This window comes from Pleurodeles waltl, chromosome 3_1 (assembly GCF_031143425.1).
Source record: "Pleurodeles waltl isolate 20211129_DDA chromosome 3_1, aPleWal1.hap1.20221129, whole genome shotgun sequence".
NCBI classification, from domain to species: Eukaryota; Metazoa; Chordata; class Amphibia; order Caudata; family Salamandridae; genus Pleurodeles; species Pleurodeles waltl.
In genome coordinates this window covers 1,871,995,532-1,873,148,964 of record NC_090440.1, presented here as the reverse complement: position 1 = coordinate 1,873,148,964, position 1,153,433 = coordinate 1,871,995,532, and the positions used below count along the sequence as shown (strand labels likewise).

The window sequence follows — 1,153,433 nt, the reverse complement described above, 5'->3', positions numbered from 1 at the left end:
TGAACAATAATCAAGGCTGAAAAAAGAGATCTTGTGCTCCCAAAAGTACTTCTTTGCCACGATACTGGAGCCACAGTGCAAAAAATCACTGGCCACTTTCATTCTTTTCTCAACATTTTCTGTCTAAATTTATAATAATTGATAATTAGGAAAGCACTTGATCAAGAAGATAAACAATTGCTAATTCAATGCTATGGCAGAAGTGAAATGCAGTCTTCAACCTCCAGAGAGGGCAGTGGCTCTGAGTCCTCTACAAGTATGTAATCGCAACTGTAGCTGCGTTACCGAACACCTTTGCTATTAGTAAGCCAGCAGCAAAACAGCTTCACTTTCAGCATTTGCAATGGGTTGGTTTGGCAGGACTTAAGTCAAGTGCACAGGAGCAGGCAAAGGAAGTAGCAGACTATCTGGATGACCCAACTGAGGTGTACCTGGAACAAGAATGACTGACCTATTATAATGGGAAGAAAGAAAAAACAGTGGCCTGAACTCAATAGGATGGCAATACAATATCTACCATCTCCAGTAACCAGTGTGTATTTGGACCGTGTGTTCAGTTCAGCTGGTGAAGTTGTTACAGTCAGAAGGACCAGTCTCTCTCCTTGAAATGTGAGATGAGAAATTGACACTGATTAAAATGAACAAACACTACATACCAAAAAATGGTAATGTTCCTGAAGGTAGAAGCATGGATGTGGGCAATCCGTCTTACTGTGTGGTGAGTGACCATCCTCCAGATGACTCCCCTGAGTTTGAGGACAAACTCTACTTTGCTGATTAAATAGGAACAATAACACAACAATAGATCTGACTGCTTTAAAAACAATTATATATATCTCATATTAGGAGCAATGTAGTGCGGCTTACTCCAGCTATTGTAGATCAAATTAAGCGGACTAGTGTTCACTGCACAAATAATCAATCAAGGAGATCATAGCCTTTTTTGCTGGGACTGACTGAGCAGTGGGAGATGAGAAAGACTGATTGAATCTTTGGTTCAACCGTATATTTTGAAAAGAGTAATGGTATCATAGGTTGCAATAGAAGCCTTAATTTCATAAAAAGAACAGGAAGATCCCTTCCATCTCTATTCTTTGTTCCATTGTCATGCTGGGCCATGCTTGGCTGCCAGTGAAAGACTCAAAAGACTGCACTGCTTATGTGTATTGCATATTGCTTCAATGAGGAAACAATAGAAATTGACACCCCGCATTTTTCAAGCCTAGCTAATGATTAGCTCACTTGAGACTGGAAGACAATTTGAATTTGGAAATTGAACTGTCATCTTGCTTCTTCAAAAATGTAATGTGTTCATGGACTTGAAGAACGCTGTATTTGTCTATATTTCACATTTCCTGAATTACCCCTATCCATCCAATCATGACACTCCTAAATTTCTTCCCCCACTTTGTGCAGCAATTTGTGGTGCTTTTAATTTCCTCCATCACAGATCCCACACTTGGAGGGGCTAATGTGGTTAAAGCTATGCCAACTGTTACAGGAAGAGTTTGCCAAAAAATGGAAATTGACCCACACAAGCCCGACCTACCCAGGCAAGAAATGGACATCCCAGTGTAGAGAACAAAAGACAACAATGTTTGACCAGGGATAGGTAGTGTGCACTTCTTTTCACAGTCTGTGCTCCATGGTTTCTACTGAATTAACATTTCCCTTCGTCTTGGGACTTGAGGGCATGGTTAAGCTTACTTTAGTAAATAACTCTATACTATATTGCTAGTTGTTTATCATGATGGTTTCTGTCTTGGATTTGTTTCCACTCACTCTGTGTTTTCTGTTAGTCTGGTGACCAGAGATGCCGAATGATAATCCTTTGGCTATTTCACCAACCCCATTCAGAGTAAGAGGAGCCTTGTGTTAAAGAGGGTGGGGCAAGGGGTGTAAGTATATAACTATTACAAATGGTAAGGTGAGCGCTGCTCTGCCTAGTCAAGCCATTAAAAGTGTTGGGTATGGTAATGGTCAGTTTTCCAACACCGATTGGAGGGGGTACTAGAGGATGTAGGAAAACCTATCTAACATGGCAAACTAAAGAGAGGGCGAAGGTGATGGACGCAGTAGAACAATTACTTTACAATGAAGTGCATTGGTCAGCCTTAGTCATTACAACATTGGTTGAGCTTCCTGTTTAAATAACGGTCTACCTACCAGGAATGCATGGTAGCAAATAAAATAAAAAAACATTTTGTAAAAAACAGACCCATTTATTAACAAATAAATATTCAAAACTAGGTGTAGACGGTGAAACTGATTCTAACAAAAGAAAGGAAGGATAAAGCAGTACAAAAGAGATTGCCATATCATCATTATCCGACATTGATACCAAAATGAAAGCACAACTGATCCCTCAACAGCCTCAAAGATGAATGATTTCATGTACTTATCAAAAGGAATTAGGGGAAAACAATGACGTCGACAAGATGTGTGTCAACATAACTGGTGTGTTGCAACAATGAGGGCTAGAAGTTCAAGAGACCAAGCATCTACAGCAAAAAGCTACTGACGAAGTAACAGAAACCAAGTCTACCTTTGGAGAATTGCATAAGAATAGACACAATGATCGAGTGTCTGTATGAAGAAAGTGAGAAGTTGATTAAAAAATGAAGCAGAGGAACGAGGATCTCAAAAAGAGATCCAGAAGTGGGAATCCCAGAAGAAATCGAACAATCAACAAGTATGATTTCAATCATAAACAGGTTTATACATTCAATAGTCCTACAATCTGAACTATCAGAAATGAATATAGATTTGCCCATTGTTATAGCACACAGGGAGGCTTTTATTAAACCTAATCACGTGCCCCCCAACATTCGGTTCTTATTTTTTTTAAAGACTTCAGAAGCAAAGTAAAGTTATTGGTAAAAGCTAGAAAAGCAAAGGTCTTCAAATACTTAAACGGCTTTACATTTTGAATTCACTATTTTGGAACTGCCACACAATGCAAGTAAATGTGGGCACTTATGTCCAACGTCCATAAGAATGGAGCACGGGCTAAAATTATTCAACAAACCCACCTTAACAATTTTTGGAAGGGAGAATTCCAAATTCTCTATGAGTTTGAGGGTGCTGACTCTATTTGGAAAAAATAGATCTGACACTCGCAAAGAATTAGGAATCTGCATTTTGGTGGATATAAAAACGTGAGTGTAATAAAAGCAGAAGTAGGATATACCTGAAAAATATGGATGGATATGTGGGAGGCAACAAGAGCTCTATAAATTAATATCAGTTATAGCGCACTCAAGTAAGAATTACAGTCTCGGTTTTTAATCCGTATCATGTGCAACTTTTATTTGAGCATAGGTAATATTTTAATGCCTTCCTCAGCAACGAAAGCACATTTTTCTTTGAGTGCCCTCCAGCACATTCCACGACATCGGGGACGGGTCACGGGGCGGGCTAGTAGAGAGGTCAGAGATACCAGTGATGTACACGACCAAAAAGAGGGAAATTAAGCATTTTTTTCAAATGGTAGTGAAATCAGGACGAATAAAATATGTTGAGAAGGGCAGCAAGCATCCACACACCGGATATTTATCGAACTACACAAGTTAGTCTATGTTTCATATATATGACTTCATTCTTCAGTAGCTATCATGGACAACATATATAGTATTAGTTGAAATGTAAACGGGATTCACAGTCCATGCTGATGACCACTACTAGCTTGTGAAGTACATAAGTGTAATGAAGACATCATTGCCTCATCAGGCTTATAAGCATTGAGTCTGGTTGGAACAACTTGTTTATGGACTAGTAAACTGTTCCAATCAAGTTGCCTCTATCTGAAATGTCACAATTATAAATCAACCAAACAAGGGAGAGGTGGTGTGTACTATGAGTTATTAATGTGGTTGCTGAGCAGCAGTCGATATGTCATTAGACAAACAACAAGTTGTAATGTGTTCTGTATATTGACCCAACCAGGGCGATCCGACAATATATGACGAACTAGCTTTCGGGGCCAATTATAATATGTGCACAGGTTAATGATGCCTAAGAAGTGTACCACTTCCTAGCCAGAGAACTGGATTCAGAAAGTCCACAAAGCTATACATTGACTAATGGAAGTGTTTGATTTATCTGGCTGCCATACTAACAGGCCATGTCATACGCTTCAATCGTACTCATGGAGGGTAGGATTGTAATGATTTGTTTTTAGTGCCCACCAATATTATCTCTAGTATCATACTTGAAATGTATCCTAAAACTATCTCAGATCGAAATTATTTATGTACTTGAATGCAGTCTAATCTAATACACAATGGCAGTCAGCACTGGGTATTTGTGAGAGGGCTATTAAAAGATCAAGTGATTCACCAACAGATTACCAAATTTTTAGAATTTAATCTGGGCACTGCAGCCGCATATTTTATTTGGAGTTCATTACAAGCATGTATGTGGGGCCACTATCCAGTATACATTACACAAAAAAGCTGATAAAGAAAAGGAGCACCAAAGCAGCAGAAATATTTTGCAACTGGAATTTTATGTCAAGTCCGGAGGCGAATATTATGCTTTTCTTTTCCTGCTTTATTTTCAATAGCAGCTGCAGTCAAGAACGTTAACCAATCCCAGAAGGTTAGCAAATCAGGCTACCAATGGGAAACAATGAGAAACATAGAACCAATAAAAAACGCAATACACAAAAGGAATACCAAACGACTGCAAGCAGTCCTCTCTTCTTGCTGCTCGCAGTCAAGATAAGTATATCTTTCATTGCGCACATTGCTGTTTGAATTGTGTAAACGTATGAATTTATTTGATAAATGATTTTTTATTCAAATTATTTCCTGAATACTCGCGCAAATGCGTTTATATTCTTTCCTCGCCGCTGGGGATTCCCCCCTTTTTTCTGCTCGTTGTGGTTGGCGTGACCGTTAGCTCCTTGCTTATCGCGTTCAACATTTCCCTCACATGCCGCTTCAGCGTGCGGCTATTTTTAGCTTCAGTTCCTCTTCGATGTCTTCCGGCATTGCTTTCATCCTTGCTGCTGCTTGTATTGCTTCAGGACGCCCGGCCTTTGTTTTTTCTTCATTTGGGTTGGCAGGTTTTCTCCTTCTCTACACGCCCCTTAACCCTGGGACCTCCTCTTTCAATTTTAACCCTGTTTTTGCCAGTTTCACTTTTCCTTCTAATTACAATGGATTTTCCCTCGTTACTTGAGGAAAATAATGAAAACAATGAGGATTTTTCAGATAATTTAAATAAATTCATTCAATCCTCAGTTGCAAAAGCGGTTTCTGCCTCTATGTCTAAAATACCGAAACAACTGGAAAATACTGTGTCATCCTGCTTATCACAATCTCATTTGGCCCTATCTGCAGGGGAAAGCAGAAAGCGCAAAGCAACGGAGGCTTCTCAAGATACTCATGCTAATGTAACCTCTGCTTTTGACTAGTGAGTCTTCCTCACACACGAAGGAGGCTCTAAGAGTAGAGCAAACACAAAACACTTACTCTCAGCTCACAAGATTGTGATTGATAATATAAAAGATACTGATAATGACATGGATGACATTGATTCTGATAAAGATACAGATAATGCTAGCAGTTCTGATTTTTGGATTGGTCCTCCTACCAAAAAGCATAAATTAATTTCTCTAGGAGATTCTCTTTCCTCATGCCTATTTTGGGCTCTGAAGGGAATCCCATGTTTGATCCCAGGCTAATCCACCATCCTAATTCCACGGAATGGCTTTCTTCAGAGCATGTCACAGATTATATTACGGCCAAGCTACGCCTTCTGCTTGATAAGCAAGTTTGTACCAAACTTCACGCTGAATGTCCCAGACCTTCTCTCCCACTCCACATTACTCCTACCCCCTCCATTGATCCCACCATGATTACTTTCTTCTCCAAATTCGGAAAAAGACCTGCGTAAAGGTGTTGATAGTGCTTGGTCAGTCTGTGAAGACAAATTATTGGATATAGTGGGTCCTCTAGCTCGCATTTTTTATATGGCAGATTCTGCCAGGTTATAAAATGAGTTGATTGATCCTGAAGAACTTTCACTTTGGATTCAACAAGCTTTCTATTTACTATAGAATGCAAACTCCGCTATGACTCATGAGAGGCGTAAAGGTCTCCTTCTCAAATTGGACTCCAAATTTGCTAACCTTGCTGTTATAGACCCAGGCCCCAAAGCTGACGGTTTATTGTTCTGCGATTCCTTCATCAAGGAATTAAGTAAATACTTCACAACGTTTGCGTTGCTTGACAAAGCACAGCAATATCTCAAAAAGTCTTTAACGTCTGGGTTTTTGCTTGGGCTGGTAGAGGACGGTGTCACTTTACCGGCCGTTTCACCACATACCAAGGCTACAGAGGCTCCTATAACTCCTCCCAACAAGAATTCCAACCTCAATCCTACCTTCAACGATCAAGAGGCTCCAGAGGCAGAAATCAACATAATACAAAAACCTATCAGCCCTCAGGTAAGCTCTCATTCTGGCCATCTTTCAGTAGGGGGTCATCTAAAATTATTTTTCCACCAGTGGAAGAATATCACTTCAGACCCTAGGATCCTCAACATGGTTCAAGGTTATTCCATAAAATTTTATGAAATTCCTTTTCAAATGTCCTCCACCCCTCTAAAGTTCTCCACAGATATGTCAGCTCTGATTTCCTTAGAATTCCAGACTCTTCTTCACAAACACGCCATTCAGCTTTCTCACCTTCACCTGTCAGGATTTGTTTAAGTTCCATATTTCTAGTTATCAAGAAAAACAAAAAGAACAGACAGGTTATAAACCTCAAACAATTCAACCAATTCGTTGTCTATCGTCATTTCAAAATGGAGACGATTCTTCATCTCAGAGACGATCTGCTTCCGAACGATTGGATGGTTTGTCTCGATCTCCAAGACACTTATCTGACTGTCCCTATCCATCATGCTCACAGGAAATTTCTTCAGTTCCAATGGCAACGCCAAATCTATCAATTTACTTGTCTTCCTTTAGGGCTTTCTTCAGCCACTTGGTGTTTCACCAAGTGAATAAAACCGGTGGTTGCTCATCTCAGAGCCCAAGGTATCAGATTGATCATTTATCTAGACAACATCCTTCTCATGCATCAAAATGTGAACCCTCTTCTCAATCAGCTCTCTTACACATCTTCACTTCTGTCGGACTTGGGGTTCACAATCAACAACTCAAAATCTGTCCTAATTCCTTCCCAATCCACAGAGTTTCTAGGATTCCTTGTAAATTCCACTCAAGGCACTCTTCAATTACCGGAACCAAAAATAAAATTCGTAAAATCAGAAATAATCCACTCTTTATGGCAGACTTCTTTCTCCCTTAGGTCTCTTGCCAGGTTTGTAGTTCTTCTTTCCTCTTCGATTCAAGCGATCTTCCCGGGTCCCCTTCATTATCACACCCTCCAAAGATTGAAAATCCGACATTTGCACAAGGGTCTTGCTTATTCAGATTCGATCCCCCTCGATCAAGAATCCCGTACAGTACTACAATGGTGGTTAGACCATCTAGACGCTTGGAACGGCAAGACTATCTTTGCATCAGCCCCAGATCTTGTAGTAGAATCCAATGCAAGCCTAACAGGTTGGAGCACAAGGTGTGGTCAATTATCTACTGGGGGCACATGGTCTCCACAGGAGTCTTCATTGCACATCAATTGTTTAGCGTTGCTTGCAGGCTCCTTTGTGATCAGACGTTTTACCAAAAACAATGTCCAATGTTCTGTACTTCTTCGCATGGACAATCTCACAGCAGTCAAATACATAAATCATCTGGGCGGTACCAGATCCAAACCTTTGGCCAAACTAGCCAAAAGTTTCTGGGAATTTTGCCTTCATCTGAAAATCTCTGCTCAAGCAGAATATCTGCAGGGTTCTCTCAAGACAGTAGCAGATTGGTACTTGCGACATCGCCTAGATTACAGCGATTGGAAACTTCTTCCATCCACCTTCAACTTACTTTACTACAAATGGGGTCCTCTCCATATAGATCCCTTTGCGTCTCATCTAAACGCACAACTTCCCCAATTCTTCAGTTGGAGACCGGATCCTCAAGCTTTAGCAACAAATCCTTTCCTCCAAGATTGGTCAACCTCAACTCATTATGCCTTCCCACCATTCCTCATGATCAACAGAGTTCTCGTCCAAGCACGTCGTAAGATGGCCATAGTGGTGCCATTTTGGCAGTCCCAAGTCTGGTTCCCTTCCCTCCTCGAATTATCAATGTATTTCCCAGTCCTCCTCCCCTCCTTTCTATCTCTCCTCCTCAACCCCCAAGGTCTACCCCACGATCTGGTTCTGAACAATTCCCTTCTTCTTTCAGCCTGGAAGGTTACAGGTCTTCAATTTCCTATCCAGGAATTTCGATTGAAGCTTCTGCCTATATCAACAAGTCATGGGCCCCAGGTACATCTAAGGCATACAATTCTGCATGATCAATTTGGTCCAGCTGGTGTTTGGGAAAATCAAGTAATCCCTTTTCAGCAGATATCATCTTAAAAGCTAATTTTCTTGCCTCTCAGGCTAGTTCCGGTAAATCTTACAGAACTATCAATCTCTATCTTTCAGCTTTCTCCCTGCATTACCCGTTCATCAACAGTAAACCAGTTGGCGAACATCCTCTCATTTGCCGTCTGTTAAAAGGAGTAACATCTTCTAATCCTCCTCTACCCAAATATAGTGTTTTGTGGGATGTCAATTTTGTTTTACAAATGTTTTCATCTTGGCAGGATAGTGACCTGTTGTCACTCAAAATGCTCCCTGCTAAATTGACAATGTTATTGTGTTTAGTTTCTATCAAACGTCTTTCAGATGTCAGAGCCCTTGATGTATCTTCTCGCCATTTTATTCCTACAGGTGTTCTCTTTAACATTTCCAGACATACTAAAACCAATATCTCTTCTGTGTTCTACCCTTTCTTCCCCAATTATCCAAAATTGTGAGTTGGTAACTGTTTAAAAGTTTATGAACAAAAAACCATTGATCTTAGAACGTCCTCTGCCACCCAACTTTTAATTTCTTTCAGGAAACCCCATAAGCCAATTTCTTCCTCCACCTTAGCTCGATGGGTTAAATGGATCATGTCCCTTGCTGGAGTTGATACGTCCCAATTTGGAGCCCATTCTTCCCGGGGTGCAATGACGTCCAAAGCCTTCTGTGCGGCTTCCCGACTAGATTAGCAGATTGGTCAACTTATGTTACGTTTCGTATGTTCTATTGTAAGCCTATTAATACTGCATCTTCGGTTGTGATTGATATGCTTTAAACAAGCATAATTTGAGCCTCCGATCTTGACAAAAAATTGAGATTTTCCAAATAATTTATGATGGAAAGTCTTAATTTTATTAAAGACACGGAGGTGAGTGGTATCCCACCGCTCATCTACTATAATTATGTTTGTTTTCTTCACTCCCTTTAGTTTCTACAAATGCTACAATAACTTCCTCATAACATCCCTCTTCGATCATCATCCATTATGGGACAGGACTTCTCTCCTCCAGTGCTGCCTAATGATTCTTTCCAACCACCTTTTCATAAGACTGATACTGTTTTCCATTTGGAATGGATTCAAGATTTATTCTCTCTAATTTTAGCCATATGTATAATAGCTTGTATATTTCCAATTTTTCAATCTTATTCATGACTTTCTCGCAGAAGAAAAGAGGCTGCTTGCAGTCAAGTTTGGTATTCCTTTTGTGTATTGCTTTTTTGATTGGTTCTATGTTGCTCATTGTTTCCCATTGGTAGCCCGTTTTGCTAACCTTCTGGGATTGGTTAACGTTCTTGACTGCAGCTGCTATTGAAAATAAAGCAGGAAAAGAAAAGCATAATATTTGCCTCTGTGTCTTTAATAAAATTGACTTTCCATCATACATTATTTGGAAAATCTACATTAGAGCATGCAGCCTCTTTAAGCCCCGGGTACAGTTGTAAACGGGCAGTCTTTTCCAAGTTATTAATGATTAAGTTTCAATTACTTTAAACAATGTGTCCGAAAACAGCTAGTCAATATTTTACACATTAAAGAAAATATACAAATTTAGTGTTTCAGGTGCGTACTAACATAAAGTACAAAGCAGGAGAGGCACAACAACCAATGTGTTGTTTGATTTTACTAGATTTTAGCTTTGTCAAATTGTGGTGTTACCTGGCAGTGCCGAGATGGGAGTGGAAATGTCCTGCATGGAAGGATGCACCTCCCAGCTAGGATGTGGATAATTTCCCAAGGAGAGGCAGGTGGCTAGAAAAGAAGTCACAGAGCTAAGTGTTAGTCCGGCATACCCTGCATCATTCTGGGAAACAGCTCAACCAATGAAACACAGCCCCTCCTGTGGATCCAGTTCTTCATGAGGTTGTCAGGTTGGTAGTGGCTGAATTCCCATATTTGCCATTAGATTAAAAGCACACTCCATGTCATGCACACCGTCTGTCAGCGGGGACTGTGACCTCCCTTTTAGATATTAGCTCAACATCATGGTGCTATCATTGATGTCAAAAATTGTCATCGGGAGGCTCCACCATCACAGAAACTTTAGTCTTGTATTTTTGATCCACAGGAACTGGACTTTCCTGTGTCTTAGTGGTTTCAAGTCTCGGTTCTTCAAAGTTGGAGCCTGCTCTCAGCTCCTACTGCCATACCCTGCCCAATACAGAAACCATTTGTTGATGCTTGATGAAATGACAACCCAGTGAATTAAAGAAGGCTATCTTCTCTATTTAGATACTAGGCCCTTATGTATAGCATCAGGTACATACTTCTAGGAAGGACTACACCCACTGACCAACTATATCCGTCTATAGGCTTCGACCCACCCATACACACATCAACATTCTATTAGATCATCATTTATTCTCAGCATTCCAGATGTGTGCTCAGGCATAAAGTGGCCCCAAGGATGCTGCCCTATGCCAGAGCACCACACACATGCGTCTGACTGGGAGCTCAGCTAGCTACAATCACCATGTGCATCTTAGAGTCAAAATAATATTCCATGGTTTGTCGTGGAGGTGGAAGTGTAAGAGAAGTTAATGCTATCAGCGCAATAAATGCAGTGATGTTTAATGAGAGTTAAAGATGGAATAGTGTATTCTGGGAGGGATTTCGTTTCTGTCTTCAAAGAGTTGAGCATGGCAGAAAGGGCATCCAATGCCTGATTGCTGGGAAGCATTTGGAACTGCGAGATTGGATCAGGGTTTCATTGGCATTGAGGTGGAGGACTAGCCAGAGGGTGACATAATATTGCTCAGTGACAAGGTCTTTGAGAAGGAGGGTGGGGAGTATTCAGGACCGAGCCATGCTCAAAGCCCATTGGCTGGTAGGTAGTCGAAGTAGAATAGCTGGAGACAGAGAAGAAACAATCAGAAAAGTAGTAAATGATCCAGCTGAGGGAGGTGAGAGCAAAGCCGAGAGATTAGAACATATGGAGTAAGTTGATAGCTGACAGGTCAAGAAAAATAAATATAGCTGCAAATAGTTATGATACAGTGGGCTTATGTATTTGGAGACTTGAAAAATATATGTTTCAGTGGAATGAAGATCGCGATAGCAAGGATGAAGCTAATTAAATAGGCTGTGAGTGGTTTAATAGAGAAAAAACGCATTTCAGACTTGAGAGGAAGTGGTATTTGGAAGACTGTTATAATTAGAAGTGATGTTTCTTAAGAGATGTACATAGATGACAATGCTATTTTGGTAGATGCTGATGGTTAGAAATACATTGAATATGTCAGACAAAGAGAAGGGAGGATATTTAAAAGAGCAAGATGTGTGTGGATTTGAGAGTGTAAACTCAATGAGGCACAAAAGCAGGCTTTGTTAATTGTACAGTCTGTGGGCCACGTGTAGCCCGTCTGCCCTTTCAAAGCGGGCCCCTGGTGAACAGAAGAATTGGGCTACCATTAACCAGACTCAGCAACAACATTGAAAAAGATGTTAAATGGGCAAACATTTATTTTAAATGTTAACTAAAGTAAAGGAAAAGAAGCATAGAAGGTGTCTGGCCCGCCATATCTTTAGGTGGACCATCATGTTTAAGGACACTGCCCAACAAATATGTAAAAAATATGATAACATCTCTTCAGAATCCAAAGATGTGTATTTCTCTAACTAGTGGAAGTATTTCAGCTTAGTACAGCAGCACTGTATGAATATAATTTATTACACAGTTTTCAAATGTGAACTTAGAAAATTTTATGCACCCCCTCTTTTCTGATGACAATGCCATTAGTGAACCATGAGGCTAGCCTGTAGTCATGTATGCCCATCTGTGACCTAGGTTGTTTCTATACATAGTCTACTTGATCAAACACAAGAGCAGTTTTTGAACAGCGCACATACTGAGCTCATGTATTTCAAGGTGCTTTTATATGTGATAATAAAGACCAATGAGGCAAGGTGATAATTGTCTAGGATCACACAAATAATTTGTGCAGGTGGGGTTAATCGGGATTGATCCCAGGTTTTCTTTCTCCTACATTGCGTAATCAAGGCATTAGAAGGGTTTCTCCTTATCTCTCTCTCATTTTACATCCAAAGTTAATGCTTTGGCTTTAATTTGTGGCACATGAGGTTAGAGTGTGGGTGGCAGGCCGAAGCCATGTGAACGTTTTTCTAGTTTTGGGCACCAGGACCCAAGAGGACCTCGAGCTGGGCCAAGCCAGGAATTTTGCTCAAGCTTGGCTCGAATTTTCTCTGCCCCTTCACCTCTGTCACATTATGGCAATTAAGGGTACAAAGACATAACAAGAATGATTTGAACCATGCTTAAACAATTTGAGGAAGCAGGAGTAACAACAACATAGAACAGGACTCCTTGTTTCTCTCCACACAACATTTTAGTGAGTGGACTATGAGACTTAGGACCTCATTCACAAGAATCTGACAAATCGGCCTGATGCGCCAGATTTTGTGTGCTTCCCAACGATCCCTCACGACACCAGGGATGCATTGTATTTACTAAACAGAGCTCCATGGTGCACCTTTCCACAGATGCGTCAGAAATTCTGACACATCTGTGGCACTAAACTGACACATTGCTGGACTAGCGTCAAGAAAGTGATGCTACTTCCATAGGAAAAAGCCCTGCATCAGTTTAATGCCTGCTCTGAGCATGCGTTACATTTTTGATGCAGGGAAGTCGCAGATTGATGCAGTGAACTTTTGTAAATTTCACTGCGTTAGTTCTGCGTAGCTTTTTGCCCATGAATGATTACTTTGCATACATTATACCTGGCGCAGATATAATGTGATGTAAGGCTTTAAAAACTGACGCATTGGGCCCAATGCATCAGTTTGTAAATATGGAGCAGTGTAAAGCACTGAGTAACGTCACTGCTGCATAAAATAAAATGACGCAACAGTGGCGCAAAAGCCTTATAAATGAGGCACTTGGAGTCTTTGTTGCCATGGGTAAAGTCAAATAATTTTTGGATTACATTCCTGTTTTCTTATCACATTCTTTGATTTAATTTCTTTTATCTCTGTTAACAAAAATAGAGCCGAGAAATGTATTAAAAATGTGACTGCTCAACAGCACTCAATTTGTCACAAGGGGTGGCTGAGATTAATAAAACCCTGTCTTCTGGCCTCATAGTTTCCATCTTACTCATTACGCAACAGCTGGGTGCGAGTGGTTCTGATTGTGAGACTCAGAGACTACTCTCACCAAAGAAATCATTCTATTTTGTGTAACCTGCTCGGCCTTTTAAAACAGAGTTCATGCAGCATGTTTAGTCAAAGTGGCAAAGCCAGGATTAAATTTAAAGTCAGCTATTGCCAGGGCTATAACTTCCACCTGTACTACGTCTACCAGTAGATTATTGGGTGTTTGTGTCTACCCACATCAGTGAATTGAACACCTTGTTGGGAGGGTCTTTGTCAAGGACACTTTATAGCACTATCCTAACTGAGTCTGTTTCTAAGCAATCTTAATCTTCACAGAGAGATAAAAGCATAAAAAGATTTTGAGGCCTAAGATCCTGTTTTACTCTAGTTCAATGATCAAGTTACTTCCTTTGTACACATGGACTCACCAAAAGGAGCGACAGCAATCGGAGAAGGCTTACTCGAGGGTGCAGTAGAGGAAGCACAGCTCAGATAAAGTACAAGTATTGTCCAATTTATGACTCTTCTAGAGACAATTTAAAGGGCCGTATGGAATAAAACACTAGAAATAACTCATGATTCGCAGTCCACGCCTTCCTTTTCTATAACTTTGAGTGCACTCTGATCTCAAGTGACCAGATAGGAGGGGATATCCATGGCTGCTTACAGGGTATACATGCTGCATAAGGTCAAAAAGGGTGTATGCATTGGCAGCAACAGGTAGGGTGCAATGAACTCTTTGTACCTCCATTCAGCTTACTTTAAATGATCCAACAGCTGATTGCAGGGGGGAAGAGGCAAGAATCCTCCTAAATGGAAAGACCTCTTGAATTAATCTATGTATTCTGTAGGCAAGGGCCTGCACCCATCTTGGTTTGTCTGAAAGTATATTACCATCTTTCTTTTAGAATAGTATGATGTGTGGAAGGAAGCTTCATAAGGTTTGCATCTGTAATTAGACTGTGATGTACATACATGCATTGCTTGGGAAAAATTACATTTGTTAACATTTTCTCAACTCCATCACAATGTGTGTTTAAACATATATTTTTTTTAAAACAACCCAAAATTAAGGGTTTTATCATTAATGTCTCAAAAACATTTTAGGCTTCCTCTGAAAAGTAAGTATAACATTACCCGTTTATAAATGGAGATAAACATTCTGGCTGGGAGGAAGACTGCATTCTTAGATGCATATTTATTAAGTGAAGGCCAAAGTGAAGAAAACCAGTGCAAGAACTTGGAGGGGTATTTACTTTCTAGCACAAAACTTTTTTTGCTCTGGAAAGTGCTCATTTTGCACAAATAGTGCTCTGCATGCTGGTTCTTGGGCACTGCATTAAAAACAACCATGTTTTTAGTGCAAAGCTGTTTCTTCTAAAATTGTCAGAACAGACTTTGCGTCAAAAAATAAGGCCAAAGTTAATGAAATATACTTATTTCTCCAAAAAGTTCACATACTATGTGTGCTGCAATTCACAGCACATATCCAGTGTGTAAAATGTGTTTAAACTTTTCTATGCATAGACTTTTGCACTGGGAATGCAAAACCTATTCTACACATCATGCATACACATTCTGTGGTGTTATACAGCCTGTTTGTGCAGGAGTGCAGGGTAAGACAGGAGCAGCAGGCCATATTTAGTACACATGTCTCTATTCTGCTTTCTTACCCTTATGCAATGCTGTTCACCAGGGCCTTATTTATGTAGTAGTTGCATCGCTTTCGAACCATGCAACAGTGTGCAAGCGTGACGCAACTACTAAATGCAATTTATCAAGCCATGCAAGGCCAGCTTTTGTTGCCCTGAGTGGCTTAATAAATCCAGAGTGACTCAGTGCAGCCCACACCACTGCGTTGTGTCACTCTGCCCCGGGGAGGCGGTCTGTGGGTGTTCCCATGCAACACCCATAGATTTTAATGCATTCTCAGATGTACCATAAGTGGTTGACCTCGGAATGCACCAAAACTACTACTGCGCCTCCCCAAGTGAGGCGTAATGAGGAGAAATATGTTTATTTCTCCTGCTTTTTTCCTCTTTCTATGTGTGCTGCATTCTGCACACATAGAAAGAGGAAAATGCCTCAAGGGAATGTTCACAATCCTGCTTATGGTGCAAGGGTGCCTTCATTGGCACTAAGCAGCACATTGTGTGCCAGCATTGGGAAAAGGCAAGAACGTTCAGTTTTATTTTAAATACGCACATTCCTGCCCTTTCCCTGTCACGCAGCACAGCAAGGTGACTCGCTGTGCTGCGTGACAATTTAATAAATATACCCCCTACTTTGGTTGCTGTGCTGCATTGTGCTATAAGTTAGTAAAGGTGCCCCATACTCTGTGATGTGGGTAACAAACAGCAGAGTTGTCTACAAACAGCGGCTCACAATTGTCATCAGTATGTTTGGCAAATTCCATATTCGTGAGGATTCCACAAAAATTCTAACTTTTCAGCTGACATCCAGAAAGGGGGCAGACAGAAAATAATTTGGGGGGCACATTTAAATTTAAGGGCATCTGATGTCGGTGATTGCATTGTAATCACTTTTAATAGTGCGCCTAGTGCAAAAGGGAACATTAGGTGCCACAGGGCATAGCCTCTGCACAGATCCAGCTGGTCTTACCTAGGTTACCCTCCCTCTCCAGGCTGAAGCTAAACTCGCTGTCTCTTCCCTGGTAGTATTTAATGTGCAATTTAGATTATTTCTGAAATTATGTGTCACTAGGATAAAAAAACAACACCTGTGATATTTGGACAGTTGATTGTGGTCCACAATAAAAATGTGTATGCTTCTAGGCGTCAATGTCAAAGTATTGTTTAAACTACAAAATCTGTCAGAACACGTTCACAAAAAAAAATCGATGCATGTAGCTCGTTAAACAAAGTCAATGTGATAAAACTATTGAGTGAGTCATAAAATGATTACGCCCGGGTGCTGAAGTCTGATTATGAAACAGAGCAGGTGTTTCAATCAAGGCTCGTCGCTTGTGAAACTGCGCAGTGAGCTGCAGACGGTGATACACGTTTTACGGGCGGGACATGGTGATGTTACAGACCTGTGTTAGGAATGTGAGAGAGCACGAGCGCCCACGGAGTTTGAATCCGGCCGTTGGCTCTACCCGACTCCACTCTTGTTTACAAAAGCCAGGTTCCTGTCCTCAGGATAACACCCATAGTAAGGTAAGGTGGTAGGCCTGCAGGTTTCCCGACCACTCCCTCCCTCTATGTTTCAGTACCTGTTACTTTCAGGTCTGGAAAACCATGCCATGTGTTGTATGGTGGAGCAGTAGCCACCCTGGTAATACTACCCAGCAGATCTGTAATGAGGCCCTTAGTGGGCATCAAAGGAAAGTAAATAACTTGATTCGAACCTACAGCAAGAAACTGAAAAAAAAGATATCTAAAAAAGATATAGGGGCATATTTACTAACATTTCATGCAACACAGGACAGCAAGCAAAGTTGCTGCTGTGCATTATGCAAAAGGGAGAGAGCAGAAATGCTCTACGTTTCAAAGATATGGGGCATTTCTGCTTTCTCCTCACTCTGGCGCATGTGTTGCCTAGTGTCACCACAGGCAGGACTGTTTTTGTGCAGGAAGGGACACTTTCCTATACAAAAACAGTCCTTGGAGACATTTTTTCTCTTTCAATGTGCAGCATATGTGAAAGAGAACATACTGAGGAGAAATAAATGTATTTTTCCTCATTGCACGGCAGTAGGGAAAGCATACAATTTTGCCACATTCCCAGATTTACTACCTGAATAGATCTGGAAATGCACTGAAATCCATGAATGGATCCATGGGAACCTCCATGCTATACCCATGGAACCCCTCCCAAGTTGAAATGTAACATAACGCAATCCAAGCACCTTTCTTGCGTTCTGTGTGCAAATCCCCTTTTGCAGGGCTCTATAAATACATTACATTGTCCTTGTAATGTCATGCACAATGCAAAGTCAACACAAAGGCTAGATAAATCTAGGCCATAGTTTCTCAGAGCCACACCGGACACAGAAGAAATTTCATAGGAGGAATTCTTATGTCTTCTTCAAAAGGCATTTATTTTCCTCAAGGGTTAAATTCTGACAAAGAAAATAGTTTAAGCAATGGTAGACTCGTGGATTCCAGCAACTCCCTGGGTCTGCAAAGAGTTCTCTCTGAGTGCCTTGACAATCAGCAGCATCAAGCTTATGGAACTTGAAAGAAAACACTGTAATACGCAGAAAGCAGAGAGAATTTGAAATAGCTGTGTAACAGAATCAATATTTTGAAGATAATGTTTTACTAGAAAAATACTCAATAGTGCCCATTGTTCCCGATGGATTCCTTCAAGGTTGAAACCATGGTTAAAGGCTCTTAGTTGCCAGCAGACAAGACACTAGTGCATATAAATAAGTTATAACCCAGAGTAGTCCATATTGTTACAAGTGTTTTCCCCCCATTGACTCAACAGGAATCTGCAGAAGTCCGAAATACAAAACAGTTCTGATATATTAGATGAGAAAGGATGAAGGGCGAACTTACTCTTTTTGGGGGAAACTCAGACTCTCTGTAACTTGAACCCGAAGAAAGAACTCTCTTTTCTGGCCATGCATCTCCCAGGTGAAAATCAAATCCATCTTCTGCATATCGAGACTCATATTTCTTGCTTTTGGAGCAGGGCAGCACAGCAATTCACCTTGATGTGCTGGTCGGCATCAAAGGGAAAGGGCAGGAATGTCCTGTATCTGTGACATACTGCTCATTCCTGTCCTTTCCCAATGCACTGGTGCTGTTTTGGCAGCCTAGTGCCAACCCAGGCACCTGTCTGCGTTGTGGGCAGGATTGCTTTTGTGCAGGAAAGGGCACCTTTCTGCAAAAAAACAATCCTGGTAGGCGTTTTCCTCTTTCTATGTGTGCCGCATAATGCAACACACATAGAAAGAGGAAAATAACAAGGAGAAATTAAGACATTTCTCCTTGTTACACCTCCCCTGGAAAGGCGTAAGGTTTTGGTGCATGCCCACGTTTATAAGGTCTTGTAAATCTAGGGATGCATTTTTTTAAACAGTTTTGTTTTATTGATGCATCACCATTCATGGGTGTTGAATGGGAACACCCACCACAATGACTGTGGAATGTCTCCCTTGTACAGAGTAAGGCAATGAAGCGATTTGCGATGCCTTGCCAACTCCATACCTATGAGGCCACTCAAACTGGCTTTGCATGGCCTCATAGATAAGATTTCAAGATTTGTGCCATAGTTGTGTCACAAAAAGTGACATAACAGCAGTGCAAGGGGCTTGTAAAAATTCCCAGTAGTTTGGAGTTTGCCACACAGCATCTTGTTCTCTACAGAAAACAATGCAAAATGCATTCATGTTTCCAGAACTGAGGTGTATAGGGGAAATGCCTTACCAAATTTCTGGGTAAGGGCATTTCTCAAACACACAAAAGGTGATTCAAATTACAATTTGTCTAACCACTGGCAATTGCTCTGGGTAACATCCGAACCCATTGTTCTTTTGGTCACCATGCCACCTCAGTTTGGACCCAGCCATAGAAAAATCATTATTGATCCTGCTCCACTAGGAACAATACAGCCTAACTGCCAGACCAATTCTCCATGAACCAGAACAGATGCAACCGAAGATTGGTTTCACCCTAAGTAGGGCTCATCAGTCAGGTATAGCTTGTTTGCAGTGGCACACTGAGCAAGGAACCCACATTTGGGCTTAACCTTTCCTCTTGGGCCTTACATCAAACACAAAAGGTGATGGGAGGAATGCTTGCAATTTGTCTAACCACTGGCAATCCCTTGAGGTGACATCCCAACCCTTGCTCTTTTGCTCCCCATGCCACCTTAGATTGAACCAAGCTATAGGCAAATCAGTCTTGACTCTGTTGCAAAATGATTGGTCCATCGCAAGCTGTAAGACCAGGTCCTTCCTGAACTGGAACAGATAGATCACTCAGTAGGTAGAATAGGATATCCTTGTCAGCTTCTAGCTGCTCTGCGGTTGTGATCTACCAGATGTTATTTACTCCAATCAATTTGAAACAGGGCTATTCAAGCAGAAATGAGATTAAAATTCCTGTCTGGCAGCAAGAACGTTAATCGGAGGTTGCAAGGTTCCTCTTCATGAGCATAGGCTTTAGTGGAAGGGTGCCATGTCTTGCCATGGCGAATAATCTCCTCTCTCTTTGAAGGTTGGGGATGTTGAGAGAGGACGGAGACACAAAAGAGGTTGGTCCAGGTTAAAGTTCCCCAATGCTTTGTTTTGATTCTCTACCTGAAGTTTTGGAAAATTTGGGGTACTTTTGTGTTGATTATTTTTTGGGGTCGGTATGCCTGTGCTTGAGTTAGTGATGCCAGTTTGGGCCCAGGTGGTTTTTGCTTCTTTCTCCCAGGCTATGACATAATTGGATCTATTTGGCACAGTACAGTGTTCTTTCCATGCTTTGTATAGTAGGTTGTTCCTGTTTGTTTTCAGCAAGGTCATACTGATGCTTTGGAAGTCTTGGAAATCCAAACATTTTCCTTGTCCCAACCTTTCAGTTTCTGGAGCAGCTCCTCTTTGTCACTCCTATTACTCTCTAGACCTCAGGGACAGCATGTATGGGCCAGTATTCACTCCAGCAAGGCCAGCCAGCAGGACCCAGTTCAGTTCTAGTTACTATTGGCCAACTGGACACTTTAGGAAAAATGCCGCTTGTAGCTGTTGTGTCCCTTCAAGTGTTCACATAGGTCATCAACAACATGTTCATTCCTCTTCTTTTCTTCTGCAGGTCCAGAAAGTATTATGAGGAGCTGGTGATGAGGTTAATTTTTGTACAGTTCAGTTGCCAGTGGGTAGGGGTGACTCCTGGACATTCCTTCATCAATGGCGGAAAGAAGTTCCCGGGAGCAACCTTATCCACTTTTTCTGCATGTCCTGTTTGTCTTTCTGCAAACTATCTCAAAGTGCACTAGTCTAGTCCTTATGTCTCTAAAGGGAGCCCAGGGCCAGGTGTGTATTTATGGAAATAAAAAGTCCCCTTCTCTTTAACTTCACCAAACTGGTTCTGGAACCAGCTCCTGTCCCACTAAGCTGGTGCACAGCTGGCTACTCTGGGCCTAACGAGGAAAGGCTGTTCCTTTCATAAGTCTCCATTTACACAAAGCTATGACTGGGTAGGCTTCACCTCTGTTCCTTTAAGTTAATTCTGTTCTAGGAGCCTACCCTGCTGCCCTTCCTGAGCTATTATGTATCACACTCTCAACACCCAGCCCGTCTTGTCACCAGGCCAAAGCCATTATACCTGCTTTTTGGGGAAGTTTTCACACTTCATTAAGGCCATGCACTGGTCAACTGCAGCTGCTAGCAGGCTAATGCAAATTACTCTTCAGGAGCTTCAGGCAAGAAAAAGGTAACCTTATGTAAGTTATTTTTCATATATTTGTGTTAGATATCTAATTTCACATTGGAATTGGATTTTGATAAATATTAAATATAGAGATTGAACCATATATCTAGTTTGTCACACTGTAGAGAGAGCACAATTTATTATTCTACCACCTAGATGTCCTGATAGATCAGCCAGAGTCTTCCACAGTGAAAAAAGCTTTTAGGGGCTTGCCACTGTAAGGACATGACAACAACAAATCTCTACATGTCCCATTTTTAAATACTAGGGACTCCACCCCTAAGCCCGCTTAGGGGTGAAATTTTAATATTTAAAAAAAGGTTTTACCTTTGTCAAAAGGGTTATTTTGACAGACTGTACTTCAGGTTTAAACTGCAGCAGTCATGCTATGTTGGTAGGCCCGAAGTCATATTTGCCTTGTCACCCTAGTGGATGGCACAATACGGGCTGTAGTCCACATGTGACATTTGATGTTCCATGCCACGGGTGTAGTTTTTATACCATATACTGCGACAATATAGGACATTTAGATATGCCAGTCAGGGATTAAGCAATTTTGACATTGTTTTAGGGGTCAGATCATATACACTGGGAACTACACAGCAGTGCCCCTGTGTGTAGAGTCTATAAATCAGCAATAGAATTCAGCATAAAAGTGGATGACCACACAAAAAGAAGCATTTTCTCACAGCGGTTTACCATGCAGCATTTTTCCGTTGGAGTTAACTGGCCCTGAAGCACGCTGGGTGTGTGAGTGATACAATAAGGCAGGTGTCTGTAAGTGTTCTTTCAAGGCTTTCAGGACTTCATCCTAAATCACATTAGTGTACAGCAGGGTTTCCCAACCTTTTGACCCTTGAGGACCCCCACTGAATCACTACTGAAAGCCTGGAACCCCTAATCAATTTATATGATTTAAATTTCAAACATTAAAATAGTGATTCACAAAAATACACAAACAAGTACACACCAAACAAATACTTGCATTACTAAAAATATAATTATTTTATATTGAAAAAATATGCAAAAATCAAAACATTTTAATGGGAAGATAGGAGCTGCATCTCTAGGTGACTAACTTTTCAATGTTTGGTTTTATTTGGGAAAGCTGAATCCTCAGGTCAGATTTTACATTTTCCAAGTGATCATTGTTTTTATTTTGTAGGTACATAAGATCTGAGAAAGCTTTTTCACAAATATGTGGCGGGGAAAGGAAGTAAAACCATACGGGCCTCTCATCTCTCTGTAGCCTCTCTGTTACATGTAATTCATTTTTTTAATAGCATCTCCCAGTGTAGGGTGTTGTAGCACTTTACAGGGGACTACAATGTGTAGGATTCACATGTCATCTATACTGGTAGGCATTTTCTAAGAGTGCTTGGTCTGGAGAAGCGCAAACTCAGAATTCATAACAAAACACAATGGTTAAAGTTGACTTTAATAATAATAAGAATGTATTTCTACACAAGCAAACCTTTTTTAGCAGCATAAGAATAATGAAAGACTGCAAAAAAAACCATACTTTTTTAATTTGTGCCATTCAGTTTGTATGCAGCCCTTTGAATGGAGTTCATAGCTCACTGTGCTAGATTATGATTGTAATTTATGAACTGCACAGCAGCCAAATATTCTCTGTGACAAAAGCAGTAACCCACTGTGCTATGCACATAAAATACAGTTCTTTTCATGATACACGTTCTTTGCAGTAGGCATGTTAACCATCTGCGCTACCTTAGATGAGTCAAAACTGCCACTAGACAAAACTCCCATCTGGCTCCAGCAGGTACATTAATCATCAGAGTTATCTTGACACTTTTATTTTTCCCTGAAAGCTACTGGATTTACCTGGAACTTTGCAGTGCTTTTCAAACTGCTGCACAAATGAAGTAATAAACATAAAACACCCAGCGAGAGGCCAAGGCTGGAGAAGTGCCTCCCTGCTGGTCCAGGCCTGCGGAACCCCTGGGAATGTGTCACAGACTCCTGGGGGTTCGCGGACCACAGTTTGGGAACCTGGTGTAGAGAGAGAACAGTAACTGAGAGAAGAGTTAGCCCTGTTGAGCCACACACTTAATTGTAAACCTTCAGCTCAGACATTCATTTTCATTCAGTGTTGCTTGTGAAGTTGTGCTGGATACAGCATTTTTACGAGTGAAATCAGGTCTGGATCACAGCCTAATGATGAGAGCTTTCTCTACAATCCTTGCCAGAAAGGTGATGTTAAGTGGCAACTTCTTTGAATACTATGGGGGTTATTCCAACTTTGGAGGAGGTGGTAATCCGTCCCAAAGGTGACGGATTTACCACCAGCTGTATTACGAGTTCCATAGGATATAATGGACTCGTAATACTGCTGGTGGTATATCCGTCACTTTACCGTCACTTTTGGGACGGATTACCACTTCCTCCAAAGTTGGAATAACCCCCTATATTTGTGAATGTTATGTAGAAACATGAAAACATGTTCAACTGTTGAGAGATCCTCTCTAAAGTCTCCTTGAATTGGATTTAATATATTTGCTTTTTTTCTGCCTGTCCACTATGGCCTTGAGCAGAACCTTTGTGTATATTTTGCAGTCAATGTCAACGAGACTGATGGGTTAATATGATTTTGGCTCAATACTGGGCTTTCTTGTAAAAGGGAATGATGATACTGCTGAGCCAAGATGCAGGACCGGTTTCTGTAGATGAAGTCTTTTGAAAGGTTGCATTTAAGATTTTTGCCGGCCATTCTAAGGAGAGTTTAAAAACTTTGGGGAGGGCCATGTTTGAGCAATTAGCTTTTCACTTTGGGAGCTCTTTAATAGCTAACTTTATTTGCTTCTCCTGAAACACTGGTTCATAATTGTAACTTTAGGCATCACTGGCTGTTTCTTTTGAAGGGAAGAAAGATGTAGGAGCTGTGTTTCACCGGTCACTGCTTACAGAATTTTCTTCTCTTTAAGACATTTTTGGAGTGGCTTATGCAGGTTTCTTCAGACATATTAGCTTCAAGGGGGAACATCATGACATGCATCACTATGCGTGGTAACAACACACATGGAAAAAGGTTTTAAAAATGTAAAATTGTTTTGTGTTTCTTTGGTATTGAATAGATTTCTTTTTTGGGTGCAACAAGGATGGACTTTGGAGCGTGGACACTATTTAAGACTTTTTTTTAGAAAAAGTTTTTAAAATGTTTTGTGTTTCCTTGTTTTTGGATAGATGTTTATTTTTTTGTGCAAAGAGGATGGATTTTGGAGTTTGAACACTGTTTACCTGAACTACATTTTCAGATTACCAAAGACTGTTGGTGGATGGATCATTAAATATATCTACAATAGGTGAAAAAAGACACCTGCAAGTAGGATATATTTTTTTAAAATAAAACGTAATGTACAATTTTAAAAATGGCAATTTAATTACAAGATTCTGTAAACACTCCAGGACATTAACTGTATTAGTCTTTTACCGTCTCCCTTGCTCCCTTTAGCCTTATCCAGTTACACTTGAGTAGACAGATGTGTATGAGGTTATTTTTGCCCTTTTTCCCACATGCTTCCCACTCAGTGCCCCCCTAGTGCCCCCATCTGTGCCTTGTACCCTACCCCCCACCCCTGGGAAAACCTCCCTTTTTATTGACAGACCTACTGGTCCCATTTAGAGCGCCTGTGAGCTCCCCAGCTTTCCTTACATGGTATCCCCCTTTCTTATACCTTCTAATAATTCACCCGCTGCAGCGGGATCCCTGATGTTATGCATTTTATTATTGTGCATTACACAAAGGTTTGCTGGAAATTTAAGTTGGGCTACCACACCTATGTATTTAAAGTCCTCCAATCGTTTTCCCAACTCCCATTGTCTATTTAGTGTTGCCCTAGAGCGGTTAGATCTAATCTCAAATGAAAATTCCTCTACTCTTAGATATCTCACACCTGACGCCTTTGCCAGTACTGTTTCTTTCAAAAGGTAAGTTTGAAAGTTCACCAAGATCTTTCGTGGCTTCTTATTGTTGGGGTTCCTCGGAAACAGATCTCTATGAATCCTCTGAATATCATTCGCAATCTCAACTTCACTTTCATCCAGTACAATTACCTTTATGATAAGAGAGACTACATACTTTTTTAAAAATCTGCTCCCTCCACTCCTTCTGGCACATAAAAAATTCTTAGGTTGTTCCTTCTGCTACTGTTTTCTAAATGTTCTAATTTCTCCTGCAGATCATGCTCGTTCCATTTTAGCAGTTGAATTTCTACTTTATTCCTCCTCAACTCCCCCTTTATAATCTCAACTGATTCTGCAAGGGCTTGAGTTCGAAGTGCCAGGAAGTCGATTTTTTTTCCCAGTGATTCACAAGCCAGCCTTATCTCTCCTTGATTTGCTTCTGAAATCTCAAAACCATTTTTAAAATTATCTGTGAGTGACAAGAACATGTTTTCCAAAGTACTAGACTCCACTGACGTGGCCTGTGCTTGATTATCCACTGAATCTAAAGAGTGTGAAGGTTCCATAGTCTATAAGGGCCCGGGTGGGTCAAAAGTTTCAAGTATCTCCAGTACCAGCCTCTCCAAGACATCCGTTTACCCACTGTCCTTGCCTTGATTTACGAAGTGGCATTCATCATGGGGTAATTCTACCAGTGAGGAGGGTATAAGCCCCCTTCTCAGGCTCTGAGCCTTGCAGAGGAGGGGAACCCTCACTCAGTTCCTGCTCCATCTGACTGCTAGGAATGTTAGCTACTACTAATGTCAGAGCCTTAAAATAAGCCCGTAGGGATGGGGTAGCTTTAGTATTAACAGTGTTTATTCTTTGCTTAATTTTGGTTTTCCTAGAATTACACACCTCCTCTTTCCTCAGAGACCTTATCAACCTGTCCTGTAGCTTCCCCCCCTCTTCCCCACCTCCCCAGCCTGAGGCTGAGCCTGTGCTGTCTGTAGTAGTCATTTTATCTTTCCTCTGGTTCCCCCTTTGTTTACCTGCAACCAGAATAGGGCCTCTTACTGTCAAACGCTTATCCCCCACTTCTGTGGACACAATAGCCCTCCTATACCTCCAGCTGCCTTCTCAGGCCCCAGAAACTCCAGGGCAGTGCTCAACGTCGATCTCTCCGAAGAAGCCGCAGCACGAATTGTGCTGACTCTGTCTGCGCTCCCCCTGAGGGGAACACGCAATACCGCTCCCCGGCTCCTACAGAGCTCCAAGGCTGCGCGAGCCCAGCTTGCGCCCCCACCGGGACCGTCCATGCACCAGCCGCGATCCCAACAAGTGAAACACACATGAACCCGTTACTCCAGAGCAACAAAAACCTGCAAGGGAGTCCTTCCTACGCCCGCTGGGGAGAAAACTGTTAGATCTTGGCCAGTAGTCGATTGAAGATTCAGGGTACTTGCTCACGATTGTGCCTGCCTTGTTTCCTGTACACTTTGGAGCAGATTTAAGAGCCCCTAGTGCCTCCTTAAGCCACATTAGTGCAATTTTTTTTCACACTAATGTGGTCTAACAAGGCCAAAATTGCAGCACCATATTTACAAAGTGCTGCAATGCATGCATTGCTCCACTTTGTAACCCTTTGCGTTACATTATGCCTGCCCCAGGCATAATGTATGCAAAGGGGGCATTCCCATGTTGGGGGGGGAATGGGGAAAGAAATCTAAGAGTTAAAGGAGGCACACCATTTTTTACAATGGGCATCAATAGACTTTGCAGGATTAGCATCAGAGTTTTTTATGCTAATCCTGCAAAGCTTCAAACTAGCATAAAAAATTCTGACGCTAGTTCTCTAACTATCGCCATGGTGCGCCGTATATTACATACTGTGTGCACATGGTGGCCTTAGGGGGCACTGAGGGGCACAAGAAAAGTGGCACTGCACTAGGTGCCGTGCCACTTTTCAGAAATCTGCCCCTTTGTTCTCTTCATAAAAATTACAGAAACTGACACAGGTTAGGGTGTTGTTTGCCAATTTAACTTTAAAAAAAGTTATGGCAACCCTAAATGGCATTATTGGTTTTTGCACCTCCCTCTAAGCAGGTTGAGTATCAGTTCCACCATTCAATTGGAAAGAATGGTTTACTCCTGTGACCCATCCTGCTTAGATGGTCAATCCACGTATCTTCAAATAATTTAAAAGGGGTGCCAATTCGTCGTGATTTTGAGTAAACAAATCCTATTGTACAATTGCAGTGTAGATGCCATCCACACATTCAGGAGCATAAGACACAAAGCTGTTACTTTTCTACATTTAAATGGTAATTTACTATTTGATGCGTAATCCTCAGCTAAGGAAGCTTGTCTTCAATGTACCTAGAAAAAGTGAAAAAACATATTTCCTTTACTTTGGGGAGTTGGATAAAGGTCAATAATAATTGTAATCATCTGTAATTCAAAGTCAGTTATTATTTTTCTACACTGTTTGTTCCTTGTTTTCAATTTAATAACTGAATACAAAATTCAGTATAGGTAGAGGATTGCTTGTCAGGGAGTAACCATAAATTATCAGGACTGTAGTGTGATTACTATCAGCATGTAGTATGTAAATATGGGTGAATGGCATGGGAGAAAGGAGGGTGTGTGGATTATTAGTGCCATCCATCATCTGAATGTCACTGTTTTCTAGTGTAACTGTGTTATGAAGAGTTGCAAAGATAAGAATACTTTTCTGAGGGTATTGGCTGTCATAAAGAAGGAAACGTTCATGGTTGAAATACTATTCATTCCAGGGGAATGTTAATATCAGAGTAGGAACAAGGAGTTGTTAGTTGGGGATTGCTCACCTGTGTTTGATTTTGCACCATTCTTAAATTTTGCACAATTCTTAAATTGGGAATTGTGGGCATACTACCAGGAACATGCATGGGGTGTTCTGTGCTGTCTCCCTCAATACAGAGCCACAGGTTTAATTAGAGATGGCACTAAGGGCCTGTTCATGGCATTGGTGATAGGGCCAGCTGACTGCCAATGCCACGGGGAGGATGCCACTGTCATACCTGTGGCATCCCCCCCACCCTATTACAATGCTCCCGCTGGGCTGACCGCTGGGGACATTGTAATACAGCATTCCCGTTGGTCAGTCTGGTGGAAACAGTGTTATGGGAGCCGAGCCCTTTACCGTAGCACAAAGAAGACCGACCAGCACCCTTGGAATGTGCACTGTCTGCAAAGCAGACAGTGCGCATTCTGACAGTGCTGGGCAGGGGGGCCCCTGCACTGCCCATGCCATAGGCCTTGGGCATGGGCAGTGAAGGGGCCCTCTTGTGGACCCCAGCACTGGTTTCCTGCCAGGCTTTCCATGGCAGGGTCCTCACCATGAAAAGGCTGTCGGAAAGGGGGTTGTAATCAGCCAAGTGTCACCGAGTTCAGCATCGCCATGGCAAGTTACAAACCCGGCTGCCATCACCCCCTCAGGATCTATGATCCTGGTGGGGATGGAAGTCTTTAGGCAGGTCTGCCCACCAAAGTTGTAATTGGGTGGTCGAACTGCCTGGAGTGTGGTGGTCCTGAGACCACCCCTCATGTAATGAGGCCCCAAGTGTTGAATATGCTGTACACTACCACATGCAACCAACTCTGTTGCAGAGGCAGAGTGGTTATGCTCGGTTGCTCTTTTAACTGTGTCACCAAGTGTAACAGCTTTGCCTTTGCAGCAGGTTGAGAGGTACTCCACACACTTCCAACCACTTCTGGGTTCAGTAAGTCTCTTCTTACAATAAAGGTACCACCATACTTTTTTGCCCCTCTTGGACAGTACGTATTTGGCTTGCCTTCAATGTTCCATCTTCCTGTTCTGAAAAAAAAGTTCAACATATGCTATGGAAATGTTTATCATCTTAATAGTTTCCCTGCAAAAATCTTTTTAAATTAATTGAACATTTTTCTGAAAGTAAATTTGCTATTTTCTGGAAGTCTGTTTGTGGTGCAGTTTTATGAATTGTGTAACTGGTTATTTATACTGTGAAAAGGAAATAAAATGGTTATTTTATCCATGGTGTCCTGCTGAAAGTAAAAATGATAGTTCAATGAAATTGTTTGATAGAGAGAGTTAAAATAAGGTTATTTTCCTGTTTGAAGTTGAAAGTATTTTTTAAATTTTTTATATGTTTATGTTTAACTTTTGAGATGGAGTTTGGCTTTCAGTTGACTATTTGTTTGTGAGGACCTCCAAGGAAGTTGGTGGCATATTTTTCTATGTTTGTTTCTAATTCTGAAATGATACAAAAATGATAGATAAAATGTTTGACATATGTTTTCAAATGTTTCTTCATGCTAGCAAAATGTTATGCATTTAAACCACACTTTTCAAACAATTATTTATATGTATGCTTCCAGTTTTGCTTCTAGTATTTGATTCTTCTTTTCCTGTAACGTAGTGGCAAAAAATGAATATTAGTTTTAGTCCAAATGTTGGTCTATTTTCAAATCTGTTATTCATTTTTATGGAGGATGTTTTGATCTTTATCTAGATTTTTAAAATAAAGATTAAGGAAAATGTTTAATTTATGAAATTATTTAATATTCGTTTTTATTCTAGTTTATGGCATCTTCCTTGAGTTGGAAAGGGGCGGAGTAGAAATAGTAATTCTGTCCCTCCCCCACCAGTCAGTGTCCAGCATCTTTCCCAAGTTGGTACAGGGTGGAGCTGGAATAGTGATTCTGTTCCCAGTCAATTAAATTTGCTTCTTTAAAAATAGGTTTTTTGTTGAGTTCTGCCAAATTTATTATTTGCACATTTTTTAAAAATGCACTAGAAAATAATCAAAACTTACTAAAATTGGTTTGTAGAAATGAGTTTTAATTTACTAATCATTATTTTAAGAAATTACACTTATGTTTGGTGATAGTTGGTACTGTGAAAGAGAAGACAGCGAGGAAGTTGCTGCTGTGTTCTGTGTCGTGTGTAGCCACCTCCGTGGTTAGTGACACACGGATTTCAAAATAGTAAACTCCTGTTTATATGCTGTTTTTGTGGTATAACCAAAATTCATTTAAAAATATGTGTTGGAAACATTGATTTCTTCTCATTAAAACATGGCTAAGGGCCTCAATAGGGGTGTGGCGGTTCGAGGACTGCCACACTCTCGTTGACAGTCGGACCGCCACACTCCAGTCAGTCAGACCACCCAATTACAACCCTGGCAAGCGGACCATGGAGAACATGGTCATGACAGTGATCAGAGTTGTACTCAGCCAGGGTGACGTTGACCTCAGTGCCACCTGGCAGATTACAACTCCCCTCACTGCCAGCCATTCCATTGTGGTCTGACCTGAGGGTGTCCTGGGGGCTCCCCTGCCCAGCGCCATCAGCATGCGCACTGTCTGCTTTGCAGACAGTCAACATTCTGAGGGTGCTGGTTGGCCCCCTCTGTGCGGGATAGCTTCTTGAAGGAACCTGATTGCTATCTCGTAGCACTGTTCCTGCCGGTCTGACTGGTGGAAATGCTCTATTGCAATGTTCCTGCCGGTCAGACCGGAGGGAACATTGTAATAGGGAGGGGGGGATGCCACCTCCATGGTGTCCTCCCCTCGAGTTTGGCGATCCCACGGTGGGACCTCTAAACTCCTAATGAGGCCCAGAACCTATAACTTAAATTGTGTATGAATTTTAAGCTTCTAATCTTGACCTTATCATGTCTAGTGGTCTGCCATGTTGGTAAAGGGATATATGCATATTGTTTAAAACAATGCAATGTATTTACTAATTCATGAAAGAAATGATAAGTTATGTTTTAAATGGTTGTTGAATGTCTAAAATATTTTTTATAGTTATCAATCAAAAAAATGCATTGTAAGAGCATGTGTGATAACAGGATGCCATGTAAGGGTATGCATCATAAAGGTATATTTAATATAAATGCAGTATAATGCGTTGTAAAGTTGTGCCTGGTAAAGACATGCGCTGCAAAGGATGCTTGGTAAAGGCATGCATGGTGAAGGCTTGTGTTGTAATGTCACACAACCTATTCAGGCTGTTCCTTCTGGCACCCCACCCTTCACCAATTTCGGTTCAGAATCATTCTTTGATGCTGTTTTCTCTATGTTGTTAGTAGTGTTTATAGCTGCCTCCTTCTTTTTTCTCCTTATCAAAGTTTCGTAGTATTTCCTGGCTGTCTGAATATACTCCCTTAGGCCCTTTGAGATGATTAATATTTTCAGTTCCTTCTTAGTGTATCTACATACATCATCAAAATAGGACACAATGGGCCAGATGTATAATTTTTCCAAATAGTGATTACCTAATTGAGATTATCTGTGAATTGCAATTACGTAATTGCTATTTGAATGTATGAAACTCCAGGAGTTTCATTTGGCGATTCCCAATGGCTTGCAAATCAACCTACCTCATTAATACTCACGAGGTAGGTCGCACTTTGGGACCCATTGTGAATGGCTATAAATACAGGGATGGTGGCCTGCTAGGCTCAGCAGACCACCATGTCTGTGATTGCTTTTAAATAAAGCAATCTTTTTTTTTAATGGATGCATTTAAAAAAGAAAAATGAAAAGTTGTCTTTTCATTTTTTAAGAGTAGGCAGTGGTCCGTGGGGCCACTGCCTGCTCTTAAAAAATGTTTTCACATGCATTCCGAAAGAAAAAGGGGTCTTTTGGGGACCCCTTCCCGTTTCTGAATGGGTTACCACCTACTTAAAGTAGGTGGTAATATGCAAATGTTTTGAGAGTGCATTTTGGTCACAAAACATTCCTACATACCACTGTGTTTCGCTATTAGGAAGGGACACCCTTGACATTCCCCTTCCTAATACCGAATCGGTATGTAGTCGCAATTCCAAATTGCGATACGGTAACAAGTTACCGAATCGCAAATTGGAATTCATACATACCAAAATGCATTTTTGCGATCCCAAAAATGCATGATACAACTGGCCCAATGTTAGTTTTTTTAGGGATCTCAGTCTCCTTGGTTGTTGTGATGCTAATGATGTCATTGTCTCCATGAGGTTTTGAGAGTAAATCAGGTAATTGTCCTTGTATATAACTTAATTTTTCACTGTTTGAATTCAAGGTGCCTTGGTCTTCTCTCCAGTCATCTAACTTAGGTTGTAGAGTCTACTTACAGTTCAGTCTTACTTTGGTAAAATAATCCCATATATTGTTTAATTCTCAAGGTTGTGAAATCTCTTTGAGGGTCATAACATTGGTGTTAAGGAGGGAAATGATGTGATTGCTTTCTATTCTTCACAAAAGCCTGCAGTTACAAATTTCTACTCTAGACTTTGGCTTGCAAGGTGATATACCTAATCCCATTTTTTGTCTTCCTGCATAGCATATGGGACTTAACTGACAAGCCTTATACAATTTTGTATAGAGACAACTATGTCCTCCATACTTGTCTTTTATATCTAAAGCAATGTTTGATTTTCAACCAAAATAATAGCTTGTTTGCCTGTCTTCATTGTACAGCCCCCTACTCACCAATCCATGCATTTTGATAAGTGACATTCCAAACAATAGCTTGTATCATATATAACTGTCTAGGAAAAGGCGTTCATTTGTCTAAGCAAATTTTGGCATAGTGAATGGCTGTCTGCTTTGGTTTCTGTTATCAGTATGGTAAGTGACCAAGAAAACTGAGCGGAACAGTTTGCCAGTGCTGCTCCCCTGAGTGTGGGGAACATTTGAGTTATAGAATGATAATATGTTTTATTTGGAGAATTTCAATAAGTGTTCTAAATGGGCTTTGAGAGACCCCTCCCACAGTGTGGTGCCTCGGCAACTAGACAAAAAGCCCCGCTGTGATTCTACCAACAGTGTCATTCAAGAGTCATCTGTGATACCACATGGGTTGGAATGGTAGAATGTAGTGGTAGTGTGTGGTGCAATGTAGAATGTGATTGGATACAACTTAGAGAAGAAAAAGTAGAGGAGGGATTTGCCATTGGTTGGGTTGTCAGAGCAGGGAGATGTATTATATGTTGTTCCAGTTATTAAATTCACATTCTTCCAATAAAATGGATAAGAAGTTGGCCTTAGAAGTGGTGAATCATTTTCTTCAGCACAACACTTACAATGAGTGGAGCAACAGGAGCAGCAATGTAGCAGAAACACAATAGCATGGAGAGGTTCATTAAATTAATTTTGATTCTCCTCGCAAATATTTTGAATTCTGACCTGTTTGTAATCGGTGATCTCTCTGCTGGGTTATTTTGGTTATGCTCTTGGACGGCTGCTAAATATGTGCCTTTCAGCTGGTCGTTGAGTCAACAGATGCATATTCAGCTATACTGAGTGAAGAATGTGCTGGCCACCATTATGTCATCAGTCATCACACCAGCCTAAATTGGATCAGTTTTTAAAGTAAATGTTTTTTGTTCTAATCTGAATTGTTATATTGATCAAATGTAGTTAAGATTGGAATGTGAATATTAAATATGAACCGAAATCCAACACTTTTCACAAAGTGGTGGGTCATTTGGATTGGGAATAGTAAATCCAACCCCTCAAAAGTCCATCACGTTCTCCAAAGTGGTAAAGTTTGGAATGGGAATAGTACATGTAATCCTATTAAAATTCAACAGATGGGCAGAGTAGATCTCTCAGCCCTCAAAGTCCAACACTTTCTCCAATGTGGTTAGTTTTGGAATGGGAATAGCAAGTCTAACCACCCTGTTACCAGCCCTCCAAAGTCTGGCACTTTCCCCAATGTAGTTAGTTGTAGAGTAGAAATGGTGATCTAAACGCCTCAAAGTCCAAACGTTTCCGCAATGTTTTTAACTTTGGAAATCGAAGGCCTTGCCCATCCTGCACTCTGAGGGCTTGATAGGAATACCTGAGGGAGTCGAGTTGGGTAAGTAACAACTATGAAAATGGCACCAAAATGTATCAGCATGCATTCTCACTGATCAACCTTTGCCAGCTTCACTGTCAACCCATCCACCAGCCCAGTCACCCCCTGTCCAAAGACCACTGTCTGCCATCTCACATGGGAACTAGACCCACCCGGGGGAACCACGTCTCCATATACTGGGTGTAGCACAGGACAATGAATGCACCACAATTCCAATAAGGCACTGTACTACTATTATTAAGACCAGATTTGTGTACTTCAATTAAGATTACCATATCCTGCAATTCCCTAGTGAATGTTACTCACCAGAGAAGAGGTCACATCTACAGTATGTGAGAGTAGGGCAGGCACTGACAGGAATGCCAAGGCCAGGGGGCAGATGTAGTGGTACCCACCACAGCCAACACAGTGTACCCAGATACAAAACACCCTTCTCCCTCTACTCACCCATTGAACTGTACTCAAGTGAGAGGGAGGACAACTGCAGTGTTTGGGAGTAGGGCAGGACATGACAGGAATGGCAAGGCCAGGGGACAAATGTAGTGTTATACACCCTCAGCCTATACAGAGTACTCCATACAAAACACCCTTCCCCCTACCCACCCATTGAACTGTACTCACCTGACAGGAGGACAACTCTACAGTATGTGAGTTTGTGTGCAGTGCTGTTGTCCCCCACGGTAAGGCTGTCTGTAATGTGATGGGTATAAGTGTGTAGATGCAATGTTGGTGCCATGGCGTTATGTTGTGTTTGTTGTGGTATGTGTTTCTTTTTGTGATGTGGGCATGTATGGTGTAGGACTTGTCCCCTTGATGTGGCTATTGTCTACATGTGGTGTGTATGTTTTTGAGTTTTGTCAGTGCAGACATGGAGTGTGTTGAGCTGTAATAGTTTGCTTAGCATTTGACTGTGCATATGTCCATTTAGGTGTGGGTTCCTTGCAGCTGGTTGGTCTAGGGGTATGTCCCATGGAGTGTGAATTATGTAAGCTTTGTTGACTTGCCATTCCCCATTGTGTGGCTGTGCATGACAATTGGTTTTGATATTGTTTTTCCCTGAGATCCAATGAAGGCTAATTCCTGTTGCCATGTTGTTCGAGGCCCTGTTCAACATAATATGTGTCCCAGTGCAGCCTCCTTCCACATATGGCCCTGATGCTCCCATCCTAGCTGTGCATGTATTGTTCTTGTGGTGCACTTTGTCTCTTTTGTCTATTTTACTCTTTGTGTATTGTGCATTGCATTGTGCTTCCAATTTGCTAAGTGTGTGTGTCCACTGCAGGGTTGTTTGATGATTGTGTTGTGTGTGTGTGCCATGGCACATGGATGTATATGTGTGTTGTATGTGTTGACAGTCCCTGGCCAGTGTGGGGAGTGAGTGTGTGACTTGTATTTGTATATGTGCAGTAGTTGTATTGTTGCTGTGTGTGTGAGTGTTGTGCGGCCTTCAGTGTCCCCGAGCCTGTGCTGTGTAGCCATGCATAAATGTGTAGTGTTGCCGTGTAGTGTGTGTGCTGGCTGAAGTGTGCGTGTTGTGAATGTATGGGTGTCTGTGTTGCAGTATGTGAGTGTGTGTGTCAAATGATGGGTGTAGTTGTTGCCTGGTGCGTCCCCCCATGATTATTTGCAGGCGTGGCGTGCTGTTTTGAAAGGGTTAATTATACAGGTAAGTGTTTGTACCTACGGTTGCTGTCATCCATGTCGGCGTTGATTTCGTCGTCTTACGGTGAGCAGAAGCAGCAGCATGACATTTGTGAAGGGTTCCATGGCGGCTCCCGACGTGTATGGCTGCCTGCAGGTGAGTATCTCCCTCTATACTGTTGGTTTCTGCCATCTTGTATGTGGTGTTTGGACCACCATGGTCACATTGGCGGTGTGCAACATCGACTTGTAATACGGCAGTCTGCTCTGCCAGCCAGTTGGCGGTCAGACCGCCACCGCTAACATGGCAGTCCTTGGACCGCCAAACTGGTAATCAGCCCCAAAGTCTTCTCCTAGTGGGCTGAAGGTTTAAACATGCTCCTGCCAGCTTGAAGCTAATTTTTTATTTGTTTCCCTGCCCACAGTGATACTGACAGGGAAACAGATCAAAATATTGCTCTTGTCTGGACGGAATGGCATAAGTAGTTGCTTCCTGTAGACAGGAGCAATGACAGCTCCCACTAAATGCAGGGAGCTGGCTGGGACCTCAGGGCCCGGAGGATCACCCTATGGCCATCCAACGAGTGAATGATGGGTGCCCTGTAAGGGGTACTAGGCACCCACCTTTAATATGTGGGACCTGTGGGATGGGGTCCCCGGAGCTCGAATAAAGGCCTGGGGACTGTGGCCTCCTGGCTTCTTGGTCCCCCTCCACTTGTTCCCCCTCGCCTTTAAAAAACACAAGGCCCTGTGGTGGGGGGGGGGGGGCGTTTGTCGCATGATAACAAAATATTATTTTTCATTTTTTTTAAACCCTAGAAATTCACTGAAAAAAGCAAAGGTTAAAGTAAGGTTATCGTTAGGTGAATATGTGTGGGACAACATTAACATTTTTAACCAGTTAAATTGCACCCCACCAAGCACAGCTTATGACCTCACATATTACATCACTCATGACATGTTCTATCACATCTAGTATGAAATCACTGACGACAGCTCAAATTACATCATTGATGGCATCACTGATGACATCATCCAATGATTGTGTTAGTTTGAGTTATAGTTTACATAGTGGCACTGAACCCCCTGCAGCCAACCCCATGCCACGCATGGCCTTTGGCTGTGCTCTGCAGGGATTGGCCGGAGATCCTGGCCTGTAGCCAGGCATGCAGCCTACTCCCAATAAGTACCCAACTCCCTACAAGCTGAGACCAACCCCCATAAGCTGAGGCTGAGACCCAAAATGGCTGCCAACACTCCTGGGTGAAGTGTTGGCAATACCCTATAAATTGCACCCAACCCCCTGTAAGCTGAGGCTGAGTCCTAAAATGGCATGAGATCTCTGGGATCCACAGAGCCTCTGCGTCCCTAGATATACAAATTGAGTTTTCCTTTAAATACTCTAAAACTACTGAACGGATTTACACCAAATAACAAAAAGCCCAATCTGCTCATTAAGATCTAGCTTCCTGCCAAATTTGGAGTAATTCCATTGAGAGGTTCGGGCTGTAGTCATGTCTGAAGACCCAATGGGAAAATGCCTGGGAAAGACATGTTTTGGGGCCACCCCTTTTTCTCAACCCCCACTTGAGAAATCACTTTCAAGACAGCAGCTGAAGTGAGTGGCAAACTAGTATTGAAAATGTTTGGAAGATTCATCAAACGGCGCCAACGTTATTGGTAAAACAAAAAACACTTTTCCTATGGAAACTAGGTTCTAACAATAACTACCTACTAGTGATATATCTATATAACCATAAATCTATATCTTTATAACTATAAAACTTTCATGTTAAATTAGTTATAGTTTGCTCAGTACACCATAACTGGTAAATTTCAATTTTGTTTTAATTGAAAAGATGACTGTCTTAGCTGACATTTTCATCCATCAACTTCTACTTTAAACTTTGTTTTATAAATGAATATATACCTATATTTATTCATTTATTTATGGGCTGTTATTCCTGAAAATTTCTGTTGATGCATCCATAAATATATGTGGTTTGATAATCCTAATCTACATCGGGAACAGCACTTCTTCTTGCAGACTGATTATATGCCTAGAATTTAAGGATATGAAAAGGGCCAGCATTATTTTCAGCTAGTACTGTATATATCTTGTTGACACCATGCACCACAGCCAATCAGATCTCTGCTCTGGAATGCAGAGTGCGTTTCAAGCTTTCAACTGCTCAAACTCACAGCAGGGGAGCATGGGAGTGCATGTTAAAAAAAGAGGGGGTTAGAGAATTTCAATAAGAAATAATGAGAAATTTCCTAGCTATCGATAAGTAGAGTTTCAATTCTATTAGGGACATGGAGGCAAGGATTATGCCTTTTTTTCTGTACTTTTATTTAACAGCAAGTTCAAAGGTTATCAGAAAAAAATCACACAACACTACATATCCTATGGTTCAAAATAACAGTATCCAAGAAAACCAATAACCAATCATGGCATAGGCCGACAGTCTATGTATATTAACTGCCCCGAGTCCTTTCTCAACTTCACTGCGGGAGGGTAAGCTCAAGCATCATCAATGCTCCTTGGAATCAGATCCTATGTAGAGAACATATTTTTATTGAGTCCATTCTCCTACTTGTATCATACATGAGAATCATGTGTAGCCAATAACATTGTGAAAACATAATTTGTAAAGTAAGACTACCTTCCAACAAAAACATGACATTGCAAAAGTTTCATATTGTCCATCTGTCCATCTATCAGTTGAAGATAGATACCTTTACGTCAATCATATTTATGGAAAAGAAAACCTATACTACCTCTTAGTATCTACACTCACTTACTGTTGTCCAAAAGGGTGGGAGACACATCTCTAATGTGTTGGGAGGAATAATCCTCACCTTGGAGTCCTTAATAGAATTGAGACTTTCCTTCTCAGCAGCTAGGAAATTTCTCTTTCTATGGCAGGACCGGAGGTGAGGATTATGCATGTTCAAAGCTTACTCACCACCAAAAGTGACAAACAGTTAGGAGCGCACCTGCCTGACATCCTAGCAATTAATCTGCCCCATTGCATCATGGTAGATGTAGTATCTTCAAAAAACGAACTCCATAAATTTTTAAATATTTCACCTTTAAGAAGGTACAGCCTTTACTGTGCATCTCTGGACACATGTGTTTCTGGGTTAGTCCCTTCTTCAGCAGAGAACATATTTGCGGGGTGCTGGGAATGCTGCCATAAATCACCCGGTTTCAGTACCTCTTCCCTGGCCTGCTGGTGCCTGCTCCAGAGCTCGTCAGCCCAATAGCTCAAGGGAGCCTTTAAAGTCACAAACAGTTAGGAGCGCACCTGCCTGACATCCCAGCAATTAATCTGCCCCATTGCATCATGGTAGATGTAGTATCTTCAAAAAACGAACTCCATTAATTTTTAAATATTTCACCTTTAAGTAGGTACAGCCTTTACTGTGCATCTCTGGACACATGTGTTTCTGGGTTAGTCCCTTCTTCAGCAGATAACATATTTGCGGGGTGCTGGGAATGCTGCCATAAATCACCCGGTTTCAGTACCTCTTCCCTGGCCTGCTGGTGCCTGCTCCAGAGCTCGTCAGCCCAATAGCTCAAGGGAGCCTTTAAAGTCACAAACAGTTAGGAGCGCACCTGCCTGACATCCCAGCAATTAATCTGCCCCATTGCATCATGGTAGATGTAGTATCTTCAAAAAACGAACTCCATTAATTTTTAAATATTTCACCTTTAAGTAGGTACAGCCTTTACTGTGCATCTCTGGACACATGTGTTTCTGGGTTAGTCCCTTCTTCAGCAGAGAACATATTTGCGGGGTGCTGGGAATGTTGCCATAAATCACCCGGTTTCAGTACCTCTTCCCTGGCCTGCTGGTGCCTGCTCCAGAGCTCGTCAGCCCAATAGCTCAAGGGAGCCTTTAAAGTCACAAACAGTTAGGAGCGCACCTGCCTGACATCCCAGCAATTAATCTGCCCCATTGCATCATGGTAGATGTAGTATCTTCAAAAAACGAACTCCATTAATTTTTAAATATTTCACCTTTAAGAAGGTACAGCCTTTACTGTGCATCTCTGGACACATGTGTTTCTGGGTTAGTCCCTTCTTCAGCAGAGAACATATTTGCGGGGTGCTGGGAATGCTGCCATAAATCACCCGGTTTCAGTACCTCTTCCCTGGCCTGCTGGTGCCTGCTCCAGAGCTCGTCAGCCCAATAGCTCAAGGGAGCCTTTAAAGTCACAAACAGTTAGGAGCGCACCTGCCTGACATCCCAGCAATTAATCTGCCCCATTGCATCATGGTAGATGTAGTATCTTCAAAAAACGAACTCCATTAATTTTTAAATATTTCACCTTTAAGTAGGTACAGCCTTTACTGTGCATCTCTGGACACATGTGTTTCTGGGTTAGTCCCTTCTTCAGCAGAGAACATATTTGCGGGGTGCTGGGAATGCTGCCATAAATCACCCGGTTTCAGTACCTCTTCCCTGGCCTGCTGGTGCCTGCTCCAGAGCTCGTCAGCCCAATAGCTCAAGGGAGCCTTTAAAGTCACAAACAGTTAGGAGCGCACCTGCCTGACATCCCAGCAATTAATCTGCCCCATTGCATCATGGTAGATGTAGTATCTTCAAAAAACGAACTCCATTAATTTTTAAATATTTCACCTTTAAGTAGGTACAGCCTTTACTGTGCATCTCTGGACACATGTGTTTCTGGGTTAGTCCCTTCTTCAGCAGAGAACATATTTGCGGGGTGCTGGGAATGCTGCCATAAATCACCCGGTTTCAGTACCTCTTCCCTGGCCTGCTGGTGCCTGCTCCAGAGCTCGTCAGCCCAATAGCTCAAGGGAGCCTTTAAAGTCACAAACAGTTAGGAGCGCACCTGCCTGACATCCCAGCAATTAATCTGCCCCATTGCATCATGGTAGATGTAGTATCTTCAAAAAACGAACTCCATTAATTTTTAAATATTTCACCTTTAAGTAGGTACAGCCTTTACTGTGCATCTCTGGACACATGTGTTTCTGGGTTAGTCCCTTCTTCAGCAGAGAACATATTTGCGGGGTGCTGGGAATGCTGCCATAAATCACCCGGTTTCAGTACCTCTTCCCTGGCCTGCTGGTGCCTGCTCCAGAGCTCGTCAGCCCAATAGCTCAAGGGAGCCTTTAAAGTCACAAACAGTTAGGAGCGCACCTGCCTGACATCCCAGCAATTAATCTGCCCCATTGCATCATGGTAGATGTAGTATCTTCAAAAAACGAACTCCATTAATTTTTAAATATTTCACCTTTAAGTAGGTACAGCCTTTACTGTGCATCTCTGGACACATGTGTTTCTGGGTTAGTCCCTTCTTCAGCAGAGAACATATTTGCGGGGTGCTGGGAATGCTGCCATAAATCACCCGGTTTCAGTACCTCTTCCCTGGCCTGCTGGTGCCTGCTCCAGAGCTCGTCAGCCCAATAGCTCAAGGGAGCCTTTAAAGTCACAAACAGTTAGGAGCGCACCTGCCTGACAACCCAGCAATTAATCTGCCCCATTGCATCATGGTAGATGTAGTATCTTCAAAAAACGAACTCCATTAATTTTTAAATATTTCACCTTTAAGTAGGTACAGCCTTTACTGTGCATCTCTGGACACATGTGTTTCTGGGTTAGTCCCTTCTTCAGCAGAGAACATATTTGCGGGGTGCTGGGAATGCTGCCATAAATCACCCGGTTTCAGTACCTCTTCCCTGGCCTGCTGGTGCCTGCTCCAGAGCTCGTCAGCCCAATAGCTCAAGGGAGCCTTTAAAGTCACAAACAGTTAGGAGCGCACCTGCCTGACATCCCAGCAATTAATCTGCCCCATTGCATCATGGTAGATGTAGTATCTTCAAAAAACGAACTCCATTAATTTTTAAATATTTCACCTTTAAGTAGGTACAGCCTTTACTGTGCATCTCTGGACACATGTGTTTCTGGGTTAGTCCCTTCTTCAGCAGAGAACATATTTGCGGGGTGCTGGGAATGCTGCCATAAATCACCCGGTTTCAGTACCTCTTCCCTGGCCTGCTGGTGCCTGCTCCAGAGCTCGTCAGCCCAATAGCTCAAGGGAGCCTTTAAAGTCACAAACAGTTAGGAGCGCACCTGCCTGACATCCCAGCAATTAATCTGCCCCATTGCATCATGGTAGATGTAGTATCTTCAAAAAACGAACTCCATTAATTTTTTAATATTTCACCTTTAAGTAGGTACAGCCTTTACTGTGCATCTCTGGACACGTGTTTCTGGGTTAGTCCCTTCTTCAGCAGAGAACATATTTGCGGGGTGCTGGGAATGCTGCCATAAATCACCCGGTTTCAGTACCTCTTCCCTGGCCTGCTGGTGCCTGCTCCAGAGCTCGTCAGCCCAATAGCTCAAGGGAGCCTTTAAAGTCACAAACAGTTAGGAGCGCACCTGCCTGACATCCCAGCAATTAATCTGCCCCATTGCATCATGGTAGATGTAGTATCTTCAAAAAACGAACTCCATTAATTTTTAAATATTTCACCTTTAAGTAGGTACAGCCTTTACTGTGCATCTCTGGACACATGTGTTTCTGGGTTAGTCCCTTCTTCAGCAGAGAACATATTTGCGGGGTGCTGGGAATGTTGCCATAAATCACCCGGTTTCAGTACCTCTTCCCTGGCCTGCTGGTGCCTGCTCCAGAGCTCGTCAGCCCAATAGCTCAAGGGAGCCTTTAAAGTCACAAACAGTTAGGAGCGCACCTGCCTGACATCCCAGCAATTAATCTGCCCCATTGCATCATGGTAGATGTAGTATCTTCAAAAAACGAACTCCATTAATTTTTTAATATTTCACCTTTAAGTAGGTACAGCCTTTACTGTGCATCTCTGGACACATGTGTTTCTGGGTTAGTCCCTTCTTCAGCAGAGAACATATTTGCGGGGTGCTGGGAATGCTGCCATAAATCACCCGGTTTCAGTACCTCTTCCCTGGCCTGCTGGTGCCTGCTCCAGAGCTTGTCAGCCCAATAGCTCAAGGGAGCCTTTAAAGTCACAAACAGTTAGGAGCGCACCTGCCTGACATCCCAGCAATTAATCTGCCCCATTGCATCATGGTAGATGTAGTATCTTAAAAAAACGAACTCCATTAATTTTTAAATATTTCACCTTTAAGTAGGTACAGCCTTTACTGTGCATCTCTGGACACATGTGTTTCTGGGTTAGTCCCTTCTTCAGCAGAGAACATATTTGCGGGGTGCTGGGAATGCTGCCATAAATCACCCGGTTTCAGTACCTCTTCCCTGGCCTGCTGGTGCCTGCTCCAGAGCTCGTCAGCCCAATAGCTCAAGGGAGCCTTTAAAGTCACAAACAGTTAGGAGCGCACCTGCCTGACATCCCAGCAATTAATCTGCCCCATTGCATCATGGTAGATGTAGTATCTTCAAAAAACGAACTCCATTAATTTTTAAATATTTCACCTTTAAGTAGGTACAGCCTTTACTGTGCATCTCTGGACACATGTGTTTCTGGGTTAGTCCCTTCTTCAGCAGAGAACATATTTGCGGGGTGCTGGGAATGCTGCCATAAATCACCCGGTTTCAGTACCTCTTCCCTGGCCTGCTGGTGCCTGCTCCAGAGCTCGTCAGCCCAATAGCTCAAGGGAGCCTTTAAAGTCACAAACAGTTAGGAGCGCACCTGCCTGACATCCCAGCAATTAATCTGCCCCATTGCATCATGGTAGATGTAGTATCTTCAAAAAACGAACTCCATTAATTTTTAAATATTTCACCTTTAAGTAGGTACAGCCTTTACTGTGCATCTCTGGACACATGTGTTTCTGGGTTAGTCCCTTCTTCAGCAGAGAACATATTTGCGGGGTGCTGGGAATGCTGCCATAAATCACCCGGTTTCAGTACCTCTTCCCTGGCCTGCTGGTGCCTGCTCCAGAGCTCGTCAGCCCAATAGCTCAAGGGAGCCTTTAAAGTCACAAACAGTTAGGAGCGCACCTGCCTGACATCCCAGCAATTAATCTGCCCCATTGCATCATGGTAGATGTAGTATCTTCAAAAAACGAACTCCATTAATTTTTAAATATTTCACCTTTAAGTAGGTACAGCCTTTACTGTGCATCTCTGGACACATGTGTTTCTGGGTTAGTCCCTTCTTCAGCAGAGAACATATTTGCGGGGTGCTGGGAATGCTGCCATAAATCACCCGGTTTCAGTACCTCTTCCCTGGCCTGCTGGTGCCTGCTCCAGAGCTCGTCAGCCCAATAGCTCAAGGGAGCCTTTAAAGTCACAAACAGTTAGGAGCGCACCTGCCTGACATCCCAGCAATTAATCTGCCCCATTGCATCATGGTAGATGTAGTATCTTCAAAAAACGAACTCCATTAATTTTTAAATATTTCACCTTTAAGTAGGTACAGCCTTTACTGTGCATCTCTGGACACATGTGTTTCTGGGTTAGTCCCTTCTTCAGCAGAGAACATATTTGCGGGGTGCTGGGAATGCTGCCATAAATCACCCGGTTTCAGTACCTCTTCCCTGGCCTGCTGGTGCCTGCTCCAGAGCTCGTCAGCCCAATAGCTCAAGGGAGCCTTTAAAGTCACAAACAGTTAGGAGCGCACCTGCCTGACATCCCAGCAATTAATCTGCCCCATTGCATCATGGTAGATGTAGTATCTTCAAAAAACGAACTCCATTAATTTTTAAATATTTCACCTTTAAGTAGGTACAGCCTTTACTGTGCATCTCTGGACACATGTGTTTCTGGGTTAGTCCCTTCTTCAGCAGAGAACATATTTGCGGGGTGCTGGGAATGCTGCCATAAATCACCCGGTTTCAGTACCTCTTCCCTGGCCTGCTGGTGCCTGCTCCAGAGCTCGTCAGCCCAATAGCTCAAGGGAGCCTTTAAAGTCACAAACAGTTAGGAGCGCACCTGCCTGACATCCCAGCAATTAATCTGCCCCATTGCATCATGGTAGATGTAGTATCTTCAAAAAACGAACTCCATTAATTTTTAAATATTTCACCTTTAAGTAGGTACAGCCTTTACTGTGCATCTCTGGACACATGTGTTTCTGGGTTAGTCCCTTCTTCAGCAGAGAACATATTTGCGGGGTGCTGGGAATGCTGCCATAAATCACCCGGTTTCAGTACCTCTTCCCTGGCCTGCTGGTGCCTGCTCCAGAGCTCGTCAGCCCAATAGCTCAAGGGAGCCTTTAAAGTCACAAACAGTTAGGAGCGCACCTGCCTGACATCCCAGCAATTAATCTGCCCCATTGCATCATGGTAGATGTAGTATCTTCAAAAAACGAACTCCATTAATTTTTAAATATTTCACCTTTAAGTAGGTACAGCCTTTACTGTGCATCTCTGGACACGTGTTTCTGGGTTAGTCCCTTCTTCAGCAGAGAACATATTTGCGGGGTGCTGGGAATGCTGCCATAAATCACCCGGTTTCAGTACCTCTTCCCTGGCCTGCTGGTGCCTGCTCCAGAGCTCGTCAGCCCAATAGCTCAAGGGAGCCTTTAAAGTCACAAACAGTTAGGAGCGCACCTGCCTGACATCCCAGCAATTAATCTGCCCCATTGCATCATGGTAGATGTAGTATCTTCAAAAAACGAACTCCATTAATTTTTAAATATTTCACCTTTAAGTAGGTACAGCCTTTACTGTGCATCTCTGGACACATGTGTTTCTGGGTTAGTCCCTTCTTCAGCAGAGAACATATTTGCGGGGTGCTGGGAATGCTGCCATAAATCACCCGGTTTCAGTACCTCTTCCCTGGCCTGCTGGTGCCTGCTCCAGAGCTCGTCAGCCCAATAGCTCAAGGGAGCCTTTAAAGTCACAAACAGTTAGGAGCGCACCTGCCTGACATCCCAGCAATTAATCTGCCCCATTGCATCATGGTAGATGTAGTATCTTCAAAAAACGAACTCCATTAATTTTTAAATATTTCACCTTTAAGTAGGTACAGCCTTTACTGTGCATCTCTGGACACATGTGTTTCTGGGTTAGTCCCTTCTTCAGCAGAGAACATATTTGCGGGGTGCTGGGAATGCTGCCATAAATCACCCGGTTTCAGTACCTCTTCCCTGGCCTGCTGGTGCCTGCTCCAGAGCTCGTCAGCCCAATAGCTCAAGGGAGCCTTTAAAGTCACAAACAGTTAGGAGCGCACCTGCCTGACATCCCAGCAATTAATCTGCCCCATTGCATCATGGTAGATGTAGTATCTTCAAAAAACGAACTCCATTAATTTTTAAATATTTCACCTTTAAGTAGGTACAGCCTTTACTGTGCATCTCTGGACACATGTGTTTCTGGGTTAGTCCCTTCTTCAGCAGAGAACATATTTGCGGGGTGCTGGGAATGCTGCCATAAATCACCCGGTTTCAGTACCTCTTCCCTGGCCTGCTGGTGCCTGCTCCAGAGCTCGTCAGCCCAATGGCTCAAGGGAGCCTTTAAAGTCACAAACAGTTAGGAGCGCACCTGCCTGACATCCCAGCAATTAATCTGCCCCATTGCATCATGGTAGATGTAGTATCTTCAAAAAACGAACTCCATTAATTTTTAAATATTTCACCTTTAAGTAGGTACAGCCTTTACTGTGCATCTCTGGACACATGTGTTTCTGGGTTAGTCCCTTCTTCAGCAGAGAACATATTTGCGGGGTGCTGGGAATGCTGCCATAAATCACCCGGTTTCAGTACCTCTTCCCTGGCCTGCTGGTGCCTGCTTGAGCCATTGGGCTGACGAGCTCTGGAGCAGGCACCAGCAGGCCAGGGAAGAGGTACTGAAACCGGGTGATTTATGGCAGCATTCCCAGCACCCCGCAAATATGTTCTCTGCTGAAGAAGGGACTAACCCAGAAACACATGTGTCCAGAGATGCACAGTAAAGGCTGTACCTACTTAAAGGTGAAATATTTAAAAATTAATGGAGTTCGTTTTTTGAAGATACTACATCTACCATGATGCAATGGGGCAAATTAATTGCTGGGATGTCAGGCAGGTGCGCTCCTAACTGTTTGTGACTTTAAAGGCTCCCTTGAGCCATTGGGCTGACGAGCTCTGGAGCAGGCACCAGCAGGCCAGGGAAGAGGTACTGAAACCGGGTGATTTATGGCAGCATTCCCAGCACCCCGCAAATATGTTCTCTGCTGAAGAACGGACTAACCCAGAAACACATGTGTCCAGAGATGCACAGTAAAGGCTGTACCTACTTAAAGGTGAAATATTTAAAAATTAATGGAGTTCGTTTTTTGAAGATACTACATCTACCATGATGCAATGGGGCAGATTAATTGCTGGGATGTCAGGCAGGTGCGCTCCTAACTGTTTGTCACCACCAAAAGTGGCTGCCTCGTAAATGGGTTTGAAATAAAATCTTTTAAAGGTAGATTCAGATGACCAGTTGGCTGCATTAATGATATCTTTTAATTTACCACCTACCTGTATGGCCTTAGAAGCCATTACACCTCTTGAGGAGTGAGCTCCGAAAACCTGGATATTGATTCCTGCGTCTGCCATGATCCACCTTACCCACCTTTCAATGGAGCAAGACAAGACTGTTTTGAATGGTTTCTCAATGGAAATTAACAACTGTCTTTTCCCCGGCGGCCTGAATTCCGTCGTCATTTCCATGTACGCCTTGAGGCATCTGACCACACACAGCATAGGAGAGTCCTCAAAGGCCGGGTATGTTACTGACCTGGTATTGCATTTAGTCCTCCTAGAAATGGTAAAGGTAACTCCTTTTGATGTGAACACTCTAACCGTAATGTCCAGAGCCCTAACATCTGAGACCCTTTTGCAAGAAATGAGGCAGAGGAGAATAGCTAGCTTAGCTAAGATCTCCTTCCTACGGAGGTACTGGCAATCCTGCCAAGATGACCCAAAATGTAGAATTATGTTTACATCCCATAGGCCAGAATATATTGGTCCGCCGATATAGCTGATCTGAAAGAGTTCACGGTGCAGTAGGATAAGCCTGAGTTTACCAGTTCAACCAAAAAATGTAAGATATCTGTAATCTGGGTCCCCATGAGATACGGCTGTCTCTCCACACACCAGCAAACCCAACTAGTTGTATCTCATACTTGGCCCATGGGCCCATGCCAGCTGGATGAATCCTTCAGCCTCCTTTGAAAGTCTGACGTCTTTCCATCTGCGCCTGAAATTCTCCACACCATGAGATTCAGGTGGCCCTGAAGAACCAGAGGGTGTGGTTGGCCCCTGGGATCCAGGAGCACCTGAGGAGATGTTGGGACCAAGATAGGGGCATCCCAGGACTGTTCCTGGTAGGGAACCATACTTGTGAGCTCTACAGATGGGTTGCTAGAACAAATGATGCTCCCTGATGACGAACTTGTGCCGTCACTCTCAGTATCAGGAGAAAAGGAAGGAATGCATAAGCCTGTTCCGACGCCCAGTCTTGCAGGAAGGCATCTGCCACCAATGCCCCTCGGTAGTTGTGCATTCAGTATGGATGCGAATAAATCCACAGAGCTTTTATCCCACTGGTCCATGAGGGCTTTGAAGATCAGTTTGTTCAATTGCCAATCGCTAGCATCCCTGAAATTCCAGTCCGCTAACATATTCTGTGACCCCCAGAAGATACTTTGCTGTTGGTGTATTCTGGTGTCAGAGGCAGTAATGCCAAAAATCTTTGGCCAGTACCACCAGTGTCTTCGAGCAAGTGCCCTTTAAACGTTATATTACTGGACTGCGGACACATTGTCCATTCTTAGAAGGAAACCGTATGAAACCTTGTCCCGAGTCAGCAACTTGATTGCACAAACTCCACCAGGAGTTCCAGGCAGTTGATATGCAGTTTGAGCTCCTCTTGAGTCTATTCCCCCCCATGGATATCTCCCCGCATATGGCACTCCAGCCCTGATAGCTGGCATCCAATTTTATTATGATGTCCAGAGAGGATAAAAAAAATTCTAGCTATCACGTCAAGAATTTTCAATTCTATTAAGGACACGGAGGCGAGGATTATGCTTTCTCTTTCTTTACTGACTTAAACAGCAGCCAACCAAATACAAGTAACAGAAAAAACTACACTTCCCAGGATGCCTGACATCCTGTCACATGGTCCAATCACCATCCACGTCCTCTGCCATGAGTCCTTTGACCTATGAAGTCACTTCCTCTTTCTTTGGTCAGAACAGATAAGATCAACTTGAAAACGAAACTTCTTACGCCATCCCGAAAACCGGAGTCATGAACTTCTTCTCCTTACTGAAGAACCGAATCCTGGATAGCTCAACGCTGGAGAAACAACCGGGTAAAACCTTCAAACCAAACTTCCCTGAGGATACGAATTTCAGGAGTTCTTCTGATCAGAGCCTGTAACAACAAACAGGTAGGTAATATCCCAATAAAAATTGAAATGTCTCAAAACTTTATAATTGACAATAAATGGGAGGGTTAAATGACAATATATCATAAATATGCACAATAATTGATATTCAATATTCATTGTATATATAAGGGGGGGATAATCCTCGCTTCCGTGTCCTTAATAGAATTGAAAATTCTTGACGCGATAGCTAGAAAACATTTTATTCTATGTCAGGACCGGAGTCTCCATTATGCTAGTTTAAAGCTGTTCCATCACAACAGTAGCTACATCCAATACTGGTTTATGATAAAACTTACGAAAAGTATTTTCTGAAGACCAATCTGCTGCCTTCATTATGTCTTCTAGTTGAGAACCTAAGGCAAACAATTTTGAAGCCATAGCCCCTCTAGCAGAATGGGCCCCAAAAACAGAGGTATCAATACCTGCTTCACTCATCAACCATCTCATCCATCTAGCTAAGGTAGCTGAGGTAACTGGTTTAAAAGGTTTTTGCAAAGCAATTAACAATTGACCTTTAACATCTTGTTGAAATTCTTCTGTGACAATTTTTATAATCCTTTAAACACTGAACTACACATAATTTCGAATTTTCAGTATAAACTGGATAGGATACTGACGTGCAATTTGTTTTAGTTCTTCTTGTCACCGAAAAGGTGACTCCTTCTGGTGAAAAGGTTCTGCCTGCTAGATCTAATGCTCTGACATCAGAAACTCTTTTGCAAGAGATGAGACATAAAAGCATGGTCAGTTTGGCTGCAAGCTGCTTGCGAGACAAATACCTATTGGTAGGCCAAGAATCCAGAAATTTTAAAACAATGCTAACATCCCATAATACAGAGTATTTTGCTTGAGGAGGCTTAGAAAGACGTATACCCCTTAAAAGTTTGCAAATTAACGGGTGTTCTCCAATGGGTTTACCTTCTAGATGAGAATGTCCTGCTGAAACAGCAGATCTAAAGTTATTAATTGTGTGATAAGCTAAACCAGAACTAGCCATTTCTGCTAAAAATTTAACAATCATACCAAGATGTGCTTCCACTGGATTGGCACCCCTTCCATCACACCAACTAGCCCATCTGTGCCAGGCTGAGTTATATCTCTTATGGGTACTACCGGCCCAGGCGTGCTGAATGTACTCCGCAGCTTGTTTCGAACCGTCTGGGGTACTCCATCTAGTCCTGAAATTAACCAGGCTAGTAGAGTCAACTTCCCTGACAAGACCAGTGGATGTTGACGGCCCTCCAGACTGAAAAGAAGATTCGGACGAGGCGGAATTAGAAGAGGAGAGGCACAAGCTAAATGAAGAGCAATGGGGAACCAAGGCTGTGCTCTCCAAAAAGGTGTTACCAGAACAATCTCTGTCCTCTGTCTCCGCACCTGAGACAACACCCTGGCAATCATCAGAAAAGGGGGGAAGGCATAACCTCGAAACTGGGACCAATCCTGAAGAAAGGCATCTGTCTTTCTTGCACAAGGGTCTGGACGCCAACTGTAGAATTTTGTAATCTGGCAATTGAGTCGTGAGGCAAACAGATCCACTTCGCAATTGCCCCATTCCCTGACTATCTGAGAAAAAAATCAGAGGATCCAATTTCCAGTTGCTGGAATCCAAAAGGTATCTGGAATTCCAGTCTGCTATGATGTTCTGGTCCCCAGGAAGGTATTCCGCTATGACCACTAGACGTTGAGATAGGCAGTAGTGCCAGAAGTCCTTGGCAATCTCCGCTAGGGTTCTGGATCTCGTGCCTCCTAGTTTGTTGACATATCTCACTGCTGAGACATTGTCCATCCGTAAGAGTATGCAACAATCCGTTTTCTGCGGGGAGAGACTCTTTATGGCAAAGGAACCCGCCAGATGTTCCAGGCAATTGATATGAAGGGATTGTTCCCATTCTGACCATCTGCCCCCCATCACTAGGGAGTTGCAACGAGCTCCTGAACCCCATCTGCTGGCATCGGATTCTATCACTACCTCCGGGTGAGAGCCGAAAATCGCCCTGCCATTCCAAGCTTCCATGTGATGAAGCCACCACTGAACCTCTGATCTTACTTCGACAGTCAATGGGATTTACTCTGAATAACTAAGGCCCTGTTGTAGATGTCTGATCTTGAGTCTTGGAAGTGCTCGGTAATGTAGGGGTGCAGGGAAGATTGCCTGGATAGGTGAGGCTAGTAGGCCCACTACTCTGGCTATATTCCTCAATGAGACGGTCTGGCTGGAAAGAACCGATCTCAATTCCCTCTTGATGTTGCGGATCTTCTGAGAGGGAAGAAGGAGTTGACATAAGGTGGAATTTATCTGGAACCCCAGGAACTCTATCACCTGAGAAGGTTTCAACAATGACTTCTGCACATGGAAACCTATGTTTTGTAGAAGACTGATGGTCCAATCCAAGTGTGAGACTAGGACTTGCGGGACTGGGCCATCAGTAGAATGTCGTCCAGAGATAAAATCAATCTGACTCCCTTGGTCCTGAGCCACTCCATCACCGGTCTCAAAAGCTTCGTGAAGCACCAAGGGGCTGACGACAGACCGAATGGAAGGGCGAGAAACTCCAAACACTGTCCCTTCCACTGGAATTGCAGAAATCTCCTGTGGGGAGGAAAAATTGGTATCAACAGGTAGGCATCTTTTAGATCCAGTCGAACCATCCAATCTCTGTCCAAAAGGATATCTCTTAGCATGTGGATGCCCTCCATCTTGAAGTGTCTGTATAGGATCCAATGATTGAAATCCTTTAGGTTCAAGACTAAACGGTGACCTCCTCCTTTCTTGTCTACTACGAAAATAGGACTGAGGAATCCGTAAGGATGAGGAGAAGCAAACTGCATGGCCCCTTTGTCTAAGAGAGCTTGCACTTCTTTGTCTATAAAATTTTGATTTGCTAGGGAAAAACACATTTGTAACGGAGGGGAGAGTTGCTTGGGAGTACTGATAAACTCCAGCTGAAATCCCTCGACCGTTTGGAGAACCCATGGGTCTCCGGATATCCGTTTCCAATTTGTCAAGCAGGATGCTACTCTGCCCCAAAGTCTGACCTGAGAATAATGAATAATGCTCACCTGTGAAACTTGAGTCCTGTATGGCTCCTTGTTGCCCTCTGCGATGGCCCCTGCGGAAACGGGGACGTCCTCCCCTGGGTTGTGTGGGGTAGAAGGTGGAGTCTTGTTCCCCGTACCAGCCACCTCTGCCTCTCGGGTAGTAGTTTTGGGGACTTTTATATGATCCTCGGCCAGACATATGTCCCCCGTAACGACCGGCCCTGACAAAAAGGCCTCGTTTAAAAACCTTCTTGAGGGACATTTGGGCCTTTGGGAAGAAAAGGTGGAACAGAACTTAGCCAAGTCTTTGATAAAAGATGATCCAAAGAGAGGTCCTTCAGCCGAAGGGCCCGCTTCCGAGGTCACAAGATCCGATAATTTAGGATCAATGTCCATTAGCACAGATTTTCTGCATTCTGCAGAAATAGCACAATTTGAGTTTCCTAACAGGCAAATAGATCTTTGCGCCCAACAGATAAGAACATCGTTGTCCACCGGAGACCCTGATTCCTTGGCCACATACGCCATCTCAAGGATCTTGGTCAAAGGTCCTGAAAGATCCAACAATTTGTCTTGGCAATTACACCAGGATCGATCTAAACCTTTTTTGGGGTCCTTAGCAAATTTCCTCATAAAGGTGACAATGGTGGGGTCTATATCCGGGGTATCAGCAACCTTGCCTTCTAGGTCAGGTCTGGGGCACTCTGCTTTTAGGCGTGACCTGACTTCCTTATCGAAGCTTTTACGCAAATTGGATTGGACATATTGAGCCACTTCGGGAGGGGGAACCCAATTGGAGGCCTTGGGGTGGATGATTTCTGTGGGATCGAAGTCCACAACCTGACAGGGAGTGGGCGCTTTTTAAACTTTTTTACTAGGCAAGGGAGCGTCGGAATCCTCCGAGTCATCCGAGGAGGAACTTTTATCAGTTGAAGAGGTAGAAAAGGAAGCTTCCTTTTTTGAGCTGTAATTATGATCGCCACTGCGTTTCTTACACAGTTTTTCGAATGCGTCTGTGTGAAGACCACTAACCTCCGCTCCAGATTCCACATTTTTTGATTTGTCCTTTACTTTCTTAGATTCGTGTTGAGGTTGTTGTCCCTGTGACCAACCCTGTGATCGAGCGAAGTCAAATAGCTGCCCTGAAAAGGGACCCAGAGCTCTCACCAGGGCATCATTTACTGATTGTTGAACCCTGGTATCAAGGGCTTCCACCAGATCAACTTCCAGTTGATTGCCCAACTCCTCTGTATAGTATTAAGTTTACTGTTCATCTCACTGAGCCATGACCAATGTATAAAGTTACAAAAGTCTTGAGGAGTATTGTAATGTCAAGTATTAAATGAGGGATCAAACAGGGGGAGTGCAAAAACCCCAATTCAGGCACAGGAAAAAAGGAGCCTTTAAATAAAGTGTGGAGGGAGCTGCCTTAAATGGCACTCTCGGTTATAGCCTAATTGAATTTTACAACCCAGTCAGTTGAATCTTCTGGGCGTCAGGGAGCAAGTGCTACAAATGAAGGGGGCACACAATGGGGGCACACCAGCGAACACGCAGCACTCGAGCCGATCGTTTCCAAAATTAGAAAAGGATCGGCTCGATAAAACGCACGCGCGCGATGTTAAAAATAGAAAGGAGACTGCTGAGAGCAGCTCCGCTCACACACCACCATAAAAAACTGCTCAAAATTGTCAAAAAGCCAAGAAGTCAAAGCGCAAGAGCGCTTACATCAATACAATAAAAGCGCGCTGAATCGTGGTGCTGAAATTCACAATATTACAGCGAGTAACATGAATTAAATACAGTGAAATACGAGAGCAATGAAAATTGTGTACTTATCTGCTGCGAAGCAGCAAAGAAAGAGGAAGTGACTTCATAGGTCAAAGGACTCATGGCAGAGGACATGGATGGTGATTGGACCATGTGACAGGATGTCAGGCATCCTGGGAAGTGTAGTTTTTTCTGTTACTTGTATTTGATTGGCTGCTGTTTAAGTCAATAAAGAAAGAGAAAGCATAATCGGAGCCTCCGGTCCTGACATAGAATCAGAAAATCTCCCTGCTGTTTCACGCCTCCATGTGTTCTGTCCACCACTGTATCTCTGTCCGTGCCTCGGGGAAAGGGCAATCAGTTCAGAGTAGCTCAAACCCCGACTGAGGTATGAGGCCTTCAGCCATTGTAAGGCCGTGTATTGCAGGGAACCCCGGAATATGGCTTGAATGGAGGATGGTAAAGGTAACTCCTTTTGATGTGACTTGGATGGAGGAAGATAGCAGTCCTACTATCCAGTTGTCTGAAGGAAATCCTGTCCCTCCTCGGAGCCTTTCCCAGTTCTTTCTTGATCTTGCTTACCTTCATGCTCAGGAGGCTGAGAGAGGCAGCATTGGAATCTATAAGGAAGCCCCAAAAGGTCATAGTCTGCGAGGGTGATAACTCCGATTTATGACAAACCCCAGATTCTGCAGCCAGACAATGCTCGTGTTGGGATCGTGACTGATCCATCAGGAGGATGTTGTCGAGGTAAATTATTAGCCTGATCCCCTGTGTCCTGAGGGTTTCTACTACTGGCTTGGGGAGTTTTGTGAAGCACCACGGTGCTGATGAAAGTCCAAACGAGAGAGATCTGAATTCAAAGACCTGCTGTTTCCTGATGAACTGCGGAAACTGGCAGTGGGGTGGAAAGATTGGCACTGTCAGGTACGCATGGTTGAGGTCCAAGCAAACCATCCAGTCTCCCTGTAGGAGGAGATCCCTGAGCATGTGAATGCTCTCCATTTTAAAGTGTCTGTATACTACCTACTCGTAGAATGAATGGAAGATTGTGACCAGACAAAAGTATTTTCCAACAAGAAAAGACTGCCCAGGAAACCTTGAGGGTGCAAAACTGACCAGCAGAGCTCCTGCACCTTTGCATTGATCAGAACCATGTCTGCTTGTGCAAAGAATATTGGTTTTCGTAGTGTTTCCTGAATCGGGATTCCTAGAAACTCTATATTGAACCCTTCCACTGTCAGTAGGACCCAGGGGTCCGAAGTAATTGTGTCCTATTTGTGCATAAACTCTTCTCAACCTCACCCCAATTCTCAAAGGAAAGAAGGGGTAATGCTTACCGTTAGGTTCTCCAGGGGTGTTCGCCTCACCACAGGTGTTGCAATTGTTTATGTTCTTTCCCCTTCCTCTGTTGGGGAAAAACATTCCCTGTCGGCCATCATGCCATCCATTATTACTTCTGGTTGTGCATCCTCTGGGGCCTTGGAAGATGAAGCGGCTGGAAGATCGACCCCTGCCTCGTCAGCCCCCCACTCCAAAACCTTTCCAGGAAAGATTCTCTTAATCGAAGTCTGTGCCTTGTCAAGCACTGAGAATGTAGCCACGAATTTCCCAAGCTCCTTTGCAAAGGGATCGCCTAACAGGTTTCCCTGTGCAATGGCCCCTGCTTCAGAGTTGGAGAGCTCCCCCCACTTTGGATCTAGTTTAATTAGTAGGAACCAGCATCTCTCCGCAGAGATGGCACAATTGGTGTTGCCCAAAAGTCACACTGCCCTTTGGGCCCATCCTGCCACTATCTCTGTGGGAAGGTGTTTGCCGGTGTGCTTTGACTGTTCCACCAGTTGTATAATCTGAGTGAGGGGTCCCAGGATGTCCAAGAGTTTATCCTGACATGCTCTCCAGGAGTGGTCAGTGCCGTTCTTTGAGTCCCTGGTGTATTTTGCAAAAAAGGTGCACATTTTGGGACCAATGTCTAGCGTAGCCACCACCTTGCCCTTCAACGTGGGGCGAGAACATTCCACCCTCAGTCGAGCCTGCACCTCTTTATCAAGGGGCTGGCATATATTAATGGCCACATCCTCATCAACTTTCTGGTCTGGCTGCCACTCAGAGGATCTGGGGTGATAAATACCCTCTGGGTCAAACATGTACAAGACAGTAGAGTCCCTTCCGTCGGGGTCTGGTGTGGCTGAAGGTGGGCACCAAGGTCGACCAGAGTCACGGTCCTCATCTGAGGACACTTCCTCATCCGTCTCACCCTCTCCCGGAATGGGTAAACCTGTATCAGGATCGGATTCTGGGGTGACCTCGTCCCCAGTCCCCAGGGTAAGTCACCCTCCCGGTAGGGTGCATGCTTTAACGTGCATGCACTCTTATGGAAGGCTTCCCTCAGGGCATTGAAGCCTTCCAGGTGCCCCGTGTCACGTTTGCGTGTTTTCTTGGGAGCAGACATGTTACTGCCACTAGAGCCTGCTCCTGTATCCCCAAACATGCTGGCCCCATTAGTGACCTAAGCCATAAACTTGGCCACACTATCCTGCAAAGGGGAAAGCGCCTTAGCTATAGACTGGGACAGAAGATTGTCCGTTTCAGCAGGGAGTCGGCGCTGAGGGGATCATTCCTCCTCAACCATAGCTGGGGAATACTCGTGGACCCATAAGTACTGCATCATAAGGAGGGTGTGAGCACTGAACAGACAAGGAAAAACTGTAAAAATCTAGGTACACCCTGAATACTATGAAGGGCTGCCCCCTCGCCAGTGCACTGGCCAGTCAAGTTTGTTTCCGTTTAAAATTGCCAGCAGGAGGCTGTAAAGGGAGACTGGCCTGGAAGCTGCTTACTATGTACCGCTGCCACGGTGTCAAGCGAGTGTTGGAAGGGGTTAATTAGGCAGAGCACCCACACTGGGAGAGCGCCCCACCCCCAGCGTGCGGCGTGAGACCGATCGAGCGCTGTGGCAGTGTGTGACTCATTTCCATTCACAATGAGCAGTACGGGTCTCACAGACAGCTCAGAAGAGCGCCCTTTGATGGACCTACTCTGTATAAAGAGGCAAAATGCACTCAGGCTGAAGCCTGCCAGGCGATCAAAGTATACAATAAAACAATAATGGTAAAGACATTGCAGCGATATATTGCAGGCAAAATATACAACCCAGTCAATTCGCGCAAACTAGTGCTGAAAGGAAAAGGTATTGAGGGAACGAGGGAACTTAACTGAAGCTCAGCAGTGAAGAAAGAGGAAGAACTCACGGAGCAGTTAATATATATAGATTGCCGGACTGTGCCAGAATTGGAAATTGGTTGTCATTGATACTGTTATTTTGAACCAGGGGATATGTATGTAGGAAGCTGGCTCTGTACATACTATCAAAATTAGATATAGTGTGCACATAGTCCAGGGGTTTCCCTGAGGTTTAACAGAGGCTAAAGTAGATAATACTGATGCTCTCTTTTGTGGTAGTGTGGTCGAGCAGTTAGGCTTATCAGAGGGTAGTGCAAAGCATTTGTCGTGCACACACAGTCAAGAAATGAGGCACACACTCAATGACTAACTCCAGACCAATGTATTTATATAGGAAAAATATATTTTGCTACTTTATTTCTAAAACCCAAGATATCTTGTTGCAGCTAAGTACCTTTGCAAGTACGTATCGAACATATGTATCAATTGTACGTTGTTTGAGTTTGGCAAATAAAACCGTTTACAGGCAAGTAACACTTTTCACTTTCAAAACTTGACACTGTGCAATTTTCAGAATAGTCCTGGGTTGAGAAAAGTGTTAGTGCAGTTTTGAGGTAAGTACTCGACTTACAACTCCAGTCTCTGTGGGTTAGGATGTCCACTGGTCAGTGTTCAAGATAACCCCAAATATAGACCATCAGCGGCACAGGGTCGGCTGGGTGTGTCGCGTTGGCTCTCATCATCCTAAATGAGACTACTGGATTTCTAGGTAGCAGAGTCATTCCTGGTGTGGGGGACTAAGTCTGACCCACTAAGAAGGACCCCTGTCACCTTCAATCCGGTTTAGCTCCGGCTAACTAGCAGTGCCTCATCTCTCCCAAGGGGAAGGGATGATTGGGCAGCGGAGCGCATGACATCTTTAGAACTTCTCAGGGAAGTCGTGGTTGCTCAGATCCCAACCAGCTCTCTCATATACAGTATGATCTCATATACAAATGACAAAGGCAGTTTAAGTTGCATAGATTGATTTAATAAAACGACTGCATTTTAGATAATAAGGCGTGCGCCGCAATAACCAGAACCATACAACATAGTAGGATTGAAATTGTCACGAGGAGAGTGAAACATAAGAATAACGCTATCATAGTGTTAATAGATTACGTTCTCTCTAATTAAGTTCTATTTCGAGCACAGCATGTTAAGCTCTAAGCTTGCCTTTCAGATTCCCTGGGAAGACATCAACCCTCATACCTGAGCAAAGGCCTGTGATCTGGATCAGCATCTGCAACAGGGCAGTCAGCGTCTAGTTGTGGTTCCCTGGTCGGAATCTCCATCTTACGTGTATTAGGACTAGGAAGTGTTTTTATAACTAACATGTCGATGTGGTAACAAAACGTCCCTACGTAAGAATGTGTATCGTCTACAAACCAAAGACTGAACTCCTACCACATCTATCGGCAATGTACCAGACTGTATCCTTGACCGAAGCACAGAGTGAGCGAGAATGTGTTATTGAGAACTCCGGTGCTGAAGTAGGCTAAACAGTGTGATATGAGAAAATAAAACAAGACCGTAGAACTGGTTATTGAAAAATAACAGTCCGAAGCTGAATAAAATGCATCTAGAGCAAAGTGCACAGAGGCCCGATGCTGTGAGCAAATGAATAAAATTAATCTAGGATATAGTGCACAAAGGCCTAATGCATGAAGCAAACGCGCAAAAAGCTATATAAAAATGGCTACACTACAGGTGCAGAGGTCAAAGTTGGTGGTGGATTTGAAATTAGATCCTATGGAGACTGGGGGCACTCAGAAAAAGATCTACTGGCAGGCAAGTACCCGTGACTTCGGAGGGCAGACCTGGGGGGGTGGTTTAGGTGAGTTCCTGGGGGGCCACAGGTTAGCACCAAAAACACATCCTTAGCGGCACAGGGGTGGCCTGGTGCAAACACAGCGTCGGGCTCCCAAAGCTTTTCAATAGGGGAACCCCGGGGGTCACAAAGATGCTGCAGGCTGGGCCCAGGGGGTCAGTTCCGGAAAACCAAAGGCTGGGCAAGGAGGACTGCTGCCAGCTGACTGTTGCTGAACCGTCGGTCAGATTCCCCAAGGCCAGGGGGCTGTGGGTGCAGGGGTAACTTTGGGTGTTGGGTATCTGCGTCCGATTTTCTTGTGGTCAGGGGGTTCTCTGGATTTACGCTGCATGCATCGTCATGTTGGCCAGGATGGGTCAACCCAGGGTTGACACAAGGCCAGAATCACCTGGGGACCTGCTCTGGACTGGTGGGCCACCTGGACTTGGGCCGTGGGTGTTGGGTGCAGAGTGGGCAGGATTCGCAGATCTGGGGTGATTCTGGTGTTCTTCTTGGAGTTTCTTGTGGGCAAGGCCGCTGCCCTCCAGGGCTCTTGGTCCTCTGGTGGGCAGGCAGTCCTCTAGGGGTTTATTCAGGTCGCTGGTCCTGCAGGATGCATCACCTTTTTGTTGCAGGGTCTCTGAAGCTACAGACAGGCTGGTAGGGCTGGGGCCAAGTCAGTTGGTGTCTGGAGTCTTCACTGCTGGGGGTTCGGCTTAGCAGTCCTTCTTCTTTCTTCTTGTCTTGAGGTCACCAGGAATCTGTTGAGCTAGGTTCAGGGGTGCCCCTAAGTACTCCTCCCTGTTTGAACCAAATTTTTCTGCCGGACTTGCTGCCAAAAGTGGGGCTTCATCCGGGCTGGCGGGCACCTCCACCAGCTGGAGTGCTCTGGGGCTCTGTTGCAGTTCCTGCAGGGGGGAGGTGTGAAGCACCTCCTCACAGGGCAGGCTATGTTTCTGACTCCAGAGGGCACAAAGGCCCTCACCCCATGGGGTCAGAAACTTGTCTTTTAGACGCAGGCTGACACAGACTGGTCAGCCTTATACTAAATGGTTGGTTCAAATACCACCTCTGGGTGCACTGTACAATAAATCCAACACTGGCATCAGTGTGGGTTTATTGTGCTGAGACGTTTGATACCAAACTTTTGAGCCTTCAGTGAAGCCATCATCGAGCTGTGGAGTTTATAATGTCAAACTCCCAGCCTAGGTACCTATTATGGCCACACTGCACTGACAATGTCTAAGAATGTACTTAGACTCTGTAGGGGCATATTGCTCATGCAGCTATGCCCTCACCTGTGGTATAGTGCACCCTGCACTATGGCTGTAAGGCCTGCTAGATAGGTGACTTACATATCTCACAGGTAGTGGTTGGTGGGCATGGCACCCTGAGAGGGATGCCATGTCGACCTTACATTTTTCTCTCCACCAGCACACACAATCTGCAATGGCCGTGTGCATGTGCTTGATGAGGTGTCCTTTAGGGTGGCACAATACATGCTGCAGCCCTTAGGGACCTTCCCTGGTCATAAAGCTTTTGGTACCACTGGTACCTTTTACAAGGGACTCAGCTGTGTGCCAGGGGTGTGATAATTGTGGGAACAATGATACAGTTGGTATCAAGATCCCAGCACACTCCCAGTGAATCAGGCAAACTCAATATCAGGCAAAAAGTTGGGGGGTAACCATGCCAAAAGTGGCACTTTCCTACAATGTAGTGTTGTGTTTTTTTCTGATAAACTTTGAACTTGCTGTTAAATAAAAGTGAAGAAAGAAATGTATAATACTCTCCTCCTGTCCTACCATAGAATTCAACCGGCCAAAACCATGATCGGGATTGCACAGCCATGCAATACAAATAACAGGTTAATAATGTGAAACACTATTTACAGACAAGATCTAAATAAGAATAGTATTTTCATTGTCTCTAAAGCAATACGAACTGTTTTGTGCATAGATGCAAAAAGTCTTTCTTAGTATCCAGTCGAGTACATCTACCTCATCTTGTACGATTTTATCCTTGGAGTAGGGATATACATCTGAGCCATTTCTCACTGGTGTGTAAACCTTTTTCAGTCAAGTCACATAAAATCCATTTTTTCACCAATCTATGCAGAATTAGCGAGATGTTGCCTCCTCTTGTAGGAGTCAGTGCCACTTCCAGTAATTGCCATCGAATATCATTAGCAGAGTGACCAGCATCAAGGCAATGTGCCACCAAGAGTGCAGTGATCAGTCCACACCAGATCCTGCTCCTATGCTGTTCAATTCACACTTTTATCTTTGAATGGTTTGACCTATCTAAATCATAGCACAGGGACATCAAATGCCATATACCACATTGACTGAATTATAGTTAGAGAAATGCATCAATTCAGATCTGAAATTGCTACAGTCAAAGCACTTTGTTATGTCTGTAAATGGAAAAACAACACAATCTCCACATGTGTAATGACCCCTCACTAGAGGAAGGCCCCATATGTCTTTAGGAGTGTTATTAGATAGCTTACTACGTCCTGTCGAGTGTACCAAATGATGTTTCAAGTTTTTGGCTCTCTTGAAGGAAAACAATGGCAATTCTAATGTGGGGTCAATATTCCAAAATTTCTTAATGGAAGCCACAATTTTATTGGTGTGAAGGCAAAAGGTGTTCACACTTACTATTTGTATGCTCATTTTCATGTGGTTTGCAAACGCGCAAAAAGCTATATAAAAATGGCTACACTACACCCTCCCCTTGTCGGTAGAAAGTGGTTCTAATCGAAGCAAAAAAAATAAAATAATTGCCCTGTATAAAAATCTACCAAATACACATTTCGACAAGTCCAGAGGACACCAAACCAGAAAACACTAAATTTAAAAATAAGCATGTGACTTGAGAGCCAAATTTATAACAATGTCAATTTTGAATAAATTCAATTTAAATGGAAGTCATGGAAAGCAGGATATTCTCCACCTCTGCAGATGACAAGACCGGAAAATCGACGCCAAACACTATCGTGGAGCAGGTGTGTTCCAAAGCCCCAGAACCATCCAAGGCGGCATCCCGTGCAGGGCCTATGAACGAGTTAATATCATCTTCCTCCAGGAAGGGTATCTCGTAAACAGCCTCACGAAGCAAAGGCAGCCGCAGTGGGCATGTCTGGGAATGAGCCATGACCGGGAACATCAACAGATCAGCATCAACCACTGGGGGGCGCTGCATTGAGAGACAGAGAGCTAGTGCATGTTCAAATGAGCACCAAAGGCACCGAAACACGGGTTGCACGCAATCCAAAACTCGTCTGAATGACAGGGACCAGTCACACTCCAAATGTCCCAGGAGTGTTGCTCCAAAATGCTGCATCATGCTTCACGACACAGCTGCACCGATGGGAGCGCCCACATTCGCTCTTGTTGCGGCGGGACAGCCATTGCGGAAGAACAACAGCAAAACACCAGCCAATAATGCCAAAGTTATCGGAAATCCTCCAAAAATGCTTCAGAAAATAGAATGAATAGCCGAAGGTATTAAACCGAATATTGAAGAGAAGGTATGAGCAAAACCGACACCAACGGCTTTGAAAAAATGTGCTAGTCCAGCAGTGCTGGACGCATTAAATATACGTCCCACGAGTTCACCAAAGTGGCTCGGAAAGTTAGTATTTAACAGGCACTGTATTTCTGCTGATGACCTCACCACCTGAAGTGCGCAGGTCTCGGGTGCAGATGTAAGGGCCACATGCTTTTGAAACAATAGAGCCTTTAGTCGACTCAACTTGTTGAAATTCACCTTGGAAGTAGCAATGTGAGACCAGATATCTGCCACCTCCCTTAATTTAGTGGGGGGAAATAACACGTTCCTGAAGCAAGTAACAACCTTGGTGACCAAAACTACGTAAACTATTCCGGCACGCATGCCACAACAGTCTTCACTGTTAAGGAGGACATAGCTGCCATTTGAAAGCACCTGGAATGTGTTTTTAATCAAGGGGACTGGAACTCCCTTTAGATAGCAAGCCAAGTTCGCAACTGAGGATTACACGCCCAATGCAAGGACAGCTGCTTACAAACCATCGAATGGCTGACAGAAGTTTCGCATTCACTACCGCTAAGAAAAACCTCTCTCATGCCATTAAGACATCTGTATAAAAAAGGAAGCTCCCACACCTCATGTATATAACTGTCTCCCAACCTCTCATATCTGCCCACCGGAATATGTTTCAAACAGGAAGTGAATTGCAATGTGGAAATAGGCAGATTAATAACCCCGTGTATTAACCACTCAGCTGAAGGAATCTCTGCCACAGTAAAATGCAACCTCTCCAAATTTTTCAATGTTTATCATAACATATGTTGCTTCCTTTTTCGCAATCAGCTGTTGTTGACGTGTCAAATTAAAGGAAAATAATATCTCCCTGGCTCTGATGTGCTGCCACGGAACGCGACCCGCCTTCAGTGTCTGAAGTGTCCAACCCAACTGCATAATAGACCTCGTCTGGCTTTGCCCATGATATAAAGAAGACATGTCTGATCGAATAATGTCTATAGCAGAAGAAACAATGTTGTCAATCGTATATATATACGGTCGGACAGGGTGTAAATCCCATTATCCACAACAGATAATGCTTGTTTCAAATTTTCCTGATCTATCTGCCTTAACCGGGCCGCTGCCTCCTGTTGGGAAAGTTTCCATATTTCATTCTATACTTCATACAAAAAACGTTTCCTCCGGGGTACCTTCGGGCCTGACAAAAAATCCTGCAAGTCAGTGTAATTAGACAGAAGCGTGAGATGTGTCTTAACTGCATCTAGCGTGGAAGATTTTAACCATTTTTGACATAACTTCCCCAAGCTACATGTAGTAATGATATCAGCATGTTCAGGTGATATGTAGCGTGGGTCTGCCCTACTCGTCCTGAAACCTCCTGAGGAAGTGACAAAACGCTGATGACACCCATTTGTGTCTACGGGCCACAATAACCACCCAGCTGGACGTGTCAATGAAGTGTTAAATGTACCATTCTGGACCCATTCTGTAAGCTCACTAAAAGTGGCATTGATATATTTCTGCCAATCTTTCATTTTGGAATATTCAGGCATATTCAATTCTCTAATCGTTGCTAAGCCTAAACAGCTAGTCTGTTGCACAGTGTCATTTAAGAAAATCATCTGGACAGGAATGAGACATGCTCTAAACAATGTTTCTCTACCCTGCATCTGCCAATGTTTTGTTCCCCAAACACTTTTCAAATCAATTTTTTTTTACCAATATTCATATCCCTCAATAGAGAGTTGGGAAACAAACGAATTTGAATACAGGAATTTCGTATTAGTCAACAGTACTTGCTTATTTGTATGCAGAGTTAATTTAAAATAATATGACTTAGCACTCATTTGATGATGCCCAGAAAAATATGCAAATTTGTCAGAATATGTTTTGGAACTCCCTTGCGGAGGAGTCGGGCAATGCTCCCATTGCGTATAGTGAAATATTGTCTTAGGACTACTGGCTATATGAATAAAGTGGTGCCCATAATAATTGTAACAAAACATGTCACCATAATTATTTTTAAACTGGTAAACATCTTCATTTTTATAGATAGTATAATATTGTAACTCAGTCAACATAGAATCAACTGTCTTCACGTCCCAATCATCAGATACAATGCCTGGTATCACTATATCATTCATTGATAACTTTAGAACATACGGTATTTGAATTATCTCAGTGGGACCATATATATCAAACATTACTCTGTCCCACACAATCCCATCCGGAATTGGCACAGCGGAAATGTTCACAAAGGACAAGTCTCTTCGAACCTTATGTGATGAAAAATGTGGCTTCAACACCTCTTCCACCTGTTCAACCATTGACCTCTCAGGAAGAAAATGACCATGTATGAACAGAAAAAAGGTAACGACAAACCCTATCCACAGAAAAAAAGCCATCAGAGTCATGAAAAGCCATAGATAGTTCCAAGGAAAAACAAAATATGTATCTTTAAGCCAATACATCAGCTTACGAGGACCTGGTTCAGGTGTTGAAGAGGACAAAGAGTCCGATAGACCATCGTCGTTGGTATTAAAGCATCCGGAGGCAGTTCTCGCAAAAGGTGCCACCGTAAACAAAGGAGTAGTAGGTGTCTCTCGTGGTGGTACACTGTAGATAACACCACCAGCAACATCAGCAGTCACAGCAACTCAATCAAATGTTTCCAAATTATTTGTCGTCAGTGGAACAATCGCAAGATCATCTTCCACCCTCAGCGTTTGTGTAAATCACCTGTAGCGGAACATCTTCCCCAGTAGTGAGAGGGATTCGGAAACTACTGGGCGTTCCTCTTGGTCTGCTGTGCAGAATCGGCCACATGTTGTAACTTGACATTGTCGATGGAGACAAAGCGATTTTCTTTGGCACCTTGCAACAGCGGTAAAATCACAGTTCTTGTTCCGTGGATTCCCAGTCCAGGGACTGGTGCTCGATACGAAGGGACAAATTATTTTTTCACTGTGACCTTTTCACGCACAAGATCCCCAACTCTAGGAATCCAACCAGTAGGCATTACTGGCTCATCCTTAATTCCTGTGGAGGCAGCACTTGCAGAAGAGTTATCTTCACGGAATTGTTGTAAATCCTGCAAAACAGTGACACGATCATTTATGTCAAAAGGCGTTTCTGCCGCCTCCACACCAGGAGCATCTAGATCTGGAACAAACATTCGTGTTCCGAACAGGCACTCATATTAAGTACGACCCCCCAGGGACCTTCTAGGCAAGTTATTCAGTGCTCTCTGTACTCCATACAGGTGGGTTAGCCAACTACGACCCGTACCTATAACTCTGGCCGTTAAGGATTGGTTTAAATCGCGATTTAAATGCTCCACAACAGAGTTTCCCTCGGGATGAAATGGAGATGAGAACTGGAGCTGGACCCCCAATGAAGCCATGGCGTCCCTGAATGCCTTTGAGGCAAAAGCAGGGCCCTGGTCCAAATGGAAAAGCCGCAACTGCATATGTAGCGACAAAGATACGCAAATCTTTAATAACAGTTCGAGCGTCAGCCGAGCGCTGTGGCCACACCCACACAAATCTGGAGCAAGAATCTACAGCCACCAAAATATATTTGTATGCACTATCTGGTGTCAGCGGACCACAATGATCCAAGTACACACACTGTAATGGTTTATTTGATATCAGAAGGGGCGTCTGCGGCGGGTGTTTAGCCGTTGAAACTTTAATTTGTTTACAGATGTCACAACAAAGGACATACTGCTTCGTCTCTTTATAAAGACCAGGCCACCAATAACGGGCCTTTAATAGCGAAATTGTGGCGGCCACGCCAGCATGTGCAGATGCCACCCCCTCATGCGCTGCAGTAATCAATTGAGGTCGTACTATTGTATTGGGCATTTCGCGTACACCTACGCCTGGAATCTTAACCTCAGCATTCAGCATACTACCCACTGAGTAATGATATTTAGATGGAAATCCTCTAGGATAAGGCGTGCCATCAGCTGTAGCTTTTATGGCTGCCAAAATCTCTGTGTCCGGTTTGGAACTCGAACGAGTAACTGCGGCCACAGTGGCAACTGCCACTGCCGATTTCGCGGCTTCATCAGCCAAAGTATTCCCAGCAACGTGTATTCCAATGCGCTGGTGTCCAAGAGTATGTACAACATGGACTTTAGGAAGTGTCTCCTTCAGATCCGCTACCTTCCCCCACAGCAATCTGTGTTTTATGGTGTTACCCTTGGAATCTCTGAACCCATTCAACCTCCAGTAATGCAAATATTCATTAAAAGACTGGACACAGTAATAGGAATCACAAACAAGCAGTGTAAACTGTGCCGGATCCGTATGTTCCAAGGCCAATAATAGAGCTTTCAGCTCAGCCAACTGTGCCGTACAGTCCCCCAATGTCTGTGTATAAGTATGATGGGGGCAGAACTTCTCCCCCTCCATATGGCCGCTTACATGCAGCAGAATATTGGTGTTTTGTTCCCACCGCAGGTTGCGCAGAGCCATTGGTGTACATGACTACTTGATATTGATCAATAGGCAACGTGTCAGCGGGAACAGGGTATTCAATTTCATATTGGAGAAATTCCTGTGTCTGTAGCTTTGGTTAAAAAATGTAATCTACATCAGTGGCTGTCAAAGACATAGCCCATTGTATCCATCGCAGGTGTAATGCTTTTGCATTAGGAACACTCGCCTTCGTAACAGCCTCTAGGGCCGGAATGGGGGAAACGACTATGATGCGTTTGCCCTGGGCAAGAGGTCGTTCTTTAATAACAGCCATCTGTACAGCAGTGAGAATCTTCTCTGTTGGTGCAAATCGTTGTTCTGCAGTAGAATACAAGTGAGACTTGTATCCTATCAGGACTGTCTCACCTTCATTAAAGGTGACATACGTAAACACAACGGCCCCAGCTACATCCCTGATGACCAGATGTGTCTTATTGTCCCGTGTGTGTAAATGCTTTGCAGCTAGGAGATCAGTTTGCAAGTCTCGAAGAGTATGTGTATGCTCAATCGTCCAAAATCTACTCGAAAAATCTGGGCGAATCAATTCGTACAGTGGTTTTATACGTGTAGCATAATCAGGAATGTAAGTTCTGCCAAAATTTAGAAATCCCAACAACGATTGGAGTTTCCTAATCATATTAGGAGGTTGCAATTGTGCACATTTTTCTAAAAAGTGTGGCGCTAGGCTCTTACCTTCGTTCGACAGCTCATATCCCAAGAAAATGACGCTGAGGAAGGCAATTTTCGATTTTTTGAAGTTGAATTTGTAGCCAATATCTGCAAATCCCACAACAATGCGGGCTACCCACCTTAAATGTTGTAGTAACTCGTCATCTGTGAGATATATATCATCAACATATGACAAAGCTTCAGGGTCCAGTTTGGGCAAGATTTTAGTCACCCAAGCCGAAAACAGTCCTGGGCTATTCTTATACCCCTGAGGCAACGACAAAAAAAATTCTGAGAGCCAAACGCACTGAAGCTCGTAAAATCCCTGCTTTCGGGCACTATATTCTGGCAGAAGAAACCATTCGAGATATCTAAAGTGGTTTTGCATTTTTTACGCACAACGTTATTCATGAGTGCAGCGCTATGTGAATTTTGTATAGCATATGTACGTGCATGTCTGTTCAAATGTCTGTAGTCCACCACTATTCTATAACAATGGTCCGGTTTAGCTACAGGGAATAAGGGATTATTCATCGGCGAGACACAGGGTTCAATTACTCCCTGGTACTCCAATTGTGTAAGTATGTTTCTTACCGATGCCCTCGCTTCATATTTAATAGGATATTGCGGTTGTGGCTGAGGTTCGCCCTTAATCGGAATTACATGATAAGGAGAATCCCTATCCCACCCCACATGATTTCTATATAAGGCAGGTGCTTGTGCCAGAGCCCACTTAATGCTATAGGACTCTGCGAGTTCTCCCGGAACAAGTAGTGAGAACGAAGGTGTAATAACCTCCTCCCCAACTGGACAGTCGTGAACAAAGTCAGGGGGCCAATCCTGTTCGGCCTGCAAAATGTCATATATCTTGACTACACGATCCCAAAAGATGGCGTTTATAGTGCGCTCAATGTCCCCTTCCAATTGTAAAGTTACTGTATATACTCTATCGGAATCAGAGACACGCATATCTGCTGTTTCGACTTGTATGAAGTCATCAGTTGCTTTCACCTCCAGATGCTCTAGAAGATTCCGGCGAACTATTGTGACCTCTGCCGCGCTGTCTAACAGTGCTAGTGCCCATGTCTTGTTCTTCAAGAGAACTCTCTTCCTGTGTGGCATGTCTAACTGAGACTGCCGCCACTTTTTTCTTTTTAAACTGTTGTTTTTGTTGGATCGGTTTCTCTGCCTTCTTGACAGAAACCTCCGAGGAGCGTTGTGAATCCTGTCTTGGCTTCACGTACTCCGTCCTCTGCTCTGATCGCCCACCTCTCTCATTTCTCTTTTCCGATGAGTCCTGAAAGGAACGAGATTGGCGTGTATCAGTGTATTGATATCTATCAGGCGTCTTCAAATTATCCCTATTTCTGAGATTATACCTTGTCTGTGGGGTCTCCGGTCTCGGAGATTCTCCCCTTTCTTTTTTAGGTGTTTGTTGTTTTTTCTCCCAGCGCTTTTTATTACCCTCAGGTTGCTGTTGTTTAGCAGTATCTCTACTAACCTTTCCCTGAAACTGTGGTTTCTGTGGTCTAGCCCCAAGGCTATCACGACCGATACTGGAATATGTTTCCGCTATTATTTTCGGCAGCTCCTGCTCCTGATCTAGTTGCGGGACGTCACGAAGACGCATACGCACCGCTAGTGCCACTGCTTCCCCTTTTAGATTACTCAATATAATGGAGGAAACTGTGACAAAATTGCCCATCAGTTGCATCCCCAAATCTAAGGCTGGGGCAGCCCCATATTCATCTTGAATTTCTTTAAGCACTTCCGGTAAGTTCGCCAATGTCGGTGTAACGTGTGCCGTTGTGTAGAGCGCGGCAAACACCGTGCTCCATGTATTACAATGGTCCACTGTGGGAACCATACCAAACGGTAAACACATTGTTAATATTCTATGTTTATCCTGAGTTCCCGTATGGGGAAATACTGCCTCCAGCGTATTCATTTTTTGCGCCAGCCAAAATGGAGTCTCCTCCCGTTTAGCCGGAACTTTTCCCATAATAGAGTGTACAGTGGCCGGATTGATACCTGGAGCGACTGTATGTTGTTGCGCTGGAGCAGCACGCGCTGGGTTTCTGTTTAAGGTCTGCATCACAAATTGTACTAAGCGTCTATGGCCCTCATTACGAGCCTGGCGGTCTGTGACCGCCAGGCTCGCGGTTGGCGGGAGCACCGCCGACAGCCTGGCGGTGCCCCTTAGGGCATTCTGACCGCGGCGCTTTGGCCGCGGTCAGTGCAGGAAAACCGGCGGTCTCCCGCCGGTTTTCCGCTGCCCGTCAGAATCCTCCAAGGCGGCGCAGCATGCTGCGCCGCCTTGGGGATTCTGACACCCCCTACCGCCATCCTGTTCCTGGCGGTTCTCCCGCCAGGAACAGGATGGCGGTAGGGGGTGTCGCGGGGCCCCTGGGGGCCCCTGCAGTGTCCATGCCAATGGCATGGGCACTGCAGGGGCCCCCGTAAGAGGGCCCCGCTTGTATTTCACTGTCTGCATAGCAGACAGTGAAATACGCGACGGGTGCAGTAGCACCCGTCGCACCTTCCCACTCCGCCGGCTCGATTCCGAGCCGGCGTCCTCGTGGGAAGGTTGTTTCCCGCTGGGCTGGCGGGCGGCCTTAAGGCGGCCGCCCGCCTGCCCAGCGGGAAACTCAGAATGCCGGCCGCGGTCTTCAGACCGCGGTGCGGTATTCCTGCGGCGCAACTTTGGCGGGCGGCCTCCGCCGCCCGTCAAAGTTGTAATGAGGGCCTATATGTAGCCGTTAAGTCTGTGTATAAACTACGAACTTCAGCCACCGCCAAGTTAGCAACCACTGGATGTGGTGTATATGTAGCCAATAAAGGCCAGGTAGGACCATCATTACTTAGTGGGCCTAGCCTAACAGGTAATATGGTGTGGGGTAGGGCGCCATCAAGCCAATTATTATGTTCTTGAAAAGATAGAGGTATCTCTAAATATGCATATGCCCTGTACTGTCCAGGGGCGTTCGCAAAGTGTAGTTGTGAAATGTATTTGAATTCCCATCAACAGCTGGAAATGTGACCCAAGAGTAAAAAAGTTCTGTTCTATAGATTGCATGGGCGGCCACCACTAACGTGACTGGCCCCCCCTGGTTCGTTAGACCATGTGCAAACAAATGTACTGTGAGCGGTTGTCGCATATTAACTGCTATTTGTATTGCCTGGGGATTCGCCATTATGAAAACAGCTATGGTTCAGAGAAGGCACACCAATACCGGGGTTTTTCCTTTCAGAGTTCAAGCTTGAACAGCCAACTGCTATAATTAGGATCTACCTATATCGCGGTGGAGGAAGTCCTCAGTGCCATGGACGTCTCCGTTAACGGAACCTAGGAGTCAATATATATATGAGACTGAGAGAGTCAGCCGGACCCAAAAATTAGAGCCAGACCAAACGTTGGCGGCGCCATGTGGCGTTGGCTCTCATTATCCTGAATGAGACTACTGGATTTCTAGGTAGCAGAGTCGTTCCTGGTGTGGGGGACTAAGTCTGACCCACTAAGAAGGACCCCTGTCACCTTCAATCCGGTTTTGCTCCGGCTAACTAGCAGTGCCTCATCTCTCCCAAGGGGAAGGGATGATTGGGCAGCGGAGCGCATGACATCTTTAGAACTTCTCAGGGAAGTCGTGGTTGCTCAGATCCCAACCAGCTCTCTCATATACAGTATGATCTCATATACAAATGACAAAGGCAGTTTAAGTTGCATAGATTGATTTAATAAAACGACTGCATTTTAGATAATAAGGCGTGCGCCGCAATAACCAGAACCATACAACATAGTAGGATTGAAATTGTCACGAGGAGAGTGAAACATAAGAATAACGCTATCATAGTGTTAATAGATTACGTTCTCTCTAATTAAGTTCTATTTCGAGCACAGCATGTTAAGCTCTAAGCTTGCCTTTCAGATTCCCTGGGAAGACATCAACCCTCATACCTGAGCAAAGGCCTGTGATCTGGATCAGCATCTGCAACAGGGCAGTCAGCGTCTAGTTGTGGTTCCCTGGTCGGAATCTCCATCTTACGTGTATTAGGACTAGGAAGTGTTTTTATAACTAACATGTCGATGTGGTAACAAAACGTCCCTACGTAAGAATGTGTATCGTCTACAAACCAAAGACTGAACTCCTACCACATCTATCGGCAATGTACCAGACTGTATCCTTGACCGAAGCACAGAGTGAGCGAGAATGTGTTATTGAGAACTCCGGTGCTGAAGTAGGCTAAACAGTGTGATATGAGAAAATAAAACAAGACCGTAGAACTGGTTATTGAAAAATAACAGTCCGAAGCTGAATAAAATGCATCTAGAGCAAAGTGCACAGAGGCCCGATGCTGTGAGCAAATGAATAAAATTAATCTAGGATATAGTGCACAAAGGCCTAATGCATGAAGCAAACGCGCAAAAAGCTATATAAAAATGGCTACACTACAGGTGCAGAGGTCAAAGTTGGTGGTGGATTTGAAATTAGATCCTATGGAGACTGGGGGCACTCAGAAACAGATCTACTGGCAGGCAAGTACCCGTGACTTCGGAGGGCAGACCTGGGGGGGTGGTTTAGGTGAGTACTGGGGGGGCCACAGGTTAGCACCAAAAACACATCCTTAGCGGCACAGGGGTGGCCTGGTGCAAACACAGCGTCGGGCTCCCAAAGCTTTTCAATAGGGGAACCCCGGGGGTCACAAAGATGCTGCAGGCTGGGCCCAGGGGGTCAGTTCCGGAAAACCAAAGGCTGGGCAAGGAGGACTGCTGCCAGCTGACTGTTGCTGAACCGTCGGTCAGATTCCCCAAGGCCAGGGGGCTGTGGGTGCAGGGGTAACTTTGGGTGTTGGGTATCTGCGTCCGATTTTCTTGTGGTCAGGGGGTTCTCTGGATTTACGCTGCATGCATCGTCATGTTGGCCAGGATGGGTCAACCCAGGGTGGACACAAGGCCAGAATCACCTGGGGACCTGCTCTGGACTGGTGGGCCACCTGGACTTGGGCCGTGGGTGTTGGGTGCAGAGTGGGCAGGACTCGCAGATCTGGGGTGATTCTGGTGTTCTTCTTGGAGTTTCTTGTGGGCAAGGCCGCTGCCCTCCAGGGCTCTTGGTCCTCTGGTGGGCAGGCAGTCCTCTAGGGGTTTATTCAGGTCGCTGGTCCTGCAGGATGCATCACCTTTTTGTTGCAGGGTCTCTGAAGCTACAGACAGGCTGGTAGGGCTGGGGCCAAGTCAGTTGGTGTCTGGAGTCTTCACTGCTGGGGGTTCGGCTTAGCAGTCCTTCTTCTTTCTTCTTGTCTTGAGGTCACCAGGAATCTGTTGAGCTAGGTCCAGGGGTGCCCCTAAGTACTCCTCCCTGTTTGAACCTAATTTTTCTGCCGGACTTGCTGCCAAAAGTGGGGCTTCATCCGGGCTGGCGGGCACCTCCACCAGCTGGAGTGCTCTGGGGCTCTGTTGCAGTTCCTGCAGGGGGGAGGTGTGAAGCACCTCCTCACAGGGCAGGCTATGTTTCTGACTCCAGAGGGCACAAAGGCCCTCACCCCATGGGGTCAGAAACTTGTCTTTTAGACGCAGGCTGACACAGACTGGTCAGCCTTATACTAAATGGTTGGTTCAAATACCACCTCTGGGTGCACTGTACAATAAATCCAACACTGGCATCAGTGTGGGTTTATTGTGCTGAGACGTTTGATACCAAACTTTTGAGCCTTCAGTGAAGCCATCATCGAGCTGTGGAGTTTATAATGTCAAACTCCCAGCCTAGGTACCTATTATGGCCACACTGCACTGACAATGTCTAAGAATGTACTTAGACTCTGTAGGGGCATATTGCTCATGCAGCTATGCCCTCACCTGTGGTATAGTGCACCCTGCACTATGGCTGTAAGGCCTGCTAGATAGGTGACTTACATATCTCACAGGTAGTGGTTGGTGGGCATGGCACCCTGAGAGGGATGCCATGTCGACCTTACATTTTTCTCTCCACCAGCACACACAATCTGCAATGGCCGTGTGCATGTGCTTGATGAGGTGTCCTTTAGGGTGGCACAATACATGCTGCAGCCCTTAGGGACCTTCCCTGGTCATAAAGCTTTTGGTACCACTGGTACCTTTTACAAGGGACTCAGCTGTGTGCCAGGGGTGTGATAATTGTGGGAACAATGATACAGTTGGTATCAAGATCCCAGCACACTCCCAGTGAATCAGGCAAACTCAATATCAGGCAAAAAGTTGGGGGGTAACCATGCCAAAAGTGGCACTTTCCTACAATGTAGTGTTGTGTTTTTTTCTGATAAACTTTGAACTTGCTGTTAAATAAAAGTGAAGAAAGAAATGTATAATACTCTCCTCCTGTCCTACCATAGAATTCAACCGGCCAAAACCATGATCGGGATTGCACAGCCATGCAATACAAATAACAGGTTAATAATGTGAAACACTATTTACAGACAAGATCTAAATAAGAATAGTATTTTCATTGTCTCTAAAGCAATACGAACTGTTTTGTGCATAGATGCAAAAAGTCTTTCTTAGTATCCAGTCGAGTACATCTACCTCATCTTGTACGATTTTATCCTTGGAGTAGGGATATACATCTGAGCCATTTCTCACTGGTGTGTAAACCTTTTTCAGTCAAGTCACATAAAATCCATTTTTTCACCAATCTATGCAGAATTAGCGAGATGTTGCCTCCTCTTGTAGGAGTCAGTGCCACTTCCAGTAATTGCCATCGAATATCATTAGCAGAGTGACCAGCATCAAGGCAATGTGCCACCAAGAGTGCAGTGATCAGTCCACACCAGATCCTGCTCCTATGCTGTTCAATTCACACTTTTATCTTTGAATGGTTTGACCTATCTAAATCATAGCACAGGGACATCAAATGCCATATACCACATTGACTGAATTATAGTTAGAGAAATGCATCAATTCAGATCTGAAATTGCTACAGTCAAAGCACTTTGTTATGTCTGTAAATGGAAAAACAACACAATCTCCACATGTGTAATGACCCCTCACTAGAGGAAGGCCCCATATGTCTTTAGGAGTGTTATTAGATAGCTTACTACGTCCTGTCGAGTGTACCAAATGATGTTTCAAGTTTTTGGCTCTCTTGAAGGAAAACAATGGCAATTCTAATGTGGGGTCAATATTCCAAAATTTCTTAATGGAAGCCACAATTTTATTGGTGTGAAGGCAAAAGGTGTTCACACTTACTATTTGTATGCTCATTTTCATGTGGTTTGGTCTGTAATATTTCTTTTCTGTTAGAATACCACGCTTGGTTAAGTGCAGTTCTTATGAGTCTGAGAGGATAGCCCCATTCCCTTAATATCTTAATATTGTGACTTCTCTGAAGTAATCTGATTGATGGTTACAATTGCACCACAGTCTTAGAAATTGACCATCCTGGCCCATATTACTGAAAGGACACTCTTTCCCTGTTTGCGCTGTTTTACATGCACTCTCACCCATACTCAATTGACCTAACACCTGTAGGTTCATGGCGCACCACATTTCTTTCATGCTCTATTCTCAAGCTTGGTTGCAATTTTTCATCTGCTCTAATCTGCCCTCTTCTATTCTCATCTTTCATATCTCTTACAATTAAAACTCTTCTCTCATTGTATTCTCTAAAAAACTCATGCTCTTAATACTTAAACTGCACACATACTTCAAGTTAGTTTTATTTATTTTAATCTTCATTTGTGCAACTGTATTCCAAAATGTACCACATTTTAAATCATTTTTGATATCTTCAGGACTAGGTAGATCTTCCAGCAAGATGTTGAAACCTGACAAACAAGGAGATAAAAATTCATATTTGTTAAAAATACTATGGAACACGTTGTGAGGAATATCACAAGGCCCCAGAAGTTGCAAGTAGGTAGCACCTTCACCTGCAGAAGAGGGAAAAGAAGTACACACAAAACAACATTTGACCCCCAAAATATCCACATATTCACTCAACATGGTAGTATAGATATTATCGTGAAATCCACTAACTAAGCTTTCCATATATCTCTGTGTATTAAGTTTAATCTCAAAAAGTACCGTAGTTAGTTCAACATTTATGGAGTCATAGCTAACAGAAGAAAGGAGGCATTATTAGCCAACTTGAATTACAATGATTATCAGCTTGTTTATCAAAGTCATTATACCAGTAGGTTTGCAAAGTTTGCAGTATGTCTTTCTCTATTGAGATCAAAAACAAAGAGGAATGTGGAACTCTAAAAGCTAACCAAAAATTTCTTTAAAAAAGAAAACTTTTCTTCTTTCCTTTAAAAGTAATAATCAAAATTTAAAACCAACATCAAAAGTCCTTTTTCTTCTGTTGTCTAATTCAGTTCATAATCTCCAAAATATTTTTTTCTGATATTCTTTCACAGTTTAGACTAATCCATAACAGTCTCTTAAGGTGGTTCTTCTTCTTCTAGTTCACTTTTCAAGATGTATTAGCAAAAGTTTATTTTACTATAGATCTCTGGTTCTGACTCTTCTTCTTCCTCATGACCAGATATAGATGCTAGATACACCCATTCAGGTGAAACATACTTTTTGTTTGGGATTCTCTTTGTTGCTGGTCTTTTATCAGCTAGTGATTCCCTTTCCCTTTTCTATGAGTCAATTCAATCACCTCAGGTTCTTCATTGATTGGTTTGAGTCTTTCATTCTGTTAGTGCTTTCTTTTACAGATTCTTTTTAGTGTCTTTGTGGATTCAACTCTTACATTTTAATTTGTGATTCCTTCTGAATCTTTTCTACTCTATGATGGGAACTATGGTCCACATCAGCAATATGATTCACTGTGAACTATTTTCTTTCATTGGCGATTCTTGTGCTTCAAATCTGCAACTGGAATTTTTCACTGGGGGGATCAGAGATACTTCTTTGGATATGCCACTCATGACTTTGTTACAGCTCTCCAGTCCTTAGCTTTAAACTGGCCACTATTGCCAGTACCGTAACCAGGATCCTCAATCTTATCAGCAATAACGTCTTTAACGTCATTCCCTTCACCAGTTTCATCAGTTTCATTTTAAAATTTTCCACCCACCTTTGCAACTTGACCTTGTGAATCAGTGGTTATTGTCACCACTTCTTCATCCACCACATTCACTATTCTTGTATGAGTGGCATGGATCTGTTGTGGAACACTAGCACCTTCACAGTAGTATTAGTCACAATGATAACTTGAAACAGGCCACACCAGTGTAGCTCCAGGCAGTTCTTGCAGACATGGTTCTTGGTGACCATCCAGTCACTAGGATTGAGTGGGTGGCATTGGATTTTGGTGCTGTGTGCACCAAATTCACCTGATGAGAAAGAGATTTCATCATGTCATTCAGATCTTTCGAGTAGCCCAATATGATGAAACAAGAGTAGCTGAAGGAATGTTAGCCAATCTCGTTGCTCTGCCCTATAACACTTCATGGGGTGAGAGACCTGTCTTTTTGTCTGGGGTACTTCTGCCTGAAACATTTCTGTTCCAAACCTTCCACATAATATCATGCATGAAATGTGAGTGCTTTCTGTACCTGTTTGAAATACTCTGCTATTTGGGGATGACTTAGAACTTTTGCAATCAGATTTCTTTTGCTTCAAGATCTTTGCTTTGAGATTTATTGCCCTGCCATGGGAGATCTTTGAACTTTTCTTTAGAGTACAGAACCTATGTAAGTTTGTTGTTAATTTACTTGATTTACTAACTACTTTTCTGTTTTGTAATGAATCTATATTTTGAATAAACCCAGGCGATTGATAATGTTTTAATTTTGTAGTGTGTAATTTTATTGATAGCCATGGACTATGTCTGTGGGAGGCTTGGATATTCCCATTCCTCCTTAACGACCCTCTTGATTTATTAATTAGAGTGTTAACAGCCTACATGGAAGAGCAAGTAAGGTTCTTGTCACATATACTTTGTGATGTCATCGGACCAGCAGCGTTAGCTTCAGAACCATAGCTAGAAGAAATCTTGAGATGATAGAATGGAAAACTGATACTGCTTCAAATCCTTTTGAAGATGATTAGCAGGATGTAATGGAAATAAACTCTTTCAAAGATAAGAAACATTTGTTACCATGCATAGGTAAATCTTCCAGACCTTTGGGCTGATAGAGATGTGGGCTTTCTAATTACGCAAAGACGTCCTCCAGTACTTCTCAACGAAATAGATTTAAGCCAAGAAAGCCACATATAACATCAGATTCTTCCGCGTAGCATTGGGGTCTTCAACAGAATTCCTGACTACAACAGAGGGGATTGCAGTCCAGACATTATAAGTTGATTGTAGACGTTTCTGATAAACTGGGAGAAAGAGGTGTTGGATTGCTGGATGTCGACCATTAACAGGAAAGGCAATGAAGTAGTCTTTGACAATTTTCTCATGATTTAGGAGTCCACCCCACTCCCATTTCAAAATAAATTTCAAACAGCATGCATTGTGGGAAAGCATTCTATCATTGTTAAAGAAGGGAACTGATATGGCAGTTTGTCTGGCACAACAAGGAAAAGGAACTTATTCAATTTTATTCCTGGACGAAAATGCTTCAGGTAGTTTTCATTCTGTTTTAGATCTAAGGAGTGTAAATTCTTTGATCCCCATGGTTCTTTTCAAGACGGAAACTATTTAGAAAGTTCTTTCAGTGATTTTGCCACAATAATATATAGTCACTCTGTATTTACATGATGCCTCTTTGAACGTTCTTGTTCATTCCAACCATCAGAAATTCTTGAACTGGACAGTGGGCCAGCAGCATTTCCATTTCAAAGTCCTGTCTTTTGGGTAGAAGGCAGCCCCAAGAACTTTCCACCAAGGTGCTAGTGCTTTACCAGCGCTACTCCACAGGAAAGGAACCTAACCTTGTCCATATCTGGATGATTGACTGCTACATTCTGTATCAAGAGGTCAACTGATGAAAAACATAGACACAGTCATCAAAGTGCTGCAAGACCACAGATGTTTAATAAACTGGAAGAAGCCTCATCTAGTACCAACACAATACTTAGGGCCCGATTTAGAGTTTAGCAGAGAGGGTGCAATAGTGGTGACGGAGTACCCTCTCTGCCAAGCAAACTCTTGGTCTGTCCACCCGAATTTGAGTTGGGCAGATTGCCAAGTTTACACCTATAGAGTAAAATTTACTCAGTCAGCAAAAACCTTCCTCCGACAGCCTGACTCATAATACTGCCTGGCCTGTTTAGGTTGGACGGCATTATGTGCTTTTTACTTGTCCATCACTGCCTGGTAAAAATTGAAGGTAAAGGACAGGAAAAAAAATGACGACCCTCATAAAATGGTAGAAAAGTCCCATTGTGTAGGAGCCATTAGTTCTTTTTCTAGCCACCTTTTCCAACATTGACAGGTATTGCCATGGCAGTAGTTGCTGCCAATATATTGAGATGGCAATTGGGCACAACATTGAGTTGTAAATATCAGGAGACAAAAATATCAGGAAAAAAGATCATGATGCAAACATATTGTGATGCAGAAATATCGAAATATCGTTGTCAAGAATATCAGATCTTTGGGTAAGCAATATCGTTATTAAAAATATTGTTGCTGTAAATATTGCGTTCAATCACTTGGTTGCAAAGAACATTGTTTTTTAATCAATTTAATGTGTTTTAGTTTGCATTGATTTTAAGGGTTAGAATTGCTTGTTTAATTGTTATTAATTTTTAAAATATAATTTGTAACTTTAAGTGATTTAGAATATTTAATGTAATTGTTAAAAGTAATTTATAGAGTAGTAGCAGGTGGTTGGATTTTTAGGGAGATAGGGTGGCAGGTTAAGAAAGTAATAATCAATTATTAATTAACTAATCATGTTTAGGTAGGTATGTTATTGATATTCATTATGTATATTTTATAATATTGATTTAATATACCTATATTTTAGCTTCCGTTTGCTACGTTTATAGGGGTATAGGGCGGGAAGTTAATTAGTTAATAATTAACTAACTAATTAATTTATAATGTGTTATTAATTAGTAAATTGATTATGTAAATTGTGTAGTAATTATATATTATAGTTTCATTTTAGGTGAGTGCTGCTAGGTTTGTAGGGGTATCGTTTGGAAGGTTAACTAAGTTATAATTAAATAGCCATTATTTTTAACTGAAAATTACTTATGACATAGTTTATGAATTTTGTAAATTGGATAATTGTTAATTTTTTCATTTTTATATACATATATTATGTTAAGTAATGATGTTTATATTTAGAGTTTTATATTTTTTTCTAAATTAATTGGGTTATTCAAATATATAGGCCCTCAATATGACATCAGCGTTTTTTTCCAAAGACCGACGATGCCATGGGCACCAGAAGGCAACGAGTGCTGGCAATTTTCCGCCCGCCATAATATGGACACTGCAGGATTTCTGCCACAATTAGGGCAGAAATCCAGCAGTAGCCATGCTGGCGGGCGAGGTGCCTGAGCGGTACTACCACCTGCACCGCCCCACCAGAAGGATGCCACCAGATGTATTACGGCCATTCATATGGCCTGGCGGTGTCCTGCTGGCGGGGCGCTGCTGGTGGCAGCAGCGCCCCTTCCCATTTCCTGTCCGACAACCACCTTGCCGGACAAGGTAAGTTGGGCGTCCATCAGGGGAGGCGGATGGAGGGTGGGGGGTGTTGTGTGTGAGCATGTGTATGTGTCTGTGAGTGTTGTGGTGTATGCGTGGTTGTATGCATGTGAGTGAATGTGTGTATGAATGTTACGGTCAGTGCAAATCTGTATGTCAACGTGTATGTGTGTGAGCATGTGTGAGTGAATGCATGTATGGATAAGTGTGAGTGAATGTAACCCCTCCGAAGTCCATCACTTTCCCTACTGTTGCACAGACTGGAGTGCAAACAATATATTCTACCCCTCTATTCTTTACCTGTATGCCTACCAATTGCATTGATGGTGGTGATTTTGATCATTTTGTTTTAGCTTACACCAGTAGTCATCCTTTGAGACTTTCTGATGATTTGAATTGTGAGTCTGTGGGATTGTGCACAGTGACACTTTATTTAACTGACACTGCTAGAGCATTTCACATATGGATGTTCGATATAATCAATATGGCATTTCATATTCAATCATGCCAATAGATGTTTTTGCATAATTGCAGTGTAATGTTGCCTTTCCAGATAACATGTGCTTCCAGCTGTGAGGTCTGCTTTTCATACCTAGAAGACAAGTGAATGTCCCGTTTCCATGGTTGGTGCAGTGGCCATCTGATTGGTGAGTAATACAATTTTATCTAAAAAATGCTGCTATATTTGACTCTGGAGACGCTGATATAGATAATGATTATTGTATTGGTGCACTAAGACACTTTGGGCCTTATTATTAGTTTGACGGATGGGATAACCCTTCCACCAAACTCCTGACAGGGTGGCTGCCGCCGTAGTGGCAACCACCCCTCTGGACCTATTAGGAGTTTCCCGCTAGGCTGATAATAGAGGTTGCTGCCCATCAGGCTAGTGGGAAACAGATGGCAGCATTGTCTCTGGTTCGAAATAGAGCTGGTGGCAATGCTGTCGCCTTCAGGGTGCACCAGGACCCTTGCAATGTTAACTGTCTGCACAGCAGAGAGTGAAGATTACAAGGGTGCTGGGCAGAGGGACCCCTGCACTTCCCATGTTAAGTGCATGGGCAGTACAGGGGCCCACTGTGGCCCCCTACACCTTTTCTCCACCAGCCTTTTCATGGTGGTTAGACCACCATGAAAAGGCTGGCGGAAAACAAGGTTGTAATCTCAGAGCAGTGCTGCATTCAGCACTGCCCTGGCAGATTGCGACTGCCACCTGCCGTCAACCCGTTTGGATCACCAATCCCGGTTGAGACGGCGAAACCCTGGGGGTCTGACCACTAAGGTCTTAATGTGGCACCACAGCAGCAGCGGTCCTGACCACCAACCTTGTAATGAGGCCCTATATCTCATATATACTGCAAAATTTTGACTTGAGATATGCTGTCACAGATATGGTTAGACGGTATGCACTTTGTCACTCTAATTACATTGATGCTGTTATGGATTCAGCTCTTGTTAATCGAGAGATTGGGTCTACCGAGGGTGCACTGAGTTTTGTCCCATTGCTTCTATCATGGATTGCTATATTAATATTTTAAAGATGCTTGGTGCAATTATGGGACATGGTTTGATGCAGGTTAATTCAATCTCTTTGTTGCGCATTGACACTTTATAGATGCTGCTGCTAATAATGCACAATGTCAATTTAGGATGCACACATGATAGGTTACTGTTGGAACTTGACTTTCTGTGCATATAGACATATACACAAGATTTGACTGGTGAACAATAAGCCGCTATTCAAAAAAAGCTGCCATAATTTGACTCTGGCCATACTACTATAGATAGTGAACATTGCACTGGTGCAGCAAGACACTTTGGCCCTCATTCCAACATTGGCGGTATTGACTGCCTACCGCCATGGCGACGGTAGCCAACATACCGCCGCCGTGGCTACCAGCCGTCTACGCGTATCCTGACCGCCGACGGTATTCCACCAGAATTCTGGCGGAACACCGCCGACGGTCATGGCGGCGGACAGCTGTAAGGCGGCGCTGCTGACAGCAGCACTGCCACACCAGCAAAACACCGCCGACCGTATCATGAGCAATGATATGGCCTGGTGGTGTTTTGCTGACGGACGCTGCTGCTGACAGCAGCACTGCGGACCGTCTCCAGCCGTAGGACCCCCTGCAAGCAGGTAAGTCTGGTTCTCCGACCGGAGAGGGGGGTGGGGAGTGTTGTGTGTATGTGGGGGGGTGTTTGTATGTTTTGGTATGCGTACATGCGGGTGTGAGTCACGTTGGATGCATGCGTGAATGAGTGATTGTGAGTGTTGTGTGTTGTGAATGTATGTGTGTGACAAGGTATGTTGGTCTGTGTTGGTGTGTGTTGCGGTGTGGGTGTGCAGGTATGCATTCGTGGGTGGTGGTGGGTATGCGTGTGTGCATGTGTGTATATGGGTGCGCGTGTAGGTGTGTATATGGTATATGTGTGGGGGCAGGAGAGGGAGGGGGAGGGTGGAGGAGGACTCTGGGGGAGGGGGGCAGAGGAGACCCCTATCAGTGCCAGGGAAGGGATTCCTTGGCACTTATAGTGCCTACCGCCATGGTTTTTATGGCGGTAAGTTTGGCACGAAAACCATGGCGGTAGGACGGGTCATAATCCCCAGGGTGGGTTTGTGAAGGCTGCCAGGCTGGAGACCAAAGTCTCCAGCCCAGCGGCCGTTACCACACTGGCGATCGGTGTGTTTAAGTGGCAGTTTTGGATTGCGGTAACCACCAGGGTCGAAATCCCATTTTGTTTACCGCCAGCCTGTTGATGGTATTACCGCCGCTTTAACATTGACCGCCAGGGTTGTAATGAGGCCCTTTATTTCCTGTATGTTGCTATGAATTTGACTCTGGATATGCTGTTTTAGACATGGTTGAATGCTATGCACCTTGTCAGTTTAATTGCTTTGATAGGATTTTTGTTGTTGTCAACTGTAGGATTGGGTCGATTGATGGTGCAGCAACCTTTGCCCTATTTTCTTTATTAGATTAATTGATCTCATTTTTCTAAGAGCTTCTATGTGATAATGGGACAAAGGTGGTTGCATGCAATCTAATTTGTTGCACACAGACACTTTGGGTCTGGTTACGACCTTGGCGGAGGGGATTACTCAATCACAAACATAACGGATATCCCATTTGCCATATTACAAGTTCCATAGGATGTAATGGAACTTGTCATTTGGAGGGTGGGATACCCGTCACTTTTGTGATAGAGTAATCCCCACGACCAAGGTCGTACTCTCACCCTATATCCATGATTCTGCTTCAATAGCGGCTTCTTTGCACAATGTTTTTTCATTATGTAAATATGATTGGTTTCTGTGTAAGCTCTGACTGAAATACTGCGAATATTCACATAAATAGATCTTTGCGGGATCAGAGATCCCGAGAATTGTGTCCAACAACAGTCTCCACTGGCAAAATGTAATGACTGAATTTATTAATGTGTTCTCTTCTAGCTGGTTTCATACTTCTGTATATGCAAATTACTGCATACCGATAGATTATTTAAAATGGTGGTATAAAAGGGACTTTGACTTACAATGTTAATTCACTATCCAAAAAGAAGATATGCCATTGTATCCGACTTAACTGAATTATTGTGCATCTGCAAACGCATATGGCCCGTATTTATACTTTTTTTGCGCCGCATTTGCGTCGTTTTTTGACGCAAATACGGCGCAAACTTGCAAAATGCCATTGCATTTTGTAGGTTTGCGCCGTTTTGTGCCAAAAAGCGGCGCAAATGCGGCGCTAAAAAAAGTATAAATACGGGCCATAATATTCTATATTTTGAGCTCTTGATAATCGTGTTCCGTGGTAATTCCTACTGGCTGGCTAAAATTACGGAATCTAGAGATGTGTTCACATATGTATTTGTTTGTCACTCGTTTTTACATTTATGTACACAGATGGTAATAATGTGACAGCGCATTTGGCATAAGGTGCCATACTGTGAGAAGGCATACCCATTCATGAAAATAATTCTGAGAGTTGGAATTATGGTGCCCGAAAGAAGCCTTGATGGTTATCAGGCAGCAGTCTAGCGTGCAGGGTTGAGGGAAAGTGCAACCAAGGACGGACTGATTTCACAACCATGAAGATGCATGGGTGGTGGGATCCAGGTTCCCCAGTTGAATGCGTGAGCTGAAAGGTGTTGATGTCCTGCTCTTGTATGATGTTTGCATGTGCCTAAATAAATACGATATTCCTAGCACGCAGCGTTTGGAATTTTTGGACTGCTTTCTCTCTACGTTGGTGAGGCTGCTTCAGTGAAATAATGTCACTGTGTGAATATATATTGTAGGAAAGTACCCTCTTTCTTGCTATGGTTACACCCATTTTCTGCCTGATGTCAGTGTGTTTGACTGTGTCTACTGGGATCCTGCTAATCTAGGTCTCTCTTCTAAAATTGACTGTAGGATACTGTTAACACAGTATTTCACCCACAGTTGGCATACTGGAGCCCCCTTATAAGTCCCTAGTATATGGTACCTAGGTACCCAGGGCATCGGGGTTCCAGGGGATCCCTAGGGGCTGCAGTATATATTTTTCCCCCCACAGGGAGCCCACACAAAGGCTTCTGCAGGACTGCCACTACAGACTGCGTGAAAAGGTGCAGGCCCCCTTTCACTGCCATTTACACTGCACCAGGTCACTTATAAGTCACCCCTATAGCAGACCCTCAGGGTGGAAAGTACCTATGTGTGAGGGCACCCCTGCAGTAGCAGAGGTGCCCCCATGACTTCCAGGACATTTTCCCAGACTTCGTGATTGCAGGGATGCCATTTTATGAATGTACAGGACAGAGGTCACTACCTATGTCCAGCTACATAATGGTAACTCCGAACGTAGGCATGTTTGGTATCAAACATATAGGAATCATACCCCCATGCTTTTGCAAGCATTGGTTGTATGATCCCATGCACTCTAAGGGCTTCTTAGAGGACCCCCAGTACTGCCATAACAGCCTTCTGAGGTTTTCCAGACAACCCTAGCTGCTGCTTGAGCCCAGGAAGGCAGAACAAAGGATTTCCTTTGGGAGTGGGGTGTTACATCCTCTCCCTTTGGAAATAGGTGTTACAGGCTTGGGAGGGGTAGCCTCCCCATGCCACTGGAAATGCTTTGAAGGACACATTTGGTGCCCTCCTTACATAATACGGTCTATACCGGTTTAGAGATCCTCAGTCCTTGCTCTAGCGTGAAACTGGATAAGGGCTATTTAGGGTCTCTCTTTTGGGTGTTTCCTCAAATTTGGCTTGCAAGAGTCCAGCAGGAATCCTCTGCATCCTCCACTTTGACTTCTCACTGAAGAAACTGCATCTGGACCCTCCAGGAACTGTACAAACTGCAACCAAGAAGCAAGACACCCTTTGCAACATTGTACCTTCAGCTGCTGCCAGTAACTGCAACTGTTTCCCTGTCGTGCATCCTCTGAAGACAACCCATCTTCAGTCTGCATCAGAAGAATGAAGGAATCTCCCTTGGGGTGAAGGAGTCACTCTCCTGCTTCTGCAGCCACCAACTGCAATGATGACCGGCTGCGTGGATCCCCTCTTCTGCTGAGCTGCGTGGATCCTGCATTATGGGTGGTGGACTGAAGGGGTTCCGACAGTCCTCACGTCCAACTGTCCAACCTTGGTGGAGGTAAGAGGTTGCCTCTCCACGCAAGAGAGTACCCCTTTGCACTGCATGTTTTGCAGCTGCCAAGGCTTGTTGGCATTGTTCCACAAAGTTCTTTGTGCATCTTGCAGCTTCGGCCCCCATCACTCCATCCTGTGACGCTCAGCTTCCTGAGTGGTTCCTCTGCGCCGTGGGAGCCTTTGTCGTAGTGCTGCATCAGCCTCTTTTGCACCTTCTTTGTCCCCGTGCTGTGGGACTCCTGTGTGCACTGCCTGGTCTTCTGTGGGCTCTCTGAGTTGCTGAGAGCCCCCTCTGACTCCCCTTCCTGGGTAGAGTCCACCTGGTCCTTCCTGGTCCCGGGCAGTGCCATTTTCTGCTAACTGCGAGCTTTGCGTGTGCCAAGGCTTGTCGGCAGACTCCAGCGACGCAAACCAGACTGCAATCCTCCATCTGGCATGGGACATCACTTGCACCAACCAGGAACCTGACTTTGTCTTCTTGGGTCCAATACGGACTGTTCTTCTTTACCGGTGGTTCTTCCTTTCCACCTCCATCCAGGTTTGTAGGAGGTCCTGTTCTCCCTGGACTCTTCTGTGCTTCTTGGGCTTGGCCTCTTCTTCCACAGGTCCTCAGGTCCAGGAATCCACTGTTGGTGTCTTGCAGTCTCTTCTGGTTCTTGCATAATTCTCCTTTTCGTTTCAGTGTGTGTACAGGGAAAGGTACTGTGTTTTACTCCTGCTTTCCTGGTCACGGAGGGTTCTAGTACTTACCTTTGGGGTTTTCTAGTACTCCCAGATCCCCTCTTCATACTACACTTGCCTAGGTGGGAGACCGACTTTCACATTCCACTTTCTTAGTATATGGTTTGTGCTCCCCCTAGTCCCATTTCTAACTATTGTGATTTTCACTAATTGCACTGTTTTCTAACTGTATGCCTATTTCTACATACTAGTGTATGTAATTGGTGTATTACTGACCTCCTAAGGGAGCATAGTCTATATGGTATTTTTGGTATTTGTGTCACCAAAATAAAGTACCTTTAGTTTTGTAATACTGAGTTTTTACTTTTTTGTGTGAGCACTGTGTGACTACAGTTGTATTGCATGGGCTTTGCATGTCTCCTAGATAAGCCTTGGCTGCTCATCCACAGTTTCCTCTAGAGAGCCTGGCTTCTAGACACTGCCTACATTTCACTAATAAGGGATAACTGGACCTGGTATAAGGTGAAAGTACCATAGGTACCCACTACAAACACAGACTAGCCTCTGTTTTCTAGTACATATATATATTCACTGAGAAAACCAAAGCTTACATGGACGTTATAGTTAGGTTCTGAATTTACTCATACAAAACCTTAGAAATTCAGCAGTTATAGTTACCTGAGCTAACTATAACTTGCGCTCCCATTATTTGCTGCTTATGACCTCACATATTACATCACTCATGACATGGTCAGTGACATCACTGATGACATCTCATATGACATCACTCATGACGTCCAGTGAGTAAAAGTGATTGTATCTATCTGTGAATGGGTGTGTGAGTGGGTCTATTGATGAATGAGTGGTTGAATCATTTGCTGTATGGGAGACTGAATGGATGAGTAAGTTGCAGTATGGGTAAGCAAGTGATTGTGTGAGCAGCTGCATTTCATTTAGTGAGTGAGTCTGTGGGTGACTATATATGTGAGATAGTGGGTGTCAGAGGGCTTGTCTGTGTAAGTGAATGGGTGTCACTGTATTGGTGAGTGACTTGGTGAGTCAGTTACTGTATGGGTGTCTCAGTCAGTGTCTGAATGGCTGCAAGTATAACAGAGTGGCTGTGTTAGTGACTGCATGTGTGAGTCAGTGAGTGTATGAGTGTCTGTATCCTAAACTGACTGTGTGTGTCAGTTGTAAATAGAATAGTGAGAACATATGTGAGAACTTGTGTTGGTCAGTTAGTGGCTCTGTGAGTGACTGCATAGGTGACTGAGTAGGTATGTGAGTGCCTGTTCAAGTGTGTGAGTTGTTGTGTAAATAGTTGTATAGCTGAATGATTGCATGTGTAAGTGACTGTTGATGAGTCAGTGAATATGTGAGTGACTGTATGGTGAGTGTGTGGGTGTGTCAGTGCAGTCTACCGCTGATTGACTGGATGTGCTACTAGATGAGTGAACTGTTAATGGGCTGCATAAGTTATTGCATGGGTGTATGAATGGGTGTGTCACTGGGTGTATGAGTGGGTATGTAAAAGTAACTGCATGAGTATGCCAGTACCTCAGTTAGTAGTGTATGGGTGAGTGAGTGGTTATGTCAGTGGCTGTTTGACTGAATTAATATCTTTATATCACTACTTTTATGCATCTCTGACTAACTAGGCGAGTAGAGGTATGTGTATGCAAGAGTTTGTATCAGCAAATGAGTGGGTGTATGACTGCTCCTATTGATGATGTCATGGGTGATGTCATATGAGATGTCATTATTGATACCATCAGTGATGTCACTGACCATGTCATGAGTGATGTAATATATTAGGTCATAAGCAGAGCATGACGGGAGCACAAGTTCAGCCAGCTCAGGTAACTATAACTGCTGAATATCTATGGTTTTGTAGGAGTAAATTCAGAACCTAACTATAACTGTTTTTTTCAGTGATTGTCTAAGGTGTTTATTTCCAAACTATAACGTCCCTGTAACCTTTGGTCTTTTCAGTGAATTTCAAAGGTTTTTTTAACAGTAGTTACTAAATATAACATCCTTGTAACTCGGGGTTTGCAGTGAATTTCTAAGGTTTTTTTAATTCTATTTCCTAACTTTAATGTCCCTTTAACCTTGTTTTTTTAGTGAATTTCTAAGGTTTTTTTGTTCTCTGTTTCCTAACTTTAATGTCCCTTTAACCTTTTATATTTTTATGGAAATTCTAAGGTTTGTTTAAGTGTGAAACTATAACTTGTGTATAATGTTTGGAAGTTTTAGGTAATTATAATTTTTTTCTCATACACACTTAGATATTAACTCCAGATGTCTGGGAAATTTTTTTTAGGAATCCTTTCATTAAGCTCTCTGCCACAATGAAATACACCAACCCTATACAGTGTTGCAAATTGAATTGAAGAGTCCCAATCCTCCTTATACTTTATTTAGTATTTACACAGCTCTGAAGTAGTATTGTAATATCATTATTATTTTAAAAACAATAATTTTGGAATCGCAGCGCCATCTGCAGTTCCGCAGAAGCAGAGAACAGAAGCTCTATGGTTTCCATTTCGATCATGTGACTGGAATGAATCCGCGGTTCATATCCGCAATAATTTCTTTTTTTTTTTATTACAATATGCAGCCAATTCTTTCCCATATAAACAGAAGACTGGACATATTTACAACTTACAAACATATTTTATTTATTTACAATAAAACACAAAACTTATATTACAATTTTCATGGAAGCTCTTGTCCAGTTCAGAACTGCGGAGCCGCTCCATGTGTGTAGAGCAATCTGGCATTTCATTGGTTACTTTTGAACCACACCTAGTTTTGGGTAGGGCCACTCCCTAAAACAGTTATTATTCTGATAGCGCTTGAGGGAAAAGAATCTCAGTTGTGATCCTCCTGCTACAGAACTTTCCAGAAAGGCTGAAAGGAGTGCTCTAACACCACCTCCACATTCTCAAGATATTCCCGAAGAAGATAATTTTTAACAGGTACCTTCTTCATCTAGAAAACAGAGTGATATATGGAATTTTTTTACCACACCTAGTGGGGAAAAAATGTCAGTGCAAGAATTGTGATATGCAACCTCTGTGGAAAAAAAGCCCTCTCGTGGTACATCAAAGAAATATAGCCACGGAACATCGAGTATGTGGAAACATCTGTGCACAATCCATGAACGGGCATGGCAACGAATGATGAAAGACAAAGAATTGACACATTTCGATGCAAAATCTGGTATATCATCATCTAGCCAATGCTCAGAATATCAGTATGCCAGCCACATGTATCGAATTAGGTCAAATGGTAACATCCTGCAGCATCTGCCATAATCTTGTGGTTGCAAAAGTTAAAAAGGTCAATGACTTCCTTTTGCATGTCAAAAACCACTGTTGCTAATTTTTTTCACAAGATTTTTCTCCAACTTAGCTGTTTTTGCACACTGTTGTGCTTTCATAATGCAAAAGTTTTGCATTTAAGTTTATTCCAAGTTTCTAATACATTTTCTGAAAAAAAAAAAAAATGAGAAAAAATGAAATCTTGTTCTACCAAAAAAACAAAAAAAAATGGTTCTTGTTAGAACCACCACTGAATCAAACAAAGAGCTGTGTTTGAGTCTTTATTGCTCATCAGTATTTCCAGACCTGTGTGAGTGCATATATAACTTTTCATTTCCATGTATAAGTTTATTTATCAGTTTCTGTCTAGGTTTTTCAATCTGCCCATAATTTTGTCCCTAGGTGTGCTAGTGTATGTGTAAATCTGATCCTGGGTATGTCAATGTATATGATAGTATCTACCTGTATGATTGAATGGAAGCATTACTATATAACTGGCTTTGTTAGTTTCTGCATTAGTGGTTGCCTGGGTCTCTCAGTGTATTAATCAGTGTGTATCTTGGTGTGTTAGTGTGTGTATTAATGTGTCTCTGGATATATTAATCTATACATCAGTGTGGATCTCAGTGTGTCAATGTATCAAATTACGTGGGCCTGGGTTTGCCAGTGCATGCATCATTTTGCATTTGGGTGTGTCAGTGTATTTAGTAATATCTGTATGGCTGTCTCAGTGATTGCATACGTTTGTACATGGCTGTCTTAGTGTATGCATGAGTTTCTGCCTGGCTATGTCAGTGCATGCATCAGTGTGTGCTTGTGTGTGGTAGTTGTGTGGTAGTGTATTCCTAGGTGTGTGAGTGTAACTCTATCCATCTCTCTCCCTGGCAGTCTCAGTGTATACATCAGTGTACATCTGAATGATTCTCTTTATACGTCAGTGCCCACTTGGCTCCATCACTGCATGCACCAATATGTGCCTGGACCTGTCAGTAGATGCATAATTGCATCCCTGGATGTATCAATATATGTAAGAGAGTGTGTCTAGATGTATCACTGTATACATCAGCGTGTGCCTTGTTCTCTCAGTCTATAGATAAGAAAGTGTCTCTATGTTCCACTACATACATTATTGCATACCTAAGTGTCTCATTGTATATGTCAACGTGTCGATGGAAGTGTCAGTGCATACATCACTGTCATCTAAGTATTATAGTGTATGCATTACAGTGTACCTTGGTGTCTTAGTCAATGTATCAGTTCCACCTCGTTGTCTCAGTGCATGGAATAGTGCATGCCAGGGTGTGTCACTCTACTCATTAGTATGCATCTGAGAATGTTAGTCCATACATCACCGTGTGCATACGTGTGTCAGTTTACAGATCGGTGTGTGTCTAGGTGTGTCAGTGTATGCATCAGTGCGTCCCTGATTGTGATATTGAATCTATCAGTGTGATCCCTATTGTATGCCTTGGTATATTAGTATATGCATGGTTGAATACACAAGTGACTTTTTGACTATTTCACTAGATATGAGACTGACTGTATATTTTCCTTATTATCTATATAATTACCATATGTTCTAGTATAGTGCATATATACCTGGGCATAGACATCTACAACCTTTCATGTTAGTCACTAAAACTCAGATTTATTTTTTTAATCTTTTAATAAATATACACTCTCTTGTATAATCTACATGCATCTCACTTAAAGGGTGACTTTTCTTACAACACACAGTATAAACCTACTTGAGCACATTTTCTAATGTCATGTGTACTTAAACATAAAACTGTGGACCTATGCTCACAATTAGTACCCTAAACCATATTGAAACCACAACTTATATAACTAAGAATCTATATTATCAATATACAAAACTACATATTGCATTCAGTATATTACATCCTAAATACATCTCTTACAGCAGCCTATGTACTTATATTCTATATGTCTACATCAATATACAAGGTTGTTAATGTCTCTAAACGAGTATAACTCTCCCTTTATATTTGTATTATTTTCTAACTCCTTAACAGTATACATTAGACAGTATACATATACCTTTACATAACAAGGGCACTTTTAACACAATAAAAATTAAAAACACTTTTTTCTCTTCCATAGACACAACAACCTCCTCTTCAGCCTACATACAGTGTATCTGACCCCTTCACCTTCTATAGCAAAAACCAATTCAACCTGCTCTCACTCAATCCTTTTTCTTACTTTTTCAAGTAATATACTTCACTCTTTTCAATGTCTAACTCATAGTGAAATAACCTCTATCATCTCTCAATACATGTGTGGCTCTCTGCATGAATGCAACATTGCTTTTATACATACCCATTTCTGTGTAGACAAACACATTACATTTCTAGAACTCAATATAACGTTTTTAACCATTAAATTACTCATTAGTGCATTCCCCATACTAGCTTCAGCATACATGAAGGATCACTTTGATTTACTGATACAAACTGGAAATATCCATGAAACCCCTTGTCCAAGTTCAACTGAATACCTTTCTTATATAATTAATTACTTGTATAATTCCTATACATAAATCACAACCCTACTATTTATATCTTTTATAACATTCTGTGACCACACTGCTCACTTTCTTCAACCTAATATAAATGTATTCATATACTAACACTTTCTAAAATAAAGTACATTTCACTATGCATACCTGAAGATTCTCTTTCCTGTGCTCTATGTTTCTCTTTTAGTATCAGTTAGAATTTCTTCTCACTGCACAAAGCTCTGAAAGCCAACCACAAGAATGGAAGTCCACTCTTGTAGCAGGCAACTATCAATGGCAACCTCTTCAACTCTCCTTTTCAAGGTTACTGAGTCAGCAAACCAATCACAATCTCCCTTTCATGTTACTACAATGTTCTACAACTTCTCACTGCTTTGTATAACTAACCCTTTGCAGTGTTCCTGAACAGTTAGCTAATATGATGTGAGTTGCATCACATCTGTGGATCCACTGTGGCGCTCAGCACGGTCCCCCTGTGTAAATTTGCGGGTGGATCACATTCTAGTCTTTTTTTCTATTCTTTTCCCCCTGATGTTCCTGTAGCTCTGTTATCATGGTTACACAGTCTCCAACATTGTTCTGCACTAGGTCACAAGTTCGTAACAGTTTCTGTCCAGAGCATGCTTAGTTTCAAGCCACATTTAGCAGGTGTGGTTGAAACTTTCAGAGTAAACAAATCACAGCTATTTCTACTGTTTTCCAATTTTTCTAAACCCAGACAACATATATTTACGAATATGTGACAGAATAACTAGGTCCTAAACAACTACTGCTAAACAACAAAAAAGTCTCTATAACTAAGTACTGAACAACTACTGTCTAAACAACAACTGTGCCTGAATAACAATTGCCTGAACAACTAATATATATATATATATATTCTAAACAACTAATAAACCAAAAAAAACAAAAAGAAAACCTTACCTTAAAATTAGTTTTTCAGGCAATTATTATTCAGGCACAATTGTTGTTTAGACAGTAGTTGTTCAGTACTTAGTTGTAGAGACTTTTTAGTTGTTTAGCAGTAGTGGTTCAGGCAAGTAGTGGTTTAGACCTAGTTGTTCAGGATGTTTTCCAGGGTACACAGTGGTCTTTCATCTATGGAACCGCGTGCATTGTTATACGGTGGAACGACCGCCAAGCTGCTGGCGGTTGGAGTGCTGCAGCCACCATGGCTGTCCCCAGACTGACAAACCCATAATCAAGCAAAGTCAGAATGTAATAATCTTCACCACGACTTTGTTCAGCAGCTCACAAACGACTACGCCTCCTCCTCCTATACTGCCTGCAGCCTTGCCGCTCTGAACTTTACCTTTTCGAGACATTTTTGCTGCAATTTCATCTAAGTCCAAATGGAAGCGCCGATCAGGGACAATCCACTTCCTTAATTTGACCTGCGCTACATTGTGGTCAGCCATATTATTTGACATTGACCTGGCTTCACGTGACTTGATGTCTGCAGTTTGTGCTTTGATCTTTTAGGATCTAATTTTTACCTTAAACTTTAAAAAATCATATTTAATGTTCTACAGATTGGATTTTGGTCATTTTGGCATCAAATAATTTATGAACATTTATTCTATTTTTCTAAATTGATGTGGGGTTTTTCTTCTGTTGTGTTTTCATTTTATTACTGTTAGTGTGCTGCATTATGTCTAAGTTAAGCCTCGCTGCTTTTGTGCCTTGCTACTAGAGGGTTAAGCACAGGTTAATTTAGTAACTTTTGTGGTTCAGCCTGAGAAGGATTGTGGCTGTTGCTTGAGCAGGGTTAACACCCGACTCAACCAACAACCTAGTTTCTCACACCAAGGTTAGAAAAATAGACATTTCATGTTAAGCCATGGAGGCTAAGCTTATGCAAGTTCAAAGCCCTGTCACAACTCTACTCTAGGCTTAAAATAGCATGTTCTGAAAACTGATTTATTTGCCTAGTCTGAAGCACGAAGAATCTCTTGGAAAACACCTCAGACTCTCACTGCATTTGACACTAACATACATCTTTCTTTATGTGCTCTGAAACTGTTAACATCTGCCTTTGCTTTTCTCATGTCCTCTTTAACCCAACAGATTAAAGTAGTGTAGGAAAGTACCCTCTTGCCTGGCATGTTACCCCCATATTTCACTGTATATATGTTGTTCTAGTCTATGTGTCACTGGGACCCTGCCAGGCAGGGCCCCAGTGCACATAAGTATGTGCCCTGTATGTGTTCCCTGTGTGATGCCTAACTGTCTCACTGAGGCTCTGCTAACCAGAGCCTCAGTGGTTATGCTCTCTCTGCTTTCCAAATTTGTAACTAACAGGCTAGTGACTAAATTTACCAATTCACATTGGCATACTGGTACACCCATATAATTCCCTAGTATATGGTACTGAGGTACCCAAGGTATTGGGGTTCCAGGAGATCCCTATGGGCTGCAGCATTTCTTTTGCCACCCATAGGGAGCTCTGAAAATTCTTACACAGGCCTGCCAGTGCAGCCTGAGTGAAATAACGTCCACGTTATTTCACAGTCATTTACCACTGCACTTAAGTAACTTATAAGTCACCTATATGTCTAACCTTCACCTGGTGAAGGTTGGATGCAAAGTTACTTAGTGTGAGGGCACCCTGGCACTAGCCAAGGTGCCCCCACATCGTTCAGGGCAAATTCCCCGGACTTTGTGAGTGCGGGGACACCATTACACGCGTGCACTGTACATAGGTCACTACCTATGTACAGCGTCACAATGGTAACTCCGAACATGGCCATGTAACATGTCTAAGATCATGGACAATTCCATGATCCCCCCGGTCTCTAGCACAGAACCCGGGTACTGCCAAACTGCCTTTCCGGGGTCTCCAATGCAGCTGCTGCTGCTGCCAACCCCTCAGACAGGTTTCTGCCCTCCTGGGGTCCAGGCAGCCCTGGCCCAGGAAGGCAGAACAAAGGACTTCCTCTGAGAGAGGGTGTAACACCCTCTCCCTTTGGAAATAGGTGTGAAGGCTGGGGAGGAGTAGCCTCCCCCAGTCTCTGGAAATGCTTTGATGGGCACAGATGGTGCCCATCTCTGCATAAGCCAGCCTACACCGGTTCAGGGATCCCCCAGCCCTGCTCTGGCGTGAAACTGGACAAAGGAAAGGGGAGTGACTACTCCCCTGACCTGCACCTCCCAGGGGAGGCGCTCAAAGCTCCTCCAGTGTGTCCCAGACCTCTGCCATCTTGGAAACAGAGGTGTTTGTGGCACACTGGACTGCTCTGAGTGGCCAGTGCCAGCAGTTGACGTCAGAGGCTCCTTCTGATAGGCTCTTACCTCTCTTGGTAGCCAATCCTCCTTCCTAGGCAGCTAAACCTCCTTTTCTGGCTATTTAGGGTCTCTGCTTTGGGAATCTCACCAGATAACGAATGCAAGAGCTCACCAGAGTTCCTCTGCATCTCCCTCTTCACCTTCTGCCAAAGGATCGACTGCTGACTGCTCAGGATGCCTGCAAAACCGCAACAAAGTAGCAAGATGACTAATAGCAACCTTGTATCGCTTCATCCTGCCGGCTTTCTCAACTGTTTCCAGATGGTGCTTGCTCTGGGGGTAGCCTGCCTCCTCTCTGCACCAGGAGCTCTGAAGAAATCTCCCGTGGGTCGACGGAATCTTCCCCCGGCAACCGCAGGCAACAAAAGACTGCATCACCGGTCCTCTGGGTCCCCTCTAAGCACGACGAGCGTGGTCCCTGGAACTCAGCAACTCTGTCCAAGTGACTCCCACAGTCCAGTGACTCTTCAGTCCAAGTTTGGTGGAGGTAAGTCCTTGCCTCCCCACGCTAGACTGCATTGCTGGGTACCATGTGATTTGCAGCTGCTCCGGCTCCTGTGCACTCTTCCAGGATTTCCCTCATGCACAGCCAAGCCTGGGTCCCTGACACTCTAACCTGCAGTGCACAACCTTCTGAGTTGTCCTCCGGTGTCGTGGGACTTCCTTTTGTGACTTCGGGTGGACTTGGTTCACTTTTCTTCTAAGTGCCTGTTCAGGTACTTCTGTGGGTGCTGCCTGCTTCTGTGAGGGCTCTCTGACTTACTGGGTGCCCCCTCTGTCTCCTCATCCAAGTGGCGACATCCTGGTCTCTCCTGGGCCACAGCAGCATCCAAAAACCCTAACCGCAACCCTTGCAGCTTGCAAGGCTTGTTTGCAGTCTTTCTGTGTGGGAACACCTCTGCAAGCTTCTTCACGACGTGGGACATCCATCCTCCAAAGGGGAAGTTCCTAGTCCTCTTCGTTCTTGCAGAACACCAAGCTTCTTTCAACAGGTGGCAGCTTCCTTGCACCCTCAGCTGGCATTTCTTGGGCTCTTGCCCACTCTCGACACTGTCGAGTCTCTTGGACTTGGTCCCCTTGTCTTACAGGTCCTCAGGTCCAGAAATCCACTGTTGTTGCATTGCTGGTGTTTGTTCTTCCTGCAGAATCCCCCTATCACAACTTCTGTGCTCTCTGGGGGTAGTAGGTGCACTTTACACCTACCTTTCAGGGTCTTGGGGTGGGCTATTTTTCTAACCCTCACTGTTTTCTTACAGTCCCAGCGACCCTCTACTAGCTCCCCTAGGTTTGGGGTCCATTCGTGGTTCGCATTCCACTTTTGGAGTATATGGTTTGTGTTGCCCCTATACCTATGTGCTCCTATTGCAATCTACAGTAACTTTACGTTGCTTGCATTACTTCCTTTTGCTATTATCTGCATAATTTTGGTTTGTGTACATATATCTTGTGTATATTTATCATCCTCATACTGAGGGTATTCACTGAGATACTTTTGGCATATTATCATAAAAATAAAGTACCTTTATTATTAGTATATCTGTGTATTGTGTTTTCTTATGATATTGTGCATATGACACCAGTGGTATAGTAGGAGCTTTACATATCTCCTAGTTCAGCCTAAGCTGCTTTGCCATAGCTACCTTCTATCAGCCTAAGCTGCTAGAAACACCTCTTCTACACTAATAAGGGATAACTGGACCTGGCACAAGGTGTAAGTACCTCTGGTACCCACTACAAGCCAGGCCAGCCTTCTAGAAGTAGGAGAAGGTGCAGGTTTATGAAGGTATTTATATTCAATGAATATTCGAAATGTGCCCACATTTCTCAAACTCTATGTTCAATTTTTGTATTTTTTTAAAGACCTGACCACACATAACCTAGATAATCTACTATTCAATTCCAGACAAGGATAGAAATAGTTCTAGAGTGTGTTTTTGGCTCTCTTAATAAAAAACAACTCTTCTAGATTGATAAGCACTATTTGAACTCTTCAAAGTTCTTCTACACAACAAAAGACAAAGCAACAAAATAATTTCCCAAGACAGAATCTTCACATTTGTAGCACTATTATCACCCCATCTTTCCATCACTTTCAAAACTACACTCCCAGTACTTTGCCAATAGAGGATTCAATACCTGTGCACCCCTCCTCACCCCTTCTCACCAAAACATCCTGACCAACTGGCACACCATTAACTAAATTGTGTTCTGCTAAAAAAGCTTCTATATACAACTTAGCTGTCCTATGTGTTAATCTTTTATCAAAGACTGACAGAAAATTCACTACCTTTATTAGATCTGCTAAAACTGGATCAATACCTCATTGTACACATCAATAAACCAATTTTTCCAAACCAGTCTCTGTGTTTCACTAGTTCCAGGCACCCATGACTCTGCTATAGGTGTAAGACTCCTACTGAAAGGCAAGTTCCTTCTCATTATCAAGCCTGAGCACTCCAGCCAGGAGCCACCACCACTACAACCCCTGGCAGCATTTCAAATATCCCTGGATTCTCTCTATCATCACAAATGGAAGGAAAGTGTAAGGAGCTTGGCTATTCCAGTTCAATAATATTGAATCTAGTCCAAAAAAACTCTGCCTCCTGTCTGCAGCTGAATAACTTCTGCAGCTGGGTATTTTGCATGGTTGCAAATAGATTGACCCCAAACAGACCCCACCTGTTTTCAATCCTCAATAATATGTCTCTCCAAATTCTCCACTTACTCAAACCAAATAAATTCCTAGAAAACCAGTCTGCTACTCCATTCCTTAACCCTCTGCCACTATAGAAATGCCTTTGTTGAAATATATTTCCAAAGGACCTTGGCCTTCTCCACCAAACCTTCTAATCACGGGTCACCCAATTGTTTCACTTATTGGACTGCAGAAACATTTGCTATCCTTCACATTATAAAACATTTTACCCTGTTCTCTGTAAAACAACAAATCACAAACAAACTGTGAATAACTCTAAACAGTTAATGTGCAATTTCTTCTCCTGAGCAGACCACTGTCCAACTACTTATAATTGACTACAATTTGCTCCCCATCCTTCTAAACTTGGTTCCAAATCTATTACTAACTAACAGTTTCACCCTGAATATTGCTCTGTCATTCTGGGCCTCTGTTTAAATGGTGGCGCTACAGAGACACTGTGATCTTCTGTCTTTGCCTTCACTTCCACACTAGCAATAACCTCTACATGCTACCTGACTTGTTTGTGGCAAAGTCTGAAGTAGATAACATTCTTCTGTGTGTTCTCTTTGGCTTCTGAAATTATCAGAGAACTGCTGAGAGGAGAGAACAAATGTACTCTACCCTGTTACCATTAGTCTGTCTCAGAATTCATCCCATTAGCTCAGGGAGAAGGCTAGCACCTACCTTCTACTCTCATGCGTGTCTCAAAATCCTCCAGACAGTTGACTTTCACCGAAGCTCTCTTTAGGGGGTGCGATTCTCACCCAAGAGAGCATTAGACACCAAAATAACGGAGATCATATCTCTGGGAACAAAAATTAGCTCCATTGATGCAATTATAATCCTATAGTCGACAGAACCTGGGCCATTGATAATGAAAACATCAGAGATAGGGCACTGTTCTGCGACCTTATGAGTGATCACTAGCTGGTCAAATTGTGGCAAATCAAACTCCTTACAAGGAATATACATTTTTGTCTTTGGTCCACAATACTGTGTTATGAATCGACTTCTTCCTGGCACATGGATCCCTCTTGCAATTTCAATTTCAGACTCACATACTAACAGGTTGATAATCAAGACATAATCCAATCTCCTTGGTCCTCTGTTTGAGTGGCATTCCCCTCACTCCCACTATTCGAGAATGCCGACTTCGAATTATGAAACTTGGCAGAAAGCGAGCTCTGAAAGCACATGTAAGAATTTATAGAGCTGATAATGACCAATCAGTTAGTTCCCCACCGCTGATGTGAGTAGCTGGTAAAGTGACATAGGGAAGCCTGATTATGAAGGACTCAACCCTCATGAAATGCAAGGCCATATCTGAATTAAAGTGCTTAGAATGTTCTAGTTCAGTGTACTTCTGACACTTCCAACACGTTGCCTGTAATAAAATTAGGCTATCCTGTTTTAGGTATAAACCTAGAATAACCATTACAACCCCACTGAAAGTAAAACAGCTCTCATCAATGTAAATATGAAACCACTGGTAAACACCTGCACAACCACAAATTAAAATACCTTTCAAATAAAAGAAAGTGGGAGAGAATTAGTAATTTCTTTTCTTTTTGAAGGTGCCAACACACTGTAACTTTGTCATATAGAGAATAGCAGCAAGAAAGACTTGTTTACAATTACTCTGCTTGAGCTTCACTGTTTAGGGATGTCATTAAAACATTTTCTTCTTTCTTTTGTTTCCTCTAGTTTTCTGTGCTTGGATTATGTTATACAATGTAGAGGGTCTAGGAATATTAAAATCATATTTGATATGTGGCAGTGTTTATTTTTTCATTGATTGGTGAAATGGCTGGCTCATAAATCTTGGCCAATATGTGATATTGCATTTATCCACAGAATGGGTAAACCCCTTTGATACATCAGCCCTCTTTTCTAACAACTCAATATTGATAGCAGGCCACCTACCAAACATCCCAGGTTTAAAGCATTCAATGCAAGGTGCAGAGACAGGTACATGTGAAGAGTGCTGTCATCATGCACATGGCATTGTGGTGAAAACATAACCCAAGCCTTTCCACATACCAATAAAATTCATAGCTGCAAAGAATTGCATTGTTATGGGCGATACCTTCATCTAATCCTGGTTTTTGGAATGCATGGCTACAAATTAATCTGGTGTAATTCAAAATTGTAAACGTTTAGCAAGGTACTATACTGTTAACAAGGTTGACCACCTTTTAATATAGTACTCTTACTTTTTTAATCTATTAATATTTCTTTAAACCAGACAAAGGCCTGACAGAGTGAGTGTGAGAGAAAGTAATGAGATGTAAGCGTGAGTGTGAGTGCAATACACAGACTTTCTGTACTTAATACTTAAAACAGTCCAAAATAAGTCCATTGGACACACTGCCAGTGGGAGGACACTACATACCCGGCATTACTTCTCCTTTAAATTAAACATGTGCTTTACAACAATCACTGCAAAAAATAACATGTTTTGTAAACACTGGAAAACAAAAAAGGCAGTATCCTCAGGTTCCTAGAAGCCATTTCTAATGACCTTAAAACTCAGGAGTAGAAGGATTTATTGGAATGTAAATCTATAGACCAATCACTCTCATAAATGTTGATATTAAAATGTTAGTGAATGTGTTGGTCGCTAGACTTAGCAAAGTCGTTGTATCCTTAATCCATTCTTCACAGACTGGCTTTGTACCAGGCTGTTCGTCAAGAAATACTATGTGAATGCTGGCATATCATCTATAGGGCTCTATAGATCTGTGAGAAGAGGCTGTGTTGATCTCCCTGGATGCTGAAAAGGCCTTTGACTGCATTTAGTGGTATTATTTGATAAAGGTGCCGGACAAGTTCGACCTAGGTCAAAATGTTATCTCCAAGGTCAAATGTCTTTGTCAGGGAAGTTCAGCATGAGTAAATGAGTATATCATTCACACAGGATATTAATAAAGCAGGGAACCATACAGGGTTGCCCTTTATCCCTTTGTTTTTCATCCTATCATTGGAGCCTTTAGCTACTGTCATTCGTTCCTTACAGTAGGTTCAGGGTATCCCCACCAGAGCTTGTCCAATAAACGTCCTTTTGCATGCTGGTGACATCATGATGGTGTTGACCAGGCCAAGTTCTTCTATCTTGCCCGTCATTTCTATACCCAACACTTTTACAGACTTCAGTGGTTATAGAGTAAGCTCGGAAAAGTGCAAAGTGATGTGTATGCCCTCAGCCATGACCATGACCAGAGTTGAGGAACTTAAACTGAAATGGGTTTCCAAGAGGCATGCATTATCTAGACATTAAATTGAATATAGGCCTAGCCAATATGATGGAGGACAATCTATTATTACCCCCTAATAGTAAAGACTAAATTAGATCTTGCTAAGGGGTTTTGCCTTCAATTATCCCCGTGGGGCCAGACACAGAGCAAAAAGATGTTGCCAGCACCATGCTTTAATTATGTAATTGGAATGCTGCCTAAAACTGTCCTTAGAGTGCTGATAACATGCATGAATTCAGACATTAAATCATTCATATGGGGAAAGGGCAGAAATTGTCTGTAGACTAACAAACTGTTCACACTGAAACAGGTGGGTTTCGGCTACTGCATATGTATTTCTGCTGCTTAGACCATCAATTGTGCCAACTCGTGTACTGACAAATCTCACCAGTCCTGATGGCGATTTAGAATGACATCTTATCCTGCATCCCTAGCATCAATGCACTATATAAGTTTTGATCCCTTACACCACATGTACAAAAATCCAACAATTTAGACTATTTTACAAATGTGGAAGCAGAATCACGTCCTTCTGAAAGTTAATCCTTTAATTCATTACTCTGCCATTCTCTAGGTTATTGCAAACTTCAGTGTTGTTGGGTCAATTTTAACATAAGCCCTTTTTGTGACAAAGGGTATACATGCTGTAGGTCAGTATAGGAAATCACAATTTGTTAGGTGGTGTACCCCAGATCTTTGTCCTAGCTGACTTTGCTGGCTGTATTTTACCCGCGCTAACCAGTTGCAAAGTGCCTGTGCTCCTCTCTTTGACATGGTTGAACTGTATACTCCTCATTGATTTATTTAACTTATCTTTAAGTGTCTTGTAGCCGGCTGTCCGAAATCCCCGCTCCAGAAGTCCCAGAATCGGAAACAATACCCCGATTCTATGTCGGGGACGACACCTTGCCCCGGTGTCAAGGCAAAGCTGACGCCGGTAACTGCCTAGGGAACCCGGATATTCGGGTTCCCGAGAGTATTGAAAGTGAAGCTGGACTTTGCACGCGGGGCACAAAGGGAAAACAAGACGCCGACGGAGAAGAGGAGGAGGAAGGAACGAACGACCGGGGCAGCGCCGAGAGCAACGAGGATATCCTGGAAGGAAACGGCCTACCTAAGGCCGGAAAGAGAGCCGAAGGACACAAACTCCGCCACGTCCCCAGAGGGAGGTGGCTAACAAAGGTACGGTCCTTCATAAAGAACAAAGTCGCATCGAAGGGGAAGGATAACGACGGGAGAGGGGAGGGTGGAGGCTGGGAGACGGGATGGGAGAGTCTGGAGAGGGCAGGGGGAAGAAGGGTATTGTGAAGGAGGAAAGTATTCTGGGAAATGTAAGAACATCCTAAGCAAAAGGAATTAATCACGGATAAGAAAGACCACTATTCAGTAATTTCTAAAGAGCACACAGAAACAAAAGCGAAGCCTGAGAGAACACGAAGAGGTGACGGTTACTGCACCCACTACTTTCTAACTTAACACACTTTCCAAAAAGGGCACACAATCTCTCTCTCTCTCTCTCTCTCTGTCTCTCTCTCCTATACTACTAAAAAAGACCTCTACTCCTATACCATCCCGATTTACCTTTATACGTTCCTCTTTTCCAGTTTGCCTGGGAGCCCAAGAAGAAATCTACACCAGTCAAGAGGGGAGCTGGGAACAGAAAGAGAGAAGAAACACTCAACTAGGAAGAGCACGACATCCATATCTTCGTGAACCTATCACATATCTATAAAGATCCATAAATAAAATCCTTGATTCTCACACACCCAAGCCTCATAGTCCTTATTATCACCAACCCACTGCCACAATGGTGTCAGAAGTGGGATTTTGAATGGTGATAAAAGGATAAACGGAAAAGAAGAGACAATGGGGGACAAACCCACTCTGGAGGACATGATACAACAGCTAGCTGAAGGGCAACGACACCCTCAGCTAGTATGGGAGGCCCATCAAAGGGAGGCTAAGGAGGACCGAGAGGCACTTCAGAGTGCGCTAAAAAGCCAGGCCACCATCATGGCTAATAATCAATTAGTGCATGAGACGGCCCTCCAAAAGCTCACGAATACCATCGCAGCAAGCAAGGTCCATCCCAATGTACCTAGCTCAGTTCTCCAAGTACCAAGACGGAGAGGATCCCGACACTTTCTTTACTAACTATGAAAGAGTGGCCTCCTCTGCCCAATGGCCAGAAGACCGGTGGGGGCAATACATAGCACCCTTGTTGACCGGTATCCTCCAAACGGCTTATCTGGCCGCTAATCCAGATGGCACCACACCCTACAAAGACGTTAAAAGGAGCATATTAGAGAGGGTAGGTCATGACTCTGAGTACTATCGTCTACGATTCCGGAAGATTAAATGGGGACAGACAGAGGATCCCCGGACATTCTATTATAAAGTCAAGGACCTGGGGTTGAAATGGCTGGGACCTATAGGCACAGAGAGGGAGGATATTATAAAGGCAGTAATCTTAGAACAATATTTGGAATCTCTTCCCCCCTCCACTCAGAGCTGGATAAGACAACACCCAAATGTCAATACTGATATGGCCGTGGACTTAGCTTGTGCTTACCACAGGTCAATCGACTTCAAGAACCTAATCCCTAAGACATCACCGAGACCCCCACCTGTGCCGTTAAGGAACTTTTCTCGGAAACCCATAGAAGAAGCTGGACATCCCAGGCTCGGAGAAAATCCACCTATGCAGCAACCACAGTGTTATAGCTGTGGCGAGTGGGGCCATATAGCCCGAATATGCCCCCGGAAAAGGGAAAACCCTGAACCCATGGAGATCGGGGTTACTAGAGGAAGAGTTGTGTGTATCGGTGGGGGTGATCCTAAATACAAACAAAACGTTCAAATAAATGGGAGAACGCTCCGGGCTCTTATAGACTCGGGGTGTGGTCAATCTGTGGTTAGAGCTGATGTACTACACCCCTCAGAACAAAACACCAACCAATGGGTATCGATCTGTTGTATACACGGGGACAAAAACAACTACCCCTTGTCCCTCGTAAGCATAGAGTGGGAAGATAACCATGACTTACTGGCAGTAGGGGTTATGGACCGCTTAGTGGAAGACAGCATATTGGGTACGGACTATATACGCTTCCCCGAGCTGTTGAACAGGGTGAGATCGCAAACTAGGCCAGAGACCTGGTGGGCAGAAGCCCCATTTCATGATAGTCCTATTGAAGAAAAAACATATCGGCCAAAACCTACCAGAAGGGAAAAGAGACAAATAAAGCAGCAATATTGGACCACTAGAGAGGGAAAGAACATAGAGAAGGTAGTGGCCAACCTTACAGTCCCTCCACCTCCACCCTTCAGAGTCAGTCAACGAGAAGATCCATCACTATGTAATGCTTGGAGAACAGCGAAATCTGAGTCTACTAATGAGGTGGGTCCCTACTTCATTGTACATAAAAATCTTCTTTATAGGGTCGTAAAACGTAATAACATCAAGAAAAGACAACTAATAGTACCTGAACCCTATCGCTTACAGGTACTCATTTTGGCCCACAACTAACCAGGAGGGGGACACTATGGTAGGGAAAAGACCGAAGAATATTTACTGAGGAGATTTTATTTGCCTGGGGTTTATGCCCAACTTAGACAATACTGTGCCCAGTGTCCCCGGTGTCAAATAATAGATCCGGGACCCTAAAGGAAAGCACCACTTCAACCCCTCCCTATCATTGAAGTCCCTTTCTCCAGGGTAGGTATGGACTTGGTAGGTCCTCTCTTACCATCCACAAAGGGGCACACATATATTCTAGTGTTAGTAGATTATGCTACAAGGTATCCTGAGGCCATACCCCTCTCTAGCATGACCTCTAAAACAGTAGCACAGGCGATGATCACTTTCTTTTCTAGAGTCGGGTTTCCTCAGGAAATCCTGACTGACCAGGGAACACCCTTTATGTCTTCACTTATGAATAATATCTGTAAGATCCTTGGGATCAAGCAAATCAAGACCTCAGTTTATCACCCCCAAATGGATGGGTTAGTTGAGCGGTATAACCGTACTATAAAAACACTTTTATGGAAAACAGTCTCTGAATCTGGGTGCGATTGGGATCAAAAACTCCCTCTAGTCCTATATGCCATAAGAACACATGAGCAGGCTTCAACAGGACATAGCCCCTTCGAGCTGGTTTTCGGGAGACAACCCCGTAGTCTTTTAGACATGGCAGCGGAGTTATGGGAAGAAGAGGGAGAGGAGGAAAAACCTCTATTAGAGTACATCCATAAACTTAAAACACACATACAATCCGTGTGGGAAGATGTGCAGAAACATCTAGAAAAATCCCAAAGTATCCAAAAGAAGTATTACGATCAAGGAACAAAACAGCGGTATTTCCAACCGAATGATAAGGTTCTTATATTAAGACCTTGTTCTGATAATAAGCTCCTAGCTAGATGGCAGGGCCCGTACACCATCTTAAAGGTCATATCCCCTATTACTTCCCTGATAGAATTATCCAAGCACCCCAAACGAACTCAGATTTACCATGTTAACCTGTTAAAAAAATGGGAAGAACCTACAATAGCACACACTCAAACAGCTAAAGGTTTCCTAGTAACCCCTGAAGAACCACTAGACCTAGAATTGTATCCTACAGACACCAAGGATAAAATAGAGACTCCCCATATTAATTCCGACCTCACAGACGACCAGAAGAACCAACTAGAGAACTTGTTAAACTATCATAAACTGTTTTTCTCGGGAATTCCGGGGAAAACCAATATAGTCCAACATCATATAAGAACCCCTGAGGGGAAAGTAATAAGGTTACGACCCTACCGTATTCCCGAAGCCCGTCGACATTTAATTGAAGAAGAAGTACAAAATATGCTAAAATTGAAAGTAATAGAACCGTTGACCAGTCTGTGGTGCTCCCCCGTCGTCATAGTCCCAAAACCTGACGGTTCAATACGATTCTGTATCGACTTCCGCAAACTAAACGAAATCTCCCTCTTCGACACATACCCCATACCCAGAGTGAATGACTTACTAGAAAAGTTGGGGAAAGCCCGCTATATGTCGACCCTAGATTTAACAAAGGGGTACTGGCAAATACCCCTTGCACCAGCTGATAAAGAGAAAACTGCTTTCTCCACTCAGTCAGGCCTCAACCACTTTAAGGTGCTTCCCTTCGGGCTCCACGGGGCCCCAGCCACATTCCAAAGACTAATGGACCACCTTTTGAATCCATTTAAAAAATATGCTGCAGCATATTTAGATGATATTGTGGTATTCAGCAACACCTGGGAAGACCATCTTACCCACCTCCATGAGATATTTCGAGCATTACATAGGGCCTGTCTCACAGCCAACCCAAAGAAATGCAATCTGGGATATAACTACATCGCATACCTGGGGTATTATATAGGGAAGGGTCAGCTCCGACCACAGAAAAGCAAGATCTAGGCCATTCAGCAAGTTCCCATACCAGCTACTAAGCGAGAGCTTCACTCCTTCCTAGGGTTAATTGGGTATTATTGTCGCTTTATACCACAATATTCTACCTTAGGCGCCCCTCTCACTGATCTCCTCAAGAAAAACTGCCCTTCCAAGATATCTTCCCTATCTGAGGAACAGTTGACTAGTTTCCGCTAAGTGAAAGCATGTCTCACTACAGAACCGGTTTTACGATGTCCCGACTTTTCCAAGGTTTTCCATCTCCACACGGATGCCTCGGATGTGGGGTTAGGGGCAGTACTCTCCCAACCGGACGACAATGGGCAGGACCACCCCATTGTTTACATTAGTAGAAAGTTACTACCCCGAGACTATAATTATCCGATTATTGAACGTGAGTGTTTGGCTATCAAATGGGCTGTGGACAATCTGAGATATTATTTACTGGGCCGCCCTTTCGTACTGTTTACAGACCATGCTCCTTTGACTTGGTTAGCTTCCAATAAGGATTCCAACTCCTGAATACTTTGGTGGTTTATGGAACTTCAGCCCTTCTCTTTTCAGGTCCGTCATATTCCGGGTTCTCTCCAGGGACCTGCTGACTACCTGTCTCGCTTTCCGGATCCTTCGGCTCTGTATCAGTCCCGATCATGGGATGGGGTGTGTAGCCGGCTGTCCGATCCTCCGGCTCCAGAAGTCCCAGAATTGGAAACAGTACCCCAATTCTATGTCGGGGACGACACCTTGCCCCGGTGTCAAGGTAACGCTGATGCCGGTAACTGCCTAGGAAACCCGGATATCCGGGTTCCCGAAAGTATTGAAAGTGAAGACGGACTTTGCGCGCGGGCCGCAAAGGGAAAACAAGACGCCGACGGAGACGAGGAGGAGGAAGGAACGAACGACCGGGGCAGTGCCGAGAGCAACGAGGATATCCTGGAAGGAAACGGCCTACCTAAGGCCGGAAAGGGAGCCGAAGGACACAAACTCCGCCACGTCCCCAGGGGGATGTGGCTAACAAAGGTACGGTCCTTCATAAAGGACAAAGTCTTATCGAAGGGGAAGGATAACGACGGGAGAGGGGAGGGTGGAGGCTGGGAGACGGGAGGGGAGGGTCTGGAGAGGGCAGGGGGAAGAAGGGTATTGTGAAGGAGGAAAGTATTCTGGGAAATGTAAGAACATCCTAAACAAAAGGAGTTAATCATGGATAAGAAAGACCACTATTTAGTAATTCCTAAAGAGCACACAGAAACAAAAGCGAAGTCTGAGAGAACACGAAGAGGTGACGGTTTCTGCACCCACTACTTTCTAACTTAGCACACTTTCCAAAAAGGGCACACAATCTCTCTCTCTCTCTCTCTCTCTCCTATACTACTAAAAAAGACCTCTACTCCTATACCATCCCGATTTACCTTTATCCGTTCCTCTTTTCTGGTCCGCCTGGGAGCCCAAGAAGAAATCTGCGCCAGTCAAGAGGGGAGCTGGGAACAGAAAGAGAGAAGAGACAATCAACTAGGAAGAGCACGACATCCATATCTTAGTGAACCAATCACATATCTATAAAGAACCATAAATAAAATCCTTGATTCTCACACACCCAAGCCTCATTACAACCCTGGCGGTCGGTGTTAAACCGGCGGTAAGACCACCAACAGGCTGGCAGTCTTACTTTGGGGAATTATGATCATGGCGGTTACCGCCATGGTCATCCGCCGGTTTTCCGTTCCGCCCGCCAGAGCGGAGACGACCGCTGGGCTGGAGACCTGGGTCTCCAGCCCGGCGGCTGTCACTAGACCGTCGGCGGTATTTGGACCTGGCTTACCGCTGTGGATTTCCAGCGGTGTGAACCGCCATGAACTCCACGGCGGTAAGCACTATCACTATCAGTGCCATGGAATTCCTTCCCTGGAACTGATAGGGGTCTCCCCACCCCCCACCCTGACTCCCTCCCCTACACCCCCCACCACCCCTACCACCCCCCAAAGGTGGCAGGGCCCCCTCCCCACCCCGACCCCCAACATCACATCAGCCATACCCACACGACACGCACGCAGGCACCAACTACACCCTTACACGCGCACACGCCTACATACATGCCAACATCCACCCACACAGTCAGACACGCACACCCACATTCAAACATACACGCACACATCCATACAGACATACATGCACTCATTCCCACACACACAACACCCTCACACACCCCCTCTACATACACACACGCACACCCCCATGCACCCACACAACACCCCCTCCGCCCCCCTCCCCTAAGAGACGATCGACTTACCTGGTCCGTCGATCCTCCGGGAGGGGACGGGAGCCATGGGGCAGCTCCGCCGACTAATAACACACAAAAGGAGAGCACTGGGAGTGTTGCTAACCCACACCACCTCCCAAAGGAAACTATATCATCACTAAAGGTGTGGGGTAGTAGGAACTGAGGGTGGGCCTTGGTCGATTGCCTCAGTGCACCGTGTTAGAATCATTTTAGACTCTGAAGTGGGGAAGTCATGGTGGGAAAATGTCCAAGAAGGGAGGTGCTATGTAGTTCTGCAAGTGGAAGGGGGAGTTCCCTTACGGACTAGGTGGTCTCACACACATAATAGTGTCTTGCTTCATCATTTGACCACCTAGCCCCACCCAAGTAAGATGATACTACTTGGGCGGACTCAACCTCTTGGTTAAAAGAACCAGAGGGAGTGCTGAAATTAGACTTACTGGATAATTACCGAGATCCAGATGGGGTGAAAAATAAAATTACTGAGCAAGTCACCAATTGCTACTGCTAGTTTTAATGAGGGTGTATGCTGGTAAGGTTAAGAACATGGGGGAACAGGAGGCTCGCTAGGGGATAATGGGGGTGATTCTGACCTCGGCGGTAAAATGCCCTTACCGCCGGTCAGAAGACCGCCATAACACCGCCGCGGTCAACCGCCACGGTCATTCTGACCCACAACGGCCAAACCTCCAAAAATCCGTCCTCCACTGCAGCCCGCCACATCGGCGGGCAGCGATAAACTGGAGATGACCAAACCTCCACCGTCACGCCAACAGAAATACGCCCATGCCATTACGACCCACGAATCCACACGGCGGTCATTCAAACGCGGTATTCCATTGGCGCTACACACCGCCGCGGTCAGAATACACACACATCACCAAAACACAGCCACATTGGACAATTTGAAAAACACACACCTGATACACATACACACACCACTCCCACACAATCAACCAACTATAAAACACACACCCACATCACCCACAAACCCCTGCGACCCCAATTACTGAGAGAAGGAGAGAGAGACACAGCAGACAATCCAAAGCAAGACACACTGAGGCACACTACACCATCACACACACCACATAGTAGCACAAAGCACCACTCACCAACACACTCCTCATCACATACACCACCCCACACCTCACCCACACCACCCCATGGCACCCCAAAAGCATCCACGATTTTCGTACCAAGAACTCCGGGTCATGGTGGAGGAAATCCTAAGAGTGGAACCCCAGCTCTTCGGCTCGCAGGTGCAGCACACCAGTATAGCCAGGAAGGCGGAGCTATGGCAGCGGATCGTGGACAGGGTCAACGCGGTGGGACAGCATCCCAGGAATAGGGAGGACATCCGCAAAAGATGGAACGACCTACGGGGGAAGGTCCGGTCGATGGTCTCCAGGCACAACATCGCGGTCCAGAAGACTGGCGGCGGACCCCCACCCACCCCTCCCGAATTTACATCGTGGGAGCAAGAGGTCTTGACCATCCTGCATCCTCAGGGCCTCGCAGGAGTAGCCGGAGGAATGGACTCTGGTAAGTCCCATCTCAACTACTATATCCCCCACACCCCACCAGCATGCCAACCCACACCCCCACCCTCACCCCCAACCCCCCAGCACACATCCTTCCTGACAATGTCTCACCAGCACAACCCACCCATCCCAACACCAACTCCTGCATGCCAACACAAACCATGGGCACCCATCACCTAAGCATGACCACTGCACTAACCCCTCCCCCCCACTAAATACCCTCACAACACCTCCCTCCAGGGAATGCCTGCACTGGGGGACAAGGGCACCCACAACACGCATGCTATTGCACACACAGAAACAATAACCAAACTCTCTTACCCCATGCAGGACCCGAACGACAACACACCAGCCAGGAGGGTCCAGAAGTGTCCATCCCACCACCGGAACAGGCCCACACTGAGGATAGCAGCTCTGTCGACAGTGAACCTGATGACCAGCCCGGACCATCGGGGACCTCTGGGCAGTCGGTTCCCCTCACCCAGACACAGGCCACACCAGACCCGACCCCCTCTGCCGACACCAGCACAGCTCCCACCCAGCGGGCCCATGCCTCTGTCTCTAGGACAGCTCAATCAGCGGTGTGTCTGCCACTACAGGGCACCCAGGCTAACCCGACACCCCAACAACAACAGGGACCTGGGGGCAGTGGGAGCGGGCACACCGGCCAGGGGACAGAGGCCGGGGGAAACCGGGCAGCTCGGAGGGCTGCTGTGCGACAGGGGGGGGAGGAGAGGCCCAGGGAACCCACTCTCCAAGAGGCCCTCACCACCCTCATGGGGGCCTACCACCACTCCCAAGAAACGATGGCGACGGTACTGGCCAGGTTCACTGAGATCCAGGCACAGCAGGAGGAACGCTACATGGGGTTCAGGGAGGAGCTGAGAATCATCGGGACCGCAATGGGGACCATCGTCCTGGCCCTCCACAGGATAGAGGACGCGTTGCGGGACCATGGTGCACCACACAGGGCCCCTGTCACTAGGCCGGACCAGGAACAGCCTACCACCTCCGCCGGCGCTAGTGGACAGGAGGTCCCAACACCTCGACAGCCCCCCAGAACCCCACCTCCTGCTGAAGAACAACCACCCCGTAAGAGGAGCCTGAGACCAAAGAAAAAGACAGAGTAGGATGTCAAGACCCCCGCCAGCAGGACATACCCCCTCAAGTCTTCCCACTGTCCCACATTGCCACCCTGTCCAACCATGAACTGCCTATGCTCCATCCTTCCACAGGCAAAAGAACAATGCACCTGTGAGACTGAGAACTGGACTCTGCCATGGATATCCCTCCACCCCCACCCATCACCCTTAGAATCACATGTACCGGTATCTAGCACTGTAAATAAATCACATTTTGCACACAAACCTGTTTTGAGTCATGCTGTATTATTAACAAAGGGATAACATATTACTGTTCAATTTCTGTTCTGTCAATTGGTCATGACAACATACCAATGTCAATACGCTGTATTTCATGGGCGAACCAAGCAGAAGTCAGGTACTGAGTCAGACAGCACTGAGAAGGGAAGGGAAAGGCATAAATTAATAAAAAACATCTGTGGGGAACTACAGAAAGTACAGATGCAGGAGGCTAGAAGCAATTGTGAAATGGCGTGGGTGATTCTTACCTGGGTGTTACTGGAAATACTGTTGTATCACTCTGTCCCTATTGTCTGTGTCGTCCTCAGAGTCTTCCTCCTCTTCACTCTCCACAGGCTCCACGGCTTCTACAACACCACCATCTGGACCATCCTCCTGCAGGAAAGGCACCTGGCGTCGCAAAGCCAGGTTGTGAAGCATACAGCACGCCACGATGATATGGCACACCTTCTTTGGTGAGTACATTAGGGATCCACCAGTCATATGCAGGCACCTAAACCTGGCCTTCAGGAGGCCAAAGGTTCGCTCAATCACCCTCCTTGTACGCCCATGGGCCTCATTGTAGCGTTCCTCTGCCCTTGTCCGGGGATTCCTTACTGGGGTCAGTAGCCACGGCAGGTTGGGGTAACCAGAGTCACCTATTAGCCACACACGTTGTCTCTGTAGCTGCTCCATCACATAGGGGATGCTGCTATTTCGCATCACATACGCGTCATGCACTGACCCTGGGAACTTGGCATTTACATGGGAGATGTACTGGTCAGCCAAACAGACCACCTGGACATTCATCGAATGATAATTCTTTCTGTTTCGGTACACCTGCTCATCGTCTTTTGGGGGTACCAAAGCCACATGGGTCCCATCAATGGCACCAATGATGTTGGGGATATGTCCAAGGGCATAGAAATCACCCTTCACTGTGGGCAAGTCACCCTCCTCGGGGAAAATGATGTAGCTCCGCATGAGTTTCATCAGGGCAGACAACACTCTGCTCAAAATCTTTGAAAACATAGGCTGAGACATTCCAGATGACATGGCCACTGTGGTCTGGAATGACCCACTGGCCAAAAAATGGAGGACTGACAAAACCTGCACCAGAGGGGGAATCCCTGTGGGTTGGCGGATGGGGGACATCAGGGCTGGCTCCAGCTGGGCACACAGTTCATGGATAGTGGCACGGTCAAGTCGGTATCGAAGGATTATATGGCGTTCTTCCATTGTCGACAGGTCCACCAGCGGTCGGTACACGCGAGGATTCCTCCTTCTCATCCCAAGTCCCAGCGGACGGTGCCTAGGAAGGACAACATGGAGCACAGAGTCAGCCAAACCACAGGTACGTACAGACAGCTTGCACAGTTAAAGAATGGCAATGGGTTGAAAGGCGTGTATGTGTGGCAATGCAAGGCCTAGGCCTGTGTGTCGCAGTCAAAATTAAGCCATGTGGGCCCTTGAAATGGCGGCTGCCTGACCTGTGAAGTGGGACAATGGGATGTGAGGTCACTGCGCTGGCGGGGCACATCGTGGCGGTCGAAGACCGCGGCGCAAAGCCGCATTGGTTAACATTGAAGCCTATGGGTTTCAGGAGCCAATAACGAAGTGCGCCGGCGGTCGCGGTACGCACCGCCGCGGTACGCACCGCCGCGGACGTGACCGCCATTTTCTATCTGCTTAATCACTCGAGACCTGATCATCCACAGGAGAGGACCTATACTGCAAGTGCTGCTGTGACCTCGGTCTGGAAGATACAATGGCTGCTGTGACTGGGGAAAGGGCCCCTGCCTTCACGTCTGAAGAATTGGACAAGCTCGTGGATGGGGTCCTCCCCCAGTATGCGCTACTCTACGGTCCTCCAGACCAACAAGTGAGTACCCCGGGTGCTAATGGAATGGGCTATGCCTGTGTGGATTGGGGTGGATGTAAGTTGGTGGGGTGGGGGGCGAATGAGGAGTGCAACGCCCGACAGATGAGAGCATGTGCCATATGGCAAAGTGGGTGGGGGGGGGCAATTACATCTAACATGCAGGCCATTGATGATTTCCTCCTTTCCACCCTGTACATGTCTAATAGGTCAGCGCCCATCAGAAGATCGAGATTTGGCGTGCCATCGCCAAGGAAGTCCGGACCTTGGGGGTCCACAACAGACGGGGCACCCACTGCCGCAAGAGGTGGGAGGACATCCGCCGCGGAACAAGGAAGACCGCAGAAACACTGCTGGGGATGGCCTCCCAACCTAGGAGGGGTGCCAGTCGCACCATGACCCCCCTGATGTCCCGGATCCTGGCGGTGGCCTACCCTGAATTGGATGGGCGCTTTAAGACATCACAGCAGACACAAGGGGGTGAGTATCAGCACATTCTCCTATCTTTCTGCGCAGTGGAGGCATCTGGGTGGGGGAGGAGGGCTGTGGGTGACATTAGGCCAGGGCGCTTTCTGTAGTGTAGTCCTCTCCCTTAGGCATGGCCCTGTGCCCCCGGCCCCCACCTCTGTAGGGTGACAAGTACAGCCATTGAAGGTCCAGCATCTCCCATGTGCGCGTTTGACGTCTCTTGGCCTGTTGTCTTAGTCAGTAGTACTGAGTAGTGTACCCCGAATGCGCGGCTTAGTGCATTAGGCACCTGTGTCTGTCCTCTCCGCCAACGGTGTTGACATTGCATGCACTCAACCTGGTCTTCTTTTTTCTCCCCCCACCCTTTCTCTTCATCTTCTTGTGCATGTGTGCATTAGCATCATCAGGCGGAGGAGATATGGCATCGGAGCACGAGGGAGCTGCAGGACACAAGGCCCCGGTGGGCCCAGGAACAGACACCGAGGGCACCAGTGATCCGGAGGGCGAGGGGAGCACCACGACGGGGACCGCTGGTGAGAGCAGCGAAAGCGACACGTCCTCGGATGGGAGCTCCCTAGGGGTGGCGGCAACATCCGTGCCCCCCGCCTCTACAGGTACAGCCGCCACCCAGCGCACCAGCCCCGCCCTCCCAGCAGCCCCTCAGTCTTCGCTCCGTGCCGGTTCGCCCAGGAAGGCGCGCGTCTCCTTCGCCCCAGGCACCTCAGCCCCTGCCCCTGTTGCCCCTGCTGCCCTCAGTGCGGAGCTCATTGACCTGGTAAGGACGCTCATTGTTGGGCAGACGACCCTTCTGAATGCCATCCAGGTGTGCAAAGGGAGGTGCAACAGAGCAATGCGTACCTGGAGGGCATTCATTCTGGTCAGGCTGCCCATCAACGAGCGTTCACTGCTCTGGCCTCAGCACTGACGGCAGCCATTGTCCCTGTTTCCAGCCTCCCTCTTCTGACTGCCTCCAGCCTGTCTCTGTCTCCTGTTCCTCAGCCTATCCCATCCACACCATCAGACCAGCCTGCACACACCTCAACACCCAAGAGCAGCTCATCCAAACACAAGCACCACAGATCCCGCAAACACTCACCCGAGCAACACCCAGATGCAGACATGCCAACAGCCACTGCCACCCCTGTGTCCCCCTCCTCCTCGTCTCCCTCCTCCCTCCCTGTGACATCTACACTCACACCTGCATGCACCCCAACATCAGCCAGTGCTTCCATCACCACCTCACCCTCCAGTACAGTCCACACTCGTGCAGTCACCACCCCCACTGCCATGTACACGTCCCCTGTGTCCTCTCCCACTGTGTCTGTCACCCCCTCTTCCAAGACACACAAACGCAGGCAGCCACCCACCCAACAGCCATCCACCTCACGACAACCTACAGCACCAGCACCTTCACCCAATGACAGCACACCTGACTCTCCTACAACCACCTCCTCTACCTCCACTTCCATCTCCACTTCTCCTACCCTTTACCTTGGCCCTAAAAAACTTTTCCTGGCTAACCTTAACCTCTTTCCCCCCGATGACCTCCCCCATCCATCTTCAAAGAGTCCCAAGAGCACCGCAGCCACCACCAGCCCAGCTTCGGGTGTCACTGTTGTGCCTGGGTTCTGGAGCCCACCCTTTGGCAGCAGTGACACATCGATCAGCAGCAAGGATACGTCCAGCCCCCCCCCCGGCAAGAGGACACGCAAAACCAAGGACCGCCGTGCGAGGACCGACAGGGCTGCCCCCAAAGAGCAATGTGCGGCCACTTCACCACCCACACCATCTGGGGGAGGCAAGGGCCCGAGAGCCCCATCAAAGGAGCGGAAGGGCAGCAGGAGCGCGGAGAAGGTGGACCCCACATGCCACATCCCAGCTGGGAAGGAGGACACTAAGGAGGCCAGGAGTCCGTCCCCGAAGGGTCCAGAAACGTCACGGTCCGAGGGCGACTGAACAGGGAGTCCAGGCCAGGTCTGGCTCCCTTGACCTGCTGGATGGGCACCGCTGAACAGGGCCCGCGGTGCAGAAGAGCACCGCTGAACAGGGCCCCGCCGTGGAGATAGGCACCGCTGAACAGGGCCCGCGGTGCAGAAGAGCACTGCTGAACAGGGCCCCGCCGTGGAGATAGGCACCGCTGAACAGGGCCCGCGGGGCAGAAGAGCACCGCTGAACAGGGCCCCGCCGTGGAGATAGGCACCGCTGAACAGGGCCCGCGGGGCAGAAGAGTACCGCTGAACAGGGCCCCGCCGTCTCAAGCACCGCTCCGCTGGGCCCTTCATTTCAAGCACCGCTCCGCTGCGCCCTTCCTGTCAAGCACCGCTCCGCTGGGCCCCGCCGTCTCAAGCACCGCTCCGCTGGGCCCTTCCTCTCAAGCACCGCTCCGCTGGGCCCTTCCTCTCAAGCACCGCTCCGCTGGGCCCTTCATTTCAAGCACCGCTCCGCTGGGCCCTTCCTGTCAAGCACCGCTCCGCTGGGCCCTTCCTCTCAAGCACCGCTCCGCTGGGCCCGCCGTCTCAAGCACCGCTCCGCTGGGCCCTTCCTGTCAAGCACCGCTCCGCTGGGCCCCGCCGTCTCAAGCACCGCTCCGCTGGGCCCTTCCTCTCAAGCACCGCTCCGCTGGGCCCTTCCTCTCAAGCACCGCTCCGCTGGGCCCTTCCTCTCAAGCACCGCTCCGCTGGGCCCTTCATTTCAAGCACCGCTCCGCTGGGCCCTTCCTGTCAAGCACCGCTCCGCTGGGCCCTTCCTCTCAAGCACCGCTCCGCTGGGCCCCGCCGTCTCAAGCACCGCTGCGCTGGGCCCTTCCTGTCAAGCACCGCTCCGCTGGGCCCTTCCTCTCAAGCACCGCTCCGCTGGGCCCCGCCGTCTCAAGCACCGCTCCGCTGTGCCCTTCATTTCAAGCACCGCTCCGCTGGGCCCTTCCTGTCAAGCACCGCTCCGCTGGGCCCTTCCTGTCAAGCACCGCTCCGCTGGGCCCCGCCGTCTCAAGCACCGCTCCGCTGGGCCCTTCCTGTCAAGCACCGCTCCGCTGGGCCCCGCCGTCTCAAGCACCGCTCCGCTGGGCCCCGCCGTCTCAAGCACCGCTCTGCTGGGCCCTTCCTGTCAAGCACCGCTCCGCTGGGCCCTTCCTCTCAAGCACCGCTCCGCTGGGCCCCGCCGTCTCAAGCACCGCTCCGCTGGGCCCTTCCTGTCAAGCACCGCTCCGCTGGGCCCTTCCTCTCAAGCACCGCTCCGCTGGGCCCCGCCATCTCAAGCACCGCTCCGCTGGGCCCTTCATTTCAAGCACCGCTCCGCTGGGCCCTTCCTGTCAAGCACCGCTCCGCTGGGCCCTTCCTGTCAAGCACCGCTCCGCTGGGCCCCGCCGTCTCAAGCACCGCTCCGCTGGGCCCTTCCTCTCAAGCACCGCTCCGCTGGGCCCCGCCGTCTCAAGCACCGCTCCGCTGGGCCCTTCCTCTCAAGCACCGCTCCGCTGGGCCCCGCCGTCTCAAGCACCGCTGAACAGGGCACCGCCGTCTCAAGCACCGTTGATGGTTCATTGTGCCCACCATGCCTCCTCCTTGACCAGTGGAGACTGTCATCCACCTGATGGACTGTGGCTTTGCACTCCCCAGGATGGTCCAGTGGGCAATCCACCCACTGCAGAGACTTGAGAGACTGTGGCTTTGCACTCCCCAGGATGGCACAGTGGGCAGCCCACCCACTGTAGAGACATTGAGAGACTGTGGCTTTGCACTCCCCAGGATGGTCCAGTGGGCAGCCCACCCACTGTAGAGACATTGAGAGACTGTGGCTTTGCACTCCCCAGGATTGAACAGTGGGCATGGTGGCTCCTCGTGGATCTGGCGTCGTGGACTCATGTGGCTGTGGTGCCCCCCCCTTCCCTTCCCCCTGAGGTGCCTGTAGTTTTTACATCTGATGCCCCTGCAGTGTTCTCTCCAAAGGACTCAGGTCTCCTGTGTGGGCTTTGCCCTTGTTTCTCAAGACTTTGGCCCACGGACATGCTGAATTCGTAGGATGTGCAGGACTTGGTACTTCAGTTATACACTGATGTGTATGTCATTTGTTTTGTTGTGGATATCTTTCATGGTTGTACGCTAATTTTCTGGAGCTTTTTGGTACATAAATATTTATTCCAAATATGATTATGTCCTAGCATTTTTCAGGGGTGTTTGGGTGGTGTCACTGTGACTTGGTGCTCTGCATTGGTGAGTACATGATTGGGGGGGGGGGGGTCGCATATGTGTGTGCCCGTAACCTTTCGTCCTCCCCCTCCCATGTGTCGTAGGTGCAGTACTCACCGTTGTCGTCTGCGCCGGACTTCGTACTCGTGGTAGATGAGAAGGTAGACGAGAGCAGGTAGGATGTTTAATTCGGGTTCCATGCTGTCCTCCGTACTCGTGGAGTGTGTTTTGGTGAGCGTTTTCCCATTCGTAGTCTGTTTCCGCCGTGTTTTTATCGGCGGTGCTCCCGCCCCGGAAAAGGTGGCGGATTGGTGAGTTATGATAGTGTGGGCGGTACATTGTCTGCCGCCTGCCTATTGGCGGTGACCGCCGCGCTGTTTGTCTGTACCGCCGCGGAGGTCGGAGTGTTAAGTTGGCGGGCTGTGTTGGCGGTTCCCGCCAGGGTCAGAATTCCATTTTTTGGACCGCCAGCCTGTTGGCGGGTTGGCCGCCACTTTAACACCGACCGCCAGGGTTAGAATCACCCCCAATGTCTCTTAGAGTCTAAAAAGGAATACGTATGACCAACATGTTTCTGCCCTCACTAAGTGCTGGTGGGTCAGGGGCATTCGTCAGGGTCGGAGCACATGCAGTAAGTGGGGTGCTCAAAGTGAAGAATATATATGGCCTACCTGAAGAGGTAGTTCACGGTGGGGTAGGTCTAAAATAGCCCGTAGTTGGGGGCGATTTGCCTCTGGTCTGGCTAGTGCCGGGGGGGTTTCCCTTGTAGTCACACTCACTCCAAAGGGATTACCATGGGGGGGTACCTACATGCCGGAGCCAGGCCGCTCCGCCGACACCACACCGCCAACAGAACACCGCCACAGCGAATCACAGGACGTGATTCGCTGGGCGGTGTTCTGTTGGCGTGGCGGTGGAGGTGGAGCAACCTCCACTTCCCCGCCTCCCGCCAGTATGGCTGTTGGCGGCTCTCCGTCGGTAAAAGGACGGAGAGCTGCCAACGTTCATAATTGGCCGAGCGGAAAACAGCCACCACTGGCGGTCTTCCGCACAGCGGTACCTCGGCGGTCTTCAAAAAAGACCGCTGAGGTTTTAATGACCCCCATAGTCCTTATTATCAACAACCCACTACCACAGGCCTCTTGTGGCCAATTTGCACTAGCCTCCAGCTGCAGCGCTCTGAGAGCTGAATGAGGTGTGAAAACCAATCCCAGAGCTGAAACAAGGGCCTAGGTGAGGGGAGGTGTTTTGCTCTTCTGGCAGGATGACTGGTTGGACTGTACCCAGAGACTTAACTTGCTTTAAAGGTGCCTCCTCTGTCACAGACAGATATGAGATGGCACCAGGGTAGGTCCTTTCTTTTGTTCTCCTAGTCAGGCAGGTGCCATTCCCAGTGGGAGGGGAGATGCCCCCTGAACTGGTTCAGAGTGGCAACAGAGGAAGGGCTGGTCAGATTCCTCCCTTCCTGTCAGAAGCCACCAAGACAATCTGCGGCATCCCCCAAGGGTCTTCTCTCAGCTTAACTCTTTTAAACATCTACATGGCACCGCTCGCCAACATTGTTCGATCCCACAACCTCAACATCGTCTCCTACGCTGATGACACCCAGCTGACCCTCTCACTCAACAAGGACCTCAAACTTAATTCGGACAAGATAGAGATCCTCATCCTCGGCTCCAACTGCTCTGCATGGGATGACTCCTGGTGGCCAGCCACCCTAGGAACCGCAACAACACCCACTACCCACGCACGCAATCTAGGTTTCATCCTAGACTCATTTCTCACCATGACCCAGCAAGTCAATGCCGTCTCATCTTCCTGCTTCAACACCCTCCATATGCTTCGCAAGATCTTCAGATGGATCCCCACTGAAACAAGTCATCCATGCCCTCGTCAGCAGTAGACTGGACTATGGAAACGTGCTCTACGCAGGAACCACAGCCAAGCTCCAGAAGAAACTACAACCTATACAGAACGCCTCCACACGCCTCATCCTCAACATCCCACGCCACAACCACATCTCAGCCCACCTCAGAGACCTACGATGGCTTCCCGTCACCAAGAGGATCACCTTCAAACTCCTCATCCATGCCCACAAAGCTCTTCACAACACGGGCCCTGCCTACCTCAACGAGCAACTCACCTTCCACACTCCCACCTGCCAACTCCGTTCAGCCAACCTTGCCCTCGCCGCGGTCCCTCGCATCCATCGAACTACAGCCGGTGGCAGATCCTTCTCCCACCTTGCTGCCAAGACCTGGAACAATCTCCCTGCCCACCCACGACAGACCCAGGATCTCCTGACCTTCAGGAAACGCCTCAAGACCTGGCTATTCGAGCAGTAGCAGTCCTTCCCAACCCCCTTTCAGCGCCTTGAGACCCTAACCGGTGAGTAGCGCGCTTTATAAATGATTGATTGATTGGAAATATTTTTGAGATAGGCACTAAGTTCTGCACAAGGGAATTACGGTTTCACCATCACAGTTTTAGGCAGAGAAGAGTACAGTGAGATTGTGGGTAGTGTACCCCCATCAAACTTTTACTCTATCGGTCAGGAAGTAACCAGGTGTCACCCCCACCCAAAAGCTTGTGCCAGGCATAAATGTGGCATCTCCAGTACTCTCCTTGGAACATACTGGACCTGAGGAAGATCAGGAGAGGACAGAACCTGCTGTCTGTGACACAAGAGGAGCCCTAAATGACTAGATGTAGAAAAGTTCTCTTTAAGGCATGGTTAGCTGCCACTTTTTGCCTTATATTGATGCTGACTTGACTGAGAGTGTGCTGGGATCCTGCTAACCAGGCCCCAGCACCAGTGTTCTTTCCAAAAAATGTACCATTGCTTCCACAATTGGCACACCCCCGGAACACAGTTAAGTCCCTTGTAAAATATACCCATGGGACCAATGATCCTATGGCCAGGGAAGGACCCAAAGGGTTGCAGCATGTATTATGTCACCCTGGGGGTCCTCTCACCAAGCACATCCACACTGCCATAGCAGGCTGTGCGTGCTGGTGAGGAGAAAAAGACAAAGTCAACATGGCCCCCCTCTCAGGGTGCCATGCCCACAAACCACTGCCTGTGGCATAGATAAGTCACCCCTCTAGCAGGTGTTAGAGCCCTAAGGCAGGGTGCACTATACCACAGTTCAGGGCATAGTTGCATGAGCAATATGCTTCTACAGTGTCTAAGTCCATTCTTAGACAGTGCAGAGAGGCCGTACTGAGTATATGGGCTGGTAGTTTGTCATTACGAACCCCACAGCTCCATAGTGGCTTCACTGAAGTCTGGGAAGTTTGGTATCAAACTTCTCAGCACAATAAACCCACACGGATGCCAGTGTTGGGTGTATTGTAAAATGCCCTCAGAGAGCATCTCAGGGATGCCCCCTGCATTTTAGCCAAACGTCTAGTGCATGACTGACCAATCCCAAGCCTGCCACTTCCAGACACATTTCTGACAACATGGGGTAAGAGCCTTTGTGCTCTCTGTGGTCAGAAAGAAAGCCTGCACTGGGTGGGATACTTCACTCCTCCCCCCTGCAGGAACTGTAACACCTGGTGGTATGCCTTAAAGGCTCAGGCCTCTTGTTACAGCGCCCCAGGGCACTCCAGCTAGTGGAGGTGTCAGACCCCCGGACAAAGCCCCACTTTTGGCAGCAAGTCTGGTGGGAAAGTTAGGAAAAACAAGGAGGAGTGACCACTTCAGCTAGGACCACCCCTGAGGTGTCAAGAGCTGAAGTGACCCCCTCCTTGCAAAATCCTCCATCTTGGTTTGGAGGACGGGGACCAATAGGGTTAGGTCTGTGCCCCCCTCCCCAATGAGAGTGGACACCGGCAAGGGTGCAGTCACCCTCAGGGACAGTAGCCGTTGGCTACTGCCCTCTGACCCCTCTAATGCCTCTAAATCCAGGACTTAAGGGCTCCCCTGAACCTAGCTCATCAGATTCCTGGTGACCTCAAGAAGATGTCATGAAGAAAGAAGAAGGACTGCTAAACTGACCCCCAGCAGAGAAGACTGAAGACACCAACTGATTTTGCCTACGCCCTACAGATCTGTCTCCAGCTTCTGAAGCCCTGCTACACATCCTGCAAGACCAGTGACCTCTTAAAAGCCTCAAGAGCACTGCCTGCACCCCAGAGGACCAAGATCTCCTGTAGACATCAGCCCTGTCCAGAAAGAAACTCCAGCAAAGGACTCCAGAACCTCCCCAAATCCGCGAGTCCTTCCCGCTCTGCACCCGACGCCCACGGCCTTTGTCCAGGTGGCCCAATCAACTAGAGCTGGTCCCCAGGTGATTCTGACCTAGTGTCCACCTGATCAACACAATGGCGCCTTCAGCTTAAATCCGGAGGACCCCCCTGACTGCAAGAGAACCAGACAAAGATTCCCTACGCCCAAAGGTACCCCTGCACCTGTAGCCCCCTGGTCTGGGAGAATTTGACCATCTCTCCAGTGATTTCCACCAGGGGGCCCTTCTCCTTGTCCAACCTGTGGTTTTCCTGGACCGACCCCTGGACCTAGCCTTCAGCATCTTTGTGACCCCACTGATCACTCTATTGAAAAGGATTGGGAGCCCGATGCTGTATTTGCACCCGCACCCAGCTGCCCTTGCGCCGCTGAGGGTGTGTATTTGGTGCTGAGCTGTGCCCCCCATCCCCAATGCTCACCTAACCCCCCAGGTCTGTCCTCCGAAGATGCCTTATCTGCAAGCAGGCCTCTTTCCGAGTGCACTCAGTCTCCACAGGGCTCCATCTAAAATCCTGCATCATCTTTGACCTCTGCACCCAGCCGGCACCGTGTTGCTGGTGGTGGGTGTTTGGGATTAACCTTGAACCCCATCCTGTGGACATCCTAACTCCCAGGGAATGGAACTGTAAGTTTTGTACTTACCTTAAAACTGTACACATTTTCCTCCCCAGAAGTGTTTCTGAAAATTGCAGTGTCAACTTTTCAAACAGATATTTGCTATTTTCTTCAAACCCATTTAACTTTCTAAAAAGAATCAAAGTGGTGTTGATACATATGTTTGATACTTACTTACAAATATACTTACCTGCAAACTGAATCTTGTGGTACTAGGAATAAAGTAACAAAATATATTTTTGCTATTTAAAATCAATTGGTCTGGAGTGAGTGTGTGCTTCATTTATTGTCTGTGTGTGTGCAATAAATGCTTTGCACTACCCTCTGATAAGCCTAACTGTTCGACCACACTACCACAAAAGAGAGCACTAGTATTATCTACTTTAGCCTCTTTTAAATCTCTGGGGAACCCCTGGGCTCTATGCACACTATGGCCTGGCAGTCGGTGATAAAGTGGCAGTAATACCACCAACAGGCCGGCGGCAATAAATATGAAATTATGACCACAGCAGAAACCGCTCAGACAGACAGCCACTTTAACACACGGACCGCCAACAGCTAGGCGGAAGACAATGTAGCGCCCACAGTAATATGACACACCTATCTGCCACCTTTTCTGGGGAGGTACCAACGACATCGAAAGCCTTGAGGAAACAGAACACAGAAGGAAAACAACTCACCTCTGGAGACTCAGGGAAGAACCACGCCACCATGGAGCCCAAGCTGCATGTCTTCCCCATGCTCTTCTACCTTCTGCTCCATTATGAACACCAACGCCGGCGAAGATGACCATGGTGAGTACTGCGGCCTAGCACACAGGGGAGGGTGGGAGGAAAAAGAGAGTGACACACACACACGCAACATGCAACACCTCCACCTCTAACACCACACACACAACCAGATACAGTAACATAACATATACGCCCCGTACCCCTCAGGAATAATGCAAGGACAACTACTGTAGTGTAAAAAGGCTGTAATAAGATAAATATAGGTGAAATATGTGCATCCAAATCAAAAAGTATGAACATATTTACAATGCAAGGGACACTGCCCAGTCCTCAATGTCTGTGGACCACAAGGCCACATCAGAAAGTCCAAGGCCTAACCTCACCCCTGCAACAACACAGAGAGAACACTGCAGGGGCATCAGGTCGAAAATAGACAGACACCTCTGGGGGACGGGGAATGGGAGGGCACCTCAGCCGGAAGATGGTACAATGCCACTGGTCCTGGAGGGGGCAACATGCCCTGTGCTTGGTCCTGGGGAGTGCAAGGCCACAGTCTCTCAAGTGGGTGATTTGCCCACTGCTTGGACCTGGGGAGTGCAGGGCCACAGTCTCTCAAGTGGGTGATTTGCCCACTGCTTGGTCCTGGGGAGTGCAAGGCCACAGTCTCTCAAGTGGGTGATTTGCCCACTGGTTCTGGAGGGGGCATTGTGCCCAGTGAGCTTTTTCATGGGAAGGATGGGGTGAGTGGATGGCATCTCCACTGGTTCTGGGGGGGGGGGCATTGTGCACAGTGAGCTGCATCCTGGGAAGGATGGGGTGAGTGGATGGCTCCTCCACTGGTTCTGGAGGGGGCATTGTGCCCAGTGAGTCCATCCTGGGAAGGATGGGGTGAGTGGATGGCTTCTTCACTGGTTCTGGATGGGGCATTGTGCCCTGTGAGCTTCATCCTGGGAAGGATGGGGTGAGTGGATGGTGTCAACACCAGGGCAGTGAGCGCTCTATTGGCGACTAGAATGCAAAAACCCATCACTCTCAAAACAACGTAATTTATGCATTGTGCTGATATGTTGTTGTTTAACCTTTTGCATTGCAGAGTTAAATCCTGAAGACTTATTTTTAATGTGCTTACAAATGCTGTTCATTTGCAATGTATTGCTGCAGGCTTTCAGAGTGTGTTAGGGTGTGGTCCCTTTCCAGGGCCTTCTAGAGACTTTCCCTCCAACATGCCTGGGTGTGGTTGTGGGCTGGGCCAAGACTCTATAAAAAGGAGCCAGCCCAACTCCAAGTGCTCACTATTCAGAGGTCCCAGTGCAGAGCAGCAGCTACTTCCTGAGCCCCTGTCCTGGTGGCCTATTTGATCTTCCAGACATCTGACTTTCATTCTTCATTTGGAGATCCTTGTTCTGGGCGGTAAGACGGTGGTTGGGCTGGCCTCCCGACTCCGTTATTGAGAACTCTCATGTTCTTGGGCCTAATTCTTTTAGGATTTGACAGAGTACTTTGCGCATGTGAAATATGCCCTTGAGTGTTTGTGACATTTGCAGGGTGACTTGCGAATCGGCAAGACGCGCGATTCGTTTCATGATAATTTAATCTTGTTATTCATTGCACGCTACCATTTCTTGACATTTGCATGGTGGCTTAAGAATCGGCAAGACGCGCGATTCGTTTTATGGTGTTTTAACTTTGTTGTTCATTGCGCGCTACCATTTCTTGACATTTACATGGTGGCTTAAGAATCGGCAAAAGACGTGCGATTCGTTTCATTGCACTTTGATCTTGTTATTCATTGTGAGCTGTTATTTCTTGGCATTTACATCGTGGTTTACGAATCGGCAAGACGCGCAATTCATTTAATGATTAGACTTTGATATTCATTGCGTACTACCATTTCTTGGCATTTTACATGGTGACACTCGAATCGCCAAGATGCACGATTCTCTCCTCGAGTTTAATTCATGTTGTTTATTGTATGCCACTATTCTAAGATATTTATCATGTAATATTCGAGTTGACAAGTTATGTGATTTGTTTTCCTGAATCCATATTGTGTTATTCATGGTGCACAATCCTTTTATGGTGTTCACTATATATATATATTTATAAATTACAATATGCGCAATTTGTGTTAAAACATTTTAAGAGTACACAGAAGATCAGAGTATGCATTAAAATTTAGTCAGAATGTTTTTCTGATTCTCATGTAAAGGAAAGTACTTGAATAAGAAAGTTTTCATTTAATCCATCTTGATTCCCTTACAGGTATCCGGCCATCTAAAACTTAGTCATTTTCAATGTAATTCTTAGATTGTTCATGTTTTCAGAATGACTATGCTTAGAATCATAGTTTAGTATTGATTTCAGGAGATATCATTTTCTTATTGTGTGTTCTAACCTTTGTCTTACTACAGGTCTCATTCCCTGCTGTTTCCCTTCCTAATCCCCTTTTCCCCTCTTGAACTCTCTTAGCCTCTGTGATTTATCTATCAGAGTCTTGGAGCTGTTCAGTGGTGGACGTGTTGGGAACGTGCGCAGACCCCGAGGATCTGGTGACTCTGACAGAATAGTGAGCCCACAAATTATTATCCTCCTGGTTTGTGTATGTTCTCAGCATGGCCACGCTGGACGAGTTAGTCAAGGCTATCACCGAGCTCCAGGCAGAGGTGGTATCATCCAAAGAATTGACAACTAGCTTAGCTGAGAGAGTGAGTCAGTTGCAAGATAAGGTAGAGAAGAAGGAACAAAGTCCCACAGGTGTGTCCTAGCCAGGTACTTCTTTTCAGGCTTCTGGAAGTAATCCGACAAACAGTTCCCTAAATGTTCCTTCAGCAATTCCTTTAGCTCCCCCAGAACGTTTCTCAGGTGACCCTTTGAAAGCGCAATCTTTCCTGGTTCAAGTGCGACTACACTTCACCTGCAGACCACATACTTTCCCCGATGCCCAGTCCAAAGTAGCTTTCTTGTTATCATATTTGGCTGGGGATGCAGCTACTTGGGCAATTCCTCTTGTGCGTAAAAATAGTCCCTTGTTGTACAACTGGAGAAATTTTGTTCGTGAGTTTGAGAGATTTTTTGATCGTAGAACTGTAACACAGTCAGCAGATCCTGAATTATTAGATTTACGCCAAGGGAATCAAGACCTAGGTGGTCATTACAACATTGGTGGTAAAAGCCGCTTACCACCGTGCAGAAGACCGCCAACATACCGCCGCGGCCGCGGAATTCCGCCACAGCTATTATGACCCACATCTCGAAATCCGACAAAATTCAGACACCCACACAAGTCCGCCACACCAAAGGCCAGTGATAAACTGGCGAAAACAAAACCTCCCCCGTCACGCCAGCAGAAATACCCCCACGCTATCACGACCCACGAATCCACACGGCGGTCTTTCAACCGCGGTATTCCATTGGCGGTACACACTGCTGCGCTCAAAATACACACTCATTTACAAAACACAGCCACATTGGACAATTCAAAATACACACACCTGATACACATACACACACCACTCCCACACACCCATTACAATATAAAACACACACCCACATCACCCACAAACCCCTACGACCAATATTACAGCGAGAAGGCCAGTGGGAGACACCACCATCCACAAACTAGCATCCACAGGCACTCAACACCATCACCCACACAACTTCCACGCACAAACACCACACACCACTACATATCACCACACTTATCACCACACACACCACCCCACACATCACCTACACCACCCCATGGCACGGCAAAGACACCCCAGGTTCTCGGAGGAGGAGCTCAGGGTCATGGTGGAGGAAATTGTCCGGGTAGAGCCACAGCTATTTGGAGCACAGTTGCAGCACACCTCAATTGCAAGGAAGATGGAGCTATGGCGAAGAATAGTCGACAGGGTCAACGCAGTGGGACAGCACCTAAGAAATCGGGACGACATCAAGAAGAGGTGGAACGACCTACGGGGGAAGGTGCGTTCCGTGGTCTCAAGACACCACCTGGTGGTTCAGCGGACTGGTGGCGGACCCCCACCTGCTCCACCACAACTAACAACATGGGAGGAGTAGGTCTTGACGATTCTGCATCCTGAGGGCCTCGCAGGAGTCGGTGGAGGAATGGACTCTGGTAAGTCAAACCTTTACTACTATATCCCACACCCTTCCTGCATGCCATCACATACTCCTACCCCTACCCTCATCCTCATCACACCACCACCTCACATATACCCCACTATCACAAACCACCCATCCCAACACCAAGCCCTGCATGCAACCCCAACGCATGGACACCCATCACTAAAGCATGCCCACTGCACATACCCATACAACCCCCTAAACCATCATCACACGAGTCCCCACATAGGAATGCAAGCACTGGGGTACACCGATCACCCACCCATTGCCCACCATGACACACACAGATGCAATAATTAAGCTTTTACAGCCCTGCAAGACCACTACCCAACGTCACCAGACAGGAGGGTCCAGACATCTCCACCCCACCCACAGAAGAGGCCCACAGTGATGACAGCAGCTCTTTCCAACTGGATCCAGATGACCAGCCCGAACTATCAAGGGACTCGGGACAGTCGGTTCCCCTCGCACAGGCACAGCCCACCACAGACCTTCCACCCTCCGGTAACACCAGCACAACACCCACCCAGCGGGCCCATACCTCCATCCCCAGGACACGTCAATCAGCTGTGTGTCCACCACTACCGGGAACCCAGGATAACACACCACCCCAACAACTACAGGGACCTGGGTGCAGTGGCAGTGGGCACACGGTCCAGGGGACGGAGGCCCAGGAATACAGGAGAACTGAGAGGGCTGCTGTGCGGCAGTGGGCGGACAGGGCAAGGGAACCCACTCTCCATGAGGCCCTCTCCTCCATCATGGGAGCATACCACCACTCCCAGACGATGCCAATGGTCCTGGCCAAGTTTCTGGAGACCCAGCGCATGCAGGAGGAACAGTATTTGGGGTTCAGAGAGGAACTCAGAACCATCAGCTCCGCCCTGGGCACCATCGTAGGGGTGCTGAAGGAAATATTCAACACCAGGAGGGACACTGTGGCACTCCAAGGGGCCCCGGACACTAGCATGGATGATGAACTGCCCACCACCTCCGCCGGCGCTAGTGGACAGGAGGCACCGCCACAGGACCACCACACCAGCACCCCACCCCCTGCAGAGGGAGAACCACCCCACAAGCGGTCCCTGAGATCCAGGAACAAGACAGAGCACGATGCCAAGACCCCGCCAAGAAATGAGACCACCCTGATTGTCAACCCACTGTCCCACTTTGTCACCCTCTCCATTTTGGAACTGCCCCAGCTGCACTTCCTATGCCCTAATGGGCAATGCACCTATGAGACAAATAGACTGGACTCTGCCATGGACACTCCTCCGCCATCACCCCTCACCATTTTACTTCCCCCTCAAATATTTTGTATGTAAATAAACACAACTAAAGCACCAAAAGATCTGGAGTCTGTCTGTGATTTGGAACTAGTGTATTTGCAATGACAGTGACAGCATTTCCAGGAAATAGTAATGTCAACATACCTATGTCACACAGCTCTAGTCCATGAGGAATCTAAGCAGATGACACATGTTGGGACCCACACCTGTGAAACCGTAAGGGAAAGTGACAACTCAGTGACCATACACTGGGTGAAATCGACAGACAGGATAGAGGTAGAAGTGTAAAAGTACTTGCAGTAGGCAGGAATGTATTCTCACCTGTGTTTCACTGGAAATATTGCTGGATGACTGAGACCCTGTTGTCAATGTCTTCTTCCTCTGCTTCCTCCTCATCACTGTCCACAGGCTCTACAGCTGCCACAACACCGCTATCTGGACCATCCTCCTGCAGAAAAGGCACCTGTCGTCGCAAAGCCAAGTTATGAAGCATACAGCAGGCCACGATGATCTGACACACCTTCTTTGGTGAGTCGAATAGGGATCCACCTGTCATATGGAGGCACCTAAACCTGGCCTTCAGGAGGCAGAAGGTGCGTTCGATCACCCTCCTAGTCCGCCCGTGGGCCTCATTGTAGCGTTCCCCTGCCCTGGTCCTGGGATTCCTCACTGGGGTCAGTAGCCATGACAGGTTGGGGTAACCAGAGTCACCTAATAGCCACACATGGTGCCTCTGGAGTTGACCCATCACATAAGGGATGCTGCTATTCCGCATGATGTAGGCGTCATGCACTGAGCCAGGGAACATGGCATACACATAGGAGATGTACTGGTCTGCCAAACATACTATCTGTACATTCATGGAATGATAACTCTTCCGGTTCCTGTACACCTGTTCACTCCTGTGGGGGGGGACCAAAGCCACATGGGTCCCATCAATGGCACCTATGATGATGGGGATATGTCCAAGGGCATAGAAGTCACCTTTGACTGTAGGCAAGTCTTCCACCTGAGGGAAAACGATGTAGCTCCGCATGTGTTTCAGCAGGGCAGACAACACTCTGGACAACACGTTGGAAAACATCGGCTGGGACATCCCTGATGCCATGGCCACAGTTGTTTGAAAAGATTCACTTGCAAGGAAATGAAGCACTGATAGTACCTGCACTTGAGGGGGGATTCCAGTGGGATGGCGGATTGCTGACATCAGGTCTGGCTCCAACTGGGTACACAGTTCCTGGATAGTGGCACGGTCAAACCTGTAGGTGATGATCAAATGTCTTTCCTCCATTGTCGACAGGTCCACCAGCGGTAGGTACACCGGAGGATTCCGCCATCTCCTCACATGTCCCAGCGGACGGTGCCTATGAAGGACAACAGTGAGCACAGAGTCAAACAACTCAGAGGTATGTACTCACAGTCTGCACAGAACACCAATCATACACAAAATCTGGCCTGTATGTGTGTTGAGAGTATGCCTAGGTATGTGTGACGCAGTTGGTAATTAGGCCATGTGGGCCCCTGAAATGGCAGCTGCCTGACCTCTAAAGCGGGACAATGGGATGTGAGGTAACTGCGCTGGCGTTGTACACCGTTGTGGTAGGCGGTCGAAGACCACGGCGCAATGCTGCATTGGTTAACATTGGACCCTATGGGTCCCAGGAGCCAATGACGATGTACGCTGGCGGTGATGGTACGCACCGCAGCGGACGTGACCGCCGCGGACGTGACCGCCATTTTCTAACTGTTTAATCACTCCATACCTGATCTTCGACAGGAGAGGACCTACACTGCAAGTGCTGCTGTGACCTCGGTCTGGAAGAGACAATGGCTTGTGCGTCTTGGGAAAGGGCCCCTGCCTTCACTGCAGAGGAGTTGGAGAAGCTCATCGACGGGGTCCTCCCCCAGTACACGCTACTCTATGGTCCTCCAGACCAACAGGTAAGTACACAGGGAGTATGTTGTATGGGCTATCCCTGTGTGGAGAGGGCTGGTTGTAAGAAGGAAGGGGGCAGAGTTCTGCGTGCATGGAAGACGCTGAATGCATGTGCCACATGGCAAGGGTAGGGATGGGGGCCACTCACTTTGACGGTATAGTTGGTATTGACTTCTCTTCTTCCCCTGTACATTTCATGTAGGTCAGCGCCCACCAGAAGAAGGATATTTGGTGTGCCATCGCCAAGGACGTCCGGACCCTGGGGGTCTACCACAGACGGAGCACCCACTGCCGGAAGAGATGGGAGGACATTCGCCGCTGGAGCAAGAAGACGGCGGAGGCTCAACTGGGGATGGCCTCCCAACGTGGTGGGGGTGCCCGTCGAACCATGACCCCCCTGATGTTTCAGATCCTGGCGGTGACCTATCCTGAGTTGAATGGGCGCTTGAGGGAATCACAGCAGACACAAGGGGGTGAGTACACTATCATTCAGCTGACTTTGCGCGCAGTGAAGGTGTCTGGGTGGGGGGGGGGAGGGCTGTGGGTTCCCCTAGGCCAGGGCGAGTTCCGTAGGCTAGGCCCATTCGTAAGGTATGGCCCTGTGGCCCCCCACCCCACCTCTGTAGAGTGCCAAGTACAGCTATTCATGCCCCAGGGTCATCTATGTGTGCAGATGTCGTCCATAGCCTTGCAGGCCATTTCCCAGGAATTGCACTGTAGAGCCCAACAGCGCGACGTAGTGCAGGGGGCTGCTGTGTCTGTCTTGTCCGCAAACTGCAGCGGTAAGCCATGCACTCAACCTGTCTCTCTTCTGTGACCCCCCCTTTTTTTGCGGTCTCCCTGTTCTTGTGTGCATTAGCATCATCAGGCGGAGGTACAGTGGCACCGGAGCACGAGGGAGCTGCATCCCACATGGGCATGGAGGCCCACACTACGGACTCTGAATACACCAGTGGGACGGAGGGTGAGGGGAGCACCACGGCAGTCACAGGATCTGCAACCAGCGACACGGACTCGTCCTCCGATGGGAGCTCCCTTGTGGTGGTGGCAACATCTGTGCCCCCCACTTCAACAGGTGCAGCCGCCACCCCCCCACCAGCACCGCCCTCCCAGCAGCCCCTCAGCCTTCGCCCGTGCCCACTCACCCAGGAGGGTGGGCATCACCTTCGCCCCAGGCATCTCAGCCCCTGCCCCTGTCACCTCTGATGCCCTCAGTGAGAAGGCCATTGACCTCCTCAGGTCCCTCACTGTTGGGCAGTCTACCATTTTGAATGCCATCCAGGGTGTAGAAAGGGAGTTGCAACACACAAATGCATTCCTGGAGGGCATTCATTCTGGTCAGGCTGCCCTTCATCGAACCCTTCAAACTCTGGCCTCAGCACTGATGGCAGCCATTGTCCCTGTGTCTAGCCTCCCCCTTCCAACTTCCTCCACCCAGACCCAATCCCCTGTACCTCTGCCTATCCCAAGCACACCATCAGACCAGCCTGCACACACCTCACCACACAAGGGAAGCTCAGGCAAACATAACCACCACACATCCCACAGGCACTCACACAAGCATCACACACATACAGACACACCAACATCCACTGCCTCCACTCTGTCCCCCTCCTCGTCGTCTCCCTCCTCCCTCCCTCCCAGTCTCGTCTACACTCACACCTGCATGCACTACCACTACAGCCACTACGTCCCGCACCAGCACACCCACCACCACACCCCGCTCACCACCCCCACTACCATTTGCACATCCCCTGTGTCCTCTCCCAGTGTGTCTGTGACGCCCCCTCCGAAGATACACAAACGCTGGCACACACCTACCCAACAGCCATCCACTTCACAACAGCCTCCAGCGCATGCACCTGCACACAAATCCACAAATGTTACACCTCCTACAACCACCACCTCTTCCTCCACTCCCAAACCCCTTCCAGCTACCCGTCTCAGTGTCTCCAAACAACTTTTCCTGTCCCCCTTAACCTATTTCCCACCACCCCCCCTCCAACTCATAGGTCTCGTACTAGCACCTCAGCCAAAAAATCTCCGGGACCAGTGGTGCCTGTTATTACAGGTATGTGGAGTGCACCGGCCACCAGGCCAGCCAGTCTTTCACAGAGCCACAGCACAGCCAGTCCCCCCGTGAAGCACCAGAAGTTGCACAGTGCCCGGCGGGAGAGGGGGAAGACTCCAGCCAGCCAAGCCGCTCACAGGGGTCCCAGGGGAAGTGTGGACTCAGCTGTGACTCCTCTCAAGGTGGGGAAGGGGCAGAAGAAACCTGCAAAGTCAGTGAGGAGCATCACGGCGGAGAAGAGCGCCATCATCCCCACTGGCCAGGAGGCCACCGCCAGTCCCATTTTCGCTGGCCAGGAGGCCACCGCCAGCCCCATCGTCGCAGCCCAGGAGGACACCGCAAGCCCCATCGTCGCTGCCCAGGAGGGCCCCGCAAGCCACAGCCCAGCTGCCCAGGAGGGCCCCGCAAGCCACAGCCCAGCTGCCCAGGAGGGCCCCACAAGCCACAGCCCATCTGCCCAGTAGGGCCCCGCAAGCCACAGCCCAGCTGCCCAGGAGGGCCCCACAAGCCACAGCCCAGCTGCCCAGGAGGGCCCCGCAAGCCACAGCCCAGCTGACCCATGAAGGACCGCCAGCCACAGCCCAGCTGGGCAATGATGGACCGCCAGGGCAAGGACCGCTGAACAGGGCAAAGACCGCCATGGCAAGCACCGCTGAACAGGGCAAGCACCGCTGAACAGGTCAGAGACTGCCAACTAAAGCACCGCTGAACAGGGCAAAGACCGCCATGGCAAGCACCTCTGCACAGGGCAAGCACCGCTGAACAGGTCAGAGACTGCCAACTCAAGCACCGCTAAACAGGGCAAAGACCGCCATGGCAAACACCGCTGAACAGGGCAAAGACCGCCATGGCAAGCACCGCTGAACAGGGCAAGCACCGCTGAACAGGTCAGAGACTGCCAACTCAAGCACCGCTGAACAGGGCAAAGACCGCCATGGCAAGCACCGCTGAACAGGGGAAGCACCGCTGAACAGGGCAAAGACCGCCATGGCAAGCACCGCTGAACAGGGCAAGCACCGCTGAACAGGTTAGAGACTGCCAACTCAAGCACCGCTGAACAGGGCAAAGACCGCCATGGCAAGCACTGCTGAACAGGGCAAGGACCGCTGAACAGGGCAAAGACCGCCATGGCAAGCACCGCTAGCCCATTGGCGGCAGGGGTAGTGACGCAACTGGGACCGTCACGGGGTGAGTGCTGCACTCTGGGCACCAGTCCCCCTCCAGAAGCAGTGGATACATGCATCCACTCCCTCTGTCCTGCACAGGATGAAGCACTCTGGGCACCAGTCCCCTCCAGAACCAGTGGAGAACAGCATCCACTCCGTCTGTCCTGCACAGGATGAAGCACTCTGGGCACCAGTCCCCCTCCAGAGCCAGTGGAGAACAGCATCCACTACCTCTGTCCTGCACAGGATGAAGCACTCTGGGCACCAGTCCCCCTCCAGAACCAGTGGAGACTGCTATCCACTTGAGAGACTGTGTCTTTGCACTCCCCAGGATTGAACAGTGGGCAAACCACCCACTGTTAGAGACTTGAGAGACTGTGGCTTTGCACTCCCTAGGATGGTACAGTGGGCAACCCACCCACTGTAGAGAGTTGAAAGACTGTGGCTTTGCACTCCCCAGGATGGTACAGTGGGCAACCCACCCACTGTAGAGACTTGAGAGACTGTGGCTTTGCACTCCCCTGAATGGTACAGTGGGCAAACCACCCACTGTAGAGACTTGAGAGACTGTGGCTTTGCACTCCCCAGGATGGTACAGTGGGCAAAACACCCACTGTTAGACACTTGAGAGACTGTGGCTTTGCACTCCCGAGGATTGATCAGTGGGCATGGTGCCCCTCGTGGATCTGGCGTCGTGCACTCATCCGGCTGAGGTGCCCCCCCTTCCTTTCCCCCTGAGGTGCCTGTTGTATTTCTATCTGATGCCCCTGCAGTGTTCTCTCTGTCATGTTCGGGTATCTTGTGTGGGCCTCGCCCATGCATTTTGGGCCCAGTGGTCCACGGACTATGAATGATGCAAAACCTGGACTACTAATCATGGTATATATTTTGTTTATAGTGTATATATATATATATATATATGTATATTTTTGCTTACTGATTTTTGATATATTACAATAGTTACACTCATTTCCTTTTGTCTTTGCATTCTTCCAGGGGGTTTGGGGGGTGTTACTGTAATGTATAGATATGCATTGGTGTGTGTGTTGTAGTGGGTGAGGGTCGGTGGGGGTTGGGATGTTGCGTGTGTGTGTCCCTGTTTTTTCCCTCCCCACTCCCCTGTGTCGTAGGTGCAGTACTCACTGTGGTCTTCGCCGCCGGCATTGGTGCTCCTCATAGAAGAGCAGGAAGACTAGCACTGGGAGAATATGAAGTTCCGGCTCCATGCTGTCCTCCTTCCTCGTGGAGTGTGTAGAGGTGAGCGTTTTTCATTCGAAATGCCTGTTTCCGCTGTGTTTTTATCTGCGGTGAATCTGCCCCGGGAAAGATGGCGGATTGGCCTGTCATAATAGTGTGGGCGGTACATTGTCTCCCGCCTGTCCGTTGCCAGGGACTGCCGCGCTGTTTGTCTGTACCGCCGTGGCGGTCTGAGTGTTAAAGTGGCTGTCTTTGTAGGCGGTTTCCGCCACGGTCGTAATTGCAAACTTTTTACTGTCGCCCTGTTGGCGGTCTTACAGGACCACTTTAGCACCGTCTGCCAGGGTTGTAATGACCCCCCTAATGTCGTATTTAGCCAACTTTAACCGGCTGGTTGCAGAGACATCCTGGCCTGAAGAAAAACAAGCGGTCTTGTTTTACAAGGGACTCAAAGAGGAACTAAAAGATATCTTAGCGCAAATCAACCCACAACCTACAGACTGTCAAAAATGAATAAACCTTGTCTTGAGGCTTGGTCATCGTTTAGCAGAGGAACGCGCAACAAGATTGAAAAATATTCATGGCGTGTTCATGATAGCACAGTCTCAAGAACTCTGAAAGAGAGAACGCCGGAACGGATGGAAATTGGAACCATCAGAAGACCTTTGACCAAAGATGAAAAGGACCTATGCAGAAAAAATGGACAATGTCTTTATTGTGGGCGGAAGGGTAATTTTGCCAAAGATTGTCCAATCAAACCAAAGAACAAGCAAGGTCCAGAAGGTCGCAGCCAATGCACCAGTCGAGTTGGAAAACTAAAACACCCGAGATGTAGAGAAGGGTTGCTCATGGGTGTCACCGTGGACCCTTCACAATCTAGAAATAAGAGTTCAGGTCAAGAAAAAGATCTATTTAAAAAAAGCTCTAGTTGATTCTGGGGCTACTGGGAACTTGTTGATGTCCAATTGGTTCGTGCATGGGGGATCCCATGTATTGAAAAGAAGACCCCAGAAATCATCCAGGCAGTCGATGGAAAACTCTTGACTGGAGGTCCAGTAACTCTTCAGACTATCCCCTTGTCGATGATTTGTGAAGATAAGAATCAAAGAAAGAAACATAAAGAGAAAATCATTCTTGACGTGATCCATGCTCCCCACTATGGGATTATTCTCGGCTTGCCATGGTTAACTCATCACAATCCAGAGATCAATTGGGCAGAATGAAAAATCTTGTTCTCATCTGCGCTATGTAACAAACAATGGGCCTCATTATGACCCTGGCGGTAGAGAACCGCCAGGGCCAACGGGGGCGGGAGCACCGCCGACAGGCCGGCGGTGCTCCCTTGGGCATTCTGACCGCGGCGCTTTGGCCGCGGTCAGAACGGGAAAACCGGCGGTCTCCCGCCGGTTTTCCACTGCCCCTAAGAATCCTCCAAGGTGGCGCAGCTCGCTGCGCCGCCGATGGGATTCTGACAATCCTTACCGCCATCCTGTTCCTGGCGGCTCGCCCGCCAGGAACAGGATGGCGGTAAGGATTGTCGTGGGGCCCCTGGGGGCCCCTGCAGTGCCCATGCCAATGGCATGGGCACTGCAGGGGCCCCCGTAAGAGGGCCCCGCTAGTATTTCACTGTCTGCGTAGCAGACAGTGAAATACGCGACGGGTGCAGTAGCACCCGTCGCACCTTCCCACTCCGCCGGCTCGATTACGAGCCGGCATCCTCGTGGGAAGGGAGTTTTTCCCTGGGCTGGCGGGCGGTCTTTTGGAGACCGCCCGCCAGCCCAGGGAAAAACTCATAATACCCTCCGCGGTCTTCTGACCGCGGAGCGGTATTATGGAGGGCGGCATCCTGGCGGGCGGCCTCTGCCGCCCGCCAGGGTCATAATGAGGCCCAATGTCTCCAAAAGATTCAAGTACCAAAAGTTTGTAACTCTTACGTAGCTACTGCCGCGGAGAAAGAAATTCAGCTGCCCAAACAGTATTCATCTTACAAGGCTGTATTTGATGAGAAAGGAGCAGAGACTCTACCTCCTCATAGATCTTATGACTGTCAAATTGATCTAGCCCCAGGTGCGATACTTCCCAACTGTTATGTATATATCCTGTCAGAACATGAAAATCAACATTTACGAAAATACCTACATCAATTTTTGGAGAATGGCTTAATTCGCCCCTCTAAGTCTCCTGTAGCTTCGCCTTTGTTTTTTGTTCCAAAAGCTAATGGAGAACTTTGAACTTGCATTAACTATAGGGGTTTGAACAAAGTCACCATCAAGAATAAATATCCTTTACCCCTAATTCCGGTATTATTGGAACAAGTAAAGAGAGCAAAAATCTACACGAAGCTTGAACTTCGAGATGCTTATCATTTGGTCAGAATGAGAGAGGGTGATGAATGGAAAACAGCGTTCAAGACAAGATATGGCCTTTTTGAATACACCGTCATGCCTTTTGGTCTGTGTAATGCTCCAGCAGCATTTCAATTTTTCTTGAATGACGTTCTTAGAGAGTACCTCGACATATTTGCCATAGTCTACATCAATGACATTTTGATCTACTCTGACAATGAAAACGAACATGTCCAACATGTCAAGAAAATTCTTGCAGCCCTTCAAAAGCACCATTTATATTGCAAACTAACCAAGTGTGAGTTTCATGTTACCACAGTTGAGTTTTTAGGGGTTATTCTTACCCCTCAAGGTATGGTGATGGCAGAAAAGAAAGTAAAAGCTGTATCTGATTGGCCCACCCCAAAGACTGTTCGTGATGTACAATGTTTCCTGGGGTTTGCAAATTTTTACCTGAGATTTATAAATAATTTCTCCCAGACAGTGGCTCCAATCAATAAGCTACTAAGAAAGAAAGAAAAGTTTGTATGGTCCCCAGAAGCTGATATAGCCTTCTCGACTTTGAAGAAAGCTTTCTCCACTGCCCCAGTCTTGACTCATCCTGATGCGAATCGACCTTTCATAGTGGAAGCTGATGCTTCAGATGTAGCAATAGGAGCCGTCTTATCACAACGGAATAAAGACACTGGTCAACTTCATCCTGTAGCTTATATGTCTCGGAAGTTGAACGAAGCCGCACAGAACTATGTAATTGCTGAAAAAGAGCTTCTGACGATTCACGACACCTTTAAAGAATGGAGACATCATTTGTTGGGTGCCAAATACACTGTCACAGTATATACTGATCATCGTAATCTTCAATTCATGTGTTCCGCCAGACTTTTGACCCCTTGGCAATTACGCTGGCTGCTGTTTTTTGCCAAATTAGATTTTGTAGTAACCTTCCGGCCTGGTAAAGATAATCGCCTTGTCCCGTCAAGAGTCTACCACGTTGCCTGCATTTCAAGCTTCCAGAGCTATCATTGCTCCTGACAAGGTTCTATGTATCATAAAAACTGAAGATTTCTTTGAAGAAATTCGCAACTCTTTCACTGTTGAAAAATGGCAAACATGGGCCCAAGCAGATCCCAAAAGGTCAATCAAGCAAGGACTACCCTTTCATGACGCTCATTTGTTCGTACCCACTACCAAACTTCGCAAGATAGTGTTTCATTGGTTGCATGTTATACCGACGGCAGGTCACCCAGGTACTCCTAGAACTCTTGAACTGATCCAACGCTATTTTTGGTGGCCTACCCTAACAAAAAATGTAAAAGCAATGGTAAACAACTGCGAAGTTTGTGCTCGCATTAAAACAAGTCATTCAAAACCAAAAAGGTTGTTACATCCACTTCCAACCCCAAGTCGTCCATGGGAGCACATTTCTTTAGACTTTATTACCGGACTGCCAGTGGTTCAACAGCATTCAGTAATTCTGGTGGTAGTAGATAGTCTCACGAAATATGGACATTTCATTGCCTGTAAAAAATTGCCCACTTCTAGTGAACTGGCAACTATTTTACTGAACAGAGTGGTTCGTTATCATGGACTGCCAAAAGTTATCCTCTCTGATCGGGAGTCACAATTTGCCTCCAATTTCTGGAAGACATGGTGTAAAACACTCCAGGTGACATCTACGCTATCTACTAGTCACCATCCTCAAACAGATGGTCAAACAGAGAGACTAAATCAGACTTTGAAACAATACCTACGTGCCTACGCTGAAAAGGCACTTCATTCTTGGACATCTATGCTCTGGTTAGCTGAGTTAGCTTACAATAACTCATTCCACACTTCTATTGGTGTTACACCCTTTTTTGGTTTATTTGGCTATCATCCTGACACCCTGCTCATCACAATTCCTCAAGAAAGTTCTCTTACTCCAGCTGTGTCAGAAACCATTCATCATTTGCATCAAACCTAGAAACTGATTCAACAGCATGTAGAAAAAGCCAAACAAAAATACGAAAGGCATTATGACAAGAAACATTGTGAGGGACCGCAATATCAACCAGGTGACAAAGTGTGGCTTTCCACAAAACATATAGACTTTAAGAAGAAGCACATGTTTAATCCCAAATGTATAGGTCCTTACACAGTCCTTCAGCAAATCAACCTGGTAACCTATAAACTACAATTTCCCAGATCCTTACGGATTCATCCAGTGTTCCACACTTCCCTATTGAAAAGGGCAGTCCAAAAGGTCCACCCTCACCCAGCTCCTGTTCTATTACAGGGAGAAGAAGAATATGAAGTTAAGAAAGTGTTGGATTCTAAACTACGAGGGCGTAATCTATGGTACTTAATCTTGTGGAATGTTTAAGGTGCTGAAAGTAACTCATGGGTTTCCTCATCTGATGTTCATGCTCCAGTACTTGTGAGACACTTTCATCGTCTTAATCCAGGCAAACCAGGCCCTAGAGCGCGTCTGGGAGAGGGGAGTACTGTCAACACCAGGACAGTGCGTGCTCTATTGGAGACTAGAATGCAAAAACCCAGCACTCTCAAAACAACGTAATTTATGCATTGTGCTGATATGTTGTTGTTTAACCTTTTGCATTGCAGAGTTCAATCCTGAAGACTTATTTTTAATGTGCTTACAAATGCTGTTCATTTGCAATGTATTGCTGCAGGCTTTCAGAGTGTGTTAGGGTGGGGTCCCTTTCCAGGGCCTTCTAGAGATTTTCCCTGCAACATGCCTGGGTGTGGTTGTGGGCTGGGGCAAGACTCTATAAAAAGGAGCCAGCATAGCTCCAAGTGCTCACTATTCAGAGGTACCGGTGCAGAGTAGCATCTACTTTCTGAGCTTCTGTCCCGGTGGCCTATTTGATCTTCCAGACATCTGACTTTCATTCTTCATTTGGAGATCCTTGTTCTGGGCGGTAAGACGGTGGTTGGGCTGGCCTCCTGATGCCGTTATCGAGAACTCTCATCTTCTTGGGCCTAATTCTTTTAGGATTTGACAGAGTACTTTGCGCGTGTGAAATATGCGCTTGAGTGTTTGTGACATTTGCAGGGTGACTTGCGAATCGGCAAGACGCGCGATTCGTTTCATGATAATTTAATCTTGTTGTTCATTGCACGCTACCATTTCTTGACATTTGCATGGTGGCTTAAGAATCGGCAAGACGCGCAATTCGTTTTATGATGTTTTAACTTTGTTGTTCATTGCGCGCTACCATTTCTTGACATTTACATGGTGGCTTAAGAATCGGCAAAAGACGCGCGATTCGTTTCATTGCACTTTGATCTTGTTATTCATTGTGAGCTGTTATTTCTTGGCATTTACATTGTGGTTTACGAATCGGCAAGACGCGCAATTCATTTAATGATTAGACTTTGATATTCATTGCGTACTACCATTTCTTGGCATTTTACATGGTGACACTCGAATCGCCAAGACACACGATTCTCTCCTCGAGTTTAATTCATGTTGTTTATTGTATGCCACTATTCTAAGATATTTATCATGTAATATTCGAGTTGACAAGTTATGTGATTTGTTTTCCTGAATCCATATTGTGTTATTCATGGTGCACAATCCTTTTATGGTGTTCACTATATATATATTTATAAATCTACAATATGCGCAATTTGTGTTGAAACGTTTTAAGAGTACACAGAAGATCAGAGTTTCTAGATGCAATATTGTATGGTCCTAGTATGCATTCTCAAAAAAGGATTTATATGACTGGTTTAAAATTTAGTCAGAATGTTTTTCTGATTCTCATGTAAAGGAAAGTACTTGAATAAGAAAGCTTTCATTTATTCCATCTTGATTCCCTTACAGGTATCCGGCCATCTTGAAACTTAGTCATTTTAAATGTAATTCTTAGATTGTTCATGTTTTCAGAATGACTATGCTTAGAATCATAGTTTAGTATTGATATCAGGAGATATAATTTTCATATTGTGTGTTCTAACCTTTTTCTTACTACAGGTCTCGATCCCAGCTCTTTCCCTTCCTAATCCCCTCTTCCCCTCTTTAACTCTCTTAGCATCTGTGATTTATCTATCAGAGTCTTGGAGCTGTTCAGTGGTGGACGTGTTGGGAATGTGCGCAGACCCCGAGGATCTGGTGACTCTGACAGATGGCTTCTCCACTGGCTCTGGAGGGGGAATTGTGCGCAGTGAGCTTCATCCTGGGAAGGATGGGGTGAGTGGATGTCATCTCCACTGGTTCTGGAGGGGGCAACATGCCCTGTGATGCAGATCTTGGGGAGTGCAAGGTCACAGTCTCTCACCTGGGTGTCAGACACACAGGAGTTGCTGGGGCCAGGCCGCACTATATCCCATGGACGCAGGACTACACACTGTCCGCCGGCGGTGATGGCTGCTCAGTGGTGGCAGTGGTGGTGCTGGTGGCAGTGCTGGCAGTGGTGGGGGGAGGCTCCAGCCCTTTCCATGCAGCCTCTGACAGCCACCCACTGGGGCTGCTTCTGCTGGCAGTGGTGCTGGTGGCGGTGCTGGCAGTGGTTGGGGGAGGCTTCGGCCCATCCCCTGCAGCCTCGGATGGCCACCCACTGGGGCTGCTGCTGCTGGCAGTGGTGCTGGTGGCGGTGCTGGCAGTGGTGGGGGGAGGCTCCGGCCCTTATCCTGCAGCCTATGACGGCCGCCCACTGGGGCTGCTGCTGCTGGCAGTGGTGCTGGTGCTGCTGCTAGCAGTGGTGGGGGGAGGTTCCAGCCATTCCCATGCAGCCTCGGACAGCTGAACCACCATTGTTGGTGGAGGGGCCTCCCAACACCAGGCCTCTTGTCCTTTTTGTCTGCTGGTGCAGGCCCCTTTCCCTTCTTGCCAGCAGCTGGGAATGGCTCCTTGTTCCTTTTGACAGCAGCTGGGGACTGCTCCTTGCCCTTCCTCTCATCAGCCGGGGATTACTCCTTGCCCTTCCTTTTACCAGCTGGGGGTGCCTCCATGCCCTTCCTTTTTGCAGCTGGGGTGCCTCCTTGCCTCTCCCTGCAGCAGCTGGGGGTGCCTCCTTGCCCTTCCTTGCAGGACTAGCTACAGGCACCCTATCAGTGTGGCTGCCTGGTGCCCAGGATCCTCTCCCACCTGGTGTAGCTGAGGACACTACTGTGCCCGTGGACTGGGTGGCTGAGGTGCTTGCCTGCATTTTGTCCACCCTGGCCTGACGTGAGGGACATGGGGGGGCTAGGGAAGAGGTCAATGTTTCTTAGGGACATTGGGGCAGGAAGAGGGAGATGGTTTGGGAGTGGAGGAAGAGGGAGTGGTTGTAGGAGGTGTCAGTCTGCTGTGTTTGGGCGCAGGTGCATGGGCTGGATGCTGTTGTGAGGTAAATGGCTGTTAGGTGTCTGAGTGCTTGTGTTTGTGTACTTTGGGAGGAGGGGGCACAGACACAACGGGAGAGGACACAGGGGACATGTGCATGGAAGTGGGGGTGGTAACTGCCAGTGAGGGGCGTGTGCTGTTAGTTGTGCTAGTGATGGGGGGTAGTTGGTGAGGATGTAGTTCATGCAGGTGTGAGTGTAGATGCAACTGGAAGGGAGGTGGAGGACAAGGAGGAGGCGGCCACAGTGGAGGCAGTGGATGTTGGTATCCCTGCATCTGGATGGTATTTGTGTGAGTGCCTGTGTGATGAAGTGTGGTGCTTGTGTTTGCCATGTCCACTCTTGTGTGTTGTCCTGGGTGCATGCTCGTCTGCCTCTGTGCTTGGAATAGGTTGGGGTTGAGGGGAATGGGATTAGGTAGAGGAAGTTGGAGGTGGGAGGCTAGAAACAGGGAAAATGGCTGCAATCAGAGAGGAGGCCAGAGCCTGGATTGATCTATGTTGGGCCGCCATGCCAGTGTGAATGTCCTCCAGGAATGCATTTGTCTGTTGCATTTGGGCTGCCAGCCCCTGGATGGCATTCACAATCGTTGACTGCCCAACAGAGATGGATTGCAGGAGGTCAATAGCCTCCTCACTTAGGGCAGCAGGGCTAACTGGAGCAGGGCCTGAGGTGCCTGGGGCGAAGGAGATGCCCACCCTCCTGGGTGAGCGGGCAAGGGAAACTCGCTGAGGGGCCTCTGTGAGGGCGGTGCTGGTACGGGGTTGGCGGCTGTACCTGTAGCTGGGATGGGCACAGAGGTGTCCGCCACCACCAGGGAGCTTCCATCGGAGGAGGAATCCGTGTCCGAACTGTCCCCTCCAGTCTCCGCTGTGGTGCTCCCCTCGCCCTCCTTCCCACTGGTGCCCTCACCGTCGGTGGATTCGGCCTCCTGGGTCCTGTGGGCTGCAGCTCCCTCTGTCCCCTGTGCCTCTACTCCTCCGCCAGATGATGCTAATGCACATAAGGACAAAGTGACAAAACAAAAAGGGGGGGAAAAGACAAAGGATACACTTGGTCAATGGCGGCAACAACACTACCGTTGGCGTACATGACACACACACACACACACACACACAGATACAGCCCTACGCACTATACTAGGCAATGTACTACCAGTCACAATGCTAGTCACCAGGCCATGGATAGGAACACCTAATGCCAATTGCAGCATACCTGAGACCCAAAGACCCCTGCCCATTAGTAGATGCCTACTAGCTTGGTTGGAGGTATTTTACATCAGAACCCTGCCCAACATGGGACCTACTCTGCAATGACAGGCCGGCCTAGGGTCACCCACAGACCCACAACCCCCACCCGGATACCACCCCACCAGGTGCAAGTTATATATTGGGGCACTGTACTCACCCCCTTGTGGCTGCTGTGATGCCCCCAAGCACCCATCCAGCTCCGTATAGGCCACCGCCAGTATGCAGGCCATCAGGGGGGCCAGGGTTCGATGGGCACTTCTTCCTCGTTGGGAGGCCATCCCCAGCTGGGCCTCCGCTGTCTTCCATGCCTAGCGTCTCAGGTCCTCCCACCGTTTGCAACAGTGGGGGCTCTGCCTGTCGCAGACCTCCAGGGTCTGCACGTCCTTGGCGATGGTATGCCATATACCCTTTTTCTGATGGGTGCTGAACTGCAGGTAAATGGACACAGGGAAAGGTATTAGTCCGACCGTCCTGCCTGTTACACTCATGGCCCCCCATGCCCCTTCCAACCCCATTAGCACAGACATGGCCCACCATACATGCTGCACGCTGTCCAGGGCCCATCCACCACACACCCCCTACATGAGGCCGTCACACACAGCACTCCATGCATTCACGCCCCATGCATCATACTCATGGTGTACTCACCTGTTGGTCTGGAGGCCCATACAGTATTCGGTACTGGGGTAGGACCCTAATCACCAGTCTCTCCAACTCCGCTAAGGTGAAGGCCCTTTCCCCAGTGACACGAACCATGGTCAGTTCCATACAGAGGTCACAGCAGCACATGCAGTGTAGCTCCTCTCCTGTTGAAGGTCAGGTAGCAAGTGAGTGAACAGATAGAAAATGGCGGTGATGTCCGCGGCGGTGCATACTGTCACCGCCGGCGTACATCAACATTGGCCACTGTACTCCATAGTGCCCAATGTTAACCAATAAGGAGTTGTACGGCGGTTTTCGACCGCCTCCGGCAACGGTGCACATCGTCAGCGGAATTACCTCATTTCCACTTGTAACTCCAAACAAGACAGGTGGATGCCATTTCAGGGGGGGTGCAGACCATGGCTCCTAACTGTGTCACAGTACACATATGCACCATTTGGACCTCTCCAACAAAATACTGTTACAATCACAACATGCATTGAAGTGTAGTGGTTGGAAATAAGAGATACTGACCAGCTGCTCACCATTTTGCCCCATAGATTGCAACTGCTGCGGATGAATAGGAGATAGAGACATACCCCCGTGTACTGACCCCTGGCGGACTTGGCAACAATGGAGGGCAGGCACATTATCCTCACCTATATACTGGACAGGGCCACAATCACAAAGCTGTGTGCCCAATTGGAGCCTGACCTAATCTCTGCTATCCGTCACCCCACCGGGATCCCCCCTCTTGTGCAAGTGATATCAGTGCTCCATTTCCTGGCAACTGGCTCCTTCCAAGTGACAGTGGGCTTGGCAGCAGGAATGTCTCAGCCAATGTTCTCAATAGTGCTGACCAGAGTGTTGTCTGCCCTGATAAAGCACATGCACAGCTACATAGTTTTCCCCAGGTGGAGGATTTGACCACAGTGAAAGCTGATTTCTATGCAATGGGACACATCCCCTACATAATTGGAGCAATTGATGGTACACATATTGCTTTTGTCCCCACAACCCCGGCGAAATGAACAGGTCTTCAGAAATCGAAAGAGCTTTCACTCCATAAATGTGCAGATGGTGTGCCTGGCGGACCAGTACATCTCCCACGTCAATTCAAAATATCCTGGGTCTGTGCATGATGCCTTTATCCTGAGGAATAGCAGCATCCCATATGTGATGGCTCAACTCCAGAGGCACAGGGTGTGGCTAAGAAGTGAGCCCTGGTTCCCACCCAGTATATGTTGGTGTATGGGTATGGTGTGGGCCCTAAGGGTTGGTGTATGGCTAAGAGTTGTCCCTCGATATTTGCAGGTGACTCTGGTTACCCCAATCTCTCATGGCTACTGACCCCTGTGAGGAATCCCAGGACAAGGGCAGAGGAACGTTACAATGAGGCACATGGGCGAACAAGAAGAATTATAGAGAGGACCTTTGGCCTCCTGAAGGGCAGGTTTTGTTGCCTCCATCTAACAGGTGGATCCCTGCACTAGTCACCCAAGAAGGTCTGCCAGATCATCGTGGCATGCTGTATGTTGCACAACCTTGCCTTACGTCACCAGCTGCCTTTTCTGCAGAGGATGAGGCTGGAGATGGCCGTGTGGCAGCAGTGGACCCTGTGGACATTGAAGATGAGGAGTCAGATGATGAGGATGAGAACAACAGAAGTGCAATAATTTGTCAATACTTCCAATGACACACAGGTAAGACAGTGTAACTTCACATTTAAATGACTGTTTTGTGTTTGACGTTGTCACTGGCAGGCTGATTTTCCCTCTTTTATGGCCACTCACTGTACCCTTTGGCATCTATACTTGCAGATATTTGTACCCCACTATTGCTCCTGGTGTGTTGACTGCAGCCAACTACAGGTCATTCCTATGTATACATTACTATACAGTTGATTTTCAATGTTTAAACCTTGTTAAACAAATACATACTTAAATCATTTGACATACTCCATACTTGTATTTTTTCAAAGGGTGTTTATTTAAGTGCTAAGAAGGAGTGGGGGATCTGCAATGGGCTGGGATGATGGTGGAGGAAAGTCCAGGTTACAATCCAGTCTATTTGTATCACAGGTGCATTGTCCAAGGGGGCATAGGAAGTGGAGCAATGGCAGTTCAAGGTGGACAGGGTGACAAAGTGGGACACAAAGGGGACACTCAGGAGAGTCTTATTTCCTGGCAGGGGTCTTGGCAATAGTCTCTGGCTTGTGCCTGGATCGCAGGGAACGTTTGTGGGGTGGTTCTTCTTCTGCAGAGGGAGGGATGCGGGTGGCCTGTTGGTCCTGTGGTGGGGCCTCCTGTCCACTAGCAGCAGTGGAGGTGGAGGGCTGTTCATCGGTTTGGCTATTGGCAGAGGCCAGGTGGGGTGCCACTGCCTCCCTCATAGTGTTGGCCATGTCTGAGAGCACCCCTGCAATGCAGACAGGGTGGTGTTGATGTCCTTCAGGTCCTCCCTGGACCCCAGGTACTGTCCCTCCTGCAGCCACGTGTTCTTCTGCAACTTGTCCAGTATCTGGCCCAGCGTATCCTTGGAATGTTGGTATGCTTCCAGTATCACAGTGAGTGCCTCCTGGAGAGTTGCTTCCCTGGTCCTGTCCTCCCCCTGGTGCACAGCAGTCCTCCCAGCTTCCCTGTTGTCCTGTGCCTCTGTCCCCTGAACTATGTGCCCACTGCCACTGACACCAGATCCCTGATCGTCCTGTATTTGTGGGGTGGCCTGGGGTCCCTGTAGTGGTGGACACACTGTTGATTGATGTGTCCTTGGGACAGTAGTTGGGCCTGCTGGGTGGGTGCTGTGATGGTGTTTCCTGGGGGGTCAGGGTCTGTGGCGGTGTGGGAGTGTGCCTGGGTAACCGACTGTCCGGAGATCCCTGATGGGCCAGGTTGGCCATCATGATCCAGGCGAGCAGAGCTGCTGTCATCACTGTGGGCCTCTTGTGGGGGGGCTGCTGGATGTTGCTGGCACCTCTTCTCCGTTGACATTGGCTGGGGGACCTGTGGGGATGTAAATACGGTGTTATTGTTTCTGTGTGTGACATCATGTGCATGGGTGTGTTGCCTTTATGGTTGTTGTTACCCTGGCAGATTTGCCTTTGTGTGAGTTGCTATTTGTTGGGCTAGGTGATTCTCTCCAGTTTGCATGCAGTGGAGATAGCTGTCCATGAAGGTCTGTGAGGGGTGTCCATGCATTGGTGTTACATGCAGGGCTTGGTATTGGGATGAGTGGGTTGTGATGGTGGGGTAGTGGGAGGTGGTGAAGTGATGGGAGTGAGAGTAAGGGTTTGTGATGGCATGCACTTCTACAACCACCCCAGGTAACTTTCTGGCTCCAAAGACCTCTGAAGGACCAGGACAAACTTGCTAAGCCAACCCAACCAAGGTGCATTGCTGCTGGGCTGTATACAAAGGTTTCTCTCATACTGAGCTTTTTTGGGATGGCAAATCCTCATAGATTGTCACGATTCTTCCACTTCAATTACAAACGAACAACCATCATTTAATTCTAGTGGACACCAATGGGAATATACATTACAAAATGATAATAATGAATGTTAACTGTATTACAAACTCATTTTAACATAATCATGTTCATAAACTATTGATCAATATAATATTAAACATATCCTTTCCCAGTTCGACATGCAACAATTGTTTGCATATGTCAAGTCTTTTTGAACTTTGCAGTATTCTTCATGTCCTTTCTCAGTTTCCATAGTAGCTTCCAAGGCCATCTTCGAGACTATAAAAGCAGCCCCACCCCTCACATACGTGTGGGTTATTCTTGGTGGAGACAGAGGTCTGGTGTTGTCTCTGGTCGTGCTTGTTTCCCTGGGGACGCTCTTCTTTCCCAGTCCCCAGCGAGTCAGCGTGTCATCGCGTGTTGCAAAAGCAGAATTCCCCGAATGTTTTCAGTCACCATCAGGTAGGGGATCAACGGTTATTTATAGGATAGAAAGAACGGCAATCCTACAGCAAGATCACACGTTTAAGGTTTGGTTTTTGAGCTTCTATGACAAGCCGAATTGTCCAGGGAGCTTTTGTTAAGTGTTTAAACATTGAAGGCAACGTTGTGATGAACAATACTGATATATATCGTGGCGCTCACAGCCATGGTTTCTGTCGCTTCTGTACCGCTACGAAAACCATGGCGGTAGGCACTATCAGTGCCAGGGAATTCCTTCCCTGGCACTGATAGGGGTCTCCCCTGTCCTCCTGCCCCTTCCCAGAGTCCCCCTTCCCTCCCCCTTGCCCTCCTGACCCCCTGACATACACACACCTACACACATGCATACATTCATACACACACACAGCAATACTCACAAACATTCATGCTAGCACATACGCTATCACACGAAACAACATACACGTAAACTCACACCCATTTATGCACACACCCATTACACATGCCTCACACCCGTATGCACGCACACAAACACAGTCACGCACCCCCACACACACACACACAACACCCCCATCCCCCTCCCCTGTTGGAGAACCCAGCTTACCTGCTTGCAGGGGGTCCTCCGGCAGGAGACGGGATGCGGGCTGCTGCCAGCAGCGTCCGCAAGCAGAACACTGCCAGGCTGTATCATGGCTCATGATACGGTTGGCGGTGTTTTGCTGGAATGGTGCTGCTGCCGGCACCAGCGGCACATTACCGCCGTCTGCCGCCATGACCGTAGCCAGAATTCAGCAAGCCTTTTTGCAGAATTCCGGCTATGGTTATATTTTGGTGGACGGTTGGTTGCCACGGCAATGGTATGTTGGCAGCCGTCACCGTGGCGGTAAGCAGCATTTGCCGCCAATGTTATAATGAGGTCCTATGTGCCATTGAAGAAATCTTGACTAGGTGAATGTTATTAACTTATTAATGTTATTAACTTATCCAGCTGGTATTGGAGCTTTCCTGGGTGTCAAATTCAAACTTCTCCCCCTTGGAGCTTTCTCATCAAAGACAGCTTCACCAAGACCTCGTCCAACAGCTATCCGGTCTCATAGAGTCCTCTTTGGCTACAGCCTGCGGCCTTGGCTGGCTGAGGATTTTTGACTTCCATTAGTCTCAAGGTGAATCCTCTGACACCCACTTTGGGCAGGTCACTGACACTGCACCACCACACTCCACAAGAGCACATGTCTGCTCATCTTAGACACAGGGAGAGTGAAGTGTACACCACATCAACATCCCATCTACCAATTCAACTGGCACCCTCACATTGCTCACATGTCACAGGCTGTTGTCAGATTGAAGACATATGTATGGATGTGTCACGGAACACAAATGCCCCTCCCATGAAGCATCCCAGTAATGGACCCACACATCTCCCACATTCCAACACAATGGAAGGTCAATAGGATAAACAATATTTTGTGACACAACTATCCAAAGCTCACAATGCAAACAATACCTACACAATAGAGATAGGGGCATCAGGAGCAGTTATGGATAGTTGCTGCCTTGGGACACATTTCACTTTGCGCATGCTCTAAAACACCATTTGCACTGGAACAGGCCCTTCATGTATCTCAGGGACAAACAATATTTGAGCCATGTAACATGCCTATCTGCACAATGTATAAATACAAGTCAAGGTAGCAAATACATCAGCAACAGCATGGGCCATACATCTAGATGAAGTAGCTGCAAAGTACACACATCAAAATGGACACATGGTGAGTCAAATGCAAAGGAAGGTTGCACAATTCAACACCCTCCTTATGTGGACATACAAAACTATCTACTAGCTTCCACACATGAAATGAATGTACAATCCATATTGGGGACAATTTTAGCATCATACATGCTGAAATTGACCAACACAAGATGAAATATTTACCATAGCAAAAATAACACAATACAATGGCACCCCAATTGAATTAACAAACACATATCTATACATTGGAAATTTACCCTTGTCTTAGGTGACACCAGCACTGCTCACAAGTCAGAGTTTGCAAACAACAGCAAATGGATCAGCAATCAGGGTGAAGCACACACAACTGTAGTCATATAACAAAAGTTACACGCTGCCTGTGGAAATGGTGGCTGCTGAGGTGTCTGTGGGTATCTATTGAATGCCTGTGTGCATCTTGTGGTGTTTGTGTCTATGTGTGCTGCTTGTGTATGTTGAGGTGTGATTGAAAATGGGGTCTCTAGTTGGCAGTATGTTTGCACTGTGTCAAAGTAGGGACCCTCACTTTAGACAGGGCAAGGGAGTCACAGAGCTAAAATAACCCCTGCTCACCCCCTGGTAGCTTGCACAAGCAGTCAGGCTTATCCTAGAGAAAATGTGTAAAGTATTTGCACACATACACACACATACAGAGTAACACAGTGAAAACACTACAAAAGGATACCACACAGTTTAGAAAAATAGCCAATAATTATCTGAAAAACAGAAGATCAAAACAACAAAAATCCAACATACACAAGCAAAGATATCACTTTAGAAAAAATTCAGAGTCTTAATCCAGATGAATCAATGGTTGTCTCTTTTTACCACACAATACCTGGGAGGCATCAAAAACAAAGACAATGCGGGCCACAGAGGAGGTGAGGCACTGGAAAACAAATCACTGCATCGGTTCCTTAACACACAGCCCCCTTACTGACAGGGGAGGTGATAAGTCGATTCTTCCTCTGCAGGAGAGGAAATGCATTGATTCCCTAATGGCAGGGGAGGAGATGCATTGGTTCCTTACTGGCAGGGGAGGTGATGCGTTGGTTCTCTCCCCACAGGAGAGGTGATGCATCGGTTTCCAGTCATTCAACCTCGATTCCTTGCTGCATTGGGGGGTCGATGTGAAATTGATGCCCAGGGGCAATGCGTGGGAGAATCCTGACATACTGGGATGATAGGGCTGCAGTGGAACAGGCACTGCAGTGGTCCTACAGGCACTGCATCGATTCTTCCACTGCAAGACAGGCACTGCGTCAACTCTTCAGCCGCAAGGCAGGTGCTGCCTCAACTCTTCTGCCACAAGCGAGGTGTTCCATCGATTTTCAGCCGCATCGATCTGTTGAGTAGAATTTCTTCCTCAGGACACCAGTTTCCACTTCCCAGGGTCTGGACTTGGCACCACTAGGCAAGTTGGGACTGTCAGCAGGAGAGTCTGGGCACTGGCAGATGAAGTATTTGATGTCCCTGAGACTTCTAACAAGAGGCAAGCTCAGTTCAAGCCCTTGGAGAACCTTGGAAAGCAGGATGTAGAAAGCAAAGCCCAGTCCTTTCACTCCCAGGACAGAAGCAGCAAGCCAGTACACCTAAGCAACAGGCAGAGTGGCAGTCCCTCCTACGGCATCTAGCTCTTCTTCCTGGCAGAATGTCCTCAGTCCAGAAGTGTTCTGAAGTTGTGGTCTGAGAGGCCCAATACGTATACTCATTTCTGCCTTTTAAGTAGGCAAACTTCAAAGGAAAGTCTTTGTAGTGCACAATTCCCTGCGTTTCCTGTCCTGGCCACAGACACACGCCAGGGGGTTAGAGACTGCTTTGTGTAAGGACAGGTACAGCCCTATTCAGCTGCAGGCCCCAGCTCCTCCCACCACTTTAGCCCAGGAAGACCGATCAGGATATGCAGGGCACACCTCAGCTCCCTTTGTGTGACTGTCTAGAGTGAATTCACAAATAGTCCTGACCCAGACATGTATTCCACAGCTAGGCAGAGGCACAGAATGGTTAAACAAGAAAATGGCCATTTTCTAAAAGTAGCATTTTCAAGCTTACAATTTAAAAACCAACTTCACCAAAGGATGTTTCTTATATTGTGAGTTCAGAAACCCCAAACTCCACATCTCCATCTGCTCCTAATGGCAAATTACACTTAAAATATATTTAAGGCAATTCCCATGTTATTTTATGGGAGAGATAGGCCTTGCACTAGTGAAAAACTGTTTACAGGGCTACTCATGAGGGAGGCATAATCAGTGCTGCAGACCCACTTGTAGTATTTGATTTTCAGGTCCTGGGTACACATTGGGCAATTTACTAGGGACTTTTTTGGTAAATAAAATATGCCTAAAATGGATAAACCAATTACCAATACAGTTTAGACAGACAGGACTTGTACTTTAGCACTAGTCAGTAGTAATAAATTGTCCAGGCTCCTAAAGCCAGCAAAATCGAAATTCCGCACAGGAGGTCGAAAGCCAAAAAGATAGGGGGAATCACACAAAGAGCTGACAGGTCTAACATGGTGGGTGCGTGGAGATGTATCTGTGTGCTTGGGACAGGTAGGTAAATAGGGAATTTGAACTGGGAAGAGTGAGTTGGTGTGGGGGCGCGGGGTATTTGTAGGGTTGGATGGCTGCCATCAGTGAGGATGCCAGAGCCTGAAAAGATCTCTGTAGGCCAGACATGTCACAATGAATACCTTCCAGGTATGCATTTATCTGCTGAGGTTGGCTTGCCAAACCCTGGATGGCATTCCCAATGGCAGTCTGCCCCACAGAGATACTCCTGAAGAGGTTAATAGCCTCCTCACTCAAGACAGCAGGGCTAACAGGGGCTTGGGCTGAGGTGCTTAGGGTGAAGGAGACGCCCACCCTCTTGGATGTGGGGGCACAGCCAACTGGGTGAAGAGCAACAGGGAGGGTGGCCACAAAACTGGGATGGCAGACAAGAATGGTACAGAAGCCGGTCTTAACTAGTGAGTAGCCACTGGAGGTAGAATTTGAAGATGACAAGGTTGATCCTGTGTCCTCCGTGGCACTCTCCTCACCTTCTGGGCCACTGGGTTCCTTCGTGTCAGTGGTGTCATGACTGGAGGTACCATGGCCAGATGCTTCCCCACTTGGTTCTGCCTTATCTCCTTGCTTGGGATGATGCTGCAAATACAAAAAGAAAAAGGGTCACCACATGTTCCTGACCACACTTGACCAACAGCTGTGATTAGCAAACATTACCATGATGTCATGTAGACCCCACCAACAAACTACATCAAAGTGGCTCCTACATGTACCACACCATATGCATGCATGCCACGTGAACTGTCAACAGTTGCCCACAGGTAAATGAGAATCTCAGACAAATTCAATTGCATGCGTGAATTTGTGCAACACAGTAACCATTGAACAAGTAGGAGACCTCATCACCTTCAAAGATTTGCCTCATGGAGCATATCTCAATTACCTGTTGTCATACATTAGTAGGCCAATGCCAAGTTAATTCCCACAGATCCCACACAAGTTCATGCATATATCTATTCATCACATTTACAATACCATAACAATACGGAATGATGAAATGCTGGCATGTTGCTGAAGACTGTAGACAGTAGCCTGAAGAAGGTGACATGAAAATACCCATGTCACACTGGAAACAAATCTACAATACACACTTCACCATCTGTAAATTGCCCTAACGAAGTTATGTAGGTGGTACGAATGTTGCTCAGATATACAACACATTTGGCATGTAAATGTACACTGTAGACAAAATGTGCAAATTGCCAGGGAGATATGTCTCTAAAATCCACCACACAGTGAATCAACTAATCCCAGGGAAATCACCTGTACTGTATGGCACCGCTTACAATGACATACTCTAATTGCATCAGTAGAAGGCGGTATTCCTTTGTATGTTGGAGAGGCCCAGATATCTCAAAGCCCCCCAACATGTTGTCCAATGGAAAGCTACATCACTGTCTCCATTTTGGTCTTGCAAACCCAGATTCAGTGGATACCTGGTTGTACCCAACCAAATATGTTTCAAACCTATCAGCAAGTCAGTCCATGATGCGTGCCAACAGGCAAAAACCTTCCACATATCAATTATTTGCAGAGCACTTTGTTACACGATGGCACATCAATGGCATGGAAATGCACAGTGTGTGTAAAAACTGTAGTCCTACCAGTCATGTCCCTCATTGCTACTGCAGTTGTACATGCCAAATGACACACAATGACACGTGAGGGTATGTGTGAGCCAACAATCAATGGTGACACACACCTGTCCTATGGCACCACATGAAATGTAGCCCCATTACATATGTCTAATTCAAAACACAGTTTAACATGCAAATATATGAGAGGGAATACAGAAATTATCCCAGGAACACAGGTAGACCATGCATGAAACAGTATGCACATTTTCTCAAAAGTGAAAGCTACACATGCTAACATGTAGGCACGAAGAATGTTGGCAAAAGTGATGCCACACAAATCATGTCAATGGACGTTCCACACTTACCAAGGGAAAGTATTGATGTGTAGCTACACCCAAAAAACAATGTATGCTCTGTCACATGTATGATGACCACCTTCATATGACAAACAGTACTGAGGCACCAGCTCTCATCACATTCTGAAGACAAGTGGCCTCTGGGGGGCAGATGCCAATTTACTCACTTTACCAGGCACATGCCTGAGGACAGTGATCCTTCATGTCTTTTTCTTTGGGCTGTAACACTGAGTAGAAGAGGTCTATTGCTTAGAATTTAGGCCCATTGCAGCAACAACCATTACTTGATTGATCAATGTACACAGCCATGTGTTGTCCCTGGAGAGCAAATGTTTGGGTGAGTGTACTCTGTTGCGTCCTTAGTCCCTGGGCCAATAGGCAAGGCACATCAGTATGCACCAAATTCCAGACCTACACAAACAGTTACTCATCTTGTGTGTCCCACATGGTCCATCCCCAATCATCAGGGGGAAATGTCAGAACCTTAGACATCAACTTGGCTATGTGACAGGCAGGAATATGCCCTACACTCACTCTCTTGTGGCTGCTGTGCTCCCCTCAAATGCCCATCAAGCTCCAGGTAAGCCACCGCCAGAATGCGGGCCATTAGAGGGTCATGCTCCAACGTGCTCCCCACCCATGCTGGGAGGAGAGTCCCAGCTGGACCTCCACGATCTTCGGGCCAGCATCTCAGGTCCTCCCACCTCTTGCAACACTGGGAGCTCTGCCGGCTATGGATCCCCAGGGTCCGCACCTTCATGGATGATGGCTTCAGATTAATGCACTACCCTGCTCATGGCCTACAATGACTAAGCAAGCCTACTGACATCAGGTAGCCCTTGCTCCAGCAAAATGTACTGTGATGTGAACCACAATGAAACACTACACACTAATGTGGCTTCTGAACGGCAAGCTCCTTAGATTTGACTGGACAAACACATTTACATTCTGCAACATTGACTCAGTGCATGCAGTCCCATAGTACAGACTTCACCCTTACACTTGAGTGATAATGAAAGGACTGGCATTATGGGTATGGAAAGTGTCTTCTCCATGTATGTGTGCACATGTGGCCTACCAACTGCAAACTCCTGCCACTTCAGAACGGTTTTTTGTGGTATGCACCTGTACCAGAGAACACACCTTTGAACATATGTTTTAAACCTACAGAGATGACATCCAGCATACTAAGGTATGTTTGGTTTAATTTCTGCTATGTAACCAAGCTACTGCATTTCATGTCATGGCCTCCCAGGAATCTACACACTGTCTGCACTGTGATTTTGTCATGTATGCAATATGCTTGTACAGGAAAATTATTACTTCTGTGAAGGTGACAACAGATCTGTAGGAGTAAAGGACCTGTCATGAGTCAAAGACACACATTGACAATGATGCAAAATGCACATATGGACTAGTTCAAGGATTTACCTCAGTACTCGTTCCCAATCTAGTCAATGGACTGAGCCATTCAGGGCATGTTTTGCCACTGGAGCCTCATATAGGACACATGACAGGATCGGCAGAAATCAGGGACTAGGCGCAGTGCCACAGTTACATAGCCACAGCGACTATCCCATAGCCTGGACTGTGTCCTATATTGGGAGATACATTTGACAGGCCCTATTCTCTGCAGGTTAAGCATACAGAACCTACATGACACTCACATGTCCATCACTTCCATGTATGACAGTACATCAGGAATGTGGCCTGTATGGTAACCTGAAGGGCACGGTGAGTCATGATAAGCCTTCCAGACAACAATTTGGCAATGCCAGAAGCACAAAACATTTTGCTTACAAGATCCTCAAATGACTCAGGCACTATGCATACACAGCTCATGCTGTCATGCACATACATGTTGTCTAACATTTGCAACCATCATAAACAAAGAAATATCATGGTATGGCAGTAAAAATCTCCTTGCCTAGTTATGTGCATCCAATTCAAGGAGGATCTAGGGCCTCCAGAAACATCACACAACACAACATATATTACTGATCTCCAATACCTGCACCATGTACATCCCATTGATACCACACAAAGTGCAACAACAAGCACACAGAAGTCCAACCAGCACACAGGTGCACATTGTAGCCCACGAGGAGGGAAAGGATGGTGTTGAACAGAGTCTATTGCGCCTATGAGGTACTTACCTGCTCCTCTTGTGATCCATAGAGCTGATCATACAGGGGAAGGACCTCATTCACAAGCCTCTCCAGCACCTCTGGAGAGAAGGCAGGGGCCCTTTCATCTGCCGGACGTGCATGATTGCTCCGAGAGGTGGCACGCAGCAACTGAAGTGGTGGAGATGTTGCTGGCAGCAGGGTCAGGAGTCAAGTGACTGATTTTGCACAATGCAACGTACACACACGCCATGTACATGGTCATCACCAGCGATGAACACAGCCATTGGGCCATGACCGCCACAGGCAACAATGTTAGCCTATGGCTGTGTCTGCCGCGGTTGGTACTGCCTACCACATGGATGACTTCTGCCAGCAGACGGGCAGTTCCTGTTATCCAGTGGAGTAGGTCATTCATCTGCTATTTTGGCAGTTTGAAATACTGTACATGCCCTGTTAACTGCAACACAACAACAATATATGTTTAGGATCATCACAAACATCCTAAATCTGTCTTGTTGTGTAGGTCTGACTACACAACCACCAGTGTAGTGTGTTGCAGGGCACAGATGACATGTGACAGCGGTGCACGGTCTTTTTGGAGGTCAGAAAAGACTTTCACATTTTGAGGGGCAATTGAGTAGCAGATAGTTGGGTGTTGCCTGAATCCATGTTGTGGACACGTGTTCACAACCATGGGGGTCCCAACTGAACCTTGTGTAGTTGACGGCTGTGATGTGTACTGGGTGTAATGTATTTCAGGTCAGAAATGTTTTGTCACATGGTTTTGCTGATATGCATCATGTATGTTGGTGTAGAAACAGTGACTAATGTTGCAAATCATGTTTATTCACACATAGGTACCCTGGGAAATGGAGGATGCAACAACCTCCTGTCTACCATCCATTGTCAGACCTTCAGACCATGAAGGAATGCCACATCATCCAGCTCTACCATCTGAATAGGCAAACAATAGTGGAATTATTCCATCAGTTGAAGCCAGATCTGATGACAGCTAACAGTAACCCATACTGCATACCACCCATTCTTCATGTCATGTCAGTATTGCACTTCCTGGCCACAGGGTCCTTCTAACATACAGTGGGCCTATCTGGAGATATGTCCCAACCTATGTTCAGTCTAGTGTTGAAAGATTTCCTCTCAGCAATGTTGAAACACACTGACAGCTATATCAAGTTTATCTGACATGAGAATTTAGCCAATGTGAAGGCTGACTTCTATAGTTTTGTCTGCCTCCCACGTGTGGTGGGAGCCATTGATTGAACACATGTTGGCTTGCTGCCACTGCAGGCCACTGAACAAGTCTATCACAACAGAAAAAATGTCGATTACATCAACATGCAAGTTGTCTGTTCGGTAGGATCTCTATATCTCAGACCTCTGTGCACGTTTTCCTGGATCAGCACATGAATCTATAATGGTGAACAGCATCATACCGCAGCTGTTGTCACAACTCCAACCAGCGAGCCTTGCTGGTTGATAAGTCATGTTTGCCCAGATTGTGTGTGAGCAATGTCAAGTGCTATAGTGATTAAGTGAGTGACTCATTGTTGCACTTATGTCCCATTCCTTAACAGGAGACTCACCATATCCAAAGCGTTCTTGGTTATTGACGCCTCTGAGGAATCCAACAATGCCAGGGGAAGTCCGCTTCAAGGAGGCTCATGGAAGAACACAGCAGGCACTGGAGTGGGGTTTTGGGCTCCTGAAGGCCAGATTTTGCTGTCTGGACAGGATTGGGGGAGCCCTCCTCTACTCACCCAGGAAAGTGTGTCATATAACTGTGGCATGCTCCATAATAACGCCCTGGGAGGAATAACTTGTACATCCCAGACGAGGGGGTGCCTGTAGTGCCACCGCATGAAAATCATGAAATACCAACTGAAGATGACAGTGGGGAAGAGGAAGGAGCTGACTTGCAAGAAGATCTCACCCACAGCTACTTCTCATGAGTGTAAGTATGTCATGTGATGTCAAGACTGTGATTGTACAATGATCTGTAGCTGTGAGAATGTGTGGAGTTTAGTTTTTTTAAAGAGTTGTGATACTCTGCAAAAATCAGCCAAGGGCTTTTGACACATCCCCACCTTGATGATGTTGCTTTGTTTGTGTCAGGTTTCTTGCAATGTACTTTGTTTTCCAGTTGTTTGCTATGTTACTTGTGTCATATGTATAGTTTTGACCCACAATCCTCCACCTCCAGCCTAGACAACATCTCTCAAGCAGCAAACACCAGCCACACGTTAACTTGTGGTCACTGATTACCACACAGACCACCGCAGTCATCATGTCATCCATCCACACGGGGCCACCGACCCATTCCCCCACTGGCTTTTCAACATCTTAGCCCACACTATTAGCACAGTACTAACCCACATCCTCAACACCTCCATCTGCACAGCTACCTTCCCGGATAAATGGAAGCATGTAGAGGTCAGACCCCTCCTAAAGAAACCCTCCCATGATCCCATGAGACCTCAAAAACTACAGACTGATCTCCCTGCTCCTGCCCTCTTCCAGGCTAAAGTGCTTGAGAAAGCCATCAACCAACAGCTCACGGACTACCTCAAATGAAACCACCTTCGCAACACCTCACAATCTGGATTCCAGGCCAACCACAGCATGGACACTACACTGATCTCCGCCATGGATGATATCAGGACCCTCCTCTACTGAGGGGAGTCTGCAGCTCTGATCCTTCTGGATCTCTCCACAGTGCTTGATATCACCACACTCTCCTCAACAGATTCCATAACACAGGCATCCAACAAAAAGCCCTTAAGTGGGTTGCCTCTTTCCTCTCAGGTCACATGCAGAGCACCTGCCTTCCTCCCTTCACTTCTACACCCAAGAACATCACCTGCAGCATACCCCAAGGACCTTACCTCAGCCTAACCCTGTTCAACATCTACATGACCCTCCTCTCAGACATCATATCCTGCGGACTCTGTATAGTGTCCTACGCCAATGACACAACTGATCCTCTCACTCACCAAAGACCTCTACAAGGCCAATGCCAACTTCCGCAATGCCATGACCAATGTAGCAACATGGATAAAAAACAGCTGCCTCAAACTAAACACCGACAAAAGGGAAGTCCTGATATTCAGGAAGAACACCTCTGTATGGAACCACAGCTGGTGGTCAGCAGAACTTGGACCACAACCCTTTCCATCAGACTATACAGGAACCTCAGCATCATCCTCGACTGCCAACTATCCATGAAATGACAAGTAAACTCAGTCGCATCCTCCTGCTTCTACATCTTCCGTATGCTCCACCAAATCTTCAACTATCGATACCAGGAAGAGAGTTATGCACACCTTGGTCACTAGCTGCTTCGACTATGGCAGCGCTCTCTATGCCGGAGTGACCTCCTAGCTACCTAAAAGACTCCAGACTCCACAGAACACTGCAGCCAGAATCATACTCAACCTCCCCACACTTCAGGAAACTCCATTGGCTCCCCGTCCAGAAGAGATGCTAATTCAAAATCCTCACACTGGCATTCAAGGATCTCCACAACTTAGGGCCCTCCTACATCAACCATTGGCTGAGCTTCTATGTCCCAGCGAGACAACTATGCTCTGCCTCGCTAAGCCTCGCGCACACACACCCCGCATCCATTCCAACCACAGTGGAAGCTTTTCCTTCTCCTACACAGCAGCCAAGTCCTTGAACGGCCTGTCCCTCCACCTTCGAACAGCTCCCTTTCTGTCAGACTTCAGAAGGAGACTCAAAACCTGGCTTTTCAATGGAGATACCACACCCTCAGCACCCAGATACCCTTAGGGGTGATAGTGCTGCACTTTACAAATGTTATGATTGATTGAAGCCCATAATCCTTGTTTTGTTCTTTGTACAGTTATCTTCACCATGAAATCTTCACTTGGGCATTTCAGAGATGTGACATTGGCAGGTATGTGATGATGTTCAGACATACTAAGTGGACATGGATTGTTCCAGGTAATGTAGGTCACAAAGTTTGGGTGTAGGAGACCTGGCCCAAGACAGCTTGCACTGTGATAGGTAGGACGTTCAGAAGTGTCCATTGGACTTGTTTTGTGTCCTGTGGTGGGCCTGATGCATCATGTGGTCAGAAAACATGTTGTCCTAGACCACGACCAAGTCAGTTTCCCCTTCACATTGGCTTAACACTAGTTTTGTCTGACCTGTATGTAGCTGTAGATGTGTTTCATCATTGTAGGACACAGTCTCTGTGCCACAACACTGGCATATGTTTGTATCATATCACCAGATGCATGATTACTGGATTATAATGACCAGGTGATCAGAAACTGTTGTACTGCCATCTGTCTGAATCTTGGATTAAGTGATGTTGGATTACTTAGTATGTGATAAAGCTGAAGCTGGAGACATCAACCACTTCAGTGTTTGCCTATTCTACAGGACAATGCCTGGCAAATCCCTTCCTTTCTTGGTCTGGAGATCTATTGTATGGTTCAAACGGTCTGACATATCGACATGGCTAAATGTGAAATCAAAATCAGAAGACAATGAGTCAGTGATAGGTGTTTTTTATTGTGAAGCTATGAGCAACAGAATATATATGTGACATGACTCAACTAAAAAAAGATACTTGAAGGGGTCAGTCATGGTGAATGAAATCTTTGGAGTAGATGCCACACCACTGGAAGTCCAAAGTCCAGAGTACTCCTCCCATTGGAAATGGAAGGTGGTTCAGGATCAGTCCACAGAATGAATGTGTGACACACAAAGGAAGATCATAAGGAAGAGCATTATTGCTGGCAGTGGTGGGTGTCTTGCCCTCCGCATCTCCTGGATTCTTTTCTAGACGTCCCCGCTTGCGAGGGGGAGATCAGTTGCTACAGGGGCAGGGGTGCCCGTGGCTGGTTGTTCCTCTGGCAGGGCCTCCCTTCCTGTAGCTGGTGCCAATGTACCTGGGCCTTGTGTTGATGAGTCAAAGGAAGGGAAAGATTGGTTTTGGAAAGCCCTGTTCAAGGTGATGTGAATTTCCCTCACCACCCCTATTAGGGAGGCCATGTTGGAATTGTGGCCTCCATTTGATCACAAATGTCCCTACGCAGCTGCTTTATTTCCCAGAGTTTGGTCAACACCTGGCCCATCACGTCTTCGGACTCCTGATAGTCCCCTAAGACGTGGTTGATGATGTCCTGGCCAAAAGCAGCCCCAATGGCCTCATCCCATGGCCCGCAGCATCCCTCCCATGCCCCTACCCCATGGGCCTGTGCCCTTGCAATAGGGTGCCCTCTCCAACTTGTTCCTGGACCCTCATTGTCTGAAGTGTCTCAGAATCCAGGACTGGAGGGCAGAAGATGGTGGACACTGTGCTAGGGACACAGATTGGGGTGGTGAATTGTTGCCTGGGACTGTTTCCGTCTGACCAGGTTGCCCAGATGGGTCACAACTGTCCTCCACATCCAGACACAGATTCGGGTGGCGAATTGCTGCCTGGGACTGTTTCCGTCTGACCAGATTGCCCAGATGGGTCACAACTGTCCTCCACATCCAGACATCCAGGAGTCCCATCATCGCTGAGGGCTTCATCCAGGGGGGTAATGGCAGTCTGTTCCTTAGCCTCTGTGTGCCCAGCGACAGATCCACCTGTTGATGTAAAACGTTGTTTTGTGGCATCTTCTTCCAACGGTTTAGTGTTACAGTAAGCAGAAACCTTAGACAAAGTTAAGTTGTACTTAATCCACTTGTGGCAAGTAACCATGGTATTGGGTGATTTGACATGATGTATGAATCATGCCAGTCCAATTTGACTGCAGAGATGTGCAGATCAGTTGCACTTTGGAGGATGGCCTCAAAATGACATCTTGCCACAAGTGCAGCCAACACAGTAGACTGTCAAGATAAGGCTTTTGCCCTTTTGGGGCTTAGTTGAGTGGAATGCAGCCAGACCCGGGACTTTGTTGTATATGCTTCTGGGGTCATCATGTGCACAGTGCTGTGTCAATGTGTCTGCTGCTGCTGCCAATCTGGATCTCCTTTGTGTGTTCACTCTGGACTGATCCTGAACAACCTACGATTTCCAATGGAGGAGTACTCTGGACTTTGGGCTCCCAATGATGTTGCATCTGTTCCAATGATTTCATTCTCCATGACTGACTCCATCACATTTGAAGTTGTGTTGAGTCATTTCACATATATTTTCTGTTAGTCATAGCTGCACAATAAAATTACTCTTCACTGACTCATTGCTGATTTCATATTTAGCCATGTTGATATGTCAGACCATGTGAATCATACAATGATGAGCCAAGGTACTTGTTAAAGATGGGATATGTTGCATGTACACAGTGTCCAGCTCGGTATTACAACACTCTCACTCAAACACATACATACAAGTGTCTGCTCAAACTAAAAATGTTATTACAGTCTTCAGCACATAGGCTATCAATTTTTCTCAACTACTGGAAATCATGAATGATTGATTCATATTGAGTAAATTAACCTATTGACAGGTACAGACTCCCAAACCATATAAGGAAGGGATTTGTCTGACATTGTCCTGCAGAATAGACAAACATTGATGTGGTTGATGTCATCAGCTTGAGCCGTATCACATACCACACAAAGTAACTCAACACCACATAATCCAAGATACAGACATTTGGCAGTAAAACAGTACCTGATCACAGGTCCATCATAATCCAATGCCCATACACCTGGTGGTAGAACAAACGTTTGTCAGTGTTGTGGCACAGGCACTGTGGCCTACAATGATGAAACACATCTAGAGCAGTGAACAGGTCATACAAAAATAGTGTTTAGCTAATGCAAAGGAAACATGACTTGGTCATAAGCTAGGATTACATATTTTATGACCACATGATGACACACATGATGCATCACGCCCACCACAGCACACAAACCAAGTCTAATTGGCACTTCGACCTTCCACCCAAACACTGGGTAAGCTGTCTTGGCACAGATCTCAAACACCCAAACTCTGTGACCTATATTACCAGAAACAATCCATGTCAGAACAGCATCATATACCTTCCAAATTCACAACTCTGAAATGCCCATGTGAAGATGTCATGGTGAAGGTACCTGTACAACAAACAAAACAAGGAGTATATTCTTGAAACCGTACATATGACACAAATCACATAGTAAGTATGTGGAAAAAAATACATTGCAAGTAAACTGACACAAACAAAACAACAGGATCAAGGTGGGGATGTGTCAAAAGCTATCTTATCAAGCAGCCTTTGGCTGATTATTGTAAAGTGTGAGCTCCCTAGCTGTATCCAAAACACCCAACTCCACACATTCTCACAACTACAGTTCATTCTACAGTCACAGTCATGACATCACATGACATACACTCATGAGAAGTAGCTTTGGATGAGATCCTATTGCAAGTCAGCTTCTTACTCTTCACCACTGTCATCTTCACTTAGTATTTCATGATTCTCATGCGGTGGCACTACAAGCTCTCCGTCGTCAGGGATGTACAAGATATTCCTCCAAGGGGCGATGCTGTGGAGCATGCAGCATGGCACGGTGATATGACACACTTTCCCCGGTGCGTAGAGGAGGGCTCCACCAGTCCTGTCCAGACACCGAAATCTGGTGTTCAGGAACCCAAAATCCCGCTCCATTGCCTGCTGTGTTCTTCCATGGGCCTCATTGAAGGGGACCTCCCTTGGCGATGTTGGATTCCTCAGCTGCGTCAACAACCAAGGATGGTTTGGATATGCTGAGCCTCCTGTTGAGGAATGGGACATAAGTGAAACAATGATTCACTCACTTCATAATTGTAGCACCTGACATTGCTGACACACAATCAGGACAGACTTGACTTACCAACCAGCCAGCCCTCTCTGGGTGCAGTTGTGACTTCAGCTGGAGTATAGTGCTGTGCCCGTTCCCACTCACCCAAGAGGGTGGACGTCTTCTTTGCCACAGGCACCTCAGCCCCTGTTATCCCTGCTGCCCTTAGTGAGGAGGCTATTGACCTCCTGAGGAATATCTCTGTGGGCCAGTTTGCCATTGTGAAGGCCATCCAGGGGTTGGCCTGCCAACTTCAGCAGACCAATGCTTTCCTGGAAGGCATTCATTGTACCCATGTTTGGCCTACAGGGATCTTTTCAGGCTCTGGTCTGCTCACTCACGGTGGCCAGTCACCTCCCACATTCCTAACCCTTCCACCTTCATCTACCCATCCCAAGCACACAGACACATCAGCACGTTCCCACCTCAGCACACACAAGCAGCACTAATTGACACAGACACCACAAGGCACACCGGCATGCAGGCACTCAACATACACCCACAAACACATCAGCAATCACTTCACCAGACACCACCTCCCCCACCACTGACACACACACCACATCCAGCATACCCACAGACACCACCACAACAGCCAGTGACACATCCACAACACACCATACACCCAGACACCAGGACAACACACATACATACACACACACATCCAGCATACCCTTGGACACCACCCCAACAGACACACAAACATCCACTACATCCAGCATACCGGCAGAAACCACCTCAACAGACACAAAAAAACATCCACAACACCCACCTTATCCTGGCACCACCACAACAAACACACACACATCCACCTTTCTCACATCACCCAGAACTTCCACTTCCCAGCACTCGAAGACATGCAAACGCCCACACTCACACATGCAACAGACACCACCCAAACAGAAGCATACTTCACAAATGCACACAGCGAGGGCATTTACACCCACACCCAAGACAACCACTCCCTCAACCTCCAAATCCCCAACCCCTTCTGCAGTCCCATTATCCCAAGGAGAGTTTCATTTTTGAGCTTGCCCTATCTCCTGCTCCCTCCACCCTCCTCCCAAACCTAAGAGGCCTCCACCCACACCCCAACCCATCACTTCCACATTGAAATCCTCCCCTGTCACACCAGCACACCCTGCAAGAACCCATACCCCTCCCCCCAAGAAGAAGCCCACCCATCCAAAAAAAAGACAACCCCCAAACCCAAGCCCACCCATCCTAAATCCGTACCCATTCCACCCGAGGATGATTCCTGAGGTGCCTGCCCACTTGACGCCCTTTTCCTGTGGAGGTTCCCTGACAGTGATTGGAGTGGTGTGGACACAGTGATGTGCATGGACATCTAATTGGACTGGCAAATGGCCTTTGTTCTGAATAATTTAGAGTTAATAAACCCAAGTTATTGTTTTTTTGGGTACCCATTTGTCCTGCAATTCCTTTGCTACCTTTTTTTAACACTTATTTTTTATTGTCATTTCAAAAATTGCATTCGGTTTTAGAACATGTATTCTCTCACCATTGTATATGCATAATTACTTCAGGTGCACATAGGTCCAGGGCACAGGCCCGGGCTTAACAGCAAACTTGTTTTAAATATTATAATATCACATTTTTAAGATATGCCGCCAGTATGTAGTAAGTAGAAGTGCTTTCCGCATGTTGGTATATTGAGGCCATGGCCAGGCTAGGGCCCATTTATGGGCAGTCAGGGAGGTGAGTATTACGTGTTGCCATGTCAGCCAATGCATTCTTGCCATCTATACAGAACTAACCAAATTTAAGGGTCTAAAAACTATAAACTGTAAACTCACCTATGGTGCGCACACATCTCAGGTGCCCTAAGCAGCCGTATCTTAGCTATGTTGTACCATCCTTGCAGTACTAAGTAAAGAAGTTGTGAGGCGAAGTCAATGGGTGGGCGGGTAGATGTAAGGAGAAAGTGGGGGGGAGGTTGTTGCAAGCTCCCAGCCCACCTGAGCTGGACTCTTCTCCCCGGGCCCGGTAATTCCCACTCATCTATCACTTCAGTCCACAGAGGAGCTATTGGTCTACGCCTTATCCCTTTACTATCCTCCCTTCTCAGGGCCCTCCCTCCACTCTGGCCCACCTAGTAACATCCGCACTCCATGCGATTAGGCTAGGTCCTCTGCTGTGCCTCCAGGCCAAGGACCCTATTCGTTTAGCCAGGATCAAAGCCAGGTTCTCTATGCAGCTCCGATTAATTCTGTGTATGGCTCCGTCCCAAAAGTCTTGAAGTCTCCGGCATCCCCAGGTCATGTGTCCAAAGTCTGCATCTTGCAGGGTGCATCGGGGACAACCCACCGCGTCCCCTCCATATATAAGCCTAAGTTAGTGTGGAGTAAGTGAAGTCCTGTGGGTGTAATTGCACTTAATATATTTCAGTCATGTATTTTGGGACACAGACGGTGTGTATGTCAATACCCTGCTCCATTCTGAGTCTGTGAGGGTTCTACCCAGATTGGTCTCTCGCTTGGTGCGGAGAGCATCCAACGGGCCCGGTATCATTCCAATTAATGCTCCATATAGCCAAGATACAAGGTGAGGGCCACCTCCAATAGACCACATGGTCTTGAGAACCCCATGCGTGGTTGGCTCCCCTGGTATCTCTCCCCAGAGGTCTCAAATGGCCCTCACTACTGCCTCATACATCAAGAAGTGCCCTGGAGAAAGGCCAGTTTGCTCCGTCAGGGCACCAAATGGGATCAGCATTCCGTGGCAGTGCAGCTCACCCAATGTTTGTATTCCTGCCGCCGTCCAGAGACACACCTGTCTCTCTGTGAAGCAGGAGTAGGGGTCACCATGGGGGATTCCCACCAAAGGAGTAGCCGCACGTAAGAAGTCTTGGTCTTTGTTTTCCTAAGTGCCCTCCGCCAGTTGGCGAGGGCTGACACCATCAGCACACCTGGTTTGTGGCCCCCAAGAGTAGGTCTTAGTATTATGGCTAGCAGCCTACTCCAATTCGGGTTTCTCACATTGGGAGCTATCTCTGAGAGGTCCACCCCACTGAGCCAACACGTTGGCCACTGGATCTGAGCTGCCAAAAAGTAAAGCTCAAAGTCAGGTACTCCTAACCCACCTGTCTCTGGTGGCAAGCGGAGAGTGGCCAAGGCCACCCTCTGGCACACACCACCCCATATTAATTCCCTAAGTAGGACATCCAACGATTGGAACCAGGAGGCTGGGAGTGAGATGGGCAGATTAGAAAAATAATAGAGTAGCCTGGGAAGCATCACCTTCTTGGTGAGGGAGATGCGTGCCATAATGGGCAAGCGGATGGAGCGTCAAAAGATGACAGCTGACCGTAGCGCTTTTAGCACCTTCCCCAGGTTGCCCTCCCAGAGGTCCCGGAGTTTATGATAGATCTGAATACTGAGATAACGGAACGAGCAGGGTGCCGAAGTGACATCCTCAGGGCACAAGTCAAGGCAGGAGGTGCCGTTGACCATTGTGAAAACAAATGTCTTCCCACGGTTTAAGCTGAGGCCTGAGCAGACTCCAAAGTTATCCAGTAGGTCGAACACCCAAGGCAACGTCGACGCTCCATCTCTGAGATATATAAGGAGGTCGTCTGCATACAGTGAGACTATATGGTACCTCCCGTTCCAGTATACCTCTCCAGTCACGTTCCATTTCTCAGAGTTGTGCTGCCAGGGGTTCAATAGCCAGGGCAAACAACAGCGGCGACAACAGGCACCCCTATCGTGTGCCTCTGGGAATACTGTAACTACCTGAGATCACTCGTCCCGTCCTAACCCGCACAGTAGGGTGGGAGTAAAGCAATCTGACCTAGTCACCCCAAGCATTTCCTGGTCCCATTTGTAGCATGGTGTCCCCCAGAAAGTCCCAGCTCACAGTGTCCAAAGCTTTCTCAAGATCCACCAACACAGTAATTTCTGCTGGGTTCGGGGGGTAGACATCGTCATTAAAAGGGAATAAAGCCCACGGAGGTTATGGGAGGTGCCCCGGGTAGGTATAAATCTGTTTTGATTAGTGTGTATCAGAGCGCACATGTGGGGTAACAATCTGGTTGCTGGGGCCTTGCTGAGTATCTTACAGTCTGCATTCATCACAGACAGCAGCCGAAAATCCGTAACCCTCACATCAGCCCGTGTGGATTTAGGTAATGGGACTACCACTGCTTCTCGGGTCTAGGATGGCAGGACCTGAGCCTCAAAGGCCTCGGCATACAGCTCTGTGAGCCGAGGTGCCAGGACTCCTGTGTACAGTTTATAAAATTTAGGCACTAAGCCGTCACAGAGCCTGGATCTTACCAGACGCAAGGGTTTTAATGGCAGCCTTTATCTCCTCCACTGTCAGCCGTCCCCCCAGTGCATCACTATCTGCCTCTGAAAGAACACTTCTGGCAGGGCAGCCAGCTCCCTCTTCCAGTAGACCCATCTCCTTGCAAAGGGGCGTATAAAGATGTATGGTAGGTCATAAACTCAGTGTTTATCTGAATGGGTGAATATAGCTTGATGCCCTCCCCGGTGGACAGTCTGGTGATTGGTGTCCTCTCAGTTCCCAGGTGAATTAACCAGGCCAGCAACCTCCCTGTCCTCCCTTCTTCTTCATGCACTCTGCTAATATATTTCTTATAGTCGTGGCAGTGAAGGGGCTCCAGTGCAACATTGTATAGTTCCCGAGTCTCCAGCAGCCTTGTCTGTGCCCCTAGAGTGCCATCTAGCTCATTGTCATATTTATGAATAGTGGCTTCCAAGAGTATGACATCTCGCTCATCTAATGTCCACTGTTTGTCCTAAGCAGTGCCCTTGTATTACCACCTTTAAGGCCTCCCCAGGGTTCAGTGATCGGTATACAGCCAGCCTAGCCATCAAGGCCTCCTGATAGATATCGTCCTCTAATGCGTTGGGGTGTAATTGCCATGTCGGGACCGGTGGGCGAGTCTCTGTCATTCGTATTGAGATTAACCTAGAACTATGGTCAGATATGGTCCGACCGAGGTATTCTGCCTGCGTGACCATGCCACTCACAGAAGCAAAGCACAGAACTCGGTCTATCCTAGTGTGTACCTGATATAGATGCGAGTAGTACGAGTAGTCTTTATTGTGGGAAATTTGTAGATGTCATATGTCTACCATGCTCCATTGGGTTTTCAAAATCATCATGCCCACCGCCACCCTAATTGCCCTTGCGCCCTGCAATGGTGGGGTTGAGCGGTTCAGAACAGGATCCAATACTCCATTAAAATCACACCCAGGAGAAGTGGAACATCAATAAATCTTGTCAGGCGGGCAGACACAGAATTTAAATAGGGGATCTGTTCTTGATTAGGGGCTTATATACTCCCCATTACTACAAGTTTACCACAGAGGCGTCCCTTTATAAGCACATAATGACCTTCTTTACCCACATCTACAGAGGAGGCCTCAAAGGGCATCCCCGCTTTCACCCACACTGCCGATCCGCTTGCAAATGCAGAATATGTAGCTGCAAACAGATGCCCTCACCAGCACTTCAGGAGATGCTCCACCTCTGCTTGGGTGATGTGGGATTCCTGCAACATAGCAATGTTCACTGTCACTGGTAGGAAGCCCACCCACCCCCCCAAAACACTCCCCAGATGCCCCCCATCCCCACCACCCTTTTCGATTCCCCCACTCCCGCCGTACATGCACATTTGCAGACACGCACCACACATACACACACTAACTCACACAGGCATACACACATTCATTCATACATGCATCCATTCATTCTCAAACACATCCTTACATACATTCACACTGACATGCACACACGCATTCATATTTCCATTCATACACACATTCTCACACATGCATACACACACGCAAACAACACTACACACACATTTGCATTCACGCACACACTCACACATTCATGCACACAACCCCCCACACACACACACACAACACCCCCCACACCCCTGCCCTGTCAGAAACCTGACTTACCTGCATCCAGGGGGTCTTCCGGCAGGGGACAGGTCGGGGCGTTGCTACCACCAGCAGCGCCCGCCAGCAGAACACCACCATTTGTCATAATATGCTGGCAGCGGTCTACTGGTGTGGTGGTGCTTGTGGTAGCAGCGCCACCTTAACACCATCAGCCAGTATGGCCACAGCCAGATTTCCAACCTTCTTGTGGCGGAAATCTGTCTGTGGTCATAATCTGGCAGACGGATGTTAGCCGAGGCAACAGTCTTTTGGCGACTGTTGCCGCAGCGGTAGGTGGCATTTACCGCTAATCTTATAATGAGTGCCTAGGTGTCCTAGTCCACACCTCCCCATGACCCCCCTCAAGGCACCTCAACATTGTAATGTGTTTCCCAAAATGACCACAGGCTAAAACAGGCAAAGCAAACATATCCCATCTCCCCTCCCCAAGAGCAGCTGAGCAACCGTACCAAAACCAAACCATATCAACCAGTGTATGAGTTTCCAATGTCATCAGCCAGCTGGTTTAACCAGAAGGTGTTTGGGGACGAACCTTTAGCACCTCAGAATTGCCCCTCACAGAGTGGGTCGGCCCAAGTACTAAGTCTTGGACCCATCCACAGGCGCAGATGGGGCCCCAGCCCCTCAAGCAAAGTCATCTGCCATCTGGGGTGGTACATGGGGAAGCCCCTCCATCATGCTGACCACAGAGTCTTCGTCCATGGACTCTCCCACCGTTAAGGGATCCAGTTCAGGGCCGGACTCTCCGACTGAGGGAGCCACATCCACCAGAGAGGCTGCTGCCTGCACTGCCGCCCTCTTACCCTGGGATGTCTGCATCTGTGTAGGCTTTGTCTTGTGGGTGGGTGGATCCTGCTGATTCCCCTGCATGCCGCCTCTTCGCCCGGCCCATGTATGGTCTAGGGTCCTCACCAACTGTCCTGTTTGCACCCGCCCGGTGCATCTCAAGCCAGGCCCAAGCCTCATCTGGGTCTTGGAAAATTGGATATGACCCTCCCACATGATCTTCAACGTAGAGGGAAACATCAATCAGTTTATGATTCCTTTGTCACGTAAGCCGCGTTTTACCGCTGGCGGTGAGGGGAGTTGTAATCAGCAAGGCAGCGCTGAGTTCAGCCCAACCTTGGCTGAGTAAAACTCAGACTGCTGTCAACACATCCGGAACCATGTTCCCAGCGGGGACGGCGGTCCTCTTGGAGGTCCGCCCGCCTGTGTTGTAATTGGGTGGTCGGGCGCCGGGAGTGCGATGGTAGGACCGTCAACAGAGGGGACCTCTGACTGCCCCACTCGTAATGATGCCCTAAGTAATAGTATTCCTTTAGGGTATTTTAACTATTTGCCTGTCTCTGTCAATGTATCGGAAGGTAGTATAATAGTATAAATAAATACAATTTTTTAAAGTTTATACATTTGTTATTGACACATAACATTATGCAACTACCTCTATTTTTTCTGCTTACATGTCTGTTCTTTTTAGACGTTTCACACTGTTTTGTAGCTTTTCCATTGGGGTTGTCCTAATGTGGAGGGGAAAAAAAACGTCCATTTAATTTTAAATGTTTATTTGTTTGTAGAGGATGAGATCATTAGGCTTATTTTTACTCTTACTGGGGTTTAGTTTACATTTTTTAATAATTTATGGATGCTTACTTTGTTCTATCTGCTTTCTGGTTCGCGATAAGTGCGTTTTCCGGTAGCTTCTCACTTTTCAAAGTAGTAGTGTTTTTTAGGGACTACATAAAAAGAGATAGAAGTTGGAGAGTGTTTTGTTAAATATGTGTTTTTTTTACATTTTTTTACTTTATTTACAAGTAAGTATCATTTCATATATAACTTTTACTTGTTTGGTTAGGTAGTTGCTGAGATGTATTTCTTCTTTAAGTGTTTGGTTAGAAAATATAGCAGAGTTTCCTCATCTTGCAGCATTTGTCATTTTTGAAGTGTTTAGTTGGTAAAATTAATGTTTCTTCCATAGAGGTGATTTAGGGCCTGATTACGAGTTTGGCCAGACCTGTGGTGAGGAGACCGACGTGGAGCTGGTAGTCTTCCCATCTGCTCTAGTAGGAGTTTTCCACTGGGCTGACCGGTGGAAACCAAGGTGACCCTATGCCGTTGCACAGGGAGCCTCCCTAGCACCTTCGGAATGCGGACGAAAGTGCTGTGGGGGCCTGCACTACCCACAACAATGTCCTGGGCAGTGCAGGGGCTCCCCTACAGCCCACATCATTTGTTCTCTGCCAACCTTTCGTGGCGGTTGAACTTCCAAGAAAAGGCAGGTGAAGAACATGATTGTAATCAGTGCCGCCCTAGCTGATAACAACCAAGACCGCTGTCAGCTCGTCGGGATCAGAGATACTTGCGGAGATGGTGGTCTTTTGGAGGTCTGACCGTCGGACTTGTAAAGTGGCGATCGGACAGCCACAGCCTCAGTAGTCCGACTGCGACATTGAGTATATATATAGATATATAAATATAAGTATATAGATATATATAAATATGTATAAATATATTTATTCATACTTAAGTTGGAATACAAATGTGTGTAGTTAATGGAAATAATTTTAGGTTATATTTTTATGAATTTAATTATATATTTGAATGGGGTGAAGTGTAAATATTTTGCTAATCTAATTTTTTTTTGTGATTTAAACAATTATACAAAATGTTGTTGTTTATTTTAAAGCATTCTTTTACGTAAAATGTTTTTAAAAAAAATATTTATCGATGATAATGTAATTATTTTGGCTATATTATTGTATCTGATATTGTGTGAATCGATATTTTTAACATATTATGACCCTGGTGGTCGGTGATAAAGCGGTGGTAATTCCGCCAACAAGCCGGTGGATGGGGTTTTGCTGTAGGCTGGGGGGGGTGGTGGAAGAGAGTCCAGTCTATTTGTATCACAGGTGCATTGTTCAAGGGGGCATAGGAAGTGGAGCAATGGCAGTTCAAGGTGGACAGGGTGAGAGAGTGCAACACAAGGGTGACAATCAGGAGAGTCTTATTTCCTGGCGGGGGTCTTGGCAATGTTCTCTGGATTCTGCCTGGATCGCAGGGACCGTTTGGGTGGTGGTTCTCCTCCTGCAGGGGGTAGGGTGCTGGTAGCCTGTTGTTCCTGTGGCGTGGCCTCCTGTCCACTAGCGTCAGCAGAGGTGGAGGGCTGTTCATCGATGTGGCTAGTGTCAGGGGCCCATTGGTGTGTCACTGCCTCCCTCATGGTGTTGGCCATGTCTGCCAGCACCCCTGCAATGGTGACCAGGGTGGTGTGGATGTCCCTCAGGTCCTCCTTGATCCCCAGGCATTGTCCCTTCTGCAGCCACTGGTTCTCCTGCAACTTGTCCACTATCTGGCCCATCATCTCCTGGGAATGGCTCCCAGGATGTTGGTAAGTACCTCGTGGAGAGTCGGTTCCCTGGGCCTGTCCTCCCCCTGTCACACAGCAGTCCTCCCAGCTTGCCTGTTGTCTAATGCCTCTGTCCCCTGAACCGGGTTGCCTGGGGTCCCTGTAGTGGTGGACACACTGCTGATTGATGTGTCCTGGGGACAGAGGTATGGGCTCGCTAGGTGGGTGCTTTGGTAGTGTTTCCTGAGGGTGAGGCTCTGTGGTGGTATAGGACTGTGCCTGGGTAACCGACTGTCTGGAGGTCCCTGATGGGCCAGGTAGTTCATCTAGATCCAGGCGAGCAGAGCTGCTGTCATCACTGTAGGCCTCTTCTGTGGGGGGACTGGATGTTGCTGGCACCTCCTCTCCGGTGACGTTGGGTGTGGGACCTGTGTGGATGTAAATGCAGTGTTATTGTTTCTGTGTGTGTCATCTTGTGCATGGGTGTGTTGCCCTGTATGGTTGTGATAGCCCTGTCAGCTTTGCTTTGTGTGAGTGGTTATTTTGTGGGCTGGGTGATTCACTCTACTGTGCATGCTTTAATGATGGGTGTCCATACAGGGCTGTGAGTGATGTCCATGCATTGGTGTGCATGCAGGGCTTGATATTGGGATGGGTGGGATGTGATGGCGGGGTGTATTTGAGGTGGTGGTGTGATGGGTTGAGGGTAGGGGTGTGGGTATGTGATGGCCTGCAGGTAGGGGGGTGATAGTAATAGAGATTTGACTTACCAGAGTCCAGTCCTCCTGCTACTGCTGCCAGGCCCTCAGGATGCATAATTGCCAAGACTTGCTCCTCCCATGTTGTTAGTTGTGGGGGAAGAGTTAGGGGTCCACCCCCAGTCCTCTGTACTGCTATCTGGTGTCTTGCTACCATGGAACGTACCTTCCCCTGTAGGTCGTTCCACCTCTTCCTGATGTCATCCCTTGTTCTTGGGTGCTGTCCCACGCCATTGACCCTGTCCACGATCCTCCGCCATAACTCCATCTTCCTAGTAATGGATGTCTGCTGCACCTGTGATCCAAATAGCTGTGGCTCTACCCGGATGATTTCCTCCACCATGACCCTTAGCTCCTCCTCTGAGAACCTGGGGTGTCTTTGTGGTGCCATGGGTGTAGTGTGAGTGGTGTGTGTGAGGGTGTGTGGGGTGATGTGTTGGGATGTGTGCTGTGAGGTGTGTGGATGGTGTATGGGTGATGGTGTTCTGTGGCTCTGGTTGTGTGGGTGCTCTTGCTGTATCTCTCTCTAGTGGCAATTTTTATTAGTCGTAAAGGGATGTGGGTAATATGTGTGAGTGTTTTATAGTGTTGTGGGTGTGGTGTGTGTATATGTGCCAGGTGTGTGTTATTCACATTAACCAATGTAGTGTTGTTTTGTATGTGTGTATGTATTTTGAGCACGGCGGTATGTAGCACCAATGGTTTACCGCCATTGATTGTCTGCCATGGTGATTCGTGGGTCATAATGCTTTGGGCGTAGTTCTGTTGGCATGACAGTGTGGGTTTTGGTACCGCCAGTTCATCACTGACCTTTGTCAGTGTGTGGCTGCATGGTGACGGATTGCTATGTGTGGGTCATAATATGGGTAGCAGTATACCTCCGTGGTCGTGGTATGTTGGCGGCAGTCGGCATGGCGGTAAGTGGGACTTACCGCCAATGTCATAATGAGGGCCTATATATTTTAGAAGTGATGATATTTTTGTTTCTGATATTTGTGTTTTCAATATAACTAAACATTTATATTATTAACAATGATATTTGTGTTCTCGATATTTGTCGTTTTATTAGTAAAGTATAAGAAGGCGATATTTTTGCTAACCATATTTACTTTATGATATTTTTGTGTCTTGATTTGTATGCATCAATTTATGTCAGTGACCCATTTACATGTCTTCCCTGTATTCCTGCTTCCGTTGCTCCCTTTATTCCTTACTCCTTACACTACTATATTCGCATATTGAATGACTCTGTGGGTGATGGAAATCCATAATTGATGATTAACAGGGACATTATACTTCCACAGTCTATATGGATGCAATAGAACAGTTTAAGGGGCAATCAGGAACCACTGCTTAAGCTAGCAAACACATGATCCATTCCGATTTAATATATATGATTTATACAGATAGCTTTTGAGGGCATAATTCAGATAGCTCTTTTCTCTTTTCTTCTTCTTTCATTTTGATTTTTATCCCTAACACCTACCATTACAACTGTAATCGGTGGATTTGGGGATCTTTGATTGCTCATGTATGATCTTTAGCAATCCCTAGGAATAAGGGAGAGGGAATGTGGGGATTTTGTACTGTTTGATTCACTATATTACTACATATTTCTCCATTCAGTGAGAAAAATGTGACTTGCGAGGGCGCATTGTATTTGTATTCTTTATTTCATCACAAATGCTAAAGCTATTTAAACAAGACTCATTCCTTAGTCCTTCTTCTCTACTAAAAATATACTTCTCACAAAATATATAGGGCTTGGTTCACAAACTACACTTATGAGCAAGCTTATATTTCTGAGTAGGTCTACTACTTTTTGTATTCACTAATTGTACTTTTGTAGTCACCTACACTTTCATTGTAATTTACCCATTTGTAGTAAATCCAGCATAACACATGGCCAACAACTGGTAATAATGGAGGAAGGGACTTAAAATAAAATCCCAGTAGGATATAGTGTTCAATTAAATAATTTAAAATGGCTAAACATATAAATAAATACTAATTAATAAAAAAATATAAGAAATATTACATATTTATTATTTAACTATACAAATGTAATAACATATTTTGAATTAAAAAATAATGTACACATTTCTTTAGCTTTTAATAATAATTTTATTATTAATTACATAGTTTATAACAAATAAGTATGTACTATTTTATATATTTTAACATTAATACATATATTTATAACTATTTTCAATAATGTAATTGAATGTATCATAGTTTCTTGTGGAGTTGTATTTTAATCCCTACTCAGTTTATTTTCTATATTAGGGTGTTTCAGAAGCAGTAGTTGGCCGTATGTATTGCTGGGCTTCCTACAAAACTGTAAGTTACTATGAAAGTTTAAATTACTACAAAAGTGCAGTAGTGAACGTACTGAAAAGTGTGACTTTTCTCGAGAATGTACCTTGCTTTTCTCACAAAGACCTTGGTTCAGTTCAATTCTTCCACAATTGCACCTTTCTCTCATACTTCCTTTACCTTCATATCTACCAAGTATGTATCCTTGCCTCTGAAAGCAATTTTCTTTTTTCATCTTTCTTGTTCTGTATGACATAAACTTCATCATGAAATTTCTAATGGTGTCCAAAGCCCAAGAATCCTGAGTAATTTCTTGTTATTTGCCTTAAAACTGGGCTAGTCTGCCATCCACCTTAATGGAGTATGTGAAAAGCTTAGATCTAGACTCCCCTGTTGTACCTCAATGGTATGTCTCATTTCTGCCTCCTCAATTTCATCTTCTTTTTTCTGTAAGAGAAGAAACTTGACTGCAATTTGGAATCAACTTGTCCAAACCCTTACTAGGATCTATAACTGCAGAAACCTGCAGCTTGTTGTTGACTTTGCCCCAACCAAGAAACTAACCCCTTGTTTTCCTTGCTCTGCCAAAAACATGATCACCAAGCATTTTTCTAGTATCTTTTTGTGACTTCTGGATAGAATGGAAGGCCACAAACCCAGCCATTCCATTTATGATATCTTCACCAAAAAGGCAACCTTGTTTTGAGGCACTTCCTTAGCTCATAGCCAGATTATTTTTGCAAGGTTACCCCCAAACTTGTTGCCTATGACCTCATATTTTTCACTGTGTGCTGCATTTTGTTTTTCCTAGCTTTATTACTCTGGGCAATTTACCACTGCTGACCAGTGCTAAAGTGCAAGTGCTCTCTGTCTTAATTGTATTAGTGATTGGTTTATCCATGATTTCCATATTTGATTTACTAGTAAGTCCCTAGTATAGTGCACCATATGTGCCCAGGGCCTGTACATAAAATACTACTAGTGGGCCTGCAGCAGTGATTGTGCCACCCACATGACAAGCCCTGTAAAATGTCCCAGACCTGCCACTCCAATGTCTTTGTGCGCAGTTTTAAACTGACAATTAGACCTGGCAAGTGTACCCCATTAAATCAGACCCTATATCTCCCATTGGGTAACATGGGGATTGCCTTGAAGTATCTTTTAAGTGTAGTTTCCTATTGGGAGCAGCTACATATGTGGAGTTTAGGGTCTCTGGACTCACAACTTAAAAATACACCTTTTGGTAAAGTGGTTTTTAAATTGTACATTTGAAAATGCCACTTTTTGCTTAACCATTTTGTGCCTCTGCCTGGCTTTGGAACACAGTCTGGGTTGAGGTGACAGTTGGGCTGTTTGTGAATTAACTCCAGCTGTCACACAAAGGGAGCTGAGGTATGCCCTGCAAATCCTGATAGGGCCTACTGAGCTAGAGTTGTGGGAGGAGCTGACACTTGCACCTGAATAGGGTTGTGCCTGTCCTTACACAAAGCAGTTTCCAACCCCTTGGAGTGTGTCTGGGGCACAGCAGGAAAGGCAGGGTCTTGTGCATTACAAGTCCTTTTTTTAAATGTGCCTACTTCAAAGACAGAAATGGGTATAAGTACTGGACCTCTGACCCCACAAAGTTAGAATCCTTCTGGACTGAAGACATTCTGCCAGCAAGAAGAGCTGGATGCTGTAGGAGGGACTGCCTATCTGCCTGTTGCTTTGCTGTGCTGGCCTGCTGCTTGCTGCTTCTGTCCTGGAAGTAAAAGGATTGGGCTTTGCTTTCTAAATCCTGCTTTCAAAGGTTCTCTAGGGGCTTGGACTGAGCTTGTCTCCTGTTAGGAAGTCTCAAGGATATCAAAGACTTCATCTTCCAGCACTCTGACACTCTTGCTGAGAGTCTTGGCTTGTCATGTGGTGCCAAATCCAGTTCCTGCACCCTTGGGAGTGAGTTCTGGTGCAACCAAGAAGAAAACAAGTACATCAACTCAAGAGCTACTTTGGAACCGGTGCCGCTGTCCGACTCCACGCCGCTGCCTGCACTGGAGCTGTGGTTCCCGCTGAGTGCAATCACCGTGACCAATGCTGCAGGCCCGACACCACCGCAGCGCATCTGAAGATCTGCCATGGCGCGAGTCCAAAGTGCTGTGTCAACGATGTCCGTGCCACACAACTCCGCTGCAGCACCTGTAGCCCTGTGGTGTGATCGCGACACCGCAAAGTCAATGTTGGATTCATCTACCTGCCGGATCATAAAGAACCGATGCCTCGCCACTGACACCGCATCACCTCCCCTGGAACCATAAGGAACTGATGCCTCACTTCCCCTGCCTAGCAGAAGGGAACCAATGCTTCAAATCCCCGGTAGCAGTAAGGAAGCTACGCTGCACAGGCTCCAGTGATGTCTCACCTCCCCGACTCCATGCAATGTCTTTATTTCATAGTTTTCCAAGGTACTGTACCTGGGGTCAGTGCGACTCTGTGACCGGCCCGCACTCCCTCATGAGTGGCGTCACACTGTTGAGAACGACTCCGTCAAAATGCTGTGATTGCCCCAGTTGGAGCTATTGTGTTTCTAAGCGCTATGCTAAGATTTAGGGCCTGATTATGATCTTGGCGGATGGAATAATCCAACACCAACGTGAGGGAGACCCCATCCGCTGTATTACAAGCTCTGTAGGATATAATGGAACTTGTAAAATAGCGGATGAGATATCCGTCACATTTGTGATGGAGTATCCCATCTGCCAAGATCGTAATCAGGCCCTTAATCTTTGAAAATGTGTATCTTTACTTGTATATAGTTGATTTTTGTAGTTATGGCCTTGTTTTACTCAGATAAATATTGTGTATTTTTGTAAACTGGTTTGGAGTACTTTTGTAGTGTTTTCACTGTGTTACTCTGTGTGTGTACAAATACATTATACACTGCCTATGAGATAAGCCTGACGGCTTGTCCCAAGCTACCAAGGTGTGAGCAGGGGTTATCTTAGTTGTGTGACTCCCTTATCCTGACTAGCGTGAGAGGCCCTACTTGGTTTGCCAACTAGAGACAGCATTTATAAAACAGATCAATCGATTTCTGAGCAAACTTTAGAAGAATACTCTTTCTTCTTTCCATTGATGATACAGTGTTAGTGATCCCTAATAAACATACTGCCCTCTGCATCCACTGGTGCAGTTCCTCTACATCCACTTCTGTCCCATTCTCATAGGAATCCTCTTCCATCATAAAAAATGTTCTAATTGACCCAAGAACATTAAGCAGTCTGGCCTGAGAAGATATCAAACCACTTCCCAAACTTTTTCAAGGATTCTTCTCTCCTTTACAAATAAACAACAAAACAAATGCATTCCGCACAACAGTCACCATGACCTTATCAGCCAAAGTTGGTCTTGGACATTGAGACCTCAGCCTAGACCTCACCTCCTTAGAAATCTTCTTGGGCATCTAAAGATTCAGATACTGCGCTACATGATGGGAGGGAGGGCATTTGAGTTAGAGAGTGTTAGAAATGGGGTCTTTGGTTGGCAGTCAGGTTACCCCCTGTCCAAGCAATGACTCTCACTCTAGCAGGGTAAAGGGGAATCACCCTCAGTTAACCCCCACCTACTCTTTTGGTAGCTTGGCATGAGCAGGCAGGCTTAACTTCAGAAGCAAGGTGTAAAGTATTTGTACCAACACACACAGTAACTCAGTGAAAATACTACAAAATGACACAACACAGGTTTAGAAAAATAGATAATATTTATCTTACCAAAACAAGACCAAAATGACAAAAATCCAACATACACAAGTCAAGTTATGAATTTAAAAAGCAAAAGAGTCTTAAATCCTTTAGAAAACAGTGAGAATGTTGTTAACGTACAAATGTACCTGGGTAACATCAAAATAAAGCCTGATGTACGAGCGTGCGTCGAAAAAGGCAAGTGATGCATTGATGTGTCACTCGCGAGCGAGAGCGTGCATGAGTCGTTCCTCCTCCGGTCAGGTCGGTGTACGTCGTTTCTTCCCTCCTGCAAAAGAGTGATGCATTGAACTGGATGGGCACCGCAGGTCCGGGCAGGCTTTGCGTTGATTTTCTGCGCCCAGCGATGTTGCGTCAAAATCCCGGCGCACAGTGTCAGGAAACTGCGCTGAGTGGGGGCTTGCGTCATTAACAGCAGCCACTGCAGATGTTGCGCATCATTTCTCCAGCCACGTTGCGTTGATCTCCCAGCAGCGATGCAGGTGGAGTGGCGATTTTAGCCACGAGGCCGGTGGCGTGTCTTTTTTCAGCCGTGAAGCGGGTGGTGCATTGAAAGTTTCCCCGCACGGTGGTCTTCGCATGGATTTCTGTCCTTTTCCACCAGCTGCACCTTTCAAGGGCCCAGAGACAGGTTAGGGCACCACTTGGCAGACAGGACTCTCAGCAGAAAGCCCAAGTGCTGGCAGAGAGAAGTCTTTGCTGTCCCTGAGACTTCAACAACAGGAGGCAAGCTCAGTTTCAAGCCCTTGGAGATTCTTCACCAGTGGGAAGTCACACAAAAGTCAGTCTTTGTCCTCTCTCAGGTAGACGCAGCTACTGCAGGCCAACCCAGCAAAGCACAGTCACAGGCAAAGGAGCAGTAGTCCTCCTCCAGCTTCTCCAGCTCTTCTCTTTGGCAGAGGTTCCTCTTGATTCCAGAAGTAATCAGATTTTCAGGGGCTCTTCTTATACCCCTTTCTGCCCTTGAAGTAGGCCTACTTCAAAGAGAAGTCTCTGTTGTTTTCCAGATCCTGGCTTACCCAGACCAGGCCCCAGACACACACCAGGGGGTTGGAGACTGCATTGTGTGAGGGCTTGCAAAGCCCTTTCAGGTGTAAGTGACAACTCCTCCCCTATTTCCTAGCACAGATGGCTCATCAGGATATGTAGGCTACACCCCAGCTCCCTTTGTGTCACTGTTTAGAGAGAGGTGCAAACAGCCCAACTGTCAAACTGACCCAGACAGGGAATCCACAAACAAGTAGAGTCACAGAATGGTTTAAGTAAGAAAATGCCTACTATCTAAAAGTGGCATTTTCAAACACACAATCTAAAAAATAACTTCACTAAAAGATGTATTTTTACATTGTGAGTTCAGAAACCCCAAACTCCACATGTCTATCTGCTCCTAAAGGGAATCTACTGTCACGACTCACGTGCTGCTTGCGCCTGGAATTTGCAGATCTGGTGGCGTGGATCTTCAATGTTCGACTTTGGCCCAAAAAGGGGCGACTCTTTCTGGTAGCCACGGTGCTGTAGGCAATGGAGACGCCAAGAACAGACCGTGCCCTTCAGAAAATAGCGCCAGAGGGAAAAAAACCCTTAGAAAAAGGGGAAAAACCTCCAAACAGGAAGATTTCTGGAAAAAACAAGAACAAACAAACAGGAATCCAAAAGGAGCAAAAGTCAGGAAACACAGAATGCTGAAATCCAGAGCCAAAAGGTGAGGAAATCAGGAGCGAAGACACTAACTGAGCAGAAAGTGTTGCAGCGCAAAGAAAGAAGAAAACACAGCCCTTATATAGTAAAAAACAGGAAGTGACCCACAGGAAGTAAAAGGACACCATCTTAGACAGGGAAACAACACATAGAACAGAATAGAACAGGAACCATAGAGAATAGGAAACAAGGAATGCTGGGAAAGAACAGGAATCTGGGAAGGGGGAAAAGACATAAAGAAAGGCACAACAAAAGACTGCAGAAAAGAAGAAAAAGAAGAAAAAAGGGAAAGAAACGAAAAAACAGGTAAGAGGGGTCATAGACCCCTAGTATAGTGGAAAGCAGAAGGTAGAACGAGGCCCCATGCAAGTCTGGGGCCTCGAAATGCGCAGGAGAGGCTGGGGGCGCGCCGCGTCCTAGCAACGCGGTGCGCGGCCCGAGCCGAACGCCCGGCTTGAGTCGAGCTCTCGGCTCGCGCCGCACCGCGCGGCGCGACAGTAGGTCCCCCTCCCGAAGGTCCAGGTTTGAGAGGAAATAAACAGTGAAAGCGTTGAATCAGGAGAGGTGCGTGAACGGAAGATGCATCCACCCAAGAGCATTCACTGAGAGGATAACCCTTCCAATGAATCAGATACTGAAGGCGTTTGTGAAAAAGACGAGAGTCACAAATTTCCTGTACCTCATATTCAGGAACATCATCCACGAGTACAGGAGGTGGACAAGGAAACTGATGTGAGTAAGGGTCAGGCACATAAGGTTTAAGCTGAGAAACATGAAAGACCGGATGAATCTTCCATGTATGAGGTAAGTGAAGACGGACAGTGACAGGATTGACCAACTGAAGAATACGGAAAGGCCCATAGTAACGAGGTGTGAACTTATTTTGAGAAAGACGTGAGGGTAAGAATTTGGAGGAGAGCCAGACTTTATCTTGCGGATGATAGTCTGGATTGGTTGCACGTCTCTTGTCTGCAGCCTTCTTCATATATCTCTTGGTATGTAACAAATTAGATCGAATTAGTCTATGGATTTGGAGAAGGCGTTTGGAGAAATAGGTAATAGCGGGTAAAGGAGAGTTGGATTGTGGAGAAGTAGGAAAGGAGGTAGGATGAAAACCATAAGAACAGAAAAAGGGAGTGTCCTTGGAGGCACTATGGACTGAGTTATTGTAGGAAAATTCAGCTATAGAGAGGTAAGTGTTCCAGTTACTTTGGGTAGAATTGCAAAAGCATCGAAGATATTGCTCTAGTCCTTGGTTCAGACGCTCGGTCTGGCCGTTGGTCTGAGGATGGAACCCTGAAGACAGGGCTCTATTAATATTTAGTGTTTTACAAAAATGCCTCCAAAATCGGGAAATGTACTGAGGTCCTCTATCAGATATTATGGTATGTGGAAGTCCATGGAGACGGAAGATATGATCAATGAATATTTGACTTAGTTCTTGAGAAGTAGGTAGCCTTTTCAGGGCAGTGAAATGAGCCATCTTCGTGAAAGAATCCACAGTGACCATGATGACCCGGTTTCCTGCTGATGGTGGGAGTGAACACATAAAATCCGTAGAGATGGTATGCCATGGGGCCGATGGAACAGGCAAAGGCTGTAGTAATCCTGCCGGTCTGGTATGGGGTATCTTGATTTGGGCACATATGGGACAGGCTTGAACGTATCTTTCCACATCCAGCTTCCAGGTAGGCCACCAGAAAAATCGTGAAAGAAGTTCTTGTGTGGCCTTGATGCCTCTATGACCAGCTACAGGTGAATCATGGCACATTTGTAATGCCTTTTCTTGCACCTTGTTAGTAGGGAGGAATATCAGGTTTTGATAATAAAAATATCCTTGTTTCTTATGTAATAATGGTCTTAGTTCTTCTATGTCGTGGTCCGATAGGTTGGCGTATTCCAGTTGTACTTCTTTCAGGAAAGACTGAGCCACTCCAATGATCTTACTGGGTTCCAGAAGATACTGAGATGAGGAAGGAGTACACTCTGGATATCGGCGAGACAGAGCATCAGCCAGAATGTTTTGAGATCCAGGAATATATGTGATGAAAAAATCGTACTGACTGAAGAAAAAGGCCCAGCGGGCCTGACGACTATTCTGGCATACAAAATTTCGTAAACATTGTAGGTTACGGTGGTCTGTCCTCACCTCAAATGGTTCCTTGGAACCCATCAGAAACTGTCTCCACTCAAGGCAGGCTGTTTTTAGAGCCAATAATTCCCTTTCCAGTACAGAATAGTGTTGTTCAGCTGTGGAAAGGATATGAGACAAGTAGAAAACAGGATGTTCAAGACCATCATCCTCTTGTTGTTGGAGTAAGACAGCTCCGATGGCTCTCTCAGAAGCATCAGTTACGACTATAAATTGTTTGGTGGTATCTGGATGTCTCAAGATGGGGGCTTGGGTGAAGGCTCTCTTTAATTCTTGAAAGGCTGCTTCAGCCGCTTCAGTCCAGACAAACCCTTTCTTTAAATTTTCCTTTTTTAAGGTGTGAGTTATGTGGCTAGTCAGTCTGGCAAAGTCTAGAATGAATTGTCGATAGAAGTTTGCTAACCCTAGGAAACATTGTGTTTCTTTTATGGAAGAAGGAGAAGGCCACTCTAGGATAGCTTGTACCTTTTCTTGATCCATAGTTATGCCGGTGGGACTTAAATGATAGCCCAGATATTTGACTTCCGTCATGTCAAACTCACATTTTTCTGGTTTGCAAAATAGTTGATGAGCACGAAGTCTTTGAAGAACTTGTTTCACATGGGAAGAATGGAGTTCAGGATTTCTAGAATAAATAAGAATATCATCTAGGTAGATCACGACTGTCTGATTCAGAAGGTCTGAAAACACTGAGTCCATAAATCTCTGGAAGATTGCGGGGGCGTTAGTGAGACCAAACGGCATAACCCTATATTCAAAATGGCCAAATGGAGTCCTGAAAGCTGTCTTCCATTCGTCGCCTTCTTTTATGCGTAAAAGGTGGTAAGCTCCTCGTAAATCTAATTTAGTAAAACGTTGAGCCCCTCTGATAGCTTCTAGTATGTCCCTGATGAGAGGCAAAGGATAACGATCTTTAATTGTTATTTTATTCAGACCTCGAAAATCCAGGCAAGGACGAAGATCCTTTGTCTTCTTGGGCACAAACAAGAGAGGAGCCCCAGCCGGAGACGACGATGGAACAATAAGACCACTCTGTATATTTTCGTCCAGATACTCTTTTAGAACTTCCCTTTCGGGTTCCGTGAGAGAGTACATCCTCCCAAAAGGAACAATTGTGCCGGGTTCCAATGGAATAGCACAATCATATTCTCGATGTGGAGGTAGCACAGGTTTCGACGGTTTTTGGAAAACATCCTGAAACTCCAAATAGTGGTCTGGGACCCCTTGGACCGTATTAATGGACATACCAGTGGCACCTTCAGTATCTAAGGATCTTTTCGGAGACCAATACTTGTCGGAAGTAAAACAGTTCTCATGACAAAATTGCGAAGACAAAGAAACTGTCCGGGTTACCCAATTTATATTCGGGTTATGTCTGATGAACCACGGAATTCCAAGAATGATGGTATGGTTGGGGGACGTGATAAGATCGAAGGAAATGTGTTCTTGATGGTTTCCCACCTGTAGACTTAACATCAGAGTAGTAGTGTCTACAGGACCCGAGGATATCAAGGATCCATCCACGGTGTGTACCTGTTCGGGTACGTCTTTTGCTTGTGTAGGAACTTGGTGAGCAGCAGCCCACGTCTTGTCCATGTATATACCACTAGCACCACAGTCTAGTAATGCCATAGTCTTTTCTTGACGACCGTCAGGAAGTTGTAACAGGACAGGAAAAATGAACAAGGCGGTTGTATTGTCATTAAAGGAGCTGATGGAAGGTATAGCTGTAGATCCCGTCCCCTCCCTTCTTACAGAGGACGGGAGGTGGCGTTTCCCGAAGGCCTGGGCGGACGTACAGGACAGGTACGAAGCATGTGACCAGCAGAACCACAGTACAGGCACAACCCTCTCTTGCGTCTGTCTTCTCGTTCACTAGCAGAGAGCGGACCTCGGGTAGTATCCACCTGCATGGGTTCCCCTTCGATGTCTCTAGCAGGAGTGCGAGGTTCCTCGGAACGCTGCAGGCAAGCTCGTGAGCTACTTGGCTGGGAAAACCCTCTACTCCTTTTCTTTTCCGATCTCCGTTCCTGAAGACGATATTCGATGGACAGTGCTTGATCCATCAGGCCACGAAGATCTTCCGCTCTGGTAGAATGTACTAGTTCATCCTTTATTTCTTCTTTGAGTCCTCTACGAAATAAAGTTACCAGAGTACGTTCCACCCAAGTGGTCTCTGCCGCCAGCTGACGAAAACGGGTTATATATTGCAGGACGTCTTGAGAGCCTTGTTGGATGTCACATAGGGCTTCTTCAGCAGAGGCTTCCAATCCAGGACGGCTAATCATCTGTTTGAAGCGACTCACAAAGGTGGAATAGTCCGACAATACAGGGTCGTTGGAGGACACCATCGGGGTTGCCCAGGCCAAGGCTGGACCGGTTAAGGCACTGATAAGATAACCCACCTTGGTCCTGTCGTGGGAGAATTGGGTAGGTCGGAAGGCGAAGTACACTGTTAATGCATCCAGGAACTCGCGAAGCTTGGTTGGTTCACCAGAGAAACAAGGGGTAGAAGCGGAGATAGTTGGAACATCACTGGTGCGGAGAGCCAAAGCCTGTCGTAACGCAGCATTTTCATTGCGTAGTTGTTGCAATTCCTGAGCTTGTTGCTGAATCGTGGTCAAAAGAGATTGTTCCGGATCTGCAGCAGCCGCCACTGTGTCATCCATGGTGTTTGAGGACGTCGGAATGGTTAGGCGCTGCAATCTGTCACGACTCACGTGCTGCTTGCGCCTGGAATTTGCAGATCTGGTGGCGTGGATCTTCAATGTTCGACTTTGGCCCAAAAAGGGGCGACTCTTTCTGGTAGCCACGGTGCTGTAGGCAATGGAGACGCCAAGAACAGACCGTGCCCTTCAGAAAATAGCGCCAGAGGGAAAAAAACCTTAGAAAAAGGGGAAAAACCTCCAAACAGGAAGATTTCTGGAAAAAACAAGAACAAACAGGAATCCAAAAGGAGCAAAATTCAGGAAACACAGAATGCTGAAATCCAGAGCCAAAAGGTGAGGAAATCAGGAGCGAAGACACTAACTGAGCAGAAAGTGTTGCAGCGCAAAGAAAGAAGAAAACACAGCCCTTATATAGTAAAAAACAGGAAGTGACCCACAGGAAGTAAAAGGACACCATCTTAGACAGGGAAACAACACATAGAACAGAATAGAACAGGAACCATAGAGAATAGGAAACAAGGAATGCTGGGAAAGAACAGGAATCTGGGAAGGGGGAAAAGACATAAAGAAAGGCACAACAAAAGACTGCAGAAAAGAAGAAAAAGAAGAAAAAAGGGAAAGAAACGAAAAAAAAGGTAAGAGGGGTCATAGACCTCTAGTATAGTGGAAAGCAGAAGGTAGAACGAGGCCCCATGCAAGTCTGGGGCCTCGAAATGCGCAGGAGAGGCTGGGGGCGCGCCGCGTCCTAGCAACGCGGTGCGCGGCCCGAGCCGAACGCCCGGCTTGAGTCGAGCTCTCGGCTCGCGCCGCACCGCGCGGCGCGACATCTACGCTTTAATAACATTTAAGGCAGCCCCTAAGTTAACCTATGAGAGGGATAGGCCTTGCAACAGTGAAAACAGAATCTGGCAGTATTTCACTGTCAGGACATCAGGACATGTAAAACACATAAGTACATGTCCCACCTTTAACATACACTGCACCCTGCCCATGGGGCTACCTAGGGCCTACCTTAGGGGTGCCTTACATGTAAACAAAGGGAAGGTTTAGGCCTGGCAATTGTGTACACTTGCCAAGTCGAATTGGCAGTTTAAAACTGCACACACAGATACTGTAGTGGCAAGTCTGAGCCATGTTAACAGGGCTACTATTGTGGGTGGCACAACCAGTGCTGCAGGCCCACTAGTGGCATTTGATTTACAGGCCCTATGCACCTCTAGTGCACTGTACTAGGGACTTACTAGTAAATCAAATATGCTAATCATGGACAAGCCAATTACACATATATTTTACATAGGAGCACTTGCACCTTAGCACTGGATAGCAGTGGTAAAGTGCCCAGAGTAACAAAAACAGCAAAAAAGAGTCCACCATACAACAACAACCTGGGAAACAGAAGAAAAAAGTTTCGAGAGACCATGCCAATGATGCCTTATCTAACACCCGTCCCCCAGCTGAAAGTGGGGAGCAACTACCCAACCTCATGGTAGTTCTCATCACGAAGGCAGAAGATTCTGGACAGACCATCAGCATTGGCGTCGTCAGTGCCAGGGCGGGGTTTCACCGTAAAATGCATTCCCTGTAGGTAGATGGACCACCTCAACAATTTGGGATTCTCACCCCTCATGTCCATTAACCATCTGTGGGCCTGTGATCTGTCTGAACCTGGAAGTGAGTCCCGAACAAGTAGGGTCTTAGCTTCTTCAGTGCCCAGACCACAGCAAAAGCTTCATGCTCAATTGCACTCCACCTACGTTCCCTGGGAAATAACCTCCTGCTAATGAAGGCTACAGATTGACCTAAACCCTCTTCATTAAGCTGTGAGATTACTGCTCCAATATCATGTTCTGAGGCGTCTGATTGCACAAGAACTTCCTTGGAATAGTCAGGTGCTGTGCAGGGTATCACAGCACCTGACTTCAGGGTATCAAAAGCTGTCTGGCAAGACTCAGTCCAGATCACATTTCTTGGCTGCTTTTTGGAAGTTAACTCAGTTAAGGGAGCAACAATTGTGCCATACCCCTTGACAAACCTCCTATAGCATCCTGTGAGACCTAAAAAGGCTCTCACCTCAGTGTGGGACTTGGGGGGCTCCCAAGCCAGAATGGTTTCTATCTTAGGCTGTAGGGGTGCCACCAGATCACTCCCCACTTGGTGTCCCAAGTACACCACAGCACCCGGCCCTACTTGGTACTTGCTTGCCATAATAGTGAAGCCTGCCTTCTGCGGGGCCTCCAACACTTTGCAGAGGTGCTGCAAGTGTTCCTCCCACGTGGATCTGAACACAACTATGTCGTCCAGGTAGGTGGCACTGAGATCATCCAGGGCTGCCCACACCAGGTTGACCAACCTCTGAAAGGTGGCAGGGGCATTCTTCATTCCAAAGGGCATCACCCTAAACTGGTAGTGCCCATCTGGGGTGGAGAAGGCAGACCTCACCTTAGCCCCCTCAGTTGGGGCAATCTGCCAGTACCCAGAGGCAAGATCAGATGTACTCAGGTACTTGGCAACTCCCAACCGGTCAATGAGCTCATCAGCTAAGGGGATGGGGTGCAAGTCAGTCTTAGTGTCCGCACTGAGTCCCCGGTAATCCACGCAGAACCTGAGTTCTGGAATGGCACCAGGAACAGCAGGCTTTGGGACCAAAACCACTGGACTGGCCCAAGGGCTGGTGAAAAACTCAATAACCCCCAATGCCAACATTTTAGACACTTCGGCCCATATACTATTTTAGCGCCTCATTTGCGTCATTTTTTTACGCAAAAGCGGCGCAAACTTGCAAAATACTATTGTATTTTGTACGTTTACACTGTTTTTGCGTCAAAAAGCAGCGCAAATGCGGCGCTAAAAAAGTATAAATATGGGCCTTCATCTTTAATGATAGCCCTCACCCTGTCAGTCACTCTGGAAACATTGTCTCTCATTATGAAAACGGCGGTGTTTACCGCCGGTATTCAGGCTGGTGGCCATTTCACTGACCGTCAGCCCCCCTGGGACCCTGCCGGCCACATAATTAACATTCTGCTGGGCCGGCGGGCGGAAGCAGTGTTTCCCCCCACCGGCCCAGCAGAATGCATGGCCAGGACATTGCCGGCGGCTGCTCGTGGAGCCGCCGTCAATGCCTTTGTGCGGCAGGTGCAGCTGCACCCATCGAGAAGATCACTGCCCATAAATCGGGCAGTGACCTGCGCAAAGGGGCACTGCAGAGGGGTCCCTGCACTGCCCATGCCAAATGCATGGACAGTGCAGGGGCACCTAGGGCCCGGAGATACCCATTCCATCAGCCTTTCCCCTTCGGTATGAACCGCTGGGAAAAGACTAGCGGAATGGGTATCATTATCTGGCGGGCAGCACTGCTTGCAGAGCTGCCCTGTTGGATAGGAATACACTGCCCCCACCAGCATTGCCGCTGGCGGTGTCTTCTGCTGTGGGGATTATAGCGTATCATTATATGGCGGTCTGGGTCGCCATGCCGGATGGCAGTATTTACCGCCACCGCCGGCATGGCGGCCCAGACCGCCATTTACATAATGAGCCCCTTTGTGTTTAGCAGGAGGACTGTCCCCAGTGTCCACATCATGTGGACACAAGTGTGTGACCACTGGGATCAGGGATAACAGTGAGGCAAACTGACCCAACACCTGGCAATAGTCCCTCTGCTGCTCTGAGGTCAGGGAGGGGGAGAGGATCACTCCCTCCACAGACCCATATTTTTCTCCAGCAGACAGGCGGTCAGGAAGAGGCTCACTTTCTTCCTCCAACCCATCATCTGTTGCATGGAGCATGGACAATTCAGTCCACTCAAAGTGTGGCTTGAGCATGTTCACATGCAGGACCCTTAAAGGGTTCCTGGAAGTCTGCAAGTCCACCAGGTAGGTGACTTCACTCTTGCGCCCCACCACCTCAAAGGGCCCAGTCCACTTGTCCTGGAGCTCCCTAGGCTCCACTGGTGCCATCACCCACATTTTTCTGACCAGGCTGAAACTCGACTAGAGTGGCATTCTGGTCATAACAGCCTTTCATGTCTTCCTGGCTTGCTTCCAGTTTCTTCTGTGCGAGACTCCTGAAGCAGGCAGTCTGGTTTCTCAGAGCCAGCATGTAATTGAATACATCATGGGGAGGTTTACTAGGGGCTTTCTCCAAAGCCTCCTTGACCAGACTCCAAGGTCCCCTCACAGGGTGGCCATATAACAACTCAAAAGTACAAAAGCCAAGCCCTTTTTGAGGCCCCTCCCTGTAAGCAAACAGAAGGCATGGCAAGAGGACATCCCACTTTTGCCTCAAGGACTCTGACAGGCCCATTATCATGCCCTTCAAGGTGCAGTTGAATCTCTCAACCAGGCCATTGCTTTGGGGGTGGTAACGTGTGGTGAACTTGTATGTTACCCCACACACCTTCCACAGAGACTTCATATATGTTGATATGAAGTTGGTACCCCTATCGGACACCACCTCCTTGGGGAAGCCCATGCGGGTAAAAACCCCCATCAATGCACGGCCCATCGGAGGGCAGTGATCGATCTGAAAGGAATGGCTTCCGGGTACCGGGTGGCATGGTCCACCAAGACCAAGATAAACATGTTGCCCATGGCTGTCTTGGGATCCAGAGGCCCCACAATGTCAATACCAACCCTCTCAAAGTGGGTACTAACCACAGGGAAAGGGGAGCTTTATATTTCCCCCACTCTTGCCACTTGCCTGACAAGTTGGGCAAGACCTACAATGAGCATCAGAGTGCCTATGCATTTGGGGGCAATAGAAGTGGGTGACAAGCTACTCAAAGGTCTGGTATTGCCCCAAATGGCCAGCTAAAGGCACGTCATGAGCCAGACCCAGTAGGAAGGCTGTGAAGCACTTGGGCACCACCAGCACACAGGCTGACCCAGGCTCAGGAACCTTAGGCTCGCTATATTGGAGGCCATCCTCCCAGTAAATCAAATGTGATCCAAGCTCCTTGCCAGACGCCTGGTATGCAGCCTGCTGCCGCAAACCATCCAGAGTAGGGCATGAATTCTGTGCCTTACAGAATGCTTCCCTGGTAGGCCCCCCTTCCTGCTTCCACTTTGACAACTCTGGGACCTCACCCAGTTCAGCCACATGTTCCCCTGTAGGCTCTAGGGCCTCCCCCTCAGGTTCAGCCTCCTCCTGGACCGTGGCAACTTCTGGGGCCAGTTTCCCACACCCCTTGCCCTTCCTCCTTCTGCCAGGCACCTGGGCCACTCTTTCAGGCTCCAGGGTCTCCTGATCACCCTGTCAGGCTGCCATAGACCGGGTAGACACACAGGCCCACCCAGACAGACCCAACATTTCGAAGTGTGATCTGCGTTCCACCTCCTGCCAAGGGGGATCCTCCAGGTCATTGCCAAGCAAACAAGCTACAGGCATGGTTGGACTCACAGCTACCTTCAAGGAACCTGAGACTCCCCCCATTCTAAGGGAACCTGCGCCACTCTGCACAGGCGCTCTGATTTGTCCACTGCAACTACTCGGTGATCTCTCTGCTCTTCAGACACCAGGTGACTCCTCACTGTAGTCAAACTGGCTCCTATGTCTCTCAGAGCCTCCACCCTCTGTCCATTGATGGTCACCCACTGCCTGTACTTCTTAGGGTTATCAGGCATGAGGGTCCTATGGACCATCTCACTGTCCCCTAGTGAGACAAGGGTCATCTCAGCTGGCTCCCACCCACCTGGACCCAACTCCTCCTCAGGCGCTACACTGGCCAAACCCTGTGACTTAGCAGCACTGGGTGCCGATGTCCACTTGGGACATTTGGGATCTACTGATCACATGCAAAGCACTTGCGGGACCCCTTCTCTGTACGTTTCCCTGTAGAGACCCATGGTTTCTTTTCTATTGGGGGCTGGGATTCTTTACCCTGAGAACTACGTTGGGGCCCTTTTGAGAACTCCCCCTGTTTACCCTCCCCTCCACTTCTTCTGATGGGGACCCTGCCCACCCTTGGCATGGTCTCCCCCATACCTCTTTTGGACCCTGGTGCTCCCCCAACAGTCTGCTTCCTGCGCAAGCTTCCTGGGGTCAGTCAGCTTGCTGTCAATTAGGTGCTGGCGCAGCTCTGGAAAACATAAACTGTACAAGTGCTCCCAAGCAATCAAATTGTAAAGCCCCTCGTATGTTGTTACCTTAATGCCCTTCACCAAACCATCCAGTGACCTGCAAAAAGAATCAACACATTCCAACCATGTTTGGTATTCCTTCTTCTTATAGGACCTAAATTTGTCCTTATACTGATCAGAAGTGAGACCATACATAGTGATCAGGGTGTCTTTCATGATATGGTAAGTGAGCCCCTGGGGATCCCCCAGGATGTCAGAGTATCCCTTCCCTCTACCTCGAAGTGCTTCCACAGTCCCGCCCCCAATGAGCTTCAGGGACCAGATTCATATGGAGAGCAGACTTATACCCTTTAAACTACAACAGTATGTCATCCTCCCTCTGATAATCCTTCACAAGGTCCTTAGGAATGTGCACCCTCCTCTCAGGCTGCACTGTGTTATTGCTGCCACCATCCCTACTAGACGGGCCCCTCTAATCCAGCTCCCTCACGTTGAGCTAATGAGCCAACAATAACGCTTTCTCTTCTATTGCCATCCTCATTTTCTTCAAGTCCACCTGGTGATCCCTCTCTGTCTGTCCTGCAACTTTTCAGGGGTCAGACCCTTGGATGACACACTTCTACCTGCCCTGGAGACCCTCTCCCTGGACATAACAGACCCACCCAAGTGCCCAGAGTAACAAAACAGCAAAAACAGAGCCCAGCATACATCAACCACCTGGGAAACAGAGGCAAAAAGTTAGGGGAGACCATGCCAATGATGCCAAGTATAACAGAGACCATCCTTAATTAAGAAAGAGCCAAACATATCGTACCAAAGAGCATCAATTAGTGTTTTGTCTGTGTCTATATCTGTCTCCTCAGGTACTTTATTGCGAGTCGCCTCAACTATTTCTGGATCACAATAAAAATCTGAAGAGCATGATAGCTCAATGAATGTATCCTCTGATGAATTGAAAGTTCTCTGAGTTATCCTTTTCTGTTTGCAGAAGCACCACCTGGGTCTTCTTTCTGCCTATAGGCAGTGTCTTCAGTACTATCACTCCCCTTTATTTTAATTAACCTATGGAGCTATATCATTTGCCAGCTTTTTCTTCTTTCCACCAAGAATGGAAGACTCATTTTTTCTTTTCTGCAGTATTTGCCCTACCAAATCAGGACAACCTGCTTGCTTTTCTTAAGTATTAATCACCTCAGTTCCTGAGATCGATATATCTATGACCTGTTTTTCCAAAACTGGCCGAAAACTTTCCAATTTTCTCTCTATTGCCTCGTTGATTTTACCTATTAAATTCCCGAAATCTCAATTAACGGAAATTTCAATATTGCCATATGAATTCTCCACATTTGTTTACTTTGTTGTGATCGCAATGTAATCAGTCTCTGACCAAAAAATCTCAAAGTCCATGCTTGAATTGATAGCTGTGTAAATGTTCAACCTATCAAAACTGATACCTAAAAAAAGCTATTCAAATCATCCCTGGGGTAAGACTTCCTGTAATGAGTCTGGATTTCTAGTGATCGAGTGTAACTTCTTATAATGAGATGAGACTTCTTGTAATATGTCAAGGTGCCCTAGAATTGAGTCATTGGTGTAACAATAGCTCTGCAGCCCCCTGCGCTGCAGGGAGCCACTCAGCTCCAGGGAGCTCCCGGCACTGTGCATGGGCCCCTGGACTGAGAGTTCCTGACTGGGTCTGGAATGTGGGGGGGCCCTCCACGTATTTTGCAAGGAGTGGTCCCTCAAATTTCGTTACGCCACTGAATTGAGTAGAACATCTTCTAAGGACTTGTGACTTTCTGTAATGGGAGTGGAACTTCTTGTGATGAACTAGGACTTTCTGTGATGTGGCCCACTTACTGTAATGTACAGAAATCTCAATTTTCAGCTTCAGCCTTCCCCTTTCACATACTTTTACTACTAAGTGCAGGCAGACGCAGAGCAAACGTGACTACAGTGATTCTGCTATCGAAATATTAGACGTCCCCCCTTATCAGTGATTCTACATGTTTAACTTGTAACGTTTATCTTGCAGTACCGAAATAGAGAGATTGAACTTGGAGGGGGCACCCTTCATCACCTAAATATTCTCGAGCATGCCAGTACTGCCGCTTGTCGGTTGCAACATGCAGCTAGCAGCCTCTGCACTATGTCGACACTGGGCTGTGGATTGGTAGACAGACTTTAGTATCCAGTCAGGATGATGCATACTGACAAAAATTGGAGGAAAGAAAGGAAACAACAAACAGTTTACTACTTTCTAATTTATTTTATTTTAATACTTTATTTTGCTCTACAAATCGGCAATAAAGAAACCGAACAAAAATAGACTTCCCTTTGTGTTCATATAAATAACTAATCTTGATACAATGCTTTCTTTTGAATAGTATCTGAATTCTTTAAGTGTTCACAAAATATGATACAAATATTTTTCTTTAGATGAGAACATAGAATACTAGCATCCTCGGACTCACACTTATTGTACATATCAATGACAAGGTGTCTGCAGGATACAAACAAAATAGAAACTCTTTTGTCGGTAAAGCACTAATTTAAATGTGTTTTGATGGGAAAAGGTTTAAAAGTTTTCAACCAAGCTTTTTCTTTTTGAAGATATCTTGAACCTTGTTTGGCATTATTTAACTATTATCACAAAGCAACAGTCACCTAGAAGTCACTTCTCACGTTGTATTCTTTTTTGTGATTGGCACAGCATATGCTTGCCTCAAAGGGTGCATTGGAGTTCCTGCTTTCCCATCAAGAACACAGAACGCTATTTGCCCCCGTGTCTTTTTTTGTAATCTAACATCAATGATAGAAGAAGAATGCCGCCAAGAAATCTCGACTTTCGGTGGCAGAAAGTCAGCCATGTTGCTTGTGACATCACTTCCTTCCTGCAGTCCACATCGTTAGAGTAAGTGCCGTGCATTTTGCTTTCTGTTGTACACAATGCAACTTGATCAGTTTTTGTAGTGTGACTCGGGTGGATTTCTGGTCTCTCTCCGACCAAGGAAGAGAACGTATGAAACTTTAGAAATAGTTTTATTTAATTATGAACAACCTGCGACACACAGAAAACACTGGAACACGCACACTTTTTGAAGCACCATCTCATCCGCTGGCCTGGGCCATTTCGTAGAATTCTGTGGACACTACTAGGGTATAGGGTGGCAGTGATTTATTGTGGGTTAACAGCACATTTAGACCGGGTTTTCCTTTTTATCTGTATCATCTTTAATGCTGTGGTTCGGTGATGTGGCTAACTACTTACTTTATTTCAGTTTAGATAAATCAATGTTTGTGATATGAAAACAACTGATTTTCACTGTAAATTGCACTGAAGAAAGCTCTGACTTTTCAGGGACAGTAAAACAGCCCCTTACAAATGAGAGACCTCACGCCGAATGCAAGTCACAAGTTAAATTAAAAACTTTCAGACGCTAAGAATGTGAAGCTCAAACTAAACAAATTAAAGCGAAAATATCCCGAATGTGCAAATTAAAACAAGGCAGTTTTTACACCGAGCATTCGGACCAAAATAAGAAGTGCCTTGTAAAAAGTCAGAAACAGTTGGCTTTCAATCAGGCCCTGTTTACACTGAATCAAAGTGTTTTCCTTTCATTCATGGGTACCTTTCTTTAAATCAGGAGCACCTTTAGTTTTGTAAGTCACTTCTTGCTTTAAATTACAGGAGTCTCAGAAAACTGCCTTGAAGACAGACTCATATTTCTAATTCCAGAATCACAAAACTACACCATTCAAATGCTGTATGTAGTTTATTGCTTTGCAGGATTTTTTAAATGTTGTCAGAGGGTAAACTATGAAAATGTTATGGTGCTTACATAGTTCAGCCACTTTCTATTCACTAGAGCATCTGCTTCATTTAACTTCCTGTTTGCCATGGTGCATTGTGGATTGTATAGTCCTGAGTGTATATACAGAAGAACATTATTCATGATGCTTTGGGAAGAGAGGATGGCCATATTTAGATCTGGGAAGGAATGTATATTGTTAGCAAACATCACAATGTGCTCATGACAGGAGTGAGTGGTCCTTGCTTTTCTCCTGCAGCTTGGAATGTGTAATGCTGCATTTACCCTTGAGATGAAGGTGTAAATGAGGCAGAAATGTAAGAAAAAAATAGAAGAGTGGGAACTACTCACACCTGAGATACGGTATTTGTTGATCTATATTAGTGGCCCATTGCATTCTCTATCATATGACTGTATTTTCTGTACCATGTGAAGTGTGCTGTGGTGCTTCTGTAAAAAAGGAATGACACTTGCAGTTGTACCGAATTCTGCAAATCAGATTTAATAAAAATACAAACAATCAATATCATCAATGCCATGGACTGGACACAAAAGTAAAAGTTTACCCATGTCAAGTGTGGCTCAGTTATGAATATATACCTGCAATAAACCTGTGTAACGTTTGCTAAATTTTAATATATATATATATATATTTTATATAGCTATATACAACATGTACAGAACATATGTACAGAGTGATTATTTACAGTTTATAAAATGACATGGCGCAGTTCTGTCTGTAAGAAAGCGCACACACACACATATGCACACACACAGACATACTCACAGCCACATTCACACATGCATGTACCTATATTGGCAAGTGCCAGGGTCTTGTGTTCTTGTAGCTTCCGTGCAGAGTCTGGCAAAGCTTTATTCCCAAATCCGAGATGGTTTCATTGTGATTTCTGAAATCAGTGTCCCTGTGCTTCTTCCCTCCCATCGTGTCACATTGCTATGTCTTTCAAACCCAGAGAAACGCCATTCAAGAGCAAAATCTTTGAAATCCATCCACCCACCTTCTGAGCTGTGGTTGACACTTTTCCTTCAAATTAGACTACATAGTATTATAATTGTCTGTTTCCGGACCGACACAACATAGAACAAATAGTGCTGATGGTCAATAAATTCATTCTGAGGACAATGTAATACGTCAATAACTTACTGGATAACGCATTCCTTTTTAAACTACGGGACAGGAGAAGTACTAAGATGGGAATATTTCATTATAAAAGGTGATAAACTGTTCTTGATGGTAAGATTTATCTATTGGTGGGAAAGAGGTAGTGGGACAAGCAAAAACTTCGTTCTTAGATCCAGACCATTAAACCTGAGGAATCGGGAGACCAGAGTTCTAATTCCTACCTCCTCACTAACCAATTTGTGTGACCTTGGGCATATTACTTTATATGTGTGGCTCAGCTTTCTCATCTGCAAAAATTAAGGTATGGCTATATAAACGTACAATCCCACTGCATACAAAAGATTTCTCAAACACCACATGTATTCATAGGTGAATCATAAAGTACTGCAGGTCGGCTGTTGTCTAATTTAGGAACAAGGCTGGAAGCTTGGTTTTGCAATGAAAGCTCAAAATGACGGCTTCCAGCCGAGCACAGTTATACTCCATGCTGACACCTGAAATCAGGGTCCTTGTAGGTATGGTAAGGGATTAGTAATGTAGCTCTGTGGGTTGAGTGCCCGATGATGAGATATATGTGCACATGCATGTTAAAGGATACACTACCAGTTGGCCTACTCAAGCTTTTAATTTTGATAACATATGTGCCACCAATTTGGAGATGATTAGAGGTTATCCGCTGTGCTGTGTAGCTGCAGGCATTTAGCAACAAGCTCTCGAGAAGTAGCTCACTGACCTGGAAAAAGGCTTTTCTTTACAAAGAACTGTAATCAGATGTGATACTTCGATTGAACCATTAGGTTGCCAAATGAAGACCAGGTGTGGAGAAGTGTGGCTCAATGGTTAGAGTGGCAGACCCTGAAGCAGAGATCTGGCTCAAGACCAGGGTTCAAGTCCCACTTCGGCAGGTCTTGGGCTCAATTCCCCTTGACCAGATAATTCTCACGGCCCCAACAGCGCTTGGATGCCTGGCTTCACCCTGGGGGTGCTCAGGAGTGGGTGCCTCACAGGGAAAAGCCAGGAGGGGTTCCATAGCGGTATGAGTACAGCGCCTTGAGACCCTAACGGGTGAGTAGTGCGCTATACAAGTGCTAATTTAGACAGCATGGACGATCTGGCAGGTCTAAAGTATCCAAAAATAGTCTTGATATCACCAAACTTAATGTAAACAATTGTAAATGTTTTAAGGTGATTAATTATAAATACCACTTGTTTAAAGGTGAAGGGTCAGCAGGAAGAAATGGGGGTCTAGTGGCCAAATTGCTTACTTTTGAACCCAAATTCTGCATCAGTCGCATAGCCAGTTAACAATTTGACCCATCATGCATGTGACATCTTTGGCCAGTTCTCACTTTTATTAATCAACAAACATTTGCATTCTGGGACTTATTTTCCTTTCCCATCTGTGACATGGCCTAAACGTCCCCGTAGTTAGAAGCCAGAACTAGATGAAGAGGTAACACCTGGCAGATTTGAGGTCGATCAGTACAAATGACCCTTTTTTGCATTGGTCGTTTGAGCAAATGTCGGTAAAAAATGGTCTGCCCCTTCTTTTCTAATTCCTTTCACTCGCCACATCAACACTTCCTGCTTCTGTGGAAAATACTCTATCTTTCTGAGGCTTTGACCAAGATCAGAGAAAGGGAGAAAGCCGAGGTGAAAACGAACATGCAAAAGTGAGGTAAAGAGACAGCAAGTGTGTGGTGGTGGAAGAAAGAGACATCACATACTCAGTGGCATAACATAGGCTCCCACAGCACCCGCAGGGCGGGGTAAGCGAGCTCCAGGATGCCCCATCAGCACGGCACCTGACTTGAGCGAGTCCGTTGTGGGGGCCTCCTCAATGCTCTTTGCCGGGGGCGGAGTATCCTTACGCCACTGCACATAGCATGCCTTGGTATTAGGCGTACCACGCAGTTAGTAGCTCCAGTGGTGGGCTCCCAAGATAAACTTCCGTCCCCTATACTCATTTTTTATTATTATTATTTATTTATGTACATACACATTAGTGCAGCCCGTGCCTTTACTGCGTGGGCTGATGCTCGGATGGTAGCGAGGTACCCAGATTGGTCGCCTTGCTTTCCTCTACAGCTAGAAATACGTGCGTGTGCAAGAAAAATGTGCCTCGTGTAGAAACACTACTTGCCAAGCCGATGGCCGTTTATGCCAGGGGGGGAAATAGTGCCCACCTGATGCTTTAAATCCTTGCTCGTGATAAACAAGTTAATCACTGCCTTAAAATTGACAAAAAAATAAAGGAACTCCTATTCCACCTTTCAGTTTTCCCATGGTAGGTGATACGTTCACCCACGTATTATGAAACAATATCACATTTTTAGAAAAAGAAAACTATAAACTCAAAGTTTATGCAACAATATAAAATTCGGAGTAAATTTTCAGTTCGTATTGTGTTTAATATAAGTGACCTACTGCGACCTGCTCTCAGCTTTTGTCAGATGTGGAAACGAGGCACCGGAAAACGAAGCGATCCGCCCAGGATCACACAATGTGGTTAGCGCATTAGAACTCATGTTTCCTGTGTCGACAGCCAATGGCTTAACCATAAGAGGGTTTGTATTTGCGCGCAACTCTGTCCAAATTATACGCTTTCATACAAACGCGTCACCGTGTGAGTTTCTCTTCCATTTGTACAATGCCGCACCCCGTATGTGTGTAAACACAAGTAAGGCAATGGAACGGCTATTGAGCAACACGGAAATATCGATGCTTTTGGTCCCCGAACCTTGTAACTATGCGTTGCTATGTTGTCCTAATTCTGTGACGAATAGGCCCCTATTTACTAACAAACAGTGCACGTTCGCACTGGGATTAGCATGACCATTTCACAATAGAGGGAGCCATCTTCTGAGGGAACTTTTTTAGTGGTTCTGTATGTATTCCGGGGACTGAAGTATTTATTTCCGAAATACCCGTCAATAGCGTGCCATGTTTATGTGTGGTTGTCGGGGAGCGCCGTTTCTTGCCACCTAAAGATTGCCACATCAGTTTGGCCATCTAAATATTGCCACATAAATTATTCCTCTTTGGCCATTCACCACGTCTAACAGGGTGGTCCGGGGCGCTACTCATAGGACTACAAATGGCTCAGTGAGTTAAGATGGATGGTGCTGATCTTAAAGTAGCCTGCTGTCATCTGTACTGATAACCTCATTCAAACGAACACATTGATCTAATAATAATACTTCTAATTTGCAGTGCTTCGAGCTGCATTCACAGATTCTTCATAGTGGTATTATCAGACGCAGTGGGTGGATGGGGCTCTTACTGGGCCGGGTGACCAAAAATCGGGGCTAATAAACTCATACAGAGCGGGTGCGAACGGGGATTCTGGTTGCTCGATGTTTCATGAGCACCGAACACACCCGACCCAGAAGCGCCTCAATTTCAGGATACTGAGTGTGTGCACTAGGGCCAAGCCACAGTGGCGTAACGAAACTTGCAAAGTACATGGAGCCCTCCTCAGGAGATCTCTCATGCCCCGGTGCTATGCTGAGGGACCCCCGCCCCCCCACCCACCCCCGGTCCCCTAAATGGATCACCGTCAAGCAAAGAGGAGCTGCCCTCCTACTGGTCCGACAAGTGATAACCCCTTCCTTCCCTCCCACGAACACCGAGGCCCCTAGTCATAAAACTTTCACCACGAGTAGCTGTCCCGACGACTGACGTAGGTGTTAATTCTGAGTTCTAGGAGTACGACATTCTCACTGATAACCAGGACGATCACAAGCAGATATCGACAACTTCCCTCGTGCAAGCCGTGCACTGTGCCGCCGGTGGTGTTGGAGGCTCACGCGTGCTCCAGCCCCTCCCCTCTCCCCCGCCCTCCTACTGCGTAAATGCCCTCTTGCAAGCTATGTCAAGCCGAACTAATATTTGCCAAACTGGGTAACGAAGGTGGGGGCCGAGGGCGTAAACATAACAAGTGACGTCTCTGAACGTGTCATTTCAAAAACATTCAGAAAATATGTTTTTTCACTTCTTTACGTTTTACTTGTGTTTTAAAATGGGCTGCGGCATAGTGGATTCCGAGGGCCTACACTTTGTTCTTAGGTGACTAATTCCGGGTTTAGCTGATAGTACACCTGCACTATACAACAAGGTATTATAGATCAACAGGTATATCAGGTGAACACATTTGTGGTCCTACTTAGCGTGTAACACACCAAGATGGCACCCTTACTGCCCAATAAAGATTACTCCTCCTTTGGTGTCAGCAAGGGGACGTGTATATTTGTTTTAGAAAACGTAAACAGGGTAATATTTCAGAGGTTACAAACAGCATTAGTATTAGTGTTTTTTCATGCAAGTGGATTTTCCTCTTTTAGGACGTTGCCCACCTTTTAACTTTATAAGGGTGGATTAATTACTACACTGAAAACTTGAGCCCATTGCCCACCTACGGCGCTGCTGGTGGTTTTCATCATTACCTGCCCTTTCCTCAGTGCCCATTCAAACCTTGTCGTCTTTACTGCATTAAACGTTATTTTGTTCATTTGGGAATTCCAGCACCAGGAACTGCACAGAGACCACCAATGGCATCCCACATAGGCCACTGCAAGAAGCACGATGTACATCACGAGAGCGTGAATGTTTTCAGTGCGATGTTTCGCTGCATTACACCGGCCCAGCACCCTTGTACAGCATTGCCAAGCAGGTCACCGTCAAAAGACCACATGCTAACCATACAGTTACACTGCAGGCAGTCACGGAACACACGCGGCATGGGATGAGGTACGGATGCTGCTGGCAGTAAACTCTTTTTAGCGGGTTTTTCCAACCCCCTTTCCGCGCCCTGCCCCAGCATGAACTGCAGTAGGTGATAGGTCGGACGCTGCCCCCCCCTGAACTACTTAGTAACCAGTCCTGAGCTCTGGTGCGTGTGGCCTGTACCTGCCGTCACATCCTCACACACTCTAACAACATTGCAGATACTGTAGGACAAAGTCCCTACTCTAACACAGGCCGGCCACGATATCAGGACTCCTTTGAGGACTGCACCTCTTTCTCCTGCCCAGATTGAGTATTGGCACCTGGGAACAGTGGGCCAACACCGTCACTGCCAGGCACGGCTCATAGGCCTTAAATGGGACAGTACCGCAGGCCTCAGTGTGTCTAGCTGGTCAGTCAGTACCTGAGTTTGTCAGAAGGAAGCAAACACTGGGGGCAGAGGACCCCACCCCCCCCCGTAGTTCAATTTCCAACACCCTCTTTAGCTGTCGGTGCTTTCACAGAGGTGTTGCGCATCACACTACGTCAGTGGCTATACCCCTCACCCATCATTTCTGTGAGCACCCAAATGCTGGCACGGAGTGGTGATTTCACCTCACTTTCATAGGTTAAACAACGTCGTCGCACTCTTACACCAAATCTGTGCAGCTCAAGCCTTCCTCTTTACCCTTTTCAGCAGCTCATTCATTCAATTAAAGAGGAACATGAAATGTCTCAAGAACCCATGGTGGAAGGCAGGGTCACACGTGTGAGAGAGGTACCTGTTTGGGGTACAAGGCCAAGCTGCCCACACCAGTCCTGGCCGCCAAAGCCCTGCTGGCCTCACTGTACCCACAGGCATCCATGGACTTGCCCTCCCGGCAGCATCTGCCTGTAAAGCGCCGCCAGGAGTCCAGCGTCTTGCCTGACCAGATCCAGACCCCTGAAGTGATGCCCACCACCAGGCACATGAAGTACTTAAGCATGAAGACGGCGTAGTCTGGCCTCAGTTTCCTCTTGTCTCCGGGGCAGGAGCAGTTCTGCGCCTTCTCCCAGGCTTCGCGGAAGTGCTGTTCATAAATGTAGCAGGCTACCACGATGGTGGCAGGCACCGTGTAGAGTACTGTAAATATGCCGATCCTTATCATCAGCTTCTCCAGTTTGTCTGTCTTGGTGCCCCCTTGCTTGATCACACTACGGATGCGGAACAAGGACACAAAGCCAGCCAGAAGGAACATGGTCCCAGTGAAGAGGTACACCACCAGGGGTGCCAGCACAAACCCGCGCAAGTTGTCCAAGTTCTGGTTGCCCACATAGCAGATTCCAGCCACTGGGTCCCCGTCCACAGAGCTCATGGCCAGAACAGCGATGGACTTGACGCTTGGGATCAGCCAGGCAGCCATGTGGAAATACTGAGAGTAGCTGGCGATGGCCTCGTTGCCCCACTTCATCCCAGCAGCCAGGAACCAGGTGAAGGACAAAATGACCCACCAAATGGAACTGGCCATTCCAAAGAAGTAGATCAGAAGGAAGACCACTGTGCACAGAGCAGGTCCAGTGGTCTCATAATGGACATGGTGGTAGTCTTTGTTGCAAGCCACATTGGCATGGCCAACGATAAGCCGGACCATGTAACCAATGGACACCAAGAGGTAACAGGCAGACAGAAAGATGATGGGGCGTTCTGGATACTTGAACCTCTCCATGTCAATGAGGAACGTAGCCACTGTGGTGAAGGTAGAGATGAAGCACAGGATGGACCACAGCCCAATCCAGAAGGTGGCAAAGGTCTTCTCATCTTGGGTGAAGTAGGGTTGGAAGCAAGGCACAGCGCAGTTGGACACCTGACCGGTCTTGATCCTGTTGTATAATGGGTGAGACTCTTTCAGTATTGAGATGAATGGATCCCGGCACTTGCAAACCCCATCACATGCACTGTTTGAGGGCCTCTGTCCATGCAGCGGGGTGAGGTTGTTGCTAGGCCTCCTGGATGGGTGGGTTGGCTTTGCGAAGAAAGGTGGCAGTGTGGTTGTGGTCTCTGTCCTGTTGTAGTCCATGCACAAGTTATCTGAGTCGCCATGCACAGGCAGCATGTCGCAGTTCATCCTTTCTGGCCAGGCAAACCCATATTGCGTCATCAGAGGAGAGCACCCAGATTTTGCCCTCTCGCACACGGACCGGCAGGGCGGCAACGGCTTCATGTAGTCTGCCAGACAGATTGGCGTGTACATACTGCAGAGAAAGAACTTAAGGTCTGGGGAGCAGTGAATTTCCACCAGTGGCCAGAACTGGTGCACCTCCAGACCCGCCTCGTCTTGGGTGTCGTGGTTGAATTGGTTAGGCATGTAGGTATTATTGTAGCCGATGCCCTTGCACATGGGCACAGTTATCTCTTGGCAGACGAGGCCCTTTGAGGCTGCTGGCACAAGGGTTGGGCACGTCAGTAGAAGAAATGGTAACACAAGACCCAAATGCAAGACTGTGGAGTCAGACCTTGCCATAGTTCCCATTTTCCACTGCATGTGTATTCTGTCACTTCTGCACCATTTGCATGATGCCCTCCAGCGCGAGCATTCAGTCCATGGGCAAAATTTGTTCCACCTACAGCAAATCCTCAGATGACATAGCCGACCGTTCACAAGCAGGAGACCGTCTGCAAAGGGTTAATTGCCCACGAGAAAGCCATATTTCCACAGCTTCGCGCAAAGGCCCAGTCGCTGTTCTTTCTCAGTTTATATTGTTTCTATGTAACACAAAGCGGTATAGCCATCCCAGTAGTCCTTAAATGCACACAAAGCGCTTAAGCGTGCACTGCTTCTGTGCCCAGTCTCAATATATAAAATGTCATTTGTTTCTTCCGGGTATAGGGGTTTTTACCTCTAGGGGCACCCAGGTTTCTGCGCGTGCGGAGGCATGTTCGTGAGGAAGACAGCAGGCAGATGGATTCACCAAAGGAGCGTTTCCCGTTCGGAGCGCCAACGTGCTGTACACACAAATCTTGTTTAGATAAAACAATAATAATTTCCAACGCGATTACAATAATTCACAGTATACTGTTTTTCCCCTCTTGCAATGAATTGTGATACTTTTCATTCACAGCATTGTTTTTTAATTCGAAGCTGATGGCCAAAACCGAACATAAGTCCTATTTGCAACGAAAAGAACAAATTCATATTTTTAAAAAGTTCTTCTCGACCCTTCTTTTGCAGTCCTTTTTTAAAAGTTATTGGACTTCGTCCCGTTTTACAAAAAACATGAACCTTCGCTGACTAGTCCGTGGTGAACAGTTCCGTTCCGAGCTGTCTTGGTGCTTTGAAACCACAAACTTTGCAAATCTGGCGGGTTACAGATTTATTTCGATTTTTCAGTGGGAGGGGTCCTCCTGCTGCTGCCAGTCCACATGGCTTGTTGTCCCTTAGGTTCCTCGCGTCCTGTGATTTGCAAAGATCTAGATGTCCTTTGTGGCCAGGACTTGCAGCCTCTGCTTTGCTCCTGTTCTTTCCCGTGGCCTCTTGTAATCCAAGCCGGTGTCGTCGCGTCAGACCGCTCGGATGGAAAGAAGTGCACAAGTCGCAGAGACAAACTCTGTCCCAGAGCTGCTCCGGCTGCAGCCTCACTCCGTCTCCCCTTCTGGACTTTCTCCCCGTGGGCAGGCTACCTGCACTCAAAAGAGGCTGGGAAGGACACGCCCCTCTGTCAATCCACAGCCTCTAAATGTAAGCTCTAGGCCTCTCCCTTCTGTTCAGTCACGCCCCGGGCCACGCCCCTTTCCTTTTCATGCCTCTGCTTTTTTGTCCCTGTTTGTCAGCACCAGAAGCCCTTGTGTGATCAGCGAGGTGGGGATAAGGCAGAGGTGGTCCTTTCTGCAGCCAGTCGCAGGTCTCAGATGGAGACAAAAGTGTGTTCGCTAACTCATTTATTAGTTTGCGCTTCTTAAATACCACGTCAAATTAGTTTTTGATACAGTGAAAATCGGAAAACTTTTCAGTCTTTTTATGCACCGATAATAATATTGATAATTAATTAAGAGCAAATTTACTTTTGTAATGCGTCTGTGCACTTTTATTTTAATTTAGGTATGCATTTGAGTATTATATATCCTTCCAACTTCACACATTCAAACCTACAGGCATATATCAATGACAATCGGAAAATGTGTGCATTGCTCCACTTATATTAGAAACCGCTATGGGTAAATTATGTTACAAAAATATATATTTTTCTCAAAATGTCCAGTTAAGGTCATGCCCCCATCTCGACCCTAACTCACCTGAAATCCAGGTTTACTTGCCTCTATTCGTTACTTTAAGGGGCGCATGAAGTCAAGGTAAACATGCTTAGCAACTTTGCATCATTAAAAAAAATATCGCCACCTTAAAGTGTAAAGATGGCATAGTTATAAAAAGAAAAACACGTCAGTGGTGGGGGGACAACAGTCCTCCAGATGCTCGGAGGTTTCACAGTAATTCCACGCTGCTGCTAAAGGCTGAAGGCCCTGGATGAAAGTGGGGACTCTCCCATTCAGGAGCAATTTGTCAGTCATCAGAACTCCGGCTGCTTATCTTAGGCGGGTCATCGTGCTGCAGGACATTGGTCCGTTGACAATAAATTGCTCCTGAGTCGAAGTCCGGAAAATTCTTCTGCTTTTTCAAAGGAAGGCGTTTTCCTAATTTTGTGGGCGGAATTCAAATTAAACATCGCAAACTCGACAACGCCGAGGCTGATTTGATGAATGAGTTATTCTTACAACATAACCATAATCTTTTCTAACTTTATTTTTTCATCGATTATTGGGGATTTAGCTTCGTAAAACCCTTTAATTAGAATTTTGATCTTATTTTTTAGCACCTTGCTATTTAAACTTTGTCTTTCATTCTTGAAATGCGAACTTTAGTTGGAAAACCAGCACTGGTCATTAGAAATATTTGTGAGCCACTTATTGGCTCCCTGTGTCTGGCGTTGGTCCTTTTTCAGGGGCTGATGGATTCTTGAAAGTAGCAGTGTCTTTGCGATTACAGGTAGGCGTGCAGATTAACTCCACTGGGGGTGCACCAAAGGACTGAGATGGTAGAGGTGAAGCCAAAACATGTCATGCAACTCAAGCACCCACAAATACTATAATCCTGAGCACTCATAAAGGACTGGTAAAGATTTAACACATTTTTCCAAGCAATTCATTTGTATCTAAAATGACATGGAATATGCTGTGCACAAAGTGCAGTGAATTGCTTCATACAGCAAAACATCAGTAGAACATGTGTGATCCATAGAAAAAAATCATAAGTGAATGTATTTATTGTCATGGTTTCTATTTGCAATTATGTGTATGAGTATAATATGCGGAACATACATAACGCAACCCTAGGGTTGGGAAAATGGTCACATGTATACAATGTATGTGAAAACCGCAGGGGCAGGTCAAGCATACAACGATTATATGAAGCATGAGTCCCACTGAAATACACGCAAATTCAAACAATGCGGGTACAGATTTACTGAACGCGGCCTTGCACGAGTCACCTTTGCATACGTAGTGCATATTTAGTCTGCAAAGACGTGTTATGGTGCAGGAGAGGAAAGAAAGAGGTACAGAGCACCCTCTGCGTCACTCAAAATGTCAATTAGCCACCCTATTGTTTAAAAAGTCACACAAAGTGGTGTAAAACACCCCAAAACTCTGCCAACATTGCAGACCAGGAGAAACAGGAGGGCAAAAGCTATATGCGAGCTGCAGAATTTACATGCCATCATGATCACATGTGATTGCTTCCTCTTGTGGGCTGTTAACCAAAGGACTGTGTTTTTCTATGGCCCAGGTATTCATGGCTTAGTGAGTGACTTTTGTGATCCTATATATCTACTTAGCTCTATAGGTGAATTAATGCCCCATTTACACAGCATATTGTCTAAGTGCAAGATGCATGTTGTTAGACCTGACAGTCTTAGGGTGGTCATCCACAAACTTTTTGCCTGCTTCCTTCCACTTTTCTGACACTGTTTTTGCTGGTTTTAAGACTCTGCACACCTTACCACTGTTAACCACTGCTGAAGTGCATATGCTCTCTCCCTTAAACATGGTGACACTGGCTCATACCTGTTAGAAATGGGGTCTTTGGTTCACAGTCAGGTTACCCCCTGTTCAAGCAAGGACCCTCACTCTAGTCAGGGTAAAAGAGAATCACCCTCAGCTAACCCCTGCTTACCCCCTTGGTAGCTTGGCAGAGCAGTAGGCTTAACTTCAGAGTGCTAGGTGTAAAGTATTTGTACCAACACACACAGTAGCTTAATGAAAACACTACAAAATGACACAACACCAGTTTAGAAAAATAGGAAATATTCATCTAAACAAAACAAGAACAAAATGACAAAAATCCACAGTACACAAGTCAAGTTATCAATAAAAATGCAAAAAGAGTCTTTAAGTAGTTTTAAACACACACTAGCGCTGCTAGCGTGAAAATGTACCTGGTGCGTGTCAAAAATAACCCCGCACGGGCGAGCGTGCGTCAAAAAGGTCTTGCGAGGCATTGATTCCACTCTCGAGCGGGACCATGCGTCGTTTCTCCTTTTGTCGGGTATGGCGCGTCGTTTCTTCTCTCCGCAGGACAGCGATGCATCGATCCGGTCAGCACTCACGGGTCCGGGAAGGCCTTGGGTTGTTTTTCCACGCACAGCGGTACTTGAGTCGGAAATCCATCTGCACGATGATCTGAAAATCCCACAGCGCGGGTTGTGATCTCCCAGCCTCCGTCAGCAATGCTGCGTGTCGTTTCTCCTGCTCCGTGCGTCGATTCTTCGGTCGCGTTTCCTGCGAGCGTCGTTTCTCAGCTGCGGAGTCGGCGGCACGTCCTTTCTTCAGCCGCAGATCAGAGTTGCGTCAATCTTTTCCCTGCACGGTGCTCTGTGCGTGGATTTCCTTGTCTTCATGCTGCCAGCTTCTCCTTTCAGGGTCCCAGGAACTGGATGGGTACCACAGGGCAGAGTAGGAGTCTCTCCAGAGACTCCAGATGCTGACAGAGAGAAGTCTTTGCTGTCCCTGAGACTTTAAACAACAGGAGGCAAGCTCTGAATCAAGCCCTTGGAGATTTCTTCTCAAGATGGAAGGCACACAAAGTCCAGTCTTTGCCTTCCTACTCTGGCAGAAGCAGCAACTGCAGGATAGCTCCACAAAGCACAGTCACAGGCAGGGCAGCTCTTCTTCTTCAGCTATTCAGCTCTTCTCCAGGCAGAGGTTCCTCTGGGTTCCAGAAGTGTTTCTAAAGTCTGTGGTTTTGGGTGTCCTTCTTATACCCAATTTCTCCTTTGAAGTAGGCCTACTTCAAAGTAAAGTCTCTTTTGAATGTGAAATCCTACCTTGCCCATGCCAGGCCCCAGAAAGTCACCAGGGGGTTGGAGATTGTGTGAGGGCAGGCCCAGCCCTTTCAGGTGTGAGTGACCACTCCTCCCCTTCCTCCTAGCACAGATGGCTCATCAGGATATGCAGGCTACACCCGAGCTCCCTTTGTGTCACTGTCTAGTGTGAGGTGCAACCAGCCCAACTGTCAAACTAACACAGACAGGGAATCCACAAACAGGCAGAGTCACAGAAATGGTATAAGCAAGAAAATGCCCACTTTCTAAAAGTGGCATTTTCAAACACACAATCTTAAAATCAACTTTACTAAAAGATGTATTTTTAAATTGTGAGCTCAGAGACCCCAAACTCCACATGTCCATCCGCTCCCAAAGGGAACCTACACTTTAATCAGATTTAAAGGTAGCCCCCATGTTAACCTATGAGAGGGACAGGCCTTGCAACAGTGAAAAACAAATTTAGCAATATTTCAGTGTCAGGACATGTAAACCACATTACTATATGTCCTACCTTAACCATACACTGCACCCTGCCCTTGGGGCTACCAAGGGCCTACCTTAGGGGTGTCTGACATGTAAGAAAAGGGAAGGTTCAGGCCTGGCAAGTGGGTACACTTGCCAAGTCGAATTTACAGTTAAAAGTGCACACACAGACGCTGCAATGGCAGGTCTGAGACATGATTACAGAGCTACTTATGTGGTTGGCACAACCAGTGCTGCAGGCCCACTAGTAGCATTTGATTTACAGGCCCTGGGCACCTCTAGTGCACTGTACTCGGGACTTACTAAAAAATCAAATATGCCCATCATGGATAAGCCAATTACATACACATTTTGTAAAGGAGCACTTGCACTTTAGCACTGGTTAGCAGTGGTAAAGTGCCCAGAGTAACAAAAACAGTAAAATCAGACTCCAGCACATCAACAACCTGGGGAACAGAGGCAAAAAGTTAAGGGAGACCACGCCAAGGATGAAAAGTCTAACAATACCCAATTGGCATATTTAATTTATTGGTAAGTCTCTAGTAAAGTGCACTACATATGCCCAGGGCCTGTAAATTAAATGCTACTAGTGGGCCTGCAGCACTGATTGTGCCACCTACATAAGTAGCCCCATGACCATGTCTCAGGCCTGTTGTTGCAAGGCCTGTGTGTGCAGTTTCACTGCCACTTCGACTTGGCATTTAAAAGTACTTGCAAAGCCTTGCACTCCCCTTTTTCTACAAATAAGCCACCCCTAAGGTAGACCCTAGGTAACCCACAGGGCAGGGTGCTGTGTAGGTAAAAGGCAGGACATATGTTTTATATGTCCTTGTAGTGGAAACCCCCTAAATTTGTTTTCCACGTCTGTGAGGCCTGCTCCTTTCATAGGCTAACATTAGGGCTATCGTCATATGCTGTTTGAATGGTAGATTCTGATAAAAAAGGGGTAAAAATGTCATGTTTGGTATGGCCAGAATGGTAATACAAAATCCTGCTTATTGGCAAGGTTGGATTTTAGATTACTATTTTAGATATTCCACTTTTAGAAAGTGAGCATTTCTCTGCACGTAAAATCCATCTGTGCCTTACAGCCTGTCTCCAATCCACGTCTGGGCGGGCTGGTAGACAGCTCCCGTGTGCATTTCACCCAGGCAACCACAAATACAGGATACTCAGTCACACCTGCACTTACCTGCATACTGAATGGGTCTTCCTGGGCTGGAATGGTTGAGGGGCCTGACACTCAAATTTCAAAGGCCAGTGGCCTGCCCTCACACAAAGGACTGCCAAACCCTCTACTGGGACCCTGGCACACAGACCTGTAATGAAAGGGGACCTTGTGCACTTCAAAACCACTCCTTGAAGTCTCCCCCACTTCAAAGGCACTTTTGGGTATAAACTGGGTCCCTGACCGCATCAACTCTGACACTTCCTGGGACAGACACTCTGAACCAGATCCTGCATCCTGCTAAGAGGAGCTGCCTGGCTGCTCAAAGGACTCACATGGACTGCTTTGCTGTGAAGGACTGCTGTCTTGCAGTTTCCCTGATGCCTTGCTGGCCTCTGGCTCTGCTGAGAAGTGCTCCAAGGGCTTGGATGGAGCTAGCCTCCTGTTCCTGAAGTCTCAGGGCCAAAAAGACTTCCCCTCTTCAAGGAAACTCCTTGTGTGGCAAACATCGACACACAGCCTGCCGGAAACGATGCACAGCATGCCCCGCAGTGAAAGAATAGCTGAATCGCTGAACCGGAATGACGCAGCCCGGCTCCTCGAGTGCAGATCGGCGCAACGCCTGCGTTGCGACTGGAAAATCGATGCACAGCCATACCAGATCGATGCATCACCAAGCCAGAATGACTCAGCCTGACTTCCTGCGTGAGGAATCGACGCAGCATCTGCCATGCAACAGAAACTCCGACGCATCACCATACTGGATCGACGCAGCACCTGTGACTTCATCCCGCATGCCCAGGATTTCCCCACATCATCCCTGGGTGTCAAAAGACCCCGCATCGCAGTGAGGATCCAAGACTGCGAGCCGGAAACCGATGCAAAGCCCTTGCATCATGGGAAGAATCAACGCATCGTCTGTGCGCATCAGGAAATCCAACGCACACCTTCCTTTTTGAAGCATCACAGGTACTTTGTGCACACAAGAGATATTTGTTGATTTTTGAAGACTTAAGACTCTTCTTATCATTGCAAAAGTGATATTTCAACTTGTGCTTATCAAATCTTGATCGTTTGATCTTAATTTACTCAGATAAATATCTTATATTTTTCTAAACCTGTGCGGTGTATTTTAATGGTGTTATCACTGTGTTATTGCATGATTTATTGCACAAATACTTTACAAATAGCCTTTTAAGTTAAGCCCGACTGCTCAGTGCTAAGCTACCAGAGGGTGGGCAGAGGATAATTTGGATTGTGTGTGACTTACCCCGACTAGGATTTTTGGTCCCTACTTGGATAAGGCTGTATACCGCTGCCAACTAGAGACCCCCTTTCTAACACATGTCCATTGTGTGTGCATGCTTCAGCTCCCACACATTTCAGGTTAGCCCATCCACTCCCTCAAGACAGCTACACCTTCTTCTAACATGTTCCGTATATCTGCCAACAGTGCCTAAGTGACTGTACAGTAGCAGACTGCATGCAGATAGTAAGCCATTATGCTTCTGCCCTTCCAGAAATGTTCATATCAGTTATGTTTGACACAAATCTTATATTATGATCGGAGATGCAAGTAACATTGGTATATCTTGGGTGTTATGGTTATTGGTCTTACACACCCTGGTAAATTGTTGTTCTGGCTTTAAGGCAAGATGGCTCCCAGTCACACCAGAGACCAACATATGCTTACATGAGTATCACTGTACAACAAACTATGATCATAGTTGTAGTCCAATAATCTCAATAGATTAAACTGGCTGTGTTGGAAATCAACTAGCGTCTTTTATTTACATTATGATGCAGTATACCTGTGAAAGTAGATGACTAAAGACCTTTTACATTTGCAACAGTGCGTATTAACATTTGGTTAGCAGACTCATCTGTGTATATGTATTGAGTTTGTTGTTCTACGTGGATCAGTGCTCACAGATTTAGAATGTATATGTATGCTTAGTGCCACAGGGCAGCACATCCACATTGTTAACGAGATTTGCGTCTTTGAATAGTGACATCAGTGTAGACGCATACATGTTATACTGTCATGGGTACGCAGTTTCTATTTTATATGCTACAGGTGATAATTGAATAAGCCTCCATGAAACATGTATTTGTTTTGTCTTGAAATGTACATCATTTTGGAGACAGGGATATCAGACATACATACATACATACATACACCAATAAGCACACATATGATTTCAGTTCTTCAGTGCTTGAAGTGACTAGGCTAGATTAGTGACAATTTCCCCCCAAATCCCTGGGCCCATTGTCCTTTACAATTTTTGAGTGACACATTGGTTGTGTTGACATCTATGTGTCAATTCCTCCATCTCACATATGACCATGAATAGATGTACACAGGCAAGGGCGATCTTTAGCCTGGTGGCACCCAGTGCAGCAGTCTTTTTGGCACCTCTCATGATCTTCCCCATGGATTCCCTCACTATCACCCTCCAACAGTGCCTCTGATCTCTCCATATCCCCTCCCTTTCTCACATACATTTCATTTGTATTATAACACTACGCATACCAGTGTAGGGAGTCAGAGCATTTTACAAGACTTAAACACTATACAGAGACAATTAATTATACAAGTGTAAATCCACCTATAGGAAATATTACATAAGAAAAAGAGTATTACAAGGTTTAGGAATCATATATCAAATACTCATCATCCATAGTGGTAGGCAATATATTTGAAGTGTTTGGTCTGGAGAAGCATAAACTCAGTATTCAAAACGTACAACAGTGGTTTGGGTTTACTTTACTAATAAGAACTAATTACCACTCAAACAAATCCTTTTAAGCAAAGTTTGGATAATGACAGACTGGGGAAAACATAGAGGGGCAGATTACGAGTATGGCGGGCACTGTTTGCCGTTGTGTTTTGGGCGGTCCAACTGGCACCTCCTCTGCGGTCCGACCATCCAGTTATGAATTGGGCTGTGACACCACCTAGGGTCTGCCCCCACCACTGACATTTCTGCTACTGTGGTGGTGGCGGCAGAGGTAATCCATGCAGGTGGTCCCAACCAGCTCACTGCCTGCCCCATTACAACCTGCCTTTCAGCTGAGCTGTTACTTTTGGAGACCCCGTGATGTGACAGTCGGTAGAAACACAGGTAAGTATCCACATTAATGGCTCTGATGAGATTATGCACTGCTTTCATGTGAGCTGTCGCTCACCTTGTGTCCCCCAATGCCAGCAGGTCGAGTGCGCGCACTGTGTCACTTGCTAAAACACTGCAAGGCCGCAGTGCGCCTTACTGTCTGGCGGCACCGCAGTATAGCCAGCATTGGCTACCGACTCTTTCTAGAGCCGAGGCGTGCCGCCTCCATGACTGCAGCACCCACACACCACCAACCCCATGTGCCACTACCATGATTGTGGCACCCACACACTACCAGCCCCATGGGTAAGCCGGAATGCAGCGGTCGGGATGTTGTCGGCTTGGTGGTCTTTTGTCGACCACCACTGCTGAGGGCTGGTGGTGTGCCCGCCATACTCTTAATCGGACCCAGAGTTCCAACCCTATGCCTTGCAGTATGCATGCAGCTGTTTGATGAGAGTTCATAGGCCACTGTACTATACTAGGAAGTAACCTATGAAATGCAAATAACAAAAGAGTAGTAACACACTGAGTTTCTGTGATCTGAATGGCACACGTTCTTTGCAGCAGGAACATTAACACTCTGCGCTACTTTATGATGAGTCAAAACTGCTACTACACAAAACTCTGAACTTTCTCAGCAGAAACATTAATCACTAGCGTTATCTTGACATTTTTATTGTGTGAAAACTGCTGGACACACAAGGAACACTGCAGTGCTTTTGAACCCAATATTTGTAAACATAACGACCCCCTACCAACTCCTTCTCCCAAACTCAGCACCAGGTGTAGCTGCACTGGCTGTACCACCATCAAGCCAACCCTTCATATACACATGAGAAAAGGTTTGAGGTTGACATTGTCTTCCTGCACATTTGTGTCCACCAAAGCTGTTAAATTGTACCTGATACTAATGTTGTGCATTAGTTTTTCGTTGCAAAAGCCTCCTGCGTGGCTATGTAGTTAGAACCACAACAACAGGGAGATTCATGTGTCATGATTTTGTGTGTTTTGAAGTTTATGCTGGTCACATGATAGCATTTGCATCACTTTCTGTACAGCAGTATGTCCTTCATGGGCCAATGCCTCACAGAGGATATATCATGGCATACCTATGTATGTGAGCTATGTAGCCACTGATTTCAAATTACACAACCATTAAGTTAGCCACAGCAGCACAGGTAATACAATACATTTCCCATGAAAGATTTACATTCCATGCCTACTTACCAAGCAGTGGTCTATCTTAATAGTCCTGCTCCCAAACCAGTAGTTAATGGGGGAGTGCTGGAAGATATAGGTGTTGCGTGCATTCCCAGAGCACTTGGTCACAGTATCGGTGAAGCATTACTATTTATAGCAAACTGATGGAGTAGGGGTGTGTTTGTGATTCAAGTAGAGGTGAGTGGTGGCAGATGGTGGGTCAAAGCCAATTGCTCTCAATACAATGAAGAACTTGGCTATCTGGTAGAAGCCTTGCTTTAAATGGCAGGTATGCAGACAGTGCACTCTGAGAGATATCTGCCACATTGCCACATGTGGTTTGGACTGACCCAAAGGCAAGTAGGTGGAGTACTGCCAAAAGGTTGGCATGAACTGGTGTGGCATATCAATTGGCTGTGGTGGGCTCCAAGCTGGATCATGTCCTTGCTGAGTGACATAAAATGTAATTATATCTTCATTTCTGTGTTCAAGCAGTATGATTCTCTGCATTAAGACCCTCCTCTATTTCAGTCTACTTTTTTCTGGCTAGTTAATGTAGAAGCTAAGTTTGTCACAGTATAACAATTTCCGTGGTTGTTTTCCAGTGTTAGGTATGTTGTCTTCTGTCAAGCGTTGAAGTGTTATTAAGGTTAGCCCGAATCTTGCCCCTACTCTGAACTTGCACTATTTTTCAGCACAAATCAGCTTTTGCCCTACTTTAAATCAAATTGCCTGAGGATCATAAGTTTGCGTTATGTCAGTTTTGCAATTGTTTGCTCTGGTTTCACCTGAAACACCCACCATGCATACATTTTTTAAAAAAACTTTTTGACACGGTGTAAGATAGCGACCTGTTACAAAATGTTGAAGAACATTCCTAGTGCCTACAGGCCGCAGCTACATGGTGTTTTCATCAGGCCCTTGGGCTAGCACACTTAGTACAGGATGCAACTGTAGGCCCTGCCTTCTGCTCAGCATCTCAGGCATGGCCGAAATCTATGCCCGGCTGTTATTGTAGGCAGATGTACTGGCCTTAGAATCTGAATTATGTAACTGTCCTGCACCCACAGATAATACTTGGGGGTTCTCAGGATGTTGGTACAAGCTGTGGCTGAATTTCCCGCCCTGTGCTTAATACCTGTCACATAATGGGCCAGGGATACTGGGAGTGGTTGAATGTCACATTGAGGTCTCTGTGAGCCCCTAGGCATGACCATTCGCTATACCCAGTGGGTGCTGGGGTACTGACAATGCCTCAGACTATGTCCAGTGGAAAATTACCTTGCGTCCACTACTGCAGGTGATGTCCAGCAAGTGTAGGCATCTGGGCTACAGGGCACAGAATGTGACATTCAAACTCTGCTAAGTACTTCTTCTGAAAATGCTATTGTACACAATTCACAGGCATGACACCATCACAGTGAAATAAGGGCCCTGAAACACGTTTTCTGTCATTAAACACACATATACATATATAAAACATAAATGATCATCAAACGTTTGTTAGACTTAAGTTTAATTTAGTGACCTCTGAAAGATTAAATGTGGAGATATTTTAAGACAGCAGATTCATGTACACTGACACATCATGTACATTATAGCAGCACAGGGTCGGACTGATCTTTAGGGCAATCAAACAGTGCCTGAAGGGCTGGTCTGACAGATCAGTGTGTTGGCCCATTTTATAGTCTGATGGGCTGGTTTCCACTGTTGATTTCTCTCTAACATTAGCACAATCATCACCTGCATCAAGCTTAAATGCATGCAGTCTCCCACACCTTGGAAAAACCTAAACAGCCCTGATTTGCAAATGTGGGACTTTTTTTTGCAGTACTTGAGCCTGGCCAAGAAGCACTACACATACCTAAAGCAATGCCTCCTGGCCAAATTATAGCTGGAGGTGTTTCCTGGGCCTTCCTTGCAAGCGGCTTGGTCCTGGTGTAAGGTCCGTCCCTGGTCCAAAAGTGACTCCCTGGGCCTGGAGTATGTCCTGAGGTGATCTCCCTGCCTGGCGACCCTGTACTTATGAGCCTCGTACTGTGTGCCTCAGTCACTCTTTGGACCACAGTTAGAGTCACTTACACAACCTATCAGTGCCCTAGTGGAACCTGAGACTTTCCCACATGTTCCTGGTCCTATTATGGGTGTAGCCACTTATCAGTATACCACACCGCAAAAAGCATCCCATCAATCAGGCCATGCGCCTGAAGAGATTCTATGTGAAGGTGAGCATCGGGTGAAAGGTTGTAGCTGTGAGTGCAGCGCGATCCGTGGGCCTGTGTGGATGCAGAGTGTTTCTGTATTTGTGTTGGGTTAGTGGTGTGCCTATGTAAGAAGAAGGTGGATGCATGGTGTTCCTATGTGTGCAGGGTGTGCCTGTGTGTGTGTGTGTGTAGGGGCAGTGTAGTGGGTATGGGTGTGAGCACAGGGTATGCCTGTGTGAATGGAGAAGGTGCCTGTATTAATGCAAGGGCTGCCTATTGGGGGTGAGGGCATTAGTAGCTGTAGGTGGTGGATACAGAGAGTGTCTGTAGGGGATGAGTACAGGGTGTGTGATGTGTAGGGTGAGCTTATGGAAAATGAGTGCAGTGGGTGCTTGTATGGGCTGAGTTCCTGGGTGGGCATCGGAGTGAATCTGGGAGGTGCTCTGGTGGGTAATAGTGGTGCTGACTGAAGAGGGCAAGCCCGGTGGTCGAGTAGCTGGTGAGAGCAGGGCATGCCAATGAGTGTCTGCATTGTCTGCATGAGTGGCGGGTGCAGGGTGTCTGTGAGCTCAGGGCCGTGTCATCGCAGGATGGCTATTTGCCTATGTGTGTTCAGTGGGTGACTGTTTGTGCAACCCCATGTAGGCACCCCCTTTTCTCACACGTCAACACCTCATACTCACACAGGCAACCTCTACATTTACACATAGGCACCCCTGCACTCCGTCTCCATGGATTCCTGCACTCACTGTCTGCCTGGGCCGGCTTTAGCACTTTACCCCAGTGACCACCTCCTCGACGGATTCCCTCACTACCACACTTTAACAGTGTCCCTGAAGTCCCATAAATATTCTCTCTCGAATGTATTTAATTTGTTTTGTAGCGCCACTCATACCAACGTAGGGTGTCAGAGAACTTTACATTACACATAGTACACAAAGACATTCATCGTACTTGTGTAAATCAATGTAAAGGAAATGTTGCATGAGACAGAGGGCTACAAGGTGTAGGGGTGACATTTCATCCATCCTTGTAGGCAGTATAGTTTAAGAATGCTTGGTCTGGAGAAGCACAAACTCAGAATTTAAAACGTACCACAGTGGTTGGGGATTCTGTTTAATAATAATAATAGATTTCTCCTCAAATTAACTCTTTTTGTAACATTAGGATAATGAAAGTCAATGGAAAAACATAACACTCTAATCTATACCTTGTTGTTTGCATGCAGCTCTTTGATGACAGTTAAGAGCTCACTGCTCTATATTAGGATTTTAACTTATAAATTCCAGGTAACAAAGGATCTCTATGATAAAAACAGTAACCCACTGATCTAGTTAAATGATATGCACTTTCTGATTTGCATGGTACAGTTTCTTTGCAGCAAGCACATTAACCCTCTGCACTAGCCCTCTGATGAGTCAACATTTCTACTAGACAATACTCCAATCTCTCTCCAGGGAGAACATTAATCACTGGAGTTATCTTGAAATGTATATTGTGGCCGTAAAACTGTTGGAGGCAAGGGACGCGGCAACAGGTGCTTTTAAAACCATGTTATATTGTTGTCCCCACCCGAAGGCAGCAGTCGCACCGCCCTAGTACGTGCTCTCCTGTCTGCACTTACCCCCAACACGAACCCCCTTTAGGCACCTACGGCTCTCACCCCTATAGGCACTCTTGCACATAGGCCAGCTTGTGTAGATGGTGCGAGCAGGGGAGTGACTAAGTAATGCAAGAGGGTGAGTTTCTTTAAGCAGTTAAGTAATGAGGGTGAGTTCAGGCAGCGTCTGAAGGACTGGTCTGATAGATCAGTGTGTTGGCCGGCTTTATAGTCTGATGGGCTGGTTTTTACTGTTGATTTCTCTCTAGTGTTGCCACAATCATTACCTGCAGCAAGCTCAAATTCATGCTGTCCCCCACACCTTGCAAAAAACCCTACACATCTTGTCTTAAAATATTAAAACGGCCCTGATTTGCAAATTATTTTTTTGGGAGGGGGGCACTTTTAATTTGGTGCCCAGGTATTTACTGCCCTAGCTCGCCCCTATACAGCAGCAGTACCACACTTAAATCGGAATGAATTTGTCAACATTCAAATGAAACCACAATATTGCCTTGGTTTTTCTCAGTTAAATCCCTATTTAATTCCCATAGGAAAACAAACATTTCCCTTTTATGGAGCAGGCAGTTCCACTTATCCTAACAAAGGCGGCGGCAGACACTGAAGAAGGTGCAGCTGTGCTGTTTGTGCCTTTCCGGAATGTGTCCTTACACCTGCCAGACGTAGCCACAATGCCAACTCCAAGCAGACACAAGAAGGGCTGTCTGAGAGGGAAGACTCGATTTGAATGCAGGTGGTTCGACCACAATAAGAGACCGCTATGTTTTATTCCCCAACACTGTGGCCTCCTCGGGAATAAGAGAACGTTTAGTTTAACATCGAAAGAATCCCGAAATAGACAGATATAACCACACTTCACAATGCATTTACAGGATTTATTTATAAATCTAGAGGGCAGTTTACTGAAATAATTAAAGAAGACTCAACATTTCCCAGTGTCTCCTTTTTTCATACCTACACTAATAGTGTGCAAAAACAGGTCCAACTGTAAATACAAATATAATCAACAAAAATGCAGATTTTTTGTTTGAAAACCTAATATCACTCTTAGTCGTTTTCGTGCGTGATCCTAAATAGAACTAAAACGTTAAAGTAAAACATATTTCCAAGACTCCAAAATAATTTTTCCTCAGCTAGATATTACTGCTTTTTGTACATTCTGCTAAATAGTGCATTGCCTCTGTAGTGCTGCTAGTGCACAGGTAATTATTACTTAACAGCAAGCCGTCTGGTTAAGCCTCTGCACTTGTATCTGGTATTGAGGTCAGACACAAACCTACAGCAGATACATTAACCCACGAGCTATCTTGCCATCCTATCTCACGCAGTTTGTGCCTCACTTCTCAGAAGTCCATTCACCCTAAGCAAGAAACCTTGAAAGATGCAGTTTTCTCTCAGTTTAAAAGACGTACACAAGACCCAGGTAAAAACCTGGTGCTAAAAATTGTTGTAGCAGAAAAACTAATATGCACCTTTCCTTCCACTAGTTATGTGTTCTGTTCTATTTTGATACAGACATAGCACCTGTATTTTTTTATTAATGAGTTTTGTAATGCAACAAATGTGTGGCCTTGTGGCCACAACAAAACTCTACAAAGCTTACAGATGGCTCCTTGTCGCTGCCTACTATGATATTTTAAAATATAAATGGTCAAATATCTTAGACTTAATTGTTTTCCACCAAGGGGTTCTAAGTGACATCAAATAGGCAGTGAGATGGAAGCTTGAGATGTCTGTTGTGTCATTTGCAATTTCAAGACAGAAACACTGTGAATGTTAAGTATCCAATTTTGTGTTGTGCCTGGTTGCTTCAGAAGCAACCCTGTAAGATTTTACCAAGGATAAGTTGTGCAAGCGAGAGAAGTCAAATAGACCCACATACAAAAACCTTCTCCACTCCACCTTTAGCATGCACTATATCCTTCATCCCATTTCTGTCTCTCATAGCATCTCACAAATGTTAAAAAACATAGCTGATGCCCTGCCGTACTCCCCCACTTCTTTCTGCAAAGCCCTGCCCAGCCAAAGAGTAAACAAAATACCCCCCACCCTTACTGATCACCCTCAGCAGCACTCTCCCTAGCACAACTATTAAACACTCATTGGCAACACAAATAGGTATTTTTAAAATACATTTTATCAAGCAGAACATAAACAATGTAACATAAGTGAATGCATTATAATAGAAAGTATCAGGTTATGCAGTAACATTATGAGTAGGACGTTGAACAGATAAACTAAAATAGAGATTTAAAGTAGATAAGTAATGTAGTTAGAAAGAGCTTGTATTTAATACGGGAGAGAAATGAGATTAAGAGAGAAAGAGAATGGGGAAGATAGGAAATAAGGAAATTATATATCAATGGCCTTGAAATCTATGAACAGTAATGAATATTATGAAGCATTTAATATAAATAGGTAAAAAGTTCTATACGAAGATTGTAAAAAAACAGTTAAGGAAGAGGTGATACACATTTTTTAGCATTACATGTCAAATAGTTAGTGAGCAGCATCCATATCTAAGAGTGCTTAATTGATAACTAGAGTGAGTCAATTTTGTAGATGTCGAGTCTGTGATGATGACATACCAGATTCCACCAACAAAGAAGGTTAAGATTTTCTGAGAATTTCCAGTGGAGGTACTGACTGATATGGCTGTTGCAGTAAGAAGGTCGAATAGTTTCCCGATAGATTTATGTGAACTCCAGTGCTTACGTACACTGCTAAGAAACAGTAGTTCCAATGAAAAAGGTATGCAAATCTGAATGATGTCTGTAATGCGATTCCATATTGAAGCCCAGAAGGGGGTTATGAGTGAACATGTCAAGAACATGGAAATATGTACCAGAATCTTTATAGCAGAGCCAGCAGGTGTCATATAGAGTATGTTTAAGTTTGTGTAATTGTTTAGTGGTATAAAAATGTCTATTGTAGAAGAAATACAAGGTTTGTGTGAGGTTAGCATTTTGAACTGTGGATTGTATTTTACTCCATATTCTATCCGAGGTAGGACTAAGAGAGACCGAAATCTGTTTCCTATGAGGGTTTTATCTCCGATCAGATCAGGTTGAATCAAAAGCTTATAGATGCGTGCAGCTTTGGTGTGAGTGAAATTTGACAATGTGTGTGAAGATGAACTGGAGAGGAAATAAGTGCTGAAGAGATATTGATTAGTCACATGATTAATCATGTTACAGAGTTTGTTATACTGAGAGTCCATATTGGGTGTAAGGTGATACACCCAAGACAACTGAGAGAAAGATATTGTTGTGCCAAATTGGTATATTTGAGAAATGAGGATAATACCTTTGATAATCCATGGCTTCCAGTACAAAGTCCTCGCTTATTGTTTAATTATTTTGCTATACCAAATCGGGCTATTGAGAAATTGATCTGTGGCAGAAAGAGTTATAACATAATAAGGTTTCAAAAAGGTACATGTGTGAGAAACAGTGTTAGGTAGCCAGTATGTGGGAGTATTTGTCATAAAAAGAATCAGCATATGTGTGAAAGGTGCAATCATGGCTTGTTCAAGAAATAATCATAGTTTCTGAGGTGGTTCATTCAGCGGAGATAAGTGTGTTTGTAGTTGGTTTATGCCAAAGGCTTTATTATAATTCAAGAAGTCAGGAAAGTTAAATCCTGCTAAAGCTTAGTGTGATTTCAACTTCGAAAGAGAGATTTGAGGGGCCTTGCCATGCCATAGAAATTTAGATAGTATTTTGTTTATTGACACAAAACAATTTGGGTACACAAATAGGAAGCTTCATAAGATAAAAATTAATAATGGGAAGGAGCATCGTTTTGATGGTGTCAAGTCTACCCCACCCTGAGAGATATATCAGGGACCAACACAAAAAAGTCTGGTCTTTCATATCCAGCTGCAGAGCTTCTGGATTTGCCAGTGCTTATTTGCTTTGGCATATTTTATAACTCTTTAGAAATTCTTGATGAGGAACATGTTTAGAATCAGCACTTAGACCATGTTGAAGAGCTGGAGAAGGATGAAACATCCCAAAACATTCTTAGATGCTCGTCCTGGCATGTGCACCCCTGCACATGCATGGGTAGCCACCTTGGATTTGTTTTTTATCTAAGTACAGGAAAAGCCATTCAAAGATGGCTGCTTGGATGTGTACCTGTGTGTGCATGAGTGCAGGCACAGAGATAGCCATTTCAAATGTTGTTCGGTGTTATTTATGAGTAACAAAGAATGGTAGACACTATTTGAAAATGTTTGCTACTAGCAGTGCCCTATCAGTGAACTGTAAGTGACAGTGAGGGCTCGATAGGATAAGGATGGCTAGGGCTGTCTTAAAGGCTGTCTTAAAGACTAGACTTAAAACGTGGTATTTTGCCTTCCTCCCCTCCACCCTTACTAACAAGTGCCTGCTGGCGAGCATCCTCTTCCATCCCCTTCCTAGCATTCTCTCCTCAAGGAAAGGCCCTGCTTTCTACTTTCGGTACAAGAGACGACAGACAGTGCTTTGCTGATCGTAGTGCTGACTGAGTTCTGTCAGCATGGATTGAAATCCATTAGCCAAAGGTCTTTGCAGATTGTGGGATGAAGGAGAAACATCAATTGGTGGCATGAGTACCACCATTATTCCCTTGCTACTGGCAATCTTCAGAGGCACAAGAGAGTTGGACATGGGGCAGATCTTCATCCGCTATTTGCCATTTGAGTTGGACCTCTGGAGCTTAAGGCAAGCCATATGATCACCAGGAAAGTGATCGCTCTTCTGAGCATAGTCAAAGCAGTGAAGAACAATCTTTGTTTTTCACTATGATGTAAGAGCAGCAAATACTGCCATTTCAAATTTGGTATTGACAGTAATGCCTCTTAATGGAAGTCAGAGATGCCTGGGAAGCGTCAAATCAGATATCACTTTTGGCAGTGGTTACTGCAAATGAACCCAATAACACCTATAACACTTCTTTACCAAAATAACTGTTTTATTACGTTAACGGATGCGATGGCGACCTTTAACTTAGGAACAGGCCATTTTCTACAATTCACTAAAATAGCAGCCACAAAGAGGGGAATCTGGCCCGCGTTTCCTGAGGCTCCTCAGGTCTCCCAGACCCTGGTGGCATTACTTAGTTTGGTAGGTGGGAGCATTTGGTTTTCTCCTCAGATCTATAGGGCTCTATGGGAGGATGCTTATTTGCCTACACTGGTGATTCGGAATAGAGGGCAAAATCCCCTGGGGGAACAATCAGACTCAGAACCGGGAGCGATCTATGAAGGGGTGAATGATACATTAACTAATGCCCACTTCACACTCACCCAATATAATATCACGCAGCTTTTGTACATGGCTCCTAAACTGCTAAGCATTATTTACCTAGGATGTTCGTCCTCCTGCCCCCGTTGCTCCGGGGCGAATGTAGACTTCTTGCACATGGTGTGGAGGTGCTCAGCATTTCAGGACTTTTGGTGAGCAGTGAAGTCTGCACTTCAGAGAGCATCGCTTGCTCTGAGTATTAAGTTGTGTCTCCTGGAAATAATCCCACTTCGCAAGAAAAAACGGCTTAGTAGGCTTACACTGTTGGCATTAGTGCTGGGTGAACGCAGGATCGCCATTAAGTCGATATCCTCAAATCCGCTGCCATTGGCTATCTGGCATTAAGACATGGCAGAATGGACAGGAGCAGTAAAGCCACATGCGTAAGACCAGGAGGGACAATAAACTGGCCGATGATATGCAGGCTTGGACAGCCATGCTGGCTGAGCTGCTTGAGCCGCAAGATTGGAGGCCTCCCAACGGGAAGAAAGGTCGGGTATGGGTGCTGGTGAATTTGTGTGAGCTATATCCCGGTTGTGGAGTAGGTGGTTCAGAAACTCGGAGGTCCCAAATGATTTCGAGGCATTAACAGCTCTACGTGAACATGCTTCCTGTGTGAGAGCATGCAAGTATTTAATGAATTGTGTGGCACTACTAACTTTGCCACAGAGGAGCTAGGGAAGGGTGGGAATGGAGGGGCGTGAGGGATTGTTTATTTTGTATTTTTATTTGTAGTGGCAGATGTCAGCCACTTGTATTTTTGCCTTTTACAAATGCCAATAAAATGTATTAAAAACACCCACAATACTACTGTAGCTTTTATGTTCAATCTATCTAGACACCGCACCCATGGCATAATATCATTGAAACCAATATCGAGTCACAAAAATATCAGAAAAAATATTGTTTACAAAAATAATGCCCTCCCATAGTTAATTAACAACAGCACAAATATCGATTATCAAAATATCATAGTTAAAAATATCTATTCCTACTAATATTGAAACCACAAATATCATAAATAAAAATATTATTACCTATCAATAAATATCTAATAAGTCAAAAATATTGAAACACACAATACCGACTACACTAATATCACAAAAATAAAGCCAAATTTGACAAAATATTATAACTGCATTTTACTTGAAACAAAAATGCAACCACTCAAATCAATAGAATGTATATCTACATTATTTACATTTTTTACAATAAAATAAACTTTAAACACATAAAAAATATATTTCAAAACATTAAACAATTAAAAAAAACTTTCTACAATTTATGTAATATAGAAATAAACATTAATAAAGAAAATTGAACATGACAAATACATAAAAAAAAACACAAACTAAAGATATATATTGCACATTAAAATAAGCAACACTGATTACCGTCCACCATAAGAGTTCATATCTGATGAAAAATGAACACTAACCAAAAATAAAACACCAGTAACACAAGCTAACCAATACAAGTAATAAATTAATTCAAAATACAAGATAGAGGAGCTAAAAATCGCAACACTTACCACACGAAATACTAAGGCCCCAATTATGAGTCTGATGGTCTAGGACCGCCACATTACAAGATTAGGGGGCAGACCCGCTAACTTACTGCCATCCCCACCAGGATCCTAGATCCCGATGGGTTGACGGCAGGGCTGGTTGTAATCAGCCAGGGTGGCACTGAACACAGTGCCGCTCTGCTGATTACAACCTTGTTCTCCGCCAGCCTTTTCGTGGCGGTTCCACCACCATGAAAAGGGTGGCAGAGAACAAGTGCCAGGGGGCACTGGGGCCCCTGCACTGCCCATGTGGGAAATCCGTAATGGGGCTGGTGGGGAGGACGCCAGCACTGCAGTGACCTCCCCGTCGGGAGTTTCGCAAACTGATGTTTCCATCCACCAAACTCATAATCAGCCCATAAAGCTTCAAACTAACAACACTCTGCCAGATTGGCAACAGAAAACCAAAGAAGGAAAAATTTGCTTCACTAATAAGTAAAGTATTTATTTTAACATAGTGGAAATTTACTTATTTAAAGAACATAAAAATACAAGTAACTAACCAAACTCTCTATTTTTATTTATCTAACTAACATTAGGTATTAGAGAACAAGTACAACACCATCTACCACCTACAGACCCACCAATAAAATTCCACAAATTAAACACTTGGAAAAAGGCACATAAAAAGTAAAATCAAACTACTTCTATATATCAGCTATACTTTAAAAGTCAAAATAAAACTAAAGGCTCTCAACAACACATATTTGAGTATAAAATGCAAAATGATTGTTGTAATTTGTTTTGTACATTTGCAAAGCAAAATTAATATTACAATTTATTTAACTGTATTATTAAACTATTTTCAACAGAGTGGCAGAAATAGTAAGATGTATCACCTCACAGAAAGGCAAACAATTACTCTTGCACATGAGCTACCCTTACACCCAAGATAGGACAGGACCGAGAATGTTAATTGGAAATGTACAAAATACTACCCTATTGCATGGTATTGGGAGTATGAATATGAAAAAATATGTTATGAATGTGAGAGAACACAACTACTTCCGAAACATCATAGAATAGAAGTAAGTCATGTTATTCAGGATTTAAAAGAGGTAAGCACTAGTCCCCAGGAGCCCACTACTAAAAATCAAAGGATATTCTCCCTAAAGTACCTGAACACATCACAGGACTACTGGCTACACATGCTTTAAAATATAAATGCTTAATTACATGAACTAAGAAAGGCATCAGTGATACTCCTGATGCCTCTAAAAGATAAGAAGGCATCCAAATTCCTGAACACTTAACCACAACACCTAATGAAGAAGCCTAACTCCTATATGACAACATAAATAATGATAAGCACATTATAATATGTGCTACAGCAAATCATTCATTAAGACTAAGCCAATGTCAAACATGGATGATAGACCGAACATTCAAAATATGCCTTAAACGTTTCACTCAGTTATACACCATGCATAATGAATATCAAAACACTAATATACCCCTCATATTTGCCTTGTTAACTAATAAACAATGTAGCACTTATTAAAAACTACTAAACTATATTAAAATTAAAACAAACAACTACTCCCAACATAAAATAATAATCGACTTTGAATAGACTTTGATACAAACAAAACATACACTGTACCCCACACACAGCCATTCAAGGCTGTTGCTATCACTTTAATTAAAGTTGTTGGCGATATCTTCAACAATCTGTACTAAGTATAAAGTATACAACACACAGCCAGTTTACCTTTGTCTGAGTCCCTGTAAAAGAGGTAACTAACCTCTCCATCTTACTTATAGAAAGCCTATGTTACCAACAAAACAAACACAAACTAAGGGCCTGATTACGGGTTTGGTGGTCTTCAGACCGCAAAACTGGGGGTGGCGGTCAGACCGCCACACTCCTGGTGGTCTGACAGCCAGATTACGATCCTGGCAGACAGACCGCCAGGAGACCGCAGCCACAGCCAGGATCATTTATCCTGACCTGGTGGCAGTGGTCGAAGTCGTGGTCAGCCACGGTGTGCCCTATGCAGCACCGCCGTGCTGATAACGCTTTCGCTTTTTGCCAGCCTTTCTATGGTGGTTGCACCGCCATGGAAAGGCTGGTGGAAAGCCAGTGCTGGTGGCAATAGGGGGCAGTGCAGAGGCCCCCCTCCCACCACCCTCGGAATGTGCATTGTCTACTATGCACACATAGTGCAATCTGAGGGTGCCAGCGTGCAACAGCATTGGCCTTGGCTCCCTTAAGGAAGCCAAGGTCAATGCCACCCCACTGTTTCTTCCGGGCTGACCAGCTGAAATGTTCAAATATGATGTTTCTGCCAGTCAGCCCAGTGGAAACGTCGTAATACGACAGGGAGTGAGACTGCCCGCTTGATGGCAGCCTCAACCCTGCAGCTTTGGCGGACCACCAAAGTTGTATTTGAGCCCTAAGTCTCCAATGGACTTCTTTGACAATACTTTGGTTGGGAGACTGCACCCCTCTGGACACAGACACCAACCCAAATTCCACATACTATGATGAAGTGTCTATGACAGCACCATAGCTCAAGATGCCAAAATCAACAGTGCACAAGAAGGATAGCATAATGCCTTCCACACCGCATAGGGGAGAACCCAACCTACATTCTACAAATTCATAAAAGCTCTACAAAAAGAACAAAGCTACTAACATAGTTAAACATAAAATAAGATTACAAACCAGTAGAATGTATAATATGCTACAATGTAAGTTAGATTTTTTATAAACATCAAAGGATCACACTACTTAAAATGTATAGCAAAATTCCTGTTATAAAACAACCTAGCTACCTACACACTAACCAAGAAACCTTAACAAAAGCACAAGCCGCCATAACAAAAGGATTTTAAAATAAATATTAAATAATCCATATTATACATCAGTCAAAAAGTACACGTAGTATAGAAAAGAAGATATAGACAAAAATATGTTTAATGATGAATTAAATATCAGCACATCACAGTCACAGAGCACAACATTAGGAATAAACACAAAATGGAAAAAAAGTGAATCCAACACATAGAAATGTAAAATAACACATTATAATTTCAGCAAATACACACACATAATAAAATGTAACATTTCCCACCCATAAACAAACACATAAATAAATAAATAATGTAAATTACAGTTCTGTATCTGCAGATCTCCATCCACATCCATGTTGCTGAAATATCCACCAAAAAGGAAGAAGGAAAGTCCAAAAAGGCCCCCTAAAAATACAAAAATTAAAAAGTCCAACGTAAATCCATTGTAGCAATCAAAAAGTCATAAGGAACTGTCAAAACCATTAAAAAACAAACAATAAAGAAGTACCCCAGACACCCCCAAAAATCAAAATAAATTAAAATTTAAATATTTACTAGAAACTAAAATATTTACCTTTAAAAAAAACTAAAAAAACGCAGATCTATAGCATGATGTCCAATTCATAATTAGGGATAGGCAAGAATTCCGCTACCCGGGCAGAGTTTTTCCCACTAAGGCTCTGACCAGAGTGCAGAATTCTGAAAAATTCTGCGAAGTGACTCGGAGCAGAGTTTTTTCTTTTCTTGTGTGGCTCGCCAACACTAAGTTGGCGAGCAAGACATATCGCTATGTCGGCGACCACGAGCAAGATTTCTGAACACGGGCAGTCGCGGCTGGTCGCGCCTGCCCGTATTGAGAAAGCTGCCTCTTGCGCTGAGGAAGCTGCCGCTTGAGTAGAACATATACTTGAGCTGCAGGAAGAAATTAGCGCCCTCTGGCGCTCTGCATGATTCTTTTCATTCTGAGTTTACAGCAAGGGAGGAACTCCTGGCGGTTAAAATCATCACAAACAGCACAACTTACCCAAACTGCACAGCTCGCGGAACTCCACGTATGGCCGTGGAATTTTTTTGGCACTTCACGGATTTCTGCATAGCAGAATTCTTCAAACTTCGCCAAGGTCTATTCATATTCATGTAAAAAAACACAGAATACCCACCCACGCAGAACACTATTTTTAAATCCAACATAAATATTATATTACAACTGTAATACACACAAAGATAACATGACAAAATAACACTACAACCAAACTCTAAGTAGGCCAAACACACTATACTAATAAACAACAGATCACAAACTGTGACTAACTAACCCTCAAAATAAAAACTAACACTATAACTACCATTAAATAATTCTACCCACGTCCTCCTAACGCACAAACCTTCCAGAAAAAAGTGTTACCTTATCCAACAATTAACAGGAGGTAACCATGGCTATTTCCTATTAAATCCAATGAAAAATGATAGGAATAGACTACAAAAGTGCACTTAATCTTAAAAAATATACACTAAATGAAAACAAAAAAAGGCTACGGCCCTCATTATTACATTGACAGTCAGTGATAAAGTGGAGGAAATACCGCCAACAGGCCGACGACAATTGCTGCCAAAATATGACCATGGAGGTAAGAACTCCCATAAACAGCCAATGTATCACACCATCCACCAGGGCGTTAACACCACTGACCCACGGCGGTAGCCATCAACAGCCAGACGGAAGACAAAGTACCGCCCACCATATAATGAGACAGCACACCAATTCGATTTCCGGGGCGGTGCCAACGCCATCAAAAGCCTGGCAGAAACCGAACACAGAAAACGAAAGACTTGCCAAAAAGTACACAGAGGACTCCGCCACCGCCATGGAACCGGAACTGCAAGTCTTCCTGATGCTCTTCTATGCCATGCTCCACCTGAAACACCAACGCCGACGAAGACGACGACAGTGAGTGCAGCCACCTAGCACACAAGAAAGGGAGGAAGGAAAAGGAGAGTGACACACACATGCACAGCACACACCAGACACACACACACCATACACACAACCAGCTGCATACGTAAACCAATCGCACACAACACACAGCACAATAAAACTTGGACCAGATTTCGTAAGTACTGAAAATGTATTACCAAGGGAAAGCCACCACATGAACATGATATGTACAATTGTCCACAAAGAGCCAATGCCCAGTCCAAAGCACAAAGGGCCCACATAGCCACAGGGCACAGTCCGAGGCCCAACTTGTCTCCTGACATCAACTGCACAGAACTCTGCAGGGATATAATTTTGTAAGTGGGCAGGCACCTCAGTGGGAATGGGCTGGGGGGCACCTCAGCTAAGTTGGGGCACTTTCCCACTGGTTCTGGAGGGGGCTCCAGGCCCATTTCTCTGTGCTGCGGAGTGCAAGGCGACAGTCTCTGGAGTGGGTGACTTTCCCACTGGTTTTGGAGGGGGCTCCATGCCCATGTCACATTGCTGGGGGAGTGCAAGACCACAACCTCTCATGTGGGTGACTTTCCCACTGGTTCTGGAGGGGGCTCCATGCCCATTTCTCTGTGCTGGGGAGTGCAAGGCCACAGTCTCTCAGGTGGGTGACTTTCCCACTGGTTCTGGAGCGGGCTCCATACCCATTTCTCTGTGCTGGGGAGTGCAAGGCCACAGTCTGTCAGGTGGGTGACTTTCCACTGGTTCTGGAGGGGGTTCCACGCCCATTTCACTGTGCTGGGAAGTGCAAGGCCACAGTCTCTGGAGTGGGTGACTTTCCCACTGGTTCTGGAGGGGGCTCCACGCCCATTTCACTGTGCTGGGGAGTGCAAGGCCACAGTCTCTGGAGTGGGTGACTTTCCCACTGGTTCTGGAGGGGGCTCTATGCCCATTTCACACTGCTGGGGAGTGCAAGGCCACAGTCTCTCAGGTCGGTGGCTTTTCCACTGGTTTTGGAGGGGGCTCCATGCTCATTTCTCTGTGCTGGGGAGTGCAAAGCCAAAGTCTCTCAAGTGGGTGACTTCCCCACTGGTTCTGGAAGGGGCTCCTTGTACAGCAGTTGCAGGAGGGTAGCCTACATGCCCTCTGCTAGAGGTGAGGGCTGCACTGTGTCAGCTGGAAGTGAGGGCTCCGTGACCTCTCCTGGAGGTGAGGGCTGTACTGTCTCAGAAGGTGAAGGTGCAGCCTCTGCAGGAGGAGTGGGATGCACAGGCTCTGCTGGAGGTGAGGGCTGCACTGTCTCAGCGGGTGAAGGTGCAGCCTCTGCAGGAGGAGTGGGCTGCACTGCCTTAGCTGGAGGTTCGGGCTCCGTGACCACTGGTGGTGGTGTCATCCTGCGAGCCACTGCTGGAGTCGAGGGCTTCTTCCCCTTTATAGCAGACGTCGAGGACTTCTTCACCTTCATGCCAGGAGGTGCGGGCTCCTTCCCATTCATGTCAGGAGTCAAGGGCTTTTTCCCCTTCAAGGCAGTGGCTGTGGGATCCTTACCCTTCCTGGCTGGTGGAGTGGGAACCATCACTGTCTTGCCTCCACGACTAGGAGGTGCCTCCACTGTCCGCGTGGATTGTTTGGCTGAGGTGCTGGGATGGGTTGTTGAGACCCTGCTCTTCGGGCAGGACGGGGGAGGGGGAGGGAATAGGTCAAGTTGGGCATGGAAAAGCTTCTTAGGGACTGTGGGGTGAGAAGAGGGAGGAGGGATGGGAGTGGAGGTTGAGGGAGTGGTTGTTGGAGGAGTATGTCTGCTGGACTTGGGTGCAGGTGCATGGGGAGTGTGCTGATGTGAGGTGGATGGCTGTTGAGTGTCTGAGTGCTTGCGTTTGTGTGCTTTAGGAGGGGGACAGACAGGGTTGGAGAGGACACAGGTGCATGGATGTTGTGGAGGTCTCTGCTAGTGAGGTGTCTGTGCTGCTTGGTGTGGTGATGCTGGTGGTGGCTGTTGAAGCAGTGCATGCAGTTGTGAGTGTGGACATGTTTGTGAGGGAGGTGGGGGAGGAGGATGAGGGGGAGACAGTGGAGGTAGTGGATGTGGGAGTGTCTGCAAATGTCTGGTCTTTGCGTGAGTGCTTGTGTGTTGAAGTGTGGTGCCTGTGTTTGACTGTGCTACTCTTTGCATTGCATTGCTGCATCTGGGATGCCAGTCTCTGGATGGCATTGACAATGGTTAACTGCCCTACAGAGATGGATCTCAGGAGGTCAATAGTCTCCTCACTCAGGGCAGCAGGGCTCACTGGGGCAGGGCCTGAGGTGCCTGGGGCGAAGGATATGCCCACCCTCCTGGGTGAGCGGGCACGGGCAACTCGCTGAGGGGCTACTGGGAGAGCAGTGCTAGTATGGGGCTTGGCGGCTGTACCTTCAGCTGGGGTGGTCCATCAGAGGAGGTATTAGTCTGTGTTGTCACCTCCTGTCTCCGCCGTGGTGCTCCCCTCGACCTCCGTCCCACTGGTTCCCTCGGCATCAGTAGACTCTGCCTTCTGGGTCCTGTGGGATGCAGCTGCCTCTGTCGTCAGTGCCCCCGTTCCTCCGCCAGATGATGCTAATGCACACATGGACAGGATGACAGAAGATAAAGGAGAGAGAGAGAAAGAGAACACAGGGTCAATTACTACACCAACACCACTGTTGGCATACACAGCACCATCACACACTGGGATCAGGATTGAGTACTATGCATTGCACTGCCATTGATTTGGCTAGATGCCACAGCAAGATGAGGGCCAAACACTGCCAACTGCACACCTCCTGGGACCCAGTAAACCCTGTCTGACATGGAAGGCAACCTAGGTAGGTTACCTTTTCCTTTTCAACCATTACCCTTGAGCTGGATCATGCTGCAAAGTCTGGCCTGACATTAAGTGGCACCCACTAACTGACCCTCACCACTCGGTTCCCATGCCACCTACCGATTATTGTAGTAATGCACACTGTACTCACCCCTTTGTGGCTGCTGTGATGCCCTCAAGCGCCCATCCAGCTCTGGGTAGGCCACCCTCAGTATGCATGCCATCAGGGGGGTCAGGTTCCAACGGGCACCCCTTCCTCATTGGGAGGCCATCCCCAGCTGGACCTCTGCGGTCTTCCGTGCCCAGCGTCTGAGATCCTCCCACTGTTTCCAACAGTGGGTGCTCTGCCTGCCATAGACCCCCAGGGTCTGAACATCCTTGGTGATGGCACGCCATAATCCCTTCTTTTGATGGGTGCTGACCTGCAGAAGCAATACAGACAGGAGGACACCATTACACATATAATCCAACCTGTCACACATGTGGCCCACCAATCCCGTTTCCGTCACCATTGGCACACCATATACAGTACCACATTACATGCCCCGTTGACACAATGCTTACACACACATCTCCATGCATCCGTCCCACATGCATCGTGCCCAATGTGTACTGGCGGCCCATATAGCAGTCCGTATCGGGGTAGGACCCCATCCACCAATCGCTCCAGCTCCTCTGCAATGAAGGCAGGGACCCTTTCCCCGGTCACACAGGCATGGTAGGTTCCAGACACAGGTCACAGCAGCACACGCAGTGGAGGTGTTCTCCTGTTAAAGGTCAGGAAACAAGAGAGGAATCAGATAGAAAATGGCGGTCACGTCCACGGCAGTGTACACCGTCACCGTCGGCCCTGATCCCCATTGGCCACTGTACTTTATAGAGCCGAATATTATCCAATGAGGAATTGCACAGCAGTGCAAGACCGTCTTCTGGCATGACGCCCAATGTCGGCAGAGTTACCTCACTTCCACCTGTCCCTACATACAGGACAGGCGGTCTCCATGTCATGGAGATGGACAACCATCAGATTAACCTTTACCGCATCACTGCCTAGATTTACACATACCTATCATTACCACCGTTCCATCACATAAATGCAACATGTGCACTGAGGCTGTGGTTCCATTGTTCAACTTGTGACAGCCTACTCACTCTTGTGACCCTTAAATACCTACCACTGCAGATGAATGGGAATGGGAGGAGAAGACGAACCCTCATGTAAAGACCCCTTGTGTACTTGGCTACACTGGAGGACAGGCACATTATACTCACCTATAGAGTGGACAGGGCAACAATCACAGAGCTGTGTGCCCAACTGGAGTCTGACCTGATATCAGCTATCCGTCATCCCACTGGGATCCCCCCTCTTGTGCAAGTGCTATCAGTGCTCCATTTCCTGGCAACTGGTCCTTTTCAAGTGACAATGGGCCTGGAATCTGGAATGTCACAGCCAATGTTTTCTATTCTGCTGGCAAGGGTCTTGTCTACCCTGGTGAAACACATGTGCAGCTACATTGCTTTCCCCCAGATGGAAGATTTGGTGACTGTAAAGGTAGGATTCTATGCAAGGGGCCATATCCCTAATATAATTGGTGCGATTGACGGTACACATATTGCGTTAGTCCCCCTGCCAGAATAAACAGGTGTTCAGGAATCGGAAGAGTTTCCACTCACTGAATGTGCAAATGGTTTGCCTGGCAGACCAGTACATCTCCCATGTCACTGCCAAGTATCCTGGGTCAGTGCATGACGCCTTCGTCCTGAGGAATAGCAGCATCCCAATTGTGATGGCCCAACTACAGAGGCACAGGGTGTTTGGCTAATAGGTGAGCCAGATCCTCCACCCATCGTATGTCAGTGTATGCCTTCAGGTGTTCTCCCCATAGGATTGTGTAAGACTAAATGTTGTCACTCAATACTTGCAGGTGACTCTGGCTACCCAAACCTATAGTGGCTGCTGACCCCAGTGAGGAATGCCAGTACAGGGGATAAGGAACGTTATAATGAGGCACATGGGCGCACCAGAAGAATAATTCAGCGGACCTTCGGCCTCCTGAAGGCCAGGTTCAGGTGCCTCCATCTGACAGGTGGATCCCTGTGCTACTCACCCGTATAGGTCTGCCAGATAGTAGTGGCATGCTGCATGTTGCACAACCTGACCCTCAGACGACATGCGCCTTTTTCTGCAGGAGAAGGGGACTGGAGATGGCCCTGTGGCAGGAGTGGATCATGAGGACAGTGAGGATGAGGAGGCAGAGGATGAGGACAACAGAACAACAGTTACATGACAATACTTCCAATGACAAACAGGTGAGACAGTGGAACTGACCATTACTCTGACTATTGATTTATCTGTGTGCCTGTTGCATGATGGCATTCACTTCCTTTGGATCTCAATTTACTGTCACCTATGGCTTCTCATTTTCCAGAAGTTAGTGATATGACAACATTGTCCTCATGTGATCACTACAGACTGTTCCAGGTCATTATTTGTTAGCTATCACAGTGTTCAAATCATTTGCACTCAATGTGACTGTTCCCACAGATGCACATTTAAGACACATAAAACAGTGTTACTGAAATTGTGTTCAAGGGTGTTTATTGTAGTGCTATTTAATTGAGGGTAAAGTGCAATGGAATGGGGTGATGGTGGAGGAAAGTCCAGGGTATTGTTCCAGTCGGTTTGTAGCACAGGTTCAGTGTCCAAGGGGCCATAGAAAGGGGAGTAATGTCAGTTCAAAGTGGACAAGGTGACAGGGTGGGACACAAGGGGGACAATCAGGAGAGTCTCATTTCCTGGCGGTGGTCTTGGTCTTGGCAAGTGTCTCTGGCTTCTGTCTGGTTCACAGGGAAGGTTTGTGTGGTGGTTCACCTTCTGCAGGGGGAGGGTTGCTGGTGGCCTGTGGGTCCTGTGGTGGGGCCTCCTGTCCACTAGCGCCAGCGGAAGTGGAGGGCTGGTCAATTGACTGGCTAGTGGTAGGGGCCCGCTGGTGTGCTGTCCATTCCCTCATGATGTTGGCTATGTCTGCCAGCACCCCTGCTATGGAGATCATGATGGTGTTGAGTGCCTGCAAGTCCTCCCTGATCTCCTGATGGTTTTCCTCCTGCAGCCTCTTGTTCTCCTGCATGTTGTTCAGGATCTGGCCCATCATGTCCTGGGAATTTTGGTAGGCACCCAGGACATTGGGTGCCTACCTTTACACCTGCACGGGCCTGTGCACCTGAAAATCACACTATAAAACATGCCCCATTCCAGACCATGATCATTTGCCACTCCACTGCAGCACAGTCCATTTTAGTGAAAGAAGGAAGCCCTGTTCTATTATCCATCCCTATTACTACTCACCACACACCTTGTCAGCACACTTTTTCCCCTTTGCGTAGGTGTTTTTTGCACTGTCACTGAGTTTAATTTGGAGATATGTCATGGCCCAAAAATCATGCTTTTCAGAGGCAGAGTTGACAGTCATTGTGGATGAAATCGTAAGAGTAGAGCCACATTTGATTGGAGCCGAAGTCCAAAATATCACTTTCAGTCAGAAAAAGGAAATGTGGACCAGTTTAATAGACAGGGTGAATGCAGGTAGACACCACCTTGCACCACCTTGCATACACAGGAGGAAATTGGGAACAGGTGGAAAACCTGAGGAGGAAGGTGTGTTTCCTGGTCTACAAACAACACATGGAGTCCAATAGAACTGGTGGTGGTCCTCCTAGCAACCCAATCAGATGGTTTCCATGGGGGGAGAAGGTCTTGACCATCCTGCATCTTGAAGACTTTGCAGAAATACCTGCAGGAGTAGACTCTGGTAAGTTACTTCTCACTAACTGTCATCAAAGCTCAATGTCCTGTTTACCCCCATTCCAGCTTTTGCCATTATATTTTCTGCTTAGTTTCCTAACATGCAATCTACAAAGTAGAAGAGAGGTTGTCTTATCATTGTCAATGTGTGTTGCTACAGATAAGGTCAAATGTATCAATTACCATCACATGCCACTTGTTGCAATGGAGTCTGTGACTGTATTCCCACCAAAAGTCTCATTTCAGGACCCATTAAATGTGTCAATTGGCAAGTAGATGGTCCATCCCAAAAGCAGTTTGTGAACACTTATGTTACACCACCATTTTGTAAGTAGATATTGAAATGACTACAATCACCATGAGGGCTTGTTTTAGTAAATCAAAACATAACAAACATGGTATAATAACCATTCTCACTTGTCTGACATATCACAACTGATGCCCTTTTCATGTGTAGTGAGCAATCAATATACAATGCTCTACTCAGAGACATTTCTGAATACTTTGCTTTTTGTTGTCCTGGCCTCCCCAAGTGAAACAATTGATGGAATGAGTGACCTCATACCAAGTGTATATGCCTATATTTTGCAAGGCATAAAGTCAACTTAGCTGTCTAGAAATTGCAGGTGAACCATTGTCTTTGCACCGGTCACATGATGAATAATGTAGAATATTCAACTAAGTTGTATAATTGCCTGTATCGTACACAGCAAAGCCTTTGGAATGGTTATATATACTTGTTAAGTCTCCACTGTATTGGCTAGAATGTTAGGGAGATGCCATGTTCATCCCCCAATCCAAAAGATAAACACCTCAGGACATATAATGACCTGCATAATTTAAAGATATGTATTGTACGTCTACAAATGTCTTGTCAACTACTTTTAGACTGAAATATATTCAAAAGTAACCGTTATCTATTTTTGTCTTTTCTCAAGTGTCTACTTACTGTGTCACAAAAGTTTAGGATGTAGATAACACACTTCCAAGTATAACATTGTTCTCTATTTCACAACAAGTGTATCTGGCAGAACACCTGGCCAGAGCTTGCAGATAGAGGAGACACCCACACCATCCCAGTACCTAGCCTTCCGGGATGAAAATACTCCTGGTGATCTGGATGAGGAAGATGGTGCTGGTCCATCTGGTCAGCCTGGGCAGACGTCAACCGTGAGTGTCACTGGGCCCAACCCCAGCTACAACACATCGTCAAACATCATCCACCACAACCTGTGTTCCTAGTACAGTAACCACGATTGTGTACCCACCAGTTCTGGATCCTGATGTGAAAATCACCAGTTACAGAGGAGCCAGGAACCAGTGCGAGTAGGCACCATAGGCAAAGGTTACAGGCTCATGGTGGGAGGCATCATGGGAGGGTAACTGTGGGCAGGCAGAGTAAGGCCACTGGGAAAACCCACACCCAGGACCCCATTGACCAAGTTTTGGGTGTATACCAGGAGTCCCAAGGCATGACGGGTTAGGTACTCACCGAACTGAGGGAGATGAAGCAGCTGCATAGGGACATACTCAATTAGATTGAGACTTATAACTCTCACATGGGCCCATTAATAGGGGTGCTGATGGACAGCCATACCTTCCTGTGCAGCACCATCTACCTCTTCCTGTGGTCCAACTACATCCACATCTGCTGCAGCCACAGGAAGGGAGGCCCTGCCATAGGAAAATACACCTTCAGACACCCGGGTGCCAGCAGATGTGGACCCCCGCACTGCCAAGGTGAGGATGGTAAGATCTCCACCACCAAGAAACCTCAAACCTAACTTCCTCCAGTGTGTGCTACACTTTCAGCCTGTAGAATATTTCTGGACACATTTACCTTTCTATCAGCAGCAGTAATTTTGACTTTGGACTCCAAATAATGTGGCAACTCCGACTATGGTTTCATTTACCATGACTGTCTTCTTCACTTTTAATTAATTCATTCATATTTTTACTATCCACTGTTTCCTTTTTCCCTATTCACTAAAATAAATCCACAAGAATTTAACTCATTGCCTGCTTTTGTACATCTCAATCTAGCAATGTATGCATGTAATTCAACATAAACCTGACAATGGCACAAAGATCTACTTATGTAAGTATGGCTATGTTGGATATGTACAATGTTTAGCTGAGGACAAAAACCATCTCTCACTCACACGTACATACAAATGTGTACTCATAGACCAGCTTAAGTAACTTTCAGCACCAATAGCCAGGCATCAAAACAAAAACTTAGCAAACCAAACATGACACCAATAAATTAACACAATTTATTTTGCAAACATGCACCACATGAAAGAAGAGGATACATCAGACAATTTCATTGTGAATAGACACACTTTAATTTGCTATGGCACCAGCTGGAGCCATCTCACCTAGTCCACACAGGTAATCCCGCAACAATAACAAAATAGACATGCACATGGCAGTATTGCATTGTCTGATAACATGATAATTGCAAACCATGGGCCATATGTACTAAAGCATTTTCCCATAGACACAGAATGGGTAAAACCCTTTAATACATCTGGCCCCATATTCCCAGTATCTGGTGGAATGTCAACAACAAATATCTGGATTTTTCTACAAGCCCCTTGCCCTACAATGATGAGACACATCAGCAACTACATAGATATCACACACAATGAAGATGTAGCCAATCTGGAGGGAGAATAGCATGTTTTGCTTACACCGCAACATTTAGTTGTACATCCAAACAGCACCATATACTCAAAAGTTTCCAAAAGATGATGCCATGGTGAAGGTATCTGAAACAGATAAGAAATGAAAATTAGCTTGCAGCCTATACAGATGAGACAATTCTGACAGTCAAGTCCTGGAGTACACAGCCCATGTCAAAATATCGGCGCACAACAAAGCAACGCAAACATAATCACCATGTATCATAACCTTGTTCTGCAAACACATTCCACCTAAATTTAACCAGATCCTGCCCTCCATGACATTTTTCATTAACCTCCTCTCATCATCACAACATGAGTTGCAATACAAGTCATGACATGTTACCAAAAAACTTACACTCATGAGAAGAAGTTGCTGATGAGATCTTACCACAAGTCAGCTCCTTCCATCTCACGACTATCATCATCATTTGGCATTCCAGGATCCTCACCCGTGCACTTCAGGGTCATCGTCCTCTGTGATATAAGGTATGTTCTGTCACAGAGCTAGGTCGTGGATCATGCAGCAGACCACAGTGCTCTGACACACCTTCCTGGGTAAGTAGAGGAGGGCTCCTCCAGTTTTGTCCAGACAACGGAATCAGGCCTTCAGGAGCCCAAAAGCCCACTCCAGTGCCTGCCTTGCCCTTCCATGGTGTCATTGAAGCAGACTTCCCCTTGCTTTGTAGGATTCCTTATTGGGGCCAACAACCATGGGAGGTTGTGGTAGGCTGAGTCTCCTCGAAGGAAGATAGTAAGAGTTTTAACAATGAGTTACACAGTTCCTGTTTATGATACCTGGCATATTTCCCCCCCCCCAAGTTAGCTCAGATCATACTTACCAACAAGCAAGGCCCTCTCTTGTTGTAGTTGTGACATCATTTGGGGTACGGTGTTGTTCTGCATGATCTAGGAATCATGGGCAGATCCTGGGAAGCAGGTACAGATGCTGGAAATGTGCAAATCTGTGAAGCAGACAGCTTGGACGCTGATAGAATGAAAGTTGTTCCTGTTTCTGTGAACTTGTTCACTGATATGTGGTGGTACTAAGGAAAAATATGTGTGCCGTCTATGGTTCCAACCACATGTGGTATCTTAGCAACTCCATAGAATCCAACCTTCACATTGGCTAAATCCCCATGCCTCAGAAAATCGATGTAATTGTCCAGGTGTCTCATCATTGCTGAAAGCAAATCTCTTAGCACACAACAGAACATTGGTTGAGACATACCACCACATATTGCCACTTTGTATTGAAATGCACCTGTTGCTAGGAAATGCAATACTGCTATCACTTTCACTATTGGTGTTACACATGTGGGATTTTTGTTATGAGGCAGGAGATCAGGGTCTAACTGATGACATAGGTCCAATGTGGTATGCCTATTCAATCAAAACTTGCGAATTATGTCCCTTTCTTCCATTGTGTGAATGTCTGAAAATGGGCAGTACACAGTAGGCTGTTGTTTTCTTCCTATCCCATGGTACATAGGTGAGAATTTTAAACTGTATATGAACATTAGTCACAATGTCCACAGTAACATATGTGAAGAGTAAGCCAAAACTCATGTGACAGCACATAACTGTTTCAGAAATCAAAATAGACATTTCCATCTAAATTGTGTATTGTGCAATATTCATCCCAAGTCCACATTGTTGCCATGACATGTTGTTCATCCATTGACGTGTATTATTTGCACCTTTTCATATTTATTAAAATTAGGTATTGGATAAAATACCATTGAAGGGAGTGTTCAGTGCACCATGCTAATCGATCCTAAAAATGCACTAGCGCACCAGACAGATGAAAACGGCAATAGAAATATTTGTCAATGGTCTGTTAAGAGATGTGACCCCTTAATTGTAGTGGTGGTGACACAGTTAACAGTGTCAATTACAGCATTTTGAGCCACTAAAATGGCAGCTGCCTGACCTTGCATATTGGACATTGTGCGTCTGAAGCCGCCTCCAGATGTCAACCGCACAATGGACGGATCAGTGCACGACGGACACAACCTTAGGCTAACGTTGGTGATTGAGGCGGTTGAGGGCCAATGACTGTGTCTGTATACCCTGACGACTGCGTACATTGTGTACATGTACGCTGCAGTTTGGAAAATACCTCACTTGCCCCTTGACACTGCTGCTCTCAAGACCTTCTCTATTGTAGCTGCTGTTAATCGCCTCTGGGAGCAATCATAGAGGAGCTGGAGCTGCTGACAAATGAGGTCCTTTCCCTGTATAGCCAGGTCTATGGCTCACCAGAGGAAAAGGTAACTCTCACATGTATATGTTTCAATGTTTGACTCCATATTGTTCCTTCCCATATGTAACAGTGTGCCTCCGATTCCAATTGCACAGTCTGATTCCTTGTGTAAAGTACTGTGTTACTACATAGTGTAATAATGTCAGGGATTGGTCAGCACTATACATTGTGTACTGAACATCATCATTGGGATGTGTGAAGCATGTTAAGCCCTATATTCCCTTTGCGGTGTGTGTAACATATACACATATATAGTTTTCATGCTACCTGTAACTAAATTAGCATTCAGAGCATGCTAACTCTGCAAACACGTCTGTCCCTTACTGCATGAGCAAGGAATGTATCCTGGACTAAACTGTTTAGAATGATCTTAGGTAGGTGTACGTTCCCAACTATCACTCAGTGTAGATCACGTCTCAAAACATTTGTTGTCTGTGAACTACTAATAGTTCACAGACACCTTCAGAGTGCCACACAGCCTTGAGCACACATATGGGATTTCCTCAAGTTGCAAAATTATATTTTGAAATGCTTGAAGTGTGATGTTCAAGTGGGATTAGTATGCTCTGCCTGCAGTTAGGAAGGCCTGTGATTGAGTTGTGCCCAGTCATTACAATGGGCCATGCTGGAACAGGGGTTGGGTGGCACTACAACTGATGCCAAGAGTATTTTCCCAGTTGATCTATGAATCCTTGTATGAACACTGAAAGGGCCTGAACATACATTAGTAGCCACATTTGGAATGGTGACTGAGATAACCCGTTTGACCTGATACCTAATTCCATTGACCCACATTTGCAATGTGTCACATTTCATGATGACAGACCCCTTACACTTACAGGTCTGGATTCTATTTTTCATGAGTAATGATTGCACTGAACAGACCTATTGCACATGTTACACATTTTCAGTACAGGTATATCACTTCGGTTAGACATGAGCATGCGAACCGCACTGGTGGCATCAGCATTATTGCCTACATGTGATCCAGTGTACCTTTCTCTGCTTTTGTTGGATCTACGATACTGTTTCAAGGTACATTCACTGACTGGTGAGAAGTATCAGGGAGTAATATGTGACAATGTTGGGATCATATGTGAATGCCTAAACTCAGTTTTTCAGGACCATTGTTGTTTCATATACCAAATGGTGCAGTGTTGTGCCATCCCATCGAGACTGAATTGTGTGCACTTCTTCATGTCATTGATATTCACTGACATACAACAAACATCACAGCTGTATGGGCTTCTAGGAATGCAATATGAGAATGGTGTTGTCACCAGTGCCAAGCCTGATTGGGGATGTTCATAGTGCCATATGCACCATTATGATGTGTGCATTTATAGTAGGTGTCTCCCAACGTCTAGGCCATGACTCTCTCAGTTCTACTTTTCTATGCTACATATGATAGATAGCCGAGCTACCTCAGAACAGCTTTAATTTTAATATCTTGAAACTGGACATATGATGAAGTATCACCAGAAAAATGAAATCAGTATGAATTGAGCCTTTGCATGTGACATGATTTCTGCCACATCGCTTATTGCATCTACCTTGGTGAGCGACTTGCCTATCAGCTCATCATGGTGTTGTTTCAGGGAAATGACCATTATGGGGAATCTGGGGCTTGTGTGGATACTATAGAGATGTCATATTGTAAGCCATCATATCTTGTGCTATCAGTTCCTAATGCTATGCTACAAGGCCCAAAGTATACAAGGTGGTCAATCGTCCGATTATATACATAAGGAGGAAGTGTTCATAAGTGAATTAATGGTATAGGTGGTTTTGGGGGGGTTGTGACATAACTGAGACCTACTATTTTCTGATAGTCCAGTATGCATACATGTGTTCTTGCTAATGTTGAAGGCCATGTAGTGAGAAATGCAGCTGTAGTCTGTGCCCTCCTGTAATCTTTTGTGATTAAATCTGATGGTCAGGTATGTTTATGCAGATGCAATCAACCATTTTTAATGTGTCATTTCAGGTTCATCCAGGGCAGGCAAAGGAGACAGTGCCAACATCGTTGGGGAATCATTTGGCCACAGTGGGTCCAGCTACGATTCTCAGGACACCGAGGGACCCAGTGCCCAAGGGGGGATTGAGACACTCCTGATCTTCAGAGAGTGTTTCCATGGTGGGCATGCATTACTTCTTAGACCTATTGTTTAGAATAGCATTTTACAAATGGGATTGATTGGTGTGCCTGCTGTGTGAGAGTCATTTGCAGTAATGTAACATAGAAGGTGTGTTTCAGTGTCATTCAACATCCTTACTTAAGCTTCTTGTCCATCAATATTGGACCTAGCCTGTGTGAAGTTGGAGGGTGTCACAGTGATTATTTGCTGTGATGTAAGTGTGGACCTGCTGTTGTGTTACTGTATTGTGGATACACATCAATATCCCTGTCACTTTTTGGGGCACACATTTTAATTTTGAAGGAGTGTCCCTGTGCAGTGTCTATGAGCTGGCCAACGAGGGCATCAGAGGGGTTACAGGAGCAAACATTGTTTGCTGTTCTGGACATGGACCCACAAAATAGTTTTGTCCCAGGTCCCCCTGAACCTTATATTGCACCTGTCTGTGCATCTGTTAACTGGAAAGTTAATGTAAACGGGTGAGATGAGGACTTACCCTCAGTTGCGTCCACAACGGTCTGGATTTTGGCAGTAATCAAGCAGCACCAGCAGAGGCAGGATGTGTACGATTGGCTCCTTGATGGCAGATGAAGTGTGCAGGTAAGTGAAGGTGAGATTCTGCCTTTTATCCCTCCTTTACTGCCAGCTCTGATGTGCAGGTTTGGCCACCACAGTCATGTCAGTGGCAAAGTGGAGATATTTACTGATCCCACTCCAACCTAAGCCAGTTAGGGGGACGCCTTGGACACAAAAATTGTTACATTTACTATCCACAGTCCAATCTAAGGCATTGAATGGAAGTGCTGCACACTAAAGTGGTAACATTTACTATTTCCACTCCAATCTGAACCATTTAGGGGAAAGTTGTAGATACTAAAGTGATCACATTACCTATTTCCAGCCCAATCTAAATTAATTATTTGAAGCTATGGAGCACTAAACATAACATATTATATATTCTCCAAAAATCATATCAATAACTAAATAATTTTTGTTAGACCTTGCATCCTTGGTGTGGTCTCCCCTAACTTTTTGCCTCTCTTTCCCAGGTTGTTGATGTGTGCTGGACTCTGTTTTTGCTGTTTTTGTTACTCTGGGCACTTTGACACTGCTATCCAGTGCTAAAGTGCAATTGCTCCTGTATTAAATGTGTATGTAATTGGCTTTCCATGATTGGCATATTTGATTTACTGGTACGTCCCTAGTACAGTGCACTAGAGGTGCCCAGGGCCTGTAAATCAAATGCTACTAGTCGGCCTGCAGCACTGGTTGTGCCACCCACATTAGTAGCCATGTAAACATGGCTCATGCCACTGCAGTGTCTGTGTGTGCAGATTCTAACTGCCAATTCAACTTGGCAAGTGTACCCACTTGCCAAGCCTAAACCTTCCCATTTCTTACACATAAGACACCCCTAAGGTAGGCCCTAGGTAGCACCCTGGGCATGGTGAAGTGTATGTGTTTTATATGTCCTGATAGTGAAATACTGCCAAATTCGTTTTTCACTTTTGCAAGGCCTATCTCTCTCATAGGTTAACATGGGGGCTGCCTTTAAAAATCATTAAAGTGTAGATTCCCTTTGGGAGCAGATGGATATCTGGAGTTTGGGGTCTCTGAGCTCACAATTTAAAAATACATCTTTTAGTAAAGTTGGTTTTGTGATTGTGTGTTTGAAAATGCCACTTTTAGAAAGTGGGCATTTTCTTGCTTAAACCATTCTGTGACTCTGCCTGTTTGTGGATTCCCTGTCTGGGTCAGTTTGACAGTTGGGCTGTTTGCAGCTCTCTCTAGACAGTAACAGAAAGGGAGCTGGGGTGTAGCCTGCATATCCCGATGAGCCATCTATGCTAGGAGGGAGGGAAGGAGTGGCCACTTACACCTGAAAGGGCTGTGCCTACTCTCACACAAAGCAGTCTCCAACCCCCTAGTGTGTGTCTGGGGCCTGGCCTGGGCAAGGCAGGATTTCACAAACAAGAGAGACTTTCCTTTGAAGTATGCCTACTTCAAAGGCCAAAATGGGTATAAGAAGGGCACCCAAAGCCACAGACTTTAGATCACTTCTGGACTTCAAGAGGAACCTCTGCCTTGGGAAAAGCTGAAGAGCTGCCCTGCCGGTGACTGCTTTGTGGAGCTATCCTGCAGTTGCTGCTTCTGCCTGTTCAAGGGGACAAAGACTGGACTTTATTGTGCATTCCTGTTTGTGAAGACATCTCCATGGGTTTGTCCTGAGCTTGCCTCCTGTTGTTGAAGTCTCAGGGCCAACAAAGACTTCTCCTGCCAGCACCTGGACTCTCTGCTGAGACTCCTGCCCTGCCAAGTAGTGCCCTATCCATTTTCTTAGGCCTTGACAGGTGAAGCTGGCACACCAAGATTGAAAATCCATGCACAGCCTGCATTGCGGGGAAGATATCAGCGCACCTTCCGAGACGCAGCTGAAAAACAACGCGCTGCCAGCTTCGCGACAGAAATCAACACTCCACCAGTATCACGGATGGAAGGTCGACGCACGTAGCTGGAGAAATTACATGCAAAACCCGCTGACGGCGGCTGATAACCTCGCAACCCACAATGGGCGGTTTTGCTGATACCGTGTAGCAGGATGTTCGACACAAGCCTTGCTGGGCACGGAAAAATGACACAATGCTTGCCCGGACCCGAGTGCTTGCCCGGATCGATGCATCGCTCTCCTGCGGAGAGGAAAAACAATGCACGCCAACCCGACCAGAGGAGGAGGAGCGACGCACGGTCTCGCTTGCGGGTGAGAAATCAACGCATGGCTAACCTTTTTTGATGCACACTCGCACGTTTTATTTTGACGCTACCCAGGTACCTTTCAACACTAACAGTGTTTTTACTGTTTACAGAAGGATTTAAGACTCTTTTGCTTTTAAAATTAATAACTTGACTTGTGTTTGTTAGATAGTTGTCGTTTTGGTCTTGTTTTGTTTAGATAAATATTTCCTATTTCTCTAAACCTGTGTTGTGTCATTTGGTAGTGTTTTCACTGAGTTACTGTGTGTGTTGGTACAAATACTTCACACCTAGACTCTGAAGGTAAGCCTACCTGCTCATGCCAAGCTACCAAAGGGGTGAGCGGGAGTTAGCTGAGGGTGATTCTCCTTTACCCTGACTAGAGTGAGGGTCCTTGCTTGGACAGGGGTAACCAACCAAAGACCCTATTTCTAACAATATTATTTTAAAAAATGTATTTTATTTCAGAAATGATGAAATTGTGATTTAATAACTGTAATTAGTATAGAATCATTTTGCATCACACAGTGTTAAAAACAATAGTACATTAAAACACAGCAAATCACTATGGGCCTGATTACAACTTTGGCTGAGGGGGTTAATCCGTCCCAAATGTGACAGATATCCCGCCCACCCTATTACGAGTTCCATAGGATATTATGGACTCGTAATACGGCGGGCGGGATATCCGTCACATTTGGGACGCATTAACCCCCTCCGCCAAAGTTGTAATCAGGCCCTATATGTATAACTAATGTGCAACCAACATAAAGGAAAAAAATATTCAAAGCTATAAATAATAAAAAATATTTATTCACAGTATTTTTAAAAAAATGTAACAGTGAAACTATATATTACACATACGAATTGTAAAATAAATTTGACATTTTCTACAATAAACTTAGAAGGAAAATTAATGAAATAAACATATAATGTATATTTTTTATCAAATATAAAACAATTGTAGTTAAAATATGATACAACATTTAAATGTGCAACTAACCAATACATATAATTCTGAATATTTTTAATATTTTACATTTTTACAAAATTAAAAATACATATAAAAATGTAAAATATTTATATGAAATAAATTACTTCGTATTACCACAAATAAATACATTATTAAATACAATTTAACATTACACCATAATATAATGTTTTTCCCCAAATATATTAGCAATGTCACAAAAAATAAAATTTGTAAAACAATTAAAATGAAAAAATTTGTAAAAATAAGTTTGTAAAAAGTGTATTTCTGATACTTTTTGCAAAATGATATATCAAATTTATAACTACCAAAAAATAATGTAACAACAATATGGTGGCCAAGGGGCGTGGCCAAAATGGCGACCGGGATGGTCGCATAGTTCGTAGCTCTGATCCCGGCCCGTGTCAAATATCCTCTAACAGGCGCCCGCACCACTGTTCGTGCGAGACGCCGTATGCTCTACCTGAATATACCGGCGCTGTTCAGACTGGATCCGACCGCGGCGTTCTGTGTGTCGCGGGGTTGGCTGCGGTCCTGGGTGCGGCCGCCGAGGCCCGTGGAGCCTGGACCTTTCTTGCCGGGGCCGACGCGACGCGGCACCTTAAGTGCCGAGGCAGCTGCGTCGCGGGACACGGACGGGTTCCCGACGCGCTGGGATTTGACCCGTCTCCCGGGGCGGGGAGGCGGGCGCCGACGAAGGTGAGGAGGCGCTTGATCCCCTGCTCCGAGACCACGCGCCTGGGGGCCGCGTTCGACCCGATGCGTTCGGCCCGATACGGCCACACTCCAGTGTGAAGCCGGCTGGCTCCACTTGCTCCACATGACAGGTACCGCAGGGACGTGCGGCTACCATTGAGACTCGGGGGTGCCGTGCGGGCTGGAGCTGCGTTCCCCGCGAGTGGGGAGGGGATCCCACCGGCTGCCCTTGAATCTTGGCTCTACACCCCCAAAAAATCGGATGGCATTGAACAGGCGTTTCCTTGCGCATTAAGCCTGGGCTAGCAAATAACCAAGTATTAAGGAGGAGAGACAATTGGGAAAGCAAATAAATAACAATTTAAAAAAAAAAAAAAAAAAAAAAAAAGAAACAAGAAGAGTTGGGACCACCAAAGTTCAAGTAAATTGAGCCCTACCAATCCCAGCTTCCAAGCAGCAACACAGCAATAAAACGGACCCCTTCAGAAAATAATACGTATAATAGGGCACTACTGTATATCCTCCTGCGGCACTGCACCGGCGGCGCAAATCGAGCCGCAGCGTTTCCAACAGGGCTCTCACCAGACATAAAAGCCCTAAGGCTCTCCACTACAAAGAGGATACACCACACAAACAAAGTATTGCTACCTTATCTTCACTACTCCAAACAGTGCTGCTGACCCCAAGTTAGGGGCCCTGCTTCTTTGCAAACAACACGAAATCCTGACGGACACGGTGCCCTAGAACCCGTAAGCGGTATAACTTCTTTGCCTGATACGCAGCAAGATTTCTATTTTTCAGGAACAAGCCTCAGCAGTCCTAATCAATCGAAGCCACTTCAAAAACAATAGTTAACAGCAATACCGTCACATAAATAATCAATGGGCAAACCAAAGACCCCACGCGTACCTTCTGGGAATATGGATTCTGATGCCCCAACCCCACCTGCGGAGGCCTCGACCACACAACAAGCACTACAAAAGATGGAAATAACACTCCAAACGCACACAACGCAATTTGAAAAGATTTTACAAGCCATACTGGACACCAAAATTACTCTGGAAGCAAAAATAGGCTCGGTAATCGAAGACGTTAACATATTGCGTGCAGACCAACATACGCTAGCTGAAAAGGTCGCAGGCTTGGAAGCAGACACGTCACACCTCTCACCAGCGATAACCAAACTCCAGTCGCAAATGGGAGCTGTAACAGCTGAACTAGGGATACTGAGGCGCAAAGCGGAAGAAGCAGAAGGAAGGTCAAGACGTAATAATATCCGCTTCGTGGGCTTTCCTGAGCGCGTTGAGGACCCATGCGCAGAACTGTTCATTGAGCAATGGCTAATAGAAACAGTACTGAAGGACAATGTCCCGAAATTCTTTTCAATAGAACGCGCCCACAGGGTTCCCGGAAAACCCCCACCACCTGGCACTCAGCCTCGCCCACTAATAACAAGACTCCTCAACTACCGCGACAGGGACCTCGTACTGCAGCTGTTCCGAAAAGCAGGCCCAATGCGCTTCGAAGGGGCAATCATATCGGCCTATCCAGACTTTACAGCAGAGGTACAGAAAAAGCGTAACTCATTTTTTCTGATGGATACAACTACCTGTGGATTCCTCACCTCATGAATACTCCCATGGCGCCAGCATTCTACGGAAATCTTCTTACTAGTCTCTGCACGTCGACGAGGACGTCACTGTCTCGCACGCGACGCCGTCTGACGTCATACAGGCAATAAGAGGTCCTCGACGACGTGCGGACGTCAGTTCCCTTTTTTCCGTGCATTCGAAACGGTTATCTTCGAGGAAGCAACTGTTACTCTTGCGGTTACAGTGTATATCTTGCTGCGTACTCTTTCTCTGTGGAAATAATGTCGCAGAGAAAGTCTGGATTTAAGCCTTGTCGTGAGTGTGGAGGCAAGATGTCGGTGACGGATCCTCATTCCGATTGCCTTTGGTGTTTGAGCTCCGACCACGACGTCTCGACTTGTGATTCATGTCAGCACATGAATCCGAAGGCCCTTAAAGAACGTGAGGCGAAGCTGTTTATGGCCAAGTCAAAGGAGAAGCATCAAAAGAAGTCTTCTCCAAAACATCGGCGTCATCGAGACTCCCGGCGCCGTAGAGAATCTCGGCGTCATTCAAGGGAGGCTCGTTCCAGGTCTCCGGATCGGCGCCGAAAGACATGGGAGGTCAGCCCCACGGTGACGCCGCATCCTTCGACGCCGTTGCCCTCTCCGGCGTCACCAACTTCGCCTGGACAGGCGTCGGTGATTGAGGTATTGGAGCCTCAAGAGTTTTCTCCGGCGCAGACGCCGAGGCCGGAGTCGGGGTCGCCTCCGAGACAGGCACCCCAGTATCCGGCTTTTCCCACCCCTGGAGCCGATAGTTCCGCATTCTTGAATGCGATGTATGCCATCTTCCAACAGATGGCTCCAGGGGGTGCTCCGGCTGGGCCTTTGGCCTTTTCTTTGGGTGATCCTGCGCCTCTTCGGCCGGCACCCTTTATGCCCTTTCTCCCGTTTGGGAACGTGGGCTCGGCGCCAGTGTCGGCGCCGGTGGCCGCTCCGGTGGCTTCGGAGGGATTGGCCCCAGGGATTTCCATCCCGTCGACGTCGAGATTTCGGCCTGTGACTCCGGTGGGTCCATCTGTTTCAGCTGCTCTTCAGTCGGCGCCGAAGTTACCCGTGGCGCCGGATGCGGCGTCGGTGGCTTCGGAAGATCGGCGCCGATCTCCGACTTCGGCGGAGGCATTGTCGACTCCGCGGATTGAGCAACGACTGCATTCAAGGAGGCGTGCTCTCCGGGTACTAGAAGAGCAGGAGTACCAACGAGCCCTAGAGGAAGGATAGCTAGAGGACTCGGGTGATGGGCTGCGTGGACTGGAGTCGGCCAGTGGGCTGGACACTTCCCCTGAGTGGGACCTTTCGTCCCCGGGGGAATATACTGAGGAAGCTGCTTCCTTTCATACAGTGGTACGGAAGGCAGCTAGTTTTTTGGACCTGCCTTTGCCGGTGGTGGAGGCAAAACAAAACCTTTTGACGGAGGTGTTGCATCCGGCCTCAGCCGCGGCGGAGCCTCTGTTACCTTTTAATGACGCTCTGCTGGATCCGGTTTTAGAGGTGTGGAAGAGGCCGGCATCTTCCCCAGCAGTTCACAGAGCCGTGGCCAGGAGGTATCGGACGGCTCCAACTGATCCTGGTTTCCTATCTAGGCACCCTACGCCGGAGAGCTTGGTAGTGCAGGCCTCCTGTTCGTCCAAGTCAGTGCCTGGTTCTTTCCCGACGGTGCCTGGGGACAGAGACTCAAAAAAGCTAGAGGCGCAGTCGAAGAAGATTTTTTCGTCCTGCAGTCTGGCGTTAAAGGCCACTAATGCGACCTGTATCCTGGGGAGGTATATTCATGCTCTGATGGATGACATCTCCTCTTCGTTTACAGAGCTTCCCCAGGGTCTTTTGGATCTTGTCTCTGATGCCCAGGCTGCTGCGACCCAAATTATCCAGACGGGACTGGATACCACCGACTCGGTAGCCAGAGCAATGGGCACAACGGTGGTGGAAAGGAGACAGGCCTGGCTCCGTAACTCGGGCTTTTCGGCAGATGTACAGTCCACATTGTTGGATCTCCCGTTTGATGGGGACAAACTGTTTGGGGCTAAGGCTGATTCGGCCTTGGAACGTTTTAAGGAGAGCAGGGCCACGGCTAAGTCGTTGGGACTCCAAGCTCCTTCTTCCACGGCCTCTTCCAGATTCTTCAGGAGGTTTCGTGGATTTGGGCGTGGCTCTTCCTCCTCTTCCTTTCGGGGAAGATATCAGCAACCTGCCTCTTCCCACCCCTATAGATCTTTTAGGGGGAGGGGTAGGGTCCGCACCAGGGGAGCCTCTCAGCAGCACTCTGCCTCTTCCTCATCCTCTGGCGGGGTGCAGCAGGGGAAGCAGCCTTAGGCTTCCACCATTTCCCACTCACTCCTCTCCTGTAGGGGGAAGATTACAGCATTTTCTCACCAAATGGGAGACTGTTACGTCGGACACTTGGGTTCTCAGTGTTGTGGGAAAAGGCTACACCCTTCCCTTTCGGGAGTTTCCGCCCCTCATCCCGCCCGCCCTTCGTATTGTTCACAAGAACACCTCCTGTTGCTAGAACAGGAGGTAGAAGTCCTCCTTTTAAAGGGCGCGGTGGAGTTGGTCCCGGAGCAGGAAAGGGGTCAAGGAGTTTACTCAAGGTATTTCCTGATTCCCAAGAAGGATGGTCGTTTGAGACCAATTCTGGACCTGAGGATCTTGAATTGGTTCCTCAAGCAGGAAAAGTTCAAGATGCTGACCCTAGCACAGGTGCTTTTGGCGTTGAACATGGAAGACTGGATGGTGTCTGTCGACTTGCAGGATGCTTACTTTCATATCCCGATACTCAAGTCACACAGGAAGTATCTCCGGTTTGTGGTGGGATCGCAACACTACCAGTTTGCGGTCCTTCCGTTTGGTCTTACTTCAGCACCTCGAGTCTTCACGAAGGTGATGTCGGTGGTTGCGGCAGAGCTCAGAAGGAAGGGGATAGCAGTATTCCCTTACTTGGACGATTGGTTGATCAAAGCCAAGTCCCCGGAGCTTGTGTTGCGTCATCTGCAGTCAACAACCCAGTTGTTGTTCGACCTGGGCTTTTCGGTGAACGAGCCCAAATCTCACCTGGAGCCCTCTCAGCGCCTCCTGTTCATAGGGGCAGTACTGGATACAACATTGGGTCGGGCCTTTCCTCCGCCTCAGCGGATTCAAGATATTCAGGATTTGGTTCCAATGTTTCGAAATGGAGCGGTAGTTCCAGTCCTCAAGGTCCTTTTGCCTCCTGCATTCTGTTGGTCACGCATGCTCGCTGGCACATGAGGGCTCTTCAGTGGTGCCTCCGAAGGCAGTGGTCTCAACACAGAGGGGATCTAGAGGGTACTGTCAAGATCTCCAGAGATGCTGCTGTGGATTTGAAGTGGTGGATTGCAAGCAACAATCTTTCACAAGGAAAAGCCGTTCCAGCAGTCGCCACCAGTGGCCACAGTCATAACGGATGCTTCCACTCTAGGGTGGGGAGCTCATCTGGGGGATCTGGAGATCAAAGGTCTTTGGTCTCCAGAGGAACAGATTTTTCACATCAATCTGTTAGAGTTACGGGCTGTACGTCTGGCTCTCAAGGCCTTCCTCCCTTCCCTTCGTGGTCAGTCGGTACAGGTCCTAACGGACAATACTACCACGATGTGGTACATAAACAAGCAGGGAGGAGTGGGGTCGTACCTTCTCTGCAGAGAAGCTCTTGGACTATGGTCCCGGGCAAAGGACCATCGGATTTGCTTGATAGCAAACCATCTGGCCGGAGTCTTGAACGTGCGTGCGGACAGTCTCAGTCGCCACTTCTCGGCAGACCACGAGTGGCGTCTCCATCCAGATCAAGTCCGTTTAATCTTCCAGAAGTGGGGGTTTCCTCGGGTAGATCTGTTCGCCACTCGAGAGAACGCGCATTGTCCGTTGTTCTGCAGCCTTCAGTATCCGATGCAGGAAGCGTTGGGGGACGCGTTTCAAATGACCTGGTGCGGCCAGTTGCTTTACGCGTTTCCTCCCATACCCTTGATTCCTCGAGTATTGAGGAAGATTCGCCAAGACCGGGCTCTAGTAATCTTAATAGCTCCGGATTGGCCAAGGAGGGTGTGGTACTCCGACCTTCTCCAACTCTCAACGTGCCCGCCGCTCCGTCTCCCTTTCAGGGCAGACCTCCTCTCACAGTCGCAGGGGCAGGTTCTACACCCCAACCTCCAGAGTCTGCACCTACATGCCTGGAGATTGAACGGGGCAACCTGAGTTCCTTCTCTCTCCCGCCTGAGGTAGTGGATGTTATATTAGCGGCCAGGCGACACTCCACTAAATCTATCTACGCTAATAGGTGGTCTAAATTTGTTGCGTGGTGTGGAGAGAGGCAGATTGATCCTTTACATGCTCATCTATCGGACGTTTTGTCTTTTGCTCTATCTCTGGCGCAGAAAGGTTGTGCAGTGGCTACCATTAAAGGTTATTTATCGGCCTTGTCAGCCTTCATATGTCTTCCAGACCAACCATCTTTATTTAAATCCCCTATTGTTATCAGATTCTTGAAAGGTCTTCTAAATCAATATCCTCCAAAGCCATTCGTTATGCCGCAATGGGATTTGTCCTTAGTCCTGACTTTCCTTATGGGGTCCCCTTTTGAACCTATGCATTCTTGTCCCTTGAGGTATTTGGTTTTAAAAACAGTCTTCCTGATAGCTATAACATCAGCAAGGAGAGTGAGTGAGTTGCAGGCCTTATCAGTAAAACCCCCTTATACAACTTTTTATGGGGATAAGGTGGTGTTGAGGACCAAGGCTGCTTTCCTCCCGAAGGTTGTTTCACCCTTCCATTTGGCTCAGGCAATTACTTTGTCCACGTTCTATCCTCCGCCTCATCCTTCCAAAGAGGAAGAAAGACTGCACCGTCTGGACCCAAAGAGAGCGTTGAGCTTCTTTATCGATAGAACAAAGGATTTCAGGCTGGAGGATCAGCTGTTTATTGGATACGTGGGCAAGAGGAGAGGAAAGGCAGTCCACAAGAGAACACTATCCAGGTGGGTTGTTCTTTGCATTAAAATATGTTACTCTTTGGCAAAGAAGGATCCTCCTGAGGGCATTAGAGCTCATTCCACCAGAGCTAAGTCGGCCACTTCGGCCTTAGCCAGAGGTGTTCCTGTGGTCGACATCTGCAAGGCCGCAACTTGGTCGTCCCTTCACACTTTTGCAAAACATTACTGTTTAGATTCTGAGGTTAGAAGGGACGGCCATTTTGCACGGTCAGTGCTGCAGGATTTCTTGGTTTGACCATTTAGGCACCCACCGCCGGGCGTGGTACTGCTTTGGGACTCTATTCATGAGGTGAGGAATCCACAGGTAGTTGTATCCATCAGAAGAACGAGTTACTTACCTTCGGTAACGACTTTTCTGGTGGATACATTAGCTACCTGTGGATTCCTCACGGTCCCACCCGCCTCCCGTTGCCTTTATGGTCTTGCCAAGTAATCCTTGAGTGTGCTCCTCTTGGTCTTTGAGGGTGCAATAGATGTATATATATAATATATTTATATATATATAGGTATATGTGTATATATCTTTATGTATATACTTGGTGTGTGTATATATTTTAAAAGAGAGAGTTTTATATATATATATATATATATATATGTACATAAAAAGATTTACAGTTATTCATACAATGTGGTGTATTTTTACAATATAATGGATGTTGCTTTGTTCTTTCATTGCATTGCCTGGTTGTTCTCATGCACGTAAAAAATGATTGGTACTGACGTCCGCACGTCGTCGAGGACCTCTTATTGCCTGTATGACGTCAGACGGCGTCGCGTGCGAGACAGTGACGTCCTCGTCGACGTGCAGAGACTAGTAAGAAGATTTCCGTAGAATGCTGGCGCCATGGGAGTATTCATGAGGTGAGGAATCCACAGGTAGCTAATGTATCCACCAGAAAAGTCGTTACCGAAGGTAAGTAACTCGTTCTTCGGGTCAAAGAGCGACTAAGAGACCACAATATCAAATACGCTCTGTTGTTCCCGGCCAAACTTCGAATACAGGACGACACCCGCACTTTCTTTTTCACCTCACCAGAAGATGCATGGACTTGGCTACATGCCAAGGGACTCGCTGACCCTCCCAATACAAGAAATTCCAAAGATAAAAATCACCCTCCTAGCGGCAAACGCAAACCCAGCAGGCAACCAGACACTAGACCTACTCCTGAACAGTCTCGCGTGGAACGCTCTCTATTATTGCAAACCACATCCCTTTTCGCCAATGCATCCCCGGGGTCTGTATCGACGCACTCGGGATTAGAATCCGAGCTTGGGATACTCTCTGACTCTACAGACTCCGCCTGCGCCCCCAGTCTCACTCCACGAACAGCAGACGACATCTGCTAATATATACCAATCTCAGACACAACGGCACACGACATCCTACAGTAGTAGTCACTAATCGTCTACTACGCTGACCTCATCTCCGCCGCACTGCTGCCCCCGACCGCAGCAAAAGACTCATGGCTGGTCCCAGAAAGTAGCAGCTTCAACAAGAATATAACGGGTCGGAACCAGCATTGATTTGAACTTATTTACTTGAAACACCCCCGCACCATATGGAACGTTCTATTTGGTTGGCAAGTATTGTATCGTTAACGCCCTTGCCACAACCACAGTTACTGTTAGATATAGTTAATGTTATTGTTTTAATTAGCAGAATCATATCTATGAGGCATAATTTAGATTATAGTATTCGTAGTAAAAGCTGTTTGATTGCTAATGATAAGTACATACTAGGCAGCTGCAGAATAAATTGGCCAAACATAATGGGCGTGAAATACACTATAGTTGTAAAAGGAGTGGGCCCACCAAACCCACAAAATCTAGATATACAAGTACAAAAGCTCCATGGCAACCCAAAGACAACAGTATAACCCGCAATATAAAATACTCACATGGAATATAAGGGGCATGGCATCCCCGCGTAAACGACAACAGATCCACGCATACCTCAGGAGACATCAAATACATTTTGCCATGTTACAGGAGACACACCTGGCTAAGTCCTCTTTGGAGAACACAAAAGTAAAATGGAAAGGGCAATTATACGGTACCATTTTTTCAACATATGCTAGGGGAGCGGCGATCTGGATAGCCCCCGGGGTCCCTTATGTTACGTCCCGCATACAATGTGACCCAGATGGCCGATATGTCCTTTTGGAAGGTGCCCTAGACGGGGAACCCATGGCATTAGCATCAATATATACCCCCAATTCAAATCAATGGGAATTCCTACAGACACTTAACAGTAGTAAACTTAATGATCCGGAGATGGATACTATTTGGGGCGGTGACTTTAATTGCGTATTAGACATTCACAGAGATCGCTCTATCCCTCCGTTAGATAATACCCTAGCTAAACGTGCTTCACTCGAACTTGTAGAGTGGGCCTCCAACAATAGGCTAAGAGACATTTGGAGAACTGCCCACCCCACACACCGTGAATATTCTTTCTACTCCCCTGTGCATAAATTGCACACTAGAATAGATATGATGTTTGCGTCAAAAGATATAATCCCAAAAATAACCACATCAGGCTACCTGGCTCGCACCATATCTGATCATAATCCGCTTCAAGCTACCCTGAGAACGGGCCGCACACACACGTGCATTCCCACATGGCGTCTACAACCAGATGCCCTCATAGATCCCCCTTATCATGCTGAACTAGCTAAGTGCTTATCGGATTACTTTGCTTTAAATAAAAACACAACAACAGTGCGCGCCACGGAATGGGACGCTCATAAAGTGGTTATACGTGGCCACTGCCTTGCAGCCTCGCTGGGGGTCAAAAGAATGCTTAATAAGGAATTACTAGAGATAGAATTAAAAATGCGAAGGCAGAGACCGAGACCATCACTAGCGGGTCCTCGCTTGAAACACTAAACTCGCTGAAATCTGACTACAAAGAAGCGGATGACAGGCTCAGCAGACATGACTATAGACATTTTAAAACCCGTCAACACGCGGAAGGCGATAGATCGGGCAAGCTATTGGCATGGTTGGTCCGTCAACCATTACAGTCCTCACCCATAGGCGCGATAAGAACACACTCAGGGGAAGTGATTAACACACAAGCCGGAATCAATGAGTCCTTTCATATGTATTATCGTTCCCTCTATCAGCCCACTCACCCTCCAAATGAACAACTTCTTTCTGAACTCCTCTCATTGATTCCCCAAAATACGAATATCATTGACAGCGCAGCCATACTGGACGGTCCCATCACTATCGAAGAACTACGCTTAGCTCTTTCTCAAATGGCGCGCGGCAAAACTCCTGGCTCAGACGGACTACCAACGGAATATTACAGTTCACTATCTGCTCATCTCCTGCAGCCCCTGACCGAGGTATTTAACGAGGCACGTAATAGAAAGCAGCTGCCAGACTCCATGCGCGAAGCATTGATAGTGGTGCTACCAAAACCAGGACGCGATCCACTTGATGTCAAATCCTATAGACCACTCTCCCTATTAAACACTGACTGTAAACTCCTGGGGAAAATTCTAGCAAATAGGCTACTCCCTTATTTATCAGACTTAATTCATCATGATCAATCTGGATTTGTACCAGGGAGGAACACTTTTTTAAATATAAGACGCCTAATACGTATATTACACAGTACCACAGAAACTGAGGCAGTGGCTGTGGCATTGGACATAGAGAAGGCATTTGATACGTTCGGATGGGAATATCTCTTCCGCACTCTGGAGGCGTTCGGCTTTCAAAGCGGTTTCATTAGCTGGATTGCCACTCTATACACTAAACCAATAGCACGCGTCAAAACGGGCCAAATGATATCAGACGCGTTCCCCATCGGCAGAGGCACCAGACAAGGTTGCCCTTTATCCCCTTTATTATTTGCTATAGCTATGGAGCCACTGGCAATTAAACTTCGTAGCTGGGCAAGCAGATGGGGCATCCTAGAATCCAACACATACCATATTATTTCCCTATACGCAGATGATGCTCTAATATATTTGCGTAACTATACCTCCTCCCTCGCAGAAGTTATACAAATCCTGGATAACTTCGCTTTATCATCTGGTTTATGTGTTAATTGGGCGAAATCATGTATTTTCCCGCTCACTCGTATACCTATGGAACAGCAATCGGTATTACCACTACATCAACTGACATGGGCATATCAGACTTTTAAATATCTGGGGATTCAGGTTTACCACTCTATGACAGACCTACGCGAGGGCAATCTCGATAGGCTGCTACGCTCAACTCGGGGATCCATGGCATTTTGGAGTTCCCTCCCACTATCACCCATGGGTCGCACGGCCGTAGCAAAAATGTTAATATTACCCAGATTTTTATACTATTTTTCAGCGCTCCCATTATCCCTGCCACGTTCATTCTTTCATAAACTACACTCTCTGCTGACTGATTTGCTGTGGGGCAGAGACAGACGAAGAGTAGCTCTAGCCATTACACAATATCCACAGGAGGAAGGCGGACTCAGTATGCCGAACTTTGAATTATACTACGCAGCAGCCCAACTCCAATGGGTAGCCACGTGGCTTAGCGACCCACCCACCCCAGAGTGTACAGCGATAATGTCTTGTGTGGCACCACAAACGATACTGTCATCACTTATGTCCAAACCTCCTTACCCATCTAACAGAAATCCCCTAGTAGTAACAGCTAGATACTGCTGGCGGAGATATGTCCAGGGCAAAACCTTAACTCCCCCTTATTCACCTGCAATACCTTTGGCTCAGGTACCAGGTGTCCGAGCTCTTTCCCATCACCATGATATACGGATAACCAAGACACTGAACATGGGAGACTTGTACTTGAACTCTAAAGCAAGCACTTTCGCAGAGCTCGTGACTGCTGGTATCATGCAACCTGGGGCCTTCTTAACATTTAATGCCATTAACAAACTTCTACAAAACTTTTTGGGGGTGCATCCCAAACGAGCCTGATGAATCCCCCCTACTCACCTCATTACTCACTATAGGAAACATTAAGGGCTGCATTACTAAATTATATAAAATACTCCTAACAGATACCTGTACTGCTTTGACCCAAGTTAAGAGCCGCTGGGATGAGGTCCTCCCCACACCAGTTGATCCGAAATCCTGGAAAGCTGCCCTCGCCACGATTAAATCTGTATCCCGTAATGTTAGACTAAGATATACTCAATTCAATTATATCCATCAAGCATATCTATCTCCGTCCCGCATCAACAAAATTTACCCAAACTCTAAGCCAGAATGCCCTAGATGTGCTACCCCTGCTGCTAATTTCTACCATATGGTTTGGGAATGCCACACAATACATACTGGCTGGTGTCGCATCACCGAGACGGTTGCAGACATAATAGGAAACACGCTTATTCCCACACCAGAATCCTGCTTATTGGGCATACGTCGCCGGGACAAGAATGAAAAACACACTCACAAGTTTATAGATCTTGCGTTTATAATATACAAGTGTTTGATCGCTACACACTGGAAGGCCCCTAACGCCCCCTCCTTCCGCGCCTGGCTTTCAGCCTTACACAGCTCCACACTAGCGGAGGCACACACTCTAAGACAGCTGCAACTCAGAGGCCAGATGCAGGAGGGAGCCACACAGTGGGATCACTTTGTAATACAAATAGAGGCTAGAGATGATGATTACCCCCCTTGAAACACGCGACACGTACACAACGACCTACGCGTAAACACTTAGCAACCACGATAAGTAATAAATCATATCCGAAGCAGCGTCCCAGCCAGCCTCGCCATATCAACCCGTAAATATATAATTGGATAACAAGCGCAACTTCATCCAGACACGAATATACAAACTGACAAAAGATCCCGAAGCCCTGCTACCCCAGCCTTTGCCCCATTGCAAACTATATAGCATGCAAACAAGCACTAACATATTACATGCCTATATAGTTGAATATTATCGTAATCACTTAGAATACCATTAGATATACTTAAATAAAACCATAGATATGCCTATTGTTATTGTTTTAAAATGTATCAAGTTAAGTTACATGCCAGTACATTAAAAATTTAACCGTACTGTATGGGAATTGCAGGTACGTGCAAGGACACATGAAAAGGGAAAAATGTTTATACTCTTACTAACTTAAGCTATATGTACTGCCGCTCGTGTGTTGTGTTTAATAAACAGATTTAAAAAAAACAAAAAAAACAATATGGTGGCCAAGATGGTGGGCATGTAGGGCGCATAATCTGATCCCTCCATCCCTGCTGCCAGTGGGCCGAGCTGATCCCCCTAATTAATGCTGCAATTGGGCTTCAGCTTCCCCCAGACTGACTCGGGGCTAACAGAGCCAAGAGAAGCGGAAGCGGGGGACCGGGGTGCTGGAAAAGTGTAGAATGGCACTGTGGGGCCGTAGTGAGATGGGAGCACAGACGATGCTCATCATTCTGGGAGTCACTCCTCTGATGCCCGATGAAGCCTGGGACCTGCCACCCCCACAACAGAGCTACCGCTGGTAACTGCTAACTCTCTGCACGGGACAGAGGCTCCCGAAGGCACCAGTGGGACTAGGCTTGCAGAAGACGGAGTCAAAGACAGTAAAGATGCTAGATAGGCAACCAGAGTAACACTTTCTCTGCCTCCCAACCACAGTGCCCCAGAAGTACTTGCTATGAGCCAGCGCAAAGGCCTGAGGGACAGTAGGCTGCATCTTCCAGTGTGCATCCTCCCAGCACCTACAGCACCAGCACAAGCCTGTTTGCACCAGTACTCAGCTGCAATACGCCAGAATTAGAGGGAGAACACCACAAGGTGAGCTGTGACAGTGTATCCTTTAGGCTCCCTGTAGCTAGCTCTCTGGCAATGCGCACTAGCCGCTAGAACCACAGCACACAGAGAGAACACCTTCCATGAGCTCCAGGATCCTGGCCTTCCGAGGCCTACAGTAGCGCTGCTGGGAAACTCGCTCCAGACTTTGATCTCTACCCTTTCACCCTGGACCTGGTGCCCCTGAGACCGTGCCTTCTCGCCAAGCCATAATTGGCCTAGGTTAGCTGGCTCGCACTGTGGTTGCCACCCGCAGAGTGTACATTATAGCCTCCCGAGGGCCTGGGGACTGCTGACCGGCAGAGAAGGGCACCTTGCAGTCACCGTTGGCCTGGATCTCGGCCTTCACAATGCAGCAATGTCCTGGTCCACCCGTGTTGCTCCTCCTGAGTGTTGTGATTAACGACTGGCATCTTTCTCACCATGACTTCTGCTGGAGCCTGTCGCAACAGAACACTGATTGACAATCCCAGTGATCCGGCTGCTTTGTACCCCAGCAGGGGGTTCTGGCGACTGGCTGCCTGGCTGTGACATCAAGACCTCCCTTTGGACACAGAGGAAAAATAGTCTGGCCTGAGGAGGGCCCTGTGGACCACGAGTGGGGCTGAACATGCCACGCAGAAGAGGCAGAGATCGTGAGGACATGAAGAGGGTCCAAGATATAACTGGCCCCGGTGTGGCAGGAGAGGCCTGTGGGGCGGCACCTAGAGATAATGAATGAGTGGTCGACACTGCCGGGTAGGGCCTCAGACCACAATCAACAAAGAACAAAGTGGACAGACAAGCCTGAAAAGCCTTTCTTGATAAGGTGACTCTGGATGAGCACTTCACCGACCAACAGCACACATTGGGCCCTATGTACAAAATTGCAATTTTGCATTTTTTTAAAAGCGACTTCATAGAAATCGCTATTTAAGAAATGCAACATGCTATGTACAAAGATGCCAATTTCCTAATAGTGATAGGAATCACTTTTAGGAATTTGGCATTAAGAAATCCCATTGGATTTGAGTCAATGGGTCAGTTTTTAAATTTCCTAAATAGCGATTTCTTATCAAGAAATTGCTATTTAGGAAATGCAAAATCAGTGCACTGGAGAAAAAGGTTCCCAAATGCAATGGGAAAAAAGGCCCCCTAGGTGCACCCTAAAAATAGGGGTGCACCTGTAGAGGACACATATTCCTAAGGGGCACATATGTGCTCTCTTGCAATTTAGAAAAAGCACCTTTTAAATGACACCTTGTTTCCACTGACTTCAAGTTGGTGGTAATTGCATCTAAAAAATACCATTTTGGAAATGCATGGTATATCAGAATAGGAAATGGTAATAGGAAATCCCTATTTGCACTTCCTATTCTGGGAATCACAAATTGTGATTTCTACAGGGTAGAAATAGCAATTTGCGATTCCTTAAAGGGCCTTGTACATTAGAAAAGCTCAGTTTGCATTTCTTAACGGCCCGAAATACCAATTTGGCCCATTAAGAAATGCAAACAGGCTTTGAACATCTGGCCCATTATCCTTAAGGGTCCCGACAAGCCAACCAACAACGATTGCCTCAACAGCAAGTTCCTTCCCGTTCAGACCAACCATGGCAACGGCATGTGAAAAAAGAGACCGGACCCTCAAGGAAATGCTCGTAAGAGCTGCAGGAGGTCTTGCCACGGTCCATATATCCCCCCTAAGCAAGAGTTGGAGCTCTTGACCTATCAGGGAGACTATGGGCCTCATTACGAGCGTGACGGTCTTCAGACCGCCACACTGGCGGTGGCGGTCGGGACCGCTGCTGTTGCAGAAGTCTGACCGGTACATTTAAACCCTGGCAGTCAGACTGCCAGGGAACCAGCAGGATCCATGATCCTGGCAGTCTGGCGGGGGCGGAGATCGTAACTGCCCTGTAAAGGCTGGTGGAAAACAGGTGCAGGGGCCACAGGGGGGTTCCTGCACAGACCATGCACTTGGCATGGGCAATTCAGGGCCCCCCTGTCCAGCACCCTGGCAATGTTTACTGTCTGTTTTGCAAACAGTGAACATTGCGAGGCTGCTGGTGAACGCTGAAGACAACAGCTTTGCCACCGGATTGATTATGAGCCGGAGACAATGCTGTTGCCTGTTTCCCACTAGGCTGGCAGGCAGAAAGTGAGGTTTCTGCCTGTCAAACTAGCGGGAAACTCTTAATAACCCTGTCGGAGGGGGACACAGTGGGAGCAGTGGATGTTGGTGTGTCTGCATGTGTGTGATGCTTGCATGAGTGCCTGTGGGATGTGTGGTGCTTGTGTTTGCTAGAGCTTCCCTTGTGTGTTGACGTGTATGCATGCTGGTCTGAAGGTGTGCTCGGGATAGGCTGGGGTACAGGGGATTGGGTCTGGGTGGAGGAAGTTGGAGGGGGGAGGCTAGAGACAGGGACAATGGCTGCCATCAGTGCTGAGGCCAGAGTCTGAAAAGCTCGCTGAAGGGCCGCCTGACCAGAATGAATGCCCTCCAGGAATGCATTTGTTTGTTGCAACTGCCTTTCTACACCCTGGATGGTATTCAAAATGGTAGACTGCCCAACAGTGAGGGACCTGAGGAGGTCAATGGCCTTCTCACTGAGGGCAGCAGGGGTGACTGGGGCAGGGTCTGAGGTGCCTGGGGCGAAGGTGATGCCCACCCTCCCGGGTGAGTGGGCACGGTGCAAAGGCTGAGGGGTTGCTGGGAGGGCGGTGCTGGTAGGGGGGGTGGCAGCTGTACCTGTAGATGGGGGGGCACAGATGTTGCCACCACCACAAGGGAGCTCCCATCAGAGGACGAGTCTGTGTCGCTGGTGTCAGCTCCTGTCCCCGCCGTGGAGCTCCCCTCGCCCTCCGTCCCACTGGTGAACTCCGAGTCCGTAGTGTGGCCCTCCATGGACATGTGGGATGCAGCTCCCTCGTGCTCCGGTGCCACTGCTCCTCCGCCTGATGATGCTAATGCACACAAGAACAGGGAGATCACAAAAAGGGGGGGACGACAGAAGAAAGACATGTTGAGTGCATGCATTACCACTACCGTTGGCGGACACGACAGATACAGAAGCCCCCTGCACTACGCCAAGCTCTTCGGCTCCACTGTTCAATGCCTGGGAAATGGCCTACTAGGCTATGCACGACATCTGCACACATGGATGACACAGGGACATGACTAGGTGTACTTGGCACTCTACAGAGGTGGGGTGGGGTACCACATGGCCTGCCTTACGGAGGGACCTTACCTACTAAACTCGCCCTGGCCTAGGGAAACCCACTCCCACCTCCACCACCCAGACCCCTCCACTGCGTGCAAAATCAGCAGGATGAGAGTGTACTCACCCCCTTGTGGATGCTGTGATACCCTCAAGCGCCCATCCAACTCCAGGTACGCCACCGCCAGGATCCTGAACATAAGGGGGGTCATGGTGCGACGGGCACCCCTCCCACGTTGGGAGGCCATCCCCAGCTGAGCCTCCGCCGTGTTCTTGCTCCAGCAGCGAATGTCCTCCCATCTTTTCCGGCAGTGGGTGCTCCGTCTGTGGTAGACCCCCAGGGTCCGGACATCCTTGGCGATGGCACGTCGAATATCTTTTTCCTGGTGGGCGCTGACCTACATGAATTGTACAGGGGGAAGAGAAACTTATTACCAAGTGCACCATCACAGTCATTGGCCCCCATCCCTACCCTTGCCATGTGGCACAATCTCTCCCCCCCTGCCTACATCCACCCCACTCCACACAGGCATATCCCATACAGCATGCTCCCAGTGTACTTACCTGTTTGTCTGGAGGCCCGTAGAGTAGCGTGTACTGGGGGAGGATCCCGTCCACGAGTTTCTCCAACTCCTCCAACGTGAAGGCAGGGGCCCTTTCCCCAGACACTCGAGCCATTGTCTCTTCCAGACCGAGGTCACAGCAGTACTTGCAGTGTAGGTCGTCTCCTGTCAAAGATCTGGTATCGAGTGATTGAACAGATAGAAAATGGCGGTCACGTCCGTGGCGGTGCATACCGTCACCGCCGGCGTACATCGTCATTGGCTCCTGGGACCCATAGGGTCCAATAGTAACCAATGCAGCATTGCGCTGCGGTCTTCGACCGCCTACCGCGACGGTGTACAATGCCAGAGCCGTTACCTCACATCCCATTGTCCCACTTTGGAGGTCAGGCAGCAGCCATTTCAGGGGCCCACATGGCTTCATTTTTTACTGCGTCACACATACCTAGGCCTAGACTCAACACACATACAGGCCACTTTTCAGATTGGAACTCGTGTTCTGTGTAAGCTGTGGGTACGTACCTCTGAATTAGTTGACTCTGTGCTCGCTGTTGTCCTTCATAGGCACCGTCCGCTGGGACATGTGAGGAGATGGCGGCATCCTCCGGTGTACAGACCGCTGGTGGACCGTGCCACAATCCAGGAACTGTGTACCCAGCTGGAGCCAGACCTGATGTCAGCTGTCCGCCATCCCACAGGAATCCCCCCTCAAGTGCAGGTGCTGTCAGTGCTCCATTTCCTTGCAAGTGAGTAATTTCAAACAACAGTGGCCATAGCATCAGGGATGTCCCAGCCTATGTTTTCCAACGTGTTGTCCAGAGTGTTGTCTGCCCTGCTGAAACACATGCAGAGCTACATCGTTTTCCCTCAGGTGGAGGATTTGCCTACAGTGAAAGAAGACTTCTATGCCCTGGGACATATCCCCAACATCATAGGTGCCATTGATGGGACACATGTGGCTTTGGTCCCCCCCCGCAGGAGTGAACGGGTGTACAGAAACCGGAAGAGTTATCATTCGACGAATGTACAGATGGTATGTTTGGCAGACCAGTACATCTCCCATGTGAATGCCAAGTTCCCTGGCTCAGTGCATGATGCCTACATCCTGCGGAATAGCAGCATCCCTTATGTGATGGGTCAACTCCAGAGGCATCGTGTGTGGCTATTAGGTGAGCACCTGGAAGCAAGTCAGTGGGAATGGTTGTCTGGGTCTGGGGATATCCCTACAGGTTAGTGTGTGTCTAACAGTTGCCCTCGCCATTTGCAGGTGACTCTGGTTAACCCAACCTATCATGGCCCCAGTGAGGAATCCCAGGACAAGGGCAGAGGAACGCTACAATGAGGCCCATGGGCGAACTCGGCAGAATATAGAGCGGATCTTCGGCCTCCTGAAGGCCAGGTTTAGGTGCCTCCATATGACAGGTAGATCCCTATTCTACTCACCAAAGAAGGTGTGCCAGATCATTGTGGCCTGCTGTATGCTTCACAACTTGGCTTTGCGACGACAGGTGCCTTTTCTGCAGGAGGATGGTCCAGATGGCGGTGTTGTTACAGCTGTGGAGCCTGTGGACAGTGAAGACGAGGATGCAGAAGAAGAAGACATGGACAACAGGGACTCAGTGATCCTGCAATATTTCCAGTGAGACACAGGTAAGAATACAAACCTGCCTACTACATGTACTTTAACACTCTACTCTCTGTCGTTTTCACCCAGTGTATGGTCACTGAGTTGTCACTTTCCCTTACGATTTCACAGATGTGGGTCCGACTGTGTGACATCTGCTTTGATTCCTCATGGACTAGAGCTGTGTGACATAGGTATGTTGACATTACAATTAAAAGAGGTTTTTGCCACAGTAATAGCTAATACACTATTTGGAAATCACAGACTGACTCCAGATTGTTTTGTGCTTCAAGGGTGTTTATTTAAGTGCTCAATATTGGAGGTGGTTGCAAAATTGTGAGGGATGATGGTGGAGGAATGTCCATGGCAGAGTCCAGTCTATACGTCTCACAGGTGCATTGCCCAAATGGGCATAGGAAGGGGAGCTGGGGCAGTTTGAGGATGGACAGGGTGACAAATTGGGACAGAAGGATGACATTCAGGGTGGTCTCATTTCTTGGCGGGTGTCTTGGCATCGTTCTCTGTCTTTGTCCTGGATCTCAGGGACCATTTGCGGGGTGGTTCTCCCTCTGCAGGGGTGGGGTGCTGGTGTGGTGGTCCTGTGGCGGTGCCTCCTGTCCACTAGCGCCGGCGGAGGTGGTGGGCAGTTCATCGTCCATGCTAGTGTCAGGGGCCCCTTGTTGTGCCACAGTGTCCCTCCTGGTGTTGAGTACTTTCTTCAGCACCCCTACAATGGTGCCCAGGGCGGAATTGATGGTTCTGAGTTCCTCCCTGAAGCCCAAATACTGTTCCTCCCGCAGGCACTGGGTCTCCTGAAACTTGGCCAGTACCGTTGCCATCATCTCCTGGGAGTGGTGGTAGGCTCCCATGATGGAGGAGAGGGCCTTGTGGAGAGTGGGTTCCCTTGGCCTGTCCTCCCCCTGTCACACAGCAGCCCTCCCAGTTCCCCTGTGTTCCTGGGCCTTCGTCCTCTGGACCGTGTGCCCACTACCACTGCCCCCAGGTCCTTGTTGTTGTTGGGGTGGTGGGTTAGCCTGGGTTCCCTGTAGTAGTGGACACACTGCTGATTGACGTGTCCTGGGGACAGAGGTATGGGCCCGCTGGGTGGGTGCTGTGCTGGTGTTTCCAGAGGGTGGAAGCTCTGTAGTGGCCTGTGACTGTGTGATGGGAACTGACTGTCCTGAGGTCCCCGATGGGCCTGGCTGGTCATCTAGATCCAGTTGGACAGAGGTGCTGTCATCACTGTGGGCCTCTTCTGTTGGTGGTGTGGACATGTGTGGACCCTCCTGTCCGGTGACGTTAGGTAGGGGTCCTGCAGGGGTATAAATGGATGTTTATTACATCTGTGTGTGGCCTGGTGTGCAATGGGTGGGTGACCGTTTACCCCAGTGCTTGCATTCCTGTGTGGGACCTTGTGTGATGGTGGTTTGGGGGGGTGTATGGGTATGTGCAGTGGGCATGCTTTGGTGATGGGTGTCCATGCTTTGTTGTTGCATGCAGGGCTTGGTGTTGGGATGTGTGGTCTGTGATGTTGGGACGTTTGTGAGGAGTTGGAGTGATGGGGGTGAGGGTGAGGGTGGGTTTATGTGATGGCATGCAGGTAGGGTGGGGGATGTAATAATTAAGATTTGACTTACCAGAGTCCATTCCGCCATCTACTCGTGCGAGGCCCTCAGGATGCAGAATCGCCAAGACCTACTCTTCCCATGTTGTTAGTTGTGGGGGAGGAAGTAGGGATCCGCTGCCAGTCCGCTGAACCGCAAGGTGGTGTCTTGAGACCACGGAACGCACCTTCCCCCGTAGGTCGTTCCACCTCTTCCTGATGTCATCCCGATTTCTTGGGTGCTGTCCCACTGCGTTGACCCTGTCCACTATTCTTCGCCATAGCTCCATTTTTCCCCCCCCCCCCTTTTGGGTTTTTTCCCCCCCCCCCTTCCTTCTACTGCCCCCCCCCCTGGTTGTCACCTCCTCCCTCCCTCTCTTTTCCTTTTTCTTCCCGTTCTGTCTCTCTTTCCCCCCCCCGGTTGCATTTCTTCTACAACACCCAAACCCCCCCCCTGTCCGTTTTGTTCCCCCCTCTCCCTCCTCCCTTTCTTTCGTCCCCCCTTCTTTTCCCCCCCCCTCCTTCCTTTTCTTTATCCTTTCCCACGTTTTTCTCTTCTTTTTTTTTCTCTTTTTTTTTCTCTCTTTCTTGGCCCTTCGGTCTACGGGACCGCTGGGAACTACATTTCCCAGCGGTCACTGGAAACGCGAGCCTTCCGCTGGTGGCGCTCGGGCCGGAATCTTGCACTCGCCCGCATTCATGCCGGCTCCCCGGCACGGCTGGGGCGCCCGCGGGTGCGGTAAAGCACATCGAGGCCATCAACCTAAAGAGGCCCGCCTTTACACTCGATCACATTCATGCCGGCGTCCCGGCTTGGCCGGTGCGCCCGCCATTACGGCAATCATATCGAGGCTAGTAACGCAAAGAGGCCCGCGGCGGAGATTAACATCAATTGAACTCCAATTTACGCGCTAACAGGGCGCACCTGGAATTTCTTACAGCCATAAATAGACCGTTCTCCCTCAGCCACTTGTCACAAGCGGTCCAAGGAGAGGACGAAGTAGGCGCACGGCGAGCGTCCCCTTTGATGTAGTGAGTGGCATACCGGATCACAGGCAGCATAGATAAGCCCTTATTGCTTTTAATCTTACTTTTTTTGTCTCTAGTCACTTCGGTTTCTCTTAACCAGTATTTTTCTACCAGCAATAGTGGGTTCCTAATGGGAACTTGTTTTCCTTCCCCCCCCTTATGCTCCCTCTGTATCTATTCTGCCTACTTCTGTTCCTCTCCTCACTTCGTCTTTATGTTCATCTCTATCCCTTAGTGTGTGACTATAAGGGGACACTCCCCCTCCTGGATACCAGAGGCTAGCTGCCTCTAAGAAAAGGGTAAGAACTATAATTCCCTGCAGTGATAGGACTGTCCACTTGTGTAGATATACCCACTCAGTCACTCCACGCATGTATTTTACCTTTTTTGAACATATGTGTTTCGTGCATGAATGCATCCCCTTGACACGTGTGTAGTTGGTTGGTTTTGCAGTGCTGTGTGCCACCAGAGTGCTAATTAATTGTTTTTCTCCCCATAGGCCGCCTCAAGGTAATTCCTTGGGTAATGTAGATCATTCATTTTTCATTTTCTCACTCTTTGATTTCCCCATAGAGTATTTTCCTCCAACGTGAGACGTAGGGATCCTAGGCCCTGACGAATGCCCCGAGACCTTCATTGGCTCACTTTTGAGGGCAGAAACATGTTGGCTAGTAATTAGTTAGGTGACCCTGTGAGTCCTTGTCCTCACAGAGGTGTCCCAACCCCCCTTTTTAACTACACCAGTCAGACACCACCATTAAATTTGTTGCTCTTCACAGGTGTCTGCTTAGGTGTTTTTAGTTTTTCAGTAGATTAGCTGGATCCCGATCTTTCCAGAAACACGTTTATTTACGCACTCCCTCCTGTTCCTTTAACAGTGAGGTTGAGTCCGCCCAGGTGGCACTGTCCTACCTGGGTGGGTCTAGGTGGTCAAATGATGAAGCATGACACTATATAGTGTGTGAGACCACCTAGTCCGTAAAAGGAAATCCCTTTCTTCCCACCCCTCGCTGTTCCACTCGGTAATTTCCAACTGACATTCCACTGACTTTACCCTTCCAAATAGGAATACATACAACCCAGGGCTACGCTAATATCCGCGACGTCCGCTTTTAGAGAACCCCGTACTTTCGTGTGTATTTTGAATTATAGGGAGCTAAGTACGGAGTGTTCCTCCATATTTATCCCCCCTCCTCCCTCTTCCTCTCTCCATGTGTAATGACATTTTCAATACCTAACACCACTTACATGTTCTTTGGACATATATATCTTCAATGTATGGAGACATGGAGCTAAGAATAATAAATCCTTAGCTCCTTCTGTACACTTTTCTTTTTGATATTTTGTCCCTCCATATTCCCATCATGATATTTTGACCTTTCAATATTTCTTCCTCGATATTCCCTACCACAATCATTTGTGATTACTTCACACAAACATTGCATTCATTTTCTCAATCTTGGACCGAATTTAGGAAAAAGTAATGGAAAGTTGTGTTGGATGAAAGTTAGAGCAGAACAGCAGAGTATCTGCTAAAATATGTCACTATTTTCCTCTCCTCCAGTGCTGGTACACTTTAGACTGTCATGAGCCAAAGCACACCCTTGCACCGAAGTGCAAGGGTGTGCCTGTGCTTTAAGGTATAGTTTTTGTACTGAACAACCTTCCAATACAAAAGTATCCTTCAACACTTTTCCTGTTCTGTTTGTATGCAAATGAGAAGAAATGAGAATATTTCTCTATGTTACTGTTGCTTTGAGTGTTCTCTGTGAAAGCCAAGTCTGGGTGCAGTGGCCATCTTGTGTTGTGGAGGCCATGACTCTCTCTTCATGACCTCAGGCTGCTTGTTAGGGATGGCTTCTCAAATTCAAACATGGCAATTTTCTTTCACCCAGAATTATTTCTGCTACTTTCAATTCAGTGCTTCATTCTACAATGACTTTTTGTTTCTTCAACACATCTGAATGCCTGAATTTTTTTCTCTGTTACACTGTTTCTCTAGCAATTCCTGTTGGGTGACATATATTCTGTTCCTCTTGTGACTAAGGGCCTCATTACGAGTTTGGCGGTGGTGGTCCTTTGAATGGCACCTGGCTGACGGTCCTAAGACCGCAGTATCACAGGTTCTACATGATGCTGGAGTGACTTGTGGGTGGAGGCATGGGTCAGCACAATGGAGCTACTGCCGGCCATGCTCTCCTACCTGTCAGCACGATGGGCAGTCTGTTTCCCTTGCACCATTCTGTGCACAGGACACAGTGAGCCCCCAAGCCCCAATTGTTTTTTTGGGGGGGGCACATGGACCCTCGCCTTCCACTCCCTGCGGCTTTACCATTTGGGGCCCCCTGTTTTGGGGCCCTTACCTGCTGGAGTGCCAAGCTTTCCATGGCAGTCCGGCAGGTCGTAATAGCCATGGTGATCCCGATGCCAGGTTCTCTAACTATGAGCACTGCGATGAAGGACTGACAGTCAGTATGGTGGGGCTGGCGGACTGCTGGTGGTCTTTTGGAGGTCCCATAGCTAAACTCATAATACGTTGGTTGGACAACCAGAGTTGCAGCAATCGGACAGCCAAAATGGCAGTCCACGGTCCTCCGTACTCGTAATGAGGCCCTAAGTAATTTATTTATTGAGCACTCATTTTCATATTCAGTTTTACAAATCCTTGCTCAGGGAAACACAAGACTTTAAGCTTTCATAGAAAAGCCTTTTAAAAAGCAGGAAATTGAGATTTACCCTGATTTATTGAGTAAAATTGAGGTCTCTGTCACAACCTGACAAGATAACATGCCCTCTGCAATACCTAAACTGATGCTTTCTACAAAACCTTCTAACTCTTCATCAGCCGCTGATATAAGCAGGATCCTCTATCTCCGAATACGTCCTGTTCCTCTATTTCCTTGGAGCTGCCGCTAGATGAAAAAAGAGTGCTCCACTCATGTGGTGAAGAAGTGAATAGGCATTTGTAAATATTAGATGAGAAATGGTCTTCTATGGAAAAATGGGTCACAGTTGCAAAACAAAGAATAAGTGACATTCAAGATGCAGTGGTTAAGATTAACTCTATTTAAAAGGAAATGATTCATTTTAAGAGAATTTCTGAAGATTTACAAAGTAGAAGAACTTATTTATGGTATACCAGATGAAATTGAAGAGAATGATCCAATCTCATTAATTGTATATTTTCGTCCTAAATTATTGCACTTGCCAGAATCCATGAGTCTAAATGACCTGTGTCTCCAAGAAACAATCATTCTACCAGATGTACTAAGCCATGAGGTGTTATTGTTTAATTTCTTAAGTTTACTGAGCTCCTTAGAGTTTGTAAAGCAGCAAAGCCTAAAAAGCATCTTTTTTAGACGGGTAATAAAGTATTTATTTTCCAAGATGTAGCTAGCTCTTTGTTCTATCCAAGCAAGATATGGCTTAATTCTTCCATGCTATTTTAAAATGAGGCACAAAAATCAAACAATTACTTATGAAGATCGAACTCAATTTAAAAGAATGACTATGGGCATTTCAAAGCCTGTCTGTTTTTAAGAGTTTGAAAGCTGAAATTAGTTACAGTTTAAGCCCAGTATGCTGATGATACCAATATCTTCTTTTTATTACAGATTTCATATTTTGTTTGTATGCTTCCTCATTGTTTTTGTGAATATCCCATCACCACGCCTGTGACTCCCTGGCCGTGAAATCTCCGTAATGTGCAATCACCTTTCCCCATTACAGGCATGCTTATCAGACACCATCTTTTTGCTATGTACTGTCTGTTCTTCCCTGAAGTACACTTTCTTTCTTTTCTCTCACTATTCTTGTTTATGTCTTTCCCTTTTCTTCTTCTATTATTCTGTTTTGGTCCCCATCTCATTTAATTTTCTCCTAGCATGAGTTTGATGTTTCCCTTCGTAGATCTTTTGGAAGTGTCCTGGAGTCATCGCTTTATATACTAATTTGATTTTAAAATTCTGAGTTATCTCCTGGAAAGTTAAATGCTTAAATCATCCCATTAACAGAAAGAGAGTTCCTTTCCACCTGGCAAAATTTAAAACCAACATTGTTTTATTGAAAGATACTTTTTTGTCCAAGTTAGAAGCATGGAAACTTAAAGGATGCTGGTAGGGAAGGTTCTTGTGTCCCCTGCCTTAAATGATAAACATGGTACCATACTTTTCTGTGACAAATATTTATATGTTGCATTCAGATCATAACAACCTGACAATGAGAGTAGATGGACTGTTGTTGAGTTAAATGTTGATCGGGTTACTATTACCATTTGGTGTGATTATATATTAGGCCACATTCAATTAAACCACTGTAAGAATTTGAAGTCCAATATTTCTTGTTAGAGAGTGATTCCAATCAAGTAATGGATCCTTTTTTGGATGGAGAATTCAATATCAAGTTTATACCTAATGAAATGCAAAAACACTTTGGCTCAACTATTAAACAAAAGTCGATCACCAGAAGATTAGTAATCCAATATTAAGAGAACATTCAGTTTTTATTCCGGTTCATACTTGACATTTCTATTGGACTAATTTTTATAAGTAAACCTTTAACTCAACCTCTAAGAAGTTCTGACATTGGATCCACTTTGATATCTGACCATGCTCCTATTATTAATGATAATGATTTAATTCCTTACCAGAAAGGTAAGAGGTTTATTAATTCACTTTTGAATAATTCTAATTTTACTGTTTATTTTTTAGGACTTCGGTAACGGGTTTTTCAAGATTCGTAAAACATCTCAATCTTTCATTAGTGTTATTTAGAAAGTGTTCAAAGCAGCTGCCAATGTTTAATAATAGATTTTGGGTTCATTATGAGTGCGGCAGTCCAAGGACCGCCACACTTATGTTGACGGTCAGATTGCCACACTCCAGGCCGTCCGACCACCCAATTACAACTCTGGTGGACGGACCCACCAGGGGACCGCTGTCCCTGCCAGGAACATAGTTTCCGATGTGGGGACAGCGGTCTGAGTTGCACTCAGCCAGGGTGGCGCTAAACTCAGCACCATCTGGCTGATTACAACTCCCCTCACCACCAGTCTTTTCATGGTGGTTTTCACACAGTGCACATTCTGAGGGTGCTGGTCGGTCCCCTCTGTGCTACGAGATAGCACTCTGCTCCTTTAATGGAGCAGAGTGCTATCTCGTAGCACTGTTCCCACCGGTCTGACCAGCAGGAATGCTCTATTACAATGCTCCCGCCGGTCAGACCAGCAAGAACATTGTAATAGGGTGGGGTGGGGTGCCACCACCATGGCAGTTGCGTCCTCCCTGTGAGTTTGGTGGTCCCATGTTGGGGCCGCCAAATTTGTAATTAGGTTGTTTGTCTCTCAGAGGAAAGAGCTTCTACTTTTAGAAGAAGAATGTCCTTGTGATAAAAATAAGGTTCTAAAACACCAATTTTATAAAGCAAGCTCAGAAAAGGCTCTTCAAGATTTAGTTGAAGCAAAAATAAACTTTAATATGCTTGAATGCTGCCATGTTTCTTCTTAAAACAATTTCAGCAGGATGCAAAAAAGCAGGCAAGCTAATGGAAAATCAGCATAAACATCAGCAGGAGTGAGTTAAAGTGGAGTTACCGTTAAATGATAGTGGTGTTCTCTGTATAAAGTTTTATTCCCTATTGATTACAATTCTAAGAGCAGATGTGTTAATCTCAAAACCAAGAAACATAATAGCATAGTCACGATATGGCAACTTTGGTAAGATTTCATTAAGGCGAGAATATTGATGATAATATTGCAGATGAATTTATGTGAGAAACTATATTCTCCAAAATATCCTACTGACATCTCCCAGGTTAGATCTTATTTAAATGTAATTAAAAAAACCTAGTGGAGAACATTTGGATTTTTTATCATTAGAGCAAAATATTCCTTTGAATGATATAGTAAAAGCCACTTCAGTTTAAAACATGTAAATTCCTATGCCTTGATGAGTTTTTTAGAGGTTTACCCCATTTTTTCAAACATGTGGTCCCAAAACTATTAGAACTAACCAATTACTACATTTCTATTGGTACTGCTAATGGAACATGCTAAGATGCTGTTATTTGCCTCAGTGCAAAAGAGGGTAAAAACACCAATTTGTTAAAAAAAAATATAGACCCATCTCTTTTTAAAGTCAGTAACCAAATGTAGGCAAAAGGTTTGCGTCAAAAAATTTACCGCTGGCTAGCGCCATTCCTATGCACCATGCAGGCACCTTATGTAAGGATTGACGTTAGCTGGCGTAGGGGAAAATGGGGGTTCTGCGTCAAAAAATGGTGCAAGTTGGTTTGAGTAAAAAATCATGGCTCAAACCAAACTTGCGCCATTTTTTGGCGCACAACCCCCATTGAAATGACTCCTGTCTTAGCAAAGACAGGAGTCATGCCTCCTTGCCTAGTGGCCATGCCCAGGGGACATCTGTTCTTTGGGCACAGTGGCATGTAGGGGGGCCCAAATTAGGCCCCCCTATGTCACTTTAAAAAAAAAATACTTACCTGAACTTACCTATACTTACCTGGGATGGGTCCCCCCCATCCATGGGTGTCCTCCAGGGGTTGACGAGGGTGGCAGAGGGTGTCCCTGGGGGCAGGGAAGGGCACCTGTGGATTGCTTCCATGGTCAAAGACCATGGAAGTGAGCCCACAGGTCCCTTAATGCCTGCCCACACCCAGGCGTTAAAAAACGGTGCACATCAGGCTGGGCACCGTTTTTTTAAGGCCCGCCTCCTCCTGTGTGTCAAAATGATGCAGGAGTATAAATAAGACGCACAGGCCTTCAAGTCATTTTTTGGGCAGGAATGCCTACTTTGCATGTCATTAACGCAAGGCAGTTTCCCTCATCCAAAAAATGACACACACAGAGGAATTTTGACGTCTGCGGGGTCGGGCGTCATAGTATAAATATGGGGCAAGGTTTGCGCTGAATGTGCGTCAAAAGTTTTGATGCACAATTGGCGCAAACAGAGTATAAATATGCCCCTTTATGTCTCAGTTGATTGCCATAGAACAATCCGGTTTTGTCAAAGGGAAAGTATCATGTGACAACACTTGACTGTTTCCTAATATTAAGTGTAAAGCTATTAATTCATCTCTTCCTTTAGCTGCGATCACTATTGATGCCGAAAAAGCTGTGTGGTAGAGTAGGTTGGGAGGTTTTTTTGAGACATTAAAATTGTATGGATTTAGTCCTCAATAGCCATGATAGCTTTTCTTTATATTTCCTTAAAGACTTGTATTTGTATAAATAGGCTGACATCGCATTATTTGTCTTTAAATGAAGGGGTTAAACAAGGGTGCCCTTTCTCCTTGTTAATATTTATTCTGGTACTAGAATTTTTTTTTTTTAAGAACAAAGAGAATATTGATATTTAAGGACTAAAATATGAGCTACAAATGTTAGAATTTGCTGCTTATGCATATGAAGCTCACCTATTTGTTTCCCATTCTGAAACTGGTTGTTAATGGGGTCCTTCTAAAATACACCGTTTGGGTATACTGTTTACCAAACTCCATTATTAAAGAGAACAGTAATATTAATCTCAAACAACCTCTATTATAACTGGAGTTTTCTACAACTAAAAGGAATCCATTATGTTTATGTTGGTAGGGAAGACTGGATTCCATTAAAATTATATTATCTCCTCTTATGTATCTGATTTCTATGATACAGTTAAATATCCTTTTATTAATTTAAAATTAAATAGACTTAGGGCCATATGTACGAACACATTTTCCCATAGACACAGAATGGGCAAAACTGCTTGCTACATCTGGCCCTTACTTCCATCAAGATTTGTATGAAGTAATAAGAAATCATGGTTAGCTTTAAGTATGCTTAAAAAAGAGTGGCAGTTTGCCTAAGAGAAATTCCTGGAGTTTACCTAAATCATTAGGTCTTTTAATTTATGACCTAGCTCATATTGGCTCTCAAACCCTACCTCTTCCTTTTCACCCTTATGGACATATATGAAATGGTCTTATATTTACCCCTTTCCTTTAAAGAATGTATTTCTTTTATTTCTCTTCCTCCAAGATTTTCTAAACTAGTTTTTAAGTTTACTTGTAAACATCTTTTTGAAACTTATTTAGGATATGGCATATCTCTTTAAGAAGAATTTCTTCAGTACTTAGTTTACTGTAATGAAAACATTATAAGTAAAAAAATCTATTTTTTTGGAGTTACTGGTGAAAAAAGGATATATTCGTGTCCATCAACTTTTCTGTGATTCCCTTCCCTTAGTGTTTTTTTATTTTCTGTTATGATTTAAATGCCCTCCTTCCTTTAAAAGTAAATTTGGATCAATCTCCAAGAATACTGTGAGTAATGTTTTGTAATTTAATTCTCACACTAATAGTGTCAATGAGCAAAGATAGTTTATCTATTCTTGGAACTAATCCTAAAGCTTCTGTTATGTATAAATGCCTCAGACATCAAATCAAAAATTGAATTACTCTGGGAGCAAGATTTAACATGTGTTGGCCTATTAAATTTTGGGATAAGATTTAGATCAAGATACAGAAGACTTCGAAAGCAGAAAATATAACAACAACTTAGGATTTTATCTATAATTGTTTGCCTATCACTCTATTGTCACTTTTAAAATTAAAGAATAGATCAAATAAAAATAACAATTCAAAATGCTGGTCCTGTAATACCATTGGTTGTGAATGTGAGAATATGTTATTTTTCTTTCCAAATGTGATGATCTTTTAGAGCAATGCTTAGAAACAAATTAATAACAATTGTCACATTAGTCACCCCTTTAATGTTATTCTTTTATTTCTTCGGGGATTAGCTGAAATTTGGCCACGAGATACCTAAAAATGTTTCATTTTTTATTTTTAGCTATGGCATTCGAGCTGATTGCTTGTAACTGGTAGAATTCTTCCAACATCACTTTCAAAGCACAGTGGTATTCAGTTTGTTGTAATAATAGCCTTGATACTGCTTATGTTGTTCCGTTGTTGCTTTCGAATAAAAGGAGATTCATGTGGCCACCCAGTACAGATTTCCTTACCAAAACTAGCCTCACAGCTAGGAAATGGTTAAAAGGAGATTATACACCTCTGTGAAAGTAGTTATTCTCTCCGTTTTGAGTTTACAATGTGATAATACAATTTTTTGGTTAATATCTTTTCAGCAACTGACAAGGTTTACTTTATTTTTCAATTGTGCAAATATCTTTACACTATGTATAATATGTATATATATTTATGCTCACTAAATAAAGCTTTCATACTAAAACAAAACTATTGGAATATTTATAAATATATAATAATTAACAAATGCAACATTAAAACATTGTCTAGTTTATAAAAATCTTGTGAAAACATTCATACATTTTAAAACATCATTATTGTTAGCTAGCTTTGTTCAAAGGTTCAAGGTTTCTAGTTGCTAGAGAAGTTCACACAATTCCGTTCCTTTCAGTAGATTATGCGGCACTTCTCAATTAGAAAACCTAAACTAAATGAGGAAAGGGGAAAACATTTTGAAAGCTGTGCCACTGCCAGTTTTATATTAATGCATGTTTATGTCAGCAGGAGGGAATTTAATACTGCTTTGTAATATGTTGTTTGAAGTTATTTTGTATGTGTTACATGGTTAATTAAATAAATGGCAAACAATTAATAAGATAAATAAAAGAATATCTAATACATTCTTGTAGCAAATTGCTAATCTTTCCTTTTTAGGAACACAAGCAAAAATTAGACAGGTTTCTGAAAAGATTGAATGTGAGTCACAAAATGCACTTTTTGTTAAAGATCAATTGATCAGTTTCTCTGGAGGTCACCAAGATGGAGAGGAGTCCTAAAGAAGTCTCCATACTTGAAGAGAAATGGGGGACAATTACCTTAGAATGCCCTCTAGTTTGTGTAAATATGAATACCATTACTTATGTGTCATACTAATTGACATGGACAGAAAAAGTGACAAAAAAATAAGCAACGTATTAGGATCAAACACTAGGGCAGCCATTGGTTATTCACGGGAAGGTGGTGGATATGTGAGTGTGTAGGTGAAGGTTATTAAATGCACCAGTGAGTTATTGGGTAAGTCAGCAAGGGAGAGGTAATGACTTTGGGGGTTATTTGGAGTTTGGCAAATGCTTAATACATCAAGCTTGACATATGCCAAATTTTATGATTGCCCTGTATTTGCCAACTCTAAACAAATGTCTACCATTAGTAGAATAATTAATTCTTGTCACATGGGGGAAGATTTATCTGGGAAAAAGTAATGCAAAGTGATGGAAACCAGTGCAAAGCTGTAATAAAGAATTTAGGGCCAGATGTACGAAGCATTTTTCTAGTCGCAAATGGGCCGATTCTCAGAATCGGCCCGTTTGCGACTAGAAAAATGCTTTTTGGGATGAACAAAGCCCAAACTGCGATTCTGTAACTTGTTACCGAATCGCAGTTTGGGTTTTGCTATTCGGTATTAGGAAGGGGCGTGTCAAGGGTGTCCTTTCCTAATACAAAATCTAAATGGTATGTATAATTATTTTGTGACCTCAAATGCGGTCGCAAAACAATCACAGTTAGCACCAATTTCAAATTGGTGCTAACCCATTTGCAAAAGGGAAGGGGTGCCCAGGGGACCCCTTCTCCTTTGTGAATGCATGCGAAAACATTTTTTCAGAGCAGACAGTGGTCCCACAGACCACTGCCTGCTCTAAAAAAATTTAAAGAAAACATTTCATTTTTTTTCCAAAATTCATCCCGTTTTCCTTTAAGGAAAACGGGCTGCATGTCTGAAAAAAAATACTGCTTTATTTAAAAGCAGTCACAGACATGGTTGTCTGCTGACACCAGCAGGCAACCATCCCTGTGAGTGCCGCCATTCCCAATGGGGTCCCAAATTGCGACATACCTCATGAATATTCATGAGATAGGTCATTTGCGACCCCATTGCGAATCACAGACATTGTCATTGACACTGTTGTACATCCGGTTTTGCGACTCGCAAATTGCGAGTCGCTAAGACTCCCGGTTTGCGAGTCACAAAACCGGATCTTCATACATGTGGCCTTTACTTTCCAGTGCAAAAGCTATTTGCATTTTTTTTAAAGTAGGTTTAAAGGTAGGTTAAGCATAACATGAAAGGTTCTCTTCCAGTACAAAACCTACACTAGCCATTTTTGAAGAATAGGAAAAAGGTAAATTATACTAAATCCTTGAGAATTTAGAAAGATGCCTTTAGTGTAAGGCAGGAGGGGAACATTATATTAATTATTCATGGAGGAGCTCTGCGAGTTTTTTTCGGCAGCTTGTGACCACGTAAAAAAGCTGCAGATTCAAAATCGTTCTGTGCAGCCCTTCAAGAGGACCTGGTTGAGATATCATTTGCTTTATTTCATTCTAATCTAGTTATCGTAGTTTTGGTACTCTCCCAAATGAATGATCTTGAGATAGAGCTTCCACTAATGCCCTGATTACTAGTACCCCTATGGAGGAAGCAACATTATTAACACCTGATTAAATAAGATACCCCAATGTTTGGTATGTAATGGGTGCAATACATATTGCATATCACAGAGCCAGCCCTACAAAATGGGAGTGTCACATGTTCATTTAGGGACTTTTTGCACCAAACTCCGCTTGCCCTGGTATTTTCTGAGCATTCTACAGAGGTTAATTTCAGCGAGTTTGACCAACTAATATGTCCCTGGGGTAAATTATGCAGCTGCAAACTTTATTGTACCTGGTAATTAGCTGGTGCGGTGAGCTCACGCAACTCATAATTCTGACCTATATCAAACAGCGATTTGCTTTGTTTGCAATTTTGTTGCCTATTTGTAAGCGGATTTAAGTCGTCTGGAAATTCAGGATACTGTTCTAACCCTCTGGGCAGTTTGGATGCCCTGGAGTCCTTCTGTTGTATCTCTTTGTTAAACAAATATTTGCTAAAATGGTCATGAACAAAAGCTCACGTTTGGTTGAAGGTTGAGACTATTATGCAAACGACAACCCAGACCTTTGCAGAGCATACCATTCCATACACTACCTGTTTTTTTCTCAACTGGTAGAGAAAAATACAAAGTTTGTGAGTCCCCATGTGGTTACTTTGGGAAAAGATAACTATATTGAAAATGTTAAGAATCATGAACGCATTCTTTAGTATGTATGAATGTCATCCACGCATTCTTTTTTCTCCAGAACAGCATAGGGTATGGGACATTTTGCATAGAGCATGGCATTACTTTTCACCAGCTGAGCAGAAAAAAACATGCCAACTGACTATAAATAGTGTTAAAACTAAGGCCATTGTCTTTGGTAAAAATTCACATAGGTCAAAATATGAACGATTTGACATAGAAATAAAGTTGAAAGGGTATCTCTATGTAAACTTCTGCCTGACAGGTATTTCCTTCTATGCAATGTAATTCCCAAATTAAAGCATTATATGGGTGTGTATTATTGGTTATGAAGCATTTTTAAAAATTCTTCATAACCAAGGTTATGAGGTCTCAGTGGTTCATGTACTGAAGCTACAAGTGAAAAGGTGGATCACTGGATACATCTGAAGTGGAAATCTGCAGAGGATCTCCTCCTATGTGCTGAATGTTACTGAAGGAGAGACCTGGAGGGTGTTACTTGGCCACAGCCATGTAGAATGGGACACCACTGGACACTTTGTAAAGTGAGTTAGTGTTATTTCTGTTTATCTGCAAGCTGTTCATGCTGTTCAGCAGATCCTGAAAAGGCGTCTGGTATATCGCAATAAAGGATTTGCTGAGCATAATTTTGCTATGTTCTAAGGACTATGCTTTGAGGCACAGAGAACATAAATTAAATGCTTTCGGTTTGGGGAAATTCGCACGATCGATTTTGTTTCAGAGTGTCCATCTTCTATTTTTACAGATGTGAATGAGGTGTCTTTGAAGGAAGTATGGACCTAGGCAAACAGGGCTCAAATAGTACATTATTTATGGGGTTTTGTAAACCTGGGAATGCGAACAGAAGGCCAACAGCAATAGTTAGAATGTTTGATTATTTATATTGAAAAGACTGAGAATGGATCTTTTTAAAACCTCTGTATACATTAGGGAATACTGTGAAATGACGGATCCTGTACGTGTTATGACTCTACAGGTACTCTGGCTCAGATACTTATATTTTGCCAATAGTTTGAGCCGTAGAGATCAAAATATGGAGGATGAGCCTGATAATATTAATTTGTATTTTATGTTGTTATGTTATTATTAGACCCGTTAGCCTACGGTGGTCTGCTTCCAGACTTTTCGCCTCTCCTCCTCCATTTTTGCTAGACCTATTTTTGTTGACCCTAGGACTTTGAGCACTTTACCACTGCTAATTAATGGTAAAGGGCATGTGCTCACACCTTATAACATGGTAATATTAGCTTATTCCCCAATTGGCATATCTATTTTAACTATAAGTCCCTAGTAAAGTGCAGTACAAGTGCCCAGGGCCTGTAAATTAAATGCTATTAGTGGGCCTGCAGCACCGAGTGTGCACCCACTTAAGTAGCCCTTTAAAACATGCCTCAGGCCTGCCAGGCTGCGGAGCCTGTATGCAGTTTACACTGCCATGTCGACCAGGCAAAATAAACCTTTTGCCAGCCCGAAGCCTTCCTCTTTAATATTAATAAGTCATGTCACCTATAGGGTAGGCCCTGTATAGCCCAGAGGGCAGGGTGCAATGTATTCAACGAGTAGGATATGTATGTAGTAATTTTATATGTCCTGGTAGTGAAAAACTCTTACATTTGTTTCTCACTACTTTAAGACCTGTCTCTCCCATGGGGTAACATTGGAGTTGCCTTGTTATTAAGTCTTATAAGCGTATCCTCCTAATGGGACGAGATGATGTCTTTGAGTTTGGTGTCTCTGGAATCACAATCTAAAATCTTAACTTATGGTAAAGTCAGATATCAAATTGTAAGTCTGAAAATGCCACTTTTAGAAAGTTGGCATTTTCTTGCCTTAGCCATTTGGTGCCTGCAGCCTGTCTCTTGTCACATAACTGCATACAGGTGGCAATTGGACTTTGTGCATTCCTCCTAGACAACTACAAACAATGAGAGCATAGTTGTGACTAAATGGGTCATCCTGGGCAGGATGGGAGGGAGGAGCTGGACACAGTCTCACTTACACCTGAATTAGCTGTGTCCTGCCCACACACAAAGGGCCTCATTTATAAGTGTCTTGCGCTGCCGGTGCATCACTTTTTTGATGCACTGGCAGAGCAGGCTGCAGGGCCATATCTACAAACCCACCCAAAGCCACTTTGCTCAGCTTTACATGGCCTTATATATATAGCCCTCTTTGATGCATTACTCTGAAAGGGATATTCCATGGGTGTTGCTGTGGGAGTTCCTACGCAACACCCATAGAATCCGACGCTCTCCCAGATTTACAGGGTTTTGTAAACCTGGGAATGCGTCAGTTTCCTATGCCACCCCAGGGATAGCGTAAGGGTGGCGCAACAAGGAGAAATAACATTAATTCTCCCTGTTTTTTCCTCTTTTTATGTGTGCTGCATTATGCAGAACACCTATTAGAAGGAAAAAGCCTCTTGTGATTGTTTTTGTGCACGAAGGTGTCCATTCATGCACAAAAAATATCATCCCCGTAAAGCAGGCATCCTTGCACCATGGTGTAAGGATGCCTGCATTGGTGCATGGCAGCAATTTGTGCACCAGCACAGGGACAGGAATGCACCATATCTTTTAGCTATGGCGAATTCCTGCCCTTTTGTTCTGATGTAGGGCAGTGTGACAAAAAGGCTTGTGATGCTGCCCAGTGCCAAAACTTTGTAAATGAGTCCCAAAAGATTTAACAATTCTGTATTGTCACTCCAGCCAGCTTGGAGCCAGGGAAGGAGGAAGGGGATTCCTTACACTTCAAAGCCACTGTCTAAAAGCTAATTCCACCTTCCAGGACCAGGGCACCAAAGTTGAAATACTGGACTTCAGACACCACCACTTCAGTACACTTCAGGACATGTGGATACTCTGCCAGGATGAAGCCCTGCTGTTTTGCTGGACTCCTGTTTTGCTGTGCTGCCCTGCGCCTGCTGCCTTCTTGCCTGGGAGTGATAAGCACTGGACCTGCATCTCTCCAACCCAGAGAGATTCCAAGGGACAGCTGACTGGTCTCCTGATCTGACATCTCAGGGACATATAAGACTTCCAGCCAACCTGCCTCTGCACCTAGACTCTGTCAACTGTGAGTCTGCTCTTCCAAGTCTTGGACCCTTGGAAGTCGGCTTTGGGTGCTTTCTTCAGTAGAACCGACACAACTGCTGTCAACCTGACACATCACCGCCACTGCAGAGATCGGAACCGGTGCATCGCCCCTGTTCTATGGATCGGAACCGGCACATCACCTGTGCTGTGGGGATTGACTCTGACGCATTGCTGCTATTGCAGGAACAGAACCTGGGCATTGCCTTTGGACACACTGCATTTTGGAACTGACAAATCACAGCTGCTGCATGGAGAAAATCAACATCTCTGCTCTACTGCGTAGGGAAAATCGATGCATCCCCCCAGCTACAGGGATCAACAGTGGTGCACCACTTCACCTGCACCCTGAATCGACGTCATTGATGCAACCATGATTTAGGCACTTTTGTTCAGATGGCCTTGAACTCTTGACTTTGTCCTGTTCTGGCATAACCTGATATCCCTGGTTGGCGCTTCTTGCTTCTAAGTGCTATTTTTCAGTTTAATCTTCAAAAACACAATATATCATACATACTTACCAACACGCCTAATCACAGGCAGCCTGATCTGCTTATTTCTTCACATTCACTCTGATATTAACTCACTCTCTGATGCTCAACATTTTCACATATGCAATTATGCAGCCATTTTCAGATTACTCAGTCACATACTCATCCATCCATTCACATATTCAGTCACTAACATGTTCATTCACATAGTCACGTGTCTTCATTGAGTGTGTAGCTGGTTATTGATTAGGCAATGTGAAAGTTTTGTGTAGGGTCAATGGAGAGTTCATCGAGGGATGGGAGGTTTTTTTTGCCCTGCCATGGAACCCTTGCGTTTTTATGTGAGCAGTAGGTCTCTTCCTGGTACTGAGCACTCCATTTGTGGATTGTGGTTTGTTCTTATGTGTGTATGTGATAACTCCGGTCTCCGTGGGTGATCAGGTAAAATGTGAGGTTTAACCTATAATGGCCTAATTAGTGATATTTTAATATTGTCTTAGTATTCTTGTGAGTTTATATATGCATGTTTCTAAAATTTCTTTTGGGGTACATGTTTAGTCATGACCCTTAGATGGGCCAGTCCACCAGTGGCACCCTATCAACCTTTTGTAACTGTGTCTTTACCTTGTCTTCATCATCTTTGGGTGCACCCACCCACCCATTACATTACTGTCTGATCAATCCATTGCCTGCTGTACATTGTCACCGATAATTTATATAAAACAGATTAATGGAAAAGGGTTATTGAATAAAACAAATCAGGTGTTTCCACTTCCCCCACCTTTAAAAGATGTAATGCTGAGTCATTAGTGTCAGGGCATGTAGTAACATATTTCCATCTTCTGTCTCTTTGTCTTCTGCCCTCTGCATGACCATATTGTGGTGTGGGCAACCTTTTGTCGTATAGTCTATGGAAGGGGTCTCCAACCTTTTCTATAACAAGAGCTACTTATGTTTAGTGAAAATCATTTTGAGCTACTAATATGAATGATAGTAGTGACAACACTATCCAAGATTGTCAGCAGTGACCACATCAGTGCATTAGGTAGGGTTGCCAGCAGTAAAGCACAAATTCATTTTTAATTTGGAATGCCTCTAAATGGGTAATACATAACATCTGTAGCTGCAACGCCCCTGGCACCAAGGTAATAATGTGAGTAATTAATCTCTCCAACTCAAATAACATCTTTAAATACATTTGACTATTCAACTATTTTCCTGCAAACAACACTGTAAAGTTCTCTTTGAATGATGACAAAAGAATCACAGAAATATCCAAAATTGAATCTTTATTGCAGGAACAGAAGAAACTTCAGCCACAGTAAGACAATACCCCTCACAACTGACAGGTCATACCTTCCTTGAACATAAACATTCTACTACAGAGTTAAAGGGAGAGCATACCATATAGCTAAAAGGGGTATACTATAACAAAATGGAACAAACAATACAAAATATTAAATATATATGCACATACAAAATACCACACACAGCCCTCATGGGTACTGAAAATACACACATTCTCATATCGAATAAATACTTTTTAATTTTGGTACACAAATAATAATTCAACCAATCAAAAGCTTCTATAATAGTAGCCTTGCTGCACACAGAGGAGCTACTCACAGAGAGCTGGAGAGGTATTGGTAGCTCACAAGCTATTTGTTGGAGACACCTAGTCTAAAGAAAGGGGCAGGACTAGAGAAGAGAGAGGGATGAAGGAGAAAGCTAGGGGAGAAGAGGGATGTTGAGAAGGAGATGGAGGACAGGAAGGGAATGTGTCATAGGGAGAAGAAGGGAAAAGCAGGGGAGAAGGGAGTGGCTAGAAGACGATAACGTAGGTAGGAGAGACAGGAGGTTAGGAGTGCAAAAGGGGGCATGAGAGAAGGTAGTAGGTGGAGTCCTTAGGGGCTGCATGGAACATAGCAGGAGCAGGCCATACATGGCAGCTTATCTTTGCAAAACTCTCGAACTTTACCTCCTGGAAGTATATTGGAATGAAAATGTCTCTATTTACCAGTATCCACTTTTCAGCAGTATCCACATTCATGGATATTTGTGAGTATACTGGCTTTTAAATTCCAGCTTAGCAGGAATAGGTTGCTTTGTGAATTCTTATAGAACTCTGCAGTGGCTGATTTGTACAAATTCCATCAATTCATGTCAGTGGAGGAAGTTCCGGCTTATTCGGTTCACAGTTGTTCATGTTTTGAAATGATACATTTGTTCTAGGCAGCTGAAGCAGCATTTCTTCCAATTTTTGTCTGCACCCTTCCATGATGTAGGTTTTCACAGAAGCCAAGTTTATAAATCTTTCACAGCAATCCATCGACCTAACATGAAGTACTACTTTTCTGGTGCAAACATTCTGCTAAGGTGCTATTTATTCAGAGTGGGCGATGTGGGAGGAAAAGAGAGAATCTATTAAGCATTAGGTGCATTCACCAGTGGCGTCAAGAGGGCAGATTGACTTTTGTGTTGAGATGGAATATGACCAAGAAATCCAATGAACTCAAGACTAGCCTCACCAGAAAGCTTTAAGCCTGATTTCATTGTCCTGTTATATAGAAAATCATGTGTGGTCATTGTGCTCACTAGTTATCTAACTATTCTAACTCATCTTGGTTCTCCTCTTTATAGATGTCAGACAATGTGATAATAAATGCCAATGGCTCTTTTTCCAGGTGTAGAACACTGGCACTAGAAATAGAGAAGAGTCTCAGGAAGTGGAAACTGACTGACAGCAAACAATATCCACATGGTAAGTGTGCTAATTTGTGAAACAACTTATCATCCTTGCCTTGGACATTTGGCATCAACCAGCACTCTCGAAGGAACTGAATAATAAATGGACTCCAACCCCTCTGTTGCATTGCAGAGAAATCGAATAAGCAAAGGTGGCCTCAACACTTTAAGAATTACTTGATATGTAGGATACGCTTTCACTGTGCACGTCATTATTGCACTACGCTGGGATCAGTTTCTACTTACCATGCACACTAAGAATGTGGTTGTCAGAGAGCTCGTTCATCTATGCATACCACACATAATTCTTACTCTACAAGCCCTACCCTGGCTGCCTGAGGCCAGAAATATCACACTCATGGTTCTCTGCATTTCCCACCAGATGAGCCATGGTGCAAACCAATGTTTCTTCAATTTACAGATGGCTAAGCTGTGGAACCCGCACCTAGCTAAAAAAAAAGTTAATCAGTGGACATGTTGTATTCTGGAGTGCGATAAAAACCTGGCAGTTCAAAAACTCGTGGGCCCTCAAAAACATAGTTCATACAGCAGAAGATTATCTGCAAGCCCAAATCTATCTATCCAGACCTGTCTTGCACTCTGTGCTTAAGTGAAGCTAGAAGTCCACAATACACCTGGGACACCATTCACTCATAACAGTCACTTTCTGCAAAGTCCATACTACAAGCTGATATTCTATAAGCTATACCTAACAAATGGAGCAGCCTCATACTTCACCACCAAAATGATGGTATGTATCTTCACAGGTGGAACGCATGTCATTTTATACCTCTCTGCTGCAGTCCATTGGTAAGCATGGTACCAAAATTAATCTATTTTGCCATATGACCTTGCTTTGTGTCATCTGCTTTCTGTGGTGGTGATGAAACAAACAAATCAATTGAGGAGGTTCCAGTCTCTGTCACTGGTGTTGGTAAAAAGACACATTGCCACGTCCTGGAAGGCCACGACCGCTCCTTCGGTGGTCGGTGGTCTGATGGGCATTTGTGGAACTGTCAGTTCGGGTGGATGCCAGGGCCCGATATGGGAGGGGTAACCTTATGGAGTAGTGTGGAATGATTATTTGATAAACCTTAATGCTATACTTATCTCAGCCGATCAGAAAGTTGGCCTCTGACCATAATGATTTTTGTATATGGCAATTTAAGTGTTGCAGTCTGCCGATATGGAGTTATAATGTGCCTTTCTCTTTTATATTATGTTGGAATTGGAGGGGGTGCTGGCAGGGGACTGGGCAGAGTTGGATGTTTTGGCAGATACTTTGTTCCTTCTTGTTTTGAACCATAACCCTTGGTGGGTGCTGTCAGCATGGAACTGGGCTAACATGTTGTACTTGTCCATATGTGAATGTATTGTTTGTTATGCTGGGTACTCGAACCAGACCTGCCCATACACCAGCACTTTAACAGCTTGATATATACATAATGGTAAAGTCACAGGAGGCAAAAGTAACGAAATGGTAATACAAATATATATACACTAAGAAGGTGTGGCATTAAAATTGCCCCAAGGTGATTGGAGTACCATTTTGAACCTCATGCACCACATGCACACTGCTTCCCACACAGAAAAGACTATTAAACATACCAGCCATCTCCAGCAAACGGGGTAGCCTTTTACTCGACCATCAAGAAGTGGTTTGGGCTTCAAAGAGTGAACAGAATGCTACACAATGCTACTATAAATATATTGCAATACAATCCCTAGTGTTGGCACTCATTTGGGGTTGACCTAAGCAAGTTGAGTTTAGATGAACTGTTGGGTTCCAGGACACTGCCACATCAGACCCCCTGGATAATCATTGTTTGGGTAAGAAAGACAAAAATACATTTGCATTTTAGGGGACACGCAGTGTCTTAGCGTCTGGAGAAAGTTGAATATGTTTCCGTGTGACTTAAAAAACAGGAAGCCTATACCCTTGCACAGCAAGGTCAGGCATGGGGCACTGGTTCTATAACCTAGCATTCACTCAGTACTGCGTTGCCTGAATGAGTGACGTGCCACACCCTGCTGAAAACTGCTCCGCTTGAAAAATATTCTGCCCGGCTGTATCCTGTATTGTTCTCTGTTTATTTAAAATGTCTGCGCCAATTCACCGCTGATGTGTAAACAGTTCGGGGGAAAAGGCTGAATGCTACATTAATCTACGTCTTATAAACATTCTGTGCATTAGGCCAGGAGGCGGCTTTAGAAGCTCGAGGAGTAGAGAATAGACATACAAGTGTAATGGAGCGGAAAGGTTACCATAATGTATGACCTCTTAACCTTTCAGCGTGTGCTTTGTCTTGTTTCCACTCCGCCCTTACCTCTTTCCCCCAGCAAAATATATACATTTTTAGAACGTTCTTTTTTATAATACACGACTCACTATTTCTTTAGGTCCTTATTTGATTTTTTTTTTAAAAAAGCTGCCTGCTTTTCTTGTACTGCAGCATTCTTTAATGCGATCGAACGCCGCAACATATTTGTCAACCAGGTGCATTTTTTATCTGTTTGTTTTTCTTTTGTCTAGAGAAGGAATAATCCCTCGTGGACACTTTCCAGGACATTTTCAAACAACATATTCTGTTCCTTCCATTTTAATCTGACTGTATTTGTTGCTCTTTAAGAGGATCTTTATTTAGCTATTCTTAGTAATTTTCTTTTTCATAGGGTTATGACATCGGTGGTTATACCAGCACGCTGTGCAGGTACCATTCACATACAGTGACCCCTTACAAGCAAATAATAATTAAGATTTAATGTAGCCGAGTATATGTGTAAAGGTGTCTAGATGGTTTACAGTTTGTTCAAAAATTCCATGAGTGTAATATCATGATGTTTTGAGTATGCCTTGACAGCACAGTTGTCTGCATGACCCATTGTCACCACTTCAGTAATTAATGTATTGAGCGGGCTTTGGCGCAATCGAGAGGAGAGTTCCTCTTACTTTCTCACATCATGTTGTTGGTTGCTTGGTGTATCATCCACCTTCAAAGAAGGGTTTTGAATAGAGTGCAAGAGGGCTCAAACATCTCACCGTTTGTTACTTTCATTTATTTATCTCATATATGCAGTGTATACAGAAAGCAATCGTTTTTTGCTTCTTTTTCCCAGCATTGATGTAAAACGTAACCTAATTGTTTTTATTTATTTTTTATTTTGTCCTCACTCACCCTAGGCCATATGTAAACCTCCTTTTTTCCTTTTTCAACCGGATCGCAGGAAATTTTTCCTCGGCCAGGGGTTGCTTATTACTCTCAAACAATCCTCAGACTGTCCCAATACAATGAGGATTTCAGAGCAGGTTATGAAATCATTGGACAGATGTCACAAATACAAATACAATTCTATTCCATCATTAATTATACAAACATCTATACATCAATCTCCTGATTTCCAATTCATTAATGATACCCAAAAATTCCCTCGCATCCTTTCCTTCCCCCCCATCTTTTGATCCAATTCTGCTATAGAAAAAACATCACTAAGCCATTCTGAGTGATTTGGGGGGGGTTTTTAAAGTCAATTTTCTACAAATTTCTCGCCTCCCCAACAGTATTGCATAAAATACAAACTTTTTATCTGCAATAATATCCCGACCTGACCACCCCTGCTGATCTTGAACTTGCCCAAAAATTATTAACTGGAGAGAGGGTTCAATTCCCCGATTCAATATACCTGAGATTGTTTCGCATACTCTTTCCCAAAAGAATCGAACATCAGGACATTCCCAAAACATGTGAATATCAGTTGCCTGCAATAAACCACATTTTGGGCATCCCACCTCCTGCCCTTCTTTCATTTTAGATAGCTTCTCGGGGGAAATATACACTCTATGTATTGTAAAATAATGATTTTTCCTAAGAGTGGCTGGTTTCACAATATCAAAAAGCATTTTTAATGACTCTTCCCACCCCCTTTTAGCTACCTCTTTTGAAAAAAGAAATTCTCCACAAATCACTAGGTAATACGAACTCACCATCCACCCCTTCCAGAATCCCCCAATACCATGTAGACACTCCGTGAGGACCTCCTAATGGGCTCGGGGTGATCACGCTCAATGGATTAGACATACCAACACCCTCCTTAATCCCCTGAGCCCATTCTCTTATTTGTAAAAATTTCCATCTTGACAAGGAACCACCCGTCTTTAACTGCAATTCCTCCCAAGAGAGAAGAGTCCCTTCTGAAAACAAATCCCCCTAATATTCTAATCCCGCTTGTTTTATCGGTAATGCTAGAACATCTCGAAAACATTCCGGGGTTCCCGGGGAGTCCCAGATAGGTGCCGTCAATATTATAATAAGTAAGTTTTGCAGATTGCCTAATATGATACCAACATTCTGCCAGCCCTCGCATAATTTTTAACCTTATCTTTTAGAAAAATTTAGGGTCCCCAAATTTAAACATAAAATTGGTTGAAGCACCGTTAATTCTAGAGGCCATTATCTTAAACATTAAGCCCGTTGTCGTGGAGTCTGACGCAAGAGACAAGAGTCTAAATTTTTTTTTTAAAAAGGCCCATGCATAATATTGCAACTCAGGCAATGCCAATCCTCCCTGAGCCTTACGCCGACGTAACTTCTTCTGAGAAATTCTAACGCCCTTAGATCTCCAAATAAAATTGCTTATGAGGCGCTGCATTTTTTCTATATATATTTTCTGCACTGGAAGTGGGGAAGTAGAAAACAAAAAATTCCATTTCGGAAGAATAGCCATTTTTACCAAATTTACTCGACCTATTATCGTCAAGGGAAGGTGCATCTAACCTTGCAGTAAACTCTTACATTCTGCCAACAATTTTTCCTGGTTCCTTTCCGCTAACTGATTAATATCTTGAGGTATCAAAATTCCCAAATATCAAATTTCTTTTTTACGAAAAGCAGACTTATATTACATATTCCAAGCCATGATCTCCGTTTTTTCAACATTCACTTGATAACCAGACACCCTCCCGAACTCCTCGGCCAGTTTACAAATCTCGGGAAATGCAGTATCTAAATTATCTGTATATAACAAAAGGTCATCAGCATACAAAGCGAGCTTTCTTTCCCAGCCCTGGCAGCTAAAAGGAGTGATCATCGTATTCCGCCGAATTTTCCTTGCAAATGGTTCGATATATAAGTTGAATAGTACAGGGGATAGCGGACATCCCTGTCTAGTGCCTCTCGCTATAGCTATCGGTCCTGTAAGGTTCCCATTCACCAATATTCTAGCTATAGGAGTCCTATATATCTGATTCACTACCCCACAAAAATTATTTCCCAGTTTAGCTTTTTTTAGCAAAAATTTCAAGTAAGCCCAGTTTACTTGGTCAAAAGCTTTTGCAGCATCAACCGTTATGATCCCCAAGGGGGATTCTAATGCTACTGCCATATCTATGGCTCCTATTAATTCATATGTTAACTCATGCAAATACCTTCCCTTTGAGAAGCCCTTCTGGTCGGGATGAATTAAGCTGTCTACTACTTTATTTAACCTATCCACCACTATCTTAGTAAACAGCTTATAATCGCTGTTCAATAATGAAATAGGTCTATAAGACGAGCAATAAGCTGGATTTTTCCCAGGTTTCGGTATCAATGTAATGACTGCTTCATTCCACGAAGCCGGCATACTTATCTCATTAAAAAAAACCCTACCAAATAACTCAGCCAAGAACGGGACGATTAACTCACCTAATGATTTATACACCTCCACCGGAATACCATCCGGACCCGGGGCTTTCCCTTCCGTACCCTTAGCTAAGGCTGCTCGCACTTCCTCCACCGTAATAGGGCATTAAGACATTTCTGATTCTGCTGCGAAATTTCTGGTAATACATCCTGAGCTAACCAATTCTCCACCATTTCCTCTTGCACCTCTGCCTGTTCCGTATACAAGAATGTAAAAAAATCTTGAAACCCTCGTTCGATGTCTTCCGCACAAACTAGTTTAACACCCGTATCTTCATCCACTATTTCTTTAATATGACTCCTTACTTGATCTGTTTTGACTTTCCAGGCAAGTCATTTCCCCGAGCTTTCCCCATATTCAAAATGTTTTAATTTGCTAGCCTCCCATTTCCTGACCACACGTGACTGTAAAGTGTTTGCTATTTGAGTTCTTAACTCAGTCATTTCTGTTCTTCTTACTTCCTCCTGGGCTCCTTCTCCTTTACCAACCAATTTCTCGCATTTTACTAACATTTCTTGCTCTAACATATTTATTTCATCTCTGACTATTTTATGTTTGTAATATGCAATACTCCTAATTTCCCCTCGTATTACAGCCTTAAAGGAGTCCCAAACTGTTGATAACGATGCTGAACCTATGTTAATCTTGAAGAAAATTTCAGTCTCTCTACGTAGATGCACCAAAACATCTTCTTCCAACAGTAAAGCGCGCTCCAGTGTCCACCTCTTAAAAACTCTTCTCTGTGGGAGCGTCAGATGCAGCATTACCGCTGCATGATCTGATAAATGCGGGGGTAAATATTCAATCCTGTCAACATTTTCCAACAATCTATCATCCACTAAAAAATAATCAATACGTGAAGCATGACTATACTTCTTATTAAAGAATGAAAAAACTCTGCCCCCCCTTCCCTCTTCCGCCAAATATCGCACAGGCCATAATCCTTCATCATCTTCCTTAAATAGTGTTGTGATTTTGGCGTACCTAAAGATCGACAAGTATCTGTTCTATCTAATCTATTATCAAGCACCACATTATAATCTCCCATCATAATAGCTGCATCTGAAAAATCGATTAACTGAGAAAAAACCCCTTTAAGAGGTTCAATATCATCGCAATTCGGGCCATAAAATCCAGCCAGGACCAACCTTACCTCCCCAATATGAATTCTTATTATGACCCAACGACCACCATGATCTGCCCTTGTTTCTAGAATCTCCAATCTAGCTTGTAATCCCTGTTTAACCAAAATAGCTACTCCCCTTGTGTGAAAATTGTTGGTGGTGCAGAAACACATTTGTACCCACTTTTGAGCCTTAAATAACTCCTTACACTCTTCTGCAGCCAAATGGGTTTCCTGTAAGATACAAATCTGTGCCGGAGAATCTTTTAAGTATTGTAAGATTTTATTACGTCTTGCTTTCGTCCTTAGACCATTAATATTCCAGGAGAGTAATTTAATCGTAAATTCCTCCAACCCCTGACCTTTATTTAATCTAGCCATTCCAAAGTAACCCGCCGTCCCTCTGCCTCGGTGAATGAGGAACTATTTCTACACAAAACTCAAAATCAAAAAACCCAAAAGGGAAAAGCAAAACCCCCCTAATTAACAATCCCCCCTCCCAACACCCTCCCATAGGGGACCCCCCCACTATATTAGCCAACTTGGGCCTTATTTTAGAGCACCCCGCGTACCTGGGGGCTTCAAAACTAATTTATTTTACATGATCAGTCTGTTCCTTTTTTATAAGTTCTAGCAGCTCATCCGCCCTGACTGTCTCTCTTATATTATACATTTTATTATTATACATTACTCGCAAAAATGCAGGGAACTTCAGCTGTGCCGTAATTCCTAATTTTTTTAATTCATCCAACCTTTTCCCCAATTCCCACTGCCTGTCCATCGTAATCTTAGATAAATCGGACCTAATCTTGAATGTCACATTTTCAACTTTTAATGATTTCTGTTTCAATGCATTATTATTATTTTTTTCCTTTAAATGATAAGTTAGAAAATTAACCAGGATTTTCCTCGGCCTAGTGCTATTTGGCCACTTCGTAAAAGGGTCACGATGGACCCTCTGAATATCTCTTTCAATCTCTTCGCGACTCTCGTCCAATTCACACACAGATTTAATAAGAGAAACCACATATGACTTCAGATTTGTTCCTTCTGCCCCTTCCAGGACTTTTAACAGCTTTATGTTGTTTCTACGCGAATAGTTCTCCAACTGTTCAATTTTTACTTGTAAGCCTTGTTCCTTTTCACTTAAGTCTCGAATCTCCTCCTTCTGGTTATTTAACTCTTCCTTCATCCCTTCTACCGTCTCTTCCAATGACTGAATCCTCTCCATTAAGTTATCAAATGTTCTTTCCAGTACCTCACAGGCCTCTCTAATCTCTACTTGATTGCTCTCTGAGCTAGCAAAGCCTTTTTTTATGTCCTCCGAAATGGCGAGAATCATCTTCTCCATAGACTGACTATGTCTTGGATCGAGGGCCAGGATTTGAGAAGGGGGGGGGGCTGGTGGGTGTTTCTACCACAACTCCTGCCTCCTGTAAATTACCATCTTGTCTCACTACAAGCTCCAAACCAGCTTGTTTATCCACTTGATGAGCCGAATTGTTGGTCGAAGGGGGATGATCCTTCATACCCCCCTCACCGAAGTCTGCATCTTTTCTAGTATACTTAGTCATAAAAGTATCCATTTTTCCTTGGCCGGGTACCAACACAATGTCTTCTGGCCTAGTCTTAAAATAAGCTCTTAATGAGGGTGCAACTTTATTATTATGTTTTTTCCCTGGTCTTCCCTCGCTTCCTCTTTTCTTAAATTTAAATGAACAATTCGATAGGTCAGAAGTTTTGCCTTGGCTCTTATCCTGTCTGTCGATAACCTCCTTATCTCTTTTTCCCTCTTCCAAACTCAACCTCCTCTGCAATATGTTAGCAGAAGGCAAGGGTGGGGACAAGCTTTTATTTACACTGTCTCTAACCCCCAAAGCCCCCACCTCCTTACTTATTCCTCCTGTATTCAAAGGTGCCGGGACCCTTTCCCAGGAGCTTTACTAAAACTAAGTTTGGCAATACCCCTGGCCCCCACAGCCCCCACCACCTTACTTGTCTTGGGTGAACAAAGGCGCGTAGTCCCACTATCTGGCTCCCGGAACTCCTTCCCGGGAGCCTTGCCGCTGCTGGCTCTGCCCGGATTCCCCCAAAGGGGAATCCTCGCTGAGCCCTTTCTTACCCGGCGGAGCTCCAGTGCGGCACGGCCCCAGTGCCGGAGCCTCCCGCCGAGTACCTCGCCTGGAGCCTGGGTTTGCCGGGTTTCCGGGTCTCGAGAGATTAGAGAAGCCGTTCGTAGAGTTGAGCGGCACATCCAGCCGATCTCTGCCGCTTACGCGTGCCACGCCCCCAAGCACGGCGGGAGTGCGTCTAGCGGGTTATGCCGCTACGCTACCCGCCATGTCCCCCTGGTTGAATTCCACGCGCTCCGTAACCTAATTTTTGTGTTAATCCTACATTTTTACCTGTGTGGTATAGCTCACTTTAGGATGCCATGGTAAACCGCATGTGCTTCTCCCCCTAAAAAACAAGCTGCACAGTACAACACCCTGTACGGCCATTAACTTCCCTATGAGCACTGAGATTCAATCAATCAATCAATCAATCAAAGATTTGTAAAGCACGGCTAATGACCCATAGGGTCTCAAAGCTCTGTTTGTGGAAGTGCTGCTCAGTCGAAGAGCCAAGTCTTGAGGTCCTTCCTGCACTGCTTTAGTGATGCGATCTGCCTGAGCTTGAGAGGTGGCGTGCTCCATGTCCGGGCTGCCAGGTAGGAGAAGGATCTTCCTCCTGCTATGCTTTTCAGGATCTTGGAGATGGCTGCTAGGGTGAGCTGAGAGGAGTGGAGATGTCTGTTGGGTACATAGAAGGCAAAGCGGTGGTTGAGGTATGCCGGTCCTATGTTGTGCAGTGCCTTGTTGGTGTGGATCAGGGGTTTGTATGTGATGCGATTGTTGACTGAGAGCCAGTGTAGATCTCTGAGGTGGGAGGAGATGCAGCTGTGTCAGGGGATATCCAGGATGAGTCTGGCTGCTGCATTCTGGACTTTTTGTAGCCTTGATTGTAGTATCCTGGGGATGCCGGCATAGAGTGTGTTGCTATAGTCCAGGTTGCTGATGATGAGTGAGTAGGTGATTGTCTTTCTCATGTCAGAGGGAATCCACTTGAAAATCTTCTGCAGGAGTCAGAGGGTGTGAAAGCATGACAATGAGATGGCGGTGAATTGGCGGGTCATGGAGAGAGAGAGCAGTCCAGGATGATGTCCAGGTTGCGTGCATGGTCTGTGGGGGCGGGGGCATTTTCCAAAGCGATGGGCCACCAGGAATCATTCCAGGCAGAAGGGGTGGAGCCAATTACAAGGATCTCTGTCTTGTCTATGTTGAGTTTGAGGCAGCTGGCCTCCATCCAGGTGGCAACTGCTCTCATCTGTAGTGTGGAGTGCTTGGACAAGGAGAGCATCAGTTGGGTTTCATCGGCGTAGGAGACTATGTTTAGCCCGTGTTGTTTGATGATCTTTGCAAGCGGGGCCACGTAGATGTTGAAAAGCATCGGGTGAGTGAAGATCTTTGGGGCACCCCGCAGCATGTGTCTTTGTGTACTAACGTGAATGGCGGTAGTCTTACACTTTGGTGGTCATTATGAACACGGCGGAAACAACCTCTGTGTTCATGCTGGCTGTCAAAACACTGACCGCCAGCGACCCCAGAACCCTGCCGGCCAAATAATGAACATTTCTGTGGGCCGGCAGGTGCAAAGTTGTTTCCGCCTGCCGGTTCACAGAAAATCTCGGCCGGGGCATTGGAGCCGCCGTCAATGCCTCTGTGCGGCAGGTGCAGCTGCACCCGTCGCTCAGATCACTGCCCGAAAATCGGGCAGTGACCTGCGTGACGGGGCTTTACACGGGGGCCCCTGCTCTGCCCATGCAAAATGCATGGGCAGTGCAGGGGCCCGCAGGGGTGCCCCGGGGTACCCCCTCTGCCAGCCTTTTCCTGGCGGGATATCCCGCTAGGAAAAGGCTGGCGGGAAATTAAACATTATCCGCAGGGTAGCGCCGCTACCCTGGCGGATGGTGTTTCAACTCGCCGCCAGGCTGCCTGATGGCGGGAGCATGGCGGTGGGTGAGGGCTGCTGATGGCGGCCCTCACTATGTTCAAAATATGGTGGTTTGGCCCGCCATGCCGGCTGGCGGCTTCAGCCGCCACTGCCGGCATGGCGGGCCACCCCGCCAAGTTCGTAATGAGGGCCTCTGTGTTCTTCTAGTGGGGAAGGACCTGATCCAATCCAGTGCTTTATCTTGGATTAAATACTATAAGTAGGTTTTAGTGTACTTACACCACCCACGCATATGGCTGGGCTGCAATTTAAACACTACAGTGATGCATGGCAGAGAAAAATGGCTCTGCTATATAGGAAAAGCCTATTTTGCTATATTGCAACCATATTACTATATTTTTCTCTAAGGTGCGACTTGTATGCCTACAGGGCAGGGTACTAATATGTACAAATATGTTACACCACATATTGGGGTTAGTGTGCTCTCACAGTAAAATAAAACCCCAAAGGCTTTTCACTGTTTTACTAGGCTTTGGCAGACTTTTCTCTGACAGGAGTAGATGGGCATTGGGGTGGAAATGTCCACTGCATGATGAACACGTATGCACTCCCACTCTACAGCATATGAAAGATTTTTGGCCATAGCCTCACACTAGACTAGCGTGAGTCCACAGGCCTAGACCTTCCTGTAACAATGTGAGGTCCAGGACCTATCCTGTGACTTGGAGGGAAGCACCAATTGCACCCTCATGGAACCAGCAGACTACTGTCCCTGTTATGAATGCTTCACTTGAAGCGGTGGTGGCAACGTTGTATGTTTTATGTTTATAGTGTGGTCAGAGGTTTTTCTCTGTGTCAGCGAGATCATGATCTACTGATCTCTCTTGTGTTAAGTGGTGCGGTTATGTGAAGTCCCAGTACCTTCCTCTGACATCCTCTGTGCATGTGAAGTGCATGTGTGCTTACTGTGTGCATGTGATATCTATGTGATAACAGCACAATGTATGTGTGTGAGTCTCAAGACTAAAGACAGAGGGATCTTTTTTGGATGCTCCTCGTTTAGCATGGTGCAAGATGGAGGTTGAGGACAGCTTCCCCAGACAATGGAAGTGTATTGCCTGCATTTCTGTCTCTGGAAGTGGCGCTCCTGACACTAAAGTGAGGAAAATGCTACCTTTAGAAATTCCATGAAAACCTTTGTTAGCAAAGAGCTGCTGATTAGTTCGTTTTGAGCACTGCCATTTATTGAATGGTAGAGGTAAGCAGTGAGACTGCAGTTTATGGTATTTAATATTAAACAGTTTCAGGTCAGAGCTGCATTTTTTTCTGTCCTTGATTTCTGCATCAGTAAGCCTGATAACAGCCAGGTGCTGAGATGTCACACTTCTTTGGGCTTATGTTTTGGGTATTGTTGCTTGTAGGCAGTCCCACTGCTACATGCTGTGAGAAGCACCACTTTACAAAAAAGTTGTGCCTGGAGATCGGTTGAGAAGGACACCTGAACTAGAACCACCACAAGCCTGTCCTGAAGTTTGATACTGTGGATCCACATGTATAAAAGTGGTATCCAAAACACTCTACATAGCTCTAGTCCCACTTTCCTCATGACCAAGGTAAGCAGTGCTCATAGAACATTCGAAGGGGGTCTCTCTAACTAAGGCTGGTGTCTACCAGACATCCAGTCATCAAGAGGTAAAGGGCATCACCTGAAGTCTGCACTTTCTGCTGGGAGAGCTGAGTATCTGCCTTGTAGCTACATGCCTTCCTGCCTACGAGAGAGGGAAAGGGTATGCTTGGCCACACTGGAAGAGAAACTATCCAGGAGGAGAAGCACAGAATGTTCCTAGTGCGGTCAACACCTTGGGAAAGCAGCCTACATTAGTGAGCAAAGTCATGAATGACCTATAATATTAGTGGGTCTCCCTGTTCAGTTCCTACCGAAAGCTCCCCCAAAGTCTTCACCAAATAGGGGCCGATTTACTAATGCCAAAGTTGCTGTGCTGCATTGCGTGAGAGAGAGAACGCAGGACAGCATCATATCACTAAAATATAGTACCGCTGCTCCATTTCCAAGTGCTGGTGCACTTGCGTCATGCACATGCCACTGCAAAACAGGCCCAGATTTTCAAAGAGCAGGGTCACTTTTTTGACCCAGACCTGATGTGAAATCCATTTTGGTATTTACAAAGCAACGCAAATGTAGATTTACATTGCTTTGTATACAAAAAGTAACGCAATGAGGCGCTTTGTATTGCCTTGAGTTACTTTGCATTAGGGAGGTGTTTCATGAGTGTTGCATGGGCATTCCCATACATCCACTGAAGGATTTTGTTGGAAACCATATATTACAAGCGTTGTACACATCGGTTTATGGCAAAATGGTGTGCACACTTGAGCCTAACGTAACAAGGAGAAATATCTCTAATTCTGTTCATTATTTCCTCTTTGACTATGTGCTGCAATCTGAAGCACACATGCAAAGGAAAAAAAGGCCTCCAAAGATAATTTTTGTGCAGGTTCGTACTCCTTCCTGCACAAAAAAATCCTGACCATAACACAGGCACCCTTGAAGTATGGCATAAGGGTACCTGCGTTGGCACTAGGTAGCCCAGACTGTGCCAGCAGAGGGAGACAGCAGAACTACTCAATTTCTTTGAAAATATGGAACAGTTCTGCTCTCTCCCTTTCATACAACACAACACAGCAACTTCACTTGCTGCTGAGCTGTTATCATCCATCGATACCAATGCAGAAGTGAGACTGCCATGAGGACGGAAGGCACAGACTGCACTTGTCACATCACACTATCTGTGAGACTATCACATGGGTACTGCAAGACTTCACCTGTGACTGAAGCCAAGGACTGAGATGTACTCAAACAAAATTGAGTGCAAGGACTTAAGGCTTTCTGTGCAAACTAAAGCCCGGAGTACAAACTACTGAACTAAATTGTGCATTTAAGTCCTTGGGCGTCACAGTGACATAACCTAAGTTTATGACTAATTCATATCTCTACCACAGAATACTGGAGATTGTGGCTATTAGGGTCACCCAGGAGGAGAGGGAATACTGAAACAGGGGTGTAGCACTGACTGAGGTCATAACCACGGGTACAACCCCATATTTGCTAATCTAATTGAATTGTGTAGTATTTAAATCTGCAGCGCGATTAAAGTACTTCTTTTTAGTTGCAACAGAGTACCCTCTCATCCAAACTCTAAATCAGCCCTGTAGACTGAGATGACCCACTTGGTGCATCACAACTCTGCACCCTCGCAGTCATCCTGACATCACACCTAGGTCTGGTTGATCAGTCACTTTTTTTGGCACTTTTGTTTTTTACTCTTCTTTCCTTAAACATTTAAAATTCAAATCTTTGGTTCCCCTTACCCTATTTTAATATCCTTAGTGTATTTTGCTTGTTATATTTTTCTCTGTTTTTAAAAATTGGATTGGCAATTTTATTTTGTTGAGTTCTTTACTTTGAAATTGTTAGTACTGTTTGAATTCAACAAGCACCTTTTTCAGGAATCAGCTACTGCATGGGCCATAGCAATGGCTTGAGTGGAGAATCTCTCAGAACCGTGTTTTGATCTAATCAGACTGGATTTATTAAGTTTGTAGGAGTACCATCTCCCAAATTAATAACCCCATTCCTGAAGATTGGCAAAGCCAGTAGGGATGGTTACAATGGATAAACAGAAGTTGTACATGAAACGCAAGCAAATTGCATTTGTTGATGCCTGCACTTACATGTGAGGGCACATTAAAGGTAAACCTATCGGCTTTGCCAGTGGCTGTTAACAGTTACAGTAGAGCTGTATTAACAAATCCCACAAATACACCTAAAAATCCATGCAACCCATTGATTTCTACTTATATTCCTACCTCAAAGTGCAGGAGTAAATACAGGACAGAATGTGAATTGATATATGCGGATAAATTCTTTTCCTACATCTCCCGTCAATAAGGTGGTGTTTGCGGTTCACATTTGAGGGCAAATTTATTAAGAATTCATGGAAATGCAGTGCAGCATGGCATTTTGCTGTGCTGCATTGTTTGAATGGAAGAGAGCGAAAAGCATATCTACTGAGATATGGTGCTCTTCAGCTCTCTTCCTGTGCTGATGCACTTGAGAGTGCCTAGCACCAAGGCTGCCTGAGGTGCGGGAATGACTTTTTTTGTGTTGGAAGAGATACCTTCCTGTACAAAAAAACAATAAAAAGAGGCATTTTCCTTTTTCTAAGTGTGATGCAGAATGCATCACACACAGAAAGAGGAAATAACGAGGAGCAAAATATTTTTCTTCTCGTTACGCCTCTCTGTGGTAGGCATGCCAGTGTCATGCAACTCCCGCTTTACAAACCTTAGTAAAACTGGAATTGCATGAAATCCATGGGTCCATGGGAAAACCAATGGAAGGTCTCCTACTAAGAAATGCAACGCAACGCGGTGCAAATTGCTGCGTTGTGTTACATTTGCTTACTAAGCCACACATGGCCACGCAAACCCGGCCTTGTGTGGCTTTGTAAATTAAAAATAAGCCTTTATGTAACACCTCGTCACCTTGTACGATGCAGATGCATGGCTTAGTAAATCTAGGCCTCGATTTGCATGCTTCTCATGATGTTAAGTGTGAAAATTGGGTCTGAAAAGCCATTAGGAGTGTATCTGAATAGCCACATAGTTAGGATTTTTATTTGGAGGGGGATCTTATTGGAATGTCAATGGTCATGGGTATCCCTCATCCCAGGAGACCTAGGTTACTTTATTTTTTGTGACACTTCTTGCCTTAAGCCCTTAAAAATTCATATCTCAGATTATAATATTCTTGATGTCTTTTTGCTTGTTAACCAAAGCAAGAGAGAGAGAGGAAAAATCTCTACACCACACGTCCTCCCTAAGAAAATTAACACTCACAAATGGTGTGGCAGAGTAAAGAGCAAGGGAGGTTCAATTAGTCCACTCTAATTTTCTGGGCTGTTCGCCTAATACCGGTGTTTTCATGGAACGCTACGTTTTCCAAGGTAGAGTTTTCTTTAATGGAAGAGATGGTCTCACACACTTATCATGTCATGCTTCATCATTGGCCACCTCTCCCCACCCTGGTAGGACAGTGCCAGCAGGGCGGACTCAACCTCTTGGTAAGGCCTACACCAGAGGGAGTTCTTATATAAAAATTACTGGACAGGTACAGGGATCCAGGTAGAATTAAAAATACCTCTTGGACTACCAGTACACTATACCATTATTAAAGGTGACCGTGGGTATGATTAAAAACACTGGCACAGTTTGAGGTGACTAATTGACCTATCTTTCCATAAGGCCAAATTGTTTGTGCTCTCACTATGAGCCTTTATAGGTCTGGAGCATTCTTCAGGGCTCAGGATCCCCAGTTGATATACTAAAATCAAACCAACCGCATGTACTCAGGACCTACCTAAGTGAAGGTCAAACTATGAGTACCTAGATAGTAGGAGAAAAGGGGAACATGGTGAGTTCTATGCACCCAAAGGGACTAGAATAAGGTGGTCATTACAACCCTGGCGGACGGTGATAAAGCAGCGGTAAGACCGCCAACAGGCCAGCGGTAATAAAATTGCAATTATGACCGTGGCGGAAACCGCCAACAAAGACAGCCACTTTAACACTCCGACCGTCACGGCGGTATAAACAAACAGCGCGACGGTCACCGCCAACAGACAGGCGGGAGACAATGTACCGCCCACAGTATCACAACCTACCAATCCGCCACATTTTCCGGGGCGGATTCACAGCGGATAAAACCACGGCGGAAACAGCCATTTCAAAGGGAAAATGCTCACCTCTACACACTCCACAAGGAAGGAGGGCACCATGGAGCCCGAACTCCATATTCTGCCTGCGCTAGTCTTCCTGCTCCTCTACGAGGATCATCAATGCCGGCGGCGAAGACCACGGTGAGTACTGCACCTACGACATAGGGGAGGGGGGAGGCAAAAACACAGGGACACACACACTCAACACCCCAACCCCAACCCCCACCCCCACCCTCACCCACTACAACACACACACTCCAATACATATCTATACATTACAGTAACACCCCCAACCTCCCCGGAAGAATGCAAAGACAAAAGGAAATGAGTGGAACCATTGTAATATATCAAAATACAGTAAGCAAATATATACATATAAATATATATACACAATAAACAAGATATACACCACGATTAGTCATGCAGGTATTGCACCATTCATAGTCCGTGGACCACTGGGCCCAAAATTCATGGGCGAGGCCCACACAAGATACCCGATCCAAACGGAGAGAACACTGCAGGGGCATCAGAAAGAAATACAACAGGCACCTCAGGGGGAAGGGAAGGGGGGGCACCTCAGCCGGATGAGTGCACCACGCCAGATCCACGAGGGGGCTCCATGCCCATTGATGTATCCTGGGGAGTGCAAAGCCACAGTCTCTCAAGTCTCTACAGTGGTTGGCTTGCCCACTGTTAAATCCTGGGGAGTGCAAAGACACAGTCTCTCAAGTCTATACAGTGGGTGGGTTGCCCACTGTTAAATCCTGGGGAGTGCAAAGCCACAGTCTCTCAAGTCTCTACAGTGGGTGGGTTGCCCACTGTTACATCCTGGGGAGTGCAAAGCCACAGTCTCTCAAGTCTCACAAGTGGGTGGGTTGCCCACTGTACCATCCTGGGGAGTGCAAAGCCACAGTCTCTCAAGTGGATGCTGTTCTCCACTGGTTCTGGAGGGGGACTGGTGCCCAGAGTGCTTCATCCTGCCAAGGACAGACGGAGTGGATGCTGTTCTCCACTGGTTCTGGAGGGGGACTGGTGCCCAGAGTGCTTCATCCTGCCAAGGACAGATGGAGTGGATGCTGTTCTCCACTGGTTCTGGAGGGGGACTGGTGCCCAGAGTGCTTCATCCTGCCAAGGTCAGACGGAGTGGATGGATCGCTCCACTGGTTCTGGAGGGGGACTGGTGCACAGAGTGCAGCACACACCCGGTGACGGTCCCAGTTGCGTCACTGGCCCTGCCGCAAATGGGCTAGCGGTGCTTTCCATGGCGGTCTTTGCCCTGTTCAGCGGTCCTTGGCCTGTTCAGCGGTACTTGAGTTGCCAGTGTCAGGCCTGTTCAGCGGTGCTTTCCATGGCGGTCTTTGCCCTGTTCAGCGGTCCTTGGCCCGTTCAGCGGTGCTTGAGTTGCCAGTGTCAGACCTGTTCAGCGGTGCTTTCCATGGCGGTCTTTGCCCTGTTCAGCGGTCCTTGCCAAGGCGGTCCTTCATTGCCCAGCAGGGCTGTGGCTGGAGGTCCTTCATGGGTCAGCTGGGCTGTGGCTTGCGGGGCCCTCCTGGCCAGCTGGGCTGTGGCTGGCGGTGGCCTCCTGGGCAGTGACTCTGGCGGTGGCCTCCTGGGCAGTGACTCTGGCGGTGGCCTCCTGGGTCAGTGACGATGAGGCTGGCGGTGGCTTCCTGGGCAGTGACTCTGGCGGTGGCCTCCTGGGCAGTGACGATGGGGCTGGCAATGGCCTCCTGGGCAGTGACGATGAGGCTGGCGGTGGCCTCCTGGGCAGTGACTCTGGCGGTGGCCTCCTGGGCAGTGACAATGAGGCTGGCGGTGGCATCCTGGGCAGTGACGATGGGGCTGGCGGTGGCCTCCTGGGCAGTGACGATGAGGCTGGTGGTGGCCTCCTGGGCAGTGACTCTGGCAGTGGCCTCCTGGGCAGTGACGATGAGGCTGGCGGTGGGCTCCTGGGCAGTGACGATGGGGCTGGCGGTGGCCTCCTGGGCAGTGACAATGAGGCTGGCGGTGGCCTCCTGGGCAGTGATGATGGGGCTGGCGGTGGCCTCATGGGCAGTGACGATGAGGCTGGCGGTGGCCTCCTGGGCAGTGACGATGGGGCTGGCGGTGGGCATCAACCCAGCGGGGATGATGGCAGTCTTCTCCGCCGTGCTGCTCCCCCAGACTTTGGAGATTTCTTCTGCCCCTTCCCCACCTTGGGAGGAGTCACAGCTGCGTCGACACTCCCCCCGGGACCCCGGTGAGCGGCTTTGCTTGCTGCAGTCTTCCCCCTCTCCCGCTGGGCACTGTCCAACTTCTGGTGCTTCACAGGGGGGGGGGACTGGCTGTGCTGTGGCTCCGTGATACACTGGCTGGCCTGGTGGCCGGTGCACTCCACATACCTGTAACAACAGGCACAACTGGTCCCGGAGATTTTTTGGCTGAGGTGCTAGTACGGGACCTATGAGTTGGATGGGGGGGAGGGAACAGTTTAAGGGTGGACAGGAAAAGTTTTTGGGAGACACTGGGACGGGTAGCTGGAGGGGGTTTGGGAGTGGAGGAAGAGGTGGTGGTTGTAGGAGGTGTAACTTTTGTGGATTTGGGTACAGGTGCATGGGCTGGAGACTGTCGTGAGGTGGATGGCTGTTCGGTGGGTGTGTGCCTGCGTTTGTGTATCTTGGGAGGGGGCGTCACAGACACACTGGGAGAGGACACAGGGGGTGTGGAAATGGTAGTGGGGGTGGTGAGTGCACGTGAGCGGGTTGTGGTGGTGGGTATGCTGGAGCAGGACGTAGTGGCTGTAGTGGTAGTGCATGCAGGTGTGAGTGTAGCCGAGACTGGGAGGGAGACGAGGAGGAGGGGGACACAGTGGAGGCAGTGGATGTTGGTGTGTCTGTATGTGTGTGATGCTTGCGTGAGTGCCTGTGGGATGTGTGGTGCTTATGATTGCCTGAGCTTCCATTGTATGGTGAGATGTGTGCAGGCTGGTCTGATGGTGTGCTTGGGATGGGCAGAGGTACAGGGGATTGGGTCTGGGTGGAGGAAGTTGGAGGGGGGAGGCTAGACACAGGGACAATGGCTGCCATCAGTGCTAAGGCCAGAGTTTGAAGGGTTCGATGAAGGGCAGCCTGACCAGAATGAATGCCCTCCAGGAATGCATTTGTGTGTTGCAACTCCCTTTCTACACCCTGGATGGCATTCAAAATGGTAGACTACCCAACAGTGAGGGACCTAAGGAGGTCAATGACTTCCTCACTGAGGGCAGCAGAGGTGACAGGGGCTGAGGTGCCTGGGGCAAAGGTGATGCCCACCCTCCTGGGTGAGCGGGCACGGGGCGAAGGCTGATGGGCTGCTGGGAGGGCGGTGCTGGTAGGGGGGGTGGCGGCTGTACCTGTTGAAGTGGGGGGCACAGATGTTGCCGCCACCACAAGGGAGCTCCCATCGGAGGATGAGTCTGTGTCGCTGGTTGCAGATCCTGTGACCGCCGTGGTGCTCCCCTCGCCCTCCATCCCACTAGGGTATTCTGAGTCCATAGTGTGGCCCTCCATGGCCATGTGGGATGCAGCTCCTTCGTGCTCCAGTGCCACTGTACCTCTGCCTGATGATGCTGATGCACACAAGAACAGGGAGACCACAAAAAGGGGGGGGGGACCACAAAAGAAAGACAGGTTGAGTGCATGGCTTACCGCTACAGTTGGCGGACAATACAGACACAGCAGCCCCATGCACTACGTCGCGCTGTTGGGCTCTACAGATGCAATTCCTGGGAAATGGCCTACAAGGCTATGGACGACATCTGCACACATAGATGACACAGGGGCATGAATACCTGTACTTGGCACTCTACAGAGGTGGGGTGGGGTGCCACATGGCCTGCCTTACGGAGGGGCCTAGCCTACTGAACTTGCCCTGGCCTGGGGAAACCCACAGCCCTCCTCCCCCACCCAGACACCTTCACTGCACGCAAAGTCAGCTGAATGAGAGTGTACTCACCCCCTTGTGTCTGCTGTGATGCCCTCAAGCACTCATCCAACTCAGGGTAGCCCATACAACATGCTCCCTGTGTACTTACCTGTTGGTCTGGAGGACCGTAGAGTAGCGTGTACTGGGGGAGCACCCCGTCGACGAGCTTCTCCAACTCCTCTGCAGTGAAGGCAGGGGCCCTTTCCCCAGACGCACGAGCCATTGTCTCTTCCAGACCGAGGTCACAGCAACACTTGCAGTGTAGGTTCTCTCCTGTCGAAGATCAGGTATCGAGTGATTCAACAGCTAGAAAATGGCGGTCACGTCCGCGGGGGTTACGTCTGCGGCGGTGCGTACCATCACCGCCAGCATACATCGTCATTGGCTCCTGGGACCCATAAGGTCCAATGTTAACCAATTCAGCATTGCGCCGCAGTCTTGGACCGCCTACCGCGATGGTGTACCACGCCAGCGCAGTTACCTCACATCCCATTGTCCCATTTTAGAGGTCAGGCAGCCGCCATTTCAAGGGCCAACATGGCCTAATTGCCAACTGCGTCACACATACCTAGGCCTTGTCTCACAACACAAATACATGCCACATTTTGTGTATGAATGATGTTCTGTGTAGACTGTGGGTACATACCTCTGAGTTGTTTGACTCTGTGGTCGCTGTTGTCCTTCATAGGCACCGTCCACTGGGACATGTGAGGAGATGGCGGCATCCTCCGGTGTACCGACCGGTGGTGGACCTGTCGACAGTGGAGGAAAGAAGTTTGATCATCACCTGCAGGTTTGACCGTGCCACAATCCAGGAACTGTGTACCCAGTTGGAGCCTGACCTGATGTCATCAATCCGCCATCCCATAGGAATCCCCCCTCAAGTGCAGGTGCTATCAGTGCTCCATTTCCTTGCAAGTGGGTCATTTCAAACAACTGTGGCCATGGCATCGGGGATGTCCCAGCCTATGTTTTCCAACGTGTTGTCCAGAGTGTTGTCTGCCCTGCTGAAACACATGCAGAGCTATATCGTTTTCCCTCAGGTGGAGGACTTGCCTACAGTGAAAGGTGACTTCTATGCCCTTGGACATATCCCCAACATCATAGGTGCCATTGATGGGACCCATGTAGCTTTGGTCCCCCCTCACAGAAGTGAACAGGTGTACAGGAACAGGAAGAGTTATCATTCCATGAATGTACAGATGGTATGTTTGGCAGACCAGTACATCTCCCAGGTAAATGCTATGTTCCCTGGCTCAGTGCATGACGCCTACATCCGGCGGAATAGCAGCATCCCTTATGTGATGGGTCAACTCCAGAGGCACCGGGTGTGGCTATTAGGGGACTCTGGTTACCCCAACCTGTCATGGCTACTGACCCCAGTGAGGAATCCCAGGACCAGGGCAGAGGAACGCTACAATGAGGCCCATGGGCGGACTAGGACGGTGATCGAACGCACCTTCGGCCTCCTGAAGGCCAGGTTCAGGTGCCTGCATATGACAGGTGGATCCCTATTCTACTCACCAAAGAAGGTGTGCCAGATCATCGTGGCCTACTGTATGCTTCACAACTTGGCTTTGCGACGACAGGTGCCTTTTCTGCAGGAGGATGGTCCAGATGGCGGTGTTGTGGCAGCTGTGGACAGTGATGAGGAGGAAGTAGAGGAAGAAGACATTGACAACAGGGACTCAGTCATCCAGCAATATTTCCAGTGACACACAGGTGAGAAATCATTCCTGCCTAATACAAGTACATTAAAACACCTTTTTCCTCTATCCTGTCTGTCGATTTCAACCAGTGTATGGTCACTGAGTTGTCATTTTCCCTTACGGTTTCACAGGTGTGTAGGAAAGTTCCATCTTACCTGGCATTTTACCCCCATATTTCACTGTATATATGTTGTTTTAGTGTATGTGTCACTGGGACCCTGCCAGCCAGGGCCCCAGTGCTCATAAGTGCCCTGTATGTGTTCCCTGTGTGATGACTAACTGTCTCACTGAGGCTCTGCTAACCAGAACCTCAGTGGTTATGCTCTCTCTGCTTTCCACTAGCCTCCTAACAGGCTAGTGACCAATTTCACCAATTCACATTGGCATACTGGAACACCCTTATAATTCCCTAGTATATGGTACTGAGGTACCCAGGGTATTGGGGTTCCAGGAGATCCCTATGGGCTGCAGCATTTCTTTTGCCACCCGTAGGGAGCACTGACAATTCTTACACAGCCCTACCACTGCAGCCTGAGTGAAATAACGTCCACGTTATTTCACAGCCATTTACCACTGCACTTAAGTAACTTATAAGTCACCTATATGTCTAACCTTCACCTGGTGAAGGTTGGGTGCTAAGTTACTTAGTGTGTGGGCACCCTGGCACTAGCCAAGGTGCCCCCACATCGTTCAGGGCAAATTCCCCGGACTTTGTGAGTGCAGGGACACCATTTCACACGTGCACTATACATAGGTCACTACCTATGTATAGCGTCACAATGGTAACTCCGAACATGGCCATGTAACATGTCTAAGATCACGGAATTGTCACCCCAATGCCATTCTGGCATTGGAGAGACAATTCCATGATCCCCTGAGTCTCTAGCACAGACCCGGGGACTGCCAAACTACCTTTCCTGGGGTTTCACTGCAGCTGCTGCTGCTGCCAACCAACCCAGACAGGTTTCTGCCCTCCTAGGGTCCAGCCAGGCCTGGCCCAGGAAGGCAGAACAAAGGTCTTCCTCAGAGAGAGGGTGTTACACCCTCTCCCTTTGGAAAAAGGTGTCAGGGCTGGGGAGGAGTAGAAATGCTTTGATGGGCACAGATGGTGCCCATCTCTGCATAAGCCAGTCTACACCGGTTCAGGGATCCCCCAGCCCTGCTCTGGCACAAAACTGGACAAAGGAAAGGGGAGTGACCACTCCCCTGACTTGCACCTCCCAGGGGAGGTGCCCAGAGCTCCTCCAGCGTGCCCCAGACCTCTGCCATCTTGAATTCAGAGGTGTGCTGGCACACTGGACTGCTCTGAGTGGCCAGGGCCAGCAGGTGACGTCAGAGACTCCTTCTGATAGGCTCTTACCTGTGTTACTAGCCTATCCTCCTTCCTAGGTAGCCAAACCTCCTTTTCTGGCTATTTGGGGTCACTGCTTTGGGGAATTCTTCAGATAACGAATGCAAGAGCTCACCAAAGTTCCTCTGCATCTCCCTCTTCACCTTCTGCCAAAGGATCGACCGCTGACTGCTCAGGACGCCTGCAAAACCGCAACAAATTAGCAAAGACGACTACTGCAACCTTGTATCGCTTCATCCTGCCGGCTTTCTCGCCTGTTTCCTGGTGGTGCATGCTCTGGGGGTAGCCTGTCTCCTTCATGCACCAGGAGCTCTGAAGAAATCTCCAGTGGGTCGACTGAATCTCCCCCTGCAACCGCAGGCAACAAAACACTGCATCACCGGTCCTCTGGGTCCCCTCTCAGCACGACGAGCGTGGTCCATGGAACTCAGCAACTCTGTCCAAGTGACTCCCACAGTCCAGTGACTCTTCAGTCCAAGTTTGGTGAAGGTAAGTCCTTGCCTCCCCACGCTAGACTGCATTGCTGGGTACCGCGTGATTTGCAGCTGCTCCGGCTCCTGTGCACTCTTCCAGGATTTCCTTCATGCACAGCCAAGCCTGGGTCCCCAACACTTTAACCTGCAGTGCACAATCTTCTGAGTTGTCCTCCGGCGTCGTGGGACTCCCTTTTGTGTCTTCAGGTGGACTCTGTTTCAGTCCTCTTCCAAGTGCCTGTTCTGGTACTTCTGCGGGTGCTGCCTGCTTCTGTGAGGGCTCCCTGACTTGCTGGGCACCCCCTCTGTCTCCTCCTCCAAGTGGCGACATCCTGGTCCCTCCTGGACCACAGCAGCATCCAAAAACCCTAACCGCAACCCTTGCAGCTAGCAAGACTTGTTTGCGGTCTTTCTGCTTGGGAACACCTCTGAGAGCTTCTTCATGACGTGGGACATCCATCCTCCAAACAGGAAGTTTCTAGCCCTCTTCGTTCTTGCAGAATCCACAGCTTCTACCATCCAGTGGCAGCTTCTTTGCACCCTCAGCTGGCATTTCCTGGGCATCTGCCCACTCTCGACATTGTCGCGACTCTTGGACTTGGTCCCCTTGTTTCACAGGTACTCAGGTCCGGAAATCCACTATTGTTGCTTTGCTGGTGTTGGTTTTCCTTGCAGAAACCCTCTATCACAACTTCTGTGCTCTCTGGGGGTTATAGGTGCACTTTACACCTACTTTTCAGGGTCTTGGGGTGGGCTATTTTTCTAACCCTCACTGTTTTCTTACAGTCCCAGCGACCCTCTACAAGCTCACATAGGTTTGGGGTCCATTTGTGGTTCGCATTCCATTTTTGGAGTATATGGTTTGTGTTGTCTCTATACCTATGTGCTCCTATTGCAATCTACTGTAACTTTACATTGCTTGCATTACTTCCTTTTGCTATTACTGCATATTTTTGGTATTGTGTACATATATCTTGTGTATATTTGGCATCCTCATACTGAGGGTACTCACTGAGATACTTTTGGCATATTGTCATAAAAATAAAGCACCTTTATTTTAGTATATCTGTGTATTGTGTTTTCTTATGATATTGTGCATATGACACCAGTGGTATAGTAGGAGCTTTGCATGTCTCCCAGTTCAGCCTAAGCTGCTCTGCAATAGCTACCTTCTATCAGCCTAAGCTGCTAGAAACACCTGTTCTACACTAATAAGGGATAACTGGACCTGGTGCAGAGTGTAAGTACCCTATGGTACCCACTACAAGCCAGTCCAACCTCCTACAAGGTGTGGTTTCAAACGTGTGTCATCTGCTTTGATTCCTCATGGACTTAAGATGTGTGACATAGGTATGTTGGCATTACATTTGAAAAAGCATTTTGTCACTGTAATTGCTAATACACAATTTCGAAATCACAGAGTGACTCCCGATTGTTTTGTGCTTCAAGGGTGTTAACTTAAGTGCTCAATATTGGAGGAGGTAGTAAAATGGTGAGGGGTGATGGTGGAGGAATGTCCATGGCAGAGTCCAGTCTATTAGTCTCACAGGTGCATTGCCCATATGGGCATAGGAAGTGGAGCTGGGGCAGTTCCAATATAGACAGGGTTACAAAGTGGGACAGTGGTTTGACAATCAGGGTGGTCTCATTTCTTGGCAGGGGTCTTGGCATCGTGCTCTGTCTTGTTCCTGGATCTCGGGGACCGCTTGCGGGGTGGTTCTCCGTCTACAGGGGGGGGGGGGGGGTTGCTGGTGTGGTGGTCCTGTCGCGGTGCCTCCTGTCCACTAACGCCGGCGGAGGTGGTGGGCAGTTCATCGTCCATGCTAGTGTCAGGGGCCCCTTGTAGTGCCACAGTGTCCCTCCTGGTGTTAAGTATTTCCTTCAGCACCCCTACAATGGTGCCCAGGGCGGAGCTGGTGGTTCTGAGTTCCTCCCTGAAGCCCAAATACTGTTCCTCCTGCATGCGCTGGGTCTCCTGAAACTTGGCCAGGACCGTTGCCATCGTCTCCTGGGAGTGGTGGTATGCTCCCATGATGGAGGAGAGGGCCTCGTGGAGAGTGGGTTCCCTTGGCCTGTCCGCCCCCTGTCGCACGGCAGCCCTCCCAGTTCCCCTGTGTTCATGTGCCTCTGTCCCCTGGACTGTGTGCCCACTGCCACTACCCCCAGGTCCCTGTTGTTGTTGGGGTGGTGGGTTATCCTGGGTTCCCTGTAGTGGTGGACACACAGCTGATTGACGTGTCCTGGGGACGGAGGTATGGGCCCGCTGGGTGGGTGCTGTGCTGGTGTTACCAGAGGGTGGAAGGTCTGTGGTGGGCTGTACCGGTGTGAGGGGAACCGACTGTCCCGAGGCCCACGATGGTCCGAGCTGGTCATCTAGATCCAGTTGGACAGAGCTGCTGTCATCACTGTGGGCCTCTTCTGTGGGTGGGGTGGAGATGTCTGGACCCTCCTGTCTGGTGACGTTGGGTAGTGGTGTGTCATGGTGTGCAATCGGTGAGTGACCGTGTACCCCAATGCTAGTATTCCTGTGTGGGGGCTTGTGTGATGATGGTTGAGGGGGGTGTTATGGGTATGTGCAGTGGGCATGCTTTAGTGATGGGTGTCCATGCTTTGTTGTGTCATGCAGGGCTTGGTATTGGGATGTGTGGTTTGTGTTATTAGTACATTTGTGAGGAGTTGGAGTGATAGGGGAGGGGGCGAGGGTGGGGGTCTGTTATAGCATGCAGGTAGGGTGGGGGATATGGTAGTTGAAGTTTTGACTTACCAGAGTCCATTCCTCCACCGACTCCTGCGAGGCCCTCAGGATGCAGAATCGCCAAGACCTGCTCCTCCCATGTTGTTAGTTGTGGGTGAGGAGGTGGGAGTCCTCCGCCAGTCCGCTGTACCGCGATGTGGTGTCTTGAGACCACGGAACGCACCTTTCCCTGTAGGTCGTTCCACCTCTTCCTGATGTCATCCCGATTTCTTGGGTGCTGTCCCACTGCGTTGTCCCTGTCGACTGTTCTTCGCAATAGCTCCATCTTCCTAGCTATGGAGGTGTGCTGCACCTGTGCTCCAAATAGCTGTGGCTCTACCCGGATGATTCTCTCCACCATGACCCTGAGCTCCTCCTCCGAGAACTTGGGGTGTCCTTGCCGTGCCATGGGGTGGTGTAGGTGATGTGTGGGGTGGTGTGTGTGGTGATAAGTGTGGTGATATGTAGTGGTGTGTGGTGTTTTGTGCGTGGACGTTGTGTGGGTGATGGTGTTGGGTGCCTGTGGCTGCTAGTTTGTGGATGGTGGTGTCTCTCTCTGGCCTTCTTTTGGAATTTTGGTAGTAGGGGTTTGTGGGTGATGTGGGTGTGTGTTTTATATTGTATTGGGTGTGTGGGAGTGGTGTGTGTATGTGTATCAGGTGTGTGTATTTGGAATTGTCCAATGTGGTAGCGTTTTGTAAGAGTGTGTGTATTTTGAGCGCAGTGGTGTGTACCGCCAATGGAATACCGCGGTTGAAAGACCGCCGCATGGATTCGTGGGTCGTGATAGTGTGGGCGTATTTCTGTTGGCGTGACGGTGGAGGTTTTGTTTTCGCCAGTTTATCACTGACCTTTGGTGTGGCGGACTTGTGTGGGTGTCTGAATTTTGTCGGATTTCGGGATGTGGGTCATAATAGCTGTGGCGGAATTCCGCGGCCGCGGCGGTGTATTGGCGGTCTTCTGCACGGCGGTAAGTGGCTTTTACCGCCAATGTTGTAATGACCCCCTAAATCTCCATTGGAGATATTGACTCTGTCCTCATGAACACCTGTGAGCATGCAAAGGTGACAGTCACTGTAAACCACTACGAACACTAGTGTAAAAAGGTGCTGGAAAAAACCTGCATATACAATTAAAATAGCCCTTACCCTAAACTTAGGGGGTAACAAGCTTCAGGTCTGAGTGAAGATGCTGTCCTTTGTGGTCACACACTAGGGGAATAATGGCATAAGGATCACATACATCATATTAGGAATATTTAAAAGAGATTAGAGGATGTTCTATTATTTATCTCACGAAAGGCAGACAGGTGGGAGAACCGCAGTTTAAATAGAGATTACCATTTGTCATGCATGGTTTTACTTGCTGTGCCCTCACCTACGGGAATGTCCTACACACATCTGTGCTAGTCGTAGTCCCAGTATTGCGGGGTAATAACAGGAATAACTGCTCAATGGGCCATTCTTAAATTTAGCAAAAGAAAAAGCCCCCAACAGTCCATAGTCCCAGTATTGCGAGGTAATAAATGTAGTAATTGCTCAGTAGGCCATTCCTAAAAATAGCAAGAGAAAGAGCACCCAAGACGCAGAATCAGGAGGTTCACAGAATGGACCTCATTTGCCAGAACCAAATCAAAAGAAACTCGTACCATCAATGTGCCCAATGGCAGGACAATGTGAACCCATCTCTCTCATTACAAGCTCAGAGGCATTGTGACAACAAACACATACATATATACACATTATCAAAAGGTACATTGTGTGGCTAAAACCTATGTATTTCAACTTCCAGCCGCTTGCACAATGAGAGAACAACGGGAAGGCGTTTATGAAGGCCCCCGTGGTGCCAGGGGAATGATGTGTGGACCATGTGATGGCAGTTCATCACAATCGGTGCGTCATCACCGGGAGATGTCGGAGATGTGGTTCCATCTCTCCGTGATGAATGTTCTCAGAACTCAAAAATAAATCGTACCCTTAGTAGCTATTTATCCATCTCGATCCTCTTAGTCTCGACACCCCACCGCTGAGTGCAGGAAGAAAATGGTGGGGACATGTGAGTCAAGGCCCCTGTGGTGTCAGAGGGATGACTAGCAAGGCGTCCCACTAATGGGAATGCATCCCAAGTGGCGCCTTCTTGCTGGGAATCATGGGATGTGTAGTTTCAATGTATAAACTAAATCCAAATAGGTTCCTCATGACTCCTGATGCTAGGACGCATCATTATTTCTATTGTCGACCCTCAGACAGTTCAATATAATTCTGGGCAGTAGGCAGAATGTACAGAGAGGCCTGGGTGCAAGTCACCCTGAGTGTATGTTTTATTTCAAACCAAGTTCTCATTGTTATTTCTATTAACGACCCTCAGATAGTTAAAGATAAGAATGGACAGGGGGTGAAATGTGCAAAGGGCCGGGAAGCAACTTGCCCTGTGTGCATGTTTATTTCAGAATGAGTGCTCATCATTTTTTCTATTGTCAACCCTTAGATTATCAAAGATAAATATGGATAGGAGGAAAAATGTGCAAAGGGGTGGGAATGCACCTTGCCCTGGGTGTATGCTTATTTCAGAACGAGTGCTCATTAGCTTATCCCGAGGGGGAGAAGTGACAATCCCTGCCGATCGTCCACCCTAGCACAAAAAGGAGAGGATCAACAACCATGGCCCCAGACGTAAATGAATGATAAACTCAAATTATAAACGCTATCCAGGGGTATTTCTGTTAAATAGTCAGTTGTTCTCTGCACACCATGGTAACTGAGGCATATTGTTGGAACATCTAGATAGGTAAATAATCCTTACTGGGAGAATCAAGGGCAGATCGAACACTTAGCCCCCGAGTCAAACGTGCAGGGCATCCAAAGTCAAGAATGCTATCAGGGAGTACCTCTAAGGAGTAGGCAATTATACCATGTCCACCACGTGGAAATTAACAAGAGTACCCAGGACGATCAGTATGAGGAAAATAATAAATGAATGAGTGGCTAGTGTGATGACTACTATTGTTGCTGTAGTATTGGCCAAGGGACCTTATCATTGAGAGAATTTCTGTTGGTTTGGAGCCTCCACACCTGTAGGAGGCTGGCCTGGTTTGTAGTGGGTACCAAAGGTACTTACACCTTATACCAGGTCTAGTTATCCCTTATTAGTGAAATGTAGTAGGTGTCTAGAAGCCAGGCTGTCTAGGGGTAGCTGTAGCTGAGCAGCCAAGGCTTATCTAGGAGACATGCAAAGCTCATGCAATACCACTGTAGTCACTCAGTACTTACACACATGAAAGAAAATACTCAGTGTTACACAAATAAAGGTACTTTATATGTAGTGACACAATGTCAAAAATACCGTAGAGACTATACTCCCTTAGGAGGGAAGTAATATACACAGTATATACACTAGAATGAAATAGCTGTAAAAACAGTTAGAAAACAGTGCAAATAGTTAAAAAATCACAATAGGTTGCAAAGGGCCTATGGGGAACACAAACCATATACTAAAATAGTGGAATGCAAAAGTCGGTTTTCCACCTAGGCAAGTGTAGTGTGCAGTGGGGCACTGGGAGTGTAAGAAAACACCAAAGGTAAGTAATAGGACCCAAACAAGAGCCCAGGAAAACAGGAGTAAATCACAGTAAGTTTCCTAGAACACACAAGAAGATGTGATAGAAGATTATGCAAGAACCAGAAGAGACTGCAAGACACCAACAATGGATTTCTGGACCTGAAGACCTGTGGAAGAAGGGGACCACGTCCAAGAAGCCCTGAAGAGTCCAGGGGGAACAGGAGCCCTGCTAACTTGGATGAAGGTGCAAAAGAAGAACCACCGGTGAAGAAGAACAGTCAGTACTGCACCCGAGAAGATGGATGTGGGTTCATGGTTGGTGTAGATGATGTCCCATGCCGGATGGAAGATTGCAGCCTGATTTGCGTCGCCTAATTTCCGCCACAAGCCTTGGCACACGCAAAGCTCATGGTTAGGGGGAAATGGCACTTCCCGGGACCAGGAGGGACTTGGTGGCCTCTACCCAGGAGGGGGAAGCAGAGGGAGCTCTCAGCAACTCAGAGAGCCCTCTGAAGACCAGGCAGTATGCACAGGAGTCCCACAGCACAGGGTCAAAGAAGGTGCAAAAGGAGGCCCACACAGCACAACATAAAGGGATCCCGCGCCACCGGAGAACCACTCAGGAAGCTGTGCATCACAGGAAGGAGTGCTGGGGGTCAGAGCTGTGCTGTGCATGAAGAACTTTGTGGAAGGTTGCACACAAGCCTTGGCAACTGCAAATCATGTAGTGCATGGGAGTACTGTCTTGCGTGGGGAGGCAAGCTCTTACCTCCACCAAAGTTGGACAGCTGGACCTTAGGACCATTGGACAACTTTAGTCCACCACCTGTGTTTCTGGATGTACACACTTCATCAGGAGAGGACACCCACGCCAACAGTCGTCGCTGCAGAGGGGTGCCTGCTGAGGCAAAGAAGTGACTCCTTCACTTCAAGGGAGTTTCCTTCGTTCTTCTGGTGCAGGCTGAAGGCAGGCAGTCCTCAGAGGATGCACAACCTGGAAACAGTTGCAGTTGCTGGCAGGGGCTGAAGATACAAAGTTTCAGAAGTAGTTTTTGCTTCTTTGTTGCAATTTGTAGAGTTCTTGGAGGGTCCAGATGCAGTTTTGTCAGTAGAAGGTGAAGTAAAGGATGTAGAGGATTCCTGCTGGAGTCTTACAATCAGAATCTGAGGAAACACCCAGGAGAGAGACCCTAAATAGCCTTGAAAGGGGGATTAGTCAGCTACACAGGTAAGCACCTATCAGGGGAAAGCTCTGACATCACCTGCTGGAACTGGCCACTCAGATGCTCCCAGAGTGCCCCAGCACCTTGGAATCCAAGATGGCAAAACCCAGGGACCCTTTGGAGGAGCTCTGGGCACCACCCCTTGGGTGGTGATGGACAGGGGAGTGGTCACTCCTCTTTCCTTTGTCCAGTTTCGTGCCAGAGCAGACACTGGGGGTCCCTGAACTGATGTAGACTGGATTATGCAAGGAGGGCACCATTTGTGCACTTCAAAGCATTCCCAGAGGCTGTGGGAGGCTACCCCTCCCATGCCTGTAACACCTATTTCCAAAGGGAGAGGGTGTAACGACCCTCTCACAAAGGAAATGCTTTGTTCTGCCTTCCTGTGCTTGAGCTGCTCAAGCAACAGGAGGGCAGAAACCTGTCTGTGAGGCGGCAGCAGCTGTGTCTGCCTGGAAAACCTCAGAAGGCTGGGATGGCAGTACTGGGGGTCCTCTGTGGAGCCCCCAGAGTGCATGGCATTGTAAAACCAATTCTAGAATCAGTATATGGGGTACAATTCCCAGATGTTAGACACCTTACATGGCCATATTCGGAGCTACCATTGTGAAGCTGGACATAGGTATTAACCTATGTCCAGTGCACGCGTAAAATGGCGTCCCTGCACTCACGAAGTCTGGGAAAATGGTCCTGGATGACATTGGGGGCACCTCTGCTAGTGCAGGAGTGCCCTCACACACAGGTACTTTGCATCCAGTATTCAGGGTTGGAAGGCCTGACATATAGGTGACTTATAAGTGACATGGTGCAGTGTAAATGGCTGTGAAATGGTGCATGCACCATTTCACACGGGCTGCAATGGCAGTCCTGTAGAAGCCTTTGCATGGGCTCCCTATGGGTGGCAAAAGTAATGCTGCAGCCCATAGGAACCCCCTGGAACCCGAATGCCCTGGGGACCTAAGTACCATATACTAGGCACTTATAAGGGGGTACCAGCATGCTAATTTGGGATGAAATACTGGATTACCAGTATGTAGTGACAAATGTGGGAAAAGAGAGAGCATAAGCACTGGGGTCCTGGTTAACAGGATCCCAGTGACACATTCAAGCATACTGACAAACAGTCAAACACACTGACAAACAGGCCAAACAACCATAAGCACTGGGGTCCTGGCTAGCAGGATCCCAGTTACACTGTCAAACACACTGACAAACAGGCCAAAAATGGGGGTCACTATGCTAGAAAGAGGCTACTTTCTCACACACCTTTGTTCAAACCACAGCAGCTTTTGAGTCATATGTTGTTGTATCTGTGTGAGTTTCTCAACTATGTACCATTCAATGTCATCTGCGCTGTGGTTCATATTAATTAAATGATTGGTGAGCCTGGTTGAGTCACGTTTGCAGTGAATTGTGCTCCTATGCTCGCAGATACGTGGTCCTACCTGCCTGGTGGTCATACCTACGTATCTCATGTTACATGGACACTTTAGAACATAAATACAAATTTTACTGGTGCAGTTTGATATAGTTTTCAGTTCCTATGCAGTTTTGAGTCAAAGATCCAGATGTGTTGTCTTTTTAGTATATGGACAGATTCTACACTTCCTACATGGTGCGTGGCCTACAGGTGGTGGAAGATTCCAAAGTGTTTGTTGACCAGAAGTTAACTTCTTTTCTTTTGGTTGTGTATGTACCACCAGGTCTTTTATGCTCCTGGCCTTCTTGTAGACATTTATTGATTGCTCAAAGGTTAGTCCACCTGAGGTTAAGATCCTCCAGTTCTTCTTAATAATCTTCTGGAAATGGTGTGATAGAGGTGTGTAGGTGGAAACACAAATCAGTCTTTCTACTGAAGATCTTTTATATGACTCAATTAATTGTTCCCTGTTGCTATTCAAGGCTCCTTTGTATGCTCGTTGGATCAAGTTCCTGGGGCAGGGTTTTGCCCTTAACGTCTGAGTCAATTTATTGGCATGTTTGGCATACTCTTGTTTGTTGGAACAGTTCCTTCTTAAATGTAAAAAGTAACCCACTGGTAAATTCTCGCTCAAGGATCGGGGGTGGAAACTATAAAATCTCAGTAGGTTGTTCCTATTGGTGGGTTTATAATATACTTGTGTTAGTAGCTGGCTGTTCCTAGCTTCTATTAGCAGATCCAGAAAAGTTAATTCCTTGCCACCGATACTGATTGTAAATCATAAGTGGGGATCTAGGGCATTCAACCATTCAGCAAATTCCATCGCATCTTTTTGCTTGTTACATTTTTCTTTGTTTTCAAAAATTGGATTGGCATTTTTATTTTGTTGAGTGGTTTACTTTGAAATTCTTAATACAAAATCTAAATTTATGTTTATAGAAAATCATCAAACCACTTTTATGGAGCCCTGGCCCTTTTTATGGATAGCTGTTGGGGGAATCAAAACTTCAGTTTACCACCCATTGACTATCTTAGTTTGAGCCTATGAGGGCCAAGTCAAGGCTTTGCATTGTCATAACTGTATGCAAGATAACAGTAACAGCGAGTCATCATTTATACATTCTTGGCCCGGAGCCTACAAAGGATCAACCGAGTTTGAGCCAAGTATAATTGGTAGCAAAGTTGACTACATTGCCAGGATGGTCAGTGGTGTGTCATCAGTAAGTTAGGCAGCCGTGTGCCATGTAGACACCCATGCATCATAGTGTAAAGATGTGTGTGTGATGTCAAGCATAGCTTTTGTATTGGAAGGGTACCCTCCCAGTGCAAAAAATCTATGCTTCAATATAGTTTAGAACTTTTCCAAGTGTTTATGTGTGCTGTACACTACAGGCACATGCAAAGTTGAAAACGTTTGGAGAAAAGAAACCCTTTCTCACACTTGTCTTGAAAAGGCATACATTTTTGGTGCAAAGCCCTGTCACCCTATTGTTGCATCTATTGCTTTCCACCAAAAACCATGGGTCGTTACATGGGAATGTCTAGATAACACCCATGGTACGAACCATGATGCTGAGTAGGGTCTAGCAGCGCACCTTGCTTCTTTGCTCTACTTCAGGGCTACTTTCCAGGGAAAAATGGAAATTTAATTACTTTTGTAATGCAAACCTTGTGAAACATTTTAATGAGTCTGCCACCTGGGAGTGGTTGTATAGCATTAGTTAGTAGGCTCATAATAACTCTATGTTTGTGGCAAGACAGCATGGGGAAACATTGTGACATTTCTAAAAACTTGAGATGCATTTTATGACATTCCTTTCACATTCCAGAAAAAAGGCAGGCTACACCTACATCCAAGGGTTACCATTTCCACAAGTCTGACAGACATCTATGAAAACAACACAAGTCCTGATCCTTAGAGAAGGGTTTAAAGAGTGGACAGATAGACAGCATGAGTTCATCAATGGCAAATGGATCGCAAAGGTTTTTTTTTTTTTTTCTCTTTCGCTAGTTCTTTATTTCATTTAAGTCTTCCCTACTTTCTTTCCTACAAGGGGTTTCTCAGTCTTGCATCCTGGTGAAGACTAAATAATTATTACTTAGACATCTCTTATCAAAGCGCTTAGAGACCAGTGGAAGAATACAACTTAAGCCCCCCCTCTGCAAAATACCAGTAGGAGGCCCCCTAACCCATGTACCCAGTTAGGAGCCTGCCAACCATGCACAGTGCTGAGGGGAGGCCCTGGAGCTCACCCCCCCACACCGCAGGGGCCTTTGTTACGACACTGATAGAGACAGTTGGGTCAGCGCTCTACTCATGATCAATAATAATGCTGTTAATATGAAGGCCCTCATTATCCGGGCTCGCAGTCAATAGATGACCACCAGCGCGACTACCCCCGCCAGCCGTATAATGTTTTCCCCGCTGGGCCGGTGGGCGGAAACAGTGTTTCCACCCACCAGCCCAGCGGGGAAAAGGGCCGTAACATTGACAGCGGCTCCAAATGGAGCCGCCGCCAATGTTGGTGTGCGGCGGGTGCAGCAGCACCCGTCGCGCAGATCACTGCCCGTAAATTGGGCAGTGACCTACGCGATGGGGCACTGCACAGGGGGCCCTGCACTGCCCATGCCAATGCCAAGGGCATGGGCAGTGCAGGGGCCCCCAGTGGGGCTCCGGAGCACCCCTTCCGCCAGCCTATCCCTGGCGGGGGAACCCTCCAGGGAAAGGCTGGTGGCAAAAGGGATCATTATCCGAGGGGCAGCACTGATTGCTGCGCTGCCATGTCGGAAAATGATTCCCTCCACCGTCTGACTTCCTGTTGGCAGCAGCCTGGCAGTGGAGGATTACCACCATAGGCGGCCCTCGCTGAGTCCATAATATGGCGGTTCAGACCACCATGCCGGTGGCGGTCTTTGCCCCCGCCGCCGGTATGGCGTTGTGAACCGCTGGGGTTTTGTAATGACCCCCTAAATCTCAATTTATACAGATTATACTTATACTAACAGTATTATAATTATAAAATACTATAATAACATAGGTACTTCATACTAATAAGGTGGCTATCATGTTTATAAACAATCAAATTTCTTGCAGCACAGGACACCCTGATTTCATGCAATTCAGTGGTCCTTTAAAAATATTGTCGGGGATGCCAAGAAAGGTGCTGCTGTGAGTCACCAGCAGCACATATTTATCTTGCAACTTCAAGCAAAGTGCAGACTGGGTACAAAGGTCAATTCCTTGACAACACCTCGTCACCCTCTCTGAGTGCTCTCTGACACAACACTACTTTTGAAATACGTACACCAGAATAACAAGAGACTCTGATTTCTGATCGTTTGCCTGTGGTTCGGCTTCCAGCTTTTCTATACCCTGAGATCACTAGGAAGCTGTGACATATGACCTGTGGTACAGAAAATATGGGCCTGATTCATGAAAAGTTAGCGCCCCCTTTGCGTAATTTTTTGACGCAAAAGCAGCACAAACCTCATGGGCCAGATTTTAAGGAAAGTGGTGCAGCGCGGTGCTGAGCCAAATATGGCAGTGTCATGCTGTGTCACTTTAGAAACACAGGGATGCTCCGTATTTAAGGAAATTCGGTGCACCTGTGCACTTCCCCCCGCGCTGGCGATGAATTTAGCTGCCAGCGCGAACATAGGCATCCTTGTACCATTGTGCAAGGATGTTTGTGTTGAGGGGTGTGATTGTTTATGTGCGGGAAGGTTTCCCTTCCCGCACAGAAACAATCACTAATGACGCTTTTGCACTTCTTTGTGTGCTGCACTATGCAGCACACACAGAAGTGCCAAAGTGCCATTTTCAAATGATTGTTTATGCAGGAAGGGACACCTTCCCAGATATAAACAATAATTTCTGGCATTTTGCTTTTTGAACGCATGCGGCAGAATGCAGCACGCATAGAAAAAGAAAAAAACAAGGAGGAATTCAAGTATTCCTCCTTGCTGTGCTCTGCTAACGCCGGGTGGCGTTAGATTTTGGTGCTGCTCAGGTTTATGAGATTTCATAAATCTGAGGCAGTGTCAAAATGCAAGGGGTGTTGCTGTGGCATGCCCACTACAACACCCATTGCACGCCCCTTCCACGCACAGTGCTATGTGGCAAAGGGCTGTATTTACAAGGTGGCCTTAAGCCACAAAAAGTGGCATAACGCTCCCTTGTAAATACGGCACTGTGCTTATCACCACAGGAGCGCTCCTGTGGTGCTAGGGGCCTATAAATACTGTCCTCTATTTTGTAAGTTTGCATCACTTTTGCGTCAGAAAATGACGCAAAGGCGGAGCTAACTTTTCATAAATCAGGCCCTATATATCATGCTACTTTAATGGCATATATCGGCTGTCAAACTTTATTGAGCAAGCATAGATTAAGATAGAGCATGTATTTTTAATGAGATAGGATCGTATCCCCTGAAAAATCTATAATGACCATGCACACTTAGTGGCCTTCCAAAGGACTGCACGCCATAGTCCAGGCACAACCCAAGTTTTTGGTATAGCAAATCCCATTTACTCTAAACATTCTGTATAGAGGCTTAGAATGAGATCATAAAATACAGAGGCTCTTTGAAAGTGACGTCTGCAGCCAAAGATAGACTCTAAGGTCAGATCTGGAATGGGATGTTTTTATTGTGTAGTTATTTCCCCCGGGGAAAAGCTGTTGCAACATCTTATGGTTTTCGCTATGGTAAAGTTACCACACAATTCTGAGTGTTTCTGCTCGGAATGTAAGATATGTTGCTGAATCAGAGTTTTTATACTCAAATTTAACACTTTGCCTCCTTTTTAAACAGATTGCAGATTTGACTAGGTATTAGCTGGAGAAATTTTAGCATGGAAAAATTGGTGGTCTGCGGCATTACCACAAAGCTTGGAATAACGTACTCGGGTTCAAATATTGTTTGAGCCAGTATCGACATTTCTGGCACACTTAGGGGCATACTCTGTTTGCACCGAATTAGCGTAATATTTTTAAACTCTAATTCGGTGCAAAACGAACTCCATATTTATACTTTGGAGCTAGACCCGTCTAGCGCCACATTTATATGGTTAACGTCATTTTTTGGAAGTGGAAACCTACCTTGCGTTAATGAGATGCAAGATCGGCGTACCTGTGCAAAAAATTACTCTAAGGCCTTAACGCCATAATCATACTCCCGTGCAAAAATGGTGCACTAGAGTGTGGAGGGGTCAAAAAATGGTGCAAAGTTTGCTTTCACCATAGGTCCTGATTTATACTTTTGTGTGCAAAACTGCACTAAAGCAGTTTTGCACCAAAAAGTTTAGCACCGGCTTGCACCATTTCTGTGCACCAGCCGGGCATCATATTTGTGGAATGGTGCAAGCTGGTTCAAAGGGTAGGCTAGAGTAACAAAAATTACTTTAGTCGGGTGGGGCTGGCGGTATAGAAGAAGGGGGTTCAGCACCAAAAAATTACTTTAGGTAGGTTAGTGTAAAAAAAAATGACTCTAACCAGATTAGCGTCATTTTATGGTGCTCAACCTACCATGCCACATGACTCCTGCCTTAGAAAAGGCAGGAGTCATGTCCACCACCCCAATGGCCAGCACAGGGGACAAGGGTCCCCTGGGCATGGCCACTGCACCCTGTGACATGTATGGTGGCCCATTACAGGGCCCCCTATGGCATTTTAAAAAATAAAATGCAACACTTACCTGTACTTATCTATACTTACCTGGGATGGGATCCCTCCTCATCCTCAGTTCCTCTGGTGTGGGTGGGGGTGCCCCTGGGGCCTGGGAAGGAGACCTGCGGGCTTACTTCATGGTGTTCCACCATGGAAATAGGCCCACAGGTCCCCTAATGCCTGCCCTAACCCAGGAGTTAAAAAACAGGGAAAAGCAAGCTTTCCACCATTTTTTGACCCCTCCTCCCTCCTGTGCACCATTTTTTGCACAGGAATATAAATATGGCATTAAGGCCATAGAGTCATTTTTTGCACAGGAACGCCTACCTTGCATCTCATTAAGGCAAGGTAGGTTTCCACTTCCAAAAAATGACTTTAACTTCATAAATTTGGTGCTAGACGGGTCTAGCACCAAAGTATAAATATGGAGTTAGTTTTGAACCAAATTAGAGTAAAAACATGACGCTAATTCGGTGCAGAGTATAAATATGCCCCTTAGATTGACAGCTAAAATACACAATCACTTGTACAACTGTGTGTGTTTTAAGTTCATCAGTGAGACGTAAAATGGATACAATATTCTGATGAGTTACAAAACCATGGAGAAGATTATACACTATTATGTGCAATGAAAACAAACATTTTCCAATATTTTGTTACCTAGAGAATTTGAACCTTAACGTTGATAAACACCACAGAAAAGGGAGCTGCTGTTTACAACAGTTCCTTTTCCCTTTGGAACAGTATTGTTGGTGGGTCTAGCCGGGGCTGGTCGTACAAATTTGACTTATTCTCGTTGGCCAGTTGCCACTCCTATGTATCCCCTTGATGACGTATCTTATGGGCTTCATCAGGCTCCTCCAAGCCACACGCCTACGCAGGTTTTTACAGTATCTGCTACGAGACCTAACAAACATTGCCAGAAGTGAGAGCAACCCTTAGTAGATCTGTTTTGGGGAGTTCTGAACCACTCTCCACTAGCTCCTTTAGTCTGATGGTGGTGCTCACCATCAGTGAGTGATGGAGCAGGAGTTGTTTGCTTTTGGCATGCCCCATTGCAAATGAATTCAGCCATCAGTGATGTATTATTGTAGTACATACGCTGGCAGTGGAGGAATAGGTGAAGTGGTGCTTCTCATTTACCACCGCCACTTCCGTAATGTGTGCTTTGGCACCTACAGTGGTAAGACTCTGCTTATGATCACTTAATGCCTTTTATATAACGGGGTGCAGATGTCAAACAACTCATTTTCAGTATCCCTAAGCAAGTTTTGTCAAAAGGAACAAAATGATGCCGTTTTGAAGCAATTATGGAGTGGTTCATTGGTCATGGCAGATTGAACTTCAGAGACATGCATTTAATGTTTCAGGAAGGAAATTTAGGAATTCTCCCCTACAGAAACTGTAAGTGTAAGTAAAGGTCAATGTTAAAGCACAGTTAATTGGTCAATGCCAAATTCATTTTAGAGACTAGCATTTGTTTTTGGCATGCACTTGAGTTCTAACCTCAATATGTAAAAATGTCAGATATTCGAAACAATTTTTAACGGTGCTAAGGTGAATTTTCCAAACGTTTTGTAAAAAAGGGGAAAAATAACAGTTATGTAACATTTTAAAGCGTGATTGTAGCTAGGATTTTCACATATTTCTGTAAAACAATAAATAAAAATGAGCAATTTTCATATTATTTTTGTGGATTTATTTTCAAAAAGGTTGGTACAGAATCAGCAAGGACTTGCTCCCATAAATCAACAAAAAAATCACAAAATCAGTATATGGCTTCTACAAGCACCAGATGATGTAAAATAATGAGGAGATTTTGTGGCGTGTTAACTCAATATTGATGCAGCTTCCCCTGATATGCTCATCTCTTTCTCCCGTGTCCATCCCACCCTATTGGTAATTATTGCAAAAGATAACATAACAATGGCAGCACAGAGCTTTTGGTTAACAGAGTATAACTTCCTGAGAATCATATCATATTCCGGAGTCCCTAAATCATTCTTTCATGAAAACAAGTTTAATCAGACCTGTAATCTGCATCTCAGATACATAAATTGAACAATTCCCTTTCCTTTGTATATTAGTCCCTCTTCACATCGACCACAGCAGCCTCAGTCACTGTGCCTCCAGTTTAAGAGCGCCTGGTAGTCCCCACTCCCATTTGATAGTTTCCATGCTGCCGACCCTTTAAGACAATCAAGTCTAGCAAGCAGAAATCATATTTTGTCCTAATAAAACAACATGTTTACTTTCTATCGGGCAAAGAAGTTCAAATAGGAAGACAGCTATCAGATTTTGAAAACTAACCCCAAATTTCTTACCTGAAATATAATTATTGTTAGCACACCAAACTCCACTTTAGGACTTCTACTTTAATATCTGATTTTGGGGGAATATCGTTTATTTTAATTCCTGATCTTTTAAACAGCCCTCACAAACTTTGTCACAATCTTTTAAAACCAAGGCGGAAACGATTTCTATGGTTGCCTTCTTACTTCTAAGTAAGGTTCGCAGACAGTGTACCACCAAAGTTTAAACCAAAACAATCCTGATCACTAGCAATACATCAGCCACCGGAATTTAGTTATGGACTCCTAGTGTAGGATACCACACTGACACTCGGCAGGCTAGAAAAGAGACTGTTGTTGGCCGATATGAAGGACAGATGAGCACTTGTGGTTCCTCCATAAGCGGTGTAAGTGTATCATAACCAGAAGTAAATTTGTGATGCTGCTTCCTGGCAGGCACCACCTGCTCATATTTCTTGGAATCAGGACTCTTTACTACCTCCTGCTCTGTCCTGGCTCATCTTGATGCCTTAGTGACAGAACCGCAGTAGACCTCCGATTCAGTACTTCTTTTGTTTCCACTTAGGTTCTTAGACACAGAAGAACTAGAGCCAATACTGCAATCTTTCACTATTTTGGCAGCCTTTCTTCTATGTCAACAAACCACAATGGAAATAAAAAATACCCTTGTTCACCCTCCATGACAAGGTGCTTGCTGCATAGCAAGGCTGACAATACCGTGGAGGTGTGGTTAGCTGTAGGAGGCAGTTGTGGGCTCCCGGCCACTAATGGGGTTGCAGCTGCTGATGGGCCCTGTCCAAATCATGAGGAAGGTAAGGCTTCCCTTCCTTGCTCACCCCTGCATCGCTCAACAGTGTGCTGCTCCTCTTGGAGCTTAGAATCGAAGCAGGATGTCAGCCTCTTATAGACAAAATTAAGCATTGACTGCAGCCCATCGATGGAGACAATAGCAGATTGCTTTGTGGCTTTCAGCAGCTTACAACAGATGGCCATAATGAAAGTGACCACTGATGATTATGTCGAAATAGTTACAATATTTACTTTTTCTAGCTTCCAACCATCTATAAAGGAATACAAGGTATACTTTGTTGGCCCTTAAAGCCGAATAGTCAAACTCCTCTGTTTATTGTTACCACCTCAGGTTCCCCACTATTTTAGAGTCCTTTCAAAGAACACCTGGAGGTCCGCAACATAATGGCCTCTCTTTCATTTACTAGATGTTCTATTGCAGGTTCTTTTCCATTAGTCATTTGAAGCCGTTCACAGTTCTTGAATGTCAGTCACGTTAGCTGAAGGCGTGCAGCACCAGGAACTCTAATTGACAAAGGCCAATCAAATCCCAGACCCAGTCTGATCACGGGCCTATCCTGAAAACTGCTACTAGCTTTATGTCTCTTGTTCACCTACAAGAGAGGCAAATTAGGTTGCTCTAAAAGGGCTCCTGTCTAACAATAGTTCTGGCAACAGAGATAGATTATACAATCATTGAACAACAATTATTGTCTAGGAAATGCATTTAAACTTGATAACTATGTGGATTAGAGTGAATACCTCCCCTAATACAATTACATGCAAGTGTTCCAGCAGGGACTACATGTCGCAAGATTCTGCAAGGGGCTACAGAGGCAGCCTCTCACAGTACTTCACCTACTGCCAATTGACTTTGTCAAAACTGCTATATAGTGTCATTTTGAGGACTCGCAGCCTAGGACGTATGGGGTGAGACCGGGCACTTACTGAGCGAAGACCGGGCCAAGAACAGGCCCATCTGCGCCCATCCATGGCCAAATGTGACTGGGCTGGGCCTATTCTCTTGGCTCCTCGTTATTTGGCATTCCTTCAAGGTCGTCCAATGGATGCTGTTCACCACTACACTGAAGGAAAGAAGTGACTTTGCTTCCCTGTTTTGTTTTTTCTTATGCGGTTACTCCTGCCTGGGTTTGGTTGAATTGTGTGCTTTGACATTATTACTGACCTGTGGGTTGCAGGCTCCTTTCTTTACACAATGGGGTAGAAGAAGATGGTAAACCCCAAACCTACGTTGGGCCCTATAGGCAGGACCATAAACGCTTTTCTAGCGAGAGCTGTGGGTGTCATCTCTAAGGAATTTGACCTGGCGGAGTGTTGTTTGTCCTTGGATCATGCAGGAATTACAACCATGTCATCGCAATGGATGATGGGGAGACCTCTGTCACTACACCTGCTGCTGGTGCCCCCATGGAAGCAGCGGCCCAGCTGTCCCTGAGCAATCATACTATAGCTGCTAAACACAAGCAGAAGTCTAGACACCTGACCCCCAGACCAGAGGCCAAGCATGGAACCAGTTTGTGCAACCCACTGCCTCTTATGGGAAACTATCAGGATGTTAACGAGGACTTGGCCTGGTTGCTAATAATGACTAAATTTGCTGTTGTTATAAATGACTGTCCGGCCCCAGTCAAGGAGAGACTTTAAAAGCTTGTTGTGGAGGTCAGCAAAATCTCCAAGTTTCACCCCCATTTGAAGCCTCCCTTTACTGACTTGACTCCGGTTGCTAATACACGGTCAGATCTTGCGATCACTTCCACTGCTCCAATCCCTCTCTTTCTAGCAGGCAAGTAGTGAATCTACTGTACATCCTACTGACTCCAGCTCCTCTCAGCGTGTCACTGGGGCCATGGTTATGAATGGTGCTGACCCTTCCCATCATTCGCCTACATAGCTCGACAACTATCAAAAGTAAGATCGTCATTAATTCGCCTCCGGTGGCTACATCTTACATAGTGGTGCTGGGTAATGTTCCTCCTTTGTCACAGTGGGTGAGCACATCATTTGCCCAGATGAAAAACAAGAAGACTCAGTAGCTTGGCCTTCACTCTAATCTTGGATCCACGTTCACGGACAGATTTATGGTGAAAAGAGTCAGCTGTCTGGGGAAGTATGCAAAAGCCTTTGACGGGGATTCTGTGGTGGTAAACTTTAGTCGACCTCAGGTTGCTGCACACGTTTTGGTGGCAATTAGCTCTCATAGATGCAGCACTCGGTCTTCTGTTCAAGCCCTTGCACTGGGTTTCTTTTATGGGCCATATGATGTCGGTGTGGCCTCACAGGTTCAGCAAGGCACAAGGGCCTTGGTCTGCATACGGACCTCTCTGCAATTCCTTCCCTGTAGACTGTGAACCGTTTTGTCCCTCTGAGCTCCCTGGACACTTGCAATGGACTTGCTCCTCAGGTTCGTTTTGTGAATTCAATCAGTCCCTGTGGTAGTAGCTCTCCCGTCCCTCTGGGGCAGGTTTCACTAGATGTCAACATAATAATCTGAATTTTGTCAGTTGGAACATTGCCGGACTTGCTTCAACATTTAGTGATCCGAATTGGCATGCTTTTATTAGAAAATGTTATCTTATTTGCCTTCAGGAAACCTGGGAAACTTCAAACCATTTTTTTATTGAGGGGTATAAAGTTTGTGTGTTCCAGCAATTGCTCAGCCTCTGGTAGGGCTAAAGGGGGCCTAGCCATTTACAGTGCATTGATAGTTGAAGCTTGTGTTAATGTTTTACCTTCCGGCTCCTATGTACTTCATGCACTAAGAATGTCAATCTTGGGTTTTACTGAGTTTTATCTTTTGCATTTTTATAATGCTATTGCTGGTTCCCATAAATCATCAACTATATCCCTTCTGGGTACCTTCATTAAATCTCTAATGAACAGTTGGGGTGGTTCTCCTAGCCTAATTATGGCACAGGATTTTAATATTCACCTGTGTGAGTGTCACCTTGATAGACACAGGACAAAGCCTCCATGTAATGCTCCAGGAAGATCTACACAAGGCAAATACAGGAGAAGACTCTGAGCTAATCAAAAGTTTAAGTGGAAATAACTTGGTCTTGGTTTTTGCTTTGGGAAAACTGATCTATGCTCTAAGCACAAGCAGGATTTGCTCTTAAATTATAGACTTTATTTTTGTCTCAGCCTCTCTTTTTCTGTTGATGTCTTGTTTTAATATCTTACATAGTGTCTTTAGCGATCATAATCTGATTTCTATTACCATGAGTTGGCGGCAGCATTATCTTATCCCGCATTCTGGAGTCTGGTGCTCTTTCTCTCTCTGATCCAGGAAGGTGCATCAGGTGGGCAATGGCTGAGCCTGAAAGATTTAAGTGCTCTCTGATTCATAGCTGTGCTCAGGACTCTGACACCAGTCTAGATCCCACTGCCACTGATTCATCATTCCTAGAGGTTTTTTGGCTTATTTCTGAAAAAGCAATTGTGCTTCTGTAGTGCCCGGTTACTATCTCTACTACTCCTGGACCAAAATAGTTTGATACAGGTTGCTCCAAGGCCCTGAGGACTCTAACAACCACACTAAAAGCTACGCCAACAAACAAGGATTTGATTTCCACTTTTCGTATAAATGATCAGCTTGAATGAAGAAGACGTAAAGAAGAATTGAGAGCCCAAGCTTGGGATGACTTAGCTCAAGGAAGTAGGTGGAAAAACAGTTCAACCTATTGGTACATAGTGAACAACCGTGTTTCGCTCAGGGAAATGATGTTGCAATGTGTCATCACATTCCTGCTGTCCAATAGTTGACTCATTTTAAAGGTTTATTTAATTACTAAGCGTCCTTTGTGCAGGCAGTTGTTTCTGAGCTGCCTCCCAGTTGTCTAAGCTGGCCTTTAACCTAGAGGAAGTTATTCAAGGTTTAACAAGAAACAAGGCTCTGGTTCCAGATGCCATACCTCCAGATCTGTTTCTTAGTGAGATAGAAGTTTGGGGTCCAACTTTAATTCAGATTTTGAATGCCTCAGTTAGAGAGGGACCCCCTCTTTCCTGGTTCTCCTCTGAAATTGTCCCAGGTTTTTAAAAAGGGGGATAAAGATAACCCACAATTTTAAAGTCCAATTTTCGTCATTGACTCTTTTGTAAAGGTTATGGGTCATGTCCTGTTGTCTAGACTCACTAACTGGGTGGTGGAGATTAACATAATTTCTGACGTACAGAATGGTTTCAAGCAAGGGAAGTCTACGTTTGACTAGTGCCTGAATCTATACCTAGTGGTTTTCAAATACATCGTGGCCCGCCCTGAATCCCTCCACCTTGCTTTCATGGACCTCAACCTTTGACAGGGTCAACAATGACAAACTCTGGGGCATTGTTCTGGAGGTGGGGGTTGGTCCTACCATTGTACATTATCTGTGGGACTCCGCTTTGTATATACGTCTGCATTCATCAGGTACTCTAGTCTGGTAGCCCATACCTACTGCTTCAAAAAAGAAAGAGGGGTTAGGCAAGGATGCATTGTGGGCCCTTTTTTATTTACTCATTATATCAACAGCCTCGAGGAGGCTCTGTTGGAAAATAAGGCTGACTGCCCCCGGGCAGGCAATTGACTGCTTCCTGTTTTGCTATATGCAGATCGCAGTCTTGATGGTATGGATAGCCAGGGGACTGAAAACTCTGAACCTGGCAGTTAACTTTTCAAAAGCTTCTTTGATAGTCGGTGAGGGGCAGTTTGGCCAAATCACAATCTTTTATCATTTGTAATCACACAGTTGTTAAAGTGAAGGCTTTCTCGTATTTAGGAGTTTTGTTTGATTCTAACTTTTCGTGTAAGCTTACTTTGGGTGCTAAGACCGAGGAGCTCTCTAGATCTATTGATGTAGTCCTGCAGTTTGCATCAAGCCTGAGCAGTAAATCTCTTAAGCCTCTGACGAAGATATAGCAGGCCAAATGTACTTCTAAGGCTGCAAATGGCAGCGAGATCTGGGGTTAAATAGCTCTTGACCGCTTTCAGGTGACTGAAAACAAATTACTGTAGGGGTCAATCAATCAATCAATCAATCAATCATTGGATATATAAAGCGCACAATGTACCCGTGAGGGTTTCAAGGCGCTGGGTGGGGGAGGGCGGGAGCTGGTGTTACTGGTGAAGAGCCAGGTCTTGAGGAGTCTTCTGAAGGTGAGTAGGTCTTGAGTCTGTCGCAGGTTGGTGGGGAGGGTGTTCCAGGTTTTGGCGGCGAGGTATGAGAAGGATCTGCCGCCGCAGGTCTTTCTTCAGATGCGGGGGACGACGGCGAGGGCGAGGTTAGAGGAGCGGAGCTGGCGGGTGGGGGTGTAGAAGCTGAGTCTGTTGTTTAGGTAGGCTGGTCCGGTGTCGTGGAGCGCTTTGTGAGCGTGGGTAAGAAGCTTGAAAGTGATCCTTTTGTCCACGGGGAGCCAGTGCAGGTTTCTCAGGTGGTGGGAGATGTGGCTGTGGCGGGGTACGTTGAGGATCAGTAGGGCGGAGGCGTTTTGGATGCGTTGGAGGCGTGGTAGGTCTTTTGCTGGGATGCCTGTGTAGAGTGCGTTGCCATAGTCCAGCCTGCTGCTGACGAGGGCCTGTGTCACTGTTCTTCTTGTTTCTGTCGGGATCCACTTGTAGATTCTGCAGAGCATGCGGAGTGTGTTGTAGCAGGAGGAGGAAACTGCGTTGACCTGTTTAGACAAGGTGAGGGAGGAGTCGAGGATGAAGCCCAGGTTGCGAGCGTGGTCGGTCGGTGTCGGTGGGGTTCCTAGTGCTGTGGGCCACCAGAAGTCGTCCCAGGCGGAGGGGGTGGATCGGAGGATGAGGACCTCCGTCTTGTCCGAGTTCAGTTTCAGACGGTTGTTTCCCATCCATTCGGCGATGGATTTCATTCCCCAGAGCACCCCCTCTATGTGTGCGAATGAAGAGTTGGGGTGGGTATCTCAGTGATATTTTAGTTCTGTGTCCTTTGTTAGGCTGGACCGAGCTATAGGCTAATGATGCTCTTTCCCTGAATCGGCTAATAGTGAATGACTGTTTAATGGGGCTTTAAAAATCCCTTGGTTTAAATACATCAAGGAATCTTTTATGAAACTGGGAAGGGGGAGCTTTTCTCTAACCCTAAGGGTACCGTAAGTCGAATAGGTCCTGGATGAAAACCAACTTTTTAGAAAGAAGAGCTGTGCGAGAGACGAGTTAAACCTATGGAAACCTTAATTTTGGAGGTATGTGTGGTTCACAAAAACGCAGATGAGGGAGCCGTATCTTGTTTATTTAAAAAATAACAGAGACCACTACCTGCTCACCATGTTTCTTCTGCATTTATTGTTACCCGCCCCCAGAGGTTGTTATGACCCAGGAGCTATGGGTGCCTGTGGCTGCAATAATGTGTCTCCAGAGGACACACTTCACTTTGTCATGTTTTGTAAACATTTTACTGCCACAAGAAGATACTTTACTATCCCACTTTTGAAGGGTAAGGGTTTTTCTCAAGCTCGTCCTGCCCTTGTATTTTTACAGATGCGGAGCAATGAATTTGTGACTTATAATGTTACCTGTTTTTTAAGATCTACTTTGTACCTGAGGAATTTGTGGAAAGGGTGACCGGTTTTTACACTGTTGTCATTTTAGCAGTTGCTAGGGGTTCTGTTATGGATTGTTTTTGATGATTTGTATTATTCATGTACTTATATGGTTCTTACGAATTCACATAAAGTAAATTTGATCTGATTTGACATGCACATTTAAAGTGAATCTCATAGCTTTCTTGTAATATTCCACAGCTTTAACTCTGCTTCATGGTAGCTTCCAAAACGAAAGGCAGGTGCTACAGCTGTATTGGTGAAGGAGTAAATAAGATCAAGTGTAGTCCCAGGTGACAAAATTGGAGACATGAAGTAGACTTACAGTATTAGGCCAGTCAGCCTTACTATGGCGGTGGGGAAATGAATGGAAAGAAATGCGGGAAGCATGTAGAATATTAGGAGGAAATAGGGTTATAGGTGCAGTTACCATTTTCTGAGAAAAATTCTGGCCATTTGTAAAAGTTTAACTATTCTGGACAGGAGAGGAGTTGGAAAATGAATACGATTTTTGTAAAATTCTAACAATTATTTTTTAACATTAGGATTATCTCTTTGTTTGTTTTAATAATTTTAAGGACTAATTTAGATAGCCCTCAAATGCTTTTTAATCAATTTCTTAATGCGTTTGTTTCTCTAAGTTTATATATCAATAGAGAAAAATACCAGATTTCACTAATTTTCCAATTTTTTGCCTTGCTTTGACTGAACATCTTCAAAATGGCAACCCTAGTTATAGGATGCACAGCAGCATGACTTCACTAAAGGATAATCATATCTGTGAGAAACTGGGGTTGTTGGTTGGCAGTGTTGTTAACCCTGGGCAACCAGCAACCACAACCCTTGTCGGGGTGAGGTCAAAGCCAACCCCCCTAAATTAACTTGTGCTCAGCCCTCTAGTGGCGTGGCACAGAGCAGCCAGGCTTAACTTAGAGGCAATGTGTAAAGTATTTGTGGAACACCTCAAACAGTACTAATGTGAAAAACAACACAAAAAAAAGATGCCACACCAAGTTAGAAAACTAGAATTATTAATAAATAAAACAAGAAAAAACAACAAAAATCCATCAGTAGAACAGAAATTTTAAAGAGTTTAGTGAAAATAGCACCAAAAAAAGCACAAAGTGCATACTGTAGATATCTGGTTGCACCACTACAAAGTCACATGTTCAGGCCAACCACAATGTATAAGGACCCAATTAGGCCCATTGAACAAAGTACCTTAAATCCTGGTCTGTGGAGCATTGAGAGGACCCACGCTGAAGGTGATTTGTGCAGCTGAAACGATGCATCAGTTCCTATGTGTGGCAAGGCTGCAGTGCGAGGTCCTGCATCATTGTTGAGGAGCCTGTTGATGCAGGCTTATGATGTGAAGTCTGTCACTGAGGATGCGTTGCGCAAGTCAGGGAGATGTGTCGGTGTCAAGGAGCTGTGAGGCATCAATGCAGAGTCTGTCATTGTTGTCATGGCTGCCGTCGATGAGGGAAGTGAGGGCCTCCACTGAGGATGCGTTGTGCAGTGGTGGCTCTGAAAAGGCTGCAGAGGCAATGCAGGTCTTTGTGACGAGTCCAATCCACTCAGCAGTGGGGATGCATTGGTTCTGCTCAGAGTTGTGCCACGCAGTAGAGGAGATGCAACAGATCTGCTAAATCCACAGAAGCTGGTCAAGCACCTTAGGACCACTTCCAAGCATCCAGTTTTGGGGTGGCACCTCTTGACAGGGGAGACTCACAGATGGCAGAAACCAAGTGCTGGGGTCGAGGTCGTTGGATCCTTCTGTCCTGTAGGCCCAAGTCAGGAGGCCAGGCAACAAGCCCATGGAGTCACTTTGGGGTCCTGTGTTCAACAGATGCAGGTCCAGTCCTTCTCAACTACTCAAGAGGGCAGGAAACATCAGGTCAGCACAGCAGCAGTCCCTAAAGCAGCAGTCCAGCAGAGTGGCAGTTCCTTACAGCACAAGAGTCATTCTTCCTGGCAGAGTATCCACAGGTCCAGAAGAATACTGGAGAGTTGGTTTCTGAGGGCCAGTATTTATATCCAGTTGTGCCTTTGAAGTGGGGAGAAGCTTCTAGAGGCTGGCCTTTGATGAACACATGTGCCCTGGCTTCCTGGCTCTGGCTCCAGACTAACTACAGAGGGTATGCAGACCTTTTTGTGGAGGCAAGATACAGCTTATTCAAGTGTAAGTTGGTGTGGACCCAGTTCCACCCTCCCACCCTGCCAGTGATGACCGATCAAGGCACACCTATGCTCCCTAATGTGTGTGTCTGTCTACAAGGAATGCATCAAGCCTGACTGTGAACTGTGACCCAGGCACAGGCTTCAGGCACCAAGTGGCTAAGGTGGGAAAATGCCAACTTTCTAAAAGTGGCATTTTCAAAATTGTAATTTCGAATCTGACTTCACCATAAGTTAAGATGTTTCATTACGATTTCAAAGACACCAACATGAACTGGTTATCTGCTCCCATTTGGGCATTACAGTGTATTAAATGTAATAAGTTAATTCCAATGCTATCTTATGGGTGAGATAGACCTTGCAGTAGTGAAAAATGGATTTAAGAGTTTTTCTCTACCAGGACATGTAAAACTTAAAAGTACACGTCCTACCTTTCAAATACATTGCAACCCTGCCCTCTGTGCTGTTTAAGCCCTACCCCACGGGTGACATATATATTACAAAGGGCAGTTTGGGTCTCCCAATTTTACCAAGTCAAAATGGCATTTTAAAACTGTACACATAGGTTGCAATGGCAGGCCTATGACATATTTAAATACTATTTAAGTGGGTGGCACAATCAGTGCTGCAAGCCCACTTGTAACATTTAATTTACAGGCCCTGGGCACAGGTGGTGCCACCTTACTAGAGACTTATATGTAAATGAAATAAAACAGTCAGGTATAAGCCAATTCTACCATGTTTTAAAGAGAGAGCACACAAGCACTTTAGCACTGGTTAGAAGTAATAAAGTGTGCAGATTTCTAAAGACAGCAAAATTGAAGTCAGCTAAGAGGAGGGTTGAAAGCAAAAGGTTAGGGGGAAAACCACACCAAGGATGCCAGGTTTAACATGTTTCCCCCCTCAGCTGAAAGTGAGGAGAACTACCCAACCCCTTCAAGTTCTCTTTATTAAGGCAGAAAAACCTGGAGAAACCAGGACAGTGTTCTACTGTAAAGTCTATTCCCTGTATGGAGATGGACCACCTCAACAGTTTGGTATTCTCACTCCTCATTTGCATTAGCCATCTGAAGAGTTTGTGTTCTGTCTGAACTTGGAAGCAGGCACCAAACAGGTATGGTCTTGGCTTCTTCAGTGCCCAGACAACTGCAAAGGCTTCCCTTTCCATTGCACTCCACCTCTGTTCCAGTGAAAGTGACCTTCTACTAATAAAGGCTACAGATTGATCCAGGCCCTCTTTGTTTAGCTGTGAGAGCACCCCTCCTGTGACGTGCTCTGAGGTGTCCCCCTGGACAGTAAATTCTTTGGGGAAGTAAGGGGCCTTCAGCTTGGGAGCTGTGCACATGGCCTACATTTGGGTGTCAAAAGGGTTCTGACATGCCTCAGTCCAGATCAATTGTCTGGTTTGCTTCTTAGAAGTCAGCTCTGTCAAGGGTGCAACAATGGTGCCATACGCCTTGATGAATCTCCTTTAATAACCAATGAGGCCTTAGAAGGTTGTCACCTCTATCTGGGTCTTGGGGGTTTCCCGAGCCAGAATGGTCTTTATCTTGGCCTTGAGGGGTTGCAACATGACTCCTCACACTTGGTGCCCTAAATAGAAAGCAGACCCTGCCCTATCCATCACTTAATGGCCTTGATAGTCAGTCCTGCTCTCTGCACAGCCTGAAATATTTCCCTTAGGTGGCAAACGTGGTCGGCCCAGCTAGAACTGGACTGCAATGTTGTCTAGATAGTGGCACTAAAGTTCTGCAATCCAGCCAGGACCTGGTTGACCTCTGGAATGTAGTAGCGGGCATTCTTCAATCCAAAGGGCACTATATGGTACTGGAGGTGCACTTCTGGTGTAGGGAAAATGGACCTCTCTTTGGCCCCCTCAGTTAAGGCAACCTGTCGTACCCAGGCGTTCATTCAAAGGTGCTGAGGAACATGGCAGCTCCCAACCGATCTATAAGCTTATTATCTCTGGGGATGGGGTGCATGTCAGTCTTGGTGACTGCATTGAGACCCCAGTAATCCATATAAAAAGCTAAGTCCTGGGTGACACCTGGAGGAGAAGCCTTAGTGCCCAGCACCACCACTGGGCTGAGCCAAAGACTATTGGAGGACTCAATAACCCCCAACTCCAGCATCTTGAAGACCTTCTCCTTAATGCTGGCTCTCAACTTATCAGACAGTCTGTAGATTTTACTTTTCACATGCATGCTGTCCCTGATATCAATATCATGTGTACACCATGTAGTGAGTTGTGAAGTAAAGGAGAAGAGAGAGGCAAACTGCCCCAACAACTACTGTCAGCCTCTCTGTTGTTCTAGGGTTAGGGTAGGGGAGAGGCTGACACCCACCACAGACCCATCCTGCTTCTTGGAAGAAAGGAAGTAAGGAAGAGGTTCACTTTTCTCGTGCACTCCATTGTCGGTGCCCAGGAGCATGGTTACCTCAGACTTCTGAAAGTGGGATTGAGACGATTGACATGCAAACCCCTTAAACAGTTCCTAGGAGTCTTGAGGTCCACCTGGTAGGTGACCTCATTCTTGTGCTCTTTCACTTCATAGGGCCCAGACCAGCAATCTTGCAGAGCCCTGGGCTCCACAGGCTCCATCGCCCACACTTTTTGGCCAGGAAGAAACTCAACCAGAGTGGCTTTCTGGTCATACCAATGTTTCATGGACTTCTGGCTGGCTTCTAGATTCTCTTTTTCTTGCTTCCAGGAGCACTTAATCTGGGTATAGTGTTAGCTGACCACATCCTGGGGGAGCCTTCATGGGAGCTTGCTTCCAGCCCTCCTTCACCAGACTGAGAGATCCTCTCCCAGGGCACCAGTACAGATGTTTAAAGGGGCTGGAGCCACCCCCTTCTGTGGTACCCTTCTATAGGCAAACAAAAGGTATGGCAGGAGGACATCCCACTTGTACCTCAAGGGGTTGGACAGGCCCATGATCATGCCTTTGAGGGTCTTGTTGAACCTTTCAACAAGTCCATTTGTTTGGGGTGATAAGGAGTGGAAAACTTGTGAATTACCCCACACTCCTTCACATGGACTTAGGGTCTTGTAGAACCTTTCAACACCACCATTAGTTTGGGGGTGGTAAGGAGTGGAGACCTTGTAAGTTACCCCCACTCCTTCCACATGAACTTCATGTACACCGGCATTGAGTTGGTATCACAGTCAGATAAGATCTTCTTAGGGAACCCCACACAGGTAAAGATCCACATCAGTGCCCTGCAGTCACTGTCCTCAGGTACTGGGTGGCATGGTCCACCAAGACCGGGATTAACCTATTGCCAAGAGCTGCCTTGGGGTCTAGAGGCCCAACAATATTGAAGCCTACCATTCAAAGAGGGTGCCAACAAAAGGGAATGGCTGCAGGGGAGCCTTGTCTTTCCCTCCTGATTTGTCACTGGCCTGGCAGGTAGGGCATGACCTGCAGAATGCATCTGAGACAATCTTTATCCAGGACCAGTAAAAGTGAGTGACAAGCCTTTCAAAGATCTCATCCTGCCCTAGATGAATTGCAAGGGGTCCACCATGAGCCAGCTCCACTAGGAAGGCCCTGTAGCACATGGGGTATCACCAACACATGGGTTGCACCAAGCTCAGCAATCCTAGGGTCTCTATACAGAAGACCATTCTCCCAGTAAATCAGACAATCACCAGAGGTGTCCCCGGCTTGGGCATTCAAAAGTAGGATGCTCTATCTCCACCTTGCAGAATTCCTCCTTTAGAGGACTCCCTCTTCTGCTGCCAGTTGGTCAGCTTGGGTAAGCTCCCCGGGCAGCATTATCCACCCCTGTAAGCTCCGGGGGATCACCTTCAGGCTCAACCTTCTTCTGGACCATTGAAATTTCAGGAGTGAGCTCCCCAGGCCCCCTGCCCTTACTCTATTTGGCAGGAACCTGGGCAAATATTCTAGGCTCCAGGTCCACCTGACTAGCCTTTTGGGCAGCCATAGACCATGTGGCCAGGCACTTACACTCAGGCAATCCTAACATTTCCAAGTGTGACCTGAGCTCCAGCTCCTTCCAGATGGTGTGCTCTAGGTCATTGCCAATCAGACAATCCATAGACATGGAAGGACTCACAGCTACCATCAAGGAACTTGAGACACCTCCCCCAATCAAAGGGAACCAGAACCACTGTGTAGTAACTCTCATGGTTGTCAGCTAAAACAACATGATCAACTGCATTAGGGAATACCTGCTCTGAGGTCACCAGATGACATCTGACAATTGTCATGCTGGCTTCAGTGTCTCTCAGAGATTTTACCCTCTGCCTATTGATGGTGACCCACTTTCTATCTTTCCTAGTGTTACTATGCATCTGAGTTCTCTGCATCCTCTCTCGGTCACCCAGGAACGGTAGGGTAACCTCTACACTATGCCCCACACTACATGGGGCAATCACTTCCCCAAGCACTGCATAACCAACCCCTGTGCCTGCCCAGCAGTGGGGGGCTGTGGCCACCTGGGATACTTGGCATCCCCCTCATAGTGACCAACTCATTGACAGTCATAACACTTAGGGGTGCCTTCCCTGAGGACTTACTATCAGGGAACTGTTTCTTATTCTGCTCGGGAGAGAGATGGGTGGGGTATGTTGTCCTGATCCGTAGAGTTAGTTTGGGGGTCTTTGGAGAAAACTTTGTTTTTATGTTTGTCTACCTCTCCTTCTTCAAGTGGGGACCCTGCCCATACTTGAGGTGACCCCGCCCTGATACCTTCTGGTGATCCTTGGCACTGATTCAGCAGTCCGCCTCCTCAGCAAGTTCCCTGCGGTCAGTGAGCTTACGGTCAAAAAGATGCTGGCACAGATCTGCAAGACTGAACATGTGCTCTCTTGCAATCAAATTGTACAGCCTCTGTTAATCCTTTAATACTTCTCTGCCCTTCACCCAACCATCCAATGCCTTTTAAAAGGAGTCCACACAATCCGCCCAGAACTGCTGGGGCATCTTCTGGCTGTCCCTAAATGTCTGCCTGTACTTCTCAGTGGTAAGGCCTTACTTTCTGACTAAGGTTTTTCATGGTGGCTATCACAGCCTGTCTCCCTTGTCTTGGGTTGGCAGGGCATCCCTCCTCACTCCAGGAATGTGCTTGCAGAGCCTACCCCCCAACCATCCTCAGGAGATCTGTGCATCTGCAAAGCCACCCCAAATGCTTCAAACCACTTGTCGATGTCATCCCCCATAAAAAACTCAGACCTTTGGGAATACAGACCCTCTTGTCTCAAGAATGCACTGCAGGTTCTCTGCCACCATCACTGCTGAACTCTTCCTGTCTGGCCTTGATGTCTAGCTCCTTAAGACTGGGTTCATGAGCCAGCAACATTTTATTTTCATCCAAGGCCAGTTTTCCTTCTCTAAGGCTCCCTGAGCCTCAGTGTTTTCATTTGCCAAAGCCCTCTCAGCGTCATCCTTCTTTTTTCTGCCTCTATGGCCAGTTTCTTTTCCTCCATTCTTAACTGGGCTATCTGTAGCCCGAACTCCCTCTCCACCTTCCTTTCCACCAGTCCCTCTAAGGACAGTCTGAATAAAGACATACTGCTGTATGCCCTGGCAGGGAGCTCCACTTCAGGGGTCAATTCATCACCCTCAACTGCTTGTGGCACCACAGGAAGGTCTTATCCTGGCCCTTACATCCCATCATCATCTCGATCTGTGGCTCAAACCAACAACTGGTGAGCTTCTGCCCAATCCCTCAGTGTAATTTAAAGCTCCTCCTTTATGGTGGTTCTTTTTTCTGGAAGTCCCCTCCTCTTGCAGAACTCCTTGAGTTGGGCCAAGGTGTAGGCATCCATGTCAGCCAGCTAAAAATCCATTCTTTCAGGTGTGGTTTCAGGCACAGCAGTAATGGAGAGAATTTAGTAAAAGCAATAAGGTCAATCAAGGAGAATTTAAATTTGAATCTTCTTAGATTTGGGATTGTAGCGCAACACAAAATCACTGTATGGTACTGCACAAACCCAAGTGCTAATCCTGAACACTGATCCCCAATGTAAGAAATCGGGGTTGTTGATTGACTGAGGTATGAACTCAGGTCAAGCAGCAACAAGCCAACCCTAAATTAGTCTGTGCTCAACACTCTGGTAGCTTGGCACATAGCAGTCAGACTTAACTTAGAGGCAATGCATGAAATATTTGTTGAACACTTCCAAGTGAAAAACACCTCACAAAAAGGATCCCATGCCAAGTTAGCAAAATAGGGTTATATTAAATTTTTACAAAAGAAGACCAAAATGGCAAAAATCCAATCAATAGAACAAGAGATATGCAATTTTAAAGATTTTATTAAAAATAATGTAAAAAAGCACTATGTGCCAACTGTGGATATTTGGTTGCACTGGACTGAGACAAAGTCACAAGTTCAGGCTGACGGTAATGAAGCATAAGCCAGCTACAGGAACCCAGTTAGGCCAGCTGAACAAAGTACCTTAAATCCTAGTTTGCGGAGTGTTATGGAGGATCCGTGTCAAAGGTGCATCATGCAGCCAAAGTGGTGAGTTGGTGCCAAGGTGAAGCAAAGCTGCAATGTTAGGCCTCGTGTTGTCTGTGAACCTGCACCATACACATTTTCGATTCTGGATTCAGATTTTGTATGGACTGTATTTTCACTTTGGAGGATACTTCTATGAGAGTTCTCATTAAGATAAAGGAGTAATGGAGCCAGGAAGTTACAGATTTGACATTGGTAATGTTTTCTAGGCATTTACGGTTTTGATTTAATGAGTATAAGGATCTGTCTTCAAATCGACTTGGCCTGCATTTAGCCTTGAAAAAGTCCCTGGGTAGGGATGAAACATGTGTCAGCTGGAATTCTCCTTTGATCAAAACTTACAACACACTCATAATTCCATTTGTGCTGCTGTACATATTGCACATGTTTATAACTTATATGTAAGAAAATATTTTGCTAAGTAAAAACACATTCCTCATTTCAAATTTTTAAACTTTTTTTAAAACTTTCATTTTTATATTGCCTTAACTTTTCTGTTTCTCTTGAATGTGACATATTTTTTAAGTATCGCACAAATATATATTACTGGACTAGTGTTAAAAACTACATGAGATACAATGTAAGAGAGCTCCACTAATTCTTTTCAAATGGGCTCGGCAGTGGGATTGTCTGATCCAGAAATACGCATCCTGGCAATATATGTGTTGTAGTGCGTCGAGCACCATCACTTTGATACTACTCCAACCAGTAGAAATGTGTGACTGGGGGCTATTGTTGTCTTGTCTTGAGTCTAATTTTATGGAAACAATAGGGGTTGACACAAGTCCTTTAGGTAAAGAGAAACCCCAGTTTTAAGGGTTCACTCCTCATGAAATGTCATTAATTCAACTTCCTAGTTTAACAGGCCAACATGTTTTGATCCACTTGATTAAAGGGTCTCCTCAAGACATAGAACTGGAGAAGGCTGTAAAGAAATCAAACATTGAAAATTAAATTAAATGTGGTGGTTATAAGGGAACTTAATTCTAAATGCCACCCTTCTCTTCACTTTTACCTTAACTTAGTGAACACATGCATGTTGGTAAGTCCTTGTGTTGCCAGCAGTGCACAGCTTTTAGATTAGTTTTTGCCGTAATTAACCTTTAAATGAAGAAAAAAAGGTGGAGTTTACAAAACAGTACTGGTGACCACCAAATGTCTGCTTTTGTGACACAGTGACTTTCAGATTAATAGCAGTGACGGTACCTTTTGAAATTCCAACCTGCAAACAGATTAACAGCGTAGCCTGAGTGGCTACATCAGCTGCATTGAGTCATCGAGTCCACCTTGTCGAGTATGATTTTCCGTACCATTTCAGCAGGAATCACCATTTTAGCGTGCCTAGCTATCCATGGATGGCTTAAATGGATTGTTTAGCCTAAGGCACATTGTTCATTAATGCCTCTGTTTGCCGTTGCCATTGCAGAAGCCGGAAATTGAATTTTTGCGCATGCGTTGTTCACATATTAGGGTAATGGTACTTGTAATTCAAATCTAGCAATGTACGCAATAAAAAGAAAATCTTGGCTAGTTCACATATAACCTTTTAGGTGGCGCATTGTCACACAATGAAGCGAAGTAGTGTGGTTAAATAGGTGTAATCAATACAATATAGGGAATGCACTATGATTTGGGGAACATGGATTTTTTCAAGGGAGTCACATGAATGTGTTACTACTAATCATGTATTTTCTACAGTATCCAATGTGAATCCGTAATGTTTTTAACATGCATGTGTTTGTTTTTATGTTGGATTTTAAACTTAGTGGTATTAATGTAGCTTTTTGATTTCAAGATGACTGATGGGTGAAAAACTGATTGTTCAAAGCTTAACACTTCTCTTGGAATGGTGTTTGAAGGAGGGCAAAAGGTAGTTTTATTCCATAAGTCTGAAGGTTCATCAAATTGACAGGGGTCATAGTTCATGAAAAATACTTTTAATTGCACATTTTAAAATAAAAAAAACTCCAAGGCCTCAGTTTTTAACCAAACAAAATCTGTATGTGCTGAGGGAACAATTGACAATCCCTTTTCAAATACTGCATTTTTACCAGCACTTAAGGTTTTGAGGGGACATTAATGATAGAGGATTACATTGATTCTTGTAAATCTTGTGTCGAGTTCTCATCTCCCGTGGTTGATTGGTTGGTTGTAGCTTCCTCGTCCTTTTTGCTGGACTCTGGCTAAAACAATTGGGTTGCTGCTTCTTTGCAGGAATATTATGATCTGAATAACTTTCACCAGTATCAGATTCTTCTATGGACTAGGAAGAAGAGATTTCAGAAAAAGTAAAAATGTTGTATAGATCTCCCCTAGTATTCTGGAAGTGCTCTTCAAGCCTCACATATCTTGTGTAGAAATCTTCTTTAAATATGGATAAACTGCCTCTAGGCTGAAAATCTTCTTATCTCTTTATAACTTTGTAGTCTTCTGGTTAATGGTGATTCTTTGACATTGTTGATCTCTTTTTCAATCTTTTCTGAAAGTGCTTTTGCTTCTGTCAGAGTTTGACTATTTTCAATTTCTGTTTCAATTGCAGTAGCTCTTCTAGTTTTTCACATTAGCATTGCGCTGTTTCTATAGATAAGACCATCCAGTCATGATTTTTACGATAGACTGGATCCTCTGTAAATATAACTGGGATGTTACTGATTTGTAGGCCCCACGGAATGGTGCTGGCTTTCAAATGTTAGAAGAAGAAATAACTATGTAATTCAGTCCTTATGTGCTTTTTCATCAGGTTCACCAATTTATTTGCTTCATTCTGTTGCTTCGCAGATGTACTCAACGTTATCAAAGTGAAGGGAGCAGGAGTAGCAAGTAACTTTGGATATGTTCCTCAGTGTACAATAGTGTTTCCTTTTCAGACATGAAGTCTACACATGATAATGTAGACCCTATTGATGCCACAGAGATTACTTAAGATTCAGTCAAAACATCTTATTCAAACAAACCCTATCAAGTAAATACCCGTTATTGAAAATGTATACCAGTGGGTTGACTCCTTGAAGTTCAGGAAGGTGAGAGCACAATTAATTATTAAATAAAGAAAGCAAAAGCTGATTGCAAATATGTATCAAAAACCAACAAAAAAAACAGTGCTTTACACTACACCAGTTACCATCCACATAGTCTAAAGGACAACTTGCCTTAAGGGCAATTTTTGAGAATTGGACAAAATTGTACAAAAAGGAGGACTATTTCCATCATGCTAAAATTCTATCAATGAAATTAAAAGAAAAAGGCTATCCTTGTAAATTGGTGAAAACTTCATTAAAAAGAGCCTGGTGTACCCCCCGTGAGAGATTGTTCGATAAAAAAGGAAAAAGTAGTCAAGAACGGATTACTGGTGTGTCCACCTTTTGTCCACAGAATAACCACTTAAAAAGGATCATCCAACAGAACTGGCACATTTTATATGAACTTGAGAGTGCATTGGAAAAGCTCGTATTTGCTCAAAAGAAAAATCATAGCATTCAAAAATAATTCATGTGAGTATATACTTCACTGTCAATGACAAAAAGCACATTGTGAGATCATTGGAATTTACCTTTGTTACAAGGGCATCACTAATGTGGCCTATATGTGATATATGACCAAACAATTGAAGGCCCTGAATTCATAATGGACAATATGAAATGGAAACACACAGCATTTTCAAACTGCAAAATAAAGAAACTAGTTTAAAGCATTACATGCCCATGTGAGAAATTCTATGTGAACTAACAAAAAATTCGGCAACAAATAATACAGTATAAATCAAGGATTCACTGTAAAGTTATGAAAGCTCCACTTGTCAATCATTTCCAACAATACGACCATACAGAGAATGGTTTCAAATGGACTGTTCTTTCAGCCCTTTATCTGGATCCCATAGGAGGTAACTTGGACCCGTATTTTAACCAGACGGGAGGCAAACTTAATTTTGTGATTTAATCCAACAATTGTGGGCCCTAACAAAATGTCTAAACTTCAAAACTTATTGTGTTAAGTGGGCCTGTAATATTCCTTTTGTCGCAACACAATAAGATCATATGTGAACTAGCCAAGATTTTGTTTTTTATTGCTTGCATTGCAAGATTAGAACTACAAGTACCGATGCCCTAATAGGTGAACAACGCATACGCAAAAATTCAATTTCCAGCTTTTGCAATGACAACAGCAAATGCAGGCAACATTGAGCAATGCACCTTAGGCTAAACAATTCATTTAAGAAATCCATGGATAGCTAGGCACACTAACACTGGGGAGGAGCTCAGGGTCATGGTCATGGTGGAGGAAATTGTCCGGGTAGAGCCACAGCTATTCAGATCAAAGGTGCAGCAGACATCCATTGCAAGGAAGATGGAGCTATAGCACAGAATTGTCAACAGGGTTAACGCAGTGGGACAGCATCCAAGAACACAGGATGACATCAGGACGAGGTGGAACGACATACAGGGGAAGGTACGTTCCGTGGTGTCCAGACCAGATTGCTGTACAGAGGACTGGCGGTGGACACCCACCTCCTCCCCCACAACTAACAACATGGGAGGAGCAAGTCTTGGCAATTATGAATCCTGAGGGCCTCGCAGGAGTAGCAGGAGGACTGGACTCTGATAAGACATATCTTTACTACTCTATCCCCCACACCCCACCTACATGCCATCACATACCCCCACCCTTACCTTCACACCCATCACCCCAACAACCCACAGATACCCCACTAACACAACCCACACATCCCAAAACCAAGCCCTGCATGTAACACCAATGCATGGACACCCATCACCAAAGCATGTTCAGTACAGAGACTCACTCATGCCCCAAAATCACCAATCACACAAGGACCAAGCCAATAATGCAAGCACAGGAGTAGAGGGTCACTCACCCATTGCACAAGATTACACACACAGATACAATAACTATGCATTTACACCCCAACAGGTCCCCTACCCAACGTAACCGGACAGGAGGTGCCAGACATATCCAGTACCCCCACAGAAGAGACCCACAGTGATGACAGCAGCTCTGCACGCCTGGATCAAGATGACTAGCCCGGCCCATCAGGGACACGGGACAGTCGGTTCCCCTGACACAGTCCCAACCCACCACAGAGCCTCCCCCCTCAGGAAACACCAGCACAGCACCCACCCAGCAGGCCCATACCTCTGTCCCCAGGACACGTCAATCAGCAGTGTGTCCACCACTACAGGGAACCCAGGCAACCCCACTAACACAGGACGATCAGGGACTTGGGGGCAGTGGCAGTGGGCACACGGTTCAGGGGACATAGGCACAGGATAACAGGGAAGCTGGGAGGACTGCTGTGCGACAGGGGGAGGACAGGCCCAGGGAACCCACTCTCCACGAGGCACTCTCAAACATCATGGGAGCTTACCACCATTCCCAGGAGACCATGGGCACGGTACTGGCAAAGTTTCAGGAGACCCAGCGGCTGCAGGAGGAACACCACCTGGGGATCAGGGAGGACTTGAAGTCCATCAACACCACCCTGGTCACCATTGCAGGGGTGCTGGCAGACTTTCTTAACACCAGGAAGGACACAGTGGCACACCAACAGGCCCCTGACACTAGCCTGGACGATGAACAGCCCTCCACCTCCGCCGGCGCTAGTGGACAGGAGGCACTGCCACAGGAACAACAGGACACCAGCACCCCACCCCCTGCAGATGGAGAACCACCCCGCAAACGGTCCCTGAGATCCAGGAACAAGACAGAAAACATTGCCAAGACCCCCGCCAGGAAATAAGACCCCCCAGAATGTCACCCTTCTGTCCCACTATGTCACCCTGTCCATCCTTAAACTGCCATTGCTCCACTTCCTATGCCCCTTTGGACAATGCACCTGTTAAAACAAATAGACTGGACTCTGCCATGGACATACCTCCACCATCACCACAGTCCATTTTACAACCCCCTCCAATTATTTGCACAGGAATAAACACACTTCAATCACAAAACAATCTGGAGTCAGTCTGTGCTTTCACTAATGTGTAATTGCAACATCTCTGAAATATAGCAATGTGAATGTACTTGTGCACATACCAATTTACACAGCTGCAGGCCAGGAGTAAACATAGCAGAGGGCACAAAGTGGGACCCAGATCTGTGAAATGGAAGGTCAAAGTGACAAGTCAGTGTCCAAGCACTAAGTGAAAATGACAGACTTATGCAAGCTCCAACAATAGTATAGATGTGGGAAGCAGTGACATCTTCTTACCTGTTTCTCACTGGAAGTATTGTATGATGATGTTGTTTCGGTTGTCGATATCCTCTTCTTCTGCCTCCTCTTCTTCACTGTCCACAGGCTCCACAGCTGCCACAAGACCACCATCTGGCCCATCCTCCTGCAGAAAAGGCACCTGGCGTCTCAAAGCCAGGTTGTGCAGCATACAGCAGGCCACGATTATCTGGCACACCTTTTTTGGTGAGTAGTATAAGGAACCACCTGTCAGATGGAGGCACCGGAATCTGGCCTTCAGGAGGCCGAAGGTGCGTTCGATTATCCTCCTAGATCGCCCATGTGCCTCATTGTAGCGTTCCTCTGCCCTTGTCCTGGGATTCCTCACTGGAGTCAGTAGCCATGAAAGGTTGGGGTAACCAGAGTCACCTGCAAATGTCGAGGGGCAAGTGTTAGACAGACACTAACCCTTAGGGACAACCCCATACCCAGACACCTATGTCAATTGTATTGGGATCTTGGCCTCACCTATTAGCCACACACGGTGCCTCAGGAGTTGCCCCATCACATAAGGGATGCTGCTATTCCTCAAAATGTAAGCATCATGTACAGAGCCAGGATACCTGGCATTCACATGGGAGATGTACTGGTCTGCCAAACACACCATCTGCACATTCATCGAATGGTAGCTCTTCCGGTTTCTGTACACCTGTTCATTCCTGCGGGGGGACAAATGCCACATGTGTTCCACCAATGGCACCAATGATGTTGGGGATATATCCCAGGGCATAGAAGTCACCTTTCACTGTGGGCAAATCCTCCACCTGAGGGAAAACGATGTAGCTGCACATGTGTTTACGCAGGGCAGACAACACCCTGGATAACACGTTAGAGAACATTGGCTGGGACATCCCTTATTCCATGGCCACTGTTGTTTGAAAAGACCCACTGGCCAAGAAATGGAGTACAGACAGGACCTGCACTAGAGGGGGTATCCCTGTGGGATGGCAGATAGCTGACATCAGGTCTGGCTCCAACTGGGCACACAGCTCCAGGATTGTTGCACAATCAAATCTGTATGTGATTATGATGTGTCTCTCTTCCATTGTCGACAGGTCCACCAGGAATCTGTACACCTGAGGATGCCGCCATCTCATCACCTGCCCCAGCAGACGTACCCTATGGAGGACAACAGCGAGCAGAGAGTCATCCAACACTGAGGTATCACAATGTGTTATTTGCAGAAACATTATTAATCAGCAATGTGCCGGTATCTGTCTGTATTTGCGGCCTAGATAGGTGTGACGCAGTTATTATCCATCCCATGTGACCCCCTGAAATTGCAGCTGCCTGACCTGTAAGGTGGGACAAGGGCATAGGAGGTAACTGCGCTGGCGTTGTACACCGTTGCGGTGGGCGGTCGAAGACAGCAGCCAATTCTGCATTGGTTAACATTGGGCCCTATGGGTCCCAGGAGCCAATGATGATGTACGCCGGCGGTGACGGTACGCACCGCTGCGGATATGACCGCCATTTTCTGTCTGTTCACTCACTTGATACCTGACCTTCAACAGGAGAGGACCTACAGTGCAAGTGCTGCTGTGACCTGTGTCTGGAAGCGACAATGGCTACAGTGACTGGGGAAAGGGCACCTGCCTTCACTTCAGAAGAGAAACTAGTGGATGGGGTCCTCCCCCAGTACACGCAACTGTCCTCCAGACAAACAGGTCAGTACACTGTGAGCATGCTGCATGGGCAATGCCTGCTTTGAGTGGTGTGGATGTAAGATACATGGGGGGCTGAGGCCTGCATGTGCGGATGGTGAGTGTATGTGCGTCAGGGCATGGGTGGGAACTGGTGGGCAATGAGTATGACAGTCCGGACGGGTGAGTAATTTCCTTTACCCCTGTACCATTCCTCTAGGTCAGCACCCACCAGAAGAAGGGTATTTGGCATGCCATTGCCAAGGACGTCTGGACCCTCGGGGTCTACCACAGACGGAGCACCCACTGCCATCAAAGATGGGAGGACCTGCGCCGCTGGAGCATGAAGATGGCGGAGGCCCGGCTGGGGGTGGCCTCCCAACATGGAAGGGGTGCCCGTCGCACCATGACCCCTGATGTCCCGGATCCTGGCGTTGGCATATCTGGAGTTGGATGGGCGCTTGACGGCATCACAGCAGGGGGGTAAGTACACTCTCATTCAGCTGACTCTGCGCACATAACGAGGTGTCTGGGGGAGGTGGGCAGTGGGTTCCCCTAGGCCAGGACGAACTTGGTAGGCAAGGTCCCTTGTGTGGCACCCCAACCCCAAAAGTGGTAAGAACCACCTACACCTAGTCATGCTCCTGTGACTTCCAGGTGTGCAGCAATTGGGCTTAGGCCTCATTCCCCATGGTCAGGTGAAATTTCTAGGAACTGTTAGTGCATGGTGTAGTGCAGAGGGCTGCTCCATGTGTGTTGTGTCTGCCAATGGTAGTGGTGTTGCATGCACTGAACATGTTTTTCTTCTGTCTCCCCCCCCCTTTTTGTGGTCTCCCTGTTTTTGTGTGCAATGGCATCATCAGGCAGAGGAGCATTGGCACCGGAGCAGGACGGAGCTGCAACCCATTTGGCCCTGGAGGATGAAACAATGGAGTCTGGAGTCTGGGATGGAGGGCGAGGGGAGCTCCACAGCGGGGGCAGGAGCATACACCAGTGACAGCGACTACTCCTCTGATGGGAGCTCCCTTGCAGTGGCGGGCACCTCTGTGCCCACCACATCAACAGGTACAGCCGCCACCCCCACTACCAGCACCGCCCTCCCAGCAGCCCCTCAGTGTGTGTCCTGTGCCCGCTCACCCAGGAGGGTGGGCATCTCCTTCGCCCCAGGCACCTCAGGCCCTGCCCCAGTGAGCCCTGCTGCCCTCAGTGAGAAGGCTAATGACCTCCTGAGATCCCTCACTGTTGGGCAATCTACCATTTTGAATGCCATCCAGGGTGTTGAGAGGCATTTGCAACAAACAAATGCATACCTGGAGGGCATTCATTTTGGGCAGATGGCCCAACAGAGAGCATTTCAAGCTCTCCCCTCAGCACTGATGGCAGCCATTGTCCCTGTGTCCAGCCTCCCCCCTCCAACTTCCTCCACCCAGACCCAATCCCCTGTACCTCAGCCTATCCCAAGCACACCATCAGACCAGCATGCACACACATCAACACACAAGAGTGGCTCAGGCAAACATAAGTATCACAGGCACTCACACAAGCACCATCCCCATGCAGACACTCCAACATCCACTGCCTCCACTGTGTCCCCTTCCTCCACGTCCTCCTTCTCCCTCCCTGTCTCGTCACCACTCACACCTGCATGCACTACATCCTCAGCCACTACCTCCATCACCAGCATGCCCATCACCACACACCGCTCACGTGCAATCACCACCCCCACTACCATTCACACATCCCCTGTGTCCTCTCCCAGTGTGTCTGTGAGCCCTCCTCCCAAAGTACACAAACGCCGGCACACAACCACCCAACAGCCATCCACCTCCGGCCCATGCACCTTCACCCAAATTCAGAAGATGTACACCTCCTACAACCACTACCTCTTCCTCCACTCCCAAACCCTCTCCATCTTCCCGTCCCAGTGTGTCTAAAAAACTTTTCCTGGCAAACCTTGACCTCCACCCTACACCCCCCCGTCCTTCCCCTAGGGCCATGCTTTCCAGGTCCCAGCCTAGCACCTTAGCCACCAAATCCCCAGGTCATCGAGTGCGCCACCCATCAGGGCTGCCAGTGTGCCACGTAGCGAAGGCAAGGACATTCCGCCACCTGCCAAGGTGAAAAAGGTGCCCACATCCCAGAGGGAGAAGCCGAAACTACCAGCACCAAAAAGTGGATAGTGGCAAGACAACTGCAGCACCATTAAAGGTGGGGAAGGGCCAAAAGCAGAAGAGCAGGTCAGGAGAGGGCATGGTGACACCGACTGAGGGACCAGTGTCACACCTTCTGTCCACAACCATACTAACCTGTACGGAGGCGAACACCGTTAGTTGCCCTGCCACCTGCACCGCCACGTGCACTGCCATCCTGCACCACCACCGGCACATCTACAGCCTCAGCGACAGTCCCCAGCCTCTTCCCCAGTGGGCAGCCGTCCGAGGCTGCAGGAGACATCCTGCTGTGTCCCTCAGCAGGTGCTGAACCATGCACCGCCACCAGCACCGCCGCCACAGACACCGCCGCATGCACCGCCACCACAGACACCGCCGCATGCATCGCCACCACAGACACCACCGCAAGCTCCGCCACCGGTCCCGTGACGTGCTCGGACAGTGGCACCACCGCTGACATGGCTACCATCCCCAGTGGTCAGTCGTCCGAGGCTGGAGGAGAGTTCCTGGACCCTGGGCAGCTTCCATGAGGCATGACTTCCATCACTGTTTTTACCTGAAGGTGGAAGGTGAAGCCGCAGCAGTGTGGGGTATGTCGCTGCCTCCATGGCGTATCATGCTACCTGTACCTCGGCAATCTCGTGGCACGCACACCCAGGTGAGGGCATTGTACCGGCCACACTGCACGTGGAGCACTCTGGGCACCATGCCCCGTCCAGAACCAGTGGAGAATGACATTCACTACCTCAGTCCTTGGCAGGATGAAGCACTCTGGGCACCATGCCCTCTCCAGAACCAGTGGAGAATGACATTCACTACCTCAGTTATTGGAAGGATGAAGCACTCTGGGCACAAGGCCCCCTCCAAAACCAGTGGAGAGATATATCCACTACCTCAGTCCTTGGCAGGATGAAGCACTCTGGGCACAAGGCCCCCCTCCAGAACCAGGGGAGAATGGCATCCACTACCTCAGTCCTTGGCAGGGTGAAGCACTCTGGGCACAAGGCCCCCACCAGAACCAGGGGAGAATGACATCCACTTGAGAGACTGTGCCTTTGCACTCCCCTGGATACAGCAGTGGGCAAACCACCCACTGGAGAGACTTGAAAGACTGTGGCTTTGCACTCCCCAGGATACAGCAATGGGGATGGAGCCCCCTCCTGAAGCAGTGGCGTTGTGCGTTCATCTGGCTGAGGTGCCCCCACTCCCTCTGAGGTGCCTGTATATTTTTGATCTGATGCCCCAGCAGTGTTCTCTCCGTTTCCAGTCAGGTATCTATTGTGGGCTTCGCCCATACATTTTGGGCCCAATGGTCCACGGACAGTGATTGGTACACTATCCGGACTTGTGTAGTTGGTGTACATATTTGTATATACTGAATTTTGAATTTTGACTATCTGATTTTTCATGATTACACTGGTTACAATCATTTCCTTTTGTCCTTGCATTCTTCCAGGGGGTGACGGGTGTATATGTAATGTTGCTGCATGCATTTGTGTGTATGTTGTTGTGGGTGAGGGTTGGAGTGGGGGTATTGCGTGTTGCGTGTGTCACTCTCTTTTCCCCCGCTCCCCTGTGTTTTGTAGGTGCAGTACTCTCAGTGGTTGTCACCGCCGCCGTTCATCCTGGTAGATGAGAAGATACACCAACACGGGCAGGACCTGTAACTCGGGCTCCATGGCGCCCTGGTTCCTCATTGGGTGTCGAGAGGTGAGTGTTTTCCCTTCTCTGTACTGTTTCCGACGTGCTTTTGATCGCGTTGGTTCTGCCCTGGAAAAGGTGGCGGATAGGTGTCTTGAAATACAGTGGGCGGTACTTTGTCCTCCGCCTGTCTGTTGGCAGTTACCGCCGCGGTGTTTGTTTCCTCCGCCGTGGCGGTCGGGGTGTTAAAGTGGCTGTCTATGTTGGCAGTTTCCGCCATGGTCATGATCCCATTTTTTTGTCCGCCGGCCTGTTGGCGGTATTACCTCCGCTTTAACACCGACCGCCAGGGTTGTAATGAGGGCCTTAATGTTTTGTGGGTTTAGTGAACATTGTAAATCTTCAATTATGATTTTCCTTGGTGTGTATGATGTTCAAACATTTTCTTTAAAAAGTGATGAATAAGATGAAAGCCAATGTTGATTAATCAGAGTGATCGTGCTAATTAAATTCTGATCATATGAGTATCTAATTGTTTAAAATTGATTAAGGTAAGGTACTTTTCTTTATTTGATAACTTTCTGAAAGTGGAATTTTCAATTGTAATTTAAAATTCAACTTCACCTAAAGTTATGTTTTTTCATTACATATCCAAAGACACCAAAAATTAACTGGTCACCTGCTCCCATTTTGAAATTGCAGCTTATTAAATGTAATAAGGTTATTCAATGTTATCCTATGGGAGAGGTAGGCTTTGCAGTATAGAAAAAACGAATGCAAAAGTTTTTCGCTACTAGGACATGGAAAAGTACATCCTACTTTTTAAGTACATTGCATGCTACGCTCTGGGCTGTTCAGGGCATACCCTAGAGATGATGTACATGTATTAAAAATGAAGGTTCGGGCTTGGTAAAAGGTTTATGTTGACAGGTTGAAATGGCAATTCAAAACTGCACACCCAGGCTGCAATGTCATGCCTGAGGCCTACTTAGGGGGTCATTCCAGCCTTGGCGGGCGGCAGGAGCCGCCCGCCAAGCGGGAACCGCCAGAAGACCGTACCGCGGTCAAAAGACTGCGGCGGTCATTCTGGGTTTCCCACTGGGCTGGCGGGCGACCGCCAAAAGGCCGCCCGCCAGCCCAGTGGGAAACACCCTTCCACGATGAAGCCGGCTCCGAATGGAGCCGGCGGAGTGGAAGGTGTGCGACGGGTGCAGTAGCACCCGTCGCGAATTTCAGTGTCTGCTAAGCAGACACTGAGATTCAAAGTGGGGCCCTCTTACGGGGGCCCCTGCAGTGCCCATGCCATTGGCATGGGCACTGCAGGGGCCACCAGGGGCCCCACGACACCCCATACCGCCATCCTGTTCCTGGCGGCCGAAACCGCCAGGAACAGGATGGCGGTATGGGGGTCGGAATCCCCATGGCGGCGCAGCAAGCTGCGCCGCCATGGAGGATTCCCATGGGCAGCGAAAAGTCGGCGGTACACCGCCGACTTTCCGTTTCTGACCGCGGCTGTACCGCCGCGGTCAGAATGCCCAAAGGAGCACCGCCAGCCTGTTGGCGGTGCTCCCGCGGACCCTGGCGGTTTTTACCGCCAGGGTCGGAATGACCCCATTAATCTGCTTCTTAGGTGAGAGGCACAATTAGTGCTACAGGCTCTAGTAGCATTTGATTTACATGGCCTGGGCACAGGCAGTACCACCTTACTGGGGCCTTACAAGTAAATTAAATATGCCAATTGGGTAAAAACCAGGTTGACCATGTGTTAAAGAGAGAGCACACACACTTTAGCACTGGTTAGCAGTGGAAAAGTGTACAGATTCTGAAAGCCAGCAAAAACGAAGTCAGCAAACAGCAAAGAAGCGGGATAAAGGCAAATAGGAGAAAACCACACCAAGGATGCCAGGTCTAACAATATCTAACAAATCTACCTTCTTTAGGGGTGACTTGACAGTGCAGAAGGGCCTATGTTTACTAATGGAATTACAGGTGATTTGCAAGCTGGGTTCAGCAGAGCAGGCTCACTCATTTCCTTTGAATTGAATATGTCAAACCCATGACACCCAGTCGTGGCTCTTCCCCAAACCCTGAAATAGGGCCACAAATACGTCAGCTGGGCTAAGGCAAAGTGTGAGTGGCTGATACACTGGAATTACAATATAGTTATGGTGAAGAAGGATATATGGCAATGGGCCAGATATGCAAAAATATGCACTATGGCATGAGAACTCCTCTCTTGCTATTCATATTGTATAGTTACAGTTTGGACCACGTTTCCATAAAAAAAACATTGTTTGTCTGCTTCTAACTTTGGTGCCATTTGAGGAATCTTCATAAAACTTTCCAGAAGCAGTGGGGATGTGAGTTATAGTGACTTGAAGGCACAAGTTATATTTACTTGATATAACTATAACTGGTGAATTTCAGTGGTTTTGTTTGTTTCAGTTTCACCTAACTATAACGTTCCTTTAACCTTTGTTTTTTCAGTGACTACCCTCTCCATGGATTCTGACACTCACTGTCCGCACTCACTCCCAACGCAAGCCCCTTATAGCCTCCTACTGCACTCATCCCTATAGGCACCTCTCACACACAGGCCTGCTTGCATAGATGGTGCGAGCAGGGGAATGATAGAGTAATACAAGTGGGTGCGTACAAATATAGTCACTGAAAAAGATAAATGTTAAAGTAACGTCATACTTAGGTATAGTAGAACATATCTTACTTTACATTTTTTAAAAATTCAGAAATTCACTGAAAAATCCAAAGGCTAAAGTGACGTTATAGTAAGGTGAAAATGTGTGTTAAAACTTTAAAATTTTAACTGAAAAAACACTGAAATTCACCATAGTTAAGTGATGTAACTATAACATGCGCACTTCTCGTGCACAATGATATAATTAATGATGTACTTACAGATGTAATAAGTGATGTTGTCAATGATATAATAGAACGTCATGAGTAATGGGAAAGAAAGGGAGGTAAGGAAAGATATGAAGACTGGCAGGAGACATATGGGAAGGAGAGAAGGAAGGAGGGATGAAAGAAGAAAGAGAAGATGTTAGGTAGATGCTATGGTTGAAGAGAAGACGGACTAAAGGAAGAAAAAAGTAAGCAAGCATTGGCAATGACAGTAGTTCTAGCTTTATTTGCTTCACCCTACACTTACACAGGCACATCCATCCTCCTGCACTTACGCGTCTCCTGCTCACACACACAAGCTCCCTGTGCACTCAAACAGTCACTTCCTGAACTTACTCACAGGCATCCATGCACTTATCCCCTGCACTGACCTTCAACATGCATACTCTGCACTGAACCCTTAAAGGCACCTGCTGCACTGACCACATATATGCACCATCTGCATGTACCCCAACAGGCAACTCAGGCATGTTCCTCAAACAGACACCCTTGCGCTCACCCCTGTACTCACACTGGCACCCTTGAACTCACTCTCATTACTCACTGCCTTAAGACACTCACCCTCTTGCATTACTTAGTAACTCCACTGCTCTGCATCCATACAAGCAGCCCTATGTGCAAGGGTGCCTATTGGGGTGAATACAGTAGGTGCTTATAGGGGGTTTGTGTTGGGGGTGAGTGCAGACAGAGAGAGTATGAATCTTTAGAGAGGGAGTGCAGTGGTGCATATGTGTAAATGCAGGGGTTGCCTGTGTAAGTGCAAGGTGTTGACATGTGAGTACATGGGGTGCCTGTATGAGTTTGCACAAACAGGCACCCTCTGAACACACAGGCAAATAGCCATCCTACACTGACACAACCCTGAGCTTACAGGTACCCTGCACACACTACTCATGCAGACAATGCACACACTCATTGGCATACCCTGCACTAACCAGCTACTCAACCCCCTGACTCACCCTTTTCAGGCAGTCCCATAATCGCCCCCTACTAGAGCTTCTCCCAGTTTCACTGTGATGACCACCCATGTACACAGCCGTACAAGCACCCACTGCACTCATTATCTATAAACTCACCCTACACACCACTTATCCTGTACTCATCCTCTGCATCCACCTCTACAGGTACCAATGCAGTCACCCCGAAGAGGCAGCACCTGCAGCCAGGCACCTTCTCCATTCACAAACCCCACACACCCACCAACAGCACTATAAAACACCCCGCCACATCACCCCCAAACCTTTGCAAACACAAGAAGACCATTACACCTTGCCAGACCAATCCCAGAGATGACTGCACACACACAAACCACAACTAACCATTCATCTGTCACACACCACACACCCCACCACATCACTCATCACCCTCTGCACAACACACACACACCACACAACACCCATGTCCCCACAAAGGCAACCCCGTTTCAGTGATGAGGAGTTGTGGGTGATAGTGGAGGAAATAGTCAGGGTAGAGCTACAGCTGTTTGGAGCACAGGTACAGCAGATCTCCATTGCCAGAAAGATGGAGCTATGAAGAAGGATCGTGGACAGAGTGAACACCGTAGGGACAACACACAAGAGACGACATAAGGAAGAGATGGAATGACCGACAGGGGAAGGTGCGCTCCATTGCAGTAAGGCACCAACTCGCCATCAGGAGGACTGGCGGCGGACCCCTACCTCCTCTCCCATAGTTGACAGCATGGGAGGAGAAAGTCTTGGTAATGCTGCATCCTGAAGTCCTCACTGGAGTACCCGGAGGACTGGACACTGGTGAGTCACCATTACCAACCTACCACCACCCATACCTGCATGCCATGTCACCCCCTCATCCTGACTCCCTTTACCCCACTCCATCCCACACAGTGCACTACCCCAATTACTACACCTAAATGTCTCCACCTGCATGCCATACTGACTGCAAGCACATCCCTCCCAGCTCTGCATGCACACCCACCAGCAATGCATGGACAGCACGTAGAACTACCAATCCCACAATCCATCACCATACACTACCAAAGGTGGGAAGACAACACCAATATAATTGGGAAAGGTAGAAATGCAGAATATGTGACAGACAATCGCCGTAACAAATCACTTACATCCCCACAAGTGCACCAGCCAAGGTCAGCGGCGAGGAGGTGCCACTGTAACCCAGTCCCCCACCAGAAGATGCCCTCAGTGATGACAGCAACTCTGGAGGGCTTGATCTGGATGAACCCCCTAGCCCATCTGGGACCACAGGTCAGTCGGCTACCACATCCCACAGCCAGTCCGCCACAGGACACCCCTCAGACTCAAACACCACAACAGCCAGCCAACGCCCCCAAACCTCTGTCCCCAGGACACGTCAATCAGTAGTGTGCCCATCTGTACAAGGACCAGAGTCCACACCACACAGACATGATGAAGGTCCTGGTGTAAGTAGGAGTGGGCACACCGTTAAGGGGACACAGGCAGAGGGGACCAGGGGCAGCTGGAGGACAGCTGTGTGCCAGGGGGAGGCCAGGCCCAGGGAACCGACTTCCAGGAGGCACTCACAAATATCCTAGGGGCAAACCAACCATCCCAGGACAGGATTTGTCAGGTGACCAACATGCAGGAGAACCAGTGGCTGCCGGGGAACACCACCAGAAGGACATGCAACAATTGCAGACCTTGAATACCACCATGGTCTCCACTGCAGTGGTGCTGAGTGACATTGCGAACATCATGCGTGAGTACACACCAGCGGCCCATTCCACCAGCCAGTGTACTGACAAACTCTCCACATGTGCTGCAGCTAGTGGACAGGAGGCCCTGCCACAGGACTCACATGCCACCAGCACCCCTCCCCCTGCAGAAGGTGAACCATCCCACAAACATTCCCTGCGAGCCAGACAGACACCAGAGACAGTGGCCAAGACCAAGACCACCGCCAGAAAATCAGCCCCTCCAGAATGTCCCCCTTGTGTTCCACGGATTCACCTTGTTCCCTTTGGACTGCCATTGCTCCTCTACCTATGGCCCCATGGACACTGGACCTGTGCTACAAACAGACTGAGGCACTACACTGGACTGTTCCCACCCATCACCACACTCTATTGCACTTTCCATTGTTTTTGTAAGTCAAATAAACACCCTTGAACACAACTAGAGTAATAGTGCTTTATCAGAAAGAAATGTGCAATGTATTGCACTGTATTGAATTGCATTATCCTGTGCAAATGTCCTGTAATGTGTTAATCCATCCAACAAATGTGTTCCAGCAGTTTGTAGACATCACATCAGTACACTGTTGTGACAACACCAACATCTGCAATGAGGGAAGGCATAGGTGACAGTCAGTTGTGATGCAAAGGTAGTGACTGGCACAACAGCCACACAGCACATTACCAAAATGGAGACATGTATAGATCAACAGTCTTACCTGAGTGTTATTGGAAGTACTGCTGAATGATATGTGTCCTGTTGTCCACATCCTCCTCCTCTTCCTCCTCCTCACTGTCCTCAGTGTCAACTGCTGCCACAGGTGCATTGTCACGCCCCTTCTCCTGCAGGTAGGGCACATGGCATCTGAGGGCCAAATTGTGTAGCATGCAGTAGACCACTACGATCTGGCAGACCTTCTCAGGGGAGCAGCATAGGGATCCACCTGTCAAATGGAGTCACCTGAACCTAGCTTTCAGGAGACCGGAAATGCGTTCCACAATCCTCCTGGTATGCCCATGTGCATCATTGTACTGATTTTCAGCCCCTGTTCTTGATTTCTTAACAGAGGTCAACAGCCAGTACAGGTTTGGGTAGCCGGAGTCACCTGGAAGAAGTGAGAAACACACATTAGCTATGCACCATGGCATGGGGTATGACTCCAGTAGGCATACACTGACATACATTGGGTGGGGACTCAAGCTCACCTATAAGCCACACTCTGTGCCTCTGTAGTAGTGTCATCACCTGTGGGACACTGTTATTCGTCAACATATAGGCATCTTGCACAGATCCAGTATACGTGGCAGTGACATGGGAGATGTACTGGTCAGCAAGGCACACCATCTGACATTGAGAGAGTGTAAACTCTTCCTATTCCTGTACATCTGTTCTTTTGCCTGGGGAGGAACTAAAGCAATATGGGTCCCGTCAATGGTCCCAATCACATGTGATTTGCATAGAATCTAGCCTTCACAGTGGGCAAATCATCAACCTGGGGGAATGCGATGTAGCTGCTCATGTGTTTGAGCAGGGCAGCCAAAACTCTTCCAAGCACATTAGAGAACATTGGCTGTGACATTCCTGCAGCCACGCCCACAGTCACCTGGTAAGAACCAGTTGCCAGAAAATGGAGCACTGACAGTACCTGCACAAGAGGGGGAATTGCTTTGGTGCTACAGATAGCAGGTATCAAGTCAGGCTTCAATTGTGCACACAGCTCTTTGATTGTGGCCCTGTCCAGACGATAGGTGAGTATGATGTGCCAGTCCTCCAGTGTAACCAGGTCCACAAGGGGTCTGTACACGGGTGCTTGCCTCCTCCTCCTATTCCTCCTTAGTAGTTGGTATCTAAGTGAACACAAAAGGATGACGGACGGAGTGCTGACAATGCAAACACTCACCCCCAGTCAAAGATCTGGTTTTAATCCATCGTTCTTTTGCTCACCATGCCACCCCAGTTTGAACCCAGCCATATGCAAATCAGTCTTGACCCTGTTCCTCATGGGAACAGTCCAGCCCGAACTGCCAGGCCAGGCCCTCCCTGGACCAGAAACAAGCATCCTGGGACCGGTTTCAGGGTATCACCCTTCATCAGCCAGGCTAGCTTGAATCCAGTGGCACAGTGAGCAAGGGACCCATGTCTGGGCATACCCTTCCCACTTAGGGCAACTTTAGCACCACAAAAGGATGATGGACAGAGTTCTGACAATACAAACACTCACCCCTAGTCACAGATCTGGGTTTAATCCATCGTTCTTTTGCTCACCATGCCACCCCAGTTTGGACCCAGCCATATGCAAATCAGTCTTGACCCTGTTCCTCATGGGAAAAATCCAGCCCGAACTGCCAAGCCAGGTCCTCCCGGGACCGGAAACAAGCATCCTGGGACCGGTGTCAGGGTATCACCCTTCATCAGCCAGGCTAGCTTGAATCCAATGGCACAGTGAGCAATGAGCCCACATCTGGGCATACCCTTCCCACTTAGGGGAACTTTAGCAACACAAAAGGATGATGGTATCTAAGTGAGCCAAAGGTAATAAGGGTGTGACAACAGGACCTATGGACACACAACATCATAGTACACAGAGCATGTATGTATGTAGGGCATCAGATTGTCTAGGTGTGTACAGTAGACTCCAATGATGCACATATGAATTCAAAACATGAGTACCAGCAGTAGGAAATGGCAACCACCTGTCCTGTATGCAGAGACAGGTGGAAGTGACCCCACTCCGCCGGCATTAGCACCGCCGTGCTATTCCTCATTGGCTAACATGGGGCTCAACGGAGTACAGGAACCAATGATGATCAATGCCATTTTCTTTCTACAACTTCACTTGATTCCCAAGTTTCCATGGTGATACAGCTCCACTGAGTATGCTGCTTTCGACCTGTGTCTGGAACCTTCCATGGCCCGTGCCATGGGGAAAGGGCCCCAGCCTTCAGGTCAGAGGAGCTGGAGAAGCTCGTGGGTCCTACCCCTGTATGGGCAGTTGTATGGGCCTCCAGACCAACAGGTGAGTACATCATGGGTAAGTTGCATGTGACATGGCTGCATGTAGATGTATGTGTGTGCTAGCAGTGTGTCATTTGGGGGGGTATGCCTGCAGGCAATGTGAATGCAGAGGTACGGGACATGTGATGAGGGTCAAATGCAGTATGTAAGCCATTTGTGTGACAGGCTGGATTGTATGGTTCATGGTGTCCTTCTGTCTGTGTTTCTTCTGTAGGTCAGCACCCATCAGAAGAAGGGGTTGTGGCATGCCATCGCCAAGGACATGCGGACCCTGGGGGTCTATAGCCGGTGGAGCACCCACTGCAGGAAAAGGTGAGAGGACCTGAGATGCTGGGCCCGGAAGACCGCGGAGGCCTAGCTGGGGATGGCCTCCCAATGAGGGAGGGGTGCCCGTCGGAGCCTGAGCCTCCTAATGGCCCGCATACTGGCGGTGGCCAATCCCGAGTTGAATGGGTGCTTGAGGGCAGCACAGCAGCCACAAGGGGGTGAGTACAGAGTGTGTGGTATTCTTTTTTTGTTGCCTGGCATGGGATTTGGGTGCAAGGTTCTAGACAGGGGATGCCCCAATATGCCAATTTAGCCATTCCTGTGTGGTCCTGCTTAGCTATTTAGGGTGGTATGCATTTTTAGTATTGCTAGGTAGCTAGCATGCTGTGGCAGACAGGGCTTAGTTGGTCCCAGTAGGTGTACAGGTGGTACTGTTTGGGTTCCTTCCTGCTGTAGTACCTAGGCAATCGTTTTTCACTGTGGTCCATACTGTGCGATGTAAGTCCCAGGGAGTGATTATGATGTGCATGCCATTGGTGCTGTTGTTGCTATCTTTGACCCTGTGCTCCCTTTCTTTCTTCCCCACCCTCCCTCCTTTTGTCGTCCTGTCCATGTGGGCATTGGCATCATCTGGTGAAGGAGCAGTGCCACCAGCGAGTGAGGGAGCTGCAGCCCATGGCACTCAGGAGGAAGAATCCACCGATGCCGAGGGGACCAGTGGGTTGGAGAACGAGAAGAGCACCACAGGGGAGACTGGAGCTGATACTACTGACTCAGATTCCTCCTCCAATGGAAGCTCCCCAGTGGTGGCAGACCCCTCTGGGACCACTCCAGCTACAAGATCTTCCGTCACCCACCCGTACCATTACTGCCCTCCCAGTAGCCCCCACCCGGTTGCCCATGCCTGCTCACCCATGAGGGTGGGCATCTCCTTTGCCCCAAGCACCTCAGGCCCTGCCCCAGTCAGAACTGCTGCCCTCAGTGAGGAGGCTACTGACCTCCTGAGATCTATCTCTGTAGGGAAGTCAACCACAGTAAATTCCATCCAGGGGCTGGCATCCCACATGCAGCAATGCAATGCCTTGCTGGACGGCATTCACAGTGGCTTGGTGGCCCTACAGAGATCGTTTCAGGCTCTGTCCTCCTCTCTGATGGCAGCCAGTATCCCTGTTTCTTCCATCCCCCATCCAAATACCTCTTCCCAGTCCCTGTCTCCTCTCCCCAACCCATCCCACACACACATTCTGGCAAGCATGCCCCCAAAACAACAGATAGGACTCGCACAGACAAACAAAGGCACCACACTTCACTCTACAAGCACACACACAGCCAACACACAGATGTACACACAACAATAGCCACTGCCTCCACTGTCTCCCCACCCTCCTCCTTCCTCACAGTCACATCAGCACTCACACCTGCATGCACTGCATGACCAGTCCCAGATCCTCCCACCTGTACAGCCTTGCCCACAGTCACTACAACAGCAGACCTGCAGACATGCACCCCACACACTACTTATGCAATCACCACCTCATGCAGCACACCCACCTCACTTGCAGACATCACCACAACATACTTCCACATGTCCTTTTTGTCCTCCCCCACCCTGCCTGCCCCCTCCAAAGACACATAAACGCTCCCACTCAGACACCCAACATCCATTCACCTCACACACGTACACTGTCCGTGCACCTGCACCCAAGCCCGGCACACCTCCTCTTCCTACAACTACCTCCTGTACCTCCACTCCCATTCCTCCTCCCACACCCTGCCCCACTGGTCCTAAGAAGCTTTTCCTTTCCCACCTTGCCCTCTTCCCTACCCCACCCCCGTCCTGCCCATAAAAGGAAAGTCTCCTACTCCCAGCCCAGTTCCTCCACCTCTCATTCCACTCCTGTTCATCCTTCTAAGAGTTCCCCCGTCACTAAGGGGAACAAGAGTGGCATTCTGCCCCCTGTCCCAAGGCCACTCCTCTGCCCCTACCCAGAAGGGCAAGGACCCGCCCCCTCCCAAACTGAAGCCTAAGGACCCCCTTCACCGTTGTGGCCTCCGTCAGCATTGATGCTCCTGGATGGCCATCGCATGGTACAGCAGCGGGAAGGCTTCCAGTTCTGGTTCCATGGCAGCCGTGGACTGCTCTGTGTCCCTGCCAGGTTTTTGGTGGCGGTGCTAACACCCCAGAAATCCTGGTGGTTTGCTATGTCATAATATGGTGGGTGGATACTTGTCTTCCACCTGTCTGCAGGTGGCTACTGCAGTGGACAGTGGTCGTACCTCACTGGTGGTTGGGGTGGTACATTGGCTGTATATGGGAGGGATCACCGCCATGGTCATAATTTAGCGGTCATTACCACCAGCCTGGCGACGGTACTACTGCCGTTGCTGACATGGCATTCACCTGACTGGCAATGTCATAATGAGGGCCTAAGTGTCTGAGAAGAGTGAACACTAGGAATATGGAGACGTTTCTGAAAGATGGTTTTGCATGCAGAGGTGTGCCTGATGTTCTTTTCATTATCACAGACAACGCGGTGCAATTTCTCTCAAGTGAAATGCAAGAGTTCCTGAAGAGCATGTAAATTACACCCCCCCAAACAATGCTGTATGCCCCAAGTGAATGGGTTGGCAGAAAACATGAATAAAATTGTTAAGAGTGCAAAAGAAACTGGTTGTCCTTTAAAGGATGTTCTGCAAGAGACATTTTGGGCACATCACAACACACCAAATAGCGTTATACAAGTCTAACCATATGTGTGCGGGAGAGGACTTGTTGCAAGTTCAAAGGTGAATCCATTGTGGCAAAAATGGTAAACCGGGTACAGGAATCCACAGCAGGAGGAATCATTTAGGAGGAGAGTTGGGTATCAAAGCAGTTTGATGAAATGAAAGGGATTTTTCAGAGGGAATGGAGTGTAGTGAGTGGGTCTACGTTTAGGATCCAAATGTTGGGAAGAAAGGGAATTCAAAGTATTTGGGCCCTTACAAGATCTCTGAAGTGAGATGGAGCGTAGTTGTGTTAGAAACTGGCGATGAGTGGAACGTCTATAAAGGCCAAGTGTGTAAAGGATGGAAGAAAGTTGATTGATTAGGGAAAGCTGTATTGCAAATAAAAGTGCCAAGGTGTTGGTCAATATAAGTGTGGTTATTTTGTTCTCTTCCAAGTTTATATAGCCATTTGTTTACCATTCTATTGTAATTGATTTTGTTTATTCCTTACTTCTTGATTTGTCCTCTCTGTTTTATTTGTTTTAAAAAGGAAGGTGTGTTGTTTTCTATGTATCTTTAATGGTGAGCATCACAGGGTGGAATGCTGTGGGTGTACATTCTAAGAAAGGTAAGAACTCTGAATCAGAGGTTGACTGCACCCTGATAGTGTTCACTGGATTAAAACATTTAGGGCCAGATTTATGGAGCCCTTGCGCCATTCCAACACCACATTAGCATCATTTTTTTACGCTAATGTGGCGTTGAAAGGGGAAAAATGCTGCACCATATTTGTAACCCCTTGTGCCACATTATACCTGCACCAGGCATAATGTATGTAAGGGGGCGTTCCGGTGCTTGGGGGGGTGAAACAAATGGCACAAAGGAATCTATAAGATTCCTTTGCACCATTCTCTTCGGCATTTTTTAACGCCTGCTAAGCGGAGGCATTAAAAAGAGGCTCACATTGATTCTGGGTGCTTTGCAGGATTAGCGTAATAAGTTTTTATGCTAGTCCTGCAAAACACCGGACTAGCGTATAACATTATGACACTAGTCACTCTAACTACTAACATGGTGCACCGTATTATAAATACGGCGCTACCATGGTGCCGTTTGGTGGGCGCTATGGGGTGCAAGAAAAGTGGCGCTGCACTTGGTGCAGCGTCACTTTTCATGAATATACCCCTAAATCTCTGTGGAAACTAACTACATTGCATGGAAATGTAGGGGCTCATCATGAACACGGCGGGAAACCCCGCCGTGTTCAAGCTGGCGGTCTTTTCATAAACCGCCAGCCCCCTTGAGAACCTGCCGGCCGAATTACAAACATTCTGCTGGGTCGGCGGGCAGAAACAGTGTTTCCGCCCGCCGGCCCAGCAGAATGCCGGGCCAGGACATTGCTGACGGCTCCACATGGAGCCGTCGTCAATGCCTCAGTGCGACGGGTGCAGCAGCACCCGTCACGCAGATCACTGCCCATAAATCGGGCAGTGACCTGCGCGATGGGGCACTGCACAGGGGCCCCGGAGCACCCCTTCCGCCAGCCTTTCCCTGGTGAGGGAACCCGCCAGGAAAAGGCTGGAGGAAACAGGGTTCCATATCCGGAGGGTGGCGCTGCTTGCAGCGCTGCCCTGTTGGATAGTGATATCCACCGTCATCAGGCTACCTGTTGGCGGTAGCCTGGCAGTGGCGGAGGGGCGCCTGTGGTTGCGCTCCCTGTGTTCATAATATGGCGGTTCAGACCGCCATGCCGGTGGCGGTCTGAACCGCCAGGTTCATATTGAGCCCCTTAATCTCAACTCTCTCTCTTAGCAATCACACTAAAAAGGTGCTCACTATATTTGAAAATGTAAATGTCTCTTGAAACTGAACAAGATCTACTCCTCTTCTGTCTCTGTTTCACACATTCTCGATGATCAACACTGTTCTTTGTAAATCCCTGCCTTATAAAAACAAAACATACCTTTGTGGTCAGCACTCATCAGTTTTACAATTAAAAAACAAAGCTATTGGCTTTGACAATGCTTATTTTCCTTCCTGTAGATCATCACAGAAGGTACTTATTTTAATAGAAAACCTTTATTCTAAAGAGACTATTGGCTATGAACCGGGAGAACATTGTCTGAAACTAGAGTTTTAAGGTACTGTTTTACTCCAACATTTTAGAACATGGTTCACAAAGCGCTGCTAAGCAATGTTATGTTTTACTCCCTTTGGTGCATGTTTATTTGCCTCAGAGAGGAACCTAGTATATTCGTTTTCATATTATATGATATCAGTGCTCGATTTTTAGGGTTTTGGCAGGCCAGGGATGCTTTTTATTCCATTTCTATTTGGTGTTGAGAGACAGCCCCGTCAGGCCTTCTGTCCTTACCTATTCCACCCGTTAGCGAGTCCATGTGACACTCATGCCCTCATTATGAGTTTGGCGGTCAGAGAACCGCCGCAGTGGAGGTGGTGGGCACACCGCCATATCATGACCATGGCAGTGTTCCGACTGAAACACAGCCAAGTCACCACCAGTACTGCCAGTGTGGGCAGGCCACCGAGGTCGTGGTAGGTATCTCCAGGCTGGCGGGGAGAATGATACCGCTGACCATATTACAAGGTCGCACACTGCCAGGATATCTGCTGCGGTTTCCTTGCCACAAAAAAAGCATGGGGGAAACGAACAACATAAAAGAGGACGCTCCCCTTCAGGAACCCAGGCACGTCAGCAGCCGCCATGGAACAAGAACTGGAAGTCTTCCCAATGCTCCTGCTGGCCATACAACTCCAGACTCATCGACACCAATCGTAAGTTCATCCGCCTAGCACACACTGGAGGGAAGGTCTTTAGTACACACCCACAAACCACACACAAACTCAGCACGGCTAGCAGCTGCCATGCACACACGCAAACAAACACCTGTACCAACACACACTCACACATACTCATGCACAAATCACACACAACAAATTGCACAAATGCAGCACATACATGTGGAAGGAAAGCCAGGACAAGTATGTTACCCTTGACACCAAGGTGTCCCTGGTGCAAATATAATAAAGGGCAATCTTAATAAATATGGCAAATGTAAACAGCAGAGGCCTACTGGCCAGTCCAACTGGAATGTGTGACCCAGGCACAAAGGGCAAAGTTCATGGCTCCAACTTGACTCTTGACTACAAAGTGGCCTCCACATGGCAGGGACATCCATGGGGCATGCAGGCACCTCAGGGGTGGGGGGGGGGGGGTCGAGGAGGGGGCTTGGGTTTTGAGGGGGGGTTATTAGTTCTGGGTTTGGAGGGGGGTCCTTTGGTTTGGGTTGGGGTGGGGGCTTAGGTTTGGACTTTGACTTTGGGGAAGTCTTAGATAGGGGAGGGGCATGGATAGTACCAGGTGGACCATAGGAGGACTGGGAAGTAGAAGGCAGCGGTTTGGGAAGGGGAACATGGCGCTAAGTGGGATCAGGGACTGGGTCAGTGGGGGGGAACAGGGAAAATTCATGCAGGAAACATTTTTAGCAGCACAAGGTTGGTCATGGGAGAAACGTTTGGGAGTCGAGGGAGAGGGAGTGGTTGTGAGGTGTGTACGGTGAGGTGCCTTGGGTGCAGGTCTGAGCGTGGATGTCATGTGTGTGCTGTGCGACTGTTGGGTGTGTGAGTGTGGGTGTTTAGATGTAGTGGGAGGAGGGGGCAGGAGATGCAGGGAGATGGCAGGGTGGATGTGTAAATGTATGTTTTGGTAGTGTCTGCAGGTAGGGTGGATGTGCTGCATGTGGGGGTGTTGACAGTTGTACTGAGTGCGCATGTGGTATATGGGGTACATGTTTGGGGGTCTGCTACTGTGGTGACATTGGGAATGAGGGCACTTGTGGAAGGATCTGGGAAAGATGATGTGGTGACAGCAGGAATGAGTGGTGTAGTGTCTGTGAGGGGGAGGTGCTGGGGGAGTCCATGTAGGGAGTGGATGCTGTTGTGTCTGCATGTGTCTGTTGTGAGTGTGCATGGTGGTGGTGTCTTTTGTGGTGCTTGTGTTTGTCCTTGCGATCCATGTCTGTTGATGTGCATGCATGTTGGGCAGCCTTTGATGGGTGAGGGTAGAGGGCTGTGGGATTGGGAACAGGTAGTTGGAGGGGGATCGGGCGAAGAAGAGACACTGGCTGCCATCAATGAGGAGGCCAGAGCCTGAAAGGATCTGTGCAGGGCAACCAGGGCACCATGAATGGCTTCCAGGTAGGCTTTGGACTGCTGCATCTGTGATGCCAGTCCCTGGATGGCATTCATGATTGTTGACTGCCCCGCAGAGATGGACATCAGGGGCAGTGGCAAAAGTGCCTGTGGCAAAGGAGATGCCCACCCTCCTGGGTGAGCGGGCATGGGCAACTGGGTGGGGAGCTACAGGGAGAGTGTTGCTGGTAAGGGGGGTGGGGGACAACAATGGTGCTGGGATGAACCCAGAGGGTTCCGCCACCGCCAGGGAGCATCCATCTGAGGAGGAATCCAGAGATATAGTCATCAATCCTCTCTCCCCGTGGCACCCCCCTCACCCTCCGTCCCACTGGTCCCCTCGGCTCTGCTGGTATCAGCTTCCTGGGTCCCATGGGCGGCAGCTTCCCCACTCGACGGTGCCCCTTCTCCTTCACCCGATGATGCTGATGCACACAAAAAGAGAGGTGGATCAGAGGAAGACAGGGTGCAATGGGTCAATACCAACCGTAAATACACACAGAGGAACAACATCATCATCTGCTGCTATGCCATGGCACATACATGCTACAACAGTAGGACACCATGGGGGAAACTACAGCAATGCTGAAGTAAACTGCTAATGGTGATACAGTAGCACTCATGTACTTGATGAGGGTCATCCTAGTCACACATGCCCAGTGCCTGGGACATTATCATGGTCATGTATGGTGACATTTCCTGTACTCCTTACTCAAAGAATCCTGCCTGTGTATGTAGCATGCCCACTAATCCAATGACAATTAGCACAGTGACATCTAGGCCCACTGTGCCTATCTACACATGCAGTACATGGCAGCTGACTGAGGACTCACTAATTACCTCTGTCACAGTGGTAGGCTGATACTGATAGCAATGCCCTGACACCTCACTTGTACTGATGCTGATGGTAGAAGCTGGGCTCTTAAACCCTGTTGAGGATGACCACGCAAATCACAAATTGGAAGTAAATGCTTTCATAAGTCACTGTCTGCATGGTATGGGCACACATCTTTGAACCAATTGTGCCACGATGTCTGATACCCATAGTAGGCATGCAACTGACAATGACCTATGCAACATCTTTCCACTAGTGGTTAACCCAAAGCCATACAGGCATAACATTATCGAGGTGTCAGTGGGTACTGCTGTGCTGCCCTCGAGCATCCTTTCACCTCAGGGTAGGGCACTGCCAAAATGTGGGCAATTAGGGAGGTCAGGGTCCAACGGGCACCCCTCCCTCATTGGGAGGCCATCCCCAGCTGGGCCTCTGCGGTCTTATGTATCCAGTGTCTTCGGTCCTCCCACCGCTTTCTGCAGTGGGTGCTCCACCGGCTATGGATCCTCAGGGCCTGCACTTGCTTGGCAATAAAATGCCAAATCCCCTTTTTCTGATGAGCACTGACCTGTATGGGTGACACAGGCAGAAGGACAAAGTCATGTAGAGTAGCATTACAGGGTCAGCAGTGAACATCACACAACAGACACATTTTATGACCACACTCATGTGTTATCACGCCACTAATGTTCAGAGTCCTCACCCATCTCCATGTATCCACTCCATCCCAATGCATTTCATCCTCACACACATCACAATCACACAGGACAGTGACATAAGACTCACCTGCTGCTCTGGTGCCCCATACAACAGTCCATACACGGGTAGGACCCCGTCCACAAGCTTGTCCAGCTCCTCCGGGGTAAAGGCAGGGGCCCTATCTCCTGCAGAACCTGGCATTTTGGCTTCCAGAATCAGAACACAGCAGCACACACAGTGGAGGTCTTGCTTGCAAGAGTGTTAGGAGTCAAGTGAGCTACGTAACATTAAATGGTGGTCACGGCCGCTGTGTACATGACCGTCACCGCCGGCGGTGATCACCATTGGCCCTAGTCTCCCAACAATGTTATCCAATGAGCAGTTTAGACCATCTACCGCCATAACGTCTAACGCCGGCGGAATTAGGTCACTTCCAACTGTCCTGTGCATGCAGGACAGGCGGCTGCCACTTTACACGCAATAAGTGTATAGTAGATGACTTTTAGGTGCGTCATGGATGATATATAGTGACTAACACATAGACTGACAATGTCCACACAATGCATACATCAACGTTTGACTTTTCCTCCCTCCTATTCCCAGATATGGTGCAAAGGTGATGATGAGACATGCCCCTGTATACCGGCCCCTAGTCAACCTGACAACCCTGGAAGAGAGGCACTTCATACAGACGTATCATCTGAACCATCAGACCATCATAGAGCTGTGTTGCCAGTTGGAGCCTGATCTGTCGCCTGGCATACATCATCCCTATGCCATCTCTCACTTAGTACAGGTGTTGTCAGTTCTCCACTTCCTTGTCTCAGGCTCGATTCAGATGACAATGGTCTTGGCAGCAGTGATGTCACAGCCAATGTTCAGCTATGTGTTGAAGGATGTACTGTGTGCTTTGCTCAAACATCTTCCCTGCTACATCAGGTTCCCTCAACGTGTGGACCTGGCCACTTTTAATGCTGCCCTCTACGATTTGGCACATGTCCCTCATGTGATAGGGGCCACAGATGGCACCCACATTGCCTTGGTTTCACCTAGGATAAATGAACAAGTGTACATGAACCGAAAAAACTTTTTTTCCATAAATGTGCAGGTGGTGTGTCTCACTGACCAATATATCTTGCATGTTACGGCCAAGTTCCCTGGTTTTCTACATGACTCATACATTCTGCAGAACAGCAACATCCCACACATAAAGGCACAACTACAGAGGGATGGGCCTGGCTCATCGGTATGTGTCCAATAGTAGGTGTGACCCTGTAATCTCTCCTCTTTTCATAATGTTTCCTGTGTCCCCACTGGTATTGAGATGTGTCCTATCTTGTGCACACAAGTGACTTTGGGTATCCTAACCTTCCCTGGCTGCTGACACCTGTAAGATATCCAACATAAGATGGTGATAACCGTTTCAATGAGGCCCACAGCAGGACATGGCGTGTCATCAAGAGGACAGTTGGCCTACTGAAGGCCAGTTTCCTTTGCCTACATGTCTCCAGAGGTGCCCTATTCTACAAACCACTTAAAGTCTGCCAGATCATTGTTGCCTGCTGTATGATACACAATCTTGCCCTGAGGCATCACATCCCATTGCTTGATGTAGAGGAGGTGGCAGCGGGTCCAGTGGCTGATGAAGGGGACATAGTGAGTGGTGAGGAGGAAGGTGATGAGAATGCAGCTGACTCAAGAGAAGAGTTAATTCAACAATACTTCGCATGAGAAACAGGTATGTTTCAAGTGTTCCATATGTGACCTTACTCCTGTCTGCCTTGTGACTTAGCTCCTCCTGGTGTCTGTCATCAGTGGAGGTGTTGAGTACAGCTCTCCCTCTGGCTGACTTTGTGGGGTGTACATTTTGCCCATTAGAGGAGGTTTTACTGTTCAAATGTGAGTGCTATTTTCACTGTGCTTTTGTGTAGCATCACTAATGAAATTTATTGTCCATGTGCGATGTTCCCTGTGCTGCTTTGTCGACTGCAATTGTAGTGACAAGGATGGTTGTGTCATCAGTATTGCTATTAATCCTCACAATCCACAATGGGAGAATATGTAACCCAACTGTTACTGACTGAGGAACATGCCTTTAGTTGAGTTTGGTCAGCTGTGAGGGGAAGAACCATTGGATATGGATGTCTTGGAAATCTACATCTGACTTGGGCATATGGTTTGTGTTAGAAATGGGGTCTTTGGTTGGCAGTCAGGTTACCCCCTGTCCAAGCAAGGACCCTCACTCTAGTCAGGGTAAGTCACACACAATCCAAATTATCCTGTGTCAACCCTCTGGTAGTTTGGCACTCAGGCTTAACTTAGAAGGCAATGTGTAAAATATTTGTGCGATTAATCATACACTAACACCATATAGCACCATAAAAATACACCACACAGCGTTTAGAAAAATATATAATATTTATCTGGATAAATGCAGGTCAAAACGATTGAAATGCAATAAGTATATGTTGAGATATTATTGTAAAAGTGATATAAAGTGTCTTAAGTCTTTTAAAAGCAATCAAAGTCTCTTTCAAGCACAAAGTACCTGGTTCGCGTGCAAAATCTCCACAAAGAACCGCAGAGGAGGAGATGAGTGGAAACAAAAGGGACGTGCATCGGTTTCTCGGGCCGCACATGGCGATGCGTCATGTAGTTTTCACGCAGGGACGGCAGTGCTTCGATTTCCGGGGCTCGGTCGTGGATCCTCTTCAGGTTGCGGGGTTTTCAGATGCCCCGGGGACAAAGCATGGATTTCCTGCTCTGGCAGGATGAAGTCACAGGAGCTGCGTCGATTCGGTGAGCGTTACATAAACTTTTCTACCACACGGCAGGCGCTGCGTCGATCCTTCTCTGGAAGTCGGGCTGCATCATTCCGGCTCGGCTGTGCGCTGATTTAGTGGGCCATGTGTTGAATTTCCAGTCACTACGCTGGTGCTGCATTGATCTTCTCGTTACAAAGTTGGCCTGTGTCATTGCGGTTCGGCGTGCAGTGAAATTTTCACTGTGGTGCAGGCTGTGCCTCGTTTGTGGCAGGCTGTGCATCCAATTACGCCACACAAGGAGTCCTTCTTGTAGAGATGAAGTCTTTTTGGTCCTGAGACTTCAGGGAACATGAGGCAAGCTCTATCCAAGCCCTTGGAGAGCACTTCTTCACCTCAGCCAGAGAGTAGCAAGGCAGCAGGGCAACAGCAAAGCAGCAGTCCTTCACAGAAAGCAGACAGGTGAGTCCTTTGGGCAGCCAGGAAGTTCTTCTTGGCAGGATGCAGCTTCTGGTTCAAGTTTCTTCTCCAGGAAGTGTCTGAGTTTGTAGGGGCAGAGGCCTTGTTTAAATACCCAAATATGCTTTTGAAGTGGGGGAGACTTCAAAGAGTGGCTTAGAAGTGCACAAGGTCTCCTTTCAGTTCAATCCTGTCTGCCAAGGTACCAGTAGGGTGTGTGGCAGTCCTTTGAGTGAGGGCAGGCTACTGTCCTTTTACATGCAAGTGTCAGGCCCTCCACCCTCCCAGCCCAGGAAGACCCAATCAAAATGCAGATGTATGCAAGTGAGGCTGAGTATCCTGTGTTTGGGGTGTATCTAAGTGAATGCACAAGGAGCTGTCAACTAAACCCAGCCAGACGTGGATTGTAAGGCACAGAAAGATTTAAGTGCAGAGAAATGCTCACTTTCTAAAAGTCGCATTTCTAGAATAGAAATATTAAATCCAACTTCACCAGTCAGCAGGATTTTGTATCACCATTCTGGCCATAATAAATATGACTTTCCTATTCCTTTCAGATCAGTAGCTACCACTCAAATAATGTATGAGGGCAGCCCCAATATTAGCCTATGAAGGGAGAAGGCGAATTTAGGAGGTTTACTCTACCAGGACATGTAAACTACTTAGGTACATGCCCTGCCTTTTGCTTACACAGCACCTCGCCCTATGGGTTACCTATACCTTAGGGGTGTCTTATATGTAGAAAAAGGGATGTTTTAGGCTTGGCAAGTACTTTTAAATGGCAAGTCGAATTGGCAGTGAATCTGCACACACAGGCCTTGCAATGGCAGGCCTGAGACAAGCTTGAGGGGCTACTTAAGTGGGTGGCACAACCAGTGCTGCATACCCACTAGTAGCATGTAATCTACAGGCCCTGGGCACATACAGGCCATCATTACGACCTAAGTGGTCAAAGACCACTGAGGTACCACCGTGCTGAAGACCGCCAGTGCAGGCGGTTTTCCGCGCTGCATATTATGACTGCTGGCAGCCCTCCGTGCTTTTTGGACGGAGAGCTGCCAGCAGCCATACTTGCGGTCGGCGGGGAAGTGGAGGCTGCTCCACCTCCACCACCCCGTCATCAGAACACCGCCCACCGAATCACGTTCCATGATTCGGTGTGGCGGTGTTCTGGTGACGGGTAGCTGGCGGCAGTGCAGCCCCCATGGATCCCGTCCCCTCCTGGAGGATCAATGGACAAGGTAAGTTGATCGTCTGTTAGGGGAGGGGGTGTGTGGGTGAGTATGTATAGGAGGTGTGTGAGTGTGTGTATGCATGCGGGCTTGTGTTGTGTGTATGGGAAATGTGTGCGGGTCGGTCTGTGTGCATGTCTGTATGTGTGCGGGTATGTGTTGTAGTGTATGTTTGCATGTAGGGGTGTGTGTCTGTGCATGTTGGGGGTGGGGGTAGGGAGGGGTGTGTGTCTGTGCATGTTGGGGCGGGGGTGGAAGAGGGGGTGGGGAGGGGGGTCCTGCCACCTTTGGGGGGTGGCAGGGGGGTGGGGGGAGGACTCGGGTGGGGGAAACCCCTATCAGTGCCAGGGAAGGAATTCCCTGGCACTGATAGTGCCTACCGCTATGGATTTTGTGGCGGTTCCAAACCACCCGAAATCCATGGTGGTATGCAGGGTCCTGATACCGCCGGAGGTCTGGTGACGGCTGCTGGGCTGGAGACCGAAGTCTCCAGCCCAGCGGTCGTCACCGCCCTGTGGGTCAGAGTGGAGAAGTGGCAGATGACAATGGCTGTAACCACCAAGGTCATAATTCCATTTTATTTCCGCCGGCCTGTTGGCGGTTTTACCGCCACTTCTCCCCCATCCGCCAGGGTCATAATGAGGGCCATAGTGAACTCTACTAGGGACTTATAAGTAAATTAAATAGTCCAATTGGGTATGATCCAATGTTACCATGTTTAGAGGGAGAGAGCATATGCACTTTAGCACTGGTTAGCAGTGGTAAAGTGCACAGAGTCTAAAACCAGCAAAAAAAGTATCTAAAAAGTGGAGGGAGGCAGGCAAAAAGTTAGGGGTGACCACCCTAAGGTTGTCTGGTCCAACAGTTTGTAATTCTACCTGCCAATTCACACTAGGGATTGGAACATTGTGCAGCACGTGTGATGAGTGGCCTACACTAACTCCCATCATGAAAGTTGTCCCTGTCTCTGTCTACTTGCAGGCATTCATGTGGTGCAACTCTGGTTCCTGCCTTGCCTGGGGGCTCCCTTGACACATGTATTCAGAATATGACTGCTATACCTTCTCTGTCTCTGTTGGAATGTGGCTACCGGAAGGGGCTTCCTGGTGGGTGGAGGACTCACGCAGGATGGTGGTCAGTTCCTTCATTACCCCTGCAATGGAGGTCATGGTGGCATTGAGGGTCTGCCACTGCTGCATGATCTCCTGGGCTGTATTCCCTCTGCAGCTTCTGGTTCTCTTGGACTGTTGCGAGGATCTTGCCCATAGTGTCTTGGGACTGCTGGTATGCTCCCAGGACTTGGGTGATGGCCTCCTGGCCAGTCATTTGTTGTGGTGCCCCATCCTCTGGGCCACAGGTGGCCTCCCACTGAACCGGGTCCCCTATGTTTGTGCCCCTGTCACGGTGTGCCCACTCTCAGTTGCACCAGGACCTTCATTGTCTTGTGTGTGTTGGCTTGACTCTGTTCCGTGTACTGTGAGGCATACTGCTGATTGACCTGTCCTTGGGGCACAGGTTTGGGGATGAAGGGTTGGCTGTGCTATGGTAGTCACATGGGTGGGGGACTCCGATGTGTCCAGGGTGGTGCTTGTGGTGGTGGACAGACCAGTTGTCCCAGAGGGGCCAGGCAAGTCGAAGCCTTCATCCTGGGGAGGGCTGTCTGTCTCTGCCGTTGGCTGCCAGGTGGCAGTGGCAGCAGGATCTATGGATGGAAATGGAAGGTGTTACATTGTGGAGATGTACTTGTTCGTATCATCGTATGATGCATGGCGTAGCTTGACTTGCTTCCCAGTGATAGCAATGACAGCTGCAGACCTGCAGACATTGCTTGCACATAACATATTGTGGCATTGAATCCACTTTCCATTGTGGGTTGGGGATTGTGGATAGCATTGGTGTCATTGCTATGTGTTGGAACGCAGTGCAAGCATCCAGTTTGTGTGGCATGTGCTATGGTTTTCCTTGCAGGTGTTCCACTGTGAAGTAGGACTGTGAATTTTTGATGTGTAGGGAGTAATGCATTGTGGGATTTGTGGTGCTTGGCATTGTGATTGGTAACTGCGCATTAGGGCGGGATTGTGTGGGGATAGTGGCAGTGGGGTGGTATGGCATGCAGAGGAGGGGCGTGGGGTGATGGGGGTGCAGAAGTGTGAGATGGGGTGGATTAGGGAGTGATGGGTGGTGGGGAGGCATGCTGTCCAGGAGTGGTTGGTGCCTGGGGAGTTTTGTTGGTTTACCAGAGTTGAGTCCTCCAATAATTCCAGTGAGGCCCTCAGGATGCATGATGTCCAAGGCCTTCTCCTCCCACAATGTGAACTCAGGGGGAGGAGGTGGGGGCCCACTGCCAGTCTTGTTGATGCCAATCTGATGCCTGGAAGGCATGGAACGCACCTTCCCCCGTAGGTCGTTCCACCTCTCCCTGATGTCCTCCCTTGTGCGTGGATAGGTGCCCACTGAGTTGACCCTGTCAACGACCCTCCGCCATAGCTCCATTTTCCTGGCTATCGAGGTTTGCTGGACTTGAGCTCCCAACAGTTGTGGCTCTACCCTGACAATTTTATCTACTATAACCCTTAGCTTATCATCTGTGAAACGTGGGTGCTTTGGATGGTACATCAGGGTTGTGTTTTGGTTGGGGATGTCTGTTGTGTGTGTAGGTTGCAGTGTACCTTGGTTGGTGGGGTGGGGGTGTTTGGTTATGTGTGCTGGTGGTGTATGCTGTATGTGTGCAGTGATGTGTGTATTGTGTTGCTGGTGCAATTGTGTGGTGTGTCATGATTGGGAAGTGTGTTGGTGCCTATGGTATTGACGTGCAGTGTCCTCTGTTGATGTGCTCCTCGATGTCTCTGTTGGTAGTTGTGGTTGCAAAGGATTGTGGGAGGGTGTGAGGGTGTGTTATACAGTGCAGTGTGCAGGTGTGTGTGTTGTGTGTGTCAGGTGTGGGGTATTCAGACTGTTCAATGTGGTGTCAGGTTCTGGTGAAAGTGATTTTTTGACCGCAGAGATTTCGCACCGCCAATGGTTTTCTGCTGTGCTTATTTGTGGGTTATAATACGGAGGGCGGGGTGTTGTTGGCATGGCGGTGCTGGTGGTGGGACCGTCTCTCTCCCGTCCTCGGTCGGCCTTGCGGTTCAGGATTGGTGGCTGTATTTGAGCGGTCTTCAGTTTGTGACTTGTAATACGGCGGTCACTGCAGCGCCATCACCAGCGGTCTTTTGGCGGCCGCCAGCACGTCGGTCTTGCCAAAAGAAGCAGCGGTCTTGCCAAAAGACCAACACACTCATAATGAGGGCCTCAGTATCCATGGTGTAATCGCACACTTTTAGTGCCCATTTTTAGGAGCAAGCGTGTTACTTTCCTCCTGCGTCTGACTGACATATTATAGCTCTGCATAAGAAAGCAGTGCTGAAGTGAATCAAAACCACTTACTTTTATCTAACTGATTGCCACCTGCTCACCTCAACATATTCTTGCCCTATTTTCTGTTTCCGCACATACGGTCTTTGCATGTATAATGTAGAATAGACGTTAATATCCCTCTAATGGAGCGGAGATTATTTTTCTATTAAAGGCCTGCTCTGAATCATAGTGTGCACATAATAAAATGATGCCATTAGTCACTTATAGCAACATATTATCCTCAATATTTTATCAGACTATGCCCTCTATTTATTTTTGCAAAGTACGTCATACAACCAACTGGGTATGACCTAAAGACACTTAAAAATATGTAATGTATCAAAGCTCGCAACCGTTTTTTATTCAAATTATCTTGGTTACTTGGTTACTGATATAACTATCAATAGTGCATTTGCAGCGGCACAGGTGCTAAACAGCCCATTTTGTTCCAATTATAGCTGTGTTTTTAACTACCAAATCAAAGGATACAGGGCCCATTTATGTTCCGTTCATTAGAGCTTACAGCACTCTGGCTATAGACATGTCCACTTGCTTTGCTGTAACCACTGCCTGAGTCTGCTTATAAACACATCTTTGAACACACACTCCCTTGAAAACATGCCATGTGCCTAACTTGCAAATGTCAGACAGTGGAGCTCTAAAGCTTTGTTTTCGTTTTAACCAAGGCCTATATTCTATGGGCCAGAATTAATGGAAAATGACGGTCCACAGTGTTGTGCCAAATTTGGCAGTGCCGTGCACCATCATTTTCAAAAAGCAGGGATGTGCTGTATTTACTAGCGCTAAACTTGCTGCTGTGTGCCAACGCAGCCACTCTTGCACCGTAGTGCAAGGATGGCTGCTGTTAGACTAAGCATCATTGGCGTGGTCTCCCCTAACTTTTTGCCTCTAATTCTCAGGTTGTTTCTGTTTGTGGGACTCTTTTTGTTTTTGCTGTTTTTGTTACTCTGGGCACTTTACCACTGCTGACCAGTGCTAAAGTGCAAGTGCTCCATATGTGAAATTATATGTGTAATTGGCTTTCCCTTTATTGGCATATTTCATTTACTAATAAGCAGGAGCGGCTTGTGGGGCTTTGTCAGGGTGGGGGGTGGAGAGGTGCAGGGGTGGTGGGGGGGCCGCAGGAGAAAATTAATACAAAAAAAAAATCACTTACCTGCTCCTCTCACCTCGCTGCTGCAGGCATCAGGATTGGCTGGGAGGGCCTGGCCAGAGCACTCCCCGGCCGACTGGGAGCCTGTGCAGGCATTCTCTAGCCCAGCAACTGTTTTGCTAGGCTTGAGAGATCCCTGTGCGCATGTGTGTTTGGCCGGCCCGAGATGGCTGGCCAAACACACATGCACTCTGAGGGGAGTGCACAGTGCACTTCCCTTCGCTCATCACCCCCAATGCCCCACCCCTTTCACCAGGAAAGGATAATAAACAGAGTTTATTATCCTTTCCTGCAAATCATTTCACAAGGAAAGGATAATAAACAGACTTTATTATCCTTTCCTTGTGAAAGGATTAGCAGCGGTTGTTGCTGGAGGGGGGAACGCTCCTCTGCCCAAAAGGAGGAGCCACTCCTACTAATAAGCCCCTAGTAAAGCACACTAGAGATGCCAAGTACCTGTAAATCAAGTGGGCCTGCAGCACTTGTTGTTTTGCCCACATGAGTAGCCTTGTAAACGTGGCTTGGACCTGCCACTGCAGTGTCTGTGTGTGCAGTTTTAAGCTGCCAGTTCGACTTGGCAAGTGTATCCACTTGCCAGGGCAAAATCTTTCCTTTTCATACATGTAAGGTACCCCTAAGGTAGGCAGTAGGTAGCCCCATGGGAAAGGTGCAGTCTATGTTAAAGGTGGGACATGTACTGATGTGTTTTGCATGTCCTAACAGCGAAATACTGCCAAATTTGTTTTTTACTGTGCAAGGCCTATCTGTCTCTTAGGTTAACTTGGAGGCTGCCTTTAAATATTATTAAAGTGCAGATTCCCTTGAGAGCAGGTAGAAATATGGAGTTAGGGGTCTTTGAACTCACAATTTAAATATACATCTTTTAGTGAAGTTGGTTTTTAGATTGTTATTTTAAAAATGCCACTTTTAGAAAGTAGGCATTTCTTGCTTAACCCCTACAATGCCAGGTACGAACTGATCTTGTCCTCACACATGATTGCAATGTGCCGGGGATGAAACTAGCTCATCCTGCACCGGGCCCACGGGGCCCACTAGTGCTCCCCCCATGAGCCTCACACCCACCCCCCAGGGCAGGGATGGAAGGGGAATCGCTTCCCCTTACAACCCCAATGCCCCCACACCCCCAGTGACGTCTGATGATGTGACCATAGACCACGGGAGCAGAGACCAGGAGGTGGGGGGGAGAGGCATGAAAGGAAAGGAAAGACCATGTATAATACGTCGATCTGCCCCCAAGAGGGAGCAGAAACCACTAGGCACCAGGGATTTTTTTTGTGCGAATTTCATGCAAGGGGAGCAACCCCTTTTATTTTAGGCAATTTCTGCTCCCCTTAGGGGCAGATCGGCCTGTTTCTATTTGGCCCATCTGCCCCTGGGGGAAGAAAACACTTAGGCACCAGGGATTAGTGTGTGTGTATGTGTGTGTTTTGTTTGGGAGGACAGCCCCTTGGGCAAGGGTCACTCCCTATGGGGGCACATTACTGTTGGCCATATTGGCCCCCCTCTGAGGCAGATCGGCCCATTTTTGCAAGGCCCGGCAGAAAGCCCAACAGAGACCAGGGAAGATTTTTATCAAAAAAAGAGGGTGGGGGTATGGGTATACCCCCACCCCAAATTAAATGGGGCCGTTGTTGTGCGGCCCACCGGTGGGCAGATGGGGCAATTACCCCGGATCCACTCCCTGTGGGGGGGCAGAAAGCCTACTAGATGCCAGGGAAGTTAAAAAAAAAAAATAGTGGGGTGATGGCTACCAACCAGTATGGGCATGGTTATGCCCCCACCCCAACTGAAGAGGGTAACAGTATTTCTGCTCTCCCCCACACTAAAACATCTTATCCCACGGCAAGCAAGAGGACATTTGATTATTTTGGGTTGTGGTTTTACATTTGGGCCATGAGAGCTTGAATAACTTTCAAAATCGTCCCACTGGGAATGGTGAGGGCTGCCCATTTTGGACTTTGGGACACTGCCATGTAGAAAAATCCACAAGACCTAGACACATCTGAAAACTAAACATCTGAGTGAGTCCAGTGTGGTATGCTTCACATGCACCATTTTCTTACCCACAATGCCCTGCAAACCTCCAACTTTACTGGAAATCACGCATTTTTCCCACATTTTTGTGATGGAACCTTCTGGGATCTGCAGCAATCCACAAAATTCCTACCACCCAGCATTGTCGCATTTATACTGACAAAAATTCTGCCCCACTTGTCAGCCGAAATTTTTCTTTTTTCAAACTGCCTTTTTGGACCCGCTCTGGTTCCCCCTCAATTTTTATATGTTTTTGGCTCTTCCCTGTCACAGGCACTTGGCCCACCTACACAAGTGAGGTATAATTTTTACCAGGAGGCTGAGGGGAATGTTGGGTGGTAGGAAGTTTGTGCTGATGTGGTGATCCCACGCAGAAAGTGAGAAAAATTAGATTTTTTAGCAAAATTTGAGGTGTGCTGAGGATTTTGGGTAAGAAAACACTTGGGGATCCATGCAAGTCACACCTCCCTGGACTCCCTCGGGTGTCTAATTTTCAGAAATGTTTGGGTTTGGTAGGTTTGCAGGATGGCTGCTGAGCCCAGAACCAAAAACACAGGTGCCCCTCCCAAAAAAACAGGTAGTTTTGTATTTGATAATTTTTTTGTATCCACATAGTGTTTTGGGGCATTTCCTTTTGCGGGCACTAGGCCTACCCACACAAGTGAGGTACCATTTTTATCGGGAGACTAGGGGGAACGCTGGGTGGAAGGAAATTTGTGGCTCCTCTCAGATTCCAGAACTTTCTGCCACTGAAATGTGAGGAAAACGAGGCCCATATTTATATTCTGTTTGCGCCGGATTTGCGTCATTTTTTTGTACGCAAATCCGGCGCAAATTTAACTCCATATTTATATTTTGATGCTAGACCCATCTAGCGTCAAAATATTGGAGATAACATTATTTTTTGCCTGCGGAAAACTACCTTGCGTCAATGAGATGCAAGGTAGGCGTTCCTGGGCAAAAAATTAATCCAAGGCCCTTGCGCCTTTTTTATCCTCCTGTGCAAAAATCACGCACGGGAGGAGGAGGGCCTTAAAATAGGGTGGTGCTAAGCCTGCTTAGCGCCATTATTTAACATCTGGGTATGGGCAAGCGTTAGGGGACCTGTGGGCCATTTTCCATGGTCAGAGACCATGGGAACAGCCCACAGGTTCCCTCCCCTGCACCCATGGACACCCCCACTTTCCCCTCCACCCACACCTGGAGGAAACCTAAGGATGCAGGAGCCATCCCAGGTAATTCCAGGTAAGTTTTTTGATTTTTATTTTTAAAGTGCCATATGGGGGGCTGATTTGGGCCCCCCTACACGGCACTGTGCCCAATGGCCATGCCCAGGGGACATTAGTGCCCTGGGAATGGCCATTGGGCTTGGGGGCATGACTCCTGTCCTTACTAAGACAGGAGTTATGTACATGGGGGGTGTGCATCAAAACAATTATGCTAGTCAGGTTAGAGTCATTTTTTTTACTCTAACCTGACTAGCGCCATTCTTTCCCACACAACCTCCAGTTTGCCCTACACCTCCCCTACCCAGTTAGCGTAATTTATTTTGACGCTAACCAGGCCTTAATACTGGCTTGCACCATTCCTTAAATATGGTGCCCGGCTGGCGTCCTGGAATGGTGCTTACGCAGGTTTGAGTAAAAAATTATGAATCTGGGCCAGTGTTTTTTTGGCCAAATTTTGAGGTTTACAAAGAATTCTGGGTAACAGAACCTGATTAGAGCCCCATAGGTCACCCCATCCTGGATTCCTCTAGGTGTCTAGTTTTAAAAAAATGCACAGGTTTGGTAGGTTTTCCTAGGTGCCGGCTGAGCTAGAGATCAAAATCCACAGCTAGGGAGTTTCCAAAAAACACGTCAGTTTTCAATGTAAAAATGTGATGTGTCCATGTTGCGTTTCCTATCATGGGATCAGGTTTACCCACGCAAGTGAGGTACCATTTTTATTGGGAGACTTGGGGAACACAGAATAGCAAAACAAGTGTTACTGACCCTTGTCTTTCTCTACATTTTTTCCTTCCAAATGTAAGACAGTGTGTAAAAAAGACATCTATTTGAGAAATGCCCTGTAATTCACATGCTAGTATGGGCACCCCGGAATTCAGAGATGTGCAGATAACCACTGCTTCTCAACACCTTATCTTGTGCCCATTTTGGAAATACAAAGGTTTCCTTGATACCTATTTTTCACTCTTTATATTTCAGCAAATGAATTGCTGTATACCCGGTATACAATGCAAACCCATTGCAAGGTGCAGCTCATTAATTGGCTCTGGATACCTAGGGTTCTTGATGAACCTACAAGCTCTATATATCCCCGCGACCAGAAGAGTCCAGCAGATGTAACAGTATACTGCTTTCAAAAATCTGATTTGCAGGAAAAAGTTACAAAGTAAAACGTTGAGAAAAATTGCAGTTTTTTTACCTCAATTTCAATATTTTTTTATTTCAGCTGTTATTTTCTGTAGAAAAACCTTGTAGGAGCTATAGAAATGACCTCTTGCTGAATTCAAAATTTTGTCTACTTTTCAGAAATGTTTTGCTTTCTGGGATCCAGCATTGGTTTCACACCCATGTCTGTCACTAACTAGAAGGAGGCTAAAAGCACAAAATATAGTACAAATTGGGTATGTCCCAGTAAAATGCCACAATTGTGTTGAAAAATATGTTTTTCTGATCCAAATCTGCCTGTTCCTCAAAGATGGGAAGATGGTGATTTTAGCACCACAAACGCTTTGTTGATGCCATTTTCAGGGGAAAAAAACATAAGCCTTCTTCTGCAGCTCTTTTTTCCCATTTTGTTTTAAAAAATGAAAAATCTGCTGTATTTTGGCTAATTTCTTGATCTCCTCCAGAGGAACCCACAAACTCTGGGTACCTCTAGAATCCCTAGAATGTTGGAAAAAAAGGACGCAAATTTGGTGTGGATAGCTTATGTGGGCAAAAGGTTATGAGGGCCTAAGTGCGAACTGCTCCAAATAGCCAAAAAAAAGGCCTGGCACGTGAGGGGGAATAGGCCTGGCAGCGAAGGGGTTAAACCATTCTGTGACTCTGCCTGTTTGTGGATTCCCTGTCTGGGTCAGTTTAACAGTTGGGCTGTTTGTGCATCTCCTCTTGACAGTGACACAAAGGGTGCTGGGGTGTAGCCTGTACATCCTGATGTGCCATCTGTACTAGAGTGGAGGGAGGAGTGGTCACTCACAGCTGAATGGGCTGTGCTTGAACAATGCAGTCTCCAACCCCCTGGTGTGTGTCTGTGGCCTGGTCTGGGCAAGGCAGCATTTTGTGAACAACAGAGACTTTTCTTTGAAGTTGGGCAACTTCAGAGGCAGAAAGGGGTATAAGTATTGGACCCCAAACCCCAGACTTTAGATCACTTCTGGAATCAAGAGGAATCTCTGCCAAGGAGAAGAGCTGAAGAGCTGAGGAGAAGTGCTGCCCTTGCCTGTGACTGTGCTTTGTTGGACTATCCTGAGGTGTTGCTTCTGCCTGTGAAAGGGGACAAACACTGGATTTTGTTGTGCATTCCTGCTTGAAAAAGAATCTTCAAGGCTTGGAGTAGAAATTGCCTCCTGTTTTGAAGTCTCAGGGACAGCAAAAGTTTTACCATCCAGTTTTGAGTCTGCATGCTGTGGACTCTAGCTTGCCAGAGAGTGCCATTTCAGTTCCTGGGCCCCTGGAAGTGAATTTCTGGTGAAATCCTGTGAAACGATGCCAGAAGACACTGCACGACTTCTCTAAGGACGCCGCTGCACAAAACCCGCAACGCCGCCTGCACCTGAAGCCATGGACCTCGCAGAAGCATGATGACCCCAACCACTCTGCAGGCCTTGCATTGTCACAGCTGTTGATCCCGTCTGACTTCGCTGAGATTGGAGTGTCGTAGCACCGACGTTCGTGACACCCAAGTCCGTTGCGGTGCCTGTGACCCCATGGCGTGAGCGCTGCCCAATGAGGACAACCCACAGCATCATGACTTCACCGGACGTCATCTCTGCAGGAGCTACCAAGGGACCAGCACCTCGCAAATGATGCCACCTCACCTCCACCGCTCTGCAGTAAGGACCTGACATGGCTGTGTGATGTCTCTCCTCCTCTCCTCCTCTGCCCCGTAGCACCTGAACCAACACCACATCGAATCCAGCGACGCCTCGCTCCCCGACTCCGTGCAAGGGCCTGTTTTCTACTGGTTTTAGAAAGGTACTGTACCTGGGGGTCCGTATGACTCCGTAAACGGTGGCAGTGGTGCTGCATTGTGGGAAACAACTCCGTCATGATGCTACTTAATACCAAATTGCACAATTTGTGCCTCTAGGCACTATTTTTGTGTTTTTAAGTGCTAAGATCATATTTTTAATGGTATATTGTGGATTTCTATTGTATTTGGTCTTGTTTATTTAGATAAAATATTTACTATTTTTCTAAACCTGTGTTGTGTCAGTTTGTAATGGTTCACTGTATTACTCTGTGTGTTGGTACAAATACTTAACACATCATCTCTGAGTTAAGCCTGCCTGCTCGTGCCAAGCTACCAAGGGGGTGAGCGGGAATAACTGAGTGTGATTCTCCTTTACCCTGACTCCAGTGAGTGTCCTTACTTGGACAGGGGCAACCTGACTGCCAACAAAATACCCTATTTCTAACAGGTACATTGAGGGGGAGATTGTTTTTGTACAGAAAGGAACACCTTCCTGCACAAAAACAATCTTAAATGGTGATTTGCTCTTTCACATAGAAAGAGCAAAATATGAGGAGAAATTAAAGCATTTCTCCTTGTGGTGCTACTCTAACACCACCCCTGGGATGCCCACAGCAACACCCATTGCACGTGCCTTCCATGCAAAGTGCTGCATGTGAAGGGGCCATAATTACAAGGTGGCATTAAGCCACAAAAAGTGGCTTAACTCCACCTTGTAAATACGACGCAGGGCATAGTGCCACTGGAGTGTCACGAAAAGTGACGCAACCGTGGCACTAGGGGCTCTTAAGTATGCTAGGTGTATATGGGACCCACCTTTTACACTTCAGACGTGCTGTGCATTCAAACAACTCCTCTACTGCTCTCAGGAGGTGTAAAATATGTCATGCTGATACATAGTAAATGTATGAAACCGAAACAGTGCTGACAGTGCTTCTAGGTGCAATTGTACAGTGTAGAGTAGAAACAGTAAAATGGACTGTTGTTAAAATTGTTAGAGTTGTGCTGACCACTGCCACAGGGATGAGGGCTCATTTATACATCCTTCAGCTCTCACAAACGAGAAATTGTCAATTGGGAAGCTGTCCTGCCACTTGGCTTGTTATTGTGTAGAGTTATCTAGCAGATGTCAGCCTTTCCTTCAGTGGTGACCCGTACACACCCAGAAATTTAAATAAAATGGAAGAGATAACCCAGGAACAAGCTAAGTAAGCATGCACATGAACATAGACTGTCAATGGCAAACTTGGCTAGGGGATCACTGAGTGATTGTGGTTAAACATGACGACGCTATTCATGCATGGCCCATTACAGCATAAGGCTTACCAGCCTAGAGAGCCACCTGGTCCATCACAGACAAACCTAGCCAGACTAGGGGGCTTATTTGCAAGCCCCTTGCATCGTCAGTGCATCACTTTTTATATGGGATAAAGTGATGAACGGTGGCACATGGGGCTTGTAAATAAGTCCCTAGGTAATTCAAATGCAAGGCAAAACATGTTGCCAGGGCCTGTCACCGACATGGCCTTGTACAATATAAAATCAAAAGATCCATCACAGAGGAAGCTGTGCACTGGAGTGTACTATTGTGGTACTGTAACAAATTATGCGTGTGCCTGTTCTAAAACTGCAACCCAGATTTATGCCAAAGTGCCTCATCACCGTTCAGCACCAAAAATAGCAGTGTTGTGCCACTTTTGAAACACAGGGATGTGTGGTATTTGCAGGAATATAGGGCACCCCTGTGTTTCCCCCTGCGCCGAATTAAGCTGCCTGTGCCAAAGCAGTCATCCTCGTACCATAGTGCAAGGGGGTCTGCGTTTAGGGGGATAGATTGTTTATGTGCAGGAAGGTTTCCCTTCTTGCACAAAAACAAACTATAATGGTGATTTGGCACTTCTATGTGTGCTGCAAAGTGAGGACACATAGAGGTACCAAAGTGTAATTTTGGAATGATTGTTTATGTGCAGGAAGGAACACATTCCTGCACATAAGAAATCTTCCATGGCATTTTGCTTCTTCTATGTGTGCTGCAGAATGCATCACACATAGAAAAAGCAAAAAATGAGGAGGAATAAAAGCATTCCTCCTCATTTTGCCCTGCTAATGCCACCCCTGGGGTGGCGTTAGTTTTTGGTGCTGCCACAGATATATGATCTCTCGTAAATCTGGAGCAGCGTCAAAAGCAATGGGTGTTGCGATGGAATGCCCACTGCAACACCCATGGCACGCCTCGTATGGGCCAGAGGGGCCCATATTTACAAGGAGGGGTAACGCCACAAATAGTGGCATTACTCCTCCTTGTACATATGGAGTAGTGGTTAGCGCCACTGGAGCGTCACGAAAAGTGACGCTCTGATGGTGCTAAGGGATCTTAAATATGCCCCTACGTGCTTCTGTCCCATGGCTGCTCCAGGGCTCCATGGATCTAGAATCCATTTGGTCGCACAGAAAGCAGCTACCGGCCCCAGAAACTACCGGGGCCTTTGTATTTCCCCAAGCGACCAACCCAGTTTTTGACGCTTTCTCTGTTGAACCAGCAGTCAGGAAGGAGAGCTGAACTGTATCTTTGCAGTGATGTTCCGGAATCAGTGTACAGTTTTAGTTCAAACACAGGTCGGCCCATTTGAAGAGCGAAAACCTGATAACGTCACAGGGAATATGGCATATTTTTGTTGTTTTCTGATAGCTCTGTTAACTTGCTGGATTGAAGCATCTCGCAGGAATGTAATACATGAAGGTTAATGTACAGGTAACGCGGAGCCCAGTACTGCCATCAGAGGGGGTAGGCGTCGTTGGTGCAATACGTCCAGTGGCACCGCGGCCCAGAGTCCTGAGGGGCGCGTTGATCTTTGATAATTGCTCTATTTTACTGCTTCAACAGAAGTCAAATGGAACATTTTCACTCCTTCTAGCAGGGCGCATGGCATCCTTGCTACGCTATTGACTGCCACGCAAGCCTGCCCCTTTAGGAAATCTCCTCTGCCCTGCCGCACTCGGCCACAATGAGAGGTTTCTATTCCACGTGTGCGGCGTGCCTGGCTCACTGGGCAGATGTATTTTTGCTACTAGTGAAGCGTGGTACAGGCCAGGTGGTCTCTACTCCTAGGACTATGGACGCGGCCACCCCAGGCCTGCAGATGTCAGCAGATTGGGGGCTCCCAAGTGGATTTCCGACAGAACAGAAGCCGCACAGCTCCATGAGTCGTTACCCTAGGGGAATGTTATATGAAGGCGTCAAACTTTCAATCGTGAACGTGACAATCCAACACTTCCCGTTTAGAGGTGTTTGTTTAGATGTGGTTATTTTTAGACATTTGAGGTCTTAAAATGGTTGGTCGGAATTCATAGCGTCCAACTGACCCTAAATGCATTTCAGGCTAATTATTGTAGTGTGCTATACAAATGCAATAATTCATTCCTTCAAACTGGGCAGCCTGCATTTCAAAGCTTTAATTAGAATTCAAAACGGGCAATTGGCTTGCATTTCTTTCAAAGCCTTGCTAATCAGTGAGGCATTGAGCATTCCATTGGCCTTTATGAATTTAAACAGACCATTTGGAAGACAAATCAGAGTTCTGGAAGAAACTATGGCCCAGATTTACTAACAATTTGCACAGAGTTAATATCAAGAGAGTACTTTCTAACACAAATCATGAATTACATTGGAAAGCAGCACATAGTGGGTGGTACCTGGGCCTTCCCATGCAACCACCCTTGGATTTTGACAGAAATCCCTATCTATTAACATTTGTAGACAGTAATTTGCACCGAAAGATTATACGTCTGCGAGGGAGGCATAAGAGTGGAACAAGTTTTGAAAGTCATTACATCTTTCCAATTTTGCATGTATGCTGCACTGTACAACTCATTTCGAAAGTGGGAAAAGTATAAAAGTATAGTTTTTGTACTAGAAGGGCCCCCTTCCAGTACAACATTTATGCTTGATAGAATGCACATACTCTTGCATTATGATACAATGGTATGTCTGTTGGAGCACAACACCTGGTGGAATTGTAAGAGATATGGGCCCTCATTACAACCTCAGCGGTCTTTGGAAAAGACCGCGGAGGCTGCGGGAGTCAGAATCCCGCCAGTGCAGGCGGTATGTCTGACTCCCTATTATGACTTTTCCAATGGGCCAGCGGATGGTAACAGTGTTGCTGCCCGCTGGCCCAGCGGAAAAGTCCCATCAACATTGCTGCTGGCTCGTAATAGAGCCGGTGGCAATGCTGATGTGCAGCGGGTGCAGTAGCACCCGTCACACATTTCACTGCCTGCAATTCGGGCAATGAAATGCGCGCCAGGGCTATGCCTCGGGGCCCCTGCACTGCCCATGCCAAGTGCACTGGCAGTGCAGGGGCCCCCAGGGGCACCCGAGTCCCCTTACTGCCAGCCACAGACTGGATGTAAGGGGAGTTGAAATCCCCAGGGCAGCATTGCTTGCAGCGCTGCCCTGGTGGATTACGACCGCCGGGACCGCCATGGCAGTATACCGCCGGTCCCGGCAGTGTTACTGCGGCGAAACCGCCGCAGTCATAATATGGTGACTAGTACCGCCAGCGTGTTGGCAGTGCTAGCGCCACTATAGCCCTGGCGGTCACTGACCTCCAGGGTTATAATGAGGGCCATGGTGCTTTTTCTTATCACCTTTTGATGCAGAGCAGAAACTTTGGTTGCTGCACTGCGTGGCACAAAAACTAACAAATCTGCCTCTAATTCTTTAAAGTGAGGAGACCCCAAAATATAGGGGCATGTTTATACTCTGTTTGTGCCAAATTTGTGTAATTTTTTACACTAATTCGGCGCAAACCTAACTCCATATTTATATTTTGAATATAGGAGTTTGCACCATTTTTTGGATGCGTGCACCTAACTTGCGTCAATGAGATTCAAGGTAGGCATTCCCATCTAAAAAATTGTGTTATCCCCATTGCCCCAAATATTTCCCCCGTGCTAAAATGACGCATGGGTTGGAGAATGGGCTAAATAATTGTGAAAAGCGTGGTCAGATCAGGCGTTAGGGGACCTTAAATTGGGGCCCCGTGCATGGCACAGAGTTCAATGGCCATGCACAGGGGACACTTGTCCCCTGTGATGGCCACTAGGGTGGGGGGCATGAATCCTGTCTTTCCTAAGACAGGAGTCATGTTTTTGGTGGTTGTACGCCAAGAACGGCACAAGTCTGGTTAGGGACATTCTTTTGCCTCCAACCAGGCTAGCGTCATTTTTTGACGCACAATCTCCTCCTTCCATACCACCCTCCCCACCCAGCTAGCACCTTTTTGTAAGATGCTAGCCCAAGTTTAGCACAGCCTTGCGCCATTCCTTTAGTATGCCACCCGGCTGACACTGTGGAATGGCGCAAGCCGGCGCTATACTTTTTGCCGCAAAACTGCATTAGCGCAGTTTTGCAGAAAAAAGTATACATCTAGGCCATAGTGTTTCTCCCATACCATTAAATAAATCCCAGATATCAGCAAGTCGATTCATGCCTATATTTATGAGGAAGGACTGCCTTATACAATGTGTCTTTCTCCCTACTCTACCAGAGAGAGACATGATCAGTGAATATACATACCTTGCCACACAAGTTTATGTCATTTTTGTAACATAGTACGGCAAGGATTCTGCTGTTTCAGTGGGAGAAGGAAGTTTGAGAGAAGGCTATTTGCTATTAAATTACCTTAATTGTTAGAGGACTGATAAAGTTGTCGCGTAGGCTCTCATTATCTAATGAGACTACTGGATTTTTTGGGCGGCAAGATCGTTCACAGTGTGGGGGACTAAGTCTGACCCACGGCTAAGTACCCTTGTCACCCCAAATCCGGGTTTAACTCCAGCTAACTAGCAGTGCCTTTTCTCTCCCAAAGGGAAGAGACAACCGGGCAGCCGAGTGCATCACATCTTAGTGCTTCCCAGGGAAGTCATAGTCACTCAGGTCACAACCAGTTCTCTCGTACAAAGTGCGGTCTCATATATCAATGACAAAAGCAGTTTGAGTTTTAAAGATTGGTTTAATAAAACAACTGCATTTTAGATAATAAGGCGTGAGCCGCAATAACCAGAACCATACAACACAGTAGGATTGAAATAGTAACGAGGAGAGTGAAACATAAGAATAATGCTATCATAGTGCAACTAGATTACGTTCTCTCTCTAAATTATATTTTGAGCACAGCATAAGAAGCTCTAAGCCTGCCTTTCAGGTTCCCCCGGGAGGACATCAACCGTCATACCTGAGCAAAAGCCTGTGATCTGGATCAGCGTCTGCAACAGGGCAGTCAGCATCTAGTTGTGGGTTCCTGGTTGGAATCTCCCTCTTACGTGTACCAGGACTAGAAAGTGTTTTTATAACTAACACGCCGGTGTTCTAAGAAACGTCCCTACGTAAGGATGTGTACTTTCTACGAACCCTAAAGACTAAACTTCTACCACGTCTATCAGCAATGTACCAGACTGTATCCTTGACTGAAGCACAGAGCGAGCAAGAATGTATTGTTTGAGAACTCCAGTGCTGAAGTAAGCTAAACAGTGTGATAGAAGAAAATAAAACAAGACCGTGAAACTGGTTATTGTAAAATAACAGTGCGAGGCTAAATAAAATGCATCTAGGGCAAAGTGCACAGAGGCCTAATACTTTAAGCAAATGCGCAGAAAGCTACATTAAAAATGGCTACACTACAAAGTCAATATAAATAGGTAGAAGGCCAGAACCAAGTGAGACCATGGAAAACTACATGGGTAATGTCACTGTGTAGACATGCATTACTGTATATAACTTTTATCAGTTAGCTCACTCTAAAATTAAAACACTGTAAATTAGAGTAATGCGTGGTTTGATGCAAAATATAATGCCAAACTTGAAGTATACAGCTGAGCATAATGCAGAGAGGAGTGAAGAGATACACTTTGCACTAATAAAATGAAACACAGGAATTAACCCCAAAAAGCACAAAAAAGGCACAAAACCAACCAGTCTATGTATAGACAGAAATGGATGTATTTAAACCATCATTCATACCATAACAGGGCATTTTGTGAACTATGCAACAGCTGTCTTTCAATACTCAATCTACCAATGTGCAACCAATATCTTTCAACTCTCACTCATCCCATCCTTGTACCCACTGTAGCAAAGTCCCAGTCTGGACTCTGTAGCATCATCAGATAACTTCTTTATAAGTTTGTTGGGGAAGGTTCAGGAAACATGGGTTCAGTTGAAGGTTACAAATATACATACAGGATACCCGACCAAGGGATGGCTCTTCCCTGCTCTTGTTGGGGTGACTCCCATTAACCTCAATTTGATCAGTTCCTGTCACAGCCACTAGGCAGCGTTTTTATCAGCACAAGTGGGGCAGTGTTGGGTGGTAGGAATTTTGTGGATTCCTGTGGATTCCATGAGTTTATTTCACAGAAATATAAGGAAAATTTATGATAACTAAGAAAGTTAGAGGTTTGCAGGGCATTGTGGGTAAGAAAATCTCATGGGATTCACAGGTCAAACTACCCTGGAATCCCTTGGTTATCTAGTTTTCAAACGTGTCTGTGAATGGTAGGTTTCCGTGGGTGTCAGCCGAGCACAGCCTTAAATTCTGTTGCAGATCTCTCCACTTAGGACATTATGGCGTTTTGTGTCGAGGTATCTTGGCCCACCCACACAACCACACACGTGAGGTACCATTTATATCAAGAGACTTGGGGTAATGTTGTGTGGTAGGAAATTTGTAGCTCCCGCAGATGCCACAAATGTTCCCACAGAAATATGAGAAAATGTGTGTTTTTTACTCAAAGTTTGCAAGATATTCTGGGTAAACAAATGGAGTGGGATGCATGCGACATACACCACCCTGGACTCCCCAGGATGTCTAGTTTTCAGAGCTGTCTGGTAGGTGTTTCCAGGTGGCAGCCTACCAAAGCCGAAAAAGTTCAGCTGTTTCTCATTGCAAGTGGGACAATACTCGGCGTTACCCACACTCTCCTGGCCCATATGTCAAAACAACACCCAAAATAATCAAACGTTCTCTCACTTGCCATTGGGACAGGATGCTTTAGTCTGAAGGGGAGCAGAAAGAATGTTGAGCTTTTAAGGGTGAGGGAGGAACCTGGGGTCTGTTAGAATGGGCAATACTCACCTCATTATTTCATTAAAACGCATATATATTTCTGCCATACAGTGGGCCTAGATGCAAATTGGGGGCACACCTCCTGTCTAACCGGGGGTTGGGGATAAACCTGTTTGTCTTTTGGGGTGGGAAGGGGTGTGGCCAATGCCAAAGTGCAACACCTGTTCCACTGTCTATTGCTGCAAAAGCAACATTCTTGGTGTCAGGTGGAACCTCCAAAGCTTTCCCTGCATCTAGTGGGCTTTCTACCCACCTGGGGGGCATTTTGGAGGTAATTAACCACATCTGCTCTCCAGGGGAGACAGAAAAACTGTTGCCCTATTTACGTGGGATGGGGGAAGGCCATACACATGCTGGGCAGCCCGCACTCCTATATCTATAGTGCCTAGTGGGCTTTCTGCTCCCTGGGGAAAGATCAGGGATAAGTTACCCATCTTCTCCCCCCGTGGGTCAGAAAGACTGCTGCCCTAATTAGTTGGAGTAGGGGCATAGCCATGCCCATGGTAAGCAACCCTATATATTAAAAAAAAAATCCCTGGTGTCTACTGGGCTTTCTGCCCCCACTGGGGGCAGATCAGGGTTAAATGAGGTGGGGGCATGGCCATGCCCATGCTGGGTAGCCCCCACCCCTACATTTAAAAAAAAAAAAAAACTGGCTTCTAGTGGGTTTCCTGCCCCCCAAGAGGCAGATGCAGAAAGACTTCTCACATTTAGTTGTGGTGGGGAGTATAGTCTTGCTCATGATGAGCAGCCCCACCCTTAATTTCTAAAAAAAAAATAAGAAAATCCCTGGCTTCTACAGGGCTTTCTGCCCATCCTGGAGGGTAGAAAGACTGTTTCCCCATTTATTTGTGGTGAGGGCATGGCCATGCCCATGCTGGGAAGCCCCACCCCTATATTTTTATTTGAAAAGGAAACCCTGGTGCACTGTCAGCTTCTATACCCCAGTTGCTCCCCAGGGAGCAGGAAGACTGAAATATATTAATATATGACACGGGGAGCACAAGCCCTTGCTCAATAGGGCACTTCCCCTATCGTTGGTGGCTAGCGGGTGGAGCCCTGCTTGGGGATTAGAGAACTATTGTAAAGCACTCAATATATATGCTTCCAAATTATCTTCCCAATTTGAAAACATAAGTAGGAAAGTATCAAAAGATAACTACGGGACTAACAAAAGGTAGTGAGGAAGAAACCCTTGTAGCTACCAATTACCCCTCTCCTGAATTCTGTTTTTAACCTTGTACACAGTAGGCACTTATAGGTTGTAATCCCACCTTGAACCATTTGGTGCTGGTGATGGACACCACTATGATCATGCATGACACCTAGTGTGGTTCAAAGGATCCGTCCTTTTTTAAAGGAAATTCTAGTCAATGATAAATGTAGCCTGACAGTTAATAGTCTGGCCACCATGGAAAAGGATTTCCAGGAGAAGGTGTTAATTCCTTATTCCAGAGAGCCACTTCAGTCCTGTTAATACTTGCTCAACAACAATAACATTGGTTAATGTTGGCCCTAGGAACCTAAAAATGGTGTCCGTTAAATATAAGAAGTCTCACACATTGTTGTACCATAGTTTGTTCATTTAGTGCCTTGCTGGATTAATCATTAATTTTCGCTAATGATTAAGGAGCATCCCATTTCTTTTTTCCATTCTGGATCTTACAGCAGGGATCGGACCTCACTTTAGCCTCCATAAATATGCTAGTTATCTTGGGCTGGAGTATCTGACTTTGCTCTTGCTTACTCTCTGAGTGTCATTTTAGTATATCAATGGAATGTAAGCATTCTAGATTTCTATAAAATGATAGAACAATTACTGTGAAGGGACATGCTCTGTTTCCCTAACCTCAATATGGTCCTCAAACTTGCAGAGCTAGTAGGTTTTTGTGGTCTTACTTTCCTTTTCGGTCCAGATGCTGGTGGTGAGTGAATTAAATATCTCCAGTTAAGTCAGAACAAAGGCTAGCTTTAAAATGTCTGCCACTATGACACGAGTATTAGAATGCATATGAGCCTTTGTCCGCTGACTGGGCACATATGGCAGGACCCTCAGAGGGCCCTGTAGCCCCTCTGGCCACCATCTACGTGCACACTGCATCCTCTGACTACTAGAGCCCTGCTCCTCTTCAAACCTGGATGTGGTGTGTGCATCTACTTTCACTGGTTCTCCATGTTGTTCTAACATCTCTAAAGTTCAGCAAATCCCACTTTACCAGCTCTGTCAGTTCTCAGGAGAACCTGTTTCTCATTAGGTGATGTCCGGAGAACATGACAAAAGGCACCAAACTACTGTGTTTGATAATCAGGCGCATGGCCAAAGTCATCACAGTGTGTCTCACACAGGGCCTGGCGCAGGTAGAGGAAGAAAGCAAGGACCCAGCATAAATAAGGGGAGCCCACTAAGATCACCCTTTTAAAACTGGGTCTAATAGCAGTCCATACCTAATTGTTGGAGTTTTAAACATCCCCAAAATGTGTTGGTAGCTTGCAAACTGTTTATTCAGACCACATACTCAAAACACATCTAAAATGGCACACATAATCCAAAGACTCAATAACGAGACACAGTCCTTCTATGTTTGTGAACAATTGTCTGCACCTCATTACTGAGTCTCGGCCTACTGAAAGGATGCCTAATGCACAAGTTTCTTAGTCTGTGGGCTGGACAAAGAGGCCACGAACTTGCCACATCCAATATGGTGCCCATAATTCTGTAGCCTCAGTAGCAGGATCACCCACTTTAAAACTCATAGGCCAGTGTTGGGCTCTCTTCCATAGTCTGCAGTCTTAATACTCAGATCGTGGGCTATGGTTCACAATCATAGCAAGGCTAGTTGGAGTCCCCAAACGCCACTGGGGTTCATGACTCCTGCAATAAAAACAAGCTTTTTCCCAAATTTGGTGAGGGTGTTTTAGGGGTATCCTCACAAAAGCCTGGGAGTCAAGGTGTGCTCACCCTGCCCCCCTATATGACGTTTGAATTTTTTTCACCATGGCCATGCTCCATGTCCTGTAATGGTGACCAGAGCAGAAAATGTGCTCTTTTATGGCCAGCCAATCTGAGTGCTCTGGCTGTGGCACCACGACCCCGAAATGGATGACAGAAGAAAAAGCTTTCTCACCAAATAGGCTTTGATTATTTTTCAATTTAGTTAGTGGATGGTCCTCAAACCCAGGGTCACAGATTGCCTAAACTGTCTATTGACTAGCGCTCCTAATATCCTACCATTGTTGAACCCTTTCAAGGCCATCTGAAACTTTTTTTAATGCCATTTTGACAAACACCAGCTATCAGAGATTATACTATATTGGCATAAAAGTAGAGTTTTACATTAAAAAAATACTTTTGTTTTGCTTGTTGAAAAATCTATTCAGCAGTTGTCGAGCAATTTGCATATAAAATGTGTTCTCTGGACTGGACGTAAAGAGGTTACATTTTAGAGATACCTAAATGTTAATTCACAGATCCTCTATGGGTTCACAAAACCAATTCAAAGAAATATAGGCACACAATTGACCTAGGATACTTTTTCTCCTGTGTCTATTCCAGATTTGCAAATGTGGCTGCAGATTCATAAATCTGTAAAGCTCTGATTGGCTAGCTGTCACAGTAAAAACTCTGTTGTGGCTGGCAATAGCCAACATGGTGCACAGAGCATAGTGTTGAGAAAAAGAACAAGCATTTGCAATGAAATGGGTATCGCATTTGCTCGAGTTAGAGTTATTAGCGTTTTAAACTCCTAACCGGACTTTTCTTCCCACATAAACTGAAAAGTAAAACAGTTTCACATAAGCAAGCCAATGGCCGCCATGAGCGTGAAGCAGACACAAAAGGAAACAGAAGTTCGCTAGCAGTGAAACGTATTGGCAAAAGTGCAATTATCCATGTAACCGGCATATAACCAGCAAAAGTGCAGTTATCCATGTAACCGGCAAAAGTGCAATTATCCATGTAACAGGGTTGATGTCATGCAAAGCGATTGATTACTGCCCAGCAAGATCGCGCTGCCTACGAAATAAAAAGAAAAAGTAGTACAAAAACCATATGAAAAAAATCGAGCCCTGTGGCCGGTGTGCTCAAGGAGGGCTGAACACCGGAAAAGACATGACGTGTGCATGCCTTTCACTAAAGAAATAAAAGGCAAGCCCATGAACCAACCAAACAAATGGGTGTGGTAAAAGCCCATATAAATATTACACCAGGGTCAGAGCACATTGCGCGCTTGACCCGAGAAAGGGCATACAATGGGAGGATGCACAGACCTTTCACACCAAGCCCATTGGGGGGTCCCAAAGGAAACAACCACAATACATCAATTAAAAATATTTCTTATTATGGTATTTGTGAATCCTGGTCCTCCTACACCTCAATATTTATAAAACTAGCATAGTACTACTGAATCCTGTGAAAAATGAAAGAAAATTGGCTAACGGCCAGTCCACATCTGTTCCTACTGGTCAAATGACACACAGGCACTGTCTGCATGCAGTTGGTGAGAGCAGGGCCTGGTCGTAGTCCAGGTCCTGTGTGTAACCTCTGCTGCATACAGCCTTTGACCGTGTGTAGTGGTTTGATCACCTGCAGAGATTTACGCACAGGGAACTCTTTGTTGTGGTATATTATTAAAAAAATCAAAATATTTATTAAAAAACAATAAGGGTTCAAGTGAAGTTATGGTTAGCGTTGAAGAATGCATGTTTAAAAATATCAGAACCTCACCTATAAAAAAAAACAGTTAAAGAGCAGGTTACAAATTTCAACAACAAAACACTGCAATTCACAAATTATGGTTAGGAGCAACTTGCATAACTCACACCAGAGCAATGCAAACCAGACCCTGCACAACAGATGCAATGTATTTGACCTCAGACAATTTAAACCAATAAACAAGAAAACCTAAAACAGAAATGTAATTAAATAACGCATTTTCAAACCAACCAATGATAATACATTTATTGTGATAGCTGTTAAAGTAGTAAGGTAATGTGATATGGAATATCATCTTTAAGATGATTTACAACTTTTTTGATCACAGCTATTTCATTAATGGTGAGGTCATGTGCATTGCACTTGGAGAGCAAGTAATAGTTTACGTGCCTGTTGATTGCGTTACGGATTATGACACAAGCATGTATCATGAAAGTGCTCACAAGGATGCATCATGACACGTGCATATGTGTCATGACACATGAATGTGCATGCATCGTAACCCAGGAAGCTAATCAAAATGCACTGACTTAACATGGTGAACAGCTTAGGTAGACTGTTTAATTAAAATAAAAAAATAAGGCCCATGTTTATGAAAAGTTTGCACCACCTTTGCATCATTTTTTTTACGCAAAAGCGGCACAAACCTAACGCCATATTAATATTTTTATGCTAGACCCATCCAACGTCAAAATAACAGAGTTAGCGTCATTTTTTGGGAGCGGGAACCCACCTTGTGTCATATTGCGACAATGATCTGCAAGGTAGGCGTCCCCTTCCCAAAAATTATGCTATCCCTCCAGGACCATATTTACCCCGGCGCAAAAAGGATGCACAGAAAGGAAGCAGATCCAAAAAATTATGCAAATGCCGATTTGCATCAAATTTTAACATCTGGTCAGACCAGGCTTTAAAAAGAGGCCCACACACCACCACTTAAGGAAAACACTCAGAAAGAGCATTGGCAATCTCCAGGCCAACATGGAACTGTTATTGCTCCAGCTTGGCACACACCGTAGACGTCAATGACGACAACAGGTTCCTCCACCACCACCGCAGCAACCCCAAACACTGAAACAGCAGCCACAAAGGCAGCTCAGAAGGTGGGAGAGGATATTTCAACAGCGTAAACCATCCTTGGGCTCAGGGAACAAGGTGTCATCAGGTATTACCATCTGAACCGGGAGTCAGTAGTATGCCTGTAGCATCACATTGTGCCAGACATCACTGCAAGGGTGGCAGCTCCAACAAACAAACCACCCATGACCAAACTCCTCGCTGTCCTCCATATGCTGGCGTCAGGATCATTTCAGACAACGGGTGCACATGTTGCAGGTATCTTCCAGCCATCCTTCTCTGTCTTCTTTCCAAAGGTTCTGGATGCAATCATACACCTCACACCCCACCACATCTGCTTCCCAACACCCAGCAACTGCAGCAGGAGCCCAAGCACGGTATCTAATTTCTGGGTTCCCCAATGTGCTGGGTGCAATGGACTGCACCCATGTCTAACTGGTGCCCCCTGCAGCAACGGAACACCTATAAAGGAACCGCAAGCACACCCATTCCATAAATGTGCATGCCATTGTGGACCACCGTGGGCTCTTCTCAAACATCCTTGCCAAATACCCTAGCAGGCTACATTATGCCTACATAATCCTGCATTCCACCATCAACAAGTGGTTCCAGGATTGGCAATATGGCAATGGCCTACTCTTAGGTAAGCCACCATACAAATCAGTACACAGATAACACATCTACCATATAGGACAAACAAGACATACACCACACTAAACACACAAAGGCAGGGGAACACAGATGTACAGGCAATCATTGCACATCACACACACACACACACACACACACACACACATATACACCCACATGTACATAAAACAGCCACAACCTAACTGGCACACCACGTGATGATAGGTGGAGCTACGTCCCCTTTGCATACAGAAGCTGGGCCCAAACCACCACAAGTGTCCACTGATTGACACCTGAATACAGATCCCACACACATTACACCTAATAATGTATAGCTCAGCAATGTGAATGGCATAGGCCATGTCAATGTACAGAAAGTCACACATAGGCACAGCCCCACATCAGTCATGGGGTTCAAGCCTCTGCCAGCACCAATATCAAGTACCACCCAGGTGTTGCCATGACCAACTACATATCACCTACACATACCTGACATACCCGTAGTGTGCACATTCACCTGTCTGCTGCATTGTGTTGCACACATAGGAATACAACATTACCTGCCATGAAAGACCAATGGGCAGAATGAAGAGAAGTTTTGCAGCACATAGTTCAGTGCCACCTCACATGCGCCCCTTAGCAGCCCCTAACACTACCATCTGTGTACTGTATACAAGAAACGGCCCACCATGGCGCAGAGTTTGTGCAATACTATAAATATCATGGATGCCATCATAGGACTCTGTAGGAGTATAGAGGACATACCTGACTTTTCATGCACCATGCATGGGAACCCATGTAAAATAAGAGTGTGCCACCTCCCAATGCCTGCACTGAGCATGTGTTGAAAGTGTCTGTGATAAATCATGTATAGGAACATAGGAGATTAAACTGTACCAACGTTTGCTCATCCTCCTATTGTGTGATTCACACCCTAGTACACTTGATGGCTGGCACAGCCATCATCTGCCACAAAGGGTCACTATGTGTTGCACTGCATGCGTAGTGCCACATGTTAACATGGAGGCCAGAGTTTGGCTTTGTAGGGCTACCGTTGTGTCCCTACATATGACACCACTGTGGTGCAAGGAGGTGGAAGGTTCCACCAACAATAGGACACTGGCACAAATATGGACAACACAACACATATTTGGAATGGCTGAACCATGAGTTTAGATTGAATATTACAATCCCCAGGTCCCTGAGCCACAACTCAAGATTGCCAAATCCATCAACACAGACCTATGGAACCATTTCCCAAAACAGGAACATACAATATACCCGACGCAAGTCTGAGTCACTACTACACCTAAAACTAACAACTGCCAAAGTACATACCAAACCACTATCAAGCATTACCAACACATCTTCTCTCGTTTCTTTGCAGCCCACCAAGGTTACGGCATACAGCCATGGGTGATGACTCTATTTGGCAATCCCACAGTGGTGGAAGAGCATGCCAATGGAGGGCACAGAAGAACACGAAATGTGGTGGAGATAACATTTGGGCTTCTGAAGTCAAGGTTCAGGTGCCTAGCCCTGACAGGAGGAAGACTGTTGTATGCTCCACCACTGGTATGTAAGATGATACTGGTATGTAAAATGTTGCATAATATTTGTATACGGACCAATGTTCCCTGGGATGAACAGGTAGATGTCCCCAATGAGGGGAAGGATGACAACAGGACGGCACATTTGGAGGGAGAAATGTGTATAAGGTCTGCAGATTGTACAGAACTTCTACACATAGGGCCTGATTACAACTTTGGAGGAGGTGTTAATCCGTCCTAAAAGTGACGGTAAAGTGACGGATATACCACCAGCCGTATTACGAGTACCATAGGATATAATGGACTCGTAATACGGCTGGTGGTATATCTGTCACTTTACCGTCACTTTTAGGATGGATTAACACCTCCAAAGTTGTAATCAGGCCCATAGTCACTGTACAAATATTATCACTTTGTAAATATCACCAATAATTACTTGCCACCTGAATCTCCATGGTCTACTCATTCTCCACTACATATACCATTGGAATGTAACTCATACCTCAGAGAGCAGGAAAGAAACATAACAGTTACAAGTATGGTTGCAACATAGTTTGTGATGTAAGAGGGCCTAGTGCCTCCATGTCACACATCAGTATCAGATACCTCACAGGCATGTGGCTCCTAGAGGCCTAGGTCCATGCACCACAAAATATAACATCCTGTTAGGTTGGAAATGTGCAAAATCGTAGCCCTTTCCCCACATCATCCCCACGCTTGGCAGGATGCATGCGAGGGGGGCATACATAAGGTAGGGGCTGTTATCAAATGGAATTTAAGTAATGTGTTCTCTGAACAGTGTCACATCTCAGGTGGCTCGCCGCTAAGCCAGCACTGTGCATGTGTGAAAAGGGGGTTCACCATTGGTAACTATGGACCTTCACTTACTGTTCAGGGTTAGTAATCAACGTTAGAGCCAGAACCTGCACTGTATATCAATGGGCTTATGTCTTGGCACTGCCATTGAGCCCAACCCGGCCACATGGTGTGCTGTACCTCACTTATGGTGCACACACCTTAGCTGCATAGTGTGCCATGGATTGCCAGACAAATGAAGCAGCAATGGGTGCTGAACCACTATTCAAACAAATGGCCCATTGTCAGGATTTAAGAATAAAATGGGACAATGCACCACCAAATTAATGTCTGGGCGGAATGTAGCAGAGTGTGTTCCACTCCCTATGCACATTCTATGTACACTTCTCACACAAATCTGCTGTTTTGACACATGCCTACAGCTAATCTAGGTAGACATGTGAAGACTGATGTACGGGTGCATGACCTTGGTAGAAAAGGGTTAGCAATTACCAACAATGGTTGACGGGTGAGCAAGGTAACATAGTATAGTCTGTATTACACCATCACACAGCAAATATCAATACACACCACTCATTGTTACTCATATGACAGACCAAGAGAAAGTTACCAACAGTGACAAAATTCCTTAATACGTCTAGGTCTCCAACATGCCAATTAGGTGTGGGATAGGGAAGTATGTCCAGAAATGTACAAACATGACAGAGACCCATGCAAAAATGAACGGGAGTTGAAGTAGTCAGATATGTTGCATGCAGCTAATAAAAACGCAGCACTAAGGTGATTTCACACACTAACATCATACATGCATAGTAAGAGTGACATAGGTAGTGGAATGCAGAAATGAATGCATACCCGTGTTCAACAAAGGTTGTGGATGGACAGCTGAGAGCTACCCACAGGTACTTGGAGATACAACATGGGTGGTCACTTAGAGACAACACTAGTGTGGCAGGTGTAATGTCATGTGTGTGTGGAAGTCACATAATCTTGCAAAGCCAGGCAATGGGACGGTAACTATCATGTAGCCAGTAGTAGAAGATGTGTACACCTACAATTTACACAAGTCACAAGTTACTTCCTGTCCATGTATGACTGAACAATGTTGCTGTAGAAGATGTGCACAAAGTGTAAGCAGCCTAAAGATTGGCAGCAATGTAGGACATAACCTATTCCTAACATTTTATGCAGTAAAAGGTGGAGAAGGTACACACATAGACCAATAGGGACTGTGCAACACATCAATGTCAACATGTGATCACCCAACATATATACAGAGAGGATGGCTAGGTCAGTATAAAACCCACTCATGTTTGACACTACAATGACCTGTTAGTTGCCCGTTGCATACCAACATGACAGGAGGCAGTGACTGATGACACCATCTGTCCCCTGGCATGATCCTAAATTAGAAGTTACAACAAAGATGAAACCCCTAAACAAGCTCCCCCTGGAAATTACTAAGGACATAAAATCATGTCTGTCAGACCATGCCAAATGATGAGACATGTCCTACATGTGCAAGTAGCCAGTCCTCAGTACATGATAGAGGAAGGCTGACATCAAGTACCCAAGAGGAAAAATTATATCCCAGTCCTTTTGGTCACAATTGTGCATGTGTCTGTATATAGGGGACATTGCATTGCTCTACTGAAGAGCAATCATGAAGAGGCTAGATCCCGCGCCCAAAACACCTTAACACCACTGCTCAGGCTACAAAAACAATTTACATTGTCAGGGGCTTCATGCATGTGCACAGTGGACTGAGTAGTGTGGAGCTCTGTAAACCTACACCTAACATGCAACCATGGGTCTATGTGGGCATAAAAACTCCCACAGTAGTAATGATGAGTAGGCTGCCATTTTTGCCAGAGTGCAACACTGCTACACAGTGGTTTGCCATTGTATGTAACAGTCATAACAAACATGATGTGGTCGATTGTGATTACCTAGTTGGTGGCATGCACATATATGCCAGATATCTCTGCACACATGTACCACTTAAATGGCACAGGCCTGGTAATGTGTATTGAAGTCTGAACAAAAGGCAACTTTCCACAAATGTAAGTGCATATGTATCGCAAGATCATTGACAGAATAAAATGACCTTCACATGTGTTCCAACATACGGAAACATAGGTGGCACTGATATGACTACACAGGCATTGTCAAAGTCCAACATGTGTCTATGCAAGAAGATAGATATGTGAGGTTTCATATTTCATGAACACACCGCGGTGGTCATATGTTACTGAAATGACACTACACATGTCTTTTCACACACACGGCACATACCAACCTTCATTGACATGTATGTACACCATCTCCTGCAAATAAGATGCATTGGGAACTATATGTCACATGGGTAGCAGAGCATCATGAAGACTAAATCTAACAACACACCACCGACTGGACACACAGGCACACATTGCCAGGGATAATGTGATTTCAACCCAGCTGTAGTCCACTGCATCCTCTGAGTACAATTTGTCATGGCTGCCACATGCTTTACCATGTATTGGACATATTCCATCATATCTATTGTGTTGTTGGTATACATACATCTGTATATCAGACATTACAATGTGGTGCACCCATAAATATGTGTTAGAACATTCATAGTACATATTTGCTAACATGTATGGGGACACAGTCTAGCTACACATGCACATATGCACACTGTATCAGTCATTTCATGCATCACACACATATACAGACATAGAGGTAAAACATACCAATGGCACTGTCAAGATATGAATGGACATGCACACACATGTAGCCATACCATACTGACACATAAATGCATAGCACTTGTGACATGGTATGTGAATCTGGGTGCACTGTAAGTATTTCAAAATAATTTCCACGCATTTCTGTCATGCGTCAAAATATTTTGATTTAAATGGCAAAATTCCATACTCTGCAAGCTCAGAAAAATGGTGCCTGGCTCCTGATCGTCAATCGCACAGCCACATGCCTTGTCATGCTGTATGGGAAGGAATACGACGCATTACTGCCATGCGTAAAAAATGTAGATGCCAACACGTCATACTTTTCGAAGCAGAAAAATTACACCTCTCCCCTGAGCGTCAATCACAAGTCCACAGGCCTTGTCAGGCACAGTGGGAAAAAATCGGCGTATGACCATCATGCATGAAAAAAAAACTGACACATATCTAAAAATGTGACGCACAGACCCAGGAAGTGATGAAACAGGACATCCTGCCTGCATACATGGTACAGGGAGTTCACTTTCACTTCACAGTCTTATTGTCTGTGACTGTGTGAGGGTGTGTGCAGCAGGTGTTGTTGGTGGATTGGAGTTTTTGGAGTGTTTTTGTGCTGTTGTGTCATATTTGTCTTTTCATCAGTCTTTTGTAGTGTTTTTGTACTGTATCTGTCACCGTATTATGGAGTGTTTGTCTAGGTGTAGTATAGTTTGTTGAGTATTTGGGGTAGATGGGGTAGTTCTGTATTTACTTTATTTTTGTGCTATTACATTTGCAGTATACAAAAACTGCATTATGTCTGGGAAAGAGAGGATGTCAAAGATGAAGGCTGATGAACTGGGAGGCTTTATATGGCTTGTGCAGCATCACCTACCAATGATGGTGATTTTGGGTGGCTGTGTTATCCTGGACTACCCCACAAAGGCCAGGAAGATTAGATGGGCCAAGGTGCTCCACGCCCTAACCAGAATTTTTGGAGAAGGACACAATGACCACCAGTTGAAACACCATTGGCTGACCTGATCTCAAGGGAGCAAGACCTACTGAATCACCTGGGCATTCAGATTGGTGGAGCAGTGGTAAGTATTCCATTTGCATAGCAACACCATTATTTGCATGTGCATGACAGGCGGAGATAAGGCTGAGTGCAGCATGTTTTGTCAAGGGATCTGGATAGGTTGTTTTGGGCCTGTATTAAGAGCCCCAAGGCCACCTTAGGGCTGCCATTGTGATTTTCATTAATGAAGCAGAGCTGGGGCAAATGTGTCATCTTCCCTGCGTCATAATAACAAAGTGATGCGAAGCATGCATAGCGCCACTCAGTTTAGAACAGCCCACAACATGAGACCTGTGCCAGGCATCATGTATGGGAGGTGGGGATCTCCCCCTGTAAGGGGGGGCTAAAGTACATGGGTCTGGGAAATATGATACATTTCCTATTGCCATATTTCCTGCACTTTGAACGGCTGCTGATAGCAAGTGTTATTAGTGAGCATATAATTGTATACGATGGGCCCCTACGTACTCAGCAGAAGTAATGCTAATCCTTTTGTTGCTACTCCTGCTGAGTACACCATTTGCATCCATATAAATTGATGCAATTTCCCCCTACCAGCACCATGCTGTGCTGTATGTTTCATAAGGCGCACACATGGCAGGGGAAAGGGGTGCAGAAAGGACCACAAGAACTGTAGTGATGAACTTGCTACAGCACCACTTTCCTTAAATCTGCCCCTTTGTGTCATTGGCCAACTCGATTTAAGGGAGCTTGTCTATGCACTGGGTCCAGACTACTAGCACTTTCCTCTTCCTGTGCATTGTGTATCACATACACCCAAACTATGTCTATTACCACACACACGTGCTGAATTTGCAACACAGTCCTGCCGCATCTTACGGACAGAATGGGGCAGGCCTGTATCTGCACCAGCACATTACTCAGAAACCTGCACCAACACAGGCATCCTTGGACCACAGAGCAAGTGTGTCTGTGTTGAGGGGAATGTCTATGCACATGTTGGTATCCCTTCCTGGAGAATGAATGGCAACAATGGCTGGCAACACAGTATTGACAAGACATCTGTAATGTCATTCAGTTAATGTGCAGGTAGGAACAACTAAATGAACATAAGTAAACTACCAATAGCTCAAGTGTGTGTGCCTTGTAATGGCATACACATATTACAACAAGAAACAAGGATGTATGAATGCATTCCTCAACACTTTGCAACTCACAAAACCCCTGGGCAGTTGTCCATCTTTTAGCAGTGTTAATGAGTTAGATGTCTTCAACATCTGGGGCAAGGTCAAAATCTATGGGTATCACAATAGGATGGCCACTGCAACAACCAACACCTGCATGACAATTCCATGTACATAAGGTGCTGTTAAATGCATCATAAGAGTGTCAGGGAAAGTGATACTTTGTAGTTGCCAAGGTCTCTATTATCTGACTGACTAGATGTTTGACAGTTGTTCCGATCTACTACTAGGTTTACTTGCCCACTCAGCTTAACAAGTTGATTTTGAAACTGTCGTCTATGCAGAGAAATATCCAGATTTGAAGACCCCAATGCTGCTAGTAAGTGTCACCTTCTGTGCAGCATGTGGAATTCCAGTGTTTTGTGTGAAACAGTCTGATGTGTGCAATACAATGATTAAAAGTGTTGTGTGACCAATGCTATGAAAGCATCTGAGTTAGGATGTTGAGATCATGTCTGATGCAATGTTGAGCATTGAGAATGGCTTGAATGGTGTGCAAGTGGCAACGTGTGCTGCTATGAAATTATGGGTGTTAGGAAATGGAAAGCATGCCCACACATACATTGATGTCAATCATGATAGGTGTCAGAACTGCTGTTTATGTGATTAGCATGCCTGTTGCCAACAATTTTGTCACAGCACTTTTGACAGCACTGTGTTCCACATGTAGCTTCCAGCTACTCACAAAATGTTACAGATGAAGGAAATGTATAAAGTCTCTAGGGGGATTGTGTAGGAGACACTTGGACCACTGGTGCCTCAGTACTCTTCAGATTTGAATGGAGGCTGTAGTCGTGCAAGAAGGCTAATTGTGCTGGGCAACACTCTTAACATAGAACTCTGCTCAAGACGGTTGTGGAAAATGTCTATGCATTGTAGCAAGCTAGATCTTAGCAGATTTGTCAACATGGTCTACCCATCATGATATTTGTGAGTGATCTTGGTCAAATCACATGTGCATATAATGTGAATGCTGAGTGTGTACCTTGTACGTAGTTGATGCATGTTCACATGTTCAATAGATAGGAGTACTGTAGCAGCACCTGGTGCAGAACCAATCTTACTGTGGCCCTAATTGCACCCATATAGCCACCAGGTGTGTGCCACATTCCACATTTTGCACAACATAGCACAGGGTAGGGGGCAATATTTACGAAGACAACTTTGATGTGCTGTTCAGCCTTTACCCAAACTATATGGAAACTTTGCATTAATTGTAAATGTGGGCACATTATGAGCAATGGTGTGCGCCGTTGTAATGTATGCTCAGAGCAGGTCTTTACCCAGGACACATGAATGAAGCTTGGAATATCCCAGTAGGACGTTTCCAGCCCAACTATCAGATGACCCCCACCTTGCATCCATGATGCCAGGGCAAAGCTTGATGTAGCACCAGGGGTGTCAAAGTGGTGGATTGCATACAAAGCGCTTCATATTGACAATGGCACAGGGAATCTAGACTTGTTGAGCCATTGGATCCTCACTTGTTTGTTCACACAAATGTTAAGCAAGGATGCAGTAGTCCACTCACCTCTGGGCCATTATCCCAGTGACATGTATGTGATACCGTAGATGGCTGGTGGGAAATAGCTATAGATTTGGAGTCAGTCATTGTTGTGGAATGTGTGGTGGACTGCATGCCTCATCTGTGGATGCTCTGTACATTGCGGGCCATATTTATACTTTTTGGTGCAAAACTGCACTAAGGCAGTTTTGCCCGAAAAAGTTTTGCACCGGCTTGCACCATTTTTTAGCACCAGTTGGGCACCATATTTATGGAATGGTGCAAGCCGGTGCAAAGGGTAGGCTAGCTTAAAAAAAAATGACGTTAGGCAGTTTTGAGTCAAAATAAATGATTCTGACCAGATTAGCATCATTTTTTGACGCTAAGGGGCATATTTATTCTCTGTTTGCACTGAATTAGCGTAATTTTTTTAAAACTCTAATTCAGTGCAAAACTAACTCCATATTTATACTTTGGTGCTAGACCCGTCTAGCACCAAATCTATGGAGTTAAAGTCATTTTTTGGAAGTGGAAACCTACCTTGCCTTAATGAGATGCAAGGTAGGCGTTCCCGTGCAAAATAATGACTCTATGGCCTTAACACCATATTTATACTCCCATGTAAAAATGGTGCAAGGGAGGAAGGAGGGGTCAAAAAATGGGGCAAAGCTTGCTTTGCCCCATTTTTTAAGACCAGGGTCAGGGCAGGCGTTAGGGGACCTGTGGCCCTATTCCCATGGTGAAACACGATGGAATAAGCCCAGAGGTGCCCTCCCTAGGCCCTAGGGGCACCCCCACTCACACTAGAGGGACTGCGAGGATGGGGGACCCCATTCCAGGTAAGTACAGGTAAGTGCATTTTATTTTTGAAAGTGCCATAGGGGGCCATGAAATGGGCCCCCATACATGGCACAGGGTACAATGGCCATGCCCAGGGGACCCCTGTCCTCTGTGCTGGCCACTGGGGTGGTGGGCATGACTCCTGCCTTTTCTAAGGCAGGAGTCATGTGGCATGGTAGGTTTAGCACCATAAAATGACGCTAATCTGGTTAGAGTCATTTTTTTTTACTCTAACCTGCCTAAAGTCATTTTTTGGTGCTAAACCCTCTTCTTCTATACTGCCAGCCCCACCCGACTAAAGTAATTTTTTAAAACTCTAGCCTACCCTTTGCACCGGCTTGCACCATTCCATAAATATGGTGCCCGGCTGGTGCACAGAAATGGTGCAAGCCGGTGCTAAACATTTTGGTGCAAAACTGAGTTAGTGCAGTTTTGCAGCAAAAAGTATAAATAAGGGCCAATATTTTGTAAGTTTGCGCCACTTTTGCATCATAAAATGACGTTAATGCGGGTGCAAAAAAAGTTTAAATCAGGGCCTTGGTGCTAGATGGGTCTAGCACCAAAGTATAAATATGGAGTTAGTTTTGCACCAAATTAGAGTAAAAAAAAATGACACTAATTCGGTGCAAACAGAGTATAAATATGCCGCAGAGTATAAATATGCCCCTAAATATGGCATTAAGGCCATAGAGTCATTTTTTGCACGGGAACGCCTACCTTGCATCTCATTAAGGCAAAGTAGGTCTCCACTTTCAAAAAATGACTTTAACTCCATAAATTTGGTGGTAGAGGGGTCTAGCACCAAAGTATAAATATGGAGTTAGTTTTGCACCGAATTAGAGTAAAAAAAAATGACACTAATTCGGTGCAAACAGAGTATAAATATGCCCCTGCATGTCTGTTCTACCTCCACCCAGTGCTGTATTTAATGCTTTATACTCATCATATTTCAGCTGCCAATATGTCCCCAGCAGAGCAACATAGTTTCCTCAAGCGGGCAGAGCGGTACAGGCACATACTGGAGGTGAATGCCGGGTACCAAAGGATGGAGAGGAGATTTCGGAAGGAAAAGGCCACAGAGGCATGGCGTGCATTCCCACATCGGGGACCTCCGGAACAGCCACAAACAAAGTAGGCCGCATTGAGAAAGAAATCTGTGGTCCAACCCCCTCCACATCAGCTACACCTGTCTCAAGCCAGGCACCTCTAAAGCCACAATATCAAACTTTGAATCTGTCATGAGATGGGACATGGCTGCCATGATGGCCAGATGGGAAGGGTTGGAGAAGGAGAGTGCCAAAAATCGTACGTACTGTAAACATTTTTTTTAAAAGTGTCAGTGCTACAACCTCCCAGTTCTTTCCCTCTCCCTTTTACAGTTATTAGATATTTATAGTGGGTTTTAGATGGGTAGTGTTAGGTTAGTAAGTATAGTTGGGGAGTGGGTTTTAGTACAATATTTATTTTGGGGAGGGTTGGGTGGGGGGTTATATTGGGGTATATATGTATAAATGTTTTTTAAAAATAATAAAAAATATAAATGTTTAAAAAAGGTTACAAAAAATATATTTATTTGGGACATAGGTTAGGTTAGTACATGTGAAGCCTTACTTGTATCTTGTCTCCTAAAGGGGGTGGGGGACAATGTTTAGAGTGTGGCGTTACATGTGTAAGTTTAGCTTAGAAAAGGTTAGATAGGTGCAAGTTCAGTTAGTTCAGGTTAGTTTAGAGTAGGTTAGTTTTTAGGATAGGTGTAGATATGAAGTTTTAAATATTTTGAAATAAATCCTATGTGTATTAGACTATGGGGGTCATTACGACCCCGGCGGTCGGTGCTATAGTGGAGGTATTACCGCCAACAGGCTGGCGGTACCTACCTCCACTATTATGACATTGGCGGTTTGGCCAAAACCAAACCGCCAAGTCAACACACTGACCGCCACGGCGGTAACGACCGCAGGGCTGGAGACTACAGTCTCCAGCCCGGAAGCGGTCACTAGGCCGCCCATGGCATTTTGACCCAGCCCACCGCCATGGTTTCTGTGGTTTCTGTACTGCCACGGAAACAATGGCGGTAGGTACTATCAGTGCCAGGGAATTCCTTCACTGGCACTGATAGGGGTCTCCCCTGCCCCCCCACCCCCTCACAAGAGTCCTCCACCACACTCCCCCTCCAACCCCCCATATAGACACATACATGCACATACATACACACCCATACACACACGCATACACACATTCACCCACGTATGCATACATTCATACACACTCACAGCAACACTCACAAACATACATCCAGGCACAAACGCAAGCACATGACACAACATACACGTACACTCACACCCATTCATGCACACACGCATTACACATGCATGCACACATTCAAACACAGTCACACACACCCCCACACAACACCCCCCACCCCCCTCTCCTGTTGGAGAACCCGACTTACTTGCTTGCAGGGGGTCCTCCAGCGGGAGACAGGACGCAGCGCCGCTGCCAGCAGCAGCATCTGCCAGCAAAACACCAACAGGCCGTATCATGGAACATGATACGGTAGGTGGTGTTAAGCTCGCGTGGCGCTGCTTCTGGCAGCAGAACCACCTTACCGCCGTCCGCCGCCATGACCGTAGTCGGAATTCCACCAGCCTTCTGGCGGAATTCCAGCTACGGTCATAATGGCATGGACGGTCGGTAGCCACAGTGACGGTATGTTAGCGCCCGTCGCCATGGCGGTAGGAGGCATTTGCCGCCAAGGTCCTAATGAGGGCCTATGTTTTCTCCATGTTGATTGAGCGTCTGGGTGTTCTCATGTGTGCACTGGCCAAGTAGGAGGAATGGCTTAGGGTATGTTTCCTGTCTTTATTTCAATGGATTACCATGCACATCCCTTATGACCAAGGATTTGTCAGATTGGCTGCTAAATAACATCAACTAGTCAAAACATTTGTCATCCATTCACATTGTGTATGTATACGTTATCTTGGACAGGTAAGTATGGAACTTCAACTGTCATTGGTGGAGTCTAGCGGTATAGTTGTTGGAAAGTGTGGCACATATAAAATAGCCAAATTAGGGGCTGTATCCTGCAACACTGAAAGCGGCCTGTCACTGATTAGATTAGGCTCTTGTGAACCACACATATTAGTTGCACTGGTGCTCCCATCTGGGCAAATTACCATAGACTTGGTTCAGACCCATACATCCCATATGTCAACTTCCAAGGATTTCTGTTCAATACATGTATTGAAGACTCTGTAAGTTGTTTGTAGCCCACAACACCATCATTCACCTTTTTCATGTTTGGCTTAGTGTGGCCTAGTGTGTGGCTTTGTGTCTGAGAATAATGCTCTCATGTAATTATGTACTGTACTCATTGACATGGCTTCACAAAATGAATTCATTTAGCTGAGTTGATGGATCACAGTAAAGATAGAAATGTTACATGTGAACAAGGTACTTTATTTACAGAAGCAAGTGTATTTTCCAGTGCTATATAATGTCCATTTCACAGACCCCATGAGAGATCCTTAGCCATTTGTTGTACAATCAGAGTCCAGGGGTGAGGGACATGTAATGAGACATGGTTAGGAGAAGTGTGCATTAGTGAGGAGGTATCCAAATTGCCAATAGGTAAGTTGTGAGACAATGACAGTACATAGCAGACAGGTCAACAGTGGTTGAGTGAAAAGGGCACATTACCTGCTGTCACAACACTGGCATGATCTTAAGCCAAGAACTAAGGAGATACTGTCCATGTGGCACAGCCTGATGCTACTGAGTGGTTTTCCTTGTGAATGTTGTTCCTTCCACATCTTCATCATCTGATGTGTGTGGTGCCTCCTGTGCCATGAGTGGTGCTGTTGTTGAGGTTGAGGGGCCCACACACACATCAGGGGATTGAGATGTGGATTCAAAGGTCCTGGCAGCTGTCATTTGTGGTAACACATAAGGCATCACTGCAGCAAAGAGGAACTGCTAATTTCTCAACACCGCAGCAACATCGTGGTGGTAGGCAGCCATGTTTTCCCTGAGGGAGGACACTTCCCGCTGTATGAACTCCATGATATTTTGTATAGCCCCCAGCCTGTAGTCTTTCATGTTGCTGCCACTTTGGGAGGGCAATTGCTGAAGCTTCTGTCTAATGACAGCAGCTATGTCGGCCAGGGACTGCTGGAGTCCATGTAGTGGGGAGTGGGTGCCTCTTATGGCAGCTGAGTTGTCCTCAATTGGACTGAGGCACCTCTGCACTCCCTCTACGCTGCCTGCCATAGTCTCCATCACCACCCGCACCTGCTTGGCCAGCTCCTGCTGGACTCCTACCACTCTCCTCTGGAAGGTGATGTCTGGGTCCTCGGAGTCCAGGGCAGTGTCATGACAGGCTGGTTCTGTGTGTTGGTAGCTGCGTGGTTCATGTGGAAACCCCACAATGCTGTGTGTCCTCCCTGTGACATGAGGCAGTGTCTGGAGGGAACCTAGGACATCCTAGAGAGTCTCTTCATTGATGTCCATCTATGTCATCTGTAAAATCCAGGACAGGCAGGTCGACAGGAGGTAAGGCATCATACTCTGCAATGAGATAGTGAAATGTCAATCTTGGATTGTGGTGGCTGTTGACATGGCACATCATTTAGTTGCTACTGGAGGCTTAGTGACATGATACAGACCCAAAGTTGTAGCTGTATTTTATATGTAGCATTGTGCATCACACATGGGGCAAGCTCACAAGGTATTTTGGGGCATATTTAGGAGTCCCTAGTGCCACCAGACCGTCACTTTTTGTGGCTCTCCGGTGGCCCAATAGTCTGCACCGGATTTACAAGGTGGATCTAAGCGAATTATTGTGGCCACAGCAGCACCCTTTGCATTTTGACAGTGCCTCAGATTTACGAGTTTTCGTAAACCAGAGGCATTGTCAAAATATGATGTCACCCCAGGGGTATTGGCATGGCATGGCACAACGAAGTTAAATGCCGTCTTTTATCCTCATTTTTCACTTTTTCTGTGTGCTGCATTTTGCAACACATATGCAGAGCTAATGGCTTTTTAAGAATGTTTTTGTGCAGAAAGGTGTTCCTTCCCGCACAAAAACAATTTCCCCTTCAATGCAGCCATCCTTGCACTATGGTGCAAGAGGTGCTGCAGTGGCCCATGTCAGCTAATTTAGTGCCGGCGCAGGAAGTAACACAGGGGTGCCCCATATTCTAGTAAATACTGGCCATCCCTGAGTTTTGAAAATGACAGTGTGCAATGCTGCCAAATTTGGAGAAGCGCGGCACACCATAATTTACTATTACATCTGACCCTTTGTGATTTGATCCCACACCACCTTCTTCTTTGCAGGCGCCTTGTCCCTACCACTGAGACCATGGTGGTATGTAATTAGCCTTCCTATTTACCATGTTGGACATTGCCACAGTAGTGTCATGTGTGCTGTCACTCTTTTGGTGCTATGATGCACTGGCACCATGAATGATGGGACAAGTGCAGTATAGCACAGGTAGGCCCATTGCATACAATGCTTTTGTTACATTCTTAGCTGCCTGTAGCAGGCCCTACACATGTGCTAATTGGAAGGGGCAGTGATACCATTATGGATTGTCTGCCCCAATAGATTGTCCGTCCCTAAATTTGAAACATTTGTTTGCACACAACATATCGACAACAGGTATGTGTAGGTGTTAGGATGTTGAATGTAGATTAATGCATGCATTTTGTGACTTTGTTGATGTGGCACAAGGAGAGTGTGCAGCTTGATTCCACAAGGGCTACTATTTAAGTGATGATACAGTTGCATTACGGCTAGTGACATTGTGCAGTAGTGCAACATTTATGGTACTTGTGCCAGTTCTTATGAATGTTAATTATACCATTAAGCAGTGCACCAACCATTCACACAACACACTTTGGGGGTCATTCCAACCCTGGCGGTCGGTGTTAAAGCGGCGGCCAACCCGCCAACAGGCAGGCGGTAATAAAAATGGAATTCTGACCCTGGCGGGAACCGCCAACACAGGCCGCCACTTTAACACTCCGACCGCCACGGCGGGACAAACAAACAGCGCGGCGGTCACCGCCAACAGACAGGCAGCAGACAATGTACCGCCCACACTATCACGACCCACCAATCCGCCACCTTTTCCGGGGCGGGCGCCCCGCCGATAAAAACACGGCGGAAACAGACTACGAACGGGAAAACGCTCACCTATACACACTCCACGAGGAATCTGGACAGCATGGAACCCGAATTAAACATCCTACCAGCCATTGTCTTCCTGCTCCTCTACCAGGAGCACGAACGCCGGCGCAGAAGTCAACGGTGAGTACTGCACCTACGACACAGGGGAGGGGGGAGGAGAAAAGGTTACGGGCACACACATACGCGACACTTCCCCCCCCCCCCAAATCCCTACACACCAATGCAGAGCAACAAGTCAGAGTGACACCCCCCAAACCCCCCGGAATAATGCAAAGACAAAATAAAATGTTCATTAAAATTGAAGTATATTAAAGCATATTTGAACTTAAGTGAAATATGAAATTTATCAAATAAATATATTACAACATGAACAATATTTACGTAGTCCAAAAGTCCGGCACATATTGGCTACATTCCATTGTTCGTGGGCCAATGTGCATAAACACATGGGCAAAGCCCACACACGAGACCCGATTCCATTGGAGAGAACACTGCTGGGGCATCAGATAATAAAACCACAGGCACCTCAGGGGGAAGGGAAGGAGGGGCACCTCAGCCACATGAGTCCACGACGCCAGATCCACGAGGGGCCTCCATGCCCACTGTACCATCCTGGGGAGTGCAAAGCCACAGTCTCTCAAGTCTCTACAGTGGGTGGATTGCCCATTGTACCATCCTGGGGAGTGCAAAGCCACAGTTTTCCAAGTCTCTACAGTGGGTGGATTGCCCACTGTACCATCCGGGGGAGTGCAAAGCCACAGTCCATCAGGTGGATTACAGACTCCACTGGTTATGGAAGAGGCATGTTGGCCAGAGTGCTTCGTGAAGCCCTGCCCGACACAGATCCGGCCCTGCCAATGGGCCAGCGGTGCTTGAGATGAAGGGCCCAGCGGAGCAGTTCAGAGACGGCGGTGCCCAGCGGAGCGGTGCTTGACAGGAAGGGCCCAGCGGAGCAGTTCAGAGACGGCGGTGCCCAGCGGAGCGGTGCTTGACAGGAAGGGCCCAGCGGAGCAGTTCAGAGACGGCGGTGCCCAGCGGAGCGGTGCTTGACAGGAAGGGCCCAGCGGAGCAGTTCAGAGACGGCGGTGCCCAGCGGAGCGGTGCTTGACAGGAAGGGCCCAGCGGAGCGGTGCTTGAGATGAAGGGCCCAGCGGAGCAGTTCAGAGACGGCGGTGCCCAGTGGAGCGGTGCTTGACAGGAAGGGCCCAGCGGAGCAGTTCAGAGACGGCGGTGCCCAGCGGAGCGGTGCTTGACAGGAAGGGCCCAGCGGAGCAGTTCAGAGACGGCGGTGCCCAGCGGAGCGGTCCTTGAGAGGAAGGGCCCAGCGGAGCAGTTCAGAGACGGTGGTGCCCAGCGGAGCGGTGCTTGAGATGAAGGGCCCAGCGGAGCAGTTCAGAGACGGCGGTGCCCAGTGGAGCGGTGCTTGACAGGAAGGGCCCAGCGGAGCGGTGCTTGAGATGAAGGGCCCAGCGGAGCAGTTCAGAGACGGCTGTGCCCAGCGGAGCGGTGCTTGACAGGAAGGGCCCAGCGGAGCAGTTCAGAGGCGGCGGTGCCCAGCGGAGCGGTGCTTGATAGGAAGGGCCCAGCAGAGCAGTTCAGAGATGGCGGTGCCCAGCGGAGCGGTGCTTGACAGGAAGGGCCCAGCGGAGCAGTTCAGAGACGGCGGTGCCGAGCGGAGCGGTGCTTCAGATGAAGGGCCCAGCGGAGCAGTTCAGAGACGGCGGTGCCCAGCGGAGCGGTGCTTGACAGGAAGGGCCCAGCGGTGCAGTTCAGAGACGGCGGTGCCCAGAGGAGAGGTGCTTGACAGGAAGGGCCCAGCGGAGCGGTGCTTCTCACGGCAGGGCCCTATTCAGCGGTGCTTGTCTTGGCGGGGCCCTGTTCAGCGGTGCTTCTCACGGCGGGCCCTGTTCAGCGGTGCTTCTCACGGCGGGGCCCTGTTCAGCGGTGCTTCTCACGGCGGGGCCCTGTTCAGCGGTGCTTGTCGTGGCGGGGCCCTGTTCAGCGGTGCTTGTCGTGGCAGGGCCCTGTTCAGCGGTGCTTGTCTTGGCGGGGCCCTGTTCAGCAGTGCTTCTCACGGCGGGGCCCAGTTCAGCGGTGCTTGTCACGGCGGGGCCCTGTTCAGCGGTGCTTGTCTTGGCGGGGCCCTGTTCAGCGGTGCTTGTCTTGGAGGGGCCCTGTTCAGCGGTGCTTCTCACGGCGGGGCCCTGTTCAGCGGTGCTTCTCACGGCGGGGCCCAGTTCAGCGGTGCTTGTCACGGCGGGGCCCTGTTCAGCGGTGCTTGTCACGGCGGGGCCCTGTTCAGCGGTGCTTCTCACGGCGGGGCCCTGTTCAGCGGTGCTTGTCGTGGCGGGGCCCTGTTCAGCGGTGCTTGTCGTGGCGGGCCCTGTTCAGCGGTGCTTGTCTTGGCGGGCCCTGTTCAGCGGTGCTTCTCACGGCGGGGCCCTGTTCAGCGGTGTTTGTCTTGGCGGGGCCCTGTTCAGCGGTGCTTCTCATGGCGGGGCCCTGTTCAGCGGTGCTTCTCATGGCGGTGCCCTGTTCAGCGGTGCTTCTCACGGCAGGGCCCTGTTCAGCGGTGCTTCTCACAGCGGGGCCCAGTTCAGCGGTGCTTGTCTTGTGTTCCTAGGGAACCAGATCTGGCCAATAATTCCCGCTCAGTCACCATCCAACCTTTTGCTTGCGGGGCCCTCCTGTGACGGTGACGGTGCAAGGGTGGTGTCCTTGGGGGCAGCCGTCTCAGGCCTGTCGCGCCGGCCCTTCCCTTTTTTGGTTCTTTTCCCAGGGGGTTGGCTGGCTGTCCCCTTGCTGCTGGCTGATGTTCCTGCACTAGGAGCTGGTGGACTCCAATAGCCCTGAATGATGGTCCTAGTAGGTGCAGGGCTTGTGGTGGCTGAGGTGCTGATTGGAGTCTTATGAGATGGAGGGGGTGGGTCAGTTGTTGGAAAGAGGTCAAGGTTGGAAAGGAAAATCAATTTAGAAAGACAGGGACGGGTAGTTGTAGTGGGTATGGGAGTGGAGGAAGAGGATGTGGTTGTAGGAGAGTGAAGTCTGGTGTCTTTGGGTGCAGGTGCTTGTGCTGGAGGCTGTCGTGAGGTGGATGGCTGTTGGGTGGGTGGTTGCCTGCGTTTGTGTGGTTTGGAAGAGGGGGTGACAGACACACTGGGAGAGGACACAGGGGACGTGTAAATGGCAGTGGGGGTGGTGACTGCACGTGTGCGGACTGTTCTGGTGGGTGTGGTGGTGATGGACGTACTGGCTGATGGTGGTGTGCATGCAGGTGTGAGTGGAGACGTCACAGGGAGGGAGGAGGGAGACGAGGAGGAGGGGGACACAGAGGAGGCAGTGGCTGTTGGCATGTCTGCATGTGGATGTTGCTTGGGTGAATGCTTGTGTGATCTGTGGTGCTTATGTCTGGATGAGCTGCCCTTGGGTGTTGAGGTGTGTGCAGGCTGGTCTGTAGGTGTGTCTGGGATAGGCAGAGGAACAGGGGAGTGGGACTGGGTTGAGGAAGTTGGAGGGGGGAGGCTAGACACAGGGACAATTGCTGCCGTCAGTGCTGAGGCCAGAGCGTTGAACGATCGCTGATGGGCAGCCTGACCCGAATGAATGCCCTCCAGGTATGCATTGCTCCGATGCACCTCCCTTTCTACCCCCTGGATGGCATTCAAAAGGGTGGACTGCCCAACAATGAGCGCTGGAGGAGGTCAATGATCTCCGCACTGAGGGCAGCAGGGGTAACTGGGGCAGGACCTGAGGTGCCAGGGGCGAAGGAGATGCCCGGCTTCCTGGCCGAGCGGGCACGGGGCGAAAGCTGAGGGGCTGCTGGGAGGGCGGAGCTGGTGCGCTGGGTGGCGGCTGTACCTGTTGTTGCGGTGGGCACGGATGTTGCCGCCACCACAAGGGAGCTCCCTTCCGAGGACGTGTCGGTGTCGCTGATGTCACCACTGGTCCCCGTTGTGGAGCTCCACTCGCCCTCCGTCTCACTGGTGTACTCTGAGTCGGTTGCATGGCCCTCCGGGGCCATGTGAGATGCAGCTCCCTCGTGCGCCGATGCCACTTCTCCTCCGCCTGATGATGCTAATGCACACATGAACAGGAAAACCAAAAAAAAGGGGGGGGAGAAGAAAGAAAGACATGTTGAGTGCATGCATTGGCAGCACCGTTGGCGGAGAGGGCAGACACAGAAGCCCCCTGCACTACGCCACGCACTCGGGGTACACTACTCAATTATTGTGACTTGGCCTACAAGTCTATGGACGACAAATGCACACATAGGTGAGCCCGGACCATGGATAGCTGTACTTAGCACCCTACAGAGGTGGGGGGCGGGGGCACAGGGCCATGCCAAACGGAGGGGCCTAGCCTACAGAAACCGCCCTGGCCTAGAGATAGCCACAGCCCTCCTCCCCCACCCAGACACCTCCACTGTGCGCTAATATAGCAGAATGTGCTGATACTCACCCCCTTGTGTCTGCTGTGATGTCCTCACACGCCCATCCAAATCGGGGTAGGCCACCTCCAGGATCCGGGACATCATGGGGGTCAATTGCCGTGTGGCACCCCTCCTAGGTTGGGAGGCCATCCCCAGCAGAGCCTCGGCGGTCTTTCTGCTCCCGCGGCGGATGTCCTCCCACCTTTTGCGGCAGTGGGTGCCCCGTCTGTTGTGGACCCCCAGGGCCCGGACGTCCTTGGCGATGGCACGCCAAATGTCGATCTTCTGATGGGCGCTGACCTATGTGACATGTACAGGGTGGAAAAAGAAATATCATCACTTTTCTGCATGGTCGATATGAGTGGCCCCCCCTCCCCAACCTTGCCATGTGGCACATGCTCTCATCTGTCGTGCGTTGCACTCCTCATTCGCTCCCCTCCCCACCATATTACATCCACCCCACTCAACACAGGCATAGCCCATACTACGTGCTCCCTGTGTACTTACCTGTTGGTCTGGAGGACCGTAGAGTAGCGCATACTGGGGGAGGACCCCATCAACAAGTTTCTCCAATTCCTCAGATGTGAAGGCAGGGGCCCTTTCCCCAGTCGCAGCAGCCATTGTATCTTCCAGACCGAGGTCACAGCAGCACTTGCAGTATAGGTCCTCTCCTGTGGATGATAAGGTCTCGAGTGATTAAGCAGTTAGAAAACTGGCGGTCACGCCCGCGGCGGGGCATACCGCGGCGGTGCGTACCGCGACCGCCGGTGCACATTGTCATTGGCTCCTGAGACCCATAGGGTTCAATGTTAACCAATGCTGCTTTGCGCCGCGGTCTTCGACCGCCTACCGCCACGGTGTGCCACGCCAGCGCATTGACCTCACATCCCATTGTCACACTTTACAGGTCAGGCAGCCGCCATTTCAAGGGCCCACATGGCTTAATTTCTACTGCGTCACACAGGCCTAGGCCTTGCATTGCCACTCATACAAGCCATTCAATGCATAGCGAATCGTGTACTGTGCAAGCTGTGGTTACGTACCTGTGGGTTGCTTGACTCTGTGCTCCATGTTGTCCTTCCTAGGCACCGTCCGCTGGGACTTGCGAGGAGATGGAGGAATCCTCCCGTGTACAGACCGCTGGTGGACCTGTCGACAATGGAAGAAAGACATGTCATACTGACATACAGACTTGACCGAGCCACTATACAGAAACTGTGTGCCCAGCTGGAGCCAGACCTGATGTCCCCCATTCGCCAACCCACAGGGATTCCCCCTCTGGTGCAGGTTCTGTCAGTACTCCATTTTTTGGCAAGTGGATCATTCCAAACAACAGTGGCCATATCATCTGGGATGTCTAGGCCTCTGTTTTCTAAGGTTTTGTCCAGAGTGTTGTCTGCCCTGATGAAATACATGCGGAGCTACATTGTTTTCCCTGAGGTGGGCGATTTGGCTACAGTGAAGGGTGATTTCTATGCCCTTGGACATATCCCCAACATCATTGGTGCCATTGATGGGACCCATGTGGCTTTGGTTCCCCCCAGTGGAAGTGAGCAGGTGTACAGGAACAGAAAAAGTTATCATTCGATGAATGTCCAGGTGGTCTGTTTGGCTGACCAGTACATCTCCCATGTAAATGCCAAGTTCCCTGGGTCAGTGCATGACGCGTACATCATGCGAAATAGCAGCATCCCTTATGTGATGGAACAGCTACAGAGACACCATGTGTGGCTAATAGGTGACTCTGGTTACCCCAAACTGTCGTGGCTACTTACCCCAGTGAGGAATCCCAGGACAAGGGCAGAGGAACGCTACAATGAGGCCCATGGGCGAACTAGGAGGATTATAGAAAGAACCTTCGGCCTCCTGAAGGCCAGGTTTAGGTGCCTGCATATGACAGGTGGATCCCTAATGTACTCACCAAAGAAGGTGTGCCAGATCATCGTGGCCTGCTGTATGCTTCACAACCTGGCTTTGCGACGCCAGGTGCCTTTCCTGCAGGAGGATGGTCCAGATGGTGGTGTTGTAGCAGCTGTGGAGCCTGCGGAGAGTGAAGAGGAGGAAGACGACGGGGACGACACAGACAACAGGGACACAGTGATACAACAGTATTTTCTGTAGCACACAGGTACGAATCAACCACGCCATTTTACATTTACTTAAAGTCTCCTGCCTCTCTACTGTCTGAGTTCCCCCCCAGTTCCTGTTAACTGAGTTGTGACTTTCCCTTCCGTTTTCAGAGCTGTGGGCCCCACTGCGTGACCTCTGCTTTGTTTGCCCATAGACTACAGCTGTGTGACAGTGGTATGTTGTCATCACAATGTAACTGAACATTTTTGCACCGTTATGTCTAATACATTTGTTCAAAATACAAGCAGACTCCAGATTTTTTAAGTGCAATAAGTGATTTAATTAAAGTGCTACATTTAGGAACATGATTGTAAAACGGTGATGGGTGATGGTGGAGTAATGTCCATGGCAGAGTCCAGTTCTCAGTCTCACAGGTGCATTGTCCATATGCCTGTGGAAGGATGGAGCAGGGGCAGTTCAAGGTTGGACAGGGTGACAATGTAAGACAGTGGGATGACATCAGGGGGTATTGTTTGCTGGCGGGGGTCTTGGCATCCTACTCTGTCTTCTTGTGAGATCTCAGGTTCCGCTTGCGGGGTGGTTCTTCTTCTGCAGGAGGTGGGGTTTTGGTGGCCTGTCGCTGTGTGGGGGCCTCCTGTCCCCTAGCGCCGGCGGAGGTTGTAGGCTGTTCCTGGTCCAGGCTAGTGACAGGGGCCCTTTGTGGTGCCACATGGTCCCGCAATGTGGCGACTATCTGGTTAAGGGCCACAACGATGGTCCCCATTGCGGAACTAATGTTCCTCAGTTCCTCTCTGAACCCCATGTACTGTTCCTCCTGCAGTACCTGGATCTCCTGGAACCTGGCCAGTACCGTAGCCATCGTCTCCTGGGAGTGGTGGTATGCTCCCATGATGGAGGAGAGGGCCTCTTGGAGAGTCGGTTCCCTGGGCCTGTCCCCCCCCTGTCGCACAGCAGCCCTCCCAGTTCCCCTGTTTCCCTGGGCCTCTGTCCCCTGGACCGTGTGCCCACTACCACTGCCCCCAGGTCCCTGTTGTTGTTGGGGTGGTGGGTCAACCTGGGTGCCCTGTAGTGGTGGACACACCGCTGATTGACGTGTCCTGGAGACAGAGGCATGGGCCCGCTGGGTGGGAGCTGTGCTGGTGTTCCCAGAGGGGGTTAGGTCAGGTGTAGCCTGTGGCTGTCTGTGGGGAACCGACTGTCCCGAGGTCCCCGATGGGCTGGGCTGGTCATCTGGGTCCAGGGAGACAGAGCTGCTGTCGTCACTGGGGGCCTCTTCTGGGGGTGGGATGGACATCTTTGGACCCTCCGTGGCGGTGTGGTGGCGTTCGGGTCCTGCAGGGGTATAAGAGTATGGTTATTGCTTCTGTGTGTGGCATTTCGTGTAATGGGTGGGTGGCCGTGTACCCCAGTGCCGGCATTCCCTTGTGGGGGCTTTTGTGACGGTGGCTTGTGGGGGTGATGGGTATGTGCAGTGGGCATGCTTTGGGGATGGGTGGCCATGCTTTGGGGACGCATGCAGGGCTAGGTTTTGGGATGGGTGGGATGTGATGGTGAGCCATTTGCAAGGAGTTGGTGTGATGGGGGTGAGGGTGGGGGTATGATTTGGCATGCAGGTGGGGTGGGGGGAATGAAGTAGTGGAGATTTGCCTTACCAGAGTCCATTCCTCCGCCTACTCCTGCGAGGCCCTCAGGATGCAGGATGTGCAAGACTTCCTACTCCCATGCTGTGAATTCTGGGGGAGTAGGTGGGGGTCCGCCGCCAGTCCGCTGTACCGCAATGTTGTGCCTTGATACCATGGAACGCATCTTCCCCCGTAGGTCGTTCCACCGCTTCCTGATGTCGTCCCGATTGCGTGGATGCTGTCCCACAGCGTTGACCCTGTCCACTATTCTGCTCCATCTTCCTGGCAATGGTGGTGTGCTGCACCTGTGCCCCGAAGAGCTGGGGCTCTACACAAACTATTTCCTCCACCATGACCCTGAGTTCTGCGTCAGAGAACCTGGGGTGTCTTTGGGGTGCCATGGGGTGGTGTGGATGAGGTGAGGGGTGGTGTATGTGTTGTAGAGTGTGGTGAGTGTGGTGGTGTATGGTGTTTTGTGCGTGGAAATTGTGTGGGTGATGTTGTGATTTGCCTCTGTGTGATGGTCTACTCTATTCTGTGCTGTCTCTCTCTGTCCTTCAGTCGCAATTGTGGTCGTAAGGGTTTGTGGGTGATGTGGGTGTGTGTTTTATATTTAATTGGGTGTGTTGGAGTGGTGTGTGTATGTGTCTCAGGTGTGTATATTTTGATTTGTCCAATGTGGTAGTGTTTTGCAAAGGTGTGTGTATTTTGAGCGCGGTGGAATGGTATGGGCGTATTTCTGTTGGCGTGACGGTGGAGGTTTGGTCATCGCCAGTTTCCCGCTGACCTTTGGTGTGGCGGACTTTTGTTGGTGTCGGGTTTTTGGCGGTTTTTGGCGGTTTGCCAGTTGCGGGTCAGAATGACCGTGGCGGTTTACCGTGACCGCAGCGGTGTTATGGCGGTCTTCTGACCGGCGGTAAGCGCCTTTTACCGCCGAGGTCAGAATGACCCCCTATATCTTGTCAGATGGTGAGACTGCAGCTACTTGTACAGGTGCACACATGATGTACACAGACATACCCCATGTGTTTTATGTGTTTACTTTTGTGGCCATTCTCAAATGGCGCATGGAGTTATGTGACAGTTGTTGTTGGTTCACCCTGTGTGATATGCGTTCCACAGGTTGCACACTTTGGGGCTGATTTTTGCTCAAGTGGCACAGCTCAGTGCAGCAGCAATATGTGTTGCACGACGCTGCACCAGTTTAGAAATGCAGGGATGTGCGATGTGTACTGGAATACGGTACACCCCTGAAATGCCACCTGCGCAGATCTGTTCTTCCTGCACCAATGCAGGAATTATTGCAGCATGATGAAGGGGTGCCTGCAATGAGGTGATAGATTATTTATGTGCAGGGAGGTGTCCCTTCCTGCACATGTACAAGCTATTTTTGCAAGGTGGCATTTCAATGTGTGCTTCAGGATGACGCATATATGAGAAGGGCAACAACACAAGGAGGAAGGGAAGCATTGTGCCCTGTTATGCCATCCTGACACCACCCCTGGGGTGATATTGACTTCAGTCCCAGTCTCTGATGTATAATTTGTGTTGGATCAGGAGCTATGACAATATGCAATGGGTGTTGTTGTGTCACAGCCACAGCCACACTAATTGCACATCACTTCCAGGCAATATTTGTATCCTGCATATTTACATAGTGGAGTATAGCCATTGTGAGTGGCTTATGTTCACGTTGTGTATATGTTAGAGTGCACTGCACAACCAGAGCATCAGTACAAGTGTGGCTTGGGTGGCTTTGGGGCATTTTGATTCAGGGCCTACGTGTCCCTATGCAACTCTTTAGCATGCTTTAAGTGTGTCCTATGTGCCACCCCTTCTGCCATTTGTGAGATCCGAGATAGTCCCACCCTGCATTTGTGGTAGTTCTTGGTAGTCTGCCCTATCCTGTCCTGCGATTCCAGTGACCAGCTCCTCCGGGATGACCGCTGCAACCATCTCCTCCAGCTCATCCAGGTCTTCCTGTGGTGCAGGACTTCCACCTCCAGTCTGCAGTGCTGCCTTTCGGTTCTTGCCCAGTTTCTCCTTTGTCCTGCGCTTGCAATTGTGCCAGCACTTCTTGCAATCGGTGGCAGTCCTCCTCACCTCTGCCACACGGTTCACTTTGTCTACTATTGCCTGCCATATGGCGTCTCTATTTCCAACTAGCAGTTTGGAGGTGATGAAAAGCTGGCGTTGGTGCTCTGTCACCTCTCTGACCAGAATGTCATGCTCCTCCTCACTAAAGCAACACTTCTGCTTTCCCTTCTCCTTCTCTTGAGACTTTGCTGGACTCTCCTGGCTGGTACTGGGGTGACTGGGGTCTCCCTGGGGTCTCTCCTGGCATGCATTCTCCATCTTATCTTTCCAAATACTTTTTCTTACTTATGCATATTTTTAATGCTAATGGGTAAATATGGTGCTATCCCTTTTTGCATCAAAAATATGTGCTAAAAAACAGTCTAGCGCCACTTTTGCAGCATTAGTGTCATTTTTTCTTATGACATGTTGCAATGGTTAGTGTCATTTTTTTATTCTAACCATTACTTAGTGCCATTGTGCATCATTTTTAGGGGCGAGCGCAAAACGCTCTGCCCCCTGTAGTAATCTCTCTTTGGGCTTCCAACCACACCCATGTCACATAAAGTCACTTTCATTGGTTTGTGGGCTTGCCTTTTAAAATCTGCTTGCTTTCATTTGTGAAAGGCATGCAGACGTCATGCTTTTTCCGGTGTTTAGCCCACCTACACAGCACCGGTAAACTACTAAAAACATACAAGGCTCAATGTTTTCAGCATGGTTTCCAGACTACATTATCTGTTTATTGTCCATGCAGAGCAATCGCACTGGGGTTTACATAGTGGGATCGCGCTCTGTTTTTCTGTTTTCATTTTCAGTACAATTGCGCTGCATTTTGCATAGTGCGATCGCACTGCATTTTATTTCTTTTAATTTGTGTGGCAAGAAAAGTCCGGTTAGGAGTTTACACCGCTAATAGCTCTAACTCGAGCAAATGTGAGACCCGTTGCATTGAAAATGCTTGTTTAAATATGGCGCACAGATGGCGTTAGGGAATGACGGTAGCTCGCAGTAAAAATTTAGATGCACAACTACTCTAGCGCAGTTGTGCATCATTTTTCATAAATCTGGGCCTAAGTTCCTCAAAGTAGAACAAATGAGAGAAAGGGGTCCAGCAGCACTTACCAGCTGCCAGACCATGGTAAAAAATAATTAAAAAAATATTAAGTGGGAGTGGAATAGTGAGTGGTGTGGATGGTGGGGCAGGCAGGAGTCACTCAAAAAGATGGGAAGCAGGAGACATGGAAGCATTGGGGAGGACAGGGAAGAGTATTTCGGGGTGTGGTGGTAGAGGGGGTGAAAACAAGTGTACATAAAAAGGAAAAAACTGCACTCCCATAGAGTGTTACATCCAAAAGAAAAAAGAGTCCCTTTAGATGTATGGTGGAAGGATTAATCTCATCAGAATAATGTGAAACTGAATGGTCTTTCGATGGAACAAATCCAAGAATAGGAAGGAAAGCAATCAAATGAGGAGTAGGGAAGTGAGAAAGACAATAAAGCCATCCAAACACGAGGAAGGCATTGACTCAAACCCACTCTAAGTATATTGTAAATAACAGGTCGGGCCAACAGACAGCCTTAGCTGTCTGTTGCCAAGACCTAAGAAGGATGCAGATATAATTCTGCTGCAAGAAACTAATTTAATGGAAGAAGATAAATTCAATATTTAAGAACATATGTACAAAAACCAGCATAGAACTGCTCCATTAATGAAGATGAATAGATTTTCTTTTGATGAGGGACTTGAGCTGTAATATGAGACATGCAACTTCTGATTTGGGATTATTTAGGCATTAATATTGAATATTCCTTTTCTTGTAGGAAATTGATATGTACCAATTGTACATACTTGTAACATTTTTAAGAATTTGATGAAGAAAATTCTTAGACTTAAAGGCAGTAAGATCATATTGCATGGTGGTAATAATTTAGTTCTTGGTGCTGTGACAGAGGAACGTCTCACCACCATACAGGGGCTCTGCCAAAAAAGGAACATGTTTAACCTATGCAATATTTATCCCATCCCTCACACTCAAATCTAAACACAATAGTTTCATTAGGATAGACTTTGGAATGGAACAAGAAGTCATTGTGAGGATTTAATAAAGTGCCCAGTTTTGCCCAGCCCCACAGGTTAGCTCCATTCACTGCACCTGATTTTATTTTAGCTCTGTATGTTTCTTAGCAGCCAAACTTATCTATCATTTCTAGCAACATATTATTTCTACTAAATTACTTCTTTGTTATATATTTCCTGCCAACCATCAAGATCTTACATTTATAAATATCCAGTCCCAGACATTTATAACCTCATTATCTCCCAAAATCTGATAATAGTTTATTAGATCATTTTGGGCTCAGAGTAGAGAACAGCTTTATCCGGATAATGAAAACAAAAGAATCAAACTTCCATTATCAATTGACCATGGCAATATTGCACCATTAGACATGTATCCAAACCACTGCTAAAACTGTTTAAAATGTCTGTGGCAAAAAGACAATTTTAACCAGTTCCCCTGCCTTACAAAATTATCCAGTTGTAATTTACCTTTCTGGAGGATACTTTGACTTTGTGATAAAAGAGATTATAATTTTTAACCATACAAATATGCATGAGTGGCTGTAGTATGAAAGCAGGTGGAGGGGAATAAATTAAATAACATATCAACATTTAACGGCATAAACACCAATAATACGTAGAATGCAAAAATAGTTTGATAGATACAACATCAGTTAATGGTCAATTTACGGTATGAAATGTGTAAAAGGGAACGCTAGAGAGGAAAATAGTTTGTTACTTTTAAGAAAGGAATTCAAGATCAAATAGGCTTCTAGAAATAGATCCTTAGGAACCTAGAGAAAATTTAATTTGCTCCCTATCCAATGTACATTTAGAACTAGAAAGAAAATACTGTAATTATGAACTTAAACAGTCACCAGACAAATATGTTTTCTATGAAAATAGGCATACTGGAGGCATTTGGAATAAAGTGGAAAAAGAGATTCCTGGTTTAAGAGGGATGAACGCTCCAGAAATACATTGCCCTTAGTGGGTCAAGGAGATTGTGACTTTCAGTATGAAGCTAACCAAATTTTTTGACATGCTAAAATAAATAGTGCTAAAGCAGTGTTCCCTAAATGTTTTATAACCACACCCATTTTTTAGAACCACAAACGTTCGTGACCCACCTAGCTTTAAAAGACATGATGTGGGGAGATTTCTTAATATGAAAACAGCAATTGTTTGTAAACCTCATAACATTGACTACACCCTTCGATATTGGACTGTGGTCAAGATATTGATCAGCCCATAAAAATGGCAGATGGTAGCTTGCACTCGAATCTGGAGCCGGAACAGTTTTCAGATTGGGGTGTTGGCCTATGGCTGCATCCATTCACAGGCTTCTGAAAAATCTTTCTGTTGATACCACTGATTTTAGCAAATTTGAGAAGCCCCTCCTGCAGCAGAGTATGGGGTCAGGCTTCCTATCCATGTTATTGTTAAAATGAGGCCCAGTGGTACACTGTGGACTCCATACATATTCATATATGTTTATGTATTTATTTTGCAGTTTTATATAGCCCATGGGCATTGGAGCTCTTTACATGAGCACCAGATTACATCACTCAAGGTCATATTCATTTTATTGAAAGAACAGGGGATTAAGTGCTTTGTCCAAAATCAAAGGATTTTCAGCCAATGCTGGGATTCAAACCTGTTTCCTCAGATACAATGTTGGCAGCTCTGGCCACATCCATATTTCTTGATTTATGTGTGAAAGTCATCCACAAGTGGTATGGTTGTGTTTGGTCATGTATAGTGATAACATTCTCTGTTGAAACGGCTTTATGAAGTAAAAAATACCAGCAACAAATACAAGAAGTTTCACCCACAGTCTTGTTTGGGAATATTTGCATGTGTAAAACCGGACATTGTTCATCACGTTTCCACTGGAGCACAAACAGGCCTTATCATGTTAAATATTAATTACACGTAGACCAGGACTTTTGTGACTCAGCAAAGATAGGCTTGTGATGTACCAGTGGGCCCTAAACCAAAGTCTGGAATACACTGCTTTAAATAGTTTTATTCCACTTATGAGAAAGTTGGTCCAATTTTCACAAAATTATTATTTTTCTAATTGTATTTTTATTAGAACGGTACACATATAGTGCAATGTCGAACTGTTCAATTTACGTTCAGTTTATTATTTTTTTCTGTAATATTGACCACTTATTTATTTTTTATCAATGCTATGGCAGAAAACATTATCCTCTCTCAGTCACATTCTAATGGGGTGAAGCTATGCAGAGCAATTAGTAGTCAGAAAGCCTAAATACCCCTTGCTTTGATAGATATTCCATAGAGAGTCATCACACCTATATTAAAATGAATCCCCTTTACTGCATATAAACTTATGAAGTCCAAAACAGAGGTCAGCAACCAAAGTCTGTGCAATGATCAACTATAAGGTTGAATAAGTGCTTCCATACCATGAAGATGCTGAGAAATATTTCCAACTGGCTCCTAATCAGCACATGGAAAACTGTCACGCCAGCTTTAACATGAAAAGGATAGGAGAAAGGTTATATACTGGAGATGTTTGAGAGGATTAACAATGAATCCTCTACATCTGAAATTTAGGGTTGTCGTGTTTCAGCCCTCAATGGCCACTCGGGTCCATGACTTTCATTAGGACCTACTATTAACTAGATTACCTGCAAATCTTCTCAAGTGTTGAACTGCTGTATGGGAACCTCTCTATTGTCCCAAAACAGGGTGACGCTTCTGCTGTAAATTAAATGCTTGAGATCCTGAAGTTCTCCACACTGCTTCCCCAGTCTGAATGAGTCTGAATGAGGCTGTTGAGGGCTGAACCATGGGGACCCTAATTTCAGATGTAGACCATTCATTGTTGACATTCACAAACATCACCTGTTGTTAACCTATCCTATCCTATCCTTTTTATGGACACTAATAAATACGAATCAAGGATATTAGGTCATTTTATCTCACATTTTCACTCTCAACCACACTGAGATACCATCCAGCAGTTATTCACTTGGAGAACTGGGCCTTCAAGTGAATGGAGACCCCGTGATGATGCTACCCACAAAATCACCCCACAGTTTTTCAATAAAATCAATTTATAAAAAAAGAGCATCAGTTGTTACTTTGTGGTATTTTACATCACAGTATTGACAGTGTAGTTTTTGCATCAGATGTCTCTACATTGTGTCATAATGTACCACTTTGTAAAGTACAACTAAAATGCACACAATTACAGCACCTTCAATTTGTAAAATCTTGTTTCTATAAAGGTGTTATTGAAAACATACAATTGGTTTAAAAATGTATTTTGGTGTACTTATGTAAAACAGTAGTGATACTATAAACTATTTTAAGTAATTACAGCACATAAAATATATAAAATCTCCAACTGAGGTGGCCAAACACACATGCCCAAATATGCAGGTCAAACATAATTTACAATGAGAGATTCAAAATATGTTCTTGTCATGAATTTACAAACTAAATTAAACAGAAGTCAAAGCACTTTTTGTATAAAAACTGTAAAACACAAAAACGTTTATAAATCGGTGACTACCATTATTTAGTCACTTGTCAGGAGTTTCCTGAAGTGAACCGAAGATTATGAGTGTTCTGCGACTCTTCCCTCACAGTGCCACCTTTCCTCTAGAATAGGTAAAGGCAAAAAACATAACATTTATCAAAAATACTCTTACATTAAAACACCAACAGGTATTCCTAATAAAATGATCTCCTTTTTATGTGCTTCTTTTCAGTATGTGTAAATAATGTGATTTCAAGGAGATAATCTTGTGAGATAATAACCACCTCTCATCTTGAAAGAAGAAAATCCGAAAACAAAAAGCCCAGGGTCATATATTACAAAGATATTACAACAAAGAATAAAAAATAAGCACAATCTGAAATCAGGTATACAAAAATTTAGCAAAGTAAAATCTTTTTCCCAAATAAGGAGAATTATTATACCTAACAAACATTATTCCTGCAGAATATTATAAAGAAAACAGTGCTATTTAAAACACATGTTAAAAACAAAGTACAAATAGCACAGTTAATACAAATATTTTTTACAGGCAACAATAAATATTCTGGAAAATGAAATATGCCACTTGTGTTAATTTTTAATTCACTACAAACTAGTGTCCTCAGAAAAGAGAAACTAGACAGCATCACATAAGAACAACTAACAGAAGAACAAGCTGTTTGAAAAAGAAAACTGAATCTGAGTGCAGCCTTCAAACCACAAATGTAAACAAAAAAAACAAAAAAAACAAGAATGTGCATAGTCAAAACAAGTTAGCAGTGAATATATTTTCATATAGACCTTAGAATTAAACACATTTGTTTCTATTATTTTATATTTTAAACATAGGATGAAAAATAGACTAAATGGCTACAGCAGCCTGTCATGTCTAAGAAGAGAAACCAATTACTAAACCATGTGCTGTACCTTCATTGCAAAGAAATGATTACTGAACCAAGTGAACATTGGAGGCATGTCAGCTATTTTCCTGGCCACTGCAGGGGCTGAGTGGGTACTCTTGGGACTTTATTGAAAGAACCTCAGAGCAGAACCACTCTGCTATTAACACTATGGTCTGAGGAATAGTTCAGCAAATCAAGGTACCAGCCAGCTCTTCAAATGACCCTTCCGGTTCAGTGTTAAAGGAGGTTGCACAAAATGTCCCCATGCATGTTGCCAGACAAATGCCTGACATTCCAAACTTACAGAGAATTATTAACAGGAAAAGGCACACAAGTAAATATCTCTTCCCCAACCTAAAAACTTTGCTGACATAACAATTCCTGAGGAACTAACAGTGTCCTTTTCAAATGAATCCTTTCTTATATTACTATAATATTTAATATATTATATTATATATTTTATATATTATATTTTATATAGTAACAATCACTCCCAAAAAACACGTTTACCTTTGCTGCTCTGCATAATCTTGTAACACTTGAAAACAGTGTGATTTGGATTGACTTGGAATTATAAATCATTTCAAACATTACAAATGTTTAGTATGCACTCAGTTTCACGGATGTTTCTATCACTTTACCTAGGGTATTTGCAGAAAAATACAAAAAAACATCCCTTGTCGAAAAATACACGACCGATGGTAAACTGAAATTTGAAATGAAAAACACTTCTTTAGATTGTGTACCTCCAGAGCAAGTAGATAACATTTATACTGCAATTGTTCAATGTGATTACTTTTCAATGAATGACCAAAAATGTGCTTATTTGCTAAATTATTTGAAGGACATATGGAATGGGCATCTAATCCACATTTCTCAATTGTTAGTGAAATTGCTACTCAACGTGCTTAGAGGGAGATGCAAAAACAAACAGCGCAATGAGGTTTGGTATAACAGTTTTTCTTAATCTACAAAAAATCAAACCCCTCATTACTTATGTCTTACTAAACAATGACCTTACGTATTAGCCTTTTAAAAAACAAATACAAATTGGCTATATTCAAACCCTATCTTCTCCTACCCACCAAACTTTAAAAACTAGTAGTGTGCAAAAAACATTTCAAATTTGAACACATAATTTGTGAAATAAACATAAAACCAAATCCTATTTGAAAATCTTCTTTCTTCGAATAAGGGTGGTTTTTCTTTCTCCTTCCACCTCCACGTCATAGTAATCCAAATTAGTAATCCACAATCCAAAGTGTACATGACCTAAAGTGTGAGCAAAATGTATATTTTTTTAACAAATCACTCTTGGAAAGCCTTAGGTACACAAGTTATGGTTAAATGAATCTCAAACTTACTCCGTGTTCAGAAAAAAAAATACACATGCCTTCAAACTATAATCTATAGTCAATGGCTTTAATAAAACCACAAATAAGTATGGTCTTTAAGTATTATAATAATGCTCCAATACAAATGGTGAAAAGAAAGGAGAAAGAAATTAAGGGCCTCATTATGACTTTAACGGTCGGAATACTCTGACTGCCTTCATATCGGTTGCCTCCACCCAGTCCATTACGATTTTCCCGCCGGTCAGAGCAAAGTTTTGGCTAAGGGAGCCAAGGCCAATACCGAAACACAACAGCACCCTGGGAAGGATTCCCAGGGTGCTGGGCAAGAGCAGTGCAGAAACCCCCCATCGCCCCTTGCACTGTGTTTCTGCCAGCCTTTCCATGGCAGGGTCCCCGGCATGGAAAGGCTGGCTGAAACAGGAGTTGCGATTAGCACAGCGGCACTGAACTCAGTGCTGCTGTGGCTGACGACAAGTCCCCCCTGGTAGTCCGGCTGCCAGAGTCGTAATGTGGCGGTCGATGCACCTGTAGTATGGCAGTCCAACCGTCATCGCGGTGCTGGCGGTCTCAAGACATAAAAGTATCATAAGGTAAAATTACCCTATACTCTACTGGTACCCTTTAGTTTCTTTAAAAAACACACCTACGCCACAGAATAACATGTTCTCAGGCAGCCACAAACTTTTATATCCAAAACTAGAATTCCTAACAATTCTAACCTCCCTTACTCCTACTGTGCATTAAAGATATCCCTATTAACTAGTGATCATTAAAAAACAATAGTTTGTACCTAACCGCAGTTGTTGTACCCGCCTCTTCAAGAGTGATGATCCACCAACTGAAGAAACATATGTATTCACAGGAAACCGTTAAAAAATTGTGGTTGTAAAAACAAAAAAAGGTTAATTTCTACTGTAAAACAAATTGAAATCTGTAAGAAAAAAAAAATAGAAAAATGCTTTTTAAATTGTAAGAAAATGTTCATAATTATTTAAGCTGTTTGCACATTTTTATTAATATACTAAATAATAAATGAATTTCTAAAATTAAATTAGTTTTTATTATTCATGTTCATGAATATATTCATGATCATTAAAATGGAGCATGTGGCTTTAGAGTTAATTAAAAACATACAATATGGAAATGTATAGTGTAAAATGTATAACATGTTATGTGATGTGTATTGAATAGTTAAATAAAACACAACCTCAACATTAAACTCCTAAAGAATAAATAACTTAAATACATGTATCCTCACAGAAATTAGCCACCCTAAAAATTAATAACCACAATACCTAAATGTTAGCCCACTTAATTAACTTCACAGAAGTATTGCACTACCCAAATAGTGTTCCAATCAACCTTGAAACCCATCCCTAAAACCTAATACATTAAATATAAATAAATAAATATCAACACCCCAAAAATAAAATACACACCCTCAACCCTGATAAATAACACAATATTTAAGTTTTATTAATCCTCTCTCCTTAAATACTTACACAAAAAGAATCACCTCCCCACCAGTGCCCGATCACTCTAACTCCTTACTACCCCTTACTCTGTCCATCTTTGGACTTTAACAACGTCTTACTTCCCTTAAACAATACTGATCCCTAAATGCTAAAAAGAAACCCTTATCAGCCCCCTAAACATCTCTCATTACTGAACTGTTACTAGCTCTAAACTCTACTTGTCCCTAAACCCTAAAATCCCCATATGGTTCCTAAACCCCATGCTTCCCTGAAGCCAATAAACCATTACTACCAGTAAACATTAACCATCCATGAATCCTAGAACCCCTACCTACTCCTAAACACCACCCATCTGGGATCCTAAAAACCTCTAGTCCTTGCTCTACTTATTTGTATCCACCATTGATATGTAATGACTTCCGAAGTAAAGTAACTTGATGTAACAAATCCCTATGTACAGGTTACATCAATAGAAAAACAACAAGGCTACTGTAGTACGATGTAATGGCTACAATAAGAAACATAACAGATAATATTAGACATTTCAACATATGCCTACCTGAAAACTTTTAAGTCCATCTAAATTACTTGGGTAAGGTTTATTAATTTTCTCTCTTGCCACAGTTTAAAGAAGGGTTTTTGCCTCCTATAGCAAATACTGACTCGGTTTTATGTATTTGTGAATACAGGTGCATTTAGTTTTATGTTACAATATCAATAACAAAATTATCATATGATTATAAATATCATGACCTAAATATTGTTTACAAACATATTACACCATTGGGTGCAGATTTTTTACTATTAACTCGACTCAAGTGATATTTTTGTAAACAATCTTTAGGACATAACATTTTGTCATACAATACTTAGGACATGCTATTCTGGTACTATACAATACCTTACTGAAAACAAAAATTACTTCTGTTGAACCTTTTCTGTAATTTACTGATGGTTTGTCACTTTTGATGTTCAACAGCATTCTCTTTTGTTGTCTCCTTTCTAAGGAAAATATTAAAGAATCATATATTAACAATTGATGAGGTGTGATACCCCAAAGTTTATGTTGTAAAAATACTTTAAGGGTTTTTAAAGAAATTGTGTGAAAGTGTTCTCTGTGTAGTTCATTGCTATTGGCTTTGGTAAAATTGTGATGATCAAAAGCTTTAAAAAAAATTAAAATAAATTTAAATCCTCCTTAGTTACTAGAACATGTTCCTCTCACTAGCTATTCAGATTGATTCTAGCAGAACATTCTGCAAATATTCAACGTGCTTGGGAGATAGCTTCACAAACATATCTAAAAGTGTCTTGATGGTTCTGTCCAGGAGTCTACTTGGTTCCACCAGCCTGCCCCCGGGCCCATGATCCTGCCGACTGCCACCTGGACAGCAGTTCGAGGCCCTCCACCACCCGCAGGCACCTGCCTGCGCCTCATCCCTGGTGCCTAGTGGTAGGCATTTCCTGGTTGTTGTGTAAGTAATCCTTCGTGTTTTTCGTATTGCCGTTTTTTGCATCTATTTCTTAAGCCTATTTTTTCTGACCCTTTGTGATTGTGTTTTGCTCTGTTTGCATAGCGTGTTCTGCCCCCGTGCCGCCCTGTATCTCATTTGTTGCCTGAATATCACCATCCGTTTTCTACCGGCTCCTGACGGTCACAATCCCCCTTCCGCTGAGTCCCCTGCGGCTCCGCCCCCCTTGCACACCCATTGGCCCTCCATCCCGCCTCCCAGCTGCTCCACCCTCCCACCCCACTCTCTTAATGGCTGCCGCTGTGTGGAGCCCCGTGTGACTTCCTGACCTGGTTCTGGCCAGGAGTCCACTTGGCTCTACCAGCCTGCCCCTGTGCCACTGATCCTGCCGACTGCCGCCTGGACAGCAGTTTGAGGCCCTCCACCACCAGCAGGCACCCGCCTGCGCCTCATCCCTGGTGCCTTGTGGTAGGCATTTCCTGGTTGTCGTGTAAGTAATCCTTTGTGTTTTACATATTGCCCTTTTTTACGTCTATTTCTTAAGCCTATTTTTTCTGACCCTTTGTGATTGTGATTTGGTCTGTTTGCATAGCGTGTTCAGCTCCCGTGCTCCACTGTATCTCATTTGTTGCCTGAATATCGCTGCCTGTTTTCTACCGGCTCCTGCTGGTCACAATCCCCCTGCCACTGCGTTCCCTGAGGCCCGCCCCCCTCGCACAACCATTGTCCCTCCCTCTTGCCTCCCAGCTGCTCCACCCTTCCACCCCACCCTCTTAATGGCGGCCGGTGCGCGGAGCCCCGTGACTTCCTGACCTGGTTCTGGCCAGGAGTCCACTTGGCTCCACCAGCCTGCCCTGTGCCACTGATCCTGTCAACTGCTGCCTGGACAGAAGCTTGAGGCCCTCCACCACCCGCAGGCACCCACCTGCGCCTCATCCCTGGTGCCTAGTGGTAGGCATTTCCTGGTTGTCATGTAAGTAATCCTTAATGTTGTTCGTATTGCCGTTTTTTGCATCTATTTCTTAAGCCTATTTTTTCTGACCCTTTGTGATTGTGTTTTGCTCTGTTTGCATAGCGTGTTCTGCTCCCGTGCCCCCTGTATCTCATTCGTTGCCTGAATATCGCTGCCCGTTTTCTACCGGCTCCTGCCGGTCACAATCCCCCTGCCGCTGCGTCCCCTGCAGCCTGCCCCCCTCGCACACCCATTGTCCCTCCCTCCTGCCTCCCAGCTGCTACACCCTCCCACCCCACCCTCTTAATGGCGGCCGCTGCGCAGAGCCCCTTGTGACTTCCTGACCTGGTTCTGGCCAGGAGTCCACTTGGCTCCACAAGTCTGCCCCCTTGCCCCTGATTCTGCCGACTGCCGCCTGGACAGCAGTTCGAAGCCCTCCACCACCCACAGGCACCCACCTGCGCCTCATCCCTGGTGCCTAGTGGTAGGCATTTCCTGGTTGTCGCGTAAGTAATCCTTCATGTTTTTCGTATTGCCGTTTTTTGCGTCTATATCTTAAGCCTATTTTTTCTGACACTTTGTCTGCACCCATCCGCGCCTGGACCGCGCCCAGTGCCAGTCTCCCTGGTCCTCCCAACCCTGACCCCCCCTAGACAACGTTACTCAACCACCACACTCCACTCCCTCAACCCAGGGCTGCTCCCCACCTGCGCCCAAGCCAACCCCAAGCACACACAGGGACCCTTGACCTGCTATGCTTGCCGGTTCTCCTGCTCCCCCACAAACACCAGAAACACCCACATGCCCCACGCCAACCCCAACACACCCCACAACAACACCACCAGACACCTCAACATCAACACCAAAAATTCCCACACAGTCCTCATCAACCCCAACACACCCTACTCCAACACCAACAAGCCCCGCAACCCTAGCACACTCCACAACAACACCACCACAACCCACAGCAACACCAACACCCCCACAACAACACCACCACGCACCAAAACACCAACCCCAAAAACACCCACACAATCCTCACCAACCCCAACACCAACACACCCCACAACGCTACCATACTCCGCAACAACACTAACACCTCCCACACCAACACCATCACGCACCACATCAACAACAGCCCCCGCAACCACCTAAACTGCATACTTCTAAACACCCGCTCCGTACACAAGCATGCCATCGAACTCTGGGACCTTATCACATCACACTCACCAGACATTGCCTTTCTCATGGAAACTTGGATGAATCCCTCATCTGAGCCCGACATAGCTACAGCCATCCCAGATGTCTACAAAATCCATCGTAGAGACTGTCTAAACAAACCAAGAGGTGGCATCGCCATTATACAAAAAAACACCACTAAGGTCACCACCAACACACACGACACCCTAGACAGCGCAGAACACATGCACTTCCTAAATCACATAAACGCCAACACCACCCTCAGAGGAACCTTTATCTACAGACCACCAGGACCTAGCCCCCCCTTCTGTGACGCCATCGCTGACACCATCAGCCCTCACGCCCTCACTTCCACAGACTACATCCTCCTTGGTGACTTTAACTTTCACCTGGAGAACCCCCACAACCACAACTCCACATCCCTTCTAGACAACCTCACGAACCTAGGACTCAAACAACTGGCCGCATCACCCACCCACTCAGCAGGACACACGCTAGACACAATCTTCACCTCGAGCAACCACATAACCTGCACTCACACCACCGAACTCCAGTGGACCGACCACCACTGCGTCCATTTCTCCTTCTCGAAACCCCCCACACACCACCACCAACACACCACACCCTACTGCATGTGGGACAAGATCCCCACAAAACACCTGAACGCTCAACTCGCTCATAACCCCCCAACACCAACGACCCCAACATTGCTGCCCATAACCTCACACAATTGATTACAACCTGTGCTGACTCACTCGCCCCTCTTAGAAGAAACATCACCACCCGCAACATCAAGAACGCCCCCTGGTTCACCACTGAACTCCAAGCCTCCAAGCGTGAATGCGGCAAAACAAAGAAAGCTTGGCAACAGGAACCCTCAACCACCAACTTCTCCACCCTCAAAACCACCATACGCAAACATCACCAATTCATACGCACCACCAAAAGGGCATACTACAAGGAACACATAGACAGTAACTCACACAACAGCAAGGAACTCTTTACCATCATCAAAGAGCTCTCCAAACCCAAAGCCAGCAACATCGTCCCCACTCACACACAACTCCTCTGTGACTACCTCTCCAACCACTTCCACCTCAAAATCTTAGGCATACACAACAGCTTCACACCACCAGCACTCGCCACCTCCACCACCGACACAACCAGCAACAACTCACCCCCCCAACCTACTACACACCTGGGCCCCTACCAACGATGAACAATCAGAAAAAAACTATGAATTCCATCCACTCAGGCTCCCCCTCAAACCCCTGCCCCCACCGCATTTTCAACAAAGCCAGTCCAACCATCGCTCCAAAGCTTTGCACCGTAAATCAACAGCTCTTTCAATTCCGCCACCTTCCCAGACTCCTGGAAGCACGCAGAAGTCACTGCACTCCTGAAAAAACCCAAAGCAGACCCTGATGACCTCACCAACTACCACCCAATTTCTCTTCTCCCCGTCCCCACCAAGGTCGCTGAGAAACTAGTGAACACCCGCCTGTCTCACTTCCTAGCGGAAAACAACGCACTCAACACCTCCCAGTCTGGATTCCGCAAGAACCACAGCACTGAGACCGCCCTCATCGCCTGTACTGACGACATCAGAACCAGAGTTGACAAGGGCGAGACCTCACACTCATTCTCCTGGACCTCTCCACTGCCTTTGATACTGTCTGCCACCAAATACTCCGCACATGCCTCTACATCGCAGGTATTCAACACAAGGCCCTGGACTGGCTTGCCTCCTTCCTCACCGAAAGAACCCAGAAAGTACACCTCCCTCCCTTCCACTCCCCAGCCACCAAGATCATCTGCGGAGTCCCTCAAGAGTCCTCACTCAGCCCTACCCTTTTCAGCATTTACATGGCCCCATTCGCCAACATCCTCCGGCCACACGAAATCACCATCATATCCTATGCAGATGACACACAGCTTGTCATCTCCGTCACCCGAAACCCTTCCACCGCCAAAACCAACCTCCACGCCGGACTCCTTGACACCACCAAATGGATGACAGCAAGCCACCTCAAGCTAAACTCCAACAAAACCGAAATCATCATCTTTGGCCCCAACAAACAAAATGGGACGACTCCTCGTGGCCCGCCGCCCTAGGATTACCCCCAACACCCGCCACCCATGCACGCAACCTCGGCCTCATCTTGGATTCTTCTCTCTCCATGACCCAGCAAATCAACGCCATCACCTCCTCCAGTTTCAACACCCTCCACATGCTGCAAAAAACCTTCAAATGGATTCCCATAGAGACCAGAAAGACCGTCACCCATGCACTCATCATCAGCAGGCTATACTACAGAAACGCCCTCTACGCTGGCACCACAGTCAAGCTCAAGCGAAAGCTCCAGAGGATCCAGAACGCAGCCGCCTGCCTCATCCTGGACCTTCCACGCCATGAACACATCTCCTCTCACCTCAGATCCCTTCATTGGCTTCCAATCGACAAAAGGATCATCTTCAAAGTCCTCATCCACGCACACAAATCCCTCTACAACACTGGACCAGCCTACCTCAACGAAAGAGTGAACTTCCACACCCTCACTCGCCACCTCCGCTCCACTAACCTTGCACTCGCCACAGTCCCCCGCATCCAACGCGCCACCACCGGAGGCAGATCCTTCTCCTACCTCGCCCCAAAAACCTGGAATTCCCTCCCCACCAACCTCCGCAAGACTCAGGACCTCCTGTCTTTCAGAAAACAGTAATCGGCATCCCCACCCCACCTCCTTTTCCCACACCCAGCGCCTTGAGACCCTTACGGGTGAGTAGCGCGCTCTATAAATTTTTTGATTGATTGGTTGATTGATTCTATATGTTAACTTCCATTTCTACTGTCCCTGTTTTTATTATAGTACTGTTCATTGTGGTATCCTGCTGATTCTTTGCCTATTATACCACTTCAAGTATTACTTTGTCAACAGAAATTATTCATTGGTTGTTGGGGAATGTTGGAGTGCTAATGGAGAAATATGTTTTCAGGGCAGGGGATTGTCTGTATCCCGTTGATATTGTGCTTGTTTATGCGTCTTCTCATATGGCTGCTATACTACTTCCTGTTTTAGAGGTCTAGTACTTTGCTAATGTTCTTTTCCCTTACCATAGCCAATACAGTAAAACCTTAAACTCATCTCCAGGTAGGTAGTGTATAGTTCACAGCTCCTTTGGTTGCTTACAACAACAGCAACTCAGTATTTGCAACTGCAAAAATCTGAATAGTCAATAGGGATTATTAGTAGGGATTATTTAGTCATCACAACTGCATACTCTGTGGTTACTCCATTGCAACAGAGGCATAACTTTCCACTCTGGCCATTAATTATTTGCCATATCAGCACCCACCTGCCCATTTATTTTTACCACTATTACTCTCATTTGGGCAAATGTTCTAAGTGTATGCTGGCATATATTTAAAAAAAAAGCCTAAATCCTTCATGATTACCCTTATCCAGTTCTTTATGGCAAGTTCTCACATTACTTCTTTCTGTTTAGAGATTTCACTTCATATTTACCAACTTAGACAGCTCAATCAACTCTTTTGACAGTCTTCTTATTCACTGTCAGTACTGAAGGCCTCGTAGTACTTTTGCAATTTCCTCTATAGTCATATAACGTTGTTGTTTTTGTTGTCTCTGCATTCTCATGTCTGTAGCTTGTTTTTTCTCCACTTCCTCTCTCACAAGTTCCTCCCCTCTTCTCCCTTCCATCTTGCCTGCTTGGACTTCTGTCTTTGTCTGAGCAGACTGCAGCCTTGTTTGTCATACATCCTACTTCGTTGCTTTCGTCCCATACTTGTCTCCTATAATTCACTAAAGTTCCCATCTATGTGCTTGAGCAACCTCATAGAGCAACTGTTGTTGAGGAACCTATCTCTTAAGCACAAGCCATTGATCTGCAAACTCATAATGATAATTGCCTTATTTGGGGCCTCCCTCTGGGCTGTCTCTGCTCTCCTCAAGTTTTCACAACCATTTTCCAATTATTGTGCTTGCTTGTAAAGCAACTATTTGTTGATCAGGTGGCTCTGTACTTCTCTGACCCTTTACTGCTGTCGGACTAATATTGTCTTAGGACCTCTGCTTTATCTTTCATTTCCTAATTCCTTATATGCTACTCAATGATACACATAAGCATTGGGGGACCAGGGGTCAGCTTCTTCCAATAGCATCTATAGCCAACACCCCTGAGCTTCCAGGTACATTACCCCCCAAACTATAAATATTTGCATCCAGGATTTATTTATGCAATGATAATAACAGTAAAACACATGTTTAAACTCATTAAAAATATATATGAATTGTCCAGATCACATTACCTCAATGACGTATGCCTGGTGTGCATGCTTCAGCACATCAGCAATACAGCTGATAAATAAATGCAGATCAGAATGTATTCATGGGGATGTTTCAGTCAACTAGATTTTTCTAAATGGTATTCTGCAGGACCATTGATAGTTCTTTTCAACCACCCAACCCTTCCAGTTGCTCCAGAGTATAGTCATGAAAAACTAGGTTTTTGTTTTTAACCCACCACAATACATTTATAAATAGCAGCCTACCTTTGTTGTCCATGAGTTTCCATTGAACTGGGATATCTAGCGTATGCTTTTCTGTCAGCTATGTGTTCTTTTTATATAAATGTGCCCATGCTCAGTCTACTTTATGGCATTTCCTCATTGTCTTTCCTTGTTGAGCAGGACATAGCTACCCCTGGAGCTGTACAACCAGGGTCGAGCACTAACGAAGCATTAGCGAGCAGTAAAGACAGCCCGTGGCATAGAACATGACAGCTCTTTGATGTTGTATCTCGCAGAAGCATAACTGGAAGGCCCACATCTCTCCTCCTGCGTAACACGTCCCGCCTCTCCCCTCGCTTCTGCTTTATACAGCCATCCCAGGAACTGGTGACTCGTCAAAAGACCCAACTTTCCTTTGGGAAAAAAGTGAAAGAATGTTAAAATGTAAAACAAGCAAAAGAAACGGCGATTTACAGCCCCCAAAGGGAAACAGTTTAGCAACAAAAGTCTATACCAGTGACACACTGTCACTGCTTCTTTCAAGCAATAGGATACAAGCAAAACTTTGACTCAAAATCTACACATATGGCACGTTCTTTCAGCGAAATGCTCTCTATAATTGGCTACAAGCTTTGGAGAATAAAATCCAATTTGCCGGTCAAAAGAGAACAGCTGAATGCATTTTTGCAGACTGCTGGAGGGGGGAAGGAGGGCCCTTTTCCTCCCTCACTTTTTAAGGGGGGAAACGAAGAAGTTTGAACAATCCACTGGAGAGGCACCGTGGTCTTTGCACAGTTAGACCACTAATTACTGTTAAGCTCTGGCTGCGTTTTGTGTTCTAAGAAAGAGGCTTCAATACGACACGCTGGCAACTGGGCCTTTCATGGGTTGAGGCAAACTCCTGAATAGTATATAATTTTTGTTCTCCTTTCCCCTCACAGCGCTGAGCCTTCCAAAAGTTTTTTTTTTCTTAAATCTTTTTTGTGCTTTTTTGATGGCATTTTTGGTCCATGTTGCGTGAGGCCTTAAATGAATCTTGACTGCCCCCACGGCCGAGTGGAGACGCACAAAAGCGACCCATCCACTGGCTACAGTAACCGCATTGTGCGTCCCAACAATGCACTAATTGGCGGCGACAATACTGAGGTTGGAAAGGGGGGGCGTGGAGGGGACGCCACTTTCCTAATGAGCAAGACCCTAAAATAGAAATCCGAAAAGGAGAGAGGAAGACGCAGACACTAACACACACTGCCAGGTACACTCTCTCTCTCACACACACACACTCACACACACGCGCGCGCTCTCTCTCTGTCTCCCCCTCTCTCTATTTCCATTACCTGTTTCATAAAACTTCCTGAAAATGGGTATGAAGAGGCGTGCAAGCTGCCAGAGGGTGCTGGGGAACCAGCACGCGCAGAGAGCTTGCCTAAAATACCTGGACTTGGCTGGCAGTACCACTATAGTGCGGGATGTTCAACCTAAATCCAAAGGTGCTAGTTAGACCCACTTACCCTATCTCACTTAAAGTCGGCATATTTTTCTTGTGTATGATTCATAAATTGTCGACGTGTACCTTGATGTATGAACCAGTATGACGGGTGCAATTAATCCATCTAATGAATCGAACTCTTATAAAGGATAATAAAATAAATAAATGCTTCAATCCCAATGTTTTAGTGTATACACATCCAAATGTACATATAATAAATGAACGACAAACTAGTTTATATCGTCAGCGATTATCTTGTAAATCTGGCTTGGATCTGGACCTATATTGAGCATGTCAGAAGAAGTAGTGGCCTCCTCACAGAGGCTGCATATTGGGTAAGGTAAGAATAGGTCAACGTCTTGGGTGCCATCACTTAGTGGGTAGGGAAGAATGCCCCCTAACGGCAGAACATGTTGCATCCAGGGAGGTTGATGGAGCAAACATGGGGATCCACAGACGAGAGAGAGAGAAGATAGTAGAGGAGGAGGAAAGGAGCAGGGCTGGTTTGAACATTTTTGCCAGGGCTGCTTTTCGGTGCCGAGTCCGGCCCTACCTACACTAAAAAGTTAGTGGGGAAATTGTTTAATATGCTTCTTTTGTTCAAAATGTGCATATTTTATATTTCCAAATGTTTGAGGTAGGTGGCCGCGTAGCTGCAGAAAGGAAAAAAAAGAAGGCGTTGCATCGTGGAATGCAGCTACCCCCTTGCACCATCGAGAAAACCCAAGAGGACGGGGGGGGAGGAATGCACGCTGAAATGTGGGCAAACATTGCTAGTTTTGTGTGCAACCTCTCACCGTATCCGCCTCGCCTTTTATTGTCTCTAGCAGAGGACAGCATGACACTAGGAGCAGCAAAGAGAGGGATGCACTGCACTAGGCGGTCAATGAAAGATTCATTTTCCCTTGGCTCTCAAAGCAAAAATTCATTAAGGGTGCGTTTTAGAGTAAGTGCAGCTGTTATTTAAACTTAAGAACACTGTGCTTTGTCAGTCTTCATAAAAGTTTTCAATGTCAAGATTCATGCAAGATAAATTGAGCTAAATGTCTCAGTTGATCCAGTTGGACAGGTTGTTCACTCTGTGGCTTGGTGAGATAACTCAACAAGTATTGGCAACGCCTATAGGTCTGGCACTGGTTTTGTTCGTTTTAATGTGTTTGTGAATTTCTATCACAAAAAAGAATTTTTTAAAAAAAGAATGGGCATCTCTGCTTACACAAGCATGTAAGCGCGCAACCAGCCATCTTTGAATTTTTTTGTAATTAAGTTTTACAAAACTTTCCAGGGTGGCCACCCTATCATGCTTTGCATGTGCACACAAGAAGGGAAACCTTAGAATGGGTTGGCATCCTATTCAAAGATGGCCGTCTACGTGTATGCATGCTCATAAACAGGCTGCCATCTTGATATGAGTTAAAGCCATTCACAAAGATGGTGGTTGGCTTTCTCAGTTAATTTCTCAGGTTTTTTTTATAATGCAAAGTAAGGTAATGTAACTATACCTAACTATAATGTCACTTTAACCTTTGGTTTATTCAGTGAATTTCTAGGGTTACTCTTTTAGCATAAAGTAATATTTTATTGCCAAACCTAACAAGTTCTAACCTGCACTGCAAATTGTCAAAGGCTATGCATGATGTGGGGTTACCTGCAGGGCTTGGCTTGTGGCCAGGGCCTGCGCAAACAACCAAGGGTGGCCAAACTACCTGCCACACACGCCCTTTGGCCGTGAGCAGAGTGGGGCTGGCCTCAGGGCATTGCCTGTTGCCAGACATTGCATCTAACACCCTGTGGGCAGCCAAGACCCAGTTGCCGACCGAACCCATGGTCTTGCAGCACCCCAAGACCCCCTCTTTTTTGTGGTACCCAATACTACTAGGAAATTACACAGGGGGGCACACTGAGCCCGATGTAGTACTGCAGGTAGTGCCACACTGCCCCGGAGCCACAACAAAACAATTCTTTTTTAATTTATCCTGAGGGTGTGCCCCTCAGGGCCCCACACGCGGGGCAGGTGTCATGGTACCTCTACCCTGCCCCCCATAGTCCTTATTTTTATTTACTTTCTATTACATAAAATGCAGCCACAATTCATTCTTCATATTGCGGCCAGCCAATCAGTTTGTGTGGTTTCAGCTTCAGTTCATGCTGTACTCTACTGAAGTACTGTGCCACTATATATACATACAATTTCAACCTTAATTTCTCAAAAACTACTGAAAGGATTTACACCAAATCACAAAAGGGTAAAGATTGAGATTTCTGTTAAATCTGGTGTAATTCTGCTCTGCCATTTCGGCTCTAGTGCTGTTCAATCTTCCTATGGGAAACTGCACTAGGAAAACAAGTTTTGTCCCACCCCCTCCTCACCCTCCCCCAATTTGTCGGCCCTGCTTGAGGGACCACCCTGAACCTTTTAACTTTTTATGAAAGAGCTAAGTTGGTTTAACCTTTTTGTGGAACATTTGGTGAAGATCCATGAAACAGCACCACAGTTTCTAGCAAATAAAAACTATAACTACACTGCTGTCAGTGTGTAGTATGTATGTGTATATATATCAGAGAACTCTGAGTAGTTCCCAAGTTTTGGTGGAGAGCAACTGCTGTATGGAGCACCTTACAACACCAATGACCATCTGAATCTGCTCATGAACAAATGTCTGTTTTTCTAGCAGAGTTTTTAAGGCTAGGATTAGTGCAGTGCAGTCTCTGAGCTAGAAAGCTGCTTAGTCTTTTGCCATTTTTACAGCAGTCTTTAAGCATAGGATTAGTTGCTGCCATCCATGTCAAGCTGTAAAATTACAAAGCCTTTTACCACTCCAGGCACAATATTACAGCTTTGGATTGGTAAAATACCATCCCAGCCAACCTGGAATGAATAAAAGCAACCCCTGGCAGATGTGTTTCGCTTGAGATAAAGCTCTTCAGAGAGTTCCAGGCACAAGTGAGCAGTAGTGAATGCACAAAAGGGCATAGTTACGGGTTTGTCCCACGGTTCAGCAAGTCAACTTGCTGCACTGCGTTACAAGAAAAGGGTAGGAATGCACCATTATTAAATCAATATGTTGCATTCCTTCCTTTTTCCCTGCGTTGGTGCCCTTTTGGCAGTCTAGTGCCAAGCCAAGACAGCCACTCTTGTACCATGGTGCAAGGGTGCCTCTATTGCATGCAGGATTGTTTTTGTGCAGGAAGGGAAACGTTCTTCCACAAAACAATCCCCTGATGCATGTTCCTCTATCTATGTGTGCTGCAGAATGCAGCACACATAAAAGAGGAAGTAAGAAGGAGAAATAAGGATATTTCTTCCTGTTACGCGTCCCCTCGGAAGGCATAGCATTCTGATGGATACAACTACCTGTGGATTCCTCACCTCATGAATACTCCCATGGCGCCAGCATTCGACGGAAATCTTCTTACTAGTCTCTGCACGTCGACGAGGACGTCACTGTCGCCCACGCGACGCCGTCTGACGTCATACAGGCAATAAGAGGTCCTCGACGACGTGCGGACGTCAGTTCCCTTTTTTCCGTGCATTCGAAACGGTTATCTTCGAGGGAGCAACTGTTACTCTTGTGGTTACAGTGTATATCTTGCTGCGTAGTCTTTCGCTGTGGAAATAATGTCGCAGAGAAAGTCTGGATTTAAGCCTTGTCGTGAGTGTGGAGGCAAGATGTCGGTGACGGATCCTCATTCCGATTGCCTTTGGTGTTTGAGCTCCGACCACGACGTCTCGACTTGTGATTCATGTCAGCACATGAATCCAAAGGCTCTTAAAGAACGTGAGGCGAAGCTGTTTATGGCCAAGTCAAAGGAGAAGCATCACAAGAAGTCTTCTCCAAGACATCGGCGTCATCGAGACTCCCGGCGCCGTAGAGAATCTCGGCGTCATTCAAGGGAGGCTCGTTCCAGGTCTCCGGATCGGCGCCGAAGAACATGGGAGGTCAGCCCCACGGTTACGCCGCATCCTTCGACGCCGTTGCCTTCTCCGGCGTCTCCAACTTCACCTGGACAGGCGTCGGTGATTGAGGTATTGGAGCCTCAAGTGTTTTCTCCGGCGCAGACGCCGAGGCCGGCGTCGGGGTCGCCTCCGAGACAGGCACCCCAGTATCCGGCTTTTCCCACCCCTGGAGCCGATAGTTCCGCATTCTTGAATGCGATGTATGCCATCTTCCAACAGATGGCTCCAGGGGGTGCTCCGGCTGGGCCTTTGGCCTTTTCTTTGGGTGATCCTGCGCCTCTTCGGCCGGCACCCTTTATGCCCTTTCTCCCGTTTGGGAACGTGGGCTCGGCGCCAGTGTCGGCGCCGGTGGCCGCTCCGGTGGCTTCGGAAGGATTGGCCCCAGGGATTTCCATCCCGTCGACGTCGAGATTTCGGCCTGTGACTCCGGTGGGTCCATCCGTTTCAACTGCTCTTCAGTCGGCGCCGAAGTTACCTGTGGCGCCGGATGCGGCGTCGGTGGCTTCGGAAGATCGGCGCCGATCTCCGACTTCGGCGGAGGCATTGTCGACTCCGCGGATTGAGCAACGACTGCATTCAAGGAGACGTGCTCTCCGGGTACTAGAAGAGCAGGAGTACCAACGAGCCCTAGAGGAAGGAGAGCTAGAGGACTCGGGTGATGGGCTGCGTGGACTGGAGTCGGCCAGTGGGCTGGACACTTCCCCTGAGTGGGACCTTTCGTCCCCGGGGGAATATACTGAGAAGGCTGCTTCCTTTCATGCAGTGGTACGGAAGGCAGCTAGTTTTTTGGACCTGCCTTTGCCGGTGGTAGAGGCGAAACAAAACCTTTTGACAGAGGTGTTACATCCGGCCTCAGCCGCGGCGGAGCCTCTGTTACCTTTTAATGACGCTCTGCTGGATCCGGTTTTAGAGGTGTGGAAGAGGCCGGCATCTTCCCCAGCAGTTCACAGAGCCGCGGCCAGGAGGTATCGGGGGGCTCCAACTGACCCTGGTTTTCTGTCCAGGCACCCTACGCCGGAGAGCTTGGTGGTGCAGGCCTCCTGTTCGTCCAAGTCAGCGCCTGGTTCTTTTCCGACGGTGCCTGGGGACAGAGATTCAAAGAAGCTAGAGGCGCAGTCGAAGAAGATTTTTTCGTCCTGCAGTCTGGCGTTAAAAGCCACCAATGCAACCTGTATCCTGGGGAGGTATATTCATGCTCTGATGGATGACATCTCCTCTTCATTTACAGAGCTTCCCCAGGGTCTTTTGGATCTTGTCTCAAATGCCCAGGCTGCTGCGACCCAAATTATCCAGACGGGACTGGATACCACCGACTCGGTAGCCAGAGCAATGGGCACAACTGTGGTGGCAAGGAGACAGGCCTGGCTCCGTAACTCGGGCTTTTCGGCTGATGTACAGTCCACATTGTTGGATCTCCCGTTTGATGGGGACAAACTGTTTGAGGCTAAGGCTGATTCGGCCTTGGAACGTTTTAAGGAAAGCAGGGCCACGGCTAAGTCGTTAGGGCTCCAAGCTCCTTCTTCCACGGCCTCTTCCAGATTTTTCAGGAGGTTTCGTGGATTTGGGCGTGGCTCTTCCTCCTCTTCCTTTCGGGGAAGATATCAGCAACCTGCCTCTTCCCATCCCTATAGATCTTTTAGGGGGAGAGGTAGGGTCCGCACCAGAGGAGCCTCTCAGCAGCACTCTGCCTCTTCCTCATCCTCTGGCGGGGTGCAGCAGGGGAAGCAGCCTTAGGCTTCCACCATTTCCAACTCACGCCTCTCCTGTAGGGGGAAGATTACAGCATTTTCTCACCAAATGGGAGACTGTTACGTCGGACAATTGGGTTCTCAGTGTTGTGGGAAAAGGCTACACCCTTCCTTTTCGGGAGTTTCCGCCCCTCATCCCGCCCCGCCCTTCGTATTGTTCACAAGAACACCTCCTGTTGCTAGAACAGGAGGTAGAAGTCCTCCTTTTAAAGGGCGCGGTGGAGTTGGTCCCGGAGCAGGAAAGGGGTCAAGGAGTTTACTCAAGGTATTTCCTGATTCCCAAGAAGGATGGTCGTTTGAGACCAATTCTGGACCTGAGGATCTTGAATTGGTTCCTCAAGCAGGAAAAGTTCAAGATGCTGACCCTAGCACAGGTGCTTTTGGCGTTGAACATGGAAGACTGGATGGTGTCTGTCGACTTGCAGGATGCTTACTTTCATATCCCGATACTCAAGTCACACAGGAAGTATCTCCGGTTTGTGGTGGGATCGCAACACTATCAGTTTGCGGTCCTTCCGTTTGGTCTTACTTCAGCACCTCGAGTCTTCACGAAGGTGATGTCGGTGGTTGCGGCAGAGCTCAGAAGGAAGGGGATAGCAGTATTCCCTTACTTGGACGACTGGTTGATCAAAGCCAAGTCCCCGGAGCTTGAGTTGCGTCGTCTGCAGTCAACAACCCAGTTGTTGTTCGACCTGGGTTTTTCGGTGAACGAGCCCAAATCTCACCTAGAGCCCTCTCAGCGCCTCCTGTTCATAGGGGCAGTACTGGATACAACATTGGGTCGGGCCTTTCCTCCGCCTCAGCGGATTCAAGATATTCAGGATTTGGTTCCAATGTTTTGAAATGGAGCGGTAGTTCCAGTCCTCAAGGTCCTTCGTCTGCTCGGTCTTTTTGCCTCCTGCATTCTGTTGGTCACGCATGCTCGCTGGCACATGAGGGCTCTTCAGTGGTGCCTCCGAAGGCAGTGGTCTCAACACAGAGGGGATCTAGAGGGTACTGTCAAGATCTCCAGAGATGCTGCTGTGGATTTGAAGTGGTGGATTGTAAGCAACAATCTTTCGCAAGGAAAGCCGTTCCAGCAGTCGCCACCAGTGGCCACAGTCATAACGGATGCTTCCACTCTAGGGTGGGGAGCTCATCTGGGGGATCTGGAGATCAAAGGTCTTTGGTCTCCAGAGGAACAGATTTTTCACATCAATCTGTTAGAATTACGGGCTGTACGTCTGGCTCTCAAGGCCTTCCTCCCTTCCCTTCGTGGTCAGTCGGTACAGGTCCTAACAGACAATACTACCACGATGTGGTACATAAACAAGCAGGGAGGAGTGGGGTCGTACCTTCTCTGCAGAGAAGCTCTTCGACTATGGTCCTGGGCAAAGGACCATCGGATTTGCTTGATAGCAAACCATCTGGCCGGAGTTTTGAACGTGCGTGCGGACAGTCTCAGTCGCCACTTCTCAGCAGACCACGAGTGGCGTCTCCATCCAGATCAAGTCCGTTTAATCTTCCAGAGGTGGGGGTTTCCTCGGGTAGATCTGTTCGCCACTCGAGAGAACGCGCATTGTCCGTTGTTCTGCAGCCTTCAGTATCCGATGCAGGAAGCGTTGGGGGACGCGTTTCAAATGACCTGGTGCGGCCAGTTGCTTTACGCGTTTCCTCCCATACCCTTGATTCCTCGAGTATTGAGGAAGATTCGCCAAGACCGGGCTCTAGTAATCTTAATAGCTCCGGATTGGCCAAGGAGGGTGTGGTACTCCGACCTTCTCCAACTCTCAATGTGCCCGCCGCTCCGTCTCCCTTTCAGGGCAGACCTCCTCTCGCAGTCGCAGGGGCAGGTTCTACACCCCAACCTCCAGAGTCTGCACCTACATGCCTGGAGATTGAACGGGGCAACCTGAGTTCCTTCTCTCTCCCGCCTGAGGTAGTGGATGTTATATTAGCGGCCAGGCGACACTCCACTAAATCTATCTACGCTAATAGGTGGTCTAAATTTGTTGCGTGGTGTGGAGAGAGGCAGATTGATCCTTTGCATGCTCATCTATCGGACGTTTTGTCTTTTGCTCTATCTCTGGCGCAGAAAGGTTGTGCAGTGGCTACCATTAAAGGTTATTTATCGGCCTTGTCAGCCTTCTTATGTCTTCCAGACCAACCATCTTTATTTAAATCCCCTATTGTTATCAGATTCTTGAAAGGTCTTCTAAATCAATATCCTCCAAAGCCATTCGTTATGCCGCAATGGGATTTGTCCTTAGTCCTGACTTTCCTTATGGGGTCCCCTTTTGAACCTATGCATTCTTGCCCCTTGAGGTATTTGGTTTTAAAAACAGTCTTCCTGATAGCTATAACATCAGCAAGGAGAGTGAGTGAGTTGCAGGCCTTATCAGTAAAACCCCCTTATACAACTTTTTATGGGGATAAGGTGGTGTTGAGGACCAAGGCTGCTTTCCTCCCGAAGGTTGTTTCACCCTTCCATTTGGCTCAGGCAATTACTTTGTCCACGTTCTATCCTCCGCCTCATCCTTCCAAAGAGGAAGAAAGACTGCACCGTCTGGACCCAAAGAGAGCGTTGAGCTTCTTTATCGATAGAACAAAGGATTTCAGGCTGGAGGATCAGCTGTTTATTGGATACGTGGGCAAGAGGAGAGGAAAGGCAGTCCACAAGAGAACACTATCCAGGTGGGTTGTTCTTTGCATTAAAATATGTTACTCTTTGGCAAAGAAGGATCCTCCTGAGGGCATTAGAGCTCATTCCACCAGAGCTAAGTCGGCCACTTCGGCCTTGGCCAGAGGTGTTCCTGTGGTCGACATCTGCAAGGCCGCAACTTGGTCGTCCCTTCACACTTTTGCAAAACATTACTGTTTGGATTCTGAGGTTAGAAGGGACGGCCATTTTGCACGGTCAGTGCTGCAGGATTTCTTGGTTTGACCATTTAGGCACCCACCGCCGGGCGTGGTACTGCTTTGGGACTCTATTCATGAGGTGAGGAATCCACAGGTAGTTGTATCCATCAGAAGAACGAGTTACTTACCTTCGGTAACAACTTTTCTGGTGGATACATTAGCTACCTGTGGATTCCTCACGGTCCCACCCGCCTCCCCGTTGCCTTTCTGGTCTTACCAAGTAATCCTTGAGTGCGCTCCTCTTGGTATTTGAGGGTGCAATAGATGTATATATAATATATTTATATATATATATGTATATATGTATATATCTTTATGTATATACTTGGTGTGTGTATATATTTTAAAAGAGAGAGTTTTATATATATATATATGTACATAAAAAGATTTACAGTTATTCATACAATGTGGTGTATTTTTACAATATAATGGATGTTGCCTTGCTCTTTCATTGCATTGCCTGGTTGTTCTCATGCACGTAAAAAATGATTGGTACTGACGTCCGCACGTCGTCGAGGACCTCTTATTGCCTGTATGACGTCAGACGGCGTCGCGTGGGCGACAGTGACGTCCTCGTCGACGTGCAGAGACTAGTAAGAAGATTTCCGTCGAATGCTGGCGCCATGGGAGTATTCATGAGGTGAGGAATCCACAGGTAGCTAATGTATCCACCAGAAAAGTCGTTACCGAAGGTAAGTAACTCGTTCTTTTGGTGCATTCCTAGGTGTACCAGTTCTGGTAAATCTAGGAATGCGTTAAAATCCATGGGAGTTGTATGGGCACACCCAACACAACTCCCATGGAATGCCTTCCCAGGGCAGAGTAAGGAAAAGCAGTGATTTGTGCTGAATTGCCTTCCTTCAGATTTATGGAGCCACGCAGGGCCTTATTTGGCTTCCTAAATCTTACTTAAGGTTTATGTTGGACATGTACCAAACTGCATGTTGCAAACCGGCTCATAAATATGCCCATACAGGTTTTGGAAATCCCTGCCAGGCAAGTGGCATCTTTAAAATGGGTAGGTGGTATTCTGCTGGGGGAGTGGAGGTCATAGGTTCTGCTGACCATGACGCCTAGCACGCCATCGACCTTTCTATAAATGATACTGGAGTAGTTATTGGATTGAAGTAAAAGTCAAATTAAGACATAGGCAACAGGTTACAGGCAGTACAGCTGGATGAAGAGGAGAACATGAGACGTGTGGGTTAGTTACTAGACATGAAGGCTGTCGCCCTCTTGTCTAGGTGATGATTCAGCACAAATATTGGCAGTGGAAGGACGATCTTGCATGCACAAGAATGTGGTTGTGTTGTGACTGAGGACTTTACTTGCAACTCGAAGTGTAAGAATTTATATTTGCACTACCACACATCTTTTTCATTTGACACTAAAACAAGCAGTGCCTCTCTCTCACATTGCACAGGCGTTGCATCAGGCAACTGCCTCTTTGATTCTTCTTTTGTATATCCATTCCATCAGACTAATATTGTTTAGTTTTTAATGAAAATGTTGTTAAATTATACTTTGACGATGAAAATATGATCACATTTGTGTTATTCATATATACTACATAAACTCTTGATAGCTCATCATTGCCCACTCAATTTGATGTTGAAGTCTAATACTTACATTTTTTATAGCTAAATAATTTTTGGTAAGTAAATGAAGAGCTTTGGAATACTTATTAATATATTGATTGATTTGTCATTATTGTAAAGCACTGCTTGCACTTTGGCCCAGTCTGAATGCTGGAATAGAAAGTTCTGGAAACATAAGAGTTGGTAACATCTGTATGCGTAGGATGTACTCAGACCTGCCCACCATTAGGCACAGCCAAGACAATGTTAGACTTCACTGAAAGGCCGTTTGAAAATCACCTTAAAGTAGGCAGGACCTTTACCCGAAGTATGCTTTGTGCATAATACAGGGTCTTTTGCATTTGCTCCTGAAGGCAACAGAGACTTGATGGAGAACTGTTAAGTTTGGCTTAATTTGGTTAGTTTCCATAGGCGCAGTGATTTTCCATTCTTTGTAGTCTGGGGTGAGTTTTCTTGGTGCTCTAGTGTAGACTAAATTACATCAGTGCAGTGGGGCAATGAACAAAACACTTGTAATCTCTGTGGCATAGTCACTCCGAAAGACAAGGTGGATGTTTTTTTCAGAGCAGGGTGATTTGTAAATGAGTTTCCTTGATTACTGCATTTGATCTGTGGAGTGAAGTAGCGAGCGGAGTTAAAAACGATGCCAAGGTTTCTGACCCCTCGGGACAAAGTGATATGAAAGCCCGGGTGAAAAGAGCTGGATTTAGCCCTAACCCTTCAATGAGTAGAGCTTCAGTCTTTATTTGAGTTCATACAACAGTAGCCGACCTTTGTGGAAACGAACACATGCCTTAGGTACTCTGCACTACTAGTCTGTTTTTCTACACTATTCTATAAGTGAATGCTCATGTGCAATATCATCTGCATACCTCTGGAATTTTACTTGATGAAGGTGAGGGAAAGCATGTAGCGTTGAAGCAAAACTGGTTCGAGAGGATGCCTGCTGAACTTGGCATTACACAGTGCTTCTGTATATCTACAAAAATGAGTGAATCCTTATGAGAACAATCACTGATTCACTCCCCCATTCATTGTCAGTTCAGCAAGATAGTGACGTCTACTGTATCATTTGCAACTGAGAGGCCAAGGAGGGTCAGAGCTGGTAGATGTGGCATGTCCAATGAGGAACTCTTCTTTGATGCTAACTAACGCCAGTTATGTGCCTCAACATGGTTAGAAGCCATACTGGTGGTTGTTTAAGTAGAGTACTGTTTCATTTACTCTTGCAGTTGTCTGCTAATCTCTCATCCTAAGATTTTGCTCTGAACTGTGACGTTGGAGACCTTGTACAGCACCTGCAGGTATTCAGTGGATTTAAGGAGAGAGGGAGGGTGATTCTGTTTTTCAAAACGGCAAGAACTGAACACATAGGAAAGAAGCGTCGACTGTGCTTGAAAAGCCTGCTAAATGGATTGGGAATACTTTCTTAATGCATGCTACTAGGCAAGGCTTTCCTGGGAAGTCGGATGCCACTTTCTGTGATACAGCAAAAGTGCATATGGATATATGGAAACAATACATTTAAGTTGATAAAATACCTGTATGGGGAAATATATTCCAAATCTCCTGTTTAGGCAACTTGCCGTAAAATATATTTTTCATTTTATTTTTTAGTTATTGAACACTGTCGCAAACAGGGATGCCATTTATTTGATTAACGTAATGTAGTTTGGGCACTGTTTTACATCTAATGACTTCCTTCGCCTGATTCTAAAGTATGGGAGAGAAATAATGACCGCAAGCAATATTTAAAAGCACATCCTCCACGATCTGCCCCTTGCTACTTAAGTTGGTACCTGATGCAAAACAGGCAGGCAGCAGATGGTGGGTAGAAATTGTGCACTACTTTCTTTTGCCACCTGCCTGTCATTTTGCAATGTGACTTGTACTAATTAGTTACATCACAAAATACCCATTCACATGCAGCCAGAGAACAACCTGCAACCCACTGTAATTGGCCATGAACCGAGGGATGGTGACAAGCAAGGGACAGCAGACCTTTATCCCAGTGTTAGCATTCCAAACTGGAAACTTTTTAAAAGCACCCCCACGTTCTTTAAATGAATATATGCAGCTTTAAAAAAATGTTTCCCGTTTGGAAGGCATCGGGGTAAAGCAGCCAACTGGTCATCAGACCACTGCCTATGAGGCCACATGATATGATTCACAAAAGGGAAGATGTAACAATGGAATGGCTTCCCTTTTCGTGTCAGTTACCACCCAAACTCCAGGGTCAATTATTGATCAATGATTTGTGAATACTTTTATGATCATAAACAATAGGCCTCAAGATTTGTGAATAAGAGAGGGTTGCCCCTTTCATGCCTTCTCCTACTAAGAATTCAGGAAGAGTCTGAAAAAGCCCTCTTATAAGTTGGAAAGACTTTTCCAGTTATTACAAGGGTTCTCTACAAAGTACTTTTGTCTGTGATTTTGTGAATTGAGGACCACAAAAGGGCTTTGTACATCGAGCCATAAATTAAGTAATTGGACAATTTTGTAGGACTTAGCACCTGAAAAATGGACACTTCACTTACAGAATACTTTCACCTGCTACATTTTCCATGTATACTCCTGAGAAGTAAAGAGCCAACCTTTATTGGATGTTAGCTAGAAGAATAAACCTGAAACTACTCGCTCCGACGTATTAAATATTTCACAATTGTAAGGAAATGTCTTCTTTTGTTCACCCCCACACTTTTGGACTCATGATGCTGGTATTTGGTCTCTGAGAGTGCACTGAGGCCTGCTAACCAGAGCTCAGTGCCTGTGTTCTGACCTTACACAAATTGCATGTCAAATTGGATACATCCAAGTGGCAAGGACTGACTTACTTATAAGTCCCTAGTATATGGTACCCAGGGCATGTAAGCAAGAGTGTGCACTCAGGGCTGCAGCACTGTTTTGCCATCCTGTGTGTGACAAAGTACAAAATGATGTCCCAGCCTGCTACTGCAGACTGAAAAGACAGTGTTTACACTGCCAGTTCGACTTTGCCATTTACATACATGGCAAAGCCACCCATCCCTTAACAATATATGTACATCTCCCCTAAGGAAGGCCTATAGAGCCCTATGGCAGGGAGCTGTATTTTGTTCAGTAGGACATATATTTTTAATATGTCTTAACAGCAACACTTCCAAATTGTCATTTTGCTGTGGATAAACTTAATAGCTCCACTGGTTAACACAGGGCTACCGGTTGGCACCCTAACCCGGCTAACTCCTGAATGGGACTACCTAACTGGATCATGTAAAGTATCAAATTGATCATGGCATTAAATTCAACCTGATGCACAGGTCGAATTAATACCACAATTAAAGTTTAGCACCTTTTAGAATTTAGCCACTCTGTACTCCAGTTAGCCCAGCAGCCCCACACAGGCTCTGGCACAAAGACAGCTTTCTGGCCACCTCGGGAGACATGTGAGTGGCTCCCTGGTCCAGGAACAAAGGCAATTGCAGCAGACTGATGTGTCATCTCCTCTCCTAGGATGGCCACATAGGGTGTTAGATCAGAAGACAAGCTTCAAATGTGAAGCTGCCTCTGTGAGGGATGTAGCGCCAACACCCCTGAGCAGGATGCCTTTTGTTCCTAAAGACAAAGCGGAGACCTGGTTAAGGAGGGAAAACTCGCCCCCAAAGTGGTTTTACCATGGAAGTGTAGCCCTCTGGTAGCTACCAAGCTCCTAACAACCAAGGAAGGGTTGTGCCATCTTAAAAGGTGCAAGAAAGTGGCACTCTGGGATAGCCAGATACCACACATCACAGGAACTTCATCACGAGATAGGAGAGGACACAGTATCCCATTGGCTAGGGACCCGGTGATACCCTCAGGGCACTTTCCTGGAATAAGTATGGCACCCCGGCACCCTGACCCTCAGATCATGCTAGAATCAGAGAAAGGACCAAAGAAGGACTGCCCAGCTGCCCTTGGACCTGCATAATGAAAGTTTGCACCATCAGAAGAACTGCACGTGCTGCACTTTGGGTTAGCATTGTTTGGACTCTGCCCGCAGCTCCTGGCTTGGGGAAAAGTTGATTCCCAGCCCCAACCTACAGCAGTGACTCCAAGGATCAGTTGGCTGATTTCCTGGAACCAGCTCCAGGGACACAAGAGCTGAAGAAGCCAAACTGACAAGTTGGTAGCCACCTCAGAAGTTTTGCCACTACTAGTCGTCGGGCACCCAAGAGGAGAAATCAAAGATAGCCAAAAGTTGCACCTGAGTCTGCCTGAGCCAGTGGTGCTACCCAAGCCCAGATTAATCACCCCCAAGGGAGCAACCTCCCACTTAGCCCCACCAAATGATTTCATACCAACCGTGGTGCAGACTGACCAGTAGCCCAGCAATGGCTAGCCTGCTACTGCAACGTAGAAGACCTCAATTGACATTGAACTCTGTGACCAAGTTTGCCCCACTTCACCTGTGGATCAAGAAGCAGCCAAAAAGACACCCTGTTAACCGCAGCACAACTGGCATTCTTTGGGCATCTTTTGGCTGCATCCTTTAGCATCAGGACCACTCAATTGATGTCTATGGCAGTTGTCCTGTAAAATTTGGATCTTGTTTTTAAAATGCTCTAGTGGCCAGATAACTGTCCAAAGTGTCTACTATGCCCCCCTAGATCTCTGTCCTGCCAGAATTAGGCACCCAATCCAGACCAGAGTAGTCAACCTTACTGTTTTTTACTTTTCAAAATAACATTTCCAAAGATTTTGTTGACCAATGCTTGTTTGTGGTTGCATTTAAAAGAGATAATGGGGGTGATTCTAAATCCGGCGGGCGGCGGAGGCCGCCCGCCAGACTTCCCCCACCAAAATACCGCTCGGCGGTCGAAAGACCGCTGAGGGTATTTTGGGATTTGCCCTGGGCTGGCGGGCGACCGCCAAAAGGCCGCCCGCCAGCCCAGGGCAAATCAACCTTCCCACGAGGACTCCGGCTCAGAATTGAGCCGGCGTAGTGGGAAGGTGCGACGGGTGCAGTGGCACCCGTCGCGTATTTCAGTGTCTGCAAAGCAGACACTGAAATACAAAGTGGGTCCCTCTTACGGGGGCCCCTGCAGTGCCCATGCCATTGGCATGGGCACTGCAGGGGCCCCCAGGGGCCCCGCGGCACCCCCTACCGCCATCCTGTTGGATGGCGGTAGGGGGTGTCAGAATCCCCATGGCGGCGGAGCGCGCTCCGCCGCCATGGAGGATTCTGTAAGGCAGCGGAAAACCGGCGGGAGACCGCCGGTTTTCCTAGTCTGACCGCGGCCGAACCGCCGCAGTCAGAATGCCCTGCGGGGCACCGCCGGTCTGTCGGCGGTGCTCCCGCCGACCCTGGCCCCGGCGGTCTGAGACCACCGGGGTCAGAATGACCCCCAATGTCTTCTAAAATCTGTATGTTGCAAATGCTCTGGTGGATTTTGCTCATCAAGGACTCTAAAAAATAAAATATAATCTATTTTTATAAATTGGTGTCTTCTTTCATTTGTGTGTCGAGACTTTCTTATTTTGTTGTTTGGTGCTGTTAAATGCTTTACACACAGATCCTTTGCTAAGCCTACTGCCTGCAGTCATAGCTGCCCAGGGTTGAGCTTAAGGTTAAGTAAATGAGGCTGACTGGACCTAAGATGGTATTAGTGAGTATAATGCACGATAAAACCCCACAGCCGTATCATGTAGTACAGGAAAACCTCACAAAAATACTATGGACCATCAAACTTCATTAAGGAGGAAAACAGGTTGTTTAAATATTCAGCTAAAGAAATGCCAGATAATATTCCCTAATATTCCAAATATGATAACAAACAACCTTTTATAATAATCATTAGCACCTACAGTGGAAAGGCAAAATAGCTACATTTTCTTGTAGTGATACCTCAGTCTATTCTTAAGCACCACAGATTCACTGATGTCTGTCCTAGCTCACACCTTTGTCTTCACTGTAGGGATGTGCAATCAGCCAAAGAAAAATAGAAACATGTAACCACACTCTTTGTACTTTTCTTTGGCTGATTTGGTGTCCCTCAGCAAAAGCATGAGGAGAAGCCCGGACAAACTGTGAACCAGCAATGCATGTGTAGAGATTGGTAGTGTGATGTGTGGGAACAGACCTATATTTTTTCACCCAAACATTCAGGTGAGAGGCTCCTGCTCCCATAGTGCACCCTATTTTGGGTAAGGGGAGTACTAATAGCAGTATTGCCTTTACCACCAGGGATATATTGGCTAATTATCCCCTCATTATGCACCCTTTTCTGAGGCTCAGGCTCATAACTACATTAATGGTAACTAACAGCTGCTATTGAATGCAAGTGCGGGCCATATCCCTTAATTCAAAATGTTGCTCTGGCTGTAATGAGCTAGTGTTTATGCATCTCAAACAAGGCTTGAGAAATGGTTCACAAACTACAAACGTGCTATTTGAACTCCCTATGGCATGTTCATTCTGCTCTTCGTAGGTAGGATTTCTCTGTGCATACATGCCTCCTCAAAGCTCTCAAGTCATTTAAACACTACAATACATCTGGTTATGGTATGCCTAGCTACAATTACTGATCACAACAAAGGAGCATTGCCTATGAAGGACATCACATACACTTTCAATGACTGCTGAAATTGAGGCTTTAGCAGGTTCTTTGGTCAGACCCAGAACATATAAAGTAGACAGTACTGTCAGAAGCAGTATAAGAAAGCTCTTATCAGAATCTTGGAGAACCTGGTTGCCTCGATGAAAAACTGATAGCTTCTAGGATGCCATAATTCTGCCCATTAACATTGTGAACAAATTGTGAAAAAAGAGTGCAGTGAGTCAATTTAGAGCAGGGTCTAGCCATGAGATTAAACCCTCTCATGATCGCTAAAGGGAACTTCAGCATTAGTGGTACTAGACATTTACATCAGATGAGGAAAACATAAAACCACAAATGAGATGTTGGTAGAAACAGGCATAGGCTGCATTTTACACAGTAACAAATAGTCATATCAGCTAAAAGTACTGCCAATGAATGTGTTGCGGATTCAGCCACATTACGAACTCGCACTTAAGTGACAGCGTCTTTTCTAATCTCGTTGATTATGATTTTACTGATTGATTTTCTTGCTATACAAAGCAGAGCACATGCATGTCAATGCATTCAGTCTGTATCAGTCTTTTATATCGTGTTAGCTTTTAACAAGGCAATACAATGGGTAATAATGACTCAAAGCAAATAGCGGACATGAACATTAACATGTTGCTATTACCTGAGCCTGGACGAAGTAGGTGAAACACCATTTCTTCAAGCAACACTTGGCACTGAGTAACCACCTGGATGCTGGACAATCCCGGACAATTTCCTATTCCCACCTCACCTTCTTTCCCATCCAGAGTTGCACCTCACATCTTACATTCCCCTTGTGAGCCCCTCCTGTGAGCTTCACCTAGGCAACTTTGCCCTCTCATATATATTGATACTGTATGCCCCACTACTTCTGTCTATCCTCCTGTTCTACCTACTATAATACCCATGGAATGCCTGTGCCTTGTATGGTTTTGTTTTTTAATAGAAACATAGGGGGGGCATTACAACATTGGCGGTAAAAGCCACTTACCACTGTGCAGAAGACCGCCAACACACCGCCGCGGCAGCGGAATTCAGCCACGGTCATTATGACCCACTGCTTGGAATCCGCCAAAATTGAGACACCCACACAAGTCTGCCACACCAAAGGTCAGTGATAAACTGGTGAAAACAAAACCTCCACCGTCACGGCAACAGAAATACGCCCACACTATCACGACCCACAAATCCACGCCGCAGTCTTTCAACCGCGGTATTCCATTGGCGGTACACACCGCCGCGCTCAAAATACACACTCTTATTTGAGACTCTTACTTACTTGGACTCTTACAAAACACAGCCACATTGGACAAATTGAAATACACACACCTGATACACATACACACACCACTCCCACACACCCAATACAATATAAAACACACACCCACATCACCCACAAATCCCTACGACCAAGATACCGAAAGAAGGCCAGAGAGAGAGACTACAAACTACTACCAAGCATCCACAGGCACACAAAACCATCACCCACATAACTTCCATGCACCTCACACTACACACCACTAAGTATCACCCCGCACATCACAACACACACCAACCCACACCTCACCCACACCACCCCATGGCATGGCAAAGACACCCCAGGTTCTCTGAGGAGGAGCTCAGGGTCATGGTGGAGGAAATCGTCCGGGTAGAGCCACAGCTATTCGGATCACAGGTGCAGCACACCTCCATAGCTAGGAAGATGGAGCTATGGCGAAGAATAGTGGACAGGGTGAACGCAGTGGGACAGCACCCAAGAAATAGGGATGACATCAGGAAGAGGTGGAACGACCTACGGGGGAAGGTGCGTTCCGTGGTCTCAAGACACCACATCGCGGTACAAAGGACTGGCGGCAGACCACCACCTCCTCCTCCACAACTAACAACATGGGAGGAGTAAGTCTTGGCGATTCTTCATCCTGAGGGCCTCGCAGGAGTAGATGGAGGAATGGACTCTGGTAAGTCAAACCTTAACTATTACATCCCCCACCCTACCTGCATGCTATCACATACCCCCACCCTCGACCTCACCCCCATCACTCCAACTCCTCACAAATGTCCCAATATCACAAACCACACATCCCAACACCAAGCCCTGCATGCAAAAACAAAGCATGGACACCCATCACCAAAGCATGGCCACTGCACATACCCATACACCCCCCTAAAACACCATCACACAAGGTCCCACACAGGAATGCAAGCACTGGGGTACACGGTCACCCACCCATTGCACATCATGGCACACACAGATGCTATAAACATCCTTTTATACCCCTGCAGGACCCCTACCCAACGTCACCGGACAGGAGGGTCCACACATGTCAACACCACCAACAGAAGAGGCCCACAGTGATGACAGCAGCTCTGTCCAACTGGATCTAGATGACCAGCCCGGCCCATCTGGGAGCACGGGACAGTCGGTTCCCCTCACACTGGCACAGGCCACCACAGAGCTTCCCCCCTCTGGAAACACCAGCACAGCACCCACCCAGCGGGCCCATACCTCTGTCCCCAGGACACGTCAATCAGCAGTGTGTCCACCACTATAGGGAACCCAGGCTAACCCACCACCCCAACAACAACAGGGACCTGGGGGCAGTGGGCACACGGTCCAGGGGACAGAGGCCCAGGAACACAGGGGAACTGGGAGGGCTGCTGTGCGACAGGGGGAGGACAGGCCCAAGGAACCCACTCTCCACGAGGCCCTCTCCAACATCATGGGAGCCTACCACCATTCCCAGGAGACGATGGCAACGGTACTGGCCAAGTTTCAGGAGACCCAGCGGCTGCAGGAGGAACAGTATTTGGGCTTCAGGGAGGAACTCAGATCCATCAATTCCACCCTGGGCACCATTGTAGGGGTGCTGAAGGAAGTCCTCAACACCAGGAGGGACACTGTGGCACAACAAGGGGCCCCTGACACTAGCCTGGACGATGAACTGCCCACCACCTCCGCCGGCGCTAGTGGACAGAAGGCACCGCCATAGGACCACCACACCAGCACCCCACCCCCTGCAGAGGGAGAACCACCCCACAAACGGTCCCTGAGATCCAGGACAAAGACAGAGAACGATGCCAAGACCCCCGCCAAGAAATGAGACCGCCCTGAATGTCATCCTTCTGTCCCACTTTGTCACCCTGTCCATCCTCAAACTGCCCTAACTCTACTTCCTATGCCCCTTTGGGCAATGCACCTGTGAGACTAATAGACTGGACTCTGCCATGGACATTCCTCCACCATCACCCCTCACCATTTTACAGCACCATCCAATATTGAGCACTTAAATAAACACCCTTAAAGCACAAAACAATCTGGAGTCTGTCTGTGATTTCGAATTAGTGTATTAGCAATTACAGTGACAAAATTCTCTTTCAATTGTAATGTCAACATACCTATGTCACACAGCTCTAGTCCATGAGGAAACAAAGCAGATGTCACACAGTGGGACCCACATCTGTGAAATCGTAAGGGAAAGTGACTACTCAGTGACCATACACTGGGTGAAAACGACAGACAGTAGAGAGGTAGTGGTGTTAAAGTACAAGTAGTAGGCAGGTTTGTAACCTTACCTGTGTCTCACTGGAAGTATTGTAGGATCACCGAGTTCTTGTTGTCGATGTCCTCTTCTTCTGCTTCCTCGTCTTCACTGTCCACAGGCTCCACAGCTGCCACAACACCTCCATCTGGACCATCCTCCTGCAGAAAAGGCACCTGTCGTCGCAAAGCCAAGTTGTGAAGCATACAGCAGGCCACGATGATCTGGCACACCTTCTTTGGTGAGTAGAATAGGGAACCACTTGTCAAATGGAGGCACCTGAACCTAGCCTTTAGGAGGCCGAAGGTCCGCTCTATAATCCTCCTAGTTCGCCAATGGGCCTCATTGTAGCGTTCCTCTGCCCTTGTCCTGGGATTCCTCACTGGGGTCAGTAGCCATGACAGGTTGGGGTAACCAGAGTCACCTGCAAATGGCGAGGGACAACTGTTAGACACACACTAACCTGTAGGGATATCCCCAGACCCAGACAACCATTCCCACTGACTTGCTTCCAGGTGCTCACCTAATAGCCACACACAGTGCCTCTGGAGTTGACCCATCACATAAGGGATGCTGCTATTCCACAGAATGTAAGCGTCATGCACTGAGCCAGGGAATTTGGCATTCACATGGGAGATGTACTGGTCTGCCAATCACACCATCTGCACCTTTATCGAATGATAACTCTTCCGGTTTCTGTACGTCTGTTCACTCCTGCGGGGGGGACCAAAGCCACATGTGTCCCAGTGTCCCATCAATGGCACCTATGATGTTGGGGATATGTCCCAGGGCATAGAAGTCACCTTTCACTGTAGGCAAATCCTCCACCTGAGGGAAAACGATGTATCTCTGCATGTGTTTCAGCAGGGCAGACAACACTCTGGACAACACGTTGGAAAACATAGGCTGGGACATGCCTGATGCTATGGCCACTGTTGTTTGAAATGACCCACTTGCAAGGAAATGGAGTACTGACAGCACCTGCACTAGAGGGGGGATTCCTGTGGGATGGCGGATAGCTGAGATCAGGTCTTGCTCCAACTGGGCACACAGTTCCAGGATTGTAGCACGATCAAGCCTGTAGGTGATGATCACATGTCTTTCCTCCATTGTCGACAGGTCCACCAGCGGTCTGTACACCGGAGGATGCCGCCATCTCTTCACATGTCCCAGCGGACGGTGCCTATGAAGGACAACAGCGAGCACAGAGTCAACCAACTCAGAGGTACGTACACACAGCTTACACAGAACACGATTCATAATCCGAAATTTGCATTTATCAGTGTCTAGGCAAGGCCTAGGTATGTGTGACGCAGTTAAAAATTAAGCCATGTGGGCCCCTGAAATGGCGGCTGCCTGACCTGTAAAGTGGGACAATGGGATGTGAGGTAACTGCGCTGGCGTTGTACACCGTTGCGGTAGGCGGTCGAAGACCGCGGCGCAATTCTGCATTGGTTAACATTGGACCCTATGGGTCCCAGGAGCCAATGATGATGTATGCCGGCGGTGACGGTACGCACCGCCGCGGATGTGACCGCCATTTTCTATCTGTTCAATCACTCGATACCTGATCTTCGACAGGAGAGGACCTATACTGCAAGTGCTGCTGTGACCTCAGTCTGGAAGAGACAATGGCTTGTGCGTCTGGGGAAAGGGCCCCTGCCTTCACCACAGAGGAGTTGGAGAAACTCGTGGATGGGGTCCTCCCCCAGTACACGCTACTCTACGGTCCTCCAGACAAACAGGTAAGTACACTGGGAGCATGCTGTATGGGTTATGCCTGTGTGGAGTGGGGTGGATGAAAGATGGGGGGGAGAGAATGAGGCGTGCATGAAACGACGGTCAGAGCATGTGCCACATGGCAAGGGTAGGGATGGGGGCCAATGACTGTGACGGTGCGGTTTGTAATAACTTCTCTTTTTCCCCTGTACAATTCATGTAGGTCAGTGCCCACCAGAAGAAGTACATCTGGCGTGCCATCGCCAAGGATGTCCGGACCCTGGGGGTCTATCACAGACGGAGCACCCACTGCCGTAAGAGATGGGAGGACATTCGCCGATGAAGCAAGAAGACAGCGGAGGCCCAGCTGGGGATGGCCTCCCAACGTGGGAGGGGTGCCCGTCGCACCATGACCGCCCTGATGTTCAGGATCCTGGTGGTGGCGTACCCGGATTAGGATGGGCGCTTGAGGGCATCACAGCAGCCATTTCATTCAGCTGATTCAGCGAGCAGTGGAGGTGTCTGGGTGGGGGAGGTGGGCTCTGGGTTTCCCTAGGCCAGGGCAAGTGTGCTAGTTAGGTCCCCTTCTTCTGGCAGACCCTGTGGCACCCCACCTGTGTACAGTGCCAACTACACCTAGTCAGGCTCCTGTGACATCCATGTGTGCAGATGTCCGCCATAGCCTTGTAGGCCATGTCCCAGGGATTGAAGAGTTTACCCCAAGTGCGCGGCGTAGTGCAGGGGGCTTCTGTGTCTGTCGTGTCCGCCAACGGTAGCGGTAATGCATGCACTCAACATGTCTTTCTTCTGTCTTCCCCCCCTTTTTGTGGTCTCCCTGTTCTTGTGTGCATTAGCATCATCAGGCGGAGGAGCAGTGGCACCGGAGCAGGAGGGAGCTGCATCCCACATGGCCCTGGAGGGAGACACTACGGAGTCTGAATTTACCAGTGGGACGATGGGCGAGGGGAGCTCCACGGCGGGGACGTGAGCTGACACCAGTGATATGGACTCGTCCTCTGATGGGAGCTGCCATGTGGTGGCGGCCACATCTGTGCCCCCCGCATCTACAGGTACAGTCGCCAACCCCCTACCATCACCGCCCTCCCAGCAGCCCCTCAGCCTTTGCCCCGTGCCCACTCACCCAGGAGGGTGGGCATCACCTTCGCCCCAGGCACCTCAGGCCCAGCCCCAGTCACCCCTGCTGCCCTCAGTGAGGAGGCCATTGACCTCCTCAGGTCCCTCACTGTTGGGCAGTCTACCATTTTGAATGCCATCCAGGGTGTAGAGAGGCAGTTACAACAAACCAATGCATTCCTGGAGGGCATTCATTCTGGTCAGGCAGCCCTTCAGCGAGCATTTCAGACTCTGGCCTCAGCACTGATGGCAGCCATTGTCCCTGTCTCTAGCCTCCCCCCTCCAACTTCCTCCACCCAGACCCAATCCCCTGTACCTCAACCTATTCCAAGCACACCATCAGCCCAGCATGCACACACCTCAACACACAAAGGAAGCCCACCACTACCTCTTCCTCCACTCCCAAACCCCCTCCAGCTACCCGTCCCAGTGTTCCCAAGAAACCTTTTCTGTCCACCCTTGACCTCTTTCCCTCACCTCCCCCACCCCGTCAGTCTCCTAGGGCCCGACTCTCCAGGTCCCAACCTAGCACCTCAGCCACAACATCTCCGGGACCAGTGGTGCCAGTAGTCACCGGATTCTGGAGTGCACCAGGCAGCAGGGCAGCCAGTGGGGCAAGGAGCCACAGCACGGACAGTCCCCACCTGTCAAGCATCAAAAGTTGGCCAGTGCCCGGCGGGAGAGGGGGAAGACTCCAGCCACCAAAGCCACTCCCAGGGGTACAGGTGGGAGTGTGGAGTCAGCTGCGACACCTTCCAAGGTGGGGAAGGAGCACAAGAAACTCAGCAAGTCTGGGAAGAGCAGCACGGCAGAGAAAACCGCCATCAGCCCCGCTGCCCAGGAGGCCACCGCCATCAGCCCCGCTGCCCAGGAGGCCACCGCCATCAGCCCTGCTGCCCAGGAGGCCACCGCCATGATCCCGCTGCCCAGGAGGCCACCGCCATCAGCCCGCTGCCCAGGATGCCACCGCTATCATCCCCGCTGCCCAGGAGGCCACCCATCCCCGCTGCCCAGGAGGCCATTGCGATCAGCCCCGCTGGGCCAGAAAGGACCACCAGCACCAGCCCCGCTGGGCCAGAAAAGACTGCCAGCACCAGCCCCGCTGGGTCAGAAAGGACTGCCAGCACCAGCCCCGTTGGGCCAGAAAAGACCGCCAGCACCAGCCCCGCTGGGCCAGAAAAGACCGCCAGCACCAGCCCAGCTGGGCCAGAAAGGACCGCCAGCACCAGCCCCGCTGGGCCAGAAAAGACCGCCAGCACCAGCCCCACTGGGCCAGAAAAGACCGCCGCCACAAGCACCGCTGGCCCATGAGTGCCAAGGGCACTGATGCTACTGAGTCTGCCACGAGCAGGATGAAGCACTCTGGGCACAAAGCCCCCTCCAGAACCAGTGGAGAAAGGCATCCACCGCCTCTGTCCTTGGCAGGATGAAGCACTCTGGGCACAAAGCCCCCTCCAGAACCAGTGGAGAAAGGCATCCACTGCCTCTGTCCTTGGCAGGATGAAGCACTCTGGGCACACAGCCCCCTCCAGAACCAGTGGAGAAAGGCATCCACTACCTCTGTCCTTGGCAGGATGAAGCACTCTGGGCACAAAGCCCCCTCCAGAACCAGTGGAGACTGTTATCCACTTGAGAGACTGTGGCTTTGCACTCCCCAGGATTGCACAGTGGGCAACCCACCCACTGTAGAGACTTGAGAGACTGTGGCTTTGCACTCCCCAGGATTGCACAGTGGGCAAACCACCCACTGTAGAGACTTGAGAGACTGTGGCTTTGCACTCCCCAGGATTGCACAGTGGGCATGTGGCCCCCTCGTGGATTTGGCGTTGTGCACTCAACCGGCTGAGGTGCCCCCCCTTTCCCTTCCCCCTGAGGTGCCTGTTTTATTTCTATCTGATGCCCCTGCAGTGTTCTCTCCATCATGTTAGGGTATTGAGTGTGGGCCTCGCCCATGCTGTGTGGGCCCAGTGTTCCACGGACTTCAATGGAGCAATACCTGGACTACTATTCTTGGTGTATATATATTTGTTTATAGTGTATATATATATATTTTTTGCGTACTGGATTTGAATAGATTACAATGGTTACACTCATTTCCTTTTGTCTTTGCATTCTTCCGGGGGGTGTTGGGTGGTGTAACTGTAATGTATCATGCTGTATTAGTGTGTGTGTTGTTGTGGGTGAGGGTGGGGGTGGGGGTGGGGGTGTTGCATGTTGCGTGTGTGTGTCCCTGTTTTTTCCCTCCCCCCTCCCCTGTGTCGTAGGTGCAGTACTCACTGTGGTCTTCGCCGCCGGCGTTTGTGCTCCTGGTAGAGGAGCAAGAAGATAAGGGCAGGAAAAATGTGAAGCTCAGGTTCCATGGCGTCCTGGTTCCTCGTGGGGTGTGTAGAGGTGAGTGCTTTCCCTTCGAAGTCCTGTTTCCACCGTGTTTTTGTTTGCGGTGAATCCGCCCCGGAAAAGGTGGCGGATTGGTAGGTTGTGATACTGTGGGCGGTCGGAGTGTTAAAGTGGCTGTCTTTGTTGGCGGTTTCCGCCACAGTCGTGATTCTATTTTTTTTTCCGCCGGCCTGTTGGCGGTCTTACCGCCGCTTTAACACCGACTGCCAGGGTTGTAATGACCACCATAGTGTTGACATTTTGCAGGTTAACAACAAACTTACTGCCCTGTACATAAAATAATCCTGTGAGATGATCCCCCCTTAACAAAGGATATTATAAAAGGCAGCTTGATCGCCAGTCCGTGATAGTTCAAACATTTCTTTCCTAATTTATCATATTTGTGGGGGCACCCCTTAGCCTTGTAGATTGTGCCATACCAGTCCATCCCTTTAGCCCACATCTCTATTGAGGGGGGTCCTGGGGAGGTTTAGTTGTGAGCGATGTCACGTTTAGAAAGCAGTGTGCCCAGACCCACCAAGGTCCTATCTCCCCTTGGCCCATCCAGGTCATCTAGGAGCCTGAGTAGAGCAATTTTTGGATCATCAAAAATTGTCATTCCCACAACCGCAGATACCGCAGTAAAAACAGCAGACCTGAATCTTTGTTTCACGGGGCATTGCCACACAACATGAAAGAAATCCCCCATTTGGTTCTCACACCTATGAGAGGTAGTGGAGTCCCTATGCCCTGCTGTCCACTAGCGGGGAGGGGTCATGTAGGCCTGGTAGAAGTATTTGAATTGAAGGAAGCGGACTCAGGCTGAGACAGCTAAGGTGCGATGAGCCGTACAGGCTTCGCACCAGTCCACCTCATCTAAAGATCCTACCCAGCCTTCCAACCGCTCCTTCAGTGGGAGCAATGAAGTTGATTAGTGTATCACAAGAGATTTATAGATTTGGGGTATCCCACCCCAGTCCATGGGACCCATAAGGATTTTATTTTCCAGGTGTCTGCATTCAGGGAGGTAATGGAGCTCATCACTGTGGCCCTGCAGGGTGTGACAGAGTTGCAGGTATCAATAGCACTGGGAGGACGGCATCTGAAATTCTGTCTGAAGCTCCTGAAAGGATCTCACGTGTTGCCCTTCCCATACATCCCAAGTCATGACCGACCGATAGAGTACAGTCTCTAAATCCCTCTACAGTGGACACCTGGGACAACCACCTGCCCACCCAAAGTGGTGTCTCTAAAGTCAGTCTACGGTCCCAGCCCAACCAGCGGAGTGCCTCTGTCCACACTTTAAAGGCCACCTGGGTGACCTCGGGGATATCGGAAGGAACAGGGCCGTCATAAAGAGAATGGAACAGATTGTCAAGTCCAAGCTGGGCCAGCTCGCCCCTGTTGGTTGGGTCATCCCACCGCCGTGTAGCCAGTCATTCATGAGGAATAACATCAAACATTGATTTTTGCACTTCCCAAAAGCCACACGGGGGACCCTCCAGCCAGAGAAATCTGCGACCCATGGGCAGAACGGGATCAAACCAAGCCTTTAGAATGTGAAAGGCATAATTTTGTAGGGCATATAGAAATTTAGATAAAAATCATCTCATATAGGGCTAGCATGCCCATAGAGTTAAGAGGGAGATGGAGCCACTCTGAAAGGTTTTCTTTGGTCCTGCACATCACAGGGGTGAGATTCAGACTCCATGCTAAGTCCGGCTCCCAGGATATATATACCCCCAACTACTGAAAATTAACTTGACACACCGGGATCTTTAGGAGCCAGGCTTTGTCACTGTGGTCACCCTGTATGGGGACCAGTAGAGAGTTGCCCAGTTGGTTTGGAGCCTCGAGTCCTCCCTGAATCCGTTAAGGATTTGTAGCACTCTAGGCCCCGTCTCAGCCGTTCTGGACATGAACAAGAGGATGTTGTCTATTCAGTCCTCCATAGCCATCCCCCAGTTGAATCACCTCACCTGGGTGTCACACCAAAACCCCATTGCCAGGGACTCGATAGTGAGTGCAAATAAAATCAGGGACAGCGGATACCCCTGCCTAGTGCCTGTCCGCACTGGAAAGGGGTCTGATAAAACACCATTAACCCTCACCCAAGCCTGGTTTCCCCAATTAGAGTACTCTCAAAGATGCCTGTAACCGAGGGCCAAGGCCCATACACCCAAGCACTTCGTTAAGATAGACTCCGTCCATTGTGTTGAAGGTCTTTTCAAAATCTATTAAAAGGAGAGCCGCTGGGCCTCCAAGAGTTCTGACAATGCTATGTATATGCAATGGATACAGGCCCGTATTTATACTTTTTTTGCGCAGCATTTGCGTCGTTTTTTGACGCAAAAACGGCGCAAACTTGCAAAATACCATTGTATTTTGTAGGTTTGCGCCGTTTTGCGTCAAAAAGTGGCGCAAATGCGGCGCTAAAAAAAGTATAAATACGGGCCACAGTATCTAGTGCTACCTCAGGGAATAAACCTGCTATGGTCCAGATGGACCAGGGTGTAGAGGACCTGTACCAGCCAATTAGCTAAGATCTTGGTATACAGTTTGAACTTGCTGTTAATTAGGGAAATTGGCCGAAATGAAGCAGAGGTGGTCGGGGTGTGACCTGGCTTGGGGAGCACCACAATTGTGGCTTGAGCAATCTCCAAGGAGAAGCGGCCACAGGATATTGCCTCTGTGTACAGCATGAGGAGGGGCGGATCAAATCGGAGTGGAGCCTGTGATAATACTCCACAGGGAGTCCATTGGGTCCTGGGGTTTTCCTCAAGTTGAGGTCCACCAGTACTTCCCTGATTTCCTCCATGGTAATATCTTGGTCTAAGGCTGCTTTATTCTGGTGGGGGATAGACAGGGTAAGGGAAGTTCCTCTGCCAGAGGGGCCAACACGGCATCCTCAGGGCGTGCTTTGTGAGCATAAAAATCCTTATAATATTGCTGAAGACATTGGAAATCTCCACTGAGACGTCCACCCATGTCCTGGAGCTCCCCATGACCCAGGGTATTACCCTGTTTTCCACCTGGTGTGTGGCTAGCCAGTGCAACAGTTTACTTGATTTGTCGTACCATTCATATACCCACTGTGTGGATGCCATCCAGCACTTGCTGGTTTTGTCTAACCACAACTCACGCAGCAAGGTCCTATCCAGTGCCTCTTGCCATTTCTCCAGTGGGGCACTCCACTCATGTATACCTTTCCAGCAGTCCAATTGGGCAAGAGAGCCTTGGGCTGCTGAGGCATGTGTAAAACCCAAGTCATTGGGGTGCCACGTTTGCCAGGAGTCGCTAAGGCCAAGACCCCTTGTTCAACCCTTTAGGCCCCAGCTGCGTCTAGGAGTGGGATTGTCTTTCCCACCCCAAACTTCTGGGTCCATGATGTAGTTGAAGTTGCCTCATATGGTTGTCACTGCCTGAGAAAGGGTAGCTATGAGGTCCCGGAGGGCTGCTAGCATGGCTTGGTGCAGGGTGGGGGAACATAGACACAAAGACTATTGTGTAGGGTTCCCTCAAGTGAACCCTCTAACAGGATGTATCTTCCCTGGTAGTCCCTTGTGACCTTTGTGACTGCCATCTGAAGGGATCTATGAAGGAGAATAGTGACCCTCCCGGAACCCTTAGAGTGTCTGACATGGAATACCCTGTCATACCTCCTGCAAACTAAGAATTGACAATTAGTGCCCAGGAGGTGTGTCTCCTGTAGCATTTCCAGTTGTCGGGAGTGGCGCTGAAGGAAGTGGAATACGGCCCCTCTCTTAATGCGATCTAATAGGCCATTGGCATTCGAAGTCTAAACCATGCACGTGTTAGTTGTTGTTTGAATGCGGAAAATAGGTGTCAATCTGTGTATATGGGGTCAGGGAGTGTAGACAATGGTAGCAAAAGGGAGGTGTGCGACAAAGACTACCACCAAGTGGTATCTTCGTGGGGGGCACAGTGTCTACACCCATTGCAAATGCATGCAAGGCAAAGAAAAACACTATGGAAACATAACTAAAACATGATGAACATTCTCCATTCTCCCACCAACCCATCTGCCCTATGCTTTCCACCCGTAAGAAGCACTTGTCACCCATACCCAACAGGAAACAAAAAGCAATTATTGAGTGGAGATAATTCTGAGTGGACCAAAGAGTCCCTCCTCTGGTGCTCCCAATCTACATTTAACAATATTTGTGTAAGATACAGAGTTGCTGGCGTGGGAACAAAAAATACAGCTTGGTGCAGATCAGTCAGCCAGATTGTGTATGAGCAGTGGGGTCGGGAATTGGCTGTTCCTCGACCGCAGAATCCTTGGGCCAACAGCTCCTTTCCCATTCAGAGTCTGTAGTGGAGTCTATGTCCATGTTACCTGTTGGGCAGTTATGTAAGTATTTGTGCTGGCGTTGGGACTTTGGCCTCCTCCCTGGTGCTGCACATCTGTTTGAGAAGGTCGGAAGCTCCCCTGGGGAGAGGGGGATTAGTGCTGAGTGGACGCTGTTCTGTGAGCTGGTTCAGGACTCCTTTAGGGATTCAGAAAAGACCATTTTAGATTGGTGAATGATCTGGAGTTTCACTGGGTAGAGAAGCATATAGGAAATATGAATGGTGCATAACTTGTCCTTGACATGATCAAAAGATTTGCATTGGGTCTGGACTGAGCATGTGTAGTCTGGGAAAAACAATATTCACGTTGATTGAACCTTAGGGTCCTGAATCTGGCGGCCCCCGCACTACTGCATCGCGATCTCTGTAATTTAAAAAACAGGCAATCAGAGCCTGGAGAGGAGACCCTGCAGTGGCCTAGTGGCCAGGGATTGGTGTGCTCGCTCAAGATAAAACAGGAGAGTCCCTCGGGCTTTCGCCACATCCATTGTTCCAGTAAGGTTTTGAGAGACTGGCCCTCAGACCCCTCGGGAAAACCGATTAAGCGTAAATTATTGTGCTGTGCTCTATTTTCAGCATCCTCAGTTTGGTCCCGAAGGAGTTTTGCATCGTAGTGTCGCGTAGGCTCTCATTATCCTAATGAGACTACTGGATTTTTGGGCGGCAAGATCGTTCGCAGTGTGAGGGAATAAGTCTGACCCACGGTGAAGGACCCTTGTCACCCCAAACTCGGTTTTTGCTCTTGCAAACTAGCAGTGCCTCATCTCTCACAACAACCGTTTTTCTCGTACACAGTGCGGTCTCATAAATAAATGACAAAGGCAGTTTGAGTTTTAAAGATTGGTTTAATAAAACGACTGCATTTTAGATAACAAAGCGTGAGCTGCTATAACCAGAACTATACAACACAGGAGGATTGAAATAGTAACGAGGAGAGTGAAACACAAGAATAAGGCTATCATAGTGCAACTAAATTATGTTCTCTCTAAGTTATATTTTGAGCACAGCCTATGAAGCTCTAAGCCTGCCTTTCAGGTTCCCCAGGGAGGACATCAACCCTCATACCTGAGCAAAGGCCTGTAATCTGCATCAGCATCTGCAACAGGACAGTCAGCATCTAGTTGTAGGTTCCTGGTCGGAATCTCCCTCTGACGTGTACCAGGACTAGAAAGTGTTTTTATAACTAACATGCTGATGTTCTAAGAAACGTCCCTACGTAACAATGTGTACTTTCTACGAACCCTAAAGACGAAACTTCTACCACGTCTATCGCCAATGTACCAGACTGTATCCTTGACTGAAGCACAGAGCAAGCAGGAATGTATTGTTTGAGAACACAGTGCTAAAGTAAGCTGAACAGTGTGATAGAATGAAATAAAACAAGACCGTGAAACTGGTTATTGTAAAATAACAGTGTGAGGTTAAATAAAATGCATCTAGGGCAAAGTGCACAGAGGCCTAATACATTAAGCAAACGCGCATAAAGCTATATTAAAAATGGCTACACTACATCCTCCCCTTGTCGGTAGAAAGTGGTATAAGTCTAAACTAAAAAATGCCCTAGGCTAAAATATAATTAAAACCCTATCAAATTTCAACAAGTCAAGAGGACATCAAAGCATATTAATCCTAAATTAAAAAAATTAGCATGCGGCAAAATGCCGAATTCAAATCACAATGTCAATTTAAAATAAATCCAATTCAAACAGTGGTCATGGAAAGCAGGAGAGTCTCCACTTCGGCAGATGACAAAACCGGAAAATCCACGCCAAAGACTACCAAGGAGCAGGTGTGTTCCAAAGCCCCAGTGTCAACCAAGGCGGCATCCCGTGTAGAGCCTGTAAACGAGTCAATATCAACTTCCTCCAGGAAGGGTATCTCATAAGTAGCCTCTCGAAGCAAACGGAGCCGCAGCACGCATGTCTGGTAATGAGCCCTCATCGGGAACATCAACAGATCAGCATCAACCACTGGGGGGCGTTGCTGTGAGAGACAGACGTCTAGTGCATCTTCAAAAGAGCACCAACGGCACCGAAACACGGGCTGCACACAATCCAAAACCGGTTGGAATGACAGAGACCAGTCACACTCCAAATATTCCGGGAGTGTTGCTCCAAAGTACTGCATCATGCGTTCACGACACAGCTGCGCTGATGGGAGCGCCCTCATTTGTCCTTGTTGCGGACAGCAATTGCGAAAAAACAATAGCAATAGTAAAATGCCGGCTAATAAAGCCAAAGTTATCGGAAATCCCCCAAAAATGCTTGTGAAAATTGAAGAATAGCCGAAGGTATTAAACCGAATATGGAAGAGAAGGTGTGAACGAAACCAACGCCAACGGCTTTGAAAAAATCTGCTAATCCAGCTGTGCTGGACGCATTAAATATACGTCCCACAAGTTCACCAAAGTGGCTCGGAAAGTTGGTATTTAACAGGGACTGTATTTCCGCCGATGACCTTGCCACCTGAAGTGCATAGGTCTTGTGTGCAGATGTAAGGGCCACATGCTTCTGAAACAATAAAGCCTTTAGTCTACTTAACTTGTCGAAACTCACCTTGGAAGTAGCAATGTGAGGCCAAATATTCGCTACCTCCCTTAATTTAGTGGGGGGGAAACAACACTACTGCAGCAAGTGACGACCTTAGTCACTGAAACAACGTAAACTATTCCGGCCTGCATGCCGCAACAGTCTTCACTATTGAGGAGGATGTAGCTGCCGTTTGAAAGCACCTGGAATGTACGTTTAATCAAGGGGACTGGAACTCCCTTCAGATAGCAAGCCAAGTTCGCAACCGAGGCATTACACGCCCCATGCAAGGACAGCTGCTTACAAATCATCGAATGGCTGACTGAACTCTCGCATTCACTACCGCTAAGAAAGACCTCTTTCATGCCATTTACGCATTTGTACAAGAAGGGAAGCTCCCACACCTCATGGATGTAACTATCTCCCAACTTTTCATATCTGCCTACCGGAACATGTTTCAAACAAGAAGTGAATTGTAACGTAGAAATAGGCAGATTAATAACCCCGTGTATTAACCACTCTGCAGAGGGGATCTCGGCAACGGTAAAAGGCAATCTTTCTAACTTTTCAATGTTGAGCATGACATAAGTCGCCTCCTTCTTAGCCATTAGTTGTTGTTGTCGTGTTAAATTAAAGGAAAAAATATATTTCCCTGGCACTGATATGCTGCGACGGAACGCGACCCGCCTTCAACGTCTGAAGCGTCCAACCCAACTGCATAATGGAACTGGTCTGACTCTGTCCATGATATAAAGAAGACATATCAGATCGTATAATGTCTATAGCAGAAGAAACAATGTTGTTAATTGTATATATCCGGTCGGACAAGGTGTGAATTCCATTATCCACAACAGCTAATGCCTTTTTCAAATTTTCCTGATCTATCTGCCTTAACCGGGCTGCAGTCTCTTGTTGGGAAAGTTTCCATATTTCATTGTATACCTCATACAAGAAACGTTTCCTACGTGGCGTCTTCGGGCCTGACAAAAAATCTTGTAAATCAGTGTTATTAGACAGGAGAGTGAGATGTGTCTTAACTGCATCTAGCGAGGATGATTTTAACCATTGCTGGCACAATTTTCCCACACTATATGTAGTAATTATTTCAGCATGTTCTGGTGATATATAGCGAGGGTCTGACCTACTTGTCCGGAAACCCCCCGAGGAGGTGACAAAACGTTGATGACATCCGTTAGTGTCTACTGGCCACAATAACCACCCGCCTGGACGTGTCAATGATGTGTTAAATGTACCATTCTGGACCCATTCAGAAAGCTCACTAAAAGTGGCATTTATGTATTTCTGCCAAATATTAATTTTTGCAGGGGCAGGTATACTAGGCATGTTCAATTCTCTGATTGTGGCTAAGCCTAAACAGCTAGTCTGTTGTACTGTTTCATTTAAAAAAATCATTTGAGCGGGAATGAGACATGCTCTAAACAATGTTTCTTTACCCTTGGTTTGCCAATTTTTTGTTCCCCAAACACTATTCAAATCAACATTTTTTGACCAATATTCATAACCTTCAATTGACAATCGGGAAACAAAGGGATCCGAATATATGAATTTCGTATTGGTCAACAACATTTGTTTAGCTTTAGTCGGAGTTAACCTAAAATAATATGACTTAGCATTCTTTTGATGATGCCCAGAAAAATACGTTAATTTATCAAAATAAGTTTTGGAACTCCCTTGCGGGGGAGTCAGGCAATGTTCCCATTGCGTATAGTCAAATATCGTTTTTGGACTACTTGCTTTGTGGATGAAGTGGTGCCCATAATAATTATAGCAAAACATGTCACTATAATTCTCTTTAAACTGGTAAACGTCTTCATTTTCATAGACAGTATAATATTCTAATTCTGTCATCATTGAATCAACAGTGTTCACATCCCAATCATCAGATACAATGCCTGGTATTACTATATCATTCATAGATAACTTTAGTACATATGGTATTTGAATTATTTCAGTGGGACCGTATATATCAAACATTACTTTATCCCACACAATCCCATCCAGAATCGGCACTGCAGAAATGTTCACAAAGGACAAGTATCTTCAAACCCTATGTGATGAAAAATGTGGTTTCAACACCTCCACCACCTGTTCAACCGCTGATCTCTCAGGAAGAAAATGACCATGTATCAACAGAAAAAAGGTAATGACAAACCCAACCCAAAGAAAAAATGCTACCATAGTCAATAAAAGCCACAGATAGTTCCATGGAAAAACAAAATACGTATCTTTAAGCCAACATATCAGCTTACGTGGACCTGACAGATCAGGAGTCGAAGAGGCAAACGAGTCCGATAGACCATTGTTGTTGTCGGCAAAGTAACCAGAGGCAGTTCGTGCAAAAGGCGTCACCGTATTCAATGGAGGAGTTGGTGTTTCTCGCGGTGGTACACTGTAGATAGCACCATCCGTCACGTCAGTAGTCATGGTGACTTGATCAAATGTTTCTAAGTTGGTCGTTGTCAGTGGAACTAATGCGAGATCATCATCCACCCTCCCCAAGCTCGGAGAGGCAACAGTGTTAGTATAGATAACTTGAAGCGCAACGTCTTCCCCAGTAGTGAGAGGGATTCGGGAACAACTGGACGTTCCTCTTGGTCTGCTGTGTAGAATCGGCCACATGTTGTAACTTGACATTGTCAATGGAAACAAAGCGATGTTCTTTGGCACCTGGCAGCGGTGGTAGAATAACAGTTCTCGTTCCGATTATCCCCAACACAGGGACTGGTGCACGATAAGAAGGGCCAAATTCTTTTTTCACTGCAACCTTTTCACGCACAAGATCCCCAACCCTGGGAATCCAGCTGGTAGGTGTTACTGGTGTATCCTTAATTCCTGTGGAGGCGGCACTTTTAGAAGAGTTATCTTCACGGAACTGCTGTAATTCCTGTAAAACAGTGACACGATCATTTATGTAAAAAGGTGTTTCCGCCGCCTCCACACCAGGACCATCAAGATCCGGAACAAACATTTGTGTTCCGAACAGGCGCTCATATGAAGTACGACCCCGCAGGGACCTTCTAGGCAGGGTATTTAGTGCTCTTTGAACTCCATACAGGTGGGTTAGCCAACTACGACCCGTACCTAACACTCTGGCTGTTAAGGATTGCTTTAAATTGCGGTTTAATCGCTCCACGACAGAATTTCTCTCGGGATGAAATGGAGACGAGTACTGGAGCTGGACCCCCAACGAAGCCATGGTGTCCCTGAATGCCCTTTAGGCAAAAGCAGGACCCTGGTCCGAATGGAATGCCGCAACTGTATATGTACCGACAAAGACTCGCAAATCTTTAATAACAGAACCAGCGTCAGCCAAGCGTTGTGGCCACACCCACACAAATCTGGAGCAAGAATCAACAGCGGCTAGGATATATTTGTATGCACTATCTGGTGTTAGTGGACCACAATGATCCAAGTACACACATTGTAATGGTCTATTAGATATTAAGAGGGGTGTCTGCGGCGGGCGCTTAGCTGTTGAAACTTTAATTTGTTGGCAGATGTCACAACAAAGGACATACTGCTTGGACTCTTTATAGAGACCAGGCGACCAATAGCGGGCCTGTAATAGTGAAATTGTAGCTGCCACGCCAGCATGTGCAGATGCCACTCCCTCATGTGCTGCTTTAATCAATTGTGGTCTTACATCTTTAGTGGGGATGTCGCGTACGCCTACGCCTGGAATCTTAACTTCAGCATTTAGCATACCTCCCATAAAGTATTGGTATTTATTAGGAAATCCCTTAGGATAAGGCGTGCCATGAACCGTAGCTTTTATGGCAGCCATAATGTCTGTGTCTGGTTTGGAACTCGAACGAGTCACTGCAGCTACAGTGGCAACTGCCACTGCCGACTTTGCGGCTTCATCAGCCAAAGTATTTCCAGCAACGTGTATTCCAACGCACTGGTGTCCAAGTGTATGGACAACATGAACTTTGGGTAGCGTCTCTTTCAGATCTGCTACCTTCCCCCACAGTAGTCTGTGTTTTATGGTGTTGCCTTTCGAATCTCTGAACCCATTCAAGCGCCAGTAATGTAGGTATTCATTAAAAGACTGGACGCAATAATATGAATCACAATCAGTGTGAACCGCGTCGGATCCGTATGTTCCAGTGCCATCAGTAGAGCTTTTAGCTCAGCCAATTGTGCTGTACAATCCCCTAAGGTCTGCGTATAGGTATGTTGGGGGCAGAATTTCTCCCCCTCCATATAGCCGCTTACTACCGCACATGCAGTAGAATATTGGTGTTTTGTTCCAATCGCCGGTTGCGCAGAGCCATCGGTGTACATGACTACTTGATATTGATCAATAAGCAACGTGTCAGTGGGAACTAAATATTGAACTTCATATTGCAGAAATTCCTGAGTTTCTAACTTTGGGTCAAAGATGTAGTCTACATCAGTGGCTGTTAAAGATGTAGCCATTGTATCCATCGCGGGTGAAGTGCTTTTGCGTTCGGAACGCTAGCTTTTGTAACAGCCTCGAGGGCCGGAATAGGAGAGACGACAATAATGCGTTTCCCCTGGGCAAGAGGTCTTTCTTTAATAACAGCCATCTGTACAGCAGTAAGAATTTTCTCAGTGGGTGCAAATCGTTGTTCAGCAGCAGAATACAAGTGCGACTTGTATCCTATCGGGACTGTCTCACCCTCATTAAATGTGACATAAGTAAACTCAATGGCCCCAGCTATTACCCTGATCACCAAATGCATCTTATTGTCCCAAGTGTGTAAATGTTTTGCTGCTAGCAGATCTGCCTGTAACTCCCGAAGAGTATGTGTATGTTCAATTGTCCAGAATTTGCTTGAAAAATCAGGACGTATCAATTCATATAAGGGTTTTATGCGTGTAGCATAATCAGGAATGTATGTTCTGCCAAAATTTAGAAAGCCCAACAACGATTGGAGTTTCTTAATCGTAGTTGGTGGTTGCAATTGTGCACACTTTTCTAAGAACTGTGGCGCTAGGCTCTGACCTTCATTCGACAGCTCATATCCCAGGAATATGACGCTGAGGAAGGCTATTTTCTATTTTTTGAAGTTAAATTTGTAGCTGATTTCGGCAAACCCCACAACAATGCGGGCTACCCGTCTTAAATGTTGTAGCAACTCATCATCCGTGAGATATATCATCCACATATGACAACGCTTCAGGGTCTAACTCGTGTAGAATAGCCGTCACACGAGCCGCAAAAAGTCCTGGGCTGTTCTTATACCCTTGAGGCAAACAACAGAATTTTTTCTGGGAGCCTAGTGCGCTAAAGCTTGTTAGATCTCGGCTTTCAGGAGCTATATTCTGGCAGAAGAATCCATTAGAGATATCCAAAGTTGTTTTATATTTTTTCTGCACAATGTTATTAATTAGTGCAGCGCTATGCGAGTTCTGTATAGCATACATACGGGTATGTCTGTTCAAATGTCTGTAGTATAAGACTATTCTATACGAATGGTCCGGTTTAGCTACAGGAAATAAGGGATTATTCATCGGTGAGACACAGGGTTCAATTACCCCCTGGTATTCCAATTGTGTAAGGATTTCCCTCACCGGTGCCCTTGCTTCATGTTTTATTGGATACTGCGGTTGTGGCTGAGGATCACCTTTAATAGGAATTACATGATAAGGAGAATCCCTATCCCACCCTACGTGATTTCTATATAAGGCAGGTGCCTGTGCAAGAGCCCATTTAATCGAATAAGACTCTGCGAGTTCCCCTGGAACAAGGGGCGAGAAGGAAGGTTTAATAACCTCCTCCCCTACTGGGCAGGTGTGGACAAAATCAGGTGGCCAATCTTGTTCGGCCAACAAGATATCATATATCTTAACTGCACAATCCCAAAAGATTGCGTGTATAGTGCGCTCAATGTCTCCTTCCAATTGTAAAGTCACTGTATACACCCTATCGGGTTCGGAGACACGCATATCTGCTGTTTCTACTTGTATGAAGTCATCAGTTGCTTTCACCTCCAGATGCTCTAGAAGATTCCGGCAAACTATTGTGACCTCTGCCGCGCTGTCTAGCAGTGCTAGTGCCCATGTCTTGTTATTCAAGAGAACCCTCTTCCTGTGTGGCATGTCTAACTGAAACTGCTGCCACCTTTTTCTTTTTAAACTGTTGTTTTTGTTGTATCGGTTTCTCTTCCTTCTTGGCAGAAACCTCTGAAGAGCGTTGTGGTTCCTGTCTCGGTTTCACGTACTCTGTTCTCCGCTCTTACCGCCCACCTCTCTCATTTCTCTTTTCCGATGATTCCTGAAAGGAACAAGATTGGCGTGTATCAGTATATTGAAATCTATCAGGCGTTTTTATATTATCTCTATTCCTTAAATTATACCTATTCTGTGGGGTCTCCGTACGTGGAGATTCTCCCCTTTCTTTTTTGGGTGTTTGTTGCTTTTTTACCCAGCGCTTCTTATTACCCTCAGGTTGCTGTTTAGCATTATCCTTATTAATTTTTCCCTGAAATTGAGGTTTTTGCGGTCTAGCCCCCAGGCTATCTCGACTGATACTGGAATGTTTCCGCTATTATTTTAGGCAGTTCCCGCTCCTGATCTTGTTACGGGACGTCACGAAGACGCATGCGCACTGCAAGTGCAACTGCTTCCCCTTTAAGATTGCTTAGGATTATCGAAGAAACCGTGGCAAAGTTGCCCATTAGTTGCATTCCTAAATCTAAGGCCGGGGCAGCCCCATATTCATCCTGAATCTGTTTAAGCACTTCCGGTAGGTTTGCTAATGTCGGTGTACCGTGTGCCGTTGTATAGAGCGCGGCAAACACTGTGCCCCATGTATTACAATGTTCCACTGTGGGAACCATCCCAAAAGGTAAACACATAGTTAGTATTCTATGTTTGGCCTGAGGTCCGGTAAGGGGAAACACTTCCTCCAGCGTATTAATTTTCTGCGCCAGCCAAAATTGAGTCTCCTCTCGTTTTGCTGGTACTTTACCCATAATAGAGTGTACAGTTACCGGGTTTATACCTGGTGTTACTGTATGTGGTTGTGCTGGAGCAGCACGCGCTGGGTTTGTATTTAGTGTTTCCATCACAAATTGTACTAATCGTCTATATATTGCTATAAGTTCAGTATATAAGCGTCGAACCTCAGCAACTGCCATATTAGCAGCCGCAGGATGTGGTGTATATGTGGCCAATAAAGGCCAGGTAGGACCATCATTGCTTAGTGGACCTAACCTTACTGGTAATGTTGTATGGGGTAGGGCGCCATCAAGCCAATTATTATGTTCGTGATAAGATAGAGGTATCTCTAAGTATGCGTACGCCCTGTATTGTCCAGGCGTGTTCGCTACTGTGTATGTATGGAATGTATTTGTGTTCCCATCAACTGCTGGAAGTGTGACCCAAGAGTAAAAAAGTTATGTTCTATAGGCTGCATGGGTGTCCACCACAAACGTGACTGGACCACCCTGGGCCATGAGGCCGTTTGCTAGCAAATGTGCTGTGAGCGGTTGTCTCATGTTAAGAGCTATTTGTACAACCTGGGGATTCGCCATTATAAAAAATGACCTGAGTTCAGAGAAGGCACACCAAGATGTGTTTTTTATCCTTTTAAGGTTCAAGCTTGAACAACCACCCGCTGTAAATAGGGTTACCTATACGGCGGTGGTGGAAATCATCAGTGCCACGGACGTCTCTGCTTAAAGGAACTGAGGAATCATTATATTATATGAGACCGAGATAGTCCGGTGGACCTGAAAATTAGAGCCAGACCAAACGTTGGCGGCGCCATGTCGCGTAGGCTCTCATTATCCTATTGAGACTACTGGATTTTTGGGCGGCAAGATCGTTCGCAGTGTGGGGGACTAAGTCTGACCCACGGTGAAGGACCCTTGTCACCCCAATCCCGTTTTTTGCTCCGGCTAACTAGCAGTGCCTCATCTCTCCCGAAGGGAAGAGACAATTGGGAAGCCGAGCGCATGACATCTTAGTACTTCCCAGGGAAGTCGTGGTCACTCAGGTCACAAACGGTTCTCTCGTACACAGTGCGGTCTCACATATAAATGACAAAGGCAGCTTGAGTTTTAAAGATGGGTTTATTAAAACAACTGCATTTTAGATAACAAAGCGTGAGCTGCTATAACCAGAACTGTACAACACAGTAGGATTGAAATAGTAAAGAGGAGAGTGAAACACAAGAATAAGGCTATCATAGTGCAACTAAATTATGTTCTCTCTAAGTTATATTTTGAGCACAGCCTATGAAGCTCTAAGCCTGCCTTTCAGGTTCCCCTCGGGAGGACATCAACCCTCATACCTGAGCAAAGGCCTGTAATCTGCATCAGTATCTGCAACAGGGCAGTCAGCATCTAGTTGTGGGTTCCTGGTCGGAATCTCCCCCTTACGTGTACCAGGACTAGAAAGTGTTTTTATAACTAACACGCAGATGTTCTAAGAAACGTCCCTACGTAAGAATGTGTACTTTCTACGAACCCTAAAGACTAAACTTCTACCACGTCTATCGGCAATGTACCAGACTGTATCCTTGACTGAAGCACAGAGCGAGCAAGAATGTATTGTTTGAGAACACAGTGCTAAAGTAAGCTAAACAGTGTGATAGAATGAAATAAAACAAGACCGTGAAACTGGTTATTGTAAAATAACAGTGCGAGGTTAAATAAAATGCATCTAGGGCAAAGTGCACAGAGGCCTAATACATTAAGCAAACGCGCATAAAGCTATATTAAAAATGGCTACACTACAGTAGGATAGTTGTTATACTTCCGAGGACAGATGTTTAATAGTGTCCTTCAGAGTGGAAATCCTCTTTCTGTCTCTTACACACTTTCGACAGTTAGACGAAGGTCCTGTCACAGCAGGTAAACATCCGCACCTCCCCAGCTTTAGTTTCCAGAAGTAGTTTAGAGTCATTAATGGCTTGTAGGATGAGTTATGTATTGTGCTCAGCAGTGGGAGCTTCCTGTCCATTCCTTAGTGCCCCCATGGCCCCAAGAGGGGCTATTTACTTGTCCAATGTGGCCTGGCCCGGTCGGCCCTTGTCCCAGCCTATCCTGTGTGGTTGGATCTCTGTGACCTGTAGTGGAAGTTTGATGCAGCAAACAATGCAATGCAGGCTCACCCTGGGGGTATGCAGAGGGGGTATGAGGAGCGTGGGTGGACAATGCCATGAGCTGCGACTGACCTGGTTGCACTGAAGGTGGTGCCTGTGCAGCACGAGCATTCAGTGTCAGTTTCCAGGCCCAGGTCAAGTGGTTTAATGGGTGCTCCACAACATGGTCCATGGAAGAGCCCCCAAGCCAGTGGGCAGCAACTTGAGCAGCCACAGGGACACCTTCCCGGGCAGTTAGGTGTCACAGGCGGACCTTGGGATGGTAAAAGACCCAGAGACGGCAGCAAAGGGTGCCCAGGTCACATGGAGGCACCAGCCTGGGACACCCAGCGATGCAGGACCCTTCTTAGAGTGGTTGGAAGAGCATGTCAGGCCCACACAACAGATCCAGGAGACCACTGAGCTCATCTGAGAATTTAGGTCAGCAAGAGCGGGGACCCTCTGGGGCACACTCTGTTCACAAATGTCCCCCCATCCAGGCGGAACCAACAGAGCCACACCAGGGACCGTGAGGGCCAGGTGGCCCAAACAGGAGCCCACAACTGTTAAGGCTCATGGTGATGTGGGACCCCCACTACCCTGGTCTATGGCTTCCCGAGCCAGCAGTTCACCTATTCCAGTCTCACAGTCCGCAGGGCTCACGGAAAGGAGTCAGTTACCCCACGTCTGCCATGGCGGGCCCATTCAAGGTGCAACACCTCGTCCGGCCAGCCGCGGCCTCATCGGGTCCAAAAGAATTTAGCAGGCTGCTGTGGGGGGCACCGCCCAGGCAGAGTGCCCACAAGAATCCCATAAAGGCAGAGGCAGAAGCCACTGTCAGGCAAGCATGGCCACCCAACTCACTGCGATCCACCGGGGAGGGTGTGCTCGGCGGTGGGCTACCATGCTGGCTGCTAGTCTCAGGCCTGGTGTCTCAGAGGTGATTGGAGGTGTGCACGTCCATCTCATTTGCACTGAGTATGTGGTCGCCGTACGTCCGGGGGGATATTGCCTGCCTCCTCCCCATGGCACTGGCACACCAGCACCTGTGGGAGATGGTATGGGAGCCGTACGGATGGGCCCTCACAAACTTGCGTCCGCCATGTTGGCCGGACAGGATCCTTCTGTATCTGGGTTTGTGCAATGTAAGTCACCACTGTGCATGTACATCAAATTGTAGGGGATTGTGAGGGCCACTAGTAAAGGACTAGAAGAGAGCCATAGTCCTGGATTACAAGTTCAGGGCTAAAATATGATCCCTGTGCAAACAGACATTTCTACAGGGACTGGAATTACAAGTTTGTGATAATAATCACACCCAGCTATTTACCATTTGACAGATTTCAGCAAGTCGAACTTGATGAAATCAATCAGGGAAAAAGGGCTGGAGAAAAAAGTAAAATATTTAGAGTTCAGTATATTAAATACCTATTCTGCATGTTATGCATAATATCCAAGATGAAAGCTTGGAATAAGAGGTATTTACCAGGTAGACTAAGTTCTAGCCTCAATCTAGATTGAGGTGTTGATGGTCTTAGATCCAGTATATTACAAACACAATTCAACAATAGCTTGTCAAGTTTAAGGAGGACTTGTTTCTTCGTGACCATTGTTCCATAGGTGATGAGTTTTTTTTTTTACGTAACTGTGGGACCAATAGATCTCCCACAGTTAATGATTTTAGAACAAGTGAGTTTCATTTCTTTGAGAGTACGATAAGAATAGGACGCTACGATCTTGATTCTTCTATGATCAATCCTCTAAGTATAGCTTTGAACTGTATTACCAAAGCTTACTTTGTTTTTTTCATATTTGATTTTCAAATTGTTAATATTATTAAATTTGTTTAAATTGTTACCCTATTGTAAGTGATATATCTGACATTGTATGCCATTTTGAGTAGTAGAGAGTAGGGCCACATTGTCTGCATAGGCTAAACGGACTGCTGGTGTGTAATCAAGGTTAGGAGAGTATCCATCTGACTGTTACAAAGCTTCATGGAACTCAGCAATATGTAAAGAGAAAGCAGTGGGAATCATATGCATCCTTGTTTTGAGCCACTATTGTTCTTGATTCTTGGGGACAGGCCATTTCCGTCATTGAAATTTACATGGACCCAGGTATATGTTTTGAATTTGACTACTAGTTGTAATAGTGGTTGGTCAAGTCCCCAAAAATGTAATTTAATCCAGAGCTTGTTTTTGTTTACTCTGTCAAAGGCAGGTGAGTAATCTATAAACATGTGTATACATTCTTTTTTTTGTAAGGCTTTTATTGTCAGACAGCTGTGATATTATCAACTGTTAAGCACATTTTTGAAAGCCTGTTTGGTGGCATTTTACTACGCATAATCAGTTTTCACAGGAATTTGAAAAGACGTTTAGTAATAGTTTACCCTTAGCATTTTATATGGCAAAAAAGTGGTAGCCTTTAGGTTCCTGCCTATGGCCCCTCTTGTAAATAGGTTGTAAGATTAAACCTTGCCAAGAAACAGTAATGTTACTAGTTTGATTAACGCTCTTGAAAAGTATCATTAAGATTTTGATCCAGCTGTTCATGTCGCTTTTTATAAAGACAATAGATTTGCCATTAGGTACAGATGTGCAAGATGATTTGCTGCCTATTATTGATTTTGATGTATCATTTTCAGTGAGGCCATCATCTGAGACTCTGTTCAATTTTTGAGGATTATTGAACACTCCTTCATAACAACCATAAAATTCACTTATAAAAATGTCCTAGTTTTATAAGAAATAAGTGATTGTCACCTTTTTCTTGTAGCTCTTTGTGCAGCACCAGATCAGGACTAGAATGTACAACAATCCTTGTGGTTTGATTGCTCCCTGAAGCTCTATCTAGAGTTTTGTTGTCATTGTATTTAATTACATTAATCATTTTTTTAATTTATTTTGAGAGGTTGAATGAAGCTATCCATTTGTCTTTGTGAAGGGAAATATGGTGTTTGCCTTAGCACATTTTTGTATACGCACTGCTGTCTCTGTAGGGTACAATTTACAGATGATTGTAACTTAACTTTTACCAATATTGTACAGGATGTAGATGATAAGAAAGTAAAGATTTCTGATGTTAGGAATTCCCAATTTTCAACACAAGGAATTTGACTTATTTTCGGATGCATTGTTCCAGATATCTTTTACAAAAGTTTGGTTATTAAAATGTATTGAGTTGCTGACTAAGATTGCGGTCCCACCAGATATATTTTGTATTTATTATAGTCATTTTCCTGACTCAAAAGTATTTCCGGAGCTTTGCCAGTTAAGGGGCTGTTTCAGAGTTATGAGCTGTCATTCGTGGTCACTTTCTGCTCTGGAGTCAATCTTAAAATCAATGTATTTAGAAAATGCTGAGATATAAATTAAGGTATAACCAGCAGTGCTTCTTCTCCCAGAGGATTGGAAGGTAAAGCATATCAGTATTTAGACTGACTGAATGAACATCAGATCATATCTGGGTGCTTGTGTATTTCTTACCTAAACCAACAGACTCCAAATCAATACAATCATCTCTAGATTTTAGAATACAGAACCTCAAGCACATTATTATTTAACTTACAAATATTTTTACAAACTTTTACCAGGTTTAATAAACTTTTCATATTTTTCTGATAATATACCATATACCGTAGGGAGACTCAGCAGTAGGGGCGGAAATCTCAGTTGGTAAAGTACAGGGGAAAGTTGTCTACAATTCACCATAGGTAGATCTCTGTCATAGTGGAAGTGCACTGGAAATTGAATAGGCTTTGGCTCCTTCCCCTCATTTGTCTTGTGTAAATTTAACTTGCCTCTACCCTGCAGCTCATTAAGCTTTTCCTAGATTTAGTTCTTTAGGAAACTCTTGGAGAACTGTACCCAGAATTTGGAGCCAGAGTGCTACCCTCTTCAGACTGACTGGAACTAGACCAAGGCTCTCCTGAAGTTCTACTTGCATGTCCCTCTGTTAATGCTGCTCTTGCACAGTATGTCCCCCAAGAAGTCCTGCATGTTGTCTGAGCTTACTGTATTTCCTACCACGAGGCAGAGGTAGGCTCAAGAGAATTTTAACTTTGTGGGGCGCAGATGTCGGCATACATCTACAGAGTTCCTCGAACCATGCGCCATCAACAGCCACAAGACAACAAGTGAGTCAGCCTGGCTAACCCACCCCTCTTTGCACCACTTTTTATCACTTGTATCCACTTTACTTGCTGCATTTGGCCTGCCCAATGTTGCAGTCTAGTACTCAGTTGGCTAGCCATATAACCTCACTCAGAGGCCTTTGTGGTATTCTGATCTACATGTGCTCTTAGGCAGCTGACAAATAACAGCTAGCTCCAGATCTCTGGAACCAGTCCCAAATAACACTGTCAAACATGCAGGTGTATGACTAGTTCCAGTTGAAAAAATAATGTTCACATTTTTTTTTATGATACTCCTTTGGAAAAATATTTAATATTCTCCACTCTGTACATGGTATGTGCACATAAAGAAGGAAATTGAAAACCACTGGCCAACTAACCCTGGCGCTGAAGTGTGCATTTCGCAAGTGGATGTACACATATGATCAGAAAATACTGTAATTCACAAGGAAAGAGACAAGAGAGACATTGACTGATGTGGACTGAACTATTGCCCCATGCAGTTCGCTCTCATGGTTGGAGGGAAGCACAGTGTAAGTGATGCTCAGATAGACTAATAGCAGAAGAAAGCCAACCCAGAGACCCTCTCTGCGCATATATATTTAAATATCTGTATGTACGTATGTTTTTACACAATCTTGGTAGACTGCTAAGAAGACATTCTAGCAGCAATTATTGCAGTGCAAATTTCTTCTCCTGGGGTTTGTCAGAGCCGATAACTAACACTAATTATTCCCTTCAAAAACAATCTGACATTTCTCTTAATAAAAGGCCTATTTGTAGGCTTTAATACAGAGAAATATTCTACTCTTAAATGCCTGATGATTTTAACATATGCTTTTCACAATCAGTATGTCAGGCTTACTGCATTTATCATGATTATCTTAGTAAACAGATCAGACCTATGGCCTTTATCATTTGCTTGCCACCATAACCAACTCAAGCCTGCTGTACTGATTGTAAACTTTCCACAAGGCAACCTTCTTGATATCCTGCCTTTCTTAAGCAATTCAGAACTTTACACCGAAATTCCTTTATCCTTTACACAATCCTACAACCCCATTGCACATTTGGTTTCCAAGATCACAATTATTACATCTCTGTAAATATTTCTGTAATCCGTCAACGTTCTGTTTAACTACTCAGTTGTAATACAGTCCATAATTGAAAAGTATTGTATGTGCCTTCGATCTGAGCTCACGGAAGTTAATGAGTATCTACATTTCAGTTTTGCTGCTTGTCTGCCATCATTTTGAGTTTAAAATGACATTAAAATGGGCAAAGGAACTTAGTGATCTGGTGGGTGTAGATCAGACACAACTGTATAGACCCAGGTGATAAAGCTCCTATGAACGATCTTGTATATAACAGGCTTTTATCTTCACTCATTTTATTTGCCTTGAGAGTAGCTTCCTACCTGGAGATACTTAAAGTAAAGTGTTCTGTTGACTATTCTATAATTATCTACCAACTCTAATGAAAGGAGGAAACTATTTTTTTCTAACAGATGGTCTAATTCCCGTATCTGTGCCTCCTTCCACTCTCATATTAGCCAGGTAACTTCCTCCAGCTGATAGTAATCCTATTTTTGTGGGAAAGAATTAGACTGCGACCTTTTGTGTTCAGGGTTCTGGATGGTGTAACATTTGGTCCACATTTTCAGTCAGGGTAAATGGAGGCCTATCCCGTTGTTTTTTCAACACAAAATGGGCTTGAAATGCAGGTGCCCCCTCTCCATTTTGTTATTTGCCCCAAGTTTGGAGTCTTGGCCCGCTGTACCAGGGGAGGCCATTTGGTTAGGGATTTTCGATGTTCCATTACTGTGATGACATTATATGCTGAACATGATCATTAGACTTCTTTATAATATCAGACTGTTTCATAGGTTTTCATGTTTCAGCATCACTTCGTCCAGATCAGTGTTATTTGTACTCAGTGGATGGTCCTTGAATCATTACTTGTCCCCTGTCCTCATGTCAGAGGAAGAATTCAAATATATGTCTCTAATAAGTCTGCGGGATTGTGGTGGATTCTTTATCAGTAACCTGGGTGCTCTACTGTCAAGTTTCTTACAGTGGTTGTAGAAACATGGCTATAATTCCCAGGTTCCCTTCTGATCTAGACCACACTGTTCAAAATACTTGCATCATTACCTAAATATATTCTAGAATGCTTCATTTTATGTCCCAGAGGATTTCTTTAAAAAAAAAAAAAGAGAGAAAATCGTCTGATTATTCCTTTGGCATGGAGGAGCAGTCCAAGGATATTCCTCGGTATGTTTTGGGGAAGTGTATATGACAGGGGGATTTAACTGCCCCATATGTGTAAATACTACTGGGCCTCACAGATGGTTACAGTGAATGACTGTGCCTTTCCACTTTGTTTTGGATAGATTTTTAACAAATGACGGAGGCTACTTGTATATGATATATGACGGGAAGACTACAATAAGACTCCTTCTCCTAGCAGAAGCTGTGGTGCAAACATAGAATGTGGTTACAAGATGGAAGGGGTTACTTCATCCATGACAAGATGGAGGGTGAATTACTCTAAAGAGATAATACCATGTGTAGTTGAGGGTACCAAATATGTGATTGTTCTGCAATGATTTAGACACTGGAATCTATGTCTGCAGTGATTTAGACATTGGAATCTAGTTGTGCTGTCATAAACTGGTGGTAGGTTTGTATGGTAGTTGTTAGAAATGACAGCCTTAGGGTGGTCACCCCTAACTTTTTGCCTGCCTCCCTCCACTTTTTGGACACTGTTTTTGCTGGCTTTTAGACTCTGTGCAATTTACCACTGCTAACCAGTGCTAAAGTGCATATGCTCTCTCCCTTTAAACATGGTAACTTTGGATCGTACCCAATTGGACTATTTAATTTACTTATAAGTCCCTAGTAATGTGCACTGTATGTGCCTAGGGCCTGTAGATTAAATGCTACTAGTGGGCCTGCAGCACTGGTTGTGCCACCTACTCAATTAACCCCTTTACCTTGTCTCAGGCCTGCCATTGCAAGGCCTGTGTGTGCAGTTTCACTGCCACTTCGACTTGGCATTTAAAAGTACTTGCCAAGCCTAAACCTCCCCTTTCTCTACATATAAGTCACCTCTAATGTGTGCCCTAGGTAACACCTAGGGCAGGGTGCTGTGTGGGTAGAAGGAAGGACATGTACCTGTGTAGTTTACATGTCCTGGTAGTGTAAAACCCATACATTCGTTTTTACACTACTGTGAGGCCTGCTCCCTTCATAGGCTAACATTGGGGCTGCCTTCATACATTATTGAAGTGGTAGCTGCTGATCTGAAAGGAGTAGGAAGGTCATATTTAGTATGGCCAGAATGGTAATACAAAATCCTGCTGACTGGTGAAGTTGGATTTAATATTACTATTCTAGAAATGCCACTTTTAGAAAGTGAGCATTTCTTTGCACTTAAATCTTTCTGTGCCTTACAATCCACGTCTGGCTGGGTTTAGTTGACAGCTCCTTGTGCATTCACTCAGACACACCCCAACCATCAGGGTACTCAGCCTCCCTTGCATACATCTGCATTTTGAATGGGTCTTCCAGGGCTGGGAGGGTGGAGGGCCTGCCCTCACACAAAGGACTGCCACACACTCTACTGGGACCCTGGCAGACAGGATTGAACTGAAAGGGGGCCTGGTGCACTTCTAAGCCACTATTTGAAGTCTCCCCCACTTCAAAGGCACATTTGGGTATAAAACAGGGCCTCTGCCCTACCACCTCAGACACTTGCTGGAGAAGAAACCTGAACCAGAACCTGCATCCTGCCAAGAAGAACTGCCTGGCTGACCAAAGGACACTCCTGACAGCTTTCTACAGAGGACTGCTGCCTTGCTGTTGCCCTGCTGCCTTGCTGAACTCTTGCCTTGCTGCAGAAGTGCTCTCCAAGGACTTGGATAGAGCTTGCCTCCTGTTCCCTGAAGTCTCAGGACCAAAAAGACTTCTTTCTTTCAACTGGACTCCTTGTGCGGCGAAAAAGTCGACGCACAGCTTGCTCTGCGGTGAAAAATTCACTGCACGCCGACCCGGGCCGCCGCCGCTCGACTTCGCAAGGAAAAGATCGACGCGGCGCCTGCGGTGCGACCGGAACTTCGACGCACGGCCCGCCTGGACAACGCCACCCGACTTCCAGAGGAAAGTGACGTGGCGCCTGCCGTGAGGGCGAAAATTCCACGCACAGCCCACCGGAACGATGCGCAGCCGGACAACAAGCCTAGGATTCCACCCACAGACCCAGGGGCGTCTGAAAACCCCGCAACCCACAGAGGAGACTGTCCGCACGCCGGAATTCGACGCAACGTCTTCCCCGCGTGAAAAATAACGACGCAAGTCCGTGTGTGAAGGGGCGAAACCGACGCACACACCATTTTCCATGCATCTCCTCCTCTGCGGCCCTCTGCAGAGATTTTTCACTCCAAACCAGGTACTTTGTGCTTGAAAGAGACTTTGGGCCAGATGTATGAAAATATTTTGCACTCGCAAATGGTAAAATCAGCCGTTTGCGAGTGCAAAATAGTGGTCTACAAGGCATGAAAGGCATTCACAGACCACAAAGTAGAAATCGCTAAAATTGCGATTTCTAGCATTGCGACCTGGATTTAGCGAATCGCAATTTGCGAATCACAAAATCCAGGTTGCAAGGCAATGCTGCAAAAAATCGCAAATTGCGATTTTTCGCAGAATGGCATTTTGCACATGCAAAATACCATGATCTGCAACCGGGTGGTAACCTGGTGCAAAATTTAAAAATGCAGTAAAACTGCATTTTTAAATTTAACATGTAAAGCACACATGCCCTTTTGGCATGTGTGTACCTTACATGTTGAAAACAATTATTTTGGGGTGCTGGAGAGGGGGCCTTAGGCCCCCAGCACCCTGGCCTTTTGCATTTCCAAAATTGCGATTTCTGGTTCAGAAATCGCAATTTTGGAAATGCAAAAAATTCGCAGCTAAGGGCCAACAGGCCCATAGCTGCGAATGGGGGCGGTATCGCAATTTGCGATTCGGTAATAGCATTTGCGTTTTTTTAAGAAATCGCTATTACCGATTCGCAAATGTGATACATGGCCCTTTGCCAGTCGATAATAGCGATTTCTTAAATATCGCTATTACCGAATCGCAATGGGCCGTGATGATACATCTGGCCCTTTGTTTGCTTTTTAAAGATATAAGACACTTCATATCACTTTTCAGTGATATATCTACAATTTCTTATTGCAACTTTTATCGTTTTGACCTGCAAATATCCAGATAAATATTATATATTTTTCCAAACACTGTGTGGTGTATTTTAGTGGTGCTATATTGTGTTATTGTATGATTTATTGCACAAATACTTTACACATTGCCTTCTAAGTTAAGCCTGACTGCTCAGTGTTAAGCTACCAAAGGGTGGGCACAGGATAATTTGGATTGTGTGTGACCTACCCTGACTAGAGTGAGGGTCCTTGCTTGGACAGGGGGTAACCTGACTGCCAACCAAAGACCCCATTTCTAACATTGGTTATCAGCGGTGAGGATAGGACTTGTATTTGTGCAGTGACATACAGTAGCTAAGTATTTCACTACCTACCCACAGTTGAAGGTCAACTTGATTGTTATATTCTTTCTGCAATTTCATTTTTCCTGGCAATTTTTTGACCAAAATCTTCACTCAACATGTCTCTGGCTAGGTCTCAAGCAGTAGATTTTGACCTAGCCCTGTTGGAGACATACACTGTCAAACAGCTGAAAAGGTTCTGCAGGGAGATGGGAGTACCCACCCAAGGTGCCTCCAGAAAGGAGGAATTTCAAAAGGCGCTGAGGGCCTGGGCAGAAGCCCATTCAGAGGAGGGTGCTGAGGAGGAAGGGGAGCCGGAAGATGGCCCCCCAGAGGATTTTTTGCCATCAGTGGATGTTACCACTGCAACTGTACCCCCTGAAAAACCATGGAGCAGTGTCTCTGATCACAGCCTGACCGCAGAGGAGAGGAGAGAGGAGAGAGAGTTTCAGTTGCAAATGGCAAGGCTAAAAATTGAGGCTCAACAGGAGGAAAGGAGGGCAGAGAGAGAAGCCAAGCAAGCTGAGGCTGAAAGAGCAGCCAGACAGATTGAAGCTGAAAGAGCTGAAGCTGCAGCTGAGAGAGCCTTGGCTGAAAAGAAACTTTTGTTGGCTCATGAACTGAGTCTCAAGGAGCTGGAGATCAAGGCAAGACAGTCTGAGCCCAGCAGTAATGGTGGCAGCATACAGACAGGACCTGCTGGAGAAAAGAAGGTTTGTATACCCAAAAATGTGGTGCCCAGTTTTGTGGTGGGAGATGACATAGAGAAATGGTTAGCTGCTTATGAAGTTGCACTAAGGGCTCATGAGGTTCCTGAAGGGCAATGGGTTACAGCTATGTGGAGTTATGTGCCACCATTGGGGAGGGACACAGTTCTCACATTGGACATAAAGGATCAAAACACATACCCACTTCAGGAAGCCATTTTACTTGCCAAGTTTGGGCTGACCCCTGAGGGATACCGTCAGAGGTTCAGGGACAGCACCAAACAATCTACACAAACATGGGTAGATTTCTTTGACTTTTCCAGTAAGGCACTGAATGGATGGGTGCGGGCAGCAAAGTAGATGATTACAAAGGGTTATATGACTTGATTCTGAGAGAGCATAAACTCAGTATTTCTTTTACAGAGTTGCGCCAGCACTTGGTAGATAGTAAGCTGACTGATCCCAGAAAGCTTGCTGAGGAGGCGGACCTCTGGGTTAGCACCAAAGTGTCCCGAAAGGTATCTGGGGGGGACACCCCCAAAGGTGGTCAGGGTTCCCAACAGAAGAAAGAGGGGGAGATAAACTTACAGATAAGGAACTCTCAAAAGGCCCCCAAAAGAATTCCCAGGGAGGGGGTGGCAACTATTCCTCTTCCAGATTTGGGAAAAGGCCGGGGAATTTTGATAAATCATCAGGGAAATTCACCCTCAAATGCTTAGAGTGCTACCAGTATTGTCACTCTAAGGGCGACTCCCAGTGTTCCAAGAGAGCACCGTCCACTACCAGACAGACACCTGGGTTGACTAGTGTAGCGCTCGGGGGGGAGACAGACCCAGATAGGGTTGGGGAGCAGGCAGAGGTTTCCCTAGTATCCCTGGGAGAAAGAGAAATGGTGCCCAAAGCCCACATGCCCCAAAATACTTCAAAGTATAGGCAGTGGGTCACCATTGATGGGCAAAGGGTGGTGGCTCTGCGTGACACAGGAGCCAGTATGACTACTGTCAGAAGTCAGCTGGTGTCAACAGAGCAGATAGTCCCTAATACATTCCACCAGGTCATAGTCGCTGACAATCGTGAGAGTCACCTACTGGTGGCTCTGGTTCCCTTTGAGTGGGGGGGTCTCTGATGCTCTGAAAGTAGCTGTGAGTCCTGCCATGCCTGTAGATTGTCTGTTAGGCAATGATCTTGAGCATACTGCTTGGAAAGAGGTAGAGCTCAGATCCCACCTGGAGATGTTAGGTTTGCCTGAGTGGGTCTGCATGACCACACGGTCCATGGCTGCCCGGGAAGGGAGTCAAGGGCGTCTGGAGCCTGGAACAATGGCCCAGACAGCTGCAAAGAGGCGCGGGAAACCCGCCTCAAATGTTCCCACGTTGGTAGACGGGGCCCCTGAGGAGGAGGAGGAGGCCCCTGAGCCAACTGGGGAGGACATAGCTGACCTGGGTAACCTACCTGAACTTGCTGGCTGGCAAGTAGAGGGTGGGACAACCAGAACAGAATTCTGCAAGGTGCAGAAGGAATGCCCCACCCTTAAGGGTCTGAGGCAACAGACCACAGCCCAAGCAGCAGGTGACGCCTCTGGCACTCACCATATTTACTGGGAGAATGATCTCCTTTACAGTGAGCCTAAGGTTCCAGGTCCTGGGGCAGCCCTTGTGCTGGTGGTCCCCCAGTGTTACCGGGCCTTCCTACTGGGTCTGGCTCACGACATCCCCCTGGCAGGACACCTGGGCCAAGACAAGACCTTTAACAGGCTTGTCACCCACTTCCATTGGCCCAGAATGAGGATAGCCTCAGATAACTTCTGCAGAGCTTGCCCCACCTGCCAGGCTAGTGGGAAGACAGGGAAACAGCTTAAGGCTCCCCTGCTCCCACTCCTGGTCGTTCGCACCCCCTTTGAAAGGGTGGGTATTGACATTGTTGGTCCCTTGGACCCCAAAACTGCCTTGGGCAACAGGTTTATCCTGGTTTTGGTGGACCATGCCACCCGCTATCCAGAGGCAATGCCTCTGAGAACAGTGACTGGACCGGTGGTGACCAGAGCCCTGTTGGGAATATTTACCCGTGTGGGATTCCCTAAGGAGGTTGTGTCTGACAGGGGCACAAACCTCATGTCTGCATACATGAAGTCCATGTGGGATGAGTGTGGGGTGACCTACCGGTTTACCACCCCTTATGATCCTCAATCCAATGGGCTTGTTGAGAGATTCAACAAGACCCTGAAGGGCATGATTAGTGGCCTGACTGAAGCCATGAGGCGTAAGTGGGACGTCCTCTTACCATGCCTGTTGTTTGCTTACAGAGAGGTGCCCCAGAAAGGGGTGGGGTTCAGCCCCTTTGAGCTTCTCTATGGTCACCCTGTCAGGGGACCTCTAAGCATTGTTAAAGAGGGCTGGGAGAAAGCTCCTAAGACACCTCCCCAGGATGTGGTCAGCTACATGCTGGCCCTCCGCAACCAAACCCAACGCTTCTGGAAGCAGGCCAAGAGAACCCTCGAAGCCAGTCAACAGGTGATGAAGGAGTGGTACGACCGGAAGATCACTCTGGTTGAGTTCTCACCTGGAGACAAAGTTTGGCTAATGGAGCCAGTAGAGCCCAGGGCTCTCCAGGACCGCTTGACTGGCCCCTTTGAGATCAAGGAGCGTAAAGGGAAGGCCACTTACCTAGTGGACCTCAAGACCCCTAGGCACCCCCTAAGGGTCCTCCATCACAACCGGCTCAAACCTCACTTTGAGAGGTCTGAGGTCAGTATGCTCCTGGTCACAGATGAGGGCATGGAAGAGGAGAGTGAACCTCTCCCCGACCTCCTCTCTGCCAAAGAAGGTGATGGGTCAGTGGAGGGTGTCATTCTCTCTGACTCCCTGACCCTAAACCAGAGAGGAGACTGCTATGAGCTGTTAGAGCAGTTCTCCTCCCTGTTCTCCCTTACTCCTGGACTGACCCACCTCTGTGTTCATGACATTGACACCAGTGACAGTTCCCCTGTGAAGAATAAAATTTACAGTTTATCGGATAAGGTGAAGGCCAGCATCAAGGAGGAGGTCTCCAAGATGTTGACTTTAGGGGTTATTGAGAAATCCTGTAGTCCCTGGGCCAGCCCTGTGGTGTTGGTTCCTAAGGCTACTGCCGCAGGTGCAAAGCCAGAACTCAGGTTCTGTGTGGACTACCGGGGTCTCAGCTCAGTCACACGGACTGATGCTCACCCCATCCCCCGAGCGGATGAGCTCGTTGACAGGCTAGGTGCTGCCAAGTTCCTGAGTACGTTTGATCTTACTTCAGGGTACTGGCAGATCGCCCTGACTAAGGGGGCTAAAGAGAGATCAGCATTTTCCACACCTGATGGCCATTACCAGTTCCGGGTGATGCCATTTGGGTTGAAAAATGCCCCGCTACCTTCCAACGGTTGGTTAACGGGGTCCTAGCTAGCAAGGATGCCTACTGTGCAGCCTACCTGGATGACATAGCTGTCTACAGTTCCAGCTGGGAGAAACACCTGCTCCACCTCAAGGAGGTGCTTCAGGCTCTGTGACAGGCAGGCCTGACCATTAAGGCTAGTAAGTGCCAGATTGGGCAGGGTTCCGTGGTGTACTGGGGACACCTAGTAGGTGGTGGCAAGGTGCAGCCACTCCAGGCCAAGATTAAAACTATCAAGGCTTGGCAACCACCTAGAACACAGACTGAGGTGAGAGCCTTTTTAGGCCTCACTGGATACTACCGCAGATTCGTCAAGGGCTATGGGACCATTGTGTCACCCTTGACAGAACTCACTTCCAAGAAACAACCTAGGTTGGTGAATTGGACAGAGGCTTGTCAGAAAGCCTTTGATTCTCTGAAGGAAGCCATGTGCACAGCCCCATGCTCAAGGCCCCTGACTACTCCCAGGAATGTATTGTGCAGACAGACGCTTCAGAGCATGGCATAGGGGCTGTTCTAGCACAGCTAAATGAGGAGGGCTCAGACCAACCAGTAGTCTTTATTAGCAGAAGGCTATTACCACGGGAACAGAGGTGGAGTGCTATTGAGAGAGAAGCTTTTGCTGTAGTCTGGGCACTGAAGAAGCTGAGACCATACCTGTTTGGGACTCACTTCCGGGTTCAGACAGACCACAGGCCCCTCAGATGGCTCATGCAGATGAGGGGTGAGAATCCAAAACTCTTGAAGTGGTCCATTTCCCTACAGGGGATGGACTTTACGGTGGAGCATCGCCCAGGGGTTGACCACGGCAATGCTGATGGTCTCTCCAGATACTTCCGCCTTAGCGATGAGAGCTCCCAGGAGGTTGGGTAGCTCTCCCCACTTTCAGCTGGGGGGCACACATGTTAGACCTGACAGCCTTAGGGTGGTCACCCCTAACTTTTTGCCTGCCTCCCTCCACTTTTTGGACACTGTTTTTGCTGGCTTTTAGACTCTGTGCACTTTACCACTGCTAACCAGTGCTAAAGTGCATATGCTCTCTCCCTTTAAACATGGTAACTTTGGATCATACCCAACTGGACTATTTAATTTACTTATAAGTCCATAGTAATGTGCACTGTATGTGCCTAGGGCCTGTAGATTAAATGCTACTAGTGGGCCTGCAGCACTGGTTGTGCCACCCACTCAAGTAGCCCCTTTACCTTGTCTCAGGTCTGCCATTGCAAGGCCTGTGTGTGCAGTTTCACTGCCACTTCGACTTGGCATTTAAAAGTACTTGCCAAGCCTAAACCTCACCTTTCTCTACATATAAGTCACCTCTAATGTGTGCCCTAGGTAACCCCTAGGGCAGGGTGCTGTGTTGGTAGAAGGAAGGACTTGTACCTGTGTAGTTTACATGTCCTGGTAGTGTAAAACTCCTAAATTCGTTTTTACACTACTGTGAGGCCTGCTCCCTTCATATGCTAAAATTGGGGCTGCCATCATACATTATTGAAGTGGTAGCTGCTGATCTGAAAGGAGTAGAAAGGTCATATTTAGTATGGCCAGAATGGTAATACAAAATCCTGCTGACTGGTGAAGTTGGATTTAATATTACTATTCTAGAAATGCCACTTTTAGAAAGTGAGCATTTCTTTGCACTTAAATCTTTCTGTGCCTTACAATCCATGTCTGGCTGGGTTTAGTTGACAGCTCCTTGTGCATTCACTCAGACATACCCCAACCACAGGCTACTCAGCCTCACTTGCATACATCTGCATTTTGAATGGGTCTTCCTGGGCTGGGAGGGTGGAGGGCCTGCCCTCACACAAAGGACTGCCACACACCCTACTGGGACCCTGGCAGACAGGATTGAACTGAAAGGGGACCTGGTGCACTTCTAAGCCACTCTTTGAAGTCTCCCCCACTTCAAAGGCACATTTGGGTATAAAACAGGGCCTCTGCCCTACCACCTCAGACACTTGCTGGAGAAGAAACCTGAACCAGAACCTGCATCCTTGCAAGAAGAACTGCCTGGCTGCCCAAAGGACTCACCTGACTGCTTTCTACAGAGGACTGCTGCCTTGCTGTTGCCCTGCTGCCTTGCTGAACTCTTGCCTTGCTGCAGAAGTGCTCTCCAAGGGCTTGGATAGAGCTTGCCTCCTGTTCCCTGAAGTCTCAGGACCAAAAAGACTTCTTTCTTTCAACTGGTCTCCTTGTGTGGCGAAAAAGTCGACGCACAGCTTGCTCCGCGGTGAAAAATTCACTGCACGCCGACCCGGGACGCCGCCGCTCGACTTCGCAAGGAAAAAATCGACGCGGCACCTGTGGTGCGACCGGAACTTAGACGCACGGCCCGCCTGGATAACGCCACCCGACTTCCAGAGCGGAAATCGACGTGGCGCCTGCCGTGAGGGAGAAAATTCCACGCACAGCCCACCGGAAGGACGCGCAGCCGGACAACAAGCCTAGGATTCCACGCACAGATCCAGGGGCGTCTGAAAACCCCACGACCCACAGAGGAGACTGTCTGCGCGCCAGAATTCAACGCAACGTCTTCCCCGCGTGAAAAATAACGACGCAAGTTTGTGTGTGAAGGGGCTAAACCGACGCACACACAATTTTCCACGCATCTCTTCCTCTGCGGCCCTCTGCGGAGATTTGTCACTCCAAACCAGGCACTTTGGCCCTCATTCTGACCCTGGCGGTGTCTCACCGCCAGGGCAGAGGGCAGAGGAAGCACCGCCAACAGGCTGGCCGTGCTTCCGGGGCATTCTGACCGCGGAGGTACAGCCGCGGTCAGAAACGGGAAACCGGCGGTATCCCGCCGGTTTCCCGCTGCCCTGGGGAATCCTCCACGGCGGCGCTGCTTGCAGCGCCGCCATGGGGATTCCAACCCCTTACCGCCATCCTGTTCCTGGCGGTGTTCGCCGCCAGGAACCGGATGGAAGTAATGGGTGTCGTGAGGCCCCTGGGGGCCCCTGCAGTGCCAATGGCATGGGCACTGCAGGGGCCCCCTAACAGGGCCCCACTATGATTTTCAGTGTCTGCCAAGCAGACACTGAAAATCGCGACGGGTGCAACTGCACCCGTCGCACCCCTTCCACTCCGCCAGCTCCATTCGGAGCCGGCATCCTCATGGAAGGGGGTTTCCCGCTGGGCTGGCGGGCGGCCTTCTGGCGGTCGCCCGCCAGCCCAGCGGGAAACTCAGAATAACCACGGCGGTCTTTTGACCGCGCAGCGGTATTCTGACGGCGGGACTTTGGCGGGCGGCCTCCGCCGCCCGCCAAAGTCAGAATGAGGCCCTTTGTGCTTGAAAGAGACTTTGTTTGCTTTTTAAAGACTTAAGACACTTCTTATCACTTTTCAGTGATATATCTACAATTTCTTATTGCATCTTTTATCGTTTTGACCTGCAAATATCCAGATAAATATTATATATTTTTCCAAACACTGTGTGGTGTATTTTTGTGGTGCTATATTGTGTTATTGTATGATTTATTGCACAAATACTTTACACATTGCCTTCTAAGTTAAGCCTGACTGCTCAGTGCCAAGCTACCAGAGGGTGGGCACAGGATAATTTAGGTCCTTGCTTGGACAGGGGGTAACCTGACTGCCAACCAAAGACCCCATTTCTAACAGTAGTTTGATATGCCTTCTTAATAAAGTACTTAGAACCACTCTCAACCTGCTGCTGGCCAAAACCAGTGTTTTGGGTTTATGGGTAATCACGATCTGTTGAGGTATTTCAAATTGTTTGTTACTTGGGTCTGGTAGTTGCCTTTGGGGATGTAATGCAGAACTGAAGAAGTCACTTGGTGCCTATCTTATACGCCTAGTGCTCAAACACATAGATTGGTGGATGGCAGCCTAGAGAGTGATGTCCCATAGTACGGTGTGTCTAAAGAAGTTTGAAAAAATATGAGTTCTTAAGAAGTGACACATTGGGCTCTAGCAAACCCCTGGAAGAGTCTTGAACAACTGTGTGTTTGAGAATATTGCAGGGTTTGGACAGATCAGCATCTGTGATTTATTTAAATCTTGTTGCTTCATGGTATTGTTATAATAAGTCGCCTTCCTCCAGTTATGTTCCTCGACGTAGGGCAGGTTGTGATTGTAAATCTGTACTGCATTTTTTGTTTAAAAAAAAAAAAAGATACTTGTATGTGTAATTTATTCTGCTTTTAAAATAGTGTTCAAATAGGAGGGCACGTTTTTCCTCGTCTTCAAGAAACTGTCTTATGTAGTTTGCCTTTTTTGTTGTGTGTTTTTTTTTTAAATTTACAACCAAATGGAGGTTTTGTTTTGTCAGTCATTAAGGCAATTGGTAAGAACGATAGCTGAATTTGAGAACAATGAAGGTCATTCTATGTCTATTTTTGCATAACCATCAGCACCAAACCCTTTCCTAAAATACCCCCTAAAAATAAATCAACCCAGCCTCTACAGTCCTTCAAACAAATATCCCAAGGTGAATTTATGGATTTGGTCAAAGCAAGCAAACCTTCCGGTTGCCCTTCTGACCCTTGTCCACCACACATCTTGAAGAACATTCTTTTATCTACTTCTGCTGCCACACCTGTAAGAAGAATCATCAACAACTCTTTAACTACAGGAATTTTTCCTGAAGACCTGAAAAAGGCATACATATGACCGTTATTAAAGAAAACATACCTAGACCCGCAAGACCCCAACAACTACAGACCAATCACAAATGGAGCATTCCTGGGCAAACTGATAGAAAGAGCAGCATTCGCCCAGATGTCACAATTCATTGAAAATAATTCTATACTTTCAGACTTCCAAACTGGATTCCACCCAGGAAGAGGCACTGAATCGGCACTCATAGCAATCTGGGATGATCTTAAAAACACAGTTGACTGCAATGGAGTTGCTGCACTACTTCTCTTGGACCTCTTGGCTGCCTTTGATACAGTTGACATGACACCCTAATTCAAAGACTCCACGAAGCCGACATAGAAGGGACTGCTCTCAACTGGATTACATCCTACCTTAAAAAAAGATCTAATATCATCTATTCTCCCCCCTTCTCGTCCAAACCCTAACTCACAAAAGCAGGGGTCCCCCAAGGATCAATCATCTCACCTTTGCTTTTCAACATCTACATGATATCGTTACCAGGACTGATCAATGATTTTCATCTCACATGCTACGACTATGCAGATGACGTACAAATACTACTTAAATTAGAATGCCCCAAAAACATTGAAAACTCAGAAATCTTCAGTTGCCTCAGAGCCGTTGTTCAGTGGATGACCTGGAGCAATCGCGAACTAAATACCTCCAAAACAGAAATACTAATTTGTGGTGACTGGAAAAGTTATGACCCACTGTACACCTGGCCTGATGATCTCGGACCACCTCCTCAATTATCCAAGGAAGTTAAAAACCTTGGAATCACCATGGACTCAAAGTTAACCTATGGATGCCCAAGTGGACAAATTAGCACGAACAAGCTTCATCACCTTGAAGACTCTACGACGCATCTTCCCCCACCTCGGATTTCCACACTAGGTGCAAGCTACTATCTTGCTTGTACTATCCAAATAGGATTATGGCAATGGCCTCTACCATGGATCATCTCTATCTATTATGAAAAAACTACAATGTATTCCGAACTCCGCTGCCAGGCTACTATTGCATGTAAAGCCACAAGCCCACATCTCCCCTGCCTTGAGAGCACTACACTAGTTACCTGTTGCCAGAAGATGCACTTTCAAGCTGCTTTGTATCACCCACAAAGCTATACATGGAACAGGACCGCTTTTTATCAGAAACAAAATAACAAAATACATTCAACAAAGAAACCTCCGCTCAAGATTGGCACCCCGCCTTAGAACACCACCATACACGAAAAAGACTATAGGTGGTACATCCTTCTCCGTTCAAGCAGACAAACTATGGAATTCATTATCCCCAACTATAAGAGCCACAGATAACTATCTTGTCTTCAGAAAACTACTCAAGAGCTAGCTCTTTCCTTCATAACCACCATATTAAAACAGCTATGGACTACATATGCCTATGTTGAATTTTTTTTTAAATCTGATTATGTGTATATTCTAGTTATATATAGTTCTTTAGAAAATATGTATTGCTACTATGTCATAACAATAAACTACACACTCTTTAAACCTGTTTAACTAATGTATATTTACTCATGGTTTAAATATGTATGTACATATATGTGTGCAAATGTGTGTGTATTCATGTGTGTATGTGTGTGTGTTTATATATATATATATATATATATGTGTGTGTGTGTATGTTATTCAATGCTTAACATGTTCATAGGTCATTGCATAACTTCTAGATAAGTTGTTATACTAGATACTTACGAATCCCTGCTCTCTGCCCATCACCATATGTCATGTCTCTATCAATCTATTCTCCTTTCCCACTCTGACTCCTCCCAAATCCATTCTACTACATTCATCGCCTAAATAACTCTGTCTAAGCTCTTCCCTCTGCTTCCACATCTAACTCACCCAAACCTCACTTCACTACCATAATCTCCCAAACAACCCTACTATATTCTCCTTCATTTATCTCACCCTGCTACTATGATCTCCCTAATCCTTTCCACAGACCCTTCCCTCTTCCATCCCCCCTTTACTCATCCCAAGCCTAAATCCTATTACCATAAACTCCCAATTAACACTTCTGGATTCTTCCCTCCTCCAACCCTCCATTACTCCAGTCAATCTAACTAACAAACTCACATATCCACGGCTCAAATTAACTCATAAAAATAATACTAAAACTGTACTCATATTTCCCTATACTAATCCACCACTAATTCCTTTTGGGTTCCGAAGTAGCGTGCTACTCGCCGAAAAGCGCTTCGACGCATCATCAGGGGTAGTAAGCGCTATATAAATACTATTACAATACAATACAATATATTGCGAATCAATCTATCAACAATTGTATACGTTTTTGTTCAACTGCGATTTTTCAAAGTTGATGTGTCATTAACCATTTTGAGCATTCATAAATCATAAGCCTCAGTGCCATTTTTGGTCACTGGGACTCTTTGCAGGGGCAAATTATAAGCCAACAGAATGACACTCACAATTATTCAACTTCAAGACTATTGCTGTCATGGGAAACTCACCAATCGAGCATAGTACCCCACAGAATAATTCTGAATTACACTTGTAACCCTTAAGCAATAAGATCACTGAAATTAGACAATTGAAAACACATCCGTAATTTGTATAGCATGCCACCACATCTTATGAAAAACAATTGAACTAATGTGTACATGGTGAATTGGGACATGACTAAAACCAGCTCCACCATTAACTAAAATTCATTAAATAAGTCAGTGATTTGTTCACTGAGTGAAAAAGTGATGTATTTAAAACAAACAATGCACTTGAATTGAAAACCGGGACCCCAGTGAACTGATTCTTTATCGCTGCAGTAGTGAAACGCCTAAATCTTTTCCCAAAGGGTGCCAGGTAGATGGCAAACAAATGGGTGAATACCCTATGCCTCTATGCCTGAGCTCACCTGTAGAAGTTAATCCCACAACCTCATATGCTCAACAGGCATGCGAGTGGTGCTATGTACGCGTGAATATCAACCTGCCGAGCTAATAACACTGAAGTTCAGAGCTTGTGAATGATGATGGGCCCCACTTTATAGTGTGTTAAAGTCTTACAAAACTTTACAGGTGAATTCCAACTGAATAGCAACAAGAAAAAGTGAAAAAAAATGAATACGTGGAAAAACAAATTTCACACTGCACAGTATCCTTAAGTTATATGACCCACTCCAGAAAGACTTATTAATTGACAGAGTTTAAATGCTAAACATATATGCATTTAATGTTTTTGATACGAACATGATTAACAAAACAATCTCAATACCATAAACATGGCACTGTGCATAAATATGAAAAACTAAGCTATGCCAGTCATTGTAATCCATCTAAAAAAAACAATTGAATTGAAAGATAACTAAATCAGTAAACCATAAATATTAAAGAAATCCTCACAATCTCACATTCATCCCCATGGGGTGCAAGGTGTTTAAACGTTTTATCCAAACTATCTCCCTGTGAAGTCTTGTTGTTTATCAGTTCCAAGGGAACAATCCACAATTGTTTAAATTCTGAAACTTAAATTGACAGATATTATGTTTGTGTTGTATCTAGTGTACTGCAACACTGGGCTTTTGCTATCCGTCACATATGTTGGTTTTGTGTTATCCTTGTTTTAAAAAATGTTCTTCAGTTTTACCTACCTAAAGTAAACTATATGGAAACGACAAAGTATGTAGGCAGATTTTGATATTACAAGTTTCATAATGTTTCGGAAGAATATCACAGTAGTACTACTGATTACACTGTTACAGTGCACACAATTATTGCTTTGATTGTATCAAATGGTTTTCTACTTGTTAATTGGATTTCAACAAGAGACTCTCCTTGATCTCTCTTTGAATAAATCGCCAAATTCTTTTTCAGATTCTACTAGTTCCCATCTATTGTTGATTATCTTCTTGATGGTATTAGACTCAGCAGACAAAGTCGAAATGAAAGTTATTCTAGTTGTTTACTTTGCAAGTTTTCTTTACTAGTGTGTCCCTATTAGTAATACTCAAACATTCAATGAACTTGAACAGACTTGTGTCTGGATAACCACGGCTTCAAAATCTGTCCTTGGAAGATTCTTGTATTTGTTCATACTTATTTGTGTTAGATGTTATTCTCTTTTACCTAGTGTACTGAGAAAATGGAACAAGCATTTTCAATGATTCAGGATGCAAACTTTGGGGGTGGGGTCCACTGTTTCTGTCCATTGGTTTTCTGTACACTGAGGGTCATTATTATACCCTATTTGTGCCGAATTTGCGTATTTTTTTTGGAGGCAAATTCGGCGCAAAACTAACTCCATATTTATATTTGTACGTTAGACCCGTCTAATGTCAAAATATTGGAGTTTGCACCATTTTTTAGATGTGTGAATCTACCTTGCGTCAATGAGATGCAAGGTAGGGATTCCTATCTAAAAGATGGTGCTAACCCCATAGCCCCATATTTATCCGCCTGTGCTAAAATGACAGATGGGTTGGAGGAGGGGCTAAATAATGGTGCAAAGTTTGCTTTGCACCATTATTTAACGCCTGTGTCAGACAAGGCATTAAGGGACCTGTGGACCCGTTTCCATGGTTAGACACCATGGAATGGGTCCACAGGTGCCCTTCTCAAGCCCCAGGAACACCCCCACCCACACCAGAGGGACGGGATAAGTCGGGTAAGTATAGGTAAGTATTTTATTTTTTTCAATTAAAGTACGCCCCCATGCAGGGCTCAGGGTGCAATGGCCATGCCCAGGGGACACTGGTCCCATGTGCTGGCCATTGGGGCAGTGGACATGACTACTGTCTTTTCTAAGACAGGAGTCATGTGGTATGGATGGTTTTGCATCAGAAAATGACGCTAGGCTGGTTAGAGTCATCTTTTTTTACTCTAACCAGCCTAACCTCATTTTTCGGTGCAAAACCCCCTTCTCCCATACCGTCAGCCCCACCCGGCTAACGTCATTTCTTTTTACGCTAGCCCACCCTTTGCATCGGCTTCCACCATTCCATGAAATGAATATGGTGCCCAGCTGGTGCTCAGGAATGGCGCAAGATGGTGCTAAACTTTTTGATGCAAAACTGCGTTAGTGCAGTGTTGCATCAAAAAGTATAATTATACCCCGGGTTCCTTTTTTTTGTTCCTGAGATGATGACCACAACGTCGAGGCAGCAATATGGGATTCCTCTATCTCATGTGAAACTGGATATTGTGATTCCTCAAGTTTAACTCTTTGATATTCTTTTCAGGAAGAACAGTTGGACCCCTCCAGATAATGATCATTAACAAATCTTAGATATAGCAGCAAACTATGTTTCCTTGATTCCTGTTTGGAAAAGTAATCAACCTCAAATTTCGCCATGAAAATATTTGCATAACTGCCCCCACCCTGTAAAACCCACAGATTGTCTATTCTTTCCTAGAAAAATGGTATTCGTCCATTGAAAGCATGTAAAGCATAATAGTTCCAAAAAATTGTTGCCACCAATTTTTCCTTTTTGTAGTAGAGCCCATTCAACTGCTTCCATACCCCTAGCATGTGGAATTGAGCTAAAAGGAGATTATAGTACAAAACCAATTCTCTTGGAAAGTATCCACATATGTATACACAAATGTATACACTAGTTTGTTCAAAAGTATCTTCAATGTAGGCCTTCATTTCCTGCACTATGGGCTGTAGAAAAGCATCTAAATACCTGCCTAAAGATTCATTTTGCAACCACAAGATGATATGATTGGCTTGAATGGTGGACTTATGAGATATGTATGCACTTTACGTAGTGTGTAAATTTTAGGTCCCATAGAATAATCCTTCTGTGAGAATGTTTTTATTTTTTCACTGATCCTTCCCAAATCTACAGCTTTGTTCAAGATCTGATCCACAATTGTTTGAAAAGAACCTGTAGGGTCTTCATCAAGTGACATGGAAATGTTTTTTTTCTTCAACATGGGCATTTACCTTTGCCTCATAAAAATCCATGTCCATTATGACATGCCGCCACCTTTGTCCTCATCTCATCTCTGTTTTATCAACTAATGCTCTAAACTGGCCCCACTCTTGACTAGTCAGTTGTTTTTCTATTCTGATCATAATTCAAATGTAGTAAACAATTACTGACTAAAGATTCAAAAGTAACTAGTGTGTTATGTATAATAGGAACTCGGATATTACTTTTCAGTCTTAATTCCTTGAAAAATCTTCATCTTGACCCTTTGTATCAATAATGCTGACAAAGTACCTTTATTCAGTACTGCTAGCTATCACGTGGTTAATGGAAAAGAGGAGATGCTAATCACTAAGTTTCCGTGTGGCTGGGTAGACTTTTTTTGTCTATCTCTTTGTCCTTCTTCCTCTCTTTTTCTTCTACTTTTGCCCCTCCTTGTTTTCTCTTGTTATACGTTTCGGGTCTGTTGTTCGTCGTGGGCTTGCTAATAAAAAATCAGTTTTTTTGGTATGGACACCAATTAGACAGCTAAGGATTATTCCACTGCACTGCCAGCTAATACTATTTTCATAAAGCAGATTGCTCACCTCCCTGGGTCAGCTGTCCAACACGCAAATTCTTGAAATATTACAAAAATTGGAGAGGCAAAGTCTCACAATCAATTCACCATTCCACAGTTAATTCAGTGAGTCCAGAATTAAAGAACCAGGGGGCATATCTATACTCGGTTTGTGCCAAATGTGCATCATTTTTTTTACGCAAATTCTGTGGAAACTTAACTCCATATTTATATTTTGATGCTAGACACAGCCAGCGTCACAATATTGGAGTTTGCACCATTTTTTGAATGCTTGAACCTACCTTGCGTCAATGAGATGCAAGGTAGGTGTTACCATCCAAAACAATGGTGCTATCCCCTTAGCGTCATATTTATCCCAGTGCTAAAATGAGGTATGGGTGGGAGGCGGGGCTAAATAATGGTGCGAAGCTTGCTTAGCACCATTATTTAACGCCTTGGTCAGACCAGGTATTAGGGGACCTGTGGACCCATTTCCATGGTTAAACACCATGGAATGGGTCCACAGGTGCCCTCCCTAAGCCCTAGGAACAACCCACCCCCACCAGAGGGACACCGGAGGATGTGGGACCCCATCCCAGGTATGTCCAGGTAAGTCTTTTTTTTTTTTGCCATTGGGGCCCTAACTGGGGGCCCCCTGCATGGCACAGGGAGCAATAGCCATTCCCAGGGGACTCTTGTCCCCTGTGCTGGCCACAGGGGTGGTGGGCATGACTCCTGTCTTTCCTGAGACAGGAGTCATGTTTTTGGTGGTTGTGTGCCAGGAAATGGTGCTAGTCTGGTTAGAGTCATGTTTTTGCCTCTAACCAGGCTAGCGACATTTTTTGAGGCACAATCTATTCCTTCCTTACTGCCACCTCACCCGGCTAGCGTCGTTATTCAGGACGCTAGCCGGGCCTTACGGCGGCTTGCGCCATTCTATTAATACGATCCCCAGCATGCGTCTGAGAATGACGCAAGCTGCAGTAAAGTTTTTGATGCAAAACTGCGCTACCGTGGTTTTGCACGAAAACTATAAATATGGGTCCAAATGTCTTGAGAAAGTATTAAAATTAATTTCTAATTTTAAACTATAACTGATATCCAAAACAAATATTTATAGTCATCCACATATCAATTAGTGATGTCAATGTTGCTTCAGCACAATTTCAAAGGAATGCACATCATTTAGTACATGTTGGTGCAGTATGTGGCATGTAAGTTCCAAATCCCTGTTCAAAACTGCCAAACCATGAATTTTAATTACACCTTCTCCAGACATTTGGAGCTTTTCTCGTACGGCTAGTTGTCACTGGGTTGGTGGTCTGTGTGCATTCCTGAAAATTACACTGTTGGCGGCTCATATATGTCTCCCCTTCCGATACACTGCGTTCATCTGAAGAGATTATTGATGATTTGTTAAAGGTATGTTTTTATGAGTAATCTTCAGCCCATGTGTAAACTTCATACCATTTGTAATATATAGTACACACTTTGGAATTTGTGAGATTTTTCTATCAATGATCTCCTTTGTGTAGTTGTCTAGTATAGGTGTTGATCTCTTCCAGAGATTTGTGTAATTCAAGTCTTTTGCTAATCTCCTGTTTAACCAATGTGATTTCTTCTACGTTAGTTAAGACTTTTGATAATGAATCCATGATTAAAGAATCAAATCTAGAGAGTACTTATTGAAATAGCATACCAGCGTTCAACAACTCTTTTGTCCCTCTTACAGAGGATTGGTTTCAGAGGCAATTTAAAACCACTGGCATTGTTTAAGTCTTGTTATATTGTATTAAGGTGGTTACGTGTAAATGCGTAATCAATTCTCTCTGAAACAAATTCTCCATGTCTGATCTGTTGTACTACAGTTACTGTGGAGTTGCATTCTTGTTTTGTTTTCCTAATGAGGGCATAGATTTATGTAGCCTCTTCAATGGTATGCACTCTGTTATCAGTTAACTGAGCTGTTTTCAAATGACATCTTTGCGATAGTTGCAAAAGAACTCCTTGGACAGAACCAATGGAACTCAATGTGTGAGGAGTCCTGAAGTTGCGCTCAACAATGAATTGTAGGTAAATCAATTTTTATTATTAAATGTTAAAAATTGGGTTACATATCACTTATAGTTAAGTGCAACTACAGGACTTGTCACATATTGAGCTCTCTTGAGCAGCTCTCCTTGTGTGGTCAGTGGCACGCCTTAGGTCAGTGTACATCCACTGTGTACCCCCATGTATGAATATGAACTTGCTTCTGTAGGATATGTATGCTTCTCCATTAAGTTTCAAGATTGCTTTGTTATTTTCCTTGCAGGTTGTTCTAAGTACATTGCGATCATTAATGGTTTTCACTTATAGTACTGTGTATTTAGCATTGGGGCTAAGGTTTTTTACCTGTATTGTGTCCTGTAGCTGCTCTGATTGTGCCCAGTGACCGCACTAGAGATTTCCCCTTCTTATTCCTAGATTACGGTCTCATTGTAAATTTACTGTAGGTTGCATATTCTGTTGTGAGGTGTGTATTACTGTGTTGCTCTATATCTAGACTCCAACCTTTTCTGCAATAAAAACGACTCATGTTTAGTGAAAATCATCCTGAGCTACTAATATTATTAGTGTTGTAGTAGTGACCACATCAGGCAGGATTACATTAGGGGCCACCATATGCAAGATTACCAGCAGTGATTACCTCAGTGAATCAGGCAAGGTTGCAAGTAGTGAAGTAAAAACACTCTTTCAATGTGGAATTCCTCTTCATCTGCAGTACATAACGTCCATAGATGTAATGCCCCTGGCACCAGCACCATGATACAATTAGTAATGTCTTCCCAATGTTGCAGGCTTTACCACTGAAATATCAGCTTTAAATACAGTTTGGAAATCCAGCCATTTTTCTTTAGTTTCTGAGTTCTTAAAATACACACTTTTATGTCTTGAATATATAGTTTTCAATGTTGTCATATGCTTATTAATTCAACCAAGCTAAAGTTTCTAGTTTAGCAGGTTGGGCTACACACAGGAGAGCTACTTATATGTAGCTGGAGAGCTACCAGTAGCTCATGAACTATTCCTTTGAGAAGCCTGATCTAGAGTGATCGGACACATTCTCTCTTCAGTTAAGTCTTACACTGTGTGCTCACATTTATCCAATGAGTCAAAGACGTTTAAGTGACCCATACCTTCCTAACTTCCTTTAGTACTGATTGCTGGGGACGCTAAGGGGCCTATTTACAAGCCCCTATTGACACCAGAGGGTCACTTTTTGTGCACTGCGCTTTGTTTACAAGGCAGCGTTAAGCAACTTTTTGTGGCTTAACACCCCCTTGTAAATACGGTCCCTCCACATGCAGCACTTTGCATGGAAGGGGCTTTCAAAGGGTGTTGCTGTGGGCAGTCCACAGCAACACCCATTGCATTGTGACGCTGCCCCAGATTTACAAGAAATCATAAATCTGTGGCAGTGCCAAAAATCTAGCGCCACCCCAGGGGTGGCGTTGGTATGTCGCAACAAAGAGAAATGCTTTTATTTCTCCTTGTTTTCTGCAGCACAAATAGAAAGAGCAAATCACCATTGAAGAATGTTTTTGTGCAGGAAGGTGTCCCTTCCTGCACAAAAACAATCTTCCCCGTAACGCAGCCATTCTTGCACCATTGCACAAGGGTGGCTGCATTGGGGCTTGGCAGCAAATTTAGCACCAGCGCGGGGGGAACACAAAGATGCTGCGTATCACTGTAAATACATTACATCCCTGCGTTTCAGAACTGACTCAGCGCGGCACTGCCAATTTTGCTGCAGCGCCGCACCAGTTATTTTTAAATATGCCCCTACTTTTTGTGTCATTTAGAGAGCTTTGAAGCCCTCTATTTACCGACTGTGAGGAATATGGCAAGTCGCTGAAAGTCCTTCCTCAGCCTCCCGTTTTTCAGAGGATAGGAACTGTGTCAGCATCACACTAATATGGCACAGATGAACCTGGGAGCATACCTACATTTTAGACCACCGGGCACGTAGCTTGGCATCATGTATTCATAATACACTGATAACCTAGAGAGGTATATACTGCAGGTGTGCTTATCCCAACTCTACAACAGAAGCCGCAAAGGATGCCCCATAGCTCTGCTTTTCTATAAGACTGGATATGGAAGTTAGATAGCTAAATTTTGCTACAAATATATAATCACGTCCTGTTCTGTCAGGTGTCGCTGGCTTAGCATTACCAAAGATTCGACCAGTAGGTTCTGTTTTCTGCTCCTTACATGAGACCATAGACTAGAGCTATAGAAGGTACATTTCAATACTGTGCCACGTGTCAGCTTTTCCTGGTGATATCAGCTCCAAAGTCTAATCAAATGGGGTCCTTGTCTTGTTTGTACCTTACTTTTACTTCTTGGTTAAGCTTTATTAGCACTCCCGAAGGTGACCATGCAGAACCGCCGACGAACAGAACATGAGGTCAGCAGAGAACATCCCCCTCCCCCGAGCACCGCCACGACAAATCCACAAATGAGTTTACCTTTAGTGTATGCACACATAAACATATGGCCCTGTCAGCGGTCATTTATCACAGAAGGTTTGGAAAAAAGCACATGTAAGGCAGATGGTGCCAGCAAAATGTCAGGTTCTGGCGGTGCAGAACAGCAGCGTTAATGATTCTTTATCCCTGAACACAGATAATAAATGAAATATCTATTTTTTTTTCCTAGCTGTGCTAGTCTCTGCTCCTGAATAGATGCCAAGCCTACTGTGAGTGAAAATCCAGATTTACTGTCCTCTTTCAATTTACCTAAATGAAGTCACTAGCCCTAGGAGCTATGAGGCTATGGTGCTGATTTGAATTGAATCGGCTGAATTGTATTATGTTTATAACTCAGATAACTCTGTGCGTTAACACACCACGGCCCACATTTACTATTTTTTTAAGCAAAGCAGGGCAACAACCAAAGCTACTTTGCTCACTTGCATCAAAGAAAAATAGACGCGTGGCAAACCTACTAAGATTTTGGTTGCATTGCAATGCGCCAATGCACACACCTTTGAGCCATAGTGCAAGAGTGGTTGCGTTCTCTAAAACCTGGGTTTTATACTGGAATGGGACCCTTTCATTGTAAAACTATCCTTTAAGGCTTTTCTCACTTTTTGTATATGTTGTACAATGCAACAAACATGCAAAATTGGAGAAATGAAACAGCTCTTTTTGTTACGCGTGCCTCAAGGAGGCGTTAGGTTTTGGTTCAAACCCCTGTCTAAGAATGTTTTAAATAGGGATTTGTGTCAAAACCATGAGTTGTTGTATGAGAACGCTCATGTACCACACATGGAGCACCCTCTTGATGCAAAGTAATTCAAATAGAGTATAGCGCAACTTTATGTAACTTTATGGATCAAATCTGTTTATTATTTTCAAATTATTAAACATGTCAAGTGCAACTCTTCAAAATAAGGCAATCACAATGCAGCAGTATCAGTCTGGAAGTGTGGGAGGTGGTAGATAACAGTCCACTCCAAGTCAACCACGTCCCATTAGATCACCTCCTCTCCTCCTCTACTTGCTCCCACCCCATGCGGGGTCGCCCAGTATCCTGTGCTGCACTGTGAAGCGAACTTCATGTTTGGAAATATACAACACAGAATCGTTTAATAAAACACCAACATTGCTTCCCTGAACTGGCCCGCCATACTGCAATCACTCAAATCCCGGCCCCCTCCCTGCATGGTCCCAGTACTTCCATGAGTCTCTCCCGCAAGCACACTCCCCGAAAGCTCAGGTCAGACCCAGCACTCTCAGGTAAGCCGGACATGTCAGTTCCGTGAACTCAGTGGATCAGATCTGTAAGAATGGTTGCCATAGGTCCCTGAACTCGCCACCACGCTACTGCGAGGTCAGGGTCAGCTTTTCCATAGAGGAATGAACCACAGCTTATGAAGCCACGATGTAAATGTCGGAACCCTGTCAGTACCCCACATCGCTAATATCAGCTGCAGCGCCGCGTTGAGGGCCAGGGCCATCTGCCGCCCTTTCAATGATCTCAGGGGGAAGGTGAGCGGATTGGGTAGGCCCAGCAAGATATATGATGGGAATCTGGGGATCTGAGTACCAAACGCTGCATCAATAGTGTCAATAACACTCTCCCAGTATCTATGAAGTTTGGGGCAATGCCAGAGTAAGTGCACAAGCGAACCCCCACTCCCACACCCCCTCCAACAGAGGCTAGATTTGGTGGGATCCCAAGCATGAATCCTTGCTGGGGTGAAGTACCAATAGGAGGCCACTTTATACGCTGTCTCTGTGCCTGCTGCATTGTAAGCCGTGTGGTGTGTCCTATAAAATATATTATCCCAATCTTCGTCAGTCAGTTCCCTTTCCAGTTCCCTCTCTCATCGCAACTGACCTTTAGATTTAGACGGGCGACCCTCCCCCTGTAATAATCCATAAAGCTCTGAGATCACCCTCTTGTCATCCTTCTTCAGTAGGAGCCATTTTTCAAACGGGGTTAGCGGTCTATCAATTAGTGCTCTATTAGCTGGCGACAGGGCCCAATGCCGTATTTGATAGTACATCATCCTATCTGTCTCTGTTAAGCCATATGTCTCCCTCATCTGATAAAAGGAGATCACTCCCTGCTCATCAAAGAGGCACCCCACCCTTTTACAGCCCCCCTCATACCAACGGCGTAACGCTTCCACTTGTAGGCCCGGTCCAAAGTCAGGGTTCACACCCAGAGGGGTCATTGGGGATGGGAACGTCGTCAGCCCCAATCGACCAGCCACCGCATCCCACACACGCAGCGTTACTTTCGTAATCGGGGATACATAAAGACCGCTCGCCCTGTGCCGGCGTCGGAGCCAGGGCTCCTTCCATTTATGGGAGCCCGCCACCGCTTGGTCCATAAAGCACCAATGTTTCTCAGTGGACGGGCGACTCCATTCTAGTAAAAAACGCAGTTGCGCTGCTTGAAAATATCGCAAGAGGCAGGGGACCGCTAGTCCCCCCATCCCCTTGGGACGGTATAGAACCCGACGTGGGAGACGCGTCGCTCTACTCTCCCAAATGAATCTCAGAACCGCCGTCTGAAGGGTTGCAATCGTTCGGGCGGAGGTGGTCAAGGGAAGCGCCTGGAACACATACAGGACACGTGGCAAGATAGTCATCTTCACCACCGCCACCCCGCCCAGCCAAGACAGCTTATGTCTCCCCCAGGTCTCTAAATCCCGCTGCACCTCCCTTATCAATTTCGTGTAGTTCAGAGTCGCCGTCCTAGCAACGGTAGGCGCTAAATGAATCCCCAAATAAGGAAGTCGCGAGGATGACCATATAAAGTGGAATCGGGCCTTCAGATCCCTTTCATGCTCAGCCTTGATAAACCGACTCAGGGCCTGCGACTTCTGCATATTCATCCGGAATCCCGAGACCCGGCCAAATTTATCAAGTATCCCCATTAGAGCAGGCAGCGAGGTCGCGGGCTCCGCCAGGGTAAGAATTACGTCATCCGCATACAGGGAAATGAGATGGTCATCGCCCCCGAATTTCACACCAGTGATCTGAGGAGTATCCCACAGGCGCTGCGCCAGGGGCTCCATATAAAGCGCGAATAAGACAGGTGAGAGCGGACACCCCTGCCGAGTCCCTCGTTGGATTGAGAACGGCAATGATAGCATCCCGTTAACCCGGACCGCAGCCCTAGTCGCCTGGTAAATACAGTGGACCCTGAACAGATACGGCCAGTGGACTCTGTCGAAGACCTTTTGGGCGTCGATAGAAAGGAAAAGCGCCTCCCTGCGTGAGCGATCCGTTTTGTCCAGCAGATGAAGCAATCGCTTCGTATTGTCACTACACTGCCTGTGCGGTATAAAACCTGCTTGGTCAGGATCCACAAGGCCCGGCATGTAATGGTTAAGGCGATGAGCAAGTGTTCCTGTGAATAATTTGGCATCAATATTCAAGAGCGATATCGGCCTATAGGAGGCGCATTGCTCGGGATCTTTCCCCGGCTTAGGGATAACCACAATAGTGGCATCCAACATACTGGCTGTAAGGACTCTTGTCGCTCGGAAGGAGTTGAAAAGCCGCACGAATATCGGTACAAGTTCCACACAAAAGGTCTTATAAAAAAGTGCAGTGAAACCATCCGGACCAGGGGACTTCCCCACCTGCAAACGCGAGATTGCTGATATGACCTCTTCCGCCCTTACAGGTTGATCTAATGAAGACGCCTCCATCTCGCCTAGGGGAGTAATTGCTATACCCTCTAGGAATGCATCGGGAGCCACATCACCCCGATCATCAGCCTCATACAATCCTCGATAAAACTCCGCAAACGCCTCCGCAATTTGGTTGCTCGTTCGCGCTTCCGCCCCGAGGGAGAGCGGACCAGCTTTATCGTCGACGCTGCGCGTTGCGCTCGTAACCGGTGTGCCAAAAGCTTCCCACACCTATTGCTCCCAATGTAATACTTGTGCTTAAGGCATGCCATCGCGTACTCTGCCCTATCCCAATCTAGCCGTTTCAGCTGCTTCCTTACCTTTTCCAGCTCCCGCCAAACTCTAGGGGCACCCGTATGTTTATGGGAGCGTTCCAGTACCACCACCCTTTGTTCCAGCTCCTCCCTCTTCAATCTCCTTGCTTTATTATCCCTAGCGGACAGCGACCTCACCTCACCTCTCACCACCGCCTTCAGTGCCTCCCACAGCGTCGCCAAGCAGGTTCTCCCATTGTCATTAAAACTAAGATAATCTGTTATTGCACGTCGGATCGCCTCCACTGTTGTGGGATTCTGAAGCATTGAGTCCCTGAATCACCACCCCGATGCCCCCACACGCTCCATATCCATGGCAACCTCTACAGTGACAGGAGCATGGTCCGACAGGGCCCGAGGCTCAATCGCCGTCTCCCTAACTCGGGAAAGGAACTCTTGCGAAGCCAAGAAAAGGTCGAGCCGAGCATAGGTCTTGGTCGCTGCTGAGTAAAAGGAGTAAACCCTGAGCGTAGGGTGTGCCTTTCTCCACACGTCCTCCAAGCAAAACTCAACCGCCACTGGCGGCCAGCCATCGTCAAGGACCCCGTCTGCCCATGGCGGTGACCGGAACGGTCCAGATCACCATCCATCACCAGGTTAAAATCGCCTGCACCAAGATGGCGCCATTCGGTGAGTGCAACAGCGGGGTCAGGGCCTGCTTCAGGAAGGCTTCCTGCTGGGTATTAGGAGCATATAAAGAGGCAATAGTAAAAGAAAAGACCCCCAACCTCATACGTATGGCCAACAGCCTGCCCTGCAACTCATGTAATTTTCCCCGGGGAATGAGCAGGCTAATAATATCGCAACCCCTGCATGCTTCGAGGAAGTTGAGGACCAGAATTGCCTAGGGAACCACTTTGAACGCATGCGGTAGATGTCCTCCTGCACGAGGTGTGTTTCCTGCAACAGGCAGATATGACTCCCCGACCTCTCTAGGGCCGACAGGATGGCTAGCCTCTTAGCTGGACTATTAAGCCCCCAGACATTCAGGCTTATACATTTAATAGTCATATCTTAAGAGGAGGAATGCGATCAAGGAGGGAAAGGCCTCACGGGAAAACCACACCCCAGACCACACCATCAACCACTCCAAACACTGGGGCCAGAACACATCTCCACACAAGAGCCAGCATCTCAGGAAAACACGCCAACATACAACTAATACGCACAACAGGTGCTCACAAGTAAACAGTCCTCGTACGTCCATCTCCACGAGGTGAAGTCTCCACAGGGCAGTAGAACCACTCAAGTTCATCAGAACAGGTCCATCCCCCGGCCGCCCGGCCCCTCTTCAGCGGCCACCAGGCCGAAAACAGCACGACCCTCAGCAGACCAGATCCCCATGGCCTCCGCTCGCCTAGGCATTAGTTCCAGCGGCCACGCTGCTCAAAACAGATTCCCGCTCCGACCTCAGCTCCGAAGCCGTAAGGCGTTGTAGTTTCCTCCTTTTCTCCTTCCGCCGCCAGCGTGGGCGATCCCCACCAGCCAAGTTCACCCCTTCGCCTGAATCCTGGCTGTGATCCTCCAAGCCCAGGATCCGGTTAGCCTCCGATATGGACCTCACCTGCCGGAGCTGATCCTCCCACCGGAAGACAAGGCGGAACGGATGGCCCCAAGAGTAAGACACCTCATGCGCTTGCAGATGCTCTGTAATGGGCTTGAATTCTCTCCGCCTCTGCAAGGTCCGCACCGAGAGGTCCTGGAATAATTGGAGCGCATGACCTCTGAAATGTACCTGCTGAACATTGCGGGCCCGCTGCAAGATACTCTCTTTAAGGCCATAGTTGTGGACACAGGCTAAAATGTCCGGTGGTTGGTCTCCAGCCCCACCCACACGGCCCACTCGATGATCTCTGTCCAGGGTAATCTCCCGGGTCTCATCCAGGCCAAGTAATGAGCGAAACAGGCCCACCACGAAGTCCCCAATGTCCTCCTTCTCAGCCCCCATCGGGGCCCCTCTGATGCGGATATTTTGCCTCCTTGAGCGATTTTCTAAGTCCTCGACCGTTATCTGGAGGAGGTCCTGCTGCTCCCGGAGGCGGACGACCTCCTGTTGTAGGCCTGCCACCTCCTCGCCACGAGAGATCTCACCGTCTTCCACCTGCGCTACTCGCTCCCCCAGGGACGTAACCTCACCTCACAGCTCTCTCACCTCTTGAAAGATGTCCCTACGAAGATCCTGGATATCACTCCGGAGCGAGTCAAACAAGGAGGTTAGAAAGCCCTTCGTGACCGGGGAGCTCTCGTCCAGCTCCGTCTCCGCCCGCATCTCCGGGGACTTCATCGCCGGCGGTTCCTCAACCATACCGCCCGATGCCAGGCGGGCCCCAGTCAACATTTCTCTAACTGATCGCTCCCGCTTGGATTTGGACGCCGTCATGGCATGTGCGCGTAGTCTCAATCAAACAGGCTGCCCTCCTGGGCCCCTTCTCAAGCTCCCTCTGGGACCAGACCACCAGAAGCCCCTGTGCCTGGGAGTGCAACTGGCCTTGCTCTCTTGTGCTTCCTCTTGCCGATCGTCACACTACCATGCCGCTAGATCCATCACTCAGGGACCCGGTCCTGCCCCTCCTCCCTGCGTCTTCCTGCTACAAAGTCGATGGCCCCTAGTACCTCTGCCGCCACCTCCAGGCCTCCCAACGTTCAAGGACAATCCAGCTGGGGGGGCGCCAGGAGCCGATCCCCAAGACAAGCCCAGCCAGCAAAGCACCTTCACCTCTCAGGGGCGCCCGCAAATCTCCGCTCTCGGGCCCTCACTCTGCCCTCACCGCATTCGGGGGCCAGCGCCATCCTCCAAGGCCTCCGTCTCCGCAGCCCTCCATCCGAGGGAGCAGCCAGATCCGGGCCCACCACGCGGCTCGGTCCGCTGCCCGGAGCACTCGGCGGCCTCTGGCCCCCGCTGGCCGCCCTCTGGGCCGCGGCACCGCTCCCCGTCGCTGGGGGCCTCAGGCCATCCCCCCCGCCAGGTCGCGCATCAGTATTCTGGGGCCACGCCCCCCCCTTAATGTAACTTTAGTAAACATTCCAATACAAATACTGGTTTACGTTGGACAGTAAATCCCACCACAACACTTTGTGCTGGGTTATCAAACCCAGTGCAAACCATTAGTAAATCTGGGGCCATGTGAATAGATCTGCGTCTAACCCACTGGCCACAAATCTAGATGCAGAAAAATCAACCATCGATCTCCCGATATGAAAGAATGGGTACAGTATTATTCAGGCAATAGTAATATGGATTACACACACACTCTAAATGCCTTAAGAATTCTATGGCACTATTGTTTTATATATATGCATAGTCCTAAACACAGCATACCTTGGTCCCGAACCCCGGGCTAGACAGTAGTCCTAGGAAAACTGTCCTAACTTGAGGAAAGAGGGCCACAGCCAGGCTTCTCAAATGGAGGGAACTTATTGAACCATTTGCTGTTTCCCAAACCCATGGAGATGAAGTCATGGGTAACAGCTCTGGCACTCTGTTTTACCTATGCCCTTTCAACCATTAAGGGAACCGGGGATGAGAGAAGGTGCATGGCAGAGTAGAACTTCCTCCAAAGTGTCTCCAGGGATCTGGGTCCAGAAAAACAAAAAGAAGATGAAAGCTAAAGTAGTAATCCAGATAGTACAATGTAGTGAGATGCAAACAGAGCAAACTAACAAGAGCATAAAGTCACAATGGAGGAGGGAGTAAACCTTTACACCATCCTAGTGAACATGCAGTCCTGGTAAAATGTCATTTAGTCACCACCTGCATCCTTAAATCCAATACTTCTTCACCACTTACTCGTGTCAGTTCTCACATCATGATGTGTGTGGATGCCCTGGAGCTAGATATCCCTCTGCTTACCTAAAAGCAAAAATGCTTAAATTCGTTACCTTCCACCTGTGCCTCTAAAGGTCCACTACTACCCAAGACCGTCCTTCTCCTCTGGGAGTGAGTCACCCTGTGCTCTTCTTCCTCCTGCTGGCATTTTGATTGTGCTGAATATTGTTTTTCTGTTTTTTTCCTGGCTTCCTAGTCCTCGGCTGGACTTGTGACTAGGGTTGACTGGTAAAGTACATGTCCTCTCCTCTCTGCTAGAGTTATATGCGCCTGAATGGTGCTAATGGGCTTGGGGCAGGGGTTGAGAATGCTCTACTTGATTATGCTATAAGCTTCCATTGATGGATGAAGATTACTACCCCTTGGCCATTGGGGGTTTACTGTTTGGCTTGCTATGTGTGAGCACTCTTCACTGGTGGACAAAGGACTGTCCTGTTTCTTTTAACTGTGGTGTTTGTCATGTACTGCTTACGTGGCTTGGGATTTATGAGATGTGTACCCCAGCCTCGCTGCTTACCTTATTGTAGACTGTATGGCAGTGTTTAGCCTGGCCTTATTGGCTTCCTTCTGGGCTTGGGGATGGGGTGTGCTTGCCTTATGCTGTTCTGGAACCACCTTTATTGGAAGAAAGGTGATTGACCCCTTTTTCTTAACGTTCAGGCTGGCCTTGGGCTTCTCTGGAGCTCACTACTGAGTTTGAGATTTGTGAAAAGTGTACCCTGAATTGTAACCTCTTTTGTGCCCCTGCCTCACTGGGCTAGTGGGAAATGTAATTCTGGCTCCGCTCTTTGGTCCGGTCTTCCCTGACCCTTGCTGGGCATGGGGTTGGTGATGGGATAGATCTCCTTGTCAGGTCACTACTTGCAGTTTCCCAACTTCTGGTGGGTTTCTTCCTCCTCCTTGGAAAGGGTTTACACATTTTGTGTGAGATGCTTAGGGTCCCATTGCAGAAAATCAGTCTTGTAATTTTCCTCTTTTCTCTACGGTGATGGCAGAGCATGTGGCCTACTTATACATTTGTTCCATATCTGACCAAGCTGTCTGGTCTTTAGCTCGCTCTATTTATTCATAGCTCTGGAATTTCGTATGGGCTATCCCCTTTGCCCTACTGGGCTTGGACTTGTCTTTTTTTTTTGTCTTGCTGGGTGGCTTGGTCATTATTTGGGAGGGGTATGTTACTCCCTACTCACATCCATGGCCCTTTCAAGGTCACTTTATATTTGTTGTAGGGGTTTATGGTGGGCTATCACCTGTGTGTCTTGCTTCTGTGCATCACAAATTTGGGCTTACTCTTTGTTGGAGGAGTCTTTCTTGGGGTGGGGAATGGGTGTAGTTTTCTCCCTGTGTACCTTGGCGTGGTTCAGTGTTTGTTAGGAGGAGGCATTGCCTCGCTTTTCCACCCTGCATCCCTTCCTGCCCATTATTTGTTTTGTTTAGTGTGATGGGATGTGTGGACAGACATATTTACTCTATGTGTTGGCATGCTCTGGGTGAGCTGCATGCCTGCCATCTTTTGTGCCTAGTTTGGTCCCCCAGCCAGTGTTTGCTTGATGAGGCTTTCTCTGCTTAGAGTTGCTGCTTATGTTCCCTTTTTATGGTCGAACACACAAGTGCTCCGGCCTGTTGTAATCTCTCTGTGGGCTTTTAACCACACCCACTACTGCTATTCATTCTTTGAGGTGCTTGTCTTAAATGCTTCATTTTTATTGGTGCATTTTGTGAAATGCCCCACCTTTGTGTGCTGAGTTACCTCCGAGGCGATTTCACTAAGTGAAAATTTTTCTTGGCCATCACACTATGTCACGCTTCCTCCTGTTACAGCATGTGATGGCCCCTCCTCCCGTTTCGGTTTGCCTTTCATCCCAGCCATGATCCTTTCTAGATATTCATGCAGGGAGCCAGTAACTGTGGCGCTCACGCTCATGGTGGCGCTTTGAATTGACTTGCTTTTGGCAACTGTTTCACTTTTCATTTTCAATTCATGTGGCAAGAATAGTCCAGTTAGAAATTTAGGCCCATATTTATACTTTTTGACGCAAAACTGCGCTAATGCAATTTTGCGTCAAAAAAATTAGCGCCGGCTAACGCCATTCTGAAGCACCATGCGGCCGCCGTATTTAAGCAATGATGTTAGCCGGCGTTAGCCGCCGGCGCTGCCTGGTGTGTGTTGAAAAAAACGACGTACACCAGGCAGCGCCGGCGTAGGGGGATATGGAGCTTGGGCGTGAAAAAATGGGGCAAGTCAGGCTGAGGCAAATTTTTCGACTCCCAACCCCCATAGAAATGCAAAGACAGGAGTCATGCCCCCTTGCCCAATGGCCATGCCCAGGGGACTTCTGTCCCCTGGGCATGGTCATTGGGCATAGTGGCATGTAGGGGGGCACGAATCAGGCCCCCCTATGCCACAATTTTTTTTAAAAAAAATACTTACCAGAACTTACCTTATTGTCCCTGGGATGGGTCCCTCCAGCCTTGGGTGTCCTCCTGGGGTGGGCAAGGGTGACAGGGGGTGTCCCTGGGGGCATGTGAGGGCACCTCTGGGCTCCTTCCGAGCCCACAGGTCCCTTAACGCCTGCCTTTTCCAGGCGCTAAAAAACGGCGCAAAAGCGGCCGTATGTCCTTTTTTTTGACCCGTCCACTCCCGGGCGTGAATTTTGCCCGGGAGTGTAAATACGGCACACATGCCGCGGAGTCACTTTTTTAGACGGGAACGCCTACCTTGCATATAATTAACGCAAAGTAGGTGTCCACGCTAAAAAATGACGCAAACTCCATGGACTTTGGCGCTAGACGCGTCTAACGCCAAAGTATAAATATGGAGTTACTTTTGCGTCGGAATTGCGTAAAAAAAAACAACGCAATTCCGGCGCAAACGGAGTATAAATATGCCCCTTACAATGCTAATAGCTCTAACTCGAGCAAACGCAAGTCTCACTGCATTGCAAATGCTTGTTTAATTTGGATAGATTCTGGTGCTAGGCTACTCCTTGTACTTTCTACTTAATTGTAGTTGGGATTGGGTTTGTGTGTTGCTTCTCTGATTTTCTTATGTGATTTCTGCTTTGTGTTGGCTTCGATACCTCACCGCTAGTAAAATAGTGGTGTACTGTTTTGCATGGACATCTGTCCTACTCTCATCTCAATTTTGTGCTTTCGATCTGTGGGTGGTACGACCTGCTCTGCCTCTTTTGCTTCATTTTGCATGTTCTTGGGCATAGTTGAGTTTTGCTTCTGAAATATACATGTTTTGAGTGGATTTCTTTGTACTTTCTTCGTATACTGTGGGTGTGCTTTGCTTACTCCTTGTTGAATTCCCTGTGGTTTGCTGGACCTGTGTTCCTTGGTACGTCTTACTGCCCCTCCATCCTGATGTTATGTTGGTTTCTGATGGATACAACTACCTGTGGATTCCTCACCTCATGAATACTCCCATGGCGCCAGCATTCGACGGAAATCTTCTTACTAGTCTCTGCACGTCGACGAGGACGTCACTGTCGCCCACGCGACGCCGTCTGACGTCATACAGGCAATAAGAGGTCCTCGACGACGTGCGGACGTCAGTTCCCTTTTTTCCGTGCATTCGAAACGGTTATCTTCGAGGGAGCAACTGTTACTCTTGCGGTTACAGTGTATATATTGCTGCGTACTCTTTCTCTGTGGAAATAATGTCGCAGAGAAAGTCTGGATTTAAGCCTTGTCGTGAGTGTGGAGGCAAGATGTCGGTGACGGATCCTCATTCCGATTGCCTTTGGTGTTTGAGCTCCAACCACGACGTCTCGACTTGTGATTCATGTCAGCACATGAATCCGAAGGCCCTTAAAGAACGTGAGGCGAAGCTGTTTATGGCCAAGTCAAAGGAGAAGCATCACAAGAAGTCTTCTCCAAGACATCGGCGTCATCGAGACTCCCGGCGCCGTAGAGAATCTCGGCGTCATTCAAGGGAGGCTCGTTCCAGGTCTCCGGATCGGCGCCGAAAGACATGGGAGGTCAGCCCCACGGTGACGCCGCATCCTTCGACGCCGTTGCCCTCTCCGGCGTCTCCAACTTCGCCTGGACAGGCGTCGGTGATTGAGGTATTGGAGCCTCAAGTGTTTTCTCCGGCGCAGACGCCGAGGCCGGCGTCGGGGTCGCCTCCGAGACAGGCACCCCAGTATCCGGCTTTTCCCACCCCTGGAGCCGATAGTTCCGCATTCTTGAATGCGATGTATGCCATCTTCCAACAGATGGCTCCAGGGGGTGCTCCGGCTGGGCCTTTGGCCTTTTCTTTGGGTGATCCTGCGCCTCTTCGGCCGGCACCCTTTATGCCCTTTCTCCCGTTTGGGAACGTGGGCTCGGCGCCAGTGTCGGCGCCGGTGGCCGCTCCGGTGGCTTCGGAGGGATTGGCCCCAGGGATTTCCATCCCGTCGACGTCGAGATTTCGGCCTGTGACTCCGGTGGGTCCATCCGTTTCAACTGCTCTTCAGTCGGCGCCGAAGTTACCTGTGGCGCCGGATGCGGCGTCGGTGGCTTCGGAAGATCGGCGCCGATCTCCGACTTCGGCGGAGGCATTGTCGACTCCGCGGATTGAGCAACGACTGCATTCAAGGAGGCGTGCTCTCCGGGTACTAGAAGAGCAGGAGTACCAACGAGCCCTAGAGGAAGGAGAGCTAGAGGACTCGGGTGATGGGCTGCGTGGACTGGAGTCGGCCAGTGGGCTGGACACTTCCCCTGAGTGGGACCTTTCGTCCCCGGGGGAATATACTGAGGAAGCTGCTTCCTTTCATACAGTGGTACGGAAGGCAGCTAGTTTTTTGGACCTGCCTTTGCCGGTGGTGGAGGCGAAACAAAACCTTTTGACAGAGGTGTTGCATCCGGCCTCAGCCGCGGCGGAGCCTCTGTTACCTTTTAATGACGCTCTGCTGGATCCGGTTTTAGAGGTGTGGAAGAGGCCGGCATCTTCCCCAGCAGTTCACAGAGCCGTGGCCAGGAGGTATCGGACGGCTCCAACTGATCCTGGTTTCCTATCTAGGCACCCTACGCCGGAGAGCTTGGTAGTGCAGGCCTCCTGTTCGTCCAAGTCAGCGCCTGGTTCTTTCCCGACGGTGCCTGGGGACAGAGATTCAAAAAAGCTAGAGGCGCAGTCGAAGAAGATTTTTTCGTCCTGCAGTCTGGTGTTAAAAGCCACTAATGCGACCTGTATCCTGGGGAGGTATATTCATGCTCTGATGGATGACATCTCCTCTTCGTTTACAGAGCTTCCCCAGGGTCTTTTGGATCTTGTCTCTGATGCCCAGGCTGCTGCGACCCAAATTATCCAGACGGGACTGGATACCACCGACTCGGTAGCCAGAGCAATGGGCACAACTGTGGTGGAAAGGAGACAGGCCTGGCTCCGTAACTCAGGCTTTTCGGCAGATGTACAGTCCACATTGTTGGATCTCCCGTTTGATGGGGACAAACTGTTTGGGGCTAAGGCTGATTCGGCCTTGGAACGTTTTAAGGAGAGCAGGGCCACGGCTAAGTCGTTGGGACTCCAAGCTCCTTCTTCCACGGCCTCTTCCAGATTCTTCAGGAGGTTTCGTGGATTTGGGCGTGGCTCTTCCTCCTCTTCCTTTCGGGGAAGATATCAGCAACCTGCCTCTTCCCATCCCTATAGATCTTTTAGGGGGAGGGGTAGGGTCCGCACCAGGGGAGCCTCTCAGCAGCACTCTGCCTCTTCCTCATCCTCTGGCGGGGTGCAGCAGGGGAAGCAGCCTTAGGCTTCCACCATTTCCCACTCACTCCTCTCCTGTAGGGGGAAGATTACAGCATTTTCTCACCAAATGGGAGACTGTTACGTCGGACACTTGGGTTCTCAGTGTTGTGGGAAAAGGCTACACCCTTCCCTTTCGGGAGTTTCCGCCCCTCATCCCGCCCCGCCCTTCGTATTGTTCACAAGAACACCTCCTGTTGCTAGAACAGGAGGTAGAAGTCCTCCTTTTAAAGGGTGCGGTGGAGTTGGTCCCGGAGCAGGAAAGGGGTCAAGGAGTTTACTCAAGGTATTTCCTGATTCCCAAGAAGGATGGTCGTTTGAGACCAATTCTGGACCTGAGGATCTTGAATTGGTTCCTCAAGCAGGAAAAGTTCAAGATGCTGACCCTAGCACAGGTGCTTTTGGCGTTGAACATGGAAGACTGGATGGTGTCTGTCGACTTGCAGGATGCTTACTTTCATATCCCGATACTCAAGTCACACAGGAAGTATCTCCGGTTTGTGGTGGGATCGCAACACTACCAGTTTGCGGTCCTTCCGTTTGGTCTTAGTTCAGCACCTCGAGTCTTCACGAAGGTCATGTCGGTGGTTGCGGCAGAGCTCAGAAGGAAGGGGATAGCAGTATTCCCTTACTTGGACGATTGGTTGATCAAAGCCAAGTCCCCGGAGCTTGTGTTGCGTCATCTGCAGTCAACAACCCAGTTGTTGTTCGACCTGGGCTTTTCGGTGAACGAGCCCAAATCTCACCTAGAGCCCTCTCAGCGCCTCCTGTTCGTAGGGGCAGTACTGGATACAACATTGGGTCGGGCCTTTCCTCCGCCTCAGCGGATTCAAGATATTCAGGATTTGGTTCCAATGTTTCGAAATGGAGCGGTAGTTCCAGTCCTCAAGGTCCTTCGTCTGCTCGGTCTTTTTGCCTCCTGCATTCTGTTGGTCACGCATGCTCGCTGGCACATGAGGGCTCTTCAGTGGTGCCTCCGAAGGCAGTGGTCTCAACACAGAGGGGATCTAGAGGGTACTGTCAAGATCTCCAGAGATGCTGCTGTGGATTTGAAGTGGTGGATTGCAAGCAACAATCTTTCACAAGGAAAGCCGTTCCAGCAGTCGCCACCAGTGGCCACAGTCATAACGGATGCTTCCACTCTAGGGTGGGGAGCTCATCTGGGGGATCTGGAGATCAAAGGTCTTTGGTCTCCAGAGGAACAGATTTTTCACATCAATCTGTTAGAGTTACGGGCTGTACGTCTGGCTCTCAAGGCCTTCCTCCCTTCCCTTCGTGGTCAGTCGGTACAGGTCCTAACGGACAATACTACCACGATGTGGTACATAAACAAGCAGGGAGGAGTGGGGTCGTACCTTCTCTGCAGAGAAGCTCTTCGACTATGGTCCTGGGCAAAGGACCATCGGATTTGCTTGATAGCAAACCATCTGGCCGGAGTTTTGAACGTGCGTGCGGACAGTCTCAGTCGCCACTTCTCGGCAGACCACGAGTGGCGTCTCCATCCAGATCAAGTCCGTTTAATCTTCCAGAAGTGGGGGTTTCCTCGGGTAGATCTGTTCGCCACTCGAGAGAACGCGCATTGTCCGTTGTTCTGCAGCCTTCAGTATCCGATGCAGGAAGCGTTGGGGGACGCGTTTCAAATGACCTGGTGTGGCCAGTTGCTTTACGCGTTTCCTCCCATACCCTTGATTCCTCGAGTATTGAGGAAGATTCGCCAAGACCGGGCTCTAGTAATCTTAATAGCTCCGGATTGGCCAAGGAGGGTGTGGTACTCCGACCTTCTCCAACTCTCAATGTGCCCGCCGCTCCGTCTCCCTTTCAGGGCAGACCTCCTCTCACAGTCGCAGGGGCAGGTTCTACACCCCAACCTCCAGAGTCTGCACCTACATGCCTGGAGATTGAACGGGGCAACCTGAGTTCCTTTTCTCTCCCGCCTGAGGTAGTGGATGTTATATTAGCGGCCAGACGACACTCCACTAAATCTATCTACGCTAATAGGTGGTCTAAATTTGTTGCATGGTGTGGAGAGAGGCAGATTGATCCTTTACATGCTCATCTATCGGACGTTTTGTCTTTTGCTCTATCTCTGGCGCAGAAAGGTTGTGCAGTGGCTACCATTAAAGGTTATTTATCGGCCTTGTCAGCCTTCATATGTCTTCCAGACCAACCATCTTTATTTAAATCCCCTATTGTTATCAGATTCTTGAAAGGTCTTCTAAATCAATATCCTCCAAAGCCATTCGTTATGCCGCAATGGGATTTGTCCTTAGTCCTTACTTTCCTTATGGGGTCCCCTTTTGAACCTATGCATTCTTGCCCCTTGAGGTATTTGGTTTTAAAAACAGTCTTCCTGATAGCTATAACATCAGCAAGGAGAGTGAGTGAGTTGCAGGCCTTATCAGTAAAACCCCCTTATACAACTTTTTATGGGGATAAGGTGGTGTTGAGGACCAAGGCTGCTTTCCTCCCGAAGGTTGTTTCACCCTTCCATTTGGCTCAGGCAATTACTTTGTCCACGTTCTATCCTCCGCCTCATCCTTCCAAAGAGGAAGAAAGACTGCACCGTCTGGACCCAAAGAGAGCGTTGAGCTTCTTTATCGATAGAACAAGGGATTTCAGGCTGGAGGATCAGCTGTTTATTGGATACGTGGGCAAGAGGAGAGGAAAGGCAGTCCACAAGAGAACACTATCCAGGTGGGTTGTTCTTTGCATTAAAATATGTTACTCTTTGGCAAAGAAGGATCCTCCTGAGGGCATTAGAGCTCATTCCACCAGAGCTAAGTCGGCCACTTCGGCCTTAGCCAGAGGTGTTCCTGTGGTCGACATCTGCAAGGCCGCAACTTGGTCGTCCCTTCACACTTTTGCAAAACATTACTGTTTAGATTCTGAGGTTAGAAGGGACGGCCATTTTGCACGGTCAGTGCTGCAGGATTTCTTGGTTTGACCATTTAGGCACCCACCGCCGGGCGTGGTACTGCTTTGGGACTCTATTCATGAGGTAAGGAAATCACAGGTAGTTGTATCCATCAGAAGAACGAGTTACTTACCTTCGGTAACGACTTTTCTGGTGGATACATTAGCTACCTGTGGATTCCTCACGGTCCCACCCGCCTCCCCGTTGCCTTTCTGGTCTTGCCAAGTAATCCTTGAGTGCGCTCCTCTTGGTCTTTGAGGGTGCATTAGATGTATATATAATATATTTATATATATATATGTATATATCTTTATGTATATACTTGGTGTGTGTATATATTTTAAAAGAGAGAGTTTTATATATATATATATATATATGTACATAAAAAGATTTACAGTTATTCATACAATGTGGTGTATTTTTACAATATAATGGATGTTGCTTTGCTCTTTCATTGCATTGCCTGGTTGTTCTCATGCACGTAAAAAATTATTGGTACTGACGTCCGCACGTCGTCGAGGACCTCTTATTGCCTGTATGACGTCAGACGGCGTCGCGTGGGCGACAGTGACGTCCTCGTCGACGTGCAGAGACTAGTAAGAAGATTTCCGTCGAATGCTGGCGCCATGGGAGTATTCATGAGGTGAGGAATCCACAGGTAGCTAATGTATCCACCAGAAAAGTCGTTACCGAAGGTAAGTAACTCGTTCTTTTAGGTTACTCTTGGTGAGACTGCTGCTTTAATACAGATGGCCTTAACCCCTTTTGGCATGTGGCCTGTCCCTGGTGTCTTGTGATTAGCCTGTTCAGGTTGCCTGAAGCTCTCAATTTCTGGTCCTTTGGACCTCTAACTGCTTGTGTTGCTCCCATTCCCTTTCATTGCATGCCTTCCTCACTTTGTGTTATCTAGCAAGGGGGAGCTGGTGCGTGTTGGCCCAGTAAGGTTCTCAGCATTGTAGACTGTGCATTGTCTTCCTCCTTACTCTCCTCAGTCTTGAAGCTAAGTGTACCATATACAGAGGTTGAGATCTCTTGTCTATTTAGCATTCGATGTTTTTCACCTCTTTCACTAAGGGGGTAATCACCTTGCTCCACATTGGGCATCCTTTTTTTTTTTTAGTGACTTGTACTTCGTCGTACCCCTATGGCATCTACACTCCACTTATTTTGGAAAGGGTGTACAAGTCCTGCTGTAGGTTTCTCAATGGATTCTGGAGCACGTTGCTCACTGCACCGTGCTGAAATAAAGGTGATTATGCCCTTTGTAATGGGCATACCCTTCTTGGTCCTTGCTTGGTTTTGTTGCAAGTGAGCGATTCTCTTGCTAGTCTGGTATACAACTTTGTAGCCTCTGGTAGTTTCTCTGGGTTATGTAGTTCAGGTTCTCTGTTTGACCTTGGAGTGTAGGTTAGTACTAGGTGTGAGGTCTATTTTCTTTTATTCTGTGCTCCTATTAAGTTTGGGGTTGGGTTTGACCTGGGTGTACTTTAAGATTTCATGGCTTCTTGTTGGGGCTTTGTGGCCCATCTCTGTCCTTCCTTCTTCATGTAGACTCTGGTTATAAACTCACTTTTATGCACCCTTTTAGACATAACTGAGTGGATTAGTCATTTGTGTTGGGTTCCCTTGTGTTTCTCACCATGTCTGATCCTGAAATTGTGAAATTGTCTGTCACTGCCTCGGCTTGTGTCCTTTTTGTAGCTTGCAGTATTCTGGCATTTTAGAGGGGGAAGGGGTTGGGTCCAGGGTGGTCGTAGGATTTGTCTCTGGTGCATTATAAGGATTTTCCCTTGATGTAACTGAAATGCTGAACTGACCCTTATCCCTTTGTAGGACCTGGATCTGTGCTGCTACTATGAACGTGCCTATTGTCACTGCTTTTGGTTGTCTCCTTTGGGGTCTGGGCCAGGTTGGTGTCCTCTTTTTTTTCCCTCGTCTTTAGTGTGGCATGTGTATGCCCCCCATGCAGCTTGGAGTTTGTTTTATTTGGTGCCTTGGTCTTGTAGCCCCAGCTGTCTCCAGGCTTTATTGTACCTGACCCATATCCTCAAGTATGAGGCGAGGAGATAGGTGATGGTTTCTTTGCTGAGAGGTGCTCGTAGCCGCTGTACTTGGCATTTGCGCTGGTGCCTTATTGTGCCTCTGGCATTCTTTCCCACATCACTCTTTGCATGTGATAGGTTCCTTGGCTGGCTGTTGATTTGGGGTTTCTTGGCTCTCCGCTTACTGCTTGTTGAATTCCCTGCGGTTTGCTTGACCTGTGTTCCTGGGTACTTCTTACTGCCCCTCTCTCTGGATGTTATGTTGGTTATTAGGTTACTCTTGGTGGGACTGCTGCTTTTATACAGATGGCCTTAACCTCTTTTCAATAGTTTTGGCATGTGGCTTGTCCCTAGTGTCTTGTGATTGGCCTGTTCAGGTTGCCTGAAGCTCTCACTTTCTGGTCCTTTGGACCTCTAACTGCTTGTGTTGCTCCCATTGCATGCCTTCCTACCTTTGTGTTGTCTAGCAAGAGGGAGCTGGTGCTTATTGGCCCAGTAAGGTCTCAGCATTGTAGACTGTTCTTTATCTTCCTCCTTACTCTCCTCAGTCTTGAGGCTAAGTGTACCATATCCAGAGGTTGAGATCTCTTGTCTATTTAGCATTAGATATTTTGCACCTCCTTCACCTTGCACCACATTGGGCTTCATTTTTTTTAGTGACTTGTCCTTTGTCGTACCCCTATGGCATCTACACTCCACCTATTTTGGAAAGGGTGTACAAGTCCTGCTGTAGGTTGCCCAATGGATTCTGGAGCACGTTGCTCACTGCACTGTGCTGAAATAAAGGTGATTATGCCCTTTGTAATGGGCATACCCTTCCTGGTCCTTACTTGGTTTTGTTGCAAGAGGTGGCTTCTCCTGCTATTCTGGTATACTACTTTGTAGCCTCTGGTAGTTCCTCTGGGTTATGTAGTTCTGGTTGTCTGTTTGACTTGGAGTGTTGGTTAGCACTAGGTGTAGGTCTATTTTTTTTATACTGTACTCCTATTGAGTTTGGGGTTGGGTTTGGCCTGGGTGTACTTTAAGGTTTCATGGCTTCTTTTTGGGGCTTTGTGGACCATCTCTTTCTTTCCTTCTTCATGTAGGGTCTGGTTGTAAACTCACTTATATGCACCCTTTTATACATAATTGAGTGGATTAGTCATTCGCGTTGGGTTCCCTTGTGTTTCTCACCATGTCTGATCCTGAAATTGTGAAATTGGCTGTCACTGCCTCGGCTTGTGTACTTTTTGTAGCTTGCAGTATTCTGGCATTTTAGAGGGGGAAGAGGTTGGGTCCAGGGTGGTTGTAGGATTTGTCTCTGGTGCATTCTAGGGATTTTTCCTTGATGTACCTGATCTTCTGAACTGACCCTTATCCTTTTGTAGGACATGGATCTGTGCTGCTACTATGAATGTGCCTATTGTCACTGCTTTTGGTTATCTCCTTAGGGGGTCTGGGCCAGGTTGGTGTCCTCTGTTTTCCCCTCGTCTTTAGTGTGGTATGTGTATGCCCCCCCATGCAGCTTGGAGTTTGTTTTATTTGGTGCCTTGGTCTTGTATCCCCGGCTGTCTCCAGGCTTTCTTGTACCTGACCCATATCCTCAAGTATGGGGCGAGGAGATAGGTGATGGTTTCTTTGCTGAGAGGTGCTCGTAGTCGCTGTACTTGGTCTTTGTGCTGGTGCCTTATTGTGCTTCTGGCATTCTTTCCCACATCACTCTTTGCACGTGATAGGTTCCTTGGCTGGCTGTTGATTTGGGGTTCCTTGGCTCTCCGGTTGCCATCTCGTCTTTTAGAGATGAGCACCTCTTAGCACATTCCCAATACCATGCTGAGGTACGGCATTGCCAGGTTTACCAGGCTTATTACAGCACATGTGACACTGCAAAGTATTTTTTCTTACAAACACCCGATGCAAATGCTATGTTTGTTACTGTAATTTTTCCTACATGCTGCTTTTCACATTCCAACTGGGACTTCAATGAATGACCATTCTAGGTTGTTTCAAGAGTAAACACTCACCAACTTCAATCCAGTTTTAAAGCTGCAAGGAACACAGTTTTTGAGGCAGCTCCTGGGAAAATAAACAATTCCTAAGTGCTAACTAGCCCTCACATGTAATTATTAACATAGAGAGACAATACTGCAAATTAGTTGGGTGAAATTACAGAAGTTCAAAGCTGTAGAAAACATAAGAAACTCTACAAGCAATGGTTGGGCCCATAACTGGAATCTACAGGAGATTCGCTTGGTGTTAATGGCTATGACATCATCAAACAATGTGAGTGGGGGACCTTTTAAGATATGGGACAGGGGGAGCCAAAATCAATATTGTCAGTAAGAATTGTTTGCTGAACCATAGATCATAGTTTTTACTCCAGTCATTCTCCACATGAACCTTACTTCTAGTGGAAAATTATAATCAGCCATTATTTTTAAGGAAATTATAACCAACATATCTCACTTCATTGCATGAAAATAAACATGTTTAGATTAGTATGACAGTCATCTCCCTACCATGTGTTTTTAGGTGATATTTCTGCAAATAAAGGAGCATATTTGAGAGCCCCTAGCGCCACCGGAGTGTCTCTTTTAGTGACGTTCCGGTGGCGCTATGCACTGCCCCATATTTACAAGGTGGCGTGAAGCCACTTTTTGTGGCTTAAGGCCACCTTGTAAATGTGGCCCCTTCACATGTAGTACTTTGCGTGGAAGGGGTGTGCAATGAGTTTTGCAATGGGCATGCCACAGAAACACCCATTGCATTTAGGCGCTGCCCCAGATTTAAAAGTTTTTGTAAACCTGAGGCAGCGCCTAAATCTAACGCCACCTCAGGGGTGGCGTTAGGATGGCGCAATGAGAAATACTTTCATTTCTCCTTGTTTTTTGCTCTTTCTATGTGTGCTGCAATCTGCATCACACACAGACTCAGCAAATCGCCATTTAAGATTGTTTTTGTGTAGGAAGGTGTCCCTTCCAGAAAAAACAATCTCCTCTCAATGCAGCAATCCTTGTACCATGGCGAAAGGGTGGCTGTGTTTGCGCCTGAAAGCAAATTCAGCGCCGGCGCTGGGGCGCTCTGTATTCTATTAAATATGGCGCATATCTGCATTGTGAAAATGATGGAGCATGGCGCTGCCAATTTTGGCTCAGTGTCATGCTAGGTCATTTTCTTTTAAATATGGGCCAATTTTAAAAAAAATGATTTTGATAATGTATTTGATATTTCTGTCACAACAAATCACTAGGATGGAATAGATAGTAACGTATTTTCCTTCAAATATGTCTCTATCCATACATCGTTTCTTTGTTCCCACTGAGGGTGTTATGGCCATTGTTAACTATCTCACTGGAAAAAAAAGTCAACAAATATTTGAGACCGTAATTCACCAAAAAGTCACTAAATTGATCCACTTCTTAGTACTGTGTTGTAAAGCAGTTCAAACCCTTTTGCAGGAAAAATTATATTTATGAGGTCTTCATCAGGAATGGTGTTATTTAAGCACTGGTAGAAGAAATAAGAGCCCAAATCCCTTATTTAAATCTGAATTTTCAAGACGCATAACATTGCTGCTCAGAAGTTGTTGGAAGAGTTGAGTCATGTACCAGAATGAAAGAATGATTAAAGGATATTATCCTTAGGAAAAGTAACTGCAACACTCAAATTATACAGGTTGAGAGACAATCTTTAAAGTGGATCATGTACCGTTGAATTGTATAGCTGGCACCATCATATTACCAAAACAGACACTCAAGGATCACCATTCCTAGTGAAGACCTCATACAAATAATTGATGGCTAGGATACATTATCTAGCAAGTTAAGAAACTTACTATAGATGTATCATTACAATCATTTGTTCAGTTTTGTGAGAAATCAGTCTCCTACTTCGGTTTCTCTAGGGGTCAGGTCCAGGAAAATCCATTCCCACTCAGTTAGGTCATCACTTTCTAAGAGTCGTAACAGTTACAACAGTAGCACAAACATATAGACCTAAAAGTTCTGAAGAACCAGTGGAAGCCCTTTTTAGGTCAGAGCTGTGAAGTTCAGGTCTGACAGGTCAGCTATTGCTTTCACTTCCGTGTTGTGAGAGGCAGCGCCAGTTAAAAGGACAGCAGGCATGGAAAATGTGCTTCGCAACAGTGATTGTTGGGCTTTCTTTGCCTCTGACTAAGTTCACACCCATGTGGCATTCCAACATGTTGTGTTTTCCCTTTCCTTGGTTCCCTTGGTAGTTAGCTTCTTTTGAGGCAGGGCTCTACCAGTTTTCCCTCCCATCCCTACTTTCCTCCGATATTCCTCAGATAGCATTCATCCATTGCTTCTTTGCCTGCTTATGAAACCTCCAATACTAAAGCTCCACTGGATTGATGCTCCTTACCCTTTTGGGTCTCTGGCTGCTCCCTGGTAGCAGGGGGACTAGTTACACAATTTCCCTTCCCCAATCCCGGTAAGCACCATAGTGGGTCTAGGCTTTTGAAGTAATTTGTGGTTGTTCCTGATCTGTTCTAATGCGCTGTATTCTTTGTTATAGAAACCCAAAGGTCTAGCAAGTCCTAATTAATTTCTGAGACCTACAGAAGCACCCTAAAATCAAGACCTCTCCTGTCTCTCTCTCTCTTTCTCCTTAACCCTCTTTTCCCTGGAGAAGTGTTACCATCCTGCATGTTAGTTGTCACGTGGAGGGTGCACAGCCTTACGTAGAGAGGTAGGTTATCTCTGCTCATGAGAAAGCATGACCAGTCTCAAGTCCTAACAATTTCAGTTTGCCATTTCTGAGTGGCTCTCATTGAGTTGAGAGTAGAGCTACTACAAGCTATTATTTAAATCCAAGATGATTTAGGCACATCCAGTACAAAAGGTGCATTTTTTTAGACTGTATTAACAAAATGTTATCTTGAACTGCAACAATTTCCTCAAATAGTAACACCACAATCACTCCTATTTGCCCCCCATGCTTCAGCAAATATCATTATACCGAGAAGTGGAGGGAATGGCTTTGGGGTGGAGACATTAGCAGCAGTACCTGAATGACCCCTCCAGAGAAAGATACTGGGGTACCCACACCTTCTCTGCATTTCTGACTTAGAGTAACCTTCATTGCCTTGCTCGCCTACAAACATTTAGGACTGATCAAGCCAAAATCTCTTTCATTTTGTTGTATTGATCAAGTGATGCATTGGCGTGGGCTACCCCGTTGAGCTTCAATCAATGTTTCTGACTACTGAATTACAGCTTGCTTCTGAAAGATTTCAAAACTATATTTAGTAAGAGACAAGCAAAATGCTCATCTGAGGGTAATTAACCATTGTACAGGCCCCACAATATTTGGCTTTGTATATTGGTCTTTTAAAATATCTGCTGGCTGAAATTGCCTGGACAGATGAGGCAGTGGCTACGCCCTTCTACCATGGCCTTTGAGAAAAATGCAAATGATTCATTTGCTTTGGTGGTAAATCACCCTGAATTTCAGAATGACTTGATAGGTTGAGTATTACAAACTGAAGCAAAACAGAAAAGGAGAAATGAAGAACACTTCAATTTTTCAGACTAATTCCACTTAGTCTAGTCCTATGTCTTCTCCTGAGACTTATGGTTAGGAACCTATGCAGATTGGTAATATGAGAAACATCTGAGATACAGAAAAGAACACAAGAAGGATTGTGCCTCTATTATGGTGGGGCAGAGCATTTTAAAGTAATTGCCCAAAGAAGCCAGGGATCGACTTTCAATAGCAAACCCAGGTTAAGCCTTAGTGTACATAAAAGATGTGCCTCTTCCAAGACTCACTTCTTATATGGCAGAAGTATTGACAATTTCAGCTAGCCCTTTGAAGGTGTAGTTCTTACTTTATTGTGGCACCTCTGGTGCTTCATGTATACTGCATTTCTACCTCAGGTCATCCTCGGTGTGGATGGCACCTCCTTAACATCAATAAATGTAGAGTGAGATTTTTCTCCTTTATAAATGTCCACTGCAACTGGACACCTTGAAACCATAATGTTTGACCTGAGTGAGGCCCCTGCTTTCAATGTGATTTTGAGAACCAATTAGCTGTGTACAGATAACCCCCAGATTAACTGGGCTGCAGCCAGTATTCATTTCATGCATCCATTTTGTGAGAATTACTCTTTCCCCAGGGAGGGCCTACTCAAAGGATGGCCTATGTCATTTTTGACAGTAGCCATAGACTTCAACCTCTTAGAAGTTTCAGAGCGTTTTAAAGATTATGAAAGAAAAGAGAGGATCCATTACTTTAACAGCAACCCTACAATTGTGCCACTTACAATTACAGCAAAGATTCCTCATGGACATATTTAAACATTGAATACCAATGAAGATCATGTTGTGAAAGAATAGCTTGATGAAATTTTAAACAAGAAATGTATCCATCATTACACATCCCCTGCAGGAGCTCGCTACATTTTCATCCCAAAAGCTGGAAGAGAGAACCGTCCTTGCATAGACTATTGTAAATTGAATCAGATCACCATAAGAAATAAATATCTGTTGCTATTAATTTCTGTTTTGGTAGAACAACTGCAAAGGGCCAAGACTTTTGTTAAAAGCATGATTTAAGAGGAGCATCTTTTTTGTGTTGGAAAGGAGATCTTCTTTATGACATGTTATGCACATTTTGAATATCTAGTGATATTGTTTGGCCTGTGCAACATCCTGCAGCTTTCTAACATTTTATTAATTATACATTTTGAGATTTACTAGACTCCTTTTTAATCATCTATCTGGATGAATCACTCATCTTCTCCAGCTCTCTAGAGGTGTATAGAGTTCATGTGAGAATAGCACTGGAATGTATGATGGCTAATTCTCTGTACACTAAAGAAGAAATGTATTGGGAAGCAAAGAAATCACCTTTCTGGGGCTCCATATTTTTGACAAAGGTGTCCATATGGATAATGACAAGGCTAAACCTTTCATAAACTGGCCTACCCCCATCAACAGTTAAATAAATTTAAATGTTCTTAGGCTTCACATATTTCTTCTAACAGTTCATTAAAGACTTTTCCAGGATTGTCCCTCGTTACTTTGGTCACCAAAGGAGGTTTTGACGGAGATTTTGATGTTGAAAAAGCCCTTTACAGAAAGAGGCCTCTACAACACCTCCCATGTTGACACCTGAACACACCTTACAGTTATAGTTTAAACAGATTCTGCCTCATATACTGTTGAGCCAATATTTTCACACAGTCATCCTAGAACTCAAGAGCTTCAACCAGTGAGTTACCTTTCCTGCAAATTAAATGCAGCATGACAAAACTACACTATTTATGGGTGGTGGAGCGGCACGGGAGAACATTGCGGTCAGTCGTTGAGCTGGTAGCGCCGTTTTGTCGGGCCTGCAATGTGAGCGGAATCCATAGCGCTCATAACTGAGCCAACAGAGGGAGCAAGGGGAAAAAAGGACTCCACCCACTTACCTGTCGTATCCTTGGTTGTTCTTCGGACGGCAGGCAAGCTGCAAGTGGAGCCGCAATCTGTTTCCAAAGTTCAAGACAATGGAGCCGGGGGGGAACACATGCAGAGGACGTAGCGCTTACTGGAGCAAAGACGCCCTGGGAGTGAGGAAGGTCCAGAAACTCACTTCCAGGGTTGCGCTGAGAGGGGTGAGTGGGGGCAGTAGTGACAGAGGCAGCACCAGTGAGGAGACTTTGGCGTCTTCATGCAGGCAGCAGGATTTTGTCTCCACGGAGAAAGGAGAGTGGAGACAAGCCCCGTCTCTCCTGGATGGCAAGAAGGAAATTTTGAAGGAGCCTCAAGATAAGCGGTATCGTGAATTGTGGGGAAGGGGGAAGACAGGCTCCCAGAATACTAGGGCAGGGAGGCTGGAGAAATACTCCCTGCGGTCGTATGCTAGGATAGGGAAGCCACCGGAGGTGGCTGGTGAGCTAAGCCGTCAGGGGGCTCTGACTGAAGAGAGGGAGAGTTACATCCAGTCTTAAGAGATCCCAAAGCCAGGTAGCATCTCGGGGGAGGAAAAAAACTGTAATGGCACCCTCTAAGAGGCAGCTGAAAAGTACTCCTTCGTTCAGGTCCTTTTTTTGAAGCACAGGAGGGTTTATCTGAGCCCCAGCTACTCCCCTACCCCCGTACACCTGGAAGAGGGAGAGGTAGGGGCATGGAGGATAAAAAACAAGGGGGCCCTACATCATTGTCTCTGTACCCATATTGGTGCTTGCCGGTTTCAGGAGGAGTGGGGTCTAGCGAAACTGATTCTGTGGAAACCACTGAAAATCTGACTATGACAGGCTTGACTGAAACCCCAAGACTGTTAATCCGTAAAATAGGTGGCCTCCAAGAGCCACTAGGTGGAGTAGGAATTGGAGTCTTGAATCTCCAGGAGTGCAGGAGATCCCAAGGTACTCACATGGTTAATGAAGAACCACAGAGCTCACAGGAGATACTACTGCAGTCTCTAACAAAAGAGGTTAGGAATGGTTTAGCAGTATCCCAGGCCAACCAGAAGGAGATACAGAAAGTCTGCGAAGAATCAGCAGATAAACTTGATGTTTTGACACAAAGAACTCAGGCCCTGGAAGTTCAAGTAGAAGAACTAAAAGCATCCGCAAGGGGAAGGCAAGAGAAAGAAAAACTGAAGGTTAAAAATAAAGAGAGCCTTGACAAGCTTGAATCTTCAGAGAACAATGCAAGCAGGAACAACATTAGGTTAATGAATGTTTCGGAAAGGAAAAGAAGGTGAAAACATTAAGGCCCTCATTACAACATTGGCGGTAAATCCTGCTTACAGCTGTGCAGAAGACCGCCAACATCCAGATACCCACACAAGTCCGCCATACCAAAGGTCAGTGATAAACTGGTGATAACAAAACCTCCACCGTCACGCCAACAGGAATACGCCCACACTATCACAACCCACGAATCCAAGCGGCGGTCTTTCAACCGCGGTATTCCATTGCCGGTACACACCGCTGTGCTCAAAATACACACACATTTACAAAAACACAACCACATTGGACAATTCGAAATACACACACCTGATACACATACACACACCACTCCCACACACCCAATCCAATATAAAACACACACCCACATCACCCACAAACCCTTAGTACCAAAATTGTGAAAGAAGGCCAGAGAGAGACACCACCAGAAACAACACTAGCATCCACAGACACACATCATCACTCACACAACATCCATGTACCTCAGACAAAACACACAAACACATCCCCTCACACATCACAACACACACCACCCCACACATCACCCACACCACATCATGGCACCACAACGACACCCCATGTTCTCAGAGGAGGAGCTCAGGGTCATGGTGGAGGAAATCGTCTGAGTAGAGCCACAGCTATTCGGATCACAGGTGCAGCACACCTCCATTGCTAGGAAGATGGAGCTATGGCGCAGAATCGTCAACAGAGTCAACGCAGTGGGACAGCATCCAAGAACACGGGATGACATCAGGAATGGGTGGAACAACCTATGGGGGAAGGTGCGTTCCGTGGTCTCAAGACACCAGATTGCAGTACAGAGGAATGGCGGTACTCCCCCACAACTAACAACATGGGAGGAGCAAGTCTTGGCAATACTGCATCCTCAGGGCCTCGCAGGAGTAGCAGGAAGAATGGACTCTGGTAAGTCAACTCTATTATATCCCCCACCCTACCTGCATGCCATCACATACCCCCACTGTCACCCCCATCACTCCAACACCTCACATATGTCCCACTATCACAAACCACCCATCCCAACACCAAGCCCTGCATGGACACCCATCACCAAAGCATGTCCACTACAGATACCCACACAGGCCCCAAACCAAATATCACACAAGGACCTAGACATGATTGCAAGCACTGGAGTACAGGGTCACTCACCCATTGCACACGATGGCACACACAGATGCAATAATCATGCCTTTACACCCCTGCAGGACCCCTACCCAACGTCACCGGACAGGAGGGTCCACTCCACCCACAGAAGAGGCCCACAGTGATGACAGCAGCTCTGTCCAACTGGATCTAGATGACCAGCCCGGCCCATCTGGGACCTCGGGACAGTCGGTTCCCCTGACACTGGCACAAGCCACCACAGAGCCTTCCCCCTCAGGAAACACCAGCACAGCACCCACCCAGCAGGCCCATCCCTCTGTTCCCAGGACACGTCAAGCAGCAGTGTGTCCACCACTACAGGGAAACCAGGCAAACCCACCACCCAAAGAAAATCAGGGACCTGGGGGCAGTGGCAGTGGGCACACGGTTCAGGGGACAGGGGCACAGGAAAACAGGGGAACTGGGAGGACTGCTGTGCGACAGGGGAAGGACAGGCCCAGGGAACCCACTCTCCACGAGGCCCTCTCCAACATCATGGGAGAGTACCATCATTCCCAGGAGACGATGGCAACGGTACTGGCCAACTTTCAGGAGACCCAGCGGCTGCAGGAGGAACACTATCTGGGGATCAGGGAGGAACTCAAGTCCATCAACACCACCCTGGTCACCATTGTAGGGGTGCTGCAGGACCTTGTCAGCACCAGGAGGGACCCTGTGGCACAACAAGGGGCCCCTGACACTAGCCTGGATGATGAACAGCCCACCACCTCCGCCGGTGCTAGTGGACAGGAGGCATCACCACAGGACCACAACACCAGCACCCCACCCCCTGCAGATGGAGAGCCACCCCGCAAACGGTCCTTGAGATCCAGGAACAAGACAGAGAACATTGCCAAGACCCCCACGAGGAAATGAGACCCCCCTGAATGTTATCCTTCTGTCCCACTTTGTCACCCTGTCCATCCTTAAACTGCCCTAGCTCCACTTCCTATGCCCCTTTGGACAATGCACCTGTGAAACAAATAGACTGGACTCTGCCATGGACATTCCTCCACCATCACCCCTGACCATTTTACAACCCCCTCCACTTATTTGCACAAAAATAAACACACATCAATCACAAAACAATCTGGAGTCAGTCTGTGCTTTCACAAATGTGTATTTATAATAACTATGGAATATAGCAATGTCAATTTTATTGTCAACATACCCATGCAGACATACCAACATCCACTGCCTCCACTCTGTCCCCCTCCTCCACGTCTCCCTCCTCCCTCCCAGTCTCGTCTCCACTCACACCTGCATGCACTACATCTTCAGCCACTACCTCCATAACCAGCACGCCCTTCACCACACACCACTCACGTGCACTCACCACCCCCACTACCATTCACACATCCCCTGTGTCCTCTACCAGTGTGTCTGTGAGCCCTCCTCCCAAACTACACAAACGCAGGCACACACCCACCCAACAGCCTCCAGCCCATGCACCTTGGGATACTTAGAAACAAGTCATGAGGAATTCATAGGAATGCAGCATTTTTTCTCTCCTTTTTTCGGTTGCCCTTTCGTTTTTGCGGCTCTTTTCTTAACTGTGTGAAATAGAATTTCCACTCTTTTTTTTCCTCTCATTGTTTTGTACATCTAGTTAGGCCCGACAGCACCCAATGGCTTTTATAGCCAATCTGGACCAGGATTTGGCTCTCCAAGGAGGTTTTTTGGGGGGTTATGGGGAGGTGAAGGGGAGCACATGGTGGGGAGCATTGGGAGATAAGAAAAAAAAAAAGAAAAAGGGTGTGCCTCGGAACACAGCAGGTTCTTGGAGAGACTACAATATACACAAACTTACAAGAGCCAGGGAAAGTAAAGGAGATGGATGATAAAGAATTTCAACTCCTATCTTCGAATGTGAACGGTCTCAGATTGAGGCCTAGGAGAGATTATATTATTTAATATGTAAGGCACGCCTCAGCCCAGATAGTAGTACTTCAGGAGTCACATCTCACAAACAAAGAATCTCACGCAATGTTTAAATCTCAGAGATGGGTGAAACAGATGGTGTTTACAGATAACATGTCTCATACAAGGGGGATCTTAATCTTCATCAAGAAACAGCTAAATGCTTCAATCTTGAGTTACAAATCAGACATAAAGGGCAAGTGGGTTCTAGCAAACATCAAAATGTTTGAAAATGCTTACACGTTAGCAGGATACTATGGCCCTAATACGGATGGTATGGAGCCCCTGTAAGAATTGTGCCAAGAACTGCTTGACACCCATATCCAATCATAATGTCAGGTGACTTTCATGTAGTACTAGATAATTCACTGGACAAATCAAGTAAAAATAGATCCCTAGGATGCCCAAAATCACAGACATACATTAGATCAATAATGGAACAATTTGCGTTGTTAGACATTTGAAGAGAGAATCATGGACGGTCTCGAGGCTACACATATCACAATAAGAAATATAAACATCATTCTAAGATAGATCACTTCTTGATAGATAGGTCAACTATATGTCTGGGCTTTTCAACTAAAGAATGCAAAAGATCTGTGGAAAGGGGGCAATCTCCTAAAGATGGTTATGTTAAAAGGAGTAGGAGGTGACAGGTCAAAATTTATGTATGAATTTGGTCACCCCAGATTCTACAAAAAAGTAAGATTGAAAGCCGCTCCGCTATGGGCTCACATAAGGAAAACAACAAACTTGTCGTACTATAGCACCTATGCTCCTGCATGGGACTCCCCCGGTACACCAGAGTGTCTCAAGGATTCCTTCTCGCTCCCTCTAAAGGAAGCAGGCATTGCAGAATGGGGTCGGATACTCTAAAATGTAATAATTAGTTCCTGGGAGGAACTTGCAGCAAAGACGTGGGGGTCACTATCAAAATTTAAATATTATCAACTACAAAGTTGGGCTCAATCTTTGCGAGAAGTGGGAACTGACACAAATGAGTTGGATGAGTTGCTCGTTAAAGGGCCAATTTATAAGAGAGAAGTGGCAGCCTATTATAGTTTATTTTAGATCGAGATCGCAATCTCCCAGCCTCTCTATGGGGCAAACTTTTCCCGAACGAAGAAGTCACTCATCTATGACTAGTCTCATGGCACCTTCTTTACCGATTGGTAAAGCCAGCGTATTTAAGAAGAAACCATCTCTTTGTCCTTCATAGGTCATATCACACACCTAGAAAAATGGCCAAACTCAGAGACGCAGGGAATATGGATTGTAGAAAATGTGGTTTCCCTATGGCAGATGACCTCCTTATGTTTCTTTCTTGCTCCCATATTCTGAACTTTTGGGCAGAGGTCCAGGAGGTATTAAAAGAGGTATAACATCTACAGTTTGACATGAATCCAGAATTGGCCCTCTTTGGGTGGTCACCAGAGATAGGAAACTTGTATGGCCATAAAAGAAGCCTGCTGTTTTTTTTCATACTGTTGGGTAGAAGGGAGATTTGCAGGCATTGGACATCTTCGAAAGCCTGAATGACTGGGTGCAGTGGTCAACATATGTAGGATGGATTCAAACCGATCTTGTGCGAATGAAGCGGCAAAGCTGTGGAGACGCTGGATAAGGTGAATGGAGCGGGGGTGATATCACGCTAAAACATCTTGCCTGTAACCGTCTGATGATTAAAGCCATATGGGATCAAGACACGGCAGCGAGTGGGTACACCCGTAAGCGTGGTCCTTACCCCTAAACTTCCCACCTTTGAGTACTTGGATCTTTCCGGGGGCGCCTGAACAGACTAAAGATCTTGGAGCTGAGAATGGAAGTACATTAAAAAACTACACTATTTATGACAGTGATTGTTGGCCATTTGTGTAACATTTTGTCACTGGAGACATTATTTAGAAGAAGCTACTTTTCCCATCATGATCTGGAGTGATCATAAGAATCTTGGGTACCTTAAATCAATTAAATGTACGAACCCTCAACAAGCACACTGTTTTATCTTCTTTACACAATTCAAGTATATTTTTTATATCTATGAAAAGTGGATTATAAACTAAAATCTATCCATCTATAATCTATTTATCTATAATCTATAAAATTATAGATAGATCACAATAATTTAATCCTCAACTCAGCCCTGTAGCATTGAGTGAACTGTGTTAATTTAGAAGAAATGAGTATCAAAACAATTAAGAAGTAGAAAACACAAAACAATAAAAAAACCACTCCAATTTGTAAAAATAGTCAAACATTTAATACCTAGATACCAAAATGACAGGAATCTGTTGTAGAGAACCAGAGATAGGATTTTTCAAAGTTTTAGATGTTTTTACTGCCAAAAAGCTCAAAGCTCCAACCATGGGTATCTGGTTGCCCTGGACCGGGTCAAAGTAATACGTAAGGTTGACCGCAGTGGACCACGGGTGGGCTATAGGGATCAAGTTTGGTCCGGTGGGTAAAAAATCCTCAGCTGGGCGAGGCAGCAGGCTGTGATCAATTTAGATTCCACGAGGCCCGATATCTGTTGGATGATGACCCGGTGAAGAAGTTTACTTTTGAAGGGAAATTTTTGACTTTTGGCTTTGAATCGGAAAAATGCTATATTTGCTCCCCAGGAAAGTCTCTTATTGGCTGGATACTTTTGAGGCCATCACCCGGTGAAGATTTCTACCTTCCGGAAGTCAGGATCCTTTTAGCGGGGCAAACCAACAAGTTGAGTCTGACTAGCAGCTCGATGTCGGCGATTGTGGCTTGGAGGTAGTCTGGTGGTAGTCTGTTTTTTTGGCAAAAATCCTTGAAAATGTTTTTAAGTCCCAACTTTTAGCGTTAGGAAGGAGAAGGGTAGACTCTGAGTACCATATACAAGGGACTTAGAGGTAAGTTGAATATGCCAATCTGGGATTGGCCAATTCTACACATGTTTTAGGGGGCAGAGTGCATGCTGGGAGCCTAATTAGCAGGGCCACAGTACAACAAAGTAAAAAACAAGCAGCATTAGCCCAAGATTTCGGGGGTGATCATGCAAAAATAGGTATTTCCTTACAATATCTACCTCGGATTACCTATGGAAAAGCAGATGCACTCTTTAGCACATAGGATGAGGCCATCCCTGCAACTGACCCACCTACTATTCTCCTTTTACAAGAGACCCCTAAGGGGGAAGTTGATGCCTTTTTATCAGTAATTTAAAACCAACAGAGATCTGTCCACCATATAGAGCGTATTCAAGAACAACCAGAAATAGCAGAAAATGTAAGCCATGACATTAAACATTTTGATCCTGATGTTGCTTCCCAACAAAATGTTTCACAATGGTGCTCTGACTATCTAGTAGCAAATCACCCTGGATTCCACAAAATGTAAGAACAGTTCTAGTGATCATTTAGGTGGCCCAATATGAATCAACAACATAAGACTTATGTAAGATTTTGTGGAACCTGAGTTTGGGCCATGAATGTGCACAGTAAAATAGCAGAGCTGTACAACTGTTGCACAAGACAACACAGCCCTGGACACAAATATCTATGGACTTTATTGTGGCACTCCCAGAACCTGAGAGATGAAAATGAATTTTGGTAGTGGTTGAATGTTTTGCCAAGGATGCTCATTTTATTCTTTAAGCAAGCTACCCACTGCCCTTGAGTTTGCAAATATTTTCTTCCACCAGAGTTTTAGGTTACTTGAGGTACAGTATGTCATCACCACAGATATAGGGAAATAATAATTTGGGAAAGAAATTAGTAAAGAGACTGGGCATTTGTCCATTTACATCTACTAGTTACCATACGCAAAAAGATAGTCAGACCGGGAGATATATTCAAACTTTATAACAATATCTAAGGTGTTATCTCATACAACATCAACAGAATGGGTACATTGGTCGTCCTTAGCTGGGTTTGCATATAATAACTCCTTGCACTCATTAGGGTACTCCCCATTTTACTGTTCTTATGGTTTCCACCCTTGCATTTAGCAGGAACTTATTGTCTCCTCAAAGAATCTCACCATGCTGTCCCTGTTGAATCATTTTTATAGCACACAGAGGAGGCCATTACAACTGTTTTGGAAAGTAAGGACTGCCACTGACATCATCATCGCCAGTATACTGTAGAGGAACTACTTTGGCTATGCTCTGAGAATCTCTGTATCCCAGGGTCTTCATTTTGTCAGTCCCTATAGAATCATGGAGTTAATAATTTCCAGAGTCATCAAATTAGCACTTGCATCTCACTGGTGTATTCATCCCCAGTAATGATTGATGGGTCCCCTCAGTATTAAATGGAGGAATTCCTGGATGAGCAAGGTGACTTGCAATATTTAGGGGCATGAAAGGACTATGATGCTTCACAACAATCCTGGGAACCTGCATAATTTGTAAGAGCCCTTAAGCTGCTGCAATGCTCAGTCCTGAGGGGTCAGTTATTGGTTTCACTTTTGGGTTATGAGAGACAGTCCAGGTAAAAGGCCAACAAGCATAGTGCATTGTGCTTTGCAGCAGCGGTTGTTGGGGTTTCTCCGCTTCTGACTTACTTTGTACCCATTTGGCATTCTACACATATTTTGTGTTTTCTCTTTCCTTGGTTCCCTCCCTACTTATCTCCCTTTAAAGCAGGGCCCTACAATATTTCCTCTTCCCTTGGATCCCTACAGTCCTGTGGTGATGCATAATTTTGGTTGTACCATCATGCGTTACAGGAGTGAGATAATGATGCAAATGACAATACATATGTTGTGTGCCTTAATGTTACTAATGTAAAGTGGCACATCTAATGTGTATTATTGAAGGTACATTCACAGTAAAAAATTAGTAGTTCTTGTATATGTGTATATATATATATATATATATATGTATATATATATATATATATATATATATATATATGTTTTAATGTTTCATTTTAACATGCTGAATCATAGTACTTATGAACATTTATATTCATGTATTCAGATTTTGGTATAATTGTTAAATTGCACATGATCACATTTCATTTATAATTTCTGTTATTCTTTGTAGTTGCAAGATGCACTTATAATCATGTATTTCGAATATGCACTGAATGTTTTACACGTTAGCATAACCAAAGGCCTGAAACATTTAGGGCCTCATTATGACCCTGGCGCGCGGCGGAGGCCGCCCGCCAGGATGCCGCCCTCCAAAATACCGCGCCGCGGTCAAAAGACCGCGGCGGGTATTACAAGTTTTCCCCTGGGCTGGCGGGCGGTTGCTGAAAAACCGCCCGCCAGCCCAGGGGAAAACGACCTTCCCACGAGGATGCCAGCTCGTAATCGAGCCGGCGGAGTGGGAAGGTGCGACGGGTGCAGTGGCACCCGTCGCGTATTTCAGTGTCTGCAAGGCAGACACTGAAATACTTTGTGGGGCCCTCTTACGGGGGCCCCTGCCGTGCCCATGCCATTGGCATGGGCACGGCAGGGGCCCCCAGGGGCCCCGCGACCCCCCCTACCGCCATCCTGTTCATGGCGGCTTTCCCGCCATGAACAGGATGGCGGTAGGGGGGGTCGGAATCCTCATGGCTGCGGAGCGCGCTCTGCAGCCATGGAGGATTCACACGAGCAGCGGAAAGTCAGCGGGAGACCGCTGACTTTCCGCTTCTGACCGCGGCTGAACCGCCGCGGTCAGAATGCTCGTTGGAGCACCGCCAGCCTGTTGGCGGTGCTCCCGTGGTCGGTGGCCCTGGCGGCCACCGGCCGCCAGGGTCAGAATGACCCTCTTAGTCTCTTGTGTTTAAGTACAATATGGAATTTTGCTTGCACTGCTGTATTCTTTCTTTACAGATGAAATCATGAGAGTCTATAGTTAATGAAAGGCATGTTGTGTATTAGAGGTAAGTGGGGGGTTGATACTTTGGCAAAAGCAAGAAGCAGTAACAAATTGAGAAGCGACTCCTGTGTGTGTACCAGGCATCAGAAGATGTTCAAGGTTGTCCTGTTGCTCAATTTGTGGGATGAGAACTTGGGGGGAGTTGCCAATTTCAACTGTCCAAGGAAGAAAGAAAACTACTGGCACGGTGACATGGTTTTCTCTGAGGTTCTGTATGTTTAATCAGTATTCACCTAGTTAGAAGAGGGCAGAGTCCCTTGAGACTTAGAGATGATGTACAGATCTCTCTCCACTTTCTATTCCTTTGTATGGCTTTATGCTATGCAACACCTCTCTATTAGAACTTCTACTGACGTTTCTGTTATGCTGACACTTTCCTATATTTCCTGAGACTTAATTAGGATTTCCCTTTCGTTTACGATATTTAAATTAAATTAGTTTCTCAAATGATTAGGCCAGAAGTCCAGAATTTATATACCGATTGTCAGATTCTGTTTCTCATCTTTTGCATTCCCTCAACTGAAATTCTCGTATGGTTTATGCTTATACAATTTAACTTAAATACTTTACCTCACCTTTGGTGGTTTTGTATTTATTTAGCATGTTTTTGACATTCCCTTACATCAGTTTGGCCCTCAATTTGTAATAAACTTTGAACTTTATCCTCTGTTTCTTGGATTTAATGTGTGACCAAATAGGTTACACTGTCAATTGAATCAAAAGGTTGATTTTAACTTTCTTTTACTTCTCAAGCATCCTAAAACGGTCCATCAGAAGAAGAGAAATAAGAACAAGAGCCCAGAGCATCATCACATGTGATGCTCACCAGTTGGCATTCCGCCTGCTTTTTGCTCACTTACCAAATCCTTCAAAAACGAAGTTCCCCTAGACCAAAGGTCTTCAAACTGTGGGGCGCGCAGCATCATTCCTGGGGGGGCGCGCACTTCGTCTGATTGTTTCACCATCCCTCGTGTACTTTCCGACGTTGAAAGTACGTTAGTTTCCTTTCCTTTCCATGGAGCTCTCTGATTGGCAGATAAGAGCATAGCAGCCAATCATGAGCCTGCACCATGAACTATGACGTTTAACAAATCACAGGACAGCAGCTGAAGGAGATGGAAATGCCGCCGATTTTTGCTTCAAAAAGCTCCAGAATGTGCACTACTTTGGAGTTAGTGGCACTTTTCCACTGCTGCCTTTCACCTCCGTTTGCTGCTGTTTGGATTCTGCTTGCTGCCTTTCACCTCGTGGATACTGCCCTTCGCCTCCTGTGTCCTGCCCTTTGCCTCTTGGCCCCTGCCAACGACGTAAGACAGACATTACAGGTAAGCCTGAACAGCTTTTGTAGTGTCTTGCAGTAATTATCCACTTTGGCTCGTGGCACACAGGGCATGCCGTTATATACTAAATATGTGCATGTCCCCGTGGTGTTAAACACAGGAGTTCTTTATTTGTTAGGTTGTCCAATCTAGAGGAATCACTGGGTTCCCAGGGGCTGAAAGACTCAAGATGCAGGAAAAAGGGAAGGAACAGCTGAAGAGAAATCGAAACTGCACTGTGAAACAAGGAGTCGAGGCTATTTACTTTTAATTGATCTGATGATGCAGGAGAAACACTTCACTCAGGCATTAAATTAAGAGAATACGTCTTCCATATTGTTTTACTTAAAGGTCAGGAAAGAGCCAACAAAATAAATTAGGACAAACAGAACCAAATCACAACAAACTATTAATCATCATTATAAAGATCCATTGAATCGTTATTGACTTCGGAACGAGACTGGCATCAATACTGGGCATCAAGCGCTGCCCTGGAAGGGTGGTGGTGTGCTTTTGTACAGGGGTGGTGGAGGGTGATTTTGTAGCAGTGCAGCAGTTGTGAAAGCACTGCAGAGTTCCCCAAAAATCCAGTCGCTTTCAGGTAACAATAAAGGCGCCAATATGTTGTGATTAAGGTACCTGCTGGAAAGAGATGGGGTTTTGTCTAGTGCCAGTTGTGACTCATGAGAACTCAAAGAATGTATATATGCAGATCACAGAGCAGTATTTTATGTGCATAGCTCAGTGGCATACTGCCCTTGTAACAGAGCTCCTTTTGTTACTGTGCAATTGATTTATAATCTAGCACAGTGAGCTATGAACTGCCATCAAACAGCGGCATGCAAACTGCATGGTACAGGTTAGAAAGTTATGTGTTTCTAATTTTGGTAAAGACGATTTGTTGGGGTAGAAATACATTATTGATAGTAAAATCAACCCTAACCACTGTGTTACATTCTGAATCCTGAGTTTGTGCCCCCCCCCTTGACCAAGCACTGTTAAAAAATGCCTACCGGCATGGGTGACGTGAATCCTACACCTTGTAGTTCCCTTTGTGAAAACTTTCTATTTACTGATTTACACGTGTATGGTTGTGATGTAAGGTTCTCCAATCAGTTGATGAAAAGGTTAATCTCTTTCCCCCATGGTAAATCCTCATGCATACAGACAAGCCCACTGAGGCTGTAAACCTTGTTGACTCCATAGGCCAGATGTACTACTATTCCAAATAGCGATTACCTAATTGCGATTCTCTGTGAATCACAATTGGGTAATCGCTATTCTAATGTATAAAACTCCATGAGTTTCATTTAGCGTTTCCTAATGGGTCGCAAATTGCCCTAACTCATTAATATTAATGAGGTAGGTTGCAATTTGCGACCCATTAGTAAATGCAAAAATCACACGGATGGTGGCCTGCTGAGGTCAGTAGACCACCATGTCTGTCACTGGTTTCAAATAAAGCTATTTCTTTTTTAATGCAGCCTGTTTTCCTTAAAGTAAAACGGGATGGGTTTAAAAAAGGAAAGATGGAAAGTTTTTTAAATTATTTTAAGGAGGCTCCCTTCCCATTTGTCAATGGGTTACTACCCACTTGAACTAGGTAGTAAAATGCAACTGTTTTGCGACCGCATCTCAGTCAAAACATTCTTGCATACTGCGGTATTAAGAAGGGATGTCCTGAACATGCCCCTTCCTAATATCAACTTAATATGTTTTCGCAATTCCAAATTGCGATTCAGTTTTATGTTTCCAAACTGGAAATTGGAATTCATTCATACCAAAACGCATTTTATCAGTCGTGCAGAATCGGGCAGTTTGCGACCGATAAAATGCATGATACATATTGCAGCATTTCTCTAACATACCATTATGCCATCCCACTATACATGGTTCTATGTTGACACTCTATGCTACTCTACTCCACAACCCTCTACCGTACGACTCTCCACCCCACACCACTGTCCACTACGTCACTACATTTTAGCCATGTGGATACAGGCACTGGCCTTGTGGCACTTTTCGCTAAAGGTTTCCCATCAAAGCATTTCTGATGTGGTTGGTGATTGAGTATCTATGCTGTCTTGTAATTTATTGACCTTTCTTGACTTTGCAGGCCACAATTCCTCAGGGTGAATGCTTGATTTTTATTGGATGTTTCTTTGTAATTTTCACATGTGACGTATTAGTTACATACTGTGAACTGAGTCGCCTTTAGGTGTCTTATGAGTTGCGGTTGTGGGTGGTGTTTATGATGGACCCGAGATGAGAGCTCTGGAGTTGACACTCGGAAGTGCAAGTTTATCATAGTCCCTTCTTCAGTGTCATAACTTTATCAATTGAAGTTGCCCAGTTTGAGCCATTTCCATGTTTAGTCGATGCTCTTGAGGAAACAGAGTTAATAAAAAATCACCTGACCTCACTCAGCGACAGTTTTCACAAGTATTTTCCTGAGGAAAACAATCATATTAATGACTGGGTCTTTCAACCATTTCTGGCAGATGGGGGTATCCATCTCCCAATTCGCATGCAGGAAGAACTAATTGATCTCCAGAGTGATCGCACACTGCAGATGCAATGTAGCAAACTCTCCTTGGGGGGTTTTGGCTGAAAATGCCTGAAGAACATTCAGCTTTGAGGGAAAGTGCTATCAAAACTCTCTTGCCTTTCAGCACATCATATTTATGCAAGATTGAGTTCTCAGCACTTGCGGTATTGAAGACTAAGTATCGCTCAAGAATTGAAGTGGAGCACAACCTTAGGCTGGCAGTTTCAAAAATTCATCCACAAATTGACCGTCTCTGTGGTGATAAATAGGCACACCCGTCACATTAGTTTTGAAAGTATTATGTCAAATTCTGTGTCTTAGTGAAAAATAAAGCCGCATTGTAAATTGTTCTGTGCAAAAAATTTCTTGGAGACTTTTCATTTGAACTGTGTAATAAGCACTGGTGCTCTCAAACCTTCAGTTTATTAGACACTCTGAATTTGTATAAAAATGTTTCCCATATATGATCTGGACTCTGCGGGTGGGGGTTGCCGTCGATGAAGCAGAGTACCAGCTTCCAGAAATTTGCGTCAGGTGGTGGGGGGGCTCGATGCCTAAAAATGTTTAGAAGGGGGGCTCAGCATAAAAAAGTTTGAAGACCTCTGCCCTAGACTGATGCTCCCTATCCTTTTGGTTCTCTGACTGTATCCTGGTAGCTTGTTACTGAATTTTCCCTACTTGATGCTGGTAAGCACTATAGTAGGTCTGGGCTTTTGCAGTAATTAACAGGGGTGGCTCCTCTGCAATTGCGGAGGAGCGTTGCAACCCTGGCTAAAAGCCAGCAGTTGAATAATAAAACAATATTTCATTATAATTTTATTTTACAGCTGCTGGCTCAGCCAGCAGCATGTGTGGGGAGGAGCGGGGCTGGGCCATGGTAGGGGGGAAGTGAAGTCTGTGCATAAGTGCATGTGTGTTTGGCCGGCCGACTAAGGCCGGTCAAACACACATGCGATTTATGTTTCTCCAACTCGGCTGTATCACACAGCCGGGTTGGAGAAACTGTACAGGCTCCAGGATTGCTGGGGAGCCGGTGCTGATGTCCCACGGAATGCTGGGACACCAGAATAAGAGAGGAGCCAGGTGGCGGCATCAGGAACAAGTACATTTTTTTAATTATTTATTTCCCCCGTTCCTGTCATCCCCTCCTTGAAATTTGCAGTGGCCACTGCTGATAATTAATGGTTCTATAGATCGGATTGTAATGTGTTGCTTCCTTTTCCTATAAAAACCCTAAGGTCTAGTGAGTCCTAGTAAATTGCCGAGATGTGCTGAGCCACTGTGCCATCAACACTCACCTGTCAGTCTCTCTCTCTTATCCCCACCCCCCCTTTACCCTCTTTGTCCTGGGAAACTCTTATCTTCCTGCGTGACTTGTCACATGAAGGGTGCGCTGTCTTAGAGAGAGGCAGATTATTGCTGTTCCTAAGAAACCACGACCAGCCTCATTAACCTCCCTGTTAACCTCCAATGCCATGTTCTTATTGCAAAGATCTGTCAAACTGATACGATATTATTCAACTGGGTTTTACACCTTCCAAATTTAGAAATACATATGTAAAGTGTTGCTCAGCAAATCAATGGTGGAGAATAGGGGGTTCAAACTCTAGTAACTGGTTGCACTCAAGATTAACGTATTACATACAAGACCCCAACCTGGTACTCATACATTCAACATGTAAGCTACACTGTGGGCATTTGGTGAATTTATTTTTCCCTTACATATTTGTGGTTTGTGACCTCTGGCCGCTAGGTGCACAGCAAAGAATCATGGTGTTACCATGCATGTTTACTTGCCCTTGTAAAGAAAACAGCATTAAAAGAAGACAGTGATCATTTCTGTATAGGTTTTTATTCAGTCAAACTAAAGTGGTGAATGGCAGATACTTGAGCATCTACACAGGTATCACAACTACTTCCACCAGGTATAGCACTGAAATCTTTTCCTTTTTTATTCTATTTCCTGTTGCTCATTAGTTCATCTCTTCGATCTGAGCTTTAAATACCAAAGTAGAGCTAAGCATTTCAAGGTTACTACGTTGAATCTCTAACAGAGTAAATATTGTACCTCCAAAACTATTGGAAGGGAATGCAGCTGTGTCTCCAACAGATCTAGTTATTTGTCCACAGGAAATCGAGGTCCTTCTTCATATTCAAAGGATCCTTTCTTTTTGATTTAGTACAGTGTAGCACAGCACAGTGCATAACCTTGTTTCACTCAAAAGCAACACATTTCACCAACAGTGTACCTTATGCTTCTAGGGTAAGCTGTTTGCCCGTGTCTAATGCAAGATTGTTTCAATTTGGTCCTCGATTGTCACAGTTCTGCTAGCTTTTCAGGATACACACATGACACATTTACATACAATTCATTTAATGGGGTAGTTTACATCTTCGGTAGCTATCCTGCAAATATGTCTTGTATCTGCTCCTTTTAGACCTGTGCCTTAAAGGTATTGTGAAAGGGAACACGATCAAAATCTATGTTCTGGCCGTCTTCCTCGCCTAATGAAGGTTTAGGACCAAAATGCCCAAAACAAGTTGATGGAAATAATCTCTTGCCACCTCCCACTCAACACTCAACTCAAAGTCTCTCGGATATTTGCGTAAATTTTCCCAACACTGGCTCTACCCTTTCAGAATTGTAGTCTTCTGAAAGAAATGAACAAAAATTATGTGGCTTTTCACAGTGAGTACGTAAATTTGATTTTCTTTCTCAAAATGGACTCCAGATAATCTGCATGTCAAGACTTATTACATAAAATATGATTTTGTCAATCAAAATACAAATTTTTGTAGTTGTAGTGGAGGCCTCAAATGGATACTTCCATTTATTATCGGGACAGTTTTAGATTGTTTTTTGTGTGTTAGCCATCTTGCTATCAATATGTTTTGGTTTCTTAGTGTGCCTATCTGGATTTCTTTTTTTTTATGTTGCCCATCATTTTGTCTCCATTTCTTTCTTACAACCTCGCTATTTAAAAATATGAATACTTTCCATGGAGTTGCACTGCTTTTCTCTAGTGATTAGAAAACTTGGCTTCCCGATGGGACCTCATTTTACCACTGCTGTTAGATCATGTCATATTAAAGACTAGCTTTACTGAGCAATATGAGGAGAGGCAACGCAAATCTAAAGCAAAAGAAAATGTTTTTTTTTTCGGTAAAAAGTTGTCAGAAAGGAAGAAACCCGGCAAATCTAGAAATTATGACTACACAAGAAAATCCCTAGAGGTCACTTTGTGACCCAATCCTTATAAGTGCAGTTAGTGCAGTTTCTGATGTGACCGTAGAAAAGGTGTTTCACTGAGCTATGCAATTGAAGGACAGAAAATCCACTTTCTTTCAATGCAAAAAGAGCTTTTTAGAGCCACGAATTCATGATTCAAGAATTTTGTACAGTGGTATACCTGTTGGGATGTGGGACATGCACGGAGGAGATTTAATCTGTAACTTGGAAAGTTGGAGGTTGATGTCAATTGTTTTCGACTGGCAATGAGAGCAGAAAAGATCTAATTTGCTCCTCTATTAGTCTGAAAAATATTGAACCTGCCTGGGAAAAAAATTCATTTCGTGAGGGAAGGCAAAAATATGGGGACGTGTCTCTCTATTTGTCTATTGAAAACGGCCACACCAGGATACTTCATGCCCACAACTTCCGAGCTCGCTTGTGTTCGCACTCAGGGAAGACATTAGCAAAACACTATTAGGCACTACTACTTCCACTAAATATCCTAGGAAACTAGATCCTCACCCTTTGGTCACTCTCTGACCCCTAATGCCGATCGTCATAATTACAAATGCCAGGCACACGTCTGAGTGAAATAAAAATCAATTTTGTCACCGAGTTTGCACATTTCAAGGAGCTAGGGTGGGGAACAGAGGATGAAGGTGCACAGTTTTGTACAAGTAAAGTGCTGCTCTTAAAACAAATCTATTTCAAAGAGGAGAAAGCCATACTGCTACAATGCTGCATAATGTGTCTAGGCTGCATGCCTTCTAGTCACAGTTTCTGTAAATGATGCCCTGGAGCACACTAAAATAGATAAGTTACATAAATAATTCATAGAGGAATTGCTGACGGTGCAAAAAAAGGCAAATGTCTTTTGTGGCAAAATTTCTGTGGTCAACCAATGCAATATTGACTGGAAACTCTGGCCACAGGGAGTTGAAGCAGTGCAAGTGAACCACATTTTTAATGTGCAGTGGTCGGTGATGCCCACTGCCAAGTATAACTCGACTGGCCATTAAAAGAAGCCACCCAGGCTTCCCTGTCCGTCTGGAAACACAAGACAGGTCAGACTCCAGTGTAACCACTAGTTTCTTTTTCCAACAAAGGTCTCCACTTTGCCTGCTAGCTAAGAAGCAGTCGGTGGAAAGGGGAGTAGCTGGTAGTGTTTAAGAAGCAGGTGATAGGTAGGAGGACCAAAAGTCATGTGTTGTGGTAAGCCAGTTCAAACATGTTGCACGCCTCCTCAAAGCTATCGTCCATGTTCAGTCGCTTCCAGAAGGACTTCTGCTTCTTCTGCAGCTCACGTCGAACACATTTCGGGCAGGGGACGGTCTTTGACTTGCACTCGGCGTGAAAGACAGCACCACAACATTCACATCTACAAATGAAAAAGTTGAGAAAGACAAATAAAATAGGCAATGTTTATCTGTTTACTCAACTAATGTGACAGCGACCTGCAAGGATCAATATATAGGCGAATTTACACAGTGACTTTCACCACTTGGCCATCACATTCGAGAGAGTGCCCCCACACACCACATGACTGCTCACTTCAGCAGAGGCCTGAAATTGGAAAGAAATTCCACAGGACTTACATTTTAAGAGACACTTACTTTTCTTCTTGTCTATATTCCAGAATTTAAATATGTCCACCATTATGCTGATTGAAGGTCACTAGTGAAGAATTAGGGTTTTGGACCCCTAATTTCGAAAATTACCAAAGGCTTTTGGGTTTATCACAGCACATTACATTTTCAGTCTTAAAATGGAAATTGAGCTCTCACCTACCAGAACATAAAACAAGCATTCGTAAAAACAATAGGTCTGGCCTTGGCAGAATGGGGTAATGGATCTTTTTTTAGTGTAACTGCAAGCACATGTCACAAAAATAAAATGAGAAGAAAATATGTTACCACTTAACCATACCATACCCATGCTTGCAAAAAAACAATTTTAAAAGAAAAACACTGACGTGGCTTTTTTACCATTGAAGTTTAAAAAACAAAATAGGAAGCCTTTTATTTGCCCCATGTATTTTTTCAAATTGTTTGTAAAGGAGATGAGAATAAAATACAACTATCCAAGCACTCAAATTGCAGGCAATGACAATTAAGCACTTTAAAAAGCATATGGATACAAATCTGGGCACCTAAAGTGAAGGCAAAATCAGAAGCTGGCATTTAAAATTAATATAAAAATAAAATAACATGAAAACTAGGTTTTGAACTAACCTTGTCATGAGAGAAAAAACATTATTTTTAGGCGGAAATGAAGGGAGCCACTGAGTAAATTGGGCTGACTTAATTACCTTAGCTCTTTGCTGTATTGTAGAGAAGCAAAATGTGAATGACAATTTAACTGACCAATGGATGAAGCCCACTGACCAAAAGCTCCTCAATGTATGAGTTTTATACATGATTTAAACAACAACAAAAAACAAAAACAATAGAGTGGCGCAACAGCTAGAGCTATCTCAAAGGCAAGACCTAATAATAATTTCAGATCCACAGTTACATCACAGTCAAAAGCAATCATCTAATCAGTGTACACCAGATGGAAATTTCAGAATCCTGCAGAATTAGCAGGGGAACAAGACAGTGATCTTCTGTGTCACCCTTGATATTTGCAACAGCTACAATTCCATTTGCATGCTTGGTACACAACATGGGGACAGATTGGGGGATAGACTACCAGGGGATCCAATACATCATATCATATCACTATAGGTGGACGGCCTCTTGATATACCTGAGATGTCAACACGGGTATTTACCATTCTGTGTTGGAATTAGTGAGACATCAATGGGCCTCTGGCCTAAGAGTGAATTGTGGGAAAATCTGCATCTTCCTGATAATCTGAGGTGACTTTGGAGAAGATATGCCATGATTCCATGTTCAAATAAGATGGGAAAATACATTTAGGTATCTAGGGGTACAAGTTTCCAGAACAATACATGAGGAGATGGTTGCCAACTTAGCTAAGGTGATATTTTGAGCATTAAGGCCAACCTAAAGTTCTGTACTGGTCTCACACTATCGATGATGGGTCAGATCCCTCTAACAAAAACGGAGGTGCTTCCTAGACTATTATAGTTTTTGAGAACTTTATTGTAATTTTCACAGCCTGCATGTTCAAGGAACTCAATGGCACACTCACTGATTTTATATGGCATGTAGATATGAAAGCAGTGTATGAGAGAAGGTAAATTAGTTATATACACACACCTGTAATTCCAATAGTGAGTGTCCTACGGATGAGGGACGCTGGAAAGGAACATATCTTAAAAATATGGAAGGAAGTAGGATTAACTAAGATATGAGCCTGAAAGAAAACAATGCAGAGAGAGACATTTTCAACTTACCTCATAACAACAGTCTGCCTGGTGGCAGTTTCTGACATAGGCCAAAAGGATAGATGCTCTGATGCAATTAACAGACAGACAGGAGAATGAGCCTAAAACGGCCTAAAAAAAGGAGGTGGCAGGAGACTGATTACATCACTATACAAAGGGCTCCTAATGGAGTCCAAACTGAACTTGCCTCCCCTCAGGGACATATGGTCCCAGAATACAGGCAGAGTTCTGGAAGACACTGATTGGACTCTAATATTATCTAATGCGCCATAAACACCAGGTTCAAATTGTTATAGTTCAACGTCTTACATAGGACCTATCTCACCCTTAGCAAACTATGTGCAATATAAAATCTCCCATTTGCTTACCTAGATAATGGTCAGATATTGTTGTGCACAGATGAGGGAGTATTGGACTAAAACAAGTCTCCTCAAAGTGGAACAATATCTGTTAGGCTTCATGCCTAGATCTCTATAAACTAAGAACACTACCAAGTTCGTGGATTTGGCATCACTAATAGCTAAGTGTTGGTGGTAATGCAGTGGAAAGCAGTTAAGGCACCCACAAAAGATAAGTGGAGGTCATGGTGAATAAGTGGACAAAATGTGAAGCAGAAGCCTTACAAACAGAAAGGAAGAGATTAATGATAAATGCTGAGAAAGCACTGGCCTGAGGTACTATAGTACTCTATTTTACACAACCTAACATACACAATGACAAAAACAGAAGATAACTGAAAACAAAGCACCAAAACAGATAGAACATTTGTACAGCAGGAGTGAAGACATACAAAATGTGATCCCACAACAGCAGTGTTGTTAGTGATTATGGAGAATTGGTAAAATAGAAGAAAGGATGTACATCAGACATTCTGAGAAACAAGGAGGAAAGAGCATTTCTTGACCAGAAGTACAAGTATTAGACACCACCTCAGGCGAGCAGGCTGTGTGGCAGAGAAAACTAGGGGGAGAAAGGAGGAGGGAAAAGGGAACTGAAGAGCAAAAGAAAAAAATGATAAATCAAACAACCAAACAGTCACTGGGGTGCCATAGTGAGCTGATAGGTACATCCAAATAGTGCAGGAGGTATGGGGGGAGGGTTGGGCCTGGTGTTGTGAGGAAATGTCAGCACGCCTCTGGTTCCAGAATGGGGTATCAGAACAGGACAAATTGTGAGGGACAGGGCACTACTTGTGGGGTCTAATGACTTATTGCTTGTCCAAGGATTCTCCAGCTGAGGCCGAGAGCAGCCAACCATAGTCAGCTATGAGCGGGCATTCCTGCATTATCCAGTCCTCAGGCCTGCGTGTAATCTGGCCTACACTGGCCCCTTTGCACGTCAAGATTCAAGAGGGCTCTTTCACATTCAAACCACTGGGGGAGTTCAAGTCTCCAACCCTGAAGGGGAGGTGAGGGAACTTCCAAAACATGGATAAATCTCAATGGAGCAGGACGAGATCATGGTTAGAAAACAGTGTTATTGGTTTGGAGTTGGATTTAGGGAACAGCCTGAGTAAACAGACAGCTGAGGTCCCATGTAGATTTTAGCCAGTAGAGCGTTAATGAGGAGTATAACTGTGTCCCAATATGAGGCGATGGCTGGACAAGCACATACTCTATGGTAAAAGTTCACCCCAAATAACATTTTTGGCAAGAAGCCTGCGCTCCCAGGAACTTTTTGTCAATGTGCCTAGGTGTTGGATATACTATGTGTAAGTAATAATAATGGATGAGCCTGAAGTAGGTATTACGAGTATTGCAAGAGGTGTTGGTTAGGACAGTAGAACATTTAGCGTCTATAAGCTTATCAGCCATATCGGAAAAGCTTGCATTTGGCTTTGGAACGAAAGGATCTGTAAATGAGGGTGATCATTTGCAATTGGCTAGATGTTGTACTGATGTCCCTCAAATAATTATTTTCAGTGGGATCCAGTCCCTCTTTACTCCGTGTTCTCCGAAGAGCAGCAGCTACTGCACCATAAAAGAGAAAATGTCTCAGAGATAGGGCATATTCGTCTATAAGGTCTTGAAAACTCTTCAGCTGTCCATTCATATAGCAGTCACCTAGGGAAGTCATGCCCCTCTGTTCCCAGTCATGCAGGCCGGTTCAGCTAGCCTTATGCAGCAAGTACAGTAGAGTTGTCAAGAGCAAGTCCTTTGCTTATGGAAGTTTGGTCCCTATACGCTGGAGTGCCCAGTTCCCTGCAGACTTAAGGGCAGGGATCAAGGGGCTCTTGGTTCCTGTTTGCTGTTGTGGAGGCAGCGTGGGCATCAGGGCTAATAGGGTAGCATGGGTGGGAATAAAATCCCTGTCAGTCGTGCCACAGCAATGCCCATACCTCCAATAGGCGCCCATTTTAATTGTGTGGCAAGCTAGTAGAGCTCCATGTATGAGACCACCAAGCCCCCCTCATCTTCCAGAAGTCACAGTTTATCAGGGTAATCTGTCGACGTTCTGCATAACAAATGAACTGAGTAAATAGGCCATTCACTTAATTGGAGAAGGATTTAGGGAAGCAAACTGGAACGGCACAAGGTAATAGAGAAGACAGGGGAGAAGTATCATTTTGGACAAGGCAACCCTACCCATGACAGATTTGGGGGGAGCTAAAAGCCTACAGGTTGGCGCAAGGGTGCAAAGGCCTTCCTAATGTTACCCTCTATTAATTCAGTCTCAGTGTGGTATATATTGACTTTGAGGTACTAAAAAGTAATCGACTCCTAATGAAGAATTTGGTCTGTCTCAGGGCAGCGGCTTGAGAAATCGAGACATACAGTGGGAATGTATTGGATTTAGTCCACTTAACTTGCAGGCCTCAGCAGGCACCAAAAGGTTCTAGGGCTCCAATAGCCCCATCCACATTGGAGCACTCTTCAAGCATATAGAGAAGGAAATCATTGGCATATAATGAGATATAGAGGGTGAGTTGCCAACCTGTAGCCCACAGTAATGAGCCCTGCACAGATTGTAAGCAGCAAGGGCTCTATTGCCAAGCGAATAACAACTGAGGAGGCAGCCCTGTCATGTACCACTCTCTATGGGGCGTTATACTGAAATAGTGGGACCAGCCCCCACACCAGGTTTATGTACAACAGGTGTGTTCCGGCAAGAAACCTGCTGCCAAACCCCATGCTCGTCATTGTGAAGTATAGGCAATCCCAACATAAGGAGCTCAGGCTTTCTCGATGGCCACTGCAATTGCTAGAGCCTTGGTGTGGTTGGTCATCGAAGTTTGTAAAATGTGGATCAGTTGTAGAATGTTCGGTACCGTGCTATGACTTGGGATAAAGCATGATTGACCCTCTTTGATGAAATTATTGACAAGTGGAAGCAGCCTGTTGACTAAGGCTTTACTCAATATTTTATAGTCAACATAAAGGACAGAGGCGTCTGCAAGAAGATACCCTAACAGCACCCTTGTCCATTTTCAGATGAGGTACTAACAGGGTTCTTCATAGTGTTGGAGGGAGCCATCCTGAGGACCTGGCCATGCTAAACAATTCAGTCAAAATGGGGGCAAGGGTTTCAGCACACAGGGAACAGAATTCTAGTCGTAAACCATCTGTACCAGCAGTCTTGCCCCGAGCCAATGCCTTGATGACCCCTAGTAATTCCTGGACCAATATATTCCAACCTAAAGCTGCCACCATCACAAAAGAGAGCCTTTTGCTTGTAGCATCCAAGACACTGTTGGACAGTTTGATTACTTATGTTGGGTTGAGGTTGATTCGCTCCCCCTCTCACACACAGAGGTGAGTGTGATAGCTGAGAAAGATCCCATTTATTTCAATTTGGGAAAGCACTAGCTTGTCAGCAGCATCAAGCAGCCGAGGGATCTAGGTTTCCAGGGTTTGTCAGCCATGCCAACAGTCTCCCCATCTTGTTGTACTTATTGTGGGCCTTAATGATGTATGCAAGTACAGTAGTCAAATTTTGAGCAAAGGTTTTCCCTCTCCTGATGCAGGTGGTCAGAAGGGACCAGGACCTCAGTGTGCAGCAACGCCAGGACAGTCAATAGATTTTCCTGTTGAATAATCTCTGCATGTAGTTGGGCCCTGTCCACTGCAATCTTAGCAATGCAGTATCCTCGGATAACTGACTTGAATGCCTCCCATTCCACCAGAGGAGAGGATGCAGTGCCCTCATTCTATCTGAAGTAATTGTGGATTGTGTCCCTGAAATCCAATCAAAAGACTAGGTCATCCATGGTAGCAACATTCAGTTTTCATGTGGAGATGCGCGATCTCTGTGAACCCCTGGCACAGGAGAACAAAAGTGGGATGTGGACCAGGTGGGTTCTCACATGGTGTGCAGTTTGGAGGACATGGTCGTGAAGTTTGGTATTGCACAGGAAGGTTTCTAAGTGGACAGATAGGTAGTGCATTCCAGAGTAGAATACATTTGCAATGCCTCTCCAGTTATAAGCCCTACATGAATCGGTGAGACCCCATTCTGCCATCCAAGAGCAAAAAGTAGCGGGATGCAGGAAGGGGGTGAAGGGGACGATCTGTCTAGGTCAAAATAGGCCACACTATTGAAGTCCCTGCCCACTAATAAGACAGAAGTGATGTAGGGCACGATGGAGGACATAAAAGTTGGATGGTTTACTTGGACTCAGCAAGGAAGGGAGTTCCAGGAAGTACCCAAAGTAGCACGCCCCTGGAATCTGCAGAATAGGTAGTGAAATAGATCTTACACCATCAATGTTTTAAGTGCTTGACCTTCTAGCTTTTTAAGGTGGGTTTCCTGTCAAAATGCTACCTGGGCCTTGCGCCTTCTGTGAAAGGCTTGGCTTCTGTATTGTTTATTAAGAGAATTAAGGCCTTGTGCAGATTCACAATTGATAATATACACTATAGTTATGTGAACACAAGGCTCTGGAGGTTTCTCCCTTCAGTTACAGAGGAACAGTTTTATGTGTTCTATGATGAACTACTAGTTTTACAGAGTATAACCAAGTAGCAAAATGTAGACCATACGGGCATATAATGAATGCGCTACAGAAAATCCAACATGAGAAAACACAACTAATCAGCTCCACACTCAAAACTAAATTGAGTTAGCTGTCATACTGCAAACAAGAAAGTAGCTAAATGAGTTGATCAGTAACAAAAGCATGACTGAGAAATTAATGAGAAGCAAATTCTCTGGTTAATAGGATGATATGAATTTAAGAAATGTCTTCTTAAGGTGAAAATCAATAAGATATTTTGAAATAATGTTATATATGTATTTTTCATTTATGAATTTTGTGATCACATGAAGTCGCAAGAAAGCCAAAGTTGTCTCAACACAAGACCTAAAAAGTAACGATGTAACCTTCCTCTAAGGGTAAAATATGTGGAACAAGCCGACTAACCTCTGTTCAGTTAGGTACTATGTGCAAAAATAGGACAAACATCATTTTTTTTTTTAAAACGTCTCTTAAATAGGCATCAAATCTCATTTGTATTCCAAGTTCCATTCGTCGCTTTAATGGAAATCGAAATTTCCATGCTTTTTTAAAAATAAATGATTAGTGGTAGTAATTCCTTTTGATCCTGATCCTAAAATCCTTCTCCTATTATCTACCTTTATAGCCTCTCCTGAAAGTAGTCCCAGAAGCAATTCAGAAAATTGGGTATAAGTATTCCCAAGGCTCAAAACGATACATGGCACCTATGTGCAGTCAATTTATGAAAATATATAGAGGGAGAACTGAGAGACAGGTAGAAACATAAAATGAACGCAATATAAGGAATTCACAGCAGTTTCGCTGGAATAATCGCCATCAACAGAACTAAACTACCAACTCGAAAATATTTTCGGCTCATTTTAAATTATGTCAGCAAATTTGACAAAACAAAGCAACCGGGATATATGCCGAAAAGCAAAAAGAATAAAAGGTGCATTCGGGCTTCTCATCGGGAAGGAAATACAATTTCAGATTCTGGAACTTGAAAAACAATTTTACCTGAAAATGAATTGTATAATGTAACAGAAAACAAATTCCATATGCCGGAGTCTGCTGTGTTTGAAGTCCAGAAGTATTTTCTTTTGTTATAGATAATACAAAATATAGTTCACAAAAACAAACATTCCTCGCAAAGAAAAAAAGCTATGTTTTTCACAGGAAGAAAACAGGCATTTCTTCAGGCTGCCATGGTAGCGTGCTGGTGAGGCGGTATTGAAATGGTGCAGGGTAGCAGCCTTAGGGTGGTGATGCAGGCTTGGCCTGACCTACTTTACTGTAGGTTGCTAATTGAATTATACTAGTGGATAGTGCAGTGCAGAAAAGTGGCTTTGTGGTGCTGGGCAGTAGTAAACACTGGGGCAATGGGATAATTACAACTAGTAATATAGCAGCAATGTATCAGAACACTAAAGGTCGTATGGTGGTAATGCATTGGTTTTAGTGCAAAGAAAAATAGGAAAATGGTGAATGGAATAGTTGAATTTATCTCTTCCACTGCTGATTATATAGATCCCAGTCCATCATTGTTTTGGGCGCCATGCTACCTCAAACAGAAACCACCCATATGCAAATCAGCCTTGGTCCCGTCTTTAGAAAAAAACAGTCCAACCCAATGTGCCAGGCCAGGTGCCCTCTAAAGGGAACACAAGCAGCCCTTGACCAGTTTTGCATTAGTTAGGCCTTATCAATGAAGTATAGCTTGAGTGAACTAGGGACCCATTTCTTGGCATGTCCGTTGCACTTAGGGTGTCACACTGAAGAAAACAAAAACATGATGGATGGTAAGCTTGAATTAGTCTCAGCTACGTGCAACTATTAGGTGGCAGAACAACACAGTCAAGTTGTAGAGCATGAGTAGGAGTTGGAAGTCGGTGTTATTGCAGCTGCTGTGGTTGGAAGTGTTCTGAGATGATATTGCAATGGTGTAGTTGTAGTGCCCTGGCAGAGAGGATAATATGGTAAGCTGAGAAGGTGTTAATGGTGTAGTGTGGCATGAAGGGTTGTTGTAGGAGGTGGTAGTGCAGTAGTGATGCTGGTAGTAGACTGTACAGGACAGAAGACTGGAAGGTGGAAGTGCAGTAGTGTGGAGGTGGTGGCGTAGTACTGGCAGTGCATGAACGATGGCAGTCATACAATGGGGATAGTAGTGTGATGCTGTAAAGCCGAACTGATAGTGCCATGGTAGGGATGGTAGTGAGAGTGGCTTTGTGGAGTTTTTTTCATGGTTGTATAGCAATCAGGAAGTGTTGCCAGAGGTAAAAGTTCAGTGCTGGTATGGTACTGCAGTGTGTTGAAGTGATAGCATGGTGATAGCACACTGATATCAGTGCAGTAGTAGGGCATCATATGCCAGCAATGGTAGGTGATAAAGTGACAGAATGTGTGGCATTTCAGTTTTACATCCATAATCCAATGACGGCAACGGTAGTGCAGTCTTTGCAGTGGTAGTAGTGTGGTGTTGGGAAGTGGGAATACTAAGGTGGAGGTGGTAGAGTGGCTCCCATGAGTTGGCAGTGCAACACTGTGGAAGGAAAGCATACTTGGATGGTAGTGTGCTATTCAAGGGAGGTAGCGGTGTGGCCTTCCAGTGGTAGAGAGAGGTTGTGCGGTAGTGTGGCATAGCAGGATAGATGTGTGAGACTGCAGAGGTGTGATGTTGGGTTAACATCCATTGTTGGTGGTACTAATGCAGTGGTATAGTGGTAGTGCTGTGGTTGAGGGTGGTAGCGTTGTGTTTGGCAGTGTTGCCCTGGGGTGGTAGTGCAGTAATGGGGTGTAGTGGTGGCAGACTGTAACATGGCCAGTGCAATGAAATGGATGCCTTTTTAGTGGATGTAGTTACAGTGCAGAAAGCCGTAGTGCCGAGAACCATCGAAAAGCCTGACAGGAGAATCGTAATAAGATGCAAGTAGATTAATTAGGTCTGCAAGAGCTCTAAAGCTTTTTTCTGGTGATCGTACATTTGAATTACCTCAACCAAAGTGACTTGCCAAAGGCTGCAATTACGTTCGAGTGTAACATCCTCTGTTACACTTAGAGACACAAAGCAAGAAAACAGATAATTATTTTCTTGCTGCTTCTTTTTGTTTCCTCATTTCTCTTTTATCTTATTCCTAGCGCCACGATGCTTAGGTGACCTTTGTACTTAGTAAATAATAATCATAATAATAATTAGCATGCGCACTCCCTCAACTGCACACACAATGGGCCAATGCAGTCCCTTCACAGATGTCTCAGTGTGTAATGGAACATTTTGGCAAAGAGCCTCATGGGGGCATAATTTTTAGAATGTGAAAAAACATGCATAACCAACTGTTCTGCAAAAATAAATCAATGCACAATCTATTATTTTAGGGTATAATGGGCACCATAGTGACATGGATAAGAGCGTTAACCCAAAAGAACAGACAAAGGTGGCACCACAGATGACCACACTAAAAAGAGGATGATTGTTTCTAGTGCATATTTGAATGTGAAATCTGTGTTGATAAATGTTATGTTCACCACTAGGGATTCTGAAGCTGGGCCAGCTGGGTAGAAAATACTTATCCATATGACCTGCTGTTCTGATACTTTAGGATGCTAGGTTTGTGTATTAATATTGACAAGATTGTGGTAGTAGTCGGAGATTCTTTTGTAACAGACAATATGGTCTGGGATGTTGTGTTGCCATTAACCACTCAGTCTTGAGCAAAACTCTCACTTACTGTCAATGAAGCGACCTCCCTGGTGCCTGAGTTGTTCCATTTCCTGATAACTATGTGCTACAGATCTTTTAGTTATGTAGTAGATACTGCCTAATGCAAAGTTATGCACTGCCAGCATACTCTATTTGCTCAAGTACTAAAGCCATCAAGTCTGCTGTCCAAATCCAAAAGAAAGGAGTCCCCTTTGAGAGATGTGAATATTGATGTGCCAGGTCTAGTTCTGTGTTCATTATTACACCCGTAATTTGAACGCTGGTCATAGTGGTGTTTTTAGCTCCTCACTGAGACAACCAGATATCAGTGGGTTAGAGGATGACAATAGCTCCATCAAGCAAGTTTCAGGTCTTTTTAGGTATATTAAAGAGGACAGTTCCCACAGTGTATGCATTCCTTCTCATCTGTTCTTTGATGGTGAACAGACAGAGTATCTGCACCTTGAAAGAGGTCATTGTGAATTTAAGTGGAAGTTGTCTGTCAGCTGCCTAACTAAAGAAATTGTACCTAAACAATTTGATCAGTTTCACAACATATGTTGTAACAGTGTAAACCATTGTGTTAGATACCATGTGTATAAAACGTCTTTTAATTAGAGAGGGGGGAAAGGAATGGTAGGAGGGACATGATATGGCTTACACCGATTTGTATGCAAACTGTTCCATTTTAGTCACACATTTTCGCAGCGTTTGTCTCAATTTGTGCATGGAGGATGTGAGCAGGTGTTTCAGCTCCTGCTGCCTGTTGAGACAGAAAATCCCCTGCATGGCGGCTCCAGAGAGCTGTGGTCCCCAGCCCTGCTCTGTTTCCTGGGTGAGCGTGACAATAATCCAAACCCACACAGGGATCTCTCTGTTACCTGACATTAGACCCCAGCCGTGTGCTGTGATGTGGAACCAAACATGCACCCCCTTTTAGGTCAACTGTCTTGCTGTGAATGAGGTATTGGGGACATGCTGATAGCTGACCTGGAAAGCAACTCTGCCCATTGCTTTACATTTTTTTATGTTGTCACTCTTATTTTCTTGCTTTCTGGTTCGATGGTTTTATCTATTTTAGCTCATCTATATGGTCTTTGTGCTTCTCGTGGAGCATAGCCTATTTAATATCTCTCTTATTGGCTCCTTTTATCCTTCTACAAGTGTCTGCTTTTTGGAAACTCTTTTTTCTTTTTCTAAAAGCTTTCTATGAGAGTGCATGCGTTTCTCTGCCACGAGAGGCCATAAGCTTTTCCCATTCAGTGCGTTTTCCTGCTTCTATCAACACATTTACTTTCATAATATTATAAAAATTACATTATTGCACAACTTTGTCCTTCGAGCTGCTCTTATGTACACTTTCACATTTATACAGCTTCACCCTTTGAGCTGCTCTCCCATTAACTTTAACCCATGTTGCTCTCTCTTGTTCTTTCGTTTCTACCCCCCTCCATGTTGCTTCCCCACCTATGCCCTCTGTGCTATTTCGTACTATTACACCCTTGTGTTGCTTCCACCTGCCCTCCGTGTTACTTCTCACACCCTCCTGTTGCTTCCCTGTGGTCCGTGATTTCATCCTATGTGTTGTTTCCCACACCTGCGTTCTTTCCACCACCCACGTTCTTTCTCCCCACTTCTTTTTTTTTGCTTTACAAATCTAGCTTGCATCAGTAAAGAAAAAGAATTAAAAAAACGCTGGCATCATTTTGTAGCCATGCACGGCTTTGTTCCGTGAGCCTCAAAAATGACACAGCAGGCCTCATATGCTTTTTTACTTCTTTATTAGCTATCCTGCAGAGCCTCAAGAATGCTGTGCAGCATGGCTAAATCTATTGGTAAAGCCAATAGAGCTCCAAAGCGAGATCTATTGGCTTTACCAATGCTTGTTTAGTGTGTGGCTACTGTTGTCTCTCTACTTGGGCTTTGAGAGACTTGAAATGGTTGCAGGATGATTGATGGTGAATAAACAGGTCTTTTTATCAGTACCCTTCCATGGAAAAGGCCTACCGGCCTCTCTTTTGTAAGGTCCCTGAATCTCACTATTTTAGTCAGGCGTCTTTCCCCAGTGATAAATCTTACACTTACTTCTCATAACTCAAAGCTACCTGGTTGGTAGGATGTAATACAAACCAACCAGCCTCTCTTTTGTAAGGTCCCTGAATCTTACTATTTTAGGATGTTAGCTCCACATTGTGTGTACGCTGTACGTGCCTATGAACGGAGAACTGTGAGCCCTATGAGTGTGGTTGGCAGGGTGCAGACTGAAGTTCAATATTTGTGGCTCTCAAAATGGTGGCTGACTTTGTGGTAAGGCTACCCATGTCTCAGTTGACTTGACATGAGAGAGCCAGCACATTGCCCTCTAGTACACCTGCTCCTGTTGGTGGCAGTGTCTGGCCATCAACAATTGGAAGCAACCAGTGCGATTCCCTGTACCTCTCCCTCTTTCTGTCTCATTCTATATACATGAAGTATCTGCCAACCCCACCACCCTGCCCCTGTTTGGGATCGATATACGCACTCCTTGGACCAGTGGAATCCAGCGTAGGAGCAGCCACAATTGCTCATGACCCCTACATGTGCTGATCATGCAATGTCCATGCTCTCTAGGGTTTGAGAAGCCATCCAGATTTCAAAGTTTGCAGGAGAGCTGACTGGTCAACCTGGTTATAAGTACTGGATGTGTAACCAATACCTTGTTCCAGGAATTCTCTACATCCAAGGAGGAGATGTATGCAAATGTAGCAGAGAAGACTGTGCTTTAACGTTAGCATAATGCTGGTACCTATCTTCCTTCCAATAATGGGATAAACCTTGACCCAAAACCCAGGCAGGCACAGTGCTTTAACACCATATGTGAAAAGAGACTGCTGACTGAGAAGCAAAATGCTGGACTATGTGTTTCAGAAACAGTGCTCCTGCCAGTAAGACCCTGAGCCCAGTTAAACTGAATAGAATCTGTGTGAGTCACTATGAGACTGCACCACCTCTAGGACGTGAGATCACACTCTCGTCAGCTGCATGGGTTAGTCATCATTCTGAAGTGCTGATGTGGATTGTAATTGAGGCACAGGGGAAGATTTGGAGCCTTTTCAGCTGTGCATGAAGCATGCTTCACCCCTGGCCCTACCTGTTATAGTGACTTCCAGTTACCTTCAGAGATCTTGAGGAATACCTACAGGAGGTTTCCTTGAGCTTGGAACTTCATTGTGCAGGACATTGTCTGCAACTATGTCTTTGCTTCAGAACGTCATTGTCACTGTCAGGGAAGCGTGGGAACCCCCATGCATGGAGCTTTGTAAAAGCAACCACTGGGAATTATATATAGACCTGGACATTTTGTGTGCCATCTACACAGGTATTCTGGCAAAGGGGAAAACTAAGTCCAAAATGTGCCATTTGCTCTTGCTTATGGGCACTGACACCGCTACTTTATCCACTTCAATATTTGCTAGAGTATGCCAAGACTGGGTGGCCATTTTGCTGTCTTTAGGTGATGGTTCTGCTGCTGTTTTTGGTCCGGGACGGGCTGGCAGTGCACAGACTTTCCTTCAAAACCTCATTAATGTTGTACAATCACTATCTGAAACTAAATGTAAGCAGTGCAAACAAAAGACTGTCTTCCTCCGCCTCTGAAAAGTAGCGAGTTTAACATAGACCACTTTGAAGTGCACCCTGACTGACATTTGAGCCTCTGTTTGTAGTCATGAAATTCATTGGTAGACTCTCAAGCCGCTAAATCATGAACAAGCTCACAAACTTGTTCTGACTGAAAGTCAGTAGACCATGTTAACCGGGATTATAGCGTTTAGCCTATACACACTCATAGCATTTGGGTTCATATCTCTGGGAAGGGAGCAAGGGCCTTCTGGATGTCTTTGCTTATCATTGGGAGTAGTATACGTTTCTTATGTAAACTGAGGTTATTTTAATAAAATAAATAATTGATTGTACAACACGCTATTAGGCAGATGTGCTAGATTGCATTTTCAGTGCCTGACCTGCCGCAACTCTTTGCGTAAGTCCTCAACTACGCTAGATTGCTCCCTACTAGGCAAATGCTAACAGGAGTACTTGGTTTATGCAATTTGATGTGCAATAAAACTGTGGCCCCATGATACCAGTAGTAAAACATTCTATATAATACAAATGGAGTCCAGTAATCTGTGACTGTCCTAGGACCACAAGGTTCTTGAAAATGTAAATACTTTCCTAACAGAAACACAAGCAAGCCCAGAGCATGTCAGCCTCATCGGGGTTCACTGAAGAAGTGGAGATTGAGTCTCTATTGCAAAGTATGAGGCCGATGTCTCGGCATACAAGGGCCACATAGGGCACCTCACTTAAAATAGCAAAAGAGTGATGGATGTATATCGTTGACCCAGACAGATCCACTGGTAATTAGTCACAATGTATTACATTATATCGAGACTGTGCCATTACATTGGCCAACCGTATGAAAATTGCTCTTGCCATGTCCCAGACAAGAACAACCTAGCCCCAAATACTAGTGTTAGGTATGTACATCATTGTCCTTGCACGTGGGTATGCAATGACTGCAGAAGACAGTTGCTCGGGGTTTTCAATTGTGTTTATTTTGGACCTGAAGTAGTCAGAGCTGACCTAGTTACTGTTACCATAAACTTACTTACTATGCATATTATTGTGTTTGCAGAACGTTCACTGATGCTTGCTGAGTCACTGACTAGTAAACTGCTCATCCTTCGATGAAGATTAATCTGGCGCACTCAGCTACATACCAGGGACAACAACCCACTACAAAGACTGCTAGCACACCACAATGCCCTAAATCTTAGAGACACTTACCAGCTACACTGCACCTTAGGGACAAAACCACCACACTGTACAGCATACAAGGGGCTCCCACCGATCCTACTGCGCTGTAGGGTAAAGCTAATCTACCATAATGCACTGCCTCTTGGCTATAAACAACAATTGTAACGCACAGTATCTATCCTAAGGAGGCAAGCACATCATTACACGATACTGTTTCCTTGAAAGAACAACCCACAAGAATGCTGTGCTTCACATGTACACAGCACGCTACAATGTGCTGCACCACAATCACATTAAACCACTACCCTGTATCCAAAGAACATGCTCCTCTGAAACCTCAGGACACCAGCTCACTACAATGCATTCTTTCTGAATAACACTAACTCTCTAAATAGCACTACAACTCTGAGACACAATATGCCAGATGTCACCTCAATGATATTAACCCAACACAACGCACTGCACAGTGAGAACACCTACTCAACACACATAATGTATCAAAGAAGCAATGCCCACCTCAATGAAAAAGTCACAGGGACAATGCACTGCATTCTAGGGACACTAAACCAAACACAGCATCCCAGAGATGGTAAAAAAGCACACTACATCCTGCAGATATTAAGCCATCACACCGCACTGGTACCTAGGGATACTAACTAATTGTTGTTCATTACAATAATTCAGGAAATAAGTCCCTCCCAGGTGTAGGCCCTTCTGCGCAGCTGAGCACTGCGAAGAATGTTTGGTCTTTTCACTGCAGGGCAGAATGAAAAAAGTGCACTTAAGGGAACATAAGCTTTGGTTGTTGAAAGGGGATTTGTTCAATTGAACCTTCTAAGGGGAGGTCTCCTTGGCTTCCAAATGGCATCAGGAATGGCACCTATGCCCAACCAGTATTGGAATCTGTAAAGTGAGGAAGGGAGATAAAGCATATACAGAAGTTGCGCTGTCAACAGAAATCCATAAACCAGCGGGATTTTGTTTCTGCCTTGGGCAAACAATGACAGAAACAACGATAATTAGGACTAAAAGAGAGCCACTCTGGCAGGCTGATGAGTAGCTGCGTAACCGCATGTCTAGAAAACGTTAAATCACTTTGAGCTGACACTAATGTTGCAATTACCGCGTTAGTACGCCTGTTAATCAGTGATCTACGTGTTTCTGAAGGTAGCAGCAAGGAAATGATTGATCGCAGGACCAGTTTTGTGTTCCTTCCCCGACACTCCCTTGTGTCTGCTGATAACTCCGTGCGGGCCCTGCAGAATGCCAACACGGTTAAGAGTTTGTGACGCTGCCACCCATAAACTGGCAGCCTCAGCCAACCGTAGCAGCGGGTGCGAGCCAAAGGTCGCTGCGCGGGAAAGAAAGCAGCAGATAAAGGAGAACAACCGAAAAACAATAACAACAATAAATCACTGCCCTGGGCACTGATTAACTCAGGTGCGGCCAGAAATGCTTAGTCCATAACTTGGAAACTCACACCAACCTAGAGAAGATGTTTTTCGAGGAAGTGAAGGGTCGGCAGCTGTTTATTAGGTTACCACTCGCGAGATTGTACGGGATTTTGAATAATAGCATCAGTCTCGCCACTTTTCAGCACCTGTGACTTGCTGGTAAATATACAATAGTCGTTGAGGTATAATTGTTGGTGGTGTTTGTCGGACAGTCATGCAAACTCCAGGAAAATTTCCATAGCCTAATATGGTCATTTAACACAGCTGGAGACTTGCCCAGTCCAGCATTACTAGACTCTTTTACCCAGTCAAAATGAAATACCTGTGGTGTAGTCCAACCTCAGTGAAATCATTTTTCTCCACAAAAGAAGAGGGGGTTCCACAAGAGTCGAAGATGCCATCCTGATTTGCAGCAGAATAATGTGGGTTACTCCAGCTTGAGGAGCACAAATGAGGGAGCAACTAGTAGGTCTGCTTATGGGAGTGGAGACACCCCATGGTATGTACAACTGAGATGATGCCATATGATCAGAGACTTTCTCTACAACTCTGTTGTATTGTTCTAAAGGAGTCACGCAACAAGGTACGCTTGGGACTATTTAGTCATGAGTTCTGAAGCTTTTTGAGAACACCTGCACCCACTCCAGAAACATGTTGTCATGTCTTATCGGGCACTATATATTAGGATCTTAGTATAGTGACTCATTCGGGAAGACTGGATGTTTCACCTTGCTCTATGGTCAGTGTTTAATTTATGTCAGTGATTGCAGGTAAAGGGCAAGAAGGGCAATAGCACTTGTTTCTAGGACCAGTAGTTAGTTTGCTAATCAGACCATTACCTAGAGAAAGGCAGGTGAACTCCTAATTAAACGCTGGGCCCCTGCCTTTATTACTTTTTTAACCAATAGTTGCTGAATAACCAAAATGACCCTATCAATTGCAAATTTCAACAGACTTATTATTTTTTTAAGACTACTAGTTATTAAAAAATTGGGCCAAATGCAGACTCATGCCAGTAGGAGTAATTAGTAAGTAGAGAAGAAGATATAGTTTCCTGCCACCGTAAGGAGTGACCCTTTGGATGCAATGAAATTGCTATATGTTTTCAGAGACGAATCAAGGCCATCATGAAGGGCTGTGTACAGATACTGACAGTCCATAATCATTACTCTAAGAGGTGTACAGTGTTCTCTGTAAGAAGTCACCCTTCCTGTCTATAGAACAAGTAAGCTGCTCTTTCTTGTGTGGGGTTGGGTTGCATAAGGTCAGTTACAGTCTGTAATACCACACATAGTCTAAAACAGTAAGTACAGAAATGTGGCAGAGTTATTGACAGTGGTCTGGAAACATGGGAACAAGCATTTCCAATCTAAGTGTAATTGGAGTTATGTCCTGGTCCCTCAGTGAGGCACATACTTATTTGAACATCCACGATCATACCAAAGTCATGCCTTCCTTCCTAATAGTGTAAGGAGGATTCAAATTGAATCATATTTTCTTGGGAAAGGAGAGGTTTAGTAGTGAGTTGGGAATGAAAAAGGGTGTGGCACTGCCCACTTTGGAACTGGGGAACCAGGTACAGTCTAGGCTTGACATACTGTGATTCTGGGCAAATCACAATCTCCCTTTGCCTAAAAACAAAAATGAATGTGTGCTTGTGTAAAGTAACTGGTGCTCATGAAAAGCACTCCAGTACCTGCGGGTTGAGTTTGCGCTATATAAAACTGTAAAAAAACGAATTTATTCCTTCTATGACTTTGAGATGAAATAGTTGGACAAAGAGTGTACATTTGAGACATGACTTCTGCCTCCACGGTGGGAGATTGTACCTCTCAGGTAATTGGCAGTGACCTAACTTGTCGTTTGTTCTGGCTATACTTTTTTGTTACTAGGGTACTAATGTGGTCTCCTTCAAAATTTAAATATATTTTAAAAAATGACTGGTACACAAAAGAGTCAGCAATCTTCAGGCGGAGCCCTCCTAGAGATATTTCAGAAGTTATTCTGCTTGCGTACATCACATACTGGTCTTGAACAGATAGTAGAGCATATCTGATACTTGTTCTCAGCAGTAAAACAGTCATAATCATTCAGCCATCTCTGAACATAATAATTTAATTTCAATAAAATGTGTTGCCTCCCACTTCTGTTCTCAATAGCAAATGTGTATTAAAGTGATTGTCGGGTAACAGGAAGTATGATCGTCCCTGTTGCATCCTACACTTTTGCCAAATGCTGCATGCTCTTATTATAGTTGGGGCACTACCCCAATTTGATGATGATTTTTTTCAGTGCTTATCAAAAGTTGCCATGGCTGTTCTTTCGAGATAAAAGTCTCGGTCTTAGTCTCTATGCAAATCTCCGAAGGGACAGTAGACGCAGAGAGGGCTGATTGCTGATTGCTGATTTTAATAGGTACCAAAACAGCTGTCTGTATTGGAAGACCAATAGTATGTTAAAATCTTTTCATCTGCGTTTGTTGAATATTAGTTTTTCAGAATTCCCAACAAATACAGTCCTTGATTCATTTGAGATAACAAAATAACTGTCACCCTTGCTAAAAAATCCTAGGGGTCCAAATGAAAGCTTGATGGACCACGTACTCTGTCGTTTGGAGACAGGCAGACCTTAAGTTTTGCACTGATAAAACATAATTTGTACCTTTTGATGGAAAAGTTCCTCCAATGGCCCGACATAGTAGGAGGCACTGGAGGAAGGACATTACACTCCCCACCTTATGAGGTAATGTCTTTTTATCCTCTTCAGGGGTCAGAAAAAAATAATGAGTACCACCTTACTTCCCCCCAACACACACACACACACACACTGAAAAATCTCCTTGAGTGTGAGGGTCATTAGTTGTTTGCTTTTCTGAAAGTTTGTTTAGGAAAAACAAGAAACTTTTGAAAATTTTGGTGAATAGCCATCAAAACCAATAACAGACAACCACCAAACTTTGGGCCTCATTATGAGTTTGGCGGACGGAAAACTCCGTTCGCCAAACTCTTGACAGGGTGGCTGCCACCTACATGCTGACCTCCCTTCCGGACCTATTGTGGGTTTCCTGCTAGGTCGGCGGGCTGGCCTAGCAGGAAACAGGCTACATATTGTCTCTGGCTTGCAATCGAGCCAGCGGCAATGCTGTCACCTGCAGGGTGCATGGGCAGTGCAGGCCCCCCCACCGCCTCCCTGAACCTGTTCTCGGCCAGCCTTTTCATGGTGGTGTTACTGCCATGAAACCGCTGGTGGAGAATGAGGTCGTAATCCCCAGGGTAGCGCTGCACTAGCGGACTTGGACCTCCGCCACTTCCAGACTGCCAGGATCCAAGATCCTGGTAGAGCTGGCTGTTCCCTTGCGGTCCGACCACCAGGGTTGAATGTAGCGGTCGGAGAGTTGCATTGGCAGCAGTCCGGACTGCCACTGTGAGTGAGGTCATCTATAGACTGCCACACTCATAATGAGGCTCGTAGTGTTCATCAAAATAAACTGCTGTAATAGTCAGAGATGACCGCTGGGAAACTTGGCATAGTTTGCCAAGTTTCCCATTGGTCATCAATAGGTAACTTTGATGGAAAGTTGTTTGGTAGGATGGCGGAGGTAATGTCCTCCCACACCCTGACAGACCTAGTCAAACCCTAATTCAGGCCCTAAGGTACAAACAGTGTCAATAAAAAAGTTGCAACTGTGTTATGGCTTCTTTCTGGACTCAGGGCATTTGCTACTGATAGAGGAACATGTTAAGAACAGATCTCTGAACCAACAACACACAGCGCCCTGTATGGAATGGAACTGTCATTTGAGTCATGTAGTACCTTACTCATGTGCTTTGGCAGGGACCCTAGACTACTTGTCTGTCTCTTTAAGTGAGATCTCCATTATGACCTGTATGGTCTTTGAATAGATTGATACAGAACGAGATGTCAATAATGCAGCTATAATACGACAACCTCCTGGCTCCATCGAGGAAGTGGAAAAAAACGACCACCTATGGAGCAGATATACAAGGGCCCTCATTATCAGTGGCATGGAAAATGGCCAAGATCTGAGCCATTCTAAAATGAATTAAAAGGGAATACATCATTCTGGTCCGATTCCCTGGTTATTCCCCACTTCTTTCTGGATTTGTGGCCTCTTTCAGCAGCCGAAATCTCTGTGAAAATCAATGAAAACACTGCGGATCTCATAATTCCGATGCAGCCTACTGTTAACCGCCCCAAAGGAATTATGAGGCCACTTGTAATGAGGGTTAAATTGTCTCCTTGAGACTTTGGAAAAGCTTTTATAAACCAGGTGTAGTTCACTGGGGTTTCCTCTACCTGCTGATAATCAGTTTATGCTATAGATACATTTGAAGGCTCAAATACTGTATCCTATACAGGTCAATGCTTGGATTGGCTGTGGACCCAAAGCCCACAGGATCCACTGTGTATCCAGAATGGCGCTACCTTGTGGAGCTAAGCACATTTCCTAACGAGAGTATGGGGTAACTGTTACAGGAGTCCCCTTGAAGGCACAGCACCATCAGCTCCCAGTTTAGTGGACTTAAACCCTAAATCACAATCAAGAAAGCGTGAAATAAAAAATGCTCCGAGTTTTTTAACAATAGTATATGCTTTGCAGATCAAAAGGCTTCATGGAATAAAAAAAAGCCTGGTGCAGTCTGGCCTGTGTCAGAAGCAGCAGTTAGTGACACACTGAGTGAAGTATTACACAACAGAAATACATGATCTGGCGGCTGCGTAATTAACAAATCCTCAGATTACCAGAGACAGAATAATTATGAGGCAGGGAAACATGACAACCGTCGCAGGTGATTAATCACCCCTCTTGCGATGCTGGCAAGGCTAGCAAGTGCGTCCACGGTGTTCTAATATGTTTTACGATCGTGCACGTTTTTGTGGATTTTCCAAGTTTCCTGCTAAACCCTGAAAGGTGGCAGAAGTATAATACATTAACCACCCATTAATTTGGCAATTCTGGTAGGATAATATCCCTTTCAGATGAACACAGAGATAGGCCATGTGAGTGCAAACAACGTCTGACAAGTTCGCCCTCTTCCCCACCTTTTCCACTTAGGCCTATGCGTTCGCCACCTGTTTGCAAAGTGGTCATACAAAAGGTGTCATACTTTAGAGCCAGCGCCAAATAAAGAGGTCATTTCAGCTCGGCCGAAATGGAACCTAACATTTTCATGGCCGGAAGACTTCGCCAGACCACAGCACTGCACTTCAGGTGGACAGAAATGTTTAACTGGGGAATCCCTCGCAGAATACAAGCCCAGTTGCAACTTGGGTTTCATTACACATGAACCATGTGCCACGCACAGTTTAGGGGTAATTTGTCTTACGTAGCGAACGTACATGGCCACCTTTACTGTTGTCAAGTCAATTATATTGTTCCATTGTATAACCAGAGAACAAAGACCTGTCTGATTCAACCCACCAAACATTTTCTTAGGTTTTTACCTGCATTTTAGCAACCTTGCCTTATACTATTTTTAGTTTCGGATCCTGCCCACCCGTGTGAAATGCTCCCCATACAGTTTGAAAAAAGGAGGGAGGGGGCCCTGTAAACAAGCTGGCCGTAAAGTGCCTGCTCGACGCAGAGCTGGACGCGCCAATCCTTACACTGTGACTGGCGCTCTGGCTCGGGATGCCAAGATTCCCTAAAATGTACAGGCAATAAATTTAACAACGTGCCTGTCGCGAAACGCTCCCCGTGCAGTTTGAGAAGGGGGGGCTACAGCAAACAAGCAGTGCGCGCAGAGCTGGACGCGCCAATACTTACACTTCTGCGGACCAAGCACCTCCTGCGACGCTCCGCTCCCCGAGGAATGTAGAGCACGACCCACAAAGTGACCAATCCACAAAGGAAGCAGGAACCACACACACCCTTTGGACTTCTGTGGACCAAGCACCTCCTGCGATGCTCCGCTCCCCGAGGAATGTAGAGCACGACCCACGAAGCAACAAATCCACAAAGGAAGCAGGAACCAATGCCGAAAAAGAAGCGGGAATCAGGCGATGAAAGGTCCTCAATCGCGGGCCCCCATATGGACCCGGCCGCCGCAACAGGTAAAGAAGGACTAGCCTTCTTGGGGGGGCTCTTAAATAGCCCCCCACCGGATTGCGGCGGCCGGATCCGGCCAGAAGCCAATGCAGACCCAACGTCTGGCCCCCTGCTGTACTTCCGCCCCCACGCCTCATGAGGCGTGGGGGCGGAAGTCCGGCCAGCACTGCGCACCTCCGGTGCGGCCAAAGGGGAGTCCTGGGCCCCAGAGGCATCGACCCCTAATGGGCCACGCCCCCCCACTTTGGTGAGGGCGCTTTACCCTTAGAGAGGGAAGCACCAAGATCTGAGCACTTCACCGCCTCCCCTTCCCTGCACAAATCCTTACCAGGCTCAATGGTATAGTGCAAGCTGGAGGCTTGTCTGCTTGTGCAGTAAGGCATATTTCACAGTAATGTCCACCCTCGTTTGTGGAGCCTGGAAATATGAACTATATTGTCATTTGAGGGCGAAAGACCTTTTGGGCCCTGGTCGCCCTCGTGGCGGAAATTGAGATATAAATATGACTAGAAACAACAGGGGGGGTCCCCAAGGTTGGTCCCCCGAGAGGACACCTGGGATAGGATCCTGAAGTTCTGAGCAACCAGCGGATGTACACACCAGATCAGGGGATAAGAGAGCTCAGATCGCTGGGGGGAACATGGGGCTCCAGCTCTTGGCCGCCCCACCACACCCAGAGTCTTATTGGTGTTTGGAGGGGGGGCGGAACCTGAAACATGAGGACAAGGTACGGTGCAGTCAGGGTAACCGCCCCTCCTATGGATACAGGTGAGATATGAATCACCTGTGTGGTCCAATGGTGGTTCAGGACAGGAAGGGATTCTGTCAGATTTGATTTATGGTCACTAAACTCTCATGACATGTAAATATGAAAAATGCTTGTGGAATGAATAACCTTTACACTTGATATAACTAGTTTGCTTTAAAGGTATAAGATGTTTTGAAATGTTTTTAATAATAAAAACCACTTTCAACGAGTTAAGTTTGTCGGTCTGTGTATTACTGGTAGGGGGAGTGTGGGGTGTCTGGAGACCTCCAGATCCTAGGGTAAAGCGCCCTTAACAAAGTGGGGGGGCGCGGCCCGTTAGGGGTCGGGGCCTCTGGGCTCCAGGACTCCCCATTGGCCGCACCGGAGGTACGCAGTGCAGGCCAGACTTCCGGGGGTGGAAGTACAGCAGGGGGCCAGACGTTGGGTCAGCGTTGGCTTCTGGCCGTATTCCCGGCCGCTGCAATCCAGTGGGGGGCTATTTAAGAGCCCTCCCAAGAAGGCTAGTCCTTCTTTACCTGTTGCGGCGGCCGGGTTCATACGGGGGCCCGCGATTGACCCACCCACCCTCTCCTTTAGTTAAGTTGTGAAGTGTAGTTTTAGCGGAAATTGAGATATAAATGTGACTTGAAACAACAGGTGAGACCCCAAGGTTGGGCCCCCGAGAGGACACCTGGGATAGGATCCTGAAGTTCTGAGCCAACCAGCGGATGTACACACCAGATCAGGGGGTAAGAGAGCTCAGATCGCTGGGGGGAACATGGGGCTCCAGCTCTTGGCCGCCCTGCTACACCCCGAGTCTGATTGGTGTTTGGAAGGGGGGCGGAACCCGAAACATGAGGACAAGGTACGGTGTAGTGAGGGTAACCGCCCCTCCTATGGATACAGGTGAGATATGGGTCACCTGTGTGGTCCAAAGGTGGTTCAGGACAGGAAGGGATCCTGTCAGATTTGATTTATGGTCACTAAACTCTCGTGACATGTAAATATGAAAAATGTTTGTGGAATGAATAACCTTTATACTTGATATAACTAGTTTGCTTTAAAGATATAAGATGTTTTGAAATGTTTTTAATAATAAAAACCACTTCCAACGTGTTAAGTTTGTTGGTCTGTGTATTTCTGGTGGGGGGAGTGAGGGCTGTCTGGAGGCCTCCGGATCCTAATGAGGGATGAACCTGATTGGCTCTCAGTCTCCAGCAACTTTAACCCAGCCTCCAGGCAAACAATGTTGCACATGCCCGGACTGCACATGCATTACTGAGGCTGTGCAAAGGCAAATTAATGTGAACATCTAAGGATTTTTTTCTGTGAATTTACTGATGTACAAAATGTACTTTTTCCCAATCTGTAAATCGGGACCACAGTTGCAGCATGTATATATGTATGCATGGTTGTAGTATTTGTAAAGCACAGATCTAGGTGAAAGACAGCAGGGCGAACTAAGGTGTCAAAGGCGTCAAGGGGTGATTGGACAGGTTCTGGGAGTGGAGGTGGACTGCTACTGTGTTGCTTTGCAGTGTGTACGTGTGGAAACATGGGCTAGAAATTATCGTTGTGATACAAACAGTGCTTGAAATGGAAAAATAGAAGTGCAGGTACTCTTTACCAGAGTACCTGCTTATTTCTTAGAAGTGCCAGTAATCTCCAATTAAAAGTATTACGTTTCTTTTGAGAAGTGCAGGTACTCTCCCTCTCAAAATAAAAATGTGCTGGTACTCCGTACCGGACAGTACCGGCCCATTTAAAGCACTGGATACAAATAGCCATTTACAGACGTACAGCTACGTTGATAGCCACAAATGGTTCCATTTACTGCTGTCAGCCATCCATAAAATGATTTTACTATTGCAGAACATTACGAATTATTGGTTACAATTATAAAGTAGTAAATCCCACACAGTGGTGGTGAGTGGGAGGTTCAAGATATGGTTCAAATTGAGAGTTTGTGAACACCCAGAAACCTACAAGTTCGTAGGCGTTCACGAACTCTTCTTCAATCCTGATGCACTGTAGAAATAGTTAGATATTTACTTCAGCAAGAGACTGGAGTATATCCCCTCCCAGGATGGAAACGGAACATCTCTGAACAATGTAGAGGTGTGGAGGAAGTGGCTCCTTCCTGGGGGAACACGTTTTCCCTTTACAGAAGAAAGAAAAACAAAAGAAACAAGCATTGGCAAAGCCAATAGGTGTTACCTTTGTGAGATGTGTTGTTTTTGTCAATGGTTTTTAGACATTTTGTACAGCAGCCTGAGCGAGTTCTGCGGCCGAGGGAGGGGTGAGGGTTTGGTATGGGGAAACCCTCATACTCTTAGAGTGCATGACAAAAACTAAAAAAAAAAGTAGCTGGAGCAGAGCACAGCCAGCGGAAGGACACTGGCCGTAAACAGGGACTATGCATGGCACTGACAGAAGCCCCAGGAAAAATGCAGTAGAAAGTGAGCAGCAGGAGACATGACCAGTAAAAAGCAAGGAAACAGGAGTGACGTGGAAGCCAGCCATTGATAAGCAATGGATGGGCTCTAAGCATGCGTCTAACCTTTATTTTCTGTAAAGAATAGCTTTCACTGTCAGCGCATGCAATCTGTAGGTGAAACCTAAAAAGCGCCTTTAAACACCAGGCTGCAGTTTTCCAAAGCACTGTTACCTTGTGTATAATTCAGTTTTGGGGAACTTCCAGTACTACACCTGGAAAGCTGTGACAGGTCAACTTTCCAAACGTGATACTGGAAAAAGTCAAACATTTCCCCCTGTGCGTGGGAGTATGTCTCTAGATGTGAGTGAGTGAGTTTTTTTTTTTTTTTTATTAATTTGCCCCTATGTTTTCCAGGTCGACATTCGACATCACAGCATCCCCTTGCCAGAGATGCATTTGTTTATCTGGTTCATATGTGAGACAAAAACGTAAGTCCTCTAATAAGCAACAATTATTACGGGCTTCGGAAATGGAATCAATAATGTCTACTATGTGGGGATCATTGAGTTCCTCTACGTCAAAAGGTGCTGTTTCCGTTCGGTGAAAGCCAAACTGACATAAAGGTGGCATGAAAAGACTGCAGTGAGTGTACACTGCAAGCGTGAAACATCATGAAGGCTAAACCTCTTTCCCTCTTCAGCACACTTGGCAAAGGGACAGCGTAGGACCGCTGCCAGCGGTTTATGGTTTGCTGCGCGGGACTTCGTGGCGCAGTGTTTACTTACAGACCTCTGCAATGCGCGGAATTACATCACGCTTCTGTACACACTTAAGGAAGACCGATTTGTACACATTTGTTTTGTGTATATAAACGATCACATACACCATGGATACTTAACTCAAACGTACTGCAACACACTGAAAAACTACAGTGAGATGTTGACATTCTTTGACTGGCCACACCTAAGCTCCACAAGAAAAGAGGTGGTTAGCGGGAAGTCCGCAAACCATGCTATGAGATTTGAAATGGAGAAGGCGTGTCGAGTGGCCACATGGCATGAGTGACACCTTCAACTGGTCTGGCTTTTTAGACAACAGCAATTTGCCTTCTGGGAACTGTAGTTTCAACTTGTCCATTTTTAACTGGGAGCCTAGAATCTCCAATATATACGAACTGTGTCATTTATAATCTCACATTTGTGACATCATACCAAATAAGTTAAATTAGCATAGCAGTTACGTTGTGTAGAGGGATGGGAAGGAGTGGGGGGGGACTGAATAAATGGAATACCACGCGAGCTGACTTGATGGGAAAGGGAGTGAGAGTGTGATTTTTTCCCAGTTTACATGTTATATTTATAGCCTGAGGGTAAAACACCTAGTTTTTAGGTAAAAATAGTATTACAACTTGCTACTCACAGTCTTACCCCGATGCCACTGTCCCCCTTTTATGTCCTCTACAAGTCAATGTCAAACTGCAAGGTGGGGTGTAAGTGCAGGTATTATTACAGAAATACATATGGCTTTTCCATAGAGGCAGGAGCGGATTACCAAAAAGTGGGATAAAGGTGATTTCTTTTCCTCGTAGAGCAGTAAGAGTAATAGGCAACGAGGGGCAGGAGTAGGGCCTTATGGATAATGCTCTCTTCTAGGAAGCTTAAGGAAGATTCAGAATAACTAGAACGTTTTTTTGCTTAGATTCACCCATACCGTGTCATCTTTTTCCCCCCATGGATCTGCACTTTCACATGAAACAGCAGAAAAAACCGCACCTAATGCCCCACAAACTACATCTCTTTTTAAACAATTTTGGTTTTTATTGGTTCTCTACACAAGTGTCTATCTTGTCTCTTGGAGTGTAAACTTACAACAGATACTTAAGATTTAGGTCTCTGTGTATGTCGTGTCTTAGCAGATCAATGTTATAGTTAAGCTACATGTTTGAAAAACATGATCTGCATCAGCATGGGCCTCAGCAGCGGCTCCTCCATTATGGCGGAAGAGCCTTGCCCCCTCTGCTGTGAGCCAGGAGAGGGAAAAGTGAAAAATAAAATGATAATAAAACCATCTTATTATCATCTTATTTTACGTAGGGCGCTAGAGCCCACTGACACCAGGACAGGGTGGGGCCATAATGGCAGCCGGGGGAGGAAGAGTTGTGCGCACAGTAAATGCACATGTCGGTTTGGCCGACATGTGCATATGGATCTTTCCACCGGCTGTGTTGCAACAGCCGGGTGGGGAAGAGGCACAGGCTCCCCGGCCCTGAGCGAGTGCTAAACCAGCCTGCTCAGGCCAATCACGGCACTGCTTTCATGCTGGTAAACAGTATTTCCAGCATGAGAGCAGTGTCTTCATTGGCAGCTGGGAGACTGCCCAGTGTGCACCAGCCCACACGTAATCTGGACCAGAGCAGAAAACAGATGGCGGCGGGCAGGTAAGTTCATTTTTATTTTCTTATTGACCGCCCCCATCGTTCCACCCTCCACCCCCCCACTTATCATCACTAACAGCCACCACTGATCAGCCTTAGATTTTGCCAGCTACTCCTAGCTCTTTCAACCACAATATAATTGCCATACTGAACTTGGAAACCTTGTGGGCTCTGATATCAGTATATATTTGAGTGACTATATTGTTGCAAATGTGCTCACAATATTAGACATTGTGTCCCTCAATGGCATGCTGTAGCTTCAGCCTGAAAACCATGTTTTCACGTCATTACATCTGGAAGTGATACATTTGCTCACTTTTGTTATTTTAAAAGAGGTCGGAAGATGGAATTGCCATTCAGTGCAATTGATGGTAATAAGAGACAAAGGATCATTTATCCTCCACTGGAAGGGTTTTGGGGAGCAATGTGCTTCTCTGGACTTGTTCTGTGGACTGCGGGCAACTCCATCCAAGCTTTAAGGCACTAGAGCTAGCACTAACATACAAATACCTGAGTTTACCTTGTTGGGGCACATCACTAAAAGTTAGCATTTAGGCACTAAATGTGACGAGCTCCATCTCAAATGCTGGCCATGGCTTGCTAGAGATAATTATTGACATATGAATCCCCCATTGGGTTTGGCACCATCAACGTCAACATTCTGGCACTAGTATACTGCTGGTAATTTTTGGCATAGAGGAGAAGCATCAATGGATATCTGGGACAACCATAACAAAACGCTATTACAATGGAGATAATAATTGTCATGTGAGTGGCACCCCACTGCACATTTTGAAAAATACGGAGTCAACTAATGAGCATCATGCTTCAGTGGCTTGGCATACCATGAAAGTACTTGAATATTTAAGGAGTACCGTTCCAGAGCCAATGACTTTTTAGCAAAGTCATGTAGGAATTGAGATTTAAAATGCACAATCTAATCCCATCATTTTCAAAATCTTCCTGAGGTGCGAGGTCGGGGGGGAGGGTAGGCCCACTCGCTGAATTCAGGGAAAGGATTATGCCACACCGCTTGAAAAAAAATCACCTGGTGTATATAGCTACAGGAAATGTGGGTTCTTCGACCAGTCAAAAACAAATCACGGATGTTTAAAGGAATATTATTTATTGTGGATATAAACAACAACTTTATGTCTATGGACTAAATCTAAATACCATTTTATTTAGTTTTCAAAAGCTATGATAGAGCTAGGCTTGAATGATGAACTGTTTTTGTCCCTCCACAGTAAAGGTGGTCAAGTATAGCTTTGCTTTGGTCTGTGTCTACTGTAACACATTTTCATTAGGCCCAGTTGAAATTTCCGTTACTCCAGCATAATCTTTCATAATTTCAAGAATTTCATGATAAACATGTTATGCGAAATTCCCCAAATTACGCCATTTTTCAAGGTGGAATAATTATACCACAATTGTAGCAAAATTGAAGCATGGGAGCACGGGAACAAAGTGAACAACCAGAACGTAAGTGGCTGTTGGTCATGCATGTGTTTTTGCGCTATTTTTTTATCTAAAAATTCACCCTCTCATGCAAAAAAAACACTCAATGACACATTTCAGTCTAACATACATTAATAAATGCTAGTTCCGAATTTCACATAGTTTTGTTTAATTTTTGCAGAATTTCACATAATTAAGCAAAAGCAAATTACACAAATTTCACAGAAACCTAAATCTCAGATAACCAGTAGGCAAACACAGACTTCGTGAAGATGAAATGTATTATTTCAAGCATGTTTGGCATTCCCTTAGCATTCCCCTAGCTGTCTCGGATTTCCCTGAACAGTCCCAGGTTCTAAAGGATTGTCCCGGTGTCCTTTCTCTTAGTTTTAAATAAATGTTTTTGGGAAAAAGGTCAGATCATTAAATAAATGTCTGGGTTTTTGGGACAAAGGTCAGATCATCTAGGGAAGCATTAGTTAAAGGTATGCTCTCCGTTAACACACACCTACCACACCTACAAAGTATGAAATCATTAAAGTGATTTATCTGTTACTGTCAGGCAACACAGTCCCTTGTCTGCTCCGAACAAAGAGACAGGGTGGGGAGCAGAGAGAGGTGGGTGAGGGCGGGTTGGAGGTGCAGGGTGGGAGGTCAAGCCATAGCTAATTTTATATATGTAGAATTGTAAATGTGTGTGTTTATAAAAAAAAAATATATATTAATATAACTATTGATATAGATATATACACACACATTTATAGGTACACATTCAGAAAGCTATGCAAAAAAATGGGACAGGCCAGATATAAAAGTGAGAGTACAGTCTTTAGTCCTTCTTTTATGTCTGACCTGTCCTGGTTTTTGCTCCTCAAAATCTGGTCACCCAACCCTGGCTTATCACAAATATATTGAATGTACCCGTGCACGTATAACAAACATGGCCTCTACTACCACTACTATTACTACTTACTAAATTATGGAATGCTGTAACTTTTAAACTATATTCACCACCTACACAAAGTCAACACAGGTCGAAACATAGTAGCAACCATCCATTCACCATGATACTTTGAATTATAGACTCATATCAGAGCACACACACACTGACTGGTGTCCATTCTTGAAAAGACAGATGGCACAGTTTTATTTTACCCCCTCAAGAAGAGTTTTTCACTCCAAACCTCCTTTAACCATTCTTTGGCGTTTATTTTGTACTGATTCTGTGCTTTTCTTTCTCTGGTTTCCTGTGCATGCATCCTTTCTTGCATGCTTGTTTGTCACACTGCTATTTATATGCCATGATACTTCCTTTACCTACTAATCACAATTTACTTTTGTCACACACTTACTTGAATTTTATGGGCAGTTCAGTCATTTTAAGGTATCAAGTCATATGCCACTTGGCGGTGCGGTCCTTAATGAGTAATACGCATGTCTAAACAAATTGGCATATTTTCAGGTTTTTGTGGTTCCCTGTGTGGGAGGTTAGCGATCCATGTCAAAAAGGAGACTGAAATAATAACAATCATTGCGTCACAAACCTAAGCATTGTCTACCTGCATTCCATCCAAACCCACACAGTGTAAATGAGAGCAGGCACGCTATTCCCAGAATCAATACTCCAGGAGGTTACTAGGAACAATGTGTGTGCCTCTCCAAGTCTCCAGAATGAATGCATGACTAACTACTTGCACTTCAAGTTTTCAGTGGGAAGAGGTATACACAAAAATATTCTCATCTTCAGTCTCATGAGAAGTAAGAAGGCCATTAACAAATCACTGAAAAATAATGTTTAGTGCTAGAATGGAACCCGAAAGACAAGAAAACTGCCCAAATCATGAAAGAGTTTATTCATGTGAACAAGGGCATCCATTTTCATGAGTTTTATGGTTGTTATTGTTTTTAAGATTTGTTCGGTACACAGTTTGCCTTGGTATGACATCTCAGTGGCTTTTGGTTGTCTGGAGTATGACTTTCTAAGTGTTTCCATCGTAGGACAGTGCCTGACTTGGATTTGTGGAGGTGTGCAGTTGAGTATGTCAGTTTTAATGGATTGTAAGGTTTTTGGTTGGTGAGACTGAAAGGTTGAACCAAATTGCAGAATTAATTCCTTGGCTGATGACCACTGCTCTCCAAACATAATCAATAACTTTGTTGGAAAAAGTTGACAAGTTATCTGTTACTCCTTTGACTCTTCTTTTAACTAACACTTATTCACCAACATGTCAATCAATCATTTTACTTGTAAAGCAGGGCTAGTCACCCGCTAGCGTCTCAAGGCGCTAGGGGTGGGAGGAGGGCAGTAAGTGAGTGGTCATCAATGAACAGAGGGGATCTGGTGAAGAGACAAGTTTTGAGGTCTTTTCTGAATTGTGATAGAGTGGGAGATCCTCTGAGGTGGATGGGAAGGGAGTTCCAGGTCTTGGTGGCATGGTGAGAGAAGGACCTTCCTCTGGCAGTGGCCTTCCGGACACATGGGACGTCAGTGAGGTCGGCGGAGTGGAGCTGTCTGGTGGCCGTGTAGAAGTCGAGTCTTTGGTTGAGGTATTCTGGTCAGGCGTTCTGGAGGGCTTTGTATGGGTGCGTGAGAAGTTTGAATGTATTTCTCTTGTCTATTGGGAGCCAGTGCAGGTCTCTCAGTAGGGCAGAGGTGTTGTTGTGTGGGGGTGTTCTTGATGAGACGGGCTGAGGTGTTCTGGATGCGTTGCAGTGTTTTCCGTACCTTGGTGGTGGTTTCGGTGTAGAGTGCGTTGCTGTAGTCCAATGTTGGCCAATGAGTTGAAAGGTGTTCTTTTCCCGCAGATATAACAGGCTGATAACAACTCCGACAGGGTTTTTATTATACTGGTGTGAAGTATTAATAGGACAAGTTTTGATATGAGAACATGTTGAATGACCTTTGGTTGAAATTGATACATTCAACACAAAATGCTACATTATTTTAAAGCATTTTTATTGAATTTACTCAGTAACATCATTCGATGCAATACACTGACATGGTACTTTGACAGTATAAAGATGTGCATCACATAAACAGGGTTGCAATGACATTGTGCAAAGTCAGATGAAGTCTTGGTTCTTATCATGAATTTGAATAGCCAACCAAACGTGTGAGAACATACAGCAATTATACTACTGTGCAGGATATATATAAACAGTAGTTAAAGTCCTTTCCAGTCAAAATCTACAACAGTTCTGTCAGAGGTTATCATGCTACTTTATATTTAACAAGGACAGCACTATTATGTTCACTGATATACCTTAGTGTATTTTCAAAACTTTCAATGAGTATCAAGTGATGACACCTATTTTGTAATCTGTAGTAGGTTGTAGTATGGATATCAAACCCAATGATTAGATTTATTTGGTGCCATGAAGTTACTAAATAGTTACAATATTGAGGAGTTTCAATAGCTGATATTACTAAGCATTTCATATTGAAATGATCTGATTTATGTATAGTTTTTCTATCCATGACTCAGAATGCTTTAGGTGTTGGAGGAATGTACAGGAAAAAAACATTTTGTAATGGAGGAAAACACAGCCAGTTGTAGACATTGAGGAGCAAGTGCAGTACCCCTCTTAAGCATTTTGGCATACAAGAACCCTGTCAAAATGTAAGTGTTATTGGTTGATACCTTTTACCATACCCCATTTTGGGGGTCACCGGATAGCCAGGGGCTACTGGGCTCCAAAGATGGTGGTGAACAGGCTTGACAATGGTGTCCTAGTGTTCCGTCCTACTATTGCTCTGCAAACTTGATTAAATACAATCCTTACTGCACTTGACTCCCAAGGAAGCAAGGCTAATGGTAAATGCCATTTAGGCAGAAAGGTGGCCTCGACCCTTAGGACCAATTGGAAGAGAAAGTGATGTAAAGAGGTTGCACTGGAGTGCCTGCAGCTCAGTGACACGGTGTGCAGAAGTGATTGCAATAAGAAAATCCGTCTTAATGGTTAAATGCCAAAATGATCGATGATGCATGGGCATAACAGATGTGAGGACCAAGTTAAGGTCACATTAAAGCACAAATCATGTATTAAGACATTCAGAAAGAACATCTCAAAAGGCGACTTAAAGAGGGAAGGCTAGTCTGGCAAGGTGTCATAGGGCCGACCTGTAAACTTTAAATTATCCATTGCAAAGCTTTCTATTTTAGTAACAGAACAAACAATGACAAACATCTGAGAAGTTACCCTGTAAGGGATTGAGATGGTCCTTACACAAAGCCATAAGCTTCTGCCAGCATCCTAATTAGATGGACTTTGACAGCCAGACGTCTGTTGACCGAGTCATATCCACCACCTCAGACAGCAAGTCAAAACTCTTCAGTTGCCACTGTTCAATCTTCTTGTATGGCGGATTAGGTAGTAGAGATTCAGGTGCAGTACCCTGCCCTGCTGCTGAGATGAGAGGTCCTCTCAAAGGGGAAGTCAGATGAGAGAGCAAATGCTCATGTAAAAGGGGCACCACACTCTCCTGTCTATCTGGGGATATTAAAATCACTTAGGTCCTATATTTCCTGATTTTCTTCAAGACCTTAGGCACAATGGGTAGTGGTGGGAATGTGTACCAGAAACCTGTGTCCCTTTGTTAGAAATTGGGTCTCTAGTTGGCAGAGGTATGCATCCTGTCCAAGTAGGGACCACAATCCTAGTCAGGGTATGTAGGTTCCACCATGAATCAACCTGTGCTCACCTTCTGGCAGCTGGGTACAGAGGCAGTGAAAAACACCACACAAAAATAATGCACACCAGCTTAGAAAAATAGATTTTAATTTAATGAACAAAACAATACCATAATGACAAAAATCTAATCAGCAGAAGTTGAGATTTGAATCTTTAAAGAATATCTGCAAATGTAGTACTTAGAAACTTAAAGCACCAACCATGGCTATCTGTCACACCAGACCTGGGTAAATCGAAAGTTCAGGCCGACCGCGATGGAGCGTGTGCCGGCTACAGGGACCATCCCTGTCTTGCTGAAACAGTACTTTGTGTGGACAGCTGCGTCAACATCGAGGTTCTGATGTGAGGAGCAGAGGAGATGATGCGAAAGTAATGTGTTGAGTCTGATCTGCGCATTCAGGGGATGTCTCGTCGTTGAGCCACACAGTTGTAGTTCTTCAAGCAGTGGTGTGGTGACGGACTCCCTTTGTGAAGGCGATGTGTCATCGTCGAGTAGCGTAGGCAGCAGGCACATAGGGTTTAAGAGCAGAAAAATGCCAACTTTCCGAAAGTGGCATTTTTAAGGTTCTAATCATAAAGCCAGCTTTACTGTCAAGAGACAGTCCTACGCCTTGTCAATCAGGAACTACACTTAATAGGTGTATTAAGGAATCCTCAATGCTAAACTATGAGAGGGGTAGGCCTCACAGTAATGAAAATTGGGAGCTTACCACTACCAGGACACGTAAAACTAAAAAGTATATGTCCTGCCCTTTACTTACACTGCACCCTTTCCTACAGGCTTCCTAGGGCCTACCTTAGAGGTGTCTTATGTGTAATAAAATAGAAGTTGAAGGCTTGGCAAGGGATTTTAAATGACAAGTCAACACGGCAATGAAACTGCACATACAGGTTCTGCAGTGACAGGCCTGAGACATGTTTCAGGGGCTACTTAAGTGGGTGGGACAGTCAGTGCTGCAGGCCCACTAATGGCATTTAATTTGCAGGCCCTGGGCACATATGGTGCACTTTACTAGGGACTTATAAGTAAATAACATATGGGCAATTGTGGATACTCCAAAGTTACCATGTTTTAAGAGAGTGAGCACAGGCACTTTAGCACTGGTTAACAGCGGTAAAGTGCCCAGAGTCCTAAGGCCAACCAAAACAGATCAGCAAAAGTGAGGCAACGCAGGCAAAAACGTTTGGGGGAAGACCACCCTAAGGCTGTCAGGTCTAACAACCATTACAGATGAAGTGTCTCCCCTAAGGGACTACCTAAGGGACTACCTGGTGGGTACACCATTGTGCAAAGATGCCTATGTTGGCACTAGGCAGCGAAAAGTGTGCCAGTTCAAGGAAAGGGCAGGAATGCACCATACCTTGCTAGATATGTTGTATTTATGCCCTTTCACTTTAATGCAGTGCAGCAAGGTGTCTTGCAGCATAGCCTTATGTGAAAAAAGATACATTTGGCCTCAGATAATCAAAGAGATGGTAAAGAGGCTATGCTCCAGGGGAGGGACAAACAAGATTCATATGTTGTGACACGAATAATAATCAGGTACAGGAGAGTGACAGTGAAGCCAACCAATGATCAGAATTGGCTGGGCTCCAAGTCCCTCCATGCTCTGATCAAGCCCACAGTATGTCTTTTTCAACCAGACAGTTTGTACTCTCTGGTAGAACTCGACCTAAAAATGGACCCGACTAACAATGGACTAGTTACTTTGCTTCTGTGTTTAGCACTGAGGTTAACACACAAAAATGGCTATCTGTTGAATATAGCACAGCAAGGGAAACATTTTGCTTTTCTGAATTATACGCTTGTGTGACTACTCCACCCAATCTGTTTTGCATGGCAATCTGATGCCTTTCCTACTGTGGGGCAGGATGCAACAGGACTGCCAAGCAAGACCTACAAAACCGGCTAATTAGCGGCGCTGATTGTGTTTATTTTGGAACCATTTACTAACAAAAGAATGTGTCATACTGATTAGTGAGGGAAGGGTAGGTAATGTTTGTGTATTCAAAGCCAGGTGAGTGCATAATCCAGGTATTCAACGCGTTTGCTTAAGGACTGACACAAATGAACACCGTGCAAACAATCTGGCCCAAGAAAACGGCCAGCCCTTTCAGGAGGGTCGGCTGGTGCCTCGCATTGTCCCGGAAAGAACACCCGAGTGAAAAAGAAAAATCACCTTTCAAAACCTGGACCATCCTTCACAAACTAAAGAGCAACTGCAAACAACCCTCAAATCTCTTGGACGTTTATGTGAAAGGGCTTTTACTCTCAATCAGGTGACGTGGTGAGAGCGGCTCTGGGAGTCCACCGAGGCTGTGTGTTTACTGCAGCCCTTCACGCTCCAGAAATGACAAGTCAAAAAATGCAAAAGCATGATGTAGAGACAACATGACCTTCAAAGGACAGGAGCAGTGCGTGGTGGGACCCTGAGGCGCCGGGCTCAGGAATTTGGAGGCCATTGAAGAGTTACAAAGTACCACTGCCCTTAAAATCAGGCCGCCATATTGTACACTCACCTTTCAAGTCACCGAAAACCAAATTTAAGGCCAAGGGCAGTTATTGATTGCCAGACTGCAAAACAAACGTAAATGCCACCTTTAACACAGAAAAAACAATATTGTTTAACTACACCTTGTGAAAAAGATTAACTATTGTGGCATTGACCCTTCCGAGGATTATATTTATGGTAGATTTTGAAGCCTCTATTGTTTGACAAGAAAGAGTGCACTTTTGCTCATATATACACATAGATAGATTTAGATATGGATACTGTAGATAATCTTTTTCACAAGATGTATTTAAAGTCTCTCTCTCTCTCTATATATATATATTTATATATATGTTATATATAGCAGTATATTTGTTAAACAAATAAAGTTACAGGGACGTTATAGTTAGGTTCAAATTTTACACAGTCAAAACCTAGAAATTCAGCGGTTATAGTTATTACAAGTAACTATAACTCGTGCCCTAAGGCAATTATAACTTGTGCCCCCACCATGCACAATTTTTTAATTAATAATTTCACTGCATATGTTGCAGTAATATTATCAACGATGTCATAGAAGATGTCATGATTGATGTAATATGTGGGGTAATTAGCAATGCATGGCAAGTGCATGATTTATAGATACCTTAGGGCACAAGTTAAAGTTACATGAGATGACTGCAGCTAAAACGGACACATTTCTGTGGTTTTGCTGTGTAAAAACTAAACCTTACTATAACGTCCCTGCAACAATTGCTTTTTTTGTGAATTTCTAAGTTTTTTTTTTCAAATTCTATTTTCGAACTATAGCGTCCCTGTAACCTTCAGTTTTTTAAGTATATTTCTATTTTTTTGTTACATAAAGTGATATTTAATTACCAGGCATGTATTCAACTTCTGCTCTGCACGGCCTCCAGCCTTGCACGGTGGGGGATTGGCTGCACACAACGAGCCCTATGCTCCATATGCACAGTGAGGGGACCGGCCCTGTGGCCAACCCCCAAAGGCAGCCGACCCCACAATTCACACATGGGCCATGTGCGGCAGGGATATAGCCTAGGGCCTTTTTTTTAACTAAAGAGGAAAGGACCATGCGATCTTCGCCCCTGAGCTTTGTAAGGCCCTGGGGGACCCGATCCCCCAAGACCACTAATTAAAATGAATGGGAGGGGGGCATGCAGCCCTCCTCGGGAGCCACTTTTGGCTCCAGGGGCCCTATCCCTCAACCCAACACCATGTTTAAGGAGGGAGGGCAGGCAGCCCCACTTCCCATGCTGATTGCAGCACAGGGGACCCCCACCCCCAGGGCCCGCTGAAATATACAAAGGGAGCGGGAGACCATGTGGCCCCCCTCCCCATGCCTTTTTCGGCCCTGGGATCCCATCCCTCCAGGGCTCACCAAATAAGAGTGGTTACCATGGTGCTCACCCACGGCGCCCACCACACTACTGTTGCGGGCCACGGAGGGAGTTCTAATGCCCCCCTGGTCCCAGCCAGTTCTCCATCTCCAGAGGGAGCTGGCATTGCTCCAGCCTGCAGGGGGCAGCTAATAATGCTGCTACCTGCAGCCGGGAGCAATCTTTTAATTTGTTTCCCTGCCCGCTTCACTACGACCAGGGAAACTGATGATGAGTCCGCTCCCAGCAGGTGGGAGCATTTTTCATGGTCCTACCCGCTGGGATAGGACTTTGTGTTTGCTCCCACTTGGCAGTAGATTAGAAATACTTCCTGCCAAGCAAGAGCAAACACAGATTTTTCGGCCCTGGGGGATGGGGTCTGCAGGGCCATGAATGGCTCTGGGGGAGGGGGAGCCAGGCATCCCCTCTTCCCTTTGCATATGCAGACTGGGCCCGGGGGATGGGGTCCTTAGGGCCGAAATCGCTGAGTGGAGGGAGGTCCTGCACCCCCTCACCCATTGTATATTCAACTGTGCCCTAGGGAATGGGGTCCACGGGTTCGAAATTGACCCGGGGAGGGAGCACCGCTTGCCCCCTTCTCCTTCTGAAAAACAGTCAGGCCCTGTGGGATGGGGTCCCTGGGCCAAAATCGGCTTGATGAGGGGGGCACATGCGCTGCTCTCCCCCAAAGTATACATTTTCATAATTCCGGGACCTTGCCCACCTTGGGGCTTTTAAAACAACAAGCGCGGGAGAGCCGGTCTGGGGTTAAAAACATTTTTTTTTTCAGCACAAATTTGCTGAAAATTAAAAATATATATTTTTAGCCCTTAGCCCCAGGCGGGGTCTCCCTTGCTTGTTCTGTTTGAAGTCCCCACCACCAGGGGATCAGGGTACTCCTACTGTGGCCCCTTGTGTTTTTGTTTTGCATATTTTTTAGGACTCTGGGCCAAGTCCTGAGTCTTAAGATGGCTGCTACCACTTCCTGGTTGAAGTCCTAACTATAACGTACTGGGGAACACCCTTGGGTATGTATGGAGATATATATATATATATATGTTTCACCTCATCCACTGGTTGAGAGAAACGTGCACTCAGGTGTGCTTTGCCAAGGTGTTTATTACCCGAAACGCTCTAATGTACCACCTTTATTTGGCCATGAAACTAGGGAGCAAGCAGCAAGCGTTTGTGGTTATATATATAACTACACATTATGTATATTCACTAAAAACACACAGGTTAAACAGTGATGTTATAGTTAGGTGAAAATTCATTGACAGCGTAATATTTTAAACTAAAAAGAAGGATATCCCAACCCTGGGGTCAAAGTGCAAAAAAAAAATATGTTTGTGATGCTGCACACAGGCAGTAGTCAGAGCTGTTCCCATGTAAAAACTAGTGTTAGTACTAAGAGAATGCTGAGTGTCCATGAGGTGTTGACTAGCAATGTGGGTTTGGTCAACTGTGGGGTGGCTGGTGTTGGTCACCCGTGGGGTGCTTGGGTGCCCATCCCAAAACTGTGCGCTGCAGGGGGCTGGGCTGTTGTGCGCCTGTGGGGGTTGGGCTCAGGCCCTGCCCACACAATGCACACCCTTTATATAATTAGTACAGTAATTAAAAAAAAAAGCCTCTGGGAATTCACTGAAAAAACTAAGGTTACATTGGCATTATAGCTAGGAGAAAATGGCAGTTTAAAATGCCATTTAAAACTAAAAAACACAGAAAGTAACCAGTTATAGTTAACTGAAGTAATAAAACATGCACACTTGCCATGCACTGCTTATGACCTCACATATTACATCACTAATGACATGTTCAATGACATAATTGGTAAAATCACTGATGACATTTGAAATGACATCATTAATGCATCACTGTAAATGGCAATTGCACAAGTTATAGTTATTTCTGTTAACTATAAAAGGTAAATTTCAGTAGTTATTTCTAGTTTCAATTTTTATTTTTAATTGACATTTATACCTAACTATAATGTCAATTTAACCTTTTTCAGTGAGTATATACATATATGTATATAATATAAATTTCAAAGGGTAAAAAACAAGTGTAATGCTTTGTACTCAGGATGGATTTTTCTTTTTTTATTTGATGTTTAACTAAGTACACGTAGGAAATACATTGTGCTGCAATTCCAATATGGAAATATTCATGTGGTTCAATATGTACACATTGAAATAAATAATAGGTGAACTGAAGTGACCGAGCATTCAAATGTCAGAAGGGCAACTATTAGAGCAAATATTTTTTTAGGGGAAAAATATTCCAAACACTACAGGACAGATTGTATGACATGGAACCATATTACATTTGGAATTAGAACGAAAACGGCAAAAAAAACAAATGCCCATTATTTTTTCTGCAAGGGTGACGAGGTACAGTATGTTTTCTCATTCACATCCTTATATCACTAACTACCGTTTATATGGGATTGCTGCACATTTTCTAGCTGGGTATCTTTCTCATGCTGACCTGTGAAGGCCATTAATCGATTGTGTCTATTTATTGGTGTTTGTGCCTGGTTAGTAGAGTGTTTGCTACATGTGTATTAAAGAACTGGTTTGTGCAGCACTGGATCACGGGAGATCTTTGAAGTGCCTCATGTGTATGGGTGGATTCTGCAAAAGACTTTATTTTACAGAGTAAAGTTTTGTCAATCTAAACATCACAATCCTGACGTAATTATGATGCAGTGTTGTGCACATGAGGTATGCATCTGTTAACTTTATCTCAGTCGTCTTTTTAAGTTTACATAGTGTGAACTCGGCGCAAGGGCATTGGAGTGCTTTACATGAGCACAGGTTACATTATAGAATGTCAGTCTCTCTTTTATTGGCACAGGGAGAGTAAGTGATTAGCCCTCGCCGGGGCTCAAACCCGGTTCTCCAGTTCCAAAAGTCAGCCACTCAGGGTGTAATGCCACATCCTTATTTGAGGATGTACACTGCTGTGGCATGAGGGTGATGGTGGGGGAGTGCTGTTGAGTTGTTATATGGGTTTGGTGTCTGCTGTGTCCATAGGGGCTATTGTCTAACAAACTACCTTGCCCATCTAGACTGTGTTGAATGTAATGTCTTGCCCAATGTGTTCCAAACGTTACTGCACGGTGTGTCACAGTGGCAAGTGTTAATATATGCAGACTGACAACCAACTATAAGGCATAGCTATGCCATGTAGGATGTATACAAGTTAGACTGTCTAGAATCTTCTGCTGGATGTTTGTGTGCTTGTTGCGACCAGTGCAATATTATTCTCTACTGCTTGTTGGGAGGCCTTCGGGTGTCTTGTGTACTTAAAGACATTTACACAGCGCCAACCAAACCAGATGGGCAGTGGAGCGCTGCTTGTGTGAACACATACAGAGAGCAATGACAGACGGAATAGTAATCCAGAAGTTAACATGCACATAGGCTATGTAACTTTTTACAACTATGTATACTGTCAATAGAGTGAAATTTCACCAGATGAAGGAAACAGAACAACAGTCAAAGTTGGTGACGTGATTTGAGGCTTTGTAACTTTTAAAGGAAAGGACAGTGTCTGCTCATCTGCATTTGTGTCAAATGAGAGAGAGAACTTTTGGAAAAGCAAAGCTGGCAACCTGAGCAGAACTTACAAAACCCTTTAAGGGCTCAAAAGTTCCTCCACCCCTAATCCGAAAGAAGCAAGATTCTGAGTAGAAGTTCGTCCTATGACTTCTCAGGGTCCAGAAGGTTGATGGTCCCCAGTCAAACCCTAGTAAGGCTGGTGCCCTACACTTGTGTGGGTGAAACACAAATAACACAAATAACGAGGTAGTTTCCTGAGAGAAAAAGAACAATCCGACACACCCCTGTTACCCTTCTGTTTTTACCACTCCATTTGAGCCCTATTGGTGCTTTTGGATCCCAGAGTTCTTTGGTGTTTCTTGTTAGCATGAGGTGCATCCTCCTTCCCTCCCACCTCTTAGAGAGTTTCTTGTTAGTAGGGAATGAAAGTTAAGACACTGAAATCTCATAAGAGGCAAGCACCTGAATATAAAACTAATTTTAGACGTTTTCTAAAAAATAAATATGACTAACTATGAGTCAAAAATCAAATTTCTCCACTGACCATTCAAAACGTATGCATGCTTGTACAGCCAGGAGATAAGCTCCCTGCCACTTTGGTGCAGCTGTATTTTGCAAAGCAACGTCTAGAGGGTGATTAGCGACAGATAAATGTTTCAAATGTGGTTTTCAATTTGGCAGTCACTGATTAACAAAAGCTACTGATCCAAATACATGTTTTGATTAAGCCTAGCGGTGCCACTGCCTGGCTCAAAACCATCTCTCTATCATCCATAGGCTTAAATGTGCAAGGCCTACTTCAAAATGAACACAATGAAGTAGAGAATGTATATGAGCTCAAACGTCCAGGAAGCAACATTAGGGTCTTGTACTGGCTCAGTGAAATGGAAGTAGACTGCTTCATACCTCAAAAGCCGAGACAAGTTCCTGGGATTCTAAATCAATAACTCCCCCAGCTTCAGAAAACATATCTTACACAAGGCAAACACCTTCTGGTATAAATTGTGTCTATTCTGCAATGTGAAACTTTTCCTCTGAGAAGACAACATCAGAACAAATGTCCAGATGCTGTTCCGCACCCTCCTCCCAAGAAATGGTTTTTATGGTGCTGTATTTCCCAAGACAGCTTCAGGAAGACTGACAGTATAACATTTCCCCACCCGCATAATCTTAAACATGTGTTGAATCACCTGTAACGATATCAAAAATGGCACCCTATACTAACGGGCCACCACAATCAGAACGTCAGAAGGACTACACAAAACACTCACTAGGGGAATCACCTGATTAGACACCAAGAAATTATATTATATCATACTATGTGTTTTGAAATTGTGCACACAGTACAATTATTTGATCCCTGAGCACTTAGGAGAAAATAAAATAAGGTATTTGGTTGCTAAATATCAATTATGTGTAACACAATTTCAGTCAAAATCTGCAAGAGTCATTTTTCCTCTGCGTCAGAAAAAACTTCAGACTCAAATTTTCAAACAAAGGGGGTTATTCTAACTTTGGAGGAGGTGTTAATCCGTCCCAAAAGTGACGGAAAAGTGACGGATTTACCACCAGACGTATTACGAGTCCATTATATCCTATGGAACTCGTAATACGGCTGGTGGTATATCCGTCACTTTACCGTCACTTTTGGGACGGATGAACACTCCTCCAAAGTTAGAATAACCCCCAAAATCTTTTCGACATGTAACTCATTGTTACATCTATAAAATAAGTGTACCTTCAACAGGCAGGCTAGATTAGTATGTGAGAATACCTACACCAAACACCAATTCCTCCACCCTCACATTACATCCGCCTCAGAATGCACCCCTGCATGGTGCGCGCAGATCCATTGCTTGTATGCAGGGTTTCGCAAGGGGATTGGGCAAACATGCATCTGCAGATTCAGAGAATACCTAGGCTGTGAGTAACACACGGTTAGTCCATTAATAGTTAATGTTGAGTCAGAGAATACAGCATAGTCAACAGAGTACAACACTAAAGACGTTAAGTAGGGAGAACTACACTTCATACATGATGTGGCACTCTATCTCCTGCAACTCTACATCCTTACTATTCCCAAAAGTCACACCCGCCTCTACTTCTATATGCGTTCATCACCTTCCACCCTGTGACCAAAGAGAAGTTGTCCCTTTTGCACGTGTAAAACAGACATAGTCAATAGCTGACATAGATGTTAATAATTTTGGAGGAAAACATGAATTGTGTCCTGCTGGCAGATACCTCATTCTATCTGCGTGTGCATTCGTGATAACATATGTGCTTACATGCAACATGAACATCTACAGAACAACAAAATGAACTAGGCACCATTTTTTAAATTTAACAAACAAATATGGTGGATTCTACTGGGATCGGTAAATGCCAACAATGAAAACGTTATTAGCACAAAAGTGTTTTTGGCAATGCGAAGCTGCACGGCAGCAAATGGCAGATACCAGGCCCTCCATAAAAAAATTTACAAAAATTAAAAGGACGTGGAGGGTGGGTGGTGTTAGCGGGTCGGTGTCAAGTAGGCGTAAGCATTGGGATGTGAGCGGCTGTGGGGGTGAAGGGTGAAGAGGGAGCAACAGAAGCAGGCATAAGTGCTTTGGAGTAAGGAGTGGCCATGAAGCAAACAGCAGCGCTGAGCCTGCAATAGAAGAGCAGCTGGCAGGCAGATGAAGGGAAAGCAACCTGGAGTAATTGAGGGTAGCAAAAGCAGCACAAGAGATAGCAAGAAAGCATATGTGCTCTCATTGAGTTACAAATGAAAAAGAAAAAAGTGGTTACCTAAATCTGAGCAAAGGAAGGATACAAAGTTGGCCAATCAAAAGGATGGTAATGATGATATGCTCCAGCGGAAGGACAAACAAAAGAAAATGAAGGCAAAGCATCAAATAAGAAGCAAGCACATTAGAGTGACAATAAAGCCAACCAAATGTAAGGCATGGAAAGCTACTAAGACCACTGTAGGTTTTTGGAATGGCTTTCAAGAGGCAATCCCTTACTTACAACAGAAAGCTGTCTGTAGGACCAAAAAAACTTGTGATCGGGAAGAACAAAACATGATTGGGCGACAGAAAGAGGGTGGGAAAATAAGGTTCAGCAAAAATTGGGTTCGAATATCATCACCAATTTCCTGCTTGGCAAGAAAGTCAATTCAGGTCATAATGGAATACACCGGGCGAACCAGCTAATGTCCTAAAACAGAAATACATGAAGGCACCAAGGACGATCATGGACTGAGGAAAGTAATCTGTTGCCGTTATTTGCAAGAAATCACGAATATATCGGTTTAGAATCGCATGCCATATTTACAAACGTCAAACGTCCATCTTTAATACCACACCTGCTCGTGGACATGTCCTCAAAGGGGTAAAGAATTTCGCCGTTGTTGCAAATCTCGCAGATAAAACCCTTCTGGCTACAAAGGCTGCAGTTGTACACATGCGAGGTGGCAAACTTGATCGCCTTTCCCAGGAAAGGAGCCAATTTACCGTCAACTACCTGGAAAAGACAAGGAAGAGAACGAACAGTGTCAACATTCGTGTGGGAGATTGCACGGATTAAAAACTTGGCTAAGGGTCAGGAAGCCATTCTTTCTCAGCCGGTGTTCCTAGTTCAAATCCGGCTCAGAATACAATTTATTATTATTACTATTTTCTCCAAATATTTGCAATCTTTAGATTTTGCCTAAAAGAGCGGAGGAATCGAGCAAGCTAGTTCCGGAGAAATTAGTGAGAAACAATCCCTTCAAATTGGGCAGATATATTCAGGAGGGATTCCGTGACATTACAAGATAGCGGATGGGTGTCTCATGGCGTGAAATTCCACAAAGTGACATTTTATGTTCGTCATCGCGTGAGTTAGGATTTTAATGCTGTTTGTTATAAACTAGTAAGTGGTCCTGTCAATCCCAAAATGGGATTCTATTCAAATGTACAGTTTTCCCTAAACACAGGGAGAGGGGTTGTAGAGCTGAACGTGGTGTGTATTTCATTGTGCATTTTGTGTAAACTTAAACTGAGGTAGAATACACGCTTTCGATCACAGACCATTTTACGCAGATACAGATTTGTTTTACAATTTTCTCTAGAAACTCGCCTGCCTTCTCTTCACCTAAAAGCCTGAACCGTGTTGCAGGTTTAGTTAAATTCATTATGTGACATTCATTGCAAGCTATAAATTAAACTGTTCCAGAATCAGAGAAATTTACGATTTATTTCACATATGAAAAAAAAACTAAGCAATAGTAGTCCACAAATAGCCTCGATCGGGCACATGTAGCAGTAAAACATAGAAAAAAGCTCAGAGTTTGACTGCCATGGTACACTGGAGATGACGTCTGGATTGCAAACGGTTCATAGAGTGTTTGCAGGGACACCCCATTCCAGTGACCTAGAAGGGGAAATGTAAACATTTTAGCATTCAACACTGTATCATATCTAGCAAACCATGGTTATCATTGGGATTACTACAACCAGCGTCACGTCACAATTATGTGAGATTAAGAATATTACACAGGGGATTTATTACAAAGACATGATGGTCTGCTTGTAATTCTACAATGACATTAACAAACGCCCAAACTAAACAATAGGAAAATATATATGATCAGGAGTTCTATGCCCTATATGACGCTTCATAATCACCAGATTTAATACTTGCATTCAATGGTTTACCACGGTAGGCCCTTTGAAAGCAGTCCCACAGCAAACAACAGTATTAAGGGAGTTCGGCCAGGAACTTCTTTCATTTCAACTGGAATGACAGCTCCAGAGCTCCGAGGGACAGGTTACCTTTATCATAAAAAGGATTAGTTACAAATAATGATTGTGTTTGTGCTCTGGTAGTGAACCTGGTAGCCACAAATAACAGTGGTTATATTGTGAAGTATCTGACAGAGCAAGGTTACGCCATCTTCAGCACGTACAAGAGGTGAGCTGAGATGTTACACCTTGTTTTAGAGAGTACTGGCAAAGCATGAGAGAAACCGTGACCAAATCCGAAGCACAATAAGTTGTTTTAATAGGTGTCTGGTGACCTCTATGCGCTTGCTGTGTCCATCCGAGGAGTTGAGACTAGTTTGATAAATGTACATACTTACAGAATCATACAGAGTAGTGAAATCTAGGCAAGACAGGAAGGATCACCAGCCTTTAAAAAAAATCAAGATCTCAGTCTTCCTTATTATCAAACAACTGTCTACGCTATTCTTCACAGATGCCACCATTTGAACTGTGCCGAGTTGTACAAGGCACTGAGGAAATATGAAAGAGTCAGCATTGTGCCTCATTAATTTATGAACAGAAATGAAGATATATGTATGTATGTATGTATGTATGTATGTATGTATGTATGTATGTATGTGGTATTTCTATAGCACAAATCTAGCCAAAACGCAATGGAGAAAAACATATCTTGTTGAAACATCATCAGTACGTCAACATAACCTTTCCGGCACACTGTCGCTGAATGCATTCATTAATCATATAAGACAATAATACATTAAAACCTGTTTAATAATTGATTCATCCTTTCATTCCATTCATTCACAAAAAAACTTTACGGCACAAATTAAAAAAATGTTGTGCGCACTGGCTACAACATACAACTCTCTCTGATGTCACTGCAGTCTCTGATTCTTAAAGATTGCTTACTTGGGTTGTCCATGCACCAAAAAACATCTAACATGCACTGTTAAAATAAATCCTCTTACAGGATCAGTTAAAATACTAATTTGACTCTACAGTGCTATCAATGCAGGAAGGGTGATACTGCAGCAAGTGGCATCGATATTCGATAAGTTAGAACAAAATAAACTGTAAACACGATACAATAAGGTGTTTTCAAAGGCCTATTTAGTAACTCGTTGACCTTTTCAGCAACTTACTCCTAAACCGATCATCGGAAAAGGTGGTTTCAAATGTGAAGTTATAGTTTACTAGAATTTTTCAGACAGAATCTTGGGTCAGTTTTAGGTATTTTACCAACAAGGTCTGAGAGATATGTAGTACTTTGAGTGTTTTCACAAGTAGTACAGTTCAAAAAGTCAATTTCTGTAATAGCCTTTGTGCAGCTCACTGCATTTTATGGCTGGATTACTTCATCAAGTCATCAAAATCAGCGTAGTTTGGTGAGTCTTTCTTCCCTTTTGCACTAATAAAATAAGCCAAAGAAATTAAAGAAAGGCTGATAAAAAAAGTTAGAGTGCTGCGCAGAGCAAAATGATTTGGGTGACAAGTTTGCTTTTTTCATTTATGCTTTTACAAAATTTCAATAGAAAACACATTTGATTGACATGAAATACAGAAAATAAAAATAAGCCAAATAATCAAATTCATAAACACCAAATTGTGTTTGCATACACAATTAGGGATGGCAAATTTAATGCATGAAGACTGGAGTCTGTTAGTGTGTCTAATTGGCCTGTTAAGTTACTGAATGTGTACATGCATGGTGTGTAAATGTACGTACGTATGCACTATGCAAAATCCAGGCCTACTGCCACTGTTAATGCTAGTTTCAAGCATTTTCTCAAATATACCTTGTAAATTTAAACAAGGTAAGGCCAGACAATAGTTTTATAATCACATTTACCTCAACTACATGCGCAAAAAAAAAAGTTTTTTTGCCTCCTGTTGCTCCAGCAGGCATATTACCATTCACGTGATCTTGGTGTTTCCTGTAAATTAAATAATGCATCAATCTACCTTCTGGCTTGTAATGCCTTCTATCAATCTGTAGCATTCATTACCCCTCACACTTCTTCTTTGCCTCATTGTTTCACAAGAGGTCACCCGCCTCTCTGGCAATCACTCCTATGATTTAATACCGTTTTTTAGGTCAAACCTAGGCAGCACGCGTGCACTGTCTGCAAAACATGCTGTTTTCAATCTATGGGCCTTGACCACACCCACTGTTGCCATTCGTTTTTTGTTGTACTTGTCCTAAATGCTTCCTTGTTATTGGTGCATTTTCTAAATGTCCCCTCCTTTGTCTGCTTAGTCCCTTCTCAGGCGATTTCATGAAGAGAACTTTTTCGTTGGCCATCACACTATGTTCACATCCATTCACGCTTCCTCCTGTTATGACGTGTGATGGCTCTTTCTCCCAATTGCAAAAACAACAGAAGATGGACAGAATGCAGAACAAAGCAAACATTCACCCCCAGTCACAGATATGGGTTTAATACATCAGTTTATTTGCTTGCCATACCATTCCAGCTCAGACCCAGCCATATGCAAATCAGTCTTGACCCTGTTCCCCATGGGAACATTCCAGCCCGAACTGCCAGGCCAGGTCCTTCCTGGACCAGAAACACTCATCCTGGGACTGGTTTCAGGGTATCACCCTTCATCAGCCAGGCTAGCTTGAATCTGGTGGCATAGCAAGCACTGAGTAGGCTTCAGGATCAAAACAATTGCCTGAATCTCATATCAGAGTTTTAATGGCTTACATGTTTGTTGAACTTATGGCTAAATAGAAAGAAAACAACATTTCTTGCATTCCCCTGTGTCATGTCCCTTTTTCCTGTGCTTAAGATATGAGAGTAGCTTGGATTTGTTCTTGATCAAAGAGGAGGGGATAAGAGTATAAAGATGGAGTGTCTTTCCTTTTTGGGACAAATTGAAGACATTTTAGGGTTTTCTCTGAAACAACTAGAGGACCTAGGTCAATCTTGTTTTCCCGCAGAGACTGGGCAACAAGAGGGCACCCATTATTCCCGTTGTGAAGGACACCATTTTTCAAGAATGGAAAGATATGGGCAAAACAATCAATTAAACAGATTGTATCCTGTGGCTGATGAGGGTCTTCCTCAAACAATGGCAGTGGAAATGCTTTCAAATGCTGTGTTGGGCAGTGGTGATGGGTGATGCCTTACCTTCCGATCTTATAAAATAAAAAGTATACAGAATATACTCTGATCTAAATGTAGTCATGAGACTTTCCACCTACGCTTCCTATGCAAGTCTTTAGTGAGCGATTGTAAGCATTATCTACTGCAGTACTATTAAAGCACAACTGTGATGACTTCCTTGATAAGATGGAATTATAAGTACGTTTTCTGGTAGATGCAATCTTTGACACCTTTCATTCTATTGATATTTCCTATGGAGCACGTATCAATGGATGTTGTCACATCTTGATTCATAGTTTAAAGATGTGGAGTCTACACAAGTCTGCCACACTTTGCCTCCCTTTGCAAGGGCAATATTTATTTGGTTTCTAGTAGGATAATCTAATGCATAAGTTATTTAAGAATAGGAAACATGAAGAAAACAACATTTCTTGCATTCCCCTGTGTCATGTCCCTTTTTCCTGTGCTTAAGATATGAGAGTAGTTTGGATTTGTTCTTGATCAAAGAGGAGGGGGTAAGAGTATAAAGATGGAGTGTCTTTCCTTTTTGGGACAAATTGAAGAAATTTTAGGGTTTTCTCTGAAACAACTAGAGGACCTAGGTCAATCTTGTTTTCCCAGTTGCAGAGACTGGGCAACAAGAGGGCACCCATTATTCCTGTTGTGAAGGACACCATTTTTCAAGAATGGAAAGATATGGGGAAAACAATCAATTAAACAGACTGTATCCTGTGGCTGATGAGGGTCTTCCTCAAACAATGGCAGTGGAAATGCTTTCAAATGCTGTGTTGGGCAGTGGTGATGGGTGATGCCTTACCTTCCGATCTTATAAAATAAAAAGTAGACAGAATATACTCTGATCTAAATGTAGCCATGAGACTTTCCACCTACGCTTCCTATGCAAGTCTTTAGTAAGAGATTGTAAGCATTATCTACTGCAGTACTATTAAAGCACAACTGTGATGACCTCCTTGATAAGATGGAATTATAAGTACGTTTTCTGGTAGATGCAATCTTTGACACCTTTCATTCTATTGATATTTCCAATGGAGCACGTATCAATGGATGTTGTCACATCTTGATTCATACTTTAAAGATGTGGAGTCTACACAAGTCTGCCACACTTTGCCTCCCTTTGCAAGGGCAACATTTATTTGGTTTCCAGTAGGATAATCTAATGCATAAGTTATTCAAGAATAGGAAACATGCTTTGCAATTTACCGAGGGACCCAGTAGTTCAGAGGCTTCCAAATCTCCTAAGAGAGCGCAGTATAGACTTCTCCACCGTGCTTCTGCCATGAATGCTCGTGGACATGCTGTTTTACAGGCAGAAGCTGGAGTCACATATTCAAAACCTTTTTAGACCCTTCTTTAAAAGCTGCAGATTGTTTCAGAGTTTTCAGATGAGTAGGGGGTTGATCCAGCTGGGGGCAGAATCTAAAAATTCCTTCGTAGTTGGCAAGAATTAATTTCAGATTCTTGTGTTCTGGAGATAGTTCAAAAGTATGAAAAATGTAATTGTTATCTATGCCACCAGGTTCCAGCATGGTGAACAATCACAAGCGAGGCAAGAGGATCCTCAAGAAGGAATGAAAACCTTGTTGGACAAGGAAGCTAAAACTCTGGGTTTCTAAGGAGTGGGACAAGGGGTATAATGCTATAGTTCCAAAAATATCAGCCGGTTTTACACTCATCATCAATCGGAAGTGAGTAAATCTGTTCATATTGATTATCCACTTCAAATTGTGCACCCTTGGCAACACAGCTAGCTAATTGTCTGAGGGCAATTTCTAGCAGCTCTTGATCTAGATGGTGCTTTTTTAAAAATAAAAATGAAAAAAAATATTAGTCAGAATAGCAAGTCACAGAAGATAAACCTTTGAGTAAAAACCTCCCATGCAGATGGGCCTGACTGCAAGATGGCCGCAGATGTTTGAGTCGCCACTGGGCTTCTTTCCAGATAACGACTCCAGTTTGCCACCTACGGGAAATGAAGTGAGCTGGGATACAATGTGAACACGGGGGAATCAGATATTTTTGGTCTCTGTTTTTTTTTTTTTTTTAAAGAGATTTTTGTCCCTTGTTTTCTCCCCCGTTGCTCCCCTCACGTTCGGCGGTCCCAGCTGCCATTTTGTTTATGAACGTGCAGAGGCACTCTGAATCTTATCACGCTGCCCTGCTTACTGGCAATGGAGATGTTCTGACACAGGCAAGGCTTAGGCGATTAGGGTCCTTCAGAAGTTAGATTCCCAAAGTTCATAAACATTGTCTTGAAACATACTGGCAATCGCCAGAAAACGGAACTCCTAATAGAAATCCCGAGTGCAACCACACAGCTCAGTGACTGTCACCGGTTTGCATTTCAGCAAATGTATTCCAGTCACTTGAAACACTATTGAACTTGTTGGAAGTTCATCATAACAGCCCTTTGGCCTGAATATTGCTCATTGCCACCGCTTCATGTTGTCTGCATGTTCATTAATCTGGCTATTGTTCTGACCAATATAGAGCACTGCTGAATTGACTGGAGACTTGCACAACAGTCCCTTTTGCTGCATTTTGTTTATTGCTGCCTCCTCATGCTGCCTGGATAGGTATCAAACCGGCTACTGTTATTAATATGGAGCTCTGTTGTTTTTGCTGGGTCTGGCTTTAGCAGTTCTTTTGCCAGCAAGACGTTTACTGCCTTAATTTCTGTTTCTTTCAATAAAGTCTGGGGCTCAGAGGCAAATGGTTCCCTCTGTTGTATTGCTCCCGGCTGATTTATGCTGCCTACAACTGCTTTTCCCCTTGCCTTGTGGCCTACACATTTTGCCCTATAATATGCATATGGAGTCCTCCTCATCCTTCTGTTAAAAGGCTGCGACTTCATCTGGAACAATGCCCTCTGCTTGCAAAGACCATAACACTGCTACTAAACGGCAAAAGAAGGAGCCTGGTTCTCCAACAAAATCTTCATTGCCTTTGACCCTCGAAGACCTCATGGAAGAAGTAAAACTCTTTTGTAATGGAGACAATGCCATGCTTCAGCTGATAGAGGAAAAATGGTCCAATCTTGATCTCAGGGTGACGGATGTGGAGCAATGGCTTAGTAACATACAGGATGATATGTCTAAGATTGATGGTATGTCTAAGGAAATCTCACTTCTAAAACAACAAACTGAGGATTTGGAAAACCACAACAGATTGAACAACCTCAGAATTTATGGCATCCCTGAAGGAGTTGAGGGCTCAGGCATGCTTGACTTTCTTATGATACACATGCTGAAAATAGTTGGGCTCAAGGAGCGAACAATCTTTAATCTACCACGTGCTCACCGAGTAGGCCCTAAATCTTCAGGAACTTCATTATCAGGTCGTCCAAGAGGAATAATAGTTTTTTTTTATGGCATATACTGGGCTACTTATGGTTTTATCAGCGGCCAAACAAAGAAACTAAATGCAATGGTTCAGCCAAAAGGTATTTTTTCACAGGATGTAACTTGTGCAACTGCAGATCGTCGTAAGGAATTTCTCTCCTTTCGTCCTGCCCTATGCTTCAAGAATGCTTGGTATGGCCTTGTGCATCAAAGTTTTTTCAAAGTGACTTACAAGGAGAGGACTTTCTCATTTGATTTCCCAGACGTTCTAAGAAAATGAATTTTTCAAAGCAGGGGTGAAGAAATATAACATGGAAAAGCATGGAATGTTTCTATTTTCTCATAGTTATTATTGTGACTAATTTTGCATTTACAATGTCATGGTTCTTTATTAAGTTATTGTTTTTATTCTAAGGCACTTTTTCCAACTACCAAAACCTTTTTTTCCTTTACATGTGTCTCATGACTAGCCCGGATCCCTTTCCCAGCAGTGTGTTTCTTATGTGTCTGTCATCCCAGACCTATTGTATATATTATGTCTTCACTTGCTGGTACGTGCTTTTTACCAGTCAATGGTGTAATTTTATTTATTTTGTCATCCCCTATTTTGCAACTTTATTCTATGTTTTTAACTGCTATCCTAATCTTATATGTTATCTACTGATTGTCTTTGTGGCTTCCGTCATCCATCTATGGCTGATTCTAGTTTGATGTCCATCATTTTCTTCATGCTTTTCCACCCAACCTTGATATTGCTGTTGTACTGGATGTGTCTTTATTCAATTATGGTTGAAGCCTTTTGGCTTTTTGCCATGTTTTCTTTTTTTCATCAGATACTATATTTCTCTCCTCCTACTTCTTCTTTTCTCTTTCTTGGATATCTGAACCTTATTCTACAAACTTATGCTGAACTCCCACTTTGACTGCTTGGTTATCCTTCATTTATAGCATTGTTTCATTTATTGAGTTGAGGATGTATTTATACAATAATTTGTTTTTCACCTTTTTATATGGTTAATAATATGTTTGTAGTATCCTGGAATGTGAAAGGTATTCCCAACCCTACTAAGAAACAGAGTTTGCTTACACGTTTACCTAGATCACAATGTAAGATTGTTATGCTACAAGAAAGTCACCTTACAGATAAATACATTAATTCACTGAAGAGGAATTGAGTAGGCCATGCATTTTGTTCTCCCACAAAACAGAATAAAAATGGTGTGATCACACTATTTCATAAGTCACTTTCCTCGATGACTGAGAGGAAGGAGTCCCTCCTTAACATTTATGGCCCTACCGGCATAGGCATACAATTCCCTCATTCTAAGTTCCTGTCCAAATACAAACTTACTTGTGGGTGGAGACTGTAGCCAAGCAATAGATCCTTTTACCGACAGAAAATCTCTTGCTAAGTATGTCCCTAATAAAATACAACAAAAATTTAAAAACACTATCCAATCCAGGGGACTAATAGGCACATGGAGGTTTTTTTTAACCCAGTGAATCTGGAATTTACTTTTTATTTACTGAGTACATATTTTCGACACCTCACTTCCTCTCCACCCTAGTCCATGCTGAAATTAGGTCTATCTTAATATTCAATCATCCACCCGTTCTTATCAATATAAAAATAACAACAAAAAAAACCCTTGCGCAAATAGATGGCTCTTTAATAATTACTTATTAAAAGATCAAACTTTTGTGGAAAAATTTCAAATATTTTTGAAGGACTATTTTGACGCTAATACTACCTCAGACTTACCATTCCATGTCATTTTGGACGCCTTCAAGGCAACGGCTAGAGGTCATATTATTGACTATGTTGCCACTAAAAAGAAAAAATCTCTTAAGGATTCTGCATTCCTACTTTCATCTATTAAAAACTTGAGCATGAATATTATACTTCTAACAGTGAAGCCACCCTTATATGTCGTGTTCAAGCTAAGTTGGCTTTCAACAAAAAAATGACAAAAGAGGCTTCTGGTGTGCTTTTGAAGGTTAACTATAAGTTCTATGGTGGGTTCAATAGTGTAGGAAAGTTGCTTGTGAACTATCCCAAAGTCATATCTGAAAAGACGAAAATAGTAAATATTAAAGACGACAAAGGAATTAAACATTTTAGGGATGAGGAAATGTTGCAGTGCTTTACAGATTTTTTCCAAATTTTATACACACCAGAATTCTGTTCACCAGATGCAGCCCTCAACTCTTTCTTTGATTCTCTTTACCTCGCTCTCATCAGTCTTGGGTCTATTCCCTACTCAACAAGGACATATCCATAGTGGACAATAAGACTGTACTAGCCAAATTACCCAAGAATAAACCCCCAGTACTAGACGGTTCTAAAGCCGAATTTTACCTATGCTTTTCACACACATTACACTTCCTTATCTCCTCTCCCTATATTAATAAATTTTTCTTAACAATGAGGCTCAAGGTACTTTTTTGGAATCAATGCTCTGTTTGATTCCGAAGAAAGACAAAGACCATCCTATTTCCCTCATTAAGATTTTTGTGAAAATATTCACCCTTCGGCTTAACCAGGTCATTCGGGATATGATTAGGATAGAGCAAACAGGGTTTGTTAAAGCTAGATATATGGCTGACTGGCACTTCATGATGCATGCACTGAAATGTCATGGTTTTGCACATGTAATTTTAAAATATATTAGCCTACTTTATTCTTCCCCAACCAACTCAGTTTTATTGAATGGCACCCAATCCTCTTATTTTCACCTCCAACATATTACTTGACAGGGATGCCCTCTATCACCATTACTTTTTAGATTATCTTTGGAACCTTTTCTACACACTCTGTGTTATTGACCCTCCTTTAATGGCTTTACCTACAAAACTACTGAAATTAAATTCACAGTTTATGTGGAGTACAATTTCTTATTTGTCTCAGTTCCAAAGGCGTCCATACCTGCTTTTACATATGTCTTAACTACCTATTTCAACCTATCTGGCTACAAACTAAACTTTACCAAATCTAAAGTCCTTCCCTTAAATAACTTTTGTTTAAAATAAATGTTCGTGGACATTGGCCTTAAATGGAATTCCAATTATATTATGGGCCTTATTATGACCTTGAAGGAGGGGTTTTCTCCATCACAAATGTGACGGATATCCCGTCTGCCATATTACGATCTCGATTGAATATAATGGAATCATAATATGGGGGATGGGATAACCGCCACATTTGTGATAGAGGAAACCCTTCAGTCAAAGTCGTAATATGCCCTATATATCTAGGGATCAAATACTCAATACTTCAATCACAAAAACCATCCTGATCAATTTGGACAACATTCTTCAAAACATTCTTCACATGTCAGAGAAATTGTCACCTCCATATTTATGCTGGTGGGACAGGTTAGATACGATCAAGATGATGATGCTTTCCGTCATTAATTTTTATTTATCCATGCTGCCAGTGAAAATCCATTTGAAATTATTTAAATCCCTTAATAGCTCCCTGGGAAAATTTCTTTGGAACGGCCAGAAAGTAGGCAAATCTTTAACTTGTTTATGAAAACCCAAAGATATAGGAGTCAATTTCCCTAATGTTCGACAATATCATGTCTCATCTTTAATAAAACAAGTTTTACCTCACATACACTCAGCCACTGAGACACCCTTAATGGTCTGGCGCAAGCTGGAAGACTCTTTTCTTTCCCTTTCTCTTTTCAGTCTCTAGCTCATTTCCTACATCCTCCATGATCTTTTGAATCCCCCACCATTACACATTCTATATCCACTATATTTCCTGTCCCAGATCTCTCTCACCATTGCATGTTTTCCTAGACTCTTCTATATGGCACAATAAATGTATTAAAATATAAAATCACAGCTACTTCGAGACACACACTTCCTATGCTCATCTGAAGTTCCGTCAAAATTTGGCCTCTCTGCTACTACCATTCTTAGTTACAAATCTTTAAAAACTGCTCTTATACAATATATATCCTTCTTTCACAGACTCCTTTCCTTACTCCCGCCTTACTTACGGCATAACTAATCCTCTCCTCACACATTAAGGCCTCATACATATATAAATACCTCCACTATTCACTTCCTAATCATCCCAAATACAAAATAGAACTTTTATGGAAATCAAACTACAACACTCTTTTTCCATACAAACATGAAACTCCATTTGGTTACGAATACACCAAACCTCCTGTAATGCTAGCACTATGCAAAATGTATGCTTCTTATATCATAGGTTGTTAATTCCAGCCTCTCTCTGTAAGTACAATCCAAGCTTATGAAACGCACGCTGAACCTCTTCAAATACACCTGGCACAAACTTGCATTTTTTTTCATTGCCCAAAATTTGACTATTTCTGGAAGAGGATATGTAAATCACTTTCATTTATATATTCTATTAACTTTCCTTTTGAGATTAAATCTATTTTTGGGGAATTTGCTCACCTATTTGGATTGGTGCGTGTAGACTAGGCAAGTTTGTGGACTTTCTTATTGCTACTGCTTTTCAAATCATTACATCTAACTGGAAAGATGCTAACAAAGTCATTTTTAATGGATGGTGGAATTTACTCTGTTATCACCATAGGCTCGACAGAGCATCCGCCACTTCCACACAACTCCTTCAGAAGGCTACGTTTTGGTCACCTCGTACCACTTACCTATCCAATCACTCTGCTAAGATTCAGGACAGTATTTCTGTTTTTCATCTGCCATTAACCTCTCTTTTATTATCACATAAAATGCTATTTATATTAGCCAATTGTATAACACTTTTGACAATTAATACTAGACATTGGTAAGGTTGTTTATTCTTATTTTTCCATTTATTGTCTTTTTCTCAATTTTTTTCTTTCCTTTTTAGTTTTTCTAGCTTCCCTTCCCACAAAACATGAAATACAAAATGCGGTATTACTAAGGTACCTTTTTATTTAGTCTTTCTTTATTGGTCTGTAGATTAGTAATGGAATATTGTATTGCTTGGTAATGCTTCAAATGTATTGCATAGTTTTGCATTATCCTTTGATTTAAATCTAGACATGTTCTATTAAGTTGTACCTTTTTGCTGAAATCATTTCAATAAAGCTTCCTTAAACTAAAACCTACCATGCAAATAGTCAACAAAACCTTAGAGACGTAGTTATAGGTCACAGTTTACATTGGTGATACAAAGGAGTCGCACAATAAAGCATACTATCTGCAAGGCTAAAAATACTGTTTATCAAAGGCCTAAGAGTTTCAGACCCCATTTAATGCCCAGATGCAGTTGCACCCAGAAGTCTCAGCATACAAGTAGTTGTTGAATGCCACTTTAAGGCAGACCTCAACACACCTGGCTGGCAGAAACTGAGCCTTTGTTAGGTGAGTCTGCAACATGTCTCACCACTGGAACGTTGCTCACCAACTGCCAGTTAGAATTCAGAAAGCAGTGTGCCTGACAGCAGTGCGTGAAGCACAAAAACAATGTGCAAGGCATGAGGCAGACCCCACACTTCTTGCCCGATAAAATAAACAAAGGTGAAAATTTGGAATCACTCTAGGCCATTACACCCCCCTTTTTTTTCCTAAATGAATGTCCCACAGGAACATCATATGAATCCAAATTCATTTGCGGGCTTGCATATGCACCTTGTACTTGTTCTGACATCAGTAACCTAGGTCCATCCAATCTCTGTTAATTTTTTTATCTGGTACCCGACCTCTCAATAGCACAAATGGTGATAGACCAGTGGAACTATTGGGTGTTGCCCTGTAGGCCTACCACATGTTGTCCACAACAATTTTCAAATCCAACTTACTCACCAGGGATAATTGTAACGGATCTTTTAATGTATGATTGAATTGTTTCATTAAACTATTACTTCTGGAATGGTACAGTGGTGGCTCAAAACTCTTTTCATGTCAGAGGAAACCAATTAGGTAAAATTGTCCATTATAATTTAATTTGGAAAACCCTCCCTAGAAAAGATTCTCTGCATAAATTGACTGACTACCCAGATATCATTGATTTTTATTGACTCGCTTTAGACTCAACATGATTCATTATCGGTTAGCCATTTCCAGTGGAAGATCAGCCTATCCAAATCTTGTACCATGTAAATGTGATTATATTTCAATACAGGAACCTATGCTCTTTTTATAAAAGTCTGCAGAAGTCTTTTATTATTCCTTTGCTGGCTGGCAAACATTTAAACAAGTTAGACTTGCTTTGTTGTACCTACAGCTATTGTCTGACGCACATACCTGTTTTTATGTGGCTTGTTTTTGTCAGGGGTAGTTAGACTAAGGAGATCACTACAGTGTGATTGATGTACTGTTTATATTGTCATTGGACCCCATAGATGTGATTGAGTTTTGATTCATGACATTGCACACTTTGTAATGTTTCACAAGTCACCAGAGACTGTGGACGTCCTCTGTCTTGTATTGCTTTTATTATTGTAATCTTTTATGGTTTTAATTTGCTAAAAACGAATAAAGAAATTGAAGATATGAAAAAATATGAATTAATGAGTTTGTATTGATGCTGTTTACAAAGTTCACTTTGGGCCATTTAGAGATATAATCAATTAATACTATGGCATACTTGCCACCATCTCCTAACACATTTATTAGCCCTGTGGTATCCAAAGCAACATTTGACCATGTAATAATGGGAGCTTTTATAGGAACGAGGAGAGTTGGGACAGTGAATTATGATTTTTTATTACTCAATATACATGGTCCTCAATCCCTGACAAATTCCTGATATGCTTTGTCAGCACCAGGTCACCACAAATCCCTCCTTTTCATAGCTTAAATTCCAAAGTGTCACTCAAAAGCCAATTGTATGCCTCTTCTCAATGATGAAGGAACAACCAAATACCCTGATCTACGTACAAAGCAATTTTCAGATGTTAACTCATGTGTTTCATCCAAAGGCATTCTGGATAGATGGTTGGGAAACACATTTCTTTTTCCATGCACGTATTCAATACTATAAACCTACACCCGATGACAAGATTGTCATTTAGTAATTCTGGGAGTGGCTCTCCCAGCTCCCTTCATACTAAAAAGATCAATTAAAGGTTTATGGTCAGTACAAAGACTAAAGGGTATTAATACTTCAACCTTAGTGTTGAATGGTGACAGAGATTTTACTTTGACAATGTTTTTCTTGATATTATTGAAAGCATTCTGACTTGCTTTTCCCCACCAACATGACACACTTTAAAAAAAATAATTATTTAAAAATAATTCTATCAATGAGTTAGTAATAGCTGAAAATGATGTACACATTTTGAATACAATTTAGCCAATCCGATGAACGATCTAAGCTGTTCTTCAATAGTCAGAGCAGGAGCAACATTGATAGCATCAATGAATTTCCATTTAGGCTCTATACCTTTAGTAGAAATGGACTTACCCAAATAATCTACAACAGAGACAGCAAATGTGCACTTGTCATTGCAGAGGGCTAAACCCCTTGTTTGCAAGATCTGTAATGTTCTCAGAAGTCTAGAATCATGTTGCTCTTTACTACATCTATACAATAATATAGCATCCTGAAACTATGAGACCCATCACAACCCCTAAACATCTCTTTTGCCTATCTCTGGAATACTGAAGAGGCTGATGCTAACCCAAGGGGCACTTATTTGTAGTGATATCCCCCCTCCAGAGTAACAAAGGAAATAAGATGTCTAGAGTTCTTGTACAAGACCACTTGATGACATGCAGCAGACATATCCAAGGTGGTGAAAATTGAAGCAACCTTAAGCACGGGCAGCATTTTTGAGATATTTAGAAGCAGTTTTCTGTTCACCCAGATATTTTGATTGAGGTCTCTCAAATCTACACACAAGCTGATTGAATTATCCCCTTCATATGCTAATACAATTGGAGCAAGCAACTCTGATTCCTCAATTGGTTCTATAACATTGAGTTTTGTTAATTTATCCAGCTCCTTACGGAAATCATTTCTCAAGGATAAAAAGCAGTCAACGCACTTTGCGCACAACTAGTGTGGCACCTCTTTTTACAATGATTCTGTGTTGAAATCCAGTTAGCGTACCCAGACAACTCAAAAAATCCCAGTTATCACATTAGTACACACCAATTTACTTTCGATATCACACAGTCAAGGTGATTTGGGTCCAAAATGGTCTCAAAATCTCCTTGATCATTCCATCCCAGTAAGTGTGAGCCTTTTTTTGCTAATAACCCATGCAAATGGCTTTCTTGCCTTCAAATTAAATAACAGCTTCAAATTCTGCTTGAACCTTTATTGTGTCCCACTATAAGCAAAGATTTTGATGGTAGATGCCCTTTTCACATCATTCATTAGAATAAGGAGGTTTCCTTCTGAAGGATTTCAATGTAGACACACATTCATCATTCACCTTTTTACCTTCCCCACCACATTGATCCCCAGTAATAGTTAAAACCACATTACAATTATCATCATATACATTTGAGACACCCTTAAGGAGTTGAGCTACAGTCATTTTGCAAATGCTGTGGCACATCCTACAAAAATGATCTTTGTGATTACAATTAAAACATATTTGAGTTGCAGCCGGACATGACTTAGAGGAAGCCAAGTGTGATCTGTTGCCACATCTAAAGCAAACTGGATTGTAGGAATCTCTTTTAAACCATGATGAAATCTAGTTTAAAACCTTGAATTTTCCTAATATACTTCTGATTATCTTTACATTTATCTTTACCTCATATAGTATTGACTTGATAACTGGTATATTCATAGAAGTTGATAGTTCCTTAAAATAGGTATTGGAATTCTTCATAGCTCTAGCTACAGTTAATGCAGATTCAAGACCTTGGTCCTCTGTACATAGTAGTCTGAACACGTATGATCTCATTTTTTAATTTACGATAGCTGAAGATTACAGCCAGTTATCTCATTGCCGATACAAAATCATAGATAGATTCCCCCTGTTGTTCAGTCCTTTGCAGAATCTTATGTCTCTCCAGGAGTACATTCTTATAAGGTGTTAATCTTTTATCCAAGGTTTTGATAGCAGAGGCATACTCATCAACCATCTCAATGGGTACCACACACCCCCAAAGCATCTTTTTGGTGTACTTGTACTTTAACATCAATTGTAGGTAGAATTTTTAATAGAGATTAGCCGTCAGGACCCAAATTTAGGGGTAAGTAGGGTCCTTTTCTTTTTTTTATTCGTAAAAGTACCCCATCAATGTCATCCAAATATAACTCAAATTAATTCTTCCAACGCAACCAAGACAAAGGAGGTCTGCAGGGTTCTGTTAAAAATCGAGCAGGGACTGAAATTCTATCCATACTAGATCCAAAAGATTACTGCAAACACATAACCTATCTAATACAATAATGACTATAAGATCAAAGAAACGTGTGCTAAAGACAATGGATTAAAAATTGGTAACAAATAGACCCAAAGGTAGGAATATAAATTCTTTATGTAACCAGATGTACACATTATATTTGATCATTTCCATGAGAAAGACAGCTGTTAGAAATGGGGTTTTTGGTTGGCAGTCAGGTTGCCCTCTGTCCAAGCAAGAACCCTCACTCTAGTCAGGGTAAGTCACACACAATCCAAAATCAGCCTGTGCTCACCCTCCGGTAGCTTGGCACGAGCAGTCAGGCTTAACTTAGAAGGCAATGTGTAAAGCATTTGTGCAATAAATCATACAACACCATAGCATAACACCACAAAAATACACCACACAGCGTTTAGAAAAATATATAATATTTATCTGGGTATCTTCAGGTCAAAACGATCAAAGTTACAATATGAATTTGTAAAGATATCACTGAAAAGTGATATAAAGTGTCTTAAGTCTTTAGAAAGTAAACAGAGTCTCTTTCAAACACAAAGTACCTGGTTTCTGGTGGAAAATCTCCTCAGAGGGCCACAAAGGAAGAGGTGCGTGGAAAAAGGGTGTGTGCGTCGATTTCTCCCCAGCACACACGGACTTGCGTCGTTATTTTCCACGCGGGGAAGTCGTGCGCCGTTTACGGCGCGCGGACAGTCTTTTTCTGTGGGTCGCGGGGATTACCAGATGTCCCGGGTCTGTGCGTGGATTTTCCTGCTTGTTTTCCGGCTGCGCGTCGTTCTGCGGGGCTGCGTGTCGAAGTTTCGATCTCACGGCAGGCGTTGCGTCGATTTCTCCTGCGGAGTCGGGCGGCGTTGTCCTTGCGAGGCCGTGCGTCAAAGTTTTGATCTCACGGCAGGCGTCGCGTCGATTTCTCCTGCGGAGTCGGGCGGCGTTGTCCTTGCGAGGCCGTGCGTCAAAGTTTTGATCTCACGGCAGGCGTCGCGTCGATTTCTCCCGGGAAGTCGGGCGGCGTTGTCCTTGCGAGGCCGTTCGTCAAAGTTTCGGTCGTCCCAAAGGCGTCGCGTTGATCAGCGTCGGTGTGCGGCGTTTTTCTTGCCGCGGAACAAGCTGTGCGTCGAAAAGTTCGGCGCACGTAGCGTCCAAGAGGAAGAGTGAAGTCTTTCTGGTCCTGAGACTTCAGGGAACAGGAGGCAAGCTCTATCCAAGCCCTTGGAGAGCACTTTTACAGCCAGGCAAGAGTTCAGCAAGGCAGCAGGCCAACAGCAAGGCAGCAGTCCTTTGTAGAAAAGCAGACAGGTGAGTCCTTTGAGCAGCCAGGCAGTTCTTCTTGGCAGGATGTAGTTTCTGGTTCAGGTTTCTTCTCCAGCAAGTGTCTGATGAGGTAGGGCAGAGGCCCTGTTTTATACTAAGTTGTGCCTTTGAAGTGGGGGTGACTTCAAAGAGTGTCTAAGAAATGCACCAAGCCCCCTTTCAGTTCAATCCTGTCTGCCAGAGTCCCAGTAGGGGGTTTGGCAGTCCTTTGTGTGAGGGCAGGCCCTCCACCCTCCCAGCCCAGGAAGACCCATTCAAAATGCAGATGTATGCAAGTGAGGCTGAGTACCCTGTGTTTGGGGTGTGTCTGAGTGAATGCACAAGGAGCTGTCAACTAAACCTAGCCAGACGTGGATTGAAGGGCACAACAAGATTTTTACTGCAAAGAAATGCTCACTTTCTAAAAGTGGCATTTCTAGAATAGTAATTTTAAATCCGACTTCACCAGTCAGCAGGACTTTATATTACCATTCTGGCCATACCAAATATGACCTTCCTGCTCCTTTCAGATCAGCAGCTGCCACTTCAACAGTGTATGAGGGCAGCCCCAATGTTAGCCTATGAAGGGAGCAGGCCTCACAGTAGTGTAAAAACGAATTTAGGAGTTTTACACTACCAGGACATATAACTACACAGGTACATGTCCTGCCTTTTACCTGCACAGCACCCTGCTCTAGGGGTTACCTAGGGCACACATTAGGGATGACTTATATGTAGAAAAAGGGGAGTTCTAGGCTTGGCAAGTACTTTTAAATGCCAAGTCGAAGTGGCAGTGAAACTGCACACATACAGGCTTTGCAATGGCCGGCCTGAGCCAGAGTTAAGGGGCTACTGAGGTGGGTGGCACAACCAGTGCTGCAGGCCCACTAGTAGCATTTAATCTACCTGCCCTAGGCACATGTAGTGCACTCCACCAGGGACTTACAAGTAAATTAAATAGTCAATCATGGATAAACCAATCAGTAGTACAATTTACACAGAGAGCATATGCACTTTAGCACTGGTTAGCAGCGGTAAAGTGCCCAGAGGTCAAAAGCCAACAACAACAGGTCAGAAAAAATAGGAGGAAGGAGGCAAAAAGTTTGGGGATGTCCCTGTCAAAAAGCCAGGTCCAACATGACCCCCTACCTGCCTAAAGCCAGGGGAGAACAATCACTATCCTGATGTACTTCCCTGTTTGAGGCGACAGAACAAGGACCCAGGCCCACAACAGCAGGGGCATGCTCCAGTTCTTCGCCTTCCTGACTCCAATTGGATCCCTCTGTCCATACTCTCAGGGCCCACTAAGCCAACCCATGGGGAACCTTTCTCCTTACCTGCGGATCCCATCTGTGCAGCACCTAACTTTACTTTGCTCACAGATGTATCCCAGGAGCAGGATAGTACCACCATGACCAACACAGTGGTGTTGCCCACTCTACCCCCGGGGTGTGACACTTGTCCCCTCCCCAGGGATAACTCTGTCCACCCGGACAGCAAGCCACAGTGATTACTGACAGCTGCCAGGGATGAGAGCCAGGCCCCAGGCCTCTCAAAGCTCTCCAGCCACTGTGGCCGTGGAGAGTGGGGGGCGGTAGCCCCAGGTGCTGGGCACCCTTTAACCACTCTCCCTTCCACCAGGTCAGGGATGACAGCCTGAACCTGGTCCTCCCCTCTGGGGCTCTGTACCCTCCCTCCTGGAGCGGTACCCCCAGAGTCCAACATGGTCAGGGTGCTTACAGAAGTCGCCCTGTACCATTCCTCCACCAGTGCAGGGCGGTTAACCTGCAACTGGCCCTCCAACCTGGGGTCTGTACCTTCAGGTTGGACTAGGGCCTGGGGTGAGGCTTCCCTCCTCCTGCCCTCCCTTCTGGGGTCCAGCACCCTCCAACTAGGAGTGGCCTCCTCAGAAGACAACATGGTAGGGGCACTGTTATCAGTAGCCCCTCCCTCCAGGTCCGGGTGGACACCCTGAACCTGGTCTTCCAGCCCAGGGTCTGTACCCTCAGACTGGATCACTGCCTGGCAAACCAGGACTTTCTGGGAGGCACACCTACCCCCCACCAGGTCAGAGTTTAACCTCTGCACCTGACCATTCAACTCAGAGTCACCACCCTGAAGTTGAACAATTGCCTGGCATGCCAGGACTTCCTGGAGGGCACACTGACCCTCCACCAGGTCAGAGTTTAACCTCTGAACCTGGCCATTCAAATCAGAGTCACCACCCTGCGGTTGAACAATTGCCTGGCATGCCAGGACTTTCTGGGGGGCACACCTACCCCCCACCAGGTCAGAGTTTAACCTCTGAGCCTGGTTCCCCAACCCAGGGTCACCACCCTGAGGTTGGGCAATTGCCTGGCACGCCAGGACTTTCTGGGGGGCACACCTACCCCCCACCAGGTCAGAGTTTAACCTCTGAACCTGGTCATCCAACCCAGAGTCAACACCCTGAGGTTGGACAATTGCCTGGCACAGCAGGACTTCTTGGGAGGCACACCTACCTCCCACCAGGTCAGAGTTTAACCTCTGAACCTGGGTATCCAACCCAGAGTCACCACCCTGAGGTTGGGCAACTGCCTGGCACACCAGGACTTTCTGGGGGGCACACCTACCCCCCACCAGGTCAGAGTTTAACCTCTGAACCCGGTTATCCAACCCAGGGTCAGCACTCTGAGGTTGGACAACTGCCTGGTATACCAGGACTTTCTGGGGGGCATACCTACCCCCCATCAGGTCAGAGGTTAACCTCTGAACCTGGTTCTCCAACCCAGGGTCACCACCCTGAGGTTGAACAATTGCCTGGCACGCCAGGACTTTCTGGGGGGCACACCTACCCCCCACCAGGTCAGAGTTTAACCTCTGAACCCGGCTATCCAACCCAGATTCAGCACTCTGAGGTTGGACCACTGCCTGGTACACCAGGACTTTCTGGGGGGCACACCTACCCCCAACTGGTCAGAGTTTATCCCCTGAACCTGGTTAGCCAACCCAGAGTCACCACCCTGAGGTTGAACCATTGCCTGGCAGGCCAGGACTTCCAGGGAGGCACACCTACCTCCCACCAGGTCAGAGTTTAACCTCTGAGCCTGGTTCTCCAACCCAGGGTCACCAACCTGAGGTTGGGCAATTGCCTGGCACGCCAGGACTTTCTGGGGGGCACACCTACCCCCCACCAGGTCAGAGTTTAACCTCTGAACCTGGTCATCCAACCCAGAGTCAACACCCTGAGGTTGGACAATTGCCTGGCACAGCAGGACTTCTTGGGAGGCACATCTACCTCCCACCAGGTGAGAGTTTAACCTCTGAACCTGGATATCCAACCCAGAGTCACCACCCTGCGGTTGAACAATTGCCTGGCACGCCAGGACATTCTGGGAGGCACACCTACCCCCCACCAGGTCAGAGTTTAACCTCTGAGCCTGGTTCCCCAACCCAGGGTCACCACCCTGAGGTTGGGCAATTGCCTGGCACGCCAGGACTTTCTGGGGGGCACACCTACCCCCCACCAGGTCAGAGTTTAACCTCTGAACCTGGTCATCCAACCCAGAGTCAACACCCTGAGGTTGGACAATTGCCTGGCACAGCAGGACTTCTTGGGAGGCACACCTACCTCCCACCAGGTCAGAGTTTAACCTCTGAACCTGGGTATCCAACCCAGAGTCACCACCCTGAGGTTGGGCAACTGCCTGGCACACCAGGACTTTCTGGGGGGCACACCTACCCCCCACCAGGTCAGAGTTTAACCTCTGAACCCGGTTATCCAACCCAGAGTCAGCACTCTGAGGTTGGACAACTGCCTGGTATACCAGGACTTTCTGGGGGGCATACCTACCCCCCATCAGGTCAGAGGTTAACCTCTGAACCTGGTTCTCCAACCCAGGGTCACCACCCTGAGGTTGAACAATTGCCTGGCACGCCAGGACTTTCTGGGGGGCACACCTTCCCCCCACCAGGTCAGAGTTTAACCTCTGAACCCGGCTATCCAACCCAGATTCAGCACTCTGAGGTTGGACCACTGCCTGGTACACCAGGACTTTCTGGGGGGCACACCTACCCCCCAACAGGTCAGAGTTTATCCCCTGAACCTAGTTAGCCAACCCAGAGTCACCACCCTGAGGTTGAACCATTGCCTGGCAGGCCAGGACTTCCAGGGAGGCACACCTACCTCCCACCAGGTCAGAGTTTAACCTCTGAGCCTGGTTCTCCAACCCAGGGTCACCACCCTGAGGTTGGGCAATTGCCTGGCACGCCAGGACTTTCTGGGGGGCACACCTACCCCCCACCAGGTCAGAGTTTAACCTGAAGCTGGTCATCCAACCCAGAGTCAACACCCTGAGGTTGGACAATTGCCTGGCACAGCAGGACTTCTTGGGAGGCACATCTACCTCCCACCAGGTCAGAGTTTAACCTCTGAACCTGGGTATCCAACCCAGAGTCACCACCCTGAGGTTGAATCTTTGCCTGGCATGCCAGGACTTCCTGGGGGGCACTCTCACCCCCCACAAGGGACACACCGTCCCCAAGGGCCACACAAGAGTCTGGTTGGCGCAGGTCTCCCGACCTCTGCCCATCCGGCAGAGTCTGGGTTTCCCCCAAACCAGAAACGAGTTCACCTGGGTCATTCCTGGGGGGCTCTGCTCTCAGAGCTGTCCCCTGACTCTCAAGGTCCTCCACTGGGGTCTGCAACCCCCTCTCAACCCTATGTCTGGACTTCTGTACCCCCTCACTAGGAGGGGTACTGCCAGACACCAGAACTGTTGGGATGCTGGCAACAGTCACCCCCCCAAGTTCTTCTGACACTGCGGGGCTTCCCTCAAAAGGTGGCCCTATGGTACAGGCTAGGCTTCCCTCCTGGTGTTCCCTCATGGAACCCTCTAGGAGCTGGGACCTACCTGGGACACTACAATCCTTTCCCACCTCACTCGGTTGGGAACCACCTAGACCACTCCCTTCAGGAGCACCCCCAAATGCCTCTTCAGACTCTCTGGTACTCACCCAGAAGTCTGCCTCCATTGTAAGTTCCCTGGGGTCAGAGAACTCACACTCCACCTGGTGTTGGCGTAGCTCTGGAAAATAAGGACCAGACATATGCTCTCCAGCAATTACATCATTCTGCCCTTCACATGTATTAACCACAGTACCCTTCACCCAACCACCCAGTAACTCAACCTTGGAAAAGCACTCTACCTCACCCTCCTGAGACTGGTGAGACAGTATCTGTCTGTCCCTGACATTCAACCCATACTCTTGTGGGATGTCTCTACACTCTATATCCAGGACGTCCACCAGGGGGGAACCCTTTTCTCTGTCACTCTCTGCTAGAGTCAGTAAAGTGTCCCTCCCCCCAGTAGGAATATGACTCCCTGTGCCAGTTCCCCAATCCTTCTCAGGGACTCTGTGCATAACGGGAACTACCTCATACCCTTGAACCGCCTGGGGTGTGTCAACTCCCTTCTTCAAGTTGGGCACCACATCTCTGGGCTTGTGCCCTTCTTCAGCAGTACTAGATGCAAGTTTTTGCTGCCACCATCTGAACTGGACTCAGCCCTTCCGGCCTCCAGTTTCAGCTCTTTACAGCTCAGCTCTTGAGCTGCAATCTTTTCTTCTTCCAGGGCTAAGAGTCTTTTTGCCTCAACCTCTGCAAGATACTCCTCTAATTGTTGCTCCTGTCGCCTTTGACCTCGGAGCCATTCATCTATTTCTGGGTCACTGTCCAAATCTGAGTAGTCTTCCTCCTCAGGTGCGTAGTCCTCCTCCTCATCTGAGGGGTACTTAGTCATTTGGTTTCTTGCTGCCTCTCTCTCTGCCCATCTTTCCTCCCCCCAGACTATGTAGTGATGTAGCATCTCCGCCTTAGTAGATCTCCTTGCTACAGGAAGGCCCCATTTTCTGCAAAGCTTCCTTAGGTCAGCCTTAGTGAGGTGGTCAGTACGAACAAAGAATGAGTAGGTAAGCAATCCCATTCTGATAAGATCTTATCAGCAAAAAACAAAATCCAAAGTCCAAGATATCAATAGTATATCCAGGAGGACATCAGAGAACCAAAAGCCAAAAAAGATGAAAAATCAAGTTGACCTTCAACTGTGGGTAGGTAGTGAAATACTTAGCTACTGTATGTCACTGCACAAACACAAGTCCTATCCTCACCGCTGATCACCAATGTTAGAAATGGGGTTTTTGGTTGGCAGTCAGGTTGCCCTCTGTCCAAGCAAGAACCCTCACTCTAGTCAGGGTAAGTCACACAGAATCCAAAATCAGCCTGTGCTCACCCTCCGGTAGCTTGGCACGAGCAGTCAGGCTTAACTTAGAAGGCAATGTGTAAAGCATTTGTGCAATAAATCATACAACACCATAGCATAACACCACAAAAATACACCACACAGTGTTTAGAAAAATATATAATATTTATCTGGGTATCTTCAGGTCAAAACGATCAAAGTTACAATATGAATTTGTAAAGATATCACTGAAAAGTGATATAAAGTGTCTTAAGTCTTTAGAAAGTAAACAGAGTCTCTTTCAAACACAAAGTACCTGGTTTCTGGTGGAAAATCTCCTCAGAGGGCCACAAAGGAAGAGGTGCGTGGAAAAAGGGTGTGTGCGTCGATTTCTCCCCAGCACACACGGACTTGCGTCGTTATTTTCCACGCGGGGAAGTCGTGCGCCGTTTACGGCGCGCGGACAGTCTCTTTCTGTGGGTCGCGGGGATTACCAGATGTCCCGGGTGTGTGCGTGGATTTTCCTGCTTGTTTTCCGGCTGCGCGTCGTTCTGCGGGGCTGCGCGTCGAAGTTTCGATCTCACGGCAGGCGTCGCGACGATTTCTCCTGCGGAGTCGGGCGGCGTTGTCCTTGCGAGGCCGTGCGTCAAAGTTTTGATCTCACGGCAGGCGTCGCGTCGATTTCTCCTGCGGAGTCGGGCGGCGTTGTCCTTGCGAGGCCGTGCGTCAAAGTTTTGATCTCACGGCAGGCGTCGCGTCGATTTCTCCCGGGAAGTCGGGCGGCGTTGTCCTTGCGAGGCCGTGCGTCAACGTTTTGGTCGTCCCGAAGGCGTCGCGTTGATCAGCGTCGGTGTGCGGCGTTTTTCTTGCCGCGGAACAAGCTGTGCGTCGAAAAGTTCGGCGCACGGAGCGTCCAAGAGGAAGAGTGAAGTCTTTTTGGTCCTGAGACTTCAGGGAACAGGAGGCAAGCTCTATCCAAGCCCTTGGAGAGCACTTTTACAGCCAGGTAAGAGTTCAGCAGGGCAGCAGGCCAACAGCAAGGCAGCAGTCCTTTGTAGAAAAGCAGACAGGTGAGTCCTTTGAGCAGCCAGGCAGTTCTTCTTGGCAGGATGTAGTTTCTGGTTCAGGTTTCTTCTCCAGCAAGTGTCTGATGAGGTAGGGCAGAGGCCCTGTTTTATACTAAGTTGTGCCTTTGAAGTGGGGGTGACTTCAAAGAGTGTCTAAGAAATGCACCAAGCCCCCTTTCAGTTCAATCCTGTCTGCCAGAGTCCCAGTAGGGGGTGTGGCAGTCCTTTGTGTGAGGGCAGGCCCTCCACCCTCCCAGCCCAGGAAGACCCATTCAAAATGCAGATGTATGCAAGTGAGGCTGAGTACCCTGTGTTTGGGGTGTGTCTGAGTGAATGCACAAGGAGCTGTCAACTAAACCTAGCCAGACGTGGATTGAAGGGCACAACAAGATTTTGACTGCAAAGAAATGCTCACTTTCTAAAAGTGGCATTTCTAGAATAGTAATATTAAATCCGACTTCACCAGTCAGCAGGACTTTATATTACCATTCTGGCCATACCAAATATGACCTTCCTGCTCCTTTCAGATCAGCAGCTGCCACTTCAACAGTGTATGAGGGCAGCCCCAATGTTAGCCTATGAAGGGAGCAGGCCTCACAGTAGTGTAAAAACGAATTTAGGAGTTTTACACTACCAGGACATATAACTACACAGGTACATGTCCTGCCTTTTACCTACACAGCACCCTGCTCTAGGGGTTACCTAGGGCACACATTAGGGATGACTTATATGTAGAAAAAGGGGAGTTCTAGGCTTGGCAAGTACTTTTAAATGCCAAGTCGAAGTGGCAGTGAAACTGCACACATACAGGCTTTGCAATGGCAGGCCTGAGCCACGGTTAAGGGGTTACTGAGGTGGGTGGCACAACCAGTGCTGCAGGCCCACTAGTAGCATTTAATCTACCTGCCCTAGGCACATGTAGTGCACTCCACCAGGGACTTACAAGTAAATTAAATAGTCAATCATGGATAAACCAATCAGTAGTACAATTTACACAGAGAGCATATGCACTTTAGCACTGGTTAGCAGCGGTAAAGTGCCCAGAGGTCAAAAGCCAACAACAACAGGTCAGAAAAAATAGGAGGAAGGAGGCAAAAAGTTTGGGGATGTCCCTGTCAAAATGCCAGGTCCAACAACAGCCCATTCCAAAATGGATTGATAGCCCCAGACATTGTTTAATGGTACAGTAAAATGAGCCCAATTTAAAATGGTGCCTGTAGAAATAGAAACGGTAAGTCAGTGGTCAAGTCCTCTCGTCACCACCATAAGGAAGGTGAAAATGCACCAGACTGGCAGAAAATCACTCGTAATTAGGTGAGTGCGCTATATGTCTGACCACTGGCACCTCGCTTGCCAACTGCCGGTTAGAATCTGGAGATTGGTGTGTCTGTTAAAAGTGCATGAGGCAGAAGAACAATGCATGAAGCATGAGAGAGACCCCACAACCACCCACTCAAAGGATGCAATGAAATTACTCTGCTATTGCATCAACATTAGGTCAGACATGTGTCCTCTTGCATTTATTGGAGGTACACCTGATAAGACCCCAGACATCTTTGGGCCTAGATCTAATTGACATCAGGTCCTAGTAGGCCTCCAGTTGCTCACTGCAGTAAGTAATATCACGTAACCAGGCCTCTATTGTGGGGGGAAGCACCAGTGCATTGTCTCTCTCCACTTTGTCATGAGCATCATCATAGCCATAAGCTTGCGTACCCCTATCTGCTCTTCCTAAGCATACCCTTATAATGTTGTGAGTGGCTTGTCCAGTACCTCCAACCCAGTCATTGTGAATACCATCTGCAGTGTCCCGTCCAAAAGTAGGCCACCTACAGACAAAGCCCCCTAAAGTGAGGGAATCTAGCATTCTGGGGACCGAATATGGCGCAATTCAAATTGTTTGTTTAGCCAACTTTGGATAAAAATACTAGAGTGCAGTAGATCTTATGCAAGAATTTTAGATGAAGCAATTCCAATTTGTATTTAGGTGAGAGTGAACCTGGGTTGGAACAGCAGGACGTCCACTGTTTACCTGTGACAGGCATACCCAATTCAGTATTCCATTTGTCTCTTGCACCAAGGTGCAAATTAGTGTTGTGCTCTACATTACAGCATATAACCAGAAACCCAATCTCTTTGAGGCAGGGGAGTCCCTCATTATCATAAGTGTGGTAAACATTGGCAGAAAAAAGGGAAATGCACTGTAAATGCACTGTTAATCACTTTATATATTTCCCTGATTATAAAATATAAGAGAATGTCCAGTGCAGTGCAGTTATCTGCTTCTTGGATCATTGTAAGAGTGACAACTGTGTTATAGCTGTTTGCATACTTTTAAGTCTAACATAAGAGGTGGCTTGAGGTTATGAGTGAGAGAGATCCTCAAAGCATACATCTGGTCTAGTCCAGCTCTGGGCCTAAGCCTATCCCAGGCCAAAGCAGAACATTTGACTGTGTCTATTTCTGCAGTGGGGTGGTCTGTGCAGGAGCAGTGGACAATGTCTAGAGGGCATAGGTGTGCTGTGGCAGCTTTAGTAGTGCTATATAGGAGGAAAGCAATGGATGATACCAGTAATGTCCTTACTGTGCATGAGCACACAAATATTATAATTCAAAATCAGGCAACTAGAGACCTCCTTGTTCAAAGGTAAGAGTCTGCATCTCCCATTTTAACATGGATTATTTACAAAACCATGCAAGCCTAATCATGCATAATCTCATTCTATTAAAGGCCTGCCTGGTATGACAGAGGGGTATATTGAAAAATAAATGTAAGATTTTAGACAGTACAATCATTTTGGCTAGAGCTATTCTGCCCACCAGTCTGAGGAACATCCAGATATTTACCTGATACTCTAGCCGTCCGATTGTTCTGCCATAATTTTCCCACCAGAGGTTCTCTCTGTCTCTGCTCACCCAGATTTCCAAGTACTTCACCACAGATGGTCTCCATTACAGGGTAAATTCCTGCAATGTGAGAGTCAGGAGGCATACAACTACTTTAGGTCAGTTGATAGAAATGCAAGTCCAGTGACCAAACTGTAGAAATTCTCTAATTATGGAGGCAGGGTTGCGGACTTAGAATATTACATTGTCTGCGTAAAGGGAGACTACAAGCATCTGGCCCTTAAATTAAGGCCTAGCTCTGAGTGGTGCTGCTAAATTCCAGCAGCTATTGGCTCCATGACAACTTCAAAAAGGGCAGGGGCTATGGGCCATCCCTGCCTGGTTCCTCTAAACAGTTTTACACAGGTAGATATCATTCCATTTTGATGGATGTGCAGTACTAGGCTATGAAAGAATAGTTTAGTCCAGGCAGTGAAATCCTTCATGACGCCAATACATGTCAGCATTTTGAAAAGGAATTTCCATGCCTCAGCAGCATCAAGAAATACTACCACAGCAGTCACTAGAGGATCTAGATGGTGCAGGAGTGTGAAAACAGTATCAAGATTGCGAAAAGTAGAGCACTCAGGTATAAGACACAAGTACCTTCAAGAGCTGAGAGTATATTCTATTAGACAGCAATTTAGCTAGAACGTTATTATCAGTATTGATCAGCGATAGTGAATGGTAGGAGGCCCAATGCTCAGGCTCAAGTATTGCTCCAATTAAGTACATACTCTCTTCGCATACCTCCAGAAGAAGGAGCACCATTGTCTGACCAAATTCCTCATAAAAATGAGAAGGGAGTCCATCTGCCCAGGAGGTCTTACAGCTCAGGAGGCTTTGAATAACTTGAATAATTTCTTCTGTGGTTATTGGCACATCCTAATATGGACAGTGCACACTGTCAAGCCGTGCCAGTTCGACAGTGTCAATGAAGGAATTAATATTCTGCAGTGCTGGGTTGGTATTAGACTTATAAAGGTAGGAGATTAAATTAGTGGATACCTGAAGGACATTCTCTGTTCCATAAACTGATGGGAAAACACTAGAACAAAAATATCCACACTAGTACATGGGCATCGAGCGAAATGAGCCAACACTTCCGCAGGCAATTTCCCTCGCCAAAGAGCCTAGCAGTCATCTCTATTCCCAGGTAGTTATCCTGTCCGTCAGCTGCTTCTTTGTACAATTCTAGATTAATGTTAACATCACACAGCCCTTGTGCAACTCCAGAAGCACAATGCTCTTTCTTAAGGGCCTGGATTTCATTCTTAAGTTGCATGAGTTGAGCCCTTAAGACTGTAAAGCGTTTTGGGTAAGCATGCTCCATGGAACACTACTTTGAATGCCTCCTATAGTGTGCTAGGACTGTCAACTGTGTGGGCGTTGAATGAGAAGTACTCCTGAATGCCAGTGTTAATTTCAAAGCATGAGGAGGTAGTCTACAGGAAAAGGTCTGATGTTGCTGCTTTTCTCATTGGTTTGCATTAGCAATTCCCTTATAAATGTCTAAGTGATAATTTCTGATCTGTACTGAGTAGTGTGGGCATGTTTGGTATGTATAGAAATCCTGATTACTGGTGTAGTGGATTTTGCATTACTATTTTGGAAATGCCACTTTTAGAAAGTGGGAATTTATTTGTGGTTATAGCTCGGGTGCCTTGCAGCCTGACTCCAATCCACGTCTATGGCAGGGTGACAGCTCCACTTTGTGCATACTCTCCAGACAGCCATCATACATGGAGGATGGCTGTGGGACAAGATTACAGCTGCATACTGAATGGTCTTCCTGGGCTGGGAGAGAGGGAGGTGGGGTGCATTTTACACTTGAATAGGCTGTGTCCGGCACACACAAAGGGCTTGTTTACCCCCTACTGATGTATAGAGCCAGAGTAGGGGAGAAAGGAAATTCTTGGAACTGGTCATGTCTGGCTGGAACCATCCCCTACCTTTTAGAAGCTGGGCACCTGGAGTATACGTACAGGGTCTCTCACCCCATGATTTTTATAGCACTTTTAGAAATGGGCCTGAACCTCTGCCAAAAGGACTGCTGGACTGCAAAAAGGAATAAATTGGACTACTGTGCTGTGGTTGCCCTGCTACCTGCTGCTGCTTGGTGGCATACAGGACTCTCTGGATTGCTTTCTGCTTACTGCTCACTGCCAGCTGCTTCCTGACCCCCCAAGGCACTGGGGTACTGCAAAGAGGAAACGTCACTGGAACCATTGGCCTTGTTGTGTGCTGGCCTGCCTGCAGCACCTTACGCTGGACCCAGTGTTCTCAAGGAGCTGGCCGGGTTGCTCTCCTAGCCACTAAAGTAATTTGTGGGGCCTGGGAGGAAATCTCCTGAGCACTGTTTGGGCCCTTGGATCACTATATGCATGTGGGGAGCGCTGTACATGCTCTTAAGAGTGAGCCTATTGTGAACGCTTCATTTTGGTTACTAGAGCAGAACAGTGGTAGCGCCTGGTCAGTGCTTTGTAGATCCTACTTGTTCCTGCATGTAGCACATAAAGGCAACCCCCTACTACACTTCTTCCTGTCTGGCGCATCAGGATCACGCCCACTCCCCATTCCTAGGTAACTGATGGGGAACGCCGCGCAGCCCCTGGTAGCACTGCAATGCGCTATCCAACTAAGAAGTTGGCCAGAGAAGCTGGAGGGATCCCAAACGCAGCCCTGCCTTGGGCGAGGGGGCCACAATGTATGCCGATGGAAAGGAGAAGCGTCGGCCAGTAGTACCTCATCCGGATGGGAACTCCATGGTTAGCTGGGTGAAGTCCCCCTTGGTGGGCCCCTGTGGATGACTCAGAACGCGAGCTGCAGGAGAGAGCTCCTGTGCACTCACGCACCTGCTGGAAGAGGAGCCCTGTGTTCCCGAAGATGCGCCTGTCAGCCTGGCACAGCCCTGTTGGATCCCCAAAGTGGGGGCTACTGCCACTCCTAAAACAGCACCATGAGCCTCAGGTGGGAGTCCCATGGGGTCCCCTAAGAGCATGAGAACCTCACAGCGACTCTTAGTGCTGGGGCTCCCAGTAGCTGCACCACAAGTTTTGTGGGCAGCTGCCCTCTGTTTACCTGGCACACGGGAGGGAGCCAGGGAGGTCTCCCCGGGGGATGGGTCATGTGTGCCCCCATGCCAGGGGCACATTTAAGCAGCTTAATCCCTACATAAAGGTTCATGGGAGCACAGGTGCACTGTATCTTATGTTTCGTACATTGGTAGGTGACCTAGCCTACGTGGGTGCATATTACGGTCTAATGGATAATGGGAGCACAGATACACTGTGCCTGACTATTCTCATGGTGAATTCAGGGGAATTAGTATGTGTTACATTTATTACTGGCTACATGATCATCTTTGGGGAATCAGGTGTTTATTCATGATGTCCAGGCATTTGTGGTGATAGATGATTATTCCGGTAGCGTAATGTTACATTATCATGCCCTGAATAATCCTGGTGTGGTCAGATTATGGTGTGACCCATGTGCTTCCCTGCAAATAGATTTTGGTCCCTTGCGAGAAATTACTTTCTTGTTTTATATGTAAGGGGACATTTCTGCACTGGTTACTGCAGTGTCTATGGTAATATGTAGATGATGCATGTAACTCTCTATTCACCACCTGATCCTATTATGATGTATGTCTTCTTGGCCCTCTAAAGGCCAGGACAATGAGTATTACTTCAGTCTGTATAATATGTATAGTATTTATGACCTCTGGTGTTTTTAGTCTTTTGATGTACATAATAGAACCCATATTTTTATATAATCCGGTGTGGAGTCTCTTTTGTAGTGTATTTATTGTGTCACTGCTGTGAGTATATTGCGCAAACGCTTTACACATGACCTCTGAGATAAGCCTGACTGCTCTGGTCAAGCTACCAAGGAGGTGAGCAGGGGTTATGTTGGGTGTGTAGCTTTATTACCCTGACTAGAGTGGTTGGTTCTGCCGGGCTTAGGTGCCTAACCTACTCAACCAGAAACCCCATTTCTAACAGTTACCACCTCCTTTGAGGTTTTGGTAACTGATGAATGGTTTGTAACAGCGTAATGTCCTTCCTCCAACAGCTCCTCATCTGTCAGGCCTGTAAACAGTATTTAGTCAACAGAGGAAACGGGGGCTCCATCAACAGAATACTAGTGGTCTGCTTGACTCTAAATGAAGTGGATGACTGAGAGTTTGGCAGGCAGGAACTAAGCCATGTTAGTGACAGCTTATCCTGTTCTCCATACACTAACTCAGGCCCATTGTTCAGACCATTGTGTCTTTGATATTTTCCAAAACTCCTTGACGAGATGGTCCCCTAGATAAGTTACACAGGTATACAAGACAATACACAGAATTTAAATACTAATTCATAAGCCAGTTTCCATTCAGCAGACTGACAGTATACATTACACTACCCAGAAAGCTGCACTGCTTCATCAGATATTCCATAGCACAAATCCAAGTGTAGAGCAACACTGCATTATAATTTATAATAGAAAAACCTTCTATCTTTCTGAGCAAGACTGGGTTTGGACCACGAAATAGAATATTGATGAAAAACATTTTAAAGTCCAGTCAGCGTAACCTATGTGACTGCCACTGTCGGAGACACTCTTATCTTCTGGACCCACCCCAAGCGAGATCGTAAAATGCTTATTTTATATGAACTTCACAGTACTCTAGATAAGCGAAATCGTCTGCATTGCTTTTAACTGAAAATACACCATCACTGCTTGCTGAACGTTCTGGTGACCCACATAATTAAAAAATACAGTAGCCGTTAAAAGAACCCTCCCAAGCTCCCAGGGTTTAATGCCTTCACAAGACAATGAATTTCCCCTTGTTTTCCTCACATCAGAAGAAATCTGACACAATGCCGCTGTTTTTCCTTTCCATGCTTGCCAAGAACATTGCCAAATCCCAAATTAAGGCTACTTGAATGGACTCAACGTCCTCAACTGTCATTCCAAATCAAAACTGCAAAAATACTTCACTTATTATAGGTGTAAGGGACCAAAATCAAGAACGAACAAGCATTGGCAAAGCCAATAGGTCTGGCATTGGGTACTAGGCTTTTGACTTTGTTAATATTTCTTTTGTGTTATTATGGTTTTTGCAAAACGTCATTGCTGGGGAAGCTGCCATGCCCTTGTCAATGTAAAATAAATGGACGTGCTCCTCCTGAAAAGGAAGGAAGAATGCTATCACTTACAATGAAGTTAGCAAATGGCTGAAGAAGGCTGACTCATGCTGGATGCTGTGTTGGACTTAAGAAAATGTGAATGACACAATACCAGAACAATGTATGAAGACAGATGGCTGAACAAGTCATTTTATTATATAATCATGAAAAAAACAAGGTTGAAGTAACGTTATAGTTAAATGAAACACTCACTTGTAAACTCTAAAAACCACTAAAATTTGCCAGTTATAGCAAGGGTTATTGCAAGTAACTATAACTAGTGCCTGGCGAAGACACGAGTTATAATTACCTATGGCTCAAGTTATAGCTACTTGCGATAACTCTAACTATAACTAGTGAATTTCAGTGGTTTTTAGAGTTTAAAACTGATAATTTAATCTAACTATAAAGTAACTTTAACCTGTGGGTTTTCTGTGAATTGCTAGGGTTTTTTTTAACATAAAGTAATATTTAATTACCAAATATCAATACAATCCCCCCTCATGCAGTCAACCCCATGTTGCGCAGGGCTTTTGGTCATGAATGTCGGCGTTTGGTCACAGGGCCGGGTTGTGGCCTGGCCCTGCAGCCGATTCCATCATGCAGCTGGGGGTTGTCCAGAAGGCCTGGTCTGTGATCAACCCCCCCAAAGGCAGCTAGCCCAGTACTGCACTTGACCTTCAGCTGGATGCTGTGAGGTGTTGGCCACAGGGCCAGCCTTGAAACATCAGGGCCTTTTTTTTTTTTTTTTTTTTTTTTTAAAGAGGAGGAGGGTTGCATGGCCCACCCCCTCAAACCTATTAGGCCCTGGGGACCCGATCCCCCAGGGCCACTAATTAAAATTAAGGAGAGGGGGGACACGTGGCACCCATTACCTTGGGACCACATTCCCTGGGCCCAGCACATATTTTATGGGGAGGGAGCATGCACCCCCCTTCTCGGGTGAATTTTAGCCCCAAGGACCCATTCCCTGGTGCCTGGGCACAATTATGAAGGGTGATGGGGCGTCTGGCCGCCTCCTCATGCCGATTTTGGCCCCAGAGACCCTATCCCCTAGGGCCTGTCAACATAGCTAAAAGGGAGGGGCCATGCAGCCTCCTCTCCCCGGGCTGATTTTGGTCATGGGGACCCCATATTCAGGGCCCAGCCTACTATCTGAAGGGGGAGGGGCATGCATCCCCTCCTGTCTGGGCCAATTTTGGCCTCAGGGGCCCCATCCTACAGTGCGCAGACAAGCAAAGGGTGGGTGCCCTGATGCCCACCCAGGGCAGCCACCACACTTTCCTTGTGGGTTGTGAGGGTGCCCTGCGACCGCCACAGCCCCATCCAGCTTCCAGCATCCAGCAGATGTGAGAAAAGGCCTTGTTTGTCATATTTAACACCCACTTTTTGCCTGGTGTTTGATGCAGTCTCAAAGTTGTTAGTGCCCAGGGCCCCTACTACCCAGGTTCCCCCGGCCAGATCCCCCGGCAGCCATTTTAATACACGTGCTGGACACTGGTCAGTACGATTTCACAGCTACATGATGGCTATTCTGAACCCTGGGTTGTTATCAACCAACTCGGAATGATAACTCCAAACTGGTTTGGATTTATTCAAAATGTACTCAGTGGTCACCTTAGAGGTGCCCCTTGCAAAAGCTACCTACCCTGGAATGGTTGCTGGGCAGTCACAACCAGCCTGCCATCACCAGACAAGATTCTGAAACCCTGGGGTGAGAACTCCTGCTCTCCGGGTCCCAGAACAAAGCCCTTCCTGGGTGGAGGTGCAAACACCCCCTACCTTAGGAATGTGCACTGCCCTGCCATTAAGCTTCAAAGGGCTTACCACCCTTGCAACTTCACCCCCAAGCCTTCTGCTGGAAGCAGATGACTGCCCCAATTGCAAACCCCCACTTTTGGTGGGAGCAATAGCAGGAAACCACATAAAGGATAGGAGGAGTGGTCATACCCACCTTGCACCATCCCTAAGGTGTTGCATGCAAGGTGACCCCTCCATTTCATTTTCCTCCATCTTGCATGGAAGGAAAATAGCCAATCAGGTGCAGGGAAGTGACCTCTGTCCACAGGAAGTGGTCAGTTAGTGGGTGTAGCCACCTTAAGGTAGATGACCCTTTGGTGACTACCAGGTACTCCCCTAAATGCCCACTAAATACAGATTTAGTGGGCATCCCTAGACCAACAAATCAGATTCCAAGGACAATAGAAGACCAGCAACAAAGAAGACCCAGTGCTCAAGAACCGAAGTCTTCCTGCACAAAGAAATTGTGCCAAACCCTCCTGCTGCACCCAGGACTCGACAATTGCCACTGAAGGGTTGCTTGGACACTAGACAGACTCTACAAACCCCCAGAGGACCTCCACTCTTTCAAAATCACCAAAGATCTCCCTCCAGAGTGAAGGCATCACTCCCCTGCAACCCAGGACCAAAGACCTAGTGAGGGCCACTTCACTGACCGGCTGCTGACCAAGGAACCAGATACCACAGCTAGACCGAACTCCACCCAACAGACCATGTGGACAAACCCTGAAAGTGTGCTAAGTTTAGTGGCACTGCCTCCTCCAGTGGCCAAACTGTCCAATAGCCCTAGGTACTGGTCACCTCACATCGGACACCAAGAAAGACAGTCCAATCCAGACTGTAAAAGAACAAGGAGGAAGCCCAGTCAAGGGACTTCAGAAACCATCAGGATCTCCCACCAGATTGCACCTGCTGGCTGGCATGCGACTTTCAAAGTGACCTACCTCCTGCTTCCAAGGGCACCTTTGCGCACATCTCCTGGCTCACCGATTACCTTTGCACCCGGCTGCCCTGTACCGAAGATCCAACTCAACACTCCAAGCACCTGTGCAGTGCTTTTCCAAGTGGTCCCCCGCAGTGGCCTGGCACCAGCTCCAACAACTTTCTGCAGCTGCTTCCATGTAAACTGGGAGCCACCTGAACTTCTCCAGCTGTTTCAGAGTGCTCGCGACGACCTTGACATACCTTCAAAAGGAGGCATTGGTAAATGCATTGCCTGTTTTTATATGCATTTCAAAGTTTTTTTTTTCCATTGATTCCTTTGGTGTGTAATTACTCACAAAAAGACTAGCCCATTTTGATGATCTTGGTCTTAAAATTTTTAAAACAATCTGAATTATTTTTGTAAATTGCTCTTGAGTTAATCTTTTGAGTGTGTGGTCTCACTTACTAATACCGTGTGTACAATAAATGCTATGCACTTCTCCAAGATTAACCTAACTGCTCGACCAAGCTATCATAAAAATTAGAGCATTAGGTGGTCTAGTTTCTACCTCTGAAAACCCACGTGTGGTTGCCTGGATGCCCTGCACAGTGTGCCTAGCTTTGCACACTACACAGAGGGTCAGCCTCCTACAGCGGGATCCAGCATTGCTCCCACCCCCAGCAGGTGGGAGCTGTTTTCAAGCTCTCGCTCACATCATGTTTGCTCTCGCTTGGCAGGAGATTTAAATTTCTCCCACCAATCAAGAGCAAACACAGGTTTCCCTGCCTGTGCCAGTGCGAGCAGGAAAGCTACTATTTCCCGAGGGTAGGCACACTGGGACACAGCATATGAGCTGGCCCTGGGGTCACCAGGGCCATTAATGGCTCAGTGAGGTGGGCCACGTGGCCTCCGCTCCCCCTTTGAATATTTGGCCAGGCTCAAGTGAAGAGGTCCCTGGTGCCGAAGTAGGTAAAGTAAGGGGGCGTGTCCCCCCTTCCCCATAACAACACGGCCTGGCCCTGGAGGATGGTGTCCACAGGGCCGAAAATGGCCCAGGGAGAGAGGCCATGTGGCCCCTTACCCCATAATAATGCGGCCGGGCCCAGGGAATTGGGGTACCCAGGGCCAAAATAGGCTTGGGGAGGGGGCCCCACACACCCTGTCAAGAACCACCAGGACATAGCCCACCCAGATGGCTTAAAAAACAAGTATGGGAGACTGTACTTATTTATATATTTTTAAACTTTGTTGTGGATTCATGGATCCTCCACAAATTTGCAGCAAAATTTAAAGAAAAAAGGTTTTTGGCCTCAGGCGGGATTCCTCTGGGACCCCATCACCAGACCTAAAGGGCCAGGGTACTCCTACCGTGCCTCCTTGTGTCTTCTTTTTTTTTTTTTTCTTAGGGCCCAGTTCTGGGCCCTGAGTCTTAAGATGGCTGCCACCCCTTCCTGGTTAAGGTGGTGGCATCCAATCAGATCATACTCTGAGATCTGTTGGGATCTGCGGAGCCTCTGTGTCCCCATATATACAAACTTGTTTTTCAGCTAGTTACTCAAAAACCTCTGAATGGATTTGCACCAAAACACAAAAAGCACTTTGTGGACTTAGATCTAGCTTTGTCTAAAGTTCCTATGGGAAAATTAATGGGCAAAATGTGTTTTGGGACCCTTCTTTTTTCGGATTAACGTATCACCCCGAACTTCCCACAAACTAGGCACAAAATAGCACTTTTTTGGAAAGTTTTGTGGAGATTTGTCAAAAGGCGCCAAAGTTATTAGCAACACATAAAACACATTTCCTAAAGAAACACAATCCTAACTATAACTACCCAGTGGTGACCACCACGGGGTAATAGCATTTGAATAAAATCAAAAGGTCTAGGTTAATGCCAACACACCACAGGTTCGATAACCTAGCTTTTCTGCTACTCAGATCCAGAATGGCCAAGGCTGGAAGCCCAGCGGGGGTCTGCTACATACAAGGGGTGTGACTCACAAAGAAAAACCCACAAAACCACTCCTGTATACGTACTCCCCTCCTCCATATGGGCTATTTCAGATTAACCATTTCAAACATGCAGTTGGCAGGCCAGTTTTTTTGGTCCAGTTTTTTGGTCCCGATACTGGCACTTTTAGGTTGACCCACCGGCAGGACAAGAGTGCCTCACAGGCCATTCCGAAACTGTATGACATTACAACTTCACCTGGGAAAAAGCTGCCCCCGCACATGCATATTTTTTCTATTTTTTTTCACAACGAGGAAAACATATTTTCTCATCAAGCAAACCCTTCTTGTCAATTAACTTGTATCCACAAGGATCTGGCATAAGTTGGGCTAGAGGCATAGCGATCAGTCCACTTTTTCACAATTTGTGAATAAAGGGACTTTCAGGTATATTAATAATGACTTTTTTTTACTGACAAAAGTAGTATAGTTAAAGAAATATCGAAATTCAACAATTTCTTTAACCATACGTATGCATAGTGCATGGATTGTGGGCACTATCCACACATATAATTAAAAGAATCATTTGCAATGCAACGGGTCTCGCATTTGCTCCTGTTCGAGATATTAGAGTTGTAAACTCCTAACCGGACATTTCTTGCCACTTAAATTGAAAATAAAAAGTAAAACAGTTTCACATAAGCGAGCTAATTCAAAGCGCCACGCCAAGAGCGTGAATGAAATTTACAATCACTTTTAAAGCCAGATGTGGGCGCTTTCGGGAGCCTGGCAGAGCAAAAGAGCAGAATAGCAGCAGCAAAATGTAAAATGCCTTGGTTACAGTGCATTTATTATCCTTCCATAGTAAACGTCAGGATAAACATATCAACACATAAAAATCATGTCATCGATCCATTTTCAAATTCCACAACACTTACAATCACTAATAGACCAGGCGTAGAAAACGTTCTTTTAAAATACATCGCCAAAGGCCTAGCACAGCTGGAGAAGCAAAATAGCAGCAATGGAATGAGGGGCATTAATTGCAGTTCAGTTATTTTCCGACCACATCCCGCAGCCATAGGGAGGCAGATGTGGCAAGCCTAGTCTGCAAAATTTAGGTGAAAGGAACTAAGAAAATATATCTGCACTTTAAGGACCAGTTTGTCAACCCATATTCAAAATCCACAGCTTTGCAATCAGTTATAGGCCAGGCACTAATGGCAAAATAACAGAAGGGTAGCAACCGAATTTAAAGTGCATCAATTACAGTACACCGGCCATGGTGAATACAAGTACAGAACATGCCTGGACATTACAATCAAGTTCGAATTCCACAGTGTTTGCAATCACTAATAGACCAGGCGTAAAAAACTTCCTTTTAGAATACGCCGCTAATTACCTAGCACAACGAGAGTAGCAAAATTGCAACAGTGGAATAAAGTGCATCAATTGCAATGCAGTTATTTTCCCACCACTTTACACAGCCTTAAAGAGACTGCGATGAACTGGTATACTATTTCTGTTTGTAATAGTTGCAGGTGAAATAAAACTGGTCTACAAGATCTAATATTAATATTTCTGAGCTGTAGGTCCAAAATAGTTTTTCTAGGGTCCCTATATAGATTCTAAAAGAAAACAAAGCCCAACGGTGAAATAGTGTAATGGCTAAAACACCAACATATGGGCCATAATGAGATGAAATCTTACCATGTAATGTCTCTGTGTACTGGGAATAGTATATAGGTATGGTTCCATACGGTTAGTCATCATTAATAATCAATATGCCCCACCACCCTTTTACAGCGCTCCAGCTCATCTCTTACTTGCCATAAGGGCCAGCTGTTCATTTTTGGCAAGTACTTTGGAGTGCATTTCTAGGTTCTGTGGATTATCAAAAAAATTGGGTCTCCACATACTGTAGCCACTGGATGTTACACGTTTTATTTAAGTTCAGGCAATCTATGATCATCGCTTGATTGAGTATTATTTCAGATTGACTCCAGATTGATATCCATAGCAGTATAGGAGCTATCTTGATGGTGGCCCCCAGATGTTTTAGGCACAACTGTTCGTAGCATATAGTGGCAGGTACCTCCCACGTAGCCACGTGAGTTTATGTAAAAAAAATATATGTTTGCCAACCTACAACTGTGCCAGCTCGCAGAGGCCCCAAATACCAGCTCCATAAGAGGCAACCGAGTTGCATCTGACTTTATATATATATATATTTATTAGTGCCTCAAGGGAAGTAGATCTCAGTTTCTTTGAGAACTTGAATATGGATGTCCTATTCTGCTTAAATTGCATGTACCTCACTTTCATCAGGTGTTTTTTGAAGTGCACTTGTTGTCAAAAGGTATTGCTAGATATGTGAAAGTCGGTACAGTCTGCAGTTTGATGCCACTTATCTGAAATGAGCTCACCTTATTCTTAGGTCATCGGCATGTCATTGTGAAAGACTTGGTCTTGTTTGTTTGTAATCCCAGGCTATCCACACACTCCACAAATCTGCCAGGCAACCACTATAAACCAACCCCTGTTCTGGACATGAGGACACAGTCGTCAGCATACAGTAGGACTGGCAAACATCTTGTTCCAGCCCTTGGGGGTTCGGTCTGTATCTCTAGCAAAACTGTCTCCAGGTCGTTAATATACAGGATAAACAAAAAAGGGTCCAGTACTCAGTCTTGTCTTATGCCCCTCCCGATCTCTATGGGGGGGTGCCCGTATGCACAGGCATAGTTAGGAGCCTGTACATGATACCTGGGAGAAACCCGGCTCAAGGAAGCTAATAATCATTTCGTCACGTGTTTTGCCCTAGGAACTGGACTGGAACGATTCAAATATAACTGGGTTGTTCCATAGAAGATCAGAAAGGATTATCAAGTTATATTTTCATTTTATTTGAAGCATGTTTAATTATTAGAAATATAGGTACTATGAAAGCAGTAGGGCTTTGGGTCTGTAAACAGGGACATAGCTTTTTTCATGTGAATTTAGCACACACATTTTCCTGTCTGTTGATTCAGGCACATGCCTGCCTCAGCCGGTGTATTCATCACATACAAACACAGTAGCATCGTGAAAAGGCCTCTGAATCCAGTGTGTCTGCAGCTAGACTTTCACCGAGCATCAAAGGCCTCTGCGGAGGATGCACCTCTTTATGAAAGGTGTGAAAGTGGCGCATGAAAGCGGGTAAACAGCCCACTTCACTTGCAGCGAAGACGAGCTATTAGCATATGCCTCTTGTCACAAACACACAGAACATATTTTTCATTCAGGAAACAAGATGTTTTAATTGGTATAAGCAACCCTTAAATCACACAAGGCCTCTACATGCAGAACAATGAGCTGCGAAGACATGCTGGTCAAGCACCTCTTTCGCCTCGCTCCCCATTGTGAATTTGCTCCAGGTGCCGGCAGGACTGCCGTTCCCAAGCTTTTGAGCCGTGGGAGAAGTCTCCAGTATCAGAGGCCTTCAAAGACACCGACAGAGATAAAAGGATTCTGCGACTGAGCTACGTTTTAAAGAGATAGCTGCACAAGTATAAATGCTGCTGAATTGCCAGGAAAATTCTCATTGACTTAGATCAAGACTAAGCAGGATGACAAAAGGCCCTTATTGGGCACCGTCATGTGGCGCGTCAAGGAATCGTTTTGCGTCGATGGTGTTCGTCACAGAAAAACAGCCAGTGCACAATTTCCAGAAAGGTATTCTCGATGACGCCAGCATTCCGAAGATTTCACTCTAATATATACTTTACTAAGTCAGAGGAGGAGGACACTACTGGATTCTTCTTTTAGGATCTCTCTCGCTTTTTTTTTTTTTTTTTTTTGTTTTACAAGTCGCTCACACTCACTGTCGTTGCGCTTCACTTATGCACGGTTTTGTGGTGCGAGCTTTCGTAAGTAGATAATATGTTGGTGGAATTCAACAGAAAATAGTCCCTGCTGGCGGAGTGTGTGATGTGGTTCGCGGTCTCAAGCTCACAGACGAGCAACTGCTAATTGCGGAAAGGGAGCTCTTGGATCCCAAAACATAGAACCCAAGAAAGCTTGCTGGTATTTAAGTTCACTAAAAGAAACGCAAGGTATAATGGCAAGATACAAGAAAATGTGGTCCATGATGGTAGTGGTGCGTTCTTTCTATGGGGCCGCAGCACAGGGAACTGAACCCAGTGATGGGAATGGTTTCATTTCAGTGAGGTCTTTCTTCAGAATGCTCTGTACTTTGTGTAATGTAGGGTCTTTATCAGGATGAAAGTACAAATGACCAATGGAAGAGTCAGAAAATTAAAATACCCGTCACCTTGACCAAAGCCTTGACGGTATCAAGCATATGATGTAAGTGAGCCCTGAACCTCCCTAGAACTAAAACTCCTTTGTCACTTACATACAAGTATCTAGCATTCGTCCTTTCAGACTTCATCTACCTGCTCATATCCACAATTTCACCTTTATATTCTGTCCTCCATTCATTGTTTCATCCATCTTTCATTCAATCGTTCCTCATTTCATCCATCCATTGGCCATTCCATGAATCTATCTATGTGTTCAAAGACCCAGTATCTATGCATGCATCCATCTATACATCCATCCACCCATGCAGCAATCATTTGACTTAACCATCAACAAAGCCTTTCAGCCATCAGTTCTTCCTTTTGTCCATTCATTCATTCACCCATCCTCTCAGATTTCCATTTACTGCCCTGAAGTTGGATTTAATATTACTATTCTAGAAATGCCACTTTTTAGAAAGTGAGCATTTCTCTACACTTGAATCCTTCTGTGTCCTCCAATCCACGTCTGGCCACGTTAGTTGACAGCTCCCTGGTGCATTTCACTCAGACAACCCCCAAACACAGGATACTCAGTCACACCTGCATACATCTGTATACTAAATGGGTCTTCCTGGGCTGGGAGGGTGGAGGGCCTGACACTTACATTTGAAAGGACAGTGGCCTGCCCTCACACAATGGACTGCCAAACCCCCTACTGGGACCCCGGCAGACAGGATGGAACTGAAAGGGGACCTCGTGCACTTCTAAGCCACTCTTTGAATTTTCCCCCACTTCAAAGGCACATTTGGGTATTTAAACAGGGCCTCTGACCCTACCAACACAGACACTTCTGAAGAAACATCTGTAGATACTTCTGGACAAGATACCTACTGGGTAAGAAACTCTGAAACAGAACCTGCAACCTGCCAAGAGAAGCTGCAGCCCAAAGGACTCACCTGACTGCTTTGCTGAAAAGGACTGCCGTCTTGCTGTTGCCCTGCTGCCTTGCTGCCCTCTGGCTCTGCTGTGAAGTGCTCTCCAAGTGCTTGGATTGAGCTTGCCTCCTGTTTTCTGAAGTCTCAGGGCCAAAGAGACTTCATCTCTGTAAAGGACTCCTTGTGAAAGAAATTTCAACGCACAGCTGGCGGAATCAACGCACAGCCTGCATCGCGGTGATAAAATCACTGCATGCTGAACAGGAACGATGCAGCCTGGCTCCCCGACTGGAGATCGACGCAGGGCCTGCGTTGTGACCGGAAATTCGATGCACAGCTCACTGGATCAACACAAGCCGAGCCGGAACGATGCAGTCTGACTTCCTGTAAGAAGAATCCACGCAGCTCCTGACGTGCGACAGAAATATTCCTGCGTCGCCCACCAGATCGACACAACTCCTGTGACTTCATCCTGCCCAGAGGCATCCAAGTACCCCGTAACCCAAAGAAGATTCAAGTCTGCATGCCGGAAATCGACGCAAAGCCCTTGTTGCGTGGAAAAGCATTGACGCATCGTCTGTGTGCACCAGGAGAAGCCGACGCACACCTCCCCGTTTTTCACGCATCTCCTCCTCTGCGGTCCCGTGCGGATAATTTAGACGCAAACCAGGTACTTAGTGCTTGCAAGAGACACTTATTGCTTTTTAAGAACTAAAGACTCTGGGGGTCATTACAACATTGGCGGTAAAAGCCGCTTACCGCCGTGCAGAAGACCGCCAACACACCACCGTGGCCGCAGAATTCCGCCACAGCTATTATGACACACATCTCGGAATCCGCCGAAGTTCAGACACCCACACAAGTCCGCCACACCAAAGGTCAGTGATAAACTGGCGAAAACTAAAACCTCCACCGTCACGCCAACAGAAACACGCCCATGCTATCACGACCCACGAATCCACGCGGCGGTCTTTCAACCGCGGTATTCCATTGGCGGTATACACCGCCGCTCTCAAAATACACACACATCTCCAAAACACCACCACATTGGACAATTCCTAATACACACACCTGATACACATACACACACCACTCCCACACACCCAACACAATATAAAACACACACCCACATCACCCACAAACCCCTACGACCACAAGTCACGACTGAAGGCCAGAGAGACAGAGAGCACACCACAGAGAACCCCACCACACAGAGGCACACAACACCATCACCCATACAACATTACACGCACAATACACCACACACCACTACACATTACCACACACATCAACACTGACACCACCCCACACATCACCCAAACCACCCCATGTCATGCCAAAGACAGGATAGAGGTAGAAGTGTGAAAGTGATTGTAATGTTAAAAAATAAGATGTTCTCACCTGTGTGTCACTGGAAATATTGCTGTATGACTAACTCCCTGTTGTCCATGTCTTCTTCCTCAGCTTCATCCTCATCACTGTCCACAGGCTACACAGGCTCCACAGCTGCCACAACACCGCCATCTGGACCATCCTCCTGCAGAAAAGGCACCTGGCGTCGCAAAGCAAGATTGTGAAGCATCGAGCAGGCGATGATGATCTGGCACACCTTCTTGGGTGAGTAGAATAGGGACGCTGGCTGCCTACCGTGTCTTTCCGGCCGGCTTCTAACAGGTTTTGTCTCATGGCTTATCAGGGCCTGCTTATACTTGAATTTACCTACGCACCCAACACCTACTAACCTTGCTGCTCCTCGGGCAGCCATACTACTTTCAATTTAACTAAACCATTAAGCCTTGATGAAGTCACTTGTGTGACGAAACACGTGTTGGCTGTCTATCTATGATGTTACTATGGCTGTCTATATATGATGCTGTTATGTTCTACAACACCCACGAATAAAGGCATCGTCTACTAATGAGATCCAGGACTTTTCTTCAAACCTCATACTTACTCTAAGTTTCATCACACTATCAGGGATCCTTATCCTTGCAGCGCTACTGGACACTACATTCTGTGTGCTTTGGCCAATTCGTTCCTGAGTAGAATAGGGAACCACCTGTCATATGGAGGCACCTGAAGCTGGCCTTCAGGAGGCCGACGGTGCGTACGATCACCCTCCTAGTCCGCCCATGGGCCTCATTGTAGCGTTCCTCTGCCCTGGTCCTGGGATTCCTCACTGGGGTCAATAGCCAGGAAAGGTTGGGGTAACCAGAGTCCCCTAATAGCCACAGACAGTGCCTCTGGAGTTGACCCATCATATAAGGGATGCTGCTATTCCGCAGGATGTAGGCGTCATGCACTGAGCCAGGGAACATAGCATTTACCTGCGAGATGTACTGGTCTGCCAAACATACCATCTGTACATTCATCGAATGATAGCTCTTCCGGTTCCTGTACACCTGTTCACTCCTGTGAGGGGGGGGACCAGAGCTACATGGGTCCCATCAATGGCACCTATGATGTTGGGGATATGTCCCAGGGCATAGAAGTCACCTTTCACTGTGGCCAAATCCTCCACCTCAGGGAAAACAATGTATCTCCTTACGTGTTTCAGCAGGGCAGCCAACACTCTGGACAACATGTTGGAAAACATAGGCTGGGACATCCCTGATGCCATGACCACTGTTGTCTGAAAAGACCCACTAGCAAGGAAATGGAGCACTGACAGCACTTGCACGTCAGGGGGGATTCCAGTGGGATGGCGGATTGGTGACATCAGGTCTGGCTCCAACTGGGTACATAGTTCCTGGATAGTGGCACGGTCAAACCTGTAGGTGACGATTAAATGTCGCTCCTCCATTGTCAACAGGTCCACCAGCGGTCGGTACACCGGAGGATTCCGCCATCTTCTCAAATGTCCCAGCTGACGGTGCCTAGGAAGGACAACAGCGACCACAGAGTCAACAAATTCTCAGGTATGTACCCACAGATACACAGAACACGACACCAAACACAAAACTCTTCCTGTATGTGTTTGAGTGTAGGCCTAGCTATGTGTGATGCAGTAGTAAATGAAGCCATGTGGGCCCCTGAAATGGCAGCTGCCTGACCTCTAAACTGGGACAATGGGAATGTGAGGTATCTGCGCTGGCGTTGAACACCGTCGCAGTAGGCGGTTGTAGACTGCGGCGCAATGCTGCATTGGTTAACATTGGACCCTATGGGTCCCAGGAGCCAATGACGAAGTGCGCCGGCAGTGATGATACGCACCGCCGCGGACGTCACCGCCGCGGACGTGACCGCCATTTTCTATATGTTCAATCAATCGATACCTGATCTTCGACAGGAGAGGACCTACACTGCAAGTGCTGCTGTGACCTCGGTCTGGAAGAGACAATGGCTGCTGCGTCTGGGGAAAGGGCCCCTGCCTTCACTGCTCAGGAGTTGGAGAAGCTAGTAGACGGGAACCTCCCCCAGTACACGCTACTCTACGGTCCTCCAGACCAACAGGTAAGTACACAGGGAGCACGTTGTATGGGCTATGCCTGGGTGGGGAGGGCTGGTTGTAAGAGGGAAGGGGGCAGAGTGCAGGGAACATGAAGGACTGTGAATGCATGTGCCACATGGCAAGGGTAGGGATGGGGGCCACTCACATCGACGGTGCAGTTGGTAATGACTTCTCTTCTTCCCCTGTGCATGTCATGTAGGTCAGCGCCCACCAGAAGAAGGACATTTGGCGTGCCATCGCCAAGGAAGTCCGGACCCTGGGGGTCCACCAGAGACGGGGCACCCACTGCCGTAAAAGATGGGAGGACAGTCGCCGCTGGAGCAAGAAGACGGCGGAGGCTCAGCTGGGGATGGCCTCCCAACGTGGGAGGGGTGCCTGTCGCACCATGACCCCCCTGATGTTCAGGATCCTGGCGGTGGCCTACCCGGAGTTGGATGGGCGCTTGAGGGCATCACAGCAAACACAAGGGGGTGAGTACACTCTCATTCTGGGGACTTGGCGCGCAGTTGAGGGTCTGGGTGTGGGAGGAGGGCTGTGGGTGTACCTAGGCCAGTCAGAAATACGTAGGCTAGGCCCCTCCGTAATGCAGGGCATGTGGCACTCCCCCCCCCACCTCAGTAGTGGGCCAAGTACAGGTATAGATGCCCCTGTGGCATCCATGTGTGCAGATGTCCACCATAGCCATGTAGGCCATATCCCAGCAATTCCATCTGTAGAGGCCAAGAGCACGGCGTAGTGCAGGGGGCTGCTGTGTCTGCATTGTCCGCCAACGGTAGCGGTAAGCCATGCACTCAACCTGTCTTTCTTCTGTCGTCCCCTCCCCCTTTTTGTGGTCTTCCTGTTCTTGTGTGCATCAGTATCATCAGGCGGAGGTACAGTGGCACTGGAGCACGAGGGAGCTGCATCCCACATGGCCATGGAGGGCCACACCACGGACTTAGAATGCACCAGTGGGACGGAGGGCGAGGGGAGCTACACGTCGGTCACCGGATCACCAACCAGCGACACGGACTTGTCTGCCGATGGGAGCTCCCTTGTGGTGGCGGCACCATCTGTGCCCCCCACTTCTACAGGTACAGCCGCCACCTCCCCTACCAGCACCGCCCTCCCAGCAGCCCCTCAGCGTTCGGCCCGTGCCCGCTCACCCAGGCACCTCAGCCCCTGCCCCGTCACCCCTGCTGCCCCCAGTGAGGAGGTCATTGACCTCCTCAGGTCACTCACTGTTGGGCAGTCTACCATTGTGAATGCCATCCAGGGTGTAGAAAGGGAGTTGCAACACACTAATGCATTCCTGGAGGGCATTCATTCTGGTCAAGCTGCCCATCATCGAACTCTGCAATCTCTGGCCTCAGCACTGATGGCAGCCATTGTCCCTGTCTCTAGCCTCCCCCTTCCAAATTCCTCCACCCATACCCAATCCCCTGTACCCCAGCCTGTCCCAAGCACACCATCAGACAAGCATGCATACACCTCAACACCCAAAAGTAGCTCAGACAAACATAAGCACCACACAACCCACAGGCACTCACACAAGCACCACACACATGCAGACACAGCAACATCCACTGCCTCCACTGTGTCCCCCTCCTCGTCGTCTCCCTCCTCCCTCCCAGTATCGTCTACACTCTCACCTGCATGCACTACATCTACAGGCACTAGGACTCGCACCAGAACACCCAGCACCACACCCCGCTCACCTGCACTCACCACCCCCACTCCCATTTACACATCCCCTGTGTCCTCTCCCAGTGTGTCTGTGATGCCCCCTCCCAAAGTACACAAACGCGGGCACCCACACACCCAACATTCATCCACCTCACGACAGCCTCCAGTACCGGCACCTGCACCCAAAACACCTAAAGTGACACCTCCTACAACCACCTCCTCTTCCTCCACTCCCAGACCCCCTCCAGCTACCCATCCCAGTGTCCGTCAGAAACTGTCCCTCTGCAACGTTGACCTCTTTGCCCCCACCCCCACCCCTCCAAATTATCAGTCCCGTAGTAGCGCCTCAGCCAAAAAGACTTCAGTACCAGTGGTGCGTGTTACAGGTGTGTGGAGTGCACCGGCCACCAGGGCAGGCAGTGTGACACGGAGCCAAGGCACTGCCAGTCCACCCCCTGTAAAGCATCTCAAGTTGGAAAGTGGCCGACGGGACCGGGTGAAGACTCCTGGAGGCACAACTACTCACAAGGGTCCGAGGGGGATTGCAGAGTCAGCTGTGACTCCTCCAAAGCTGGTGAAGTGCCAGAAGAAGTCTGCACAGCCTCGTGAGAGCAGCACGGCAGAGAAGGGTGGCATCCTCCCGGCAGGCGGGACGCCAGCACCATCACTGGTCAGGAGTCCACCGCCGGAGTCAGTGCCCAGGAGGGCAGGAGGGCAGAAGTATCGTCACTGGTCAGGAGACCACCGCCGGAGTCAGTGCCCAGGAGGGCACAGGTACCGTCACTGGTCAGGAGACCACCGCCGGAGTCAGTGCCCAGGAGGGCCCCGGCTGCCACAGCCCCGCTGGGCAATGAGGGACCGTCATGCCACACACCAATGCACAGGTCAGAGACCGCCATGGCAAAGCACCGCTGAACATGGCAAGCACCGCTGAACAGGCCAGAGACCGCCATGGCAAAGCACCGCTGAACATGGCAAGCACCGCTGAACAGGCCAGAGACCGCCATGGCAAAGCACCGCTGAACAGGGCAGAGCACCGCTGAACAGGGCAAACACCGCTGAACAGGCCAGAGACCACCATGGCAAAGCACCGCTGAACAGGGCAAGCACCGCTGAACAGGCCAGAGACCGCCATGGCAAAGCACCACTGAACAGGGCAAGCACCGATGAACAGGCCAGAGACCGCCATGGCAAAGCACCGCTGAACAGGGCAGAGCACCGCTGCAGAAGGAAAACGCCACCACATCAAGCATTATTTTCCCATGTACAGCTGGGACAGTGACGGGACAGGAACTGTCACGGGGAGCCTAATCCAGTCTAGGCACCATTCCCCCTCCAGAACCAGTGGAGAGATCCATCCACTCCATCTGTCCTTAACAGGATGAAGCACTCTGGGCACCAGTCCCCCTCTAGAACCAGTGGAGACTGTTATCCACTTGAGAGACTGTGGCTTTGCACTCCCCAGGATATGGCAGTGGGCAACCCACCCACTGTAGAGACTTGAGAGACTGTGGCTTTGCACTCCCCAGGATATGGCAGTGGGCAACCCACCCACTGTAGAGACTTGAGAGACTGGCTTTGCACTCCCCAGGATATGGCAGTGGGCAACCCACCCACTGTAGAGACTTGAGAGACTGTGGCTTTGCACTCCCCAGGATATGGCAGTGGGCAACCCACCCACTGTAGAGACTTGAGGGACTGTGGCTTTGCACTCCCCAGGATATGCCAGTGGGTAACCCACCCACTGTAGAGACTTGAGAGACTGTGGCTTTGCACTCCCCAGGATACATCAATGGGCATGGAGCCCCGTCGTGGATCTGGCGTGGTACTGTAATCCGGCTGAGGTGCCCCCCCTTTCCTTCCCCCTGAGGTGCCTGTTGTATTTCTATCTGATGCCCCGGCAGTGTTATCTCCGTTTGTGGACAGGTATCTTGTGTGGGCCTCGCCCATGCATTTTTGGCCCAGTGGTGCACGGACATTGATATGTGCATATCTGCACTACTTCTCGTAATGTATATACTTTTGAATGTGTTTATATATATCTGTATATATTTGGTAACTGTATTTTGATACATTACAATGTTTGAACTGATTTCCTTTTTCTTTGCATTCTTCCGGGGGTTTGTGGGTTGTTACTGTGATGTTTGGAAATGCATTGGTGTGTGTGTTGTAATGTGCGAGGGTGGGGGTGGGGGTGTTGCGTGTGTGTGTGTGTCCCTGACGTTTGCCTCCCCATCCCCTATGTCGTAGGTGCAGTACTCACCGTTGTCTTCGCCGGCGCTGGTGTTCGTAGATGAGTAGGAAGACAAGGGCAGGGAGGATTTGCAATTCCAGCTCCATGGTGTCCTCCTTCCTCGTGGGATGTGTAGAGGTGAGCGTTATCCCATTGCAAAAGCTGTTTCCGCCGTGTTTTTATCCACAAGGTGGCGGATTGGCGGGTTGTGATACTGTGATACTGTGGGCGGTACATTGTCTTCCGCCTGTCTGTTGGCGGTGACCGCCGCGCTGCTTGTCTGTAACGCCGTGGCGGGTGGAGTGTTAAAGTGGCTGTCTTTGTTGGCGGTTTCCGCCACGGTCATAATTCCCTTTTTTTGTCCGCCGGCCTGTTTGCGGTATTACTGCACCTTTAACACCGTCCGCCAGGGTTGTAATGACCACCTCTATCATTTCCAAAGTGATATTTGAACTTGTACTTATCAAATTGTGATCGTTTTGACCTTATTCAACTCAGATAAACATTCAATATTTTTTTTAACCCATATGGTGTATTTTTGTGGTGTTTATACTGTGTTATTGCATGATTTATTGCACAAATACTTTACACATTGCCTTCTAAGTTAAGCCTGACTGCTCAGTGCCAAGCTACCAGAGCGTGGGCACAGGATAATTTAGATTGTGTGTGACTTACCCTGACTAGCGAGATGGTCCTTGCTTGGACAGGGGGTAACCTGACTGCTAACCAAAGACCCCATTTCTAACATTTTGTAAGAGGTGTCTTTAGCTTGTTCCTGAACAGGGTTTGTGAGGTCCTGATAGATACAGGAATGCTGTTTCAGATCCTGGGTGCATTGATAGAGAAGGTCTGCGTCTGCCATATTGTTTCTTTCTTTTTTGCACATTATTGCCTCCACTCTGATGGTACCAGGTAAACTCTCATCTGGCTTGCTCCCTTTTAACTCTGTCCTCTTTACAAGTGTGTTTTATGTATGTCTCCTGTCTCCTGTCTCCTACTTCCTAACTCCAGACTTTGCATCCTCCTGCATGTTGTCTGCCTCATGCCTCCTGTCAGTGTGTTCTTGCCTCCAATATGTGTGTTCTTGCAACTGCCGGTGTTTCCTTTCCTCCTGTCTGCAGGAGGGGGTGGCGCAGCAAACAAACATGCCATCCAATTGGCATTCATCTGTAAAGTGACCTATACACAGATGGAACAGAAATCCTATGCAGATTGTCGGGGATATTTAGATATGAAGACAATCCTTCACTGAAGGGATGGAGGTGTGTGCCTACACCTACCCATTGGGCTGGCTCGCAGCCCAACAAATCTTACATGAGCCCATTAATTGTTTGATACTGGTGGCCAAAAGGCCTTAGCCTCCCACCTTGTGGGGAGCTCAGTGGCCCCGGTACTCCACGTTCCAGGGAAGCTGGTGTGACATTCCCCCAAAAGCTGTGACTTAGCTGGCATGGGGTGATAGAAGGCCTTTATCCCAGGCTACAAAGCTGCAGGCCTTGAGGGAGCAGGCCATGGCTTCCAGTAACAAAGTTTTCTGCACTGGAAGAAAAAACAGTGCAAATATATGATCAGGCAGTTACGTGAACATATCAGACCTCAAGGTAGGAGATTAGACTGTGAATGGCTATTTCCATAAATCCCTAAGGGCTCTATAATCAGATGATAGCATCCATTTCTACCTGCAACTTTTATGTAAAAGATGTGTTACCAACATATGTTTTCCTATGCTTTGCACAGTTTGAGTTAGTAAGGATTTAAGTCCCTGTGGCTTGACTGTCATTTAGGGTGGACTGTTGCCACTGGAGCAGGACCAATGCTGATTTGTTTTATGTTAGTCCCTTCCTGAAGTAGCACAGTCAGAAGAAAAATCGATGGACTGGAATGCAGCTGAAGGAATTACCAGAGATTAATTTAAACTTTTTGCCCACCATTTAATTTATTTTCCAAATAAGATAAAGAAAATGCAAAAGTTATACCCAGATGTCATTCCTGCCCTAGGTTTGTCTTAGGACTCAAGATGCACCTGTCATGACACTCAGCAAGGCTGAAGCTGGTCAGGGATTGCTCTTGTTCTGGTTCAAACAAGACTTGGCCTGGCACTTCAGAATAGCCTGTTTCTTTTGAAGCCTGGTCAAGACTTACTTGCATAAGACTGGTCCCAATAAGCTAAAATATGATTAACTGGAATGCAGCCCTTAGTAATATCAGTGCCTAATATTATTTAATTAAAGCATTTGACCCATCGCTTTTTTCTCTTGATTGTTATTTATCATGTTTGAATTGTCTGAATATGCAACATGGTTTGGACCCAGAGGGGAGACAACATTCTTTCCTGCTGTGTTCTAAAGTCAGAGGGATGATCTCTTGTGGCATGAGTTCTCCACGTATGTATGTGCATCCATGTCCCAGGGTTATTCAGCCTGTCCCATGGACTTGGTTTTGCTACATTCATCTTGAAAATATCTTGGAGTGTGCAGACTGTCGGGTAGAACTCTTAGGCATCTCTCTCGATTAGAATGGTAGGTTGCAATGGGATCATTGGGTCTTCAGTTTTGATTAAAGATAATTTGTAATCTAATAGTTGAGGTTTCTTTCCAATGCATATTCTGTATGTTCCAAGGACTACAACTCATATGCCAGATTCACTGTTATGCCAAAGGGTGGGCAACAAAATAACCTGGATGCCCCTAACATGCAAACAAGTATGACCAACAGAGTTCTAAGTGGTGTATATAATCAAGTCTCCAAAATACCAATAACTCTCAACACGCTCGGGCTAGGCATAAACACACTTGTGTCACACATTACAAATATGCACACACACACAATTTATAATTATTTTACTTTTTTTTACCTACCTTTCCATATGGTCCCTGTTTCTCTTCTCCTACATCAGTGCTCAAGAGTTCTGTGTGTGTGCCAGGAGCAGGAGGCAGCCCTTCTATCTTTGTTTTGGACAGGGATTTGTCCGTCCATGTGGTTTGCACCTCTTTGCTGCGTTAGCATTCTTTGGGAGGTTGTTTCTAAGACCTCAAATTGATAATGACAGCCAAGGATGCTCTATGTGAGATTTGCACATCTCAGTGACATTGCATGGTCTACAAATGTCACTGTGTGTTTCCTACCTTTACTCTTTATTCACCTGCTTCTCTTGGTACTGTGAGACCATAGCCGGTGTGACTGGCAACCATGTTTCTGCCATATGTATCTTTTTAATGCAGAAGGTAGCAACCGAGGCGCTCAGGTGCTTGCAAGCTACGTCCCCTAAGGCCCTTGGGATTCCTGGTACCTCGTGCCTTGTTAGTAGCTGTAATATGTGGGTGTGTTACCTCCCTTTTCTGTTCCAACCTACACAACACCTGACTATGACATATGACCTGTAAAATTCAGTGACAGTAAGCTGGTAGGTTGGCTAGCGAGATCTAGGTTATGAGAAGTTTTATGTGTTTTGCTGGGGTGACTAACAGCAAGGTGTCACAGTTGACGGTTTATTTGACGATTAGCTAATGTTGATACGGCCCCGGTGTTTTGCAGAATGATGAGTGCATGATTTGCAGAACATGCACTTTAGGGCCTTGACAGGACCTTATTTAATATTTGATAAGACTAAGGCTCTCATTACAACCTCGGCGGTCTTCCCAGAAGACCACCGAGGCTGCGGGCGCCAGAATACCGCCATTGCTGGCGGTATGTCTGGCTAACTATTTCGACTTTTCCGCTGGGCCAGCGGACGGTAACAATGTTACCGTCCGCTGGCCCAGCGGAAAAGTCACATCAACATTGCTGCCGGCTTGTAATAGAGCCGGCGGCAATGCTGATGTGCAGCGGGTGCAGTAGCACCCGTCGCACATTTCACTGCCCGAAATTCGGGCAGTGAAATGCGTGATGGGGCTATGCCTGGGGGCCCCTGCACTGCCCATGCCAAGTGCAGGGGCCCCCTGGGGCACCCAGAGTCCCCTTACCGCCAGCCTTTCCATTGCAGTGTCTACCGCCATGGAAAGGATGGCGGTAAGGGGAGTCGAAATCCCCAGGGCAGCGCTGCTTGCAGCGCTGGTGGACTACAACCGCCAGGACCGCCATGGCGGTATACCGCCGGTCCCAGCGCGTGGTCAAAATGAGGTGACGAGTACCGCCAGCCTGTTGGCGGTACTATCGCCAGTATAGCCCTGGTGGTCACTGACCGCCAGGGTTATAATGAGGGCCTAAGTATCAATCTGGCTAGAACTTCAGGTAAGACTTTTTGCACTTCTGTATGTTAGCAGTCAGAGTACTGCTGGATGTCCTCGATGGAATTGTATCTTGGGGTTCATTTCATATGCAATTGACAACGTTATATTTTCTTTGTGAAAAGGGGGACAGCTGTGCTTGCCTACTTCCTGTATAAATACTATAATGAGTAAGACCTGGACTTGGATAAATGAAGATTTTAGATGAATAAGCAGGACATTCAAATGGCACACGCCGCATACTAAACTGCTTAACGCCCTTCATGCTTAATAAGTAAATGTTTATTTTTTTTCTCGAATTGTGTTAAACCTTCATATAGCGTACTGCTTGTGGTATTCAGACATTCGGTCATTTTTTTGAAAGAAGTAGAATTAAGAAATACTGAAGTTACATTAAATCGATTAAAAGAAGGTTCTGTCATTTTGATGGAAATCGTGACCCACGTCTGGAAAATGCTCACGCAGACACACATGGCCTTAAGGTTATCGCACGATATTAAACAGGAAGTTTACTTTTGACCTAAAGTCAGATTGCAGGAAATAAATCATTCATAAGTACAATAGGGTTCAAGTGTTTTAGGTGTAACACCTTCTATTATTCAAGTGCTTGGAAGTTACCAGCAGTGCTGATCAGCTGGGATCATCAAAATCTCCAACTTGGAACTACATCCATTTGAAAACGGTGGGGAGGGGTGGAGGTGAGTGGAGGAGAGAAAAGGATATGCCTTGGAAGGCCATAGACTATAAAAATCATCTGCTTTTCTGTAATTTCAATACATGCACATTTCATGAACCGGTAGGGATAATTTACAGATGCAGACATATCAGCTGTGCTTAAGGCTTCCCTGGAAAAAAACAAGACGGATACAAGTAACCTTTAAAACACATAAAATGGATTCCAGCTCAATGTGCATGCTCCTATTCCTCGCTTCTCTGCCAAAAGCTCTACCCTCACATTAATTGGATTCTATTTTCCTCTTCTATTTTAACTTTCTTCCAGGTTTTTGTGGTTTATACTGGCTGCCTTGTGCATAATTTGCTGTCATACCCTGATATTTTCCGAAAGCTGTACTGGGATGGGAAATTAGAGGTTACATAAAGAAGCAGACCTCATGAGCTGCCGGAGTGTAGAAACATTGAATATGCTGAAACGTTTGAGTCCAGTGGCATGTCACACAATTAGACACCCCAAAAATAGACAAAAGGAAATTGGGATTGTCATTGCTGCCGCCCACTTTTCAGAACTGTTCAGCAATTACAGTTTGCACCTGCAAGCATGTTTTGTGACTGTGGTAGTGAAGATTTATAGAAGTGCACTGGTGATATTCTTTCGTAGATGCATTGGAATAGTTAACATATTTGTGTATGTTTTGCAGTTTATTTTGCAGTGCATTTTGCCTTAGGCGTGTTACTTGTTTTTTGTTTTCAAAATTAACATGGGGGTTACTGTTTTGAGGTCAATAATAGACAGTCTATTGCTTTGGACTGAAGGTTTAATGCTAGCGATCCAAAGGCAACGATTACGTTTAATTTTCTTAAACAATTTTTAATTTATTTTTTTGTTAGACAAATTCGAACAGAACCAACAACAATCGGTCACCTTTAGCATCTTTGTATGGGTCCAGTGGCAAATTCATGTGAATTGATCAGGGTGAGGGAATGTTCTGTCATGTGCATGCGGGAAATGCAATCATCTTGTCCTACTGTAATGGTAACTTATATATCACTAATCTTGACTTGGCAGGTAGTTCCTCCTCTGCCCAGTGACATCTGAATGTGACTGCCCCTAGGCATAGCCGAGTGATATCTCTTGTGAGTGTTCCTAAGGCTTACTGTCTCCCTATCTAAAGTACTCCTTTATTTTTGACAGGTAAATTTCTTCCCTTTTATCATGTATATGTTGAGCCTTAAGAATGAGTATTCTGAGGCCGCCCATCTACAGACCTCCATTCTCCATTCAGCAATTGTGAGCCCCCGATGCATGGCTATTGCATTTTTAGCCGTAAATAAGACCAGGTCTGTACATCTGTATTCCTTCTTCGTTAGTCAGTTGACCAAATAGTCTCAGCAAGCAGCATTTGGGAGTAATAGGTAAAATGTACAGCCTGTTATCTTGGCCGTCTTTTGAATAACATTACATTTGCCGATAATTTCTTGCAGTTCCATACCACAAGAGTAAAATCTGTCTTGTAAAGTCAACGTTGGCAGCGCCCATGGTGAAATCTATCAATCTTTGCAATCCAGTTCAGGTTAGGTATGCCTGGTAAAGACAGCTGAAATTAATAATGTTAAATGCTGTATGCCTTGATAACCATTTCAGTTTTCTCTGGCTAATGAGGATAACCTACTCTATAGGATTCAGATGCAAAGAAAGTTAACTATGGCGTGAATGTCGCACATCCCCTACCTTAAAGCATAGTCATATTGAAGATAGGTGCTCCACATTATTTTCTCATCTGTTGTCTCAGCGAGATCCTGGAAACTGGTGAGCCTAGCTCAAACGATATAAAAAAATAAATAGTGGAGCACTCATTGTACTTGTAAACAAGTCCAGTTGTAAATTGGCACCCTATTTAACTCAACTGCAACCAATATATATAGTCCTTCATTGTTTTCGGAATCAAAAAATCCAAAATTCTTATGAGGTGATAACTTGTTGTTTTGTTTCATCTTGATACAGTGAAACACTTTTTCCAGGTTATGTCTAATAAGGTTTCTATACCTGAGTATTGCAGTTAAAAGAAATAAGCATACCCTTCTGAAAAGTAGCCCACATACAGTAAGGCAAGACTGACCTCAGACATTAATAAGCCCCGTGTGCACAATAATGATGCTGTAGTTTGTTAGTGTTGCCCTGGGCACAATTACGTTGCACTACAATGCCCAGGAATAGAAACCTTATTAGACATAGCCTTGAAAAAGTCCAAGGTTGGATGAATCATCTGTAATTTAATATTACCAGAACAACTGTACTGAATGTTTGACTGCATCAAGATGAAGTAAGAAAACAACCTAGCACTCCATACTAATTTTGGACTTTATTTTGAAAAGAATGAAGAACTACTATATATATCGGTTGTAGTTGTATCAACTATGATGATCTTACAACTGGACTTGTTTACAGATACGAGTGCTCCATTATTTATTTTTTGATCTACTATATAGTATGGGAGGATTCCTTTGGTGTCAACTATTGAGCAGAGGTTTGTCAAACACTGCCCTAAGTGCTAAAGATGTTTCATGGCGATGTGAAAGCAAGATTAAAGGTAATGTGGGATCATTTGATTACCTAAAATCTATTTCCATTATTTTGCTAATACTACAAGTTTCTTACAAAAATTTGATCTACTACCATGATGGAGGGTATCTTAGAGTCCGAACAGTTTTTTTTTTTTCAATAGTGGGCTTTGTGGGGGGGGGGGATTTAAGGGAATTAAATGTGGTTATACTTAAAGCTGACATGCAGGAATCAAGTTGTGAAAGCCATCACATGTCCTTATTCTATATCTAATAAGGTAGGGAGGCAGAGGACCAGTGAGGAGCCAGTTTGCTTGAGCTTCTCTCCCTTGTTTAAAAAGAAAAACATTTAGAACACTGTAACTGAGCTGGAGAATTGCCCATCAAATCTACTCCCAGGATCAGTGTTCATGTAATGTCTGAATAATGAAAATTAGATTACTCATTTATTCCATTTAACAATATGTGTTTCCATTACCTCTCCAATCCACTCCAAACTAGTGAATGCAACCCTTAACCAAAATATGTTTCTAATGTCATGTAAATATACCATCGTTAATACTACCTTACTAAACATTGTTTCATTCTTGTTATATCTTGGGAAGTGAACAGTTTTCTGCTAACTATGATTTACTGCTTCAATCACAAATCCAGGATTAGGCTTCCCAGACACAGTGGATCATGGTATGTTGAAGTGGTGACGTGTGGGATGACTCATTCCAATAGATTCAAGACTCAAATATGCTGGCAGCTATTCACAAAGACAAATTTACATGTGAGTAAATCTACATGAGTACATTTACTCTTACACTTTGTAGTAAATTTACTTTTGGATATACACCACTTATTAGTGTAGATTTACTACAAGGTGTAGGCATACATGTCTACACCCCCTGAATTTAGGGGGTGGAGCCTAACTTATGAGTGTAAAGTTACTACTAGGAACATTTCACATTTAGGCCACAGATCTCCACCACTGGGGCAGAGATCTCCCTATTGTAAAGATCAGGGAAATGTAAAAAGAGTCTATTGAAATTAAAAACAAATAGTAAAAATATGTTTATGCTAAACATTAATGTACATTCATCGTATACATTTATTTTAAATGTAAAAAATAATAATGTTAAAGCACTATTAACTTAATTTTGAATGAAATAATCAATTTAAATATATGAAATTAAATTATTTTTTAATATTTACTTAAAGCTATCCCACCTAAGGTAAAATAGTATATTTATTATGTATTATCAGCTATTAAAAGTTCTATGTATAATTCATTTTAGTTAGTTTTTTTAAATAGTTACAATTATTTTTAAATTTTGATATTTAAATAATTTGTTTTATTGGTATATGTTTTTATTATCATTAAATTAAGAGTGTTTTTATTTTTAAAAAGTCAAAATAAATTAGTGTATTTTAACATTATTTCTTTTTGGGTGTTATTTTAAGTACCCACCACCATTATTTTCATAAGAAGCATAGGGTGTTGTTGTATCAGTGGTTGGCCATGTGTGCTGCTTGACCTTCTCCAAGTCAGAGCTGGAGTTTATTTACAATTCTATTAGGTCTTTTGTGGCTTAAAAGTGCAATTTGTGACTAGGAATGGGCTTATTCTTTCGTAGGCATGTGCATATCCGTCCCTAAACCTCTCTCTATCCTTCCCTTAACACCTCCCATTCAGTAGTAAGTATTCCTTATTTTCCAGCCACTCCCCCCATCCCTCCCACATTTACCACTAAAGCATAGGGGCACCTGTGTGGAGGTCTCTGCAGTCAGGGTAGAAATCTCAACATAGATAAGATAGGAGCGGTGGAATGGGAGAACTCGCATGTACGTTAGTGAATAGCAATTTGTAGTATGTGAATATTGTAGTACTACTAAATGTACTACAATATGCAGTTTCTGCTAAACCCATTGTATTCAAGAGTTTTCTACTCTCCACTGTTCATTACTATCTTGGCCCCCTTCATGGATGAATGAACAGTATTCAGTTCTTCAACAGAATGCAGATGACACTTAGTTTTAGTTTTGTCCATCTAGTTTAGTATACAGCCTAGATCTGACTCCTGGAAGCAAATCATTTTAGATGGCCTGAATTAGACTTCCACTAAATAAAGGAAAACAGAGACTGTTTCTTCTGCTCAGAGCCTGTTCTCCTTGATATTATTTATTTGTCTCTATGGGGGTGTCACACTCCTGATAGCAGTTAAAAAGATATAAGAAAGTGAATGAGCTATACCCAACACAATTCTTCATAGACAAAGATAAATGAAAGACTCATTGAGATAGCCATTTTACCCTTTTTGCTACTTGAGCTTAAGGCTTAAATAGAGCATCAACGAAATGGTGGCTGCACATCACAGTGTAACACACTGCAAATCAGATCAAGTCCTAATTTACATAGGACCCGATTCAAATGTTTTTTGAAGTCTTAGGATTTACCAATTGGCGTGCAATAGTTTATGCATCTAAAATGGGAATATGCATTCACAGAATTAGGATTTCCGAATGGGCATGAGCTTTACTGTGGTAAATATAATGGATAACTTGGATCTGAAGATGCTACCTTCAGGTTGAAATAGCTTGTCAAGATTTTGTAGAAACAAGCTGTAATTCCACTAGCCCTTAAAAGAAAATTTGGTTAATGTCTTGCTAGTACAAAGGAATCAAGACCCGAAGAGTCGTGAATCACCCTGTGACTAGTACATTTTGTTTTACAGAAATTAAGCTACTGATGGTTGCATGTGGATTGAAGTTCCTGACCCTTTCGGCAACAAATCAAAAATGGCTCTTTTCAGCTGCAAAATGTACAAAGGAAGCACACACTACAGAAGACAATAGCGCTGTGGGAAACCCAGAAGAGGCTATCTTTCAAAGAAGTTAACAAAGAAAGGTAATTAAAAAATACACACTCAGTGGACATTCGTTAAACTTTAAGACAAATTTAACTAAAATCCATACAATCCTAACTATACTCATTAATAAGTGGCTTGTCCTCTGTGGAACTGAAGTTACAATTAGATAGGAAGTGGCTAACCCAGAATAAAGAAAGTTATTGAATATATGTACAATGGTAGAAGAAGGGTATGGACTCTACATAGATAAGAAAGGGATCCCTCTGACAGCTCTGTTCTCCCATATTGGGAGAAGGCTCAATGATAGTGTTTGAACAGAAAAGTCCCTTGCATGGTAACTGACTTGTGCCCTTGCTGTGAGCGTCCCAACTGCATAGATATCTACACCCTGATATCTGGTAATGATTTTGTGTCTTGGATGAACATGAATTATGCATGGGCATAATGACCTGGGCATGTCTCACAGTAATGAGGTCTAGTTAGATCGGAAGGGGTGAACTAAGCGCTGCCCTCATAAAGGTAGAGAGTTAGTGCCCTTTGCTCGAGTTAAGTGAAACAAACATGGTGGTGGCAGCATACATGTTTCATGTTCAATAGAAACAGTAGTTTAAACACACCTTTTTACCTGTGTCACTCATGTAAATTGCTGTGGCTCTTACTTAAATCACCCTTGGCCTGCATGGATTGTATGCAGCACTGGACAGCATGTGATACATACAGTATGTGTGTGCCTGTATGCAGTGCATAACATGGATAGAAGCCTGTGGGTTACATTTAGGAAGCACAGGGCCTGGAGAGGCTGGAGAGTTGAGGACTGCAACATGCAGAGATGCTATGTGTATTGATGGCATTCCTGAGGGCAGGGAAGGGTAACACACACTAACAGGAGAGGAGCATGGAATGGTCTGTGCACATCAAAAGTCTGTTTGATTCCAAGAAGAGTTACTTGTCAAGCTCAAATAAAATAATTATACGTAAAGTTCAAATAAAAATCATATAATCCTAACTATACTCATCAATAAGTTGTTAGTGAGGCCTGGGCTCATTTTCGGGGAGATGGTGGGACAGAAAAGCCTGACACTGTGGACCATGAAATCTGATAGAGAGGAAGGCTTTGGTCTTTAAACCTTTATGGGGCATATTTCAGTGGAGGCTGACAGCAAGGTGTGAGCCCCGTTACTCCCTTGGCCTGTGTTGTAGGGTCAGTCAGAAATGGTGCTACTCCTGATGTGGCAGACTGCCCCTTTGACAAATGACAATGCCGAGGAGAGAGCACTTTAAAGGAGCTAAAACCCTCAGCATGAATTACGAATGAAAGATACTAAATCACATATGTGTCTGGATTTGGACTGTAAAGGTTGGAGCATGAGTTCCATGCTTTGTTGAACAGCACCATCACATAAGGAGATGAAAGATCACCAAGACTATTTGTTGCTGGAACGAGGCCCGAGGACCAAGGTCTGTCAGTTTCCCTGCCTGGAAGAAGGTCATCCATGAAAGACTGGCCATCAATCTTATATGTGCAGGAGTCGGACCCCCGAGTGTGCCAGAAAGGGGAGAGGGGCACAATGAAGGCATGGCTACCGCCAGAGCTGGGGGCCCAGGTGGCGGACCACCGTGTGTCCGGAAGCAGGCCACTGTAAAGCATGGCAGGACTTGTGCCAAGTGAACTGCTGGGAAAACGTACCATTCGCTGGAGGAGCCAAGGGGGGATGTCCAACATCAATGTGGTCATCCGGAGACTAAGATGTCTGATGCAACACTGCAGAAAAACCACAGGCCCTCGGAGTATGGAAGCCTGAGCCTGTCAAGGAGCACAGTGGTCCTCTTGAATTGCTGGCTGCCCTCAAGTCAGGTAAGTCTGTTTGGGTCTGTCAGGCCTGTAGAAGACTTGCTCATACTGAGAAGCTGAGATTATTATTTCAGAGTGTGGATGGCATCCTTTGTTTGTTACATCAAAATACTCCATTTTCTTAAAATAAAGTATTTGATTAGACAATCAACTTATTGTTGTGACTGTTTGCACTCTCAATTGTGAGCCTGTGTATGTGTAGCATCTACTTTCCCCAAAGAGCCTTGAAATGCTTGACATTACCACTGGGTGTCAAGTACTGGATGGAGTAGTACTTGGACCAGTTACTCAGGACACATAGAAGTTCTTACTCTGAGACATTAGGAGTAAAAGGACTTAGCCTTTATGGTTGGGCCCAGTACCTCCTGCTTGTCCCATGGCACTGGCTCCCTCTAAAAGGGGTTCTGATGGATATTCATTCATCCTGAAGGTTTGAAGTTCTCCCTTAAGCATCCCAAAAGAGCACTATTAGTATCCATGGAGAGAAATGGAAGGCCCCTGCAGAACTTGTATAACTCAAAGCTTAGTTTTGTCATTAAGTAGACACACTGGGGGTTATTCTAACTTTGGAGGAGTGTTAATCCGTCCCAAAAGTGACGGTAAAGTGGCGGATATACCACCAGCCGTATTACGAGTTCCATAGGATATAATGGACTCGTAATACGGCTGGTGGTAAATCCGTCACTTTTCCGTCACTTTTGGGACGGATTAACACCTCCTCCAAAGTTAGAATAAACCCCTCTATGTATTGAGGCAGTATGTCCCGTTCATGGCCTCTGGTTAGCAAACACTGTGCCTTGAGTTTCCCTTCTAGAAAGTCTCATATTATTTTTCATATTTAGTCTTAGTATACACAATATTCACGTGTGAAATGGAGTGATAATCTGAGGTAGACAAGATGGGTTGGAGGGGCACATCATATGCACCGCTTCCTTCATGAGTGTGATTAATATTACCACACCGGGCCGTCGAGGACTGTTAGTGATTACACAACAAATTATACCTGCAGGCCATGGCTTTCTAACAATTGCCTGAACAGGGGGGGGTTCTTGTTGGACTCTCCTGTTTAAAATGGCCTTGCAGTTCTCTGCAACCAGATCCTTCATTCCATCTGTGAGGGACATGGATATTTCATGTATGTTTACATGGATGAACATGGGGCATGCGTGTTGTGTTTAAATGTTAATGCACAGGAATGCATTTTTGCCCACCTGCTGTGGATGGTACTCACAATGAAGATTAGAGGGATTCTGCTAGAGAGAAGGATTCCTCCAAAGCATTCCTGGGGACTTTTGAGGTGTGGAAAATAGGTGTTATACTCTGTTTGAGGGTGATGGGGCTATCAGGGGCTACTGGGCCTCAGCTGTGTGGGGGGTCTTGCATCATTTGTCTTTGATGATTGGGCATCTGTCCTATTATGACTCGACAAATTGGGCCAAGTACAGCATGTTCAGCATTTGACTCTCAATGGTAGCAATATCGAGCAGTCATAGGCTACTGAGGGAGGTAGTGGGGGGAAAAGGGAGATTCACACTCAGAGCTCCACAATCCCCCAGCAGCACAATATTTGATTGTCCAACTTGCCATTTGTCTTTTGCAAAACAGAAGTATTTTAATATATTGAGAAAACATACTACGACATAAAGCAATATTTTGCATGCCAATGTACCCTAGGATCAGTAATCTCTCCTTCCATCCACTCTCTCCCCTCTGTTTACAGGTTCGGACCTGGTAGAGGCAGGTGGAGGTATCAGGCACAGGTGCAGTGCTTCTCCCTCTCTAGAGTTTGTGTGCTCAGTTACTTGTCTCGATTCTAAAAGTTATTTTCACCTCACTACTACAAGGATCTGCTTACGGTTGAGGGCCACAGCATGCCTCAGGCTCTCTCTCACTCTTCTGGGAGCAGAGGTGCCAGCTCAAGTGTGTCGTCACTTGAGTCAAGCCCGCAGAAGCAGCAGCGGGGGCTGCCAGTCAAAGTTTGTGCAGGCTTTGACATTGTTGATGGTCTGTGGCTTGTTGCAGGCCTGTTTCTTGGTGTTTGAAGGGTTGGGTGGTGGGCTGTTTGGGTCAGAGGCATTGGGGTCACTGGGGGGCCTTTATTCGTTGGTGATGCAATGCCAACTCAGTTCACTGTGGAGGTTGGTACATCCCTTTCCTCTCTCAGCAGGGAGGTCATCTTCCAGCACTTAAGGACAGGAAGACAGCTCTTCTTTCCAGGTTAGACTCAAGGTGATGTCCCCTCACCTTCGGGAAGCTGGGTGCCTTAAAGACCTCTGACTAGTCTGCAAAGCACTCCATCGATTGATCAGAGAGAGCTTGCAACTGGAACAACAAGTGGTTAGGGAACTCCCACTTTTATACAGTCAAAGCAGACAGGGGATGTGGATTCTCGGTCTACACTCTCAGCACAAGTTAGGATTAGTTATTCTTTCATGTATCTTTACACAGCAGGAAAGACACCAGTTTTGAGCACCCACAAAAGAGGCACAAAAAGATATCAGCACCTGGGTATTAAAGGCCACACTGAACAGTGATTGGGAAGAAGACAAAATGCTGGCTTCCCCTAAAAGACCCTTTCCCTTCTGAACACCAGAAACTGAAGTCCAACCCTTCATCCCTACCATCTACCAAATGCCTTTGTTCAGAATTCCACAATTAAGTGTCTAGGTGACATCCAACCAGCTTAAGGAATGTCAGCAATACACTTCACCTGTTTGGAAAAACATCCTCTCCTCCATCTTGTGCACGTGGACAGGAAAGGGGCTTCCAAAATCAGACCTACAGGTCTCTATTATTTTGTTTCACTCTTACACACAAGGCATGCACCCCACTGGCCATGGACACCCTTAACATGAACTGGGATGTAAGTGCCTAGAAAGCAGAACTTTTCATGAGTGGGCCAGTAGCCTTCCACTCTCATGACACGGATATAAAGGTCTGATCACAACTACAGGTTCACAAAGCACGGTATTCTGCTATCACAGCTCTACATGAAAGGAATGGTAGTTCACTGTCAAACGAATGAGTAAACGCTTGGTGGCCCCTCAAGGTCCTTGACTTCAAACATATCAAGTGACAGACCTTTAATGCTTACAATAGATTAGCATGAGGATGAGGCCAAAATAAAAAAAATAAAAAACTAGGATACCAGATACTTGAAGTTGGGCATCAGAGAGGTGGAACATGACAGTACACCATTTAGGGGATATTGCCGTCTCAATAATAGGAAACATTGGGCCCATTTAAGAGAGAGTTCTTGCCCGCTTTCTTATCCAGTCCAATCCAGAAGTGTTGTCTCCTACAGGCCCAAGTACACCTACAGGTGAAGTAGTGGATTGAAGAAGCCTCTCCCTCTTTTATGGCTTTGTTTATGATTGCTCTGACATGGAACTCTCAGCCCCTTGTGTCTTTCCTGATGACACTGGAAGACAAAGACTGTGGCATGACCAGTTTTGGATGAATACCTAAATGAACAGAAACGTTTGAGGACTTACACTCCTGTTCTTATGTTTTCTGTGTTTGCTGTTATTTCTTTGCCATACCATAAATAAATACATTAAGAACTAAATAAATCCACAAACTCTGTCTACAAATTGAGTAAATTAAGTATATTTATGGGGCAGAAACTCTGAGTCAGTGTTTCACACGGTGTTGAAAAAAGACTTCCAGAATCCAGAGCAGGTGTCCATGACAGCCACTTTCTCATTCACTTTAGGAAACATTACCTGAAGTTCAAGAAATTCTGCTCAAAGCCACAAGGGCCTGCCACAAGAAGAGGAATGTGCCCATGTTGCTGTGTAACTGAAGCAAATACTTGTGAAGATATGTTGCGGAAAGCTACCACAAGGAAATCCCAGCCAACTGCTTGGAAGAAGAGGAGCTGACCAGAGGAAGGACTAGACTGACATCACATTTGCTACAGTGGAACTGTAAAGCTCTGGGGAGAGCAGCACTTAGAGGAATTGTGGTAAGTTCCTGCTGACAAAGTGGGCACCCGGTTGCCTATAAACTGGGCCCTGCATCTTACTTGGTCCTTCTCATTGGCTTGGGACAGTTCTGTAGGGTACCAAGTTAAAAGTGGAGTTTCAAAACCCCCTAGCTGTGTCCCACATTGCACAGCAGCATGGAGAAATGTGCATGCTGCTGTGGAACTGCTGAGAGTCTGACAGGTTCTGTATACAAGTTCCTAAACTGCACAGTGCTTTCACAATAAACCATGATTTGAGTGTGGACGCTAGAGGACAACTGTAATCTCCATTCAGACTCCTGCTTCACCTAGTGGTGGGGCCTTTATGTGACCATACACCTAGGGGCCTCTCCATTTATTTGCGTGGAGGGTGGGGGCATTGACTACGATCGAGGAAGACTGAACAGCTTCTGATGCTGACCACATCTGCTTCTAGTTCTGGTACAGCCTCATTGAGAATGCACAAATACTTGCGTTGGAAGAGGAGGAGTAAATGGAGCCATGACAAGAGAACAGGTGGCTCTTACAGCGGTGCACCCCTGCAGAAGCATCAGAAGCAGACTCAGTATAGTAGTGTAGCACTCCAATAAGTTAGCACAACCTTTAACTTACCATCTAGATAACTAATAATCCTCAAACCCAGTCCCAACTGGTCTGCAAAGTATATAGACAAACCACAGTATCAAAGCCAGTCGGCACGGCTCCCTGTCTCTACAATACTACTGTAGACAAATATCCTTATAGATTGTTATGAATACCGATTTAGCACCATTCCCTATATCTACTATTCAGATATGTGGTCATAATGAAGTACTTTTTCTTACTGTAAGACAAAAGCACTGATCGGACATTGATTCATTAAATTTTATCCTGTGCAACATTGGGGGCTCAATCTATAACCCACACACCTCAATGAGTAAGCCCTGGACTGCCCTCCCCACTACTGCTAAACTAGTGTATGGTGTTCAGACTAGGTTCTCACAGCAGTAAAGCCCCAAGATAAAAGAGGTAAAGAGACCCTGTGGTCCCTGAAAAATGCCCTTCTGGTGCCAAAACCCATTAAAGAAATGCTTACATTCCTGTTGAAAAGAAATGATTGTATATTAAGGAAATGATCAAGATCTGTATGCTCCTAGTAAGACAACAATGTTGCAGCAATGAGGCAGTTGGCCATAAACATTAAGAAAACGTAGTAGATGCAACTCTTCCTATTATTACATGCAACCTTTACTTCCAAATATCAGTATGGAACTGTTGTGGGGTTCACATAGCATTGGCCATGCACAGCAGACGGGTGTTTGAAGGCACCTCAGTATTTTAGCCACATCAGGGAAATAAAGCAGTCACACAAGCTGTACATTTCTCCATATGGGTTTTCAATAATGTTCCTGGGAATGGCTGACAATCTGCTCCTTTTGATTCCATCTTTTGCTGTCCATACTTTTAAGGGGGCTTGTGGGTGTAGTGGGTGTAAGAAGCTATGTTTTTCGACACTGCAGTGGTGCAATCATCTTAAAATAGCTCAAACAGCTATGGTGTTTGAATTTTAGCAACATACGGGGTAGTTTCCATCCCCTTTTTACGTCAGATTATAATATTAAGCAGTATAAATCAGGATTAGACAAAACGCCCTTGTTGTAGTGTGTAATTGGTTCTGTGCTAGCCCGCTTGGGATTCCGAGTGTTCTCGAGGTTGTAGTTTTTCTCTATTATATTGGGGCTTATGTGTTTATGTTCAAATGCGCCTTGAGATAATGGTACCTGTTAAATGCTGCTTGTGTAATGTATTGTTTTAAATAGCTTGTGATCCATTCCGTGTTGACGTTGAGAACAGCAGTTAAAGCTTTTCCCTGACAATGGCGGCAGCAGGGTTGTGGGCTCTTAAACCTGTGTACAAAATAAACTTTGTTATTGGATTATTGATCTGTTTTCCTGGAGATTCATTTACAACATATTGGCGATGAGTTGTTGAGCCTCCAACCACATTTTCATGGCATTTTATGAACGCTTGTGAGCTGCTGGTTTGTTACGGCCGTCACCACGACTGATCACGGAGCTGCTGGATTTTGCCACAGCTGTTCACAGAGCTGCTGGATTTGACTTTGGTCCTCCTGCTGGATCACAGTTGCTTATTTTCAGCTTTTGTGCTTGATCAGCATGCGCTGATCTGTTGGGATTGCCGGTTCACCTCTATGCATGTGTCTCTCCTTTCTTCACCAGGCTCAGCTCATTTCTTGGGTTGCCACGCATTGAACGACGCATCTAGTACGTGCATCATTGTGGTGCATTGTACAACACATTTGTTACGCGTGTCATTGTGGTGCTTGTTAATCGTTGGCAGGCACTCCTGATTCTCTTATTTCGGCCTGCTTTATTCAATTTCAACATCGTTTTCGGTGGAAGGCACACCTTTCATTTGGTATTGAGACACTTTGTTCATAGTAATTGACACGACTTTTGACCAGTTGAATCCGCTGTTTATAAACAATTATTCAAAAAATGTTTTCAAGCATATTTTAATAGGATTTTTTCTAGTTTCAACTATTTGTTGTAATTTTAGAATGGTAAATTCAAATTTTGCAAATATTAATGATTTTTTACCACATCCAGGCAAGCCAGCAGTTCAGTGGTGCATTTGGTTACGTTCTTTCAGGACATATTTAATTGCTGTTGGGGCAGATGACTTTGAACCCAAACTCAAAGCTGCCATACTGTACAGTCACTTAGGGCAAGAAGGGCAACAAGTGTTTGATAATTTGCCTGTGGTTCCGCATTCTCCAGAGGTCGCTGGTGATTTGGATGAGTTTGTGGAAGCTATTGCATGTCTTCCAAAAAGATTTTCAAAGGAATCCAGCCTTCTCCTGCACAAGTTTAATTTCTTTAAAAGTAAACAAGCTGCAGATGAGTCTATTGAAGAGTTTATTTCTGCTTTAAGACATTTAGCTTCCGCATGTAATTTTTGTGCATTATTAGACATTTATTTGTGTGATCAATTTGTTACAGCTGTTATTTACGGAAAATTCAAGAAAGGTTACTTACATGTAGAGATCCAACACTAAATGAAGCCTTAGATTTGGCAAAAACTATAGAACGTTCGATTGTTTCTACAAATGCAATGGCACTGGATAATTCCACAATGTCTTCTATGGTTGTTAATTCTCTTAAGGAACAGGTGGATTCAGTGCAACTCAAGCAAAATAGAAATGTTAGAACCCACCCTGTGAAACATAACTCTTTTTGTTACAAATGTGGTTGAAAGTCACATCTTGGTAATTTTCAAGTTTGTCCAGCTGTGGGTAAACGTTGCGCGAAGTGTAAGAAAATTGGGCATTTTTATGCTGTGTGTAGGATAGGTAAAGGGGTCATGAAGGTTCATAGTGTTGAGGTGACAGTACCTTGGTACCTTGTGAGTTGTCCAATTTAGTTTTAATACTGGATTGGACCGCAAGATAAAAGACCATGTTTGTCAGGTGACTCTGGGGATGTCTTCACTGTTCAAATGATGTGTGATTTGGGTTGTCCTATCACCATTATTTCTTATACTCTTTTCAATTCAAATTGGAAAGACCTTGTGATGTTGAAAGAATCTGATGTACATCCTAAGGTGTATGGTGACCAAGACACTGACATGGTGAGATATTTTGAACAGAAAGTTACTTGTTCGGGTAGGAAAGTAGTAACAAAGGTATATGTAGCAATAAGAGGTTGGCATATTATTGGGTGGAGAGACCTGACAAAGTTAGGTCTTATGTTGGTTCCAGGGTCTGATTCACCTGTCCAAATATCTGATGTTGCTGTGTCTTCTGTACAATTCTCAGATTTAACTTATCAGGAAACCGTTTTGAAATCTTACCCTGATTTGTTTAGTGACAACATTGGTTGCATAAAAAACTATGTTCACTCTATCAAGCTTAAGAGGAAATCTGTTCCCATTGCAGATAAATTGTGCCATGTTCCATTGAGTATCAGAGATGAGTTGAAAACATTAGTAGATAAGATGTTGAAGGATGTTGTTATCAAAGAGCTGGTCTATGAGAATGGGTAAGTCCTATTGTTATTGTACGAAAAAAGGACAATAGCATTAGGCTCTGTGCTGATCTTCGTAGTCGCAACAAAAAAATTATTTGTGAAGCTCGTCCATTACCAAAAATTCAGGAACTGTTAGCAAACATTGGTACTGCTAAGCATTTTTCTTTATTGGACCTCAAATCTGCTTACTATCAGATTCCGTTGGATGAGATATCACAAGATTTAACTACATCTATCACTCCTTTTGGAACTTTTAAGTTTAGTAGATTACCTTTTGGTTTAGCTTCGGCAGCTAGTGTCTTTCAGAGTTTGATGGATACAGTAATGGATGGTATTGTTGGTGTTCAGGCTTTTCAGGATGACATTCTTGTTTTTGCAAATAGTATTTCTGAACATAACGAAATTTTAGCTAAAGTTTTCAACAGATTCAGAGATTTTGGTATTACACTTCGGACTGACAAGTGTAAAGTTAATGTTCAGAATTTTGACTATTTGGGGCATAGTATTAGTCCACAAGGTATATCTCCAAAATGTTCACTTATTAAGGCTATTCAGGATGCACAACCTCTCAGATATAAAGATACTCTCAAGTCGTTTCTGGGCTTAAGTGAGTACTATTCACAGTTTGTTAAGGGTTATGCCTATATTGTGCAACCTTTGAGAAATGTACTAAAAAAAGGATCTATGTATGTATGGACCAAAGAGTTAGATGAAGTGTTTGTTATGCTTAAGAACATGATAGTTTCTGCACAAGCACTTTCTTCTTTGGTTGCGGAAAGAAAGTTTGTTTTCACTGTGGATGCTAGTCAGATTGGGTTAGGAGCGGTGCTGTCACAGTTTGACCAAGGGATTGAGTTCACTGTTGCTTTTGCTTCACGTTCACTTTCTTATTCTGAATCACATTACAGTACCATTGAAAGTGATGCATTAGCATGTTCATGAGCTGTAGAGAGAATTAAAAGTTTTATTTGGGGTGTGAAGTTTGATTTGTTCACTGATCGTAAGCCTTTACTTCATCTTTTGAATGGTAATGGTTCAGGTAGAGCATCTTCTTGTTTAGTGAGGTTGCTTTCAAAGTTGCAGGAGTTTAATTTTGTTCTCAAATCTATTCCTGGTGGCATAAATGTACATGCAGATGGTCTTTCCAGATTGCCAATGCCGTTTGAAACAGGTATTGACACTCATGATGAAAGTGATTGTGTGGTTGCTTTGGTGTATGACATTGTACAGGACTCTGGCTCGTTTTCACATGAGGTTTGGGTTACAGCCGTACAGAAAGATAAAACTTTGCTAGAAGTTAAATCTTTTGTTTAATAATGGTTGGCCGAAAGAAAGGAATGTTGGGCCTAGTTTGCGTCCTCATGTGCAGGTTTCTCGTGAATTGTCTTTTGATGATGGGGTATTGTTACAGGGTGATCGTTGTGTTCCTCCAGTCTCTGTGAGAGATTTTCTAATGAAAGAGGCATGTGAGGGACATTTAGGTATTAGTAGTACATGCAAAACACTGAAACAGTTTTATTGGTGGCCAGGATTGAAGTATCAGGTGTCTAAACGTACTGATGGTTGTACTACTTGTCTGGTTTTTGGATAAACATTGGAAGGCTGTTGCCACTCCTCTGTTCAATGTTCCTTTGCCACAAGAAGCTTGACAGAAAGTAGCTTTCGATTTTGCAGGACCTTTTGTACCTCTTCCAATTTCACAAAGGTATATGATGATGTTGGTTGACTATTTTATAAAGTGGGTCTATGTAGGTTTTACTTCCATTCCAAACACAGATTCTATAATATCATTTTTTACTACAATTTTTACAGTTGAAGGAGCACCTAAAGAAATAGTGACCGACAATGGTACACATTTTGTTTCAAACAAAATGAAAGAATTTATTGAAAGACATCAGATGAAACACGTTAGGGTTGCATTATATTCTCCTTCTGCAAATGGTTTGGTGGAACATATGAACACATTTCTTAAAGAAGGAGTTCTGACTGCTTTAGCAAGTGGGGTTGATGTGAAACCTTTTTGCAACTGAAAATTTGGTCATATTTGATTTCTCCCCAAAGTACTACAGGAGTATGTCCATTTGTTCTTTTACGTAAAAGGTTTCCTAGGTGTACTATTTGTCCAGATTAAATGAGGAGATTCAAGGAGAGGTTTGAAGATTTTTCTGAATTAGAGGCTACAGTTTCAAAGAATCAAGTTCGCTCAGAGGAACGTTTTGAAAAGAAACACAGAATTAAGGTTGTTAATTTTGTCATTGGTAATTGGGTACTTGTGAAAGTTCCTGGGAGGGTGAGGAAAGGCAATTCAAAATTCATGTCACCTGTACAGGTAGAAGGTGTCAAAGGGTTCCGTGTTGCTGAAAAATAAAGGCTGGTGGAGTAAAAGGGGTTTGATCAAAATCACTCCTGTTGAAGCAAGGAAACTTTTAGCTGCCAAGGATCCTGATTCTTTGTCAACTTTTGAATTCATTCAGGATCATCAAACTGGTTGTGGTAACTACATTTCTGATGAATGTGTGTCTGATTTGGTTGATGCTTCAGAGAGTGAAGTTGTGTCATCATCGCCTACAAAATGTAGGCAAACGCTTTATCAAATGAGTGGTGTCGTTGATTCGCCTACTTCTGGTCAAGCGAAACGAAATGTAGGAATGCTTATAAAATTCAAGGATTAGTATGTTTATTGAGTTTCTTGAGTTTGTTTTTTGCCGCTAAATTTGTTTAAAAAAAAAAAAATGGGAAAGTTGTTGTAGTACGTAATTGGTTCTGTGCTTAGCGCTGCGGGTCGAGTGCGTTTGGAATTCCGAGTGTACTCGAGGCTGTCGTTTTTCTCTATTATATTGCGGCTTATGTGTTTATGTTCAAATGCGCCTCGAGATAATGGTACCTGTTAATTGCTGCTCGTGTAATGAATTGTTTGAAATAGCTTGTGATCCGTTCCGTGTTGTCGTTGAGAAAAGCAGTTAAAGCTTTTCTCTGATGCCGGCGACAGCATGGGTTACGGGCTCTTGGACCTGTGTACAAAAATAAACTTTGTTTTTGGATTATTGATCCGTTTTCCTGGAGATTCATTCACAACAGCCCTTTTGTCAAATAATAACTTAGCTCTTATTTCTTGGGTATTCTTGTACTAAACTTGCCCAAGTAGGGAGTCATAGAAGGATCAAATCTTCCATGAAGCCTTGTCTCTTGAACATGTCTTTTAGTCCTGCTAAAGGATTAAGACGGTCTCTCATAACCAATTTTCCATTTGGTTTTGTCTCTCAGAATTCCCACAATGTTGTTACTCAACCAGTCCTTGGAAATAGAAGTGAGTTTGCCCTTTTTGTGCTCTCAGAATTGCCTTTAACATGAACAGACAAAGGAACACACACTTATTCACATGAATGTTGCCCTGTTTTATGTTAGCTTATAAGTGTCTGCATGCACTGACTGTAAGATGTGATTAATGCTGAGAGCAAGGGAGGATGTAATGATATTTTGAAGGTTGGGGTGCATGTGCTGCATGAGAGGTGACAAATATGTACAGTTAATTACCATTGGCCGTTGAAGACCTATGCTGGTTATGACACTTCTCTTGACTTGTTAGCTAAATATATACAAATATAAATGGGTAACAGTGAATAATGCAGATGTTTTCCCCCAAGGCGCTGAGTAGTGCCAAATAGACAACAAGAGCAAAGCTCAGGTTATGTATGATATCAGTGAAAACCTCAAGATGAAAAGCATCCCCGTTATTTGATGAGCCATCTACAATTTAATGCTATGCATGCCCTTCCATCACCTAAATCATTTGATCCTGCTTTCAACAGCTATGCAGGGGTAATGGAGTCATGGGGGAGGCTTGCAAAACATGCCCACACCTGCCTCAGCCCTCTGTACTGTCTTACACCCAAACACACCACCCTCTGGTCATTCCTCCCCTCCCCATCTAATGCTGCAAAAAGGATGCATGACATTCTACCATCATCACCCACCACCCTCAGCATTAACCCTTATCAGTCTCTCCCAAATATATATATATATTTATTTATATATAATGCCTTGTCTCCAGCCATGCATCCCACCTCCCCCTTTGCAAATGAAATAATATACAATACCTGGCCTACTGTCACCCATCCCTATCAACATCTATGCCTACCTTGTCTCCACAACGTAATACTCTTACGCACAGCATGGAGGAGACTCTGATGAGTGGCTCTGTGAGAGCTGTTCATTAGTGCAGCATGTTTACATTGGTCAGCAGAGACCCCCAGCTGAAAAGGCAGGTCGCTTTTGGCTCTAGTAGCATGACTCCTGCACTCTCCAGCCAATCTTGTATCCGGGGAGACCTGAGAAAGTCAGAAGATGGCTGCTGATTTCACTAGCTGCCATTCAGCTGCCTCACTTGAGTCTCTAGAGTCCCGTTGGAGTGGCATAACACAAGGGAAGCAAACCTTTCCCCATATAACAGCAACAGCGAGAAACAGCCTTTGCTGTTGTTTCCAACATTGATACAGCATAGTGATGAATAACTGGATTTCAACTCCAGTTACTCCTGCAAATGGCTCAATAGGAGAGCCATGCATAAAATGCAGAATTATAGAAGTGTAGCTGTCAACAACAGGATTGCTTCCATAGAGGCTTTGAAAGGGACAATAAATAGCCTACGACGGCAGAGTAGGCATTGTCTATATCATCACTTGGTAGCCTGAGGTTGAAAAAACTTATATTAATAGATACCCAGGAAGGGTGCCAAATTCACTCTTTGTAGCATCCTGCATTTTGCCATATCTCTTTAAACTATACTTGTGGTCCTGCCAATCTCCTTGGGGTTTAGGCCTCCCCTCCCCAAATTTAAAACAAGGAAATGCCTGGCCTTCTGCCCTTGCCCCTGATCACTCATGGTTAATTCTACCCCACAACCAAAATAAAAATAAAAAAATACCTGGCATCCAGCCTCACCTTCATCCCCCGGAACTTGCATTCTACTCCTCACAAGACTCCCATGCTCTGAGAACCAGTGTTGTGCTTACGGTTGTTTTATCTATGTTGTGAACTATACAGAGCACCACCAGTTATTCTGCCTCAGGTGTGTCTGCATAAATCTGACAGAAATGGCCGACCATCAATCGCCATTCCACCACTCTCTTATGATGTCATTACTGTGGAAAATATACATATATTTTTTTTTACTGTTGAGACGTAAGAGCTGCCAAGGATTATGTACAGAGCAATTTTGCGGTTACAAAGCCTGCAATTCACAAAATCACAGGTTTTGCAATGCAAAATAGTTTTTTGTTATGTACTAAACCCAATTTACAATTCAGCAACAGGTTTCTGAATCGCGAAATGGGTATAGAAACCCATAACTGTTCGGTATTTGGAAGGGGCATACCTTCCAAATAGTGATTAGGTATGTCAATATTTTGCAACAAAAATCCAGATGCAAAATTTTGAAATTTCACAGACACCTCAAAGGAGGTGCAGTGGTGTAACAAGGGACCCCACCCTACTCGCGGTGTGAGGGGCCCGAGCTCCAGAGGTCCCCCATAGCACCTTACACCATGCACGAGCGGCAGGTTCCTGACTGGGTCCAGGGGCAAAGGGGCCCCCTCTAAGGACTTTGCAGGGAGGCCCCCTCAAGTTTTGTTACGCCACTGAGGAGGTGTTAACCCATTTGCAAATGGGAAGGGGGTCCCCTTGAGACCCATTGCCCTTCCTAAATGTTAAAAAATGTTTGTTGGAGGGAAGGCAGTGGTCCCAGGGACCACAGGCGTCTCTCAAACTACCAAACACAACAATAACATTTTCTTTTTAAATGCAGCTCTGTTCCATTTAAGGAAAAAGGGGCTGAATTTAAAAAAAGCTGACTTAATAAAAATGCGATCACAGAAAATAGTGGCATACTGACCCAAGCAGGCCACCATCCCTGTGATGGCAACCAATTGTGGTGAGTTGCAATTTGCGAGCCATCTCCTAAATATTGATGCAGTAGATCAGATTGCAACCCACTGCTATTTGGAATGCTTTGAACCACGCATTATTACTTTGATGGGTTCGCAATCTTCTTCCGTTTGCAAAAATGTTGGGTGAGCAATTTGCGACTACTTTTGGCAAATGGGAATTTCATATCATGCCCCAAATTCCTAATCTGGAAAATATGCTAAAGCCATACACAACAAAGTAGTTACGTTGTACACTACTGAATGCCATGAATCCTTCCAATAAAGACCTCCAAAGCTGAATTCACCGTTCAAACCTTCTTTTCCTAGGGTCAATTTCAATAGAAAGCATGGACTACGAATGACAGGAATGAAATCTTCGATTGTCTAAATAAGGTCATTAACAAAGTAAGAAATATGGGATGAAAATAGATGTCAAGGCTTTACACCGGTAAACTAATGGCCCATCTTCTGATCAAAATTTGTTGTTTTCACTGCTGTGTCAAAACACAGCACACAGGTCATGCAATTTCTTATGCAATGAATTCATGTTGAAAATTCAGGCTTCCATGAAACTAAGAAAAGAACATCCAAAGTAAGAAACAGAAAAAGAAGCTTAAAAAATCTTCCAGCCACTTGTTTTCTTGGCCAAGTTCTGCTGCTGCTATTTTTACCTCCTAATTTGTCCACAAACATCCCTGTAGAGCAGAATGCTTCATGAGCACTGGCTACTGTGCACGTGTGGGCTGTAACTTTAATATATAATTAACTGTCTTTTTCGGAGTGGTTAGGGGAGGCTGGCAAGGCACGTGGCCACTAAATATCAGCTGAGCTGTCGACAATTTTGTAAATTATACACACACCTAAAATATGATCTGCCTGTCGGGTTTTCTGCTCAAAATCATGAGGTGGAAGCCTCCGGAGCGAAAATGATTAGCTACCAAGCAGCAGTGAAGTGTACTGTGCTTCTTTAAAGGAATTCATTTTAACTGGAATACTTGCTCTTCCTGTGTCCGCAATCTACAAATCCATGTGTAATAACACACAACGTTTTATATTTTAACTGGAATACTTGCTCTTCCTGTGTCCGCAATCTACAAATCCATGTGTAATAACACACAACGTTTTATATTTTAACTGGAATACTTGCTCTTCCTGTGTCCGCAATCTACAAATCCATGTGTAAAAACACACAACGTTTTATATTTGTCTGTACTCTACCATTCTCTGCCTCCTCTAAATATCTCTGGCTGGGGGAGGGAGAGAATGGATTAGGTGGATGTGTGTTTATTTTGTGTGTGCCTTTCTTATTTTTTTCAAAACTCACTGGGATACTTAAAAGATAGATACATTAAAAGAACAAAAAGTGTCAGCCGTACACAATAGCTGCAAATCCTTTCACAAGGAAAGGATAATAAACATGGCCATGTTTATTATCCTTTCCTTGTGAAAGGGGCGGCGCATTGGGGGTGATGAGCAGAGGGGAGTGCACTGAGCACTTCCTTCAGGGCGCATGTCTCAGGACGGCCAAACACACATGCGCACAGGGCTCTCTTCAGGCCAACAACACAGTTGCTGGACAGGAGAGAGCCTGCACAGGCTCCAAGTCTGCCTGGGAGCACCCTGGCTGAGCATTCCCAGCCAATCCTGATGCTGCTTAGAGCAGCGGCAGGATTCGCCGCAGGGCAGGCTGGGAGCTTTTGTGCAGAAGAGGTGCAGGGGAGCGGCACGGAGCAGGAGCGGTGCTAAGTTTTTTTTTATTTGAATTTTTTTATTATTATTAATTTCCCCCTCCCTTGCGCGATCCTGACCCCCGGAATCCCTGCTAGCTGCGACTTCACAATAGACTTACTATGTCAGCTAACATGCACACATTACTTCTTAATAATGGTGCGGGACACTATCTCTGGAGTCGACAAATCCAGGACAGATAAGTAAAACATGTATGATGTTTTTTGTAGGACAAGTTCATAATTTACAAGAGTTAATACTATTGGAAATCTGCCTCCGCTTGAAATTCATGCTAAATCTTCTAACATCTGTCTCTAAAGGTCAGATTTAGAGTTTGGCAGACACTGTACTTCATCACAAACATGACGGGGTACACTTAACCCCAAACCTGAGGTCTGCCCACCTCACAGTGATGGCTGCTACCGATCAAGGGTGGCGTGGCGGGGGGTTTACTGTCAGGGGGTAAAAATCATAATAATTAAAAAAAGCTTATCTGCCTGCCACTCCCGGCCGCCTCCGTCGCTCCTCGCCCTCACTGGGGCAGAGGCTCCCAGTCCAAACACTGCTTTCAAGCTAAAGCAAGCATGAGAGCAACTTCGAGATTTGCCTGAGCCGGCTGGTTTGACACTCGTTCAGGCACAAGGAGCCTGTGCCATTTCTCCAGCCCAGCTGTGTAAAAAATAATTTGACCTCCACACCCTGGAAGAAACCCTCCAGGGTATGTGTGGGAGGAGGCATTCTTTTTTTTGTCTTTTCCCCAAACTCTCATGTATGGGGTTTGTTTTTTCAAAATGAAAAACTTTAGAAAAGCGTGAAAGCCAGCCATCATAACTGATGCTACTGTGTCAAACGTTTCCCACATTGTTAGGTGCAACATAAAACTGTATTTATTTAGGTAAATCAGTATGGCACAGGGGAAGAAAGAGCCACATGACAGTACAATGATTGTAGTCATGGACAAAGCTACACGTCTGTAGACCTTTATTTAACTAGAGCTTCAGCTAAAAAGAAGATTCTTTTTATATGGCGTCTTGGATTGGCAGATCTAGATGTGAAGTAACATGTTGCTCCATTTTGCAAAACATAGAGAACCCATTTACATCTATTGTTAGCTTCTGCATATAAGACCGTGCATGGTATCAGGTGCAGCATGATGAAATGCACATGCATATCTAAAAATGTGTGCATCTTTCTCTTTGTAGTTCTGTTGGTTTCTCTTTGTTGCTCTGCTTACCTTGTCTACATGTACTTATCATGATTTCCCACATTGTATTCCATTATAATTGCATTTATATAGAGCGTCTTCCAACTGACAAGTCAGTGCAATGCGTCAGTGGACTGGTAGCAATCAGAGATGTTTGAAGGCATGGGCAAAGAAGGCAATTGCCCAGAGGTGCCACCTGCCAAGGGGTCTCTGTGTCACCTCAAAATATTTCTTTATCACAACCACTATCCCTCTCTCTACATGCCTATACCTCTCATTCGTTCTCGGTCTACCCGGTATCCTCCTAAGGATTTTTTGGGGATGTTGTGCAACACATATTTAATCTGTTTTTGGGTGACCCATTTCTGAAAGTTTAAGTATAACGGAATATTGTTTGATACCATACCGAAGATGTATACTAATAATTAAAGCTGTTCCAAAAAAGGGACACCAAAAATTCTTTCCACTGACTAGCACACTACAGCATGGCAAGGGTCTTTGTTGTAAGAGTACTGAATTCAAGTATGGCACCTTTGTGGAAAGCATTTTGGTGTTATTTGTAAGTAACAAAACTGGTGCTATGATTTTGTATTGGGTTGAATCACCTAGGTATGTGAGGAAGGGAATAGGAGTGAGAGATGGAACAGTTGCAGTTTAAAGCATTTCAATATTGTGCCTGATTGAGTGGGTCTTTATCAAATCAACCCATGAGTGAGAGAAGCAGTAGTCTAGGGCATGTACTGAATATAGATAGTCATGGCAAACAGAATATACTTTTTCCGGGAGAGACAGGTAATTAACCCTCAGGCATACACTGAATGCAATCAGCCATGTACAATAACCTGAGTCCTTTCCAGGAGCAATGAGGAGTAACCCATGAAAATTCATGGGAGAAATGCTGCCATAGTAATACTCTTTAGACACTACCCAGGAGTGACCCACAAGAGTGCAGTGATTACAGGCAGTCAGAGTAAATAGGGTCTACCCAGATTGACAGGAGGACAACACACAGACATGAACTGGATACAGTCATAGATTATAAATGATATAAAGAGTTTGCCAAGGAGCATTGAGGATTAAGTTACAGGCATACAGCCATAGGGAATGTGCTTTAGAACCTCTTCAGGAGTGAAAGTATGGCGATATGTAGTCATAAATTGGTTACAGGGAGTTAGGGACTCAAGGGCACAGTTGTGCAAGAAAGCCCACAAACAAATAAGCTACATTAACAAGACAAACAAATGCAAATAAACAGGATCATGGCCTAAAGCTCAACTTTTACAAATAGCATTCATCCCAATGGCGTCTTTCAAGGAGCAATGGAGTCAAGACCAAGGAATACCAAAGGTGCCTAAATAGAGGGTCTACGGAGTCCACCAAGATGTGCAAGAGGGAGAACATAAAGTTAAACCTAGACACTTCAGTAAAGATTCTCTAAGGTACACACACGTGGTGGAGGCACAATCCAAAGATATCCACAGGAACCTTAGTTGAGGGTATCTGGTGACCATCCATAAACGGGAAATGTGCTAACCAAGGAATTCACAGGCACCACAGTAAAGGGTCAGTATTTAGCCACACAAGGAGGTGGAGGCATACCCAAAATATTCCCACATACACCTCACTAGAGAGTGAATGGGGTTCATCCAGATGCACTGAATGTGTACCTCACCAGTGAGGTGATAATCAAGAAGCCTGTGTAAGCAATGCATTTGCATTAATGGGAAAGGGAGGGGCAGAGGAGAGGTTTAAGGGAGGATAAGGGCAGAAAAGAGCACGATTCCTGATCCTAGGCCAGTTCTATGACTGGACCAAACAGGGAAGGCGCAACAGGAATGCACCCTTAACTTCTCTGACCTTTGCTTTAACAACTGAGCTGGATGCCCCAAGAAGAGAGGTCAAAAGACAGAAGCGACTATCTCAAGATGGTGGGTCCAGTGGGAGAGAGCCCAAAGATATTGGTGGGGTGAAGGGCAGACGCAGTACACATCACAAGCAGATCCAAGTGTGGCATCAAGAATAGTGCACATATCAACAGTACACTAACAGAATATATTTTCACCCACAAGAGGTCATTAATCTTAAATGCTTTGTCAGATAAACCTGAGACGCAGTCCACTCTTGTGGCGCTGCAGCCCTCTGTTCCTTTCAAAGGCATGGTGGTGTTGGCCTCCCAGTTGGTGTCTCAGCCTCCTTGCCCATCTAAAGATGGTCACATCCACTAGATTCCAACTGCAAATGTTCATAAATTTTAAACACATTAGCTTTAGATAAGACTTTAAACTAGCATGGAGGCCATGGGAATCTCCCAACTTGTCTATGATGGCTGACCCATCCTCAGTGAAACGACATGCCTTGGTAATGGCTGGTTTATATGCTACTGCTAGGTTTCTTATTAATACAAAAATTGTTAAAGATATTTATCTTGCTGTCGCCTACTTTAAATAGCTCTTGAATCAGACATGTTGCTCCATGAAAGCGAATTGCCTCACCAACAAAGCAATGGACTGCCATACTCCGAAGTATACCACCACAAAGCTATCTTTTTCAGAAGGGTCAAGTACATTGCATTGTAAAGACAAAATAACTTTCTTCACCCCTTTCAAACATAGGTCTACACTTCACAAATCCTTCTCTAGTAATCGCCCAGAATATGGAATGCCTTCCCCTCTTATATTAAAAGTGTCCCTTCTTTTCTGAACACTTCTTAACATAACACTCCAGAAACACCATCCTCTGACAATATAATTTTCCTTCCTGCAATACTCATTAAATTTGTAAAGTAATCAGCCTGCACTGCTATTTCTCCCTAGAACTGTTTCAGTTACTACCTTTATCTACCCTTAGGTCACATATTGGCAATGCACTATTTTTATTGTCCATCACCATGTTGGCAGACATTGGTACTTGTTTTATGTTTTCCTATTGTCAATCAATAACCAACTTTCAACAAACCCTACTGAGTTATTCAGGAATGTATTTTTTTGTACTTTTGCCAAATGTAATCCTTAACCACTTGCATAAAATAATATTGTGATTTTATGTTCTCTAAGGTCAGGTCATGAACAACTCTCGATTCCTCCCGGTTGCTGTGCAAAGCTATTTTACCCAGGCTGTTTTGGTTTCTTAAACCTACTCCTCAAAACTGTCTTCCAAAAAATATGATCTGTCTAGTGCTCAATACCCAGAGTATATGTTTACTCTGACATTTCACCTATTCTGTTTACATCACCTTTCTTCTCTTGCTTCACTTTTGTGCATAGTAGTCTTGTGTAGTTATATACTACTTGTGTTATTCCATGACAAATATTCACATATTTCCCTCTATTTTTTTTTTACTTACAATTCTGGTGTAACATCACTGATAACATCTCAATGACATCACTAATGACATTGCTGGCATGTACAAGGATATTGTGTGATGCCAAGCATCTGCACAACAAGCGAGCATATAAACGTTTGAAGACCACAGTCTATACTTCTTAGCAAGTGAACATAACCCAGCGCTAAACACAGATGTCCACAAGCCTTTAAAACTGTTCAGCAATTAATAGACAGCCTGGTATTGCAAATATACATGATCTGAGGCCAACGTGTACACAAAGTGCTTTCTCCAAATGACCACACACCATGCTCTGTGGCTGCTGCAGGGAGAATATGGAGGGGCAACCCTTTAGTATGTGAATCGCCCTATGGGTAAAGATTGCAAGGCATGGCCAAAAACATCATTAGTTGTGGCCGGTAATTGCAGGGCATAGCACTGTGGAAAAGGGCAGGGAGCATGACTGCAGGGCACGTTCAGACAGATCTTGAAGCAGTAGACCATATGTATGTGCGTATGTATGTATATATATATATATATATATATATATATATGTATATATGTATGTGTATATGTTGTTTCTGTGCTTGGCATGTTTGTGGGTCATTGCATGGCTCCTGGGTTGGCTGTTATACTAGATATCTATGAATTCCTACTCTCATCTTATCACACTTATCTACCCATCATCATATGTCATGTCTCTATCAAACTATCCTCCATTCTCACTCTGACTCATCCCAAATCCTTTCTACTACTTTCATCTCCTAAATAACTCTGCCTAAGCTCTTCCCTCCTCTTCCACATCTAACTCACCAAACCTCACTCTACTACGTGACCTCCCACACAACCCTACTAAATTCTCCCACATTTACCTCACCCTGCTACTATGCTCTCCCTAACCCTTCTACATACTGTTCCCTCCTCCATCCCCCTTTAATCATCCCAAGCCATTGGGTTGAGTAAATTAAGGATATACTCCCAATTAACACTTCTGGATTTCTTTCCTCCTCCACCCCTCCATTACTCCAGTCAATCTAACTAACAAACTCTTATATCCGCAGCTCAAATTAACTCATAATAATACTAAAACTGTACTCATTATTTCCCAATACTAATCCATCACTAATTCTTGTTGGGTCCCAGAGTAGCGTACTACTCACCGAAAAGCACTTTGACGCCTCGTCAGGGGTAGTAAGCGCTATATAAATACAATTACAATACAATATGTGTTGCTGAAACAACCCACTAAGTTCACAAAATACATTGTTGAAGCCACATTATGGTCCTCTTCTAAGATCACATAGTGGGCTAAGTTGTAAAACACTTTATACATTCCTTGAGAATAGGTCAGCTAAAGGGTTGGCATGGTTACAAAGGAAACAATAGGAACAACTGAGTTTGCCAGGTATGGTTAACACACAAACTTAACTGTTCCATGTGTTGCTCATGACCTCACACTTGACATCTGAGATGGCATCATCAGTGCTTTAAAAGAGAAATAAATCACATCAGTGCCTTATTCCGTTTGGCCTTGTGCTATACGCAGAACATATATAGAATCACTTTGAGACATACCCTGTGCTCCCGACATACATTGCATTTGTGGCATGGTCTGCTGCCACATCCTGTAGGTAGTGTGCTCAAGGCATTGCCTTTGGGCATGCACTCATTACAGGATATTTGCAGTAGCCTTACATTATGTATGCTCAATACAAAGGCATGTAGTAAAATCATTGTTATTGCGTGAAAGTGAGAAGGTGTTTGCCAATCTCTGTGCCTTTAGTGCACACATGAGAACAGGGAAGGGAAAGTATGGTCTGTGCCAGTATTCCGTAGATGATGTCATTTTGTATGTCATGTGTGATGTCTTGAGCAGGTGTATGGTTAAAATAACTAGTGCATTTCAACAGGGGTTACTTTTGAACTAACTTTCATAATGTCCGAAACTGAAATCTCAGAGACGTTGCAAGGTTTTTTTTATCGAGTACATCAGCAAGTGATCTTAGTCGAGATCAAAAGCATCCTCAAGCAAATTTTTCAAGGAGGTATATATGTGTAGTTATGATTAATTCTCACTGGAAGTTTTTTGGGTGGCAAATACTTACTTTAGCACTAAGTGGTGAATCTGCATGAAACTTGCCAAACATTACCAAAAGTGATTCAGTTGTGGAACGTCAAGACAGTACAGATACACTCATAGGAGGAAATGTTGAAGTGTGGTGTGGTGAATCCTAGTTTGTTTTAATAGGGATACAGGAGTTAGCTTAGCTGTTGTCTTGCAGACTCGTGCCGCCGTCACCTAGTGACTATTACCCTACTTAGCCTGCTCTGTTTTAGCACATTTATTTAATTATTTCTTTTAAGATGGCTGCCTTGTTTTAACTTAGGCCCATGTTTTGATTTTTCTTATCAATGCCACTGCGCTAAGGCGTCAAGATCAGGCGACAAATACAAACAAACTGAAGGTGTCCATGTTAGGTACTTTCCCTCATCACACTTTCGAGGGAATTGTTTATACTAATTACCGTCCTATGCACGCCTTCTTATCTATTGTTTGAGAACTAACCCATGTCAGGGGTCCAGGCAGATCTGTATATATACTCCTCACTTTATCAGATAGGCAGAGGGATTCCGACCAGATGCCATCGCTGCTATCGCTGCAGCATGTCTCCTTGACACTGACCCAGTCTTCGCATTCCTGCGGAGTCTGTGTTAGAGAACTCGTTACAAGGTAAAAGGGTTGGGGGCTCTTCTCATGGAAATGGCATTGGCAGATTGAGGTTTAACATACCTAGCTCTCTTCTGGGTTAGAGGTTAGGCCTACAGACTAGGGTATTAGGACATATCACACACTTCATGATATTGAGTGATATTGCACGATCGTAAGGGTCTTGGTGTTAATGACTCTTGTCTTTACAATACTGTTCCTTGCATTGTTCATTATCCTAATCATTGCAGCCCATGCAACTTATTGCAGATTGCAGTTTTGATTAAATAAATATTATTGAAACTTTACTGCATCTTCTTCATTGCCTGTGTGTGATTGAGATGTAGTTAATGTGAGAAAGGGGTAATCTCCGTTTAACCACGACGCTCCCTGAGATGTCACACTTTTGAGTCCATGAGTAAAGGCTGCCTCAAATCACCTTTAATCACTTGGGGTTTAGGTGAGGAGCTGCTTCTGAGCTGGGAGGGTTGGGACGACAGTTGCGACTTTTTGTAGGACTGGCATAGTCACCTACAAACATAAGTACTGTCATCCTTAAACCAGCAGTCTTGCCTTGAGCAAGAGTCCAACTACGACAGTGGGGTTCAAAAAGTTGCATTTCCCATTCAAAATCAATATTCATACACATTTGTGGTCTTATCTACCAAAACTACTGCATGGGCTGCGGGTTGCTTAGGTATAATATCATGTCATTAGCATTAGTGAAATGAGAATATCACATGATGCAAATTTCAGTGCTGACTCAGGTTTTGCGGCAAGTGGTTCCCGCACCAATACAAATAATATAGGGACTAACATGCATTTCTGTCTGGTAACTCTTGAAATATTTATAGTTTGCAAAATTAGGCCATTCATTCCAAGAAGTGCTACTGGTCTCGCACATAATGGCCTAATTCTGCTGATAAAGGGAAGCAGCATTCCCATTCAATGTAGTATACTGAATAGATAAGCCCATTCTAGGGAATCAAAGGCTTTAGTGGTGTTTGAATAGACTGCTGCCACATCTAAGTCAGGGTTATTCTTGCGCATCAGGGTAAATGGTGTTTAAAGGTTATGTGAACTATGGACTGTCTGATTATAAATCTGGCTTAGTATGTCAGGACTGGTCAATAGAAATGGAAGTAACCTGTTTGTGATCAGTTTAGGAAGACGTTTTTCATCGCAATCGATTTAAGAAAGTGGACTATATGAGTCATATTTATTGGGTGGTTCTCCTGGCCTAACTAGCACAATAAGCAGCACCTCACTCATTGAGCAGGTTAGAATCCTCTTATTTTTTTAAATTGTTTTTATTAAATTTTCAAGTAACACAGCGTGTAACACAGTCAAGCATACATCCAATTGGCAAACCCCCGCCAGCAACTGCACTTCCACATAAAATGGCTAAAAGTAAAGAAGAATAAAGGATAGAAATATACAACACAGAGCCACCCAATAAACCACAGCTAGTCCCCAATATATATATACTCCCAACACCTACAGCAGAATTAAGTTCTATGGGGTCTTCCGATGGGGATAGTAAGTATGCTGTAAAGGGGCCCAAATGTTCTTGGGTCTCAAGGAAAAAGGCAATTCTTCTGCATATAATTCTGATTGGGGCCTACACTATACCATGTCCAATATCCATTTTTTTAAGTAGGCTTAAGCCTGCTGCCCCAGTGCAGTGCCACCCATCTCTTACCCAATAGCAATGCTACAGACACGTACCTCCTGCTGGTAGGTTGTATATTTTTCACCAGCCCCAGCAGGCAGGCCTCAGGCTCACAAGGCACTGGGTCAGCCACTATATCCATCAGCGTAGCAGTCACTTGAGTCCAATAGTTCATGACTGAGGCACACTGCCAAGCCAGGTGTTGAAAACCCGCCTCCCTCTCCCCACATCATATATAATTTGCATCTTCACACACCCTGAATTTAAAAAGCTTAACAGGAGTGTAATATGTTTGATATAAGAACTTAAAGTGGGTAACTCACAGGATACAATTGGAAGTTAGTGTATGATGTTGGCACAGTCTGTTTCCTCCAGGGTTTGGGAGAGTATGGCATTCCAATGCTCTAAGGTCTTGGTCGTAGTCAGAGGCTTATCCTCTTGTGCTGCATAATAGACTTTAGCAATTAAATGGTGGCGTGTGGGGCTAATAAGGAGCACCTGAAGCGCAATCAAAGTAGAAGGTACTTTTGGTAACTGGGGTTATAGTGATTGCATAGCCACTCGGAGCCTGTAGTATACGAACGTCAGTAATGGGGTGTGGGCATGAAATCATCCAGTGATATAAATGTGTCATTAGGATAGGCAGCCCCATAGTGCTGAGACCCATTTGAGCCAGTCGGAATGCTTTCTTCCTCTTGAGAAATTGCAGGGCGATGGAAAAGTGACAAGGCCGAGGCATATAATGGAAGTTTCCCCACTAAAACTCCCAATTTCTGCCAGGCTATGGTTGTGATTTGTATGGTGTTAATCTCAGTGTGTGGGACATCATCTCGTCTATGTGTTATGATTGCAGCAGGCGGGACGGGGTGTGCATCGTCTTGTTCCACTGCAATATGGGGTGTAGTCATGAGGGAAAAACCAACATTACCCAAACTGTGATGGCACACAGAGGTAGTACAAATACAAATCTAGTGCATTATACCCACCCTTGTCATATGGTAAGGTCACATGTCCAACCGATACAAGGTTGCTTATCAGCCCAGACCATTGCCAGCAGTAGTGTACGTAGTTTCTGAAAAAAGCACACTGGCAGGACAATGGGAGTATTACAAACAAATATAGAATTTAGGTAGCGCCACCATTTTAAGAACCGCTATTCTACCCCCTAGCGGCAGTGTCTTCCATCTAGCCACCTGATCTTCAAGTTTTGAGATAACTCTACCACAATTTGATCTAACTACCTGTTCAGGATATCTGTGTATCCATTTCCCTAGGTATTTGACAGGTTCGGTGACCCAGAGGAGTGGTAAATATGACAGATTTTGACCAGATAATATTTAGCCCAGAATAATATTCAAATGTAAAATATTCTCTAATCACTGGAGCTAGATGTATCAAAGGATCACGCACATATAGCACCATTTTGTCTGCATATGCTCAATGGTCGCAATTGTAATCTCAAAGCAGATGTTGCATGCCATTGACTGATAATACTAAAGCCCCTGGTGTGAGTTATGTCAAACAATAATGGTGACAGGGGGCAACCCTTCCGTATGCCCCAGCTATAGGAAAGCTATCAGTAATATGTGTATTAATGCGCACTTGGGCTACCGGTTCCATATAAAGTAGGTGAATCCAGTGGATTAAGTACTCGGCATGTCCATGCGGGCCAGAATGGCAAACATGTAGTCCCACACTACTGAGTCAAAAGCTTTGGTGGCCTCTAATAAGACTGCTGCAGCCTGTAGAGCAGGGTCTGGGTACTGCAATAGTGCAAAGAATGTAAGTAAGTTGTGAGCAGAAGAACTATCTGGTATAAAACAGATTACTCTAGTAAGATAAGTTTAGTGAGCAGGGGTTGGAGGCATGTAGCAAGAATTTTAGCCAGAACCTTTGTATCGATATTTAGCAAAGACAAGGGTCGGTAGCACTTACAGAGCTCTGGCGCCTTATCTGGCTACAGCAGGGTCATTATTGAAGCTTCGTGCAGTGAGGGGAGTAATACACATTTCTGATAGGCCTCTTCCTACATTGCATGTAAATAGGGTGATAGGAGCTCACAGAACTACTTACAATATTCACCTGTGAAACCATCAAACCATGGAGGCTTTGCTGCACAGCCAACACAGTAGTTTCTAATGTGGGCACAACCTGCGGGTGGGTTGGTTGTTCAAGATCTAGCTGTGGGTCTTGCAAGAACCTGGTGGCTTGTCAGGACTCAAAGGTGAGGTGCATTTGGTTTTTGTTGGTCTTGTCCATATCGGCAACTTTGAAGTCAATCACACTTTGCGTGAGCACTCTGAAATTAACACGTGTCGCTCACAGCACTTGGTGAACAAAGTCTTATCACACTGGACTCAGTACAGTTGGCAAGGGTTGTCTGTGTCACAAAGCATACTTCCTGTATTTACACCCTACAGCTTGTGGAGGCAACTGTCTGGAGTCATATAACAGTGTGGCTCCCTACCGAGCCCAAGGGTGAGACAGGTGGCCGGATCCCCACTTCTGCGATTGGCCACAGGTCAACACTTCAGTTCTATTTCCATGCAGGGCTGTCCTTGCATCCACTGAGTACTTCCTCCCCAGACGTGGCAACTGACAATGGGGTGTAGGGAGAGTTTATGCTTCTCCCGCACCTAGTTTCTAAGTCTGGGAGTCTTGCAGCACTGGATCTATGCCGGCAATGCTAGATCTAAAATGCGCCTTGTTTAAAAAGTACTCACATCTGGACCAGTGTGGCCTGCACCCGGCACCGCACTTCACAGGGAAGACAACCTCTTCCGGCCCACAGCACCAGGATCACAGTGACTGCTCTGCTCTGCTCTTCTCGCTGTCTTTTTCCGCTATTCGCCTCACAACCCCAGCACACATCAACAGCCGGGCCTTGCACCTCCTGGAATGGTCTGCCAGCCACACTGCAGTGATTTATCTGTAGTTGCGCAGGGATGCACTGCAAGGTCTGTACTGTGACCCAGTACTGCTGTGCAACAACCACAGGCTGGGGCCATGCTCGCAATCACTGTAGCAGCATGGTGTTTTCCATTGACTCGGTGTCCCGTATTCCAGTCACTACAGCTGCCTGGCTACCCTTAAGCATCTCTCCTAGAGTGGTCTTGGGTGCAGCTACTCCTCCGGGTCCTCCCAGTCTTGATCTCTGTCTTCTGTGGCCCAGTCACACTCCCTGTGTGGCTTTCACCCACTGCAGCCGCAAGCAGTAGCTGTCTTGTTAGGTGGTCTCTAGCAGTCCAGAAGGTTACATATGTCCCAAACATGTTGACTTACTTGTCTGGGAGCTCTGCATAGCTTAATGAATGGCAGATGGCAGGATCAATGACAGATTACTTATCCCGGCTGGCAGAGCTACACTAAAGTACAGCCATCTTGCTGTGGGCTCTCCGGTCCGTCCCCCCTCCCCCACTCCCCACCAAAGAATCCTTTTAGAGGCTGGTTCGTGGAACATGGCTACTAAATACGGAGCCAAATAGTGAGTAAACTATTTTAATTGGACCAGGAGCCCATCAGAGCCAGTAGGCTTTTCCTGCAGACAATTTCTTGATTAAATCCCTTATGTCACCAGTGAGATACGGCTGGCTCAGAATATCTCTGTGCAAATCTCCTAACTAATCCAAGACATTGTTGTGTAAGGTTTTATTTATTTCCAACAGAGTGCTCTACACATTAGAGGACTGCAAATCAGAGAAAAAGTTTACAAAACCTTTCAAAATGTCCTCAGCATTGTAAAGGTTGTTCCCACCATTGCTAATGATACACATGATGTCATTGGCTGCCCAGGACTGTTTAGTTAAGTTAGACAGTGATTTGGTATGGTGGTTTCTCTCCACATATCTACAGGAGGTAGCATGCTAACACAGAAAGTTAATTTCCCTGTTTGAGAACTCATTACATTCAGTAATGTTGTCTCTGATAGTGGCCAAAAATGATGTATCGTTAGCTTGCATCTGTCCAGGCTTTAACGCTTTAATAAAAAGCTCAAGTCTAGTTGTGAGTTCTCTATGAGATTTAAGCACTCCCCTGTGCCTGGCAGAGACTGAAGACCTTTAGACAGAGTGCTTTTAGCCACACTATAGCTGAAGTAGTCATCTCTTTCCTCAGTTTTTCTCAAAACACTCTATCTACAATATCCTTCAGCAGAAGTCTCCAAATTGTGCTAGTCAAACTTCTTATGGGGCGTGCAATGACAACAGGACATCAAGGCTGATGATACAAAGGTTCCCTTTTTGCACAGTTGGTTTCTCACCTGCCAAGCATCTATTAGCTGCTGATTTGTTTCTATGGACATCACCAAGCCACAACTGCTAACCCAAGCGTGACTGGAGCATGTGATTTGTCCAATTATGCATCTAGTAGGGTTTTCAAGTCCTCACCCGATTATCGCCCTGGGGGACATTGTTAGTATAAAGTTCCAGAAATCATTGAATAATTTTGTATCATCCTGTTGGATTCTTGGTTGTTGACCATTGTTATATGTTGACCTTTGAGGGTACTCTGAACAATGATTTTCTGATCCTGCTTGTCTGCTGCTGTAGGGATGTGCAAGAATTGTGTTCCCTTTCTGATAAGAATGGCAAAACCGCTAGCATATAGGAGTAGGATGAAATATAGCATGTGTGATGCCCACCTCTTGTCCAATATGCCCTCTGATGCCTTGGTTAGAGGTATCACTTCCAGGAAGGCAACATGTGTCTTGTGTCTGTTCAAATATGCTAGTAATTGCTGGGTCTCGTGAGAGTTTTTAAGCCCTTTGATGTTCCAAATCAAAAGGTTATAGTGAGTGCTAGCTATTGTAAGTTGGGAGCAAGGTTGCACTTTGATAATTGCTACAATATGACAGGATCTTATATCTAGACAATAAGCGGCCAGTGTTTATTGTGGTGTGACCCACTCATTTTGAGTGAACTGTTGGCATAAAGTATGGTGTGACTAACCCAATCCTTTGCCCACACCAAGCTAACGAATATGTGTCCCCCTTCCCCTCCCTTCTATGTACTATGCACCTCCCAACATAGAAACTTTCCCCTTAATAATACAAAATATAACAGCTAAATTAAGGGGGGGGTGTTTACTCCGGAAGGGGAAGGGGGGGAAGCACTGATGCCTGCCAAAAACCTTCAAATTCCAGGAAGTTAACAGCGATGAGTATTACAGGGCGTGATCCTAAACTTATATAGCAAAAATAGTACCTCATCAGGGACATGCTAGTGTATGGCACCTCACTGGCCCTTCAGTGCACAAAAGCCGTGGCTACCTTTATTCTGCATACCTTGCTTCTCATGGGTGTACTGCCTATTGTTCACATTTAGTAAATGGAATATCCACTTAAGCCTAGCCATGGTACTGATATCTGTTATGATACTATACAATACAATGAGGTGGAGGCAATGAAATTGCAGTTTAGAGTGTTGGTAAAAACACAGTAATGTTAGGCTGGATCTGTAACGTATCATTCGGAGTGGCCCATCTGTCTTGCGTTGTCTCTGGTTCCAGAGTTGCAGTCTTCAGGGAGGATGTGACTTGCTGCGAGATGTGTGATGCTTTTCTTGGTGCATTATTTTCAGTCGTACTGGGTATGCATTGCGTACTTCATCTCTGCTTGCTGCAATTTCATTTTCAGTAGCAGCTATCAGTCGCAGCTCATGGGGGTGATGGGGGAATGGGTAATTAACATAAAAGATTTTTTTTTTTACCTCCGCTCCCGTGCCACACCGCTCCTCTGCTACACGCAGGCACAGGCTCCCAGCCTGCCCTGCACCAATCAGGGCACTGCTCAGAGCAGCATCAGGAGCACCCAGCCAGGGTTCTCCCAGGCAGACTGAGAGCCTGTACAGGCTCTCTCCAGCCCAGTAACTGTGCAACGAGACAGCCGGCCACACACATGTGCTTTGCGGGGAGTGCACAGTGCACTCCCCTCTGCTCGTCACCCTGCCCCTTTCACAAGAAAGGGATTATAAACACAGTTTACTATCCCTTCTTTGTGAGAGGATTTGCAGCGGTTGCTGCTGACGGGCGGTGACGCTCCTCCGCCCTTATGGAGGAGCCGCCCCTGGCAGGTATTCTCTTTACGCTGCCTGCACCGCCAAATTGAAATCAACGTAGATTGCTATATTGCACCCATTCAAGTTTAAATCTTTTTCCACAGGATATCTGAAGCACTTCATCTCTGCCTTTATAGTTAATCAGACTCAACTGAGGAGCCCAGGGAGCCAGAGAATCATAAAGCACAGTTCTAAGATTGTTACTTGTGGGAGTTTGCATATGAATGTTAAATGTAAAATATTCACATTTTGTACACCTTCAGCATTCTTTCTTCCTTGTCAGGCATTCTTATAAACGACCAAGGACTGAGGATATTGAGTCTACAACAGAATGTTTTAAGCACATTACTTTTCAGTGGCACCCTCAAATATTTATCTTTCACCCCACTAAAATGGCACAAAGGGAGTAATACTACCACATAGTTGCCAGCAGCCTTGTGAGCCCTTATGTTCATGAACAAATGCACATCTTTCCAGCAGCATGTAGGTCTTTCCAATACAATGTTCTACTATAACATGCCTGATGTTTGAAACACTCTTGTATTGGCTCGACTTGTATTGGCCTGCCCCGATCTTAATAGGCTCTTCAATAGTATTAAAATAAAAAGAAGAAGAAAAAAAAAGAAATGAGTGGATACAAAGTCCTTGCATGGTGGAGGCTGATTTCACAAGTCACAAGATGACTCCTACTTCCTTCCTGAAACCCAAAAATTATGGGTTAAGGACAGTACTATACTGTAGGCTGATCTAAAAAGTGGGCTGAACTAAGTAATATGGAATTGTTGCCCTCTGAAATTATTATAACTGTGTTTTTTTAATTTGACCTTGCCAAATTTCTTTCATTTTCTTTTTTGTCTCTACATGGGCAATTATTTCTTTGATTAGGATGATCTAGATAGTTGACTTTTGTGGGGTATAAAGCATACCTTGGCCTCTAATGGCCCATCTACTTAGTTGTAACTTATAACGAGGACATTTTCAGTGCAGTAACCCCCCCCACCTACCTGGTAGCCTATTTGTTTGTCAATAAAAGGGAGCAGGATGGACTCTTCCTATTGGAGCAGGGCCAAGACTGATTGGGATATGGATGGGTCTAAACTGAGATGGCGTAGTGGGAAAAAGGATAATGGGTTAGAAGGCAATTCTGTCTGCATCAAGCTGGCACCAGTGCTAGTCGATATGACCATTTAACAACAGCCATAACCCACAGACAGCATTCTCAGCAAGAACTTCTGGATCTTAATTCAACTACATATGGGCAGAATCCAGTTTTACAACTAATATTGATTTACAAAAGACTTCTCAGCAGGGCAGAAAATATCACTTTTACTTAGAGCCACGCTAATATGTCATCCTGCAAATCCACTGCGTTTAGGAAGATACATTTAATTTGTTGCCCCCTTCTTAAAAAACGTTTTTTACTTAAGCACACTACTGAGATATATGACCTCATCCCGAAGTATACCTAGGATGCAGAAACTTGGTTATGTGATTAATCAGACAATGATTTGATAGATGTTATTCCTGATGGCTATAAATCCTTGAACATAGACAGACTCTAGAAAAAACTGGGAGGGAATGTATTGATTAGCAGAGACTCTAATTTCTACAGTTAAATCTAGAAGCCACCCCCAGGCAGGCATGTTGAGATTTAAACTGACCCTAACCCAGACTATTTCATACAACAGTGTTAGACCTGGCATCCTTGGCGCTTCCCATGTTGTGCACTGAACTCTGTTTTTGGTGCTCTTGGCACTTTACCACTGCTAACCAGTGCTAAAGTGCAAGTGCTCCTGTATAAATTGTATGTGTAATTGGCTTATTCCTGATTGGCATATTTGATTTATTAGTAAGGCCCAAGTAAAGTGCACTAGACGTGCCCTGGGCCTGTAAATCAAATGCTACTAGTAAGCCTGCAGCACTGGTTGTGCCACCCACATGAGTAGCCCTGTAACCATGACTCAGACTTGCCACAGCAGTGTCTGTGTGTGCAGTTTTAAACTGCTAAATTCACCCTGGCATGTGCACCCACTTGCCAGGCCTAAACCTTCCCATTTACCACATGCAAGTGGCCCCTAAGTTAGGAACTAGGTAGCCTCATGGGTAGGGAGCAGTGTATGTTAAAGGTGGGACATGTACTAGTGTGTTTTACATGTCCTAACAATGAAATACTGCTAAACTCAGCTTTCACTGTTGCAAGGCCTATCTCTCTCATAGGTTAAAATGGGAGTTGCCTTTAAATAACTTTAAAGTGCAGATTCCCTTTTGGGGGAAGATAGAAATTTGGAGTTTGGTGTCTCTGAATTCACAATTTAAAAATACATCTTTTGGTGAAGTTGGTTTTTAAATTGTCAGTTTGAAAATGCCACTTTTAGAAAGAGGGAGTTTTCTTGTTTAAACCATTCTGTGATTCTGCCTGTTTGTGCACTCCCTGTCTGGGTCAGACTGACAGTTGGGTTGTTTGTGAATCCCCTCTAGACAGCGAGGCAAAGGGAGCTGGGGAGTACCCTGCATATCCTGATGGGCCATCTGAGCTCGAGTGGAGGGAGGAGTGGTCACTTACACCTAAATGGGCTGTGCCTGCCCTCACACAATGCAATCTCCAGCCCCGTGGTGTGTGTCTGGGGTCTGGCCTGGGCAAAGCAGTATCTTGTGAACAACAGAGACTTTCCTTTGAAGTTTGCCAACTTCAAAGGCAGAAAGGGGTATAAGTATTGGACCCAAAACTCCACATTGTCAGATTTCTTCAAGGATTAAAGAGGAACCTCTGCCAAGGAGAAGAGCTGAAGAGAAGTGCTGCTCCTGCCTGTGACTGTGCACACTTGCCCGTGCAGCTTTATTTTTGGACCAAACCAGGTTCTTTGTGTAACAACAGCGTTCTCACTATTTTCTATGGCTTAAGGCTCTTATTCTTTTGAAAATTCATATCTTGACTTGTGTATGTTGGATTTTTGTTGTTTTGGTCTTGCTTGATTTAAATAAATATTACCTATTTTTCTAAACTGTTGTGATGTCCATTATGTAGTGTTTTCACTGTACTACTGTGTGTGTTGGTACAAACAATTTACACATTGCTTCTGGTGTTAAGCTTTTTTGCTTGGGCCAAGCTACCAAGTGGTTGGGTGGGGGTTACCCAGGTGTGTTTCTCCTTTACCCTGACTAGAGTGAGGGTCCCTGCTTGGACAGAGTGCAAACTGACTGCCAATCAGATACCCCATTTCTAACAAATAGTCTTCTCCTACAGTAACCAGCAGGGGCAAATGACAGACCTGACTTTTTGTTCACTCATTTTCTTCAATCTGCCAACCTTTTCATATAGGGGGCTTCTAAAATCTTGGTGGACTGCCCCAAGTGGCATGAGGCATCACACCTCATTGACAACATATACAATTCTGACTCCCTTGGACCCCCTCAGTTTGCAGATTGCTCAACCCATGAGGGAGGACACATTATCAAAGTACTTTTCTCCTCTAGCAATAATATTCTGTGCAAGGAGCCCATGCCTGGATCATGGTCTGACGTAAAGTAATTTTCTTTGATTTGGTCTAGGAAAAGGCCACAAGTTCCCGTTTAGTTGTGCTTGAAATAAAATAATGTTGGATAAACTCGAGTTTGGCCAATGCCATTCTTCGATGGAGATTTAGGCCTGCACATCATGAGTGACGGGGGTCAGAAGAACTGGATATGTTAGTCTCTCCTAAGCATTTATTTCTGGCTGCAAAAGGCAATCAGCATAGGCCTGGATGAAAGATGCCAAGCTGCGAGATTCCCTCCCATTCAGTCATCATTCAGGGCAGTGGAGGAAAGGGCTGTATAGGGATCCTCACTGAGGCCTTCATTATTCAACATCCATTTCACTTCCTTTGGCTGCCTCATTAGAGATATGGCTTCCCATTTATGCCCTAAAAAGATGAGTCCCCTCTGGCCCTCTGGCTTGAGAAACCAAACAGCTTTTCTAAAGATTTCAGTCATGTCTGATGGTGGTGGCTTTCTTAATGTTGCAGAATGTGTTGAAGTTAAATTCAGATGTATTCTATGTGTTGCTAGCCAGAAATTAGTGGGTCAAGCCACAGTTCTCTCTACGGTAGGCAACTATAACACTTTATTCCTTTCCATAAGTCAGCAGTGCTTATGGATCTTAATTGGCTCCCCAATATTAGAAAAGACCTCTTTAAAAGTTTATGTAACTCTCAGTGGGGCATGTTAGGACAAGGATCCGCTTAGCAGCAAACTAGATTTTGTCACACATGTCCACACAGCAGCCTCCGTTCTTCTACTGTGCATCTTGTCTCAGGTCCTCACTTAAAAAAGGATAGGGCAGGAGGCCGTTCTTTCCGTGTGCTGGCTGCAAATTAATGGAATACATTGCCTTTATGTACATGAACGGAAACAATCCCATTTTGGCTATTCCTCAAAGCTTCATTACTTCTGTCTTGCTTTTTTATTACTCACTTTCGATCAGGGTTACTCAGCGACAGGACATGTCAGAATAACAGTGTGCTTTTTAAATGTCTTAATATAACATAAAAAACAATATATTGAGATCAAGGGAAATCCCAACTCAAGGTTCATAAACCTTGATACTGGTGTAGATGGTAAGCTGTGGTTGAGGCCCTAAATCTTTGCAGAGGCACTGATATGTGGAATCGGTCTGTCACTTATGGTACCACTTTTAAGAAAACACAATTCACCTTGTGAATGCAGTTATCACTTGAGAACATGCAAGGATTCAACCAGGCTGAATCGCATGCAGTCATCACAACTGTCTATAAATGAGCCAAACTACCATGCACAGAATGCTTTCCAATACACGGTATTTTCTAATGAACTCATAGCACTTGCCTTTTTAAACATGTGCACTGGTAATACACTTTGCACACATTCCCTATGCTCAACAAAGTAATCACCCCAGAGCATTTTCAAGTGCTCAAGCACAGAGGTACATGTGAGCTTGAACACAAAGGCTATTTGTCATTCGATGTGCAAAGTCACCTTCATGTTGTACATTTGTTTGTACACCTAAGACCATTAAAAACAATTTCAGCTTGTGAGAGGGGATGGAGCCTGGAAGGCGAAGGTTCTGGAATGGGGTGGGGCTTTCGGCCCATTGCCAGCTGGCTGGTCATGTAGGGGGCAGGGGTAGAGCCCAGCACTGCCGAGGCACCCCCTCCCACAGATGCAAATAGCAAAGGGCCAGATTTAGGTCTTAGTGGAGGGAATCCTCCATCACAAACATGACGGATACCTTGTCAGCCTTATTACGATCTCCATAGGGTATCATGGGATCGTAATAGGCGAACAGGATATTCGCCCATAGGTTTGTGACTGAATATTCCCCTCCACAAAGACCTAAATCAGGCCCAAAAACTTCTGAGGCTAAAATCCACATCTTGGGGTGGTTGTCAAAACCTTGATTGATGTTAGCTGCCCAGATCCCCCAAACATGAGCTGGAAACCCATTCCCAGCAGGAGTTATGAGCTCTGTTTGTGACACCTTGTGATAACGGTTCTTCATTGGGAGCCGATATCGTGTGACACTCAGTGGCACCGCGTGAGCTGGCACATTTGCTTCTATGCTATCCACTCGTACTGAGAAATGATGCTTTACACATGTGCAAAGGCACGTGATGACCTTCCTTGATTGCCAAGTACTAGTAACACAATCCTATCAGCCCCTGCACCTGTTGTTTGCAATCAGAAAACTGAAATAAACATTCTTAAGTTGTACTTTTTAGGAAATAAATATCAAGGCTGCCATGATGTAAGCAGTCTCAAAAGACACTAAGACACGTTCGCAAGTTGCCAAACATGCTGGGTAGACTGAGGGGATATTCAGCAGGTTCGTAATCCACTCACAAGCACACTGATATGCTGTTAGGTGAGAGGGACCTTAACTTTGCTGTGCCATTAAGTCTCATAAAATGTGAAATAAAGGAGTGGTTATATTCCTATGTATATGTGTGAAAATGGCTTTCCATAAACATGATGCACTGAAATGTATACAAGTAAAGTGCAGGCATGAATATATCTTTTCACCTAAACCACATTAATTTATCATTTTGCAAGTATATTTATGCTATAGTATTTTAGAAATGTTATTTTCATAATAATTTTATATTCACCATGAGAAATGTGTGGAAAGTCATTTAAACAAAGTGTATTAATGGTATTTTAGCTTGGCCGGAGAGAAGGCCTGAGTTTTTTCCTAATCTTCAATGTGAAACTCTGTTTTATTACATATCTTCCTAAGCATCAGGAGCCATGATACGAGTCTTTGGCTAATAAGGATACCATTGTGCAAAGAAGATAAGAAAGCCTGAGAAGACGTGCTACCATGGTTGAGAGGAGTAACTAGAAGATGCCAGCCGAACTCCCATCTGAAATTCCAGAACAGGGATATGAATCAAGGCTAAAGTGATTTAGTTTTAAAATGCTCAACTGTCAATTAAACAAATGATTTACAGAACTGCGGTTCAGTGAAAATGTTTTGAGTGTGATGTCAGCTTCTGGAAGACTCAAGATTTAAGATTGTGGATTCAGATTTGCCCTGACTCTTGATCAAAGCAGACCTCTCTGAGGTACAGACCTCATACCTTTTATCCATAAGTGGCTTCATGCTACTCACAGCTCTCTAAACAGGAACATCTACAGATGTTCAGTAGTGCGGACACTTTTCCTGAAATCCCTGTAGTGTTTAGAATAGTTAGGAATTTAGATTTAATGGTTAGGCAGGATAATTTGAATTTGGATTTAAATCATCAGACACTTTTCCTTATTTTCTGCATTATCGCCATTGAAAAATGGATCTGCACATGCTGATTAAATTAAATGTTGTGCAGGGCTTTACTTCTCCTTTTATGATTTTGTACATTTATACCACGGTTTTGAAACTCATTTATGTAAGTTTGACTTTGAGTCTGCAATAAAACCCTTTTCAACTTTATCTTGGTCTATGAGATTCAATGTGTGGCCAAGAGCTTATACTGTAATTTGTATTGAGAAGCTTAATGTGTTTCTCCTCGCCCCTTGTAACTCGAAAAAAGATTCATCAAGCCCCAGATTTACAAAAAGTGTACAGAGCCGGATGAGATGGTAGCAGATACTGATGGTTCTCTTTCAAATGTGTGAAGAACTAGAACCATATTCTAGAGTAGGTAATCCCTAGTGCCCAACTTTAGATGCCTGTACCCAGAGCTGGACGTTCAGCAAAACTGCAGAGACTTTGAAGAGAGTGGTACTGGCCGTGAAAGAGTGAGTATTAATAGCATGATGGATCGCAGAAGTTCATATCTAGCTTGCGGTGATTGTGTGAGTTTGGGTGGTGTCTTGCAGAGATGTTTTTGTATGTTGTGTGTATGTGGTGCTTTAAAAAGAAGTCAAAGAGGTTATCGGGTCCGATGAGGCCTGCTATGCTGGGACAATATTAAATGGTGCAGAAGACACCATATTAAATTGTCTGTTAAGAGTTTGTGTCCGTTGTGAAACTTGATCAACGGCACAGTCAAGACAGGGACTTACTTTGTGTGAATGTGAGGTGATTGGTACAGCTGATCTTAATGTGCAGAGTGAAGTTGTACTGAATTCGATGACAGCCGCAAGTCGAAGTTTCATCTGAAGTGCTTGGAAATTCTCTTGTGTGTTTGGAACTATTCATTCTTTAGGAGAGCAGACAAAGGTTATTGTATTTTTTTGTGTGTGTGATATTGTGGAGCGAGTGTGCATGCAGATTGTAAATTAGAGGGACTACTGTGAGAACTTAGATCTATGTCATAGTGTGCTGCGCTGGTGTAGGTCAGTTGATGTGGTGTCGCACTGCTTTTGGTTAAGGACGTCATGAGGAACAGTACTGTGATGGGTAGTTGCTTTGGAGCAATGGACTCATGATATGGCACTGTCTGAACTGGATTGAAGTTTTGTGATAATTGTTGAAAAATTAAATGCTTTAAGATTATGCAAGACTTGTTTATTGGTTATGTTCATATCCCCAGTAGAGAGGGCGAAGTGGCACCTCCAAAAGATATACCAGGTCATTGTATGGCGATTAACATAGGGTTTCACACATGTGTTTGGCTTAGTCAATGGCACAAGATCACCTAGAAGGAAGGTACATTGAGATTCTCACAACATGGCGCACTTAACTTGTGGATTATTGAAAATTTGAGGAAGGTGCTATATGAAATGAAGCCACGTCCTAGACTTACACAATATGAAGCACTTATTGCCAGAGAAAAGGAGAGATATAAGGGTAAAGCAAAGAAAGCTATACATACTTATGAAGATGTTGGGTGGGATGCTGGGGAGAAAAGGAGAACAGACATGATAGAAGGAGTGAGGTTGTACCCGACTTTGACCACAGATGTGATTGAGGGTAAAGGGGGAAGAACAGAAAGAGCCTGATGACATGAGTATAGACAGCAATGATGACCCGTGGAGATAGTCTTTTGGATGTGTTACTATCTGAACATCCACCCCCCCATAATGAAGTCAGGAGTGAGAGTGGGAATAATGGTACTTGTGGTAATGGCACGATTACCTTTCCTACTGCCCTAGACAAGATGACTCCTAGTCCTGTAGGAGCTGTTCTAGTGAATGTATCCTATGACTATAGAAGTGGAGGTTCAAGAGAGTGTGTCCGAACCAATCCTACCATGAGTATTGTCGACGAGCTTATGGTCCCACTAACTATTGGCCTGGTAGTTCCTATGAATAAATAAGAATGCTCCAGCAAAAATACTTACAATCTGACTGTACCTAATAATGTTGGAGGACAGAGCAGAGTTCAAAATAGTCCAGATGCTAGGAAGTTTGTTTGTCCCTTTAATTCCAACACATACTAGCACTCCATGTGGAGGAAGAGCAGATAAGACTTTGAATACATAAGGATGCCCATCAATACGTACTTATCAGAAAGTAACCACCCGTATTACTCCTGTATAAAAACTGACTTTAAATTCAGGGGATGGTGCCCAAGGAAATTATTCCATACCTAACATTCCAATGGTGACTGGATCAATTAGTGCGAAGGAGACAGATGAGTGGGTGCAATTTTTCAATGGAGGTACTCCATCTAGAGAGAGTACGTGAGCAGAGGTGAGCAAGGGAAGAATTCCATCAACACAGAAGGAAAAAACTATGGATGTGGCAAAACTAACAATAGAGTTGGATGCAATGATTATTGGAAATCTTGGCCTGGAACAATTAGAGACTTATCAAGAAGAAAATGCTCGCATTTATGGTTAGGGACATTACTAAGCGAGGAGGCCAACTTCATGACAAATTGGCAGATTTGGCTCCGAAACATGAAGGATAAGTAAATAAAACTAAGGCTTTGAAAACTCAGATGAAAGTACTAATTCAAAATAATAGGAAATGAAATTAATTAGATAAGTGTGAGACCAAATGGACAAAAAAGGAGATAAAGAAACATTCAGACGAATCGCCTCCAGGTGGTGCAGAGGGAGTGTTACAACCTTCCCCTTGAGAGATGTGCCTGGTGGAGGTTATGTTCATGTGCTGTGGAGCAGAAGTGATCTTGCATCATTTACCAGTGATTTCCCGAAATTAAGAGAGAAGCCAGGAAAGCGGTACAGACAGGTTTAAAGGTTTTTATGGATCGATTTGAATACACTGTTCGACGTTGTTCCAAGTGATTTGTGGATGCAGTGTAAGATAGTTGTCCAGTAGCCTGAGACTGGACCAAATAGGAATCCAATAACCAAGGGTCCTTCCCCAATAGTGCTGAAAAAGTATCAGCAGTTTGTGATATTCCTGAAAGGGAAGGTGCCTCCTCAAGACGTTGATTGGATTAAAATTGACAGAGCAACTCAAGAGCCAAAGAAGTCAATTCATATTTACTATGAGAGATTGTTACACGCATTCAAACAGTATAGTGGTATGGAGACTTCAGAGGCTAGGGATATGGGACATTTTGTGTCGAGGTTTGTGACAGAATTGATACCCGAAATTAGTATAATGATACAGCAACATTTGGTTTGTTGGCAGAATAGGTCGATCGATTAAATTTACCGATACGCCAAGTACTGTCATGACGAAATTGAGATGACACAGAAGAAAATGAAGGACAACTTGACGCTTGCCCAAATGAAAGCAGCTCAGAGAACTAGCCGGGTGCCCACAGCTGTAAACAATGTAGGTAGAATGCAAGGCATATATCAGCAACCACAAAATCCAACACAATGAAGAGGTCGAGGAGTCCCAATGAATGCTGGTACAGGAATGGATGTAAATAGTCTAAAAAGGTCAACTCCTTGTCACATCTGTAATAAGCCGGACTGCTGGAAATGGGAATGTCATTTAAATTCAGCTAATCAGATCCAAAAAGCAGGATTTATACCTTCCCAGAATTATAATCCTAATCAGAAGCAGGGTGTACTAAGAGCCAGGACCCAAGCTAAAATGATGCAAGTCCCCCAACCACAAATGGCACAGCAGAATGCTTTTGGGTCACGTCAGAAAATATGTCATGGTTTGAGGATGAATGTGAATATGACACAGGATGATAATCCATTCCAACAGTTTCCCCTGTTTGATACCCATTGTTCAGGTTGGCGGTGCCTGAGAGCGGAGGAAGACTGCGTATTTGACACAGCCTTAGAGGTAGACCAGAGTGGACCATTTGTAGACAGCAAGGTGGATGGCCATTCCGTGTCATTTTTTGTTGACAATGGTGCAACCCATTCCACTCTGACAACAGTATACTTTCCAAACCTACTTCTTTCAGGAAAAAACATCCAAGTTGTTGGTGTAGAGAACAGACAGATGACAGCTCAAGAAACTGCCCCAGTCAGAGTGAAAATAGGATCTTTTGAAGATAAACACAAGTTTATAATATGTGATTGCAGTCCAGTGAATCTCTTGGGAAGATATTTGCTATCAAAATTTAATTGTGTTATCTTTTGTACTCCAGCAGGGATTTAGATCCAAACCCAAGATGAAGGTGCCTTCTTTAAAGTATCAAGAAATATCTTACATTCTGCTTTATTGACTTTGTTAACGGTTGATGATTTGCCTCCAGAATTGAGAGAGACTTTTAAACATGAAGTGTGGGACTTTTCAGGAAAATACATCAAACTGATAAAAGGTGTAGAATCTGCCTGAATTACTGTCAAGCCTAATGCTGAATTCCCGAGAACACCACGATACAATTTGACCCCTGAAACAATTGCTAGAATAACTCATGTAATCAAGTCCATGATACAGCAGGGAATTCTGAAGAAGATAATGTGTAATTCTCCCATTATGAGTCTTCATATACCAAGTGGTAAATATAGAATTGTACAGGGCCTAAGGGAAATAAATAACATTGTGGTTTCTTTTTGCCCCATGGTACCAATTCCAGCTGTGATATTGTTTCAGATTCCATGTGAGGCTGAGTGGTTCACTGTCATTAATTTGTGTCAAGCCTTCTTTTCAATACTGTTGCATGAGGGCAGTCAGGTCCTCTTTGCCTTTTGGCTCGGAAATAGGGTTTTGGCATGATGCATAGTCCCAGAGGGATATACTGAATCTCCATCTATTTTTAATCAGATCCTAAAGAAAAATCTGGAATCGTTGGCCATGCCTTTTTATTCAGTTCTGATCTAGTACATCGATTACCTAATAGTGGCGCTGAATACCCAAGAAGCTTGCAAACAGGACACTATTGTATTACTGAACCATCGGTGTGGAATGAACATAAAGTATCCCCAGGAAACTTACAATATTGTCAAAAAGAGGTTCAGTTTTTTGGACATCACATTGAGAAAAGAGTGAGAAAAGTGTCACAAGAGAAGATTTCTGCCCTACTGAAAATTAATCCACCAACTACACAGAAAGACATCAGGATATTTTTGGGAATGGTGGGCTACTGTAGACAATGGATAACCACCTTTTTCTTGATGGCCACACCATTACAGAGGCTGGCATACAAGGATGTGTTGGATCCGGTACCATGGGATAACGATCATCTTGTCGTATTTCTGGAGCTGAGAGAATGTCTCTGTCATGCCCCGGCTTTAGGGATGCCCAAACATAACAGAGCTTTTCTGCAGTGAGAGGGAGGGGTGTGCTCTCTCAGCGCTAACTGAAATGCACAAAAATGTTAAGAGACCCCTGGCTTATTTTTCTATTGCACTAGGTCCTATTTTCTGGATTGCTTGGCTGCTTCAATGCACTAGCTGTGGTCAGCACCAGGGATGGCTGGTGTTCACAATTGTGATGGGCATTAACCTACTATCCTGAAGGATGAGCAAACAAGAGTAAATGAAAGACCAAACAGCTAAGAGAAATGTCTCAATGGAAAGTTGCTGCTCAGTGTTAAAGTGGGTGGAAAGAATCTGTGCTTTTCCTGGTGAGGGAGGGGGTGGTATTAGACGTGACCTGCTAGGTATGTGCACGCACGGCAATATTTTCCTCGACCTGAAGGCACAAACCACAGCAGTGACATCGTACTGGGTGGTGTGTGTGAGTTACAAAAGCACACAAGACTGCTTTTTTGGAGCCTTTGTAATTGCCCTGGGGTTTACTGAACTAATTTATTTAAATAGGCGGAGAAGGAGCAGGCAGATAGGAATACTGACAGTAGTGGGTGGGAACAGTTTGCTGGTCACCGGGAGAGGGGGTGGGGCTGAAAGAGAAGTCAAGCTGCTCTTTGAGTAAGCTCTGGGGTCAGCATGTTTGATTCCAGTTCTTTGAACATTTTTATAAATGGAACAGTTATGGATCTGCTTTAAAATGGAAACATTATGGAGCTGTAACTTCACAGCGCTCCTCCCTCTCTTCGTTTCTTGCATTATTTGGCTATTTGCAAGTAGAAGACTCTGCCCACACGACTGAATTAATTGGAACACGCTTGAGGCCAGATACCTGTAACTGGAAGAGGGCCTCTTGGCACCCCGAGCAAAAAAGTCAAGTTTTCACAGAGGCAATGTGGCCTACTGGCCACAGCTGCAAACCATTTAACAGTGGAGACTAGGTTACAACTCAGCAATGGGTCAGCATCTTGCCTGTGAATGCCACCCAATATCTGTGTGCCTTGTAACGTAGTCTGTATTTATTGTGACGTGCTTCGTGTCTTTGGGTAAGGATTGTGATATTTAAATCATACGGTTTTCTGTCACCCATCCATTAAGGAAAAAGCATTAATCTTTAATGACAGTCATCTAGTGCCTTAATTTCACCACATGAAGCAGTTAAATCTGGGATCAGTCCGGGGTTCCTTGATAGAGCTAATTGTGTGATCTTGTGGAATACTGTATTTATCCGAGCCTCCTTTTCACTCATTATCACATAAGAGAGAACCTTCAAATAAGTGAGTTCAGAATTTGCGCTTTACATAAACCTCACTAGTGTATGATTTAATAGCCTGTTTAATTTAACTTAGACTGCAAGCCAGTTCTGACTATCAAAAGGAGAACAAGCCTATAATGAATCTCCAGCTGTAATAAACATCTAGACAACATTTAATGTATACAAGATATCTTACTTGCCTCTTAGTTCACTAATAGTATTTTCAGGGTGGAGGCAGCAATGTTTCTCCGTTCATGTTAAAAAAATCTCTCATTTTTAATAAACACTTTTCAAAAATCTGATGTACTAAGGTGAAATGCTCCCGCAACTTACAGAAGTACACTTTATGGATTTTTAAAGACATCTTATCATATTCTAACACGATGTTTGTTGCATGATTTACATGGCAATTGTTCTCCAATTGTTCTCCAAAAGTGATCCATGTGCAGTAAAAATCCTAATTTAGATCCCTTTTTTTTTTTTTTTTTGTTATTGTGTACTTTTAATTCCACAGTTTTAATCAATGTTTTTTCAAAATGTTCTTGCGGGGGAGAATGCCTTTGTACTCACATTTTTATATGCAAGCTAGCTCGCTGCACTCGCACTTTATACTCCGGTATAAAATTTCCACCCCACCGCTTTTAAAATCCACAGCTGCCACTGGTCAGCATTAATATAGAGCGGGGTAAAAATATTGTAATGGGTCACCCATTAGCTGTGTGTGTTCCCCATTCTGTTGAGCTGTTGTTAACAAAAAAAGAACCCAACATTTTACACGTAGTCAGCTTAATAAATAAGAGTAGATTATTTTGGCTGCAGAGAATGTGACTATCAAACACTGTGGAATTCCGAACCCTGCTACTCTGTTGCCAGTATTAGGTCAGGGAAGGAATGATGATTGTGAAAGGGACCATGATTGTCTTGATGTAACTGAACTGTGCCCCAAGCCGAGACCAGACATACAAGATGAACCATTACCTGAATCTGATTTTGTCCTCTATGTTAATGGTTCATGTTTGAGAGACAGTGAGGAAGTTTGAGAGCAGCGTATGCAGTTTGTAGTCTTTCTGGATTTGTTGAAGCTTCCTGGCTTCAAAGAATATTTTCTGCCCACATGGCCGAATTGATTGCTCTTACTACAAGGTGCTGTGTCTCTCATCAATTGAAATTGATAATCTTTAGTCAACACAGCTTTGGTGTTTGACAATTGTGGTCCCAGAAGGGGTTTATGATGTCCTCTGGATCTCTGATCCAGAATGTGGAACAAGTGAGAAACCTTCTCAATGCATTACAATTGCCCGAACAAGTTGCAGTGGTCAAGTGCCTAGCACATTGTTCTGGAGATGATCATTTGACTCTGGGCAATAGGTACGCTGATGAGGTTGCAAAATACTGTGAACACAATGTTTGTACACTTAATAATGAATTCACAAAATGAGAGAATGGGTGAGACTAACTTTAACTTTTGTTGACAACAGTTGATACTTGGAAGGAGTGAAGAGGTTTCAGGAGGAAGTGTCTGAGGAAGAACAACAGATTTGTATGAGAACAGGTTGTATCAAAAGAAGTGATGACAGCTGGGTTTCAGTAGATGGACGACCAGCGTTGCCAACCAGTTTGTTACCTCCTATGGCAAAAAAATTCCATAGTCCAGCTCACATTGGTAGGGATGCTGTGATGAGGTTGTTTTAACAGACTTGGTTTAATCGTAGAGTCAGATTGATAGCTGAAGCGTTGTGACACAGGTACATTGTTTGTCAACAGAACAATGTTGGGAAGAGAACTGCAGACACACTGAGTCACATATGAAGGTCAGTAGACCCTTTTAACAGGATGCAGATAAATGTCCTTGAAATGTCTGTATGCAATGGGTTGGGGTATGTTTTGAGTGTGGTGTGTATCTTTTCTCGTTGGGTTGAGGCTTATCCAACTAGATGAAATTATAGTCTTACTGTAGCTAAACTACTGTCAAGAGAACTCATTCCCAGAATTGGCTTCCCAAATTCTTTGGAATCAGATCAAGAAATTGATTCACTACTGAGGTCCTGAAATTGCTGTGCACGGCATTGCAGATGGAACACAGATTGTATTGCAGTTATAGAACTGGGTCTTCAGGTCTTCTGGAGCAGGTGAATGGCATGCTGAAATCCAGAATGGTAAAAGCATGTGCTTTGACATAATTAGAATGGCCTTATGCTTTACCTCTTGTGTTGATGAGTTTTCAGAATGTACCTGATCCAAAAGCTGGACTTACCCCCATGAGATCATAATGGGGAGGGCAATGAGACTGCCAGCAATTCTGGTGAATGCACTTCTGAATATTACTGATGATATGGTCCTAGTATATCGCAAGGCACTAGCTGATGCAGTGTGTTCTGTGTCTCATCAGGTCAAAGCAGCCACAGCCCCTCAGCATCAGGAACAGTGCAATGACTGTAGTCCCAGTGATTGAGCCTTGGTGAAGAAACACGTTGGGAAAACCTGTCTGGAACCTTGTTGATGTGGGTCTTATTAGGTGATCCTGGTCATAGCGACTGCTGTGAAGTGTGATGGTCTCCCCAACTAGATGCACACCTCCCATACTCGCAGAATTGAGTGTCCCCTTGATACAACAGCAGCTGTTGCAGAAGAACGAATGGGGTGAGAAAGACAACAAGCTGTCTGACAACAAAACTGAGCATTGATCGACCCGTAAGGGGTCTTGAGCAAGTCACAACTGATCTTGAAGCAGAGATAATCAAGTCTTGTCCTGTGGTGAATGAGTGATACTCAGAATTAAGCCGTGAAGAAGGAATGAGTGCTGGAAGAAAGCGAGTGGAAGCTGGAGACTGAAGGCCCACAAGGAAGGAAAGAGGGAAAGTGAGCCTGCCTAAAGAATGCATACCGCTGACAATTTCTGAAGAAGCTGATAACTCTGACGCAAGTGAAGTCGAAGGTGAAGGTGTGGCAGTCAGGATACAAAAACAATAAGAGTGACTAGTTGTAGGTATTCTTCACTGGATTTGACCTACTCTGCAAATTACACAAATCAACAGTTCTGGGAACATTGGGATCAAGATACAGGTTTGGCTGAACCTCCATAAACTGAACATTGTAGCCAAGTTGTATTTCAAATTTGAATAGCCATTTATGAACTTGTGTGAACAGTAGAGACATTTACACTGATTGGGATAGAGAATTTGGAACATTTTGTACGTCCCAATAGAAGAAGAGAAAGGGTTGTCATTTAGAAGAACATGGAGTAGGACTAGGGAAGTCTCACAAACATCTATGTCTATGCCATATTATTGAACACAGTTTAACATTTTGAACTCTTTTGATATTCACATTGGTGAAACTGCTGAAGAACATCTGCTGCTGCTGTATTTCAATAGTAGATCTGATTCTGAAGACGTAATGGAGTCAAATCTGAAAAATAGACGTAGATACATGATAGGTGCTTTATTGCTTATTCTCCTTGTAATATTAGTAGTGTTGCTAAGAGGAACATTTTCTCGTATATTTTCTGTAGAAAATAACTTATCTCCTAGTGTTTTCCCACCAGCTCTTAGTCTGAAAGATAATAATCCTTATATGTTAGGTGAGAAAGCATTACACATAGATGTCTCTAGAGGAAATGTATATTTTAAGCTGCAATAAGAGTATATTACTACAATGCTAGGTATTGCTACGTGTGCACACAACTACCTTCTTCTGTGTTAGAATTTATCACCTATCATAACATTCATGTGACTTATGGGATTTCATGTAGCCTTTTGTTGAGTTTGTTTTATGGGACAGAACATTATCAATATTATTTCTCAAATTACGATTTGATTCTTTCAGGGATCTCAATCATTGAACATTTGAACAGACATCCAGCTCCCTTAGAGTTAAAAATAATTGCAAGGCTCTTTTAACCCGTTACAACATTAGTCACAGTTTATGCACATAGACATGTTTTCACATGTATGTGGTCAGAAGTTGGGAAGAAGTTTCTAGATATGGTTGAGGACTGAAGAAGGGAATTAGAAGCTAGCTCAAAATTGGGTGAGAGTCAGAATTAATGGACTAAGGAAGAGATTGAACATCTGTTGGCAGGAAATTTAGCTGCATTAGCCTTAGATTTGAAACATAACAGGAGATCATGTATTTGGATGGAGAGATCTGATACCTACAATGTGTTCATGGGAAGGGGGGAGCGTGAACATATTTTTAATCTTCGAGGGAATTACAAGATGTATCTGGATGAAGAGGATGCTGTTATTCCTAGAGTTTATTTTATTTGTGAAAAACATGCTTATTTTAAATTACCCAAGGGATGGTATGGTACATATTATTTAGGTGTATTTTTTTCCCAAGACTTATCATTTAGAAGATCTTAATTATCCTGTATGGACTAAAGGTTCAAGATCCAAATGAAGTGTTGGTGCTTGAGAAGTGGTGGGTGATATATATGGTGCTTTGAATCTATCTGTGGTAGTGGTTTTGAATGATTTGAAGATCAGAAGGCTGTCCACTATAGTGAATATGTTAGCTACTAGCACAGCTGGAGCTTTATTGGTTGCAAATTCTGAAGTGATAGTGCTCAGATGTATGGTTTTACAATACAGACTTGCGTTAGACATGTTAATCACAAAATAAGGAGGAGTCTGTCAGATGCTGAAGGTTCAATAATGTTGTACTTATATTCCGGATAAAAGTAAGGATTTACAGAACCTTATCCAGAATATTTCAGGACTAACAAAGGATTGGAAGGAGCTGGAAGCGGCAGGTGCATGGGAAGCTACTGGAGAAGGATTTAATGCTATAGGCAGATGGTTTGGGAACTTAGGAAGTGGAGTTGTAGGCTTTATTTTGAAGCCATTGTTGATTGTTTCGATAGCAGCAATGGTTCTGTCAGTTGGATACAAGGTTTTCCAGAGAATGAAGATTTAGAAAGGCAGAAAGAGAAAGACAGCCGAGATTGAGCTGGAATACAGCCAGTGTAATATATCACAATGGTATGAAATGTTTGTTGGATAAAAGCTGTTCAAGATGACAAGGTTTTAGAGAGTCTCATTCAAGAATGAAATGGGTTTGTGATGACTTAATACATCATCAGAGGGCTGGTCGAGAAAGCATAACTTGGCTGTGCCATTATGGCCCTCATTATGACCCTGGCGGTCCACAAACCACCACGGCTGCTGTGGCGATCTCACCACCACGGGACCGGCAGTGCAGACAGCCATATTATGACGGCAGCGCCCCTGAGGTTTCCACCTGCAACCCGGTGGGAGTCTGATAACCACTGAGGTTATTCTGACTAGGGACACCGCCAGCATTCTCCTGGTGGTCTCACCGCCACAAAATGCTAGCGGAAAGGTATCCTGATGACAGAAACTTGCATTCCTGTCACCGGGATACCCCCCAAACAACTCTGCACAGACTCATGCATGCACCCACACACCTACCATCACACACAGACACCCCCCACTCACACATGCACTCACAACATTCACTCACATAGACACACATACATACCCATACTCATCACACACGGATGCATACACTCTCCATCCCACACCCTCTCCCTTTAACTATATATATACACAACCCCCACCCCTTACTCATCTTCACACAACCATACCCCCAATCGTACCTTACTGCACACACACCATATACACATTCATACATACACCTGCATGCACTCACTCACACCCTCCACCCCCTACACATTCACTCATGCACACCCCCACCCCCATCCACATACATACACACACGCATCACCACATGTACAGACACACACATGCACAATCACTCTCCCTCCCTCCGCCAACATTCATAACACGCATACACACACACGCACACGCACACACACACACACCCATCCGCACTCCCCCACCCCCTTGTAGATGACACTTACCTCGTCTGATGAGTTGATCCTCCGTGAGGGGATGGGACCCAGCACTCCAACCGCCAGCACTGCCACACCAGAAAAGGACCCCAACATAGAATTACTGGTCATAATTCTGTGGGTGATATTTTTCTGGCGTGGCGGTGTTGGCAGTGGAACCGCCTAAGCGCCGCCGACCGCCGTAGTGAATGCTGCCGGACATTTGACCACCGGCAGTGCGGATATCCTGTGGCAGTCATAATACGGCAGTCAGAAGACCACCAGCACTGGTGGTCTACCGGCAGCCGGGGCTGCGGCGGTCTTTGGAAAAGAACGGCGCAGTCATAATTAGGGCCTATCTCTCAAAGTGTGAAATAAAGGAGTGGTTATTTTCCTATGTAGACATGTGAAAATGGCTTTCCATATAACGTGGTGCACTGAAATATATACAAGTAAAGTGCACATATGAACATAACTTTTCATGTAAACCACATTTATTCATTGTTTTGCAAGTATCTTTATGCTATAGGATTTTAGAAATGTTATTTTCGTAATCATTTTATATTCACAATAAGAAACGTGGAATATCATTTAAACTAAAAGTGTACTCATGTTATGTTAGCCTGGCTAGAGTTTTTGTGTATTTCTAATCTTCGAAGTGAAAGTCTGTGCTGACCCTTTTCCTGAAATCTCTTTAGTGTTTAGAATAGTTAGGAATTGCGATTAAATGGATAGACAGGGTAATTTGAGCTTGGATGTAAAGCATCAGACACTTTTCCTTATTTTCTGAATTTTCACTATTGAAATATTGGTTCTGGAAATGCTGAATAAATGTAATGTTGTTCAGCACTTCAATACTCCTTTTGTGATTTTGTACATTTATACCATAGTTTTGAGACTCATTTATGTAAGTTTGACTTTGAGTCTGCAATAAAATCCTTTTGACTTTATCTTGGTCTCTGAGATTCAATGTGCGGCCAACAGGTTAATGTAATTTGTATTAGGAATTTGAATGTGTGCCTCCTCACAGTACTCTGAAAGATTCATTGAGCCCCAAATTTAGCAAAAAAAGGGTACAGAGCCAGATCAGGTGGCTAAGGGAAGATATAATGCCTCAATGCGAGAGACGGGAAGAGATAACATCAGTAACTGGGATATGTACAATTATATTGAGCATTTCCAATAGGAAAACAAAGAGCCCTAATAATGGAGGAGATTAAAGAAAACAATGGAATGGTGGAGGAAATTAGATCTTCTTAGTGCTGGAAATGTACGGCTTTGGAACGTTTGGAGGCAGAAAGTATATTGTCTCATATGATGTCAGCAGTACAAGGATACATCATCCAATCAAATAAATGTGAGACGAAAATGTTCCTGGATGGGACAACCACAAGAATAGAAAGGAAAGCCACCCATTCAGAAGCAGGGCAGTGAGAAAGAAAATAAAGCCAGCTAATCATGAGAGAAGGACTGATCTAAGTACCACTCTAATTGTCCGTGTTGTATTAGGAACAACAGGTGTCCTGCCAACAGCTAAAGCATCTGTTGAGACATATAAATAAAGGTGGAAAATTAAAGAGATCTAAATGGGTGCTAGTTCCTGTGTTCTCAGAAGCTCACTGGTTCTAAATGCAGGTGATTTGACCATCTTGTGTTTAGCAGTCGCAGCTGTAAAGGGGATATAAAATGTTAAGTGTTGTAACATTTCACCTGTGCTATCTTTCATTATTAACTACAAAATGTTCCCACTAGGGCCACTGACCCAAACAAATGATAATCATTGCTTGGCAATTTTATTCATCCATTAGCACAAAATAGCCTTCCTCAACTCAGTCCATAAATATATGAGGGAGGTTCTCACTCAGGAGGTAGGGGACTTCAACCTTCTCAATATAGGACCGCTATCATCTGTCTCTATCCGCATCCGCTCAACACATGAGTCGGATTCCAACTTGCATGGTTGAGTGGGTTGAGTGGATGCAGATGGACAGATGCTAGTGGTCCCATATTGAGAAGGTTGAAGTCCCCTTGTGTGTTGCTACAGAGTCTATTTTTGCAACCTGTTATATTATTTTACAACACTGAGTCCTGATGATGGTCTGACGGACCTCTGACTGCCACCACATGCTGAAAAGTTGACACTACCTCCTCATTTGACAAACTGAATTGAAAGTCAATGATATTGCTCAAACTGGGACTGAAAACCAGGCAATTATTGTGCAGGACTGTGTCAAGAGGAGGGTTATAACACCTTCCTGGATCTTCTGTTGGGATTCAATCTTGTCATCTAGGAGGGTTATGTACAGTGTTGTTGTTTATGAAATGAACATTTGTTGGATTTGTTGTACATTTTTTGAACTTCCTGAATCGTATTGAGTAATATATTGGATTTTAACAGTACGGAGTTGTCTTATTCATTAATTGAAGACTGGATCATATGTACACACTCTATAGCTAAACAATTCCTCTAGGAGCATTTTAATTGAGGCACTTTCTAAAAGTGACATTTTCAGACTTACAATCTAAAAACCAACTTTATAAAAAGATATATTTTTAATTGTGGGTTCAGAGACCCCAAACTCCACATTTCCATCTGCTCCCAATGGGAAATTACACTTAAAAGGTATTTAAAGGCAATCCCCATGTTAACCCATGGGAGAGATAGGCCTTGCAATAGTAAAAAAAAAAAATTGGCAGTATTTCACTACCAGGACATGTAAAACACATCAGTACATGTCCTACCTTTTAAATACAGTGCACCCTGCCCATGGGACTACCAAGTGCCTGCCTTAGGAGTGCCTTACATGTACTAAAAGGGAAGGTTTGGGCCTGGCCAGGTCGACATAGCTGTTTAAAACTGCCCACACATGCACTGCAATGGCAGGTCTGAGACATGTTTACAAGGCTACTCATGTGGGTAGCACAATCAGTGCTGCGTGCCCACTAGCAGCATTTGATATACAGGCCCTGGGCACCTCCAGTGCACTTTACTCTGCACTTACTAGTAAATCAATAATGCTGATCATAGATAAACCAATAACCAATCCAATTTAGACAGAGGGCACTTGCACTTCAGCACTGGTCAGCAGTGGTAAAGTGCCCAGAGTCCTAAAGCCAGCAAAACAAAGTTCAGCACGGGATCATAACAGGAGGTCAGAAGCCAAAAAGACAGGGGAAAACACTCCAAGAGCTGACAAGTCTAACAGTGCTCTACCAAACATGTACAGCAAATGCTGTTCACGTGGTTCCATGTCAAGGATCTACATGATGTTTTCTTGTGTGGTCGTAATTCATCTCTATGTGGACTGGCAGGTTGGAACTTGGTTCTCTTGTTGACTATTTTGGCTGACCTTTGGCTGGTTGCATTCTCAGTGGTGGGTGCTTCCAATTCTTCCTCTTTCACTTTTGGGTGTCATACAATTTGGCCCACTCTTTGTACATCTGGTTTCGATTTTTCCTATTGTGTTTGGCACTGGTATGAAGTCAGTCCTTTTATGCCAAAGGTTTCGTATCTCATGGCTACAGCAGCTGCGCAGGTGGTCTTCGTGCATTCTAGCATCAGCTTTTATCTCCTCCATCACCCATTCATGTCCTTGATCATGGTTGTGCAACTCTTCAAGACTCTCTTGGGGGAGTTGTAGCCCAGACTCATCCTCCTCACTTTATGGGCCTATGGGTTTGTCTCAGTGTTCGTTTCATGGGTCCTGCTGGTGCTGGGACAGGCTTTTGGCTTTGAATTCTTGGCTTTTCTTTTCCAAAGTCACTGTGATCTCAACATGAGGGCCAGGGCCTTTCCATGTGTGATTTAGGGTTCGCTCACCATTACAGGTCAGACATCTGGTTGAAAGTTCATGTGGCATTGAAGATCAACTGGGTGACTTTTCAGTTGTTTATGCTCCTTCACCATCACCCTTTTTCAGATGCTGCTGTTGCCACTATTCAACAATTTCCAGAGCTTGGCTCACAGGGCCCTGGCTTTGCATGCCTGCGCTTTGTTGTGGGACTTCTACACAATTGTCCGTCCTTCTCTTTGGGCTAGCTTAGTGTTGCAGTGTTTTACTGGTGGCTGTAGATGCAGAGTTGGATATAGCAACATGGGTTTGATTCTTGGGCTTCATGTTAATTGTCAGACGTGGCTCATCCATATAATTGTATGTTCAGGCTTGGTTCTATTATTCATCCTTCTATTTTCACCCGCTATCATGCTACACCATCATGCCCATTTACTTTTAGAAAATGGAAAAAATTACTAAACAAATAAAATAGAGTGAAAAATTTCCCTATTTGGATGCCTGGCTTTTTTGGCCCTGCATTCTAGGCTGTGGCCGCTTCACATAAGGTTTGCCTGCCACTGGGTCTTTTGCTTTCTCACAGACTTGACCTGCCTTCTTAATGCCTGGCTTCATTGGGGCTGTTATTGTCCTTTTTGCCCTTGGTAGCTTCGATTTGTTTGCCTTAGAGTAGACTGATCTGCATGCCTTCTTTCAGGAGTTGGTTCCCCCTTTGCTGATCCACATTTATGGGAGATTGTCCAGGTGTACTTTTTGTGTTTCTGTGCACAAGACAGGGCTCATTCTTCCTCACTGGACTGTATTACAATGTTCTTCCCTCTGCAGTGATTTTCCTTTTTCTTGCTGGTGTCGATTCTGCTGAGAGTGATGCTGGGCCATGCAGACCTCAAAGCATCCTGTTCAAATGCCACTGTTTGGTGTTCTGCCCGATTGCAGCAAGACGGCAAGAGGAGGGCTACTCGAGTAAGTCTTTTTTTTCCATTCCCAGATGTAGTTCTGCTTGATTTCTTGGAACATATATCTGTGGGCTGCCACGGCTGTTCAGAGTCTATGCCTGCTTGTGTCAACTCTGTATGAACTGTGCTCAGGGGGTGTGCACTGGATCTATATGCTTTTTCCATTCAGTCTGTGTGATGGCCCTTGTTGCTCTTGGATTGTGGCATGTTGGCAACATTCTTGGCATCTGACCTAGCCTTTTGTCCTTTTCCCTGCCTGTGGACTGCCTCCTACATCTCTGTGGCTTCTAACAATTATCCATTGTGCCCTGTTGGCCTCTTCTGTTGGTTCTCTCTCCAGCTTGGTGCCCTTAGATTGGTTTGGTGGTTGACTTTGGAGCCTAGTTGTGTTATGGACTTTAGTGTGCATTTTCCCAGTCAGACTGGTTCTTTGTTCCAGTGTCACTCTTTTGGCCTCAGTCTTCTTTTGGGTTGCTCCATTCTTTTTCCATCCTTGGGTCTCACATGTGCTCCGTCTGTTGTGAGACATTTTGTTACCTACAAATGGGCTTAGAACCCACACATCTCTTACCGTTGTTTGGCCTAAATGTCATGCTCATTTCCTTGCTGTTTCCCATGTGTACTTCTCCCCCCTCTATGTTCCTCCTTCATTCTCCTCCACCCACCCTCCATTGTCCATGTGCTTCCTCAGCACCTCCTGTACATCCTCTGTTGTCCGTGTGCTTTCCTAGGCCATCCTTTCCACCCTCTGTTGTCTGTGTGCTTCTCTGTTTGCTTCCCCAGTACCTCCCTCCCACCCTCTGTACTTCCCCAGGCCATTCCACTCACTCTTTGTTGTCTGTGGGCTTGCCACAGCTCTCTGCCACCCACCCTCCACTGTCTGTGTGCCCCTCGTCCTCTACTGCCCACCCTTCATTGTCTATATGCTCCCTATACCTGCAAGCCTGTTCTCTTTTCTCACCCTTGTCCTTCTCAAACTTCCCTCCTTTCCTCCATGTTGCTTCTTCTCTCAACCCACTCCCCTGTTCATTTGGGGAGTGGGTTGCAGGACAAGGCATAGGGGACAAGAGGTGAAAGGTGATGGGGAAACAAACATCTAAAAATAATTTTTTTAAAGTACTAATACGCAGCCAGTCCCAATGTAATGTCCGCGTTATAGCACTTTTACATTTAATTATTTTTAGCTCTCCTGCTCAGCAGCCAGCTACAAATCATTGCCAAAGTTGACTTTGCCCAAGCGAGACCTACTGGCTTTGCCAAAGCTTCCTTTCTCTAGACCTCCAATCACCATGGTTTTGCCAGTGACTCTGCATTGACAGTCACAGGTCCCTTTCATTTTTGATTCTACATCTGTACTCCTTCCATGGTTGCTACCTTGGGTTTGTGGGTGACTCCCTCAATTGTCTTATCCTCTGACAGTCACCTTTTCGCAAGGTAGCTTCCATGGAAAGCCATCTTCGAGATGATGGATTGGTTTATCCAAAGTCTGCTGCTTGTCTTCATGGGCTGTTGCTAATTTCTTTATGTGCCCTCCCATCATGTAGGCTAGTTGTCCCAGCTTGACCATCTTTGGGATATTAGCTATGTCAGCTACTCCCTTCACATTATGTTCCTGCTTATAGTTTTGCAGTAGGAGTGTTGGGTATTACAACTTGGTACATCCTCATACATAACGACTGTGATTAGGAAAACAAAAAGATTTTCTGATGGTTTATAATTAATTCTCAGTACACTGAGTAAAGCCTTCCTAATCTTCACACTTCTAGCCACCTCTCCTGCCCTCCACTTCTGTTATTGCCTCCCGAGGTCTCCTGCTTGATGAGTACAGGATGTGGCCCTATACTGAAAGGAAGTAATACCTGGGTGAAGGAGACATGGTTAAAAAATATTGCATAGGCCGTTAGTGAATTGTCTGTCTCTTGGGTAAGGACACAGGCCATGCGTAAACACTGGGAAGAAGAACTAGGCTTGGAACAATGAAGATTACCGATAGTCCAGACAACTCTTTGCATACTACTAGAAAAGAGATTTTACCATAGTCAAGGAACTTATTGTTCAAGCTGTGAATTTTATGTATTCTTGTTCACCAAAAACACATTTCCTCTGCCCACATCAAAGGCCGAGGCTCGACCTTCACTATCAACATGGGAAACACAGGACTGGGGCTGTTTTCTGTTTTATAGGTTTTGTCTACCAGACAGTGCAAGTTGTCTGTTAGTGAAAAGACCTATTGTCAGCTTACAGTGAGGTTAGAGACTGCTCATTGTTTATCATTGGGTGGCTTTATTATCTCAATGAATTGCTTGCTTTTTATTTATCAGCTCACCTGAGCTTTACTTCCTTTTTAGGTCGAGCGTGCAAGCGCTCTGACGTGTTGTAATCGGTTTGTGGACTTTTAACCATGTCCACTGCACGGCCATCACTATCACTCGTTCATGGGCTTGACTTTTAAAAATCCTTTGTTATCATTGGTAAATGCTTTACGTTTGTCCCTCCTTGGGGTAGTTTCGTTACCTCCTTGGCCATTGACCCTGTTACATGGATCATTGCACTTTTGCCAATACGTTTGACTGCAAGCGAACTTCTTTTTCTTTTGTGTCTCTCCTTCGTGCTCACGCTCGTTGTGGCTGTGGCGCTTTGAATTGGCTTGCTTATGTCTCCTGTTTTACTTTTCATTTTCAATTTATGTGACAACAAAAGTCCAGTTAGGAATTTACAACGCTAATAGCTCTAGCTTGAGCAAATGTAAGATTCATTGCATTACAAATGCCTGTCTTTTGTTTGTCTCTGCCCTAGAGCATGGATGCATTACTTGTTTCCTTCCCCTGCTCACTTTTGATACACTACTTTATTGTTTTTGGCTACGCATTTCAAGAGTCTTTTCTAGCTGTTTCCCTTGTGTACTGCTCTTCCCCTCTCCTTCGCACATTGTGTTGCTCTCTCTCACCTGTGTGCTTCTCCTCCACCCTCTTCCTGTTGTGCTCTCCCTCCTATGCTTCTTCCTCAGCATTTCTTTCTCTTCTGTGTGCTTCCCCGCAACAGCTCCACGTCTGTCTCTCTAGCCGTGTGCTTCTCTTCTACAACACATTCCACGTGCCTCTCTTGCCTGTGTTGCTTCTTGCTTCCCACAACTGTGCTCTCCATGTGGCTTCTCAACCCCAATGTCTCAAAGAGAGAAAACACCGTTTTTGCACACATATCTACTGATCAAACTACGATCTGTTAAAAAAAACTACTGTTTCATTTTGTAGGCGCGTGCTTGCCTGTTGCGCAAGTCTGTGTAATGAGATGGGGGACAAGTAAGCGTTTACGCTTTAGCCATGGTGCACGGCATCAGGTAAAACAGTCGGGAAAGACAGCAGGTCCCCATGGCGACACCCAATGCTTTTGCCAATGCTTGTTTAATTCTGATTCTCGGTAAATATTTGCGTTTGTGCATTCTAACAGCACATTGGCTAACTCGTTAATTGGTCGGAAAAGCCGCGGATAAAGTACTGTAGCTAACACAGATTTAGTGGTGTTATAATAGCGGCCTAATTCCAAATCACACCTGATTACCCCTGGTGCTGGTGACGGTTGGGGTAAAACAAAACTGAGGTAACGAGGATACTGAGTACAAGAGCTGTCACCCTCTGTTTTTCCGCCTGTTAACTTTGAATGCTCCTAATTACTTATCTTTCCTCTTTAGGGGCTTTGATGAACAATGGCGAGAGCGTCTGGGGGCGGGGGGAGGCAGTTAGGAATACACACAGCACAGGCTCGCGAAGCTTCCATAAACTTGGGCGCAGTTCAAACCGTGTGTGGGAGTAGGTGGGCGGCAGGGGGGAGTGGGGGCGCCTGTCTGTTTTTTCAGGTCCTGATTCAATAGTGGGCCCGAGCTTCCAGTCCAAAGCCAGTGGCCTGCTGTGAGCTGCCAATCAAGAATAAATTGTCCCCATTCGACCAAAATACATCACCTGTTGATCAACAATTTCCTGGGTGAAAGGGCAGCGTTGCTGTAGAGTGGTCAATGCTGATCTTTTGTGCACTGGGCCTTTGCCTCGCCTTAAAGGCAGAGCATCGTAATGATATAACAATAAGAGCATGGCGAGAGGCGAGAGCCAGAAGAGACTGGAGGGTAGGAGGGGGGTATGGGCGGCCAATATGTGGGCTTCATTATAAGTTATCTTAATAGATTTTGACTACCCTGGGGAGAAGGCGCATTTCACTCCTATCGTTTTGTACTGGTTGTTTCAGCAGTTGGGGAAAACGCTTTTGATGCAGTGGCCTAATGCGAAAGTAATGGTCTCCCAATCTGTACGCAGAAATAAGTGAGGGACCCATGAAATTCCCAGCACCCAAAGTGCAACTGCCCAGCTGCAGACCTGATCGGAGCTCTCCTACGGAGCGCCACTGACCTGCTAGTTAGGGGCCCTCCTGAACGGAGCCTCAGTGTACCTTAGAGCACACAAGGAAGGACTTAACTACACTACTGTCTTGTTAGTAAGCTAGCTGTGCTGTCTTGAAATGACCCTCGTGTCAGTCCCACTCCCAAAGACAATGGATCAGGTCTGCAGGAAACTTAAGGGCAATTGAATGACAAATGTAGAACTCCAAGTAAGGGCATTAAATAAAGCATTCTCTCTATTCTGACATTGATAGTAAAAACATGTAGAGCTTTGCTTAGATTGTTGCTTCTGTTTTATGCTTTCTCGAGGCAGCACCCAAACACTGACCTTCTGTTTCCAGGCATCTCCATTTTTTTTTCTTCTTTCAAGCAAAATCAGTAGGGTGTAATGTCCAAACTGCTGCATTTGACATGAATAGCTTCTGATCACAGCAGGGCTGGGGTACCCTCTACTAATTATAGGGCGAGATGGAGAAAAGGGGTAGTTTTAGCTATTAAACTGGAAGACACATAAAAAAGTTAATATATAATTCACCAAATCTAAATCACTGCTAATCTGATGAACTCCAGAAGGATTCCAGTACTTCAAAGTGAGTAGGAGGCGAGAGCCATCACAGGCCATCCATAAATCTGGTATACCCACCGTTTGCTTTCTAAAGCACAACTAGCACGTCTGCAGTCAGGGATATTGGAAGAATGACCCCTTAAAAGAGGGGTCCAAGACAGGCATTAAATGAGCATGAAGTGTAAACCCCTCCAGACGGCCCATTCCCACAAGGATACACAACATTTATTAATTGTTGGAAAAACTTTTGGCCGCAGTTTATTTGAGGGATTGTTTACAGCATGTCCGCCCTTCTTTTATGAGGGCCATAAATCATTAAGGCGTATTGTTGTTAGTGGCAATAAATTTGTTTAGCTTGGATGCATTTGTGTCATAATTGCTTTGCATTTTTACAACTTTATACTTGACGATAATTATCTTGTTACATGCTGTTTGCTCTTTGCTTTCAATCAATCTCCGGTGTTGGTCTTCTGCCGTTATTCCTTTTTTAAGTAGGAGGGTACTCGTTTCCCTTTTAGGCTTAGCTCGCTACCTTGTTTTTGTACTTGTGTCCCGCTCTCCGGCGGTCATGGGCTGCGAGTGTCGTGTTTCTGAGTACCTCCCCTGACTGCCTTACCCTGCCGTGAGGCATCCCAAGGTAAGTAGCCCTGCCACCCCGCTGCGTTGGGTGTGGCCTTTGTAGTTCTTTATCACTCCTTTCCGCCACGCCGCCCTTTGGGTTACTGCACAAGGGCGGCTCCCCCATTCTGTATGAGTTACTCGCAGCCGGCGAGCCGTAAGGAGGCCACAGGTTACTCCAAAAAACCTCTGTCCCTTGTCGAGACAGGTGTACCCCGTCTGATGCGAAGTACTCCGGCTTCTGCAGGTTGATCAACCCATGTCTGATGCTCTCCCAGCAGTTTTGGATGCAAAATTTTTGGCTGCTCCGTTCAGTTTTTTTCCGTGACCTGTCCAATGCGCCTGCTGATATGGCCCCCCTCCAATTCTGTCTAGGAATGATTTCTGACCAAATCAATGTAGCCTTGTCCAATCGTCTAGCTGCTGCTGTGAGGTTTGCCCTCATGCTTTCCATCAGACCTCTTCTGCCCAGCTGCGCCAGCTCGTTACCCCCCAGGTGGATAATCAGAACGTCAGGGTTAGGGTGCTGTGAGGCCGAGAGTTCCTTGAGTCTGTCCAGGAAATGCTCCCATCTCATGCCTGGGAAGCCGAACCATTTTATGTTTGTCCGCCGGGGCCGTTGCATGCTTGTGGGGGCTGCGGACTCCCACTAAGACTGGGCTCTGTGTATGAAAGAATGTCCGACCACCCATACCGTTCTATGTTCACCTGTGGGTAGAAAGGGATAATGTGGGCATGACTGATGCTGTTTTAGGGCCTGTCTTCCTTATGTAGCATTCTGATGTAGCCTTTGCAGGCGTTGGAGAGCCATCTACCGGTAGCTTTTATGCCAGGCTCTGGCATGCCTTGGCGTGCTGCCGTTGTTGCTGCCCCTATCCTGAAGGAGTGTGTACTGAATTTACTGGCGCTGATCCCCACCCTGGTCAGTGCCCCCCTGAGTACTGTTTTGAATTGAAATACACTCAAGCAATCCCCATTCCTGTGTTGAAGGAGCGCCCCCGTGCTTCAGGACTGAGCTTCAATAGCTCCTGTGTGTTGCAGACTGGGCAGACTTCGTGCTCGTTCAGGCATTTCAGCTCTATTTTTGACCCTTTTCCCAGTTGGTCAGTTTTCGATTTTCTCAGTATAATTAGCATGTTTCCTTGGCCTATCTGCACGTCTTGCCTCTGAATGCCTGCATTTGGGTGCCCGGTCTTTGCCGGGGCTACCAGTTTGCTGATCCTGAAGGCCCCAAAGAATGCCAGTGTAAAAGCTGTTTTGAAGAGGGTGCACTCAAAGTTGTCGCGGCATAACTCCCCGAGTGCTCCTACCAGTCGTTTCAGGGTACTAAATTCTATCGGGTGCCTATGGTCCTGTGCTGGGCCCTCCAACCGGCGCCACTCTTTCATTGCTGCCTTTATGTAGTGGGAGTTAGAGGGATCCCTGCCTGTTGCCAGCTTGCTGTAATGAGCTATTGCTGCCAGGTGTGCTTGTGCCCATGACTTGGTTTTCTTTTGCAGGAATGCCCGTTCTATGAAACGCTCAACTGCCTTCTGGGACTCCTCGTGGTCTTAGAGGGACTGCAAACCTGTCACTGCTAGCACTCTGTTTGCGTATGCCGCATAACGCCTAGCTGTTTTGGGCGCCAGGGCGTATGCTATTAAGGCAGTTAGGTCCCCTGTACCAGCCCCCACAGGCTGGGGGGAAAGGTGTCATCTCCTTCTCTGCTTCCGGGGCCAAGCTCCTGAATTTCCCCATCTGGAAACGAGAGAGGGCATCTGCTTTAGTGTTCACTGTGCCCTTCACGTGTCTTGCTCTTATGTCTAAGTTGTTTTCTAGTTGTAAAAACACCATGTATCTCAATTGTTTTTAAAAGATTGTGCACTGGGCTGCCCCTCTGTTGATGGCGTGTACCACAGCCTGGTTGTCAGACCATAGTGTTAGCTTCATGTTCCTGAGCTGTTCCCTCCAGATTGTCAGTGACACTGTGATGGGGAATAACTCTAATAGTGTGATGTTCTTTGTGAGGCCGCGCGTTGCCCGTGACTCAGGCCACTTCATGGCGCACCACTTGTCCTTCAATAATGCCCCGAAGCCTATGCTGGCTGCCGCATCTGTGTAAAGTTCGATTTGCTTGGCCGTCACCCAGCCTTCCCTCCAAATAAGTGTACCATTGAACTCTGCTAAGAATGTCTGCCATGTCTGCAGGTCCTGTTTCACCCCTAGCGTCAACCTTACATGGTGGTGTTTTCTCTCTAACCCCTTGGTCAACTGGGAGAGCCGCCTGGAAAATACCCTGCCCACGGGAATTACTCTTGTAGCAAAATTTAGTTTGCCTATTAACTCCTGCAGGTCCCCGAGGGTGGCCTCCTGCTTCCCCAGCAATCCCTTGATGCTTCTCTGGAGGTCTTTAACTTTGTATAGCGGCATGCTGGATGTGCCTGTTTTGGAGTCCAGCTCTATACCCAGGCACACTAGTTTGGTGGTTGGGCCTGTGGTTTTGTCTTCTGCCAGGGGCACGCCTAGTGACTTGGACAGGGACTGAAATGCATCTAGTAGATCTTGACATTCCGGCCCGCTAGGTTGGCCTATGAATAGGAAATCGTCCAAGTAGTGCAGCTTGCCGCCCCTTGGGTGTTGTTTGTGTAATGCCCATTCTAGGAAAGGGCTGAATTTCTCAAAGTATGCACATGAAATGGAGCATCCCATTGGCAGTGCTTTGTCAAAGTAAGTTTTTCCCTCGAAATTGAAACCCAGTAGGTGATAACTTTCCGGGTGCACCGGTAACAGCCTAAAGGCTGACTCGATGTCTGCTTTTGCCATTAGTGCGCCCCGCCCCTTTGAGCGCAATAAATCCACTGCATCGTCTACTGATGCGTAACCTACCGCACAGTGTACCGGGTTGATGCCATCGTTCACTGATTTGCCTTCTGGGTAGGACAGGTGGTGAATGAGCCTAAATTTGCCTCTCTCTTTTTTCGGGACCACACCTAGTGGGGATATTATCAGCTCCTCTGGGATGGGAGTGGGTAGCGGGCCCTCTGCTCTCCCCAGCTCTATCTCTTTTTAAAAAAAATTATTTTACTACTTCTGGGTACTCGCTTGCTGAGAGTAGGTTCTTTGGTTTTGAGTTGTGTGATTCTAGAATGGATGGTATTTTAAAACCTTGTTCAAATCCTTCACATATTAGTTTTGCATCTTGCTGGTTGCCATATTAATTTGCTAGTTGCCTTAATATGACTGTGTTAATGGGGGATCCTGCCAATTCTACCTCTTCCCCTAGCCAGGTTACGGTGTTGGCGTGCCTATTTCTTCTCTTTTTCCCGCTTGGGGCTGCCTCCTCCCCCTCTTTTGCATTCTGACGCGGGGTGCCCACCCCCGCATGGTGAGCATATGTGTCTTAATTTGCAGGCTGCCCCCCACGTGCACTCGTCCTTTTTGAACTTGTAGCATATGGCCGCAGTTGTCCTCCCTGTCTGGGGCCCTTTCCACTGTGTGTATTGCTGCCTCTTCTGGTAGGGCTTTGCCTTATCATGCCTGCTTTTTTGGAAGCTCCCACGAAAGGGCTGCTCGCCTTTGGGGGCCCAATTCCTGGCTTCTCTTGCTACCATAATTTTGTGCATATACCCTGCTACATCCTCCTTGTCCCATTCCATGTCCGGGTGGGCTTGCATTTTTAATCTAAAACCCTTATCATAGTCTAGCCATGCGTCTCCAGTGAATTGCCTCTGCGCCGCGTGAATTTTTGATTCATAGAGCCAAAGATCTTTCGCACAATGTGGGAATTTCTCAACTATTATACAGGCCATGATTCTAAAGGCATCCAGACAGTTGTCAAAATTCCTCTCCTTCCTCACTCTGTTACGTTCTCTCCTCTCCTCTTCCTTTTTGTCCACTGTGGTTAGGTCTAGGCCTTCTACCTGGATTTCTAGCAGAGTAAAAATATCAATGAATTCTCTCCGCCATATTCTCTCTTTTACCGCTAGGGGGATCAGACTTGCTAGCCCTGGCACCCTTGCCACCATGTACGGCCTCCCCAGGGTCCCTCTTTTGTAAGACTCAGGGGGCTGCCCGTCTGCTGATCGGTTGCGCCACCTGTGTGGATTCCTAACCGGTTCTATGTCCCAAACTTGGGTTGGCCGCGCTGCGTTGCCTGTGGAGGCCGTCTTCCCCCCCGCTGTCGGGTGATAGGCTTCGCTCCTGTGTTGCTTCAGCCCTAGTTACCCGTGACTTTTTCCCCTTTGACCCACTGGGGGGTGGGTCCTCCCTGCCTTCTGTGTCCCCAGGCCCTTTTGCCTCTTGTCCACCCCCCTGGTTTTACAAACAATAACAGTGCCATGGATTTCAGACATTCTTGGACAATCATGCTGATCTGCTCACCATTAGTCGTCTTCGCTTTCTTGCTTGGTCCCGGGGTTGCAGCTTCTGTGAGCTCGCCGCCTCTCTTTTGTCTCCTTTTTTGACGCCTCTGCTCGTGTTTCTCTGCCGCTTCTTAGCCTCGTTAGGTGGTTCTTTGCTTTCTTGAGCCGGGCCGGTTGTTCTGATGTCGTCACGCTCGTCCCGTGTTTTCTTTTCGTCTGATCCTGCACCCTTTATTTGTTTCAGGATCCATTCCTTGCTGCGGGTTGCTGCCGCTTCTCTTGCTGCTCTGACGATCTCTTCTATGTCGAGCTCCCCATTAGCCTCGGTGTTCTCCATGTTACCTTGTTCCACAGCCAGTGTACCAGGTCGCGTCGCCCCGGCTGGGCTGTCCCCGGATGTCGCCTGGTCCTCGACTCGGGTCGCGTCGCCCAGAGGGCTGTCTCCGGTGAGGTCTGTGGGTGTGTTAGCATCCAGGTCGCGTCGCCTTAAAGGCTGACCCTGGCTGCTTGTTCTCCTGGCCTGCTTTTGGGCTGTCTTGTGCTGCTTGTGATGGTGGGCATTTGTAGCCAGTTTGCTTTGCCCTGCTGGGCTTCTCTACGTTTATTCTTGATTTGCCCAGTTCGCAATCTTTTGTCCCGGGCTTTTAGTTGATGGGCTCAGATTTTGGAGGTGGGGGTCTTTGCCGCACTATTTGTTTCTGATGCCCCCTTAAAACGCTCTTACCCAAACTCCCCTGGTCGGAGAATTAACTGGGGAGGGGGGGGCAAAACGGCTGACCCTTCGGACGTCCGTGCTGGCTGGGACCAAAAAGATGTTCACTGCGCTGTACGCGCTTGCGTCTCCTCCAAGCGCAGGGGGACGCGGTCTAGATGTGTATGCACACTGCCCCGCCTTACTTGTGGGGCTGTCGCAAGACATGAGGCGTGGTCCCGCCCATCTCAATGTAGCCTGGATGTGAGCCAGGCCGCGATGTCCTTCCTCTCGGGGCCCGTGTATCGGAAAACTTCCCGCTGTCCTGCCTTCTTCACGGGCTCGCCGTGAGGCGCCGGTGTGATCCCTGTCCGCCTCGCTGAAGCCGGGCCGCGTTTGCTTTCTTCTCGCGGCCCGGGGTAGGTGAGTCCTTCTGTGTGGGGGGGAAGGGAGGCCAGGGCGAAAGAGCCGGTTCGCGACCCAGGGTAGGAGAGTCCCTCTGGCAGGGTGGATGAGGTGCGGGGTGGTTGCAGGGGCAAAAAAAACAGTCCGCGACACTCAAGACTGTTTTGCCGGAATAGCCGTTGTCCCGCCTTCTTTCGGGGGCTCGCCGAGCAGCACCGGGGGAGTTCTCTGTCCGCCACGCTGGAGGACAGGTGAGTCCTTTGTCTGGTGGCCGCGGGGGTGAGAGCCGGTCTGCGACTCCTCTCTGACGGGGGCACAATGCGGGCAGTGGTAGCAAGAGCCGGGCCGCGCTCTTCTCTGGCGTGGCACAACGAGGAGTGCCAGCTGCGTGCTGTTGGACTTGTTCTGCTGACCTGGGATGATGTTGGTGGGCTGCAGTTGCTGCAGGGTCGCGTCGCTCGGGTGAGCGGTCCCCTTGCAGCGGTCCTCGGTCTGCGCTGTCTTCGGTCGTCCTGTTGTCGTCTGCTCCTTGGCTGCCCGGTCTCTTGCGATTCTCAATGCATGTTTTGCTCCGGGCAGCCCCTTATAAACCCCCTTGTTGCCCTCAGGGTGTTTGTTGTATTTGAAAGATGCACTCCCCCCATTGGGCCCTTTGCCCATTTGTTGCCCCCTTGTTTTCCGCTTCCGCCTGACGTCCGACCTACGATGCGGTCGGAACGGCTGGGGGGGTGTTGTTTGCCTGTTTGGGGGCACATCCGCCCCCTAGGTCCCTTTGTTTCCTGCGCGCCCGACCCGGCGCGGTTTAATGCTCAGGGCCGCGGTGTGGTTTCCGCTCCGGCCTCTTAGGGCTCTCTGTGGTCGCGGGCCTTCGCCCCGAACTGGCTTCACGTCCTTCCAGAGCAAACGTGATTCACGTCTGTGTATAGTGCAAGGAACTCTACACCGCACGGAAGGTGTAAGATATAAACGAGTGGATGTTTTCAAGTTCAATTATTTTCACTATATATACATAACTTAAATATATATGTGTTGCCTGGCTGCAGCAGGCCTTCTCTGTCATTCGCTCAAAGGAAAGTAAAGAAACGAGCAGAGCCAAGCATAAAACGAGTTTAAAAAGCCAAGCAAACAGCAACAAGTTATGCAGGCTGGGACAATGATTAAATCACGCTGCCGGAAAGTGCGAGGAACTGAGCACACCTAGGAACACTTTTAAAGAAATCTACCCTTCCTCGCCACTAGAAGCCGCCATTTTATTAAGTCACATTTTAACGTTCAAGAGTCTGTGTGAAGTGAGCTTTCTGTTGTGATAAAATGGGACCTCTGGGTTGATGCTCCAGTTCAGTAACAAGATCTCAGCAAATTCAGTTGTTGGCCGGACTGTACAATTAGTGAATACAAAAGAAAATAAATGTCAAAGGTGTTACCAATATAATTCCATTTCTTCACTTGGAAACCTGTGACTGTCGCAACTTTCCGGAAGAACTCAAATTACAAACACGTTGGCAGTTTAAACATAAGCACGAGACTCGATAAATACCTTTTTTTTGCGAATCAGCCCTTATACTTCTGTTTCTAAATGTATAATTAAAGGTAGGGTAAACCTAGCACGCACAAACTAGTCTAGGTTAGTTGTTAAATGGTATAAGAGCTATAGCCCTATGGAGACCTGGCACGCTGAAGAAAGGTCCGCCTGGACACAAATGCACATGTCAAAAACGTGGGGCTTTGTGGTCATTCAGGTTCCTTTGAGTGGAGATATATCCCTTTGTTTTATGTTTGAATGTGTTAGTGCCATATAAGGCTTGAACCTCTATTAAAAACCAGAGTGGTGTGAATAATATTCCATATTTAAAAGTACATGGTTTTTCTTGGGGGGGGGGGTGACTGGTGCCTGGAAAGGGATATTGACTGATGCCCTGGTCACTCTGTCGCATCCAAATCCTTCAATCAGCCCTCACTTAAGTCCACTCATCTCTCCTCTCCAAGAACAACGTCACTGTATCTTTCTTTGATGGTAAAGTTCACAAAGTGCTTTCAGTGGCACTGACTATGTGCATGCACCACAGTTGGAGGCGACCTCCCAGCTCCGATGGTGCTCATTCAGCATACCCATCCAGCTAGAATACTTCAGCCAGCGCCTCAGTCAACTGGCAGATTTTGAATAATGGGACAATATACTGCACCACAAAAGACGGCCACAAAACATACCAAGGGTACAGTCCCAGTAGTGGCAGATTAACTGACCTCTGCTAAATTGAGTAGAGTGATCCTTTTTAGGTCCCCTCTAGACAGCACATGCACTGTCTCCATAAGACCTTTTGCTTTGTAACAGTGGGCTTAGAAGCTGCAAATTGCTTACTATTGGTTGACTTCATGTCACTCTCATTTCTTTGTCCCTAGTGGTCAGCTGCTTAAGTCTTCTTCCTCTTTATGTGTGCGTATCTGCATTATTTTTATAGGTGGTCATTTTTCTTTGTGATTAAGCACTCTATGAGAGTGCGTTTCTTTTTAAATGTCTCCCTTGTGTACTTGCCTCCACGTCCATGTTTCCTGTACCTGTTGACTTCCCCCGTTTGTCAGTTTGACCCTAGTCCCTCGCTCCCACCGTTGTCCATCTACTTGCACCTAGCCCCTGGTGTAGTTTGTTCCCCAGCCTGGGAGCATGCAGACGAATTACGTCACACGGGGCTGTGGTCAAACATTAATTTATTTTTCAACATACACTCACAAATTGTTCATTACATCATACTTTCTGTTAACCACACCCTAACACTTCCATGCATATTACATACTTCCTGTTCAGAGTTCCCTCAGTAGCACAAGACTTCTAGGATGCATAACATCAATAAGCTACAGCCCCACTCCCATTCTCTGATGTCATCAGCTTTCCCTTAACGCCTCCCTTTCACCCTCCGCTGTCTGCTCTTTCTGTACAGTGGCCCTTTGGTGGACTAGATTAATCTATGCATACACACATACTCACCAACCGAAGAAGTTTACTAGAATGAAATGTTTTGGCTGTGGCTGTCTGGTTTTTAAGAAGAAAATCAATAAGAAGACTTCAGAATCAAGCTACTATTCACACTGTCTGTGAATTTGTTGTGACAGACTTCTATTTGAGTGCCTCCTGGATCATTTGCAGCCGGTGCTGCTCAGGGTGTGAACCTAACTTACTATTTGGGACGAATCTGGATGTGCTGTACCCTGCCTTAGCTGCCCTGAAGGAGAGTGGCCCATCTAAGTATCTTTTATTTAAAAAATAAAGAAAAGGAAAGGAAGGATATTGGTGGAAAACTAACCAAGGTGTCTTGACTTGCAGGTAAGAGAAAACAAAAACACAGCAGTTCATGAGCTGGAAAAAGGAAAGCACAAGTACCTCTAAGCATCCATAATGCATGCATTAATTATCAGTCAAAAATCAGTTTTCTTGCAGTCAGATATAACTTTCTGGCTTCTACCTAGAATCACAATAAGTTGCACACCAGTATTTTATCCTTGACTTGTTGAACAAAAAAAGCACAAAGAAAATACAACAGTCGTGGTACTTACCCAAATATTTTTCATAGTTCTGGCATCGACAGTGCAAACAACTTGCAGGCCCCTTTTTTCTCGTGTCTGTGGTGCTTTAAAAGGCAGACCTTAATTGTCTACAGCTGATACAAAAGTTGCAAAAAGCTCCTGCTGCGTAGGTAGCTGTTCGTTTTATGGAAGCCTTGACCACCACCTTGGATTAAAATGAGTGATCAGGAGCTCTCTATCTTTGACTGGCCTCCCAATTGGATCACAGCTTGCCATTTGCTCCTTGTAGTCTGTGCTGCTGCCTCCATTTGTATTGGGTTCTTGATTCAATGCATGTCTACAACTAGCACCACATGATCAGAGATTCGTTTGAGTATGAGTGTCTAGTCCTTAGCTTGTCTCCATGGCGGACCATGGTTTCTCACCCAGGATTTGCTGGATCTTGTCCCTAACTTTACCACCTACATGTGGCTTTTACCAGAGGCCCACCAATGTCTCTAGAATTTCTGTGCTCAAACACTCACCATATTCCTTACAGTGCCATCCCTAGTTTCTACTCTTAAAACCACCAACAGTCTCTTAATGTATAAATTCCTAAAAAGGGGTCGGATGGATAAGTATGGGGCTTAGGATAGCTCCATATTCCCAAAATAAATGCATCAAAGCTTTGATGCTGTATTACTCTTGACACACTGTTTGCTTTTGTGAGTTTACGGGGATGAAAAGTTTTTGGGTCTTCACTACAAACAAGTACCACATTCAGGAGATGCATCCTCCCTATGGAATTAAATACAAAAGTGGAGTTATTAGGACAGCAGTTAAGTAATCCAGACTGTTAGACTTTTCCTCCTTGGCGTGGCCTCCCTTAACTTTATGCCTCTGTTTCCCAGGGTGTTGATGTGTGCTGGACTGTTTTTGCTGTTTTTGTTACTCTGGGCACCTTACCACTGCTAACCAGTGCTAAAGTGAAAGTGCCCCTATACAAAATGTGTATGCAATTGGTTCATCCATGATTGTCATATTTTATTTACTAGTGAGTACCTAGTACAGTGCACTAGAGGTGCCCAGGGCCTGTAAATCAAATGCTACTAGTGGGCCTGCAGCACTGGTTGTGCCACCCACATTAGTAGCTCTGTAAACATGGCTCAGGCTGGCCACTACAGTGTCTGTGTGTGCAGTTTTAAACTGTAAATTCGACTTGGCAAGTGTACCCACTAGCCAGGCCTAAACCTTCCATTTTCTTACATGTAAGACACCCCTAAGGTAGGCCCTAGGTAGCCCCAAGGGCAGGGTGCAGTGTATGGTTAAGTTAGGACATATAGTAATGTGTTTTATATGTCCTGACAGTGAAATACTGCTAAATTAGTTTTTCACTGTTGCAAAGCTTGTCCCTCTCATAGGTTAACATGGGGTCTACCTTTAAATATGATTAAAGTGCAGATTCCCTTTGGGAGAGGATAGGCATTTGGAGTTTGGGGTCTACGAGCTCACAATTTAAAAATACATATTTTAGTAAAGTTGATTTTAAGGTTGTGCGTTTGAAAATGCCACTTTTAGAAAGTGAGCATTTTCTTGTGACTCTGCCTGTTTGTGGATTCCCTGTCTGGGTCAGTTTGACAGTTGGGCTGGTTGCACCTCTCACTAGACAGTGACACAAAGGGAGCTGGTGTGTAGTCTGCATTTCCTGATGAGCCATCTGTGCTAGGAGGGAGGTAAGGAGTGGTCACTCACACCTGAAAGGGCTTTGCCTGCCCTCACGCAATGCAGTCTCCAACCCTCTGGTATTGGTCTGGGGCCTGGACTGGGCAAGGCAGGATTTCACAAACAAGAGAAATTTTTCTTTGAAGTAAGCCTACTTCAAAGGGCAAACCGGGTATAACCACAGACTTTGGAAAACTTCTGGAAACCAAGAGGAACCTCTGCCTGGAGAAGAGCTGAAGAGCTGAGTAAGAAGAGCTGTCCTGCCTGTGACTGTGCTTTGTGGAGCTATCCTGCTATCGCTGCTTCTGCTTGTGCTAGAGGACAAAGACTGGACTTTGTGTTGCCTTCCTTCTTGTGAAGAACTCTCTAAGGGCTTGATTTAGAGCTTGCCTCCTGTTGTTTGAAGTCTAAGGGACAGCAAAGACTTCTCTCTGCCAGCACCTGGAGCCTCTACTGAGACTCCTACTCTGACAAGTGGTGCCCATCCAGTTCATGGGACCCTGAAAGGAGAAGCTGGCAGGCCAACAGTGAGAAATCCACGCACCGACCACTGTGTGGGGAAAAGATCGCCGGCTGAAAAATCGCGGTGCCGCCAGCTTTGCGGCTGAAAATCCACGCTCGCCTGTGACGCAACCGGAAGATCGACACCTGCGGCTGGAGAAAAGACGCACAGCTTTGCTGACAGAGGCTGGTAAGTTTTCGGATCATCGTGCAGCAGGTTTTCCGACGCAACCATCGCTAGGCATGTAAAAATGACGCAAGGCCTGCCCGGACCCAAGAGTGTGGTTCGAAGCGACACATCGCCCTCCTGTGGATAGAAGAAATGACGCACGCCCACTCGACTGAAGGAGAAATGACGCACAGTCTCACTCATGAGTGATATTGACGCAGCACAAGCCCTTTTGTGACGCACACTTGCCTGTGAGGGGTTATTTGTGACACACCCAGGTACATTTCCACGCTAACAGCGTTAGCGTTGTGTTTAAAATTACATGAAGACTCTTTTTGGTTTCTAATTGATAACTTGACTTGTGTATTTTTTTCGTTTTGGCCTTGTTTTGTTTAAATAAATATTTTCTATTTTTCTAAACCTGTGTTGTGTCACTTTGTAGTGTTTTCATTAAGTTACAGTGTGTGTTGGTACAAATACTTTACACCGAGCACTCTGAAGTTAAGTCTACTGCTTGTGCCAAGCTACCAAGGTGGTGAGCGGGGGTTAGCTGAGGGTGATTCTCTTTTACCCTGACTAAAGTGAGGGTTCTTGCTTGGACAGGGGGTAACTTGACTGCCAACCAAAGACCCCATTTCTAACACAGACCAATGACCCAGTATTGGGTGCTTCCCCTTGCAATGCACTGACAGATCAGCAATCTTCAGAGACTCTGAAATTCTGCATTTTAAGAGACAGGGTTGTTGTTTGTGCAACAAATCAAGGTGCTAAGGCTTGAACAAGCCAAAAATATGCAACCCTCCGCTCACCCATTTAGCCCTCCACTGAATTACATGCTAGTGCGCACATTAGACCTTGGTGTTTAGCTATGCATATTATATTCTACTTTTTGGACAATTCATGTCACGCTTATCCTAAAAGAAGTAAACATAATTTACTCCATTCTTAGGGCTTAGAACGTCTACTGTAACACAACACTACAGTTTTCCAAGGTCAGATGCAGACTATTGGTAGCTGCCCAGGGAAATCCATTGTTTTGTAGTTTCATATAGTGCGCAAGGGCAAGGCATCCCTTTACAAGAGAACCAGATGACATGATACTTTTGAGGCACAGGGAGATCAAGTGATTTGCTCAGAATAACAGGATCTTGAGCAGAGCACGGGACTCGAAGCTGGTACACAGATGTAATGTAGACAGTTCTGGCCGTATGGCCACATCTATTCCAATGTCTTGCTTCTGCTAGAAATAACTTACAAACAATCTGCATATTACAGGCTCCTATTCCACCATTTTAGCATGTGCTCCTTCCTAGGTCGATAAATACATACATTTAAGAGGAGGAGTAGCAACATTTGTTATTAGCGCTTTCATATCAGTTATTATACAATAAAAAAATGAAACAAGAACCCAACGAATTCCACGCCTTCATTTGTTTCTTACTTCCTGAATTCTTATCACGGTTTTCCTGCGTCAAAGCCTGTTTCTTTAAATTACATTTTACAGGAAAGCCCCCCTTTTTCAAATGCTTTTTCATTATGGTTGCATTTTAAATTGAATTTCCTTTTCTTTAATTGATTTAGCTAAAGTGGGCGACGTCTGGGTGCCTCTTATTAGCTCTTTTTGTGGTGGGAAAGTACCACCAGGGTTTCTCCAAATTGTAGATTTTTATCTGTCCGCGGGCTAAAACTCATTTAATTCTCCCTCCTGGTCAGGTGGATTAACTGATTTCCAATTTCAAGGAAGAAAAGGTGTTCACCATTGGACAGTGGTCTCCTACACCTAGGCTGTTTGCTATTTCACGCTTCAAGTTTGTGAAAAGGGGGGCTCGTGCTTTGCGACACTCTTTTGCTGTAGCGTGTGCTTTAACAGAACCCCTCTGTGCATTCACAGAACCACTCTGTCCTAAACAGGTGTGCCATCCTTCCAGTTGACATAAATATCATGCTTTGGACATATTGCGGGTGAAGACTGATATGCTGTGTATATTATGTTGTCCGCATCTGTATAGCGCATTTCTCTACCATTTGTAAAGCCTTGCAGTACACTTGGTGTCATTGTGTTCAGTTAGTGAAATAACGTGATCAGTGGGACATTATAGAATAATATACCAATACCTTGTGCCAAACATCATTAGGCCCTAAGGCAGGGACACAACGAGACCTGATCTTTGGGGAGGGCCGACCCACTGAGCAATGGAGGAAGAGCTCATACTTCAAACAATCGGGCGCGGACTTATCATAGCCAATACAACAAAATAGTGACAAACAGTGTATTTTAAACATAATGGACACACTCAATAGTATTAGAACAAACGTGTGTGTGGATTTGACGACGTTTATAGACTACTTACACAGAACATTAAAGGAGGGGTTGAAAGAAATGAAGTAATACGCAGGTTGAACAGATTTCAGTTCTAATTACACTAAACAGGTTTTCACAAAGTTATTTCAAAATGTTGGACAGTTTTTGGCAATTTCTGACAATTCCTTCGCGGCTAATAAAGTATTTACTATTGCATGGCTAGGAAGGTGCTCCTGCCCGACTGATGGCCAAAGGGATGTTTACAGTCTGTCCATCTGGGTGTTCCAACATATGCACAGGTCTAAAAAAAACTTAGCTTGGTAGGTCAACATACCTGGTTGGGGTGTATGACTGGCAAATGACCGGTTTGATGTCTGATTCACCACTCATTCCTCCTGAAATAGACTGAATACCACTCACTTGGCAATATTATTACATGTTATTTGCCCTGCAATGAATCTGGGGCCATATGTACGAACACTTTTTCCCATAGCCACAGAATGGGTAAAAACCTTTGCTACATCTGGCCCCTGGTCCTTTGTCCTGTGACTACGGCACTCACCAAAAAAACAGAAATAGTATCTCGTAATAACATGCATTATAACAACAAGCTTTCAATTCTCTTCTAAGACCCACAGCACATACAGTATCAAAACCACTAAAATATATTAGTGATAAATCTTGACTGGGCAATGTGCTTGATAGAATGCCTTATGGGAGGATGAGTACAGTCTCTGTAAAGATGGTTCTTAAATGTCTTTTAGTAATTACAGGAAAAAGTCTGTTGTACCCAATGAAACATTGCAATGTGTTGCACACAAAGAAGTGTGTTTTCCTTGTGTACTGCGCTTGTATTGGTAACCTACTAAACTCAAAGTTATGCTGCATTTGACAGCCCATGGTTTAGTTTGACAGCAGAGTTAGGGTTGCAGGTATTTTGCTGCCAAATTACATTAGTTAGAAAGGCATGGCAAAGTGATGAAATACTTACACAAGGGAAATGCTGCTGTTATACTGTACTGCCCTTCCAGCAATTGTTACATCTGTTTGCAGAATGAGAAAATGATTGTAGTGGATCTTGCTTTAGGCAGAAGGTGTGCTTCAGATTGCACATATATTTTATATACAGCATTCACGTAGCCAAGCTGTCTCTCAGTATACTGAGAGTTCCTGCTTCAAACACCTGAGCTATCCCTCACAGGAGAATGCTTCTTCACCAAAAGACAAGAGCCACAAAATATTATTACTGCTTGATTTATTTCAACGTTGTGACCAGCCCTGTGTTTAGCACCTGTAGAAACCCACTGAACCCAATGAAATCTATGCATGCCTCGAGCACCACAAAGGACCACAGCACAAAAAGAACACTCATCATTGCCACAGACAATATATGTATGATCCTGAACAGAGGAGACATGAAGGTCCTCATCCCCTGGACCTACCTGCAGCATTTTACACAGTCTCCCACCCCACCCTTATCTGATGTCTGCAGAACACTGGCCTGCTCTGACAGGCAGAATATAAGCTGTCAGCCTGGCCCCATATTCAGAAATTCACAAACTTGCCTGTGGAGTACCACAAAGCGTGTCCCTCAGCCCTGCCCTCTTCAACGCTTGCATGATCCTTCTAGTCGAGGTCATCGACATGCACACCATCAACATCCTCTCCTATGCCGGTGACAGGCAACCCAAAATCTCCCCCTTATACAAGACCCACAAAGCATGGGAAAAAGTTCACACCCTGCATGACCGAAGTCGGCAACTGGATGAAGCCAACTGTCCCAAGCCAAACACCGACAAGACAGAAGTAGTGATTTTTGGTAAGGACACCTCACCATGGGACTCCATCTGGTGGCCGGACAACCTTCGACCCAGGACCATTATTGACATCAAACTGGACATGATTGTGGAAGTAACATCATCAGTGCATCCTGCTTCTATGTAATCTACACACTATGGAAAATCGTCAAATGGCTTCCAAGCAACACCCGAAAGACCATCACATATGCCATAGTCACCATCAAGCTGGACAAAAGGAACACCCTCTATCCACCTGTACTGTCTACATAGGGTGTAGATGGGCACCATAAAACCAGTGAAGATCAATAAATGCCAATTATTGCCACAATTGCTGTAATTGTCAGCCATATTCTGCACAACTCAGAATCAGGGTGTAAATTTCCAACTCTGTCTTTGTTTGTATTTTGGTGATATTATTATTATATATATATGTGTTGTCGGTAGAGGTGGATGAGCCAATACATTTACAGGGAGAGCTGGGCCAGAGCTGAGCCAAGGGCCTGGACCAGATCTTAGAGCCAGTGCCGAGCCCTGAAAATGTTTGCTATGTAAATCACATAACAAATATCCCGTAAAATATGATAGTTGTTCAAATTCAAAAAAGTGTATTTCTCTAACGTGAAAGTTTGACATTAATATGTCTCAGGATAGCACTGCAAAGAGAAGTACTTATTAAAAGATATGAAGAAAATAGAGTTTTTGTGAAGTAAAATATTTGCCTAAGATCACACAATATAAGGAGTGAAGCCACAATTTATCCAGGTTTTCTGGTTACACTTTGTACAAATCAACCAGAAAATGGGAATCACTTTGTCTTTCCTCATCTTAAGGCTTTGTTTTTACCTCTTTGTGACCTCTTAAATTGTTTCTGTTGTAATAGTGCCTTGGGCCTCACAAGCATTGGGAATATGCTGTAAAAGTACAATATAATACAACATAAATGTCTTGCTCAATTACATTTTAAAACAAAGGTATGCAGATTATTTTCCCTTTCTAGAAGATAAGTTGTGGCAAGTAATTGCTGCACTGTATTTCTCAATTGGGGAAATGGAGAAATATGCTACTGGGCCTTTCATCTTACCCCAACAAGTCTGACACTTTCCAAATGTGCTGAAGAGAGGTCGACCACAGGGGGCACAAGAAATAAAAAAAAACACAAAAGCCTCCTCCACTTTTCAAAGGTGTTTGGATGGCTGTGAAGTACAACAGTCCCAGTGTATTAATCTGCTGAGAGAATCCTGTGTCCTGAGGCTGCAGTAGCCGGGCCTACAGAGCACAAGGGGAAGGGCTAAAGCCCTTTTAGCTCAATGGGCGTTACATGCCTGCCCTAAGGTCATGACAGGGAAGTGCATCTGCTTTTTGGGTTGTTTGGACACTTTATGGAAGGGACTTCAAACGCATGTGTGGTCTCTTCTGTAATGACCATTGCTTTCAATGGTGCCTTGTAGGTGGGGTAAACGGGAGTCACAGGAACTCCCCATGCACTGCATGGACGTCATTTAGGGGTATCCAGGGGTAGCAGCTGCAACACCTGGCTTGTCCTTTACTACCCCTGGCACTGCCTTCGCGATTCCTGACCTCAGAGGTGGCAAATTCAGTGCCAGGAACACAGTGGCAGCGTGTCCTTATGGACATTAGTAGGGGAGCCACTCTGTTTTTTGTTAATTTTGTAATGCACTAATAGTAAATAATGATGTATTATTCACTATTAGTGCAATAAAAATGGAGGACAAATAGCTGGAATATGCCCTTCCATGGCAGCTAAGATCAGTAAAAAATGCATTTAAATGTATGTTGTGTGCATGCTTGAGGGTGAGAGTGTATTTATGCGCGAGAGAGCGTATGTAAGTGTGAATCTGTGTGTATGTGTAAGTATGAGTGTATAATTGAAAGAGGAGGGCAGAGGGCGTGTAATGTCACTTTCGCTACCCCTGGCATTTCGGTGAACTGACATCAATGATGCACTGCTGAGAAACCCCACTCTTTGCTTCCCTGGAATCCAAACTTAATTGGGTCAACCTGCAGTGAAAGATGGAACAGAGGTTTCAGACAATTGCTCTGTCTTAATTTAGAGCTCTGCCAGTGCAGGCACTTCCTCTAAGATGTTGTGACTTTCCTGAGCAGAGGGTTTTCTGTTTTATAATCAGGATGACAGTTCTAGTCTGAGCAGGTAAACCCGCTGATGGTATGCCAGGGAGTAGACTAGATGCTCTTTATTTTTCCACAAATAATAAAAATGAATATATTTTATGTTCAACTATTGCTATTTAAAAAAAGCTATTTTTGAGGGGGCGTTGATTCGTCGCCACCTGAGATCGCCACCTGAATCGAGAGTTCTGCTGCAGGAGAGAACTAACAACGCTTTTCTTGCATCCTCAGACCCTCTTTATGAAGGTTTCTGGCTCCAAACAGCTGTGGAACATTAGAGGATGCCTGAACATCGCTTTCTAGTCAGGTGAAGCATTTCCTAGTTCTTTCTTTTCCTCACCATGGCGTCGCTTCCCTTGCGGTCACCATTTTGAATTCCCCTCAGGTGCATTCAGCAATTTTTCGCACTGTGGCTTGAATGGTGGGTGATGTTTGCATCTTTGTCTGTTTCCTGCTGCTTAGCTACGCTTAAAGTTTTCTTCATAATAAAGAATACTTATGTTTTCTTCATTTTTTCTGAACTTTGAAGTTGGCTGGAACTGGAAGCTGTGATGACTGCACCTTTGTATGCTGCCTGCTAGGATGGAGTTTTTCCTTCATATTAGCGCACTACGTAATACTCTGCTGTACGTCTTTCTTTATTGAATATTATGGCCTTTTCAACCTTATTCTTCTGCCTTTTTCTCTTATTCTTTTGGATCACACTTTGAGATTTGGAGACCAGTAATATTTCGCTTTTGCCAACTTTGCCATGTGGTACTGCATGACTATTATTTTCCTGGCTCCTTTATTATTTCCCTGAAGCAGAAGGAGTTCCTTTTCTGCTGACAGACATGAGAAGCTTTCGGTGCCTTTTTATCTGACTGTGTCTCCTATATTATTATTGGTGTCCATCTCATTGATTTCATGTGGACTTCCTTGGTCACCTAGTCCATTGCAGGTGCATGGGTAGACCAAAGAAACTGCATTTTGTCACCAAACCAAAGGCACAGTCTACCCCCATTTCAAGTACATGCCCCACCTCTAAGAGTTTATTTATGATGACAAGGTGATTGCTACTGGTGACATGGTGAGTTCTGCTATTTCTCGTACTTCGTCAATACCTATTTCTTCAAACAAAATTCAATCACCCTTTTCCGTCAACAAACGTCTAAAACAGGATCCTCCTTCACCTGAAACATCTCTATCGCCCATTTCACTAGAAATACTGTCAGAGGAAATTTTAGCACTACGACCTTTCATTGAGGATACTAACAAGCATATTCAGAATCTCAATAACAAATGGACGCTTATGGATAACCCTGTGTCTTTGGTGGAGCAGCAGGTTGTTCACCTATATGATGAAAAAATTAAAATAGCACAGTTAAAAATGGGGAATCTTCAACTAAAAAACATGTGGGTGGGCTTGCAGAACATAAATACAGACAACATAATCTTCACATTTATGGCCTTCCTGAGGGTGTTGAAGGCCCTGGCCCTTTCTCCTTTTTTATTTTCTTTCTCCCAAAGTTGTTGGATTCATCTTCTTCCACCATGCTCAATATCTAACAGCTCACAGCTTGGGTCCTCATCTCTCTACCTCTGCTCAGAAAAAGGGAGTTATCCTACTTTTTCTGGAATTCACCGATTTATTGAAGGTCCTCAATGCTGCCTAATCTAATCAACATCGTAATTGATTGGTAAGAAGATCATCATATCGTAGGATGTATCCAACGCCACAGCAAACAGAAAAAGTGTTTCGCAGTCTTTGCCCTACATTACGTACTTAAGGTGCTCGATACAGCTATTCCATCCTTGCCTCTTCAAGGTCACCTTTCAGAATAATACCTTCTCTTATGAATACCCAGCTAAACTTAAAATTATAAACACTCATATGACAGACACTGCTGGTCCATCCAAGCACTAAATATTTTTTCTGGCGTCCCTTTATTAAGTTCTTGAATTGTTATGATATATGAAATGTTCCTTATGATGTTATTCTATATATATTGATTTCTCTTTCTTTTTACTCTTATAGATTTGAAATGTATGTTTACCCTATATTGTTCTGTCTAGATTGTATATCGTTCTCTTTGGGTGTAGTCTCTCCCCTTTTCGGCTGTGCAGTCCTCATCTGTGTCGTCACCACCTCATTTTTTTATTTTGTCATTTATGCAGGGGCATATCTTCAGTCTCATTTTTTGACCTATATTGTCGTTTCTTGTTGTTTCTTGTTCTCTCCTCCTACTCATCTCAGTCCGCTCCCCTTTTTCCTTTCTCCCCTTTTCATTAATTTCTCTTTTCATTTATTTTTTTCTTTTTGCATATATTGTTTTTGGATTTTATTGTAATTCTTTCATATGCTGAATCATAGTCATGAGATTTATATTCTGGAACAGTCGAAACATTCAGAGTAATCACATAGAATGTAAAAGAATGTATCAATCCTCTTAAAAGACAGAGTACAATCCCATTTTGAGCAAATTGAATCCTGATTTAAGCCTACTTCAAGAGACTCGTCTTACAGAATCTGAAACCCTAGAATGTAAACGTGGTTGGTGGCTTTGATATTTGTGTCTCCTTCATCTAATAAGAAAAAATGAGTTATTGTTTTATGTAAGAAAGCTCTTAATCTTGTTGTGTAATCGCAAGAAAAAGACGACACGGGTAGATAGATTGTTATTAATTTTTTAATAGATAATATTCCCCTTATGATTTTGAATGTTTATGCCCCCACTCAACCTTATCAGACATTCTGGCCTCTAATAGCACAAAAATGTACACAATATCATGATTCTTATTTTACATTAGGAGGTGACTGGAATCAAATTATAGACCCGTTCTTGGACAGGCAATCCCGCCTCAGTTCATATCGAATAAGATGCATAAACAATTTAATTCTACTATTTTACATGTTACATTAGTTGATTGTTGGAGATTGTCAAATCCCACGTCATGAGATTACACATTTTACTCAGCCTCACATGGTACCCTTACTAGACTTGACCATATTTTTGTTTCTAATTCCCTTCCACAATTTATCGTACATTCCCACATCGGCCCCATAGTTCTTTCTGAACATGCTGTGGTCATTACAGATTTGGACTTGGTTCCCCCTCATTCTGATTCGCATAGATGGAGTTTTAACAACTCACTAGTACAAGACACTCAATTTTCTACTCCCTTTCTAACATTCACTTATGAATTCTTACTACTTAATGACTCTCCTTACACTACTCCTGCTTTACTATGGGATATATTTAAAGCAGCTGCGCAAGCTTTATAACAGATTATGGTGGTCATTACAACCCTGGCGGAAATAAATTGCAATTACGACCGCGGCGGAAACCGCCAACAAAGACAGCCACTTTAACACTCCGACCGCCACGGTGGTACAAACAAACAGCTTAGCGGTCACCACCAACAGACAGGCGGAGGACAATGTACCGCCCACAGTATCACAACCTACTAATCCGCCACCTTTTCCGGGGCGGATTCACCGCGGACAAAAACACAGCGGAAACAGGACTCGCTCACCTCTACACACCCCACGAGGAATCCGGATGCCATGGAACCCGAGCTCCAGATCCTGCCAGCCTTCATCTTCTTGCTCCTCTACCAGGAGCACGAACGCCGGCGGCGAAGACAACGGTGAGTACTGCACCTACGACACAGGGGAGGGGGAGGGAAAAAACAGGGACACACACACCCTCACCCACTACAACACACACACTAATACAGCATGATATATTACAGTTAGACCCCCCAAACTCCCCAGAAGAACGCAAAGACAAAAGCAAATGAGTGGAACCAATGTAATCTATTAAAATCCAGGACTCAAAAATATATATACACCATTAACAAATATATACACCAAGAATAGTAGTCCAGGTAGTGCTCCATTGAAGTCCGTGGAACAGTGGGCCCACACGGCATGGTCGAGGCCCACACTCAATCCCGAACATGACGGAGAGAACACTGCAGGGGCATCAGATAGCAATAAAACAGGCACCTCAGGGGGAAGGGAATGGGGGGGCACCTCAGCCGGTTGAGTGCACGACGCCAAATCCACGAGGGGCCACATGCCCACTGTTCCATCCTGGGGAGTGCAAAGCCTCAGTCTCTCAAGTCTCTACAGTGGGTGGGTTGCCCACTGCTTTATCCTGGGGAGTGCAAAGCCACAGTCTCTCAAGTCTCTACAGTGGGTGGGTTGCCCACTGCTTTATCCTGGAGAGTGCAAAGTCACAGTCTCTCGAGTCTCTACAGTGGGTGGGTTCCCCACTGCATTATCCTGGGGAGTGCAAAGCCACGGTCTCTCAGGTGGATGCCTTTCTCCACTGGTTCTGGAAGGGGCCTTGTGCCCAGAGTGCTTCATCCTGCCAAGGACAGAGGTAGTGGATGTATCTCTCCACTGGTTCTGGAGGGGGCCTTGTGGCCAGAGTGCTTCTTCCTGCCAAGGACAGAGGTAGTGGATGTGATTCTCCACTGGTTCTGGAGGGGGCCTTGTGCCCAGAGTGCTTCATCCTGCCAAGGACAGAGGTAGTGGATGTATCTCTCCACTGGTTCTGGAGGGGGCCTTGTGCCCAGAGTGCTTCATCCTGCCAAGGACAGAGGTAGTGGATGTGATTCTCCACTGGTTCTGGAGGGGGCCTTGTGCCCAGAGAGCTTCATCCTGCTTGTGAAAGACTCAGTAGCGTCAGTGCCCTTGGTGCTCATGGGCCAGCGGTGCTTGTTGCGGCGGTGTCCTTGGCAGCGGCGCGTGTTGCGGCGGTGTCCTTGGAAGCGGTGCTTGTTGCGGCGGTGTCCTGTTCAGTGGTGCTTGTGGTGGCGGTGTCCTGTTCAGCGGTGCTTGTGGCGGCGGTGTCCTGTTCAGCGGTGCTTGTGGCGGCGGGGTCCTTGGCAGTGACTCAGCTGATGGCGGTCCTGTCTGTCCCAGCGGGGCTGGTTCTGTAGGTCCTGTCTGTCCTAGCGGGGCTGGTGCTGGCGGTCCTGTCTGGCCCAGCGGGGCTGGTGCTGACGGTCCTGTCTGGCCCAGCGGGGCTGGTGCTGGCAGTGGCCTCCTGGGCAGCTGGGCTGGTGCTGGCCTCCTGGGCAGCTGGGCTGGTGCTGGCCTCCTGGGCAGCTGGGCTGGTGCTGGCGGTGGCCTCCTGGGCAGTGGGGATGATGGCGGTGGCCTCCTGGGCAGCGGGGATGATGGCGGTGGCCTCCTGGGCAGCGGGGATGATGGCGGTGGCCTCCTGGGTAGCTGGGCTGGTGCTGGCCTCCTGGGCAGCGGGGATGATGGCGGTCTTCTCCGCCGTGCTGCTCTTCCCAGACATGCAGACTTTCTTGTGGCCCTTCCCCACCTTGGAAGGTGTTGCAGCTGACTCCACACTCCCACCTATATGCCTGGGAGCGGCTTTGGTGGCTGGAGTCTTCCCCCTCTCCCGCCAGGCACTGGCCAACTTTTGATGTTTGACAGGTGGGGGACTGTCCGTGCTGTGGCTCCGTGCCACACTGACTGCCCTGGTGGCCGGTGCACTCCATATTCCAGTGACTACAGGCACCATTGTTCCGGAGATGTTGTGGCTGAGGTGCTAGGTTGGGACCTGGAGAGTCGGGCCCTAGGAGACTGACGGGGTGGGGGAGGTGAGGGAAAGAGGTCAAGGTTGGACAAGAAAAGTTTCTTGGGAACACTGGGACGGGTAGCTGGAGGGGGTTTGGGAGTGGAGGAAGAGGTTGTGGTTGTAGGAGGTGTTCGTTTGGTGACTTTGGGTGAAGGTGCATACGCTGGAGGCTGTCGTGAGGTGGATGGCTGTTGGGTGGGTGTGTGCCTGCATTTGTGTATCTTGGGAGGTGGTGTCACAGACACACTGGGAGAGGACACAGGGGACGTGTGAATGGCAGTGGGGGTGGTCAGTGCACGTGAGCGGGGTGTGGTGGTGTGTGTGCTGGTGATGGAAGTAGTGGCTGTAGATGTAGTGCATGCAGGTGTGAGTGTAGACGAGACTGGGAGGGAGGAGGGAGACGGGGAGGAGGGGGACACAGTGGAGGCAGCGGATGCTGGTGTGTCTGCATGTGTGTGATGCTTGCGTGAGTGCCTGTGGGATGTGTGGTGCTTATGTTTGCCAGAGCTTCCCTTGTGTGTTGAGGTGTGTGCATGCTGGTCTGAAGGTGTGCTTGGGATAGGCTGAGGTAGAGGGGATTGGGTCTGGGTGGAGGAAGTTGGAGGGAGGAGGCTAGACACACGGACAATGGCTGCCATCAGTGCTGAGGTCAGAGTCTGAAAAGCTCACTGAAGGGCCGCCTGACCAGAATGAATGCCCTCCAGGAATGCATTTGTTTGTTGCAACTGCCTCTCTACACCCTGGATGGCATTCAAAATGGTAGACTGCCCAACAGTGAGGGACCTGAGGAGGTCAATGGCCTCCTCACTGAGGGCAGCAGGGGTGACTGGGGCAGGGGCTGAGGTGCCTGGGGCGAAGGTGATGCCCTCCCTCCTGGGTGAGCGAGCACGGGGCAAAGGCTGAGGGGCTGCTGGGAGGGCGGTGCTGGTAAGGGGGTGGCGGCTGTACCTGTAGATGCGGGGGCACAGATGTTGCCACCACCACAAGGGAGCTCCCATCAGAGGACATGTCCGTATCACTGGTCTCAGCTCCTGTCCCCGCCGTGGAGCTCCCCTCGCCCTCCGTCCCACTGGTGAACTCCGAGTCCGTTGTCTCGCCCTGCAGGGCCATGTGAGATGCAGCTCCCTCCTGCTCCGGTGCCACTGCTCCTCTGCCTGATGATGCTAATGCACACAAGAACAGGGAGACCACAAAAAGGGGGGGACGACAGAAGAAAGACATGTTGAGTGCATGCATTACCGCTACCGTTGGCGGACACGACAGACACAGAGGCCCCTGCACTACGCCGCGCACTTGGAGTCCACTGTTCAATCCCTGGGACATGGCCTACAAGGCTATGGCCGACATCTGCACACATGGATGACACAGGAGCCTGACTAGGTGTACTTGGCACTGTACACAGGTGGGGTGGGGTGCCACAGGGTCTGCCAGAAGGAGACCTAACTAGCGCACTCGCCCTGGCCTAGGGAAACCCACAGCCCACCTCACCCACCCAGACACCTCCACTACGCGCAAAATCAGCAGAATGAGAGTGTACTCACCCCCTTGTGGCTGCTGTGATTCCCTCAAGCGCCCATTCAACTCCGGGTACGCCACCGCCAGGACCCTTAACATCAGGAAGGTCATGGTGCGACGGGCACCCCTCCCACGTTGGGAGGCCATCCCTAGCTGGGCCTCCACCGTCTTCTTGCTCCAGCAGTGAATGTTCTGCCATCTCTTACGGCAGTGGGTGCTCTGTCTGTGGTAGACCCCCAGGGTCCGGACGTCCTTGGCGATGGCACGTCAAATATCCTTTTTCTGGTGGGCACTGACCTACATGAATTGTACAGGGGGAAAAGAAAAGTTATTATCAACTGCACCGTCACAGTCATTGGCCCCCATCCCTACCCTTGCCATGTGGCACATGCACTCACCGTCGTTTCATGCACGCCTCAATCTCCCCCCCACATCTTTCATCCACCCCACTCCACACAGGCATAGCCCATACAGCATGCTCCCAGTGTAGTTACCTGTTTGTCTGGAGGACCGTAGAGTAGCGTGTACTGGGGGGGGACCCCATCCACGAGTTTCTCCAACTCCTCCGATGTGAAGGCAGGGACCCTTTCCCCAGACGCACAAGCCATTGTCTCTTCCAGACTGAGGTCACAGCAGCACTTGCAGTGTAGGTCCTCTCCTGTCAAAGATCAGGTATCGAGTGATTGAACAGATAGAAAATGGCGGTCACGTCCGCGGCGGTGCGTACCGTCACTACCGGCGTACATCCTCATTGGCCCCTGGGACCCACAGGGTCCAATGTGAACCAATGCAGAATTGCGCCGCGGTCTTCGACCGCCTACCGCGACGGTGTACAACGCCAGCGCAGTTACCTCACATCCCATTGTCCCACTTTACAGGTCAGGCAGCTGCCATTTCAGAGGCCCACATGGCTTAATTTCTAACTGCGTCACACATACCGTCACACATACCTAGGCCTTGCCTCAACACACATACAGGCCACATTTCGGGTTATGATTCGTGTTCTGTGTAAGCTGTGGGTACGTACCTCTGAGTTGGTTGACTCTGTGCTCGCTGTTGTCCTTCATAGGCACCGTCAGCTGGGACATGTGAGGAGATGGCGGCATCCTCCGGTGTACAGACTGCTGGCGAACCTGTCGACAATGGAGGAAAGACATGTGATCATCACCTACAGGCTTGATCGTGCCACAATCCTGGAACTGTGTGCCCAGCTGGAGCCAGACCTAATGTCAGCTATCCGCCATCCCACAGGAATCCCCCCTCAAGTGTAGGTGCTGTCAGTACTCCATTTCCTTGCAAGTGGGTCATTTCAAACAACAGTGGCCATAGCATCAGGGATGTCCCAGCCTATGTTTTTCAAAGTGTTGTCCAGAGTGTTGTCTGCCCTGCTGAAACACATGCGGAACTACATCGTTTTCCCTCAGTTGGAGGATTTGCCTACAGTGAAAGGTGACTTCTATGCCCTGGGACATATCCCCAACATCATAGGTGCCATTGATGGGACAGATGTGGCTTTGGTACCCCCCACAGGAGTGAACAGGTGTACAGAAACCAGAAGAGTTATCATTCCATGAATGTGCAGATGGTGTGTTTGGCAGACCAGTTATCTCCCATGTGAATGCCAAATTCCCTGGCTCAGTGCATGACGCTTACCACCGTGTGTGGCTATTAGGTGAGCACCTGGAAGCAAGTCAGTGAGAATGGTTGTCTGGGTCTGGGGATATCCCTACAGGTTAGTGTGTGTCTAACAGTTGTCCCTCGCCATTTGCAGGTGACTCTGGTTACCCCAACCTGTCATGGCTACTGACCCCAGTGAGGAATCCCAGGACAAGGGCAGAGGAACGCTACAATGAGGCCCATGGGCGAACTCGGCGGATTATAGAGCGGACCTTAGGCCTCCTTAAGGCCAGGTTCAGGTGCCTCCATATGACAGGTGGATCCCTATTCTACTCACCAAAGAAGGTGTGCCAGATCTTCGTGGCCTGCTGTATGCTTCACAACTTAGCTTTGCGACGACAGGTGCCTTTTCTGCAGGAGGATGGTCCAGATGGCGGTGTTGTTGCAGCTGTGGAGCCTGTGGACAGTGAAGACGAGGAAGCAGAAGAGGACATCGACAACAGGAACTCGGTGATCCTGCAATATTTCTACTGAGAGACAGGTAAGAATACAAACCTGCTTACTACATGTACTTTAACACTACTACCTCTCAACTGTCTGTTGTTTTCATCCAGTGTATGGTCACTGAGTTGTCACTTTCCCTTAGGATTTCACAGATGTGGGTCCCACTGTGTGACATCTGCTTTGTTTCCTCATGGACTAGAGCTGTTTGACATAGGTATGTTGACATTACATTTGAAAGAGCATTTTGACACTGTAATTGCTAATACACTATTTCAAAATCACAGACTGACTCCAGATTGTTTTGTGCTTCAAGGGTGTTTATTTAAGTGCTCAATATTGGAGGGGGTTGTAAAATGGTGAGGGGGGATGGTGGAGGAATGTCCATGACAGAGTCCAGTCTATTAGTCTCACAGGTGCATTGCCCAAATGGGCATAGGAAGTAGAGCTGGGGCAATTTGAGGATGAACAGGGTGACAAAGTGGGACAGATGGATGACATTCAGGGTGTTCTCATTTCTTGGCGGGGGTCTTGGCATCGTTCTCTGTCTTTGTCCTGGATCTCAGGGACCGTTTTGCGGGGTGGTTCACCCTCTGCAGGGTGTGGGGTGCTGGTGTGGTAGTCCTGTGGCGGTGCCTCCTGTCCACTAGCGCCGGCGGAGGTGGTGGACAGTTCATCTCCCAGGCTAGTGTCAGGGGCCCTTTGTTGCGCCACAGTGTCCCTTCTGGTATTGAGTACTTCCTTCAGCACCCCTACGATGGTGCCCAGGGTGGAATTGATGGATCTGAGTTCCTCCCTGAAGTTCAAATACTGTTCCTCCTGCAGGCGCTGGGTCTCCTGAAATTTGGCCAGTACCGTTGCCATCGTCTCCTGGGTATGGTGGTAGGCTCCCATGATGTTGGAGAGGGTGTAGTGAATCCTAGTTTGTTTTAATGGGATAACAGGAGTTAGCTTAGCCGTAGGCTTGTAAACTCGTGCCCCCGTCACCTAGTGACTTTTAACCTACTTAGCTTGCTCTGTCTTAGCTCATTTAATTATTTATTTCCTCTAAGATGGCTGCCTTGTTTACAGTTAGGCCACTTGTTATGAGTTTTATTATCAGTGTCACTGCGCCAAGGCGGCAAGATCAAGCACAAAAGACAAACAAACAGTATATGTTCACACTTAGGGATTTTCCCTCTCTATACTTTCGAGGGATTGTTGATATTAATTGACATCCCAAGCATGCCTGTTATCTATTGTTTTGAAATACACCTACATCAGGAGACCTTGTAGATCTGTATAAATACATCACACTTCAGACAGATAATCAGAGGGATTCCGACCAGAGAGCATCGCCACCATCGCTGATACCGATGCTGAAGTCGTCTTGACGCAGACCCAGTCTTCGTGTCCCTACGGAGTCTGAGATAGAGACCTCATTCCAAGGTAACAAGGGTTGGGGGCTCCTCTCATGGACACGGCTTTGGCAGATTAGGTTTAGCAAACCCAGCTCTCCTTTAGGTAGGAGGTTAGGCCTATTCTCATTAGGGTATTAGGGCATATTTCATTTCATACATATATATATATTTCTTTCATATATTGCAAACATGGTGGGGGTCTTTATAACCATGACTCTCTTCTTCACAATACTGTTGCTTGGTATATTCATTATCCTAATCATTGCAGTTCATGCAACTTATCGCAAATGGCAGTTATGTTAAATAAAAACTATTATAACTTCACTGCATCTGTGTTATTACCTTTGTTTGTATGAGACATAATACATCTGTGAGAAAAGGGTAATTTCCGTTTAACCACGACAACCCTGAGATATCTTACTTTGAGTCCATGCGTAAGCGACTGCTACAAATCACCTTTTACTATTGTGTTTCTGGTGAGGTACTGCTAGTGAGCCGGTAAGGTTTGGACAACAGTTACAACTAGTTGTAGGAAGAGACTTAGTCACCTACAAACGAAAGTACTGTCATCCTGAGACCAGCAGGCTTGCTCAGAGCAAGAGTCCAAACTACGACAAGGGCCTCGTGGAGAGTGGGTTCCCTTGGCCTGTCCTCCCCCTGTGGCACAGCAGCCCTCCCAGTTCCCCTGTGTTCCTGGGCCTCCGTCCCCTGGACCGTGTGCCCACTGCCACTGCCCCCAGGTCCCTGTTGTTGTTGGGGTGGTGGGTTAGCCTGGGTTTCCTGTAGTGGTGGACACACTGCTGATTGACGTGTCCTGGGGACAGAGGTATGGGCCCGCTGGGTGGGTGCTGTGCTGGTGTTTCCAGAGGGGGGAAGCTCTGTGGTGGCCTCTGAATGTGACAGAGTGGAAAGAGACACATGTGGACAGAGCTGCTGTCATCACTGTGGGCATCTTCTGTTGGTGGTGTGGACATGTGTGGACCCTCCTGTCCGGTGACGTTGGGTAGGGTTCCTGCAGGGGTATAAAAGGATGTTTATCTGTGTGTGGCATGGTGTGCAATGGGTGGGTGACCGTGTACCCCAGTGCTTGCATTCTTGTGTAGGACCTTGTGTGATAATATTTTAGGGGTGTGTGTGGGTATGTGCAGTGGCCATGCATTGGTGATGGGTGTCCATGCTTTGTAGTTGCATGCAGGGCTTGGTGTTGGGATGGGTGGGTTGTGATAGAGGGACATTTGTGAGGAGTTGGAGTGATGGGGGTGGGGGTGAGGGTGGGGGTATGTGATAGCATGCAGGTAGGGTGGGGGATGCAATAGTTAAGATTTGACTTACCAGAGTCCATTCCTCCATCTACTCCTGCGATGCCCTCAGGATGCAGAATCGCCAAGACCTGCTCCTCCCATGTTGTTAGTTGTGGGGGAGGAGTTGGGGGTCCGCCTCCAGTCCGCTGAACCGCAAGGTGGTGTCTTGAGACCACGGAACGCACCTTCCCCCGTAGGTCCTTCCACCTCTTCCTGATGTCATCCCTATTTCTTGGGTGCTGTCCCACTGCGTTGACCCTGTCCACTATTCTTCGCCATAGCTCCATCTTCCTAGCTATAGAGGTGTGCTGCACCTGTGATCCGAATAGCTGTGGCTCTACCCGGACGATAACCTCCACCATGACCCTGAGCTCCTCCTCAGAGAACCTGGGGTGTCTTAGCCGTGCCATGGGGTGGTGTGGGTGGTGTGTGGGGTGGTGTGTGTAGTGATAAGTGGGGTGATATGTAGTGGTGTGTTGTGTGAGGTGCGTTGAAGTTATGTGGGTGATGGTATTGTGTGCCTGTGGATGCTTGGTAGTTGTTTGTAGTGTCTCTCTCTCTGGCCTTCTCTCAGTAATTTTGTCGTAGGGGTTTGTCGGTAATGTGGGTGTGTGTTTTATATTGTATTGAGTGTGTGGGAGTGGTGTGTGTATGTGTATCAGGTGTGTGTATTTTGAATTGTCCAATGTGACTGTGTTTTGTAAATGTGTGTGTATTTTGAGCTCGGCGGTGTGTACCGCCAATAGAATACCGCAGTTGAAAGACCGCCGCGGGGATTCGTGGGTCATGATAGTGTGGGCGTATTTCTGTTGGCTGACGGTGGAGGTTTTGTTTTTGCCAGTTTATCACTGACCGTTGGTGTTGCGGACTTGTGTGGGTGCCTGAATTTTGGCGGATTCCGAGCAGTGGGTCATAATGACTGTGGCGGAATTCCGGTGCCGCGGCGGTGTGTTGGCGGTCTTCTGCACGGTGGTAAACGGCTTTTACCGCCAATGTTGTAATGAGGGCCTATATGTCTAAAAAAAGAAAGGTTGCATCAAAGAGCATGCTTCCCTGGCCTCCTCAGTTAAATCCTTAGAACAACAGTATTTCTCCTCTAAATCTCTATCTGACCTTCAAAATTGGCTTAAAGCCAAATTACATTTTAATACTTTCTTCACTAATGAGGCTAACTCGGTCTTACTAACCAACAGTGCACAACACTATGGAGGGAAGAACAAGGTTGGTAAGCTACTAGATACCTACTTGAAAGTAAGGCAACAAAGACGTACAATAGATTCACTAATGGCTTCACAGGGAACTTTGATTACATATAACCAGGACATCTGAAAGGGGCTTGTTAAATTTTGTGAAACTTTATATACCCCTGAAGCCCAAGTCCAAGAACCTGACATTGAGGAGCATTTACAACCTATCTCTCGCCCTATTCACTCGGATTTGGATTTTGACTCGGAAGTCAATCTGAATCTTAATGAAATTTCTCAGGTGGTCAAAAAATTGAAGTTAGGGAAAACACCAGGACCAGATGGTCTTACAGTAGAATTTTATCTTCCCTTCTCTAATATTCTCCTTCCTCACTTACTTCGATTATTTCAACACTTTAATACATCTAATTCAACATCTGGCACTTTTCAGGAAGCTACGATATGTCTTATCTATAAAGATGGCAAGGACCCTGCTCACTGTATAAATTATAGACCCATTTCATTAGTAAATGTAGACTATAAAATGTATGCTAAACTTTTAGCACTCTATTTGGAATCTTTTCTTCCTCATCTCATCGGAAAGGAGCAGTCAGGCTTCATTAAGGGTCAGTTAGCATCAGACAACACCAGGTTATTTCTTAATATACTTAGTGAATCTCCCCTTCTAAATTCTCTTCTTTCAGCAATCACTGTAGATGCGGAGAAAGCATTAGATAGGATAAATTGGGATTTTAAGTTAAAATAATTAACCTGGCATGGATTTGGCCCTAAATGTATAGCCCTCATCTCCCTTCTATATCAATCCACGTATGCATATGTTTTTGGTAATGGTAAAGTTTCTACTTATTTTTCTCTTCAGCGTGGTGTTCGACAGGGATGTCCTCTTTCCCCCTTAAAATTTGTTCTGGCACTTGAACCTTTTCTATCCCTTATATGATTTAATTCTTCTATATCTGACTTTCATTATGGTGATAAACATCCTCAATTGGCAGCTTATGCTGATAATGTTCTCCTCTTTATCTAAACTTCTTTGCCTGCCTTACTTCACCAGTTTTCTCTGATGTTTCTGGATGGAATTTTAATAAGAATAAAGCAGAAATTCTAGCACTCCACAAATATACCATAAAATAACCCTTTATGAGTACTAGATTTCAATGCACTAAATCCTCTAAAATTAAATACTTGGGTATTTGGTTAACATCTTTGATTCCATCAACATTCATTTTAAGGAACTCTTCACTAACATTGAGACTATCTCCTCTTGGAATCCTTTATTTCTCTCTTGGTGGGGTCGCTTGGAGTCGATTAAGAAGATGATATCCTCTCTTTTACCTATCTTATATCAATGCTACCCATATTCCTAAATAATTCTTAAAAAAATAAATTCTATTCTTATTAAATTTCTATGGAATAATAGGTAAGCAAAACTATTTCTATCTCTCTTACAAAGATCTATGCTGACAGGAGGGGTGAACTTTCCAGGTTGTTAATGTTACCATGCAGCTTTTGGTTTACTTCAAGTGACTTCTGCACTTCAATTTTGCTTTCACCCTTTTCTCCTTTATTGTTGGCTGTAGAAATAGCTCTTTTACACCCCTTTTCTTCTAAGGAAGTCCTATCTTTCTTTCTAAATCTCCACTTCTTAATGCTCCCATTTTTCATCACATTATAGGGGTCATTACGAGGCTGGGGATTAATTGACCGCCAGACTCATGGTGGCGGTTGGACCACCGGCAATGCAGCGGTCCGAGCACCACATTATGACCACGGCGGTCCTGCCGGGGTCGGAGGTTGCAGCGGTCCTAATCCGCCCTGGGGATTACGACCTTGTTCTCTGCCAGTAGTTTCATGGTGGTAACACCGCTATGAAAAGGCTGGTGGAGAATGGGTGCAAGGGGCCCCAGGGAGGCCCCTGCACTTGGCATGGGTAGTGCAGGGATCCCCCTGGCCAGTACCATCGGAATGTTCACTGTCTGCTTTGCAGAAAGTGAACATTGAGAGGGTACTGGTGCACCCTGCATCCTACAGCATTGCTGCCGACTCCATTACGAGCCAGAGACAATGCTGTAAGGTGTTTCCTGCTAGGCCGGCAGGCAGGAACTCAGGTTTCCGCCCACCGACCTGGCGGAAAACTCTAAATGGGCCAGTTGGGAAGGGAGCCACTATGACGGCAACCTTCCCGTTGGAAATTCAGCGGACGGCCTAACCGTCCGCCAAACTTACATACTTACTTACTACTTCTTTGATTAAATCAACGTTATTCCAACTACCCTAACTCCTTCTTTGTTCCTTACTATGCCATTATGGTACAACACACTTATTAAGATAAATAACAGTGATATTTTGACGTTCAGCGAAAGATAAAGGTATTATTTGGATTGATCCATTATTCAAAAATGGTGCTCCTATCTCTGTACCCCAATTTAGACACATTTTCCACTGTTTTCAATATTTTCATACTCATTTTCTGCTACTTATGAATGTGGTCCTAGATGCTTATTTTTCTATACAACATACTCCTGTTTTTGTTCCCCTCTCATCTGGCTTAACCAATGTTATGAAAACCGGTCATAGAGCTTTCTTTCCTGATTCCTCTTGAACCCAGCCAAAATTTAACTTTTATGGGAAAAAGATCTTGGCGTAAGTTGGACGTATCCTTCTGGAATAAAATGTGGGTGTGTACAAAGAAATCCTGTACCAAATCATTTAGCCTTAAAGGCATCCTAAACCAGTGTGGCCTTCAGGCTGGTTGTTTATCTTGTTACCGGAATCTCCACAATGACGTAGGACCATAATACAGAGGTTTACCTTATGCATCATGTACAGACTAACCAACTAAGTCCCAGTTTATAAACTGAGCAGAGCAGTATTTTGAGGTGAGATACCATGCCAGCCAATAATAATCTGGGCTATTCTTGCACCGGGTTTACCAGACCCAATTTTTCTAGACAGAAAATTCATTTCATAACTCATTTGAGACTCGGGCTACAAGCATAGCCCAACCTTGGACTCAACGCTTGCCTGACAACATTTGGCTGCGACCCCTGGCTTGCTCCTTGAGACCCCTGGTACTGCCTTTGTCACCCCTGAACTCAGAGGTGGCACAATCAGCGCCACTAGCACAGCATCAGATCCCAACTTCCTTGTTTTCTGCTCATTTAAAAAAAAAAAAAGAATAATAGTGAATCATACTCTATCATTCACTATTAATGAAATAAAAAAGTGAAGCTTTGGGCTCAGGAACCAGGCCTTCAGTGGCATCTTAGGTAAGTAAAATGAAATGCTTCTAAATGTAAGTTTTGGGCGTGCATATGGGCGAGAGGGAGTTTGGGTGCGAGAGTGAGTCATGTGTGAGCCTGCATGTTTGCATGTGGGATCGTGTGCATGTGTGTATGTTTGTGTAAGTGAGTGAGTGAAAAAGTAGAAGTGAGTCAGAGTATGAGTGAGAGAGTGCATGACTGAGCCAGAGTAAGAGCGAGTGGAAATTAATAAGTGCGAATGAGTGAGCAAGAGCGGATGAGTGTGAGCATGAGGAAGAATGTGTTGATATGCTTGCAAAATTGCTGTTGGACCTGCCATGCTTTTTAGTTCACAAAGGCACACTGATGTCACTTCCTGTGATGTCATTAAGGTCAAGGGTGCATGATGTCACTTCCCCTTCCCCAGCATGCTGGTGAATCAACGTTCATGGCAGCCCCACCCAGATAGTGAACTCATTCAAACTAGTGATGAAGTTCCATTACTCTAAGAGCCATATTCCCAACTAGGACAAGCAAGCTTTTTTGATCTGAATGTGGTGATGCTGCATAAACATATAGAGATAGGTGGGGCCTGCTGAGGCTTCTGTCATCATTTTAACCTCTGGATCTCTGTCACGATAGAGACATTCCCCTTGTGGATTGCATGTAAGTATCTTCTGGCGGGGAAACACAAGGACTTAAAAAGAAAAATAATGTAAGTGAATATCCTGAAGCCTGAAAGATGGTTCAGACAAAAGAATTAAAGTTACGGGCCTGATAATCAAAATCATTCCTTACCTAACAGGCAGGCACAAATCACCTTGTTTCTTTAATTGTATGCAAGTAATACTAATAAATTCTAAGAGTTCATAGGACCTGCACAGCATGCACAACCAGCAGCAAATCCCAATCATAAAGGGTCAAATGGATATTTGGCTACTGGTGATACTAAAGTGCTAAACAATATTCACAAATAACATCTGTCCTATAGAATATTAGCTTTCAATTAAGTAGAACTATCCCCTTGGAGATGCACAGACTAATTAAGCTGTTCAGTAACTATTAAATGATAATGAGGGAGGAACTGAACTATTATAGACTTTATAAATATGTATGTATTGGTAGTTATATTGCACAATCCTTTTGGTGAGCAACAGCTCTCTGAACAGAGGGGATAGGACTCATGATCATTTACGTGAGGCAGTTTGTTTAAAAGTTTCAAATGTGTGGGCAGGTAGTGTTTTGTTTTATGAACATAGGTGTCTTCAGAATCCTTCTGATTTTCAGCAGGGTAGGAGGTGCTCTGATGTTGATGTGAATGATGTGCCACATATTGGTTGTGTGTATGAAAAAGGTGCCTTCTTTTCTCCTTGCATTTCTTCATTTTCAGGTTAGCAAGGTCCCAGTACCTTATTTGGCACTGCTTACCTGATGGGGTAATTATTCTGGTAGGTGGAAGGAAATGCCTCTTTTTGCATGATCACCCTTAAAGTTTTGGACTGATGCTGCTGGTTTTGCGACCCATAATACACTGAGGCCTACTAACCTGACCTTGTTTCTAGTGCTCTGACCCTTAAAAGTGTAATGTCCGATTGGCTTATAGGCAATTGGCATTATTTAGCTTACTTATACATCCTTAGTATATGGTCCCAGGGGTACCCGTGGCCTGTAAGTTAAGTTGGCCCTCATGGTTGCAGCACTTAATGTGCTACCCTGAGCGTGACATGGTAAAACATATCTCCCAGCCTGCCACTGCTGACATGTAGAGCAGTTTTAAACTGCAGAGATCATACAGTCTTTTGGCTTCTTGTTGATCCCCTACACAGACGACACACAAATAATCATCAGTCTCTCCCATCAAACGGAAAGCATTTTTATTCTCCTTAATATCTGTTTCTAGCATGTAGTAGACAAACTTAATAGAGATGATAGTGAAAAATAACCCCACCAGGTAGATGGGATGAACTGGCCACATATTTCGGGCCGTGAACCCCCCCTAAAATGGGTGTTAAAAATTTAGGAGTCTGGCTTGACAAAAAAACATACAATGGAAATTCAAGTCAAGAAACTAGCATCCACCTGTTTTAGCCTCCTCTACACACTGAGAAGACTACTGAGCTAGTTGCCGAAATCAGTATGTAGAGTGGTAGTCCAAGGCCTGGTAATTCCTCGACTTGACTAAAGAAATTCCTTATATCTTGAGAGTCGCAAGTCAGTCGTTAAAATAATGCAGATCATACAAAATGCTGCAGCCAGTATTCTGTTGAAAATACCCAAACACCCTTCAGTAACGGCAGCACTGACAACCTTGCACTGGCCCCCAATCCCAAAAGAATTTACTTTCAGGCACTCTGCCTTGCACAAAGAGTGGTGTATAAAAAAGAACCCAAGTTGATCCAGGGACGTCTTACACCCCACAACCCCTAAGGCTGTTACGTTCCACTGACCAGCAGCTGCTGACAGTCCCCAGGATAAAGAAAGCTAGAGCTGGGAGTCATTGCTTTGCTTATATTGCTCCTAAGCTTTGGAACGCAAATGAGGCAAACAAAATCAGAATAAAAATTCAGAATATTTCTAAAAACCAGGCTTTTCAAATAAACTCTCAGAAAGGTTGGAGGACCTGATTGCTAGCTTTGTGCTGGGAGGTCCTGCTGGGTAGCCATGCACTTTATAAATCCAAAGAATAGAATAACTCAACACTTTACCATTTAAACTAATTGCAAAGCCCAAACTTCTCACTTTAATACATATGTTAGCCCTATTGAGTCCTAATGCAGGTTACTGTATAGTAAAAAGTAGGACATATAGTTTTATATGCCTTAACAGTAAACACTACAAATTGTTGTGTTTTGCTGAGGAAAAGCTAGTACCCCCATTGGCGAGTACAGTGTTATATGCTGACAACTCAGCTGTCCTAACTCCTGAATGGTACTGCTGAAGTTGTTATTTCAAGGTATCAAAATAATCATTACATCATACATGACTTGATGCCCAAGTCAAATGTAATGTGACATTTAAGTATAAGGCAACTTTAGAAAGACACCACTCTATTGCCCAGGTTTTCCAGAGGCCATTTGAGGATGCTGGCCACAAGACAGACTTTTGCCCTCCTGGGCAGCAGTTTGAATGACTCCCAGAAATGGAAAAAATAGAGACTTGTCTCTGGATGAGGTGTCACCACTCTCTGGCAGGAAGCCACACAGGATGTGAGCTCAAAAGACGAGCCTCAAAGAAGAAGCCGCCTCTGAAGGGCAAGCGGTGGACACACTTGACAGCGGGGCCACAGAGGAGAGACCAGTTACCAAACCACTGTTTCCATGGATGTGTAGCCCTCAGGTATCCACACCTCTAGAGTGGGCTACAAAAATCCACACAATAAGAGAAGGGTTCAGTCACCTTGGGAGCTGGCGGATTAGTACACTCTGGGATATTTAGATGCCACACATTGCAGGAAGTCATCATCAAGGGGGAAAGGGCCTGGTGGCCCATTGGCTAGTAATTGCCACATCCCAAGGGCACTTTCAGGGCATACATATGGCACTCACACCTCAGATCCCATCTGGACTGGAAAGTGGACTGAAGAAGGACTGCTCTGCTCTTCGTTGGACCTGGAAAGAGAGGTTGCCCCAACAGCTGAACTGCACTTGCTGATTCTTGAGCTAGCAAAGAGAGGTCTGTGCTTGTGATCCCTGGCTAAAGGAGAGGTCACTCCTGAGTCCCAGCAGAAGAAGTAAATTCCAATAGTCAGTTGCCTGACTTCCTGTTACAACACCAGGGCCAAAGAAGCCCATCTTGGCAAGTCAGTAGCTACAATCACTAGATCACCACTGACCACCGACATGAAGCCAAGGAGTCCCAGCCCTGATGCTCAAAAGTTGCACTTTGGTTGCCCAGGGAGGGCACTAGCCTCAACAAATGGAACTGCTGGTTTTGTTGTGATGGGAGACCAGTAGTCCAGTGTGAACTGGTCTTTTGCTAGACCCACGAGCACTTCGAGGGTCAGCGACCAGTGTGTCCAGAGTCAGCCCAGGAAGCCCCCATTGACTACACATCATTCTCAGATCCTATAGCATCTTCAGCATCCTGTATCCATTGCATCAGGACCACTCCATTGACGTTTATGGAGGTTCACCCATAGAGCCTGGAATCGGACTGGAGACTGTTTTGGTGATAAGGTAACCGTCTTACAACTCCTTAATGATCCCTTTGACCTACTCCACTCCAGAGTTTGTCACCCAAAGTGGGCTGAAGTCCCCAAACACAACTCTTTATAAGTTTTACAAAGTTTCCACTAACCGAGGTAGTAAACTATTCTTGTCTGCATTTTGAGTAAACAAATGTGTGATTTACATTTTACTTAGAAGTCTATGGGGGTCATTCCAACCCTGGCGGGTGGTGATAAAGCAGCGGCCAACCCTCCAACAGGCAGGCGGTCCAAAAAAAGGAATTCTGACCCTGGCGGGAACCGCCAACACAGCCCGCTACTTTAACACTCCGACCGCCACGGCGGGACAGACAAACAGCGCGGCGGTCACCGCCAACAGGCAGGCGGCAGACAATGTACCGCCCACCCTATCACAACTCACCAATCCGCCACCTTTTCCGGGGCGGGAGCCCCGCCGATAAAAACACGGCGGAAACAGACTACGAACGGGAAAACGCTCACCTATACACAATCCACGAGGAAGGAGGACAGCATGGAACCCGAATTAAACATCCTACCAGCTATTGTCTACCTGCTCATCTACCAGGAGTACGAACGCCGACGCAGACGACAACGGTGAGTACTGCACCTACGACACAGGGGAGGGGGGAGGAGGAAAGCTTACGCGCACACACATGTGCCATACACCCACCCCCCACCACAAATACCTACACCACAATGCCGAGCAACAAGTCAGAGTGACACCCCCCAAACCCACCGGAATAATGCAAAGACACAATTAAAATGATCTATAAAATATATGTAGAAATAGCTCCATTAAATGTATGGGAAATATGCCATATAAAAGATACAAAAATAAGGAATGAACATAGTCAACAATATATACATAGGCAATAAGTCCTGCACATTCCCTCAAAGTTCCATAGTCCGTGGTCCAATGTGCACAAACACATGGGCAAAACCCACACAGGAGACCAGATACCATTGGAGAGAACACTGCTGGGGCATCAGATGATAAAACTACAGGCACCTCAGGGGGAAGGGAAGGGGGGGCACCTCAGCCACATGAGTCCTTGACGCCAGATTCATGAGGGGCCTCCATGCCCACTGTCCCATCCTGGGGAGTGCAAAGCCACAGTCTCACAAGTCTCTACAGTGGGTGGCTTGCCCACTGTCCCATCCTGGGGAGTGCAAAGCCACAGTCTCACAAGTCTCTACAGTGGGTGGCTTGCCCACTGTCCCATCCTGGGGAGTGCAAAGCCACAGTCTCTCAAGTCTCTACAGTGGGTGGCTTGCCCACTGTTCCATCCTGGGAAGTGCCAAGCCACAGTCCATCAGATGGATTACCGACTCCACTGTTAATGGAGGAGGCATGGTGGCCAGAGTGCTTCCTGAAGCCCTGGTCGACACAGAACCGGCACTGTCAATGGGCCAGCGGTGCTTGAGATGAAGGGCCCAGCGGAGCGGTGCTTGAGATGAAGGGCCCAGCGGAGCGGTGCTTGAGATGAAGGGCCCAGCGGAGCGGTGCAGAGACGGCGGGACCCAGCGGAGCGGTGCTTGAGAGGAAGGGCCCAGCGGAGCGGTGCTTGAGAGGAAGGGCCCAGCGGAGCGGTGCAGAGACGGCGGGACCCAGCGGAGCGGTGCTTGAGATGAAGGGCCCAGCGGAGCGGTGCTTGAGATGAAGGGCCCAGCGGAAGGGCCCAGCGGAGCGGGGCTTGAGATGAAGGGCCCAGCGGAGCGGGGCTTGAGATGAAGGGCCCAGCGGAGCGGGGCTTGAGATGAAGGGCCCAGCGGAGCGGTGCAGAGACGGCGGGACCCAGCGGAGCGGTGCTTGAGATGAAGGGCCCAGCGGAGCGGTGCTTGAGATGAAGGGCCCAGCGGAGCGGTGCTTGAGATGAAGGGCCCAGCGGAGCGGTGCTTGAGATGAAGGGCCCAGCGGAGCGGGGCTTGAGATGAAGGCCCCAGCGGAGCGGTGCAGAGACGGCGGGACCCAGCGGAGCGGTGCTTGAGATGAAGGGCCCAGCGGAGCGGGGCTTGAGATGAAGGGCCCAGCGGAGCGGGGCTTGAGATGAAGGGCCCAGCGGAGCCATGCTTGAGATGAAGGCCCCAGCGGAGCCGTGCTTGAGATGAAGGCCCCAGCGGAGCGGTGCAGAGACGGCGGGGCCCAGCGGAGCGGTGCTTGAGATGAAGGGCCCAGCGGAGCGGGGCTTGAGATGAAGGGCCCAGCGGAGTGGGGCTTGAGATGAAGGGCCCAGCGGAGCGGGGCTTGAGATGAAGGGCCCAGCGGAGCGGGGCTTGAGATGAAGGGCCCAGCGGAGCGGTGCTCAAGATGAAGGGCCCAGCGGAGCGGTTCTTGTCCCGGCGGGCACCTGTTCAGCGGATGTTGTCCCGGTGGGCCCCTGTTCAGCGGTGCTCCTCCCGGCGGGCCCCTGTTCAGCGGTTCTTGTCCTGGCAGGCCCCTGTTCAGCGGTTCTTGTCCCGGCGGGCCCCTGTTCAGCGGACGTTGTTCCGGCGGGCCCCTGTTCAGCGGTGCTCCTCCCAGCGGGGCCCTGTTCAGTGGTGCTCCTCCCGGCGGGGCCCTGTTCAGCGGTGCTCCTCCCGGCGGGGCCCTGTTCAGGGGTGCTCCTCCCGGCAGGGCCCTGTTCAGGGGTGCTCCTCCCGGCAGGGCCCTGTTGGGGGCCCTGTTCAGCGGTGCTCCTCCCGGCGGGGCCCTGTTCAGCGGTGCTCCTCCCGGCGGGGCCCTGTTCAGCGGTGCTCCTCCCGGCGGGGCCCTGTTCAGCGGTGCTCCTCCCGGCGGGCCAATGTTCAGCGGTGCTCCTCCCAGCGGGGCCCTGTTCAGCGGTGCTCCTCCCGGCGGGGCCCTGTTCAGCGGTGCTCCTCCCGGCGGGGCTTGAGATGAAGGCCCCAGCGGAGCGGTGCTTGAGATGAAGGGCCCAGCGGAGCGGGGCTTGAGATGAAGGGCCCAGCGGAGCGGGGCTCGAGATGAAGGGCCCAGCGGAGCGGTGCTCAAGATGAAGGGCCCAGCGGAGCGGTTCTTGTCCCGGCGGGCCCCTGTTCAGCGGATGTTGTCCCGGCAGGCCCCTGTTCAGCGGTGCTCCTCCCGGCGGGCCCCTGTTCAGCGGTTCTTGTCCTGGCGGGCCCCTGTTCAGCGGTTCTTGTCCCGGCGGGCCCCTGTTCAGCGGACGTTGTTCCGGCGGGCCCCTGTTCAGCGGTGCTCCTCCCGGCGGGGCCCTGTTCAGCGGTGCTCCTCCCGGCGGGGCCCTGTTCAGCGGTGCTCCTCCCGGCGGGGCCCTGTTCAGCGGTTCTTGTCCCGGCGGGCCAATGTTCAGCGGTGCTCCTCCCAGCGGGGCCCTGTTCAGCGGTGCTCCTCCCGGCGGGGCCCTGTTCAGCGGTGCTCCTCCCGGCGGGGCCCTGTTCAGCGGTGCTCCTCCCGGCGGGGCCCTGTTCAGCGGTGCTCCTCCCGGCGGGGCTTGAGATGAAGGCCCCAGCGGAGCGGTGCTTGAGTTGAAGGGTCCAGGGGAGCGGTTCTTGTCCCGGCGGGCCCCTGTTCAGCGGTGCTCCTCCCGGCGGGGCCCTGTTCAGCGGTGCTCCTCCCGGGCGGTGCTTGAGATGAAGGGCCCAGGGGAGCGGTTCTTGTCCCGGCGGGCCCCTGTTCAGCGGTTCTTGTCCCGGCGGGCCCCTGTTCAGCGGTTCTTGTCCCGGCGGGCCCCTTGTTCAGCGGTGCTCCTCCCAGCGGGGCCCTGTTCAGCGGTGCTTGTCCTGTGTGTGTAGGGAGCCAGACCTGGGCAAGACTTCATGCTCATTCTCCATCCGACCTTGCGGTCGCGGGGCCCTCCTGTGATGGAGTCCTGGGCCCGTGGGTGTCGTCCGTCACAACCGGAATGGGGCTGGTGGGGCCCTCCTGGGCAGCTCGCCTGCTGCCTGACTTCTCCGCCCTGCTGCCCTTGCCCTCCTTCGCTGAAGCTCTGTGGCCCTTGCCTCCCTTGGATGATGTGGCTGGTGACGGGGCAAGGCTACTGTCCTTGGTGGCAGCTGTCTCAGTCTTGCGCGCCGGGCCTTTTTTTTTTTTGGGTCCTCTTCCCACGGGGTGGGCTGGCTGTCCCCTTGCTGCTGGCCGATGTTCCTGCCCTAGGAGCTGGTGGACTCCAATAGCCCTGCACTATGGTCACAGTAGATGCAGGGCTGGTGGTGGCTGAGGTGCTTTTTTTACTCTTACCAGATTGAGGGGGTGGGTCAGTGATTGGAACGAGCTCAAGGTTGGAAAGGAAAACGACTTGGGAAGGACAGGGATGGGTAGGTGTAGTGGGTATGGGAGTGGAGGAAGAGGATGTGGTTGTAGGAGAGTCAAGTGTGCTGTCTTTGGGTGCAGGTGCTTGTGACGGAGGCTGTCGTGAGGTGGATGGCTGTTGGGTGGGTGGCTGCCTGCGTTTGTGTGCTTTGGAAGAGGGGGTGACAGACACAATGGGAGAGGACACAGGGGACGTGTAAATGGCAGTGGGGGTGGTGACTGCACGTGTGCGGACTGTAATGGAGGGTGTGCTGGTGATGGAAGTACTGGCTGATGGTGGTGTGCATGCAGGTGTGAGTGGAGACGTCACAGGGAGGGAGGAGGGAGATGAGGAGGTGGGGGACACAGAGGTGGTAGTGACTGTTGGCATGTCTGCATCTGGATGTTACTTGTGTGAATGCTTGTGGGATCTGTGGTGCTTATGTCTGGATGAGCTGCCCTTGGGTGTAGAGGTGTGTGCAGGCTGGTCTGATGGTGTGGATGGGATAGGCAGAGGAACAGGAGACTGGGACTGGGTGGAGGGAGTCAGAAGAGGGAGGCTGGAGACAGGGACAATGGCTGCCGTCAGTGCTGAGGCCAGAGCGTTGAACGATCGCTGATGGGCAGCCTGACCCGAATGAATGCCCTCCAGGTATGCATTGCTCCGATGCACCTCCCTTTCTACACCCTGGATGGCATTCAAAAGGGTAGACTGCCCGACAATGAGTGTCCTGCGGAGGTCAATGACCTCCTCACTGAGGGCAGCAGGGGTAACTGGGGCAGGGCCTGAGGTGCCTGGGGCGAAGGAGATGCCCGCCTTCCTGGGCGAGCGGGCACGGAGCGAAGGCTGAGGGGCTGCTGGGAGGGCGGGGCTGGTGCGCTGGGTGGCGGCTGTACCTGTTGTGGCGGTGGGCACAGATGTTGCCGCCACCGCTAGGGAGCTCCCTTCCGAGGACGTGTCGGTGTCGCTGACGTCTCCACGGGTCCCCGTTGTGGAGCTCCACTCGCCCTCCGTCTCACTGGTGTACTCGGAGTCTGTTGTATGGCCCTCTGGGGCCATGTGAGATGCAGCTCCCTCGCGCCGATGCCACTTCTCCTCCGCCTGATGATGCTAATGCACACATGAACAGGAAGACAAAGAAAATGGGGGGGGGGAGAAATGAAGACAGGTTGAGTGCATGCATTGGCAACACCGTTGTCGGAGAGGACAGACACAGAAGCCCCCTGAACTAGGCCGCGCAATCGGGGTACACTACTCAGTTATTGTGACTAGGCCTACAGGTCTATGGACGACGAATGCACACATGGGTGAGGCCGGACCATGGATAGCTGTACTTGGCACCCTACAGAGGTGGGGGGCGGGGGCACAGGGCCGTGTCTAACGGAGGGGCCTAGCCTACAGAATGCGCCCTGGCCTGGAGATAGCCACAGCCCTCCTCCCCCACCCAGACACCTTCACTGCGCGCAAAGATAGCAGAATGTGCTGATACTCACCCCCTTGTGTCTGCTGTGATGTCCTCACGTGCCCATCCAAATCTGGGTAGGCCACCGCCAGGATCCGGGACATCAGGGGGGTCAATTGGCGGCTGGCACCCCTCCTACGTTGGGAGGCCATCCCCAGCAGAGACTCGGCGGTCTTTCTGGTCCCGCGGCGGATGTCCTCCCACCTCTTTCGGCAGTGGGTGCCCCGTCTGTTGTGGACCCGCAGGGCCCGGACGTCCTTGGCGATGGCACGCCAAATGTCGATCTTCTGATGGGCGCTGACCTATGTGACATGTACAGGGTGGTAAAGGAAATCGCATCAGTTTTCTGCCTGGTCAATGTGAGTGACCCCCCCCTCCCCAACCTTGCCATGTGGCACATACGGACTGAAAAATGAACGCGAGGGCATAGTTTGCGTACAAAAGTGATTAGTGATGCACTCCTCATTCGCTCCCCTCCCCACCATCTTACATACACCCCACTCAACACAGGCATAGCCCATTCAACGTGCACCCTGTGTACTAACCTGTTGGTCTGGAGGACCGTAGAGTAGCGCATACTGAGGGAGGACCCCATCAACAAGTTTCTCCAATTCTTCGGAAGTGAAGGCAGGGGCCCTTTCCCCAGTCGCAGCAGCCATTGTATCTCCCAGACCGAGGTCACAGCAGCACTTGCAGTATAGGTCCTCTCCTGTGGATGATCAGGTCTCGAGTGATTAAGCAGATAGAAAATGGCGGTCACGGCCGCGGCGGTGCGTACCGCGGCAGTGCGTGCCGCGACCGCCGGCGCACATCGTCATTGGCTCCTGAGACCCATAGGGTTCAATGTTAACCAGTGCTGCTTTGCGCCGCGGTCTTCGACCGCCACGGTGTGCCACGCCAGCGCATTGACCTCACATCCCACTGTCACACTTCACAGGTCAGGCAGCCGCCATTTCAAGGGCCCACATGGCATGATTTCTACTGCGTCACACAGGCCTAGGCCTTGCATTGCCACTCATACAAGCCTTTCAATGCATAGCGATTCGTGCACTGTGCAAGCTGTGTGAACGAACCTGTGGGTTGCTTGAATCTGTGCTCCATGTTGTCCTTCCTAGGCACCGTCCACTGGGTCTTGCGAGGAGAAGGATGAATCCTCCTGTGTACCGACCGCTGGTGGACCTGTCGACAATGGAAGAACGACATATCATACTTACATACCGGCTTGACAGAGCAACTATACATGAACTGTGTGCCCAGCTGGAGCCAGACCTGATGTCCCCCATCCGCCAACCCACAGGGATTCCCCCTCTGGTGCAGGTTCTGTCAGTACTCAATTTTTTGGCAAGTGGGTCTTTTCAGACAACAGTGGCCATATCATCTGGGATGTCTCAGCCTATGTTTTCTAAGGTTTTGTCCAGAGTGTTGTCTACCCTGATGAAATACATGCAGAGCTACATTATTTTCCCTGAGGTGGGCGAATTGGCTACAGTGAAGGGTGATTTCTATGCCCTTGGACACATCCCCAACATCATTGGTGCCATTGATGGGACCCATGTGGCTTTGGTTCCCCCCAAAGAAAGTGAGCAGGTGTACAGAAACAGAAAAAGTTATCATTCGATGAATGTCCAGGTGGTCTGTTTGGCTGACCAGTACATCTCCCATGTAAATGCCAAGTTCCCTGGGTCAGTGCATGACGCGTATGTCATGCGAAATAGCAGCATCCCTTATGTGTTGGAACAGCTACAGAGACACCGTGTGTGGCTAATTGGTGACTCTGGTTACTCCAACCTGTCGTGGCTACTGACCCCAGTGAGGAATCCCCGGACCAGGGCAGAGGAACTGTACAATGAGGCCCATGGGCGCACTAGGAGGATCATAGAAAGGACCTTCGGGGTCCTGAAGGCCAGGTTTAGGTGCCTGCATATGACAGGGGGATCCCTAATGTACTCACCAAAGAAGGTGTGCCAGATCATCGTGGCCTTCTGTATGCTTCACAATCTTGCTTTGCGACGCCAGGTGCCTTTTCTGCAGGAGGATGGTCCAGATGGTGGTGTTGTAGCAGCTGTGGAGCCTGTGGAGAGTGAAGAGGAGGAAGACGATGGGGACGACACGGACAACAGGGATACAGTCATACAACAATATTTTCAGTAGCACACAGGTAAGAATCAGCCACGCCATTTTACATTTACTTAAGGCCTCATGGGTCTCCACTGTCTGTGTTTCCCCCCAGTTCCTGTTAACTGATTTGTGACTTTCCCTTCCCTTTTCAGAGCTGTATGACCCACTGCCTGACTTCAGCTTTGTTTGCCCATGGACTAACGTTATTGAAATTGGTATGTTGTCATCACAAAGTAACTGGACATTATTGCACCGTTATGTGTAATACATTTGTTAAGAATACAAGCAGACTCCTGTTATTTTAAGTGCAATAAGTGATTTATTTTAAGTGCTACATATAGGTTCATGATTGTGAAACGGTGATGGGTGGGGGTGGAGTAATGTCCATGGCAGAGTCCAGTTCTCAGTCGCACAGGTGCATTGTCCATATGGGGAAGGATGGAGCAGGGGCAGTTCAAGGTTGGACAGGGTGACAATGTGGGACAGTGGGATGACATCAGGGGGTATCTTTGGCTGGCGGAGGTCTTGCAATCCTACTCTGTCTTCTAGTGAGATCTCAGGTTCCGCTTGCGGGGTGGTTCTTCTTCTGCAGGAGGTGGGGTTCTGGTGGCCTGTCGTTGTGTGGGGGCCTCCTGTCCACTAGCGCCGGCGGAGGTGGTAGGCTGTTCCTGGCCTGGGCTAGTGACAGGGGCCCTTTGGGGTGCCACATGGTCCCGCAATGTGGTGACGATCTGGGTAAGGGCCACGACGATGGTCCCCATTGCGGAACCGATGTTCCTCAGTTCCTCCCTGAACCCCATGTACCGTTCCTCCTGCAGTTCCTGGATCTCCTGGAACCGGGCCAGTACCGTCGCCATCGTCTCCTGGGAGCAGTGGTATGCTCCCATGATGGAGAAGAGGGCCTCTTGGAGAGTGGGTTCCCCGGGCCTGTTCCCCCCCTGTCGCACAGCAGCCCTCCCAGTTCCCCTGTGTTCCTGGGCCTCTGTACCATGGACGGTGTGCCCACTACCACTGCCCCCAGGTCCCTGTTGTTGTTGGGGTGGTGGGTCAACCTGGGTGCCCTGTAGTGGTGGACACACCGCTGATTTACGTGTCCTGGAGACAGAGGCGTGGGCCCGCTGGGTGGGAGCTGTGCTGGTGTTCCCAGAGGGGGTTGGGTCTGGTGTAGCCTGTGCCTGTCTGTGGGGAACCGACTGTCCAGAGGTCCCCGATGGGCCGGGCTGGTCATCTGGCTCCAGGGAGACAGAGCTGCTGTCATCGCTGGGGGCCTCTTCTGGGGGTGGGATGGACATCTCTGGACCCTCCGTGGCGGTGTGGTGGCGTTCGGGTCCTGCAGGGGTATAAAGGTATGGTTATTGCTTCTGTGTGTGGCATTTCGTGTGATGGGTGGGTGTCCATGTACCCAAGTGCAGGCATTTCCTTGTGGGGGCTTTTGTGAGGGTGGCTTGTGGGGGTGATGTGTGTGTGCAGTGGGCATGCTTTGGTGATGGGTGTCCATGCTTTGTGGTCGCATGCAGGGCTTGGTGTTGGGATGGGTGGGTTGTGATGGTGAGGCATTTGCAAGGAGTTGGTGTGATGGGGGTGGGGGTGAGGGTGGGAGTATGATTTGGCATGCAGGTGGGGTGGGGGTGGGAAGCAGTAGTGAAGATTTGACTTACCAGAGTCCATTCCTCCAGATACTCCTGCGAGGCCCTCAGGATGCAGGATGTGCAAGACTTCCTCCTCCCATGCTGTAAATTCGGGGGGAGTAGGTGGGGGTCCGCCGCCAGTCTTCTGCACCGCAATGTTGTGCCTTGATACAATGGAACGCACCTTCCCCCGTAGGTCGTTCCATCTCTTCCTGATGTCCTCCCGATTGCGTGGATGCTATCCCACTGCGTTAACCCTGTCCACTATCCTTTGCCATAGCTCCATCTTCCTGGCAATTGTGGTGTGCTGCACCTGTGCCCCGAAGAGCTGGGGCTCTACACGGACTATTTCCTCCACCATGACCCTGAGTTCGGCGTCACTGAACCTGGGGTGTCTTTGGGGTGCCATGGGGTGGTGCGGATGAGGTGTGGGGTGGCGTTTGTGGTGATGAGTGTGGTGCGTGTGGTGGTGTGTGGTGTTTGGTGCGTGGATTCTGTGTGGGTGATGGTGTTGTGTGCCTCTGTGTTGTGGGATTGTCTAATCTGTGCTCTCTCTCTAGCCTTCGTTAATGATTTCGGGTCGTAGGGGCTTGTGGGTGATGTGGGTGTGTGTTTTATATTGTGTTGGGTGTGTGGGAGTGGTGTTAGTATTTGTATCAGGTGTGTGTATTTCAAACTGACCAATGTGGCTGAGTTTTCTATGTGTGTGTGTATTTTGACCGCGGCGGTGTGTACCGCCAATGGAATACCACGTTTGAAAGAGCGCCGCATGGATTTGTGGGTCGGAATGGTATGGGCGTATTTCTGTTGGCGTGACGGTGGAGGTTTGGTCATCGCCATTTTTTCGCTGCCCTTTGGTGTGGCGGACTTTTGTGGATGTCGGGTTTTTGGCGGTTTGCCAGTTGCGGGTCAGAATGACCGTGGCGGTTTACCGCAGCCGCGGCGGTGTTATGGCGGTCTTCTGGCCGGACTGCTCGAAGCCACAGCTACGCAGGGTTGACCTAAGGTTTAACAAATGATCTTGACAGGACCCAAATAGGGACAATGAGTGTATTACATGGTGAGGTCACACAACACCACCATATAATACACCACTTTCCTCAAGGCACATAAGCAGGGGTGCAGTTTCTGATGACCTCACAGATGATATCTGGTCCTGAAAGAGATGCAGGATTGGAGGGACGTCAACATAGTTCCCTCACTGTTAGGGTGATGTGGTTAAACTTCTTCAAGACTTCTTTGAGACATGCTGTGGTGTGTAGGATGCAGCAGTGCCCCATCATTAAAGGCAGAGGGCCCACACTTCTGCACCACTTGGACATAAAGAGTGTCTGTCATTACTGAGCAACGGTCAGCCTGAAAGACACTCTTTATTTTCCGGTCAGGCAGCCAGTAGTTAGACATACACTATATGCACAGGGTCCTGGCTGCCCGAGCTGAACTTTGCTGGGCTGAGATTGTCACTGGGTGTGACTTCCTTAGCTGGGCAAAGGCACTCAAGGCCCTCCCCTCTCATGACGAGGGGGAGGGTCAGTAATAGCCTCATACCTGGGCGCTCACGTTTTAAGCCCCGATGTGCCTAGGGTGGATTGTCTATCACTGACACCTCATCTGAGTGGGGTGGGTCAGAAGTCCCTCTGACCCCATCCTACTCTGAGATGAGGAAGAGACTGCTGCCTTACCTCATCGGCTCACCTATGGTAAGCCAATGAGGGGAGGCAGCAATCCCAACCCTCTCAGCACCTACAAGGTTACCCTCCCCAAGTGCTGCAGCAGGTAAGTCATGTGTTTTTATTGACAGTTTGGTGCATGCATGTATGTGTGAATGCATGTGTATTTGTGAGTGTGAATAGGTATGTATGTGCATGTCTGCATGTGAATACATAGGTGTATGTGTGTGTGCATGTATACGTGGGCCATCTTCTAAGTTGTACTTCCTGGCTACCACTGGTAGGATGCTGGTCATAGTTGCCAAACTAGTTAAGTATCTCTGGGGAGGCCACTGAGAAGGGCACAGTCTCTATTGGGTTGAGAGTGGATCAAAGCCTGCACTGTTATCCTAACGTTGATTTTAGATAGTTATGGTTTGAATTGTTTCAGGAGACAGAGCTGATAGCTTCTACTTTGGCCTTTTAAATAATGTGTTCTTTGAAGGAGAGGTCTCTGTCAAGTGAACCAAAGTGACAGCATTGTCATCAAAGCGGTCAAGGTTTATGTACGATAGCCAAACTTGAAATTGTGGTTGATTGGTCCTGGTGGAATTCTGTTGGTGAGCACAGCCTCATTTATTATTTGCATTCCACAGCTTGGTATCAAGCCTGATAGTTCAGTAGAAAATTATTGTTTTTCAGCTTGTTCTGTAGTTGAGTGGAGACTGCTTTGTCAATTACTTTACATATGAAAAGATGATGCAGAGGTAGTTGGAGACATCCAGATCTACAGTAGTTTTTTTTACAGCAGATGAAGGATATGACCTGCTTTCAGATTATATTGGAAGGTTACTTGGCTGAGTGAGACACAGACAATACGGAGGATATGGAAGAAGTACATCTTGATGGAATGAATTCAAGATGGACGAGGGTAGAATGTCAGAGTGGTGGTCTTGAGAGAACTGAGGATGGCAGGGAGTTCAGTGTGTGAAATGAGGTCAAATGCTGACCTCTTGAGGGTGGAATGATAGGGCTGTCAGCCAAAGTGGATGTCTCTTTGCTGTTGTGTATGTGAGTTCTAAGTTTACTTATGTTCTTGGTGAAGAGGTAGTTAATAGTGTTGCAGGTATTTTCTGAATTAGGGCTTGGTTGGCCAGAAACTGGACAGTTGCAGTGCTTGACTGTCAAAGCATGCTTTTTCGGCCTTATGTTTAGACTGAAAAGGTGTCTCTCTGATGTGGCAGTTTGCTCCCCTAAACTAGTGCCACTGGAAGAGCAGTGGAAATCATCATTCAAACTGCTACAGACTGGTACAGACACAATCTTCAAAAGCATGGTAATGCCATAGACAACAACCAGGCATAGGTGCAAGTTCACTAAGAGGCTACCATGTCAGGCATCCCACTGTTTCAGATCTTGAGCAAAATCATTCATGTTGTGAAATGTTAACTTTCTTAATGGAAGGCTTATTTTTTTGAGTTCAAGATACAGTATTTCAGTCTTTCGTTCTCTAACCCTAAGTTACCTGTCCCATGGGGATGCGGTTGGTGTGGCACTGGGTAGTGCACTCATCGTGATTGCACAATGGACATCTATATTTGTGGCACATGATTGCACGCATCAGTCTCATTCCTCTTTCAGGCTACAGGGTCAAACAGCACTACAGGTCTGGTCAGCATTTACTTGTCTTTGACTTCTGCAACCACCAAGCTGGAGGAAGGTTGTCGCTAGAGCTTTTGTGCACTTTTATAATTTTGTGTATAATTAACAATATGTAGAGCATTGATTTATTCTCATTTTTATGTGTACACTGACATGATGCTAGTGCACTTGAAATTTGCTATGACATACAGAAGTGTGTTTTCCTGGCTTTTGCTAACTAGGCCTAAACACCATCTTCTTCAAAATGGATGTCTACTTCTGCATGTAGAACTGGCTGATGAAGGGTGATACCCTGAAACCAGTCCCAGGATGCTTGTTTCCAGTCCAGGGAGGACCTGGCTTGGCAGTTCGGGCTGGACTGTTCCCATGAGGAACAGGGTCAAGACTGATTTGCATATGGCTGGGTCCAAACTGGGGTGGCTTGGTGAGCAAAAGAACGATGGATTAAACCCAGATCTGTGACTGGGTGTGAGTGTTTGCATTGTTCAGCACTCGTCCATCATCCTTTTGTGTTTCTAAAGTTGCCCTAAGTGGGAAGGGTATGCCCAGGCGTGGGTCCCTTGCTCACTGTGCCACTGGATTCAAGCCAGCCTGGCTGATGAAGGGTGATACCCTGAAACCGATCCCAGGATGCTTTTTTCTGGTCCAGGAAGGACCTGGCTTGGCAGTTCGGGATGGACTGTTCCCATGATGAACAGGGTCAAGACTGATTTGCATATGGCTGGGTCCAAACTGGGGTGGCATGGTGAGCAAAAGAACTATGGATTAAACCCAGGTCTGTGACTGGGGCTGAGTGTTTGCATTGTTCAGCACTCCGTCCATCATCCTTTTGAGTTGCTAAAGTTGCCTTAAGTGGGAAGGGTATGCCCAGACGTGGGTCCCTGGCTCACTGTGCCACTGGTTTCAAGCTAGCCTGGCTGATGAAGGGTCATACCCTGAAACCGGTCCCAGGATGCCTGTTTCCTGTCCAGGGAGGACCTGGCTTGGCAGTTCAGGCTGGACTGTTCTCATGAGGAACAGGGTCAAGACTGATTTGCATATGGCTGGGTCCAAACTGGGGTGGCATGGTGAGCAAAAGAACAATGGATTAAACCCAGATCTGTGACTGGGGGTGAGTGTTCGCATTGTTCAGCACTTCGTCCATCATCCTTTTGTGTTGCTAAAGTTGCCTTAAGTGGTAAGGGTATGCCCAGACATGGGTCCCTTGCTCACTGTGCCACTGGTTTCAAGCTAGCGTGGCTGATGAAGAGTCACACCCTGAAACCGGTACCAGGATGCTTGTTTCCGGTCCAGGGAGGACCTGTCTTGGCAGTTCGGGCTGGACTGTTACCATGAGGAACATGGTCAAGACTGATTTGCAAATGGCTGGGTCCAAACTGGGGAGGCATAGTGAGCAAAAGAACGATGGATTAAACCCAGATCGGTGAGTGTTTCATTGTTGAGCACTCCGTCCATCATCCTTTTGTGTTGCTACTTCTGCATGTACAGTGTTCATAATATCTGCAGCACATAGTCAAGCAGAATCATGTTTGTTTATTTCCGTTGAAGATTTTCTTGCTGTACTTGATGAAATCTTTCCAGCAAGGTTACAATAATATTTATTTTTACAGGGACCTTCCGCTATCTCACTGTACCGTATTCATTTATAATAGTTTACTGTTGTTCAAGTAACTAGTTTGTCCTTCTCTCTACAGATGGTATTAACATTGAGTGGGCAGAATCAATATTCATGTAGTGTGATAGTGCTTGGGTGGTAAGACAATATGACTTTTTATAAAACTGTGCTCCAATTTGTTAAGAATGTAATTATTTTTCTCACACCATGAACAATCCACTTTTTTAATGTTAGTTTGTGAGTAGATTTCTGTAGGAAATTGGGTTACTGGTTGAAGGGGCGTGAAATCCTACTGAAGCAGAAACCACAGTTTCTGTTAGAGTGAAGCTAAAAGCAAACTCCAAATGACCTTGTGCTTAACCATCCGGTAGCTTGGCACAAGCAGCCAAGCTTAACTTAGACACAATGTGTAAGGTATTTCTGCAGCATTTCTAAGAAAAATAAAGTGAAAATATAACGCAAGAAGAATCTCACACAATTTAAAATAATATCATAAAATTTGAGACAAAAACAACAAAAATCTCAAAACGCCAAATGTTGTTATATGGTCTTGGAAGGCTGGGAGGAAGTTACAAGTTCAGGCCAACCATGATAGAGAGGAGGCTGGATCAGTGCTTAATTTGAGCCAGTGGTTTCTGGTGCTGGGCCCAGGCACTTATTTTTGAGGGCCGCCATTTATTTTTCTGCCTCAAGCATTTACTGAAAGCAAAAGACTCATATGCAAAAGACAGAGGAAAAGAAAAATGAAAAAGCATCACAAATGGAAAAAAACAGAAAGCTGCAGGAGTGTGATTAAGGGGCAAGCAGTGGCTGTAAATGGATTAAAGTGGTCGGAGATGGCTTTAGGATTACACTGCCTCAGTATTCCGTGCTCGCACATTTAATTACAGCAGCTATGTGTTTCAGTGGAGAGTTTTGGGCACCGGCACATTTTTATTTACAAATTAAGCACTGGGCTGGATACAGGTACTGAGTTAGGCCAGTTCAACAAAGTACCTCAAATCTTGGTTTGCAGAGTGTTGTGGGATCCCTTGTCAAGGATGTGTTGTGCAGCGGACCTTCCAAGGAGCTGCGGGGCTGCAATGTGCAGGCTTGCATTGAGATGCATCATTCAGCTGCAGTTCCAAGGAGCTATGGAGGTCCTGTGCTGGGGATGGGTAGTGCAGCGGTTCCGATGCGGGGCTACGAGGTAATGTGTTACACTGCATCAGTTTTGCTACAACCACAGCTGGGCTGGCAGAGCACTTTCAGGCCCACTTCCAAGGGTCCAGGACACAGGTGGCGCCACTCAAGCCTCACAGCAGACAGAGTCCAGGTGCTGGGTGCAAGGTGGTTCAAGTCTTTTCTGTCTCTAATGCTCTGATCAGGAAGCCATCAAACTAGCCCTTGGAGTCACTCTGGTGGTCCTGGGATTAAGATGAATGTCTAGTCCTCTCCACTCAGGCAGCAAGGAAAAGAGTAGCAGTCCGTCTTGCAAAGCCTTTTGAGTCTTCCACAGGTCCAGAGGTGTACTGAAGAGCTGGGTCTGAGGCCCAAAATTTATATCTGGTGCCCACTTTGAAGCAGGAAAAAGTTCCGGGGATTTCCACCGCAGAGGTGCTTGAACTTTCTGTCTCCCTGCCTTGGCCCTGGCTTGTGTAGGATCACAAAAGACTAGTGTCAAAAACCTTGTCTGAGTACGCAGGGCAGAGCATTTGTGATGTGCATGTGTGGTAGGTGGCAACTCCTCCCTGTCTTCAAGTCAGAGATGGCCCATCCTCTCTGTCTCACTGTCTGGGAGGAATTAATAAATACCAACTGCCAGCTACACCTAGTCATGTGATGGAGGAACAGGCACCAGGCACCAAATGGTTAGAGCAAGAAAATGCTAACTTTCTAAAAGTGACATTTTAAGAATTGTGACTTAAAATCCGACTTTACCATTAAAGAGAGTTTTAAATGACAATTCTTTAGACGCCAAACTCAACATTCCTATTTGCTCCCAACTGAAATTGATCACTTATTAAATGCAATAAGGACACCCAATGTTATTCTACAGGACAGATAGGCCTTGCGGTAGTGAAAAACGCATTTAAGAGTTTTTCACTTTCAGGACATATATAACTTAAAAGTACATATCCACCTTTTTAAATACACTGCACGCTGCTTTCTGGGCTGTTAAGGTGCTACACTATGGGTGACTTATATGTATTAAACAGGAAGGTTTGGGCCTGGCATAAGGTTTGTTCTGCCAGTTTGAAATGACAGTTTAAAACTGCACACACAGGCTGCAATGGCAGGCTTGAGGCAAGTTTAAAAGGCTACTTTAGTGGGTGGCACAATCAGTGCTGCAGGCTCTCTAGCAGCATTTAATTTGCAGTCCTTCAGTACATGCAATACTACTTTACTAGGGACATATAAGTAAATTAAATCTGGAAACTGGGTGTATGCCAATTTCACCATGTTTAAAGGCAAGAGCACAAGCACATTACCACTGGTTAACAGTGGTAAAGTGAGCAGAGTCCTAAGGCCAACATAAATGAGATCAACAAATATGAAGGAGTAAGGGAAAAAGTTTTGGGGAAGACCAACTCAGATACATCAGCCTGTGGGTGAGTTATTGAGGTAAATATTTTGGGATGTACAGAAGTAGACGTTCTGTCAAGTGCTAACCTGTTCGTCCCATGGAGACACAATGTTGACCAATCTGCTTGTTCCCAATTCCACCTAAACGTTGCATGCCTTCCACTTAAATACACATGATCGGCACTGCAATGTCCCAGGGGAAAGGGGATGGAAGAGGGAAGGAGCGAGACACTTGAGTCGCAGGGCTAGATCAGGAAGCTTAGTGATGGTTACTGAAGGGGTGTTCTTTCTTATGATAAATTACACATCAGTCAAATAACTAAAATCTCATACCCCAAGTATACTCTACTGTTAAACTATGATGTGCAAGCTAGATGCACCTATTGGGGTCCCCTTTCCCACTTTTGATGGCTTCCCCTCTCTCTAGGAATTTTCGGAAACATCGTGGATTATCTGTAATTAAATAAGAGCCTTAAACCACATAAACTCTCTATTACTACTCACACTGTGATCCCAGATTAGTCCCTCATCACCTCAATTAAGCCTACCTAGATGTTCCTTGATGTTCAGTGGATATCTTGTCTGTTTCATGAGATTTCCCAAGATGCTGACTCAGTCGACTAATACACATTATAAGAATAAACTCTCAGGGAATTAGATTCTCCAGATATTCATGGGTTAATCATTGTACTGTGCTAGTATTACAAAGAACACAGTTCAGTGTTTAAATCACAATGAAAACATAAGGTTAATATGAAGGATTATGGTTCACGTTGTATTACTAGGAAAACAAATGATTAGTCAATAGTGTTCAACATCATGAACAATCGGCTGATCACTGTTAAATCACAGTGTCATTTTGAGCAATGCAAAGATAAGCTTCAACTTGGTTTAAGTGCAAACACAGAATGTTCCGCATCACCAGCAGCATTTTGAAATAATGCAAATGCCACTTTCATCTCAGTGATAATAACTGTGTTTACAGTACATCATATCGCTAACAACAATAGTAATGCCACATTAAACTCAGCGGTAATAAACATGTTCACAGTATATCGTTTTCATAATAATTGTTCAATAGAAACTCCTTTCTGCGGTATAATGCAAGCAACTACAATAAGCGTGACAATTGGCGAACATCCCAATGACCTTAAAATCCAAAGATGTACCCTTTTAGGCGCATCGCATCCTGGAACATTCACTTATCAAGTTTCAAGTCAGCAAGCAACAAGTTTTAGCAATAAATGTTCTTATATTGCATGCTGCGTGTTACCGCCTTTTTAAGGGTTAATTTCCTCGGTCTCTTGTTCTGCCATAAGTGGCCTCCAAGATGCTGGACAGAACAGAATGTGATTGTATTGCGTGATGGATTATTATGCTGCATGTGAGGATTTTGGTTATGCAAGCTGATTCTTGGTTCAGCTGGTGGTTCGATCATTGTGATATTGATGTACTTTTCTTATTTGTGATTTGCGTCATAGAAGTTTTAGTTTTATTATTTGTTGGTTTAGTAATCAGATTAATCGAAATCCAAGCTCTCAAGATATTATTGTTGAGCTTGTCTGCAGGAAAGGTAGTGTGTTTTGTGAGGTACTGTATTCACACAGATAGGGATTTCTTTTTAGGGAGTTTCCTTCCTAGGATTTGCATGTCTAATTAAGTTGGTGTAATTTGCTCTTTGGTACTCAAGAGTGAGGACATTAACCAGAGGTGTAATGCTGCTGGATGGGAGTCTGCTTTAGTGCAAATTGATTTTGACAAGTGCTGCAAAGGTACTAGTCTTTTCTGTATTGTTTATGAGATTCATTTTATTGTAACATGCTGATTTTTTTCCTGTTTAGTTGACGAGACAAGATTTATTTTGTTTATTAGTGTGTGTTCATTGAGAAAGACTGTGCAATTGCTTTCCCATTCACAGAGAAAGCCACATTGTAATTGGCCAGTCAGCTGAGGAGTTGCTTTGGGATTGGTGATACGTCACCACAAAGTCACACTGCCATTGGCTCATTGCTGTCAAAGTTGCGGTGTGATTGCCTGACCTTTGGCATAGTTATACTGGCAATGGTTGTTACTCACTAGCTTGTTTTGTGTGGTTTTTGGATTATTTTGATAGACAACAATGGGTGTTTTCAAAAAGCCTAAGGCACCTAACATACCTGCTAAGGAGAGACAGAAAATACCTGCAGAGGATTCTCCTGCGTATGAGATGGTGGCGAATGTTAGGTTTAATAGGTGTACCCGAATTTGGAATTGGCATGAATATACCTCTAGGTTCATGCAGTTTTCTCTAGAGGGTACCATGAACTTTAAAAAGTTAGATTCCTTCAGACAGACTATGAATGAGAAAAAGTCATTATCGAGTTATTATTATGAGAAAACAGGCACAGGGATCAACAGGACTTGCACTAGTGAGTGCATCAGCGAATGGCCCTTCTGAAAATACATTGATAACTTTGCCATGTTCCCGCACAGATTCTGCTGTTGCCTCTTCAGTTTCAAATGACATATCTGGTTCTGTTCCTGCTGAGCCTGCTAAAGAGAGGGAAATTAATATTGGACTTTTAAAAATTTAAATTGGAGACATTTTTACAGGGGACAGTTGATTGAAATAGGCTGATTTCCTCGATGAAATTAGATATTTGACCAGAAATGCGATAAGATGTGCAAATAAAGTATATGATAAGCTTGAAGAGCTAGCTGACCAATGGGAAGTTGACATTAGTAGAATGAGAAATGTACAAAGAAAATATCAGATGGATTTGACTAAAAAGGAAATAAAAAGAATTGGGCTTAGCTACGTAACAAGCTCATTTTAGGAATCTAGTTGAGAACTTGAAAGACTAGGAAGATCTGAAGACTTACTGGGAAAGGTGGAGGAAGAAACATATCATTAAATAGAAAGCTACAGAGGCAGGAAAGAAAAGGAGAGGCTCTGTTAGTGAATCAGAATTGGAGGCAGTGTCAAAATTTCCTCTGAGAAAAATACTTAGAGGGAATTACGTGCCTTGGACTAGAGGTGTTCTTAATGCATTTCTCAAAACTGCAAGAGGAACTTAAAAGGTGGTACAAAAAAGGTAATAGAATAATGACAATTTCAAAGATACGTTTGGTTTATTTGGATACATTATTTGAGATTATTTTGTCTAGTGATCTATGGTCTGAGTGTAAGGCTGCTGTTGCTTGTTCAACTGAGGAACCAGTTAGAGTTGCTTCGAATAATCCTTTGATAGAACATTTGAAAACGAAGGTGTCAGAGAAAGAAGCGAACCGGGCAAAGATCTTGAGTCACACAAGAGCCAAAAGAGTTGGTAAATGCTTACTATGAGAAGCTTATGCAGATGTATAAAAAATACAGCAGAGTTGAAGAACCCAAGAAAGAAGCTGTTAGTAATTTCATGTTGGCTTTCTTATAGCAGAGGGTAATTTGTTCGCAGACTAGGGGTACTAATGAAATTCTGAAGTATGTTAAAAATAGAAGTGATTGGTTTGCTGTGGAGCAGAAACAAATTATTAAAGAGAAGTTGATGGTTGCCTAGACAAAGCAGACTCAGAGATGTACAAGAAGTTCTACGTTCGATATTGTGCCGCATGACGATTCTGGAATTAATGGAGTGAACCTGATGGTAGGTGTGAGAATGGGAAGTGAGATGGTGCAGATGCAAATATGAATTTGCTGAAAAAGGGCACTGCTTTCCATTTTTGTAGTAAAATCAGACACTGGAAGTGGGAGGGTAGAAAGAATCCAGACCGAATATGGAAATACTTTTTCCCAGCTGCAGCAAAATGCAAATCAAATGCAGACCCAGTTAGTGGCCCAACCAGCTCCTGTGCAAAATGGCCAAAATCAATGGCAATTTCTTACAAGTATGCCTGTAGATCTAGTGATGCAGCTAAACATGAGAAATGCAATGTCGTGTAGTGCAGGGCACCAGCAGAATACATTGATTCATGATTTTCCTCATTTTTTTACAGAGATTAATTCCTACTGACAGTGACTGAGGGGAGGAGGAGGATTGCATGGTTGGTGCAGTCCTGAAGGTAGACCAGAGTGGTCCATATGTAGATGGTGAAGTGAATGGTCACCCGTGTCATTTTAGTAGACCCATGTACTATTTGCTTAATGGTTCATTCTGTCACGGATCCAAACATACACCTCTTCAGCAGAGAATTCCACATTGTATGCATTAGGCTGAAACAGATTGTTAATCAGGTTACGGCAGATAGTCCTGCTAAAATAAGAGCAATGAGGAACAATCATCAGTTCATATTTATATTATGAAATTCAAGTCCTGTTCATTTTTGGGCAGAGTCTTGCTTTGCAAGATAAACTTTGTGATTTACTTCACACTGGATTGTGTCTTATTTAACACTCAGTGTTTGAAAATTAAATCATAGGATTCAAGAATTCCATTGCTTTCAGTTCTAACAAACCATGAGCTACCTCAGGACTTAAGACAAAGGAAGAAGTATTTGATTTCACAGGTAAAGAGTTAGGATTGATAAAACATGCAAAACCTGCCGAGATTAATGTAAAACTCAGTGTCTCCTTCCCTAGAATAAGGCAATACAAACTTTGAAAAGAAGCACAAGAGGGAATGAAGCCTGTTATTGAACAGATGACAGAACAAAGCATTCTTCAAGCGGGGCTTGGTAATCCTTACGATTTCACAGATAATGGGCGTAAAGAAAACGAGTTGTGAATGGAGAATCATTAAGGACCCGAGGAGACAAAATAAAAAAGTTATTCCATGTTGTCCGGTGGTACTGAATCCTGCTGTAATATTGTTCCCGATTCCTACAGATGCAGAATAGTATACAGACACTGACTTATGCCAAGTGTCCTTTTCTATTCATCTTCACGAAGATAGTCAATATCTTTTTGCATTCCAATTCCAAAATAACATATTTTTTTGGTATCAAATTCCATAGGGCTAAACTGAAAGTCCTTCTATTTTTCGTCAGATCCTAAAGAAAGATTTGGAGAGTTTACAATTGCCACGTAACTCAGTCCTCATGCAGCATATTGATGACCTTCTTCTGACATCAAAGAAAAAAAAGAGTATTATAAACTAGACACAATTGCACTTCTGAATCATTTAGCTGAAAATGGTCACAAGGTTCCTCCCCCTCCTCCCACTAACATGCAGTACTGTAAAAAAAGAAGTGATTCATCTTGGTCATCACATTTAAAAAGGAGCAAGGAAAATCTCAAAGAATGTGTTTCTGCAATTCTAAAAATTGTTCCTCCATCCACCCAGAGGGAGGTGAGGATGTTCCTGATGATTGCTGACTACTATTGTGAGTGGATTTCAAAATTTCCCATGACTGTGAAGTCTTTAGTATGGCTAACACAACGTGGTCTTAGAAATAGAATACCATTTGATGACAAATTCATGGAGGCTTTTTGGGAATTAAGAGAAAAATTATGCAATGCACCCGCCCTTGGAATGCCTGATTACGATTCAACCTCACTTGTCATGATAGAGGTGGTTATGCATTATCACTGCTAACACAAAAACATGGGGGGATCATGTGTCCTTTTGCTAACCAGTCAGCTGTGTTGAATTCAATAATCCTATTGCCACATGGCCTTGGAATACCAGCGATCACTCAACTCAAGACACGTAGCCTCTAGAGGCAGCTTCTCCATATGAGCGGAGGACTGCCACCCTGCCTATCTTGAAGGCGCAACAAAAGTGAAAAAGAAAATGGTATTAAACTTAGTTTATTTTTCCTCTGTCAGCCTGAGGAGTGAGGGTGGGGGAGGGCCATCCCCGCTGGCTGGCAGCCTGAATTACGGGCAGTGAAAAGCACAAAGGGTGCTGTCGCACACGTTGCACTGCAACATTGATGCTGGTTTGATTACGAGCCGGCGTCAATGTTGTGGTGAGTTTCCTGCTGGGCCAGCGGGCAGAAACACTGTTTTTGCCTGCAAGGTAAGCGGGAACCTGTAATAGGGCCCCCAGAGGGACTGCCACATAGGCGGTCATTCCGATGCAGGACTTTGGCGGGCGGCCTCCGCTGCCTGCCAAAGTCGTAATGAGCCCCTGAGTATCAAGATAATTATTTCAAATCCAAAATCTAAATAACATGCCATGACTCTTCATACTGGATTATGGCCATACCAATGTACTATCATACCAACTACAATTCCAATAATGTAGTCTAAAGCCCCTCCTGCATCTGTTGAAAGAATTATGTGGGCCAGTGACTCAAAAGATATATTGTGAACCCTGCAACACCAAGGAAGAACCAGATCCCAATGTCCCACTGGGGCAACATTTTAAGGATCACAAACAGACACCTGACTCTGTATGCTAGAAGGTCATTGAACTGGCTGAGCTGGGCCCTAGAGGAGGGAACGTGGCAATTGACTTATCCATGATGGAATCTAAATGGATCACTTAGCTTAAACCTGAGGAAGAAGGGCTGAATAGACCGCAGGTGTGGGGTAGCCTGACTTCTATGATCCCTGAAACTCAGTCTTTGTGGTACTAGTAACATAATATGCGTTCAGTGCTAATGCACTGCAAACATGTGACCTGTATTTGTAATAAATTCTGCACAACGCCTACCAACTTGCACAGTGTCGCCGTTTGACACACCGTTTTATACCTCGTTACACAGTGACCTGGTGAAGAGGCACATTCACATTGTGAGCTGGAAGCCTTTTACTCAGAATAGTTTTCCAGCTCAGTTGTGAATGCTCTGCACCACTGGACACCATTTAACACCTTGCCAGGACATTAGAGGTTCATCTGAGTAATTACCTTATTGCAGTGTTGGGGAGTGGGGGTGGATACGCCTCATTAGACAGTTGGGGGGTCAATGACCCATTTTCTATGGCCCTGATCCTTTTCTAATGCTGTGTCCTTAATTCTCCTTGCATGATCATATGGTAGAAAATGTTATAGGGTTGGCTGTTCTGGTGCACTGAGTGTGTGTGCCATACATATGTACATCCATACAGGCTTCGTACATATGTGAGCATTTTGTTTTGTCAACAATGCCTTCTCATCTTTCTTGACATGCAGTATAAGTTGTAACATGGTTTATTATGTGATGTCACCAACCGCTCCTGATTTCAGTGGCTAGTCATAATAACAACCGAACTGGGGAACATTTAAGCCTTGTGTTTTGTACACAATTACTGGTTGGGATAACAAATCATGGGATTTTTTTTATTCTGTAAAAGGAAATCTTGTGTTTGATTACAACTGCACATCTTTTCTGTAAACTGATAATTTATGATTACCATCATTTGTTAACATTGTGTCACTGTTTGAAAGAGATTTAACAGTGAAATGGAAAAATGTTACAAGTTTCTTTTTACTTATATAACTGAACTTCAGACCCATATGCCTGATTTTTCAGCCTGAACCTACGAAGCACTGCTGGTCCATTTTTATGTCTTGTCTACTATTCCGTGCATGTGATGACTGTTGCAAGACATATTGTCTGCTTACCAAGGGCATAAGGGGCTTGGAGCCCGCCCATTGTATCCTATTGGTTGCCTCTCTTGTCGCTTGTTTGCCTACTATCTATTTGTGTTTTGTGGTTATTTCCTTCCATGAAGCACATCCTCATTACCATCTGTTTTCATTAGCTGGCTTCCATGTGTATACTACTTGCTTTTGAAGCACTACTTTTTTATTTTGGATTAAGAACTCCATGGGAGTGCATGTGCTTTCCAGCTGTCTCCCTCGTGCACTTCTCTCCCCTACACTCTGTGTTTCTCTCTCTCACTGGTGTGCTTCTCCTCACCCTCTGTAAGTTTGCAATAATTGCATCTTTTGCCTGGTAGATTATTTAAATAGGTGCATCATACAATAACAATTTTGTCCTGATGGCTTATGTCTGTTTTTCTAGAGCTGATGTTGGCAGTGTGGTAGATCTTTGTCCTATTGCCATAAAGCAGAGTGTTAATGGATAAAAACACCAATAATACCAGTTTTTGTAATCTTTACCCTTATAAGTTTGGGGCCTGTATACCTAATTAAACTCAAGATTCCTCTTGCTTAACTAAAAAGCAGGACTATAACTTTGTTGTTCATATGTCAAATACTTTCTTCTTTTTGCAGAGTTTGTACCTAAAACCACCACACTGTTGCCTCACTATATTTTCTAGTACCCTATTTTTAGGTCTCACTTGAGACAGTGCTTGTGCTGTCGCTTGTGAGAAATTTTATTAGCTTAAAGGGGGCTTAGAGCCCACCCAATGATTACCATTGGTTGGCTTCACCGTCATTCTTATTTGCTGGCTCCTGTTTGGTCAGCAAATGCCGGCTTCACTTTATTTATGTGTGTTTTTCCCTTCTCTGGAGCATGGCCGGAGTACTGTTTTTTCCGCTGCTCGTGCTTTCTTTCAGGTTCTTTTTGAAAAAATATAATTGTAGCACTCCTAGAAGGGCATGTGTTTGCAGGCCATTTCTTCCCCCAATCCCATGCCGTTGTTGCCCCATTGTTATCACCCTGTTGTTGTTGCTCTGTCATTATTGTTCTGTCTTTAATGCTTACCCGGTAGTTGTTGCTTTCCTCGTGGTTTGGCCAATTGTTGCTTCTTGCCCATTGTTGTTTGCACCCTGCCACGATGTTACTTGCACTTTCCCACCTTCCATCATTGTTGCTTTCCTCTTTCCTCTCCCGTTTTGTAACTATTGCTTGCGCCTCTCCCTACTCCTCCTGTTATCATTCCCTGGTCCTCTACCTCCCCACTCCCATCTTTGTTACTTGACCACTTGTCACTGTGGCTTGTCACCTTCCCTCCACCCTCCTGTTGTTACATGCCACGTGGTTGTTTGGTCCATGGTTGCTTCTTGCCCATTGTTGTTTGCACCCTGCAACAATGTTACTTGCACCCTCCCACCTTCCATTATTGTTGCTTGCCTCTTTCCTGACCCCCTTCTGTCACTGTTGCTTGTCCCTTTCCCTACCTCACCAGTTGTCATTCCTTGCTCTTCTCCCTCCCCACTCCCATCATTGTTGCTTGACCACCTGTCATTGTGGCTTGTCCTCTTTCCTCCACCCTCCTGTTGTTGGTGCTTGCCCTTCCCTCCCACCAGAAAAAAAACTATGCACGACCAGCGCTGACCACCTCATAGTGCTTTTGTTTCTCATTTTAGCCACATTGCATAGCAGCCGTGCTGCTGTACAACACGGCTAAAAGACATTAATGATGCCAATAGCTCCTGCGTTGGCGAGACCTATGGCTTTGCCAAGGCTTTTTAGTTTTGCAAAAACAAATCCATTCTTTGAGGGTTTCTTTTTATAAACAAAAAATGGCACGCTCGTAAACATTTTATTTTCTACAAAACTGAACCTGCTATTATGGCAAGAGTACTTTAAACAGAAATTTCCCACCGGAACAGCAAGGATTAGCAAATGGGAGGCAGACGGGATAGCAGTTTGGACGTACAGTGTCCCAGCGCCAAACATTAACTGATACCCTAAGAATGTTAATGTTTGGTCTTCTGATTTACTTATTAGTCATCTGCTCAATGTCCAAACATTAACAATGTTTGTCAGCGTCTATGTGTTTCCACCTTGCTGTGTTTGTGAGTGAGTGTTGTGTGAGCAAGTATGTCTGTGCAAATGTTTCAGTGTGTGTGTTTGCTAGTGTTTGTGTGTGGGTCTGCATCTCAGATATACATGTCAATGTGCATGTGTGCCAATATGTGAGTATGTTATGTGCTTCTGAGTTTGTTTTTATATGCAACATAAAGCCAGATCCTGAAGTTCTGTTCTGTCAATATGCCATGAAGACGAACAAGGCCCTCCAAGACTTCTGTACGTGAACGCTTCATGATGATTGGGTTTGCATCTTTTAAATATATCTTTAAGGACGTCACTTTTTAATAGATGTTTTGATCGGGTCAATTCATTTTTGCCCTCAATAAGTCACTCTTGCTGATAGGAACAAGGATTGGCAAAGCCAATAGATCTGGCCTACACAAGCGATATAGGCTTTGTCAATGTTTTGTTTAGCCATGTAAAGCAAAAGCGGCATGGCCTAAAGTAAAGACAGGCATTTCCAATGCAATGGGTCTCGCATTTGCTCGAGTTAGAGCTATTGGTGCTGTAAATTCCCAACTGGACTTTTCTTGCCACATAAATTGAAAATGAAAAGTTAAACAGATGACACAAGCAAGCCGATTCAAAGCACCATGGCTGCCATGAGCATAAGCTTGAAGGACACACAAAAGAAAAAAAAGGTTTGCTCAGTCAAACATATCGGCAATTGTGCAATTATCCATGTAACAGGGGCAGTCTGCAAGGTGGTAACAAAACCTCCCCAAGGCGGGACAAACATAAAGCATTTACCAATGACTACAAAGGATTTTTGAAAGGCAACCCCACGAACGAGTAAAAGTGATGGGCGTAAGGTGGGCGTGGTTAAAAGCCCACAAGACTTACAACAAGTCAAAGTGCTTGCCCAGTTCTACCGCTGTCCTGCACTAGCTAATGAAGGGCTCTTTGAGTTGATGGGATTTTCCCTGAAGCTCAGCTGAGCTGCCACTATAATATTAGGCCATATCCTCACTTCTTGGCGCTTGTCATTTCTCCTTCCTGTCTGCTGCGTATGCGTACTCCCTCTGCCTGGGTGGAATATTTGTGGGAACATCCTAAAGTGATTATAATCTGAAATAAAGGATCCAGTATTTTCTGCAGAATTTTTTTTTCCGCATGCCAGAAGTGGACTGAGTGGACATCTGTCTGAGCTACACTGGAGCTCAGTGAGCTCCACGCAGTCCAGCTGCAGCCCTGCCCTGCTGTTCCCGCCATAGGGGTTTCTTTTGGTTTAGGAGCTTTTTGACCCTCATTTACCCTCCACCCCAGCTCCTAGGTCTGTGTCTACTTTCCCATCTTATACGATCTAATCGAAGCAGCTGCAAATTTTCCAAAGAAAATGCATCCCCCAGCCTATGATGTCTTTAGACAAAGAATGTGGAGGGAACTGGGTGCAGAAAAGAAAACAGCAGCTGCTTGTGAGGCTGCAGGAATGTGTATGCGGGAGAACACATCACCTTTGCTGCAGCCTGATTGGGTTGGGGCACCCCTGTGTCCATGAGCACCACCTCTCTGCCTGCCCCCTCTGGGCAGCCACCCGTCTGATTCTGTGGGAGCTCACTTGTATAAAGCGCATTCAACTGCTAAAGAGTGCCAGTTCGGATGAGGGAGAGCTAGCAATACACAGAGGTCAGCAGGGAGAGCTTAACTCACTGAGCGATTTAGTTGCGACTATGTGTTTATATCTTTCTATATTTCATATGTCCATCGTCCTCCATCCAACCATCAGCATAGAACTTATGAATCAATCTATCCATCCATCCTTCCATCCACAAATGTATCCATACATCCACCCACACCTACAAATTAATCCATGAGGCTATGCATCCAAACAAAATGCATACATACATCACATGTATGCATCTCAACCTCATGGCGTCATTCATCAATCCGTACATCCATCCATTGGCACACCAAATGCACTTATTCACTCATGCATCTGTTGATTCACATGCTTTCTCAATGTCCCTACATCTGCAGTTTAATCTCTCTCTTCTGTAATCGTACCTGACCCGTCTATAGTTGTTCCTTCTGGTCGGCTGTCTGTTTCCCTCATCAATCAATTTGTGTTTGCCTATTGTACACAGATAATACTCGTTCTTTTCTGCCCTCTTGCCATTATGGGCACTCTTTAGATTTGTTTAAAACTTGCATAACCAGCGCTGTTCTTATTTCAATGACTAAGCGTCTAAGCATCATTTTCTGTGATTCTCAGTGCCTGTCTGTAGGTGCCAATGTTTGTACGTGTGCCTTCTGTGTGTTCAGCCTGTAGGTGTCTGAGCAGGGGCAGCTCCTTTGCTATGGTGAAGGAGCGTCGCCCCACTTGCTGTGCCAGAAGCAGAAAAATAAAACGATAGCTGCACTATCGTTTTATTTTTCTGCTTCTGGCACACCCAGCAGTGCAGGGAGGGGTGGGGCTGGGCCTCGGGAGGTGGGAGAGAGGAGGAGGGGAGAGTGCACCTAAGTGCATATGTGTGTTTGGCCGGCTGTCTGAGGCCAGCCAAACATGCATGCGCACTTAGGTTTCTCCTGACCAGCTGTGTTAAACAGCAGGCTGGAGAAACTGCACAGACATCAGGGCTGTGTCTGAGCGGAAGTAACTGCAGCTCAGACCAATCCTGATGCTGCTTTCTTGCAAGGTTTTGCTTGAAAGCAGCGCCAGGATTGCTGGGGAGCCTCTGCTGGTGTCCCAGCAGCGAATGCTGGGACACCAGAAGAAGAGGAGTGCAAGGCGGCAGGAGGTGGCAGGGACGGTAAGTGCTTTTTTATTTTTACCTCGTCTCCATCCAAACCTAACCCCCTGGCCCCCTGCCCCTCCCCTTGAGTTATACGGTGGCCGCCGCTGTACCCGAGTATGTATCCTCTACGTTTCTTTCTGGATTTGTGTGTATTTTCTTCAAGTGTGTATGTTTGTGGGGTGGTGTGTGTGTGTGTGTGTGTGTGTGTGTGTGCGCACGCGTTTCCCAGTTTCTACGTGTCCAGGCGCCTATGTGTGCTCCCTGTGTTTGTGCACATGCCTACATGTCAGCGTACATAAAGATGTCTGAGGTTTATTGGTGAAAATAAATAAATGTAATTATGTCCCATTCAAAATGACTATAAATAATATAAACAGAAATAATGAGTATAATTTTGCATTTATTGTACCATATGATATATGAATGAAGTACGATTCCCTTAGAACTGAGCAACTCCATAGTCACCCCACTCACTGTAGAGCAAAACACAAGACTTTACTTCATTTCTGTACTTAATACCCGTGTATACTTACATTCTACATATACACACAAACCCCATTAGTATACGTATCTATGCACATCCATGCTTATGCAGTCATACACATACACACACCTGCAGACACGTACTGACACACAGGTAAAGGCACACTTGCAAACATATGTATATAAGAATGCAAATACAAGTGGGGGAAATATGCTTTTTTTCTCTCTGAGTTATGGCCTTGAAATGGGGAAACTGGTACTTAACTATAAGAAGTCACCCAAAACAGTTAATGGAAAAGATAAGATATAAATATAAAGGAATTAACTGTCTGACAGCATTCTTTGCTCTTAGAACCACTGTTGCTGGCTCAACCTTTCAGTAAACCTAAAAAATGAGAAGAGGCCGGCTTCGAACAATTCAAGGGAATATTCCTGAAAACAAAAACGGTTTATAGTAAAAACAAAAATTTAAAAAAAAAGTTAATTGTCATCTTTTGTCAACAGCGCCAACGAGCAAAAACAAAAAAATGCTGGTGGATACTGAGAAAAGACAACTTAACAAAATAAAATACAGTTAGCATTAAAAAATAAAACTTGGCAATTTTGTTTGTCCTGCTGGGCCAGTAACAGCCTTCTGTTTGCAGGACACTGGTAGTTAGAACAAAATAGTGCCTCGATCACGTCGGGAGCAGCGGACGGGCACTAATTAAGTTCAAATCAAATAGTGGTTGATCGCTGCTCCATACAGAGAAACGAAAATTATGCCAGACATGCCTTGACGAATTACGAGGCTGTAAAGAAGAGTGCCAGGCAAACCAACAAATGGTGAGCGACAGACAGGCATCCAAACCCTTTACTGAACACAACAGCGTCTCGCATACGAGATGCATGCGCAAGCACTCGCAGACTCGACCCAAAAAACAGGGCGATGATGCGGTTTGTCTGGCCACACTGCAGAGCAGCCGCAATACTGTACAACATGGCTAAAACACATTGAAAAAGTCAATACCTGTAGTACCGGTGAGACCTATTGACGTAGCCAATGCTTGCTACTATTTAGATACATTAAAACTGTGATTGTTCATGCACTGTAACTATATCTGCCATTTTGCTGTCCTTTGTCTCTGTATTTTTACATATGTTACACACTGTGGAAATGTTATTAATTTCCTAATTATTCGAGGTACAGCTAGCTTGTTGAACTACCGAGCTAAAAAATACATTATTCACAATGTGTTCCCGATTGAACCATTACATCTTTGATTAAGTATTACCCTCTCCCCTAGAAATATAGGGCATCATCATTATGTGTAATGGTTGGCACATCATGCCCCATCATGGTAGAGTAAATACAGAGAGAGACAAAGGAAGGGCAGCAGTTTACAAGACCCGGAATAAAACGCAGAATCCTCAACTTCATAAGGGGAGAATTAATAAGGGCGTTAGGATGAGGGTGCCTCAAAGGTCTTCCTTGTGGATGAACATTTAAATACCCGACCATTTCATAAACAAAGAAGGTATTTCATTGATCATTCACAAAATATTTTCTGTTAAACTAGCCAAATGGTGGAGTAAATAATGGATACAAATTCAAGTGAGAATGAAAATGCTTATGATTCTTTCCCTAAAGCATTATTAGTACTGCATAACCATGAGCATTATTGCATTAAGTTAATCTAGTGCCATAAAGATCTGAAATAAAAAAGTGACTTACCTGCTGCAGATCTGCAAGGGAATACAGGTGGATCTGCTGGAAAAGATATTCCCGGGGGAAAATTCTGCAAATATCAAGGTAAATGCTTGTGAGTATTGAGATATGGAGGACAATGCTGTGCCCTAAATATATGAAGAAATGGGAAACAAAGTTGTCAGAGAAGTGGTCAAAGAGTCAAACAAAAGACACCAGGACATCGTGCTAGATGCACTGATTGTTTGAATTACTTAGTTTTGAACAAAAAGTTGAGTTTTCAATTTGCAGAATAAGAGAATGAACGAAAACCTGTTTAGTAATGATGTACTCTAGGATCGCATTAGAAACGGGGTGAGGGAGATCACCAGAGGTCACTTACAGGCCTTAGAAAACACAATCGATCACTAAGATCCAGACGGATTTCCACTGAGTTCAATCTAGTAAATTCGTGCTGAGAGTTCTTCTCAAAATACTTAATACCATTGTTATGCCTACACTTGACCTCAATAAATTGCAGACTTTCAGAACGCCATTGTAAAACCTGTATTTAATGAAGGTGTGAGGTGGCATCTCCTTTCAAAATTGTCCCGCTGCTGAGATGGTATTTTAGAGTTCAGCTCATCTGTACCACCGATTTATTTAAAACACTGAAGTAGCTCATCTGATCTGGTATTCAGGCCTTTATGGACTGGAGAGTGTTTTGTCCCGTTTCCAAGATATCATGATGTTTGCCTAATGCAGGTCACATTCGTAGCACAACTCCTGATCTGATTTCATACTACCACCAGTTCACTCATCGTCAAGTAGAAGTCTAGGCACTGCTGCAGCAATCTTTTTTGAGGGTCAGCAAAACTATCTAGTTAATTCCTCTCACCTGCATTAAGAAATTCTTGGTCCATAGATATCTGTTAGTCTAAAATGTATTACTAAGAATGCGGAAAGATCCAATTCAATGGGAAATGAAGAAGGCTGCAATTTGAACTTGTGTGAGCAGCTGAGCAAAGAAGATGCTAGCAGTGGGGCTTAAATCACAGAGCGGATTAAATGGGGTAAGTAGCAGAACAAACCAGGCCATTACTTAGACAAAAGGCGGAGGTAAATGTGGAGCATCAACTTGTGACACTTTTCCACTGGCCTCCGGGCACCATACTAGTATTGTAGCCTTACTAATTTTGAACTTTCATGAAAACAAAATACTTCCTCTAATTTTAATCTAAAGCTTATATGCAATTCAGTGTGAGCCAAATAAGTGAGAAGGTAACTGTGTTCGAGTGCTGATTGTACTTGCCTCATCATGAGGCTCCAACAAATAGAAACTGAGGGGACTGAAGAAGTGAGCTCGGCGTGGTCCTGATAAACCGTTAAAGCCACATGACGTCATGTGGCTCTGCTCTGTACATGTGTGACAGAAAAATACCCCCCCAACATGCTTTTTCCTTAAAGGACTGATAGCTCGATATCATTCAATCTAAATCTATTGGGTTTTTATTTCACATGTGCTATTCAAATTCCAACTGTCTCTGGCACATTTCAGTCACTTGAGCACTGCAACATCCCCAATTCCTTGTCTGAAGCACCTTGGCATCATTTGATGTGACTATCATTTTATTTATAGGCAGAAAAATTCACTATTGTCTTTAAATATATCAAAAAGATAAGTGCAGGTAGTAGTGGAATAATTACCGCACATCCACTAGGTTCAGTAACAATAGTAGTGGGTATAGTAAATTACAATAAATATAGTCTATGCGATGTTAGTTGGTATTTAAGCCCTACTACACAGGGCGTGAAAATCAGTGGTCCCCTAGGGAACTACTGAGACTTATTTTTCACGAGCTACCAAACGTACTCAGCATTAAAATCTGATTTTAGTCCTGAGTCCATTCACAATAAGGATGCATAGGAAACAGGTGAAGTTCAAATCCTTTTATTGTCACACAATGTTATTCTTCTATAGGCAACACGTTTCGTCAAATCAATGACATTTTCAAGGCTGTGAAAAGTATATAAAAAATAGCACACTATAATATATCATAGATGACAGGCGTACACAAACTGGAAATCATATCCATTAGTTTGCCATAACCATGGTAAATAACTTTGTTAGACAGTCACAAAACCCAAAGAAACACCTTGAGGAAAGAAAGAAATAAGGGGCACCTATGTCACATGCAAAGTAGTTGCTAATCCAAGAAGGCTGTTCTACACCAAACAATATTGTGCATAATCATTAGAAATGTGGCGGTTTCCATATTCCAAGTGTAATTTACAGAGATGTTCTCCTGCATAAGGGGAAAGATAAAGTAAAAGCAAAGAATGAAAAATAATAAAAGACGAAAGCGGAGACGGACCTAAAAATATTTTTTCTCAAAGCTAGTCTTTTCCCGTAATTAGGTGGTTTGAAGATGCATATGCGTCTGCACAGACAGATTTTTTTGAGAGAGAAAAAAAATAATGTAAAAAACATGGAAGATGATCAGAGAACTATTGTCATAGAACCATCTTCTTTAATCAATGAAAGGAGATCTACCAAGAGGCTAGCAAGTGAGCCATAAAATACAATTGTAGTCAATCCAGAGATGTCTACTTCAAACTTGCATTCTGGAGTGATTAAGATATTACTTTACGGCTCACTGCTAGCCTCTTAGTAGGTTTCCTTTGAAGTTTAATTATGTGATAGACTTATAAGAAGTCAGCAGTGGTTCCAGATCCCTCTACCTCCTCAGGCACCTGGAGCTTACACCGTTCCTCAGGAATAGACTGCTTGCTGCAGACTGGCTCCCATGGTAGGGGCATTCACTTAGTGCAGCAGCCAATGAAGGCTACAGTTCAGGTATATCTCAGAATGCAAACGTAATTTTGCATATTCAGTAGAAATATGGCAAGAAATTGGTAGCATTTTTCTATATTTTCTCATTAAGCATTTAGAATCATTAATGTACTAGCTGTCAACATACTGTTATTCCTAGTAAGGATTCCATCTTATTACTCTGGTCTAACTTGATATATATATTTTTTTTCATTCATTTCCCAAGCCTACTGCTCCAGTTCTGATTTAACCCATAGGTTGCTCACCTATTGGTCCCCTGGGCTTTCTTTCAGTAAAAGGTTTACTTACAGGGTTCCTTTCTCATCCCTAATGGCAACAGAGGTATTACTTTTGTTACAGGTAACCTTTCCGATTCCCTCCCTCCTCGCTGAGAATAAAGAGAGGGCTCACTTAATGTACAGGGTGTTTTCAGAGCTTCCAGAAAGGACCAGGAAGTGTATGTGATACGTTATCTTATAGAGTTCCTTGAAGGTAACAGGTAATTTTCCTATGTTATAGGTGACTTTACAGGGCACACATATTCTCGCAGATGGAAAAAGAGAGTCCCTATCACAGTGCAAATGGCAAAACGGATTTCCATATTTAGACGTTACTTTATAGAGTTCCCTCAAAGGAACAAAAAATTCATTAATTATACATGTGGCCCTACAGTTCTCATGTCATCAGAAGATTTCTCACAAGTCATCCCTTGTGGTAAAACATGAGTCACCTATTTTTGCTAGTTATCTTAGAGGGTTGCTTTCTCATACGACAAGGCAATAGAGAAGGCACTTAACTTACAGGTTAACATACAAGCATTATATATGGTAACAGACCATTGACTTATGTTACAATTTATCTTGGTCAGCTTCTAATCCATGATGACCCTACTTCTGTGGTTTCCACCGATTCTTTTTTAGTCTCCAGCCTTTCACCACACAAAAAGTGGATTCTGATTTGGTGTGTTCTTCAGCACCTAGACCTTGGTTGCTTTTGGCCAGCCTCTGTCCCACTCCCTGTCCACAAACAGATGTTCTCCCTTCACTTCAGTTAAATTTTGCCTGCTTATCTTACCTTGATTTTTTTAAATTTATTCCACAGGTACTACCAAGTGCTGGAGCGCCACACATCTATACAAGATGCTTCACATCAGAACTTTCATCCACCTTTAAAATCTTTTCAGTCCCATTCTTCTTACATCTCCCTCAGATAGACCTCATTTTCTCACATTGACCTAAACCTGTGACTAAAACACATTCCTTCTCCTGACACCCTCCATCATCCTAGATGACTGTTCCTGTAATGCTGATTAATCCCCCAAATTCTATAGGATCAACTGCTGCATTTAACCTCCTTGCTTATTTTAATACCTTCAAGCACTAATGGACGACTACATTTGAACCCATTAGCATACCTTACTGTCAACCATTCACACACAGCCATTCCAGATCTTATATCACCGCCTTTCACATCTGACATCTTGTGCCCTCTGCCCTGGGAATCTTTTTGCTGTAGGATGGAAGCTATATGAATTATCCAAACCTTTGTTGTGCCTCACAACTCTTTTCCAGTGTACAGACGTATTTAGCAACATTAAAATGTGTGCACTTGGTTTAATGTTGCTGAGTTACACAAGTGTTTTTAAGTGGCTGAATTCCATGAGATCACCCCCTTCAGAGTCATTGGCTAAATTGCTTGTCTGCAGAGCAGTGGCCTAAGGAAACTTGAGTAGCTCCCCTCCCCTGCAGAATACATGTAAGGGACCCCCACCCCCCCTGGAACTTTAGGCCAGACTACTGTGCTGAGGGGGCCCCCTGGCCCAACCGCTGGGGCTGCAGGGGCCATTGTTACGCCACTGCTACAGAGCTTTAAGTGAGCCTCACAGCCTTCTTATGTGAAAAGGCTCATACAAATAACAACAAGCACAGACTCATACAGAACCCTACCATCCCTACAGGAAGATTAAGTGACATTCTAAGGGACAAGCCTTCCTTGCAGGCACCCATAATACATGGCACCCTAGGAGTTTCCCTAGTGATCGCGGGGCTGTAGTGAAAAAATATCCCCGGAGTACACCTTAAAGGTAAAAGATAGAAAACACAAATATTTTCCTAACTAGCCATGATGAAGATATTGTGGATTAAGCGAGTAAAGAACATTGCTTATTATAACATAGAAAACTAAAATGCCATCCTCTTCCAGGTTAACTAGAATGGTACGTTTTTATCTAATTCAATAAAGATGTCCATCCCCCTTCTGTGGACTTCTAATTTTGGCACTTAAGGAAATTGAGGCACAGGTGAATAATGTGTTTTTTTTCCCCAGAAATATTCCATCTTGGTCAGAACTTCTGGTTTCCAAGTCGACACCATAGAATGTTCAAAAGATATGTCAGTCTCTAAGCTTTCAATCCAGTAAAAGACTTGCCACGTCGAATAGCGCAGAACGTAAAAAACAGGCTTAAAACAATTTTTACTGCAGTTTTTACTTTTGCGCCTATTTTCACTTGCTTGCAAATTTCACTAATTTGTTCTGTTTTGCACCACAATGCCCACCAGCGATGTCAGGTTACAAGGTAGGGAACAAAAGCATCTGTGCCTCCTGCTGTTCTTGCAGTGCATAACGAGAAATATGGTTGTAAAGAATGATGCAAACCTGGTTGCAATTAGAAATTACGCCACCGGTTTTTAAGCATGATTTAGTAAAAATGCCAGACGTGGTGCTTTCCCCGGCTAACCAAGGGATAACCAAATTACTTTATTCTAAGGTTTTCACCTGAATTTATCAACCAGAAACTCTGCATGACCTCTGATCAGCAGAGCCTGTTGCTAATGCTCAAGTCTGAGGGAGCCATTTCCCATTGTTGCAACACCCGGCTTTAAAACAATATTTTTTTCTGCTCCCAAGAGTGTTCTTAAAAAAGGCAGCTACCGTGGAAAGAATGCCGCTGCGTAGTCCTGATGCACTCTCCAGCCTGCTGCAGGATGAGCACGAGGCCTGCACACAAAGCGGTCTGCGAGGTGGAGAGGCACTCACAGACCCTGCTCAGGTCACCTTGGAAACAGCTAAGCGCGAGAGCCTTGGAGGAAGAAAAAAAGCTTGTTCAAGATCATATTTTGTGTGGGCCCAATTTAAAAAGCACACCGTTGAACAGGGTTAAAGACGAACAGCTGTTAAAAGCTTTTAGGGCACACTGTAAATCTCGCTTTCCGCCGGATCAGTATCTTGTCAACAAATTGCACTAATTTGGAAAACAGGACCTGGCAGAAGTGGAGAGGAAAATTCTACCTCTCCCTGTGAGAGGTTATAATTACACTGAATTGATCATTAACGTTTAATTTGGGTGGGCCTCTCTTCGTTCCGAGTTATCTGATTGAGGAGGCGAACGGGCGTGTTCTCAGGCGGCGCAAGAGGGAGCAGAGGGGCACATGGAAATTCACTGCGACGGCAATATCCGAGATCTCTCTCGTGTTCTCTGATTATACTACAAAGGCGCACACGCCTTACTATGAAAACTAAGCTTCTTTTAATGTCCAGTTGCGCAGAAATATGTAAAGGACTGCAGCACCAAAGCAAGGAGCCATTAGTCCTGATGCAGGCAACAAAATGAGCCCTGCCCGCTGGTTGGGTACTAAGTTACAGCACTAATTTTGGTGCACTTGGCCCCTCGCACCCCAGTGCCATTGCACCTGTGCTCTAAGGACAGCACCACCCCTGAAAGGTTGCCGTGTCATGTGCAAAAGAAGTACTCAACAACACGGATACGAATAGCCTGATATGATGTACAGAGTGCCAATCAGTCACGGCCATTCTCAGCACCTTACCAAATATTGCTTTACTGTCACTGGCTGGTCGTTTCATCCCCTCATAGCATATCCTCACTCACAGTACCCTTAAAATCACACCACCATCTATATTTGTGGGAACAATGTCAGGTATAATTAGAGTTAAGCAAGAATTAGGGAATAGAGAGGTGACTGGATAGAGAGAACATTTTTAAATTGTAACTGATGACTTCTGCGATTAGCTAGAATTCACAAAGAAGCTTTTAAAGTCATGATTCTATTTGTCACAGGATTCTTTCAATGATTTCAGAAGTTTTATAACTTTAATGAGATTAACAAAATCCCAAAGCATGGGCATCTAATTTACGAAAATCATAGATTTGTGTGTGTACACTTAACTGAAAACCAATGGAAATGTGCCTTTGTGTTTGATACCTTCACTTATTTCCTTTTATTTTTTTACCAATGGGAAAATAGATTTCATGTTGTCAACATTTTATTGCCTGCCCCATCTGTATATCTGGGGGCATTGGAGTCTTTACCATCTCCCTTTATTTTCATCCTTCCTCCAGGTTTCAGTGCGTAAATGGGGCGGATAATTCCACTGGAAATATGTGTGAACATCCTCAAATGCATGAACATTCTCAAATGTATAACCTTGTGGTGATTGTCACTTTCACAGTGGTCACCCCACCCATCACCTGTAGCATACATCGTCTGATCGATCACTAAATTTATGATGGCAGAAAGTGTGCCGTAGATGCAGGTTTGACATAGTATTGATGCGTTTTGTTCTTTTAATAATTGTTAATTAGCATTGTTAATTGCTTGCTGTTTGTTTGGTGCGAATTGTAGAATATCTGATCATTAAAACATTTTTTCCAAGTCACACGTAGGTGTGTGGAAACAGCTGTAGATAGGTGCAATGTTTATAAGTGGAACAAATAGAGCTGTATTATAGGTATTCTTGAGCAGGTTAGCAACAAAGCAGCAATCAGCTCAACAACACCAACTGTAACAATTATAACGTTTGATGAACAAAGGAGCATGCCTGAAAACCTTTAACCTAAACAGTAACGTTGAGAATGACACTGAGCAAATGCAAATCGAGACATTCATCTCCATGCAAACAAAATGAGGAACCGAGAAGAGAGAAAGTCTTCATCTTTGCAGGATCACTGGGAAGAAACTGGAAGCAGGAGTCCAGCTCCCGTGCGAGGATATTGAGTGTCTCAGACAAAATAATATTTAACATTAGGGATGCTCCTTTTCGGTTCCCATAAAGATACAATTTGACATATTTGTTTGCTTTTTGGGCCCTTTGTGGGCATTTAAGTGCAGTAGCTCACATGATAAAATGGATTAACTAATCAATTTAGAAACAAACGTTTTACTTCAATCACTTCAAGTAACAATTGACTACCATTAGCAAAAAAACAGAATAATTGCCAAATGCCACTGTAGGTTGATATTTTTATCATTCAAATAATATGAACATCGACGCTTTACATGGTGGTGATTGTTTTGTTTCTTTTGAGCCTGTTCTAATACAATGTTTCAAGCTGTTGGGTAACTGAGTGCTTGCCATGGCACCCCTCATTACCTCTACATCCCTTGTCCTCATCCCAGTCATTAGTTCATGAGATAAATCAACTAAAGGTAAGCTGGCTGCCACAAAATGGCTGGCAGACTCAATATCCTCCAGTTTGTTTCAAGCCTCGAACAAGACAAGGGCTCCAGAAGTAGAGGTCCCTCCTATGCTAAGACCTCCGGCTGATGAATGCTGTTTCCTTACTGGCAGAGACATTTTAAGGCAGGGGCAAAGTGGACTCTGGCCCAGGGCCCCAGCCTTTCACGGGGTCCCCTTGATAGAGTCTTCTCAACTGTCTCCCAGAATCATCTTATTCTTATTGTGACAATGCTGCCCTGATAACCAAGAATGCTTCTGAAAAATAGATTGCTTTTAGTAAATATTTTTGTTTATTTTTAATAAGGGGAAGACTGGATGATGTGGGAGTCCATTACAAATATTTTCTAAAGAAATGCATTTACTTTAGCCCATTGATACATCAATAAAAAGTGAATTTAGAGCCAACTGGAATCTCACTCATGAGTAAAGGGAGGGGTTCAAATATACTATTTTTAATGAATCCAGTGAACACACCTTTTACATATTAAAAGCTTACATGTAACTGTTTTTACTTCTCAAACATGTATTCGGAATACTAAATATAAAAAACATTTTAAACAGAACCAGCCACATTTTTATATGTTGTATATTTTTATTTGGTCCCTGATGTATCTCATCTGTGTGAATGTGGTTTGCTTTTGCTGCTACCTCTTAGGTGTGAGGTAGCTTAAACTCTTGCTGCATCTTCCATGTGTGAGGAACGTTTCCAATACTGCTGCCCAAACTAGTTGCAAAGACCTATCACACACACCTTCAAAGTTGATGTTTACTGTGCTTGACTAAGTATGTATTCATGAGAAGATGACATTGTTTAGGTCTCCTCTGTACCTGAAGGTAGCCCTTACTGTTACGGCCAGTTGGTTTTTGTAAGTGATGTTTGTGCAACTCTTGCCTGGGTTGATGAGTTGTGTTTGCTCTGCTGTTGTTTGCACTTTTCATGTGCATCTTATGAAGAAAGAATACAAAGCTGATGACTTAGTTTGTCTCCTTGATAAAAGCGTAGTATAATAGATTTCCTCAGATATACCTTTGGCATACAAAGTGTGAGCCTGTGAGATAATGTAGAGTGATGTACTTCTGTGTGTCTGAGTATGCATCATTTCCTTAACATAAAGGATAACCTTTGGGTATTTTACTGAGCCTTTAAATTGTTTATAACCTGAGGGATAATTTTGCTTTGAGATGCTTTAGCAAATATGATTGCTATAACCTGAGAGGATCCCTGTAGTTAAAATCCTGAGTGTGCAAGCACTGTGTAATTTGAGGAGTACTGATGCTGTCAGTTAAGTAAACCTTAAGATTCTGCCCAACCCAGAGTCAGATCACATCAACTTTATTATTTCAGCTTTACAGGTGTAAGATATAAAATATAAAATGCAGTTCATGAATTACTGCATAAAAAGTTTTAAAAATATATTTAGTTATTACATTTTAAGCAACAGACAAAACATACATAATGCAGAACCAAAGACATTCTCAAAAAAGTCACCAATGTACTTACAGTTGGGAACATCACAAGAGCATTTCAGCTTGGAACAACGTGTAAATACATACTACTGTTCCTTGTCACATTATAATTCAGTTCCAATGTCTGACACAAGACATAGGTACAATAGACCAAAAAGGGGGAAATCACATTTGGTGGGTGGGAGAAAAAGCAAGAAAGAACAAAGGCACTCACATTAACAAACATGTGAAGCAAAAGCAATGTTGATCTATTTATGTTACACTTATGTAACTACAGTAGTGTCGCTTACATCTATGGTAGAATAAGTTGTGTGCACTGTCCCTTGCGTAAGTGCAGCAGTCTTCTGCATCTGTAAGTAGCTGAGCAGGGAAGCCCAGATATTTAGGGGCTGTGACCTCAATGGCATCATATCCCAGTACAATTGGAGCTGTTCCTGGCAATATTCAGTGTCTTTCCGCCAATCAGATTTGCAAGGGAATCCTCTACAGCCCCATCTCATGGCTATCCTATGCTTGGCCATTAGAAGCATCATGTCTTTGAACCCCTGTTGGGACATTCTTCACAAACCCCAAGAGCGCGATTAAAGGCGTGCGTGGAATCGCAGCACCAGTGACCACATCCACCACATCAAAAAACCTCCTGCCAGAAGCTGTTGACCCCAGGACACTCCCATGCAGAATGCAAAAAGTCCACATTTGCAGCAGAGCATTGCAGACAGCAGGAATCATTATACTTAGTTTTTAACAAAAAGGCTAGTAGCCACTCCTGTTCTGAGACGTAGGTCGTGCAAGGCCAGTACAGTGCATGTGACTGTTTAGTCTAGCACGTGGCTTCCGTGGAGGTAAATAGAGGGCACTCGATAGTTGGCAGGGCTGTACTAAGTCATGCCCTGGGGCAGTGTAAGACAAGAACTGTATTGGGTGTATCCAGGAGTGTGCAAACAGCACCTGGGCACGGTCATAGTATAGGTTCATGTCTCGTGCTGCAAGCCCACTCTTCTCGAAGGGTAACATGAGTATTTCCCATGACAGTCGCAGCTGTCTGTCCGCCCACACAAGAGAGATCAACAGTGAGCACAATCTCCTCCTAAAATACTGAGTAAGTGGTATCGGGAGATTAGTGAATAAATAAATAAATTGTGAGAAGACCACCATCTTAGTGATGGCGATCAGGCCAGTGAGCGATAGTGGCAGTTATCTCCAGCAGTTCACCTTGTCCTCCAACTCCGAAATCGCCCGTTCCGTAATTGGCGCCTCGCAGCTCGTCCAACTCTCTACAAAGCCAGATCTCCAAGTATTGTACGGCTCTGTCGCCCAACACAGGGGAAATTCTGAGGCATGCGACGCAGTGGCCTCCGTCAGTGGTAGCACCACAGACTTTGCCCAATTAATTTTGATACCCAAGAGTTCCCCGAAGTGGATGAATTCATGTATAATAGGATCGAGCTTGATCTGAGGATCTCGAAGATAAAGTGCCATATCGTCCATGTACATTGATACCAGGATGGTTCGGGTGTGAAGGCTAAACCTCTATGTAAGTGGTGCTGTCTCAGTCGCGCGGCCAATGGCTCCGTTGCCACTGCAAATAACAATGGGAAAAAAGGGCATCACAGCAGGTGCCTCTGAAAACGGGGAATGGCTCAGTAACAGAGCAATTTATACTCAATCTGGCGGAAGACTCGACATACTACAGGCGGACAAGTCTAATGACTTTGGGGCCTAGTCCCAGCCAGGCTAAGAGTGCACAAAGGAATGGTCAATCTAGTGAATTAAACGCCTTGGTAGGATCCAGGAATATTGCCGTTGCTTGGCTTTAGGGGTCAACCAACTGTGCCACTTCAAAATAGGTCTGCAGATTATGAGCCATGGACCTTTCAGGGATGAACTCAGATTGGTCCAGTCTGATGATGGTCACCAGCAGAGGGAGCAATCTGGATGCAATCAATTTAGCCAGGATTTAATTGTCCACATTATTTGAGGACAATGGGCAATAGGAATGGCATTTAACTGGGTCCTTCCCAGGCTTGAGGATAGTTACAATTAGAGCCTTGCGAAGTGAGGGCTGAGAAGGCCCCACTCCAGTGATTCAGCATACACCTGTAGGAGACGCGGCGCCAACAGATCTGCATACTCCTTGTAAAATACCACTGTCAGGCCCTCCAGACCGGCATCTTATCTCCAGGAAGTCCCTGGATAATCTGAACAATGTCATCTTCAGTAAAGGTGAAATCCATAAATTGTCTGTGGCCATCTTCCAGCCATAGTAATTGGAGCGCATCAAAATAGTCAGTGTACGCTTCATCACAGGAAGGAGAAATGGAGGAGTACAAAGTGGCATAGAAGGACTTCATCATCTGCTGAACCGCCGACGTTCTCACCTGTAGTCCCATTTTCTTATTCTCCAATGCCACTACGTAGGCCCTAGCCCGTGGTCTGAGCAGAGGATTGTCAATTGTTTTCCTAGCCTTGTCACCTTTCCCTTATCATCTAGCCTCTGCAGACTCCCCCAGGAAGCACATCTCGCACTGTGCCACATCTCTGTACTGGTCAAGACACACTCTTGTCTCAGCCAGGAGTGCGACATCGCCAGAGGAATAGTAATGCCTCTCCAGGTCTCTGAGCAACGTGCGTAGGATACTGTGCTGTTTGGCAGTCAGACTCCTCTGATAACAATCTTGAAGACTTCCCAGATGATCTCAGGAGACTGCACAGTGCTCCCATTACAAGCGAAATAGTGTACAGTGGCCTCCCGTACCTCGACCCTGAAGGCCTGGTCATGCAAGGCTCCTGCCGGCAGTCAACACAGAAATGCACGCTTCACACCACCCGGGACCTGCATCTCCAAGAGCACAGGCGAATGGTCTGAGAGTGAGCATGGGCAGTGCATCACCACCGCGGTCCAGGAGTCTACATTCCTGGTGGCAATCCACATGCCTATGCGGGACCAGCTGTTGTGTGTGGTATTGATACACATACCCTCCTTATTATATCTGTGTCGGGCATGCCACAAGTCTACCAGATAATTTCCAGAGATAAAGCATTTCAGTGTGTTAAGGGTGTTATGCAGTGGCATGTAGACATGTATTAACTATGCACAAGTGTAGTTGTAGTAACATGTATAAGTAGGATGTGAGAGTGCCCTGCAGAAAAAAGAAAGGAAATGTGATATAAACCCCAAAAACATCAGGTAACAACCAGAAACACAACCTACCTCCCATCACCCAGTCTGACCCCCCCAATCAGGTCAGACTTGTAGATCCCACCCGTACAATGCCCAGAAACTGTTCCCATATAGAGGGAGTAAGAGAGCAATCGTGGCCTCATCCCAGGGGGCTGGCAGATGGCCATAGATGCCTGACCACCTCTAAGGGAGCAGAGGGGTCAAGGAGAAAAGAGATAAGTGATTGGTGGGCCAACCAGGACTGCTCCTCGAAGCAGAATGTACCAATAGCAACTGCCGTCGGCCCTCTCACAGAACCCGCCTCCTCTCTCGTTCAGTCATTGTCACTGAGGCGGCCGGGTCATCAGCCTCTCTCAACATCAAACCTACAGCAGGTTAGCAGCTGCTTTATGATCCGTGAAGAAATGTAACTTTCTACTAAACTTGACTCAGCTTTGCCAGGTAAATTAAGGCGTACGTGGCAGCCGTTTTAAGCAAGGATCTCTTTGCAGGCAGAAAATCTCTGCGTGCGGCCTGGACCGCAGGGGTATAGTCAGGGAAGATGGTGAGCTTGTTGTTTTGGAACCCAATGGGGCATTGTTCTCGAGCCAGGAGGAAGACAGTGTCCCGATCTCTATAATTGAGCAATTTAGCAAAAATTGGCTGAGCTGGGGCAGTGGGCAGAGGGCGCGGACCCAGAAAGTGATGCAAGCTCTCAACCACAAGCACTGTGGACAAGGCCTTGAGAAACAGGGACTTCAGCATGTCCTCAACGTAGTCCTCCATTCGCCCATGGAGGTAGATTCGGGAACCCCTGTAATTCGGAGGTTATTCCTCCAGGAACGGGCCTCTGGGTCCTCGTTCTTGTTCCGAATTACTTTGAGTAGCTTCTCTTTTTGAAGTATTTGATCATCGGCGGTATGTCGACCATCATCGAGATCCAAGGTAAGATGTTTCAGTTGATTGAGCCTTAAATCATGGTCATCGACCTTGTCTTTGAGCTGGTCCATCTGATCAGTAAGCTGATCAAGCTTGGAGTCTGCTCCCGAAAGGTTTCGCTTCAATTCAAGTAACATGGCTTTAATCAACTCAGATTAGGTCACTTCTTCAGAAGATGGTTCCACAGCGCTGCCTTCCCCATATTGTCTACTGGAGGCTCCAGTCTTCTTACGAGTGTCAAATTAACGTTTTGCCTGCTTATGCTCAAACTTCCCCGTGGTAATTGCACAATAAACGACATGTGAGCCTGTCTCCTGTAGCAGGGCAAGAGGCAGCAGGTTTGGATATCCTGCCCATGTGCAGGCTGATAGAAAATGTTCACACCAGATCATCTGGATCAGCGGCTAACCCCCCCCACTCGCACGGTCCCAGGGCACTACCGTCCAAGTCCCAAGGGACCACACACGGGGGCAGGAGTCACCAGGTAAAGTTCCGTCGCACGTTTCGCCGGGCCATGCCACACTCCAGCACTGCCACCAGGGGGCACAAGCAGACCTGTGGTCAGCTCAACTCCAGAAGGCCTCACACCTCAGGGGCGAGTGTCACATGGCATTAGGAATGCGCACAGCGCACCGCCCGCCAGCTCCCCAATGGCAGCCGGGGGGCAAGCTGGGGCAGTGGGGAATTACCCAAACAGCCTCAGTCCAGTCCCAACCAGTGGCTTAGGGCTCCCTCCAATGATATTCAGGCAAGATCCCTCAAAGCAGAGGTGTTGCCCAGGCGCCCACCTCCCACACCTGCAAACACTCAGACGCCACCATCCAGGCCCTCAGGAAACCACACAGGGGGGCGGAGGGCAACAGAGAAGGCCGCACCTCTCTCTCCACCGGGCCCCACCACACTCCAGCACTGTCATCAGGAGGCACGAGCAGGCCGGGAACCACCCAAGCTCCAGAAGGCCCCTTGTCCCAGGGGTGGACTCCCGCCAGCAGCAGGAGGGCACAGTCAGCACGGGTATGCAATCTCCCAACGGCAGCAGGGGGCCAGCCAGGGTGGCGGGGAAATGCTCTGAGTGGCCCAAGGCCAATCACGTTCCATGTCCCACCCTGAGGCCACACTCCCCCTGCAAGTCGTCCAAGTGCTGGGAGGGGGACACGGTAGCAGCCGGGAGCAGGGGGGGCGCACAATCTCCACCTTCGGTTCGGGCCCAGGCCGCCGTGACTGATGCGGCAACTCCCAGCAAGCGGCTCTCCTCCCTGATGCCTCTACGTCACCTCGGTCCCAGGTCAGTGCCCCGGGGCACCCCACTCCAGCGGCAACCTCCTGCGCCCTTGTCTCCATTCCTTCGCTGGCGACCCATAGGCAGGGAACGGAAACCAGCCACGTTGGCAATATTGATGGGGCAGATCGAGCCTGCCCCTGATCCCAGCAGGATCCTTCAGATGCGGGCAAACGGAGAGCTCCCCGAGGCCGCCGCCAACATGCAGCCCACGAGGCACCTCAGGGCAGCTCCCCAGTCGCCTCGTTCCCCGAGGCCGCCAGCTCCACCTTACAGCCTGGGCCCGTATTTAGATGTCTGGGGCAGACCAGTCAGGCACAGATGTTCCCATGATTGGTGAATAAATGTAGGATTAGACTCCCTGCCCAGCAGAGCCTCACCTGAGGGTGGCCATCTTACCGGCAGGTCAAGCCACGGCCCACATAAAATTTTACATTTCAATGGACCCATCCACATGTTCTATTCCTCTTGTGCCACAAATCAATAACTACAGTGAAAAAAGAATAAAAATGAATTCTGTACTGTCGACTTATCTCGTCCATGATATGACTGGTGCATCATTTTGGTCTTGTACCTACTGGCCTACAATATTGAGTAGGTAAGTATGCAGACTCATGGGATTTACACAGTAGACCAGTGGTTCCCACCTGTGGTTCAGGGACCTCTCGGGGTCCTCGAAGCCTCCTCAGGAGGTCCGCTACTGCTTAGAAAAGTAAATAATATAGACAGATTAGGTCCCCAGATTTCAGTAATGACTTAGTAGGGGGTTCCCCGGATTCCAATAATGATTCAGTGGGGATCCCTGGGTTCCAGTAATGATAAAGTGGGGGTCCACAGAAGTCCAAAGGTTGGGAACCACTGTGGTAGACACATGAAAAACAAGCACATTTTATCTCCCTTTTAATTAAATGTACAGGTCGTGATTCAACATGCAGTATTAAGATATGTAGTGTTTCTCCTGGATGGTATTACACTTATGTACTCTTGGGCTATGCGTATGGCCGAGTCTGAGAAAATGTCACAGCTAACAGTATTGTTTGCCAAAGCTGGCTAGACAGAAAAGAATGCTATACCTTTTTAGGGCTCCTGGTATGGTGTCTCTGCAGTGTTTAGGAATGCCTTATGGTTAGGATGGAATGTAGGTGGAAAGTGAAGTGGCATCTTCAAGATCCTGTCTCTACTCCAACTTGAAAAAATCACTGTTCATTATATAAAAACTGCAACATTGCCTGAAATGTTACTTCATAAGTATACAGCACTCTACACAATGTACCTCCACTCTCCTTGCTATATAAGTGCAGGAGTCATGCTGTGTGCAAACGTGTTACGGGTGGAAGCCATTGGATTGATTTGTGCAAAATGACTTAAAGTGCAGGTACCATCCCAAACCCCTCTGTTGTTCAAATAAGCTAACATTAAAGAGCCTGTTTTATGTACTAAAGATGTCACAGGCCATGTCCCCTACTCATTATGTACAATGTGGTTTGGAATAAAAGCAGAAGCATCTCACCCACCCCCTCCTGCACAATATTGACTGCAAGATCTGTGAAGCATATGCAATGGAGTTGCTTTTTGGAACCTGAGATTGTACAATCTGTGTAACCAAGACAGATCGCTTAGAGGCTTGAGTTTAGTTCACTACAACCTGAGTAATTGCCACTTAGGCCTTTAGAACACATATAACATTGAGGATATCTTTCTTATGTGAAGCTAGAGTGTATATTAAGACCCATGTAGTTGGAGACATTGCGATAAAACCTAAGACACATATGCTGTGTCTTATATGAGCAAAGCTCAGTTTCATAAATTAAGAATCTGTAACATCTGTGCTGATCCCAACTAGCGATACCTCAAAAAGGCATAGAATATTATTATGTGTAGGTCTCTTTCTTGTGTTTTTCAGCTGTGGTTTTAATCCTTGGAAGTTAAGTGCTTTAGCACATTGTGTGCTTTCCTGCTTAAAAAGAATGTAATATGGGGGATTGCATTTTGGAGATCTGTAATTGGTACCATTTATTAAATGTAAATAGTCCAAATAGGGGTGCCCAAAATATGTTTGTACCTAAGACCTCAATAATCTTTAAGATGGCACTGCCTGTGAACTGGCATAAGAGGACATAAATGACCTGAATATGGATGATAAATTCGAAGTTCTTCCAAACAGGGGCTCCCAAAATGTGTTTGGCCCATTGCCCCCAAATTTCCTAAGATGTCCCTGCCTATTGGTCTCTGAAAGAACCCTTTCTCTTTATGTGGCCATGCTTGTTTCCCAAGATGTATGATGTACAAACCAAATATCATCCAAAACCCCTCTACGTCTTATGTCACAGACCACACTGATGAGGTTGTCACACTTCACAGGAACAACAGTCAAAAATGAGGGAAGGGACCAGAGGTTAAAGATAGATGTAGGAGAGTGCAGAGAGGTAGATGATTACAGAGGTGATTGGAAGTCTGAGAATGAATCCTCATTGTCCTTTATGCCAGGATGAGCATAGCTTGCTCTAAAGGGCAATGAGGACAACTGCTAGGCAGAGGATTGTTATGGCTTGTGTCTAGCAAATGCAGTTTTCTCTAAACATATGAAAGTCAAAAGATCCACTGTGTTTCTTATGCTTGCGTGATGTACCAGAGGTGAGGGGTAGCAAGTAGGAAGTATTGTACTCTGTGGCTGGAGTTTGTGTTTGAGAACAAGCAGCACCTGGAGGCTACCCATAAGCTGCTCTTGGTGGAATAGATTCAAGCGGCGTTAATGGAATATGCCACCCTTGCAGGCCACAAACATCTGCATTCACACAAATATGATATTGCACACCTGGTCTAATGCTTGCCCAAATAATAAAGCGCAGACGAGGGTCCTTGGTTTTCACTTGCCTGACTCAAGACAATGGGTCATCAGATCCTATACTCCCCTAAACAGTTGACCCTCTACTCCCCATTGCACAATATTCTCCAAGAAAGGGTGGCCCATCAGAGAGTTAGATGCTGGGGAGTGCTGGCCACCCTAGTCTTGGCCTACTGTGCTGCAGTTTATACTTCCCTCTCTGATATCGTGCATGTACCGTTCCACTCCTCGCCTGGTCTGGTGCTACGTCTACAGACAGAAATGCCAGATGACCATAAGAATTTTCTCACCTTGATATTGCTGCTGGCCAAGCGAGGGATGGCACATGCATTGGAGAGTCCCCACTGCCCAAGAGTGGTTATTAGACAAAGCTTACTGTCAAGAGCAATTAACAATACAGCATTCTAAGCTCCCCTCTGCTAGTAGGCCTAGAGTAATTCGGGAGTCCTTTCAGCTGTATTTATTGATGCAGACACAGCCCTAGTCTCCAACTCCTACATATACCCCTGCAACTTGTTGATGTAATTATGAATCTACTTGTATTGCAGATTATTTTATTTGGCATTGCACTTCCAATGTGAACTAGTGTGTTAATATATAAAATCGCCTATTGTGCAATATGTGAACTATGCCACATATGCATTTTTACTGCCCTGATGTATAATCCAATGAACTTCATGTTATTGATTGTATTATCTCTGGAGATCCAGTAGTTTATTGTTGTTATACTGGTTTTTATGTATTGATAATAAAAAAAAGGTTTGGATCTGGCATAAGGTTGATTTTGCCAGGTCGAAATGGCAGTTTAGGACTTCACACACAGGCTCATTGGCAAGCCCGAGACACTTTTAAAGGGATACTTAAGTGAGTGGCGCAATCAGTGCTGCAGGCCCACTAGCAGCATTTAATTTACAGGCCCTGGGCATAGGTAGTGCCACTTTACTGGAGACTTATGAGTAAATTAAATATGCCAGTTGGGTATATGCCAATTCTACCATGTTTTAAGGAAGAGACACAAGCTCTTTAGCACTGGTTATCTGTGGTAAAGTGCACAGAGTCCTAAAGCCAGCAAAAACAAAGTCAGCAAAACATGAGGGTTGAAGGCAAAAAGTTAAATGGAAACCACTCCAAGGATGCTAGGTGTAACAAATGGCATAAACACTGCTAAAACGATATAATCCAGTACAATACAGGAGGTGTCTAGGAATACAGTTGGTCACTAGATTAATGGTGGAGACCACAACTGCTGCATCACAGGAGGCAAACCTTGCCTGGACAATCTGTGCCAGTAATGGCTGCCCTATTTCTAAGACTACATAGAAGTACAGCCTGTCAAATGTGTAGTGTGTCAGAGTCAGGATCCAAGTCAACAGAAAGCGCAAATCACCTTAATCAGGATTGAAAACATCTGAACAAACGCATGGCGAGGCTCATTGCCTGCAAGCTAGAGTGAGGGATTCTTTTCAAACTCTTACTAAGTTCTCAAGAGTTTATTGAGTGATAATCTTGGACTTCAGCTGTTTTATCACCCTGTGCAGACTAGTTTAATTAAAGAGAAATAAAAAATAAATATATCCTGGGTTTACACCTTTCTGTAAATATGTGCTTTGTCCAAATGTTGCTGTTACAAATTGCCCTCGCTTTATTTGGGCTTCAATATTATACTGTTATTATTACGGTTTCGCAGCCTGTGGGAAGTGGACCTGCTTAGACTCCATCAGGGACAGATGACAACAGCCAGATGGACTCTTAGCCACCATGAAACAAACATTACTGCAACTATACTTGCTCTCCATTGCACTCAGTGTCTAGTGTGTACAATTTCAGTGCCTCTGTATCACTCATGAATCTCTATATAATAACAAATGTACATATCTATCAATCAAGCATATTCTATAATCTCAATCTTGGCAGGCCTCAGAGCCTTCCGGATTGAGAACTGCTTAAATATCCACAATTCCCCGAAGTAAACTTTAAATGCTTCCCATACTGTGCCCATGGATTCTACAATGCCACAATGATGTCATGTTGAATTTCAGACCTAAAGACCGGGTTTAAAAAGGCCTGGGAAAAGAGTGACCACACAAAGAAGGCATGTGGAGAGGCTGGGAGGGCAAGGGTAAGAATCACAAGGGAATGATCAGAATAAGTCTGAGGCAAGTGTTTGATCCTAGTAACCCATCCATATGTATCAGTGGTGCCCAGCCAGTTATCGAGTTTGGCCCAGGTTTCATGTACAGTAAAAACATGTGTGCCTTTGCGAAGTTCATGATAAGGGGCTCTCCAAAAGTTTAGCAAACAATTGACAACCATAATATTGCACAAAGCATTGGCCCCATCCCGGAGTCTACGAAATGTAGGGTTAGAACAGTCTATATTTTTGTCCAGCATAAGGTTAAAATCCTTGCCTCAGAAAAAGCTGCCATGAGATAAGGTGTAACAGCACTGCCAAACAGTTCAGGCAAAGGCTAGATCATCAACGTATAGGTATTAATAAAGGCAAACTGCTTTCCCTGAATGACCTGCCTTGCGAATCAGAAAACTCCACAAGCAGGTGAACAGAGAAACCCTTCCTGACCAGCAGGCCCACCTCCCTGGCATAAGCGAAATAGCTTGAATATACCCCAAGAACAGCCCAATTAACTGCAAACAGCACCTGCATTTGGGGCCTAAGATGTGCTTCTTGCAACAGCATGACATGAATGTCATGGTGTGTCAAGAAGGCAAGTTCCCATGTGCTTTTTTTCTGGAGTCATTAAGGCCACGCACATTCCATGTTATAAAGTTTATCTCAAGTGAATTAAGGGGAGACTGTGGCATCCAGGATTATAAATAGGAAGATGTGTGAGGACCCAGGTAGATGGTAGGACCTAGAGGGCTCCCAGTACTGCCTATCCAGCCTGCCCATGAACGCATCCAAAGGTGAAATAGCAATATGGGATCAGCAGCAATAATGCAGAACCATGAAAGAAACAGAATCAAAAACATAACCCCCTTCCATCCTCCCTCCTACACTGATGATCTTTATCATCAGTGCATACCCTAGCAACAGAAACAGAGTACATTTAAGGATCAAATATTAACCTTTTAAAGCGTACAGTGCACCAGGGGCAAACTCAGTGCAGTCAACCACCCCGCCGATGAATCAACCATAGCTGGCAGGCTATTCCCTGAAGGGTTATTAGGTTGTCGGTGACCCATCAGATTAGAGACACATAAAGAAGAGTGGCTGGAGACATCAGGAGTATCAATATCACAAGTGCCTATGGACATTAAGGATTGTATCACATTGCCATTCAAGTTGTGATAATGCTCATGTATAACAAAGCATCACCACAAAGAAAAAGACTAATTGCAAAGATCAGCGGCTCCTAAGGCCAAAGGCATGCAAAGAGGAAATAGCCTTGCACTCCGAACATCATTCAAACCTTCCTTTATAATGCCTATAAGACACTCCTAGGGTAGGCCCTGAGTAGCCCAGGGGAGAGGGTGCAGTATATTTAAAAAGCTGGACATGTATTTTTAAGTTTTACATATCCTGTTGGTGAAAACGTCTTGAATTAATTTTCACTACTTCAAGCCTTCCTCTCCCATAGGATAACACTGGGCTTACCTTATTACATTTAATAAACTGTAACTTCCAAATGGAAACAGGTAACCAGCCCACGTTTGGTGTCTTTGGAATTGTAATAAAAAGTCCCCTTCTATTGTAAAGTCAGATTTTAAATTACAATTTTGAAATGCCCTTTTTAGAAAGTTATTGTCCCGCCATTTAATGCCTACAGTCTATCTCTGACTGACTGACTTAGTGTAGCTGACAGCTGGGCTTTGTGAATATCTCCTAGACAGCCACACACAATAGAGGGCTTAGGTATGCCTGGATGGGCCATCACTGGCAGTTTGGAAGGTCAGAGCTGAGCACAACCCTATTTACACTTGGATAGGCTGTGTCCTGCCTCCACGTATATCCCCTGTATTTAGTCTGGAGCAAGGGAAAGGGAGGCAGGAACCATGTGCACTTCAAAAGAAAATCCTTAGAAGCTTCTCCCACTTTAAAGGAGGCACCAGGTTTAAATGTTGAACCTCAGATGCCAATTCTTCAGTACACTTCAGGACCTTTGGAAATTCTGCCAGGAAGAAGGCCTGCTGCGTTGCTGAAAAGACTGCCACTCTGCAGGACTGCTGCCCAGCTGGGCTACTGCCTTGCTGCCCTGCTGGCTTCCTGCCTGAGTCAGAGTAATTAGACCTGCACCTGAACCAAGGACTTCCAGAGTGACTTCAAAGGATAGATGTTGGATTCCTGTTCAGGGCCACAGGGACAGACTCCCAACCATCTTAATCAGCACCCTGATCCAGCTGGAGCACGCCCGCCCCTAAGTGATGCCCATCAGGTCCTTGACCCTTGGTGTGGGCTCAGAGAGGCTACATTGAAGCATTTGAGTTCTTTGTGACTATGAATGGGCCCTTTGGTGCCAAAACCTTGTCGCTCGCACAGCCTGCCAACATGAAGTTCCATCAACCCGACTGTTCTCACTACAGCATCAACTGCTTGCAGAGAGTGCCACTGCAAAGCTCCAGCCCACTTGCTTGCAATGACAAAAGGATCTTCACTTACAGAGATGATTTGCATGATGCCAGGCCTTCTCTTCAAACTATAAGGAAGACCATCCATGACACCTCTGTGATCCTCGCAGCCCCCTCCACTGCAAATTGGACTCTTTGTGTTGCACTGAGAAGGATATTTTTCAGTGGGACTAACCTGGCCCCTGCATCCAACCTGTACTCCATCACAGTGAACTAGTGACTTTCTTCCGGTCTCACACAACCACATAGCCACAAGTAGTGCTTTGGGCTTTTTGGTGCTATTTTCATATAAATCTTTAAATCTGCATATTTCCAGTTCTGCTGAATGGAATTTTGTTGTTTTGGTTTTGAGTTATTTATTGCATTGTATTGTAATTTCCCAAGTTGGTGTGGGATTCTTCTTGTATTGCGTTTTCACGTTATTACTGTTTGAAGTGCTTTATAAATACTTTAAAACATTGCCTCCAACTTAAGCCTGACTGCTCTGTGCCAACCTACCAGAGGTTTGAGCACAGGTAAGTTTGGGATTTGCTTGCACCTTACCCAGACAATGATTGTGGTTGCTGCTTCAAAAGGGTTTATGCCCCTGCAGCTAGTAACCCAGTTTCTCACACCATTCATATTTGATGTCCATTCAGACAGATTGCTTGTTACAAGGACACTATGTCTGGACTATGGTGCAGTACTGACTCACTGGCCTCAAGAAAGACTATTTATTTTCTCGTGTTTATTTTATTGCATGCTTGACTACCATAAAGACTTTCGTGCTTGTTAAGCAACAGAATAAATTAAGAAGCGCTATCTATCCAGTTCCAAAAACAATGCAATACAACGTGAGCAGAAACTTTTCAAACACCTGGAGGAAACTCTAAATCAGAAGCTGAGTCCTCCGGCTCAATTAGCACCACAAACTATCACTATTATGGAATAAATTCAGCAAGTGGACAATTCTCACTCCTCTCGCCGTAGATCAGCTTTGCTCCCTTGTAAACAGAAGCCCACCTGGACCCGACCTCTCTAAAGTACTTCTGGACTGATGATCAGTTTTAAGATACTATTGTTCATCAGTTTAACTTTCGCTACTATTAGTGCAATTATTATGTTACTTTTAAATAACAGTACATTTCAATTCAAACTTCTGTTTTAAAAAAACCAAAGTGTAACTTCTGAGTAGCCATGTCAATTGGAAACACGCACTAATATAAAACATAACACTATCCAAAAGGAACTTCCTCCAGATGGCAAACCGGTTCTGGAACACACACTGTATAATTTCAGTCAGAGCAGCAAAACGCAACAACAAATGTACTCTTCCACCAATTGGTAAGCACAGTTTTTCAGTGTTCAGTCATCCTTCCTAGACATATCTCACTTCTGTCGGCGGTTGTGGTTCACCCGCCAACAGTTACACCGTGAGCCTCATTCCTGATTCCTACAGTGAGTGGCTCCACAGTTTACACCATGGTTCCCAATGTACCTATTTAGGGCAAGCATTATAAATAAATCTTCCATTAAATAGCTCCCAGGGTCCTCAACTAAAATGGACTCCAGCCATCTGGATATTCTCAGAAACAAGGACCCCTCAACCCAAGTAAACCTTTTAGTCACACAGGGGATACGAGCATTTCCAGATTAATTAAGTGTCAAACAGTTCAGAATCATTTTCAAGAGAAATAAATGCATTGATATCTGTATGTATAATTTATACATAAACACACACAAACACACAAACATATATCATTCTTTTAACGTTTGGCTCCCGCTTGCTCGGTGTGCATAAGTACCTTTATGTGTTTATATTTTCAGGGGCCGTGCCACTAACACTGAATGTCAGCATAGTTAAAGCCCGAACAGAGCACGAGTTGCCCATACAATTAATCATCTACGTTTTGGGGGAATAGCCGACAGGAATATTAACAGATTGTTTCAGTTTGTTTATATGGACTGACGGGCATTGGGTGTCCGTGTTCACCTTCTGCAGATTAATGCTTCTCTTTGCTGGAGTCAAACACAAGCGAGAATGGAAAATGCTTTTTAGAACTGGACAGATATACAGGGCCTGTCTTCTGTCTGCCCTTTATGGTGCAGCACACAGTTTAGAATGGTTGTTTCACCGCACCTTTTTTGGAGCATTCTTCTGTAAGTGGAAAAGGGGATACTACATAGGATTGTAGACACCGTGTGCTTAGCTGTACAGACTTCCGGGCCATGAGAGTTAAGTGTTAAGACTTTCGTGCCAGATAAGCCAGCCTGCAAGCTCTGGTTGAAGGCAAAAGAACCTGTGAAATCAGAGAGATACATTCATTTCCACTCAGCCTCACAGCGTGTGTGGGGGAGAGGGGCAGGAGCCACATCGCATCACATGGAGGGAACTGTGTTATATTTTTCTCAAGGGATGAGCCTCTAATTTTAGTTCACTTTTTATTGGGCGGGCGATCAGGTGGTACTAATGTTCGTTAAAGGATGGCCCAGTGATGGAAAAAAACGTAAGCAATGGGCTCCTAAGCAGGTGATTGGCAGTCCTACAAGGCAACTTTAAGGTCATTAAGACCCTAGGAATAGTCATTTTGCAGTTGGAAACCTATGATTTCGTGAATTGCAAGAGCTGCAACCCGTAAAAGGGCTTTGCACAACCGGCCAAGTTCGGCGTCAACATGCTCACAAGAGTATTATTTTCCAAGTCTGACTGTACATTACCGCACAAAAGCACACATTAAGAAAGAACTCACACACACACTGTACAGCCTGAATATGTAAATATGTCCCTATCAATGCACCCAACAGTTCTTAATACTAGGGCATACTGACTTGTTAGGAGTGGTAAGCGCTATACAAATACAATTTAAACATACAAGCGCATTTGCTGGGCAATGGACACCTGTGCGAGAGAGTATATGGCAACCAATTCGGTACAGCCCTCTGGCTTCACTCACCTAAAAACTAGGTCACACATAAGAGTGACATACTCACTATACTAACCAACACTAACAGCTTCACAAAACTGAATTAGAGTCTGGTCTGCGATATAAACCCCAGGCTACGGACTGTCGAAAGGCATTGCAATGCAATACTAAAGACAAATTGTGAGCTATAAAACTACCAATGAATAATAAATCAATGGGGGAGGAACCCAGAGGTGTATGTATATTTAGCGACTTTGTTTGGGTGTGACACCCTCCAAATTAATGAGATTTTTATTTGGGGGGCGGGGAGAGAAGAGAGAGAGAGAGATGCACCTGGCGGCTGAATTTCAAAAATGTGAAACCAGATAACATGGATTCAATACCTGCTTGTCCAAATTGCGTGATCTTAGCCATATATTTTATTTCACAGAGCTGCCTTTTTCTTCATTATCACATATGAGCGTTCTTTTAAATACCTGAATTCAGGATGTGAGCTGTACAAGCAATTCTTTTATTTGATTTAATAGACTGTAATGTTGTTCCATTCATAATTAGAATCTAGGCCATGTTTAGGGATACAAGACTAGTACTTTGACTCTTATTTCACTAATGCAACTGTCAATGAGGGAAAGCCGTATTTGTTTCTAAAAACTATCACTTGTAATGACTGTCTATGCAGTGATATAATCCGATGTACTAAGGCAAAATGCTTCCGGATGTTAGAAAACTACACTTTTTTTTTTTAATTTGAAGAGATTGCATCATATTTTTACATAATGTTTGTTGCACAATATACATACCAAGCATTTTCATGGCTTGACTCAAGCACAGACTCATAGAGCCAACCCAAATCTATGGCCTGGCTTTGGCTCTGCTTGAACTATTAATTTGCATGGATGCCCCTCCTCACATTACAACTCAGATTTAGACACTGCATAAAAAGATTTGTAAAAGGCAAGAAGTAGAGCCGATATGCACCAATCTGACAATTTTATCATAAAGGCGTCTTGTAGCAGAGATGAAGAGGAGTGCATGCACTGAAAATCCATTTAAAATAAGTGATGCCAGGGTAGGGACTCCAGGCTGCCAAACTAACCAACGGTAATCATGGGATCCCAGTGGGAACTACCTAGCCTATGTGGGAAGAGTAGGGACATAGTTTTAGAGGGATTGTTTGGGGTGTGCCACCCTTCTAATGGATTCTTGGTTTGGTAGTTGGGTCTAGGGGCCCTGAATCAAGTGGTTTCAGCATCCATTTTTGGATTGGTGTATTAAATATATGGAGTGACCTATTTACCAAGAACTACTCCTTAAAAGGGTGCAAATGTACTACTTTTTGGAATTCATAAACATTAGAAAAAGTGGGCAGGAAAAACAATACCATCCTTGGCGTACTATGGGCAATCAAACACCCAAAAGGTAATTAAATGAATGCTTGCAAATGGCCTAAACAGTGGCAATCATCTTGGGTAGCATTCCAACCAACTGTTTTCACCCACTTTGCAACTTTAGACAGAAGCCCATCTAATGCAAATCAGAAATGACCCTGTTTTTAATCAAAATAATCGACCCTGAACAATGGTCATCTCAACCCTCCACCATACTGTTTTTTAGTTGGGAGATTTGAAACCCCCCCACCTCCAATCCCACTGTCTAAGTTACACCATTGGGGACACAGAGGGGGGAGGATTACATGACAGCTGGCATGCTCACACACTCTCTTGTAGAGTGCTTAAACAAAAAGAAAAAAGTAATGCCTGAAAAGGGGAGCAGGGGAAGGAAACAGTAATGTGTGCATGTTCCAGGGGAGAGACAAACACAAATACAGAAAGGAAAGCTAATGGAAGCTGACGAACTAGAAAGAAAAACATGAAACAATAATCCAAGCTTCTCAATAATACCATTGTTCTAGTTTGTAAGATACAATCGACAAGACTCCCATATAACCCCATCATGCTGGTATTACGCTCAGAGGTTCTTGATTATTGTGACATTTTGTATTTGTATATTCTTTTGTATTGCTGTACTATATTTACTGCCTATGGATTTTGGATGATGTAAAATGATTTACCCAGCACAGAAATTCTCAATGATAGCTTCAACATCACAAAATAAATTCTCCGGTCCTTACTGAGAAATTCACAAGTATTTTCCTTGTGACTATCATTATCTGTGGTTGTGTATATACAACTAAACATTCTCTTTATGTAATCACATAAGTAATGTAAGTATTATGGTGGCTCCTTTCTCTGTGTGAATGTATTTTCTAACTAAACAAGCATTAGCAAAGCCAACAGGTCCTACCCTTGAGACCTATTGGATCTGCTAGTGCCTTTTGTCCCTGGTGTACAGCATGGGCATTGCAGTGATTTGTAGGCATGCTGTACAGCAGTTTTACACCTGTGCAGCATGGCTAACAATCACTTTAAAAAAGCGCTATGATGTAGTCAGTGCTAATGTGCTTTTTTTTAAGTGCCTTAATGGTGGCTGCCGCATATTGTTTTTTCTGAATTATTTTTCGCCCTGTTCTCTTATCATTCCTCTCCACCCATGCCTTGTCCCCTAACTCACTCCCTAAACAAACGGGGGAGTGGTTTGAGGGACGAGGCAACACACAGTAAGGGAGGTGCGAGAGAAGGATGTCAGTGGGGGAAAGAAGGCAAGAGGGTAATGGGGGGACACAGACAATGGAAGGTAGGTAGGAGGGATTAGGGCAAGCACTGAGACAATAGAGGGTGGACGGGATGGGGCTAGGACAAGCACACAGACCACGGACAGTGCGGTGAGGGGCTAGCATGTGGATAACGGAGGGTGGGTGAAAGAGGCTGAGGCAAGGTCGCAGGCTACGAAGGGGGGCAGGAGAGGCTGGGGAAGTATACAGAAAAGCATACAGACAACGAACGGTAGGCACGAGGTGCTGGGGAAGCACATGGGCAACAAATGGCCTGCAGGTGCGTCATTGGGAGCACACAGACAACAGAAGTTGGGCAGGGAGGGAAATGGGGAAGGAACACAGAGGGTAGAGAAGTAAATAAGAGAGACAGCTGAATAAAGCATGCCCTCCTATAATAAAAACAAAAAAAACTGGCGCCAGCAAAGTGAGCAGTGGAAGGATACAATCATGTTTCCATGTTCCAGGGGAGGGACAAACACAAGAAAAGGAAGGAAAGCCTACAGAAATTGACTAATTAAAAACAAGCAAATGAGAGCGAGAATGAAGCCAAGCAATGGCTGGAAATGGTTGAGCTATAAACCCTCTGTAAGGTGACAAAATGCTTTGCAACTGACAGAGGATTTGTGTTAACTGAGTTAAGACCTAAAAAGCCAGAAGTCCACCTGTGACACATGCCAAATGGTACCAAAAACTCAAAACCTTGGTGTTATTGTATTGTGGAAGGACAGCAATAATTAAAACGGATTAAGAAGAAATATGTCCTGGGAACAGCCTATGAAGCAGATATAAAACTGGGAGGTATATAGCAGAAATAACCAGACAGGAGTTTTAGCAAATAGGCTGAAAAGGTCAAGCAGGACAAATTAGATATCCACTCTGAAAGAAGCATTCTAAGAATAAGGAAGACAAAACAGCATTAGGAATATAGAGTGTTTGCTGATATGATGTCACTAATTAAGATTGTTTTTAGAGTACAGCAGATGCTACCATAGCTCTATTGCAACATTTTTACTGGCCCATGAATATTCATAATAGAGAGTTTCAAATCTTTTACTGATGTGGCCCCATTACCCTTCAGTGATCTAAGTTTGGCCATTTTCCATTTTTATGCCCCCCCGAACTTCATTTACAAAATTACTAAACTGATTATGACTTATAATATATTTTTCTGCTTCCACAGAGTCCGCACTTAGGAAACTTCCACTGATCCAGTTGAGGTCCTGAAGCGGGTCATGAGAACGAATGCCCACCAAAGAACTAGCAAAGGTTAGAAACAGCCTTAGAGAGAGTCTATTTTCCTGCTGACAAGTCATTCAAGGCGCTTGCAAATCTGGATAAATCAAACGTTTGTAGAATAATTCATTGGCTCCTTTTTCCAAGTGTTGGAATTGAAGAAGTTTGACATTTTTAACATAATTTTATTATGTTTTCTATAACAGCCAAATTCAAGTACAACAATGAGAGTGTAATCACTGCATGTCTCCAACTAAGCTGATAGCTGCCCACGGCATCTCTAATGTACCGCATCACAATTGCAACCAGTTCCACAGAAAACATTGCTGGGAATGGGATAAAGCAGACACTCATTCCTCACTTCTGACAATTTCCACCCACCAAGAAAACCAGGACCTGTTATGTTGAAGGATGATGCTAGAATACATTGGCCATTTCTGCATGCTGATGGAGAAGAGTCCAGTGGTGGTCTTGGGAAAGAAGTCACACACACGCAAAAGACATTTGAGGGCACTCTGTAGAAAAGGCCCACAAGCAAGTGAATGCAAGAGTCAAAAGGATATAGACCATCAGAAAATCCAATCACCATCCAAGCACACAAATCGACCAAACAACTCAAATCAACAATAAAAACCATCAAGATGTCTCAACAGTGAATGCAATGAGGGCATTTATTGAGGAAATTAAGTTAAGATTAGGAACATATTACAAATACCTATTTACAAGAAGGCAGACAAAAAGAAAAAGAAGAAACAGAAAGAAAATACTGTACCTGAACAAGCAACCACTGGCGAATACATCCTGTAATGCTGAAAAAATACCTGACCAAAAGGTTGGCCTAAACTATGAAGGACTCATTTACCATTGAACCTTGCTTCTTGCTCTGAAATGTATACATCAACCACCTAACCTTGTGCCATGAAACAAACTCAGCAGCTAACTTGGGGGCAGTAGTCAGAGGCCAGCACAGCAACATACAGTGTCTGCACTTGGATACGCAACAGACGACTCAGACGTCTCTGAAAGAGCTCTATACTACAGCCTCAGTGGCAAAAGAAAAAGTCCAAGAGTAGTATTTTGCACCTACAACTGGCAGGTTCATAGGTAAGTGTCCAGCAATGTTGATACCCTTACTTTATAATGGGAAATGCACTAGCGTTAATAGGTGCACTATGTTTGGTCACATAGCAAAACCCTGTTTATATGAACAATGCCAGTGGTGGTATGCATGCACTGCAACCCCTAAGGCTATTTACACTCTTGGGTCCCTACTGCAAGAATGTACCAGGCCACACTTAATTCACCACCAGTCCAGCCCAAGCAGCTGCCATCATACACAAGCAAAATTACCATCAGGAATGCATTAATTGCCAATAAAAATATAATTACTTTTTAAGATTATGTTCAGAGTGATTTTCCAGACACCATTCTACAAGAACACATATACATATATATATATATATATATATATATATATATATATATATATATTTTCACTGAAAAAAACAAAGATTACAGGGACATTATAGTTAGGTTCTGAATTTACACGCACAAAACCCAAATCCTTAGAAATTCAACAATAATAGTTAGAGTTATTTCAAGTAACTATAACTTACGCCCTAAGGTAACTATAACTCGCACCCTTGCCATGCACAGTTTTCTGATCAATAATTTTATTGTAAATGTTGCAGTGATAATATCAAAGATGCAAAAGAAGGTGTCATCAGTGATATAAAATGTGGAGAAATTAGCTGCGCACAGCGAAGGCGCAAGTTAGCACCTTAGGGTGCAATATAAAGGCAATATATCTATCTATCTATCTATCTATCTATCTATCTATCTAGATATCAAAACAAAACCCTTTCAGGGTTAGAGTGATGCATAAGTTATGCAGAAGAGAAGAGATAACTCTGGGTAGTTCCTACGTTTAGGTGGAGAGCAGCTTAGGTATAGAGCACCCTACAACACCAGGGACACTCTAGATTTGCTCACCTCAAATGTCTGTTTTTCTAGCAAAGTTTTTAAGCATATGATTAACACAGTGCCAATAAAAACAATCTAAGATGTCAGAACGTTATAAGGAACTCCAAACAACTCAATGGGGCCATCCTGTATGGCACTAATGTTAATATTTGGGGAGATTTCTAAAGCACAATGATCAGTTGAAGCTCACTTGTTGCTAAACACTATACGGTCTGCAGAGGGAAACTTAGATATTTAACTTTGTAATGTCTTTCCAATCAATAATACACAATTGGAAGAAGTAAAAACATGTAGATACTTGGGAGTATGATTTCCAACAACCTCAAATGGAACACAGACAATCAATCATTGAAAAATCAGTACCTGCTCTAAATGGCATTTGCAAAACGTCACACACCTATGGAAATTACTTTTCACATAATATCGATAGGGTAGTTCGGAGAAAGATAGTAAGCCAAATAGCATAATCTGCAGAAGTTTAGGGGCTGGATATCCTGAAGTCAAAAATAAGGATCATGAAAGAAAGTTCTGGAAGTGTTTGCTAATGTTACCTTTAGGTTTTTCTACAGTGGCCCTAGAAAAAGACATTAGCTTTTCCTCAATTTAGAGAATATGTGAAATTGCTCCAATAAACTATGGTACTAAGAAGCTAAAAGTGGCAGAGGAAAATCTAGTTGATAAAGCCTGGAGAGAGCATTTAAAACTAAACAACAAATAAAACTTTGCGACATTCTCAATTGAAGAAACTATACATCTCATCAGCAAATCCAGCTTTAAATATCATGGTAACAAAATAGATGGGCAAGACAAGCAAGAAAAAATTACCATATTAGAGTTGGAAAGGAAACTGAAAGTCCTTGAGACCTTTCGACCAATAGGGAAGTAGGCCTCTTCAACACCTTCTAGGTTGTTTAGCCATCCTTAACAAACCTAACAAATATTATAGAAAGGAGACTCTTTGCTTTAGCATAAAGAAGTGTGTTACAATTGAACACAACAGAGAAGGCAAGTGATCTCCAACACCTGCTTATGTGGGGAAATTGAAGATTTGAGCCACTTCTTGATGTGGTCTTTGTGCAAAAGGTAGGCGTGGATGCTGAAAGCACCTGTTAAATTCAAATTCAAACATAGATATGTGACATACAAAGAAGAGCTTTTAGTGTTTTCCCTAGCATAGAAATGGAATAGTTGTTTTTCAATTCTATAGGAAGAGAATTCCAAGACAGGAAGCCAAAACCCTAGAAGCTTTGGTACTTAATTTGGATCTTTTAAAACCAGGCTGGATCAGAAGGGAGCTTAAGAGGAACACAGGGATTGGGCTGGTTTTATTTGCTGATTTTACATTTCAATGACTCAAGTGCTACACCATAGATCCATTTGTAAAAAAACCTGATTATTCGGAAAGAGATTTCGCTCTGACTTTGAAGCTAGAGTAAATAAGTTAAAAGAACACTGGCAGAAGAGAAGGAATTATCACCAGTGACCTGTCTGGTTTTAAATGACATGAAGTTTTTGCACTAAATAGTTCAAAATGAGGTAATATAAGGAGTGTCCAGCCCCAATTAAAGCAGAGAGAACAGTTTTCCTGGTACCCATGGTGAAGAAAGGCATAATATCACTGAAGACACCTGGCTAGACATAATTGATTTTGAATATTAGCTCATGCAAAGGATTTTCCATGTGGCTTTATCACTGGAGCGAATCCGAAGGTATCAGGCCAAAGAGATGAAACCACAGTCAAGCGTTATTCCTAGCAGAAACATATTGGTCTTGTCCATTTTAATCTTGAGGCAGTTACAGTTTATCCATTGGTTAATGTCACAGGGGCTGCCAAGGTAACTGAATCACCACTCAACTGGAAAACTGGCTAAGAATCATCCACATAGGTATAGATCCTACATCCATTGGATCTAATCAACTACACCAAAGGGAGCCTGAATACATTAAACAGATAAGGAGAGATAATTGGACAACAAAGCACACCTGTAGACATATTTATGGAATCAGGTGTAAAATTATATAACACAGGGGAATCCAACCTTTTCTGTAACAAGAGCTACTTATGCTCAATGAAAATTATCCCAAGCTACTAGGCAGATGTAATAGTGATCACAAAAAAAGGGCACATTACATTAGTAGCTACCCTTTGAAAGACTGTTAGCAGTTATCACCTCACTGCATCAGCCATGGCCGTCACTAGTAACGTGAAAAATGTTTATACATAGGTAATACTTGAAAGCCAAAGCTGCAATGCTTGTGGCACTAAGGTGATGATATTAGTAGTAAGTCTCCCCAATGCTACATGATTTATCACTCAAATATCAGCTTAAAAAATATTTTGGAAATGCAACTCTTTTTTCTTCATACATCATCTTATGACTACCAAAATGTTGTGCCTGGAATACACAATTTGCAATTGTGGTGTAAATATATTTATTTAGCCAAGCAAAGACTTCTTGTTTAGTAGGCTAGGTTGCACACAGAGAGCTACTTACTGGAAGCATATGAGCTACAAGCTACCAGTAGCTCACAAGCTACTGATTGAAGAAATCTAATCTAACATGATTAATTTTCATCTGTTTTCTGAGAAGGAGGAGAACAAGGCCAATGTTGTACCTTAATTGCTAAATTTTCCTAGGCAAGCTAATAAGATAGTATGAGCAACTGTGTTGAAAGCAGCTGACAAGTCCACAAGAATAAGAACAGAGGTGGCTTTACTGTCAATCTATAAGTGACACCAAAACTCATTCAGTACTTCTACTAGCATGGAAGCCTACTTAGACATCATCTACGATGATGTTAGACTGTAATGAAAAAGAAAATCACTTAGCAAAGGTGCATTCACGAATTTTAGCTATTTGTGGAAGCAACTTTTTGAGCGATGGTCAGCATGTGCTTCAGACTTGAGACTGTTTTTTTTACATATTACTCTTACTCAGTCCAGTTTCAATTTGTTGGGTACAATTGCTGAGTTCTGGGAGGTGTTGACAATGCAGAGAGTAGACTGGCGTATTTCTGGAATCTCTATTCAACTAAAGTGAATAAGTACACGGTCCTAGAGCTATCTGGATTTGCATTTCAGAATGAGAGTGTAAATATCACCTGAAAGTGGACAAAAGGTCTTTGTGAATACAGCTGGAATTGGAGCTTCATTAGGCTGACTAAGCATGGATGGCTCAGTGGATTGAATTGAATGATATATGGTCTTAACTTTCTCTAAGAAAGTAAATGGCCAAGGTATAATAGAAATGTTAATTAATTATTTATCGTTATAGTATGCTGAGCAAGTGCCTCCTATCTGTTATTTATAAACAGCTTGTTCAACTTTGTATTGTGTTTTATATATCTCAGAGTACTTTGTGTAACTTCATGATTCATAATCTGAATCCTTAAATTAAAGTGAGGTATTATTATGCTTCTTTTTTGTCAAAAATGCAATTTGTTCTACTATGGAAACAGCCCAATTCGTAAAACCAGACTAACTTAACAATGATCATGCATTAAAGGAGGGGAGCTTAAATCTTCAAGCAGGTTCTTTAAAGAGATTTTGTGCCAATGCCTAATCCGAGAAGTGTTTATCACAACTGAGATTAAGTAATGATCTGTCTAAATCTTAGGAAAAATTAAAATGGAGGTGATCAGATTAGGTGGAGCTCATCAGTTAAATGAGAACGGGAGTCTAAGTCTGTGTGGGACAACAGCCATGGGATAGAAAAAGTTGAGCAGAAGATCCCATGAAGGAACAGGAGATAAAAAATATCTAGTCTTTATAAAGTAAAACTAGGCAGCAGGTGGACAGTTGAGTCTGCATTTGCTTGCAACCCAACCCAACCCAAGATCCCATAACAGCCCTGATGAAAACCAGATGATACCTGAGGCGAAACGTATAATGGCCCAAATCAAAACCCTCCCTCAAAACGTGTAGCAGCTAACTGTCAAGTTCACAGCAAAGAGTGAAAGGCTCAAAGTGTCTGCCTTAGAGTTTCATAAACCTGGAAGCAGGTGGTACCCAGTGAATGCACGTTGGCGTTTGTCCATAAGCATAAAAGAGGACAAGAGATATTATCAGTCCCTGATTGCAAATGGATGGCACTTGCATGGACCAGAAAAAAAGTAAATCAGCAAATATGAACCTTGTAAATTCACAAAGCTAACACACTCTTCTTCGAGAGTGGAGTGCAATATTAGAGTCATGATCACCATCATAAACTGAGTAAGACCAAAGGGAAACTTTTTAAATCGTAGCCAAAGATGAGAAACTCTTTGCATAGAAATTACTGACAGCAACACATAGTTCTACTGAGATTAATTAACTGCATGGATTACTGACTGTTGTGTTTCAATTATGCATTACATTTGGTATTATCGTCAAGATCAGTTACCCTGTGTGTTAAAAAATTACATTCAACTGGATAATATATTTCCAAAGTCAGATGAGTTATTAATGACGCAACTGGACAATCATACATTCTAAATAGTTCAGCAGCTACACAAACACTGACATTGGTAGACCTTTAGCTGGTAAATGAATTCCACTGACCAAAAACACATTTAATTTAGAGAAGCATGGATATGGCCCATTCAGAACATAACACCTGTGTCACTGCATGAGGGTCCACTGACAACACATAGTGATAGATTCATGAGGCAAAAAAGGGTTTTAAGATCAGATGGCAGACAACCTAATTTGGGGTTACACAATTTCATGATCTTGTATAAAAAGCATTAACCACATGTAGGTAATATTTTAAAAAGGTGAATTCTAATGCTGCTGGATGTATGGTCAACCTACCTCCTTCTGAGGTCTTCTGCCACCACAGCTCTGCAGCTGAACAGGTACGCCCGCAGAGACTTCAGCTGCTGCCTCAGGCGTAAAACAGCTGCAAGTGGCTCAACGTGCCTGTAAAGCATCGGATTTTCTTGTTGTATATCAATCAACGGCTCCTCGTGCACGTACTCCAAAAACTCCTTTGCTTGCTTGGACACCTAAAAGATAGAGGATTTTAGGATGTTAGAAATACTTCCATTTTCCCAGCCCCCTTCCTACGCTACGGAAAATAATGGAGGGTTTGTATATGATTTTCTCAGGCAAATATGAGTGGTCTGTGCTTGACACAACCTTCTGCATGTGTAAGCTGTGCAGGTCTATGATCTGGGCTTACACAGAAGGTGCTGTAAATTAATCAGCAATTTCTACTCATTCAATGGTAATGTTTTTCATTGAAATTAAGCAGTTGAAGTTTAAAACACTAAAAAACATATTTATTAAACCAACCTTCTGGTGTCAACACCTACTATTGAGGTAGTGTCCTGGAAAGTTAAAGGTCTCAATACCCCTATTAAGCATTCTAGGTTTTCTATATTCAGCGTGTTGAACAAGGAAAACACTGTCATTATAATATTATAGGAGGCATGCTTGCTGCCTATGTATATATCTACAAAATGGCTGCAGTGATAGACAGTAATCAGGTATCCATACCCTGTGGCATAACTTAAAATGTGTGCCCCCCTGCAGAATGTGAAGAGGGGCCCCTGAGTGTCCCATTTCTCACAGATATTCATTGGCCTTGGTGTGGAATGTAAATGGGATTTGGGGATCCCTGATGGGCTGGAGACCCCTAACGTGTGGGGGCGGCAGGGGCCTGCTTTACACCCCTCTTTATAACACAAAGGAACAAGGGGCTTCTATTTAACATGGTAAACTGCTTCATGTTTGTTTAGATCCAGCAGGAACATATGTGCTCTTAAAGATGAAAGTAACATACTGAATTCATTGCAAAAAATAATTATTGTAAAGTAAGTAATATCATTTTGAGGGAGGGGATTCCAAGAGTACCCTGGAGCCTTGAATCGTTAGATTGGTAAATAATCATCTCCTGGATAACACACACAATAAGAGCTGAGGAAACTGACCTGTAGTTTGGGCTTGTCTGAAGTTGGGCAGTTTATGCACCTCATCAAATTTGACAAAACATTTTTCTGTTCCTAGATGCACAATAGCCATTAAAAAATACATAACCTTCTCATCTTTCTAACCTCGTTCCATTCCTTACTAATAGAGCAACTGTGCCCATTCACTCCTCTATATCCCCCTTGTAAAGCTGTCTTCTCTTTTTATGAAAAAGATTCTCAAGATGTAGAAGTCCTTCCTCTTCCTTTAATTTCCTTTTTTTTATTTTTGTCTACTCTCTCCTTGTAGGGCTGATTGAGGAGTTGCAGTGGCCCATCCCATTAAGGAAATAAATAAGGTGTGTCATCCTTTTTATTTTAATTCTGTGTAACTTGAGGTTGCAGGGGCACTACTGCCCAGTTTCTACAGTTGCAAAGGGCACCGTAGCTGGTGGCTTCTTATGGCCGTTTTATTGTGTTGCATCCACGGGGAGCTCCAATTTTCCTGGGCCATGTTCTCCATGGGTGATGTTTTGCAGAGGCCACATCTGCAGAGGTGAAGGCAACATTGAAAAGAGGTCAGAGGCCCATCTTCTGCAGTTGCTGAGCACCACAGCGTTCTGCCTTGATCTACGTGGCCCCTTTTTCAGTGGCTGATTTGGCCCTAAAGAGTTCTCGAGGTTCAGGAACTCTTCTTACTGCTTGTTGAGCATGCAGCCTGCTTTCCTGACCCCGCCTTCAATGGCTTTCCCTGATGATTACGGGGACTGTGTGTGCGTTAGGGGATATTTGAGCAGTCTCCCTGACACCGCACAATTGCAGTGAGGGGTATTGTCCTGGAGAATATAAATTAAAGATTATGAATAATATAATGTAATATTATGGTTACAGATTGTGTTTGCACAGCAGGGCCCTAGGGGTTGTTTTAAAGAGGTTAAGATTGTTAAAAAGCCTACCTTATGTTAAGTCTTCCCTACAGGTGCAGCCCTTCAGCAGTGCTTCTGCATTCTTGGCCTGTTGCTGTTAAGGTTACAGAAGCTTCTACCCTCTATCCTTTTATTTCATTATGTGGTGTCTTTTTAGTAGCCTGATTTTTCTATATTTTGTTCAGGCATTTAGTTGTCTTCCCTCTAAAGGGACCCTGGTACATATATATAACTGCCTATTTGAGTTTTGCTACGTCTACTTTGAGGCTTTTGCTACATTGACCATGGGGCAAGCATTCTCATAAGACACAGCTTTTCCCTTCTCATAATCACTTTCATGTGGTTTGTGGAGATAATCATGGTCATCATTCACCCTCTAAGTCTCAGGCTCATCTTCAGGATATGGGGAGGAAATTATTAGATGTTTATAACAGACAGCATGGCAACATCCCCTCACCTATTTGTCATTATTCCTTGGAGGACTCTCTTTGGTAAGTCTCCACTCCCCATCTGTTTCAGCTTGGGGTTCCCCTGATTATGACGAGGAAGGAGTGTTTTTTCCTTCAGACTCTGCTTCCAAGGGAAATGTAGTCTGAAAGAAGACTTGGAACCTGTCAGTTCCTACCTGCGATCTAATCTCCAGCTTCCTCAGGATGTGGATCAACCCTGCACAAGTGGACACTTTCAGTCCCTAAGGTGCCAATAATTCCTGGCATCAATAATGTTTTGAAACATGAATGGAGAGCTCCAGAAAGGGATTCGATACCAATGTGCGTGGGGAGACTTTATCCACACAGAGAGACTAAATTGCTGCAAGGTCTCATCCTTAACCCTCTTCTTTCTTCTTTTTCTCCTTCTTTCCTCTTAAGCTACTGAAAATGTCACTTTGACTGATCCTGTGGAAAAGGAAAGCAGAGGTGGCTCTTAAAAGGGCTCATGCTGGTCTTAGCCTTTCTTTACATTCTGTGATGTGTGTGGTTTATACTTTCCAGTCATTAGTTAAGGATTTCCAATCTCTCTCCTCAGCAATCTAAGACCGTGAAGATTGTTCACAGTTATTGGACCAGATGGATGTCCAAGCAAAGCTCTTTTCAGATATCACTTTGGATAATTCTGTGGTGGCCAGAGGTCATTCACACTTGCAAAACTGGAAGGTAGAGGTGGTTCTAAAGAACTGTTTGCTGTGGATGCCTTTCTCTGGTAATCAGCTGTTTGGTGAGGAACACTCCTCAAAAAATCATTTGATAGTCAGAAGCATGTCCAACCTTACCATTCAAAACAAAAGGTTTGGAATTCTGGCAGAATAAAAAAGTCTGATTTGCACAGACGACTCTCAGTTTCTTTCAGCTTTTTATACTCTCTATTGATGTGATGATTTAATGTGTATTCTCCTGTTATTTGCTGTTTCTCTCTCTCTTCTTTCTTTTCTCCAGAATAGTTGTGAAAGCGTTGTTATCTCCTAATGAGGTTAAGAAACAAACACTAAAAAGTAGTATGGGTACTAGTATTGCTTTGAGGATTACTCCTCCTTTTGTTGAAAACCAATTACTGAAATCCCTTTGCCAAAACATTGTAAAATACTAGTAGTTTCTAATGATAAAAATTTAGGTTTCCGCTCAGTAAAGTTTCTTACTGTCATCTAGAATATAAGTGCAGCAATCTTAAGCTGACCGTATCTTGCAGACTCCATCCTTTTCTGCGTAAAATGTCTAATGCTAATCGATTTTGCAAAACCATGGATCTAATTGTGAGTCCTCGTCCACGCTCACAAGGCCCTCCACGACACCGGACCGGCCTACCTCAATGAATGAGTAAACTTCCACATACCTACTCGCCAACTCCGCTCCGCCGCCCTCGCCACAGTCCCCCGCATCCAACGCACCACCTCCGCCGGCAGATCCTTCTCCTACCTCACCACCAACCCACGCAAGACCCAAGACCCACTAACTTTCAGAAAGCACCTAAAAATATGGCTTTTCGAGCAGTAACCGGCCACTACACCCCGCCTCCAGAGCCTTGAGACCCTACCGGGTGAGTAGTGCACTTAAGAAATTACTTGATTGACTGATTGATTGAATTGCCACTAATTCTGGGTTAACAACTAATAAAGCTCCAGAAGTACTAGTTAACAATTTGTTCACTACTGTTAAAAGATTGCTAATGTTTTTATCTTTTAAAATTAATCCTACAGGTGAGATGATTGCTCAGAAATATCTCCCACTAATTGTGTTCCTTCACTTAACTAATACTATATGTGTGTCTGTGTGCTGGTATCATCGTCAATGTATCTATACAACATGCGATACATTTCTGAGAAAAACAAAGCAAAATAGCGAATATCCTCCCAATCAGCAGGTAATCTGAAGTAACCATCTTGTCCACAAATGAAAACAACTCCTGGAATGACTGGTGTGTCACCTTGTTAAATTTGCCATGAACTTCCTGATAATTCAAACGTGTGTCAACAACTACTATACCCTGTGTGCCTCTTTCTGAGTTAGTTTCCTTTTCTGAAAACATACATTTTCCTTTTTGTCTCTCATCTAATTTTAATTTTGAATAAGTCATTTTTCTTCTATATTCATGTTTTAAAGTGCCCTTTTTTGGATGGTCACCTCCCCCCCACACACACACCTTTTGCTCCTTGGCTCCTTGATGCTTTTGTTTTTGACCTACTAACCAGACCTCAGTACTTATACTCTTTCCCTTAAAATGTATTTATTGCATACGCCAATTGGCAAGGGCCTCTATACCCATGTAAATCCATAGTAATTGGTACCAGTGGTACCCAGAGTGGTAAAGGGGTCACAAGGGCTGTAGCACTGATTGTGCCACCTGGGTGAACCAAGTAAAAGTGAGACAGCAGAGGTGCCATGTAAGTCTGCATGAGCAGCCTGTTGCCCATGCCAGGTGCAGGCAGTGTCCCTTTGCTGTCTATAGTACAGGTCAGTCACCCCTAAGGCAGGCCTCCTATAGCCCAGAAGGCAGGGTGTACTGTTGTATGAGTGAGGATATATATGCATGAGCATATATGACCCCATGATAACATTTAAAACATAATGCTACCATGAGTAACCAGTGGTCAATTAGATAACATGGCTTGGCATCTGGGCAGTTCCCAGATGTCCGCCTGCGTGATGGTCCGGCTGATTCCCCCTGTGGTTGGTATCATACACCTTTCTTTTTGACCCTGATCACAAGGCCAATGCTCAGGATTAACTAACATGTGCCCTGATGGCACCCTTAGAGGTTGGCCACCAAGTCACCAAGCTCTCTGCTATTTTGGAGGGCTCTCTGGAGCCTCTGCCACCACAGAGTCTGCCTTCCTGCTGGTTGTGATAGCACTTCCACAGGGTGAAGACAAAGGGCCTGGGCAGGCAGGAGGTCCCATCTCCTCCCTCCTAGGCTGGTTAGTGTGAAAGCAAATCAAGGCGGTGAGCCTCAAAGGCTTCTCTCACTCTTGATATGTAATTACTTGTCCCACACTTGAGGACAAAGCCCTTCCTGCCCTGTCCAGCCCGACAATTGGGAAATTAGGTATGCTGGAGGCGAACACCTCCAAAGGCTAGCCACACCTTCAGGATGTGCTAGGATGTCTGTACAGCCGATAGAGGGTTCTGCCATATTGGCAACCCTTAGGGTTAGTGGATTCTGGGTAGAAACATGACCCACTTCCACAGGAAGTGTTCAATACAGGTGTGGGTTAGCCATAGGGACCAGTAGCCCACTGGCCACTGTCCCCCACATGCTTAAGGCCCCCTGAACCAGGATTTAGGAGGCTTTCCTGGCACCAGAATGTTAGTTCTTACTTGCAAGGAAGACGAGGCACAAAGATGATGTTGTCACCAATGAAAGGATCTGGACTCCAGCCACAGCATGAATATAGTGCACAGAAGTGGTCTAAGGGGACCACCACTGGAACTGAGTGATGGACGTGTGTCTGTGGTGAAAGCTCATTGGTCCCAACAAGAGGGACCCCAGTCAACATTGAGAAGATAAGAAAGACTCCCCTGACTGGTGGTACCATCCCCTGCAAACTGCAGGAGTAAATGCCATGCGGCGGTCGAAGAAGTGCGACCTGCATGCTCTGTGTGAGTGAGCCTTAAGAAACTTGGTTTCCAGCGTATAGAGAGTAGGAGTAAGTTCTCTGCCACGTTTCAAGCCTCTACACTCTGTTGGATGACCTCCAACCATCGAAGAACCAGAGAAGTACCACCTTTGCAGCTACCAAGGCTAGTCTGTTTCCAGTCCAGAAACAAACAGCCACTCTGACAACACTGACTTCAGAGCAGACCCCAGCATAGAGATCGACAATTACCCTTTTCCTGTGGTTCTGCATCCTGAAGAGAGTGACCTCGAAAGGAGCAGCAAAGCAGCTTTGGTGCGACCAGCTCTCACGTTTGACAACTAGAAGCCACCTCTGCACCTGGAGGCACCAGGTGTGGTGGCAAAGTTCCAACTGTTGATTCCTGGTCCTGACCCCCCACCGAAGACAACAACATCCTAAGTGTAGAGCATATGTCCACTCCCAAGTAACCGTTTGTCAAGAAGTGGTGCAAACGTGCCAGCAGCCACGGACCCCGTCAGCACCAAGAACATCCAAGGCACCTCTGCATCTAGACTCTTTGGGCCAAGGTAATCAGAAAATGACTGTTGATTCTTGGTCTAGGGCCCTGCAGAACATTAAGTCCAGGTTGATTCCCCGGAACTCACCTTGCAAGTGCACACTTTGATTTTCTCCATTGACTTCAGTGAGAGCCATGTAAACAGTGAAAATACCCTATTTTTCAAAGCTTCTAAAATTCATGACCCCGGATGTCAGTAACTTAAAAAGTTAGTTTTGGTGTCTAAATTTATACAAAAATCTGCTTTATTTTTCTAAACTAGTGTCGGATTTCTTTCGAGTCGTGTCATTTACTTATTGACCATGTTGGCAATGTGAAATGCTTTACACATGTTCCTCAACGTAGCCGGACTACTTCTTGCCACAATACCATGAATGAGCAAAGATTTACTAGTGTGAACCCGAGGTCCACTACTGGGTAATGTGTCAGTATTACATGGTAAGACTCCCCAGTCAGACCACATAATACTGCCACCTTGCTACAATTTGTCTTTGTGCTTTTTCTAAACGGTTTTCAGAACATCTTCATCTCTATTTTATATATGTGAAATATGTGATCTCTTTTCATCTAACATTATGATAAATGTATTTTCTAACTGTCTCATTAAACATCTCAAATTGTTTTCATATGCCTTAACAGTGTCTATAGGAAGAAAAGGTCTAAAATAATGCCAAGCTGCTTCTAATTATTTTGCTTCTGGGTGTTAATTCATACTCTTCAGTAAAGGTACTTTTGAAATAATCATGTTAGAGTTAGAATAATAATATTCAAAGTGTTGTTGTATATAAACTATGCAAAGCAAAATACTGCATGTAACAGCATACGACAAAGGTAGGTGATGGTATGTTACATCCTCCGTAGCAGATGAGTGCAAGTGTGCACACACATAACAATCCTTTGCGACTATGGATTGTGAGTATTCTTGAACAAATCTAGAATAAACAGTTGTTGTGTAATCTTCTTTCATGTAATCTAAAAAAGAGGCTTTAAATTTTTCCTTAACTATGCCATGTGCAGATGTCATTTTAGTAAATGAAAATACAGATTTCTCCTCCTCTGGTGTGAAGTGTATCACTAATAGTAATGCTATGGCAACTAATACTATTACAAAAAATTTAACTACCATAATAATCTTGCATCTAGCTTTGGTTGGGAAACTCGTTTGTCTAAAGTCAGATTTTTCAAACGGAAAGTGTAATAGCAAAATATCAATATGTTTGTTTTCAACTTTCAGCTTTATTTACAGCACTCTTTGTATAGTAATACTTAACCCTACTCTGTGTTCTTCTAAAATGTTATCCCTACTGTCCCACTGCAGCCCCGGGCCTAGGAAAATCTTCTCAGTTCTTTTTTTGTGTTCTTATTTGAGTCTATTTCTTTTTCATTCAATAATGTTCTTCAGACAACATTCTGTTTCTTAAAAAAAAAAAGAATCAGCAGCTTTTTCCAATTACAGGTTCAGCATGGCATCAAGGATAGTTTGGGCAGCTCTTGACACAAATCAAGCAAGCATGTAATTGGAACATTCAACACTTGGCTCATGTAGCAAGTCTTTTCAGGTACAGAAAACCTCCGACAAGGTACTCTTGCTATTTTTGATATCCTGAGTGTTTGTAGATCTTCTCCTTCTGTACCACTTATACCACTTGACGCTGTCCTAAGCAATTGTTAACAGTATGCGTTCAACGGATGCACTTGGTTTCAATTTCTTTCAATCATAGGTTCTTGGCCAGTTAGCACTGTGACTCTTCTTGGTCCAGTACTTCTCTTTTCTCCTGGATCCTCTTGTTGCCCTGGTGCTGATTCATCTGTCACTTCAGTAGGAGCTCTGGATTCAATCTCCTCTTCATTAAAGATTTCAATGCCACTCTGTGAGATATCAGGAAACTGGACTGCTTAACCTGTTTGTAGTTCTTCACCCCTTTCTCCTTCTTGCTGTTGTGCCTCTTGGGGCATTGCTCTTTGCTCTTGTACAACTTGCGATGGTACATTCGTCAGTACTCTCGATTCTGGCTCAAAGAACACTTTCTTCATACGGATTGCCAGTTCTCTGGATATGTGGATATGTACCCAGTTTGGTAATTTGGTACATTCAATAGCGGTATTTGTGATTAAAATCATCTAGTAAGGGCCTTTCTACCTTGACTCCAGACAGGACTTTCTTACATGCTATTATATTAGCACCCAGTCACCGGGGATAATGTTGTGGCACTAATCTTGATGAGAATTTGTAGTGACAGCTTCAACCTGTTGAGAAACAGAATGCACCACATCAGCCAATTTGCAGTAATTGAGTATCATGTCATCTGTAATGTTCACTGGTGCATTTGCATGTACAGCAGACAATCTCATTGCACGCTCCATCAAAATTACATGCAGCGACAATCCCGTCTTCCTGTCAGGTGTACTTCGAAGGCTCATCAACACCAAGGGCAAAACATCAGGCAGTTCCAGTGAAGTGGTTTCACAGACTTTTGCCAACCATGAATTTATGGTTCCATTAAGCAGCTCGACAATCCTAGAAGCCTCTGGGCAATAGTTACAGTCTAGTTTCGCTTCTACTTGTAATACTTCACACACCATCCTAAGAACCAGCATTCCATACTTGGATATTAACTCTCATAACAGCAGTTTTTGTTACAGTGAGGCTGTCATTCCTCCATTTTGGGTAGGCTTCCGCCCATTGAGAGAAAATGCATACTATAACTAGGACATATCTCAACCAGTTACACACAGGCATCTCGATAAACTCCATCTGCATCGTGATGAAGGGACTACCTGATCTCCCTGCATAACTCAGCATAACTGGTGTTCTCTTCCCTACATGTATCTATTTGTATGTTACACAACAGTGACACATCTCTTCCAGAAGAATCCTGGATCTGGGGTTAAACCAATTTTGTTTAAACACCCTCACCATTGCATCCCTTCCTAAATGTAACATGGTGCAGTATTAGAATGCCAGTGCATTCGTTTTGTATATCCGATCGGGATTTAACCAGGGACAGAAGGTGAGACAGAATGCCTTCTCAATACTCTTTTGACTGGTAACCTGTGCAACCTGTACTAACCTAAAATAGACATACATTTCTTACTGCATCTAGAGCCTTGAGAAAGCCCCAGGTTCAAAACTTTCTAGGGGGTGAAACATATGTCGTCTGGCTGTTGTTTTGAAGATTTGGAATAAAATATTGTTGGATCACCAAAATGATTCTGTTTATTGATTGAAAAACTGCTTCTGAAAGTTGGATCCTTACAATTGAACCTTAGTGGGTTCACCTATCTCTGTCTGTTCACGCAGCTTACCTGAGGAAAAGTGGTCTACACCTCATCTGGTGAGGCGCAGTCTTTTGAAAATGGGCAATTGCTAAATAGAACAGAAGTGTTGGACCATTGGAGCACACACAACAAACTTGTACTTCTCTTCAAATTAACCTATTTTTACAGGAACCTCTTCTGAAATTGGATATTTTTTTGTATTGTCTTCAACTTGGATCTTCTTTCCCAAGAGGGGTAGGTCTGAGACTTCTCCTGTTCCAACAGTTTAACTGGTAGCTTTGGTGTCAATAAGAAAAGACAATTGGTGGCCATTTACCTCACCTTCCACAAATGTTCCACTCTGGTCTACCCCTAAGATTGCGCCAAGTATGCAATCTTCCTTCCCCCCTCAGGGACCGTCCTTGCGAATTGTCAGAGCCAAAGCTTGCACTGTCCAACATAAGGAACTTTTGAAATGCGTTCTAGTTCTGAAATTAATTTTTATTATCTCTGGGTATTGGATTTATGTTAAATTTGGGTTTGCCCATATTTTGTGGGGCCACTGGGGACTTGTGGAGTCTGCATCATTGGAATCTGTGTCTGCATTTGCACTTGCATTTGCTGAACAGATACATCCTGATCTTGCTACAGAAGTGACAAGGAGTCACTTTCTTCAACGTTGCAACATCTATACTTGAATTTACATCAATCAGAACTCCTTGACCTCTATCTTGTGAAGCAAACATATCTTCTTGAACATCTTGCAATCCAGGTTAAAACCCAGCTCCTTACATGTCATTCAGAAAACCGACATCTTGCATTGCACCCTGTAAATGACTGATGCTGTAGAATTTTCTGTGCCATTTTCGTCTGGGCTCACATAAATTTCTCATTAAGCTTCTTCTGCTTCATTTCCTGTTCATCACTGCAATACTTTGTGTATTTCAGAATCTCATCCAAGGACTTTGTCTGCCAGTAAAAAACATTCTGCTGTAAATGTTGACTAATCTCAGGTCTCATCCCAATACCAAACTGTGAGATGAAGATTCCCATAATATTCGGCTCAAGAAGCGACTGACCAGTGTTTGGCTGGAATGCCTTTAACAATCGCTCATAATGTTCATGCACTGACTCTTTTACCTCTTGCTGAATTCTATTCAACTTTGCATAGTGCAAATCCTTAAGGAGGAACTCTGCCTTTCAGGAAAGTAATCACTTTGTTCTACGTATCCATCACAATAGGTGATGGTGCATTAGCGCAAGCATGTCTAGGTGGCTCTGACCCTGGCCAATGTACAGCAATATTGCATCCAGCCCACAAATCATTTGGAACAACAATTCAAAAAAAATTCAAATCAATCCACAGCACTCTTGAAACGCTGACAAATCTTTCAACGTGTGTGCACCACTGCATAGGGTTGTCCCTAAATTTCTGGGACATTGTTAATAAATGCAGAAAGAATCCCCACTCCATGGCACATGAACATACTCTCCACCTGCAACCTCTCTCAATGGATAAGCCAAAGCTTCTCCTTCATCCGGGGGCAGGAAGGGTGCTTTTCTTTTACTTCAACTGCATCTGATTGTTTCTTTTTCTGATTGTTTCTTTGCCCATTTTCTCTCTAATTTCTCAAAATCACTCCATATGCAAATGCATTTTCCTAATTCAGTAATGTGCAGTGTAAGCACATTCCTGTAGATCACATTGTCACAATTGCTTCATCATCCAATTGCACCCTGAAACATTTCTGCAATGGGATACTTATTTTGAAATATTAGCTTAATATTTTCCAGCCAATACAATCAATTTATCATGTGCAACTGCTGCTCGTTTAGTAATTTCTTTGCACAAATAGATCTACTCTTTCTCTTTATATTGATTCAAATGTTCAAGATTTAAACATCCTTAAATTATTTCCTCAAGTTCTATTTTTAATCTCGGACACTTAATGCCCTTTCTTTCTCTACACTCTGACTAGGGTCTAGGCCTCCTGCATTCTCTTTCTTTGCACTCTTCCTATCAGCTTACTCAAATCATAGGGAGAAATCTCATCTTCAAATAAATCTGTCTCACCTTGTCTCATTTGTGTCATAAAGACAATCCTTCTCCCTTCCCTTATTGATTAAAGGGTGTGTGATGGATTCCATGCAACAATCTGTGAATTCTGTGAAGTCCGGATAAACCCAGATGCAGGAGTTCCTCCAGTATTTCCTTGAGCTATTCATTTGGGACAATATTATTCAAAGCATTTGCTGTAGAAATTTCAACTGACTGTGCTGTTATTACTCTTGCAACAGGTGCTGGTACAGTCACAATAGAAGCAGTAACACCTGGGGGCATCACTGCTGGGGCAGTCTCAAAATGGGAAGGTACATAATTAGGTATAACATGCGGTAAAACAGAATGTGACATAACAGGCAATTTGTAATTGTCTCTCAATTTGAATTGCATTCAGCTCAACAGGGGCTACAGCCAATGTCACATTAGTAGTTGGAATACCTCAGCATTTGTCACAGAAGCCAATAATGTGTCCAATATCTCAGCTGCTGAACCACTATCAGTGTTAAATTTATTTTTTATCTTCTTTTGCATTTTTGTCTCATTTAACTTTTGACCTTTTCGATTTCTCATTTTTTTCAGATTTCTCATTAGTAATAGCAGGAGATAATCTAGTTACCCCCACTATATTCATACCCCATCTCTGTTGTTGCTTATCTCATATTGCATCTGCATACTTTTTCTCAGCTCTTTTTGTTTGTCTCTGATGTTTCTCTCTTTCTTTAGTGCGGGCTATCTCCCAAGCACTTACTGCTTCACATTGTGCAGGTCTAGGTGGTGGCTTCATGTCACAAAGCTTGTCTCTTAGTCTGTCAATAATTCTCAAACTGAATGAACCCCATCTAAGAAAGTTCAATGAATGCGCCTTTGCTCCTTTCAGTGATATTGCACCATTTCAAAACCACACACATGTATATAATCCTTCCTCAACCATCATATGATAAGCAGGTGTAACCTCAGGAGGAGCACTTTCACCTTCCTGTTCTGCAATTATCACATCACCTCTCATCAGATCTCTAAAAACATTTGAAAATGTTCATTTCTTGAATTAAATCAATAAATGGTAAAGCACATAATTCAGTTCTTCAGTGTTTTGATTCTATTCTGTGTATGTAAATTTCTCAGCAAGCATGTCTCCCAATCTCAGCCCAGCTCTGTACACCAATAACTACACAGCTCTTCACAAAGACCAACCAATTACTAAGCAGCATTTCACATCAACCAACCAATCTCAGCGGGGCACTATATGATGCAGAAAACTGCTCCTTGCAGTGGTTCATCCTCGGTTACATTTTTGGGGAAAAAAGAGACAGTAAGCTATAATCCTAGAGTTGGCTCACAAAGGCTGAGGTGTTGTGATAAGTAATTCTATCAAAGGCAGGGACACAGTTAATTTATTAAGCCATGATAATATTAATAAGTCTTTTGTAGACTTTGATTATTAGAGAATTATACTCAGAAGCATTACTTCTACTGATGTTTCTACTTTCTTTGGTAGCCTGTTTTCACCAGTGCCAGAAATAATGACACCTTCTTTCTATGCACAGTGCAGGTAAAGAAGTCTCACCAGTAATTAAAAAATCTCAAAGCCCTTTCTCCACTATTGGTGCATGTGTATCCGAAATGTCTTCGCAGTGGTGAGACTCCTACTTAAATGGGTGCAGCTTTCAGCAATTTCTGCTTTCACTAGTCCTAATAATGCAGAATTTTGCAAAACATCACAGTAGGTGAGAGAAGCAACATAGGGACTGAAAATAAGTCAAGTCTTACGGAAAACCATGCAATCAAAGTTTAGCACATAGAGTCCGAAAATAACTGCAAAAACATTGGAAAAGCCAGGTAGAAAATGCCAATACGTCTCGCTTTTTCAATCTATTGGTTTTCCAGTGTTTTTGCCAATGCTGTGCATTATTATCAAAGATACAAAAATGAAAAAAAAAACTATTGCAATGATATGTACGTGTGATTACCTGTCAAGATGCTTTGGCAGCCTGAGGTAATGAGATAGACATGTGTATGCTTGTTGGCATATGGCATTATCACCACTTGGAACAGCAAATTAAAAAATACTTTTTAAACATGTGCGAAGCACTTTAAAAACAAAGCAAAAACAGAGTGGCCTACCAGCAAATTGAAAAATGAAAATTGTTTAAAAAACTCTCTTTATGGAGCGCAATGGGAGATGTGCGGAGAAATGGAGAAGCAGTGGGAGGGGATGGTCAACAGGCGAGCAACGAGGAGTGAGTGATGGAACAATGGAGGAGGTTGAGGCAGTTGAGGAAATAAAAAAATAAAAATTGAAAAAAGACTAAATGGGGGAGGCAACAGACGAGGTAAGAGTTGTGAGAGGAGGAATCAATAAAGAGTGTCGCCTAGGTTCTCAATATCTTAATGAGACTACTGGATTTGGGCGGCAGAATCACCTGAATTATGGGGTACTGAGTACAATCCCACACCATGTGACACCTGTCGGCCCAATCTGGGCAAACTAACAGTGCCTCATCTCCACCCAAGAGTGGGGATGATTGTGCAACCGGGCGCATGACAGAGGACTCCTCAGGGGAATGGTGGTTGATCAGATCTCATCCCTTTCTCTCAGTTATATTAATCTCACACAGGCAAAGACAAACAGAAGCAGAGTGTAGTTCAATAAAGTTTATTGAATTAACTGCATCTTGGATAAAATGGCATGTATTGCAATAACTAGGATGATAAAACATGCTAGAAGCTCCAACTGAGGCAGCACTATTCCGTGTTGTACCTAATGTTGAGTAAAGAGCTGCTTTATAAATCATGACGGGCAACTCATAGACAGCTCCCCGTAGCAAACGCACCCTCAATGCACAAGTCTGGTAATGAGCCCTCAGCGAGAACATCAACAGATCAGCGTCCAATGAAAGTAAGCACTGCGTAGAAAGACAGACTTTCAGTGGACCTTCAAAATGGCACCAAAGGCATCGAAATATGGGCTGCTCATAATCCCAAACTGGTCTAAATGACAAAGAGGAGTCGCACTACAGTTCTTCCAGGAGTGGTGCTCCGAAATACTGCATCATGAGTTCAGTACACTGTTGTGTTGGTGGAAGCGCTTTCAGTCCTCCTTGTTGTGAAGGGACAGTCATTGTGCAGAAAAAACAACAACAGCAGAATGCCCCTATTATAGCAAAAGTAATTGGAAAACCCTGAAAACACTCAAAAATATTGAGTGTATGGCTGAAGGTATTAAGCCAAATATAGAGGAAAAGGTGTGAACGAAACCAGAACCAACAGCCTTAAAGAAATGCGCGATTCCAGTGGTACTGGCTGCGTTAAATATTCGTCTCACGAGTTCACCAAAGTGTCTTGGAAAGTTTGTACTTAAAACGGAATGCATCTCTGCAGATGACCTCGCAACTTGAAGTGCGTAGGTCTTGCACGCAGATGTAAATGCCACATGTTTTTAAAACAACAAAGCCTGCAGTCTGCTCAACTTGTCAAAATTCACATCTGAAGTAGCAGTGTGAGGCCAAATATCTGCTACTTCCCTTTGTTGTGTAGGGGGAATAGGACATTCCCACAACAGTTGACAATTTGGGAGACCGAAACGACATAAGCTATTCCAGCTCACATTCCACAGCAACACTTGGACGCAGGTCTAATCAAGGGGACTGGAACTCCCTTCAGATAACAAGCCAAGTTTGTTGCCAAGACATTACATGCCCGTGCAAGGACAGCTGCTTACAAACCATTGAATGGCTCACAGAAGTCTTGCATTCACTGCCGCTAAGAAAGACCTCTTTTATGCCAATGAAACATTTGTACCAAAAGGGAAGCTCCCACACCTCATGTATATAACTCTCTCCCTGGTGTCTCAAGCAGGATGTGAATTGAAGTGTTGAAATAGGCAGATTAATAACCCCGTGCATAAACCATTCAGCAGATGGTATTTCAGTCACAGTAAAAGGCAACTTTTCTAATTTCTCAATGTTTAGCATGACATAAGTCGTTCCCTTCTTAGCCATTATTTGTTGTTGCTGGGTTAAATTAAATGTTGAAAATAGGTCCCTTGTGCTAACTTGTTGTCAGGGAACGCGACCTGCTTTCAATGTTTGTATTGTCCAACCTAACTGCATAATGGACCTTAGTTGACTCTGTCCATGGTGTAAAGATGACATGTCACTCTGTACTATGTCTATTGCAGAAGAGACAATGTTGTTTAAAGTGTATATCTGGTCAGACAAGGTGTTAATCCCCTTATCTACAATGATAATGCTTTCTGTAAATTTTCCTGATCTATTTGCCTTAACTGGGCAGCAGCTTCTTGTTGGGAAAGTTTCCAAATTTCATTATATACTGCCTATAAGAAGCACTTTCTGCGTTGTCTTCTGGGGCCTCACAGGAAATCCTGCAAATCTGTATTGTTAGACAGGAGACTGAGGTGTTCTTTAACAGCATCAAGTGAGGAACTTTTTAACCATTGCTGGCATAATTTCCCAATACTATATGTTGTCAGTATACCCAAGTGTCCTGCTCACACATAGCAAGGATCTGGCCTATTTGTTCTAAAACCCCTGTGGAGTTTACAAAACATGTATGGCACTCATTGGTATCTACTGGCCACAATAACCACCCACCAGGACGTGAAAGTGATGTTTTAAACACTTCATTCTGGACCCACTCATCGAGCTGATCTTCAGTTGCATTTATGTACTTATGCCATTTGTAAAATTTTGCAGGGGCAGGAATACTGGACATTCAAATCCTTAATTTTTGCCAAGCCTAAACAACTTGTCTGCTGTACAGTTTTATTTAAAAATATCATTTGAACAGGTATTAGGCATGTGCTAAATAAAGCTTCCTTTCCCCTATTCACATATTTTTGGTTCCCCACACACTTTTCAAGTCTTTCGACTTCGACCAATGTTCATAGCCCTCGAGAGCTAACTGGGAATCAGAATTAATCAATTTTGTATAAGTGAAAAAATTGTGTTGACTTTCCATTACTGGCAATTTAAAATAATCCGACTCTGCATTTTTAACATTGTGCCCAGAGAAATATGCAAACTTTTCAGAATATGTTTTGGAGCTCCCCACTAGTGGAATCGGACATTGCTCACACTGTATGTAATTAAAAATAGTATTGGGGAACTTGCTCTGTGAATATAATGATCTCCATAATAATCATAACAGAACATATCTCCCTAATTTTCTTTGGATTGATAAACATCCTCACTTTCAAATACATAGAAATATTGCAAATCAGACATCATAGGAACAACTTTTTTCACATCCCAATCATCAGAAACCATTCCGGGTGTTATAACATTGTTCATGGAAAGTTTAAATACATACGGAATTTGAATGGCCTCCGTCGGGCCATGTATATCAAATGATGCTTTATCCCAAACAATCTCATCAGTAATTGGCATAGTGGAAATGTTCACTAGGGACAAGTCTCTGCGGGCCTTGTGAGAGAAAATTTTTGGTTTTTGGACCTCATCCACCAGTTCAACTGTACAGCGTTCAGGAAGGTAATGACCATGTATCAGTAAAAAGAAAACAATGACAAACCCAATCCAAAGGAGGAAGGCGAGTAAAGTCAATAAGAACCATAGATAGTTCCATGGAAGAATAAAATAGTTAATTTTGAGCCAAATTATCAGCTTATGTGCTCTTGACAGTTCTGTTGCAGTAGTGGCAGATGAGTTGGTGAAAGTATTATTGATGCTGGCAAAATATCCAGAAGCTGTTAGTGCAAAAACTGAAGCCGTATTTGGAAGAGGAGAGCTAGCAGAAGTCTTCCTCGGTGGTTCATAGTAGACTATACCATCCATTTGTGTAGAATTTGAGTAGAATCGCTCAATGGTGTTGAAGCTAATTGTTACAGAAGAAGTTAATGGAACTAATGAAAGATCATTTTCCACCCTCCCCAAGCTCGGAGAGGTATGAGAGTTTCTGCTTAAAACCTGTAAAGGAACATCCTGGTCTGTAGTGAGAAGGATTTAGGTACTACCCAGGAGTCCTCTAGGTCTCCTGTACAGGATCGGCCACATGGTGTAGCGTGACATTGTCAATAGAGACAAAGTGATTTTAGAACCAGCAGCGGTGGTAGAATGACAGTTCTGGTACCGTGTATTCCCAGGACTGGAACTGGTGCATGATAGGAAGGACCAAACTCCTTTTTTCACAGCAATCTTTTCATGTACTAGTTCCCCAATTTTTGGAATCCAGCCATTAGATGTTATTTGTACATCGCTTATCCCCAAGGAGGCAGCACTGGCAAATGCGTTGTTGTCATGGAACCATTGTAAGTCCTGCAAGAAAGTGACACGTTCATTTATGTCAAAAGGTGTATCTGCCACCTCTGTGCCAGGACCATCAAGATCTAGAACATACATTTGTGTTCCGAACAGGCATTCGTATGAGGTCCGCCCCCCCAGGGACCTTCTGGGCAGATTATTAAGTGCTCTCAGGACTCAATACAGGTGAGTAAGCCAACTACGACCCAGGCCTCAGTCTGGCTGTTAAGGATTGCTTTAAATCCCAGTTTCATCTCTCCATAACACTATTTCCCTCTGGATGAAATGGAGACAAATAATTCAGTTGGACCCCTAACAAAGCCATGGCGTCCCTGAAAGCCCTTGAGGCGAACACAGGGCCCTGGTCCGAGTGGAAAGCCACAACAGCATATGTGCCAGTAAAGACCTGCAAATCTTTAATAACAGTTCAAGCATCAGACGAGTGTTGTGGCCAAACCCATAGAAATCTGGAGCATGACTCAACAGTGACTAAAATGCATTTGTATGCACTGTCAGGGGACCACAATGGTCCAAGTACACACATTGTAACGGTTTGTTAGAAATTAAGAGGGGTGTCTGCCGTGAGTGTTTGACGGTGGACCCCTTTATTTGCTGACAGATGTCACAACAACGGACATACTGCTTGGTCTGTTTATATAGACCTGGCCACCAGTAACGTGCTTGTAACAATGATATTGTAGCTGCCACACCTGCATGGGCAGAAGCAACTCCCTCATTCGCTGCTTTGATGAATTCTGGTGTTTGATCTTTGTTGGGAATAACACGATTACCCAATCCTGGTATCTCGACTTGAGCAGTATTGAGGCATGATATGCAGTAGGAATATTTGACAGGATATGCCTTTGGCATGGGCATGCCGGCAGCCAAAGCTTTCACCGCAGCCAGTGTTTCATCGCCCAATTTCATTCTAGAACGATTTATTGCAGCAGCAGAAGCCGTAGCTACTGCTGATTTGGCTGCTTCGTCAGCCAAGGACTTGCCAGCAAAGTGTATTCCAATATGCTGGTATCCTAGTGTATGTACAACATGGGCATTAGGTAGCGTTTCCTTCAGATCCGCTACTTTCCCCCACAGAAGTCTTTGTTTAATGGTATTTCCTTTTGAATCTCCGAACCTATTCTGGCGCCAGTAATGCAGATATTCATTGAAGGACTGGACACAATAATACGAATCACAGACTATGAGCTGTGTGTTCCATTGCCATCACCAGAGCATTAAGCTCTGCCAATTGTGCAGTACAGTCCCCTAAGGTCTGCATATTAGTATGCTGTGGCTGGAACTCACCATCCTTCATGTAGCCACTCACGACTGCGCAAGCGGCGGAGTATTGATGTTTTATGCCTAAAGCTGGTTGGGCTGAACCATCAGTGTACATAATTGTTTGATATTGTTCAATAGGCAATGTGTTTGCTGGAACTGGGTATTCAAGTTCCTATTGCAAAAATTCTTGAGTTTGTAACTTTGAGTCAAAAAAATAGTCAACATCAGTGGCTGTCAGAGACATTGCGCATTGATTCCAACGTGGATGTAGAGCTTATCGTTGGGAACACTGGCTTTTGTAACAGCCTCAAGGGCCGGGATTGGATATACGACAATGATACATTTCCCCTGGGTCAGAGGTCTCTCTTTGATGACAGCCATCTGAACAGCAGTGATAATTTTCTCAGTGGGAGCAAAGTGTTGTTCTGCTGTAGAGTACAAATGTGATTTGTATGCCATCAGAATGGTCTCACCCTCATTAAGCATTAAATAGATAAAACCAATGACACCATCAATCACTCTGATGACCAAGTGTTTTTTGTTGTCCCTTATGGGTAAGTGTTTAGCTACAAGCATGTCTTGTTATAATGCTCTGAGAACGTGTGTGTGTTCGACTGTCCAGTATTTACTGGAAAAGTCAGGACGTATCAAGTCATATAAAGGTTTAATGCATTGTGCATAGTCTGGAACAGTGGTTCCCAACCTGTGGTCTGGGGACCCATGGGGGTCCGCAAAGCCTTCTCAGGGGGTCCGCAAGAGCCTAGAAAATTAAAAAATATGAACAAATATTGACAAATTAGGTCCCTAGCTTCCAGTAATGACTCAGGTGGGGGTCCCTGGTTTCCCATGATGAGTCAGTGGGGGTTCCTGGGTTCCATTAATGTTAAAGTGGGGGTCCACAAATATCAAAAGGTTGGGAACCACTGGTCTGCAATATATGTTCTGTCAAAAAAAATGTAAAAGCCGAACAGAGACTGGAGCTTTTTAATGGTGTTTGGAGGTTGTAGTTGTCCACATTTTTCTAAAAATTGGGGCGCTAGGCTCTTGCCTTCCTCTGACAATTTGTATCCCAAAAACAGGATACTAAGGAAGGCTATTTTTTTTTTAATTGAATTTGTAGCCTAATTCAGCAAATTCCACAACAATGCGGGCTACCCGTTTTATATGTTGTATGAGGTCGTCGTCCGTGAGGTAGATGTAATCTACGTAGGACAACGCCTCGGATCAATGTTGTATAAAATAGAAGTGACACAAGCTGAAAGCAGTCCTGGACTATTCTTGTACCCTTGTGGGAGTCTGCAAATTGTTTTCTGAAAGCCTAAAGCGCTGAAACTTGTTAAGTCCCTACATTCAGGTGCTATATTTTGGCAGAAAAATCGGTTGGAAATATCCAACGTTGATTTTATATTTCTTGTGCACTATATTGTTCATAAGTTCTGTGCTGTGTGCATTTTGTATAGCAAATGTGTATGTATGACTGTTTAAATGTCTGTAGTCTAAGACTATTCTGTATGAATGGTCTGGTTTAGCTACCGGAAATAATGGATTGTTCATTGGTGAGACACAGGGTTCAATTTAATGTCTTGTTATAAGGCTCTGAGAACGTGTGTGTGTTCGACTGTCCAGTATTTACTGGAAAAGTCAGGACGTATCAAGTCATATAAAGGTTTAATGCATTGTGCATAGTCTGGAACAGTGGTTCCCAACCTGTGGTCTGGGGACCCCCGGGGGTCCGCGAAGCCTTCTCAGGGGGTCCGCAAGAGCCTAGAAAATTAAAAAATATGAACAAATATTGACAAATTAGGTCCCCAGCTTCCAGTAATGACTCAGGTGGGGGTTCCTGGATTCCCATGATGAGTCAGTGGGGGTTCCTGGGTTCCATTAATGTTAAAGTGGGGGTCCACAAATATCAAAAGGTTGGGAACCACTGGTCTGGAATATATGTTTTGTCACAAAAAGATTTAAAAGCCGAACAGAGACTGGAGCTTTTTAATGGTGTTTGGAGGTCGTAGTTGTGCACTTTTTTCTAAAAATTGGGGCGCTAGGCTCTTGCCTTCATCTGACAATTTGTATCCCAAAAACAGGATACTAAGGAAGGCTATTTTTTTTTTAATTGAATTTGTAGCCTAATTCAGCAAATTCCACAACAATGCGGGCTACCTGTTTTTTATGTTGTATGAGGTCGTCGTCCGTGAGGTAGATGTAATCTACGTAGGACAACGCCTCGGATCAATGTTGTATAAAATAGATGTGACACAAGCTGAAAGCAGTCCTGGACTGTTCTTGTACCCTTGTGGGAGTCTGCAAATTGTTTTCTGAAAGCCTAAAGCGCTGAAACTTGTTAAGTCCCTACATTCAGGTGCTATATTTTGGCAGAAAAATCAGTTGGAAAGATCCAACGTTGATTTTATATTTCTTGTGCACTATATTGTTCATAAGTTCTGTGCTGTGTGCATTTTGTATAGCAAATGTGTATGTATGACTGTTTAAATGTCTGTAGTCTAAGACTATTCTGTATGAATGGTCTGGTTTAGCTACCGGAAATAATGGATTGTTCATTGGTGAGACACAGGGTTCAATTACGCCCTGGTACTCTAACTGTGTAAGGATTTCCCTCACATGTGCTTTAGCTTCATGCTTTATTGGATATTGGGGTTAAGGTTGGGATTGGGATTTAATGGGTATTACACTATAGGAGGAACCTTTATCCCACCCTACGTGGTTGCGATATAATGTAGGTTCCCTCGCCACTGCCCAATCAATGGTGTGAATTTCTACAAGCTTTCTGAGAACAAGGGTAGAAAAATGACTATTCAATAATCTCTTCCCCATAGGGGAGATTACCAACAAATTCTGGTGGCCAATCCTTCTCAGCCAGCAAAATATCATAAATGGTAACAACGCAATCCCAAAAGATGGCATCTATTGTGCGTTCAATGTCTCCTTCTAACTGTATAGTTACCTTATGTACCCTATCAGACGTGGAGACACGCATGTCCGCACTATTGTGACCTATGCCTCACTGTCTAGCAGTGCCAGTGCCCACTTCCTGTTCTTCAGTAAAGCCCTCTTCCTAAGTGGCATGTCTATTGCAACTGCTGCCACTTTTTTTCTTTTTTGAATTGGGGTTTTTGTTGGGGAAGTTTCCCTTCTTTCTTAACAGAAATGTCAAATGAGCATTGTGAGTCCCTTCTCGATTTCACATACTTTGTTCGCTGCTCTGACTGCCCACTTCTCTCACTGCATTGTTTAGGTGAGTCCTGAAAGGAACGAGATTGGCGTGTATCAGTATATTGATATCTGTCAGGCGTTTTTATACTATCTCTATTTTTAAGATTATAGCAGTTATGAGGGGTCTCCGAATGCGGAGATTCTCCCCTTTCTTTTTTAGGTGTTTGTTGTTTTTTTATCCCAGCATTTTTTAGATACTTCAGGTGCTTGCCTACCTTGTAAGTGTGGTTTAATGGGTCTGCCCCCCAGACTATCTCCACCAATACTAGAGTGGGTATCAGCAATAATCTTTGGCAGCTCACATTCTTGATCCTGTGCAGGAACGTCCCGGAGCCGCATACGCACTGCTACTTCAAACTGCCTCCCCTTTGAGATTAATTAATCTTATTGAGGACACTGTGGCAAAATTGCCCATTAATTGCATCCCCGAATTAAAGGCCTGGGCAGCCCCATATTCATCTTGAATTTGATTTTACACCTCCAGAAGACTGGCAAGTGTTGGAGTACCATATGCGGTAATATAGAGCATGGCAAGTAGTATGGGGAACACTGCTTCCAGCGCATTAATTTTTGTGAGCTAACCAAAACGGAATTCCCTCCTGCTTGACAGGTACTTAACCCATGATCAAATGTGCAGTTGCAGGATTAATGACTGGCATAGCTACATGTGGTTGAGCTGGGGCACCACGTGCTGGGTTGTTATTAATTGTTTGCATTACAAACTGTACTAACAGTCCGTATATATTGCTGTGAGCTCTGGATATAAGCGGCGTACCTCTGCTACCACCAAGGTTGCTGTATCAGGATGCGGTGTGTGTGTGTGGCCAGTAACGGTCAGGTAGGCCCATCATTGCTCAGAGGGCCTAACCTAACGTCTAATATTGTATGTGGTAGGGTGTCATCAATCCAATTATTATGGACTTGATAAGATAGAGGTATCTCTAAATACGCATAAGCTCTGTATTATGCAGGTATGTTGGAAGCTGTGTAGTAATGAAATGTGTTTGTGTTCCCATCAACTGCTGGAAAAGTTACCCAAGAATAAAATGTTTCTGTTCTGTAGGCCAGATGAGCCTCAACAACAAATGTGACTGGAACCCCTGGCCTGTGAGGCCATTTGTGAATAAATGTAGAGTGAGGGGTGGTCGCATGTTTTCTGCAATTACTACCTGTTGCGGGTTCGCCAAGGTAATGGTAAAGGTATTTGTTCAGAGATAAGGACACCAAATGGGGATTGAGCCTTTTAAGGTTCAAGCATGCACAACCTACAGCATTAGATAGGTACAACCTATTTAGCTGAGGAGGAAATCCTCAATACCACAGACATCTCTGTGTATAGTATTGAGGTGCCTTTAGCACATAGTGAGACAGAGATACTAAGGAGGATCCGAAAATTAGTGCCTGGCCAAATGTTGGGTGCCATGTCACATAGGTTCTCATTATCCTAATGAGACTTCTGGATTTGGGTGGCAGAATCACCTGAATTGTGGGTTGCTGAGTATAATCCCACACCATGTGACACCTGTGGGCCCAATACGGGTTTTCTGGCCAAATAGCAGTGTCTCATCTCCACCCAAGAACGGTAATGATTGTGGCAACCGGGCGCATGAAACAGAGGACTCCTCAGAGGAATCATGGTCAATAAGATCTCATCCCTTTCTCTCAGTTATATTAGTCTCACACAGGCAAAGACAAACAGAAGCAGGGAATAGTTAAATAAGGTTTATTGACATAACTGCATCTTGGATAAAACGGCATGTATTGCAATAACTAGGATGATAAAACATCCTAGAAGCACATTTGTGACAAGAAGAGTGAAACACAAAAACAGTCCTACTGTACAGTCACTAAGAATAATATATTTGGTTCCTACCTAAGCTATGTTAGAGCACAGCGTGATAAGCCCTAATCCGCCCTTCAGGTTTCCCCCCAAGGAAGACATCATCCCCCATTCCTGAGCAAGGAAACCTGATGTCTAAAAATACACCATCCCCATATAGGCCAGGGATTTGGTAGTCTAAACAAGCAGCTGCAGCGAAGATGTTCAGCGGTCAGCATGCAGATGTGGTCATCTGGCTGAAGTCTCCTTCTAATGTGTATGGGTCAGAGAAGTCTTTTTATAATAAAACAGTTGATGTTCTTAGAAAAGGTCCGCACGTAAGGATATGTATGTTTCTGTGAATGTCGGAGACACAGCCTATCACTTTTGCTGGCAATCCTATCTGGCTGCAGCCTTGAGGAAAGCACAGAGTGAAATGAATGCTATGCTTTCCTATGCGAAAGAACTACCAGAAAAATAAAATAAAACAACACCGCAAATGTGGCTAATGCTAGAAAAACAAAGCAATGCTGAATAAATTGTAACTGGGCTAAAGTGCACAATGGCAGGCCTAGCTTGTTAAAATAACATGTCTAACACATGGCTAAAATAGCTACACAACAAGAGCACATGTGTGCAGAATTTTAGGAGTTAATTAGTTCCCTGAATGTGAGAAGTGGAGGGATCAGTGCTAAATTTGTGCTGGTTGTTTCCGGTGCTGAGTACCAGCACTTATTTTTGAGGGCTGGCGCTTAGTCTTCTGCCTCAAGCAATTGCTGGGAGCAAAATACACATTTGGGAAAGGAGGAGCAAAAAAAAACAAAAAAACGAAAAAGCGTCACAATAAGAGAAAGCAGAAAGCTACAGGTGTGAGCTGAAGGGACAGGGAGTGGCTTTATATGGATTGAAGAGGCCCGAGATAGCTTCAGGATTAAGCTACATCAGTATTCCCTGTTTGCACTTTTAATTGCAGCAGCCGTGTGTTTAAGAGGTAGGCTTTGGGCACCGGCACCTTTTTATTTACAAATTAAGCACTGGGAGGGATGCAAGTCATTTAATCAGAAGGATTGTAAAGAAGCTATGCTTTGGGGGAAGGGTAAACAGAAAAAGAGGAAGGAAAGCTATAAATGAGAAACAAGCAAATAAGTGTCAAGAAAGCCCGCCAATGGTACAGTATGGGGTGCTTGAAGCCCACTTAATTTTTTAGTATGGTCCGCAAGAGCTCTTTCAACAACAGATAGCTAAAACCTGTCTGTACTATAAGGTAAACAGCTTACTAAATCTAAATGCTCAGAGAGTGATTGTTCAGGTCAAAACCGGTTTGTGACAAACACAAAGATAGAGAATAGGTAGCTAATATAATCTAACAGAGACAAACATATAAGAGAACACACAACTGGGGTGTATTTTTATTTCCTACATGGAGATCTCTTAAGTCTGGGGAATGACATCCCTACATTAGGAGGTAATGTTGGAATGCAGGACCCCCATGAAGTAAAAATTGCAAGCTCACCAGTGGACCTTAGTATGCATTCCATAGAACATAAGAATCTGACAACATTCTTCACTAAAAATAAAATATTGATTTCTGCATCAAAAGTTAACCAACAGAAGAATCTTTAGCACTGTGATAGAACAAGTTATTAGACATTGAAAAGTGATACACATTTTTAGATCAGGTCATTTGCAACAGAAATATTGTGGGCCTACCAAGAACTTACAGGAGCTTATAACCCACCCATTGTTTATAACAGGTTGGCTTTATTGATTTATTGTTCAATGATTTTCCTTGTTGTAGATCGACCATCTTGCGTTTCTCCCACCCATGGAGCATAGCCTCTTTACCATCTCTTTGATTGGCTGGCTTCTATGCTTCCTCTGTTTGCTTCAGGGATCTACATTTTTCCTTTTGTTGAAGGACTTTATGTGAGTGCATGTGTTATCGAGCTGTCTCCATTGTGTGCTTTTCTCCCTTCCACATTACTCTCCCTTGCCCATGTGCTTCTCTCCCCCACTCTAACTTGTGTTGCTGGCGCTCCCTTGTGTGCTTCTCCACATTGCTCACTTTTGCCCATGTGTTTTCGCCTTTCTCGTTTTCTATTGCTTTTGTTGCTTCTTTCCCCACCCTCAGATTGTTTCGCCTGCCATCCATGGTGTTATTTCATCCATACCTGCCCATCCATTTGTTTTTAAAGTGCTATTGGCTTTGCCAATGCTTGTTACATTTTGGTACGTGTACAAAACTTTAAAGCAAGTCAGATATGCGGAATTATACATTTTTTTTGAGTAATGTCATGTAGCATTAAAGCTGAATAAAGATGTCATAATTAAAGCTGTAACTTCTTGATTTATAAATCTGTTCATTACCGATACAAAAATACTGATATAGAAATGTAAAATATTTGAAATACAAAAATACTCATATAAAATGCTTCTTTGTAACACTAACTAGCGATACCTTGTGCTTGGACGTATCCCAGTTGTGCACGAGGCGGGCTGGTATGAGGAAGCTGTCATCCACGTGGCATATAGTGCAGTAGTACCACGCACTATAACTGCACACCTTGGCTTTACCATTGTTCAGGCCGATGGGTCTCTGACAGCCTATGAATGGTAGAAAATAAGTTAGTAAAGGAAGTTCACTGGACACCTCTGTGCAGAAGGACTCACCATGAATTTGTTGAAGACTTGCACCCAGAATGCAATGACCAAGGAAAAGCTGAGGATACGCACGGGGGGGGCTCAGACAACCACTCGTGCCTGACAACTATGTAGAAAATATTGCACAATACAACAATGAACAATTTTCACCTATATGTAATGTTAATGACGGGACTGCACATGCGTCATTTGTTGCAAATACATTGCATGCAAGATACTACCTTGGAACAGAGCCTCCGACCCTAAGTAAACGAAAAGGAAGAACCATAAAAGATTGAGCTTTAAAAAAAAAATCCAGCCACGGGATAAGAGGAGCAAGTATAAACATTGTTAAACTTTGTGCATCTGGGCCCTCAGCTGCATAACTAAAGACACGGGCCTAATATTTCAGAAACAAACTGCCTCTGTGTATTTATTAGTCAAAGAATTCCTATGCATAGAAAGTCCGCATTTCAACGTTTCTTAAGCGATGCAGGAAAACGTTTTGCGATACTGTAGTCGGTGTTCTAATCATTCAAGTTCTCTTGTCTGTGTCTCCACGGGGTGCCTGCATTTCTGTCCCCCTGAGACTCAGAGGGAAGGCACATGATACCGACAAATATCCGAAGGGATGTTAATTCAACACTAACTCCAGTCCTCTAATATTTTGGGAAAGCATTTTTGTGAGCACTGCTGTCATATAAGCAAAAGGGGAGATTACAAATTCACGCGAGTCATTGTCATGCATCAAATGCTACCGCATACGGAGAGCTTAAACAGACAGAAAGCTGGATGCTCAAAAATGATGGATGGAAATGCCTGAATCTAAACCAGTGGCTCCCAACCTTTTGACTCCTGAGGACCCCTACTACATCATTACTGGAAGCCGGGCACCCCAACCAATTTGAACAATTTAAATTTCAGACATTAAAACAGTAATGCAGGATAAATAGTACACCGCTAACAAGTACTCAAATTACTAAAGATATACTTCTTTAATATTGAAAAAAACGCGAAAATAGAAACATTTTATTGGGAAAGTTGGTGCTGCATCTCGGCCACTAACTTTTCAATGTTTAGTTTTATTTACCAAAGGTGAATCCTCAGGTCAAATTCTATCTTTCCAGGGTGATTTCTGTAATTATGTTTTAGGTAGGTAAGATCTGAGAAAGCTTTTTCACATAAACATTTGGTGGGGAAAGGAAGTAAACCATAAGGGCCTCTCATCTCTCCCTAGCATCTCCGTCACATGTAATTAATTTGTTTTATAGCACCTCTCATACCACTGTAGGGTGTAAGAGCACTTTGCTTGGTCTGGAGAAGCACAAACTCAGGATTCAGAACACAACACAGCTGTTAGCATTAACTTTAAAAATACATGCATTTCTACACAAGCAAACCTTGTTTAGCAGCATAAGGAAAATGAAAGTATAGGAAAAAACAACTTTCTAATTTGTGCCATGAAGTTTACATGCAGCTCTTTAATGACAGTTCATATAGCTCACTGTGCTAGATTACCATTATGAACTGTACAGTAACAAAAGAATCCACATAAAATACTGTACTTTGCATAATACACATCCTTTGCATCAGGCATATTGACCACATGCGCTACCTTTGAGCCATAACTGCTGCTGCCCAAAACTCTCATTCCTCTCCAGCAGGTACATTCATCACTAAAGTTATCTTGAGTCTTTTTTTTTGCTGTACAAGGAGCTTTGCAGTGGTTTTTAACCCTGCTGAACAAATGAAGTAATAAATATAAAAACACACACGCACATGTATGTCAGAGGTTCCAGCTGGAGAAGTGCCTTCCTCCCAGCCCAGGCCTGCGGACCCCATGGGAATGTGTCACGGACCCCTGGGGGTCTGCGGACCACAGGTTGGGAACCACTGATCTAAACCACTTGTACTTACTCTGGGCACATTTGATTCCATCTTATATGAACTCCTCTGTGCCTTTGCAGGCAGAGGCCAACCAAAGGACATCAAAAATGCTGACCACACAACAGGATGATGCAGAATCACGACTGCTAAGATAGCGCTGGTGGAAATACATGCTGACCAGTTATACCCTGTTTTTACTGAAACTAACTGCTGGCACACGCCCTGAAAAGTCAGTTTGGCCTTGACATCCATCATTGAAGCCAACAGTGTACACAGACTTTGCCAATGCTTATTACTTGTGTAATGGGCCGTCAGCTCCAGGCCATGAAAATATACCTCTTTTACAGGTTCTTCATAGAAGAAACGTGTGGAATGGTACAACTGACTTTCAGGTCCACCACTATGCAAGGCTGCCTTATTTGACCCTTAGCTGAAACTGTCTCAATCTGTTCCTCTAAACTGGATTATGAGTTTATTTTTTTGAAAGTGAGCCTGAGGGCACAATACAGAGGTACTGAATCCATGGACGTCATTTAGGCGTTGCCAGGGTTCGCAGTTGCGACCCCTGGCTTGCCCCTTGTAACCCCTTTCACTACCTTTGCGACCTCTGACCTAGGGGTGGCAAAATCAGTGTCGGGAACACAAGGGAAGCTCGTCCTCATGGGCATCAGTTGGGGCTCCACTTTCCATGTTTTCTGTCAGTGTTTTACTACACTTATGGAGAATAATATATAATTCCCTATTTGTGTAATAAAGACTGGAGTACGATTATCTGGAATACGACCCTCCCTGGCAGCTAAGGTAAGTACACAATCATTTGCAATGCAATGGGTCTCGTGTTTGCTCGTGTTAGAGCAATTAGCATTGTAAACTCCTAACCAGACTTTTCTTGCCACATAAACTAATAATGAAAAGCAAAACAGTTTCACATATACAATCCAATGGTCACCATGAGCGTGAAGGAGACACAGAAAAGGAAACAGAAGTTCGCTTGCAGTGAAACATAAGGGCAAAAGTGCAATTATCCATGTTACTGGCAAAAGTGCAATTATCCATGTAACAGGGTCGATGTCATGCAAAGTGGTCGACTACTGCCCAGCGAGATCATGCTGCGCAGGAAATGAAAAGAAAGTAGTCCAGAACCCAACTGAAAACCCAGAGCCTCGAATTCTTTCAGTAGTTTACCAGTGCCCTCGAGGAGGGCTAAGAACCGGAAAAGGCATGTCTTTCACAAATGTAAACAATCGATTTTTAAAGGGCAAGCCCAAAAACTAATTAAAGTGATGGGCGTGGTTAGAAGCCCACATAGAGATTACAAATTGGTCTAGAGCGATTGCACGCACTCAACCCAAAAAATGATTTTAAATGTATGTTGGATCCGTGCTCACATGTGAGAGTCTGTTTATGTGAGAGCGAGTGTGTGTGTGAATGTGTGTGTATATGTGTAAGCATGTGTGCAAGTAAAGGTCAAATGACTTGTGATGTAACTTCTGCGACCCCTGGCATTTGGGTGAACTGACTTTCATGCCTGTATTGCTTAGAAAGTTTTCTCAGCTTCGTCATAATTTCATTCACTGATAATAAACCTCTTTTAGTTGGTTTCAGATACGCAAATTCTAACTAGATCAACTGTGCGCACGCCTATTTTGAAGTAATCTGGAAGTTGGGATCGACATTTGTGCCATGTTTAAAAGGTACACTGAAATCTGTAGTACAATGAAGCTGCACAGGATTCCTCTCATACTCATTGTGTGGCTGTGTGAATATAAATACTTTAATAAATCGCCCAAAATAAAAAAAGGAAAGCAACTATTATATGTTGGAAAATTAAAGGCTAAATCATGAATATAAGTACACATTTTGTTATTTAAAAATAGCAATGTGACATTAACTAGCAGTTGAAATTAGGGTGAGTGTTAAAGTTAGGTTGGCTTTAGAGTATGGTGGAGTTAGGTGCAGCATGATAGTTAGTACTAGGGGTTATGGTCAGTGCAGAGTTTAAAGGATGTTGTCAAACATTCTACATTATGAGTCTGTCTTTACAGTTCACTTACAGTTAATTAAAAAAAAGCCCTTGTCATTTGTGTATTTCTTCAAGATGGTATTCTTTATTTTCACATATATAAATTTCATATATATATATATATTAAATAAATAGGTGTATATTAAGTAGATATGAAATATAGAGCATGTGTTTTGGATGTGAAAAGTTGAGATAATATTGTGAAAATTGTCTTCCGGTGCTTGACCAAAATACAATAAGTGTATGCTCTATATGTTGACTTTCCATTTATGTTGAAACTGTGAAGCCGTTTTGGGTTGTCTGTCTGGACAAGGGGAGAAAGTTACTTTATGTCCAGGATAGCCTCAGGACTGAATATTTAAAGAACACAAACAAGTCATTAATGTCTCAGCACACAGTATCGGCATAAACCTGCACTGAGTGAAAAGTCAGTCAGATTGATCCTACTGTGAATTGGTAAAGATGAGATGACGAGTAGACTAAGGTTCTACTCCTTCATGGGCAAGAATAAGTCTATCGCCTTTTCATTGACGGTTATGTGTTATGTTGGAACATTTCAGGGTCCCTGTAGAGTCTATCAGATTGTCAAGAAGTATGATGACCATGTGCAGCAGGAGATATCTGTCAGTTCTTGTGGGGACCAAGAGGATTCCTGAAAGCAAATACTGTCTCAGCTGTCATAATACACATCTGACCTATCCAGTTGTGCAACAAAAATACTACATGAGAGAACCAGGGACTGAGCAGCAGCAATCAAAGGCATAAACAGGCCCCTGCAGTCCCTTCAGTGCAAGGGGGGGTCCCAACTCTTCAGAAGTCCCTCAAATGTAGAGGGGTAACTCAGGTGCCCCTCTTCATAGTCTGTAGTGAAGCACCATGATTTGTGTTATGCCACTGGAAGCCGTGACAATACTTCTGTGAGATGGTGGAGGGACTCCACTTGCCAAAATAGTCTTAAACAACCACAGAAGGAGAGGCTGAAGCAGCCTGCACTTAAGAGGAAATGGCCTGAAAATCGACAGCTCCAGTCTTTGTACAACAGATTCTTTCAAAGCACTGTCTCTCTATACCTTCATTGAGCTTTGTAAACTTTGAAGTCAGTTATTGGCATTTTAAATGGGGTCATATGATCAAACAAACAAGGATATTATTGGAGTCATTCCAAGATTGCACAAGGGTTATGTCTTTAAGACTTGATGTGGCTTGTGTTGGGTGTCCTCTTGTTTACTCCAGAAGAGTAGGATTCTTTGCGTGTTAGTTACAGCTTGCGCTGGTTAAGGTCACACAGAAGCAGGTTGTATTAAACTCAACTTGTTTAACCTACAAGTGGTTCATATCAGTCACTTACTGCAGGTTTTGCAACAAGCTGTCTGCCCTACAACCTGCCAGGAGACAAATGGAACTGTCTACTCTCTGATCCTCTGTCCAAGGCAGCACCTGCCATCCCTCTGTATGGAATCCGACTTGATCAGCACTATGTTTCCTAGCCTCAGCTTTGAAGCTTAAGATGTGCCTGTGCTATGTAGATATTTTATCTGCAAGCTAAAGAAATCAAGACATTGGGACAGCTTAGTGCATAGCACATACCTAAATGTAGAAATTCAGACATTGAGCACAAGCCTCAGCTGCACTCATAATGAGCCACTCTCATGATCTCTTCTGTGATCTCCTTGTATGCATAACTTAACACCCCAACCTCGTCCTAAGACGTTGGGATTTCCTCGTGCCTGGCACTTTTCCAATGCATACATGTGCTAGGACAGCTTCTTCCTAAGGAAGAAAAGAGAAAAAAGGACAAAATAGGGAAACAATAGCAAGAGATCATACATCCCCTCACTTTCTCCAACCCTCAGTCTACTGTTGGTTTGTCTTTCTCCGCTGCTGAAATCACCTCCTTTTATCATTAGAAATAGTACCTACTGCTATGAACACTAGTTGAAATGGACATAAGACTGCCACCTATGATCTTTCCTCTACTGTATGTGAAAAGAGGCTGGCTGTATATTTGTACTGACTGCTGCACTGTTGCCCAGAGTATATGATAATTCTCAAAGCACAATTTATGCATTTTCTTTAAAAATAAAAAAGGGCAACATCTCTTGCACATTATAGGCCTCTACCTATACAATGGGAAGATTGGATTGACATTTTTGACAACTACTTGTTAGCACTTGATGGACAAGACTTCAGGTCTGAGGGGAAGAAATGTATTCTTTTGAGCGTCACTGGGGGTGTGTGTGCAACACTAAAATTTCTTCCTGAAGTATTTGATCATGACTGGCAGAGAATACTTAATGCATATAAGGAAGTTAAACTGAGACTCGAGCATAGATTTGCTATGGAAGCAAATATAGTAATTACATTACAGGAGTTTAATATGCAACCATAAAGTCTGGAAGAGTCCATTGGTGTGAGTGTTTCAAGGCTACGAGAATTACTAGTAAATTGTCAATTTCGCAACATGACAGAAGAAGTGATTCATGATTAGTTAATTGTTCATCGTAAAAGTAGAACAATTCAAGAAAGGTTACGGGCTGCTAAATACTCTACTTTAAAGGATGCTATTGACATTGTGAAGGTGGTGGAAGAGTCTGAATTTTATATGACGGAAATGGCAAAAAGAGTTGGAGGTGGTGCCAGTGCACATGGCAAAGAAGAGGTAACAGATGTGGGGAATGTGGATAAACAAGAAAAAAACGGCAGTTGGTGTCTAAAGGTTCAATCAAAACTCAAACAATTTATGCAAACAAACAATTTAACGGGGTTTGTGGGACTCATTTTCATGGAGGGGGGTGCAACAACTTTTTATGGTATTTGCAATTAATGTAGAAAGTGTAGTCGCATTGGACACTTTGCACGCATATGTAAAGAATTTGAATGTAGCAGTTACAGAGCAATTACAATAGGATAAGTTAAGTAGTCAGTTCTGAATTTGGGTCCCAACAGTGGTGAAAGGAGAAAAACAATCAAAAAGCATTGTTTGATGTGTTGTGAAGGGATATCCAACTGATGGTTGATACTGGGTCAATGCACACCACTGTACCTAGAGATATGTTTGAGAGAGAGTGGCCCAGTATGACATTGCTTCTCAAGGACACTTGGCTAATGTGTCGGTGTATTAATATGACTTATTATATGGTAATCCAAGGGCTCCCAACAAAGTGATGGTGGGTGTTGATAGCATACTGGATAGTGGCAAGGGAGAGAGCTAAACTGATATGTGCATAAGATAATTTTCAAGCCACGTGCAGTGGCAGTTAAGCACAAGTTGAGGGAGGGCCCTATGGTTATCACGGAAGAAGTCAGGAAGATGTTGGATGGTATGGTAAGGAAGGGGGTTACAGAACCTGTGGAAGTTTCCAGTAGGGTCTCACTGGTCGTGATAATGCAGAACGCTGGTGGCCAGTTGAGATTCTGCATAGACTTGAGGAGTGTTATTCAGAACATCGCCACTGACAATTTTCCCTTACTCAATATTGAAGAATTACATTTTCTATTGAATAGTGGCAAATTCTCTTCAAAGGTGGATTTGAAGAGTGCACACCATCAGATTCGCTTACATAAAGACTCCAATAATTTAACTGCATTCTGAACCATAGAAGACACTTTTGAATTCACATGAATGCCATTAGGAGTGTGATCTACAGCAAGTGTCTTTCAACTGATGATATGTATTAGGTGTTCAAGGGTTTATCCATCATCATCTTTGTCAAGATGATATTCTTATATTTGGAGTGACAGAGAAACAGCACAATCAAGAACTAAGGCAGGCCTTAGACAGGCTGTTTGAACCAGGCCTTACACTGCATAAAAATGGCTGTATTTTTTTAGGGCACACAATTTCAGGTGAAGGGGTGAGACTTAAAAGTAATCTTCTTGGTGCCATCAGGTTATCTCATTCGCCTCAAGACAAAGATCAATTAAGGTCCCTGATGGGGGCTGATTGAATATTATTCTACATTTGTGGAAACCTTTGCTGCATAGACTGAGAAGTTAAGAGTTTTGTTGAGGAGAAGTGTGTGTGTTCAAACAGAATAGAACATCAGAGTTGTTTTGAACAGATCAAAAAGGAAATGTGTTTTGCAGGAATTTTAGTTAGTTTTGACACAAAATTGCAAACTGTATTGACTGCAGACTCCACTGGCGTGGGCGCTGAAGCTGTTTTATTCCAATTGTACATTACTGCTGGGAAAACAATAGCTTTTGCCTCACGCTCTTTGACTGAAATTGAAAGCAATTATTCCATGAGTGAGCATGAGGCGATGTCAGGGCATTGAGTGCTGAACAATTTACTACATATTTCTTGGGTGTGAACTTTAAGCTACATACTGATCGCAAACAGCTTATTAAAGTGCTAACGCACGGTGGAGTGGGTGAAGTATCACCTACAATGTTATATGGTTCCTACTAAGATAATAGGACTGGGTATTAGGATGACAGAACTTCAGAATAATAATGCTTTTTGGAGCTGTCCTGTTATGGAGACTCTCCCTGTGATGTTGTTTTTTCTTTATTTTTTCTTTGTTTATCTGAGCATTTCTTAGAACACTTTGGTGCTTGCTTGGTATTGTCCTTTTAAGAAGAACCTTTAAACTGTGGCTTATTTAGTCTGGCTCCCAAATTTTCTGGACCTATAGATGTGTAGGTTTCAGCAATAATTTTTAGTAACTCTCGCTCCAGGTCTATCAATGGAACGTGCGCAAGACATTGACGAACTGCCAGTGCCATTGCTTCTCCTTTAAGATTTCTGAAAATAATTGAGGCTACTGTGACAAGGTTGCCAATTAGTTTCATCCCCAAGTCCATGGCAGGAGCAGTCCCATATTTGCTTTGAATCTGTGTTAACACATCAGGTAAAACAGCGAGTTATGGTATAGATTGCAACAAAGACTGTACCCCATGTGTCATCAATGGAGGGAACCATCCCAATGGCAAGAACATTGTGAGAGTTCTATGTTTATCTTGGGAAAACACTGCTTCAAGCTGGTTTGTTTTTTGAGCAATCCAGAACAGAATTTCCTCCTGTATGATGGGTACTTTACCCATGATTGCATTGATAGTTATTGTGTTAATCCTAGGTATAGCCAATTGTGCCTAGATAGCTTGAGCAGCCCTCGCTGGGGCACCTGTTAATGTTTTCAAAACAAACAGTGTTAAACATCAATATAACCTAACTAAATTATTATATAAAGGGTGGGGAAAATCGTCCACAACTAAATTCTGTATATTAGGATATGATGTGCAGCCAGCTAGAACCGGCCACATGGCCCTATCATTATTGAGGGGATATCCAATCTAATATTTTCTAAAATGTGTGGAAGGGCAACTTGGAACCAATTTTGATGTTCCTGAAATGTTAAGGGTATTTCTAAATCGTGATATGGTCTGTATTAACCTGGTGCATTGGCCGCTGTGTAGTGTGAAATATATTTATATTACCACCGACTTCAGGATACGTGAAATGTGCTGTAACAGCATGCCTGCAGTTAGCAGGAATATTAATTGGATTCACCATTTTAGTACATGGAATTCAGAGATGGAAATACTAAGGTGGGGTATCCTTTTAAAATTTCAAGCTTGAACAACCCACAGACAAGTATAAGTGTTTCCTATAATGCTGAGGAGGATTAATTCCTAACTCCACAGACGTCTCCAATTTAAGGTGAATAATGGACCTTGGTCACACAAGAGAAACTACTCAGGAGACCCATTAAATCAGTACCTGACTTGTGTACATTGGTGACATCGTATTATATGCTTCCTACCAAGATAATAAGACTGTGTATCAGGATATAGTTCTTCAGAATGTGGAGGGATAAGTCTGCCCACACCATCAGAAGCTGTTGGCCCAGCTTATAGTGCCTCATCCAAAACCCTAACCTTACTGGGGGGGAAGGTGATTATTACAATCTGTACATGAGACTTTGACTCCCAAGGAGGTCATGGAAACAGATTTCACCCTTTCGATGTAATTCTAATGCAGGCATTGGCAAAACACAAGAGAGATGCAAGATAAGATTTCCATACATTTATTGAAACAATCATATTCTTAGATAGAGAGAATGAACTGTGATAATTAGGCTGATGAAACAAAGCACAGTAACCAGCATTAAGTATATGGTAAAGAGGATGAATAAACCATCAATGGTAAACAATTTCTAGATGTTTTTACATAACTCTGGGACTTTACTGACAGTGAGTGTGCCCAATCTAAGGGATTAGCCTTAGCCCCATACCTGTAAAACAGCGTGAGGAGTCAACCTGTAGTGTGGATGGGGATATTTTCTGGAAGCTGAAAGATTAGTACCAGCAGAGCTGCATGCAGAACACAGCAATCCGCCCGGGATGGTTGAGGCTGGGGTGACCTTCTACCTCTTCTATGTCAGTGCACCATTTATATAATAAAACCCACACTCTGTCAGAAGCACAGCTCTGATGCAATGCTATGTATAGATGTTAGAAGCTGTCTCCTGAACGGGCAACGCAAGTACTAGGATATCATGTACTGTGTTCCTAGCCTTGAACAAAAGGTACTGATTACATGTCGAGGTAAGGCTAAATAAAACAAGCGACTCCTACAATATGTTCCTAGAATATCATGCAAGCAAAGTGTGCAAAATGTCACTGCTAAAAAAAGAGATGCGGCTAAAACATGTAAAATATCAAATAAAACTAGAATAGGGAACCAACGTGGGTCCAAGATAGCCTCACTACTGCATTAGCAAGGCTTGAGGCTCATTTACAGGAGTATCGTTATAATACTGAATATATTCCTGGCTGGTGATACCAGCCAGATGGTCTCTCTCATTTCCCTATGAATTGGCATCCTTTGGATGAAGATGCTATGATGGCTAAAGAAAGTGAATGAGCAGTGACTTGGTTGGATGAACTGGTTATTGTGGCAGCACCATGTTCACCAGTGATGAGTAGGAATGAGAAATGGAGGCTGATTGTGGGTTAAAAGAAGTGAGCTGAATGATAGTTAAAGGAGGGTGAAGAGAGTGCTGTAGTTCCGGCTGTCAGGCCGTTTATCAAAATCTTCGATGAGCTCTCTTTATATATTTATCAATTGGAAAAGATATCTTGCTATAGGACTGGAAAAGGAGGTGAGAGTTTTGATCTGTGGAGACCAGGCACTATATAAAATACAAACAATCAGTGGCTACGTCAATGCCAATGCAAACTTTGTGGATACCAATAAGGTTAGCCTGATCAACAGTGTAGAAGGCAGCCAATCAATTGAGAACAACTAAAGATGAATTTCCAGTGTACAAAATGCCAAGCATACCATCTGAAACCTACAGCGAGGCATCTCAGTACTACAACCTGCCCTGAAGCATGATAGAAATTCATTTAAGAGTTTACTGTCAAAGATGTCAAACACTGTTCAATGACCTCTGCGAGGACAGAATGCCTGGGAAAGACTGGAATTTATTAAGGTCTTCAAAATCAACAGGAGGTTTCTTAAGCAGAGCCAATCTTCAGGTGATCTATGAGAACACTTAGCTAAAGAGTTAATTTCACTACATTAGCTCAAAATGTCTAGACCGAGCAAGCAATGCTTTTAGAGATAATCATTGGAATATGATCTGTGAAATGGTTAGATTGTTTTATTTAAGCACTAGCTTTCAGCAGGTCATTGTTTGAAATAACTAGAAAATACAGCTAATTATCCCTGGCTTTACTATTGAAATTCTAATTTATCAGACGATTAGGAAGGTGGGGTAACAAGAGCTTAATAGCCTTAACTTTAACATCCGAGAACTGAGCAAACTCTTTGCAATTTAGCATCAGAATCTGTAGCTATGAAAGAAGGCAGAAGATTATTTGCTGATTTATAAACAGTTGTCTATGTCAGTTATTCAAAGTGTCAAGAAATTGATTTGTTTGTACTTCAGATTAAAGTTCTGTCTCTTCAACAGCTTTTGACAAACCAAAGGTTATCTAGATTGCAGAAAGGTGGTGGCTATCTCTATGTATACTTCATCGCTCTCGAAGAGTTTCTTTCTTCTTAACATACTTAAGAGAAACATGGTTTACTTTGAAGTGATTATAACTTTCAAGACGTCTATTTATGCATTCAGTATACTTAATATGGGAGACACTGACACCATGATTGACTAAAATGGGAAGACTGGGATGACTCTTGTCATTTAGAGATTCACACCTGGCATGCTAGCTATATTTGCTGGAGGTAGGGCAAAATCTGTCAACTACTGCTGGTGGCATCTTATATAGCCACATAATCTTGCCTACCACTAAAACTGAAACTTCATTCTGGAATGGCAGACATCCCTCTTATTTGCTATCCACATAGCACCTAGTCATTTCATGTAATTTCTATTCGTGATGAAAATTTAGATCACCTGTTTCTAGTTTCAGCCTCCTGTATTCTCAATTTAGCTTCACAATGGTCTCTGGTCCAATAGTCTTGATAATAAAGTAATATAAAATGCTTTTTCCTTTGAAGTTGCATGGTTCAAAGGGACAGCATTCAATGTCAGACACCAATGGCGATATTTGCTTAAAATGAAGCAAGGAAGGGCACAGAGACAAAAGACATGAAGGGCAGGATTATTACTTCCCAGACACCAAAGGGTTACACATGTCGCTGATTACCGTGCAGCAGTAGCTGTGGCTTTTGATGGCAAGGATCAGACTTTCTGCCAGCTGTGGACACACTGTTCTCATCATGAAAAACAACTTTCACCTCCCATCAAAGGAGCTCTTATCTGAAAATCAAATGATGCGGGCTGCGTCTGAACGCAGAACCGAAGGATGGGGAATTGGAGGCTGTAATATTAGTCCTAATTTAGCCGCAGACTCGGCAAAATAAGGATTATTTTCTCCACTTTGCGTAATTCTGTGTTCCCGAAGATTCTACTTTCAGCACCTGGCACCTCCAGTTCCAGGCAGGCAGAGAACAAATGGAGAGACAGCATTCACAAATGTAGTTTATTTTAAATAGAGCAATTTAAAACCAATAATGTAATAGGTAACTCTAATTTGCGGCACTCCTGGAGAGTAGCGCTGTTCACTAAAATTCTTATTATCAACTGGCAACTAATCAGAGGTCACGCTGAATCTTGAATTGTAAATGCTAGCGAAAAAACAGTTACAAGTTTAAATAATTCACATGGAACAAGCTACATTTAAATATAACTGTCTGCTTAAGTACAACTAGATAAGTTTAGCAATGAAAAGTCTATCAATAGGTACGGCATTAGGCGTATGTTAGTTTTTCTATTTACTCTTGGTTTTGTAGTAAGAAAACATCTACGTTCCATTAATGAATAATTATTTAACAACCCCCTTCGCTGCCAGGCCTTTTCCCCTCCTGTGCCAGGCCTTTTTTTGCCTATTTGGGGCAGTTCGCGCTTAGGCCCTCATAACTTTTTGTCCACATAAGCTAGCAAAGCCAAATTTGCGTCCTTTTTTTCCAACATCCTAGGAATTCTAGAGGTACCCAGACTTTGTGGGTTCCCCTGAAGGAGGCCAAGAAATTAGCCAAAATACAGTGAAAATGTTGTTTTTTAAAAAAAAATGGGAAAAAGGGGGCTGCAGAAGAAGGCTTGTGGTTTTAACCCTGAAAATGGCATCAACAAAGGGTTTGCGGTGCTAAAATCACCAGATCCCAGCTTTCAGGAACAGGCAGACTTGAATCAGAAAACCCAAGTTTTCAACACAATTTTGGCATTTTACTGGGACATACTCCATTTTTACGATTTTTTGTGCTTTCAGCCTCCTTCCAGTCAGTGACAGAAATGGGCATGAAACCAATGCTGTATTCCAGAAACCTAAACATTTCTGAAAAGTAGACAAAATTCTGAATTCAGCAGGGGGTAATTTGTGTAGATCCTACAAGGGTTTCCTACAGAAAATAACAACTGGAAAAAAAATATTGAAATTGAGGTGAAAAAAACAGCAATTTTTCTCTACGTTTTACTCTGCAACTTTTTCCTGCAATGTCAGAGTTTTGAAAGCAATATACCGTTACGTCTTCTGGACACTTCTGGTTGCGGGGATATATAGGGCTTGTAGGTTCATCAAGAACCCTAGGTACCAGAGCCAATAAATGAGCTGCACACTGCAGTGGGCTTTCATTCTATACCGGGTATACAGCAATTCATTTGCTGAAATATAAAGAGTGAAAAATAGCTATTAAGAAAACCTTTGTATTTCCAAAATGGGCACAAGATAAGATGTTGAGGAGCAGTGGTTATTTGCACATCTCTGAATTCCGGGGTGCCCATACTAGCATGTGAATTACATGGCATTTTTCAAATAGATGTCTTTTTTACACACTCTCTTATATTTGGAAGGAAAAATTGTAGAGAAAGCCAAAGGGCAATAACACTTGTTTTGCTATTCTATGTTCCCCCAAGTCTCCCGATAAAAATGATACCTCACTTGTGTGGGTGGGCCTAGCGCCCGCGACAGGAAATGCCCCAAAACACAACGTGGACACATCCCATTTTTTGACAGAAAACAGAGGTGTTTTTTGCAAAGTGCCTACCTGTAGATTTCGGCCTCTAGCTCAGTCAGCACCTAGGGAAACCTACCAAACCTGTGCATTTTTTAAAACTAGAGACCTAGGGGAATCCAAGATGGGGTGACTTGTGGGGCTCTGACCAGGTTCTGTTACCCAGAATCCTTTGCAAACCTAAAAATTTGGCTAAAAAAAACACGTTTTCCTCACATTTCGGTGACAGAAAGTTCTGGAATCTGAGAGGAGCCACACATTTCCTTCCACCCAGCGTTCCCCCAAGTCTCCCGATAAAAATGATACCTCACTTGTGTGGGTAGGCCTAGCGCCCGCAACAGGAAATGCCCCAAAACACAACGTGGACACATCACATTTTTTGACAGAAAACAGAGGTGTTTTTTGCAAAGTGCCTACCTGTAGATTTTGGCCTCTAGCTCAGCCGGCCCCAGGGGGGGGCAGAAATGGCCTAAAATAAATATGCTACCCAACCCCCCCGGGGAGCGACCCTTGCCTACGGGTTCTCTCCCCCTGCGTGACATTGGCGCAAAAAAAAAAGATCCCCGGTGCCTAGTTGTTTCTGCAGATTGACCTAAAATCGGCCGATCTGCCCCCAAGGGGGGCAGAAATGGTCTAAATACAGTTTGCCCCCCAGGGGAGCGACCCTTGCCTAATGGGTCGCTCCCCATCTCTAAAAAAACAAACAAAGAAAAAAACACAAAAAGAAAATTAGCCCTGGTGCCTAGAGGTTTCTGCCCCCCCCCCGGGGGCAGATCGGCCTAATAACAATCGGCCGATCTGCCCCCAGGGAGGGCAGAAATGGCCTAAAATAATTTTACCCCCCCCTCCAATCCTCCCCTGGGAGCGACCCTTGCTTACGGGGTCGCTCCCCTTGCGTGACATTGGCGCAAAAACAAAAAATCCCCGGTGCCGAGGGGTTTCTGCCCCCCTTGGGGGCAGATTACCCTAAAATCGACCGATCTGCCCCCAAGGGGAGCAGAAATGGTCTAAATACAATTTGCCCCCCCAGGGGAGCGACCCTTGCCTAATGGGTCGCTCCCCATCTCTAAAAAAACAAACAAAAAAAAACACACAAAAAAAAATTGCCCTGGCGCCTAGAGGTTTCTGCCCCCCCCCCGGGGGCAGATCGGCCTAATAACAATAGGCCGATCTGCCCCGGTAGGAAATGGCCTAAATACAATTGGCCCCTTCAGGGGAGCGACCCTTGCGTAAGGGGTCACTCACCATCTGTAAAACAACAACAACAAAAAAATCCCCGGTGCCTACTGGTTTCTGCCCCCCTTGGTGCAGATCGGCCTAATTAAAATAGGCTGATCTTCCCCCCAGGGGGGCAGAAATGGCCTAAAATGAATTTGCCCCCCAGGGGAACGACCCTTGCCTAAGGGGTCGCACCCCTTGCGTGAAATTCACATAGAAAAAAAAAAACTCCCTGGTGTCTAGTGGTTTCTGCCCCCCTTGGGGGCATATCGGCCTCATAAAAATAGGCCAATCTGCCCCCAAGGGGGGGCAGAAATGGCCTAAATATCATTTGCCCCCTAGTGGAGCGACCCTTGCCTATGGGGTCGCTCCCCACCTCCAAAAACAAAACAAAAACAAAACAAAAAAAAATGATCCCTGGTGCCTAGAGGTTTCTGCCCCCAGAGGGGGCAGAAAAGCCCTTCAAAAAAGAAAAAGCCCCCCCCAGGGAGCGACCCTTGCCCAAGGGGTCGCTCCCCTTGCGTGAAATTCGCAAAACAAAAAAACTCCCTGGTGTCTAGTGGCTTCTGTCCCCCTTGGGGGCAGATTGGCCTCATAAAAATAGGCCAATCTGCCCCCAAGGGGGGCAGAAATGTCCTAAATGTAATTTGCCCCCTAGGGGAGCGACCCTTGCCTTAGGGGTCACTCCCCACCTCTAAAACAAAAAACTAAAAAAACAAAAAAAAAGATCCCTGGTGCCTAGAGGTTTCTGCCCCCCCCCCACTGGGGCAGGCCTTCCCAAAAAAAAAATGCCCCCCGGGAGCGACCCTTGCCCAAGGGGTCGCTCCCCTCATGGCAGTTTCAATTTGAAAATAAATCCCTGGTGTCTAGTGGGCGTTTCAAAAGCCGGATTGCTTTACAATCCGGCTTTTGAAATGCTGAGAGAGACTTCAAAGGGAAGGAAATACATTTCCTTCCCTTTGAAGCCTCTCTCGGCCTCCTCCACGTGATCGGAAAAGAAATGCTTCCAGCGCGAAGGAGGAGGCCTCTGTGACAATCCGCGCGCGATGTGTGCTGACGTCACGGTGGGGGGGGGGGGTGGTGTCTGGGGTGGAAGGGGAAGGGATTCCCCTTCCATCCACGACCGGGGGGTTTGGGTGGGGAGCACATGGGGGAGCACTAGTGCTCCCCCAGGTTCCCGGGTGCAGGACGAGGTCATCTCGTCCAAGGCACCGTAGGGGTTAAGTATTTCACTGTGAAACATATGTAGTTTATTGGACTTTTTTTAACAATTACTACATCAAATGGAAAATTACACTCAAAATGTGAGGATATCATTGTTCTCTGTCAACTGAATTGCTTAATTTGAGCTGGTGGTTGCCAGTAGGGGCTACCGGCACAAATGTTTGGGGACAAACACTTATTTTTCCTTTTCAGATATTGACTGCCAGTGAAAAACACAAAAACGGAAAATAAGGGGGAAGATAAAGACAGAAAACTCGTCACCATGGGACCAGATGTAAAGAGGGGGGTAAAAGAAGTGTTGACTTGCTAATTACTTTGTCACTGTTTGATGCATGCACATGAAATTTGGCAAATGTTTAGTAGGGTTATCCTTCTCTTGGTTATGTCAAATTTTGAGCAGATTTGTCTGCGGGGCAAAGATAAATGGGTGCAATAAAAGTATCTTTTAGTTATAACTTAGGTGCTGTTTGATAAATCTCAGTGAAATTTGGCTGACAGCAAATTAAGCCAAAAGCAAGGCCAGGCAGGCCCTGTGACCAACTCTCTCTGTCCACAGTTGAAGAGGTTTCGGTGCAGGGTCTGCCTCAAGACAGTGCATAGCACAAAATGGGTGCATGGCTGGGAAATTTAGTGCATAATAAAAAGCCATGAAATTTACTGAAAAAACACAGTTAAATGTTAGTTATGGCACAGCACACACAAAATGGAAAAAGTCATGAAATTCATGAGTAATGGTGTGCAATGCACACCATAATTCATGCCCCCAGCAAGCTCAGTACATCCCTTAGAAAATGGAATGTTAAATAAAGCTATCCACAAACAGCAAAACATGGCGGAGGTATGAATTATGACACCCATTGTGCATTACACACTATAACCTGTGAATTTAAGGGCTTAGGAGAGAGATATTAAATGTAAACTGGCACTACCTATCTAGTGACTCCCAATGTAGAGGCTGAGATGAAGTGACTCTTGGTGTAGTGACCAGCAATTACTTGACAGTCCTCCATTTCTCACATACTCCTTAACAACCACCAAATACCAAAGATGTCCCTCATGTGCCATTGTTTTCTACTACCACCTACAGCCAGAATTCATCTAAAAAACAAACATGTGTGAGAGGTCACAGGGGTTCCATTGCACTACATATAGCCCAAGAATGCCCACTCTATGTAAAAAATGAACAGCATTGTGCCAGGCTGTTGTTATGCCAGAAGAAGCTCCAGTAGTGCCCAGAATGTTCTCAAAGTGTCAAGGATAGTCATGATTAGCCACTGCCAGGGGCAATTATGCCAGGGATAGTCACAATTATGTCCAGAATGTCAAAGACGGTCTACATTAGCTGCAATCCTGGACCACAGTTTGGCTTGGACCCATGTTGGTTCCCCCCGTTTTAGTTTCATTTAGCTTCATTTTATAATTCATATTTTATTCATTTTATTATGGCTGCTTTTAGAAATTATGTTTTACACATTTAAACAGCTATGTTTTACTCTAGGAAATACAGAGAACACGCTGCTTCTATAATTAGCATATGCACAGCAGGTAATCAATACTTTTTGTCCAAGGCAACAGAAAACTGTACACAATATGCTAGTTTGTGTTGCCCGTTCAGGTGACAGCTTCTAACATCTAGACACTGCATTATATCAGGATTATGCTTCCAATACAGTATGATTTCACATATAAGTGATGTACGGACCTGGGAGAGGCAGAGGGCTTTCCGGCCAAGACCCTCCTGGGACATATAGTGTTTGACATGCTGTTTTCAGCTGACGCTAATCTACCAGCCTGAGTCCTGACACTATCTTCAGGCATGGGGTTCAGGCTAATACCTTGAATAATATTTTGTATTGCTGGCCACAAGACTGCGTAAACAGTCCAGCGCTTATATACACACCAGCATCAGGCTTCTGTGCATAAACATAAAAATGTCCCCTCTAAAACATCTTGTAGGACAAAGGGCATTAGAGGGGGTTCCAGACAGAATTTCCATCCATGCTGCATGCCGGTTTTCGGAAGACCTCAGCCTTTGTGTCTCCACGGATCCTGATTTGGGGACTGGCGGCCTGACCTTGTACCATGGACACTTCGTGGACGGATTTTGCTTACATCGCTGTGCTTTCGCTTAGGGACTAGAGATTTGGCTTTAAAGTAGGAATTGTATACTCACGTCATGATAACATGTTGGGGTTGTTCATATTTACATCTCTAATATTCATAATCCTCATTTGTTTTATTCCTCATTATCCTAACCGTTGCAGCTCCTGAATTCTGTCATAGATTGCAGTCTTTTCAATAAAGGTATTGGAAACTGTCCTGCATCTCTTTACTTGCCTATGTGTGTCTAAGAGACTTGTATATGGAGAGAAAAGGGTAAGGCTTGTTCTACCACGATTTCCCTGAAAGGGTTTCAGAGTTCCATACAAGACTTCCACAAATCACCTTATCAGTAGGATTTTGGTGAGGTGCTGCTAATAAGCCGGGAGGATTGGGCCAAAAGCTGGCAACTGGTGTGAGAGGCACTCAGTCACCTACAACCCAGACGTGCTGCTGCCCGAAATCCAGCAGTCTCGCTGGAGTACGAGAGTCCTTAGGACACTGTATAACAAGTTATGCCATGGATATACAGTATGGCTATATGGCAGGTTAGTCACAATTCTGTCCTGAATGTCAACCAATATGTAAACAATGGTCCCCACTAGTCCATGGCCATGAATATTCCAGGCGTCCAATTTGCCAGGACAGCCACAGTCACATGTAGAATGCCCACAATCCAAGAAGATGTTCAACATTAACTGCTGACTATTGCCACTACTCGACACCGGTTTGTCATTGGAAAGGGGGAAAAAGAGGCTAGCCCCACCTTGGAAATGTTAGATGACATGCTGCACTACGTACACACCCAGCACACAGACACACCACATGCAGATCAAATTGAGCCCCTCACAAACAGGTTGCAACTGTCATGTCACATTGAAATATATGATCAAGATAGATTGTTTTTTTTCATATCACAAGTGCAAAATGTAGAGCAACCATCTGGATGAACAGGTAGGAATGTGCCTTTACACACCACAAGGGCCAACATCAACTGGTCACAAGTCATCTGCAAAAAGTTATTAGAGGTGGCTAGTGACATAGTTGTCATATTACAAGTGGATTGAACTGTAAGAAAACAATATAGAGTGGCATATATAAAAATTACATACTTCCATATATGATAGGACCATATTACATAGTTATCATTATATAGTCACTACTTATTTGTAGATGTATGTTTACCCAAAATGGGTGCTCCCACAGTAAGCAAAGGAGAATTGCTATCAACATGAACATATTTGTTGGGGAGCTCATTGGTGTTTATTGCATTTTATTGGCGTGACCTATCCTTGTTATATGGGGGCAATCTTGACAATATTTTGGTTCTTATCTGGCATAATAATGGCCTGTTGTTGACATACTGGGGCACTCTTGACAACATTCTGGCATAATAGTTATCTAGCAACATATTTGCAGATTTCCTAACAGTATCCTTACTGTCCCACAGCTAACAGCTGCCTGCCTTCAAAACACTAGAGCATTTTGACAACATATTTGCAATATTTTTTCATAATAGTGACCACTATGTGACATTTTGTGGGCATTCTGAACAACATTTAAGCTATTCCTGGTATAACACTTTCTGCACTTTGACATATTATGGGCATTTTTTACCACATTTTTGTCATTCCCAGCACAATAGTGGCCCATCCTTCACATATTAGGAACATTTGTTACATCATTTTTGACATCCCTGGCCTAATAATAGTGGGATGCACTGCCTAAATGGTAGTGGAACTCCCTTTCATATCGTGGGCATCCCTGGTGTTTGAATGTGGTGAATGGGTATGAAAATCTGAGTCTGTGCGGATGTGCAGAAAATTCTTGATAGACGTGAGTCGTTAATGTTTGGAGGGACAAGCATATATTTGCTAAAAAAAGAAAAACTGTTATTTTAGGATACAAATAGGCCCTCATTTTGAACCTGGCGGTCTTTTGATCACCCAGCTAAATGTGGCGGTCCCACCACCAACAGGCTTGCGGTGCAGACCACCACATTATGAATGTGGCGGGTTGGCCGCTGCCGACCTGCCGCATCACAACACATACCGCCATGGCGGTCAGAACCGCCGGGCCAGAGATGATCATCTCCGATCCGGTGGTCCACAGAAGACCCCCGGCGGTATTAGGAGCCGGATTTCCGCCATGGTTTCCTTGGCGGTAGCACAGCCATGAAAACCATGGCAGAAAGGCTAACAGTCACAGGGAATTCCTTACCTGTCACCGGTAGACAATGCCCCCATCCCCACCAGTGAGCACTAGACCCCCCTCCAGACACAGCGCCTCCCACCCCCTCCAGCCACAGCACCCCCTCCAAACACAGCGCCCACCTCACTCCACCCCATCCCCAAATACATGCACACAGAAACCCACACGCACCATGCATACACCCATTCACCTACACTTACATACATGCATTCACTCACATGCATCCATACACGCATTCATTTCAACATTCATACACGCATTCAAGCATGCATACCCACACCCATCCAAACATGCATACTCACACGCAAACAAGCATTCAGCACAACACTCACACTTGCATATACACTAACATGCAGACATGCACTCACTTCTACATTCAGACACGCATACAACCACGCATACACACATTCATGCACACATGCAGACACCACACACTCATATATGCACACACAACAGCCCCCACCCTCCCCCTGTCGGACGATCACCTTACCTGGTCCGGGGAGAAGGTTGTCCGGCAGGGAACGGGATGGGGCACTTCCACAGCCGGCAGTGTCCAGCGAGCAGGACAATGGCAGGCCGTATTATTGCTCATAATATGGCTGATGGAGTCCTACTGGCGAGGCTGGTGGTGGAATTGCCTAAGCTCCTCCACCCGCAGGCATGACCACTGCTGGATTTCCACCCAAAGTGTGGCAAAAATCCGGCAGTACTCGTGATATGGTGGGCTGAAGACCAGTGGCTTGGGCAATCTTCAGTGAAGACCGCCAAAGTCTTAATGAGGGCCATAGTGTTTTCTTCAAGTAAATGACACAGCTTTGTTTGGGGGGGGGGGGTCATGAACTTAATTATCCAAAACTAAACTTGTATTTGATTGGAGGTACAACAGTTGCTCTTCTGTTGTTTATGATACACCTTGGAGGTTTAGAAGTACCTCCACTGGGATGCTCCACTGTCGCTCATGTGTAAGCATCCGTTCAATACTCATTGTAGGGTTGAAAATACTCCTTTGCCACTCCTAGGTGTACCTCCATATGTTGCTCTTAAAGGTGTAACAATGCCTTTCAATAGGTTGTTTTTCTGTTGGTCCTCTGTCACTCCGGGGCAGTGGCCATATGATATACCTTGGCAGTTTCACAGTGCTTCTTATTGGTTGTTCCTCTATCACTCCCTGGCATACTCCATAACAGACCACAATTATGCACATAAATGGTGATTTTTACATGTGATAATGCCTACCCAAAAGAAGGCAAGTACCTGAATGTGTGGCTTCTTCTATTCTCACTCTCAACACAACAAATGGCCTTATGTGCAGCCACACTTGCACACTGTACCCCCACCATGTCATCATAGGTTGGGCACCCCACTAATATGTTCCTTGCAGACAAACCACAACCAAAACCAGAGAGAGGGTTATTAATATGCCTCAACATACTTATCAGTTAAGCTCATACAATTTTACACAATAGTTGGAAAATGGAGAACAACAATCAAACCCAGAGATGCAGCTGGTTTTAAGGCCAAAGGTACCCTGAAAAAAGTGAAGTATTACTCTTCAGTTTGTGGTTGACCAGGACCTTTTGTGGGATATAGTGCTGACCACGATGGAGCAGAGGTCGGCTAAGTCAAGCAGGATACACCCATCAAAATGTTTACCTTGGTGCCGATAACTGAGCCAAGTGCTGAGAACTGAGCTAAGGCCCTGTGGGGGGCAAAGAGGAAGGTGAGGTGCACGCATTGTCAGGCAGCATGTTCAGAAACACCCGGACCACTTCCACTGCCTTAAGTGCTCTAATGAATTTGATATTGCAGTGATCCAGTGGGAGCCTCAAAGAGCTGCCTGGAATACAGGGTGTGGACAGCAGCAGTGAGATCACAAGAATGTTGCACAGTTTGAAAGATGTCTAACTTGGGAATCATCTTTGTTTACCATATGAATGCCATGATTCTCAAAAAAGGGGCAAAATGGTAGTATGCCCATTAGATGTTTCAGATTCACAATGCAAGATGAAGCATGGTCTTTTCCTAAGAAGTCAGTTATTGTTAGTATCATATGTAAGGAAGTATGTGCCAGATGTAGGTATGTCCTGAATTGCGAGTCGCAAATTGCGAGTCGCAATTCAGGATGCAGGATGGTGTCCCTGACACCATCTGCGACTCGCAAGGGGGTTGTAAAGGCCCACCTCATTCATATTAATGAGGTGGGTCGCAATTTGCGACCCCTTGCGACTCGCAGCACTCACAGGGATGGTAGCCTTCTGGAGACAGCAGACCACCATGTCCGTGACTGCTTTTAAATAAAGCAGTTTTTTTTTGTAATGCAGCCCGTTTTCCTTAAAGGAAAACGAGATGCATTACAAAATGAAAAAATTAAATGTTTCAGTTTAATTTTTTCAGACCACTGCCTGCTCTGAAAAAATATTTTTCAGGCCATTCACAAAGGGGAAGGGGTCCCATGGGGACCCCTTCCCTTTTGCGAATGGGTTACCACCAGTGTGACACTGGTGGTAACTGTGATTGCTTTGCAACCGCATTCACTGTCACAAAGCAATGCAGCATCGCGCTGCGACTCGCAAATAGGAAGGGGAACACCCCTTCCTATTTGCGACTCGCAGTCCTGTTTTGCGAGTCTGTAACCAGGTTACCGACTCGTAAAACAGGAATTGGGCATTGCAATGTGGGTTTTGCACGTAGCAAACAGCAAAATTCGCTGTTTGTGACGTTCAAAACCTTTGCTACATCTGGCCCTATATGTTTAAATGAAAGGTGAGCCTAAATTCACTTAGGGCTAGATGTACGACCATTTCATTTTGTGAATCTCTAATTGCGATTCATTGCAAATTGCAATTAAAGACTCACAAAATGAAATGTACAAATGTGTCTAAGACACATTTAGCTATTTGCAATGGGGCTGCAAATTACCCACCCCATTAATATCAATTTCCTTAAAGGAAAACAAGATGCATGACAAACAAAAAAATGAAAAGTTTCCTTTACATTTTTTCAGACTAAGCAGTGGTCTGTGGGACCACTGCTAGCATTGAAAAAAATGTTGACACCCTCATTCACAAAGAGACCCCTTCTCATTTGCCAATGGGTTACCACCAACTTGAAGTTTGCGGTAACTGCGATTTTTTTGCAACCGCATTCACGGTTGCAAAACAATCATACATGCCATTGCGACTCGCTATTTGGAAGGAACGCCCTCTGCATGCAACTTCCAAATAGTGACCCACAGACCTATTTTGCTATTCGGTAAATAGATTACCGAATCGCAAAATAGCATTGGTACATAACAAAATGATATTTTCTGGTCACAGATGGCCCGATTCTACACCATTCCAGGGGAAAACATTTACTACAAATACGTGGGAATAATGTGAATAGAGCACAAGTGGCTATTATTAGCTGTGCTTTCGTTTTTTGCAATTTTCTGAAGCAAGAAATGCCGCGGGTCCAAAGTGGTTGTAAGGACACATTTCGAGCTAAAATACAGAGCCAAATGCCAGTTTTGCATTTATATGCTTAATTTTGCTGCAATTTCATGTAATTACAACCAAGCAAATTACCCAAATTTCCCAAACTCCTACTAATAAGTTTCTCAGTAAGGCTTTTTTTAATCATTTGTTTTTTACCTTTTATGTGAGACCTGCTTAAGAGTACACTTAAGAGTTCATTGTCATATTCCACATCTACTAGTCTGTGCAGGGTGTCACTGTTGCTATTAGAAGGAGTCGCTCTTTCCTCAGGCAATCAAGAAGTGTCCAGTCCTTGATATTAGACTACATTTTGGAGCCCACAGTCTTCCAGCAGGGCAAGGTTCAAGGCTTCAGCCAGCAAGGGTCCTTTGAAGTCAGGTTCATTCAATCAATCAATCAATCAAAAAATGTATTAAGCGTGCTACTCACCCGGTAGGGTCTCAAGGTGCTGTGGGGGGCCGATTTACTGCTCAAAAAGCCATGCCTTGAGGTGTTTTCTGAAAGTCAGGAGGTCCTGGGTCTTGCGTAGGTTGGTTGGGAGGGAGTTCCAGGTCCTGGAGGCAAGGTAGGAGAAGGAACTGCCTCCGGAGGTGGCGCGTTGGATGCAGGGGACTGTGGCGAGGGCGAGGTCAGCAGAGCGGAGGAGACGAGTGGGTGTGTGAAGTTCACTCGTTCGTTGAGGTAGGCTGGTCCAGTGTTGTAGAGGGATTTGTGGGCGTGGATGAGGACTTTGAAAATGATCCTCTGGCTGATGAGTAGTCAGTGAAGGGATCTGAGGTGGGCGGAGATGTGTTCATTGTTGTTGAGCTCCTGCTGAAGCCATTGGTTTTTGCGCCAAAGCTCAGAGCAGGACAAAGTTGAATTTTAAGTATATTTAGCCAAAGGTTAACCACAATGGCCCTCATTTTAACCCTGGTGGTCTCTTGACCTCCAAGGTACATGTAGCGGTCCTACCGCCAACAGGCTGGTGGTGCAGACTGCCACATTATGAGTGTGGCAGGTTGGCCAGCTCCAACCCATCACATCTCCAGACATACTGTCATGGTGGTCAGAACCACCGGGCCAGAGATGATCATCTCTGACCCGGCGGTCCACAGAAGACCACTTGCGGTATTAGGAGTCAGCTTTCAGCCATGGTTTCCACAGCGGTAGCACCACCACGAAAACGATGGCAGAAAGACTACTGGTGGCAGGGAATTCCTTCCCTGTCACCGGTAGATGACTCTCTCCCAGAAAACACTAAACCCCTCCTCTACTCCCCAGAGATAGTGCCCCCACCCCTCCTCCAGCCACAGCGCCCTCTCCCCTCACCATCCCTCCAGACACAGCGCTCCCCACACCCCATCCAGATACAGCACTCTCCTCCCTGCATACATGCACACAGACATCCACACGTGCCACGCAAACACCCATTCATCTACACTTACATACACGAATTCACTCACATGCATTCACTTCAACATTCCTACACACATTCAAATCAACATTTATACACACATTTAAGCATGCATACTCACACCCATTCAAGCACGCATATTCACACCCATACAAACATGCATACCCACATGCAAACATGCATTCACCGCAACACTTACACTCGCATACACACTTACACGCACACATGCACTCAATTCTACATTCAGACACACATGCAACCACGCATACACACATGCATGCACACACGCAGACACACACACTCATACACGCACACACAATACCCCCCACCCGCCCATCCCCCTACCTGGTCCGGGGAGAAGGTCGTCCGTCAGTGAACGGGATGGGCGCTTCCACCGCCGTCAGCGCCCCACCAGCAGGACACTGCCAGGCCATATTACTGCTCATAATACGGCTGGTGGAGTCCTACTGGTGGGGTGGAGCCAGTGGTGGAACTGCCCAAGCACCTCTGCCCGCCAGCACGACTACTGCTGAATTTTCCCCAAACGTGTGACAGAAATCCAGCAGTACCCGTAATATGGTGGGTGGAAGACTGCCAGCACTGTCAGTCTTCTGGCACCTGTGGCTTTGGTGGTCTTCTGTGAAGACCACCAAAGTCATAATGAGGACCAATGTCTTTTATAATCTTTTTACTACTATTTTCATACAAACAAAATAGAGAATTGTCCAGTCAAGAAGCAGTAATCCCCCACAACACCTCAGGGTATAATGTACCATAGGAAATGTTACTGAACACCTGCTATTAATATAGGTGGACAGCACGTGATTGGGGGAACAAGAATAAAGCACCTTTATATACTATTAATTTCACCATAACCAGAAACATTTGCCCCCTACCTCGTCATGTTTTGTTTTCTAGACATTTTCGAGCCTTATACCCCATTTCATCTGTGGCCACACAATAACCCATCCTCCTAAGCCACTCTGGGGTGTGTTAGGGACATACCAATGCTTTGCACTATGGCCCTCTTTATGACTTTGGCAGTCTTGCTGATTGGTTTATCATTGATTGCCATCTTTGATTTCCTAGTAAGTCCCTAGTATAGTGCACCCTGTGTGCCCAGGGCCTGTAAATCAAATGCTACTAGTGGGCCTTCAACACTGATTGTATCACCCACAGGAGTAGCCCTGGAAACATGTCTCAGACCTGGCACTGCTGTGTCTGTGTGTGCAGTTTTAAACTCCCTTTTCGACCTGGCAAGTGCACCCACTTGCCAGGCCAAACCTTCCCTTTTACTACATGTAAGTCACCCCTAAGGTAGGCCCAAGGCAGCCACATTGGCAGGGTGCAGTGTATTTAAAAGTAGGACATGTACGGGTATGTTTTACATGTCCTAATAGTAACTATTGTAAGGCCAATCTCTCCCAAAGTGTAATTTCCCATTGGGAGCATATAGAGATTTGGAGTTTGGGGGTCTCTGAATCTCACATTTTAAAAATACATCTTTTGGTGAAGTTGGTTTTTAGATTGTACTTTTGAAAATGGCACTTTTAAAAAGTGGACATTTTCTGGCTTAACCATTCTATGCCTCTGCCTGTCTGCTAGAATACACATCTGGGTCGGACGGACAGTTGGGCTATTTGTGAATTCACTCTAGACAGTAACACAGAGGGGGCTTTGGTTTGCCCTGCATGTTCTGATGGGTCTTCCTGAGCTCGAATGGAGGGAGGAGATGACACTTGCACCTGAATGAGGCTGTGCCTGTCCTTACACAAAGCAGTCTCCAACCACCTAGAGTGTGTTTGGGGCCAGGGCAGGAACGGCAGGATCTTGTGTAGACTTTCCTTTGAAGTTTACCTACTTCAAAGGCAGAAATGAGTATAAGGATTGGACTTCTGTGACCACAATTTTAAAACACTTCTGGACTAAGGTCATTCTGCCAGAGAGAAGAACTGGATGCTGGAAGAGGACCTGCCACTCTGCCTGTTGCTTTGCTGTGCTGGGCTGCTGCTACTTCTTCACTGGGAGTGAAATGAGTGTACTTTGCTTTCTACATCCTGCTTTCCAAGGTTCTCCAAGCGATTGAACTGAGCTTGCCTCCTGTTAGAAGTCTCAGGGAATCAAAGACTTCATCTGCCAGCACCTGGAATTTTTTGTTGAGAGTTCTGACTTGCCAAGTGGTGCCAAATCCAGTCCCTGGGCCCTTTGAAGTGAGTTCTGGTGAAACCATTAAGAAACCTAGTTCACCGACTCCAGAGCAGCTTTGGAACCTGCACCGCTATCTGACTCCATGCCGCCTGCACCAGGAACCATGGTCCCCACAGAGTGCAACAACCGTGACCGATGCCTCAGAGCTGACGCTGCTACAGTGCCTCCGAAGTTCCGCCACATTATGAGTCCTGAGTGCCATGCCCCCGATGTCTGGGACACCAGACTCCACCACAGCCCTTGTGGCCCTGTGGTGTGATCACAACACAGTGAATTTGAGGACGCATGTCTTGACCTTCTGGATTCATCAACCCGCCAGATCATAAGGAACGGATGCCTTGCCACTGACACCACATCACATCACCACATCACCTCTCCTGCAACCATAAGGAGCTGAAGCCTCACCTTCCTTGCTTCGCAGTAAGGAACCAATGCCTCACCTCCCCTGTAGCAGTAAGGAACCGATGCCACAGTTACTGCATCTGCACAGCCACCTTGCCACGCCTGTTTTGCCACAAATTTGGTTTGCTTGGATGATGACGAAGGGCAACTCAAACACCTCTGAGAGGGTAAACCCTGTTTGGCACACCAAGGTCTTAAGACCGCCACACTCACAGTGGTGGTCTTACCGCTGCAGTCCCGGCGGTAAAAACCGCTGCATTACGAGTTTGCCAGTTCGGCCGAAGCCAATCCGCCACAATGCCACCAGTCCCGCTGGTGCACTCGGACTGGTGTGGCCGGCGGTGAGCACCTCTGGGCTGGCGGCACACTGAAGACCGCCGGCCATATTACGAGGCACGAAAACCCTGGCGGTAACGCACCTGGCTACAGGAATCCCCATTTCTGTTGCCAGCACATGCACCCCCACACATCCACACACTTGCAGACACACACTCCCACTTGCCCACACACTTCCTGACACACACACACCCAACCACACACATACAAACACCCCCACACAACTGCACGCATGCATACAGCCTCATCCAACCGCATGCATACATACACCCCCACCTAACCACACTCATACATACATGCACCCCTCCGTATTCATACACACACACCCACCTCCACATACATGCACACACACTACCCCTCCACCCACGCAGACAGACACATGTACGCACACCCATTCCGACACACACACACATGCTCGCACACATACATGCACCTACCACCCCCCTTTTCGGTTGGTCGGTCGGTCCACCTACCTGTCTGGACCGCACAGCAGCCCAGGTTGAGGTGGTTGTCCGGGAGGGGGTGGGTGTCGGCAGTTCCAACGCCAATGCCACACCGCCGTGCCAAATTACTTCTTGTAATATGGCAGGCGGAGTCCTTGCGGCGTGGCGGTGCGGTGCTGGAACCGCCTATCAACTGCCATAGGTCAGGCCGATGGTGTCGGATTTCAGCATGTTTATGGGCAGAAATCCGTTGGTGAGTCGTAATGTGGCGGTCTTCAGCTCGCTATCACTGGCAGTCTTTTGGCACCCACTTCAGTGGCGGTCTTGGTAAAAGACCGCCAAAGTCAAAATGAGCACCCAAGTCTGGGAATGGTTAATCCGTTCCCATTTAAAACCTATCTATGCTAAGGCAATTTATACGGAAACTGCCATGGAAAATGCACCATTAATTTTTTTTTTAAGGGAGAACCTCCCTCCTGTACCCCCACTACAAGAAGTCTGGCACACTTCCACACTTCATACATCTAGGGTCTGTATTTTCACTCTACCAGGTGCCACTGGGTTTACTTCTTTTTCGAGAGTTCTGTTTTTAGTAGTAAAATAGTATGCACTTGCTTGCTCGGTATTTCTAAATAGAACCCTTGGTCCTCTCTGGGGGAATGGTCATGTGGGTTCTACAAAGTTGTTGCAATCTTTTGGCCAGAAGGAAAAAAATTATGCACAATTACTGTAGAAGCAATTTTCTCTATATGTAAAGACTTGGAGAAAAATACAATATTCTACTAAAATGTAACACTATACTTTCAGGAGCTTAAATAAAAACGTAGGGAATGACTAAAACGACGAGTGAAAATTAAGCACAAGAAAACTTTTGTATTCCAAAGGTGCAAATCGGCTAAGCATAAACAATATAGAGCCATAAGTACAAAAATTAGGAATAGCGATTTCCAAATTGTGATTCTTACAGAACTGCTATTTGGAAATTGCAATTCCTTACGTACTAAAGAAAAGATTTTAAAATAGCAGGTCCCAGAGGGGTTGCAAATTGACCTACATCATGATTATTAATGAGGTAGTTCACAATTTGTGACGCACTAGGAATCACAACAATCACAGGTGATTGCTTTTTAATAAAGCAAAAGTTTTCTCTTTGAAATGCAGTCCCGTTTTCAAATGATGTTTTTCAAAAGAAAAATGAAACAGTTAAGTTTAATTCAGTTTATTTTTAAGTTACATTTTTTAAGAGTGGGCTGTGGTACATAAAAAAAATTATTTTTTAAATTCTCAAAGGGTGAGGGGTCCATTTGAGAATGGTTGCCACTGCCTTTCGATGTTTGGTAAAAAGTGAATGTTTTGCGACCATAATTTGGTTCTTAAACATTAATACATACTATTGGCAACTAAGGGACACCCTAAAACTCGCCCCTTTTAAGTGCTGAATTGTAAACCCAAATTGTGATTCGGTAACAAGTTACAGAATCGCAATTTGGCTTTTGAACATTTAAAAAAGCTTTTTTTTTTTGCAATGGCAAAAGGCCTAGACGTTTGCGACCTCCAAAAAAGCTTTGTACATATGGCTCATAATAATCAAAAAACCTCATGCACTGCAAAAGGGAGTAGGTGTTTATTTTGCAATCTCAAAACCGAGGGCTTCTAAGGAATAGTCAATGACCTCAATTACGTAAGCCAGGCTCTAAATCGCAGTCTGCTACTAACGTGCCGTTTGTTTCAGTACAGTAAAACTATGGTACTGAAGCGGAGTCTAATGAAATAAAACTGAATTAAGTTAAGGACAACAGCTGAAAGGCTTGAGGATGCTGGCGAGATAACAGTGTACAGCACCTGCTCCCTGGAGCCGGCTTCTAGGAACCATCTCATATTCAGACAGTCACAGCTCACTAGGTTTTCTCAAATTAAGAAAAAAAATGCCTCAAAAGAATGGAACAAGAACGCTGAAAAGCATAAAATGGAGTAAAACGTAACGAAGAACGAATTGTGAGAGGATAGAATGACAGATATTACTGCCCATCAAGTGGAAAAAGTCTCTTTTTTTTTCCAAGCATGCGGCATAACTGAGAAATTTGGAGCTCCGTGGATACCCTTCAGTGGAGGAGATAGTTCTCAATAAAACTTGCAGTCCCTAATTTGTGCCGGAGGTTGCAGGTGGTGAGCACTGGCACCTATTTTTGGGAATCAGGACTTAATTTTTAGCATTACAACTAGAGCAAGGGAGAGAAAAACAGAGAAGGGAAAAAAAGAGAAAGAAAAAGCTAGGAAAATAGTGTCAATGGGCGAGAACTGGGATGAAAAAGCACTTGCAATAGTAACGAGACAGGACTGTAGAGGACAGAGCATGAGATTGATTGTTTCGTTTTCTCCCGTGCATTTGACGTTTTTGGCTGGTGAGTGTTCTTCTGTTCGATTCAAAGATTGGGTAATTTACCACGCTCGTCGGGCTATTGTCTTTCCCGTTTTCTCCCTTGTTCACAATCATGTTTAGGTCTGGCAGTTGACTCAGTGTTATTTTTTGCCCAATGTGAGTCACCTTGTTTTTTCCTCTTGGTGATTTTCAGTGATTTCCATAATATGTTCTTGTGGAGTCGAGAAAGCAGTTCTGGTTCATTTTTGTTTGCTGCTGTGGTCTCTCTTGCATGATTGCTCATTGAAGGAGCCTCTACTGTGTGCACGGCAGAACTAAGTTTGCTGCCACCAATGATGCTTTGCTTTCCGGGGGTAGAGGGCCCCTGAGGTGGCAAGCTCATGTGTACTTGGGACCTGATGTTCCAGCAGAATTGGGAGATACATGGCTCTTTTTTGTTCAGTTCAGATTAGCGCCCATGTCCTCTTCATAGTCATTACTGGGAAGGGACAGCTCTTCGACAGGTGACATATTAACAGAGGTCAGTCACTGTGTAGAGTTCTATAATAACAGGAGTTGCGTGTATTGGTGTGACCCTCTAGAAATGGAGCGGCAGGTGAATTTGGCCACTTGAGGACAACTTTGAAACACTTCACTACTTCATTACCAGCAAGGCACAGAGTCATTATTTTCCAATGTTTGAAACCGAGCTTAATTATAATTGATTGGTTCCTAGTGCCAGGGCACCTCAGGACTAGTGTCCTGGTGCTAGGAATGTGAATACAGCAGAAGGCAGAATGAAGGCCATACTGTGAAAAGGTAGGTTTTCAGGTGTGTCCTTAAGATCGTATACAAAGCAATGGTCATAAGAGTGGAGTGAAAGATGGCAAACAAAAACAAAGTTGCAATAGTCCAGTCTGACCACAATAGTGACTTGGCCAATTGTTTTCCATTTTATTCATGGGATAAGAGGGAGGAGTTAAGTGTGAGCAGGTTGCAGTTCATCCAGTCAACAATGGAGGACGCGCAGTGATGAAATCTAGACTGAAGAGATGGAAGGTCCCCATCTAATCTTAGTATTAGCTGGGCATCATCCACAAAAGAAAAATAAATGAAATCAAAAGAGCAAACAATAACAGTCATTGAAGTTATAGAAACATTAAATAGAATGGAGCTAATGGTTGAGTCTTGATGTATCCCACATAGGATCTTAGGGCCAGATGTATCATGGAGGCCTTTTGCGATTCGGAAATAGCGATTTTTAAGAAATCGCTATTTCCGTCTTGCAAAATGCCATGTATCACATTTGCGAATCGGTAATAGCGATGTCTTAAAAATCGCAAATGCTATTACTGAATCGCAAATTGCGATACCGGCCCCATTCGCACCTATGGGCTGGCCCATATCTGCGAATTTTTTGCATTTCCAAAATTGCGATTTCTTAACCAGAAATCGCAATTTTGGAAATGCAAATCCCCAGGGTGCTGGGGGCCTAGGGCCTCCTCTGCTGCACCCCAAAATTATTTTTGGGGACATGTAAGGTGCACACATGGCAAAAGGGCATGTGTGCTTTACATGTACATTTTAAAAATGCATTTAAAATGCATTTTTAAATTTTGCACATGGTTACCACCAGGTTCAACCTGGTGGTAAATAGCGATTCCTAAATGCCCAAATCGCATTTAGGAATGGCTTCATACATGTGCTAAGAAATCGCAAATAAGGAATCCTTATTTGCGATTTCTTATTTAGAGAGTCGCAATTTGCGACACTCTAAACAGGGTCACAATTTTAAGGAATCGCTATTTTAGCGATTCCTTAAAATTGCATTCAGAATGTCTTTCATACATTCTGAACTGGCTTTTTGCATTCGTAAACGGGCATTCGCACTGTTTGCGAATGCAAAAAACCTTGATACATCTGGCCGTTAGTGAATTTTGATTGGAACTGGGTTAGGAAAACTGCCTGAGACCAGTGAGATAAAAATGAAATAGGTCATTTAAGGGTAGGACTCTCGTGCCAGCCTCAAGAAGACACTGAATTGAATGGAGTTGAAGATAGTGTCAAAAGTGGCAGATAAGTCCAAGAGGATCAGAATGGCTGGGTTGCTAAAGTTGAGGCACATATGGGTTTCACTGAGAACACCAACCAGTTCTGATTCTGTACCAAACCCTGGGTGGAAGCTGGATTGACGAGAATCATAGAACTGGGTCAACTTTAGTTGAGTGGAGAGCTGGCTCTTCATATATTGTTCAATAATTTTTGATGATGGAGAGAGCAAGGAGCTCGGTCTACATTTAGATAACAATTTAAGGTCCATGTAGGCATGTCAATAGTGGGGTAACATGTTTTTGTTTCCACAAACTGGGATTTTGTCCAGGGCCATGAAATAGATTAAAGATCCCAGTGAGTTGTGGGGCAGTACCAGGGGCCCATACCCTAAACTATTAGCTGGACAAATATTGAGAGATAATCTAGATGTTAGGGGCAAGATTTGTGCATGTACCTAACTTTCACCAGTGGGTGTGAAGCATGAAAGCATGAGTGTTACTGTCTCCAGGATTACGTTCAAGACGGGGAGGTGTTACTAGACTGGATTTGGGAGTCTGTAAGATGTCCATGATTTTGTTATGAAAGAAATCAGAAAAGTCATCTCATAGAGTCTGCAAAAGTACACAGAGGGATTTACATCCTTTTAGAGAATTTAAGCTATTAAAACATTTTCATGTGTTTTTTATCTATTCAGTACCGTTTGGATGCAAGTTCCATAATAACTATTTATTGCAGTACATAGAGGTGTTTTTGTGTATGTTAAGAGATTGCAGCTAATTATCTTTATTAGTGTGGGGAGAAGATAAAAAGATCAAGTGGAAAACCAAAGGGAGGAATGGTGAGAGCAATAGTATTTAATAGCAACAGATGTGTCCAAGGCATCTAGGGGGCCAGCTGTTAAAGCGGCTTCCATGGGGCTGTTTATATTAGAAGAACAGACTGGAGGGGCATCTGCGAGGGCACCTGCCTCTTTTGTGATAGATACTCTTCATCATGGTCTGCTTTGGTGCACCAGTGTGGCTGGGCCAAGTGGAGACTTTGAGCAATGTTGGATGAGTAATCAGTCCATGCTAGTGGGAGACACGCAATTACTGTCCAGGTTAGGTGACCTAAAATGCTGTTTAAGTATGTGGCCATATGGATGGGACCATTTACTACCTATTTAGGATTGGAGTTGGGCCAATCAACTAGAAGAGGGCAAGCTTTTTTGTTGGTAGGAGAGTTGGTAGGCAAATTAAAATCACCAAGGTTGATCAGATTTTTGGCACTGACTGAAAGTGATACCGTATTTCCAAGAAGAGCAGGACCGAAGTTGATATTATCGGGGAGGGGAGATAAACTAGAAGAATTAATTCAGGAGCTATGCGAAGCTTAATATATAGAAGCTCAGCTTCACTAAAAAGTAAGTTAACTAATGCCATAGTCAGCATGTTTTTACAAATACCTGCTAATCCACCACCTTTTAGGGAGGCGTGGTCAGCTCAGAGAAAGCAGGCGGTAGGACCATGGATATATCGGGGTTAATATACTCACTGAGTCATGTTTCAATGGGAAATGCTGTGTCTGCATAAATATCAATAAGGTAATCAGTTAGCTGTGCATTAGAAGGATTTCTATATGACTGTCTCTTAGGGGCTTGGGAATTACCAGGTACTGTATAGGGATGAGAATGCTCATTTAGAGGCACATTCTTTGAGTTCTCCTCCATAAATAGAGGTACGACTGTCCGATTTCACTACTGTATGGAAGCCAAGTGGAGAAAATGGTGTGTGCTGGTATGACTACACCATATGATGTGCTATGAACAGACATCAATCAAGGGAAGTGTGAAAATTCATCGATGGCTAACAGCAGGTATTTTCTAGTCACAATGGGCCCACAGAAGTCAGCTGCAACTTAGCTCCACATACTTGAGGGAATCAGTGACACTGGTGGTGTTTTTTGATAAACCATGGCACACGTGATACTCACCCACTTTTTATTTCTATGAATTCATCAAGGAATGGTAGCCAGCTCTGCTGTAGGAATCTCTTAGTGGCAACAATGCCTCCGTGTCCTTTAAGGACCACAATAAACGGTTTGTTCTCGTGGTGAGTGCGAAATGATCAGGCAAGTCCATCTTGGTGTTAAACCACTGTGGTGTCGAGCGAGTACATCATATGCATACCTGAATGCTTTGAGACCCTTGCTGCACCTCTGCCTATGTGTTTTGTGTGCATGCTTATGTTCTCACCATCTCTGTGTGTCCAGGAGGCCAGCCACTATGTACGAAGTGGGGTCAGTGATGTTGGGATGATGTCAAGCTATTGATTATATCCTTCAGCTACCGACTGCTTGGCTGCTAACATAGTGAGAGGGAATCAGGAGAGAAAATTAGCAAGGTTTTGTCTTTGCCAGGAAGGTATTTTATAGTCCCAGAAATGAAGATTCACTCTCTCTATTCATGGAGGCATTTTTGTCCTGGGATTTCCAAAGATACCGGATGCTCAGTTTTGACAGGAAAAGAGTTTGTATATATGAACAGGTAGAACTGTTTATACACCAACTCTACAGCAAGACTCACCTTCTCTGTATGTGAGTGGGCTTCCTCTGGGCCAGTAAGACTCTGACTGGCATAGGTAACAACCCACTGAGGGGCCTCAGCATCTATGTCTCTTTGAGAACGGTGGCCCCAGAGCAAAAGGGTTTGAATCAATGACTAGTTCAGTGTGCAAACAAAGGCCAAAGCATGTGAGACTTCCTGCTTCAGTCACTCTAAAACAGATAGTCTCAAATGCTCCAATGAGATAGTCTCATCAGAGGAACCAGAATGAGTGCTGAGACTTTTTTGAGATCCAAGTGCACAATTACCTGAGAGAAAATGTGGCCATAAAGGTTTAGTGAGTATGCTCCACAGTGGCACTTTGTTCTGATGAGTGTGAGACAAGCATCCTGAATAGCTTGGCAAACCTTAAACTGTGTTATATCATATTGTTGCTTGTATTTGCCAAAGACTAATACTAATTCACTGTAGTTTAGGCAGTTGGGTATTCCTTGGCTAACCCATTGTATTTCCTTTTGAAAAACAAACACTAATGAAAAGCTAGAGCAGCTGAAATACTTATATGAAAACACAACACAGTGAGTTGAAAAGCTGTTGTGTAGCAGGAACCTTCCTCTAGTTCAAGCTCATGGTAGCATTTATTCACGTCTCGATTAGATAACTCACAGGCTCCATTCATTTCTTAGGTCCTTGATGATAATTGTCTTTCATGTTATATTGTCAAATTTGGTTGGCGCATGTCAACAGAGATGCGCTTCTTCTGGTCATTGGCCCCGCTGAAGGTTGGATGATATCTTGTAGTAGAAGGTTCTGAAATTCCTACCCAGATTTGTTTATGAACACTGAAAGGGATACCTCTGAAATGAGAGCCACCGGTCTAACTGTTTCATCTGTGTAAAAGAAGCAGATTTGTCTCTCTTTTCATTTGCTTATGAACTGAAACAGGTTTGGAAAAGTTTTTCCATGTCCTCTTGACCTCTGTCTGACACCTCATTTAAGATCCTGCACAGTACCTGCAATAAGCCCAGTTTGATGGCCTTCCTTAAGCTCAGGAAACATCCAATGCTGGCATAAGCCTCCACTGCCTAGATGTCCACAGCAACAGCATAAGAGCGGTGAGTAAATTGAGGGTCAAAGTTACAGAGACATTTGTGAGGACATTTGGAGCCATATGAGTAAACATGAAGATCTGTCAGCAGAATGTCAGGGTGGAGGAATAACGTGGAGAAAGCAATCTCAGCATCACATTGATTATAGTACCGGTGTCTACTAAGAAAGGGACCAATGGTCCTTCCACAGCAACCTTGAGCACTAGTCCAGATGGACTATCATTGTCTTCAGAGTATATGCTGCCTTGATGATGACATTTTTATGATGCTCTGAATCTGATAATGTGGACCCATACAATGGTTTTTGGATAATGGTGTCCTCTCTGGCTCAGTGCTTTGGGCAAGCTGTGTGCTTTGATTTTCTGAATGTCGATGATAAGTGCTTGATTGCAGGAGAGTTGTTGATTGAAGGTCTTTGCATGCTTTGGCTTCTGCAGATGCTATGAAGTGGTCTAATTTACCACAGCTATGGCATGTGTTTCGTGAAGCTGGGACATGCCTCAGTGCAGCAGGCAGAAACCTCAACAAGGCCATATTCGTTTGGGTGCTTGCACCACAAGGCATTTGCCCTGGAAATGGTTGATAGACTCCTCTATTACATGCTTGGTCTTGTATCAACCCATGACCTGCACTTGGAATTTGACTCTGAAAAATGTTCTGTCATGGTAAGAATGACCTTCAGTTTTGTTGTTATTTGCATTAGCTTCTGGGGGAGGACATCAGAATTGCAGCCCCCAACGATTTGCCAGTTTTTCTCACAAAAGTAATTATCATAGCGACAGCCTTGTAACAAAAGAGTCAATTGTTTCACCAGGTTTTCGCGAAGTTGAGTGGAATTGTTAGTGATCATAGTCAAAGTTTTTCTTTGGAAGGAAACATCATATTGCTCTCCTATCCATCATATGATGCTTTCTCATCCTCACCAACCTGGAAAATCTCATCATGGGTGTCTGATCCTATAGAATGCGTCAGAAGACAAATAAGGTGCCTTTCGTTTTCAATGTCCAGGGCACCGGTATATATTTGTATATATCATTTAAAGTGTAGAGATCCAGAGAGGCACTACATTGGAGGTTTATGGTTCACCTTTTTTTTATAATTTCTCTTCTTTTGATGGTGACAATTACATGGTCCAGACTAACTGACGAAGCAGAGAAAATGTGAACAGTAAATACAGCGCACAAAAAGTTCAGATCACTTTGGTTTCAAATGTTTTGTTCCATGCTTGTATTAAAAAGAAATTTGTTAGTGAATGAGCCTTCTTTTATTATAATTTACATGTTGCAGAGCTCACAGATATGAATGGGCTAGTAGGTTTACCATCCTAATTGTAGGTGTCAGGACTCAGGAGGCGCACAAGCTTTGCATACAGTGCAGTTGTGTCAGAGTGCAAAGTGAAACATCTGATCTTTCTTTGACTCTAGCTGCTCTGCCTTCCCACAGTGAGCCTCCTCTCGTGCACTTTCTGGAATTATGTCACTGTGCAGTAGAAAGTGGGTGCAACATTCAGGTGTCTAGCGTAGGACTTTAAAGAGGCGTTGAAGAAACTTGGTCACTGTAAACTGTAGGTCTCCTCCATGTGGTCACCCTTGTCTCTTCTTTCCTTCCTTCCATTTTGCTTCTGTAGTGGTAGAGCTTTCTCTTGCCTTGCTACTTAGCAGTGGTATGGAATACCCTTATTTCTTCAAACTCAAAAGGATTTTATTCTTCTCCCTTTGCATCTCAAAATGAAGCCATTTACTGCATCAATATGATTTCAGGTGATACTTAGAGCAGCATCAAGACATACTGTGGGCAACAGTTGTGTTCTGCAAATTTATGAAAATCAAATCAAATACCAAATTACACAGTTTTCCCAGGCTTAAAAAAACAAATAAATGTTGAAAAAAACAGCATTATCATTTTGCCATATAGTGAATCCACATTTCATAACGAACATGGTTAATGATGACACAAATCTGAGCAAGATGGAATGTCTGGAAGTGCATCAGTTACATTTCTTGCTGCATCTGCATACTTTCTCTCGTTTTTAGGTCAAGCGTAAGCGTACGACCTCGTGTATACTTTTAGTATACTTACCTCTGTGAGCTTAAAGCCACTTAATTTGTTCATTTCAGTGTCATTTAAAAATCCACGCTTGCTAGACTTGCCTCTTTGTCCCTCCTTTTTTTCTTTGGGAGCAGGGACTAACTTCTGTACAATTACACTTTGTCGTGTTTATCTGTTCTTTGAGGGACTTTTTTTTCTTGGTTTCCTGCTCCTGTGAGTCAATGTGCTTACAATGCTGAGCTCAGGAGTACTATACATGCACCCTTGCTTCGTCCATAGTGCTTAAATCACACTCCCCCACGCCTTTTCTTGCTTGTCCCGCCACCCAATCACCCTCCTCCTGCTGTAGCTTGTTAACTCCTGTGCCACCATGACCGCTTGCCCCGTACCCCTTTTGTTTTCTTTTGCCTCATTGCTTCGCGTTCATGGCAGTATGTTGTTTCTTCCTCTTCCTTGTTTTTGGGAATCTTGCTGTTGCTTTGCAATGTCTGTGGGGTCTTTTTTACTTATTTTTTTGCAGTTTTAAGTAGCGCAAACTCGTCACAAAGGTATTGTAGCGCTTTATTTTTATTTGCAGTTTTATATAGTGCGAACTCGATACAAAGGTATTACAGCGCTTTACATAACCACCGGTTACATTACACAAGAACACATTAATTTTTGGAAGCAAGGAGAGATTATTGATTTATCCAGAATCACAGGATGTTGTGCTGGCCCTGAGACTCAAACTGTATTCCCCAGCTCCAAGGGCAGCAGCTCTGGTGCTTATGCCACATCATCTCCTCTAGGATTCTTTATCTGGTGAGTTTTAGGGCAGTCTGGGAATAACTTGTTTTCTTTTCATATAGTGCTTGGTAATACAGGTTCTCCCATTTCATAGCACTGAAAAATAGGTGCCATTCTTAACAAAATCCCTATAACTCATTTGCATCGACCTTGCAGAGATGAAGTGGTGAAAAAGCTATGTCAGGATTGTAATCTGTGACATTCTCGCTCTGTCAAGTCCTCTGCAGTGGGTGTATTAACCAACTGACTGGAGTAGAGCTTAACACTAGGCAATAGCACGTGCTCTTGATAACCTCCGGAGGGTCACCAACTAAGTACATAGGTTAGTTCTAGGCAAGAAGATGGCAATAGATGTTGCCTCCAAATTAGGGGAAAAGGAGTTGTGACTTCAGAACCAAGCACTTCACAGCCTCAAGCTTGATAGCAAAAAACATCAAGCCTTTGGATGTAAACTGCGCCTCTTCAAACTGCGCCTCTTCAAATGGAGTTCAGTTAGTAGAGGCAGCCATTTTTCTAGCCCTGTAGTGCAAAGAAGCTAACACAAGGGTGTCACAGTGAGAGGAGCAGTGTATCATAAGCCACAAAGTGGAGCAAATTCCATCACTTCCTTCTCTCAGAATTCACTGCTGTCATGGCTTTGATGGCAGTCCTCTCACAGCTACTGTGACCTTGCAGATGGCACTTCCAAAAGCACTGTTTAAAACAAAGCACAAATAGCACTGCTTCCTGTTTGAAGAGGCACCACCCCCAATACCCCCCACAGTCACAGAGCGCTTCCCCATCACCTTCCGGACTCCTATGTATAATGATCCACACATCATTTGTCACAGTCCAGTAATGTTTGACCTGCTCCCCTCTCTTCCAACCCCAGGCTTAATGTAACCACTCCACTAAGTTTCCATGCATCATTTAATGTAAACTCTATGCAATATTTGTGATTGCCGTGGTTTCCAAGTACATGGAAAATCAATGTCAAGAAAATATCTTTCTAACCCTATCAAGTGTCCCTTTTCTCACTCCTTCTTCTACTGGTGTTCCTCTCAGTGCTTCACCACACCTCCCGTATCCATAGGAACCTATGTGTGATTGTTTATATGGATACATCTCAAAGTCAATCCTAGACAATAACAGTAAAAACTCCATGGGCAGAAGATGTTTTAAAAAGGAGAACTGTTGTTTCACAAACTGTGGCCAATAGGTCCAGCCACTGCTTGTACTTATGTAACCCAAATGTGTTGTTGTGACTAAATCTATTTTTGTATGAGACAACAAACAAGCAGGATCCATGCCAGGCTTGCTGTGTAAATAGGTTCCATATAAATTAAGGGCAAGACTTCAAATTTTGAGTAGCCACCCCGACAGAGATAATTCGGACTTCAAAACCATCAGCCAGTGCACAAATGTATGCACCAAAAAGGCACAGTCAAAGCCCAGGAGAGTCAGGTACACATATCTGTTCTACAGAGTCCAGTCCTGAACCAAGGGTTGTCATGAGACTATTAACCCAAGTCAGGGCTTTAAATGAATACAGAGTACCAGCCCTTCTGTATGTCCATTTAAAACAACACTGACCCAAGGTCACAGGTGTTGCACCTCTGGAACCTATCCTGTCATCTACCACTGAAGATCTGTTTCACCAATCTGCACACATTTGAAGCCTCCTATTCAGTTAAGCTGCCTCTTCTGTTACTCTCTTTGTATACAGTCAATGTTTTTAAAAGTTAGGCTTGTATTGTCAATGTAGAGGAATAATTCATTTAAAAGTTTAACACACACAAATATATGGCTGCCCCCTTTTCTTTGCCCCTAACTCTTTTGACCCCCCTCATTCTCTGGGTTAACTGCTACAAGGGTGCCTCTTTGTGGTGCTATAAAAGTTTAGGTAAACACACTAGAAAGGGTTGCATCTCTAAGGTATCACAGTCCGCCTGTAGGAAAGAGGCAAAACCACTCCCAAGATGGTGGCCCTGTTGTGTCTTCTCTCCAGCAGAGACAGGCCTGGGAGGGTTGCCGTGGCACCTGGCATACATCCACCACACTAAAAAACAAAACACATAGGTAAAAGACGTAGTTTGCAATGCCAATAGCTCTAACTCTCATAAATGCAAGACCTATTGCATTACAAATGCTTGACTTACGTTATTTCAAGTAGACCTGTATTGTTTCTTGCTACAAGACTGGTAAATCCCAAGGTAACCAGTAGTAAGAGTCTATCCAGGAATTAAAGGATTTTTAAAAGACTTCTTATGGCATAGTTTTTGTCCAACAGGAAAATAATAAGACTTTACGACACACTATCTACCCCTAGGAAAGCACTAGGCGTACACTTATTCAGAATAGTGGTCTTATCGAAAATCGGACTACAAATACTGTATATGACTTGTGCATTCCCACGGCAAGTCCACAGGATGGTCCTGTACCGATTAGCCTTTTTTTTTTTTTTTTTGCAGAAACAGATTTGTTTTGAGATAGACCTGAGACCTGCGCAGTGGTAAAAATAATAAACACACAAAATTAAAAATTACAAAGCCTATTTTATGTTTCCCGTTTTCCAGACTACTGCTACTGTACATTTTTGCCTAACATCCAGCAAATTCGATACAAAACAATGAAGAGTGAGGAAAAAGATAAAACAACCAGTAAATGAATATTAAAAAAAAAACCTTCTTCCTCGGATGCAATCGACATACTGCTTTAGCAGCGACTGATTCATTGTCCGTCAATTAGCCTGCGCAGCAGGGCTCCACGGGGCAGGGAAGAGCAAGGGGGACAATGGACTGCCCATTTGTATTGCAATTTAATCACTTTTACTAAATAAATAAAGCAGCCCCGAGGTGCTGTCATGTCAAGGGAATTTATAACAAAAAACCCTCAATTTTTTTGGTTGAACATTACTTTTTTCCCTCCACTCCAGAGGACAAGAGAGAGTTTTTGCAGCAGACTTAAGTTCCATCTAGGAGTTTTTCAGCTTTGATTCCCACTCGGTCCCTGCCACTTTCTGGCACTTATTTGTCATGCAAAACAAAGAGGGGATTTGTACCTCCTGTACGGTCTCAATTAGGAATGGCTTCTGCTGTATTATGTGGCATTCAGACAAGACACAATGACGATAATTATAGGAATTTGCACTAAATGGCTGAAAAATTCACGACAAAACTTCGCCTCCCCCCGAGTTCCCGTTTCCAAGTTAACCCCTTCTCACAGGACAAAAAAACACAGAGAGGCTTTGAATGGCTGCAAAACGTAATTACCAACTGCCATCCCATCAGGTTAAACAGCAGCTTATTAATCAAAACAACCAAAACCTCCTATGGTGAACAATGCTTTTTGGGATTCGTCAGGTTGAGGGTTTATTCTGTAGCCTGCCTCATGTGAATCAAAATCCAACCCCATTCTTGATCCCCATCCAATGCTAAATCTCTCAGACAAACAGGATGGAATTTTCTCTCCCAAAGAATCGAGTATTCATGGAAATTACGCCCAGAAGCCAAAAGTGACTGATTCAGACTTGCAGAATGGCCCTCTGCTTCTTCAACGGCTCACAAAATAAGGTGGACGGGCCCACCATTGCAGTCAGCTCTTTCACCGAAGAATGTGCCTTCCAGCTACTATGTAAAGAAAAAGGGACCGAATGGGAATAACTTCTTGGGTCCTATTCACATCTTGATCATTTGAAGGTGATGTTCTGATAATCAAATGCTTTACGTTCATATCGAGTTTAAAATGTGCAAATGAAAAACCATTTACTGTGTGCTATTCAAGTTTAGATTGACTTAAACTAATTAGGCTATATTTAAAATGGCTAACGTCTGGCTGCCATTTTGCTTCACAGAACGTGTCTTTACGTATTTCAGGGCGACCTTACTCTGCATTTACAACGTGAATGTGGCCTTAGTCTGGTCCTAACGTGAAATGTTTTTCTTGAACATGATAACTGCAGAATGTTCTAATCAGCTGCTGCAGTGCACCTGCAGAGTACAGTTTGGTAGGATGTATCTCGTTATGTTGATGATAACTGCAAGTTTGAAGAGTATTTAGAGAAACTTAGTGTGTAGTAGTTTGAGAAAATAATGAGCTTAGTTATCTTCTTGTGCCTTTAGCAGGTTGGATTGTTATATGGGAACCATGAGTCAGTGTATCAAGTGTTAAAATTGTGAGATTTAAGCTAATTCAATGTAGACAAGAATTCAGAAGATTCTCTGCCAGATTCTTTGCCTTTCCCCATTAAATTCTTTCTATTTGAAATTATTTCTTATGAATCTGTTTATTGCCTATATGATTTGAATTGATTTGATGTATTTCAGGTATTGATTATGAATTACCTAATCATTTTGAGGATTTGAATTCGTAAACTTGTTTATCCTTTAATTAAGCCTTATGTTTTGAAACAATAACCACTCTCTGTCTTTCTTGTAGAGCCTAATGTGTTTCACATTTTTGATATGTATTTGATTTGATTACTAGCCTTAGTTGGAAATAAAGATTTATCAATGAGTGCTCCACGGCCCCTTAATTTTCACCCGAATTTACACCAGAAAAGCACTCCAACATCAGCCTCAGAGCATTAGGAACCACTGAAATAAAATTAGTTTGGCTACAATAAATTAGAAACCCAGGATGATAAACTTTTGTTGAAGCCATCAAGAAGCATGTATACTCAAAAATTCAATAGTCCAGAGCGGCGTTGGATGTCACACTGCTGGGATTGAGAATTGTCTTTATATTATTTTTGTGCTATCTTGCACCACTACTTGTCATATCTGTGCCCAAAGAAGAAAAAAGCAGTTTGACCTTAGGAATTCATAAGTTTTGGGAATAAAACATGCAGTTGACCATTGGTACACGAAAGTACCTGTTAGGCAATACTGGCCAAACTTGCACCTAAAGACTGAGCAATGGGTCCTCACAGGTAAGAGAGTTCAAACAGTACAGTTCTCAGAAAGTGCTGCACCAGGATAATCTGTAAAATAGGTGGGGGGAAGCAATAGCCAATAGCATCCAACAAGTCACTGGAAGCTACAGGTGAAAAACAAGCATTTGCAATGCAATAGGTCTAACATTTACTTGGGTCAGAGCTATTTGCATTGTAAATGTATAACTGGACTTTTTTGCCACATTAATTGCTCAACCCTGCTGCATATGTTGGCCCTTTTAACCATATAATTCCAATGGTCCTGCATATAACTAAAGGGCTAGTAGGCATACTGGAATATTTTTTAAACAAGGCCTTTAAACCACAAGCTACTCCCATGTGCAAGACATATTTACTTAGCAGCTGACAGAGGCGACATTGCCCGCAGGGCAATTAATAAATAATTGTACTCCAAGAACGTGTGCTTACTGGTTCACTGGCCCTTTACTGCAGTCTGGGGAGTTGAACAAAACGCCCATGATTTTTCATATATTTGACATCTCACATGATATTAATGATCCTCAGTCTAGAACTGAAATATTACTTCTAAAATATCAATCATTGCACAGCATAATCAACTGCAAACTCTCCTCAAGGTTATAATACGCTCACACCCAACGCAAGTTTCACAGACAAAGGTGTGTAGTTCATCTAGTCAGGTTTCTGCTTTGTATTCTCAGCTTGTATCACGTTATAAAAATAAACTACAGGTCCCAGAATGCAAAGCAGAAACAAACTAAATGAGTGAATCACACATTGAACTAAGGAGCTTGACAACTTTATGAATCCTACTCCAAGGGCTGGTTTCGAGCTTGTATCACATTATAAAAATAAAACTACAGGTCCCAGAATGCAAAGTAGAAACAAACTAAATGAGCAAATCATGTTTTGAACTAGGGAGCTGGATAACTGTAAGGGCTGGCTGGCTTCCAACTTTACGATATTACAGTTGGAATGCCCTCTTGAATAGTAGTGTACCATGGTAAAAACACAGCAAAGCCAAGATTTGAGCACCTTACCTGACTGTTTTCATCATGGACTGCAGCTACAGCTCATGAGCTGGAGTTGGTTGCCTGCACAGGGTTTGGAAGTGGCCGCAGTGTACACATTTTAAAGATATTTATTAAGGGGTTGAGTAAAGTTGTGATATTGTGCTCAAATAACTCATTATTTTTGGAGGCTCAAAAAAACCAAACATCTTCAAAGCAGAAAATAGCTTTAAAGCGCTATCCAGTAACATGGCTGCTGCATATTAATGTTAAAGCACTAAATACTGAGACAACGTAATTTTACAGCTATTTTGGGCCTATATATTCCATGTGCAGCCACTCCCGGTCCCATTGCTTTGACCTGTTGTAAGAATTGTGGGCTTTTAACCATACCCACCTAATGCCCAACACTTTTGCTCGTTTGTGGGCTTTCGTTTAAAAAATCACTTGTAATCATTGGTAAATGTTTTATGTTTGGGACAGTTTTGTTACTGCCTAGCAGACTTAACCTGTTACATGGATTATTGCATGATTGTCGATATACTTCAGCGTTGGTGAACTACTTTTTTCTTTTGTCTGCGCTCCGTGCCTGCCGTGGTATGTGTACTGTAGGTATTATATAAGCAGCCCTAACCTGTCAGTGAGAGATAGGTTGTTCATCAGAAAAGAGGTGTATGTACCAGGTGCTTCTCATTTCCACAAGCAAATGGGGTTGTTTTAGCAAAAGTCTGGGAAATGAGCAAAGCCATAAAGAGCAAAACAGGCTTAGCTGTTGGGCAGAAAGGTGATGCCTTCTCTTTTCCAGTCAGTGAAGATGACAACAACACCAAGAAGGGACCTATCCTTCTACTGTTGTCACTCACTCGCTATATTTCAGGAAAAAGGAACTACACTGTACTATGAACCAGAATGCTGAATATTCAGCCCTGACATATAAGCATGAAGAATTGTTTGGAAAAGTCTGAATAATAGTTTAAAAATAAAAGACACCTTTAACATAGTGGTGCAACAAAGACCCCTGCAGCACCCGCGGTGGCAGGGGGGCCCAGAACTCCAGGGGGCCCCCTCAGCATAGTACACTGGCCTGAGAACTGAGTGAGTCTGGAGAGGTGGCCCCTCCATGTACTGTGCAGGGGGGCCTCCTCGAGTTTTGTTGCACCACTACTGTAACATATTCCTTTTATCCTCACATCAGAAGGAAAGACAACTTATGTGACACCTTCCGTTACTGAACTTCCGATCCACTCAAACATTTATTCAATATCTGTGCTCACATTTGTGTTCTCTTGGGAATTCGGTTCAGAATTGTTAGAAATGGCATCTATAGTTGGCAGTCAGTTTGCACCTTTTGAAAGTGAGGAAACAAGCTGGTGCACAGAGTCAGAAGCAAGGTGTAGCGGGATCCATGTGGCGTCGGAGCAGTGGAGCAGAGGTGTTGGTGTGAAGCGTCGGGTCCTTGCTGCGGAGCAGTGGAGATGAAGCGGCATCAGTGTGAAGCGTTGGTTGCTAACACTCCTGCGGGGTTGATGTCCGGCTGGTCAAGGTGCAGCGGGGTGACCTCACAGGGTCATGGTCACGACACAGGGCTGCAGCGGAGTCTGGTGTCACAGACATCAGTGATATGAAATTCAGGACTCACAAAGTCACGGGATGTCAGTGGGGCTGTGGCAGCGTCAGGCCTACAATGTCAGTCGGGGTTGTCGCACTCTAACAGAGACCACGGCTTCGGTTGCAGGTGGTGACACGGGGTCAGGCAGTGGCGTTAGTCCCGGTGTCGTCCAGCATCGGTGCACTTGGTTTTACACTCCAAAGGACCCAGGAACTGGAATAGACACCACTGTGGCGAGTTGGCGTCCACAGCTGGTAGGTGAAATCTTTGCTGTTCCTGAGACTTCTTAACAGGAGGCAAGCTCAGCCCAAGCTGGATACACAGCAAAGTCCAGTCTTTGCCCTCTGTAAGGCAGAAGCAGCAACTATAGGTCAACCCAGCAAAGCACACACAGCAAAGGGGTAGTACTCCTCCTCCAGCTCTTCTCTTTGGCAGAGGTTCCTCTTGATACCAAAGTGTTCTAGAAGTCTGGGGTTTTGAGTCCACTACATATACCCAATTCTGCCTTTGAAGTAGGCAAACTTCAAAGGAACGTCTCTGTTGTAGGACAAGATCCTGCCTGGCCCAGGCTTGTCCCCTGACACACACACGGGGAAGTAGACTGCATGGTGTGAGGACAGGCACAGCCCTTTCAGGTACATGTGTCAGCTCCTCCCTCGCCACTCTAATCCAGGAGACTCATCAGGATATGCAGTACACTCCCCAGCTCCCTTTGTGTCACTGTCTAGAGGGAATTCACAAACAGCACAACTGTCAGTCTGACACAGATGTGGATTGCACAGGCAGGCAAAGGTACAGAATGGTTAAGCAAGAAAATGCCCACTTTCTAAAAGTGGCATTTTCAAACTGACAATCTACAAACAAACTTTACCATAAGATGTATTTTTAAGTTGCGAGTTCAGAGACCCCTAACGCCATATCTCTAGCTGCTCCCAATGGGAACCTATGGGAGAGAAGGCCTTGAAATAGTGTAGTATTGGCAGTATTTCACTATCAGGACATGTAAAACACACCAGAACATGTCCTACATTTAAAATACACGGCACTCTGTCCATGGGGCTACCTAGGGCCTACCTTAAGGGTGACTTACATGTACAAAAATGGAAGGTTTGGGCCTGACAAGTGGGTACACTTGCCAGGTCGAATTGACTGTTTAAAACTGCACACACAGACACTGCAGTGGCAGGTTTGAGCCATGTTTAGAGGGCTACTCATGTGGGTGGCACAATCAGTGCTGCAGGCCCACTAGTAGCATTGGATCTACAGGCCCTGGGCACCTTAGGTGCACTTTACGAGGGACTCACTAGTAAACTAAATATGCCAATCATGGAAAAGCCAATCACCAATACCATTTACACAGACAACACTTGCACCTTAACACTGGTCAGCAGTGGTAAAAATGCCTAGAGTACCCAAACCAGCAAAAACAAAGTCCAGGACACAGTGAAAAATACAGGAAGTAGAGACAAAAAGATAGGGGAAACGATGCCAAGGATGCCAGGTCTGACATGAGTTCAAATAGAGTGCATATACCTTCAGGTCTCTTAAAGCCTGATGAAAATGTTTAATGGCCACACCTTTAGGAAAGCTAAGAAAAGAGATCTTTTCATAGCAAACCATAACTGTTACCTTAACGTAATGCTTTGACAATACAAATGCATATCCAATCTTTGAAAACTCCAATAAGAATAGCATGACGTTAAAGCCATAACAGCAATTCTAGCCACATAAATGTGGCATAGTGGTAAACCTAAGTACTAACTTTTCAAAAGTTTAGCACCCTAGTGCTGAGGTAATCATCTTTAAAAAAAAAGTGCAGATCACATAGCTGTATGAAAGCATACTTATTCTCAGTGGATTTCAAGTGATGAGTTGGCATGAAAAAAAGACAAACATTCTTGCTTACCAGCACACTTGAAACTCTGAGCAGTGAGTCCTCGCTCCAAGGCCAATGTTGTCATGATACTAAGAAAGCTTGTGGTGACTGACTGACGCTTGCTCTTTCCACTCATAATATTTCTAGGTTGGTCTTTGGGTTTGGGTCTAAGTGTGACCTTCAAGTTATTATCCAAACGTCTAGCAATACTGGCAGCAGATGCTAAGGCCTCCATCCATTCCTGGGCTTTTTGATGAGTCTCTGCTCTGAGGCGTAGAGTATCCTGAGGAAAAACAACATGAAAACAGGAGTCACAGCCATCAAGAACATCCATACGGACAGCTAGGCACACATCAGTGTTATAACTTAATAGGGGATCTTCATCCAGTCTGCTAGGCTTGTATGCCATCAGGTGGGACCTGGTTAGAACAAAAGTGAAGGCTTTCCAGTTATTTTGAACTGTTAATCTGTAGAGTGTACCCAATTTGAAAATATCCTTTGGATACTCTTTTGGCCTGTTGGTCAAGAATGGTGACTGAAGAATGCTGTTGGGCTCCTTTTGCAGATCATGAACTTCAGGAAAGTCACTGTTATGACCTAACATTTGTGAACTGTCCATTGCTTTTTGCTCATGATTGACATAATCCGGAACCACAGCCAAAGAGCATACTCCTTCCCAAAGTTTCTGACCCCAGTCTAATGCCTCCCATGGGGAATCCGCCTTTAGCTGCAGTTGGGTGTTATCCAGCAAGACAGCATCCACTAACTTTGTTTCATGGCTACCTGTGACAGTGATGCTTTGGAAATGTGAAAGTGGGAACTCCGTGAAGAGATTCTGGTTGCCACTGCTGTCGGGGCAGTAGAGGTATAATTTATATGGAGAAAGCTCAGCATAACAACTTTGCCAGTGGCTGTCATGGTTCTTTCTTGTTTCGACATGTCCCTTCTTCAGAATATTTGGGAATGTAGGCTTGTCTTGCTCTGAAACAAATTGACATAGTTAGTGTTTACAGTAAAGTGATCTGAAAATAAATATATTTTGGAGTGAGACCAATTTTTCATTAAGGATAGACAAGTTGCACCCTTCCACTGAAATTGACATAGGCTAAGCCACATATCTGAGAATCGATGGGTCATCCTTAGCCAAAAGAAACACAATGCATGCTCAAAATCATTTTTTGCATTTAATCACTAATGTCTGACTCTCTGAAAGCCCATCCTCTTCCCAGCTCAGCCTCTAGGGCACCAGTAGCACTATAAACAACCCATGACCTTTGTTTTCGGTGCTTCCATGTAATATCCTCACTGTACTCTTTTCCTCCTCTTACCTCTCTCCTTCCACCTCTGCTTACCCATCACAGTTTATGAATGCTGTAATCTACTCAGATTACAATGCAATATGTTATCTTATCTTTGTAAAACATGTTGATGAGACCTTTGAATCAAGTGAATAAATAGTGTTACAAATACAAATGCAGTATTTGAAAAACAATCAGAATACCAACTTTTATTGAAAACGCTAGTAAAATATGAATAATACTCAGTGGAGGAATGCATACATTAATACTTATTAAAGAAGTCCCTCTCCACAATTTTCATTCGCCTTCAAAGTTAGTAGTCAACCATTTTTTTTTAACCCAAGGCAGTAGCTGTCTTTGTCAGTCAGCTCAGATGGAGCAAGCAACTTAAGTTTTTAGGTCTTGCCTATTGGAGCATTTCAATATCACTGTTTTGACTGATTATGTGTATCCTTTCCCTGCTAGTGTCATACCTTGCATTACAGTCCAAGAGGGGCTATTTCCTCTCTCTCTCTCTTTCTCATAAAGCTCCTCTCACTCCTTTCCCGCCTCTGCTCTTTATTAAACAGCAGTCTTGCCTACGAGTGGTATTGGCTCTGTCAATGTTCTTAGCCAAGTTGTGCAGCAGCTACAAGGAAGGGGGAGTGTGCAGCGAGAGAGGGGGGCAACAGTGACAATGGAAGAAAAGGGGGTAGGGCGGGCAGCATGGAAAATGGAGGGAAGTTGGATGGGGCATCAACCCAGACATGAAGGGAGTTTTTGGTGAGACCTAAAATTAAGGCCTTCCAATGCCACATTGCCTACCCAAATCACTGGAACTTCAAAACTGCCTGTCGTCGTGTTAGCTTATGACCATCTTAAATTCTGTTGAAAGCCATTTCAAACTGGCCTTCCTTGCATGTGCCTCAGGCATGTTTGATTGCTTTTTTGATTGCATTTAAAGATTAAAGCACTGCAAAAGTCAAACATTCTCTCTTGGAACAGTCTCCCTATTACAGTTAATCGCCTTAACTCCCCGACTCAAAGTTAGTCTAAATAACAGTATAACATATGATCCAGGCTACAAGTTTCTGTTCAAGACAAGGAAAGAGAGATGCAGTAACATATGGTATTCTGACCTTCAGCTACTGCTTCCCAACAACACAATTACAAAATTATTTGTTGGACCCACGACCTTATGACACTCTTGCAATTTCCACTTGAGCAGTGACCCCAAAAGAAACAACTAGCACATCAGCCAATAAGGCATATGTACACGGCTTGGTGACCAATAGGTAAAATAAGATCTCCACTTATCCCCAAATTGTAAAACAGGCAGCCAAAAGGAAGTGTTTTTAGCCTAAGGTTTATAAGGCAGATATTCAGGAAATTCTTTGTTGCAGCTTTACACCTCACCTTCCCTCCATTTTCCATGCTTTACACCTCAAACGTAATCATATGCGGCATCCTTGCTGACAAGAAGGGATCTAGATACATACTCATAGAAGTGTCTAACCCTCAGCCTTACACAGGGGCAATAAAAACTAATAAAATATAGATGGACGAAGTTGGTAATAATTGAGATTAATTAAACTATAGTAAACAGACAGATGGCCACTGAGGGCTGAATAGACATGTACTTAACCCTGCCAGCAGCAATAGAAAAATCGAAAGGTAGGAGCAATTTCCAAGGTAGACTTTAAAGAGCTGTGGTTAGTTTGGGGGTGTTTAGAGACAGCAAGAAAAATATTTACCTAATGGCAGCTATTTTATAGCTTATATATATGCTATATATACAGCAGAATCATATATTCAAATATATGTATTTGATTTATGCAGATCTGTTTACCATTTCTCAAATATTAAATACCAGAGGCAAGCAAGAGAAGTATGTAGTAAATCCATCGTAGAGAAGGGCTGAAAATATCATCAAGGGTTAATAATATCAGTAGGGTATAGAAGAGTTTTTTTTTTTTTTTAGCAAAGTGGCAGTGAATACTTTTACTAAAAATGCACTATGTGTGAAAAAATGTGATATTAAATGTATTACCTGTGTTGAGTACAGGGAGGGACCGTGACACATGAAAGGTGAAGCATCACTTGGGTCATGATGCGCCTTCCCTTTGATCTATAATTGTAGTAAACAGCATATTACACTGTATGCATCTACACATATTGTTTATGCCATGCCATATTCCATAAGATTTTTTTTAAAGGCATTTAAACAAAAACTGGAATGCAAGGGGGTTACATTCGTGCAGTGATGCAAAATCACTAGCAGAAGTCTGCTTTAATAACAGAGATGCTTCTGTGTGGAAAGTCAATTTTACATGCAATGCGTACTGTTGAGCAGTGTATTGTGTTTTTCTCCAGTGGAGTCTGCTGTATTGTGGTTATTTTCATTAACAAAACACAAAGGCTGAAGGACCATTATGGATAGGTCAGGTAATAATATCTTACTTAACATTAAAAAATGTAAAAAATCTGTAAAAAAAAAAAAAAAAAAAAAAAAAAGTTAAAGTGACAGAGTTCAGTGAAATGCCACTTAAAACATATCATTTTAAACTAAGAAAACACTGAAATTAACCAGTTATAGTTATCTGAGTAAACTGTAACTTGTGCCTCCGTCACTCATTGTTTACGACCTCATATATTACTTTACTCATGACATGTTCAATAATATCTTTGGTGAACTTACTGATGACATCTCAAATGACATAACTGAGACTGCAGTGCACGGGGGTTGGACTCCCATGGGGCCTTTGGCCAGGCCATATGGTCAACCCCATGCCACATACAGGGAAGAACATGTTATTTTAAGTTAAAAAAAACACAGGAACTCACTGAAAAAAACAATGGTTAAAGTAACAATGTAGACTGAAATTGTAATACTATCTTACTTTTCATCACGAAAATCTTAGAAAGTCAGTGGAAAAACAAAGGGACGTTATAAGCAGGTGAAATCGTTAGTTAAAACATAACATTTTACAATAACAAAACCAATGAAATTCACCATGAGGAGGTGAGCACATAAACATATATAAAAGCATACCTATTGACTTTATTAAAAGGTCACCAAGAACTACAATAAATATTTCATGAATATACACATTTCAGTGTTTAATAATATTAAAAATAAAACATTTTCTAAACAACCATAAACATGTCTGAGTCTTTTTTTAACCTTTTTGAGACCACTAAACGCAATCACAGAACCAACCACAAGGGGTCCCTGCCCTCCAGTGGAAGAGCATATATCACCAGCTTGAAGTGCTTTAAAAAATAATGGAAAGCTCTTCTGGTGTCCTGGATTCAATGACTCAGGGGTCTTGCTGAAATTTAATTTTAAGTGTTGCTGGGGGGATGCTGTGCTCCATGAAGTCCCCCACAGCATTAAAGAAAATGACTGGTGATGCCCTTTCCCCTTTAACGGGCATCACCAGAATTCAGAATTCTCATTAAAAAGCTTTTGCAGGGCACTAAAGGAATGCTCCTTGTCTAGGACCACTGAAAAAAGATACATTTTTTGAGAGTCCTCGTCCTACCCAGGACACCTACAGGTTGGTACAGTGCTGTGGGCTGAAGGGGCGACCCACAGACACCACAAACTCCCCATTGTTGGGTGCGGGAGGAAGCCAGTGACTTTTTTTGGAGTATTTGTTTGTGATTTCATTTTTTATGGAGGCCTCAGTCCCACCCAGGCACCCATAACTGTCCTGGCCATTAGGGCCCTCAAGGAGAGGCCCATAGCCCCTGAAGTCCAGTGAACACCCAACTCAGGTGCCAGTGGGAACCAGCTTTGGTCCCCCAGCTGCCCAGTGGGACCAATCCTATGTCCCCTGCTTGCAAAATAGCCCTGGGGAAGTGGTGATCCCTGGGGTGTTTAAATGCCCTAGAAGAGGGGGCTCCATGTGCCCCCTCCTCAATTATAAAACTAAATATGTCCATAGGGCATGGCCCACCTGGGGTAAAACTGAAAGCAAGGGCAGGAGACCATGCTGGCTTTTTTTTTTTTTAATTCATGGCAAAATTTGCAAATTTTACCATGAATTAAATAAAAAATGTTGTTTTACCCTGGTGGGTACCCAGGGAGACTCCTGGACCACGACTTGGGGGATAGGGTAACCATACCATACGCCCTTTTTTCCATTTTGCTCTGTTTTGTTTTGGGACTTGGCTGAAGCCAAGTCCCAAAATGGCAGCCAACTCTTCCTGATTGAAGTGTTGACAGCCAATCAAATCTCAGCAGGAGAGCTGGACTATTCACAAAGTATTTGCGCTTCTAGAGATTCAAATTTGGATTATCTTTAATATCTCAAAAACTACTGAAAGGGTTTACAGCAGATAACAAAAAGCCTGTTATAGAGACCAAAATCTACCTTTCTGCCAAATTTGGTGTAATTACATCCAGCTGTTCGGGCTGCACGCGTGTCTAAAGAGTATGGGAATTAACATGGGAAAGGTATTTTTTTCACCCCCATTTTTCTCAGCCCCTGCTTGATGGATCCCCCTGAAACTTTCCATGCACAAGACCCTAGAGGGCCGTTTTTTGGAAAATTTTGCAAAGGCACGTCAAAGGGTGCCAAAGACAGACAAGTCAAAAGATGCTTTTTCTATGGAAACTAGGTCCTAACTATAACTACCTATTGAGATATATATATAAAATATTTACTGAAAAGAAGCAAAGGTTACAGAGACATTACAGTTATCTTAAGTAACTATAAACTTGTTCCCTAAGGTAAATATAACTCGCACCCCCGCCATGCACAGTTTTTTTGTCAAAAATGTTACTGCAATATTACATTGATGTTATCAAAGATGTCAAGGGTGCCGTAATTTGTGGGGTAATTAGCAGTGCATGGCGAGGGTATGAGTTATCGTTACCTTAGGGCACGAGTTGTAGTTACTTGAGATAACGCTAAATACAACAGGAGAAATTCTATGGTTTTGTATGTTTAAAATGGGGCCCTAACTATAGCGTCCCTGTAACCTTTTTTTAAGTGAATTTCTTTGTTTTAAAAGAAATCTGTTTCCTAACTATAACATCCCTGTATCCTTTGTTTTTTTTTTTCAGTGAATTTCATTTTTTTTTTTTACGTATAATAATTTTCAATACTATAGGTTAATCCAACCACCGCCGCACATGGCCGGCTGGGGTAGGCCACAGGGCCTGGCCTGCAGCCAGTCCCTGCAGCCAGCCCCTATAACCACCCAACACCGCCCTGTACACTGCCTTTGGCTGTGCACAGTGGGGGTTGGTCGCAGGGCCTTGCCTGTGGCCAATCCCTGTGGCCAACCCCTATAATCACCCAAGCCAACACTGCGCTGCGTACTGCCTTCGGCCAGGAGCAGTGGGGATTATCTGCAGAGCCGTGGCCGTGCACAGTGGGGGTTGGCAGTAGGGTCTTGCCTGTGGCCAGTCCCTGTGGCCAACCCCTATAACAACCAAACCTCGCATGGCCCCCCCTCCTCAGGCCAATATCGGTCCCAGGTAACCCATCCTCTGGGGCCCAGCATAAATATTAAAATTTTCTGGTGGGAGGGGGGCTGTGTGGCCCCCCAGGCAGATCTCAGCCCCGGGGATCCCACCCACTGGGGCCTGGCCTAAACATTTTTTGGGGGAGTGGGAACCGCACGGCCCCCGTCCCAAAGCCAATCTTGCCCCAGGGACCCCACCCCCGGGCACCGGCCTAACTATTTACTTTTTTTGGAGCTGGGGTCATGTGGCCCACATCCCCAGTTCCGATATTGGTGCCAGGGATCCCATCCCCGGGGCTTGGCCATGTGACCTGGGTGACCCCCAGGGCACCCAGCTGTAAAGCTGCCACAGCAAACAGCTATGCCCTGGAGGTTGGGCACCCCCGGGACCATAGCAGGAGCCAGCCCTGGGGCCTGCAGTTCCCAGACCGTCAGTAGGTACTCAAGGGGGGCCACGTGGCACCCCTCCCATGAAAATAGACCCAGGGAGGTGAAGGTCCCAAGGGCCTAGGGGTCTGAAACAGACCTACTTTCTGTTTTTTACAGTTTGCGCCAGGGAGGTGATGGTCGCTAGGGCAGCCCCGGCATATAATTACATTAAAGCCCTGGGGAGGTGGTGGTCCCTGGGGCTGCGTGCCCCCCACCCACAACAACAATAAACAATGCCTTAGAACTTGGCCCACCCGGGGGCTTCTGAATGATGAAGTGTGGTTCTTTTTTTTTTTTTTTTTTTCGCCAGAGCTGCAGATCTGTCCGTGACTTGCAGCTAATTCTTTTTTTTTTTTTTTAAATTCTTTTTTGCTATGGGTGGATCCCTCTGGGACACCAGCACAAAGGCTAAGGGTTTCAAGGTGTCTGTACCCTGGCCCCTTATCTTTTTTTTTAATTCTTTTTTCTGGGACTTGGCTAAAGCCAAGTCTCAACATGGCTGCCAGCAGCCAATCAGATCTCAGCACGAGATTGGGAGGAGTTACGAATCATTTGCATCCCTATATATATATATATATATACAAATTTGGATTTTCTTTACTTTCTCTAACACTACTGAATGGATTCACACCAAATAACAAAAAGGTCGCTTTCTGGACCAACAGCTACCTTTCTGCAAAATTTGGTGTAATTCCTTCCAGTGGTTTTGGCGTTAACGATGTTCAAAATGCCTAAGGAAAAATTATTGAGGAAAATGCATTTTGCCTCCCCCCCCCCCTTTCTCGTTTCCCCGTTTGACAGCAGCTGACAAGACTGTCAATTTTTGGCGGAAAACGTTGTGAAGATTCATCAACTGGCGCCAAAGATATAGACAAGTAAAAAAACGCTTTTTCTATAGAAACTAGGTCCTAACTATAACTATCTAGTGGCGCCCGCCACGCCACTAGGTCATACATATATATAATCTCTCTCTACATATATAAAGACCTTGTTACTATAACAAATAGGCACTAGCACTCTCGCAACACAGTTCGGAATCGTGATTTATTGCATTACCAGCAAAAACGATGTGGTCTGGCTCCGTCCAGAGCCTTTTTCACATACTGTATAAGGTATATATACATTCAGACATTAAGCTCGCCCTTTGTGTGCCTGTGTGCAGTATTAAGGTAAATCAGGCGCACTCCACGCAACCTATTTAATGCACATATTTAGCCATGACATTCATTATTTCTATGCCACATCAAAAGCTATTCACTTGTTTGAAATTCACATCCATCTCTTTAAAGTGGTCATCTTTTCTCTCACTTAATCCAATAATGTGGATGAGACGGGAAGGCAAAAACACGCTGTTACAGGGCAGACCCGACCGTAATCTTGCACTTATCTAGGACAGATGGTATTTTTAAATCTGCACAGTAATAAGCCAAACCCAAAACTGCCTGTTACCATTCTCCTCCTATGGTTTTTCTCCATGTGCCCCCTCCCTCAGACCCTGCTGAGACCGAGGCTCTTAAATTCAGTGTTCTGTGAAACAGAAAGAAAGCACGTTGGCCTCGATTACCCAAAGCCTTGAGCAGCTTTCGTTCTCTCTCAAATTAATTGTGACACAAATGATCGTCCTATATATCATACACGGGCTTCTGATGACTGGGTAAGATATTCCATTATTACCCTTCCTCTCTGCACTACACCAGCACCTCCTCGTTTCCTCCTTAAGGCGCTGTGACACAGGTCATGTACATTTACACTTAGTGCCTCTGAGTCAAACAACATACAAATTATTTTGACTAATATTAAACGGAGGAAAAACAAAATGATACTAAATAACCAACATCCCTGATGCTCTCTTTGCACTATTTTTGCACAAATATGGATCAAGATAACATCTTCAGAGAAACAGTGATATTATTGTTTAGCAGGCAACAAATTCACATTCAGTCTATTGAATTATGAGAAACCTTCCGGTTGTCGAGAGTCGCCTCTCACCCTGTTAGAAAAAGGTGCACTCACACACCAGTGTCTAAAAACACCTCCACACACATGAGCTTTCCCCTTAGCGGTCCTCGGCTGTCCCTCTTGCTCGCCTAAGATAAGGCCCCAAGGCCCAAGTACACGAAACAAAGAGGATTTCGATATGGCCTTCGAAGTCATAAAACTCAATAAGAGATTTAGGTGTCACCCCCTAGGCAATGGCCTTAGAATTTGTCATGCTGCAGTGGTAGGTGACAACAATGGAGGCTTATTTTGAAGGGTAGTCCTTTTTCACTCAAACATCTTTTACTCCAGGTGCTTGTATAATGGTATAAAGAAGGGTGAAGAGGGTTAAGCGATTGAAAACTGAAAACAAGAAAAGGGGTCAGCGTAAGCAGCAAAGGTCTTGCAGAAACTGTCAAGATTTATCTAGTTCAGCAGAGGTAATATATGATTTTATGTACTTTCTGTTCTGTTATATAAGCAGAGGATTTCAATTCATAATTAACTCGTGACTGTTGAAGGAGGCACAATTCTATATATTTTGTGTGGGTGGTAAGATATTTTCACAAGAATGAAATAACTGCGATAATCACACTAATGATAGCAAGGATGCAATATTCCTCGACAATGAAGGATAAGGCAGCTTCCAATGGGATTTAAATAGCCGAAAGAGTTCTATGCCAGGACCCTTGAGGTATTAAACCAGTTCGGCAGTCTGCCACTATGGGGCGTCAAGGCCCTTGACATCAAGTGCAAGAGCTTCAGAAAAGGTGGTAACCAAAGCATATATGCTAGGTTATGCTAAACAAAACTAGTTATTCAACTCATAGAAATAGGTAAAATAAAATGAAATACAGTTGGACCAATCCAAAAAAGTGCTCTAGTTGAAACTTTATTAGACTGTAAAATACATTCTAAGCTTTGTTTTTTTTACTTTCCTCTTAACTCCATCCAGCCTGCATTCACAGAAAGCGGTAACATCACTGAGTCACCCAAGCTAAGCTAATGTTATATGATCAATAAAGCAATAGATAGACATACTACCTTTTAATATATACCGCTCTCACCATTTGTTCATTTTTAGGTCGAGCCTAAGCAGTGCCATGCAAGATCTGCTGTATTCAGTAAAAGGACTTTGATCCTGCCAGCTGCTTAACATAGGGTGACTCCAGTGTTGCTTTTCTTTGCTGCTTCTTAACTGGTTCGTGCAGCCGATACGTCCCTTCCATTCTAAGCTGAGGAGCACCAGCCAAGTACTATAGTCTTACACTTTAGGTGCGCATCTGTTCCTTTCAGGGACTACTTTTTTTCTTGCCTGCTCGTGTTACACTGTGGATGCGTGCTCACAAGCGCTACAATAAATACACTGGGAGAGCTGATGCTGAGACCCTGCCCATGCCCTCCACAGAGGTCATAATAAGGTTCGCCAGTACTTCGAATGAGGCTCAAGAGGAGCACACCTTTGCAGATGCCCCGGTTCCTTAACATATAGTGCTTTGTACGCTACATTATTGCTTTAAGAGAGGTTACCCAAGTTTAATTTTGTAAATTGCTGTATGCGATAACCAATTTTTTTCTATGTGTGTGCATTTCGTTTCCCTTGCCTCCCCAACCCGCCCTGCTCATTCCAGTTCGTGGCAGCCTTCCATATGGGCTACTTTTAAAACCCCCGATTTATCTCGATCCCACACCAGCCCTGTAACTGCTTCATCTCGATCCCCCACCCTCGTATCTGTTTCGCTCCTCCACCATCGTATCTGTTTCTCCCCCCCCACCAACCAATCCGTGCTGGCTGTAGGGTGACCACCCGTCCGTAAATTTCACGGACTGTCCGTAATTTCGCCCTGCTGTCCGTGATGAAAGCTTTAACGGACGGCATTTGTCCGTAATTTTAGCCTTTCACCTAAAGGGCAACGGAGGCAGGGCGAAATTACGGGCAGAGGAGTTTCCCAGCTGGGCTGGAAGGCAGGGGGTCTCCTGTGCTCTGAGGGAGGGAGGGGCAGACAAATAAGAAAAGGCCTTCTTGCCAGGGTGTCTCCTTCCCTAAAGACATGCAAATGTGGGCAACTGGTAAATCTGCAAATACAAAGGGGCTTGAAAACCTGCATTGACTTTACTAAAAGGAGTCACTTGAAGTTTTCTGGTGGCAAAGATATTTCTTTCAGAGAGGTATTGTGATGGTGTTCCAAGGTGAGCTGTGGAGTGTGTGGTTTTAATGTAGTGTTATACATTTTTTTAGCACTAGGTATAAACTGTATATTATTCAAATCTGTATTTGAGAAGCACTTTTTTTTATTTAACCGAAATTTATTTGCGCATTTTGTAGCAGCCTTTATTATGATGTAATTGTATTTTTTACAGTTCTTTCAGGTACTGCGGTACCTCATAGTACTAACAAACATTGGCAAAGCAATAGGTCTCATCTACAAAAGAGTTATTGGCTTTGCTAATGTGTTTTAGCCATTAGCAATGTTATACACCAGAGTAGCTACTGTTCAGCATGGTTTAAAGCTAGTGGCATAGTGGTGTGGAGTGCAGTTGAGTGGCATAGGACCAGTGGTGTAGAGCCCAGTGGTGCAAAGTACAGTGCAGTGGGGTACAGTGCAGTTGTTTAGAGTGCGTTAGCGTAGAGAGTAGAGTGGCATAGAGTGCAGTGGAGTAGAGTGGCATACAATAGAGTGGCAGAGAGAGCAGTAGTGTATAGTGGTGCAGTGGCATAGATTGCAGAGTAGACTCACGTTGCAGGGAGTGCAGTGGTGTAGTGTAGAGTGGTGCAGAGTAGGGCAAAGTACTGTAGAATGGAGTGATGCAGAGTAGAGTGGCATAAAGTGCAGTGGCATAGAATGCAGTAGTACACAGTACATTGGTGTATAGTACGGTGGTGGAGAGTGCAACGCTGCAGAGTAGAGTGTCAGTGCAGTGATGTTGTGTGGAATAGAGTGGCACAGAGTAGTGGCATAGAGTACAGTGGTACAGAGTAGAGGGCAGTGGCCTACAGTGCAGTTGTTTAGAGTGCATTGGCGCAGAGTGCAGTGGCATAGAGTGGCATGGGGTAGAGTTACATAGAGTGCAGTGGAGTAGAGTGGCATACAATAGAGTAGCAGAGAGTGCAGTAATGCAGAGTGGTGCAGTGTCAGAGTGTAGAGTAGACTCATGTGGCATAGAGTAGAGTGGTGCAGAGTGGAGTAATGTAGAGTGGTGTAGAGTAGAGTATAGTGCCTAGAGTGCACTTGGCATAGAGTAGAGTGGTGCAGAGTAGAGTGTCAGTGCAGTGGTATAGAGTGGTACAGAGAACAGTGGCATAGAGTACAGGGGTGCAGAGTAAAGGGCAGTGCAGTTGTTTAGAGTGCACTGTTGTAGAGTGCAGTTGCATAGAGTGGCATTGGACAGAGTAAAGTGGCATAGAATGCAGTGGAATAGAGTATATTGGTGCAAAATGCAGTAGTACAGAGCAGAGTGGTGTAGAGTATAGTGGCGGCCAGAGCAGTGTTGCAGAGTGTCAGCTTGCAGTGGTGTAGAGTGCAGTGGTCAGAGTGGTATAGAGTACAGTGGCATAGAATAGATTGTTTCAGAGTAGAGTGCAGTTGCATAGAGTGGAGAGGTGCAGGGTAGAGTGCAGTGGCATAAAATGCAGTGGCACAGAGTGCAGTGGCATAAAGTAGATTATTTCACAGTAGAGTGAGGTGGCTTAGAGTGGAGAAGTGCAGGTTAGAGTGGAGTTGCATAAAGTGGCACAGAGTGTGATGGCATAGAGTAAAGTCCTGTAGAGTGCAGTGGCATAGAGTGCAGAGGTGCAGAGTATATTAGAATGATGTACAGTGTATTGATGTAGAGTGCAGGGGCATAGAGTTGAGTGTTACAGTGTAAAGTGCATTAGCATAGAGTGTATTAGCTTAGAGTGCAGTGGCGTACAATGCAGCGTTGCAGAGTGGCAGAGAGTGGAGTTGTGCGGATTAGATTGGTGTTGCCTAGACTGGAGTGGTATGGCGTGCAGAGCGCAGTGGTGAAGAGAGGCGTAAAGTGCAGTGGCTTAGAGTAGAGTAGAGTAGTACAGAGTAGAGTAGAGAAGCATAGTGTGAAGTAGCATAGAGAGCAGTGGCATAATGTGGAGAGGTTCCGAATGGAGAAGAGTGCAGTGGCATGGAGTGGCGTAAAGTGGAGTGATACAGAGTAGGGTGCAGTGGTGTGGAGTGGTGCACAGCAGAGTGGAGTGGAGCATGCATGGTGTGATAACACACTGCCATTACAGACAACACATTTTGATTGAAATGACCATTACATTTGCACAGATATACAGTTTTTCAAATCAAACTATACTGTGCACAGACGATGATGTGTGGCAATCGCATCACCTAATGCAATGATTTGTTTTAATCATATAAAGGTATTTGTTTCCAGCACAGTTCAGAATTAACAAAAATGTGCTTGATTTGTACTTCTAATTCTGATATATTCTGAAGTCTATTTAAATGTTGTCATGTGATAGAAAAAAACTCTTTCCTAATCCCAGTATCCAGCAAGATTGTTGCATAAATCCTCTCACTTTGAAGTCAGAGAAAGGAAAGTAAACACTAAGTTCCCACCGAAGACAGAGCCTGACATTTGACTTTGTTCTTTGAATGCACAGCAAATATGATAAGATAAGAACAAGATTTACAGGCCTGTTTACAGAAAAGGAGCACTCGGCAGGATACTGTAAATAAGGTTTTGGCAAGGGAAGGGACAAATTCAAGCTGCATAGCCTAAAACAAATAAAGCCAGCAAATTGAATGCAACAAATTGTGAGTTACAAACCACAAGGCCAATGGCAAGCAACAGGCAGAATGCATTCACAAGGAAACACTATGAATTTACTTAAAGTGACAGCTGTGGGATACTTTGTGGGGAAAGTCCAGTATTTTAGTCCATATCTTGAAGAGGTTTGGCTACATCAATCACCCAGGTAGTATGACAAGAAGACCTGGAGTGGTTTCCATGTTGCAGGATAGGTCTGTATGCCCATTCCATCAGTTTGCCACCATTTCCTATGGTACAGAGCTTCTGGCACACCTCTTGTAGGGTTAGTGCTAGGTAGCAGACATGAAATAGGGCATTTAATTATTATTTAAGGTGGTTGTAAGTAAGGAGTTGACCAGGGTGAAGATGGTAGTCTGCCACAAGGGTTTGGAAATTTAGTAGCTCACTGTTCAGAAACAAAGTCCCCAATTTTAAGACACCTGCAACATGCCACTGATGGAGTTGCTCTGAGCACAGCCATCCTGTGCGAGTGGGAAGGCTTAGCAAAGGTAGTGCAGGAGCATAGGGTTTCTTCGTGTCAGTGAGTTTACAGGTTCTGGCAAGGCAAGAGAAAGCTGTGCATAATAACCCCGGATGGTGATCCATAGAATGGTCAGTAGGAAACGATGAGCAATGCATTAAGCCTTCCTTAAAAGTCTTTACTGGTAAACCCCATCTCATGCAGGGAGGTGGGCAGAAAGCCAGCGAGCCACCCATTGGACATCTGCAGCTGAATAAAAGCATTCTACGTCCAGAAGATCTAATCCACCCGCAGTCAAAGTTAGCTTTAGAGTGGAAAGAGCTCCCGATGGCGCTGCAGCAACCAAATCAGATGTGTGGCATGTCTGAAGAAGGAATGAAGGACGAGCAGGGGAAGGTTTGCAAAATAATACTATCATTGGAGTAGCACACCATCTTCGCTAATGCCACATGGCCTCTACAGAAAGCAGAAGAGAAGACCAAAAAGCAAACTGGGCTTGGAGGGACCATTCGCTCTGCCAAGATTTTCATCCTGGAAATCAGTGTAAGAATGGTAGGTATTAATCACTAGGTATCAAAAGGTAACTGGTTCCCAGTTCAATCTGAGATCTAATTGTGTATGAAGGCGAAAACAGTGCCATATGTTAAAGAACCACTAATTACATTTTAAAATTTGTACATTTTGTTTGTGCAATTTACATCCCAAATATTTTGAAGATTCTATGTGTACTTGACACTTAGGGATAACCCAGATCTCTAGTTTGGCTTTTGCTCAATTTCAAAACCATATAAAGACATGGACTAAGCGGGCAATTGCCTTGCACAACCTTGCAAGGGGTCTGACCCCTGCTCACCCTTCACAAGCACTAATAGCGAACCATTGCACCAGAAGAGTTTGCCAAGGTGGATGGGTGTTGATTGTTCAACCACTTGACAGTGCCCCTTCTGTTTCGCTCCTGTGTGCAGACAACTCCCCAGGTACCCAATACCTTCAAATAGTCTTGGTGGACCCACCTTGTTCTTCTCTTCTTTATTTATCCAGTTGTTATCAACAACCCTTTGAATTACGTGCCGTGGATCTCCCATTTGATCTCAATTTCATCCTACTCTTTTATTATCTTTTATTGGTAGTCCGGGCTCCCATTTCTGAGATAAATGTAGAGTCCCAAACATACACTCTAGTGCAGTGAGACTACAGACAAGTTATGGGTACATCACATCCTGTCATTAGGTGTGAGACTGTCACCCACACCATCTGCCCTGCCTCTTTAAAACAAAATAGGTTGAAAGTCCATGGGCGGTTGGGGTAAGCCAGATGTTTTTGTTCAATTTGTTTAAACTAGCACAAGGTTAATTACCTTAATGTTTCCCAAACTGTTTGCCAGGGGTTTTGAAATGTTCAGAAACATAATCAAAATGTTGCTGTTGCTTTCTCTTCAGGAAAGATCAGGTAGATGTGGGCAGGGGAGATGGCCTTGCCATGAAGGGCATTAATTTACTACTGAACAAGGAGGTAATGTGACACCTGAATGTAGCACACCAGGAGGCAATCACAAAAGGTCCACAGTGTATAAATAGTGCTATGTTAAAAAAGAGTAAATAAATGCACTGACAACATAGAGGCATGGCCTCTCTTGCGTGTGTCTGTAAAACTGACGTTTGTTCTTGAATTTTTTTCCTGAATTTTGACCCTTTGTCCTGAATTTGTTAGAGTCCTGTCCAGAATTTGCCTCAGTGACAGGTGGTCACCAAAGCTGGCTGTTCGAAAGGGCAGCGTGCACAAGTGATATAGCCATTTTGCTAAAAGCTCAACAGGGCATAAAAAATGAAATATCAACAGCTGGTGTACAGAAGTGTAGACACATACCAATTCAGTTTATTCCCTCAAGCACAGAGAAACTCCTTTGTGGCAGAGCCATGTTTGTATGGGTACTATATCAACCTTTCCCTTCTTCCATGACTGGCTGTGTGTATCTCCCTTATGACCTAAAGCCCCGCCTCTTACAGGACACCAGCGTCTACATTGCATCTATCCTTGCTTGACACAGACAGAAGCAGCAGCACATTGAACAAAAGATGAGCTGTGAGCATCGAGCAATGCTTTCTGTTTGGAGCAACGCAGCCTGGAAAATGCAGGTAGTCGTAATTAAACTGATGCACCATGAAGCTGCCTTTGTGCGCCATGAAGTGCCCACAAATCATCAGAAAGTAGTTGTGATGCCACTGCTGGTTATAAGAAGGGAGTCCCTGACAAGTATTTATCTGATTAGGTACTTGCATGAACATTCTGTGCGCTTGTGTGCGTTTTTTAAATATTTTTGAATGCGCACTATTGTCACTGTCTGCTTTGTACCTCACAGATAGCGTGGCTGCCCATTTCTTCGATTAATCACCTGTTTTCTGCTGCACAGCTCTAGCTTCAAACATAAATACCCGGTACCAGTAAGGCGGCGGTACATCTATTGCACACACCCAAGAGGGGCGTACTGTGGTGCTGGTACCTGTAGTTAACATTCTGGGAACAATAACACTGCAAGTTAGAAAATGTTTATGGTTGGTCTTAATATATAGCCAAGTGTGAAAAGCAGACTCAACAATTCTCTCTAAACTGGTATGCAAAGCGCAGTAAATGCAGAGTAGAGAGGAGTCTGCCCAAGTGGATGAACAGGGTTATATCTCAAGTAAATGAAATCGGTTTGATTCAGGAAGAACAAACTAATAAAGGGCAAACCTTAAGAGGCTCAGATCAAACTATGGTTTACATCATTAAACCAATACTTCAGATCAGAATAAAGCGAATAACTATTAGATTGGCTGGAAAAGAGTTTTAATCATTCTGGATAGGTTTTCAAAATTACTTCTCTGCCTACACCTTTCATCCCAGGAAACCGATTATATTAAAAGATTAGATATTTCCTACGTTGCCACAATTTCACCATTTAAAGCATTAAAGGCACCCTACTCTCGAGGTTTTGCAGAGTAGCCTTGAATATCGTCCCCTCCGCCACCGACACTCTCCTCATTCCTGTTGGGAACAAACTTAGCCAGACATCCACGCAGATCCCCCATTTTTTGTTGACTTACATGCAGTAGTGAGTTCCGGCCAAATTATTCCTTCTCTGAAACACCAAAGTCACGGATCACCACTAATTCTCTAAGAGGTGCCACATCTCTCGCTACTACCTTGTTGTGCATCTGTAACCTTGCAAAGAAACTGTGTCTGTGTCTCTTCCCCAAAATGATAAAATCTTGATGAGTTTTCATTGAGCACTGTAATTGCTATTTCCTAAACATCTCTTGCAGCTTCTCCTAACAATACCCCATGAATAGCATACTTATAATGTCCTTTCAATTTCACACCTAGATTGTGCAAAGCAAAACCTGTCCACTTAATATTCATGGAGTCATTTTGATTGTTACCGGTGTACCACTAGTTTAAGAGGCACATGGTTTAACATCACAGTCTGATCAATCATGGTGGAGATTAAAAAAATATATATTAAAGTAACAACCCCACTTGACAGGTTGAAATAAATATTTAAAACTATGAGTTAACACAAACTCACAACCAGATAATGGCAGGACATAGTTGTAAGTTCATCAGCGGCACAGAAATCGCTGCACCCATTTCCCATGCGATAGTTCCAAGTTGCCAAAAAATCCTCAACTAAACTGCCACACTGAACAACATTTTCAATCAAGCTTTTGTCTAATACTCTCTTAGAGTAGCTAGCACAAGATGTCCCCCGAAAATTCAATGAGCCCCTTTTGTGTTTCAGCATTGTCACCATAATTTATTATTGGTATAGCTTTAGAAATTAACACAAAGTCACAAACTACAGCTACATTTACAAAAAAAAACTTTAGAAGCAGTAAAAAGAGGTCATTACAACAGATAACAAAATGTGACAGACGAAGTGCTTGCATTGACATCAGAAAGTCCCAACACTAATTGTAATGCAAAGAGACCTAAAACCGACTTGTGCAAATTGTCCATAATGAATCTACATCTTCATTTGTTATATTAATTGATTTTGTGGTGTGTCTTATGCTGAAAAGATTCTAATTTCACATGTCCAATTCTTTTCACAAGTACTGAGATATTAATCTCACGTTGGTGTAGTGTAATAATCTATTTACTTCTCTAACCTTTCACACCTAACCTAAGAAACACCATACTTAACAAACATATATTGCTTTCTCCTAGTTTGCTTACAGCAGTTGAAAATGACAGTGAAAGAAAGACAATTTTCAGCCCTCTGTATCTGGTACATTTAAGAGGCAAATTACCATTTCAAATGTAGATTTTGTATTCAAATACACCTATGACATCCACGTAGATTGTATCTTAAGGTACTGAGAAGTCACAAACGATACAGCTCAACCTCTTCAAATGCATCATCCTCCAACTCTTCTGGAATGTGCTAATTTGGTAAATTTATATCTCCACTGATTTTGTGGCTAGGCATATCCAACATATATTTTAAGTTCGATACTGTCACGTCTCACTTAATTATATGGAATTCAGTAGTTTTACGTTAGGTTTGTACTTTCATGAAATGTGTGTGATAGACACATGCAAGAGGACTTGAATTTTAAAGGGAACCTTTCAGTATCTTGACCCAGGTGAAAAACCGAGGAAGTATATTATTTTCTGCTGGTCCAAATAAGTGTGGGACACTGGAGTGAACCCATAATTTAGCACCATAAATACCTGTAGCCATCCACTTTGCTCAATGAATGGCCAAAGCAATGGACACTAACTGACTGGTAAATGGACTACTAGACCCGAGTATAAACCCTGTAGACTGCAAAAGAGATTTAATTTTTTATAATTCTGGGCTGGCTCGATGGAGGAAACATCCTTCCACAGGATGTCGCATATCCAAAGTGCTGGACCTACTAGTGTGAGCTTACTTTACCATTATAATGTTTTCTTCGTGTACCTCATGGTAAAAACATCCATTCGGATTGTGTTGATGTTATAGTTTCCCTTTACGGTGGCCTTTTTCCAGCATTAGGGGTGTCTCAGAACACCACGTGCAGAACATCCACCAAATAAGATGCCCTAAGACTGAGCCGAAGTGACACCAACTCATTTTAGGAAATGACATATCAGATAGGAAGTGATGAACACAGGCGTATCCCCTGGGCTCAAAGAAAACCAGATGTGCAGTGTCATCTGCAATTTCGGGGCAATCGACTAGGCAATTACGTAACCATGTATAGGAGGACTGACAACTTTACAAATACACTACACATCTTGCACATCTATCAATGATTAATGACTGTTTCAGTGTTTTATGTTTTATACTAATACGTGTAAAAACATTAAAAAAAGGACTAGGCTCAGGGAGGTAACCATGATGTCAATGGCAGCATGCACGTGTCTTCTGAGATTCTGCCTGCGACATAGCAGTAACATATCTACGTTGATAATTTGTTTAGCCATCTAATGTTCGATGTCAATTTAGAAAAGCTTGTGACTAATTAGGTAAGCAACTTAGATGTATATTGTTTGAATCTTTATGCACTAGGGAGGGCTAGCCATCTGTATGACACATCTATGACAACTTCTTTTATAAACAGGGATATAAATATTTAAGCACAAAACACTATAACAAGCTGGAGTCCTGTTCTGGCCATACTATGAAATACAAACATTTATTTTAAGAGTTAGTGCTCAGACTGAGATGGAAAATTGTCCTCTCTGCATCCACGCTCTTCGGGACTGGGAAAACAGTTACAACCAAAAAAATATGGAAGCAGATGGCCATGAGGTCATTATCAATATCATGTATTTTATAGTGTTAACCCAACATCACTTAAGGGTCATTAGAATCCTTTAGGGTTTAATGATAAAACATTATAAAAGCAGAGCCACGGCATACAAACACAATGCTCAGTGCATTTCAGGTAGTAAAACCAATTTCTGAAAGCAGTGCAGTCAGGCTGCATTTGAACAGTGCCTTTAGGGTACACAGTTTGGACTATGGCTGCAGCCTAATGCTATTAATGAGCATGAGCCTGGCCATTAAACTCAACTTAATTTCTTATATAATTTCAAAATTAAGGCCATAAAACTGGATAACACGTATGGATTCTGTGATGTGTCTAATGTAATTGTGGTTGACTGAGTCCATGTTACCGATCGGCTGCCACTTAACGCGTTTGTATTCAAAATGACTGCTGACCGGAAACTCTCACAACCAGTTGATACTGAGGCTCAAAAGTCTGGAAACATTACCTTGCTTTAAAGGATTTCAAATCCTTGATCTGTCAATGAGGACCGGAAAATCGTGTGATTCAACTCGACCTCCTTAGGCGCTGATTTGTTTTGTCCGCACCGGAAATTAAACTTACAGGCTGTAGACAGGGGTGTCGCTGTCAAAGGCGCCACAATTTCACAGGGTCCAGGGAATTAAGGGCCTCTCTGCACCCCAACATTGTCTGTCATTCACTGGCAACATCAGTGTAGAGGCCCCACTTATTTTGTATTAAGTAGAGCCCATGGCACCGTTGCTACACCACATAGTGCAGAAGAGGTTAGGTTTTTCTGTTAAGATCCATCCACTTTCTCCTCAAAGTAAATCAGAAGGAAGTTGTTTTGAATACAGTATCCGTGTGTAGCGGCCTGATGCAAAGTGCAAAGGTCCGTGGGCAAAAATGAACTGGGTGCTACTGAGGTGGCAGCACGCCAGTCAGACACTTGTCTGCCTATGTGAATTTACCGATTCTTACTGTTTAGAAAGCTGCAGGGGTTGATGAAATCACAATGGTCAGTCGCAAAAGTAAAACATCACGGGCCATATGTACGAACACATTTTCCCATAGACACAGAATGGGTAAAAGCCTTTGATACATCTGGCCCCACATTTCTAACCTGTCAAAGTCATGCATCAGTTGCTTGTCCAGTAGCATGAAAAGGCTCTGTAGACGAAAGAGTAAATTAACGGTGCGGGTACAGAGGGAAGTGTTGAATCAGTTACTGTGCAGGGTGCAAAGCAGGGCAGAAAAAGGATAGTTTCTGTAATTTGTAATTTGTTTGGAACCAGATGTGTTGCATCCCTACTCCTGCAATGATTTAGCAGGGAGATGGAGCCTGCCACACTGCCAGGTTGGATGCAGAAGGAAGTGATCTTGGGTGAAACTGACCGTGGCTGATATAACTGAGAATCCAAGAGTCTGCAAGTGGGCTCTTGAGTGGTCGAGCTTAGATTCGGAAGGCTTGGCAGTGTTCTATGGAAAACTACTCTAGACATGGGTTTGCAAAACTGATATAATTGGTGGCAAATGTAAAATTATTAGTTGAGCAACAGTAACTGATCGGGCAGATTAATTGATATCTGGCATCACTGTCGTCATTATTTTGGTCTGTGCACTTGAGATGGTTGTAACACCACAGCTAACGAATATTTGCCTACAGACATATAACTATGAAGAATGGAATAGAGTTCGCAGAGCACTTGTTCACTGTTAGGGTATGGTTAGCAGTTATTTATCTCATCCAGTCCTTAGTGAGAGTAAGGGTTATGAATTAATCCTAATTCAACAATTAATTAGAAAAGTGAAGGAGTCATCAGTGGTTGTGTCACAGCAAACATTTGATCTTCAAATTTACATGAAAAAGGCCAGATTCTAAAAAAATAACTGTGCGTCTGTACATTACTATGTTTGGATGCATTTTTACATGTATTTACTATGGTTTTCATGAGCAGTCCAGTAAATGTTTCATGAATACCCAACTATGTGCAAGCAAATGCAGTTCTTTAATTGTATGTAATGTGCAACTGTGCATGTGAAAATGCTTTTGCATTTCTGCAACTGCACCTTTATTCTCCATGGGGAAGATATTTCCTCCAGTGTAACAATGCGCTCCCTTTTTTATTGTTTCATGTAAAGTGTGTGTATACCATTTTGTTCAACAAACTGAATGCAAGTGAACTCGCATGAGGAAATTGATTTCCAAAATGGGACCGTCGGAGGAAAAGGGTTGTTCTGAGGAAAAGGGACAGAGAGCATCAGAGTATCACTAAGACAAGGTTCAAGTGAAAGTGATGGAATATTAAGGGAAGACGAACTACAGTTAGTATTTACAAACAGCAGCTGCAGATTACGCCCTTGACCTACCCTGACCTGTGCCACCATGGAGGTGTTCCTAGCACTGGTGGGATGCTTTTAGTAATGAGATAATTGGCCAATATTGCTCAGGTGTGTAGCGCAATCAAAGGCTGAACTCCTGAAAACACATCTCATCTGATCACAGCGGCCATTTTAAAGGTAGCGCATGAATGGAGAGATATTAAACATGTGCCCCCATGCAGAGGCAATATGGACCACAAAGGGGGCCGGGAGGGCCCGGGTTACATGGGCAAATGTGGGCGGTCAGCAAAACGTCTCCAAAAAGCTAGTCAGGAGGGAAGAAATTTAGACAATCATTATCTGTGGGCCCCATTTTGGAAAGGGGAATAGATAGCTGTAGCCCCCTCGAAGGTTGCACTTCTCGGAAAAGATACCCAATCAGGGTTCCACGGAGCACAAAGCAAAGGGGACCAGGGTTGCTACAGCAAGTATGGGCAAATAGCCCACATCTATAAAAATTATCAAGTTCATGTCAGGTCTCAGGATAGTGCTCGTCCATGGGCGCCATATTAAGAAAAGTAATAAACGTAATGCCTATGTACAAACACTGGCCCATGCGCCAGTCAATGTCTGTACTTTACTATGTGTTACATTTTATAAAAGGGAATCAATACGTGCTCATACACAGCTGGGAAACGGGCCACATTGGTAAAGTCATCAAACAAGGAGGTTCTGATGTAGCCCTTGGTTGAGCTAGCTTCTGATATTGATAGTATAGAGGCCGGGACACTACTCCCTGGAGTGCAATAATAGCAACCACAATCACTACCTCAAACAACACCATCCCACCACAGAAGTGTGTGCGTGTGACCCTGTCTAGATAGATCAAAGGGTCAAGTATGTCATAGGTGCAGACAGCGACCGGAGGCTATATTAATTTATCACCAGGGGGGCAGGCGTAGGTAGGGGCAGTGAACCCTCACCCAGTCAGCTCTCCCCGGGGGGATATCGTCATTGAGCCCTATTTTATGAGACGCCAGATGGAAAATCCATTTCTAGTCGAGTTCCATGTCTAGTGACCACCCTCGGTTGTGTGCATACAGTCATATCCCTGATGTTGCTAGTGCGCTTAAAGACAAACCATGGAAATGGGAGGGAAAGTGACCCGGTTCTGAAGATTGACCAGTGTCTCCAGATGATCTTCCTTACCATGTTGGAAGACAGGGTAAGTACTTTCACGCATGTCAGGATGTCTTCATGAGTGTAAGTGCGTGGTTCTAGCAGTGCCACCCTGTTGTTGTTCCTGGCCCTTTTACATGCCATTTTGACACAGTGCAGTGAGTATTGGCGTGCTTCAAAATTAGTAGACAACAATTGTGCCTGTAAATCATAGTCACTAGCAGAGCTACAGTAGCGGCGGAGTCGCAAAAACTGCCCAAAGGGCAGGTTGTCTCTCAGGTGTTTCGGGTCGTGACTGTCATACCACAGCAAACGGTTACAGTCTGTGAGTTTTCTGTATGTGGTTGTTCTCTTTACAGGCCAGTTATTAAAAACTTTGAAGGCATACTATATATTAGGAAGGACACCGTTTTGGGAATGACTAAAACATTTCTTGCACACCCTGGCAGCCTAAATTCATGAGTAGATTAGGATTTCAGTCCGGATGAATTGCCCTGATTATTGCTGACATTACGTAGGCAAGAAACATGTTGACCTTCTTTCTATATACACTTTTCTGAGCCAGCTTGGACCATTGTATCAGTTGGTGACCTACACTATTAGTTTTTGATCATAACAAGGGTACCTGTTATTAAATAGGATTAGAGTACTCCTTAGTTACTTTTACCTCCACTCTACACCAGTCTTCTCACTTCACCACACAGACTACGACACCTCATCCGTCACATCGGCAAAACATAAAAGAACTCCCGCAAAGAGCCCCCCCAGTGGGGCCGGTTGGACATTGCATTCCTGGGCAATGAGGAGCTGCCTGATGACATTCACTTGGGTATGTGAGGGCCCTTGATCCTGAGAGATCAGATCCTGGTCTCTCGGGTTGTCTCTGACCCTTTTCTTTATCCCTTATATACCCTTGGAACTGCACACTCATTTTGTTTACACAGGTGTAACAGAGAGACTAGATAGTAAAATCAACAACTTTGGTGATATAATTGATTTGCTGGCTGGGGTGATGGTCATTATTTTGGTTTGTTTCACTCAGACTGCTGTCTAAAAAGATCCCAATTAAGACAGGCTTATAAAGGGACAGGCTTTGACAAACACCCACCCAGAATAAGCACATTGTTATTCACAAAATACCCCTCTAAAGTTACTACCACTTTACCAGTGCAACACCAGTATTAAATGTACTGCTGTCCAACTTTGGAGTAAGTCAAACACAAAAGGCAAGTCACAGGTATTGCAACACACTCGCTAGAAAATAAAAGGAGGCAGGTACCTAAAATAGCAACCCACAGAAAATAATGGCAAATAAATAAAATTAAAGATTAATACAAATAAAACATAATACATAGTAAAGAAAAAGAAACATGTTATCATTGGTGGGAACGTTTTTTATACTATTCTTTAAGAAATAATATTTACAAATTAAATACATATGTTTAAATTAATTATTTAATACATATGTATTGAAGGAGTTAATATGCAGCAATATTGTATTCTATTAGATCTATGGTAATAATAAATATTATATATTGTTTTACATGTATATTTTGTATTTAATAGATGTCATAATTTTTTTAAGAATACAAACACTTTAGCAATTTGCTCTATATATTCTCACAGAGAGATCTTTGCCACAGGGAATGGGATCTTCACACATGTGAAAATTTACTGGTATTAACATTTACACTAGTAAATTCAGTCTTAGGTGTCAGCACCCCTGAATTGAGTAGGTGGATACATGTATGTCTTCACTCAGGTGTAAATTTATACTCGGGTATTGTCACTAACACAAAAGTGTAGATTTACACCTAGGTGCAGGAGTCGATTTACACAACTAAATGTTCAAGTGTAAATGTACATTTGTGCAGGACTCCACTTTTCCAGATATAGAGTCGAAGGCAGTGTCTTTCGTGAGATTCCAAATAAGTTGAGTAATGATAGCTGGCAGGATGGCCAGTGGTTTATAATGAAAATGACAATGAACGGCTGATGCTCTCTGTACATTAGAAAATGTATTTTACACTCAGCGACATAAATGAACAAACAACTAGAAGGCAATGAAAAAACATCCAAAGAAAGAACTAGCGATTAGTTCAGTGGCAAAGTGATGGGAATAATTCACTGGGAAGTTTATTTAGTTCTATGCCACTCTGCGATGAATGTATAGTTTAGACATGACGTAATACACTGAAAAATACATTCTTGTATACCTTTTCCTAACATTGGCTCTTACTGATGCCCTACGTTACCTTGAAATCCCTTGAAAGTTCCACCACCATCTACTTTAATGACATGATCAACCATTCTCACTCCTTAAATCCCCCGTACTTAACTAAGGTCACACTACTTGTTTTAAAACATATTTTTTATTAGGTTTTGCAAGTAAGGTAACAGTTGATCTTTGCACAGTTACATATATGAATGATTATGATGAGAAGAAAGATACATATTTATTTGTCTAGGAGAGGTTGTACGTTTTATATACAGTACATTCTTCATCACAGTATCAGTAGAAAGTACTGTAAAAAAGAACATGTTTGCAAGAGAAGAGCCAAGACATCGGGCGCCAGAGACTGTTTCTTAAGTAGTAACAGAGAGCAATGTGGAAACAGATAACGAAAACAAATAAACAGAACACTCTCATATGGTCTATCGATGGATAGAGAGTGAAACGTAGCTGGCCATGGTGACCTATGAAAAGGGAAAAAAGCAGACAAGGGCTCAGTAGTAATTAGGCACTAAGGAAGGCTATCAGGCAGTAAAACAGAGAGGGGGTTGTTCTGTGAGTGTTAGGGGGTCTATGTTCTGTAGCCATCAGCGGAAGGATAGGGAGGGATCACAGCTCAGGCCTCAAATAAAGGGGTTGAGAGGGTATCCGCAAAGCCAACTTCCAACATGAGGGAAGTCTTCTCTGAGACAGCAGGCTTGTCTGTGCAGAATCCGCCGCTAGAAGGGACATTTATGTGAGAGGTTAGGACAACAGAACCCCCATAAAAAAGAGGCCAAACCATGCAGAGTATCCAGCCCTCACTCAAGGTGGTAGGAAGTCACCCCTGGCCCCTTCCCCAGGGTGGTTCAAAATCCATCCCAATCTTCGGCAATGAGGTATTTAAGGGGACCTTTGACCTCTTCCCTATGCAGAACATTACTTTCTGCTTGGGCGCAAAGCACACTACAGTGCGCCAGGACCCGGGTGAGGTAAGTGTGGACACTTTCCATTGCATAGTTATTGACCTTTTGGCTAGGATGAGACCTAAATTGAGGAATCTGCTACTTTCAAGTAATTTGAAATAGCTTAGGGCACACACCTCTCCCGAAGAATATGTTCACAAAAGCTAGATAGGAGTGGGCTGCACAACAATATATGGTACAAATACGCAGGAGTAAATGAGCAGCTTGGATGGGAGGCCCATTCACTTGTAAAAATGATAATAATCATAGCCTGGGAGCGATAGGCTCTATAGACAAGACAAAAATAGAATCAGTTTGAACCATGCATTCCTGGAAACAGAATGAGCTTCCTCAAGCACTACATTCCACTCGTTATCATGGAACGCTCTCCTGATTTCAGCCTTCTGAGTGTCCCTCAAATGTTCAAGGGGGGTAGCCAGTCGGAGACGTTGCACCCTATATAGCAAGCTGACACATCTACCTAGGTCCCTTGCGTATAGTATGTATGTAGGGAGATAAGCTTCAAGGTCTTAGTTCAGGACTGCCCATTTGGAACTAAGTGAATTAATTATCACCACTTAGGTGAGAAATTGGTCTTCTGGATCTGAGACAATTCACCGTCCAGTTTTATTACGGGTGTTTTTCAATCAAGTTGGACTTACAGCTGCCCACAGATGTCTGAATACAATATCCTCTGATCACAACCGTTAGGGCCTCCAATTCGAACGCTGTGGTAGGGACTGACCCTTCATTGTCATTGAGGAAGACAGCCAAGAAGCTAGTGCATCCTAAGCACACCGTCTTCCAGAATGTATGTAGGGAGGCTTCTGGTGGGTACCGGTGAGAGGGGTCTGACCCAAAAGAGACTTAACAATAATGGACTGTGATCCAAGCTATCATGACTGAAATAGTCGGATGACGTAATCTGGGGTAGCGTGTGGTAGTGCAGACTATTCTGTTAAGGTGTACAAACAAGAATGAACAGGGGAATAAAAGGAGCACAGACAGACAGTATGGTTGTGAAGGCATCAGGTATCAGACGGATTTCAACGGCCAAGCTACTGTGACAGAATCTTGGCAACAGGAAATGTATGCACTCAGGGAAATGGGGATGAGACCTGTCAAAGGCAATATCTAGGATGCTATGAAAGTCCCCTCACAACAACCAATAAGGGCCCACTGGGCGAAGTAATCGCAGAGAGGATCAAGAAAAACCTGATGGTTGGTGTGTGGGGCATAAATTCTACCTATGGCCATGGGTCTCTGTCCAATTTCCCTTAAAGCAGACAACTGCTGCCCTCAACATTGATCACAGACCTATTAGCTACAAAGACAGGACCAGATTTAATCCATATTAGGGCCACTTGATGTACGCATGATAGTTTGTACAATGAAACTGAACTCACCAGCATTTTTACAATGTGAACCCTTCTTCACTGGTTGTATGGGACTCCTGAATAACTGCTATTTGTATATTAAATGTCCTAAAAAAAAAAAATGCCCCATTCCATGTCCCTCCCCCACCACACCATCCTTCATCTTCTGTTGGTAGCGAAAATTATAAAAGAGCACATCACTAGCTTGTTTAACACATCAAAACTCAAAAAAGGGGATAAGACATGCAACAATAACCATCAATAGCAGGAACAACTGGCGCCCGTCCAAACAATGAGAGAACGTCACAACACATTCCACGTGGAGTGTTGAGATACTTTTTCTAAAGGATTCCTGTTACTTACAACCACACAGCCTGCTAATGAAGTGTGTCCAGTAAAATGTAGAATGCCAGTATGTTGATTAGTGGTGGGTGACACTCCCCAAGAGGAACTGTAGGTCACGGACCCATCAGTGTGGTGAGCCAAGTAAGCCCCAATGTTACAGGGCAAGTGGATTGGACCTCAAGAAGAAGGTAAGAGATAACATGAGGCCCAATATGCCAGACCTATAAGGCACACAAGCACAAGGGCACAGGAACTACATTAGAACAGGAGATTGGTGGTCATGAGATGTTGTCCACAGTTCTAGGAGTCAAAAAGTCAAAAGTGGGGTGTACATTCAAGACTCCAAAGCACAGATCCCCGCAGATGAGGAAATCAAAACTTCTTCTGGACTTCGAAGAGAAGCTGCAGCGTGTAATGCTGATTTTTGTTCGCTCTCTGTTTGCTCCTGTAAGGGAGGTCCAGCCTGAGCCAAGGCATAAAGTTGCAGACCTCTGGATCGATGACATCCTTTTCTGCACTCGTATTTGGTCCATTTTGTGGTTTTGTCAGGTTGAGAGAAGAACCCCTGACCCTCTGCCCAATTCCAGTCTGCTGCTGGGTCCTTAACAGAATATGGCGGTCATTCTGACCCTGGCGGTCAAAGACCGCCAGGGCGGAGGACCGCGGGAGCACCGCCGACAGGCCGGCGGTGCTCCAATGGGGATTCCGACCGCGGCGGTAAAGCCGCGGTCGGACCGGCAACACTGGCGGGCTCCCGCCAGTGTACCGCCGCCCCATTGAATCCTCCACGGCGGCGCAGCTTGCTGCACCGCCGCGGGGATTCCGACCCCCCCTACCGCCATCCAGATCCCGGCGGTCCGACCGCCGGGATCCGGATGGCGGTAGGGGGGGTCGCGGGGCCCCTGGGGGCCCCTGCAGTGCCCATGCCACTGGCATGGGCATTGCAGGGGCCCCCGTAAGAGGGCCCCTACATGTATTTCACTGTCTGCTGCGCAGACAGTGAAATACGCGACGGGTGCAACTGCACCCGTCGCACAGCTTCCACTCCGCCGGCTCGATTCCGAGCCGGCTTCATCGTGGAAGCCTCTTTCCCGCTGGGCTGGCGGGCGGTATGAAGGCGACCGCCCGCCAGCCCAGCGGGAAAGTCAGATTTACCGCCGCGGTCTTTCGACCGCGGAACGGTAACCTGACGGCGGGACTTTGGCGGGCGGCCTCCGCCGCCCGCCAAGGTCAGAATGACCGCCTATGTCTTCTCACCCACGATAACCCAGAGCCTGGCCGGGAACATCAAAGAATACTAAATACCAAGTTTGCAGAGTATCTTTTTAACTCCAAGAAACAACACTCACGGACATTGTTTAGCCAAGGTATAGTTTGGGAAGAGCATGATGAGATTATATTACCTCTCAGGTGTCACCACCTGTTGCACAATCCAAAAGACAGCATCCCAGTCTAAAAAATGGAGGACTTTGACAAAATTGGAGGGATGTCCGAAGGGGGTCTGCAAGCGGGGACTTGTGGGTGCTTGATGAAAAAAAAGGCGGACAGGAAATGGCAAGGGGTGAACTCCCTGAACCACTATTCACGGAAACTGACAGTGTTGGATCCCTCACTTCCTTTGGCATGTTCACCATGTGGATGTTACTGCTCCTGGAGCAGCCCTCTCTGCTCTATGCTCCACTCTCCAAAATGTGCACAAGCTCTGTAAGGTTCTTTAAAGTGTTCAGATGCACCATGCGTCAGTGGTTGCAACTCAAATATAAATTTCTCTGTCTGTGAATCTTTGTCTATCAGCTTGCTGTGGTCGTCACAAATTGAAGTCAGCTGTGATAGCATCTATCTTTGCCTCTACCAATGTTCTGGATCTCTCAATGGCAAGCAAGATGCATTCTAATGTGTCTGGCTCATGTGTCTCAGGAGGGGTCTCCACAGCTTCTCCGCTATACTGGGATGGGTGCACCTCATGTCGATGAATCCAAGCTGAGCAGACTGGTGACCTGAAGGGGCACTCAAAATAGTCCACCGGAGGGGGTAAGGTTCCACAACAAGTGTCTGGATCCGGCCAGGTCAAACCAAAAGAGCAGAGAAAGGAGCCACATGATCATTGAGACAATGGGGTCATGTCCAAGGGAAGCCACCACCCTAGACCGGTTTACAATGCCATTGGATGGGACCGGCTTGCTCCCACTGGACCAGTGGTAGGGTAGCACAAGCAGTCCCACTGTAATGATGGGCACCTTGGGTATTCTTGAGTCTCCATGCTCCCCTCCCTCCAGATGCAGATGTGATGGGAACCACAGGAGCCCCCATGATCCCACAGGGGGGCTGAAAGCCACACCACACCTAGGACATAGGGCCTTCACTACTCAGTGAAAGTCAGTATCTCCCAGGCCACGCCGCACTCCCAGGCCGGTCCTGACAAGTCCCTCTGGGAGTAAACGACCAGGCCCTGGCTTACCTGCCCTTAATGGCCCAGCAAAACAACACCTCCGGTCTGAAAGAAGGCAGGGAGGGAAAGCCGATAGGACATAACTTGACCCCAGAGGCTGTGATCACCCTCCATCATATCAGAGTAGGGGGGCAGCAAGGCCAGAGAGGTGCAACATTTCAGGCTGCAACACCAGGCACCTCTATAGCCTGAAAAAATTCAGCCCCATCCTGAGGGGGAAGGAGGGTTCCGATCCCCACAGCCTAGCATTGGAAATGCCAGCTCTGACCCTGGGTTGAGCCTCAAAAGGACCCATCAGCTAAAATTCTAGTCCAGGACGGGGCCCCTGTACATCATTTATGGGCCAAACTGGGCAGCTCAGTAGAGAATTCCAACCAACACTTCCTCAAGGAGGCTGTTGTGCTGGGAGGAATAGGATTCAGTAGGTCTCCAACAGGAGCAAATTAGAATGTGTCTGCCACATTGGACTCTTAGACATGGCCCCCAGAACCCAAGGGTGTGAGGGGCCCACTGCAGCACAATTATTACTGTCTGTCACTACCTATTTGGTACAATGGTACAATGATGGCTCATTTTCCAAGTAAGGGCATTCTTGCAATGTCATTGGCAAACGTAGACATGTTTTACTGCTCCACACCCCTGAAACAGCCTTTTTTGAAGGTCTTCTGTTGTCACAATCTAATGAAATTCTGATGGGTCAGAACTATACTGTTCTGGGCACTAATGCTAACTTCAAGGCAGGATCAAGACAATCCATCTCCATGCAATACTGTAATCAAGATGCTGTGCTAGTCTATATCCATCCTGCATTGAGATTCTTGTACCTTGCCTTTTCATGGAAGAATCATTTCCTGTTACACCTGGAAGAATAAATGTAACCATGATCGGGTCCTAGCAGCTCTCCACTACAGGTGCTAGAAGCAAATACGTTATCACCAGTGAGGAACGCCCACTTCTACCATAATTCATCAAGATAAAGCTTTCTAAGTCCATTTTACTAACATTTCTATTGTTTTAGCAATCAAGTGCTTTGGCCAACCAGTTCTGGAAATCACCTGATTTCCGTTTCATGATTCTTGTCACTCACCAGAGAAGAGTATTCTTTCATTTGGGGGTGTTTACATTATGCCTAGTAGTAACAAGGGAGAAATACCAAACAAAGTGGTAGTGAAGTCCCACTGTCTTAGACAATCATTTGACTTCCTCCTGCTTCAAGGGAGTACATTAACACAGCACTGGTGTGAAATGTACACTGTACATTTTGCACATGTCCTCCTGCAATGTATTTTAGTGGATGAAGTTCAATTGTTTTAGCAGTCAATGCTTCACTGTGAAAACTCTTGAAACGCAAGTATAAAGTGTAGACTAGCACCATGTGCCCAACACCACTGAAATGGTGCATGCCTTCTGAGGCAGTAAGTATTTAGTGCATCATATTTTCCACCTACATTTATTTATTTAGGTATTTTTGTGAAGTACCAATATGTTACCTACAGACCAACCAAGTCAGACAGTGTAAATCATAACTGTGTCTTCTGTTGATGACAGATTGGATCATGAGCTGCCTTATGTGACTCTCGATCCTGATGGTGATGAAAGGAAATATATATACGCTTGCTGATGGAGGTATAGTGTCTTTTTACAAGGGTTGGGATTCCACTTGAGGAATAGAAAAAGATTTTAAAAAAATCCCTTGAAACAATGCGACTTCAGGGCTTTTATGAAGGCTGTTAGGGTGGATAAATCCTTCCGAGTGGGGTCAAGAACATTTTAAAGCTCCAGAACTTAAGTGTTTTTCAATGCTTCTCAAGAACTTTAAAGCTTGAGAACTGATAGAAATGGGGTCTCTAGTTGGCAGTGGTTTAGTATATAGTATAGAACTTAAAAGCAGAATAGCTCCAACTGGGGCTATCAAACCCGCTTTGCAGAGTGGCTTCCAACAGTCTGGCACCATCCGTGAGGGAGCGCGGCTGGCCATGGAGTCGTGTAGACCCTGATTACAGTAACTTGGAAAACAATGAAGAAACAAAGACATTGCACGGAGTTGGGGAGCTGAGGCGTCGCTTGAGCCAGTGCGACATCGGTTCCTTACTGATACCGTGGAGGCGAAGCGTTAGTTTTTGGGCGTGACTAGCTTTTGTGAGTGCAACCAACAGACTGTAGAACAGGAGTGAATGTTCCAAGGAAAATTCAGCTGGAAGACAACATGCAAATAGGGCAAATAGGCTGGAAGCAGGTTCCCATACTCTAGGGAACTGCTTGGGAAACACAAATCTATCATTGGGGCTTACCTAGCATGTAGTTGCTGCACTTCTAGCGATTGGCAGGGGGGGGGGGCAAGTGTAATATAAGCAACCACTAGTTTAGCCTGAGCCACCAATGAGTCATCCTCCAGGACAATCATGTCTGCAGCTCTTGTTCAGGAGGAGGGATGGCCCAGGTGCAGTTCAGGGACTTGACCTAGTAACGGAAAGAGGCATGTTGTACTCTTGCGCTGCAGGTCATCACAGGGCAGCTGATCCTTTGTGTAGGACAGATCAAAGACACTCACTTGTCCTCAAGCCATGGGTAGTATCAAGGTGAGTATGTGGCAACAAGTTCAAGTAGATTCTGGGCATTCAAGACTATGAATCACGGCAATGTCCTATCTTATTTATTGCCAGTGTTTAGGGTAAGGGAAGGAATTGTAAGGAGGTTTAATATTCAAGTCTCAATTACCTTCCCTTAAACTTAGGGAATGGTTATAGATCCACTTAGATTGTCCAAAAAACATATGGGACTCTTCAATCCATGGTTGCAGGATGGAAACTCTGCCCTGAGTCACACAGGGAGAAGGCAAGACCTTAACAAAATGCCTAAGGAGTATTTGTCCATAGCCTATGTTGTGAAAATGACCAACATCTGCACGGTTCAGCTGGTAGTAGGACTCCACCCCATTCAATCAATCACCCATAGGGGCCTCACTCACTGCAAACTCATGTTAGCTTGTGGATGTAGCCTATTCTGGACAGTATCAAGGTTCCTGGAGGTGTTGTATTACAGACCACAGCATGGCACTTAGCCATCACGTGAGTGGCTCGATTTACATACAGGATTTGTGATGTTGGGCTGCATTGCCAATTTTTCAAAAGGGGGAAATGAATAAAAGGAAGTGAACATGAAAACAAGATTAAGTATAGACTTGGGATAATGAGGTTTGATGAAATGTCAAAATACACAGGTAAAAAATATGTTAAGGAGAATAATGATACTAATTATGTTCAGAGGTATGATGAAGGTCTTTAAATGGAACATGGGTAGGTGCCATGATTAAGCATTTAGAACATAAATGAATGAAAAGTCAAAGTATACATGTGTATATGGTATTTCTTTATGGGAACAAAAACCTAGTAAAAAGGCAGTGAAGTGCTGTACATGGTCAAAGAAAACACAAAAACAGAAGTAAGAAAAGATGGGGCAGGGTTAAGGATGGTTAATGCATTGTGATGTAGTGTTCTTTAAAAAGGCGAGACTTCAACTGTTTCCTAAATTGTAGCAGGCAAGGGGCAGTTCTAATGTATATGGGGATCCTTTCAGATTTTGGATGCCTAGATCGAATAGGCCTGCTGTCTGGTTTTGACTCTGTTACACTTCTTAGTCTACAGTCCGATGGTGTCCTGGCTGAGGGTGTGCCAAGTTCCACAAGAGATGCTGAGATTGTCTACAAGTCAAGCAGGGGGTGCTGGTCGTAATAGCTTTGTAAATGATGCAGCTGGTTTTGAACATAGTCAGCAAGTGGAGCCAATGGTTTTCCATAAAGATGGGGTGATGTGATCATACTTTTTCAGGCCCTGGATCAGACACGCAGCAGCATGTAGGATGCCCCAAAGGGGTGCCAGTGTGTGGTCTGGGAAACAATGGAGTAGGGCCTTACCACTATCCAGATGCACGATTACAGGGGAATGAAGAGCAGTTCTGAAATCGTTTTGTAGAAGAAACACTTTGACTTTCTTTACAAGGCAATGTTTTCAGGGTGAATTCAGGTTACTTGGCATTTGGTCAATTTGGAGTTTGAAGCTGTCAAGGTTAATGTCATGGTGCCAGGTTTTTACTGTATCTTGTTTATTGTTCTTGGCAAATAAGAGGAATCCTGTCTTGAATGAGTTGAGCTTTAGGTAGGTGCTGGACATTTAGGTCCGGATGATGTGTAAGCAGTGATTGAGGCATTGGATGTCTGAAGCAGAGGGAACTTTCAAATAAAGTTGTTAATCATCAGCATATTGGTGAAAATAGAACACTATGCGCCTCTACCCAGAGGTTGAAGATGACAGGAGTCCGTATGGACCCCTGGGGGACTCCAAAGGAGATAGTGATCTTTAGCAACCTTGATGCGGCCACGCAAATGAACTGGTGTTGATTAGAAAGGTAGGAGGAGAACACATGAACAATGCTGATGAATTCTACTTGAGACTTCAGGGTGCTTACTATGTCAAAGGCAGCTGAAAGGCCAAGCAATAAAAGGAGGCATGGGTCATTTTCTTGTGTGGTAAAGAGGGCAATGTCTATGGTAGATAAAGTAACGTTTTCCATGCTATAGTGTGATGTAGTTGTGCAGAAAATGGTTAGAATTGATGTGCACTTGGTGTTGAACATAGATTGATTTTTCAGTGATATTGCCGATGAATGGTAGGTGCAGGATGAGTCCATAGTAGGCATGGTCATCGTAGTCTAGAGTAGGTTTCTTTAGGAGCAGGAGGATCTGACCTGTCTTGAGAGCTTCTGGGAAGATGCTTTGAGTGAGGGAGGCACTGATAAGTAGGTTTAAGAGAGCCTCCCCAGAGAGAACATTACTGAAGGACCACGATAGAACATAATCTTCATAAGAAGTGGATTTGAGGGAGTTGAGTTTGTCAGTGAGATAGGGCTGTGCATGCTGACCATTGCAGAATTCAAAGTGAAAGGGTGGGTATAAGAAATGAAGCAGGCTTTGTGCTATCAATGTGCAGTATGTGTCCTCTGGAATTCTGTTTTGCTTCCTTTTTTTCCTATCTGTGAATGGATTGTTTATCATCAGCAACACCTTTAGAGTATCAGCGTGCTGAAGGCTTACACTTGCATGTGTAGTTGGAGCATGGATGTTCACATAGCTTTTCAAAATATTTTTGAAGTTGTGTAGAAGGGTGTTGATATAAGAAGGGAACATGATAGAGCAAGAGATGAGTTCACTCATTAGGTTGTCTATGGAAAAGTCTTTGAAGGTTTGGACTTTCTTTTAAATGGACCTTGGTTTGTTGATAGGACACGAAGCATTGGATTAGGGATTGCAAACTGGTTGGTCCAGGCCAAGGAGATGGGTGGTTTGCATTGGATTGTTGGTGATGTTGAGACAACAAGGTCAAGGATATGGCTTCTCGAGTATGTTGCTTGTGCTGAGTGCATCAATAAGGTTGAAATGGATGCCTCTTCATTTTTTGGGGTTGTTTTGCCCGGTAGGTTAAAGTCATCCAAGAAGGTGGCGTGGGCATGTCAGTTGGAGGTGGTGAGGAGATCTGAAAATTCATCAATCAAATCCTTGCTCTGCTTAGGAGACCTGCAGATGTTGGTATGAATTACAGAAAGGGGGAAATTGCATGTCAGCAGATCCACTTTGTTGAGTGTTACTTGATGACTTGGTTGTAGGACCAGAACAGCAAAGCCTCTTCCCTTCTTATGTGTATGGTCCTCATGATGGATATTGTAGCCTGTCAGAAGAAGAACATCTAGGGTGTGTGAAAATGTGGGTGTGAATCATGTTTCTGTGATGAAGAGGGCATCAATCTTGTGATAGGTGATGTGGTCTACAATGCCTGGTGTGTGGAGTGCTGCAGAGCTATTGTTGATAAGCATGAGTTAGAATGTTTGTTCTATAGTTTGAGGGTGTGTGGTAGTTAGTGGGATGTGTACAAGGTTGGCTCTATGTTTTGTGTGAATGCTATAGGAGTGTCTGGGTTGTCTACATTGGAATGAGATGACTTGAAAAGAACTCTTGAGGAAGAGATCAAAAAGAATATCTGATAGGACCAAGAGGTGCTGGTGCTAGCTTGACAAATGCAGTTCTTTTATAAAGGTGTATTTATTGATTGATTTTTCATTTGTTTTACTTTATGTACCATTACTCCCACCCAGAGGTGGTAGTGGACTTTACAATTAACAAATAATATTAGAAATGAGTCTCCAGATTACTTTAAACATATCAAACAAGAGAGAATTCAAAATTTGAAATATATGATTTATAAGGAGAAGATCACAGAAAGACAGATGGGGAGAGACTGGAAAGATGAAGTAGAGCAGCTGGAGTGAGGGAGGCAATATAGTCCTTCAATTGTGGGTGAGTAGGAGAGGCAGAGATGCTACATTTTAAGGTGCAAGCTTCATAACAGAGTTTTCAGTTTTTTACATTTTTCCAGGCATCTTAACTTCTCAGACGGAATGTGCCACAATCATGTATCAGTAGCGGAAAAACAGACTTTGATGCAGCAGAGACAGAGCTGAAACTTTTTGATTTCATATGAAGAACTCCTGCGCGACTCTGTTTTTTTGGCATGTCAAGCTGTATCCTTACCAGAGGAAAGATATTAAGCTGGCTGATGATAACTGAGAGCAACTGAAATCGGGGCAACTGAGCTTGAACTTAATTCTAACTTTCACTGAAGTCACCTTAATATGTAAGTTATGTGGTCTTGTTTTCTTTTTGCTTCCAAACAATAACATGCGATTCAAATAACAACTGCTTTATTGCATGAAATATGAACTCGCATTACAAATTTACTCTTAAGTTTCATTGTCTTGGTCCAGTTTATATATTTATCTTCATTAGGATGTAAGGTAAGAGCATTGTGCAGTCCTTGTCTTGTAGGCTGGTATAGAATAAAGTTATGGTAGAATCATTGAAAACTAACAATATATTCAACTATGCCTTATGTATTAAAATATGAATATGCCCCACCAAAATCTGTTGAAAAGGTAGAACTTAAAATTCAATAGGTACCACTAGCAGTTCTGGCAACATATTTATAATTCAGCTTTTCTCTCAATTGCTAGAAGTCACTGCTACTAACAATATTTCAAAATTTCCGGTGTACAACCTACTCCAATGTAAACTTTTAAGAGACTAATTCATTAACAAGAAGTTTGCAACACTGAAGGTATTTCTAAATCTACCCCTTAGCCAAAATAATCTTGTGCATTAAGAAGCACTGTAGACCTTTCTAACAAATATATGATTATTGTTTATATATTTAATATTTGACAAACCAGTTGCGCAAAATCATGAAAAACTGGTTAGCTGCATAAAATAGCACTTTTTATGAGACGTAAAATGAGTTTTTAATATTTGATACACATCACTACTAGTAAGAGTCATTTCTAATTTTCTCCTGGCTGTAGGAAGAGTGTTTAATTTTACCCCGATCAAACCAATTCTTATAATGATCACACAAAATCTATTTTCTAATTAGCTGGAAGGAACTAGAGACCCCAACCACCCTTAACGAGCAGAGTAAGGTATTCATGGTATTTCACTTAGCGAGAATATGAACCAGAAATCTTTGCTACAAATGTAGGTATATCTGGGGGTCACAGTAGGAGGTATATTGCATTGGAAGTGAAAGGTGCAGAACAATTAAGGACCTGTAAAAACTAAAAGGGATCATGCCACGATATAGATGGAGTATGGTTCACCCTGCACAACCAAGCTATGCTCTTCTTGAGCACCTCCTTTCTTCCCAATACACATTTGCTCTATTTGTTTCCTATGTCATGTCTGTTCTTCAATTAAAAAAGGAAAAGTAGCAATTCTTAACAACAGAGACCAGGATGGACATTTATTGAAAGAATGTACTTACATCTCACAAAAGAGAGAGAAAATTAAGAGAGATATCTGAGAGCGATAAAGAGAAGTCAAAAGAGAAAGAAAGAGCAAGGTTCAAGGTGGGGAGAAGAGAGAAACAGGAAAAGAAAAAGATACACACAGATAAATGCCATTTCAGACTTTCGTTTATCTTTTAGGATACTAAGTTCATACATGAATTGTAATACACACAAAATACATTTCTGGCACGAATTTGTCCCATCTAGGTCCGCACTTGCAGCGCAGGATACTTAATGAGAAAGGGGATAGTGATGTCCCAGCAGTGCAGAGTATCATGGCAATGCATAAAGTGCCATGATGGAGTGCATCGAGCTGACTCAAATAGTGTGGGACTACTCCATCGTTTTACAGTGAAGTGGTAAGTTTTTAATTCCTACCACAAGCATTGGGGAACATGACAGTAGAAAGAACCACTGTGACTTATGTTTTGCCCTATTTCTGCCTCAGATCCCTTCTCAAACATATGTGTGCTTGCTGGGTTCATCTTTGTTTAAGGCTTCAAATATATTTTTTTAGATATAATTTATGTTTTGCCTTATTTCTGCTTCAGATCCCTTATCAAACATATATGTGCTTGCTGGGTTCCTCTTTGTTTAAGGCTTCAAATATATTTTTTAATATATAACTGCTAAGTGCAATTTTAATAATTTGCATTCACAGTATGCCTTTTTTATTAGTCTTTGATAGTGTATTTCTCCCTCAAACGTTATACAATCATGAAGTATGACATTAGGAGAAACGATCAGTAGCTTTGGGTGAATGTGCAAAGGAATTCACATGCCTCTATTCTCACCTCACGTCACAGACCACAGGACTAATGTTTCCCGAAATAAGGTGAACAAATTATTATTTAAAAAAATGTTTTGAAGATTCTAGAAGAAAGAGGAGCTTCAGACAGTCCAGAGTGAGCAACTACAACAAACAGTTTGCATCAAGGTCACACTTTCTTGCCTATTATCTTGTTCTTTTAGGAAAAAAAACCCAAAAGACATGAGAACCAGCCTGTGCAAGGACAGGGGTAAGACTAGAAAAATGCATACGATGATCGTGTATGTGTGTGTTATCTGGGAAGTTCTTATATGTGCAATGATCTGATACTAGTATAAACATTAGCTCAAACTAGGGAAGAAGGTATTAAATCACAGGTTGTCACATAATATTCTGCCAATTTCCATGTTATGAATATGTTGTGACTCTCTATCACTATACGTATTACATCTGCAATTAAGGTTTTACATATATTCTGCAGTATAACTGGCCTTTATTTAATAAAGTATTTTAAACATAAACACTGTGGATTTGTTGCGTGCCTGTGCATCTTTTGGGTAAAAGAGTTTCTGCAATCCTTTAGAACTATAATTGTACTCCTGTCAGTCTATAGTAGGATCCAGTGTGGCCTGCTCTAATTGGAAGATGCAAAGTAGTGAATTTGCAATTTATAAGCTGTACCCTCTAGCCATTCTTAGCACTCTTGAAATCACATGGCTATGGTTTATTTCAATAGTAAGTGACAAGTAGGTAGGTCTCACACCTTTCATAGATCACAGACATGGGAAGCCTACAAACAGTTAAAAAACTGCTTCCAGTATCCAGGCAGGTCATAGGAGACAAGAAGCTGTTCACACGCAACCACCTGAGCACAGTAGAAAACTTGCAGGATATTTTGGAGATAATAAGTGTCGCGCCGCACCACGCGGCGCGAGCCGAGCGTTCGGCACAGGCCGCGCGTTCGGCTCGAGCCGCGCTTCGCGTCCTAAAGACGCGGCGCGCCCCGAGCCTTTCCTGCACCCTACGAGGCCCCAGAGCTTCCTTGGGGCCTCGCTCTGTTCTCTCCCTCCGTTTTTGTTAGGGTCTCCTGACCCCTCTTACCTGTTGTGGCTCCTTTCTTCTTTCTTCTGTCTTCTTTCTTTTTTGGGTCTGTTTTTTGCACTTTCCTTTATGTCTTTTCCCCTTCCCAGGTTACCCTTGTCTTCCCAGCATTCCTCTTTCCCTATTCTCTATGGTTTCTATTCTATTCTATCTACTTTTCCCTATCTAAGATGGTGTCCTTTTTCTTCCTGTGGGTCACTTCCTGTTTTGTGGTATTTAAGGGTGGTCTTTTCTTTTCTTCATTGCGCTGCAACACTCTCTGTTCAGATGGTGTCCTCGCTCCTGATTTCCTAGCCTTTGGTTCTGGAATTCGCCATTTCTGTGTTATTTACGTCAGTTCTTTTTGATTCCTGTTCCTCTGTTCTTGTTTCAGGAATCCTCTGTGAATCTTCTGTTGGAGGTTTTTTCCCCTTCTTTCTGAAGGGGTTTTTTCCCTCTGGCGCTACTTTCTTAAGGTCACGGTCTGTTCTTGGCGTCCCATTGCCTACAGCACCGTGGCTACCAGAAAGAGTCGCCCCTTTTTGGGCCAAAGCCGAACCCTCAAGATCCACGTCTCAAGATCTGCAAACTCCAGGCGCAAGCAGCACGTGAGTCGTGACAATAAGTGCTACTCTGTGGGAGGTATCACTGCATGTTATGGAAAGACCTTTGGTGCAAACGTATTCATAGAAAGTGGCAGGGTTCATGATGAAGAGGGAAAGGTAAAGAGAGAACTAAGCAAGAAGGTGGCTAGTATACAAAACCATTCATGAAAAATCTCTCGGGTTTTGATACCTATGACTGATTGCATGTGTGGCTCGGTCACAACCAACAGAAATAAGTGACAGATAAAATGAATGAATACAGGAATGCACAGAGGTTCTAGCAGCACTTACAGGGAGCATTATAAACCACAGCTTTAGGGACCGGTGGATGCAGCAAGTCAAATAGTGAAGGAGGAAAGGTTTGTAAGACAGTACTCTCACTGGGCATAGGCATTGAATCTATACCAGTGAAAGGTTAATCATAAGGTGAAAAATGGCATGAGCAGTTTTCAGGGCTTCCTAATTATTTGTTTTATTAACAATACTTGATTTGGTACTCTTGTGTTCTTGAGAACGAAGATGTGGAAGCAACAAAGTAATGCTTGATATAGAACTCTAATAGTGAGGTTCAGCTGCCGGAATGTCTTGATTGGCACAACGTGGCTATGGATGAAGTGCACACTGGACTGTTCAAAGGCATAAGGGCCTATTCACAAAGGTAAAATTATATGTGAATATATAAACATCTATAAGTTTACTCCTACACATTTGAGTAAACTTACTACTTTTAGTCACCATTTACGGTGTAAAGTTACTGAAAAATATAGACTTGCATGTCTCCACTCCCTGAAACATGATACAGGAGGTGGAGTCAAATTCACGGTTATGACTACAGCCAAAAAAAGAGCAGTAGTAAGTCCAGCACCACATATGCCCAACCACTGCCTGCACTAACTTGAGAAATGCAGTTTGTGAAAAGTAATGGGCTTACTCTTTTGTGAGTGGGTGCACATCCCTTCCTAAACCCCTACTTAATCCTCCCTTACCTTCCCATTTTGTAGTAGGTATTCCCCATATCCAGCCATTCACTTCTATCCCTCCCACATTTACTACTAAAAAGTGCACTTTTATGTACAGAAACTCTACAGTCAGACGTAGATCTCAGCACAGAAAAAGGTTGGAGCAGCAGACGGGGAAACTCTGTTCACGGAAGTGTGAATAGCATTTTGTAATATGTTAGTAGTACTACTGAAGTACAACAAAATGCAGTTTCTGAATAGGCCCCATAGATTGTCTGCAAGATAATAAACACATCCAGTGTAAGCTTCATGAAAGTGACGAAGCCTCGTTTAAGGTGAAATTAGAATTTGAGGACCTTGAAAAGGTTTTGTACAAACATATTAAAGAGACACGTGTGTAAAACAGGGAAGACAAACCAGATTAGCAGTACACCTGTCCAGCCTGGACAGCACCAAAGCTAGAACTGCAGTACTAAAACACAGATGGAACAGGGAATAGTTTGATTATTTTCAAGAGAGATAATGTAACCCAGTAAACCCTGGTATGGACTACATCCCTCCATGATCCTGGGTAATACCAAATAATACTTTCCTTGTCCTGTAATCTCTGTGAATGGTTGGGCAGAAAGCACCACTCTAGGCTGACCAAAGGTTGGCCCAGATGTATCTTACTCACATCTCCTTACCAGTGCTCTAAAGCAAGGTAGTGCTTTCTCACCTAGGAAATCCCCAACCCTCAGAGTCCACCTGACGGGCAGGGATTGAAAAAAAAACCATAATGTTTGAGGCTGTATCAGCATGCCAATGTCCATGCACAAAAGCAGAGCAAAGAGGAGGGCAGAACCACTATTCTTTTGGGGTAACTTTTAAGGAGGACCGCTCACTCTCCAATCCTAGTAGAACTGAGACAAGAGGAAGAAGGCCAACCATACCCTCTACAAAGAGGACCATTACTTAGTTTTAGACTCCTTAACATTACAAAAAAAGAAAGCCAATCAATCATTGACATTTCCAAAGATGTTTGTATCATTCAGTGAAGACAGTGCAATGTAGAGCTGAGTGTTCTAGGCATACTGTTGGATGGAGATGCCAGTCTCCATATTCAACTGGCAACATTTAGATGTTAAAGAAAGTGGTTTAGTGATTGTGTGTTAGCTGTACCTAAAGTAAAAATAAAACATGCTTTGCTGTAGAAAGGTCTAGAAGTCCTAGAGGCAAGACTGCATCCTCTTACTCCAACCTCAGTCCACCTTGTCTGTATCAAAGACCTACATCTAGAAAACCAGTTAAATCTCTGATGACCCTAGCGTCTCAGCCTACAAAAATGATACATATGAGGGGGAGAAGACTGACCTCTGATGATCCCAAAGTCAAGAATTCTAGATGAGGAGGGCTGAGAGCCAAACTCATGGAATAACCCTGCGGACCTAGTCACAATTTCTTCCAATCTGGTTTACCTCTCCAACCTTTACAGTAGGTGACTATGGATGGAGGACCATGTAGAAGGTGACCAATAGTTCCAAAAAATAGGCATGCCAACTAATGTCACCTTCAGAGCAGTTATTCTGAGTTAATCATTAGGTACTGCTGGAAAAACATTCCTCAACAGTATACTGTTCCTATTGAATGTGCATGTTTGAGAGTGTACTGCTTGCTCTTGAGCTTTTAGAAAACATGACCTTAGAGCATTTCTGAACTTTTCTTGTGTACTTTGATTTCTAGCACAATAGGACTTTCAAATGGTTTGTCTATTCTCTTAAATGCCTGATAACAATATCTTTCAAGACACTAGAGTTAGTCTCATAATCATGTCTTCTTGTAACATCAGATACCAAGCAGAGATTTGTGTTAAGCTAAATAGTAAATGTATGGTGTCATCTCCATTTGCAGTTCAATTTGAAGGAGCTCAAGACTGGATGTTACTCAAGATTCACAGGTGTTGCTTATGGTGAATGCAGGTGCCACTGGTGCAATTAGGGGTAGGAGCAGGACTGGCTAAGGTAGTAGGTTGATGATTCAGATTTTGTTAGTGGTACTGACAGATACAACTGGTGCATTTGAGGTACACCAACAGATATTAGGCAATGCAGGGGTGATTAGTGTTCAGAGCACAGTGCTTGCTGTCCTAAAACTTAGATGTTAATAACAAGCACAAATTTACCTATTCCACAGTGACCTGTAATGTCAGGATGGAGAATTACCTTGAATTCCAAGTTATACACTGGAAATGAAGAATCACTGTGGAAATTGGTGTCTCTGCACTAACCCCTGCTGTAATTCCTCATGTTTGGGCCTTTTTCTGCCCAGGTATATTGCCAGCTTTTTTGATGATGTAACGTAGTGATGGAACACAGTGTGTTTTCGTGATGATCTTGAAATCCAGATTGTGTCAACTAACTCCTACTATTAGCTCATTATGATTACACCGGATGTTGGAATGAGGGCCTAGGCATGAGGCTGCTTTATCATTTTTTTGGCTGATTTAAGTCAGAAGAGTGAAGGTTAGCTTTTTACATAGCATACATTAAGCAGTTGCTGAAATGTGAAGGACTGTGTTTAATAGACAGCGGTTAAAAGAATGCAATGGCCATTCTGGAAAACCAGACTTATCAGTATTGGGACATGCTAGTCCTTATGTGGCACTTCGATCTAGGGGGTGTGAGTGTGGGGTCAGTATGTCTGCAAGGCACACAAGTTTTCAATGTTGAAAGTTTTGTGCTATTCAAGTGAATCTGTGAGATAATGGGGGAATCAATAAAACTTGTGAGATATACGTGAACTGTGGATCCATTGTGTGATGCCAGTTGCTAATCTCAACCCAGAGGTTTGTACCAACTACTAGTACCAAAAGCAAATATTCAGAGACCTGGGTAGAACGGATTTCAGAAGTAGAGTCTAGTGAGAATTTGGTATTTGGTGGATGAATAAAAGTAAATAAATCCATATATATACAAACTGGGTAAGAAGCTTTGGAGTATCAAAGACATGACTGGTGGTTTTACAGATGTGATGCATGAATGAGATTTAGGGATGCACTTGATGACTTTGCTTGTAAACTGGATCGTTGGAAGTTTCTTTTGATGCTGTAAGACCGAGACTCTCAACAACATTGATGTTTAATAGAATGCATAAAAGATACAGCATCCTTATTTCTTCAGAGTCTTTAGAAGGAATAAAAGGTGTGCGAAGTCCAATAGCGGATCATGCAAGCTCTAAAAAGGACAAAAACAAGAATAGACCCCAGTGGAATACGGCTGTTAGTGGGATTGCTGCAGATTAGTGATCGCCCAAAAGCATTGACTTGACCTTGTTTTCAATGAAGGATATGATGAGGTGAACAATTTCAGAGCAGTATGATGTATGGCGTATCAGTACATGTTGGAGAAGTAAACACGACGAATACTCCAATGTCACTTTTTTTGTGGATTATAAGTAATCAACACAGTTGTCATGTTGGAGGTCTGTAACTCAATTAGACCTGGGGTGAAATTTGAGGTGAAGGGTTCCAGCAGGTAGGACTAAATATATCATATTAGTTTCATCATTAAACAAAGTATGATATGGGTGCTCCTAACTAAAATAAAACAGTATTTAATTACGGCAATTTATTCTAAAAAATACGCTTTTCTGCATGAGCAATATGAAAGCAACACTTGAACAATTGATTTGAACAAAGTAATTATCTGTCTGCACATAGAATATGAAAGTAACACTCGAACAATTGATTACATGAAGCTCATGTGGCCAAACGTGAAGAGCATAAAATGTTTTAGTAGATAAAAAGTATGTAAAGCCAAGGGCCAGAGTGCCACATCTAAAGTGAGTAAGAACCACTGTGCCAAAAAAAATAAGGGGAAATTAAGTTAAAGAAATAAGAATTGGGCCGTATACACAAAGAATAACACATATTTTCTATGTTTAACTGGTTGTTTCATTGTGTGTAAAATCAGATTTGTTAAAAAACGGTCTTGGTGGAAATAAACACCATAGAGAGTTTTCTTAATTCAAATGGGCAGAGCGAATTAAAACAGAAACACGTTTCTATTACTGCAAGGGAGACAATTATTGGATATAACACCATTGTTCGTGGATCAGGTGAGGTAATCTCCAAATTTACCTCAGGCGGTTGAGAAATATATACCTCAGCTATTATCTTGTGAACAGGGAGCGCTTGTAATACTAGGTGCCAATGAGAACTCAGTTTCTACGGAAGGCCTTTGTTGCGCCACTAAGAAGGCCATTGTTCCTCCACTCTTAGAAGTGTTCTCTAATGTATATATTGATATGTTTAAATGAGCATTGCATGAACATATAGCCTTATAAGGCACTGCTGTTTCATGAAGAGTGTTTACCTTCTAGTTTTGCCCCACTCAGTTCCCCTAGATGCCTTGTAATGATCTACTACTCAACATGAAGTGTTTGCTACTATTAGGTGGCTCATGCGGATATTTTATGGCCAAAATGGGAAGATATCTATCTTAACTAGGAACTAAAAAAGAGTAGCCAAGATAATCAGAGAAATGAAGGTAAAGTAAGAGCTATAATTGTGAAAAGATCTCAAGAAAGTCAACCCAGGGAGAATAAATCCCACTGCACATCTTACCTTGTCTAAGAAACGGAAAAGACTAACAGAGGAGCAGGGAGCGGGAATAATTGTACTGTACAGCAGGATAATGAATACAGTAAAAGCACAATGAACAAAACGTGCTTCCTTCTAGAATTACCAATGGGACAGTGCAGTAATGTCTTCGGTAGTGTTTACAAAAGAAAGGCTGACAAATGCCAAAATAACACTACTTGTGAGGTCACCACATAGACAAAACAATTCCTAATATTAGTGTTGGAAGTAGGCAAAGCAGAAGTTTATGGTGAGACTTTGGATAAATTATCCACTTGTGAATGAGAATAAATAAAATTAGCTCGACAGCAAGAGATATCATTTAGGTTTTATTGACTCTCTTCCCAGCTGCATCAGAGTACGTGTCCATATTTGCTCTCTATTGGTTCCTCCTCAATATATATATATATCCTGTAAATACTGTTGCCAGCCATACACATTCTGATTTCCACATTAACCATCCACTGGATAGCATCCATGTATTCCAACTGAAAATAACTTGGAACTGTTAGAAATGGGGTCTCTAGTTGGCAGTGGTTTACACCCTGTCCCAAGTAGGAACCCTCACTCTAGTCAGGGCAAGGCAGTCACACACCTAAGATAACCCTTGTTCACTCCCTTGATAGCTTGGCACAAGCAGTCAGGCTTATCTCAGAGGCAATGTGTAAAGTATGTGTACCCACACACACAGTAACACTGTGAAAACATTACAAATGGACACCACACAAGTTTAGAAAAATAGCCAATTATCGAAGTAAAATGACCAAAATGACAAATATACAAAAGCAAAGATATGAATTTTTAAAGATGAAATCCCAATAAAGCACTTAGAAACACAATAGCTCCAAGTGGAGTTATCACTACGTCATTGACAGAGTCGTTTCCAACAGTCCAACGCCACCAGTCACGGAGTCCCATGGACCCCAGGTACACCACCTTAGAAACGAGGAAACAAAGAAGTTGCATGGAGTCAGGGAGGTGAGGCATCACTAGAGCCGATGCGGCATCAGTTAATTACTGCTACCCGGGAAAGGGGGGGTGCCAGTTCCTTACTGCGAGGCAGTGGAGGTGAGGAGTCAGTTCCTTACCATCTAGCAGGGTTGATAAGTCCAGCAGGTCAAGACGCAATGATGCAACTGCGCTGTGTCACAGTCACCTCACGGGATCACAGGCGCTGCAGCGGAGTCGAGCATCTCGGTCATCAGTGACACGACACTCAGGACTCAGTGTGTTGCAAGACTTCAGAGGCGCTGCGACGGCTTTGGGCCTGTGGTATCGGTTGCAGTTGTCACACTTAAGAGGGGACCATGGCTTCCAGTGCAGGCAGCGGTACAGAGTCGTCTAGAGTTGCGTTAGCTGGTTCTTCTTGTTTTATGTCAGAGTTAACTCCCAGGGCCCCAGAAACTGGAGTGGGCACTGTAGGAAGCTGGCTCTGTATATACTATACCAAAGTGAGATTTAGTGTGTACAAAGTCCAGTTGTTCCTTAGAGGCTCTATAGAGGCTAAAGTAGATAAATACTAATGCTCTCTTTTGTGGTAGGGTGGTTGAGCGATTAGGCTTATCAGAGGGTAGTGCTAAGCAATTGTTGTACACACACAGTCAAGAAATGAGGTAGACACTCAATGACTAGCTCCAGTCCAATGTTTTATGTATCAGAAAATATACTTTGTTACTTTATTTCTAGAACCAAAAGGATCTTTGTTGCAGATAAGTACAGCTTCAAAAATGTATCACTTTCAAGTATCAAATGCACTTTGTTTGAGATTCACAGATAAAACAGTTTTCAGGTGAGTAATACTTTTCAATATCAAAAGTCACTTAGTCCAATTTTCATTGAAGGCAATGCAGTCCAGGGGGGTGGGGGGGGGGGTGGGGATGAGTACATACACAGTTTACAGGGCAAAGTTCAGGGAGACACCAAGGGTACACCACCAGCAGCATGGGGCAGGCCGGGTGCAGAGGTCAGCGTTGGCGTTGAGCTCCCAATAGAATCCTATGGAGACTGGGGCACTCGGAAGTGAATGGTTTGCAGGTAGGTACCCTTGGTCTCAGGGCATGGGCCGTGGGTGGTTTAGATCAGCACCGGGGGGCGCAGGAAAGCACCAAGTACACCTCAGCGGCACAGGGGGAGCCTGATGCAGGGTGCAAACACAGCATCAGGTGCCCAAAGCTTTCATATGAGGAACTCTGGGTTCACAAAGAGGCTGCAGACTTGGTCCAGGGGGTCAGCTGAAGAAGACCAATAGCTGGACAGGTAAGTTGAGGCTCCTCTGGATGTTGATGAACCATCGACTGGGTTCCCCACCGGATCCGGTCAGGGAGGGTTCATTGGATTTAGGAGGCAGGCATTGCCGTGGTGGGCAGGAGGGGTCAACCCAGGGTGGACTTGAGGTTAAATCACCTGAGGACTCTCTCTGGTCAGGTGGGCCATCTGGACTCGGGCCGTGGTTGTTGGGTGCAGAATGGGCGGGCTAGAGGATCCAGAGGTTTCTGGAATTCTTGTTGGAGGTTTCTTTATAGACAGGGCCACTGTCATTAGGAGTTCTGGGTCTTTAGGTAGACAGGAAGTCCTCTGGGGGTTTGTAGCGATCGCTGGTCCTGAATGATGAGTCATCTTCTTGTAGCAAGAGTCTTGAAACTGCACACAGGCCGGTAGGGTGGGGGCCAAGTCAGTTGTTGTCTGGAGTTTTCACTGCTGCTCTTCAGTCCTTCTTCTTCTTTAAGGTGACCAGGAATCTGAAGAGCAAGGTTAAGGGGTGCCCCTAAAAACTAGATTTAGGGGAGTTACAAGAATCAGAGGGCAATAGCCAATAGCTATTGACCCTGAGGGTGAATACACCCTTCCTATGCCCACTCCCTTTGGGGAGGAGGGGCACATTCCTAACCCTATTGGCTAATTTCCTCCAAAACAAGATGGTGGATTCTAGGGGTGGTCCCAGGTGGGGTGGACACTCCTCCCTTTGTTTACTAACTTTCCCTGCCAAACTTGTTGCCAAAAATGGGGCTTGGTCCTGGGGGTGGGCATCTCCCCTGGAGTGCCCTGGATCAGCAAAACAAAAGGCAGGAGCTTTGAGGCTCACTATCAAGTGTTGCTGTTCCTGAAGCGGGGTGGTGTGAAGCACCTTCACCCAGAGCAGGCTTTCCCCCGACCCCTGAGAGCACAAAGGCCTTCAACCCAAGGGGTCAGAAACGTATCTGGTGGTGGCAAGCTAGCATAGACAGGTCAGCCACACACTAGAGAGTTGGGTGAATTTCAGGGGGCATCTGTAAAATGCCCTCTATGTGCATTTTTCAATAAATCCAACACTGGCATCAGTGTGGATTTATGGAGCTGAGATATTTGATACCAAACCTCCCAGCATTCACTGAAGTCATCATGGAGCGGTGGAGTTTGTAGTGACAAATTCTCAGTCCATGTACTCAATATGGCTACACTGCACTTACAATGTGTAAGAATGGACTTAGACACTGTAGGGGCATCTAATGCTATCTGTATTTATGTCGTAGTTTGGACCCTTGCTCTGGGCAAGACTGCTGGTTAAAGGATGACAGTACTTTTGTTTGTAGGCGACTATGCCTATCCTACAACAAATTGCAACTGTTGTCCCAACCTTACCGGCTCACTAGCAGCACCTCACCAGAAACACAATAGTAAAAGGAGATTTGTGGCAGCCTTTACGCATGGACTCAAGAATAAGACATCTCAGGGAGTGTTGTGGTTAAACAGAGATTACCCCTTTCTCATAGATATATCATGTCTCATACAAACACAGGCAATAACACAGATGCAGTAAAGTTTCAATAGTTTTTATTTAACATGACTGCAACTTGCGATAAGTGGCATGGGCTGCAATGATTAGGATAATGAATAATGCAAGAAACAGAATTGCGAAGACAAGAGTCATTGTTACAAAGACCCCCACCATCTTGCAATGCACAGAAAAGACATACGAGATGTAATATGCCCTAATGCCCTAATGTAAGAGGCCTAACCTCCTTCCTAAAGGAGAGCTGGGTTTGCTAAACCTAATTTGCCAATGCCATGTCCATGAGAGGAGCCCTGTCTAAAGTGCGATGTATTTATACAGATCTACAAGGACCCTTGACGTAGGTGTGTTCCCAAACAATAGATAACAGACATACTTGGGACGGCAATTAATATAAACAAAACCTCGAAAGTATAGAGAGGGAAAATCCCTAAGTGTGAACACCTACTGTTTGTTTGTCTTTTCCGCTTGATCTTGACGCCTTAGCGCGGTGACACTGATAATGTAAATCATAGCAAGGGGCCTAACTATAAACAAGGCAGCCATCTTAGAAGAATTAAATAATTGAATGGGCTGAGACAGAGCAAGCTAAGTAGGTTAAAAGTCACTAGGTGACGGGGGCACGAGTCTGCAAGCCGGAGGCTAAGCTAACTCCTGTTATCCTATTAAAACGAACTAGGATTCACTACATTTACACCAACTCCATCTTGACCATTGACTCCATTTTGTGCTTAGCTTAGCTTAGCTTCAGATGCCGTCACATTTGTGGTGCAGGTATATTTCAAAAAGCTTATTTTCTACACTGAATGTGTTCACCTCTTCTCACCAGCACAGAGTTGCACTACAGGAACATAACATGGGGGGTGCGGACAGTAAACGTGTAAGGCAGTCTCAGCTTGGGAATGTTTTCATTACAGAAAAGTACTGCTCCTCTGCCTATGGAATGTGCATTGGGGCAGGGCTCATTCTTTTGTGTGTTTTCGATGCAGACTGAGTACAGCCAGTGCTTGAATTTCATAACTTACGCAAAAGGAGGGGGAGTTTCCCAGAACCTTCCTCTTGGGTTTATTTAAGGTATATAAGGTGGGGAAGCTTGGCGCTAAGGCAGAAGGAACTAATTTTGGAGGTGACGCACCGCCCAGAACAAAGTCCCATCAGGGAGGCTTCTCCTGTCTCAGCTGTCCAGGGTTCCACAGCTTGACGTTGGCACCAGGATGATGTTATTGGATTCGATCCCCATGGTGATGCAGCTTTATTCTTAATTATCGAGCTTGGCTGTGCACATACATACATATATATATATATATATATATACACACACACACACACATATATATACACACTGCATACATACTCATTGTTGATGCATTGTACTTTTTTATGCCTGTCATTGTTTAACTGCTGTAAGTATTTTAGCATTTATACGTGTTTTACTTCATTCAAGTTAAATGCTCATATTTATATTTTTGTGTGCTTTCATTTGAAGTCTGGGAAGTGCCTTAATAAATTAATTACTCAAACTAGGAGTGCTGCATTCCTTGGCATCGTTTTTCTCTTCAATTGAAGCAAAGCAGAACAATTTGGCGTAGTCGGTTGCAGGATACGAAGGGAAAGATTTAAAAGTGAAAATGCCTGGCAAAAAGTCAAAGGCAGTTTCATACGTGCCAAATGACACACCAGGGTGGGAAAAATCACCCTATGACGTTCTTGAAAATGAATGATCTTGAAGAGCAGGGTTATGCGATAACTGGAGTGGATGTCTTGTCGATGCCGAACCAAAAACAGTATTACTTTGCTTGCAAAAAGTGCCGGTAGAACGGGGAGCTGATTTATCTACATAAGGCAGACTGAGCTGTATCCTGTAATGTGCTTATAGAAAAATACATGAGAAATGTGCTCAGTTAGAACAAGAAAATCAGCAATTGGAGAGGCTGCTATTTGAAGCCAAAAATAAAGTAACCATCCTGTCTTGTCAGAATAAGTTACTGCAGGATAAAGTTTATACTTATCAGCCTGACACAGAGAAAGCAGCCGTTCACGTTGTGCAATATAGATACCGTAAATTTATGGGTTTGAGTCAATAAAAAGAAAGTTCATTTAGCCATTGCTAAAGAAGGGATAGATTGGAACCCTGATGTTTGGGGTGCCAATATTTGGGATTTCACAGATTTTTCAGATTCTAGTGATGTGTCAGTTAAAAAATGTGGGGGGCAGCTTGAGCCAGATGAACAGAAAGTGGTTTGTGCACAGCCTATATTTAGACGGAAAATCTAGGGCACTCCACAAAACCTGAGGGATTGAGATGCACTCCTTAGAAGATTATTCTCAGAAGAAGATAAATATCATAGATAGGTTTTGCCAAAGCCTGGGGAAGCATTGCATACGTGGATTGAGCGGTTGTTTGACAGGGGAGCTTCTGGAGTGGCACTTGGTGGGGGAGATGCAAGGAAGTTTTTTACTCTTAGCACGGACCCCATAATACAAGAGCAGTTAGGAAGTTATGGGACTCAAGGAGTGACTAACCTGTTGCAATTGGCATTTGTGGGGTGTAGTTAGAAATATCATACTGAGTCAGGCTGGCTGCCAAATGATAAGCCCTGGTACACGGTAAGAGATGCTATGCAAAGAATCAAAGAAGAAAGTATGAAAATTGCTATTCTCTTGGATGAGGCTCACAATTTGTTAGATGCTCCACTGGCAGTTTCAGTATGAAACAAAATAAGTTAGTTAGATCTGCCAGCTTACAAGCAGGTAATAATGACTCTCCTAATTAATCAGACAGGCCAAGCATTAAAAGATGTACTGGAGGCGTTTTACGAGTTTGAATCGCTCAGAGACTGGATGAAACCTGAGAGAGCATTAAGGTCTGAGGGTTGCACAGACAACAACCGACTATCTAGGAGAGATATGTTTATGGCGTTGTTGATGGATGGTGTCAACAAAGACCAAATAGATGACATAAATACTAAGAGTCTGTGGGAGATGTACCGTAAGCAAGGGCTGGAAAGAAAGGAGGACAACAAAAAAGCGAATAGGCAGGATAACTAATGAGTGACTCAGGGCAAGTCACAGATGCAGGAGGAAGGGAAAGAGAGGGAGAAAAATGTTTCTTCACGGGGAAGGAAGAGGAAGATTTGGATACTGATTGGTTAACTGCTGAAAACAGGGAAAGACAGGAATATCCCTTCAGATATAAGAGCATATACCCAGACATGACTTGGGCAAAAGTTGATTAGTTTAAATAAGATTAGGAAACAGGCCAAGCTCCGGTACAGGGATGGGCATGTAAAGATAACATGTTGATTTAGAAATTCGTTGGAATCATAGAAATGTTCAAAAGGTTCGGGCCCTTTAATTTACAGAAATCCAAAAAAGTTTACAGGTCAGCACTACACCATCACAGGGTTGGGTGGAAAGTAAACCCCACAGTGCAGACTACTGTTCAAATGGAAACAAGGAGAACTCCTAAAATAAAATAAACAGTTTTGATTGTGCCCCTCCTAGAGTATATACTAGGAATTTACATTTTGAAGAGGATGATATTATACTTGGATGATGGTTGTTATCAATTTGGATCAAAGAGATACATTCCAGTGGCAGCCTTGAGGGTGGGTCGTCTAAAGATACCACCAGTGAAGGTGTCCCCGGAAAACAAGGTAGTTCGTTTGAAACAATACTGAATTCAGGGAGGGCATGAGGAAATAAGTGAGACTATACAGGAGTTGATAGATGCAGGTGTAGTGGCTCCAGTTACCACTGAGTGGAACAATCCTTTGTGGCCTGTGCACCGAGCAGATGGACACTATAGAATGATGATCGATTACCACTAATTGAACAAATATACATCCCCTCTGACTGCTGCAGTCCCCCACACCATCACTTTGATTGAAAGGATACAAAAACATAAAGGGACCTGACATGCAACTATTGATATTGCTAATTTTCTTTTCCATACCATTGGCCCCTGAGAGTCAGGAGCAATTTAGTTTCTCCCATGGTGGTAGACAATTCAAGACTTTAAGGCTCCCCCAAGGGTATGTACATAGCCCCACCATATATTACAGGCTAGTGGCAGAACACCTGAATGAAGTATCTGTCAATCCAGGCGTGCAATTGACTCATTAAATCGATGATGTGATGATTCAGGGAGAGACAAAAGACCAGGTGCAGACTCAGTTGGACAAGATTATGGAACACTTGCAGAGCAAAGGGTGGATGATCAATCCAAATAAGACACAAGTACCCTCTCAAAATTTGAAATTTCTGGGAATCCAGTGAAATCAGGGACATAGGGAGGTGTTGCTGCAGGCAAAACAAAAGATATTAGAATTTGCCGTACCGAGTAATAAGCAGGAGACTCAGCGATTAATTGGATTGTTTGGTTTTTGGATATAGCATATCCCTATATTAAGTCAGAATTTGACCCCTTTGTACAAAGTGACAAGAAAGAAGCATGAGTTTGAATACTGAGAGCAGCAGCAGTGTGCATTTGAATTGGCAAAGGAGGCAATTCAACAGGCTTTAGATTTATGGCCAGTACAGGAAGGAGACATTGAGTTACATGTAACCGTTCAGGGGCAATATGCAAATTGGAGTATGTGGCAAAAACAGGGAGGAAACAGTGCATCTGGGTTTCTGGACAAAAAGGCTACCAGAGGGCTGGAAAGCGGTATACTCCCTTTGAGAAACAGTTACTAGCATGCTACTGGGCTCTAGTGGATACTGAGCAAATGAACCTAGGTCATAATGTGATTTTAAACCCTGAGATTCAAAAAATGCACTGGGTGATGAGTTCACCTAAAACTCACTGGATAGGACATGCACAAGAAGCCAGTATAATCAAGTGGAAGTGGTACATACAGTACAGGGCCTGAGTGGGACCAGCAGGGACAGCAGCCCTGCATGAACAGGTGGCAGAAGCCCCCTTGCAGGATGATGAGAGGGTGCAGGAGGTACTAGAGATAAAAGAAGCACCCGTTAGGTGGGGTGAGCCATTTGAATCCTTGTCTCCTTGGCGCCAAGAATGTGGGGCCAAAAGACATTGGAAGGCAATGTCATATAACCCATTCACTAAGAAGTTGCTTTCCACTACAGGGGAATGGAAGAGTAGTCAATATGCAGAATTGTATGATGTTTATCAGGCACTGAATCAAGAATTGCCTTTGACCTGTCACATTTATACTGATCCTTGGTCTACCACCAATTGGTTAGCCACCTGGCTTCCCATGTGATATGCACATAACTGGCAAATATATTTCAAGGAGGTGTGGGGCAAAGAATTGTGGCAAGAAATTTGGGAAATGCTAGAACAAAGTACAGTTACTGTGTATCATGTAGATGCCCACGGTCCTACTGTCTCACTAGAACGATGGTTTAATTCCCTTGCAGACGATATAGCTGACATTTCAGAGGTAGAGGTGGTGACACAGGATTCTGACTTGGTGGGGATGGCTAAGTGGCCGCACCAAAAATGTGTGACATGCGGGCAGATTAGAGGGATGCACATTCTCCTAGATTTGATTAAAACTGTCATTCTGCAATGTCCTATTTGTTAACTCACACAACAGAGGTCTGTCCCACAAACTGTCAGAGGTCATGTGGGAAGAGGGAAATTCCCGGGGCAGATATAGCAGATTGGTTACATTGGGCACAAGGAACTCATTTTGGGGGTGGATGCACTGCCCAGAACAAAGTCCCATTGGTGCGCCTTCTCCTGTCTCAGCTGCTGTCCAGGGTTCCACAGCTTGACTTTGGCACCAAGATGATGTTACTGGATTTGATTACCATGGTGATGCATTTTTATTCTTAATTATCTAGCTTGGTTGTGTGTGTATGTATATATATATATACATATATATATATATTCATTGAATACATATTCATTGTGGATTTTGATGCACTGTACTTTTTTATGCCTGTTATTTTTTAACTGCTGTAAGTATTCTAGCATTTACATGTGTTTTACTGCATTCAAGTTAAATGCTCATGTTTATATTTTCAAGTGCTTTCATTTGAAATCTGGGAAGTGCCTTAATAAATTCATTACTCAAACTAGGAATGCTGCATTGCTTGGCATTGTTATCCTCTTAGTTTGAAGCAAAGCAGAACAGGGCATATTGCTCATGCAGCTATGCCCTCACCTGTGGTATAGTGCACCCTTCCTCAGGGATGTAAGGCCTGCTAGAGCGGAAACTTACCTATGCCACAGGCAGTGTTTGGTAGTCATGGCGCGCAGGTAGGGATGCCATGTCGACTTTGCCTTTTTCTCTCTACCAACACACACAATCTGCAGAGGCAGCGTGCACGTGTTTGTTGAGTGGTCCCTTAGGGTAGCAATATAAATGCTGCAGTCCTTGGGGACGCTCTCTGGCCACGGGGTCCTTGGTGCCACTGGTACCTTTTACAAGGGACTTATCTGTGTGCCAGAGTTGTGCCAATTGTGGAGACAGTGGTACAGTTTTAGGGAAAGAACACAGGTACTGGGACCTGGTTAGCAGGATCCCATCACACACACAGTCATGTTAGCATCAAATAGCAGGCAAAACGTGTGTGGGGGGTTCTGCAACAAGGGACCAGTTTCCTACAGACACATCTTGGCAAGTCAGGGTCCTCAGCGAGAGAACTCGGGGGCTGGCAGATGAAGCCTTTGATGTCCCAGGGACTTCTTAACAGGAGACATGCTCAGTCCAAGCCCTTCGAGAAGCTTCACAAGCAGCATACACAGCAAAGTATAGTCCTTTTACTCCCAGGGCAGACGTAGCAGCAGTACGCCAGCACAGCAAAGCAACAGATAGAGTGGCAGACTGCTCGCAGTACAGAAGTGTTCTAAAGTTGTGGGATAAGCTGACCAATACATATGCTCATGTTCTGTTGTATGGCATTTCTGCCTTTGAAGTAAGCAACCTTCAAAGGAAAGATCATATCTTTCTTGCCTGGGCCCAGACACTAGGTGGTTGGAGACTGCATTGTGTAAGCACAGGCACAACCCTAAACAGACGCAAGTGTCAGCTCCTCCCACAACTCTAGCCCAAGAAGACCCATTGGTATATGCAGGACCCACATCAGCTCCCTTTGTGTGGCTGTCTACAGTGAATTCACAGCCAATCCAACTGTCATCCTGACCCAAATGTGCATTCCACAGCGAGGCAAAGGCAAAGAATGGTTAAGCAAGAAAATGGCCACTTTCTAAAAGTGGCATTTTCAAACTTACAAATTAAAAACCAACTTCGCCAAAAGATGTATTTCTAAATTGTGATTTCAGAAATCCCCACTCCATATCTCTATCTGCTCCCAATGGGTAATTATGCTTAAAATATATTTCAACGTTATCCCCATGTTAGCCTATGGGAGGGATATGCCTTACAATAGTGAAAATCGAATTTAGCAGCATTTCACTATCAGGCCATGTAAAGCACACCAGTACATGTCCTACCTTTTAAATACACTACACCCTGCCCATGGGGTTGCCTTGGGCCTACCTTAGGAATGACTTACATGTAGTAAAAGGGAAGGTTTGAGCCAGGGAAGTGGGTACAACTGCCTGGTCGAAATTGTGGTTCCAAACTGCACACACAGACAGTGCTGTGGCAGGTTTGAGACATGTTTACAGGGCTGCTCGTGTGGGTGGCACAATCAGTGCTGCATGCCCACTGATAGCATTTGATTGACAGGCCCTGGGCACACACTGGTGTAGGAAAGTACCATCTCGCCTGGCATGTTACCCCCATATTTCACTGTATATATGTTGTTTTAGTGTATGTGTCACTGGGACCCTGCCAGCGAGGGCCCCAGTGCTCATATGTGTTCCCTGTGTGATGACTGTCTCACTGAGGCTCTGATAACCAGAACCTCAGTGGTTATGCTCTCTCTGCTTTCCAAATTGTCACTAACAGGCTAGTGACCAATTTCACCAATTCACATTGGCATGCTGGAACACCCTTATAATTCCCTAGTATATAGTACTGAGGTACCCAGGGTATTGGGGTTCCAGGAGATCCCTATGGCTGCAGCATTTCTTTTGCCACTCATAGGGAGATCTGACATTTCTTACACAGGCCTGCCAGTGCAGCCTGAGTGAAATAACATCCACGTTATTTCACAGCCATTTACCACTGCACTTAAATAACTTATAAGTCACCTATATGTCTAACCTTTACCTGGTGAAGGTTGGGTGCAAAGTTACTTAGTGTGTGGGCACCCTGGCACTAGCCAAGGTGCCCCCACATTGTTCAGGGCAAATTCCCCGGACTTTGTGAGTGCGGGGACACCATTTCACGCGTGCACTATTCATAGGTCACTACCTATGTATAGCGTCACAATCGTAACTCCGAACATGGCCATTCTGGCATTGGGGAGACAATTCCATGATCCCCCGGGTCTCTAGCACAAAACCCGGGTACTGACAAACTGCCTTTCCCGGGGTTTCACTGCAGCTGCTGCCAACCCCTCAGACAGATTTCTGCCCTCCTGGGGTCCAGCCAGGCCTGGCCCAGGAAGGCAGAACAAAGGACTTCCTCAGAGACAGGGTGTTACACCCTCTACCTTTGGAAATAGGTGTCAGGCCTGGGGAGGAGTAGCCTCCCCCAGCCTCTGGAAATGCTTTGATGGGCACAGATGGTGCCCATCTCTGCATAAGCCAGTCTACACCGGTTCAGGGATCCCCCAGCTCTGCTCTAGTGTGAAACTGGACAAAAGAAAGGGGAGTGACCACTCCCCTGACCTGCACCTCCCAGGGGAGGTGCCCAGAGCTCCTCCAGCATGCCCCAGACCTCTGCCATCTTGGATTCAGAGGTGTGGTGGCACACTGGACTGCTCTGAGTGGCCAGGGCCAGCAGGTGATGTCAGAGATTCCTTCTGATAGGCTCTTACCTTTCTTACTAGCCTATCCTTCTTCCTAGGTGGCCAAACCTCCTTTTCTGGCTATTTAGGGTCTCTGCTTTGGGGAATTCTTCAGATACCGAACGCAAGAGCTCACCAGAGTTCCTCTGCATTTCCCTCTTCACCTTCTGCCAAAGGATCGACTGATGACTGCTCAGGATGCCTGCAAAACTGCAAAAAAATAGCAAAGACGACTACTGCAACCTTGTATCGCTTCATCCTGCCGGCTTTCTCGCCTGTTTCCTGGTGGTGCATGCTCTGGGGGTAGCCTGCCTCCTTCTTGCACCAGGAGCTCTGAAGAAATCTCCTGTGGGTCGACGGAATCTTCCCCCTGCAACCACAGGCAACAAAAGACTGCATCACCGGTCCTCTGGGTCCCCTCTCAGCACGACGAGCGTGGTCCCTGGAACTCAGCAACTCTGTCCAAGTGACTCCCACAGTCCAGTGACTTTTCAGTCCAAGTTTGGTGGAGGTAAGTCCTTGCCTCCCCACGCTAGACTGCATGACTGGGTACCGCATGATTTGCAGCTGCTCCGGCTCCTGTGCACTCTTCCAGGATTTCCTTCGTGCACAGCCAAGCCTGGGTCCCCAACACACTAACCTGCAGTGCACAACCTTCTGAGTTGTCCTCCCATGTTGTGGGACTCCCTTTTCTGACTTCGGGTGGACTCCGGTTCACTCCTCTTCTAAGTGCCTGTTCCGGTACTTTTGCGGGTGCTGCCTGCTTCTGTGAGGGCTCCCTGACTTGCTGGGCGCCCCCTCTGTCTCCTCATCTAAGTGGCGACATCCTTGTCCCTCCTGGACCACAGCAGCATCCAAAAACCCTAACAGCGACCCTTGCAGCTAGCAAGGCTTGTTTGCAGTCTTTCTGCGTGGGAACACCTCTGCAAGCTTCTTCACGACAAGGGACATCCATCCTCCAAAGGGGAAGTTCCTAGTTCTCTTCGTTCTTGCAAAACACCAAGCTTCTTCCATCCGGTGGCAGCTCCTTTACACCCTCAGCTGGCATTTCTTGGGCATCTGCCCACTCTCGACACTGTCGCGACTCTTGGACTTGGTCCCCTTGTTTGACAGGTACTCAGGTCCGGAAATCAACTGTTGTTGCTTTGCTGGTGTTGGTTTTCCTTGCAGAATCCCCCTATCACGACATCTGTGCTCTCTGGGGGTTGTAGGTGCACTTTACACCTACCTTACAGGGTCTTGGGGTGGGCTATATTTCTAACCCTCACTGTTTTCTTACAGTCCCAGCGACCCTCTACAAGCTCACATAGGTTTGGGGTCCATTCGTGGTTCGCATTCCACTTTTGGAGTATATGGTTTGTGTTGCCCCTATACCTATGTGCTCCTATTGCAATCTATTGTAACTTTACCCTGCTTGCATTACTTCCTTTTGCTATTACTGCATATTTTTGGTATTGTGTACATATATCTTGTGTATATTTGGCATCCTCATACTGAGGGTACTCACTTAGATACTTTTGGCATATTGTCATAAAAATAAAGTACCTTTATTTTTAGTATATCTGTTGTTAGAAATGGGGTTTTTGGTTGGCAGTCAGGTTGCCCTCTGTCCAAGCAAGAACCCTCACTCTAGTCAGGGTAAGTCACACACAATCCAAAATCAGCCTGTGCCCACCCTCTGGTAGCTTGGCACGAGCAGTCAGGCTTAACTTAGAAGGCAATGTGTAAAGCATTTGTGCAATAAATCATACAATACCATAATGTAACACCACAAAAATACACCACACAGTGTTTAGAAAAATATATAATATTTATCTGGGTATTTGCAGGTCAAAACGATCAAAGTTGCAATATGAATTTGTAAAGATATCACTGAAAAGTTATATAAAGTGTCTTAAGTCTTAAAAAAGCAACCAAAGTCTCTTTCAAGCACAAAGTACCTGGTTTCTGGTTGAAAATCTCCGCAGAGGGCCGCAGAAGAGGAGATGCGTGGAAAAATGGTGTGTGCGTCGGTTACGCCCCTTCACACACGGACTTGCGTCGTTATTTTTCACTCGGGGAAGACGTGCGTCGTTTTCCGGCACGCGGACCGTCTCCTTCTATGGGTCGCAGGGATTACCAGATGTCCCGGGGGTCTGTGCGTGGATTCTCCTGCTTGTTTTCCGGCTGCGCGTCGTTCTGCGGGGCTGTGCGTCGAAATTTCGCTCTCACGATAGGCGTTGCGTCGATTTCTCCTTGCAAGTCGGGCGGCGTTGTCCTTGCGAGGCCGTGCGTCGAAGTTCCGGTCGTCCCGAGGGCGTCGCGTCGATCAGCGTCGGTGTGCGGCGTTTTTCTCGCCGCGGAACAAGCTGTGCGTCAAATATTTTGGCGCACGAAGCGTCCAAGTGAAAGAGAGAAGTCTTTTTGGTCCTGAGACTTCAGGGAACAGGAGGCAAGCTCTATCCAAGCCCTTGGAGAGCACTTTTACAGCCAGACAAGAGTTCAGCAAGGCAGCAGGCCAACAGCAAGGCAGCAGTCCTTTGTAGAAAAGCAGACAGGTGAATCCTTTGAGCAGGCAGGCAGTTCTTCTTGGCAGGATGTAGTTTCTGGTTCAGGTTTCTTCTCCAGCAAGTGTCTGGTGAGGTAGGGCAGAGGCCCTGTTTTATACTAAGTTGTGCCTTTGAAGTGGGGGTGACTTCAAAGAGTGTCTAAGAAATGCACCAAGCCCCCTTTCAGTTCAATCCTGTCTGCCAGAGTCCCAGTAGGGGGTGTGGCAGTCCTTTGCATCAGGGCAGGCCCTCCACCCTCCCAGCCCAGGAAGACCCATTCAAAATGCAGATGTATGCAAGTGAGGCTGAGTACCCTGTGTTTGGGGTGTGTTTGAGTGAATGCACAAGGAGCTGTCAACTAAACCTAGCCAGACGTGGATTGAAGGGCACAGAAAGATTTAAGTGCAAAGAAATGCTCACTTTCTAAAAGTGGCATTTCTAGAATAGTAATATTAAATCCGACTTCACCAGGATTTTGTATTACCATTCTGGCCATACTAAATATGACCTTCCTGCTCCTTTCAGATCAGCAGCTGCCACTTCAACAATGTATGAGGGCAGCCCAAATGTTAGCCTATGAAGGGAGCAGGCCTCACGGTAGTGTAAAAACGAATTTAGGAGTTTTACACTACCAGGACATATAACTACATAGGTACATGTCCTGCCTTTTACCCACACAGCACCCTGCTCTAGGGGTTACCTAGGGCACACATTAGGGGTGACTTATATGTAGAAAAGGGGGAGTTCTAGGCGTGGCAAGTACTTTTAAATGCCAAGTCGAAGTGGCAGTGAAACTGCACACACAGGCCTTGCAATGGCAGGCCTGAGACAAGGTTAAGGGGCTACTGAAGTGGGTGGCACAACCAGTGCTGCAGGCCCACTAGTAGCATTTAATCTACATGCCCTAGGCACATGTAGTGCACTCTACTAGGGACTTACAAGTACATTAAATAGCCAATCATGGATAAACCAATCAATAGTACAATTTACACAGAGAGCATATGCACTTTAGCACTGGTTAGCAGTGGTAAAATGCCCAGAGGTCAAAAGCCAACAACAACAGGTCAGAACAAATAGGAGGAAGGAGGCAAAACGTTTGGGGATGACCCTGTCAAAAAGCCAGGTACAACATCTGTGTATTGTGTTTTCTTATGATATTGTGCATATGACACCAGTGGTATAGTAGGAGCTTTGCATGTCTCCTAGTTCAGCCTAAGCTGCTCTGCTATAGCTACCTTCTATCAGCCTAAGCTGCTAGAAACACCTCTTCTACACTAATAAGGGATAACCGGACCTGGTACAGAGTGTAAGTACCCCTTGGTACCCACTACAAGCCAGGCCAGCCTCCTACAACTGGGCACTGTACTAGAGAGTTACTAGTAAATCAAATATACCAGTCATGGATAAACCAATCACCAATGCAATTTAGACAGAGAACACTTGCACTTCAGCACTGATCAGCAGTGGTAAAGTGCCCAAAGTCCTAAAGCCAACAAAAACAGGTCTGAAAAAATAGGAGGAATGAGTCAAAACGTTTGGGGATGACCCTACAAAAAGAGCCAGGTCCAACAGGCACCAAGCAAGCATTAGTTAATTTGCATCTGATATAGTAGCTGTATTGAGTAATTTGTTTCCAGACAATCTATGAGGTCTTGGATATGTAGAGTATTTGTGTTTTCATATTTGTGCTAAAGTTATATAGTGCAACAATTACTCCAAGGACATCCTGACGCTATATGAAATAACTGCAAAGCCAACAGGAGAGAAAAATTGAAAAAGCCAGGTTTTTACTTTTTTTCTGAAACTGCCCAGATTACTAATTTGACAATTGTGACTGGAAGAGTTTTTCAGTGATTGGAAGCCAAATAGGAAAATCACCGGTGACCAGATTGACAATGCTTGATGGTGGGAACACAGACTAGTGTAGCAGAGTACAGTAGGGTCCAAACAGGAAAGCGGGGAGGAAATTTAGCCTGGAGATATATGAGAACTTTCTGTCTCAGAACTAGACAAAGTGAATTAAAGATAGAACGCTTCTTTACCAATAGTCAATGAAGGTCCTTGAGTTTGGCCTTTAAGGATGTGGTGGGAGGAACACTGAGCAGCAGTATATCAGCTGATTTGTGTGCTGCCTATAAGCAATGAGAGATAATCTGGGACTGCGAGATGCAAGGAACTTTGGTAGTCTAGCCTGGAGTTTATGAGGGCCTGCACTACCATCCAATGTAAAAACTCTGGAAGCAAAGATAAGGTCTACTCAAACATTTTCAGTAGACAGAAATACTTAGCAGGAACTTGACTATCTGTTTAGAACAGAGAATCTGCTAATATATGATAAAGCTCATTCAGCACATGTGGGTTTGACACCGAGTTCAGAAGACCTTCAGTGAGGTGACCATTTAATGGATGACTTGCAGAAGAGTAATGCTACAGTCTTGTCACTGTTAAGCTTCAAACAATTTGTCTGCATCCAACTGGCAACCTCAGACATGCTAAGGTGAAAGATGGAACAAGATTCTTCCAAATTATCTGAGATGGAAAAGCATATCTGAGTAGCATCTGTGTAAAACACAATGTTCAGCCTGAATAGGAATACCGTGGTTATCAGTCGGGTAATACTGATATTAAATAGCATGGGGCTCAAGGATGAACCCTCAGGGACCCAGCAGATAATTGGAGAGGCATCTGAACCGTTAGGGGGTAAAGAGACCATTTGAGTTCTCCCAGAAAGAAAGGAACCTACCTATTTAAGCACAATCTTACAAATGCCTATATTAAAAAAGATAGCTAGTGGGGCCACGTGAGGGATCATCTTGAATGCTGCGGATAGATCAAGCAGGATCAGGGTAGTAGAGTTGCCTTGGTGAAGCAGCATTCGAATGTCAACTGTTACTGACAAAAATGCTATCTCCACGCTAGGCCAAGCCTGACTGCACAAAAACTCCAGAAAGTTGTTACTTTCCAGAAACTTGGCCATTTGTCTATTGACTACTTTTGCCAATAAGTTAGCTGGAACAGATAGAAGCGTGATCATTTAGCTATCATTAAGGATTTTTTGGGTTGGCATAAGGTTTTTTTAAGAGGGGGATTCATATGCTTAATTCCGAGAGTCAGGCATTATGTCACTGCAGAGGACGTTATTGCATAGCTCCTTGAGAATGGGAACTAAGATATTTGAACATGACACCAATACATGAATGGCTCAAGTAGGGATCCAGATTTAATAGGGCCCATTATGCTCTGGATTCCCTGTATGGTTAGCTCAGAAAAACAGGGCAAAAAGTAAGGCTATTCAATTAGGCATCCACCAATGGAAGAGTATCTAATTGAGGATGGGGCATAAACGCTAAATACAAAGAATTCAGGAAAAGAAGGAATGGTTATTGTGGAACCCCTGAGGCTGCCTGACAGGACTGTTACATGCTGCATGATGCAGGTGGCTTTTCACAATGGAGACAAAATGAGCGGAGAGTTAGCTGAAGTCATGATTTGTGGGTCAGAACATTCGCCTTGGTGGCCAAAATAAGGCGTTGCTACTTTTTGATGGCTGCTTTGTAAATTGTTTTAATAGTTGTGCCCTACGCTAAATGCCGCTGGTGCTCAAGAGGCTTACACTGTCACTTTTGTTGGTGTAGATTGTTGGTATACCCAGGAGCAGAGAGGAGTTCCAGATGAGATTGATTCTTTCTAAAAGGGGCGTCTGGGTCAGGAGCTTCCAAGAATCAAGAAGAAACTGCTAGGAGCTAATGAAGGGATCATGAGATGCAATAGGTGGCAGGGAGGCAAGTGCTTTTACATATATATTTTGCTTAATTTTAATCCATCATTTCCTTATGGCAGCAGGTATGAGAGGAGCTTGTATGAAAGATTTTGTTGGTTCAGGAATAGTAAAAAGGATTGCATAGTGCTATGTCAAAGGTTAACAGAAATTGATCCATCAGGTTCATAAGACTGTTGCTGGTGAAAATACGGTCTAGCAGGTGCCCAGCCTTGTGGGTGGAAGCAGAGACCCTTTAAGCGAGTTGTAAACAATGGAGTGAGTGTAAGAGAGTAGTGGTTTCTCCACTCTGAAGATCACTGCAGTAAAAAGTAAGTTCTCCTAAGACCGTAAAATGTACATATTTTATGATGTAGGATAATGATTTACAAAACGCTGATCATGGGCAGGGAGGCATACAGAAAAGTTCAAGAGAACAAATTTATGAGTGTAAGAGTAAAGTCCACGCATTCTGGCTGGTCAAAACCTATGAGTATCAAGAAGAGTATCAAGAGTACGTGGAGTTAAAAACAACAGCCAATCCTCTGCCAGGTGCACCTTAGCGTTTTTTTTTTAACCAAGAATGGAGTAACAAGGTGTAATGGCTGAGGCAATATCGGGTGATGAAAAGTCTCTCAACCAGGCTTCAAAGAGGAACAGAGCATAGATTTTGTGGGAATTATATATACCCTGATGCTGTTTGGGAAAAATCGAACGATGATCAGAAAACATTTCACAACTGTGTCTGAAGCATTACCAGCTAATAATAAATGAGCTGTGGTATCCATATGTGGTGGAGGTGAGGTTCGAACACAGGAGACATTTTTTCAAAAAAGCCTTTTTGAATCACAAAAGCGGGGAACTGACTGCTTTCTTACCATGTCACTATGAGCTTCCACCGAGTATGTTATGCCACTGTTGAAACTCATTCAGTGACTCCACAGCATGTTGTACAAATCATCCATTTGTCTCAATCACAGGTGAATGTGGTTTGGAAGAGGGTGTTGGTGACAGTAATTGTAAAACCGACGGCTTCCATTCATTTTACTTGAGAAACAATAAGAAGTAACAATTAGGCCGCCCTACTGGGGAAGCTCACCCAGTTCTTGAGGAATGCACATAGGACATATAATGCAGGCACCCCGGGGGGGGGGGGGGGAGGGGAGCGGGGTGGGAAGGAGCACACCCACTGAGCCCCCAAGAGTGCCTCTGTGCTCATATGTTGATATAGTCCTCCAATGCCAACGATCACCTGGCTATCATCCTTAAAAGAGCAGGGGAGAACCTCAGCAATCCCTCATGCAGATGAAAGCAGCCATGCTCTGACCAAGTCCTCTAATCCTTGATACAAAAAAAATCACTTCTGCATGGAGGTACAATTATTTGCCTCCCGTCTGCAGAGGAGGAGGCGGGGGAGTAGGAAGTCTCGGGGCTTTTTTTCGAGTTGCTCATAATTTAATGAACAAACTGCGTAGCTGGTCACTACCTATAAAAAGTGAGGTGGTATTAACTGAATTCAGAATTTGCCTTTTGTTCCGAATTTTAGGCCGCGGGTTAATTATACGATGGAGATTTTCTAGTCGGTAGGAGGCCCTGATAGTTTCAGCTCTTCCCTTGGAATATGCTAGTGCTTCAGGTGGGGATTACACTTGTATGTGGATGGATGTGAAAGAGCGTGAATAACCTCGATTAAACTGTGCTATCTGCAGCACTCTGTCATCATTGTCGCTTCTGTCTTTCCTAATGTCAGCTGTGTTTACAGTCCTGTTAATTGAATAAACTGTCTGTAACGAAAATCAACATAAAAACCTTCTTTTTAGGGTCGGGTAAACATCGGGCAGGCGTAACAATAACCGCAAATCGCCTTGCAGATGCACACTGCGAGCCAGCTCGGGAAGGCATCCAAAAGGTTCCAATTATAGGCAGGACTAAAAGACTACTAGAAACGGCCCTCTGCGTGTCAATAATGGGTATCAGCAGAGCTAGTAGATTCCTAATTCAGCATTGCTATGTAGTAGTTAAAAACAGAGGGCTGCTGAAGTTTGATATAGGTTCGATAACACTTGAACTGATTTAGTGGTTGTGAAAACACATCTTCTAGCCAGCCCCCTACCACTGTCCGAAATGCTTCCCTTTTCAGGAAGCAGCATAGGCAGAAACTTTTGCAGATTTCTTAACATTCAGACAAGTCACACATTTCACAAAGTTGTTCTTCGGGCACTATTGAATGTCACAATACAAAAGGTTTACAAATGTAGTCTGTAATGGTAAAATATGAGCTCACAACCATGTTAGGGCAAAAATTTCACCCGATGAGGTAAGTTGTCTTGAGGAGGGTAACAGAAGCGGTTTCCTCTCTGCCAGAACGGTAATAGCAGTGTCAATACCGTTTGCCTGGCTGTAGCCATGATACTTGGTGGAGATGGTGAGACATGTCCCTCCTCAATTGAGTGGGCTCTCTTAATTTCCCTCCTCTGCAGAAAGTAGGGTTCACAGATACACCCCATTACTGATAGGATCACTAGATCATACACTCAAGGACCATTTGTACCCCGGTAACACTAACAAAACCAAACCCAGTGGCGATACTCATTCCACCACTGTATCTCACTGCCAGCAGTGCACACATTTCCCATGCGAATGAGTGTGGTCTCATTTGCAAAGGACACAATCCTGATGAGGTCCACTCGAGTGAACATAAACTTGGAAGTGTGTTCCATCAGCCAAGTATTAAGACCTGCTAAGGACTCCACATGTTATTGCCCATCTTGCCATAACAAGTATTGGTTACGGCTAGTTATTAACCATAATTATATTACCACCGAGCCCTGTGCTACACCCATTTACATAAGGCGGGTGCTTGAAAAATTTGGAAAGGCAAAACATGGTAACTGGTAGAGACCACTGATTACAACTGCTACTCAAAGAAAATACAGTATGCCACTTAAAGGAAATCCGGTGTGCTACTGTGCTGGTCCAGTACCTAGTTACGTATGTTGAAGCTGTGATATTAGACTAAATAATTAACTATAAGGATTGGCATTCAGAACTATATGGGTCCCTTTGTCAGATGCAAAAGCATTAAGGGGGTGATTCTTACTTTGGCGGGCGGCAGAGGCCGCCCGCCCAAGTAACCCCGTCAGAACACCGCACCGCGGTCGAAAGACCGCTGCGGTGATTCTGAGATTTGCCCTGGGCTGGCGGGCGGCCGCCAAAAGGCCGCCCGCCAGCCCAGGGCAAATCAACCTTCCCACTAGGATGCCGGCTCCGAATGGAGCCGGCGGAGTGGGAAGGTGCGACGGGTGCAGTTGCACCCGTCGCGTATTTCAGTGTCTGCAAAGCAGACACTGAAATACTTTGCGGGGCCCTCTTATGGGGGCCCCTGCAGTGCCCATGCCATTGGCATGGGCACTGCAGGGGCCCCCAGGGGCCCCGCAGCACCCCCTACCGCCATCCTGTTCATGGCGGGATTCCCGCCATGAACAGGATGGCGGTAGGGGGTGTCTCCGCCGCCATGGAGGATTCAATGGGGCAGCGGTAAACCGGCGGGAGACCGCCGGTTTACCCTTTCTGACCGCGGCTGAACCGCCGCGGTCAGAATGCCCTCGGGAGCACCGCCAGCCTGTTGGGGGTGCTCCCGTGGTCGGTGACCCTGGCGGTCACCGGCCGCCAGGGTCAGAATGACCCCCTAAATGTCTTGTGTGAGGTGGACTCACTTCAAAATATTGTCTTAGTGTGTGATTATGTTGTTTCATTCATACATGACTTCCGGCCCCAGAGAGTATGTAGGCGCTGTGGCAGATACCAAACGTAAATTGCATAGTCTCAAGGCAACATGTTAACTTTGGGATGACCTTTCTGGGCTGACCTCCTTTATCTTATTTTGTTAAAACAGGTGAAGCATATTGGAGGGCTCAGTGCTGCAGAGGCACCCTCGAGGAAAACTCTCTCACCACTTTTGTCTGCACTGGCCATGGAGTCATTGTGGAGACAGGTCATGGACTGGGGCGTTCAGGCAGGGGCAAGAATACCCACGGTATTCATGTGTACAGGTAACACTACTATAGCCAATCCTACTTAAAGAATTGGACAACTTTGGCACAACCTCAGCCGAATGCACGACCTGGAGCAATGCTACGCTTTCCTGTTAAATATTACTAATAGGTTAAATGCTGAGTCCAAGGAAACCTTGTGGATGCATGAAGAAGTGAGGAGTTGCATATTGAAGTCAAGATGAGGGGTCGAGGGATTTCGGGAGGACACAGGATAATAGCCAAATCCGTCGCTCGGAAATGGCAGCAGTGCAGTTTGAAGCGCAATGTAAAAACAAATTATTAGTTTCCTTGGTGGTGCTTATAAAAATCCCACTGGGTAGCGAAAGGCACAACCCATGTCTTTGTTTCATTAGGAACATACGGCTTTATAGAACAAGCAATGGAAAAGAACAATAGGCCAGGGTTTAGTGTGCTAACTCATACAGTATTAAGCACATAAAAGCAAGACCAGGCAAGAAACAAAAGGTAGATTGCAGTGAACACTCCATTGCATTCAGTACCTTCCTGTTTTTGCCTCTAAGTCAAACTAAACATGGATGGCAAGGGAGTCTACATGATAGTCCTTCAGTTTCTTCATAATTGAAAGGAAATAAAGACTAAAATGAAGAAACTGAACCCTGCTATTCACAGGGGCCACCCCGCATCGAACTGAAATAGATCTTGGTCTTTCATCCTACAGCACATATGCTGAACACTGTTTTCATTCTAGTGGTTTTCTTTTTCAATCACAGTTTACTGTGTCCCGCTCTCAGAACTAAATATACAAATGGAAAAACACAGAAGAGAATGCACACTGCAGAGATCAAATTTCAGAACCTCTCTGTCTATTTATATGCATTGCAGTCTGTGGAAAGCTGGAGTAGAGTTGGGCCACTGGGAGAGAAAAGGATTTAAAGCAAAAAACATTTCCAGTAGCTGTGGTACTAAGGATTTAATCTTGTAAAACTCGACTGTCAATAGGATGCACTACTAACCTGTAAATCCCACAGAGACTTTATTGACTAGTGCCCTTCATACATTCTGTGAACACTTAACTAGACTCACCCTAAAGATGTACTCTCAAACGTAGACTTTCATGCTAGGCTTCCCTATCCACTCAATGACTTACATTAATGTTGTGATTTTCAATAAACTTGTAGTAGTTTCGGAAAGCTTTCCCATTTGTGGGTTCCCCATTGTGAGCATGTTGTGACAGATAATGGGTCAACACCATTCTAACCAATTGATTAAGTTATCAAACTTTTGCTGTGCTCCAAAAATGCCAGCACTCACCTGTATTTCCTTCAGCATCTACAGATACAATCTCCTTTTTATGAGGTGATGTTACAGATGGGCTGTTGCGATGAGTATCCTGGCTTGAGGAGCGCTGCAGAGGTGCTGGCTTGACGACCATACCCCAGTTCACATGGCTAGCCTCTGAACGTGATCGGTTGTGCCCTCGCTTAAAGTTTGAGGGTTCATTAGTATTTACTAGTGCATCATTCACAGAATGGGGCCGGTCCTTCCGGCGCTGACACAAGCTGAACACATTAAAGGAAGAAGGCTCTCTTTGTTCCGCCCAGGCAACATTATCGGGGATCACGTTCCTAGGTGAGACAAACTGATCTTTGGTGGGAAAGCCATTCTGTGTTTTGGTGTCCAGAAAGCTACTTTTACAGTGTTCCCAAACAGTATTACCTCTTCTTAGAGAAGAGTTGTCATTCCGTGCATTGTTGCGGTCTGCCATTGTGGTCAAAACTTCATGTCCCAACAGTTCAGGGACCTCCTGGATCCCAAAAACATCGGTTTGCTGCCCAGGCTTTTCCAGTTTGTTATCAAATGAACTGAAGAAATCTTCAGTTGCTTCCAAGGCCGGGCTAATGTCCTCAACCTCGAGTGCCTCCATTTCACGACCTGCCAACGGATTTTGCCTTCTTCTGTTGAAAAGTTTCATGTAGGAACCAGAAGGTGAATGGATGTGTTTGGAAGGGCCCTGCCCACCAGAATCTCTTTATTCTTGATTTTGTAGAATTTTTGCACGCAGCTGGCACCGGCATCAGTAGAGAAGCTGGCCATTTCCTATTTTAAGCATGTGGTTTATTTCCATAGTTACGTTTAAATGTGCAAGTCTTCCCAGCCTTCACCATTTTTATTTTATTGTTGATGGCTTTTGGTGGTGAAACTGCGAGTGAGGCAACGTCTTGTGAACTCTATACCGGCTCTATCTTGATTTCCTGTGAAATAAAGCACATTACACTTTATTGAAACATAACCAAACTCCCATTGTGACTGCTTAATCATTCTTTTCCCACACTTTCAGTCACCTCTGTCCTAGCCGTAGACAAAGGGCTACGATTGTATTCCATCCTACAGATTACACATATATTTGTTTTGCTGAATCAGAGCCCAGTCAGGGAAGGGTGTGGTACTAGATAAGAAGGAGCAAAGGAAATCATTTTTATTGGTGGAGATAAACGTCTGAGAGCAAAGAATTTGTGCACTGATATCGTTGCAAGCACTTCACTGAAGTTGTAAATAATTTAAAAAAACACAGGCAGATTTCTGATATTGTTGGTCCACCGTCCAACCAAACTAAAGCATATATAAATAAATATACAAAATAGAAATAAAGTAATAACAAAATATGAACATTTGGGGAGAATATAGGGTAGGTTGCATGCTGCCTAGAAGGCGCCCTATAGTGCCATTTGTTTCTTAGTTTTTTACTTACAGTATGCAAAAAAAGGTGAATCTGATCCGACTGTTAGTTTTAAGGTTGCAGTGAACAAGAAAAGTCATAGCATTTCACGAAGAAAAACAATTATATCATTGGAGGTCTGTAAGTACTAAACCATTGAGAGTAGAAGAGAGGGAGACGGAGTAGTAATGGGAAAGAGCACTGCTTATACAGTAATATATTTTGTAGCAGTTAATGCTATGACAAAAAATCTTATTAACAAAAAGTAATAGTACCCGCACATATTTTAGGGTAACTCAATAAAAATAAAATAACAGCAACTCAGTGTACTATTTTAAAAAGCTGTGCCGGCTAAGCACTGGAATCTTTATGGGGAGGGGCTGATTTAGTGCTCAGAGTATCCGCACTCCGAATTTAGAGAAACTCGCCGCCCCATAGGACATCACTGATCATTGGGAGCAACCACAGTCACACAGGTATCTGTCAATCATGGATATCATTTAGGAGTCACCAGGGGTCGCAGCTGCAACGCGTGGCTTGTCTCTTGCGACCACAGGCACTACACTTGCGACCACTGGTCTCAGGGGTGGCCAAATCGGTGTCAAGAACTCAATGGTGGCCCTGCATTTCTTATTTTCTGCCAGTTTCTATTACAATAAAAGTGAATAATATTCTATTATTCATTATTTGTGTAATAAAAGTAGGCACACTAAGCTGGAACTGGACCTTTGGTGGCAGCTGTGGTAATGAAAAATTATTTTAAATGTATGTTGTGCAAATGCTTGTGGGTGAGAGTATGTTTATGTGAGAGAGAGCATGTATGTGTGAGCATGTGTGTGTGTGTGAATGTAAATGAGAGTCATGACAGGTAGTAAGTAAATTCTGCCCTGCCTTGCATCAGAGGGAGAGAGAAAAAATGCACCATATCTATTAAACTATGGTGCATTTTTTCTCTTGCTGGTGCACATTTTGTAGCCACATGCCAACACGCACACCCTTGTGCCATAGTGGAAGGGTGTGGACATTCTCCGAAGCATAGTTTTTGGGGCACACCCATGCACCACAAATAAATTCACCCCTTGATGCAATTAACACAAGGAAGCACATAACAAAATTCTGCATTACTTTGGGGTACTATCCAAAGCAATTAAAGACTTGTGTTGCATAGTAAATCAGACTGCAACATTTTGTGGCAGGTTTGCATCACAAAAGTGACACAAACCTGTAGCCAAGCAATAGTAAACTTTGGCCTGAGTATCAGTAAGTATACGTTAGTGAGAAAGAGTGAGGTTAAGAGTGAATGCAAGTGAGTGAGAATGAATAAGAATTAGTGTGAGGGGGTGTTAGAGTCTGTGAGTGAGATCAAATGAGTGAGTGTGAGTGAGAAAATGAGTGTGAGTGAATATGAGTGTGAGCAAGAATGGGATGTGATGCTTGCATGTTTGTGGTTGTCTAAGGCATAATGAAGGCAACTTTTGTCTTACATCGATACTCGGGCAAAATACTGGGGCTGAACTACTTGCCTCAGTTCTTCACATGACATACATGTGACAAAATACTGGCAATGGAACACTGGGGGTAATTCTTGGCATAAGTGTACTAATGATAAAGTACTTGCACTGGCATAGTAGGAGGTAAGCCATGGCATATAGGGCACCTATACAAAAATACTGGCCAACTTGTGAAAATTCTTGGCAAGTGGACACCAATGGCTGAATGCTGGTACTAGCACAATGGTTGTAGTTGTGATAAATGAGGACAACCTAGTATCGGTGTGCATGTGTGGTGGGGGTTGGCAACTGTGACAAAATGCTGGTCTTGGCATCCTGAGGTTATTTTTGGCATAAGGGTCACATATGGTATATGGATGGCATAATTTGTCATTTTGGATAAAAGGGGGCACCAATGCAGTATGAGGAAACCCATGACAAAATGCCGCCCTTGGCACAATGGATGTAATGTTTGACCAGTGGAGGCACCCATACCCCATTTTGAAAAAAATGGGCCAACTCCATGAGAACGTCATGTTTCATTGGCTTGGCACACCACGAAAGGATTTGAATATTTGATAAGTCCCCTTTCTGTGCCTGTTGCAAATGTATGTGAATATTGTGACTTAAAATGCACGATTTCACCCCATTCTTTTCACATCTTTCTTGGGGAGCAACCAACTAGAAGAGGTCTGGCTAACTGGTTTCATCTGTCTGGGATTCAAACTGGTAGCCGGAGTCATGTGGGACACTACCGGTCCCCTCAGCCACAGTTAAAAATCTTGGAGTTGTTTGTGACTCTGCCTTAACGTTTGACACCCACGTAAAAAAAAAAATCACCAATTAATGCATCTGGATCATTAAGACGCTTAAGAAAATCCTTCCTTTTATACCTCAGGATCTGAGAGCAACGGTAGTGCTAGCCTTGATTGGATCAAGACTGGATTACTGTAATGCTCTTTATCTTAACATCAATCAAGCCTCACTAAATAAGCTACAACTTATTCAGAATCAAAGCGCGCGCCTGGTTCCGGGTTTAGACAAGTTTGCATCTGCCAAAGATAGTTTGTAAAAACTCCATTGGCTACGGATTAGGAAGCGCATTACTTTTAAAACATTGTGTCTGACTCACAAGTCCCTCTACTTACAAGGTCCTTACTTGCCTCTTCCATTTATCAAGTGGTACATACCTGGACTGACCCTCCGATCAGCTGACCTGAAGTTAGCTTACGCTTCTAGGATTAAGAAAGCCTAAAATAAATTTGCCCCCCCAGGAGAGCGACCCTGTGCCTAAGGGGTCGCTCCCCTTGCGTGAAATTGGCGCAAAAAAAATCCCTGGTGCCTAGTGGTTTCTGCCCCCCTCGGCCTATTAATAAAAATAGGCCGATCTGCCCCCAAGGGGGGCAGAAATTGACTAAAGACATTGTGCCCCCCAGGGGAGCGATCCTTGCCTAAGGAGTCGCTCCCCACATACATAAAACAAAAACAAAAAAATTATCCCTGGTGTTTAGCGGTTTCTGCCCCCCCGGAGGGCAGATCAGCCTAATTATAATAGGCTGATCTGCCCCCGGGGGAGGGGGGGTAGAAATGGGCTAAAAATAAATTGGCCCCCTGGGGAGTGGCCCTTGCCCAAGGGGTCGCTCCCCTTATGCGCAAGTATAAATAAAAAAAATCCCTGGCATCTAGTGGTGGCCGATCTGCCCCCAACGGGGGCAGAAATGGCCTAAAAGTTAAATTGCTCCCAAGGGAGCGACCCTTGCCTAAGAGGTCACTTCCCACATACATAAAACAAACAAAAAAATGATCCCTAGTGTCTAGCGGTTTATGGCCCCCCCTGGGGGCAGATCGGCCTAATTATAATAGGCCGATCTATCCCCGGGGGGGGTACAGAAATGGCCTAAAAATACATTCGCGATCAGGCAGCAGAAATGTTGAGCGAGACATGAAAGGAAAGGAAATGACTTTCCTCTCCTTTCATGCCTCTCTCGCCCCCTCCACGTGATCGGAGGAGAAATGCTTTTGCATATCTCCTCCGATCCATGCTGGAAGCTGAGCTTCGGTGGGGGCAGCCTTTGATGAGGTCAGCGGCAATTGTGCTGCCCAGGGGAGGGGGGTGCGCTAACTCTTCCCCCGTGGGCCCCTATCTGGATGTAACGGTTACTCCTGGGAGCCCGAGCGGTGCTGCCCAGGACATAACTGTTATATCCACAGCACCCGAGGGGTTAAAGTAGCAGACATAGAGACAATACTAAAAAATCTGATCAATATAATATGTGAAGATCAAATCAATTAAAAAGCGAGGATAAATTACAATTCATTAAAATAACAATACTACAGGACGTGTCCTCGATGCCACTCAAGATGGCGGCCCAATCTTAAGGCTCCACTCCATGCGGATTTACCAAAGTCCTATTAGCAGCTTCTGCGATGGATAACTGTCGGAAGTTCTCCTGGCCAGCTCAGTGTATTTTCAGATTTTTATGTCAACGGGAGTTCTTTTTTCATGGATGGTGCTGCCAGCAACATTGCGGATGCCATTTTGGATTTATTTTGTGAGGCACTTCCTCCTCAGCCTCTGAGCTCAGTATTTGAGCATTCCAATGCTGCATTACCACATTGTAACCGATTCCTTCACACGCAGGAACATCTTTTATACACTTTATTGCTTTGGGGCATTTTTATGAATTTATGGGTTTCAGATAGCGTCCTTGGACTTGCTGTGCCGGCCATCTTGTTTTTGCCTCATGTTTGAGAGACTTTTCTTTTCAGCCCACCTTTAGCTCCTGAAGTACTCTTTCAGTCATTTCCTTTATGGCACAGTTTCATTGAAATATGCTGATGGTTTTATAGGGAATGCCTTGAATTCCTGTCATTTATACTTTCTAATCTTTGTTAATTGGTCAGGACGGATTCTACATGGATGGTGCTTCCTCTTTTTTGAGAACATGATTGGTGGCTTTCTACTATGCCTATCCCTGAAGAGCTCCTTTAACTATATAAAATAGTTTTCTCTGAGTAATCACTTTTTTCATTATCTTGTTTTAAGTGTTTAATGAGCAGGCTTAAAAAGCCATTATTTTCCAGTAAGCACCATACTTCAGCCCTAGCTTACTCTGTTCTACCTTCTAAAGTACCCCCAATGGGAGGTTCGTGCTCTACTCCGGATACAGCCTGACCAAATACTTCTCGTCCAACAATGTCTACAACCTTACCAATAAAACTGCATTCATCCTCCTCTACTCCTAAAAGGGTTAAACATGACCCTCCTTCTCCACCAATATTAATTTCTCCTGTGTCATTAGATTCTGTTTTAGAGGAAATACGAGTCTTATGTCCATTTATCAAAGAAACGAATACTCTCATTCAAACCCTCGATGATAAATGGTCAAATATGGATTCCAGACTGACATTGGTGGAGCAAAGAATCAGCGATTTACAGGACATTTCTACTAAAGTTGCTCATTTGGAGAAGGATGTGGTTGTGTTAAAGAAGCATGCTGAAGACCTGGAGAATAGGAACAGGTGAAACAACTTATGTTTGTATGGTCTTCCTTCTACCAGTTTAAACATCAAACATGCCCATAGATTAGGACCTCGCCTAATCTCCTCAAATGTTCCATCTAAATCCTGTGATGTGATCGTTTTGTTCTTACAATTCACATACCTTCTGAAAGTCTGAATGCAGCCAAGTAAAAAAAAACAGCTTATATGGTCTGGAACTAAGATATTTCTTTAACAGGATGTTTCCATGGTCACGGCTAAACAAAGGAAATCATTTCTTGCTATTTGTCCTGATTTGCGAGCTTTGGGAGCACATTATGGTTTATTTCACCCTTGCTCTTTTAAGGTCATATTCCAGAACAAAACAACTACCTTTGATGATCCTGTGATCCTCAAGAAATGTACTAATTCTTTCCCACCCTCCTCAATGGATACTGCTGGTCCTTCTTCCTCATGATGACTGTAATACAAATTGTTTCATGCCTCTAACTTTTAACTTTTATTACATTCCATTTAGGTGTCAGCAGCTGATCTTCTCAGATATCTGACTTATTTGTTCACATTTCTTCCTTTCTACTTTTCTTGCATGATAGTGATACTTCTACTTTGTCAGTTTCCTTTTTGTTCTTTGTGGTAGTCCGGTGTGGTTCGTCGCACCTTGTGGGTTGTGCCATCTTCATCTGTGTCGCCACTCCGTCTACTTTTATGCTCCCTTAAGGTACATATTTCAGTTATCATTTTTTTTTTTTTACATGTACTGTCTGCTATTCTTATTAATATTATTATTTTCCCTCTATCTCTTCCTCTCTTTTCTCCACCTCGTATATTGTTTTTATGCTTTCTTATTCCTACTTCCTCCATCCTTTTTTCCTTACTTGTAATTTTGTAGACCATGTAAATTTATAAATTGTTATAATTATTAACATTCAGAGTTATTACCTGAAATGTTAAAGGTTTTATTAATCCCATAAAAAGGCAAAGGATTTTATCTCATCTGGCTTCCTATAACCCAGATGTAGTTTTCTTACAGGAAACCCATCTAACTGAAGCCTTAAAACTAAAATGTGCATGGGTAGGTTGGTTTTTTGCTTCCTCTATGTCCAATAAGAAAAATGGTGTTATTATACTGTGTCACACAAATTTAAAATATACACTTCTTACTCGGGAAAGAGACACAGATGGTAGGTGGCTGGTTGTTAAATTGTTAGTTAATGATATTCCCCTTGCCTTGTTTAATGTATGTGGCCCAACTATACCAGAGTATGAATTTTGGTCTACCATTACCAAGAAATGTATACAGTTTCAAGATGAATTCTTTATCTTAAGTGGTGATTGTAACCAGATTATGGAACCATTTATTAATCACCAGTCTCAAATTTGCTTTATTCCTCACAAATCTCACAAACAATGTCATTTTACTATTTCTCAGAGTCATTTAGTAGACACATGGAGATTATGTAATCCCACAGCAAAAGAGTTTTCATTTTATTCCCCACCTCATGGTTTTCTATCACGGCTGGATCTTATTTTTCTCAGTACTGCCTTGGCACAAAACCTTATTTCAGCCAATATTGAGCCCATCATTATCTCTCATTATGCCCCAGTTGTTGCTGATCTGGACTTGGGACTTGCCTTATCAAATCAAATAATTGTCTTTTGCTTAATCCTATTTAATCCTTTTTCCTTCATTTTTTAGCTCCCTTGGTAAAGATTTTTTTGTAATTAATTCAGGAACTGACAACTCTCTCTCCTCACTTATTATGGGACAAGTTCAAGGCAACAGCACATGGTTTTATTTTAGATTTTGCTTCTAAAAAGAAGAAAAGACAGCATAAAGCATTATTAGAGACTATTAAATATCTTGAACATCAGTTCTATACTTCTCCTACTGATTCTATAGTACAAGATCTTGCTCAAGCTAAATTCCATTTAAATAAAGGCACTACTGACAATGCTTCTTCCATTTTGCTACATAGCAGTGCTCGTATTTACTGAGGACGTAATAAACCTGGAAAACTCCTAGCTAACTACCTTAAGATTTGAAACAACATTCATTTATTGATGTTATTTAATGCTGTGATGGGAAATGTTTAATTAAGATCAGAATATTTTAGAGGAATTTATGAAATTTTATAAGAACCTGTACACTCCTGAATCTCCAGCACATCCTTCTCTGATAGATGATTATCTTAAGGCTTTTCCCCCTTCTTCCCATGATAATCTCAAGTTCTCTTCTCTCTAGAAAAAGATATCCTTCCCAGAGTTGTGTAAGGTGTTACTTGCCCTTAAGAAAGGTAAAACTCCAGGCAGGTCTGGATAGTTTTACAATAGAATTCTATCTTAATTTTTCCAGTCTACTACTTCCTGAACTGCTGCAGCTTTTTCAATTTTCCTACCATTCTGGTACAGCACGAGGTACCTTTCAGGAAGCGTTGATATGCTTGATTCCCAAGGAAGGTCGAGATCAATCTTATTGTACAAATTATCGTCCTATCTCCCTCATGAATGTGGATTATAACATTTTTGCCAAACTGCTTGCCCTCTGTCTAGAGCCTTTTTTGGCTGGATTAAGAGGCAAAGAACAGTCTGGTTTTATTAATGGTCGATTGACATTGGATAACTCTAAATTATGTTTTAATGTGTTAAATAAAGCTCCTCCTCTTTCCTACCCTCTAGCAGCCATAGCTATCGACACAGAGAAAGCATTTGAGAGAGTTGATTGATCTTTTTTAATTAAATCCCTTTCTTGGCATGGTTATGGCCCCAAGATTGTATCTCGCATTTCTCTTGCGTACACATTTCCTATGGCTTCTGTGCTGATTAATGGTAGAACTTCTCAATTCTTCCATTTACACCGCGGGATTCGCCAAGGTTGCCTCTTATCTCTTCTATTGTTTGTTTTAGCCCTTGAGCCCTTCTTAACTCGAATTTGGAACAATAATCTTATTTCTGGCTTTCGATATGGAGACCAATATTTAAAGTTTTCCGCTTACGTGGACGATGTTCTCCTCTTCCATTCTAACCCAGATGTTACGATTTTTGTGTACTTCACAAAATATCTGACTTTTCCTCCATTTCAGGTTATAACATTTATTTGGACAATACTGAAATTTTACTGATTACAAAATTTTGTACAAAGCAATCTTTTGATTCTACTGGTTTTCACTGGAACAGTCTTTAGATTACATTTTTGGAAATATGGTTTACCAGTTCTATTTCAGATTTAGTTAAGATTAATATGAAAGAAGGGATTAATAGAACTGATAAACTTTTAACTTCTTGGAATCCATTATTCCTGTCTTGGTGGGGTCGCATTGACTTCATCAAAATGGTTACTCTGATTCTGCTATACATTTTGTCTACGATCGCGGTTCATATACCGCTTACATGCTTTAAAAAAATAGATTCTCTTCTTTCCAAATTTCCTTGCAATAAGAAAAAGCCAAGAATCTCCTTATCACTTATCAGAAATCTAAGATGTTAGGAGCTGTTAACTTTCCTGACTTTCACACGTATCATAAAGCTTTCTGTTTGTAACAGGTTTCTGAGTGGCTCTTATCAGCCTCTTCTACACATACACCTCTTTGGCTCGATATTGAAAGTTCTCTGCTTGCATTGTTTTCTCCTCCAGAAGTTCTGTCCTTTTCTTCTAAAAGCATAATTTCTTACTCTCCTTTACTTAAACATACCTGTTATCTTCTAAACCCTTATTATCAATCACAGATCACTTCCAGGTTTTCTTTCTTGCATTCTCCTTTATGGTGCAATCATCTTATTACTATTAATAATACAACTATCTATTGGAAGTCTTGTAAATTAAAGGGTATTATTTGGGTTTGTGATTTATTTGTTGGGCCGGATCCTTGCGCCTTTCCTCATTTTCAGCACCTGTTTAGTTGTCCTGGCTCTTTTTGGCATACATTTTCTCTTCTTAAAGGAGTCATTCTCGACATTTTTGAGTCACTCCCTTCTCCATGTATGATTCCTTTATCTCAATCTTCCCTTTTTCAAATACTCACACTTAATCCTAAGGTTTCCCTCATTTTTACATTCTTCTGTGTCCCTAATCCTTTATGTTCTAAATCCAAGCTCGAACATAGTTGGGAATTAGATCTGGGGTATGCTTGCTGCATTGCCTTATGGAATAAAATTTGGTCTAGGATTCCTAAAATATCCAGATCAGCATCAACAACACAATCTGTGTTTTTTCTCTATCATAGATTATATCACACTCCTACCTCCATTGCTACGTTTTCTAATACGTACAAAAAATTCTGCTGGTCCTGTAATCACTCTCATGGAGATTTGATGAACCTACTGTTTGTGTGTCCACCTACGGCCTCGTTCTGGAAAAAAGCATGGTCTCAAATCACTAATGTTTTTAAACTTTGTTTTTCTCTGTCACCATCACTGTTGTTTCTAGGAAGTTTATCAGATGGAATTAAGTTAAATACTGATGAAAATATTGTATTTGATTTTATGTTGTCATTAGCTTTTCAACAAGTTTCTGTGAACTGGCAATGTTCTGCTAATATTTCCTTCAAAGCATGGTGGTACAATGTTTGTCATCGTCATAGACTGGATCTTGCATTTGCTGCTTTGTGTAGTCCACATGTAAATAGAGACTTATATTGCTTACCTTTATCTGAATATTTAGATGCTCATGCTAAACAGCCAGTAATCTCTTCACATTCTGAAAACTTTAAAGCCCAGTAATGTGTATTTTCTCTATTTGTTTTGGCTTTCTGACATGTTCTCCTGTTTGGAATTTATTTTTTCCAATATTATATTTACTTTGACATTTGGTCTCAGTCTTTTGGTTATGAGTCCCTTCCCGTCCTCCCTTTCCCTCATTCTGTTATCTTTCTTTCCGTTTCTTATATAAAATGATAAACAGCTTTCCTCTCTCATAGAATATTATTTTTGCAGTATTTACATATGCTAACATTATCGTTGTTGAATTATATTTTACGTTTAATAAAGCTGATTAAACATAAAAAAATAACAATACTACATTAATAAAGCAGTAATAGCCTAAGAATAATAAGTTAAAAAATAATAATGTGTAAAAACCTCCACAGGTCAAGATACAGATACGTATAGTGAGGCAATCACATTTACAACTGAAAAGGAGAGAATTTTATGCCGGATTGGCCAAATGCTCTCCAGGCACTTGGCAACAGAAAAAAACAATTACAGGGGATCTGTCTGCTCTGCATATTCTCAAGGCTACCCTAAACTGTCAGGCTCCTAGATATTGACATTATGCGCCATTGCAGAGCTTACATTGTTTACAGTATTTTGGACAAGAAAAAACAATTAAATTACCATCAGTTTCCTCATCCCCAATACATACTGGGAAGATTTTACTTATACCTTCCAATTTTACTGTAAGTGTGGTGGGGGGTACATAGCCCAACCTGAATCTAATATATAGTGACTTTGTGAAAGGAGGTTCAATCTCATCCATAAACTTCCAAAAGCCGAAAATGGCTTGGGCTCTACGTTCTGTCAATTGCCAGAGTCTGTTCTGGTTAAACAATTTGGCCTCCTCCTGTTCCCAATATGCAAGCTTCACCTTTTAAGCAGTAGTTAGAGTAATGGAATTTAGGTCTGTCCAATACTCTTGTATGCCTGTAAAATAAAATAAAAAGTTTTACAAGGGTCAGCCACTGAAATTTGTCCCCACCCTGTGACATATCCAAAAAATCTCTTAGGCCCACCCTGAAATGTTCTAGCTTGGGGGGTAGACCATAGTCGCACCCAGTACAGAATTGATTTCAGACAGGTTAACAGGAGAACCAGCCAGATATCTAGATCTTGTAGAAAAATAAAGGAGGGCTTTGTGGCCTTTAACTGCTGCTCCCAGGAATTTATTTTCAGCTATTTCCATGGGGGTTATGTTACAGTGGGGCCCCAAAGTTCTGCTCCATATGTGGCAGCTGTTAGGGCTAGGGCCCTCCAGATTTCGAGAAGGGGAGAAATTAGATGGAGCGTGGTCTTATTCTCAAATTTAAAGATAACATCTGCCCTATGGGTAAGGGTGCTTTTTATAACCTGATTTGCCCAGGTATTAGTGCTGGATAAGTGAATACCGAGGTAATCTAAATCAAGCACTATTTCAAGCTCCACCCCTTCTAGTGATATAGCCCCTCTAAATTGTCTGTGTAGGTGAATAGCCATAAACTTGGTTTTGCTTGCATTAATTGCTAGGCCATGGTCTAAACAAAATAAGTTAAGGAGTCTTAGAGACCAACAAGGTATTGTCAGCAAACAAAAGAGCAGGCCCTTTGGTCCCCCCCCAAAAGACAAAATCTCAAAGTAGAAATCTTCACTACAAACTTTGTCCAGTGGCTCCCCGATGACACCTCCTTCTGCTTAGACACTTGTTGCTCCCTTGCCTGTCTGAACTTTACATTTTCAGGAACTTTTCTTTACAGTTTCTTATAAGTCTGAAGGTAAGACAAGACCAGGCCCAAGCCACCTCGTGTACCTGAGCAGCTCTCTATTGTGGTCTGCCTTAACTTTCAACTTTGCCCCGCTCTTGTGCTGCCAGATACTCGCAGTTGGTACTTTGATCTTTTAGGCACTTTATTTCACTTAAAACTTTAAAAATGTATAACTCCGGTTGTACACATTGGATTTAATTTTCTCTATTTTTCAAAATTAGTTTGGGATTTTTCTTGTGTTGTGTTTTCACTTTATTACTGCTTGTGTGCTGCATAAATACTTTACACATTGCCTCTAAGTCTGACTGCTTTGGTACCAAGTACCAGAGGTCTAGGAACTGGCTAATTTAGATACTTTTGTAGTTTATGCTGACAAGGACTATGGTTGTTGTCTGAGTGGGGCTTACACCCCCACCTCAACCAATAACCCGATTTCTTACAGCAAATAATTACATATCACTGGCAGAACTGAGATGGAGGAAGGGTAGACAATTCGAGGAACATGTTTTCCATGAACAAAAAATAAATGTAGCAATATTTTTGCAAGTCACTATTTCTTCATCCCTATGTATTTGCAATATCTGCACTGGGTATACTCTTCAAAATTAGGTTGTGGAAAACAGATGGACTCAAGAAAAGGAACGTAAATTATTCAGTACCTATGAACCAGGAGAAAGGGGAACATCTCTACAGAGCATAGCAGAGGCATTTGCTTTTGAATCCCTATATTTATAATGTTTTCAATAAATGGAAAATTAAAATAAGAACTTTACTTGTCATCTCAGTCGAAAATTGCATCAGCGGTGAAAACCTGAGATAAAGGCTTATGATATGAATAGTTGCTTATTTTCTACAGCAAGTGCATCATAAGTGAATGGGCAGATTAAGGTTGCAGGTAAAACACAGTTTTGCTCACCTACTAATCGAGGCACTGTACAAACAAAATAAACAGAACATTCAAACATTCAGTTCCTCAAGAACATAGGACTTCATAAAACATTACATGATTTTAGTTGAGTAGAATCGAGTCTCTGTTCAGGCTGGAGCAAATGTGATTGCAACTTTACTGAAATACAACTGACTTACCTTTTGATAGTGTGTTTCTGTATTGGCAAATTCAGTGATTAATTGTGGCCAACACTCCAAAGAGGGCCGCCAGGGGCTGGGGCTACATTAACAGCATGGGAATAACACCTTAATCACTGGCGGGATTGCATGGGGAAGAGGAGTGAAGCGATCTGAAGAAAGACACCTGCAACACCTGAGAACCGGCGCAAGACCCATTAAGCTGAGAGAGGCATGGGGGGGACTGAGCACCAGCGCTAGGATTGTGGCAGCGCAACCACTGATTGCTTCCTGAGAAGGCCACACGCGAGGGCTGCCAGGAGCTGGACCACATCAACAGTGAGTGAACAGCGCCTCAGTGGCCAAAGTGATAGCGCCAGGAGTGGAGCGACACGAAGGAAGACGCCTGGAACACCGGAGGACTGGCGCAGGGCCCAGTAATCTGAGAGAGCCACCAGGGGACTGTGTGCCAGCTCTACGAGTTTTGGCAGCGCAACCGCTGACTGCTTCCTAAGATGGCCCCACACCACAAAGCCCCCAGGAGCTGGGCCACATCAACAGTGAGTGAACAGCGCCACAGTGGCCGGAGAGATAGTGCCAGGAAGAGTGGAGCACCCCAAATGAAAACACCTGAGGACCGGCTTATGGCCCAGTAAGTCGGGAGAGGTGAGAGGATGCTGAGCGCCGCGCTAGGAGTTTGGCAGCGCAACCACCAATTGTTTCCTGAGGTGGCCCCACCCCGCGAGGGCCCCCAGGAGCTGGGCCACATCAATGGTGAGTGAACAGTGCCTCAGTGGCCTGAGAGATAGCACCAGGAAGAGTGGAGCATCCTAAATGAAAACAACTGACGACCGGCGCGTGACCGCGGATTGCAGCCTGAAATGATCCCCCACCCCTCACACGAAGGCTGCCAGGAGCTGGGCTACATCAACGGTGTGGGAACAGTGCCTGATTCGCTAGCAGGACCACGTTGGGAAGAGCGGAGTACCCTGAAGGGAAACACCCGCAACACCTGAGGACCTGCACAGGGCTTTGAGCTGCCCTGAAATGGATGTACTGCAGCTGACTCCTGCCTCCATGATACCCACACCCACAAGAGGAGAGCACAATGACACGCTGATAACCCCTTCAAGATATACCTATGGCCACGCTGCCTGAGAGAAACCATGGAAACCTACCACAACAACAGATGTGCTGGATGCACCCCATGACCCCGATAATGACCGGCAATGCATTGGACACTTGAAAGATCCAGGTGTGCCCCATTCTCACATGACAGCATGCAGTGAATCAGAAATGCCTCTTCAGACAGAGTTGTGAAGTGCAACACAGGGCCTGACACTCTAGATCCTGCAGCACTGGTTACACAAGAATTTACACAAGAGGCCCTGGTCACCTCCCACCCGGGTTCAAATCACTGCTGCTCCCCTTGTGGCCTGCAGGCTCATTGTGGGCCACTACACAAACTGATGCACCCTGTATTTGTAAACAGAAAGACCCAGCCAGTAATGCCCATGCACAGAAACTCATGCTTTTAGGCGTTGCTCCCCACCCTGCACCGGCAAACCTTAGCCGATGGTGCCCACACTGTTGCATGGTCATGGTTGCCAATGAAGTGAGCAAATGCCTCCCTCCCACCCCCCCCTCCCCCCCCCACAGTGCCTGGGCTTCCCAACCATAAAGGGGAGCGATCTCCTAGACAAATGGGGTTAACCTATGGCAGACCTCTCTCCTTCCATTTCATCTGCAGCTCGGGGGAGTTGGCCAGCTGACGTGGAGTGAGGCATGTTGAACTATGGAGCCCCCATGCCTTACCAAAGGGCCTCAAATGCAGCAATTGTTTTACTGAAGATCAAACCATGCATACCACAAGTGAACCAACCATCACCCTTTCGCCCCATGCTAACATAATGGGGACACCTACACTGGTCAAGCACCTGACCACAGGTCCCAGTAAATCAACTCTATCGCCCACCTCATCAGATCATGGGTGCCCTGCGGCATCTGGAAACCACCCTTAGCATGCACTCTGCCTAACTTGAGAAAGTTCTCCATGCCATCCTGGACATGAAAATGTCTGGAGGCAAAAATAGACACAGTCTCCTTGGATTTGAACCTTTTGAGAGCAGACCATCATAAGCTAGTGGACCAAATGGATGATGCAAAATCAGCTTTGACCTCATGAGTCCCACAGTGCACAACCTGCAGTCACAAATGAGTGCCATGAAAGAAGAGGTAGCCGCGCTGCAGAGGATGCTGAAGGGCACTCGCGGTGCAACAACATCTGCTTCCTGGGCTTTTCGGAACACTCCAAAGGTCCCAGTGCTGGGTTCTTCATTGAAAACTGGCTGATGACCACGGTGCTGGAAAACAAAGTTCCCAAACTGTTCTCCATGAAGCAGACGCACCGTACCCAAGGCAGGCCACCACTACCTGGAGCACCTCTGCGACCGCTCTTTGCACGTCTTTTCCATTACTGAGATCGAGACCTAGTCTTTCAGTGATTATGAACAAAGGGCCTTTGGTGATATGAAAACATGGCTAATGCAGCACATCCTGACTTCATGGCAGAGGTACAGTGCCTTTGAGGCTCCTACACAAAAGTCAAACAACGTCTCGGGGGGCTGCAGCTAAAATACACATTCCTGTTCCTGGTGAAGCTCAAAGTGATGGATGGGGAGACCCGCTCATCTTTTTCCAATACCTGAGGATATGTGGACCTGGATTAATGCAAAAGGTTTGGCTCACAATGCCACGGAGTCCCAGACGGATGGAGACTGGTGGTCCCCCTCCCTAAACAGGAAATGTACAACAGCTGGCTCCTGGCCTAGTCAAGACCAGGTGGCCACGGAACAAGCACAGGCAGTGGCAATGGCCTCACAACATAGCACAAATCCTTTTGCCCCTGTATGATCCGTACAAGCACCAGACTCTGGCTATGACAGGTCCTCGACCACCAGCAGGGATCATGGGCCAAAGCTCATGCCACAGACGGCAGATGATCCTCCTGAGATTCTGCATTGAATTCCAATAGGGGGGAGATCAGCCTCAGCATGCCCTAACATCGCCACTGATGACTATGGCGGCAGGCTGGACACTAAACTATACGAGATGGGCCCAGTGGCTCAGAGAAAAGTCAATGGAGGTGTCACAACCCACACAAACTCCAAAGAGGACTCACATTCCTTGTTACTTATTTTCTTCAGTTACTGTTTACAAGTTGGGATTTTCTGGCCTGGATGCTAGCATCTCTTCACCTTGGGGGGGAAATGGCCACTCAGGCTATTCGATTTTACTGCTATGGTTATTGCTTTACTGGAGACATGTTGAGGTGCTGCTGGTCCTCAACATACCGTTGAAGAATGTGGCCGGCTGAGAGGATGGGGGGTCACTTGGGGCTGGGCACTATATGCTTCTAGCGTGGGTACACAGGAACGTCACACGCAGTGCGCACCATTGACACACACAATGGGAACCAACACAGATAGTCATATCCCACAGTATAATATCCTAATGTGGAATGTGCATGGCATTGCCACTCCCACCAAGCAATACCACATTCATTCAAACAACGTGACACACACTTTGCAATGTTGCAGGAAACACACCACACACTATCTCAGTTGCAGAAGGTCACACAAAATGGAAGGGGCAACTGTATGGCACATCTACATTGGCATATTCTCGCTTGAGTACTTATTTGCCATGGAAATCCTCTATGTGGTAGTCAATCACAGGGTGCATGATGGAGGACAATTTGCAATTACAGAAGAACACTTCAATGGGGCTCCCCTCACACTGGTCGTGGTATGAGCGTCCAATAACAACCAGTCAGGCTTTCTAGACACCCTCACTTCCGCACGTTTCTGAGACCCACACTCTCCAGGGCTATGGGACAGCAATTTCCACTGTGTGGACACTGATTAGGACTGTTCTGTCCCCCAACTGCACACCACTATATGCGTCTGCATGACACAACACTTTAACACATGACTCACACAACAAGGCGTACATAATGTATGGTGGCTCTGACATCCACTAGAGTGTGAATTCTCATTCTACCTCCCAGTCCATGACATTCACAACAGGATAGACCTTTTCCTATGCATGCAACGATTGGCCACACAGATAGTTCAATTGGAATAACTGGCGCAACCCTCTCAGATCACAGACCACACAGGTAGCCCTGCAATGGGGTAGGCCACATCCCAGGATACCCACCTGGAGACTGCAAATAGAAGTGCTCTTAGACCCTCCCATTTAGGGAGGACCAAACAAAATGTGTCACCCAATACTTCGGCCTAAATAAAGGATCTACCCTGTCCCAGGCAATAGAGTGGGACGTGCATAAAGTGATCATTCGGGGTCCTTGCATGGCAGCCGAATGGTGGATAACCAAACACTGACAAAGGGAACTCGTGACACTTGAACAGAGCTGCCTCCAATAGAAATGAGGGTTGCTGACCAGACCTCATCAATGAAACAATTCCAACAGCTGCGCAAACAGGAAATGCCAGACATGCCACTGGGGAAGCACGATCATAAGCGGCACCTGACCATGTTACATGCTGAAGGATATCACTTGGGGAGGCTCCTGGCTTGGCTGATAAAGGAAGGCCAGCGGCGGCTTCCGACTGGAGCTATTAAAAAGGGTGATGCACTAGCCAAAACCTAGTCCACCATCAACTCTGTATTCTAGGATTACTACCAATCACTGTATAGAGCAGCGGGCTTTCACCACCAGAACAAATACAAGGGTTTCTATGAAACCTACCACTGGCCAAACTGTACCCGCTACATCGGGCTGTAAATGAACCTCTACAACTAAAGGAACTGTGGACAGCTATTTTCCAAATTGCCCAGAGGAAGATGTCAGGCATGGATGGGCTTCTAATCGAATACAATGCTACCTTCTCCGCTCGTACTACTCAAAACTTATTGGAGGTGAGAATGAAGCTAGAGAGATGGGACATCTCCCAGACTCACTTCACGAATCCCTGATGGTGGTTTTGTCCAAACCTGGACGAGATCCGCTGGATGTCCACTCCTACCGGCCATTATCATGCCTAAACCTGGACTACAAACTTTTAGGTAGAGTACTAGTGAACCAAATGCTACCCATGATTAGCACCCACGTACACGAAGAGCAATCGGGGTTCAAACCCAGGTGCAGTACATTCTCCAACTTGCGATGCTTGATATACCTAATACAAGTAAGCCCCCCCCGATGCCTGCGTCTGAGTAGCAGTGTCCCTAGATATCGAAAAGGCATTCAAAACCCTAGGCTGAGACATCGTACGTCTGACCCTCAAACATATGGTGTTTGGCCCAGGGTACTTAGGCTAGATTCGCACACTGAACAAGAACCCGACAGTGAAAATCAAGACAGGTCAAGTGGTACTACACAGAATCTCAATTTAAAAGCGCACCAGGATGGGATGTCCTCTCTATCTGTTGATTTTTGCCATAGCAATGAAATGCACTAGCCTGACAACTGCAACAGCGTGCACACCAATGGGGGATCCCAGGACAGGGCACACAACACATCAACTCGCTGTATGCAGATGATGCCTTGATATTCTTATGGGAAGCGAGGACTTCATTGCCCGACCTGATGCTCTTTCTAGATGAATTTGGTGACATGTCAGGGCTTAGAGTAAACTGGACCAAATCATGCCTGTTTCCTCTGGCACCCACCCCCAAACTAGATAGGATTGCCCCAATGGGAACACAACTTTGGTGGTGCTACAAGATCTTTAAATACTTAGGTGTCCAAATATACCACTCAGAAAGGGACATCAAAGAGTGAAACCTAAAGAAAGCGATGGAATCCCTTCTGGTGTGCACTGCCCATCTCCCCATTGGGTCAAGTGTCAGTCTCTAAGATGTTGATGGTTTCCCCACTACTTTAATTTTTTGCAGTACAGCTGAGTGTGCTTTCCAGGAACTTCTTCTGTGAACTCCATGGCCTCCTGTTGGAACTGATATGGAGCGAAGGCCAACAACGGGTGACTCTCGATACTCTGCAACAGCCAATGCTCGAGGGCAGACTCGGTGCACCTAACTTTGGGCTATATTATGCAGCTGCGTATCCGCGTATCTACAGTGGCCAGTGCGCAGGCTACAGGCGACTTCATTTCCCATGAAGACAACCGTCAGCTGTGGGGCCAAGTGTGTACAAATGGCTGACCAACCTGTACAACCGCCCTCAGAGGGAACTGCACCATATGACAATGGCTCGACTATGCTGGTGCAGATTTGTACATTGCAAAGGGCCCGACCCATACTCCCCATCCATATAGATTTGGAGCTTACCAGGACTTCATAAAGCAAAGAGATGGCATGGCACAGACCCATGGAGGAAGGCAGGGGTCGAACAAGTAGGAAACGTTTATCACGAAGGCACCCTCATGTCATACCAAGATATCATGAACACATTTGACATAAGTACTGGCCACTACCTAAAGATCAGTGCCATACAGCATGAGCTTCGTACCACATTGAATGCTGTGGAAGCAGAACCACCCTCATCCCCCACACTACATGCTCTCCTAACTTACGGAATCAAGTGCCACACCATTACCACCCTATACACAGCTCTTAATCTTTCCCCCACAGGATACGCAGATGAGGCGCAGACCAGATGGAACAATGGGCCAGATGTAGCAAAGTTTTGCGAGTCGCAAATGGCCCGAATCGCTATTTGCGACTGTGCAAAATCGGAAATGGGATGCAAAAACCCAATTTCCGACTTGCAAAAAGCGATGCGAGCCATTAGCGACTCGCAAAATGTGCGATCCCATTTTGCGACACGCAAATAGCAAGTCGCTATTTGCGAGTCGCAAACCTTATGCAATTGCAACTCGCAAATTGCGACTACTCGCAAAAAGCCCAGTTTGCACTTGCAATTTACCACTAAGTCAGAGCAGGTGGTAACCATTACCAAAGTATAAAAAGGAGACCCAGAAGGCATCTGGGTTACTCAAAATGGCGGAGATATACCTGATAGCAGTGAGGAGGAGAGTCCACGCCGCCCAGCAGAGGAGGAGGAGGGGCCACAGACAGGAGAAGATATATAGAACAAGGCAGACTCTTTTTCAGCAAACTGAGGAAGAGATCTATGACAAATACCGCCTTAGCAGCGCAGCCATTCTAGAATTAATTGATTTACTAAAACCACAGCTAGAACACCAGACTCTGCGCGGCTGCGCCATCCCTACGCATGTGCAAGTGCTATGCTCACTGCACCTCTTGGCCTCAGGGAGCTATCAGGGGGTCATTGCTGTGGCAGGTGGGGTATCTCAAAGTGCAGTGTCAAGGTTCCTCAGGGCCTTCCTAGATGCCTTAGTCACACACATGTCTCACTTCATATACCTACCAAGGAATGAGGCAGAAATAAACAGCACCAAGCTGGACTTTTACCGGATTGCCAACTTTCCCCATGTCATAGGATGTGTAGATGGGACACATATTCAAATATGCCCCCCTGCAAACCTGGAACATCTTTTCCGCAACAGAAAGTGTACCCACTCACTGAATATACAGGTTGTTTGTGACGCCCATTATGTCATCACTGACATTGTAGCTAAGTTTCCAGGCAGTACCCATGACTCCTACATTTTTAGGCACAGTGGGATATACCAACGCCTGGAACGTGGGGAGTTTGGAGACGGATACCTCCTAGGTAGAGCTGCATACACCTTGCAGACATACAGACAGGTCACTGTGCACACCAACCAGGACTTTCTAACAGTGTAATGTTTGTGCCCAACAGGTGACAGTGCATATGCTCTACGGCCATAGATTATGACTCCGTTTTTAACACCCAGCAATGAATGTGAGAGGCGATACAACAATGCACATAAGAGGACCAGGAACCTTATCGAACGCACCTTTGGATTACTGAAAGCAAGATTCAGATGCCTCCACCGCAGTGGAGCTGCCCTCCAGTATACCCCCATTACAGCATTCAAAATTGTGGTCGCATGCGCCATCCTTCACAATATAGCCACCCGACGTGGGCTACCTCTCACCCCTGCAGACCCAGATCCTGAGAATGAAGAGCAAGAGCAACCACATCGCCATCATGGGGATCGGAGTATAGCTAATCAAGGCAGACTGAGACGGGAACACATCGCAAGCCAATACTTTGGAAGGTACGTGTCAACTCCAACCATACTCACCTATTGACCAAAAACTCCATTTGTTAAGTGGAACCAAAAAACTATTTAATTTGTGCAGAAATACAACTATTTACAAATAATAACTGTTCATGGTCATCTAAATGCAAACCATGCATGGGGCACATTGATGTCATGTGCCACATCAACAGGGACAGGGTAATGTCTATGTCCTTCGGCGGCCCCTGCCAGCCTGGCTGGTCCCTGGTGCTTCTGCAGTGCTCTGCCTGGTACTGGTACTCCGGAGCACCCTAGTGTCAGTGGCAGAGACACTGCTCACTGTAGAGCCCTCCTCGCTGTCCTGGGGTGTTTCCCCTGTGCCCCTGGACAGATGCCGTGCCTCCATTAAGTCTATCACGTGTGTGATACGGCCCAGGCCCCTAGCGACATCTCCAGCAAAATGGCCCATTTCGACCAACTGTCCTCCTCGACAGGCCAGTGGTGTTCACAGCCAGTCTGCCGATTGATGTGGCCATCCTATCTAGTCTTTGTAGGAGCTGACGGTCCCTGCGCCGCCCACCCTCGGCCTGTGCCAGTAGTCCTGCCGCCAGATCCCTCATGGACAGGGCTAGGTCCCCAGTGTTTGTGGCAATAATGTTAATTCTGGAATTCAGATGCTGCATGCTGGCCTCGTTATTTCTGACAAAGCGGTGCAGCACACCGCTAATCCGCCCTAATATGTTGTTTTGCAGGCGCTGACCACGCAGCAGCTGTGCCTCACTGTTGCTGGTAGGTTGACGGCCGGACGCAGCCTGCAGCCCTGATCTCCTGTACCTGCGTCGCCTGCGCAGCGGTTGCTGCCCTGTGTGACAGGGCAGTCGCTAAATGTTTGTTTCCTACATCTGGCCCAATGTTCTTCCACAACCACTGTCAAACAAGGCCTGGTCAAAAGTGCTCCAGCAGGGTAAAGAAGTACCCTGCAACCCGAGATTCTGATTCACAGAATTTAATTATTTGCATCAAGGCTATCTTTCCCCCAACACATTAAGCGCATGTTCTCAGCCCTAACCGCTGAGTGTCCCAGTTGCAAGTTAGCAGAAGCTGGATTATATCACATGATGTGGGAGTGCCCGGTGTTACAAGTGGCCTGGCATGAAACCAATACTGTAGCACCAACACATCCTGTCTGCTTGTTCTTAGCCCTTAAGTGAAGGGAGTCAAACACACAGATTCATTGGCCTCGCTTTTGTCCTGTTCAAACAACAGATAGCGATGATGTGGAATACACCCATGGCCCTATACCCCCAACACTGGTTGGCCACATTACTGAAATGGGTGGGCGCAGAAGCGCACACTCTCAGGATGCTCTGGACATGGGGGTGAACAATAGAACAAGCAGCGACTGCTAGGAAACTTACATCATCAAAAAATTACACATGCCTGCCCCAAAGCGTACACTGTTCTTGTTGTTTGGAAACATTATGAGCAGTGGGACAATACTGCCTCACCTACAATCCCAATTGAGGAGCTCCGGCCATTGGGAGCAGAGGGAAGTGCAAGACAAAGGGGGCATCAAACTAGGAGGAGGTGAACCACTATCTGAGCACTGCTGCACACAACAATCTCCATCGCTGTCCATGGGCAATAATAACCTCCACCTGCAATGATGCACCACTGACTGCGACTCCCACAACACCATCCAGAATCGAAGCTCACCCGTAGCTCTCACTGACACCACAAGGAACATATCGCCCACATCTTCGACAGTCTCTATTGTTTAAGTTGATATAGTTTAGTTTGGTTTGCCTTTTTCATGCCCTAGTGTACCAGTTGTAAAAAGACGGTATAAGGCATGATGTCAATTATAATGTATCAAGGCTGAATGCACCGTATTGAGAGTGCTATCCCATTGTTTCTTTTCATACAAAAATGCAATAAAATACATTTGAAAAAATTCTGATCTTTCGGGCATCAATCTTGATCTTGACCTTTAAACATGAGGTTATTTTTTTTTTACTTCCCAGACATGTAGATATTGTACGTTACCTGTATCAAAGTTTTTTTTTATCCTATGCTGATACCATCTACTACCTAGGCACATATCAATAAAATATAGGAGACCCCATCTGACAAACACATCATTTTCACATTAACATCTGTGGTATAGCGCTGCGAGGACAGACACATCTTGCCAAGCAATTTATGACAGTCACTTTTCATGGTAAAGGTTGTACACCAACAACCTTGTGGAAGCATTTGAGTTTCCCTACAAGAGCAGATTCATTTCTCAAAAGGAAGCAATACATTAGCACTTAAGTAAAAGTAACGCATAAGATTGTAGAGTTCTGACCAAAACTTCAAGCAAGCAAGCCCTAATGACCAAGGCCAAAGGTTTGGGTGGGGAGAAGTGAGAGAGAACCTCCTGATCGCTTTTAAGTATTTCGCATTCCAAATAGCAAAAATATATAAAAGTGCTCCATTTGGATACATTGATATATTGATATATATCTGATGTGCATATCCTAAAAGTTGGCTTGTAGCTAGACCTCCTAGACCTATGTTGGACACCCCTAACATTGTGTTACTCATGACAGAAGTGTACTGCCCATCAAGCAAATGGCAGTACAAGGCTTTGAGCAACAAGGCATATGGCAGTGTCCCACTACAGCCAACCCTCTCACTATTCAATAAATTCACACTGCCAGACATTAATTCAATCATACACCGAGAGTAGAAATTACAGTACAGATTCTGAAGCCAACCTATTACGACAGGAATAAGACCATCATGAGTTCTTATCAAAAGAAAATAATTTAATATACTCAAAAACAAACTCCTGCCCACCAGTATAAGCAGGTACAAATATCCACTGGCATGGGGCCACTGTTCCCAGCATTCAAAATCTGCCAGTCCATCTTCTAACTAGGTGTTAAATATGGTACAGCATGTTTCAGGCACCTCCTCTCACTTAGAGTTTGCGTGCTCAGTTTTACAATCTTAGTCGCAGGATGTAAATCTCTCCAATGCAAGTCCTTTTCACTTCTCAGTTGCATTTGGGGCCCAAAGCACACATCTGGCCCCTTCTCACTCTTCTGAGAGGAAGACGTGCTGGCTGTGAGGCCAATACTGAGAATCTGGCTGGGGGGCAGACTCCGATACCTCTAGTGCTCTCCTTTTGTTAACAGGCGGTTAACCAGGCATCATCAGAGGTCACAGGGCCACTGAAGATGCTGCTCTCACTCTACTCATACAGTGATGAGATGCCGGCTTGGTCCACACAGGTATAGGCAGCCGTCACAGTGGGGCAATACACTCTTTACTTGCAGTGGCACGGTCCACTTTGGGGAAAAATAATCAGGGTCTCAGTGGTGCAGTAACTTGGGTACACTTAATTAAGTGCCACAGTAATTGCCATCTGCATAGTCAGTGGCATATTCTGATTTGGACATACTTCAGGACAATGCCATGGTGCAGGTTGCCTTCAGGGTCACAGTGACGCAGACTGCTCAGGCACACTTTGGTACAGCCACAATGGGGCCACTTTGTGCATGTGTCTCTTTTGACAGACAAATCCTCAGCTCTAGGTTCAGCTGTTTCTGGTCATCTGGGTAGTCAACACCTCCTGCAGGGCTGGCACTCAATTTCCCTCTTTTTCTCAGGCATATGAGCCTGTAGGAACTTCAGGTCAGGGAGACAGCTCTTCCTTCCAGGTCAGGAACAAGGTGATGTCTCCTCACCTCTTTGAAAGTGGATGCCAGGCAGACACCAGCTCTGGCTGCACAGCACTCGTTTTGGTACTCTGAGAAGCATGCCTTCCTTGCTCTAAAATAGCTTGAAACTAGAAAGAGTGGACCACCAGCATCCACTTTTATAAATGCATCAAGATGAATACGTGGATTCTATGTCTGTACTCTCAAAACAAGTATTGGATCTTTTTTTCATGTATTATTTCCGGGCTATCTTTCAGACACAGCTTTTGTGTGGTGTGATACTCCTAATACCAGGGTTGTCTCCACTTTGGAGCACCCATGACATAGACACAAAAAGATGTGCACTTTCTGCACCTGGCTATCAACCATCTCTCTAAATAGTGATCAGGAAAACAGAAAAAAAACTGACCTCTCACACTCCTTGCAGCAGAAAGGATCAAATTCTAAAGGGGGCGCTAACTCTCTTTATCCACTTCACTTATGCAGGCAAAAATGCCTTCAGATTTGTGTAAATGGGAATTACCTAAGGATTTCTCCAGTGGTTCTCGCATTTTCGCAACAATATTCCTGCTCCTGTGAGTGCCAAAAATGTGTAAACACACAATACACCTAGAGGTATGAGTAAACCAAAGATGTGGATTTACAACGATCTTTGAGAGCTGGGTCACATCTGTGCATACAAATTATTCTCTGCATTTCATCTTCTAGATTTTGATATTGATGGCATGGTAAAAAGGAGGAAATGTCCGTGTCTTACTTGAGCAGTCATCTTTGTTCAGTGCAGTTCAATTGCTCACCACAGCCAATGGAGAGCCAATAGCTGTCATTATACATTATACACATATTGATACTTCACTGCACTGCATCAAATTAACTGTGCATTATGAGTAACTTTGTAATTGTTTAGCAGGTCTGAAGTTATTCACATACTTTCTGAGGTCTCACTACAGAGGACTCCAATGTCTGTTGAGGGACAGCATTGTATAGTATACTTCACAGATCAAATACTTGCTCAAGATGGGATTGCTTTTGTATCAATCTTGGTTGCCTTGCTACTGTTTGTTGCTTATCTCTCTTTCTGTGTTTGACCTGAACACAGGAGCTTTTTGGTTTCACTGGGGTAGATTTGTCATTCTTCCTGCTCTGAACATAGCAATGGAAACAGAACCACGTTTTATACAACCCTAGCTTGCTGCCAAAGTGTGGACGACACAACATTGATGTTGATAGTCTACTATAAACAAGCATTGGCAGTGCCATTCAATCTTACTTGTATGTAAATGTAAGCAAGACCGATTGGCATTACCAGTGCTTATTTAAAATATGTGCTGTAGATTAAATCCGTTGGTAAAAAAAAAAAAAAAAAAACTGCAATCCAGTTTGTAGGCTCTTAGACTATTATTCCATCTGTGTCCTAGGAGCCCTTATCATGCATCACCCTGCTATGATAAACCATTATATTTAACAGTTTGTACATTTTTGATCTTACAACACGGGGAAAGTAACTTTTAAAAGGTGCACTTGACCATCACAGTTTATGTGAATAACGGACAAAAGAATAGTATACATTTCTCAGTGGTACAAAAATATATTTTTCACCCGATATCTACAAATCATTATTTTACTGGTGCCTTTCCATCTTGTTTTCAGATTTTGAAGTAAAGAAATTATATTTTGTAAGTTTATTGAAATGTAGTAGGCAACTATAACTGCAATTCATTCAACTCGTCGTAAAAGTCAACTTTAAATACTTATAACGGATTACTACCTGTTAAAATAGAATGGTTTCTTTTACTTTTTGAAAATTGGGATTCTTTGCAAAATGTAACATTAATAGCGTTAATAGAGTGTTGTTTTACAGACGTTCCCTTATATCAGATTTCCATAGTTGTATCACTGTTGCAGCCATGAACAAACTATCAACAGTGAACAATGTCTTGCGAATATACTGCCTTTCAGTAAAGTACGAATGTTTCAAAGGCAAGTACTGCTGCCGGTTTTTGCATCGTCCCTGAGCAGACGGGGTAACAGTGGTCTTTCTGACGCTGTAAATTGTAGTGTTTCAGTCTGATAGCGGTCAGTCTCTTGCAAGAACACTAAGATACTTATTATACATTTTGCTTATACTTGGTATTTATTGGACAATCAAAAGATTGCGCCCGGTTGCTGTCCGCGCATCTGTCCCGAGGCATAACCTTTCAGTTTTATGTAAAACGTCACAGTGATTCGATTTATACACATCATGGGGGCATGGCATGACTGACGATCAATTCTCCAATTCATAAGGCCACCTTGGTGATGCCATCTTTTCTAGTGATTTGTCCAATTCCCTTACATAAATGTATTAAAATCATTGCATGTGCCATGTTTCAGAGGATGACTGATTCGAGCGTGCTTTAGTGAAGGTTTGCATGTGAAAGGAGCACGCAGGGTCATGAAAGTAGTACATATAAAAGGTTTATGGATGAGGTTTTCTGACTTTTGTCGTTGGCCTATGCATCTAGAGTCACGAGCAGTGTACATATCTAGACTGGAAATCAAAGCCAAACCTGGCAAAAAAGTTCATACCAGACCCACCCTGCAGCAGGCTGAAACTAGGCTGGGTAATGGCAAGCAGCTTTCTAGCCTGACCCCTAATGAAGAAATGAAAAACGAACTTGGCCCCAGGGCATTGGAGATATTTTCAAATGAGCATAATTAGGTTACATGAACTGACAGACAACTACCATTTATCTAACAAAGGTTAAAATCAGTGGCAGCCAGTGAAACAGGCAGAAATGCTTACCAACAATACAGAGAGCGGCCAGTCTGTCCCAGGCAGTGTGAATGATCAGAGGTGATGCTACTTAGTCACAATGCTGAAGCAGTCACTTAAGGATTATGTGAATGAGCTGAAACTGAGCAGCTAAAGGCATAGAAGCTGAGTGCTGGAAAACGTGAAGGCTGGAAATCTATATTACACATATATCGTAAAAACTATGTCTAGGATTAAAAGTGGGAAGGTGGAATGTGAGGAACCAGGTGCACCCTGATGACGGATGAAAACACAGGCAACTTGTTCTCAAAGATAGCTGCTAATACTACATGAGGGAACCACTTCCCGCCAGCATACCCCAGACGAGAAAGAAAAGAGAAGTACTTACAAGAGGATGAGAAATCTCAGTGTGAGAAGGAATTTTTACCCACAAGGTCATGCGAAATTCTACTGCTGGAGATTTCACTGCTGCCTACAATGACCTAGACTACAGAATATCTCAAGTAGGAAAAGGCTTTCTAATAATAATTTAAGAATGCATGGATTCTGGATCTGATGGCGCCATAGAAACAGGTAAATCTACAAGCCACAGGTAGCTGTTGGGGGTAGACCCCCTATCCTATATATATATATATATATATATATATATATATATATATATATATATATTTCGAGAGAGAGAGAGAGAGAGAGAGAGAGAGAGAGAGAGAGAGAGAGAATGTCAGTTCCCGAGGGGATCGATAGTCACCCCATAGCTTGCAACCTCTTAGCTGAGCAGCCTGGCTTCCTCACAGTTTATCTCACCTTCAGAGAGAGCAAAACTAAGGCTTACAGTTCTACACAACCAACTCACACAATTAGAATAGGGAACCTTGGCAAAGGTGGAGCAGAGCTCACCTGCTGGGAGGGTGGGCCAATGGCACTTCACAGGGCAGGCCCAGCATCTCCCCCAATTATGGGAATTCTTGAAGGATGCATCAGGACTCTTCTGGGCCCAGAACAGCAAAGCAGGCCATGGCCCAGATCAACCCAGCTGGCTAAAAGTTTTAGTTATGATTTGTGGACTAAGGAAGAGAGTCTCTTGCGTGACAGGGATTAGTTTGTGCTTTCTGGTTACCACGCCTTTGCCAGGGAACATTCGTGCTCAACCCTTGCTCAGTCCTGGACAGGCAGGTTGTTCAACCCAATAATGCAAGTAAATAGACATGAAAGGGTAAGGGCTGCAGTGAGATACTAAACCCTTAAGGTTCATTTTAATCACCACACAGCATTATTGCTTGGAGACAAGATAATCCCAGTTGCTAAACGGGAGAACCAATAGAAAGGGAAATAGAATAATAGAATACCTATTGGCTCGAAAAGCCTGATGATCACCCTGACACTTCAGAAGAGGGCTGGCTCTTCCTGAGGTATGTTAAGGTAACGACTGGACCAATTTTACATTCACCTTCATGGCAGAGGCAGTTGCCATCTGCGGAGTCGAGACTGGATGAAGGCGACAGCTGCCCATCATAAGATTAAACCATTTACAGGAGGCATTCATACAATCTGCTGTTAGTACAAACCCTTCTCACATTGCTGAAGATTCCTGCAGCGTTATGTTCTTTAAATACTGAAAGACATACCATATACAAACATTTTAACATGGTCAATGCTGCAAAAACAAGAACAATGCTGCAATTTCAATTGTCTATTTTCTTAAACGCCTTTAAATTTAAAACATGCAATGCCAATGCAGTAGAATTTCCACTCCGTCTTAAATTTTGAAACTAAAACCACTGTGTATATGTTCTGGCGTCAAAGGTCTGGTCTTAAATGGTTGCAGTGATGGCGCTTTAACAATAACCTACGCTACTGTGCCAAACATTATTGACTTTCATATTTCCATATACACTATTCACCTTAATTCAACAACCTCCTTAATTGTTCCATTAACATTCAAAACCCTTGTATGAAAAGTGAGCAGTTTCACCATAAACACATACATTATATATTTTGAGACAGGAATGTCCCCTGCATTGTATATAGGTGTGCACCCCTGCCTGAAGTGACCCGAATGTGTGTGGAACTGGTATTCTGGCTTCAAACTGGTCTCTGCAACATGCTAATCTAGCATGTGCGCTGAGGCCCAATCCTGTCCATGGTAAATGCAGGGTCCAGAACCTGCCTATGCTGTTGAGTAGCACACCAAGCTGTCCCTATGTTGTTGATGTGGGACTTCTGTCCATGCCCTGCATTGTTGACTCAAAGTGGTTCCAGTTCCTATTTTTCAAATTAATAATCCTGAACAAACCTTTTTTTCTATGTCAGAGAGGAATGTGGCCTACCAGCCACACCAGGGCAAAGGTTCGGCCTCAATGTGTTACCCAGACCCTTGTAACGACAGTCTACATGTCAAGCAGGGCAGCCTGACCCTGCTTAGCGCTTCCAAGATCGGGTGCAATCAGGCCAGGGTGGTATGCCATAGGCCTCTTGTTTTGGGCTGAGACAGCCCACCGGCCTGGGGCCTGCCGCTCTCAACCAAATCTGCACATTTCTCTTAACCAACTGCCCTCCTTCTCAAACTTGCTATGGAGGGTGAAGCACACCCCCTGTCTTGCACCAGCCTTGCAATTGCTTCCTCTGCACTTACACACAGCCTCAGACTGTCCTTTCTTTAAGGCCCAGCACTAGCAGCAGCAAACCAGCTCACCACCAGCAGCCTGGTATTTTCACAAAGTGACTAACCTTGCTTGCCACTGGGCTCTTAGTCTCAGGCCACACACATCTCTGTGTGGTGGGAGCTTGCAGACTACCACTAAGCTGCTGATGCTCCTCTGGTCTCCAGCTGTCCCTGCTGGCCTCTGCACCATTCCACGTAATACCACTTCCTTTACCAGGGACTCTGGGGAGACAGGTTCTTTTCAAGTGGAGTTCTAACTGCAAGTTTCCTTTTCTCCCAGCACAGACCCCTCTCGTATGCACATTCTTTCCATGCCGAGCGCTGGACCCCGTGTGCACATTGAAGAGAAAGCTAAACAAGGGTCTTACCTGCTGGGTCCACAGTCCCCGTTGCCAGAGGCCTGGCTCTCTGAATACGGTTCCTGGGCTGCTGAGGACAGTGGAAGGAGGAAGGCCTGGATCCAGAGCTGCTGCCGGTGCAGCCCCTCAGCTGCAGCTAGCAGCAGCTCCACACTGCCAACCAGCAGAAAGCAAAGCCTTAGCTAGGGATCTCCTTGCCTGTCATAGGGCAAATGTTGTCTTCATTTTGGGCTGAGTGTAACGTGTAGCCCAGTTATGGGCCACAGAGCACAAGCGCAAACTGCGCTTGTGCTTAGAGGCTCATAACTGGGCTTCAGTGTGCATGCATGCACACCGCTGAGTTCGGCTCTGCTGCCAGACTAGTGGAGTTTTGGGCCGAACTCTGCACTCCAAGTGGAGTGCAGCGTGCCAAAAACTCTGTTAACTCCACCAGTGGAGCAGAGCTCACTGACCACTCCTAATCAAGTTTGTGAATGCATTGTACATGCGTGGCTCACACATGACAGACGGACTCTGTGTGGAATGTAAATATGTTTGCAGGTACCACATTGATCCATTTTGGATAGCCCATGGTTTAGCATGACACAAAATGAAAACGGATTCAACCTCCCAGAAACAGCTGATGTGTTTACTTTTATTCCTGTGGTGGGAGATTGGAGACTCTTATACTGAAGTTAGACAGTATGGAGACAGGGCTACTCTTAGAAACTCTATGAAGACCTCTAGCAAGGGATTGCTGTTTATGTTATTTTGGCCACTGCTATTTGATGTATGGTAGGGTACAATTTTGTAAGTTCTAAAGTACAACAGGACTTATTTGTTTTTTCAGAGGTGCAGTGATCTTTGAGCGGGATGAAGCTGAAACTCAATCCAATGCTGTGGAATAGCAAGTCGGATATGCTTTTCAGTGGTTCCCACTATAGACCCAGAGCTCTGGAGGAAAGGTTTTCAAAAGTATCAACACTTTTGTCTAGTACCGAAACAACCATAGGAGTTGCTTTTAAGACTCACGGGATCAGAGGTGAAGGTATTTACAGACTCTCATGATGTCAGGCAGAGGTCAGCAGCAAAAGTGCAGTCCAGGTGCTTCTGGTCAGCAGGGCCCTTCAAGGTAACCACAGAAGAGGTCAGCCAGCTGATCCTTTATTTGCCCTGTGTACACCAGGGAACAAGTCCAGTCCTTAAGGGCCCTTCTCAGGTCATAGGCAACAGGTTCAATCTTCTGATGTTCTTCATATCCAGAAAATGGTCTAAGGAGAGCACCTTGGTGTGTCACATATTTGCCTGTCAAAAGCTAGTGGATGGGAGTGGCTCTTGGTTGTTCCCTTACCTTGGGTAAAAGATCCAAGGAGCAACCCTATCCCCCTTTGTAGAAGTTCCTATTTGGTCTACTGCAAACAACCATACAGTGGACCTTATTCCCAAAAATCAATTCGGGTAACCATTCTCCCCTTGTGTAGAGCTGTGTGCCCACTCAAAGGTATGGCCAGCATAATAAGCAGTCTCTTCATGTGTGGTCACTCAAGACAAACTTTTCACTCACTGGGTTTAGTGCCAGCATGACTTTTCAGAGAAAAACTGGAGTCTTCCCAGGTGCCACCTAACATTTACTTTTACCAGGGCATGCCCCTTGTTAAGTTCTAGGGCCCACCCCCATAGATCATCCTGCCAGGGGAAAAATACTCCCACTGCCAGGCCACTGTCCCTACTCTGGGAGACGTTTTCACCCTTTCCCACCTCATTCAGGTCAAGTACAGCCTGGGCAGTGACTGGAGAGCTAATGCAAATTAGTCTGCAACAGCTTCAGGAAGGTTAAAAGTAAACTTCTAAAAGTTACATTTCAAATATATTTAATCAAAATCCAACTTTACCATTAGACTGGACTTTCTTAAATAGAAAATAAGCCTTCAAATGACATCTGTAGGTGGTATTGATCAAAAGTTACACATTAAAGTGTATAATCTATATTTTGACTTGTCATGTGTGCTAGTTACATCCTGACCAGTGACAATGTTGTTTTGGGACTCGTCAATGAGGGGAACGAGCCATTTCTAATGCTACACATGTTCAGATCTTAAATATTACGCACCCACCTTGTGGACGGTGAGATGTGTTTGATGACGACTCAAAATCAGGTTTTCCGACATGTCAAACAGGTGGTTTTGACAGGTCTGTGCAGAAGAGTTCATGCTGCTGTTGGTGGGTTACACACGATAGGCTTGATGCCACGTTTTTAAGGCTCACTATTTGAATGGCATAATAGGTGCTGCAAATCACAGATGGCATATAACTCTAGGAGTTGAGTGTATTTTCTATATTATATTCTAGGGGCTTATAGGTAAGTTAAATAAGTCAATTAGGGTTAAGCCAATTGAACCATGTTTAAAGGGGGAGCACAAGCACTCTGTGAACTGTTATCCCTGCTAAACAGGAGTAGAGTTTCAAGTCCAGCAAAAATAGGGTTGACCATGCGGAAACAGCAGATTTCCCCACAGCCACCACACTCAGTTCCTAAGACAACATCTTCATTATAACTTAATGGAAGAACTATACACAGCTTTCTATGTAAATGACAATTTGCAATAGATAACTATATTAAAGACGTACACTTCAATGCTTTCCTAGCCAGCTTCAGGACTATCTGCCCAATGTTCAAAAGCAAGTAGAGAGGAACATAGTTATTTGATTGAACGCCACTGGTGATATATGCTGCATGTCTGCTGAATGGTCTGCAATTAACCCTGCCAGCTCTTGTGGCAAAGTAATTTGCTGAAATGCTTTACTGCAGTGGCTATAATGATAAACGTATTCTTTTATACCAGCCCTTGTGTCAACATAATTTGTTTAACTGCTTTCCTAGGATGACTTTCATGATGAACATATTCTTTGATGCAAGGTTAGTCATATAACCAGTTAAAAATTGCACCTCATCCTAAATAATAAAAGAAAGCCACAACATGATCCCAACACACCAGGCACCTACTGTCCAAAGGCCTGCCTTTTATCACCACCAATGGTAATAACTGCTCTATAATAGTAATGGTCGGTGAACCACTATGGAGATATTTTATGTCCCTCTTTATAAGGAGGGAAATGGGTGGTGAGGTTGGAAACAATGTTCTTTTTCCATAATGGTGTAGTGTGGGATGTCCTACTACTCCCCTGCACTCCCATACCAAGAAAACAATATCAGTAATATTTAATAATACACTATATTTCGTACAATATTGACAATTCCCGAAGCTGGGAGTGACCATAAGCCACTCATACTCTTGTTGTCCAGGGGAGTTTACTAAAGAGACGTTTGCTCCATTAGTCTGCCCTTGTAGCGTAGAAATTAGCACAGATTAGTGTAGTCCACTAAATTTAAATGCCACATTATAAAAGGTATGATGGAGTTGCTAAATTGCCATTTTAACCTTCCTTCACATCACACAGTACAGGAGTTTGAAAAGCTCATTGCATCTATGAGGGATGTGGCATCCGTAGGCCTTGGTAGGGGTCAGGTTAGAAATGACCTATCTAGTCTGGAAAAGGCATGGGCGAAGTCAACTTTAAACAAGAAAAGAGACGTGTACAAAGCAGGTGGGTCACTAAGGGAGAGCCTTATGAGAAAACATAGTAGAGCCTTCAGGAACGAAAGGTGGCAAATAAGGTGGTTGGAAAGAGAGAGCATTTGGACAAAGGCAATAGTCTCCCTCTCGAACCAGAGTTTCTGGTGCATAACGAATAGTATAATAGGGTTAGCAACAAAAAGTGCTGCAGTACCAATGGCCAAAGAAACCTGGATTAGGTACATTTCAGAACTGTATATGGTAAAGTAGGTGATAGAGGTGCCCTCGGACCTCTGCCGATGAGTTTGCCTGAGAAGGAGGAGGCAGTATCAAAGCAGTGATAAAAGGTCTGAAAAGCTTTAAGGCTCAAGGGCCCAATGGTATTTCTTTAGCCATTATCAAACTAAATCCTCGCCTGTGGGCACATATCCTGGCACTGTTGTTTGGAGCAATAATCAGGGGTCAGGATATGCTATAATCCTGGAATGGCAGCATCATGGTGCAGTTGTTTAAAAAGGGTGAACGGGCCCTGCCAGTGAACTATCGTATGTTCACCCTGTTGAACATCCCCAGTAAAATGTACGCAAGGCGTCTACTGGGGTTAATAGAAGATTGGCTGAGTGTGGCCAGAATTCTACCTTTGGCCCAAATGGGCTTTTGCAAAGGGTATTCAACAACGGATGATTGCTTGATATTAAACTTGTTGACTGAAGAATACGCCCTTACAAGAAAACATCTCCTTTATGTGTCTTAACATCGACTTGTTAACAGTACTTGACACTATAAATAGGGCTTTACTCTCAGAGAAGATAGCTAGATGGAATTGCCCACGAGGACTACTGATGTTGATGATTCAATTGCATGAGGGCTCGTGGACTAGAGTGGAACTTGGGGGCAACGGGGTCTTATCCAAAAATATTTGTACCACTAATGGCCTTTGGTAAGGGTGCATGTTGGCACAGCTTTTTGTTTTCAATCTATATTGCGAGTACCAATCTAGTCCTAAATCAGGTCCAGTCTTTCCTGCCTAAACTGGGAACGGAGGCTATATCTGCTGTGTTTTAAAATGGATGTCACACTGTTATTAATCTGACGCCTGTGGGTCTGCAGAGGTAATTAGATGCTTTCTCACAATATTGTATCGTGAATGACTTGAACATAAATTCGGCCAAAACTAAGGTCATTGTTTTTTCAAAAGAAAGGAGGCAGCCCATAAAGTTTGAGTGGTGGTCGAGAGGTGTTCATGTGGAGGTAGTAAATGAATATAGAAACCTAGGCCTTCTTTTTAATTATAATTTAAATATTAAAGCTCATAATGACCTGCAGGAATCGCATGCCAAATCCATTGCTGGTGGCCTACAAAGAATGGATTTAGCCCTGGATCATAAGTCTGTTTAAGACTTGAGAGAGACGTATAACGGGAAAATTGTAAAATTTGTTACTTTATGGTTATGAGGTTATGACAGCTAAGAATATTAAGCATTTGCAAATTATTGAAACAAACATCTGGAAAAGATGGCTGCCTAAAGGCTCAGTGAATAGTGACTTGTGGGTTGAGCTGAGCCTCACTAACATTTTATTCAAATATAAACAGGGAATACTTAATTATTGGGCCTGTCTTTTAAAATCAGAAAAAGGCTTCCTGAGGCATATATCATCAAAATCCACTTGCACGGGAAGCATGTAGATCAATGGATTGCTAACCTGCAAGAAAATAAGTTCTCTCTAAACCTCCCTGCATGGTATGAACCCCTAAACACGTCCACATTCCAATAGTGCTAGCAGAACAGCAACCTAGCTGATGTGAGTAACAGAACTAGTCTGCATGATTTATTGGAGGCAATTTATAGTGGCCTAATCTAGCCCTATCTACATGATATATAAAATGGTTATGAATGGAGTCGGGCATTGGCGGTAAGGATGGGTCAGGTCTCTTCTTTATTCAAGTGGAAAGAGGTCATTCAGGCTGGGTCGGATAAGGATTCCTGCCATTTTTGCTAAACTGCTATATAGTCTCTCTCACATATAATTGTTGTCTGTGCACACTTTGTTAAAATAAGACGCAGTCTGTTATTGCCTGTTTTTAGAAATGTGCTGGGATGTCACATCAACACTTTGATGAGGATAATTTTAAGATGCAATAGTATGACGGTATGTTGAGCTTAAGGGAAATTCCTGTCTGTAGTTGCATAATGGTTAGCTACCTTGACTATTTTGTAGTACGTGGGTTATAAAATCGATTTTATTTATTTGTATCTTAGTTTTCTCATGATTGGAACTATGGCATGCATACATTTTTTAAATGTTAATCTTGTTTATGATAATTGTTTTTTGCACAACAATGTTGGCTCTTCTTCTTATGTGAATGTCACGACTCACGTGCTGCTTGCGCCTGGAATTTGCAGATCTGGTGGCGTGAATCTTCAATGTTCGGCTTTGGCCCAAAAAGGGGCGACTCTTTCTGGTAGCCACGGTGCTGTAGGCAATGGAGACACCAAGAACAGACCGTGCCCTTCAGAAAGTAGCGCCAGAGGGAAAAAAAACCTTAAAAAGGGGAAAAAACCTCCAAACAGGAAGACTCCTGGAGAAAAACAAGAACAAACAAACAGGAATCCAAAAGGAGCAAAAATCAGAAAACACAGAATGCTGAATCCAAAACCAAAAGGCAAGGAAATCAGGAGCGAAGACACTAACTGAGCAGAAAGTGTTGCAGCGCAAAGAAAGAGGAAAAACACAGCCCTTATATACCAAAAAACAGGAAGTGACCCACAGGAAGTAAAAGGACACCATCTTAGATAGGGAAACAATACATAGAACAGAATAGTAGAGGAACCATAGAGAATAGGGAACAAGGAATGCTGGGAAAGCACAGGAATCTGGGAAGGAGGAAAAAACATAAAGAAAGGCACACAACAGACTGCAAAAAAGAAGAAAGGACAAAGAAACGAAGAAAAACAGGTAAGAGGGTTCAGAGACCCCTGGGACAGTGAAAGGCAGAAGGAAGAACGAGGCCCCAAGCAAATCTGGGGCCTCGAAACGCGCAGGAGAGGCTGGGGGCGCGCCGCGTCTTAATAACGCGGTGTGCGGCCCGAGCCGAACGCCCGGCAGAAGTCGAGCTCTCGGCTCGCGCCGCGCGGTGCGGCGCGACAGTAGGTCCCCCTCCCGAAGGCCCAGGTTTAAGAGGGAATAAACAGTGAAAGCGTTGAATCAGGAGAGGAGCGTGAACGGAAGAGGCATCTTCCCATGAACATTCACTGAGAGGATAACCCTTCCAATGAATCAGATACTGAAGTCTTTTATGAAAAAGACGAGAGTCACAAATTTCCTGCACTTCATATTCAGGAACATCATCCACAAGGACAGGAGGTGGACAAGGAAACTGACGTGAGTAAGGATCAGGCACATAAGGTTTAAGCTGAGAAACATGAAAAACCGGATGGATCTTCCATGTATGGGGTAAGTGAAGATGGACAGTGACAGGATTGACCAACTGGAGAATACGGAAAGGCCCATAGTAACGAGGTGTGAACTTGTTTTGAGAGAGACGTGAGGGCAAGAATTTGGAGGAGAGCCAGACTTTATCTTGCAGATGATAATTTGGATTGGTTGTACGTCTCTTGTCTGCAGCCTTCTTCATATACCTCTTGGTATGTAACAAATTAGATCGAATTAGTTTATGGAGTTGGAGAAGGCGTTTGGAGAAATAGGTAATAGCAGGTAGAGGAGAGTTGGATTGTGGAGAAGTAGGGAAAGAGGTAGGATGAAAACCATAGGAACAGAAAAAGGGAGTGACCTTGGAGGCACTATGGACCGAGTTATTGTAGGAAAATTCAGCTAAAGAGAGGTAAGTGCTCCAGTTACTTTGGGTAGAATTGCAAAAGCATCGAAGATATTGCTCTAGTCCTTGGTTCAGACGCTCAGTCTGTCCGTTGGTCTGAGGATGGAACCCTGAAGACAGGGCTCTATTTATATTCAGTGTTTTACAAAAATGCTTCCAAAATCGGGAGATGTACTGAGGTCCTCTATCAGATATTATGGTATGTGGAAGTCCATGGAGACGGAAGACATGATCTATGAATATTTGACTTAGTTCTTGAGAAGTAGGCAGCTTTTTTAGGCCAGTGAAATGAGCCATCTTTGTGAAAGAATCCACTGTGACCATGATAACCCGGTTTCCTGCTGATGGTGGGAGTGAACACATAAAATCAGTAGAGATAGTATGCCATGGGGCCGATGGAACAGGCAAAGGCTGTAGTAATCCTGCCGGTCTGGTGTGAGGTATTTTGACTTGGGCACATATGGGACAGGCCTGAACGTATTTTTCCACATCCAGTTTCCAGGTAGGCCACCAGAAAAATCGTGAAAGTAGTTCTTGTGTGGCTTTGATGCCTCTATGACCAGCTACAGGGGAATCATGGCACATTTGTAATGCTTTCTTTTGCACCTTGTTTGTAGGGAGGAATATCAGGTCTTGGTAATAAAAATATCCTTGTTTCTTGTACAATAATGGTCTTAGTTCTTCTATGTCATGGTCCGATAGGTTGGCGTATTCTTGTTGTACTTCTTCCAGGAAAGACTGAGCCACTCCAATGATCTTACTGGGTTCTAGAAGATACTGGGATGAGGAAGGAGAACACTCTGGATATCGGCGAGACAGAGCATCAGCCAGAATGTTTTGAGATCCTGGAATATATGTAATATAAAAATCGTACTGACTGAAGAAAAAGGCCCAGCGGGCCTGACGACTATTCTGGCATACAAAATTTCTTAAACATTGTAAATTACGGTGGTCTGTCCTCACCTCAAATGGTTCCTTGGAACCCATCAGAAACTGTCTCCACTCAAGGCAGGCTGTTTTCAGAGCCAATAATTCCCTTTCAAGTACGGAATAATGTTGTTCAGCTGTGGAAAGGATATGAGACAAATAGAAAACAGGATGTTCAAGGCCATCATCCTCTTGTCGTTGGAGTAAGACAGCTCCGATGGCTCTCTCAGAAGCATCAGTTACCACTATAAATTGTTTGGTGGTATCTGGATGTCTTAAGATGGGGGCTTGGGTGAAGGCTCTCTTTAAGCTTTGAAAGGCTGCTTCAGCAGCCTCAGTCCAGACAAACCCCTTCTTTAAATTGTCCTTCTTTAAGGTGTGAGTTATGTGGCTAGTCTGACTGGCAAAGTCTAGAATGAATTGTCGATAGAAGTTTGCTAAACCTAGGAAACATTGTGTTTCTTTTATGGTAGAAGGAGAAGGCCACTCTAGGATAGCTTGTACCTTTTCTTGATCCATAGCTATGCCGGTGGGACTTAAATGATAGCCCAGATATTTGACTTCCGTCATGTCGAACTCACATTTCTCTGGTTTGCAAAATAGTTGATGATCACGAAGTCTTTGAAGAACTTGTTTCACATGGGAAGTATGGAGTTCAGGATTTCTAGAATAAATAAGAATATCATCTAGGTAGATCACAACTGTCTGATTCAGTAGGTCTGAAAACACTGAGTCCATAAATCTCTGGAAGATTGCGGGGGCGTTAGTAAGACCAAACGGCATAACCCTATATTCAAAATGGCCAAATGGGGTCCTGAATGCTGTCTTCCATTCGTCGCCTTCTCTTATGCGTAAAAGGTGGTAGGCTCCTCGTAAATCCAATTTAGTAAAACGTTGGGCCCCTCTGATTGCTTCCAGTATGTCCCTGATGAGAGGCAAAGGATAACGATCTTTAATGGTAATTTTATTCAGACCTCGAAAATCCAGGCACGGACGAAGATCCTTAGTCTTCTTGGGCACAAAAAAGAGAGGGGCCCCAGCCGGAGACGACGATGGAACAATAAGACCACTCTGTATATTTTCGTCCAGATACTCCTTTAGAACTTCCTTTTCGGGTTCCGTGAGGGAGTACATCCTCCCAAAAGGAACAATTGTGCCGGGTTCCAATGGAATTGCACAATCATATTCTCGATGTGGAGGTAGCACAGGTTTTGACGGTTTTTGGAAAACATCCTGAAACTCCAAATAGTGGTCTGGGACCCCTTGGACCGTATTAATGGACATACCAGTGGCACCTTCAGTAGCTAAGGATCTTTTCGGAGACCAATACTTGTCGGAAGTAAAACAGTTCTCATGACAAAATTGCGAAGACAAAGAGACTGACCGGGTAACCCAATTTATATATGGGTTATGTCTGATGAACCACGGAATTCCAAGAATGATGGTATGGTTAGGGGACGTAATAAGATCGAAGGAGATGTGTTCTTGATGGTTTCCCACCTGTAGACTTAACATCAGGGTAGTGGTGTCTACAGGACCAGAGGATATCAAAGATCCATCCACAGTGTGTACCTGTTCGGGTACTTCTTTTGCTTGAGTAGGAACTAGGTTAGCAGCAGCCCACGTCTTGTCCATGTATATACCACTAGCACCACAATCTAGTAATGCCATAGTCTTTTCTTGACGACCGTCAGGAAGTTGTAACAGGACAGGAAAGATGAACAAGGCAGTTGTATTGTCATTAAAGGAGCTGATGGAAGGTATAGCTGTAGATCCCGTCCCCTCCCTTCTTACAGAGGACGGGAGGTGGCGTTTCCCGAAGGCCTGGACGGACGTACTGGACAGGTACGGAGCATGTGACCAGCAGAACCACAATACAGGCACAACCCTCTCTTGCGTCTGTCTTCTCGTTCACTAGCAGAGAGCGGACCTCGGGTAGTATCCACCTGCATGGGTTCCCCTTCGATGTCTCTAGCAGGAGTGCGAGGTTCCTCGGAACGCTGCAGGTATGCACGTGAGCTACTTGGCTGGGCAAACCCTCTACTCCTTTTCTTTTCCGATCTCCGTTCCTGAAGACGATATTCGATGGACAGTGCTTGATCCATCAGGCCACGAAGATCTTCCGCTCTGGTAGAATGCACTAGTTCATCCTTTATTTCTTCTTTGAGTCCTCTACGAAATAATGTTACCAGAGTACGTTCCACCCAAGTGGTCTCTGCCGCCAGCTGACGAAAACGGGTTATATATTGCAGGACGTCTTGGGAGCCTTGTTGGATGTCGCACAAGGCTTCTTCAGCGGAGGCTTCCAATCCAGGACGGCTAAACATCTGTTTGAAGCGACTCACAAAGGCGGAATAGTCTGACAATACAGGGTCGTTGGAGGACACCATCGGGGTTGCCCAGGCCAAGGCTGGACCGGATAAGGCACTGATAAGATAACCCACCTTGGTCCTGTCGTGGGAGAATTGAGTAGGTCGGAAGGCGAAATACACCGTTAAAGCATCCAAGAACTCGCGAAGCTTGGTTGGTTCACCAGAGAAACAAGGGGTAGAAGCGGAGATTGTCGGAACATCACTGGTGCGGAGGGCCAAAGCCTGTCGTAACGCAGCATTTTCATTACGTAGTTGTTGCAATTCCTGGGCTTGTTGCTGAATCGTGGTCAACAGAGATTGCTCCGGATCTGCAGCAGCCGCCACTGTATTATCCATGGTGTTTGAGGACGTCGGAATGGTTTGGCGCTGCAATCTGTCACGACTCACGTGCTGCTTGCGCCTGGAATTTGCAGATCTGGTGGCGTGAATCTTCAATGTTCGGCTTTGGCCCAAAAAGGGGCGACTCTTTCTGGTAGCCACGGTGCTGTAGGCAATGGAGACACCAAGAACAGACCGTGCCCTTCAGAAAGTAGCGCCAGAGGGAAAAAAACCCTTAAAAAGGGGAAAAAACCTCCAAACAGGAAGACTCCTGGAGAAAAACAAGAACAAACAAACAGGAATCCAAAAGGAGCAAAAATCAGAAAACACAGAATGCTGAATCCAAAACCAAAAGGCAAGGAAATCAGGAGCGAAGACACTAACTGAGCAGAAAGTGTTGCAGCGCAAAGAAAGAGGAAAAACACAGCCCTTATATACCAAAAAACAGGAAGTGACCCACAGGAAGTAAAAGGACACCATCTTAGATAGGGAAACAATACATAGAACAGAATAGTAGAGGAACCATAGAGAATAGGGAACAAGGAATGCTGGGAAAGCACAGGAATCTGGGAAGGAGGAAAAAACATAAAGAAAGGCACACAACAGACTGCAAAAAAGAAGAAAGGACAAAGAAACGAAGAAAAACAGGTAAGAGGGTTCAGAGACCCCTGGGACAGTGAAAGGCAGAAGGAAGAACGAGGCCCCAAGCAAATCTGGGGCCTCGAAACGCGTAGGAGAGGCTGGGGGCGCGCCGCGTCTTAATAACGCGGTGCGCGGCCCGAGCCGAACGCCCGGCAGAAGTCGAGCTCTCGGCTCGCGCCGCGCGGTGCGGCGCGACAGTGAATTACATTAGGCCTCAAAATTTATGAAATTGAATTTTCCTGCATGTTTGCACAATTTCCATCTTTAGTGCATACCCTGGGGTATTCCTAGGACATGGCTTGTGATCACTCAAGCAGCCTTGGGTTTGTATTGCAGTTACTTTTTTAAACCTTTTAAACCTTGCAGGTTCTATTCTTTTTTATCAAGGATTTGAGGCTTGTCCCCGCCTCAGGTATTGTTTTTTAGCATAGGGTTGATTGTATTTTACACATGGCCCAAGGGATAGTGCTCTACAGTTGTCCAATTTGAGGTATATGCCTGTATGTAAATAATGGATGATTTGGCCGGTAATTTTATACATTTTGCTGTATTTTAATCTTTGTATGGATTTGTTGAAACAAGAATAGATTGAGTGGCCTAATTGGCATGGTATCAAACCAATAAAATAAATACAAATACAAACAGTTGTGGCTTTGGGAAGCAGCAGTACCTTACGCGCTGGCAATAGGGGGGTGGCATGAAGACTGACCCCTGCGGCTCGTGGAAGCCTCGGCTGGCAGCTGATTTCTAATGTGAAGACAACCCCTTAGCCTGGATTGCAAGGAGTGGTGGCGAAATACTACCCAGGAGGATACTTATCTATTTGCAGTTTCTGTTGGGAGCTAAATTTGTTGGAAATGTGCCACCAGATGAGTCAACATATTTGGAACCTCCTTACAAGAGGGTCAAAATCCTTAAAGTATAGTCAAATATACCTGGCATGTTTCTGTGTCCTAGCAGCTGTTTATACTTAGTGCCTAAACAAGACAGCCTTTTAATTTGGGCAGATAAAATGAAGTTGAAAGCATTTCTCCCCCTTCTCCCCCTGGGGTTATCTATTCTCCAGTTACTATGACAGCAAGGAAATTAGGTTTGGGCAAAATATTTGCTCACAGGGCATGCAGAAAAAACCCCTGCAGAACAAATCAAGCAATATAGGCATTTTAAAAAGTTTGGCTCCCATCCTGACTTATTTTGAAAAAATTGATTTGGCAGTAGGTACCTCATGGGGATGCTTTATCCTGGAAAACTCAACCTGAATGTGGAAAAAATGGTTGAAATGGCAAATAGCATGATTTTGCCCATGGAGGACGTCATTGAGTCACATGCCTCTCCACATTTAGCAATTGCATATGGGAACAAGGTATTTCTGCTATTAGGGACACAGGACAAACTTCAGAACAGTCCAATAACAGCAGTGTTGCAGAATTAACAACTCCTGTTGGGTCTACAGCCTACTGCAGATTTTACTCTACCAGATATAAATGTGGCTCATCTAACCATCAATGGTATACTCGTGGGATGCAGAAAAGGTCTGTCCCTTAAGTATCAGTGGAAAAAAATCAGATAAAAATCTAATTTAATATCTTTACTAGTTATCCTTGTTCAGATACCCTGACATTATTGAACCAATTACCAGAACTTGATTTCGGGTATCACGCCTTATACAATTTCCAGGGAGAATATGTTCAGGTCTCAGAATCACTCCAGTACTTGAAGAGAATCCTTGGTTAAATTATAGCTCTTCTAGAGAAATCAATGGTGAACTCTGATCATGTTCTTGAGACATTATCCAATGTATATCATCAAGAAGGGAAGAGCCAATAAAAGTTAATGTAAAAAAAAAAAAAACAACTCCACCGGTATGGCTAAGTCTATTTATATTAGAATGAATATGGATCCTTCAGGCTATTTAGATGAGATTGCGTTAAAGAGGAAGGACAGGCAGAATACCAAGCAAGATAACAGAATCTTTTCCTTAACATCACTATTTACAGAGCCCGAAGGAGAAATAATATGAGTTGATCAAGTTACTACCAGTCCACTATTTCCTATATTCCAGGAGAGGAGGAGAAGTGTACCAACAAAAGAGAGGACTTATGGAGATAAAAACAGTAATTCGCCTGCGCCTACTAATATAAATATATATATTAATATGTATCTATTAGTAGGCGCAGGCGAATTACTGTTTTTATCTCCATAAGTATATTTATATTAGTAGGCGCAGTCGAATTACTGTTTTTATCTCCATAAGTCCTCTCTTTTGTTGGCACACTTCTCCTCCTCTCCTGGAATATAGAAATAGTGGGCTGGTAGTAACTTGATCGACTCATATTAAAAAATTGTATCAAACTAAAAGAAATAAGAACATTTGGCGAGTAAGTAAAAAGGGCACATGGAAAATCCAATTTGCTAAGACCTCCAAAGTTCCTAAAAACTCAGACAATGGTCTGGGCCAAGCAAGTGCAGCTCTTGTGCCCCTGTTCTCTGCTTGTGCTTCTTCACCCCAGACAAAGTTATCAGTCACAAGGGGTACTCAACTGATAACTACATACGTTTCAGAGTCTGGTAACCCAATGCTCCCGAAATTGTAAAAGAACCTGTGGCTCATAGTGAAGCTGCTGCTGTAGGACTGAACCCCTGGGCAGATCAGTTAAGCTCCCAGCTGAAAAGTAAGCAAAACTGCATAACAACCTCAAATGTCCCACGTGATACACCTTAAAGCACAGCTCCAATAAGTCACTTGGATTTCAATGGTTACCAGGCGTATGTTTTTTCACATTAGATTTGATTTTCTGTTTGAGGAGAACACCAGAGCAGTGAACAGATCATTTCTGTTAAGTTGTTTTGCAGAAACTGAAACTGAGTCTCTGGCAAATATAGAAAGCAGCAACATCCAGTCAGCTTATATTTTTCTGTTGTATAATGCTAACATTTTACTCATCAGTCATCGCTAAACTGGTCATAGAGAACTGTGATTACTTCCTTTGTAGAGACATAGATGTTGTCCCACTGAGCCCAGTTGGGGTAAACCCATACTTAATAAAAACATACTAAAATCAGGTGAAGGGCATCTCTAAACTCAAACCATGCCTCTGAAGTAGTGATTAAACTTTAGGAAGCCTGGCTCCTTGTCGAAGATTGGTGAACGTTCTTACCTCAGATGATTTGGCTCTCCCATCTCAAATGGAGAAAACCCAGAATTGGCATTGGCTGGTCAAATCATAAAATTATAGCCAGAAGCTATCTCACAGATTTGGATCCCAACTCTAATAAAGGTTCAAGTATAGTCTTCTGGAACATGGAACATAGATGGGAACAAAATGTTATAATCAAATGTAATGCTTCTTTCCAGCCAGATGGCAGACATTATTTGTATTCAGGAGACATGGAGGTCATCTGATATCCACTTACATAAATATATCATAACCAACCGGCCTGCTTTATCTTTGAGCAGGGGAAACACCAGTGGGGGAATTCTCACTTTATTGAATACTGAGCACATATGGCACTATCCCAGCTTTTTGCATGCCTCCAGTCTGGTACAATTATAAGGTCCACGGTGCATAGGCTGCAGTCACATACCATTTAAAAAAATGTATTGTTGAATGTTTACATTCCACCTGACACAAGGATGAACCCGTTGGCAAAGTAATTGTTCTTCTATATGTCTCAAATGATTTTAGTGGATGAGGGGGCATTGGTACTTATAGTACGGGATTTGGATGCCAAAGTATCCAACTCTATGGTGGAAGACGATGAGGATAGTGAAAATTTGGAAACCCTAAACATCCAGAGTCTGTCCATTTCAGCTGCAAATATACTAAATGTAAGAGGGTGTAGGCTTTTAGAATTTTGGGGGAAAAACAATTGTTAAAATTCTCATTGGCGAATTGAGAATGGCTTTCCTGCCAACGTACTTACAAGTGCAATACATATTGCTCTATTTTAGACTATGCAGTTGTGTCTTTTACTATATTTGGGTTACTCTCTAATTTTAGTTTCACTGATAACTCGTAGAGTGACCATAACATGATTTTCTTAACATAGACTTTGCCATGGAGGAACCCCTCCCCCATGGAATCAATAGGGCGCACATTTCTCACTGAACACCTGCAAAAGGCGTATCCTTTGGAACAAGGATAGAGTGCTTGCTCTAAAGAGTTCTCTCAGCAAGGCCACAGAGGACCTACGGTTTATGAAAAGTATTCCTAGTGGAAGATGTAAATGTTTAAGGAGGTAGAAAACAGAGTTTTCTGGGGCCAATTCATTTGATCAATGTGCATCCATTCCACCATCAAGACCCTAAAGAGATTAGAGATATTTGCAAGAATATAAACCAGATAATTAGATCCCAATTGTTGTATTATTTTTCAGTAATGGAAAAAATAATCAAATCCTTAACCTCTTAAATGCGGGCGTCGGCCACTGGCCGACGCCCACACACCCTCCCTTGTGCGGGTCACGACCAGTGGCCGACACCAGGAAGGGCATTAATAAATCATCGGGTGCGTCGCACCCGAGGATTTTTTTGTTTTTTTTTTTTCCCCCCCCGGGAGACACGGAAGCTACCGTGTCTCCCCCCGCCCCCCACCCGCCCCTTTGTGACGTCAGCGCGCCGCGAGGCGTGCTGACGTTGCAAAGGTGTTTTCCCCATGAAAGCAGGAAGCAGCCTTGCGGCCGCTTCCTGCTTTCATGGGGAAAACGGCCTTTTTCACGTTCGGGAAGGCCTCGTAAGAAAGGGGAGAGTCTCCCCTTTCTTACGAGGCCTTCCTGAAAGTGTTTCCTGGCCCCCGATCGCAGCACAGCTGCGATCGGGGGGGTCAGGAAACATTTTGAAAAGGCCTCGTAAGAAAGGGGAGACTCTCCCCTTTCTTACGAGGCCTTCTGAAACTGTTTCTGGCCCCCGATCGCAGCTGTGCTGCGATCGGGGGCCAGAAACAGTTTCAGAAGGCCTCGTAAGAAAGGGGAGAGTCTCCCCTTTCTTATGAGGCCTTCTGAAAAGGTTTCCTGGCCCCCGATCGCAGCACAGCTGCGATCGGTGGCCAGGAAACCCCACTAGACACCAGGGATTTCACTTTTGGGGGGCAGCCCCTCCCCGGAAAACGGGCCGCCCCCCCCCTGATAATTTTCCTAAAAAAATAAAAAGGTAGGTGCCCCCTGGGGAGGGGGGGGGGCGCGATCGCGCCCCCCCACCCCCCCCAGGGGATTTTAAAAAAAAAAAAAAAAAAAAAAAAAAAAATGAAATGACAGGTGGTCGCCCGTGGGCAGGGTGACCCCCTGTGGGGGCAATTTTTTTTTTAGATGTTGTAGGGTTGCCCTGGGGGCCATTTTGGCCCCCAAGGAAACCATACAACAACTAAAAAAAAATATATGTATATATCTATATATATATATCTATGTAGATAGATATATCTAGGTGCATGGATATATCTATAGATATATCTATGTAGATATATATTTATATATATATATATATATAGGTAGATCTGTATCAAAGAGATTTATAAAGCGCGCTACTCACCTGTGAGGGTCTCAAGGCGCTGGGGGGGGGATGGGGGGGGAGGGAAAGGGGCTAGGAGGTTCACTGTTCAAAAAGCCAGGTTTTGAGGCCCTTCCTGAAAAGAAGTAGGTTTTGGGTCTTGCGAATGTGGGTTGTGAGTGCGTTCCATGTTTTGGGTGCAATGTAGGAGAAGGATCTGCCCCGGTGGTGGTGTGTTTGATGCGGGGGTCAGAGGCGAGAGAGAGGTCAGCTGAACGGACGTTTCGTGTGGGGGTGTGGAAGGTGACTCTCGTTGAGGTAGGCAGGGCCTGTGTTGTGGAGTGATTTGTGTGTGAGGATGAGGATCTTGAAGGTGATCCTTTTGTCAATGGGGAGCCAGTGGAGGGATTTGAGGTGTGGAGAGATGTGTTCGTGTCGGTGGAGGTCGAGGATGAGTCGTGCTGCTGAGTTCTGGATGCGTGTAGTTTGCACTTGAGTTTTAGAGTGGTGCCGGCGTAGAGGGCGTTTCTGTAATCAAGCCTGCTGCTGATGAGTGCGTGAGTGACAGTTTTTCTGGTCTCTGTGGGGATCCATTTTAATGTTTTTCAGTATACGGAGTTTGTTGAAGCATGAGGAGGTAAGAGCGTTGATTTGTTGGGTCATAGAGAGGGAGGAGTCTAGGATGATGCTGAGGTTGCGTGCGTAGTTGGCGGGGGTGGGTGCAGGGCCTAGCGTGGTGGGCCACCATGGGGGGTCCCAGGTTTTTTTGGTGAGGGCCAAAGAGGATTATTTCGGTTTTGCTTGAGTTGAGTTTCAGGTGGTTGGCTGTCATATATACATCACTTTTGTCAATATGTGTGTGGTTTCCCTGGGGGGAAAAGGGTCCGACTTGTCTAGTGGCAGTTTTAGTGCCATAAAGAAGCGCAGAAGGTTTATATGCCTACTGCAAAGAGCACATCTGTATTTTATGTAAATAGCTGAGTACATTAGTAAAGTCTATGGAGAGATGAAGGGCACTTTTGCTGGGTGGTAATGAGGGAATCCGAGGAGGAGGGAGTGGGAGCACCAATAATGATTGTTGGACTGGGCGCAGGAGGTGCTAAAGACTGTGACGAATGGTATGTGACAAGGTGTTTTTTGAGTGTCTTGAAAGTACGTGCTGATTGAGGGAAGAAGCGCAGGTAAGGTGGCCTCTACTGTTGCACGTATCTCACACACACCATCGATTTTGTGACTGTCTACGTAGGCTAGTGTTTTAGAGCAACAGTTTAGCCAATAGCAGAGATGGCATCTTGATGGATGACTGCTGCCTGCACTCGGGTTATAGAGGACCGCTCTGACATAGGATCAGAGACTGAGACATCAGATACTGAGGCAGCATCTGAGGGATAGGACAATGGCGCAGACTCTGGGAGTGATTTTTCAGTCAGAGGAGTCCCATTCGAAAACTCCTCTTCCAGTACATTATGAGGGAGGTGATGAGGACAGTCCTGCTGTCCCTTCGCAAGCTGTTCGTGCAACTGGGTAATAGTGGGTTAGGCCAACCCAGAGAGCAGGTGAATGCGGCGGCAAGCAGAGAGAGAGTGCTCTCTTGGGAGCTCACCAATTTAGTTCAGCCCCAAATTCCACCACCCAAATCATATTGTGGAGACATCAAAATTGTCTATGGCAAAACAAACTGGTTTTGTAAGGCAGGCACCTGTGTTTTTGGTCCTGGATTCGGCGGCCATATAGAGAAACACACTAAACCCAAACATTTCTGGAAACTAGACATTCGGGGGAGTCCACAGAGGTGTGACTTGTGTGGATTCCCCAAAGTTTTCTTACCCAGAATACCCTGCAAAGCTGAAATGTTGAGAAAAAACTCTATTTTTCTCGCATTTCTGTCACACAAACTACAGGAATATGCTGGGATCCACAACATTCCTACCACCCAGTGACTCCTCACCTGTCCTGATAAAAACACTACCCCACTTGAGTGCCTACACCTAGTGCCTGTGTCAGGAATGGATCACCCCAGGGTCAACAGCTGCCTCACGTAAAGACCAACATTGACCGTTGTGTGATCTATTCCTGTCGCAGGCACCAGGCCTAACCACACAAGTGAGGTATCATATTTATCGGGAGACTTGGGGGAACGCTGGGTGGAAGGAAATTTGTGGCTCCCCTCAGATTCCAGAACTTTCTGTCACCGAAATGTGTGGAAAACGTGGTATTTTAGCCACATTTTGAGGTTTGCAAAGGATTCTGGGTAACAGAACCTGGTCCGAGCCCCACAAGTCACCTCATCTTGGATTCCCCTGGGTTTCTAGTTTACAAAAATGTGCTGGTTTGCTAGGTTTCCCCAGGTGCCGGCTGAGCTAGAGGCCAAAATCCACAGGTAGGCACTGTTTTCTATGAAAAAATGTGATGTGTCCACGTTCTGTTTTGGGGCATTTCCTGTCGCGGGCGCTAGGCCTACCCACACAAGTGAGGTATCATTTTTATCGGGAGACTTGGGGGAACGCCGGGTGGAAGGAAATTTGTGGCTCCTCTCAGATTCCAGAACTTTCTGTCACCGAAATCTGAGGAAAACTTGTTTTTTTAGCCACTTTTTGAGGTTTGCAAAGGATTCTGGGTAACAGAACCTGGTCCGAGCCCCGCGAGTCACCCCTCCTTGGATTGCCCTAGGTCTCTAGTTTTCAGAAATGCACAGGTTTGGTAGTTTTCCCTAGGTGCCGGCTGAGCTAGAGGCCAAAATCTACAGGTAGGCACTTCTCAAAAAACACCTCTGTTTTCTTCCAAAAATTTTGATGTGTCCACGTTGCGCTTTGGGGCGTTTCCTGTCGCGGGCGCTAGGCCTACCCACACAAGTGAGGTATCATTTTTATCGGGAGACTTGGGGGAACGCCGGGTGGAAGGAAATTTGTGGCTCCTCTCAGATTCCAGAACTTTCTGTCACCGAAATCTGAGGAAAACTTGTTTTTTTAGCCACTTTTTGAGGTTTGCAAAGGATTCTGGGTAACAGAACCTGGTCCGAGCCCCGCGAGTCACCCCTCCTTGTATTGCCCTAGGTCTCTAGTTTTCAGAAATGCACAGGTTTGGTAGGTTTCCCTAGGTGCCGGCTGAGCTAGAGGCCAAAATCTACAGGTAGGCACTTCTCAAAAAACACCTCTGTTTTCTTCCAAAAATTTTGATGTGTCCACGTTGCGCTTTGGGGCGTTTCCTGTCGCGGGCGCTAGGCCTACCCACACAAGTGAGGTATCATTTTTATCGGGAGACTTGGGGGAACGCCGGGTGGAAGGAAATTTGTGGCTCCTCTCAGATTCCAGAACTTTCTGTCACCGAAATCTGAGGAAAACTTGTTTTTTTAGCCACTTTTTGAGGTTTGCAAAGGATTCTGGGTAACAGAACCTGGTCCGAGCCCCGCGAGTCACCCCTCCTTGGATTGCCCTAGGTCTCTAGTTTTCAGAAATGCACAGGTTTGGTAGGTTTCCCTAGGTGCCGGCTGAGCTAGAGGCCAAAATCTACAGGTAGGCACTTCTCAAAAAACACCTCTGTTTTCTTCCAAAAATTTTGATGTGTCCACGTTGCGCTTTGGGGCGTTTCCTGTCGCGGGCGCTAGGCCTACCCACACAAGTGAGGTATCATTTTTATCGGGAGACTTGGGGGAACGCCGGGTGGAAGGAAATTTGTGGCTCCTCTCAGATTCCAGAACTTTCTGTCACCGAAATGTGAGGAAAACTTGTTTTTTTAGCCACTTTTTGAGGTTTGCAAAGGATTCTGGGTAACAGAACCTGGTCCGAGCCCCGCAAGTCACCCCTCCTTGGATTCCCCTAGGTCTCTAGTTTTCAGAAATGCACAGGTTTGGTAGGTTTCCCTATGTGCCGGCTGAGCTAGAGGCCAAAATCTACAGGTAGGCACTTTGGAAAAAACAGCTGTGTTTTCTATAAAAAAAATAGGATGTGTCCATGTTGTGTTTTGGGGCATTTCCTGTCGCGGGCACTAGGCCTACCCACACAAGTGAGGTATCATTTTTATCGGGAGACTTGGGGGAACACAGAATAGCAAAACAAGTGTTATTGCCCCTTATCTTTCTCTACATTTTTTCCTTCCAAATATAAGAGAGTGTGTAAAAAAGACGTCTATTTGAGAAATGCCCTGCAATTCACATGCTAGTATGGGCACCTCGGAATTCAGCGATGTGCAAATAACCACTGCTCCTCAAAACCTTATCTTGATCCCATTTTGGAAATGCAAAGGTTTTCTTGATACCTCTTTTTCACTCTTCATATTTCAGCAAATGAATTGCTGTATACCCAGTATAGAATGAAAACCAACTGCAGGGTGCAGCTTATTTATTGGCTCTGGGTACCTAGGGCTCTTGATGAACCTACAAGCCCTTTATATCCCCGCAACCAGAAGAGTCCAGCAGACAAAACGGTATATTGCTTTCAGAAATCTGACATCGCAGGAAAAAGTTACAGAGTAAAACATAAAGAAAAATGGCTGTTGTTTTCAGCTCAATTTCAATATTTTTTTATTTCAGCTGTTATTTTCTGTAGGAAAACCTTGTAGGATCTACACAAATGACCCCTTGCTGAATTCAGTATTTTGTCTAGTTTTCAGAAATGTTTAGCATTCCGGGATCCAGCATTGGTTTCACACCCATTCCTGTCACTAACTGGAAGGAGGCTGAAAGCACCAAATATAGTAGAAATGGGGTATGTCCCAGTAAAATGCCAAATTTGTGTTGAAAAATTCGGTTTTCTGATTCAAGTCTGCCCGTTCCTGAAAGGTGGGAAGATAGTGATTTCAGCACCAGAAACCCTTGGTTGATGGCATTTTCAGGGAAAAAACCACAAGCCTTCTTCGGCAGCCCTTTTTTCCCATTTTTTTGGAAAAAACTAAATTTTCACTGTATTTTGGCTATTTTCTTGGTCTCCTCCAGGGGAAACCACCAACTCTGGGTACCATTAGAATCCCTAGGATGTTGGAAAAAAAGGACGCAAATTTGGCGTGGTTAGCTTATGTGGACAAAAAGTTATGAAGCCCTAAGCGCGAACTACCCCAAATAGCCAAAAAAGGGCTCAGCACTGGGGGGGGAAAGGCCCAGCAGCTAAGGGGTTAAAGAAAAAAAAAACAGGTATGCAGCAGCCCACAAGCAAAAACAAGCAGATTTAAAATGTATTGCTCTATGAGAAGCAGTAATCTCCAAAAACAAAACTAGAAAGTGTTGGACCTTGGTAGCGGAAGCTTGTGAAAATAGAAAAGCAGGTAGACTGCCATGTGTTGGCTGCTCAACTTGGGCACAGTATTTAAATGGATTGTGCGCTACCATTAAAAAACTGCAGGAACAGCTGCCTCGAAGGAGGCATGCAATGACAATTATACCTGTGAATATGGTCCCCTTTCAGCAACTCAGATAAAAAACGTATCTCGAAATCACATTGCTCGAGTTCCATGGTGCCAGTTGAGACTATGATCTTGGTTGTAAAAAAAGAGGCCTCACACTGGTCCCTCTTTCTGGCTCCAATGTTTAAATATTGTTATAAGCACTGTGTGGTTGCCCCATCCTGTAAAGGCAGCATTATTTACCCTGCATAAAAAGGGGTAATAGAGCCTCTCTCAGCAGCTATTGCCAAATATCGCTTTCAGATCACACTGGAAAGATTTTTGCCAAAAGCCTATTTGACCATTTACAAGGGTGGGTAGCTGACACAGGTGTTCTTCTGGAACAAGCATGTTTTAGGTCTAACTGTGCTAACCTGTAAATATTTCAATTAACCAGGCAATCACAGAAAAGTATGTAAAGACAAGAAGTCAATCCATTTATTCAGCGTTTATAGACTTCTCAAAATGCTTTTGACCGGATCGACAGACCCACCCTGTGGAAGCAACCTTCAACACTAGGAATACCTTATTCCCTAATCCACCTAATAGTGGCCCTTCACTCATCTACCTGTGTCAAGTGATCTTGGGAGGAAATACTGGTCTTTCAAATAAGATACTAACAAAACAATTGGATAAAAAAACCTGCCTTTTAGTGACCTTGCTGTTTTCTCTATACGTAGACAATTTGCCGGACGTGCTCTACTTATACAGGGGAGACGCTCCCAAGGTAGGTAGTGAGGAAATAACTTGTCTTCTGTATGCAGATGGCATAGTATTATTAGATTTGACTCCCAGTCAAATTAAAAAAAAGGCTGGACTTCCTTAAAACCTTTGCTGATGATTACTTAAAAAAATACCTCCCAAAGTAAAATTGTAGTATTTAAAAGTAAACATCAACTAAAGAAAACAAAGTACTTGTAGCATTTTTAGGAACAATTTTATATCACCGCACAATGGAAGATTCACAGTGCGAACAACTAGAGCAACACTGGAAATAAACTATTATGACTTCAGCTTGACCGTGTGCCTCAGAGCCTGAGGGGAGAGGATGTACCAGGGTGGTGGTTTGTGGTACCAGTGACTGACAGAGATGGCTTCCATCTAGTTCAAGATGGTGTTTTACACAGAAATGCTGACTAACTAAAACACATTAATAACTATATTTTATATATCTCCATAAGTTTGTTTCAAAACAATTGTATTAATTCAGTATATATGTAATATCATGTGTGAAAATATGCAACACACATTAATGATGCACAAAACTATGAACCCACAAAACTTTTATACATGCCTCCTCCTCCTTTTCCTATGCACACTTTCATTAACTGCCTGCACTGCGTTGAAAATAATAGCTTGCATTTTATGAAGCACTCCATACTAAAATTCTGCTATTCCTCAGCACTGTAAATAACATGTAATACTTTCACCCAATTTCATAGTACTGAAATTACCAAAACTGGCAGAATGAAATGCTAGAATTGATACCACCTGTGCCCTGCAGTGAAACATACATCTGGTCTGGAGGTATTCAATACTTCTAATTTTCATAAAATGATACATATAGTGTACTGATTTACGGAGCTATCAACCCACCCTCTTCACCTATCACACCTACTACAGCATAGGGCAGTTTGTCACTTCACTTCACCCACTGGCAAACTTTGCCAGAGATGGCATTCTGCTCTTTTACAGTGTGCACTTACAGAAAAGTGCCCCCACCTCTAGTGCCTGGGACTACAGGCCCACACATTTGATGAAACAAAAAGTCTGTTTAATGAAACATAAATGTTTTGTAATAAGGTTTTACAAAACAAAAAAAGTATTGACAAAGCCAAATGTTGGCAGGCAACGCCAGACCTATTGGCTTTGTCAATACTTGTTTTGGCTGCACATGAGCAAAAGATTTGTCCTATCTACAGAATTACATGTAGCTTGAGGCAGAAAACTAGGGTTCAAACTTAAGTAGAGATTAAAGATGAGACATAGTAAAAGCAAACTGTTTTAAGACTTTACAGAAGGCAGGTGGTATTTTCTACAATATTCAAGGTATCTAGAAATTGGTGAATACCTTCACTTTGAAGAACTGGACTGCTCTTGCCTGATTTTCAAGCACTATCGCCTGTTAATGATAAAATAAGGGCATATTTCGCATGTTCATTCTCTTAAGAGACCTATCCTTCAATTGTGGATGTATGCCAATGTTTTCTATTCAAAGTACCACAAGAATATTTGCTAAATAATTTACCTTTTCATTGGTCGACCTCAACACACGTTTACCCTTTTCCGCCTGTTCCTTCAATTCTACTCAGGTAATATCCTCTGCCACGAAAATATACAGCTTGTGTGCGACTTTGTTTGACCAATAATGTTATTTTCTCTTTGCTCTGCTCTCTGCTTTTCCTTCATTATTTGTAATTTTACTGTTTCTGGCCTTACCAGTGACGAAATATAAAACAAGTTTCACTCTTAGCTCTTCAGCGAAATCTACTAAGAAATACTTCTATTTTTTTGTAGGACATGGAAGGATGTAAGAGAGTGCTTTGAATTTGTTTCCTGTTATCTGCACATTATCATTATCTTTTTAGTTCAATATACTTTATCCGTGACAATGCATTTGAGCCCTGCACAATGTGTCGTCTGAGCTCTGAATTCATCGGACCATACAGAGGTTTTGAATATCTTCCCAGTGGTTTGGTGACTCGTTGATAGGCCTGGAGTATAAAGCCCCGTTAAGTCTCCTATTTCATTTTTCTTATTCATATATTTTTAGAACACACAATTGCCACAAATGCATTTTTCTTGCTAAGTAACAATGCCTAATTATAGCTTAAACAGCCAAGTTGTAAACGTGTTCCTGAAGGTAAGGTAAAGATAAGGTTTTTGGGGATCCTGGTGATCAATATAGCCTTATGGCATGTTACTGAGGACTATACTGGTTGTTAAAGGCCTTGAATCGGAGTAATAGGCCAGAGCTGCAGGCGGGGGTCTATAACCAGGGAGAGGGAGGGCCTTTAACAACCGGTATAGCACAAAGCAGAAGGGCTACAAGGCTATCAAAACATTCGACCTACTGAGGAAAGAATGTTATATATTAAAAAGGGACAAACAGAAAGACGAACATTGCAATGTTGGAGAACAAGGCTTATACCAGCCATTATCATCTCTGAGATACGTAATTGTCTTCAATGGAGCGCTCAGCATTCCAATGTTCTATTACATTATATAAGGAAAGGGCTCAGTGTACTTGGGCACCAGCCAAAGCACCTCTATTTTACAATGTCACAGGAACATGCATCGAAACTTTTGATACACCGCATTCTGCCCTACAACTACACGTTTGCTCTCAGCAGTTCAAGCAGAGTATGAATTTGTGAACATTGAGACAAAGCCAAAGAGAGACATCATGCGTGATCTTCTTTCAACAGATTACCTCTTTCCCAGTGGCTTTGTGGAGATGAACACCTACTCGCATATCATAAATCAGGAGGATAGCAGGATATCCAACAGCAGATTTGGCGTCAATGGAGCAAGATGCAACCCTACCACAGATTGGGGACTGCGAAAACTGCAGAGAGTGAGACCAAACACTTTCAGGGGGCACTGCACCTAATGCACATCGACGACAGGTCCTGCAGGCGTCTCACGGAATACATTAAACTGGAAAAGAAACTCACATGTGGTGCGATTATGATTGAGGGCGTCTCTTCACACCTAGCCGATACAATCACTTATGAGGCTGTGTTCATTTGTCTCAAGGCCGATACGGTCTGTCCTTGCAGCTAGCCCTTGTATCGTGCCTCACACTAATAGGGAGATTGATTATTCTGCGGAGCATGCACAGGTCATGTGCATGGTTCGATGTGGATATTACGTCAGCTCCTGCCCATCCTAGAGCATCAAGGCGCACGCTAGGGACGTGCCCTGATAGGGAGATGCTGAGATCAGTGCAGCGTGGTGGATACGCTGAACAGTGAAGAGGGCTATTTTAACTCACAGAAAGAAATATGTACGTGTTCTGCGTACACAATGGCCTCGAGCTGCTCTCCGGACCTGCTGTACTTTGCATGCACTTGCACTGGCAGGAGTCAGACAATGCTACGGTTGTGAGATTCAGGTTGGAGCACACTGGGAGAGGCTTTGTCAGCAGAAAAGATGTTGTTTACACCAGCGTGCCACAGAAGTGACCGGACTTAGAATATGATGGCCTGTTCTAAAAATCATGTCTCGAGGAAAAGAATGAGTGATTAGTGACAACCCAGAGAAGGACTACCGTAGTGCGTGGTGAAGCTATGAGAAGATGTAAAGTTCAAAATGTTTAAAAAAGTGAAGCAAGTGAGCACGTGTGAGCAACTTTTTGTGTTGGCGCAGGAAGAGAAGTCCCCGTCACCTAATGAACAAATGTTTGTGAAAATCAGCTATTAGAAATATGTTCTATATAGATTAAGAGTAACAAAAGCTTGCACGTTTTTGTAAACCAAATACAAACATCATGTTGCTTCGTTGTCACTATTTTAACCCCGTCACTGCCAGGCCTTTTGCTCTCCTGTGCCAAGCCTTTTGTTTTGCTTTTTGGGGTAGTTCATGCTTAGGCCCTCATAACTTTTTGTACACCTTAGCTATCCACTCCAAATTTGCGTCCTTTTTTCCCAACATCCTAGGGACTCTGAAGGTACCCAGAGAGTTTGCGGGTGCCCCCTGGAGAAGACCAAGAAATTAGCCAAAATACAGCTAAAATTTGATTTTTGGGGGGGAAAAGTGCTGCAGAAGAAAGCATGTGTTTTTTCCCCCTGCAAATGGCATTAACAAAGGGTTTGCAGTGCTAATATCACCGTCTTCCCAGCTTTCAGGAACAGGCAGACTTGAATCAGAAAACCAACATTTTCAACACAGTTTTGGCATTTTACTGGGACATATCCCATTTTGACTATTTTTTATGCTTTCATCCTCCTTCCAGTTAGTGACAGAAATGGGTATCAAACCAATGGTGGATCCTGGACAGCTAAACATTTCTGATAATTAGACAAAATTCTGAATTGAGCAACGGGTCATTTGTGCAGATCTTTCAAGGTTTTCCTACAGAAAGTAACATCTGAAATAAAAACAATATTGAAATTGAGTTTGTCTACGTTTTCTTCTGTTAGTTTTTCCAGCTATGGCAGATTTTTGAATGCAATATACCATTACATCTGCTGGAGTCTTCTGGTTGTGGGGATATACAGGGCTTGTAGGCTCTTCAAGAACCCTAGGTATTCAGTGCCAGTAAATTAGCTGCACCTTGCAATGGGTTTTCATTGTATATCGGGTGTACAGCAATTCATTCGGTAAAATATAAAGAGTGAAAAATAGGTATAAAAGAAACCTTTGCATTTCGAAAATGGGCACAAGATAAGATGTTGAGAAGCAGTGGTTATTTGGACATCTCTGAATTCGGGGGTCCCAATACTAACGTGAATTACAGGGCATTTCTCAAATAGACTTCTTTCTTACATGCTGTCTTACATTTGGAAGGACGAAATGTAGAGAAAGATAATGGTCAATAACACTTGTTCTTCTATTCTGTGTTCCCCTAAGTCTCCCAATAAAAATGGCACCTCACTTGTGTGGGTGGGCCTAGTGCCCGAGACAGGAAACGCCCCAAATGCAACATGGACACATCACATTTTTACATTGGAATCTGACGTGTTTTTTGGAAAGTGCCTCGCTGTGGATTTTGGCCTCTAGCTCACCTAGGGAAATGTTGTAAGCTATATGGTTCACTTAACGTTATATAAATAATTATATGTATAATTATTTAGAAGTAATGTACTTCTCCCTTTCCCAAGTTATTACCCTTAGTCCATCCCCCCTCACCTACCATCCTTTGGAATCTCCCAGAGTCTAACTTAGAATGTTGACAGAGGAACTGTCAGTGTGAGATGGTATGTGACTTGGAGGTGTCAAGTAATGAATAAACTACTTCAATCAAGTACAGAATCTGTAACTCCATTACTATTATAACACTGGAGATGAAGGATGGGATCAGGCTGTGCAGGGGACAGCGCAATACCTCCACCCCTGTGATTTTGGATGTTTATAAGCACTGGAAACATCATAAAGAAGAGTTACAACTGTCATCATGAACAAGGAGGATACAGCATGATGACAGAGATAAGGTCAGTGTGAGCGATAAATTCTTAAAACAAAAGGAAACACATTCACAGTCTAACGGCAGACAAAGAAATTAATAGACCTACACAATAGGAGGTTTACTTATTCTCCAGGCGTTTTTGGAACTGTGGGAGATTGTCTGTGTTCAATTAGTCGGTAGTGTGATATTTGACTCAGCCAGCACACTGTGAGCAAATTCACTCTCGCTTTGATTCCGCTGCAACGTTTACAGACTCGGCACGGCACACTGTGATGTGCAGAGCACTTTTGTTTCTTTGAGACGGGGCTTGCATCTGAGTGGAGCAGCATATGTGTTTGGGACAACGATTGTTTAGAAGTGAAGAAAAAACGCAGAACGAGCACAGCGAGATTTGTACTTTCGGTGATATCCTAGCCTGTCACACTGACAGGCACATCGCTCACAGGGAGACATAGTTTTTGGGGCTGAAGGTGCCCTTGGCACTCTCAGCGCAGTTATAGCCTGTCACGCTGACAGGCACAGCGCTCACGTGAGGACGCAGAAGTATGCCCTTGAACTCGGGGCTGGATTTGAATGTGGAACGAGCCAGAAGAGACAGAGGACTTTCTAGCCTGTCACGCTGACAGGCACAGCTGCGATAAGAATCCAATCGCAAAAGACATCTGGAAGGAAAAATAAACAAGAAGAAAGGAACGTAATTAAATAAAATAAAAATAAAAATCTCTACAGAACTTAAAGAGGAAGAAACAACAACCTAAATATTAACATTGGAATTTAACCTTTACAGATTATACAAAATTCTCTAGCATTGTTAATGTACAACAGTATTTTACAAATTGTAAGGTTAAATTATATACTATATATAGTGTAAACAAACTATAGTACCACAGTATACATAGGTATCTAACATATAACATGGCAGAGGCAAGCATGTGTCAGCCACAACCTTTCTTAAATGATGTGGGTGAACCTATGCTACCCTGGAAGGAGTGGTTGAAATTATTTGAATCCTACTTAGTAGCCATTGGGGGTGAGAAGTTTTCAGCTTTCAGGAAACACCATATATTATTATATAACTTAAGAGTTCAAGGAAGGAAAATATATGAAAATGTAGGAGATCGTACAGTAAGTATTGAAGATTCTGATGCAGATGTGTACCAAACTACCTTCAAAAAGCTAGAAGAACATTTAGTGGGAAAATTAATGTTGTTCTAGAGAGATACAAATTCTTTTGCAGGGTCAAAGAAAAGAATGAGAAAATTGCTAGTTATGTTGCTGTACTCATAGGGCTCACAAACACATGTGATTTTGGTACTTTAAATGATTTACTAATTCGGGACTAATTAGTCAGATGTACAAATAATGCAAAAATTGAAATAATGCAAAAATTACTCACCTTGAATCCAGATCTGAATGAAACTATAGATATAGCCAAAGGTACTGAACATACAGCAGAATGTATGAAAGTACTTAAAGCCACAAAATCACAATGAAGAAATACACGAGTTACAGGATAGTGTAGGGAATAATCCTAAAATACTGGAAGTAAAAAAAAAAAATCAACCAGACAACAAATATAAACAGAAAACTACACAAATTGGTAGCAAATAGAAATGTTACAGACGTGGAAACAATAAACATTTAGCAAATAACCCGAACTCTCCAGCCCGCCATGGTACATGTAGGAAGTGCAACAAAAAGGGACACTACGCTAAGGTATGTAGGAACAATGAGGTCAAACAAATACATGAGATGGGTGGAGGGGAGGAACATACTAAAGAGAAATTCCTACTTCAGGTAGAACCAGATGGCATGAGTAACAAAAATGTGTACCCAACATTCACCATACACATGGATGGAGAAGAAATAACTGTCTTTGCAGATTCTTGCTCTCCGTAAACATTAGTTAAAAAGAAAGTGTTTGACAGTAAACTAGGTACAAAAGGCTTTTGACTATGAAAGGCTGACATACACTCCAGTGGATACAACAAAGATCCAATCACATTATTAGGGATGACAACTATATACATACAATTTAAAGATCGCTCCTCAGTGGGCAAAGTGTATGTAACTGAACGAGGGTCAAACCTGCTATGATGGGGGCATCAGAAGGAATTAGGGATAAAATTAGACCCAAATAACCCAAAACAAGTACTGTTGTGTGAAAGACCTTCCGTAGGAAAAGAGATCTTTAATGAATTCCCAGAGTTGTTTGAAAATAAACTGGGTCTCCTTAAAAACTACCAGCACAAAAATGAAACTGAAAAACAACGCTCGGCCTGTAGTACACAAAGCAAGGGTAATACCACACCTAATGGAAGAGCAATTAAAAGAAGAACTTAAAAGATTAGAAGAATTAGGAGTAATGGAACCAACAGAAAATTCTGAATGGTTAGCACCCATTGTAGTTGCTAATAAAGGGAAAGGAAGTGGAATAAAATTATGTGTGAATTTAAGAGACCTGAACACAGACATATGGGTAGATAGATTTCCCCTGCCTAGAATACATGAGATGTTAAGTATGATTGGTAAGGCCTCCTACTTCAGTGTGATAGACCTATCGTCAGCATACCACCAAGTAGAACTTCACAAGGACTCAAGATCATACACTTCTTTCATAACCCCATTTGGAGCCTACAGATAATGCAGAATGTCATTTGGACTAGTGTCCACTGCTGCAGTTTTTCAAAGAATGATACAACAAATCTTTAAAAATATTCATAAAGTCTGTAGCTATCAAGATGACATTCTGGTTTACAGTGAATCTGAAGAAAAGCATAATAAATCCCTTAAGTTAGTGTTGATGGCCTTACGTGTCACAGACTTAACCTTAAAGCTGGAGAAGTGCCAGATTGGCAGGGAGTCAGTAGACTATTTAGGACACACTATATCAAAAGACAGAACGAAACCTAAACTAGATTTGATTGAGGCAGTAAAGGATGCACCTCCTCCATCTAATGAAGTTGAATTAAAATCATTCTTAGGATTAGTCAAATACATGTTGCTATTCGTACGGAATTTTCCAGACGTTGTTGCACCCGTAAGAGAACTTACAAAAAAAGGGACCCACTTTGAATAGAATGAGCCAATGCAGCAAATTTTTGAAACTATAAAACAAGCAATAATCAAGGCACCCACACTAGGAAACTTTAATGTAAATCACAAAACAATGATAACCACTGGTGCAAGCAATAAAGGACTTTGTGCAATTCTTACTCAATTAGTAGACAATAAAGAATAGGTAGTAGCCTTTGCATCACATAATCTCAAAGGTGCAGAATTAAACTACTCGACTGTGGAAAGAGAAGCTCTTGCATGCTATTGGGCAGTAGTACACTTCAAGTATTTCTTCTGAGGTCTTCCTTTCACGGTAAAAACAGATCACAAACCTTTAACATTATTCTTAGCAATAAAGGATTAGGTAATTCCACACCACATATCGACAAATGGCTCCTTGGACTAGAAGGATTTAATTACAGAGTAGAGTATATCCCAGGCAAAAGAAATAAGGTAGCCGATTGCCTCTCCAGGTTGCCGCTAGAGAAACATAAAGAAGAGGTACATACAAAAGGAGAATGTGTATATGAAATCATCACTCTAGGGATCTCAAGGGAGGAGTGGGAGACAGGAACAAATGAGGATAAAGCATTAACCCTACTGAAAGACAAAACTGTACAAGGTTGGCCGCACAAACAAACTCAATTACCAGACCTTATCCAAGAGTACTGGGGAGTCAGACAAGAACTCAACATAGAAGGTAACCAATTAAGAACAGGGGGGAAAGCTAATCCCACCAAAAAACGTGTGGGACAGAATTGCTAGCTTAGCACATGAAGAACACCCAGGTAGGAATCTCACAAAAAACAAAGCATGCACTCACTATTGGTTTCCGGGGATGGACAGGTTAATCGAGACAAAGGTTAAAGATTGCATAAGATGAGCACAAAGTGGTAAAACTAAAATGAGCAAGAGAGCTCTAATATCCCCTGTAGTAGTACCATGCAAGCCCTGGGACAAGTTAGCACTAGAAATAATAGGGCCCATTACATTTTCAACTTGGAATGGAAAGCATAAGTTTGTACTAGTGGACTACCATACACGGTGGATTGTAACGAGGGTAGTACAATCTATAACTATGAAAGGCTTGAATGAATACCTACTAGACACATTCTACACTGGGGGTATCCCTAGTACTCTCATTACAGACGATGGAGTACAATTCACCTCAGAGGACATGGGTGATTTCCTAAAAAGGTTGTTTATTAAACATTTTAAGACTGCATTATATTGTCCAAGAGCCAAAGGGTTGGTTGAACAGGTCATTGGAATGATCAAATAATGCCTCCAGTTGGCTGCTAGTTCAGGGGATCCCTTAGAAGAAGCTTTACGCACCATGCTGTGGTTATTTCACACCACTCCTAACACCACCACAGGCATTTCTCTGTTCACATCTTTAAAAGGGAGAATTCCTAGAACGAAACTATCCCCAAACTGGCTGGGGGAAAGACAACCAGTATGGATACACAGAGAAGAAAGTGGCACAATAGTAAGACTACACCAAACCAGGTACAGGGACCATTACAACATGAGAAATAATGATGGTCATAAGAAGTGGAAGATTTGAGATTTGGTAGCAGTTAAGCTTCCTATCTCCCAAAGAAGTTCCATTAGCAAGTTTTCTACCACAAAGACCATTACTGAGGAGCGTAGAAATGTGGTTGTGCTAAATGATGGTATGACTTGGAGTGTGGATAGTATAGAAAAACTTATCCCTATAATGAACAACAATCCCCATGGCCTTTCATCTGAAGCTAAGACAAATCCCATGGTAGGTGTAAGGCCCGATAGAATGCAAAATAAGCCTCACTGGCTCAGAGACTTCATCACCAAGTAAGTTTGTGCTGTATTTCCTAGCCAGCAAATTACACAAGCGTGAGTGCTCTGTATATATAAGGAATCTCACCTGGTCTTCCTCAAATGGTATGCTATTACAGTTTAGGTTGAACTTCAAATCTTGTCCTTCATGAATAATGGACATGTGTTGTAAGTTATATGGTTCACTTAATGTTATATACATAATTATGTGTGTAATTATTTAGAAGCAATGTACTTCTCCATTTCCCAAGTTATTAACCATAGTCATGGTTCATTCCCACCCACTCTCACCCACCATCCTTTGGAATCTCCGGGAGTCTAACTTAAAATGCTGACATTGGAACTGTCAGTGTGAGATGGTATGTGACTTGGGGGTGTCAAGTAATGAATAAACTACTTCAATCAAGTACAGTGTCTGTAACTCTGTTACTATTATAACAGGAAACCTAGCAAATCTGTGCATTTTTGAAAAATTGACACCTAGGGGAATCCAGGATGTGGTGACTTGTGGGGCTCTCACCAGGTTCTGTTACCCAGAATCCTTTGCAAACCTCTAAATTTGGCAAAAAAAAAAAAAAACACTTTTTCCTCACATTTCAGCGATGAAAGTTCAGAAATCTAAGGGGAGCCACAAACTTCCTTCCACTCAGCATTCCCCAAAGTCTCCCGATAAAAATGGTACTTCACTTGTGTGGGTAGGCCTAGTGCCCACGACAGGAAATGCCCAAAAACAAAATGTGTACACATCACATTTTTCTAATGAAAATAACTTTTGCAAAGTGCCTAGGTGTGGATTTTGACCTCTAACTCAGCCGGCAGATCGGGAAACCTAGGAAAACCTACACATTTTTTAAAACTAGACACCTAGGGGAACCCAGAATGATGTGACTTGTGGGGCTCTCACAAGGTTCTGGTACCCAGAATCCTTTGCAAAGCTCAACATTTGGCCCCAAAAAAAACACCTTTCCCCTCACATTTCGGTGATGGAAAGTTCTGGAATCTGAGAGGAGCCACAAACTTCCTTCCACCCAGCATTACCCCAAGTCTCCTGATAAAAATAGTACCTCACTTGTGTAGGTGGGCATAGTGCCCGCGACAGGAAATGCCCCAAAACACAATGTGAACACATCACATTTTTCTAATGAAACGGACGTTTGCAAAGTGCCCAGGTGTTGATTTTGACCTCTAGCTGAGCCGGCACCTAAGGGAAACCCAGCAAACCTATACATTTTTGTAAACTAGACACCTAAAGGAATCCAGGATGGGATGATTTGTGGGGCTTTCACTGGGTTCTGTTACCCAGAATCCTTTGCAAATCTCAAAATATGACTAAAAAACACTTTTTACTCAGATTTCGGTGCTAGAAAGTTCTGGAATCGGAGGGGAGTCACAAATTTCCTTCCACCCAGCATTCCCTCACATCTCCTGATAAAAATGGTACCTCACTTGTGTGGGTAGGCCTACAGACAGGGAAGGGTCTAAAACACAACATGGACAAATCAAAATTATCTATTACAAGAGTACCTGTTTTTGCAAGGGGCGCACTTGTGCTTTTGGTCCTGGCCTCGGCAACCATCTACGAAAACCTACCAAGCCCAGACATTTCTGAAAACTAGACACCCAAGGGAGGTCAGGGAGGTGTGACCTGCATGGATGCCTCAGTGTTTTCTTACCCAGAATCCCCTGCAAACCTCAAATGTAGCTAAAAAAAACAAATCACATTTTCCTCACATTGCTGCATGGGATCCCCACACTGGCACAAATTTCCTACCACCCAACATTCCCCTCAGTATCCCAATAAAAATGATAACTCACTTGTGTAGGTGGATGGAGTGCCTGTGACAGGGAAGGGCCAAAAACATATCAAAATTGAGGGGGAATGAAAGCGGGACCAAAAGGGCAGTTTGGAAAAAATGTTTTTAGGCTGGCAAGTGGGGCAGAATTTTTATCTGTACAGATGCAACAATGCTGGGTGGTAGGAATTTTGAAGACTCCTGTGGATTCCAGAAGGTTCCATCACAAAAATGTAGGGGAAATGTGTGATTTCAAGCAAAGTTGGAGGTTTGCAGGGCATCATGGGTAAGAAAATGGCATGGGGTGCATGTGGGACTCATCCAGATGTTTAGTTTTCAGATGTGTTTAGGTCTGGTAGATTATTCTAGGTGGCAGCGTCCCAAAGTCCAAAAAGTGCAGATGCTCACCATTCCAAGTGGGACGATACTGGGAGTTAGCCAAGCTCTCTTGGCCCAAATGTAAAACCAAACTCAAAGTAATCAAATGTCCTCTTGCTTGCCACTGGAATGAGATGCTTTAGTTTGCAGGGGCACTAAAAGACTCTTACCCCCTTTATTTGGGGTGGGGAGCATACCCATGCCCATACTGGTTGGCAGCCCCCTACCCCTCTATTTTTTTTTTTTTTTTAATTCTCTGGCATCTAGTAGGCTTTCTGCCCCCCTCGGGGAGTGGATTGAGGGTAATTACTCCATCTGCCCACCGGTGGGCCAAACCCCACCCTCTTGTTTTTTTAAAGAAATCTTTCCTAGTGTCTAGTGGGCTTTCTGCCCTCCCTTGGGTGCAGATGGGCCTTACAGAAATATGCTGATCTGCACCCAGAGGGGCAGAAATGGCCATCAGTAATATGCCCCCATGGGGCCACCCCTCGAAACAAAACACACACACACACACCGATCCCTGGTGCCTAAGTGGTCTCTGCCCCCCTTGGGGGAAGATGGGCCAAATAAAAATAGGCTGATCAGCCCCCAAGGGGGGCATAAATGCTCAACAGTAATGTGCCCCATGATAAGTGACCCTTGCCAAAGGGGCCGCTCCTTCAAACAAAACACACACACACACCAATCCCTAGTGCCTAAGTGGTTTCTGCCCCCCTTGGGGGCATGTGGGCCTAATTAAGGGGGGCTGAAATGGCCTAATATATTCTGCCCCCTGGGCAGCGACCCTTGCCTAAGGGGGCGCTCTGCTTATGTAAAATAAAAAATAAAAAATCCCTGGTGCCTAGTGGTTTCTGCCCCCCTGAGGGGCAGATTGGCCTAATAAAAATAGGCCGATCTGCCCCCAAGGGGGGCAGAAATGGCCTAAACTAATATGGCCCCCAAGAGGAGCAACCCTTGCTAAGAGGCCGCTCCCGTCCTGTTAAAAAAGAAAAAAAGATCCCTTGTGCATAGAGGGTTCTGCCCTCCTTGGGGGCAGATGGACCTAATCACAATAGGCCAATCTGCCCCCAAAGGAGGCAGAAATGGCCTTAAAAAAAATTGTTCCCCCTTGGGAAGCGACCCTTGCTGAATGGGCCGCTCCCCTTATTCATAAACAGAAAAAAAAGTCCATTGTGTCTAGTGGGCATTTCTGCAGGACGATTGCCATGCAATCGTGGTGCAGGAATACTCAGAGAGACATGAAAGGAGAGGAAAAACCTTTCCTTTCCTTTTCATACCTCTATGACCACCCCTTCACCCATTCCGAGGAGAATCTCATCAGTTTCTCCTCAGACGCGATGGAAGCCATGCTTCCAGTGCATCAGGGGCGACCTCTGATGAGGTCTGCTGTAATCGCATGCTGATGTCATCAGATGCCCCTGAGGGGGGGAAGCGATTCTGCTGCCATTCCTGCCCGGAGAGTGTGGGTGGGAGGCCCACTGGGGGAGCGCTAGCGCTCCCCCCGTAGGCCAGGTGCAGGACATAATGTTACATCTGTGGCACATGAGCGCCGTGCCACCGGATGTAACCATTATGTCCTTGGCACCCAAGGGGTTAAAGACAGGGCTGGCTTTAACACTGGTGGCACCCACTGCAACAAGCTCTTTTGGTGCCCCACACCCTCAAACCCTCCTTGACCTCCTCTTCCGATCTCTCACTAGCACGCAGCAAAGGGCTCCTGATCTCTCCATAGCCTTTTTCTCACATACATTTCATTTGTTTTAAAGCACTGGTAAAGGCTGGGTTTACTAATTCACTCAGCTATCCACATAAAATACAGATCTGTTCTTTGCAGCAGGCATATTCACACCCTGCGCTATTAAATGTGGAGTCAAAACTGCCACTAGCCAAATGATCTGTCTCTCTAGCAGGAACATTAATCACAAGAGTTATCTTGACATTTGTATTGCTGCCTGAAAGCAAGCACTTAGCAGTAGGTGCTTTAAATTGTAGGTTATGCCGAACATAGTGCCCAACCTGAGGTTAGTGTCCCCCTCCAGGTCAGCTCCCAGTGCGGCTACACCAGTCGCACCACCCTAAAGCCGGCCGTGCGTAAACACATATGTAGTGAGCAGCGGCCGCTGCCGCAAATCTAAAGGGGTGGGGGATGGGGAAATAATAAAACATTTTTTTTTAAAGTTACCTTGTCGACGACGACGCATTCCGCATTGCTCCTCTTTTCTCTGGTGTCCCAGAAGTCCCTGGGACACCAGCATAGGCTCCTTATGCAATCCTGGTGCATGAGAGCAGCACCAGGATTGGTTTGAGTGGCTTGTTCTGCTGCTCAGACACTGCGTGGGAGTCTGTACAGTTTCTCTAACCCAGCTGTGTAACACAGCCGGTAATTGTGCATGTGTGTTTGGCTGGCCTAGGAGAGTCAGCCTAACGCACATGCACAGTTAAGTGCACAAATTCCACTACCCTTCCCCTCTCCCTGTCCCATGGCCCAGCCCCACCCCTCCCTTCACACACTGGCTCAGCTGAGCCACCACCTGAAAAATCTAAAACAATAGTGAAATATCGTTCTATTTTTTCAGCTGCTGGCTTAGCCAGGGGGGTGACGCTTCTTCGTCATTGCGAAGGAGCCATCTCTGGTAGTGAGATAACTGGTTTTGTTTTGCCTGTACAATTAGCAAATGTCCGCTTGAGCACTCTATGAAGCAAGAACTTTGCTTTCCCAAAGGACTGTCTTTTACCTGCATCTTCCCACTAATCATAAAGTAACATTTCAGGCTTTCAGAAACAACTAATCAATTGATGAGAAAACACAGAACGAAATTGGGCAATCTCAATATCCTAAGGGTGAGTGTGTGTATGTATGTATGTATGTATATATATATATATATATATATATATACACACACATACATATACACACACACACACATATATACACACACATACACATATATACTTCATATATATACTAAAAAACCAAAGGTTACAGTTAGGTTCAGATTTTACACACACAAAACTATAGAAATTCAGCTGTTATAGTTAGAGTTATTTTAAGTAACTGTAACCCGTGCCCTAAGGTAACTATAACTCAAGCCCTCGCCATGCACAGTTTTCTCCGTAATTATTTTACTGCAAATGTTACATTGATATTATCAATGATGTTATCAAAGATGTCATGATTGATGTAATATGTGGGGTAATTAGCAGTGCATGGCGAGGGAGTGAGTTATAGTTACCTTAGGGCTCAAGTTATAGTTACCTGAAATAACTAACTAAAACAGCTGAATTTCCATGGTTTTGTGTGTTTAAAATCCGAACCTAAAAATAACATCCCTATATCCTTTGTTTTTTTAGTAAATTTCTATGTTTTTTTAATTATATTTCCTAACTACAACGTCCCTGTAACCTTTGTTTTTATCAGTGAATCATTAGGGATTTTTTTAACATTAAGTATGAGGCCCATCGCAATGCATGGTTGGGGGTGCTGGACGTTGGGCCTGGCCTGGCATTGTGCCTGCCCCCAACCAAGCTCGCTGCTCCTGCTCTCCCCATCCTCCTTGCCGTCCACTGTCGAAGCCCAGGCCACTGCTCCCTCATTACAGAACTGTGTGGCTGTTGTTTTGCCACTGCCCTTCCTGCCTGCCATGATTGCTTGCTGCCACATCCACATCCTCCTTAACCTCTGTTGCCCGAGTCCATACAGTAGCCAACTCCATCCTGCACTACATGGCCCGATGTGCTGCACTGCCCTCACCCTCACCCTCCTGCCCTTCATGGACTGTTATGCAGGAACCATCCCTCCTGTCTGTAAAGTATGGTCAGTTTGTTGCCCTTGCCTCTTTCCCTATGCTCTCTGTTGTCCATGTGCATAGCTCTGTCCCCTTCCTATTGCTTTCCATGGTCCATTGTGCTGCACTGCTGTTCCGCTTGCCCTGTGTGGTGCATCTTACTGCTGCAATCCTGGACGCTTGCCTCGTGAGGTCATTTTGGTGCCCCTGCCCATCTCCCTCTTGCCATCTTATCTGACTCAATGTCCCTACCCCATTCCTCCTGCCCTCCGTGATCCAATGTACCATGCTTGTTAACATTTGGACCTTGGTTAAAAGGGAAATTCGGAAGAAAAACATGGGGAATTGATTTTTCTTATTGACATATTTAAAAAGAGGATATTTTTGGCAGAAGGCAGATACAATAAAGCTCTTTAGGGCTTAAAAACATCAGGAGTCTTCTGCCTGAATTGGGTCTAATGGCATGAATGGTTGTACTGCCACTGCCTCTTTCTTCTGCCCTCAATGGTCTGTTATATTGCCAAAGCATCTCTTGTCTGTCCTGCATGGATGGTTTGTTGCCCCTGCCCCCTTTTCCCCTGCCTCCATGGTCCAACGTGCTGCCAATGCCCCTCCTGCCTACCACCAATAATCTGAATATGTGCCCCTGACCTCTGCCTCCCTACAGTATTCTAATGAACAACTAGATTACTAACATTCTATATTTAGTACCAAAGCATGGTACTCCTGACATCATCTAGCTGTAACCAAACAGTAATACTTAAAGCATTTCCTTTAGAAATTATAAACATGTGAGGGCCTTATTCCCACAGAATCTATGTTTAGTGCTGTAAAAAACTAAAAGCTGGACATATTTTCTGTGTTCTCAGATAGTGACCAAGAACTTATAAATTATTTGCTATCTTTATATTTTTTTATCCAGTTGATCACTTGATTATTTGTTACACTTAAGGGAGAAGATGTGGCGTTACGGCCAGAGCTGCAGACTTTGCAAATGGGGAACCAAGTTTAAGTTTCAGCGTCAGCTTGACATTCGGGGATTTTGGGCAAATCACTTAGGGGGTCATTCTGACTTTGGCGGGCGGCAGAGGCCGCCCGCCAAAGTCCCGCTGGCAGAATACCGCTGCGCGGTCAAAAGACCGCCGCGGTAATTCTGAGTTTCCCGCTGGGCTGGCGGGCGACCGCCAGAAGGCCGCCCGCCAGCCCAGCGGGAAACCCCCTTCCATGAGGATGCCGGCTCCGAATTGAGCCGGCGGAGTGGAAGGGGTGCGACGGGTGCAGTTGCACCCGTCACGATTTTCAGTGTCTGCGTGGCTGACACTGGAAATCTTGGTGGGGCCCTGTTAGGGGGCCCCTGCAGTGACCATGCCATTGGCATGGGCACTGCAGGGGCCCCCAGGGACCCCACGACACCCGTTACCACCAATCAGGTTCTGGCGGTCAAAACCGCCAGAACAGGCTGGCGGTAAGGGGGTCGGAATCCCCATGGCGGCGCTGCTTGCAGCGCCGCCATGGAGGATTCCCTTGGGCAGTGGGAAACCGTCGGTACACCGCCGGTTTCCCGTATCTGACCGCGGCTGTACCGCCGCGGTCAGAATGCCATGGGAGCACCGCCAGCCTGTTGGCGGTGCTCCCGCGGTCGTTGGCCCTGGCGGTCCATGACCGCCAGGGTCAGAATGACCCCCTTAATCTCCCCATGCCTAAAACCAAAATTAATGTGACCTTGTGTAATGTAACTGATGCTCATGTAAAACACTCCAATACCTTCGGGTCAGGTCTTTGCTATATAAAACTGCAAAAAAAAAAAAAAAAAAAAGAATGAAGTGTTTGCCACACTTCTGTTATTGTGCTATACTTTGGCTACATTTGGGTGATATTTGTGCTACATTTGGGTTCTTGTTCCTCTGATGACCATCCTGGAGACTTATTTGTTAAGAAGCTCCCTAATGTCCTCATTTACTGCAGTATCCTCAGTAGAAAACACTTTCAGTTTTACACTTCGATTCCATCAAGATGGCGTTCAGGAGTGCCACATTGTTTACAGAAATTCAGAATGTTAGCACACTAGTTGCACTTTAGAACTCTGTAGAGAAGTTGCTGATCAGTGATCAAAGATAAGTTCAACCCACCTGGCAGGCCGATTGTCTCATCAAGAAACAGTACAACTGAAAATATGTCCAAATATGTTGACATGGTTTTAAGCGAATGTGGGTGTTGCTTGCCTTTGTAAGTGAGGGATATCAAAGACTTCCTGAGGAAGATTGCAGGCATTACTTGAAAGGATGATTTTTATATACCATTATCAATCATGAAACACAGATTGCTGGATGCAGATACTTTCTAAGAGCTAGGCCCATCTGGCTCCTTGACCATATGGAAAAGATTCTGTAGATGATTAGACACTGTCTCCAGAACAACATTTTTCTCTTCAATGGAAGTTTATATCCCCAAGTTCTCAGGGTTGTGATGGGCACCTGCTTTGCTCCCAACTTTGCAAACTTGTTACTGGGCTGGTGGGAGGAACAGGTGCTTGAAATGAGACACAAAGTATACTGTGAAAAGATCATCTTGTGGCTATGTTTCATAAATGACATGTTTATTATCTGGAACGGGTCTGAGACTGAAGCCATGGAACTTGTTAACATTTTGAGTAACAACTCACTCAATTTGTTTTTTTCTTTAACCATGAACAAATCCAGGACTGAATTTCTTGATGTTACTGTACAAATACTGAAAGGAGAGTTACATTCCTGACTATTCACAAAACTCACTGCAAGTAACCCTCAATGGTCACCCGGACAATCTGAAGAGGAGTATTCCCTTTGGTAAATTACTGAGGGCAAAAAGGAACTATAGCTCTGAGGCAGCCTACATGACAGAACAGAAAGTGATGATCCAAACATTGAAAGAGGTTATTCAAATTGGGTGCTCCAGAAAGCCTTGAGGAGAGTATAGGGGAATCAAGAGAGAACTGATTTTATTCAATAACACCAAGAATAAATCGGAGAATCCCACACCCCGAATTATTTTCACTTACAACAACAACCAGATGAAACGTACTTTGAGGAAACATTGGGGCATTCTAAAGAACGATACCTTGATTGGCAAAGACGTTGGGATCAATCCTAGCATTACATACATGAAAGATAGGTCCCTCAAAGATATCCTGGTCCACAATGACATTACCCTGAAAACTAGCTTCAGGGAACATGCTCTGCAAGGTTTTTTCCCATGTGGGTGCTGTAAGGCATGTAACCATAGTCACATGAAAAAAGAATATCATACTACGGGGACACACATGTCCCATTACTCAATTTTTTATGTGCAGCAATTCACACGTGTTCTACATCTTGGAGTGCCCATGCCATTTAAGATACATGGGCAGCCCTACCTGTGCGTGAACAAAAGGATACTCAAACATATGCGTGCTATTGATCACTGTGACCCAAAATATCCAGAAGCTAGTCATTTTCAAATAGTCCATTGTAGTGATCGGGGAAACTGTCCTTTTATGCTGTTGAACATATTGCCCAGAATCACAGGGGCGGCAACCGTACCTTAATCAAGAGGATGGAATCATAAATGATTATGTATCTGGATACCGTGACTCCTTATAGTTTGAATTTTGATGAGGAACTAAGCATACATTTACAGAAGGACTGACTGTGGTGCCTTGTTAGGTTACTCAAGTAGGAGATTTGGTTCCAATGTATGTTTTTGTACTCCGTTTGTATATTTCCCCCTGCAATTTTTTATTCTTTTTATAACAAAATGATATTAATTTCCTATTGAGCTGCCTCCTTGGTCGGACTGTTATGACCATGTCATGTTGTTTTTGTTTTTACAAGAGAAAAGGAGAAAAGGAAAGGGTTTCCAATCAAAACTGTTGTGAGCGTCTGGGTGCTGGTTTTCCCCTACCCTTTTCTTCATCTACACTACAGTGGTGTTCTTTCACGTCAGATAAGATCTCTACTTCGTTTTGATCACTTGTTAAGTTTTGCTGATGTTATTTCACATACCATTTTGAGTGCCTATCTTAAGTATTTTATGGCCTTGAAAGGAGAGCTGTTGTCTGAGAGGTAACATGATGTAACAGTATTTATACTGAAAGCCTTCCCTCTCCCCCTCTCCAACCCTCTCAAACCCCCTCACTCTATGTTCCCCTCAGCGTGACTTAGAAAGGGATTCTGACTTTTATGTTTCATGGTTTAGTTTTGCTAATATGTGTCAATATGTTTAGTTTATATTTAAGCTCATTGTAGTTTATTAGTGCGTTACTGTTGTAACTGGTATAATAATGTATCTTTCTTACTTTATTTACACATTCTTGAGTTGTTGTGATCTTGTTTCCTCAAAACCCAAAGTGATTGTTTTCCCTCCCCTCCTTTTTCCACCCCCTGCCACTTTACTCCCCTTCCCCTCTTTTTCCCTGCCCCCACTCCTGTCGTCCCTCCCCTCCTTCTCTATGCTGAGATTGTTTCCTTTCTTTTCTCTTCATTAATGGACTTTATCTTACTTCCCATGTAAGCTTCCTTCCACATCCATTTAAGAAGTTCCGCCATTCCAAATCATGGACTCCTCAATGTGGTAGAAATCCTGTTCTCGATACATACATTTTATCCATTAATAAACTCATCAAAGAATCAACACCTAAAAGAATTTTTTATAACATTACCAGAGAGGAAAGAAAAGCTCTCCACCACCTTCAACAGAGAACAGATGTCATTATACAACCGGCAGACAAAGGTGGCACAGTGGTTGTCATGAAATTATGTGATTATATTGAGGAGGGAATGAGACAACTGATGGACACCAACACTTACAAACCTTTAGAAACGGATCCCACAGAACACTTGAACAAAGAAATTAAGAACATGGTTGCAAAGTACAGGAGCTTAAACCTCTTTGATGAAACAACAGCAGATATACCTGTCCATGCCAAACCAAGACCTGGGAGATTTTATATGCTTCCCAAAATTCACAAAATAAACAATCCTGGCCGCCCCATCATCTCTGGCAATGATACAGCCACTGAGAGACTATCTTTATTTGTCGATCTGCACCTCCAGCCCATTGTCCAAGAACTTCCATCATTTGTTAAGGACACCAGTCACTTCCTTCAGATTACTGAATAATTAAACCAAACCAACACATTTGATGACACTCTTCTGGCTAAATTTGATGTTACATCACTATAGACCAATATACCACATGATGGTGGGCTTATGGCATTATCTGAAGTTCTTAATAGAAGAACTGTGAAAAAACCATCAACAAATGTGCTTACCAACTTTGCAAGCGTTATCCTTAAATCCAACAATTTTACCTTCAATGGTAAACACTATCTGCAGATACAAGGAACATCCATGGGCACTCGGATAGCTTCTTCCTATGCAAATATCTTCATGGGCAAACTGGAGGACTATATACTTGCAAGTTCTAGCATCAAATCAGTGGTATGGCTACAATACATTGATGACATATTTATAATATGGAATGCAGAAAGCAGAACATTGGAGCAATTTACAGCTTTTATCAACACTATCCATCATACCATCAAATTCTCTGGAAGCAATACTAAACAGAGGAGTCATCTCTCCTTTTCTGGATGTGTTATTCACTATTCATAAACAAAAAATTATAACTGGTCTGTACCACAAGCTTACAGGTGCTTATTTGTATATAAACTGGACTTCATGTCAGCCACGCCACACTAAACTGAGCATCATCGACAGCCAAGCACTCAGAATAAGACACATCTGCAGCATTACAGACACTTAAAGGCCATATACAGGAGCTTGTTACATTATTTAAAAAGTGAGGCTATCCTCTGCATATCATTCTGCAACAAATTGACATGTCTTTGAAGTTACCCAGGGAAGCACTTATTTGGAATACCAACAGAAGAAACAAAAGTGACAGAATCCCATTTGTGGTTGACTATCATCCATCAGCTCCCAACTACAGAAATATAATACAAACAACTTTTCCCTTACTATCCACTTGTGAGAAATTGCAAAAGCTTTTTCCAAAACTGCCAGTCATTGCTTACCTTAGAGTTTCCAATTTATTTACGATTGCTTATTATGAGAGCTGAACTTAAGCAAGCTCTAACAAATGCAGGAGTTCATTGCTGTGATTCTAAAAGGTGCGTCACATGTGAATACCTTTTACAACATCATCTGTAACTAGCTCCTTTACAAGAAGGACCTAGGGAATAAGACAGCATCTTACATGTAGCTCAACATGCATTATTTATGTGACTCAGTGCCAACGCAAAAGCTGTAAAAAACAATATGTAGGTCAAACAGTGAATGACCTCCGTACACGATTCAGGAACCAGAAATCAGCAATAATTAACAAGAAACTTGACCAGCCTGTAGCCAATCATTTAACCTTGTGGACCATTTACTATCAGATTTGAAGATTTTCCCTGTGGAACATGTCTTAAAGGAAAAACTAATGGACATCAGAGAAACATCTGGATGTACCGTTTAAAATCACTGCATCCAGATGGACTGAACATCACTGACAATACCACTTGATTGCTGCATATCTGAAGAGTTCTCAGGACTACATTAATTCCACATTCCAATTGGAATCTTCACTTGTGATGCTTTTTGAAAATCCGGCAGTGTCAGCTGTGCAGCCACTGAGGAAAGCATCTTGTACTATCTGAAGAAGGCGGAAGTTGAAACATTGTAGTGGAAATATATTTTTCTTCTATGGTGAGATCATCTGTTTGATTTGAGTTACCTCGAGTTACCTAGTGCCCGGCCATGTGACCTGGGCACCCAGTCACAATGTTGTGGACCATGGAGGGAGCCTGAAGGCTCCCATGGTCCCAACCAGTTCCCCACCTCCTGTGAGAGCTGGCATTGCTGTCACAGAGGGAGCTGCTAAAGCTGCTCCCTCTCTGTGACAGCAATGTTTCCTCTGTCTCCCTGCCTGCCTCCCCACAGGCAGGGAGACAGAGGAAACCTCAGTTCACATGAAGTGAAAGCTGTTTGACAGCTCTCACTTCATCCAAGTGGATTTTTTGCTGTGACTTGGCAGCAGCTGTTAAGGCTGGTGCCAAGCCACAGCAAACAGCTATTTCCCTGGGGTAGAAACCCCGGGCATAACAGAAGCCAGCCCTGGAGACTGGTGGTCACCAGGGTTATCTGTGGCTCCTCAGGGGTGGCCACGCACACCCCCTTCAACTCTGTATTAGCCCCACAGAGGTGGTAGTCCCTCCCACATTTGATTTGAATATGTGCCCCAGAGAGGTTGTAGTCCCTGAAGCTGTGGGGGGCCAAGCGCCCCCCGCATTTTCAAACACATTAGCCCGGGGGGGGGTGGGGCCTGGCCCACCCGGGGGTCTACATTTAAACAAGCGCAGGAGGAAGATTAACCGTGTAAGTGTTAAGAAACAGGTGCAGCAATTGAACAAAAGACTGTAGCAGAGTAAAGGTTTGGTGTCTGGTGTTACAATAGTGGAAGTACAGCCTAGGCTGCTGGACCTAAGATGGGCTCTATTTGTTGACATTGCATTTGAGCATGTAAGCAATAAGACACTGGTATGCAGACTTACTGAAGATGTGACAGAGTCCCCTATGAAATTCTTTTAGGTCACCAATTATATATATGTCTTGATTCTATTTCTCATATTGTGGTACAGTGTAGAGTTGTTTGACCACATCTTGTTTTTGCCATTAATTTTTTCCCAGCGGCTCCCAGTAAGAAACCACGTTACATCTGCTCAATGAGTCCAAAGTGCCTGCTGCTCTGATTGAGAAGTACTCCCTGAACACTGAATGCACATTTTTAGTTGGGCACATCCCATCCCAATGTCTAATACCAGGTATTGGAGCCTGAAGAGTTGACTATTTGATTAAAGGCGACACAATGCAACTCTTCTTAGTCATATCTCCAGTTCGGATATAATAACATCTCGCAGTATTCTGGTTAAAGTTCACCATTTATTTGCTAGCAGGCTCAATATCCTCAATCTCATGTATTAACTAGTTGTGTTATCTAATTGTCCTATCTTGATATGCACTCATGAACATTTAGAGTTTGCTAAAGAACAATCAAAGAAACATTTACATGCTAACAGAGGGCCTTCAACTGCATATAATGTGGATGCTTCAGGACTAAAAATCTTCACATTATAGGGTATCTTGGTTCCTTTCTTATCAAAAAATGTTCTTAATAAACTGAGTGAATGATAACACCATGTATGAGCATAACCTAAACTATCTCCAGTTAAGTGACATTGCAGTTTCAATGTTACTGGTCCAGCTAAACTGCATAGTGTACCAGAACGTTTGGTTGAAGACATTGTTGAATCAACAGTATTGAAGGATCAGTAGTTTTACTTGATCAAATGGAAAGCTTAAAGAGATAGTTCGTGGAAACAAGCTGCTGAAGCACTTGCTCTTGATCCAATATTATCTTTCACCTGTTCCCTATCAGTCATGGATTCTTAAAGGGGAAAAGGTTTATTAGAGTTCAGGAAAGTCGGAGATTCTCTTTCTCCCCCCCCCCCCCCCCCCCCCACCCCCCACCGCCACAGAAAGACCATTCTAGGATCCCTAGTAAACCATCAGCCTCTTGTACGTCTCTGGAATTGAAAAGATTCAGTCAGCTACATTGAAACAAATCTCTGGATGTATTTTCAGAGCAGGCCTCTGAACTTAATTAGGTCCACAAACAGTATTGCATCCCGAAACAGAGTTTAGTCAGCCATGACTCCTACCTGTGACTTTCTCACAGGCTCAACGAAAACAGAGAGACAAAGAATAGTTTATTCCTCAGACCTATACAGGCAATAGCAAATCTCGTTCATTAACTGGGCTTAATAATACAGTGTGTCCACTACACTCTCTTTTTTACAGCAGAGTGTTAAAGATATCACACCTTACCTCGCGTTGTACAAAATGTGACTTTAAAGTATCTGGCACAATCAACTGCAGTTCTAAAACTAGCTGATTCTGCACGGTAACCTACAGACGTGTGCAGCCAGCAGTTCACAAAAGACAATGTGAAGCCATATTAGCTTCAAATCCTTAAGTCGTTGCAAATAATTGGAAAGCTGTATATTATTATGTGATAAATAACCGATGGACCTTATCTTAAATGGTGTCAATCACTGTCTGAATTATTATTGCTATTGTTTCACCAGACAATAAATTATAATGTTGCCGAAGCTGTGTGTCCTTTGTAGACTATTTATTAAACTGAATATTACTGTTGAATGATTAATTTGTTAATATCTAAACTTCTACCTGTTTCTTGGGGGAAAAGTACCATATCTGTTCTATATGCTGGGTAGGTGAATCGAATTAATGATTATAATTACATTTCTGTTTAATTTTTTGGGAGGACTAAAAAGACCCACAACAGACCCCGCATGATCACAGTCAGAAAGTATGCTTTGTTCTTGGCAATGGAAGGATTATGCATCAGCTACTTCAATTCATTATGCAATGACCAACCCCTTATAACTCAGACTACTGTGTAATTGACACATTTCCATGCAGCTGGAATCATAATGAGCGTGAGACTCCAAGACCATATTTACCTTGGCCTGAAGGTGGTTCCTCGGATGTCCACTTAGCAAAGGGTGTCGTTTTATTTGTGGTGCCTCATATTGTGCATTATATACCATGCCTTTCCGCCCATAAAGCTAATCAACACCATCATGATCTAGGAACTATGTACCACAAAAAAGAGACAAGCATGCCAGCAGAGAGACTGCTGCCTAACATAAATGCTCAACATTCGCCCGCAAAACATATACTTTAAAATCAGGGGTCTACTACAAACTAAGTTTTCAAAAATGCCTGTCCATGGCACATTATTGTATCAGAGGTGAAGGACCAGTGCGACACTTAGCTTCCACGCAGGGTTGAAATCCAGTATAATTTCCCTTCTAAAACACTAGCAAAACGAGCCGCATCCTCGTCCAGTGATCCCATGGAACCAGCATGTTCTGAATCTGTCTAGAACCATGTAAAAACTGCCGTGATTGTGAAATGCCCGTGAATGACTTCACGAGCTGCCTGCTCGCTAACAGCTTTAATCAGATGGCAAATTATTTAATGGGTTCCTTCCTCCTTTTTCTGCAGGTTGGTTGGAATTCGAACTCTGATTTGACCATGTTTTAAAATAAGATTGATCACGCCTGATAAAAGTATTACATAGCAAAAGGGAAACCTCAATCTTTGTTGCAACTTGTTTGCTGATATCACTTTAACTGCATAAAATAACAAGCATTTCCAATGCAATAGGTCTCGCTTTTGCTTGAGTTAGCACTATTAGTGCTGTAATTTCCTAACTGGACTTTTCTTGCCATAAAAGTTGAAAATGAAAATGAAAACGAAAACAGTTGACATAAGCGAGCCCATTCAAAGCACCACAGCCACCATGAGGGTGAGTGCGAAGGAGAGACACAAAAGGAAAAAGAAGTTTGCTCGCAGTCAAGCGTATCAGCAAATGTGCAATTATCCATGTAACAGGGTTGATGGCCAAGGGGATAAAAAAAATTGCCCCAAGGAGGGACAAACATAGGGCCAGTGCGCTTGCGTGCTCAACCTAAAAAGGGAAAATCCCTTGTAGGAACACAACACACCAAACCCCCAGCTGAGCAAGAAATCACACAACAAACACATAGGGCCTCATTCTGACCCTGGCGGACGGCGGAGGCCGTCCGCCACGGTACCGCCGCTGAATGACCGCACCGCGGTCAAAAGACTGCGGCGGCCATTCAGACATTTCCTCTGGGCCGGCGGGCGCTCTCCAAAAGAGCGCCCGCCGGCCCAGAGGAAATGCCCCTGCAACGAGGATGCCGGCTCAGAATTGAGCCGGCGTAGTTGCAGGGGTGCGACGGGTGCAGTTGCACCCGTCGCGTATTTCAGTGTCTGCTTAGCAGACACTGAAATACTTTTCGGGGCCCTCTTACGGGGGCCCCTGCGGCACCCCCTACCGCCATCCTGTTCCTGGCGGGCGAACCGCCAGGAACAGGATGGCGGTAGGGGGTGTCAGAATCCCCCATGGCGGCGCAGCAAGCTGCGCCGCCATGGGGGATTCTAAGGGCAGCGGTAAACCGGCGGGAGACCGCGGCCGAACCGCCGCGGTCAGAATGCCCTGCGGGGCACCGCCGGCCTGTCGGCGGTGCTCCCGCCGACCCTGGCCCCGGCGGTCTTAGACCGCCGGGGTCAGAATGACCCCCATAGTGTTCCACGGATGATGAGCAAACATGCAATTGTAAAGGAGAGGCAAGGTGCAATAAACTTACTGCACCTCTCCTCACAAATCTAACTGTACCCTTCACATCACTGTGTGGTGGCATTGCACCCATTAAGAAGAGATGTCATCTTAAGTTGCTGATTCACAACTACAAGGCCCTTCACAATCAAAGACGAGCATACATCAACCACAGCCTGAACTTCTACAAACTCTCCAGACACCTGTGCTCTGCTTCCCTCTCCTGCGCACTCCCCCACCGCCATATGCCGAAGCAACAGTTGAGGATGCTCCTTCTCCTACTTCATGGCAAAATCCTGGAACGACTTCCCCCTTCACCCATGGAGATCATACTATCTTCTGGAAGTCAAGAAAGGATTCAAGACCTTGCTGTTTAACTAAGCCCATTAGCAGCTATGTTCTCAGCACCTGGATACTGTTGCAGGTGATTAGCCACGCTCTATAAATCCTGCTTGATTTGGTTGATTGATTACAGCTGCTACACTACAGATGCATACATTAGTAGATAAAAGTCAGTATATCTGGATTATCCCTGTCAAATAGTCATTAAATCCTATTAAATTTTGACCAATTTGATGGACTATTTTAAAATTCACTATTTTGCTTTTTTTTTTTTTCAAAATATTTGCTTGAGGAGAAACCCAATCATAGTTAATTTTATATCGGTATAATTGGTACATTGCAGTTTAAAATTATTACCCAGAGAATCCTATGGGAAAGAATATGAAATAAGGTGGCCTAAAGCGCTCCGTCCCTCTTCTAATCTCTCTTTAGGGGGATTTTAACCACGCCAATTTTACATCAGTCACTTTCATAGGTTTGTGGGCTTGCCTTTTAAAAACCGCTCGTTTTTATTAGTGAAAGGCATGCATACGCCATGCCTTTTCTGGTGTTTAGCCCTCCTCGAGAGCACCGGTAAACTACTGGAAACATACGAGGCTCCATGTTTTCCGCATGGTTTCTGGACTACTTTTTCTCTTTATTTTGCAGCGCGATCGTGCTGTGTTTTAAAAAAATTGTATTTAATGTAGTGAGAAAAGTCTGGTTAGTTGTTTACAACGCCAATAGCTCTAACGCAATGTAATGCTTAATTTGTGTTTTAATTTGCGTTTTCGCTTTAACAGATAATATTTAAGAACAAGGTCTTTTTTGAGAATCACCCTTTAAAATGTGGATTCCATTTGTTCACAGGTAGCCGGTGGCTGCATGTTTACTTTGTTCAATTATACAGAGGTTTACTTGGATTGCAGTCACCCCCGTTTGTTTGCATTACACCCCTGTGCACTGGCATGTGGTCCCACGATGGAAATACAGTTAAGATGCTTATGGTTGTGTATTCCCCCAGGAGGAGAATGAGGAAACCTAGATGCTTGGTCTTGAGTAGATCTTGAGAGATTTTGCCGACAGTGTTTCCATTACGCAGTACTCAAGTATGAAGTATACAACATTGCGAGTATAGATAAAATATGTATGTATAAGACCTACAAGGCATAAAATTACTCTTTGTAAGCACCACCACTGTAGGTCTCCAGAGGAAGCGTGCAAATACAAGGGTGTAGGCATGTCTGAAGTTATGAGACTGTCTACGAATTGGCCTGCCTCGTATAAGGGTGTTTATGCAGGCGCCGGTGGCTGAATGAAGAAGTTAGTCTCCATGACCGAAGCTGAAGCACTGCCAAGCATTAATACACATCTGAAGGCATGGATGATGGTTTTATGGGCTTGTGGTTTACCACAACAGCCATCTTTATCCTTGTGACTCTGTAATAAATAATAATATGTGATACTTATACCACTCAGCAGCACACGATTGGTGTGTGTTTAGTCTATATTTATTTCAATCTTGGAGCTTTCAAAAATACAGATAAACATTCCTAATGGATAGGTGAGTGTTAATGGTTCAAATATTTGAGCAAAATAACAGAAATTACCTTAAAGCTTCTAGTATGGATTCTAGCATTTCTTAAGATACAGATGAAATGTGGCGTCTTTTTGGTCCATATGGACACTAAGAAGTTTACAAAGATGTTGCAGTCATGCTAGACAGGATGACTACACATTTAAGAAGCTGATTAAGAAAGGGTTTTTTAACTGATGGGATATACCATGGGTATCGGAGGTCATTTGTGTTTTCGTGTTGCAGAAATACCCAACTGTTGGCATATGTTAAATGAAATGTTACATAACCGAACAAAACAAATAAAAACAGGCCGCATGATGGTACACAGAGTAACTGTATAGCATCAAAAGGTATGTGACCAATATCCAGGAGTTTGTTGTTGATTAAAGTAAGATTTGGTAGCTAAAGGATTCTTTGAACAGCTACGTTTTATCGTACAGAAAAGGTTTGTAGATTCGTTGGTGCCCAATATTTATGCTCCATTATTTTTTATACATTTGAAGACGACCAGTACATTTGTCTTCCCAGTGACTATAATGATCTCTCTCGCGAATCTTAGGTAAAGCCCCTTGTAGCTGGCAATTAAGGTACAGTGAAAGTGTTCTAGATGTTGGTTGCAAGCTAGCGAACTAGTCATACAAGGAGCGATTGCCACTCAGCTGTTATGAAGCTTATTTAACAATTTACATTATGAATATCAAATATGTAGATTCATTTAAGTCAGTGAGGGTTGGTTTTGGATCCAATATGCCCTCCGCATTACAGCTGATAATTTCCTGAGATGACTATTGAGACACCCACTATCCTGTGGCCCAACAAGTGCTCCAGAGCTTCACAATTATGGCAGATTTTCAGTAGCTTCAGCAGGAGGACCCAGCAGTGTCCACAAAGTCTGTGTAGCACTGTGTTCAAACCATCTCGGATGACCCACAGGCTGAACAGATGCCATAAATTTCAACACCTGAGAAGATGTACCAAATGTGGTTAGTTGACAGAGTAAGGAGTGACCTCAGCCACACCAGTAAATGGAATGGCTTAAACAGCAGTTTTGTCACTGTAGGTCAGGGGTCTCCAACCTTTTCTGTAGACAGATCTACATATGTGCAATGAATCATCTACAGCTACAATATTGTTAGTGTTTTAATAGTGATTACACCAGACAAGATTACATTAGCGGCCACCCCATCTAAGATTATCAACAGCGGTCATTTCAGTGCATCAGGCAGGGTTGCCAGCAGCAATGTTAAAAAGGCTTTATCAGTCTATAATACCTCTAAATAGGTAGTAAGTAACAGCCAGAGTTGCAATGTACCAAGGTAATAAGTTTCAACAATGCATAATTTATCATATATCAACTTTAAATATAACAAAACATAATTTGTATTTCTAAAGAGCATATTCACCATGAAGGGTATTTTTGCGCTGAAATTTTACATATTTATTGTTATCCAGTTTAGTGTTTAAAATGGTTGAATTGGAAATTCAAGTGGAAGTTCAACCAATTTTCTCCAGACTTCAGCTCTTATGAGTCCTGAAAATTACACACATTTTCATCTCAAATGCATGCTTTTCAATTTTGGTATACATATAATAACTCAACTAAGCAAAAACTTCTAATTTATTAGGCTGATCTGCAAACAGGAGAGCTACTTACAGGTAGTGGAAGAGCTGCCAGTAACGCACAAGCAATTTTTTGGAGAAGCCTGCTCTAAGGAAAGTGAAGATAGTTGAAGGAAACCAGAGCATGAATGATAAGATCACCTTTCAGTAACATAATAAATTGTGGCTGAAGGAACTTTGCTATTGTGTGGCTTGCAGCAAAGGGTTATACTTGGATCCCACTGATTCAGTACAAAATGTGCTACATATACTGAACCTTTGGAAACTATGGGACTGGGAGAGCAAGACACAAACAAGCTTCAGGAGCAGTAAGAGCAATTAGCAGATATATGAGATAGAATACCTCTCTTACCACTGCTCTCTGCAAAAAAGAACCTGAATGGGAGTTTGAAGTAAAGAATAAATTGGTAAGTTTCAGATGTGCATGGTAGGTGGGTGGTGTTAGAGTAATAAAGTGCAATCCACACACTGAAGAGGGAGGAGCTTAACTTGACCCCACATTCACTATATGCCCTTCCCCTTTCTTATTTACTTTACTTAATATTACATGATTTCTCAATGCTTGCAGAGATTCGGAGGTCAAATATTAAAATGCCTTAAGAGAGAGGAAAAATGGCCCAGGCTAACTCTGAAAGGTTATAGAACAGCTTCCCTAGTTGATAGAGGTCAAATGTCAAAATGGCATGCTAATTCTTTTATCAACACTGAAAATATAGTTTATGGCAGAGCTAACAATAATGAGGATGCTCAAGAACAACTGTGATCCACAACTGCAAAGAAGGGCTTTGGGGTGAAAACCATTAATCCACCAGCCTGCAGTATAATAATTGAGGAAGGTGTGAGGTGTTTCTAAAATAATCTACCCTTGCTTGATGCCTCATTCAAAGCCTACAATTAATTCACTCATGTGAAGAAAGTAGAGTTGCTAGAGTGACTTTTAATGAGAGAGAGGCAAGAGTTAACTTGAGCCACTAGTGTGCTATATGAAAAGCTTGTAATAGTTCACAATAGGACAAAAGCACCTCCTATGTAAACCAGAGGTATGCCTAGTACTGAAGCACTGGTTTTAGAGGCCTAAAAAACTGTTTTTCGAGGCCATTGCTAGCAGAATCATAGTGCTTTTACCCCTCCTTCCATTCGTGTTGCCCCTCCCTTCTGGCTGTCCTCCCTCTGTTTGTGCTGCTCCCCCACCTGCCATAAGAAAAGAAAAAGTGTTGTGAAGCGGACAATGCTGCTGATTTGCAGCACGTTTTCTCCTATTGCTCCCTCCTTACGTTGTCCTTGTTGTTCTTCCCACCCATCTGCCTTCCCTCCAATGTCAATGTTGCTCCCTCACCTACCACAACCAAAAAGTGATATGTTGCAGGTACAGAAGACCACATCATAGCATTTTCCCCCTCACTTGTCCTTCGTGTTGCCTTCCCCCTCCCTCCCTCTTGCCTCACGCCTGGTCTCTCCCTGGCAGGCAATAAAAAAGTGGTATGCCACAGTCAGTCTTAGCACTTTTTTTTTTTTTTTTAACTCTCATGCTGCACAGCAACCACGCTGCTGTACATGGCTAACAGAAATTACTGACAATGCGTCCCATAGGCTAGACCGATTGGCTTTGCCAGTGCTTGTTTGAAAGACTCCTGTAGATTTCACTGGATGGCATGGAACCATAACTATGACAAAACATAAAAAGGACTTCAAGACACACCCATTCTGTGACAAGCTGAGTTGTCTGTTAGATTGCCCTGTTAAATTATGCATGCAGATTGGGTTGGGTGAGATCACATTGATTTTAAATGGGGTTTTCCACAATATATCATTGTTTCTTGTTAGTGACTCTCATTACATAAAAGTAGGATAGTCTCACCTGTACATGGCCTACCTCAGCTTACACAGGGCTTCTACTTGAGCTGGGTGCACATACAACTATCTTTGCTTGAACTGACATAGAAGAACCATAATTGTGCCTGGGTAGAAGGGAAGAAGCAACTGTCCCTTTCGACACAAAGATATACTGAAAGGATGCTTCTGAGCACTACTGTTGTCCATAGTTTATCTATTAAATTTGAGCTGTTGAGATGCTGTGGTACTTGGCAATGCCCTCAAATTGGGGGGATTGACCTTTCAGTGATTAAGGTATGCAAAGATCTAAAACAGAATTCAAATAACAAAACTATTTACTTTTTTAAGGGAAATGTGTACCTGCAGTCGTAATCAGAGCAATATAAAAAGGAAATACCTACACAGTTCATTTACATTCAGCTATGTTATGGAATTTCCATCCACAGACACATTAAAACACGTCATGAACACATGCTGTTTGTGAATTCAAGAAATTAACAAGCATTTGCAATGCAATGGGTGTAGCGTTTGCTTGCATTAGAGCTATTAGCGTTGTAAATTCTAGATTTTTCTTGCCACACAAACAGAAAATAAAAAATAAAACAGTTGACATAAGCAAGCCCATTCAGAAGAGCTGCTGTGTGTGTGAAGAGAGACACAAAAGGAAAAAAAAGTTTGCTCACAGTCAAAGTTATCGACAAAAGTGCAATTATCCATGTAACAGGGTCAATGGCCAAAGCGGTAACAAAACCGCACTAAGGAGGGACAAACATAAAGCAGTTATCAACGAAAACAAAGGATTTTTCAAAGGCAAGCCCATGAACGAGTGATGGTGATGGGCGGGCCGTAAGCGTGGTTAAAAGCTCAGATACATACCAACACGTCAGAAAAGCAGCACTTGTGCGCTGCTATGCTCGACCTAAAAAACAACCCTTCCAGTTTTGGCAGTTCTTGTTTTATTACTGATCGGACACACACATGCACACAATGCCTCTCACAGAAAAACTCATATGACCATTTCTCTTACACACAACTTTGTAAAACATACAATGCTCTTACACACACAAATTCACAAGTACACAGTGGTGATAGTAGTAGAGGTGGATGGGCAGTGGTAGCAATGGTGAATAATGATGATGATGGTGGTGGTAATAATGCTGGTGGTATTGGTGTTAGTCGAAATAGTGGTGGTGCGTCCAATACTTACTGGCAAGGACATTACTCCTAGTCCTACTCGCTCGCCTTCCTTCAAAGACCAATGAGGCTCCTTGCCTCCCCTAGGCCCCTCCCTTCCCCTTTAAAAAGTCCCCCAACACCTCCTGTACAGACATAAGCACAAAACAGCAACTCAGACATCCCGTACCGGGAGGGCACAGAAACGAAGGCAAGGGAGTAGGACTAGGAGTAATGCCCTTACCAGTAAGCAATAGACGCATTACCTCCCGACCCTCCCTTGCCTTCCTTCAAAGACCAATGAGATGTAGCAAGAGAAAAACAGCTGACAGACACTGAGTTGCAACATAAAACAACTTTAATCACAACAAATCAGGACACCAGAAAGGCACACCCCTATTGAATCACAGAGGACAATACACGGTGATGCAACACCGACTCCAAACACCCCAATTCCACAATTCTGTAATGAAGAACAAAGGTGGAGGGAGAGGCCCAAGTAGCCACCCTAGAAATTTCCACCACAGATGCGCCCTGCAACTCAGCCACTGTAGCAGCCATACCCTGAGTAGAACGCCCTTGAATTCCTGGAGGAGGCACAGCCCCCTTCAAAGAATAGGCCAGCAAAACCATAAAGCGGACCCAGCGACTCAAAGAAGCAGTGGACAATTTCTCCCCCTTCCAAGCGGGTCCAAAATTAACAAACAATGAATCACCCTCCCGGAAAGGAGCAACCACCTTCAGGTACTCCAACAAGGCCTGATGAACTTCAGGACAAAAAGCAGGAAGAATAACCTCCTGACGAGCATGGAAAGCTAAATTCACTTTCGGAACAAAAGAGGGAACAGGCACAAGAAGAACCTGATCTGGAAAAACCTTGCAAAAAGGAAAAATGCAGGCCAACACCCCGAACTCCCCCAAAAGCTGGGTCTAAGTGATAGCAACCAGAAAAAAAAGCTTCAACGTCAGATGACGCAAATCACAGGTCTCCAGAGGCTCAAAAGGAGGACCCGACAAGACCTCCAACACCAACCAAAGATTCCAGGCCGGAAGGGAACACACCGGATGAGGAAACCAGTTCAGAAGGCCCTGAAACAATGTAGGCATCAAAGGACCTTTATCAGACAGATTACGCCAAGCACCCCTAAAAGCCTGAATAGTCGCCCACTGCACCCTCAGAGTAGCAACAGACAAACCCAAGAGAGCCCCATCTTGCAAAAACTGCATTACCACAAACAGAGAGGCCACCGTAGGATCCACCTGGTGATTGCAAACACCAAGCAGAAAATACCTTCCACTGACGATCATAGGAAAGCAACGTGGGACGACTGCAATCACCTGTGCATGGAGGCCCAGCAGTCACCTTTCTGACACAGGCATGGATCAACTGAAAGGTGGGGAAATGCATAAAGAAGACCCCGTGGCCAAGGACACGCCATCCCGTCCACCTCCCAAGCCTGAGGGCACCGAAACCGGGAGCAGAAGCGCATCACCTTCGCTTTCTCGGGGGCAGCAAACAAATCCAGCACAGGACGACCCCACAACCGTACCAGACAGCGGAACAGAGACAAACGGAGGTAAAAAAACCTGGGATGAAGGAATGACCCTGCTCAACTGATCCGCCCAAACATTGACCACCCCTTGAATGTACATGGCCTGAAGAGACAGAACCCAGCCGCAATCACCTGTGCATGAAGGCCCAGCAGTCACCTTTCTGACACAGTCACCAACCCCTGCAGAGTCAGAACTCGGGCCCTGATGAACACCAGGTCCTAGAAAGGAGCCAAATCGGACTTCCCCCAATTTACCAAAAACCTGTGACCCTGCAGGACCATCAAAACCCTTGAAACTGTACCCTGCTGGGAGCCTGAATCAAAACATCATCCAAATATGGATGGACAAACACCCCCTCGGAATGGAGAAGAACCACCAGGGGAGCCAGCACCTTGGTGAAAATCCTGGGCGAGGACTTGAGGCCAGATGGAAGAACAAAGAACTGAAAATGTTCCTGGCCTATTGCAAAGCGGAGGAACCTCTGAAAGGACAGGGCAACAGGGACATGCAGGTAAGCATCCTGCAGATCCAGAAACCCCAGGAAATCCCCCAGACTGATCAGAGGAAAAATCACCTGAATGGACAACATCCGGAAATGCACAGTCTTGATTCAGGAATACACCCACTGTAGATTCAGGACCGGACGAAAAAAAACCACCCCGACACTTTCTGAACAAGGAACAAGAAGGAATAAGCACCCTGTTCCTGTTGCCCTACAAGAACCCGGGAGATGGCCCCTTACCACAGTAAGTCTCAGACACCTTCCAGCAAAGCCGCTCTCCTGGTACCGGCTGCAGGCAAGGGCATTGGACGAACCCCCAGATTTGGAGGAACCAGGTCAAAGTCGATGGCGTAACCATTCTCTACAATGTCCAGCACCCAGCGATCAGTGACATCCCCCTGCCAAACGGGAAGAAAGTGTCTCAGTCGAACCCCAACCGGCCAACCTCCAGTCCCACAGTGATTGTCAGGAACCCTTCTTGAGGCCATCCTGAACAGAAGGAACAGGCTTCTTAGGAGAAAACCGGGGCTGAAAACCACATTTCCTGGGATAAAAAGACTTGGAATAAAATTTGGGAGAAGATCGAGAATGCTTCGGCCAACCTTTACCAGACGAGGTACTACCCTTATACCACAAGGCGTGCTTCCGCTCCTTAAAAGCTTTGGAAATCATGGAAGGCAATTGATCCCCAAACAGTGTCTGACCTTCAAAAGGAAGCCGCAGGAGAGCAGCTTTCTCCCCCGGATCAGCTTTCCACACCTGCAACCAGAGAGACCTTTGGGCCCCAACAAGGCTCCAGATACCCGAGCGGAAGTGCGGACCACATCAGAAGACATGTCAGCCAGTAACCTGGCCTGCTGCTCCATAACCGCCAGCAGCTCTGAACATGCAGAGCCCTCTTGCATAGACACCGCAAGTTTGTCAAATTCCTGAACCAAAGATTTTGCAGAATGCTCAGAGAAAATCCCAGCTCTGAGATCCAAATTTTCAGCAGCAAAGACCCTCTTCAGACCCAAATCCACTTTCCTGTCAGTGGCATAAGCAGGAACACAGTCCTCTGGATTGACCGCAGTTTTGTCAATCAAAGTAACCAAAATGGAATCCAGCATAACGGAAGGAGGCAACACCTCCTCCCCCTCCAGCAAGTACAACTTCCGAAGGAAACAAGGAACCTGGGCCTTGTCCACCTCCTTCCACTCACGGAAAACCAAATCCTTAACTGGACCCTGGAAAGGCATGACAAATCGAGAAGTAGTAACATATTGCGGAAACAAGTTGGAGTCAGCCCCAGGCAGGCGAAAAACAGAAAACCCTAAATTGTGACGAACATGAGCCAAAACATCCCACATCTCCTCCCTGGAGACAAACTTCCCACCAGAAGACGTAGAAGGAGCGTCATTGTCCGAGTAAGAGGACCCCACTGCCGCCACCAAGGGCCGAGAAGCAGGGGGACGTCCAGGGCGGGGTGCCTCAGCCTGAAGAGCCTTGGACACAGCCACATCAATCATGTCCTGAACCTCATCCCTCGACATGAGAGGGGCAGGAATCCCCAGCATAACCTGGCGTCCACCAGGCGGCTGAACGGGAACTGCAACAGCCTCCCCCTCCGAGGAAGAAGAAGAAACAATCTGGCATCTTTTACCACGTTCCTGCACCGACATGACCAAATAACAAATGCCAACGCCAAACAGCAGCCAGCTAAATAGGGGAGAGAACCCCCCCACCATCAGCAAATAAAAAACTACACACTAATCAACGAAATTGAAATAAAAATGCGGGCTGAAACAACCAGCCCTACAGTAATCAGAGAAGAGGACACAACCGGCAAACTTGCCCAACAACGTGAGACGAAGATCCGGAAGCGCAGTCCCAGCCACCAGAGAGCCGAATGACTCAGTCAGCCGACCTGGAAGCAGCCTTCAACAAGGCAGCCCAGCACACCTCCAGGAAGACGCTCCGTCCGGGATCCCACCACAAGGAGCACCGCAACCACTGACAGTCAACAAGCTGTCCCTCCAGGCCCCGTCATGGAGGAGAAAGAGAAGGTAAGTCTAGTGGGCTAGACATAAAAGAACAGGAGGTGGCAGGGGGGATTTTTTAAAGGGGATGGGAGGGGTCCACAGGAGGCAAGGAGCCTCATTGGTCTTTGAAGAAAGGTGAGGGAGGGACGGGAGGTAATGAGGCATTACATTGTTAAGATCACGAAAGATTATAAGTTGGCACTGTATACCTTTTGACAATCATTACACTAAAGGGCGGTTGTCAAGTACCTTGCTTCCAAACAAATCCCCCAGGAAGCAGTTAAGATGGACTCTGGGGTGTTCAGTTTAGAAGAGAAATATACGGCCTCGAAAAGCATGTCATAGGCGCGAATAGGCAGGGCTGTGGGGAGGGGGAGAAGAGGGCGAGCCAAGGTGGGAAACAGAGCAAGAGCTGAGGGGCTGAGAGGCTGGGAGCTGCAGGGAAGGGCTTACAAGGAGGACGGGGCACTGAAGAAGTCAGGGCTGTCATTTGCCAAGTTTACAAGGAAGATGGAGTAGAGCAGGAGTCTCGATTGTGGAGCCACACTGAAGCAGTGGGAAGGAAGATGGGGCCCGGCAGGAATCATGTCTACCTTAAACCACAGTAACACAGAAGGTCGGGGAGTGCTCAGACCGGGATCTCACAAAATGTTGGAACAGCCGTTTTGGTTCAGGCCACCCAAGTGTGAAAGAAATATCACTAATGTCAGGCTAGAAACAAGTCTTTCCAAAAGCTTTAAAAAAGTCTTCGGCATTTAAAAAAAAAAGTCAAATAATCACTGGCAAAGTCTAGAGTTCTGGGTTTTTGTTAGTGGCAGTGTGCAGAGACGTTTCAAGGCATGGGCAAAATGGGCCCCTGAACCCAGCTTTTGATGGGGCCCCTTGACAGGGCCAGCTCTGTTCTGCAGAGAGACTCGCCCTTAAATGCAGTTTTCTTTTAATTTATTGTTAATATGGGTGATTTATGGGAGTGTACTACAGACATTTTACAGAGTAAAGATTCTATTTTTCAACACTATGTAACATCCATAAAAACAATATTTTAGATCAAAACATGACCTTTTACGGGAAATGGGAGAGGTCACAAATATTATTTGCAATAACATTAGCTGCTAGTGTAGTTAAATACTGAAAACACAGGTCAAAATCCCTGAATATTAGAAAACCCTGCAGTGAAGCGACATCTTGAGCTAAAACAATGTGAAAGCTGGGAGTAAGGCCACTTTCCTGAACAGACTGCATTTGCAGAGGTTTGCAGAGGTACGCAGAGGTAAGCTGTACTCTCGCAGATATGGATGGTTATAAAAAGTAAGCAGACAATGGCATTTATTTTGTAACTGGGCGAACTTAAAAAAACATAAACAGCAAAATACAAATACTTGCTTCGACTGCCATTCAATGGGATCCTCCTTTCATTAAAGATGCTCCACTGCTGCATGACTTTGACTTCAAGTTCCTCACTTTTGCATCCACCAATGCCAGTGCAACAGAACAAAGTTATCTTCTTTACGTTATATCCAAGACAGACGAGTTAACACGCCGAGGTCTGTTCAGTCAGTAAACAAAATAAAGCTCCAAGCAGTAAACACATTTGCTCTTAGCGATTTGTACTAACCCAAACAAAAGTAAATAGGACTCTAGTTTTTCAAAACAAAGAAAGGCCAGATTCTTCACACTTGTCTCAACACCCTTTCTGTCTCATAAAAAATAATGTTTATGATTGAACTGAATACTCAGTGTACATGTGCTGATCTTGTTACACTGTTCACGCACGAGGGGTATTTGCATTTCTCTGGAATTTCCAAGTCTACTAAAGAGTTTCAAATACACAATGACATGTTGTTACCAAACTAATACTTGTGTATTCCAGTATATAAGCTTTCTGCCAATCAATGACAATTTCTCCATAATTTTAACGGGATTAAAAGGGAATTATGGACAATTCTCTTACTCAAAAATCCCCTAGCCACAAGAGCTCTGTAGTGGTATTTATTAATATGGTTAACCCAAAAATAGCCTCAAAATTATCTCTGAACATGCACCAAAGTTACAGCAGGTCTCTCTTTCCTATTCAATGTTCCACATTAACTTCCTTCTGGTCTTGGTAATGTTACTGTTTCTGCTAATAACCATGAGATTGCTATAACAAATGATTACAAGCTCAAACAGCCATTTCCAACATACTCACAGTTTACTAGTTCCAATGCTTGAACTTTAGAACATTTTGCATCAGTTTTGCCTTGTTTGTGCCTATTGCTTGATAAATTTATCTATGTACTCAAATTTTAAAAGCTGTAGAACCTTTCTTCTGGGCTCTCCTCAGTAGGAAGATGACACCTCTTTAATGCAAGGCTGGACTGGCGGTATCGGACATTAGGGAGTGAAAGGTCTGAAACAACGCATCTGGAACCACGCCTGCGTTGTTCATGCAAGCGGAACGACGCTTGCCTGAACAACGCAGGCCTTTTTCTCTGCCTTAGCCATGCATGTGCTGAACAACGCACATGCGTGGTTAAGGAAGAGAAAACAGAAGATCTATCAGGAGAAGACACAGTCAGGTAAGTGGGGTTGGGGCAGGGTTAGGGGTAGTTTTTAGGGGCGGGGTGAAGGGGTTGGGGTGGTTAAGTTATTTTATTTTTTTTAAGGGGCAGGAGTGGGTGGGGGGGGGGGTAGGTACTATAGTTTTTAGGGCAGGGGTGTGGGGGCCTTGAGGTAATTTTGTATTTTGGGGGCAGGTTTTTAGGGGCGGGGGATTGGGGTAATTTTGTATTTAGGGCGGGTGAGGGGGTCAAGGTAATTTTGGATTTGGGGGTTGGGTTAATCATGTTTTTAGTGTGGGTGGCGGTCAGGGTAATTTTGTATTTATGGTGCGTGGGGGGTCCGGTTTTTAGGGGTGGAGGCGGGGGGTTGTGGTAATTTTGTATTTAGGGCAGGTGGGGGTGGGTTTTTAGGGGTTCAGGGTAATTTTCAATTTAGGGCAGGCGGATTTTTAGGAGTGGGTCAGGGTAAATTTGTATTTAGAGCTGTGGGGGGGGTCTGGTTTTTAGGAGTGGGGTAGAGGGTTGGGGTAATTTTGTTTTCAGGGCAGGTGGAGGGGTCAGGTTTTTAGGGGTGGGTGGGGGGGGTAGGGTAATTTTGTATTCAGGGCAGGTGGGGGGTCTGGTTTTTAGGGGCGGGATGGTGTAATTTTTTATTTAGGGTGGGTGGGGGTGGGTTATTATGGGTGGGGTGATTTTGTATTTAGGGTGGGCGGGTTTATAGGGGTGGGGGTCGGGGTAATTTTGTATTTAGGGCGGGTGGGGGGGTTAGGGTAATTTTGTATTCAGAGCAGGCAGGGGGGTCAGGTTTATTTTGTTTTTAGGGGTTGGGTAGTTTTATTTTTGGGGTGTGGGGGTCAGTTTTAGGGCTCGGTGGGTAGGGAGTATCGGGATAGTTTTTAAAGGTGGGGGTTGGGGTACTTCTGTTTTTAGGGGTGGGGGGGTCAGTTCAATTTTGTTTTTAGGGGTTGGGTTGTTTTATTTTTGGGGCTGGAGGTCGGTTTTAGGGCTCGGGGGTACTTATGTTTTTAGGGGTAGGGGGATCAGAATAATTTAGTTTTTTAGGGTTGGGTTGTTTTATTTTTGGGGGTGGGGGTTGGTGTTAGGGCTCAGGGTGGGTGGGGTGGTATCGGGGTCATTTTTAAGGGTGGGGGGTGGCATGCGACAACCACACATGCCATTTCCACACATGCCTTTACGAGGCATGGCTTTACAACGAAAAATTGTTGTAAAGGCATGCGTGGAAACTACGCAGTCATTGTTCTGACTGCATTGTTCAGGCATGCGTGGTTGCCGCCTGCGTGGTTCCATCCTGCAACCCATCAGGGAAACCCGGGACGCTGGTAGGGCTGCTTTTGTTATTGGGAGGGGGCAGTTTTGTAGCAGTTTTAACATCACTACAGGGTTCCTTGTATATCCAACAGTTTTCAGGCAAGGCAACAACAAAAGTGCCAAGATAGCTCTGGTGATTAATGTACCTGCTGGAAGGAGATGGAGTTTTGCCTAGTGGCAGTTTTGACTCTAAGGTTCTCAGATGGTTAATATGCCTGCTGCAAAGAACATGTACGGATGCAGAACAGTATTTTATTTGAATAGCTCAGTGAGAAACGTGTTTTGGCATAGAGATCCTTTTGTTAGTGTGCAGTCCATAAGTTACAATCATATTCTAGCACAGTTAGCTATGAACTGCCACCATAAAGCTACATGCAAACTGCATGGTACAGGTTAGCAAGTTAGGTTTTCCCAGTCTTTGATTACCCTCATTTTGCTAAAAATTGTGTGTTTGGGTAGAAATAACCTGTCATTAGTAAAGTCAACCCTACTCACTTTGTTATGTTCTGAATCCTGAGTTTATGCTTCCCCAGACAAAGCACTCTTAAAATAATTGCTACCAGTATGGATGACATGTGAATCTTACATATTGTAATCTCCTATATAACATTTTCTATGCACTGATTTACACACATATGATTCATTGTTTCTGGATGTGTGTGTGATGTGAAGTGCTCCAAACCCCACTCTGGTAAGAGAGGCGCTATAAAACAAATGAAATACATGTGAGAGAGGGACTATGGGGAGATGAGAGACACTGTTAGAAGGTGATGGTGAGGGAATCATTGAAGAGCCCCAATAGAGAGGTATCCTGGTGCTCTGTAAGGTTGCCATTTATTATGCTTTAAAAATTAATACAATTGAATAAATAATGAAAATGGGTTGTAGAATGCACTGCTGTTGCCATGTTTACCAGATGATCTTGGAAGCGAGAACTCTCTCCAAGCACCATTGTAGTGGTCAGGCTCACTCACTATGTACCCTATGGGGGCTGGTCTGCCAAACTTTGCCAGGGCTACTTTGGGTTTTAAGTCCGGCCCTGCAACAATGATCCCATTCAGTTTCCTGTTTGAAAGACTGGTATTGTCTCCTATATTTATTAGCCTTCATGTCATTAAATGGCTCTGTTGAACTGTATTAACCTTGTATGTAATTTCTACCACTAATGTATTTTCTTGGAAACACTTCTCATTCAGTGCCGTTCAGGCAAAAAAGCAATATATAGTTTCCTGATTAAGGTTAACACATGACTCAAACTTACTAGAAGCAGAGACGTGTGTCCCTGGTTTTAGGATCCATAGGCTAGAAAATCAACCAGGTGTGCAACAAAGAATATTTTATGCTGAAAAACATGGCTATGCATCAGAGGGTAATGACCCTTGCAGAAACATGCTGTTTGATAAAAAGTTAAGACGACAATGGTCTTTATATGTTACGCTGCAAACAAGTCTGGCATTCACTAGAAGCTGTGCTCAACTGAACAGCTCATGAAGAGTGAAACACATGTCTAGAGCTAATAAAATGAGGATTAGACAACATTAATAGTTAACAAGCTTGAAGTACTGCAACTTTGCAAAGATGGACCTCATTGACCAGAATACACTGTGTGGACTACTGATTTGTATGTCACTTAACATCCACAGCTGAAGGCCACTGGGGAGTGCCAGTCATATTTTGAATGCAGCCACATGCAGGTTGTGTTGAATAAAATAATTAACCTGGCCCTAATAATCTGTAGTGGATTTTGCTGTGAATTGCAAACTAGACATGTTGTAGCAGGCAAATAGATTATGTATAAATAAGGTGGTTGCAGTAAGGAACTACAATAAAACAATGCTATAGCATCAATACTTGGTTTAGTTCAGAAACTGAAATCTACTTTGTCCACCTAAAATATATTTTATAGGATTACATTAGAATTTAAAAATTAAGGACACATTTTTTCAGAGCATGTAGACAATACGGCATTAGGAACGCGATCACTCTGCTAATTCAACTGTGGACTGTACAGCACGCAGATGCCCACTGCAGCTCTGGTACGTTCTATAGCTAAACCTCTAAAGAAATACATAAACACAAAAATGCAAGATGGTTTAGTAGGAAACTAACCTATATCTAGTTTCAGAACCAAAATGTTGGTATCTTCTGTACTAGAAAAGGAAAACAATAATAATATATTATATATATACATATATATATATATATATATATATATATATATATATTACACAAAAAAAACTTTATCCAACGTACCATACATCGAACTGTTTTATATGAAATGATTCTCAGTAAATTGAAATTAGCATTCAGTTTATTATTACGAAAGGATGGAAGGCTTAGTCAACCTAACTCGACACGATTCGAAAGACCAACTTGTAGATCACACAGACTTCAACAGGGAGCACTTAATTTGCTGAGCTATCACAACTATTTTATTTGAAAGTTTTATTTACAGCAGCCTGAAACATTAAAAGTGTAAATGGACCGCACACCCACAGAAAAGTGCCCGTGTGCCCGAATGGTTCAACTGAAGCTGAACCCAGAATAAAACGAATGAGTACATACCAACTTTATTGACTGAAAGTCAAGTTTAGAAAATGCGAATTGGAGGAAGTGAACGTCTAAAATAACACGATGACAATTTCAAAGAAATAGAAAATGCTTCTTTTTCATTCGTGCTTAGTGCCACTCCACATTATTGTCGGGTGAATCATTACTAGGTGCTATGCTATATTGTTGGAAATACTCTTCGGGACAGTTGCGTTTAAAAATACATGGAGTTGTTGTTCGCAGTTGCAGGACTTCAGGGAATCTGTAGGATGTAGAGATGTGATTACCCATCTGTGACAACTGGGAGCGAGGGACTTGTCGACGTTCCCCTGCGGATTACATCATCAGATTCTCGGCATCCCATGGGGCGTGGCCAGAACACGCCTCAGAGCCTCTCATCACTGCAATGTAGCATCCTCCAAAGGCTGCAATAGCAGGGGACCAAGAGAAACAGGACCCCAACCCCTTCATTGCATCTGCTCACCCCATGCCGTCCTCAGCCGTTCCAAGGCAGTGAAACTAAGAAACGATACAATGAGGCTCGCGACCTTAAATATGTCCGCGTGGACATTTTTTTCCAGAAAATATGGGGTCATTTTAAAAGGCTACACGGATCCCAATTGAATATATTCTGGGTTCAATGGCTTTTTCAAATTATCAGCTCAGTGTGAAGATACCGTAGACAAATTGCCAAGACAGGAGCTGACCCTCCCGGGTGGAGACCCAGGAAGACAAAACGATTATACGTGCCAGTTTACTGTCTGCGTATAAAGAAAACACAACATAAACAAACAGAAAGGCTGGCGTTTCCACCTGAGTTAGCAGATCAAACATACAGCTGTTTCGTTTTACCACAAATAAATAACATAGCAAGATGACTCTACACGTGGACAAATGAACACAACAATTCAGACAACAATACAAAACGCCGCCTTAACATTTATTGAAATAATGCGGCAGAAAGCAATTCCTACCCTGAGACAATGATGGATATATTTACCTGAGTGCCGCAGCTTCCGCAGGATGTGGTTTGTTATTTGTTTCTGAGTTCGGTTATCGTGTTGAAGCGCATAAATGCTTGTTTAGGACAGGGAGCCCGGGTTTGCAAGGGCGAGCATTGCTACGGTCTATGCATAAGTTGCTACTGTCATCGTTGGGGTCAGCTGGTGCCTGCCTGTCGGCTTCGTTTGTATCTCCCCTTTCAGCCCGTTGCTCTAATGTTCCCGGGTGGAAACCGGTGCTCAGAAGAAGAAAGGTTCCGGGTTGTCAGTTTGGTCCCCGCCTATTTATTGAAGCTCATTGACTCTCCTGCCGTTCGCTATCCATGTGGAAACGCCCTTCTGTCTTTTAGAGTCGATTTCACGATGCTGTCCGTTTCGATGTTTTTTAATTTAATTTAATTTAATTTAAATTAAATTTCATACTGTAATCTCATGGAATGTTTTTCTTATTCAAACCCCAACCATGACTTTAAATTCTAATTTTTCATTTTAGTAGAAAGAGAAATCTATTTTGTTGCTTCGCAGGTTGGAGTACTTTGTCCTGCCCCGTTTTTTTTCTTTGAATTCTTAAACTGTAGTCTTGCATTAAATGTTCCTTCTACCCATTACCACATCACAACTCAACGCACAGATTTCACTTCTGCTGTAGAAATCTCCTTTGACTTGAAATGGAGTGCATTGCAACTGGGGATTCTCCTTGCCAGCAGGTAAAGGAGAGTTCTGATTTTATTAAAGGCAAAGGAGTAGAGAATTATGTTGTCTCTTTTTTTGCTGTTTATTTTTCACAACTGCAACTATCATAATCCTGCTTCCCTAGGCAGGCAGTTACCACAACAAAGAGATAACCAACCCTAGTATAAATGAAGCAGCCCATAAGCCATTTTCTCTTTTCTTGAGGCCAGTAGGGTGACCACCTGGCATTGAGGCAAATTCTGGACAGGACTGTAAAAAATTCACAACAAAGGGTCAAAATTCAGGACAAAAATCCAGGACAAAGGGTCAAAATTCAGGGCAAAAATTCAAGAACAAACATCAGTTTTACAGACACACGCAAGAGAGGCCGTGCCTCACTATGTTGTCAGTGCATTTATTTACTCTTTTTTAACAAAGCACTATTTATTCACTGTGGTCTTTTTGTGATTACCTCCTGGTATGCTATATTCAGGTGTCACATTACATCCTTGTTCAGTAGTAAATTAATGCCCTTGAGTACTGCGGCAAGGCCATCACCCCTACCCCAAATCTATCCTATCTTTCTTGAGGAGAAAGTAACAACAACATTTTTATTTTGTTTCTGAACATTTTAAAACCCCTGACAAACAGTTTGGGAAACATTATGCTATTTTTTTTTAAAGAGGCAGGGCAGATGGTGTGGGCGACAGTCTCACACCTAATGTCAGGATTTGAGGTACCCACAACTTGTCTGTAGTCTCACAGCACTAGAGTGTATGTCTGGGACTCTGAGTTTATCTCAGAAATGGGAGCCCGGACTGCCGAGATCAAATGGGAGATCCACAGCAAGTGATTCAAAGGGTTTTGCTAAGAACTGGATAAATAAGGAAGAGAAAAACAAGGTGGGACAATTCCTAAAATCAAACAAGATGGGTCCACCAAGACTAATGGAAGGAAGTGGGTACCTGGGGAGTTGTCGCTGCACACAGGAGAGAAAAAGAAGAGGCACTGTCAAGTGGTTGAACAAGCAACACCCATCCACCTTCTCAAACTCTTCTGGTGCAATGGTCCGCTGTTCGTGCTAGTGAAGGGTGAGCAGGGGCCAGACCCCTTGCAAGGTTGTGCAAGGCAATTGCCCGTTTTGTCCATGTCTTTAAATGGTTTTGAAATTGAGCAAAAGCCAAACTAGTGATATGGGTTATCCCTAAGTCTCAAGTACACATAGAATCTTCAAACTATTTGGGATAAATTGCACAAACACAATGTAAGAATTTTAAAATATAATTAGTGTTTCTTTAACATAGTTCACTGTTTTTACCTTTATATGAAATTAGATCTCAGATTGAACTGGGAACCAGTTACCTTTTGATACCAAGTGATTAATATCTACCATTCTCCTACTGATTTGCAGAATGGAAATCTCGCCAGAGAGTCATGGTCCCTCCAAGCCCAGTTTGCTTTTTGGTCTTCTCTTCTGCTTTCTGTAGTGGGCCACGTGGCACTAGTGAAGATGGTGTGCTACCCCAATGATAGTATTATTTTGCAATCCTTCCCCTGCTCGTCCTTTATTCCTTCTTCAGACATGCCACACATCTGATTTGGTCACTGCGGTGCCGTTGGTTAGCTCTTTCCACTCTAAAGCTACCCATGACTGCGTTGGATTAGGTCTTCTGGACTTAGAATGCAATTATTCAGCTGCACAGGTCCAATGGGTGGCTCGCTGGCCTTCTGCCCACTTTCCTACATGAGATGTGGTTTACCAGTAAAGACTTTTAAGGAAGGCTTAATGCACTGCTCATTGTTTCCTACTGACAATTCTAAGGATCACCATCCGGGGTTATCATGCACAGCTTTCTCTTGCCTTGCTAGAACCTGTAAACTCACTGACACGAAGAAACCCTGTGCTCCTGCTCTACCTTTGCTAAGCATTCCCACTCGCACAGGACGGTTGTGCTCAGAGCAACCCCATCAGTGTCATGCTGCAGGTATCTTAAAATTGGGGTATTTGTTTTTGGACAGAGAGCTACTAAATTTCCAAACCCTTGTGGCAGACTACCATCTTCACCCCCGTCAATTCCTTATTTACACCCACCTTAAATAATCATTAACTGCCCTATTTCATGTCTGCAACCTAGCACTAATCCTGCAAGAGGTGTGCAAGAAGCTTTACACCATAGGAACTGGTGGCAAACTGATAGAATGGGTGTACAGACCTTTTCTGCAACATGGAAACCACTCCAGGTCTTCTCGTCAAACTACCTCGGTAATTGATGTGGCCAAACCTCTGCAAGATATGGACTGGATTAAAATACTGGACTTTCCTCGCAAAGTATCCCGCAGCTGTCACTTTAAGTACATTCATAGTGCTTCCTTGTGAATGCATTCCGTCCTTTGCTTGCCATTGGCCTTGTGGTTTGTAACTCACATTTTGTTGCTTTCAATTTGCTGGCTTTATTTGTTTTAGGCTATGCAGCTTGAGTTTGTCCCTTCCTTTGCCTAAACCTTATTTACAGTGTCCTTCTGTGCAAATGTAATGGTCATTAGAACATTGGAATGCTGGGGGCTCCATTGAAAACAATGGAGTGCTGCGGGCTTTTACTGGCCGGTAAAAGCCCGCAGCGCCAACATTCCAAAGTTCGCTTTGTTCACAGCACCAGCTGTGAACAAAGCCTCACGGAGCCAGAGGGGATTTTAATCCCCTCCGGCTCCGTGAAATTTTTTTTTTTTAATAGAACATTCTGCCCTGAGTGGCAGAATGTTCTAATAGCCTTAGAACCCGCCGTAGCGGGCTCTACCGGCTATTAAAGTCCCTCTCCCTTGTTAAATGCCCTCGCCTTCGGCTCGGGCATTTAACGCAGAGAGCGGGCCTTTAATAGCCGGTAGAGCCTGCTACAGCGGGTTCTAAGGCTATATTTCAATCAAAAATATGTTGTCTGTAATGGCAGTGTGTTACCACACCATGCATACTCCACACCGCTCTGCTCTGCACCACTCCACTCCACACCACTGCACCCTACTCTGTATCACTCCACTTTACGCCACTCCATGCCACTGCACTCTTCTCCATTCTGAACCACTCCACATTATGCAACTGCACTCTATGCTACTTAACGCTATGCCTCTCTACTCTATTCTGTACCACTCTACTCTATGCCAATGCACTTTACGCCTCTTTACAGCACTGCCCTCTGCTCCTCTGCACTCCATACCTCTCCAGTCTAGGCAACACCAATCTAGTCCTCACAACTCCACTTTATGCCACTCTGCAACACCGCACGCCACTGCACTCTAAGCTAATACACTCTATGCTAGTGCACTTTCCTCTGTAACACTCAACTCTATGCCCCTGCACTCTACATCAATACAATGTACGTCACTCTAATCTACTTTGCACCTCTGCACTCCATGCCACAGCACTCTACATCACTTTACTCTATGCCATCACACTCTATGCCACTCTATGCAACTCCAATCTACCCTGCACCTCTCCACTCTAAGCCACTTCACTCTATTGTGAAACAATCTACTTTATGCCACTGCACTCTGTGCCACTGCATTCTATGCCACTGCACTCTACCCTGCAGCTCTCCACTCTATGCAACTGTACCCTACTCTATACAACTGCACTCTACTCTGACACAATCCATTCTACGCCACTGCACTCTATGCCACTCTGACCACTGCACTCTAGTTCAATGCATTCTACACTACTGCACACTGACACTCTACTCTGCAACACTGAACTGGACACCACTATACTCTACACCACTCTACTCTGTACTACTACATTCTGTACCAATACACTCTATTCCATTGCACTCTATGCCACTCTACTCTACCCCATGCCACTCTATGTTACTGCACTCTACACTAGTGCACTGTAAACAACTGCACTGTGTGCCACTGCCCTTTACTCTGCACCACTGTACTCTATGCCACTCTTCTCTGTACTACTCTGCACCAGTGCACTGACACTCTACTCTGCAACGCTATGCTCTACAACACTCTACTCTGTACTACTGCATTCTATGCCACTGCTCTCTAAGCAACTGCACTGTGCATCACTGCACTCTACACCATTGCACTCTAGGCACTATACTCTACTCTGCACTGCACAACTCTACAATACTCCACTCTGCACCACTCTACTCCACTGCACTCTATGCCACATGAGTCTACTCTGCACTCTATGACACTGCACCACTCTGCATTACTGCACTCTCTGCCAGTCTATTGTATGCCACTCTACTCCACTGCACTCTATGATACTCTACCCCATGCCACTCTATATCACTGCACTCTGCGCCAATGCAGTCTAAACAACTGCATTGTACTCCACTGCCCTCTACTCTGCACCACTGTACTCTATGCTACTGCTCTCTGTGTCACTCTACTCCACCCTACATTACTGCACTGCCACTCTACTCTGCAACATTACACTCTCCACCACTGTACTGTACACCAATCTACTCTGTACTACTGCATTCTACGCCCCTGCATTATATGCCACTGCAGTCTATGCCACTCTACTCTGCATCACTCCATTCTGTGCGAGTGCACTCTACAGCACTATACTCTACTCTGCACCACTTTACATTACGCCACTGCACTCTGCCATGCGAGTCTACTCTGCACTCTTTGCCACTGCACCACTCTACACTACTGCACTCTCTGCCACTGTATTGTATGCCACTCTACTCCACTGCACTCTATGCCACTCTACTCTGTCCCATGCCACTCCATGCCACTGCACTCTACGCCAATGCAATCTAAACAAATGCACTGTACCCCACTGCGCTGTACTCTGCACCACTTGGCTCTACGCCACTGCTCTTATGTCACTCTACTCCACTCCACACCACTATGTCACTAACTTTGAGCCATGCTGAACAACAGCCACTCTGGTGTATAACAAGGCTTAAACACATTGGCAAAGACAATAACTCTTGCGTAGACGAGTCCTATTAGCTTTACCAATGTTTGTTAGTACTATGAAATACTGAGGTCCCTGAAAGCACTATGAATATGTAAGTCCTTATTTTAAACATGCATTCGATTCCTCGTCAGGGGTAGTAAGCGCTATCTAAATACAATTTCATCATAATATAGGCTGCTACAAAACGCGCAAATACATTTCGGTTAAATAAAAAAAGTGCTTCTCAAATACAGATTTGAATAATATACAGTTTATACCTAGTACCAACATTTATTTTAACACTACATTAAAACCACACACTCCACAGCTCACCTTGGAACACCATTACAGTAGCTCTCTAAAAGAAAATATCTTTGCCATCAGAAAGCTTCAAGTGACTCCTTTGGTTAAAGTCAATGCAGGTTTTCAAGCCCCCTTGCTTTTGCAGATTTACCAGTTGCCCACATTTGCATTTCTTTAGGGAAGGATACACCCTGGTAAGAAGGCCTTTTCTTATCTGTCTGCCCCTCCCTCTCTCAGAGCACAGGAGACTCCCTGCCTTTCAATCCTGCCGGGGAAACTAATTTGCCAGTAATTTCACCCTGCCGCTCGTTGTACTTTTGGTGAAAGGCTACAATTATGGACAATTGGCGTCCATTAAGCCTTTCATCATGGACAACAGACGGCAGGGCGAAATTACGGGAAGTCCGTGAAATTTACAGATGGGTGGTCACCCTAGTGCCCATTGTTCCAAGGGAGCAATCTTCTCTATACAATCCAAACTCTTACATGAGAGGTTGATCAAGACTGGCACCAGGAGCAATCAAAATACATCCATAAAGATCAATTTTGGGGTGAACAACCTGAGTGGTGGGATAATATTCGCCTCCATTGTCTTCAATAAAATCAGGACTCTCCTTCGACAACTGGCAAGGAGAATCTGCAATTTGATTAAAAAAGCAAAGGCTTGTTTTATGCACTTTCAATGCATATTCACTACCCTCATTTCTGCATGCTCGACAGGTTTGCAGTAAAACGATTTCAAAATTGATACCCTGGATCAATCTGTGGATTTTAAAATATTCTCCAACCTAGTCCTAGCCCAGAATTATTTAGAAGCCATACCCCCTCTAGCAGTGCACATTTGGAAGCTACTTCTGTCCATACCTGCCAAAGCCATCACCCATCTAACCTATCTACACAACTTAGCAGATGATACCGGAGAAAATGCCTTGCGTAACACTATGAACAACTGCAGTGTAGATGATCTTATTTTCTCAGTTACAGGAACATACCATTTGAGGCTTCTCAACACACGCATCTTGGAATGCAAAGGGAAAGATGAGAATCGCATATGTGCAGAAGCATTCTTGGTATGTCTTGTGATATTTAAATTAACCCCAAAATTCCAATGGGAGGAAAATGCATCATTCTTGAGTGTTATTCTTGAAGAGCGGCGGAATGGTGAAGTGTAGGTTTTTTCCCTAGAGCGGTTACAAGGAAGCAGGAGGGGGGCACATGGAGAGAAAACTACAAGGTGGAGCCCGGCGGCACCGGGGAGGAATCACTGCTCGGCCCCAGGCCTCGAAGGTTGAAGCAGGCAGTAAAGTGCACAAAGCCGCTCGGGCTGTTGATGAAAGCAGATGGCCAAGCTCAGCATAACCGTTCAAAGTTGTTGAAGAAATGTGGGAGGCAAAGTACAGCAAAGCCACTCGAGGTTGTTGATGAAAGCGGGCGGCAAAGTCCAGCAAAGCCGCTCAGGGCTGTTAATTTAAGTGGGTGGCAAAGTCCAGCAAAGCCGCTCGGCCTTGTAAATGAAAGCGGGTGGCAAAGTCAAGCAAAGCCGCTCAGCCTTGTTAATAAAAGGGGGCGGCAAAGTCCAGCAAAGCCGCTCGGGATTGTTGATGGAAGCATGTGGCAAAGTAAAGCAAAGCCGCAAAGGGTTATTGATGAAGCCTGGTGGCAAAGTCCAGCAAGGCCACTGAGGGTTGTTGAAAAAGCGGGAAGCAAAGAATAGCAAAGCTGCTCTGAGGCACTCTAGGGCAGGTGGATGAGTCCTGGGCTACCATGTGGAGATCAGCACGCAGCAGGGAAGTGCAGTAGGGCAGGGCAGAAGTTCCTGGGAACAGTCAATCCTGTCAGACTGGCAGTCCTGACACACAGCAGTCTTTACTCCAGCGGTGTTCCCTTGAGTCAAGAAGTGTACTGACTTGAGTGGGTCAGAGACCCAGTGCATATACAGGAAAATGCCTTTGATGTGGAGGATGACGTCAAAAGGTTTCTTTGAAGTGCACAGGTCCCCCTTTCAGCTCAGCCCCAGCTCCAGACTATCAGTGGGAGGTAATCAGCCCCTTTGTGAGGGCTCTGGCCACTACCGTTTGAGATGTAAGTTGGAGCCCTTCCCAACCTCCTCCCAGGAAGATCCATCAGTATGCAGATGAATGCAGATGTAGCTCAGTATCCTCTGTTGTGGGTGTCTGAAGGGAATCCAAGTGTAGCTGTCACATGGCGCATGCCACGAGTGTAATGGAGATAGGTTGTAGGCACACAGGGCAGTGAGAGCAGAGAAAAGCCCACTTTCTAAAAGAGGCATTTCTACAATAGTAATAATAAATCCAACTTTACTAGAAAAGAAGATTCATTATTACCATTTAACTGTTACTAATCATGATGCAGCTACTTTTCTCAGGTAAGGAATTAAGCTTTAAAGTATAATAAGGAATTTACAATGCTGGCCTATGAGAGAGGCAGGCCTCACAGTAATGAAAAATGAATTTGGGAGTTTTTCATTACAAGGACATGAAAAACCTAAAAGTACATGTCCTTCCTTTGACTTTCATGGCACCCTGCCCTAGGGGCTACCTAGGGCCTACTGTAGGTGTGGCTTATATGTAAAAAAAAAAGGGGAGTTGAAGACTTGGCAAGAGGTTTTAAATGCCAAGTCGGGGTGGCAATGAGACTGCACCCATAGGCTCTGCAGTGGAACGCCAGAGACATGTTCACAGGGCTACTTAAGTGGATGGCATAACCAGTGCTGCAAGCCCACTAGTCACGTTCAATTTACAGACCCTGGGTATATGGCATACCACTTTTCAAGGGACTTACATGTAAATTAAATATTCTAATTGTGGATACACCAATGTAACTGTGTTTTAGGGGAGAAGCGCTTGTACTTTAGCACTGGTTAGCAGTGGTAAAGTGCTCAGAATCCTAAGGCCAACCTAAAATTACAAAAACAAAACAGGATATCATTTTTTAAAAGTTGAAATGAGTCCTAGTCCATAGGAATCAATGATTACCTAGGATGCTTCAAAAACAAAGACGACGAGGGCCACAGGGGAGGTGAGGCACCGAAAAAGCAAAGCATTGCATCAGTTCCTTACTGCACAGGGGAGGTGATGCGTCAAATCTTTCCTCGCAGGTGAGGCGATGCATCGGTTCCTTACTGACGGGGGAGGTGATGCGTTGATTCTTTACTTACAGGAAATGCGATCTGTAGATTTCTGGACATGCAGCATAAGTTCCTGCAGGGTCAGTGAGAAGTTGACGTTCAAGGACGATGTGTGGAAAATCCAGATGAGAGAAACAGGCACTGGGTCATTGTTTCAATCACAAAACTGCGTAGATTCTGCAGGCATTGCCTTGATTTTTCAGCTGTGACACATCAGTGCATGGGTTTTCCCATCAGGTCACCAGCTTACACCTCCAAGGACCCATGGACTGGAGTTGGCACCCCTTGGCAAGTCAGGTCTCTCAGCAGTAGAGTCCAGTCACTGGCAGATAAAGTCTTTGATGTCCCTGAGACTTCCTAACAGGGGGAAAGCTCAGTACAAGCCCTTGGAGAACCTTGGAAAGAAGGATGTAGAAAGCAAAGTCCAGTCCTTTCACTCCCAGGACTGAAGCAGCAAGCAGCGGGAAAGCACAACAAAGCAACAGGCCGAGTGGCAGTCCCTCCTACAGTATCCAACTCTTCTTCCTGGCAGAATGTCCTCAGTCCAGAAGTGTTCTAACTTTGTGGTGTCAGAGGGCCAGTACTTATACCCATTTCTGTCTTTGAAGTAGGAAAACTTCAAGGAGAAACCTTGTAGTGCACAAGAACCTGCAGTTCCCTGTGCTGGCCCTAAACACACTCCAGGGGGTTGGAGACTGCTTTGTGTGAAGACAGGCACAACCCTATTCAGGTGCAAGTGTCAGCTCCACCCACCACTTTAGCTCTAGAAGACCCATTAGGAAATGCAGGGCACACCTCAACTCCCTTTGTGTGACTGTCTAGAGTGAATTCACAAACAGCTCAACTGTCATCCTGACCCAGACATATATTCCACAGACAGGTAGAGGCACAGGATTATTAAGAAAGAACATGCAGACTATCTAAAAGTGGCATTTTCAAACTTACAATTCCATAACTCACCTCACTAAAAACTGTATTTTTAAATTGTGAGGTCAGAGACTCCAAACTCTACATCTCTAGCTGCTCCCAATGGTAAATCACACTTAAAATGTATTTCAATAAAGCCCAATGTTACCCTATGGGAGAGATAGTCCTTGCAATAGTGAAAAACATATTTAGCAGTATTTCACTATCAGACATGTAAAATGTACCAGTGCATGTCCTGCCTTTTAAATACACTGCATTTTGCCCATGGTGCTGGCTTGGGCCTACTTTAAGGGTGACCTACATGTGGTAAAGGGGAAGGTTTGACCCTGGCTAGTGGGTACCCTTGTCAGGTCAAAGTGGCAGTTTCAAATTACCCACACATACACTGCAGTGGCAGATCGGAAACATGTTTATAGGACTACTCATGTGAGTGGCGCAATCAGTGTTGCAGGTCCACTATTAGCATTTGATTTACAGGCCCTGGGAATACATAGTGCACTTTACTAGGAACTTACTACTAAATCAAATATGCCAATCATGGATAAACCAATCACCAATACAATTCAGACAGGTAGCACTTGCACTTTAGCAGTGGTCAGCAGTGGTAATGTGCCCAGGGTCCTAAAGCCAGCAAAAACAAAATTCAGCACAGCATCAAAAACAAGAGGTCAGAAGCAAAAAGACAGGGGAAATCATGCTAAGAGCAGAAAAGTTTAACAATAATCCACATAATTTAAATCCACAAATTATCTCTATTGTGGTCACCAAGCATGTATGTATCTGAATCTTGCCATAGGGAGTTTAATTTAATTCCATATGCTCTTGTGAAATTTTACCACCACCAATTTCATTATTCTCATAGCCTAATAAATTGTTAAGCAATGCCATAGTTTTTTTTTAAACACATTTGTTGGGCCCCATGGGTGTGGCCAAAGAACTTGAAATTGCAGTTGCCAATGAAATGCCAATGTCCATGTCTTAAATGATGAAGACATCACTTTCTTATTAGAATACAACACAGATTTGACTAGAAAGTCAGAGGTTTTTCTTAAAAACATCTACCTCGGCATCAATAGCAATTTCCAAATAGTCTGCACTACTATTACTATTATTACTCATAATAACTGTGTTGGACCTGCCCTTTTTTCAGGGTCACCCCTAGCCAGTTGTTTGCCCTTTGGTGCTAAACCCACTTTCCTTAGCATTAGGACTCAGTGCGCTTGTTCCTGCTAATAATTGGGAAAATGATTGTGCTCTCTCCCTACCACATGGTGCAATTGGCATATATCTGATAGGTACATTACATTTACTTGTGCATCTCTAGTAGTCCCTAGTAAATGGTACTACATGTAACCAAGGCCTGTAAATGAAATAAATGCTACTATTAGACAGCCGCACTCATTGGGCCACTCACTAAAGTAGCAGTATAAAACCTGTATCAGGCCTGCCACTGCAGCCTCTGTGAACAATTGTGAACTGACGTTTCGACCTGGCAGATTAAGTTTTTTGCCCGCCCTAAACCTTCCTTTTGAATCCTTACAAGTCACCCCTGAGGTATACCTTAAAGTCTCATAGGGCAGGGTGCATGGTATTTAAAATGTAGGACAGGTGAACTTCAGTTGTACATATCCTGCCAGTGAAAAACTCCTAAAGTCGTTTTCCACTATTGTAAAGCCTATCTCTCCTATTGATTCCTATTGACTTGCACTGGGTCAACTTATTACATTGAGTAATTGTGAACTTTAGATTGGCGGAAGATAGGCATGTATTGTTTACACTCAAATGAAGTGTAATTTAAATTCCTCTTTAAAGGTGATGTCCCATTGTAAGTTACAATTCGGAAAATGCCACTTTTAGAAAGTTGGTGTTTCATTGTTCCAACCAAAAGTGCCCTCTGCCAGTGTCCATGGCACACATAGAAGAACCTGTCACCAGGCCTGTCCTGCCTTTTGTCACCCCATGAGTTTGGAGCCATGACCAGGGAAAGGACTTTCAAGACCCAGTTGTGGGTCCCCACACACAAAGTCTAGCACCAGATATAAATATTGAACCCCCTGAGCCACTCATCTGATCACCCCTGAACCTGTGGAAGATGCAGAAGGAGGACTGTCCTGCTGTTTGAAGGACTGCCTTGCTGTCTGAGAAGGAAGATTGGACCTGCTTGCTTTTATCCTAGGCTACCCAAGGGTCAGTTGACTGACCTATGTGAGCCACAGGTGCAAAACAAGCTTCAGAGGCCCCCTGCAACTGCCCAGCTGACCTGCTGCAACTGGACTTGCCTGGACCTGCAACTGGACCTGCCTAAGTCCTGCTTCTGGCATTTGCTGGCGTGATTCCTGATCCCCAGGCAGTGCCCCCCAGGTCCTGGACTTTGTCTTATACAAGTGGCAGTTCCTTCATGAAGAAAAGGTGAAAATCCTGAAGTTTGGGCTCCTCATGACTGTGAATGAGCCAGTTTTGTGTCAAACTGTGCTGTCCATGAAGACCGCCAATGGGAAGCTCCGATAAGACCTGCTCTTTGCGCCGACAGTGACCATCAGTGATGACTGACAATGCAAGACCTGCACTTAGCACTGTGGTAACAACAGCCCGCATGACTGCCGAGGTGAAGCTCCTGACAATCACATGACCACAAGTGGCGCTTTGTGCTTTAAGGCACTTTGGGGGTCATTCTGAGTCTGGCGGGCGGCAGGCCGCCCGCCAGACTTCCCCCCTCCAAAATACCGCTCCGCGGTCGAAAGACTGCTGAGGGTATTTTGGCTTTTGCACTGGCCTGGCGGGCGACCGCCAAAAGGCCGCCCACCAGCCCAGTGCAAAAAAACCTTCCCACGAGGACGCCGGCTCAGAATTGAGCCGGCGGAGTGGGAAGGTGCGACGGGTGCAGTTGCACCCGTCGCGAATTTCAGTGTCTGCAAAGCAGACACTGAAATTCTTTTTGGGGCCCTCTTACGGGGGCCCCGCGACACCCCATACCGCCATCCTGTTCCTGGCGGGAGAACCGCCAGGAACAGGATGGCGGTATGGGGTGTCAGAATCCCCATGGCGGCGCAGCAAGCTGCGCCGCCATGGAGGATTCAATAGGGCAGCGGAAAACCGGCGGGAGACCGCCGGTTTTCCCTTTCTGACCGCGGCCAAACCGCCGCGGTCAGAATGCCCTGCGGGGCACCGCCAGGCTGTTGGCGGTGCTCCCGCCGACCCTGGCCCCGGCGGTCCGTGACCGCTGGGGTCAGAATCACCCCCTTTGTGCTTTTAGGTGCTATATTCACTAAAAACGTTAACATTGAACATCTTTGGTTCTATTGACTGGAGTTTTGTTGTTCTGGCATCATATATGTATTAAAATGTACTCTTTTTCTAAATTGGTTTGGAAATTTCCTTGTGTAGTGTTTTGACTTTATTGCTGTTAGTGTGCTGCATCAATACTTAACAGATTGCCTCTATTTTAAGCCTGACTGTTTTTTGCCAAGCTACAAAGAAGGTATAGCACAGGTGAATTTAGTAACTTTTTGTGGTTCACCCTGAATAGTATTGTGGATGTTGTCTGACTGCAGTGCTTAATTTGTAAATAAAAAAACGCCAGTGCTGAAAGCTCTCCACTGAAACACGTGGCTGCTGCCCTGCCTCTTCAGCTTTTGCAGCTTTCTGCTTTCTCCCTTTGTGGTGCTTCGCCGTCTTTCTCTTCTTTCGTCCTTCCCATATGTGTCTTCTGCTCGCAGTAAAAGCCTGAAGCAGAAAAGTAAGTGCCTGCCATCAAAAATAAGTGTCAGTGTCCCCCAGCGGCAACCAACGGCTCAAATTAAGCACTGCCTGAGTGGGAGTTCCACCCCCTTCAACCAATCACTCAATTTCTTAACTGCTGTTTAGTCAGAAATTAGGAATTTAACCCTCACAGTCTTGTTATTAGCATTATCACTTGTACTAAAACAAAATATAATGTGATGTCACCAACCAAAAAATACAAGAAACTTTGTTATAAATGCATAGAAACGTAAAAAAAAAACATTGCAATACACCTATTTATAGGTAAAAAACGAAACCAACATCCATTTGTGAATTTTCACTCGGGGTCAAGTCTCGAACTCCTAACAGCATCTTGGAAAGTCAACACTTAGCAGCTATGCGAAACCCTTTTTTTAAAAACCATAAAAAACAAGAGCTTTAATGTCTGCAGCAGTCTCGAGGCACACAATTGAAACTAACACAGTTGGTCCTGTTCTGTCGCCCTCCTTCTGTACAAATATTATGTATCAAGACGTTCGCATTGCTAACACCTGAATGAGATACAAAGTAGTCTGGCAGCACTGCTAAGGCTCAGTCAGTAACAATGTAACCACGGCGCTGCTTCCTGCTCAATCCAAAATACAAGCAAACTTCAATTCAGCAATTAGGCACACACTTAACTTCTTTTACCCACAGAAAAGAGGAAATGGGTTATGGGCTATCCTCTTTGAACTATGATGGATGTGTCTTCGTTGTGGTTACTTCTGCCTAGGATAGCAGGATTACGGGAGTCGTAGTTGTTTTAAAAATGTGAAATAAACTAAAAGAAAAGAGACGGCATAATATGAGCCTCCCTCCGTCTTGTATATAAGATTTAGAACTGAAAGAAAAAAAGATCTAGCAATATCACATTTTTGACAAAAAAGGAGGTATTCATCTAAAGTAGGGAGTTTAGCACATTATACACCCATCGCCCTTCTTGAGTGCCGAACTACAGTGGCCAAGTAGGACAGGGCAAAGCAGCAGCACGCATGGATGTCCATTCAACAAAAGGCCAGCTGGAGCAGACGTGGCATTTCCCCATCATTAAACCACCAACAGCCTCCTATTTGCTGGTAAGGGAAGGGCACAAAAGGTGCATTAAAGAAAGTAAGTATGTTTCCTAGAGCCACTTTTACTCTCTACTTCTGACACTTCTTCTGCCACTGCGTTGAAATCTCTTGAAAGACAGGATTGCAAGTGCAGGACTAGAGACACCAACAAAGGCTAGTAAAGGGTAGCAGCTGCTACCCCTGTCTATCACTGACATCCACAGAGAAGGTAGCACTTAGAGACTGTACAGGATAGCGCAAATCCTTAACTAAAATATATGTCGAAGTTTGAGTGTGTTGTGTGAGAGTGTCAGTGTGTGAGATGTAAGTCTATTGCACTTAATGCATACTGCTGCCTATTCTGTGGAAACGGGACCTGGTAATTTACAGCAAAGTTGGCTCTGTGTGGAGGGAAGGGCACCGCCCTCTCCCCACAAGGAGTTTGGGGGGCCCGAGGTGCAGAATGTTGAGATTATTTCAGCAGTCATGCGGCTACTGCGTCTCTGCAACAACCAGCGCATGCGTGTGAAGGAAGCAGCATGTCTCTCCGAGGGCACTCATGGAGCTGCAAAAAGAGTTCTGAATCTGGAGTCGGCCCGTGTCACCAGCTGGGCAGAGAAAGCAGAGGATCTCCTGTCCGTAGGCAGTGGGGCCCCACGGCACAGGAGCAGAGCGGAAGGTCCAGAAGAGCAGCATCAGCAGGGGTACACGTTGTTGTGATGGCATGCATGACGCCCCTATTGGAAGGACTGTAGTGGGGCACTCCAGAGCAAGTGGGGCGGGGCAGGAAACTGGAAAGGAGAGCAGGCCAGACCCCAGAGAAGTAAAACCACAGCCTTCAAGAGTGAGTAGGTGAGAAGAGTGCAGACTGAGTCTGGGATTGCAGACATCATGGTCTCCACTCTTCGCAAAAGAAGGCCCCACGGAATCAGCATACGAAGTGACTCCCAGATGTTCAGGGTGACCCCCGGGTGTGCTTAAAGATGCCAGCAGACTGCCACAGTTAACAGCAGGTAGGGACGGTGCTCTATAAAAGTATCTAAAATTAAGAAAAGAAAGGCTAATGGAATACATGATGGAAGCAGAGAAGTGTTCAGAAGAGGAGAGAACACCCTCCTTGTTGCAACAAAAGAGGTGGACAAGAACCTGGTGGATAGTTTGGAGCATGGCAAGGTACTTGGAGGTCCTGTCTTATTCATCATAGGGACAATGTCAGAACAAGGCATTGAGGAGCTGCCAGACACATCATTGGACAAAAGCAGTGTGAGCAAGAACATGGTAGTGCTGGCCATTTGGTGGCAAGAGAGTGGAAAAAGAAAGGGACGGCAGAGTGAAGAAGGAATGGAACTGGTAACAAAAGGTGGAGGGGGTCAGTGCCTCCAGGGCAGAGGTACAAGACTCTGCAAGTAAATATATCAGCATGGGAAAGGGATGAGGATTTGAGCAGTGGAGAAGGGGATGGTAGGAGTACAAAGGTGAAGTGCAGGGGCATGGACTATTATGCAATGGTTATGTTTCATCAGATATTATGGACGAGCTGAAAAACATTTTTGGAGAAGAACGGTGTGGAATGGCCAAAGGCCAGAGGCATACAGGTGGTGTCCTAGGTGGGAAAATTGGAATAGTGGCCCTCAGAAGGAATAGTGGCAGCAGGGATGCAGTGGGATACCAGTGAAGGTAATGTTGTGGACAGGCGCATGAGTGTAATGAGTGAAGGGCTCGCAAAAGGTAGCAGGCAGCCACATAAAGGCAGAGGGACTGGGTGGAATGAAAGAAAGTGGGTTTGGAGGGAACAATAAAAATGCTTTACAATGGGATTATAGCACCAGTGCAAAAGATAAAATATAAGCAAGTGAGTAGTTGGACATGTTCGAATTGTTGCACAGGGAAGCCAGAAGCAAGGACGGGTACAAGACAAAGGAAAAACAGTTGACTTAGAGGCCCAAGGTACCCACTAACATCCCTGTGTGAACAGTAGCATTAATGATGCATGCAAGCGTAATGCACAAAAAATACCTAGAATGCTGCGTAGCCCTGTTCTAATAAGGCCACTAATAAAGTCAGTCCAAATCAGTTTTGGAGGCTTAGCTTAGCTCTGATATGATGAGCAGTTCATCATGAGAAAGCGATTACATCCAGCAAAATTCTAGAGGATAATTAACAGTGGCTTTAGTACATGACTCTGCAGTTTGATAGAGAGGTTTTACTGATGATTTCTGCATTCCAAACCATGGGCCACATGTGCAGCACTTGGCAGACAACTTGAGACGAGATGGAAGGGGTAGTGCAGGCCAAGCTGAAGAAAGAGTTTAAGGCAGGCACAACTTACTAATACTCAACCTGATGATTTCATTAATGGGGACAGTGCCAAAAAATGGTGGCTGAAGAATTCAGCCTGATCCTTCACCTGTTGCAGCCAGAGGCCAGATCTGTAAATTATTTCATTGACTAGTTATAAGACCCTGGAGGAAGTGGTTGCAGTGGTGAAGAGATGTGGAACATGAGCAGAGATGTGAATGGCTGACATCTATTCTTCTTTCAGGATGTTATCAGTGCATCCCCATGTTTCCCTCTGCTAGGAATGCAGCTTCATTGCCAATACTTTGTCGACAAAGTGATGCCTATGTGTTGTTTGTGGCTTATGCAGCACTTGAGTGTTTCAGGACTTTTCTGAAATGAGAGTTGAAGTCAGCGGCAGACTCGAAGCAGGTGATCCATTACTTGGATGAATTTCTATTTGTGGAACAGGCAGGAAGCAAGGGAGAGTGTGCATGGCTGTCAACGATGCAACATGTGGCCAGTGAGCTAGGGGTTCCATTGTTAGAAGGAAACACATAGGGCCTGGCCACAAACTCGAAATTCCTAGAGATCAAGCTGCACTCAGTTTCCATTCAGCCTGTGAAAAAACTGGCAATTTTGAAGGACCTGTTTGGAGAGGTCCTGTGAAGGACACATGCGACTAAGGAAAGTACAGCAAGTTTTGTGGCACCTCAGTATCACCTGCACAGTAGTGTTTCCTTGCCAGGACTTTCTGAAGACAGCTTGCACATGAAGGGGGCTCCAAAATTCCATCACAGAGTACAGATCACAGAAGGAATGAGTAAGAGTAGAATAGGGGGATACCTTTCCTCTTCAAACTAGAAAGTGACAATTTTCCTGTCCCCTCAGAAATGATGTCACATCCATTACTGGGACTTCTGGTCCCCCTGAGAGCCCGCCGCAGAACTGACGTAGGTGTAGGGGGTGTCACGTGGGTTGTGACATCATGGGGATACGTGTTATTCATGTGCTTGGGTCCTAGCCCTGTGTCTAGGTCTATGGGTTGTGTAAAATGGGGGTCCTGTTGGTGTGCACCCTGTTTCTGCGCCTAAGAGTACAAGTCTGGAAATGTCAGACATTCAGGACCAACTGGCTGCTTGGAAGCCTCCTCACGAGGTGGAGCATTGGAAATGTAAGGCCAAACCTCCACACTGTTGGCTAATCCAAAAAGAGGGGCTGGGCAAATGTTGCAAAGGTTATGACACATGGTTAGTGTTACGTGTAACCTGTCAACGTATCAGAGCCCTCAAGGAGAGCATGTGACCGCTATGTGTTGTAGAGGAATACGCCCTTTTGGAACCACTGAATAGATATAAGGAGCCAGTTAGAGGCATGTGCCAAACTGTGAACCATAGCTGAAATAGTTTGTCAAGTGATACAGCCCTCTCACCAGAAAAGCCACCTCCTCAGGGACCCAGAACACTATCAATAGATATTATAGGACCCTTGCACCTTTGGTGTTGGATGAGAATGCACAGCCAGCTGCCCCTAAAAATGGGGGTTCTAACGTTACCGGATTTTCAAGAGGAACTTTGCCATCGGCTTGAAAAGCTCAGCCTCAAGGATTTGCCGCAACTGATATCCCCTATTAAGGTTGACAGCAGCGGCAGCGAAGTCTTGAAAGACGATTTAAATGATAGAATCAACTCCATTGACACTGATCATGTTGAAGAAGGAATAGCACCACCGAATTCGCTGGTCTATGAAGATATGGGCTTTCAGGAGGACCCTGATCCAGAGGCAGTCGTCGTACAGCCGGCAAGTGTAAACTCCAAAGCTGCTTATAAACCAAAGGACCTATGCAACTCGCAAGATTTCAGAGCAGCCGCTGAGTGTAGCAAAAATGCTGAGATTAGTAAAAATGCAGAAAAGTCTATAGACAATTATCATGTATATGGTGATATCATACTTTTAAGTAATAGTTCATCTTTTTCTTTCTGTTTGAACAGTAGAAAACAACCACAAAAAGAGATGCTCTAGAGGGGTCTGCACCAAAGGTTAACAAAGTAAATTTTTACTGCTCATGCTGTTCAAGACAGTCTGAAAGTATTACAAGCCAGAACAAAGATCCACATAAGAAATGTGTTTGCACCTACAATAGCAAAGATTTTGAAAAAAAAACACTCCTGGCATACCCTATGATGCTATATGGCCTGTTTAAGGTTTTGTGGCATCTGTTGTGAACACCTGTATTAAACGAGACGATTATAACCTATTTTATGGGCCACAGCAGGAGGCTCATGAGTGTCTATACGAGTTGTACACAGCAAGAACAATTCGACACATATGTAGCAGGTTAGACCCTCACAAGGTATTTAAGTTGTTAAGGGTGGTGTACTGGTTGTCCGCTGTGAAGAAATATGTCTACGCTGATATTATAAAGGTCCTGGCAGCAGCTGTCAATGAGATCCGATACGCTGGAGAGCCCTGCTCAAAACTCGAACGTATGCAGGGGATGTGTACCTATTTTGACAAAAGATTGATAGAAAGGGTCATAGAAAGACAAATATGTGATATTTATTATAAAAATATAAGAATGCGGTCTTTAGCCCCACGGAAGTTGTTTTAAAAAATACATAGGTCGAGTGTAGCAGGACCATAACTGTGCTATTTAACTTTACATACTTACTCACTTTTAGGACGAGGATCAGAGTGTCGCAGTGTAAGATGTCTATGAGTTACGCCCTGGATACATATGCATTGCCAGAATTTTATATTTGCTGCTTAAAGAAAGAATAGCTGAAATACAACCCATAACCCTACAGTATCTGAACATTTCTGAACCGTCAGCTATGGGGCTGTGCGGCATCCCTGAATGTATAACCAGATGGTGTATCAACGCATGGATGCCTATAATGGATATATACTGGAAGCGTGTACAAAGGGTGTATGTGTGAGTTAAGACTTTTGCAGTCGACCGCGTTATGCATAGCTTTGGAGCTTCTGACCGATGATTATTTCACAAATAAGGGTTTTGTATTGTCAGATCCAGAACTGTACGAGCTTATGAATGCTATCAGTATCCTGAGTGTACAAAGTTATAGGAGGGGCGAGAGGGAAGTCGTATCTAGAGCTATCACGTGTATATCTATAAAAATAGCAAAACTGGTGATGCTGAGAAGGAGTACTGCGGGGAGTCCTAGTAATGTATGTAGCATGTGTCATACTATATACACGTAGTGAAAAGTCAACATGTTGTATGGCAATGCCACCCATAAGACCAATAGCTAGAAACTGTAAAGTATGTTGTGTTTATGCTGTGCTAATATTCTTTATTTTTAATAAAATGGCCTCACACAAAACATTTGTCTTTCATTTCATGGCTTGTAACAGCTGATAACATGTCCGGTGGCTGCAGGTTAAGGAAGCTTTATTACGATACAAGCGGTGTTGGTAGCTTCGGGGGTACCAAAGCACTGTTTAGAAGGGATCTACTTGAAAATGAGCTGGTAAACAGAAACCAGTTAAAGACGTGGTTATCTGGTGAAGAGACGTATTCACTTCATAAGCCAGCCCAGAAGTGGTTTAAGAGAAGACCTACAATCGTTAATACGCAAGTAGATTTTTAATGGCAGGCGGACTTAATTAGTCTTCAAGATTTAGCAAAACACAATAACTGTGCTCGATATATATTAGCGGTCATAGATGTCTTATCTAAGTATGCATATGCAAAAGCCTTATTCCATAAAAGTGGGAGCAGTGTGACCGATGTCTTTAAAGCCATCTTCAGGAAAGGCCGAACACCTCAAAAACTACAAACAGATGCTAGAAAAGAGTTTTTAAACAGAACGTTTCAGAAATTACTAAAACAGCACAATGTTAAAAATTTTGTAACGCACACTGAGATAAAAGGTGCAGTTATAGAACATTTTAACAGAACCTTAAAGTCTAAGATGTGAAGATATTTTACGGAGTATCACACTTACCGATATGTGGATGTTTTACAAGCTTTTATAGACGTTTATAACGCTACTTACCACAGAACCATCAAAACATCACCCGTAAATGTAACAGCAGATAACTAATTAAAGGTGTGGCAAACTGTATATGGAAATCGGATCGCCTGAGGTGTAAAGAAGCCGCTTTTAAAAGATGGTGACCATGTTAGGGTTTCAAAATTAAAAGGGGTCTTTACGAAGGGTTACCAACAGACTTTTAGTGACGAGATATTTATAGTGGAAGGTGTGGAGCTTAAAGAGGATTTATATATTTACAGGCTAAAGGACTATGGTGGCGAAAAGGTGTCAGGTGTCTTTTATAAGGAGGAGCTACAGAAGGTACCTAATAATCCACACATGGGCCCATATTTATACTTTTTTAGCGCCACATTTGTGTAATTTTTTACGCAAAATCGGCGCAAAGTTACAAAATACAATTGTATTTTGCGCTGATTTTGCATCAGAAAGCGGTGCAAATGTGGCGCTAAAAAAGTATAAATACGGGCCATGGTGTAGAGGGTTGAAAAGATTCTGAAAAGGAAAGGTAGCGGCGCTAATCAGCAGGTTTTTGTCAAATGCTGAGGATGACCTGAGAAATTTAAAAGTTGGGTGTTGGCCAGTTCTATGCAGGTTGTGTGAAAATGACGGTGTGTTGTTGTAGACGCCGAGATGGAGACATCCCCATTTTATATTACGCTGCCATCCAGCGCTTCAAAGGATATGTTCCCTGACAATCACATTTCTAATTATACAGTGAAATTGGCTAAACCATAGACCTGAAAGGGGATTGGGAGGTTGCCCTAACTGTGATCCAATACCCCCGAGCGTGGAATACTTTTTCACTGCTTGAGGCCAAATTTAATATAATGTGTGAGCAGGACCCTTTGATCATCCACGCAGGATTTTCTCAAGGCTATTACCCAACCGTTGCCTCAGTGGTCGACACTACCAACAAATCTCTAGGCAACATTGAAATGTATACAAATATTACTTCATCTAGTGGTAGAGAACATTAGACGGAAGGTGATTCTTAAAGCTCCAAATCGCGATACAGTGTTTAACTGTTCAGGTAAATTAAGAGGCGTTATAGGGACAGTACAACAAAACAGAAGTCAAATAGAACCAGACCAGTCGAGCCTCGATATTAATGGTGATTTCTATACAATCTACTTGTATAGCGACATCGTAGAGTCGCAGAGGATAGGGGATAGTTATTCTCTGTTGCTAAGATAGGTCCAGGTGCAGGGTGAAAATAAAACAATGGTTAATATACAATACAACACTTTCTAAAAACCATTTTGACACCATTAAGATCATGATCTACGATGATCATGCCGAACTGGTGTCCTTCAAATATGAGAAAGTTATTGTTAAGCTTCATTTAAGACTGCAACGCAACAGCAACTATTAACGAGTCATCATGGTGATTATGAAAACATACGTTGACCCCTCTATGTATAGGGATTATTACAGAAACTAGGCTGAATGTGGAGCCCTACCGCTGTACTTTCAAGGGGCCCCTGTTATGTACGGGACCGGTTTGGGGGGGTTTCTTCTGTAGTTTATTTAAAAGAGCTATGCCGTCTTGAGAAGAGGTTATGAAATTGCAAAACCGCACGTCAAAGCGACTGTTACGAACATTGCGCAGGACATTGTGGGTTCCGTGATGTCTGCGGTTGTCGAACATATGAATAAACAATGCTGATCTTCAAAGTTCTCACAAACGAAGATCCGTAATTTGGAAGAGAGCTACGAAGAAGAGGAAGAGAAGGGGCACTAATGTAAATATTTTTTTTAAAGCTGAACACTGTGCAAACATGGCCTTCGTATATTGTGCATAGGGTGAATGCGCTAAATCGGAGTTAGACCTGATTTCCCTAAAACCCACGTAGACTAGCATCGAAAACAGTTTTTTTCATGGAGGTATCGCTGCTAGCCGTTTTAACTCCTTTGGCATCGATGGAGTTTTATGTTTCAGGGTCCACAGATATGTATCTGGATCTCAACAATACGCTGCTGCACCTTATCTGTAAAAGTGGATGGTTCCAACATAGAGAATGACGCTAAAGTGGCGACGATCACTTATTCCGTAGCAACCATGTTTAATCAGGTGGACATCACCCTCGGGGATCGGCTTATCACGCAGAGTGATAACATGTACGCATATAGGGCATACACTGAGAGTATTCTGAATTACAGCTGTGATGCCCTGGACACTGAGCTTTCATCAGGGCTCTTCTACAAAGATACTTATGGTCATTTTGAAGCTACGGCGTTGGATGTGCACAATCAGGGTTTTGTAAAAAGAGCAAACTTCGCTGCCGGCAGTAGATCATTTGACCTACTAGTCCGCATACATTCAGACCTTTTCTACCAAGATAAGCTGCTGATCAATGGTATCAATCTTAACATCAAATTAACCCACAACAAAGACTCATTCTGTCTCATCAGTGGGGATTGGTAACACTATAAACTTGATATACTGTCCGCCAGTTTGGTTGTAAAGAGAGTGAAAGTGTAACCAAGTGTCAGACTCGCTCATGCAGTGGCCCTACAGCTATCAAATGGCAAGTACGCTGTGGAAAGAGTGGCTCTGAAGATATTCAGCATACCCACAGGTACCCGATTAACCCAACAACAACATTTATTTCTGGGTCAACTACCGAAACTTATTATCATAGGGTTTGTGGACAACACAGCTTTTAGAGGCTGTATTCCTCAAACCCTTTCAATTTTAAACACTACGACATCAGCTATGCGGCACTGGTACATGAGGGTGCTGTGATTCCTGCAAAGCTGCACACGCCGAGTTTTGAAACATCTAATTTTATCAGGGAACATCTCGGCATGGAATTGATAACAGGAAAACATCTGAGGGACTCGGGAGTCTTTGTATCAAGAGAAGGGTATGGGGCAGGTTACACCCTTTTCGCTTTTGATCTGACGCCCGTCATGGAAGACAGGGATCACTATAATCTGCTAAAAAAATTTAAATCTAAAAGCTGAAATGAGTTTTAGTCATCCCCTGGCTACCAATGTGAACATGGTTGTATTTGCGGTATTTGACAGTGTCATTCAAGTCTACCATGCCTGGCAGATTATGTTTGACTATCTTAAAAAAATTGTACAATGGACACTGTACAGATACGTGAGTTCTTAAGCAGACAAAAATATGCGAAGGAATACTTTTGAGATGTTTTCCCAAGCGCTGTCCTTAGGTAGAAAGACCTTGATCGCTTGTCTTTAACACAGATCCACATTACAAGGGTGGAACACACTGGGCTGTAATGTTTTTTGGATAACAACAAGGTTACAGTGTTTGATAGTTCAGCAGCTTTCCCAGAGCATAGCATCTATACAAAACATGTATTCAAGTATCTAAAGAAAGCGTCTGTTAGGGTCGAGTATAACAAGATGTGGGTGCAGGATCATTTAGCCATCACATGTGGGGAGCACTGTATATATTTTATTAGTAAAATGTCTGAGGGTATGACTTTTAGACATTTTCTAAATCTGTATTCGAACGATCTAGTAAATACTAATAGTATTGTTGTGAAATATGTAAAAGAAAACTTGCGGTCTACGTCCCACACTGTTCATACAGAATTCGCCATTTGCCACAAGTGTAAGGCCTTGTAATGCATATGTATGTGTAGCGTTAAATGTCTACAATAAAATAATTTAAGCTCAGTACCAGACTAAACATTTTTTATTCAACCGCCAAGACATACATAAAAAAAAAAAAAAGTTAAAATATGCCCTTAGAGTGATGAGATGGTTGAAAAAAGTGTTTATTATACATAATTTTAGTAGAAGCAATAAGTATCCAAACATACTAATGAAAATAAATGGTGAAAGAAAAGCAACCAATATATTAACGGTTGTAAAACTATACACATGGACATTGTAAAACAAAATACAGAGGATCACAATTACCACACATGTAACCACGATTTCTTTTTTGACTTTTTAGCTGCCGAAGGTAGGGGTGCAGTGTTCCATGTTCCAGCTTACCATCAACTCTGTATGGTAGTACCGGGAAGTAAAGACGGCGGGGTGGGTAGATTTGGCATTTAACAAGCCCAAAGTAATCGCCAATGGGCTTAATGTTCCTGTATATGATGGTTGGGTGACTCACAGAGTATAACTTTTGCGTGTTCACAAACAGATACAGGCTTGTGAAGTCGTAATAGTATATTTTCTCACCAGCACCCACAGCCCTGTACAGCTCTAAAGCTTTTGTACCCCGCCCCAAATAAGGCGTCACGGGGTTCCATAGGCTCTGGTAATTGGCAACTCTTAATGAAAGACACAAGCTCAACATTTGTTGTTAAGATATCTAACCATTCATGCTCCCAGAGGGTTCTCATGACAAAGCCACAGTTTTTATCATATTGAGCCTTCAACAGAGTGCAACTGTGTAGATGCTCAAACTTGGTGCCCAACAGCCTGTTAAACCCATGGAGTTTGTAGCAACGAGGACAACCATGGTAAAAACACCCGTTGTATTCAAAGGCAGTTGGCACACCATCAATTATGGCATAACTGTCAAGATAATAAGGCCCTAAACGGTATTCGCCACCCTGTAAAGCGTGTTGAATGGCTATGTTTTCTATGTGCAAGACATACATGAGCCACTGGATCGAGGGGGTTGAATAACGCTTCTCTTTAGCATTATACAGGTCTGGCGGTACTACAGCGATGCTGTACAGTTTCAAAGACGTGTTTGTAGATAGATAGGGGTCTATGTATTCTACAGTGTTTGTCATCTGGGGCGTGTTGGGCTTCAAAACCTTCACCTTTTTGGTCATCTCCACCACTACATCTCTGAAAAAGTTGCAGGCTTATCACAAGATCATTACATCGGCCTGAAAGTACGCTTTCAACTGGGTTTGAAAATGAAAGTAATTTTCACGATTTTCACTGTACCATTGTAGAAAGCTCTCTTTCACAGCAGGCATCATATACTTAACACCGTAGCTGGAGGGTGGAGGCACGGGACCGTCATAATTCTGTATGGCCCATGTTTTGAATAAGTCAGGGAAATAACCTTGACAACCTGTGAAACCAAAGGCTTTGGGTAATTTACTCAATTTCATGGGTAGAAAATGTTGGGTATCAATGAACCTTATTTGAAAAGGCACCACAGGTTAACAGCATCAGTTTGGAACCCTGGGTTATGAGGTCTACAGCCATCTTTTTACCAATCATGGACTGTGACATAAAGAAAGAGTCGTACACTTTAGAGTTATGAGCCAGCATAGAATACCCTTTACATTAAGGCTGCATGAAAGTGGTAAGGAAGTTTCTCACGCACGTGCGCCCTTCAAACTCCCAGTTGTCATCAGAAGTTAGATGATTAGCATAAATTTAATTAGGTTGGTGTACACCTGTCTCCTGTGTACACTCTATATCAAACACTATGCAGTCTTCAGTTTTGGTCTGAGGGAGCACTTTAACCATGTTACACTTATGCTATGTCCCAGCCTGAAAATACACCTTACACCTGGGACATTTCATACCTTTACATTTGTGCTCATAGATGGCGTAACGCCTGCAAGCCCTGCAGTCTATTTCAGGTAAGCAACGTGCAAGTCTGGTGTGTATGCTCAAACAGTTTTGCAAGCTACAAAACATATTACACATGCAACACTGGACCTTCTGCTCAGCGACATCAATACAACCATCCCTCTGGCACATTTTACAGTGCATTTCACACTGATGAGTTGTCTGTGTGTTGTGGATATGGTTGCAGTGGGGGCATACGTACTTGGCTCCTAGAAAACCCTTCAGGTTCAAAATACCATTAAAGTGGTTTTCATGTTGGAGAACATAAACAGTTTTGTTTTTCGCACACTCCCCTGTTGTGAAGTACTTCCAGAAACCATTGTGGTGAAGAACTTTCACCGTAATGGCAAAATAGTTTCTAAAACTTTCTAAAAACACATGTTCTGAATCCTCAGCTTGAGGATCACTACTAGCAGGTATGGCATCTTGAGTGTCATTCTAGGGTAACGGACTAAGGCTCTGTGCTGGAGTGTTTTTAAGCCTTCTTGAAGCACATAGTTTGGTTTTCTTTAATTTCCTTACTAGACATCTATGCTGTCTAGCGCTACTAGCCCACTTCTGCTTATTACAAGACCACTTGTTTGTAGGTAAGCGATCATAGCCTATTTGAACAGCAGGTGTTGTATTTATGGGCAATGTGCCAGAAGGTTTACCGATGGCAACCACTGCTAAGGCCCCATCAGGGTGCTGGGGTACTACAGGGCTCTGAACACCGGCCCTTGAGGTCCTAAAACAACCGATATATGGGCTGTGACCTCCGGGCTTTATGTCTTGAGACCTCGCAGGGATCATTTTATATATCAAGGTATTGGATTTTGAGGCTTTTAAGGATTTGTTGGAGGGTTCCACGGACTTTTTTTCTTTTGAGTGCCCGTAAGAGCCATAGAGCCTTAGTGAGTATGTGTAGGGTTTTGTTTTTATATTAAGACGTATGTACACACTTATTACAAAAAGCGGACCTTACACTCCTTAGGGGGACATGGCTGCCTAGTCACGCCGATATATTGTCTGTCAGCCGCGGCTGATTCACAAGCTATGACAACCTCCCCTCCACACCTTGCTAACTGCAGGATTAATGCTCTCTGGGATGGTCTGGAGGACCCAGTATCGACCCCCAACTTCCCCAGTTTTGAGGTTTTGAGGTTCAGGCATGATTTTAGTTCCCTAACAGCCTGTTGTATTTCTTTCAGATATGTTTCCAAAACCCTGTTGGGGGTCTGTGCTCCATATTTTGATCCGCTACATGTGTCGTTAGCTGTGTGGTGTGTATTACCCCTAGCCACCCCTGTGGTATGATCACTTTTAACCGTAATAAGCCCTTTTTGAATGTGTGGGTCGTAAACAGGGCCCCAATGTGAACACCCTGGTGCTTTGGAGGCCTAATCATCGCTAGATGGAGTTCCAAAACTCTGCATCCTCTACAGCTGTCAGGGTATGTTGAGGAGGAGGGTAAAGACCAATGCGCGCAGGCACTTGGTATTGGGCTGGTGGGGTCGTACGCCTCTGGGAGTGTAATTGGTGATATCAGACATGGGGAAGTTAAATGTTGGTCATACTAACTCAAGGCCTCTGATGCATTGGAAGCACTGTGGCTGAGTGTGGATGATTGAGACCCTGGTGATTGCAACCCTTCATTTGCGCATTAGAAGGGTCACAGGGCGTTGTTGTGGCTTTAGAACTCTTTACCATACCCGCTAGTGCCTTGAGAAGTTCTATACACCCAGAATAAGGATCCTCTATGGGGCTATCTGTTTCCAGATGTGTGCCATGTAAACTGGGAGGGCCAGTTATACAGGCTGCCGGTACTAGGCCATTGTCAGGCCCTGCTATCTAAGACTCCTCAAACGTTAAGCCTTTAGAACACGGGAGACTAAGTGGAAGAGTCTGAGCCTGAACAACATTTTTAAAAGACAAGTCTAAAGGCAAGGCTTGTAGCTCAGGGGGCTGCAGCTTCTTCTTGCAGCTCTTTAAGGACAAATGATTTATTTTAGGCTTGTGGCACTGATTAGGGTCCCAGCCATAGGTTCTGCAAGGTATAAGATGATGTGTACCTGAGGCTGTAAGCGCAATGCTGCCATATTGTTCAAACGCTTGCACATGGCTAGTTGCTGTAGAAGTGTTCAGGGTACTGGGCATAGCCTTTATTACTGTTGATGTGGTGTAGTTAAGGCTTGTACCTGGTCTATGACATCTGTCGGTATCCCCGGTGCACGGTTTGTCCTTGGGCCATGCGTTGATCATAGATGCTTCTGGTGCCATAGGGTTTTGAAGGGTTACAGTTCTTCTTTAAAGGCAGTGCCACACGCTTAGCCTGATGGTTGACTCCTCCAGAGCTCTTTTGTGATGACTCTATGTAAAGATAACAAAATACATATTAGGATTTGCTATAGCAGCGATATCCTAGAGGTGAAAGAGGTTTGAGAGACACTAAAGATGAATTAATCTGGCTCTACAGTTTCTAACATTACACTTGTTGTGTTCTGCTGTGAGGGGCCTTTCTTTATAGGTGAACCTTCCTTAGGCGCCGGGGACTTTTTTTTGTGGGCCGTCTTTTGTGCGGCCCCTACTACATTCAGGATTGTTACCATGGGAGCCGCTTGTACTGACGGGGGTCTGGAGAAAAAAAAAGAATAAATTGTCACATTTACAATATAATACAAATGCTCTCTGAGGGTGCTTTCTACAGAGTTTTTAGGTTTTCACAGCGTTTACATAAGGACTCATTTTATTTACCGCTAAAGCTGTATCCTGAGACATCGTACTGGGGCCGTCTTGAGCCAGGAGGATTTGTTGTAGAGCCCCAACCCCCAGCTGTAGTTCAGCATCATAGCCTGTAAAAGCACACAAACACAGGATAACATTATTGGAAAAATAAAATAAAAAATCACGCCATCTTAGTTTTGGATGGATGTTGCCCGGGTTCTCTGAACTCTAATGCCCTCATTACAACATTGGCGGTAAATCCCACTTACCGCTGTGCAGAAGACCACCAACACACCCCTGCGGCCGTGGAAATCCGCTACAGCTATTACGACCCACAGGCCGGAATCCGCCAAAATCCAGATAACCACACAAGTCCGCCACACCAAAGGTCAGTGATAAACTGGCGATAACAAAACCTCCACCGTCACACCAACAGAAATACACCCACATTATCACGACCACGAATCCACGCAGCGGTCTTTCAACTTTCATTTACCAAACACAACCTCATTGGACAATTCGAAATACACACACCTGATATACATACACACACCACTCCCACAAAACCAAAGCAATATATAACACACACCCACATCACCCACAAACCCCTATGACAAACATTAAGAAAGAAGCACAGAGAGAGACACCACCATCAACAAACTAGCATCCACAGGCACATAACACCATCACTCACACAACATTAACGCACCTCACACCAAAACATCACCCCACACATCACATCACACATCACTCACACCACATCATGGCACCTCAAAGACACCCCAGGTTTTCTGAGGCGGAGATCAGGGTCATGGTGGAGGAAATCGTCCGGGTAGAGCCACAGCTATTCGGATCACAGGTGCAGCACACCTCAATAGCAAGGAAGATGGTGCTATGGCGAAGAATCGTAGACAGGGTCAACGCAGTGGGACAGCACCCAAGAACACAGGATGACATCAGGAAGAGGTGGAACGACCTACGGGGGAAGGTGCGTTCCGTGGTCTCAAGACAACAGATAGCAGTTCAGAGGACTGGCGGCGGACCCCCACCTCCTCCCCCACAACTAACAACATGGGAGGAGCAGGTCTTGGCTATACTGCATCCTGAGAGCCTTGCAGGAGTAGCAGGAGGAATGGACTCTAAGTCAAATCTTAACTATTACATCCCCAACCCTACCTGAATGCTATCACATACCCCCACCCTCACCCCCATCACTCCAACACCTCACATATGTCCCACTATCACAAACCACCCATCCCAACACCAAGCCCTGCATGCAACACCAAAGCATGGACACCCATCACCAAAGCATGTCCACTACAGATAACCACACAGATCCCCAAACCAAATATCACACAAGGTCCTAGACAAGAATGTAAGCACTGGGGTACAGTGTCACCCACCCATTGAACACAATGGCACACATAGATGCAATAATCATGCCTTTACACCCCTGCAGGACCCCTACACGACATCACCGGACAGGAGGTTCCAGACATGTCCACCCTCCCACAGAAGAGGCCCACAGTGATGACAGCAGCTCTGTCCAACTGGATCTAGATGACCAGCCCGGCCCATCTGGGACCTCGAGACAGTCGGTTCCCCACACACTGGCACATGCCACCACAGAGCCTCCCCCCTCAGGAAACACCAGCACAGCACCCACCCAGCGGGCCCATCCCTCTGTCCCCAGGACACGTCAAGCAGCAGTGTGTCCACCACTACAGGGAACCCAGGCAAACCCACAAACCCAAGAACATCAGGGACCTGGGGGCAGTGGCAGTGGGCACACGGTTCAGGGGACAGAGGAACAGGAAAACAGGGGAACTGGGAGGACTGCTGTGCGACAGGGGAAGGACAGGCCCAAGGAACCCACTCTCCACCAGGCCCTCTCCAACATCATGGGAGCGCACCATCATTCCCAGGAGACGATGGCAACGGTACTGGCCAAGTTTCAGGAGACCCAGCGGCTGCAGGAGGAACAGTATTTGGGGATCAGAGAGGAACTCAAGTCCGTCAACACCACCCTGGTCACCATTGTAGGGGTGCTGAAGGACCTTGTGAACACCAGGAGGGACACTGTGGCACAACAAGAGGCCCCTGACACTAGCCTCGATAATGAATAGCCCACCACCTCCGCCGGCGCTAGTGGACAGGAGGCACCCTACCCCCTGCGGATGGAGAACCACCCCTCAAACGGTCCCTGAGATCCAGGACAAAGACAGAGAACAATGCCAAGACCCCCGCCAAGAAAGGAGACCACCCTGAATGTCATCCTTCTGTCCCACTTCGTCACCCTGTCCATCCTTAAACTGCCCTAGCTCCACTTCCTATGCCCTTTTGGACAATGCACCTGTGAGACAAATACCTGGACTCTGCCATGGACATTCCTCCACCATCACCCCTGACCATTTTCCAACCCCCTCCACTAATTTGCACTTAAATAAACACCCTTGAATTACAAAATAATCTGGAGTCAGTCTGTGCTTTCACAAATGTGTATTTGCTATAACTAAGGAAAATAGCAATGTCCATTGTATTGTCAACATACCTATGTCACACAGCTCTAGTCCGTGAGGTAATATAGCAAAGGTCACACAGTGGGACCCACATCTGTGAAATGGAAAGGCAAAGTGACAAGTCAGGGTCCATACACTGGGTGAAAGTGACCGACATATGATAGGTCTAACAATTGTATGAGATGTAGGAGGCAGTGATGTCTTCTTATCTGTGTCTCACTGGAAGTATTGCTGGATCACGTTGTTTATGTTGTCGATATCCTCTTCTTCTGCCTCCTCTTCTTCACTGTCCACAGGCTCCACAGCTGCCACAAGACCTCCTTCTGGACCATCCTCCTGCAGAAAAGGCGCCTATCGTTGCAAAGCCAGGTTGTGCAGCATACAGCAGGCCACGATGATCTGGCACACCTTTTTTGGTGAGTAGTAGAGAGAACCACCTGTCATATGGAGGCACCGGAACCTGGCCTTCAGGATGCCGAAGGTCCTTTCGATCACTCTCCTAGTTCGCCCATGTGCCTCATTGTAGCAGTCCTCTGCCCTTGTCCTGGGATTTCTCACTGGGGTCAGTAGGCATGACAGGTTGGGGTACCCAGAGTCACCTGCAAATGTCGAGGGACAACTGTTAGACACACTCTAACCCTTAGGGACAACCCCAGACCCAGACAATCATTCACATGGTATAGGGTCCTTGTCCTCACCTATTAGCCACACACGGTGCCTCTGGAGTTGCCCCATCACATAAGGGATGCTGATATTCCTCAAGCGTCATGCACTGAGACTGGAAACTTGACGTTCACATGGGAGATGTACTGGTCTGCCAAACACACCATCTGCACATTCATCGAATGGTAGCTCTTTCTGTTTCTGTACACCTGTTCACTCCTGCAAGGGGGGGGGTACCAAGCCACATATGTCCCATCAATGACACCTATGATGTTTGGGATATGTCCCAGGGCATAGAAGTCACCTTTCACTGTGGGCAAATCCTCCACCTGAGGGAAAACGATTTAGCTGCACATGTGTTTCAGCAGGGCAGACAACACTCTGGGCAACACGTTTGAGAACATAGGCTGGGACATCCCTGGTGCAATGGCCACTGTTGTTTGAAAAGACCCAATTGCCAGGAAATGGAGTACTGACAGGACTTGCTCTAGAGGGGGGATTCCTGTGGGATGGCGGATAGCTGACATCAGGTCTGGCTCCAACTGGGCACACAGTTCATGGATTGTGGCACGATCAAGTCTGTAAGTTATAATGATGTGTCTGTCTTCCATTGTCGACAGGTCCACCAGCGGTCTGTACACCGGAGGATGCCGCCATCTCCTCACCTGCCCCAGTGGACGTTCCATATGGACGAGAACAGCGAGCACAGAGCAGCCAACAATGAGGTAGTAAAAAAAGAATTTATTGCACACATTTGTCAATCCGCAATGTGCCTGTCACTGTGTGTATGCAAGGCCTAGATAGGTGTGACGCATTTAAAAATAATGCCATGTGGCCACCTGAAATTGCGGCTGCCTGACCTGTGATGTGGGACAAGGGGATATGAGGTAACTGCGCTGTCATTATACACAGTGTCGCGGTAGGCGGTCGAAGACCGCAGTGCAATCTTACATTGGTTAACATTGGGCCCTATGGGTCCCAGGAGCCAATGACGATGTACGCCGATGGTGACGGTACGCACCGCCGCGGACGTCACCGCCATTTTCTGTCTGTTCACTCACTTGATACCTGACCTTCGACAGGAGAGGACCTACACTGCAAGTGCTGCTGTGACCTCAGTCTGGAAGCGACGATGACTCATTTGTCTGGGGAAAGGGCCCCAGCCTTCACTACGGAGGAGTTGGAGAAGTTAGTGGATGGGGTCCTCCCCCAGTACACGCCACTCTATGGTCCTCCAGACAAACAGGTGAGTACACTGTGAGCATGCTGTATGGGCAATGCCTGTTTTGAGTGGTGTGGAAGTAAGATACAGGGGGGGACTGAGTCCTGCATGAGCGGACGGTGAGTGTATGTGCGTCAGGGCAAGGGTGGGAACGTGGGCCAATGGCTGTGACTGTCTGGATGGTTAAAGTTCATCCTTTTCCCCTGTACTATTACTCTAGGTCAGTGCTCACCAAAAGAAGGTTATCTGGCGTGCAATCGACAAGGACGTCTGGACCCTGGGGGTCCACAACAGACAGAGCACCCACTTCCGGAAAAGATGGGAGGACATTCGCCGCTGGAGCAAGAAGATGGCGGAGGCCCTGCTGGGGATGGCTTCCCAATGTGGGTGGGGTGCCTGTCGCACCATGACCCCCCCTGATGTTTTTCGGATCCTGGCAGAGGCGTATCCGGAGTTGGATGGGCGCTTGAGGGCATCATAGCAGCCACAAGGGGGTGAGTACCGTCACATCCATCTGACTGCATGCATTACTATGTGTCTGGGTGGGGGAGGTGGGCAGTGGTTTACCCTAGGCCAGGGCGAGCTTTGTAGGCAAGGACCCTTTGTGAGGCAGGCTATGTGGCACCCCAACCCCACCAGTGGTAAGAGCCATCTACACTTAGTCAGGCTCCTGTGACTTCCATGTGTGCAGCAGTCGGGCATAGGCCTTGTACCCCATGTCCCTGTGATTAATTAGGGAACACTAAGTGCATGGCGTAGTGCAGAGGGCTGCTGGTTCTGTAGTGTCCGCCAACGGTAGCGGTATTGCATCCACTGAACATGTCTTTTTTCTTTCTACCCCCCCCCTTTTTGTGGTCTCCCTGTTCTTGTGTGCATTGGCATCATCAGGCGGAGGAGCAGTGGCACAGGAGCAGGAGCGAGCTGCATCCCACATGGCCCTGGAGGGCGAGACAACGGAGTCTGAAGTCACCAGTGGGACGGAGGGCAAGGGGAGCTCCACTGTGGGGACAGGAGCAGAGACCAGCGACACCGACTCCTCCTCTGATGGGAGCTCCCTTGCGGTGGCGGGCCCCTCTGTGCCCACCGAATCTACAGGTACAGCCGCCACACCCCCTACCAGCACCGCCCTCACAGCGGCCCCTAAGAGTGTGTCCTGTGGCTGCTCACCCAGGAGGGTGGGCATCTCCTTCACCCCAGGCACCTCAGGCCCTGCCCCAGTCAGGCCTGCTGCACTCAGTGAGGAGGCTATTGACCTCCTGAGATCCCTCACTGTTGGACAGTCTACCATTCTGAATGCCATCCAGGGTGTAGAGAGGCAGTTGAACAAACAAATGCATACCTGGAGGGCATTCATTCTGGCCAGGCAGACCAACAGCGAGCATTTCAGGCTCTGGCCTCTGCACTGATGGAAGCCATTGTCCCTGTGTCCAGCCTCCCCCTCCAATCTTCTCCTCCCAGCCCCAATCCCATGTACCTCAGCCTATCCCAAGCACACCATCAGACCAGCATGCACACACCTCAACACACAAGGGTGGCTCAAGCAAACATAAGCACCACACATCCCACAGGCACTCACACAAGCATCATAACCATGCAGACATACCAACATCCACTGCCTCCACTGTGTCCCCCTATTCCACATCTCCCTCCTCCCTCCCTGTCTCATCTCCACTCACACCTGCAGGCACTACATTTTCAGCCACTACCTCCATCACCAGCATGCCCATAACCACACACTGCTCACGTGCACTCACCCCCCCACTACCATTCACATATCCCCTGTATCCTCTCCCAGTGTGTCAGTGAGCCCTCCTCCCAAAGTACACAAACACACTCACACACCCAACCAACAGCCATCCACCTCACAACAACCTCCAGCCCATGCACCTTCACCCAAAGTCAGCAGACGTATACCTCCTACATCCACTACCTATTCCTCCACTCCCAAACGCCCTCCATCTACCCGTCCCAGTGTGTCTAAAAAGCTTTTCCTATCAAATGTTGACCTCTTCCATACACCTCCCCCCCGTCCGTCCCCTGGGCCCGCCTTTCCAGGTCCCAACCCAGCACCTCAGCCACCACATCACCAGGCACAGTGGTGCCAGCAATAGTGGGATTTTGCAGTGCGCCAAGCAATAGGGCTGCCAGTGTCCCAAAACTCCAAAAGTTGCCCACATCCCGGAGGGAGAAGGCAAAAACACCTGCCACCAAAGGCTCAGACAAAGCAAAAGTGGAAAGTGGCAAGACAGCTGCGCCACCATCCAAGGTGGGGAGGCCAGAAAATCAAAGGCAGGTCCACGTCGACGCCAACCTGCACGGCGGACAAGACCGCCACCAGCACCACCACTTGCACCGCCGCCACAGACACCGCAGCCAGCACCGCAATCAGTGAGCCCGCCACCAGCACCGCAATCGGTGAGCCCGCCACGAGCACCGCCGCCACAAAGACCGCCTCCAGCACCGTTTCCACAGAGCCCGCTGCCAGCACCGATGCCACAGAGCCCGCCGCCAGCATCAATGCCACAGAGTCCGCCGCAAGCACCGCCGCTACTGACACCGCCGCCAGCACGAACAGCAGCCCGCGACATCCTGAGCCAGTGGCACCACTGCAGACATGGCTGTCATCTCCAGTGGTCATTCATACGAGGCTGGTGGTCAGTTCCAGGAGCCTGGCCAGCTTGCATGTTGCACCACCGTCAGTGGAGTGTGACATCCACTACCTCAGTTCTTGGCAGGATGAAGCACTCTGGGCACAAAGCCCCCTCCATAACCAGTGGAGAAAGACATCCACTACCTCAGTCCTTGGCAGGATGAAGCACTCTGGGCACAAAGCCCCCTCCAGAACCAGTGGAGAAAGACATCCACTACCTCAGTCCTTGGCAGGATGAAGCACTCTGGGCACCAAGCCCCCTCCAGAACCAGTGGAGAAAGACATCCACTACCTCAGTCCTTGTCAGGATGAAACACTCTGGGCACCAAGCCCCCTCCAGAACCAGTGGAGAAAGCTTTCCACTACCTCAGTCCTTGGCAGGATGAATCACTCTGGGCACCAAGCCCCCTCCATAACCAGTGGAGAAAGACATCCACTACCTCAGTCCTTGGCAGGATGAAGCACTCTGGGCACAAAGCCACCTCCAGAACAACTGAGAAAGACATCCACTACCTCAGTCCTTGGCAGGATGAAGCACTCTGGGCACCAAGCCCCCTCCAGAACCAGTGGAGAAAGACATCCACTACCTCAGTCCTTGGCAGGATGAAACACTTTGGGCACCAAGCCCCCTCCAGAACCAGTGGAGAAAGCTTTCCACTATCTCAGTCCTTGGCAGGATGAAGCACTCTGGGCACCAAGCCCCCTCCAGAACCAGTGGAGAAAGGCATCCACTACCTCAGTCCTTGGCAGGATGAAGCACTCTGGGCACCAAGCCCCCTCCAGAACCAGTGGAGAAAGACATCCACTTGAGAGACTGTAGCTTTGCACTCCCCAGGATAAAGCAGTGGGCAATCCACTCATTAAAAAGACTTGAGAGACTGTGGCTTTGCACTCCCCAGGATAAAGCAGTGGGCAAACCACCCACTGAAAAGACTTGAGAGACTGTGGCTTTGCACTCCTCAGGATGCAGCAGTGGGCAAACCACCCACTGGAGAGACTTGAGAGACTGTGGCTTTGCATTCACCAGGATAAAGCAGTGGGCAAACCACCCACTGGAGAGACTTGAGAGACTGTGGCTTTGCACTCCCCAGGATAAAGCAGTGGGCAAACCACCCACTTGAGAGACTTGAGAGACTGTGGCTTTGCACTCCCCAAGATACATCAATGGGCATGGAGCCCCTACGTGGAGCTGGGGTCGTGCACTCATCCGGCTGAGGTGCCCTCTCTTCCCTTCCCCCTGAGGTGCCTGTTTCATTTCGATCTGATGCCCCAGTAGTGTTCTCTCGTTTGGAGTCTGGTATCGAGTGTGGGCCTCGCCCATGCATGTTGGGCCCAGTGGTTCACGGACTATGAATGGTGCACTATCTGGACGTGTATATTTGGTGTACACAATTGTTACAATAATTTCCTTTTGTCATTGCGTTCTTCCAGGGCGGGTTGGGGGGTGTAAATGTAATGTTGCAGCATGTATTGGTGTGTGTTTTGTTGTGGGTGAGAGTGGGGGTGTTTCGTGTTGCGTGTTGCGTGCTACGTGTGTGTGTCACTCTCTTTTCCCTCCCCCCTCCCCTGTGTTGTAGGTGCAGTACTCACTGTGCTCATCGCTGCCGTCGTTCACGCTCCTGGTAGAGGAGCAGGAAAACTATCCCAGGAAGGATTTGGAGTTCTGGCTCAATGGCGTCCTGGTTCCTCGTGGGTTGTGTAGAGGTGAGTGTTTCCCCTTCCAAGTCCTGTTTCTGCCGTGTTTTGGTTTGCATTGGTTCCGCCCAGGAAAAGGTGGCAGATTAGCCTCTCATAATAGTGTGGGTGGTACATTGTCTTCCTCCTGTCTGTTGGCGGTGACGGCCATGCTATTTGTTTGTACCGCCGTGGCGGTCGGAGTGTTAAAGTGGCTGTCTATGTTGGTGGTTTCCGCCATGGTCGTGATTCCATTTTTTTACCGCCGGCCTGTTGGTGGTCTTATCGCTGCTTTAACACCGACCGCCAGGGTTGTAATGAGAGCCTAAATCTTTAGATACATATACCTTGTTGCAGGGCATCCATTTCTTCGGGGGACATCGTTAGCTCTAGGGGATCCTACGTACAGAAGAGACCAAAAAAAAGGACTTTTAAACCCTAATGCTTTTTTTTAAGCTATATACATAATTGCAAGATAGCAACACAGATAAATATTAGTTGAAGCATTACCACTCCTCACGACTGTAAACCTTATTAATTATCTGGGTATACACACACTTTTAGAGGTATATACTAATACATATGTCACATTCAAGATTTTGTTTTACATTTACAATTAAAAATAAAATTAATTTAAAGCTTGTGCTCTCACGATGCTAGCTGTTAATTATCCTCGCAATCCATACATATGTTCTGAAAGTACAATACAGAAAAAAAACTATTGTTCACAGTTCTCAAACACCCTAGCTGTTTCTAAAAATAAATAACTAAATAAATAAAAAAACACATGGTGGCGCTGATGCATAACAGAAGATCTAGAGAACTCTCAGTAGGACAATATTTATCTGGCTCCAGAAGCTTCAAAACATTATTTACACATATTACAGTGTCATTTATAGTCCATGTTAAACCCACATAATTATAAACAATATGACACATACCACATACCAATTTGAAAAAAAAAGAATATATCTATAGATGTACATTGGATTGGCTACTAGATCCTGGAATCCTTTCCAGGTTTTTACCCTAACTAGCCATGCTTTTAACCCTGTGAGGGAGCGGGGCTATGGGGGCTGCCTTGCTAGGAAGAAGGGTGGAGCCAGCTATGGCACAGCCTGATGTTCCTCCCAAGCACATGGAGTTAATACAGGCCTCCCCTAGCCCCATGGAGAATGCTAGGACCCCACGTATGTAGGCTCTGCTTTTTCACCCCGGTACCACAGGTCTGTAAAGGGCCCCCCCTTTGACGGGGCCCCCAACTAGGGTTACATTAAAAAAATATATATATATATATATTTTGTATTTATTTTTTAAACCCCTACTTGAGGGGGTGGGGGGTTGGCGGGCAAACAACACAACATTTCAGATGCTGTTCAGGCCCCTCCGGAGAGCTGCAGGGGTGATTGTGGGTGGTTATTGGGCCCCCGGTTCATGTTTGGCCTCTGGGGCCCCATGTGGTTCTGCCATAGCAGCTGTTTAAAAAAAAAGAAAAAAAAAGAAACGGACGGGGATCCGAGCTCCAACCGACATTATAGACATTGCTGTTAGAACTGCATGGTCCTAACGATGATGTATATAATGGTGGCCAGGGACCAGGGCCTCGCGCATCTCGGATCCCCGACCACCATTATAGACATTGCTGTTAGGACCACATGGTCCGATCAATAATGTATAATGGTGGCTGGGGACCTGGGGCACGCGCAGTCCGGATCCCCGACTTCCATTATAGGCACTGCTGTTAGGACCACCTGGTTCTAACAAACATGTCTATAATGGCGGTCGGGGATCCGGGCCACAAGCGTAATGTCGGTCTAGGTCTACGGGCTGTATAAAATGGGGGTCCTGTTGGTGTTCACCCAGTTTCTGCTCCTAAGAGGACAAGTCTGGACATGTCAGACAGTCAGGACCATGTGGCTGCTGGGTGTCTCCTCACAGTGAGGAGCAGTAGAAATATAAGGTCAAACCTCCACACTGCTGGCTAATCCAAAAAAGGGGGCTGGTCAAATGTTGCAAAGGTCACAACACGTGGTTAACGTTACATGTAAACCCTCAACGTATCAGACCCATCAAAGAGAGCATGTGACCGCTATGTGTTGTAGAGGAGTACACCTTTTTTTGAAACATAGAATACATATAAGGAGCTGGTTAGAGCTGAAATAGATTGTCTGGGAATTATGAAGAGATATAACCCTCTCACCAGAAAAGCCACCTCCAATTTTCCCTGAACACTATCAATAGATATTATCGTACCCTAACACATTCAAAGATGGATGAGAATGCACAGCCGGCTGCACCTAAAGATGGGGGTTCTGATGTTACTGGCTTTTATGACGAACTCTGCCAGGGACTTGAAAACCTCAGCCTCAAGGATTTGACGCAACTGATATCCCCTATTAAGGATAATAGCAGAGGCAGCAAAGCCTCGAAAAGGCGAATTAAATGTTGGAACCAGATTCAGCGACACTGAAGATGATGAAGAAGGTATAGAACCACCGAATTTGCCTGTCTATAAAGATATGTGGTTTCAGACGTTTAAACTCCAACACCGATTATGCACCAATGGACCTATGTGACTCACAAGATTTCAGAGCAGCCGCAGAGTGTAGCGAAAATAATGATGTTAGTAAATAATAAAAAAAATAAAAACAAACCTCTATAGATACTTATCATGTATACGCTGATATCATATTTTTAACTAATAGTTTGTCTTTTCTTTCTGTTTGAACAGTAGAAAACAACCACAAAAAGAGATGCGCTAGAGGGTTCAGCGCCAAAGGATAACAACGTAAATTTTTACTGCTTATGCTGTTCAAACGGTGTAAAAGTATAACAAGCCAGAACAAAGAGCCGCGTAAGAAATGTGTTTGCACCTACAATACCACAGATTTTGAAAAGGAAACTCCGGCCGTACCCTATGACGCCATATGGCCTGTTAAAGGTTTTGCAGCAACTGTTGTGAACACATAGGTTAAACTTGACTATTATACCCTATGTTGTGGTCATAAAATTAACGAACCACAACAGGAGGCTCACAAGTGTCTATATGAGTCACACACAGCAAGAACAATTCAACACAAATGTAGCAGGTTAGACCTACACAAGGTATCTAAGTTGTTAAGAATGGTGTACGTGTTGTCTATGTTGTCCGCAGTGAAGAAATATGTCCACGCTGATATGATTAAGGTCTTGGCGGCAGGGGTCAATGAGATCTGATACGAGGGTGAACCCTGCTCAAAACTCGAACATTTGCAAGGGCTGTGAACCTATTTTGACAGAAGATTGATAGAAAGGGTCATAGAAAGACGAATGTGTGATATTTATTATAAAAATAGAAGAATTTGATCTTTATCCCCACAAAGGTTGTTTTAACAAAAATACAGAGGTCGAGGGTAGCAGACCATAATGGTGTTACTTAACGTTACATACTTACTCACTTTTAGGCAGAGAATCAGAATGTCGTGGTGCAAGATGTCTATGCGTTACACCTGGATAAATATGCATTGCTAGAATGGTATATGTGCTGCTTAAAGAAAGAATAGCTGAAATACACCCTTTAAATCTACAGTATCTGAACATTTCTGAGCCGTCAGCTACAGCGCTTTGCGACATTCCTGAATGTAAAACCAGATGGTGTATCAACGCATGGATGCCTACAATGGATAAATACTGGAGCGTGTACAAAGGGTGTATGCATGAGTTAAGACTTTTGCTGATGATCGTGTTATGCACACCTTTTGAGCTTCTGACTGATGATTATTTCACAAATAAGGGTTTTGTATTGTTAGGCCTAGAACTGTACGAGCTTATGAATGCTGTCAGTATCCTGAGTGTACAAAGTTAAAGGAGGGGTGAGTGGGAAGTCGCGTCTAGAGCTATTGAGTGTATATTTATAAAAATAGCAAAATTGGTGAGACTGAGACCCAGTAGCAATTTGGGTCCTAGTAATGTATGTAGCATGTGTCATACTATGTACGCGTAGTGAAAAGTCAACATATTGTACGCAAAAATGCCGCCGAAAAGACCAGTAGCTAGAAACTGTAAAGTGTGTCATGTTTACAGGGTGCTAATATTCATTATCTTTAATAAAATGGCCTCACACAAAACATTTGTCTTTCATTTCATGGGTTATAACAGCTGTTGACATGTCCGGTGGCTGGGGGGTTAAGAAAGCTTTATTATGATACAAGTGGTGTCGGTAGCTTTGGAGTGCCGAAGCACTGTTTAGAAGGGCTCTAGTTGAAAATGAACCGGTAAACAGAGCTCAGGTGAAGCATGGTTATCTGGGGAAGACGCGTATTCACTGCATAAGCCTGCCCGGAAGTGGTTTAAGAGAAGACCTACAGTTGTTAACGCTCAAGTAGATTATCAATGGCAGGCAGACATAATCAGTCTTCAAGATTTACCAAAGCATAATAACGGTGCTCGATATATATTAGTGGTCAAAGATTTCTTATTTAAGTACGCATACGCAGAAGCCTATTCGATAAAAGTGGGAGCAGTGTGACTGACTCCTTTAAAGCCATCTTCAGGAAAGGACGAACACCTCAAAAACTACAAACAGATGCTGGAAAAGAGTTTTTAAACAGAACGTTTCAGAAATTACTAAAGCAGCACAATGTTAAACATTTTGTAACGTACACTGAGGTAAAAGCGGCTGTTATAGAGCATTTTAATAGAAGCTTAAAGTCTAAGATGTGGAGATATTTCACGGCCTACATCACTTATTGATACGTGGATGTTCTACAGGCTTTTGTAGACGTTTATAACACCACTTACCACAGAACCATCAAACCGGCACCTGTAAATGTAACAACAGGTCATTCGTTTAAGGTGTGAAGAACTTGTATGGGAGTCAGATCGCTGCAGATGCAAAGACACTTTTAAAAGAAGGTGACCATGTTAGGTTTTCAAACCTGAAAGGGGTCTTTACGAAGGGCTACCAACAGACTTTTTGTGATGAGCTGTTCATAGTGGAAAGTGTGGAGCTGAAAGAGGATGTATATATTTACAGACTAAGGGACTATGACAGGGAAAAGGTGCTGGGCGTCTTTTACAAGGAGGAGCTACAAAAGGTACCTAATGATCCGCACAGGGTGAACAGGGTTGAAAAGATTCTGAAAATGAAAGGTAGTGGCGCTAACCAACAGGTTTTCGTCAAATGGCTGGGTGGCCCGAGAAATGTAACAGTTGGGTACTGGCCAGTTCTGTGCAGGTTGGGTGAGTACGACGGGGGATAGTTGTAGACACTCTGCCGTCCAGTGCCTAAAAGGACATGTTCCATGACAATAATATTTCTAATTATACAGTGAAATTGGCTCAACCCATAGACATGAAAGGAGATTGGGAGGTAGCCCTGACAGAAATCTAATACCCCAGAACATGGATTATATTTTCAATGTACGACGCCATATTTAATATAAAGCGTGCTCAGGACACTTTGACCATCCGTACCGGGTTCCGTCATGGAAATTACCAATCTGTGGCTTCGGTGGTCAAAGCCATCAATAAAACCATAGCCAACATTGAGTCGTGTGCGAATATTCAGTTAGTGTTAGATAACGTTAGACAGAAAGTGTTTCTTGACGCTCCAAATCGCGATGCAGTGTTTAACTGTTTAGGTAAATTAAAAAGGGTTTTAGGAACAGTGCAGCATATCAGAAGTCATGTAGAACTGGACCAGTTGTGCCCCGATATTAACGGTGGTTTCTATACACTCTATGTGTATAGTGATATCATAGAGTCGCAGAGGATAGGGTATAGATATTCACCGTTCCTGAGATGGGTCCAGGTAAAGGGTGAAAATAACAAAATGGTTAATATACAATACAACAAACCAGATTACGTATCAATTTCTAAAAATGATCATGATCTACTATGATCAGGCTGAGCTGGTATCCTTTAAATATGGAAAAGTTATTGTTAAGCTTTATTTAAGACCGCAACGCGAGAGCAACTATTAATGAGTCATAATGGTGATTATGAAAACATACAACAACCCCTCCATGTATAGGGATTATTGCAGAAAGCAGATATGGAGCACCGCCTCCATACTTTCAAGGGGCCCTGGTTATGTACAGGGCAGGGTTGGGGGGTTTCTTCCATAGTTTGTTTAGAAGAGCTATGCCGTTCTTGGGAAGAGGCTATTAAATCGCAACACCGCACGTCAAAGTGGCTGCTATGAACATTGCACAGGACGTTGTGGGTTCCGTGACATCTACGGTTGTTGAACGTATTAATAAGCAACTCCATGAAGGAGCGGCGATGGTGTACAAGTCTCGCACATGCGTTAAAAAGAAGCAAAATGTGTTTCAAAGCTCAGGGGTCCACCTGCCCCCTATAAAAAAAAGACGCAGATCTTCTAAAATCACTCACAAACAAAGATCCGTATGTGGGAAGAGAGCTACGAAGAAGAGGAAGAGAAGGGGCGCTAACGTAAATATTTTTTTAAAAGCTGACCTCTGTGCAAACATGGGCTTTGTACATTGTGCATTGGGTGAATGCGCTAAATCGGAGATAGACCTGTTTTCTCTAAAACCCACGCAGACTATCATCAAAAACTGTTTTTTCATGGAGGTATCGCCGCTAGCTGCTTTAACGCCTTTGGCGTGATAGAGTTTTAGAGTTTTATGTGTCGGGGTCCACGGATATGTATCTGTATCTCAACAATGCACTGCTGCTCCTCATCTGTAAAATTGTAAAAGCGGATGGTTCCAACATAGAGAACGATGCTAAGGTGGTGACGATCGCTTATCCTGTAACAACTATGTTTAATCAGGTGGACTTCACCTTCAGGGATCGACTTATCACGTGGAGTGATAAAATGTAAGCGTATAGGGCACACATTGAGAGTATTCTAAATTACAGCTGTGATGCCCTGGACACTCAGCTTTCAGCCGGACTCTTCTACAAAGATACTTATGGTCATTGCAAAGCTATGGCTTTGGATGGTCACAATCCAACCCGCAGGCAGTAGACACTTTGACCTACTAGGCCACATACATTTAGTCCTTTTCTACCAAGATAAGCTGCTTGTCAATGGTATCAATCTGAAGATCAAACTAACCCTCAACAAGGACTCATTCTGTCTCATCAGCGGGGATGCGGAACAGAATAAACTTGTAATACTGTCCTCAAGTTTGTTTGTAAAGAGAGGGAAAGTGTCACCAAGCATCAGACTGGCTCATGCAGAGGCCCTACAGCTACCAAACGCCAAGTACGCCATGGAAAGAGTGTCTCTGAAGATATTCAACATACCCAACGGGTCCCGATTAACCCAACAGCAAAATGTATTTCTGGGTCAACTACCAAAACTTATTATCATAGGGTTTGTGGACAACACTGCTCTTAGAGGGCTGTATATCTCAAATCCTTTCAGTTTCAACATCAACTACGCGGCACTGGTACACAAGAGTGCTGTGATTCCTGCAAAGCTGTACACTCCGAGTTTTGGAACATCTAATTTTATCAGGGAATATCTAGGCCTGGTGTCGATAATAGGAAAACATCTGTGGGACTCGGGAGTCGTCGTATGAAGAGAAGGATATGGGGCAGGCTACATCCTTTTCGCTTTTGATCTGACGCCAGACATGGAAGATGGGGATCACTATAATCTGATAAAAATGGAAATCTAAAAGCTGAAATATGTGTTAGTCAACCCTTGGCTACCAATTTGAACATGGTTGTATTTGAGGTGTCTGACCGCGTCATTCAGGTCAACCACACCCGCCAGATTATGTTTGACAATCTTTAAAACATTCTACCATGGACACTGTACAGATACGTTAGTTCTTAAGCCGGCATAAATATGTGAAGAAATAATTTTTAGATGTTTATCGAAGTGACGGGCTACCCTCGGAAAGGGGCGTAGAAAGACCTCGATCGCTAGTCTTTAACACAGATCCGCATTACAAGGGTGGAACACACTGGGTGGGAATGTTTTTGGATCATGACAAGGTTACAGTGTTTGACAGTTCAGCAGCTTTCCCAGAGCATAGCATCTTTACAAAACATGTACTCAAGTATCTAAAGAAAGCGGCTGTTTGGGTCGAGTATAACAAGCCTAGTATAGTCTAGCCATCACATGTGCGGAGCACTGTATATATTTTATTAGTAAAATGTCTGAGCGTATGACGTTTAGAAATTTTCTAAATCTGTATTCAAACGATCTAGTAAACAATGATAGTATTGTTGTGAAATAGGTAAAAGAAAATGCAAGGTCTACTCCAAGCTCTGTTCAAACAGAATACGCAGTTTGTCAAAAGTGTAAGGCCTTGTATTGCATATGTACATGTAAAGTTAAATGTCTACAATAAAATAATTTAAGCTTAAAATCAGACTATACATTTTCATTCAGCCACCAAGACACACATGATTTTTTTTTTTTTAAATTGTTAAAATATGACATAAATGAAACAGTTAAAAAGTGTTTAGAACACATAGGGGGTCATTACGACCCTGGCGGTCATGGACCGCCAGGGCCGGGGACCGCGGATGCACCGCCAACAGGCTGGCGGTGCATCCAGGCCTATTCTGACCGCGGCGGTAAAGCCGCGGTCAGAAAAGGGAAACCGGCGGTTTCCCGCCGGTTTTCCCCTGGCCTGAGGAATCCTCCATGGCGGTGCTGCAGGCAGCGCCGCCATGGGGATTCCGACCCCCTTACCGCCAGCCTGGTTCTGGCGGTTTTGACCGCCAGAACCTGGTTGGCGGTAATGGGTGTCGTGGGGCCCCTGGGGGCCCCTGCAGTGCCCATGCCAATGGCATGGGCACTGCAGGGGCCCCCTAACAGGGCCCCACCAAGATTTTCAGTGTCTGCATAGCAGACACTGAAAATCGCGACGGGTGCAACTGCACCCGTCGCACCCTTTCCACTCCGCCGGCATCCTCGTGGAAGGGGGTTTCCCGCTGGGCTGGCGGGCGGCCTTCTGGCGGTCGCCCACCAGCCCAGCGGGAAACTCCGAATTACCGCGGCGGTCTTTTGACCGCGCAGCGGTATTCTGACGGCGGTACTTTGGCGGGCGGCCTCAGCCACCCGCCAAATCAGAATGAGGCCCATAATTTTGGAACAAGCAATGAGTAGCCAAACATACTAAAGAAAATAAATGATGAAAGAAAAGCAATCAATATATTAACTGTTGTAAAACTATACACACAAATATTGTAAAACAAAATACATAGGATCACAAGTATCACACATTTAACCATGATTTCCTCTTTGACAATGACTTTTTAACCGCCGAAGGTAGAGGGTCTGTGTTCCAAGAGGGGGGTAGTTGTGGGGTAGATGGTGGTTTCAAAAGGACCGCTGATGGTGTACTTGGCAGGCTGTAAGTAGGATCTTTTAAACTTTGAAGCATCCTACGGTGTTTGGTATTACCAACAAGCGTATAACAACAAGCGTATAAGGAATGTTGAGTTCTACAGTGGCCTGTAGAAACTGGTCACATCCTTTAGGCACTTGCTGGAGTGGTAGGGCTTTGTGGTGCGTGAAACTTTTGATGAGGTCATACATATGAGACCCGTCAACTGGTTGCCCTTTGTAGAGGAATTCATCCCGTTCATTCCAAGAGGTTAGATCTTTAGTAGCAGCCATTGTACTTAGTAACATTTGCGCTGCACCTCTGTACATCTTCAACAAAGACATCTGCGGGCGGTGATGTTGGGACCGACGGCTGTTGGGGCTGTTGATCCTGAGGCGCTGTATGGGCTGGTGGTGGCGGATCAGATTCTTGGGAATATAGAGTCAATGTTTTTTTTTTTTCAGAAGTCCATTGCTTATAGTTATGTAGGAAGTTTTGAAGAGCCCTGGAGTAAAGATTCGCTTCGTCTTAAGGTTTTAAATCTGAACAGTTCAAAATGTTTTAATCTCGGAATCTAGATACAGTGTTTCATTCTTTCAGATGTATCCCAGGTGTCGCTCGTAGATGGCCTGACTGTTCCAGCTGTTGGCACGGTACCAAGTACAACTTTTGGGCATATTCAGGAGTGATCCTATAAAGCTGATCAACTGTTTTACAAGTTTCTTCCTAGAAATGAGGGACGCCCTTTTATTACTAAGCTTTTTGATAAGGACACACCTCTTCTTCAGCATGCAGAACTGACCCTCTGATATAGGGACGTTGCCTTTTAGGAAGTTTAGGACTATTTCAGAAAGGGCTGACACTAAGGGCCTGATTCTAACTTTGGAGGACGGTGTTAAACCGTCCCAAAAGTGGCAGATATACCACCTACCGTATTACGAGTTCCATAGGATATAATGGACTCGTAATACGGTAGGTGGTAAATCCGCCACTTTTGGGACGGTTTAACACCGTCCTCCAAAGTTAGAATCAGGCCCTAAGTCATCTGAAGCTGTGCACAGGATGGCCTTTCTTTGTTGGGGGCTAGCGGTTACTAGATTTTTAAGAAGAGCTAAATTACGTCGTACACGTGCAGACATGGCCAACACCTTCTATTATAAGGTTTAGAAAGTAAATGTTACAAAAGTCTTTTTAGTGATTCTTTTAAAAGACCAGAGGTCTGGTTTTAGGGGTGTAAGCTACAGGGGCATGTGGTGGGAAAATATCAGCACGTAGTCTATAGTCTTCTGGAACCTTGGGTTTTAAGTCTAACAACAGGTACCCTCGAAGTTTAGCGGTGGTGTCGTTAAAGGCTTCTAAGAGGGCCTCATTACAACCTCAGCGGTCTTTCCCAAAGACCGCCAAGGCTGCGGGCGCCAGTATACCACCAGTCTTGGCGGTATCACAGGCTCCCTATTTTGACTTTTCCGCTGGCCCAGTGGAAAAGTCACATCAACATTGCAGCCGGCTTGTAATAGAGCCGGCAGCAATGTTGATGTGCAGAGGGTGCAGTGGCACCCATCGCGCATTTCACTGCCTGAAATTCGGGCAGTGAAATGCGCGATGGGGCTGTGCCTGGGGGGCCCTGCACTGCCCATGCCAAGTGCATGGGCAGTGCAGGGGCCCCAAGGGGCCCCCGAGACCCCTTACCGCCAGCCTTTCCCTGGTGGTGTTTACCGCCACAAACAGGCTGGCGGTAAGGGGAGCCGAAATCCCCAGGGCAGTGCTGCTTGCAGCACTGTCCTGGCGGATTACAACCACCGGGACCGCCATTACCGTATACCTCTGGCACCAGCGGTGTTACCACGGCGGAACCACCACAGTCAAAATGAGGTGACGAGTACCACCAGCCTGTTGGCGGTACTAACGCCACTATTGCCTTGGCGGTCACCGACTGCCAGGGCTTATATGAGTGCCTGAGTGTTTCCAGGGTACATCTGCCCATGATCAATATTTGTTGCTTGTCCCTGGGGTTTTTAAATAAAACAAGGTATGAGGCATTCACAGTTATTGAACAACTGCTCTTACCCTTGTAAAACATATTCTGCACAATAGCAGATGCTTAGGTTACGATGGTGTGAATATTGGGTAAAAGCTTTTTCTATTTCTGGGTGATCCCCACCATCACACATGAGATCGCCTACAATCACCATGTTTACGAGGTGTGCAGGTAACAGTGCATCATTGTTGAGATTACCAGGTATGCCTTCTATAAATTTGATGTGCGGGAACCTTAGGGATAGTTCTGTATAAAGATCTTGGCAGCATGAACAAAGCCATACAATATTGTTGGGGTTTTGGGATTGAACATGGGGTGCATTTTTTAACAACTTCTTTATAAAATAACTTTTACCGCAATTTGAGGGACCTGCTACAACGCAGGATTTGGATGTTGTAAGCGGACGTCTATAGTCGTGGGGATTTGAGAGTCTAAAGCCCTTTGGTAACCATATGGTAGGGTTTTGTAGTCCTCAGTTAGGACCCTTTTATCAAACACTACACGTAAGGTTTTATGTAAAGGTTGTGTTGTGATTTCCCGCCGCTTTTTGGACCGCACTATGCTAGGCTGATGTACAACAATTGGTTTATTATTTTCACGGGTGTCGGACATAGCGTATCCGCTCACCAGATCCTTAAGACTATCAAAATTCATTTTGACTGTATTGTTGACATTTAAGGTGATACTTTTGACTTTCATGCACAATGTATTGTTTGAGTTTTTAAATGTAGAGGTTTTAGGACCTGATGAGGTGATCTCCACTATGTGTTTGCCCTTTTGTAGTTCGCTGGTCAAATCCCCTAGATAATCATCTAAGGGAGGGTATTCATCGCCTACTTTACTTTACTTTAACAATGTCTGTATCATGATACAGACACCTGTCCTGCAGTTTATCTACCACTCTGTAAAGCTCTAAACGAGCATGAGCGGTTGAGAAACATGCTATGAAGATGTTTATATTGTTACACGTTGTGGGGTACTCATTAATGTACTTCCAACAGAGCTGCGGTATCATCATCGATAAACTCGCAACTGGACACCTCATAACAAGGGGCAAAAAGGTACTTAAACAACTCGTTAGGATCTGTTATTATGGTCGTGTTTGACAAGTATTTACCCTGTGCAAATTTCTCCCATAAGGAGTTTAGGCAGAGTCTGGCTAACTGCCGACGGGCAGGGTGGACCTCGATGAATTCAGGTCTCAAGCGTATACCCTCATGAGTGTAGTAGTCATCTATGTACTTTTGCTTGGAAGCCTCATCAACACACCACTCTGGAAACCCCGAAGCCTCCTGCTTGTCTCTTAGAAACAGGATGATATAGTTAGAAAAGAGTCACTTTGTCGTCCTTTCAAAGTGCCATATTTCCACTAGTTTACCAAGCCTGTATCCTTTCTCTAGGGCCTTTTGTACCTCAATGCTACACCATGTACCAGTCAGCATCCTTTGCTCTTCACTGTGTCTACACATGCTAGTCTCTTTACTTTCAGCACATGTACAGCATAGTGGGAACATTAGTTTACTGTTGACTCTGTGGTAGTACAGGGAAGTGAAAATGGCAGGATGGGTAGATTTGGCACTTAATCAGCCCAAAGTATTTGCCCATGGGCTTAAAGTCCCTGTATATGATGGTTGGGTGACCTACAGGGTATAACTTTTGCTTATTCACAAACGGACACAGATTTCTGATGTCATAATAATGTATTTTCTCACCATCGCCCACAGCCCTGTACAGCTGTATAACGTTTGTACGCCCACCAAATAATGCCCCACGGGGCTCCATAGGCTCTGGTGACTGGCGACTCTTAATGACACAACCTCAACATTTGTTTTTAACATATCTAGCCATTCATGCTCCCAAAGGGTCCTCATGACAAAGCTGCAGTTTTTAACATATTGCGCCTTCATCAGAGTATGACGATGTAGGTGCTCAAACTTGGTGCCCTGCAGCCTGTTAAACTCATGGGGTTTGTAACAAAGCAGACAACTGTGGTAAAAACACCTGTTGTATTCAAAGGCAGTTGGCACACCATTAATTATGGCATAACCATCAAGATAATAAGGCCCCAAGCAGCATTCACCACCCTGTAATGCGTGTTGAATGCCTATGTTTTCTTTGTCTGAGATATACGTGAGCCATTGGAGGAGGGGGTTGTTTCAGATGAGCCTTACCACAGGGCAGACGACGTTGGTGGGCACCTTTGGAACAAGAGGGGATCACAAGTGGTGCGAATAAAGCGCCGCAAATCCGGACAGCAGAGTTTCGTGCGGGACCTGGACCGCGCACAGCCTTATTCCTGACATTACACCCCTCTCCCAAGCGCGGTCCAGGGCCCGGTTTATCAGGAAGCAGGAGGTGAAACTGTCGCACCAAACGTGGTGCATGGACATGTCTTGCAGGTTCCCAAGAATCATTTTCTGGTCCGTATCCCTTCCAGGACACCAAGTACCAAAGAGAAGACCACCGATATTTGGAGTCTAAAATATATCGCACCTCATAGTCTCAATGACCATGAACCAATAGAGGAGCAGGTTGTGTGACACTTGAGGGCGAAGCAGGTTTAAGAAGCGAAGTGTGAAACACCGGATGAATTTTCAAAGACAATGGTAATTTTAGTTTATATGTTACTGGGTTTACTTGTCGTAGAACTTCATAGGGCCCTATGAATTTTGGATGAAACATATTTTTATTTTTAAATACAAAGTTTTTCGTGGATAATCAAACTCTATCTTTGTCTGTATACTTTTGTCATATTGCATTTTATATTTTTTCTTTGCTTGATGAAGATGTGTTTTCAATTGTGAATGTACTTTTTTCATGTGTGTTAGCATGTCCATGACTGCCGGAGTGGTTTGAGTTGAAGCAGGTAACGTAACTGGCAAAATGTGCGGATGACGCCCATATAAACCATAGAAAGGAGCTGAGTTTATTGAAGAGTGGTGAGAGTTATTATAAGCCAGTTCTGCAAGCCACAAAATATCCAGCCAGGTTTAAGCAGACTTTGTTGCATAACATTGGAAGTATTGTTTCAGAGTTTGGTTTAGTCTCTCTGTTTGACCATCTGTTTGTGGATAATAACTAGTAGATGAAGTCGAATCAATTCGTAAAGCCTTGCACCATTGTTGCCAAAAACGTGCAGAAAATTGTGTTTCTCTATCAGAGAGGATGACTCTTGGAAGTCCATGAAGGCGAACTATGTTTTCTAAGATGATAGTTGCTAAGTTTTTAGATGTTGGGAGCCCTTTACAGGCAATGAAGTGAGCATATTTGGTAAGATTGTCCACCACCACTAAAATGGTTGTAAAGTTCTTTATTTGAGGAAGACCAGTAATAAAATCCATAGAGATATGTTCCCATGGATGATTGGGAACGGGTAAAGGTATCAGTAGTCCTTTGGGCTTGCTATGTTCGCTTTTGCATCTTGCACATACTTCACACAATTGTATCATTTGCTTAAGGTTGTGAACGAATGTAGGCCACCAAAAATACCTTTTCATGAGTTCTATTGTTTTTTGAGGACCTGGATGACCTGCCAGAGGATGACTATGTTACCAATGTAAAGCTCTCTCTCTTAACTCCTCAGTAGGCAGGAATACTCGAGATTCGTGCAGAGGTAAGCCTTGTTGAATGGACCTTTTGGTGTCTTGTTGTAACCACTCTTGCCACTTAGTGATATGAAAATGATTACGAATGAGATCAAGGAATTTCTCGGCTGCTACTAAATACAACACTTATGAAGGCATTATAATAGGCATGGGTTTTTGTTCAGTATGTGTGATCAATGAATCTTGCCTAGACAATGCATCGGCCTTACGTTTATCTACACCTGGCCAAAAAGTCACTATGAAATCAAATTCTGCAAAGAATAGCATCCATCTCAGTTGTCTGGGAGTTAGTAGTCTGGCAGAAATCATAAATTGTAAATTTCTATGATCAGAATATACAGTTATGGTGTGGGCTGCTCCAAATAGATAATGTCTCCATTCTTTGAAAGCATTATGAATTGCTAGTAATTCTTTTTCTGCTATGGTGTAATTCTGTTCTGCTTCATTCAATTTTCTTGACGCATAGGCTGTGGGATGCAATTGTCCAGTTTCTCGATGACGTTGGGACAGGATGGCCCCAACAGCAACATCGGATGCATCGGCTTCCACAATGAATGGTTCCTCCACATTGGGGTGAGCTAGAATGGGAGCTGTAGTAAAGGCCTTTTTTAAGTCTTGAAATGCTTCCTCTGTCTCTTGGGACCAGTTGAAGACGTCCTTTTTCCTTAGCAGTTTGGTGATAGGTGCCACCTTTTGGGAAAAGTGATGGATGAAGCATCGATAAAAATTTGCAAAACCCCAAAAACATTGAATATCACATACTGATTTTGGTGTGGGCCATTCGGATACAGCTTGAATTTTTCTTTCAGTCATTTGCATGCCTTCAGGTGTTAAAATGACTCCTAGAAATTCAACTTCTTTGTTATGGAATTTGAATTTACTTAATTTGCAAAACAGATTATGTTTTTGTAGAGTTCGTAATACCTTTTTTACATGTTCTTCATGTATTTCTTCAGAGTTTGAATAAATCAATATATCGTCAATATAAACGATGACAAAGATGTCTAGATATTCTCTCAGAACATTATTTAGGAAATATTGAAAGGCTGCTGGGCATTACATAGACCAAACGGCATCACTAGATACTCAAAGAGGCCATAACGAGTCGTAAAAGCCGTTTTCCACTCATCTCCCTCTCGAATTCGAACTTGGTGATAAGCACCTCATAAGTCAAGTTTGGTATAAACAACGGCGGATTTTACCTGGTCTGACAAGACTGGTATGAGAGGTAGTGGATATTTATTTTTATCTGTGATCTTATTCATCGCTCTAAAGTCAATACAAGACCGCAAATCACCATTAGCTTTAGGTACAAAAAACAGCGGAGAACCCTCTGGAGATCGTGATGGCAGAATTAGCTTGTTGGCTAAACATTGATCAAGGTATTCCCATAGGACTTGATTTTCTTTCTCTGATAACGCATAGATTCTACAATTCGGTACATTGGCGCCAGGTACAAGGCCGATCTGACAATTGTACAGCCTGTGAGGTGGTAAGGAGCTTGCTTTCTTTTCACAGAAAACGTCAGTATATTCTGAATATTGTGAGGGCAGATCAATTTCCTTCTCCACTGCAGTAGCAATAGAGTGTTGAAGATTTCCTTTTTTGTCTCGTCTTGGTTGAATTTTTTTTTTTGCACAAGGGAAAGAAGAAAAATGCAAAACCTGGTTGCGCCAGTCTATGCATGGATTGTGTAACATTAACCACGGCATTCCTAGGATAAAACCATATTGGGGTGCTTGGATTATATCAAAGCGAATGATCTCACAGTGGTTCTGATTCTCATCATCTTTGCAAATCATTTGTATTTGTGAGGTTTGTTTAGTAACAGGGCCTCCTGCCAATTCACTACCATCAACTGCATAAACAACTACTGGAACCTTTTTCTTGACACTGGGTACATGCAAGTCTAGTGCAGTTTGTTGGTCTGCAAAATTTCCTATTGCCCCTGAATCAATTAGAACTTGTAAATTATGTCTTTTTCCTTGCACAGTCATTTGTACTAAAATTCAAAAATGTTTGACATAACGATTTGTGCAAGAGCACACTGAAGGGATTGTCAATTTGCCCAAGAGGTCCCCTTCATTTTTTCTTGGGCACTTTAGTTTTCCTGTTAATTTTCCAAAGCAACCGCTATCTTTTTCTTTGTCACAAATGTAGGGTCAATTTTACTTTTGGGTTTCTTTTGACATTCTTTTACAAAATGATCCTTTTTTCCACAATACAGACACTGACCATTTCTCCGTCGCATGTCTTTCTCCTGTTTGGTCAATGATGGGAGAACAGTTCCGATATCCATCGGTTCTATCATAGGATCTGAGGACAATTGAAGGTGTCTGGACCTTTCCACTCACCAGTTGGGTTTTTCCCATTTTTTCCTTACTCCCTTTCTTTCAGAGAGTCTATGATCTATCCGTAGGGTAAGATTAATTAAATCAGTGCAAGTTTCTGGTTGTGGTTCAACTTGGGCCAATACATCTTTTCGTTTGTCTTTTAGCCCTTGATAAAATACTGCTGACCTTTTTTCCTCTGGCCAAGCGGTTTCTACTACTAACCGGTTGAAGTGTGACAAATACGTTATCAAGTCTTTGTTTCCTTGGCGTAATTCTAGTAACTCTTTGTCTCCAGACATAAGGGGTCATTCTGACCCCCGCGGGCGGCGGTCGCCGCCCGCCTGGAGGGAGCCGCCATATGGCCGCTCCGCGGTCGAAAGACCGCGGAGGCCATTCTGGCTTTCCTGCTGGGCTGGCGGGCGACCGCCAGAAGGCCGCCCGCCAGCCCAGCGGGAAACCCCTCCCCACGAGGAAGCCGGCTCCGAATGGAGCCGGCGGAGTGGGTTTGTGCGACGGGTGCAGTGGCACCCGTCGCGTATTTCAGTGTCTGCAAAGCAGACACTGAAATACAAAGTGGGGCCCTCTTACGGGGGCCCCACAACACCCCTCACCGCCATCCTGTTCCTGGCGGCTCCGGATGGTGGTGAGGGGGTCGGAATCCCCCATGGCGGCGCAGCAAGCTGCGCCGCCATGGGGGATTCCCAGGGCAGCGGAAAACCGCCGGGAAACCGCCGGTTTTCCTCTTCTGACCGCGGCCAAACCGACGCGGTCAGAATGCCCTGCGGGGCACCGCCAGCCTGTTGGCGGTGCTCCCGCATCCCCGGCCCCGGCGGTCCTTGACCGCCGGGGTCGGAATGACCCTCATAGTTATTGTGCGTCAGTCAAATACCTTTACAAATTCTTCTACAAAACGGCGCCAATCATATAAAAGGGGATTGTCTAATCGGACTAATGTCACTGCCCAGGTAGCTGCATCACCATTCAGATATGATATAAGGAATGCAATTCAAGATTGTGCGTCTGGAAAGGCACTGGGACGACACGTAAAATGTAGTTCCACCTCTGTGAGAAAAACTTGAACCTTATTGGGGTCCCCTAAAAACCTCTCTGGTGCAGCTAGAGGAATCTGTGTCGGCAAGTTCACAGCTATGTTAGTAGGTGCGGAAAGCGTAGGACGAGACTCAGATTCAGACCCATCCACCTTACTCTGTAACTGAGTTACTTTAGTAACTAAATTAGCTGTAACATTTTTGAGTCTGTCAAATCCCTTTGCATCTGAGTGACTACTTGCATAAGGGTATCTAAGGTGGCCATTTTGCGCTGCTCACGTACAGACCAAGAGGAAAGTATAAACTCTTGGGCTCACTATTCTGTCACAGTGTCCTTTCCTGGGGATCTGCACATTGCTGAACAAAAGGCCCACCTCCCGGCGTCACCAACTCAGAAAGCTATTATAGCACTGTGTTATGATGAAACCAGGAGGGGGGGAGGGAATTAGGGTAGAGAACTGCAGGGAGAGAGATCTGAAAAGAAAAGGTTAGAACAAATATGCATATACTCCTTTATAGCAGTCTAAATCATCAATAGACTCTTGACTAAAGGTGTTTCCGTGATATCAGATTGAGACCCCTTTTGAATTGAGGGCAAAACCCCTTCTTTGAATCATGGAACAAGAACAAACTACAACCTTAGAACCAAGAGATGGCAAGAGCTTTGGACTATGATCATACTCTGAATATCAATCCTGTAACAATTATGCATTTATAACATAAACATTTTGATCACAGCTTAGAAATTCTCAAAGACTTAAATATGCTTTTCACATATTATGCTTTCCAATAAAACCATTAAACTATAATTTGCTTATCTTCAAAAATGCTTTCACATTCACAACTATAGGCCGGAAAGATTTACTCATTGAACTTGAAGCGCTTTGTTCCTTATGCCAGATAGCGCTTTCACTTGTTTCATCAGAAGTGCTATGCTCGTTATGCTAAGGGGCGCCTTACTCATGTGACCTGAATCACTTTGATTGTTGTGCCAAGGGCTTTTTACACATGTGGACTGAAGCGCTTTGATTGCCGCGCCAAGGGCGCTTTACTCATGTGGACTGAAGCGCTTTGATTATCGTGCCAAGGGCGCTTTACTCATGCGGACTGAAGCGCTTAGATTGCTATGCCAAGGGCGCTTTACTCATCCGTACTGAAGCGCTTTGATTGCTGTGCCAAGGGCGCTTTACTCATGTGGACTGAAGCGCTTTGATTGCTGTGCCAAGCGCGCTTTACTCATGTGGACTGAAGAGCTTTGATTGCTCTGCCAAGGGTGCTTTACTCATGCGGACTGAAGCACTTTGATTACCGTGCCAAGGGCGCTTTACTCATGTGGACTGAAGCGCTTCGCTCGTTGTGCTAAGGGGCGCTTTACTTCTGTGCTCCGAAGCGCTTTATTCATCGCGCCAAGTCTGCTTTACTCTGAAAACTGAGAACGCTTTGCTCGTTGAGCTAAGGGGCACTTTACCTTTTGGAAGTAACAAATCCCTTCAAGATTGGGCTAATCAAGACCTTACAGCTACAAGTACGACCTACTCGTATCTGAATTCACCATGGAAACAAGGATACTTCGATTTGCCGTCCATCTGCCATGCAGGAAATCTGCTCTTCTTCAGAGGAACCCCCAGGAGGTCTGACTGCATCGAAGTCTTCAAAATAGTGAGCAGCGTGCTTGGGTGTGGCTGGGCTTTATAGGCCTGCCACACCCCAAGATGGCTGCTGCCTCTAAAAACATGGGAATTGTAGTCCCTTCATAGAATAACACTGATAAGTGCATCTTGTCCATCAATGTCCTGAACCTGCAGCTGCATGAGCCTTACCACAGGGCAGATGACGTTGGTGGCCACCTTTGGAACAAGAAGGGATCCCAAGGGGTGTGCATAAAGCGCCTCAAATCCACGCTGCGGAGTTTCATGCGGGACCTGGACCGCGCACAGCCTTATTCCTGACAGGTTGAATAGATCTTCTATTTACCATTATACAGGTCTGGCAGTACTAGGGCGATGCTGTTCATTTTCAAAAACATGTGTTTGTAGATAGACATGAACATGGAATCCAGGGTGATATTCTGGAAAGGGTCTATGTATTCTACAGTCTTTGTCTTCTGGGGTGTGTTGGGCTCCAAAACCTTCACCTTTTTGGTCATCCCCACCATTACATCTCTGAAAAGGTTGCAGGCTTTTTGCAAGATCATTACATCAGTCTGATAGTACACTTTCAACCCAGTTTGAAAATTAAAGTTATTTTCATGGTTTTTACCGTACCATTGTAGAAAGCTCTCTTTGTCAGCAGGCATCATATACTCAACACCGTAGCTGGAGGGTGGAGGCATGGAACCGTCATAATTCTGGTTGGCCCATGTGTTGAAAAAGTGGGGGAAATAACCTTTGCAGGTTGGGATCCCAAAGGCTTTGAGTAATTTACTCAATTTTATAGGTAGAAAATGGAGGGTTCGATGAACCTTATTTGAAAAGGCACCACAGGTTAACAGCATCAATTTGGAACCCTGGGTTATGAGTTCTACTCCCATCTTTTTACCAATCATGGTCTGCAACAGAAAGAAAGAGTCTTACGCTTTAGAGTTATGAACCATCATAGTGTACCCTTTGAATTTAGGCTGCATGAAAGTGGTGAGGACGTCGTTCATACAAGTGCGCCCTTCAAACTCCCAGGTATCATCGGAAGTTGAATGATGAGCATAAATATAATTTGGCTGGTGTACACCTGTCTCCTGTGTACACTCTATATCAAACACTATGCAGTCTTCAGTTTTGGTCTGAGGGGCGCCCTTTACCATGTAACACCTGTGCTGTGTCCCAGACTGAAAATACTCCTTACACCTGGGACATTTCATGCCTTTACATTTATGATGATAGAGGATGTAACGCCGCAAGCCCTACAGTCTATTTTAGGTAAGCAACTTGCAATTCTGGTGAGTATGCTCAAGCAGTTTTGTGAGCGGCAAAACAGATTACTAATGCAACACTGGAACTTCTGCTCGCTGACCTCAATACAACCATTCCTCTGGCACATTTTACAGTGCATTTCACACTGATGAGTTGTCTGTGTGTTGTAGACATGGTTGCAGTGGGGGCATATGTACTTGGCTTCTAGAAAACCCTTCAGGTTCAAAATACTGTAAAAGTGGTTTTCATGATGGAGAACATAAATGGTCTTGTTTTTTGCATGCTCCCCTGTTGTGAAGTACTTCCAGGAACCATTGGGGTAAAGACCTTTCACCGTAACTGCAAAATAGTTCTCAAAAAGCTATAGGTACTTGAAACCGACCATCCTGTTGTGTGGTATTTCAAGAGCCCTGTGGGCTTCAACAGCTCTTGACATAATATGAGCATCAGCCGTAGTGTGATCCAACAGTAACCCCACTATTTTGGCAGCCAGACAGGTGTTGGTTGCTACTGTGTGAAAATTGAGCAACCAGAGTTGTTTCTTACCAATGATCTGACTCTTTAAAGATCTGGAAACCTCACCCTCACGCCCTGGACAATGAGGGCTATAACTCCAAAGGTCCTGTATGCTACTATTTCTGCCTTATTCTGCAACACGTTACAGAGATTCTCTAGAAATTACACAGCGTCAAACACATCCCTGGGTGTTCGAAGCTTGAACAAAACGACTGTCAATACTCTGCCACTGGAAACACATTTGCAAGCAATCATTAGGACTCACATCGTGCAACAACCTTTCTATTAGTATTTGTACAGCTTGGTGGATGGCTTAAACACTGTGACCAGAGGAATATATATGATCTAGGTTAACAAACCAGAATTCCTCGTAGTGTTCTGTAGCGCTAAACTGTTCTATAGTACGACTGTACCTTCCAACACTTTCTAAAAACACAGGTTCTGAATCCTCAGCTTGAGGATCACTTCGGTCTGGTGGGATATCTTGAGTGTCATTCTGGAGTAGGGGACTAAGGCTTTGTGTTGCTGTGTTTTTAAGCCTCCTTGTAACACATAGTTTGTCTTTCTTTAATTTCCTTAGCAGGCGCCTATGCCATCTAGCGCTACTAGCCCACTTCTGCTTGTTACATGACAACCTATTTTAAGGTAAGCATTGATATCCTATTTGAGCAGCCGGTGCTGTATTTACAGACTGTGTGCCTGCAACTTTACCTACTACAGCGATGGCTAAGGACCCTTCAAGGTGTTGGGTAGCTACCGTGCTCTGAACACAGCACCTTGAGGTCCTTTAACACCATATGTTGTGATGTTCCCTCCTGACTCTATGTTTTGAGGCCTGATAGGGGTAGTTTTATATGTCAAGGTAATGGATTTTGGGGCTTTTTTAGTGTTTTGTTTTTATATTTAGATCTCTGGACACCCTTATTACAAAAAAACGGAACTTGCCCTCCTTAGGTGGACACGACTGCTTAGTCATGCTTGTGTATTGTTTATGTCTACAGTGGCTGATTCACAAGCTTGGACCACCTCTCTTCTACACCTTGCCAGCCGCAGGATTAACGCTCTCTGAGAGAGTCTGGAGGACCCGGTATCGCACCCCCTTTTCCTCAGTTTTGAGGCCTTGAGGGTCAGACGTGATTTTAGTTTCCTAACAGCCTGCTGTATTTCTTTCAGATATGTCTCCAAAACCCTGTTGGGGGCCATTGTACCATATTTTGATCCGTTATGTAAGTATTTATCTGGGTGGTGCATATTACCCCTGGCCAACCCTATGGCATGATCAATGTTAACCTCAATAAGACCTTTCTAAATGGGTGGGTCGGGATGGGTAAAAAAAACAGTGCCCCAATGTGAACACCCTGGTGCTTCGGAGTCCTGATTCTTGCTAGGCGGGGTTCCAAAACTCAGATTTTGTGAACAGCTACCGCCTGAGCTGCTGTAAGGGTATGTTGAGGAGGAGGGAGAAGACCAATGAGTGCATACACTTGATGTAAGTCTGGTGGGGTTGTACGCCCCCGGGGTGTAATGGGTGACATCAGATATGGGGATGTTAAATGTTGATCATAATAACTCAAGGCCTCCGAGGCGTAGGAAGTGCTGTGGCTGGGAGCGGGTGATTGAGGGTTGCATGATTGCAGCCCTTCTGGGGTTGCGTTAGAAGGGTCACAGGGCGTTGCAGTGACTGTTGCTTCAGAACTCTCTACCGGACCCCTTAGTGCCCTGAGAAGTTCAATAGACTCAGAATAAGGATCCTCTATGGTGTGATCATTTTTCAATTGGGTGTCCCAAAGACTAGTAGGTTTAGTTATACAGGGTTTTGGTACTAGGTCATTGACAGACCCCTCTATATTAAGCTCCTCAAGCATTAAGTATTTAGAATGCTGCGGGTTATGTGGAACAGTCTGAGCCATAACTGTAACCCAGAGAAGTATTTCTCACTACATTTAGAAACACCCTTGGTGCAAGTGCGCACACTCTTGCCTGCGCACACACTGGCCTGCAGTGGTAGGCTCGACATATGTTAAACACTATTGTGCAAGCATGCACAACCAGGTGTACAATGACAGGTTCAGCATGTCAAATCACCATTGTGCAAGTGTGCACACACAGGCATGCGATGGCAGGTGGGAAGCATGTTAAACACCATTGTGCCAGCGTGCACACAGTGGCCTACAGTGGCAGGCTCAACACATATTGAAACACCATTGTGCAAATGCGCATACAATTCTGCAATGGCAGGCTGGACGCATGTTAAACAGCATTGTGCCAGGGCACATGCACTGGTGGGCACCTCTTCCTAATTATAATCAATCAATCAATCAATCTGTTTTTGTAAAATGCAGCTACTCACCCATGAGGGTCTCAAGGAGCTACCTAGGGAGTGCATGTGCACTTTCAATTTGTATATAGATGGGTAAATTGCCCAGTGGTTTGGAAGTCCCAGTAAAATGCCAAAATGATGTTGAAAAATGTGATTTTCTGATTCAAGTTTGCTTGTTCCTGAAACCTGGGAAGAATGTGACTTTAGCACTGCAGACCCTTCATTGATGCCATTTGCAGGGAAAAAACACACCTTGGTCTGCAGCACTTTTTCCCCATTTTTCCTAAAAACCCAAAATATAGCTGTATTTTGGCTAATTTCTCTGTCCCTTCTAGGGAAATCCTCAAACCCTGGGTACCTTTAAAATCCCCATGATTTTGAAGAAAAGGGTCCAAATTTTACATGGATATCTTATGTGGACAAAAGGTTATGGGCCCCTAAGGGCAAACTACTCCAAATAGCCCAAAAAAGGTTTAACAGGGGACATATGAGAAGGGTAAGCTATGAGAGGGGTAGGCCTTGGAGTAGTGGAAAGTTACTTAGGGAAGCTTTCACTACCAGGACATGTAAATCTTTAAAGTACATATCCTTCCTTTTAGTTACAGAGCACCCTGTTCTTTGTGCTACCTAAGGCCTAGTTAGGGGTGACATATATGTAAGAAAAACTGAGTTTAATGCTTCACAAGATATTTTAATTGCAAGTCAAAGTGTTAGTTAACTGCACACACAGCCCTGCAAGGGCAGGCCTGAGACACAGTTAAGGGGCTACTTATGTGTGTGGCACAATCAGTGCTGCAGGCCAATTAGTAGCATTTAATTTACAGGACCTGGGCACATATAGTGCACTTTACTAGGAATGTTTAAGTAAACTAAATATGTTAATTGGGTATGAGCCAATATCACCATGTTTAGGGGAAAGAATTCAAGCACTTTAGCACTAGTCAGCAGTGGTAAGGTGCACAGAGTCCTAAAGCCAAAACTAACAAGGTCAGAAAAATGGAGGGAGGCAGACAAAAAGTTGGGAGAATACCACATTAAGGCTGTCAGGTGATATATATATATATATATATATATACATATATATTTGACCCTTTTTCTCGGCCCCTGCTTGGTAGATCACCCCAAAACTTTTCAGACAGCAGCTGACAGGACTGTCAAAAACACTTTTTCTATAGAAACTAGGTCCTAACTATAACTACCTACTGGCGACCACCACTAATATATATATATATATATACAGTATATATATATATATATATATATTTGCACAAAACAAAGTTGTCCCCGGACCAAAAGCGCACTCCCAACAGGTTGCAGTTTGCATTATGTTCTGAAA

General features: G+C 45.1%; 2 protein-coding genes across 2 annotated transcripts; both read right to left on the bottom strand.

Moving 5' to 3' along the window:
- Nucleotides 1-198,494: 198,494 nt before the first annotated feature.
- Nucleotides 198,495-207,517, bottom strand: FZD5 (frizzled class receptor 5). The gene has a single exon (XM_069225960.1). The coding sequence runs from the start codon at nt 206,407-206,409 to the stop codon at nt 204,649-204,651; it is 1,761 nt and encodes a 586-aa protein (XP_069082061.1). The 5' UTR covers nt 206,410-207,517; the 3' UTR covers nt 198,495-204,648.
- Nucleotides 207,518-564,412: 356,895 nt separating this feature from the next.
- Nucleotides 564,413-1,090,221, bottom strand: PLEKHM3 (pleckstrin homology domain containing M3). Its single transcript, XM_069225959.1, has 8 exons — nt 1,089,999-1,090,221; nt 989,744-990,684; nt 918,612-919,562; nt 868,710-868,855; nt 841,678-841,871; nt 805,559-805,622; nt 612,691-612,848; nt 564,413-567,189 (listed from the first exon to the last, which is right to left on the bottom strand). Exons 2-8 carry the CDS (start codon nt 990,402-990,404, stop codon nt 567,012-567,014), a joined length of 2,352 nt encoding a protein of 783 aa, XP_069082060.1. The 5' UTR covers nt 990,405-990,684; nt 1,089,999-1,090,221; the 3' UTR covers nt 564,413-567,011.
- Between the last annotated feature and the right edge of the window lie 63,212 nt (nt 1,090,222-1,153,433).

Excerpts from the sequence above, each read along its gene's own strand:
- PLEKHM3 (XM_069225959.1), bottom strand. The coding sequence starts at position 990,404 with ATGAAACTTTTCAACAGAAGAAGGCAAAATCCGTTGGCAGGTCGTGAA. Across the intron at positions 841,872-868,709 it reads GGGATACGTCCAAGCACAAG|GTGTCCAAGCAAGCAAAGGA; the intron begins GTATCGCTAGTT and ends TCTATCTTTTAG. Across the intron at positions 567,190-612,690 it reads GAGGACATGTCCACGAGCAG|ATGTGAATGTTGTGGTGCTG; the intron begins GTGTGGTATTAA and ends TTTCATTTGTAG.
- FZD5 (XM_069225960.1), bottom strand. The coding sequence starts at position 206,409 with ATGCAGTGGAAAATGGGAACTATGGCAAGGTCTGACTCCACAGTCTTG.